General features: G+C 39.4%; 5 protein-coding genes, 1 long non-coding RNA gene, 3 other non-coding genes and 2 pseudogenes across 19 annotated transcripts; 5 read left to right on the top strand and 6 right to left on the bottom strand.

The window, feature by feature from the left end:
• The first annotated feature begins 10,125 nt into the window (after positions 1–10,125).
• LOC102141246 (U8 snoRNA-decapping enzyme-like) lies at positions 10,126–11,888 on the top strand. Of its 2 annotated transcripts, XM_005545741.5 has the most exons (3): positions 10,126–10,300; positions 10,403–10,648; positions 11,546–11,888. In XM_005545741.5, the coding sequence occupies exons 1-3, from the start codon at positions 10,163–10,165 to the stop codon at positions 11,756–11,758; spliced, it is 597 nt and encodes a 198-aa protein (XP_005545798.3). In that variant the 5' UTR covers positions 10,126–10,162; the 3' UTR covers positions 11,759–11,888. The 2 variants fall into 2 exon arrangements, with proteins under 2 accessions (XP_005545798.3, XP_045241066.2); XM_045385131.3 differs by having other exon boundaries at positions 10,126–10,648.
• Positions 11,889–23,641: 11,753 nt separating this feature from the next.
• LOC135969623 (uncharacterized) lies at positions 23,642–29,330 on the bottom strand. The gene is made up of 2 exons (XR_010584931.2): positions 29,085–29,330; positions 23,642–24,358 (listed from the first exon to the last, which is right to left on the bottom strand). It is a non-coding gene; the product is annotated as an uncharacterized lncRNA (long non-coding RNA).
• A 238-nt stretch (positions 29,331–29,568) lies between these two features.
• LOC101865654 (U8 snoRNA-decapping enzyme) lies at positions 29,569–31,969 on the top strand. The gene is made up of 3 exons (XM_005545739.4): positions 29,569–29,745; positions 29,849–30,118; positions 30,962–31,969. Exons 1-3 carry the CDS (start codon positions 29,608–29,610, stop codon positions 31,139–31,141), a joined length of 588 nt encoding a protein of 195 aa, XP_005545796.1. The 5' UTR covers positions 29,569–29,607; the 3' UTR covers positions 31,142–31,969.
• A 74,306-nt stretch (positions 31,970–106,275) lies between these two features.
• MRPL3 (mitochondrial ribosomal protein L3) lies at positions 106,276–147,562 on the bottom strand. Of its 2 annotated transcripts, XR_012430692.1 has the most exons (11): positions 147,305–147,562; positions 146,110–146,294; positions 144,997–145,088; positions 142,778–142,876; positions 137,750–137,888; positions 134,577–134,676; positions 132,305–132,365; positions 115,515–115,623; positions 113,967–114,044; positions 112,376–112,453; positions 106,452–107,091 (listed from the first exon to the last, which is right to left on the bottom strand). XR_012430692.1 is itself a non-coding variant. In XM_045386990.3 (10 exons), exons 1-10 carry the CDS (start codon positions 147,394–147,396, stop codon positions 106,939–106,941), a joined length of 1,047 nt encoding a protein of 348 aa, XP_045242925.1. In that variant the 5' UTR covers positions 147,397–147,562; the 3' UTR covers positions 106,276–106,938. The 2 variants fall into 2 exon arrangements, 1 of the variants encoding a protein (XP_045242925.1); XM_045386990.3 differs by lacking the exon at positions 137,750–137,888 and having other exon boundaries at positions 106,276–107,091.
• Positions 123,512–123,648, bottom strand: LOC123572071 (small nucleolar RNA SNORA58). Its single transcript, XR_006696411.1, has one exon. It is a non-coding gene; the product is annotated as a small nucleolar RNA SNORA58 (small nucleolar RNA).
• A 28,843-nt stretch (positions 147,563–176,405) lies between the features above and the next one.
• CPNE4 (copine 4) lies at positions 176,406–685,788 on the bottom strand. Of its 9 annotated transcripts, XM_015445080.4 has the most exons (17): positions 682,581–683,030; positions 611,347–611,452; positions 561,478–561,658; positions 373,461–373,640; positions 345,507–345,578; positions 342,434–342,508; positions 331,849–331,932; positions 324,320–324,409; positions 236,943–237,041; positions 231,082–231,168; positions 224,577–224,636; positions 213,847–213,980; positions 204,952–205,006; positions 201,679–201,730; positions 199,201–199,334; positions 185,364–185,600; positions 177,565–178,174 (listed from the first exon to the last, which is right to left on the bottom strand). In XM_015445080.4, exons 3-17 carry the CDS (start codon positions 561,655–561,657, stop codon positions 178,040–178,042), a joined length of 1,674 nt encoding a protein of 557 aa, XP_015300566.1. In that variant the 5' UTR covers position 561,658; positions 611,347–611,452; positions 682,581–683,030; the 3' UTR covers positions 177,565–178,039. The 9 variants fall into 9 exon arrangements, with proteins under 9 accessions (XP_073887150.1, XP_045242924.1, XP_073887149.1 ...); XM_074031049.1 differs by lacking the exon at positions 185,364–185,600 and having other exon boundaries at positions 176,406–178,174; XM_005545766.5 differs by lacking the exons at positions 611,347–611,452; positions 682,581–683,030 and adding an exon at positions 685,585–685,788.
• Positions 685,789–816,105: 130,317 nt separating this feature from the next.
• LOC102118408 (26S proteasome regulatory subunit 7 pseudogene) lies at positions 816,106–817,915 on the top strand (annotated as a pseudogene).
• A 50,748-nt stretch (positions 817,916–868,663) lies between these two features.
• On the bottom strand, positions 868,664–868,735 carry TRNAC-GCA (transfer RNA cysteine (anticodon GCA)). Its single transcript has one exon. It is a non-coding gene; the product is annotated as a tRNA-Cys (tRNA).
• A 2,627-nt stretch (positions 868,736–871,362) lies between these two features.
• Positions 871,363–871,434, bottom strand: TRNAC-GCA (transfer RNA cysteine (anticodon GCA)). The gene has a single exon. It is a non-coding gene; the product is annotated as a tRNA-Cys (tRNA).
• Positions 871,435–952,752: 81,318 nt separating this feature from the next.
• ACP3 (acid phosphatase 3) lies at positions 952,753–1,003,451 on the top strand. Its single transcript, XM_005545772.5, has 11 exons — positions 952,753–952,922; positions 962,371–962,466; positions 966,060–966,146; positions 966,926–967,078; positions 971,445–971,543; positions 976,545–976,637; positions 978,920–979,052; positions 983,914–983,996; positions 986,719–986,822; positions 990,668–990,837; positions 1,002,263–1,003,451. Exons 1-11 carry the CDS (start codon positions 952,803–952,805, stop codon positions 1,002,379–1,002,381), a joined length of 1,257 nt encoding a protein of 418 aa, XP_005545829.3. The 5' UTR covers positions 952,753–952,802; the 3' UTR covers positions 1,002,382–1,003,451.
• Positions 1,003,452–1,026,620: 23,169 nt separating this feature from the next.
• On the top strand, positions 1,026,621–1,027,282 carry LOC102120442 (60S ribosome subunit biogenesis protein NIP7 homolog pseudogene; annotated as a pseudogene).
• Positions 1,027,283–1,039,580: the final 12,298 nt, after the last annotated feature.

Raw genomic sequence — 1,039,580 nt, forward strand, 5'->3', positions numbered from 1 at the left:
ATGTGGGGGATTCTCAATAAACTGAGTTTACCAGAATTCTTGCTAAAACTGGATTTGGCAGGCTGAAGACAGAGCCAAGAATGAGTCCTCATAAAAAGAGGGCTCAAAAGAGCCTGTCTAAAGTTTGGTCAAGGAGATAATCTTCATCAATACCCAGACCCACCCCACTCCCTTCTCTGGGAAGATAAGGGGCTAAAACATATCTATTGTTTCAGAACTATATGGGTGAATTTGATGCCCACAGTACTGTTATTCACTTTTCTGCCTCCTGCTGATGACTGAGGAAACTAAGAGAGGTTCTTTATCTTACTAACCTGTTATCAGTGGTGCTGTGCTTCCTGCATGATGCACTCCTTTAAACCAGTGATTCTCACATTTGAGCATGCATTTGAATCACCTGGAGTGCTTGCTGAAGCATAGATTGGTGAATTCCATCACCAGCGTTTCTGATTCAAGAGGTCAGGGTTTCTAACACATTTCCAAGTGGTGCCAGTGCCACTGGTACCACACAGAACCACTGTTTAAGACCTTTCTTTCTGTTGTCTCTCTTCTCCCCCTCCCTCTTTTTGGAACAGTGGTTTGGCTGCTCTTAATTGGGGGCTTAATTAATCTCACATATTGGAAGGTGGTATGAGGACTTCAAAGAAGGCTCCAAAGATTTCAAATACTTCACAGCAAGTATAAACAAGTAGTAATTGGGGTGGAGTGGTAGGGGAGTCAGTGTGAATAACTTGAGAGAACTTAATGGGCTTATTTTAAGGACAAAGGGGCATGGTCACTGTGCCCTAACACTCTACCCTGTGGCTTCACTTCTATCCCTGCCCAGCGACCAAAGGAACCAACCAGGTGAACCCACAATTTCTCTAGTGCTCAAGGGTTGTGAACATCACTCTTCTGAGTTCCCACAATTCCCTTACACTATGGAGAGGTATTGGGGCTGCACAAATCTTCACTCTGCCTCTTCCCAAAGCTAACAATGCTCGTTCTCACCCTCCCTCCCTGCATACTGGAGAATGATTCCTGGCTGGGAGGCTGGCGGACAGGACCATGTATGTGCTCTCACAGCCCCTGTGTCTGCAGCAGGAAAAGCAGACCTCAAATACTGGCTTCTGGAGGTGGGATCGGAGACTTTTCAGAATTTGGAACTTGAGTGTGTTTCCCAAGTCAAAATCTAGGGCCCATGGTTGTTGCCATGGTAGAACACTGAAAATCAGGTTTGCCCTGGGAAACCTGCGATGATGGGGGCATGTGACCACACTGCTGCTGACAGCGGGCATGCAAATTGCCATCATGTTAACAGGGACGAGATCTCACCCCAGAAAATGCTCCCCAGAGCCCACATGCCCTTTTGTGACCAACCAGATTGCAAATATGACTGGAAGAGCAGGGACCATAATATTACCCCAGTTAATAAAAATTGCTGAATCTTCTTGTTAATGTTTTTCATAACATTAGAACAGAACAAAACTTGTGTGCTGGGTCCTAAGGGGATATAGCTAGATTTTCAAATAGTCTCTTTCACAAACAGAGTCACATTCCTATACCTTGCATTTCAGAACATGGTTCTTAGAAGACAGGTCAGACTAAAAACAGCTTACTCTCCAGGGATTTGTGTTATGCACTTCATCAGGCTTAAAAGAAAAAAGAGCTAGGAAGAAATATCATTTTGCATCATAGCTCCATGCCTCTAAAGAGAAGCTCACTCAAATTTACTTTCATTTGGTTCACTGGGGTGGGAGTGGGGAACAAGATTTAACAGTACTTGAAGGTTAAATCTTTGACTTATCGTCATTGGGAAAATGCTTTCTCCTTCAGCTACACTCAATCTTAATTTTGAACCACTTCAAATTGTATTAATAACTATCCAACTGCAAGATGGTGGGGGAAATTGACTAAGGAGTTAAACTAGGAAGTTTCTTGCTATGAAACAGTTACTATGAGCAAATAAAGGGAACCTGCTAGCTTGCTACTTTGTAAAAAATATATACATATATATTTCAAAAATGCCAATTGACCTTTCTGCTTTCTATTTATACAGAGGAAATGCCACCAGCTATTTTGGGTGATGCAGAGATAAAGCACACAAAGGAGAGTGCTGGAAGTTAATTATTTAATGTCTTTGGGGCTGAAGTTGGAGCAAAGCTCTAGGTATATTTTAAGAGTCCAGCCATCACAGTGGGCTCAGGGTAAAGGAGGTTGACAAATTAAGCAGTAGCTCAACAGGGGGAAATATACCACATTCCTCTTTCAAGAATGATGGGTTCACTAGTTAGTGTATCAGAAGGGAATGGGGCCAGGCCACTAAGGGGATAAACAGAAACAGGCAAACAGAAGGAGAAGGTGTGGGGCTGGGGGAAGGAGAGAGGCACAGCAGAGCAAAAAATGTTTTAAAGTACTTCTGCCACACCTGTGTAAGGAAAAAAATTGAACTTGATAGCAGATGACTTGGACTCCAGGCCTACTCTTACCATTTACTGTGTGATCTAAGGCAAAAAAAAGTGATTTCCTCTGAATCTGTTTCCTACCCGTGTCTGAAGATTGCCGTAAAGAATAAATAATACAATAGGTTGAATCACATGAAATTGCCAATGCGATTCAGCCTAATGTGTTGAAGTGCTTTAAATGCCATAAAATGTTCTCAACTTTGAGGGAAAAAATCATTAAATGTATTGTCATCTTCCACCATTGGAGATTCATCCCTGAAGACTTCCTTAGGTTTCTATTATTACCATCCAAATGCACCCTGAAAGATAAACACTTTTAGCCATTTTCAGCTAGCACTTAACAAGAAATTAGCCGAGAGCCAGCTAAGAGCTGACAGAACCATGAGGAAGACAACCAGCCTTGCTTCCTTTCAGTGCCTCAGCCCACTTTACAGTTCATGAATCTGCAACACCACAGTGTTCATCATCGCCAGAAATCTCAGGATGCTCAAGTTTTCCTTAACTTCAGAAGGAAGTTCAGAAATTTGGTTCAACAAATATACATTATAAAATTATATATTCACAAATATTCACTAGGAGTACCATAGTTATTAACATGTATACAGAATTGAAAACGTGACTCCAATAGGAATATTTTCTTTTTTATTTCATTTATTCATTTATTTTTGAGACAGAGTCTCACTCTGTCGCCCAGGCTAAAGTGAAGCGGTGCGATCTTGGCTCACCACAACCTCCGCCTCCCGGGTTCAAGCGATTCTCCTGCCTCAGCCTCCCGAGTAGCTGGGATTACAGGCACCTGCCACTACACCTAGCTAATATTTTTTGTACTTTTAGTAAAGACAGGGTTTCACCATGTTGGCCAGGCTGGTCTTGAACTCCTGACCTCAGGTGATCCGCCTGCCTCGGCCTCCCAAAGTGCTGGGATTACAGGCGCGAGCCACCCGCGCCCGGCCCCAATAGGAATATTTTCAAAGTAGATTTTTAGGTTTAGTTCAGGAGACAATCTTTCAACAGCTAGAAACATTCTTTTTTCTTCCCCAAATATTGGCTTTTCCCACTTTGATAGTTTGAATTTTTAATCCCAATTTAGCCCTCCCTATACCCCTGACCGTTGCCTTATAACTCTGTAGTTCTCAATATTTCCCCACTTCTTGACTCTTGAGTTTGGTCATGGAACTTGTTTTGGCTGAGGAATGGACTAAGGGGCTGGGAACGTGTCGGTGCACTGGGATATGTTCTCTTGCATCTCCCTCATCACCAGCCAGCCCGTCTATCATAGGAGGATGACAGAGGTGGAGCAGAGCCACCCCAGCCAGCCCACAGAGTGACACAGAGTCACCTCAGCCACTGCAGAGCAAAGCAGAGCTGCTCCAGGCTACGTACAAACTCCCGGGCAAGAGATACATATGTCCTGCTGCATGCTGTTCAGGATTTGTGGTTGGTGGTTATGTGGCATTATATGTCAATAAGCTAACCAACATGTCTTCCTTCTCCTGACATCACTCTCTTTATTCCTTCTCCAACACTTTTTTTTTTTTTAATCAAATCCTTGGGATTTTTTTTTTTTTTTTTTTTAGGCATTGATTTTTATAAATCTGGAGGAAGTTTGTCTCCAACTAAATTATTCTGTGGCTTCTTAGAAAAAATACGGATACCCTTTTTCAAAATGGCCCAGGTGAGTCACAAACTCTGACTTTCCCGGCCTTCAGCATATTTCAAGGTAATGTGGGATGACAGCATGGAGCCTACCTGGACCGTCTCTTCTAATTCTATTCTTTGGATTTCAGCTTAACGTGTACTGAGCTCCCATTCTGTACCAGGCACTAAGTATAGGCACATAGTTTTGAATGATAAGAATTCACCAGGCAAATAGAAGGGAGGAAAAGATCTTGCAGGCATGAGGAACACAAAGATGGAAGACACAGCCCTATAGATTCTGGGAATCTGAAATCCTTTGGTGCTGGTGGAACATGAAATATGAAAGTGATAATGTTAGGTTTAGAGAGAAGGGGATGGTGACCAGCCTCCAACATGATTTCCAATGATCCTCACTTCTGGTATATTCACGTCCTGTGTAGATCCTTCCCACACTGCCTCAGGGGCGGCCTGTGTGACCAACAGAATAATGTAGAAGTGATGGTGTGTGACTTCTGAGACTAGGTCACAAAACACACGGATTTCATCTGTATCGCCCACACTGGACGAAGCCAGCCACTATGTTGTAAGAACATGTACGCAACCCTATGGAGAGATCTCTGGGATAAAAAATTGGGGCATTTTGCCAACAGCCAGTACCACCTTGCCAGCTGTCAGTGAGCTATGGGAGCATATTCTCCAGCCCTAGTCAAGCCTACATTTGACTACAGATCTGGCTGACATCTGGACTAAAACCTTATGAGAAACCCTGAGCTAGAACCACCCCCTTTTAATTCCTGACCTACAGACACTGTGAAATAATGAATGTTTCTTGTGATGGTGTTAATACATTTTACAATATGTTTCAGCAATACATCACCAATACAGAAGGCAAAGCTCAGCTATATGCTGCCATGTTTGCTCTGCTGTGTCCTGTAGTTAGGGGCAGCCACTGCAAAGTTATTGATGAACATGATCTTTAGCTGTATCATGGCACTGGGTGGAGAGCAGGTTTGAAGAGGGTGAGACTGGAGGCAGGACAGCAGGGCAGGAGGTTTGAAAAGATGAAGGCCTGACTTGCATCTGAGGAAGTCAAGACATCCTGAGGGGAGATAATGAGAGAGAACTGAGGACTGACTGGATGGGTAGAGGAGTGATGGAGTGGTCTGTGAGGACTGGTAGTTTTATAGCGTGGGTGACTGGGCAGGAGATAGTTCATTCACAGAGCTGGGGATACAGGAAGACATGCAGATTGGGCGGTGGGAAAAATACTGAGCTCATTCCTGGGTGTTTTCAGTTTGGGGTGCTTGTGGGGTATTCAGTTAAAGAGGTCTCGGCGGCCTGGCGCGGTGGCTCACACCTATAATTCCAGCACTTTGGGAGGCCAAGGCAGGCAGATCACGAGGTCAGGTGTTCGAGGCCAACATGGTGAAACCCCATCTCTACTAAAATACAAAAATTAGCCAGGCGTGGCAGCAGGCACCTGTAATCCCAGCTACTGGAGAGGGCAAGGCAGGAGAATGGCTTGAACCTGGGAGGTGGAGGTTGCAGTGAGCCAAGATCACGCCACTGCACTCCAGCCTGGGTGACAGAGCGAGACTCTGTCTCAAAAATAAATAAATAAATAAATAAATAAATAAATAAATAAATAAATAAAAATAAAAGGTCTACGCATGGAGCTTCAGGTGTCTGGAAAATTCTGTCTTGATAGTGTGAAATGGATCTACTTAATGAACTCCAAAAACAGAGCAGTGGATAGTTTTGATGCTATACCTGCAAATAACCAAAAACAGTGTTAGCTTCTAGAAAATGCACCCCCTTTAAGGCTCCTGAATGGGATTTTAGGTTATGTGAATGCTTAAAATAATAATAATAATAAGCAACAGCATCTAGCACTTTCAGGAAGTAACTGGGTAAAATTACAGCCTCTAGCTGATAGCTGTCTGCTGGTGGCATCTCCTCCCCACTCACACCATGGTATATTCTTCTAAATTAGTAGTTCTCAACCTTGGCTCTGCATTCAAAGCACCTGGAAAATTTCATGAGGATTAAGTGGAATGGTTTAAAAATAACTGTCAGATGGCAGATGTTTGCTATCGCTTTCTTCCTGCCTAAAAAGTGAGACTACACTCTTACCTCTCTCCCTCTCCTGAACCAAAAGGGATCTTCTCATTGAAAGAGTTTTGTACAATGCAAAACTTTATTCAAATATATGTGTCTCTAAAAGATAACTCTTAAGAAACATAGCCACAATACTATCACATCTCAATTATCCATAATTCCTGTATATAAAATATCCAATCAGTATTCTCATGTCCCTCACTAGTTGAATTTTTATTTGTTCAAATTAGAATAAAGCCCAGTTGCTTCAATTGATATGTCTCCTCAATCTCTTTTAATGTATAGAGTCTACCACCATGTTTCTTTTTCCCCTGTAATTCATTTATTAATGAAACCAGGTCATTTTTCTTGTAAACTTTCCTTCAGTCTAGGATTTACTGATTGCATCCTCATGTGTTTTAAAAACAAACTTTTACAAAAAGTTTTACATTTGCAGGCCAGGTGCGGTGGCTCACTCCTGTAATCCTAATATTTTAGGAAGCGCAGGTGGGAAGATAGCTCAAGGTCAGGAGTTGGAGACCAGCTTGGGCAATATACTAAGACTCATCTATATATTTTTAAAAGCTTTTTACATTTACAGGAAAATTGTGGAAACAGTACCTAGAGTTCCCATTACTCCAACTAATTTACTCTATAATTAACATCTTACATTATGGTACATTTCTTGCAATAATGAACCAATTTTGATACATTATCATTAGACAAAGTCTATACTTTATTCAGATTTCTCTAATCCATTTAGTCATGTCATGTGTCCTTAGGCTAGTCTTTATTGTGACAGTTTCTCAGACTTTCATTGTATTTCATGATTGCTATTGACTGAATATTTTTGTTCCCCCTAAATTCATATGTTAAAATCCTAACTCCCAATTTATTGGCATTTGGAAGTAGGGCCTTTGGGAGGTGATTAGGTCATGAAGGCAGGGGCCTCACGAATTAGATTAGTGACTTTCTAAAAGAGGTGTGTACATGTCTATAAATATTTCCCTATGTAAACATATGTAGCTATATTAAGTTAAACATGAGTTAATACTGATGTCTCCAACTCAAATCCACTATTACATGGATCATTCTAGTCTCTTCCTGATATTTTAAAAAGGGGCATCTTTATATTTCTAATAATTGGTATTTAGGTTGAGATTCAACTTCAATTTTGTGAAAGAAAAATTAATAGGAGGTGAGGTATTCTTCCATCATGAAGTGCACAGTAACTGGTTGCCTTTTCATGATGTTAGCAACCATTGATGATCATTCCCTAGGATCCATTAATTCTTTAAAGTTTAAAAAAAATGTAAAATTGTTATTGGCTCCTTCTTCTTTGATTAGCTAGAATACTTAAAACAAAAATTTCCTATCATCAACTATTTAGTAGCCCTGAGGAAGCGCCCATATAAAAAAGGCAGGATGGGCTGGGCACTGTGGCTCACGCCTGTAATCCCAGCACTCTGGGAGGCCAATGTGGACAGATCACATGAGATCAGGAGTTCAAAACCAGCCTGGCCACCATGGTGAAACCCTGTCTCTACTAAAAATACAAAAATTAGCTGGGCGTGGTGGTGGGCACCTGTAAGCCCAGCTACTCAGGGAGGCTGAGGCATAAGAATCGCTTAACCCTGGGAGGCAGAGGTTGCAGTAAGCCAAGATTGCACCACTGCACTCTCTAGCCTGAGTGACAGAGCAAGACTCCATCTCAAATAAATAAATAAATAAAATAAAAAAGCATGATAAATGCTTAATTCTTTTCCTCATTATTTTAAAAATGAATTGGTTCCTTAGCATCCTCCTAGACTGACCACAGAGCTATTTTTGGTTCCATGTACCATTATGAACTTGAAGCAGCTTTTTAGGTACATGGCTCAGCCCTCTACCTCCAGCCTTGAGTCCTGGGCATTCTACCTCAGGATAGTGAAATGGGGGATGGTTGGTGGGGGTGGGGAAGTGGGGCAGAGGCAAAGAGGGATTTGAAAGGGATGGCAAGGTTGGGGGTTCTTAAGGGCTTCCATATTCCTTCATCCAGAAAAAGCTCTGGTCTCCAAAGCATTAAATTCCTGAATAGCTGTTGCCTTGGTTTTTATAGATTTCGTGTTGCCTGATTTGAGTCCATCTTTAAACGTCTCTTCAAGCAACTAGGAAAGAAAGAACAGCCTGAAGATCTGGAAAGGGCATGTTTAACCCTAAATCCTTAAAAGTAGCTAATCTAGGAAACAAGGTCACCTTTGAAATGCTGGGGAAAGGGGTAGATCACCTCTTCTCTACCTTAGCTATTAGTTACCTGAAACACCTTTGAAAAGCCACATATGTCCCTGCATTGCCTCCACAGATTCTGATTCAGTTGGTCTAGTTGGAACCCTGAAATTGGCAGTTGCTATCAGCTTTTAGAGCAAAGTGAGTGTAACATGAAGCCAGGCCATTTCCAAGTCCCCAGAATGATAGCAGGCCATCGTGGATTGTATCACACTTACAGCTTTATCACCTTGATCTGGCCGTCTGATGTTAGTAGTTGGCATGTCCACCCTGTAACTCAGAAGACTAAGCTAGGAAAAATGATGCCCAACAGTTTTCATCCTTGATGAGTGTGGCTGAGTTCCAACCCCTGGGTCTTTAACATAACACATAGCACGGTGCCCCAACCCTCGACTCCAAGAATGGCTACATTTACTTTCTGCCTGGCACTCTTATAAGTGCTTTACATATCTCAACATCCCTAATAGTTTGGTATCATCTCCACTGAACAGATGAGCTATTGTGATCTGAGGGAGTTAAGTGGCTTGTTAAGGTCATAAACTCGTTTCTGGGTGGGTCCGGACTCTTTCCCACCACATGCTGTCACTTACAGGCTGTGACTTTATGCCTAGCTCCCGTCAAGGAGCTGCCTCCTGCTTTCTATTGCATAATCAATATTGACACCTGGTGTAGGGGCGCTCTGCAGGTTGGGGAAGGCCTGGCCTGGGGTGAGGGATCCTGCATCTCAGCATCAGGCCCTGAGTAGGCCTCTGTCCTAGTGGTAGGGTAACCCACCCTCCTTCACAGCTCAGAGGTCTCAGGGTGTGTGAGGGAAAGACTAGAAAGCCTAGGAGGCTTCTACCTCTCACTCCTCCTCACTCCCAGTCCTGGACCACAGGATTTCACTCACAGCTCCTTCCACCCCCATACTTCCCCTGAAAATCTCACTGCCCTGTGACTTCTCCATGTGCCATTTCCTGTGCGTCAGACCCCCACGATCAGCTGCCCACTGCCTATGGTCACCCCAATTCCTGACTAGAACTACACTTATCACTGCTTACCCTTCTCTTACTCTCCCCTTCTCAGAAAATGACACCACATCCAGGAAACTCTGAACCACCACTAGCCCAGCGCTCCCTCTTCCCCATTCACTCAGTCACCAAGTCCCCTCAGTTTCACCACTCAAGATAGTTGTTAGACCATGGCGCCTCTCCATCCCCATTTCCCTAGGATGGGCCTTGGTGTCTGAGGCCAACCCTGCCTCATTTCCTCCAAACGCCCACCCAGGCCTTGTGCTTTGTGTACCACTACACCCAACCAAATGTACTTATTGCTTCTTTGGCTCCCAGCACTCAACTGAGAGCCCCAGCTCTTCCTCACCTGCTGGGACACTCCAGATGACTCCAGATTGTGAGGTAGGCGTTTATGTACCAGCCTTGCTCCAGGTTCAGGGCGCTGCCATACCTTCAGCCCCGCCCCGCCGCAAGCCCAACCCAGAGGCTGCTTATGGTTTCCCTAAGGTTCCTGGGCCCTGGACATCAGTCCGGTCTGCAAGCTCCGCCCTGATTGGCTGCCTCCCGCACCGGTCGCAGCGCCCGGACCTAAGGTGCCTAAGTTCCTCCCCTTATCCCTGAAGGGATGGGGCCTTGCGACACCGCCCACTCTCGGATGGGTCCGAGGTGAGACCCGCCCTTGTGCCCTCGTGGGCCTTCGGGACAGCGGAGGAGCAGTGTCGGGCCATGGCCAGGGCCGGCAAGCTGGAGCTGGCCGAGGCTCTGGCGCTGGGGCCAGGCTGGAGGCCTGCCTGCTATGCGCTCCTGCACGCGCCTGACCCAGAGATTCTCTTTGGCCGCCTCCGCCTGCGCTACGCCATACTGGTGAGGAGGGGGCGCGCCCAGCCTCTCTCCACTATGGCCCTGCCCCTCCCTGTGGCGCTACCCTTGGGTGTCCCTGCCAATCCCAGCTTCCTCCTCTCGCAGATGCAGATGCTCTTCGATGGGCGCCTGGGCTTCCCTGGCGGATTCGTGGACTCGCAAGACAGCAGCCTGGAGGACAGGCTGAACCGTGGTCTGCTGGAACAGCTGGGCGAGGCGGCGGCCGCCTTCCGTGTGGAGCGCCCTGACTGCCGCAGCTCCCACGCTGGATCAGATGCCAAGTCTCTGACGCTCGAGCAGCTGTCGGCTGTGGAGTCCAGCGCAACAGGCGCCAAGGACCACGGGCTGGAGGTGGGGCCAGTCTGGGACCCTGCTCCGTATCCTATTCCTTTCCCTTCCGTTCCTTCCTTTGCCTCAGAAACTCTTTTTGGATTGAGGTCCCCGTCTGTCAGAACTTGCCCTCTTCCCCATTTTCTTGGTGGAGTTGAGATCTTGGTCTTCTCTTATTGAATGGTACTGCCAACCTAGGTTCCCGGGAAGATTTCCACCCACCTCGCCCTTTACTGGGCTCTGGAGAGATTTTTCTAGAATACACATGTCCACATCTCTCTGCTGCTCTCTGTTGATAATGTGTAAATGGCCAGGCATCTACCCTAGTCCCTTATTGTTGGGCCTCTGTTTTTCTTAGGAAGAAGATATGGCCCTAATACTTAAGGCCAGGGTAGGAGACAGATTGTATACGGAGGTAGTTCTCAAATTTTGTCAAGTATCAGAATCATCTGTGAGGCTTATAAAAACAAAATGACTAGATTCTACTCCCAGAATGCTGATCGTGGGTGAGAAAGCACCAGCTTCCACCACTCCCAAGTCCTGGGGGCAGGGGTTCAGAAATCTGAGAATCTGTTTTTTCCAAAAGTTCCCAAGTGATGCTAATAACGCTGGTCTAGGTTTCCCATTTTGAGAACCATTGTTGCAGGGTTAAGCATGAATTTTGGCGTTAGGAGCCAATAGAGTTTTAGGGGACAGATGTCATAAGGATTAACACTGATGGAGCTGGATAGCATGTCTTGGGTCATTTGTAGAGCGTTCGGTCCACTGGGCCTCCTTTAAATAGGAGCCTTGGGCTTGTTTCTGCTGGAATATTAAGGGTTGAGGTATCTGCTCTAGAAAGATCTGCTAAAGAGAGGATGGAGGTAGTGACATGAGCTACCTGGAGTCCCAGTGTCTCCTGTCTCCTTACTTTTACAGGTGCTGGGCCTGGTGCGAGTGCCCCTGTATACCCTGCGTGATGGTGTGGGAGGCCTGCCCATCTTTCTAGAGAATTGCTTTATTGGTGCTGCCCGGGAGCAGTTACTGGATACCCTCCATGACTTGGGAGTGGTGGAAACTGGTGCTTTCTCAGGCCTTCAGATCCCAGTTCGTCTGAGGCATCCCTCTGTGGACTCAGGGAACCTGAGATGAGGACTTTGGTACAAGGAGGGGAATGTTTTCTCTTCTGGACCTCAAGATGATACCAAATTAAAAGATGACATGTATATCATATGTTTTGAGTAGAGGACCCTCCAATTCGTGGGATCAGGGACAAAAATCCACAGCTCATTCCAGGGGCCCTGGCAGGTTCTCAGAGCCTACCTCTTCCTTGTGCATTTGCATACAGCCTAGTAACCCCCAGGCATGCATATGTATAATGTGACCACACACAGCCTGACATCTTTCACCTGTGAGGTTCAATTTAAGCAGGAATTGGCATCTTTTACCATAGCCTGCCTCTTGCTTTGCAGAGAGCTTCTACAGCAAGGGTGAGTCCTTCCCACAGTCCTCCATGGCTACTCTTTAGGGTCTAGCCCAGCCCATGTTTTTTGGGAAGGATAGAGAAGCAGAGGACCCTCTTTGCTTTCCTGAAAGTAGCCATGCCCTTGCTGGAGGGTTCACCAAAGCAATTGGTGGGAGAGGGTCTTAACCAACCTCCAACACTTTGCTTCTCCTGAAACTGAGAAGGGGCAAGGAAGTAGCTAGGTCCCCTTGGACGGAGCATGGACGTGAGACCTGTGAGTACTGGTGTCTCTCCTTCAGAGCTTTCATCTTTGGTTCGCTGTAGACTCGGGGGCTATCAGAAGAGAACTGACTCATACCTGTCCAGCCACTTGAGGCCCTTCACTTCTTTCAACAGCTATTTAATATGTACCTACTAAATGCCACGTACTATAAAAGGTATAGAAAGCCATCCTTGCTCTCCAAGACTCCAGGGCAGGGATGGGCAAACATTTTCTTAAAAGCCAGATAGCAAATATTTTAAGCTTTGTAAACTACATAGTTTTTAAAAAAATATTTTCTAACATTGACTAATAAAAATTGCCTATATTTATTGTGTACAAAATGATGCTTTGAAATATGTATACATTGTGGTGTGGCTAAATTAAGTTAATTAGCATATGCATTACCTCACATTTATCATTTTTCATGGTAAGAACATAAAATTTACTCATAGCAATTTTCACAAATATAATGCAGCTATTAACTATAGTCACCATTCATGCAACAGATCTTTTGAACTTATTTCTCCTAACTGAAATTTTGTATTCTTTGATCAATATCTTCTCAATTACTGTTCCCTACCCCCAGCGCCTGGGAACCATTATTTTACTCTCTGTTTCTATGTGTTTAACTTTTTTAGATGCCATATATAAGTGAGATCATATGGTATTTGCACCTAGCTTATTTTATTTAACATGTCATCTAGGTTAATCCATATTGTCACAAATGACAGGATTTCCTTCTATTTTAAGGCCAAATAGTATTCCATTATGTATATATACCACATTTTCTTTATTCATTTCTCTGTTGATGGACACTTACGTTGATTCCACATCTTGGCTATTGTGAATAATGTTGCAGTGAACATGGGAGTACAGATATCTCTCCAGATCCTAATTTCAATTCCTTTGGATAAATACCCTGTAATGGGATTGCTGGACCATAAAGTAGTTCTTTATTTTTAAATACCTCCATGCTGTTTCCCATGATGATCATACTAATGTACATTTCCACCAATATTGTGTAAGTGTTCCCTTTTCTTCATATTTTCTCTAATACTTATCTTTCATCTTTTTAAATCATAGCCATTCTAACAGGTATGGGGTGATATCCCATAGTGGTTTTGATTTTCATTTTCCTAATAATTAGTGATGTTGAGCATTTTTTATATACCTATTGGTCTTTCTTTGAGAAATGTCTATTCAGGTCATCTGCCTCATTTTTAATTGGGTTATTTGTTTTCTTGCTATTGAGTTTTTCATGTTCCTTATATATTTTGGCTATTAACCTCTCATCAGTTGTGCGATTTGAAATTATTTTCTCCCATTCTATAGATTGTCCCTTAACTGTGTTAACTGTTTCCTGTGCTATGCAGAAGGTTTTAGTTTGATGTAATCCCATTTGTCTATTCTTCTTGTTGTTGCCTGTGCTTTTGAAGTCTTATCCAAAAAAATCATTGTCCAGACCAATGTCATGGAGCTGTTACCCTGTTTTCTGTAGTTTTATAGTTTCAGGTCTTGCGTTTAAGTCTTTAATCTATTTTGAGTTTATTTTTTATATGGTATGAGATAAAGTTCTAATTTTATTCTTCTGCACAGAAATATGCAGTTGTCCCAACACCATTTATTGAAGAGATTATCTTTTCCCCATTGTGTATTCTTACCCTCTGTGGAAAATCAATTGACCATAAATGTGTGGATTTATTTCCAGGATCTCTATTCTGTTCCACTGGTCTATGTGTCTGTTTTTAATGACAGTACCATGCTGTTTTGGTTACTATAGCTTTGTGGTACATTGTGAAGTCAAGCAATATGATACTTCTAGCTTTGTTGTTTTGGTTAAGATTTTTTGGCTATTCAGAGTTTTTTTGTAGTTTCATATGAATCTTTGAATTTTCTATTTCTTTGAAAAAGGTCACTGGAATTTTGATAGGGATTGCATTGAATCTGCAGATTGCTTTGAGTAATATGGACATTTTAACAACATAAATTCTTCCAGTTCATTAACAAGGGATGTGTTTTCATTTATTTGTTGGGCCATTTATTTGTGTCTTCTTCAATTCCTTTTTTTTTTTTTTTTTTTTTTTTGAGACAGAGTCTCACTCTGTCACCCAGGCTGGAGTGCCGTGGCACAATCGCAGATTACTGCAACCTCCTCCTCCCAGGTTCAAGCAAGTCTCCTGCCTCAGCTTCCTGAGTAGCTGGAACTACAGGCATGCACCGTCCTGCCCAACTAATTTCTGTATTTTTACTAGAGATGGGGTTTCGCCATGTTAGCCAGGCTGGTCTCCAACTTCTGACCTCAGGTGATCCACCCACCTTGGCCTCCCAGAGTGCTGGGATTATAAGCATGAGCCACCCCACCTGACTTTCAATTACTTTCATCAATGTCTTATAGTTTTCAGTGTAGAGGTCTTTCATCTGTCTGACTAAATTTATTCCTAAGTATTTTAATCTTTTGGTAGCTATTGTAAATGGGATTGTTTTCTCAATTTCTCTTTTAGATAGTTTGTTTTTTATTGTACAGAAATGCTACTGATTTTTGTATGTTGACTTTGTTTCCTGCAACTTTACTGAATTTGTTTTTTAGTTCTAACTTTTTTTTGCTACAGTCTTTAGGGTTTTCTATATATAAGATCATGTCTGCAAACAGGGAAAACGTAACTTCTTATCCAATTCGAATGCCTTTTCTTTCTTTTGAGTAATTGCTCTGGGTAGGACTTCCAGTACTGTGTTGCATCCTTCTCTTATTTGTGACAGACAGAGCCTTGCTCTGTCACCCAAGCTGGAGTGCAGTGGCGCTATCTCAGCTCAAAGTAATTATTGATAGGTAAGAACTTACAGCCATTTTGTTAATCATTTTCTCATTCTCTATAGGTCTTTTGTTCCTTTCTTTCTGTCTTGCTGTCTTTTGTGATTAGGTGATTTTAAAATTTGTTATTCTCTGATTTTTTGCTTTTTATCTTTTATGTATCTACTGTATGTTTTTGCTTTGTGGTTACCATAAGGCATATATAAAATATAATTGTAATAGGCTATTTTAGGCTGACTACAACTAAATATTAATTGTATACAGAAACTCTACACTTTTACTCCATCCTTAATGTTATAATTTACATCTTTTTATATTGTGTATCCCTTAACAAATTTTTGTCACTATTATCTTAATAGATTTGTCTTTTAAGCATTATATTAAAGATATAAGTGATTTATGCAGCACCTGAATTTGACTGTGCACTTACTTTTTCCAGTGAGTTTAAGGCTTTCATATGCTTAGTGTTACTAATTAGCATACTTTTCTTTCAACTTAAAGAACTCCCTTTAGCATGTCTTGTAAGACATGCCTGATAATAATGAAGTCCCTCAGCTTTTCTTTGGGAAAGTTTCTATGTCTCTTTCATTCTTGAAGGCAGTTTTTCCAGGTACAGCATTATTGTTCCAGCATTTATTTCCTTCAACACTGAATATATCATCCCACTCTCTCACGGCCTGTAAGGTTTATGCTAAGAAATCTGCTGATAACCTTATTGGAGCTCCCTTATATGTTATTTCTTTTCTTTTCTCTTGCTGCTTTTAGGATCCTCTCCTTGCTTTGATTTTTGATAGCTGCATTATAACGTATCTTGGTATGGTTTTGTTTAGATTGAATCTTGTTGGAGATCTTTCACCTTCCTGACCCCAGATTTGGAAAATTTTATGCTATTATTTCTTTAAATATACTTTCTAGCCCGTTTTCTTCCTTTTCTTCTTCTTGGGCTCTTATAACTGAGTATTTCCTCTTTTGATGCTGCTCCATAAATCCCACGGGGCTTCTTCATTCCTTTTAATTCCTTTTTATTTTTCTTTTCTTACTATATATTTTCAAATAAACTCTCTTTAAGTTTATAGATTATTTTTTCTGCTTGATCAATTCTGCTGTTGATATTCTATTACATTTTTTGTTTCATTCCTGGTATTTTCCAGCTCCAGAATTTCTGAATTTTTAAAAATATAATTCTAATCTCTTGGTTATTATTTTCCTCATTTATTGAATTATCTATCTGTAGTGTTTTGATGTTTGCTGAGCTTCCTTAAAATAATTATTTTGATTTGTCAAGAAGATGATGAGTCTCCTTTTCTTTTAGTTTGGATACTGGTTCTTTATTTAGTTCTTTGCAGGGAGGGAGTTGGGGGTGGATCATGTTTCCCTGATTGCTCTGAATCCTTGTGGCTGAGTGTTGATATCCACACATTTGAAAAAACAGGGACTTATTCCAGTCTTTTCAAGCTTGTGTCATCTGGGGCAGCCTTTTACCAACTAGCCTGTCCAGAAATTCTGGGCAGGCCATCTGGCATGGTCTGCAGGGAGGTTTGCTGCTGGACTCCTCAGATAGGCTTATCTGGTGTCTGGGTCAGAAAGTGGGGTCCTGGAGGCTAGGTCCATGAAGGCAGGCCTGGAGCCTACTTCTGCAATGACTAGTCTGAAGCTTGGGTCCACAGGGGCTGACTTGGAACTAATATAGACCTTGACCCTGAGTCTGCACAGGCCAGCCAGGCACTGGCAGGGAATGGGTGCCTGGATCCACTGGGATGGGCCTGTACTCTGAGTATACAGGGACTGGCCTGACACTGGGGTGGGCCTGGAACCTGAGTCTTTGGTGGGGCTATCTTGGGTCTTGTGTCCACAAGGCCTGGTCTGGAGTCTAGGCCTATAGATGTGGTCCTAGAACCTTGGCCCACAGGGCCCAGCCTGGCACCAGGGTCTGCTGGGCTGGGGTCTAGACTCTGGGTTTGCTGGAGCAGGCCTGAACTGTGGGTCAAAACTGGAGCCATGAGCACTGACCTGGAGCCTGGGCCCAGTCTGATGCTGGGTCAGGCATGGCACTTGAAACTGCAAGGTTAGGAAACAGCAGAAGGGCAGGGCAAGGCTGAGCTCTGAGATGGTCAGTTTAGAGTAGGATGCTGGGCACTCAGGTGTGTGTGTGTTAAATGGAGATCTGCATGCACCTGTCTTTCCCCCATTAGGATTCAGGAGCTGGGATGGAGATGCTTACTGCAGTGTTGGGGTTTTGCCAGGGGAGTATAGGAGGTGAGAGAAAGATGGGGCAATTCAGATGATATGCACAGGAGAAATTGTAGTGATGAAATGTGTGGTCTGAGGATTAATCTGACCAAGATGGAAACTGAAAACTGGAGGTGAGGGGAGGGATTAGAAAATTAGAGGTCTTGACAAGGTAGAAACTCCAGCATGGTGAGGGGCCGGGCAGGGAGGTGTATTGAGCCAGACAGGAGTGCTTTGGAAATTAAGAGGTGGAGCAATCTCAGGAAAAGGCAAAGTCAAGGCTATGACCTGGAGTTGCTGGCCAGAGCTAGAGGAAGAGGCTTAAGAGGTGAGATCTGGGGTTAGCCAGGCTGGAGGGCAGATGTTGGGGAGGATAGTGTGACCTAGGAGCCAATGTCCTTAGTGAACCACAAGGCCAGTGGCACCTGCCAGACGAGAAAACAAGCATGACAGGATAGCGCCTTCCAGGCAAGGGCCTTTTGAGGAAGGGAGGGTAGGCAGTGGTCTGGAAACTAAATGCAGAGCAATGTGGTTCCCACTGGCAGCCCTTGGTCTTGGAAAAATGGGAGTGGCTGGTGGGGGAGCAGCTGTACAGATTAGGTAGACAGACAGACTCCTAGAGGGGTAAATTACATTCTTCTCCTTAATGTCACCTTTTGTCAAACGTTATCTAGATTAAACCTCAGTATAGGCAGGCTGCAGGGAATGGACATTCCAGTTGCCCCTGGGGTCCCAGCCTGCAGCAGCTTCATCTGTGCTTTGTGCACTTGGCTCTCAGTCATCTCTGCAAGGGACCCTGAAGCCTGGGAGATCAGAGTCACTCACCATTGATGACACTGCTAATAGATCCCTTCCCTGAGGATCCGGTCCTCGGCAATTCTGGACCCAGAACTCATTCTGGATGTAATCCAGGTCAACATTAATATCATTTGGAGGGTTCCTTTAACACTCAGTCTTACTCTGCTGGAGTATCCCAGTGATCAGTCCCTTATTTTTATTAAATTTGCTTTTTATTTAGGTCTCTGGAGATGGTTGAGGAGCCCATGACTTTCCTGTATGATCCCTTGAACATACCTTCCAAGTCAGTAGATTTCTTCTCAGGCAGCCTTCCTAAAAATGTTTCATTGCGGTCAGTTTTGAGTTCATCTCATCACCTAGACCTTACAGTCCCTGGGTAGGCAGGCAGTGAGTGATAGAAGCTCACACTCTATGCTTCTCCTCCTCTTACTCATTCCCACCCTGCTGAGGTTTAAGGAAAGCCAAGGATCAGGACCCACTTAAGCTTTCCTTGGCCTTGTTAAGTCCAATCATCTGGGGGGGGAAGAAGAGAAATGCTCATTGCAATCTTTGACCCCCCACTAACTGCTGTGGTGACTTTGAGCCAAGCCCTTGGCCTCCTTTTCCTTATCTGCAATGTTGCTGTGATTCGTGTGGTGAGGTTAGAGAGGCAGCACTTGGGATAAGCGTGCAGAGATGCGTCCAGCCATATGAAAGTACAGGATGCTGTGTGTGCTTCCTGCTTCATAGCACATTTTGTTTCTTGGAAGGTGAGTGGCCCAGCTGCCTCCCCAAAAACACATATTTCTGCCTTTCTCAGCGTAATCAGCAAGATGTTCCCACTTCTCAGCATTGCACTTTTCCCTTGAGTCTGCTAGCTGCTGGTGCAGAATAAACACTTTGGGCCCCTCCCTGTCCTGAGACAAAGCCCTCTGTGGTCATCCAGCATATGGCAAAGCTGCTACTTCTGGGCTGGAATATTTGAGGCAACAGTGACTTCCTCCTTCCCCAGTTACCTGGACACTCAGAGCCGGCCAGTGAAACATACAAAGGGAGGGGAAGAGAAGAGGGAAGCCATATTTCAGTTTCAGTTTATTTCACAGAAATGTTTTGAAATCCTTTATCTCTAATGGAAGCACAAACGGGTGTGGGGGAGTCAAAAATAGGGGAAAAATTTAGTCTGTAAGCAAATCATTAGATGGCATCAGAATTTGAGCCAGAGTAAAAATGCTGGACCTTGGCCTTTATCAGACAGAGAAGTGCAGCAGATCTCAGGTTGGGGGATTCTATTTAAAACCTGTTCAGTTCTGAGGAAGAGGCGTATGGACAGGGCAGAGGAAAAAGGAAAAATGGGAAACTCCCCCATGGACTTAAGGCCCCAGCAAAAAGAAACCATGTGCTTTCTCCCTGCTTCCCCACTTCCCTTCTGACTTGGGCAAATGAGGCAGTTCGTGCTCCCTTTAGGGCTGGAGGCAGTCTGCAGGGGCCAGCTGGGCAGAGAGGAAGTCTTCTCAAAGGCAGCACTCACAATCCAAAAGCAAGAATAGCAGTGGGACTTCAGGAAGGACATGAAACAGGAAAAGGAAGCTCCACACCAACAGCTCCCTGATGAAGGGAGTCTGTGTGCCTAGGCTTTTCACGAAAGTGCTGCTGTCCTGAGTTGCACCCGTCTCCCCACCTAGGAACCCACCATGGACATTCTCAGCTGATATGGTGGCAGAGGATACCCTGCTTTCACTCAGGATGACAACCCGTGGGTGGGGTTTTCAACAAGTATAAAAAGCTCCTGGATAAACAAATCCCAAACAGGACTCTCACCCACAGTCCCAGTCCTCTCTCCTTCAGACATCTGAAAAACAGAACCAATGGGTTTAAAATATCTTGTTATTCAGCACTAATTCCAGGCTGTGGATGTAGGAAAAGCCACGTAAACAGGGAGGGGAGAACAGGTGAATGACCCCAATGGTTTGAGAGCAAAAGAGCAGAATAATTGCCTCTGATTAAGTAAACAGAGAGTAGTATTAATAGATCTGTTCCAGAAATACTACAAAATAGAAGAGTATGTGAGCACCAGACGCACGTGATAAAGACCATGCTCTGGAAGATTCATTCCAAGGAGTAGAAGCAGTATTTGCTCAAGGCATTTAAGGAGAGCACGGACTCTGGAATGAGGGGAGAGAAAAGATAAGACATGCATAAACAGCTGGCAACACTAAGGAAAGGATTTAAGGAGAGGGATCTCTTTGTTAGAGAACTTAACATTACCCTAGAAACAGCAAGAGTATCATCAGCCCCAGGAAAATCTACCTCTGATGTGGAGACCAGGCTTAAGAAAATCCCCTAGAACCCAGAGAAAAAGTGCAAAACAAGGAAAATGGCCAAAGAGAACATTGTAGATACAGAGATCAGACAATGAGAATCCAGAGTCTTGTTAAGTGATAAAAGGAAAATACTAACAGAACGCGTGTAACAGGAACACCATTTTAGAGGAAACAAGAAGAAAAGTTTCCTAAACTCAAAAGATACTACACCAGAAGTGGGAAGTACTCACTGTGTTCAGGGGAACAAAAAGATACAAACTGAAAAACAACATCAGAATGCTTTTCACGTGAAAAACAACATCAGAATGCTTTTCACGTGAAAAACAACATCAGAATGCTTTTCACGTGAAAAACATTTGTAAGGTAGGATAATTAGGCCACTTACTACAACACAAACTGTATGTCTATCTAAATTGATGTGCAAAAGCAGGGATATGCTTGGATTTACTGGAAAACCATACAGGTGTTTTTCAGGAATGCACAAAATGAATCAAAGTAAATAACATCAGGAAAATTGTGTAAGAAATTTGTGAGCTGGTTGTGAGGCAGTGGGTCCTATTATGTACAAATTTAATGCTAAGTTACTGTGTTATGGCTATCAATATGTTACCGATACATGGAAATGTGTGTAATATAAAAAATAAATAATTTGATTAACATGATAGCCCCCCAATTCTAGGTCATTCCATGAAAGTTAGATAATAGGGAGTATGGGGAAGAAGAATAAAAATGTGCTAATTATGTGAGGGGATGAGTAGCATGATTTAGTTTTTGAAGATGGTAAGAGTCTTCGTGAAATTTTACTACTTTAAGGGACATACCAAAGCAACAGATTCTGCTGAATATGGAAGAATGGGAAAGAATGTCAGGGAACTACAGTCAAAGGTAAGAAATCATCATAATATTAACATCAAAATTGAATGTCAAATGCATTAGAATTATTTAATTGACTAGATTATCTACAATGATCATAATTACCAACTTCAGATTATATATAGCATGATCTGCAAATGTAGGATGAAATTAACAAAATAGATTGAGGAGTGCAAACACACTTCCTTTGGTGCTCGACAGATAAAATGTCAGCTTTTTTTTTTTTTTAAATTGAGACGGAATCTCACTCTGTTACCCAGGCTGGAGTGCAGTGGCGCGATCTCAGCTCACTGCAACCTCTGTCTCCCAGGTTCAAGCGATTCTCCTGCTTCAGCCTCCCAAGTAGCTGAGACCACAGGCACATGCCACCACACCCGACTAATTTTTTTGTATTTTTAGTAGAGATGGGGTTTCACTGTGTTAGCCAGGATGGTCTCGATCTCCTGACCTCATGATCCGCCTGCCTCAGCTTCCCAAAGTGCTGGGATTACAGGCGTGAGCCACTGCACCCAGCCAAAATGTCAGCTTCTAAGTATGCATATCTGGATCTAAAGAGAATAAAAATGAAGATGATGATGAAAACAATTAACATTTGGGGGATATTTACTGTGTGGCAGGCAGTATTATAAGTTCTTTTCATATATTAACATATGTAGTCCTTAGGACAACCTTATGTTATAGGGATACTATTGTCTCTATACTCCAAATAGACCCAGCACAAAGGCCAAAAATATAATTGATATACTTTGCATAACAGATAAATATTGTACTCTGGAACTTCAGATAATATACCTTTAAGGGCTCAGGAAGCATTTACCAAATTAGTCATATATTGGACCTTATCAAACCTCAGAAAATCCTCTCAAATCTTCTAGTCCCCCTCAGAAATCATAGATCACATTGTTCTAGACTACCTCATGTAGTAAAACTAAAAATATATGACAGGGATAGAAACTCTGAAATGGTCTTGTTTATGTGTTTTCTTACTGTTTGAATCTTGTACAATATGTATGTATTCTATGGTCATAAAATGACAGTTAAAAAGTAAAAAACGTTTTTTTTCTTATATGTATACAGAAACTAACCCTAATAAATCAAAAAGCAAAACAAAAAAGGATTCTTGGGTGGGCAAGGATCCATCCCAGGAGGAATACTGGGGTAATCTGTGGAGTTGAGGAAAGATCTCTTCTCCAGCCCGAAATGAACAAAATCAGAGCAGAGCCTGCCTGCCTGAGTCTGAGCCATGTGCTCATATCGATCCCCCTGTGCTGATTGGAATATGCAGTCTGACTGGTCAGGCCTAGATCCTCTGCCCTCACTGTGGCCAGGGGAATGGAGAGCTGTGCTTGGCAATCTCACCAGATCAAGATTTGGGGAAGCAGCAGTTCTCTAAGGGAGGTGGCAGTATATAGCACAAACACCTGATGTCCACCACAGAGGAAAAAGCAAGGCCAGGTATACTACCTACCCCTTTGTTCCAATAGGCATGTGTGATTCCTTAATTCTTTGGTGTATGAACTACAGGTCTACTATCTTCAACCACAAGATTTGCTCCATGGTACTATGCAGTCTCCACGAGGATCATAATATTCCAAAAAGATGTGTCACCTGCATTTCAATCACCTCCTCTTTAGTTTCTTACCCTCCAAACCAACGAGAGCTAAGAAAGCCATTTTGATCTCAGGCTACTGGTGATGTATTTCCCACTCTTCTTTCGCCTGGTTACTACCCATCACCCTCCCATTGCTCCACCCCTCCACATGGTACCTCATTAACTCTGAGTCTCAGTTTCAGTGTCACTTCCTAAGGGAAGCATTCTTTATACCCTGACCTTCCAGACCAGATTAATTTCACCTTTTCTTCAAATCACTTATGGCCATTTCAAATCATTCATTCGTATGTGACTTTTTGATTAGTGTTTTTGTCCTCATATACTCATCAATGTTCTTGGATAGAAACAATAGAAATCATTGGGTGTGGTGGCTCACGCCTGTAATCCTAGCACTTTGAGAGGCCAAGATGGCTGGATCACTTGAGGTCCGGAGTTTGAGACCAGCCTGGCCAACATGGCAAAACCCCATCTCTACTAAAAATACAAAAATTAGCCAAGCGTGGTGGCGTGCACCTGTAATCCCAGCTACTCAGGAGGCTGAGGCAGGAGAATCGCTTGAACCTGAGAAGTGGAGGTTGCCATGAGCCAAGATTGCACCACAGCCCTCCAGCCTGGGCGACAAGAGCAAGACTCTGTCTCCAAAAAAAAGAAAAGAAAAGAAAAGAAAGAAACAATAGAAATGGATTATGGTATATTTATGACAAAATTTATTAGGAAGCTCACAGTTTTAATGGGAGGCCGGAGAACAAGGATGAGACAGGGATGAGGGTTGGTGAGGCACAGCCAGCATCTTTCTAGGGATAGTGGGCTTAGGATGCTGCCACCTGAGCCTTCAAAACTGGGTCTTTACCGTTGTGCTACTGGAACCACCACCACTGGCACTCATTACTGGCCTACTGAACCCTTAACTCTGACCATATACCTTGTGTCACTTCTCCAAAGTCAGTATTCTGAGCAGGAGCATTTCATTGGCTGTGCTGTGCTTTGGTCATAAGCCTCCTTTCAGTTACCCAAGGGCCAGAGAGGGAATATCTGCCCACTCTTAGTTTCACAGCAGAAGAGGGACTTTGCTTATTAGTATTCTTTTCAGTGGCCCAGAATTGGAAACCACCAAAATGTCTCTCAATAGGTGAATTTCCCTGACAAGAAGTCCTTTGTGCTAAGTCCCAAATGGCTCCAGCTGGTTGCTCTCTGCCGGTGGAACCTCCTTCTCCTTCCCCCATAGTATATTTGTCTAAATCAGTGGTTCTCAACCTTGGCTCTGCATTCAAAGCATCTGGAAAATCTGATGGGGATTAAGTGGACTGGTTTAAAATTACCTGGCAGATGGCAGATGGTGGTTTGTAGTCTTCTTCCTGCAGACCCTTACCTCTCTCTCCCTCTCCTTGACCAAAGGGATTCTGTCTGTGTAAGAATTTTGTGAAATGCAAAGTTTTATTCAAATGTAAATGATAACCTTTACCTTTACTTCATGAGATGCCAAAGATCTTTTTATTTTTAACTTTTTACTATGGAAACATGAAACTATATAAAAGTAAAAGTAAGCAGAATAACATAAGTCCTTAATAGCCCCATCATCACCCAGCTTCAAAAATTATCAAATCATGGCCAATTTTATTTTATTTATAACTTCAGCCTCTGCTCCCTCATTGACTTATTTTTATCACGTCATTCACAAATGTTTTAGTATGTATCTCTAATAGATAAAGAACCCTAACAAAACAGCCACCATACTATTAGCACCTCAAACAATGATCAATAAATTTGTTTGGACAAATTAGGATTCAAATAAACCAACTGCTTCAATTGGTATGTTTCCTCAGTCTCTTAATGTATAGATTCTGCCACCATGTCTTTTTTCCCTTTGTAATTTATTTATTAAAGAAATCAGGTCATTTTTCCTTTAAATTTTTGTTCATTATATATTTCACTGTTTGTATTCTCCTGATTTAAAACAAATCTATTTTTTAGAAGTTTTACATCTACAGAAAATCTATAAAAATAGTACAGAGAGTTCCCATATACTCTACCTACTTTACCCTATAATTAACATCTACATTATAAAACATTTCTTATAATAATAGATCAATTTTGATACATTATCATCAACCAAAATCTATGCTTTATTCAGATTTCCTTAGTTTTTCTCTAATGTCCTTTTTCTTCTCTAGGATACCACATTCCATTTAGTCATGTTATGTCTTCTTAGGCTCATCTTTGTTGTGAGAATTTCTCAGACTTTCATTATGCTTCATGATTGTTATAGACTGAATATTTTTGTTCTCAAATTCTTACGTTGAAATCCTAACTCCAATTGTATTGGTATTTGGAAGTAGGGCATTTGTAGTTATTAGGTCATCAGGTCAGAGCTCTCATGACTGAAATGAGTGACTTCATAAAAGAGACCCTAGAGAGCTCCCTCACCCCTTCTCACATGGAGGTTTCAGCACAAGATTATCTTCTATGAACCCAGAAGTGGACCCTCAGTAGGCACCAAATCTGCCAGTACCTGGATCTTGTACTTCTCAGGCTCCGGAACTGGGAGAAACCAAGTATTTATTGTTTCTCAGCCGCCCAATCTGTGGTATTTTGTTCCAGCAGCTGTAATGGACTAAGATAATAACAATTTTGAGGCTTACTGGTCAGGTATTGTGTAGAATGTCCCTTCACTGGGATTTGCTTGGTGCTTTTCTCATGGTTAGAGAGGGATTATGTCTTTTTGGAGGAAAACCACAGACAAAAGTACCATTTTCATTACTTCATATTAAGGGTACATTCTACCAATATGACTTGTCAATGATGATTTTAACCTTGATCATGTGTTCAAGGTAGTGTTTGTCAGGTTTCTCCACAAAGTTACAAAGTTACTCCTTCTTCTGTTTTCATACTGCACTCTTTGGAAGGAAGTCATTATTCACAACCCACAAGGAGTGGGGAGTTATGCTCCACCTCCTTGAGGGCAGAGTAGCTACATGAATTATTTCCAGTTCTTTTGCACAGGATGTTTTTCTCTTCTCCTCCATTTATTTACTAACAAATATTCATTATTTATTTGTATTTCAGTATGGGCCTGTAGATATTTATTTGATACTTCAAGTTATAATCCAATACTACTTATTTTGTTGCTCAAATTCTTTCAGCTTTGGCCACTAGAAACATTTTCAGTTGGTCCCTGTGTCCCTGTTTCTTTGACACACCTCCATCGATATAGATTTTTGTCCTTTTTTATTTGGTGAACTTCCTTAATTTCTGGCATCACAAGATGCTTTAGGCTTATTATATATCCATGTTGCATATTTCCAATGTTAGAATCAGCCATTTCTCCAAAGGGCTTTGATTCCTTTTATGGAAAATGGTGTTAGAAACCAAAATGTGGCAGTTGCTGTGTTTGTTGCTATTGGAATATCATTGCTTCTAAGTCCACTCAGCTGACAGAGGAAGGAAATATGTGTGCACACTAACCTTTGTATGTACACATATGTGTGTGCATGTGTGTGTGTGTATATATATATATAGCCATATCTACATCAAGCTAAAAATGAATTCATACTGATGTTTCAAACTCTAATCTATTACTACATAGATCATTTTAGTCTCTTCCTAATATTTTAAATAGGTATTCGTTTGAATTTCTTATAAATTGTTAGATTAAGATGATAGTTCAATATTTTGGCAGAAATAATCCAAAGGAGGTAGTGTGCTCTTTCATCACAATGTGTATAACAACTGTCTATTCATGATGTTAGCAACCAATGATAATCATTCCCTAGATTCCATTAGTTCTCTAAAGTTTAACAAATGTTAAAATTTTGATTGGCTCTGTCCTTCCTCTTTGACTACCTGGAATACTTTGTGAGATAAATTTCCTCTCATTCCCTAGATTCCATTAATTCTTTAAAGTTTAACAAATGTTAAATTTTTGATTGCTTCTGTCCTTCGTCTTTGATTACCTGGAATACTTTGTGAGAAAAAATTCCTCTCAGTAACTATGTGGTGGCCCTGAGGAGGAGCTCACATAAAAAAGGCAGGATAAATGCTTAGTTCTTTTCATTATTATTTTTAAAATAATAGATTGGTTTTCTAGAATCCTCCCAGGCTGACCACAGAGTTATTTTTGGCTCCAGGTACCATTATGAACTTGGAGCAGCTCTTTAGGTACATGGCTCAGCCCTCTACCTGCAGCCTTGAGTCCTGGGCATTCTGCCTTAGGATAGTGGAATGGGGGATGGTTGGTGGGGGTGGGGAGGTGGGGCAGAGGCAAAGAAGGATTTGAAAGGGATGGCAAGCTTGGGGGCTCTAAAGGATTTCCATATTCATCATATTCATCTAGAAAAAGCTCTGATCTCCAAAATCGTTAAAACTCGTATAGCTGTTGCCTTGGTTTTACAGTTTTTCATGTTGCCTTCGAAATCTTTGAAGTACATCTTTAAAAGTCCATCTTTAAAGTCTCCTCAAGTAACCAGGAAAGAAAGAACAGCCTGAAGATCTGGAAAGGGCATGTTTGATCCTAAATCATTAAAGGTAGCCTATCTAGGAGAAAAACCAAGTCGCCTTTGGAATGCTAGTGGAAGGGGGAAGGCCCTGGTCCTCCACCCTGGTTATTAGTTACCTAAAATACATTTTAAAAACCACATATGACCCCCTGCATGACCCCCATACATTCTGATTCAATTGGTCTGTGGTAGGAAAAAGTGGCAGCTTTTAAAAATTTTTATAAGCTTTTCGCGAGGTGACTCTAATGTTAAAGCAGGGCTATTTCCAAACCCCCTAGAACTCCAGCAGGCTAATGACAATTGTGTCATACCTACAGACTCATCACCTTAATGCAGTTGCTTCATGTTATTAGATAATATCTCTGCCCTGCAACTCAGAAGACTAAGCTAGGAAAGATGATGTCATACAGTCTCATCCCTCCTTCGAACACTGGAGCCTGATGAGTGCAGCTCATTTCCAACACTTGGGTCTTTATTTATTATTATTATTTTTTGTAGAGATGGGGTCTCGCTATGTTGCCCAGACTGGTCTCGAATTCATGACCTCGAATGATCCTCTCACCTCGCCTCTCACAGTGCTGGAAATATAGGTATGAGCCACTGTACCCAGCCCTGGGTCCTCAACGTAAGACATAGCACTGTGCCCCAACTCTCAACTCCAAGAATGGCTACATTTACCTTCTGCCTGGCAGTGTTCTAAGTGCTTTACATATCTCAGCATCCCTAATAGGTTGGTATCATCTCCACTTAACAGATGGGCTGCTGGGATCTGAGGGAGTTAAGTGACTTGTTAAGGGCACAAGCCTGTTTCTGGGTGGGTCCGGACTCTTTCCCACCACATGCTGTCACTTACAGGCTGTGACTGACTTTATGCCCAGCCCCCCTCAAGGAGCTGCCTCCTGCTTTCTATTGCATAATCAATATTGACACCTGGTGTAGGGGCGCTCTACAGGTTGGGGAAGGCCTGGCCTGGAGTGAGGGATCCTAAATCCCTGCTCCTCAACATCAGGCCCTGAGTAGGTCTCTGCCCTAATGGTAGGGTAACCCACCCTCCTTCACAGCTCAGAGGTGTCAGGGTGTGTGAGGGAAAGACTAGAAAGCCTAGAAAGCTTCTTCTACCTCTCACCCCTCCTCACTCCCAGTCCTGGGCCACAGGATTTCACTCACAGCTCCTTCCACCCCCACACTTCCCCTGAAAATCTCACTGCCCTGTGACTTCTCCATGTGCCACTTCCTGTGCGTCAGACCCCCACGATCAGCTGCCCACTGCCTATGGTCACCCCAATTCCTGACTAGAACTACACTTACCACTGCTCACCCTTCTCCTACTCTCCCCTTCTCAGAAAATGACACCACATCCAGGAAACTCTGAACCACCACTAGCCCAGCGCTCCCTCTTCCCCATTCACTCAGTCACCAAGTCCCCTCAGTTTCACCACTCAAGATAGTTGTTAGACCATGGCGCCTCTCCATCCCCATTTCCCTAGGATGGGCCTTGGTGTCTGAGGCCAACCCTGCCTCATTTCCTCCAAACGCCCACCCAGGCCTTGTGCTTTGTGTACCACCACACCCAACCAAATGTACTTATTGCTTCTTTGGCTCCCAGCACTCAACTGAGAGCCCCAGCTCTTCCTCACCTGCTGGGACACTTCAGCTGACTCCAGATTGTGACGTAGGCGTTTATGTACCAGCCTTGCTCCAGGTTCAGGGCGCTGCCATACCTTCAGCCCCGCCCCGCCGCAAGCCTCATTTCCTCCGAACCCAACCCAGGCCTTGTGCTTTGTGTACCACGAAACCCAACCAAAGCTACTTTCCTGACTTGCTCTTTCGGCTCCCAGGAATCTTTATGTACTGACCTTGCTCCAGGTTCAGGGCGCGGCCACACCCCCAGACCCGCCCCACCGCAGGCCCAACCCAGAGGCTGCTTTCGGTTTCCCTAGCGTTCCTGGGCCCTGGACTTTAACCAGGTCTGCAAGTCCCGCCCTGATTAGCTGCCTCCCGCACCAGTCCCGGCGCCGGGTCCTAAGGCGCCTAGGTTCCTCCCCTTATTCCTGCAGGGATTGGGCCTTGCGGCACCGCCCAGGCTCGGATTGGTCCGAGGGGAGACCCGCCCCTCTGCCCACTTGGGTCTTCCGGACAGCAGAGGAGCAGTGTCCGGCCATGGCCGGGGCCCGCAGGCTGGAGCTGGGCGAGGCCCTGGCGCTGGGGTCGGGCTGGCGTCATGCGTGCCATGCTCTCCTCTACGCGCCGGACCCTGGCATGCTCTTCGGCCGCATCCCGCTGCGCTACGCCGTACTGGTGAGAAGGGGGCGCGCCCGGCCACTTTCTGCCTGAGCCCCGCACCCTCTCTGGGGGTCTCTTCTGGGGCTCCCCTGCCAATCCCTGCCTCCCCCTCTCGCAGATGCAGATGCGCTTCGATGGACGCCTGGGCTTCCCCGGCGGATTCGTGGACACGCAGGACAGCAGCCTAGAGGACGGGCTGAACCGCGAGCTGCGCGAGGAGCTCGGCGAGGCGGCGGCCGCTTTCCGCGTGGAGCGCACTGACTACCGCAGCTCCCACGCCGGGTCAGGGCCACGCGTTGTGGCCCACTTCTATGCCAAGCGTCTGACGCTCGAGCAGCTGTTGGCTGTGGAGGCCGGCGCAACACGCGCCAAGGACCACGGGCTGGAGGTGGGGCCAGCCTGGGACTCTGTCCCTTTCCCAATTTCCTCTTCTCTACCCCAAGAAAGCATTCCTGGAGAAAAGTCTGCCCCTCTGACCTTGCCCTCTCCCCAGTTTTCTTGGTGGAGTTGAGATCGTGGTCATCTCTACTTTGAATTAGTACTGCCAACCTGGGCTTTGTGTAAAGGTCTTTCCCACCCTTTACCAGGAGAGATCCTTTCTAGGACACACTCATCTGTGTCTCTCTGCTGTTCCCTGTTGACAGTGTGATAAATGATCACATTATCTAGGTGTGGCAACCTAGGTTTTATTCTTGGGGTTTGCTTTTCTTGTGTAGGACATGTGGCCCTGATATTTCAGGCAGGGCTAGTAGATAGATTATGTATGAAAGTGGTTCTGAAAATTTGGCAGGTAGCAGAATCATCTGGGCGTCTTATTAAAATAGCGATTTCTCTCAGCATTCCTGCATTGGTGGCGGGGCGGGGGGAGAGGAAACCTGACAATTTGCAATTTTCAAAAGTTCCCAAATAATACTGATGCAGATAATCCGAGGACCACATTTTGACAACCACTGGTGAAAGGGTGTGAATACATCTTCGAGACAGGAGCCATTAGAGGTTTAGAAGCAGATGTGGGAAAGATTAACTGATAGAGCTAGATAACATGTTTTGGGTCATTTTCCTGCAGAAGGTTGAGCCAATAGGCTTTAGTGAGGTGTGAACCTTGGGCCTGTTTCTGCTGGAGTATTAAGGGGTGAGGCCTCTGCTCTAGAAATATCTGCTGGAGAGAGGATGGAGTTAAGGGAATGAGCCATCTGGGGCCCCAGTGTCTCCTGTCTCCTTCCTTTTACAGGTGCTGGGCCTGGTGCGAGTGCCCCTGTATACCCTGCGGGATGGTGTGGGAGGCCTGCCTACCTTCCTGGAGAATTCCTTTATTGGCTCTGCCCGGGAGCAGTTACTTGAAGCTCTCCAAGACTTGGGACTGCTGCAGTCTGGCTCTATTTCAGGCCTTAAGATTCCGGCTCATCACTAGAGGCAGCCCTCCATGGACCCATGGAAACTGAGATGAGGACCTTGGTACTAGGGAGGGAGGGAAGGACGTGGGAATGTTTTCTTATTGGACCTGAGAGATGACACATGATACCAGATTAAAAGAAGGAGAAGTGTGTACCATATGTTTTGAGCAGAGGCCCCTCCAACTCATGGCATCAGGGGCAAAGATTCACAGCTCATCCCAGGCACCCTGGCAGGTTCTCAGAGCCTGCCTCCTCCCTGTTTATATGCATACAGCCTAGTAACCCCCAGGCATGCAAATATACAATCTGTAACAACACACAGCCTGACACCTTCCCCTGGTCATGTCCAGTGTAACCAAGTGGCATTTGTCACCATTCCCTGGTCCCTGATTGCAAGGAACTTCTGAAGCAAGGGTGAGTCCTTCCCACACTCCTCCATGGCTGCCCTCCAGGGTCTAGCCCAGCCTATTTGTTAGGGAGGATAGAGAAGCAGAGGACCCCCTGTGCTTCCTGAAAATAGACTTGCTCTTGTCTTGAGTGGTGACCAAGGCAGTTGGCTCTTAAAAGGTGGGAGAACAGCCCAACCAATCCCCAGTCCTTTTCTTCTGAAACTGACCAGGAGGGGTAAGGAAGTGGCTAGGTCTCCTTGGACGGAGCATGGACGTGAGACCTGTGAGTACTGGTGTGTCTCCTCCAGAGCTTCCATCTTTGGGATGCCTGAGACTCTGAGACTATCAGAAGGGAATTGACCCACCCCAATCTAACGCTGCCCTGCCTTCACTTCATGTACATAAAGGTGGTATAAAAACATAGACTGGAGGAGGTAATCCATGGAAAGACAAAAAGAAGAGGACTCAGGACAAGGCCCTGAGGAAGCCCAATCCTAAGAGTTTGGGCAGAGGGAACCAGGAACTTTAAAGACAGTAAGTGGACTATGTGGAGTGCTTGTGAGGATTTCACTACGTCCATTGAATTCAGTAACATGAAGTGTTTGATGACTATGATGGCAGCAATTTCAGGAAGGGTGGTGTGGAAGGCAGGCTGGATTGGTTGAGTGAATGGAAAGTGGGGGAATAGAGCATGTGAGAGGTTGGCCCTAAAGGGGCTCAGGTTAATAACTAGAGTGCTGTGGAGTCAAGGCATGTTTGAGATGGGAGGTAGGGCATGCCAATGCTGATGGCAACAGTCAAGATGGTGTGATGAGAGAGGTGGGAGGGGCATGAAGAGGAGGACCCCTGAATGAGCAGAGTTCATGAGAAAGGAGGAGGGATGGGACCTTTGTAGGAAGAGACACAGCCCTGCAGCCTCACAGAGCTCAATAAAACAGAAAAGGACAAGTATAGAAGATTAGGATGACTAAAGTAATGGGGAAATGATGAAGGAGTTTGAATCTCTTCTTTGTGAAATGAAGTAAGACTATCAGCTAGATGTGGGTGGAGCACGTTCTCAGAAGGTATGAAGTAGATGTTTTCCTAGGTGTTGAAATCAGGTTGATTAAGGAAACAGCAGAAGGGCAGGGCAAGGCTGAGCTCTGAGATGGTCAGTTTAGAGTAGGATGCTGGGCACTCAGGTGTGTGTGTGTTAAATGGAGATTTGCATGCACCTGTCTTCCCCCCATTAGGATTCAGGAGCTGGGATGGAGATGCTTACTGCAGTGTTGGGGTTTTGCCAGGGGAGTATAGGAGGTGAGAGAAAGATGGGGCAATTCAGATGATATGCACAGGAGAAACTGTAGTGATGAAATGTGTGGTCTGAGGATTAATCTGACCAAGATGGAAACTGAAAACTGGAAGTAACTAGGAAGGGATTAGGAAATTAGAGGTCTTGACAAGATAGAAACTCCAGTATGATGAGGGGTTGGGCAAGGAGGTATATTTGAGCCAGACAGGAGTGTTTTGGAAATTGAGAGGAGGAGCAATCTCAGGTAAAGGCAAAATAGAGGGTATGACCTGGGGTTGCTGGCCAGAGCCAGGGGAGGAGCTTTAAGAAGTGAGATCTAGGGTTGGTGAGGCTGGAGGGCAGGGTGAGCCTCCACGTGGGTGCTGGAGCAAGAAACCAACAGATGTTGAGGAGGATGGTGTGACCTAGGAGTCAGCATCCTTGGTGAACATGAGGAGTGGCCACAAGGCCAGTGGCACCTGCCAGAGGGGAAAGCAGGCATGACAGGATAGCATCTCCCAGGTGAGAGCCTTTTGAGGAAGGGAGGGTGGGCAGTGGTCTGGAAGCTCAATGCAGAGCAATGTGGTTCCCACTCTCAGCCCTTGGTCTTAGAAGAATGGGAGTATCCAGTGGGGGAACAGCTGTACAAATGAGATAGACCCCTAGAGGTTAATCGTCATCTCCTAATCTCACCCTGACCCTTTTGTCAAATGTTATCTAGATTAAACCTCAGTATAGGCAGGCTGAAGGAAATGGACATTCCAGTGGCTCCTGGGGTCCCAGCCTGTAGCAGCTTCATCTGCGCTTTGTGCACTTGCTCTCAGTCATCTCTGCAAGGGACCCTGAAGCCTGGGAGGTCAGAGTCACTGACCCTTGATGGCACTGCTGACACACCCCTTCCCTCAGGTAATTCTGGATGCATAACTCATTATGGGATGTAATCCAGGTCAACATTAATACCACCTGGAAGGTTCCGCCCTCAGCCTCACTCTGCTTGAGTATCCCAGTGATCAGTCTCTCAGGACCTGCCTACTGGGCAGCTCATCTCTCCACTTATTTGCATTAAATTGGCTTTTTATTTAGGTCTCTGGAGATGGTTACATGGGGAGGAGCCCATGACTTTCCTATGTGATCCCTTGAATACTCTCCAAGTCAGTAGATTACTTCTCAGGCAGCCTTCATAAAAGTGTTTCAGTTTCACTGTACTGGGGTTTGTGTTCATCTCACTCACATAGAGAGTCTCTGGGTAGGCAGACGGGGGGTGATACAAGCTCACACTCTGCATTTCTCCTCCTCTTAGCCATTCCCACCCTGCTGAGGTTTAAGGAAAGCCGGGGATGATGACCCACTTAAGCTTTCCTTGGCCTTGTTAAGTCCAATCATCTGGGGCAGGAAGAAGAAGAAGAGAAATGCTCATTGCAATCTTTGACCCCCACTAACTGCTGTGGTGACTTTGACCCAAGCCCTTGACCTCCTTTTCCTTCTCTGAAATGTTGCTGTGATTCCTGTGGTGAGATTAGGTGAGGCAGCACTTGGGATAAGCGTGCAGAGAGGCATTGAGCGGTATGAAAGTACAGGATGCCATGTACTTTCTGCTTCACAGCACATTTTGTTTCTTGCAAGGTGAGTGGCCCGGCCGCCTCCCCACAAACGCCTCCCCACTTCTCAGCATTGCACTTTTCTGCTGGTGCAGAATAAAACCACTTTGAGCTCCTCCCTGTCCTGAGACAAAGTCCTCTGTGGTCACCCAGCATATGGCAAAGCTGCTGCTTTGGGCTGGAACATTTGAGGCAACAGTGACTTCCTCCTTTCCTAGTTACCTGAACCCTTAGAGCCGGGAGCCGGCCAGTGAAACAGACAAGGGGAGGGGAAGAGAAGAGGGAAGGCATGTTTCCTTTATGAGTTTCAGTTTATTGCACAGAAATGTTTTTGAAACCTTTGTCACCAATGGACTCATGAATGGGTGTCAGAGAGTCAAAAATAGAGGAAAAAATGTAGTCTGTAAACAAATCACTGGATGGCATTAGAAGTTGAGCCAAAGTAAAAGATGCTGGAGCTTGGCCCTTATCAGAGAAGTATAGAAGAGCCAGGTAGGGGATTTTATTTACAACATGTTCAATTCTGAGGAATATGGACAGGGCAGAGGAAAAAGGAAAAATGGGAAACTCCCATGGACTTAAGGCCCCACAAAGAGAAACCACGTGCCTTCTCCCCCCTTCCCTTCCGGTTTGGGCAAATGAGGCAGTTCATGCTCCCTTTAGGGGCGGAGGCAGTCTACAGGGGCCAGCTGGGCACAGATGAAATCTTGCAAAGGAACCTTTCTTACACTCGAAAAGCAAGAATAGCAAAGGGACTTTGGGAAGGACATCAAACAAGAAAAGGAAGCTCCACACCAACGGTTCCCAGATGGAGGGAGTTTGTGTGTCTAGCATTTTCACCAACGTGCTGCTCATCCTGATGCACAGATGCAAACTGGAGCTGCTGCCTGTGCCCTCACCATGGGCATGTACCCACCACAGGCATTCCCAGGTGACGCAGGGGCGGAGGATTCCCTCTTTCCACTCAGGATAACAACCCCTGGATGGGGTTTTCAACAAGTATAGAAAGCTCCTGGATGTAGCCAAGACTCTCACCCACAGTCCCAGTCCTCCCACCTTCTTCAGGTCTCTAGAAGACAGAACAGATGAGTTTACAACATCCTGTTATCCTCACTAGTCCTAGGCTGTGGATGTAGGGAAAGGCCAGGTAAACAAGGAAGGGAGAACAGTTGAATGACGCCAATTGTTTGAAACCAAAATTGCAGAACTGCCCACAATTAACTTGTGTTTACTTAAGTAAACACCAAGGAACATAGGTCTGTTCCAGAAATACTACAAAATAGAAGAGTATGTGAGCACCAGATGCACGTGATGAAGACCATGCTCTGAAAGATTCATTCCAAGGAGTAGAAGCAGTATTTGCTCAGGGCATTTAACGAGAGCACGGACTCTGGAATGAGGGGAGAGAAAAGATAGGACATGCAGGAACAGCTGGCAACACCAAGGAAAGGATTTAAGGAGAGAGATCTCTGTATTGAAGAATTTAACATTACCCTAGAAACAGCAAGAGCATCATCAGCCCCAGGAAAATCTACCTCTGATGTGGAGACCAGGCTTAAGAAAATCCCCTAGAACCCAGAGAAAAAGTGCAAAACAAGGAAAATGGCCAAAGAGAACATCCTAGATATAGAGATCAGACAATGAGAATCCAGAGTCTTGTTAAGTGATAAAAGGAAAATACTAACAGAACGTGTGTAACAGGAACACCATTTTAGAGGAAACAAGAAGAAAAGTTTCCTAAACTCGAAAAGTACTACACCAGAAGTGGGCAGTACTCACTATGTTCAGGGGAACAAAAAGATAAAAACTGAAAAGCATCAGAATATTTTTTGTGTGAAGGAAATTTGTAAGGTAGGAGAATTAGGTCATTTATTACAGCACAAACTGCATGTCTATCTAAATAGACATTTAAGTGCAAAAACATGGATATTACTCGTAGTTTTACTGGAAAACCATACAGATGTTTTTTATGAATGTATAGAATGAATCAAAGTAAATAACTGATCAACAGGAAAACTAGGAAATTTGTGAGCTGGTTGTGAGGCAGTGGCTCCTATTATGTATAATTTTAGTGCGACGTGCTGTGTTAATGATAGCTGTCAAACAATATGTTAGCATTTGAAAGGAAATATGTATACTGGGAGCATAGTAATTATTTTATAAAGAATAACAATAAATCATTTGATTTTATGCTAGTTCCTAGGTTCTCATTTATTTTAGTAAAAGTGAGGAGGGAGGAAGCAGCATAAAAATGGGCTGGTTTTGCTGAGGAAATTAGCATGATTTGGTTTCTGAAAATGGTAAGACGTGAAATTTTACTATTTCAAGGTACATACCAAAACAATATGATTCTGGCTGAATATGAAAAGATGAGAAAGAATGCCAGGGAATTACGGTCAAAAAGTAAGAGATCATCGTAATATTAATATCAAAGGCCCTAGAATTCTTTAATTGATTAAGAGATTATCCACAATAATCATATAATCACCAACAACTTCAGATTATATACAGCAAAGTCTATTAGAAATTCATAAAATAGTATTAAGAGAGTGCTAACATACTTTCATCAATGTTTCACAGTTAAAATGTCAGCTGTAAGTATGCTTATCTAGTAGCGAACAAGAATGAAAAGGAAGATGCTGATGACAACGTTTTAGGGATGCCTACTGTGTGGCAGGCACTATTCTAAGCTCTTTTCATGTGTTAACATATTGAGTCCTTAGAACAATCTTATGTTGTAGGGATACTATTGTCTTCATACTCGAAATAGACTCAGCACAAAAGTCAAAAATAAAATGAATGTATTTTGCTTATATATTGAGCTCTGTAACCTCAAGCAGTGAATATAATTTTAAAGGGTCAGGAAACATTTAGCAAATTAGTCATTTACTGGACCTTATAAAACCTCAATAGGCCGAGCACAGTGGCTCATGCCACCGAGGCAGGTGGATCATCTAAGGTCAGTAGTTCGAGACCAACCTGGCCACCATGATGAAACCCTGTCTCTACCAAAAATTTAAAAAAAAAAAAAAAAACTAGCCGGATATAGTGGCACACATCTGTAATCTTAGCTACTCAGGAGGCTGAGGCAGGAGAATTGCTTGAACCTGGGAGGTGAAGGTTGCAGTGGTCCCCTACCATGCTACAGCACCCAACCTGGGTGACAGGGAGAGACTCCATCTCCAAACAACAACAACAATAAAACCTCAGGGGAACATCATACACTGGGGCCTGTCGGGGGTTGGGGGGCTAGGGGAGAGACAGCATTAGGACAAATACCTAATGTAGATGACGGGTTGATGGGTGCAGCAACCACCATGGCACATGTATTCCTATGTAACAAACCTGCACATTCTGCACATGTCTCCCAGAACTTAAAGTATATATTATATATATATATACACACACACACATATATATATACACACACACGCACATACACACACACACACACATACACACAAACCTCAGTAAATCCTCTGGTCCTCTATCACCCTCTAAGAAATGATAAAGCACATACCAAGTTCTGGACCACATGTAGTAAAACTAGAAATAAATTTACAGGGACAGACACTCTGAAATATTCCTGTTATGACTTTCTACATTGTTCGAATCTTGCACAATATGTATGTATTCTATGGTCATAAAATGACTAGTTAAAATAATAAAAAGGAACTTTTTTTTTCTTGTGAGTGTATAGAAACCAGCCCTAATACATCTAAAAAACAAAAACAAAAAAGGGCTCAGGGGTAAGTGGGGACCTATCCCGGTAAGAATTTTGGGGTAATATGTGGAGTTGAAGGAAGATCTCTTCCCCAGCCCCAAGAGATCAAAATCAGATTAGAGGCTGATTGACTCTGGGCCGTGCGCTCGCGTGGATCCCCTGTGCTGACTGGAATATGCAGTGTGACTGGGCCCTCTGCTCTCTCTGTGGCCAGCAGGGTGGAGAGTTGTGGTTGTCAGTCTCACCAGGTCAAGATCTGCGGGAGAAGATTTGTATAGGAGGAGGAGGCAGTGTATAGCAAAAACACCTGATGTCCGCTACACAGCGGGGAGAACAAAACCAGGTAAACTCACACAAAGGTGCAGGGCCAGAGACCATGTTATATTAGAAGCATGCCCTGTGGCATCCAGCCTGGAATTATGAGGATAATAACAAGGAAACAAGGCTAGAAATTAATATTGCCAGGAGCTAGCCTGTGGAAAATTCTTCCTAATCTAACAGCTCATATACAGAAACAAGCAAACACAAACACTTGAGGTTTTTTAAACATTTGACAAAAATTTTAAAACTTTACATTATGTTACCAATAACAAGTTGTGAAACCAAAAAAAAATTGTTTAAACTATCAATAATTAAAAACACATTCTGATTACCATCCTAGAGGACAACTGAATAAACTTCCAATACACCATATGTAGAATGATAGCATAAAATTGTCATATGAAGACTAATCAAATAGTATGCAACTAAAAAAAGGTACAAAAATATTATAAGGGCATATTAGGTAATTAATTATGTTATCATTGTGGATTTTTTCATGATTGTAGGATTTTTTAGTTTTTTCAAGTTGTAATTTGTTGTGAATTTATATTCTAAATCACTTTCCTTTCATATGTAATTTTGGTTTCTTTTTTCTTAAAAAGTGTTCCCAGAGTTGTAAAAGATTCAAGCCCCACACAACGTAGCTCTGCCCGTGCATTGAGGCCTGGCACCCCTGGCCACTTGGATGGAGTGAAGTGGGGCAGGAAGTAGCTTTTCACTATCCCACATTCCCTGAAGACCCTGATGCTGGGGTTGAGACCCAAACAAGAAAGCTGGGATATAACTAATAGGGAAATAACTATCATCTGTTTGAGCTTTTTTCAGTTTGTAGAACTAACTGAAGTTAGTTATTCCTTATTTATCCAAGAGATGGTAAGTTATGTAAATGTTCTATACCAGGACTTACGGTGATGAAGAGGATAAGAGGTGAGGCAGAGAGAGTAATCGAACCCCAGTGAGCATAAGTGGCTGAGAAACCATGGCCCCTGAACCTGAAGCCTTTCCTTGGTGTTGGTGTACTTCGTGGTCACATGGATGATTTAATGTCCCTAAGGCAGTTGTCTTCCATGGGAGGGATTCTCCTTAAAGGGAATCTTCCTATTACCAATGTCATGTAACAAACCATCCCCACATTTAGTGGGTTAGAATAACAGCAATTCATGATTGCAGTCAGACAGAGGCAGGAGCTCGAGTAGCTGGGAGCTTGCGTAGTCTCTCAACTGAGAGTAGTAGTCTCTCTCTCGTCAGATCATCTCAGGGCCTCTCCATGTTTGTTTGGGCTTCCTCACAGCATGGCCACCTTATGGCAGTGAGACTGCTTACATGGCAGGTCTGGGCTCCAGCATGAGTGTTCCACCAAGCAAGGTGGAAGTTGCATGGCCTTTTCTGACTCAGCCTTATAAGTCACACAACTTCACTTTTCCCACATTCCATTGGTAACAAACTACACACAAACTCACAGATTCAAGGAGTGGGAGGACTGGGCTCCAAATCTTGATAAAGGAGCAGCACAGCTCTGGAAGATGGTGTGGGACAGGAGATATTCTACGGCAATCTTTGGAAAATACAATCTGCTACAGTGTCCCCAAATCCTTATTTTTTAAAATTATTATTTATTTATTTTGATACTGAGTCTCGCTCTGTCACCAGGCTGGAGTGCAGTGGTGTGATCTTGGCTCACTGCAATCTCTGCCTCCTGGGTTCAAGCGATTCTTCTGCCTCAGCCTCCCAAGTAGCTGGGATTACAGGTGCTCACCACCACACCCAGCTAATTTTTGTATTTTCAGTAGATATGGGGTTTCACCATGTTGGCCGGGATGGTCTCGATCTCTTGATCTTGTGATCCACCCACCTCAGCCTCCCACAGTGCTGGGATTACAGGCGTGAGCCACCGCACCTGGCCCAAATCCTTATTGTAAAAAGGAGGCACTGGATCTGAGAACCCTTGTCACAGCCCTGAATACGTTTTGGATGGAGCCAAGCACTAACTGACAGGATTAAAATCAGAGTGCCTGGCAGCAGGTCTTGCTCCGGTTCTTGACTTGCAGCTGTCATCCTGCTCCCACCTCACATGGGCCTGACAGACATGAGGCTGCCAAATCACATGTTAGAAACCTCTGGAGATGGACACAGGTTGATGCCATGTAAAAAGTCAGAGGGAAAGTTCTGGATTCTGGACTTTGTTTCTGCTAAGTTTTAAAGGCGTAATAATGTTCTAAGAAACCTTAGGTCTGGCTTACCATTGTTTCAGTATTCTAAGACACACATTTTTAAAATCTCTGAAATAGGAATGAATCTTACAATTGATGCCAGGTTTTGTTCTTGACATAGTTGATATTTGCTGCATACAGCTTTAAAAGTTTTGGAAGGAATGTCAGCATCTTGGGAAGAAATCCAAGAGACAAATGTGGGGAACTCTTAAGAAACGTTGCCCATCATGGCTCTTAATGGCACAGAGGATGATGTTTTATAGAAAGATATGGACACCTATGATCCCAATTTGAAGTGATTCAAAGAGATGGATGCTGTGTAGAAGTTTTAGAGATATCTAAGTCATTTTATTTTGCTTATATTTCCTTTCTATGTATGTACAAACATGATCTATAATAAAAGCTCATGTCTAAATGAGTCTGAAAGATCTTTTTTAATGTGCAGAAAATTTTAAAAACACCTTCTAATTGGCAGGAAACCATCATGTTATGGCTCCATGGCAGTATTTTTCTTTCTTAATGGTACCTAAAATATTAATGCATGTTGCAATCGATGTCTCAGAGTGGGTGAAACACAGGAGATAAGCCTTGTTTTCACCTCAGAGGTGGGTGAAGACCTAAGTGACTTCTAAGAAAGAGCCCATGGAATGCAGTGATGTCTGAGAGGTGAGGAGTCAGAAATGTCAGTGATGTGTAGGCCCATCCCCTGTCTGAGAATCCAACACCTTATACCTAAAGATCTGTTCAAATATTGGCTTCAATACCTCATTTCCCAAACTCAGATCTGTGGTCTGCCAAGGTGCTTCCAATTTTTAGGACAAAAAAGCTGAATGTTTGAAACTGGACACATGGGCTCCATAGGTATCAGGCATCTTGCTCTCAGACACTACTGAGAAAATGTCAATCCTCTTTTTAGTAACATTAATCACATTAAGTGCAACTCACATGCTGTTCATTCCTGGAATGTCCCACTTGTCCCAAGCCCCTGTAATGTCTGACTTGTCCTTCAAAACTCATAATCCCTTTAGGGCCGCTTTTGCCCCCTCTCTTCTGGGCTACCATGGCAACCAGAGTATGCCTCTGCAATAGTACATATGCCATTGCCCAGGATTCTGTCTTTAAATTGCTTTTGGCCCTACTAGAACACGACTTTATTTCCCCAGCATATGGTATGTTTCTTATGAAGTAAACTCAATAAGCACTCAGTAAAATGCTTATTGAATGCATGCTTCATGAGAAGTCTTTGCTCTTATGGAAGCTAAAGAAGCCTCCACATAGAAGTTCATTTTGAATATTAATTTATATTAACTTTTGTCAAGAGTTTTCTCACATTGTGGCAAACAGCACTGGACTAAGATTCAAGTCTCTTTTACAAGGTCCTATGACTTTGAGCAACTTCCCTAACCCTGCTGGGTCTTGGTCTCCCCATCTTCTGTGAACCTCTCAAGGGTGCCCTTTATTTTCCATTATTTAGCACAGTGCCTGACACATAGAATGTGCTCAGTAAATATTTATTTTAATAATGTAATCTGTAAAACAAATGAAGGGATTGGACAAATCTCAAAGGGCACTCTTTGGTTTCCTCATAATGCAAATAAACACTTCTCCTCACCTCACTCAATCAAAACACTTAATAATTCTTAATTCATAGGATATAGTTTAACAAAGTAAACTTATAAGGCTGCTCGGAGGTATCTCAGCAACTTATTACCATCCTAGCAACTTACTACCATTACACTCAAATGATGGGTATAGAGCAGATAAATTTACCGAAGGTACATGTTGAAGTTTGGAACTTAAGGCCATTTTTATCGATTACCATGTAATAGGGTTTTATTGGTTCCTAGAGACATTCCTCAGACCCTCTCCCACCTATTGGCTGACACCTGAAATTTTATCATCTTCTCAGTGTGAAGGTCTTTCTATCTTTAAAAAAACCATAGAATATTCATAATTTTTTTCAATAGTGCTCAATACTAGAATAAATATCTTTATGTATTAGCTACATGGAGCTTTTAAAAACATTGGTGAGTTGAGAAGTAATATTATTCCTGTTTCATGATACTATATCTATATATATAATGTATATTTACTATCTCTATCTATATGAATGTATATCTGTATGTGTGTATATGTTTTTGTGTGTGTGTGTGTGTGTGTGTGTATATATATATATATAGAGAGAGAGAGAGAAAGAGAGAGAAAGGGTCTCACTCTGTCACCCAGGCTGGAGTGCAGTGGTGCAATCACAGCTCACTGCAGCCTTGACCTCCCTGGGTTCAGGTGACCCTTTCACCTCAGCCCCCACAAGTAGCTACAGGTGTCTGCCACCACACCTGGCTAATTTTTATATATACATATTTTTTTTTGGTAGAGATAGGGTTTTGCCACGTTGCCCAGGCTGGTCTTGAATTCCTGGGCTCAAGTCATTCACCTGCCTCGGCCTCCCAAAGTGTTGAGATTATAGACATGAGCCACCACACTTGGCCCATTATAACATTTTAAAGGAATTAAATTAGTAAATCGTCACTGCAGATCTGCTGTATGACAGCTGGTGGCAATTTGTCATACGCTGGTTGTAGTGGGCAGGTTAAGTCTGCAAGTTCATATGTTATAGCCAATGATATAACAAGTCTTTGCTAAAAATCATAGGCAGGCCACATTTCTCTTGGAGCTCTGTATTGGATGTCAAGGTATTAAGTTAGTATCACTCGTTTATATCAATGCATAAAGAAAGGTCTGGAAGTGCACTCTTTAAGTGGGGAAAAACCACAAAGTTTCAAGGATAAAAAATGGAGCAACAGAGGCATTACTAAAATGGAAACAAAATTATGTTCAGAAGGTGTCATGGGGCATCCTGAATTTTATTAAATAACAATTAATTGACATTCCATTAATTAACAATTACCAATGCTCTATAACAACCACACAATCTCAGCAGTGAGTAACATAATCATCTATTTAGCTTGTGTGCCTGCAGCCCTCCAGCTGGCCTGGAGTTAGCTGCTCTGGGTTGGGCTTAGCTGAGACTGACTCTGCTCCATGTGTTTCTCATCCTCCTCCTGGGACCAGCGAGCTAGATCAAGATGTTCATCTCTTAGTTACAGCAGTGAAACAAGGAACAATTACACAAGTCCTTTTCTAGCCATTAGTGATACCACACCCACTAACATTCCATCGGTGAAAGCAAGTCACATGGCTGAACCCAAAGTTAAGAGGCAGGGAAATACATCTGCCTCTTGGTAAGAGGAACTTCAAAGTCAAATGGTAACAGGTGGGAATCGATACAAGGAGAGGTAGAAAATTAAAACCATTCATGTGGCCGGGCCTGGTGGCTCACGCCTGTAATCCCAGCACTTTGGGAGGCCAAGGCAGGTGGATCACTTGAGATCAGGAGTTCGAAACCAGCCTGACCAACATGGTCAAACCCCGACTCTACTAAAAATACAAAATTACCCAGGCATGGTGGCACACTCCTGTAATCCCAGCTACGTGGGAGGCTGGGGCCAGAGAATCACTTGAACCCAGGAGGCAGAGGTTGCAGTGAGCTGAGATCATGCCATTGCACTCCAGCCTGGTCAGTAAGAGTGACACTCTGTCTCAAAAAACAAACAAACCAACAAAAAACTATTCATGCAATTTACCGCATATACTAAGATGTAAATTATTTACAGCAGGCGTTATTTCCAGTAAACCAAGCCCGTTGGAAGAATAGTGGATTTTTCAGGTATCATTAAATTTGGCTGAAAACCTCCCAGCTCTGCCTGTGATCTGCAATCTTGTCATTCCCAATTAGAACATTCCGGGCTGTGAAAAAACAGAACATTAAAAACTAGTAGAACTACCCAATTGTTCCCTGTCTTTTTACTTATTTTTAATTGAGATGTGGGCACCTGGGTGGTTTTGACTGAATTTCTTACTAGAACAGGAAAACTACGTCATAGCTTTATGTCAGGAACATGTATAAATAAATGCTGCTTACTAATTATGGAAGACCAAACAAAATGGACAGGAAGAAAAGGGTGGGTAAGTTCACTAATAAACTTCATTCCAAACTTCCTTAAACAAACCCATCTGCCCTTTCTTGTTAACAAAGCAAGCTAGAAAACTGACCTTTTGAAGTTAACCCTGTAGAAGTATTGGCACTGACCCTTAATTCCTACTGACCTATTCATTGGCTAATGGATGTTAAGGTGTTTTGCCTGTCTGGTTGCCTCATTGATGATGTGGACCTATCAGGTGGGTGCCAGATCTAATTCTGATCTGCATGACTTTTTGAGCTGTAACTGCTTAATCACTACTCATGGGGGCAGCCATAATGACTGGAACTCCATAGCTCAAATTCAGTGCTCACATACAAACAAGGTGCAAATTCAGGACTCAAACTCTACTTCCAATGTAAAGAAAAATCATTTTGCTTAAGTAAGCCTATCTCCCTTTATTATACATGCCAATACAGGAAGTTGTGTGCTGAGCCCCCTGTCATGGTATGTAGGAAGTCAAATACAGTTTTGGAAATGCAAATACATTTTCATTTGCTGATGGACATGTATTATTTATGAAGTCATTGGTTGTATGTAATAGAAAATTCAATTTAAACCTTTTTGGTTCATGTACTGGAAAATCTCAGAGCCATATGAGTTTCAGAAGAATTTGATCCAGGGGCTTGATAATTCAGTTTTTCTCTCTCACTAGACTCTAATATGTATAGTGAGGGCTCCATCGCGAGGCTGGTTCCCCTTATTTGAATCTAAGGGAAAGTCCTTACATTTGCAATGATTTGTCTACCCTGAACCAATCCCTGTGGTCAAAGGAAGGGATTGAGCTGATTGACTGAGACCTGGGCAACCTAAAACGGGCTCACTGCGCCAAGACGGATAGGATCAAATTTCATGACTACCATTCAATGAGGAGAAGAAGAGAACCACGATGTCCAAATAATGGTGTCATGGAAGGCAGAACTCTGTCTCCAAATTAAGTACATGATTATTTTTGTCAGTTGAAGTATAAAAGGTTCACAAATGAAACTTGTATTTTCTGCCCAATTTCAAACAATTCCCTGGAATTGAAGGATTTATATGAAATTGTTGGTTCTCCTTGACAGCCTACCCACTTCCACCCCATATTTAATAAGAGACCAAAGTCAGAAATGGATAGTGCAGCTTATATACCATGGTAACTAAAACCATAGCCAATCTGTGTCCATAGGTTGTGTTGTTTAGAAAGCTTGGGCAGAGATAAAAGGGTCAAATGGCCTCTCATCTATCTGGCATAACTGTTCTACTTTAAGTCAAAGTTGAACATTCAAGCCTCAGCAGCAATATCTCAAATGTCAATTTAAGAAAAAACTTCAATTTCAAATTAGCTTGTTCTTCAAAGGGTATTTGAAAACATTTGTTTGCTTAAGCAACTAAAAACTTAGTCATATGGTTGGGACTCAAAGTAACGGGCTGGTGCAGCCTTGTAAGTTTATAAGCTCCACTTGCCCACATGTTTTTTGCATTAATTTGTGTCATCCTTAAAGCCAATAAGTTATTGAGCCTTTTACAACCGACAAAGTAGCATACTTCTTCCTCTTGGGGATATGAAAGCATGTTATAAACACTATTACCCTAGAATCCCTTGAGATTGTGTGTGTGCGTGTGTGTGTGTGTGTGTGTGTATGCATATGTATGTACCATATGTACCTCCTTATGAACAGATAATTGAGTGTCTACTATGTACAAGATATGTAATGCAAGTCACCTTAATTTGCAGAATCACCATATTTAATATAAGTCCTATTGTACAGATGATAAAACTGAGTCTTGGAGAGGCTAAATGATTTTCCCAGTAGCCACAGAGCTACCAAGTAGCAAAGCCTGAGTTGAACTCAGCTCTGCCTGTGGTCACAGCTCATGATCTGATTTGCCAAATTTCACTGCCTCATTCCCTCTCTAGGACTTAAAATTAAGTCACATTTCTCATTTTGCTTTTTAGCTTTGCCTCCTTCCCTGCCCAGCTTGTCTGCTGCATTCCATAGTCATTGACTCACTAAATACTGATTGAGTACCTCTTATATGCCAGACACTGTTTTAGGTGCTAGAGATGCAGCACGAACAAAGAAGACAAAAATCCCTGCCCTCGTGGAGCTTACAATTTTAGTTGGAATGGTTCAGTCAACTGTGCCTTGATCTCCCAGATTTCCATCGTAAATACCTTTTTCTTCTGATCATTCAATAAACTCAAGGCCTCTCCTCAAAATGTTGTCCTGAAATATAACTCCATATGTCAAATTCCTAAGGATGGTGGCAATTTTCCTTCCTTCTTCTGATCCAAGACACTCTTTGCTGCCCCATTGTTTCAGTTTCAGAGAAGGTGGCCAATCTCTGCCTTGACTGTTTGCCCAGTGGCACCTGGATATATGGGCACTGAGGCGTCCAGTGGGTCAAGAGATGGGAGTCACAGGTCCAGTTTCCAGGAGAGCAGCTTCTGAACCTGAGATGTGCAGGTAAGGAGTTTGTTGATAAGTGCTCTGAGGCACACACAGAGAGAAATGTTGAACTGCTATGCACCCACCACAGAGGTCAATTCTAGAGGGAGGTCTGGGGCTAGAATGGCCTTCGGAGACGTACCCAACTGGTGTGAAAGGTTGATGCCTTTGTACTCCCACTTCAATCAGTTGTTAGATATAGGCTGCCCTGGGAAGAGACTGACTTTGGGGGAGGTAGCTCTCTCTAGCCATGGCAAATTTCCAGATAGCGTCTCACCTGAGTGTTGGACTTCAACACACCTAGAAGCTGGAGGAATGAATGCTTCAGTCCTGGAGTGGAGGTTCCGGGAAACACACGACAGTCTCCACTGCAAAGGGCTTCTTCATGTGTAAGCAGAGTGGCATCTCCTCCCTGCCTTCCCTAGCTAGAATGTTCTCATGGGCTCCTCAACTCTAGATATTACTTCAGCAAGGTTTTGAAGAAAATCAGAAGTCTCAAAAACATGGAACACAAACTTCAGTACCCTTAGACTCACCAACACTACAGGAAAACTGGGCAGAAAGCCTCTAAGGCAAAGCTGTAAGTGTGAGCTACCATTGATCAAATCTGCTACTTACCTATAACTGGCTTTTCCATGTTGGTAACATCAGAAACATTTATTTGACTGGATTTTGTTATTATTTAGTTCCTTTTGCTCTTAAGCACTATGATATTGTTTTGTTTAGTTATAGTTAACACTTATTGGGCCAAACTAGGCATTGAACCTAAAGTTACACAGATTATCTCATTTAATCGTCAAAATAATCCAATGAAATAGGTATCACTATTATCTCCACTTAACAGATGAGGATATTGTGAGGCACAGTGAGGTTGGGGAGCTTCCACATGGTCACGTTACTGAGTGACAGAGCTGATATGAGAACTCAAGTCTACCTGATGACATTGCTTGAGCTCTTACCCCTGTACTTTCCTGCTTCTCTCCCTTTCACAGGGTTGTCCTGGGTTTCCTTTAAATTAAGTATAAAGACATACTCTTGGATCCTCCATGTCCCATTGACTTATTGATTGAATCATTAAACAAACATACCATATTCTAGATAGTATCCAAGGCACTGGAGCTGTGATACACAAGACAGGGACATTTATTGCTCTCAAACATTCTCCCAGGATGGTGTGAGGCATCAGAGAAGTAAACAGACACTCACAAGATAGAGGGATACATGATAAGCTATGTGTCTTAATCCATTTGTGTTGCTATAAAGGAACACTTGAGGCTGGGTAACTTAAAAAGAAAAGAGGTTTATTTGACTCACAGTTCTGCAGGCTGTACAAGAAGCATGGTGCCAGTATCTGCTGTTGGCAGAAGCCTCAGGCTGCATCCACTCATGGCAGAAGGCAAAGAGGAGCCAGTGTGTCACATTGTGAGAGAGGGAGCAACAGAGAGGGAAGGGAGGTGCCAGGCTTTTTTCAACAATGAGTTCTGATTGGAACAAAGAAGGAGGACTCACTCCCAGTGAGGATGGCATCAGATAGTCATTCATAGGGGGTCCACTCCCATGACCCAAACACCTCCCACCAGGCTCCACCTCCAACACTGGGAATCAAATTTCAACATGAGACTGTGCAGTCAAATAAACTACACCCAAGTTGTAGCAATATGGGAAGCCCAGAGTACTGTAGGTGCACATAGGAGGGACTCCACCCAGTCGTGGGGGTGGGAGAGATGGTCAGTGAGAGTTTCATGGAAAGGATATGTAAGCAGAATCCTAAAGCAATTATCCAGGTAAATGTGTATATGTATGTGTAGGGGTAGAGCATGGGAAAAATGTTCTAACAAGCAATAGAATGCAAATGCTTGGAGGCAGACCCAAGAATTTAAAGAAATTGAGATGTCTGGGTCTCCTCTTTGAGAGTTTGGGTATGAAAAGGACATATTGAGTAGGGACCCAGATCATGCAAGCTTTCCAAGCCACATTCTAAAGATTGCATTTTATCCTAAGATAATTGGGAAACCATTGAAGAGTGTTAAATAGGGTGACATTGTCAGATTTGCATTTTATTTTGTGAATAAGTGGTTAGTTTTCTTTTTAACAGCTTCATTGTGGTATACTTTGCATAAAATAAACTGCATATAGTTAAAGTGTACAATTTGATAAATGTTCACATACGTATATACCTCTGAAACATTATTTTCCTGCTTCAGATTGCTAACACATTCTCACTTTAAGTTGTTATGTTTATTTAAGCTCTTGCTCTATAAGTTCCAGTCAACGTTTGTTGTCTTTAGGAGACAGTTATTTTGTCCTGGGAAAACATGTTTCTGTTTTAATCTACCCTGCCTGGTAATGTGTTTTAAGCAGGAGCTGAATCCCTTCATGTGAGTTGAAGAACAGAGAAGGAATAAACCCCAGAGCTGGATGCTCCAGATACCACAGAATTCGATAGGCTACTATTTTTGGTACCACTCTGCTAGGCAACTCCTGCGGGCAATAGTTGCCTAGATTAAAATCTGCCATCCCAGGGAGTTTGATGTGGAAGAGGTGGATGAGTGGATGTTAAATATCAGCTGGCCAGTCTTGTTTTCATCAACCCTCATCCCAATAGGGGTTTTTGCAGTACTTTTATGTACCCTGACAACACTAGCAGACTGTGTTGATGCTGCCGGTTTCAATGGCAAAGGGACCAGCAAGGATTCATTTAAAGCCAGGCAGTGAAGAGGAAAAGGCAGAACCCAAAGGCCTTCCTCCACTATCCCCTCTGCCTGCTGCACATACCCAGCTGTCTGCCCCAGCCTGCCACCGCTCATTCCTCACACTCCTACTCTAGATGGCCTTCTGTCTCTCCAGGGTATTCTCACCCTTTTGGGTGTCACTGATAATTTCCTCAGAGTTTTGATTGCATCTGCTTCTGGAGCTATCTGCAGTAAATTTGGGGGGAGGGAACCAGCAGCCCATGCTAGTATACCACCTTAACAGAAAGAGGAAGAGGCCTGAACACGTTTCTTATAGACACAAAGCACCTTTGAGTCTACCTTCCCCATAAGAAGAGTGGTAGGGCGGGCCGCCCACGGAGGCCTGGTCAAGAACCAGCACTTCTTAAAGGAGAAGAAAAGATATTAAATGCTAGCCTTCTATTTTCCTCTCAAAGTAAACCTAAGTTAAATCTTTAAGGTAATGACTCAGAAACTCTGAAAAGCGTTTAATAATAGCTCTTGATGATTCATATGAATGTTTTACTCTAAAGATGCTTGTCTTGGAGGAATGTTGGTGTGAAACTTTTGCTCCTAGGAAGTAGAAGTGAAAGTCTGAGTACTTATTGCTTTGTGAAGTGGTTATGATAATAGTAATTAATAACTTTGTTTCTCTATGCACTGCCAAAGAATTGGGCATTGCAAAAACACTCTAGAATAAAGCAATAAATAGATGGAGTAGCTAAAGACATTAATTAAGCTGCTTAAAATAAAGTACTGTTTCATTCCTTTTTAACCCCAGTGTCTACAAAGTTTACAAAAGAATCACTGAACTAATTGCTTGGGTAGATCCCAAGATTATAATTTGCAGAACTCTATTATTAGATAAAAATAAAACTCCAAGATTCTAAAATGCATTTGATATCAATGCTTAAGTTTGAGGCCAAACCTCTTCTAACTGATAGAACTGAGAGGGTTCTTCACCTGGTAATCTTGGCCTGGCCTGCCGCCAAGTGGCTGTGTGACCTAGGCCAAGTCACTTACCTCTGTGGGTCCCAGTTTCCTCATCTATTTCAGTTCACCGAAATAGATCTCTAGGCTAGTCCACCATTCTCTTCACTTCCATGAAATCTATCCTTTCTGATATATTGCATGCTTTAGCAGACCCATCCCTGGAAAACTGTATGTAAAAACTGCTTTGGCATATCAAACCTAATTTTTCCCATGGGCTTAGGCCAGAGCTTTCTGAGGAGTGCCTCGTACACTGGTGAACCAGGAAAGTGATACAGATGGTAGCATCATTGATGCCCTCAGTTTTCAGGGTGGCTAGGCTGGAGTCCCCAAGACAACTCAGGATCTGAAGTAACCTCACATACTGTACAAATATAATTTTTATGAGTGCTTGGATGTGAAAAATTTTGGAAAGCCCTGTCTTCGGTTTATGAAGTAAGAGAAACATCCCCCACAGGAAGAAAAATTAAGATGCCATGGAATGATACTTAAGATTTCAGCAAAACTTAAAAAAAACATGTGCATACAAGCAGTATATTTCAATAAAAACTTTCAGATGAAATAGGGATAGTCATAAATATATGTTATGGTAATTCAGAAGAAAAGCCTATAAGAACCCTAGTAACTTTCACAGCAGATGTGGGAGAGCTAGACAGGAGTTTTTCCCCCTTACCTCTGAGTATGGCTGACATGGAAAAAGCTATCACTCTCCAAAAAACTTTTACAGAAACCAAGTTTACCTTTTTTTGTCCCTTTTATCACCTCATGGCACCTCTTTCTCTCCCTTTTAAAAATAGTCTGGTCCATTTCAGAGAGCACAAGATGACTGGCTTTGGCGTCTGGAGAGAGAAGATCTTCTCTCAATTCCAACAACCAACAGTATAATACTGACAAGTTACTTTAAAGAAAGAAATACAAATTCCTGTACAAATGTTTACCTTGTCCATTTCTAAATACAAATTCTGGGGTGACTTAAGATAAAAATAATCATTTTTTCAGCATAATTATGGGATCTTCTTGTTTCTTTGTTTCAAGTCATGCCAACCACAGAGATGATCTGAGAATGTGACACTTCACAGCCATCAACATCCAGGGAGTTCATCTGATTCAACACTTTGATTTCAGATATAAAAACAAGGTTTCAGAGAGCTAGTTACCCCTAAAAAGTATTTAATGAGTCCAGAATCCAGGTCTACTTAAAATTTTTATATTAGTTTCCCTTTCTTCCCAGCCTTTCCCTAGTTTAAATGGCATTTATTGTATATTTTAAAAATATTTTGGTTTTGGCTGCCCAGCACATGAAGTTCTTTTTTATTTGCAGGGAGCTCCCAACTTTTGGTCACCTTCCCAACAGAAGCTGAAAGTGTTAGAAGAGGGCTTGCTTACATAGACTCCCTTGCAGCTAGGGCACAGACATGTGATCTATGCTCTGCCAATCTGACGTACCAGCAAAGACTTTTACTCTGGAATAGAAGGGAAGCAATTGCTCTCAGACAACATTAGCACAGTGCCTTCCTAACCAGAACCAGTAATGAGATATCATTTGGGAATCTGCCCTTTGGCCTTGAACTTGGTCCTCCAGACACATCAACATTTTTGTGAGCTCACCAGTATCTATTCAGTAAATTCTTTAGCCAGAATCTTCTATTCCTTGCAACTAAGACCCTTGACAAGTACAACTAATAATATTTCTATTTGTAAATCTTATCAAACACTTGCCATGTTCTAGGTATTGTTCTAAGCACTTACAAGTATACATTCATTTAATCCTCATAACTCCATGATATAGGTATCATGATTATGTCCATTTTACTGGTGAGAAAACTGAGGCACAGTGAGGGAAATAATTTCAGATTCAGAAATTTTCTAAAAATTTTAAGCAATGAAGAAGGAGGGCTAGGATTTGAACCAGGCTGTTTGGATCTAACTCTGAGCTCTTAACTGCTACACATACTACTTCTGCCTAATTTTTTCTGATTACATAATTAATAACTATAGAAATATTTAAACACTATAGAAGAGTAGAAGAAAATACAAATAAAACACAACTCTACTGCTTATCAAAAACTATTGTCTACAATAGTTAAACTATTTAAGTTTAGCCAGTACAGTACAATTTACTTCCTTGGTCACACTAACCATATTCCAAGTGCTCAGCAGCTCAGGAGCCTCATGGCTACTGTGCAGATGTAGCACATTTCTGTCATCTTAGAAAGTGTTAGTGGATGATGCTGGAGAGTCTGCTGGCATCCTCTCTTCGTAGCCCTCTGTGGCTATGTACACACACACGTAATTTTACATAAATGGTAAAAAGCTGTAGATGAAAGAGAATAAAGAAGACCCCCACAATAAAAAACAGCTTTTAAAATATTATTTTCTAATAAACCAATAGTGCATGACTCCTTCGGTTCATAAATGTTTTTCTCTAGGCTCTTACAACCATATAAAGTCACATATTCACATGTATAAGGCCTTATTGTTGTTGATAAACACTTTTAGCCCACTTTCTTTTTTCACTTAATAAAACATTATGAAAATCATTTTAAGTTGGCCAGTGCAAATCTAATTTATTAGTGGCTGTGTGGAATTCCATGGTTCAGACATTTGACAATATTTCCAATCTTCCCTCATTGCTGTGCTTCTTTCCATTTTTTTCTATCACAAGCAATGCCCAATAAACATTACTGGCCATAGATCCTTATAAACTAAGACTTCTATTTCCACAGGATTGATTCCTAGGAGTAGGATTGTTGGATTAAAGGGAATGTTTACATTTAATTTTAATAGCTATTGCCAAATTCTATTAGAATTTGGGCTAGAATTATCCCCATCTCCTCCAGCAATGCATTAGTCTACTGTAATCTGCCCTCTCTTTTCCTCTTCTGTCTCCCCCTACTCCAGACACCCCCATCCTGGCCAGCACTGCATGCTATCACATCTTTTAATGACTCTCAGAATTATTAATGAATGTATTGTCTGTCAACATTAGCATATCAAGGGTGGAACGGTGGCAGTAGCTGCCCAAGGTATAAACAATAAAACGTCACACTGTATGTAGAGGATACAAAAACAGTAATAAAACTGACTAAAAGTTGGTTTGCTTTTTATTATCACCAGACATTGGCCATGCTAAACAGTGTTATAGGTAACATACCCCTGCCCTCAAAAATCTTTCATTGGCCTAAATTCTAGGCAATTTCTGTGGTTACTGTTGAGTCTTAAGAATAGGTAGAACAGATAAGTAAAGCTTCAAATCCCAGTTATGTACTTGGCCTCAAACACACAGGGACTCAGCTACACGTTTGTTTCAAGAGTAAATTTATGAGGTTCTCAAAAATTCTCTCTAACTTCAGGTGTGGTTTATGTATGCAGCCATTGTGGTACCACACATTTTTGTGCTTAAACAGGAGATTTAAAATAAACCACGATAGCTGAATGCAATTTTTCTTTTTTGAGATTAAAAAAAAACATGAAAATATTTCCAGTTAGAATCAGTTTTGAATAACGTACTCTGAAGATACGTTAGCACCAGGCTTTAAAATTTTCCTTGAAGTTTGGTGCACAGAAATTGTGGAGAAGCCCATGAACAATGCAATAACCATAAAAAAATAAGGAAATAAATAATTCCATAGAAAACATAATCAAATGTTGAAGAAGAGTGCCAGGAAAAATGATAAAATGTGCCGGTCTTACAGTGGCAAGAAATCACAAGGGCAATATTTGAACACCTTGATCATTTTCACCAAGAACTAGACATTTACTCTACAGCAGTGGATCAAATCAGTGTTCACTATTCAATCATTTGTTAAGTTTCAGTAGAAGATGTAATAGAAACTTACAATGAGTTTTCTGGCAAAAATATTTTAGTGGAAGTGTTTCAACTGCAGAGACATTTGAAATCCACTGAGGTCAATCCTGAAGAAACAAAGATGTGAACAATGGTACAATTTCTGGAATTTCTTGTGAAATGTGATTTTTATTAATCTCTATCTAATTTATCTTTATGCTTAAGACTTTTCTTAAAGATTTATTGGTTGCTTCGTGTTAAAGAAACTTTCAAAATTAAAATTAATAATGGGTTTTTAATGAACTGTGAGTGAAGATAGGTGGACAAATCTGGCTGTTTCTTTAACATGGATATGCAAATGTTGACAAAATAACTGACATTTGCAGAAGTTAAAGCTCAAAATCAAGAAATACAATGTTTTCAGAGGAAAATGGTGGCTAGGACGCAGGACTAATTTGCAGCTCTCACTCGGATAGACAGACCAGCATGTGGAGACCCATATCGTGAACCTTTGCTCTAAGAACCACCATAGGAATATACCAGGAAGGCCAAGAGAATTAGCAGACGCTTTGAAGGAGGTGGATTGCTGCTGCAGGCTCCGTGGGACAGCCAACAAACTCTGAGGACAAAGGACATAATCTCTTGGGAGCTCTATGGCCCAGCACACCACCTGACCAAGGGCAAGCTTGTATCCTTCCTATCCTGCTGCAGCTGATGCACTCTTGAAAGCACCATCTTCTGGCTGGAGACCAACTAATACGAGACCAGTGCATTTAACAAAAATACAACCAAGGACCCTCAGAGTCCACTTCACTCCCCTGCCACCTCCACCAGAGCAGGTGCTGGTATCCACAGCTGCCAGACTAGAAGAGGAGTCACATCAAAAAACTCCTTGTGGACACTCTCCAGTACCAGCCTGGAGCCTGGTAGTTCTGCTGAGTGGCTAGATCCAGAAGAGAAATAACAATCACTGCAGTTTGGCTCTCAGGAAGCCCCATCCCTAGGGGAAGGTGGAGAGGACCACATCAAGGGAGCACCCCTGTGGGGCAAAAGAACAGCAACCCTTGATTCTCAGATCTTCCCTCTGACACAGTCTACCCAAATGAGAAGAAACCAGAAAAACAATTCTAGTAACATGATAAAACAAGGTTCTTTAATACCATCAAAAGATCACACCAGCTCACCAGCATTGGATCCAAACCAAGACGAAATCTCTGAATTGCTGGAGAAAACTGCCAGGAAAAGAATTCAGAAGGTCAATTATCAAGCTAATAAAGGAGGCACCAGAGAAAGGTGAAATCTGACTTAAAGAAATTTTTAAAAAAGATGCAGGATATAAATGGAAAAGTCTCCAGTGAAATAGATAGGATAAATAAAAAACAATCACAACTTCTGAAGATGAAGGACACTTTTAGAGAAATGCAAAATGCACTGGAAAGTCTCAGCAATAGAATCAAACAAGTAGAAGGCTTTCAAATTAACCCAGTCCAACAAAGACAAAGAAAAAATAATTTTAAAAAATGTACAAAGCCTCCAAGAAGTTTGTAATCCCTCCAACAAGGGATTACATTAAATTACCAAACCCAAGAATAATTGGTGTTCCCAAGGAAGAAGAGAAATCTAAAAGTTTGGAAAATATATCTGAGGGTATAATTGAGGAAAACATCCCTGGCCTTGCTAGAGATTTAGACATTCAAATCCAAGATGCTCAAAGAACACCTGGGAAATTCATCACAAAAAAAATCACCACCTCAGAACATAGTCATCAGATTGTCTAAAGTCAAGACAAAGAAAAGAACCTTCAGAGCTGTGAGGCAAAAGCACCAGGTAACCTATAAAGGAAAATCTATCAGATTATCTAGCAGATGTCTTAGCAGAATCCCTACAAGCTAGAAGGGATTGGCGTCTTATCTTTAGCCTCTTTAAACAAAATAATTATCAGCCAATAATTTTGTCTCCAGTGAAACTAAGCTTCATAAACGAAGGAAAGCTAGTCTTTTTCAGACAAGCAAGTGCTGAGAGAATTCACCACTACCAAGCCAGCACTGCAAGAACTGCTAAAAGGAGCTCTAACAAATCCTCAAAATACACCAAAATATAATCTCCTTAAAGCATAATTCTGACAGGACCTATATAACAATAACACGATGAAAAAACCCACAAGATATTCAGGCAACAAATCACACAACAAACAGAATAGTACCTCACATCTCAATACTAAGGTGAATGTAAATGGCCTAAATGCTGCACTTAAAAGATACAGAATGGCAGAAAGAATTCACCAACCAAGTATCTGGTGTTTTCCAGAGACTCACCTGACACAGAAGGACTCACATAAACTTAAGGTAAAGGGGTGGAAAAAGATATTCCATGCAAATGGAAACCAAAAGTGAGCAGGAGTAGCTGTTCTTATATCAGACAAAACAAACTTTAAAGCAACAGTAGTTAAAAAAAGACAAAGAGGGACATTATATAATGATAAAAGGACTAGTCCAACAGGAAAATATCACAATCCTATATGTATATATGCACCTAACACTGAAGCTGCCAAATTTATAAAACAATCAGTCCTAGACCTAAGAAATGAGATAAACAGCAACACAATAATAGTAGGGGACTTCAGTACTCCACTGACAGCACTAGACAGGTCATCAGGATAGAATGTCAACAAAGAAACAATGGACTTGAACTATACCCTAGAACAAATGAATTTAACAGATATTTACAGAACATTCTACCCAACAACTGCAAAATATGCATTCTGTTCATCAGCACATGGAACATTCTCCAAGATAGTCCATATGATAGGCCACAAAACAAGTCTCAACAAATTTAAGAAAATCGAAATTATATCAAGTACTCTCTCAGACCACAGTGGAATAAAACTGGAAATCAACTCCAAATGGAACCCTCAAAACTATGCAAATACATGGAAATCAAATAACCTACTGCTGAATGATTGTTGGGTCAGCAATGAAATAAAGATAGAAATTAAAAAATTATTTGAACTGAACAATAATAGTGACACAACCTATCAAAACCTCTGGGATACAGCAAAAGTGGTGCTAAGAGGAAAGTTCATAGCATTAAATGCCTATGTCAAAAAGTCTGAAAAAGCACAAATAGAAAATCGAAGGTCACACCTCAAGAAACTACAGAAACAAGAACAAATCAGACACAAACCCAGCAGAAGGAAAGAAAGAGCAAAGATCAAAGCATAACTAAATGAAATTGAAACAAAAAAAGTACAAAAGATCAAGGACACAAAAAGCTGGTTCTTTGAAAAGATAAATAAAATTGATAGACCATTCATGAGACTAAACAAAACAAAAAACAAAACAGAAACAAGAGAGTAGATCCAAATAAGCTCAATTAGAAATGAAATGGGAGATATTACAACTGACACCACAGAAATACAAAAGATCACTCAAGGCTACTATAAGCACCTTTATGTGCATAAACTAGAAAACCTAGGGAGATGGATAAATTCCTGGAAATATACAACCCTCCTAGATTAAACCAGGAAGAAATAGAAACTCTGAACAGACAAATAACAAGCAGTGAGATTGAAATGGTAATTTAAAAACTGCCAACAAAAAAAAGTCCAGGACCAGATGGATTCACAACTGAATTCTATCAGACATTCAAAGAAGAATTGGTACCAATCCTATTGACACTATTCCAAAAGATAGAGAAAGAGGGAATCCTCCCTAAATCATTCTATGAAGCCAGTATCATCCTAATACCAAAACCAGGAAAGGACATAACAAAAAAAGAAAACTACAGGCCAATATCCCTGATGAACATACATGCAAAAATCCTCAACAAAATACTAGCTAAGAGAATCCAACAATATATCAAAAAGATAATCCACCATGATCAAGTGGTTTCATACCAAGAATGCAGGGATGGTTTAACATAAGCAACTCAATAAATGTGATACATCACATAAATAGCATTAAAAACAAAAACCTCACGATCATCTCAATAGATGCAGAAAAAGCATTTGACAAAATCCAGCATCCCTTTATGATTAAAGCCCTCAGCAAAATCAGCACACAAGGGACTTACCTCAATGTAATAAAACCATCTATGACAAGCCCACAGCCAACATTATACGGAATGGGGAAAGGCTGAAGGCGTTCCGCCCTGAGAACTGAAACAAGACAAAGATGCCCACTTTCACCACTTCTATTCAACATAGTATTGGAAGTCCTAGCCAGAGCCATCAGACAGGAGAAACAGAAAAAGGGCATCCAAATAGGTAAAGAGGAATTCAAACAGTCATGTTTGCCAATGATATGATTATAGACCAAGAAAACCCTAAAGCCTCATCCAGAAATCTCCTTGAACTGGTAATGACTTCAGCAATGTTTCAGGATATAAAATTAATATGCACAAATCAGTAGCTCTGCTATACACCAAAAGTGACCAGGCTGAGAATCTGACTCCTTGAACTCAACCTTTTTTACAATAGCTGCAAAAAATTAAAATACTTTGGAATATACTTAATCAAGGAAGTAAAAGACCTCTACAAGAAAAACCACAAAACTACTGAAAGAAATAACAGATGATACAAACAAATAGAAATACATCCCATGCTCATGGATGGGTAGAATCAATATTGTAAAAATGACCAGATTGCCAAAAGCAATCTACAAATTCAATGTAATTTTCATTAAAATATCACCATCATTCTTCACAAAACTACAAAAAAGAAGTCCTAAAATTCATATGCAACCAAAAAAGAGCCCACATAGCCAAAGCAAACCTAAGCAAAAAAAAAAAAAAAAAAAACAAAAAACAAATCTGGAGGCATCACATTACCTGATTTCAAGCATTACGATAAGGCTATGGTCACGGTTAATACCGAGTGTCAACTTAATTGGACTGAAGGATGCAAAATATTCATCCTGGTTGTGTCTGTGATGGTGTTGCCAAAGGAGTTTAACATTTGAGTCAGTGGGCTGGGAAATGCAAACCCACCCTTAATCTGGGTGGACACCATCTAATCAGTTGCCAGCACAGCTAGAATATAAAGCAGGCAGAAAAACATGAAAAGACTAGGCAGGCCTAGCCTCCCAGCCTAAATCTTCCTCCCATGCTGGAGTCTTCCTGCCCTCAAACATCAGACTCCAAGTGCTTTAGTTTTGGGACAGGGACTGGCTTTTCTTGCTCCTCAGCTTGCAGATGGCCTATTGTGGGACCTTGTGATCATGTGAGTTAACACTTAAAAAACTCCCCAACTCCCCTTCAATCCGTCAGAGTTCTCTAGAAGGACAGAACTCATCCTATGAGTTCTGTCCTTCTAGAGAACTCTGACTAATACAGTCACCAAAACAGCATGGTATTGATATAAAAATAGGCATATAGACCAATGGAACATAATAGAGAACCCAGAAATAAAGCCAAATACTTACAGCTAACTGATCTTCGACAAAGCCAACAAAAACATAAAGTGGGGAAAGGATACCGTATTCAACAAACAGTGCTGGGATAACTGGCCAGCCACATGTAGAAGAATGAAATTGGATCCTCATCTCTCACCTTATATAAAAATCAACTCAAGATGGATCAGAGACTTAAATCTAAGAACTGAAACCATAAAAATTCTAGAAGATAACTTTGGAGAGACCCTTCTAGCCATTGGCTTAGACAAAGACGTAATGACCAACAACCCAAAAGCAAATGCAACAAAAACAAAGATAAATAGATGGGACTTAATTAAACTGAAAAGCTTCTGCACAGCAAAAGAAATAATCAGCAGAGTTAACAGATAGCTTTTTCTCTCACATAGAGTGGGAGTAAAGCTTTGCAATCTATACATCTGACAAAGGACAAATATTCAGAATCTACAAGGACCTCAAACAAATTAGCAGGAAGAAAACAAACAATCCCATCAAAAAGTGGGCCAAGGACATGAATAGACAATTCTCAAAAGAAGATACACCAATGGCCAACAAGTATGAAAAAATGCTCAACATCACTAATTATTATGAAAATGCAAATCAAAACTACAATGTGATATCATCTTACTCCTGCAAGAATGACCATAATCAAAAAATTTTAAAAAATAGATGTTGGTGTGGATGCGGTGAAAAGGGAATACTTGTACACTGTTGGTGGGAATGTAAACTAGTACAACCACTATGGAAAACAGTGTGTAGATTCCTTAAAGAAATAAAAGTAGATCTATGGTTTGATCCAGCAATGCCACCACTGTGTATCTACCCAGAGGAAAAGAAGTCATTATACGAAAAAGGTATGCACTATATATACTTATATGTATATATTAAACAAATTGTATATATTATATACACATACATTTTTATATATGTGTATATATACATATATATTTATATACATATATTATATTTATATATATTTATATATTTATATTTATATATATTATAAATATATATACACATATATATTTATGTATATATTATATACACATATGTTTATATGTAATTATATATACATGCATGTGTATATGTGTGTGTGTATGTGTGTGTGTGTGTGTGTGTATATATAAAGAGAACCCAGAAATAAAGCCAAATACTTAGAGCTAACTGATCTTTGACAAAGCAAACAAAAAATGTGTGTGTGTATATATATACACACACACATCGTGGATACTACTCAGCCATAAAAAGGAATGAAATGATGGCATTTGCAGCAACCTGGATGGAATTAGAGACCATTTTTCTAAGTGAAGTAACTCAGGAATGGAAAACCAAACATCGTATGTTTTCACTCCTATGTGGGAGCTAAGCTATGAGGACACAAAGACATAAGAATGATACAATAGACTTTGGGGACTCGGGGAAAGCGTGGGAGGAGGGTGAGGGATAAAAGACTTCACACTGGGCTCAGTGTACACTGCTTGGATAATGAGTGCCAAATCTCAGAAATCACCACTAAAGAACTTATACATGTAACCAAACACCACCTGTTTCCCAAAAATCAATTGAAATATAAAAATATTTTAAAAACAGAAATATAACGTTTTCATTACTGAGATAAAGTAGGTAATTTTTTTCTTTTTTTCAGAAATCAGACTGATATAATTTTAAAACATTAATAATTATTTTTCCTTATTGTAATATAATATTTGTTTAATTTTTAATTTTTTGGCATAATTATACACATATAATACAATAATAGAAACATTCTCAGTCTGCATTTCTTTTCTTGCCTTCATTATGATTAGTTTCATTCCATGATTATTACTGAAATTTTTTTTGCAGTATAGAGGAGGACAGGGTGTTATAAAACCATTAAAAAGACACCCAGTTGGTTTTAAACAGCTAGAATTGGCCTTGAACAGTGTAATCTGAAGCACTGAGCTTTAAAATTGTTCCTTGAAGGTTGGTGCACAGAAATTCTGACACCATTGGGCACATGTCAGCATGTGTCAGCTCTAGAACTACCACAGACATCCCAGAAAGAGAAAAGTGAGTGACCAAAGGATCCACACATGATTTAATGAGCCATTTACCGTTTCACCGTACCAGCCATGTACACTTACACATGCATGGCTTAATCTTTCTGACAAGCCCATTTCTTTCATTTACATTTCCCTGACTACAGGATAGCCGAGCAGCTTTTCATGTTTTTGGACATCTGACTACTTGCTAGAATTCATTCAGTCCTCTCTGGGATGGTGACATCCAGCCTGCTTGGGTCGGGAATCTCTGAAAATATAATGAAGCCTTTGGATTTCTTTCTGAGCAAACGGCCCACATTTTCATTGGTACAGACCCTCGCACCCAAGTTTAGGGAACTCAGAAACTACCCCTTCCTCATTCTACAGATACAGAAACTCAGGCCTATGATCTTGGACTAAAATAGAGCAAGCCCCACGCCATTTGAGACTTGTTTTTCTCATCTGCAGAACAGAACAATCACACTTAACCTCATAGGATGAATGTAAGGATTAAATGAGTTCATGTCTGAGCATACAGTCTGGAAAACAGAGTTTCTTAAAGTTTGAGTTGATTTCCAATATTTAAAAATGAAGAGATCTCACACTTTTTGCAAAATCCACATTTTTTGGCCTCTCTTAGAAAGGTAGAAACCAGCAATCCTGTGCTCACCTTGTCATGAGCTAGCAATGGGCTGGGCTGGGAAAACTGCTGTTTCCAGACGCAGGCTTGATTTGCAGATCGCCACTGTTCTCAGCACTCCTCATGTTGCCTGGCAACAGTGTTGACCACTGTTTTTCTTTTCCAAGTAAAGGGGCTTTTATTTTATCTGCCAGGCCAGGAGGGCCTTTGGGCTGGGACTCCTGTGCACGTGTCAGTGTCAAATCAGTCAAACAAAGGTGATAAGGCCAGAAAAGGATTGAGATGGTGCTGTCCTTCTCTGGGAGACTTGCATTCTATCACTGAGGGAAGGGCTTTCCCATAATCCTGTCACCCTGATCATGAAAAATCCTAGTAATTATTTGAGAACTCTTTTTGCAATCTAGTCAAAAGACTAAAGGTGAAATTGCAGTTGCCTTTACCTCCAAACTGTTTGGCAATTGAGTCGATTTCTCTGTCTCCACTGTCACAACCCTAGTTCCAGCCACAATCACCTGCCCAGATTCTCATGAGACCAAGAAAAGCATTCAAATACCTTTTTGTGTCTTCATGTCCTTTAGATCACACTTGTTTTTGATAAACTCTCAAATTTTAGAGGTAATAAAGTCACAATTGCTGATTATTTCTCTGTTGCCTCTTTTTCATTTCAGGAATGCAAGGGGCATGAAGACAAATCATTGTACAGAAGATGAGGGGTGAGGGTTTGGCTGAGCTACAGTGATATTTGTCAACAAATTAGTAACCTGAAGTCAAATATTGTGGGCACTAACTTCTCAGAGGAAAGGTTTGTATGAGCAGCAAGGAGAATAGGAAGAGGAGCTTGGACAGGGATTTCCCAAAGTTTGGAGCTGATACTCTCCAAACACCACTCTTGGGAATTATGAACTTGCAGTTTTGAAATTCAGCTACTGAAAAGCCAGCTTAGGCCGGGCGCGGTGGCTCAAGCCTGTAATCCCAGCACTTTGGGAGGCCGAGACGGGCGGATCACAAGGTCAGGAGATCGAGACCATCCTGGCTAACGTGGTGAAACCCCGTCTCTACTAAAAATACAAAAAACTAGCCGGGCGCGGTGGTGGGCGCCTGTAGTCCCAGCTACTGGGGAGGCTGAGGCAGGAGAATGGCGTAAACCCGGGAGGCGGAGCTTGCAGTGAGCTGAGATCCGGCCACTGCACTCCAGCCTGGGCGACAGAGCGAGACTCCGTCTCAAAAAAAAAAAAAAAAAAAAAAAAAAGCCAGCTTAAACACCATGAACAGAAAAGGAACTATGCAAAGCCGGCTGTCTTAGGAGCACACACATGGTTAGCAGGCTGACAGAGTCCTCTGCCTTCTGTGCCTGCAAGGTAGCACATTCCTCTCCATGCATTTTTTTCTATTTTAATCAGGTACCATGTGGCCTTGGTAAAACCCCACAGGTATCCCTTTCTCTTTTTTCTTTTCTTTTTTTTTTTTTTTTGAGATGGAGTCCTGCTCTGTTGCCCAGGCTGGAGTGCAGTGGTGCAATCTCAGTTCACTGCAAGCTCCACCTCCCGGGTTCACACCATTCTCCTGCCTCAGCCTCCCGAGCAGCTGGGACTACAGGAGCCCGCCACCAGCCACCACATCTGGCTAATTTTTTTTTTTTTTTTTTGTATTTTTAGTAGAGATAGGGTTTCACCGTGTTAGCCAGGATGGTCTCGATCTCCTGACCTCGTGATCTGCCCGCCTGGGCCTCCCAAAGTGCTGGGATTATAGGCATGAGCCACTGAGCCTGGCCACAGGTATCCCTTTCTGAGGCAAACTTCTGCAATGCCCAAGTCTTGTTTAGTGTCACTGGATGCTTAGCAACACTTTGAGAAATAGGGGTGTTCTAGTACGTCTTCAAGTGGGGTTCATATGTATGACAGCATGCCCTGGGGTCCTGGCTAAGTCTCAGGCCAGGTCTCCTAAATCAGAGTCTCCAAGGGTAGGTTTGGGGACCCTGTATTTTAAATTAATCAGATCCTGTATCCTCTGCACTTAAAATCCTCCAATCACTTCCCATTGTTTTTAGAAAACAACAACAACAACCCAATCTCTGTAAGTTTCCATGTCCTATAAGGTCCTACATGGTCTAGACCCTGCCTGTTTATCTCCCATGAGGCTGCCCTCCACCTCTGAGCTCATAACCCAAATGGCCTCTTGTCTGTGCATCATGGCAAGCTCTCTCCTTCCACAGGACCTTTGCACATGCTCTTACCCCTGCCTGAAATGATTTTTTCTTTCCATTTCACCTGGCTAACAACAAATTATCATGTAGTTAAGTCTCAACTCAGAAGTCTCCTGCTGGGTCATATCTCTCATTACTGCTTCTCATAATATTTGTCCCCTATTCACTGGCATGAATAAATTTCCTGTAGCGAGAACTCAAAACTGCAATTAAAAAAAAAATGTATCATGGCAGGAACACTTAACATGAGATCCACCCTCTTAACAAATGCTTCTAAAATGTACAATACAGTACTATTAATTCATACTATACACTTCTCAATGGTGGGCCAGTGTCGACGTCTTCTTCCACTAAATCCACAGAGCTTAAATAATGCCTGGCACATAGTAAGTGCTCAATTCATATTGAGTAAAAGAAATGGTGTTTCCCAATGTGATATCATCCAGTGTCATGACTTTAAGGCCCATCTACTAGATGGTGACTCCTAAATTTACACCTTCAACCTCAAAATGTCTAAAATTAAACTCTTGATCCAATGTTCACCATCTTGGAAAACGGTTTCATCATTCACCCAGTTGCTTAGGGTCCAAAACTTTGTGTCATCCTTAACCTTTCTCTCACCAAATATTTGATCCATCAGCAACTCCTACAGCTTCCTTTCAAAATATGTTCAGAAACCTTCCAGTTCTCACCTGCTCCCCTGCTACTAGGTGCAAATCATTACCACCTCTCAACAAAACTTACTTCTGTAGTCCTTTTTAGAGGGAAACCCTTGGGTGCGTGGAAATAAATGAAGACAACTCTAACGAAAATAAACAGAAACTATGTATTCAGAGTTGGTTATAGCAAGAGAGTCAGCCTCCATTCCTTTTGGTTGGCACAGACTCAAAGGCAAGCAGTGCAGTGTGAATGATTTATAGTGTGAAAAGGGAAGGCTTCATGTTTGCTAGATTGGAAGTTGTTGGTATGGGGAAGCAGGAAATGGGCTACCTAGAAGCAAGGCATCCTATGTGATTGGGTTGGGGAGCATATTTGGTTTTCTCTCGTTGGTCCTGAGTTGGAAGCTGACCAAGTTGTGACCATTTTAGACCAATTGCTGCAGAGGTGGTTTGGCTTTCTGGACTGGTTGCTGCTGAGTTTGTGGATCAGAGTTCTATTTTTAAATGGTGTGGCCACCCTCTGTTTGTTTATTCCATCTCTCAGGTTGATGGGATATTCTATGGCTACTTGTACTGTCCAGCTGGCCCCAACTCTTAATCTAGTTGTGGGGAAACAATGGTAGGTCTAGTGTTCAAAAGAACTGCTTTGCTTCAGGAAACTCCCTCAGAATCACAGAATTGGTCCAGCTAGTCATTGTCTTCCCCAAGAAGGGGCAGGTTTTACAGGTAGAAGAGTGTAGACTTGGAAAAACCAGCTTCTCTTGGTGCACAGAGTAAGGGCTCTTACCTCCAGGGCATGCTTGACCCTGTGCTGGACTCTGAAGAGGCAGGCCAACAAAGCCCCACTCTGCCTGAGGATTTCCCAGCCTTCTATGAGGAGTGTGGCTCCTTGCTTGGTCCCTGCAGACTTCAGTTTGGCCTCTTCTTTCCTCAAGGCTCACGGACTTCCTTGGGAAGGGAGGCCCCTGTCTATTTCCTTGGGTTCTAATTTCATCCATTCTCTGTGTGAGGAATCTCTGGTGGTTTCAAAGCATGTCTGCAAATTCTTTGACACTCCTTTTTGTAAGAGGTGGACTTGAGTTTCCCTCCCCTTGCATACAGGCCAACCTTAATGATTCATTTTTAATGAATAGAATGTAGCAAAAGTGATGCTGTGTGATTTCCAAGTTTAGGTCATGAAAAGTGATAGAGCTTCTGCCTGGATCTCTCTTTGGAACATGCACCTTTGGTTCTCTCAGCTGTCATGCAAGAAATAGGTCCACTCTGAAGCTGCTGTACTGGGGATCAGATGCAGAGCCCATGTCGAGAGCAGAGAGATGTCTGAGCAGCCCCAGCCTTTCCAGCTCCCAGCTGCTTGAGTCTGCCTAGCCCAGGCATCAGACATGTGGATGAAGAAGCTTTTGAGATGACCCCAGCCCCAGCCACCATCACAAACAAATGCATGAGAGACCCCAAGTAAGAACCACCTAGCTGAGCTTAGACCTCAGACCTGTGAAAGATCTAATAATAGATGGCAGTTGTTGTTTACACTACTAAGTTTGGGCTACTTTGTTACACAGCAATAGATAACTGCTACAGAATCCTTGAACACCGCTGAGATAAAGAAGGAACAGGCGAGAGGAGCTATGGAGATTGGACACCATCTGTGTGGTACCTCACTGCCAGTCGTATCTGCAGCCTTGCTGAGGGGCAGGTCACTCCACTGCCACTGACCTGGGAGGATCAGCCTGGGATTTTTCAAATGTAAATGTCATCAAAATATAGTACTAAACTCATAATTAATACAAGAATACCCTTCAAATTATACATCCTAGGGAGGGAGAAATTTAAATGACATTTGGTTATACGTGGTTAAAATTCTAATTCAGTCAAAAATACTAGGTTTAAAGATAATTTTTTTTTCCTCCCCATGGAAACTATCTCATCTTTTCTTTCCTTGTGAATACAAGATTTTTCTGGAGTTTCTACTAATTACAAAAATAAGCCATGGTAAATTATGGGACCTTCAAGATTATTTAGTTCAACTCTCATTCTTACTGATAAGGAAACTGAGTCTCAGAGAAGTGAAGGAATGTCCCTGAGTTAATAGATGGCAAGCAGTGGCTAGAGTCTAGGATTTTAGACTTCCAGTCCACTGTGCATTTCAAGTCATGAATGCTTGTTTTATATATGTAACAAACCCTTATACAAGCACTTATGGGCCAACACTAAGTGCTGCACAAGTATTAACATATTTAATTCTCATGATGACCCTAGGAGGTAAGTGCTATTTTTATTTGCCATTTATAGTGAAAAGAAACAACTGAGTACAGAGAGGTTAAGTAACGGGCCCAAAGTCAGTACCTCCTTTAGACCTGGACAACAGGAACCCTGGGGCTTTAGAAGGCCCCATTCTGGTCTCCTTTTGCCTATCCCTGTGGGATGAGGACTTAGTGGGGCCAAGATGCTTGCTTAGCTGGAGGCTCTGTTCTACCTTCTAGAACACAGCCATGTACCCTAGAATTCCCTGCCCAAGCAGCCCTGAGAACACTTCCAGGTCCTGTGCAGGCATTTTCCTCCAGGGGCTTCTGGAGGTGGACCTCCCCTCACATGCGTGTACTCTTGGGCCAGAGGGATGGTCAAGGAGCAGCTGTTTTGATTGTAAGGTTTGGGGGCAGCTTGAGTGTGTAGGATGGGGAGTTCTCACATGGTGAGGGATGGAGCTGGGGGCAGAGTAGAAGGAGAGGGAAAATAGGGGGGCTGGCTCTTCCCTCACTGCCACCTAACACAAAACTCTGAAAAGCATTAGAATTCTAACTTTAAAAATGGCACTCCAGAGCCAAGTGCAATGGTGTGCACCTGTAGTCCCAGCTACTTGGGAAGCCTGAGACAGGAGGAACCACTGAGTGTAGCAATTCCAGTACAGCCTGGGCAACATAGTGACTCTGTCTCACAAAAAAAAAAAAAAAAAAAAAAAAGTACTCAAGGTTATTATGAAGATATATTTGCCACCGTAGAAGATAGAATAATTCTATGTGACAGTTTGCTAGAATAACCTATAACTTTTAAATCTTTGGATGTATACATGTGAGTCTTTATACTGTTATTCTGAGCCCCATAAATGTTAGCACTGAGCAGTGGTGTGCTGGTAGATGTTTAACAACCAGCTCTGGGGGTGGAGATAGTGTGGAGAAAGCCCTGATTTGTAGATTTCCATGATGTGAACACACCTACTATGGCTGATTTCAATCCACCAACAGAATATCACTGAGCAGGGAGCTGGGAAAGGACATGCACAATCAGTTCTCAGGAACCAGACAAGCCAGCTCCAGCACATAATTCAGGGCTAGCCAATGCCACACGGCTAGCAAGTGACAGAGGCAAAATTTGAACAAAGGCAGTTTGATTTCAGAATCTGGACTTCTAATCGCTATGTTGTTTCCTAGCCCTCTCTTTCCTAGACTCACATTATTAGACCCTGTAAAGTATTGAGGATTGTTGTACTAATCTGTACTTTGAGTCCTGGACTCTAGATGGCCATGTCCTAGCATCAGCTGATGCCAATATAACCATAGACATAGAGAAGACTTTCTGCCAGAAGCAAGGTGACCATATCTCCCCTCATTTTCAAAATCTCGTCTCTGCTGTGTTGTTCTTGACTTTTGAGTTTATTCCAGCTTCTGGGAACTCCTGCTTCCTGGCTCCTGCCTGCTTGCCTCGCCTTACATCCCACCTCAACTTGATCACTTTTACTCATTTGTCCCTGTGGCCTGCCTGACCATGACCCACTGGGCATCTAACTGCTGAGCCTGGACTGTAGTTCCAAGCTGGGGACATTAGGTGTTGGGTTCTTTAAAGGGTCAGTTATCTTTCTACTTAATAGGTACTCACATGGGGAAGGGAACATATAAAATATTTTGACCAGTCAGGCGCGGTAGCTTGTAATCCCAGCACTTTGGGAGGCTGAAGTAGGCAGATAACGAAGTCAGGAGTTCGAGACCAGCCTGAACAATATGGTGAAACCCCGGCTCTACTAAAAATACAAAAATTAGCTGGGCGTGGAGGTGCGCGCCTATAGTCCCAGCTGCTTGGGAGGCTGAGGCAGGAGAATCACTTGAACCCAGGAGGCGGAGGTTGCAGTGAGCCAAGATCATGCCACTGTACTCCAACCTGGGTGACAGAGCGAGACTGCATCTCAGCAACAACAACAACAACAACAACAAAAATATTTGACCATATAAAGGAATTCCACTTTTGAAAAAATTGAGAACTACTCCTTTTTCTTGACCACTCAGACTTTCTGACTATTCTACGAGAAAATAAAATTCTAATACCTAAAGCATCCATTAAGTATAATGAATTTGGATATTGGATGCCGGGCTCTAATTTCCAAAGGTGCTACTTGTTTTTTTCCAGTTGTGACCGAAAGAGTGTCCTTGAAGTAATAACATTAATTGAAAGGATTTATGGCCAGCACAGTGGCTCACACCTGTAATTCCAGCACTTTGGGAGGCCAAGGCAGGTGGATCGCTTGAACACAGGAGTTTGAGACTAACCTGGGCAACATGGCAAAACTTTGTCTCTACAAAAAACCAAAAATTAGCTGGGTGTGGTGGTACACGCCCGTAGTCCCAACTACTTGGGAGGCTGAGGTGGGAGGATTGCTTGAGCCTGAGAGATGGAGTCTACAGTGAGCCATGATCATGCCACTGTAGTCCAGCCTGAGTGACAGAGTGAGACCATGTCTCAAAAAATAAAATAAAATAAAATAAAATAAAAAAGAAAAGGAAGGATCAGGGAACCAGAGTGACACAACTCTTTAGCTAGAAGACCCCAGTCCCAAATTCCATTAAATTCAACTGGTTCATGGTCCATGATAATCTCTAGATTTGATTCCTGGGATATATACTCTTTTTTCCCCTTAACGTAGAGCAGTCATACTTACACCAGATAGCTATTTGGCTTTTTGGGAGTGAAAGATTTAATGAAAAGAATGCATCTGGGGTCTCAAGTAAAATCCACAAGCTTTTAGGAGAAATGAAATGTAGACCATTGTGGATCGGATAATTTTTGAGGTCTTTCTGATGCAAATCACAACATTCAGAGACCCAGCATGGTATGTTCTGATAGTTTCAGCCCAAAGCTGAGCTGACTGACATGCATGGGTTTTTGGAATATGTGCTATATTTTCACCAGTTCTGTAAAGACTGAGCAGATGTTTGGTGGCCCTAAAGGTCTGTCTCCAATTGCTACTCTTTCCAGAGCAGTAGTTTTCAAAGTATGATCTTTGGAAACTTGTTACAGTTGTAAATTCACCCCAGATCTGCTGAATTGGAAATTCTGGAGTATATTCCAGCAATCTGTGTTTTAACAAGTCTCCTAGGTGATGCTGATATGGCTGAAGTTTGAGAACCACTGTTCCTGAGTATAACTACAAGTCTGAAAGTGCCTCTAAGAACATTGGAAACATGGAGAGATAAGAAGCATGCTGGAGAGGGGGGAGGGAGACGAAGGGAAGCGGTAGAGGACCAGCAGCTTGGTGCATAAATTAATGGGGTCTAGCATTTCTCCAGGTGTAATTATCCCCTCTGAACTGACAATCAGGCTTCTACCAGTAGAGCAGCATATTGGTGGTTAAATTTTGTCACCACTTAAAATGTCTCATGACCCATTGGTTTCCCAAATTTGTGTTCCATTCTGGTTTCCATTCCAGAGGTGATCAGATGGCTTCCTGTGATTGCTTTTCAAGCACCCCTTGGAGAGGCATATGAACCTCCCTCCTCTCTTTCCTTATTTGCATGGAGAATATCTTTTTAACAAGGATGATTCAAATTTCTGGCATTTGGCCTTACCTCCTCCCTGTGCTTCCCAGCACAGTAAACAGCATGCTAAACAGAGCTCAGAGGGAGCACATTAAATGCACAGAGAAGTAATACGATAAAGGCAAGCAGAAGTCTCAACCAGCCTCATCTTGCTTGTAATTGATACATTATACAACTTTTTTTTTTTTTTTGAGACGGAGTCTCGCTCTGTCGCCCAGGCTGGAGTGCAGTGAGGCGATCTCAGCTCACAGCAAGCTCCGCCTCCCGGGTTCACGCCATGTTCCTGCCTCAGCCTCCCGAGTAGCTGGGACTACATGCACCCACCACCACGCCCGGCTAATTTTTTTTGTATTTTTAGTAGAGACGCAGTGTCACTGTGTTAGCTAGGATGGTTTCGATCTCCTGACCTCGTGATCCGCCCACCTCGGCCTCCCAAAGTGCTAGGATTACAGACGTGAGCCACCGTGCCCGGCCACATTATACAATCTTAAAAAGAAAATGCAGAAGTCTAGTTTCCTTTATGGCCAAACATTAATGAGTCCTGACTCCTGAGATCCTTCAATATATTCCAAAACCATAATGCTAAATCTAGGACTGTCATGCAACCCTGCAGTGTCAGAGTATAATCAGAAAAAAAAAAGTCATCTTTGGACACACAGAGAGACGGTGGGAGAATGGGACTTGTCTTTTCTCTTTAGCTGGAGGACATACATGGAGTTGCTTGGCTGGGAGCTTCTCCAGTATTATAGCAAAAGCTGTAGGTGTCTCGCCCGTATTCCCTGGGCACACTGGTAATTGCATGCTGCAAGCACCATTGACTGTCAGCTTGAGGGTTTTTGTCCGGCCAAGGGAGTTTGCTTGGTCTGTGTGCAGGGTGAGCTAGAAATTTCAGGAGATAATATCCCTAGAAGCAACACTCACCCAACTAGTAGATAAATACCCCCTCAGAGTCCTCACCTCTTGGTTGGGACAGCTCTGAAGAGGGTCTTGCACAGCCCCCTAAATCACCCCAATAGGACTTAGCTCCTGTTGCTCACAATGGGAATTGGCTTAATAATATATCCTTTATTGCCTCTTTCTTTTCCTTGACTCACTCTCCTACTCCTTTGCTAGTATTTTCTTGGATAACCTCTTAAATAAACTACTTGTACTTGAATCCTTGTTTTCTGAGGTAAGTCACATTAAGACAAGGATGACAAAAAAATATTTAAGGTGACACATACAATAAGGGTAAGAATAGCTTTCATTCTTTTTTTTTTTTTTTTTTTTTTGAGACGGAGTCTCGCTCTGCCGCCCAGGCTGGAGTGCAATGGCCGGATCTCAGCTCACTGCAAGCTCCGCCTCCCGGGTCCACGCCATTCTCCTGCCTCAGCCTCCCGAGTAGTTGGGACTACAGGCGCCCGCCACCTCGCCCGGCTAATTTTTTGTATTTTTAGTAGAGACGGGGTTTCACTGTGTTAGCCAGGATGGTCTCGATCTCCTGACCTCGTGATCCGCCCGTCTCGGCCTCCCAAAGTGCTGGGATTACAGGCTTGAGCCACCGCGCCCGGCCAGAATAGCTTTCATTCTTAAAAACAAAAAGCAAACCATTACATTTAGGTAAATGGTACAATGAATTAATTAATTTGTTCATTCATTCATTTGTTATCAACATTTATTGGGTACCTACTGTATGCATAATACTGGGCTAGACACTGTCCTCAAAGAATTTAATGTTTAAATCTAGTTTTGACTATAAGACCAACATGAAATGTGATTGAAGGATATTCAAATCAAAGGACTATGGGAATAGAGAAGAAAGAATGTCTGCTGTGGTCAGGGGGTATTTGATAAAAGCTTTGCAAGGTAGACGGAAGAAGATTTAGCCAGAGGACAATCTACGCAGAGAAAACAATGAGAGTAATTGTGAGGAGGTGAGAGAGTAAAAGGTATCTGGGGAGGTGAAGAATTCTGTGTGCCTGAGCCCCGGGTAGATGTAGAGAGGCTGGGGTATGACGGTAAGAGGGCTTGAATACCAGCCATCTTAAATCCAGAGGAAGGGGCTATTGTGTTTTGAGCAAGAGAGTGATATAGTCACAGCTGGACACTGGGAAGCTTAATCTGGTTGTATAGTATAACCCGGGTGGGAAGATTGGGCTATGGAGGCACATTACAAAAGTGCTGGAATATTTACAGTGTAGGTGTTAAAAAATACTTTTCAAAACATTACATACATGACTTTCAAACAAGTATAAAATGAATATGTCAAAGATTAGGAATCTCAAATTGAACTTGGAAAAGTCTCTATTTTCTTTCCTACCCCAAAGCTTGGAAACAAAGACCAATAAACTCTTTCCACCATATTTGTCCTGGAGAACCTGTAAATTTGGTGAGTTCCTATCGTCTTGAAGTCTACCCAATTTTCTAAAGTTCCTGGCCTGTCAGGAAGTGACCTTTCTTAACACCTATGAGGTTGATAACTCATTAGCAAGGTAGTAGGCTAGCTTCCTAGGAGAGTTTTGTAGACATTGGCTCATATATAAAGTCAAACCCTTAATACAGGGTTTGTTGTATGTGACTGGGCACAGAAATGGTTTCCAAGTATACTGATGTGATAATTCTTGTGCACTAAGCAATCAGCATACCTAGAAGCCATTTTTACACCCACTCACAGAAAACATACCTCAAAATCTTCCAGTGCATATGTGAAAGGAACTGGATAATTTGTTAATTCAACCACAATTCTGAAATCCTACACAGCTTCACTAATAAGGAGCACTAAAGATCAAAGAAACTTTTCAGAGGTCTCAATAATGATAACAGGTTAGGCACAGTGGCTCATGCCTGTATTCTCAGCACTTTGGGAGGCCAAGGCAAAAGAATTGGTTGAGCTCAGGAGTTTGAAATCAGCATGGGCAACATAGAAAGACCTTGTCTCTACAAAAAATAAAAATAAAAAATTAGCCTGATGTGGTGGCACACATCTTTAGTTCCAGCTACTCAGGAGGCTCTTTAGCCTGGGAGATCAAGGCTGCAGTGAGCTATTATCATGCCACTGCACTCCAGCTGGGCAACTGAGCAAGACCTTGTCTCAAAAAATAATAATAATAATAATAATTAAATAATGTTAACAGAAGCAAGATGGCCAAATACAACCCTCCAGTGATCATTCCCCCCATAGGAATAACACGTTGACCAACTAACCATACAAGAAAGCACCTCCATAAGAACCCCAAATCAGGTAAGTGATCAAAGTACCTGCTTTTAACATCATATCAAAAAAACAGGCACTGAAGAGGGTAGGAAAGACAGTCCTGAATTGCCAGCACCACCCCTCCTCCATCCCCTGGCAGTGGCCACGTGATGTGCAGGGGAAAATCTGTGTACTTGGGGGAGGGACAGGGCAGTGATTGTGGAACTTGCATTGATACTCAGTACTGCCCTATAATAGTGGAAAGCAACATAGGGCAGAACTCAGCTGGCACCCATGGAAGGAACATTTAGATCAGCCTTAGCCAGAGGGGGATCATCTCTTCCAGCAATTGGAACCTGAGTCCCAACTGATCTCATCACCATGGGCTAAAGCATTCTGGGGTTCTAAATAAACTTGAAAGATATTCTAGACCACAAGGACTGCATATTCTAATCAAGTCCTGGTGTTACTGGGCTTTGAATCCAGTGGACTTGGGGTATACATGCCCTAGTGAGACACCAAATGGAGCAGCCAAGGAAGTGCTTGCACCATCCCTCCCCTAATCCCCCAACCCCAGGCAGCGTAGCTCAGAGCTCTGGGACAGACTCCTTCCTTCCACTTAAGGAGAGAAGACAGAGTAAGGAGGATGTTGTCTTGCAATGTGGATAACAGCTAGCCAGGCCCTAGCTCCTGAAAGACATTTCTAGGTACACCCTGGGCAAGAAGGGAACCCATTGTCTTGAAGGGAAGAACCCAGTCTTGGCAGAATTCATCACCTGCTGACTGAAGAACTCTGGACCTTGAATAAACACCAGTGGTAGCCGAGTAGTACTCTCTGTGGGCCTTAGGTGAGACCCAGTGCTGTGCTGGTTTCAGAGGAGACCCAACATATTCTGACCTGTGGTGGCCATAAGGAGAGACTTCTTCTGTTTGAGAAAAGGAGAGGGAAAAATAAGGGAACTTTGTCTTGCAGCTTAGATATCAGCTCAGCCCACAGTGCGGTAAGCACAAAACTGGCTCCTGAAGTACCCAATTCCAGGCCTTGGCTCTTGGACAACATTTCTGAACTTGTCCTGGGCCAGAGGGGAGCCCGTTTCCCTGAGAGAGGAGAGACCCAGGCCTCGTAGCATTCACCACAAGCTTGTTGAAGAGGCTTCGTGCCTCGAGTAAACACCAGTGGTAGCCAAGCAGTACTCGCCATAGACCTGAGGTGGTGGTGGTGGCTGTGAAGAAAGACGCCTTCAGGTTGAGGAAATGAGAAAGAAGAGTGAGAAGGACTTTGTCTTGCAGCTTTGGTGCCAACTTAGCCACAGTAGAATACAGCAGATTTCTAAGGTTCCTGACTCCAGGCCCTGGCTCCTGAAGAGCATTTCTGGACCAGTCTTGGGCTGGTGGGGAGCTTGTCACCCTGAAGGGAAAGACACAAACATCGCTGGATTTGCCACCTGCTGACTGAAGAGCTCCGGGCCTTAAGTGAACATCAGCAGTAGCCAGGCAGAGGTCACTGTGGGCTTTGGGTGAGACCCAGTGCTGCACTGGCTTTAGGTCTGACCCACTGCAGTCCCATTGGTGGGGGCCACAGGGGCACTTGTGCCACCCCTCCTCTAGTTCCAGGCAGCTCAACACAGATTGACTCTGTTTGGGGGAAAGTAAGAGAAGAGAACAAGAGTCTCTGTCTGGTAATCCAGGGAATTCTCTTGAATCTTACCCCAGGCCACAAAGGCAGTACCTATACAAGTGTGCAATAGTCACAACATTACTGGGCTTGGAGTGTCTCCTAATGCAGATACAGCTACAGTGACAAAAGACTTAGATCACAATGCTCAAATGCTTATGAATACTCGGAGACTTCTCAAGAAGGACGGGAACAAACAAGCCCAGACTGCAGAGACTACAATAAATTAACTCTTCAATGCCCAGACATCAAAGACTTCTCAAGAAGGACAGGTACAAACAAGCCCAGACTGCAAAGACTACAATAAATAACTAACTCTTCAATGCCCAGTCATCAATGAACATCCACAAGCATTGACCATCCAGAAAAACATGACCTCACCAAACATACTACATAAGGCACCAGTGACCAATCCTAGAGTGACAAAGATATGTGACTTTTCAGATAGAAAATTCAAAATAGCTGTTTTGAGGAAGTTCAGTGAAATTCAAGATAACACAGAGAAACATTCCAGAATCCTATCAGATAAATTTAACAAAGAGAGTGAAATAATTTTTAAAAAATCAGGCAGAAATTCCAGAGCTGACAAATACAACTGACATACTGAAGAATGCATCAGTCTCTCAACAGCAGAATTGATCAAGTGAAAGAAAGGATTAGTGAGCTTGAAGACAGGCTATTTGAAAATACACAGTGAGAGAAGACAAAAGAAAAAAGAATAAAAAAGAATGAAGCATGACTAGAGGAAATAGAAAATAGCCTCAGAAGGGAAAAATCTAAGAGTTATTGAAACTAGAGGATATAGAAAATAGCCTCAAAATCTAAGAGTTATTAGTCTTAAAGAGGAGGTAAAGAGAGAGATCAGGGTAGAAAGTTTATTCAGACAGATAATAACAAATAAACTTTCCAAACCTAGAGAAAGATATTAATACTCAAATCCAAGAACTTTATAGAACACCAAGCAGATTTAAGTGAAATAAGACTACCTCAAAGCACTTAATAATCCAAGTCCCAAAGATCAAAGATAAGGAAAAAACCCTAAAGGCAGCAGGAGAAAAGAAATAAATAATATACAAAGGATCTCCAATACATCTGGCAGTAGAATTCTCAGTGGAAACCTTACAGTCCAGGAGAGAGTGGCATTTAAGGAGCTGAAGGAAACAAACTTTTATTCTAGAATAGTATACTCAGTGAAAATATCATTTAAACATGAAGAAGAAATAAAAACTAACCCAGACAAACAAAAGCTGGTGGATTTCATCAACACCTGGCCTAGCCCACAAGAACTGATAAAGGCAGTTCTTCAATCTAAAAGAAAATAATGTTAATGAGCAATACAAAATCATCTGAATGTACAAAAGTCACTCATAATAAGTACACAGAAAAACACAGAATACTATAACACTGTAATTGTAGTGTGTCAGCTACTCATATGTTGTGTAGGAAGACTAAAAGTTGAACCTCTCAAAAATATTAACTACAGCAACTTTTCAAGACATAGACAGTACAATAAAACATTAATAGAAAGAAAAAGTTAAAAAACGGGGAATGAAGTTAAAATGTAGAATTTTTATTAATTTTATCTCTGCTTCTTCATTAATTTGTTTCTGCAGTCAGTGGTAAGTTGTCATCAGTTTAAAATAATGGGTTATAAGATGTTATTTTTAAGCCTTTTGGTAACCTTAAATCAAGAAACCTATAACAGATGCAAAAAAAACACTAAAAATAAAAAGCAAGAAATTAAAACCTACTGCCAGAGAAAATCACCTTCACAAAAAAGGAAGGAAGGAGACAAGGAAAGAAGAAAGGACAGAGGGAGGGAAGGAAGGAAGGAAGGAAGGAGGGAGGGAGGGAGGGAGGGAAGGAGGGGAGGAAGGAAGGAAAGAAGGAAAGAAGGAAGGAAGGAAGGATGGGAAGAGAAGGCCACAAAACAACCAGAAAACAAATAACCAAATGGCTGTATTAAGTCTTTATCTATTACTAATAACATTGAATGTAAATGAGTTAAACTCTCCAATCAAAAGACATAGGGCATGGGCTAGGCACAGTGGCTCATGCCTACAGTCTCAGTATTTTGGGAGGCTGAGGTGGGAGAATTGCTTGAGCCCAGGAGTTTAAGATCAGCCTGGGCAACATAGTGAGATCTCATCTCTCAAAAAATAAAATTAGCCAGGTGTGGTGGTGCACACTTGTAGTCCCAGCTACTCAGGAAACTGAGGTGGGAGGATTGCTTGAACCCAGCAGTTTGAGGTTACAGTGAGTTATAATTGTGCACCACTGCATGCCTGCCTAGGCAACAGAGTCAGTCCCAGTCTCTAAAAACAAACAAACAAATGACAACAACAACAAAAACAGAGTGGCTAAACTGATTAAAAAATAAGACACCTTTGGGAGGCCGAGGTGGGTAGATCACGAGGTCGGGAGATCGAGACCATCCTGGCTAACACAGTGCAACCTCATCTCTACTAAAAATACAAAAAAAGTTAGCTGGGCGTGGTGGCAGGCGCCTGTGGTTCCAGCTACTCAGGAGGCTGAGGCAGGAGAATGGCGTGAACCCAGGAGGCGGAGCTTGCAGTGAGCCAAGATCGCTCCACTGCACTCCAGCCCGGGTGACAGCGAGACTCCGTCTCAAAAAAAAAAATAAGACCCAACAATCTGTTGCCTACAAGAAACATGCTACACCTATAAGAACACACACAGACTAAAAATAAAGGGATAGAAAAAGATGTTCCATGAAAATGGAAGCCAAAAAGGAGTAGGAGTAGCTATACTTACACCAGACAAAATAAATTTCAAAACGAAAACTATAATAAGGACAAAGAAGGTCATTATATGACAATAAAGGAGTCAATTCAGTAAGAGGATATTGTAAACATATATGCACCCAACACTAAGGCACCCAGATATAATATAAAGCAAATACTATTAGAGCTAATTAGAGAGAGAGAGACTCCAATATAATAATAGCTGGAGACTTTAGCACCCCCACTTTCAGCATTGGACAGATCTTTCAGACAGAATATCAACAAAGAAACATTGGGCTTAATCTGCATTATAGATCAAATAGATCTAACAGATTAGATACTTGTAAAACATTTCAGCCAACAGCTGCAGAATATACATTATTTTCCTTAGCACATGGATCATTCTGAAGGATAGGCCATATGTTAGGCCACAAAACAAGTCTTAATTTTTTTTAATGGAAATCATATCAAGTATCTTCTCTAACCACAAATAAATACAACTAGAAACTAATAACAAGAGGAAATTTGGAAACTATATAAACACTTGGAAATTAAACAATATGCTCCTGAATGACCAGTGGATCAATGAAGAAATTAAGAAGGAAATTTTAAAATGTCTTGAAACAAACAAAAATGAAAACAGAACATATCAAAACATGGGATTCAGTGAAAACAGTACTAAGAGGAAAATTTAGAGCAAAATTACCTACATCAAAAATGTAGGAAAACTTCAAATAAACAACTCAACAATGCATCTTAAAGAACTAGAAAACCAAGAGCAAAGCAAACTCAAAATTAGTAGATGAAAACAAATAATATCAAGCAGAAATAAATGAAACTGAAATAAAAAATAGAACAGAACAACAAAATGAAAAATTGATTTTTTTTAAAAGATAAAATTGACAAATCTTTAGGCTAAGAAAAAAAGATAGAAAACTCAAATAAAATCAGAGATGAAAAAGGAGACATTACAACTGATACTGTAAAAATTCACAGGATCATTAGAGACTACTATGAGCAACTATATGCCAGCAAACTGAAAATCTAGAAGAAATGGATAAATTCTTAGACACATACAACCTACAAATATTGAACCATGAAAAAATCCAAAAGACCAATAACAAGTAATGAGATCACAGCCATAATAAAAAGTCTCCCGGCAAAGAAAAGCTTCAACCTGATGGCTTCACTGCCGAATTCTACTAAATATTTAAAGAAGAATGAAAACCAATTCTCAAACTCAAAAAATAAGTGGAGGAAGGAATACTTCCACACTCATTCTATAAGGCTAGTATTACCCTGATACCAAAACCAGACTAAGATACATTAAAAAAAACTATAGGCCAGTATCCCTCATGAATATTGATGCAAAAATCTTCAACAAAATACTAGCAAACCAAAATTAACAACATATTAAAAAGATCATTCACCATGACCAAGTGAGATTTATCCCTTGGATGCAAAGACAGTTCAACACATACAAATCAATCAATGTGATACATCGTATCAACAGAATAAATAATAAAAACTATATGATCATTTCAATTGATGTTGAAAAAGCATTTAATACAATTCAACATTTCTTCATGATAAAAACCATCAAAAAACTGGGTCTAGAATGAACATACCTCAACACAATAAAAGCAATGTATGGCAGACACAGCTAGTATCATACTGAATGGAGAAAAATGGAAAGCTTTTCCTTTAAGATCTGGAACACAACAAGGATGCCCACTGTCAGCATTCTTATTCAACGTAATAGTGGAAGTCCTAGAGCAATTAGGCAAAGATTTCTTGAGTAATATTCCACAAGAATAGGCAACCAAAGCAAAAATGGACAAATGGGATCACATCAAATTGAAAAACCTCTGTGCAGTAGAGGATACGGTCAACAAAGTGAAGAGACAACCCACAGAATGGGAGAAAATATTTGCAAACTATCCATCTGACAAAGGATTAATAACCAGAATAAGGAGTTCAGACAACTCTATAGGAAAAAATATGAGACAATTTAAAAATGGGCAAAAGATCTGAATAGACATTTCTCAAAAGAAGACATACAGATGGCAAACGGTTATATGAAAAGGTGCTCAACATCACTGATCATCAGAAAAATGCAAATCAAAACTACAATAAGATATTATCTCACTGCAGTAAAAATGGCTTTTATGCAAAAGATAGGCAATAACAAATGCTGGCAAGGATGTGGAGAAAATGAAACCCTCACACATTGTTAGTGAGCATGTAAGTTAGTACAGCCAATATGGAAAACAGTTTGGAGGTTCCTCAAAAACCTAAGACAGAAGTACCACATGATCCAGCAATTTTCCTGCCAGGTATATATCCCAAAGAAAGGAATCAGCATATCGAAGAGATATCTGCACTCCTATGTTTATTGCAGCACTATTCACAATAGCCAAGATTTAGAAGCAACCTAAGTGTCTATCAATAGACAAATGGATAATGAAAAAGTAGTACATATACACAGTGGAGTATTCAGCCATAAAAAAGAATGAGATTCTTTCATTTGCAACAACATGCATGGAATTGGAGGACATTATGTTGAGTGAAATAAGCCAGGTACAGAAAGTCATATTTCATATATTCTCACTCATGTATGGAAGCTAAAAATTAAAAGAAGTGAATTCATGGAGATACAAAGTATTAATAGAATGATGGTTACCAGAAGCTGGAAAGGGTAGTGGGGGTGGGAAAAAGTGGGGTTGGTTAATGGGTACAAAAGTATAGTTAGAATGAATAAGATCTACATGGGAGGCCGAGGCAGGCAGATCACTTGGGGTCAGGAGTTCAAGACCAGCCTGGCCAACATGGTGAAACTCTGTCTCTACTAAAAATAGAAAAATTAGCCAGGCATCATGGCACATGCCTGTAATCCCAGCTACTCGGAAGACTGAGGCAGGAGGATCTCTTGAACCCGGGAAGCAGAGGTTGCAGTGAGCAGAAATCCACTGCATTCCAGCCTGGGCAACAGAGCAAGACTCTGTCTCAAAAAAAAAATAATAATAATAATAAAAATAAGATCTGGTATTTGATAGCACAACAGCGTGGCTACAGACAACAGTAATTTATTGTACATTTATAAATAACTAAAGAGTATAATTCAATCATTTTTAAGACAAAGAAAAGATGAGTGCTTGAAGCGATGGATACCTCATTTATCCTGATGTGATTACTGTATGCCAGTTTAGGACTTGAGGAGAGAGGGTTGTGGAAATCTACAAATTGATTTCTCAGTAAATGATCCTGCTGCATGAGTTAATATGATTACTGGAATTGTTCTAACAGTCCTATTAATGTCTATCTTCAACAAGTAGATGACATTTATATAAAAATTAAGTAATACCATAAAGCATATCTTGAGTCAGTTGAGGGGAAAGAATGGTCCTCTAGAGTTGCAGAGTGACCCCAGCAGTTGCACGTATGAGACATTCTAGTTTTTGCTATAAAATCGGAGGAAGCAACCAGAACTTCAGCAAGTTCTGGGGCTTCTCTCACATCACTGCCATATGCTCCCAGATGGGAACATAAATAAGCAATGAAAAGGGAGTGTTGAAATGAGAGCTCTAATAACAGGTCATTTGAAAAGACAGAGCAAAGACTTGTAGCCATTTTCTAGCAATTTCACAACTACTACTGAAATCAGCATAACATTTGCAACCTGGCCTACATCAGAAAAAAAAAAAAAAAAGGTGTGTAATATACCATCAACGGAATTGTGGTTTGAATTCTCTCTGAATGTGCATTCATTTCTCTTTTATCCCAGCTGCATCTGTACCTACCTTGCTGTGAAACAGCATAATTAACCGGTAGGTTTCAGGGAGAGGTGATAATTTTCAGCATATTCTAGGTCATTTTCAGTCAAAATTTTAGCTTGAAAATGCTTTTCCTTTTCACTTTGGCAGCAGCTTTCAGAAGTGGATTTTGCTGAAGCCTTCTATTCTCATCACTCTGATTGCTTTATTTATGCAGCAAATCACTGATTTGGTGTATAGGAAATTGTCATGTTTGGGCAGCAAAGCTTTTTAGTTAATGGATTGAGGAGTTCTAAACTTGTTTATAAAATACATGTATTTTTTTAAAGGCCCATAAAGTTCCAACTCATCATTCATTATATTCAAGGTAGTGATTAACAGTTAGTTCTTTTACCATTTACTTCAACTCTTCCTGTCAAATCAACACTGAAGAACGTATTTATCTAAACTTAAGAATATCTTGGTACTTGTCTTAATAACTAGGTTGGATAAATCAGTCTTTTCTTTAAACAACACTCTTAGTACTTTCTTCCCTGAATATCTAATCTCGTTGAATACTTTCTACTTTCAGGAAAGTAGAAAGATAGCCTGGAAAGATAGTCTCGCTATGACACTTCCCGTCTGGAAAACGACTAGGAACACCTCTGTTGAAATGACACCAGTGAACGATAGAAAGTAATAGATGCACAGGCCATAGATATTGGAATGAAGTAGAAATCAAGGTTATGTGCTAGTCTTGGCTCTGCCATAACTTGGTTATGTCACTGTCTTGACCTTTCATGGCTTGTTTCTCCATCAATGAATTAAGAAAGTTGGATTAGACTATTACTTTACAATTTTTTGTTTTTGTTTTGTTTTAAGCAAGAGTTTTTCAAATAAAAATTTACTTGAAATTCAGATACATAATGCAATATGTTGGTTTTCTATTGCTGTGTAACAAATCTCCCTAAAACTTAGTACCTTAAAGCAAAGGTAGTAATTTATTAATCTCTCAGTTCCATGGGTTAGGAAACTGAGATTGATTTGGCTGTGTTACCAAACTGAACTTGTGTCTACTTGCCCTGTGTGCAGAAAAAAGCCAAACACTAATATTAACATTTGCAGCAAGAGAAATTATTGCATTTATTGGAGGGTGCCAAGCAAGGAGAATCAGGCAGCTAATGCTTAAGACCTGAACTGTCTGATGGCTTACAAGCAAGGGTTCTGAAAGGCAGGGATATATTTTAAGAAAGCAGAAGTTACAGGTAAAATCATAGGTGAATACATGGAAGTTATATATTGGTGTGGCCCAAAAAGGTAGGATATCTTGAAGTGGGAGCTTACAAGTCATAGGTGGATTTGGAGATTCTTTGATTTTGTAACTAGTCAAGGAAGCAAGGCTTTTGCTAAAAACTTGGGGTCAGCAGAAAGAAATGTTAAGGTCTGGTCTGTGGGCATGATCTTTTCCAGGCCCCTCAGGAAGAAATTTAGAACAAAGAACAATGGTCAGAATGTAGTCCTCAGTTCCTTCTTAACTGATGTCTACTTGATGGTGGTCAACGTTTTCCATCTGTTGGGAAAAAGTAACTCAAGAACATATGTCAAGATGTCATCTTTTGCTTTTGTAGGGAGCCAATATCTTATGAGTCTAATTTACTTGGCTCTCACTAGTTGATAGCTGTTAATGTCCTCCTTGTTTTTCTCCCTCCAGGTGGCTTCTCTTCAGTGATTTCCATTAGCTTGCAAAACTTAACCTTATTAAGTATTGATATTAGAGGCATTTATTTTTACTGTGGTTAGAGGAGTGAAAATGTTAGGTCTTTGCAGGACCCATTCATATGCATGACTCCCTGTAGCCCTCAGCAACCCTTTCTGAGGTTCTCCCTTCTTCAGGATCTCAAAGGCACTGGAGAACTGTGAGAGCAGGAGCCTAAGGGGAGACCAAGGAAGTGCCAGCCCCAGTCTTAGAAAACCCTCCTCCCTGTCCCCTACATGCTTCTAGGTAACCGGGGGTGGGACAGCATCTCTCTCTCTCCCCCTGACTCCAATAGTATCCTTTAAAAAGGGCTTGGTGGGAACATCCTAGGCCCTGAATCCGCCAGTGCAGGTGCAGTAGACACCAGGCGGAAGCCACCCAGCTGGCTTTTAATCAGTCCGACTTAGCACCACTGGACTGTCTCAAGCCCTCCAGAATCCTGGCCTCCCCTATATTTGAGGGGATTCTTGAAGGCACATGTTTCTTGTAGTTATTGCTTGCTCTGACTTCCTGTTTCTGTAGATTGCTGTCCCTTGCAGCCACTTCCTTCTTTCTGCCTTGCATCCACCCAGACATTGGATCCAACTTTCTTTCCCTGCCTTCTCCAAATATACCTCACGCTCGTGTGGAGCCTTTGCTACTCAGTCTCTGGGTGCAACCATAGTTCTGAGGTTGGGAGTCCCTGTGGGTAAACACAGCAGGTCAGTTAATATCAGATATCAGGGATCCCTGTTTTCAGAAGTTTCTCAGCCAACCCTCCCACCTGTACCTTGTACTCACTGTCTCTTCCTGGGTCTCGCTTTCCTGCCTTCTTGCTTGGTCTCCACTCAGCTTCTCTCTGGTTTCAACCCCTTCATTTCCTCACGCTGTGGGGAGCTCCCACAGAGCTCAATATTCTCCCTTTACAGGTGGAGCAATTTTATGCTTCAGTCATGTTCCTAGTTTGATCCAGGGCATGTGTTGAGGGTTATCTTTCCACACACAAAAAAAATTTTTTAAAATACAAATATAAATGCATATAAGTAAATATTTTTATATCTATTCTCCCTGAGATTTTCCAATGCCTAATATTAAACTAACAATCATTATTTTAGCTCCCACTACCCGTGTAAGGGTTTCATGGTGGGGAATGAGCCACAGGACAGAAGGGTGTGTAGCAAAATAGTTATGCCTTTAACTTCCAGACACAGAGAGACCCAGATATGAATCTTGGCTACAATACTTATTTGCTACGTGACCTTGGGCAAGTTACTCAACTTCTCTGGGCTTCAACTTCCTCACCTGTAAAATGGAGGTATCAACAACTACCACCTTATAGGATTCCCATGAGCATTAAATGAGAAAATACATATAAATCCCAGTGTTTGCTGCTTAATGAGCATTTGATATGTAGCTCTTTCATGTAGGTCACTGTATGAAGCAGAGAAGACAACAAGGTTTAGCCAAAAGAATAGTTATAATAATGTTATTAGCAAATACCATTATATATGTCAGGCACTTTACATGTATTAGTTCATTTTATTTTATCTTTTAACTTTTTAAACTTTAATTTTTTGTAAGAGACACTCAGGCTGGAGTACAGTGGCATGATCATGGCTCACTGCAGCCTCTAATTTCTGAGCTCAAGTGATCCTCCTGCCTCAGCCTCCCGAACAGGTAGGACTACAAGTGTGCACTACCATGTCTGGCTAATTTTTAGAGATAAGGTCTTGCTGTGTTGCCCAGGCTGGCCTTGAACTCCTGGCCTCAAGTAATCCTCCCACTTCAGCCTCCAAAAGCACTGGGATTACAGGGATGAACCATTGTGCCTGGCACATTAACTTTTTTTTGAGACACAGTCTTACTTTGTCACCCAGGCTAGAGTGCAATGGAGCGATCTTAGCTCACTGCAACCTTTGCCTCCCAGGTTCAAGCAATTCTCCTGCCTCAGCTTCCCAAGTAGCTGGGACTATAGGCGTGTGCTACCATACCCAGCTAATTTTTGTATTTTTAGTAGAGATGGAGTTTTGCCATGTTGGCCAAGCTGGTCTCAAACCCCTGACCTCAAGTGATCCACCCACCTTGGCCTCCCAAAATGCTGGGATTACAGGTGTGAGCCACCATGCCTGGCCTTAACTCATTTTAATTCACATAATAACTCTCTAAAGGAGAGAATATTATCTGTCTCTCAAAGATGTGAAACTCCAATCGTTACTTCAAGATCACATGGCTAGGAAGCACAGGATTTAAACCAGACTTGCCCATGTCCTTGCTCTCTGCACTATTGCTCTCCCTCTTTATTTCCACACTGACCATTAGAACCAGATATGCCCTAGCAAGTCGAAATCACAGAGTGTATATCTGGTTAGGTCTCCTGAAGCAGAGGCTGAGACGGAGTTTGGGGCACAGGATGATTTTCAGAAATCAATACCTGTAGAAGAGGTAGGGAGCAAGAAGCATGAGGCAGTGGAAGGTGAACTCTGACACAGGGACTGACAAACCTTTGACCAACCCCACAGGGCACTCCAGAACACAGATAACTCATCAAAATGGCTTTAGGAAGTAAAGCAGTTTTTGGTGTAGCAAAACTGAACCCACGGTAAGTATTCAAGGGAGGTCAGTTATTAGGGATATATCAGTTAGCAACTGTATTCAGCTCACATTGGAGACAATTTCCCTCAAAACAAATTAGGGATTGGACTTTTCTTTCACATAAACGAAACCTGGATATCAGCAGTATGAAGTTTCTATACTATCCTCCATGATATCAGCAGACATACTTAAACTATTTCTTTTTTCTTTTTCTTTTTTTTTTTTTTTAGCAGCAGCAAGATTTATTGTGAAGAGTGAAAGGACCAAGCTTCCACAGCGTGGAAGGGGACCCGAGCGCGTTTCCCTCTTAAACTCTTTCTTAGCTATGATAAAGACTCCCTCCTTGACCAAACTTTAGCTGAGCTCCACTGAGCTCTCTTCTCAACTAGGCCTAAGCAAATTAATGCAGGAACAGAAAAGCAAATACTGGATATTCTCACTTATAAGTGAGAGCTAAATATTGGGTACACTTTTAAGTGAGAGCTAAACATTGCAATGGGAACACTGGAATTGTGTGAACTGAGTGATCATTTCAGAAAATAAAAGGGTTTTCTGCAAAGGTTTCAGCCCCTGGTGTTTCCAGCCACTTCTACACAAACAGCAGTAGTGTCAACTTACCTGGCCTTCCTCTGCCGCCAGCCCCAGACTGTCATGTTTGCCTAACGGAATACTGGAAGTTTTGCTTTCTCCATCACACCTTCAGTTCCATCTCAAACTTCTCTTCCCTTCCCCGGATTTTAACACTGCTCAACATTACCACCAGGAAAATATCCTGCATCATCTGTCCTACAAGCCCCACAATACGTGTGAGCAGTCTGATACTGCCCAAGTTCATGAACCTAAAGCGTTGTGATTTTTCTGCAGCAATGTTCAGCTGCTGAGGCCAGGCCTGGAGAAGACGAAAAGCCAGGCTTTGCTTTCAATAAGATCAGTGCATGTGAGATAAGGCAGATGAGCTAGAACAGAAGATAGTGGTGAGAGAAAGGAGTGTATGAAATCAAGAATTTGGAGTTTTATACCACAATTCTATCGTGAGTGGCTAGTACGTGCCAGGAGAATTCTATGATTAAGTTAATTTGTAAATCTTGTCTAGAAGGAGAAGAGAATAGACCAAGGCTAAAGTTGGAAGTGTCAAAGAAGCAGAAGTCACTCACATTAGCTAGAATGTGGGATGTTTGGTCATTTTTGTGATTTGGACAATGTTCATGCTTCGTGTTCAGACATGATTACAGAGTGGTCTTGTTTTGTCTGGATCCATCAGGGTCACTGAGTGGCCTTCTCTGATGTTGTTTTTCTGTGAAAGTGTTGTGTTCGACAGGAGAACACCAAGGCCCAGCTGATAGTACCGGGCCAGCTTCCAGGTGTCAAGGACTGCTTTTCTCTTTTGTCACCCCTTAGAACTAACCACACATTAAAAGAAAGAAAATTCCAGTTTTAAATACACTGGCTTTACTAGTCTGACATTCAGGAGAAACACAAAAGGCAGGGTTAACATGTTCCTCAAGCTCCCAACAGTAGAATGCTTTTGAAGACAAATTAAAATTTGAATTCAAAAATAATAAAATTTGCATTCAAACTATTTGAATGCAAGAGCAATGAAAACATGAGAGTTTTACTTATTATAGATACAGTCTAGAAACACATAGTCTCAGAGTCTGACCTACTTTAAAACTGTGATCATCTTTGGGGGATTAGTTCATGGACACGAAATAATTTACTTTTAAATTCCATTATAGTTGCTGTGGTTTTAAAATAACAAATACTTTGTATTTTCATGACTTGTATATTGGTTTTCCTTCCTCCCCCAACACCATTCCTGCTATTTTAGCAAACAAATGCATCTAGAAACAACATATGATTCCCCAAATCATACTCTTCAGGGAAAAAATAAAATACAAAGTTAATGCTAGAAGGAAGGTATCAGGATCCCAACCATGGTCACAGTCACCAAGCTAGAGTGGAAGCACAAAAAGCTGATGCTAGGTTGCTGGAATCCTTGCTTTAGTTGGATAGCCTGATACTTGGGTGGGCAGAGACATTTTCTGTCTAGTAACTGCTGGATTTCCACTGCCTAGGATGTTGCTGGATAAATTATAAGGTCTCAATAAATGAATACATAAACATTTTTGATAAACAAAGTGCTTTTCTCTTTTTTTTTTTTAAGATGGAGTTTGGCTCTTGTTGCCCAGGTTGGAGTGCAATGGCGCAACCTCCGCCTCCTGGGTTCAAGCGATTCGTCAGCCTCAGCCTTCTTGAGTAGCTGGGATTACAGGCACCCGCCACCATGCCCGGCTAATTTTTGTATTGTTAGTAGAGACGGGGTTTCTCCATGTTGGTCAGGCTGGTCTCGAACTCCTGACCTCAGGTGATCCACCTGCTTGGCCTCCCAAAGTGCTAGGATTATAGGCATAAGCCACCGCCCCTGGCAAACAAAACACTTTTCTAGAAAGTCAGTGATTTGGAGTTGTGAGGTACTTTAGACCTTGTTATTGAAAATACGCTCTGTTGGCCAGCAGCACCAGCATCCCCTGCTAAATTGTTAGAAAAGTGGAATCTCAGGCTCCACCCAAAATTACTGAATCTGAATCTGCATTTTATTTAACTAGTTCTCAAGTGATAAACAGGGAGGTGAAAGTTTGAGAGGTACTGCTATAGACATCATCTATGTTTTCTAATCTTGGCTGCATATCACTGTAAGGAGCTTTTAAAATATATGAATACCTTTGCCCTATCTCTAAAGAATTTGATGTTCAGTCAGGATTGAGGACCACTGTTTGTAGCACAATATCCTGTGTAACTGAGTTACTTAACCTTTCTGTGCCTGTTTTCTTATGTGTTAAATGGAGCTACCAATATCCTCTAGCCAAAGACCATAAGGAATATACCATAATTAAACAGTTCCTTCAGTGGCTTGCTGCAGTAAGGAAAATACCACACCAAAAGAGGCCATGAGTCATTTTCAGAAACAATGTGTTAGGGTAAGGTTGTTTACAGGCTATGAACTTGTGTTAGGTCATGTGGGAGAGAATTCAAAGTGTTGTTTTGCTCTGAATTGAGTGCTGTCTAGAAGTGGGAACAATTCTATTACGCCTTAATAATTTTTATATAGGAGATGAGAGGAATAAAGCAAATTAAAGGCTATAATTTGTAAACAAGTAGTCACTCATATTAGCTAAATGAGGGGGATATTTGGTCATTTTTAATGGGTTGGATTGTTCTTGTTTTTTCTGTTTGGACACAACTTTAGAGAGACCTTGTTTTCGTCTTGCTACATCATGGTCAGAGTAGCCTAGTCTGCTGCTGGTGTACATGAAATTGTCTGTGTCCACATGTAGTAACTATAAAAGCTGTTGATAAAATATTTCATTTTTTTTTTTTTTTTTTAAAGGAACAGGGTCTAACTCTGTTGCTCAGGATGGAGTATGATGACGTGATCATAGCTCACTGTAACCTTGAACTCTTGGGCTTAAGTGATCCTCCCACCTAGCCTCCCAAGAAGCTAGGACTACAGGTGCATGCCACCATGACCAGCTAATTTTTTTTTTTTTTTTGGTAGAGATGGGGGTCTTGCTATGTTGCTCATGCTGGTCCCAAGCTCCTGGGCTCAAGTTATCCTCCCACCTTGGCCTCCAAAGGTACTGGAATTACAGGCATAAGCCATTGCACCCAGCCCATTTTTTTCTTTGTATTATTATTTAGTGTTCCTGTTTATCTCTACTAACAGTTTTTGTTTAAATTTGACATAGTCTGATGTCAGTGTTGCTACAATCAGCTTTCTTTTTGTTAATATTTTCTTGGTACACATAGTTTTCCTTTCAAAATACTTTAAACCTTTCTTTGCGGTTTTAGGAGGTCTCTCATTAATGACATCCAGCTGGTATTTCTTTAATCTCACAATCTCTATATTTTATAGGTAAATTTAATCCATTTACATTTATTATAGTTTGTATGACTGTCTCAGTACTATCTTTTTTCTTAATTCTCCTTTTAGTCATCTAAAGTTTGTATTAGATATTGAGTTTTTTCATTTCTAGCATTTAAAATTCTTCATAGAAATCCATTCTTGTTTCCTATCTGCCTATTTTTATTTTGTAATTTCTTGCTATGTTGAATAAAATTTACTTTTATTTATCTCCTTGAGCATCTGTTTTAGTTCACTCCTACTGCTATAAAAATATCTAAGATTGGGTAATTTATAAAGAAGAGAAATTTATTTTTATTCACAGTTCTGCAGGCTGAACAGTTAAAAATCAAGGTGTTGGCAGATTTGGTGTCTGGTGAGGGCTGCTCTCTGCTTCCAAGATATCACTTCTTTCTGTGTCTTCACATGGAAAAATGGGCAATCAGCTCCCTGGAACCTCTTTTATAAGGGTGTTAATCTTGTTCATGAGGGCTTGTCCTCAGCATTTAATCGCCTTCTAAAGGTACCACCTCTTATTATTATCACATCGGCAGTTAAGTTTTAACATATTAATTTTAGGAAGACATATTTAGACCATAGCAGCATCCTAAACATATTAAGATTTTTGTTGAACTCTTGCATAAATTAATTTTATATGAAAGACATTTGTTCTGTTGATCATACTGGCTTTTTTTCTTTTTGAGACAGAGTCTTGCTCTGTCAGTGCAATGGTGCGATCTTGACTCACTGCAACCTCTGCCTTCTGGGTTCAAGTTATTCTCCTGCTTCAACCTCCTGAGTAGCTGAGATTATAGGTGCCCTCCACCATGCCCAGCTAATTTTTGTATTTTTAGTAAAGACAGAGTTTCACCGTTTTGGCCAGGCTGGTCTCGAGCTCCTGACCTCAAGTGATCCACCTGTCTTGGCCTCCCAAAGTGCTGGGATTATAGGCATGAGCCACCACTCCTGGCCCATATTGGCTCTTTCTTTGCATTGATTTTTTATGTTTTAGAATTTGGATTTTGAATGGGAGAGATTTTATTTCCTCTTGAAAAATGTATTTTCTGAGCTGCGCACGGTGGCTCATGCCTGTAATCCCAGCACTTTGGGAGGCCGAGGCAGGTGGATCACGAGGTCAGGAGATCGAGACCATCCTGGCTAAAATGGTGAAACCCTGTCTCTACTAAAAAAACCACAAATTAGCCAGGCATGGTGGCATGCGCCTGTAGTCCCAGCTACTCAGGAGGCTGAGGCAGGAGCTCTGCTTGAACCCAGGAGGTGGAGGTTGCAGTGGGCCAAGATTGTGCCACTGTACTCCAGCCTGGGCGATAGAGCGAGATTCTGTCTCAAAAAAAAAAAAAAAAAAAAGCAGTATTTTCTATTTGTCTTTATATTTCAATGCACATCTGTCCTTATTTGATGTTTGCATAGTTGCTTCCATCTGGCTTCTGAGCCGCAGTACAAAATGGCCTCAAGGAATCCTGACCTTCGGTGATACTGAAGACTTTGCAATTCCTGTTACTGAGCCAATGAAAACTTAGTTTATCTCTTAGGGGTCATAAAATTTCAAAGGTGATCTCCCACATCCCCAGGCAAGCAAATGCGATAGGCAACAGTACAGTTTTTCTTTTTTGTCTTCAATTTGATGCAGATACCGGAGTGATTAAATTCCTTCTGAACCTCTGGCTTCATGCAACAAGTTTGGCTTTGGTCTCTCCTCTTGGGTGAAGCATTTTGGTCCCCTTAAATCCCACTGGCACCATTTTTCTTCTTACCTATGCCCTAAGAGTCTTGTGCTTCAGTTTATTCTCTGCTTTATGTTTTATTTTTTTCCTTTTATGGTTTATCTTGTTGTGAAACATGGCTATGTCTATTTTTATACTTAATTTATCACTGCTATGTTTTGAAGCAGAGGAGGTGCAAAAAAACATGATCTCATTTCACTTTGTTTACCAGAAGTCCCAACTTGCCATTCTTAGCATTATTCTGTTACATAATCCTATGAGTATATAAGCTCCTGGAGGGCAGGGGCTATGAGCTCCACATCATGATCTCCCCAGAGTTATTATAATGTCCAGGACATGGGAGAGGGTCCTCCATAAATGCTGATTTGAGTATGTTGACTTGGTAGGTGCCAGCCTTATTTCGAAGCCTCATGTTTTGAGAATCTATCACTACAGTCCTTTTTAAAAGCCTCTTCTCAGAGAGAGATGTTCATTCATTTCTTTATCTTATAGGTGTAATGTTTTAGTTCTATATTCGTGCATTAAAAAGAAGACCAAACTAGTCTCAAATGAAGTCCTCACAAACCTAAAAGCTTACATAAATGGTCAAAGAAGATAAATTTGGAAGAAGTATGCTGTATATTTCCCTTTCCCTCCAACTTCTAAACTTCCTTTCAAATCCTAGCTCAAGTCTCCTGGATATCTTTCCTAACCAACTCTTCTGACAATCCTTCTCTGACTTAGAATCCCTTCAGCAATGGTGGGTAAAGGTATATTATTATTATTCTATTGTGCATGGTTCTATGGTACTTTAAAATAGTTGCTTCATTTATAAAGTTCTGAAGCAAATTTTGAAGTTTTTCTTTGGCACCATTCTATTACTCACTTTGAGCCCATCTGACAGCCCTTCATTATACCCTTCACATTCCATTTCCACCCTTCCATACACGACTTGCTCTTAACAGACAATTAATAAAAAATATTTTAAATTCATTTTGAATTGAGGTATAGCATATATAAGTGCATAAGTTTTAAGTGAACACAATAAAATTTTACATGTAAACATATACACTCATGTAGTCATTACCCAGATAGAGATACAGAGCATTTCCAAAATCACAGATGGCTCCTGTGAGCTCCTTCCCAGTCAATATCCTCTCTTCTGTGGAAGTAACTTGCCAATTTCAATTCTGATCTCTAGTATTACATATTAGTTTTGCCCGTTCTTGAACTTCATATAAAATATTAGTTTTGCCTATTCTTGAACTTCATATAAATGGAACCATAACTGTATGTATTCCTAAACTTTAGAAATAATTTCAAACTTACACACAAGTTGCAATCATAGTAGAGTGCATTCATATGCCCTTTGCCCAGATTTATGTATTGGTAATATTTTGCCTCTATTTGCTTTATTATTTACTTTACTACCTACCTTTATATTTCTATCATCTACCTAAATATTTTTTTCTGAGCCTCTTCTTGAACATTTGAGAGTAACTAAGTTGTATATCCCATAGCTGTTTACCTCTATATACCTTCAGTGTGCATTTTCTAAAAATAAGAGTTTCTCTTATATAACCACAGGAGGGTTATCAAGTAAACATTGATAACATATTTTTATCTAAAGTACATATTCTGGATTTACCAATTGATCCAATACAGGATTCGGTCTAGCATCAGGTATTACATTTAGTTGTCATAGCTCTCTAATCTCTTTTAATCTGGTATATATAGTCTTTTGTTTGGTCTTTTATGACACTTAACATTTTTGAAGAAATTCTCTTTTTTTCTTTTGGTGGGATTTGCCTGATACTTCTTAATGATTAGATCTGGGTTATGCATTTCCAGCTGGGATATTACATAAGTGATGTTATATCTTTGGTGTCTCACATCTGGTGACACATGATGTTCATATGTCCCTCATCTGACATATTAATTTTGTTCACTTAGTAATCATTGTAATAGTTATGATTTTCCTCTTTCAACTAATAAGCAAGCTGTGGGGAGACACTTTAAGACCATACACATATCCTGCTCCCCAACAAAATCTATCCCTCCCTAATCCTAGGTGTAGTATCCATTGATGATTCTTATCTGAACCAATCTTTCTCATGATGGTTGCAAAATAATAAAGTTAATAATAAAGTTGGATTTTCCAACTCTAACACCCCTACTATATTTACTAGTTGGTACTCAACATTCTACTGTAATGGACAGTCCTCCCTTTTCTCCTGTTTATTTATTATTATTTACATGAACTCTGGATTCCTGTTTTCCAAGTTTAAAATTAGTAAGCTGACCTTTAAAAGTATTTTTCTGTACTTGTTCTATTTTTAAAATCTACTTATTGTTGTGCCAGTACCACATGCACTTTGTTCATTCTTAAGACAGAGTCTATGGTTTAGATACATCTTGCTCCTATTACATATTATTCTGGGTGAATTTTAGAACCACTTTTACAAAATTATACCCCCCATGCCTTTTCTACTCATGGCTCTCCTCAATGCTGGTGGAAGATGGCAATGTGCTGAACCTACAAATTAGCTTAGAAATAACAGGGAATTTTGTGGTATGCAGTCTCTTCATCAGCAACAGGTCTGCTCTCCCTTTAAAGTTTTAATCTGACCAACATTTCTAATGGACATATCTTCTGTAATACGCATAGGGTACGTGGATGTGCTATTGGCTTGTAAGATTCTAGAATGATCTTAAACTTTTACAAGAGTATCACCATGGTGTTGAAGTCAACCAAGAGAAAATCAAACAAAATAATCAAAGAAATAAAAAGATGAAGAGGAAGAAGATTCTATGTTCATTTCATCCATTTACCAAATAAACCTTCTAGAAGTTCTAGATTTCATTTGCCAGGCACTGTACTAGACATGGAGATGCAGAAGGGAAACCAGACCAGAAAAAGCAAGTAAAATAATTAGGTGGATGAAATAATAATAGGAAGCCCTGCTTAACACAGCAGGTAGTAAAGTGCTTGTTGGAAAATTATTAATAGTTTGATGAGATTTAATGTTGTATGATTAATTCATAATTTGCTAATTTACAGTCTAGGAAAACTAGACACAAAAAGGAAATGCCAGTATGTCATACATTTACAAAAAATTCTCTTGAGAAAAATGTAATTTAAAATCTGGAGACTTTTCCTCAGAGTTCCACTCTCTATATTCTGCCCCATAGGACAGAACTACCTGGAAAAGCCAGGGACTTCCATGGCATCAATTGAAAGCATGCAGACCTTGGCTTTCTGTGTTCTGCAATAAGCGATTAAGATTATCAGACACCAGTGAAAACTACAATGAATGGGTTCAACGTGCATGCTGCTCCTTCTTTAGCCTTTAACAGCTTTTCACCATCTCTAAGGAGTCTGTCATCTCTGTTTAGAAGCATCAGTTTGTGTTACTAGAAGCACTGGCAGAATCAGAGACCCTGGGATGTGGCCTAGATCACTTGTCTATCAGACTAGGCTTGAACCCTCAGATGGAAGCATCATTCATAGCAGGGAGAAATGGGGGGCATAACTGCTCTGCAGTGCTAATTCTAGCTCTAGGCTCTATCTGTAGTTTAAAGAGATGTTCCCAGGCCATAATTTATTTCTCCTTCTTTTCTTCATCCTTCCTTCCCACAAGGAAGTATTGGGAAACATGACCTCAAGTATTTTCCTATCTTCCTGAGGTTAAATCTTTGGTAAACAAGAGTTCAATGCACATTTATCATGTCCAACTCCTTCTGGATAAATGGGAGGGAGTAAATTTAAGTAAACTAAAGTGGAACCTAAGAATTACAGTTCCAGTTTCAAATCAGCCACTCGCAAAAGCCTCCAGTTGATCTCCCTTTCTTCCTTCCTGTCTTTTTTTTTGAGAGAGGGTCAAAGGCGCGCTACCAAGTCTGCCTTTCCTCTCTTTTGAAAGGTGGTTTGATTTGCCATAAAAGACACACATTTGACATTCTGAGGAATACATCCTCTTCTCTATTTTTTTTTGAGCTCACAAGGAGGGGTCAAGGTCAGGGGGTGGGTGAACCCTGGGGATGTGTACATGTGAGGCCACCAAGGAGTGTGGAGAAATACATTTTTTTTCTTTTGGCGGAATTTAATATCTCTCAATGATTAGATCCAGGTTATGCATTCTCAGCTGGGAAATACATAAGTAATGTTATGCTTTAAGGGCAACACGACATTCAGACACTTTCTGCTTAAAGTAAGAGAAAAGGATCACTACAGGATTTCTTAAAGTTGGTCAGATCAACCTAATTTATCAAGAGGAGAAATGAGTCATCCATGGATATTCTTCCTAGGTCTGCCTGTCCACGAAGAGACATGCAGAAGTCAAGAGTGCCTCTCTGTCCTGTCCAATGTACCTTACCACTTTGTTAGGTGGAGAGAAAATTGGAACATCGTCCTGAAAAAGCTGCAAGAACTCTCTTTAATTAAATTTTGAATCAATCCTTAGATGACTCAGCAGTTGTGGCTTATATGACTTCTTTGATATTCCAGAAACTAAGAATTTGTCTTCTTAAAGAAAGTTTCGAGAAGGCCATGTGAAAACAGAGGCAGCCACAAGCCAAGGAAAGACTGGAGTCCCCACAAAGCTGAAAGAGGCAAAAAGAATCCTCCCCTAGAGCCTTCAGACGTAGCTCTGTAGTACTAATAAGGAAAAATTTCCAAGATTAAAAAAACAAACAAACAAGTTTCACGTTTTACTGCTCAGAGCTATTTCCAGGTCTAATCAATAACTGTTAGGCCCAGGACTCTTGCTCAAGTCTAATTTTGGAGTTGGTTGAGAGGGTACATATGACCATCTTGACCAGCAACCTGGAGTGAATGGGTAAATGTTTTCCTTATTTTTAATTTATCCTCAACAGCACTCAACCCCTCCAATACATACTCAACCCTTTTCCCCTTTGAAGATGGTGAAGACAGCCCTGAAAAATATGCAATTTCACTCAAATATAAATAGGAATGGCATCCCCCAGAGTTCTGCAGTCCAGTAGGTGAATTGGCCCACCCTCATTCAAGCTCTGGCAATCTTCTTTCAACTCTCTTCCTGGCTCAGGTAATGGGAGAAAAGGGAGGTGGAGAACTTAAAGGACACAATGCACACTTTCTTTTCTTTTAGATACATGAGAGAAACTGTCTCCCAGAAAATTTGTCTATGCCATGTCTTCGGGTATGACACGGGGGAGGGGATTCATCTCTACCCAAAGCTTAAGAGAGGGCTTATGCAGCAGCATTCACCAGAATGGCTAGGAAACTTGGGCAACTGGAAGCTGGGGCTCTTCCCAGAACGAATGACTTGAAGTGCAGAGGCAACGTTTAGCGCTTAGTCTTAGTTAGCCACTCACTAGATATTAGATTCAGAAAAGTTACATAATCTTTGAGTCTCAATGTTCTTCATCTATGAAGCAAAGGTAACAACTACCTGGTAGGGTGGTTGAGGATTAAATGACAGACCATGTATAAAACATCTGACAGTGGGTGTTCAATAAATGCCATGTAGTTTTGACTCAAAACTTCAAGTATTAAGGAAGAGGGGCCCTGATGAGGCCTGGGAAGAGGGATCCATTGATTACTAAGTCAACCGTTAGGAATCTGCTGGTGCAATGTTATCCTATACTCAAGATTATCCATCTCCACACCAGTTTATCTGGAGTTGTACCAAAACATTCAGCCATAAAAAGAAAATAACAATCTCAATCTATCCCAGTTTATAAAAACAGAAACTAAGTTAATGGATAAAATTTTCTTCATTCTCAATTTTCCCTCTCAGTACTCTTTCTTAAACCTTTGATACTTGGTGCAGATGCAGGACAACCCTAACTTAAAAACTTTAGACAAGATTGACAGTTTGTTTCACTTGTGATTATATTACTGATTTGAGATACCAAAGTAACACATCCCAAAAGCAACCTAAAAGAATTCATTATTTCTGTGTGAGGCCAATCACAGTTCATAACAGACAAAAATATGGTCAACATTTTACAGCATTCTTCAAAGGAAATCATGATTCCCAGGATAGAAGAATATACGAAAGTGTCCAGTGCCCCAATTTTAGGCTCTGCCAGTCACTTCTTTCGTGAGACTCCAAATAAGTCCTACACTTGCACTCTGCTTGTTTTCTCAATTATAATACTGGGTTGATGATATCTAACATTTGCACAGTTTTACAAGATGCTAAGCATTTTCCTGAGCGCACCCTCACACGAACATAAAACACCTTAAAATATAAAATACTATACACATATAAAACATCACTATTATTACATTTGTACAGAATTTTCTCCAATTTGAATTGTTTTAGGGAGATGGCCAATTCACTGGCCTGAGTTCCACAAATGATTTGCCTGTCTATACATCATGTTGCTTTAGGTCAGTAGTTCTTAATCTCGGCCCATCTGCCCCTCTTCAAACAGGGGAGTTAAATATTTAACTGGGGAGCTTTAAAAACCACTGATGACTGGGTCTCCTACTCTCCAAATTCCAAGAATATTGGACTGGGAATTTTAAAAGCTCTTCTGTGGGGATCTAACATGCAGCCAGTGTGGAGAATTACTGTGTTAGGTGAGGGTAAGACTTGCCTTTGTAAGCCATTGTGAAAATTCCCTGTGCCTGACATGCCCCCTTCTTGTGTTCCCTTGTGTTTGGGTGGACCTTGTCATAAATACTTATCTCAACGACTCCTGGGCCACAGAACCTTTGGGCCTCTTTATGGCTAAGTGGTGTCTAAAAATGGGCTTTGGATCATTAAATCACAAAATCACACCTTCTTCCCATGGCAGGCGTCCTTGTTGGTTACTAGCTAAATAAAATTACCCTGCAAGCAGGGAGATGCTGCCTGCCCCAATATTATAGATCTTTCCTTTATTTGCTTTCTATCAGCCCTTTTTTTTTTTGGCCTACTTCCTCAGCTTTATGTTTTCCTAAATATCCATTTCTTCTGTTCTGTCATTGATGATATTTTAGCAGTAGGCTGGCTGTTATTAGCAACGTGCCAAACTGTTTGAAGAGGGGGAGATAAGCACACCATTACCCCACAAGGTAGGGCATCAGATTCAGTGCTTCTGCAGTTAACAGAAAAAAAGGGACAGTCAGCCAACAGCTCCAATGCTATCTTCGCTTCATCATTTAAACAAATCACTATTTTACATAAGGAAATTTACGTTGGATTCTCAGTACAGCCATGTATTATTATTCATCCTGACACAATCTTGTTAATATAGCCATCCATGCATCTTTGTCAGGACTTCTGTGATGAAGTGTTTAGTTAGTTCCTTTTGAAATAAAGCAGATTTAGTGCAGTGTCAAAAATTGATGTCTTATCCTCATCTGTTCAAACAACAAACTTTCTAAATGACCTAAAATATACTTGGTGCTCATAGAGTCTGCTTTTGGAGAATCAAAATCACAACTCTCACTCTCTCCAGTCAAATTCAAAAAGCAACAATTATGCACCTACTATGCCAAGACTTTGTCCAGTTAAAATCATTTGTTTGCTTCTGTGGTGCTAAGGACCGCATTCACTGAGATTAATATGGCCTGTCTAACTTGAACAGGCCACCTCATTAATCTAAAAAGAATAAAACATGTGACATGGACTGTGGTTGTTTGCAAACATTTAAAAGCAGAAAAGCAAATGATGAAATTGAGGCTGGCAACCCTGCACGCTCAGGACTGACTGTTTTCTGGAGGGGATAATGACACTGAGTCCTCTCATTCCAGGGAATCCTAGGTAATTGCTGGAGGCAAAGTCTGAATGGCAGTCTTCATTTGCCTGGTAGGGCATGCTTTGAGAGACCACTATCATTTATGGGGCCAAGGTGGTGGATGAGGTGTTCTAGCAGAAATAGCAATAAAACTGAAAACTGAAGAAATGTCTGTTGTTACAGTAAAGTCAACTTTAAGGAAAGTCCCTGAAGAGAGTAGAAGCTTTATCTATCACTAGTAAAATAAACTCTCATGTGAAGAACTTCTTCCCATTTAGAAAACAGGTAGCTATGAAGTAACACATGATTATAAAGCTATTGAAGGCCAGGCATGGTGGCTCAAGCCTTTAATCCCAACACTTTGGGATGCTAAGGTGGGCAGATCACCTGAGGTCAGGAGTTCGAGACCAGCCTGACCAACATGGAGAAACCCCATCTCTACTAAAAATAGAAAAATTAGCCGGATGTGGTGGCGCATGCCTGTAATCCCAGCTACTCGGGAGGCTGAGGCAGCAGAATTGCTTGAACCCGGGAGGTGGAGGTTGTGGTGAGCTGAGATGATGCCCTTGCACTCCAGCCTGGGCAACAAGAGCAAAACTCTGCCTCAATAAATAAATAAATAAAAATAAAAATAAAATAAAGCTATTGAAGATGTTTGCCCAAGGTGGCCTCATAGCATAGTGACTTGCTTCTGTCTGCCTGTCTTCACTCTCTCGGTTCAGCAGTTCAGTAAAAGTTATCAGCAACATGCCCTACCTCATTATGAAAAGGCTCCACTATAAAACTATTCATAAGAGCATGATAAGCAGTATCATGGTAAGTACCATAATAGAAATATAACATTCTTCTTGCCATAGTTCCTGCAAAAGTGGAGAAAACTTCCCAAGTGGTGGCCTTCAGGCAAAACCAGCAGTAAAAGGCACTTTTAGAATCACACACATCCTACCAAGGGAAAAGAATCAGCCATAGAAAAATAATATAGCTAGTAGAAGCACATCACACTCCAGCCTAGAAAACAATTTTGCAAGACTCAGTGCCACAGGAAGCCCACAATGTGTTTCTATTCTGACAAAAAATGAGGAATATCACAAACATTTGAAGGTATTCATCCCAGAGGTCCAAATAGCAGGTTCAGAGTCAGCAATCTGAATGCTGCTCTTTTCCCATAATGGGTTTTCACTGTGACACAGCCAACAGTCTCTCTCTCCGGGGAATGATTTAGGGCGTAGGTTCAATCTTGCTGGAATCAGGAGAGACTTCACTCTGACACATTCTTTCTCAAAGAGGGTTTTTATTATTATTATTAGTAGTAGTAGTAGTAGTAGTAAAACAAAATAAGCTACCGGATGTAAGGCAAGTAAGCCTACAGACTAACAGAATTCATTCTGCATATGAGGAACCCTAAGTACGAATTCAACTTCCGTGTGTGTGACTGTGTCCTAACACTCTTTACACTAGAAAAACAGGCTATAGTTCTATACACATTTCTCCATATGTGCTGAAACATGGTCAGGTCCCATCTGCAAATTTACCTTTGTAAATCAGCTGTAAAGGTCATCCTTATATTCCATCCCTTGAGGAAAGTTGAAAAGCAGATTTGTACCTCACCATTAAAGACTGCGAAAGCACTACTGACTCTGAAATGCTTAATACTCTTGTAAAGTATATCCTTATACTTGCTGTAAGAAATACTTTCATTTATAGCTTGTTTGTGACAGCTGGCATCATCCAATTATCCATGCCAGGGGCCACTGTGGAAACAGGACGAATTAACATTTGCATTTCAGCTTCGGCTACCCTAGCAGGTAGGATAAAGGTCTTGGAGAGGAAGGATGACCAGTAGTGTAACTCTTGAAAGTATCCCTTAATCTGTAGGCCTCTCTAAGGCTTACAGAATTATACAAAGTTCAGTATTTCCATATTTTATTCCAAATAGCTAGTACCAAGGATGCTGGAACAAATGTCTAGTTTGAATGAAGTTTAATTCCAAAAGGTTCTCCATTTCAAGACAAAATCTAAAATAGTAAATCAAACTCAAGCTCAACTCAGGCCCAGGATGGCTCCACTGCTGAGAACTGAATTGCCATCGTATCTGTCCAGCGGTCAGCACTGCTCAAGAGCAGGCTTCTAGTACTCCCTGGGATGCACAGAGTTGAGCAGGAGAGTATTGGAACCATGTACTCCCTATCTACAGTAGGCAGATTTCCATTTCTGAGCTGAACATTTGAGGACAGCTGCTGAGGCAAAATGCCTGTGCTGTAGCCAGAAATGGTAACCCTAAAGTTCTTGGGAAATCACATTTTGTAGTGTTGGACTAGGCAGACTGGTTTAGGTATTCCACAACTGGAGAGAAGGACCCAGTCCATCTGGGCCACTCAGTTTGTCAGAATGGAGTCCGGATCCTCTTCAAAGGATATGTATCTGTAGAAGCTGCTGGCAATGGGGACTGGTTGGGGTTGGCAGATGAGAGTGAAAGTTTTGTTCCCTTATTCTAGAAGACAGGGATCATATTTGTAATCCCAAAAGGTGATCAGAATTGTTACTTTAAAACTCAAAAACAGATCTACAGACCACCAACTATAGTGAAAGACGGTGGTAAGTTTGGGGCAGGCTCTTTAAGTGCAGAAGGTTCCCTGCCTTCGTCAAAACATCTTATGTCTGGGCAACTGGCTACTTTCATATACTGATTCATTTTTCACAAATAATGCAGGAAAAAGATTTTATGTTCTCCCAGAAATAACTGTCCATTTGTCTCACAAGATAACAGCTCACTGACAATGCACCTAAGTTAGTCAAGAGCTCTGATGAAGATTTACAAGAATAATGTTTCCATGCCTAACACATCTATTCTGTAGTCCATGCATAAATGTGTAACTGTGACTTTCAAACTCTAATCATTTAAGAAACATGTTTTGTAAGGTTACAGTAGACATAGTCCTTAATATATAAAGTTGCTATAATCCTTCAGGAAAGGATTCGCCATTTTAGATGCCATTAAGAACATTCACGATTCATGGGAGAAAGTAAAAATATCAACATTAACAGGTGTTTGGAAGTTGATTCCAACTCTCAAGAGTGGCTCTGAGGGGTTCAAGGCTCCAGTGGAGGAATGAACTGCAGAAGTGGAGCCTGAAGATGTGACTGAATTGCTGTAATCTCATGCTAAAACTTGAACAGATAAGGAGGTGCTTCTTATGGATGAGTAAAGAAAGTGGTTTCTTGAGACAGGATCTACTTAGGGTGAAGATGCTGTGAACGCTGTTGAAATGACAACAAAGGATTTAGAAAATTCCATAAATTTAGTTGTGAAGCAGCAGCAGGGTATGAGGATTGACTCAAACTTTGAACAAAGTTCTACTGTGGGCAAAATGCTACCAAGCAGCACTCCATGCTACAGGGAAATCTTTTGTGACAGGAAGAGTCAATCAAGTGGCAAAGTCCATTGCCTTATGCTAAGAAACTGCCACAGTCACCCAACCTTCCAGAAACTACCACCCTGATCAGTCAGCATCAACTTTGAGGCAAGACCCTCTACCACTAAAAAGATCACAACTTGCTAAGGGCTCAGAAGATCTTTGGCATTTTCTGACAATATTTTAAAATTAAGTTATGTATATTTTTAAAGATATAATGCTATTGAAACACATTATAGACTTCAGTGTAACTTATATATGCATCAGGAAACTAAAAATTTTGTGATTTGCTTTATTGTGATATTTGATTTATTGCCGTGGTCTGAAACCAAACCCACAATATCTCTAATGTATGTCTGTATAAGTTCCTAAGCATAGTATGGGGGCATATCTAACTAATGTGTAACATTTGAAGTAGTGGCTATTCTTGAATTTACACTTTCACGTGAATTTTAGAATCAGTTTGACCAGCTCTAAGTCCTGTTGAGAGTTTTAAAACAGGATTGAAATGAATTATTTACAATATAACCTTCCATTCATGGCCGTGATATTCTTCTCCATTACTGAGGTTTTCTTATCTTTCAAAAAAGGACATAAGACCCTAGCATATTTCTTGTTAGGCTTTTCCTAGGTGATTTTTAATTGTTATTATAAATAATATCCATTTTCCCATAAAATATTGCTATATGTTTGTATATTAATCTTGTACTGTTACTTTTTTCAACTCTATTGGTTCTGATAGCTTGTCAGTTGTCTACCTTTCATCTTCTAGGTAAATATTTCTTACAAATAATGAGATTTGCTCCTACTTTCCAATTTATCTCATTACCTTTACTTGTCTTACTGTACTGGCTAAGGCACCCAAGAATACTATGGAATAGAAGTTGTAGAGGATATCCTTGTTTGATCCCTGAAAAGAATTCTTCTAGCATTTTACCCTTGTATATGATGATTACTAGAGATAACTTTTAACAAGTCAACAAATTTCTAGTTTGATATATTTTTTTAACCAAATATGGTGTGGTGGTTTTAAATGTAATCTACTCCAGTTAAAGACTATGACAGTCTGTATTATTATCACTATTCAAACTCATGAATAACGAACAGTAACAAATAATGTTTTACTTTAGCACCCAGGAAGCTCAAAACCAAACGATCTGAATATAACAACTCTGCACAGCATAGCCTGCTCATCTATATGACATTGACGCTATTCCTTCCCCCAAATACCGCCTAATCTAACTTACATTATCCTAAATATTTTTCTCTTGTTTTTCTATTTTACTGAGTGGATTTCATATCAATTGCCATATATTTTTAATGAAATAAGATAAAGTATAAATAAAAACATTTTAAAAATGTGGCTATCTTTGGATTTAAAGTGAAAAATGTGATACAACCAGGATAGTATATCACATGGAGATCTAACACTATGACTAACAAACCTACTGGGTGATGTGAATTAAGAATTTGGCCGGGCGAGGCGGCTCACGCCTGTAATCCCAGCACTTTGGGAGGCCGAGGCGGGCGGATCACAAGGTCAGGAGATCGAGACCATCCTGGCTAACACGGTGAAACCCCGTCTCTACTAAAAATACAAAAAAATTAGCCGGGCGCGATGGCGGGTGCCTGTAGTCCCAGCTACTCAGGAGGCTGAGGCAGGAGAATGGCGGGATCCCGGGAGGCGGAGCTTGCAGTAAGCGGAGATCGCGCCATTGCACTCCAGCCTGGGGGACAGAGCGAGACTCCGTCTCAAAAAAAAAAAAAAAAAAAAAAAAAGAATTTGGTTCAGAGGAAATCAAGTATTTAAACTGAGGTCTGCTTATACACATGGTTAAGCTTATTTGTCATGAGTAGTCATTAGTAAATACATGTTAATTTCATACAATTAAAAAGAAACCCACAAACCATTGGCATTTTGATTAATACATGATTAATAAGTCTGAACATACAATCTTAGATCATTATAAATTCTTTTTGAAACGTAGGCTGGATGCAGTGGCTCACACCTGTAATCCTAACAAATTGGGAGGCCATGGAAGGTAAAAAGCTTGAACTCAGAAGTTCAAGACTACCCTAGGCAACATAGTGGGACCCCATTTTTACAAAAAATTACAAATATTAGCCAGGCATGGTGGTGGGCACCTATAGTCCCAGCTACTTGGGAGGCTGAGGTGGAAGGATCACTTGAGATCACAAAGTCGTGGCTGCAGTGAGCCAAGATCACTCCAGCCTGGGCAACAGAGCAAAACCCTTTCTAAAAACCAAACAAACAAAACAACAACAACAACATTGATCTTATAATTGAGTGATAAAACTAAAAAGTCATCACCTCTCCTAACAAAAATGTAAACAGGACCCATAATTTATGATTTGATTGTCTTTCCTTTGACTGGGCTTTAACATATATGTTTCTGTAATTTAAATAAAAATCTATTTACTTTCTCCATTTTAGCAAATGGTTTCTTTACCCAAATAGGTTGCACCATAGTCCCCATATGGTTTTCTACTGTTCCACAACCACTATTTCACAAAGATTGACAAAACTTTAATAAAAGTTAAATTTATAGACATCTTAAGATAACTTGGGAAATATGCAGTAAAAAAGAATCGAGTCCACAAATTATGAATATTTTACCAATATGTCAAACACCAATTTCAGCAAATCCAATCTACCTAACTCATATGTTTAATGTGGCAAATTTTCTTTTTTTTTTTTTTTTTTTGAGACGGAGTCTCGCTCTGTCGCCCAGGCTGGAGTGCAGTGGCGCGATCTCGGCTCACTACAAGCTCCGCCTCCGCCCTTCTCCTGCCCCAGCCTCCAGAGTAGTTGGGACGGACAACAGGCGCCCGCCACCACGCCCGGCTAATTTTTTTTGTATTTTAGTAGAGACGGGGTTTCACTGTGTTAGCCAGGATGGTCTCGATCTCCTGACCTCGTGATTCGCCCGTCTTGGCCTCCCAAAGTGCTGGGATTACAGGTGTGAGCCACCGCGCCCGGCCTTAATGTGGCAAATTTTCTAACAAAATTTAATGGGCGTATGAATGATATATTTATGCCCTTGACAAAGATGACATGTTTGATTTTGTTGTGACTAAGAAAGAAGAATATGATTTCTGGTGGTGATTATATCACTCTGGCTCATCAAAGCTCACAGAATGTGTAAGGTTCTGCCACATCCAAAGATGTTAGGCAAATGTAATAGAAGGTGCACCAGGCTGACACACGTTTTCATCATACAAATCTTCTGGCAGTTCCTCTTCATCTCCATCAGGAAAATATGTAGGGAATGGTAGATTTTTACCAAGATCCTTATATGCAGGCAGTTTAGAATCTCTGACCTGAGAGAAGGCAAAAATCGTAGTAAGTGATACGAATTAAGTTCTTTAAAGGTAGCCTTTTCAGCGATTATTCATAATCAAAGAAATACCCGCTACTACATTTTCTAATGTGAGTAACATGACTGTTACGTATATAGAGTAAAAAGAACTCAGTCAATGCTTTCCTTTAATTCTAAAAAATCTGACTAACCCAGTAACAGAAACTCAAGCTATAAGGATAAAATCATCAATTATTATTTATATCTTAACTTATAAGAATCTCTAGGACTGTCCCACAGGATAAAATCACACTCTAAAATTACGACTTGAATTTCATTTATATGGATTCATTTTCAAATATAATGACCTGACAAACTAGCATTTTTGTTAGTCTTAACTCTCAGAGCACATAATCAAAAATATCACTTCTTATTAAGGAAATTAGCTTACATTTTTCTTCCCCTACCAAAAGAGTCATTTCTCCAGCAAATAAAACAAATAAACAAGATTGTATTTCTGTGTCACATGGTCAAAAAAAAAAAAAAAAAAAAAAGTCTTGCATTGATGGAATATTTAAAGATAATTCTTCAGCATTTTCAAATTTGGGTGAGGGCCTTTAAGTTGAGATTATTTTATATATCAAGTTGAAACTATTTTATATCATCCTTGATTTAGTACTGAATATTCCCAAGGCCTTAGTGCATTTTCTGCTTATAGGTGTGAGCAACAAGAACCAATCCTATCTTCATACACAATAAATGCAGCATGATGTATGTCAGAGCATACATTCTTACTGAGAAGTTAAAGACAGAATAATATTTAACAAAACCAGTAACAGACCTATGAATCTCTATAAGAGTTCTGTTAACTCTATATATTCTCAAAAATTCTAATTATATCTGTGAATTCATAGACTGAACAATTTTAATATAGGTACTGATGTGATCTAAAATGTTGAGTTTTATTTTTGGAAAATATTGGATTATTCAGAACTTCTGACTCATTCTACAGCCTTCATTCATAAGTAAATTTTAAAAAATTTACATGTAATTGTATACACAGAGTAAAATGAGGCATAATTACTTTAGCAATAAGAAATGAATAATTTGGTTGAAATAAGGTACACAGCTGCTAGGAACAGCCTGGTACAGAAAAACAGATCTACTTTAATCCCTCTTATTAAAATTGTTTCAAGAAATTATGAGTACATTACCCAGAAGAAAGTAAACTTGCTTAGTTTTGTCCCCCAATCCATTAATCTTGGGTTGAACTTTAAGAAGGGAAAAAAGTCATATTCTTACCATATTAAATTTGCTCAGTATTTAGGATTGAAAATAAATCCCAAGCAAAAAATCCAATAAAACCAATTACAACAAAACTTTCTGTGCTAATTTGAGAAATAAAAATTGTCATCAATGACCCAAAGAGATACTTCTCAGCTGCTTTCACACTTTTATAGAACTATTACACCTGATACATATTTTAGATAATAGAAGCACTGTTTATAAAACCTAAGTATTATAATTCATGGATCTGAAACGTTAATGACATCTCATCTCAACCATTTTTGTCTCGGTGGTGCAAAAGTTGAGGGCCAAAGATCTGCAGTCCATATGTATTTTTGTATTTTGTATTTAATCTTACCCCAGGTTTACTATTAATGTATTTTGTATTTAATCTTACCCCAGGTTTACTATTTCCCTGCCTGCACCAGGACTCCCTCAATTATCTACCTCATTCTTTTTATGTCTATCAGCAAACCAGTCTAAATCTTCTAAGAAAATATGGGGGAAGGGCAGACAAAAACCAGGCAAATCTGAAAATAAATTATATATAGGACATAGGAATGAACATGAATGAACAGTATTTTATAACATACATTTATACTTATTACGCTGTAAACAATAGTTCTCTAGCCTTCATTAATACATTTAGTGAATCTGAACAGCAAAACAAAAAGCTCAAGACAGTTAAACAGGTTGGTCATCTCTAAGACTATCTTTAAAAACTTTAGGATCTTAAAAAAAAAAGTTATTGGTAACCCTGTACTCTGAGGAAACAAAAGCTCCCAAGACGTGAGTGGATGTTAACAAAGTTGGCTGCCCACTAGGAAATGGCTCAAAACCCGTGGGCAAGGAAGGACTAATTTACCTGCTATGGAATCAATGGAAGAACGGAAATAATGGAGTGAAAGGACATAGCAAGTTTTATCATTTAAAACACAAACCTACAAAATGTTCCCCAAATTCATAATTTAATTAATGCCTGGGCAGATTCTTTAAGGTTACAAAAGAAAGTTATTTAAGCACCATATTTCAAAGATTTTTTTAAAGGATAAGTTCTTTTATTATATAAATACACTTGCTAAAAATATATTCACTAGTGTGTTAATAGTTCAAAGGGGACTGGACATTGTTCTGATGCCACAGTTTCTCAAAATGTATTTAGACTCCTCTTTCAGAACTCTTTGGTGTATCTTCTGAGTATCTTCAGTGATGGCAAACTATTATCAATTATGAGAGTGAATGGAGTTTTTGGAAGCAACCTTTTATTGAAGTAGGCGATAAATCTGAGTAATAAATGTTACTGGTTATCAACTATTAATTTATACAACTACATCAGAGTGTCATTGTATGTACTATGGTTTTTCAAGATAATTGACCATTCATCTTTGCTGGTGGCAGGGATATTGTAGAAGTACTTGAGAAGATGTTGTAGTAGTACTTGAGAAGTCACAGCAATCAATGGTAAGGTTCGGCTAGAAAACCAGGCTAGAATCATGTATGTAGAAAAATGGGCAGAAAAGGAGGATTTGACATTTAAAAATTAATCTGGTGACCAGTATACTTTTATTACAAAAAATAATCCTTCTCCTTTATTAGACTATGCTATTTATAACCTGTGATCTGAAATGTGGGGCCAGGGATATGAAGGTATGTCTTCATATGAATTATGAAGACAAAATACTATGGGAAGTACAATGACAATCCTCTGGCTTCAACTGCCTGTCATTGTAAGTATGGCTGCCTTACTTGGGGACTAGAAATCTACTTAAACTTAAAAACCCACAAACTTAAGGAAAAAACAAAACTTATAAAAGTTCATCAAATGCATTTTTCTTTCCTTTTTTTTTTTTTTTTTTTAAAAGAAGCTAGGTTCCACTCTGTTGCCCAGGCTAGAAAGCAGTGGTGTGATCATAGCTCACTGCAGCCTCCAATTCCTGAGGCTACGTTATCCTATCCTCCCACTTCAGCCTCCTGAGTAGCTGGAATTACAGATGCAAGCCACCAGGCCTGGCTTAAATGCATTTTTTTCTTTAAGAAAAACGAGAATAATCCAGTCAGTAAAGTGAAGTGTCCCAGAAAGGTAATTTTAAAAAGCAAAACTCTTATTCCTTGTAAGATTTCAAAAAATTATTCCTTATACTAGAAATGAAAAAAATATATATAAGGAAACACTGAGTTTAAAAAGTCAGAGGTTTAAGTTTCACTATTTCTTTGCTGCTATCATTGGAAAATCAATGAATAATATACTCTGGAGAAGAGGTGACATCATGTCTAATACAAACTTATCTTCAGCATGGAAGATTCAAAACTCAGAGGTAAGAAAATCTGTATTATGTTGGAATAAACCCCATGCAGAATATTTATTTTGTATTTTATGGAAGTAAGTCTCTGAGAACTTAAAGAGTTTTTCTTAAAATGTATCTATCCGTACAAATTTTTTACTTTTTTTTTTTTTTTTTAAAGAAAAACACTTAAAGATGTAATCAGAGCATGTGTGCTAGTAATGATAAAAAAGCTCCTCCTCAAATGGCTACCTTTAACCACTTTTGATGATTCCAATTTTTACCTCATGTATTTCTGGTTTGTCAAAGTAACTCTTTTAAAAGTCAAAAAACATTTTTGGGGGGAGTGGGGGCAGGGTTTACTTATAATTGACACATAATTGTACATATATATGGGATACCGTGTGATGTCTCAATACATATATACATTGTATAACGATCAAATGAGGATAACTAGCAAATCTATTACTTTAAACATGTATCATTTCTTTGTGGTGATAACATTCAAAATCCTGTCTTCTAGCTATATTGAAATATACATTACTATTAGCTATAGTCAGTCCTTACTATATAACAGAACACCGGAATGTATTCTTCTTAACTAACTGTGCTTGTAGACCACCTCCCCCAGCTCTCCTCCCCACTATTTCCCCCCAGCCTCTGGTAAAACCATTCTGCTCTCTACTTCTATGAAATCAACTTTTTCAGATTCCACATAAAAGTGAGATACAATATTTGTCTTTCTGTGCCTAGTTTATTATACTTAACATAATGTCCTCCAGGTTTATCCGCGTCACCACAAACAATAGCAATTTATTCTGTTTTATGGCTGAAGAATATTTTAGTGTGTGTATGTATTCTCTAGAATATTCTTCAGCCATACATACATACACACACACACACACACACACACACACACACACACTTTATCCATTCATTTGTAGATGGGGCACTTTAAAAAAGCTAACATGTTCCTTTTGGAAGGACAAAGATATACTGCTATTTTGGCAATAGTTATCCAAATATCCTTCTCATACTCCTGAAGATCTTTCTGCTTACTGGCCTGATACGGTTTGGATTTTTGTCTCCGCCCAAATCTCATGTCAAATTGTAATCCCCAATGTTGGAAGAGGGGCCTGGTGGGAAGCGACTGGGATCATGGGGGCAGACTTCCCCCTTACTGTTCTCGTGACAGTGAGTTCTCACAAGATCTTGTTTAAAAATACGTAGCACCTCCCTCTTCCCTGTCTTCCTCCTGCTCCAGCCATGTAAGACATGTCTGTCTCTCCTTCCCCTTTTGCCATGATTGTAAGTTTCCTGAAGCCTCCCTAGCCATACCTCCTGTACAGCCTATGGAACCACGAGCCAATTAAACCTCTTTTATTTATACATTACCCAATCTCAGGTATTTCTTTATGAGTCCATCCATTCTATTAGGATGGACTAATACACAGCTTTACCCTTTTTACAGGTTCTTGGTTTTACAGAAATAGAATACAGGTTATCTTGTGCATTTTTTTCACTCAGGTGCTACTAAAAAGCAGAAAGATTCAGTAAAGAACATGTGAAAAAACAGCCATTTATTTATAAGTCACATATATGAGTCAAAGGAGACTTTATGGCAAATATCCACACACATAAGCAATAGAACATAAAGACAGTAACTTGTCAGCTTGCGAGTAAGAAACAAAAAAAAAAGAAAAAAAAAGGAAAAAAAAAGAAGACACTTATACTTACCTTTACTAAGCAATTTTTATGTCCAGGTACAGAGCCATTTACATAGATTATGTTGTGCTTTGTGTTTATTCTCCACACCTAAAGCATGAAATAAAACCAAAAATTTTAGGATATACTTGTATTAAAACAAACAATGTTATTAAAAGCTAAGGATGGAAGTTGCTTGTAAAGTAAATAATCTTATCAGCGCTTCAGAATGTTGAATAAGAATTGAAAAACTTCAAGTCCTATGGATGACTTGTAATAGAAGACCACAGCAGATATATCTTATGGAAGTAGTAGAAAACTCTCATTTTAAATAGAGATCTCTGTGACTGAATGATCAAGACTATTTGGATATCTCAAAGGACTCTGTTGGCACCATTAACAATAACAAGTGGAAATTTAATTTAATTTAATTTTTAGTTAATACTACCTTGCTGTAACTACAGGCTGGAGAAGCTGTGACCTCACCGATTCTAATTTCTAAAGTAAGGAGACTGAGTAGATGGTCCTCAAAAGACCTTCATGTGGAGAAAAAGCTTAATAAATGGGAAAGAATGATTGGTCAAAAAATGGTACTGAGAAAATAAAATATTTGGAGAAGAAATCAAGTTTGACCCATGCCTCCTATCTAATAATGAATAAATATTAAATATTACAGAAATTGAAATCACATAATGGATGAAAATATAGCAAATAGATGGTCTCTGATGAGTACAATTGTAATAGAAGGGGTAAAAAAAATCTTAGGTTTAAGTATACAAAATTTGAAAACTTCTCCTGGTCAAAATTTATATATAAAACGTATCCAAAATAGAGACTGGGAGGATATGCACCAAAATGTTTCCAGTAATTGTCTTTGGGTACTGTTCTTATGAGTAGCTTATTTTCTTCTTTGTACTTTCTACACTTTAAAACATATATGCAAACAAATATAAACATTAGTTGCTTAACAGAAATATAGTTATACAGCATCCATTATAGCATAACTCAGTTTTACTTAGATACATTTCTCATTGGTAGAGACTGAATCCAACTTCTCTTAAATACACATAAATATTTTTTATAAAAATGGATGTATATCGCAATCCTTTTGTAGTGCTATTGTTTCCTCCTATTTTGATTGTCTCCCACTCTCCTTCTCCTTACCTACATCCACTTCCACACATACACATCTGATATATAATCCAAGAACCTGGTATATACCCTTCCACTCTTCTGTGATTATATGATGGCACAGCAACATACATATGTAGAGAGCTTTTGTTCAATCTTTTACTCAATAAAGAGTATTAAAGTGAATGCTCTGAAACTTATTTTTTTCATGCAACAATATCTTGTAAAAATCTTCCAGGTCCAAGAGAGGACTACTAATTTTGTCTCTTTAATGACTGCACTTTTCATGGCTTGAAATATACACTAACATTACTACCACTATGACTACAACTAGAGTGTACACACACACACACAATTCATGTATCCTCTTTTCCTCAATAATTTTAAAGCCTATTAGAACAATGGTACAGAGACACAGATTAAATACATATTCTGCTGCCTTTGCATTTAGACAATTTAGCTGTTCCTAAAAAGAACCACTTGTAAAACTTACTTTCAGTCCATACGCTGTCCTATATATGTTTCCCATTTTTCCAGGCATTTTAGTTCCAGGCCAGACTCTGCCAATATCCTAAATGAGAAAACTAAAGTTAACACTTTTAAGTACTATCAATTTTAAACAGAACTGATCAAACCACAATGCAAACTAAAAATATAAATTATTAAAATGTTTTATTTTTCCCCTATTCAGCTAGGTCCCAGTAAGGAACTAAATATGGATTCAGACATATTTACTCCTAGAGGATTTCCTTTCTAAATGAGACTAGACTGACAAAATAAATACAGACTAAGAAACAGATTTAGGAGAAAAACTCAGTAACAACTGACCTAATACTGGGTAAGAATTAAAAAAGGACAAGGGCATACAGACACACCGACACATCATTCAAAGAAAAAAATGGACTGCCAGGCCTGTTTTGAACTCATCTTCTGCATTAACTGACTTAATGGACTTCATCCATATAACTGGTGCTGGGATGGTCCTACTCCTCTTTGCATTAGATGTTACTTTCCTTGATCAAAATATTAAAGGACAGAGTTAGTTATCGGAATACTCAGTTTGTCTAGCCCTGGTTTTCTCTGATTTATATAAATCTAACAGCTTCACACAGTCTCTGATTTTGGCTCTGATAATGGATGATAGTTCTGTATCTAAAGAAGCAAATCTGAATTACGACTAAAATGGAACAGCTTCTTACAATACATGAATTCTCAGAATATAAACACTTTTCCATCAGCTGCTCTCACAATAACAGGTGAAACTTCATCATGGCATTAGATATGTTTAATATGTAACCAACATATTGGTTACTTATCAACATGGCATTAGATAAATACCTCATCATGGCATTAGATATGTTTAATATGTAACCAATAGGCTTAAAAGACAATTCTGAGTATTATAGACTAAGTATCACTCTTATTCATTCTACAAATATATTCCATTATACATGACTACAATGTTCCAGTAGACAGAACTAAGGCATATACACACACACACACATCCCTCTATTTCTCTGTGTGTTACATTTTTCCTTGTGTGCATGCATGCATTCCCCTCCCCCACCAAGCAGTATATGCATACTTATAGTTTGAATTCAACACTATAGGGTTCATTTTAATTTTCCCATTTTCAAACTTTAATGCCCTTTTCCAATAGTGAGAAACCTAGCTCCATTATCAATATATTTACTTATCTGCTCAATCCTACAATTCACAGAAAATTATTTCAGAATTGCTAACTGATACTAATTCAAAAGACAAACTGAATTCAACATTTGCACAAAGTACCTTTTAAATTTAGACTCAGGGTATATACAGTCAAACTACAGATGCTCAGCTAACCTTCTGGAATATAACTAATTCTAGTCTGGCTCTGGGAAATGAGTGAGGGGCAAGGATCCATAAAAGTGTGACAAGTACTTGGAGCCCCCCGGTGTCAGACTAAAATTATGTGACTTCATATCAAGGATAGACTGAGGACTACATGTGCAGAAGTTGAATATTTAGCATTAAAAAGAGCTTCACTAGTTATACTCACACCAGTTGAAAGAGCTCCAGGTCTCCTGTGGGTTTTCGTTTGACCATGCGTAGCAGGCTGGCCTTTAAATCCCCATCTTTTCACGACTCCTTGAAAACCTTTACCAATACTGAACAAAACAAACGTTAGAATTTACATAATGAAAAGAGCATAGACTATTCCCAATTGTACACTTTCCAGTACCAACTGTACACTTTATTGTTAGAGTTTTAACAAAGCTTCTTATCTAAATAACTAGAAAAGGCTATACAAGTAAAACTGCAAATAAACATTCTTTTATCTCTGTCCTGGTCTGCACCCCTTCCTGGAGTCTAATTCTATATAAAATGATTAATTCAAGATTGTGAGACACCAGCGAGTTAAGCACAGGGAATTTTATCTGAACAGGAGTTTTATCATCCTAATCCTGTGAAGATGACACAGTAAAAATGGAAAAGCTCTAGAAGTTTCAAAGTACTTAGAACAGATATGGCAAGCAGCCATTAAGATGGAACCCAAAGATCACCACCTCCTGGTACTCATGCTCTTGCTTAATTCCCTCCCCTTGAATTTGGGTGAACCTAGTCCCTTGCTTCTAATAAATAAAATATGGCAAAAGTGATGAGATGTCACTTCTGAGATTTGGTTACAAAGAGACTGTAGCTTCCATCTTGGTACTCTCTTGCTTGCCAGGCTCTGAAGGAAGCCAACTTCCACAGTTAGTGTAAACTGTCCTATGGAGAGACAAGCCACAAGGATGTCTCCAGCTATTAACGAAGGAGCTGAGGTCCACCAATGGCCTATTAGTGGGTATGAAGATAGAGTCTCCCCAGTTAGAACCCTGACATGACTACAGCCCTGGTTGATACTTGACTGCAGCCTTGGGAGAGACCCCAAGTCAGAGGCATCCAGCTAAGTTATAATGGGATTGCTGAGCACAGAAAACTGAGATAATAAATGTTTTTTACTTTAAGCTATTAAGTTTTAGGATAATGTGTTAGGCAGTAAAAGATACTAGTATAATAGAGGACTAAATAGAAAAAAATAATGCTCTAAATGCTGAACAAATTTTATTTTAGGAGATATCAGAAGGATCTTCATCTCAGGGTTGAGAAGAAACAAATGGAGAAATAAAATCAGAGAGTAATAATTTCTTACTATCTAAAATCTCCTTTTAAAATGAAATCACTCTATTTTCAAATTCTGTTAACTTAGAAGAACACCCCATGATCCAGGTAGAAAGCAAACAAAACTAAAACTCAAGCATTATTAAAGTTTGTTTCTGAAATGCTCAATATATTAGGTATAAAAGGTATGTAGCTTGAAACAACAAAGGCCATATGACAAACATACTGATGTTATGCTTTCAGCTATTCCCCTAAGATCAGGAACAAGACAAGTATGCCCACTTTCACCACTTCCATTCAACACTGCTAGAAGTCTTAGAGCAATTAGGCAAGATAAAGAAATAAAAGGTATCCAAATTGTAAAGGAGAAAGTAAAGTTGTCCCATTTGCAGATGGTATATATAGGAAATCCTAGACTCCACCAAAAAAGTGTTAGAATAAATTCAGTAAAGTTGCAGGATATAAAATTAATGTATAAAATTGGTAGTGTTTCTATGTACTAACAGTGAACTATTTGAAAAAAAAAATCAAGAAAACAATTCCATTTCCAATAGCTACGAAAAAATAAATAACCAGGAATAAACTTAATAATGGAAGTGAAAGATTTCTACACTGAAAATGATAAAATAATGATGAAAGAAACTGCAGAGGATGTGGGTAAATGGAAAGATATCCCCTGTTCATGAACTGGAAGAACTGCTAAAATGGCCATACTATAGGAAGTGGTCTACAGATTTAATGCAACCTCTATCAAAATACCAATGACACTCTTCATGGAAATAGAAAAAATAATCCTAGAATTCATATGGAACCACAAAAGACACTGAATAGCCAAAGCAATCCTGAGTAAGAATAAAAAAGCTGGAGACATCACACTACTTGACTTCAAAACATACTACACAAAGCTATAGGAGCCCAAAGAGCATGCTACTGGCATAAAAACAGACACACAGAACAATGGAATAGAACAGACGACCCAGAAATAAATTCACACATCATGGTCAATTCATTTTTGACAAAGGTAGCAATACCACGCATTGGGGAAAGACAGTCTGTTCTATAAATGGTGCTGGAAAACTTGAATACCCATATGTAATGAGGTTAGACCCCTCTCTCTCACCATATGCAAAAATCAATTCAAAATGGATTAAAGACGTAATGAAAAAAAAAGTATGAAACTACTAGAAGAAAATATAGGGGAAATGCTTCACAATACTGGGCTGGGCAAGTATTTTTAAATGAGACCTCAAAGCACAGGCAGCAAAAGAAAAGACACATTACATCAAACTCAAAAGTTTTTTGCACAGCAAAAGAAACAAAGAGACAACCTACAGAATGGGAGAAAACATCTGCAAACTACATCTGACAAGAGATATCTAAAATACATACTAAAAGAACTGCAAAAACAAAACAAAACAAAACAAAACAAAAACAACTAAAATAACTGCAAAGGAACTCAACTAAAAAAACCCAAATAACCCAATTAAAAAATGAGCAAAATATCTTAATACATTTCTCAAAAGGAGACAAAGAAATGGCCAACAGGTATATGAAAAATGTTCAAAACCACTAATTATCAGGGAAATGCAAATCAAAACCACAATGAGATACCATCTTATTCCAGTTAGAATGGCTACTGTCAAAAAGACAAAAGAAAACGAAGCATTGGTGAGAATGTGGACAAGAGAACACATACAGTTAGTGGGGATATAAATTAGTATAGTGACTATGGAAAACAGTACGGAAGCATCCCTCAAAACATTAAAAATACGAAGACCATACGATCGAGCAATCCCACTATGGGGTAGATATCCAAAGGACATGAAATCAGCATGTTGAAGAGATATCTTATATTTATTGAGCACTAATCACAAAAGCCAAGATACAGAATCAATCTAAGTGTCCAACAACAGACAAATGGATAAAGAAAATGTGGTACATATACACAATGGAATATGATTCTGTCAAAAAAAATAAAATCTTGTCATTGGCAACAATGTTAATGAAACTGGAGGACATTATATTAAGTGAAATATACCAGACACAGAAAGATAAATAATGTTGATCTCACTCACATGTGGACTCTAAAAAATGTTGCTATCATAGAAATAGAGAGTGTAACAGTGATGACCCAGAGACTGGGGAGAGGATGAGGATGGGAATGAGGAGCATGGGGAAAGGTTGGTTAATAGGTACCAATCTACAATTAGATAGAAGGATTAAGTTCTGGTGTTCTATGGTACACTAGGTATCTATGGTTAACAGTAAATTATTATATATTACAAAATAGCTAGGAAGGTTTTTAAATGTTCTCACCACAAAAAATGATAAATGCATGAAGTAACAGGTACCGTAACTACCCTAATTTGATCATTACACAATATACACACATATTAAAACATCAACTTGTACCCCATAAATACAACTGCAATGTGTCAATTAAAAATAAAATTTGTCTTTGAATATATCAGTACAAAGGACACAATGAAAAGACTAGAAAAAAAGTGCAAGACTGTACTAGACTTTAAATTTTTTTTTTTTTTTTTTTTTAAAGAGACAGGGTCTTACTCTGCCAACCAGGCTGGAGTGCAGTGGTACAGTCATAACTCACTGCAGTCTTAAACTCCTGGGCTCAAGCAATCCTCCTGTCTCAGCCTTGTGAGTGGCTAGGACTACAGACTACAGGTGCATGCCAGCACACTCAACTAATTTTTAATTTTTTTTGGTAGATAGAGGGGTCTTGCTTTGTTGCTTAGGCTGGTCTCGAACTTCTAGTCTTGAGTGATCCTCCCACCTGGGCCTCCCCAAGTATTGGGATTACAGGTGTGAGCCACCATGCCAGGCATGTGACATATTTTTATATACTCTTAAAATTAAGATTTTTTTTTCACCTTTCACTAGATAAAACATCAACATATTTTTAACAGAGTATTCCCTAACTCCACCAATGTTAGCTATTATTATATAGTGTACTGTTCAGGTCATTTACAAAGAGGACAAAGAGAAAAAGATTATAAAAACAAACTTATTTCCACAAGGACTTTGCTATGAACAAGCAATTATCAGAGAGCAATGGATTGAAGAAAGCCTACATGAATAATACAGTTTGTTTTCGATACATCAAAAATGCACTCTAAAAATAAGGATAAGGCTGGGTGCGGTGGTACACACCTGTAATCCCAGCACTTTGGGAAGCTGAGGTGAGAGGGCTGCTTGAGGTCAGGGGAGGCCAGCCTGGCTAACATAGTGAGACCTCAAACTTAAAAACAAAAATGATACATTATATGTACAACTTAACAGGTGAATACTATCAAATCATAGGTCAAAAGTTACTTTTATAAGAATAATTTAAAAGTAGCTTACACCACATTCTTCACATTAAGTCCGTGAACAGTGTGTATATAATTTTTCATGTGAAAACTCAAAATAATGTGTATATCTGATCAAAGAGCTAAAACATAACACATATTAAATAAAAACCCACTATTTAGTTATGTAAACTGATTAACATCTAAGAAGAGAATAATCAAATACTTAACTGAAATTATGCTTCAGAAATTTAACAAATGTTTCCATTTAACATTGAATTTTAGAATATAATTGAAAAGTACAGTGCTTGGCAATTTAAAAGTGAAAAGGAAATACCTAAAGAGTAATCTGAACGTACCATATCATTTGGCAAACAACACTTCAAAGAAAAAAGAAAAGAGAGACTGGCAACACTAAATGAACATGTTACATTAGCCATTCTTGGTAGAAAGTTTACTGGTACTTTTGTGTTCTTAAACTGATGATCTCTTAGTTAAAAAGAGAGTGTGAAGGCATGCACCGATAGAACACATGCCAGGTGAACTACAGAAGATAATTTAGCTCATTTTAAGAGTAAATAATTGTAAGATAAAAGTGGTATCCTGAAAGTGCTAATTATCTGTTGGCTAATTACAAACTGCTTTTCAATCTAGCTCTAGAATACATCATGTAGTTATACTGTGTTCAATGAGAACCTCTTCAGTAACTTTTAAACAAAAGAATAGAACACAAATAACATGACAAATTATTGGCTGGATTCAGATTAGGGAGAACAGAGTGTACCTGTTGATCCATGGGAGGTACAGGTATTTGTACTACTCTCAGTTGTCACTCAACTTGAGAACAAAAATAAAACAAAAGCAAGAAATGAATTAATCTATCCTTAGCATAGCCAGACACATTTCAAATATAAGGTTTTCACAGGTCATACAAAATAAAATCTTCATTTTACTAAAAATAATATACAATATACTTTATGTTTTATATCCCTTAACCCTTTTCTGCTGTAGTTTTTAATTAATGATAGCAGAAAAAAAATCAAATAAAGGAAAGCTTAAAGTGGAAGGAACATAGAGATCCCAATTTTAGTGAGATATATTTGAAAATTAAGAAGACACAAAAGATGTATTTTATTTAGAGTATCTACACTAAAATACAGAAATTCAGATGTATCATTTAATCCAGGAAACATTATTGTCCTTGCTTCTCAGTCCATTTCCCCTTAGTACACTTTCAGTGCACGAAGGGTAGAAACTGTGTATTATTTAGCCCTAGCGCCCTGTCTAGAGACGTCAGAGTAAAATTTTTACTGGCTATAGCTGTGTCCTGGGAAGACAGGGGATTAAGTCTCCTTTCTTATGTCCTATAGTTTCCGATTATTGTATAATGGGCATGCCTTTTAGTTTGAAAAGATGGTTTGAAGAAAAGAGGAGAAGCTTAAAGGTATGGCTAATAATCCTGCAGAAGGGAATGCACAATTTAATGTTTCCCACTGAATTCTATAAATCTCTAGAGATTCTTACTATGAAAATTGCATTCCCTTGCTATACTGTGACAAATGTCCAAACGTCTACCAGCAGACACACAGGTTTTAATATAAATCGGTCATGTATTTCTTTACTTTGTGGGAAACTGCCTTTCCTTGCATGATTCTAGATATACTTGTCTACGGGGATAAAATGAAATGTCCATAAGGTAAAGAGTGACCATATACCTGCTTTTAAACCCATCCATTCTGTGCCCTCTGAGAACTTCCTCTAAAATTCCCATCCCGAGTCTCTCCCTTGAGAAGCCACTGGATTCTCCTACCTTCTGTTCCCTTCATATCCCTCCTCCTCTTCAATGGAACACAAACTGCTTCTCCTTCTCTCATCTACCATCCACTCTCTGCAATCCATCTTTCTCTCCAATTACTCTTTGGAATTCACTCTGAGGTTAATCCCCAAATCCCTAATCCAAGTCTTTTACTAAAACAGCTTTTTATTTTGGAAGTTTTAAGGAATATTCAGGAGCAGAGAGATTAACTCAATAAATCCCTATGTATCCATCACCCAATGTCAAACAATTATTGACTCAAGGCCCATTTTTTTTTCATCTGTTTCTCTCTCCTGACAACTCCAATAGATTATTGTGAGGCAAACTCCAGATACCCTATCATTTCATTCACAAATATTTCAGTACAGATCTCTAAAAGATAAGAATACTTTTAAAGAACAAAACCACAATACCATTATCATGACCTAAAAAATTTAGTAATTTCTTAACATCAGTGTTTAGATTTCCATAGGCTCTTTTAAAATAGAATCTCTCCACAGGGTTTTCCTCTACCCCTTAACGTCTCATCCCTTTCCATTGTCGTCATTTCCTCCCTATTTTCCTGCTTCCATAATATTCTTTGAGAAATTTCTTTCCTCTTGCTGCCTCTGATTCTCTTCTCACTAAGGTTTAAAAAGAGGGATTGGCAAAATGGCCTGTGCTGGCTGTATGTTTTCATAAATAAAGTTTTATTGGGATAGAGTCATGCACACTAATTTACATATTGCCTATCTCTAATTTAGAGCTGCAATGGCAGAATAAGTTAGTTCTCTCACATGCAAGAGAGAACATAATGTCTGCAAACCTAAGATATTTACTTCCCATTCTTTGAGAAAAAGTTTGTTGACCCCTGAAGCTATTAGTAATAAGCTGGAGCTCCACAACCTTGCACTCTGGCAAGAATTCTGCTACGATCCCATTCTACAGATGTACCAACCATATCCAATTGGAAGTACCTCAGCCATTCACTTACAGTGTTTCCAAAACAAACCAAACATCCCTCTTTCTTCAAGTTATCCTTCACAGCCACTAGAGCAAAATTCCCAAGGTGGTAATCTAATCAAATAAATTTGTACTCTGCTTTAAGAAACAAAAACAAGCAAACAAACTTAGATGGTTCCCCAGTAATATTTTTAGGTTAGAATATATAAGGCTTTTTATAACTGGATGCAACCTGACTTCCAAACACTGAAAAATCTTAGTCATAGCAGATTACTCCATAAGTCCCTAAATAAGCCACTCTTCCATGCCTTTGTTCATTTTGTTCCCTCTGCCTCAAATACCCTTTGTACTATGTTGTCCATCTTTCCACTATTGTCATGAAAAAACAACCAAGTATTTATTATCAAGTTGCAGCACCTGTAAAACATTCGGTTTTTTTTTTTTTTTTTTTTTCAGACAGACTCTCACTCTGTTTACCAGGCTGGATGGAGTACAGTGGTGTGATCTTGGCTCACTGCAACCCCCGCCTCCCAGGTTCAAGCAATTCTCATGCCTCAGCCTCCCAAGCAGCACCTGCCACCACGGCCAATTTTTTGTCTTTTTAGTAGAGATGAAGTTTCGCTATGTTGGTCAGGCTGGTCTCAAACTCCTGGCCTCGAGTGATCTGTCCACTCTGGCTTCCCAAAGTGCTGGGATTACGGGTGTAAGTCACTATGCCCAGCCCAAAATATCTGATTTTTATTTTTTAAAAATCAAAATCCATACTCTAAGCAGAGGTTTTTCAATTAGAACCATTTCCAAATTGTTTTCTTTTTTTCTTCAGGGAAATGTTTAGAGCCCTGCAATTTATCCAGCCACTGATAAAGCTGGTTAGAGCTGGCAGGAACTCCAAATTATTCTTGCATACACTGTCCCCCCTGCCTGGCCATGAGCACAGTCAGGCAAGGTCTACTAGTATGCCCTCCAAATTAACTTTCTCTCTTTATGCTGTAAGATGTTTAAGCGACTTGTACATATATCACTCAAAACACCAGTAACTGTGTACCAAATGGAAAAAGGACACTTGACTTCTTTAAGAATACACCAAAATCGGGCTACATTTTTAAAATTTAATAAACAGAAGTGGGAGTGGGAAGGTGAAGAAATTACTGGTTTAAAAATCAGCTTCTCTGTTATGGTAAAATGGAGATTCACAGGAAAATGGAGATTCACCTGCGTTTCTAGCTAAAATCAAGACTGAGCTGAAACGAACCACTAAAACAGATCAGAATTAAGATGAAATCTTTTAACTGTGATACAGTATTACTGAATATAAAAGCAAAATGTCTAAATCAACATCAAAAGAAATTCTGGTAGGCTATACTACTTTATTATGCTTTAGATTCAAACTATCCAAATGTTCTTAGTTTTAAAACAAACAAAAAATTCCAATAAACAAAAAAGAACAATTTTTGCCAAAATATATTACACGTATATAAAAGGCTTATTAGCCAGTTGACAATCTCCCTCAGGATTAGCTTTTAACTCATGATAAACTAATATGGCACAAACATTTTAATCTTTTACTATAGCTTCTCCTCATTTCAGCAAACTTCCCCAGATGTTTCCTACTTACTTCCATTTCCACATAGCATCTTTACTGAAGATCCCTGTAAAGTGTGGGAGTCAATTTCTACCCAATTCAGTGTTGCTGTCTAAACCTACTTGATTAGTGACCAACAGCTGCTGAGCCCACAAGTCAGTTCCAGTTGCTTTGTGTTCCATTCACATATAGTTAGAAAGTGGCATGGAGTATCGGTATAGCTGTAACTCTTGAGGACAAATTTGTGACAGCATGACCTGAAATGCAGGTATATGATTTCTGTCTAAAAACCATAAACCTCCCATCAATATCTGGGAACATTTTTATCAACAAGAGTGCGAGGAGTGCACTGCTTATGGCTTTTCTGACATCAAATCTAGCTCATTTAATAGTACAAACAGCCAAATGTGCAATGATTCCTTCAATTTCCCAACTGCACTAAATAAACCCAGAACACCACATTTGCTGTCCTGGGCATCTTTGTTCTTCTCATAAAAGAAAACACAAATAAACAATTCTACAATATCATGAAAGGACATATATTTTCTGAAGGTCTTCAGCCATATAATGTTCTTCAACAGATTAGAAAGCCATATTGTCATGAGCTATGAATCTACTGTCATGTATTATTTCTTCATTAGTGCAGATAAGGGTGAGTTACGCCACTTCGAAAACTGAGGAATTATTTTTTGGAAATAGATTTTTAGAATTGAAAGAAACCTTAGAAACCATTTAGCCTCAGACCCTCAGGTTAAAGATAACAAAATCCCCACAAGTTAAGCCACTTGCCCAAAATCAAATTGCTGGTAAATGGAAGCATCTAGCCACGCTTTCAACCCAGGTCATAGTGCCTCTCAAGAAACAGATTAGAAGAAAAATATTAAAATATTCCAGCAAATCAGAGAGGCATGAAGGCATTTCAAGGGCATCCTCATTACTCTGTAAATTCCAGATACAACAGATAGTATGTGATCTTAAAATTATCTAGAGTGTTTTGTAAAGCTACTACTTCGTTACATAAAATATAAAGTAAGGCAAAACTTAATGTATTAGAAAACACGAGAATTGAATTCCTAATAATGTCATGTTTTCTATTCATTTCGAAAGATATTTTCTATTCAGGAAAACACAGATCTTTCTTTTTAAAATTGAAACAAATTACAAAGCAGCAACATTAATAATAGTGATAGTAGCTAATACTTCTGAGCATTTACTTATTATGTGCCAGGCTTTGATCTAAGAGCTTTCTATGCACTGTCATTCAATCTTTGTAATATGGGTATTAAGTACATTTACAATTATTCTTATGTTAAAAATGAAGCAGCAAAGAGATTAAGAAAGTTATCTAGGTCACAGAGCTACTGAAAGGCCCATGCTTTTAGCCACCACCCTAGATTGCCTCTTATTAGGCCTTAATTTTGCTGAGCTTGAGTAAAAACGTGCTGCTTTGTAAATAGGGAGGCAATTATAGATGACCACTAATAAAATTTTTAACCCAACAAAACAACTAAATAAAACCCCAAGACACCGCTCTCCAACCACACATTCATTCTGACTGATTTAAGAGGGAGTAATTTTTACAAAGATTATTTCTCTCTATAGTTTAATCACTCATCTTGAAAATTGTTTCACTGATACATTAAAAACACACTGCTTTGAATAACTTGTACATAAAGTTACTTGTTGAAAATGAAATAAAATTGAAAATACACAGGACAGCACAGCAATTGTATCGCGAAGGAGCACATACCTTGCTTTCTCCTTCCAGAGTTTACAACCAACATCTATCAGTTAGAACAATGAGCTTGTGGGCAGAGTTTCTGACAGTGTGTAGACACTCCACTCAACAGTGTACTGGGCTAGGTATAGAGCCCACAAAGTCCTTACTCTTTTAAGAACCCATGTTGACAGTTTAAACACTTTTAAGACTTTGATAGGCAACATACTTCTTTACACATTTTGGTATCTGAATGAAAGAATCCAAACTAACTGAATCTCAGTAAATGTGCCAAGGTGCTCCAATACCTAATCTCCTCCACCCCACTCCCCTTAATTTTTATTACTGGCCAGGTGCGATGGCTCACACCTGTAATCCCAGCACTTTGGGAGGCTGAGGCAAGCGGATCACAAGGTCAGGAGATCGAGACCATCCTGGCTAAAACGGTGAAACTCCGTCTCTACTAAAAATACAAAAAATTAGCCAGGCATGGTGGCGGGCGCCTGTAGTCCCAGCTCCTCGGGAGGCTGAGGCAGGAGAATGGCGTGAAGCCGGGAGGCGGAGCTTGCAGTGAGCCGAGATCACGCCACTGCACTCCAGCCTGGGCAACAGAGCAAGACTCCGTCTCAAGAAAAAAAAAAACCAAAAAACCAAAATTTATTACTAATGATAACATTATCAAGTAGTTATTTTTCTGTTTTGAGAGCCGAAGGTAACGAGAATTTAAAAGGGCAATGACAACTTTAAAGTAGTAAGATTATTCCTGAAAATATGAGTTGTTTTAATCAGCCCAGACTTGTAGACAAGATTTTTAAATTATCCTTTCAGAAAGAAAAAGGTATTTTAAGTACCTGAAGTCTTCTGACTTCAAATTTTAAGTAAGTAAATAAATTACAGATAACCAGAAGAAAAATTACTTCAGGTATGCACTGTCATGAATTCAAAGATCAACAAGACACCTAGCAGGAAGTTCTCTCCATGCTATTATGACTGCATCACTACCATCTCTGTCCTTCAAGTCATTTCAGGCAGATACTAACACTGCTCCCTAAACACAGCAGAATGCATCTTTAGTTTTCTTTTTATTTGTTCTTTGTTTCATTCTTCTCTCATTTCTCCTTTTTTTTTTTTTTTACAAGTTATAATAAGCACCACTAGAATTCAACAGAAAAAAAATGGGCTAAACATCCTATGCTGAGGGTACAATTAACAGTCATACCTCAGCTTACTCACTATCTATGCATTATCTATAGTTGTTCCCTCTTCAAAACTGAGACTGAAAGAATGGGAAAATGTTAGACTCTAAACCATCATCTATTAAAAGTTACAATGGAATATAATTGCTACCATAGAACAAGAACATACACTTTAAAAATGTACCCAGGGTAGGGGCAGGGAGAAAAGACATCATGATACATGCTCTTTTAAAGATTTTATTTGGAATGAATTACATAAACTGCCATATTTCAAAGACTGGGCTTCATTATCTATTGATAGTATAATAAAACTATGTAAAAATGTTCTGCTAGGGAGTTCTACTTATTAGATGTAAAAATCTTCCTCATACAATCTAAATAAATTTGTCTTCTACCATCCTTTTGATGAAGAACTACTTCTGGTGTTGGTGAGATTGTAAACTAGTTCAACCATTATGGAAAACAGTATGGCGATTCCTCAAGGATCTAGAACTAGAAATACCATATGACCCAGCCATCCCATTACTGGGTATATATCCAAAGGATTATAAATCATGCTGCTATAAAGACACATGCACACATATGTTTATTGCGGCACTATTCACAATAGCAAAGACTTGGAATCAACCCAAATGTCCATCAGTGACAGACTGGATTAAGAAAATGTGGCATATATACACCATGGAATACTATGCAGCCATAAAAAAGGATGAATTTGTGTCCTTTGTAGGGACATGGATGCAGCTGGAAACCATCATTCTCAGCAAACTATGGCAAGAACAGAAAACCAAACACCGCATGTTCTCACTCATAGGTGGGAACTGAACAATGAGATCACTTGGACTCGGGAAGGGGAACATCATACACTGGGGTCTATCACGGGGAGCGGGAAGGGGGAGGGATTGCATTAGGAGTTATACCTGATGTAAATGACGAGTTGATGGGTGCTGACGAGTTGATGGGTGCAGCACGCCAACATGGCACAAGTATACATATGTAACAAACCTACATGTTATGTACATGTACCCTAGAACTTAAAGTATAATAATAAAAAAAAAGTAAAAATTAAAATGAATTCTGGTAAATTATATATTCACCTCACACCCTAACGTGACACTGGTAAATTTACCTGTTTATCTAGAGAATTATAACCAACATCAGTATAGGTAAACACAATGTATCTTTCAAGTAAGCAAGTTTCCTAATGCAATTTTATTTTAAAAGGAACACTTAAAAATTGTAAGTATATCTTCAAGAAGCTTTACTGTTGGTTACTGGCCACTTTTTAGAAAACTGTCTGCAGACAATTTCATTCCTGAGGTAGACAGATTCTACTAACACTATTTTCTTGAAATGTAGATAGTGTTTGTTCCTTTAAAAAAATTTTTTCGTTATTTCTAAAGTACATTTAACTCAGCAATTAAAGTTGAAGGTATAAGGTGAAAAACATTGAAATCTAGTACTAAAAATATAAGTGAAGATTAGTAATTAAAATATAATTATTACAACATGATAAACATTAAAAAATCAGGGATTGAGATTTTTCTCTTTTCTAATGAAGAGATAATGAAGCTAATTACTAAACAGACTAGTTTTCAGTTTTATGCTAACTAAAATGTAACAGGCCCACTTTCATTGGCAATGTTATTTTAATTACATTAAACTAGCTTGCTTTTAAACAGATGTTTATATGTTATAATTCAAGCAGAATTAAGGAAAGAAAGGCATTCTGAATTCTGTGCTAGGTAGAAGAGTGAGGAGGAAAAGTGGGTTAACTGATGAGCTTCTATTTTCCAGTCCAGTGGTTCTCAATGTGTGTTCCTGGACCAGCAGCATCTATATCACCTGGAAACTTGGTAGAAATGCAAATTCTCAGGTATTAACCCCAGATCGACAGAATCAGAAGCTCCGTGGGTAGGGTCCATCAATCTGTGCTCAACTAAACCTCCAGGAGATTATAAAGCCCACTCAAGGATCAGAACCACTGCTCCAGCCTATAAATCCATGTCCTTTCATCACTCCCTTAACCATGGCACTGCACGTATTTTCCCCTAGTGTTCACACTTGTAAGAGGATTAATATCCAGAAGATAGTGCCCAAAAGTTCCAAAATGCATTAAGGAAAGAAGATAGAGGAGTTTAAAAGGAAAAAAAAAGTTAAGCAAATGCATGCACATGCATGTGTACATGTACACACATATAACACAGGGAAGTCAGTGGCAGAGAGAAGACAGAAAAGGCAATGGCAACTAGGGCTGTATGCAGCTGGGAATACAACGCTGCACTCAAAGGAAACTCAAAACAGTTTCAGATGAGAAGGACAACGAATCCTATAAATTTACAAGCATTTAAAATTAAAAGCACCTTACAGCAATAATAACATGTCAGCTACAAGAGCTATAGTTACTGGTAACATTTAGCAAAAGGTCAAATAAAGTCCAATTCATTCTCATGTAAGTAATAAATACCTCATGAAGGTATGCACACACACATGCAAGGAAAATCCTGCCCCACTGTTAATACAGTTAAACTTTTTGTACTGTGGCCCATATAATAGTGGTGATCTTCTCAAATGGAGGTCCTCACTTCTCCAGAGCTGACTGTCGACTACTTTAAATTCCAGGGCTGGTTATTCCCCCAACTCTTATAAGCTATTTAATCCTGAAGCTGGTGCGTGGCTATACACAATCTTGTTTTCTATGAAAATGATCTTATGAAAAAGAAAAAAAAGTTTTCCTCTTTTACTTTATGCTTACAAGAAGGCAGCTAAAGTTTTAAAAATCACTTTAAAGAAGCCAAGGAAACCAAACAGAAGCATATGAGATGAAAGCACTTACTGAAGATAGGCATTTGAAAAGCCAGGCTCTAATCCAAGTTAGTCACAAGTCCAGCCACAAGGCAAATGTTAACAAAGGCCTCTGACTTTGCATGGTTTCTTAGAATATTCCATATATTGTATAAAATACACAATGGAATTCACACAACATTAACTGTGTATAAATTAACAAAATTACTATGTGGCATTTTATATGCAATAATTCAAAAATTAACAAGCAAAATAATCTGATTTACAACACAGATATTTCTCCAAGTAACCAAATCAAAGCTTTTAAAGCTCCAATATTTTGAGTTCTTGCCAAAGGAAAGCAAACAGAGTTTCCAAGGAACCAGCGATTTCAGGGGTTCTTGTAACTAGGAACAAGTTCATGATAATCAGCAAGCAGGAAAAAAAAGGAGGACAGGTTTACAATCTCTCTAAAAAGAAGTCTCACCTTGCTACCAATCTATCCCACATTTCATTTCTAAATAGCGAAATGAAGGTTATTAAAGCAGCCAGCAGCTTTTGCAATGGCCTATATTTGAAACTAGGAAGACTGCATCTTAACTGTATGAAGGAAAGTGATATTAGCTCTTGTCCAGTTGCTTTTGATAAAAGGTGCTCTGGTTCAGTCTCTGTGATTACAAACCTATCCCAGAGCACCTGTAAACAATGGCATATTTTTCAGAGGGTTCCTAGTCAGAATAATCCCTGCAGAATTATCATGCAACAAAAAGGAGAAAACTGAGGCATCAAAAGAAATGAAATTATCATTTATGTTGAAGAAACAAACATCTGATCTTTGACAAACCTGACAAAAACAAGAAATGGGGAAAGGATTCCCTATTTAATAAATGGTGCTGCGAAAACTGGCTAGCCATATGTAGAGAGCTGAAACTGGATCCCTTCCTTACACTTTATACAAAAATTAATTCAAGATGGATTAAAGACTTAAATGTTGGACCTAAAACCATAAAAATCCTAGAAGAAAACCTAGGCGATACCATTCAGGACACAGGCATGGGCAAGGACTTCATGACTAAAACACCAAAAGCAATGGCAACAAAAGCCAAAACAAACGGGATCTAATTAAACTAAAGAGCTTTGGCATGGCAAAAGAAACTACCATCAGAGTGAACACGCAACCTACAGAATAGGAGAAAATTTTTGCAATCTACCCATCTGACAAAGGGCTAATATCCAGAATCTACAAAGAACTCAGACAAATGTACAAGAGAAAAACAACCCCATCAAAAAGGGGGCAAAGGATATGAACAGACACTTCTCAAAAGAAGACATTTATGCAGCCAACAGATACATGAAAAAATGCTCATCATCACTGGTCATCAGAGAAATGCAAATCAAAACCACAATGAGATACCATCTCACACCAGTTAGAATGGCGATCCTTAAAAAGTCAGGAAACAACAGGTGCTGGAGAGGATGTGGAGAAATAGGAACACTTTTACACTATTGGTAGGAGTGTAAACTAGTTCAACCATTGTAGAAGACAGTGTGGTGATTCCTCAAGGATCTAGAACTAGAAATACCATTTGACCCAGCAATCCCATTACTGGATATATATCCAAAGGATTATAAATCACGCTGCTATAAAGACACATGCACACATATGTTTACTGCGGCACTATTCACAATAGCAAAGATGTACAACCAACCCAAATTTCCATCAATGATAGACTGCATTAAGAAAATGTGGTACATACACACCATGGAATACTATGCAGCAGCCATAAAAAAGGATGAGTTCATGTCCTTTGCAGGGACATGGAAGCTGGAAACCATCATTCTCAGCAAACTATCACAAGGACAGAAAACCAAACACTGCATGTTCTCACTCATAGGTGGGAACTGAACAATGACAACACTTGGACACAGGGCGGGGAACATCACACACCACACCCTGTTAGGGGTGGGGGGTTGGGGGAGAGATAGCATTAGGAGAAATACCTAATGTAAATGATGAGTTGGTGGGTGCAGCAAACTAACATGGCACATGTATACCTATGTATCAAAACTGCATGTTGTGCACATGTACCCTAGAACTTAAAGTATAATAAAAAAACAAATAAATAAAAAGCTATAACCTGATATGAACAGTTTACATACAATTAATTTGGCACAATTTAAAAACCAATATCATAGGTAGCATTAAAGATTTGAATTCAGAATGAAAAATATATTTATCCTTTATTCACTGACTTGAAAGACTGCACTTCTTTCACTTACTCTGCTCTCTTTTAATAGATGAAAACAAAAGGAAAAGAGAACTTGCTATAAGGACCTACGTTTTGGCTGTGACATCCACATACTGTCCTGGACGAAAGTGAGCAGCATAAAGAGGAGTGCCTTTATGAAAAGAAAATGAAAAATCAATATGAAATTTGACAGCACAGAAACAACTTTATGCAACATAAACTATATCCAGGAAGGCTTTGAGCTATCTGATTTCAAAATGGTAAAAGATTCTCTTCTGCAATTAGAAACATCCAAACAACGAAATTATTCAACAAACATGTCTTTTGACTGACTTCACAGAGACCAAAAGTGGTGCTGTTTGAAATGAGTGATTCCCATGACAACACAGTGTTCTTGCTGTCAAACACATAAATTTGATGATTCTTGGTTGTTTTAGTGAATAACTGTATATTAAATTAAGATATATTTCTTGTTTTCACATTGGGAAAACAAAAAGAATAACTAAAAATTGTTGGGGCTTCATTAAATATCTTGTACCCACTGGACAAACAGGAAAACAATTACTTGAACCCAAGTCCCTCATATGGTGGGTATGTATGACATCTATACAAAGCCTCTACATATCAGATTTTGGGTGAACTCCTCATTGTACCAATAAAACACAGTTCTCTAGTTCATGCTTAGATATTTAGAATAGCAAAAAACTGCCTTTATAGATACTCTTACTTTTATATAGAAACGTTTACAAAACCAGTTGTATGTAAATGAAGTCTTACTTTAAATGTACTTTGGAAACGTTATTTTAAAAGTTTTTAAATTTTGTGATGAATCAAAGCCCTTCATAATATTGTTTACATAAACTTGAAACTAACATTGACGAGAACTATTTGGCAATTAATTAGCAAACATTTACAGGGCACTTACAAATACGTGCAGCTAGAAGTTCAAGAATGTAAGACACGGCCCCTGACAGCAAGACATTTATTATCTTGGTAAAGAATAAACATTAACATCATCAAGTAAGATATACTTTTTTAAATGGCAGAAACCACTGTAGTAGAGAATGTGACTGAAAGTTTATTATAGTTATAGTTTATTTAATACAAGCAGCAAAGTGCTGTAGGATTTCGGGGGGGACCTCCTTTAAGTTACAACCCAACCTGGATTTACATAGGCAGAGAAAAACGTTGAATGAAGAAAATAGAGATTTAATCATTCCACACTGTCTACATATTATCAAAACATCACACTGCATCCCATAAATGTATATAATTATGTCAATCAAAATAGTATTAATTTTTTAAAAAGAAATTAAAAGTGACCTTTTATGAGGTTGAACTGCTGATTTTTGACCATTTTGGATGCCAAAAAACAATTTTATATGATTTGAGCTACAGCAAAAGTTAATGTGGGCTTACTTTTATCTTTATCATAGAGTTTAAGAAAGTTAGATGTGTTAATACCAAAGAGAATATTAAAAAGTGCTTCAGAACTGTCTATACAACAAATATTTTAGAACTATCCCTTTATATTTAAAGTAGTTCCATTATAAACCATTCTAATACACAATGACCCAAGTACCTCTACTAATTTTTATATTTAATTCCATTTACCTTGCCTTAAAATTGCAAAATTTTAACTTCAAAGAATACTTTTAATTCTACCTTATATCAAGGCTGACCATGTCACACGAATAAAAGCCTACTGCAACTGTATTTTACTTAAAGCAGTTTAGTTCAGATATTAAATACCAAATCCTAAAACAGCATTCTACTGTCCTCTTGTCAGAACTCAAGTTCAGAGATCAGGGAGCTTTCCTGAAGTTCAGACATCAAAATGTTATATTTTGCTAACCATATGAGCCAATATAATCATATGCCAAATCTTTACTCTTTGACATTTCATGGATTAGGAAAAATATCTTGGAATTTTTAAGTAAGAATCTTTACATTGAGGTGCTATGGTCAGTCCCTTCCATTGTTATATTTTCTCCAGTTCTTCTATCTAAGCAAGAGCCTGGCTATTTTTCATGAATGCCAGCCTATGACCAATGATCTTTGAATTTTAAAAGTTACCGTATTTCTTTGAGGTGGCTTTTTCAAATGTTAAACTCTCTCTATATTAAAAACAAAAGTGTTCCTCTCTCACAGAAAGCAAAGAGTTCTCTACAGGTTTTTCCACTTTAAAAAAAAAAAAAAAAAAAAGGCTTGTTTGTTCCTAGTGATTAAATCAGATACAGTTTTGTATTTAAAAGTAAGTGAGACTTTGCATTTTAGATGTAGCTTTATTGAAAGGGCTGACATTAAACAAATTGCATATTTGGGTATTTTTACCTCCCTCCTCTCCCCGACCTCAAATTACCTGGTTTAATTGCAGCATTATCTGTTATATTAAAGATTTTAACTGTCTGTTTTGGCGGCAATCCAAGTTCTCGGTAAAATTCCAATACGGGTGTAGCTTTCTAGAGGAAAAACAGCACATACAAGTAATACATTGAATACTCAAAGTGGAATTGAATGCATAGAGATCTAAATCGAGTTATTAGCACCCCAGAAAATAAATCAAAGCATACTTTATTCCTTAATGAACAAAGGGCACCCAATTCCCCTTAAGGGAGGTGAGATTTATAGCTATATTTTATCACATCTCTGTGAATAATCTTACTACTTAGATTCCAACCATGTACATAGTGTTCACATATAGTACACTGGGAAAGACCTCTGTTCTGCAGGAAAACAAAGAGTTGTGCTCATTTTTAAATTCTGACCAGAGACTGACTGAATTAAGAACCCAAACCCCAAAAAATCAACTCTCTGCCTATTCTGCACTTATTCTGAACTGGAAGAAAACACGGTATGTTACATTTAAATGTTATGACCACCAACTTCAGAATCTCAAATGTGGCCAGGTTATATCTACAGATACCTAAACATCTCTGGTTAAATCATTTTCACACTCTATAAGGAAACTAAGTCACATCCTTTTCTAAAATCCTCACCACTGTTTCCTCTTCCTCCCTTTGAGCTGATCAAATAAAAGAATTAAGAGAACTTCTCCATGCTCTTACCAAATCAAATTGTCTATACCAGTACTTGTATATTAACAGTAGTATCCTCCCACCCCACTCTAGGGTTACCCATGAGATGCACATGGAGAGCTTCTAGAAAATGCCAATGGCAAGGGCCCTCTGCTTAGAGATTATAACTTCACTGTCTAGTGTGGGGTCTAGGCATTGCTCATTTTCAAGCACCTCACATGATTTCTATGTCAAATTGGGGCTGGAAATCATGCTGATAGATAAGCTGTCCATATTTTTATTAAAAGCAACAATTCACACCCCTTCGTACCTATTCAATGGTTCCCTCCTGAGACTGTCCCCACTCTCTTCTAAGAAATCTTCATTTTTCTACCCTTTCTACTGGAACTTCCTATCACTATATATAACATGTCACAAAAATTCACATATTAAAACCAACTTTTTCTTGACCACATATTCTTTAGCTAATTTTTCTGTTCCCCCTTACAGCAAAGCTCCTGGAAAGACTTGCCAAGTCTACTTTCTCTCCTCCCATTCTGTGAACCCAGTTTAATCAGGCGCTTTCAGCCCCCAGAACTCAATGGAAAGTGCTTATCATTCACCAAGGATCTCCATACAGTCAACCACACTGGTTGATACTCATTTTACTGAATCTACCAGCAATGCTTAACACAGGTGACCACTCTCTCCACAAAACACTTTCTCTTGGCTTCCAGTTACTACTCCCTCGATTCTCATATATGTGAATGACTGCACATTTCTAACTTCAATTCCAAATTCTACTCTGAACTATAAATTCCTATGTCCAACTGCCAAGCCATTATCTCCAATGTGATATAGAAACTTAAGCTTAACGTGTCTAAAACTGAACTCCCTTAACCAAGCCTGCCCTTCCCTGGCCTTCGTCCAAATCTCAATTAAAAAGGTAACTCCCACAATGCTGCTGTTTAGGCCAAAAATCTTATAGTCACCCTTGATTCTTTTCTTCTTCACATTTCACGTCCCATTCATCAGCAATTCCTCCAGACTATTTAAAAATACAGCCCACACCAACCACTTTCCACCCCATCCCAAGGTCAACCTCATCCACTATCTTCTGCCTGGATTATTTCAATAGCCTCCTAACTGGTCTCCAACATTCCACACTCCTGACTCTCTAGTCTGTTCTCAATTCACAGGCTGGCATTATCATTTTAAAACTCAAGCCATATCATATATCTACAGTGGCTTCTACTTCTTGCAGAATCCAGTCCTAAGTCCTTACCATAGTTTAAAAGGTTCTACACAATCTGACCTCATCTTTTACTCTCCTCCTGACTCAGCCTGCTTCAGAAAAAAATGCACTCCCTTATTGGCCCAAGAACACATTACACACTGGCCTCAAGACCTTTGCACATCCTATTGCCTCTGTCTAGAATGCTTTTCTGCCATATTTTTGCATGACTGGCTCCCTTACTTATTCAGGTAGCCATAAGAATATCAACTTACCTTGTCTAATTACTCAATCTGAAATAGCACCATTTTTTGTCACTTATCAACCCCTCAGCCTACTTTTATTTTATTAAAGTATATTATTTTTATTAATACCAGTTATTTAAGCATACCAGGAAGCTTCCGAGAAAAATCCTTTACATTTTTAGTATTATCCTTCAAAGCATTTATCTCCATGTGTTATGATACACATTTTTTACTGTTTCTATGTCTTCTATGATAGCAGTACCTAACCTTTTCGGTACCAGGGACTGGTTTCACGGAAGACCATTTTTCCACAGATCAGTGGAGGCAGCAGGAGGGACGGTTTCAGAATGAAAACTGTTCCACCTCAGATTATCAGGCATTGGAGTCTCATAAGGAGTATGCAACCTAGATCCCTCACATGCACAGCTCACAAGAGGGTTTGTGCTCCGTAAGAATCTAATGCTGCCACTGATCTGACTGACAGGAGGTAGAGCTCAGGTGGTAACTAATGCTCACTCTCCTGCCGTTCACCTCCTGCTGTGCAGTCCAGTTCCTAACAGGCCACAGAGCAGTCCACAGTCCGGGGGTTGGGGATCCCTGTTCTATGTAAGGACCTCCCCATTTCACCCCCAAACCTACCCAAATGTAAGCTTCTTGAAAGCAGACACTTGCTTTAGTTGCTGCTATATCCCCAGCTCCTGGTAGATCCTGCTGTCTGCTCTCCACTCCTGCCTTCTGTCCTGCTATTGTAAACATCACTACAACCAGTGTCATTAAAAACAAAACCTATAGACATCTTATTTTCTTGTAACTCCTGGGTCTTCCCCCCCACCTTAATTCTTAAGACTCGATATAGATTGCTATAGGACTTACAAAAAAGTTATGCCACTTTTTATTTCCTGATGTGAAGAGGGCCTCTTTCATTACAATATACAACATAGTACATCTATTTTCCTGCTGTTCCCTCTCCCTCAACTTTCCAACCATAAATGAAGACCCTGCAGGCCCCCAATGGCTATTGTACTCTATGTATGCTTACCTGTATCTGTCTGCACCACTCTCTTCAGCTGTGATCTCCTCCCTACCCTGCATCTCTAAAGCTTCAAAGCTGAGGAAGAGGGAACAGCAGGTAGATGTATCCGCGTTGGTTTTATTCTGGCGAAGAGGCACTCTTCACACTGGGAAATATAAGTACATGTCTCCAGTACTAAATTCAGTTATATTTCCTATCCAGATCCCTCTCTGAGCAGCCTTACCAGAGCACATTGCTCCTCTGTCTATACCAACACTAGACACTGGAATATATCTCAATTATTGTCCATATCACCAAACACTTATCTACTCAAATGTTGGTCAGCATGCTGACCTGTGAGCACCGGGATGGTAAACGCCGTTTTTATTCATCTGTGTTTCTAACTTTACAGCTAAGCACAGTGGCAGGTTAGACAATAAAGAAGTGGGCTAAATGAACAATGAAAAGAAACAGAAGATAAATGACAGGCATCCATCTGGGTATAAAGTTTGCCTAACTCCTCCCACTTTTCTACTCTTCTGCTGCATCAGTTCTTGGAACACAACGTTACTGTGTTTGTGGCCTCAATCTTCAGTTCTAGTTACTGTAAAAGTACAGGCCTAAAAGATACATCATGACTTGCTCTGAGGATGAACAAATCAGCAAGAAACTACTATAAAACCAAACCAATAGTAACTTATAATTTAAAAAACAAGAATAGCAGCAACTGAAAAACCCTAATCAACTCAAGATGACACTGATAATAACAAAGTATCCTTCCCCGAAATTCCAATGAAGTGCCTGCATAGTCAGACTTGTTTGTAGAATATATGAATACTCAGCAAACTTTAGTTACCTGTTCAGTTTAAAATGTAAACCGTTAGTACCCCTTTATAACTTACTCAGTTGCCTATCGTTGACATGAAATTGGGTGGCACTGGCTTGTAAGCACAGAAGTTTAATTTTTGGATCAGTCTACAACTTACTAGGAATCTCCCTGGAGCTCTCCAGTAGAGCCATACAACAAATGCTGAGAAGCTCTACTTTGATGTCCACTGAAGACTGTTTTATACCTTATAGAGTTCTCTCAAGAAGCTATCCTTTCCTCCACAAGAGTGATACCACAAATTCATTCCAATCATTCTCTATTATTTTATTTCCTACATGCTGAAATTAACACTAACAACCAACACCACTATTATCAAGTACCCTGCTTTTCATCTTCAATCATACTCACTTCTGCAACAAGTACAAACACAAAATTTTCATTTAACAGTATGGTTCCCTGAAATTATTTTCCTGATGTATAAAATTCAGATTAATTAAATGTTAGAATCAAGTTTATTTTTGACATTCACATATTCCACATGATTTTAAAAGCATATTATTTTGTTAATGTCAGCTTTTTAAGCATATCTGGAAGTTTCTGAGGAAAATCCTTTACTATTTTAGTAATACAAAACAGACAATATAAACATCTCAACCTAAGTAACTTTGTAGACTAAACCATAAATAGAACTAAGGTAAAACATACTTCTTGATTATCATCCAATTTCACTAATAAACACTTTTTTATTTTAAAATAAAAAATCAAAATATTATAAAATTAGGTCTCAGTCAGGAGGAAAACCAAATGCTGAAGTAGACTTAAAACCAGAAGCAGTGTGAAAGACTTTTTTTTTTCAAATTTCTAAATAAGTAAATGATTTCAAAAGGCAATTTAAAAGACTGACAGTATTGTCACACTTGGATAATCCCATCTATGAGGTTGCATTCTTTTCCCCCACTTCAAAGTTCTCTGCAATTATCCTTCCCACAATGAAAATACCTCTCCTCCTAAGATGAATTGATTTAATCAATGTTGAAGGCCATTTAACCTCCTCATTCAAAAACACTATGTACCGCATCAGTTTTTATTTATAATAAGGTACAAAATAAAAAGGCAACATAGTCTAATTTCTGGGAGGCATAAATTCTTTACAGATGAAAAGAAAACAGTTCTAACACTATTATAAATAAAAGTGATTTAATTAATTTCCAAATGTTTAGATATATGAAATTTTATATTCATAGGTCTTCATTTTTTAAAAAATCCTCTAAAATCAATCTATTTGCAATTTTTCTTGAGAGCTATAATATGAAATCTGTATACATTTAGTTTCAAAAATCTTTGTTTTCAAACAAAAATGCTGTATTTACAAATAATTCTAAAACTTCATTTCCACATTTCATTTTGAAGAAAGGTCAGTTTATAGACAAAGCTTTTTTCTTGATATTGTAATAAATGTCATCTGGACTTAGAAATTTTGTATCTTGAAGAAATTTTGTATCTTGAAGAAAGAAGGGCCTTTGCAGTACTTTCTATGCTAGAGAAGTGAAGTTTTCAAAGTTTATGTAAATTAAGTGGGTCAAAATCCAGAACATTAGAACATAACATCCAAATCACCCTGCTGTGCTATGTAACCACTGAAGAGAATAAAGCTATCGGAATAAGCTAAAGAGAAAAAAATGTGTGAACAGCCTCGACTATGAAATGCAGTACCTATCATTTCTGTAATATTTTTAATTATTAGTACTGTTACAGTAATACTATTAGTATTACTTTCATAAAATTTTGATTATAACACATCTTCATCACTAAGTAAAATAGAATAAATTGAGCTCCCATGTACTTTTTTTCTCCAAACTTTTTTTTTCTTGAGAAGTAAAATATTCCGAGAACCAATGTGAGACTTTCAGAACTGGAAGAGAATTTAGAGACCATCAAGTACTATTCCTTGTTTTTATGGGTAAGAAAACAGATGTTCAAAAGGCGAGTAAGGGGGACCTAAAGGTAGAAATCAGGATTAGAACTCAACTCTTCTGATCCCACATCACTTATTCTCTCGCCACCTCATATTTCAGGGGAAGCAATCTTCACAGACCTGCTGGGGCAGAAGGGATTACCCTAGCATGCTTGATTTACAAATATCAAGGCCATGAAGTCATCAATCTACAAAACTGGTAATGAAAATGAAGATGATGACGCTAGTCATTACAAAAACCCAGAAGTACAATCAAGTAGAAAACAGTGGCATCTATCAAACCAAAGATTTACTCATATGAAGGCTGGTACATATTAATACATTTTTAAAAAGTCAAACACTTGATTTTTTAAAAAAGTTCCCATAAATATCTCATTGTACGCTATAATTACTATGGAGTTATTTGAAGCCCGAGTCTGTTAGTCAATAAATTGTTAAAAATAGCAGGAGAGATATTATTACAAAGTTGTAAAGAAAAATAAATGGTCTATGCTACCATAATACTCAAAAATAGCTAACTTCTCTAACACGAAACAAAATAAACCATGTCACAGATTTCAATGATATCCACCACCACTTATTGACTAATCAGTATTTCTCACCATTTATAGAACTATGATTTTGTGAACATCTCAAACATCTCTTTCCTCCAAAGCTTCCCTCTTCCTTGTTCCTATCCCAGAGTATGTCATCAGCACTGACCTACCTGTGTCCTCCCACCCAGTCCTTTCCAATTCCTGCCCCTTCCAATCTCAATGCAACTGCCTTGCTTCTAAAGGCTCTTATCAACTCTCCCCTGATCTCTTAAAACAATCTCCTAAAGTCTTTCCTCCTGCTAGATTTTTAAAATCTTAGATAATTAATTTAACAATTTGAACAAGTTACCTAAAGAATTCAGAAAGCACCTCAAAGTCCATAGGATGAAGTCTAAACCTCACACTACCTTGATAGCTGCAGCTTCACCACCCTCCCCACGCTGGCCTGGCCTGCACACTAAAATGCAGCCACATTACACTTCTCTTCCCAAGAACACATGCTCTTCCATGTTGTCTCTGCTTCTGCAGAGGCCATTCTTTCTGGAACGCCTCTAACACCTATTTTCCTTTCTATTCTCCTCCTTGTGAAACCTCCAGGGATTTTCCCTGGCAGAATTGGCTGTCACTGGTTCTGTGCTCCTTGGATTTATAATATTGTACTGAGATGGCTGGTTTATTTGTGTAACTTCCTCACTAGCTTATGCGCTCCCAGGGGGCAGATATCAAGACACACTTAAATAAGGCTCTGGAGTCTGTCACTCTACCTCTTACCAGTGGGTGACTTTGAATGAGTTAGTTAACTGCGTTAGCCTCAGAGGCTGAAAAGTTTACATAAAGTAACAAATGAAAAAGGCGTAATGCTTATGCATGTGGCATGTAATAAATGTTCAATAAAAGTTAACTATGATAAGAAAATAGAGTAGTTAGTAGGCACACAATAAACAACTGATAGTTTTGAGAGTCAGAGATTATAGGTTGTATCCTAACTTCTGCCTTGTTCATTTCATAAACAATTTACAATGGAAAAAAAGTTTGTCTTAGAGATAAGTAATATGTTCTAGTAAACCTAAACATGTTTAGTGAAAGCCATCACCATTTTGAGAAAGGTTTTCTGGTTTTAGTTATTCAATACAGATACTCACTAGGCAGTTTTCCAAACTATAAACTCAGTACTCTACTTAAAAAAAAAAAAGTTTTATTAAAAAAATGTGATTTGGGTTCTTATATAGCTTTCTCCTAAACACTGAAAGCTCCTTCTAGAATACACAAAATTAATTTCCACGTGCTCCTGGTGTCAAGTGTTAAGACAACTTTCCATAGGAAGAAAGTGAAATGAAACATAAAACAATAGCAAAATAACAAAATCTACTGAGTATCTGTTATATTCCAGGCACATTTGAAAAACCTAATTTAATCCATGTGATAAACCTATTAGGTAAGTAGTATTTTTATTCCCATTGTACGGATATACAAACACTACAGCTTACAGAGGTAAAAGTACTTGTTCCAGATACAGGGGGAGGTATTAGAACAAACTCAAGAGTCTCCAAGACTCCTGGGAAAAATGGTTGTACCAGACTGCCTCCCCCAAATACACAACTTTCCTCACAAACAAATGCAAGTTTGTGGCTGTGGAACAATCTCAAAACATAAACTCATCCAGATTTGAAACTGATGAAAAATGCAGTATTCTAGCTATGAAAATACATCCTTACACGAAAACGTGATACAGTTTTTCCTCCTACAGACAGGGCTGCCGTTTTTCCATTATGGTTTTCCTTTGAAGTATACTTTAGGACATGGCAGTCTTGTACCTAAAAAAACAAACATAAAAAAACTAAGCATGTGCCAATACATATTTTAACATTGCAAACCAGCCACATTGAGACCTTAGGACAAACAGGAATTCCCTACAGTTACTTACCTCATCTTTCCTCTAACACCAACCACAATCTCAAAAACATAAAATTTTTTTAAAAAAAATGATTAAATACACACTTTGGGAGGCCGAGGCAGGCAGATCACGAGGTCAGGAGATCGAGACCATCCTGGCTAACACGGTGAAACCCCATCTCTACTAAAAATACAAAAAATTAGCCAGGCGTGGTGGGGGGGCGCCTGTAGTCCCAGCAACTTGGGAGGCTAAAGCAGGAGAATGGCGAGAAGCTGGGAGGCGGAGCTTGCAGTAAGCCAAGATTGCACCACTGCACTCCAGCCTGGGCAACAGAGCGAGACTCCATCTCAAAAAAATAAAAAATAAAATGAGTTTAAACAAAATATACATGCAACCACTACCCAGCTCAAAAGTAGAATCCCAAAAGCCCGTGTGTGTCTCTTCCCAGTCACCTCCTCATCTTTTTACTCTAGAGCAGGAGTACTCGAAAATATGGTCACCAGCCAAGCAGTGTCAGGATCCCCTGGGAACTTTTAATACAGATGCAGATTCTCAGGCCTCAATCCAGACCTACTGAATCAGAATCTTTGTGTTTTATAAGACCTCTATGTGATTCTGAGGTTCACTAAAGTTTGAGAAGCACTGCCCTAGAAATAACTGTTGACATTTATGGTAGCCATTTACTTTTCATTGTAATTACTATTTTGGAAAGTATTGCTTAACAATGTATTTAGATTTGCCTGCTTTAAACTTTATATAAATGGAATCAGATTTTAGGTACTCTTCCATGTCTTACTTCACTTATTTGTAAGGTTCATCTATATTGTGTGTAGCTCTATTCTGTTCACTTTCATTGCTGTACAACATTTCATTATGTGAAAATAACATGATTTGTTTACCTGTTCTACTGTGGACAGAGACTTGGGTTATTTCTAGTTTGCTGGGATTAAGTGTGATGCTGCTGCTCAAGTTTTCTAGTAATACTTGGAAGCGGAATTGCTAGACTACAAGGCTTACCCGTCTTAATTTTGCCACATAATGCTAAAGTGTTTTCCAAAATGGTTTTGTACCAATTTACAATCCCACCAGCCATTCCTGAAAGTCCCCTGCCCCCACCAGTTTCCTCAGAGTTCACAAAACTACCGTCTTATACTTGGTCATTCAGAGCCAATAATAATGAGAAAAGGATCTATAGACTCTTTGTGCCTTATTAGCACTCTAAGCACTTAGATGCATGAGCTCGTACTTTACATCACCTGTATTATTACTTGCCTAAGACTAAGCCCCAAGGATCAACTGAGTTGTTCAAAGTGATTTGGGGAGTGATGATCACTTACCAGTATCTTTCTATAATAATAATAATAACAACAACAATAATAATGATAAAGACAATAGTAGCTTATAGTGGACACACAACATTGTTTCAAGTGCCTGACATTTATCATCTTGTGCAATCTACACAATAACCCTTTGAGGTAGGTCACAATTATTTCTTTTACAGAATAGAGTATCTTTTACAGATGAGGCACAGTGCTCCAAGAACACACTAGTAAGTGGCAGAATCAGGACTGCAACTCAGGTATTCTGGTCTCAGGACCCACATTCTTACCCATTAGACTACAGCTTATCTTAGTGAACAAAATGCAGCCTCACCAGACAAGAGTATTATATTCTGTTAGCAAAAAGATCAAAACTGTAATCTGGAGTTGAAAGAATTCCATAAAAGAAAACAAAATGGGACTGAGATGTTTTTCCGATTATAAAGTAAACAAGGGGATCTGTAAAAGGATAGGTTATACTTAAAAAAAGAAATTCATTGTTCTGGTTATCCAAATACCAGTATCAGAAGGCCATTGCTCAGGCAAGGGTGAGGGCATTCCTGAAACCACCATAAGTTCTTTAATACTATTTATGTTCAACATTACCCCTTTCTTCACCATACAGTTCCATGTTTCAGGATACAAATAGTTCTTGTTAAGGTTTGCACAAACAGCTCTTGAAACACATAGATATCTCTTACACCTTCTGTTTCTTTCTTACCTGAAGTAATGTGACCACGTGCTTTTCACCATCCTTGGTCCATAAAGGCATCATGCCCAGTTTCAAGGCAATAAGGCCAACTCTAAAGGAACCTGGCAATTAAAACCAAAGCAATGTGAATTAAAGCTTTTGCAACGCTCGCCAACATGATGAAATCGTTTTTCCTAAAGTCAAGTTTCAGTATGAGGAGCAGGCACAAAAGAAATATGCCAATATATTCAGAGTAAAATAGGACTGTTCTTTACAGACCTAAGTGCCTTCAACCATGCCTGGCATGACATATTGGGGCTCAATAAATATTTGTAAAATGAACAAACATAAATACATGAAATAAAGAAAATACATAAGTTAGATATATTCTGGTTTTAAAATAATGGCATTCATACAGGGCATGATAAATCCATCATTTTGCTTTCCTAGTATCAATTCTTACCCAACTTTATTCATTAGAAAACATCTATTACTCAGACTCTGAGAAGATAGCTGAGGCTATAGAGATGTCAAAACTGGTCATATATTGCTAAAATATGTACGTCTACAACAAGACACTTAGATTCTTTGCATAAACTGGTAAAGTTGCCTCATTCAGAAGTTCTGATAACCAATTCAACTGTCACAATAAACCCTAACCAGGGACCACACACTTAATAGAAAAGGCCTTATTCCTCTTGGTCTGGCCACACATGGGTTTAGCATCTTTCTAGACACCAAGAGGTGATTCAGGGGTTATGCTTTCCAAATCTACAGTGCTACAACATCCCAACTGAACATCCATGCAACACATTACAACTTATATCACACTCTTCCAGCCTTTCTTTCCTGACTTATATTCTTTTTAGCTGAAGTAAACAAGAGAATGTATGCAGAATGATTCTCCCTTCACCTATAAAACAGCTTCTCAAGGAGGTCTTTATTATCATCAGGCATTCACTAAAACTAGACTAGGAGGTTGGAAATAAACTTGCAAAACAAACCACAATAAAACAGACAGACACAGCACATGAAAAATAAATTAAAGAAATGATAAATTTATCAAGCAGTCACTATGATTTTAAATGTGTCCAGCCACACAGCAATTAGGAAAAGAGAGCTCATCAAATACAAAATAATCACCTGGTTCCCAAGGATGTATAGGCCATGGTTCATCTTTCAGAGGACATAGTTTACTTGCTAATTGGGCTTTATCTTCATCAGAGACCAACTGCTTAATGAATGGGACATTTTCTTCAGAAAGATGCTCATCCCACCACGTACCACTCTTTCCATGAATACTTCTAACAAAAAGCCAGATGTGTGTTCTATAAAAAGAAAAAATAAAACCAAACCACAATTTTAAAACTTCCTCCATTTAATATAGAAAAGGGAAGTCACAAATTGGAAAGTGCAGTCAGGGCCTTAGGAAAGGGCTTAGATTCTGTATACTTTTTTTTCATGTCTCCAACCTTTTCTTCATCCCCACATTCCTTCGGATAAGGCTCGCATTTAAACTGTTTGTCGTTACCCTGGAGAAAAAAAATTCATTTTCTCCTCGCAGATAAACAGATTCCCAAAAAAACAGTCCTACCTATAGACATGAGAAGCCACTAACCCATTTGGACGTGTACCTTAATAGTTATACATTCAGTGGAGGTGGCAAAAGGTGGCATGCTGATGTTTGTCTAATAAGCTCACCTCCTCCCTGCAATAGCATGGCCTAGGTTCAGGGAAGTAAAGAAACTGGGTGTGCAAAGTTAAAAGATCCACAAAAGGCATGATCTCTGAACAGGTGCACGTACCAAGAAAGACCTTAGTGGGTGGAGGTCAGGAAGAAGGGGTGTAATTCTTGCATGGAGGGTCAGAACAGAAGTAAAGCTTTCTGCAGTCTACTCTCCTTTTGTAGTCAGGTAAATTCAGGTTAGATTCCCAATTTTCTACTTATTAGTTGAGTGACTTTGAGCAAATTAACTCACCTCTCTAACCTTCAGTTTTAACTGTAATCTTTATGATAGTAGTTTGCTCCCGTGAGGCTACATAAGGCACCTCATACACTTAGCAGAGCGCTCAGTACCTGGCAAACGCTCAGTAATTGTAAGATATCATTGCTGTTAATAGCGTTCGCTGCTAGGGGCTGGCTCATAAGCGTTTTTAAAAAACCACCACTTTAATCCCCTTACAACGTGCTTCCTTAGGTTAACGGCCCTTATTCTTCTGTGTCCCACGTCTGAACAGAGCCCCTTCCTCCTGCACCCACGGGAGGCCCAACTGCACCAGGCCATTCCACTGCTCCAGGACGCGGCTGTGCAAGCAGGACACCCTCACACCTTCCTACCTGTTCCCTGGGCCAAAGGCAGCACCCAGGCCGTCCCCGACTCGACCCAGCACCTGGGCGCCGACCTGGGTCAGCAGCCTCCAACCCGGCATGGATTAGCCCGGGAAGACTCGACTCACGACTTCCGGGCGCCCCGCCGCTCTGCTTTCAGAGCGTCCCCACGCCACCGCCACGTGGACGCAGCAGCCGTGGGGAAGTCGTCGCAAGGGTCGCCGGAACGGTCTACGGCCGTTTGCCCTCCGCGACGGAAAGAAAGCCGCCGGACCCACTTCCGGTGCGTTTTACAATGAACTCCGGGCACTGGAATCGCTCTCAGGAAACTATAGTTCCGCTTCCACCGTTGTCCTGCTTTGGATTTGAGTTGGAGTAGGTACGGGTGGGCGGGGACTGAGTCGCCTCCCCAGGGGTAAAATAAAGGGGATGTTCAGAGTTTAAACTTTAGAATAATAAGGACAGACTTCCTGAGGACGCTAAGAAAAATGAAAACACTTCTATATAGTGCCCGTTGTGGGACAACTCATTATGCTAAGCAGCGCTTGATAATCTTATATTTGTTAATCATAAAAAACGGTCCTGAAAGGAAGTAGTTATTTTTGTATTATAAATGAGGAAACTAACTCAGAATTTAAGTGCTGGTCCGAAACAACACATCTGGCAGAGAAGCAGAGTTGGCACTGAAACAGGGTTGGCATGTGTTAGCAATAGACTACAGCCATAGAAATGATGTATGACTTCCAGGGCTGGATCATAAAACATATTGTTACTTCAGTTTTTGTCTCTTGGATTGCTCCCTATGGAGAAAGCTAGCCGTCATTTCCTGTATACACTCAAACAGCTCTGCAGTGAGGAACATACAAAGAGGAACCAACTAGCCAGTCATGACTGAGCCACCTAGGAAGTGGATCCACCAGCCCTAGGCTGCAACTTGTGAAGACATTAAGCCTGAATCACCCAGTCAGGCAACTCAAGAATTCCTGACCAGGCATTGGCCGGGCGCGGTGGCTCAAGCCTGTAATCCCAGCACTTTGGGAGGCCGAGGCGGGTGGATCACGAGGTCAGGAGATCGAGACTATCCTGGCTAACACGGTGAAACCCCGTCTCTACTAAAAATACAAAAAACTAGCCGGGCGTGGTGGCGGGCGCCTGTAGTCTCAGCTACTCGGGAGGCTGAGGCGGGAGAATGGCATGAACCCGGGAGGCGGAGCTTGCAGTGAGCCGAGATCACGCCACTGCACTCCAGCCTGGGAGACACAGCGAGACTCCGTCTCAAAAAAAAAAAAAAAAAAAAAAAAAAAAGAATTCCTGACCAGGAGAAATTGCCAGAGAAAATAAATGTTTTTTGGAGTCATTAAGCTTTAGGGTAATTTGTGATGCAGCAATAGATAGCTAATGCACCTTCTCTACAAACAGTCCCCTGTCCTGGGTTCCAGATACAGCCTAATCACCATCTATGTGACTAGGACATTTATTCTTCTACTAATTCCCTTATTTGTCAGATTACTGTTTGTAGAAATTTGGAAATAAGCACTTTAAAGTGTAGCTATTTCAATCTTCTCTTTTTAGTAGAGATCTGGCTATCCTGGCTTAACAGGTCCAGACAATGGTCAATTTCTGGCCACTACTTGGACTTTAGTGGGCTAAAAAATCTTTACTTTGCTTTGCTTGTCCATTCATTCCACTCATTGCTGTTGCAGTTACCTTAGACACTTTTCAATACTATTTTGAACCTTGAAGGAAAAACTACATCTCTTCATTCTAGCCATGCTGCCTGGCCTCCCAGATACTTAAGGATGGCTCTTCATTGAACAAACATGTTTTCAGGTGTGCTACATGCAAGAAGTTGAGAATAAGAATACTTCTATGCTACTGCCAATAACTAACATTTCTTATCCATGTAATGTGCTAGAGTATGTGCTCAGCATTGTGGAAGCCCATCAACCAACACTACTAGGAGAAAACAAGAACTCATACAAAGTTGAGTTTAATTAGCTTGATGCAGCAAAAGACAGCATATGTCTGAGGATGTTTCCAAAAGAGTGACCTGCGAGGGGCTTGAAATGAAATTTGGACTTAAGGCTGAGTGATTTTAAGGTGGCATCAGAGAAGCAGGAGCTTGTTTTGGAATGGATGCTGTCACGAAGAAAGGACAGTTCGGAATTGGATATCTTGATAATCTTTGTTCTAGAGACAGGAAGAACAGAGAGGAAGTGGGCATAATGTTTGTAAGAAAGCAGCAATCACTCAGAATAAGGAACTGTTAGTCATTTTGCAGCAGTGGTGTGATACACAGTATGGTCTATTAGAAATTTTGTAATGATGGGCTGGGCGTGGTGGCTCACACCTGTAATCCCAGCACTTTGGGAGGCCGAGGCAGGTGGATCACAAGGTCAGGAGATCGAGACCATCCTAGCTAACACAGTGAAACCCCATCTCTACTGGAAAAAAAAAAACAAAACAAAACAAAACTAGCTGGGCATGGTGGCGGGCACCTGTAGTCCCAGCTACTCAGGAGGCTGAGGCAGGAGAATGGTGTGAACCCAGGAGGCGGAGTTTGCAGTGAGCTGAGATTGCACCACTGCACTCCAGCCTGGGTGACAGAGCAAGACTCCATCTCAAAAAAAAAAAAAAAAAAATATTGTATTGATGTTCTGCTATAAATACTGCAGTCTGGTTACTAACAGTATTCAATTTTACTCTCTCAGTATATTTTCTCACTTAAATGTTATAACAATCCACTGTGACAATAGTATAATTATCTGGATTTTACAGTTAAGAAAATAGGCATACAGAGATTACATAACTTAAATAAAATCACCCAGCTATTAACCGGTAGAGCCAAAGACTGTGACCATAGATAGAACTTATGCTTTTAGAAATTTTGTTTCTTTGGCTCTCTATGACAAACATGTCACTACCCTTGCCTTGGAATTTCTTTAAGGCTGAAGAGGAAAATCAGTAAGTAAACATATCACACGCAGTGGTCAGTGAGGATTGAAGAGGTAGCCATTTGGTCTAACCTTTTCCCATAGTACCAAATATCTCCTAGTCCATAAGGAGGACCTTGACAGCAGGCACCACTGCTGAACTGAATCAAGGTAAAACATGGTTTGTCTGCTGTCGTGAAAAACGTGTCTCCTGATTGCCAGCCAGGGCTGAGCGGTGTCATACTTGATTTAGTCACTGCAATATGCTGCTAATTGACAGTTACCAGGCCCAGTTGTCAAGGGACCCAGCCTAAGCTTTTCTAGGGCAGCCAGGCACTGACCTAGAGCTTCCTGTTATTTCTGATGTCATCCTTCAGAAACTGCCTTAGACCCGAAATTGTAATGCCATTTTGCCTCTCTAAGATTTCAATTCCTCATTGGAATAAAGATAACTTGCACCATCTCTTTTTAGTGCTACAATTCTATAACTCTTACTCCACTAATTCGGACCAACAGATGATCTCATAAACCTTCTCTTATTAAATAAAACATTAGGAATAGATTCATTTTTGAATTACTAAAGCTATGTTCAGTACAAGAGAATGGTCATAGAAGGAGTAGATTTCAAACCAAGAGTTCACTGAAAATAATCTTTTTTATGTGTTCCTGCCATTAGGCTCTACCATTAGCTCTTATAATGTTTGTGATATATCCTGTATAGTTGGATTATTGCAGGATGGTAAATTTTTTGTTGGGTAATTTCCATTTTAGTATTCATTTATGCTGTCTCTTAGTTTATAACATACCTTATATTTGAAATTAGAAATCTTTTAAATAATGAGTTTGGATTTACTAAGTTATCCTTGACCTTCCTCCATTTTTCTAAAGTTGTGAGGATCTAGCATATTTTAAAATCAGTGAAGATGTTATGAAGGTGAGTCAAGCATGCATTTGGGGTGTAGATAAAATGAACTTTAAGAGATTTTTGAACTTTAAGATTCCATTGCTGGCTGAAATGGAGAAGTTGAAAGGCCGTATTGCAAACTCCACAGATACTCATTCAATAAGAGAATGAATTCTGCTTCAATGTCCTTCAGTAAGGTCAAATCACAATTTGTAACTTTAAAATATTGCTTTTAAAGCATAATTTTTATTTGTAAATTCCCAAGTAAGCCCACAGTCTTTAGGGTTCTAAGAGATGATCAGAATTAAAATTCATTTGGCTTGAAGAAAGCCTAAAAAATAGAAAAAAGCAGTATGGCCATGTAGTAATCTGGGTTTAAAGTTTTAAAACTTACTGTAATTATACCAATGGGCGTTTTTTAAAGTTCTTTGATTACTTAGAAAAAATATTAGCAACAGACAATATAGCATCACATGCCAGGGAACTAATGCTTTCCAAAAGGATATCTCCTCCTCCCTGGTCTTCCTTGCAATGCCTTGGTGGCTAGAGTATAGCTCTAGACCGGTGGATACTCTGGTTACCTAGGATCATAATCAGAGCCTCTGGCCCTTGCAGATACAGAATCTGGAGAAATTCTAGAGACCGAGTTCATTTAGGATTTTGATTCCACTTGGAGGAGGCCTGGGGGTTCCCAGAAAAATGGTAAATAACTACCATTTGCATTGCTTTTGCTTAGTGGCAGACACTGATCTATGTGCTTTCCATATATTTATTAACTTATTTAATCCTCACCTGTGAAGTGGGTACCGTTAGTTTCATCCCCATTTTACAAATATGGAAACTGAGACACAGAAAAGATGAGCAGGTCATTCAAGCGCACAAACTTTACATTTGTTAAAGTGGAGCCAGGAGTTGAGGCCAGGCAGGCTGTCTACAGAGTCCAGGTGCTTAACTGATCTGCTGTACTGCCTCTTTCCTTAGAAGAGAAAGCTGCATAGCACATTATTGGAACAGTCAGCTCAGCATCCAGAGAATGCCCCAGACCAGCAAAGACTGATGATGATAGTGCTAAGCCTGCATCTTTAGATGTCTGATCAGTCTAGATCAGAATCAGTCGGTCTCAAGAGAGAGTGATGAGGCCGAACTGCTTGAGAGAGTCACCCATTCAATTCCTATGCAACCTCCCTGGAGGCTTTTCAGAGCCCACGTGATGTCATAAGCTAGTGATTCTCAACCCTGAATGTGTACGAGATTTACCTGGGAATCTTGCTAAAATGCGGAACCTGATTCATTAGGTCTAAGGTGGGATCTGAGAGTCTGCATTTCTAACAAGCTCAAGATGATGTCAGTGCTGACCACATATTGGGTGGCAGCATTCTAAAAAGGGCTGTGAACTCAGAGCCAAGAGACTTGGGATTCAATCTCAGCTCTAAACTTAATTAGCAGTGCGACACAGAGTAAATCACTTCACCTCTCTACTTGTTCCTCTGTGAGATGGCAGAAAGCAGGGTTTGTCCAGCCGAGGACTTCTAGTCTTCTAAGTGAAAGTCCTTCTGGAAGGTAGAAAACAATAGTCATATTCTTCTTCTTTTGTTTTTTTTTTTAAGACAGAATCTTGCTCTGTCACCAGGCTGGAGTGCAGAGTCTCACTCTGTCACCAGGTTGGGGTGCAGTGGCGTGATCTCGGCTCACTGCAACCTCCACCTCCTGGGTTCACACCATTCTCCTGCCTCAGTCTCCCGAGTAGCTGGGTTTACAGGTGCCTGCCACCACATCCGGCTAATTTTTGTATTTTTTTTTTTTTTAAGTAGAGACAGGTTTCACCATTTTGGCTAGGATGCTCTTGATCTCTTGACCTCGTGATCCACCTGCCTCAGCCTCCTAAAGTGCTGGGATTATAGGCGTGAGCCACTGTGCCCAGCCACAATAGTCACATTATTCTAAATGTTTATGTCCTAATTCTTAAAATCTGTAAATGTGCTTTATTACATGACAAAAGGGACTTTGCAGATGTAATTACAGTTTTGAACCTTGAGATATGGAGATCATACTAGATTATCTGGGTGGACCCAATGTAATTACATGAGTTCTTAAAATCTGAGAACATTTCTGGCTGTGGTGAGAAATGTAACAATGGAGGAAGGGTAAGATAAATGCAATGTAAAAAGAATCGACCTAACAGTGTTTGCCTGGAAGATGGAAGAAGGCGTCCACAAGCCAAGGAATACAGTGACCTCTAGAAGCTAGAAAAGGCAAGGGAATATATTATCCCGTAGGGCCTCCAGAATAGAATGCAACTCTGCAGACACCTTCATAGTAACCCGGTGAGACTCATGTCAAACTTTTGACCCCTGGAATTGTAAGATAACAAATTTGTGTTGTTTAAGCCGTTTAGCTTTGGGTACTTTGTTATAGCAGAAATGGAAAACTATTATAGACCATTAAGCCCAAAATTCAAAATGCTGGTAACTCATAGAGCAAACGGAATTTGATTTTGGAATATTTTGAGATATAGCATCAAGATTTTAAAAGAAACGATTCTATTTTCTTTATTTATTTTTTACTTTTTTAATTTTTAGAGATGTGGTCTTGCTCTGTCACCTAGGCTGGAGTGCAGTGGCATGATATGGCTCACTGCAGCCTCAAACTTATGGGCTCAAGTGATCCTCCTGCCTGCCTTCTGAGTAGCTAGGACTACAGGTGAGTGCCACCATGCCTGGCTAAATTTTTCATTTTTTTGTAGACAGGGTCTTGCTGTGTTGTCCAGGCTGGACTCAAACTCCTGGCCTCATGCAATCCTCCTGCTTTAGCCTTCCAAGGTGCTAGGATTACAGGCATGCGCCACCACACCCAGCCAATATTCTATTTTTTAGTTTCCTTTTGAGGTCTAAAAAAATCATTATTAGTATGAGTAAGACCCCAAAAGCAAATATAATAAAAATAAATAAATGGGACTTAATTTAACTAAAAAGCTTCTGTACAGCAAAATAAATCATCATCAGAGTAAATAGACTGTCACGCATGTCTGTGTGAAGACAGTCCACCAAACAAGCTTTGTTTGAGCAAAGGCTGTTTATTTCACCTGGGTGCAGGTGGGCTGCGTCCGAAAAAGGAGTCAGCAAAAGGTGGTGGGATTATCATTAGTTCTTATAGGTTTGGGATAGGCATACAAAGTACATTCTTAAGGGCAGGGGAGAATATTACGAAGTACCTTTTTAAGGGTGGGGGAGAAGATTACAAAGTACCTTCTTAACTGCATGGTGGGGAGGCTATATCGTTATCAGTTAGGGTGAGACAGGAGCAAATCACAATGGTGGAATGTCATCAGTTAAGGCTATTTTCACTATTTTCACTTATTTTGTGGATCTCCAGTTGCTTCAGGCCATCTGGATGTATATGTGCAGGTCACAGGGGATATGATGGCTTCATTTGGGCTCAGACGCCTGATGTTCCTGTCTTCTTATATTAATAAGAAAAACAAAATAGTGGTGAAGAGTTGGGGCAGTGAAAATTTTTGGTGGTGGTATGGAGAGAAATGGGTGATGTTTCTCAGGGCTGCTTTGAGCAGGATTAGGGGCAGTGTGGGAACCTAGAGTGGGAGAGATTAAACTGAAGAAAGATTTTGGGGTAAGGGGTGATATTGTGGGGTTGTTAGAAGGAGCATTTGTCATATAGAATGATTGGTGATGGCCTGGATGCATTTTTTTTATGAATTGAGAAACTAAACGGAAGACACAAGGTCCAAATAAGAGAAGGAGAAAAACAGGTATTAAAGGACTAAGAATTGGGAGAACCCAGGACATCCAGTTAGAGAGTGCTCAAGGGGGTTCAGCATAATTATTTGCTTGGTTGGCAAGTTTTTGGGCTCTATCCTTGAGTTTTTTTATGCTGTCATATACCAGGTCAGACTGACTTAGGTAAAAACAAACAAACAAAAAACAACACTCTTCATTTAAAAATATATAGAGTCCTCCTTTTTCAGCAGTGAGTAAATCGAGGCCTCGGCAATTTTGGAGGAAAGAGAAATGCAAAACGCGCAATTGTTTGTTAAAGAAGGATTAGAAACGGCTAGGAGAGACTGAGTGAGATTGATAGTGTGGTGGAGATAGCTGGGGAGAGGTAGAGGGAGACATAAGAATGAGAACGAGAATAAAAGTAAGTATAAAAGTAAAGAATAGGACTTCATCAGAGTGAAAAGTATTGGAGTGTGTCCTGTCAGCAAAGTTCATTTATCCACTCCAAGAGGGAGTCAAGAGTGGCAGATTGGGGATAGATTTTCATGATGGAAAGGAAATGAGAGGTTTTAAGTGATGACAGAATACAATGGGCCTGTGAGGCTAAAAGGAGTTTTTTTTTTTTTTTTTTTTTTTTTTTTTTTTGGTCTAAGAACCATCTGCCTTGAGTGGAGAGGGATTGATAGGTGGAAACTTCATTTGGAGAGTACATAGGAGTGACCAATGAGGAGGAGAAAAACTGGCTGTGAGGGACAGAAGTTGGAAGCTAGCTGCTTCTTTAGCTACCTTATCAGCATAAGCATTGCCCTGAGCAATGGGATCTGATGCCCTTTGATGGCCCTTGCAGTGAATGAGTCCAGCTTCCTTTGGAAGTAAAGCAGCTTTGAGAAGAGTTTTTATGAAAGAGGCATTAATGATGGAGGACCCTTGTGTAGTGAGGAAATCTCTTTCAGCCCATATAACAGCATGGTGGTGCAGTCTATGGAAGGCATATTTAGAGTCAGTGTAAATATTGATGCATAGTCCCTTTGCAAGAGTGAGGGCCTGAGTTAAGGCAATGAGTTCAGCTTCCTAAGAGGTAGTGGAGGGGGGCAGAGCAGTAGCCTCAATGATAGATGTGGAAGATACTATAGCATAGCGTGCCTTTGGTGGTGAGTGGCAATTAAACCTGGTGGAACTGCCATTAATAAACCAAGAGTGATCAGGGTGAGGAACAGAAAAGGAGGAAATATGGGGAAATGGAGTGAATGCCAGGTGGATCAGAGAGATAATCATGGGAGTCAGGTGTGGTATCAGGAATAATGTGGTGGCCAGCCTAAAACAGTAAGGTCAAGTTGTTTGGACAGAAAGGCTACAGGGCATGATCCCAGCTCTTGTGTAAGAATTCCAACTGCACAGCCCTGCACTTCGGCTGTGTGTAATGAAAAAGGATTGGGATGAGTTGTGGGAGCAGCTTTTAGGGCTGTTTTTAAGGAATGGAAAGAGGGGTGGCAAAAGAATTTAGGATTTATGGGATCAGCTAGGTTTCCCTTTGTGAGTTTATATAATGGTTTTGTTAGGATGGCAAAACCAGGTATCCAAAGGCGAAAGTGTCCAGCCATGCCTAGGAAGGAAAGGAGTTGTTGTTTTGTAGAAGGGATTGGGGTTTGAGAGATTGGTCGGACATTATCAGCAGGGAGAGCACATGTGTTTTTGCAAAGAATTATGTTGAGATAGGTAATGGATGAGGAAGAAATTGGGGGGGGGGTGGGGAATGTGCTATATCCCTTTGAAAGTAGATGTTGGAGAAGCAGGAGGGTGTCCTGTTGAGAAGATTTGTGGGGAGGGGATATAAAGTAAAAGGTCATCAAAATATTGAATAAGGTGAGAAGCAGATGAATGGAAAGAAAGTAAATCATGAGAAAGGGCTTGACTGAAGTAATGGGGGCTGTCCCTGAAGCCTTGAGGCAGTACAGCCCAAGTAAGTTGCTGAGGCTGATGGGTGTCAGGATCAGTCCAAGTGAAAGCAAAGAGAGGCTGGGATGAAGGGTGCAAAGGAATAGTAAATAAAGCATCTTGGAGATCCATAATAGAATAATGGGTTATGGAGGGAGGTATTGAGGATAGGAGAGTATATGGGTTTGGCACTATAGGATGGATGGGAAGGACAATTTGATTAATAAGGTGAAGATCCTGAACCAACCTTTAAGACTTGTCTGGTTTTTGGACAGGTAGGGTAGGGGAGTTTTAAGAGGTTTACAAGTCTGGCCATCAATACCTGCAACAGTTATGGAGGCAAGGGAAACAGGCCCTTGAAAAGAAGGTAATGTGGAGTGGGTAGCCTCCATATTGATTAAGAAGGGAACGGACTTACCCTCCACTGTAAGAGTTACCCAAAGCATCTATGATAGTCCAGGAGACTTCCAAGGCGATCGGGCAGTGTCAGTCTTCAGCAGCTAAGCCGGGAAGATCTGGGAAGGAGTCAGTCGGAAAGCCTTGGGCCAGAGTGCCAGGGGTTCTGGGAGTGGCTGCCAGGTGAGTTGGACAGTCGAATTTCCAGTGGGGTCCTGCACAGATGGGACATGGCTTAGGAGGAATCCCAGGCTACGGGCATTCCTTGGCCCAGTGGCCAGATTTCCGGCACTTAAAGCAAGATCCTGGGGGAGGAAGTCCTGAAGGAATGCCTGACTGCTGTGGCTTAGGCGTTTTGAAGTTCTTGTGTGCTGGAGATGTGACTGGGGTTTCTCTCACAGCAGAGACAAGTAATTGCAACTCTTCTCTGTTATTGTACACCTTGAAGGTGAGGTTAATTAAGTCCTGTTATGGGGTTTGGGGGCCAAAATCTAATTTTTGGAGCTTTATTTAATGTCGGGAGTGGATTGGGTAATAAAATGCATATTGAGAATAAGAAGGCCTTCTGACCTTTTAGGGTCTAGGCTGTAAAGCATCTCAGGATTGCTGCCAAATGAGTCATGAACTGGGCTGGGTTTTTATATTTGACCAAAAAGAGCCTAAACACTAACTGATTTGGGAGAGGTTGGATATAGAAAAAGGAGCATTAACCTTGACTATGCCTTTAGCTCCAGCCACCTTTTTAAGAGGAAATTTTTGGGCAGGTGGGTAAGGGCTAGTCATGGAACGAAACTGTAAGCCAGAACAGGTGTGAGGAGGGGAGGTGATAGAAGGATTATAGGGTGTGGAAGTGGAGGCTGAGGAAGAATTAGAGTCTGATTCAGCCTTGAGGGGAGTGACCTGAGGAGGAGCAGTCTGGAGAGGAGGGAAGAGGTCAGATGGGTAAATAGAAAAGGAAGATTGAAAAGACTTAGTGATGCTTGGGGTTGGGACTGAAGGGACAGATGGGAGGGAAAGAAGGAGGATTTGGGATGAGTCACATTAGGACCAGAGAATAGGGAGGGAACGAAGTGTGAAAAATGCCTGGATGTAAGGCACCTCAGACCATTTGCCCATTTTTCAACAAAAATTATCTAGGTCTTGTAGGATGGAGAAGTTGAAAGTGTCATTTTCTGGCCATTTAGAGCCATTATCAAGTTTGTATTGGGGCCAAGTGGTGTTGCAGAAGAAAATAAGGTGTTTAGGTTTTAGGTCAGTTGTGAGTTGAAGAGGTTTTAAGTTTTTGAGAACATAGGCTAAGGGAGAAGAGGGAGGAATGGAGGGTGGAGGGTTGCCCATAGTGAAGGAGGCAAGCCCAGAGAAAAGAGAGGGTAGCGACATGGAGAGAAGAGGTGGGGGGTGCCTGCCCCCCCGGAAAGTGGTGGTTGCCACTAAGGGTGAAGGATCAAGACAGGCATCCCTGTGGTGATCAGACACCTCTGAAACGTGGGTGAATAATCAAGCAGGCATCCCCGCAGTGATTAAACACCAAGGGAAGACTGTCTCCCCAAGTCGATGACCGGCACTAGAGTTTTGGGTTCACGGATAAAACGCGTCTCCTCTTTCTCTACCAGAAAAGGAATGGAATTGAAATTAAGAGAAGGGAGAGACTGAAGGATGGCACCAAGATTGAAAGGAGAAAGAGGTTGAGGGATAGTGAGAGAGGTTGGATAAGAGAGTAAAAAGAGGCCGCTTACCCGATTTAAAATTGGTGAGATGTTCCTTGGGCTGGTTGGTCTGAGGACCTGAGGTTGTAGGTGGATCTTTCTCACGGAGCAAAGAGCAGGAGGACAGGGGATTGATTTCCCAAGGGAGGTCCCCCAATCCGAGTCATGGCACCAAATGTCACAGGGGATATGATGGCTTAGCTTGGGCTCAGAGGCCTGACACAGACAGATGGAAGAAAATATCTGCAAACTATGTGTCCAATAAAGGACTAATATGCAGAATCTACAAGAAAATAAAACAAATCATCAAGAAAAATCCACAACAGATAATCCCATCAAAAATTGGGCAAATGACATGAAGAGACATTTATCAAAACAAGATATACAAATGGCCAAAAAATATGAGAATATGTTTAACATCACTAATCATCAGATAAATGCAAATGAAAACCACAATTAGATATCTCCATACCCCAGCCAGAGTGACCATTATTAAAAAGTCAAAAAACAGTACATATTGGCATGGATATGGTAAAAAGTGAATATTTATACACTACTGGTGGGAATGTAAACTAGTAGAACTTCTATGGAAAACGGTATGGAGAATTCTTAAAGAACTAAAAACAGATTTACCATTCAATCCAGCAATCCCACTACTGGGTATCTACCCAAGAGAAGCCGTTATATCAAGGAGACACCTGCATGCATATGTTTATTGTGGCACAATTCACAAGCACAATTATTGACCAATGAATGGATAAAATAAATTTGGTGTATATGCACCATGGAATACTACTCAGACATTTTAAAAAGAATTTAATAATGTCTTTTGCAGAAACTTGGATGTAGCTGTAGGTCATAATTCTAAGTGAAGTAACCCAGGGGTGGAAAACCAAATACTGTATGTTCTTACTTATAAGTGGGAACTAAGCTATGGGTACATAAAGGCAAACAGAAGGTATAATGGACTTTGGGGGCTCAGAAGGGAGAGGATGAGTTGGCAGTGAACGATTAAGAAAACTACACATTGGTTACAATGGACTCTACTCAGGGGAAGGATGCACTAAAATATCAGACTTCACCACTATACAGTTCATCTATGTAACTATAAACCATTAGTACCCCAAAAGCTGTTGAAATTTAAAAAGTAATTTTTGGTAAGAAGGCTTGTATCCTTTAAAAATCCAAATTAATGATCACTTGCATTATTTTGTACATCCATTTATTAAAAATACTTGATTGAATATCAGCTGTGAAATATACAGTTTTTAGTAGTAGGTGCTTGACAAATATTGTTTAAATAATCAAATGAATTTGAATCACACTTCAATGTAGAAGATAAAATAACAATGATAATACCTGTTATTTATTGGGCATTTTTTATGTCAGGTAATTGGCTCGGAATAGACACCATCAAAGTTTTTCCTGACAATAATGATAGATATGTTCACTATTTTACATATGTGAGTGCATGTCAGTTAAAGAGTAAGCAACTTGGCCGAGTGCGGTGGCTCAAGCCTGTAATCCTAGCACTTTGGGAGGCCAAGGTGGGTGGATCACCTGAGGTCGGGAGTTTGAGACCAGCCTGACCAATATAGGGAAACCTGTCTCTACTAAAAATACAAAATTAGCCGGGTGTGGTGGTGCATGCCTGTAATTCCAGCTACTTGGGAGACTGAGGCAGGAGAATTGCTTGAACCTGGGAGGTGGAGGTTGCAGTGAGCCAAGATCGTGCCATTGCACTCCAGCCTAGGCAACAAGAGTGAAATTCCATCTCAAAAAAAAAAGGTAAGCAACTTGCACACTTAGCTAATAGTTAGCTCAGTGGAAATTCAAAACTAGGTTTGTCTGGCTCTAAAACCTCTAATCACTCTCCCATTTTTCTTTTACTCTAGAGCATCAAGACAAAAAAACTCAGCCTTCAAGGAACTCACAGTGTAGCAGAAAAGACAAAGGAGGTAAACAGGAGGAGGTAAGTGCCAAAGCAGAGATGTATGTACAAAGTACCTGGACTGGAAGCGCATAAAGGAGTTAACATCTCAATTATTTCTTAAGGGAAGAGTAAGATTGCCCAGGAATACAGAAAGCGTTAGAAATAAAAGGAACACAATTCTAGCAACTATTGCTAGGTAATAAACTGCCCCAAACTTTTTGATATCGAGAAAGTCACTTTACTATTTATATGGCTTCTCTTAACTAGGAATTCAGAAAGGACGCGGCAAGGATAGCTGTCTCTGCCTCATGACACCTGAGGCTCCAGCTGCGATGACTTATAGACTGGGAGTGATGTCAGCTGGGGGCTGAAACCACCTGCAGCCTCATTTACTCCATGCCTGCTAGTAGATGCTGGCTATGAAGTGGAATCTCAACTGGGCTGTAAACTGGAACAACTATATGTTTGATCTTCCTCAAAATTTGGTAGTTGGGTTCCCAGGGCAAGCACGCCAAGAGAACTAGATTACCTTTTGTGTGACCTAGCCCTGAAAGTCACAGAGTATCACTTGACTTCAGCCACAAGCTGGCCCATATTTAAGGGGAAGAAACACAGACCCACCCCTGAATGTGAACATGGCAAAGCCACATTGTAAGAAGAACACGTGGATAGAAGGTATTGTTGCAGCCATCTGTACAACTACAAGCACCATGCATATGTCCATGTGAAATATTGAAGTTGCATCTAGGCAGTTGCAGGGATTGACCAATTCTGACTATCAAGAGTTTAACACTTGAACCATTTAGCCTGACAGTTCCTTGCATCTGATGTTCCTCCTTGCTCACACCACCTCTCCAATACTCCCTCATCTGCAAAGCCTGCCTTAGGTCTGCACTTTCCACGAGGACTTTCTCATAATCAATAGCCCTGGCTGTTAGCTCCCTGCTTTCTTAGCAATTATTGTGTGGGGTGTTTTTACCTTGTGAAAAAGCTTCAGATTATGTCTGGCTGCTTACAGGAGAAAAAATAAGCTTTATTCCATATTTTCGTGTGCTACCTAGTATAGCTTTTGCATAAAAACCTAGTGTCTCCTCCCTTCAAAGGCCAGGCTTGAAGAATTGTGGATGCCCAAAAGGACATGGGGACTTTACTATGATCAAGTGTCAATAGCACAGTCTGGGACAGAAAGGGAGATTTGCCATCAAACGGGGTGAGCTGCTGACATTAAGCTCCCTTTCCACTGTGTCTGTGACCCCCAGTGGCAAGGCCTGGGCAGCTGAAGTGGGTCCAGTAGGAGGAATGGACAAGCTGCAAGGGGCAGAAAGGACACTGCTAGCTTTCAGGGGTCATGCGGTGACAGTGATCCCACCATTTGTGGTATTAGACTCCAACCAGGTCTTTCAGGATCGTCATGGCAACTTACCCATCTGTGCCGCTGAGCTGAGATGAGACAGGATTCCTTTAGTAACCAAGGAACCCGGGAGATGATGCTTGAAATAATTCTTTATGCCCAGGCAGAAATAAATGCCTTTGCAGCTTTAGTAACCATGAAGCATCATGGGGCATGGCTTTCACTGTCCCTTTAGTTCAAAATGGAACAAAATGGCTTTTTAAAGTGGGAATTTCCAACCCAGGTCCAAATGTATCCTTGCTTCACAAAGCACACATCCCGCTGAAGCCAATGAGCATCACACCTGAGCTTCTGAGACGAGCTTCTGGTCACGATTATATAAATTACCTTGAAATAGACCAGGCGCTCTCTGGCTGAAATCACTGTGCTTCATCTAATCTCTTTTTTATTTCCTATTGAAATCTCAGCCAGTCTCTCAGTAGGGCAAACAGTTACGCTTGGCAAGAGTTTAATACTTTAACCATTTAGCCTGACAATTCCTTGCATCTGATGTCCCTCCTTGCTCACACCACCTCTCCAATACTCCCTCATCTGCAAGGCCTGCCTTAGGCCTGCCCCTTCCATGAGGACTTTCTCATAATCAATAGCCCTGGCTGTTAGCTCCCCCTTTTCTTAGCAATTATTGTGTGGGGTGTATATTGTATGTGTGTGTATAATGTATATATTTATGTTCTTGCATGGTATCGTTCTCTTTTATTATAAGTAGTGAGAAGCCTCAAGCTTCTAAATCATGGCTTCTCAATTAAATTGCAAACTCTTTAAGGGCAGAGTTGTAGGATATGGTTGCTTGGCCCTTCCAGGAACCCCATATTTATAATAAGAGCTCCAGAAACACTTGGAAATCTTAGAAGTGATGGTTGCAGATGTGTGTACTCTGTCCATGTACTAACAACTGAACTGTTCATGTTGAAAGGAGGACTTTCATGGTATGTGAATTATACTTCAATAAGAAAAAACTCAAAAATATGTGGAAATCTGGTATGAAATACAGAGAGAGTAGCCAGAATTATACCAGCAGGAGTAGAGGCAACCACAGAACTCTGGCTTGGGTGAAAAGGCCTGAACTTTGGTTACCAAACATCTAGCAAAAGGAAAAGTTTCTGTGTTGCCCATCAGCATGCTTCTGCCTCCTCCACCAGCAACATTAGCAGAAGCAGAGGGCTTAATATTGATATACTCATATAGTAGCCAAGAGCTTTTTTTTTTTTTTTTTTTTTTTTTTTTTTTAAACCCAGACAGGTCTGGGTTCAAATCCTATTTTGTCACTATTTCTATGCATCTAGGTGAATCGCTTAGTTTCTCTGCGCTTCGTCATCTTTAAAGTACGATAAAAAAAAATACTTCCTTCACAAGGTAACAGTACAGATTAAAGGAAATAATGTATATAAAGTGTTCAACACAGTACCTGGCACATAGTAAGAATTAAAATAATGCTGACTACAATTATTAATAGTAATATTTATATTCACTTTATTTTAGGTATTATAATCATTATAAAAAATCTCTCAAAAGAAGACATTCCTACAGCCAAAAGACACAATAAAAAATGCTCATCATCACTCACCATCAGGGAAACGCAAATCAAAACCACAATGAGATACCATCTCACACCAGTTAGAATGGCAATCATTAAAAAAATCAGGAAACAACAGGTGCTGGAGAGGATGTGGAGAAATAGGAACACTTTTACACTGTTGATGGGACTGTAAACTAGTTCAACCATTGTGGAAAATAGTGTGGCGATTCCTCAAGGATCTAGAACCAGAAATACCATTTGACCCAGCCATCCCATTACTGGGGATATACCCAAAGGATTATAAGTCATGCTGCTATAAAGACACATGCACACATATGTTTATTGTGGCATTATTCACAATAGCAAAGACTTGGAATCAACCCAAATGTCCATCAGTGACAGACTGGATTAAGAAAATGTGGCACATATACACCATGGAATACTATGCAGCCATAAAAAAGGATGAGTTTGTGTCCTTTGTAGGGACATGGATGCAGCTGCAAACCATCATTCTCAGCAAACTGTCACAAGAACAGAAAACCAAATATTGCATGTTCTCACTCATAGGTGGGAATTGAACAATGAGATCACTTGGACACAGGAAGGGGAATATCACATACCGGGTCCTATTGTGGGGAGGGGGGAAGGGGGAGGGATAGCATTAGGAGATATACCTATTGTAAATGACGAGTTGATGGGTGCAGCACACCAACATTGCACATGTATACATATGTAACAAACCTGCACGTTGTGCACATGTACCCTAGAACTTAAAGTATAAAATAATAAAAAAAGTAAAAAAAAAAATCTCAATTCATCCTTTTCTAACTTTCTCATTGGTGTTTTCAGCATGAATAATTCATCTTAATGTAATCATGCAAGACTCCTAAGAAGATGTTAGGAGACCCTGTTGTCATTCTGTTGGCCTCTAGTGTCCTTTATCTTCACATTTGCCAGCTTCCTTTTACTACTATGGAAATACAACATAAGCAAAAGTAATGTTTTCACTGTTTAAAAACGTCGTCAGCAGCATCATCGTCATTAGCTGCACCAGGAAGCCATGACTCCTTTCTGGACAAGATGCACTTGCCTCTCTTCCTTCCATCTCTTTCTTGCTCCTTGAAGTTCAGAATCCCTAGTCCAGGAGCATTGCAGAGAATGCCAGGCATGAGTCTGCAGACTTTACTTTAAAAGAAAACAAGTTCCTTCAAGTGAGTTCATCATGATGGGAATGATAATCTGTTTAAGAGAATGTGTGTTCTTTGGCAAAGGAACTGCTGTTATACCATAACAGTAGTAATAGTAGTAATAAAAATACCAATAATAAATTTATTTTTGAATTTATTTACGTAGTGTCTGGTGTTATGCTAAATGTTTTACAAATATTATTTCATTTCATTCCCACAACAATCTATGAAGAAAGTACTGTGGCTAGAGAGGTTAGGTAAATTGCCCAAGACAACATATCTAGAAACATCCCTCATGAAGCCATTTACCTAGTACAACCTGGTTTAGACCCAAGGTCTCCTAATTCACATTCTTATTATTTCCACTACATGTGGTCCTCGGCCTTTGAGCTTGCTGTTTTGGGAGACTGAAAGCAGAACTGTTTATAAAATGTCTCCTTGCTTAAGTTATGGCCAGAAAGGTAGGGGAAAATAATTTTAAAAATGAAACATCAATTAGATTGGAAATGTTCACATGTAAAATGTCATTATGAGTAGACAAGTCCTTTGCAAAAAGAAGCCTGTGACTTGATCAGAGAAGAAAATAAGATATATCAACATTGATTCTTAGGGACATAGACTTCGTCATCTAACCTGGACACTTTCTCCCATGAGCACAGGGGAATGTCCCAACAATGGGCACATGGGAGGTCTCAAGCAGAAAAAAGGTGCTGGTCACAATGGATACTTTCTTGGACTTTAAAGCACAGTGGTCTTCTGAGGAGGAAAATGAAGCCAGCATGGGGGACAAGAAGCCATTCTCCCTCAAACCCTCAGTTTCCCCCATCAAACTTCCAGCAAATTTAGAAAACACCATAATCACTGTGTCCTTCCTGCTTCCAGGAATATGAGATTTTATTTTACTCTACCCATTGTATTATGCATATAAGTGTGAATAATCTTATTCCAAATCCTGAAGTAAAAAATGGAAGGAGCCATCATATAATGCACACCAGGGAAGTAGTAAGGAGCGGTCAATAGAAAATACTGGGAAGGCACACAGTGGATTTCCCAGAGATGGAGGAGAGGAGGACACTATAATGGTCTGTCCTTTTGCCTTTTCTCTGCAGTGGCAACTCAAATGATTTGATCTAGGCTAGAGCAAATTGAATCGCCTCTGTCTCTTTTCCATCTCATGTAAGAAAGTGAAGTACAGGTTGGCGATTGGGCAATGTTTTTGTCTTCTTCAACAAATATCCAAACACCTTCTGTGTTCCAAATCCTATGTGCATCTGCTGTCTACATGCTATCTGCTAGCTATGTGCTTAGTCTCATGGGGAAATCAAAGATAAACCTGTTCTCCAAGGTTCTAGGGCAGAATACTTATAATAAAATATTAGATTAGCAATATCATCAGATTAATTTAGATACTTCGTTTTGCCATAAGGGTTCAAGGACCAGAAAGGAAGTCACGGGAATGAGTTCCCTTTGTGGCTGGTGGTGTAGAGGAGGAATGGCCGTGCAGCATTGCCTCTGTCTACCTCTGCCCCACCATATTTCTCTCTGCCAAAAGCCAAGTTATATTAGTCAGAAATCTTTATTTATTTATTTATTTATTTATTTTTGAGACGGAGTCTCACTCTGTCGCCCAGGCTGGAGTGCAGTGGAGCGATCTCGGCTCACTGCAAGCTCCGCCTCCCGGGTTCATGCCATTCTCCTGCCTCAGCCTCCCGTGTAGCTGGGACTACAGGCGCCCGCCACCACGCCCGGCTAATGTTTTGTATTTTTAGTAGAGACGGGGTTTCACCATGTTAGCCAGAATTGTCTCGAGCTCCTGACCTCGTGATCCGTCCGTCTCGGCCTCCCAAGGTGCTGGGATTACAGGCCTGAGCCACCATGCCCGGCCGGAAATCTTTAATTGCAAGCAACAAAAGTCCAACTTCAACTGAATTAAACGAAAAGAAAATTCATAGGCGTTTGTGGCTGCAAATTTCAATGGTAGATCTCACTTTAGGCAATGCTGGATCCAGAGCCTGACTGAGGCCATCAGGATGCTATCTTACTCTTTTCTCAATTTTATCTCTTACGTTCTGCTCTCTTCTGTTTTGGCCTCATTTCCATGAGGTGGCGGGATGGCCTCCTGCACACGCAGATTCCTCCTCTCACAGTGTAGTAACCCCCAAGGAGTTCTATTCTCCTAAGAGCTCCAGCAAAATAATCCAAGCCCCAAAGTCCTGGGTTTGAATTATTTGGCCTGGCTCAGGTCAAATATTTATCAATGAGCTAGTCACTAGATTGAGGGCCATGAAATGCTCTAGGTTTTTGCATTTTTTCAGCTAGCTTTATTTATTTATGTATTGCCAAGCTTTTGCCTTCTAGGCTGTACAACTTGCCCATTATGCTATAAATAACGACTTATAGCCACTTTACGATATGCCATATACATTAATATAACACTTTGAAGATATTATGTTCTTAAGTACTCAGAAGAACTCTAAGAGGTAGAAAATATTGTCTTCATTTTACAAATAAGAAACCTGAAGGTCAGAGAGGTTAACTAAATTTACACATTCTCTGGGGAACCTGTTTCTGCCTGACACCAAAACTCTTGGTCATAGTCATAATAATTCTGCCTTCTTTTGGAGGTTCAGATCAGCTTGTTATCCATTCTTGCTAGAATAGACAAATATACTTTCTAGGATGGGCTGAGATCTGCAGGAAAAAAAATAAAGACTAAATCCCACGGGTGGGGAAGCTCAGGTAAGCTCATTTTGATCCTAAAGATACTAAAAACAAAACATAGAATAGGATGGTAATTTCTCAGCTGTGGCTATAATTTAATGATATTTTTAGTCACTTTCAATTCTTTTGCTTAATATTAAATTCTAAATGAATTAGTTTAGATTATGAAATTATTTTCTCAGTCTAATTCAGTTCCTGTGCGTGTACATATTTTTAATATCCCACACTCCATTCCATCTGGGTTTGACATTTGGGGCTCTGATTGCTTTCCATGATGCAAGGATTGCAATCCCAGCGGATCCCAGCATTGCCAAGGATTACCTCTGGGTTGTTAATGAATGCAGGCAAGTCCTTTTTAGCATTTTTATGTCACTTGGAAAAATCATTCAATATGCAAGAATGAAGAAAAAAAATCTTTCTCTTGAAATACACCAAAACTGTTAATCACCAGTAAAAGAAATTCTTGTCTTAGAAAGTACTCTGGCGATCAGGATGGGAACATTAATGGGGAAGTGGTGTCTGCCCGCCTTGAGTAAGCCCTGCCAAACTCAGGCATGCTTTCAAATTTTGTAAAAATGAAGGCTAATATATATATATGTGCATGTATGTTCTATATACCTAAAAGAACATTGTGTACTATAAGATACCATTATATTTTTGAATCTATTTTTTTTCCCTCGTAAATTCCTGGGCAACACTAGAGAAATTATTTCAGAGCTTGAAGCCATGTTTAGTTTTTAGGAAAAAGCATTTTTTGTTCCATCAACAAGGGTGGAGTTTCAGAATCCTGCTATGTCCTCAGGAGTCACAAACAGGAATGGAATGGCAGCCTGGTGCAAGTTTATGAACTTAAACTGGGGTTTCAAAATTAGAAAACACTGTAAGTTTAATAAAATAAGAAATGCCTACAAAACTTCAGTGTTTCTGAGTAAGGTTCATTATTACATTATACATACTGAAGACCCAAAAAGGTCAGGATCCCACACACAGTTAAGAATACCAACATTTCTTTGTGATGCTCTGTATAGCTGCAAATGGCAGAACAACCTTTAAATTAACAATATGAAGAAGGCTTAGATGCATTTTGGCACTGAAGGAAAAAGGATAATGGAATTGCAGGGATAAATTTGTCTTATTATTGGCAACTATGAAATTTTTAAAATGAAACCTTTGTAAATGTTTAATGAGATTTTTCTTTTTCTCCTGAGTTATCACATTAACAATATATTTTATAGCCCATGACTTCTTACAGCAAACATAGGATTCAGTTTTATGTTTATCTCTTTTGCATCATAATTTCCTTTGTTCACTCCAAGTTTTCAGGAAAGCTTTGTTAAACACTAATTTCTGTTCTTGGTTGCCCTTTGGGGGATTAAGCAAGGAAAATGTGTCCATGGTGGTGTCACGGGTGGTGGGTGTGGGGTATGATTTAAAGAAAAATGCAGCCACCTAGAAATCTGTTAATGTGATACAAGGGCAGGAGATAATTAGCAGAGGAACCTGGAACCACATCCAAAGTGAGAGGTGAGGATGGGTGGGGAGGCAATCCAGGTGAGTGACTGGGTGGCATGCTAATCTAATAAACTGAGATATTAGAACATTTTATTGTGTGTTATTTTAGTTGATGTGAAATTCACATAACATAACCTATATAACATAAAATTAGTCATTTTAAAGTGGAAAATTTAGTGATATTTAGTAATCTCAAAATGTTGTGAGCCACCACCTCTATCTAGCTCCAGCAAAATATCCCAATAGGGTGATAACATTCCTGTCGGGGTGTTTTGTTGGAAGGCTGGAGTAACTTGGGGGCCATCTGAATTACACAATTGCATTACATAAACCTTGGGAAACTGGTCATATTCTCTTGTATTACAATTTTGTTGTATTTAATAATGTTTGCCTGAAAATCTTGGTGCTAAACTGAGAATTTTGGTGTAATACCAGAATTTGATTTGTGCTTGCCAGCTATATTGCTTTTTTTTCTTTTCCTTTTTTTTTTTTTTTTTTTTTTTGAGACTGAGTCTCACTCTGTTGCCAGGCTGGAGTGCAGTGGCGTGATCTCGGCTCACTGCAATCTCTGCCTCCCAGGTTCAAGTGATTCTCCTGCCCCAGCCTCCCAAGTAGCTGGGACTACAGGCGCCCACCACCACGTCCAGCTAATTTTTGTATTTTTAGTAGAGACGGGATTTCACCATGTTGCCAGTGTGGTCTCGATCTCTTGACCTCATGATCTGCCCACCTTGGACTCCCAAAGTGCTGGGCCAGCTATATTTCTTAAAAGACTGCACTGAGAGTCTATTGTAAGTGGTTCCCCTCCCACCAGAAGGACAACTTCTCTTACAGATTTATTTCTGCATGCTCTAATCATGTACTGGGCACTAAATAGGGTCTCAGTTTAAAGGTAAGACAGGGCTCTGCTCTCTGGGAGAAACTAAGGTACTAGGTGGGGAGAAAGGTTCTGAAAGAGGTATGCACAGGTAAAAAGGGAACCTACAAGATAAATATTTGGTCAAATCAAGGGTAGGGGAGGGAGGTCTAAGAGGGCTTTTTTTCTTTTGTCTTTTTTTTTTTTTTTTTCTGAGACGGAGTCTCACTCTGTCACCCAGCCTGGAGTACAGTGGCGCGATCTTGGCTCACTGCAACCTCTGCATCCCAGGTTCAAGGGATTCTCCCACCTCAGCCTCCTGAGTAGCTAGGATCGCAGGTGCACACTACAATGCCCAGCTAATTTTTGTATTTTTAGTAGAAATGGGGTTTCAACATGTTGGCCAGGTTGGTCTCGAACTCCTGACCTGAGGTGATCTGCCCACCTTGGCCTCCCAAGGTGCTGGGATTACAGGCATGAGCCACCATGCCAGGGCTAGGAGGGCTTCTGAGAGGAGTTGACATGTGAGCTGAGTCTCCCAACATAAGTAGACATTAACTGGGTGAAGGGGTGGGATGGGGGAAGTTTCAACAAACCAATGTGAAGAGTTTGTTAGCAGTGTAGGGTGGGGTGGGGTGGCTAGAAGTGGGCAGAGAAAGTGTGCAAGGATCATGATGAAAATCAGATGCATATTATGTTCAAGGTCATATTCAAAAGTTAGGATTTCATTCTGAAGTTTGTGGGGAGCCACTGAAGTATTTTAGGCAGGGCAATGAGATGCTCAGATTTATTTCATAACTACCACTGTGGCAGCAGTATGGAGAGCAGATTGGATGAAGGTAACACGGATTATAGAAACCAGTTAGGAAAATATTTTACTTCCTAGACAAGAGGGGATAGGGTTAGAATAAGTCAGGAGCAGTGGCTATACAAAGAAGTGTAAAAATGATGACAAATAATAATAGCAAATATCACAATATACTGAGTACTGTGGCAAATGTGAGGTGTAATAGATGTTGTGCTTTGCAACCCAGATCTCCCTATTCAGGCTTGAGAATTTATTCTTCCAGTTGCTGAGACCCAGAGGCTCAACTTTTCTGAAATTTCCTTAGTTGAGAAGAGATGCTTTGACCAAAACTAACCCTTCTTTTGAGGTATCTGCTGGCTTATCTGTGATGGGGTATAAAGGCCAGGCCCCTTTTCCCCAACTTGGGATAACCTCAAATGGCTGCCCCCTTCAAAGCTTCTTATGGGATCAGAGTGCCACTTCCTTTTCTTTCCTTCCGCAGTTCATGATCCTGGTAATACTCCCTTAATAGTCTATCTGCATTCTAATCTTGATCTTAGAGTTTGCTTTTCAGGGAATGCAACCTCCAGATATTGTTTTAAGGTGCTTGCATACATTATCTGAAATTGTAGCAATTTGTCAAAGTAGGAATCATTCTCCTTATTCTACAGATGGGAAAGTTGAGGCTCAGAGATACCATCCCACTCTTAAATAGCAGAGATTGGATTTGAATTCATATTGCTTTGACTTGAAAACACCAGGTATTTTCACATACCATGTTCAAGAGGAAGGCACTGAGTCGAGACAGAATTAAAGGTAGAATTTTTTAAGGAGGGATTTGATTGTCTATTTCATGTGGAGGGCAAGGCAGGGGATGATGATAAAAATGATTGACTGGCTTGATTGTTCTTCTCACCTGTGTCCTTACCTCTCTTCCTACACCACTACTCTACTTTCAATGTTTGAGAACATCTTCATGAGAAAGTCCTCAAGCAGTAAATGTCTTAAGTGTTAAGGCGTATATAATATGTCTAATGGGATCCCAAAGTCCTAGAGTCAGAGGGCAGCTCTAGGCTGTGAGCTCCTCCAGGAGCAGGGACCAAATATTTTTATCTCTGCTTCTCTCACTTTAACTCCCATTCCCCTAGTTCTCACCCCCAAGCCTAGTGCAAGGTTGGTGCTTATTAAGTGCTGGGTAGACTAAAAAAAAGGGAGGTATTCAAGCAGATTTAGAATAAGCTCTCCTGGGCAAAGTCTAGAATCAGCAGGTATTTTTAACACCACTCCTTGACTTGGTCTATGTTTTTCTTCTATTACCATGGGAAGCCTTTTCACAATTCTTGAACAACCCACATTTACTCTAAGAATCATCTAGTAATATTTTGCATTTATTTTGTGGTAGGCAGAATGGCCCCCCGAATAAGTCCAAGCCCTAGTCCCTGGAACCCATAAACATGTTCTGTTTATGGGTTTATGACTTGATGTAATTACGGTTACAGACCTTAGGATCTTGGATTGTCTGGATGGGCCAATCTAATCATAATCCCTTAAAAGCAGAAAACTTCTTTGGCTGGAGTCAGTGAAATACGGCAGAAAAAGAAGTTAGATTTAATGTTTGAGAAAGACACACCAGTGCTGGAGGGGGCCATATGGAGAGCGTGAGAGGGAATGTGAGAAACCCTTCAGAGTAAAGATTGTGTCTGCCCCCACCCCCTGATCCCTGACACTGCCCTCCCCTCTGCTTTCTTGCCCAGCTGATAGCCAGCAAGAAAATGGGGACTTCAGTTCTACAACTGCAACCAACAACCTGAGTGAGCTTGGAAGCAGATTCTTTCCAGAGCATCTAGTAAGGAACACAGCCCTACTGACATCTTGATTTCAGCCTTATGAGACTTTAAGCAGAGGATGCACCTGAGTGTTCTTGGATTTCTGACCTATAGAAACAGTGCGATAATCAATGTGTGTTGTTTTACACCCTAAGTTTGTAGATGTGTTATGCAGAAATAGCAAACAAATACAACTTTGTCAAGTAGGCTATAAAAAGGAGTTCTCAGAGGGAGGTCCCTGAGACCCTTTCAGGGGGTATCTGTGGTAAAAATTATTTTCGTAAAAACGTTAAAATGTTGCTCACATTTTTCACTATATTGACATTGGCATCAATGGTGCAAAAGCGATGGCGGGTAAAACTGTTGGGGCTTTAGCTCACATCAAGAAAGTGGCACCACACCGTACTAGTGGTCCCTGTATTTTTCACCATCACACACTTGCAGAAAAAACATACAGTTTCACTTAACACCGTTCCTGATGCAGCAGGAAAATTGTTATCTTTATGAAATCTTGACCCGTGAGTTCATGTCTTTTTCAAATGCTGGGAGACAAATTGCAAAGCACCAGAATGTGCTTTTGCTGCATTTTAACCTAAAATGGTTGCTACAAAAGGAAAAGCATACATGCCATTGTGTTTGGAGCTGATCTAGCTGTTTTTTTCCCCACAGAACATCATTTTTACTTGTAAAATGACTGACAGATAAGGCAGAGCTATTCAGACTTGGGAGATATTTTCTTAAAAATGATTGAAGTGAGCCTGTCACTTCAAGAAAAACAGCTGACAGTGTTTGTTGGCAATTATAACATTTGAGCTTCCTAACAAAGATTAGAGTTTTGGAAAGCCTGAACCTGTCACCATAATTTGACAAATTCTCCGTACTTAAAGACTGTCTGGTGAAATCAGCAGTAATATTGCACAGCAATAGAAAATGCAGGGTTTTTTGATATTATAAAATAAACTGTGCAAGCATTTGAAACATCTAAATAGCTGAGTGGATCAATATTTTCTGAATGACAAGTGCATGATGCTACAAAATCGTGCATGGGTAAAAGAACCATTGAAAATACTAGGGCAATTTTATTGATATGATTTCATATTCTGTGTTGCAACTAACCTTTAAAATTTAAAAGACTACCACTTGTTGAGTTTGGATGTGGTAAAAAGAAGGACAATTATCTGAAAAAGCTAAAAATAGCTCTCCCCTTTCCAATGACATGTCCACGTAAGGTCAGGTTTTCAACATTGTACTTCAACCAAAACATCATTTCATAACACGTTGAATATAGAAGCAGATATAAGAGTCTGGCAATCTTTTATTAAACAAGACACTAAAGATTTGAAAAATTATAAAACAATGCTGCACTTCTCACTGACTGTTTTTTGGTGTTGAAAATACAGTTTGTTATGAAAGTATTTTATTTATGTTATCATGTAATGGGTCTATTATTGCTATTTAAATAAATTAATAAATATATTCCATTTCCAGTTTCAATTCCTAATATAGCAAATATTAATAAATATAAGCCACAGAAATAAAGCCTCTTGAGGGTCTTCAAGAATTTTAAAGTGTATATATTATCTATTGAGACCCAGTGGAGAGCAGGCCATACACAGATATAACTCAGTGGTTCCAAATTTTCACACAGAGCCAACATAAGCCCAGAGGTAGTTTTCATTGGACTTGCACAGATTGGTTCTTGCAGTTTTTTTGTTTGTTTGTTTTAGAGCGAGTCTTGCCCTGTCACCCAAGCTGGAGTGCAGTAGCGCGGTCTCGGTTCACTGCAACCTCTGCCTCAGATTTCAGCGATTCTCCTGCCTCAGCCCCTTGGGGAGCTGGTATTACAGGCATACACCACCACACCTGGCTAACTTTTGTATTTTAGTAGAGATGGGGTTTCACCATGTTGGCCAGGCTGGTCTTGAACTACTGACCTCAGGTGATCTGCCTGCCTCGGCCTCCCAAAGTGCTGGGATTACAGGCGTGAACCACCGTGCCCAGCTGGCTCTTGTCATCTTTTAAAACAGTTACTGAATTTTAAATGAGCTTTTAATATTTATAGATCAGTAGGTTTTACATGAAATACCAGGTTTTTCAGTTTTCTTGAAAAACTGGATGGCCTGGCTGCATTGGGTCCACATTCTTGCATGGCCCCTGGACCTGGGTAGCAGCTGCCTTCTTCTGGACACACACGTTCCAATTTCCCTCCATTCTTCTTACGTTACTCTTTATGTCCCTCTGTTAAAACCTGGTTTTCTTAGTTATTCTTATGGCTTGCACAGCTCTTGGAAGCATCTGTATTTGTGATGTCCAAACTAAATGGTCTCCTCGATGGCAAGAAGTTGTGGAGAACTGGCTGTGGCTTGAGAATTTTCTATTGCTTTCAGGGCCGATGTTGTACATAACAAGACACCAAGTGCCCAAAACAACAATCTGAGATCATCAGATGAGATGGATCTTTCTGAATTTGGGAGCAAAGAACATTTTAAGGCTAATTTCTCTCAAATTTCCTAATAATCTGCTGCTTGATATGGCAAGTGAATGAGTATAGCGCAAGAAGGATAGCCGAAATGGGGATTACACAGTGAGTTTGGGTTTAGGAGCCAGAATATCCATATTTAAATCCTGGCTCTGAACTTTCATAGCTGTGCAATCCTGGCAAGCTACTTAATCTCTCTGTGTCTCAGTTTCCTCATCTGCAAAGTAAGGCTATTAATACTACCAATCTCACAAGGATGTTGGGAGGATTAAATGAGATAGTACATTACAAGCACTTAGAACAGTGCCTGGCACACAGTAGCCTTTTGTTATGAACTGAATATTACTGTCTCTCCAAAATTCATATATGAAGCCCTACCCCTCAATGTGATGGTATGAAGAGGTGGGGACTTTTGGAGAGAATTAGGCTTAGATGAGGTCATGAGGGTGGGATCCTTGTGACGAGATTAGTGCCCTTATAAGAAGAGACCAGAAAGCTAACTCTCTCTCTCTATCATGATAGGACATAGTAAGAAGATGGCTGTTTGCAAGCCAGAAGTGAGCCCTCACCAGGAGCCAAATTGACTTGTACTTTGATCTTCGACTTTCCAGACTTCAGAACTGCGAGAAGTAAATTTCTGTTGTTTAAGCTACCTAGTTTGTGGTATTTTGTTATAGCAACTTGAACTAAGACACTCTTCAATAATTCATAGATATTATTTTTATTGTTCTTTTGAGAAGAACTTGAGTCTGACTGTGAAAAGGAAAGTAAACTGCCTTAAGGTTCTGCCAGGACAACTGCACTCTATTCTCTCCGCCCCATCACACAGACTACAGGAATCCCGACATAAGTGTAGAGATCCCAACAGATCTTTGTGAATGACAGGGTGCATCATTTAATTGATAGACACAAACACTTAATCTACCTGTTAAATCTACAGTGGATTAAAGATTGATCATAAGGAATATTAACAAGTCTATTCATTCATTTACTTATGTTATTAATCATCTCTGTATTTATTAAATGTCTGTTGAGTGTTTACTATGTTCCAGGTACATAGACATGAAAGTTCATGTCTTGGTTTGGGGTTAGAAATAATCACCAGATATTTCCATAATATTGTATCTAAATATTTTAATTCCTTGTTTATTAGAAGCAGTGATCCATGTTTCCATTGTACTATGAAAGAGCTACTTCTAATCTGAGGCCACATTGCGTACATGAAATAAATTACTGTTAGGAAATTGCCTTGAAAAGAGAAACAAGACCACAACTTTTAGAAGAATTCTGTAAGTACCCAATTTATTAATAAAACAATATAGCTTAAATAGTTACGAGTTTTTCCGTCATACAATTTTACCATCCTTCCCAAAATGTTGTGCATTTGGTTGACATGTATTTGCAAGATTAGGATCTATAATTGTAACTCTGGAAATCATACAAGGCATTTTATTTGCTTGTTAATACTGCTCTTGCCTTCAAACAAACAACAAATTTTGCCTTGTGATTTACTTCTTCATCTCTCTGACCAAAGATAAACTCCACTTTGTGCCTTTTATGCTTGCAAAAACACTTGCCTGTTTCTCTGCAAGAAGATTATACAAGTTAAACATTCATCCTTTTGGTTCCAGACTGGCCAGCTTATATTGAAACAAAACACCTCCTCCCCAAACAATCATTCCAGGCATTTCTGCTTATAGAGTTTGCTCTCAGAAGTGATAGAAAGGAGGCAAGAATTTCCCACACTAAGCTCAAGAGTCAACTTAGTGGACCAGATATTGGGAGCTGTGCTGCATGGCCATGTGCCATGCGTAAGTTTCTGTTGTTGTGGTTCCAGTGAAGACTGTTTGAGGTCACTTCTAGGGATTGACACCATCCATGCAGTGGTGTGTGATGCCACTTTTAAGAGGGCAGGGACTGGCCAGGAGGAGCACTTTCTAGTCTTGTCTAAGGGAGAGGTGTGAGTATAAAGCAGCCAGACTGATTTGAGGTGTGCAGCTTCTGGCCTCGGTCTCATTACTTTCTACTGTTGCCCCTGAGACAGGCAGGACTTTTATGCTACTGTCAGGAAGAGGTGCCATTCTCAAGCAGACTAGAAGCTGCCCTGTATTTGATGGTCTCCATCATGACATCCTTAAGTCTAGAGTCTCACTCCTCTTGGTATAGTCCAGGGACTGCATTAGCATCACCTGGAACCTTGTTAAAGATGCAGAATCTTGGGTCCCACACAGACCTATGTATCACAATCTGAATTTTAATAAGACTTGCAGGTGATTTGTGTACACAGTAAAAAGTATGAGAGGTGCTGGGCTAGATGACCCAGACCTACCTCAAAAAGACCCACCTCAAAAAGAAGAAGTGAATAAACCTCTTCTGTAGTAGAGAACCATTCTCAGCAGGGAGGAATTAGAGATAACAACTGCAAAAACCGTGTGGGTTTTTCTCTTTTTATTTTAAACATGCAAAATACAGTCCATGCATCTGCCATTTTAAAAAGTCTCTCATCCTATAGCAGATAAAACCAAGTATATTTTGGCTATCAACGTTCAATAAATGTTTCAAAATGCTTTAGAGTGTAAAGATAAGAAATTTAGCAAAATTTCAACAAACCTGTATAAAAAACGGATACAGATACCATTTTATTTCAAGGCGACATGCTGTAATGTAAATAGTAAGTTATTATTATCTGTATTTCTTTGTAAAAAGTTAACGATACAAGGGTTTAACAGATCCAGGCCTCAGGGCTACACATGCAAAAAAAATTGTCAAATAGTTAAAAATCACCAAAACGTGCTATTTTTAAATGTGTATGTGTTGTTTTTTTTAAAGTACAGGAGTAGTAGAAGTATTAAATATGAAATATTAGCAGGAGTAGTATTTCAGAACTCTGTAAAACTGTGTGGGGAGTTCATGGTGCTAGTGTTCTGGAAGATTCGTACATTTCTGATGAACATTTTGGTTTAATTCCTTTGCCATTGTAATAGTCCACAACTTGGTTTGGGACTTCAGCCAACACGCTCTTTGCCAGGGCAGCTGGAGATGCCTGCAGGGAAGAAGAAATCATCATGACATTGGCTTCTGGTCAAAGGAACCAGACTCAACCTAAAAGATTTGAGTCCTGCTCTGGGCAGCTAAGTTTTATTCACTTTCATTCATACATGATTTGTCAAGGGTCTACTTCAAGCAAGAGTTGTCAGATTGTTGGAAAATGGGCCTTTAATTTCATTGTTATATATTTTTATGCCTGTCTCAAACTATAAAACTATTTACATCTGAAGATGAGTAAAAGTTGGATGGGAGAATGAATTGTTCTGCAGTTTTATTTCTAATTTTCACTCAATTTTAGACACCGATTTATGTTCCAGGTGCCACACTAGGGTTTAAGGGTCTACGGTTCTTGTCTCAGGAAGGCTGTAATCACATGAGGGGAGCTAGGCATGGCCAATATTAACCCCACTATGAAGTAGAATATGATACATGCTATAGAGCAGCAGTGTCACGTCACATGGGAGCTTATTAGCAATGTAGACTCTCAGACCCAACTCAGAGCTACTAGTGATTCATATGCATATTGAAATTTGAGAAGCACTTCTCTAGAGAATCACAAACAGTGAGGCCAGGGCATAAAAAACATAGAGACCAACTTTTCTTCTAAGAGGAGGCGGCTTTTAAGTTGAGCATATTTTAATACATAGCGACGGGGTAGGGGAATGGCATTTGACCATCCTAGGGACAGTGAGTCACCTGATGGAGCTGAAGGAAGTGTGCATGGCAGGTGGGGGATGAGGGGGTTTAGGGGTAGATGTAGGATTGATTGGGCATTTGGTTGGAAAATTGGCTTGAGACCAGGTGATGGAGAGTCTGGAATGCCACACTAATTCATTTAGCCTTTATTCTATCAGCCTTATGGATCTACTGCATGATTTGGGGGCAGGGGCACAGAAGGACCATGTGATTTATGGTGATGATTCTGCAGCAGAGAAAAGTTGAGGCTGATATCATACATGGACTCTGGAGTCATTCATGCAGACCTGGGCTTTACTCCTGGCTCTGGCGTTTAGTACTAACTGTACAACCCCTGGACAAGCAACTTCAATGGCCTGAGCCTCATTATTAGCTATTATTGAAGAGATTAAAAACTTGAGGCAGACTTAACAAGTGTTTGAGATTCCAAAAGAAAGAGGGCTGGACTGAATACCATGTGACCTGGTTTTCAGTTCTTTCTTTTCTATGTGGCTTGCCACTTGGCCATTTAACTTTACTAAGCCCCGCTGTTCTTAGAGGCAAAAGAGAAAAGAAAAGAATTCACTCTATCTCAGAGAGTCTCAAAATAAGAGACATGTATCTTTTAAGCAATCTGAAAACACTGTAAAGAGTTTTTCTAAAGTGATCTTTCACATTTTGAAGATATCATAGCATGATGGACATTTGTGATCTACAGACGTCCCTTTATTTTATAAATAACCGCTCAGGGTTGTGTGTTATACCATGGTCCATGTGTATAGTGGGGCAGATACAAAAGTCATTTATACCCTTTTCTCCCTGACTGTTTCTCATTCGAAGGTTGGAAAGTCAAATCCTTGATTGTCCGGCTTCCTTTACATCTAGGGATGACAATATGACCCAATTCCGTCCTTTGAGATAGAAGTGAAAATTTCCTAGGGGAGGTTTTTTGGAAAGCTTTTCTCTCCTGGTTAAAAGTTAAAAGACTTTTTCTTTGTGAAAAATCTTTAACAATACAAGAATTTAACAGATTCTGGACTCAGGGCTACACATGCAAAAAAAAATTGTCAGATAGTTAAAAATTACCAAAATGTCCTATTTTTAAAGGTGTATGTATTTTTTTTAAGTACAGGAGTAGTAAAAGTATTAAATATTAAATATTGGCAGGAGTAGCATTTTGGAACTCTGTAAAAGTGTGTGGAGGTCATAGTGCTAGTGTTCTGGAAGACTTGTACATTTTTTTTTTTTTTTGAGATGGCATTTCACTCTGTCACCCAGGCTGGAGTGCAGTGGCGCGATCTCGGCTCACTGTAACCTCTGCCTCCCGGGTTCAAGCAATTCTCCTGTTTCAGCCTCCAGAGTAGTTGAGATTACAGGCGCCTGCCACCACGCCCAGCTAATTTTATATTTTTAGTAGACATGGGGTGTCACCATACTGGCCAGGCTGGTCTCGAACTCCTGACCTCAGGTGATCCACCTGCCTCAGCCTCTCAAAGTCCTGAGATTACAGGCGTGAGCCACCGCGCCCGGCCTTGAAGACTTGTACATTTCTGATGAACATTTTGGTTTAATCCCTTTGCCATTGTAATAGTCCAGGACTTAGTTTGGGACTTCAGCCAACATGCTCTAGACACAGTTGGCCCTATGTCCCTTTCCTCTTCCTTTCTATCTTGAAATAGAATGTGATTACTGGAGCTGTAGCAACCATTTTATCATTATGTAGGAAGAGCAAAGGGAATCACAAAGTGCTGGCTCTGACACTATTGAATCACTGATCCAGCAGCAATGAGCCCCTCACTTCTAGCTATACGAGAAAAAATATGTTCTATTTGTATAATCCAGGGTTTCTCAATCTTGACACTATTGACATTTGGGGCTGAATAATTCTTTGTGTGGGGGACTGTCTGGTGCATTGTAGGAAGTTTAGCAGCATCCTTAGCCTCTACTCACTAGATATGAACAGAAGCCCTGTATTTGTTACCATCAAAAATGTCAGATATTCCAAAATGTTTCCTGGGGCATAATGTTACCCTTGGTCAAGAACCATTTATGTAATCCTTGTAAGACGGATTTACTGTTGCTTGCAGCAAAAAATATTCCTAAACCAGTCTGTCAAGTAGCTCTTCCTCTGATGATGGTAATATTCTGTATCTGTGCTGTCCAATATGGGAGTTCTTAGTCTCATGCAACTATTGAGTCCTTGAAATAAGGCAAGTCTGACTGAGGAACTGAGTTTGAAATTTTATTTTCTTTTAATGAATTTAAATATAAATAGCTACATGTGGTTAGTGGCTACCATATTGGACAGCATTGTTCCCAAAGGATTCCCCCATCCTCTTGCATATCTGTGCTGGCAAGCAAATAAGGCTTTGAGGACATGTATTGGGTGGGAAAGGGTCAAGAATATGAATGAAACTGGTAATAACTGTAATAAAAGCTTTATTTATTAACCACCTACATGGACCAGGCACTGTCTTAAGCTTTATATAGACAACACCTTATCTTTGCAATGCATGTATCATTTACCTCATTTTATAGATGAAAGTCTGTGGCATGGAGAGGTTAAATAACTTGCCCAGAGTCACATAGCTTAAAGCGTATGATAATTTGAGTGTGTCTCCTAAATTAATGTGCTGGAAACTTAATTGTCAATGCAACAGGGTTGGGAAGTGGGGCCTCATAAGAGGTCAGTATCATGGGAGCAGGTTAGTTATCATGAGAGTGGGTTGTTATAAAAGAGAGTCTGCCCCTTGTGCTTTCCTTCTCTCTGTCTTACATGTTTGCTTGTGCCTTCCGTAGCTCTGCCATGAGATGACCCTTGGAGTTGCTGGTGCTATGCTCTTGGACTTCCCAGACTCCAAAACCATGAGCCAAATAAACTTCAGTTCTTTATAAATTATCCAGTCTGTGATATTCTGTTATACGAGCAGGAAAAAAGACCATAACATAACTTGTGCCCTGTAAACTCTAAAGCTCTGAGTTATCATGCAGAGCAGAAAAAGACAGGCAATTCATGGGCTAACGGCTTACATAAAATGATTTAAGCTGCTACCTTCCCTTTTATTTATGGCTTATTGAATTCAAAGTAGATTAGTTTGGGTAATGAAATGGCTTTCAAAATCTAATTTGAAATCCATGAAGATAAGATGGGTGAGTATGCTCCTGGTGTTCTTCCTTGGTCATTCACAGAGCAGCCAGAGACTTTGTGTAGCACAGAGACTATGAGTAGCACCCTACTTCCTTGCTCTACCCCTAGCATTCCTCTTGTTGCCAATGTCGCTGAAATTCCCTGCTCTCCAAGGCTGTCTTTCCTCAAATACTTAACTTAAGCTGTAAGCCTTTTCCCATGGCTACTCCTGTCTGCTTTGAGGTCCTGTAGCAACATTTTAATTCTTCTCAACCACCCACAGGTTGCTTAGCATGTGATTTTTCTGCTGGTACCTTTCTTCCAGTCATGCAATTCTCCAGTAAATGTCTTGAGGTCTGGATCCATGGTTGTATCATTTCATTGTGGTCCTAGTGACTAGCATGTGCCTTGCACAGAACAAGCATTCTGTAAGTGTTTTGGGGAAGAGGAGGAGGCCTGAGGGTAGAGGTTAGAACCTTTCATAGCTCAGTGACATTGTGTTAGCACACAAGTGTGTTGGGGGGGGGGGAGGTGAGGAGGTGGGGGATGCAGAGGGGAGAAAGGGTGATTTGGGGAAGTTAATGAATCTCCTAGACAGTGAACTCTTTGATCCTGCTTCACTATGCAAAGCTATCACTGGTATTCAGTGATGTGGCTACCTATTTTGTCTGGCTGAAAAGAATACAGCATTAAAATCAGGAAAAACACCCTTTCCTCCATCTTAGACACCTTGGGAGAAACTAGCTTCATTAATTAACATAATTGCAACAAATTTGGCCTGCTCTACCTCATCCCTCTGTAAAGAATACTACTTCTTTTTAACTCTACTCCTTGCTGTCCATAGGCAGACAACTTGAGGGCTTAGTGCATCTCTTTCATTAATGAGTACCTTTATTTGAAAATCTCTTCCTAGGGAAACTTGAGGATGGGATATAATAACACAATTACCCCTCATCCACATGCATAGCCCTGGGAGCTTGTGGGAAGATTGCTGCTGCTGTTACTGGGAAACTCTCTCTGTACTCAACTCTGTAGCCAGGGATTGATTTTCTGCTCCTTCAGTGATTTTAATTACACTGCAGCCCTCCTTAAAAGTAGAGTAGTAATTGTGTGGCTGTACAGTTATGAACAGTACCTCATCATCCAAGGAGCCTTGGGATGTGCAGTTACTTCCCTGTGAAGTCTGGGCAGCTCATGAAATGTAGGGTTCAGCTGAGGCAGCTAAGCTGGTGATTTATCTGAATTCTCATTTTAAAGCCTGTCCAAAGAAGGTGGCAGAACAAACAGCAATTTCTGAAGAGCATATGCTAAAGGCTCTCACACTAGGACTGGTACCAGGATTACAGTCAAGTATGCATGGGGGTGGGAGGATGGGTGGATCATTGTTTTGATGATCCATTTAGCTTTCCACCTCTCATCTGTAATTTCCTTACACAGTGTAGGTGAGATTCCAGTATGAACCCAAATTGGGAGTCAGATGTGTCTGGATATATCTGATAAACTCACTATGAAGAATGTCAGGGATTTGTTTGAATGAGTTTTTGACTGGAGGAGAAAGGCTTTACCAAATAAGCTTGAAGTGGAGGGGATGGCATCCTGCCTGACCCAAATAACTGATTTGAGCCCTATGAAGGGAGGGACTGCCATGGAAGTTAATGAAGATGCTTTCCAGCAGGGATCTTTGACACATCTCACTGCATTAATGGCTCAGGTGACAGAGGGGACTCTGTAGCATGGAAAGGAGAGGACGCTCTTATTTTCCAAGGAGACCGCAGATAAGCTTCAGGGTACTGAAGATTCTGAAGATTCTCTGTTGCCAGGGCAGCTCAAGTTTAGTCACCAGCCCTGGGGAGTGGTATAGTTGGCATCTGCAGCAGTGCAGAGGGCAAGGCCTCAGTAGAAAGCAGCAGCTGGGCATATGCTCTGCTCTTGGGTGGCTTTCGCAAGAAGCACAAAACAAAAAAACATGAAGGCTATCCAGGAATGCCCAAGTTACCCCCACAGATGCCAAGATACAACTAGGATACTCTAGAGGGGTCTTCAGGACTACCATTAGCCCCAAGGGAGCTTTTATGAATTCAAGATGTCCTTCTGGGTGATTATAGCTCAATAGGTGCAGGGATTTGTGGAAATTTAAAAAATGCTCCTTCCTCCATGGACACAATATATCAAAACCTGAGAATGTGGAAAAATTGTTACTGAGCAATTTTTCAATGTCATACTAGAGCACTGTCTAATGGTTTTCCCTCAAGACCCTTGGGGAATGCAATGCTGCTTGACTGACTTACTATTTCTTATTGGTAAGAGCCCAAGACTATAAAGTTAGGTATTAATTTGTAGAAAACTGATAGCATGCAAGTGATTTCTGTCCCACAGAGAAGGTAATTCAAAGATTACTTTTTTTTTTTTTTTTTTTTTTTTTTACCCTCTTGGCCATTAATCAGTTTTCAATCTACCTTAGCAAACTTATTCAGCATTTTTTTCCCCACTGACTTTAACTGTCTTATTTTATTTATTTATTTATTTATTTATTTAGAGACCAAGTCTCACTCTCATCACCCAGACAGGAGTGCAATAACGCCACCTCGGCTCACAGCAACTTTCACCTCCCAGGTTCAAGTGATTCTCCTGCCTCAGCCTCCCGAGTAGCTGGGATTACAGGTGCCCACCAGCATGCCCAGCTAATTTTTGTATTTTTAGTAGAGACAGAGTTTTACCATGTTGGCCAGGCTGGTCTCGAACTCTTGAGTTCAGGCGATCTACCCACCTTGGCCTCCCAAAGTGCTGGGATTACAGGGGTGAGCCACTGAGCCCAGCCTTATATACTGTTTTGAATTAATTTTATCATCTTGTTTTGAAGGAGTTAAGTAAATCTTTGATGCTGCTTACTATATTTTTATAGGGGATTTAGGTTTCTATCATTTTGGAAATATACTTCTGCCAGGGCACATGCCTTGACAAGCAAAACATAGGCTGCATTTCAGTTTCTCCTTGGTACTTTGGGCAGGCACCTTTGGGCAGGGAACAAGCTGCCTAACTGTAGGCAGTCCTAGATGCACTAGAGATCCTAAATTATACGAATTATAGGGCAAGAATCAGTGAAATTTTGCCTACAATAGTTAGCATGACTCCTGATCTATAACTCAATTTATAATTTTTTTCTCCAAAGAGTCATGCTCTACATATCCTTGTTGTGGGAGGTGACGTGGCCCAGGAAGGGATAGCTAAACCAGGTCGTCTCCCACAGCAAGGGTATGTAGAGCATAGCTGGTGTTGCTTCAAGAATGGTGGACCACTATAAACACTGGTGGACAAATGTGGGAGGTGAGCATGCTTTGGTTCTGCTCTTCCATGGGAAGTGCCCCAGTGTGTATATGCATACGTGTTTGAAGTTCCTGAAGGGCACGAACTGGACGATGTCTCGAAGAACAGGCTCTCCCTTAGGTGACCTCAGAATCCCATCGTCACCATCCAGCATCTGCATGTCACTGAAGTCAGCATTCCCTACTCCCACGATGATGACTGACATGGGAAGGTGGGAGGCATGAACAATGGCCTCCCGGGTGTCGGCCATGTCTGTGATGACACCGTCTGTCAGGATCAGCAGGATGAAGTATTGCTGCAATCAGATGCCCGATGATGACAGGGGGTGAAGAGGTGAGGGAGACAAGGACAATACAATACCAGTTAGACACCCAGGTGGACTCACTGCACATTGACCAAAGCAACAGTGATGACAGACATTTTTTGAGTGTCTATGCTGATAGTCCTAAAGGCTTAGAGTTCTGATGCATGGAGCTTAAAGGTAGGCATGGCAATTTTAGCTTAATTATAATAACTACCTTACTGACAGTTACAAAGAAAGAGCAACAGACCAAGAGTTAGGAAGACTGGCTTCAAAGCCTCATTCTGTGAGACCCTAGGATGATCCCTTAATTCCTCTGTGTCTGAGCTTCTTCATTTCTCAAATAATTTATATGATCTTCTTTGCTTGAAGATATTTAAAAATCTAAAGCTATGACATCCAATACAATGCTGACTAGGCCTATGAGACTACTCAGCCCTTGAAATGTGGCTAGAGCAAGCGATGAACTGAATTTTATATTTTATTTAATTGTAATGAATTTAAATTTAAAGTTAAAATTGGATAACCAATTCAGTTATTAGAAACATTTTAAGTATGTGTGGAACAACTTCAGTACATCAATTAACTTTTTCAACTATCTATAAATCTAAACAAAGATAAAGTATTTATGATGATAACTTAGTATCCAAATTGGCATGCTGTAAGTATAAAATACATGTGGATTTTGAAGACTTAGCACACAAAATAGAAAGCAAATTATTTCATTAATAATTTTTTATATGGAATACATGCTAAAATGACAATATGTTGGCTATGTTGGGTTAAATAAAATATATAATTAAAATGGATTTCTCTGTTTCTTTTTACTTTTTAAAATACAGTTACTGAGGAATTTAAAATTGTGTACATAACTTGTGTTATATTTCCACTGGATGGCACTAGTCTAAAGTCCTGCTATGAGAGGGTCAGGGTTGCAGTCTCTCCCTCTGAAGGCCATGTGCCACAAAGGTGGCAGCTCTTCTCTAGGCACACTTGCAGCAGGTTGCAGTGCTCCCATGACTTCCTGCTTTAAATCCTGACTTCTGGCCTGCAGCCCGCCTGGCCCCTTTCCATCTGGGAAGCTGGAAGATGACTCAGCTAAGATGGGAATTGGAGGAAAGGTGCTGTACTCAGCAGCACAGAGAAGCCTTGGGAAGTGCTTTGGGGGCTGGAGAAGGATGACCCATTGGAGGTCATCACTGTTTTTAGTCAACATGAGAGGCACCATGATGGCCTTTACTGGTAAGAGGAAAGAGAAGCAGATTAGTCAGATACAGCTCAGGCTAAACAGAAAATAACTTTCAATATAATCCTGCAAGATGCCCAACATTTATACGGAGTAAGTGTGAAATTAAGCCATTCCACATTGCCATACTTCAAAGGAGAAAGATTGGATAGAAGAGTGATATTTTGAAAACATCTGGTTTTGAGAATAATGTACTTAAGGTTGCAAATAGTTTGGTAGTGCTGAAGATTTTCATTTTCTTTTTCTGTGAGCCTGAAAAAAGTGTAAATGAAAAATGTGAGCTAGAGATAGGTGAACTTCACACTATGATGAAGATAGCCACATGTTCTGAATGCTTTTCATACAGCCTAATGTAAAGGCTAATTCTGTTCCATGTCCATTAACTAACCACTCACCCCTAGTCCTAGCTGAATTCCCAGTTCCCAGGAATTTCCAATCTGAAATCCTGGTTTTCAGATTCATTCAAGTTGTATATTTCCATCTATGTCTATATTTTCTGAGTTGCATATATTCACAAGGAAGTTGGCTTGAGAGTTTAGAGAAGAATTTCAGTAGGATGAAGTGATGGAGGAGGTAGGGAGGTGCAGAGAGAAGTGGCAGAAAGAGGCAATATTGGTGGTTTGGGGATGGAGGGAAGGAGTATAGAATATACCAGAATCATAAGTCACCCACTCTAGAGTGCACCCGGAAGACCAGGGCAGATGGCACACCCAAAAGGAGACTACTTCTGACTCATGAGCAGGTGGGCCCTTGAGTGAATCACACTTCTGTGTCTCCTTCCTTTATCCTCTGCCTTCCCCTAACTCCTGTCTGATCTGATCTTAGAGTTCAGGGGATGAATCTTCCCTACCTGATAAATACCTTAAGAAATAAAACAACCTGGGGCAGGCACGCCCAAGATGGCCGAATAGGAACAGCTCCAGCCTCTAGCTCCCAGCGTGAGTGACACAGAAGACAGGTGATTTCTGCATTTTCAACAGAGGTACTGGGTTCATCTCACTGGGGAGTGCTGGACAATTGGTGCTGGTCAGCTGGCGTAGTCCGACCAGTGAGAGCTGAAGCACGGGGAGGCATCGCCTCCTCTGGGAAGCGCAAGGGGGAAGGAAATCCCTTTTCCTAGCCAAGGGAAACTGAGACATACAACACCTGGAAAATCGGGTAACTCCCACCCTAATACTGTGCTTTACCAAGGGTCTTAGAAAACGGCACACCAGGAGATTATATCCCACACCTGGCCCGGAGGGTGCCACGCCCATGGAGCCTCCCTCATTGCTAGCACAGCAGTCTGAGATCTAACTGCAAGGCGGCAGTGAGGCTGGGGGAGGGGCACCCGCCATTGCTGAGGCTTAAGTGGGTAAACAAAGCCACCGGGAAGCTCAAATTGGGTGGAGCTCACCACAGTTCAAGAAGGCCAGCCTGCCTCTGTAGACTCCTCCTCTGGGGACAGGGCATAGCTCAACAAAAAGCAGCAGAAACCTCAGCAGATGTAAATGCCCCTGTCTGATAGCTTTGAAGACAGCAGTGGATCTCCCAGCACAGAGATTGAGATCTGAGAATGGACAGACTGCCTGCTCAAGTGGGTCCCTGACCCCTGAGTAGCCTAACTGGGAGACATCCCCCACTAGGTGCAGACTGACACCTCACACCTCACACGGCAGGGTACACCCCTGAGACGAAGCTTCCAGAGTGAGAATCAGACAGCAACACTCGCTGTTCAGCAATATTCTATCTTCTGCAGCCTCCGCTGCTGATACCCAGGCAAACAGGGTCTGGAGTGGACCTCAAGCAAACTCCAACAGACCTACAGCTAAGTGTCCTGACTGTTAGAAGGAAAACTAACAAACTGAAAGGACACCCACACCAAAACCCCATCAGTACATCACCATCATCAAAGACCAAAGGAAGATAAAACCACAAAGATGGGGAAAAAGCTGTGCAGAAAAGCTGGAAATTCAAACGATCAGAGTGCATCTACCCCTCCAAAGGAACGCAGCTCATCGCCAGCAACGGAACAAAGCTGGATGGAGAATGACTTTGATGAGTTGAGAGAAGAAGGCTTCAGTTGATCAAACTTCTCAGAGCTAAAGGAGGAACGAGGAACTACGTAATCAGCGCAAAGAAACTAAAAACCTTGGAAAAAGAATGGCTGAATGGATAACTAGAAAAATCAATACAGAGAAGACCTTAAAAGAACTGATAGAGATGAAAACCATAACATGAGAAATACGTGACAAATGCACAAGCTTCAGTAACTGACTCGATCAACTGGAAGAAAGAGTATCAGCAATTGAAGATCAAATGAATGAAATGAAGCGAGAAGAGAAGTGTGGAGAAAAAAGAGTAAAAAGAAATGAACAAAGCCTCCAAGAAGTATGGGATTATGTGAAAAGACCAAATCTACGTCTGATTGGTGTGCCTGAAAGTGACGGGGAAAATGGAACCAAGTTGGAAAACACTCTTCAGGATATTATCCAGGAGAATGTCCCCAACCTAGTAAGGCAGGCCAACATTCAAATTCAGGAAATACAGAGAACACCACAAAGATACTCCTTGAGAAGAGCAACTCCAAGACACATAATTGTCAGATTAACCAAAGTTGAAATGAAGGAAAAAATGATAAGCACAGCCAGAGAGAAAGGTCGGCTTACCCACAAAGGGAAGCCCATCAGACTAACAGCAGATATCTCGGCAGAAACTCTCCAAGCCAGAAGAGAGTGGGGGCCAATATTCAAAAGTCTTAAAGAAAAGAATTTTCAACCCAGAATTTCATATCCAGCCAAACTAAGTTTCATAAGTGAAGGAGAAATAAAATACTTTACAGACAAGCAAATGCTTAGAGATTTTGTCACCACCAGGCCTGCCCTACAAGAGATCATGAAGGAAGTACTAAACATGGAAAGGAACAACAGGTACCAGCCATTGCAAAAACATTTCAAAATATAAAGTCCATCGATGCTAGGAAGAAACTGCATCAACTAGCGAGCAAAATAACCAGCTAATATAATGACAGGATCAAGTTCACATATAACAATATTAACCTTAAATGTAAATGGACTAAATGCTCCAATTAAAAGACACAGACTGGCAAATTGGATAAAGAGTCAAGACCCATCAGTTTGCTGTATTCAGGAGACCCATCTCACATGCAGAGACACACATAGGCTCAAAATGAAGGGATGGAGGAAGATCCACCAAGCAAATGGAAAACAAAAAAAGCAGGGGTTGCAATACTAGTCTCTGATAAAACAGACTTTAAACCATCAAAGATCAAAAGAGACAAAGAAGGCCATTACATAATGGTAAAGCGATCAATTCATCAGGAAGAGCTAACTATCCTAAATACATATGCACCCAATACAGGAGCCACCAGATTCATAAAGCAAGTCCTGAGAGACTTACAAAGAGACTTAGACTCCCATACAATAATAATGGGAGACTTCAACACCCCACTGTCAACATTAGACAGATCAACGAGACAGAAAGTTAACAAGGATATCCAGGAATTGAACTCAACTCTGTACCAAGTAGACCTAATAGACATCTACAGAACTCTCCACCCCAAATTAATAGAATATACATTATTCTCAGCACCACATCACACTTATTCCAAAATTGACCACAGAGTTGGAAGTAAAGCACTCCTCAGCAAATGTAAAAGAACAGAAATTATAACAAACTGTCTCTCAGACCACAGTGCAATTAAACTAGAACTCAGGACTAATAAACTCAATCAAAACTGCTCAACTACATGGAAACTGAACAACCTGCTCCTGAATGACTACTGGGTACATAACGAAATGAAGGCAGAAATAAAGATGTTCTTTGAAACCACTGAGAACAAAGACACAACATACCAGAATCTAGGACACATTTAAAGCAGTGTGTAGAGGGAAATTTATAGTACTAAATGGCCACAAGAGAAAGCAGGAAAGATCTAAAATTGACACCCTAACATCACAATTAAAAGTACTAGAGAAGCAAGAGCAAACACATTCAAACGCTAGCAGAAGGCAAGAAATAACTAAGATCAGAGAAGAACTGAAGGAGATAGAGACACAAAAAACCCTTCAAAAAATCAATGAATCCAGGAGTTGGTTTTTTGAAAAGATCAACAAAATTGATAGACTGCTAGCAAGACTAATAAAGAAGAAAAGAGAGAAGAACCAAATAGATGCAATGAAAAATGATAAAGGGGATATCACCACTGACCCCACAGAAATACAAACTATCATCAGAGAATATTATAAATACCTCTATGCAAATAAACTAGAAAACCTAGAAGAAATGCATAATTTCCTGGACACTTACACTCTCCCAAGACTAAACCAGGAAGAAGTTGAATCCTTGAATAGACCAATAGCAGGCTCTGAAATTGAGGCAATAATTAATAGCCTACCAACCAAAAAAAGTCCAGGACCACAGCCGAATTCTACCGGAGGTACAAGGAGGAGTTGGTACCATTGCTTCTGAAACTATTCCAATCAATAGAAAAAGAGGGAATCCTCCCTAACTCATTTTACGAGGCCAACATCATCCTGACACCAAAGTCTGACAGAGATACAACCAAAAAAGAGAATTTTAGACGAATATCCCTGATGAACATTGATGCAAAAATCCTCAACAAAATACTGGCAAACCAAATCCAGCAGCACATCAAAAAGCTGATCCACCATGATCAAGTGGGCTTCATCCTTGGGATGCAAGGCTGGTTCAACATACACAAATCAGTAAACGTAATTCAGCGTATAAACAGAACCAAAGACAAAAACCACATGATTATCTCAATAGATGCAGAAAAGGCCTTTGACAAAATTCAACAGCCCTTCATGCTAAAAACGCTCAATAAATTCGGTATTGATGGAACGTATCTCAAAATAATAAGAGCTATTTATGACAAACCCACAGCCAATATCATACTGAATGGGCAAAAACTGGAAGCATTCCCTTTGAAAACTGGCACAAGACAGGGATGCCCTCTCTCACCACTCCTGTTCAACATAGTATTGGAAGTTCTGGCTAGGGCAATCAGGCAAGAGAAAGAAATCAAGGGTATTCAGTTAGGAAAAGAAGAAGTCAAATTGTCCCTGTTTGTAGATGACATGATTATATATTTAGAAAACCCCATTGTCTCAGCCCAAAATCTCCTTAAGCTGATAAGCAACTTCAGCAAAGTCTCAGGATACAAAATCGATGTACAAAAATCACAAGCATTCTTATACATCAGTAACAGACAAACAGAGAGCCAAATCATGAATGAACTCCCATTCACAATAGCTTCAAAGAGAATAAAACACCGAGGAATCCAACCTACAAGGGATGTAAAGGACCTCTTCAAGGAGAACTACAAACCACTGCTCAGTGAAATAAAAGAGGACACAAACAAATGGAAGAACATACCATGCTCATGGATAGGAAGAATCAATATTGTGAAAACGGCCATACTGCCCAAGGTAATTTATAGATTCAATGCCAACCCCATTAAGCTACCAATGACTTTCTTCACAGAATTGGAAAAAACTGCTTTAAAGTTCATGTGGAACCAAAAAAGACCCCACATTGCCAAGACAAACCTGAGCCAAAAGAACAAAGCTGGAGGCATCACGCTACCTGACTTCAAACTATACTACAAGGCTACAGTAACCAAAACAGCATGGTACTGGTACTAAAACAGAGATATAGATCAATGGAACAGAACAGAGTCCTCAGAAATAATACCACACATCTACAGCCATCTGATCTTTGACAAACCTGACAAAAACAAGAAATTGGGGAAAGGATTCCCTATTTAATAAGTAGTGCTGGGAAAATTGGGTAGCCATAAGTAGAAAGCTGAAACTGGATCCTTTCCTTACTCCTTATACGAAAATTAATTCAAGATGGACTAGAGACTTAAATGCTAGACCTAAAACCATAAAATCCCTAGAAGAAAACCTGGGGCATACCATTCAGGACATAGGCATGGGTAAGGACTTCATGTCTAAAACACCAAAAGCAACGGCATCAAAAGCCAAAATCAACAAATGGGAACTAATTAAACTAAAGAGCTTCTGCACAGCAAAAGAAACTACCATCAGAGTGAACAGGCAACCTACAGAATGGGAGAAAATTTTTGCAATCTACTCATCTGACAAAGGGCTAATATTCAGAACCTATAAAGAACTCAATCAAGTTTTACAAGAAAAAACCAAAGAACCCCATCAAAAAGTGGGCAAAGGATATGAAGAGATATTTCTCAAAAGAAGACATTCATACAGCCAACAAACACATGAAAAAATGCTCATCATCACTCACCATCAGAGAAAAGCAAATCAAAACCACAATGAGATACCATCTCACACCAGTTAGAATGGCGATCATTAAAATAATCAGGAAACAACAGGTGCTGGAGAGGATGTGGAGAAATAGGAACACTTTTACACTGTTGCTGGGACTGTAAACTAGTTCAACCATTATGGAAAACAGTGTGGCGATTCCTCAAGGATCTAGAACCAGAAATACCATTTGACCCAGCCATCCCATTACTGGGGATATACCCAAAGGATTTTAAGTCATGCTGCTATAAAGACACATGCACACATATGTTTATTGTGGCACTATTCACAATAGTAAAGACTTGGAATCAACCCAAATGTCCATCAGTGACAGACTGGATTAAGAAAATGTGGCACATATACACCATGGAATACTATGCAGCCATAAAAAAGCATGAGTTTGTGTCCTTTGTAGGGACATGGATGCAGCTGGAAACCATCATTCTCAGCAAACTATTGCAAGAACTGAAAACTAGACACCACATGTTCTCACTCATGGGTGGGAATTGAACAATGAGATCACTTGGACACAGGAAGGGGAGCATCACACACCGGGTCCTATTGTGGGGAGGGGGTAGGGGGGTGAGATAGCGTTAGGAGATATACCTAATGTAAATGATGAGTTAATGGGTGCAGCACACCAACATGGCACATGTATATATATGTAACAAAGCTGCACATTGTGCACGTGTACCCTAGAACTTAAAGTATTAAAAAAAAAATAAAAGAAATAAAACAACCTGATAGTCATACTACCACATTGAAAAACTTTAGAGTCATAATGCAGAGGTCAGGAAACTATTTTCCGTCAAGGGACATTAATAAGTATTTTAGGCTTTGTAGACCATAATGGTCTCTGTCACAACTACCTAACACTGCCACTGTAGTGTGAAAACAGCCGTAGACAATATTTAAGATGAATGGGAGAGGCTGTGTTCCAATAATATTTTATTTACGGACACTGATTTTTAATGTCACAAAATTTTCATATGTCACAAAATATAAATACTATTCTACTTTTGATTTTTTCAACAATTAAAAAATCTAAAAACCATTCTCAGCTTGCAAGCCATTGAAAAACAGTTTAGGTTAGTTATAGTTTATTGACTGCTGATCTAAACTAGTGGTTCTTAACCTGTCTCTGTGGACTACTGCAAGATTTCAGGCAGTCTGTAAACTTGAGGTAAATTACATTTTTATTTTCACGGATTTCTAATAAAATTTATCATTTTTTCACTATAAGTATAATGAACAAATCAAATTAATATTAGTTTTACTTGTGGCTCAGTTATTAATTAAAAAACAGATATTTTCCTGTTATATTACAGTACCTACATATATTTCAATGTATCATTTATGTTTAACACAACTTAGAAATTACAGAATTATTGGACTAACTGCTGGTTCTCATAATTTAATATATAAATAAAGAAGCATTTTATTACTATATTTATGATGTCTCCATCTTCCTTTTAAAAAATATTTTGCTCACCGCATTTTAATATAATTGGTTTACTTTATAATATGGGTCTTAGGTTACACATTTAAAAACACTTCTGGCTGGGCGCGGTGGCTCACACCTGTAATCCCAGCACTTTGGGAGGCCGAGGTGGGCGGATCACGAGGTCAGGAGATCGAGACCATCTTGGCCAACATGGTGAAACCCAGTCTCTACTAAAAATACAAAAATTAGCTGGGCGTGGTGGCGCACGCCTGTACGCCCAGCTACTCAGGAGGCTGAGGCAGGAGAATTGCTTGAACTAGGGAGTTGGAGCTTGCAGTGAGCCGAGATCCTGCCACTGCACTCCAGCCTGACAACAGAGCAAGACTTCATCTCAAAAAACAAAACAAAACAACACACACACACACACACACACCACAAAAAACCACTTCTGAGAAGGGCTCTATGAACTTTACCAGCTGCTAAAGGGGTTTGTGGAACAAAAAGTTTAAGAACTGCTGGCCTGCAGAGATTGTCAGGATTCTGGAATCTGATCCTGCCAGGTTTAATCTAGCTGAAGGCACCAGGCTGTAGACTGCAGGATCAAAACCTGATGGAAATTTCTGATAAAGCAAATAATAACAGTTCCTTCTAAAGTCACACTGGGAAAATGCTCATGGATGAAATATTACAGTCTTTGCATCTACTTGAGGTCCTGTTTAGATAAAGAGGGGCATTTTTTTTTTACCTAGAAGAGTTCCACAAAATCAAGGGGAAAATCCTATAGCAACAGACTCCCTGGCACAGCTTGCCGAAGATGTTCAAGTTTATGACCCTAAGAGATAACAAGGGACTCTGGACCACAGACTTTTCAAAGAACAGGAGAAACCTCTGGGGAAAAGCATATGTTCTTGATCTATAGGGGTAATTTATATGGGGATATGTGAGTTGGATGCTTCTTACATTTGGTCCCATTTAATGACCTGTCCTTTCATTGCAGACCCAGCTATCCCTGAGGAAGTGAGTGATGGCCAAAAACTCATGCTGTTCTATATCAGCCTGAAATCCAGACCTACATTAGTTCGGTTCTCATTTTAGCCATATGAGTCCTGGTACCCCAGAGGGGATGAGATCATCCAATTTTTAACCTGGGCCCCGGGGAGCCCTTAGGGATGCCTTGGATGCTCTTGAGGATAAAGGAGTTAAAGAGAATGGATAAGTTTCTGACACTACTCCTTAGACCAAATTTGGTAAGAATAGTGTATTTTTTAAAGTCTATTTTATATGTTAGGTTTCTAAGCAAGTTATCATTTGAAGAATTGGTTCTGGTGCTGAAAAAAGAGGTTAAAAAATAAAATAAAATACTGGTCACATCCAAACCTTATTCCTAAATCTTGCATCTATGAAGGTTCAAATTTGCTCCAAGACTTCTGTGGTAGGAAAGAGATGCATTAGGGGAAGCCTTGCAGGGTCCATGCACTGGTGGAGATGTTGGTCTATAATCCTGAGAAGTGTTGGTGGTTGACCAGGTGCAACAGCTCACACCTGTAACCTCAGAACATTGGGAGGCTAAAGAAGGAGGATTGTTTGAGCCCAGGAGTTTGAGACCAGCCTGGGCAACATAGCAAAACGCCATCTCTACAAAAAATACAAAAATTAGCTGGGCGTGGTGGCACATGCCTTTAGTCCCAGCTATTTGGGAGGCTGGGGCCAGAGGGTTGCTTGAGCCCAGAAGGTTCAAAGCTGGAGTGAGCCATGATTGTGCCACTGCACTTCAGCTTGGGTGACAGAGCAAAACCCTGTCTCAAAAAAAAAAAAAAAATTAATAGTGTTCGTGGTTTCTGAAAAGAAGAGGAAAGATGAGCAGAGAGCAGTCAGGATTTTCTTAGCTTTCACTCCTGGAAAAGACTTGGCTTGGATTAAATCCTCAGCATCTCTGCTGGACAAGATCTCAGCTTACAGAATGTCTCTGCCCAGCATAAAGGCTAATATAACCACAGTTGTACATATTCACTATTCTAAAGTAATTATTTGAAGTAACACACTCTTAGCTCCCCAGGGTCTCCAGTCCTTTTCATAGTCAAATCACTGGTTAGTGACTTCAAGAACATGATGTAGTGAACAGAGGAGATGAGAGAACATGCAGCACAGATCAGGCCCATTTGTTTCTTATGGTTAGCTATGGGTCACCTGATGGATGTTGGGTAGGAGATTGGAACTGTGGTCAACTATGTAAATAAAAGGACATGGAAAAATTATGAGTCTAAAACAAAATTTTGCTTCAAACTATTCCTATTCCCTTGTAGGAACTGCTCATGTCACTCAATGACCCAAGCCCGGAGTAGCTGAAGATGATAATGAGATGTAGGGAAGGGCCAGTGGACTGAACCAAAGGCATGCAGTGACTGTTGCTCTCTCTAGGGACCTTGGGAATTCAGATCTTTTCAAGTAGGAGAGACTTCAAATTACAATGAAAACCGGAACACTATATTTTCTGGCATATAAGATGTGCAATATTTAAGATACACACCAATTTTACAAAAGAAAATGTAAAGTGCTTTTCATCATATACATATGAAAAATAGAGTGGTTTTATATGCATTCTTTAAATAAGTATATATTAAGCATGTACTGTGTGCAGGCATTGTTTTGTGTACTAGGGATACTAGTGAACAAGTCTTATTGTAGAGCTTCCATATGAAAGTAGAGAGACATAAAATAGACAAGTTAGTAGATGCACCTAAAGTGTTTCAGATGGTGATGAGTACTAAGAAGAAAAGTAAAGCTGAGACACGGTGTGGGTGGGTGGGTTGGCTAGTTTAGATAAGGTAACCAGGGGGAACTTTCAGAGGGGTTGGGAGTTGAGCAGAGATGTTAACACAGTCAGAGAATGGATCATATGGAGGTTTGGGTGAGAGAAATCCTGGCAGGGGAACAGTAAGTGAAAAGGTCTGTTGGTGGGAATATATTTGGTGTGTTTGTGGAACAGCAAGAAGGTCAGTGTGGCTGAAATTTAGGGAGCAAAAGAGATAGTGATAAGAATTAAGATCAGAGAGGTAGGCAGAGATTAGATCCTATAGTGTCTTCTAAGCCACATCAGGGAATTTAGATTTTCCTCCAAGTATCATGAAAAGTATTAGAGAATTTAGAACAAAGGAATGATGTAATACTAATTTTATTTATTTATTTATTTATATATATATATATATATATTTTTTTTTTTGAGATGGAGTCTCTGTCGCCCAGGCTGGAGTGCGCGAACACCAGCTCACTGCAAGCTCCGCCTCCCGGGTTCACGCCAGTCTCCTGAATCAGCCTCCCGAGTAACTGGAACTACAGGCACCCTCCACAACCCCTGGCTAATTTTCATATTTTTAGTAGAGACGGAGTTTCACCATGTTAGCCAGGATGGTCTTGATCTGACCTCGTGATCCGCCCACCTCAGCCTCCCAAAGTGCTGGGATTACAGGCGTGAGCCATTGCACCTGGCCAATACTAATTATATTTTTAAAGGATCAATCTGGTTTCTGCATGGAGCGTAGATTATAAGTGGGAAAAAGTTAAGGACAGTAGCTAAAGGGTAAAGCGGAGTCAAGGGGGAGATTTTAACTTAATGCAGGAGATATTATTGAATGAGCACTTGTTAATGAGAATAAGTCTTCAGTACAATGGGAAGTAGAAAGGAAAACAATAGATGATAGGAGAAGAGTGAGAATATAACCGCAGAGTCAAAGTTCCTGGATAATTCAGAGGAGATGTGCTCAAGTACACAAAAGAAGATGTTGACGTGAGTTAGGAGCATGGTCCTCCAACCATTCTAACACAAAGGAAGGCTGAGAACATGCAGACAGTGCAAGAAGGTTAAATGAATTGATGTAAGATGATAAAGGAGTAGTATTTTTTAAAATAAAAACTCAGTACCCAGGATAAAATTAGAGAGCAAACTTCAGACATTGGTAATATTCTACTAAATCTGGAAAAAAATCATAAAGCTAAAAAGACATGTATCAATGTTATTATTAAAATAAATACATAAGGTATTATGGTAATATATTTACTTCTAAAATATTAGGGGCAAAACTGAAACTGTATTCTTGGTTTGCATTTTTCTTAAGAAAACCAATAGAATGTGAAACCAATTTTTGCTGTGATGTTTAGCGCCGCACCGCTTTACCACCAGGAGGCAAAATCATCCATTGTTTTACTTCTGTGGTGCTTTGCTTCCATCTGTAGTATGGGTACCTTGAAAAGCAAGCTGATTTTTAAACTTTTCTTTTTTCTTTTCAAGGGCAGGAGGTGGATATGACATACTTTAGTGAATGTAGTGGCTTCCACTGTTGAGTCTCTCCTACGTTCAGACAATGTGGTAGACATTTGACATGTGTCATCTCCTAGCCTCACAACCCAGCAAAGATGGGGTGGATTATCCCCATGTTTCAGATGTCAAGACTGAGGATAGGAGGAGGTTAAGTCACTTGTCCAAATTCACACAGGTAGAAATGTTGGAATTTATTTTCAGAGTGAGATGGATCTTATGGCCAATATCCAGGTAAGGAAGAGTAAGCTCCCCTTAAAAGGCAAATACCCCCTCCTTACCGATGCCTCCTTGGTGTTAGTTTCCTCTGACGCTGACTTGGCAACCTTCTGGATGATGGGGGCAATGTTGGTGGGACCGTAAAGTTGGAGCTTAGGAAGACAGCTCTGATAGGCTTCCACAACTCCTTGAATTCCTGAGGTGAAATTGGCAAAGATCAACAGTTCCAGAGTCACTCCAACTATATTTATAGCCAAACACATGCAAAAGTGAAGCATTAAATTTCCCAAATAGTCCTTATCAACATCACATTTATGTTCTTAAGATAAAAAGGAATACCATATTGCTAGTGTTGCTTCCTCTTTCCCCACTGAAATCATTCTCCTCTTTGAAAACTGAAGTCAAAAGCAACCATTTTCACAAAATTTCCCTTATTATCCTACTTTATACATAAGATTTCATTCACTCCTCATAGCATAATGAAATAGATGCTATACCCATTTTATAGGTGAACAAACATAGGCTTAGAGATGTTCAATGATCTGCCATGGGTCACATAGCAAGCGTGTTCAAGACTCAGGATTTAAACCTGGGTCTGCCTGGCTCTAAGGACTGTGTTCTCAGCCACTAGCAAGCCAGCTTCAATGCTGCACTTGTTTCCACACAGTCTTGTTGACTCTAGTAGATACTACCTGTGCCCTCTATAAGAGTCAGGAGTTCCCATGACCATCTCTCCATATATTATACTCTTTGTGGGCAGGAATCATGATTTACTTATTTTTTGTATTTCCCCAAAGAGCTTAAGGCAGTAATAAGCAAATGTAATGCTCACCAAGTGTGTGATGAATGAGCCAAGTGGCTGATATACTCATCTTCTGGGTGCTGAGTACAGATAAGTGATGGTTATCATCACGGACAACCCTTCATTTAAAGGGGGGCTTCCATCCTGAGGCCATATGAGCCCAGGAAATAGAAAAGGATGGGACTCTGCCAGGAGAGGCAGTCCTATCTATGCAGCTTCTCCTAGCACTTGATACATCTTGACTGCACATTTCATGTTATCATTCTGATCCCACAGCAATAATCTCGTTACAAATGATTTTTATTCAAATGGCTCCTCTTGTTGTCTGTGCCTGTGTGTCACTTGCCTTTCCCTATTTCTGCTCATCCTTCTATCTCTTTCTATTCTGAAACAGCACATTGGTCCTGTTATCCACACAATCCCCTCCTGAGATTGCTCTCCATAACCACCACGCACTGCCAAATAGCTCTTGAGTATTTCAGATGAGCAAGTTCTGTTCTATTCTGCCCTACATACATGCTCCCAACCTCATTGACAATCCCGCACCCACTTGGCCCTGCCCCAAAGCCTATCACTCTAAAGACAGATGCCAAGTCATTTGGCAGTCTGGTTCTGAAATTAAGCGATGCTGAATAGAAGCTCCTTATCTTTTTTTTGGTTCTTGAGTTTTTGCCTAAGATAAGCAAGTTTGATTTCCTCTTGAAAAGTATCAGGCAGATGAATTCTAAGAGTATAAAACAGGTGAATACCAGGGTTTATATTTCATTCTGCTGTGGGGGAAACCACTCTTATGGTTTCATAATGGGGGTGGTTGGGGATGAGGAAAGTCTAAACCACAGAAAACTGAGGGTGAAGAATACATTAGTGGAAAAAATGGCAGAATGGAGATTGGGTCTTGGAGGTTACTATGTTCAGACTCAATGGTATTGATAACATATTCTTGGCCATTAACTGCTAGATGCCTTACACACTCTACTGGATCTGAATTAATCCTGATTTAGCCTCCTTCCTCCTTGACAAGAAGCAAGAGAGAGATATGGACATTTCTAGTGCAAAAATGTCTTATGATCTTCGTAGCAACATATGTACTTGGCTCTGTTACTTAGAAAACAGAAAAAAATCATTCTAGAACAAAATTTATTATAATTATCATCATGGTTTCAGTATCATTATTTTGTGAAATCATGTTGGAGAATTCTGGCTGGAAACAATGGAACATGAACCAGAACCTTTGAGCAGACTTTCTCTGGCACAAAGCCATGATGCCGCTTGTTCAAACTCACTGAGGCCATGTCCTTGACCGATATGCCGAAAGTGGGAAATTATTTCCATGTTTCCCCGTCTCCTTATATTGGAACAGAGATGAAGTTGTAAAAAAAAAAAAAAAAAAAAAAACACTTGGAAAACAGAAAGAGAGACACTGTATCACTGCCTACCAGGTGAAGTTTCCTTTATTATTATTATTATTTTGGCCGGAGGAATCCCAGACTGGGATCAACATTATTACTGTAAACTCAAGACCTCTTCTGCATCTGTCTTTTCCAGTTCTTCTTTTCCTGCTCTGTTATCATGGCTTTCTCTTGCCTGTGGAGTAGCATGGTTTATGTGGATACAGAAAGCCTGCTTCTCTGCTATGGACAATCGTAACTAATATGCTACACCAGCGGAGAGAAACTAAAATGGGAAAGGTGCTAAGGGAAGGACTGTGACTCTGGTTTTCTTTCACATTGTGCTTTACCTGCACATTCCGGATTGTCTTCATTAAAGTTGATTGCAAAGTCATGAGAGACCTAGACACCAATTAAAATGTAAGAAACAGGAAGAAAGGAGAATTACAACTTTAATCCAGTAAGAAGGCACTGGGGTTTAGAGTTTGCAAACAAATGCCCATTACATTCATTATGTGTTGAGCAGCAGGAACCATTTCAAGCCTTTATACAATCAGTCTGAGATGGAGGGTGAATTCTAAGCTCCCTGTGGAGTTGAGGTGACAGGAAGATTTTCTAGACTCAGATAAATGCTGTCAGGAGGGGAGAATAAGACTTATAACAAATCCAAGAAAAGATTTCAGAAAGATAACTTCAAATAGCTGCTAGATAGAACTGGCCACAGACTGGAGGCTTAGATTTGGCTGAGCTCCATTTGGACCCAGTGATTAAAACAAAAACAAAAACAAAAACAAAAACAAAAAAAACTCAATAACCCAAGCTGTCTGCTCAGGATGGTGATGGTTATAAAGGCTTCAGCTAAGCAGCTGACACTTAAGAATCATTAACGTGATATGTAGAACTACAGGGCAGGAGGATTTTCACATACCTACAGGTAAAACAGACTGCACTCTACTTTTGGAAACATAATAAAGTAATATACTTTGTAATCTTTCAACACAAATTCCTCTACCTGGCAGAACCTATGCACAAGGTCAAATAACATATTGTTTACTTTTTTCTTTCTGAAAACCTGATAAAACAAGATGGATGTTCTGGCGTCTGGACATTTTTATTGAATCATTTGGTATTTTATGGATAATTTCATTTCAAAGGATATTTCCAAGCTCTGACTCTTTTGGGTATCTATAAAATAGGTCACTTAAGATACCTCCTTTCTTAGTGGGAGGTGATTGGTGACGCTCTCGGCGCTTATCTCGTATTCCCTTGCTCTCAGCACTTCCGGGCAAGCCAGTTGACTTCCAGTCATCTTATTTGCTTTGTTTACCTTAAGTTTTTTCCGGGCCTCCAGGGCCTGTCTTGCTTGCCCAAGTGACAGGCTAAAAGTGACCCTTGGGAGTAAACAGTAATTAACAGGAGATGATGTATACACACCCCAGCTCCCTTATCCCCTGGGGTCCATGTGAGCTGTACATTGCCTCCTGGGGTTCTTCAGCAGAGTTAAGAACCAGTTGCCAACAGCGGTAACTGACCTGATGATATACTCTACACTGACTTCCACTTCTCAACCTCTACTGTGGTTTCCTCCGCCTTTCAAATAAACTACTTGCATCCAAATCCTTTTCTCAAGATCTGTTTCTGAGAAAGTGGAAACTAAGACACAGGTGCTTGTGTTTCCGTTTCAATACATACTCTGAGATTTTGTCCTAAGAAGTAAATTGTGGCAACCTTGTAAACTCTCCGGGGGGCACCTGAGCTACTCAAATCATCAGTGCTTGTCTGAGGAATGGCAGAAATTAGGCATGGAAAAGGGGTATTGAAATATATTTGGGGACCAGAAATGGGGAAATGTGAGAGATGCCCATGGAAACAGGAAGAATCAGGGGATTTTGCTGACAGGAAGGATGGAGTTAGGGGATCAAGTGAACAAGAGGACTTCAGAAAAGAGCAAGAAGGATTAGTTACTCCAGGAAGGGAACCAGAAAGACGTCATTTGTGAGAAAAAGGTATGGTGCATAGCTCTGTCCTCAGCCCTGTTGGGCCATCCTGAGGCTGGGAGAACACCTGGTGGGGATGTGGTGAAACCTCAAGAATCCCTGGGTAGTTGGGCTGATGGCTATTGAGCTATTCAGCAGCTCTATGAAGAAAGTAGGCATTCACCTGCTTACATTCCAGGTTTGAAGGGGCCTATATCTCCTCAGCTCCAGCTTATTCTTGTATAGGTCATCTTTTAATCTTAGTGTTGCCAGGCCTTTCAGGTTTTCAAGAGAAGACAGCAATGTGACATTTTATATGCAATTGCTGAATTCGTGTTTTAAAAGTGTGTCAAATATACACATTTGTGGCCTGAATAATGTCTACAGGCCACCAGTCGATAACTCTTGTTCTATATTCTTTCTCTCCACAAGCTCTATTTCTAATAAATGCTTCTAGAATTACGTAGCTATGCCCAGCAGGAAGGCCAGTGTGGAATACAAGGCAAAAAAGAAGGACAACAAGTCAGGGAGACATGCCATTCCACCCACTGTTCACTCCAGGAGCAACAGGGAGATTGATTTCCTCTTTCAAAAAGGATACGTAAGAGGAAAGTCCTTTATGTGATGGCTCTAGTGAGGGAGCAAATGTCAGCATCTACCTCCTGACCGGTGGCTCAGACACAGCCAGTAAAAGAGAAATTGAGGATTGGGCAATGTTGTTTGTACTTAGCTCAGACCTCAGAGGCACTGGTAAGGTGGAGGCTGGGGCAGGTACCCTGCTGTCTCTCCCAGGCCCTGCCCACCTAGTGGGCATGAGTTCTCTGTGGAGAATGTTCTACAGGAGCGTCTAGAATATCACGGTAGTGTCTCAGCCTCATCACAGTGCAAATTTATCTACACACAATCTTTGCCTTTTTTCAGTCATGAGAAATCATAAAAACCCCAAATAGGATTCCAATGTCTTCATAAGAACATTTCAACTTTCCAATTCTGTAAGTAATAATTGTTCTTTCTTCACAACTTCTCTGTGTCTCCCATACAAGACTTGGACTTGGAGACTTGGGATAAGGAAGCTTGTAGACTCCATTGTCATGGACTTTCCCAGCTGGCATTGCCAATATAATTCTATTTCCTAGGGGATATATGAATGGATAGGTTCTGAGCCCCTGGAGATCAACATCCTCAGTGTTTTCTCAGACTCTGACCACATTTATAAGAAACTAAACAATGAAACTCTTCATCTGGACCTCTGAGAAGACCCATCCAAAATACCAGGAGATAGGGTTTCTGTTTGTGAGAAAGTGCAGACTAAGGCACAGGTGCTTGTTTCAGTTTCAATGCATACTCTGAGATTTTGTCCTAAGAAGTAAATTGTGGCAACCTTGTAAACTCTTTGGGGGGCACCTGAGCTACTCAAATCATCAGTGCTTGTCTGAGGAATAGGAGAAATTAGGCATGGAAAAGGGGTATTGAAATATATTTAACCCTGGGGAGTTAATCTCACTGATTCTGAAGACCATTTCTGACTCTTTAGGCCTTACTGACATAGTTATGTCAGAGTCAAGAGGGTGAGACTGCTGTGAAGAAAACCCAAGTTATCCTTTGACCACAGCAAAGTGGAAGAAGATCCCATCTCCACTCACTCACCGTGTACTCTGGAGGTATCCTGGCACCAAACCCAAAGGCAGGGAACATTTTGTCACTGAAATCAAAATGAAAAAAAGAAAAAAGAAGAAGTTTCTTCATTTATTCATTTAATGAGGAAGAAAAACATGAACCTGCATTACCAGGTTGCTAGGCCATGTTGCTATGCCAGTGCTGGCTCATGCTTCTTGATTATCTGTGGTGATGGGGGTAGCAATAGCATGGATAATTAAAATCAAGAAATAACCCCTTAAGTTCATTACAGTCATTAGTCTACAACTTCCTCCCTTATTATTTTTTTTTTTTTTTACTAGATTCTGTTCTAAGAAATAAAATGGCCCTACCCTTTCACCAATGGTCTCCACTTCAACTTTCAACTTTGTTTCCTTTGAAAAGTGACCATGAACTAGGTAACTCTTATGGTTGACTGTGTTAGAATCTTTTGTATGTATTAACTTTTAAAATACTTACAGGGAGAGATTGTTATTCCCCTTCTGCAGGTGGGGAAATGCCTTGAGAGGTAAAGTGTCTTGCTCAAGATCATGCTGCTAATTAGAGCTAGAGTTCCAATACAGACAAGACTGAATCCAAGTGGATATTAAAAAGCAATGGGGCCAAGTGCAGTGGCTCACTCCTGTAATCCCAGAACTTTGGGAGCCTGAGGTCGGTAGATCACTTGAGGCCAGGAGTTCAAGACCAGTCTGGCCAACATGGAGAAACCCCATCTCTACTAAAAATACAAAAATTAGTCGAGCATGGTGGTGCACTCCTGTAATCCCAGATACTCGGGAGGCTGAGGCATATGAATTGCTTGAACCCCGAGGCGGAGGTTGCAGTGAGCTGAGATTGCACCATTGCACTTCAGACTGAGTAATAGAGCAAGACTCCATCTCAAAACAAAAGCAAAAAATAAGCAGTGGAAAGCTTGTAAGTTTGGCTAATTTGACAGAGCTTGGTTCCCTCTACATGACTCATTGTACCCACCACCTTATCACATACAAGTGGTGATAAGTTATTTACATGTCTTTTCTTGTTTTTTGAACTCAAAGAGACACTGTCTTTGGTATTAAAATCTTTATATCTCCACTATCCTCTGCCTCAACTGCCCCCTGCCCCACCATTTATTATAGTATTTGTCATAGAATGTGTGCTCAATAGTTAATGAGTACATAATCCATGAATTTTAATTATTAAAATGTGGCTATGAAAGGAAGGGAGGATTCTTGTGAAACCCTGAGAGAGTCACTTACATATCTTTTGGTTTGAGTTATCTTATGCACACTGGAGTTTCTCTCTTAGTTATTCATTCACATATATTGGATCTTAACTCTAACTTTACTGTACTAAAGTTGATAGGATGGGGAAGAGAATAATTAACATTTATTGATGCATACAATGTACCAGGCCCCTGCTAGATGATGTACCTACTTATTAAATTCTCACACAATCCTGGAAGCTTCACCTACTTGTTATTCCCATTTTACAGGTAAATAGAGCCTCAGAAAGGTTAAGTGGCCCATGGTGATTACCAAGGAGAATTGTGTGATTCTAAAGCCCATGTCTTTTCTGTTATACCATTATAATTTAATGATTATGTGATTTTCTACTGGTACTTCCAGTAATCTGACCCCCTGTCTAGACAACAAATAAGACCCTCTTTAATCGAATATTGTGCTGTCGGGTGGTTGTCGCCATAGGGCTCTTGGTACTTCCAGTAATCTGACCCCCTGTCTAGACAACAAATAAGACCCTCTTTAATCGAATATTGTGCTGTCGGGTGGTTGTCGCCATAGGGCTCTTGGTACTTCCAGTAATCTGACCCCCTGTCTAGACAACAAATAAGACCCTCTTTAATCGAATATTGTGCTGTCGGGTGGCTGTCGCCATAGGGTTCTTGGCAAGGACATGTTTTTCTCATGTCATCTACCTTTTATTTCTTCTCTCATTAAGAACTTAACTGAGATTTGTTCTTTGGAACAATTTCTACATTTCTCTGTTCTTGGTATATTCAGTCAATTCAGGTTAGGGCTCACTGTCGTAAACATCTGTAAGGAAGAAGGGATGAGCCCCACCAATCCCAGGCTGACAGAAAAGTCAAAGTAGCAAAGCGATATTCTCCTTTATCACCACCTGACTAATTAAGAGCTCATTACTAGCCAATGATGGTTTTGACAAAACTTTACCAAAACATAGCCAACTGTATCGAATTTGGGATTAGGGGTTGGGAGATACAAGGAAGCTTGAATTCTTTGAAATCAAAATCTAAATTCTCTGGAAAATCACCAACTCCCGCTTCTCCTCACTGTTGAATCAATCCAGGCTTTATGGTGCATTGCATCTAGCAGGTATTAGATAAGGTATTAATGTGGGTAAATAGACACTCACAACAGCTTATGAAAGATTAACTATAGATAGGAGAAAATATACTTCTGGTCCTTGGACATACTGAAATACTTTGCCTCAGCAATTCCTCCTTAAACAAAACAAGCATGGGCGGGTGTGAGAAGAGATCTGTGAGGGGTTTTTAGGGTACATTCTAGTTAAGTATGAAATAACACTTTTCTGGGTGGAGGATGGATCCTGGTCCTTCACACTCGAAGACGACCCAGAAGTCAAAATAGAGAAACTGGGAGTCTCCACACTCTTATTTTCTTTTTTGATGAGTTTAGGCGGGGTAAGCTCTAACATTCCATCCATTTCTAATCCCTATGGTGTTCTAGCGTTAATGATATTCTTTTTATACTTTCTAAGCCACCCTTGGGGATTCAACGTTTGCTGACCATGATGCATTGTTATGTAATTGAGTTTCAAGAGTAGGAAGATAGGGAAAATGCCTCACCTACAAGGGGAATAATTAATGAGCCAGGAGGGATAAATTCTCTGAACTTAGCCACCAGAAAGCCTCTAACTAATAAACACACTGAAGAAAAAGTTTTAAGCCTAAGCACAATGGATTTAAACATCCATTATTTCTGTTTTAAAATAAAACTAGGCAGAGAAGAGTCTTATTATACAAGAAGTAAAAGAAGGCAAGTTGAGCACAAAAGAAAGCATTGGTATACTAACACTTTAAGAACTTAAGATTGGATCCACTCAGCACCCAGCAAAGGATCATTTAGCAACTGTTGGAAAAATGAATGACAAAGATGGACAATCTGGAAAATTCAGGGCTATATTACCACATGGGTAAAGGCAGTATTTCTTATAACCAGAATAAATATTATAAAATACAATTTTTAAAAAAACCCTACATACTTCAATGGTAATGAATAACTTGTCCTAACCTTCTTAGGGAATGACTATTGTCAAATGACCTCCAGATGGAAGATTTATTTTTAACCACCATTTTCCCCTTTCTGTTAAGGAAGATTTTGAGATAAATCAAAATGTTAATAAACGTAAAGAAAAATTACTGTATACATAAGGAAATGAAGCTCAGAGCAATATGGCATCTCAGGGCACGTAGACATTTAACAAAAACTGTTCTCTAAAGCAGAGGTCTTAAAACTGGGGTATCTGGAAATGCAAAGCACTTCTGGGGATATGAGAACATGGCTTTTTTTTTTTTTTTTTAAAGGAAAATCAGTATTCAGTTCCTCTACATCCATATGTATTTTTTGCTGAAATTGATCTTCTGGGAATGCCTGTGATGGAGAGACCTGTTCTCCATTCATACCTTCGCTTTCACTTATCCTTCTCTTTTACCTATTCTGAATCTTAACTGTCATAGTCCATTGCTCCAGAGCGTAAAAACTCTGTAGCATCATATACAAGAATAATTCTAAACATGAATGATTCACTAGGAAAAAAAATCCTTTCGCAAGTCAGGTAGTTGCCAAGTTTTGCTTTAAATAAATTTTGGCAAGTGCTGATGTCAGCTGGTAGATCATTGAAGAAAACATTTTGATGATTGGCCATTATGTAATTTTTTTGGTGTATAACTTAAACCGGAAGGAATTGAGTAATACTGCTAGTCAAGTTATTATTTCCATATACTTATTTATAAGAACAGGTTTTCTTGTATTTACATTGATAAGAGCGAAAAACTGAGTTAGAATTGATGCTCGACTCTCCCATTTTAGTAATAGGTACCACTCATCCACAGGTCTATAAACTAATTGGAAAAACACCCCATTATGTGTTTCAGTAAGAGCTGATTTCTGATAGATTTTTATAGGCAAAAATTGTGAAATTTCTAGTACATTTATGTTCTTTTGATCAATTATGCACTAGGAATAATTGTAATAAAAACTCAGATTTTAAAAAATACTTTGAATTTTAGAAATTTTTAGAAACTAAAAAATTTTTAATTCATATTTTTATTACAGAAATGTACAGTGATCTAACAGAATTTCAAACCAATTTTATTAAGACACATTAGGATAAAATTTGGGGGGAAGATAATGGAAATATAAGTTGATGAAAAGGAAGAAACAATTTCAATTCTCAACTCACATTGAAGAGCTTGCTCATTTTTTACAAAATGGATAATGGTGGATATCAAATAGTTATGGCGTTTAGATTCTACTTCACACAGTCACAAGAGTTATGTAAGAGTTTTATTATAAAATGTCCAAATTTACAATACATTAGAATTTTCATTCTTTGTCACTATATAAACTCATGATGAAAAATGTGAGATTTCAGTGAAAAAATGTGACAGCTATACATTTTAATATATTTTTTTAAAAGTACATGAGCAAAAATATTTTAAAGATCACTGGTCCAAAATGAACTTTAGAACTGACACTATAGTTCTGTCTCCCTTTGTGTTCAGATCATTTTTAAAACATAAATCTAGGGTATTAAAGATAATAGCCTCTGCCATTTATTGAGTATTTATAACAGGTAGAACCTGTGTTAGCTAGCTGCTTTATATCTAATCCTTATAACTGCACTGCAAGGGAAGTGAGATACATCCTCAATTTACAATGAAGAAAACCAAGGCCCATAGAATGCACATCTTATGACAACAGAGGTAGCAGAGTTGGGGTTTGAACCTAGGTCTACCTGTCACCAGTTCCCCATGCTCTCTCTATCATCCCTGTTGACTCTGTCCTCATAGAAGGCTTGTCTGGTCTAATGATTCAGAAAAAGGAGAACAAATCCACCCACATTCTAGTAACAACAAAGCTGAAGGCCAAATTCTGATCAGTCCAGAAATTATTATCCCCAGGACTCCCTCCTTGACCACCACTCTTCACACAAAGGATAGAGTTAGCCCTTCCCTCTTTTATACAGTTCCCATCCTGACACAGGGCAACAACTCCCCGGCCATGCTGGGCTGTAATTTATTTACACGTGTTTCTCCCCCATGAGACTGTGGGCTACTTGGGGGAAAATTGTGCTTCATTAATTTTTCTGTCTTTACAGCTCCCCATGAGGCATTTGGGGCTTAAGTAGATGCTGCACAGGACCTCAGCCATTGCGTCTGAGCCAGCTCTCATGATTTAGCACTGGGTCTCAACCCTGGATACCTAGCAGGATAAAGAATTCTAATTTCCAGGATGTACACCAGACAATTAAATCAGAGATTCTGGGGTGGGGTGCAGGCACCGTCACATTTTAAGTCTTTTCGAATGGCCTCAATGTACAGCCAAGGCTGAGAACCACTGACTGATGGAACATGGAAAAGGTAGCACTGTGATTTGAACTGTCTTCTTATCACTAAGCAACTGCTCTACACTTGCAAATACCTGTCAGAATTGGTTTCAGTTCTAACTTTGTCTTCTCATACCACAACTAGCACACCATGGAGAAACCATGCCTTGGTTTCTGATATCTGTATCATTCTGGGGTAGACACTTCTGTAAAATGGCAATCCATATTTCCAAGAAATGTACATATTCAGTTTCTGTACTGTCTTGATAGCAGATAGACTATGCATTTCATTAGAGAACATTTCAGGTTTTCAGAGACCCATATCCCTGCTGGCCCCAAGGAAAAGGTGTCACCTTGGCTTTGAGCAGACGAGGGAGACCAGGATACAGGAGCTGGAGAAGTGCTCCAACTTGAGCTTGTGTGGGCCTGTGTGTGTGTGTGCACATACACGCATGTGTGTTTTTGTGTGTGTGTACAAGTAGTTGTGCTGGGGTGGGTGGTCAAAGGCAGAGGAAATGAGCAGCATCATCTCCTTCAGAGGCTGAAGGACAGAGAGGGCAGGCAGGCTTGAGGACGAGCTGTCTGTGGGAAGCTTTCCTTCAAGGCCATCCTGAGAAGAGTTTTATGCATCTCTCAAGCTGTTCTACCTCATGGATCACCTCATAATGACCTGGTAGCAATGACTGTACAAGGCAAAAAGAAAACTCTCAGCTGCCAGGGGCTGGGAGGAATTTCTAAGGCTCATGGGGATTAGAAACCTCTGTGTCACTGCAGGAGGGGGAACAATGCTTTCTGTCAGTTTTTATTCAAGTGTTTCTTTTTGAGCACCAACCACACTGACTTTGATGTGAGAATAAATTAATTCCAGAGCCCCGACTTGAAATTTCCTGACTCTGCCTGTCTATTGTCTATCCACCCACACAAAAGAGGAACAGCAGAACCTTGTCAGTTTTCAAGTGAGCAGCTTGCAATACACATTCTTCTAGGGAGTTTTCTTAAAGGAGCATTGGAGTTTTTCAATCTTCCTTTTTCTTCCTTAAGTATTTGCCCATTTTAATGTTGAGCTGTTTTCTTTATATGGAAAAAAGAATCGCTTCACTGAGCTGTAGAAACTTGATTTTCTTGGTCAGTTGGGGATGATAACTTCAATCTTACTCTATTAAAATTTTTAAAACAATCATTTATGATGATTCTTCATGTAACTCCTAAGGTTTCATATCTTATTTTTATATTGAATCTGCATTTTTGAGGGAAGAAAACATGCCCCCCAGACTTTGTCTGGCTCACAAAGGAATAAAAGCTTTGCAAGGTATACATGCCACTCTGACTATAGTCTCTGCATTTTGCATGTGAGGCAATCAGGAAATGGAGACGTTCAGCACCTTCTTCCAGATCATCCACTAAATCTGCTGCGCAACTACAATAAGGGCTCTGAGGCTTAGTATCTTAATTTCTGGAAAACCCATCAGTCTTCTCTTTGTAATTTATTATTAGACTGCCTTCTTCCCTGCAGATTCAGAGTTAACTTTTTAATTAAGCATCGCATCTACTGTTTGACATTTGTGTTAAGTGCGTTTACCTACTTTATCTTTTGCAAGCATTTCAAGATTGAAAAGTTGAGAATCCTGAAGATACTCTCCCCCTTCTTGTCTCTCAACATGTACACACATTATTATACTAGATTACTAATGTGTGTGTGTGTATCTGTGTGTGTGATATAAAGAAGGAAGAAAATTCTTGTTTTTGTGTCTTGAGGACGTTTGGAGAAGTTTCCAATGTGGTGGATGCAATTGGCCAGTCTTTTCTCTCCCTGTCCATCTTCATATGACATAAACCTCTCTAGGAACCCCCTGTCCCACCGCCTGCACTGGGGCTTGAAGAAATCAGTGTTGAAATTCAAGTTATCTTCATAGTCAATACCTCAAGATTAAGTATAAGAGGTGTTTTTCCAACAGGATAATTTAAAATAACTATTGACTTATTTCCTGGATGTACAGGAGAGGAAGTGTCAGCAAGGGCCTGAGTGTTTAAAGCTCTTTGATTTTACTGGGCCTGTTCATTCATTCCCCAGCTGCCTTTGTACTACATTTGAGTCACTGGTGATGACCAAGCTGAATCCAGAGACACAGGCAGGCAGGAGACTGACTACACTTTTCCCATTACCCTGTCCTATTAGTTTCTCTGTACATTCTAGTCATTAGAACGTGTCATTTCCTATGGTGTGGAGGATAACAGGTTTTTAATATGATTATCACCAAATATGACACTAGAAATAACAGAAACCATGCTATCTTACACAATTCCTCTGAAACCTAAAGGATAGAGTTGCTTTCTTTATTTTTCTAGTTTGAAAGGTCAGTTTGTCGCTGCTCATTACTAACTAGCCTTGGTTTGCAATCATACCAGGGAGTTAACAGATATTTACACATGTTTATATTTACATTGGTTTCACTTCAAAAAGCTTTGCTTAAGCAAGCACCTAAATTCCTTTACTTCATTCTAAAGCTACTGGAAAGGCAGAATACATTCAGTTTAACGTAATTTATGTGAGATACTCCCTATAGGGAATTTTCTTGGTAGGAAAGGTCAATATTTATGATCAAGTAAGAGTAAATAGAATATTGATTTGATCTTAAAATCATGTTTTCTACATACACACATGCAAACATACACACACCTGGCTATATACATGTGCCACACCCTCTGCTGAAGTTACCAATAGCTTTTGAGGTCAGTGAAGCATAGTGATTATAGGCTAAGCTGTGGAGTGGGTAGACCTGGGTTCAAGTCCTGCCTCTGGCTATGTGATAGTGCACAAATTACTTAACCTCCTGTACAGTATTCCCTTCTTTTAATGAATACATACTATATAAGGGTTAACGTGAGGATCAGATGTAATAATGTCTAATAGATCTGCGCTTCTACAACTCTAAAGTACACACAAATCATCTGGGGATCTTGTTAAATGCAGATTCAAATTCAGTAGGTTTAGAATGCTGCTAGTGCCTAAGCAATTTTGAGTAGCAAGGCACGTGCTAAGACTTCCCCAAGTGGAAACCAAAATTGCTATCTAATCATCTTGCAAGCCAGTTAAGAGAAGGCTGAGAAAGGATTTCATTTGGTGACCAACGTGAGCAGGGTATAAACTTAGTTTTTCTATACAGAGGGGATGAAACTTTTAAGCCACTACATAAGGAGCTACTAGACTGAATTTCTACTTTCTGCCCAGGATCAGCCAAAGACCATCTGAACCCACATGAGAGATGATAAGGCTCCAAATGTCCTGAAGCCTCTTACCTGTCATAGTCTTGGCAAATCTCCCCGACAGCTACCAAAGCTTTCAGATACTCATTGGGTTGGTAAGGGTGGATGTAGTGCAAGGAACAGCTGTTCCTGGGGTCCCCGTTTGAGGCAGTGAAATCTATAGCTACCTAAAAGAGAAAAATACAAGCAAAGGTAAATTTAAAGTGGATGCATCTCCTAGGAATTGTGATCAGCCATGAGAGAGATCTGGCCTCGGGTGAAAAACAGTAGCACATTACATACTCTGCCAATAAAGAAAGAGAATAAATTAATTCGCTTGAAAAACTAGTTATTAATTTGGTTGAGGCCATTTCTGCAGTCTTCAATCTCCCTCCCCACCAGTGCCCACTCTTCTCCCTGTTTAAATAGGAACTTGAGATGGACATAGATCAGAAAGCCCAGATGCTGTTGATTCATCTCACCAGGCAGCAAGAGTAAGGATAGACTATCTGCCCTCCAATTTCACAGTTCACTCAGAAAAGACTTCTATGCTCCCTGGGCAGAACAATTCTATCTACGGGGCATAAGTAAGATCCCTTAAAACCAAATTCTGTGTTAAAGATACAGTCTTCATAGCAAAGCCATTGTCATATTTCCATGAGTGGCCAGATGCAGAGAGATGTGTTAGAGTGGTTATAACGAATTTTCTGCAAGGAGCAGCTCCATGTAAGGCATTCAACATTTTGGTTCCCATTCATGTAAGAACTCCTGCCTACAACAAAGAGGATGCCTGAATGTTATCGCATTGTAAGTGGGAAGTGGAGATGGGAAACCTGTCTTGCCACTAACTAGTCATTTATCCTTCAACTTCTCAAATTTCTTCTGACCCCCAGTATCATAATCATGCAAGTCAAAGTTGACTCACTGAACACTTCTTAATAACAAAAGAAAGAACCAAAAATGCTTAAGCCAGAGGGTGTTAAAATGAGAAGAAACATTTCTTGTAATTTCCAACATCACCTCCATCTAAATAAAAGTTAACCCAGCAAAAATCTCTTTAAAAATGCCACTTAAGCTTCGAGGGAAGAAGGTTAAAATAAAAAGCCATACAGGAAGAAAGAAATGTCTATGTTGCATAATTCCATTTCCTTCTGGAGTACAGTAGAATGCATTCATTGGCTTACTATGGCCGAAAGGCTCTATTTTCTCATATGATCTTGGGAATCATAATGTTATTTGTGTTATATTTGGTAAATTCCATTATAACAAATAACTGGAATGCACCATTGGATCTATGAAGGTGGGACATTATTTCTGAAAGGACAGAGATAACATGTCATGTGTTTGTTTGTACTTCTTAAGGTATAAGTTGATGGGGAAAAAATGTTAGTCACATCTGATATTGTACCCTGCAATCAAGTCAAAGTGACTAGGAAAAGAAAAGCAATAGGCTAACAGTAATTCATTTATAGCCTTTTTTCTTTTCTTTCATGAGATTATATTTTCATCTCTGTTATTTTTTTTCTTTTTCTTCCTTGCCTTTCCACAGAACTATGTCAAAAATAAAGTTAGGTAGGATTCAAACTCTGTTTTCAGAATATCCAGACTTCTTAAAATCAGGGGATGCCTACTGATAAATGCTAGTACTAAGAGTATGTAAAAAAAAGAAAGAAAGAAAGAAAGAAAGAAAGAAAAAGGTTATGTGAAGAAAACTTGCAGTTCTTCCCTGACCCTTAAATGCCCTTACTTTGGATAAAAAACGAAAAAAGACAGAAATAATCTGTGTGTCAGGCACTGTGCTAACTGTGCGTGACACAGAGGCATGATATTACTTCATTTATATGCATGATATTACTCCATTTTCATGTGACATAGGATAAGAGGGCTTGGAGCTGGGTTTAAATCCAAGTCTATATGGTTCCTTTCTACCTTTCTCCATTATGCCATCATACATCCAGGAAAACATGCATGTCTATGACCAAAACACCAAGACTTCTCATGGGTATAACTATTCCAATAAAAAATGGAGGAGATTTGGCCTGGAGGTAGGGATTCTTGCTAGGAGGCAACCATGACAATTTGGGGAAGCATTGACTTGAATAAACTCTTTGTGACCAAAATGGTTGTAAAAGTTAAGACAAGGAAAATTGAAATATGTGTGTATGTATGTTTGTACACACAATAGTGAGAGGATTGCTACTGAGGATGACTGGAGGTAACCCAAGGACACCAAAAAAGTCCAGTGTCTTCTGAGATGGGTTTATCCTGAAGGTGAGAGCCAACCCACCGGGAAAAAAAAGGAAGACCATAGGTGAAGCCCTTTTAATCAAGGACTATGATGAAAAGCTGGTGGGATGGAGGAACCTACATGCATTTTCTGAACGAGAAGGAGGTGAAAAGCACCCTGGGATCCACCCATGAGGCCTCAACAAGATAGAGATCCAAACACAGGCAGATAATTCCAGGAAAATTTCTGAGAGGAGCACTCCAGAGATGTTTGAGAGACAATGTTTGAGAAAACCATACCTTTGGGGGACTCCTGGGTTTACCAAGCTCAACTCACAGACACCACTCTCAGCCTTTTACTCCTATTGGTACATGTTTAAGGAATAATGGCACCTTGAATAGGTATACATAGTGTTTAAAAGCTAAAAGTAATGCTGATAAGGGCAGATGTAAAGCCACCCCTTTCTCTTCCACCAAGGAAGGCATGTTAGTACTCCAGGGAATTCTGGAGAGTGTGAAGATGTTGTTATGGAGATTACCTTGATTCTGCTTTAATTTATCTAAAAAGTGAATCGTTGGCAGGTGCTGATACTTTATTATTAATAACAAGTGCCCTGTGGCCCACCTCACTTCTATTCATGATGCCTTTCATCACGGATCAACACCTCCTTACCTCTGAAGGCATCATGCTTCTGCCTCTTGATACTGAAGTTAACAATCTGTCCCATGTGCTGGTTGCCTGACTGAGACTCCTGAAGTGTTAAGGGTGTTCTGTGATGACAAAAACATGCTGGTGTCTTGATATAAAACTAGAAAATGAAATCAGGTTATATAGGCCAGAGGAAAAAATTCTGTAAAGAAAAATGGCTGCTTAAGAAACATTCCTAGGCATTGGCAAAATTCTCCGAGCATGCAGGCACCTAGTGACAGCATCCGAGCCCCAGTATATCACCTGCATAAATATGTTATATCTAGATAAGTGTGCATAATGTCTGGATAAGCATACATAGATTGTGGCAACAATATATTTTAAAATAATAGGAAAAAAAGCATATAATAGAGCTGGAGATGGGGTGAGACAAAAAGAAGTGCCTAGTTTGTAAAACCCAAGGAGGCACTCACTCTCAGCGCACCCCACACTTGTAAAATCCAGAGTGAGAGTCTCCTCAAATTTTGCACCCCAGGTACGTCTCTTGCTTTACCTCCAATACTGGCTCTACTGTGTTATTTTCATTCCTATCCACTCTTTGTTGTCAGACTTGGAATAATTTTCTTATGCTTAACCAGGGTGCAGCAAAGATGATGGTGAGAAGGAAAGAGTGATTGAAGAAAGTAAGGGTAGAAAATGAATAGGATTTTTTGACCAATTGAATGTGGGGTTGGATGTCAGTTAGGGGAAGAGAATGGCCAGGTTTTGGGGGGACAGAAGAGGGTAATATATTTTGAAGATAATGAAACAAGGTACAGGCTAATGTTAGAAGGTTAGTATTGGGCTACCTGTTCTTGGTGCTACTATATAAACATTCAAACGTGCCTGGTGGAAATTTTACTATTTCTTTTCAGGCAGGCCTCTAGGGTTTCCACTTTTCCCATGGCAATGGCCCCTATGTCTGTGACAACAAGAAAGGCCACTTCATCTCAGGAGATCATCATATAGACCTGGGGGAGGGTATGAACTTAAAAAATTAACTGATGAAAAAGGAAATAGGCTTATGATTCTTACCATATTTTATAGTTCTCATGGCTTAAAACAAAAATATTTTATCATGTGACTAGACAGCAATGGACTGTCTTAAGTACGAGTCAGCTAAAATATTTTCATTTTTATTTTTTGGAAAGTGGTGGTTCCTAAAACTTCCTTTATGAAGCTGGAGAAAAAAATATCTATCTTCAGGGGGTGGTCTTCCACCAAGAATTCTCTGTGCTCTTTAAAGTTAGCATTAGTAGAAAGAGAGCAGAGTGAAAGGCTAGGTTTATTTTAGAAAGCAACAGGGAGGCTGTGAAAGACGGGGTTAAGTTGAGAAATAAAAGCAACAAAATGACTGAAAATGCCAGTGTGTGGAGGTGGCTACTGACGCCTGGTTTTCTGAATGCCCAGTGAGCTCGCAGAGCCCCCACGTTTTCATTTCCTGATAGGAAGCATTTATGGAAACCTGTGGTTCTGGTATGTGCTCCAATCTTCCCTGCAGGCAGCACAAGAACAGGCGCCCAGTGCTTTTTCCTTCTGCCCAGGAAGCCACTGCTCATTATTAAGCAGAGCTGTGCAGCAGCTTTGCAAAGCCTTGTAAAGTAAGAATGCAAAATGCCCCCTCCATGATGCCAAGTCCCCAGTGCATGGAGCTGTTCCTGGGAAAAGGCTGGTTGCAAATGATGAGCATCTCTTTTTAGGCATTTTTAGATTCTTACATGAAATAACTCTGCTACTCAGATCCCTTCCCTTCATCTGCCAAACAGGTCATTTGTGAACCTTCTCGATGTTTTCTAAGGGAAGCTGCTGTGTAACAACCTCTGGTTAGTTGTACCTGCAGTCTACCTTTGGGATCATATTCTTGGGCAGCTTTCTTTCTTTTCTTTATACATATCTGTGTACAATTTGGACCTATACAATGAATTTTGTAGGTGGAGATATTGTTTGGTCTGGACCATTTCTTAAATAATAGGTTACATTTTTATTCTTTTCTGTTTTCCAAAAACTTTCTAAGAGGACAGTTAAATAGGAAAATAGGGAAAGACGCCTAAGCTTACTTGGTTCATTTTCTGGAAAATGGCAAAGCATTTGCCTCTTTAACCCATTATACCCTGACTTTGCGTAGAAATTCAGTCAGCAGGGCTCACTAAGCAGTAAGCAGACTCAAAGGTCTACACCAGAGTAGGTCAGTGTTCAATCTGGGATGTAAAATAAAGATTTAAAAATGTAAACTGGGCCACAGTGTAGACATAGGATGCCCTAAATGTTTTAGGGTTAGAAAAGATTTCCTGAGACTGGGCGCGGTGGCTCACACTTATAATTCCAGTGCTTTGGGAGGCTGAGATGAAAGGATAACTTGAGGCCAGGAGATTGAGACCAGCCTGGGCAACATAGCTAGACCCTGCCTCTACAGAAATTTGTTTTAAAAAGTAGCCAATGTGGTAGCACATGCTTGTAGTCCCAGCTACTCAGGAGGCTGAGGCAAGAGCATCACTTGAGCTCAGGAGTTTAAGGTTACAGTGAGCTTCCAGTGTGCCACTGCACTGCACTCTGGGCAACAGAGTGAGACCCTGTTTCAAAAAAAAAAAAAGGAAGAAAGAAGAAAGAAAGAAAGAAAGGAAGAAAGAAAGAAAGGAAGAAAGAAAGAAAGAAAGAAAGAAAGAAAGAAAGAAAGAAAGAAAGAAAGAAAGAAAAACATTTCCTGAGAGAATCTTTAATAAGTTATCTAAATGTTTAGGTTTGAAGGTCAGTCTGGGAAAAGTTGCTTTCAGCTTATTATATTATATTATTAAAATGTAAACTATAGTCAGAGGTAAGAAAAAGCAATATTATCTTCAATTTTTAAAAACGACACAAAAGAAATGTCCATTTAAAATTAATAAGAAAAAAATACCACTCACCGTGCCACTAGGCTGGTAAGTCATATTTTAGTTTTCTTTCCTCTCTAGGTATTTTATATATGTAGTTGTAGTCATAGAGTAATTCTACTTTACATTTTTTATAACACTATGTCATAAACATTACCTCATGTTATTATCTAAACCTTATAATTATATTTTAAATAAGCTATGTCATAGTCAATACTAAATACCATGATACTAAATATCATAATATTTAAAGGAATACTGTGATTTCCATAGCCATTATCTTATTGTTAGACATTTAGGTTGCCAACAGCTTGTCTGTATTAAAATCTATGTTATAATGAGCATTTTTGAGCATATGAAAAAGCAATAACTTTCCAAAAAAACCCTTTGATTTTTCTCCCATTTTTTCTTTTCAAATACCTTACAGCATCTGTCTGTTTTATGCTATCTATAACTTTGTATTTTGTGTGTGAAATTCTAGTATCCGGTTTTAGTTTTAGCTGCTCTACCATGTGCCAAACCCGATCTCTCACCCTGTGGTCTCTGTTTCACCTCCACCCACCTCCTCAAAGACTGAGATGGTGCAGTTGCTCTAGAGTTCTTATGACTCAAGGATTCATGTGAGGTACAAGAACTGTCTTCAGGAGTGCCCTTGACCTCCCAAATTGCATGCAAAATTGGATGTGTGCACTTCCCAGTAAGAGGCTATAGATCATGTATCAGATTCTCAAGTGTTCAGGTGACCAAAAAAGAATAAGAATCATTAACTGTCTAGGGCTCTTTTTAGCATCATTTATCTCCTTCCTTCCACTGGGCTGTTGACTCTGCTTATAGTCTGATTCTAGCTTAAAATCTCTTCTCTTTTAATTTTTAAATTGCCATCCTCTTTGTACCTCTTGCTTTCCCTTCACTGTTAACTTTCTTGAATGAATACTTATACCTGCTGTGTTCATTTCCTTACCTTCTGTTTACACTCTAAGTCCTGGGTCTCACCCATCTCGTTCTGCTCAAGTTGCTCTTTTGAAGATGATATATGCCTACTCATCGTGTTGTTCTTCACCCTCTGACTTCTCTTTAGCATGCAAGATTGTTGTCCTTGACCTTAACCTTAGCTTTTTCCTCCTGGGCATCTGAGTTACTGCCTCCCCTTGGGCCTTCTTCTTCTCCTGCATTTCTTCTCTTAACTGTTTGCCCCTCCTTCCTCTGCTGCCAGATAGAGGTCCTTTACAATTTCTTGTCATCAGGCCCTTTTCCTTCTATACTCTTCTCTTGGGACATCTCATCCAGAGCCACATACATGTAGCTCCTGACTCTCCCCTGAAACTTAGGCCCATATTTATAAGTACCATCCCCACTGGGAGGTGCTGAAAGTACCTCCAACGTGTCCAAAGCCAAATTCATCATCTTGCCTGAAGCTGCTCAAGCCTCGCATATTACCCTGACCAGGTCCCCCACGCTCTGTCAGTCAGGCACAAAAGCTTTGATTACTTTCAGTCTTCTCATTGTATGCTAGGCAGAGGCTTAGTGCTTCTCTTTCCACAGTACCTTTCCTGCTGCTGCCACCCTTGTTTAGCTTCTTTTCACCTGGCACCAGGCCTGTGGCAGTGGGCTTCCATCTGTTCTTGCTTCATCTCTCGTTCCCCCTTCACCACCATCAAACACTCCCAGCTTTACTGTTGCTTCAAGGCCCTCCTCATTATCCTTTTGAACATGCATTATCCACCAAATTACCTTAAAATTCAAAGCCCTTCAAGTTCTGACCCAAACTGCTTCCCCAGTACTCCCCTAAATACATCCTGTTTATTCATTTTCCTAATTAAGGTTTTAGTATTTATAATTAGAATATAGTGGTGCATAAATACTTAAGTTTATGGGGGATGCTTTTTAAAGCAAAACCCCAATATCATATTTATTTATCCAATTTGTTCTTTTTTCTAAATGTTACCTCCCTTTGAAGTTTTAGGGTTCAATTTATTATAATTCAGCAAAAGTATTTGGAACAGCTTAGCAGCTGAGGAGAAAGATGCCCCCATCTTGAACACTCTTAAGATTGAACCAGAAGCACCAGCATCTATGGAAGATACAAAGGCTTTCTCCTAGCCCCTGCTTATATTTTGGATTGGTCAGAGCCACTACAGGAAACAAAAAGTCCACCCAAAAGGTGATTGAGGAAGTTTAATGAAGGGACAATTCACAAACATGTGGAAAAGGTTAATGGAAACTGACCAGAAAAGAGTGGGAGGGAGCAGTTACCAGAATTCAGTAAGAGGAGTGTCTTCAGGACAGGGCACCTGATAGGAACTGTGACCTTCTGTCAGGAAGAAGGTCACTGCTAAACCACGGCCTGGCAGGCAGGCAGCTAGAGAAATAAATATTCCAAGGTCTCTTGCCTCCTATTCTTTGATCTCTGATGGGTGCCTCTCATTGGTCAAACCCAACCAAAAGCTAAAAGCTAGAGAGCTTGGATAGTGCTTCCAAGGAGGTTGGCTTCCTGGGGTACAGAAGTGAGAGTGGAGAAGGATGGAAAGTGACTCTAGGGGAGGAAATGGAGAACATCCAGAACTTTATGTCTCCCCTGGTGCTTGAAGGCTTTTCTCCAGGGAGACAAAAAGTTCGTGTTGGCTAAAGCTCCCTGGTTGCTCAGGAGCCAAGGGTCACATAATGTGCCAGTGGAGGTTTTTGCCTCTGAAAGCCTCCGAGGTATAATTACTGCAATCAAACATTCCTTTTCTCTCTCTCGTCTGCCCATCTCTATGCCAGGAAACCTTCCTCTTTTCACTTCTCATCTCTCTGCCACTGCCTTTTCATGTTGCCAGATGGTTTCAGTAAAATAACCAGGCAGATAATAAACACTTACAGACCAAATTAAATAAGACATGATACTTTTTCTTAACGATTTGCATTACAGCTTATAATTTAAATTAAGTTGCACTACTTGAGCAATAAAAAATTTATAATGAGAAAGCTGACTTAATTTTGGAAGAAAATGACAGAGAAGTGACTGGTATGTTTCCTTTAGTAGAACACTGGGAATAGAATACCTAGCAATTCTCTTCTGAGTCCCCAACCTGAAACCCTACAGGAGGAAGGGCTTTGTGGAGGAACTATTGTTGGCTGCCCCTTCTCCACAGCACTCATCTGTACATTCTCCTCTTCTCATTCCTTGCTCCAGACTGCTCTCCTCACTCACACCTCCCACAGGTCTATCAGTTGACACTGGAGTACATGGAAAGCTGCAACTGGGGTGTTGCTGGAGACAAACACTGAAGCAGTACTCCCAGTGGGGAGTGCTCCCAGTAGGGAGTGGGGAGTCAGCAGACTGAGAAAGGAGGGGAGAGCAAAGAAGGACACAGGGATATCTGAGAGTCAGGATGTGGAGCTGGGAACTCTTTGGGTTGGGGCTCAGCTCCTGATTTTTGCTGGGGCTGATTCTTTGCAGCACAACTTGAAGGGCAGAGCAAGCCCCTGAAGGTTGAATACAGAGTTGTTCAAGAGCACGGGATCTACAAAATCTAAACCAGACTGAAATCAATAGAGCTTTCCCTTGAAAACCTATAAATAGTTTCCTGAAATCACTTTTTTTGCCTAAGATCTTGCGAAACTATTTCCAGTAGCTCTGCTTTATGACACTGCTTGCTCCATACTTCCATTTGGGTATGCTCAGAGCAGCAATGAGCCCACAGGACAGCTAGAGTTAGACGTGCATCCTCAGTGAACATGCTTGCTACCTTCTGTATGTGACAGTATGAATGTAGGAAGGCTTGCTGGCTGTGCATTAGAGAATCTTAGACTTTAAAGAGGTGACCAAACTCTAAAATTAGCTCCTGTAAGTATTCAGAGATAAATGCACAATATCCCAAGTTTAGGCAGGACGTAGGTAGACCTCCTTGAGATTAGGGCAGAGGATACTTCCCTAGCTAAGGAGAAGCTAGTTTAGTAAATGGCCATTTGTCTCATCCCTTTGAGACTCCTTTTAGTCCCTTGAGCACCACCATTCCTGGTTCCAGGAATATATTGGTCCTGTCTACTCTCTTGGGTCCAAAGCTTGACTAAAAAATTAAACCCATTTTCTTTCCTTTTTCACATGACTGAGCCAGTCAGGGAGCTGAACAGGGCTGAGCTTCATTAGTACATTTCTGTAAGATGAGAAATCTTACAGAAATGAGTACAAGTTGTATTTCTCTTGCTTACATCCACATTGCTTTCCAAAGGGTTCTAGCACATCTGTCTTTTGCCATCTGGGGATTCTCTTTCTGGAAGTCACATCTGACCAAACCTAGGAGGATTTCGAATATTAAGTCAGTGAAAGTCAGTTGTTCCAGTGCAGATGGACTCACAACCTTGACCTACTTAGCCACTTTAAAAAGACTCAGCCTACCTAGTCTAATATACATCAGGGGTGTATAAATCCCAAGGGCACACAAATTGCATACAGGGGATGATCCTTGATCCACTCACTGAGTCTTGACACCCACTCTACTTCTCAACCTTGACCTCGGCCTGGTTCTCCGATCTTTGGAATTCATCTTTTCATTGCCTATTGAACTGTTTGTATGACTTACTCTTGGTCCTGACCACTGGGTATGACATTGGTGCTGTAGTCTAGTCACATGAACACAACCATGGCATCTGCCTTGGCTCAGTGGAACTTACTTGCATGGCTTACTTCCTTTCAATTTTTCTCACCAGGTGATGGAATCTGACAGGCTACACTGCTTCACGCCTCACATAGTTACTGAAGAAATGGGAAGCGTTAGGAGGATTCCCCAGACCACGTGAGGTTGAGTGGCATAAATTTCCTGATATGATGCTGAAAACTATACTTATTAAAGAAAACAGAAGTGTAAACACATTTCAAAAACATGATTCCATACGTTTCAACAATGAGACTTGAACAAAGCTGACCGAAGGTTAAAATAAGCTTTTGTCTGCTTATCCCCCAAACCCAGTGCCACTCCTCATCTCTTGCTTCCTGAATAAGAACAAACATGGAAACAACTTACTGTAAACTGGATTTGGCAGCCACCCATGATGTAGTCCAAGAAAGAGTGCATCTTGTGAATCTGCATAGGAGGGGAGAGGAAACTGGGTTAGTAACAGCACAGTCTATTTCCTGATATATTGGAGGCCTAAAGGTTGGTGACTGATAAGCTGCTAAGCCAGAAGAAAGGGCAGACAGACATTGTTGATAAAAGATGGGTCAGTTATGTTTGTTCTGTTAAAGGAGAGAAGGAAGGCAATATCAATACAGATGGGCCTTTGAGGGCTGCCAATATCTATCCCCTGCTCCCCTCTATTATGGTTTATGCAAATTTTAATCAGCTTATGCCTCTGAGGTGAGACTAAAACTATATTTTCAAGTGTCACTACTGTTTTGAAATGAATGATGTCTCACACATGACTTCAGTCTTGCCTCCCTGTATCTAAGTCCCAGTCCTGGTGACATTTTTAATATGCAGGTAATTTAGATAGGCAGTTTTAAGATACCATTAGCTGAGAAGGTAATTTGCTGACAATTTCCAGTTAGTTAAATGCCTCCCCTGCCATGAACAACAATGACTAACATTTATTGGGCATTACTGAATGCCAGGTACTTAACATCTTTTACCTCATTTAATTTTCAGAACAACCCTATGAAAGCGGTACAACTATTATTATTGTACCTTGTTTATAGATGAGGAAATTAAGGTCAAGATCACAATGCTAATAAATGGTAGAGTTGAGACTCAAATGATGCAAGTCTGGGAGACATACTCTATCCTTTTGACCTCTATGCTGGAAGCCAGTATGGTTGTTGGGTTATGCCAACTGCCATCACCTGTGTTCTCAAGTACTTTAGGGATTTCTGGTCTTAATTTACATTTCTTTGTGATATTGCTGCTTGGCTTGGCTCTTGGTGATATTCTTGTATTCGTTTATTCAACAATTATTTATTGAACACTCACTATGCACTATATTCTAGGACTACAATGATTAGAGAAACAGATACAGTACTTGTAGCCATGGAGCTTACAGTCTGGATCCTACCTGGAGAGTCAGTAACTGTAATTTTTGACTGTCACTTCTCAGATTCCATCTAATGCTCAGGAAGCTTCTTAGAGACTGACCGAAAAAATCAGTGTTCGTCTCTCTAGATATCACCTCCAGGTGGCACACATCTATTGGCATACTTTTCTTAGAATTGATGTTCACTTGGTCTCTAAATAGTGCTCACTTTTGGTGTCCTGATGGCAGTGCTTTGCCTGATAGTTGGGACTCCATTCTGCTGTGTCTGTATATCAAAGAAATAAGAACTTGAAAGTGAGCAAAATAACAGTGCTTCTGAGCACTGAACTGTAAGAGCAATTCATGGAAGAAAAAAAATTGTGTGTACACAGTCACCTTAAGGAGAAAAATAACCATTGAATCTTGATCTTTTCTCCTGCTGCTTTGGGCACAGGGGTAGTCACATAACTGTTTAGAATGCATCCAGGATTTGATTTGTAAAGTTATGATAAGATGTCTGATATGGAGACAGTCCTGACTCTATAAGAAGAGTTTATTGCTCAGAGTTCTTCAAAGGATAGGAGGCATGTTATGTCACACAGGAGGGTCACATGGGGAAGCACCAGGATAGGTCAGGAAGGAAAAGCAGTAAGGGGAAAGCAGGCAAATCATTTATTGTTTTTTTTTTTCCATAGGAAGGAGTAGGTGAGGCAGGATAAGCAGCTGAGCAGGCCTAGGATTGGATAGTTTGAATAATTTCAGCAGGTTTTGAAATCTGTCAAAACCATAGGAGTGGTTTCTAGTTATCTGATACCTGACCCTTGGGTCACATAAGATGGGAGAACATTGGCTTGGTGTGTGAGAGTTTGATAAGGGAGGTGATTGGGGGTTTGAACTAAAAAATGATTGGTTTGCATGTCAAAGGCATGCTAGAAGGCAGGTTGTTTGCTGTCTGTAGGAACCAGCTAACATTGGGAGAGTAGTCCCTCTTAGGTTCATAAGGTCCAAAGTTGTCAAAGCATCAAAAAATATTGAAAAAAAAGATTAATACAATGACCCCAGATGGCCAATCATAAGACATTATCCCCTAGTCTCAGTGATTGGTGTAAAGGGTAGGGATATGACCCAAAGCAGACCAATTATTCTTTTCCCCCACTATCTTGTTAGGTAAGGATATAATCCTGTATATAGACATATTAGGTTCCTTCTAATATATTAGGAAACATTATGTATGTATACACACAGATAAACACACACATACACACGTATACATATATACAATCACGTGTCATTTAATGATGGAAATACATTCTGAGAAATACATTGTTAGGTGATTTTATCATTCCATGAACATCATAGAGTATACTTACACAAACCTAGATGGTATATCCCACTATACACCTAGGCTATATAGTATAGCCTATTGTTCCTAGGCCACAAGCCTGTACATCATGTTATTGTACTGAATATTGTAAGCAACTGTAACACAACTGTAAGTCTTGTGTATCTAAACACATCTAAACATAAAAAGGCACAGTAAAAATATGGTATAAAATATAATAAATGGCACACCTGTATAGGGAACTTACCATGAATGGAGCCTGCAGGACTAGAAGTTGCTCTGAGTGAGTCAGTGAGTGAGAGGTGAGTGAATGTGAAGGCCTAGACTGTTACTATACACTACCGTAGACCTTATAACACTTAAGCTACACTAAATTTATTTTAAAAATAAAGTAATTATATTACAATGGCTACAAGTCACTAGGTGATAGGAATTTTTCACCTCCGTTATAATCTTATGGGAGTACTGCCATATCTGTGGTCCATCATTGACAAAATGTTATTATGCAGAGCATGACTGTATATATACATATATACATGTATGTACAGCTGCTCCTGAACTTACAATGGGGTTACATGCTAATAAGCCCTTCATAAGGTCAAAAAATTATGAGTTGAGTCATCATAAATTGGGGACCATCTGTGTGTGTGTACACACACACACACACACACTCACATATATATAGGTGTATCTTCTTTTATTGTACCTCACTTTATTGAGCTTTATATTTTTTACAGATTGAAGGTTTCTGACAACCATAGAGCATGACTATTGGTGCCATTTTCCCAACAGCATGTGCTCACTTTGTGTCTGTGTCACATTTTGGTAATTGTTGTAATATTTCCAAATTTTTCATTATTATTGTATCTATTACAGTGATCTGTGATCAGTTATTTTTGATGTTACCATTGTAATTATTTTGGGGTGCTATGAACCAAGCCCACGTAAAATGGTGAACTTCATTGATATGTGTTGAATGTGTTCTCACTGCTCCACTGACTGGCCATTCCTTCATGTCTCTCCCTCTCCTTGGGTCTCCCTATCCCCTGAGACACTACTCTATTGAAATGAGGCCAGTTAATAACCCTACAATGGCCTCTAAGTGTTCAAGTGAAAGGAAGAGTCACACATCTCTTACTTAAAATTAAAAGCTAGAAATGATTAAACTTAGTGAGGAAGGCATGTCAGTAGCTGAGGTGGGCCAAAAGTTAGGCCTCTTGCACCAAACAACCAAGTTGTGAATATAAAGTAAAAGCTCTTGAAATTAAAACAGTGAATATACAAAGGATAAGAAAGTGAAATAGGCTGATTGCTTATGTGAAGAAAGTTTTAGTGGTTTGGCTAAAAGATCAAATCAGATACATCATTCCCTTAAACTAAAACCTAATCTAGAGCAAAGCCCTAACTCTCTTCAATTCTATGAAGGCTCAGAGAGGTGAGGAAGATGCAGAAGAAAAGCTTGAAGCTAGCAGAGGAGGTTGGTTCATGAGGTTTAAGGAAAGAAGTTGTCTCTGTAACATAAAAGTGTAAGATAAAGCAGCAAACGCTGATGGAAAAGCTGCCAAAATTTATCCAGAAGATCCAGCTAAAATCATTTGATGAAGGTGACTACACTAAACAACAGATTTTCATTGTAGATGAAACAGTCTTATATTGGAAGAAGATGCCATCAGGACTTTCCTGGCTAGAGAGGAGAAGTCACTGCCTGGGTTCAAATCTACAAAAGGCAGGATTATTCTCTTGTTAGGGGTCATTGCAGCTGGTGACTTTAAGTGGAAGCCAATGCTCATTTACCGTTTCAAAATTTCTAGAGCTCTTAACAATCATGCAAAATCTACTCTGCCCGTGCTCTATAAATGGAATAGCAAAACCTGGATGACATCACATCTGTTTATAGCATGATTTACTGAATATTTTGAGTCTACTGTTGAGACCTACTGCTCAGAAAAAAAGATTCCCTTCGAAATGTTGTAGTTCATCAACAATAGACCTAGTCACCCAAAAGCTCTGATGGAGATGTGCAAGGGGTTTTATTGTTGTTTCCATGACTGCTAACACAATATCCTATTCTGCACCTCATGAATCTAGGGGTAATTTTGACTTTCAAGTCTTCTTATTTAAGAAATACATTTCATAGGGTTATAACTATCATTATGGTAGCTTTTCTGATAGATCTGAGAAAAGTAAATTGAAAATTTTCTGGAAAAGATTCATGATTCTAGATGCCGTTAAGAACATTCATGATTCATGAGAGGAGGTCGAAATATCAACATTAATAGGAGTTTGGAAGAAGTAGATTTTAACCCTCTAGGATGACCTTGAGGCGTTCAAAAACTTCAGTGGTGGGAGAGACTGGAGATGTGGTAGAAATAGCAAGGGAACTGGAATTATAAGTGGAGCCTGAAGATGTGGCTGAATTGCTGCAGCTGATAAAACCTGAATGGATGAGGAGTTACTTCTCATGGATAAACAAAGAAAGTGATTTCTTGAATCTGCTCCTGGTGAAGATGCTGTGAACACTGTTGAAATGACAACAAAGAATTTAGAATATTCCTTAAATTTAGTTGATAAAGCAGTGGCAGGGTTTGAGAGGATTAACTCCAATTTTGAAAGAAGTTCTGCCGTGGGCAAAATGCTATCAGACAGCATCACATGCTACAGAGAAATCTTTCATGAAAGACGAGTCAATTAATGAGAAACTTCATTGTTGTCTTATTTTTAAAAGTTATCTCAGCTACCCCAACTTTCAGCAATTACCACCATGATCAGTCAGCAACCATCAATATCCCCAGATAAGACCCTCCCCCAGCAAAAAGATTATGACTTACTCCAGGCTCATATGACTGTTGCATTTTTAGCAATAAGGTATTTTTAAACTAAAGTATGTATGGTTTTAGACATAATGCTATTGTATACTTAATAGACTACAGTATAGTGTAAACGTAACTTTTATATGCACTGGGAAATGAAAGAATGTGTATGACTTGCTTTATTGCATTGGTTTGGAATAGAACCCAAAATAGCACTGATATAGGCCTCTATACATATACATATACATATACATATACATATACATATACGTATGCCTGTATACACACATACACACAGAACATACACACACATCAATCATCTGGATAGCAATTGAGTCCTGTATGGTGGAGTCAGAGACACATGGGTTAAAATCTCAGCTCTTAAATTTACTACTTGTGTGACTCTGAGCTAGGTACATAAACTCAGTTGAAAGTAGACATCTCAGGGTTGTGGTAAGAGTTTAACAGAGTTTATTGTAGTTATTTTCGCATAGTAAGTACTCAACTAGTGGCAGCATCACTCCCAGATTTGAGTTAAGAAGTTTAATTATTAGTACATGTGATTGTCTGCAAAGTTTTAGCCCCTCTGGAAGGGATTCATAAGTCCTTTAATCTTCTCCTGTTGTCTTGTTTTTATGGTACACTTTCAGTATGAGTAAGGTACCACATATAAAACACTGGACAGGCAGGGTGTGGTGGCTCACGCCTGTAATTCTAGCACTTTGGGAGGCTGAGGCAGGCGAATTACAAGGTCAGGAGATTAAGACCATCCTGGTTAACATGGTGAAACCCCATCTCTACTAAAAATACAAAAAATTAGCTGGGCATGGTGGCACGCACCTGTAGTCCCAGCTACTTGGGAGGCTGAGGCAGGAGAATTGCTTGAACTTGGGAGGCAGAGGTTTCAGTGAGCCGACATCACACCACTGCACTCCAGCCTGGGTGACAGAGCGATACTCCGTCTCAAAACAAAGCAAACAAAACCAAAATAAAACAAACAAACAAACAAACAAAAAACACTGGACACTGTGAAGGGCATATAGTAGGTGTTCTAGAAATGTTGGCTTCCCCATTTGGAGATCTCCCTCTAGCCCTGCTCTGGGCAGAGAAGATCCTAACCTATCAGCAGCACTCTCCTGTCTTTGGGGCAGGGGTGTACCTGGGGAGAGGACAGTGACACTGGACTGCCACAGCTCCACGACCACCCATGCTTACATTTCTCATTTTATGTTCTTTAATACATGACATTTGTATTTTTATTTTAAAAGATCACATCTTTTTTATACTTTTTTCCTCTCACCACACCACCTGAACTCTTCCTCTCAGATAGCCCTAACTTCATACTCCTGGAAGAGAGGGTTGCATACATACCTTGCACAGATTGAGAATCACGGTGCCTGAGTTCTTGTAATTCTTCTTCTTGGCTTTGTACTTGGGATTGATACACTCCCACTGCACCTGAAAGAAGGGTCATAGCATGAGAATCTGTTCAGGAAAAAGCCGAGTCATTCCATAAGGCCAAACTCCTAGGTGCTGCTGAGGACAAACTGAACTGGAGGGCTGACAAATAGTCTCTAGGTGGTAACTCTTGCATGTAGAGGAGCAATAAGGGGGAGTGGTTGAGAGTGAGACTCTGCTGTCAGACTTCTAGTTTAAAATCCCAGCAACGCCACTTCCCTGCTATGTGACTTTTGGTAAGTTACTTGATTGCTCTATGTCTTGGATATCTTCTCTCCAAAATGGAGCTTATAATTATACTCTATCTCATAGGATTATTGTGAAGACTGATTAACCCAGGTAATAAATTTAGAACAGGGCCTGGCGCATGTCAATGCTTACTATTAATATGGTCAAATCAAACAGTACAGGGAAGAAGAAATCTGCAGGAATACAGTTGAGTGATGACCAAGTGCTAAGTCTTACTGCCCGAGAATTGACTCAAAAGGTTAGTGAATAGTGAATAGTCAGGCTAGAGAAATTTAGTAGGGATAATAATAAATTTACATAGAACTTCACAGAGAGCTAAAATAACGGATTGACATGTGTCCCAACAGTGACACAGTAGATCTCCAAAGGGGCCTTTTTGAGGGATAAGATCAGAGCTACAGGAGTGGCTGGGAATTGAGGAGTCAGCTGGGAACTAAGGGGAATAGGTCTCCAGCCTACAGAAGATGTAATGGGACAAAATCAATTGTGAATCAAATATCCAAGAGTCGTTGAATGTTTCTGCCCACCAGCCTATGAAAGCTGAATCTCTGGATTTCTACTCAAGAGACAAAATTTCACTACCTGAGAATTAGAAGTGTCTGAAAATGAAGTAGTTTCTGAGGCAGATGCAAATGGATAGGCTGACATAGCAGTGGCCTCTGATAATCGATTCCTCTCGTGTCCATGCATTTGTGTAGCTCCCTCCCACAATGTTGAGGCATTTAGTCACATGACTCATTTTGGCCAATGGGACACTAGCAAATGTGATATAAGCACCAGCTTGAAAAGTGCCTGTGTACTGGGACTGGCTCCTCTCTTGCTTCTGGGAAGTTTTCAGGGCCATATTAAAAAGCTTACAATGGTCTCTGGCAGGATAAAAGTACACCTGGAGAAATATCCTGGCCATCCTTGCTGCTGAGGCACAAATGCATGAGTGAGTTCTGTTGGCACCACGTGGAGCACTATGTGAAGCAGAGAATTCAGCCAAAATTGCCAACCCAGAGAATGTTGAGTACATAGTGATTGTTGTTTTCAGCCAGGAAGTTTTGGGCTAATTTTTCACTCAGCAACAGGTAAGTGATACTGTAGTTTCTCATCACTGGAAGGTGCCAGCAGGACTGGGCAACTACATAGGATTTAGAAGAGGGAGATTGTATACCAATGAAGGGTCCTCCATGACTCCTTCAAAATGTGGAATTCTTGGGTGAAAGAAAGAAAGAAGAAAACATGCAAAGAAGAATCTAAAATCAGACCCCTAGCCTTGTTTTTGTCACTTAAAGGCCTAATCTCCTAATCTGTCCATAATGAATGTTGTCTTTCTTTCCTCCCTCAGATTTTCTTCTCATTTACTCTCCAGGTGGGTAGAACTTGATAAACAAGAATTATAGTCCATCTCAAAGTCAATTTAGTATTTCTAGACAAAAGAGCCCAAGTTCCTCCTAAACCAGTCAAAACTGATATTGTCTTTTGCCCCAAAGCTTCCTCTAATATTTTAGTAAAACAGGTGGCTTAGGGATTTACCTAACAGTTGGAAAGAAAAGACACTAAAATTAGCTGTGCCATTTTTTGTCATTCTCAATGATTTCTATTAATCTCAATTTCTTCCATCAAGCAGGATATATTGAGTTAAAGATTTCAAATTCTATTTCAAATTCTATTAAAAATTGTAGTGATCATTCATGAAAAGTCTACTCACTTCCTTCTCAGGGTAAGATGAGCAAGTATGGGTTAGGCAGGAGAGGGCTCCAAGGAAGTTGAATCAAACCTATAGATACTTGGGGTCCTTGTGCTTTTGACGTAGGTAGGGGGTCCTGATGGACCAGATCTAAATAGTTTGCATCTGTCTTGGGATGAAGTTGGCATATAACTATGGGCTATGCACTTTACTCTCCCAATCCCATTTAACTCTCCCCACAGCCCGCTTTGACAGATGGAAGATGAGGCTCAGAGAAGAGATGGGACTTTCCCAGGTCATACACGTGGTAACTGGTAGACCTGGGATTCACACCCACATCAGTCTCATTCCAAAGCCTGGACTATTAACCACAATGCCTTCTTCCTTCTTCTAGAAGGTTTTGGAGTAGCTCTTCTATTCTTGCAAGTATCCCCTTTGGCCACCCCAAACTAAGGATGCTTATAAATGTTATTCAAGAATTAATCAAAGTTAATTAAGAATTTACCCTGTACCTATAGAATCATAACTCCCACAGGAAAAGGAAAGTTGAAAGATGCTGTCTCCTGTTTTTCTCTCTGATGCTACAGACATTCCTCAGGGTTCGAGCCTCCTATACCCTCTCTTCATTCCCCTCTCCCTAGGTGTACTCATCCATTCTCTTGATTTTAAATGTCCTCTCTTAGTTGATGGCTCCTAAAATATATTTACAGGTAAACGTCTCCTCTGAGTACCAGTTTTTGAAACCAAATCTTGAAAACTTCCTCATAAACTGGACCTCCCTACCACAATTCTTCCTCACCTCAGGAAATGGCACCATTTAATCATTTATTCTTGAGTCAACCATTTCCTCCTTCCCTTACTCCCTATATCCAAGCCTTCAACAAACCTTGTAGCTCTTATCTCCAAAATATGTCTTAAGTCTCTCCAACTTATCTCTATGACTAGTTCCTTAACCCAAGTCATTATCACCTCTTATCTATAGTAGTAGCCTCCTAACAGATCTCCCTTGTCTCTCTTTAATTATCTACACAGTAGCAAAAGTAATATTTTAAAAAATTAAAACCAATCATGTAATTCTCTAGCTAGAACGCTTTGCAGCACTGTCCAGTAGAATTTTCTCAATAATTGGAATATTCTGAATCTGCACTATCCAATATGGAAGCCACCAGCCACATGAGACTATTGAGCATTTGAAATGTGGCTAGCATGACTGAGGAACTTAATTTGTTATTTAATTTTATTTTAATTAATTTAAATTTAAATAGCCACATGTAGCTAGTGGCTACCGTATAGGAAAGCACAGCTTGCTCATGCTCTTATCACATTTAGAATAATCTGCTTTTCCTGGCCTCTGCCTCTATCTCTGACCACATCCTATGAATGGCTCTTTCACTCTCTGCTTCAGATACACTGGTCTCTTTCCAGGTCCTCAATCACACCAAGCTCATCCCTGCCTCTGTATTTTGCACTACTATTCCTTTCGCTTCAAATGCTTTTCTCTCACTCATTACATGTTGGCTTCTTTTTAATCCTTAAGGGGCCTCAACTTAAATGTCAGATTATCTATTCTATATGCACACTTTTATAATGAAACTGGTTCCGTTTTGTAATAGCATTTGTCACAAATTGTAGTTGTATTTTAACAGTTTTTATGTGCGTTTCTATTCTATCCTGACTCTCACCACTCTGTAAGCTTCAAGAGGGCAGGGACCATGTCAGCATTGTTAGTCATGGCACATTTAGAGCCTGGCAGAGTGCTTAGAATTTACTAGGTGCTACTCGATAAATATTGTAGAATCAATAAATAAGAGAATATTTCCCACTATATAAATACACCAAAACGGTGGCTGGGTGGTTAAACTAAAGTTTTTCTGGTATCTCAGTGACACAGAAAAGCACATTAGCATATGGTCCATTTCCTCAATGGAACTTAAAAGATCTGTTTGAAAGCATTATGTTTTGGTATATTTCATTTATGATATGTGTTACATTCTTACTTTTAATATTTAATTAATAAGATGAAATATTTTCCCTATTTACTGCTTGGACTATTTCTATTCATAGAAGTAGATAAGGCAAAACTTTATAAAAGTCTTCAGAACTCTAGCAGGTGGTATGAATGCTGTGATTGATTTAGTAGCTAAATAGGACTAGTTCTGCATATTCAATAGAGCAATATTCTCTAGCTATATTCCTTGTTATCTTGGGAATGACTTTCCTTATAATTTAGTGTTGGTTTTAACTGTGCCTCTGAAACTCTGCATCCTGGCTTGTGGGTGATGGTCTCTGTGTGTTTGACAAGTTTCTTGTAATGCTGAGTACCTAATAAAGCACTTACAGCAGGTTTTTCAGGAGCTAAGGGGAAAGCTGTCACTGTTTCCATTGAGTTTCCAGACCAAAGGTATGTGTTCAACAAATAGTCTGATCCAGATTAAGTTTCTGAATTTAAAAAAAGTTAGTTTATTTCCATGCAGTCTGCCTGTATCCTGACCTTACATATGAGAGAGTTGAAAAATGAGTTGGGGCATCTCTAATTAGCACTTCTGATCAGAACAGGCACAGAGTATTATCTCTAAAGAAAAAGACTTTCTCAAAAGCACTGGGCCTCTACTTTCACTCCTTTCTGCTCCACGAGGAGAGTGAACTCCAGAGTAAGAATAGCAGGTATCTTGGGTTGAGTTCCCCAAGAAGCAAACTTTGAGGCAAGAATATAAGTGCAAGTAGGCCATCTGGGAGGTGATACCAGGAAGCATGAAGAGAGGAGTGGGAACTTAAGATAGAGGAGGCATCCCAGAAATGGTGCATTATCAAGTCAGTTACCACTGTGGACAACTAGGGCCTGCTGGGGAACTCTGGGAAACTGTATAGAGCACATACCTCAGAGTTTTGCCAACTGAAGGGCAAGAGAGCTGGGGTATTTATACCCCAACTTCCATTAGTTATTTGTTGAGGGCTACCTCCTGTTACATCTTCTTCCACACTTCTAGCTTGCTTTGGGCATGGATAAAACAGGCTCCAGCAGATAGAGAAAGCCCCCGGGCAAAGAGTTATTTCAGCTGGAAATTGGGCAAGTGAACAATAAACAGGTAACAGGAGAAGTTGCATGATTTGGGCCCAGATGACTATCCATCTATCTATTTATCTATCCATCTAGATATTATATGATACAAAAGTGTGTGTATCTGAGGGAAGTTTAGGTTTCTGTGTGGGGCAATGTGTCTTAGTGGTATGTGGTAGTGTTTGTGTACAGGTCTTGGCATCAAGTGTGTAAGAGTAAAATGATGGAACTAGAAGAAAACCTGGTACCCATATGAAAATTTGGAGGATTCAAATAATTTCTCCAAAGCATGAAATTATTATTAATGTCACCAAATCATGGAAATATAGACCTAGAAAGAATACTACCGTTAATAGCAGATATTTTGGAAATGCTAGCTGTGTGCTGGGTTCTCTGCTAGCACCTTGGATTGTCTCATTTAATCTTCACAAAATTCTATGAGGTAGGTACAATTATCACTCTTATATTTTTAGGAGAGCAACATGAGGCATGGAGAGATTAAGTCACGTTTTCAAGGCTACACAGCTAAAGGAAGTTAGAAATACTCTCATTTAACCTTTCCATTTTACTAATGGAGAAACTAACGTTTGGGGTCAGTGTCTTGTCCAAGGATACGCAATTGCTTTGGATTGGGCTAGTTCTAGAATCCAGGTACTCACATCCTACCATGTTCCCTTCTTATCACACTTAATCATACATTGATGTTTTGCTTCTCACTGTTTCATTTGTAGCTGGGTTCTAAGGATGCATCATAGAGACTTGAGGCAAAACCAAAAGTGGTTGACCACGTACCTGTTTCCCTTCCATTGCTCCTCTCATCTCCTTGAATGTCGAAGTGAATTCTCCAATGAAGTCATGCTTGCCATTGGAGTCCCAGTCCCATACTATGCACTGTAAGAGAAAACAATTATTTTTCTTAAAAAATTAAGAATGTAGCCACAGCAGCTGAAGGCAATGTGAACTTTATGAGAAGGAGTAGATGAAAGATGTTTGGTCTGGAACCAAAGCCTGGGAGTCTAAGATTGGAGCATGTGGGATGTAATTCTGGTTTCTCTAGCCCTTTACTTGGACTTTTTGCCACAATCTGCAAATGGCCCTGTGATGCAGCAGTGACTACAATGATTTGCCCATTTTTTTAGATAAGGCCAGTAAGACCCAAAGGAGATAAGCGACTTGCCAAAGGGACCTTCTAGTGAATGAAAACCTGGGACTTGAAGGCAGGTGCCCTGCTTCCAATTCCAGTACTCTTTTATGCATAGCAGATAGCCTCCCTGGTTTACATTGGCATTAGATGCATGAGTCCATGTATATAGATTCCACATGGCAGCTCCTGCTTCATGATTTGAGTGGGGCCATATTAATCACATTTTTCTTTTTCTATTTTTTTTCTGAAGGCAAAATAGCAATGACAACACAAATTATTAGGAAGGCAAAAAAATCTTTAAACATACCTACGTGAAAAATGGTTGGAAAATAGTGCACAGACAATACTAGATATTTACCACACTGGTAAATATTTTGCAACCATTCACTTCTAACAAAAGGGCTAAATCCTCAGCTCCCGAGTGACACTTTTTAGAGTGACTAGCCTGAATCAGCAGCAATCCCTCTGCTTGGTCACACATCTAAATGAAGAGGAAGGTCTCCATGTATTCCAAGGGTGGAGGCTGGACTGGAGTCTTAAGCACTTTAGATATCATTTCTACATCTGAAGCCAAAGATTTGCAGGAAAGAATATCAGACCTCAAATAAGAACAAGGCAGCAAAGGGACCTTTTGCTCAGAGGTTTTCCTTGGAATATTGGGGCTCTAAGAGGCAGCTTAGTTCTTCTTCAGGGTGCAGATCCCACTGGCCAGTCTTGCCTGAAAAATCTGACTTGGTAATCTGTTCCCAGATCCTGCAGGATGCCTCACAGATCTACAATATGATCTGTCTAGAATGAAACATCGTTTCCCCCTAAATTTATTCCTACTCATTTATTTTCTGTCACAGTGAATTGCATCAACACTCATCCAGTTGCTGCAAACAGAAAACTGGGCATCATTCCTGATATTCCTCTCTCCACTCACTCTCCCACACCAAGTCCTCTCCATTCTGTCTCCTAACTATGGCTTGACTCCAGCACTTCTCTCTATTCCTACTGCTCCTTCTCATCTGCATTACTGCAACCATCTCCCAGCTTGTCTCCTTGTCTCACTTGTACTCCCATGCCCCTTAGAACCCACTAATTATGTTAATTCCCTGCTTAAAATCAAAATGTATATAGGCTAGCAGGTCTTCCAAGGTCTTTCATGTTCTGACTCCCTCAGTACTCCCAAATTCACCCTTTATGATCCATGCTTACTGTATTAGTCAGGGTTCTCCAGAGGGACAGAACTAATACGAGGTGTGTATATATGAAAGGATGTTTATTGGGGAGAATTGGCTCACACAATTACAAGGCAAAGTCCTGTCATGTTAGGCTGTCTGCAAGGTGGGAAGAGAGAAGCCGGTAGTGACTCAGTTCAAATTTGAAAGTCTCAAAACCAGGGACACTGACGGTGCAGCCTTCAGTCTGTGGCTGAAGGTCTGAGAGCCCCCAGGAAGCCACTGACACAAGTCCCAGAGTCCAAAGGCCAAAGAACCTGGATTCTGATGTCCAAGGGCAGGAAGAGTAGAAGGAAGCATCTGGCATGGAAAAAAGAAGGAAATCAGAAGACTCGGCAGGCAAGCAAGGTTATACCACCTTCTTCCACCTGCTTTGTTCCAGCCATGCTAGTAGCCGATTGGATAGTGCCCACCCATATTGAGGGTGATCTTCCTGTCTCAGTCCACTGACTCAAATGGCAGTTTCCTCTGGCAATACCCTCACAGACATACCCAGGAACAAGACTTTTCTAGTCACCTAGGCATCCTTCAATCCAATCAGGTTGACCCCTAATATTAACCCTCACACTTACAGTCTTTGAAAGTTTCTCTAAAATGTGGTTGGTAGGAAAGAAAAACATTTGCAATGGCCTTTTTAAGACATCAAGAAAAACTAATTTCTCAGCTTCTGCTATCTCTTTAAATATGGAGGATTTGGCAGAAAATTATTTTGCCTAAGAAATATTAAGAAGCCCTTTGGTTAGGAAGGAGAATGCATTAGAATAAATAAGAATGGAAGAGATTAAGACAAAAGGAGCTAAATTTCTCTGCTGAAAAAAGTAATGGTCAAGTTTAATTTTCTCTTTGATAACAACTGGAGACACAGAGGTGGGACCAAGACATGAGAACTGAGAAGAAATTAGGGTGGGTTTCCTCAGAGGGCTGAAGATGGACCCAAGTTTGGGGTGGGAGGAGGGGAGAGACAGGTAAGGAATTTTTGAAACTGTGATGTCTAATTTTCAAGGTGAGATTATTTATTTATTTATTTATTTATTTTTTTTTTGCAAGCCAGAGAGATTTTATTGAAAAAATAGAGCAGAACACTAATAAGAACAGCATGCTTTGTGGCATTTTTTTTTTTTTTTTTTTTTTTTTTTTTGAGACGGAGTCTGGCTCTGTCACCCAGGCTGGAGTGCAGTGGCGCGATCTCGGCTCACTGCAAGCTCTGCCTCCTGGGTTTACGCCATTCTCCTGCCTCAGCCTCCCGAGTAGCTGGGACTACAGGCGCCCGCCATCTCGCCCGGCTAATTTTTTGTATTTTTTAGTAGAGACGGGGTTTCACCATGTTAGCCAGGATGGTCTCGATCTCCTGACCTCGTGATCCGCCCGTCTCGGCCTCCCAAAGTGCTGGGATTACAGGCTTGAGCCACCGCGCCCGGCCTCTTTGTGGCATTTTAACTCAACATATTTCCACCTTTTCCTCCCCAGCTCCATGGGAGCCTTAAAAGCCAACATCCTACAATGATGATGAAAACCAGCAGCCTGGCAGTCAGTGGAGAGGGCAGAATGAGGTTGGAGCACCTTCAAAGCCTCATTCCTGAGAATTTTCATTATGTGACCTGCTGGCAGATTCTGGAATACCAGTTATCTAGCTGGACTCAGAGATCTGCTGTATAACGTTGTGTTTATGGTTAACGATGTTATATCGTACACTTAAAAACTTAAGAGAATAGATCTCATGTTATATATTTTTTTCTTACTACTATAAGTTCTAGGGTACATGTGCACAACATGCAGGTTTGTTACATATGAATACATGTGCCATGTTGCTGTACTGCACCCATTAACTTGTCATTTACATTAGGTATATCTCTTAATGCTAGCCCTCCCCCCACCCCCCTCCCCACAATAGGACCCGGTATGTGATGTTCCCCTTCCTGTGTCCAAGTGATCTCATTGTTCAATTCCCACCTATGAGTGAGAACATGCGGTGTTTGGTTTTCTATTCTTGTGATAGTTTGCTGAGAATGATGGTTTCCAGCTGCATCCATATCCCTACAAAGGACAAAAACTCATCCTTTTTCATGGCTGCATAGTATTCCATGGTGTATTTGTATACACATTTGTATAATGTGCCACATTTTCTTTTTTTTTTTTTTTTAATTTATTTATTATTATTATACTTTAAGTTGTAGGGTACATGTGCATAACGTGCAGGTTTGTTACATATGTATACTTGTGCCTTGTTGGTGTGCTGCACCCATCAACTTGTCATTTACATCAGGTATAACTCCCAATGCAATCCCTCCCCCCTCCCCCCTCCCCCCTCCCCATGATAGGCCCCGGTGTGTGTGATGTTCCCCTTCCTGAGTCCAAGTGATCTCATTGTTCAGTTCCCACCCATGAGTGAGAACATGCGGTGTTTGGTTTTCTGTTCTTGTGATAGTTTGCTAAGAATGATGGTTTCCAGCTGCATCCATGTCCCTACAAAGGACACAAACTCATCCTTTTTGATGGCTGCATAGTATTCCATGGTATATATGTGCCACATTTTCTTAATCCAATCTGTCACTGATGGACATTTGGGTTGATTCCAAGTCTTTGCTATTGTGAATAGTGCTGCAATAAACATACGTGTGCATGTGTCTTTATAGCAGCATAATTTATAATCCTTTGGGTATATACCCAGTAATGGGATGGCTGGGTCATATGGTACATCTAGTTCTAGATCCTTGAGGAATTGCCATACTGTTTTCCATAATGGTTGAACTAGTTTACAATCCCACCAACAGTGTAAAAGTGTTCCTATTTCTCCACATCCTTTCCAGCACCTGTTGTTTCCTGACTTTTTAATGATCGCCATTCTAACTGGTGTGAGACAGTATCTCATTGTGCTTTTGATTTGCATTTCTCTGATGGCCAGTGATGATGAGCATTTTTTCATGTGTCTGTTGGCTGTATGAATGTCTTCTTTTGAGAAATGTCTGTTCATATCCTTTGCCCACTTTTTGATGGGGTTGTTTGTTTTTTGCTTGTAAATTTGTTTGAGTTCTTTGTAGGTTCTGGATATTAGCCCTTTGTCAGATGAGTAGATTGCAAAAATTTTCTCCCATTCTGTAGGTTGCCTGTTCACTCTGATGGTAGTTTCTTTTGCTGTGCAGAAGCTCTTTAGTTTAATGAGATCCCATTTGTCAATTTTGGCTTTTGCTGCCGTTGCTTTTGGTGTTTTAGACATGAAGTCTTTGCCCATGCCTATGTCCTGAATGGTACTACCTAGGTTTTCCTCTAGGATTTTTATGGTATTAGGTCTAACATTTAAGTCTCTAATCCATCTTGAATTAATTTTCGTATAAGGAGTAAGGAAAGGATCCAGTTTCAGCTTTCTACTTACGGCTAGCCAATTTTCCCAGCACCATTTATTAAAGAGGGAATCCTTTCCCCATTTCTTGTTTCTCTCAGGTTTGTCAAAGATCAGATGGCTGTAGATGTGTGATATTATTTCTGAGGACTCTGTTCTGTTCCATTGGTCTATATCTCTGTTTTGGTACCAGTACCATGCTGTTTTGGTTACTGTAGCCTTGTAGTATAGTTTGAAGTCAGGTAGCGTGATGCCTCCAGCTTTGTTCTTTTGACTTAGGATTGTCTTGGAGATGCGGGCTCTTTTTTGGTTCCATATGAACTTTAAAGCAGTTTTTTCCAATTCTGTGAAGAAACTCGTTGGTAGCTTGATGGGGATGGCATTGAATCTATAAATTACCTTGGGCAGTATGGCCATTTTCACGATATTGATTCTTCCTATCCATGAGCATGGTATGTTCTTCCATTTGTTTGTGTCCTCTTTTATTTCACTGAGCAGTGGTTTGTAGTTCTCCTTGAAGAGGTCCTTTACATCCCTTGTAAGTTGGATTCCTAGGTATTTTATTCTCTTTGAAGCAATTGTGAATGGAAGTTCATTCCTGATTTGGCTCTCTGTTTGTCTGTTACTGGTGTATAAGAATGCTTGTGATTTTTGCACATTAATTTTGTATCCTGAGACTTTGCTGAAGTTGCTTATCAGCTTAAGGAGATTTTGGGCTGAGACAATGGGGTTTTCTAAATATACAATCATGTCATCTGCAAACAGGGACAATTTGACTTCTTCTTTTCCTAACTGAATACCCTTGATTTCTTTCTCTTGCCTAATTGCCCTAGCCAGAACTTCCAACACTATGTTGAATAGGAGTGGTGAGAGAGGGCATCCCTGTCTTGTGCCAGTTTTCAAAGGGAATTTTTCTAGTTTTTGCCCATTCAGTATGATATTGGCTGTGGGTTTGTCATAGATAGCTCTTATTATTTTGAGGTACGTTCCATCAATACCGAATTTATTGAGCGTTTTTAGCATGAAGGGCTGTTGAATTTTGTCAAAAGCCTTTTCTGCATCTATTGAGATAATCATGTGGTTCTTGTCTTTGGTTCTGTTTATATGCTGGATTATGTTTATTGATTTGCGAATGTTGAACCAGCCTTGCATCCCAGGGATGAATCCCACTTGATCATGGTGGATAAGCTTTTTGATGTGTTGCTGAATCCGGTTTGCCAGTACTTTATTGAGGATTTTTGCATCAATGTTCATCAGGGATATTGGTCTAAAATTCTCTTTTTTTGTTGTGTCTCTGCCAGGCTTTGGTATCAGGATGATGTTGGCCTCATAAAATGAGTTAGGGAGGATTCCCTCTTTTTCTATTGATTGGAATAGTTTCAGAAGGAATGGTACCAACTCCTCCTTGTACCTCTGGTAGAATTCAGCTGTGAATCCATCTGGTCCTGGACTTTTTTTGGTTGGTAGGCTATTAATTATTGCCTCAATTTCAGAGCCTGCTATTGGTCTATTCAGGGATTCAACTTCTTCCTGGTTTAGTCTTGGAAGAGTGTAAGTGTCCAGGAAATTATCCATTTCTTCTAGATTTTCCAGTTTATTTGCGTAGAGGTGTTTATAGTATTCTCTGATGGTAGTTTGTATTTCTGTGGGGTCAGTGGTGATACGTCTCGCCTCCGTTCCCCCTCTCCCAACTTGCCCTTCTTCCATTAACCCCAACACTCTACCAAACCTGCTACCCATAACATCATTATGCTGATGGTGACTTGGAGAATAAAGGAGAGGGGCTGTGTCCATATTGTGGGGACAAAGCAGACCAGAGTGCAGTGTGAGATGGCCCACTGCAATGACTGAGAACTGAATGGGGAGCAGGACTGTGGAGAGACAGCTTGAAAAGTAAATCTAGGGGTGGAACTTTACAGAAATACTGTGGAGTGGTGGAGCTCAACAGAAATACCGTGGCTATTCTGCCAACCTGAGTCCCTAAGTGAGGGTAGCATAGAACTCTCAGATGACCTATATGTAGGTAAGAAATAAACCTTTCAGCCACTGAGATTACTGCAGCATAACTTAGTCTAAGAACCATCCAAGTACTTAAAGTACTGTCGTAGGAATAGGTATTATAATTTATTTTTTTCTGATTCCAAAAGTAGGAAAAACAGAATTTTAAGAGGTTACGAAGAAGTAACAAAGGAAGCATTTTCCAATAAACCTGTACCAAACAAAATAACCTGTTTGTTAAAAAGTGTTTTATTGCTGGAAATGTTCAAGCAGAAACTGCAGGACCACATGCAAAAAACACAGTAGAGAAAGTCAAGCAGACAGTTACAAACATTTGGTGGGATGTTTTTGAACTTTCTTCTAATTCAGAGATGCTAAGATTAGTTCTAGTTGCATAGGATGCAAAATGGAGTCAATGAAAGGCTTAGCTCATTCTGCTTGAAATGCTATGCAATGCAATGTAGCTTTGATAGGAGTGATGAGACCCCTTTAATTCAAGGTAGGATGAAGTTCTACCTCATTTTTCAATGAACAGTGGAACAAATAAATGAGTCGGTCATTTGGAAAATTGCTCAGGATGTGCACTGTGATCATCACATTGTAGAACACTGAATTGATCTGCTGTTACAATCAGGTGCTTTTCTCTCTGTGTGCCAGCCCCTCCTTATTGACCCTGGCACTCACACACTCCTTACCTGGAGAAAGGAGTAGAAGAAAGCTTGCTGGGTTTAGACATAGAAAGAGGAAGAAGAGTGGTTCCTGGGACCTTGTATTTGAGGCTCATAACATTGCCTGATAGTAAGTACAGCCCACTAAATGCCTGCATTTGACATCAGACACTTACTCTTTTACCTTTGGAAGGAGCAAATAAAAAGGCAAAGGAGGCAGAAGCCAATAGAAGAAAAGAAGTGGGAGCAACCTTTTTAACACTCCCCTGAAATGGGAAAGAGGAGGAGTTCCCTTCTTTAGGGGACAGGGCACACATCCCATTCACCCCTTCTTTGCTCTCCATTAGATTTCCCATCATGCTTTGGTGAATTACCGTTCCCCCTTAAACTGCCAACCTCAAGCCTTTAAGATGTTTGCAATGTACTCTCTGGCTGGGGAGAAAGGTAGTGACCACCAGGCCTCCCTGAGCTGGAGGATGAGTCAGGCTTGACAGAACTCCGTCGGGGGCCTCTCGGCAGCAGGCAGTGCTGCTTACAGGAGCCTGTTTCTCCAATCAGCTAGCATTCCTCATCCGGGCAGTTGCAGAATTTTATTTTGACCTTCCTGAGACGGGATCCCAAAGGAAGAAAGACACAGTGAAGCAGACAAATAAAAACACTGTCTTTCCTTCTCTCCCTGGCATGAAGCAGGCTCATGACAGCTCTGATACAGCTGACAGAGGAACGCATCTTGGTGAAAAGTCAACAGATGAACCGCCCTGCAGAAAAACTGAGACAGAGGCAGAGTCCTTGGTGTGAATCAATAAGAAGGCCTTGACACATCTGTGAGAGCACAGCACCTCAAAACTACCTACAAGCCAGAAAACCTTCTCAGGTTCTTACATCTCACAGAGCAGTTTAGGTATAAAATCTTTTAAAATGCATAAGCCTGACAGATGGTCTAATTAACCCCCTCCTTTTACAGAAAAGAAAATTGATGACAGATAAATGACTTCTGCCAGTTCACCCAGTACAGGTTGGACTAAAATCCGGTTTTCATACCTCCTTGATTTCGTCACTACCACACAAACACAAATTATAGTGGTTATAAAGTATATAGTGTGTACTTTGTGCCAGACATTGTTCAGAGCACTTCATACATATTAACTCACTTAATCCACAGAACAACTTATTGTATGCTTATTTTACAGATGAGGAAACTGAGGCACAGAAAGATGAAGGAACTTTCCTGAAACTACACAACTAACACTAGGTAATCCTTCAACTATAGGAAGTTAAGCATCATAGCTTGTCTTAACTGAGCATCTTTTACAAACCCAGGCCATTTGTGTTTATGGTCTTTAATTCTTCACAATAACCATGACATGACAATATTGTTACCATTTACAGGTTAACTGCCATTCACAGATGCCATTTACAGGCTGGGAGAGGGAATGTGACTTGACTAGACACCTGGTAAGTGACAAAGGTGGATCTGAACCCAGGTGTCTAATGTCATAGCTGATACACACACACACACACACACACACACGCATACACACACATGTATATGTTGTTGTTGTTATGCCATGCTACCTCTTAATAGAAGCAGGAACTTAGAATCAAGGTCTCATGAGTCTGCTCTGTGTAAAATCCCCATTCTTTGAAACTGTAAACTACTAGAATCCTCTAAGGTTTAGTGGGCACACCAAACAATACAGAGAAAGAACCTGCTCACTGTTTCCACACAAAAGGATGCAAAGGCAAGTAGTCTGTGCATTGTCCCTGGGGTCCTCAGCTCTGTCGGTAGAATGCATGGATAAGTGGGTCTGAGGTATTGGGTTACTCCCTTCTACTCTTGTTTTATGATTGCCTTGAACCCATTAAAAGAAATGTGCTATGCCAACTTATTGTACACTAGCTTTTGTGATGGTCAGCTTCATGTGTCAACAAGGCTAACTGGCTAACAGTTCTCAGTTATTCAATCAAATAATAATCTATTTTATATATGTGGTTACACAGTTTATAATCAGTTTACTTTAAAGTAAAGAAGGTTTTGTGGTTCCATATGAATTTTAGGGTTGCTTTTTCCATCTCTGTAAAAAATGCCTTTGAGATTTTTATTGGAGATAACTTCAAATCTATAGATTACTTTTGTAGTATGGACATTTGAACATTAAGTCTTTCAATTCATAAACATGAAAGGTCTTTCCATTTATTTGTGTATTCTTTGATTTCTTTCATAAATATTGTGTAGTTTTCAGTGTGGAAGTCCTTCAACTCTTTGGTTAAGTTTATCCCTAAGTATTTTATTGTTCTTAATGCTATTGTAAAAGGAAGTGTTTTCTTAATTCCCTTTTCAGATAGTTCATTTTAAATATATAGAAAGGTTACTAATTCTTGTATGTTGATTTTGTATCCTGCAACTTTATTTTATCCTGAATTCCTTTATTAGATTTAACAGTTTATTTTCATGAAGACTTTAGGGTTTAGTATATATAGGATTATATAACTTGTAAATAGAGATAACTTTACTTCTTCTTTCTGATTTGTTTGCCTTTTATTTCATCTATCGTAATTGCTCTGGCTAGAATTTTCAGGACTATGTTTTTTTTTTTTTTTTGATGGAGTCCTGCTGTCTCGCCAGGCTGGAGTGCAGTGGAATGATCTCAGCTCACTGCAACCTCTGCCTCCAAGGGTCAAGTGATTCTCCTGTCTCAACCTCCCGAGTAGCTGGGACTACAGGCACACACCACCATGCCCAGCTAATTCTTGTTTTTTTTTTTAGTAGAGATGAGGTTTCACCATGTTGGCCAGAATGGTCTCCATCTCTTGACTTCGTGATCTGCCCGCCTCCGCCTCCTAAAGTGCTGGGATTACAGGCGTGAGCCACCGTGCTGGCCTGGTCTTCCAGGACTATGTTAAATGGAGATGATGAGAGTGGGTATACTTGTCTTCTTCCTGATCTTAGCGGAAAAGCTTTTAATTTTTTTACTCTTGAGTATGATGTTAGCTGTGAGCTTGTCATAGATGGTCTTTATTATATTAAGGTACATTTCTTCTATACCTAGTTTGTTGAGTGATTTTATCATGAAAATGTATTAATTTTTTTTCAACCCAGAATAGCCAGAATGATCTTGAGAAAGAAGAACAAATCTGGTGACATCACATTTCCTGATTTTAAAATACATTACAAAGCTACAATAATTAAAATAGTGTTTATTGGCATAAAGATAGGCAAATAGACCAATAGAACAGAATAGAGAGGCCCAAATCAAAACTATGCATATATATTCAACTGAACTTTGAGAAGGGAGTCAATAATACACAATGGGGAAATGATAGCTCTTTAACAAATTGTGTTTGGAAAACTGGATATTCACATAAAAAATGAAATTAGACCTATACCTTATATCATACACAAAAATCAGCTCAAAATGGATTAAAGACTGAAACATAAAACATGAAACCATAAAGTTCCTAGAAGAATGCATAAGGATAAAGTCTTGACGTTGGTCTTGGCAATTATTTCTTGGATATAATGATAAAAGCACGGGTAATAAAAGCAAAAATAGACAGGTAGGACTACATCAAACTAAAAGGCTTCTGCACAGCAAAGGAAATAATCAACAGAATTAGTGGGCAGACTACGGAATGGCATAAAATATTTCCAAACCATGTAGCTCATAAAGGGTTAATTTTCTAAATAAAATAAGAAACTCCTACAACTCAATAGCAAAACAAACAAATAACTCAATTTAAAAATTGACATAAAGCTTGGATAGGCATTTCTAACAGAAGACATACAAACGGCCAACAGGTGTATATAAAGGTGCTTGGCATCATTAATTATCAGGAAAATGCAAATCAAACTCCAATGAGATATCACCTTACACCTGCTAGGGTGGCTAATATTTTTTAAAATGCACACACACAAAAGATAACAAGTATTGGTGAGGATGTGGAGAAATTGGAACCTTGGTACATTGTTTTTGGGAATATAAAATGGTGCAACAGCTATGGAAAACAATATGGAGGTTCTTCAAAAAATTTAAAATAGAATTACCATATGATTCAGCAATCCCACATCGGGGTAGACAGACAAAAGAAGTGAAATTAGCATCTTGAACAGGATGTCTGCACTCTCAGGTTCATTGCAGCATTGTTCATAATAGTGAAGATATGGTAATAACCTAAATATTCACTGATGAGTGAATGGATAAAGAAAATGTGGCACATATACATACAATGGAATATTATTCAGCCTTAAAAAAGAAGGAAATCCTGCCATTTCTGACAACAAGGACTGTGTTAGTCTGTTCTTACACCATTATGAAGGAATACTTGAGGCTGTGTAATTTTCAAAGAAAAGAGGTTTAGGTTGGCTCATGGTTCTGCAAGCTATACAGAAAGCACGGTACTGCCATCTGCTTCTGGTGAGGGTCTCAGGAAGCTTGCAGTCATGGGGCAAGGTGAAGGGGAGCCAGCAAGTAACGTGGTGAGAGCAGGAGCATGAGAGAGTGAGGGAGGAGCCAGGCTCTTTAACAAACAGCTCCTGTGTGAACTCAAAGCAAGAACTCACTCATTACAGCAAGAAGGGCACAAAGCTATTCAGGAAGACTCCACCCCTATGACCCAAACACCCCCCAAAAGCCCCATCTCCAACATTGGGAATCACATTTCAACATGAGATTTGGAAAGGATGAATATCCAAACCATATCGGGGTGAGCGTGGAGAACACTATGTTAAATGAACTAAACCAGTCACAGAAGGACAAATACTACATGATTCCACTTATGTGAAGCACATACAATAGTCAAACTGATAGAAGCAGAGAACAGTGGTTGCCAGGGGCTGGAAGGTGGGGAATTGGGGAGTTGTCATTCAATAAGTACAAAGTTTTAGTCATTTAGATGAATAAGTTCTAGAGAGGTAATACACAACATAGTGCTTATAGTGAACAGTATAGTATTGCGCACTTCACTATTTGTTAAGTGAGTAGATCTCACGTTAAGTGTTCTAACAAACAAACAAACAAATAAGTAAATTGATACAAGGAAACTTTTGGAGGTGTTGGATATGTCAATTAGCTTGTGATAGTATCACAGGTGTTTGTATATGTCAAAAGTCGTCAAATTATGCACATTAAGTATGTACAATTCTTTATATACCAATTATATTTCAAAATAGCTATTAAAAATTAAGTAAAGCAAATTTTTTTCAATAATCTGGATGGGCCTGATACAATTAATTGAAAAGCCTTAAAAGGAGCATTGAGACTTTTCTGAAGGATTAATTCTACCTGTGGACAGGATCTTTAGCTCCTGCCCTAGAATTTCCAGGCTGCCCTTCCTGATGGCCTCATATACAGACTTTGGACTTGCCTAGCCAGCCCCCACAATTACATTAGCCAATTCCTTGTCATAAATATCTTAATATATGTACATCCTCATGGTTCTGTTTCTTGGGAGGAACTCTGACTGATACAACCTTCTTTACCTCTTCCCTGGTTTTCATGTAGTAATATTCTGAAATGAGTTTTCAGTGACACACAATTGGTCCTCTCATACTAAAATGCCAACATTTATTGAACACTCACTTTGTCCCAGGTGTTGTTGTAAGCATTTGTCATGCTCTGATTCATTTAATCTTCACAATAATCCTCTCAGTGAGACATTATTATTATCATCCCTACTGAATAGATGACGGAACTAAGAAACAGAGGGGTTAACCAACTACTGCTGCTATAGAATATCCAAGATGAGAAAACCAAACACTGCATGTTCTCACTCATAAGTAGGAGTTGAACAATGAGAACACACAGACACAGGGAGGGTAACATCACACACCAGGGCCTGTCGGGGAGTGGGGGGGTGTTAGGAGAGGGCTAACATTAGGAGGAATACCTAATGTAGGTGACGGGTTGATGGGTGCAGCAAACCACCATGGCACGTGTATACACATGTAACAAAACTGCATGTTCTGCACATGTAACCCAGAACTTAAAGTATAATAATACTAACAAAAAGGATATCCAGGGTGTTGAAAATGTGACTCACTTTGACATCAGAGTTCAAAGGATCTGAATCTGATTCAGTTCCTGGTGGGCAGAAACCAGCTGTCCAAACTGTGATCATCAAATAACGTAACTGCTGCTCATCAGTGCACAATTCTCATAAAGGAAATATGTTCTTTTTCTCTTGGCCTTAAAATTTTTATTTTTTTAATGTTACAACTTGTCATTTTTTTCAGGTAAAGCAGAAATATCTGTCAAATTTCTCCTGGCTCCTTAGTCATACCACACTCTAAGCTTCTATGTAATCCATTTATATTTGCTTTAACATATTGCTAATTACGTGGTAATCATTGGCTTGTGAGTATATCCACCACTTGAAGGACTTCTGATCACTGAGATTTTTATCAAGGTTAGCATAGTTTTGGGGCACAAGTAAGAACTCAGATAAATATTTGATGAGTAAACAAAAAAGGCTTTTCTCCCTGAGTTGAGTCTATGACAATTCTCTGAGTGTTTGGCCCTGTCTCTGCACTGCAAAGGGAAGGAAAGGTATTGTAATAAACTGGTTAATTATTATTTAAAGAAGGCAATCAAACTGAATAATATGCTTTAATGGTTGTCGACATGGGTTGTAGGCACAGGATCGAAGAGATGGGATTCTAGAAACAGCTTTAGGGATTGTAGAGGTTGCTGGGAGCTAGAAAGCAGGAGACCTGAGTTCTGTTCCAAGCTCTGAGGATAATGCTGTGAGACCTTGGGCAAGCTTCTCACCTCCTCCGTGCCTCAGTTTCCTACTCTATAAAATATGTGTCTGGGAATGAGAATTGGAATGAATGCTCTCTGAGGTCCTGTCCAAAATCCTCCGGTTACGTGGCATTGCATCTTTATCTTTTTTTCAATCTTTGTTCCAAAGCCCGGGTTAATTATATTAAAGCAATAAAATTGTTAAATATCAATACCTGATAAATAATACTCCCTTTGTTTTATTTTGTTAGGTGTCATTATGTCTCTTTGACAATGAAAAGTCACATGTTTATTGTCTCATGGTGATCCTCACCAGAGGTCCGTGAGATGGGAGAGTCCATTTTTTATAGGTGATGATCCTGAAATGCAATAAAGCAACTGAAGGTGATTTATTCCAAAACACAGAGCTAGTAAGAATTGAATTAGGCTGCGAATCTGGCTTTATTTCTTCACATCCTGGGCCCTTTTCACTATACCACATATCTTCATAGTTTACTTCTGCTACGTACCTTTCCAATGGCACTTTTTCCTTTTTCTTTTTTTTTTTAACCAACTAATTCAAGGATGTCTGACCACATAGTATAAATATATATGTTTTAAAATTTCTCTTTGATAATAGATACTCTTTAAAATTGCCCCCCCCCAAAAAAAATTACCCAAAGTGGTCCATTGAGGAGGAGCCTCACTGGGTTTATTTACAAAATGAATTTTAAATCCAGACCATCAAAATGAAAGGCTAATTGGGTCAGAAATGTAAAAAGCAAACTGTGTTCTCATATCACTCAGTCTAGAACAGTCTTCTAACTGTAGCTTTAGGAAGTCAAGCAATACTCTGTCATTTTATGGAGCTTTTAGGCAAATACATATAATCACAATTAGGTCCACCAATTATTAGGGGTTTATGAGAATTTGATCCTTAATTTAGTATTTGGAATGATGTATTTCTTTAAAACTTCAGTGACAACATTTGACACAAATTAGTTTAATGGTTTGTACAGGACTGTAAACATCTATAAGAATAATACCAAATATATGTATTGGCTTGTTTGGAGGTTGTGACTTGATTAGGGGCAGATTTTGGCCAGTTATATACATGGGAAGAGGGGTCAAGTTCCCTTGATTATTGTCCCTTAATTTTATTGTTTTTTCTCACTGTAGACTTGACAACAACTCTCTGACATCAACCTAGCTGCTAGGATGGGAGTTAAAAGAAACTCTTTCATTTACAACATGAACACTGTGATTTGGACTTCTGAATTTGGCAGTGCAGAATGCCAAATGGAATGAAATAGAACTCTTCCTAGGAGAGGGCAGACCCTGTAAGATGGCCATACTTAGGACCTAAATGAAGGAGAGAGTTTCTCAAATCAAAATTACATAGATATAATTCCAGAAGTGGTGATCTGGGCTGGGGCTTCAGTCATGTTCATCCCTGGAATTCACCTTGGCTAGACTGGTGGGCAGTACTAGTGGAAATCTGTCTGTACAAGGGCCTGAGCATCTTCTGATGGACTCAACCTAAGGTGAGGTGAAAGTATTCTGGCAAGATGGGTCCAGGAAAAAAGGACTGGATGCTAGAGGGATGGGGCAAAGCTGAGCAAAGTCTGGTGACAATCACTCAGGTTTGTCCCCAGGTTCTGTCCCCATGGACTCATGTCTCAGTTCTAGGGAGGTGACTATAAATAAAAAGACAGCTTTAAAGAGTGTTTTTTCCCAAAGCAGCAAGGAATATAATGACATGTGTCAAGAGAACAGAGGAAGTGATTTTGATGAAACAAGAGCCCCAGGAATCCAGTTTAGGGCATCCTGAGGGTTGATCTATATCTCTCTGCAGTTGGGTTGTTTCTTGGGGGCTGAGGGTGAAAGGATGGTACAAGTATCAGCATCTGGGATGTCCAGCAGCCATAGATGGCATTGACATTCACACACTAAGGTATCCGTGCACCAAGGCAACAGCAAAGAGAGGAATGGTGCTGGAATTTTTGGGATCCATGTAACATGACTCCTCTCCCTGGTTTATGGGTTAATGCTTCATGTGAACTTCTAATACAATGAAAGTGAAGAAGGGCCCTTAGCTGTTATTAGCTTCAAAGGTAGTATAAACAAGAGATGATGCATAGGAGAAGGGTATGGCATGATCCATGCCGTGAAGTAGCCAAGTGACCTGTAGACGAACATATCCAAAGAGCTGTTTGAAATTTGCAAGGAAATGATCGAAGGGTTAACTTTAAAGGGGGAGGCGCATCAGAAGTCTGCTTTACTTGATGGAGCAAGACCAAGTAAAATGCAGGTCTTTCCACTAGCCTTTGTTTTAAGATCTATTCTTAATATTGGGCACACTACCAGGTACAGGCCTTGTAAATGAGTTTGCGCACAGTCATCCACCACTCATTTTCCTTGCCTAGCCTGTTCTCCCACTCTGACCCCAGCCTCGAGAGGAAACATGGAGCATCTAGGGCATAAAATCTGCATGGGGTGCTCTGTGCTATCTTGCGGTTATACCACCTTCCTTGTTAGCACCATGTGTCCAGACTAATGAGGCTTCCTCTAATCTTGAAACTCAGACCATATATTTAGTAGAAGGGGCTTCTCAAAGCATAAACTTCTTTTACAGACCCTGTCGCACCATTTACCTCTGTGTGCTCCTTATATCTTGCTCTGTATCTGATTCTAGACTCTGGCTGTGGACTTTGCTACTTTTTCTTTTTCTTCTAAATCTGTTCTCAGTTTACATTTTGCATTTGTCTCACTACGTTTTCATTAACGGGGCAAAACTTCCTTTTCCAAAATCAGAGAATTGGTTAAAGAAGTCAATACTTGCAGGAGAGAGAACACTTTGATGGTAAAAGGGAACTTGGTAGTGCTCTGGTATGGTGGAAACAGCAGCATTCTTGGGGTCATTCAGAATTCAATTCAAATCTCCTCTGTTTCACTGGACAACTATGTAATCATCCTCATATCACTTTGCCTTTGGCTACTCAGTTCATTCACCTCTATGGTGGGAATTACTTTTTGTCTATTTGCCAGGTTGTTGCAAGGATGTATTATATGCACAAACACACATGTACACACACACATTTTTAAAAATCAACTACAATAGACTAGGAATTGAGCTGGCAATGAGAATATAAAAATGAAAGACAGCTTCATCCCTCAAGATGCTGATGTTATAGTGCTGGTGATGGGCATGCAAATAAATAATAGTGATGCAGTGGAGGTGGCAAAAACGGAGGCTTGCGCAAAGGGTTGTCTGGGAGTGTTCAATGCAGATAGGGAAGGCTTCTAAGAGTAAATAAACCTGATAGTTTATTTGCTGATAAGTAAATACTAGTACCTGATAAACAACATATGCAGGTATAACATTTCTTTATCTTATTTATACAGAAGAACAAATTACTAATATCAGACCCTCTCCTAAGCATAAGGTAAGGACAGGTAGAGCAGGAAAATATGCTGGGAGCCTGAAGGGACAACCGGATGGTGCAAAGATACTTTCTGTACTCTCTTGTTTATATGAGAGCCTGCACAGAATTGGAATGTAATCTGTCCAGCTAAGGCTCTCCTCTTCCCTCAGATTACATGCCCCAGAGATGGTGCAAGTATCTCAAAGCACTTCTCTACAGGACTTGTGCTATGCTTTGGTGAATGCCCTAGGAGATGTGGAGGATGTTGTAGAGAATCAAGGACGGGCCTGGGAAGGCACAGACTTGGGTCCCAGTGTGGTCTTTGATGTTAACCAGCTGTGAGACATTGGGCAGATCATTCTATTCTTCTGGGCCTCAGTCCTCATCTGTTAAAACACTAATTTGTATTGGAGGAATCACAATAAAAAGTTTTTATGCCTAAGAATTTAGTATACCTAAGAAGAGCTGTTAAATTTCAGATTTCCAGGCCTTACCTCCAGAAATTCGGATTAACTTGTCTGGAGTGGGTTACAAGAATCTGCCTCTGAAGCAAGCAACTTGCCAATTTGGATGCATGTGGTCTCTGGACATACTCAGAAACACTACACAGAATACCCAGGAGTCTGTGGTTTGTGGCTATGGTGGCAATTCTATCCTGGCTCACACTGTATTCTTCAATTCAACAACAACAACAACAACAACAACAACAACAACAACAACAACAGAAAACCCATCCATAGACAGAAAACAACAATCAAGGGCCATCCTGTTTCCTTAAGATAATTCAATGCAGTATTGCTGTAAGTAGGCAAATACAGTCCTAAAATGTTACTACACTCACATAAGCCAGACTAGGAAATGCTAGGAGGGGATGGAAGGGCAATGGGTTTGTTGGCTTTATCTTGTCAGTTCACACATCTCTGCCCTTCTGGATTGCAGCCAAGCTAGGGGACATTCCACAAGAAGTATGCCACTCTTGGAAGCTTTCATTGGAGATTTATGGCCTTGGGAGGCTTGGTTAGCTCAGATAAGCCTCAGAGCCTCCAAAATGCTTGTCCAAACCTTTTTAACTTCACACCTCACTACTCTTTAGGAAGACTGAAACTCCTATGGTTGTGTGGGCAGAGTAAAGAGACAGGCTTTGACAGTGATTTATGCCCCAGGCTTTCAATGAGAACTCTATCTTCATTATCAGAGTCATTCTGCACTGGTTCAACCTGTACCACTCTCTTCTACCAAATTTACAGGTGTAACATCTATGTGAGAACCAGTTATTTTATTTGGGGACTGAGATGGGTGGTTGGATTCAGTAAACTTTATTATGTGAATTGCAAATATGAACATAATTCCTAGTCAATGCATAGATACTCAATAATATAGGATGGACCAGTTGGCTATTGAGGTATGATGCATGTTACTTTTAACCTCTGATGAAGCACTACTATAAAAAGTTCTGGGCCGGGCGCGGTGGCTCAAGCCTGTAATCCCAGCACTTTGGGAGGCCGAGACGGGCGGATCACGAGGTCAGCAGATCGAGACCATCCTGGCTAACACGGTGAAACCCCGTCTCTACTAAAAAATACAAAAAACTAGCTGGGCGAGGTGGCGGGCGCCTGTAGTCCCAGCTACTCTGGAGGCTGAGGCAGGAGAATGGCGTAAACCCGGGAGGCGGAGCTTGCAGTGAGCTGAGATCCGGCCACTGCACTCCAGCCCGGGCGACAGAGTGAGACTCCGTCTCAAAAAAAAAAAAAAAAAAAAGTTCTGAAATTATAAGGGTCTCTCCTTTACAATTTTTTTGGTTTTTGGACTCTCTGTCTCTATGACTTCTATATCCACCTGTCTGTATTTCCTAGACCTACTTTGAATGAGTTGGATTTGTTTCATAGCAGGAAGCAATCCTATTTGGTGGTTTATTTTTATTCATTATCAAGTCTTTATTGAGTACCTACACTGTGTTGGGAAATGATATAGGTGCAGTATATAGAAGAACAACAAAAAAAGATACCTAAGTGCAATTTAAACAGCAATAAATACGGGAAGGTAGATGGACTAATCTCTACCTATATAAATCTTACAGTCTAGTGCTAAAAACAGACATTAATTATATGTGGAAAAAATGAAAAATTAAAGTGGGTACCTATAATTAAATAATATAAAAAATTTTAATATATTTTTATATTAACATTATTATATAATATATAATATAATATATAAAATAAAATTATTAAAAATATATTTAAAATTTTAATATATTTATTTATATATTAAAAATTCTTTTAATATAAAAAATTTATATAATATAAAAATTAAAGTGGGCACCTAATATAGGGATTCAGTAAGTGTTGCTTGGATGAATGAATGAGTGAACAAAAGCAAAATGTGTGGGATTTTTTTATGCAAGAATCTTGGAGCACTTTTCACAAATGCTAAGGAAGTAATACATCTCTTCAAAAGTTTTAGAGTATCAGTAGGAACTGATATAGAAATGCATATTTTACTTAGAATTTAGCTTAGGTACATAATTTGTAACTTCATAACCTTACAACCTCAGGGTTATAAGACAGAAAGGCTGTGCTAGTTTCAGAGCTCAAGAGGCTGAGACACAGTATCCACCATATGTGCTGTGAAACAAAACAGAAATCTGTCCACATCTCACATTGGAGAGACACCTTGAGGAGACAGGCATTTTGGAGAAAGAGTCTCAGCATTCTGAAAAGATTTGCCTTTCAAATCCAATCAAGATTTACGAAAACAATTATTCTGCATGGTCCTCAGTGTAAGAAGCATTGGTCAGAGAATGGCCATTACCTTTTTAAGATAGGATTCTTCATTTTCCAGGGGCTAAAGGCTATCTTACCTGGAGAAAGAACTGGATTCAATATTCCTTAAATTCTTGTCCTATTCTTAAAATGATTTAGAAATCTAAGGATTTCCCTTTTCTTTACTGGTGTCATTCCATCCATCAGTGGGATAATACTTGATCTACTTTGGAAGAGTAATTGCATCATATTTCTTATTAATAGAGTCCCACACTTCCACATTTCTGTTCTATGTCACTGGATCCATTCTAGATGGTAATGGCTCATCAAAGACAATTCTAATGGAAAGTGATTTTAGAAGGCAAACTCTAAACTCCGATAGATGTTGATCTTTCCACTGGAACATCAAACTAAACTTTTAAAATTGCAAAATCCTCATTTCATATGGGGGAAAGATTTCCTAACCTTATTAAAAAACATGAATTCCAGTTGCATGATGAGCCCTGAGTAAGTGCCTTTTGACTGACTGATTAGGGGTTGTGATGGTTAATACTGAGTGTCAACTTGATTGGATTGAAGGATACAAAGTATTAATCCTGGGTGTATCTGTGAGAGTGTTGCTAAAGGAGATTAACATTTGAGTCAGTGGGCTGGGAAAGGCAGACCCACCCTTAGTCTGGGTGGGTGCCATCTAATCAGCTGCCAGCAAATATAAAGCAGGCAGAAAAACATGAAAAGAGAGATTGGCCTAGCGTCCCAGCCTCCATCTTTCTCCCACGCTGGATGCTTCCTGCCCTCGAACATTGGACTCCAAGTTCTTCCGTTTTGGAACTCGGACTGGCTCTCCTTGCTCCTCAGTCTGCAGATGGCCTGTTGTTGGACCTTGTGATTGTGTGAGTTAATACTTAATAAACTCCCATACACACACACACACACACACACACACACACACACACACACATATATATAGTCCATTAGTTCTGTCCCTCTAGAGAACCCTGATTAATACGGGAGTGATGTATGTGATGTGGGTTCCAAGTCTTGGTGGTCAGAGGTCACAACTCCCCAATTTCCTTGTAAAGTACCCTGTATAAGTGATGCCTAAAAAGTACATACCTTTTGTCATGTTAACCTATTTGCTGCTAATACAGACTGCATTTAAATTATTTCTGTGTGCCAATAAGTCATTGACTAAGTCCTCTAAGTACATCTCATTTAATCCTACCGCTGTTGGTAACCAGATTTGGAAGGACACAGAAGCCCAGGAATGCTAGGTAACTTTGTTGAGATTATTAAGCTAGAAAGGGGTGAAGGTAGAATTTAAATCTTATTCTCTTGTATGGTCCATTTATTCTTCTTTGAATGAATAGTTTTTGAGTGTCTCCTATGTTTTATGTAACTTTCTGTGCATTGATTATATGAAAGCTGAGACAGAATGCTATTTTATATATTTATTTTTAATAATTTCAACTTTTATTTTAGGTGCAGCTTTGTTACATGGGGTATGAATGATTTTGTCATCCAGGTAGTGAGCATTGTACCTAATAAGTAGTTTTTCAGCCCTTACCCTCTTCCTTCTCTCTCTCTAGTAGTCTCAGTGTCTATAGTTCCCATCTTGTAATCTATGTATTTCACTATTTTTATAAAGTCAATCCACCCCAGTATTTACTAGAGTAACTCTCTGCAGGCAATTCAGTGTGAAATGTTTTAAACAGTGAAATGACATGATCAGAGTAGCAATTTAGAAATATCACTCAGGCTATTAAGTAGAAAATGAATGAAGTGGGGAGGGAAATAGAAGTCCAATGAGAGTTTCAGGTAAATCTGTGACATTGGAAAGATTATAAAGATATTAAGGAAGTAAAAACTATAAGTCTCAATATCTATGTAGATGTTGGAGTTGAGGGAGAAGAAAAGGAGGAAGAAGAAATTAAAGATTACTCCTCAAACTTTTGGTTTGTGTCATTGAGCGTACCATTCACCTACATGTTAATCACAGCAAGAACAGGGTTGAGGGCCAAGGAATAGTTTAATATTTGGCCATGAAAGTTCTCACATTCTTTGACTTCTGATAAGTACCATAATTCTCTGAACCCATGAGAGGTAATCACTGTTTCTTCTAGCAAAATGCCTGTGTCTCTGTTTCTAAATGAGCCATGCTACTCATGGTCGTTTATTGATTGCTGTAATTTGATGCCTGGAGGCAACCTTCCGTTGGATCCCTGAGGAGGGAAAGGAGCTTGAAGACCAGAAAAGAACAGATGATTCCATTTGTATGGCTTAATCAGTCTGGAAACCACAAATGGGCAATGTGGGATTTACTGACAGACAGGAGGAAGTCTTGGCACAGCCAGGCAACTTAATTACTATGTATTTCTAACTCATTTACTTGCTTCTCTTGTTTAATTATTGCCTAATGCAACCATCATAGGTGTTCAGGACTTGAAATTTTGTTTTAGAATGAGAACAATACAGATCCCAAAAGCATGGAGAAATTAGCTACTCCTAACCCATCATACATGAATAATCCACACAAAACAGTTTTGCTACTGCTATGTCCAAGCCAATTCTGGGTGTTTATAATAGATTGGACTGACCACCCTTAGACAATGAAAAGACACTCAGACATCTAGCCAGATTCACATACATGGTTCTGTACCCTCCATTTTATCACTACTATTGGTCTTGATCCCTGCTCTGGTCTAGTGTCCACAACATTTCTTTGGGTTACTTGGGCTAAATGTCTAGTTTATCCTTGAGCACAAAATCATCAGGACATTTTAGGGCCTTGCCAATCCTTGGAATTCTCTCACTCTTGGCTCCATTGGGCAACCATCACATCTGACCTGGGTCTGGATCCTGGCTTCTCCTCATTCCAGAATTGGCTGCTGGCTGGAACCTTATGCAAGACTTACTCCAGCCACCCTCTAAATATCTAGAAACCAAGTTTAAGATAATATAATATTTCTCTTTTTCCCTCAAATTTTGTTTAGTTATTTGTGATGTGATTTCTTTTGGTCCCCAGAAGCTTATTTTCTACATCACTTAGCCTTTCTGCATAGATTCAGCCATTCCTGGCCAATCTTTTCCTCATTGAGTTATGATGCTTAATTATCTAGTGTGAGAAAAACAGTTTGGAATTTCCTCGAAGAAACGAGAAAACCGAAAATTTGTACTAAGCTGTTAGCCTAACATTGCTACCACTGAAACTCTGTTTGTCAAAGAGAATCAATTTTCTTCTTCTAAACAATAATAATTATAGATAGACTTTTGGGTAGATCACTTTCCTGGGAGATAAAATGACTTGGTTCTTTGAGTCAGCAAGGAAGACATCCTATTCTTTCCACCGAGATGGAGTCAGGGACACATTTGCAAGATGGACAAGCAGAGAGCTGAGATTTTGACAGTGTTAAGCAGGGCCACTGCCCTATCCTATCAGGCTTATTTCCCAAGTAATTGAACTTTTCTTCTCATTTCATACCATCATTGGAAAGACTAATAGCTTTATTTGTCTTTGGAGAGATAAAACAGATCTTCTTTACCTGGAAGTGTAAACCCATTCACTCACTGATGGAATGGCCCTCGTTTTAAAGTGGTCTCATCTATAACTACGTTGAGAGGCTGGCAACATGTTTGGAACCTAATTAGAAATTTCTTCTGGCTATCATAACATTCAATGTATTTTCAAAGGTAGTTTTTGATAAATGGACCCAAGTTTCTATCTAAATTCCATTTTCTACATAAAGGTTATCGTTTCTGAAAAAGCAGGCATCAAAATGTATTCATCCATATAGTCGCAAAGCATTTTAAAAGTTCATTTCAAAGAGCATCAGTACTATGGGAGGTTAATAGGTATTAATGAAAAATTAAAAAGGGCTGGATCCTCAAATACATTTGGATTATCCTGAGATAACAGAAGTTAAACCATATTTGATATTGCAGAAACTCTCAGAGCCTTTGAAATGCCAATGTGCAATGCCTATTACTAGGAGGGGGTAAACCAGCCACCAAGGACACACAATTTAAGAAAGCAGTCATTCTCAGGGCATTGCAAGTGCAGGGTTGGCACTTGCATTAAGCTGACAGCAGCTGCTTCCTTAAATTTTGTATTCTATACATCTACTACATTGCCAATAATTGTTAAGATTATGCATAATATACAATCTTCCCCAACTTATTTGGTCAAGAAAGTAACTTGTTTATGTATTTGAATTTAGGTAAAACTCGTAGCGAGATTAGTGTCTTAGGAAAGAAGTTTGATAATTTTTTTTCATTCAATTAATACTATCTTTTGAGTGCCTACTATGTATAAAATAATGGCAAGACACCAGTAATATGAAAATGGAAATTAAAACTATCCCTTTCTTTAAAAATTTGGAACATAGTAGGGAAAGTCAGTTCAAATAAAGCAACTACACAATTTAACAAGTGCTATGCTAGTGGTGCCTTTAATGTGGAGTACGGTGGGTTTGGAGTGGATGCATCTGACTGAGTCGGGAGTTTGGGGAAAGCCAGTCAAGGACTTGCAGTAGAACTGAGTGGGGAAGCTGAGTCGTGAAGGATGAATGCAATTAAGCCTGAAGTATGACAGGATGTGAGTCTTCTAGGTACAAGGAACAGCAAGTGTGTGCTAAGTGTACTGAGGTATGAGAACCTATAGTGTGCCTGGGGCACTGCACAGTGTTGGTTATGTCTGCTGAAATGGAGCCATGGTGAGGAAGACAACTTTCATTGAAATCCACTGGCCTTAAAAAAAGGATACTCTAGGAGGTTGATAACAGTGGAGAACTGAGAGGAAGGGCAAGAACAGTGAAGGTTTGTATGAGTATATGTATATAAACAACCTTCATAAACCAATGTATGACTAGAAGGGTATAGTAAACACACAGTAAGAATCAATAGAACTAGGAAGAAGTCTAAAATCCCTACCATAGCTTGTAGAGCCCTGAAGGTCTCTGCCTACTTCTCTAGCCTCATTCTACAACACTTCCCCATCCCCCCCACATCCCCTACTTTCCCTCTCACTGTCAGGCTTCAACCACACAGGCCCTACTTGTGTTAGGGCCTTGGCACATGCTCCTCCTTCTGCCTGGAATGTTTTTCTCTCCAACTTTTCTAGATAATCCTCCTCAAATTTCAGATATCAAGCCAAATATTCCTTCCTCAGGTACTCAGGCTAGATCTAGCTTGTTATAAACTTTATTCTATCCCTGTACTTTTCCTTCATTGCACATTTGGGATCATATGTTTTCATGATTACTTGATTAATGTATATTTACCCCCAAAACTGTAAGCTAGTTCTACGGGGCTGCAACCACTTCTGCTTAACTAACCATTTTATTCCCAACAGTAACAAGGAACTTTGTGTATTTTAGGTGCTTTACAAGTCATTGTTGAATGACCGATATGGTTAGTTAGCTATCCACCAAATATTTGTGCTTTCCACAGTGTAGGGTTGTTGATGGATGGGTACATTTCCTAGCCATTTAACTAGACACCATCAAGGGAATGTGATGTGTTTCACCTCTGGACTCAAGTAGTTAAGAATGAGGTGTGCCTTCTCCATTCTCTTTTCCTATCCACCAGTTGGAGGTATGAGACTTTAGGCTTTCGAAGAAGGTGGGATGATACAGCCACAGGTGTTTAAAACCAGGATGCCTGAATCACTGTATGAAGGCTGCCCAAGAAAAACTTGATTAGACTTTTTTTTTTTTTTTTTTTTTTTTTTTTTACTGAGAAACACATCTTCATTTTACTAAGCCACTGAGAATTTAGTTTTTAAAAAATACATGTTAAGTGATACATGTAAGGGAATAATGAAAGATTAAAACACAATCTAGATGTGATAGGAATGGAGCTGGTTCTCTAGCCCATATTAGATAAGAATTTTCAAGAACATTTAATAAAAACAAACTGGGAATTAATATAAACGTTATTGTTGCCATATTTGTGTTTGTTCAGGTTGACCATATAGTAAAATGATTATAGCTTTCATTCCAGACCAGGAATTTTATTATTCTCCCCTCATCTAGTTGATATAAGAGCTCCTACTGGACTGTTACAAATGAACTCTTGGGCTGCATGGACAATATCAAACTTTTGGAGCCAAGATTTTCATGCTCAGAATGAGTAAAGTAGGTTTGCATAATTCCTTTAAGAATGTTTTACCAAGATTCGTCTTTGTTTGAGTGTGTAATATATTACACTAGTATAATACTTCCACCAAACCAACTTCCCCCTCTCCTTTCCTTTTTCCCTCTTTTCACAAATATTTTTTGAATACTAACCATGGGCCAGGTACTGTGCTAGTCACTGTAGATAAAATGATAAACAAGGCAGCCATTCCTTTTGCCATCACAAAGCCTATAATCTAGCAAGAAAGACAGGTAAGTAACTAAGCAACTACAATGCAGCATGGTAAATGCTATCTTAGAGAGTCTTCAGGGTACTACAGGAACACTTTGCAGGGCCAGTGTAGCAGATACTATCAGTCCTACTATGTCCTACTCATGTCACATTGAATTCCTTTACCATTTTGAGGCACACCAGAGTTCCTGATGTCTTTTCTCTCTCAACACTCAGCACCTCAGCCTCTTTGTTGGAGGGCTGTCCTGAAGCTGCTAGATTGTTCTCCTTGAGTGTGCAGTCCTGGAAGTGCTTGGAGAAGTCCTTACCAGTGACTGAGACACATCAAGGTTTAAATGTTGTTGATTGAGACAACTCTGAGATGTGACTACACTGTTTTTAGATATCCCTGGCAGGATTGAGCCAAAATTCTCCTGAGATTTTGCTTTATATCCTACTTTTGCTTGCCTCCTTCTCCTCTCTGGTCCTAATTTTCCACTCTCCTATCAGTTATTTCTGGAAACACTTTCACATGAATCCTTATTTCAGGGTTGCTTCTGGAGGGTCTCACCTAAGATTGGCATCTTACTCAGTCCAGAAGGTCAGGGAAGACTTCTTGGAAGACATGCCATCTAAAACGATGACTGATGGAGGAATGGAGTCATCCAAGTGTACGGGGAGTGGATGGAAGACAAGAGCGTTCTAGGCAGGTGAACAGGACAATTCAAAGGCTGCTCCTGGAGAGGCCACAGTTTGATGCAGGTTACCTCTTCAGAATCCATCTTAATTTTCCATGTCAGCAACTTTTATGGTGAGCTCACATTTTCTTTAACCTTTATGTCTGTGATATAAAATTCCTGTTTTCTTATAATCAGCATTTATCAGGAGCCTTTTTTTAAAAAACACAAAACAAAATATATTCATTCCTCATTTACTAATAGATTCATTGCCTGTAACAGTGTGAATAATGTGTTGGCCAAAGGAGAATGAGATAGCCCATTACACTTATTGATATAAATTATCCTTGATGAAGAAGATCCATGTTCATCAATACTGATATGACTGTGCCATCAATTTAATAGCTGAATGCTAAGGACCATTAAATTTATCACTATTTGCCATCAGCAGTTCATGACCGATTGACAAAATAAACTGCAGGGTAATCAATCATATTGTATAAATGCTTATCATTGGGCTACATGTGGAATATGGAGGTTGACTTGTGATGTTTCAGCACTTCCCTGTCTTGATTGTTGCTCTTGGCTGTTTAGATCTAAAGTCCCTATAAGTGTTGACTTACTTATTTAAATAAGCTGGTTGCTACACCTTGAGATTCAGTCCAATCTTGCTGTCTAGCATGATCCTTAACCAATGTCCTTTGTGTGGGCATATGGAGGACCTCTTCATTCCTCTTGATCTGGAATGTCTTTCTTTTTTTTAGGTCTTCCCCATTCACAATTGTTTTCCTTTATGTATCAGCCCCTGCTTTCACTTAGTCTTTCTTCTGACATTTGTATTTAAAACTAGCAATTTGCACTCTCCTGTAATAGTTTCCCCTTACTGAAGTCCTTTTGTAACTCTTTCTCCTCTCTCAGCTTGCCAGAAATGAGAAATGCCTATAAACTTCACCATAAGCAACGGTAAATGAGCCCAAGTCAGGTTTTCTCTCCAAGTATGGACTGTTTTGCAAAGCTTACAGTGACCCAGAAGGGTCAGCTTCTTTGCCTGTGATAGCTATTTGTAACTTCAGAAACTCCAGGTTTTGTGTGGCCAAAAGGAAGACTAAGATAACTGTCACAATTCATTCCAGGAAGAAAAATGGGCTGGGTGTGGTGGCTTATGCCTGTAATCTCAGCATTTTGGGAGGCTGAGGCAGGCAGATCACTTGAGGTCAGGACCAACATGGTGAAACCCCATCTCTACTAGAAATACAAAAATTAGCCAGGCGTGGTAGCGGGCACCTGTAATCCTAGCTACTCAGGAAGCTGAGGCAGAAGAATCACTTGAACCCAGGAGGTGGAGGTTGCAGTGAGCTGAGACTGAGCCACCGCACTTCAGCCTTGGCAACAGAGTGAGACTGTGTGTCAAAAAAAGAAAAAAAAAAGAAAAGTAAAATGGTTAATGGAAAGATATGACATCCCTACCAGTGTTTCTTTTGTGTGAATACTGAAGCTACTATGCAATCGTCTAACATGGTTGCACATGGAAATTGGGCTCCTGTGGTTAAGTAAGGTTTTCCCTGAAGTGAGGAGGCCTTAATTCACATATTTGTCATGGAAGAGGAGTCAGATCCATAGAGTGGTGAAAGAGACCTGTACCTCTCTCTCGGCATCTCTCTCTTAGATCTAGAGTAGGATGGCAAATACTGGCCCAGGCATTATCATTCATCCCCCGATTACTCCCTTTTTATCCTCTTATCTTCATCCATGTAAAACATCACTAATCCATCATATAATTTCCTCACTGAGCTGAGATAAAACCTACCTTTGACTCCTCCTCAGTCCAGCAAGGCAGTTAGTTGTTGTCTATTGATCACAGCTGAAAAATAAAATTAAAACCTATTTCCTATTGTTGGTCTCCAGTCTGCTGAGTCAGGAGGTGTGTATGTCTAGAACACACTGATGGTAGGATGTGTGCAAGAAGGAAAAGAACCATGTGAACGTCATCACCTTGGTCACTGGTGCAGAACTGCAAGCCCTGAAGTGGAAGTCATATCTTGTAAACAAGATCATTCTAGTTTCATACAACTCCTAGATTTATTTTCTCTTTGTTTTCTCCTGTCTTTCAGTGACATTCAGTTTGAATGATCTGGTCTTATCACAGCTTGGCCACAGAGTACCCAGAGGAGTCCATGGTTGGGTCAGAGTTAAGTGGGAAGTTGAGTTACCTTGAAAACAGAGTACATCTGAGGCTGCTAATTAGTGAATAGTTTTAGCAATTCTAGGTCCTATAGTTCAGCTGCTTTTTCTTACCAGAGGTTCTTCCTCCTGCTGACAACCTTAGTGAGCCTAAGTGAGATTACCAGTCCATTTCTCTTTTTCACAAAGCCATACGTTTTTCATCATGGCAAGTCCTTCTAGTTTTTTGTGGCTTCACTAAAGCCCCAAGATCAGGTAGCAGGTACCAAAGTCTTCTGATGACTCAAGACCCCAACATCCTATGGATAAAATGGTGATGATTTTCTCAGCATGAGTTTCCAAGAGAACCACAGGAATCTTGTCTTCTCTTTCTGTCTTTACCTAGAAGTTTAGTTTTTATGATGCTCTCTGTAGCTCTGATCTATAAAGAGGAGCAAATTGGCAAATATAAGCCTTGCAAAATGTTGTTCATATTTGCAAATAGCTGCCTTGGCAGGCAGGTATGTGCTCTGTAAACCTAAGTATTGCTTTGGCATGTGAGTCAAAAGGGAATTTGTAAGTAACCTTTAGGCAGCTGCTCTTGGAGAATACAGCTTGGCATGTAACCAAGTTCAGCTGAAAAATTTGGACACCTCATCACTGCCAAACAGACCATCACTCCCCTTTGTGTCTTTCTGGTCATGTACAGGTCATTTATTTGTCAGGTTCTTTCTAATTCCACTAATTGATGGCATCCAATTCGTCCTTTGGCCCTGAGTCAGGATTCTACAAGATTTTAAGCCCAAACATCATTCCAACAAAAAAAGGGGATACCAAAGAACAGTAGTTAAGATTTATTTTTAAACTTAATTAAGAGTTTGGTGGATTGTCATTTGGACCAGTGGCTGGCCTGGCACTTGTTTGGATTCCTCAACATCCCAGCATAGAGAAACATGAATCCACTTTTAGGCAAATGAGTTGTCTTGAGGATTTTTTTGGTTTATAGCCCAAGTCAGTGGGTAAGGGGTAGATCAAAAGGCAGAGAAATAAAAGACAGTGAGACTTAGTGTGAAGGTATAGAATCCATTCTGCACATGTCTATACTATTGTTTTGTGATCTAATTCATTAAACCCAACAACATGTCCCCAGCATGTGCTCAGTAGGCTATTAGGAAACATACTATGTACAAATGAGTTTAAAATCATGGTCACTGCCCTCAAGAAACTTGTCATCCAGCAGGGAAGATAAATATATGCTAGAAGAAGGTGAAAACCAAAGTGAAATTATGTGATAACTTACTAGGAAGTGCAGAGAAGGGTTTGAGTGAAAGCAAAGGAGAGGGGTGATTTGTTGTGCATCCTTATTGGACATGAGAACAGTGTCTGATACTCATTTGTCTCTGTAACTTGTGCCAGGAAAAAAAGTAGTTGTTTAATAAATGCTTAAGGGATGTAATTGAGAGAAAATATACACTGTTTCCTGTAGGGAGTCATTTTTGAAGTAGGTTTGAAAGGAAATGTGAACTTTGGGTTGACAGAAGAAGTAGGAGAAAAATTCTATGTAGGAAACTGAAGGAGATTAGACATGAGGTGGGGTGGGGGGCAGCCTGCTGAAGCAGAAGGGAAGGACAGAGAATGGTGAAAGAGAACCAATGTATATGGCGTTCATCCTTAGGTAGGGCTTCCTCCCAGATTTGACCCTCGCTCAGAGCTAACTAGAGATAAAATAGTTACCTTGTTCTTAATACTTGTTCTTAATATCCTGTTTAAGAAATCTTAATATCTTGTTTTTAATACTCTTGTTCTTAGCCAAGTTATGGGTACACTGCATTGTTCTCAGGGGAAGGAGTCTCCCAGGGGTCTTAGGAAGCTCACACAAGTATCTTAGATCACTATTCTTAAACTTTAGTATGCACATAAATCACCTGGGGGGCTTATTAAAACACAGATTTCTGGACCCACCCACAAAGGTTGTGATTCAGTAAGTTTGGGGTAAGGCCCGAGGATCTGCATTTTGAACAATCTCAGATGATGATATGCTATTCCTAGGACCATGGTTTGAGAACCACTGTCTTAGACAAATATACAGTTTCCTTTCCCTCATATTTGCACTATTTACTAAGACACGGAGAGAATCAAATGCCATAAGGTGGCTGTGATGAGCAGAGCCTTTAAAAATGTTTGCTGAAGGCAGCTGATTCAAAGGTGCTGGTGTCAGGTGATATGAGAAGATTTGTGGAGTAAAACTGCATTAATTTTCAATATTTAAACAGTTATACTGTGGATGTTCCTATGGTAAACTGGGTGTTTGAAATTCAGAACATTATTTTCCTCAGAGAAGTGACACCATTGTAAATAGAATTTAGGTCTCCAGCTCACAGAAGAGCCCTGGTCTCATGGAATGTATCTAAAGCACTCAGTTCTGCAATAGATTATCACAGAAAATAATACCATAGCAATACCACTAGTTAAACAAAATGCAACCTTGAACATGTGTTCTTCATTCTACGAGATGATGCTTAGAAGTTATGCGACCCCTACATTTTGATAAAGTAAATTGTGTTTTAACACATTAGGAACCTCACTAATTGAAGAACCCTTAGTCAATGAATAATAGAGTGGTATAAATGAATTGTAAAACAATAACATGGTGCATAAAAGTGTTCTTAAAACCTTGGTTTATTTGCTTTTTGAGTTGGAATTTATTTTTATATATCATAGGCTTTTTATAGGAAGAGAAGTTTAGTTTACATAGGCATCTCAGGCTCTATTATGACGCTGACTTTGAACACTTTACTGGGCTGTCTAGGCTTTGGAACATCTGCATGCCTGTAATCCCAGCTACTCGGGAGGCTGAGGCAGGAGAATCGCCTGAACCTGGGAGGCAGAGGTTGCAGTGAGCTGAGATGGCGCCACTGCACTCCAGCCTGGGCAACAAGAACAAAATCCCATCTCACAAAAAAAAAAAAAAAAAAGAACATTTGCTACCCACTCCCCCATAGCCCCACTTCTGAGGGGTTCTCTCCATGTAACTTGCTATAACAGTGTCTCATGCCCATGCTCCCCTGGCCACAGATGAAAGACAAGAAATGAGTACCTTGTTTAAGGACAGCCAAGCTATACACTGACCGGAGCCTATGAGGTGACTTGCTGTAGAAGTTTTACTCATCATCAACAATGGAGACTAACTGAACCAATCAGAACTTGAGACAGAGAAAAGAATAAAGCAGTTAGCTGTGGGAGTAGGAACAAGAGAAGAGTGAAAACAATGGGATAGCTGAGTTGCCATAATGGTATAGCATGAGCATAAATGTGAACCTCTGCTGCCTAGGAGGTTAACCGGATGGCCCAGTTGTTAGGGCTGCTCTGAATTCTGAACGATTTTCTGAGTGTGAGCTATTTAATAAGGCCTATGAGCCTGACTGTGCAGCTCTTCCTGAAATCATGGGAGTGTGGCCAGATTTCCTGTCTTTCCAATTTTTTCAGGTGAATTCTTATAAAATCTTCCCACACTAGAGGTAACCCAAATTCCTTTGGATAAAAATAGCCTAACCAACATAAACTCCTATGAAAAGTCCCTAGTGACAGATTTGGCACATAGATGATGCTTCTTGGTCCCATTACCCTCAAACCTTCATTTCAGGTCTCTGAGCTCAAGTTTTCTATGTGCTGAATTGGTATAGTATTTCTCTCCTCCTCTTGTTGATCACTCCCAACTGATGAAGCAGTATGGTAAAATCTGTACAGCTTTGAATTAATCAGAACTGAAAGCACATAAAAATGCAAGGAATTAAAGAACAGACAGAACATAAAAGAAAAAGGTATAGAGGGAGAGTCAAGGAGATCAGCTCTCACCACAAAGGAAAGCTCAAAGCCTTTGATGAACTGCACCTATAAATAACTATTAGGTCTGGCAATCCCTGTAAGGCTTTGGCCAAACGGTCCAGGTCCATCAGGGATAATGAGGGCTAGGGACATGCTGCTAACAAGCACAGCTGTAGCATAGGCTAGAGGACAATGTGCTTCCGATTGTCACTTGCATGATGTAGATTTATAGGACCTGAGCTCTGTTCTGATGAATGCCCCAAGGAAGCTGGTCTTCTTTGATTCATTAAATGGGAACTTACTGTGCCTTTTCTCCATTTGGTCTTAGGAATCATATCTTAGATTCAGTGGTAATTTGGGGATCATTCCACTCTTACCCTCTAATTTTAAGGATCAGAAGACTGAGGTTGCGGAAGGGGAGATGACTTAACCAACACCACACAATTTATTCATGATAGTATTGCTTTAAAGCCTTGCTCTGCCTGCTCCTAGCTCAGAGGCAGAGGCAGTAAAAATTTCATCTTACTGACCTATTCAGTCACTTATTTTGTGGGGTTGTTTCTAATAGCTCTAATGCTGTCACATCTCTTTCTTATTTGATCCTCCCAACAACCCAGGCAGATGGGTAGAGATATTATCATTTTACAGGTGAAGAAGCTAAAGTTCGGAGGTGAGGCCCCTTTTTTGGAAACTCAGATACTCTGACTTCTAATACAGATGCCTTTTCAATAAATAATTTATTTGAAAACAATGTGTAGACTAAAATTTGCAATAGAAATGCTGATCTTTATCATAACTCTCACTTTCATCCCATGACACACTCCCTGTGCAATAGCAGAGGCCCATCCTTAAGGAAAAAGTCTCTTTTGTATCTTCAGTTTTCTGCACAGCATGTTGCTATTATAGGAATTCTCTTCAAATTAAGTCATAATTTCCACTGGGTTATATATGGGGTCCATTTGGATGGTGGTAACTTTCTTTATTTCCAACAAACCATTTTTTCCATGGGGTGAAAGACTTTAATTCTGAGTCTTTGCTTGGTCACTGTGACCATTTTCTTCAGAAGGTTCTGTTTGACACTACTATTAACTCACCACCAGTCAAGTCATTCATTCATTCATTCATTCATTCATTCCTTCATTCATACGTACTCCATTTCCAGGGCAGATGTGTGACAGATACTGTGTTAAACGCTGAAGACACACAGATAAGAAGACGTGGTACCTGTTTTCCAGAAACTTACAATTTAGTGTGTGTGGGGAGGTGAGGTTTGGGTATGGGAGACATCACTTTGGAATTGGGTACAAGATAACTACTGGAGATGTAGGGAATGTCTCAAGGGATTCCTAGTGGGAGACTTTGGCTGACTACCCAGGGTGTGGGGGAGTGAATGCTGGGGTAGTTTGGGAGGCAGAGGGAGCTCTAAAAGCATAGAAAGGGATGCTTAACTCATTTTAAATGTATTTTTAATTGACAAATAATAATTGTGTACATTTAGGAGGTATATTGTGATAGTTTGATCTATGCATACATTGTAGAAAGACTCAATCAAGCTAAGCAACATACTCATCACCTCACCAACTTACAACTTTTTTGTGGTGAGAATGCTACAAATCTATTCTTTTACCAATTTTGAAGTATACAATACATTATTATTATTAACTGTGAACACAACTCATTTTCTTGCTTACTATCCTGTGGGCTACTGGAAATTGTATTAGTCCTTCAGTTTTCTACCTATATGTTCCATAGTATCGGGGCTTTCTTGCAGCATTTCTAGGATATTTGTGGAAAGAAAGTACAGTTTAAAGTAGACTGTGTTTTCTCTGCATTTGCTCTGAACTTCCAAAAACCTGTTTCATTACCACTCAAGATTAGGTGTTCAAGCCTGAAATATTTGTTAGAGAAGGCATTTTACAGTGCCTGGCATATTGATCGGAGCCAGGTGTGTTCATAGAGCATACACTGTTGAGGTGGGAGAAGCAGAAGTCCCTATTCCCAAGGAGAGAGACAGCATTGGCCCATGACTACCGGCTGACTGAGCAACATGGAGTGGTTCATGTTTAAGGGCTTGTGTGTAACTCCAGGTTTAAGGACAATCTGTATTCATGGGGTGTTAGTCTGGGGATATTGTGGAAGGTTTTACGGAAGGCAATATGATGTCAGCTTTGAAGAACAGTGTGGCAGGTGAATAGGTAGAAAACATTGTGGACAAAGTTGTAAAGTCGTTGCCCATAGAGTAGGAGGAAAATGACCTGGTTAAATGGAGAGTGCTTGCAAGGGAGTAATTGTTGGGGAAGGGGATATGATTGTAGGTAATATAGGGAGGCAGATAAGGATATCTAGTTTGAAGACCTTAGGAAAGGACAACCACAGAGGACTTGAAAGATCCTAAGTCCCCATGATGCTGTACAAGGTCTCACATGATTAAGCCCACCATAAATTACCCAACAACATCACCTGCCATCCTCCTCCTCATTCATTCTGTCCCATATATGGTGGCCTTCTTACTCTTCCTCAAATTTGTCTGGAATGTGCCCAAGTCAGAGACTTTGTACTTGCATTTGGTCTGCCCCAAATGCTTTTTCCACAGATTTTGGCATGGTTTTCTCCCTTCTTTCCTTCTGGTTTGTGCTAATATGTCACCTTAAGAAGTCTTCCTTAACCATCCTATTGAAAATTGCATTCCTCTCTGCTTTATTTCTTTATCTTGTACTTTACTTTTCTTATCACCATCTAACAAGCCATGTATCTGCTTAATTATTTGTTTCTGTCTGTCTCTCTTACTAGGATTCAAGAACTCTGAGGGAGGAGGGATTTTTGTCTGTTTTATTAACTGCTGTATTCCTAGTGTTTATAAAATGACTGACCTTAGTATGTTTGCAAAAAAAATTGCTGATCAAAAGAAGAAAGGAGGAAAGAAAGAAAGAAAGGAAGGAAGGAAGGAAGGAAGGAAGGGGAAAAAAGGCAATGCTCACTTTCACATGGTAAGAGAGATTGACAAGGGAAATTCATGGGACATGAACCTCTATGATAGAGGTTAATATGTTAATTGCTGGCAAAAAGCTACAAAGGTGAAAATAGTGATAGAGTGCCAAGAGACAGAGCAATGGAGAGAAGAAGGAGGAGCAAAGGGAAAGAACATGAGGTATTCTGGGAAGGGTAATAGACATAATTTCTGGCTTTCAGTTGAAGCTCTACCACTTACCAGCTGTGTGACTTTAAACAAGTCACTTCATTTCTCTGGGCTGTCAGTCTCCTCAACTATAAAATGTAACCATTGTGGCCCATGTCAGTTGAGGCTTTTATGGAGTACTTACACTGATACCTTCTCTTTTATAAGCTTCATAATGCATATCAACAATCTTTCATGGAGTCTTTACTCATTAAACTTGGACATGACTTTAGAATACTGCTCAACATGGTAGTCAGCTATTAATGGCTAGTCCTACTATTAATGGCTCACAACTCTCACAATTGAGATGACATCACTGCTAGCCTTGGCTTAGGTGATCTCTCAGGTGACTTCCAGTTTATTGAGTTTATTATAATTCAAAGTTTGAGAGAAGAAGTAAGGAGAATGACATAGTTACATGATGTTCATGGGGATGGGGAGAAGAAAATAAGAGAGAAAAGATAATCAAAATGAAGTAAGTTGGCATAGAGGATTTCTAAGCATTATATAGATAGATCAGCAGTATTCTAAGCTATTAAACCTTGAATAATGGTGAGGTTGCTTTTAGGAGACAGTTCATAGAAAAAAATGAGTATAATGCAATAAATCTCAAACTGAATCAACTAAGCTTTTAAAATGCAGATTTCCAGGCCTCAGTATGTCTTGGGTGTGGCCCAAGAATTTGCATCTCTTACAAGTGTTCAGTTGATACTGTTGGTCTGGGAACCACACTTTGACACTTTGTCAGAAGTGGGGGATATAGAAAAAAAAAAAGATCACAATAGTTTGGGTAAAAATTGTCTCTAACAATCTCTAGTAAAGAACCTAATTGTTACTCTGAACCCACTGTCATCACCTGAAGGAGGAAAAAAGGGTTGGGACAAATAGTAAAGAAAAAGGAGGATAAAATAGAGCATAAGTCACAACATACTCCCAAGATTCTTTGAAGCCACTAAAAAATAGAATTGCTTCCCAGTTTATGTTGAGCCTAAAACTGCCAAAAGGAAAATGGAGATGTCTTTAAAATATAGCTAGTCCCACAGCAGGTGGCAAATATGTGTTTTACAGTAGCATGCAGCATGTGGCATGTGACATGCATTTCTATGGTTGCTCTGCTGCAGGGAGACCTCGAAAATGTTTACAGGAACTCTCTGGCTAGCAGGACCCATGTCCAAGATCCATTTGTAATCTCAACCTGCTGGGTAGTAAAATTATCAAGCTTTTTTTTCCCTTGCAGAAAAAAGTCAGTCACTTACTGGAGACATTTCCTAGAACAACAGTTGACACAGCTGTGGGAGGTGATTAGCTTTTTTTGTGCAATTGGGTGCTCTGAAGAAAGGGGACATTTTCTTGTGAATGAGAGGGAGCTGTGTAGCAGGGAGAGCTCTGAAAGCCTGTGTAATTACATGATGAAATTGACAACTGGACAAATGGGGAAGGTCCTGGCAGAGGACTTAGACAAGTGTTTCTGGTTGTCTCTCTGTGACATTTGCAGAGTCAGTCAGCATCCCTCAGCTGTGAAAACTATAATATGACAGCTATTATAATATGGGGAGAGACATGAAGGGTGGTAAGAGAAGATAATTCACAATTATTGAACTCTGGGCTTTGTGTACGGTGAAATGCACACATGATTCCGTTCAACTCTCCAAACAACCAGTGAACTCTTCATTGTACAGGATCAGAGTAGCTAAGTAACTTTTCCAAGTTCATTGGCTGTAAAAATGTTCAAACAAAGGTGTGCTTGATTTCTAAGCCTGTCCTATTTCATCATGTCAGTTTTGCCCATCTTAGCCTAATATTAAGAGTCACTTTGGTGTATTTATTACATATTTAGATTCCAAAGCCCTTGCCAAGACTTAGAATAATAATTTTAAGCGAAGTGCCTAGGAATCAGCATGTTTAATATACACCCTAGATGGTTAATAGGATCAAGTCATTTTGGGGAATCCCTGCAATGTGTCACACTTCCTTGAGAAAAGGCATGAGGTTGGAGAGGAAAGAGGGGAGGGATGGAAAGAGATTAAGGAGGTAGAATTTACAGGACTTGACTGTGATTGCAGGAGAAGTGAAGTCTGCAGTCTCTGATTAGCATTTCTGTCTGAAGTTTTGTAGATGTAAACCCCTGCCTTGTAACAAAATCCTTCTCTAATTAGGGCAAAAGTAGTGAGTGGCCATTCTGCTATGCTCTCTTGGGTGTGAGCATTCCAGGAGAGTTTTAGCCAGGACACAGCAGCATGCAAGTGTGCTGCAATGGTTGCATATGTTGGAGATGATTTTCATAATACTCATAGGTAAAAAGAAATGTGAAAGGTTTCTGGGAGAGAACCCAACTATCATGTTCCTGTTTTCAGAACACAAAAATTGCTGTAATTGGTTAATTTAAAAAATAATGATGATGTATTGCAAAAAAATGACTTAAGGAGAGAGTTTCTTGAAGCAAGAAGTGATGTTAAGTGTTTAAAGGTTTTAAATTGACAAACTAGGCTGCAGTAAATCCTTTTACTTTTGGAACGGTGAGCCATTTTCCTTGAGCTCATTGGGTCCTGTTACTCACCATGTTCAGCATAGATAAATGCTAACTTTTTGTCCTTCAGTGAAGACACTGCTGATGGTAGGCAGAATAATGGTTCCTCAAATATGTCCATACCCTTATCTCTGGGACCTGTGGATATGTTCCTTTAAATAGCAAAAAGAACTTAACAAATGTAATTAAGTATTTTGAGACAAGAAGAGAAGCACAGATTATCCAGGTGGGCCCAATATAATTACAAGAGTCCTTATAATAGAGGGCAGGTGAGTAAGAATCAAAGCAAGCGATGCAATAATGGAAGCAGAGGTCAGGGTCCTGTGATTGCTAGAAGGGGGTCACAGGCTAAGAAATGCAGGTAGCCTCTAGCAGCTAGAAAAGTCACAGCAATTGATTCTTTCCTAGAGTCTCCAGAGGAACGCAGCTCTGCTGACACCTGTTTTAGCCTAGAGAGACTAATTTTGGGTTTCTAATCTCCAGAGCTCTAAGATAATAAATTTTCATTGCTTTAAGCCACCAATTTTGTGGTAATTTTGTTACAGTAGTAGTAGGAAATTCATACACCATCATCAAGTGGCTTTTGTCTGTTATTTCCATGATGAGTAGGAAGGCTCTTGTATCCAAAGAAAGCAAAAACCAGCATGGAGGAAAAATTAAGTTCAAAGTTGATTGTGTTGACCTTGACTTAGAACCATTACTGGGTGAATATGCCCTCATTTCTTCCTTTGACTCTGAGACCCATGGAGTTCCTGTTCCTTATAACTGCCAGTGACAATGTTCCACTTCACTGTGCCTTTCCTTTGGTCATTTACTCTTTTTAAATTCTTTTTTATACAGGGTCTATTACTGTCATCCAGGCTAGAGTGCAGTGTCACAGTCATGGCTCACTGCAGCCTCAAACTCCTGGGCTCAAGTGATCCTCTTGCCTCAGCCTCTGGAGTAGCTAGGACTACAGATGTGAATTACCACACCTGGCTAATTAAAACTTTTTTTTTGTAGAGACAGGACCTTGCTATATTGCCCAGGCTGGTCTTGAACTCCTGGCCTCAAGCAATCCTCCTAAAGCACTGGGATTACAAGCATGAGCCACCATGCCCAGCCCTCTCTTACTTCTCTTAATGCTACCATGTCAGATATCCTCTAGGCCATTATCCCTCAGATATTGCGCTTTTAGGGCCAGCTTCAGAGAATCTTCCACATGACACTTTTAGTCCATAAATCCTATTCTGAGGAAATTGCAATAATGTTTCCTAAAAATTATGCCATTAAATGGAATGTAGGCCAGGCACAGTGGCTCACACTTGTAATCTCAGCACTTTAGGAGGTCATGGTGGGCAGATTGCTTGAGCTCAGGAGTTCGAGACCAGCCTGGGCAACGTGGCAAAACCCCATCTCTACAAAAAAAATACAAAAAAAAATGAACTGGGCATGGTGATGCATGCCTGTAGTTCCAGCTACTCAGAAGGTTGAGGTGAAAGAATGGCTTGAGCCCCAGAGGTGGAGATTGCAGTTGCAGGGAGCCGAGATTGTGCCACTGCAGTCCAGCCTGGGCAACAAGGCCAGACCCTGTCTCAAAACAAAACAAAACAAACAAACAAACAAAGAAAAACAAAAAAAAAAAAAAAAAAAAAAGGAAAGAAAAAAGAAAAAGGAATGTTCTTAGCTGTCACATTCCAATGTGTCTTTCCCTAGTTATAATCAATCAGTTTCTTAAGCCCATGTCTCCTGAGTCTCTGTAGCTCAGAGATGGTTTATTATTTGTAAGCATCGGCCTCATATAAGGACAGATCACGGGCTGTGGTCTGTTGTCTGGTTTCATCAGTCTCAGGAACCTCCTTTTACCTCACTTATTTGCTCCCAATTTTGATTTTAGGAAATGGAGTTAATCCCCTGCTGTAAACATGGTTTCATTTGCTATACTACACCAGGAAGAATGGCAACTTAAGTTTGCTCAGTTGTCAATAAATTAGAATGCTGATTACTCACACATGACCTTAAGACTGTTATACTATGAAACATATTGTGGATCCTATCCTAACGTGTGCCTCATTTAAAAGTCTTCAAGGCCATCCCCTAGACTTATAAACATGAACAGATGTAGGTTGACAGCCGGTAGCTGAGAGAGACATACTGAAGCAGAGCAGGCATTCAATGTGAAACAGTCTAGGAGCTACAGATACATCATGGAAAACTTGTTTAATATATGGATGCCTAATTCTAAGAACATATATGCAACACCTGCCTGTGGGAAAAAAAGTCTATGTTGGCTTGTATGTATATGCACAGTAGGGAACAGTCCTATAATATAGGGAAGGGGGAAATAACTGACAGGAGAAGGTGGACACTTAGAGCAGGTCAAAAATGGTTGTCCTCTGCACACTGGCAAGAGGGAGATAGCTGCAAGGCCCATACTGAAATCAAAGAGATCTGCCTCCACAAGAGTTTGCCGCTGTCCATGGTTCTGAAAGTACTGCCCTAGAACACAGAAGTTTATCATAGCTCAAGTTGGGTTGCATCACTTTTTGTTGTTGTTGTTGTTGTTGTTGTTCTGTTGCTTGGTAGCCACATCAATAGGTGTCTAGAAGAGACAGAAGCATGATGCAAATTTTCCTTAAATGGAGACCAAATGCTATAGTTCATAGAGGACAGTAAGTACAAGGACAGAGGAGGGGCCAGGTATTTAATTGGAGACTACAAAGAGTTAATATGATAATTCTGTCTGCAATGTCTATAAAGTCCCCATTTCTACCTTGTGCTACACCATCAATTCTATTTTTATATCATCTTTTTATGTCACTAAACTCTACTGTAGTGACATACTGAACTGAAAAAAAACAAAACAAAACCCTGAACTTTTATTTTTATGCAACAAGACAGATGGAGTGTGCTGAAATGAAATCCATCATTGGGTGGTGACTTTTGTTCAGGTTATGAAGACTTGTGATGGCTCTTGTGAGTGAACAATTTTAAATATTCCATCTCCCCTCCCTCCTCAAAAACAAAAAAATCCTGATGTGCAATTCTGGGTTACCCAGGTCTCCTCTTGCTGGGCTAGGAGCTGTCAGCAGTCACAAGAGAATTTCTCAAATCACTGCTCTCAAGAACTGTCATTCTTGGCTAGACTTCACTTCCTTACTTCCGGCAGGTGCTTTCTTTATTTCTACTTGCAGTCCTCCCTCCTGAAATTGATTTATGCCTTAACAAAAAGCTAGTTCAAGCTTCTGTGTCAAGGCTCTTGTTATTCAAATCCTGGGGTGGATCAGTGTGATCTGTGGATCAGCAGCATAGCAGTCACAACTGTGTTAAAATGCATATTCCCAGGTCCCATCCCAGACTTATTGAACCAAAATCTGCATTTAAACAAAACCCCCAGGTGCTTTTATGCATGTTAAAATTTAAGAAGCACTGATTTAGGTGATAGCCAAACCAGTTCAGTTGGCTGAACTAGGAAGACCTGTTTCCAATGCTCTAAATCAGCTTGTTGGGCCTATTTATTCATTCAATAGGTAATGGGTATCTACTCTGTATTAGGCACTACCCGAGGTTCTATAGGTAAAACATAAAGAGAGTATAGCTCCTTTTCTCCTTACTTGTCATGGCAGTTGTTTACCACCTTGTTCTGCCCTTTGGCTCTGGAAGGTCTGACAGTTCTCACCATCCTCCTTAGTTTTGGGTGCCTCCCCTTGCTTTACTTTCTACTATTGGTGTCTTTCTGAGTTTTGTCTGTGAATTTAGATTCTGTTTCCTTTTGTTCTGCCATGACTCCACCTGGGTTTTCTGAGTCTGACTTGGCCATCTTTCTGACCATTGCTTATCTCACACACCAAGTTCACTGAGGCTGCTCAGACCCTGGCTCTCTTCCTTGTGACCGTGTCCCATTGCTACATATGCCCTTAGACTACAGCTTTCTCATTTTAATCATGGGATACATATTTTCCTAACTGCTGATATATGGGTCCAGGTTTCTAGGAATTGTGGCTTTCACCAGAAATTGCCAGGGTCATACCTTGGGGAGAAGTAACCTGTCCTTGTACCAGAAAACACAGGGCTTTATTTTCTTACCATGAAAATATACCCTTTTCCTCAGAGCCTTTTTTGTCCCTTCCTAAATTTAACCACTTTTTTTACATAGCAGAACAATGAACCATAATAACAAATGGCTATATTTTCTAGAAAGCCTATTAACTCTCCATATTCTTTTCATTCTCTTTTATCACTAATAGAAGTTACTATACATTGAGTTACAACCCCAAATCCAAGTAGATTCAACGAATTTGAGAGATCTAGAACCTATAAATCTTAACGTGGAGTAATTTTTTGGGAGGCAAACACTGCCTGTCCTTTCTAGTTTCTTCAGTGGAATAACATTTCTCCTTAGACTGGTTCTATTTAAAACATGCTCTTTCCCTATACTCACATAGCACTTTACCAGGTGACTATTATCTGACTGGATGCTACAAAAACTGTGACGTCTCATAGGGATGTATCATTGTTGCCTTGACCCCAGAGCTGCACTTCTCATGCACAGAAGCTCATAGAGATATTTTCAAAATGGTGTTTTTAGCTTTTGGTCCTTACCCTATGCAAACAGAGCTCCTGTCCAGTTCATAAACAGGCCATGGCAGGTGCTATTCCATCCATCCAGGTTTGCCATCTCTTTCCTGCCAGAACTCTGACTGATACATCAATTATTAAGCCTTTCTCTCTCTTTGCACCTTGCCAGGGTCTCATATATATCTTATCCAATTCCTCATTTTCTCATCTAAACAAAAGTTAACAGAACAATTAACCACACTCCTCCCCTCAAACATCTATGGGGTCAAGGAACTATTATTTTAAGAAATATCCAAACTCTATTGCCCAATTAGCCTTTCATCCCTTCTCCATTCTCTTTAAACAAACATTTATTAAGCCTCTATTATGTATCAGAAATTATATTACCATATTTTATTGACTTGAAGTCATTATTGATTCAGGGAAGCACCATTATTTCGGTCCTACTGTAAAATTAAAAGCATCTGAAATTAGGAATTTAACAGGAGACTTCTACCTAATTCTGGGATGTTATAGATTTACCCTTTGAGGGTAAGAGTAAATGAGAAAAAAGAGCTCACTATGCAGCAAGGGAGAGTAAGAAAATGTACATATATCAACTTTGGTATTGACTAGAGATAGGAAAAAAATCTCTTCCAAAAATTTGAACCAAAGCTGGTACAGTAGTGTGCATTTATCCATGAAGGATACGTTCTAAGATTTCCTGTGAATGCCTGAAGTCATGGATAGAACTAAACCCTATATACGCTATGATTTTCTTTATATGTACCTATAAACGTTAATTTATAAATTAGGCACAGTAAGAGATTGCCAAAAATAATCAACGCAGGCATACCTTGTTTTATTTTGCTTCTCAGATATTACATATTTTACAAGTTGAAAGTTTGCAGCAACCCTGTTTTGAGTAAGTCTATCAGTGTCATTTTTTCCAACAGGATGTGCTACTTCATGTCTCTGCATCACATTTTGGTGATTATTGCAATATTTCGAACTTTTTCATTATTATTGTACCTATTATGGTGATCTATGATCAGTGATCTTAATGCTACTATTGCAATTGTTTTGAGGTGCCACAAACTGTGTCCCTATAAGACAGTGAACTTAAACAATAAATGTCTGGATTCTGATTTCTCCAATAACTGGCTATTCCCCATCTCCCTCCCTCTCCTCGGGCCTTCCTGTTTCCTTAGATGCAACAATATTGAAATTAGGTCAATATTGTTAATAACCCTAAAGTGGCCTCTAAATGTTCAAGAAAGGAAGAGTCGCTTGTCTGTCACTTTAAATCAAAAGCTATTAAGCTTGTCGGGGAAGGCATGTCAAAAGCCTAAGGAGGCCAATAGCTAGGTCTTTTGCAACAAATGCTTAGTCAAGTTGTGAATACAATAAATAAATTATTGAAGAAAATTAAAGGTACCGCTCTAGTGAAAACATGAATGGTAAGAAAGCAAAGAAGACTTTTTGCTGATATGGAGAAAGTTTTAGTGGTTTGGACAAAAAACCAAACCAGTCACAACGTTCCGTTAAGCCAAAGTCCAATCCAGAGTAAGTTCCTAATTCTCTTCAATTCTGTGAAGGCTGAGAGAGGTGAGGAAGCTGCATAAGAAAAGTTTGAAGCTAGCAGAATTTGGTTCATGAGGTTTAAGGAAAGAAGCTGTCTCCATAACATAAAAGTATAAAGTGAAGCATCAAGTGCTAATGGAGAAGCTAAAGCATGTAATCCAGAATATCCAGCTACGATCATTGATGAAGATGGCTACGCTAAACAACAAATTTTCAATGTAGACAAAACAGCCTTATATTAAAAGAAGATGCCATATAGGACTTTCTTAGCTAGAGAGGAGAAGTCAATACCTGGCTTCAGGTCTTTGAAGGACAGGCTGACTCACCTGGTGACTCTAAGTTGAAATCCATGCTCACTGGCCATGCTGAAAATCTTAGGTCCCTTAAAAATTATGCTACATTGCTGGGCATGGTGGCTCATATCTGTAATGCTATCACTTTGGGAGGCTGAGGTGGGCAGATCACGAGGTCAGGAGTTCGAGACCAGTCTGACCAATATGATGAAACCCTGTCTCTACTAAAAACATAAAAATTAGTGGGGTGTGGTGGCGGGTGCCCATAATCTCAGCTACTCAAGAGACTGAGGCAGGAGAACTGCTTGAACCCAGAAGGCAGACATTGCAGTGAGCTGAGATTGTGCCACTGCACTCCAGCCTGGGTGACAGAGTGAGACTCCATCTCAAAAAAAAAAAAAAAAAAAAAAAGAAAGAAAGAAAGAAAAAAAAAGAATTATGCTAAATCTACTCTACCTGTGCTCTATAAATGGAAGAACAAAGCCTGAATTGCATCATATCTGTTTATAGCGTGGCTTTCTGAATGTTTAAAGTCAACCGTGAGACCTATTGCTCGAAAGTAGAGTCCTTTTATAATATTACTGCTCATTGAAAATACATCTAGTCACCCAAAAGCTCTGAAGAAGATGTACAAGGAGATTCATTGTTGTTTTTGTGTCTGCTAACAGAACATCCATTCTGCAGCCCATGGATCAAGTTATAATTTTGACTTTTCAGTCTTCTTATTTAAGGAATACATTTTGTAAGGCTATCCCTGCTGTAGATAGTGATTCCTCTGATGGATCTGGGCAAGTAAATTGGAAGTAGTTTGGAAAGGATTCATGACTCTAGATGCCTTAAGAATTTTCATGATTCATGGGAGGAGATCAAACTACAGGCATGAATAGAAGTTTGGAAGTTGATTTTAATGCTCAGGGATGACTTTGAGGAATTCAAGACTTCAGTGGAGGAAGAAGCTGCAGATGTAGTAGAAATAGCAAGAGAACTAGAATTAAAAGTAGAGCTTGAAGATGTGATTGAATTGCTGTAATTTCATGATAAAACTAATGGATGAGGAGTTGTTTCTTATGAATGATCAAAGAAAGTAGTTTCTTGAGATGAAATCTACTCCTGGTGAAGATAAATTAATTTCTTAATTAATTTATTAATTAAGATAAATATTGTTGAAATGACAACAAGGAATTTAGATTGTTATATAAAATTAGTTTATAAAGCAGTGACAGGGTTTGAGAAGATTAACTCCAATTTTGAAAGAAATTTAACCATGGGTAAAATGCTGTCAAACAGCATCACATGGTACAAATAAACTCACACGGTACAAATAAATCTTTCAAGAAAGAAAGAGTCAATGGGGCAAACTTAATTGTTATCTTATTTTAAGAAATTGCCACAGCCACCCTGATCTTAAGCAATCACCATCCTGGTCAGTCAGCAGTCATCAACATTGAGATAACATCCCGACACCCTCTGTATTAGTCCATATTTGCCCTGCTGATAAAGGCATACCCAAGACTGGGAAGAAAAAGAGGTTTAATTGGACTTACAGTTCCACATGGCTGGGGAGTCCTCAGAATCATGACGGGAGTGAAAGGTACTTCTTACATGGTGGCAACAGGAGAAAATGAGAGGGAAGCAAAAGCAGAAACCCCTGATAAACCCATCAGACCTCATGAGACTTATTCACTATCACAAGAATAGCACGGGAAAGACTGGCCCCCATGATTCAATTACTTCCCCTTGGGTCCCTTCCACAACATGTGGAAGCTCTGGGAGATACAATTCAAGTTTAAGTTTGGGAGGGGACACAGCCAAACCATATCACCCTCTACCAGCAAAAAGATTATGACTCACTGAAGGCTCAGATGATTACTGGCACTTTTTAGCAAGAGTATTTTTAAATTAAGGTATGCACTTTTTTTTTTTTTTTTTAAAGATATAATGCTATTGCACACTTAATAAAGAACAGGATAGTATAACATAACTTTCTTTTTTTGGACACAGAGTCTCACTCTGTTGCCTAGGCTGGAGTGCAGTGGTGTGATCTTGGCTCACTGTAGCCTCCGTCTCCCAGGTTCAAGCAATTCTCATACTTCAGTCTCTCAAGTAGCTGGGATTACAGGCATGTGCCACCATGCTTGGCTAATTTTTGTATTTTTAGTAGAGACAAGGTTTTACCATGTTGGCCAGGCTGGTCTCAAACTTCTGGCCTCAAGTCATCTCCTACCTTGGCATTTCAAAGTGTTAGGATTACAGGTGTGAGCCACCGTGCCTGGTCAATAGTGTAAGCAAAAGTTTTACATGCACTGGAAACCCCCCAAATCTGTGTGACTCTCCTTATTGTGATATTCACTTTATTGCAGTAGTTTGGAACCAAACCCACAACATCTCTGAAGTATGTCTGTAATAGTCATTTGTGAATGTGCTCTCTCTCTCTCTTTTCTTCTCTCTCTCCCTCTCCCCCACCTCTCAAAATATCTTATTGTACTGTACTCATCCTTCTTCTTGTGATGATATGAGATGATAAAATTGCTATATGATGAGATGAAGTGAGGTGAATGATGTAGGCATTGTGATGTAAATGAAAATGCCAGAAAAAAAGCAGTTTGTAAGTTTTAAATTGCATGTGTTCTGAGTAGTATGATGAAATCTCACACTGCCCTGCTATGTTCTACCCAGGATACGAATCATTCCCTTTGTTCAGAGTATCCTGTCTATTCTACCTGCCGGCTAGTCCCTTAGTGGCCATCTTGATGATCAGATCTACTGTCACAGTATCACGCTGTTTTTGTACAAGTAACTGTTATTTTACTTAATCATAGCCCCAAAGGGCAAGAGTAGTAATGTAATATTTTCAGACTGTGGCTGACCAGTGGCAACTGGCACTCTGGAAAGAGAAACCACAGAGAAAGGGGGACTATTGTACTCAGGGCCTCAGTCTGAACTCACTACTGGTGCAGTGAAAAAACCTCAAACAGAAAATTTAATTTAAAGGAGTCTCAAGTTGGTCATTTCTCAAGTGAGTGGAAGAAACAAAGTTAAATCCTTCCTGTAAGAATTTGACTTGCACCTGTGATGTCCATTAGGCCCACCACTAGACACATGTGGCTATTTAAATTTTAAACGATGAAAATAAAATTAAATTAAAAATTGACCTCTTTTGTTGCACCAGCCATATTTCAAGTGCTCAGGAGGACATATGTGGCTAGGGGGTGACCATACTGAATGGAACAGATATAGAACATTTCCACCACACAAAGTGTTCTTCTGGACAGACTGACCAACAGCAATAGATTATAAGATGAAACCTGATTTCCAAGACATAAGAAGAATATGAATAAAATGTGTGTCTTAGACTCAGTGAAATATAGTAGATGTAGAGATAGGGAGATAAAAACCTCTCTTTGGGGACTCAGTAGATAGGAGAATCAGGCTGCTGCTTAGGTCTAAATCAGGGTACCCAGAAGTTCTAAATCACAGAGATTTCCTCTCCAGCCACCTCAGCTTCGAGAGAAGTCTGAGGCCACTTGGACTGTGAGCTCACTGTGTGTGACTAACTGGGGAATTAGCATGAAATCTCATTACTTGGATGACCTCCCAGGCCTTTACTTCTGTGGAAATTGCAATTGCATGCAGAATGACATATTTGCAGATACCTTTTTTCTCAGAATATGGCTACCCTTGACCTTTTAAAATTAAATCCATTTTTTATAAAGTCACCATAAAATCATTAGAGTTAATATAATCATTTTCTGAATCCCAAGAGAAGACAAAACCAGTTGAAATTCCAGAGTAAAATATTTTAAAGAGCAATTTTCTACCTCGTTAGCTTTCCCCAATCCCCATTCTTCGACATGTCTCTCTGGGGATTTTTGGTTTTGATTGAAAGTTTGGTGTATAGTAGTTTTATGTGGGAAAGATAAATGGAACTTCAGCAGGCCTAGAAAATGGAGCTACTAGTTTGGGTTTGCACAGTTTCAAACTGAAAAAAGACTTAATAAACAATTCAATTCAACAATGAAACATTTAATTTAATGAGAAATTACTTTGTGACTCTATATTTTTAAATTGTTGCCTGGTTTTCTCCCAGTTCAATGTATCCACTTATACAGAAAACCTGAAATCATTAACATTTTTCTTTTTCTTCAGTTAATAATAAGGGATCATTGAAATATAGTACCCATCATAAAGTGTATTTTAATGAGCGAATTGCCTCCTGTAATACTAAATAGTCCCTGGAACATGATAAAACATAGAAGTAGTAGTTTTTGTGTGTGGGAAAGGTAGGAGGGGTTGCAGGAGGAGAGAAACTGGAGATGAATGGGAGAGTTGTGGAAGGAGAATTTAGATGTTTTGAGGGCCTACTATGTGTCAATTCTGTGATGGGTGCTTACCCAAGTTATTCCACCCCCTTTCTTTTTTTTCTTTTTTTTTTTTTTTTGGAGACAGAGTCTTACTTTGTCGCCCAGGCTGGAGTTCAATGGCATGATCTCGGCTCACTGCAGCCTCTGCCTCTTGGGCGCAAGTGATTCTCCTGTCTCAGCCTTCTGAGTAGCTGGGATTATAGGCATGCACCACCAAGCCTGGCTAATTTTTGTATTTTTAGTAGAGACGGGGTTTCACCATGTTGGCCAGGCTGGTCTCGAACTCGTGACCTCAGGGGATCCACCCGCCTTGGCCTCCTAAAGTGCTGGGAATACAGGCATGAGTCACTGTGCTCTGCCTCATTATTTCCATTATCTCATGCAACCCTGTGAAGTAGATTATTACCCTCATCTTTTAAGGGAGGAAACTAAAACTCAGAGAGGCTAAGTACCTTGCCCTAAGTCACTCAGTCAGTAAGTAACAGAGTAAGACTTTTGCCAACACCACTCTGTTGAAATTACTCTTGTTAATATAGGGTCTTTTCAATTACCCCACAATGGTAAATTCAACGAGCAATTTTCAGTCTTCATCTTTCTTGACCTATCAACAGCATTTGACAAGGCTGATGAATTCCTCCTCTTTAATATACTCTAAATACTTGCCTTTCAAGACATAAGACTATCTTGTTTTTTCCACAGTATTACTAGACACACACCTTAGAATTATTTGATAGATACTTCTCATCTCTTTGAATTCCTAGTAAGGCATGCCCCAAAGCTGAGTCCTTGAGCACCTTTTCTTCTCTTATGCTCAGGCCTTAGGTGAAGTTTTCTCAGTCCTGGCACTGTTAACATTTAGGTCCTAAAATTCTTTATGGTAAGGGATTGTCCTGAGCATTACAGGGTCTTTAGAAGCACCACTGGTGTCTGCCCACTAGATGCCCAAAGCACTTGCCTCAAGCACCCCAGTGGAGAACCACTGACCTAGATGATCCCGCTTGTCTCCAGTCCAGACCTTTCCCTGAACTGCTGTCTACTCTAACTCTCCATTTCTGGTGCCTAACATTTGGGTCTTCTACCCCAAACTTGATCCACCTGCAGTCCTCCCCATCTCAGCTAATAGTATCTCTACCTTCCAGTTTCTCAGGCTAAGATTTCTCTCTCCTGTACTCCACATCCAATCTTTTGAGAAATCTTGTTGGTTTTACCTTCAAAATATATCCAGAATCTAATTCAATCTCAACATTTTCACCACTACCTCCCTAGTCCATTCCACCATCATTTCTTGACTGAATTATTGCAATTAGCTTTCTATCTGGTCTCTTTGCTTCAATCATTGCCTCTCTAAAATTTCACTCACCTCCTTACCCACCCTCATCCCTACTACACTATAGGTACCCATTGTAAGGTAGAGGTACCTATTCTTCTCAAATACACAGAAATCTTTATAAAAGTTGACCTCTGGTTAGGACTAGACGAAAAAGCCAGTCTCAAAAGTCAAAAAAGCATATAAGGCAGACCATGTTCTGTGACTATTACTACTAAATAAAAACATAGATTTTTAAAAACCACTTAATCTCCATTTAACTAAAAATTTTTTGAAAGTCTGTTATCTAAATAACTCATAAGTGAAGACATAATTACTAATAATGGAAACCAAAAATTACTTGGAACTAAATGACAATAAAGATAAGTATTAGAATTTGTGTGATATGGCTAAAAGTGAGCAATCAATGAAAATTTAAAGCCTAAAACAGTTGTATTAGTTATGAAGAAAGGCTAAAAATTGATAAGCCAAATGTTCAGTGTACCATTTTTATTTTTTAAAGAACAGAATAAACCCCAAGAAAGGAGAAGGAAGGAAAAAAATTAGCAGATGATTTTGGTTCACTATCCTTTCCCTTCTTTATTTAGAATCATTGTTTTGTAATATTATTTGTAAAGGCTGAAGAGGATTACATTATTTAGATTGTTCCACTGTTGTTGTTACTACTCACCTATGTTGGCCATTTCATTTAAAAATATGAACATATATAATTATTTCCATAGAACAAATTTTTAAGAATAGAATTGTAGAGCTAAAAAAATGCACATGCGTAAGGCCTTTGATATATTTGGGGATTGGGATGGTTAGCCATATTGACCTCAATTAATTTTGGAGATTATACCATAACCCTTCATACATTTAACAAAAATATACTCTTATTCTTTATCGTACTATTTGTGTGATATAAAAATGTATCCTCACTCCCAACATGCATATTTATCCTTCAGGTATTGGAAACACATGTAATAGTCACATAAACTTTGCATATGCTGAGCATCCATTCACTGACTTAAAAAGTTTATAATATATAAATCCAAGATTGGCAAATATTTTGCCAAAGCTTTATCCATAGGAAATCTAGATTAGAAATAATACTTCACTTTGAATAATTTCTTCAGGTATAGCTGTCAGAGTCCATGAAGAAAGTAAGTAATCAAACTCATTTATCATCACAATCCAATTTTGCAGAACGTCAGCCAGCAAAACAATTCTAGAGACAATTAAACCTAGGTCTCCAGTTTAGAGGCCAGTAATATCCAGTAACTTCACAGTCTGTTCTTATTTTCTTGCCTCCATTCTTGAAATGAGTATTTTAGATTGGGTAAACATGATTACTTCCACCTTGAACCTAACCAGACCTTCAATATTGTCATTCTTGAGTCTGACAATATCTCATAACTGGAAAGGAGATGAGAGGATAAGAAGGTAAAAATTGAAGCAATGTTCTTTCAGAATTCATGTGAGAAACTGTAAAGCTTAAGAAAGCTTTAGCTATGTTTTAAGAGAGACTATCCTAGGTCTTATGTCATTACTTTATAAGCTGAAATCATCCTAAGTGGAAAATGGGGGGATTCAACGTCTTTCCTTTTGGTCAAGGAAATTACCAAACACTTAAAAATATCTGAAAAAATAAATTAATAACACATAAAATGGTACTTGGATGCAGTCACATATGATCTTTTAAAGTTCAAATTATTTCATTTATAGCTTATCCCTTTGAAAAACTTGATTATGACAGATCTTTGATGGGTGACTTTTTGCTCAATCATAAGGATCAAAAATAACTTTTGATTTTTGGAATGCTTTTGCATGATTTCTGTAGAAGGGCATTTGTACTTTCCATGATTTTTCTCAAATTTGGGTTCAGTAACCTCTTCCCATTTAAAATAGATTTCCAAGAGCTGAAGTTATAAAAAGTCTCAGAAAACCTGCTGGTCATAGAATGACTTAATGCCCATCATAAACAGAAGGCTCCTAACTTGGTCACACTATTCTAATAAATGATTTAGACATAATCACTTTTGGAGTGGTCCTGAAAGTACCCTACTAATTTTTAAAAAGACTATTCTAGGTTATCAATTTGTAAGTTTTCTAAATACTATTCAAAAGTATACAATTACCTTTCTACTTAATCAACTATTGTGTAAGATATTAGATCAATATATCAATTCCTATGCTGTCTAATAGGGTAGCCACTAGCCACATGCAGCTCTTTAAATGTAAATTCATTAAAATTAAATAAAATTTAAAACTCAATTCCTCTGCTTCCACTAGCCATATTTCAAGTACTCAACAGCAACACATGTCTCATGGATAGCCCTATTGAACTGTGCCAATATTGAACATTCTGTTGAATGCAGAATACGACATCACAAAAGTCTTACTACACAGTGTTATCTGAGACACGTCAATCTAATATCCTGTATAAAGACTAAACAGGGGGAGAGGGATTAAGATGGTGGATAGGAGGCAAGACTAAATTGCAGCTCCTGCTTGGATGGACAGTGCAGTGTATGGAGACTCATATTGTGAACTTTTGCTCCAAGAACTACTGCAGGAACATACCAGTAAAGCCAAGAGAATCCAAAGACCCTTTGAAGGAACTGGATCACTGCTGCAGGCTCCCTGAGATGCCAAAAAACTGTGACTCTGCTTGCTTATTGGCAGGGAGGCTCATGGTCTGGGGCAAGTTCTCAGCCCTGGTCACTGAATTCCTGGAAATAGACTTGGTGCTGTTGAGCAGGGGTGCTTGGTAAGTGTGAGATGGGCCTTTAGGATTGCGGGCTCCGTGGAAGCAGGGTGAGGCCTGTGACTGCTGTCTTTCCCCTATTTCCCTGGTGACCTGTATGACTCAGTAGAGGCAGCTAAAATCTCTCTAGGAATATAACTCCAATGAACTGGGAACCATACCCCCATCACCCACAGCAGCTGCAGCAAGGCCTGCCCAAAGAGAGGCTGAGCTCAGACACTCCTATCCCTGCCGCCACCTAGTGGTCTTTCTGTACCTTCTGTGGTAGCCGAACACAAAGGTCATAGTCTCTTGGAAGCTCTGTGGCCCTGCGCACCACCTGAGAAACCTAAATACTTGACCAGGTGTCCCTAGGGCAAGTTTGCATCTTCCCTATAGGACCGCAGCGGATGCACTCTTGAAAGCACAACCTCCTGGCTGGAGGCCAACTAACACAAAACCAGTACACTAAACAAAAACACAACTAAGGACCCTCATAGGGTCCACTTCTCTGCCCTGCTACCTCCACCAGAGCAGGTGCTAGTATCCATGGCTGCAAGACCTGAAGATGAATCACATCACAGGGCCCTTTGCAGACACTTCCCAGTATCACTAAAGAGCTTGGTAGCTCTGCTGGGTGGCTAGACCCAGAAAAGCAAAAACCATCGCTACAGTTCAGCTCTCAGGAAGCTCCATTCCCAGGGAAAAGGGGAGAACAACACATCAAGGGAGCACCCAATGGGACAAAAGAATCTGAACAGCAGCCCTTGAATCCCAGATCTTCCCTCTGACATAGTCTACCCAAATGAGAAGGAACCAGAAAAGCAATGCTGGTAATGTGACAAAACAAGGTTCTTTAACATCCCCGAAAGATCATACCAGTTCATCAGCAATAGATCCAAACCAAGGCAAAATCTCTGAATTGCCAGATAAAGAATTCAGAAGGTTGATTATCAAGCTAATCAAGGAGACACCAGAGAAAGGTAAAGTTGAACTTAAAGAAATAAAAACATGATACAGGATATGAAAGGAAAATTCTTCAGTGAAATAGATAGCATAAATAGAAAACAACCACAACTTCTGAAAATCAATGAAATACTTAGAGCAATGCAAAATGCACTGGTAAGTCTCAGCATCAAAGGGACAGAAGACAAAATTTCAGAGCTCAAACTCAAGGCTTTCAAATTAACTGAATCCAACAAAGGTAAAGAAAAAAAAATGTGTTAATGAACAAAGTCTCCAAGAAGTTTGGGACTGTGTTAAATGTCCAACCCTAAGAATAACTGGTGTTCCCACAGAAGAAGAGAAATCTAAAAGTTTGGAAAACGTATCTGAGGGAATAATTGAGAAAAATCTTCCCAGCTTTGCTAGAGATCTATACATCCAAATACAAGAAACTCAAGGAACACCTGGGAAATTCATCACAAAAAGATCATCACCTAGGCACAGTCATCCAGTTATCTAAAGTCAAGATGAAGGAAAGAATCTTAAGAGCTGTGAGACAAAAGCACCAGGTAACCTGTAAAGGAAAGCCTAGCAGATTCAGAGCAGATTTCTCAGCAGAAGCCCTATAAGCTAGAAGGGATTGGGGTCCTATTCTTAGCTCCTTAAAGAAAACAATTATCAGCCAATAATTTTGTATCCAATGAAACGAAGCTTAACAAATGAAGGAAAGATACAGACTTTTCCAGACAAACAAATGCTGAGCTAATTTGCCACTACCAAGCCAGCACTACAAGAACTACAAAGGGAGTTCTAAATCTTGAAACAAATCCTTGAAATACACCAAAATAGAACCTCCTTAAAGCATAAATTTCACGGGACCTATATAACAATAACACAATGAAAAAAAAAACACAAGGTATTCAGGCAACAAATAGCATGATGAATAGAATAGTACCTCACATCTCAATACTAATATTGAAAAAAAATGATCTAAATGTTCCACTTAAAAGATACAGAATGACAGAATGGATAAGAATTCACCAACTAAGTTTCTGCTGTCTTCAGGAGACTCACCTAACACAGAAGGACTCACATAAGCTTAAGGTAAAGGGGTGGAAAAAGATATTCCATGCAAATGGTCACCAAAAGTGAGCAGGAGTAGCTAAACTTGAAAGCAGCAGCAGTTATAAAAGACAAAGAGGTACATTGTATAATGATAAAAGGACTAGTCCAACAGGCAAATATCACAATCCTAAATATACATGCACATAACATTGGAGTTCTCAAAGTTATAAAACAATTACTGATACTAGACCTAGAAATGAGACAGATGGCAACATATAGTGGGAGACTTTAATACTGCACTGACAGCGTTAGACAGGTCATCAAGACAGAAAGTCAACAAAGAAACGATGGACTTAACTATACCCTAAAACAAGTGTACTTAACAGATATTTACAGAACATTCTACCCAACAACTACAGAATATACATGCTATTCATCAGCACATGGAACATTCTCCAAGATAGACCATATGATAGGCCCCAAAACAAGTCTCAGTAAATTTAAGAAAATCAAAGTTATATCAAGTACTCTCTCAGGCCACAGTGGAATAAAATTGGAACTTAACTCCAAAAGGAACTCTCAAAACCATGAAAATACTTGGAAATTAAATAGCCTGCTTCAGAATGATCAACAATGAAATCAAGATGGAAATTTAAAAATTCCTTGAACTGAACAATAATAGTGACACAACCTATCAAAACCTCTGGGATACAGCAAAAGCAGTGCTAAGAGGCAAGTTCATAGCATTAAATGCCTACATCAAAAAGTCTGAAAGAGGACACATAGACAATCTAAGGTCATATCATATGGAACTGGAGAAACAAGAACAATCCAAATCCAAACCCAGCAGAAGATAAAAAATAAGGAAGATCAAAGCACAACTAAATAAAACTAAAACAAACAAAAAATACAAAAGATAAATGAAATAAAAGGATGTTTCTTTGAAAAGATAAATAAAACTGATAGAACATTAGCAAGATTAAACAAGAAAAGAAGAAAAAAGATCCAAATAAGCTCAATTAGAAACCAATTGGTAGATATTACAACTGATACCACAGAAATACAAAAGATTATTCAAGGCTACTATGAACATCTTTACATGCATAAACTAGTAAAACTAGAGGAGACTGATAAATTCCTGGAAACATATAACCCTCCTGGATTAAACCAGGATGACATAGAATCTCTGAACAGACCCATAGCAAGCAGCGAGATTGAAATGGTAATAAAAATTGTCAACAAAGAAGTCCAAGACCAGATGGATTTGGAGCTGAATTCTATCAGACATCCAAAGAAGAATTGTTACCAATTCTATTGTCACCACTCCAAAAGACAGAGAAAGAGGGAATCCTCCCTAAATTGTTCTATGAAGCCAGTATCATCCTAATACCAAAACCAGGGAAGGACACAACAAAAAAGTAAAACTACAGACCAATATCCCTGATGAACATAGATGCAAAAATCTTCAATAAAATCTTCAACCAAATCCAACAGCATATCAAAAAAAGATAATTCACCATTATCGAGTGGGTTTCATACCAGGGATACAGAGATGGTTTAACATACGTAAGTCAATAAATGTGATACACCACATGAATAGAATTAAAAACAAAAATTACATGATTATTTCAGTAGACTCAGGGAAAGCACTTGACAAAATCCAGCATCCCTTTGTGATTAAAACCCTCAGCAAAAATCAGCATAGAAGGGACATACCTTAAGGTAATAAAAGTCATCTATGACAAATACACAGCCAACATTATACTGAATGGGAAAAAGTTGAAAGCATTCCCCTGGGAACTGGAACAAGACAAGGATGTCCACTTTCACCACTTTTATTCAACATAGTACTGGAAGTCTTAGCCAGAGCAACCAGACAAAAGAAGGAAATAAAGGCACCCAAATCAGTAAAGAGGAAGTCAAACTGTCATTGTTTGCAGATGATATGATGGTATACCTAGAAAACCCTCTAGATGCATCCAAAAAGCTCCTAGAACTGGTAAAGGAATTTGGTAAAGTTTCAGGATACAAAATTAATGTATACAAATCAGTAGCTCTGCTATACACCAGCAGTGACCAAGCTGAAAATCAAATAAAGAACTCAACCCCTTTCACAATAACTGAAAAAATAAAATACTTAGGAATATACCCAACCAAGATGTGAAAGACCTCTCCAAGGGAAACTACAAAACGCAGCTGAAGTAAACCATAGATGACACAAACAAATGGAAACACATCCAATGCTCATGGATGGGTAGAATCAATATTGTGAAAATGACCATACTGCCAAAAGCAGTCTACAAATTCAATGCAATTCCCATCAAAATACCACCACCATTCTTCACAGAACTAGAAAAAACAATCCTAAAATTCATGTAGAACCAAAAAGAAGTCTGCATAGCCAAAACAAGACTAACCAAAAAGAAGAAATCTGGAGGCATCATATTACCCAAGTTCAAAGTATACTATAAGGCCATAGTCACCAAAAAAGCATGGTACTGGTATAAAAATAGGCATATAAACCCATGGAATAGAATAGAGAACCCAGAAATAAAGCCAAATGTTTACAGCTAACTGACTTTTGACAAAGCAAACAAAAACATAAAGTGGGGAAAGGACACTTCATTCAACAAACGGTGCTGGGATACTTGGTAAGCCACATGTAGAAGAATGAAATTGGATCCTCATCTCTCACCTTATACAAAAATCAACTCAAGATGGATCAGAGACTTTAAGACCTGAAACCATGAGGATTATAGAAGGTAACATTGGAAAAACCCTTCTAGACATTGGCTTAGGCAAAGACTTCATGACCAAGAACCCAAGAGCAAATGCAACAAAAACAAAGATAAATAGATTGGACTTAATTAAACTAAAAAGCTTCTGCACAGCAAAAGAAATAATCAGCAGAGTTGCAAGCCACCTACAGAGTGGCAGAAAAATCTTCACAATCTATACATCTGACAAAGGACTAATATCCAAAATCTACAAAGTACTCGAACAAATCAGCAAGAAAACAAACAAACAAACAATCCCATCAAAAAGTAACCTAAGGACAGGAATAGACAATTCTCAAAAGAAGATACACAAATGGCTCACAAGCAAGTGGAAAAATGCTCAACATCATTAAGTATCAGGGAAATGCAATCAAAACAATGCAATGCAATACCACCTCACTTCTGCAAAAATGGCCATGATAAAAAAATAAAAATTAATTGATGTTGGCATGGATGCAGTGGAAACAGAACACTTTTAAACTTTTAGTAGGAATGTAAACCAGCACAATCACTCTGGAAAACTGTGTGGAGATTCCTTAAAGAACTAAAAGTAGATCTACCTTTTGATCTAGAAATTCTACTACTAGGTATTTACCTAGAGGAAAAGAAGTCATTACATGAAAAAGATACCCGTACATGCATGTTTATAGCAGCACAATTTGCAATTGCAAAAATATTGAACCAGCCCAAATACCCATCAATCAATGAGTAGATAAATTGGGTTATTTATATATACCATGGAATACTACTTAGCCATAACAAGGAACAAAATATTGGCATTTGCAGCCACCTGGATGGAATTGGAGGTTATCATTGGAAGTGAAGTAACTCAGGAATGGAAAACCAAACATCCTATGTTCTCATTCGTATGTGGGAGCTAAGCTATGAGGGCACTAAGGCATAAGAATAATACATTGGACTTTGGGGACTTCGGGGAAAGCGGGGGGTGGCAAGGAATAAAAGACTACACATTGGTTATAGTGTACACTGCTCGAGTGATGGGTGCACCAAAATCTCAGAAATCACCACTAAAGAATTTATTCATGTAACCAAATGCCAGCTGTTCCCCCAAAATTTATTGAAATAAAAAAATAAGAAAAAATTTTAAAAGACTAAATAGTGTTTAGAATATTCAAATATCTCCAGAGACCAGAAAAGTAATGTAAATGTGCAAAACAACATGGTGTAAGACTATAGAGAAATTTGATGTCAGCTGAATTGGACAGTAAAGAGTATATGTTCCATCAAGAGGAATACCTGCCTGCCTCTGGCAGCGTCTCAACCTTGTGTTCTTTTTTTCAGCCAGGCCCTGCAAAGCCCTAAGAACACTTCTGCTAATTTAAGTAAAACCTTGGACCTTGAAAAGTATTATTTTACCTTGTCTTCCAGGTAAAATAATATACTTAAAATTAAAATCTACTTGTGAAATTCTAACACAATTTCATGCATTAGTGGCTGATATGGTTTGGCAGTTTCTCCACTCAAATCTTACCTTGAATTGTAGTTCCCATAATCCCCACATGTCAGGGGAAGGACCCAGTCGGAGGTAATTGAATCATGGGGGCAGTTATCCCCAGGCTGCTGTTCTCATAATAGTAAATTCTTATGATGTCCGATGGTTTTATAAGGGACTTTTCCCCCTTTGCTTGGCACTTGCCCTTGCGGCCATGTGAAGAAGGACATGCTTGCTTCCTTTTCTGCCATAATTGTAAGTTTCCTGAGGCCTCTCCAGCCCTGCAGAACTGTGAGCCAATTAAACCTCTTTCCTTTATAAATAACCCAGTCTAGGATATTTCTTCATAACATTATGAGAATGGACTAATACAGTAAATTGGTACTACAGAGAGTGGGGTTCTGCTATAAAGATACCCCAAAATGTGGAAGCAATTTTGGAACTGAGTAAAATGGGCAGAGATTGGAACAGTTCGGAGGGCTCAGAAGAAGACAGGAAGATGTGGGAAAGTTCGAAATTTCCTAGTTACTTGTTGAATGACTTTGACCAAAATGCTGATAGGAATATGGACAATGAATTCAAGGCTGAGGTGGTCTCCAATGGAGATGAGGAAGTTGTTGGGAACTGGAATAACGGTGATTTCTGCTATGCTTTAGCAAAGAGTCAGGTGGCATTTTGCCCCTGCCCTAGAGATCTGGGGAACTTCAAATTTGAGAGAGATAATTTAGGGTATCTGTTGGAAGGTATCTGGATGTGAGTCAAGGAGTGAAAGGGGATCATTTTGGAACTTTAAGGTTTAATAACTGCCCTTTCGGATTTTGAACTTGCATGGGGCTGGTAGCCCCTTTGTGTTGGCCAATATCTCCCATTTGAACTGTGTGTATTTACCCAATGCCTGTACCCTCATTGAATCTAGGAAGTAACTAACTTGCTTTTGGTTTTATAGGCTCATAGGCAGAAGGGATCAGATGAGACTTTGGACTTGGATTTTGGGTTAATGCTGGAATGAGCTAAGATGTTGGGGGAGTTTTGGAAAGGCATAATTGTGTTTTGAAATGTGAGGACATGAGATTTGGAAGGGGCCAGTGGTGGAATGATACGGTTTGGCTGTGTCGCCAACCAAATCTCATTTTGAATTGTAGTTCCCATAATACCCATGTGTCATGGGAGGGACCTGGTGGGAAGTAATTGAATCATGGGGACTGTTACCTCCATGCTGCTGTTCTCATGATACTGAGTGAGTTCTCACAAGATCTGATGGTTTTATAAGGGGCTTTTCTCCCTTTGCTTGGTATTTCTCCTTGCTGCCGCCATGTGAAGAAGGACATATTTGCTTCCCATTCTGCCATGATTGTAAGTTTTCTGAGGCCTCCCCAGCCCTGCAGAACTGTGAGTCAATTAAACCTCTTTCCATATAAATCAGCCAGTCTTGGTATTTCTTCATAGCAGCGTGAGAATGAACTAATACAGTGTCCATTTAATAGCCTTTTGTAATTAAGGTACACACTTTTGGCATAGTCTGTACCATTGGTTTTCAAGCTTTAGCATGCATCACCCAGAGGGATTGAATTTCTGCTTTGGTAGGTCTTAGGTGGAGCTTGATTGAGAATTTATATTTCTTTCTTTTCTTTTTTTTTTTTGGAGATGGAGTCTCGCTCTGTCACCCAGGCTGGAGTGCAGTGGCGTGATCTCGGCTCACTGCAAGCTCTGCCTCCCAGGTACACACCATTCTCCTGCCTCAGCCTCCTGAGTATCTGTTAGCCAGGATGGTCTCAATCTCCATGTTTTCTTAATCACCATCTTAATCACCATGTTAACCAGGATGGTCTCAATCTACTGACCCTGTGATCCTCCTGCCTTGGCCTCCCAAAGTGCTGGGATTACAGGTGTGAGCCACCATGCCCAGCCAAGAATTTACATTTCTAACAAGTACCCATGTGATGCTGACACTGCTGGTTAGGGGGATTACGTTTTGAAAAATACTACTTTATGTTCTTGCTAACAGTTCTTTTCAGCTTAGTCCATTTTCCACGTCCAGATTTTAGATATGAATCACATTTCTGGTTATACAAGAAGAGGTCATACATGCAAGAAGTGAAAAGATCACAGAATTAGGAATGAGAAGATCTTGCCTCTTATCTCAAGCAACTGATTGATTCTGTGACCTCAAGCAAGTCAGTGTCATCCTCTGGGACTTACAGGAATGGAAAAGGTCTAAGAAAGCTCTGGGCATTAGATAAAATTAGCAGGTACATAAGAGGAGCATAATCAAGGAAGGTGAAGGAAAGCTTGTCAAACCATCTTAAGTCCAAATGGCTTTCCAGTAGTGGTCAGAAGCAAAGAAACAGCAAGCAATTAATTATTCCAACTGTAGATAATTTAATTGCAAGTCAATAAAATTTTCAGATAAGAAAGAGGAGACCAAAAGTAATGTCACACAAGCAAAAAGCCTCTGATGAACTGGAACTAGGAATTTACTGCCAACAGAGATGCTGGAGGTTCCAAACCATTGCTGCCCAAAAGTGAAAAATGGGAAAAACTTGGAAGACTGAAATGGTTCTGCAATTGAAAGGATACAGGATGTCTTGAATTACATTTCTGTTATTGCCACTATCCATCTGTGATGTCCAGACTAACATTGTACCTACCTTGAAATGGGACTCATCCTTTAGAACAAAGAGCTGGAGTTATTTATTTTGAAGACCTCATTATAACTAGTTACAGATAATATCTCCACATATTTTATGTTTGGCCATTTTTTTTCCTTGGAAACACTGACTTTCTGTAGGAGGGGCTGGTGCCTCAGAGAACACAAGTATGTTTCATTTCATTTGATGTATGACCAACAAAACATCTTAATTATCTATCATAACATCTAATAAAGGACACTTTGGCCATGCATTTTGACTATTTATTATATGCTAAGTGTGTTGTTTCATTTCCTTCTTTAATTCTTACAACACCTCTATGAGACAGGCACTGTTTTATGCCCATTTTATTAATGATGGAGGTTCAGAGAAGTAAAGTATCTTAACTAGAGTCACATAAATTTTAAAAGATCCAAAGTTTCAAATACAGAGTTTTGATAAAGTAACCAATTCATTGATTTTTTTTATTCTTTGAAGTCTCAAGAGCCTTTGTGGCAAATATCTGACTGCCCTGATTATGTGGCCCTGACTCCAGTAGTGCATTTCTAAAATAACAGGTCCCTTAAAGGGATCCAAAGTCCTTTTTAGACTTTCTTACTTCCTCAAAAAAGGTCACTGAGAAGTGGCTGGGGGCAGGCATTACCATCTTTGTAGGTAATGCAGTTTAAGCACAGGAAGGTTATTTGTCTAAAGTCACAAAGAGGAGTTTCAGAACTGTGAGTGGAACTCTCACCTTGACCTTGGAGAAAGGCTCAGGAGGCTCAAGAACCTACGCATGAAAGGCCTTGCTTTTCAACTGTTGCATGGTATCCAATTTCTAATGCAGGGGTTACTTTGTTCAGAAAGTGCTTAGAATCCTACTCTGTGATTCACTAAGGACACAAACTGCTGAAAAAAAAAAGCGACAAACTATACACAAATAGAAGGAAAATAATAGAAAATCTGTTATTTCATACCAGTCTCAGATACTGAAGAGTTCTAGTTACATTTCTTTTAAAACATAGAATGTACCAAGAATTAAGAGTTAGGCCAAAGGGTTATTTTCCCCCTTCCACAGCAACATACGTTTTTCTTCCTTTTCTGTAAAATGAATCAATATAAAAATATAATTTCCTTTTTTCATAGCTTTCACTGAAATGATCTACTCTGTGAAACAAAGGAAATCCTTTCCCTTACATATAGGGAAAATACTCACATACGTATAGCAGAAAACTATATAGTTTTCTCACCATAGTGAGGAAAAGCTCACTATATATAGCAGAAAACACAAAGTTGAACTCTGTCCTCCAGAAACCTCAAAAAAAAAACTCCCCCATGTTTTTAAGGTTCAACACATGTTGCAGGGCTAAATTCTGAAAGAGTCCTGCTGAGGACGGTTACAGCGGACATTCTAAAATAACTTAAAGAGTATAACTGGATTGTTTGTAACTCAAAGGGTAAATGGTTGAGGGGATAGATGCTTATATTACATTGCATGCCTGCATCAAAATATCTCATGAACCCCATAAATATTTACACCTACTATATACCCAGAAAAACTTAAAAATAAAACAATGCTAGAAAACAAACAAGCTGGTTGAAGAAAAACAGATACATAAGCATGCCAGGATGAGGAAAAGCTCTGAAAAGTTCTAGCATCCCGTGAGTACAGGCAGGTACCATCTCCGGGCTCTGTTGCTGCTAGGGAACATCTTTGCTACCTTGGAAATCATTGTGGATCATGCAGAGCATTTACTCACAGATGGTACCATTCTGTCATCTGAACCACCAGCCTCTAGTCTTGGGGAGCAGAGCAGAGATGGGGAAGAGGGGCATTCTACTGTGCCCGCAGCTGTCTTATAGTTGTTGTACAGATTCAGAGGTAACTCTGAGGGGTAAAATAGCTCCTATCCACTGTCAAGATACTGCTTTGGCCAGGCAGAAGGTTCTATATTGCAAATCAGAGCTGAAGTGAAAGATGGAGCCTGAGAAATGCTAGTAAGCAAGCAGTGAACTGGAGCTTCCTGATTGTGATTTTTTAAGCCTTTTCTTTTAGAATACATCAGATATATCTCAATACCTGGAGATGCTGTGAGCCATCCCAGTAAGTCTGACTGCCAAGGGTTACTATAGAAACTGCTTTTGTTGATTTCTACAGACAGGACCAAGTTACCAGGTGAACCCCAAGAACTGTGTACCAGCTAGTGGAGAAGAGCATTGGCAAAGGACTGTAGGAGGTGGGAGGAAGAGAAGCCTGGTTATCAGATTCCACCCTTTGCCTTCCCTCCACCCTGTCTAATCTTGCCATGTCCTTTTTTTACCTTTGCCCCATCTAATTGTCCAGGGAACAGATTTTTGGATTGAAGAATAGGGGTACATTGTCAGATTTATATCAAGATCCTAGAGGAGGTTTGATTTTTAGTGAAAAGCATGGACTTTGGAATTAGTTGGCCTAGGTTTGAATCTTGGTCCTGATCTTTCTAGTTACTTGATCTTGACGTTCTCTGAGTCTAATGGCGATAACCAACCTACCCTGCATAGCTGATGGGAAAAAAATACTCAAAATAGAAACTGGAGAGGAATTTTGATTCCCTACTTTCCCTTTCCCACCTGGTCTCTGGGCAATAACATTTCCTACCAAATTTATTGCTAAAATAAGTCTCCAAATGACTCCTTTGCTCTTTTATTCTCATTGTGACTGCATTTCAGGCCTCTTCCTCTCTTGTCTGAACCACAGTAGCACTCTGTTTTTCTTCTCTTCTTCAAGTCCATGGAACCAGATTAACTGACATTATCATTTTCTTCCCCATCCCAGGATATGTGCTCTAAGGATTTTTCATTCCCTATCATTTCTTAAAATTTAAAATAAGTCTGTGTGGTTGGACATAGTGGTTTATGCCTGGAATCACAGCATTTTCAGAGGCAGAGGAGGAAAGACTGCTTGAGCCCAGAGTTCAAGGCCAGCCTGAGAAACATAGCGAAATCCCATCTCTTCAAAAATACAAAAATTAACCAGGTGTGATGGCTTGTATCTGTAGTCCAAGCTACTTGGGAGGCTGAAAGTGGGAGGACTGCTTGAGCCCAGGAAGCCAAGGCTGCAGTGAACTGTGGTTGCGCCACTGCACTTCAGCCTGGGCAACAGAGCAAGACCCTGTCTCAAAATTAAATACATAAATAAATAATAAAAACCTTATTCATGGACATCAGCCTTACCCATTACACTTTGAATGTCCTGATAATAGAGATATACATCTCCAGAGCCTAAGAACCTAGCATGGTGCTTCATAGAGAGTAGGTCTTGAAAGAAGATTTATATATGACTGAAAGAATGACTGCATATTTAATGTAATTAAAACAGATGGTACTTAAAAGATATTCAGCAATTACTTATAATTTTTAAAGAATAAATAGTTTAAATATTTGAAATTGACATGGTTCTGAAAATTCCATTGCTGCTCCTTGATTATAAATTTTTTTCATGTGGCTCTCTTGGAATACAGTAGGCAATCTAAGATTTGTAGAATGAATGAGTGAATAAGTGAATGAACCAACCCTATGAAATAAGGGCAGGTACTATTATCTCCATTTGATTAATAAAGAAAATGAGGCCCAGGGAGGGTGTTACTAAGCTCTGGACCATGCCCACAGAAGCCCAATTCCTGTAAGTAGGTGGAAGAACCAGAAGCAAGTGCTCCCTGTGTGCCTGTCATTCCAGTTCAGCAGAAGTCTTTCTCATTAGAGGAAAATGGCCTCCAGCGAGAGAAGCATGGAAACCAAGCATTTTCCTCCTTAACTCTATGTCCCTGGGTTTGGTTAGTAATGGGTTTGCAAGACCTGAGACCTGGAAACACATGAACAACAGGTACTAGAATAGCTGTGCCCAGGTGAAAAATTTATTTGTGAAAAGCAGCAGTGTTTGGTACTTTGTTCCACAGTAGAATGAAAGGAAAGTCGTATCGAATTGCTTCTCAGAATGACAAGCTCCATTAATATTGAACCAGTCAACTGTTTGAACTTTATAGTAAGGTACCTTTACAGCCCTGATAGATGGTTCTCACACAGATTCTTCTCATGTGTAAGTAACAATGAAACACAGAACCCACTGTTGTCACTGAGAGCTACAGGTCCTACTATGCATCAGTGCTGAAGTAGAAGAATTCAGGAGAGTAAATTAGCAGAAACCCAGGAGAAAAAGCTAGTTCCCATTATGGGAGGCACCCGCAGGGGAGGGGGGCCATGTGGAATTAGTTTTATTTTGTGGTACACTATAGGGCCAGTTGGATGCAACAATCACAACAATAACAACAAAAGGAAGCTAGAAGAACTGTCTTTATTCTTTCTAATCTCCAGGCTGATGTTCAAGTCTCTTGCCTTTCACGTCTGACTGTGAGACCTGAGGTAAGTCACTTAAGCCCACTGACTCTGTCACTTCACTCCCAAAGTGGTTACAGAAATATCAATTATTACAGGGTTTGGAGGAAGATGAAATGAGATCTTGTGGGTAAAGGGCTGAAAGAGTGCATAAGGTATACAAAACCTAAGGGGTACAAAAGACCAGCTATTGGTCTATTAGTTTTATATTGTTGTGTAATAATTTACCACACAATAGTGGCCTAAAAGAAGGCCCATTTGTTACCTCACAATTTCTGTGGGTCAGGAGTTCAGTTACACTGTGGCTGGGTTGTGTGCTCAGGATCTCACAAGGCTGAAATCTAGGTGTCAGGTAGGCTGCATTTTCATCTGAATGCTTGACTGGGGAAGGATCTGATTTCGAGCTCCCTCAGGTTATTGGCAGAATTTGTGACTCTACTATTCATGGTGGCTTGTTTCTTAGAAGATAGATGCTGAGAGACAGAGTCTCTGTTGCTTGGAGTTTCTGACTTCAGGGAAAGCCTAGGCCATCTTTTAAAGGGCATATCTAATCAGGTAAGGCCCGCTAGTATAACTGCCCTTTAATTGGGTATAATTCAAATGATTAGGGATATTAATTACATCTTCACCTCTTCCATAAAACCACATATGATATAAAAAAAATCACAAGAAAGATACCCATCACCTTTGCCATATCTATTGCTTAGAGAGTTACAGATCCTGCCCACACTCAAGGAGAGGGAATTACACAAAATCATGACTACTAGAGGGTGAGAGTTATAGGGGCCACCCTAGGGTGTGAGCATCACAATTGAGGTGAAGGAAGAAAATATAAACACTTTCATTTATATTATTTTTTAACCATATCCTTTAAAAAGTTTATTATTGCATAAAATTTTAAATATACATACTATATTAGCATAATAGTACGTGCCTATAATTAATAAAATGTGCCTACCTTGAAGGGTGCTTTTATTGATAGAAATGCATAGTAAAAAAATTGTAAACCATTTCAGACAACATCTCTTTTTCCCACTTTCTCTTCCCACCTTTGCTAGTTATCCATGATATCCTGTGTCAATTACTTAATTTATGTCTCACTCTCTTCATCTGTAAAACGAGAATATTAATTCCTGTGCTATTTCCTAGGTGAGGCTCTGAAGAGAAAATGTTGGGAAGCATTAGAAAATAGATACAGTATATACAATGTAGGCAGAAAGGCAAAAGCGAGTTTTTATTACTTCTGATTTCAGACTCAGAAAATCATGGAAGAATCATTCAAAGGGCCTTCCCCTTCCTTCCCATACATAATTTCTCCCACATATATGCAGGGTCCTCCTGAGATATTTTAAACACTATAGGGCTCTCTCAGCTTTTATTAAAAGCTTGAGAAAACCCTTGAGACCTCTTTTTCCTGATTGTCCACACCTAAGGCACTTCACCTGAAATGTGTTGGGTGATATTAAATCTCAGGAACGTCGTTGGTATTTCTCCTCTTCCTTTTTCATTTAATCACTGAAGATGATGGATAAACACATCTATTTTGTTCTCCTGCCTTAGGAGATCAATTGAACCTGTTTCCTCATTTAGCCTACACATCAGAATGGTAGTTTTGAGGAAGTTAGTGTGGCCTGATAGAAGAAACACAAGGCTTTAGGAAGGCTTAGGAGAAAGGACTTTAGAGTCAACCAGACCTGGGCTTCGGGTTCTTCCCTCAAGAGGTCTGCGAATTATTTAGGAACTTACTCAACTCTCTGATTTTCAGTTTCCTTCTTTGTTAACCTTGCAATTTTGTTCTATGGCCAGAGGGGATGGAATGTGGGGGTAGTACCTGGCACAGTTCCTGGCATACAATATGTCCACAATACTGTCTTAATGCTCTTTTCCCTTCTGTAAGTCCAGATCCAACTTTTAGTCTGGCTTCTAATGAGCTGTGTGGTCCCAGGGGAGTAATTTTTCCTCTCTGGTTCTCAGTTTTTTTCACTGGGATGATAAAGTGGTTGGAATACCTTGAGGTCTCTATCACTTGATTCTAAGGAATCCTAGGCTTCAAATCCCAACACTGGTGTACCTAGTTCTACACGATCCAGAACTCCCATGTTGTCTTCTCCCATGTTGTCTTCCTCACTCAGATTGAGGATTGCTGTCATCATTTTTAGCTTACTTATTTTAATGAACAGCTGATGAAATAATTGGCCAGATGCTTTCCAAAGAAATTAGGTGCGGCTGCTAAGTCTCAAATATATACTTAATTACTGTGTAGTATTGGTTGTCATTGCAGAATGAACAACAGAGCAAGGCAGTATATGATAAACTCATTTTAGAAAGCTAATAAAAATAGAGAAGGACAGCAGCCTTCTGTATTAGTTCAGTTCATATCACCAAGTGATTGTCCTATTGCCAGGTTACTTTAAGCCTAGGTAGACATGGAATTTAGGAGATTGTCACCAGGTACTAACCAAATTGGTCTGTAGTCTATTTCCTAATGCTGCCTAATGTCATTATACAAAAATAGAATACACTTGCCCATCACCAGGGAAACTCTCTGGGACTTTTAAAAATAATTATTTCCATTTTGAATTTTTAAATAGGAACTAGAAAGGTCTCAGTAAATATAACAAATTGGCATGCATATTAAAAATGTGTGTGTGAATTTTAAACTAGCATTTTATTTTTTCTTATTGCAATATAATACATTACTAAGTTAGAAAATTAAAAGCCAATTTTAAAAACTAAATAGCTTTATGTTTTAACCACTGAGAAGAATATACTGTTATTAGTTTGGTGTTTTTCCTTCTAGTCACACACGAGCGCTTACATGCATGTACACATGCACACTTGCCATGTATTTACTGACAACTCATATTTATGTCCCGGCTGAGCTCTCTCCTCTGAGAATCAAACTTATGTAGGCAACTGCCATGTTGTCCAACTGTCCTGGTTCACCCAGGACTAAGTGATTTCCTGGGATGTGGGACTTCCAATGCTAAATTTGATACAATCCTGGGCCAACTGCCCACCGTGTGGTCTATAGACACCTTAGACTCAGCAAGTACAAAACTGAATTCATCTTTCTCATCCCAAACCTTTTGCTCCTTCAGTGGTCTGATCTTAAGGTATTGAACCATTTTTCATCTACATGACCAATCCAAGAACCAGGATTAAGTCTTTCCTCTTCCTCTCTTTATATCCAAAGGTGATCTGGTACCAAGTTCTGGTGATCCCTGTTTAGCAATTAACTCACATGGATTACTGATATGACTCTTTTTTTTTTTTTTTTTTGCGATTGAGTCTCACTCTGTCACCCAGGCAGGCAGAGTGTAGTCGCAATCTTGGTTCACTGCAAGTTCCACCTCCCGGGTTCATGCCATTCTCCTGCCTCAACCTCCTGAGTAGCTGGGACTACAGGCACTTGCCACCATGCCTGGCTAATTTTTTTGTATTTTTTTAGTGGAGATGGGGTTTCACCATGTTAGCCAGGATGGTCTCGATCTCCTGACCTCGTGATCTGCCTGCTTGGCCTCCCAAAGTGCTGGGATTACAGGCGTGAGCCACTGCGCCCAGCCACTGACAGGACTTCTAACCAGACCTCCTGCTTCCAACCTTGCCCTCATGCAATCCAAATTCTACAAAATAGGCAGAGTCCTAATCCCAGAAATTCAAATATGACCACATCACTCATTCTGCATAGAGGCCATCAGTGCCTCCCATTGCTCTCAGGATAGAAAATAAAGCTCCTTAACATGATCCAAATGTTCTGTTTACCTCATTAGCCTTGCCATCTTTAATCCTGCCCTAGGGTCTCCTCCCCAACATGTTGAAATGCTGCAGCATTGAGCCTGTTAATCACAAACTTCCAGGTCTTTGCACATGCATTTGAGGTCCTGGCTTAGACACTATGTTCTCCCAGGAAGCCTACTCTGAAACCTATAAATATTTAATGGCCTTTCTATTATGTTTATGCAACTTATACGTCAGCAGAATTTTGTAACGGAAAAAGTCTTAAGAAGCACTGAGAAATCTTGTATCAGACCAGGGGATGTCTCCTTAATACCCTAAAGAAAAATCTAACAAGGGATTTAATGTTCTCAATCTATTCAGTTAAACAGTGGTTCTTTACTTTGACTTCACATTATCATCACCTTGGCTGTTTTTTAAAATTTCTAATGTTTTGGCCTTTATACTCAGAAATTCTATTTAATTGGTTTGAGGTGGGGTCTAGGAACCAGTGGTTTTTAAAGCTCCTCAGGTGATTCTAATATGAATCCAAGGTTGAGATCCACTGCCTTAGTTTTGCCACTGCAGTCCCACCTGGTATTTATACATTTATTTTTTTCCCTACCTAAGATTAGCTATGGGCTTCCTCACCTATTTTTTTTTTTTTTTCCAATCTTTTATTTTAGGTTCAGGGGTATGGGTGGGTTGTTTTATAGGCAAACTTGTGTCATTTGGATTTTTGTACAGATTATTTTGTCACCCAGGTACTAAGCCTAGTACCAAATAGTTGTTTTTTTTTTTTTAATTATTTTCTGCTCCTCTACCCTCTACTCTCAGGTAGGCCCCAGTGTCTGTTGTTCCCCTCTTTGTGTCCACGTATTCTCATCATTTAGCTTCCACTTATAAGTGAGAACATACAGTATTTGGTTTTCTGTTCCTGTGTTAGTTTAAAGCCAGAGTTCATTCACCTATTGTTAATCACAATCCAAACATCTCCTAGGAGAAGCATTCCTACTTGTGCACTGGGGCCAGCTTTAGCAACAGTGAGATTATATTCTGATGGCCATGTTTTCAAGTTCTGTTTTTGTTTCTCAACTGGCCCAAACTCAGGAAGGCATGTGATGAATTTTCACCCTTAAATCCCAACAAAGAGGGAGAGAGTAAAGATACAATTGACTCGAGTAGTGGTTCTCAACAAGGGTAATTTGGCAGTTTCTGGAGACATTTTTTATTATAACCACTGAGGGGGGCAGTGCCACTTGCAACTAGTTGATAGAGGCTCGCTAACCATCCTACAATACCTAGCTCAGTCCCCCACTGCATAGAATTATCCAATTCCAAATATCAATAGTGTTAATTTAAGAAGCAACAATTGAGAGATGACTCCAAATCTTCCTTCTAGCTTTAAAACACTCTGGAAGAGTCTTTGAGTAATTGATGAATTGGAGTGAAGTGGGCAGATAAACTTGTTTTCGTAAAAAAGAAACAGTGGATGAAGTTATAGGGACATTTTAAGGTGGAGATGGATGAATTGAGGGAACTATATTGTTGAGACTGTCTCTTGACTATTTCTTCTATATGAATCATTCTCTATGCGTGAACTCTGAACGAACAGCATCAACATCATCTGGGAACTTGTTAGAAATGCAAGTCTTGGGCCCCACCCCAGACTTACTGAATCAGAGACTCTGGGGTTAGGACCCAACGATGTAAGTTTCAACAAGCCTTCCTGGAGTTTCTGATGTTGCTAAAGTTTGACAGTATTATTCTAGATTATATGCTGACCTTGTCTTAAAGTCTGTTGTGGTTCATTACATCATATGCCTTCAAGAGTCAGTTTGATTATTGGGAGTAGCAGGGGTGATTGCATTGTAAGAGAGCTTATGAAGAAGGCCAGCTGGTCTGCAGGGGAGATGAGCCAGAGGTAATGCTTTCTGACAAGTCCATTTAGTGATTTTACTCTTTCATGGGAGAGCTGTCATGAAATGTTTTAAATACCAGTGCAATAAGGCATGCTGGGTGGTCAACACAATGTTTGAGTAAAGGTTTAATTGCCACGGGAAATGAAACTGAAGTTGCGGGACTGTGGGGTGGAGACAAGTAGGTTGTAGAAAAAGTTCTGAGGATCAGAATCCAAAGGATGCTCTTTCTTTTCTCACCCATTTTAAGACTTAATTGAATCCTCTTTGTCTCACTCACCCCACATCCCTCTTCTGATTTATTCTATTAAAAATCTCATTTCTTAAAGGTAAACCAGGATTCATCATTGTTAGTACTAGACTTGGTCCTTGCTGTTCTAGGAACTGTTCAAAGAAGCAAAGTACTAAACCATAAAATATGCCAGTGAAATAAAAAGGACCTGACATTTAGAAAATCCACAAGGCTACTTTCTTTTTTTTTTTTTTTTTTTTGTTGTTGTTGTTGTTGTTGAGACAGAGTCTCGCTTTGTCGCCCAGGCTGGGGTGCAGTGGCCAGATCTCAGCTCACTGCAAGCTCCGCCTCCCGGGTTTACGCCATTCTCCTGCCTCAGCCTCCCGAGTAGCTGGGACTACAGGCGCCCGCCACCTCGCCCGGCTAGTTTTTTGTATATTTTTTAGTAGAGACGGGGTTTCACCATGTTAGCCAGGATGGTCTCGATCTCCTGACCTCGTGATCCGCCCGTCTCGGCCTCCCAAAGTGCTGGGATTACAGGCTTGAGCCACCGCGCCCGGCCTAAGGCTACTTTCTTTACCACTCCTTTTCTAAGATTTTAGGCCTTTTTCCCCTCCAAAAGCTATGCTGTGAGAACCGATGTGGCCACAATACTGTTTCTTTTCTTTTTTTTTTTTTTTTGTGACTTGCATTCCAGCCCCTCATTCCTGAGGGAGTGCTTTTCTCTGTTGGTTACTTCATCCTCCAGACTCTTCCCTTCCTTCTTTTCCTTCTTCTAACTCCCTATGGCTGGTGGAGGGAAAGGTATGTTTAAATTTAAGGGAAAAAAATGTTAGGAGAAAATATGGTGATAAATGAGTAGCAACGGGATGTTCTCCGAGACGTGACAATGAGGAAAGAAAACTTCCATGATGAATTTAGACTTGTCTTAAATTAAAGGAAGTGTCCCAGGTCATAACTGATGTGATGGAAACATTAACCTCATTAGCCTAATCACTAGCATTGATATATGTGGAGATAAGAATGAGTAGATAAGGATGTTTCTCTAGAGGTCTTTAAAAGATGAGACCAAATAGCAAAAAATCTGGTACAATGTCATCAATGGTATCGAGCTAATGTAACTATGGGCTTGTGTATATATCCATCCATCTATCTATCGTTCCATCTATCCATCTATTCATTCTTTAAGCATGTATTTATTAACAATCTACTAAATGCCAAGCACTGTTTTAGGGGCTGAGGATATAGAGGTGAATTACATAGGCCAGTTCCTTTCCCACAGATCTTGGCACTTACATTTCAGTAGAGGACCCAAACTATAAACATGTAAACAAATAAACAACATAATCACAGGTGATGGTAAGTGCCGTGAGGGAGATTACTATGGTGATGAGATGAAGAGTAACTGGAGGAATGTATGTATGAACAACGAAGTCTGGGAAGGCATCTGTGAGTGCTTCAGTTTTGAGTTGACACCTGAATGTTAAGAACATGCCAACTATTCAGAGACGGGGAGGCAATGAAGAGGGACAGATGGGAATTTCAGGCATATATCAGGATCTTCTAGAAATGTGAACTCAGGAACTACTTGAATCTGTTAAGAAACATTATCCACAACCTGAAAACAAGTCCAAGAGTGTGACCGTAAGCCCTTTCAATGCCATACTTAATCATTATTTAATAGGCCCATCCAAGGATGATATAGTTTCCTATAAGAATTTACCATTATTTGTTTCTGCTATTTACTATTTATTACTAATAATTGAGGGCTCAGACTCTGTAAAGTGATACATGTTAAACTTGTATATGATGCAATGATTTCCTTCTGGTGTAAAGATGACCCTGAAGTTTATGGTTTATTGCCCCGAAAGACATTAATTAATTTTGTATCTAGAAATCTTAGTCCTGTTTAAATAAAAGGACTATGTAAATTAAATTCCCCAAAATGCTCTTGGAGAAGTTTTATCTTCTTATTGGTTACCTCATTAATTAATGAGTTGAATAAAATTTTGATACATATTCATTTGATAATTCAATGAGAGTCATACTTTTAACTTTTTGAAAATTATACATTGACAAGATATACCATGGCTCACCTCAGGAATTGGGAGTCAGAGATCAGCTTTAATGAGTACATGAGAGCCTAGAATTATCTGTATTTATTTATTTTTTTTTTTGAGAGGGAGTCTCACTCTGTCACCAGGCTGGAGTGCAGTGGTATGATCTCAACTCACTGCAACCTCTGACTCCTTGGTTCAACAGATTCTCCTGCCTCAGCCTCCTGAGTAGCTGGGGTTATAGGCACGTGCCACCATATCCAGTTTTTTTTTTTTTTTTTTTTTTTTTGTAGTTTTAGTAGAGACAGGGTTTCACCATGTTGACTAGGATTGTCTTAATCTCCTGACCTCGTGATCTGCCCCCATCGGCCTTCCAAAATGCTGGGATTACAGGTGTGAGTTACTGCGCCCAGCCAAATTATCTGTAATTTTAAGATCAAGTACCTTATTAACTTAATCAGATGCTCCAGACTCTTGAGTCCTTCAGTCACAACTACTGACCAGAGTAGACTCTCTCCAGACTCCTCATGTGCCCTTGCCTTGATTTTTCTGTGTTCACCAAATAACATATTTTGGTTGCTAATTCTGCTTCAAAAGTATTCAGGTATCAGGAAAGAGGTTCCCTGTATGGAGCTTGATAATTATAGTTCTTGCCAAATTTATTTATTTATATTTAATTAATCTATTCATTTATTTTGTAAATTATTGTGTTGGCCTCCTGACTTATGCATCTGCCTTTTGTGTGAGTCAGTTCTTCCAGGTCCCACCAAGTCTGAGTGATTGGACAAAGCTGAGTTTCTGTACCAGCAAAGAAGCTGGAGACGAGACCCAGTGAGACAGGGATCCTGACTGGAGCCATGCAGCATGAGTGGCCTCTGTAGGCAACATGAGGAGGCATCTCTTCATCTCTACCTGGTTTCTCTCTAAATTGCATGGGGTGGATGTGGGGGCGATGATCATTCTAACTTTCTTCTCTTCGTTGGAATTGTCCAAAAGCATTTATGCTCATTTTCAATGAGCTCAGGGTCCCAGGAAGGAACAATTCACACACTCTCAGAGAGAAAATAATTCATTTCTTATGAGGTCAGTCAATTTGCTCTTTCTTGATATTTGTTTTGTGTGCTCCACACAAACAAAGTCCTCCTGGCTTTCCTTAATCTTTGTGGGAAGTATAAACACTGCAGACAGGTGGGATCTTACAAGCACCATAACTTTGAGGAGATGCTGATACCTCCTCCAGCTCCTGAGAAGGAGGGCCTATGGGATTGTTCTGCCAAGCATCTAAGAAAGGGTCATTTCCCTTTGCTTCAAGGACTCTTTCTTTATGAAAGCTGACTTTCTTCCTAAGAGACAGGTCTCTCCATGTTTTATTTGATGATTCTACTGACAATACTTTCCAGAAAAAAAGCCCAGGATGGCTGCAGATTGTGATATTTTCTTCTTTTTTAAACAACATTCTGGTTTAATGTTTAAAATGTGGGAGAGAAGCTCAATGCCCTGCAGAAGCTGACTCAATGAAAAGGCCTCTTGGGATGTCAACCCAGTTTGTGAAAACCTTCCTATTGACAAGGCTAGGTTAAAAACAACATTTCCAAATGTGCAAAAATAAAATTGAGATCTTGAGGCAACTTTTTCAGTTTCTGTGTGAACAAAGTAGTGCAATAAACTATAGAGTAACTCACATTAAAAATATTTTAAACTAAATAAACAAACAATCAACTAAGAGCAACTAGCATAATCAGTGTTACCAGAACACAGCATTATGTAAACAGAGCAGTAAGTCCTATCAGTTTGAATTATGACACAAAATTGCATTGAGGGATTCTCAGAATTTCTACTCAGAAGAATCCTTCCCTCCATCATTAAGCAACTTTATCCAGGTCCCAGTTTTCCCCAAGTATCTTCCCAGTAGCTGGTTAGCTATCCATTTTCACTGTAGAAGGGGATGCAGATGGATTAATAATGTGAGGAAACTACTTCTAGTTGCAGCAATTGCAATTTATTTAGATGGACATTCTCTCTAGTAGGGAAATGTCCACCCAGATAATAAGAGGGCTACCTCCTTACTTTCAACTAGAGACCTCATCAGCACACTGAATAGCATTCATTTGATACTTTTAGTTCAGACTTACAAAGTGCTTTCCAAAGATGACTTTTTCAAACACAGTTTTAAAAAATCAAAGAGCATGACCATGGACAATTTTTTCAATAAAACGGTTTGGCCAGGTTGTACCACCTCTTTTGGCCTCTTCCCTCATAATGACTGGGCAAGGAAGGACCTTACCCGTTGCCTGCAAGGGTTTCCAAAAGGGAGGAATTTAGGAGTCAGAAAGAATCGCTTAGGAGCTGCCATACCCTGATCCCAGATTGCTGAGAGAACAAGAGCCATTATAGGTAAGGTATGCCAGCTTTAGGCAGGCGTTAAACACACTGTAGTACAATAATGTCAGGCAGTTGTTTCACAAGGAGCAGGTTCAAAGTCATGTTAACAGGAAGAAGTCTTTTTCTAAATTTAATTTTTATTGTGGTAAAAGATACATAACATAAAATTTGCCATTTATTTTTAAATTGACAACTCTGTGGCATTAAGTATATTCATATTGTATTGCAACGATTGCCAACATCTTTGTCCAGAACTTTTCTGTTTTCCCCACTGAAACACTAACTCCCAAGGTTCTTTTTTTATGTAAGATCAGTGTATATGGTTTCTTGGAAAAAACAAACAAACAAACAAACAAACAAACTAGCACTTGCTTTAGAAAGGTAGGCTCTCTTTTTAGATAGTGAAGAAATCAGATCTAATTTTCACTAATGAAAAAGTTATTTTGACATTGAAGCATCTAGTGTTGACCCCCATTTGTAGAAGAGCCCATTTCTTCCAATTTGGAGTCACTAAAGACTGGACAGAGGAGAGGTCCCATTAGTGGCAGAGGCTTGACACATGAAGGGGCAGAATTTTCTCCTTGGTGGATGGGAAGGATGATGTTTTTTGAAGAAAAGGGAATGGGATATCAGAATGGGTGGACTGAAAATAAGAAGGAGGCTTGAAGAGAAAGAGAGGAGAGGTTGGGAAAGAATTGCTTTGGCCACATGTGGGTAGTGGCTACTCTTTTGAACATTGTAGATACAGAATATTTCCATCATTACAGAAGGATTTATTGGACTTTAGGTTCTGGTATGGAGTTTAGGTTCCAGAGTCATAAAGACTGATCCTTTCAATGCCACTGACTAGCTCTGTGAATTTAGGCTAGTTATTTAATCTTTATTAGTCTCAGTTTTCCCATTTGCAAAATGAGGATAATAAAAGTGTCTCCCTGTGGAAGAGCCAGCCAATTCACCAAAAATCTGTTTCCTTCTATTTCTAGGCATCCTACTAGGCCACATTTCCTGGTTTCTCTTGCCATTTACTGTGGCTATGTGACTGAGTTCTACTCGTTGGAATAGAGGCAGCAATACTAGATGTTGTTTTCAGCTAAAACTTTTAGAGAGAGGCTTCTTCACACTTTTTCCCCTTTTGCCTGTTGGATGCAAACAAAAATAAGTCCCTAAGATATGGATAAGCCACAAGATAGAAGCAACCCGAGTTATTGAATCACTTTGTGAAGGAGAGGTAAACATTGATATGAAAGTTTTACCTTTGATTGTTATGTGAGCAAGAAATTAACTTCTACTACATGGGGTCTCTTTGTTACTGCGGCTTTGCTTAACCTAGAATAATTACAGAGTTCAACGAGAAAATTTAATTAAGGTGCCCATCACAGTATCTGGTACATGGTAAGTGCTCAGTAAATATTAACTGTTTTTTAAATAGTGAAGAGCAGAGATTATAGAGCAGGAGAGACCCAGGTTTAAACTAAGGCTGTGCAAAGTAAGCTCTGTAATTATAAGCAATTTGCTAAAACACAGATTCTTAATATGTGTTTTAGCAAATATAAGATGTAATATAAGATGACATTAATGAAAAGAAAGAATTATTAAAGTTGAGAGAATATGTAGTTTTTCTCTCAATTCAGAAACCTCCTTGATTCCTGCATGATTTAACACTATTTGAGCTGGCTACTGCTTTTTCATGCTGCAGTATTGATTTCCAATTTCAGTAGAGGGAGCCTGCTGTACTCAGGAGTGCCATTTAGTTAAGTAGACTCAAGAATTCCTGTGCTATGGTTGATCCAATATAGAGACACCTCCATGAGTCTGCAATCAGGTAAATTCCAGGACATTTAGAAGAATGAACTATTGACAGGCACAAAACCAGCAGCTCTTGAGTCCAGAAGGCCATAAAGAAAGCACTTGAATCTGACCAGATCTCAAGAAAACTCAAGAGGACTATGAGCCATCCAAGGATTTTTTTTCCCATTACAAATATAAGGCACATAGAGAGGAAGGTGAAATCGCTTTCAATTGCCTAAAAATGCCAGGTTCTTTGTTGCAGGTGTTTCTAACAATACTGAACATAGCAGTGGACTCCTCAATTCCAACTGCCTGTGTTTTGCACCAATAATCATGAAATATTGATGTAATTTGTATATAGTGATTAAAGCCATTTCTATGGGTTTGGGGGAATTAATGGGGCTGAATTGGGGCCAATGCCAAGGATTCAGATGGGGGGGTTGGAATTTGTCCTTTCCTTTCCAAGCAGTGAGAGCTAGAAGGTTTGCTAGAAAAAAATCAGCATGAAACAGAAAGAAAACAAACATGCAATTAATTATAAAAAATCAGAGGCAAAATAAGAGGCAAGTAGGGACCCAGGGGTTAAGAGTCACATGAGACTGAGAATAAAGGGGGAAGTTCCAAGGCAGACTCTGTGAATGAACTCAAATTCATTTGGCAGTAGTGTGTCGGTCTGGCTCAGAGAGGCCAAAGCAAAGACAGTGAATTTGTGGAGAAAATACAATTTCAATTGAAGATCGCCTGGTCACACATGAAATGAGAAAGATATGAATAGTTGGATGTAATCAAAAGACAGCTGTTAAGGATTTCTTATAGGAGGAAGAACAGAATGTACCCATACATATACACTCAGCCTCACAGTAAGGCATCAGAAACAGTGCTGAACTACATAAGGGCAGTACCTGTAGTGAGTCAGCTAGGTTTGGAGGATCAGTAGAAAGACAATATTTCTGTTTTTGCAATCTATCCATCTGACAAAGATCTAATATCTGGAACCTATAAGGAACTTAAACAAATTTACGAGAAAAAAACAACCCATCAAAAAGTGGGCGAAGGATATGAACAGACACTTCTCCAAAGAAGGCATTTAAGCAGCCACCAAACATATGAAAAAAAGCTCATCATCACTGGTCATTAGAGAAATGCAAATCAAAACCACAATGAGATACCATCTCACACCAGTTAGAATGTTGATTATTAAAAAGTCAGGAAACAACAGATGCTGGTGAGGCTTGGAGAAATAGGAACACTTTTACTTTGTTGGTGGGAGTGTAAATTAGTTCAACCATTGTGGAAGATAGTGTGGTGTTTCCTCAAGGATCTAGAACCAGAAATACCATTTGACTCAGCAATCCCATTACTGGGTATATACCCAAAGAGTTATAAATCATTCTACTATAAAGACACATGCACATGTATGTTTATCACAGAACTATTTACAATAGCAAAGACAGGGACCCAACCCAAATGCCCATCAGTGACAGATTGGGTAAAGAAAATGTGGCATGTATACACCGTGGAATACTATACAGTCATAAAGAAGAATGAGTTCATGTCCTTTACAGGGACATGGATGAAGCTGGAAGCCATCATTCTCAGCAAACTAACATAGGAACAGAAAACCAAACACCACATGTTCTCACTCATAAGTGGGAGTGGAACAATGAGAAGACATGGACACAAGGAGGGGAACATCATACACTGGGGCCTGTCAGGGGGTGGGAGGCAAGGGGAGGGATAGCATCAGGACAAATACCTAATGCATGTGGAGCTTAAAACCTAGATGACAGGTTGATAAATGCAGCAAACCACCATGGCCCATGTATACCTATGTAACAAACCTACACATTTTGCACATGTCTCCTAGAACTTAAAGTAAAAAAACTTAAAGAAAAAACTTAAAGTAAAAAAAAAAAAAAAAAAAAAAAAAAGACAGCATTTCTCAATATGTGCTTGGCAAATGGCCTGTACCAGCATTGTTTATGTAAATTGTGAAAATGAAGTCTCCAGGACCACTGAGTGTGGGATTCTGATTTAACAGAGCACTTTCCTGATTGGCCAGGAATCCAACTTTGGGGGTGTCAGAAGGCAACTCTAGAACATGGCTCTTTTAAATCAGCCAGGCATGGCAGCTTAAGACAGGGGGCGCAAAGAACAAGCGAGGTGAATCGTGGGTGAAATGTCATTGAGGGGTTGCTTTAGACTTGTATTTGGGCCTCCTTTCAGCCCTTAGTGGGTTCCTGGGTCTTACTCACTTCTACTTTGACTTTGGCTACCTGCTTCTCCTCCTCTTCTGCCATTTCCTTTACTGTACCATGGGCTCAGCCTATCTCCTACATAAGGCATGGGGGCAAAGTGATCCAGAACAACTGATGCTATCACCTTAGTTTCCCCTTCAAGGCAAATAGCTCTTATCAACCATACTCTGAGAATGCCTGATGAATTTTGTATAGGGGAAAGTATCCATATTACTTGTGTGGTTTGGAAATTAGAGAAAGAGATAGAAAATAGCCCTAGAATGCATGTGATTAAATGGCCTCAGGGTGCTTATATGGTGTTTGTCAAGACTGTTCTGGCATGACAGTTTTCCACAGTGCTAGGCATAATTGGGTTATGAGTAAATACTTGCTGACAGTGCCCTCTCACCCTTTTCTTCTCTAAGAACACCCTCTGGAAGAATCTATTCTGAACATCAGCATTGCCTCCTAAAGAACATGTTCTGGGTATTAACAATATGTTGATCAAATCAAAGAAAGTGGTTAATGCTATAGTTCCTAGAATCTAAGAGGTACATATTTTCTTATAAATCATACATTGATAAGTAAGCATTGTGTTATAGTTTTATCGAAAGACTTTCCTTTAGTGTCTCAGACTTTATGAAATGTTATATAAAGACAAATCTTACTTCTGTTAAATATTAGAGTAATGGTAAACAAATCATTCTAGTTGAAAGGTCAAGAAATATGCTTATCAGGATGATTTATTTTCTAATAAGTATAACACAATAAAATAGAGGCAGTGCAATCTGATCAAAACAACATTGAATTTGACATTTAAGAGCATGGGTTTTTGAGTCTCAGTTTCCCCATCTGTAAAATGAAGAAAATGGAACCTACCTCACAATGTGGTTAGAAGTAAATGAAATTATGATTTTGATAAGGGCTTTATAAACTCTAATATGCTGTAGAAATAATGTATATTGAGTCTTCCTATCCTAGAATATGGCATGTCTAGGATGTCATAGAAAGTAGTAGTGTAATGCCTTTTATACAGTTCAGAAGACATTTTAGCATGTTGCGGTGTTATCTCTTGGGTTACCATAACCGGTAAAAATATTATCTGAATATTTAAGGTATTTAATTTTATTGAATATCATAGGTATTTAAGGCTCAGTAGACATGACTGAGAAAGCACTGAGTGTCTGATACCTTCAGAGTTACATGAAAAAATGAATCCCAGCCAGATGCATTGGCTCCCACATGTAATCCCAGCACTTTAGGAGGCTGAGGGAGAGGGCTGCTTGAGCCCAGGAGTTTGAGATCAGCCTGGGCGACATAGCAAGACTCGCTCTCTATAAAAATATTAATCTCTGCCAGAATTAATGGGGAAACACTATAGAATTTTCTACTATGTTCATGAATAAGACAAGGAGGCCCTCTACCTCCACTGCCATCTATCACATTGAGGGTATTAGAAGAAAAAAAGGGGTAAGGATAAAAACTATCTCCATTTTCAAGTAGTAGGATTATATATTTGGGGAAAAAAACAGGCTGGGCACGGTGGTTCACGCCTGTAATCCCAGCACTTTGAGAGGCCGAGGTGTGCAGATCACTTAAGGTCAGGTGTTTGAGACCAACCTGGCCAACATGGTGACACCCCATCTCTACTAAAAATATAAAAATTAGCTGGGCGTGGTGGCACATGCCTGTAATCATAGCTACTTAGGAGGCCACGGCAGGGAAATCACTTGAACCTGGGAGGCAGAGGTTGTAGCGAGCCTAGATCACGCCACTGCACTCCAGCCTGGGTGACAGAGCAAGACTCCGTCTCAAAAAGAAAGGCAAGGCAAGGCAAGGCAAGGCAAAAAGCAAAATTAATGGGAAAATTACTATAAACAGTAAGAGAACAAATACTAGTTTAAGAAAAAATTCGATGACCTTCATATATACAAACAATAGTCAGAGGTTCTAAGAGGTACATAGAAAATAAGAGAAAAAACATTAAGCACTCCTGCAAAACACAAAAGGAGACTTGAATGAATGAAAAGACATGCCATATTCTAGGATAGGAAGACTCAATATTATAAAGAGAAAATTCTGCCTAATTCACAAGTTAAATGCAATCTCAATAAAATATTATCAAGTTTTGGGTTTTCTTCTGGTATTAGACAAGTTGTTTATAAAGCTCAATGGAAAAAACAGGTAAAATATCTAGAAAAACCCTTAAGGCGGCAAGGAATACAGAATTAGATATGGTTAACTCTACCAGGTATTAAAATATGCTATAAAACATAGCATACAAAAATATGCTACAAAATGAAGGTAAAAGGTAGAAGAGACAGGAATGGAAGTTAATTTTTCTGAATATGCCCTGTTTTGCAGTTTTGACTTTGGAACCATGTAAATATCTAATATACTTATAAGGCAAAATTAAATTTGAAAAAAATATCTAAAAATTGAAAACAAATTGAAACAAATGAACCTGACTGTTCTATGTGCTATAGGTCTAACTATGGAGAGGGATGATTTCAAGAGACATTAAAATATGGCTCTGCATCCATAGAAATATACATACAATGAAGAAAAAGAATTATAAAATTTCAAAATTAATTTAGTTCAAAAATTCTTTCCAGAAAGCAAGGATGTTATTAAGCATTACTAAGTTTATATTAAAAGAATTCAAGAGCCAACTTGAAGAAGTTTTTATTGGCCAAATATGGGACAACTTAAGATTTCAAAGGAATTATAATAACTGAAATAGATGGAAACACTGAAATACATAAAAAATCCGTAAATTCTTAATAATACTAGGGCATTCTTGCCAGAAAACAGACCCTGAAATCTGACCAAGTTCCAAATATGCGTTTATAGGAAACACAGAATGTGAGAAATGCTATGGGACAAACCAGCCTGGTTTCTTCACCAAGTAAATTACAAGCGGGAGAAAAAGGGGAGTGAGAACGAACTGATTAAAGGAGGCTTCAGAGACATCTCAGTCAAATGGAGTGCTTAGGCCTTGTTTAAATCTTCACTTAAAAACAAACAAATAGAAACAATTGTTTAATAAATGAGAGACTCTGGCAAAAATAAACAATGGCAGAATATTTGGTGGCATTATGGAAGTATAGTTGGTATTCTTAAGAGTAATATTTTGTAGTTTTATTAATGGAAAGATTTATTATCTGTTAGCAATACATACTGAAGTATTTTCTGATGAGATGATACGATATTTGGGATAGGAACACAGTGTGACTTTCATTGACCCTAGGCACTTTTGCCTTCATGGGCCCCTCTTAACACAACAGATTTTCATGGACCCTAAAAAGTTGGTTGCTTTCTGATGCAAGAAAACAAATTAGAATATTTTAGTTAATCTTACATGTTGATTCTCTTCTTCTGATTTGGAAAGAAATTAAAACATTTTCATAGGTTCTTGAGGATTTTAACAAGGCTCCCAGGTGACTCTAATGTATAATACGTTTGATGTACTATACCAGTGGTTCTTATCGGGAAGTGATTTTACCCTCTAGAGAACATTTGGCAATGTCTGAATACACTTTTGATTGTCAGACTGACACAGGAAGCAAAGTGTGTGAGTGTGTATGTGACAGAGGGTGGAATACTACTGGCATCTACTAGCTAGGGCTGCTGTTAAGGATCCTACAGGCACAGGACAGCTCCCCGCAGCAAAATCCAAACATCAACAGTGCACGTGTGGAGAAACCCTGATCCTTCTCTCCCCACTCCCTTCCTTTCTCCTTTTTTTCCTTCTTTTCCTCTATTCTTCCTTCTCAAATTCTTTCTTCCTCTCTTTCCTCTATCATCTATCTATCATCTGTCAATCAGTCATCTATTTCCTTAGCTCCCACTTATTTCTCTACAGGCCGCAGAGCACTCACAAAGCCACAAAGTGTTCCTTTTCTGCATTTTAAAAATTCAATTACAAATGACCCTCTCCTTTTATCCATTAAATGACTCCTCATAAAAAAGTTGATATATGGCTAAAAGAGGTATTATTTTATTTCTGACCAAAGAGGGTCATTTACCTCCCTGGGAATAGGAGGGTGCTACTCAAAGTGTAAGTAATAATTGCCATCCTATGCCCGAAGTCACAGCTCTTGGCCATTCTGCATAGGAGCTTCCACATGAAGGACCAAATAGCCAAGAATCCTGATTTTGAATTGAAGGTTTCCAGTGGGGTTGAGGCTTGAATATCTCGGTTCTTACAGAGATATCAGGTGCAACTCTGAGTTGCTCCTCAAGAACATGGAAGTGAACATGTCTGCTAAGAGTTCAACTGCAAAGCTCATACAGAATGGGTTTAAGCAAAGAATATAAAGCCATCTTAAAGAGCTTGAAATTAACCAATCAGATGGGATTCTAACCTGACTGATCACATCGATGAATCAAAAAATTGTATCTGTCAGAAGGTTTGTGGGGCAAAAGTAGTGAGGAAAATGTGAAGCTACTAAGGCAAGCATCCTCAGTGCCCAGCTAACACTTTCCAGGGGATTAGTTCCCCTGAAAAGTCAACATGAATGTTTAGTCTGCCTGATGGACAGTGGAGGTGGGCACTCCTGGTTTTCAGAGACTGAAGCTATTAACTGTCTCAGTTACCCAGTTCTGATTTCAGGCAATCACAGCAACATTCTGATGATTGTCTTCTCTGTGGTTTGCCCACAAGAAAACGCCCTTGAGAAGCTGATATGACTGCCGGGTCTGGTTGATGGTTGTGTTTTTCACTGAACATTAATCAATTGGCCTTTTAGTTTATAGGCACAAGTCTCCAGTAAATTTGCTTAGTTATCCTTAATTGATTGAATCAACTCTGGGCCATTGACAACAAGGAACTTCTAGACTTTCAAGGTAGAAGAAAGGCCAGAGCACGGACTATAAAAAACATCTCCTGAAATCTGCTTCTGGCATTCAGCCTATTGTCTTCCTTTGGTGATTCTGAATGCATATTTTCTTCCAACTTTTACATTCCCAAGGTGCTCAAAAAGCCTTTGTGATAGATTGAAAAAGTGGCCACGATACTTTGGAGCTTCTCCCACCAAGAGATGTAGTCTATCTCCTCACCCTTTAAGTCTGTATTGACCACGCGACTTGCTTTGACCTAGACTGTGGAGAAAGTGACCTGTGTGAGTTCTGAGCCTAGGCCCTAAAGAGGTCTTATGGGGTTCTGTTCTTGCATTCTTAGAACCCTAAGTTCACTGTGTGTGTTAGTCCAAGCTGGCCTTGGGATGATGACAGCCATATGGCCCCACCCCTCCTCTCATTCCAGACGACAGCCAGCCAACCCCAGAAGCAGAACCACCCTCCTCTTGGGTAGCTGATCACAAATGCCTGAGAAAAGTCCAGGCAAGACCAACAGAAGAGCCACCTAGATTAGTTCAGCTCAACTTGCCAGTACCCAGAATCATAAGCTAAATAAATGCTTCTTGTTCTAAGCTACTAAATTTTGCATTATTCTGTTATGTAACAGTAGATAATTGATATGACACCATTTTCATTTTAATAACTCTCATTTATACCCTGAATTTATTGTCATGGTTTTGTCTTTCAGAAGACATGGGTTTTGCCTCTTGATATAACACAATTGGAATTTATTTTGGGCTTTCACATGAGCTTCAATGGCCCTAGCAGAAGAAATAGCCCTTGTTTCTTCCATTAAGGTGCTAAAAGATGAGAGGGTTGGATACATTGTAAAGAAAATCTGGGGTTTGCCAATACTATTTTGAAAAGAAAGAGGAGGATTAAATACATTTTTTTAAAAAATTACATTTCTTGGACACAGATTTCTGACCTTCAGCCGGCGGTCTGGGTCTCCGCTGCATAGAGAATTTACGGATACTTTGAATGATTTCCAGGCTGGGCTTAAGTTATTCATCACAACCTGGGAAAAGAAAGAGAGGAGTGGTGAGTGTGGGAGAAATGCTTGACATTTTTGCATTTCCACATTAAAACTGCTTGAGAAACCATTGTGATGCATATGAAAAGAATAGCCTGGAAGAGGTGCCTTAATAAAAACTTGATGTAGTAAATCTTTTAAGGGTACCCACTAAGCAGGTCATTATGAGCAGAACTCCTGTGGTCACCGTCCTGGCTGTTGTTTCATGAATAATGCCAATAATATTTCCCAGCATGTGGATGCTGAGAATGATCCCTTCTATATCAAAAGGGGTTGAAATTAAGGATAGAGCTGTCTCTACCTATTGATAAAGAATTCTCAGTTCTGTAGGACTGTCAGTCTTGTGGTATAAATTCTCTTCTCTTGGGGTCAGCAAAGGTAAAGACTTAGCGGGGTGAAGGATATAGCAAGACAATTCTGCTGCTAAATAATTGGATGGTCTGGTAATCTGTGACCTTGAGTCACATCAGATTGCAAGTCCAAAGAGAAGTTTCTAGAAGAAAAATCCCAGGACCATACTTAAACTCGCTTATCACCAACTCAATTAGAATATCCTGGACAGGCACGACAAGGCAGATCTTAAGATTATAAACTATGTCTATAACATAGGAAAACCCTTTTAAAACCACTTTACTAATCACAAACTTGGCTAATCCTTGCCTAAGAATCTATATGAGTCAAATCTTACCTTGCCATCACTATGGTTCAGATAATTCAATGTGGTTCAGAATGTACGAGTAGCTGCTCTGTGCCTAGCATTGTACTGTGTACTCGAGGGCAGGGGTTCCCAAAGTGTGGTTCCTGCATCACCTGGAAACTTCTTAAAAACAGAAATTTCTAGTCCTCACCCAGAACTACTGACAGACACTCTGGAGGTGGGTCTCCTAGGTGATTCTGAGGCACAAAGTTTCAGAACCACTGCTCTAGGGGATATATAAATAAAGTTAAATGGAATTCTGTCATATTGATTTTTCTACCTAGGAAGTCTTTAGTTAGTGGAAGTCTTATTTATTTATTTATTTATTTTGAGATGGAGTTTTGCTCTTGTTGCCCAGGCTATAGTGCAATGGTGCTATCTTGGCTCACTGCAACCTCTGCCTCCTGGGTTCAAGTGATTCTCCTGCCTCAGCCTCCCAAGTAGCTGGGATTACAGGCATGCCCTACCACACCCAGCTAATTTTGTATTTTAGTAGAGACGGGGTTTCTCCATGTTGGTCAGGCTGGTCTTGAACTCCCGACCTCGGGTGATCTGCCCACCTCGGCCTCCCAAAGTGCTGGGATTACAGGCGTGAGCCACAGCGCCTGGCTTAGAATTTTTTTTTAAATTAATTATCTATCCAAATAGTATAATTATTTTATACATGATTCCCTCTTCTACCAGATTCCTTAATATAACTAGATCCTAGACTCATTGTTAAATTTCTTCTAATGCATTGAAGTGGAGAAAAAATGTTTCTGTGTGACTTTGTCATGTGTCCTAGTACGCTTAGGATGATTAAAGCGATAGCAAGAAGAATTATTAGGTAAAAAATTATTTGGGTTAATATAAATTTCCCAACTTTATATGGATTTATAATTTATTAATATTGTCTGTGAGGTGTTAGTCTCCCCCTATTATTGTGTGGGGGCCTAAGTCTCTTTGAAGGTCTGTAAAAACTTGCTATACGAATCTAGGTGCATACATATTTAGAACAGTTAGCTCTTCTTGCTGAATTACACTTTTTACCATTATGTAATGGCTTTCTTTGCCTTTTTTGATCTTTGTTGGTTTAAAGTCTGTTTTGTTGGAAACTAGGATTGCAACCCCTGTTTTTTGTTTTGTTTTGTTTTCCATTTGCTTGGTAAATTTTCCTCCATCCCTTTATTTTGAGCCTATATGTGTCAGGAGAACTTGCATGTCAGATGGATCTCTTGAAGATTGCATACCAAAACCCATTAATTTAAACTGACAACAACTCAACACTGATTGCATAAAGAAACAGACAAACTAACAAAGAAAAAGTTAATAAAAGCTCTACACTTTAACTTTGTCCCCCAGCTTTTTAACTTTTTGTTGTTTATATATTATTTTAATGACTATGTCTTGAAAAGTTATTGTAGTTAATTTTTTTAAATTTTCTTTCATAGAAAGAAAATAAATAGAAAAATAAAAGTATTTCATTATACTTTCTTTCTAAGGGATTGTTATATCTTCTTTTCCCCACAGAAATGCATTTTATTTTTTAATTTTTTTATTTCTATAGATTTTTGAGGGTAGGTAGTATTTGGTAACATGAGTAAGTTCTTCAGTGGTGATTTGTGAGATTTTGGTGCACTCATCAACTGAGCAGTATACGCTGCACTCAGTTTGCAGTCTTTTATCACTCAACCCCCTCCCATCCTTTTCCCTAGGTCCGAAAAGTCCATGGATCATTCTTATTCCTTTGTATCTTAGCTTAGCTACCACTTATAAGTGAGAACATAAAATGTTTGGTTTCCATTCCTGAGTTACTTCACTTAGAATAATAATCTCCAGTTCCATCCAGGTTGCTGTGAATGCCATTATTTCATTCCTTTTTATGGCTAAATAGTATTCCATGGTATATAAATACCACAATTTCTTTATCCACTCATTGACTGATAGACATTTGGGCTGGTTCCATATTTTTGCAATTGCAAATTGTGCTGCTATAAACATGTGACCAGTTTATCCTTTACCCTATCTACTCAAAATGTTGGTAGTTTACATACCACAATTACAGCATTATAATATTCTGTGTTTTTCTGTATAGTTGCTATTACCAGTGAGTTGATGATTTCTTATTGCTCATTAATGTAGTGTTGTTTCAGATTGAAGAACTCCCTTTACAGTTCTGGTGTTAATGAAATCCCTCAGATTTTGTTTTTCTAGGGAAGTCTTTATTTCTTCTTCATAATTGAAGAATATTTTTGCTGGATATGCTGTTCTAGGATACAAGTTTTTTTCCTTCAGCCCTTTAAATATGTTACACCACTCTCCCCTGGTCTTTAAGGTTTCTACTGAGAATTCTGCTGTCAGATGTATTACAGCTGTATTGTACGTAATTTGTTTTTCTTTTCTCATATTCCTTTTAGGATATTTTCTTTAGACCTTTGGGGGTTTGATTATTAACTGTCTTGAAGTCATCTTATTTTGGTTATATCTATTTGGTCTTCTATAACCTTGTACTTGAATGTTGATATCTTTCTCTAAGTTTGGTAAGTTCTCTCTTATCCCTTTGAATAAACTTTCTACCCTTATCTCTTTTTCTCCTTATTCTTTATGGCCAATAACTCTTAGATTTGCCCTTTTGAGGCTATTTTATTGATCGTGTAGGCATGCTTCATTTTAAAAAATTCTTTTTTCTCTTATCTCTTCTGATTGTGTATTTTCAAATAGCCTATCTTCAAGCTCACTAATTCTTTCTTCTGCTTGATCAATTCTGCTGTTAAGAGACTCTGATGCCTTATATAGTATGCCATTTGCATTTTTCAACTCCAGAATTTCTGCTTGATTTCTTACAATTATTTCAATCTCTTTCTTAAATTTATTGGACAGGCTTCTGAATTCCTTCTCTGTGTTATCTTAAATTTCATCAAGTTTCCTCAAAATAACTATTTTGAATTCTCTATCTGAAAGGTCACATAACTCTTTTGTTCTAGGATTGGTCTCTGGTGCCTTATTTACTTTGTTTTTCGAGGGCATGTTTTTGTGGATGGTCTTGATGCTTGTAGATGTTCACCAGTATATCTGGATATTGAAGATTTTTATATTTATTGTAGTCTTTGCAGTCTGGCCTTGTTCATACTCATCCTTCTTGGGAAGGCTTTCCAGGTATTCAAAGGGATTTGGGTGTCATGGTCTCTTTTTGTCACTGTGACTGTATCTGCATTAGGGGGCATCCCAAGCTCAGTGATGCTGGGCTTTTTCAGACTTGTAGAGGTACAGTGGTGGTCTTGGATAAGATCTGGAAGAATTCCCTGGATTACCAGGTGGAAACCCTTCTCCTCTTCCTTTACTTTCTCCCAAACAAATGGAGTCTCTCTGTAATGAGCTGCCTGGAGTTGAAGGTGAGGTGACACGAGCACCCTTGTGGCTGCCATCACTGGACTGCACTGGGTCAGATGTGAAGCCAGCATAGTACTGACTCTCACCCAAGGCCTGGGGTAACCACTGCTTGGCTACCACGTATGTTCACACAAGGCTGTAGTACTCTACAATCAGATGGCAAAGTCAGCCAGGCTGTGTCCTTCCCTTCAGGATAGTGAGTTCTTCCCAGTCCCAGGCAGGTCCAGAAATGCCATATGGGAGCCAGGGCTTGGAGTTGGAAACCTTAGGACTCCACTTCGTGCTCTATTCTACTGTGTTTGAGCTAGTACCCAAGCCATAAGACAAAATTTTCCCACTCTTTCCTCCCCTTTCCACAAGCAGAGGAGCCTCTTCGTTGGCCACCACCAAGCTGGGACCACAGCAAGTACTGCCTGCCTACCGCCAACATTCACTCAAGGCCCAAGTATTCATTAGTCAGCTTGTGGTGAATGCTGCCAGTCCTAGGACTCTCTCTTCAGGGAAGTGGACTCCTCTCTTACCCAAAGCAGGTCCAGAAATGCTATCCAAGAGCCAAAGCCTTTAATCGGGGACCCCCAAGAGCCCAACTGCTGCTCTACCTCACTGTGGCTGAGCCGGTACCTAAGTTGCAAAACGAAGTCCCCTTTCTTTGTCACTGTCCTTTGCTCAAGCAGAAAGAATCTCCCCCAATAGCCACCATAGCTGGGAATGCACTGCATCACATCTAAACCACCATGTCTCTGTGTTTCATCCAAGGCCCATGACGAGTACAGCCCGGCTACAATTGCTGATTATTCGGGACCCAAGAGATTTTTAGTCAGAAGGTAATGAATCCTGCTTCCCTTCAAGGCAGTAGGCTTCCTTTTGGCCCGGGGTTTGTCTAGAAATGTTAGCTGGGAGCTAGGGCCTGGAATGGGGACCTCAGGACTCTGCATGGTGCCCTATTCTATTGTGGCTGAGATGGTATCCAAGTTGCAAGACAAAGTTCTATTTACACTTTCCTCTCCTCTCCTCGAGTGGGAGGAAGGAGTGTCTCCTGGAGCTGTGTGCTGCACTGCCTAGGGTGTGGGGCACACATTCCTTGGTGATGCATGCACCTGAGGGGTGGTGCAGGTATTCCCTTGGTGACTTTGGCTGGTGTCTCACTAGGTTGCATGCCCCCTAAGCCCACTGGCTATGAGTCCAGCAGAGCACCAGTACTTGCCCAGAAATTGCAGTATTTTTGGCTTAGACTGCCTTTCAAGTTTATTTAGGACCCCAGAGCCCTTCAGCTTGCAGTGGCAAGGCCTGCCAGAACTCAGGTTTCCACTCCTGGGATGAGTGATCCCCTCTGGCTAGGACTGGTTTAAATTCTTCCTCTATGGGCACAGGATGAGTTATGCCCAGTATTGCTTTCTGCTGTGATGGGGCAGCACTAAGTTCCAGTGCAAGCTCCCATAATCACTGCACTCTCTTCCCCAAGCACACAGTTGCTCTATCTGCACCATGCAGCCACTGCCAAGGGGATGAGGGAGGAGAGGTATCAGCAATTCAAGACTGTCTTTCTTATCCTCTTCAGTGTCTCTTTCAATGATATGATGTTAAAACCAAGTACTGTGGTCATTCACCTGATGTTTGGTTCTTATGAAGTTGCTTTGTGTGTGTGTGTGGAGAGTTGTTTAATTTGGTCTTCCTATGGGAAGGATGATTACAGGATGATTAGTGGAGGCTTCTATTTGGCCATCTTGCTCCACTTCCCTCAAAAGAAGTTTGTTTCACCTAAGGAAACTTAATGGGTGAAAGACCTCTTTTGGTGGTGGTGATGAGATATCACTCAGGGCAACTGTACTAGCTGTACCTCAACTTATTCTTCAGGGATTAAGTTCCAAAGAATTACATTGTTCTATAGCATGCAACAGACATACTATTTATATTTAACAGCATTTATATGTTTATTCTTTTATTAAACACATTTTATTAGATATCAACTTTGTATCAGATGATATCCACAACTAGCCCATCCAAGACTATTTAATTTTTGTCTACCATAACAATGACATGAAACATTCCCTTAACAACACCTGCAACTCTGTCACTTCAGGAAACTGGATTTCCAAAGTGATGTTGTGGGGACATAGCAACCACACCATCACCTTATGAAAGTCGTGGGGGTTTCTTCTTTTTTTACCCTGCAACTGTTATGCAAGCATAACTGGGTCTTCTCTCAGCTCCAAGTCATTCAGCACAAGTATATCACTTCCTTCTTATCAATGTACTTCACTCCTACAAAATCCCTCTTGAACTGGCTTACAAGTAAAATAAAATGAAAAATGGAGATCGTGGTTAGTTGTTGAATGTGTGTGTGGTAGTGGGTAGTAGGGCGTAGGGCAGTAAGAGATAAAGTTGGAGCCACTTGGAGAAAGAAGAGGAAGAGTAAGAAGGAGATACAGCTAGACTAAGTGACTGCTAGGAAAGGTCAGGTGTTCATGTGGTAGGACTGACATCAGTCCAATGTATGTACTTTCCCTGGGGAGGAAGATTGAGTTCCCAAATTACCATGAAGCTCAGCGTCAACCTCAATTGAAACCTCAGCACCACCCTTTGCTAGCTGGTAGACCTGGGTAAGTGACTTAACCTCCTTAAAGTTCAGTTTCTTCAACTGTAAAATGGGGGTTGTCATCATCATCATCATCATCATGTATAAGGAATTTTTGTGAGAAATAAAATTATGCATGTAAAGAACAGTCTAATTCTTGGCACCTAGACATCCAAATAACCTCATTAAATGTTAGCTAGTATTTATACTTCTATTATGAATAAGTTGCTAATTGTCTGTTTTGAAAGTTAACAATAGAAATTGGGGTTAGAGAGGTTCTTTTGACAACTAAATTAAAGATTAAAAGTGAAAAAAAAAAGCTGAAAATGGCAGAATCTTCTTGAGGACATTGAAGATTTCAGGTCTGAGTGTATATCTATAGACATTAAGAAATAAAAGGAGGCCAGGTGCGGTGGCTCATGCCTGTAATCCCAGCACTTTGGGAGGCTGAGGCGGGTGGATCACGAGGTCAGGAGTTCAAGACCAGCCTGGCCAAGATGCTGAAACCCTGTCTCTACTAAAAACACAAAAATTAGCTGGGCATGGTGGCAGGTACCTGTAACCCCAGCTACTCAGGAGGCTGAAGCAGAGAATTGTTTGAAGCGGGGAGGCGGAGGTTGCAGTGAGCTGAGATTGCACCACTACACTCTAGCCTGGGTGACACAGTGAGACTCCATCTCAAAAAGAAAAAAAAAAAAAAAAGTAATAAAAGGAGTTTCTCAAAACAGGTCAATTTATCATCTTAGGAGATAAGATGGCATAGCTGAAGATGACTCTTCTTACCTCAGTTCGGTGCACCAGCTGCTGAGTTGCATCATCATTCATACGAAAAATTTCCAGAAATGGGTCAGATTTACTGAAGAAATCCTAAAATAGATAAACATCAATGAGTTGTTGTTTTTCCTCCTGCATGTGATCTAGTCCTGATCAATCAGGAATATTTAATCAATATTAGTAGGAAAACCCTCTTGATTTTCTATTGTTTATATGTGGAAGGGAGGCCATGCTTGTCCTCTCTTCCTGCTCAATTCTACCCAAACTCTCTTCTCTTTACCTGTGATGATGTGCTTCACCCTTTCTTCCTTTGTTCCTCATCCCCGTGATCCACCCTTGGCTAGAATTAATTGCATCCAAAAACTAAGTTCTTTGTAAAGTCAGTACTGGATTAGTTGAAATTCAAGGTATTCTTCAAACATCAATTCAAATTTCAGTTCTTTGAAAATCACTGTACCTGTTGTCTTAAACAGGTTCATTATAGTTATTTTAATGCCTATGTAATGACTACAATGTCTGGATCACCTATAGGTCTGTTTTTATTGTCTCTTTCTTGGTTCCACCTCTTGGTATGCTTGTTAATTTTTTATTAAATAGTAGACAATGTGTAATGAAGATTATGAAGGTTTTTACATGAGTCTTTAGCTTTTAGCAAGTGATTATAATGGGAGAAGTCTCCTGAATCCAATTAGGATTAAGCTATTTAGAGGCTGAGTTTCTTCAAATGTCTTTAAGGCCCCAATCTATTTCTGATTCCCTTTACTCCTTGGGTATAGTCCTTAAAGGACCCTAACTAAAAACCTGTGTTCACGAGGGGTGTTCTTCCTTGACAAGTCTTCAATGCCAATTTTTATTTGTGAGAGCCTCAAATGCTCCGTTTATTTTCATAATTTCTTAGCTCTAGGTTTTTGTTCAGTTTCTCTCTATGCTGCTTTTGCTAATTAGTGAATGCCTTGAGATGATAAGCCACTCAGACTGTTGGACTACTTCTCTTCTCTGATGCATCTCTGTGTCTTTATCCCTTGCTCTCTCAATAGCCCTGAACTTCAGTTTTTCTCCCCAGTCCCATGAGACCACCAAAAGCTCTACTCAGTTTCTGTTTCTTAGTAGCTATTTTTTTAAACTAGGCTTCCCAGCCTTTCTATCCACACTATTTTAGGAATCAGCCTTGAGGAATTCCCTTGAGTGGAAAATCTGCACAGAATGTCTTAAGCACCTCCCTGGGTTTCTCTTCTGTCCAGTTTCTTGGCCCCTCAAATCTACACTGCCTCAGGACTCTCAAATACATGTCTCTTGTGTCTTTTCTAGTGTTTATATTTGTTTTTAGTGAGAGAATGATGTAAAATAAATAAATGCTTCATTGTTGGAAATGGAACATATCTCTATCTCTTTTAAAAACTTGATTTTTACCCCCAGTAGATTATAAATTCTCAAAGAGGAGAAGCTTTATTTTCCTTCATATTTCTACTATTTCCCCAGCATTTTCCATAGTGTCTAGATTTTAGTAGTATATACTGCTTATTGAATGAATGAATAAATATATAAATAAGTGAATGGATACCTGGTATAGAATAGGAGGCTGTCTGAGCAAAAACCTTATTCCTCACCATCACACTTTTATTATGATTTCACCAGGTAATTTTTTTCCAGAAATCTAGACTTTAGCAAAGTAGAATTAAATCCATATTTGCCTTAAAAGTCATGTATTATTCCTAAAAGTTGAGCAAGCCAGAGTCAAACTCATTATTTTCCTTCATTTGGTCTCTACTTCTAAATTTTTCCTTACTATCAATGTCTTTACCAGTCATCCTAGTCTTCAGCTCAGCAAAACATTTGTAGGACATATACTGATCACAGAGTTTTGTGCTTGATGTTGAGATATAAGGACAGATAGAACCTGATCTCTGTCTTCCAAAGTACCATCTAGGTTGCTGGTAAGAAAAGTATACAAATAAATATAACCCACAGCTAGGTATAAATGAGTAAATGAGCGAATGAATTAATGAATGAAGGTACAAGGAGTATTGAGGGAAGGGAGGGAAGTTGATGAATTTTTAACAGACATAGAGGAGGATACCCCAAGTAATTTAATGAGACTATAGCCTAAGGAAGCATAGGGGAGGAATTGGAGACAATTCTGGCCAAGTTGGCCCCATGAAGTGAAGGGCCTTATATGCTCATGCGAAGTCTTTGCACTGGCCTGGAGAGGCAGCGGGAATTATTGAAGGATTTTGAGTGGAAAAGTAATATAGTTGGCTCTGCAGTGAAGAATGTCAGTCTAGAAACTTTGTAGGATATCTTAGAAAGAGGAGATGAGAAGTGTAAATAAGTATCTTCCCCTGTGTTTTCCTTCCCATGCAGCCAGGAACCGAACACCATGCTCCACAACACCCAGAGTCTGGAACACCCCCTACTACTCTATTTCTGAAGGTATCAGATTGCCACAGCCTTCATCTTGTCAAAATGGTGGTTTTTGTCATAATCTTGCCCTTCAAACATTGCCTCTCCCCCGAAATGGCCCATTTCTCTCTCAGACGCACTTCTAGCTGATTCCCACCTCTATGCATTTACTTAAGACGTTTGTCCTTAGGCTGGTTTCTGTTTCTACATGCATCTTAAAAAATCAAAACCTCCCTCTCTTCTCCCTCTCCCTATGGATGTGGGCTACAGTAGCTTGTTCCTATGTGCCCCTGGGCTCCTCTTGTAGCTTCATGCTTTGCCTCTTTAAATAGATCGTTGGTCCCTCGGGGGATGTTTTTATGATTCATACTTTAAAACTGCTAACCACAATGTAAGAACTTTCTTATTTTTCCCTCTTTACTGTTAATTTAAAACTTTTGTTACCATCACTTTTATTTAAAAATGAAAAATATAGAAAACAGATGACAAAAATAAAAAGAAGGAAAAAAGAACCCATAATTGAACCCATAATTCCATAACCATCAACAGAATTTTGGCAAGTCTGTTTCTAGACTCTTCATAGACTTTTCTTTCTTTCTTTTAAAGAAATTTGCAAGCATGATCTATATACAACTTAGTGCCCTATTTCTTTTGCTTGTTGTATGTTTATTTTACATGTTATATATCACAATGCTTTTTCTATTGTATTTCACATTCTTTTTAAATACCATGAATGAATTAGGCATGAAGTTATTGTCAGGAGGGCATACTAAAAAGTCAATGAAAGAAAGGTCAGGTACGGCCTCTGTCTTCAGGTAGCTGAAAATCTATATGCAGCATACTGGCTTTAGCACTGCTTTCAAATCTCAACTCTACCACATATAATCTGAATAACTGTGGACAAAATATTTAATTTCTCCAAGGCTTAGTTTGCCATTCATAATGGAAGGAGTATCACCCTTTGCCTGATAGTGACGTAGGAGAATTAGAGGAGCTGGTGCATGGCAAGTGTTGAGTCCAGTGCCTGGTACATGGTGAGGACTGAAAAAATGTTAGCTGCAAAAATCCCCAACAAAATAGTAGCAACCCAAATCCAGTGGCACAACAAAATTTAAGCCATTACAATCAAGTATGCTTTATTCCTGGGAAGCAAGGTTGGTTCAACATACACATATCAAAAACCATATGATCATTTCAATAGATGTAGAAAAAAGGTTTTGAGAAAATCCAAATCCCTTCATGATAAAAACCCTCAACAAACTAGGCAGCGAAGGAACATACCTGAAAATAATAAGAGCCATCTATGACAAACCCACAGCCAACATCATACTGAATGGGCAAAAGCTGGAAGCATTCTGCTTAAGAGCAGAAACAAGACAAACATGTCGACTCTCACCATTCCTGTTCAATATAGTACTAAAAGTCCTCACCAGAGCACTCGGGCATGAGAAAGAAATAAAAGACATCCAAATAGAAAAAGAAGCCAAACTGTCTGTCTTTGTTGATGATATAATTCTATATCTAGAAAACCGTAAAGACTATGGCGAAAGACTCCTAGAACTGATATTCAGCAAAGTTTCAGAATACAAAGTCAATGTGCAAAAATCAGTAGCATTTCTGTGCAAAGTGAGAGCTCCATCAAGAACACAATCCCATTTATAATAGCTAGAAAAAATGAAATGCCTACGAATACATCTAACCAAAGAGGTAAAAGATCTCTACAAGGAGAACTACAAAACACTGGTGAAAGAAATCATAGATGACACAAACAAATGGAAAAACATTCCATGCTTATGAATCAGAAGAATCAATATTGTTAAAATGGCCATACTGCCAAAAGCAATCTATAGATTCAATGCTACTTTTATCAAACTATAAACATAGTTTTTCACAGAATTAGAAAAAGCTATTGTAAAATTCATATAGAACAAGAAAAAGCCTGAATCACCAAAGTATTCCTAAGCAAAAAGAACAGCCAGAGGCATCACATTACCCAACTTCAAACTATACTATAAGGCTACAATAACCAAAGAAGCATGGTACTGGGACAAAAACAGACACATAAGACCAGTGGAACAGGATAATCCAGAAAAAAAGCCACATACCTACAGCCATCTCTTCTTTGACAAAGTTGACAAAAATAAGAAATGAAGAAAGGACTCCCTATTCAATAAATAATGCTGGGATAACTGGCTAGCAATATGCAGAAGAATGAAACTGGACCCTTACATTTCACCATATACAAAAATTAATTCAAGATTGAATAAAGCTTTAAACGTAAGACCTCAAATTATATAAATCCTAGAAGAGAACATATGAAATATCATTCTGGATGTTGGCCTTGGCAAAGAATTTATGTAAGTCCTCAAAAGCAACAAAAACAAATTGCAACAAAAAATATTGACAAGTGGGACCTAATTAAACTAAAGAGCCTCTGCACAGTTAGAAAAAAAGCTATTAACAGAGTAACAAGTGGTCAATAGAGTGGGAGAAAATATTATCAAACTATTCCTCTGGCAAAGATCTAATATTCAGAATCTATAAGGAACTTAAACAATTCAATAATCAAAAATAAACAAATAAAGAACCCTGTTAAAAATTGGGCAAAGGACATGAGCAGACACTTATCAAAAGACAACCTGCAAGTGGTCAACATACATATGAAAAAATGCCCAATGTCACTGATTGTGAGAGAAATGCCAATCAAAACCACAATGAGATACCATCTCACACCAGTCAGAATACCTATTACTAAAACTTTAAAAAATAACAGATGTTGGTGAGGCTATGGGGAAAAGGAAACACTTATATACTGTTTGTGGGAACGTAAATTAGTTCAGTCACTGTGGAAAGCAGTTTGGAGATTTCTTAAAGAACTTAAAACAGAACTACCATTCAACTCAGCCATCCTATTACTGGTATATACCCAAAGGAAAAGAAATCATTTTGCCAAAAAGACACATGCACTTGTATGTTCATCAAAGCACTATTCATAATAGCAAAGGCATATAATCAATCTAGGTGCCAATTAACAGTGAATTGAATAAAGAAAATTTGGCACTTATATACCATAGAATACTACACAGCCATAAAACAAAATAATGTTTTCTGTAACACACTGGATGCAGCTGAAGGCCATTATCCTAAGGGAATTAGCACAGCAACAGAAAATCAAATACCACATGTTCTCACTTCTGAGAGCTAAACATTGGGTACACATGGACATAAAGATGGGAACAGTGGACAATGGTGACTACTGGAGCAGTGAGAGAGGGAAGGGAGCAAGGGCTGAAAAACTACCTATTGGGTCCTATGCTTACTACCTGGGTAATGAGAACAATTATACTCCAAACCTCAGTGTCATGCAATATACTCATGTAACAAACCTGCACCTGTAGCCCCTGAATCTGAAATGACAGTTGAAATATTAAAAAAAGTTGGCTGCTATGATGATTATCAATAGAAGAAAAAAATTCATGAAGGCATTTTGTAAAAAACTATACAAATATCAGAGATGATTACTATTAAGAAGGCATCTGATTCATGGAAATGAAATAATTCATACGCTCCTCAAAATCTCAAGTGTACATTCAGAAATTCACAGCTTCAAAACAACAATTCTGGGTCTAATTGTGTGGTCACTTTAACTTGGAATTTTCAGCTTTTTAAACTTGATTATTAGCACTAAGATGGCCATTGGGACAGTTCAGTTCAATAAAGATGAATGAATTGACTGTTTTACCGAAGTTGTGCTGTGGTAAAATTGTTTAATAACACAGAGACCATATTATTCTGCTTTTTTAGTTCAATATAAAAGAAATTTAGCTAAGTGACAGGGTGATAGGCAATTAGGAATCAGTGCATATCCATGACAGTGACCTTGAAAGTGAAATATTGGACCTAGAATAAATTATCTGAAAGATGCAGGCATATCCAGGCTGTATAGCTTACTAATTTTGTGACTCTGGGAAATGTCTGATCTGAGTATGCTTTATCTGTAAAATGGAAATAAAGATACTAACTTTTGGGAATATGCTTATGAGTTTTGGAGATAATGTAAGTTAGACACCTGATACTTGGTGCACAATAGATGCTCAATAATTATAATTTTCTATCATTAATGCAGAACAGATTACAGTTTCAAGCAGGCATACTTAAACATAGTAAAATCACATCACAGCAGGTAGAGATTTTACATTGTTTTAGAGTGGGGGTCAGCAAACTATGGCACATGAGCCAAATCCAGCTTTGTTTTTGTGAATAAAGTTTTATTGGAACACTGCCACACTCATTCATTTTTGTATTGTCTATGGTTGTTTTCATGCTTCAAAGGCAGAGTTGAGTAGTGGGGACAGAGATCATGCGTCCTGCAAAACCTAAAATATTTATCATCTAGCCCTTTATTAAAAAGTCTGCCAACCTCTACTTTAGAGACAGATTTGTTTACTTATATTGCACCCCATCAAACTAGCGTCACGGGAACACGGAAAATGCAGTCTATAATGATTACTACCACATATGTGGAGACCACCAGGGTGGGAATTAGTTCCAATGCACCAATATGAGTACTTTCTCGAGAACGGGAAGAGAATGAATCCTTTGTCAGCTGGAATGTTCTAAAGTGATTATTACATTTCTGCCTCTACTTACTTGTTAGATTAATTGCCAACTAGTTGCTAATGTAACAAATGTGCTTTATGAGTAAGAAAGTCCCTTTCTCTACTAAGTGAATTGCATTAACATTAGATAAATAAGTTATTTATCACAAACCTAAGCTATTTTATGTACTCGCTCTCATTGAAGAGTGAGGAGGTGATTGCTAGTCTGTTGAAAACAAGTTAAAAATGGCTATTTCTGTCAAAAAGAATGGTGCATTTCTCTGTCACTGTGGTTTGCAAAAGTACTTAGTGCTTTTCCATATACCCTATAACAGGGATTCTCAAACTTCTGGTCTTAAGACCCCTTTACATTCTTAAAAATTATTGGGGATCCCAAAGAGCTTTTGTTTTGTTGTATGTATTAATATTTGCCATATTATAAAGCTGTTAAATTGTTAAAATATTTGTTACATTGTTTAAAAAATAAGAAAATAAACCTACTACATCATAACAAAAATAGTATTTTAATGGAAATAATTATTATAATTATGTTTTCCAAACTTAAAAAATAGTGAGAATGGTATTAGTTTACCTTTTTGCAAACCAATTTAATGATTAGCTTAATAGAATGCAGCAGAATCCTCATATTTATGCTGTTGTGATATTAGGCATCATGTAGCCTCTGGAAAACTCCACTTTACATGTATGAGAGAATGAGAGTGAATAAATAAAATTATGTCTTAGCATTATTATGAAAATGGCATTGACTTCATGGGTTCCCCTGCAAAGGTATTGGGACCATGCATCTTACTTGGAGGACTGCTGCCTGACCTCCCCTCTTACCTCCCCTCTTCCTGGCTTCCTACTTCCCTGAAACACATGAAAACATTTCCAAGTCTTCCATATTCTGAGACCAAACACCTATTATTCATTAACTCTCTGCTCCAAAAGACTTAGATTTTGTCAGGCAATCTGATTGAGTCCCTCTGTTGCACTGATTTTTGTGTGTGTGTGCCTATGTGGCTTTCAGTAAGTCATATCACATCTCTGAATCTCAGATTTTTCACCTATAAAATAAGGCAGTTGGATTAGACAGTGGCTTTCTACCTAAAGTATGTGGACTCCTGGGGGCTACCAGGGTTACTGCCAAGAGACTGGAGATCCAGGCATCCTACAACCACTGTCTGAATTGGATATAGCATATTTTTCCTATATATTCATACTTCAGTTTTTAAATGTATGTAGAAACTAGTTACTTTCATGATATTCATTAACACAATAAAAAATTAGGAGCATTATTTATTTTATAGTGACTTTTAGTCATACAATAAGTTTAACTAGATACAGTAAGTTTTAACTGCTAACATGTAGGTAGTTATAAAATTGTTTAACGCTAAAAGCTAGAAAAGGGTCCTCCTTGAGAGCATCTGGGAACTATTTTTCCAGCTGTGACATGAAATAATTGTATTATTTTATTCTATTTCTATCATAAAAATTTTGTGATAGATTGCATTTTGTAAACATGACCACCGCAAGTTCATAGTCCACATGCTTTTTCTACAGTATGATTTTGCCACTGCCCTAACACGATGTGGAGTCCTAGTCATGGCCTCATGACTCGCTTGCAACCAAAAGAATGCAGCAGAAGTGAATGACGCATGACTTCCAAGGTCAGGAAGGGGTAAGAAAAGGCTATGGAGTGTCTCCCTTATTCTCTTGAGATGCTCTTTCTGGAAGAAGCCAGATACTCTAAAGGAAGTGTGACTACTCCAGGACCACCATGTGGGCACTCTGGTAGACTGTTCGAGCTAAGCCCAGCCATTCAGCCATCTCATGTGCCAGGCACGTGAGTAGAGCTAGTGTAGACCCTCCAGACAAGCTCATCCACCAGCCGAGTACCACTGATTGGCTTGCATCAACATCACAGACAGCAGAACTGCTCAATTGAACCCTGATTGAATTTCTGACCCTCAAAATCATTAGCTATAATGGAATAGTTCTTCATTTAGGTTGCTAGATTTGAGGTGGTTTACCGTGCAGCAGTAGAAAACCAGAGCAGTAGTATTGTGTCTTTGGGTAAATCATCATACCTTGCTGAGCCCTCATTTCCTGAAGAGGTTGTGTGAAATGATCTTTATGGTATCATCTTACTCCTCCATTTTACAACTTTGCCCTCTTTCCATCTGAGACGACCATTTACCTTGAGTCCAAACTGGAGCAAAGGCCTCTGATTTGTTCTCTGAATTACTAAGGATCTGGACAAGATACAGCCACATTATGAAGGAACTAGGGTCTCCAGCACTGGGGCAATGAGGCTCAGCAATGACCAGGGCCCTGGACAATCAGTACGGCCAATGGTGGGAATAGCCATTTAGAGCCATTTTAAGTGCTGCGAGTGGCTCTTTCAGTTCTATGAGCAAGTGTTCATTTGACTAAAGGGAAACTGCTCAAACACTTCAAACCCAACTGGTCCAACAAACCTCCAAACCCCTTTTACTTTAACATAAATCAGACGACAAATTAGAGGCACTCAATAGCCTACTAAATGTAGAGAAACCATTATAAGCCATTAAGCAGGTAACTTAAAACTGCTATACACTGAGCCAATGGCTTATAATAGCACCAGGGAAGATACTACAAAGTTTTGTGAGTTCTTCTGAAATCTGGGGAGATGATGAAGGAGAAGGAGCATAACAGTTGTGAAAAGGTGAAGTTAAAAGCTTGCTCCCAACTGACATCAATACACACTGCAGTTCCCAGCACCTAGTTCATGCTAATGTTAAAAATGTAACAGTCTGTGATGGTTTCACATAAGCTACTCAAGACACTTTTAAAATCCAAATACAATTAGTTTATAAAGATAAAGTATTTCCTGATGTCCCCAGGTAGAATAAGTTGGCCTTACCAGGACACACTATTATATATCACTTATCACATTCTATTATGGATATAGTATTACTATACCATTTGTTTTTTAGATGTATGTTTTACTTCAGTGATGAATTCCAGGTTGCAGATGTGAGAGTGGAATGCCTATTTTTGATATATCTTTTTTTCCCACCACCTCATGCATAACAAGCACCCAAAAAAGGTTAGGAAAATGAATGATGAATGAGTGAACAAATTAACAAATAAAAGAGTGAATGAGTGAATGCATAAATGGGCTGAGTATTAATACCCAATAAATAGGAATTGTACAAATGAATAAATGTGATACCACATGAAAAGCTCTTAAACCTGTACTTGGCAAACACAGGTGCTTAATAAATGTCATTTTTCTTCCATTTTGCATCTTCTCCTCTCCCTTAGAACGTCTCTAGAAATGGGGTTAAATCATATTTACCTGTGCACATCTCACCTGTGGCATTTGGAAAGTCTTAGTGTCATAGAATTGTCCTGTTTTAATTATAGTCCCTTCCCCTTCTCATAAATCGCTTCTTAATGTGGGGGAAACCTTACTTTGTAGACCTCTCTGCATTTTTGGATCTGTTTGATAATGTGGGTGGAAAGGGAAAAATAGCTGCAGGGAGAAATCTGATTAAACTGTGTGCTAGCTTTATTACTTCCTTCAATAAGGCTAATGCCAAACACTTTACCTTGTCATCCAATTTCCGTGCATTGAATGCAAGCTCAACGTAGTCGTCATTGCCAGATAATTCTTCAGCAATCACCTAAAGGAAAAAAGCACACATCAGCTGCAGTAGAGGGTGAACTCCTTAGCTCCAGAACCCATGAGCAAATTTAGTTCCTGTTTGGTTCAAAACTCAACAAAGACAAATGTTGGACAAGGAGTTTTTCCACAACCCTAGTGTCTATAGCACAGCAATTCTAGGCATTCAACGGAACTCCCTGGAATGGACTATGGTGAATAACTAGACACCATTTATGCTGAGCATGAGAACATAAGAGGTGGGACCCAAGCTGGAGGAAGAAATAGAAGAGCAGTTTGGAAGAGTTTCTTTCTTTGAAAGTCACATGGCATTGGATAGTATTTCTATAACTAACTACAATGTCTCCCTTTGGTAAATTATCGAGAAGGATAAACAGCAATATTTCTTTACTGTTTTGAGTGAGACCAACAAGAAATGGTGGAATAAACTAGTTTCCATGTCAAATTTTTCTAATTCTTATTTTTCAGAAGACCGTCCCTGGGTTTTCTGAGATGAAGATGTGTGTATATGTAAAGATCTAAGCCCTAACACCCAAGTACAGACCATTCCTGACAAAGATTTTTGCATAGGTGAAGAAATTATTGTCCAAAAGGCTTTCTCACAACAGGTCATTTTCCAGTACTTAATAGTTAGTGACTCTCAACAAAGCCTTGGAGCAGAAATCGGTGGAGAAAGTTAGGAGAAAAATAATGACAGCAAAAACAACAAAAATCTAGAAGCCAGTCAAGTTGCAGACAAGTTAAAACCTTTATAAATAATGCTAGGATTTACCATGTATTCTGTGGCCACAGCACATGGATACACTTATCAAATTGCTTATGTCAAGATACTATTAATTCAATTTTACCTCTTTTCTATCTGGGCTCAACAATTCCATTGTGAGTTGGGTCCATATGCTCTCAATAGGCACTGGTAGTATTCCAAATATTTTGGAAAGTTTAAGTTATTTACACTTAATCTTAAAGCTAAGATGGCTGCCTTAAGACAGATAGACCCAAAAATGTATGAACAACTGAGAGTAGATAACGTGAGTCCAGGTATATAGAAAAAATTCCAGAACTGGTTGATAACCCAATAACTATCATATTTGTATTTTTCATTTGGTCCTCTTTTGCCCCTTACCACCTTAACGCCTCTTATATTTCATTTGATTACTGACCCTTAAGTATTTTGTGGTCACAGACACCTTTGGAGAACTGATGAAAGTTGTGATTTTCCACAACTGCATAGACCTAGAAAATTTCATGTACCTTTTCAAGTGTTTTCTAGAAGCTACTAAAGCCAATGTTTTGATCTAAAGACCCAAAGTTGAGGAGTATTTAAATACTTAAAATTAAGAAAAAGATCAAACTTTTCTGGGATGTGTGGAGAAAGAAAATCTCAGGATATCTCAGAGAAAATATGGCAAGATGAGATTTTGTTCTTTTGAGAAAGAACCATAGCAAATTCATACCTGGATCTACTGGGTTTGTGGGCTTTGGGAGTGAACCCGTGGGTCCACGGCTTTTCAGAACACCATCAGTGTCTTCAAAGAACACTTTGATTCAGGATTGAAGATGGCAGTCAAGAAAAAGTTTTAACACGACAGTGTCATTTAAAATATTCAAGTGATAAACTAAGGTAAGTTCTTGTGAGAATGGCCACGACTTTCACTGATAGCTCTTTTGAATTTTTTCCTGTGCTTAAAAAAAAAAAAAAAAAAAAAAAAAAAAAAAAAAAATTCAGGGCTGGGTGTGGTGGCTCATATCTGTAATCCCAGCACTTTGGGAAGCCAAGGCAGGTGGATCACAAGGTCAGGAGTTGGAGATCAGCCTGGCCAACATAGTGAAACCCCATCTCTACTAAAACTACAAAAATTAGCTGGGTGTGGTGGCAGGTGCCTGTAATCCCAGCTATTTGGGAGGCTGAGGCAGGAGAATCATTTGAACCCGGGAAGTGGAGGTTGTAGTGAGCCAAGATTGTGCCATTGCACTCCAGCCTGGGTGACAGGGTGAGACACCATCTCAAAAAAAAAATTGGTTTCTCTCTACTTAAAAAGGAATGTTCAAAAGAACTCAAGAGGTTTGCTTCCTGGCCATTTGCCTCTCTAGCAATTCAGAATTTCCTTGTAGTTTTTTCTACCTTGTTTCTTTTGCTTGTCTTTGTTTGTTTGTTTGTTTGTTTGTGTTTTGCTCCATACATCCAAATGGTTGGACCACATTCTCTACCTTTTTCAAGGTCTCTAACAGAAGATGTCAAAGTTTCCAATACCAGGCATTCCATTTGAAAATGTAAGCTCTTATTTAGAAATATGTCTCGCATTACCCGATAGAACATTCTGCAATTATAGAAATGTTTTATAATCTACACTGTCCCATATGGTAGCTGCTAACCACTTGTAACTATTGAGTACTGGATATGTGGCCAGTGTGATTAAGGAACTGAATATTTACTTTAATTTTAAATAGTTTTATTAAAATTTAAATAACCACATGTGGCTAGTGGCTACTGAATCACACAGTAAACCTCCAAACTATTATATCAAAGAGGAGTGTTAAATGCTGAGCTCTTTGTTTCTTAGGCAACAAACCAAACCTTGAAGAAAATGCTATCAAAGCAAAATTTGAATTCTCAAAAGAAATGAGAGACAAGGACAGGTAGCTTTGGAGCTTTGATGGTGTGAAAATGCTAAACAATTCCATAATCTCACTGTGCTCAAAAACGACACCTTTCTCCTCCACTAAAATCTATCTTGCAATTGCAGAAGTGCTTACTAGAATTAAATAACCTTACTTTCAAATGCCTTTCCTTATTTATTTTTCCTAGAGTTAGAAGGATCAAAATTGTATTGTCAGAAAACAGAAAGAAAGAAAAATAAGGGAGTGATTTCAATAGTTCAGTAGCTGTGGCGCCAACTCCCAGTGTCAGAAAGTCTGCTTCCCAAGTGTCCGGTTTTGGCTGGCCAGTCCGCCCAGGCTCTCCACTCGGGCAGACAGCTGCTTAGGGAGGGCTTGCTTACCGTGATGGACGATTTCCCTGCTGTGTTCCCATGCTTCAGCAAGGATTTGGATAGCTTTCTCTGGGAAACAATCTGCACAAACGGAAACAAAAGGTAGAGATACTAGTCATTTAACTGCAGATCTATTTAAAAAATTTTTTTTTACAAAACTCTGCATTCACATTCATGTCAATTTATATTTCAAGGTTTGTCAGTGAGCCTCTCCTAATATAGGTTATTCCCTTTTCTCTTTCTTCTTATGGTTTGTGATATGAGAGAGTTAGTGAGTGAAGAATAATTACAGATAATGCAGTCAATTGGGAGGTGGCTTAATTGTTGATGAAGGATTTACATTAAAATTAGACAACTTTGAACATGTATGTTGAGACAAAGCAGATGAAGTTTCAAAATGATCTCAAATATATCATTAAGCCTCCAGGCAAAGTGGGAGATGGGGTGCAGGGAGGGAAAGGAACTAAAGGGCTAAGTATAACCTCTAGAGTTCTAGTTTTAATATATTCATTAGGAAGCCATAAAGTAAGTCATCAGAAAACTGATGCTCAAACAAGCTAATAGGAGTAATTGGGGTTCTCTTCATGATTCAATGCCAATGCACCTGTGCAATGACAACTAAAATCATCGTCATATTGAAAGCTATTCCTAGCAGAACTTGCCCCATTCTGTTTTTCCTCTTTCTTCCTTTTTTGAAAGAGAAGTTTGACAAGGCATTGAAGTGATGATTGTTTGGCAACCCATGATTCTCAAAGAAGAAAAGGGTGAAAAGAACCAAGTTAAAGCTACACTTATGCTTACAGGGAACAACATCATCCATTGTGGCTGGAAGCTTCTATTTAACATGGTCCACAATGATCCTAGCTTTGTAATATTCATGGTATTGTGTAATATTCTCTCCTCAAGTGTGGGATGGACCCAGTGGACTTGCTTCTAAAAAATAGAATATACAAAAGTGATGGGATATCACTTCTGAGAATAGGTTACAAAATGACTGTGATTTCTTATCTCTTATATCTTATATGAGATGATATCTTATATCTTACCACTATCTCTCATTCTTTCTCTCTTTCAGAGCCTTTACTCTGGAGGAAGCTAGCTGACAGATTGTCAGTAGTCCTATAGGCAGACCCATGTAGCAAGAAACTGAAGTTTCTGGCTAAGAGCCAGGAGCATAAACCTGCAAGAAGATTCTCCTCTAAGTTGAGCCTTGAGATAACTGCACCTTGAATGCAGCTTCATGAGAGATGCTTGCATTTGGCACTAGTGGAGACTTGGTGTTTTCATTGCTGTCACACAGAGACAAAAATATATGAAGAGGACCCAGAAAAGCTGTACCCTGATCCCTGACATACAGCAACTGAGATAATAAATGTTTGGGTTTTTAAGCTCTCAAGTTTTGAAGTAATTTTTTATCAGCAGAGCAATGATACTGTACATATATTATTCACACAAAGACAAGAAAGGACATCACCATGAAAGGCCAGGAGGTAAACTCATTCTTTGAAATCTTCATATATTTTTGTCTCTGTGTTACAGCAATGAAAATACCAAGTCACTACTAGTGCCAAATGCAAGAAGTCCAGAGAACTTCCCTAGGACAAGCAGATTTAAGGATCTTGATGTTCAGTCTGCTATAATCTGAAGAGAAAATATTTCTGTAAAAATGTCACCTGGTGATGACGATGATCATGATCATGACTGTGATGATGATGACAACAATGATAGCAATGTAGCAACGGAAACTCCCACTTAAAAAGTACATATTATCTTGCAGATGCTTTATTCATTCTACAAATATTGATTTGGCCCCCACTGTATGCTAGACTTGGTGGTAGGCACTAAGAATAGGGTGGTAAGTAAAATCAGACGCAATGTCTAACCTCATGGAGTTCAGTTTCTCTGCAGGTTTTTTTCCAGCAAGGGAAGTGGGGAAGACACATGTGTAAATGACAAAACAAGGGTCATCTGTAAGCAGTAGCCAGGTCAACATCTGACTAAAGAAAGGCAACATATCCCATTTCCCAAACAAATCTGGTCTCAGAAATACTAATGTCCATTGTCATTGTGTTTCATCCACGTTGGTCACCTACTCCCCTGACGTCAGGAGACCCCAACAACCATCTCAGCACTATAACAGCCCACTCATTGCATTAGCAGGTGTGGGTAGACCATTTTTTACAGACAGTATCTCACAAGATTCACATTATCTTTATTCAAGGAAGAGTAAAGGAAACTTATCCCAAGAGAACCTGGATGGCCATAGTTCTCTCTCCTCATTCTTAACTTATCTAGAAATACCAATGTTTCCATTTGCAGGGAATGAAGAAAATGCTACTACATGCCAGCTTTTGCCTTTTGCAAATGCTAAGAAGATAAGCAATTTCCCAGGAAATATCCCTTCTTAGGAAATGGGCATTTGAGTATAACAAGTGGTTAACTGAAAAAGAAAAAAAAGAAAAAGAACTTGTTTTACAGCCTCGAGGTTTCTGTCTCAGCTCCAAGGAATGAGTAATAATCAGGGTTTCAAATTTTTCATTGGAATAATGGTGGTCAAGCAATGAGTTTCCATTGATGTTGCCATTCTCAGGACAGTTGGGCAAAAATAGCAGGGAAGCCCAGCTGCAGCAGTGACCTGTAGAGGAAAGCCTATTTGTTGCAAATCCCACTTATCATGTATACTTTGTTGCAGCTGTAGCAACTGCACCCAGCTCAAAAACGCTTTAGGTCTTGACAGAAGATGAGAAAGTCAGACTCACAAGGACGCTCACCCTGGCTTCAGCTGACATTTGAGGCCAACAAATAGCAAATTGTGCCTGACATCAAGGTTAAAAGGGATGCATCTGTCAAAGTTCCTTAATTTGATTCTTTACACCCTATGATGGGGTCACAGCTGCAAACCTTGGTATTCAACAAAGGGTGACGTGTAGAGGGAGGAAATAGAAGTTGAAATACTCTTTTTAGCAAGGTTGGACCAGAGAGACCTTAGTACCATTAGGCTTCTTATCTGCATCCACACATGGATCTGGGAAGAAGTGCTTCTTCTCTAGTAGAGTGGACAATGCCTTCTAACAGCATGGGTCTTCAATTTTAGAAAAATGCAGTTTCATTAAGTGAATGGGAACAAAGCAAGGAGAATAAAAAACTGGTATTTCAACAAGTTTATATTCAGCTGAACTTTATTCCAAAGTCTTTCAAAACAGTCATTTTGGGAACTAGATGGTCATTTTACATGAGGCTGCTTTTATTGAAAATATTTTCAGAATTATTTTTTGATATTCTTTAAAATAGTTACAATGACAAATATTTATTGAATACTTTCTAGGTAGCAGTTACTGTTCACAGGCTACAATGGTGAAGAGAAACAGATTAAAAACATCTTACAATGTAGTGAAATCTCTACTAGCCTTAATTTGAGAGCCCCAAAACATGCATTACACAACTTTTATTCCTTAAAAGGTAAATACATATTATATGAAAAAGTGTTTGTGTAAATAAGTTTGGAAATTATAGGATTATACAAAGTTGAACATTTCAACTACAGACTTCAGCAGAGCTTTAGTTGTGAATCCCATGAAACAAGCACTCTTACACTTGTTTGGCCCTAGAATTCTTTGGTACAGGAGTCTCTCTAGTGTTTTGCAAACTACTAGTACAATTACTAGGACCAATCATTACAGAGAACTAAGGTTTCCTGGTCTCACTGTATAGCAGGCAAGGTAAACCTGCCCAGAACTGCCCAGGCCTCCCTCTTGCAGAGCTTGTAGGACTTCCAACAGCCAATTCAGGCATCTCTTTGCCTGAAAGTTTCCTCTGGTATCCATGGCTACCATCCACAAGCACAGCAAGATGGAAGTGGGGAGGTAGGCATCCCTTGGGAGCAGATCTCAACCAGCGACTGATGGTTCATTGGTACATAAATATCTCGGCTCTTTTCCCTCAGTAGTGAGGGTTGACACTGGGTGTTTGTTCAACATGGGTGCCTGACTTGTCCCAGTGAAATGAAGCTCCAGTTTCTCCCAGTGGTGATTTGTTAGCTAATGCACTCTTTATTTTATTGACTGTTTTCTCTTTGCTATCTCATTTCTCTTTTTCTCTCCTGCTGTTTCCTTCACCTCACGAATAATCTACTTAGCCTCCAATGCTTGACAATGTCTGGAGGAACACAACCAATACACTTATTCTGTGACAGATGATATGTGGAACACTTAATGCTAATTAGATGAATTCATTTCTTGTCATTTAATGATCAAACTCTTTCTTGTCTCTAAGCAATTGGGATGAAGGAATCAAGTCTTAGAGAAATCAAGTTCATCTAAGGTCAGTTAGTGTTATGGATGAAATTGTGTATCCCATATTGAAGCTGTAACCCCCAGAGTCACTGTATTTGGAGATAAAACCTTTAAGGAGATAATTAAGGTCAAATGAGGTCATAAGGATAGGGCCCCAATCTGATAGGACTGGTGTCCTTATAAGAAGAGACACTGGATCATGTGCATACACGCACTCACACACATTCTCTCCCTCCCTCCCCTCCTCCCTTCCCACCCACTTTTCCCTTCTTCCTCCATGCTTCCTCCTCACTTTCTCTTCTCTCCCTTCAATCGAAAATTTTTATTCATTTTTCAAGCTCTACATGAGAAGTTTGGAATCATTGCTGTGGTAGGAGGCCAGTGAAGTCACTTGTGGAACCAAGAAGGACTTTATCCTTGCTACTCGCATTGTGTACCACTCCCCCATCCCGTCCCCTCCAACAGCAGCAGCAAGGCTGGGGAGCTTGTTAGGAATGCAGAATCTCAGCCCCACCCCAGACCCACTGAATCCAAATCTGCATTTTAAGGAGACCCTCAGGTGATCTGCAGGCACACTGATGTTGAGAAGCACTGAGCTAGAAAGGGAGAATTGCATGTAGAAAAACAGTTTGAATACAAAATGCTCAGATTTTTAAATATCTTTGGAAGGGCTTTTAAATTAATCTGTTCTGCTGATTTGGACTTTCATTAATAGGTAAAAGTTGTAGAAACTGAGGAAGGCACAATGCTGATGCTTTCTTGGTCACTCTGGGGAAACAAAGGGTGATGTGCATGTGTGTCTACATTTTATGCAAATTCAGTACAGTCTTCAGCTCCCCAGTGGAGACCTACAAAAACACCACCCTAGGCAGGCTGAGTCAGAATAACAAGAGCAATAGGTATTCTATTAGTTTGGGCTTCCCATCTTAAGCTTTCTATTTCACAACGTTCTAATTACTTCAAGTGTAATTACAGGCTTTTACCCTGTCTCTGACTTCATTAGCAAGGGAAGGAATGGAGGGAGGGTTTCAGAGAGAGATTTAAGGACTGCTTGTGTATTAATTATACACCTTTGCTTCATCTCTTGGGTAATGCCTTGTCATCATTACAAATGACCCAGCTCAGTTATTAGCCAGAGGCCATCTGCCCCTCACTTCACCCCTACCTCCACTTCTCATCTCCCTCCCCCAGCCACACCAGGTGGCAGCCAGGAGAAAGAGAAAAGGACTCACATCCCCTAGCACCTAATGTCCCGGCCAGAGCATTTTGTGGGGTCAAGGGCACGTGGTATCTTTTCAATCACTGCCTTTGGTGGGTTGTAAGTTGTCTTCAGTGAGGTTTGACACCTGAATGTTAGCAGTTCCTAGGACAGAAGAAGCTTGAAGGAATTCTTTGACCATTTTTAAGTGAAAGAAGCAAACTCTCATTTTGAGATACTATAGTTAGGCTAAGTATTTTTGTTATTACTTGTTCACAGGGAAAAAGACCACAGGCTCAAAAATAACTAAGGTCACACAGCTATTAAAGGGTCATAATAAACACTACTTTGAAATCACTGATTATGTGACAGCTACTGCTGTAAAGTGCCTTATGTATATTGATTCACTTAATTCTCTTGACAGCTCTGCAAGGTAAGTATTATAAGCTTACATATGGATGAGAAAATTGAGGTATACAGAATTGTAAACCAAAAAATGAAATTCTAAGCCCCCCTGACCATCTGAATGGATTCCTCCCCTTGGCCAAGGGTATTCCAAACTTAACCTAAGAAAACTAGTTTAGGAAGGGAGAGTCAGACATGCCTCATTATACCCTCCTCCCTGTTGGAATTCAGGCCCAGCTGACCAGCATTAACATCAACACAGACTTTAAGACTCTTTAAATCTGATAAGAAACATGTGTCATCTTTTCTTTGACGCCTGCTACCTGGACGCTTCATCTGCATAAAACCTTGGCCTCACCAACCCCGTATCTTAATCCAGGCATTCTTTTCTATTTATTCCAAGTCTTTAGACAATACTGTTTCAACCCATTGCCAACCAGAAAGTTTTTGAATCTATCTATGACCTAAATGCCCCCTACCCCACTTCCAGTTGCCTCGTCTTTCCAGACTGAACCAATAAGATAAGATGTATATCTTACATGTATTGATTAATGTCTTATGTCTCCCTAAAATGTTGTAGCCTGACCACCTTGGGCTCATGTTCTCAGGTTTTCCTGAAGGATGTGTCATGGGCCATTGGTCACTCATGTTTGGGCCATTGGTCACTCATGTTTGGCTCAGAATAAATCCCTTCAAATATTTTACAGAGTTTGACTCTTTTCATTGACCAAATATATTCATTTGCTATGGCCTCCATAACAAATGACCATAAACTTTGTGGTTTAAAGCAACAGAAATGTGCTCATGGCTCTGGAGGGAAAAAGTTTGAAATCAAGGTATTAGCAGAGCCACACTCACTCCAGAGGCTTTAGGGGAGATTCTGCTTCTTGTCTCTTCTAGCATCTGGTGGCTGCTGCAGCGCCTCAGCTTGTGACTGCCTCACTCTACCTCCTTCTTCACGTGGCCCTTTTCTGTCTCTCCTCTGTGTCACTAGAATTGGGGCCCACCTGGTTAATCCAGGATGACCTTCTCATCTTGAGATCCTTTAGTTAATTAGATCTGCAAAGGCTCTTTCAAATAAATTCACATGCACAGGATTTAGGAGGGCATGGACATATCTTTTTGGGGGCCACTGTTTAGCCCACTACAAAAAGAGTAAGTAACTTGCTCAAGGTTCCATAGTCAGTAATTAGCAGAGCTGGGGTTTGAATCCAGACAGTCCAGTTCCAGAGTTCATTCCCTTAACTGCTAAACTCTCCTGTCTCTGATAAATGACAGAGGCAGGACTTGATCAGGCCCTGAGCTAAACCCTATGAGATACACAAAGTGATTTACACTCACTCTTTATCCTCAAGGAGCTTACCATTGAGGAGAGTTCCCTCTTACTCAAACCACTACAAGAGCCACTGAACCAGCCCCCTAGCTTCACTCTTGCTATAGAATGGTAGAGCAAGCATCACACATAAGGCTCCAAATACTCTCCCTGGTATGGAATCTTGGGCAGATTAACCTCTCTGGGCCTCAGTTTCCTCATCTGTGAAATGGTAATATTTTCTATTCCATGGGTTTATTGTATATCTAATGAGCATTAACAAGATCCCAGCATCAGGCATATACAAATGTTTTGGAAATGCTATTTTCCTTCTTTTCTTTCCTATTCAATAAATCCCCACATACAGATAATTACAGTCACCTATTGGCTTGGACTGGGGTCCTGGTTGTGGAAGGGGTGAAAAGGGGTAGATAGTAGAGATATTTGAGACACTGAATTGATGGGCCTTCATGACTGATTGATGGGCTGTGGGGTAGAGAATGAGTGAGGGGCATGAGGGAAAGTCCCTAGGCTCTGGACCTCTGACTCCTGGGAGTAAGAAGGAGCTACTGAGTGAGCAGGACACATTAGAGGAAGGGGAAGATGGCAAGGGGTGTGCAGAGGGCAAGAGGAGATGAAGAGCTTGGTTTTGGGCTGCTGAGTCTGAGATGTCTGTGAGTCATACAAGTGGAATTAATATCTAGAGAATGCTGAATACATGAGTCTGGGCTCAAAGAAGAGTCCTGAGCTAAGAGTCTCCAAGTATAGATGATAACTGGAAGGGCAGGAGCTGATGGAGGAATATATAAAGAAATAAAAGGGTGTGAGAGTGAGGCAGTCTTCCAAGCTGAGAACACAGTGATGTCTGCTGTCTTCAGTGTACCCTCAGCCTCTGAATAAACCCTCTGAGGGGACCAGCCCCCAAGGCCAAGGGGGAGCTGAGGGATGACACACTCTCCTCTCTGTCTTCTTTGCTCAGGCTGGGGCTAGCGAAGGCTCTGTGGGGGGACATTCAACTAGGACAGAGGCTGTATCCTTGTTTTTGTGGTGATAGAAGCTTCAAAAGGAAGGAAGTGAAAAGTTGGAGGTATTACTGAGAATGCAGGAGAAAAGGCACTTTTGTGCACTGAAAGGGGCAGTGTAAGTAATGCTACGCTTTTTCTTTGGGGATATTTGGCAGTTTATAGCAAGGACCTCAAAATGAATGCTCAAATATTGCACTGTTACTAATTCGTTCTAAAGAAAAATCAGTGTCTGAGGGCATAAAGATCTATATATATACATATATATATGTATATATATGTATATATATATGTATACACACACACACACACACACACAACATAATACTCATAAAAATGTTGTAATTCTAAAAAACTGGAAACAGCCTTAATGTCCATGGTAAAGGGACACATTACACATTACATGAATTCTGATATCAGGATGTTTAGTAGTTATCTCTTTTTTTTTTTTTTTTTTTTTTTGAGACGGAGTCTCGCTCTGTAGCCCAGGCTGGAGTGCAGTGGCCGGATCTCAGCTCACTGCAAGCTCCGCCTCCCGGGTTCACGCCATTCTCCGGCCTCAGCCTCCCGAGTAGCTGGGACTACAGGCGCTGCCACCTCGCCCGGCTATTTTTTGTATTTCTTAGTAGAGACGGGGTTTCACCATGTTAGCCAGGATGGTCTCGATCTCCTGACCTCGTGATCCGCCCATCTCGGCCTCCCAAAGTGCTGGGATTACAGGCTTGAGCCACCGCGCCCGGCCAGTAGTTATCTCTTAATGGTAGGCTTTTTATTAGTTATCTCTCAATGGTGGTGATTTTATTTTTTCTATTTCTAAATAGTTTTTGCAATAAGCCTATATTATCTTTGCATACAGAAAAACAATAAAGCCATTTCCTACAAATAATGCAATGGAGGGATGGAAAATTCTTGCTTGGCTTAAACTGATGTCATGTGGGAATTTCTTGGGTGTCTGCAGGAAGAGCCTGGGATGCTGGTCCCACGGCCTCTAACAAAGCTGAAGGAGAGTCATAGGAGCAAGAGACTCCAGCAGTTATTAGAGTGCAGTATCTGGTGAACCTGGAGACCCAACCATTTAAACGCCCTATCCCTGTGGTCCCATTGGTGATGCAGGCTTTGCAGATGTTGTTTCTCAGCAATCAGCCATTCTCTAAACCTTGTGTTAAAAATGCTGGCAAGGAGGTTGTTGCAGACTGACCAAGGCATGGAACTGTTTAGTAGCTGAGGTGGGGATATTATTTCAGAGCCAGAAGGCTGAGTTTAACTCATGCCTCCCTCATTAGAAAACCGGGTGCTCCTAAGCAAGTTACTTCAAGGTTCAAATGCTTAGCAGCGAAATGAGGAAATAATGACACTTACCCTCAGGGGGTTTGTGAGGATTAAATGAGATAATTGGTACAAAGCTTTCAGTGTAGGGTCTGGCAGAATATAAGAAGTATTGCTCTTCCCTTTGCTTGGAACGCTTTTCTGGATGTCTTTGCATGATTCATGCCCACACTTTTACACTTTATTCTGGACGCTGCTCAGAAAGGGCTTCCCTGACATTCCTACCTAAATTAGCACCCACTCCCTTCCTACCACCCTCTATTTCTTATCCTATGTGTGCTTTCTTTCATGAGATCATTATTATCTGTTATTTAATCATGTAGGAATAGGTAAGCTCCATGAGGCAGGGCTTTGCCTCCTTTGTTCACCGCTGAATCTGCAGTGCCTGGAAGAGTGTCTGGCACATAGTAAGTGCCAATAAGTGGATGAAAGAATCCATACATATTTATTTGAATAAGTGAATACATGTATATTAGCTTTTTATTATTGATAGCATTAGATAGATGCATTATACATTGAATAAATGAATACATGTCAGTTATTTTCAGATTATTGTTACCCTTAACTGCCATATAAACAATAGATCCATGTCAAGGGAAAGATGGGGTCTAAGAGTATTGTGGTCCAAGAGTATTTCGGTGGAGTGTTCATTTGCAGATAGATGTTACAGGTCTGCCTGAGCTGGGAAAAATAGACATTTTAGATATAGGAGTCAATTTATCAACTTGTGAGGAAGGACACTTTTATCCTTACTCTGTGGGCAGTTTTACAGTGACAGCATTTGGGAAGAATTGCTACTCTACCTTTTCAAATTTACACCGGCTTGTAGAAATTAAAAGTGGTTTAGTAGGCAAGGTGGTATAATGAGAAGGCAGGTATTGAAATCAGAACAACTTAGGTTTGAAAATTTGCTCTGCAACTTACTGTCAGTGTACTCTTTGGTGAATTAGTTGAGCTCCCAGAGCCTAATTCACAATTTATCAAGCGGGGTTGACTGGCCTCACATAACATAATACCTGAGATATAACAAGAACCCCTGAAAATCAGTTTCTTCCCTTCAATTGACAACCAAGCAGGAAGTCAGTGGGAAGACCTGGGGCATTCATAAAGGGATAAGAATCTTTTTCTCATTAAGTTTATAAAAGAAAAGCTCAGAGGTAATGTAGCTTAAAGGTAAGGGAAAAGCAGTTTAGTACTCTCACTGAATCCAAATGTCAGGTGTTAAGCCCTTCCTTTGCCACTTAAGGAGACATGTAATCTTGGCCTAGTGATGATAATAATGATGATGATAGTGTTGATAGCACCAAGCTCATGATTGCCTGGCATGTGATCAGCTCTTAGTAAATACTAGCTATGCAAATGATTTATTATCATCAAGTGGTCGTAAAATATATTATCCAAACTGGGACACTTTTGAAAGTGAGAGGGGACAGTGTTAATAATTAAGCTATGATAGTAAGTGTAAACTGGAGAGGCAGGGGCAAACTGAGTCATAGGTTTCCCTATCATTCTCACAATACCTGATATGTAAAAGTGAATTCCTCCTTAAAGAGTATTTAAGCATTGTCCAGGAGCACCAGAGAGCAGTACAGCGATGCCTGCCCTGGCTGGCTACACTCCGCACTGCTTTTGTCTTCTCAATTTTAAGCTTTTCTGATTCAGTCTTGCTGACTGGTGCCCTGTCAGCACACTTACTGTAATACCAGTTTTCCTGGTTTGAATCTTAGTGGGGAGAGAGAAGTTTGGGGGATATGTGCTTCTTTGTTTCTGATAACTGGCTTGAAAATGTGTGCTGGCCTGAGTCTCCTGATGAGCAGATGCTGAGGAAGAGTGAGGGAAGCACGAGTAATCAGCCCACCCCGGCCTTATCTGGAGATGAGGCCCAGGAGCATGCACCTATGCTGACCTGTGCTCACACGGGAAGGACTCTCAACGGCTCATGTTCCATGCAAAACAAAGCTAATTAATTCATACCCTGCCTCACTTTATCCTTGAATCTGAAACCAAGACTCGTGGGAATGCTTTTGTAAACCAAGCCGTTATTGTTTTCCTCCCCCTCAACTTTATTAGGTTAATTTAAAGTAAAACTATTCTCTTTCCCAAATAAAGCTTGAAAATGAAGAGTCTAGACTTCAGAGGAATCTCAGAGCCCCGTTTTCATTTCCAGAGATGTTCCTTAACTTATTTGTTGTTCGTGCCCCACGCCCTCCTGGGTCTCTTCTGTAATCAAAAATAGTATTTCAAAAGATCAGAATCAAATTAGCCCAGCCAACTCTCCTCCTTGTGGACAAAGGGGTAGGGACTAACATCTGCAAATTGATCTCTCAAAAACCTCACAGAAAGCACAGCTTCAGCATGTACTTCCCCAAAAAGGATTTCCCATAAATTTCCCAAGTTAGAATTCTTTACAAGTTTTAAAGTTCTTCCACATTTGTTTAAAAATCTACACAATGTTTATGTGTCTTCCTCCTCCACTTGAGTGTCAGTTCTTTGAAGTCAGCATGCAGGTCTTATTATGACGTTTTTGCCTAACATTTATTGTAATATTTTTCTGATCATAGATGTGATACAGTTTCCTTTTAGAAATACAAAAGCACAGATGGAATTTCCTACATCATCTATAATCCCACCACCTAGATGTCATCACTGTTAACATTTAAAAATATATCCTCCCAGTCCCTTGGCCTGTGAAGAAATGGTTACTTTAACAGTTAGCACCATATTTTTAATCCCCTGTTGGGACAGGTTAGCTTTTTAATGGCTACAGTTGATATTCAGAAACATTTATGATAATAACTAAATTTCATAAGCAGTCTAAACCAACAAATATTCCAGAAATCTTCACAACTTCTAAAATCATTGTAGTAAACGTTATAAATAGTTCAAGAAATCTAGTTTTTAGTAAATAAAAGTAATTGGAAGAGAGTTGGTTTGCGGGTTAAGGTATTATTTAGTGAATTGGCTTTTTGATTATTGGACTTCAACAAACTGGCCATTTGTCACACTATGAATTCAGTTTATGGTGTTGGACTGTTTCACGCTTTAGGGCTAGGACAAGGACACACATTTTTATTTAAAGCAGCCAGGATACTGATAACTGAGAAGGTGCACATGGCACCATTTGTAGGGGAAACATAAGGGCTGAATGATGGGAAGAGTATGTGCAAATGCCATGGAGATAGCGATCTAAATTAGATTTACAGTCAGTACTTCTGAGGTGGTGGAAATGGGATTGGAATGAAAGCTAGTTGGAAACAACAAAAGTGGCAGCTGTGTGAGAGGTCCTGGGAAACTGCCTTATACCACCTGCCAATCCAGGTGTCTGGACCTGCAGACTAAGCATCACCTGGGAACTTAGAAAATGCAGATTATTGAATCTCTCCCTAGATCTTCTGAATCATAACTCTGGGGGTGAGGCCTAGCAATTTGTATATTAATACGCCTCCAGGTGATTCTGCCATATGCTCAAGTTTGAGAACCACTGTCCTGAGGGAAGATAGTATATAATCTCTCTCTCATGAATAAGGGTCAGAGGATTCCTGACAGCCCAGAACTTCTTCAAGGTGTCACAAATTTCCCAGCCCCGCTTATGATGACAGAAAGCAGGAAGTACTTGGCTTTGGCAGGTGTCCTCCGAACATTTTGGGAAGAAATACACTGAAGAACAGCTACACAACAATGAAGAGAAGATGACTTCACACAGTCATAACTGTCCTCCAAGCCATGGAGAAGAGAAAATGCCTGCAAGAAAAGCAATGATGAAACCATTGCTTTTCAGGTGCAACCACTGAATTTTGATAAGGGACTTTTCATCATGGTTGAAGGTGAAAGGAAGGTCAGAGCAATGTACCTTCTGGGTGCTGAGTTTGTAAGATTCTGGTTTTTGGAGGTTGACACATTGACATTTTTTAAGAAGCCATATTATATTTAAAGTAAATTCAGTAGAGAAGCCCAGAGAGAAGATGATCAAGCCTATTTTTCTGCAAAAGGATTCCTAGTCTGTCTCTATCAGCTCGTGTAAGACAAATAAACTTAAGAAACAAGACACCAAAAACTAGCCAGGTCAATTCCAACTTGGCTTTGCATTCATAGATGCTACTTGATCATTTATACTAGTTAGCGGCAAGCTATTAGAATAGATGGAAAAAATCATAAAGGGCTTTGGAGCTAAAGAGATGGACAACTTGCTGTGTGACCTTGGATAACTTACCTAGCTTTATTCAGTCGCGGTTTCCTCAGCTGTAAAATGGTAATAATGGTAGTGCCTACTTCCAAGGGATGTTGTGCTGATTAAATGAATTGCAGTATAGCAATGGCTTCACCCAGTGCCTACTAAATAAAAGTGCCTGGAGTTAAAAAATTTCTTTAATTATTTTTCTTATTTATGACTCAGTTCCACTGTCTTTGGTGGATGAACAAGTGGGAAAATATGAGGATGAATGAATGAGTTAATAAGCAGTGAAAGAAAAAATAAAGGCATCACATTAAAGAAGGTCAACTGGCTGTTCTAGGCAGTGAAGTATCACATCTCTCTTTGGCATACCCGCCATTGTATGTAGCAGAGGAGGGGCTTAGCTCCTTGGTTTCTTTTGGGCGACAGAAATCTAAGGAAGGTCTCCAGACTTACCCAGAAGAAGGCAGCTTCCGAGCACCCTATGTTCTTGTGCTGCATCCCCCTCATCCATCTGTCAAGAATGGTCAATTCCGCCTTGAGTTTCCCCAAGGACCTGAGCTTTCTTTGCTTTATTTGGCATTTTTGCTCAGTGTGAAGTCACTTGCTGTGCTTGTACTCAGCTTTATGACCAATGCCAGTTTCTAGCATGCTTAAGGCTGCTATTTTCCTTTCCTAAAGGCCAAGAGTCCTGCTGTTTCACAAGGCAGAGTGAGAACGTGGCAAACTCAGCCAGAGAGAGTGAGTACTACAGCAGCCTTCAGGAGGCGGACTCTGAATGTGTGACTTCCTACATGGCTTTGGGGAAGTCACTTTCTCTCTCCTTTAGGGCCTTCACTGTGGCAATCCCTGTCTTGCCACAGTTAAGGCCCAAATTAAAATAATTGCCCCAACTTATTTCAGAGACCTGATTTAAAACAATTTTTACTTAAAAATAGTATTGGAAGAACAAATACACGTGTATGTGGGTGCACACACACAATATTTAAAATCCAACTAAGTAAAATACTTGGCAAACCCGAGGCAATGTAAGTTCAGTTTTTCCACTATACTTACCCAGGACGTAGGTGCTCTCACAATGTTTTCAGCTTTCGTGTTTCCCCCTTTGTTCTGAAAACATGTTGGTCTCTACAGGCATTGCCTTTTCTCACCATTTCCTAGACTCTTGCCGCAGTAATAACAGCTTCCCCATCCTGAGTTCTCCCTCCATGCCAGGGATTCTGTTAAGCATTTTATGTGCATTATTCTACTCGATCGTTGCAGTATTTCATGAAGTCAGCACTATTATTATTTCCTTTTTTCAAATGAAGAAACTGAGGCTTAAGTGGCTGCAGGAATTTGCCTCTGGACAAACAAATTGAGGGCAGCTGAGCTGGGATTTGACCCCAGACCATCAGGCCCCACACCATATACACGTGAGCACTGTGAAACAGTGCCTCAGACTCTGACCCTGCCGGGCCTGGGGGTGCCCAACATCTGCATCTAGCCATTCCCTGCCTATCCAGGCGGAACACAGGAAAAATGATCTTCTTTTTACTTTGGAGTTTTAAAGAAGGAGAATGTTGATGTTTTTTCTTTCTGCTTGATCATACTGGAGAGGAGCAATTTAGAGAAAAAAGCAAAACCCCCATTCACGCCAAAGTGTCAAAACCTGTGAAACCACAAAGGGTAAAAAGTTCTGTTCTGCCTGTCCTTCACAAAGCTTTTAGTACAAATGCATTTGTCTGGCATATTACTCCACAGGTTAAAACACTCAACAAAGATTTTTTTTTTTTAAAGACAACATCAAGTTCACACTTTTATCTGAAAGATAGTGGAAAGAGATGTCCTTACATATGCCTTGATTTTTAAATTCTTTATTGTTTGTTCATATATGGCATGTTCAGAAAATTTCCTTTCAAAAGTAAAGATAAAATAGCCTCTTTGAAGAATCTCATCCACTCTAATGTTAGCAGCTATCACCTACAGGGATTAAGCTCCCAAATCTATATTGTCTATTCTACATCCATGTCAGCTGCCAGTTGTCAACCTTCTCTGAATTCTCCACCACCATCTGCACTGAACAGGCCAGCATCATGTTATATTCCTCACCCCCATCCTGGGCATGATGGATTTCCACTTAAAGACAGCCAAATCGCTCCCCCAGTTAGCTAAGCCAGACACCTGCAAACTCTTCTTCCCCACCTCATCTCCAAGGCTTGTTGATTCTGCTCTTGGACAGGCTCTTTTCTGGGCCCCTCTTTTCAGTTTACATAAATACTGCCATCCACATTTCCTTCCTGTTATTACACGAGTATCCTAATTGGTTTCCCTGCCACCCACAGTTTATGGGGAATGCCAAAGTTATTTCCTTCCTTCCTTCCTTCCTTCCTTCCTTCCTTCCTTCCTTCCTTCCTTCCTTCCTTCCTTCCTCCCTCCCTCCCTCCCTCCCTTCCTTTCTCTCTTTCTCCCTCTCTCCCTTCTTTCCTTCCTTCCTTCCTTCCCTCCCTCCCTCCCTCCTTCCCTCCTTCCTTTTTTTTTTTTTTTGAGACAGAGTATCGCACTGTTGCCTGGGTTGGAGTGCAGTGGCAGGATCTCGGCTCACTGCAACATCTGCCTTCTGGGTTCAAGCAATTCTCCTGCCTCAGCCTCCCAAGTAGCTGGGATTACAGGCGCCTGCCACCATGCCTGGCGAATTTGTTTGTATTTTTAGTAGGGATGGGTTTCACTATGTTGTCCAGGCTGGTCTCAAACTCCTGACCTCGTAATCTGCCCGCCTCAGTCTCCCAAAGTTCTGGGATTACAGGCATGAGCCACTTCGCGTGGCCAAAGTGATCTTTCTAATATACGCATCCAATCTTGTCCTTTCCCCAGTTATTAGGACCTCAGTGCATCAAATCCAGGCTTTCCAAAGTTCAGAGAAAAACACTTAAAAGTATCAGGACCAGTTCTTTCTTTTTTGTCTGGCATCCTCTAGCCTTTTCACATCCTCACTTGACCGCTCAGCCATACTAAGTCACTTAAGAGTTCTCTGCCATTGCCTTCATGCTGCTGTGTCTTTGCGTGTACCAGTCATTTTGTCCCAAGAGTCCTTATTTCTTTTCTCTGTTGGTGAATTCCTACTTATCCTTAGGGATTCAGGTCCAGAGACACCTTTCTTGTGAGACTCCCCTGCTTCACTTTAGGTAGAGGTCTTTCCCCTACAGCCCTTGGAACACATTTCTATTGCAGTGGTTAGTAATATGCATTTTGAGTATTTATTTACCAGTCTGTGTTTCTCAGATAATTATAAGCTTTTCTGAGGCAGGGCCTCTGTCTTCCTTTTTCATCTTTGTGTCTCCAGAACTTAGCACAGATATACTTGGCATATCCAGGGTACTTGCTAAATGTTTGTTATGAAAGCTTGGCATGCAATTGCTATGTCATTGAAAGAAGAAATAAATGAATGAATGAAACTTATAGTGTTAAAAGAGTCACCATGTCTTTCCTTGAACCAATCACTGTGGCCACACAAATGTAATATTCTGATTCATTTAAGCCAATTTGTGCCTACCCCAAAAGTGTGGGAAAGGCCAACCCCACCAATCGCATGGCTGATAATATGAGGGGGTGGTTGCCAACGAACATGCAAGATATCCAGAGAGGCCAGCATGTCATCTCAAAGTGGATCGGTACAGCTTGGGAAACATGCTTTAGAAACATACCGAACAAGTCACTTGCTGCTCATTTGCTTTATCTAGGCCATGATCTTGAAGGAGTTCTCAGAACAGGTGGCCTCCTCTCATCCTTCCCTAGGTCATGACAGAACAAAGCTCTGGATTAAGAATCAAAAGCTCCTGACTTCTGGTTTGGGCCCTGCCGAGACATTAAATCTTTCTGATCTTCAGTTTCCTCAGCTATAAAATGTAGATGGACTCCTGTCCTTCCCACGCTGTCAAGAGGGTCAAATGAAATGATCAGTATGTAAGTTCTTTCAAAAGTACCAAAAACAAATCTTGAAAGGACTATTTGTAATCTCATTCTCAGTGCTCGCTTCTACACATTCCTTCTTTTGAGAGATTAAGAAAATTAATCCAACACGACCCCCTAGTTGCCCTTTGTTCACACGACTCCAGTCAGCCTGGCCCTCTTTTTAGTTCCTCATATGTGCTATATCCATCATGACACTTTTAGTTCAAGGAATAAAAATTCCCATCTCAAACAGCTGCGATGACAGGACGTTTCATTCTCCCATAATAAGTCATCCATAGACAGAGTGGGTCCCAGGTAAAGAAAGTTAGGCCCATGCCTCCACATCTTTTGGCTCTGACCTCCCCTACGGGTTGCTCTCATCCTCAGCCTTGCTGCAAGGTGGCTGTAATGGTTTCAGGAATCACAGGCAAAGAGGAACTGTTTCTTCATGTGTGTCCCTTGTTTTAGGCTAGGAAACCTTTCGAAGAAAAATCCACATGCCTTACAGGACACACACCAACCTCTAAACCAAACTCTTGCAAGTGGGGGATGAGAGTCATGTGATGAGCTGAGATCACTCAGGATTCACTCTTGAGCTAGGGATAGGGCTCTTTTCTACATAGCCACATGGTATAAAATGATCAGAAAGTGATCAGGGTCAACAGCTAAAAGAGTGGGTGATTGGGTATGAAATAGGCAATCCACAGATGCTGTCAGCACCCCACTCGTATTTCCAGGCCCTGTGACTTGAGTGCCCATTGTAGGAAGACCCCTTGAAACTATTGCTACAGAATAAAGATGAAATGCTCCTGATTATTGTAAATACAAAGTTGCATGCAGGATTGTGTAAAGACAATGCCAGGCTGGACTGCCAGAATGAGCCAACAGCGCACGATGTGCTTCCCCCTGCAGAGAGCCTGTGAATGGACGTGCAGTCAGGTTTCACATCACCAAGATTCCTATCCCAGAAAAGCAGATGTTCACAGCTCTGGGAATGGAATGCGACCCTCATGGAAAGCCTATAAACAGATGCATGGGGGGTGCCTGTCCATATGGGTAAGATAGGGCTATAAACGCCCTCATCTTGCTGTAGCTCTTCTAGGCCTCTTTATGGTTAAGGCATACTCCCTTCTGAGAATTTCTGGTCTAACCGGTTGTCTAACTTCACGTCCTGTTTCTGTGAATTGTTTGGAACCAGCTTTTGCTGTAACTGTTACTGCTGTTCCTGTTTTATGGCTCTGTTAGAAATTACTGATGCACACACTATATTGTCAATTCTTGTCTCTGTATACTGTACTTCTGCACACAGATGTTATGTTAAAGAATTACTTCATCCCCATGGGACCATCTCACTCCATAATCAAATGACCCTAAATCTTTCACTATCCTACCCCCACCCTCACTAAACTCAATAATAAATGGTGGCATATCCAGTGCATTGTTGGCACCATGGGAGCAGAAGGCGGTGACCCCCCGGAACCAGCTTTCACTATCGTGTGTGTCTATTATTTCTCAACCTGCCGATCCACCTGGAAGCAAAGAGAGAGCCCTGTTGCATTGTGGACTGCTGGCCAGATCCCGCAATATCTGGCGCCCAACGTGGCCTTCTTTGTTCCTCGGCTCAGTGCACTCCGAGTGTGGGTTCGTGACGACTAGTCTTCAGTCTCGATGGTAAGGTCTCCGGGTACGCTTTTTCCGAGTCTCCCTTCTTTTTGGGTTTGTGGACTAGTAATATTCCAGGGTTATTATGGGAGAATTGCAGTTTAAACACCAGGCTTATCTGTCTTTTATTAAACTTCTTCTTAAACAGGGTGGCATCGAGGCTGATTCCAATGACTTTATTCTCTTATTTCAGACTATTGAAAAATATTGTCCTTGGTTCCCTGACAAAGGCTCTATGGACCTGTTACACTGGGATAGAGTTGGTGGTGCCACTCTCTGCCAACTCATGAGAGATGGTGTTTTACCTCCTATTTCTGTCTGTACTGACTGGGCTCTTATTCGTGTTGCTTTACTTCCTTTTCAGTCTGGTGTTCCTCTTCAACTGCCAGAAGTTAACGCGGATGGTGAACCGCTCCCTTTACCTCAGGTAGCTGACCCCCCTACTAGCTCTCCTCCTGATCATGAGGAAGAATTCGATCTCTCCTTGTTTTCTCCCCAAGAGGAGAAACCTGGTGATGATCCCCTCCCTTCACCTCCTATCTTGAAACCTGTATATGTTAACTCTTCTTCTCCTAAGCCGTTGCCCCGTCTGCCAGAGGACGATGTGTGGCATTCATCTGAATGGCCTGTTTCTCGTTCCTCTCGTCCTTTTGGACCTCTCCCCTCTTCTAAGCCTACTGTTTCTTTTGATACTCCGGGACCCCTTCTTTCAGAGGCTTGGAATCCTGCTTTCCCCAAGTCCGCATCCCAGCGCCCTCACTCTCCTTCTCTTCCTCTGCCCCTACACAATGGATGTGTGAGTCACCTCCTTTGTGGGTAGAGCAGTGGCCACTTTCCAAACACAAGTTGGAGGCTTTATTAAGCCCCCAAAAGTCCAACTTCATACTGACGATTTAAATACCTTAAATGATTTTCAAAAATCACTAGGTGACATCAATTATCTCAGACCAACCCTAGGCATTCCTACTTATGCATTATCTCATCCATTTGCCACTTTATCAGGAGATACAGATTTAAACAGTCCTCGCTCTCTATCTGAACCAGCAAAACAAGAGTTGTCTTTTGTAGAACAATGAGTGAGAGAGGCACAAGTCTCTCATATTGACCCAAATTTACCTTTACAATTTTTAGTTTTTCCTTCCATCCACTCTCCTAGGGGACTTATAGTACAAAATGATTCTCTAGTTGAATGGGTATTTCTTCCTAATTCAGCCTCTAAAACTCTTTCAATACATCTTGATCAAATAGCCACTTTGATTGGGTTAGGACATCAATGTATTCCTAAAATTTCTGGCTTTGATCCAAACATTATTGTGGTCCCTTTGTCAAAAAATGAAGTTAAAAATGCCTTTTGTACATCTTTGTGCTGGCAGACCAATCTAGTCTAGTTTGACTTCATTGGCACTATTGATAATCATTTGCCTAAGTCAAAATTCTTTCAATTTCTACAAAATACTTCCTGGATTCTACCAAAACTTACTCGTTCATCACCACTAGAGACAGTCGTTACCATTTTTACTGATGGATCCAGCAATGGAAAGGCAGGGTATGTACGACCAAAAGATAAAGTCATTTCTACTCCATATACTTCTGCTCAAAAAGCCGAGTTGTTGGCTGTTATCTCTGCATTACAGGATTTTTATGAGCCTCTTAATATTGTCTCTGACTCAGCTTATGTAGTCCATGCCACTCAGGCAATAGAAACAGCTACCATCAAAAATATTGCTGTTTTCCTTGATCTCTTTGTTACAAAAAACTGTCAGAAACCGAAAGCATCCTTTTCTCATCACTCACATTCATTCTCATACTAACTTACCTGGACTTTTATCCAGTGGTAATCATAAAGTTGATACTCTAGTTTCTCTAGCCATTACAGATGCAGAACAATTTCATCAACTCACTCATACTAATGCCTCAGGTTTTAAACATAAATATTCTCTCAGTTGGAAACAAGCTAAACAAATTGTATAACACTGTTCTCAATGCCAGGTTCTTGTCTCCCACACAATCTCCTGGAGTTAATCCCCGAGGCCTTTCTCCTAATGTTATCTGGCAAATGGATGTTACTCATGTTCCTTCTTTTGGAAAATTAGCTTATGTGCATGTCACAGTTGACACCTTTTCCAATTTCATCTGGGCTACCTGTCAAACTGGAAAAGCCACTTCTCATGTTAAAAAACTATGTTTTCATGTTTTGCAGTTACGGGAATTCCTAGCGAACTCAAAACAGACAATGGTCCGGCCTATTGCAGTAAAGCTTTTAAAAATTTTCTTGATCAGTGGCATATTAAACATATTACTGGTATTCTTTATAACCTACAAGGCCAAGCTATTGCAGAAAGAAGTAACAGAGCTTTAAAATTACAATTACTTAAACAAAAAGAGGGGGATAAGGAGTTGTTGACCCCTCACATACAACTAAACTTGGCATTGCTCACGTTAAATTTTCTCAATATTCCTAAATCTAGTTCTGTTACAGCTGCCGAAAAGTATTTCTCTGGTAACCGTCCTATGGTAAACCAAGGAAAGGAAGTATGGTGGAAAGATGTTCAATGTAATATATGGTCAAAAGGTTCTATTTTAACGTGTGGAAGAGGCTATGTTTGTGTTTCCCCAGGTAAACATCAATCTCCTGTTTGGATTCCTGCTAGACACGTGAAATGGTGTCCTAAAGATGCATGCAACAACGAGACACAGAAATTTGCTGAAAAAGCACCACAACAGGAAACAACTAACACCTCCAATCATCAAAAAGAAGAAAATGACCATGCTAACTCCTTTACAACAGACAATCCAGTCGGCCACCTTGAACAACTCGTCTCCAGCAATCCAGGTCTGGCTCAATCTCTGCCTCCTCCTGATGACACGGATCCTTCTACCCTCTGTCACCCAACAGACTGTTAAAAACTATACATATCGGGCCTATATTCCTTTTCCTCCTCCTATTCGAGCCATGACATGGATGGATGCTCCTATCGAGGTTGTGTTAATGATAGTATTTGGATGCCTGGTTCTGTAGATGATCGTTGTCCTGCCCAACCTTCAGAAGAAGGAACCCCTTTCAATATCGCTTTAGGTTTTAGGTATCCACCTTTGTGCCTGGGACCCACTAATGGATGTCTCTCATTAGATATTCAAACTTGGGCAGTCACACTACCATCTAGTCACTCTGTCCCTCCTTTAGGACACTTGATATCAGGGCTTTCATTAAAACCTTTAAGGCAGATCAAAACAGGAATCACTGACTACATTCACACATCCCAATATAAGCCTTTAGGATCTGCGTGTCCTCTCAACTTGTCTTCAAATGCTGACAAATTAATATGGAAGGATTGTGTTAGTTCAGAAGGAACAGTGTTATTTAATTCTTCTCACTACACCATTGTTGAGTGGGCTCCTAAAGGTCATACGACTAATGATTGCTCTCAAGGTCACAGACATTGTCAACATTTTCTCTATGATATTACTTATCAAAAAAGTAGTGACAGTCCTTCCCTATTATATCGTACATTTAACTCCTTTTTTCCTTTTAAGTGGAAAGGGGCAGGGGTTGCCCCTCCAAAGCCAAGGCTTGTTGTTCCCCAATTAGGACCTGAACATTCAGAATTATGGAGATTAACCATAGCTATGACTGGTATAAGAGTTTGGGCTGGAGAAAGTGTTGTAAGTGAATCCACCTTGTCACCTCAAAAACTAAGACAATAGATTGATTTACACGACTATTTCCATACAGCCAAAAATATCACTATGGCAATCATCAAGAGGTCAATTCAAAGGTGGGACAGTAAAGATTATGAGGACTTATACCCCCCGTTGCTAATGTCCCCCCACCATCTCTCATACAACCTATTCCCACCACCCCACATTCACAAAAAAGAATATCATCCCAAAATATATATACCATCTATATGGAGTCCAACAAAACTGTATGACTTAAAAGTTGTGTTAAACCACCTATATGTTATTAGTAGGAAAGATGCATATTAGTTCAAAAACCAACATAATTACCTGTGTTAATTGTTACTTGTATACTTGTATTGACTCATCCTTTAATCAATATCATAGTATTTTAATAGTCAGAGCCAGAGAAGGTATTTGGCTCCCTGTAGCCTTACATAGGCCTTGGGAATCTTCCCCTTCTATCCATGTTATTAACAATATTTTACAAAAAATTCTTAAAACGAGTAAATGATTTATTTTTACATTAATTGCTGTAATAATGGGCTTGATTGCTGTTACTGCGACTGCTGCTACTGCTGGAGTTGCATTACATCAATCTATTCAAACTGCTCATTTTGTGGATAAATGGCAAAAAAATTCTACTCAGATGTGGAATTCTCAGTCAGGTATTGATCAAAAATTAGTCAATCAAATTAATGATCTAAGACAAACTGTTACATGGATGGGAGATAGAATTATGAGTTTAGAACATAGATGACAAATGCAATGTGATTGGAATACTTCTGATTTTTGTATAACTCCGTTTCAATACAATGAGTCTGTCCACAATTGGGAATCAGTAAAACGCCATTTACAAGGAAGTAAAGATAATTTAAGTTTAGACATAAGTAAGCAAAAAGAACAGATTTTTGAGGCCTCTCAAGCACACTTAACTGCTTTGCCTGGTGCTGAAGTTTTAGATGGTGTCTCTAAGGGGTTATCTAATCTCAACCCCATTCAATGGGTAAAATCTCTGGGAGGATCCACTATTGCTAATTTTGTGCTATGTAAAATTTGTGCTATTGGTTTATTGCTCACGTGTAAAACTGGAAAAAATATTCTTCAATCCAATCGTGATCAGCATAAAGCTATGATTGCTATGGTTCATTTAAATCAGAGAAAAGGGGGAGATGTAGGGAGATTGCCTGAAACTATTGCTACAGAATAAAAGATGAAATGCTCCTGATTATTGTAAATACAAAGTTGCATGCAGGATTGTGTAAAGACAATGCCAGGTTGGACTGCCAGAATGAGCCAACAGCACGTGGTGTGCTTCCCCCTGCAGAGAGCCTGTGAATGGATATGCAGTCAGGGAGGTTTCACATCACGAAGATTCCTATCCCAGAAAAGCAGATGTTCACAGCTCTGGGAATGGAATGGGACCCTCGTGGAAAGCCTATAAACGGATGCATGGGGGGCACCTGTCCATATGGGTAAGATAGGGCTATAAACGCCCTCATCTTGCTGCAGCTCTTCTAGGCCTCTTTATGGTTAAGGCATACTCCTTTCTGAGAATTTCTGGTCTAACCCGTTGTCTAACTTCATGTCCTGTTTCTGTGAATTGTTTGGAACCAGCTTTTACTGTAACTGTTACTGCTCTTCCTGTTTTAAGGCTCTGTTAGAAATTACTGATGCACACTCTATATTGTCAATTCTTGTCTCTGTATACTGTACTTCTGCACACAGGAGTTATGTTAAAGAATTACTTCATCCCCATGGGACCATCTCACCTCATAATCAAATGACCCTAAATCCTTCACTAACCTACCCCTGCCCTCACGAAACTTGATAATAAATCCTGGCATATCCAGTGCATTGTTGGCACCGTGGGACAGAAGGCGGTGACCCCCCTGGACCCAGCTTTCATTATCTTGTGTGTGTGTCTATTATTTCTCGACCTGCCGATCCACCTGGGAGCAAAGAGACAGCCCTGTTGCATTGTGGACTGCTGGCCGGATCCCGCAATAACCCATCACTGACTTTGACCACCAGCATCTGTATTTCTTTCCTTGCGAGCTCTTTGTGATATCTGGAGTTTGCTACCTGCACAGTAGGCCAGAAATGTCAGAGGATTAATGTTCTCACCTCATGAATGGTTCTTTTTTTTGAGATGGAATCTCACTCTGTCATCCAGGCTGGAGTGCAGTGGTGTGATCTCAGCTCACTGCAACCTCTGCCTCCCGGGTTCAAGTGATTCTCCTGCCTCAGCCTCCCGAGTAGCTGGGACTATAGGCATGCGCCACCACGCTCAGCTAATTTTTTGCATTTTTAGTAAAGAAGGGGTTTCACCATGTTTAGCCAGATGGTCTCCATCTCCTGACCTCGTGATCTGCCTGCCCCAGCCTCCCAAAGTGCTGGGATTACAGGCGTGAGCCACCGTGCCTGGCCAGGAATGGTTCTTAATGACTGATGTGAGTATATATACTCGAAGTGTATAAATATCCCAGTTCCCTCATCCCCAGGATGAAATATCTCTAATGTTTGCTTTACACTGCTCTCAGAATTTCCCCAGCAGAGTTAAGCTTCAGTTACCTACGGTGGTAGATACTTGACCACTTTCCCTTGTAGGCTCCTTACCTGTCTCACTTTTCCTCTCCACTGTGGCATTTCCTTCACCTCCTTTGACTTCCTACCTCAGAGTTGGCTTCTTAAAAAACCAAATGGAGATGCTCTGCACCATATGCCAAACTCCTTCCTGAATGCAGAGGCTTTGTGTCTAATGTTCCCATCTGCTTAGAATGTGTTTCCTCTTTCCTCTCACCTGATGCACTCTCACTCTCCCTTCTAAATGTCACTTCTCTTAGAAAGCCTTCTTTGATCCCTCTCCGCCTGAGGCCAGTCTCCCAATTCTCGCTTTCTTATTCTGTACTTCTCTGTAACAAAGCTTATGATGATTGCCATTTAATTAATTGTTGTGGGATTATTTTCATTCCATCTTTATCCCCAACTAAACTGCTGCTTGAAGGCAAGGATTTTGTTTTTGGCTCACCACGGTGTCACTGGCACCTAGTACAATGCCTGTCTTACTTGCAAAGTTAAGTACTTACTGGCTTTTGGAAAGATGAGCCTTGTGAGGGACTAAAGATGTAAGTTTGAGGGTCAAACAGACAAAATTATCAAAGCTTTGGACCAAAAAAAAAAAAAAAAAGATCTTTAGCCCACTTGATTCCCACATTGATCTATCTTTATTTCTTGTGACAAAATATAAAATTTATGCATAGGAGGGATGCCCATTGTTTAAGGTAGAATCTTGGCATGGCTCACATATCTATAAAAGATGCCATTTTAATAATTTTCAAATAGAAACAGGATTTTATCTCAAATCCACAATGCATTTATTCATTTAATACCTACTTACTGGACATTGTACCTGGTAAGATCCTTGAACTATCTGCCATCAACTCTTCAAAAATCATTAGAGAACATATATTAATGGAGAATATTTCAGATTCTCTTTCTGTCTCCCTTCAACTATATTTCAATATTGGACTTTTGATCTTCATTAAAGGAATAAGAAATTAATCACTATATTTGCTGGAAAAGGGTAACTGAGGACACTGTCTATTTTGTCTCTTAGTGCTCAGTATGAGAAATTCCTTTTAGTGATAAGTGGTATGAAGCAAGGATAGCACAAATGAACAAGCAAATATATATGCTTGCCATCTCTTTGTCAGGTAGACTCTTCCTGACAAATCCTTAAACCTGACCCTTACCTTGACAAGAGGTGAACCCAGGTTTTGTGGGTCTTAAGACATATAATTTGGAATTTCTCTTTGAGAAAAAAAGTACAAAATAAAAATGTGACATAGAGCCATGGAAGGGGCCCACATGAGAGAGGGGATCTGGAATTAAAGCTTCATCAATTTCACAGTAAATCAGCATCTTGATTCAGTCAGGGAAAGTGGTCTCTTCCCACCCCACACCCCTTCACGTTTTCTCTGACCCCGAAGAGTTGCTTACGTTGCTTTCTTACTTGAAAGGCCCCCCTCCTCTTTCTTCTGCAGTCATAGACCATGGTTTTTCAGATTTTGGTCCCACAATGCCATCTTTGACTCTACCCAGTAGAAAAAAGCTCTCTCTTCCTTCAAGGCCCACGACCTTGTATAGAGAGCCCAGGGTATTTTGTAATGAACTACTCTATTTTAAGTGCATATTACTATGCCTTCTCCAGTAAGATTATCCACTATCTGGGCACAGGGACTGTTTTTTACTTTTAGACTCACTTACCACATTTCTGGGTACAACAGAAAGGAAAGGAAAAAAGGAAAGGTATTATAGAAGCAAAATGATGAAGTTTGGAGTCAGGGAGGCCTAGTCGAGTCCTCACACTGTCACTTATTAGGGTGGAAACTTCATCAGATCACTTAACCTCTCTGAGTCTCATTTTTCCCACTGATAAAATGGATATAATATTGATATTTATTTCACATTATTGTTGGGAGAATTAAGAGCTTTTACTCATTCATTGAGTATCTATTTAGCCCCTGCCTTGGGCTATTTTTGGTACCAGAGATGTCACGTAAATGTGAATGAGAAATACTTGCTGCATGGGGGTTCTCACAGCTGAGTTGGAGATGGAAATTTATAATGGAACAGGATAAGGCTATAACAGACATGTGAACAGAGCATAGAGCCAGACACATAAGTGCTCAATAATAGTCGTTGAATAAATGAGTGACACAATGGGGGAATTCAGAAGAGAAAGTTCTGAATTTTTCAAAATAAGAAATCGTACAGACTTGCAGAATCATCTCTACATAAACATAATGGATATGACACCACCTGGGAAATTGTAAAATGCTACATGTTAAAGAAAATGCAATCAATAGGAAAAAGCAAGGATTAGATGAGGGGAGAAAGGAAAAGGGGGAAGGAAGAAAGGCCCTAGGATGGCAAGGAGGAGGAAGGGGTGTCTGTTGACCTACCTGGCCAAGTGTGCACTCCATGCCACCAAGGAAGTCGGCCTCCTTCAGTCCATTGTGGTTGCTGCTTATGTCATGGACTTCAAACCGCAGGCGCTGAACCTCCTCAAAGTAAAAGTCCACAGTAAACAGTTTTGAGTACACTGGGTTTATGCAGGTGCGAATCACCTCAGTCCTGTCAACCTGCAAGGAGAGAGAAAGAGAAAACCTGTCAGAGATTAGGACTATTTTTATTATTACCCTTCAAGCAAATTCATCTCAGGGCACTTCCCTTCTTCCCAACCATGAATGCTTCCCACCAAGTCACTGGGTGGGCAGTCCGAAAGTACAAAGTACAGGTAATAACTTCAGAGAATGAGATGAGTTTTAGGGAAGAAAATAATGCTAGACATGTAAATAACTTGAAGATTTAGAGCTCACTGTATGAGTTTGCATTATATAAAACTGTATCATTATATCATTGTGTCATTTTGTTGATGAGAAAATTGAGGTCCAGGGAATTGAAATGAGTGGGTGAACATCATGCACAGTAAAAACTTTTGAGTACACTGGGTTTATACAAGTGCATAAATGATTGATTGATGCATTTCATGATTGATTCAACCTTGTCCTGCCTAATGTGCCTGAGGTTACATCTAGGCTCAGAAGGAAAGAAATCCGTAATTGATTAGTGATGTCTGATGGGCACAGTAATGGAGAAACTGCTATGTAGGTGTCTCATTTTAGCCAAATCTACTCTGAGTTTCCTAATCCATGATTTACAGTATAATGAAGTAGAAAAACCATGAGAACAGATAAGACGATAACTGCCTTTGGTCTCGAGTATGCCCTTTTTCAGTGTGTAATAATCACCCATTCATTTCAATTCCCTGGGCCTCAGTTTTCTCATCAACAAAATGAAAATTAGATTAGAGGGTGAAAAGTTCCTTTCTGCTGTAACATTCCATGAGCTATGATTTCCTTTGTCTTTTGTGGTAATAGTTTTTCAGTTGTCCTCCTCTCTCAGATATTAACACATCTCTGCCACTTTCTGCACTATTCTGTGACATAGGAGGCTGATGTCTATGGATTGATTTTCCTGGCACCCTTTGCCCTCTGGGTTCTGGCTGGAGTCAGCCAAATGGAGGACTTGGCAGAAGATCAGAGAATGGGAGAACAGAGAGGTGCAGGCATGCCTCTTTACACACACATTCTGCTAGCAGACTTCCTTCCACACAGGGAGCTTTTGCTGGGATTTGGTAACGTAGTACCTCTCTCTTGTCCCTTCACATTGAGCGGCAGTAATGGCTTCCTGTTGTTGCTATCTCTGATGTCTTGGATGCTTCACTTTCTTTGTTGGCTCTTTTAACCCTGCCCATTTTCCCTGTAAAGAGTTTAGTCCTTTAGGTTAAACTGTCTGGGTATGCCATCTGTTTTCTGCTAGGATCCTTATCGCTAAGATTCTTTTCCTACATACTTGTCACAAGTAAAAATATACAAAACCATTTATATTTTGGGAAGCTTTTAAAGACTAAGTTGTAAAGACCCAAGATTCTATAGCATCCCTGTACTGGAGATACCCATCCTTCCTATTTTACAAATCAACTGGAGCCTCTATGTACTGTCAGCTTTCAAATAGAAACATGGTTTATTGGATATTTTCTGACATTTGTTAGCATAAACTATGAAGAGCATTTATCTCACTTTCATATGAGTAAAGGAAAATAGTCTCTCAATAAAGGGAAAGCAGTTCTTAACTATACTATGCATGTCCATGTTGCCTAGCAAAGAAAATCTGATATTTGTTCTAGCCACCCCTGACATTCTTCAGTTTGGTGCTTTGTCTCCAGCCCTAGCCCTTCCTATGCAGGGATATATGTGAGAGAAAATTGTCCTTTAAGGAACACTACCTGCCATTATTGGTTGGATGGACAACCTGGGTTGCAAGGAGAAGAGTGTCATTCTGATTATGTCCCCATCCAATAAATAGGCATACAGAAAACCAATCTCCAGCCCACTGCTGATTAGAATTTTACAAGTTACTGTTCTGACCAAACGTTATCTGACTGTTCCAGCTTCCCACAGAAGACCCAGCTTCTATTTGGGCTAAATTACATATTTCTATATAATGTTCATTCAGAGGGTGATGGGACTGATTATGCCACTGGCCAATTGTGCAGGTACAAGAATTTACTATATCAGCATAATTTTTTCTGTTATTCAGGGATAATAGTTTTGAATAATAGCAATTAGAGATCATAAACTGGTAGTCTGCAGGCATAAGCTGACTTGAAGGTATTTTATTTGTCCTACTTAAAGTACCTTTCCCTTCATTTTCCCACTTACTAAGGTGGCTGTTTTTATTACACTTCCTTTAGAAAAAAATTGGAACATCTGGCAACCTTGGGCCACATTTCTTCATGGCAACAATTGGAGACTGTCCCATTCAGACAAACCATTTACTCTTTGCTTCTCACAGCAACTTCCAGGCCTTTCTCCCTCATTGGATTTCTCTTCCTGGCCCCTAGAGGCATTTTTGCAATATCTGGTCCAAATTCATGGAATAATGAGCCATAGAAGAGATTTAATTATATTTATGTTTTATCTTTTGATAGAGGATTTGGAAATAACCCCCAAGAAGTATGTTGTGGGTGGATTTGACATCCTCAAGACACAGAAAGGGCACCTTCTCTCCTTGTTGTTGGAAGAGAGTGCTGAGTAGGTTTAGATGATAGAAGACAGGTGATAGGAACTCAATCTTTGTTATTTTCATTTAACTGCCCCAAAGGGCACAAATAAGTGATGTGCACCAATCCTGGTAATTTTCTTCTAACTTGTTGATTTTCCAATGGCATGCCCTTATATGTATAAAGTTCATGTTGACATCAAGCCACACACCTCAGACACACTATACAAGGTAAGCTGCCAGCACTGAGTGACTTGGTTTTTTGAGAGAAATGACAAGATGGAAAGACATGAAGTGATAAACATTTGCATTAGCAAGACAGACAATTTCCAAGGATAATCAGAAAGCCAGTAAGAATCCTGAATATAACTGCTCAGAAAAAGCAGGAAAATGATAAGGGAAGTGCTTGTAATAATAAATGCATATTTGAAAGATGTTTTAAAATATTTTGCATTTCCAGTTATTATGGAAGATGCATTATTTTTTTCTGGTGGCTAAATCCAGGTTTCACATGAACAACAGGGCCTAGGATTGTTTGTTTCTCATTGAGAGGCATCGGGGTCAAAGCCGTTGTTTCCAAAAGATCATTCACTTACTGGTGCTACCAGCTGCATCCTAATCAACTGGTGGGGGTGGGGGGATGGGGGCTTTCTTTAAAGTCAGATTCCTGCTCCCTAACCCCAGGTCATTCTGATGTAGTGAGTATAGGGTAGGACCCAGAAATCTCTATTTTTAAAAAAAGTGTTCTAGAGAGAATTCTGGTGTGTGAACATCAGTCTAGGGGAAATGAGGAGATGTAGGGTCTATCTCGTGCTCTTGTGTGAGGTCAAGTTTTATTTTAATGTTGCTTACCCTGTTATCCAGTCTGCAAAAATGTGAGTGCTTATCTTCTCTCTTCCCTAGTCGTGATGACTGATATATTCACATTGTTTTATAGTTTACGGAACATGCTCACATCTATTTTTAAAATTTGATTCTTATAGCAATCATGTGATGTAGATGTATACTATTTTACAAATGAGAAAAGTCAAGGTTAAATATCAGCACAAGGTATCGAATGTCAGAGTGGGCACCTGAACTCATGTCTTCTGACCTCAAAGTCTGGACTACTTTTCTCAATTCATGAGCATCCTTAGAAAGGAAAAAGGCAGCTAGATTATGGTGTGAGGGTGAGAGAGACTCAACCATTGAATTTTGCATCTCACGAGAAGCTTTTAAAAATATCTAAAACATTTTTCAGTCTAACAATAAAGTCAGTAACAACTAACACTTTTGGAAGGCCTGCTATCATGGTGCTCATTTAAAGAAAAACAGCATTATTGAGGCATAATTGGCATATGATAAACCACATGTATTTAAAGTATACAATTCAATATGTTCTGACATGTGTATACTTGTGAAAGCATCACCATAATCAAGAGAGTGAGCATATCCTGCACCCAAACTTTCCTCATACCCCTGTGTATCCTCATCCTCTCAACCTTCCTCTCTTCCATTCCCAGGAAACTACTGATCTGCTTTCTGAGACCATAGTCTAGTTTGTATTCTTTATAATATTATATAAATATATATTATAATATACAATCTGTGGTCTTTTTGTTGTCTTTATTCTTTCACATAATATAATTATTTTGAGATTTATTCATATGGTCTTATCAGTGGTTTATCCTTTTATTGCTCCCAGTTAATTACAGATGGACATTTGAATTGTTTACAGTTTTTGGCTATTATATATAAAACTGCATGACATATTCATATACAAGCCTTCGTATGAGCATGGATTTCCTCTTCTTTTGGGTAAATATGTAGGAGTGAAAGAGAATTTTGTTTAACTTTTTAAGTTCTAGTAGGTGTGGAGTGGTCCCTCATTGTAGTTTTAATTTTCATTTTCCTAAAACTAATGATGCTGAGACTCTTTTCGTATGCTTACTTGCCACCTGTGTATCTTCTTTGATGAAGTAGCTTTTCAAATCTTTTGACAAGCACTCTCTTTTCATTCTTGTAACACTATGAGGTAGGTATTATTTTTATTCCCTCTTACTGGGAGATACGGAGACCCCCATAACTTCCAATTTTACACAACTTGTAGGTAGCAGAGGTGGGATGTGAACCTATGTAGTTAAGCTCCAGAGCCTATGTGTTTAACTTCTATGCTATATAGTCAAGCAAATTTGAAGCATTTTTTTCATAAACATTGTTGCTCAAAGTAATGCATCAGCCAGACAACAAATATAAAATGTGGAACTGATAGCGAAAGTCAGTGATTGAGGCTGCAATTGTGTCTCTGGAGATCTGATTTATCCACTGGACGTATTCGAGGTACAGTGGGAGCCCTGAACACTGCCCATAGAAATTGGATTGTGTGGCAGGACGCAGTGGCTCACGCCTGTAATCCCAGCACTTTGGGAGGCTGAGGCGGGCGGATCACGAGGTCAGGAGATGGAGACCATCCTCGCTAATACAGTGAAAAGCCGTCTCTACTAAAAATACAAAAAAAAAAAAAAAAATTAGCTGGTCATGGTGGCGGGCGCCTATAGTCCCAGCTACTCAGGAGGCTGAGGAAGAAGAATGGCGTGAACCCGGGAGGAGGAGCTTGCAGTGAGCCGAGATTGCGCCACTGCACTCCAGCCTGGGAAACAGAGAGAGACTCCGTCTCAAAAAAAAAAAAAAAAAAAAAATTGAATTGTGTGGGGGACGGTGTGTCACCAACAAACAGTTCAAGACTGTTTGTACAATGGCCATCTATTCTCTGGGACTTCCAAGGGCTGGAACTGCCCCAGGCAAAGCTGTGGGAGAGGTGAGAGCTAAATTGTGTGATGCTGTAAGTGGGGAGGAGGTGAAGGCAAAAGCCAAAATTATTGTCAGTCACTGAATGCTCTAACGTTTCCTGGAGAAATTCAGGCCCTTATCATCCCATGGGTAATAGGTCTTGGTAAAGAATGACATCATAGGCCAGAGAGAGACAAGAGGCCCTCAGGGCAGGCTTATAATTAGGTATTCCTTCAAACTGATATTCTTTAAATATTTTCGCAATATTTATTTAGTGAGGGTAGGGAGAAACTAATTTTCTCTGAATAAAGAATGGCTAATTTTCTTTATGTTTAAAAATAAAGGATCTATTACAGGCAATTTTTCAAACCACATAACTTGCAAGGAGACATATTAAACTACATAAAAGTTAGATAATAAAATGAATCACCAAGCCACCAGAAATAGCATTATTCAATTTCAGGATTTCAGCTGCTTGTGACTGCCAATTTTAAGTGACTGGCCTCAGAGTTAGTGCCTTGCCCTGTAGCTGCAACAAACAAGTTGCTGGTCTCAAAATCACTCAACAGAGAGAGGTTGGTGCTGATGAGACAGGGTTTTAATTTTTAATTTAAATGGATTTTCTACTTTGATAGGATTAAAACTCTTTAACAGTTTGTTGGTTATGTAAAGAGTCTCATGTGGAAACTTGAATTGACTAGTGCCATTTCTTTGTGATATGTCTACATACTGAGGTTGCATCATTTCTGGCTGTCTGGCTGATCTGCCACACGGACTAGGGGTTCCTGCTCACTAGTTCCTAGGACTAAAAAAATGCCTGAGTCTTTGACAGGCTTTGTTTCTCCTTAACTTAACAACTTGGGTGGAAGTTGACTCCTGCCTAGTAAATTATTAAATTCCTTCTTGAAATGGATGGCAAATTAGGTATTAACCGACAGTGATGGGAACTTTTCTGCTCAGGCAGAAGGCACTTACATGTTATCTTCTTCAAGCTTTACCCTCATCAACTTTAAAACATACTTTTATTTCACAGTTTGATATATTTGAAATTGGTGTGCATGTTTTAATTAATTACATGCCATTGTTTAATTGGAATATCTTTGAAATTGGGATGCATGTTATAATTGATGATACACCAGTGTTTAATTGGAATATCTTTGAAATTGGGATGCATATTATAATTGATGATATGTCATTGTATAATTGGAAACAATTCTTTCCTAGGGATACATAAAAATAATGATTCATTTTAACACTGATTTATCATTTTACAAATGATCCTATTAAATATATCATTCTAACTTTGCAAATGATAAAATAAAACTGTGCATCAGAAAAGTAGTGGCAAAAGTAAGACTCAAATCTAGTTTTTCTCACTCTAGAATATATGCTCTTTTTACTATATCATTTGTTATAGGTTGAGTTTTGTCCCTCAAAATTCATATACCAGTATCTCAGAATGTGACTTCATGTGGAGATAGGATTATGGCAGAAGTAGTTAACTTAGGATAAGGTCATACTGGAGTATGGTGGGCTCCTGATTTGATATGATGAATGTCCTCATAAAAATGGGAAATTTTGACACAGACATGAACACAGGGAGAATGCCATGTGAACACAAAGGAAGAGAGCAGAGTGGTGCAATCTCATGTTCCTTGTCACAAGCCAAGAAATGCCAAAGATTTCCAGCAAAACTACCAAAAACCAGGAGAGGGGCATTAAGCAATTTCTTCCTAGTAACCCCGGAGAGAACCAGCTCTGTTGACATCCTGACATCTTGATCTTGGACTTCTACCCTCCAGAACTGTGAAGGAATAAATTTCTGTTGTTAAACCACCCAGTTTGTGTTACTTTGCTATGACAACCCTAGCAAACAAATATACCATTCTGCCTCTTTTAAGAAACATCCAGACTGGCAGCACCACTTAATGGATATATCTCCAAAAAAGCACTCTTTACCCATCAAGCAATAAAACCTTCAAACACTCTAGATTAAACTGAACAAGTGATCTAGCATGACAAGTGTCTTTTTCCGACTCTCAATCCATTGAACCCTCCCTTCATCCTCCTGCCATGCACTTAACCTGGTTCTCAAGTAACAGGGCCTCTGGTTCCGTTTATGGACCCCTGTGATGAACATGCTGGAGAACCTGGAGCTAGACATTCCTTTCACCGGTAGACATAGCCTGGTACTCATACTATTCAAAGCAGACAGCAGGTTGCATCAGCTTGCTCAGGAATGTGGCTCAGAAGTAAATGAAATGAGAATCCCCCTGTAGGCACCATCAGAGAGGTCTCAAGTGCTAATGTGTTCTGAGTCTTCCTCTTCCTTCGCTGGCCCCCTCAGTGCCTTCAAGCTGCTGGCTCCGTCCACACAGAGCCTGAGCCAATCCTTCCTGGTTTGCCACACAAGCATAGATCTCAGATACATCTTTCAGTGCCAAATGCCACATGTCCTCCCCAGCTGTTCCTTTTCCCCAGTGTGAGTGTCCAGTTTGTGAGGCTGTTTTCTGACTTCTCAGTTTGTATGCTTCATTGTCTTTTGCCCCAGTCCACTCAGCTTGAGGGACTTGTCACTGTCCTAGTGCTGTGTGATAGAACTTTCCATGATGTTCTTCATGGTCCAAACTAGCCACATGTAGGTATTCACCACTTGAAATGTGGCTAGTGGGACTGAAGAATGGAATTTTAAATTTAAATTTATTTTGTTTAAATTTAAATAGCCACATGTGGATAGCACTGTACTAGCCTGTGCCAGCTCTATCTCCCTGTAGATTAGTGAAATCCTGTACAATACACACACATTTAACTGGCCTGGAGATTCCCAGGTGATGTCAATGTATATACTAGTAATTCTCAAACTTTTCAAGCATTGAAACCACTTGGGGATCTCCAAACCAATTAATTTGGAAACTGTGTGGGGGTGGCAGGGAACCAATACATCAGCAATTTAAAAATCTACCCAGGTGATTCCAATGCACTGTTAAGTTTTAAAACCAATAATGTTATATTCCAACTGTTATGGCTCAGCTCCATAGTGGATGACAACCAGGAACCAGGGCTATTGTGTGATCTACTCTGAATACCATACCCCAACCTCTGGATCAGACTTTGTATGCTAATACTTTCCTGCTTCTTTAGAAGCTGCCATTTTTACTGCTGCTTATGTCACTACAGGACATGAGGACTGAATGAAAGAAATAACCAAATTGTGGGCAAAGCTGGTTTATTTGGATGTTTTATCCAATCAAGCACTCCATTAACTTGCACACTCCCTATTTGTGAAACAAGAGCTAGTGAATATGGTACCCATTCTCCTTTACATCCCCAGGTGTTTCTGCTCTGCTATGTACTAGGAGACCAGCCCATATGTGGATTGCTTCATTCAGGTTTCTTGGCCCAGCTCACCTTCTTTCAGCCAATGGGAAGCACCAGTAGGAGACTAGAAGACAGGAGGAACCCATGGTGTACCCTTTGCCTCCAGGCCCTCCTAGCTGCCCTTCCTGCAAATCTCCAGCTCTCCCTGGGTTCCAGTAACACTGCCACCTCTGCCTGCCCACCAAGACACTCTAATAGTAGCTTCTGACTATTGCTAGTCTCAGGACATCTCAGAGTCTCTTGCTGGTTCGTTTAACCTTGCCCACATACCTTGAAGTGGTCCCTTCATGAACATCTCTTTTTTTGCTGGAACTTTGATTGGTTCCTTAATGCTCTTAAAAATGTTTCAAGATATTACAGAACCTGGAAGAACTTCTAAATCTCAAGGGCAGGTGAAATTGTGTCCATTCTGATGGTTCATGATTAATGAACTATGGGCTTTTAAAACTTTGAAAACTGGTAATCCATATGTGATTCTTGTGGTAATTTCCTATTAGTGACAACACCATATTTCCCAGTGTTATTCAACAATGGATCATAAGGAGCATTTACTGAGCAATGGGTATGCACCAAGAATTATTTAAACCACTTTACATACCTTATTCCATTTAATCATCCCAACAACCATATATTATGACTTATTGTTTTACACATGAGGAAACTTAGAATCAAAAAGGTTAACTTGCCTAAGGTCACCCAGCTGTTGAGTGATGGAACTACTTGAGATTTCCCTTCAAGCTGTTTCCCATGACATAGCACCTCTCTTGAAGAAGACAAATATATTCAGGTACCATCTGACCATAGCAATTTTTCAGTAGGGCCATTCTGAATGCTCAATGCTTCAAACACCATCGTATGGGCAACAAACCCTGAAAAGTCTCTTCAGTGTGACTGTTGAGTGTCCAGCACAGTTTCCTAATCTTCAAACTTTCTCTTCCTCCCTTGTTATATTTGCTCAAGTTCCTTCCACTTAGCTAAAGCCCCTCTAGAATATCTCAGGAGAAATCAAAATGTTCCAGGCCAGAGGACAAGATATGATTCTATAGCATAAAAGATGTTTTTCAGTCCTAAATCAACCACCGTATATCCCCCTACTCCAGCTGTAAGCTGGCACATAAATATCAAGCAATCAGAAACTGCCTCACAAAATTCATGCCTGCCTGCTAAAAGCAGGCAGAGCCTGCCAAGATTGGGAGCAGGAAGGTGTTGGATTGCAGTCACTCGAAGTTGCAGTGACTGTCAGATCCTCAGTTTATAGAAGCTTGGAGTCTAATGCCACACAAGTGTAAAGCAATTTTCACTTCACTCAGATGTTGGTTATTAACAGGATGTTCCCACCATCTCATTTCTCTGTCACAGCTGTGGAGTCCTCCAGAGAGGTCATCCGAGGATGGAGAGACTTGGTTTTCTTATTAATTGATGTTTGAAAATAGTGAAGAGGGACTCATCTGCGGGATGCTGCATATGCCCCTCAGGTCTGACACGCTCAGCAGCCAGCAGATTGGGAAGGTGGCCTTGCTGAGGCCTGCCCCAACCCTCCTCACAATAAGTATTCCAAGGAAGGGTGAAGTGATGGGGGTTGCCCTGAAGCTTGGGATCATCTTCCTTGGGTTCCAACTCCCCTTCCTTCACTAAGTCCTTTAGAATCATACATGTTTGTCCTGCTTATTAATCAATTCCCAATTGACCAAATTGTGAATTAGTCCACTGATCCAAGTGGACCTTCTCCAAATGCCACTGGTTAGGGAGGAGCCCTTCACCCTATGTCCACTGCTCTTTCCCATGGCACTCTGTTGTAAATCAGGAGGCGCTCACCCCTCCCTAACACTTTGCTCTTACCATGAAAAAGGTAGGATTGTAGATGTATGTTCTTGATAGCAGTAACCTTGGATCTTAAATTCTTAGAGTTCATTAAGGATAGGAATGGCAGTGGGTTTCATCCTGTCTCTCAATTCTGGGGGATTGGTGGAAATGTGGTGTTGGGAATACATCTGAAGCTGTCTCTGAATTTAGTGAGAAGAATGATCACTTAGCAATGCCCACCTTGAATATAGGAGGAGTAGGAGTATCTTCTGTGTCACATGTATGTCATTCCTCATCTATTCCTGTGGTTTAATTTTTAGTACAGGAAACTGAAGACGATATTAAAATGACACTCTCAGGTCAGGTGCAGTGGCTCACACCTGTAATCCCAGCACTTTGGGAGGCCGAGGCAGGCAGATCCCTTGAGCCCAGGAGTTCAAGACCAGCTTGGACAAATAGCGAGAGCTTGTCTCTACTAGAAACACAATACAAAAAATTAGCCAGGCACAGTGGCACACTCTTGTAGTCCCTGCTACGCAGGAGGCTGAGGTGGGAGAATCACCCGAGTCCAGGGAGTTGAGGGTGCAATGAGCCATGAACGTACTGTGGCACTCCAGCCTGGGCAACAGGAGTGAAACCCTGTTCCTCTCCTGCCCCCCCAAAAAAGACACTCTCAAATTTCTGTAACTACTCTGGCAGTTGAGCTATGTGTGAATCCAGCCACATCATCTGACTCCCGGTACAGTTCTCATCTCACCACACCAAACTGCTTATTTCACAGCTTCCTGCACAGGGTGCCTACAAGGTCTAGGGCCCAGCACTTCAGCATCAAGGTTTAAACATAAACATACACATACACACATTCAGCCTTTCATCGTGGTTTTGTCAGTAAGGCCTTTCCCTCACAAATCTGAAACAAAATTCTGAAGAAACAGGTTCCTAAAAAAGCAACCCTATGGAACTAGGCCATGCCAGGAAATGAGTTAGCCCAGGAACCCTACTGCGCAAACATCAGTCAGAGAGGACCTCACACCTCTCCGGACTGAGAGGGTGGGCTCACACAGCAGAGCATCATCATTAGACGTTACTGCATGTCCTCTCAATGGGATGATTCATACTTTAAAGCAGCATTTCCTGAAGTGTGTTTCATGAACACTCTACAGGCGGTTCCAGAAAATAAATTGTTCTGCAGTCAAATAAGGTTTGAGAACCCTTCCCACTGTACCCTTCCCTTAGAAACTCATCAAGCAGAACATATTTTAAAGGGTCTCAACGAGTTCTGTAGCAAATATATGTATTAGGTTTCCTAATATTTTCCAAACGTATTTAGCCCTCTCTTTCTGTCATGAAATACATAAATATCCAACCAAAGATATTTTAAGAAGTTTGCATTGAAGTGTTAAGAAAATAGACATATCTATTACATATTTTAGAGACATTTTCTCTGAGAGCAAAAAAGTGAAAACACAAGTGGAACAAATTGACTTCATACTCCATACCTGGCAAAGTGCCAACAACATATTGCTTGTTCAGTATTTATTACTATATTAAATTAATAAACAAATGAGACACCTATGAATGCATTTGGTATTTTGCACAATTTCCATAGGCCCTGCCTCTATTTTTCCCTGATGTCTCTCTTGATCAACTTCTCTCCTCTACCTCCTCCTAAAATGTTAAGCTTGTATCTGAAGCCAAATCTAAGTTACTACAAATTCTTATCACCATGAAACTAGTTCAGAAGTTAGAGTGGCAGAGATAGCTGAGTTTCTTCACAGCCTGTGGCAGAGTTCAGTATGTGGCACAGGTTCCCCTGCCTTCTCTCCACAGTTTAGTAAGGTCACACAGTTTTGTTCAGGCTTGAGTGTCAGGTCCTGGCCAGTGACAAATCCAGAGTAGTGCCCATGTGGCAGTAACTAACTTCATACCTGGAATTGTTTTCCACAGTGGCCCAATGACTGGCATCCACTCCTTCTGCCCCATTTTCATATATATCACTTTTTGTTTTACTAGTTTCTAAAAGACTTCCTCTTGAAACCAAAAAGTTTGCAACATTTTACTATAGTTGTTAATGTAAAAGTTGAAGCTGCTGGCTGGGGAGGGTGGCTCACACCTGTAATCCCAGCACTTTGGGAAGCCAAGGAGGGCAGATCACAGGTCATGAGATCAAGACCATCCTGGCCAACATGGTGAAACCCCATCTCTACTAAGAATACAAAACCTAGCTGGGCATGGTAGTGCATGCCTGTAGTCCCAGCTACTCGGGAGACTGAGGCAGGAGAATGGCTTGAACCTGGGAGGCGGAGGTTGAGCTGAGATCACACCACTGCACTCCAGGCTGGCTACAGAGCAAGACTCCATCTCAAAAAAAAAAAAAAAGTTGAAGCTGCTTACACAAAGGGTTGAGAAAAAGTATGGTGGGGTGGACACCCAGAGTTTAGGGATCACATTCTTTTACTTAAACTCTGACTGTCTGGGCTTTGTCTCTACCCTGCAATAGGCTGAGAACTAGAATGTTCTAGACTATCACAGATTATATCAACTCCTTTTCTACCCTAGAAGATTCAAGCTACTCCACACACCACAAAGCTCTCCAAATGCAGACTTTTTTTTCCTATTTCTGTTTCTGACACATAAACAGGATTGGTAATCAGAATATTAATCTCAATGAATCTTCAATTCGCTACCAACCACTTGGGTTGAATGAATCATTATGAAAATTACCCTAAGACCATCACAAGATAATTTCTGTATTAGAAAAGCTAACAATCCTCCTCCTCTTCCTTTTTCTCCTTCTCATTCTAAAACTTCTACTTCCCCTGTCTTTAAGTATATTGAATGCCTCTTTTTATGAAGTATCGTGTCTTTTTTTTTTTTTCCGAGAGGGAATCTCGCTCTGTCACCTAGGCTGGAGTGGAGTGGCACGATCTCAGCTCATTGCAACCTCCACCTCCCAGATTCAAGCAATTCTCCTGCCTCAGCCCCTCGAGTAGCTGGGCTACAGGCATGCGCCACCATGCCCAGCTAAGTTTCATATTTTTAGTAGAGATGGGGTTTCACCATGTTGGTCAGGATGGTCTTGAGTGTCATGTCTCTTTTAGAGGCATCTCCCACTAATACTCTGGCATCACTCTTACTCGCTTGTCATTAATTACGTTGATACAATGAAGGGGTGACATTGCTGGATCCTTCATAAGGTGAAAGAACTATTAGTGAGTGGGGTCAAATCTTAAGTGGTGAAATTTCTCATCACACTATCATCAGTGTCAGCATCATTAAAATGATCAAGTGATTGATGTTTATTGCATGCCTACATTTTACAAGCACAGGGCTGGGCACTCTCAGGACCATAAGGAAGCAGCAAATCAACAATAGATAGAGGGCTTCAAGAGTTTATTATGAGCTCTGTGCTAAGCCCCCAATGTTCATTCTCTTTTTGAAGCTACGTAATAGCCCTTCTATGCTGGCCCCTTGCTCAACAGGTTAGAAGGCTCAGGAAATGTAACTCAAGGTATATTGCTTTCTTGTGACAACATCAATTATTTCAGTGCTTAAACTTAGCCTCCTAGAGGACTTTTAAAAAAATAGTAACCAAAACCTTCTTTTAAAGTGTCTTATTTATTCATCTAAAGTAAATTGTTCCAAAATGATTCCAATTAGCAATTTTTACTGATTTCCGTGCATTTACTCATTTACCCAAGGAAGACTGAATGAGTGCATATGATTTTTTCAGCACTGGGCCCTAGGGATTCAGCATTAAGCTAGATACATCTCCATCTATCCTAAAGCATAGAGTCCAGTTTATAATAGATGTGTTACTCAAGGTATCATTCATTCTGCTGAAATTGTTGAGTGCACAGGATAGATATTCTGTGTGGCAGTGTTTATTGGCCACACTCTGGGGTGCCTTGTGGTGGAGACATTCCTGCCCCAGCTCAAAGAAAGACAGAAAATAAATTATCATAAGTAGAATCTTCATATGTACAGTACATGTGACAAATACAAGTGGCTCTTCATTGTGATAGTAAGAGCAGTTCTGCAATCCCATTATACACATCTTATCTGATCTGGCAGTTCTGCTGGGAGCTGAGCTGAATGTTGTTTGTATTTGTACAGCAAGACTTCAGGCTTTCAAGAATTAACAAGCGGGTGACCAAATGAAGCAAATTTTGGCTCCATAAAGGAAGACCTTTCACATAATCAGAAAAACCCAAAGACACCACTTAATGGGCATGAAGAAGAAATTTAAGCAACAGATGGGGGAAGGGAGGGGGAATGAACTAATTTTTAAGATTTCTTCCAACCCTGAAATTCTAATTCTATACCTGGTTTTAAATATGCGGTTTTTGGTTTTGTGGTTTGTTTGTTCTTGTTTGTTTGTTTGTTTGTTTCTGGCTTTGACAGCCAGAGACTGGATAGTTTTTAATTACCTAGGGGATATGTTTAGTGGTTATGGATTATCGATGATTCATTTGCAATTCCTTGATTTTGCTTAATCAAATGTGAGGTCATTTTTCTTGATTCAATGCAAATGCACGAACACAAATAAAACACAAGGTGTACATATGCATTGTGTACTTTTCTTTCTTTTTCTTCTTCTTCTTCTTTTTTTTTTTTTTTCTTAAGATGGAGTTTTGCTCTCGTCACCCAGGCTAGAGTGCAGTGGCTCGATCTCAGTTCACTTCAAACTCCTCCCTGCAGGTTCAAGCGATTCTCCTGCCTCAGCCTCCCAAGTAGCTGGGATTACAGGTGCCTGCCACCACACCAGGCTAGTTTTTGCATTTTTAGTAGAGACATGGTTTCACCGTGTTGGCCAGGCTGCTTTTTATTTTCTGTATTTTTATACTTCGAAATCATGGAACCTGGCTGACCCTGGAGGGATCAGTCCTCTCAAGGCTAGCTAATTCTTGGAGATAGTAAAAGCTCACCTGCAGAGCCTTTTGTACACAAACAAACCAGTCCAGAGCCCCTGCCTTTAACCACCTTTTTTAAATTCAGTTTTTATACTCTGGGCCATTCCCCTGCCTGAATCACCAGGTACAGCCAGAGACAGTTCTCCTGCCTCAGAGGCTATTGAAATTAAACTGCCAATCCTACACCGGCCTACCCTCCCTTGCCACTTCTTGCTCACAGAGAAAAGGCTCTTGTGTACATTTTCCCCTTGCTCCCTCTGCCTTCTGACCAATGCCGCTGCTTTCGCCTGTGGCTGTGTCTCCTGTTTCTAAGGAACTGTGAGTATAAACATCTTTCAGGACAGTCATTTCTGTGTCTGCATGTCTTACCATACCCGATTAAAACAAATCCTGGGTAATCTTAAAACAATGGGACTATAGGAAAGTAGACAGTTTGGTAGAGAAGAAACAACTGACATGGAAATTTAAGGATTATCTTGTGGATTTAAATGGCTTTTCCTTGACCACTATGGCCAGTAAAGGAAAGAAGATGACATTTCTTGAACATCTACTACGTGCTATTGTACTTACATGCCACGAGCATCGCAAGGTAGATACAATCAGTATCTTTATAGGCGAGGAAACTGACACTTGAGGAAGTTTAGTAATTTGTCCAAGATCACACATTTTCCTCCTGGCAATGCTAAACACAAAGCCAGGTTTTCTGTTCCAGGTTTTTATTTGTTTTATTTTATTGGCTCCCTCCATCCCATCATATCCCAGTTACCTCTCTCTATACCATATATGAATGTCAAAGCAACTTGCCCTAATTCTTTTTCAAGGATAGTAAGCACAGAATGGGAAGAGATACTTCCTATCTTTTACCCACAGAACCAATTGGCTTCTTGAGACAATGCATACACTAGACCTCATGGATGAAAGAAGCAAGTTTACAAAGGTAATATGGGTATGGGATATGGGATATAAGGCACTAAGGCTCAAACTGTCACTGTGCCTTCAGATGGAGCTGGCCTGTGACTGATAGAACTGGGTATTTCTTGGTCTTGTCTCAAGCAGGAACTCCTCATCTATGCATAAGGAAATGTCTGTGCTCAGCTGTCTTTATTGGCATGATCAAAGGCTTAATTTTCTAGACTGGCTCCCTAGGTCATCTTATACAATCTCATGCTTTTATATAAAATATATGAATGGATATCTCAGGCCCAGATGTCTCCCCTGAACATCTTTTGAGGCAGCTCAGACTTTACAAGCATACAGTGTTCCTGATAGCTACCTCCCTCCCATGCCGTTCTTCTAGATGCTCAAGCAAAAACCTTAGGGTCATACATACCAAATGCATCCTTTTCTCACATTTCCGTATCCAACCCACCACCAAATCCTGTTGTTTTACCTTTAAAATAGGTACCGAATCTCACTGCTTCTCACCTTCGCCACTGTTGCCACTTTATGCCAAGTCACTATTCTCTCTTCTCTTGGATTATTAGGATACTGTCTTAGCTAGTACTCCTTCTTCACCTCCCCTGTCCTCTTTAATCTAGTCTCAATGAAGAAGCTAGAGTAATCATGTTAAAATTCAAGTTAGATGATACAATTCCTGTGCTTAAAACCTTCCAACAACTCCCCATTTCACTCAAACTTTTCATTATAATCTTTAAAGTCTGACTCCCTGCCCACAAACACTCCTTTATTACCATTCTGATCTCATGTACTACTACTCTACCCTTCACTCTGGCCTCTCTGCTATTCCTTTGAACATCCTAGGCATACTCTTATGTCAGGGCCTTTGCTTTTGCTGTCACCTCTGCCAGAATGGTCTTCCTGTAAATATCCACATGGCTGTTTCTCCTATTTCCTTCAGATCTGTACTTAAATGTCTTCTCATTGAAGCTTTTTCTTGCACTCTATCTATAACATTAATACCTCCCTCTAACACTTCCTATTTCCATTTGCTGCTTTAATTTTTCTCTTTAGTATTTATTACTGTCTAACATAATGTAAATTCTATTGTTTTTCTGGTTCACTGTTTGTTTATCCCAGCATAATGTAAAGTACATGACAAGAGTATTTAAAATATTTAACAACTGATTCAGTAAAGGCATCATCCAAGCAGAGCAAATGCAGGCCTAGTCAGAATGGATGATTGTTGTAAACAACCAACATAGGTATACCAGTGTGAACTGACTACATATCAGGTCCACATTTATACCTAATGAGATAAAGCTAGACAGTCTGAGAATATGCTGGGAAGGGACTCTAGAATAGAAGGGCCAATCTGTTAATGGAATTCTCATAACAGTCTAGAATTAAAAATAATAAGCCATCTCCGAAAAACCTACTGATGGAATGGAATAGGGTGGGGTGAGGGTTGGGGGCAAGGTATTTCGAAGTTCTCATATGAGGTAAAAAGCAAAAGTCAGGGAAATAAGTTTTCTGAAAAATCTTATGTTACTGAAACAGGGGACACAGAAAGCACCTTGGCACAGGGGAGAGTTGTTATTTAATTATAATTATAATGCTAGAGAAAGATTTGTCTGCCTATGAAAGCAGGAAAGAGGTTTGGCGGACAACTTTGCCAAAACAGTTGTGGCAGACACAACTGTTCTCTCATTCTTCTTGCTAGTGAGCCAGCTCCTACTGTAGAGGCTGAAAATGCCAGACGCTCACTGTCTTGGCCTCCCCTGTAGCCAGACCCTGCTCATGTAACCCCATTCCCATCCTGGCCAGTGGAATTGGAGACTTCTGGAAACATATGTGTTCTTCCCCCATAAAAAGATATGTGCAGGAATGAACATCTTTGCCCTCTATTCCTTCTTTTTCACATTGTCTTTGTCATGTGAGGATGTGATGTTTGAAGTTGAAGCCCCCATCTTGCCACCTATCTTGCAACCATAAGGGGTGTGATGGTAATTTTATGTGTCAAGTTGACTGGGCTACAAAGTGCCCAGATATTTGGTTAAATGTTATCCTGGATGTGTCTGTGAAGGTATTTCTGGATGAGAGTAACATTTGAATCTGTAGACTAAGTAAAGCCAATTGACTTCTCCAATGGGGTCAGGCCTTATCCAACTCATTGAAGGCCTGAATACAACAACAAGCCTGGGTAGGGGAAAATGTACTCTCTGCCTGTCTTCAATCTGGGACACTTGTCTTCTCCTGCCTTTGCACTAAGACTTGGACTGGAATTTATACCATGGGCTCTCCTTTTTCTAAGGCCTTTAGACTGGGATTGGAAGTATACCATCAGCTCTCCTGAGTCTCCAACTGCCAACTGCAGATCTGAGGACTTCTCAGCCTCCATAGTTGCATGAGCCAATTCTTAACAGTAAGTCTCTCTGTGCATGTGTGTATTCATATACATACATACATATATATATATATATATATATATATATATATATATTTGCATGTATACATATATGCAAACCTTACCCTCATTGAGTGGGAGATTGCACTTTTTTCTCTTATGTATATGGAACGTTTATGTAAATTGGCTTAATAGTCAATAAGTAAAATCAATAAAATTAAAAGCAGACATATGTTCTGAACAAAATCCAACAAAAATAAAAATAAAGAATTAAAAAGTGACCAAAATGCTGTTTACTTTGAAATTTCAAAACAAAACTCCTAGAGATCCTTGTATTAAAGAAAAAATAAAAATGATATTTGAAACACCTTAGAAAGCAACTGAAAGAACACTTCCCACCAAAACCTATGGGAATCAGTGATAATTTTATTATTTGGGAAAAGTATAGCCTTAAATGCCTTTACTAGTAAAAGGAAGACTAAAAATATAGAAACTTAATATTCATCTTAAGAAACAAGAATAATAATAACTCCGAAGAAACTAGATGATTAATAAAGGTGCACATCAACATAATTGAAGACAAAAAAAAATTAGAAGGAATAAGTAAATTTAGGAGGTGGTTCTTTAAAAAATGAAATAAAACAGACCAACAGGTAGCAGTCTGATTGTAGATAAAAGAGAAAGAATAATGACAGATTCAGGAAGGATTAAAATAATATCATATGTATTTCTTTTCCAATGGGAAATAATTTTTTAGCAAAATATAAATGACTCAAAGTTATCTAAGAGGCAGTGGAAAACTTAAATAGACCAGCAACTGTAGACTAGCCTGTGAAGGTGATTAGATCTACCATTGAAAAGAGCACTAGGACCAGATGGGTTCACAGCTGAGATTTATCTAACCTTTACAAAATAGATAATTATGATGTAACTTCAACTGCTCCAGGCCACACAGAAAGCTAGACAGCTCACCAATTAATTTCATGGTACAAGCATAAATTTAATACCAAAACCCGATAAAGCAGAAAAATGGAAAAGTACAGACCAACCTCATTTAAGAATATAAATGTGAAAATTCTAAATAAAACATTCTAAATAAAAGAATCCAGTGGTGCACACAAAAAATACACTATGATCAAATAGTTTATTCCAGTGATGCAAACAGAGTTAAATATCAGGAAATTCATCAATATAATGAATCACATTGATACATTAAAAGAGGGAAACACATGATCATATTTATGGTTGCTAAAAACAATACTATGAAGGGTTGGAAACTGTTTAAAGTAACTATAAGCAAATAAAATCAAAATATAATAAATAAAACAATAAAAACATTATAACTAAAATCAGTAATTAGACAAAAATTTCCATTTTTGTTATCCTTTAATATCATTTGAAAGGTTGTTTGAATGTAATATAAGAAAAATGTAAAAACTTGCAGATGTATTTTTAAAAATAGCTAAAATGATTTTTATTTTTGCTAGTTATATGACTGCATATTTATAAAGAACCAAGATATTCAAATAAAGTCTGCCAGTATTAATAAGAGGATTTGGTAAGGTGCCTGAAAACAAAATAAAGAATATAGAAATTTATTAAAAAGTGATTGGCTTTTCTCTATTTAAATAGTAAGTACCCAGAAATAGAGGGGAAACCGTCTATTTCTAACAGTGATAAAAGACTTTTTAAAATCTTGCAACTAAATTTACTTTTTAGTGAAACTTTTTATTTTGTGTCAGTTTTAGACTGGCATTCAATTGTAAGAAATAATACAGAGACCCCCTTGGACCCTTTATTCAGTTTCCTGCAATGGTAACATCGTACAAAGCTATAGCACAATATCATACCAAGATACTGACACTGATACAGAATATTTCCATCCCCACAAGGATCCCTCATGTTGCCCTTCTATAGTGACAAACACTTCTCTCTATGCCTTCACCTACTTCTAAACCACTGGCATCCATTAATGTGTTCTCTATTTCGATCATTTTGTCAATTCAAGAATATTATTTAAATGGACTCATATAGTATGTAAGCTCTTGAGATTGGCTTTTATTACTCAACATAACTCTCTGAAGATTCATCCAGGTTGTTGTGTGTATCAGCAATTTGTTCCTCTTTACTGCTAAGTACAATTCCATGATATAGATGTACCACAGTTTGTTTAAGCACTCACCTGTTGAAGAACATCTGTTTCCAGTTTTAGGCTATTGCAGATGGGGCTGTTATAAACATTTGTGTATAGACTTTCTTGTGATCACAGACCTTAATTTCTTTGGGATAAATTGCCCAAGTATGCAATTGCTGAGTCGTATGGTAGTTGCATGTTAATTTTTAAAGAAACTGACAAGCTGTTTTGAAGAATGGCTATACCAATTTACATTCCCATTAGCAAAGCATGAGTGATTCAGTTTCTCCAAATCTCCTACAGCATTTGCTGTATCATTATTATTTCAGCCATTCTAATAGGTATGTAATAGCTATCTTGTTGTTGTTTTAATTTTAATTTTCATAATAGCCTAATCATGTCAAACAACTTTTCATGTACTTATTTGCTGTCTTATGTCCTCTTTGATGAAACATCTCTTCATGTCTTTTGCACATTGGATTGCTTGTTTATTGTTGAGTTTTGAGTTTTTTAAATATATTCAAGACACTAGTACTGTTACATATATGGTCTGTAAATATTTTCTCATAGGCTTTAGTTTCTCTTTACATCCTTGTAAAAGGGTCTTTTGCAGACCAAAGCTTTAAATTTTGAGAAATTTTTATTTATCAATTTTTGCCTTTGTGTATTATGCTATAGCTGTCAAGTCGAAGAACTTTTAGCCTAACCCTAGAGCCCCAAAATTTTCTCCTATTTTTTTCTCTAAGTTTTATAGTTTAATGCTTTACATTTAAGTCAGTGATTCATTTTGGGTTATTTTTCCTAATAATGTATGAGACTTAAATCCAGGTTTTTCTTTATCTATAAATGTCCAACTGCTTCAGTACCAATTTTGGATTGCTTTTGTACCTTTGTCAAAAATCAGTTTGGTGTAATTCTGTGGGTATATTTCTGGTTTCTCTGTTGTTCTGTTACATTGATCTATGGGTATACACCTCTGCCAATTCCACACAGTCTTGATTACTGTTGCTATATGGTAAGTCTTGAAATAGAGCAGACTAATTCCTTCCACTTTAGTCTTCTTTTACAGAGTTGTTTTAGCTATTCTACTTCTTTTGTTATTTAGAACAACCTTGTCTATATCTAAAAAATATCTTGCTGGTATTTTGATAGAAATTGTGTTAAACCTGTTTATAAATTTGGGTAGAATTGACACCTGTATTATTTTCAGTCTTTTAATCCATGAACATGGCACGTGTCCCTATTTACTTAGATCTTCCATTTCTCTCATTCACATTATGTAGTTTTCAGCATTCAAGTTCTGTACATGTTTTGTTAGATTTATACCTTAGCATTTCAGGTTTTAAAAAATTTATGATCAACAGATAATTGTACATATTTATGGGGTACAAATGATGTTTAGATACACATATATAGTGTGATAATCAAACCATGGTAATTAGCATGTCCACGATCTTAAACATTTATAATTTCCCTGTAATTAGAACATTAAAATCTCTCTCTCACGTATTTTGAAATATGCAATACATCGTTGTCAACTCTAGTCATTCTACGTACATTCTAGTCATTCTACTGCACAATAAAACAGCAGAACTTATTTCTTCTATCTGTAACTTTGTACTTGCTGACCAATCTCTCTCCAAGGCCTTCTCTCCCCTCTTCTCCCCATCCTCTGGTAGCTACAATTCTACTCTCTACCTCCGTGAGAACAACTTATTAGATTTCACGTATGAGTGAGATAATGTGGTATCTGTCTTTCTGTGCCAGACTTATTTCACATAACATAGTGTCTTCCAGTTCCATCCATGTTGTCACAAATGACAGAAATTCATTCTTTTTATGGCTGAATAGTATTACATTGTATATATATAGCACATTTTCTTTATCCATTTATCTGTTGATGGACATTAAGGTTTATTCTATATCTTGGCTACTGTGAATAAGTGCAGTTATCTCTTTGACATACTGATTTTATTCCCTTTGGTTATATGCCCAGCAATGGGATTGTGGGATTATGTTGTAGTTCTAGTTTTAATTTTTAAGAAACCTCTAAACTATTTCCCATAATGGCTGTATTAACTTACATTTTCATCAGCAGTGTGTAAGGGTTTCCTTTCCTCCACATCCTCACAAACACGCATTTTCTCTTGATTTTTTGGTAGTAGCCATTCTAACTGGAATGAGTAGATAACTTATTTTAGTTTAGATTTGCATTTCCCTGATGATTAGTGATGTAGAATAGTTTTTCATATATCTGTTGGCCATTTGTATGTTTTCTTTTGAGAAATGTCTATTTAGGTTTTTTGCCTCTGCTTTAAAATCATGTTATTTGTTTTTCTGTTGTTGTCGAGTTGTTTGAGTTCTTTATACATTTTGGATATAAACCCCTTATCAGATGTATAGTTTGTAACTATTTTCTCCCATTCTATAGGTTGTCTCTTTGTTCTGTTGATTGATTCCTTTGCTGTGCAGAAGCTTTTTAGTTTGATATAATCCTATTTGTCTATCTTTGCTTTTGTTGTCTGTGCTTTTGAGGTTTTATTCAAAAATTCTTTCCTAGACTGATGCAATGGAGTTTTTCCTTGATGATTTCCTCCAGTAGTTTTGTAGTTTCAGGTCTTACATTTAAGTCTTTAATCCATTTTGAGTTGATTTTTGTATATGATAAGAATGTTTTGTTGTTTGTTTTTTGGTTTTTTAGCAATTGTAAATGTTGCTTTTCACTTTAGTATTTTAAAATTTGGTTTCCACTTAAAAAAAAATTGAGACAGGGTCTCCCTACGTTTCCCAGACTGATCTCAAACTCCTGTGCTCAAGTGATTCTCCTGCCTTAGCCTGCCAAGTAGCTGGGATTGCAGGCATGTACCACATGCCCAGCTGGTTTCTACATGTTAATTATTGGTGTATAGAAAGGCAACTGACTTTGCTGAAACTCACTTACTCATTCTAGAATTTTTTTTGTAGATTGCTTGGAATTTTCTATATAGACATTCATTTCATATGTAAATAGGAACAGTTTTATTTCTTACTTTCCTATTTTTATGCTTATTTCCTCTTCTTACCTTATTGCCCTGGCTAGATACTCTAGCACAATATTAAAAAAGAGTAGTGACAGCAGATATCTTGCTTTGTTACCTATTTTGGAGGAAAGCATTCAGTTTTTACCATTAAGTATAATACTAGTTGTTAAGATTTCTGTAGATGCTCTTTATCAAGCTGGAGAAGTTCTCCTCTATCCTGATTTTTCTGGGAGTTTTTGTCATAGATGGATATTAAATTTTCTCAAATGCTTTTTTTGGCATCAAAATGATCATGTGATTTTCTTTTGTAGCCTGTTAATATTAATAAAATAATATTAATATATTAATATTAACAGGATTACTATATTATGGTACTATATGGATTACTACTATATATGGTACTACATGAATTACTATATTATGGTAATGTGATAGATTGATTGGTTTTTAAATTTGAAACCAATCTTTGGTTTTTAAATTTTAAACTAATCCTATATCCCTGGAATAAACACCACTTAGTCATAGTGTATAATTCTTTTTACATAATGCTGAATTCTATTTGCTAATACTAAGAATTTTTGCATCTATATTGTGAGGAATACTGGTCTGTTTTTGTTTTTGTACTTATTTTGTCTGGTTTTGGTATAAGGATTATAAAATCTTTATAAAATAAATTTAGGAGTGTTCCTACTTCTTTTATTTTCTAGAAGAGATTGTGTAAATTGGGATTAATTCTTCTTTAAACATTGGGTAGAATTCTCCAGAGAAACCATCTGGGATGGGAGATCTCCATTTAAATCACAAATTAAATTTCCTTAATTATTATAGGGCTAGTCAAATTATCTACTTCATTTTGGGTTAATTTTTGCAGTTTGTGTTTTCGATAAAGTGACATTGTCAAATGCCGGATGTCAAATTTTGATAAATTTGACATTTTGTCTAAATCATCAAATTTATATGTGTAAAATTGTTTGTATTATTATCTTCTTATCCTTTTGATGTTTGCAGGATGTGTGGCAATATCCTTGGTTTCATTCCTAATTTTGATAACTTGTGTCTTCTCTCTTTTTTTATTTGTCAGTTGTTATGGGATTTGCCAATTTTATTGATCTTTTCAAACAAATAATTCTTTGCCTCATTGACTTTCTCTGTTGTTTTTCTATGTTTAATTTTGTTTATTTTTGCTCTTATCTTCATTATTTCCTTCTTTCTTCTTGCTTTCGATTTTCTTTGATGTTATTTTTCTAGGTTATTGATTTGAGGTTTTTCCTCTTTTCTAATATATGCATTTATATATTAGAAGTGCATTCAGCACTTCTTTAACTGCATGCCACAAATTTTCATGTTGTATTTTCATTTTATTCACTTCAATGTATTTTTAAATTTCCCTTGAGACGGGTTTTGGATCAGGATAATACAAGCTTCACCATGGATTATGTAGAAGTCTGTTGTTTGTTTTTCAAGAGAACATTTTTCCTGTTACATTTCTGCTCTTGATTTCTAGTTCAAATCTATATGGCTACAGAATCCATCCTATATTATTTCAATAATTTTAAATTTGTAGAAGTTTGCCTTGAGGCCCAAGATATAGCCTATCTTAATATATGTCCTGTGGGCATTTGCAAATAATGTACATGTTGCTGGTTTGGAGTGAAGTGCTCCATAACTTAGTAAGATTTTGTTTCTTGATAATGTTTTTGAGTTCTATATCCTTGCTGATTTTCTGTCTAGTTGTTTTATCAATTGCTGAGAGAGGGGTGTTGAAGTCTCCAGTTTTGATTGTGAATTTGTGTATTACTTCTTTCAATTCTTTCTGATTTTGTTTATTGTAATTTAAAACTGTTGTTTCATGTATACACATTTTAAGATTTTTATGTCTTCTTAATGGATTAATACTTTTATCATTATATAAGATTTCTCTATTTTTTGCCAATTTTCTTTACTCTGAAGTTTAATTTATTTGATATTAATTTAGGCACATCTGCTTTCATTTGATTAATATTTACATGATATATCTTTTTTCATCCTTTTACTTTTAACCTACAGTCTTAATCCATTTTCTGTTGCTGTAACAGAATACCTGAGACTGGGTGATTTATAATGAACAGAAATTTATTCAGTTCACAGTTTTGGAGGCTAAAAGTCCAAGAGCATAGCTCCAGCATCTGGTGAGGTTCTTCCTGCTGTGCCATGACATTGTGGGAGGCATCACAACTGAGACTGAGCAACTATACTAGCTTAGTTCTCTCTTACTTTTCCTACAAAGCCACCAGTCTCATCATGGAGCCTCACCTGAGTGACATTATCTAATTCTAATTCTCTTCCAAAAGTCCCATCTCCAATTCATATATGAATTTGGAAATTAAATTTCGAACACCTGACATTTGGGGGACATGTTCAAACCATAGCACCTATCTGTATTTTTATACTTGAAGTAAGTTTCTTACAGAGAGCATATAACTGGGTCATGTTTATTAATCCAACTTCTCAATCTTGGTCTTTCAATTGGTATATTTAAGTCATTTAAATCTGTTGTAATTATTGATATGTTAGAATTTAAGGTTACCATTTTCTTGTTTTCATTTGTTCTCTGTTTTATTTTTCCTCCTCTCCAATGAGTTACTTGAATATTTTTTGAAATTTCATTTTGATGTATGTAGTGTTTTTTAGTGCATCTCATTGAATATTATTTTTAGCGGTTGCTCTAGTATTACACTGTGTATACCTAACTTATGGGTATCACCGTTTTACCAGATGAAGTGACATAATAGAAACTTGACTTTCCTCAATGTCGTTTTTATAATAGAATTGTCTTAAATATTTTCTCTACATAGACTTAGGAACCACATCATACAGTGTTACAACTTTTGCCTCAACTGTCAAACATAATGCAGAATTCAAGAGGAGAAAAAATGCCAATTATTTGTGTACTGTTTTTCCTTCCTTTCTTGATGCTCCAAGGTTCTTTTATCATTTCCTTTCTATTTAAAGAACTTTGTCTCACCATTCGTTTAGGGTAGGTTTGCTGGTGGCAATTTTTTTTTTTTTTTAAGTTTTCTCTCATTTGAGAATGTTTTGATTTATCTTTCATTCCTGAAGGATATTTTCAACAGGTATAGGATTCTGAGTTGATAGTTCTTTTCTTTCAGAACTGGAAAAATATTATGCCCCTTCCTTCTTTCTTCTATGTCTTTTGATGAGAAATCTGCTGTCATTCAAATTGTTTTTGTCCTATAGGCAAAGTGTCATTTTTCTTTACCTGGTTTTAGATTTTTTTTCTTTGTCCTTAGCTTTCAGAAGATTAATTATGATGTATCTTGGCGTGGATTTCCTTAGGTTTACCCTGCTTGAAGTTTCACTCATCTCATTGAAGCTGTAGGTTTATGTCTTGTCAAATTTTGTAAGTTTTCTGCCATTGTTCTTCAAGTACTTTTTTAGTTCTGCCTTATTTATCCCTTCCTTCTTGGACTATGACAACATGAATATTCCATCTTATAGTTTCACAGGTTTCTGAAGTGTTATTCATTTTTTTTAATCTATTTTTTTTCTCAGTTGATCAGATTTGGGTATTTCTATTGTTCTATCTTCCAATGTACTGATTCTTTCCTCTATCTCTTCTATTCTATTGTTGAACATAACCATGAACTTTTTAATACCACTTGCTATATGCTTTAGTCCTAAAATTCAAATTTGGTTCATTTTTATATCTTCTATTTCTTTGCTGAGGTTTTCATTTTATTTTCATTTGTTTTAAATGTGTTAGTAATTGCTCTTTGAAGCATTTTAATTATGGCTGCTTTAAATATTTATTAGATAATTTTAACATCTCTGTCATCTTAGTGTTGGAATACATTGATTGTCTTTTCTCATTTGGTTTGAGATCATCCTGGTTTTTGGTATGACAAGTTAAACCTAGACATTTTTTGTATGCATTATGAGACTCTGGATATTTATTTACATCTTCTGTTTAGCTGTTTTTGTTTGTTTTCTGGCACTGATCTGGTAGGGAAAGCAGGGGAACTGCCTTGTTACTACAGGTGAATATAGAAGCCCAAATTCTCTACTTGGTCTCCATTGACAGCCAAGGCTCAAGGCTCCTTATTACTGCTGGCCAGGAATGGGAGTCCTATTTCCCTAGCTGGTCTCCCCTGACACCATGGTGGGGATGGCCTCATTACTACTGGGCAATGGTTAAAGTCCTGACTTTGTACTAGGCCTCCTCTCCCACCACCCCAGCAAGGTGGGGGAAGGATGCCTTGTTACTGCCAGGTGGGAGTGAAAGCCCACACTTACCATGTGATCTTTAGTCCCAATGCAAGTTGGAGAGCTATCACCAGCCAATGGGGGTGAAATCTCCAGCTCACTACTCCGCATTTTCTGACACCATCCTGGCTTGGGTGTTAGGTCATCTTATTGTAGTATAGAAGTCTCGGCTGCCCACCTGGACTTGGCTGGCATGGGCAGGGGTGGAGCCACAATATTTTTCTCTGGTGTTTGACTACAGTAGAGTAATTATTGTCTAAAATTTTTTATGTCTAACTTGGCTGTCCCTTTCCTGGTCCTTTAGGTAGGCAGTGTAGGCTTCTACTGGGGCGTTTTTGTCAGCATTCTTTAATGTTTCCTGGTTGTTGGCTTCTTCAGCTCTTGGTCTGGGATATATGAGGCAGAAAAACAAACAAAAATTAAGAGAAATCACCACCATGTCATTTTCTTTGGGTCTCAAGGTCCCTACCCAGTCTGCATCCTTCTTTCCAACTTTTAATGTATTCTTGTTTGTTTTATATTTGATGTTCAAGGTTTTTGCCATATTTAGTGAGAGGAATGGGGAAAAGTACATGTACTCCATATTCTCAGAAATGGAAGTCTACTGTTACAATTAATTTTAACATGAAAGACACAACATTTACCAGAAGAAATTTATATAATCAGTTGGAAGGACAAGATCTGTGCAAATCATACCAAGATTTTGAATGGTAAAATTTTATGTCATGATATGACAATTTCTCCAAAACTAGTATTTGAATTTAGTGCAATTGTAATAAGAATCTCAATGGGTTTTGGGGGAATTGACAAAATGATCACTGAATTTATATCAAAGAAGAAATACTTGAGTGTACCCAAGAAAAATGTGAAAAGAAAATGCCAGTGAGGAGAAGTTTCTTTTTCCAGATATTAGAAAGTAATAAAATATAAAATATAAAATTTATATAAAATTTTATGTAAAATATAAAAGCTAATGTTGCTCAAATAAACATAGGCTTGATATAGGAATAAACAAATAGATCCATGTAACAAAACAGAGGTATCAGAAAATGTTGCTAGTACTTAAGAGTATTTATTCATGAGAAAAGTCCATCTCAGAGGAAATAAATAAATTATGTAGTAAGTCCTTAACTGCCTAATAACCTAAGAAAAAAGTAAAATTTTACTCCATTTTACTCCATACTGAAATTAAAAAGCATGTCTGGAGACTCTAAATTCTCAATTACAATGAAAAAGTAAAACAATAACAAAATTTCAAGAAAATCTTTGTAACTACACATGTATATATTAGGGAAAAAGAAATTATTCTTAACTAAGTCTAGAAACATTGAAGTTTTTATTTTTTATTTTATTTTTATTTTTTATTATACTTTAAGTTCTAGGGTACATGTGCATAACGTGCAGGTTTGTTACATATGTATACTTGTGCCATGTTTGTGTGCTGCACCCATCAACTCGTCAGCACCCATCAACTCGTCATGTACGTCAGGTATAACTCCCAGTGCAATCCCTCCTCCCTCCCCCCTCCCCATAATAGGCCCTGGTGTGTGATGTTCCCCTTCCCGAGTCCAAGTGATCTCACTGTTCAATTCCCACCTATGAGTGAGAACATGCGGTGTTTGGTTTTCTGTTCTTGCGATAGTTTGCTGAGAATGATGGTTTCCAGCTGCATCCATGTCCCTACAAAGGACACAAACTCATTCTTTTTTATGGCTGCATAGTATTCCATGGTGTATATGTGCCACATTTTCTTAATCCAGTCTGTCACTGATGGACATTTGGGTTGATTCCAAGTCTTTGCTATTGTGAATAGTGCCGCAATGGACATACGTGTGCATGTGTCTTTATAGCAGCATGATTTATAATCCTTTGGGTATATACCCAGTAATGGGATGGCTGGGTCATATGGTACTTCTAGTTCTAGATCCTTGAGGAATTGCCACATTGTTTAGTTTACAATCCCACCAACAGTGTAAAAGTGTTCCTATTTCTCCATATCCTCTCCAGCACCTGTTGTTTCCTAACTTTTTAATGATTGCCATTCTAACTGGTGTGAGATAGTATCTCATTGTGGTTTTGATTTGCATTTCTCTGATGGCCAGTGATGACGAGCATTTTTTCATGTGTCTGTTGGCTGTATGTATGTCTTCTTTTGAGAAATGTCTGTTCATATCCCTTGCCCACTTTTTGATGGGGTTATTTTTTTCTTGTAAATTTGTTTGAGTTCCTTGTAGGTTCTGGATATTAGCCCTTTGTCAGATGAGTAGATTGCAAAAATTTTCTCCCATTCTGTTGCCTGTTCACTCTGATGGTAGTTTCTTTTGCTGTGCAGAAGCTCTTTAGTTTAATTAGATCCCATTTGTCAATTTTGGCTTTTGTTGCCATTGCTTTTGGTGTTTTAGACATGAAGTCCTTGCCCATGCCTATGTCCTGAATGGTATTACCTAGGTTTTCTTCTAGGGTTTTTATGGTATTAGGTCTAACATTTAAGTCTCTAATCCATCTTGAATTAATTTTCGTGTAAGGAGTAAGGAAAGGATCCAGTTTCAGCTTTCTACTTATGGCTAGCCAATTTTCACAGTACCATTTATTAAATAGGGAATCTTTTCTCCATTTCTTGTTTTTCTCAGGTTTGTCAAAGATCAGATGGCTGTAGATGTGTGGTATTATTTCTGAGGACTCTGTTCTGTTCCATTGGTCTATATCTCTGTTTTGGTACCAGTACCATGCTGTTTTGTTTACTGTAGCCTTGTAGTATAGTTTGAAGTCAGGTAGCATGATGCCTCCAGCTTTGTTCTTTTCACTTAGGATTGTCTTGGCAATGCAGGCTCTTTTTTGGTTCCATATGAACTTTAAAGCAGTTTTTTCCAATTCTGTGAAGAAACTCATTGGTAGCTTGAAGGGGATGGCATTGAATCTATAAATTACGTTGGGCAGTATGGCCATTTTCACGATACTGATTCTCCTATCCATGAGCATGGTATGTTCTTCCATTTGTTTGTGTCCTCTTTTATTTCACTGAGCAGTGGTTTGTAGTTCTCCTTGAAGAGGTCCTTTACATCCCTTGTAAGTTGTATTCCTAGGTATTTTATTCTCTTTGAGGCAATTGTGAATGGAAATTCATTCATGATTTGGCTCTCTGTTTGTCTGTTACTGGTGTATAAGAATGCTTGTGATTTTTGCACATTAATTTTGTATCCTGAGACTTTGCTGAAGTTGCTTATCAGTTTAAGGAGATTTTGGGCTGAGACAATGGGGTTTTCTAAATATACAATCATGTCACCTGCAAACAGGGACAATTTGACTTCTTCTTTTCCTAATTGAATACACTTGATTTCTTTCTCTTGCCTGATTGCCCTAGCCAGAACTTCCAACACTATGTTGAATAGGAGTGGTGAGAGAGGGCATCCCTGTCTTGTGCCAGTTTTCAAAGGGAATTTTTCCAGTTTTTGCCCATTCAGTATGATATTGGCTGTGGGTTTGTCATAAATAGCTCTTATGATTTTGAGATACATTCCATCAATACCGAATTTATTGAGAGTTTTTAGCATGAAGGGCTGTTGAATTTTGTCAAAGGCCTTTTCTGCATCTATTGAGATAATCATGTGGTTTTTTTCTTTGTTTCTGTTTATATGCTGGATTACATTTATTGATTTGCGTATGTTGAACCAGTCTTGCATCCCAGGGGTGAAGCCCACTTGATCATGGCGGATAAGCTTTTTGATGTGCTGCTGGATTCGGTTTGCCAGTATTTTATTGAGGATTTTTGCATCGATGTTCATCAGGGATATTGGTCTAAAATTCTCTTTTTTTGTTGTGTCTCTGCCAGGCTTTGGTATCAGGATGATGTTGGCCTCATAAAATGAGTTAGGGAGGATTCCCTCTTTTTCTATTGATTGGAATAGTTTCAGAAGGAATGGTACCAGCTCCTCCTTGTACTTTTGGTAGAATTCAGCTGTGATTCCATCTGGTCCTGTACTTTTTTTGGTTGGTAGGCTATTATTGCCTCAATTTCAGAGCCTGCTATTGGTCTATTCAGGGATTCAACTTCTTCCTGGTTTAGTCTTGGGAGAGTGTAAGTGTCCAAGAAATTATCCATTTCTTCTAGACTTTCTAGTTTATTTGAGTAGAGGTGTTTATAGTATTCTCTGATGGTAGTTTGTATTTCCGTGGGGTCAGTGGTGATATCTCCTTTATCATTTTTTATTGCGTCTATTTGATTCTTCTCTTTCTTCTTTATTAGTCTTGCTAGCAGTGTATCAATTTTGTTGATCTTTTCAAAAAACCAACTCCTGGATTCATTGATTTTTTTGGAGGGTTTTGTTTTTAAAAGTAAACATATTTGGCAACATAAAACAATAAAACATTTGTGTGACCAAAAAACTCATGATGAAAGTCTACAGACAAATGATACATGTAGAAGAAATTTAGGTACAAGACAATTGAAATGAAAAAAGTTAATGCCAATAATGTATAATAAAATGTTGAAAATTGTTAAGAGAAAGATAAACAATCCAGCAGAAAACTGGGTAAAGAACATAAACAGATGATTCACAGAAATAAAAATCCAAATAGCCAACATATTTTAGAATGCTCAAGTTCACTAATGTTCAGTAAATTGAAAATTGAAATAACAATACATATCACTTGACTTCCATCAGACTGGCTTTTTTTTAAAAAAGATAAAATCTATTCTGCTTGACATATAGCACCAAAGATTACTCATACATTAATGGTGGGAATGTGGATATTACAGACTTTGGGGCAAGCTATTAGCAACATCTACTTAAAATTTTTAAAAAAATGTTAACTATATCCTCCAACCTCCAGTTTAGCAATTCTAAACTTCAGAATATATCCCTTAGAAATAAAACCACCACCATGTAAAAAATATGAAGAGATATATGAACTGTACCACTGGTTTTTGTGCCAAATAAAGTGGAAACATGATGAATGTCCATCAACAAGAGCATAGACAGGAGAATAAATGGTGGTTTATTATGCCATGGGATTATGTAGCCATTTGAAAGAGTGAATATCAGTTGACTTACAGAGATTTTCATAAGGTATTTTTTCATGGAAAAAAGCAAGGTATAAGAAATGATAGGCAATGTGTTTCCATCATGTAAATCAATGGCCAGCGTCCATATTATTTTGTGTGCCAATATCTATATAAGATTACATGGGCAAAGAGAAAAACAAAAAAGGTTATATTCCAAGTTATTTACATTTGAATAGGAATATATATTGAAAGAGAGAGAAAAAAGAGGGTGGAACCAAGCAAAAGAGTACAAGAAAAAAAAAAGAGATTGCTCTTTTAAAAGGTGATGACAAGATCACAATTACATATTTATGTAAAATGGTGTGTGTGTGTATGTGTGTGTGTGACTACCACGTATTTGAAAAACTTTTAAAAGTTAAAAATATACCTTAAGTCATATACCAAATATAGATATACTATCTCTCAATAAGTCCAAAACAACTAACTTTTCCCCCTATGTTGGAATAGATTCTGATTCTTTGTGTGTATGTGGATAAGTTGAATTAGTTGATATACATTTAGGGACCATTTTGTATTAAAAATATGTAACACTGAACCTGAGAATAGCTTCCAGCAGCAAGAGAGCATAGTTGAAGTTGTATAAATCAGGTGCTCCTGTGCCATGAAGCTATGGGTCATGGCTCCAAACTGGGTAAACTAAGGCACCCCTGGTCACCGCAGTGAACTCAGGGATAACACCAGATGTTTTCAAGAGAAACACAGAGGTATTTTCTATTTAGTGAATACCCTGTTAAATACTATCTTTAAGTAGTTTAAGCTTTCAATGTTAAGTTACTCTACTATATTCTTTTCAATGTCTTGATGTCTCTGTGAAATTAGAGTTTTGGCAGTTTGCTTAAATATGGTAAAGAAAATGAGGGAGGTGGGGTCCAATATGATTTTGGGATATGATAAATTGTACATGTCTAAAAGTTGAACACATTCCTATATTTACTATTATAAATAAGTAAATAACTATGATTATTTTTTTTTTTTTTTTTTTTTTTTTTTGAGACGGAGTCTCGCTCTGTCTCCCGGGCTGGAGTTGCAGTGGCCGGATCTCAGCTCACTGCAAGCTCCGCCTCCCGGGTTCACGCCATTCTCCTGCCTCAGCCTCCCGAGTAGCTGGGACTACAGGCGCCGCCACCTCGCCCGGCTAGTTTTTTGTATTTTTTAGTAGAGACGGGGTTTCACCATGTTCACCAGGATGGTCTCGATCTCCTGACCTCGTGATCCACCCGTCTCGGCCTCCCAAAGTGCTGGGATTACAGGCTTGAGCCACCGCGCCCGGCTATAACTATGATTATTAAAGAGTAAAATTTAAATTATTTTTCCTTAAATTTATATGCATTACTTTTTCAAATGATTTGCTCAGTTGCTTGGACCTAACTACCTAATAAATGGAATAAGTAATTATTTTTTTTGCTAGGTACATTGTGAGAAAATAACTGAGCCACTAAGGGAGCTGTGAGTATATAATCTGCTATAGAATCTTATAAACTAAGCTATTGGCTGAATAAAAAAAGGCAGCCCAAACCTCCATAGGGGAGGAGACAGTGGTTGTAACTACTATGAAAACAGCCATGTGGAACTGTGACAAATGACTATTGCTGAATTACAATAAACTCCTTCCTCCTCAGATGTGAAAAAAATTAAATTTGAAAAGTGCTACCACTTACTTTACTTGTATTTACAGCCCAAACTAATTGATATTCTCTCCACTGCCTCTATTATAACCTGCAGGGATGAAAGAATACAAAACAACTACAAATCAATTACTGTTACACTGGGTTTTCAGAAACCATAAATCTGACAGCTGCTTTGCTGGGAGTCACAGTGAGTTTGACAAGTTTCCTAATATTCAGAAGCCAGGCATCAGATCTAGTCAGAATTCACACATTCTAGTGTTGATTACTTCCTTTGTGTGTTTTGTAATGGGATTTGTTAAATACAAAGGCCCCTTGTCTACATTATTATTGTTAAATAAATCATATTAGGATTCACCTATCCCATCATGTTAGGCATTTTTATTCTGGAAACTATCAGGGTTGCTAGTATTTTGAAGCATTTTCCAGATGCACTCTCCAACAATTTCAAAATGCCAACCTTTCCTGGCATATCCAAGAGAAATTTTTGACTGTGTTCTTCCATAAAGTTTCTATTTCCTTTTGAGAGAATGTCAATAAAATTATTTAATTCCTCCTGATCCAATTATTATCATCCACCAAGAATGTATCCAAGGGCAGTGCACATGATGCCAAGTGTTAAGCTAGGGTTTCATCAGTGTCTATAAAGAAACAGTGAGTAAAAAATGACAAAAAGCTTTGGTGTTTAAAACACTTTTACATCTCTCTTGCCAAACTCAAGAAGTCTTAATAGTCTTGGTAATTAGGCCCCTAAATCTTGATGAGTGCTAAAGGGTTAGTGACCTCATAAAATTAACAGCCATATACTTGACCTGTTCAGCTCCCCATTATCAGATGCTGAAAAAAGGCTAGGTGTTTCTCAAGAGCATTTGTTATTGTTAGCTCAGACTTCCAATTTTACCGTAAGAGTTCTAAAGTTTCAGGGTCTACTATACCCATATAGGAGTCTGCCTGGATGAATATCTCACTATCTAGAGGCTGAATCTGAAAATGCCATTATAGGGCAGAGCTTCTCTTACTTTGAAGCCAACCCAGTCATTCCAAAGTGCCTTCACCTAGAAAGGTACTTTGCATTATCATTCATCCATGCTCTACCTTGGGATGGGAAAAATCAATGGTAGAAGATAGTTGGTCTGACACAGTGGTCAGCTTTGGCCAGGAGATGGCAAGAGAGGACCACCCCAGTGGAGACAGCCAACACCTAAGGGGCTCCAGTTGACACTGGGCCATTAGTGACAGTTCTCAGAAATTTAGCAATTCAAAAGCAAAGGCTTGAGTTGGAGGCCCAGGGTTGGTAGCTGAAGTATGCCGATATGGTTTGGCTGTGCCCCACCCAAATCTCAACTTCGATTGTATCTCCCAGAATTCCCACGTGTGTGGGAGTGACCCAGGGGGAGATAATGGAATCATGGGGCTGTTCTTTCCCGTGCTATTCTTGTGATAGTGAATAAGTCTCAAGAGATCTGATGGGTTTATCAGGGGTTTCTGCTTTTGCTTCTTCCTCATTTTCTCTTGCCACTGCCGTGTAAGAAGTGCCTTTTACCTCCCGCCATGATCCTGAGGTCTCCCCAGCCATGTGAAACTTAAGTCCAATTAAACCTCTTTTTCTTCCCAGTCTCAGATGTATCTTTATCAGCAGTATGACAATGGACTAATACAGTAAATTGGTACCAGTAAAGTGGGGGGTTGCTGAAAAGATACCTGAAAATGTGGAAGAAACTTTGGAACTGGGTAACAAGCAGAGATTGGAACAGTTTGAAGGACACAGAAGAAGACAGGAAAATGTGGGAAAGTTTGGAACTTCCTAGAGACTTGTTGAATGGCTTTGCCCAAAATGCTGATAGCAATATAGATAATAAAATCCAGACGGAGGTGGTCTCAGATGGAGATGAGGAACTTGTTGGGAACTGGAGCAAAGGTGACTTTTGTCATGTTTTAGCAAAGAGCCTAGCGGCATTTTTCCCCTGCCCTAGAGATTTGTGGAACTTTGAACTTGAGAGAGATGTTTAGGTATCTGGCAGAAGAAATTTCTAAGCAGCAAAGCACTCAAGATGTGATGTGGGTGCTGTTAAAGGCATTCAGTTTTATAAGGGAAGCAGAGCATAAAAGTTCAGAAAATTTGCAGCTTGACAATGTAATAGAAAAGAAAATCCCATTTTCTGAGGAGAAATTCAAGCCAGCTGCAGAAATTTGCATAAGTGGCAAGGAGCCCAATGTTAATCCCCAAGATGATGGGGAAAATGTCTCCAGGCCATGTTAGAGACCCTCAGGGCAGCTCCTCCCATCACAGGCCCAGAGGCCCAGGAGGAAAAAGTGGTTTCATGGGCTGAGCCCAGGGTCCCCGTGCTATGTGCAGCCTAGGGACTTGGTGCCCTGTGTCCCAGCCACTCTAGCCATGGCTGAAAGGGGCCAACATACAGCTTGGGCTGTGGCTTCAGAGGCTGGAAGCCCCAAGCCTTGGCAGCTTCCACGTGGTGTTGAGCCCACAGTTGCACGGAAGTCAAGAACTGAGGTTTGGGAACCTCTGCCTAGATTTCAGATATATGGAAATGCCTGGATTCCCAGGCAAAAGTTTGCTACAGTGGCAGGGCCCTCACGGAGAAGCTCTGCTAGGGCAGTATGGAAGGGAAATTTGGGGATACACAGAGTCCCTGCTGGGGCATTGAGAAGTGGACCATCGAGAAGTGCACTTTTGAGAAGTGCAGTTTTGAGAAGAGGACCACTGTTCTCCAGAACTCAGAGTGGTAGATCTACCAACAGCTTGCTTTTGATTTTACAGGTTCATAGGTGGAAGGGGCTTGCCTTGTCTCAGGTGAGACTTTGTACTGTGGATTTTTGGGTTAATGCTGAAATGAGTTAAGACTATGGGGGACTGTTGGGAAGGCATGATTAATTTTGAAATGCGAGGACATGAGATTTGGAGGAGCCAGGGGCAGAATGATGTGGTTTGCCTATGTCCCCACCCAAATCTAAACTTGAATTGTATCTCCCAGAATTCCTACATGTTGTGGGAGGGACCCAGGGGGAGGTAACTGAATCATGGGGGCTGGTCTTTCCCATGCTATTCTCGTGATAGTAATAAGTCTCACGAGATCTGATTGGCTTATCTGGGGTTTCCGCTTTTGTTTATTCCTCATTTTCTCTTGCTGCTGCCATGTAAGAAGTGCCTTTTGCCTCCCACCATGATTCTGAGGCCTCCCCAGCCATGTGAAACTGTAAGTCCAATTAAACCTCTTTTTCTTCCCAGTCTCAGGTACATATTTATCAGCAGAGTAAAAACGTACTAATACACATGCCTAACTCAAAGACAGAGTTAGGATACCAGTGGGAATCTTGCCGAGCCCTAGTAGGATGATGGGGATGCCAGAAAGTAGAAGAAGCCAAGCAAGAAGGATGGAATAAATCAGGAACCATGCCTTACACAGGTCATTGGGCAACAAGGAATGAACCAGATGGATGCTGAAAAGCCACTGAGGTTGGCATGATCTAGGGGTAACCAGTTGGTTTTGGAACTATAAGATGAAGCTACCATTCATGTGTCAGGGTAGGTTTGATATCCTACAACTCTCTGCCAACGTAAACTCTCATCAGAATCTTCATCAGCCTACTTTAGAAAGCTTGTCACTGCAACCCAAGAAATTTGAGTTCTTGACATCATCTATTCTTTTATTTACTGTGACCAAGCCAAGATTAGCAAGTTCTTCTCTCTCCCCAAAGCTCAACTCTAGTTTATAAAGTGGAGTTCCTAATACTCAACTAATGGTAGCATCAGCTGTCCTTCCCCTGCCACTCAAACAAACAAATGGACATGGAGTCCTTAAGCCAAGCAAGAAAGAAGTTGGATCAGATCTCAACAAAGTCATCTTACAAGAAAAAAAGTGTAATGAGGGAAAAATTATGGAACTACAATCATTACCAGGCTTTGTCAACCACTTTATGATTGTTAAGATAATGAATATAAAATTGCATAATGGCTTAAAGAAAGTTTATAAGTTCTTTAAAACCTATCTGCAGGGAAGTTCTTTAAAGCAGTAATTAGCATAATGAGAAATGAGAAAATTTCAGCACTATTCCTCCTGCGAATGTGAATAAATCTATTAGGCACCTCACTAGCTATTCTAAAGACAGAACTCTAATGTACCTTAAGTGCTGTGGAGGGCAGAAGGTCATCAATATTACAAAGTTATCTGGCATCCATTGTACAGGACCAGCTCCAGGTGGCTTTGCCACTTCTGAAATAGTACTTTCTCCACTATAAAGAAAATTCTTTGCCATTGTGACCTACTGTGATACTCACTTATGTAAAAATCTTAGTTAAAACTTTGATGCACCTTTGTCAGAGTACAAATAGTGTGGATTTTTAAAAAAAGAATCAATTCCATCATTACTGGAATGCCATCATAGCTGTAATTTAAGAACAAATTTATTGAAGTGAAATGCAGTGCTATAAGGACTGCCTAAGTTATAACTGTAGGAGTTTGTCTGAATGATGAGAGGAAAGAAGACTGACATTTCTTGAGACATTATATGATTATATAACTTAATCCTCACAGCATCTCCCTGAAGTGGGCATCCTTGCTACTATTTGACAGATGAAGAAAAAGAGGCTCAGAGAGGATTTTTAACTGGACTCGGTATGCATAACTATTGAATTGCAGATTTGGTATTTGAATCTGACCTCTTCCTTAAAGTAATTTGTTCACAGAAAAAAAAAAAAAAAAACTATCTCCAGTTTCCCAGTTACTAATCAAACTCAGGTTCCCAGGTAACGTGTGTCTATGCTTTACTTTAGGAGGTTATCTTAGCTCCAAATGTAGCAGAAAGCCTAGACTTTTTCTCATTCTTTTCTCCCAAAGAGAGAGTCACCCTTATGGTACAGGGTACATGCCCATTTGTATTTTCATAAGATGAGATAAATCATTTTTCTCTTGAGGATGATTTGCCCAGCAAAGCTTTGGAAGCTCTCATTTGCACTTCATGAGTAACCAGATACTTCATTCCCCAAAATGCTTAAATATGTGACATTTTTTATTTTTAAAAGGGCAATTTGGAAACAAACTAATGTCAGCCCTTCTTCACAAAATGAGATGACCAGTTCTATCATTTCTCATATCTTGGGTGGTAATTGGGTCAAAGGGATGGCAAATGACATGGGGGATATGAGCTCGGTCAAAGCAGGAGAAGAAGATTCAAGGAGATGATTTAATTTTCTTAGTAGCTAGATAAAGAATTCCCTGAGGGAAGAGACACACTTTCCTTGTTGAGAAGATGCCTAGATAAATTCATCTTAGAGTAGAATCTTAGCCTTCAGGGCCTGAATGAGGATAGAACTGTTTAGCTTCAGACTTGGGGTAAGATTTGCTTTTTCCTCTCAAGAGGGAGGAGACAGTAAGGTAGAGGAAGACAGTGGAAGAGGGGAAGTGATGAAAGAGGAAGACAGTGGAAGAGGGTAAGTGATGAAATAAGAAAAGGCTTCTTCCACCTCACTTCCTACTCCTTTTTATTATTTTATTTATTTATGTTTTTATTTATGTATTTATGTATTTATTTATTTTGAGAAAAGGTCTGGTTCTGTCCCCTGAGCTTGAGTATAGTGGCATAATCAGAGCTCATTGTAGCCTACAATTCCTGGGCTCAGGTCATCTTCCCACCTCAGCCCGCTTAGTAGCTGAGACTACAGCCATAAGCTACCATGCCTAACACTACCTTCATTCTTAATCAGATTACCAAAGTCACAAAACACTTGAGAAAAATGGAATTTTTAAAATGAAAATTTATGAAAAGGCTGGGCATGTTATCTGGAATGACAAATGTGTAGTACAGGAAAAAAAGGAGGTTAGAGAGGTAGAAACCCACAAAAAGTATGCTTCTGGGAGCTTTTATCAACTGGCAGAGGTTGGGGATGACTCTCGACTCCTCCAAGTCATTACAGGGTTTAGGTTAAGCTTAACCAGATGCCCAAGGCAGATAACATCTGCACTTAGTACATTTACAATTTTGTGCTATTGCTGTTTCTCAGTTCATTTGCTTCTCTTGGAACCCTAGGGCTTTTACCATTCAACAATCATGTCTTGGGTTAACTCTCAGTAACAGTGTGAAGAAAAAAGAAAAAACAGATGTGGAAATAGAAGCAGGTAGGATATCAGGGCACTTCTCAAAAATCATAATTATCTGGCTGAGAAGAGATAAAACCCTGCATTAGCATTGCTTTAATGCTCAAATGAACAAATTAGGAGGCCTTTTTGAGAGGAGGTAAATGGCTGTATTACTATTTATAGTCAATCAATTAGGGAGCAAATGATAACACTCAAATGAGGCTTCCCTGCTTGGAAATAGAAATAGTGACCCATCAGGATGCTCATTTTATTAAGGATCTTTCTAACAACTTTGATGTTCACTTCAAAAGAAAACACATTTTTAAAATACATGACTGCTGCCCCTTCCATCCAATCCTCGTTCTCTCTGTGAAGTTCATTCATCCTAGGTAAGGAAGCCTTAGTTGGCTAGAAGTTGACAACTTCTCTCTCTCCATATGTCAGAATATTAAGCAGCACCCAGGAAGACAGTGTCTAAATCTATTATATGATATTTCTGAAATCTATTTAAGATCACCTCATGGTCACTCAAATTAATAGCTACTATTTGCCAAGTTCTGTATTAAACGTTTAACATACCAGACTTCATCCAATTCTCACAAAAGCCTTAGAATGCAGGTTGTTTTATTCCCATTTTGTGGATGAAGAAACTGAGGGTCATAGTGGTTAACTTACCAACCATGTGCTTGTTCATCCATTCATTCTTTCAATATCTATTTATGGAGTGCCTACTGTATACTGCACACCATTCTCGTTGCTGAAGATAGAACAGTGAATATAAGAGGGAAAAAAAACGTAGATTCATGGAATTTATATCTGACTGGGAGATATAGATAATAAAGGAGATATGTCAGATATAAAATATGTTAAGTGATTGTGTTATTATAAAGAAAAATAAAGCAAGAGTAAGAGATATGAAGCATTAGAAGGATTACAATTTTAAATAGAATAAGGAATATCTTACTGAGACATGTGGATTAAATATAGCTTAAATTCTTTGACACTACTCCTACTAAAAGAAAGGATCTACTTTACATATAACCTTGAATCTGGGCTATTACATGTCTTCTTTAACAAACAGTATTTAGCAGAAATTATGCTATGAATAGTTGCCAGCCTAGCTTTAAGAGGACTGGTGACTTCCACTTCCACTTTGGTCTCTTGGAGCTCTGAGCTGCCATGCAAGAAGTTTTACTACTTTGAGGATGCCATGCTGTGAGGAATCCCAAGCTATACAGAGTGAAAATTATAGGAAGAAACAGAAAGAATCCCAGTTATTCTGAGCTGTTCCTGTCTCCACCTATTCAAATTATCCCACCGGAGGCCCCAGACATCAGGGTACAAAGGCAAACTGTCCTCTCTGTGTCCTGTCAGATTTCCTGACCCACAGAGTCATAAGCTATAATAAGTTGTTATTTAAACCACTGATTTTTGAGTCAATTTGTTGTGCGATGTTAGGTAACTAGTACAGAAGGAAGCTCCTGAGTAATGGCAAAGAGGTAGTTAGGAAGGAAGCTATCCCAGGAAGAGCATTCTAGGTAGAGGAAATAGCACCTCCACCTAAATGGGCTTGGAGGGCTCAACAAATGGTGAGGAGGCCACTGTGGTTAGAGCACAATGAGTCAAGGAGACAGTAGCATGAAGTGGGGTTAGAGAGAGAAAGTAGGAGGCACATCATATATGACCTTGTAGATCATTGTAAGAACTTTGAGTAAAAAGGGGGTTGGAAATTGGAAGGTTCCATTAAAGGGATGGCATGGTATCACATATGTGTAACTATTATTCCTTAAGTATCTGTATTATATATATCTGTAACTATTATTCCTTAAGTATCTGTAAGCCAACAGAGGATATATAGATGCAATTTTTATATGGAAAAATATATATGGAAAGAGCCCTGACTTGGGGCTGTGGTTTTTTTGAAACATTAGCTGACAAGATACTTTGGTAAAAAAACAAAAGTGCCCATATGGATATGTTTTGTGTGGATGTATGTGTATAAGGAGGGAATTGTGCTGAATAAGCTGGAAAACTGTATATATTTTGCCCCCTTTTCGATGATCCACAATAATAATTAGCAAATTAAAGACACTGGTAAGTAATGTAAAGTACTGGGAGACTGTATGTCACTAAAACACCTATGGTCTTTGTAATCTCAATGACATAGTTTATGATCTGCCAAGTCAGGATATGCATTTTTCTCAGTGTTATGAGTTGAGGTTAAATCATCGATCATATATCAGCTTGTCTAGTCTACAGTTGATGCTCAGTATATCGGAGTGCCGGTATCTTGTTTCATCCCTTCTTTTGCTAGCCTAAATTAAAACATACACAGTTCTCTAGGTCTTTGTTTCTTGAATAATAAATAAGAGTGAATAATACTGGTTTTGAGCACTGTAAATATCAGAGGGATTTTTTGTAGTGCTCACCTTTCCAACTGTATGGTTTGGAGAGGAGGTATATCATAGGAGGAGGTTAGCCTGCTACCACATATAGGCCAAGAGCTGCAATCTCTTTTCCAGAGCAACTTACGAGGGATAGTATGATGCGAGGCAAGTTCTAACTACTTTTTCAGGGATCAACAATAGACAGGCATGTGACCTGAAAGAGGGTAACCAGAATAGGAGAGAGCTGACATCTGAGCAATATTAAGTATGAATTCTATAACTGCCCCTTGAAATAGAAAGGTTTGCTATGTAAAATTTCATTGCTTTCTGCAGGAAGCTTGGATAGCAACATAAAAGAATATCATTACTTTTATAGATAGCATCATTATTTTATGGATAACATACTTTTATGAATATCATAAGTATAAGCAAAGGTTTATTATTTTTTTTTCCAATATTGCAGTTAAAGCTTATACATGTCAAGACAGGAAAAAAAATCACATACACACACAAAAGTAACTAGACCAACCCCACTGAGATTCCCGTGGGGAAGGAGGCAAGGCAGGAAAGAATATATATATCACAGAATAATTTCTTTTAGGAAAAAAACACAATCTTTTCTATACAGGACATGACCATTTAGAATATCTTCCAGATATAGTAATTTATATTTCCCCCAAGAAGTTCCGAGTTGATGCAGGTGTCTTTAATTATAATAAAGCAGCAAGCATTTTATCCTCTTGCACAATGAGCTTTTTCTTTTCAAACCGGACAAGTAATAAAGTCTTATGATGAATGGGATTTAGCAACTGACTTAATAACTGAGATAACGTCAATCACAGCTGCCACATTCAAGTAGCCTTCGTTGGATGCAGCTGATCTGCAGTATACCCTTCATAAGTGTGCATTATGATAAACCTGTCTACTGCTATTGTGTACTTATAATCACTTAAGTTATTCTTCCTCCAAATCTTCCATGTGTTTCTGGAGACGTCGCAGTATAATTTAGCTCAAGTTAGTGATAGCCCTCAATGCAATATTACCAGTTACCATTTTTCACTTTAAAATAGCACATAAGTGGCTAATGTTCCCTGGTATAGATGAAGTCCTAGGCCAGCTAATGAGGAGATTATGATGGACAGAACAAAGAGGTCACAGGAAATTGTCCTTCTGGCTCTCTAATCAGATCAGGTTTACCTCCCAGATTTCACCTGTCTCAGGAAGGTAAAGGACTGAAAGGAAATTGGTTGCTAATGTCAAGGAATAAATAGTATTCTCCTACACTGTGTATGGGATATATTTTTTGGTGGAAAATTCAACAATATATAACAAAAGCCTTAACAATGTGTATGTTCTTTGATCAAGCAACTTAATACTTAGAAATTTATTTTAAGAAATGTCTAAAGCAGAATTTTCTGTAATATAAGGAAAATAAAACAGAAATATCCAATAATACGGCTTTGGTTAAATAATTATGGTGCATCCAATATTGTTTTTAGCAAACACTTACAGGGTGCATCCTATGAGCCAGGGTATCTAAGCATTTAAAATTGTAATTTATTTAATCTCCATAACAACCCTATGAGGCAATACTTTTGTGATCCCTATTTCACTGGTGAGTGAACTGAGCCACCAGGATTTAATAACTTGCCTAAAGTCCCATGGCTGCTAAATGTCTGACCAGGCATTTGAACCCAGCAATTGGACTCCAAACTCAGTGTTCTCAACCTCTATTTATGTTATCTCACAACAATGGAATATTTTTGTGGAAAAATGCTAAAAATACGTAGGTGGGTGAGTGAGCAAAAAAAAAAAAAAAAAAAAAAAAGCAGGTTACAAAATAAGATGAACAGTGTGACCCTGTTTTATAGATAAAAAAGAGAGAATATAGCCATAAAAAGAAACCTTTAAGGTCTATCAAGATACTTCAAACTAATAACAGTGGTTATTTTGGGGTGACATCTTTACCTGCTTCTGAAATTTTCTTTTTGCTTCTCTTAGTTCTAATCATTGTTATGAAAAAAATTATATTCAAATGTTAAACCCCTTAGAAATGAAACAATTGGAAGTTTGGATATGAGAAATATTATAATTAAATTGTAACATATATAACATAAAATCTATTGCTAGCTATACTGTGGTGAAAATTGTACATTCCCACATTCCTGCTAGCAGTATACACTGTTACAATCCACTATAGAAAGTAATGTGGCAATGTAAATTAAGAACTATGAAAATGTTCACTCCCTGTTACCCCATGATCCTGCTTCTGGAAATTACCCTATGATCACAATTCAAAAGAAGAAGACTGCTTTGTCCATTTAGCAAGAAGTAAATGACTGAAATATTTAATTTGCATATTTACTGGTAGAACCCTAAGAGTCTGGGCAGGCTACCAGGGTTTCTATTTGTACATCTTCCTAAAAGGCTTATGAGGAAAAACAATGACTAGACACATTGAAGAGCTCTGAGATTGTTTAACAAAGGCCTCCTGTCAATGACCTGGGTGTCACTCCATCCAGAAAAGGCCCTCAGAAAAGTGTAGGACAGATCTAAGTCCAGGATACCAGTGGATTTTAGGAGGCAGCAACTCCTAAAGCAAGAGTATGATGCCTTGTGTTGTCACTGGCATTCTCTTCCCTTCAAGGAGACTTGGTTCAAGCTTCTAGCATGAGGGCCTGTGAATAGTGGAAAGAGTAAACCACATAAAAGAATTGTGACACTAGGATTGTTATGAGAAGCAAAGGGATCAAGGCTTCCTTCCTGTTTGGGAACTCATAAGCATTAGTGGAAAAAGTCTCTTCTTCCTGGGAACTGAAAACATCATACTTCCCTCTCTGTGATAAGCAATGCTGGAACCAAGCATTTCTTTCTTTCTATGCTAAACATTATTGGGAACAACCAGAAGTAATTTAGTTAATTACTCTAAGAAATGCTACACTTGCATTTGGAAGATGAGACCGTGGGACAACCTAACAGCTTGTTTATGAAGACGAATGGCTTTGCTTATCAAGAATTGCTTTAGGCCACTCACCTTACTGTGCCCACCAGTCAAAAGCTGTTACGCCATAAATTCTTCCCTATCTCAACCAGTTTCCTGTCTTGTAAAACTTGCCTTAAATTACCTAGCCCAGACCCTAAAACCCTTTAAAGATTCTCCCTTCACTTCCCCCATCTTAGACACTATGAGGACTCTGTCAAGGTCCTTTACTATCGTCTAATCATCTTTGCTTGATCAATAGGTTTTCTGGTGGTCTTTGAGAGAGGCAGCAGTTAACTTCTCTCAGATTAAGGAAAAAAAACATGAATTTGAAAGACAGAAATCTATGTGTTGATGGAAGTGACATCGCTGAAACTGAGGCAAATCTAGAATGCTGTGAAGGATTGCTACATCACTGGGAAGGCTGCAAGGAAGAACATATAACGAAGGAGGGCTGAAGACGTCAGAGGAAGGGGAAGCTTCAACTTACTGCCTATTGGGACCAAATGGTGCAAGAAAGACAATGGCCGTCCTAAGTGGGTCTGGCATCAGCATCTTCAGACTCTCAAGCATCGGGGTGACCAGGCAGAATATGCGAATTCTATTGGGCTTATGACAGGGAAGGTGGGCCTTGAAACTGATAGGCTGGGGAATCACAGGGTCCATTTGTTGGTGCTCAGAGCTAGAGTTCTGGGAATATTACTGACCACACTGTGGTTCAAGGGGTAACCTCCGGCACCAGATTGCCTGCATTTCAGACTCTGGCCTGCCACTCATTAGCCGTGTGGCTTTGGCCAAGCCACTTGAGTTTTATCCAATACTCTAAGCCTCAGTTTTCTCATCTGAAAAATGAAATTACAAATACTAATACCTAGTGTGTAGGGGTGTTTTGAAGAGTAAGCAAAGTGCTTTACATAGTATCTGGCACACGGTAAGTACTCAAGAAGTGTTAGCTTTTGTTTATTATCACTTCTTTATCATTATCCCCTTGGTGGAATTCTTCCAGGTACCAGAAGGGAAAAACACTGAGAGGCTTAGTCAAAGATGTCATTATGGTATTGTTTATAACGGAAATAAATAGTGTGGTGCTGCTAAGTTTGTAGCATTTGCCAATTTTCAAGGTGTAAATACCTTCATCATAGCCAATTTCTGGCTACCAATTTGAAGTCACTGAACTCAGAATAGGGAAGAGATGGGCACAGTTGCCTCCCAAAAGCTGGTACCAGCCAGTTCAAGCACAGCACTAGGAAGAGGATTAAATATTTGCCAAAGTAGAATGTCCAATATGATGTCTCTTGATAACACAATTTGATGTTATAAAAATTAGAATTCTGAAAACTAGATACAGCCCTACAAAATGTTCGTGATATTAGAAAAAAAAAACAGATAAAAATCATATATGTAATGAAATGGCAAGTCACATGCTCCCTCAATTCTAAGATGCACAGTTTTCACATTTTTGTTCATTTTATCTGTTCATAATACATTTTACCATCATATTTAATGTTTCATTTTTTCATCCTGAACATCTGCTAATAAATCAGTGATGCTTATCACAAGCAATGCTGCTGTAAACTCAAAGATAAATGGCAAATAACATGTTGCTAACATCGGGATGGAGACAGGAAAGGAATAGAAAAAATGAAAACAGTTAGATTTATTGCTGAAGCAGGGTTTTAAGTAATTTTTTCCTCCTTATGTGGATGCCTGTTAATGTTATGTCTGCAATAAATCATAACAGAAATGTTAAAGTCTAAACCTAGGCATTAATATATGTGTGCAAGGAAGGGAAAAGTCTCCTTCTCTCTTTCTCTTTGACTTTGATCTTTCGCCTGTAACTTATCTGTGCCACTCTAATTAAGGGATAGTAAAGGCACACAGTGTGGAAGGTGCTAAGTGTGAGCGGGTGTGTGTGTATACTGTATGAAGATATTTAGGAAAAGATCTTTCATCACTTGGTTTGCCGTCTATCTAGGAACCATACTGAGACATCTATTTAGAGGTGGCCCTTTACAGAAACTGAAGGAAACCAGTTCAGATGGATTACAAAACATGCAGGATTCAATAAAGAAGGGCTGGACCTGCCTGAACCCTGTGAGTGGCATCTTTCCATATTAACAGCCCAGTTGGTTCCCTTCAGCCTGACTAGGGCTCAGTTGAGAGGCTGGGGAAATAGTCATGACCCCTTTTCCCTTTGGGCAAGGAGAGGACACTGTTCATGCTTTGTCATACTCGAAAGGAGAAAAAGCCCCAGTCAAAATTTTTTCCTCTGCTGTTTCAGTGAATATTTCTTCAAAACAACAGCTTCAGACCCAATCTGCTTACCATAAGGATAACTTTGAGCCAGAAAGATTTCTCTTCAGTTCCCCAAATCCCTGCTACCCCAAACATTCACACTCAGATTATATGTTTACTTTTTACTTTTTTTTTTTTTTAAGGAAAAACATATTTTGAGTGTTTGCATCCATAAAGTCAAGTACCCTTACCACACAGAGCCTACACCCTGTTAGTCTATTTGCAGAACAAGTATCCAATTTCTGGACTGTCTCGGTCTTAAGCTTTTCTGATGTTTTGCCACTTTATTTTTCCACTCAAGTCTAGTTAAGAGTAACACAGTGAGTGTAAAAAGTAGCTCAATGCAGCCATTGACTAGTATATCTGGAATCCAAATACCTAGTGGAAGGGGAGGCTGAGATTTAGGCTTGTAATCAGGCTTAGGCAGTTTTTCATATATCAGAAGTGTCAATGCTCTCTTGTTCCCACCATTCCTGCAGGAAACCAAGAGCTGGTTTTTGGGAACATTTGCACCCACTCATTCTAGAGCTGGTCCTGACTTCTGATGGCTTGTATAGGTCACTAAGTCAGCCCAGAAAGCTTCTGCCAGAGCCCAGGAATTTCAATTTCTTTTGTTGCAAGGAGAAGTAGAAATGAAAACAGACCACTAGACAAGCTAAACTGCATACAACAGAGACTTGAAAAACATTCTATCAGCAATGTAATATCCTGAGCCCAGAATGAATCTATCCATTGGGACAGAAATTGAGTCAGAGTCCTCCTTTGTGTAAATGCCCTTCATGTTGATCTTTTCTTTCCATCCAGTGCTGTTTTGGTATCAAATAGAATCTTTTAATTTTAAGAAAGCGTAGCACTTAAAGGACCTTGAACTGGCCAAGATTTTGGCTAACACGATGCAAAAACTGCTTTAATCAGAAGAGTCCTGGGGGATGTCTGCTGAACAGCTTCATCTCAAGCAGGATGGGAATGGCTCCCTCCGATCAGCTGTTGAAAGATTTTGAAAAAATCGAATTTATTTCCTTCTGCTGTCATGGATGATTTTGCCTTGTTTTTTATCCTCTGCACCAAAAACTCAATGCCCACACTTCCCTGCCGTGCAATCAGATTGGACATGAATACTGAATGAGTCCCCTGGAAAGAAACTCAAGCCTCAAACGAGGCCATAATTCAAGAGAAAGGCTACCTCCAACTCTCTTAAAGTGATTTGCTTATTGAAGGAAAATTCTAAGTTCTTTGCATCTTTTATATGCTAGAAAAAGATGTTTTAAATATTTCATGGGCCTGCAAACTAGGCAGAGCCAATTGTAATTATATTATAATCCACATCTGGCATGAGGATGTGGAGTTACATCAAATGTCTGCAAGCCTTGACCTCATTCCAGCTTGTGTTCACCCATTGGTGCTGTCAGAAATACCTATATTTTATTGTCCATGCAGTTGTCCCTTGCTTATGGATTCCCTAGTGTTAGGTGAGATAACTTATTTACTTGACTGTTCCTCTCCTTGGATACACTTCATTCATCAGAGGGCAAGCTCAGGGATGGGGTTGGGAAGCTCTAAAATCAATTTGCTACACAAGTGAAATTAGGAAATACTGCTGGTGGTTGTTTCTCTCAAGGTTCTGGGAAGATGTGAAGAAAACTCAAGTGCCCAGTTCCCTTCCTCTGAACAACTATGAGACATGGCCATCTGTAAATGAAGGTGTACGTTTGAGTGAAGATTTAACTGTATTAAACCTAACAGCTACTTCTGCAGACAAGATGGCTACCAGGTGATCGGTCTGCACTGAAAGGGAAAGATTCAAGCATTTTCTTATAAGCTAGTAAGGAGCTTAGATGTGGGTTATGTCCAGAAAAAAAATGATTACCTGATACTCCAAGCCGCAGTGATGATAACCTGTATAGGAGGCGAGGATAAAATGCTGCCTTCAACAAGCGGTCATGGAACAACTAAAAGGACAGGCAATACGGTGTGTATGTTCAGGAAACCTCTTTCTTCATTCGTGTTTGCTTACTTCCTCCTGCCTATCCTTCCTGGAAGACCAGTTTTGCTGGTCTTAGAATTTACATTGCAACTGTTAATGGAGGGAAAGAACTTCTGCCCTCCTTTATTTTGGGTTGAACTATGAGTAATTTTTTGTCTGTCCCACCTTTGAAATAGCCCACTATAAGTCAAATAATAGGAGTTGCATTTTGAGAAGAACATAACTTATTTTCTCTTATCTACATTTTTTTGGCTAATAGGACAAAGTTAAAGCTTCAATTTATTCTCAGAATTAAACTATTCTTGTTCTGGGCCCCAAAACACTCAAGATGAGTTTGCACAGTTCTTGATGCATTCACTTCAGTGAAAAAGCAAGAACCTCAACCTTGACCTCCAGTTCTGTCATTTCTATATATAGAGGTTTTTGTGTGTTTCTGTGTCTTTTGTTTGTTTTCACAGCACAGAATGTATTCTGCGCACTCACTCACCCAACATGTCTTCACAAGCAATTATTGACTTTCTATGTTTGTGTTAGTATATTACAAATGTGAAAGGATTTTGAATGGAGCTTTTCCTGTTGTCCTGGAATTTACTCCACATTTTAAAGAAAACAATAAATCAGGAGACAGACACCCCCTCTGAGAAGACAACCAACAATAACCATCACTGCCTTCAATAAAAGCTTAAGGTTAGAGAGGAGGGAAGGAAGGCCAAGAAATACTGAAATTGTACTTCCCCTCTAACTGGTGGTATAGTGACTTCCCTTTCTCCCCTCAAAGCAGGGTAGAGCTTCATCACTCCACAAATTCAGTGAGGCAGATGAGCTTCAGGGGAGCTCTCATCAGAGATAGGTGGAGCTAGCAACAAGGGGACCAACACCTAGCGGAAGCTCCAGGAGGCCAGGGTATTATGGGGGCACTCTGCTAGAGGCCAGAGTGAAAGTCTGGGATAGCTTAAGGAGGGCTGGGATCCTTTACTCAGTGCTTATAACCACCTGCTTGTCCATAAGCCTGCAAAGGCAATTTTTGAAGCTGATATTATGAGATTTCTGCCACCTAAGGTCCAGTTTATACTGTGGTTTTGCCACCAAAAATTATCATCTTGGGAAACCTCCCTGATTTACCTGTCTCACTGGGTTAAACGTCATGACTTGGATCCCTGAATCTAAACTGCTAAAGACTTCACATCACTCAAAAGCTATGTGCTAGAGTTGTTTGCCTGAAAAATATGGAGACATTACATATCTTTTCAGAAGTTGGATATTTCATTTTATTGACCAAGCCAGAAGACATGAAAATCTATTTATAAAAGTCATGGCTAAAAGCAGTGTCTGATGACCGTGATAGTCCTTATCTTGATTATAGTTTCCTATTTATATATGCTTATTCGTTCAAGTTTTGCTCTCATCAAGTTTAAGCTCCATGAAAGTAAGAAGCATGTCTGACTTCTTTAATGCTATATCCTCAGTATCTAGTGAAGAGACGGAAACCTAACAGGTGCTCGATCAATAGATGTTGAAGAAACAACAAAGAGATCTTTAAAATTTTATTTTTTAATTTTTTTTAGACGGACTCCTGCTTTGTTACCCATACAGCATTTCTTTTTATCACTGTTATAGTTGGTATGTTTGACCCTCCAAACCTCATGTTGAAACTCGATCCGAATGTTGAGGGTGGGACCTAATGTGAGGTGTTTTCGTCATGGGGTCAGATCCCTCATGAATAGATTAATGACCATTTGGGGTGAAGGGTGAAGGGTGAATAATAGTTGCTACTCTATTACTTCACATAAGAGCTGATTGTTAAAAGGCTTGGCACCTCCCCTCTTCCCTTCTTCTCTCACCATATGATTTGCACATGCCCAGTCCCCTTTGTCTTCCACCATAAATGGAAGCAACCTGAGCCCTCACCAGAAGCAGATACTGGTGCCATTCTTCTTGTGCAGCCTGTAGAACCATGAACCAAATAAACCTCTTTTCTTTATAAGTTACCCAGCCTTAGGTATTCCTTTATAGTAATACACAAACAGATTAAGACAGCCAGTGACAAGGAAATCTGGATGCAGAATCCATATAGATGTTTCTGTACTTTTTTTTGTTCGAGCACACACACATTTCCAGATACAGTCATTTTGCCCATACATTTACATTGAGTTCATTTAATTTTAAGAGAGTTACGACTCTTTTCTGAGCCATCACAGCACTCATTATCCATTCGCAAATGAACAGGCAATAAACGGAGTGAGGCTATAGAGAAGTTCGTGGAGGGAGATGTCCCAGGAGGTTTAACAGTTTTATCATTCCTCAGAGCAGGAGTTGGGCTGTCATAGGTGGCAAGGCTTGGCTGCACCATCTTCAGTGCCACTGAGAGGAAGGAATGACAAAGAAGAGAAGGCTACTTAGCCCATGCCTACACCATGCCAAGAAAGTGCCTAGCATGTAGCAGATGTTGAAAAAAAAATCCATGTTAAATGAACAAACAGATTGAATAAATTTTATTATAACCATTAATTTGTATTAGTAAGGAACTACAGAGTGAGATTTCAAGATGTTGCCACAGTAAATGTGATTCTAGAACCTCTGTCAGACAGTGTATACAGAGGGTGTAAGCTATGAGGCAGCATCTCCATATTAGCCACAAGCAAGGGAGTTTCGCTCAGGGATTCTTGACAGCATCAGAATCTCTAGATGCAGCTCCTTGAGCTGACTCATCAGAGAGCCACAAGAGTAAGAGGCCATAATTTCCCCCGAAGTGTAAATTACTGATGTGAAGTCACCTGTGTTTCTACTCAGATTTGTGAAACAAATCTGATGGCCTGGTAACAGTTTGTCAATTGGAAGAAATGAGTGCAGTGGGGTGAGATGTTTATCTACCCCAGATCTCACAGCATGTCATTTAATATTAGCACATTTCTTCCATTTGTGTTTCTGTTGGTGTTTTGCTCCTTCTGAGAGGTTATGATTTATAGGCTACATCATGAATGTGCGTGGGGAAAGCCTGGACATAGAGCTGCCCAGTGAGCGTTGTTTACTGAAGTGCCCTTGGGCTGATGTGCTTGCTGCCTGTATACAGCATTAACAGATACACCATGGGAGACAGTGTTTCCTTAAGAACTAGCAAGTGATCACGAATCCAAAAATTTATTTAAACCTTTTTAGAATGTATTGAATCTTTTGGACTGAACTAACACTTAGGTAGTGACAAAGGAATAGAATTAGTTAAGCACTTTACTGGGCAGCTAATACATATTAGGCAATACAGAATGTCATAAAATCCAGCATAGGCAAAACACCCTTGACTCTCAATTTGGAATCTCATAACCTGCCAAACGAGGTAGTATAATAGAGAAAAACTAGTCATGGTTTATTAGGCCAGCATTTTCATCTCTGTAGAGAGAAATATAAGGGATTTAAGGAAAGATTTAGTTACCATCAGCAAGGACATACCTGTTTTATTTTAATAAATGTACAAATTCATATTTGCTTTTAAGATGATAATACATGGTTATTAATGAAGTTTTATTTATTTTTATTATTTTTTTGAGATGGTGTCTTGCTCTGTCACCCAGGCTGGAGTGCAGTGGCGTGATCTCGGCTCACTGCAACCTCCGCCTCCTGGGTTCAAGTGATTCTCCTGCATCAGCCTCCCAAGTAGCTGGGACCACAGGTGTGTGCCACCACGCCAGGCTAATTTTTGTATTTTTAGTAGAGACAGGGTTTTGCCATGTTGGTCAGACTGGTCTCAAACTCCTGATCTCAAGAGATCCACCTGCCTTGGTCTCCCAGAGTGCTGGGATTACAAGCGTGAGCCACTACTCCAGGCCAAGGAAGATTTAAATAAGACTTAAATGAAAAACAAAAAAATCACCTGTGATCTAATTATGTACATACAGCCACTATAGAATTTTGATATCTTTTGTATCATCTATTTTTTTAAAATCCGCTATCCAAAGCATTTTGTTTGGGTCTTGATTTCTAATAACTGTGAAATCTTGCATCCTGTTTTTCTACATCATGTGCTACTGTAAACGTTTTAACCTGTTAAGAAAACTCTTTACAAATACTTTAAATGATTACTTAAAACTATATTAAGTTGCTTAACCATTTCCTATTGCTGGACATTTTCACTGCTATCCAGATGTCTGCCCTTTTAAGATAGCAGGGTGATACATATCTTTGTGCCCAATGTTTTAAAACACATATTTTGAGACTATTTCATTAAGGAAACTGAGGCTTAGGATTATTATACACTTGATTGTCTGTTCAATAGTCATTACTCTCTTCTTTCTTGCTAACAGAGCTCCAGCTTCTTCCAGCAGGCAGGGTCCTCGTAGAAGCTGGGGACCTACCCAGAGGTGAACCATGATTAGTTAAAACCCCAAATGGCCTTTTGCCAGTGACTGATTTAGAGGTGAAGCTCTATCTAGTTCCAGCCAAAAATTCAGCAGGGGAGCCTGCTGAGGGAATTCTGCAATATATTTTCTACCCTGAAAAAAATGGTAAGCAAAAAAGAAAGGACCTCTTTCTTGTAGACACAGGAGAGTGAGGACATAATGTCTTGTGCTGTGGCCACCATCCTACTATAAGGTGAGACCAGCCTGAATGTGAAAGCCAACATGCTTTAATGAAGGAGCAAAAGGATGAAAGAACCTGTGTTCATAGGAACATTCATAATTTTATCAATAAATAGTTGCATAATCTGTTACTTGCAATCAAAAGCATTCCAACTGGCAGAATAACAGAGAGGAAATTTAAACCCAGGCCTGACTGACCACGGAGCTCACAAAATTACCAAGATGATGTAATATGATGTCCCCTGCAGTCCTTCTCTTTGGTGCTTCAGGGGCTCCTACCAAGAACTAAAGGAAAGCTAAGCTGGGGAGACCCCTTGCTGCCTTTCACTTCCCTGCCTCTTGTCCACTATCTCGCTACAATACATAGAGGTTCTAAATTAGATATGGTTCCTTTTTTTTTTTTTTTGAGACGGAGTCTCGCTCTGTCACCCAGGCTGGAGACCAGTGGCACTATCTCAGCTCACTGCAAGCTCCGCCTCCCGGGTTCACGCCATTCTCCTGCCTCAGCCTCCCAAGTAGCTAGGACTACAGGCGCCTGCCACCACGCCCAGTTAATTTTTTGTATTTTTAGTAGAGACGGGGTTTCACCATGTTGGCCGGGATAGTCTTGATCTCCTGACCTTGTGATCCACCTGCCTCGGCCTCCCATAGATACGGTTCTTAAAATGATTCTCCTGATTACAACTAATCTAAAATTATAGCACCACACTATGTAGCCTCTTTGAAAATTGTCCTTTTTTTCAAGCCAACTGTTAACCAGCAGTTTCTTTTACTTGTGAGGTCCTCTCTTAAAATCTTGGCCTAACATTTGCTTTGATTATTTTGGCCGATAAGAGATGAAGCAAACAGGGAAGGAAAACAAAACCAAACAGCAGTTCAGAAACTGTCCTTTAACGGATCTGGTCTAATTTCTTCTTTCTTACCTAGATCTCTTTTCCCCAAGGCTAGTAAATTAAGTAGCCCAATCAGTTTCTTTCTATTCTAGCTTTTAAAAATTTTTGTCTTTTCCTTTTTTCTCCTCCAAAGAAGGCCCTGTGAAATGGCCCTGGGTCCTACAGAAGGAGGGAAGCAAAGGAGAGAAGTATCCGGGGCTATGAGGCAGTAGAATTTGAATATATTGTGAGAAAGAGCCCAAAGCATAAATTCTTTAAAACTTTTGACTTTTTTTGAGACATGTTTCAGTGATCATTTTCTTTTGTTCCAGGAAATTAACATCTTTGGTGGGGTAGAATTTTAGTCGGTACACAATAAATGTCCAAAAGATGCTAGAGAAAGAGAATGGGGATAGGTAACATGGTTTGGTTGTGTCCCCACCCAAATCTCATCTTGAATTGTAACTCCCACAATTCCCAATTCCCATGTGTTGTGGGACCCAGTGGGAGGTAACTGAATCATGGGGGCAGGTCTTTCCCATGCTATTCTTGTGATAGTGAGTAAGTCTCACGAGATCTGATGGTTTTATAAAGGGGAGTTTCCCTGCACAAGTTCTCTTCTCTTGTCTGCCACCATGTGAAATGTGCCTTTCACCTTCTGCCATGATTGTGAGGCCTTACCAGCCACATAGAACTGTGAGTGCATTAAACCTGTTTCTTTTGTATATTGCCCAGTCTTGGGTATGTCTTTATCGGCAGCATGAACACAGGTTAATACACCAGGCTTCAAAACTCAAAGACAAAGGAAACGGTGCAAATGTCTTGGTTTCTCAGAATTTGGGAGAAAAATCACAATGTGCTGATAAGAGAAGCCTTAGAGGGCAAAGTACATCATGAAGATAAAGGCACAAGAAATGCACCAGTTTAAACAGGCCCGTGGCTTCCTAAGCCCTTATGCACAAATGCGATCCAGAGATAGATAATTGTGAAGCAGCAGGCAAACAGTTACTTTCACATTGAGGCTCTGGGCCCAGGTGTCCTCTTTCAGGCTTGAATATCCTTTTTCACATGTACCTCTTCTCTCCTTCCTGGCTTACCCTGGAGTGCCTTCTGACCTGGTCACTGTCTCACTCCCATCCCAACTTCTCACTAGTTTTCCAGTAAGCCTCTCAAACCAATGAAGCATCTTACTCAGCTGATTGTGGTACATCACCTATTAATATATTTGTTATGGACCTGATGTCAATACCTCCTTCAATAAGATTGTGTCCCTTCTCTTAGGTCAGGAAGCCAAGACTCTAGGATTTCAAGAAACCTTCTCAGAGTTTCACCGATAGCAAGTGGTAGAATAGGATTCCAACTTGAGTCCAGGACCTATGTTCCTTTCACTGTCTGAGGAACTTCCAACACCCTGATGGGAGGCTTTGAGAAATCAGAGCATTCAATGGGAGAGAGAGGAGGCTGACAGCATCTTTGTTGAACATTCACCTTGGCATCCAATCACCACCCACAAGGGATAAGAAGAGAGTGTGATGGTGGGAACTTTATTTCAGACAAAACTGTTCCAGTCAGCTTCAAATTGATGTCCTGAGACTAAGTGAGAATAATACCCCTAGCAATAAAGCAGATGACAATTTGGGAAAAACACTGAACAAAAGTGCTTAGATTGGAAACAATCAGCATCTCCAAAACCAGTATTTTCCCCCAAACCATCAAAAATGGGGCTGCCTCACCTAATACAAAACATTTCTTGCATCTTGTTGGACAATGCAATTTGTTCATCAAGAGCTGACAGTTGATTAAGGACCTTTCTTTAGGGAGAAAGTAATCCCCTTCCTCATCCTCCATCTGCCACATGGATATTTAGGGAGACCCGGCAAACATTAAGAAGCACATTGAAGCAAGTATATATAGATTGACTTAAGGTATGAAGGGCAATTCATTATGTTATATATCAGTTACTGCTACTCCTGTGCCCTAATAGCTCAGGGAAGTTGGCTAGTGGCTGCTGTATTTTCACATTCTCTAGCTGGAGCTGCATGGTCCTCTTGCCCTTCAAAGGTACAGTTATTGGACTATAACCCACCCACAGATTTTGCCTCATTCAAGATGCAATCTAAACAGCACACATTAATCTTCCTGAAAGGGGAGTTATCTTATGGCTAAAGTGCATCTTTAATGTGGAGGTGATATTATAGTAACTCATGTATCTTTCCCTTGTATTGATTTGAACCTAACCTCTTCTGAGTACTCATAAAGCAGGAAAAGCTTTCAATGCACTCTGCCCTAAAGCAGGGCTATAATGGTATAAATGCAGACAGAAAGGGATGTGAGATATGTTCAGCTTTGAATTTTTAAGGTGATTTTGAATCAGAGAAAATAGCATTTCAAGCTTTTTTTTTTTTAGTTTCAAGAATTCAGGAATTTCAAATAGCAAAAAAGAAGCTTATTATAAGAAGATTTGGGGAGGAATGGCTAAAGAATAGGAATACCTCCCCAAAGGGTAGATGAGGGTTGTCCTGCTGGAGGATGATCACGTTGGAGAAAGAACCTCAGAGGATCCCAGGAGAAGACTAAGTGCCTTTCTAGGGAGCCCTGTTCATCAGGAGGTATGGTGACTGCCTTCCTTGGGGGGGGGGGTTCTCATTAATAGCAGCCATAGAGACTTAATATATATCCCAAGACTTTATACAATCCCATTGGTCTTACACTTTATTGGCACTACACTTTCAACATTTCAGGAGAATCTTAAGCCCCCCATGACCAAGAGTGGTCCTTATGAATGTAGGAGTGGGAAGGATGTACAATGGAAAGCAGCCAGCACCTATTCTTGGGTGTGGCTGAAAGGAACCACACAGAGATCTCCTCTTGAGCAGGCCTGGAGGAGAAATACTCCCCTTTATTGCAGCTGTTGGTTAATGATGATACGTTGAGGGAATGTCACAGCTCTGGCATCAGGTAGGAGACTCACACTGATTCTGTATGATTCTGACCCAGTTGTCAAAACCTAGTCTCCCAGCAGGACTGTACTTTGCATTCCTGGTGGCTGTATTCTCCATTTTCACAAACTGCTGTTTGCACAGGAAGCCTGCCTTGGTCTTGCCCTTGTCCTCCAAGATTAGCATTCAACTCTGAACTTCGACATCAAGCCTGTTCCCTGGAAGTCAATGACGGGTTTCTTTTTGTCCATTGGAGCTCCTTGTATTGCCTATTTCTGTTCTTCTACCCTTAGAACACTGCACTGACTCATGCTGCATGCACATTCCCAAGGCCAGCTCCTTGCCTGACCCACTCCATGGGTACCACTGCCCCTCCTCCTATTGTGTACCCTTCCCAGGAGTGTATGTCTAGCTCAAGCCTTGGAGAAGCAGCCTGTTCTGGACACAGCATAGATTTGGAGTAAGGTTCAAATTCTGGTCTGGCACTTAAAAATGATGTAACATTGGGCAAGTCATAAATCCTCCTTTAACCTCAGCTTCCTCATCTGTAGAGTGGGAATTATCATCATTACCACCACAGGAAACACATGTAAAATACAGCTTCTGGCATAAAGTAGAGAGTATAAATGGTAGACCTTGCCTACTCCCTCCATAGTCTGTGTCTTTGTTTCAACTCTGCTATGTGACAGATCAGAAACTTTGTTTCTTTTGGAGAGTGAGTGTGCCAAAGAGCAAGCTGGGAAAACTCCAAGGGTGGCCCAGACACTGTGAACAGCAACGTAGAAACTCTTTCTTTCCTTCTTGTCTTATCTTTTGTCTCAAGAATGAGAATACAGCCCAGGGGGATAGGCTGGCAGGTTATAGAACTGGAGGGTCATACAAAACCGGTGCCACCACTCCTATTCAGCATAATATTGGAAGTCCTAGACAGAGTAATCAGACAAGAGAAAGGGCATCCAAATCAGAAGAGAGGAAGTCAAACTATCTCTCTTCACATACTGTATGATACTATACCTAGAAAAAACCCAAAGTCTCTGCCGAAAGGTTTCTAGATCTAATAAACAATTTCAACAAAGTTTTATGATACAGAATCAATGTAAACAAATCAGTAGCATTTCTATACACCAATAACATCAAAACTGAGAGCCAAAACAAGAATGCAATCCCATTCACAATAGCCACAAAAAGAATAAAATACCTAGGAATACAGCTAATGAGGGAGGTAAAAATCTCTACAATAAGAATTACAAAATACTGCTGAAAGAAATCAGAGACTACACAAACAAATGGAAAAATATTCCACATTCATGGATAGGAAGAATTAATATTGCTAAAATGACCAAACTGCCCGAAACAATTTACAGATCAATGCTATTCCTATCAAACTACCAACATCTTTCACAGAATTAGATTAAAAAAAAAAAATCTAAAATTCATTCAGAACCAAAAAGAACCTGAATAGCCAAATCAATCCTAAGCAAAAAGAACAAATCTGGAGGCATCACCCTACCCAACTTCAAACAATACTACAAAGTTACAGTGACTAAAACAGCATGGTACTTGTAGAAAAAAAAAAGACACATAGACCAATAGAACAGGTTAGAGAACCCAGAAATAAAGCCATACACCTACAACCATGTCATCTTCAACAAAGCCAACAATAGCAAGCAATGGGGAAAGAACTTCCTATTCAATAAATGGTTGTGGAATAACTGGCTACCCATATGCAGAAGACTGAAACTGGACCCTTACCTGCCACCATATATAAAAATCAACTCAAGATGGATCAAAGACTTAAATGTAAAATCTAAAACCATAAAAGCCCTGGAGGAAAACCTAGGAAATCCATTCTGGACATTGACCTGGACAAAGACTTCATGACAAAAACTCCAAACGCAATCACAGAAAAACCCCACAGCAATTGATAAATGGGACATAATTAAACTAAAGAACTTTTGTACAACAAAGAAACTATCAACAGCATAAAAAGATAACCTATAAAATGCGAGAAAATATTTGTAAACTATGTATCTGACAAAGGTCTAATACCCAGAATCTATAAGAAACTTAAGTCAACAAGAAAAAACAACCTGCGCTAAAAAATAGGCAAAGGGGCCAGGCACAGTGACTGACACCTATAATCCCAGCACTTTGGGAGGCTGAGGCAGGCAGATTATGAGGTCAGGAGATCGAGACCATCCTGGCTAACACAGTGAAACTCCGTCTCTACTAAAAATACAAAAAATTAGCCAGGCGTGGTGGTGGGCGCCTGTAGTCCCAGCTACTCGGGAGGCTGAGGCAGAAGAATGGCATGAACCTGGGAGGCGGAGCTTGCAGGGAGCCGAGATGGCACCACTGCACTCCAGCCTGGGTGACAGAGCGAGACTCCACCTCAAAAAAAAAAAAAAAAAAAAAAAAAATGGGCAAAGGACATGAACAAACACTTCTCAAAATAAAACATACATGCAGCTAACAGGCATATGAAGAAGTGCTCAATGTCACTAATCATTAGGGGAATGCAAATCAAAAACACAATGACATATCATCTCACTCAGTCAGATTGGCTATTATTAAAAAGTCAAAAACTAACAGATGCTGGCAAGGTTGTAGAAAAAAGGGAACACTTATACACTGCTGGCAAGAATGTAAATGAGTTCAGTCACTGTTGAAAGCAGTCTGGATATTTCTCAAGGAACTTAAAATAGAACAACCATTCAACCTAGCAATCCTATTACTGGGTATATGCTCAAAGGAATATAAATTGTTCTATCATAAAGACACATGCACACATGTTCACTGTGGCACTATTCACAATAGTAAAGACATGGAATCAATCTATATGCACACGAGTGGTGGACTGGGTAAAGAAAATATGGTACATACACACCATGGAATACTACACAGCCATAAAAAATAAAAAGATCATGGCCTTTGCAGCAACATGGATGGAGCTGGAGGCTGTTATCCTAAGCAAATTAATGCAGGAACAGAAAACCAAATACTGCACTTATAAGTGGGAGCTAAGCATTGAGTACACATGGACGCAAAGAGAGGAACAATAGACACTGGGGTTTATTTGAGAGTGGAGGGTGGGAGGAAGATGAGGATTGAAAACTACCTATTGGGTATTATACTGATTACCTGAGTGACAAAATTACCTGTATATTTTGTCAAATGTCCAAACCCCCATGACATGTGATTTACCCATGTAACAAACCTGCACACATACCTCTTGAACCTAAAATAGAAGTTGGAAAAAAAAATAAAAAGACAGTGCTGAAGGAGGAGCACCAAAGGATAAACTGGAAAAGCTAAACCTGCCAGCAGATCCATAGGGGGAGGTATGGAAACAGCACTTAGAGCATAGCCTGAGGTCCGTGTGGCTGGACAGGAGGCCAGTGAAGGTCTGAGAGTAGAGATGTTCACGAACCTTGGCCTTGGTGACAACTGGTTTGCTCAGGGGTCTCCTCAAAGTTCCATGAATGAACCTGGCTAAATGTTTCAATGAGGTTGGTGTGAGGAAAAAGAAATTCCCCCAAATCAATTCATCCCTGCCTGTCAGTAAACCCAGGTATGGATAAAATAAAATTGGGTCTAACTTTCGTCCCACTCTTACCAAGAACTCAAACAAAGTTTCTGAGTGAGCAGCAAAGACATTTCCCCTGATATTTTACATTAATGGTCTAGCTATGGCTGGAAGCAGGCAGTTCTCAGGAGTAAATATACTAAAAGAGCAGAAAACCTGTTGCAAGACACATTACTGTCCTGCCTTCCATTAGGATGATGATGTCATAAATCTGGTCCCCATCTTGTGTTTATCAGAATGCTTCAAATTTTATTCCAGTCATTTGAATATTTAAAATGAAGAAATCAAGAATGAACAAATAACAAATGAATAATAAATACGGGAAGGCCATTCAGAATCTCAGTAGCAGAGTGATGTATAATGTCCTTCTAAATGAGAGACTGAAATATGACAGAAATTTAGTGTTTGCAGCTAAGATATGTACACAAGTTCAAACTCAAGTTGGATGAAGTCAAAGGAAAACACCCATTGGGTGAGGGCCACAAAAGTGTAAACTCATTGGCTCAAAAATCAATATTTTGGGTTTATATGCCAAGTGAGACCCGTATTAAATACAGTATCTTACAAACTTTGGGGTTTCTCATTTAAGCCACAAAGCTTAGTTAAGGTTTCAGCCCTTTCAGATACTGATGACTTCTTTCCTTGAGTAAGTGGCTTCACATTTTTTGGTCTTATTTTCCTCGTTATTTGGAGCACACACAAAAACCTCACCACCCACGCCCTACTGTGGCAATTTCTTGAAACAGAGATGGGCTTCTCTGATTGCCACCTCTAAGTGTCTACTGCTGATTTTGGCACAGAGAGGGTGCCCAAGAGTTGTCTGTTAAGCTTGAGTGAGTGAATGAATGAATGAGAACATGAGAATATGAGATAATTAATAAGAAAGTTCTTTGAAATGGTTACATGTATTTTAAAAATACCACTACTTTTATATTTCTGCCTTTCTTTATTTCTTCCATTTGATAAGTATCTTCAAAACTCTAAGGATTTCCAACCAAGGAGGTCAAGCTTTGTAGCGTGTAAAGAGAATAATCAATTTGGTCAATTCTGAAGATGACAGTTTCTAAAATTCAAAATAAAAATATAATATCTTAGTGAAAGGAAACAGCCAATGTAAAAGATTTTCATTTACTATTACTGTCTCAACTCTATTCAAACAGATTTAATGTTCACTAACAGGTCATATGTTATGAACACTTTAGAATTTTATTGAAGAATTTAATAATTTAATTCATACCTTTACACATGTGATATACTTTAGACATATTTGAATAAATTCAGTTCTGTTTATTTCATCGATTTAAAGTAATACACACACACGCACACACACGCATACACACACATACACAGTAGAGTACATTGCTCCTAGTTATTTTGAGAAGATTAATCTTATTTCAAAGAGGCTGTACATGATTTCTGGAATTAGGCAACTAGATTTAAAAATGTTCTACAAGGGAATATAATACATGGTAAAAAAGATGGCAACAGAAGGGCAGAGATCTAAGTTTCCTTGGTAGGGAATGATGATGAATAGAAATGTAGATCTACCATTTTCTGTAGATGTAGAAAATCATATTTTCTGCTCTTGTGATTTTATGCAATGCGAAACTTTTCCATAAAAGAAAATGATAAAATCCATCTCTTCTCAGTGAAGTGAGCCCTCACAGATTTTATGAGACATACGCACCTCCTGGCTTGGAGGCTGCCAGGTGTTTGGCCCCATGCTGCTGACCTTAGATAAACAGGCAGTAATAAGCAAGAACCTTGTGGCCAACTCTTGAGAGGGGCTCAGTTATAGTTGTCAAGGAGATAATCTGCTTATCATGGTCTAAGAATCCTGGCTGCAAGAGAAACCCATAATGATTTTGTGCACAGCCATCTTCAATGATGGCACTGTCATCAGTGTGAGCACCCATAAAAAGAAGAAAGAAATCATTTAACTAATGCTGATAAAAATTAAAATGACAAATGCAACCCTTAGAATAAGCATTTTGGCTTTTCCTCTAATCCCTATGTCCTCTTAAGATAAAGCCTGGAACCTCCACTATAATAAGCAAGTGCTAATTTTTAGTGCTTACAATACCATATCTGATCTTCTCAACCACCCTATAAGATAAGCCTAGTAGTAAATAATGGGCATTAGTTTTGGCCATCCATGTCTGAGCTCCCCTTCTGTGTCAGTTACCTATAAATCTTGATGGGGGATTTTCCAGCTTCTCTTGAAGGTTAAAGCAGGTATAACATTTGGGTTCTGCCATCAGATGACCTGGACTGGATTTTGACTTAGTTTAAAGTAGAGCTCCTTTTTCTCTGGAGGTGGTGGCAGTAGTAATTGCCACAAAATGAAATTCCCAGCACAGAACTGGCAATGATGGGAGCCTTAATGTCTAATGCTTAGTGACTTCGATTTTTTTATGATACCATTTTGCAGCCTTGTTGTGTGGTTCAAGCCTGATTCTCCAGTTCTCCTAAGTTCACTAGGGTATATTAATATCCTCTTATTAAGTTCATTTTCTGCTTTAGTCAAAGCCAGCACCATCTGACTTCAAAATCTATGCTCTTAAACCTATTGCATGGGGCCGGGAAAGAGGGGCAATGCTGTGATGGAAAGTAAGCTAATGTAATTCAGCAAGGTCATCTCCTATTGTTTGTCCATACTGACCCGACATTCTGGTCAAAGGACAAGAGAGCTGAGTCCAGTGATCTACACCACAGACTGCCCAGGGAACAACAAAAGTCACATTATATTTCAGGTTTTCCAGGATGATTTATTTAGCTGAAGTACCGTGAGAGGTCCTAAAGTTCTGACACCAGAGGAAAGTAATTTGAATTTCTCAGATAAATTTTGCTCAGCAAATATGCAATACAGTTTTAAGGTTTTTAACTCTCACTTGTGCTGACATTTTATGACAAAGAGTGTATATTTAATAATAAACAATGTGATAGACTCTCAGAGTTGGAATATTCCTAAAAGCTAGCTAGTCCACTTGTCTGACCAACGATTGAGTTCCTGACCAACGAACCTCTCCGCCTGGCACTTTCTATGCAGGGCGACATTACTTCCTAGCCCTTTGTTCTATCTTTGAATGTTTCTGATTATCATAAAATTTTCCTCTTAGTAAATCAGTATAGGTCTGTAGGTGATTATTTCTCTTTGGTTCCTGCACTAGTACCTAACAGAAAATAGAATAATTTATAATACCCTCATTTCTGCTCCAACCCACCTCTGATTTCTGCTGCAGCTGTGGCAGACAGCCATAAGCCTTTGCCTCTCTTTGCTTCTCAGCCTCTGAATTTTCTCTGACACTATGGGAATTCAGGTAGGAGGCAGCCTGCGAGTGTGGGTGAATTATCACACTGAGGGGTAACCCTGAACCCATAAGATTCAGAAATTGAAGGGTTAATGTCTCAGCGTCTCTGCCTTGGGAGGGAAAATTCTGAGGTACATTCTACATAGCTCCTCAAAGAGTCTGCAGCGGGATTGGGCTTCAGTTGCCCATAGTAGTAATAGTCTTCCACAATCTTTTTTATTTTCTTTCCTGTCTCACTTTCCCCATTTCTTAATTCTTGCTTTCTGACATCACCTCCCAAATAACATACCTATATTCTAACATTTGCCTTAGGCTTTCCTTTGGGGGGAACCAAAACTAAGAATCTATTACTAACATATCTGGTTCAAGTTAATTAAAAAATGGAATTATTGCAACCAATCTCCTACTATATACTCATTACTGCATTTGGATATTTCACATGAAGACTGTAGAAAGAACTTGGGCTTTAGAGACAAATGGGCTTGTGTTTAAATCCCAGTTGCACCTCTCACTAGTTTTGTGGTCAATATCTTTAACTTCATGAAGCCTCAGTGTCCTTATGTGTAAAATGGAGATATTAAGACCTAACTCAGAGGCTTGTTGTGAGGACATAGCAGACATAAAGGATCCAGAGTTGTACTGTCCCATACACATGGCTCCTTTGCTTAAATTATTCAATCCTTGCAATTCTGAGAAGTACATATTCCCCATTTTACAGCTGAATAAACTGAGACTTAGGGAGATTAAGTAATTTAACTCTTCTCCTTGGTCAAACCCTTCAGCTATCCTGCCCTCTTTGCTATCCTCAAACATACAAGCTATAGTCCTTCCTTGAAGGCTTCCTTTATTTCCAACACCTGTAACTCTCTTCTTCCAGGTACCTGCTTGACTACCTCCCTCACCTCCTTCATGTTTCTGCTTATTTTCAACTTCCCCATGAAGCCTACTGTGACCCCATGACCACTGGTTTCTTCCACTCCTTCACTCCATGGCTCCCCTAATCTCCAGAGCTGCTGTTTCCATTCTTCTTTCTGGGTTTTTTCTTATTGTTTCTCTCCTCTTGGCTTAGTGCATATTTTAAAAATACTTCCTTTAAAGTTAATTTCAGATTGTCTTATTAATTCTAGTTCCTCGGGTAAAAATGTGACAGTTTGTTACATCTGCCAGCGCTCACTCGCACTCTCTCTCATGGTGGCTTATTCCCCAGTGCTTTGTCATTTTGTCTGTGAGCTCATCCTCAGCAAGAATTGTATTCCTTGTGAGTCTGGGTGCTCAGGGTTTGGAGTTGTCCGTAATGGATGGGTTTTATGTTTGCTTCTGCCAAGACCTTAAGGAAGCCATAAGTTCTAGGATACGTGTTTTACATATTGTTATCTTGATTTGGGCCTTTGCGTATTCAGATAGTGTAAATCAGAACTGTGTTAAGTACTCCCAGGTGTCTCTATATTTGTGACTTTAGATATGTGACCAGCTTTCATGATGCTTTCTTTGCCAGGTTCCTTTCTTCATTCTTTAATCAGGGGAACTTCCATATCTGTGGAGGGGCTTAACTGCAAGATCCAAAGCCTCTTCTCTTGTTCTACATGAAGGTAGGCATTGGGGGTTAAAGCACCAGCTTTCCAGGTCTGAGAGCTAATAGTCAGATCTTATAGCTTTATGATCCGGTCATCAACAGCTTCTGCCCAGAAATCTGACTTTGTTCCTCTTCTCATTTCTGGCACTGAGAATTGCCTTGCCTTACTTTCAAACTCAGCTTTGTGTTTACTTTGTACATTTGTTTTATGTTGTCCAGTATTTCCTTTGTGTTTGGAAGACAGAGTTCTTTATATGGTAGATGAGTTTGCCAGAGTGACTGGAAGTTTTGAAGTACTTTTCATATGTACTCCCTTATTAGAAATGAAACATACTTCAGACAATATGTAAATTCACATAGGACATCTAAAAATAACACTGATATTGACAACTGACATTTGTGGAGAATTTACTTTGTGACAGATAAAATTTTAGGTGCTTTACGTTACCTTTTCTAATGTAATCATACCAATAACTCCATGAGATAAACACTATTATGTCTATTTTTGAGAAGCAGAAGTGAGAGTAACTTTTGAAGGTCACACAGCTGATTAGTGGCTAAGGCACCTAGGGTAAAGTAGTATTTAGGCTGATGAGGTACATACATATTCTTGCCCCACCACTTCCAGTGTTTATGACATTGGGCAAGATAATTAAACTTTCTAAGAAAATAGGAATGGTACAAATAATGCACAATATGAAGATTAAGTGAGAATATCCTGAAAAAGTACATGGCGCAGTGCTTGGCACATAGTGTGCTCTGTAAATGTTAGGTGTTATTAAGCAGCAACCATTTATAAATCATATTTGTATTGTCTGGGGAAAATAAAAAGTCTTCTCTTTGGATACGAAGGAATGATGCTATCCTTCTTTAATCACATTCTGAGAAGTTAGCACCAGCACATGCTCTCTCTGCCTGCCAGACGGTTTCCTGCACACCTTCTGTGAGCACATCAGTTATTATCGACTTGAACTTCTGCCTCTCTATTTGTATCTTCACACATTTTAAATTCAAATTACTTGCTAATTGATGCACCCATCATGCTTCAATTCATTTCCTGGTACACCGAAGTCATTTGTAAGATTTCTCCTGGGTCTCCAGAATTAAGTTTCTATAGACACCTTGGAAGGGCTAATTTGCCAACTTGGTCCAGAGCAATACATGGGGAGGCAGATGCAGGATGTCACAGATTGACTTCTCCAGAAGCAGATGTTGAAGTAGATTTAGGGGGTTAGATGTTCATTAGGGATTAGCATCTATGGAAGAAACAGGAATAACAGGATTCAGCAGAGGGAGAAGATGAACTGCAATGTAGGGTTGATACAGTCTTGGCCAACCTAGTGGGGATCTCTGGAGCAAATATGGTCTGTCAGAATTGCTCTGTGTTAGCCCACATGACAAGGTATTTTATATCCTAGCCCCACTCATTGACTGACTGGATGCCCTGGAAAGGGCGGAGCTTGGGTGAGGTGTTCTTCTGCAACCAAGGTAGATCCTGAAGGATCTGGCAGCTGAAGGCTCTCTGATGATCACCCTTCCTAAAGCTGGGCATCAACTTTTCTTGAAGGAGGATCTGGATGGTGCATCTCTAACACATGAGAGTAACTAGCCATGCAATTTCATCACTCTTGTGATGGAAACTTTAGGCAATTACCAAGATATCTGCCTTCTCTCTTACTTCCATCTTGTGTAAGAGTTAATTTGGTAGCTTGACTTTCCCCTACTTAGTGATAAGTTCCTGGAAGGCAGAATCTGGAAACTATGAATCTGAAGACTGCACAAGACATATCACAGTGTCTTTTATCTTATAAAGGTGGTGCAGATGTTTGTTCAAATAAAACACTAGGAGAGAATTGTCTAAGAACCACAGGCAAAAGGATCGTTCAATATATCATTTTTGAATAATTGTTGAGAGAAAAAGATTAATTAGCACTTGTATCATACATGCATCAAAATGAATGGCAAATGTACCAAATTTTTAAATATAAAAATTAAAACCTTAAGTCTAAGAAAACATAGGCAAATATGATTCTGATTTTGAGGTATTTAAATTTTAGAAGCAAATGTGGAACCTACAAAATAAATTCATAGTTTTCAGACATAATTTTTAAACCTCCATATGCAAGAAAAATCTGCTTAAATTTAAAGACAAATGAGCAATTGGAATTTAAAAAAACAAAAGACAAATAAACAATTGAAAAGATATTTTTACCAGATCAAGTCATATTCTTAATAAAGAAGTTATGCATGCTGAATAATTAATAAAAATACCTGAATGGAAAAAAAAGGCAAATGATGTTGAATGTACAATTTCAAAAAGAAAAAATATAAATGATGAAGAGCATAACAGAAAAAGTTTAGCCTCTTTAATAATCAATGAGTTACAATTTTAAAACAGAGGGGAAAGCTTTTTAGGTACCTAAGTGGTAGATCTTAAAAAGATAATACTCAATGTTGACAAAGGTTGAGGAGATGGAATTTACTTACAGATTTGGTGGCAGAGTAAATTTATACAACTTTTCTTGAGGACACTTTGTCTATATGCATAAAGTCTTTGATCTAACCAGTCTACTTTTAAATGTTTTCCCTAAAGAAATTATCTAAGATATAAACAGTGATAAATATCTGATAATAAGGGAATTAGCATTAAATTATGATTTATCCAAAACTGTGCAGCTATTAAAAATCACACAGTTGAAGGATTTTTAATGAAATTAGAAAATTGTGAGGCTATAATGTTAAATGGAAAAAAGTCAAATATAAACAGTGTGAATTTAAATTTACTTATATTTATTTATACATATACACACATATATATAACACTAGATAAACAGAAATTATTAGCAATGATTATGTCAGGATGGTAGAATGATGACAATTATGGCTTTTCCACATTCTTTTCTTTATTGTTACAATTTTCACACTGTGCACATATTAATTTGATATTCACAGAACTCAACCACACACACACACACACACACACACACACACAGAGAGAGAGAGAAAGAGAGAAAGAGAGAGAGAGAGAGGGAAAGACTTTTACGTAAGAGGCTAATAATAAAGGAAACTTCCACCTGGTCCTGGGTGTTTACCAGCCACCCATCTCAGGCTACTCATCCTACATCCTTTCACTTTCCTCAGTTAAAATACTTCAGATAATGGTGCCTGTTCTGGAGGCGTACACATTGCTCCAGAGTATAATAAACACGGAACTGTACATGTTTGAACCTAAATCCCAGACCTGTCAATTACTAGCTGTGTGTCTTGGGTGACTGACGCCCGTGTACTCTCAGAGAGACTCACATTCTTCTTTTACAAAATGAGGTTATAAATATCCACCTAATAGTAGTGTGGCAGGAACAATGTGGTATAGCAACAACTCAAAGCACAGACTTGGGAGCTAGACTGCCTTGGTTCAAATTTTAGCTCTGCCACCACTGGTTGTGAAACCATGGCCAAGTTATTTAACCTTTGTGTCACCTGATGTCCCTCTATTTAATGGGAGATCGTAATAGTTGCCACTTTACAGGGTTTAAGGAGAATTATGCACGTTAGTGAGCATGTAGAGCAATACCAGTACATGCTGCACACTACGTCAGTGTTTGCTATGATTATTCGATGAGGCATTTAATGTAAAACACCACTGAAGAAATAAAATTCAGTTAATTAAGCATTTGAGTGCCTACTATGCTAAATCCTGTGTCAGGGGTCCAGAATGTTAGAATATATAACCTCTGTTTTTAAGAAAGTCTTGATTTTGAGGGGGCATATACACAGGGAAAAATAATCCCTGCAGAATAGAGAAAATCAAGTTAGAATTCTGCACAGGCAACCTTAGAAGCACAAAGAGGGAGCCCTACATCTAGCCCAGGATTTCAAGGATTATCCTGAGCCGAAGTTTAAAGCATGTAAGTGGGTACTCAATCTATGTCTGTTTTCTTCCTCTAATTCCATTCTCCTTCCAATCACCTCCCCTTGTCAGATCATTTAGTGGACACTGGGTGACAGAAAATAGGAGATGAAATCAAGGAGATTCACGTTTCTTCTCCCTAATACCACCTACCCATTCTACCTGTGCATTTCAGGCAGCCTGGCACTAAAACGCCAACTTGGACTCATATATGCACACTTTCAAAAATTCAAGGTCCTGTCTCCTGTTCCTGCCAGCCAGATATGGGACTTATATACTTCTCCCTGGGTTGGTTTGACCTTTAATGAAAGACTGTGCTAACTCCTGTGCTCACAAAGCAGTAAATACCCAAGTCTTGCTGTCATAGAGTTTTAGGAACACAGGGACATCTGAAAATTAACTAAGCTGCTTAGCCAAAGCTCACCTTCCGCAGGGGTGCTTTTTTGTTCTGCAGGCCAATTGGGACCTGTCTGGATACCCCCTACCCCAAAATAGCTCATTTTGTTTGCCAGTCACTCCTTGCCTGGCTCTAAGAGGCACTTTTCTTAGGAGTCTAATTGAGAAGTTTAAATTTCTCTATGTAGGCCAAGCCTCATGAGGGCTGTTTGGGAAAGTCAGATGCCCCTTCTGTCTAGAAATCCTGCCCTTCCTTTCTTCACCCTGTGAATTCCTGCTTGTCTTCTGAGGCTCAGCTGTGGCATCACCTCATCTGAAACTCTTTCTTGACTTGACTCCTCTTCCCAGCTCACTTAGCTGCTCCTCAGCTGTCATTTGAACAGTGATAATTTGACACCATAGTGATTAAATCCTATCATTTATTTGAGAAAAAAATCCCACATATTTGTATACACAAATACAAAAACACAAAAATTTGCCTTCTTTAATAAATTTGGTAACCTTCCTTTTCCCCCTTCAAATAGTATTTCCAATTTATTTTCCTCATAGAATGTTAGCCTAATGAAATATAATTTTATGCTTTAACATGTTTTATTGCGCAGTCTTTAGTAATCTTTACCAAAAAAAATTTCCATAACTCAAAGTGTTAAAGATTTTTGTTTGGATTGAATTTTCATTACAATTATAAGTACAACATTGATCAAAACAATAAATTATTTTCTACATTTTGATGATTACTGGATTTAAAATTATGATTCAACATGCAGCTTTTAATGAGATGAATGGCTACTCCTCCTGCAATTACTTCATGTGTCCATGGATAAATATAACCATGGATAAATGAGATTCAGCCTCAAGTATATTCCTATTTTTCATTTTAATAAATGCTTACAACTGATAAATTTTTTCTTATAAATAAATTGACATGAATGGAAGTTTTGTAATAGCCTTGTCACTCACTTTTTTTGCACTTTTTCCAAGTTGTATATCAAAACCACAGTGATTTATCATCAAAAATTATTTTTAGTCATCCAACAACTGACAAGTCAATTAGGTCTACCTTCAATTTTGTGGAAAGAAAAGAACTGGAAAACCTGACTTTCAGAAAGATTTGATTACTGAATCAGGACATTTATCCATTTTCTCAATATCTAAACTAATATTTCAAATGGCCCCTTGTTTAGCATTTGGAAGGTTTTAGTAAACCACAGGGTTTACTGTCATTATAGACAGTGCCCCAGTGCTGACAAGTTTACTTTATTTGAAAGAAGTATGAGTTCTTAGGCAGTTCAATTTTAGGAAACAGTACAGATGGAACTGGAAGATGTGCAAATTAAGCCCTGACTGCGTACTCTTCAGAAAATCATCACTTTGCCCCAGGGGTGGTGTTTCCCCAGATTTGAAGTCTGCTACTTAGGTGAACCAATGAACAGATCATATAAGATTGGGAAAGCAGGTAAATTATTGATACACTTGCAGGATGGAGAAATTTCTCATGATTCTCTGGGAAGCCCCAACCCCATGGCCACTTTGTGCCCTGGGGACATGTTGGTGAAGGACTCATTTCATTATTAAGTCTGGCATTAAGGCTGTCAGAAGACATCATTAAGTTATTTCAGATATAGGGCTATAATTACTCAGTAACAGAACTGGCAATTTTCTGCTTGCATCAGAATTTAAGGAAACTAGGACCAGAAAATGCCTAGGTATTTCCTGGCAGAGAGGACCAGCCTGGGAGGAGATATGAGGCAGGAATGGTCGCAATGATTCTCTTTGGTAGGTTTGGCTAACTATAAAATGAAATAATATAGGGGTGTTATTGAAAAGTTTATTCTTGCCCCCCTCTCATATATGTTTCCATCCAATTTCCTTTATTAGAGAAAAATCAATCAGCAAAGTTAAATAAAATAAACTCTTTAGTTCCAGTTTCTTCCACTTCAGATTCCTTTTCATTTTCACGAAAGGTATTTTAATACCAGTGTAAGAGTGTTCTGCACAGAGTATTTATACTCAATTTTAATTCACCCAAAAAGTGCTTACTTGCCTTAGATGCCCTAAACATTACCATACCCCAAAACTATGTCCACATTTGCTCTTGAAGAAATCTCAACCTATGGCATGAAATACCATCTATATACCATATAAACTCAAATGTGTATGCATATACCTGATCTCTCTCCTAAGTTTCCAATGTGAATATCCCAATGTGTATCTGCTGACCAGATACCTACACTGGGAATCTCATATATATGTATATATATGTATATATGTGTGTGTATATATGTGTGTGTATATATATATGTGGGGGTGTGTGTAATGTGTGCATGTGTGTGTATATACACATACATACACACATATACATTTACAGTGTAGGTATTTCCAATGTATGTGTGCATGTGTGTATCTCCAACAAAACATGCCCAAACCAGAATTATTTATTCCACTTCCTTCTCCTATGTGCACCCATGTGGGTACCTACAGTGTCTTTGTTTCTATAAGTGGCACCACAATGCACTGAGTTGCTTAAATCAAAATTCTGTTGGTCATTCGTCTTTTCCCATACCCCCAAATCTAATCCAATCCATCAGCAAATAAACATTTTAGATAAAGCTGTGAAGGACAACACCTTAATACCATTTCTCATAGCTGTCCATTTTTTCTCCACTAGACCAAGAGAGACTTGCCACTGCCTACTCACAGTTTTCCTCATTCTTGCCACCCTTTACCCTTTCGATCCATCCTCTACACAAGATCAAGAGGGAAATTTTAAACATGGATTCTATCACATCACTCCCCTGCTTAAAATTCTTTGTGGTTTTCTATAGTTCTTAGAAGCTAAACTTTTTCCCATACCCTATAAAGTTCTATACCAGTTATCTTTAGTCCGTGATTAGAATTACCAGGAGAACCTAAAATAACAACAAAAGCAACAGCAGCAGCAGCAACTACAACCAAAAAACCCAAACACCAATGCCTGGGCACCTCCCCAGACTAGTTGATGTGGAATTTCTGTAGGTGGAGCACCTGCATTTCTGATACGTAGTCACTATACACAAATCTATTTCTTTTTTTAAACACACAGAATTTGTACCTGCTTATGGACTTTTGCATTGGCTATTTCCTGTTTCTGGAATACTTAATACTCAGATTGGCACATTGGCTGGCTCCTTCTCATCACCCAGGTCTCTGCTCAAATATCACCTCTTTAGAGAGAAGAGAGTCAGAGAAGAGGGCAACAGACTTGTAAACCTTCATGTCTATATACATGAGATTAGAGTCCTCACGTCAGGAGTTACTCCTTGCATTCTCCAGCCACTCACATATCACGTGCCCTGTTTCTATGAGTTTGTCAGTGGTTGCTCTTCCATTTCCTTGCCTATGGTATGTAGCCATTCTAAGAAGCAACAGAATAATCAAGTTAGTTTTTAACTTATTTTTACATGCATATTTATTCAACTAATTACAATTCATTGGGACAGTGACTGTAAGAATGTATGCATATGTATGCAGGATTATCAAGGTCTTAACATGCCATGCAAACAGGAGTCATCTCTGACTGCCTCTGAGGAATGACACTTCTCCTTGGGATGTATCCTGACATACAGACCTTTACGATCACCCTTCAGGGAACTTTCTCAAGAAAATACTCATTGAAAATCCAGCTCAATTTTGGAAACTACTTTTTTTTTTTAGATGGAGTCTTGCTCTGTCACCAGACTGGAGTGCAGTGGCACGATCTCAGCTCACTGCAACCTCCGCCTCCTGGGTTCAAGCGATTCTCCTGCCTCAGCCTCCTGAGTAGTTGGGACTACAGACGTTCACCACCATGCCCAGCTAATTTTTGTATTTTTAGTAGAGATGGGGTTTCACCATGTTGGCCAGGATGGTATGGATCTCTTTACCTCATGATCTGCCCACCTCAGCCTCCCAAAGTGCTGGGATTACAGGCATTAGCTACCACGCCCGGCTGAAAACTATTTTTTTTTTTTTTTTTTTTTTTTTTTGAGACGGAGTCTCGCTCTGTCGCCCAGGCTGGAGTGCAGTGGTGCGATCTCAGCTCACTGCAAGCTCCGCCTCCCGGGTTCCCGCCATTCTCCTGCCTCAGCCTCCCGAGTAGCTGGATGTGGTTGACTTTGGTATAAAGCCCTTAGTGGTAGAATGAATTTCAACTTAGATACCCAAGCCCAATTGTACTATAACGGATCTTCCTGTAGTCCTCCACTTTCAATATCTTAATAGGACTTACACTGATAAGGAGTGCTAAAACTTACAAAGTACTTTTCTAGATAGATGTTCTTCCTTATGTTCTTCCCTAACTCCCCGGGTAGTTGAGGCTTGAGCTGAGCACTAGGTAGTTGAGTACCGAGTTCCCACATTTGAATGTGTAGCTATGTGCTATAAAAGCGTGCCTGGATGAAAGCTTGGTGAATGAAACTCAGTCCCTCACCAAGGCAGTTGCCTCCCTTAGGGGAAAGTCGGCCCAGAGGAAAGGGTGTCTTTCCCATATTGAACCACCAGAGGGAACATTTTTCTTATTTCTGCAACACTGCCATCTGTCGTGGCTCAGCCATGTCTGTACTATTATTTTTGTTGGTTGTTTATTGCTTTATTTTGCAGATGAAAACTCTGCTATTGAGAGAGGTGAAATATTCTATCCCAGCAGAAAATCTTCCATTGAATCAAATATCTGCTGAGTTTACAAAAAAAATCTAGCGCTCTTTCCATCAGCACTTGGAAATATTCTTGTTCTTACTGTGGGATGATCCCTGGTTTGTAGATACTGCCTATAGGGCAATGGTTGGGTTCAGAATTACAGAGAGGCATAATCGTCAAAGCACAGAGAAGCATATTAATAAAAGCCTCTGAGAAATAAAAATGAGATCCCAAATCCACCAGCTGACTGAACAGAACCCCTCTTGGCCAAGGGGACCTCAGAGTAATCTTGAAAACTAGTTCTCAGTCATGACAGTATGTGAAGTCAGACATTCCTTGTAATATCCCCTCGCTTGATAATCAAAGGACCAAACAGAAACCAGTCCTTTACAAAGACTCTACCACTGACATCAACTAACCAGTAACGACTGCCCCTCCCTTTTGTGGTTTTAAGAAAACAACCGGCTGGCATTTCTTCCTGGTAAGAGACCACTGACTATGAAGTGGTTCTGGCCAGTCTACGGAGGGTGTACATAGGGGCTTTTATGTCCTGTGCTTCACATTTGTCATCAGAGGGCTGAAAACACCACCCTCGGATCACGCTAATGAGGCTATATTTTGAACATGGGTCCCCTGGAGAATCATGAAGCTCAATTGTGAATGTGTGTGTTTCTCCTTTTAAAAATATTTATGACTCCTCTTATAGCTTATTAAATATGTAAATGTGGCCACCTCAGCACACATTCTTGTTTCCTTTTTTCCTCCTTTGAAGAGTCTGTTTTTGGCTCCTGGCCATGGGCTATGCTTCCCAGTCTGTCAGAATGGCCACCATGCAGGTTGCAAAACTTTATGAGAAATAAAGCTCTCCTTTCCACATTTATGAACCTCGTCATTCTTCAGTTGACATCTCCAATTCCATGGGAGTCATCTAACTTATAGAGTTCTTTTCTCTTTTGGAAATTGGAAGGGTGGACTCAGCACCAAATAAGGTTCCTCTGGGCTCTCATATCTTTGGCTAGAGGAGATGAAAGAGTTTTTTTTTTTTTTTTTTAATAAAAGGACCTATTTATTTGCTCTTCTATCACAGCTGTCCAAGGTTATTTGAATCATGCCATCTTGTGAGAAGACTTCTGCCACATTAGGCCATTTTGGAATCATCTTCAGCCTCGTTAATGACGTAGCAGGTTTAGTTTGGTCACTACCGACTTCCCTTTTTATCAAACTTGCTGCTGAATTGAATCTCTAATTTGGATGAAGTCAGGTGTCTCATCCCCAGGAGTTTAATTACAGACACATTCATTGATTCTGGGCGTGCTCCCTCAGGTCAAGAGCACACAACCACTTCAGAGCTTTCTGCAAAGAGGACATATTGTATAAGTCTATGCTTGCAGTCTTTGGAGGAAATGATGAAGGTTGGAGAAAGGAAGCAAATAAGTACATTTTTTCTAAGTCAATTCAAACTAGAATAAGTCACTGCCACACACCATCTGCCCCCTCCTCCCCAGGGTCCCCCTTCCCTTGGACCCTCTATCAGTAAATGAATTTCACCTAATTTGCTGCTCTCTAGGGAGAATGCATTCAACCACAAGCTTCCCAAGGCGCTTCTGTTCCTGGTACAAAAAGCTGAAAATGTCATCACATTTGCAAATGAACAGAAACCTCCCACTCAAAGAGCATCAGTGCCACTGTGGCTCACTGAAGCAGCTGGCAGGAGCCTTCCTCTCACTGCCATTGCTTTGTGGTTAGAATAATACACACATTATTTTCATCTAATGACGTTGGCAAGTTTAACTTTCTGTGCAAAAGTAACAGCACTTTGCCTTCAACCAGTAGACTGTTCTCTCTTTCTTTGCACAAGGGCAGAATGGTTTCTATTTACTTCTGATAGGGTCAGTCACCTGCAACTTCTAGACATGTCTTCACTTCAGCTTTACCCCATGCTATATAAACTCCATAGGTCACAGTGGCTTTGATTTTCTTCAGCTATGAAAGTCTGAGTTCTGGATTGAGATGCTGGCCCCAACAAGCCCATCTTTCTTGGCATTCTTATTTGTCAAGGAGGGATGGGCTCAAAGCAGAATACTTCATACCCCTCATGATTTGCAATGACCTACCTTCAATCTTTTCTCAGATTTAACATTTTTCTGAGCAAGGGACCCTGAACTCTGGCAAGAGGTGGCTTCTGGGTAAAGGCAGTACAGGAAATCTCCAATTTACTGGGAATCTTTCCATGATTTTTGAAGCATGAAGGGACCATCATGGTGACTGCTTTCATATCACTGACTAATCCAGATTAACCAGTTCATTTTGTCACAGAGAACTCCCAGAGTGTGGCCAAAAGGGTTGGCTAGAGATCCTACCAGAAACTTTGCATTTACATTGTATTACAAGCTTGCCAAATGTACATCCTAGAAGAGTCTAACACCCAAGACATCCCATTACATGTTTTCATCCTATTCTGCAGGAAGTAGGACCATGGAAATGAGAAACTCCAGTTATAAACTTTACTGACACTTCAAATACAATAGATACACAGGTTGAGTTAAGTATTATACTCCATCTAGCAATGGCAATCTGGTTGGTAATTGTTCTCTAACACTAAGGTAGATGTTCCAAGATGTATAAGCTATCCTGCTCAGATATAACACATCGATGCCTTTTACATCAAAACTCACTGAATGAGCTGTGTAGGGGCCTGTCTACAAGTGCACTCATGCATTAGTCAGCTCCAATTGCCATAATAAAATACCACAGACTGGGTGGTTTAAATTTACAAATACTCTGGAGACTGGTAGGTAAAAGATATAGGTACCCACCAATTTGGTTCCTAGTGAGGGTTCTCTTCCTGGTTTGCAGACAACTGCTCTCTTGTTATGTCCTCAAATGACTGAGAAAGAGACCTCTGGTGGCTCTTCCTTTCTTAAAGGGCACCAGCCCTATCAGATTAGGGTCCCACCCTTATGACCTCCTTTAACATTTATAACCTCCTCAGAGGGCTCATCTTCAAATACCATCACTTTGGGGGTTAGGACTTCAACATATGTATTTGGGAGGGGGAACACATTCAGTCTATAACACCCACAAATAGCCAATTATGGGACATAGGGCCTCAGGTGCTCTGTCATTGAACTTCTGCCATAATTATGAAATGAACACTCTTCAAAGGCCTCACTCACAGGTATCTGCCAACTAAGATGTATCTATGGAGATGCAGGCAATGCTCATTCAATCACCACCAAGAGCCTACTCTGTCTCATGACCTGTACAAGACAATGGGAAGATTAAATAGGATATGGTTTCTACCCTTAAGAATATCACACCATGAGAGATTTAGGGGACATATAAAATCAGATCATTACAAACACAGAAAATGGTCTAAGTCGGATGTTAAATGTATACCTACAGTGTTATGAAAATTAACATCTAGGAACATCATCCAACCTAGTTTATGAGGTGGTGATGAGAAAAAAAGCTTCCTGGAAGAAGTGATCTTTAAGTTGAGTCTGATATGATAGTTTTGTGGGATATTTGAGAGTCCAAAAAGGAAGTGTTTCAACCTTCCAACTTTTTCTCAACTAGGCAAGTTTTTAGAAGCAAGCAAGGAATGACTTCTTATTCTTTTCTCAGCCTGATCAAATAATCAGGTGAATTAGAACACCTCAATGTCTACCAGGTGGTAGAAAACTGGTTCCATTCTGTTAATATGGTATTACTGCAAATGCCATCCATAACTCAAATTTCACCAAGAAAAGTTATTACTTGGAAGCTTTTATTTTTCCATCTTTACTTTTTTTCAAAAACCACAAACCCAAAAGAAATCAATAAGATAAAACCATGCAAAGTTTAACTTCATTACACTTTGAAATTAAATTGAACTTGCACGTCCTGTTGTCAATTAAAGACACTTTTCCCCAAACTCTCCTGAAAGGAATTTCCAAATAGCTTAATTTGTATTTATTCACTTTGTGGAGTTTTGAGAACTGGCTCCGAAAGAAAAAAAAAAAAATGAACAATACTGTGGATATGTTTTTAACTTTTTAAGTTATCCCATGAGAGACTGGATATAATTGAGTTAGGAAAGACACAAATAGCTGGGCAAGGACATTTTCCTGAAGTGAAAATAAACTCATTAAGGGTTAAGCTCTGGGCAGCATCATTAAGACCAAGGCAAGGAGCAGAGCTGTGATACTAAATATTACCACTATTATCATCTCATTTAAGACATGGCACCCAAGGAATTGGGTTAGGCTCAGAATTCTCCTCCATGGGTCTGCAAGAGTATATTTCATTTCATCTCACTGAGCCTACCCCATAGGCAAGAGTGGTTCACAGAATTAGGACCATGCTGAAAAAGATAGTTATTTTCTACCTACTCTGGTGGGGTGTTCTGTCTTTAATTTTGGTTTTTAAAATTTTGTTGTTATCCCCAGTCTCTGAATTTTTTAAATAAACTGAAGTAATATTGTTTCACAATCTCCTCCCTTTCCTACATTCCTCAGCAACCCTGAATGAGGCTCTATCACTAAATCTGGGGCCACATACAATCACTGTTTTAAGTAGAAGCCTGGATCCCCTTCAGCCACTGCAATCACTGGTAAAACATACCCAGCATGACAATTCAGTGGCCTCCATGTGCAGATTATCCTAGGATTAGTAAAGAAGTGGCCAGTGCCAGCAGTTGGAGTTATTGCCATCTCTATCATCAAAGAACAAGTATAACAGAGCATGCTTTAGTTTCCAAGATCCTTAAACATCAGGTCTGTCTTCATGTGGACTGTTTTTTGTTGGGGTGTGTGTGTGTGTGTGTGTGTGTGTGTGTGGATTTCATACATCTCTTTCTTTTTCCACAAACCTTTTCTTTTTAATTTTAGATTTAGAGGGTACATATGCAGGTTTGTTACATGGGTATATTGTGTGATACTGAGGTTTCGGCTTCTAATGATCCTGTCACCCATGTAGTGAACACAATACCAGATAGGTAGATTTTCAACACTTGCCTCCCTCCCTGTTTTGTAATTCCCAGTGTTTATTGTTGCCATCTTTGTGTCTGTATGTATCCAATGTTAATCTCCCATTTATAAATGAGAATATGTGATACCTGAAAACCTTTCCTAACCATGCCAAGAGGGTTTATGCCCCTATTTAACTATTGAGATTGTACTGCAGTTCTCCTAACACCTAATAATGAAGACCTGTTTGCAGGTCTCCTACCATTACCACATGACAAGCTTCTTGAAGACAGCTTAGAAACCTATATATTCTTAGCTCCTTGCAAGCGCGTGACACTCGAGTAACTGCTCACTGAATATTTACTGATGACTAGATGGATGGATGGATGGATGGATGGATAAATGGCCATCTGAGCCACTGGATCTGAGCTATTACTTGCCAAAATATTTAACGGGTGAGAAAAGTAGGGACTCTCTCAATTCTGTTTAGTGCAGTAAGTTTTGTGGGAGTAATAGCCCTGTGTGAGGCCCTCCTACTGCTCCTGATGTTGTCCATGCACAGGCTGGGGAAGCCAGGTTGGAGATCATTCAAAAAAGAAATATTGGGGTTATAATTGTGGAGGCTTTGAATGTCATCCTAAGGGTGTGGCCTTAATTCCATGGTGAAGGTTTGGAATAAGTGAGTGACATGATTAGATATATACTCCTGGGGACCTACTTTGGTAGCAATGGAAGAAGGCCAGGCCAAAGGCAGACATACCTAACAGGCAACTTCTTAATTTTCCATGAGAAACACTAAGGTGGCTTCAGTGTGGGTGAAAAGAAGAAAGGATTGGGAACTATGTTAGAGGTAAATGCATCAGATCATCATAGCAAAAATTCATCTAGAAAAAATTTTCAAATGTCTCCCGTGTGGGTTATAAAGTAAAAGGTAGAGATGAGAAAAAGGACAGAGCTTAAAATACCAGTAGGGACTTAACGTCAAGTAGAGTCAGTATCCAGAACCCTGGATTGTGGTACATAAATATATATTTTCTCAGATAACACTCATGGGTAGCCTCCATCATTTTATCAAAGGGCCTTGGAGAAATAAACTGCTTCTATTAGTAATGCCCACAGCAAGCCAATCAATCAGTACTCAGACAGTACCTGGAATTTTCTAAAAAGTTTATGCTGCTTTCCAGATTGAAATAGGGTCAGCTTTGTTTTTGCACTTTATTGCATTTCCCAATAAATTTCTGTCTAGTCACTGGAAACCGTATATATGTATATATACACACGTGTGTGTGTGTGTGTGTGTGTGTGTGTGTATAATATCACTGCTGAAGAGTTGAATCTGTAAGATTAGGGTACAAAAAAAGTTGCCTTGTGACCTTAAGTAGAAACAATAGTAGAATCAAACTCAAGTGTCCTAAAGGTCTCTGCCAAAGTAATATGTCAGCCAATAAAAGAAAATTTGGGCAGGTTGGAGAGCTATGGGTCATTACTTATTATCAAAGACATGACTCAACTGTGGGTCAGTGCTTTCCAAAACCGGGCATCATGGTGCAAAATATTCCAGAGTATAAACTGTAGTGTACTCAGTTAGTATTTTCTCAGGCTTCTGAGTGCTGATATGTAATCAGTAAATGCTCAACTTCAGGACTCAGTCTGAGTATATTGCCTAGAGCCAACGCCTCCAAGTCATGCTAGGATTTGAAGAGAACTAAGCCAAATGCCAACAAAGAGAATGTAGACAGGGGCACTGTTAGGGTAATAATAGTAATAATAAAATGGTTTTAATCAGATGGACTGATCTTTCAGGTCAAGGAAATAGGGAGGGAGAAGTTCAGGGAAAAGATAACTTCAGAGTTGGTTTCATAAATCAGGCGGTGCATGTAAAGTAAGAGAGAAAGGTTAATGCAGAACGTGATCCAGAAGGACTTTGGTGAGAATCAGGTTCTGGTCACCTGATCGAAGTAGAGTGCAAGACGTCCTTTCCAACGGGCACCAGAGATTTGAGGCCATAGAAATATGGGAGAGAACAGGGAATGGACTAAGTGAATATGTCAACCACATCTACTCCTTGTCCAGTCTCTTATGTCACTGACCAGTAGAGCATTTCCTCATCTGGGAAGTCTGCAATTTAAAGTTTGTGGGATATTTTCAGTTTATTCTAACAAGGTACTTCATGCAGAAAAGGGGGAAGAAAACTAGGAACTATTATCCAAAAGCCTCAGACCTCTGCTCTGGGTATAGAACAGTAGACTATTACAAACTCTTCTGGTTTGCGCAGAAAAAAAAAAATGTTGACAAATTGCCCAGCTGCACTTTCTGTGTTACAAAATTGAAGTAGGGTGAGGCAGTCAGCAGACGCTGGCTATACATTGCACTTAGCCTGGGATGGGGTCAGGACAGCACTGACAGGCACTGTTTAATGGAAAGACCTATGTCACAATGCACTGAATTTCTCACAGCAAGGCTGTAAATGGCATCAAAATACAGACATCTAAGCTGAGACCCTTAACATCATCCTCAAAGCACAAAATGTTCACAGAAGGAAACCCTGGAATCTCCCCTGAAAACCTGTTAATGTGGCTGAGAGCTCAAAACGGAATCATTGAAAACAGTATATTTTATGGACATAGAGAAAGATGCTGCTTTTCTCCTGACAATCTTCAAAGAGGGGCAAGGTCACGATAACGCAAAGTTGAAAGTCACTGCAGAGCAGGTCAGCAACCCACAGAGACAATCTTCCCTAAATAGGCACCTTAATGCCTTGGGCTTTAGCATTCTGGCCTCAGATGGAAAACTTACATGGACCCAGGACTAGAATTAGAAAATTTTAAGGTTAGTTTGTTGGAGGATTTTCTAAGTTATCTATCCAATTCAGTTTCCAGGGAGGTAGTGAAAGGTTAAAAAATAAATAAGAAGATGAAGAAGAAATGCTTTGAAGCCAGAAATGTTTGAATTCAAATCGTGGTTCTACCATTAGCCGGGTGGATAACCTTGGAATTGGACAAATTACATAATGTCCTAGAGGCATGATTTTTCATTTGAGCATGGGCATGATTGCACTCACTTCTGTGAGGATGACATGAGATGTTGCCAGTATCATACTTAGCATAGTGCCTGGCATATAGCAGATAATAGGAAATGCTAACTCTCTTCCCTTTCTCTGTCCAGCTTTCTAATACACTCAGTCCCACTCATTTAGTCTGTTATCTCTTTCTAGAGAACAAAAGCAAAAGGAAGTTTTGCTGGTAACTGTCTCAAGTTTTTCCACATTGAAGACAAACTGTGTATGTGATTTGCTCTCCTCAAAGGAGATATTTAGGTAAGAATACTCTGAAAGGCTAGACATCTGGGAATCTTTCCTGAGTAAAGAATTTAAAATAGGAGGAAAACTCTATCTGTTCAAAAGATATTTTAAAATGTTGTTAGGCACTTACTTTGTGTGAGGCACTGTTCTAGGCACTGAAAACCCATACTTTAGACAACTCTCTGCCCCTGTGAAGCTCATACCCAAGCTGAGGAGAACACGTTGTGCTCAGAAATGTTTATTGCAGCACTATTTGTAACCATAAGGAACTAGTGACAATATTAGTATTTAACAACGGGGAAATGGTTAAGTAAATTTCGTACCTCTAATTGCTGGAACATTAAGCAGTGATCAAAATGGCGGTTAGGAAGAGTGGAAAACCACAAATAAAGACTAATCTCTTACTAAATGAGAAATTAAAGTTCTTATTAAGGTTTGACACCATCTCTGAGCATCTGAGTTTATAAAATCTAGTTACAAGCACAATAAATCAATAAATCTTAATTATTTTTCTCACCTTATCTCTTGTGTGCCTATAAATATCTAGAGTCAATTAGTCTCTCTCTCTCTCTCTCTAATACACACAAATCATTATTGATTAATCCATCCCATCAGAGTTAAAGGGTTTAGTTGAAATTCTCTTTTACTACTGAGCATTTGTGATTCTCTGATTCAACTATCAGGTAGAAGTCCTCAAACTTTTCTCTTCCCTATTCATTCACACTGGTTTAATCATTACGAACATGTATATCTCTGTGGAACTCAGTTTGTCTGCTATAAGCAGAAACCATATGATTTCAGACACACGAAATTGGGACACTACAGGGAAAATGTTAATGTCAAGCAGCTGGCAAGTATTACAAAAATACAAATTATAAATATCTATAGAATATGTGAACTACTCACAAACCTAGTTATATCTTCCCGAGATATGACTCGAGCCTTGTGAATAAATGCCTAGCATCCAGTTGTTTTTACTTCATATCAGACTGCTTTGTATAACCTGATCTGTAGGACTAGTACAATAGTCAACCAAGACAAGGGCTAAAGGATCACAAAAATGGACTTCTTTTACCTTTTCCTGTGTTCAATATCCTTTACAATGTGACTTTCAACTCATCTAATGAAAAGGTATCGTGTATTTCCCCATTCCTTGTATTGGGCTGGCTTTGTAACTTGCTTCAGCCAATGGGATGTGGTAGAAGTGGCAGTGTGCCCGTTCTAAACCAAGACCAGAAGAGGCTTCAATGCTTCTGCCCTTTCTCTTGGAACTATTCCACTGCCATGTGACCAAGCTCAGGCTAACCTGCTAGAGAACAAGTGACATGTGACCCAGTCTTCCCATTTGCCCTTGTCATCAGCCAGGCTTTATCTGCAGTTGGGCGCAGACACATGAGAAAGTCCATCTGAGATCAGAAGAACTGCCCAACTAAGCACAGCATAAGTTGCTGACTCACATAATAGTGAGTTAAAGAAATGGTGTTTTTAAACCACTAGGTTTTGAATGGTTTATTATTTAAGGGAAATATTCACAAGCAGACTAAATTCCAAAATGAGCAGTATCCTGAGTACTTCCAGATTCATTTGCCTTAAGTCAAGCCAACAGAATTCTTATTGCCCGTTCTGTGATTTTTTCTCCTTATTCCCATCCAATCAGCCCATGTATGAATCATACACTACCTGCTGCAAAACTGAAAGATGTGTTTTTCCCTGGGAAAGCCATCGCTTGCTCTCCTTGATGCCCTGGGAAGATACATTATTTTGGATAGCTAGTGCGAAGTACAATTTTGCAGATATATGAGATAGGGAACTCTCATGCTTGCCAAATTTGTGGCAAGATAAAGACATGGATGGAAAAATTTAGTATCAGTGAAATCACAAGCCAGTGATTTCAACAAATTTTGACACTTCTAATTCAGGGTTGTTTTTGGTCCAATGTGCTGTTCCAGTTACATCTGTCTACAAAACAACAAATTTAAAGGTATTAAACAAATTCAATTCTCATTTATTATTATCTCACACAGTCTGAGTATTGGATAGGCTCAGCTAAATGATTCTCACTCAGAGTCTCTCATGAAGTTGCAACTAGACATTAACAGGGGCTACAGTCACCTTGAAGACTGCCTCCCTCACATGTCTGCTGGGTGATGCTGGCTGTCAGCCAGAACACCTATAAATGCTTTCTTCATGTAACCTGGGATTCCTCACAGTTGGGTGTGAGGTGGCCGTGACTGGGTACCAAAAGCAAGTGTTCTAAGACAGATCTAAGGAGAAGGTGCTGCTCCTTCATTGCCTCAGGAGTTATATAGTGACCCTTCCACTGTGCCCTACTGGTTGAGGCAGTCACAAAGGTATGCCCAAGTCCAAGAGAAAAGGACATAGACTCTGCCTCTCATACCTATGAATGTGGAAAGGTCACATTTTAAGAGGAGTATGTGGAATAAAATGTATTATTGCAGCCTTCTTTGGGAAATAAAACCTTCCAGATGCACATATAAATAATAGGAAATCATGACATTCCAGAGTCATTTTACTTTTATTAACATGCAGCTAGAACCATGCTAGTGAATAACTTAGATATTAGATACTGTGCAGCCATATTCAAGCAGGTCTTGAATATAACTGGATACTTGAAACTTAGTATCTGAGTCTTCCTAAAATTATCTTGGAAGTTAACGAGAACGTTTTTGTTGGCTGGAAGCCATCCTTCCACATACGACTACATGATATTTAATTTAAAATATGAACTTTGCGGCCGGGCACAGTGGCTCAAGCCTGTAATCCCAGCACATTGGGAGGCCGAGACGGGCGGATCACGAGGTCAGGAGATCGAGATCATCCTGGCTAACACGGTGAAACCCCGTCTCTACTAAAACATACAAAAAAACTAGCCGGGCGAGGTGGTGGGCGCCTGTAGTCCCAGCTACTCGGGAGGCTGAGGCAGGAGAATGGCATGAACCCGGGAGGCGGAGCTTGCAGTGAGCTGAGATCCGGCTACTGCACTCCAGCCTGGGCAACAGAACGAGACTCTGTCTCAAAAAAAAAAAAAAAAAAAAAAAAAAAAAGAACTTTGCCTTAAATATTAATCAGAACATAAAATTAAAATATTGGCCAGGCGTGGTGGCTCACGCCTGTAATCCCAGCACTTTGGGAGGCCATGCCGGGCGGATCATGAGGTCAGGAGGTCGAGACCATCCTGGCTAACATGGTGAAAACCTGTTTCTACTAAAAATACAAAAAATGAGCTGGGCGTAGTGGCGGGCGCCTGTAATCCCAGCTACTCTGGAGGCTGAGGCAGGAGAATGACGTGAACCCAAGAGATGGAGCTTGCAGTGAGCCGAGATTGTGCCACTGCACTCCAGACTGGGCGACAGAGTGAGACTCCGTCTCAAAAAAAAAAAAAAAAAAAAAAATCGGAACAATTTTTATAGTTGTCAGCCTGGAGCAAGAAAACACAATAAAATTGGTCAGCAGATGCTAAGACAGAGGTGTAGGGAAAAAATGAAAATTTTATTTAAAAATATCTCTTAGGCACTTTTAGAAGCCACAAACTACAACAAAGCTATTCCCTCATTTTCTTGCTCTGGTTTCTGACATGTGGTCACTCCATGTCCCTTGCCTCTGGAGAAAGAGGCAGTGGCATGAAAGGAAGAATGAATGTCACAAAAGTCTTCCTGGATTTGTTTCTAAAAACCTAACATCCATTCTGAGAGATGGATAAGAAGGGAGGAAGTTTGTAGTTTTCAAAGCAGAAACAGGAGGTAAAGTGAAGCTTCTCTTATTCACACTAGAGGTTTACCAGGATTAGGAGAAAGAGACAAGAGAAAGAGAAAGGTATGCGTAACACCAGGGCAAGGGACCTGCATTTGTGGTAAGGCCGTTAATTATTAGGAAATTCAGAGAGTTTAGAGATCAGGAACCAGTGTTCTATGCTGTCATTGCCCGGCAGGGGTGGTGATGAAGGGAAGCGGACACAGTGACCCTCCAGAGGGGAAAGACCATGATGGGTGTCAGTGTAGGTATCAGGGAAAGGGACACTTGAACAAAAGGTTTCTTGCCCCAAGCCAGACACTGAAGCACCATAAAGTCACACGTGCCTTTGCTCGGGGCAAAGGACATCTCACAGGCAAATTTCTAGTTTTGGGTTTTAAAAATTGTTTCTAAAAAGGTATCATATTGCATATATAATTTTATACCTTTTAAAAAACATTTTACTTTGGAGATACTTAGGTCATTACATACAAATCTATTATACCTGTTGCATGTTATTTCACAGTGTAAGCATGAACTAGGATCTATTCTCTTATTCATGGACATCTCTAGACAATTTTTTAGACAATTGCTTTAGACAATTTTTCTCTAAAACAATGTAGTAGTGAATGTCCTAGTGTTAACCTCCATGTGAACATGTACATTTATTTCTCTAGGTTAAAGAAAGAGAAGTGAAATCCCTGGGTCATAGGGGAATACACTTTCAAAATACACAATTCAGTTAGGCCTAGTTATCCTCTAAAATGAGCATGGCCATTAATATCTTAATCTGAAAAAAATGAGGTAAACTATTTCCCCACATTCTCACCTGTATACTTATTATTTTAAAATATATTTTTTAAAATGATGATGTATTTTAAAAGCAAAAGAAATAGTAGAAAATATTCAAATATATTCTCCATGATAGCAAGTACATTGTCTTATTTTTATATAATTAGAACAGTGCCTGGTACATAATAGAAGACAATTAATCGTTATTAGTCGAATGAATGAATGAATGAATGACAAAGGTGAATGGAAGGACGCATTGAGAAAAACTCTTTGGCATGAAGCATAAGGTAATGCTAGAGGACTTTGAAGCCAGTGTTGAACTGAAAGTAACCATAGCAGCAACACTGAAACTCAGCTCAGGTCCTGGCTAGTTTGACTCAAGTCCCCACACTAACAGCAGAGCAATTTAAGAAGCATGTCCATTTTCAGGTATAAGGACTCTACCCCAGAGTCTACTGCCCTAAACACAATGTCCATCGTTCAATCAGAAATTACAAAACACACAAAAATGCAAGAAAAATCCCACTCACTGTTAAGAGACAAATTAATTAACAGAACCAGACTGAAAAATGGCTCAATGTTAGAACTCTCAGACAGAGGATTTAAAATAACAATTGACTAATATTTTAAAGGCTCTAGTGGAAAAAGTGGGCAACATGCAAAAAAGAAGAATTTACAGGAACTATAAGAAAGAGTCAAATGGAAATCTTATAAATAAAAACCACAGTCACTATAGTGAGGAAATACTTTGATAAGGTGTCAGTGAATTAAAAAATCAATCAATAGAAACTACTCAAACTATAAAAGAGAGAAAAAAAAGATGGGAGACAATTATTTTTTAAGAATGGTCACCAAAATGTAGCAAAAAGTTTGCCTTGTTCTATATCATTTGAATTTTCAAAAAATAAACTCATTATACAATCTTTAAAATATTTTGAATAGAATTATTTCATGTGTTATTTGTGAAAATCAGGGAAAAAGCAGTAAAGAGACATTCTGTGAGAAAACCTATCTAATAAACTTAGTATTGAGGTTCTTAGAATATAGAAAAAGAAAGAAATGTGGCAATTTGCCAGTTTTCATCATAAAATGGGAAAGAATAAATCCATTCTTCACCCAGCATTTTCAGCAGAATTTATTGTATTGAAAGGGATTTTTGTAAAAGGTAAACTAAGCCCTGGAATATAAGCTAGTAATTTTTTCCAGAAGGGAAGATACTTCACCCAAAAGCATCTGAATGGACAGAACATGTATCTTTGGTAAAAGCAGCCTGTGGTTTTCCTAATGATACAGAACATCTTTTTGGAGAGTGTAGACATGTGTGTGTGTGTGTGTGTGTGTGTGTGTGTGTATGCATGTGTGCGGGTACACCTGTGAATATGTTAGTTACATAGCAAAGGGGAACTAAAGTTGCAGATGGACATTAGGCTGCTAATCAGCTGAACTTAATATAGGGAGATTATCTTAAATTATCCTGGTGAGTCCAATGTAATCACTAGTTCTAAAAAGTAGAAGAGGGAAGCTGAAGAGTAGGTCAGAGTGATGTGATATGAGAACAACCCAACCCATCATTACTGGTTTAAAGATGAGGTGATAGAGTTGTAAACCAAGACATGCAGGTGACCACTAAGAAGTGGAAAAGATGAGAAGATGAATTATCCCTTAGATCCTCCAGAGGGAACATAGCTCAGTTAACACCTTGATTTTAGCCAGTGAGATCTGTGTCAGACTTAAAACACGCAGAATGTAAGATAATAAATTTGTGTTGCTTCAAGTCACTGAGTTTGCAGTAAGTTGTTATAAGAGCAATAGAAAGTAAATACACCTTCCCCCTTTATCTACAAAGCTTTAATAAATACCTAGAAAAAAGTGAGAGGTCAAAATATAAAGGCTCAAACACAACTGTGTGGTAATAAATATTACGTAAGATTGACAATTGAAATACACCTGAGTTAATGAAAAACCAGTAGTATATATGCTAATAGGAAATCAAATGTTGACAAACAAATCATAAGCTTCAATGTTTACTTAATATGAATGAGAAAATGTAATAGTCACCTGATAGGTTATTGCAGAGATTTGCAAATTTAACACAAAAAGGCAATAAATACTTCCAAGGGGACCAGGCTAAAAAAGCTGACAGTATTTCTTAAGGGTCATCAATTACCTGAAGTAGGTTTAAGTAATCAGGATATTAGACTTTATCCTTGCGTTAGACAAAAATCTTCTTTTGCAATACACAAGAAAAAGAATTGAAAATGAGTCATGGAAAGGAAGAAAATAAGGAGGTAGAAAAGGAAGAGAAGAATCAAGAAGAGGAGAAGGAGGAGAAAGAAGTAGAGAATTCATAAACTTATAATGATATTAATGCTTTAAATGTGAAACCTGGAATCATAAAGCTTCTAAAAGAAATGTAGGGGAAAGGCTTCTTGACATTGGTCTTGGCAATAACGTTTTAGATAGGACACCAAAAGCACAGGCGATAAAAGTAAAAACGAACAAGTTTATACCAAAATGAAAAGCTTCTGCACAGCATAAGAAACTATCAGCAAATGAAAGGGTAGCCTCTAAAATGGGAGAATATATTTGTATGTCATATATCTGATAAACGGTTAATATAAAAAATATACAAGGAACTCCTACAACTCAATAGCGTACAAACAAACAAAAAAATTCCCGAATAACCTGATCGTAAAATGGCAAAGGATCTGAATAGACATTTCTCCCAAGAAAATACACAAATGGCCAACAGATATGTATAAAAAGGTGCTCAACATCACTAATCATGAGGGAAATGCAAATCAAAACCACAAAGAGATATCATCTCACACCTGTTAGGAAGGCAATCATAAATTTAAAAAAGGTTAAGTGTTAGTTAAGTGTTAGTGAGGATTTGGTGGAAAGGGAACACTTGTACACTGTTGGTGGGAGTATAAATTGGTACAACCATTATGGAAAACAGCATGGAGATTTCTAAACAAATTAAAAATAGATTTACTACCTGATCCAGCAAACCCACTTCTGGATATACATCCAAAAGAATTGAAATTAGGATCTGGAAGAAATATCTGCACTGCCTTGTTCATTGCATCATTGTTCATAGTAGCCAAGATATGTAAACAACCTAACCATTCATTGACAGATGAGTGGATAAAGAAAATGTAGTATATACATACAATGGAATATTATTCAGCCTTAAAAAAAGAAGGAAATCATGCCATTTGTGACAACCTTGATAGACCCAAATAGCATTACTCTGGGTGAAATAAGCCAGAAATAGAAAGATACTGTATGATCTCACTTATATATGGAACCTAAAATAGTCAAACTCATAGAGCAGAGAGTAGAATGGTGGTTACCAGGAAAAGGGAAAATGGGAAAGTGATGATTAGAGGGTACAAAGTTTTAGTTATACAAGATAAATAGGCTCTGAAGATCTATTATACAGTATAATGCTTATAGCTAACAATACTGTATTATATACTTGAAGTATGTAAAATAAGAGGGTAGATCTTATGTTGAGTGCTCTTACCACACACATACACATATTAATAATTTTAATAATAGGTAGAAGAAATAATAATAGAAATAAATAGAAATTTAATAATAGGTGGAAGGAGGTGGAAGAAAACTTTAGGAGATGATGCATATATTTATGGTCTTGATGGGGGTGATGGTTCTATGGGTATTTACTTCTCCTTAAACTCATGAATTGTATACTTTAAATATGTGCAGCTTTCTATATGTAAATGGTACCTCAGTAGAGTGGTTTAAAAATAGATAGATAAGGGGCCGGGCGCGATGGCTCAAGCCTGTAATCCCAGCACTTTGGGAGGCCGAGGCGGGCGGATCACAAGGTCAGGAGATCGAGACCACAGTGAAACCCCGTCTCTACTAAAAATACAAAAAATTAGCCGGGCGCGGTGGCGGGCGCCTGTAGTCCCAGCTACTCAGGAGGCTGAGGCAGGAGAATGGCGGGAACCCGGGAGGCGGAGCTTGCAGTGAGCCGAGATCGCGCCACTGCACTCCAGCCTGGGCAACAGCGTGAGACTCCGTCTCAAAAAAAGAAAAAAAAAAAAAAAAAAAAATAGATAGATAGAGATATTTTCTTATCTGGAAAGGATGTAATTATGTTGGATTGGAATATTAGAGCATGGTAAGAGAAATGAAAGAAGAACAACTCAGTGAATGACTTTGCATCCAGCAGAAAAGTCACCAAATATGAACTGAAGCCTCTACTATGTATTCAAAATAGCTTCCATGGGAGTTCACCTTTCCACATTTTCCTTCTGTCCCAACCCTGCCTCTAAGTTTCTCTCTGAGAATATTATTCAAATTAGCTTAGAACTTTTAATTCTTAGTCCTCTGAGTGTCCCAGAGGGAGGGCATTATGTAGATTTTCTCAAGTCAACAAATAGTATAATCAGGATGAAACATTTCAAAATAAAGAGTACATCAATACTTAGGAAGCATGGATATTCTGTCATGCACTGTGTTAAGGAGTTGAAATATTAAGTGTATCATCTCACTTAACCTCTTCACCTTCATGTGATAGCTGTAAATATCTGGGTTAGGAAACAGTCTCAAAGAGTTAAGTATCTTGCTCAAGATCACACAGTTAACAACTGGCAAAAGAAAGAACACTACTTTTCAGAGAAGCACTGTTATGGGGTGTTGCTTGATATTTAAGTATAGGAGCGTGCACTGTCCATGAAGGAGGGCTTGGAAATCAATAGTCCTCACTAGAAATTTTAGTGTGCTGCCTGTCTGTCTTCAGGTCCATAAATACCAAATTAGAGAATTTTATCCTATACTCTAACTTACAGTCAAAATCATCCAGGATTGCAATTAGGATGCAGTCTTTATGGCTACCCGAGAAGGAATAAGGAAGGTGGAAATAAGTTGGTAAAATTGGAAGAAAAAAAAAACATGACGTATTTACATAAAAACAATTCTATTTAAAGAATCAATAAAGTTACAGACATTAAGGTGAAAGCAAGCAAAGAGATGGAATTTGGAAAGTGGAGGGCAGGTACAAAATGAATGCTCAGGAAGGAGACAAAGTCAAACACAAGTATTTAGCACAGCATGATGCTAAGGTGAATATCCAGTCAAGGTAGGAACCAGGGCTGAGGGACAAAAACAAAGACACTGGAGCCTGCTAGTTGTCAATTAGCTCAAAGCACACTTCCCACCTCTTCAAATAAAAACAAAAGAATCTGAGCTTTTCAGAGCTCTGCCTTGAGACCAACAGCCCTAGTGCTAAATATCAAATATCACATGCAAATGTGTGCCTGAGAGCATGCACAAGCATTTACTCATTCCATTTCATAACACATGTTAAGCACTTGCTGTGTTCTAAGCACTGTTAGCAACACAGATGACTTACAAGAGAGTAAGATACAGCTGAGAGGCCAGTGAATGCAGACTTGTAGACTGAAACTTTCAATAGCCACAGAAGAGTTAGTGCTGCAAAATACGTACAGTGTTGTGGGGAGCAGGGAGAATATTGAATATCTTCACAAAAAGGGAAACATTTGAGTTGGATCTCAAAGGATACATAGAAGTTCACCAGAGAGGAATAAAGGAAAGAATAACATTTTAGGTAGTAATCCTATATCTGGGAATATACACTAAGAAAGTAGTTTTTAAATCAATGAATAAGGATATTTAAAGAAGACTTATTCTGAGGTTAAAATCTGAAAACAATCAGCATGTTCAACCACTAAAGAATAGTTAAGGAAATTGTATTGTATTGACTTGTTTTCTCAACTATTTTTGACCTATAAATGGCAATTGCACATCATTTAATAGAATTTCAGTCTAATGAAACTTATTCTGATGAAGATGGGAGAAAATCTGGGAAGACTATGTTGAAATAAAATAATCCATAAAATAACAGCAGATAAAATACAAAGAACAAAATCTGTATGTGTAATATAAATTGAAGTTTGTAAAATATGTTTCCACAGTGATAAAGATTGAAAAGACGGAAATGAGAGTAGTTGTAATAGAATAGAAGGAGTTAAAATATTAAAAATCCATTCATGTTTTTTAAATATATATATAGTATGTATACACAAACATGTATACATGTATGTGTGTATACATACGCACAATATAGAAAAATACATATTTTAAAAATGTATTTTATTTATATGTATTTACTTAAAATATATTTTTCTATATTGTGTGCATGTATACACACATATGCATACATACACACATTTAAAATATGAACCCAGATGATATTAAGTTACATTCAAAATCTTTTAAAAGCAGCTTACCTAAAACATTCCATTTTATGTAAGTCTGAGAGAAACATGTTAACCATTTTTCCAGGGGAAAAAATAAGTTCATTGATTTCATTTTTAAATAGAAATATCAAATGGCAGCCAGCTGAAGGAGTAATTTGTGTGCTGTGAAGCATTGGGTTCTGGGAAGGAGAAGTCCCAGAACACATTTATTCCTGCTGCTGTCACAGTATTTGAGTCCAAGATCCAATATGCTTAATTACACCAGACGTGATTTTGAAATTTTTGTGTTGAAGATTTGGGGGATACCTAGTTTTTCTGTATCTTGGGTCTCTGTGTCTTTGAAAAGAAGTTCAAAATGTGCTACCTCTTCTGGACTGATTTCTCTCTGACTGACACATGGCAAGGGTCTAGGCAGAGGCATCAGTTTTATATGGTATAGGATCCAGTAGAGATTTGCCATGTTCACATATTCAAAACTGTATTATAACAGACTGCTGAGTGTAACATAGGTATCTATATACATGGGGGCATCTAAGGGTATCTGCTAAAGTTGTATCGGTTAGGACAACTTAGGTAATTCTCCAATAACAAACAGCTCCCCAGTCTCAGAGGCTTAAAAAGACAAGAGTATATTCCTTGTTCTTGTTATATGGACAGTAGAGCTCGGCATAAGAGTTTCTCTTCATTGTAGCAACTCAAGAAATAAGGCTAACAGAACAGCCACTATCTCAAACATTGGCAGTCACCATTCTAGAGAGAAAACAGCACTCTAGAGGGTCTTTCGTGGTCTGGAAGTGATTCATTACTCATGATTCGCCAGTCACAAGCCCCTGCCAATCATAAGGGCCCAGGAAATGCATCCCTACTGTGTATACAGAAGGGAGAAAACTAGAAATACTTGACAAACATCAGTAAACACTACCACAAGACTCTTTCTGTATTGCTTATTTTTAATGGAAGCATAAATTATTGAAATGTAATTTTAAGATTGCTTTAAAATGCCATCTCAGAGAGATGACCTGCAGAGTCACAGGGCATCAACAATCAAGAAGAGTTCTAAAGGAGCCCAACACCATTTTAAGAAACTGGTGGGTCTGGTGGATAAAGAAAGACTGGAAGAATTAAATACGTATAGTTTGGCTGGGCAGAACCAGTAGGGAGCAACAGCAGGTGGTAGACGTGGATGTGGTAGCAATCTAAAAATATCCATAAGATGTGAAATATTAGAAGGAAGTATTATTTAGCATGCAAATCAGAAAGAATCATTAGATATTTTAAAGAATGATATGAGGAATTAAGCTCTGAGATCATAAAATCGGAAAACTGATATAAATAAAGTGAAAAAGAAAGCAGCATTCTCAAATACTTTTTACTTGAGAAGATGGGAAAAAAATTCTTTGGATAAAAATTGAAAATGGGGTTAACTTTAGGGAGACGTCCAAGAGCACCTGAAATAAATCTGACCTCTGGCATTCACACACAAGATTCATATTTGCTAGCTAAATTCTAGTGCGAGGGAGCAGGATACAGGCAGATACATCCTCTTGATGACATTTAGAGCAATGGAAGTTTTAGTATGTCATGGAGTACTTTACAAGGAGCCTGCCATCTATTCCAGTATGGGAAGATTTCAGAACCTGCCTATATATATATATATAACTCAGTCCAAGCTTGTGCCACTTGCCACCTGGCAGCCAGTAAGTCAAGAGACAGGTGTTGGAACAAAGAAGGTGACTTTATTCCAGAGAGCCAGCAAACCAAGAAGATGGTGGACATAAGTCCATAAAGAACCATCTGAAAAGACATGACTCTCAAGCTTCTTTTTATACTGGGGAAAGGGGAACAAACAAAGGGTTGCGATCAGGAGGCAACTGGTGACCGCAGACATCTGGGTATCAGCAGAAGTCCAGAGATTTTGCAGAACTTCTTTGTCCTTGGTTAGTTCACAGTGTTCCCATAAATCTTTAGCATAACATTGCTACTTGTGTGTACACCCTCCTTATCTCCTCAGGAGTTGGTTTTGGGAAGGGACTATTATCCTTGCTTTAAAGTTGAATTATAAACTAAGTTCCTCCCACAGTTAGCTTGGCCTATGTGCAGGGGTGAGCAAAGGCAGTTAGCTCTGAGGTTAGAGGCAAGATGGAGTCAGCTGTGTTAGATTTCTCTCACTGTTACATATAGAATACTTGGAGTATGGAAAAAGATCCTAAAACCCACTATAATTATAGCTACTTAATTATACATGCTTCTATGAGCATTTTAAAGATTTTTCCAAGTTTAGGACAATAGGTTTTAATATGTCCAGGGCTAACACTGATACTCAGGTACTGATGAGTTTTCTCAAGCCTTCCATGCTATCATGGGGAGTGTTTCATAGGCAATGGAATTTAGTTTTATATCTTCTTTTTATTGTTGCTACTTTCCTTGACTGTGTTTTCTCCCATCACAGACTTGGCTGACTCATTTGAAAAAGTTTAAAATGGAAACTTTTGGGGGGGTTTATTAACATGAGAAGAGATCAATCATTTGCTTCTCCTAGTTTGTTTTTCAAACAGGAAATACGAGCAGTTTTCTTCTCAGATAAAAACTGCAGTTTTCTGAGTTCAATTCTAATTCTCACCCCTTTTAGGATTGAAATGGAATCAACTCACTTTAGAACAATATACAACTAAACTGACCTGAAATCTTCCAGTTTCTAATGGTACCTACAAGTAAGAGAAGAACCAACAAGGACAAAGCAAATGAGCTTAATGCCCAGGGATTTTCTCTAGTCACTCAAAGCCAGAGGGAGTGATTTGCATTATATAATTTTTTTACTGACCTCTTTGTCCACACTATTTCCCAGGAAAAAATATACCTTCCTAAATGCCAAGTTCTACTACTACCCTATAATATCAGCCTACCCCATACCTACACCATGACCCAAGGGTCTATGATTATACCTTCTTTTTAAAAACCAACTTTATTGGGGTATATTTTACATACAGTAAACTGCACCCACTTAAAGTGTATATTTTGATAGTTTTGACAAATGTGTATACTTGTAGAGCTACTATCAAAATTAAGACATAGAACAGCTTTAACTTTTCTTTAGGAAGAAGTATTTCTGCTGTTTCTGAAGACTCACATTTGCCTAATGTGGGCGTAAAGGGCATTTTCAGCACAAATCAGCAATGTTGGGAAAGGATGAGGAGGTGCAAATACTGTAGTTCACTACATGTGGAAAGATCACAAGCACTATGGAAAAAAGAGAAAGCAAAGTAGGGCTGGGGGAATTTGGAGTGTGGGAATGGGAGCGTAGCCATGATGTGCAGTTTGCAATATTTAATGAATAGTCAGGGAAGGCTTCATTGCAAAGGTAAGGCTTAAAGGAGAGGAGGGGGTTATCAGGGCTGCTATGGAGAGGTTGGAAGCAGGGAGAGTTCTAGGCAAAGGAAACAACCAAACAAAGGCCTTAAAGCAGGAATATACCTGTTATATTCAAGAAACAGCAAGGAAGTCTATGTGGCTCAAGTGCAGTAAATGAGGGGTGAATAGTAGGACAGGAGGTCAGAGAGGTTAGCAAGGAGTCAAAACATGTTGGGCCAAGACAGCCATTGGAGGGCTTTGGTGATCATTGTTTTTCTACCCTGTCCTATGGGGATGTGGATGAAGGAAAGCCTGAGGGAAAAGGAGTGGTAGGTACATATTAGTCTTGGTCCAAGGTGCAAAAAGATAGAGTGGCAAAGGCCAGCAAGGGAAAAATGATTAAAAAGTACAGGCCAGAACAACACAGAAATTCCTGGGGCCCATGAAACATAAAATTATGTTACTGATGTTCATGGCAGAAGTTACAGAGAGAAGCATTCTCTTCAATGACTGAAAAGGGATACAGAAAAGTCTTTTCCTAGCCTTCTTGAATAAGCAACATTTTACCACCTCTCCTAAATGAAAAGAGTATAAATAAAAGAAATACTGTCTACTCACATCTGAAAGGTTGCCAACTCTTGTTTTGTAAGAATCTCGGGATCTCTTAAGCAAGGGGCTGCATTTCAGTCTTTAAAAACTGCACCTTGTGGCTTTGTGCAATTTCAACCACTTAGGTCTCATAAGCTTTTGAGCCACAGCTCAATTTTCAAAGGAACACCCTAAATCCAATTTTTTAATGGTCATCTGATGAGACAATCAACAGGTGTAAATTTTTCAATGCCTTACTGTCAGTGTCAAGAAATTGGTTTATTTTTAGTAAAACACAAAATTGCTTTATTCGTTGAGTATATAAAAAACACCACAGGATTTATGTTCTTTCCTCAATACATGCTTGGGTAACTCCCATTAGGAGCAGCAGGAGTTGCAACAGCCCATACAGGGAAAAGTAGAAGCTTCACAGGGTAAGGCTACAATACACAGCAGAGACATCCAGTGGAGTCATCTTCACGTTATATGATCTGCTTGTCTGTGCCTTAGTTTCTCCATGTCACTAATGGGTGTGAATTTTTGTGCTCTTCTGTTCAAAAGGTATAGGTTAAAGACTAATTAAGGGCCAATACAAACAGCTGCAAACACATTGACCTCATGTATGTGCCCAGCATTATTTCAATTCTCACTACTTAGAGTGTGGTCCATGGACCAGCAGCATCAACATCAACTGGGAGCCTGTTAGAAATGAAAACCTTAGACTCTATGCCTAACCTGTTGAATCAGAATCTATATTTTAGCAAGATCTCTATCTTGCATATTAAAGTTTGAGAAACAAGAAGCACAATGTTTTTGTTTAAAACCTGATTTAATCTTTATGACAACTTCATGTAGTAGATAATATCATCCCTATTTTATGAAGTTATTGAGATTGAATCCTGACATGACCTGCCATAAATTAAGTAAGTGGTAAAACCAGGATTCAGGCTGGGTGTAGTGGCTCACGCCTGTAATCCCAGCACTTTGGGAGGCCGAAGCAGGCAGATCACGAGGTCAGGAGTTTGAGACCAGCCTGGCCAACATGGTAAAACCCCATCTCTACTAAAAATACAAAAATTAGCCGGGCAAGGTGGCGGGCACCTGTAATCCCAGCTACTTGGGAGGCTGAGGCAGAAGAATCACTTGAACCCAAGAGATGGAGGTTGCAGTGAGCCGAGATTGCACCACTGCACTCCAGCCTGGGCGACACAGCAAGACTCCATCTCAAAACAAACAAACAAACAAACAAAAACAAACAAACCAGGATTCAGACTCAGGAGGGCATGTGATTCCAAAAGATATACAATTCCACAAGTATACATCCAGTAATATACTTCACTACTCATGATACATGTGATCAAAACTGAACGAAGAAATAGAGGAAATCACTCTGCTTTACCTCAACATATTGTTCAAAATAAAAGAGGCCACCATTAGCATGTAAACGGAAAAGCCATTTGGATGAATAAGGGAACAATTTGATCTCAATGTAGGCCAGACTTAGTAGGAGAAAATGTAATTAAGGAGGACAAATAAGTCTTATGGAAGATCACAAACCAAGACCCTTCCCCAGTATGCCTTTTACAGTAAAGGGACACCCACACTCACACAGACACACACACACAGACACACACACACACACACACACACACACACATATGCACACACAGTTTCCTTAAAACCAAATCCTGCTGGGCATGAATATGTATAATTAGATGTTCCCTAGGAGTGAGAAGTAGTAATTAATTCAGTGTTAAACATCACAATCTATTACTTGAACTCCATAGCAACCATGGTTGCCAACAGAGAGAAAACAAAATTTCGGAGCCTATTTTTAAATAATTACATTGAAATTTTTGAAAATGTGTAAAAGCTGACACTTGCTATTTTTAGGCTAAAACAATAGGCATTAACTCAGGGAGTAGAGAAGAATGCCAAGGAATAAAGGCAAAAGGAAATCTCATCTGAACAAACCTAAACAATGATGTGGAAAGTATAGCTTTGACCCTGCCCAAAGCGCAGAGCCCAGCTGCTCCCTTGGGGAGAAAATTGTTCTTTCAGACTAAGAAGAGATATATTAATAATTTCTGGAAAGAGTTGGCTTTTGGAATCAAACCAAACTACATTTGAATCCCAGTGTTGTCACTTCATATGTTTCCTTAGACAAGTTGCTTACGTCCCTGAGTCTCAATTCTCTCATTTGTTACAATGGGAAAAATAATAGGTCTATCTCAGAATTTTCCTAAAACAATCCAATATAAAATGCCCAGTACAAGGTGTTGTAGACTGTGTTCCTCCGGAAGCAGATTCTGAGTTTAGCATTCAGGATATTCACTGAGGAATGCCCTTCGGACTAACATTTGTGGGAGGAAAGGGAAACAAGCAAGGTTGGGCAGTAGGAGAAGTTGTGCTGTGATGATGGCCCAGTGACAGCCTTGCCTAATCTCTTGGGAAGTTCTGGAGCTATCATGGCCTGAAAGAGCTGTCTGACAGTGGGCTGAAATGGCCAGGACATTTATCACACCTTGATCCAACAGCCAATAAATGTGGCTGCTCACAGAAGGACATGATCTTTGGTGAGGGGGCTCTCTGCAGCTGAGGCAATCCTTGCAGGGGCTGCTGGTTACCAGCATTCTCAGCAGCTGGGCAACAAGCCCTTTGCAGGGAGACCTGAGTGCTGCATTTCCATATGCAACACATACTATGCAAATAATGCTGGCTTTATTTATTTTGCATTTGTAATTATTACAAACATCTCTTTCTCATAGAGGTTCTGGTATCCAGAAAAATCCCATTATAATGCATATCATAATAATTTCTGTTCTTAAAAATAATAATTTCTGTTCTTAAAAATAACTTTCAGTATTTTGTCCCAGAAACACACACTCATCTCATTTAAATTTAAATTTAAATTTCTCAATATTTCTATGAGGTAGTGAGTATTCATCTCCACTGTACAGTTGAAGAAACAAGTGCAGACAGTAACTAGAAATAACCAGTTCTGGTGAGCAGTTGAGGGTGAAGAATACTATATTGGACAGGTTTTAAATGATACTTCTTGCCACACCATTCCTATACCTGTCCAACATCAACTCAATCCATCAACAAGAACAACAGAGGTCTCAAGGGAACTGTGTTCCCTTTCTGTCCATTTTTTTGGGGGAAGACATATCTTGCCAACTCACTTAACCTTTATACCACAATGTTCCCACATTTTACAGGGTAATCAACACATGTCTCATATTTGCCCTAGAGAACTGCAGAAGGAGCAGGAGGATGGCTTACAGATCTCCAGAGCCCCTTTCATTTTAAGAATTCTCCACTGATAATCCAATGTATTAATTGAAAAAGTATAATGTATTTTGAGGCAAGCTTAAAATGAAGGCCTAGATAAGTTAGAATTTCTTGGTTGCAAACAATAGAAACTAACTTCGGCTAACTTACAGAAAAGGGCACTTGTTAGAGAATACCAGGAATTTAGAGAATTCACAGAAGGTGTGGGGAATGAGTTTGGCAACTGGACGGACCCCTGAAAGGCTAAAAAACAGGAAGCCAGCAATCTCCCTATTGTGAGAAGTCTGGACAGATGCTGTCCATTCTGCTGATGTAGCTGCTGCAATGTGTGACTTCCACATATTCCTTCCAGCCTTCATTATTCATTCAAGATGAAAGGCCAGCAGAAAATATTTTTTCAGACTGTTTAGCTGCCACAGCTATGTCAGGAAGAGGACAGAAAGGGTGTGATGCGCTGGTTTCCACTGTAGATGAGAGCACGTGGAATTTTTCTCCCATCAAGACTACACAAACTGGGGAGTAATTCATTTCACAAAAGGAAATGAGGGTGTATTAGGAAGGAAGTACATAGCTGTGTACGACAATGTAAATCTCCACACGTATAACTGCAGTTTACTCATTTATTCTTATGCCCACAAATCAAATCATCTTACTTTTTGTATTCTTATGCTGTCCAAATCCTTTCCTGCTTCCCAGACCTCTGAGTCTCCTCAGGGGTCCTTATGCCTCCCATTTATATTTGATAAACTCCTTTGAACTATAGGAAAACTTGATAAAATCTACCCTGAATAATTCTTCAAGGGACTGTCTACTCCTAATTACCAGTAGCAGTATAATGTTAAATACCACTTCCAGGAAGTAAGAAGGATTTGGTAAACACTTCAATAATCTGGAGAGACTGCTTACATATACTCCTAATAACCAAGGTAGAGAAAAAAATTAATTCCTATATGTGGTAAATTCAGTGCAACTGGATTTATAAAACAGAGTAAAAGGCAATAAAGCTAATGCAAGGGCCAACTATGTACAATAAAACTTTTTTTCAAGTTTGGAAATAAATTACATAGATTTTTAAATCTTCAGCCTACAACAAAAGCTATTTGGTCATTTTGAGACCACACTACTTTTATAGGATTTGAAATTTGGTTCTCTGTCAAAAAACCCCAAAGAGAAATTTGTATGTGTTCCCTTAGTCAGTTCCCCTTATTCTCAGATTAGCATAGACTGACTAACCCTAGCCTTCACTCAAATGAACCACTTTCCAAAGTAATGAATGAACAAGGGTTAGAAAATAACCATTTTCTCCTTTTTCTCCTTTCACATTCACCCCAATTTCATATCCATATATAATTCAGATTTCATTAATTTAACATGGAGAAGAGAATCCAATCATAAGTTTGCTATTTACCTCTCAAAGTTGATGCCCTTGTCTGCTTTGGAAAGTTGACTGGCTTTTGTACCTGTACAGGGAACCAAATGCCCAGACACAATTTTACAGAGTCAGCTGGTACTTAGCTTGCATAAAAGTATATATATCCAGGTCATTGTCTCACTCTTGCAGCCACAGAATAATCCATATGCCTAAGAGACCATTTGGGAAGTATTCCTGTTTCATATATTCAAACTTTTTTTTTTTTTAAGTACTTTCCTTATTTCTCAGCAAGGAGGCAGAAATAAGTGGCAATGTACACTTCTTTCCTTTTTTTTTTTTCTTTAGATGGAATCTCACTCAGTCGCCCAGGCTGGAGTGCAGTGGTGCGATCTCGGCTCACCTGCAACCTCTACCTCCTGGGTTCAAGCGATTCTCCTGCTTCAGCCTCCCAAGTAGCTGGGACTACAGGCATGTGCCACCACACCCGGCTAGCTTTTTGTATTTTCAGTAGAGACGGGGTTTCATTGTGTTAGCCAGGCTGGTCTCAATCTCCTGACCTCGTGATCTGCCTGCCTCAGCCTCCCAAAGTGCTGGGATTACAGGCGTGAGCCACTGTGCCCGGCCTGTGCACTTAACTTCTTATCACAAGTTTTTTTATGCAGGAAAAAGAGGAAGGAAACTAATATTTATTGAAAGTATACTATGTGCCATGCATTGTGCTAGATGCTTCACATACTATTCAGTCCTCATTGCAAGCTTGCAGGATGTAGTTTTACAGATTGCTGGGTAATTTTCACTGAATGAATGTGTGGAAAGGTTAGCAAATTGCCCAAAGTCCCCTGTATTTGACACCGACTGCAACGCTCTCGAGCCTTCCATGATAGAAATGACAGCAAGGCACAAGCTTGGCAACGTTACAGTTCAGAAATCGGCCCTTGGAGATTGTCACATCCCATCACCACAAGTTGATGGGACTGAAATGTACCATATGTTCTGAATATAGACAGGGTCAGAACTTTCATTTTCACCGAGTGTGTGGTAATTAAAAACCTTACTGAAAGCAAATGATGGAGGATGAGCTTTAGAGCATCTCTGAGGCAACTTCTAATGAATGCAAAAATAACTGGAGAAGTCACATAGCAACCAGCCTCTCCTTAAAGGTTAGGTATGAAGGTCAAGTTGCTTTCATCACCCACATTGCAAAATATTTAAAGAAAAGCATATGCTGCAGAGTTTGAACGACCATACATAAAAACAATATTGTTTTCAGTCTAATATTAAGTGTAGCAAGCCAGATGTTTCTTATCTTATTTAAATGAAAAACAAAAATGGAGCTACTAGTGTCCACATTAAAACTTGTAACCAGATTGTAAGATTTGGGTACAACCAATATTTCATAATTCTTTGCAGTTCCTTTAACACCCAGCACAGAGATTACAATGAATTCTTGTTAAATGAATGAATGAATGAGGGCTTGTTCCTTGATTCAGAGGGCAGAAGACAGAATGTACAAAGAATCTTTAACACTCAGGAAATAAAAACACTGATCTAGAAGACAGAAAATCTAAAAGCTAATGAGTTGAACAAGTCATTTCAACTTTCTAGTCTGTAGTACTTTATTTATCAAACGAAAGGTTTGAGAAACCCCATCTAACACAGTGATTCCATGATCCTATGAATCAAAACCCAGTTATCAAGATGAAACTTGACCTCTGATACCTTTCTTATTATCTAATTACACAGGAATTGGGCAAAAATGTGGCTTAAAAAGAAATACAGAACTCAAAGCTTAAAAAAGAACTATCCATCTCTAACTATCCCTCCCCAGCTTACCAGGGGACTCCTGAGTATATAACCAAGTTGGAATTTTTTATGGGACATCAGCAGCCATTGAAAATACAGCATGACCTGGTGCCTAGCTTTATCCTTCTGTTGAGTATGGAGGGAAAGAGGGTGGCACTGCAGAGGTTAAGACCAGTCGGGGGTCTATTGGTCTTTTAATGTTTCTGGGTCTCAGTTTTATTCACATTTAAGCAAATAAGCCTGTGTAGACTTCTCTCACAGGAAGATCAGCAAATTGTATAAGCGAAATCAGATTAAGTATATGAGTGCCTTCAGAAGAAAAGTTAGTTGGGGTGTCTATGTTTTGTATGAATCTGAACGAGGAAAGTCAGACAAACTAGAGAAGGATAAAAAGTGTCCTTCTGCTTGCTGCTGGAGTACCTTGGATCAGGGGAGTACCTTTGGATGGAGGCTTGGGGTGGACAGCAAATTGGGGAGCAGGAAGCAAGACGGGCTTGATATTCCTGAACATTCCTCACAGCAGCACGGAATCTTGAAGTCTTAGAGGAACTACTCAAGGGGGACCTCTAGTCATATTCTCATAAAACGTGATACTTGAACTTCTACCATCAATGGAGTAGAAATGAGTTTATTGATTTTGCCAAAGCAGGACCCTTTGAAGGACCTAGGAGCTTCGGAGCCCCACAAGGGATCTATTGGGAGATTCCTTAGCAGCTTTTGATGTCATAGTAGTGAATTTTCCAATGCAAGTAATAGTGAGAAATGGGGTCCATATGAGCAGTTTTGCAGCAAATCCTTAAAGTGAGCCTCAGAGCAGCAAAAAAAAAAAGTGTTAACTTCTGGCCGGGTGCAGTAGCTCAGGCCTGTAATCCCAGCACTTTGCGGGACTGAGGTGGGTAGATCATGAGGTCAGGAGTTCAAGACCAGCCTGACCAACATGGTAAAACCCCATCTCTACTAAAAATACAAAAATTAGCTGGGCATGGTGGTGCGCCTGTAATCTCAGCTATTCAGGAAGCTAAGGCAGAGGAATCACTGGAACTTGGGAGGCAGAGGTTGCAGTGAGTCGATATCACGCCACTGCACACTCCAGCCTGGGTGACAGAATGAGACTCTGTCAAAAAAAAAAAAAAAAAAAAAAAAAAAGTGGTAACTTCTGTCAGTAACCATCTTTTAGTGAAGAGCAACACAAATGATTACAGATCCAACCTATTCCACATGAAGACAGTTGGAGAGATTGGAAAAGAGAAGGGTCGAGGATCATTTCAAACTGAAAAAGATTTGAGCCAGAGTTAAAGAAAGTTAGAATGGGCTGAAAGGAAATTTATAAAAGCCTTATTTTTTTCTGTACAGATAAGGGCCAGGAGACAAGATCAGGTCTTCTAACTCTGTTCAGTGATTTCTGAACATTCTGAGTTGCCTCCCTACCTCAGAGCTTTAATAAGGCTCCTTTTCACTCGTTCTCTCATACCACACAGGTCAGAATAAAAGGAAAACAGCAAGATAGAGTTGGAAGCAATTTTCCACATTCTTAGAAAAATTTCCAAGCAGCATTTATATTCTATACGCCCTTGGGTCTTTATAGGCCCTCTTTTGGATGAGCTTCCTTGTACCAGGTCACTCAGAATTTAGAAAGGTTAAATAAATGAAGAAATTTATGTCACTTGCTCTTTAAGCTAACCTTCTTTCCTAAACCTCATCATAAACATTATCTTCCTTCAATAGGACCATTTGTTGAACATTTAAGAGCACCCCTCACCCTGTAAATATAGACACATAGTTGTACTGTATATTCTGAAACATCAGGACTTCTGGATGTCTTTTTCTTTTTTCTTTTTGTTTTTTGTTTTTTGAAACAGAGTCTCACTGTGTCACCCAGGCTGGAGTGCAGTGGTGCAATTTGGCTCACTGTATCCCCTCCACCCACCAGGCTCAAGCAATCCACCTCAGCCTCCTGAGTAGCTGGGACCACAGGCACGTGCCACCATGCCTGGTTAATTTAAAAAACTTTTTTTTGTAAAGATGCGGTCTCACTATATTGCCCAGGCTGCTCTCAAACTCCGGGGCTCAAGCAGTCCTCCTGCCTCAGCCTATCAAAATGTTGAGATTACAGGCATGAGCCCCTGGGCCCGACCAGAATGTCTTTTTCTTACCAGAATCCAATGAGTTATGTGTCTTCACAGACAGCCTAAGTTTTTGTTTGTTTGTTTGTTTGTTTTTCTCGCTGTTAATTCCTGATCTTCCCTATTCTTTGGAGATTGCTCTGTCTTGAAGTTATTACATGTATTATATCTCTTCTTCAAAGGGACAAATTTGAATTATCCTCAGAAATCCTCTCATGGGATTCAAAAAAGATGCATTTAAAACTTCAGTCTCAGGTCAGGCACAGTGGCTTATGTCTGTAATACCAACATTTTGGTAGGCTGAGGTGAGACGATCACTTGAAGCCAGGAATCTGAAGCTGCAGTGAGCTTCTGTGATTGCATTACTGCACTCCATCCTGGGTGACAGTAAGACCTGACTCTAAAAACAAAACAAAACAAAAAACAAAACAACTTCAGTCTCAGAGACACGTACTGTTTGAGAGAAGAATAATGTCTCAGAGGATTATCACTTTAAATAAAACACCATCAAACCCTTTCAGCCGTTCTCAATTGCTTTTATGTCCAACCAAAGACATCAAATAACCTAAAATGTGTTCTGGTATGAAAACAGACTTTGCATTGTAAAAATGAGCCATTTATTCCTAAGTTTCTTTAGCCTTGCCAGTAATGAAAAGCTGCCTCACTGCATACATGACTTTAATGTACATATATTCAAGAGTGAAGCAAGACTGTGGTAAGCCAGGTAGACACAGTAATTCATGGCTACTCATGGGCAGGCAGTCTCATGGGCTCACCTACAGTCATAGCCTTTTGCCTTATTTCACTTGTATTTGTTGAAGAAAAGCAGTAATGAACAAATAAGATATAGCTGCTAGCACAGCAAGATGTGAAACATTTTATGACCTAAACACAATAATCCACAATGCAAAAAAACCTGCAAAATAGAGCAGAGTGAATCAAATTCAGTAGAGAATTCCTATATTTTTACAATGGCTGTTATGCTTTAGAATACTTAATTCCAATCTAGGTCCTTAATTATATCATAAGAAAAGGTGTTGAATTGGGACTGAAATGTAGGAAAATATGCTTTTTAAGTTGGATTTGTAATAGAAACAAATGAGAAACTAATAAGAAAAAAATGAGATAATTAAACATGGAGCAGATCCAGATGGGGCAAGACATATAGAGCAGTTTTAAAGCAAACTTTACAGGATATCAGTCTGGTACCTTGTATGATTTTTCCTAGGCTGAGGACCTGACAGATCCTAAAAAACTACCTTGTGACATGCATTCTGCTCTTCACGAAGAGCATATCTGAGCTCTTCACAAAACTCCTTCCTCCAAAGAGCTCATATTTCAATGAGGGAGAAAGAAACCGATGAAACAATTTAAAATAACCTAATATGATAAGTCATATATATGGCAGCAGTATCCCTATTGTCTAGAAAAAACCACTATAACATTGTATTACTTAGAGTCTAAATTTATTTAATGTAATTTTCTGATTGCTCAATCCTCAAATTTTATTCCCCTCACTGCTCTTTTTTTACTGAGAGCCTAATTTACCTATAATAAGAGGCACAGATTTTAAGAGCACAGTTCAGTGAGTTTTGGCAAATGTATATACTCATGCAATCAATACTATAATCAAGATATAGAACATTTTCATCAACCAAGAAAGTGTCTCCCTAATTTATAACACCTTAGCTTAGTTTTGTTTATTTTTGGTTCATGTAAACAGAATCATACTGTATGTACCTTTTAATATTTGACTCCCATCAGTCAAAAAATTGTATGAAATTTATCCATGATATTATAAGCATTAAATTTTTTTCTTTTTATTGCTGAGTGTTGCCCAATTGTATGAATATACCACCATTTGTTCATCCATTCTCAAGTTGAAGGCCATTTAAATTATTTCTGGTTTGAGCTGCTGCAAAGAAAGTTGCTCTGAACAATGTTGTGTAAGTCATTGTGTGATTATATTTCTTTCTTTTGGATGAATATTTAGAAGGGAAACTGTTGAGTTCACACATTGTATTCTTGAACTCTTATTTTTACTTATTTCTTGATGATCTACATTACATCTTTGAATAATGGATTAGTTTGTTTTCATACTGCTGATAAAGACATACTTGAGACTGGGCAATTTACAAAAGAAAGAGGTTTATTGGACTTAAGTTTCCACATGGCAGGGGAGGCTGCACAATCATGATGGAAGGTGAGGAGGAGCAAGTCACATCTTATATGAATGGCAGCAGGCAACGAGAGAGCTTGTGCAGGGAAACTCCCACTTTTAAAACCATCAGATCAAGTGAGACTCATTCACTATCATGAGAACAGTACAGGAAAGACCCGACCCCGTAACTCAATCACCTCCCACCGAGTTCCTCCCATGACATGTGGGAATATTGGGAGATACAATTCAAGATGAGATTTGGGTGGGGACACAGCAAACATAGCAAACACTTTTGCTGAAGTTTGGTTAATGGTATGTTTCTTGAGAAATGGTGTATTTTTCAAGAAATTATATAGAATATCTTTGTTTTCTATGTACACAAATAATACATTTTTGAAACCCATCTCTTTCTTCCTCATTCACTATTAATGTCACAACTCTAGAATAGACCTTATCATCATTCACCTGAAATACTGCATTTTGAGGTAGGGACAGTATCTTTATAGCATTATGATCCCAGTGCTTGGCACATGGCCGAAGGTTAGTAAATACTTGTCAAATAAAATGTGTGCCTCTGCTGAATCACCCAAACTGATAGTTTACTGGTGCAGTTTAGTTACTATCTTTTATCTGCAATCCAACCTCATCAGCAGATGATTACTTTAAAAAAAACAACAAATCAAGGAGCAAAGACCCCAGTGGGACACTGCTTAACAAATGTTGATGATACAAAGCTAGAATAAATCAGAAGTGACAACTCTTCACAAGAGGATGGGGAAACATTGGTTGGATTATGCATCATTTGTTCTTGAGATACCTTCATACACATCACTGTTCATACATATTTCATACACATCAGGACTGTTTACTAGCAGAACACAGAGTTGCATTTCAATTAAGCCATTAGTGATGGATTTTAGAGATGAAAATTAACAAGATCCTATATTTATACAAATACACACATACACGAACACCTTCAAAAGTCAACACTATGCAAGATTCTAGCAAGAAGTGATGGTCATAATTCAGATCTACCTGGTCATAGAGGCAAGGCCTACACACTTTACATATTTTTCCTCTTAAATTAACCTTCCATTAAAATCTGGCTGCTCAACAGCCAAATACCTGGTGTGAATTTATCCCTGTGCTACAGTGACAGTGATTCATCCCCCGAGGATCCATCCTGCATTATCCTCTTGTTCTTACACACTTTATATCCAATTCATCCAGAAATTGTTTATCTATAAAATATATCCAGAATATGACCACTTTTCTTTACCTCCACCTTGGTCCAAGTCACTCTCATCTCTTGCTTGTATTATTATAATATCCTTCTATCTTGTCCCCTAGCTTTCATTCTTATTTCTCTTCTGGCAACCAGCTGACAGGGTGATTCTTTTAAAAGATAAGATAGATCATTGTTATTCTATCTCCTTCCTGACACTTCACCTCCCACCATTCCACTCCTGTATACCCTGCACGACAACTATTCAAGCCTCCTTGATATTTTTTGAACTTCTCCCTTGGGACTGTGCTTGTACTTTCCTCTGCCTACCCTTACTGGCGAGAGACTCTTCAAGTCTTTGTCCTAACGTCACCTTCAATGAAGCCTGCGCAGACAACCCTAATCTCAACACCCTCCTGCCTTCCAATCTTTCTTATTTTGAAGCAATTATTACTTCTTTTTACTACTTATTTATTATATATTATTTATTGTTTATCTTTTCCAATTAGTTCTACAAAGGCAAGCTTCATAAAATCATTTCTATTTTCTTCACTGATACATCCTAGGTGTCCGATGCTAGGCATATAGTAAGTACTGAATAAATATTTATTGGAGAAATGAATAAATTTGCATTAGATGCTTTTGGTACAAGGTACCAGATAAAAGGTACAAAGGTATGAGGTACAAAGACACAAGGAAGTTCTTCCTTGAGGTTAACTTCAGTATGGAAACTTTAGAAAATATATTTAAATATACTGTTAGAATAATTGTTCTAGGTCAATTTTTGAATTTTATGTAGGACTATGGGTAAAAGTTATTTTACCTTGGAGTGGAGGACTGTTTTTAAAGGAAAAAAAATTCTACAATTTTTCTAGATAGTTCATCTAGTATAAAACGTTGCTAAAAATCCTTCAGAATTGAAACAATAAGCTTTTCTTTACCGTGCAAGAAAAACATTGTCATGTTCTGGGATCAATATTTTAAAAATTCAGTTGTCTATGGCACAAAATGAATATTGAGAAATTTTAGAGGAAATTACACATCATACTATTCAAGCATTGACATCGTTTTAAGAATTTCTAGCATCACATCTAAAACAAAATGTGCTTCCCACACATCAAGCTTTCAAATATCACTATTACGTATATTTAGATGTTGTTTTTTCTTTCTTTATTTTATTTTATTTTATTTTATTTTTATTTTTTTTGAGATGGAGTCTTGCTCTGTCACCCAGGCTGGAGTGCAGTGGCCGGATCTCAGCTCACTGCAAGCTCCTCCTCTCGGGTTCACGCCATTCTCCTGCCTCAGCCTCCCGAGTAGCTGGGACTACAGGCACCCGCCACTTCGCCTGGCTAGTTTTTTGTATTTTTTAGTAGAGACGGGGTTTCACCGTATTAGCCAGGATGGTCTCGATCTCCTGACCTCATGATCCACCCGTCTCGGCCTCCCAAAGTGCTGGGATTACAGGCTTGAGCCACCGCGCCCGGCCTGTTTTTTCTTTAAATTGACACATTAAATATATCTAAACACTGGAGTTTTGTATTACTACTGCTGATGGAAAATCAGTATCACTTAGAACAAATAGATGAGAAAAATCAAATATATATTATGAAAACCAAAAAATTTATTAAATTCTAGCAAGGTACTATTGCTGGCCTAATGTTCTGAGTCTGAAGTCTTTCTCTTCTATGTTGAAAATGAAGAACACAAAAATGTTAAAAGATACAGAAACATATGCTATAATATAAAATCAAAACTTTCTTTTTTACATTATCAGGATAAAAAAAATTTAAGGGATAACTGTCTCATTTTGAGTTTCATATATCCAGATTCCACGTTTAACATCATCTCTTGTGTCACTAGTGTCCGAGGGTGGTTAGTGCAGACTTTGTCATTCAATATTTGGATTTCAATGCTGACCTCATCACTTACTGACTCTGCAACCTTGAGCTAGAGAAATAACATCTCTAAGTTGTATTTTCTTTCATCCATAAAATAGAGCAAATAGTGCCTATTTTGCTGATATGAGATACGACAGTTAAATAATATAATGTACAAAGGCACAAATCAAGTGTTTTAAATGTTAATTCCCTTCTTGACCAAAAAGATTCTTAGCTTTTAGTTTCAATGACCAAAATATTCTCTGTTCATTCAGGTCAACATGAGTCCTCATTGTCAAGGGTTCAAAGTTCTATTTAATGGGTTTACGGCTTATACTTTGTAATTGACATTAATATTAAAATGTCATTACAGCTTTAGAGGAGTTTGTTATGGAAGTCTTACATAGCAAGTATTATAGATTGGTTGTAAACTCCCAAAACTCATATGTTGAAATCCTAATCCCTAATTTGATGGAGATGGGAAGGAATGAGGAAAAACTGTCAGATTTATTGGATTTCACAGGAGAACCACAGAACTAGGGCACTATTCTTCAAGATAATAGAAGAGTGAACACAAAGGAGATTCAGAGATCATCTACCTCACGGTTTCAAAAGTGGGGGACTATTGCCTTTCTTTCAAGGACTAGACAGTCTCTGCCAGAACCTTGCAGGTGGGACTCACAGGCAGTCTCCTGGTGAAACACTCAGTGGGCCTGGAGGTCAAGACATTAAGCCAGAGAGGGTTACTCTTGAGCCTTAAAATCTCATGGATTTTACCTTACAGTATGGACTTACTTGGGATCCATTATTCTTTTCTTCTTTCTTATTTCTTCCTTTTGGAATGAAAACATCTATCCTACATCTATCCCACTATTGTATTTTGGAAGCACATACCTTATTTGATTTCACAGATTCACAGATGGAGAGCAATTTGCCTCAGGATAAATTGTACCTTCAGTCTCACCCATATATGATTTAGATGACATTTAAATGAGACTTTAGATTTTAGACTTTAGAGTTGATGCTGGAAAGAGTTGAGACTTTTGTGGCTGTTAGGACGTAATGAATGTATTTTGCATGAGAAGTACACAAATTTTGGAGGACCGGGGCAGAATGCTATAGACTGACTGTTATGCTCAGTCAAAATTTGTGTATTGAAATCCTAATCCTCAGTGTGATAGTATTAGGAAGTGAGGCCATTAGGAAGCAGAGCCCTCATGAGTGATCAGTGCCTATAAAAGAGATCCCAGAGCCTTGTATCTATAGCCATGTGAGGACATAGCAAGAAGGTGCTGTCTATGAATCAGGAAGTGGGCCATTACTAGACACCAAATCTGCTGACACCTTGACCTTAGATTTTTCAGTCTCCAGAACTGTGAGAAATAAGTTTATGTTGCTTATTAGCCACTCAGTGTATAATATTTTGTTATAGCAGCCCAAATAGATTAAGACAGCAAGCCTAGCCAGTTTTGAATGGAGAATAACTGGAAATGATAGGGATAAGTGAGAGTTCTTTAGAAACAGGATAATCTCTCAATGTCTACAGGTAAACATTCCATTTATATCAGAAGAGGGCTGGCCCAAAGTATCATGATATAAAATCTGCTTGGGACTGGGAGGAGTGATCCATGCCTGTAATCCCAGAACTTTGGGAGGCCCAGGCGGGCGGATCAGTTGAGCCCAGGAGTTTGAGACCAGACTTGGCAACATAGTGAAACTCCACCTCTACTAAAAAATACAAAAATTAGCTTGGACATGGTGGCATCACGTGAGCCCAGGAGGTCAAGGCTACAGTGAGCCATGACTGTGCCACTGCACTCAAGCCTGGGCGACAAAGCGAAACCCTGTCTCAAAATAATAAAATAAAATAAAATCTGCTTGGACTGACTTGCTCAAGGACAATTCTTCAAAACTGGAGAAATCTGCAAAGGTCACCACTGACTCAACAAGAACATCTCACATTTTCAGTTATTTTGTGCATCCCACATTTCATTGTGCTTCCATCTTCCACTGTGAGAGCCACATACACTGCTGCAAGAGGAAATTGACATTTGGGGCATATTTCCCCCTGCTGTACAAAAGCCAGAACAATTGAGGGTGAAGATATGTCTTTATATTTATATAGCTATTAAAGTGGTTGGTTAAAATTATTTGAGTAATTCAAAAAATTAAGCAGGAAAGCACAAAATATTTGTAAACTGAGAAAGATACAATCATTTATTTATGGAACACCAATTTTAATTTTATATTTTGAAAAGATGCCAATAAATATTTACATGTTTCTCATTTTTTAAAGACAAAAGCCAGGGAAGAAAATGCAGACTACAGTGAAAGCTTGTGGTTTAAATTCCCTTTTTAGATTTTATAATAACCTTTATCTTCCTGCATTTTCTTCCTTTATTAGTATTATGGAAGAGCCAGGCTTAATTATCTCCTTTTAATTTGTGTTTCTTATTTCTTTTGTTTGGCTCATGCATTTGTTTATTCCTTTAGATGTGGATTGGTGAGGGAGGGGTAGAAGAGTGAAGACAAGGAGATTCTATGTCACCTTTTATAAGAGAAGTTAGATTTTATTTTCTTATTTAAATTTCAAGAGATGATTTGTTAGACTTAAAGCTGTGGGTGGTGGAAAAATTCTTTGAAGAAGAAAAGTATTCATTCAGTAATTATATCTGTTAGTAGAGAAAGAAAGAATCACTAAATAAACAAGAGTTCCAGGACTATTTGAAGGGAAAAAAAATCAAGTTACCACAACTTTTCACAAAAAAAATCAATTCAAGATAGACTATGATTTAAAGATAAAACAAATACATAAAACTGAAGACTTAACTGATTGCTTATCTGATCTTAGGAGGTAAAAATAAGAAATCACAGTAGGAAAAAAACTATAGATTTATAAAAAATAATGAAAACAAAAAAGACAAAAAACCTGGAGAAATTACTTGGCAACAAATAAAGTTACTGTAAACAGGTAGTGTATAAAGTAAATATATAAAGTTTTGGTATTAAATAATAAGGACAACCTCTAGATCTCATTTGAAATTGGCCAAAGGACATAAACAAGTAATTAAAACAAGAAATAAAAATCAATAACAAACATAGAAAACAAATTCTATCTCACTAGTAATAAAAATAGAATAATAGCGTCTAGTTCCAGTCAGGATAGAATAAGCACATTTCACCCAACTTCTGCTAATTTCAACAAACACCCTGGATACACTTAAAGGACTTATCCAGAAGATTTTGAAAGATGGATTCAAGAAGATGGTTGGGCTAGTGATGACGGAAGCCTTGACTGTGAGTTCCCTATATATTTTTGTCTCATCTATATCTTAGTTTGTGTGCTAGAGAAGCCAGCAGCAACCCAGACCACAAAAGGGTACAGAATAAAAAGTTCCAGAGGCCAGGCACGGAGGCTCACGCCTGTAATCTCAGCACTTTGGCAGCCCAGGTGGGCGGATAACCTGAGGTCAGGAGTTTGAGACCATTCTGGCCAACGTGATGAAATACCGTCTCTACTAAAAATACAAAAATTAGCTGGGCGTGGTGGCGCATGCCTGTATTCCCAGCTATTCTGGAGGCTGAGGCAGGAGAATCACTTGAACCCAGGAAGTGGAGGTTGCAGTGAGCCGAGATCGCGCCACTGCACTCCAGCCTGGGTGACAGAGCAAGATTCCATCTCAAAAACAAAACAAAAAGTCCCAGGAAAAGCCTGTTTCCTTTATCCAGAGGACTGAGAAGAGGGAGGCTTTTTAAGACAGACCCCTTTTTTTACTCTACCTGCCCTAATAATACCACCAAGGACGCAGTTCCCTTCTCACTCCCCAACAGTCTAGCTGTGACATATAGGTAGTGATGCTCCTTTTTTTGCTTCTCCCCAATAAGTGTACTTTCCAAAGGGTCTGTGCAGTGGAGCCCTACTAATTCATCCCTTCCTGAGGTGGGCGCATGTCAATGAAGAGGTGGTGACCCTCTTCCCCAAGCATGGCTAGGGCAGATAGAGTAGAGTGGAGCTCTGTAGAACTATCCCAGTCCCTCATTAAGCAAAGGTAAGCAGAGGCAGCATCTCTCTACCTTCTCCCATTCCCACAGTTGGAGAGGATTACTAAGAAGAGAGAGGTAGGAAGGGGATCCTTTCAATCTGTGTATGAAGTCCTAGGCTTACCCTGAAATGACCTTTGCAGGAAACTGACCACAATCAACACAGCAAAAACTTTGAGAACTGAATGAATTATGGCATGAAATATCACACTGGTTTCAGGTTGGCCTCTGGGCAGCAGTGTACAAGTGGCACAGATCGGAATAGCATTTTTAAAGGCTTTAAAAAATGAAATTGAGAGGTGAACCATGCCCTTATGATCATAGATCCAAAAATTCTCAACAAAATGTAAATACATAAAAGGGATAAGACACCTATGCCCTGACCAAGTGGGGTTCATTCTAGGATGCAAAGTTGGTTCAATACTCAAAAATTAGTTAATGCAATCTCCCATATTTACAGTCTAAAAGAAAAAAAGTTTATGACTATCTTAATTAAAGCAGAAAAGCCTTTGATAAAATTTAACACCCATTTGCGCTAAAAACTCTCAGCAAAGTAGAAACAGAAGGAAACTTCCTCAGCATGATAAAGAGAATCTACAAAATAACCTACAGCTAATATTACGTTTAATGGTGACAGACTGAATTCTTTCTCCCAAAGATCAGGAACCAGGCAAGCATGTCTACTCTCACCACTTCTTTTCAACGTAGCACTAGTGCAACCAGGCAAGCAAAAGAAATACAGTTTGAAAAGGAAGAAATAAAATCTTTCTCTGCATAACCAAGGATTAGGCAGAGTTCTTAGACATGAAATCAAAAGCATGATCCATAACAGAAAGTTGATAAATTAGAGTTTATCAAAATGAAAAATTTGTGTTTTGCTAAAGGAACTGTTATGAGAATGAAAACTCAGGCTACAGATTGGGAAAAAGTATTTGCAAGTCATATGTCCAACAAAAGACTTGTATAACCAGAATATATAAAGAATTCTCTAAACTCAACAGTAAGAAAACAAGCCATCCAATTTAAAAATGGGTAAAATACTTAAAACTACACTTCACCTAAGATATACAGATGGCAAATAGGCATATGAAAAGATGTTCAACATCACTAGATACTAGGAATATGCAAATTAAAGCCACCATGAGATACTACTACACATCTTTTAGCGTTGCTAAAATAATGGCAATATTGGCAATACCTACTGCTAATGAGATAGCAGAACAACTGGATCTCTCATGCATTGTTGGTGGGAATGTAAAATGGTACCACCATTTTGGGAAGCAGTGTGATAGTTTCTTATAAACTGACAGATATGACTGAGCAACCCCATTCCTGAGTGTTTACACTAGAAAAATGAAAATGTATATTTACACAAAAAACTGTACATAAATGTTCATCACCTCAAACTGGAAATAGTACAAATGTCCTGTCCCAGTTGGATAAATTGTTGGATGTCCATATCATGAGATATTACACAGCAATAAAAAGGGACAAACTATTGATACCCAACAAGGATGGCTCTCAAGATATTATTCTGAGGTGAAAAAGCCAATCCCAAATAGTTATACAGTGTGTGATTTCACTTTATGTAAGATTGTCAAATGACAAAATTATAGTGATGGAGAACAGATTAGTAACGCCAAAGTTGTGGATGGGGAAATAAGTGACTATAAAGGGATAGCACAAGGAGATTTTTTTTTTTGGGGGGGGTGATAGAACAGATCTATATCCTGATAGTGGTGATGGCTGTACAAATCTACACATGTAATACATGTAATAAAATTAATAGAACTATATACCACACCCCACCAAAAGCAAAAAGAAAATGAAGAGAGAAAGTACATGGAAAAACTGATGAAATCCAAATAATATCTATCATTTAGGTAATACTATTGTATCAAAGTCAAAGTCAGTCTTGATAATTGTACTAAGGTTATTTATATATGATGTTCTTTTGGGGGAAAGCAGGATAAAGGGTACAGGGGAACTGTCTGTACTATATTTTTAAGAGCATTATTGAAGTATCATATATAATATTAAATACACTCATTTCAAGTGTATAATTTAACAGTTTTAAGTAAGTTTACAGAGTTGCAAAACCATCACCACCAGTTTTAGAGTATTTTCATCACCCTCAAAAGAACCCTTAGAATCATTTGCAGTCACCCTTGTTCCCATCCTCAATTCCAGGCAACTTTCTGTCTCCATAGATATGCTTTTCCCAGTCTCTGTACAAGTTCTGCAGCTTCTATGTTAGTCTAAAATTATTTCAAAATAAAAATGTTAAAAAATAATTTTGAAAACTTATGACCTTAAAATTTGTTTTACTAATAAATTTGACAAAAATTATCGGACATTCATGTTGACTCTTTCTAGGCAAATGGATATTTTAAAGACTTCATATACAATATATATTAGAAAAAATACAGAGAACAAGATTATGATGTAGTTCTGTTAGTCAGTGCTTAGAAGCACTAGTCTTATTAGAGTACCCAAGATAATGCAACAGAGAACAGAGAAAATTCAGCTATTATTGCTGACAAATTTACCCCAAAGAGGCCAGTAAGAAATACACAGGTATGCAAAGCACTTGACTAGTTTATTTCTGTGATTAATATGATATTTAAAAATAAACCCTATGAATTCTGAAAATCAATAGTAAAGGAAAAAATGTTAAAATTTCAGATTAAAATAATAATAATGTTGATGAACATTAAAGTATTCCTTAAAGACTTTTACCAAAAGAAAATTCTGACAGAGAGGAAAAGCGATATAAAAATCTCAGAGAACTTCAATACAGAAGGTACTAAAGTACTTTTATACTATAAAGTACTATCTAGTTACTATATGTATGTTTGTATACATGCATATGTGTATATATATATGTGCACGTATGTGAATGTATTTAGTAAATATATGTGATTTACAGTGACTTAAAATGTAAAATTTCTGAGTTTTAAGTTTACTTAGATCAAATAAATAAAATATATTCTTAGTTTTCAGATAATAAAAAATGCCTTTTAAAATAAAACAATTTTGATATAACACCTTATTCAAAAGAGTCAAATAATAATGGAGTACAGATTGGTGTAAGCTTTTCAGAAAACAGTCTTGTAATATGTATCAAAAGCCTTAAAATAGTTCATTATCTGGTTTTAGAAATCACCTTTGTAAAAAAATACGAGATGAGGACAAGAATTATGCACAATGCTGCCCTCCATATCTTTGCATTTTAAGGATGAAAAATTTTTTGAAAGAAAATACTTGCATGTAAAATGGTGGACATTTTGAATAATCAAAAAATTTACATTATAGAGAATAAGTCAAAAAAATTGTGTTAAGTCCACACAATGGACTTTTAAAGGTAATCTATAAAGATCATATTGATGGAGACAATATCATACCATGGGAAAATGCTTATAATATAATGCAAAATTAATTTAAAAATCAAAGTACAAAAGCATATATATCATACATTATATTAAAGTATATTTATATTTATTTAATTTATGCTGATTTATATAATAAAAATTGAAAAACATATTTATTAACATAGATTACATATTTGCATATACATTTTATTTTATATATTAATATATTAACATGTTTATTTTATACACATATATTCATTTATACATATATAATACAATATTGATAGTGATTATTCTGAGTGGTGGGTTTAAAGGATGCATTTATTTTGTACTTTATATTTTTGTCACAGATGGGTTTGTCACAGCATATGTATGTGTAACATACGAACATGTAATAATATTATAAAAAGAAAAAGGACTATTGGCTTAAAGTGAAGAGACCTTGCACCTAGTTATTGTGTTGCCACTACCAGCTAACCCCAGGCAGATTGTTAAAACATTCTAGTTCTGAATTCTATCACCTGTTAAAGGAGGGGTTACATTATGCCATTTCAAAGTTTTATTATAGCTCTATTCTTTTTTTTTTAATACTTTAAGTTCTAGGGTACATGTGTACAACGTGTAGGTTTTTTACATTTGTGTACATGTGCCATGTTGGTGTGCTGCACCCATTAACTCATCATTTGCATTAGGTATACCTCCTAATGCTACCCCTCCCCTCACCCCACTTCAGGCCTTGGTGTGTGATGTTCCCTACCCTGTGTCCAAGTGTTCTCATTGTTCAATTCCCACCTATGAGTGAGAACATGCAGTGTTTGGTTTTCTGTCCTTGCGATAGTTTGCTCAGAATGATGGTTTCCAGCTTCATCCATGAAAAATTGCTCATCATCACTGGTCATTAGAGAAATGCAAATCAAAACCACAAGGAGCTACCATCTCACACCAGTTAGAATGGTGATCATGAAAAAGTCAGGAAACAACAGGTGCTGGAGAGGATGTGGAGAAATAGGAACACTTTTACACTGTTGGCGGGACTGTAAACTAGTTCAACCATTGTGGAAGACAGTGTGGCGTTCCTCAAGGATCTACAACTAGAAATACCATATGACCCAGTCATCCCATTACTGGGTATATACCCAAAGGATTATAAATCATTCTGCTATAAAGACACATGCACAGATATGTTTATTGCGGCACTATTCACAATAGCAAAGACTTGGAACCAACCCAAATGTCCATTGATGATACACTGGATTAAGAAAATGTGACACATATACACCATGGAATACTATAGCTCTGCTCTGTTATTTTGCAGTTCAATTATCTAGCATGTATGAGGCCCTATACAAGGCAAAGTAAGATGGATGAAGTGCACTTAACTTCAAGGACTTTAATGTCCAATCAGGAGGAAACAATCATGAATATACATACGTACATTCATATAGCATGAGGGAGAACTTGGTGAGTGCCATGAGGGGTTAGGTTAGTAAAGGGAAAAACCACATCTGGCAGGGCAAGTAGAAACATTTTAATGAAGGAGTTAGCATAATCAGCCTTATCTCTTCTACTCCAAGTTCAGCTGATTTTCTCCTCTATAATTTTCTCAATTAGTTTCCAATTTTATTCCATTAGTTGTTTGGATCATTATTAGTTTTTATTTCAATTTCCTCTGCAGTGAGCCCTGTCAGCAGTCAAAGAGTGACACAGAACTAGTGAATTGGAATCCAAAAGAACAAATCGCAGCTCAGTTAACAAATATGTTGGCTAAATGCCGGCCTCAGTAGGAAACAGTCAGCCAAAATATTTATCAACAGGATTTTAATTCTACAGTTTGATTTAAATTTCTGCTCAACTGAGTGTGTGGTATATCTAGCTGGTTAACTCTAGAATTCTAATCAAAGGACTGTCAAAGCAGCAAGACAAATATTTGTGTCAGTGCTGCAGTTGCTAACTTCAGATGAGATGGTGTGCCCTGAGTCCTTGGCAGCCCTTTGAGGAGTCCTTTATGGTGCTTATTAACTAGTTTTTTGTGTCATGCCAGTTGTACGTCCCCACATCGCCATATGGGCTTCTAGAATACGAATTCTGGCTTGTTAATGACCCAATCTTGGTAGAAAAATGCACTTGGAGTGGTTTTCTGGTAGTAATTATATAAACAGGCATTCACACCAACTCAGGGGAGCCTCAGGTGTGACCATTTATCTGGATGTGGGGCCAGCTGCTGTGTCATCTTCTTGGGCAAACTTCTCAAGGAGTGGTGAGGCTTCCTTTTAATCTTTCCTTCTCTTTCTGCTGTCTTCCTCCTTCCTGCACCTACACATTTATCTGTGGGAAGAGAAGAACAGAACTCTGTTCTTCCCCAATTCATCACCACTTCTTAAGGGAGAGAAATGTTGTTTTGGTTATTCAAATAAGTGTAGCCTATCATCATACTAAGCTCGAATGGTTAGACTGAACCATCAAGCTACTTCAGGAAGAGGGGGGTTACACAAAAAGTATCGGGTATTCATGTTTCAACCTCTTGTCGGCAGAAAAAAGGATAGGGAATCAATGTTTGGTTTAAAGTCCCATAAGGAAGTGGCCACTCCCTTCCAAAGAAGTATAAACTGCCTCCCCTTTCATTGGCATGAAGTGAAGAGATTTCTAAATAGGAAAAGAGAATAGAGAATTTAGATGTGAACACAGGGTATTTAGAAAGGCAAAATTACATCACTAAGCATGCACAGAAATCATCACACAGGGGTCCCCAATCCCCGGGCCATGGACCAGCACTGGTCTGGGGCCTGTTAGATACCAGGCTGCAGAGCAGGAGGTGAGCAGAGGGCAAGTAAGCATTCAGCTCTGCCTCCTGTCAGATCAGTGGCAGCATTAGCTTCTCATAGGAGCGCAAACTGTGAGCTGCACATGTAAGGGATCTAGGTTATGCACTCCTTATGAGAATCTAATGCCTGATGATCTGAGTCTGAAGTGGAACAGTTTCATCCCAAAATCATCTCCTTCCTTCCCCACCCCACATCCATGGAAAAATTATCTTCCACAAAACCAGTCCCTGATGCTAAAAAGGTTGGGGACAGCTGATCTATCACTGTAATGAACATGGAGATGGACCACCCCTATCTTCCTCCATGCCTGTTGCAGCTGGGACTGCAGTTAGCAATTAGTCCCCATCTATCAGTCTCTGGAGATCACCTCAGCTGCAAAGTTAACTATAAACAATAAAGAAGGAAATATCCTGATATGAAACAGAAGGTGGTTTCTGCCATATTGGGAGGAAATAAAAGTTCTGCCTGAGTTAGAGATGCCTGGAGAGAGGGTGTGTGTGTGTGTGTGTGTGTGTGTGTGTGTGTGTGTGTGTGTGTGTGTGTGTAAAACAGCAGTGCTGAAACACAAGTTGAGAGCTGCCCTCTGCCTCCTTCTTTAGGAATAGATGGAGTAGAAACTGTAGATGGACTTTGGCTTGGAGTGCCTGGGCCAACCTGGGCCAGCCTGGGCCTTAGAGTGCCTGGGTCAACCTGTCTACCACAATAAAACAGAAATAGTAGAATGGTATCTTGAAGGAGAAGAGAGAGATGAGAAAGCACGTTTCAGTTTTCCAGTGGCTGAATGTTTGCAGAAGTTTCTACAAAGAATGGGAATGGGTCAAAGGGCCAATAAGCTAAAAGAAACCTTCACCTTGAAAGAGGAGGACATAGAGAGGAAGTTGGCAGGAACCATGAACCATCAGCAGGTTCTAGAGCTCCACCAATGACCAACTGGATTCATTTCCAAGAGCACTTAGCACAGTGAATATAAACAACTACTTCAGAGGTGGCCAGCGGGGATCCAGATGACTGCATGAGAAATGGACTCTCTTCCTCTGTGTTGTGTAGTTATACGAGTACCCACTCTGAACCCAGATAACATACTGGAAAGAGGACAGGAAGGGGAAATTCCTTGAGAGGGGAGAATCACTTAGATAAGAAGTTTGCACTTTGAATTAACTATTTAAATTCTCAATTGACTATTTACACCAACGTGATTGTGTTAATCTGGACAAGACTACAGTGAATTGGAAGTGACAGTTACCTCCAACAGGCAAGCTAAGGTTTCCATCACCATCAACCAGAAATGTGGGCTCAGAAGCAAGTTATATTCTGTTGTAAAAAAAAAAAAAAAAAAAAAGCCATATCTCTTCACATCTGAATTGTCACTAAAAAAAATTAAACCACCAATGTATATTTAAAAGTAACATGAAACACTTGATTCCACCAGCTATATAACTGAAAAGTGTTCCATGATAGGAAAAATCTAAACAATACACGGCATTAACCCATAAGACAAATACGGCATATGACAACAAGCCACAAAATCAATACCCTGAGTCCTACACTGGTGCTCTAATGGCTTACTCCTAATCTCACCCCTTCCGCTATTATGCAAGGGTACCTTGGGCTGGGGCTGCCTTTAACCATCTCTGCATCTCAATTTGCCCAGAGTAAAAATAAGCAAAACCCAACGATATTCATCATAAAACACTGAGCAAATGCTAAATGACAATAATTAAAATTCAGAAAAAACTAATCTTATCCCTATTACTCCTATCTCTATACACCATGCCGGATATGATTCTGAGAGACTTCTGGAAGGCAGTGGGGAGGGGAGGAGGAGGCAGTTGCTGGCAGAAATTCAGAGAATCTGCAAGTTATTTATGCATAAACTGAGTGGGACAGGGCTTGCTATTTGAATAATGCATGCTTCTGTTTTATCGAACCCATTCCTCACCCACACATATTATAGGAGCTGTCATGTCTTATTTACACACCACAGGGTACGTTGCTCAAATAGAGGGCAAAGCAATATGGAGCACATAGAAAAGAGAGTGTTTACATTGAAAGTGTGAGTATTTATTAAGCAATTCAACACATTTTAGATACATTTTTAAAAGATGAAGTAACGTGTGTTGACAATGTCCATGGTGAAAAGGAGTTATTTTCTCCCCAAATATTCAGCAGGCTGTTTGAACAGGTAGTACCTTATTTCTAGATTGTTGTTTGAAATTGTCCTAGTTCCAGCTTTTTAAAAATCTCCCTGAGCGTCAGTTTTCTTGTGTGCTAAGTGGGAGTAAGGAGACCTCTCTTGCAGGGTTGCTGTGAGGATGAAATGATACACCATATAACAAGCACTGGAAGTGTGAGTCTGGCACACTGTAGCAGCCTTGTCCCCTTTATCCCTGGGTCAAAATGTACCCCTCTGTTCCGCTTTCCTTAGCCTCATATTGAGGGAGGAGATTGAGGGGATGTATTGCCATGAAACCTTTACAAAGAGCATGGATTATTTCTCCCTAACGTGGTCTGAATATGGCCTTAACACACACAACCAAATGTCCCTTGGATAGAGCTGCTAGAAGACGTGGGAAGCATGGCGAAGGTGAGCAGCAGAAAACAACAGAAAGATGGAGAGGCAAAGTTAGAAAAAAGAAGTTTGTCCCTCCATTTCCTTTTCTCTGGTTACTACTCTGCACACACCTCATCCTCGTCCCATCTTTAGCCCCAGTCTGTGTTGCAGTTACAGCATACACAAACGTCTGCTCACTTTCTAAGGTTATTATAACATTTTGCTTAGTTCCTCAGACAGTTAAAAACACTCTTTCATGAATTAGCCCAAGAATCTCTGTATGTTCTTTTCTTTTTTTTTTTTTTTTTTTTTTTGAGATGGAGTCTCGCTCTGTCGCCCAGGCTGGAGTGCAGTGGCATGATCTCAGCTCACTGCAACCTCTGCCTCCCAGGTTCAAGCAATTCTCCTGCCTCAGCCTCCTGAGTAGCTGGGACTACAGGTGCCTGCCACAACGCCCAGCTAACGTTTGTATTTTTCAGCAGAGATGAGGTTTCACCATGTTGGACAGGCTGGCCTCAAACTCCTGACCTCAGATAATCTGCCTGCCTCGGCCTCCCAAAATGCTCAGCCACCATGCCCGGCCTATCTCTGTATGTTCTCATATGTGATGTTTTCATCGCTTCTTTCAAGTCCAGTGTGTTCACCAGATTGTGAGCTCCTTGAAGCTAAATTGTTATTGTAATAATTGTTAACATATTACTAGTTACTGTATGCCAAACAAATAGTTTTAAAAGATATTAGCTCATAAAATATTCACAAAAGCCATCAGGTAAGGTGTTGCTATTATCATTTTCTCTCCCATTCCATTTTTAATTTTTAAATTATAGAACCTATATTCGTAGCCACATTGCATCTTCCCTAGATTCAACCTTCTTTCTCTTTTGAAGTTCTTCAAAACTTCATGGCTCTTACATGACACTTAAGCATACTTTGTACACTACACAAGTTAATACTCTTCAAAAAGTGCAGTTACTGTGAGCTATGAGTTTTATCTCATCTGCTACTTCCAGTTTATACCTTTGCTATTTAATAACTATTGCTTCCCTCACTAGTTACTTCAAACTATATTTCAAAATCAAGGGAGAGAAAATGATGACTTGTGAAATCACCTAACAAAGCAAAAAATAGACTCAATGTTTTGATTTCATTTATGTGTATTCACTAGATTTAAGGCCTGCTTAAAAGCCTTAGAAAATTGATTTAAAATACTGACCTCTGACTATGTATGACTGCTGCATCATCATAACCACCCACCATCAACTTATATTGAATAGTAATTCTATGCCAGCTATCATGCTGTACCATTTAAATATATTATCTCACTTAATCTTCACAACAACACTATTTACAACCTTCTTCACAACAGGAAATCAGTGCTTAAAAAAGATAAATGTTTTACCTGAGGTTCCATCCAAATAGCAAACCCAGGACTCAAACCCAGTTGTCTCTGATACCAGAGTTTTTATTCTTTACTATGCAGTTCTGCCTACCAGAATGTATACTGCTCACCCATTTAATCATAGTCTAATCTTTTGAAGGCTAAAAGTTAACTGGAACAGAAATCCCTTAATCTACTGAACTTCATTATGAGAAACATGCCATACCTTTGAGAACCCACAACAGTCAAGAGATAGAATGTGGCAGTCAAGAGATAGAATGTGGCCCAAGGCAGTTCAAATATGTCTAAGGGTATTTTTCAGCTACTTTCACTCATTGCCTTTAACACAACAAGCACTTAATAAACATGTTGATTGATTGAATAAATAAATAAATAATCAATAAAAGCAACTTGATGAGGCATAAAATTGTTAGTACATAACCTTTCTGGCCTAAAGTTTATGTAGAGAGTGTTCCACTATTCTCTAGCATTTAATGTGGCAGAGACTGGACACTAGCTTGATTTTGGTTCCCTTTAAAAGAAAAAAACATTCTGGATATTTACATGCTTTGTATTGGGACAGAAAACTAATCACGGGGAATTGAGGATTGAGTTTCCATTATTTCTTACTGAAATGGGGTAAACATTTTCAGTTTGCATCCTTGCTTTTATTCTCAATTCTGCAAAGTTAACTGTAATTAAATTAAGCATTTAAAGCCTGATATCATAGAGGTCAATAGCACAGGGCATGAAGCCAGACTGCCTAAATTCAAATTTTTACAAGTTGAGCAATTTTGGGCAAGGTACTTAACATTTCTGTGCCTATTTTCTATGTGTAAAATTTCCTATATGTAAAAATCAACTAGTTAGCTCATGGAGTTATTGTAATGAGTTAATACATGTAGATAACTTGGAAGTTCTTGGCACTTGGTAAGTACATATTTGTGAAGAACATCTAGTACGATTTCCAGGATCCAAGAGGTGTTCGTTTAGTACAGATCCTCTGGAATCGCTGGTATCTTCTTCTCTCCTTACTGCATATATTTCCAACACTCTTGAGGGAATGAATTAACAGAAATTCCCTGCATGTCCAACTACCTGGATTCTTTCCCCCTCACTCACTGTGCTTTATTGTCAGAACTTGATCTGTAAAAACCCATTGCATCATTCCAGTTTCCCCAGCACAGCCTGCTTCCCTTTATCCCCATTCTTTGCCTGTTGAAAGGGAAAAACTGTCTCAGCATAGATGTAGTAAGAGTGATGCTAAGGGTTTGGACTTGTTCAGGAAGTGGATAAAGGTAATGAATAGATAGAACTTATTAGAAATATTTACAGAAAACATGGCAAAAATAGAATAAACTGGCTGCTTTGTGAATTCCTACCCACACAATAAGGAGATGACTGTTCAGTTTTCTGGTTCAGACCTGAGTATAGAAATGAGAAAGTATTTCCCTACATCTTTTACACTGGTAAACTGTTTCAGAGGGCAGGCTGAGCATCGAGATTTTACATTCAATTCCATAAGCTGAACTTACATGTGGCTGCTAGGGCTTCCTCGCAGTATGACAGCTGCTAATTCCAAAGGTGAACACTCCTAGAAAAGTAAGCAGAAGCTCTATTTCCTTCCATGATCTTTGCTTCAGAAGTCACATAGTATCACAGGCCTACCGACAGCCCACACCTTGATGGGAGGGAAGTCAAAGTCATATTGTAGGAAGAGCATGAAGGATGATGATTATAACATCTGCCCCATCTCCCCTTAGACTCTGACTAAATTGGCCCAATGGTCTCTCTCAGGTGTAATGTCATCTCATGGCTGGCTCCTCACAGGTGTGTGTTCCTGCCATTCCTCTTGCAGATTCTGGTCTCCTAAGGCTTCTGTCTCATCTTCCCCGCATAGCTAGGCCCTGGGTCCACTTGCCCACATTTGCTTGGCTTTGCTCATCACCACTATGCCCACTAAGTGTCAGCTTTGTCTGATATGTTTTATACATATGCCCTTTACCTCTCTGTCTCTCCTCCAGTAAAGAAGGGAATTCCATATATTTCAATATCTTTGGTCTTAGCTAGTATAACTAGTTCTCGAAAGTAATGTTCTGAATAATTTATCTTCCTGCAATCCTGGGCACATATGATTAAGCATAAATAAATGTATTATTGGCCCTGTGTGCTCAGAGTAAATCTGATTATTTTCCAACTTGAGGCAGAACTGGAAAGAGAATGGGGGTTGATAGGTAGTGGAATTTAGGGTTGCTGCTAATTAGGTATTAAAAATGCCAAAATATACCAAAATATAGGTCCATTCAAATCCTACAGAGCCTAGATTTGTCCAGTTGGATGCAGTAAGTGTTAAGATCCAGCAGAGGAATATGGAGATTACATGTCCACTTTAGAGACCCAATTTTTAGGAAATGTTACTATTTCAAGAGTATACCAAAACATTCAAATGGTGAGAAAACACATATGTAACTGCAGCAGATGGCCTATTAGACAAGTTGTAAGAAAGAAAATGATGGCCGTGGCCTTAATGATAGAATTTTACTTGATTATTGAAGACCACTTGGAATGTATCAACAACAATAAAGAAAAATCTTAAAACCTCCCATTTACTCATAACCCAGAGATACATGATATGTACATTTTAGTAAATTAGTTTCTGCTAATTTTGTGCATATAATTACCTTTAAATAGTTTTAACATAAATGGGATCATATTACCTCTACAGCTAAGTATTCTTCCTTTTAAACAGCACTGTTAGGCCAGGCGTGGTGGCTCACGCATATAATCCCAGCACTTTGGGAGGCCAAGGCAGGTGGATCACAAGGTCAGGACTTCAAGACCAGCCTGACCAAGGTGGTGAAACCCTATCTCTACCAAAAATAAAACACAAAAATTAGCTGGGTGTGGTGATGGGCACCTCTAATCCCAGCTACTCGGGAGGCTGAGGCAGAGAATTGCTTGAACCTGGGAGACAGAGGTTGCAGTGAGCTGAGATCACGCCACTGCACTCCAGCCGTGGTGACAGAGCGAGACTCCATCTCAAAAAAAAATCCCAAAACCAAAAAAACAGTACTGTTTCGTGATCTATGTCCTTCAATACTGTTTGCAAAGCTCATTGTTACTGGCTGAACACTACTGAGTCACATGAACATAATTTATGTAATCACTTCTCTATTGTTGCACCTATAGGTTGTTCTCCTTGTTTTCATATTTCACTATTGTAATTAACATTGTAAAGAGCAACTACCTCTATACAGAGGGTTTACATATTCATTAGCTCCTATTTCCATTGGCAATCATAAGGAATTTAGAGCATCTTTCCCCCATACCCTAAACAATAATGGCTATAATAATTCTTAAAACCTAAGCAATCATAATAATTGAAGATGTGCATCTTATTTAAGTTCAGACTTATTTGATTATTAATAGAGTAGAACATTTTATGTGTTTATTAGCCACATAAGAGTCTGCCTTAGGAATTGTCAGTGGAATTATCCATATCCTGTGTATGTGTATCTGTTGGGGTATGATAATATTTGAAGCATGAATTTATGTATCAATCAAGGATCTTAATTATGAGTGAAAAAATTTTTAAAGTATTTCGAAGGGTCTTTAAGAAGGCTTGGAAACCAATCCTAAGGCTAAGCAATCAGGGAAAATGACTGCTATCTCCCTTTTCAACCAATTCTGGTGAAGAAATTACTGCCCCAATGGCAATTGCCACCAAAGAGAAAGAGCCCCTTTTCCCTTGTGTCTCATTTAACCAGCTTTTGAGTCAAAGTCTAGCACTGGCATGACCAATCTGAGACCAGTGGGAGGGAGGAAGATTTGTTCCTTCCCAAAACCCATGCGATAGAAATCTCTTAACCATAGAAAGAGGTTTAGAAAAGGCTGGACAGCTAAAACAAATGTGAAGTTTCACTATGCTTTAGAGTGGGAGCCTCCTCTCTATCTCTTTGTCCTTGGCTTGACCCACAGTAATAAGATGAAACAAATTGTGATAATATGAACATATGTAGAGATCTCCCTAAGATAAAATCATCCCTCAGTGACACCTGCAAGGATTATGTTATTTATGCATCATTATAACCATTAATCAATTGGAAGTTTCTCACAGGCAGCCCTGCCTGTATTCCCCACAACACTTAGAATGGTGTCTTGCATACTCTCCGTGTGGGATAGATTGATTAAGACTTCCAAGTAGAATGAAACGGTGTCATGAATGCTTCTTTTGAGAAAGTTTTCAGACTAAACTTTCTCAGCTGTGCAGGCCAGCAGGCCAGGCTGTCAGCCAGCTGCAGACCAGATGTTCACCATTGAGATCCCACATTCATGCTATTGATAGCCATTTGGTCTTGCCAGTTTTTTAATTTAATGAAACAGGGGATCCACTGGAAACAAAAGTTTACAGTATAATCAATCGACCACATGGTTTTCTTGTTCTCTCATTCTGTAGTGAATTCTTATAATTTTATGTTGCCTTGGTATCCATTTTGAATACAAGCTTAACTTATATCAGCAACAGGGCTCAGTCATTCTTCAAAGTTTTCAGTTTTATCTACATTACACCCAAATGGCTAAAACCAGTGGCCAGAGATTAGAACTTAAAGACATCTACCCTACTTAGTGACTTGGCTTCCTACTTTCATGCAGCTTCCTTTCAAGAGACCATCTGGGCATTTGCCTATGAACTTAAAAGTGACTCACACCCTATCCCTTACATATACTGCTAGTTTCATTCTCTCTCTCTCTCTTTCTCTCTCACTCTCTCTCTCTCTCTCTGCCTGATGCTTCATTCCTGCCTCTCGTAACCCTGGGATGGAGGACTGCCCTCCTGATTCACTGTATCCTCTCTGCCTGGTATCTATACATAAACATCTTTGAATTTGTTTCCCATTGTGGAAGTGTTTTAGTTTGTGTCTTCCATCTAAAGAATATCTAAAGAATGAGGGACTGACGTATGCCAGGTTTTCCCCAGGATTCCAGCAGGAGAACAAAGTTGGGCTTCCAGAACCAGAGTGATGGTCAAGCAGGCATAAACCGAACATGAGGCAGACAAGAGCCACAAGGGCATCTGCTAGTATACAAGTTTTCTGTGTGAGGAACTTCCTGGCCATGGGTCAGACAACTAGGCATTAGGCCATTGGCCAGGTAAGAGAAGTATCCTGTGAAAGGCACACTGCAAACACCCATGTCCAGCTCCCCTTTATTTCTGCTTAGGGCAGGGTTGCAAGCTGCTAGGGGACTGAAACCCCCATTTAGCTGGGGGCTCTCAGAATACCTTTCCTCACAGTTACCTCTACTGCCTAGAGCCTTACTGCTACAGTGTCAATGATTTCTCAGGCTTCAATTGCCTCAAGTGAAGCTTTCATAACTAGAATATTAATTTAACTGACACTTCCTGGGCACCTACTGTGTCTATATCCACTTGAGCTACTCCAAGGCTTTCCAAATCTAGGTTATTGCTGAGCATGTTATGTTCTACCTAAAATGTGTACTACTTAGATGATCCAACTAATTCTAGCTAAAGAACTCAAAATTATGGGGGAGATTCTCTCCTCCTGGGCCACTACCTACCCTTCTCCATTCGGTTCTCTGCCCTGAAGTTTGATCTTGTCCTTTGGCTCTGCCTTCTACCTGGGCTTAAAGGGCCAAAAGGGAGCACCAGGAGGGAACTGGATTAAGAAAGGTGGGTGATGCTGGTGTTTATTCTCTCATTTTCCTCCTTGCATTTCCCCTGCCAGGCAGCCCCTCCACACAGCTCTGTCTCTGGCTCCAATGAACACTTTCTTTCTTTGCCACTCCAGGCCCCAGGGTGCTTACCCATGGACACTGCACCATTCCTATCTTTGTAAACTCTACTCAAATTGACCACTTTGACATGCCATCTCTTCTTGCCATGGCCTTCACTCATATACCAACTAATAATACAAGAGTATTATTTTGCTCAAAGAGATCATTAATTTACATTTTAAAAAATTATATCCCCATGTCTGTAATTTATTTTGAAATTAATTTTAAAAAGGTGGATTGACAGATAGAAATGTGATAAAGCAAACATGGTAAAATGTAAATGGTAGAATCTTGGTGGTAAATATTTGTTTCTCATAAAGTTTTTTCAGTATTTTCTGAATGTTTAAAAATTTTCACAATAAAATGTTGAGAAAAAAATCCTATGGGAGAATATTTTTTCCATTATGGAGGAGATTTAAGAAATTATAAAGGAATATGACAAGTTTGATGAAATATACTATTGGTGGGAAAATATGAAGTACCAAAGCTGACATAAGAAAAAGCATTGCAATCTCCTAATAACCATTAAATAAGTTGATAAAGTTCTCAAAATATTACCCCTAAAGCATACTAGATCCTTATGGTCTTATGAGTAGGTTGTTTAAATCATTGACAGAATCGATACACCGATACTATTTAATCAATACAATTTTTGCCTGCATTTTCATTATTTCTTTGGGAAAGCTTCCCAGAAGTAGAATAACTTCTACTGTAATGTAGAAAAATATTGCTGTATTTCAGATCTCGACTGACTTATAATGGATATAACTAGCAATGTATTATCATTTGTATAACTTACTCCTGTCCTGTGGCCAACCTGCTCTATAGGACCAATATAGGACCTCCTGTGAAAGGCACACTGCAAACACACATGTCCAGCTCCCCTTTATTTCTCCTTAGGGCAGGGTTGCAAGCTGCTCTGGGACTGAAACCCCCTCTTAGCTGGGGGCTCTCAGAACACCTTTCCTCAGTTACCTCTACTGCCTAGAGCCTTACTGCTACAGTGTCAATGGTTTCTCAGGCTTCAATTGCCTCAAATGAAGCTTTCATAACTAGAATATTAATTTAACTGACACCTCCTGGGCACCTACTGTGTCTATATCCACTTGAGCTACTATTGCAGGCAGTGCCATGTCATCTCTTCTCAGTATCCTCTTGAAAAGTGAAACACTGGTACACATTTTTAACATTTGTTGTGATATCTACTGCTAACTTGAGAGAAAAATGAACCATAAAGAAAGGCTAGTAATGAAGAATCACAGTTGAAAGAAAGTCATCTCATCAAGAATTAGAATCCAGATAGCATTACTCTCTTTTACCCAATAGTACAGGAATGCTTTCTAGACCTACTACCTAAATTAAAGAGGTTACATGAGGAAGAGAACTGTCTCTTGAATTGTCTGTTCTTCTTTAAAACTTTTGATTTTATAGAGTAAGTAACATTTTCAAATATTCCCAAGTTTAATCACTCTAGGGAGGCTTTTATTCACTGTACATAACATTTTATTCATTGAATGCTTAGATTTTACTACCACATGAGTTTCCAGGAAACAGAACTGAGATGGGAAAAGTGTGTTCAGGGAATGAGTGACACAGTAAGAGGGAAAGCTCCAAAGCTCTCATATGATAGCAGAAACTGCCAGGCCACAGCCTTTGTAAGGAACAGTAACAATAGTCTAGAAGGGACTTGGGCATCACAGCATTTAGCACTTAAAGAGCATTCCTGTGCCAAAATGTCACATATTACCAAAGTCAATATCAGCTAACATGAGGGTGGCTCCACAGCAGGGTCACCACTGCCATTTTTTAGAACATAAGTGGGAAGCCTTAGGCCCAAGATCTTGGTAACAATCATAAATGTGAGGCTGCAGTATGTGTCTCTAGGGGATGTGTATGGACGTGGGGACTCATTACCCTCTTCCTTGCCATAGCCAAGGACCAGGCAGAGCACAGGGGTCAGCTTGGGGGAGCACACATGATAGTAAAGAGCAGGTGCACTGATGCCTAGAAATAAATATTCTCCAAGCAATTATAAGAGAAGCAAGCAAAGCAAGGAACAACAGAAATGCAGGACCTAGAAGCAGGAGGAAACGGGAAGGGGAATGCATGCTGTTGCAGTCTTAATATGTAAGCATAGTTTTGGGAAAGTATCAAACATAGAATGTAAAAGCACATAAACTTTGGATTAAGTCTGGTTTAAGTCTGGGTTAGAATGCTAGTGTGGTCACTGAGTAGTCATGTTACATTGGACAAGTTATTTGTAAGTAAACCTTTCATGGGTTGTTTTGTTTTGTTTTGTTTCCTTGAGATAGTCTCACGCTGCCGCCCAGGCTGGAGTGTGTGGCACAATCTTAGCTCACTGTAACCTCTGCCTCCTGGGTTCAAGTGATTGTCCCGCCTCAGCCACCCGAGTAACTGGGATTACAGGCATGCAACACCACACCTGGCTAACTTTTGTATTTTTAGTAGAGATGGGGTTTGGACATGTTGGCCAGGTTGGTCTCAAACTCCTGGCCTCAAGAGATCCACCCGCCTTGACCTCCCAAAGTGCTGGGATTACAGGCATGAGCCACTGCACCCAGCCTGTAAGTAAGCTTTTCTGAGCCTCTAGTTTCTCATCTGGAAACTGAAATGCCACTATCCAAATCACAGTTTTTATGCAAAAGTTATTTAAAATAATATATTAAGTGCCAGTACAATGCCTGGCACATAAAAGATGCCCAAATACTTGATATCTACTGTCACTCAGATATCAGCTGGGGTCTCACTTGCCCATAAAGATTTAGGGCTCCAACTTAACACACCATGGAACTCTAAAGATTTCTTTGCATTTTTTAAATTCTCAGAAACATGTGCATGAATGTGTGCGTGTGTGTGTGTATGCATGTGTGTGTGTGAGTGTTGAGGTGAATGGCAGACAGAACATTTAACTCAATAAAGCAGATTACAAAAATGTATCTCCTCTTATTTTCTTAATTTAAAACTCTTGTTATCTCATCTTTTTCTCAATTTTGGAAGAAGATATGTAGGGGATATGCCAATAAAATGTAACACTCTTTGCATTAAAATATGCTTTCTAGTTCTTTACACTCCTTTAGGTTAGTGCTCTGTCAACTCAAGCATCAAATTCCTTGTCAAGGCTGTTTCTCTTTTTTCTTAAGGGGTCTCCCCACCTCTCCCACTTTCCTATGATCATGTCTGGGAGCATGGGGAAGCTTGAATGCTCCTGGAAGCAGTGGAGAGCTGCCTGGTCTTGTGCTGTTCCTCTTTGTAGTCGCTTCTGAACTTGAGGCTGAGAGTAGTTCCCCTCATCCAGGATTCAGGTAGTAGACCTCTGACCTCAGTGCAACTGTGGCTCTGCACAGCTGGGGTTCCCTGTGGCACCACAGACTTATCTCCTAAACACTCTCCTCCCCCATTCTGCAGAAGACTTGTATGTCCACTTTTTGTCAGATGGTACCTCTCTTATGCTCAAAGTCTGGGCCTTCTCTATACTAGAGTTTAGAATAAAATTATATGATTATTGCCAGACAAGGTTGAGTCTTATGTAAGGGGAGCTTCTGCAATTCGGGAAATCCTTTTAGTCTTCAAGACAATCAAAAGCTGCACATTCACTCTCTGCTATTGCTTTATGGCTTCCTTCCTGGAGGCAAAGCCTTCCTCTGGTTGAATGTGGAGGTCACAAACAAATAAAAAAGGGGGAAATATATTAACATATTCTAAAATATTCTCTTTGTTTAAATATCTCTTGGCTGTCTCTAATCACATTCATTCCCCACTCTTCTTTTCTCCCTACTTTATCTCATCACACTAGTCCCCAACCAGAATTATCATTTTTCTTTAAAAGAGCATTCCTTTGAAGCTGACTTCCTTCAAATCTGCAATATGTGAGCAAAAATGACAAAACAAAGAGGGGAGGACAACTTGTTGTTAAATATAAGAAAGGAAAGGGGGAAAAGTACGAAGGCAATGAGTTGGAGTTTGCCAGGGAGGCTTCTAAATTTATTCTGCTGTGAATTCTAACTGGGGCATTGGGAACTTTGTATCCTGGACATTTTCTTAGGTGATTAGTAATTAAATGTGCATCCAAAAAAAAAAAAAAAAACCCCTGAAGATTTGTGCTCAACCCCAATTTGGTTCATCTGAACACAGGAGCACTTGAAAAATGCAAAATTCTTTAATCGCTCCAAATTGCCCAAGCACAAACCAGGCCAAGAGCGTCAATTGCTTCTAAAATAAGATGCAGGTGTTCTGAAAAATCTACAAGCAGCCTGCTCGTTTTAAATTACTCTTCACTCCATGTGCCCATAGGGGAGGGAGGATTGAAGAAGTTGTTTTTTCATCACAGTCTCACTAGTGGAATGACAGTAGTGATTACCAAAAAAAAAAAAAAAAAAAAAAAGAGAGATATCATCAACCTCCTCTTTCTGTTTTATCTGCCCAACCAAAGTCGGTAGAGCAAATACATTTCCTCAGGGAACCTTTTGATTACAATAGTAATGGTAGACTTCATCATTGGTTTTAGTTTTTCACCCTTTCTGAATTATACCCTTTGTTAAGTGATCCTGAAATTCCTCTCACTATAAGTACAAAGTATATTTCCCCACATCTTGACTTTGGCCTTGTCCATGTCACTTTGTCCACAGAATATAGCAGAAGGGATTGTGTATTAGTCCTTTCTTGCACTGCTGCAAAAAATACCTGAAACTGGGTAATTTATAAATAAAAGAGATTTAATTGGCTCACAGTTCTTCAGGCTTTACAGTAAGCATGGCTGGAGAGACCTCAGGAAACGTTCAATCATGATGGAAGGGGAAGCAGGCATGTTTTACATGGCCAGACAGGAAGAAGAGAGAGAAGGGGGTGGTGCTACACACTTTTGAGCAAGCAGATCTAATGAGAACTCACTCAATATTATGAGCTGAGACCAGCAAGGGGAAAATCCACACTCATGATCAAATTACCTCCCACCAAGTCCCTCTTCTAGCATTGGGTATTACAACTAGACATGAGATTTGGGCGGGACACAAATCCAAACTATATCAGAAGGTGTGTCAATTCTCAGCCCAAGCCCTAAGAGTCCTTGTTGGATTATTCTTGCTCTCCAGGACTTTTGCCATTATGATGAATAGAATATAGCCTGGCCAGCCCTTTAGTCCCAAGAAGAAAATGAAAAATTCATGGAACAGAGTTGCCCCAACCAAACAGAATGTGAAGGAGCCCAGCCTAAATCACCTGGCTGTCGGCCAACCACAGATGTCTGAGCTAAATGAAGTCCTATTCCTGTGCCACAGAGTTTCTGTGGTTCTTTGTTCCACAGCATCATTGTAGCAATGGCAAACTGACACAGTACTAAACCCAGGCATAAAAAGGTAGGAGCATTGCATTCTTGGTCTGTGCTGTAAATCTATTCTTCTTTGTGATATAGATGCTATATTCTATTGTGTATAAAATTTGCAGTATTCATGACTGTTATCCCCTTAATATTGGAGTATTACTTTGGCTACAACAATCGACACACTCCATCATTTCCATTTCTCTGAATTTTAAAACATTTTTAATTTTTTTTTGTGCTAAGATCCAGAATTTTTATCAACTTAATGTTAACTAGATTTTTAAGATAGTGCCTTCTCTTTCTAAAAAATACTTTCTAAGGGTTGTTGATGTAGGGTTATGACATCCCCAGAAAAAGTATACCTTCTGCTATGGGGATGATGCCTATAGGAAATGAAGGCATTCTGCTCTCTGTCCTGGGAGTGTAAAAGAAAGCAGACAACAGTGAGTTTGAATTCAAATTTACTAGCTGTGTGGCCTTGGACAAGTTACTTAACTTCTCTCTGAGCCCCAATTATTTGATTGTAGGGCAGTCAAATTAAGTAGAGAATGTAGAACACCCAGCATGCTGCCTAATGTATGCCAGCAGAAGATACCCAATAAATGTTTCTTTTCAAGCCTGACTCCACTTCTCATCTTATGCAAGGAGCTATTACAGCTATGTGGAAGAATCGCCATTTAGGTATGTAACTAAGATGGCTCAATAAGAATTTACTGACATCCTAATATGTACCAAGTACAGCACTTTATTAGGGACACAACATCAGTAAGGCATGGTGCTTGGCTTCAGTGAACTGATAGTGGAGGACACGCTGGGTACTATTTTCAGTGTTTCACACGTATCATTTCATTTAACCCCCATAACAATCCTAAGAGATCTTATCCCCATTTTGTAAAGTGGTTAACCAGATCCAAATCATACATCTAGTAAGTAAGAGCTCAGGAATTCAAACCTGGGTAATGTGATTTCAGAGCTATGCTCTTAACCATTTTGCTACGATAATACCCATTAAAATTAAATATGTACATGCTCCAAGATGCAGCAATTCTACCTTCTGCCACTTCTCCCGCCCCTGTGTACAAGACAACATGAGAACCTTCACTGCAGAACGATCTCTTATATTGATGAACTAAAACAACACAATGAGGGAATGTACTGAAAAGCTGTGCATTGCATCATAGCATTTATATCATATTTTAGATTCCATTAGGTACATGTATGTATGTAAATACATAAGAAAATTCACCAAATGGATAACCTCTTGGGAGGTGACTGTGAAAGAGAGTGATTTAGAAGGACTTAGGCATTATTTATAATGTTTGGAGGTTTAAAAATGAGACTATATTTGGATATTACTCATTCAATTAAAAATTAATATTTTTAATCTCCCCTTAACAAAAACTCAATGAGAAAATCCAAAGGCTGATTTGAAGAATATTCTATGAGCTTAGCACCAGCTGTGTAACAGTTGGGCACAGGAAATATAACAAGCTGGAAAAAATCAGGGTTAGACAATTATAAAACATAGATAGGACCATTACCCTCCAAATGAATCATACACATAGAAAGGTTCTAAGGGGAGATTAACATGTCAGTAAAGAATGGTTTGACTTCCACGCTCACATTTATACAGACTGGTGTAACAAATTTTATAGAGTCACTTCAAAGAAGCTGGTGATGATAGCGACGGAGAACAGGTTTTCCTTGTGCTGAACAATTTTAATAAGCCTCCAAACAACCAGCATGAAACAGTCAGTATTAGAAAGAGGAAGGCAGAGCAATCCAGTGGAGGGAATAGCTATCTTGGCCTGAAGAGACTATTCCTGGCTTTTCCTCAATTCAGTTACCACCTCCAGATATACAGAATTTTATACATAAAAGGGGTCTTTCAGACCATATAGCCTTGTTACTTTCTAGATGAAGAAACAGAGACAAGGGCAGAAGTGGATTTCCTGGCAGCAAAAGATCCCAAACTAGGATTCTAGCCCTTTCCTGATCACTGCACAGTCTTATGAATGACCCCTCCATTCATGGGTGAAAATGGAGCCACACTGACACCAGTCCATGCCATGGGAAGCTGTAATGACACACATCTGTATAAGGCACTCTGACTTATGCAAGGTCAAGTCTGAACTTTTTATTGAGCAAAACGTACTTTTGAAAGAGACATGGGAGAACAAATGCATATACATTACTTTGTTCACTCATGCATATTGTTCTTAAAATATTTTCTATGCACTTACAGAGTATTAAGAGTATGATATGGTAATAGGCCCTTTTAGAGATCAGAAATAAATTTCCTACCAGGAAATAAATCTAGTAGAAAAATATGACGGTTGTGTGTCACCGCAATATTAGCACACGTAAGCAATGTAAAAAAACCATCAATATGCAAGAAGGATAATACATTATAACTAAGTGGGGTTCATCTCAGAAACGCAGAGTTTGCTTAGTATTTGAAAATGAATCAATAGAATTCATCACACTAAAGAATAAGGGAGAAAAGCATACTGTCATCACAAGAGTTGCAGAAAAGTTATTTGACAAAATTTTAAAAGCTAGTCATGTTAAAACCTCTCAGAATATTGGAAAAGAAAGCTTCCTGAGTGTGATAAAGCCCATCTATGGCAAACCTGGGGCTGATACTGTATTTTATGATGAAACAATAAACACCTTTTCTGAAGATCAGGAACAAGGTAAAGATTTCTACTCTCACTTCATCTTTTCAATAGTGTACAACATGTTTCAGCGAGTGTAACAGACAAAAAGAAAATTTAGATCAAGAATGATATATCATTACTCACATGCAATATTATTTTGTACTCAGAAAGTCCTATAGAATCTAAAACAAATAAAACTAATAAATGAATTAACAAAGTCACAGGATACCATTTCAATAGACAAAAATCAATTGTATTTTTGTTTTTAATAATAATACAAAAATATAATAATTTAAAATAAAAATAAAATATTTAGGGATAATCTTAGCAAAGCATGTACAAACTATATGGTGAAAACTGTAAGTAACTGTTAAGAGAAATTTTTAAAATATTTTAAAGAAAAATATAACATGTTAAGATGTCAATTGTCCCCACATTGATAGATTCAGAGCCATCCCAACTAAAATACCAGCAGAATTTTCTGAAGAATTGACCAGTTGATCCTAACATTTCTATAAAAATTCATGTGATCTGTAATTTGAAAAATAAGAATATTGGAGAGCTCAGATTATGTGAATTCATAAATTATAAAAATATAGTAATCATAAAAGTGTGATACTGATATAAGGATAGACAAATAGATAAATGAAAAAGGATGTTTAGAAATGAATCTATGCAAACACTGTATATTGATTGTTTTTCAACAAAGGCACTAAAGCAATTCAATGTGAAAAATGTATAAAAATATTTTAACAAGTGGCACTGAAACAACTCAATACTTTGTGTGTGTGTGTGTGTGTGTGTTTGTGTGTATACTCTCAAATCTTACCCTATAAACAAAATTGAGATGGATTATAGGCTGAAAGAAAAGCTAGAACTATAAATGTCAAGGAGAAAACACAAGAGAATATTTCTGTGGCTTTGGGAAAGACACTTATTTCTTAGGTAAGATACAACATGCAATAAACACGAAAGAAAAAAAATAATATATTGGATTAATCAAAGTTTAACAAAACCTTTTTTTCTCTTAAAGGCACTATTAGAAAATGAAAACGCAGGCCATTGAAACAATATTTGCAAAACAAATTTTCATAGCATAGGAAGAACTACAAATCAATAAAAATGCAAACAGCCCAATTTTTAAACATATGGTTGAAGATGTGAACACATGCTTCATAAAAGATGTATAGTAGCCGCTAAGTACATAAAAAGATACCCAACATTATTTAGTCATCAAGGAATATGATTTAAACCACAGTAATATTTCATGCCTACTAAAATGACTGACAATATCAAATGTTGACATGCATGTAGAGCAACTGAAATCTCACTTTTGCTGGGAGTGTCAAATAGTGTAGCCACTTTAGAAGACTGGAGTTTCCTATAAAGTTAAATATGCATTTACTATATGACCTAGCAATTTCATTATTATGTATTTTCCCATAAGAAACAAAAATATTTGCTCACTTAAAAACCTGTATAAGAATTTTCACCACAGCTTTATTCACAATAGCTGAAAACTGGTAATAGTATAAATGTCCATGAAGGGAGAATGAATAAAAAATATTTTAGTATATCAAAAAAATGGATTACTACTTGGACCACACTATGGATATTTAAAACAACACAGATAAATCTCTAAAACATGATGCTGAGAGAGAGAGAGAGAGAGAGAGTGGCCAGACAAAAAAGAGTACATTTGTATGAACTTCACGAACATGCAAAACTAATCTATGGGAATAGAAATCTGAGTAGTGGTCATCTCCTTGAGGAAGAAGAGCTTGTAAGAGGAAAAGGTCATGAAAAGACTTCCTTGGGTGATGAAACTATTTTATATATTGTTCTAGGTGATTTTTACCTAAGTGTATATACATGTCAAATGACTATGCATTGAACATCAACTGAATCAATTTGTGCTCCTGGACAAAATTTTTATATGTATAATTTACTTCAATTTTTTAAAAAATTGGTTAAAAATGGTTCCCAAAATCCCAAAGAGGAAAAATTCTATTTCAGGGTAAACAACCAACATTTTCACTGTCATTCAATATAAAGCATCTACATTATCCATTCTATTACCAAAATACAAAACTATTCAACATCTTTAGGCAGGGTGTGTGTGATTCTTTTATTTTCTCTCCCTCCATCTTTATTCTTTTCCTCCATTCTTCCTTTATTCCCTCCCCTCTTTCATTTCTCCCCACCCTCCTCCTCCTTCTCCTTCTCTCTCTCCTTTCATTTCTGCTTCCTTTCCTTGTTTTTCTTTTGAGGGTTCCTAGAAAATTGGAAAGATTATTTGAAGAGTACCATTTCACATAATCCAGTAATTTAAATTATGTGCATTTATACCATAATAAATAAATGTTTGCTGATCAAACCTTTCTCTATGGGCCTGCACAAGCCTACAACCAAGATATGGTATTTCTGTAACTTCTTTTAACAAGAATCCAGTGAAAAGCCAGATTCAAGAGAAAGTATAATAGCTTTTGTTTTAGGTCAGTGTATTTCTTATAAGCCTCTTTCTGGATCTGAGTTCCCAATGTTCAAGAAAATATGATGGGTGCCTGATCTCAACTGATTCATTTTCACTTGTTAGGTCTCTCTCCTTTGGGTGCCACGATACTCCTTGCTCTGTGATTGGACAAAGTCTTAGATCTCCCACTTGGGCATTGGCTAGCATATGTGAAGGCATGGAAACTTGGTTCTGGCACTTGGAATTGTGCCCACTAAGGTTGGATTCAATGAGTTGACAGAGATGGAACAAAAGCTTAAGGGTGTTCATCTACAGTTTCTACACACAAGCAGATATTTTCAGCTCTTGACTAGCCAATAATTGCTCCATCTTTCACAGCACTCTAATTGTAAAGTAGTGTAAAGTAGTCTCTGTGTTTCATGAAGGTGGCTTCAGATTTTGCTTAAAAGAATCTTTTTCTTCTGGCAGCTCTACCCTCTTGAATTGGTCTAGAAGACATCAGTTCTACTGTCTATCTCATACTCATTCCTTGCACAGTTAGGTAAAGCATGGGCTCTGGAGTTTCTGTTTTGATCTAAGCAGTTATTCGTTTTCCTAACTGTGCCTTGTGAGGGTGTGTGTGTGTGTGTGATGAAAATGCAGCCATTTAATTTTGAAGAATTTGTTTGGGCTTCTGCTTATAAAGACCTCTACTTCCAGACATTGCTCAGCTAAATCCTTCATCATATATCTGACTGTATTTATCATAATTATCTCTGCAGCCAAGCTTGATTCTTTCTAATAAACAGATATTGAATTAATATAAAATAAAATTTATTGTAAGTTTATTTCTGCACTTGGTCTCATATGCTTGCCTTTCTGAGTTCTCCTCTGGCTGAAGAACCACTGAAATCAGAAATACATTTGAGATTTAAGCTAACAGGTCATTTGCTCAGACTGGTTCTCCTATTTGCCAATATGTTGTGTTTTCTCAATATTTTCTAAATATCTGGCCTCAAAACCCAGGCCAGGAACTTTCAATAATACAATCTGATACAAATAAAAGGAAAATCATCAATATTAAAGTTCTATCTATTAAGTCTATTCAAGTTACCAAACATCTTTGGGGCACCCACTATGTGTAGAGCCTAGAAAAACATAAACGTGCTTTAGCCTTATATAGTTTATATATAGTCATCTCTTGACCTCCTGGCCTCAGGCAATCCTCCTGCCTCAGCCTCCCAAAGTATGAGGATTACATGTATGAGTCATCATACCTGTAATCCAGCTAGTCATCTCTTTTGTAGGGATCACATACTCACTCTGTCAAAGTTCAGATGTTTTATAAAAGGCATCATTGTGAATGAGCCAGGAAATCAAATATACCATACATTCTAACATTCTGTAGTTGTACAGAATATAATGAATATTTGCTGCTGTCTAGAAGATGGGATGTTCACATCCAGTTTCTGCACTAAGGTACTGGAAGAGAATAGAACACACGTGTGGATGGGAAACATGGTAAATAGAAAGGAAAAACCTACTGAGAAATGATGAAACCTTAGAAACATTGTCCACAAAAGGACTTTCCAAGCATGATCTTTCCTGGCCAACAGCAATAATTATTAATATTTATTGAATGATTACACCACATAGCAGGCACTATTCTAAAGCTTTATGCCTTAAAGCATTTGATCCTCCCATGAGGTAATTGTTGTTGTCCCTGTTTTACAGATGAGCAAAATTAAGCACAGAAAACTTACCCGATGTCACAGAGCTATTAAATAGCAAAGCTGGGATTTGACAACCGTCACGTTGTTGAGCTCATGCTCTTCCCCATGATGATATATGATTTCATTCATTCAATGGAATAAGAGGATATATTTTTATTAATTTTTTCTGTTTAGAAGACATAATGATTCAAGTATATACATTAGCATCCCTGACTTACATCATATATACATGCCACCTTGGAGCATGTGTCAAATCTTTGCTTCAAGGACTGTGCAATGAGAGAAATAAAGATAAGAACTTATGTTCTTCTATCCTTCCCATGCTTTAAACAACAGCTTATTGAAACTCTGTGCTAATTCAAGTGCAAGATTCTAGTGTTTTAAAAGTGTATTCAAGGAAATTACCCTTTAGGTCAATGGGTATCATATATTTTTAGCATCAAACCTGATTGTGGGTGCTTTCTTCACTCTGAAAATCTTAACTAGAACCCTGCAATATAAATTAGGTAAACGTGAAGAGTGGGTTCCCGCAGCAGTTTCATCATTCACTGTTTGGCAGGAAACGCTTCCTTATTTAGTTCCCAGAACAACTCAGTGGAGCCCTAGGGTTGGTCAATGTTTGGCTAAACAGTAGGATGCAGTAAAGTGAGCAATGAACTGGGAACTACTAAACTTGATTAGCTTGACTTTGGGGGGATATTTCTCAGTCTCCCTGAGCCTTATTTTCATTTTAGAGAAAATATCTGGGTTCTGGAAATTCTCTAAGGCCTCGGATACGACATTCTACAGTTACGGATAATTGGTGCTGATTGGCTCCAGGATGGGATGTTCTCTCTAGTGCCTACTTTCTGGTAAAGGGTCAGTGAAAGAAATACTCTGTGGAACAGCAGAGGGAAACCCTGTTACGGCCCTTCATGCCTCTCTATCTCCCATCCTTTCTGCTGCTCAACCAGATATACTCCTGGATATGTTGTAGAATCCCCTGAGAAATCCAATACAACCCTCATTTCTCCTAACACAGCAATTTCCAGCAGGTGTTAGGTGGTTAAAAAAATTAAAGAGTGAAAACTTCACACCAGATGTAGCCCATATAAATACTACCACACAGGTGCTGGAAAGAGAATAAGTTCTCTAAATTATGCAAATAAGTCTTCTTGACAACTCAATTATTTAGAATAGCTATATATACTTCTTTAGATTTTTTATTAATTTTAAAATATCAATGATCCATGTTTGCAAGTTAATTTATACAATCGTATCTTCAAACTTCTCTCAAAGTCTTAAAGCCAAGAGAATTAAAGCTTTGACCATGATTTGTCCTCTGAGAACATAACGAGTGAAAAAAGGTTGAATCAATTGCATTGAACAGGTAATTCAAAGGCATCATTTCAATTCCAGCTTCATACTTTCCTGCCATTCAACCCTATCACCAGATCCATTAATGAAAATAGTTGAGTTGGTTTTCTCCTTTTGTATTTTGTTCTCTATTCTAATGAATTATAATTAACTACTCCTCAAAAGACAAGTGGCCCCAGATAAAAGATAAGAAAACAGAGCAGCACAGATCATCTCCACAGAACCTTGGATAAGAAAAGTTAGTTACATTCATAATGAGACAGTGTTTGATATTTACTGTAAACACAAAGAGACATGCTTTTATTTTACTTATCATCCATAGTGGCCCTTTTAGAAATGGGCAGGAAAGATATCTTAGGTATCATGACATTCTAAAACTTTTATAAAAACTTTTAGACATTTTGTCCCTTGAATATCATCACACCAGTGAAACATTTGGAAAGGATCACTCTCAAATTCTTCCCAAGGTTATGGCAACTTAAATACTATGAGTTCCTAAACCATTACATAGTGGCTACATAATTTTAACAGCAAACGGAGCAAAACACACCTAGGAGTTGTGGCTATAAGGCGATAATATTCATTATACAAACCACCAAAACCAATCTTTACAATATTGCAATTTGACATCAGACAACTCTCCACAAAGGGATGCAAACACTTGGAACTTGAACAACTCCTTCCCTCTTAAGCAGTACTTTTAGGAAGCTTTAAAAGAGAAAGTGTAATGTCTGGACTCTACTCACCAAAATCTGATTCTCTTGGGAATGAGGATCAGCTATTTGTACTAAAGTTGAGAATCACTGTATAAAGAAGCAAGTGGAACTGTGGGAATGATATTATTAGAGTCCAAAAACATTAATTATATTTTTCTTAACTTATAAAGGACATGTTTACACAAGCCAAATGATGTATCAGAAGTCATACATGAGACCCATGCTAAGAAAGACCATGCCCTGCAGTCTGTCCAAGAGAATCCTGGTATATATCTGTTGGTTCAGTGTAATTATTAACAGCATTCCATTTTATTTCTAAAATATGAGAATTTATATGGTAACCTCATCCATGAAGCTCCCCAAGAAAGCCAGCCACAAATCCTGGCTGGGCTCCTTATCTTGTTCTTATGTGATGGCAATTCACTATTCCTCAAGACACTCTTCTCTATTCAATACTCATCATTGTAAACCACCTACAGTTGACTTCCTTTTGTCTACTTTTGCAGCCCAATCTAGTCTTTTCTTTTGTCCCTGTTTCAATTACTTTCCCTCAAATTTAGCATCTATCTCAGCTACACACTAGAAACTTCTTGGGAGTGGGTGATGTGTCAGGGAGGGCTAAATATTCCAACACCCACGCCACACTCCAGGCCAATAAAAGTAGAATCTCTGGGGGTGAAACTTATGCATTAGCAATTTTTAAAAGTCTATAAAAAATTTGCATTATAGTCAAGATTAAGCACCAATGCTGCCCACGATTCCAATAAACAGCTAGTGTTGCCAACCACTGAATTACATCCACTGCAGATGACAAGGGTCCCTGGATTCAGTCTATAATTCTGCTGATACCCAAATATCTTTAGTTCTCAAGAACCTTATGCTAGAAGGAATCTCTTATGTCAGATTCTGATGGGAAAACATGCAAAGAGAGGCATTCACCTTAATTAAATAAATTGTACTAATACTAACCCAATAGATCATAGGCCAGAAACTAATTAAAATAGAAAATATCAGTGCATATCCATCCACAGAATTACTCCATCATTCTACACTATTAAAACTCAGCAATAATCTCCCCCATTCCTTTTTTCTTATCCTCAACAAATCACCTTGTTCTGGGTTTTGTTTATCTTATACATACATATGACAACCCCAAAGTCATTATTTAGACAAACTAAGGCACTTTGGTCTTTAACTGTCATCAGTCAGTCCTTCTGTGTCTGTAAAGTTATGTTGGTGCATCACACAACAAAGCGTGAAAACAAATGTCTCCATAAGATTTGTTTGGGAGACAATGATAGTTACAGTAAAGACCTAATCCACCAGAGTTAGTAGTTTAGTTATTGTTACTAAGTGGCAATGATAACATTTTAGAAACAGTACATATATTAATTGAGGGTTATTGGTTATGTAGAATGCAAGGGGAGGAAAGGGACAAGACATGAAAAATCCAAAAACTAATTGAGCTCATTTTAATTATAGCTATAAAACACAGCAAATAAATGGCAGGATCTGGAATGGGAAATAGTCGAGACGATGTCTAGATATTCTTCAGATTTTCTTGCCCCAACTCAGAGAATTAAAACATCTGGGAACTGTATTTATTTCCCCTCATTGAAGTTCTCCACACATTTTAATAAGGCATTTAATGGAAGCAGTGTGGACATGTTTGAGAGCATATAGGACCTTAGGTCAGATAGACTTTATTTGGAGTCTAGGTTTGGGTTACATGATTAAATTAATCAAACTCAAAGAGTCGTGGTTTCTTCATCTGGAAATAGGGGTTAAATTGCTTATATCACAGAAGATGCTAAAAGAATAAAGTAACTACTATCATCTGTGTGCCAATCAATGCAAACAAACAACAATGACACAAGTAAACCACAGTGTTAGTACACAGAGATACTCACAACTGACAGTTGAGTTTGGCTTTGCATAAATACCTGATTTGTGAGTTTGCCTTTAATCTCTGAGAAAAAAAAAGTGCTCTGTCCAATTTCTGGACATCAATGCAAATTCTACTTTCCTAAGCCGTACCCCATGTCTAGTATGTCTTGCTTCTTCTGTCATCACTTTCTGTCCACTTCATATAAAAGTGAATTTGGGTTTTATTCTTAAGTACAATCACACATATATTAATATTTTCATTTTAGACTTTCTGAAACATACATATATATAATCAACCTTTATAGAAAGCCACATATTTGGAGTCAATAGTGATTGTCAAACATCCCTTATTGAAGACATCTTTATAGACTTGTTTCAGTTCCATTTGATTCAGTTCAACATAAGGTATTTATTGTTTACCGCTCACCAAAAAGTTGTGCTTTCAAAAAGTTTATAGAATAAGTGCTCAGGACTGAGTATGATTCTGCTGCAGAAAACTCTCCTGATTCAAGGATTAAGGATCTGAACTTGGAAAATTCCTCCTGCTTTCTGTACAAGTAAGTCATCTTATGACTCTGAGTTTAGAATATCTCATCTTGTGTGTGTGTGTGTGTGTGTGTGTGTGTGTGTGTGTGTGTGTGTGGAGGGGTGGGTGGGTGGGTGTGAGAGAGAGAGAGACGGGGAGAGACAGAGAGAGAGAGACAGAGAGAGAGACAGAATTTTGCTGTTGTTGCCCAGGCTGGAGTACGAAGGCACAATCTCAGCTCATGGTAACCTCCCCCTCCTTGGTTCAAGTGGTTTTCCTGCCTCAGCCTCCCAAGCAGCTGGGATTACAGGTGCCCGCCACCACACTTGGCTAATTTTTTTGTATTTTTAGTAGAGATGGAGTTTCACTATGTTGGCCAGGCTGGTCTCAAACTCCTGACCTCAAGCAATCCACCAGCCTCAGCCTCCCAAAGTGCTGGGATTACAGGCGTGAGGCACCATGCTGGCCTAGGATATCTCATCTTTTTAAAGGAGAAATAAGAATATATTGGGAGTTGTTAGACTTGAGAACACTAATGGGACATTTCCTTTAATATAATAACAAGGGAATTCAGGAGTATAAAAAACGGGCAAGCTTTGGCCAGAAAATGCACAAAAGATAAATAAAGCCATAAAGCTAGTCTACAGTTTCCTAGAATAGTAAAAGAGGGAGTTACACTCTGCATGCTAATGAAGAGAAGTGAGGACACCAATATTTAGACATCATCTCCCTACTCAGGATTAAGCAATATTTATTCAAGTCCCAGTAGACACAGATGTTTCCCAGGGGCTCTTTCCTTTGCAATTTTTTTTGTATTTTATATCCTTTCTTTGAACAACATCAAAGAGATGTAGAGCTTCAAGTAACACAAACACTTTGGTACATTATAAACCTATATTTGCAGTCCAGAGACATTTCTGTATTTTAGGACTCTAGTTCAAGTTGTCTTCTTGGTCTTTGATATCTCAAATCTCTCATAATTCCTATCCTGACTCTTGAGAGTACCACGACAATAGTTCCTGGGAAAAAAATCTCAGTCATCTTGACTCCATCTTCTTCCTCACCATGCATATAAGCGAGACTCCTAGACTTGATAATCTTCCATAAAATTTCTTCAATCTGTCATATCCTCGTTATACCCACAGTCCCTGCTCTAGCTTAATGCCTCATCTTCTATTGCCAAAATATCCTACCGGGTTCTTCAGTGGTTTCTTTACCTCTGGTTTCTCCCCCAATTAATCTACCTCTTACATGGCCACTAACTGATCTTTCAAAAATCCTAAAATTCTCATATAACATTCATTTTGATCCAAACAAATATAAGTGGTTTCCTGAAGGCTTATATAATGCCATGTACTATCTGGCCTCAATTCACCTATCTAGGCCCCATCCCCCCTCCTACTAGAAAATCATGTGTTTTTCAGTCATACCATTTTCTTTCAAGCTCTTATATTTTTTTAACGCATATTTGTGCTTTTAAAAATGCCCTTCACCTCCTACTTTTTGTGGTAAACACCATCATATTCTTCAAGACCCCTTCCAAATCTCACATTCTTTATGAGGTCTTCTCTGTGTGTCACAGGTGGTTTTTCAACCTGTCCCATATATTCCCATATAATCACCCCTATAAGGGAGCCATCACCCTACAAGATAATTATTTGTTTATGTGCCTGGCTCCTCCACTAAAGCTACTGCTGAATATGGGATGCATCTTATCCATCTTTGTGCTCCTGACCTCCACCACCAACAAACAAGGCATAGCAGACAGCCTTGTATTGAGCAGCATGCCATACACATCTGTAGACTGAAAAGCAATTTAGCACGTGTTATAGGTTGGGCTCTCCAAGAAGCAGACCTAGAGACAGATCCTAGTGCACAGGTATTTATTAAGGTGTGCCTTTGAGACCAGTACCTGTGGATGGAAAGAACAGAAATCAGCAGTGGGCAGAGGGAAAAGTTAAGCTTTTATGTGGGCCCAGTGACAAGCCACTGACATTTCTATGGGGAGCTGTAAATAGACCTTTGGCATTGTCCCAAGTTGGGCCAATATGGCCAGGCTTTTACAGGCTCACACATCATTTATTGCTTGTGGGCCACTCTAGGAAGGTGCATGACTTTGGGTAAGGAGGCTCTCTGGAGCTGAGGTAATCCTGAAAGGACTAACAGCTGAAGATTGTCTGCTGAGAGTACTGCCAAAGACTAAGGCAACAAATTCTTCCATGTACAGGATCTGGGTGGCACATCACACTGCCCAAAACAAAGGCTGGACTTATTTAGTTATAAAGTTATAATCTGATCAGTTAGGAATTGCAATCAGCTGACAGTGAGTCTCCCACACAGTGATGCAAACTCATCAGAGGCTTTTTCTTTCAACAGGAATTCTGGAGCAAGGAAGTTATTGGCATTCGTTTAGTGCACCACAATGCTAGGGCTGAGGTCTCCAGGATCCTCTGGGCCTTTTTCATGGTTGAAAAATGACAGTGGCTGCTTCATTCCTTGTGTCCAGTTCCAGGGAGCAGGAATGAGAAAGGAGCAAGAAGAAAAGACTGACATCTATGGGAAGCCAAACTTTTTCAGAAATCCCCTGCTCAGGTTTGCTCAGGCTTCTGTTTGACATCTTACTGTTAAGAGCACTATTGCATGGCTAGCCCTAGATTTAAGGGAGGCTGAAAACTATCATTTTATAGCCGAATGCAACTGCCTCTCTCTCATATGCCCTCAGTGCAGAATTCTCTCAGTGAAAAAAGAAAGAATGGAATCGGGTAGGCACGAGAAATTTCTGCTATCTATAATCAGGTTGAAGAATCCAGGTTCAAAAGAAAAATAAGTGACATGTAATAAAATCAGATAACATGGAAACAGGGCAGATTAATAAGGTAATTGCTGTTCTGTAAAGTGACTGTTTCCCAATTAGCACAGCAAAATTACACGAATTAATAAAGTCTGCCAGAGGAGATTAAGGAAAGAGAAAGGCATAAAACATGACACAACAGAGAACAGATTGCTGGGACAAAGAATCAAAGGTCACCTTAAATTAAAGAGGGCACAGAAGAGAATAACAGAGAAAAGGCCAAAACAGGAACAAGACACCACCTGGCATTAAAACAAAACACCAAGCATAAAACACAAAACACAAAGACTGCAACAACTAGTGAGCAACGCTCCTTAGAAATTCAGGTGAGAAATCAAAAAGGCAGCTGGTGGGGCTGCAAGTGTGTTAAAAGTTTGTTGCCAGTGTTTGTAAAAGAAATCAAAGGTTACATTTTGAAGATAGAAATAGGTTTCCCTAATGTGGAGAAAGAGGTGTAAAGAGGGCTATGACACACAGGAGGGACTGCCTTCCCTTGCCCGCTCTTTGGGGCACAGCTGTTCGGAGCAGGTCAGTAAAGCTAAGATGACAAAAAACACCAGGAGGTGATAAAGTAAGAATCTCTGGATCCAGAATGCAGCAAACAAAGAATGAACAAAACGTTAAATAGATTTTAAGAATTAGATAAGAATTAAATCAAGGTATAGTCAAAGGGTGGCCAATATTAACTCTATGATTAAGAAGGAAAGGACACAAAAGAAATGTTGAATGAGCCACTGTGAATTTTAACTCCAGTCCTCAAGGAAGGCATGGGGGTGGGAGTCACCTTGAGAGGTCAATTCATCCAGCCCACCATGCAAATGGCAGTCCCTTGTGTTCTCAGAAAATGCTAGTAACTTTTCTACCACAACTGCCTTTGATAGTTTATCCCTCACATTATAATTTTTATTTGAGGGAGGTAGGGCACATGCAATGGACAGGATATTGAATATTCTGCTGGGGGTCCTGAGTTTTAATTCTGGTACCACCACTAACCAATTTTACAGCCTTGGAAAAGTAACATCCTCTCTTTTGACCTCATTTCCTCATCTGTAAAATGAAAGAGGTGAACAATCTGTCTCTTGGTCCTCTTCATCCTCTACATTGATGGATAATGAATGATAATGTTTTCCTTACAATAATCCTTCATAAGACAGATCTCAACAATAACTCACCAGAATGACACTTTGCCTAATAATTGCTGTTTGAGAAATGGACAACCCTAGTTCCTTTAGTCTTTATTTTTTCTGCATTTCTACCCATAAAAAATAGTACTAATGATATTCTAATAACGAAAACAGCCAAAAATACAGGATTTAACAACTTGTAAAGTTTGTTTGTATAAATCATCTCACTTAATAGTCACAATATTCAGATCATGGAGGTAGCAAAGATTTGTTAATTGTCCACTGATGTCATTTCTTTTGTCTTAAATAGGTCCCTCATTTTTTATCTTGACCCATGGCCACCTGAAGTAAAGCCTATCTTTCCCAGCCCCCCACCACAGTTAGGCATGACACCTCTCTACATTTCAGCACCAAGAACGCTCTTCAGAATGCTGAAAACAGCTAGCTGAGCAGAGCTGCTGACATCTTAACATCTTTTTCCTCCCCTTTTTATGCTCACACCCTGGAAGCATGCGCTATCCTGTTTCATTGGGGAATGAAGTGTATCAACATTTTCTGTGGGTCCAGATAGAGCAGGAAGTAGGAGAACAGTGAGTGAACTAGTCTCAAAATAACATACCCTTATTTCTCTCAACAGTAATATCTTCAGTCTGACTACTATCAACTTTGGTTTTCTTGTGGAAAAAATAAAGATGGGGTAAGCTCAGACCCTTACCATTCAAGATAACCAAACATAATGAGCTACTGGTAATCTTCTAGAAATAAATCCACCTATTACCTCTGGAACTATGACTGACTTTAGCTTTTACCTGAAATTATCTTCTCTTTCATTGACCAGTTCCTCCTGGGCATTCAGAATCCAGCAGGAACACTATCACCTCTATGAACCCCGTACAAAACCAGGCTGAGTAAGATGCTGTGGTAGATTACATTTTCTAAAGATGGCTACACCAGGATATATCCTGCCCCACATATCCTTCTTACACCATAAAACTGATACTTCTCCATCAAGAGATGAGATCCTTGTTCCCCTATCTTGACCTGGGTGGACCTTTGTAACTGCCTCAAACAACAGTGTGACAGAAGTGCATGACCTCTCAGATGTATTTGTCAGGGTTTTCCAGAGAAACAGAATCAATAGGATGTGTGTGTGTGTGCGCGCATGTGTGTGTGTGTGTGTGTGTGTGTGTAGAGAGAGAGAGAAGAGAAAGAGAGAGAGAGAGAGAAGGAGAGAGAGAGAGATTTATTATAAGGAATTAGCTCACATGATTATGGAGACTGGCAGTTCCCAAGATTTGCAAGGGTGAGTCAGCAAGCTAGAGACCCAGGAGAGTCAGTGGTATAGGTTCAGTTTGACAACCAGCTGGTCCAAGAACTAGGAGGACTCAATGTTTCAGTTCAAGTCCAAAGGCAGGATAAAGCTTACGTCCTAGTTTGAAGGCAGTTAGACAGGAGAAATTCTCTTTTACCTGGGTGAGGGTCAGCCTGTTTGTTCTACTCAGACCTTCAGCTGTTGGATAAGGTCCACACACTTTAGGAAGGGCAATCTGCTTTACTTAGTCTACCAACTTAAACGTTAATCTCATCCAAAAATACTCTCATAGAAATAATCAGTCACCCTGTGACCTAGTCAAGTTGACACATAAAACTGAACATCACATAAGACTAAGTATAAAAAGCAGTATGATTTCTGTCTGGTTCTCTCTCTCTCCATCTCTCTCTCTCTCTCGGGATAATTGACTTGGGAACCCAAACACCATGTTTGAGGAAGTTCAGGCCATATGAAAAGGCCACGCCAAGATATTCTGGGAAACACCTTTAGCTAGGCCCCCAGTGAATATGTCACACATGTGAGTGAATGAGCCTTCCAATAATTTCATCCCTCAGTCTTCAAATTTTCTAGCAAAGACTAGTCTTTATGTGCCCTGTCTTAATTCTTGACCCACAGAAAATGTGAGCGATAATACATGGTTTTTATTGCTTCAGGCTGAGGTTTGAGGTAAAGTTTTGCACGGCAATAGAAAATAGTGATACCATCTTACATGGTCCTACAATACCAACTTTTAATGAAAAGATAGCTCTTATCACACTATGTCATCATTTACTTTAACTATCGCAAGATTGGGAATTCTCAGATGGCTAGACCATGTCATCTCAAACTTTTCTCTTTGTTTTCCCAGTCCTAAGGGTGAACAGTGCTTTCTGGAGTTGCTCCTATTTGCCTTTTCACATCCTTAATTTCTAGCGAATGATTCTTTATATTAAATTATTTCTCTTAAAATAATGTGTGGTTTCTTTCTTCTGACTAGAACCTGATTGATATGGTGGGGATGGAAATTACTACTGTGGCAAAGCTGGGTTCTGAGATTTGGCCAGAGAAACCTATCTACAGGACGCTGAATTACTTCCCTCCCTCTTATCAGATTTGATAACTTATCTGAATATTCTGATCTTTGAGGTCAAGCTCTACCCCACTGGCTCTATAACTAGACCTTGAGACCACTCTGAGGCACCTGGTGTTCTTGAGACTTCATTTACAGAAGATAAAATTCTGTTGTATGGGAAACATTTCTTTTAGTGTATCTTTTTGCCTAGTTCATGTTCACAAATATCTATGAAACCCTGACTTTCAGGATATGTGCTGAAAATTCAGTAATGACTAATGTCCTATCCCTGCCCCTGAGGAGTCCACTCTCTAGAAGGATGACTGACCCATAAACGGACCTTATCTCTCTCAGAGTGTGATGAGAGATGCACTGAGCCCCAGGGCAGCTGGAAAGTGGTAGTATATCCTGTGTGCCTTCTCCCTGACTCCTCGGCTTCCTCTTTCACTACCTGTCCTCTTGTCTCCTTTCTCAGGCCATTCCTGAGAGAACAGCTGTGGGAAGAGGAGTGGAAAACTAGATATCCTTCCCCTCCACCTCCAAATAATTTTTGTCTATCTATGCTTCAACCTCCACAGTAACGTGTTTGTTCAATGTGGAATGTGCCATTTGAACATTTCATCTCAATTTTAAAACTACTTCAATGCCTTGGGATCTGAGATTTACTTATTCCTTCAGTTGTTTCTTTATTTTATTTTATTTATTTATTTATTTATTTATTTATTTATTTTTGAGACAGAGTCTCGCTCTCTCTCCCAGGCTGGAGTGCAGTGGCGCCATCTGGGTTCACTGCAAGCTCTGCCTCCCAGGTTCACGCCATTCTCCTGCCTCAGCCTCCCAAGTAGCTGGGTCTACAGGTGCCCGCCACCATGCCTGGCTAATTTTTTTGTATTTTTAGTAGAGACAGGGTTTCACCATGTTAGCCAGGATGGTCTCGATCTCCTGACCTTGTGATTCACCTGCCTCGGCCTCCCAAAGTGCTGGGATTACAGGCGTGAGCCACCACACCTGGCCTCAGTTGTTTATTTGACAAATATTTATTGAGCACCTACCACATACCAGGCACTGGGCCAAACACGAGGAATAAAGTGGGGAATGAGATACAGTCCAGCCCTGAAAACTCTCTTTGTTGGTTGTATGACCCTGGTAAAATCACAAGGTCTCTGAGTTTTGGTTTCTTCACTAGAAATGAAGGTAACACCATTGACTTCACAACTTTGCTGTAGAGATTACATGAATTTATGTATCTGAAAATTCTGCAGACAAATTGGGCTGAATTTAAAATAAAATGATGCTACTTCATATTCATTGTTATATTCAATATATTCATTTCATTTAATGAATTTAAAAACCTGTTTCACTGAAATCATTTAATTACAACTTTATGGTAAAAAATTAAATTTAACATTCACATCTGGAGTTCCTTGTGACAATGGGAAACGTTGGAAAAATTTTGGCTTAAAGTCATATTAAACATTAAAAAAGGAAAATCACATGTATATTACTGATGAATATTTCTCACACACCTGTCTACATCTCAGACCCAAACTCTCCACAGAATATAAGATCTCTACACTGACATTTAAAACCTTTGCAATCTGTCCTTGACTAAGGAGATTTGATAACGTGATACCCTTTAATTGTCACAATAAATCTATGAAATAGGCATTACTCCTGTTGTATAAACCAGAGATCTGTAGGCTGAGATACTGAGCAATTTTCCTAGCCCTACTCAATGTGTAAGTAAAATATCTGGGATTTCATCTTTAAATTTTAAACTCTGAAATCCATGAATTTTCTTTATAGCATGAGGCATCTATCACAGAAGGCACTAAATAAATACATTATCACTTAAACAAAAAGACTAAATCTTTGGGGTGTTGAAAAAAGATAATCTGTGTAAGAAACCATTTTGCCATTTGTCATTAGAAATTTCATAGGGCTTTTACAAATTTAAACAGTTTCTTAGGTTTTTGTTGGTTGGAATTCTCATTGTAAATACTCAAGTGCAGTTAAAATAGAAATGAGCCATCTTTCTAGAGGTAAAGAAGTTCCCGTATTTACCAATAACAAAAACACGTAATATTTATCTAGTTTATAAAAAAAACTACAAGGTCAGGTGTGGTGGCACACGCCTGTAGTCCCAGCTACTCAGAAGGCTGAGGCATGAGAATTTCTTGAACCCAGGAGGCTGAGGTTACAGTGAGCTGAGATGGCAACCCTGCACTCCAGTCTGGGCGACAGAGCAAGACTTGGTCTCTAAATACATACATACATACATACATACATACATACATACATACATACATACACAACCAAATGAAAGGCATGCTCTTAATTTTGTGAGAGTGTTTTATGATTATGAGACATTCTTTTTCTCTGTTTCATTGAGTGTGTGCACGTGTGTGTGTTATCAGTTTTGCTAAAGGTTAATCTGTGTAGTAACTGACAAAAGGTAGCAGGGCCTAATGAAGTGTGAGTACATCACTCACCAGAAGACCTGCTAGGAACCACACAGCAAGTGCTCCCTAAATCACAGTGAGTACCATGTAGAAGGTGCACCAGCACCAGCACAGGGAATTATCTATTTTTCCAAAACCATTCTGGTGCTATTTTCCCCAAGGTTAAAAATAAGTTGATTCTGCTTGCTGTTTGTAGTCCTTTTCTCTAACAATCTATAGCAAATATTGTATTTTTTTTTTCGCTTGACGCCAAACCAGCATCCTTCTCCCTTGTCTTCCTCTGCTTTAAGAGTTTCAAAGCCAGTGATTAGTTTTCAGCCTCTTTTGCATCTAGTAGTAACCAGTGACACAATGGCCATTAAATGACCATCAAGATATAAGCAGAGATCAACTGATCAGTGTTGGAGGGATATAATTTTGTCCATTAAAAAAGGATTCCAAACATGGATGGTACAACCTTCTGCCCATTATATTTTTTCCTGCCTAAATGTTGACATATTTGACAATTCACTCAAATTCTGTGTCCAGGGGGTAACAACTATGAAGACAGAAATGCAGAAAGCTCTCTAGGGAGGGGAGAAAAAAGGTAACAAAGAATTTGGGCTCCTGGTGGTGATATGGAGCAGCTGACACAAACCAGAAACTTCTTGTTACATCTGAAAAACCCTATTTCTTTAGGATCCTCTAGCCTAGTTTTCTGATACTCACAACTGAAAATATTCTTAGCTGACGCAGGGATGTAATACAGATTGCTATGAAGCCGATGACATAATGCATGATGAGTATAATAAAAATGAGTCATGAAAAGTATTTTGAAGAGAAAGATATCACTGATAATATAAGTAATAATTATAACAGTGTAAAGCTCCAAAATACAGAGTAATGAAAAAATATGACTATAATAGCTGAGAATTAATAGGCCACTGGCTACTATTACAATAATGGCTCTAGGAGTGAATTGAAAACAGGTTAAAAGGAGAGCAACTGCTGAGGTTGGGGACACATATACAAAATGCAACTGGTCTTTAACTAAAACATTTATTACACAGAGATATGTCACAAAATAGGACACCCATATACCCAGCAAATACATAAAACTGTCCATCTTTTTATTCATAAAAGGTATGCAGATTAAAATCCCAATGAGACACTACTCCATATTCACCAGGATGGCTAAGATGAAAAAGACAGGCAATATAAAATGTTGGGGAAGATGTGGAGCAATCAGAACTCTTACATGCTACTGCTGAGAGTGCATATTGATACAAACATTGTAGAAAACTATTAGAAAATCTCTACTAAAGCTAAACATAATCTCGCCTGTCACATTCCTAGGTATTTATCCAAAAGAAATGTAACCACATGCTCATTGAAATGATTTACAATATTTATAGCAGAATAATTCTTAATCGCCCTAAACTGGAAGCAACCCCTATGTTCATCAGCAGTAGGATGGATAAATCAATTGTGGTATTAGCCATACAATGGAACAGCATACAGCAATGATAATGAATGAATGACTACATGCAACACCATGGATCTCACAAATATAGTGTTAGATGAAAGAAGTCAGACACTAAAGAGCACATGTGGTATGATATATATTTGCATAAAAGTCAAAGATAATAAAAAATCTACATTGATCGAAGTCAGAAGAGTGGTTACTCCTGGCACAGAATGAGGGGCAGTAAACAGAAGGGGCACAAGAGGAATTTTGGAAGTGCTGTTGATGTTCTGTTTCTTAATCTGGATGCTGGTTTTACAGCTGTGTTCATTTTCTGGAAATTTATTTAGCCATACAGTTAGGATTTATAAAATAAAAATAATCTGAAAAATGTATCACAGGACATTCTTCCAAAGAAAGACTTGGGCAAAATCTCGTGCCAATTAGATGATTCAAACAAGAGGAAGACATTCTTAACCCATTTGCTATAAGGAAATAAGATATTCCATTAAGAATAGATATGCTACAAGTAGATGGGGTATGGGCTTATCTCTATAACAGACTTTCCAAACAATCAAATACAGCAAGAAGGAACCTCATTCACTCATGCAGCAAAATACTTATTTAGTGCCAACCAGGTGCCAGGCTTTGTTCTGGGTTCTGGAGATTCAGTGACAAAGGTCTCACCCTCATGATGCTTACCTTGCCCTACCCTTAGTATTTGAATAAATAACTTCTAGGAAATTGATTTGTTTAATTTGGAAGATTCCATCGAAAGTACAACTGACACTGTCTCCTATTGCATTGATATCATGAGTCTGTTTCATTTGGTAAGCCTACTAACTTAACTATTAGTGAACTGAATCTAAAAGTGCATAAGAGTGTGTGTGTGTGTGTGTGTGTGTGTGCTAGAAAGAGACATACTCAAGAGTGTTTGTTAGTTTGTCAGTGAGTACAAATCACATGGAGTGTATGAGATTGTCTAAGAGACAAAACTGTGATTAAAGTGACTGAAATGAGTGTGGAACTCTATGGGAGATATAGGAATTAGGATATACATAACAAGGCTGAAATCATGCTACTAATGTAAGTGTGTTTCCATTAATGACTTTTTCCCTAAGCTTCTCCATCCTTCCCCAAAATCTCAAGATGTAAAAGAAGTCAGCTGTTTTATTCGACATTAACATATTCTGTCTTCTATGATAAATTAATGGGAAAATGCTGGCACATAAGCAATCTAATTCAGGCTTAAGGCTGTATCAGGGTTATTCTCTCTTCAAAGGATTAAACCGTCAGAAACTGACCCCCACCCCTCCTGAAACATCCCTTCCTCTCCCCACTGAGTGCTATTGAACACCATCTGTGCTAAAAAGGTTCCATAATTCAAAGCCCATCGGCCCCCTATGATGACTGCAGACTCCCCTTCTTAAAAGGTCTTTTAAAAATAGAAGAGATATTATCTTGTAGGGGTATGGCTTAGGCAGAGCTCTAGCCAAGATGATGACCCCTTTATAAGGTCCTACCAAGAACCATTTGTCATTAGAATTTTCAAGCTTTGGAGATTGGGGATTGGATTCCCCTGTTGAGGTCAGATCTTTGCACATAGCATAATTTCCCCTTTCTAGGTGATGTTATTCTCTACCTTATATACCTGGCAGACTCATTACCAAAGATCTACTTCAAGTAATATCTTCTCTATAAAACTTTCCTGGGCTCCTCTTCTCAATGTAGAGTTGAATATGCTTTCCCCTGAATCCCCTGCCCATACCTTTAAAAAAAACATTGATTCATACATCTCTCTGTCCCTTTTAGAATAGGAGCTTCATGAGGACAGGGATCATAACTGTTCATTCTCATATCTCACGAAAAAGAGGGTCCATGGCATATGATTAACAACTATTTATTGAATGAATGTCAGTGACCAGGTGATGCTCTCAAAATTGAAAATGATGACTTTCTCCAAATCACAACGAAGTGGGAGATGAAATGAAGCCATACAACTGCCTTTTTAAAGATGAGGTACATTCTCCTGGCCAGATCCTTTGTGAAAACTCATGCCCTGTCTGATAGACTCAGAGGCCTTCTTTAAAAGCTTTCTGTAGGAGAGATGAGCAAAGACTTGAATGTCTTCAAAAGAGCTCCTGGGAATTTTACCTCTAACTGATCAGGGAGATAAAGAAAAGTAGAAGGCAGATTTGGGGTTAAATTAAAGAGAAAAATAAACTTATGGAATGCATGTACATTGCATACATTAAGTACCATTCTTTGGATAAGAGAGCTGAGAAATACGTTGCTTTGAACACAAGATGTGTTATAATAGATTTTTCTTTGCTTAGCCAACAAGTTGACCCATTGTTAAGAAGATGTTTTTGAAGTATAACAGCTTAATTTCTAGGTTGCACTCTAAGCAAGAAAAAAGTAGCCTCTGCCATCTGAGAGCTGACTTGGTGCTATCAGCCTGGCCTTGTACTACTTGAAATTGGCCTGGTACTCACAGCTGAACTTTAGTGTTTTCTGTTAAACAAAGAAAATTTTCACAGAATACTAACATAAGGCAAGGTCACTCCATCCCCATGATGGAGAAAGACAAAAACTAAACTTTCCATAATCATGCTGGAGCCAGACAAAAACATGAATGCTGCCCAAAACACAACATAACCAAACATCTCCCTATCCTGATTAAAATGAATGATTGCTGCTTCTTTACCAATTATAGCTTTAGCTTTAGCCTAGAACTATTCTCCCTTTCTTCTAGGTAAGATTTTTTAAGGTACTCAATCCTAGAATTGTCCTGGCCTCTCAACAACTTCCAATCCAGAATAAAACTGTTGTTTGTTAAACCTTCCCTAAACCACTAACTCAAATTCTGTAAGTTCTTTCCTAAACTCTTTGACTAAGCTACTTCACAGTTCCCCAAGAGGTGTATTCTCCCTGTGGTAGTGAGCAATAAACCCAACTTGTTCAATTATGGATGTGTTCTTGGTGGTCTTTGGCTGGAAGGTATTGACAATTCTCTAATGTTATTATTCACTAAACTACAATCTGGCTTCTCCAGGATGCCAGAGTTTAACACTAAGGTATTAAACTCTTTTGCTTAAACTCCGCAAGTCTGTCATATTATTGTATTTTGTGGTTATTCTATACCACCTCAGTTAAATAAAATATTTCAGAAATCTCCAGAGAAAATTGCAGAATAAATCATTTTTGAGAACTGAGAAAAAGGAAAAAAACAATTGGAGTTTTTATTTCCTTACTGCCTTACATAAGAGAGGAAAACAGCCTTCTACAGTTATGGTAAAGTGGTCAAATTTATTCCATGAAAGCAATATATTTTCTAACATCCTTAGCTCATCACCATAATTTCTACCAGTTCTCTGCACACAAAGATTTCTCCATGGAGCTGTCACAATATTTTTCTTCCTGCTAAGAATACCAGAGTGCTTTTTCATCTCAAGTTCTTCTTGTGTTGTATAATGTGACAGGTTATTAAATCAATTTCTCTTCCTCTCTTTAAATAAGGCACAGCATCAAGTACAGCATCCTTCAGAATTAATGCTGACAACCTAGAGATGCTTGGATTCATTCTTCAGTTCTAATACACACACACAACCCACATCTCTCTCACAAACTCACACATACTGTATATTAATATGTTAATAAGTTATGGTTTAGTTATATTAGTATTTTATATATGTCATATTATATTATGTAAATAATTTTAAAACTTCTTAACATGAAGATAATTTTGGAAGAAAGATACAAATGCAATTAGAATCATTTAAATGAGCTCAAACCATACCAAGCCAAGGAAGTATTCATTGTATGACTGGGGCAAGAGGAGATGGCAAAGAGTCAGCGAGTCTAATATTAAACTATAAATATTTAAAGTATTGTTTAAAGAACTGCCTTATTTGCATTTCTGGTAGTAACATATTGGTATGATCATTCGAGATAGGCAGTTGGGTAACTTGTAAAGCTTACACAATATGAATATCCTTTAACCCATCACGTCCTAAGAAAACAATCATATTTCACATAAATATATAAATAATAATATTGATGCCTAACAGCTATGCAATGGTAAATGCTAGGCACTATTGTGCATTAAATTCTTATAACAACTCTACAATGTAAGTACTTTTATTGTTCTCATTATATATTAGCTTGGTGAAAAAGTAATTGCAGTTCTGCTCTACTTTCTTTTTTTTTTTTTTTTTTGAGATGAAGTCTCCCTCTGTCGCCCAGGCTGGAGTGCAGTGGTGCGATCTCGGCTCACTGCAAGCTCTGCCTCCCGGGTTCACGCCATTCTCCTGCCTCAGCCTCCCGAGTAGCTGGGACTACAGGCGTCCGCCACCACGCCCGGCTAATTTTTTTGTATTTTTAGTAGAGACGGGGTTTCACTGTGTTAGCCAGGATGGTCTCCTTGACCTCATGATCCGCCCGCCTCAGCCTCTCAAAGTGCTGGGATTATAGGCGTGAGCCACCGCGCCTGGCCAGTTCTGCTCTTTCAATGGCAAAAAAACCACAATTGTTTTTGCACTAGCCTAAATAGATGAGAAAATGGAGGTAATTTACTTCTACAAGATCTTATAGCCTATAAATAATAGAGCTGGAATTCAAATATAGACAGTCTGTGCCTGAAGTTACACTGTACCAGTACTCCGTCTTGTCTCTCAACATTAGAAGCATGTTCATGGTAGAATTATTGATGCAACCTCAATCTGGAAACAACCTGCCCCTCCCCGAGTGTCACCCATCATCATTCACCAGATTGTTCATACCTCTGGAATGATTCTTGACTCCTCACTTTTTCTCATACCTTACTTTCAATTCATTAGCAAAGTCCATGGAGTGTGCTTTAACAACGCAGCTCATTTTCAACCACTCTTATCTTCTCCATGGTTGTTACCTGATCCAAACTACCAGTGCTTTCATCTGGACAAATGCAGTAGCCTCCTGAATCATCTCCAACATCCAATTTTGTCTCTCTACATTATCTATCACAAGCAGTTGTACTTTCTTAAATGGAAATTTCCTAAAATACAAATCACTTCTATATTCCACATCCTCCAATGGCCTCCCATTACATATGGAATAAAACCCTGAACCCCTACCATTGCCTAAAAGACCCTACATAATCTCGACCATAGCTGCCTCTACAAGATCATTTCCTCTCACTCTTGCTTTCTTATACTAGTGCCTCACAACTTCCCTGCCTCCTTGCTACTCTTTTTCTATTACTGTGGTAAGAACACTTGAGATCTACCCTCTTCACAAAATTGTAAATGCACAATACAGTATTGTTAACTATAGGCATAATGTTGCACAGAAGATCTCTAGAACTTATTCATCTTGCATAACTGAAACTTTATTCCTTAAGTAGGCTAAGCAAATGCCCGTGTCATGGCCTCTGCCCTTTCTTCTGTTGGAATACCTGTCCTTATATACAAATGGCTCACTGCTTACTCATTCAGATTTCTGTGCAGATATTCCTCAAGTAAGTCTTTCTTGGTCATAATTTTTAAACCAGCCACCCCTACCATTCACTAACCCATTTCCTGCTTTTTTTGTTTGTTTGTTTGTTTCAGTTACCATTGTTTACCAATGTGTTATACATTTATTGTGTATTTTCTATTCTACCCACTAGCACAAAAGCTGGGACCATATATTGTTCCCTTCTGTATCCTCAGCCCTTAGAAAAGTGCCTGGTAAATAACAGGAATTCAATAAATGTTTACTGACTTAGTTAAAGAATGAATCACTTATGTGTGCACCACTATGGACTGGTAGGTAAATCATGGTTCATCCACAGGATGAACCGCTTCTGGCCATTGAATTGTAGGAAATATTTATTAGAGTTGTAAAATGTAATTGGGAAAATTTCAAGTAGTAGATGGAATGTGGACAAGAAAATGACCAAATGTCAGAGATGGAGATGCTTGTTTAGAAGTGGGTGTCTCCCACAACAATGGGTACACTAGTTTCCAGGAAGGGGGCAGAACTAGGCATGGTGGGCACCAGCAGGAGAGGACTCACAGTGTGACCAAAGGATTTGAAATCTGAAGTCAGAGCATTTCAGAGAGCAGGTTCCACTTATATTGACTATATGATCTTGGAAACTGATATGGTTTTGCTCTGTGTCCTCACCCAAATCTCATCTTGAATGGTACTCCCATAATTCCCATGTGTTGTGGGAGGGACCTGGTGGGAGATAATTGAATCATGGAGGTGGTTTCCTCCATACTGTTCTCATGGTAGTGAATATGTCTCACAAGATCTGATGGTTTTGTCAGGGGTTTCCACTTTTGCATATTCCTTTCCTCTCTTTTCCTGCTGCCATCCATGTAAGATGTGACTTGTTCCTCCTTGCCTTCTCCCATGATTGTGAGTCTTCCCCAGCCACATGGAACTGTAAGTCCAATTAAATCTCTTTCTTTTGTAAATTGCCCAGTCTTAGGTATGTCTTTATCAGCAGCATGAAAGCAAAATAATACAGTAAATTTGTACCAAGAGTGGGGTGCTGCTGAAAAGATACCCAAAAATATGGAAGCAACTTTGGAACTGGCTAACAGGCAGAAGTTGGAAAAATTTGGAGTGCTCAGAAGAAGACAGGAAAATGTGGGAAAGTTCAGAACTTTCTAGAGACTTGTTGAATGGCTTTGGCAAAAATGTTGATAGTGATATGAACAATAAGGTCCAGGCTGAGGTGGTCTCAAATGGAGATGAGGAACTTGTTGGGAACTGGAGCAAAAGTGACTCCTGTTATGTTTTAGCAAAAAGACTGGTGGCATTTTGCCCTTGTCCTAGAGATTTGTGGAACTTTGAACTTGAGAGAGATGATTTAGGGTATCTGGTAGAAGAAATTTCTAAGCAGCAAAGCATTCAAAAGGTAACTTGGGTGCTATTAAAGGCATTCAGTTTTAAAAGGGAAACAGAGCATAAAAGTTTGAAAAATTTGTAACCTGACAATGCAATAGAAAAGAAAATCCCTTTTTTTGAAGAGAAATTCAAGCCAGCTGCAGAAATTTGCATAACAAGGAGTGAAGTGTTAATCCCCAAGACAGTGGCAAAAATGTCTCCACAGCAGCCCCTCCCATCACCAGGCTGGAGGCCTAGGAGGAAGAAGTGGTTTCATGGGCTGGGCCCAGGGTCCCCAAGCTGAGCTGTGTGCAGCCTAGGGACTTGGTGCCCTGTGTCCCAGCCTCTCCAGCTGTGGCTGAAAGGGGCCAATGTAGAGCTTGGAATTCAAATATAGACAGTCTGTGGTGCAAGCTCCAAGCCTTGGCAGCTTCCACATGGTGTTGAGCCTGCAGGTGCACAGAAGTCAAGAAATGAGGTTTGGGAACCTCCGCCTGATTTTAGAAGATGTATGGAAACACCTGAATGCCTAGGCAGAAGTTTGCAGCAGGGGTGGAGCTGTCATGGGGAACCTCTGCTAAGGACAATGTGGAAGAGAAATGTGGGGTCAGAGCCCCCACACAGAGTCCCTACTGGGGCACCACTGAGTGGAACTGTGAAAAGAGGGCCACCGTCCTCCAGATCCCAAAATGGTAGATCTACCGACAGTGCACCACGCACCTGGAAAAGCCAGAGACACTCAATGTCAGCCTGTGAAAGCAGCTGGGAGGGAGGCTGTACCCTACAAAACCACAGAGGTGGAGCTGCCCAAGACCATGGGAACCCACCTCTTCCATCAGCATGACCTGGATGTGAGACATGGAATCGAAGGAGATAATTTTGGAGCTTTAAGATGTTACTGCCTGCTGGATTCTGGACTTACATGAGCCCTGTAGCCCATTTGTTTTGGCCAATTTCTCCCATTTGGAACAGTTGTATTTACTCAATGTCTGTACCCCTGTTGTATCTAGGAATAACTAGCTTGCTTTTGATTTTCAGGCTCATAGGCAGAAGGGACTTGCCTTGTCTCCTGTGAGATTTTGGACTGTGGACTTTTGAGTTAATGCTGAAATGAGTTAAGACTTTGGGGGACTGTTGAGAAGGCATGATTGGTTTTGAAATGTGAGGACATGAGATTTGGCAGGGGCCAGAGGTGGAATGATATGGTTTGGCTCTGTGTCCCCACTCAAATCTCATCTTGAATTTTACTCTCATAATTCCCACATGTTGTGGGAGGGACCTGGTGGGAGATAATTCAATCATGGGGGCAGTTTCCCCCATAGTGTTCTCATGGTAGTGAGTAAGTCTCATGAGATCTGATGGTTTTATCTGGGGTTTCTGCTTTTGTGTCTTCCTTATTCTCTCTTTGCCTGCCACCATCCGTGTAAGACGTGACTTGCTCCTCCTTGCCTTCTGCCATGATTGTGAGCCTTACTGAGCCACTTGGAACTGTAAGTCTAATTGAACCTCTTTCTTTTGTAAATTGCCCAGTCTCGGGTATATTTTTATCAGCAGTATGAAAATGGACTAATACAGAAATGTTATTATGACGTCTCTGAATCTCAGTTCTGTCATCTGTAGAATGGCAATGAAAATACTGACCTCAGCAGGCTGTACTGTAAGGAATCAGTGAAAACACAAATGTAGAAGGGCTATGCAGATACTAGCTGTTTTTATTTCTTCTTATTCTCTATTATGTCCAGAGGTGGGAGACTTCAATTTGCATTTTCTTCCTGTTGTACTTTTTCAGGCTATGCATCCTAAGTTTAATATTCAGGGTAGAAATTCCTTCCTTTTACAAGCCCTACATTTGCATCTTTCAAAGTTCTAAGAAAACTCCCTAAATAAGAATTGGAATGTAAATATGCCTACGTTCCTCGTATCCACATCCTTTAAAGTAATTATAGAACCTATGACAATAAGATGGGCTCCTTAGTTAACTAATGTTTCCAGGTGTAGTCCATGGTTTAACTATGTGGCAAAAAGTTGACACTCTTCTTATTAAGAAGGAGGGTCTATGCCCTTACCCTGAGAGATTGCCATGTAGGTAAGTTCACTTGTAGGTGCTCCAACTGGAAGTCCTAGCCTAACACTTGGGTGAGGATGCCTTCACACAATCTGAAACTCCAGCCAATAAATTATCCCTAGCCTTCTAGTCTTCTCAGCTGAGGTCCTAGACATTGTGGAACAGTAATAAGTCATGCCAACTGTGTTCTGCCTAAAGTCCTGAAGCACAGAATCCATGAGCTTAATAAAATGGTTGCTTCAATTCAACCTGTTACATTTCAGGGTAATTGTCATATAACAACAGTAATTGGAAGAAACTAGATTAAGCAAATCTTCAGTTGAAGTAGGCTAAAATAGGTTCCCCAATTACAAATCCTAGTTTCTCAGAAGTCAGTTTGAAGAGACTAACATTGACCAAAGTAGGGGAAAAGGTAAGAAAATTTTTTTCCTTTGATTGACACACAGCTTCAAAACCATAATCTTTCAACAGGAACTAGTCTTTGGGTTCCAAAAAAAAAAAAAAAAAAAAAAGAAGTCTCTAGGACTAACTTCTCAGATGAAAAGGAACTCTTGAAATACCAAATATTTGAAAACAGACTATCCAAGATAGGGAGTTGAACATTTCTGATCTTAAATCAAGATAAAATATTTAATTAGCCTATACACTGACCCCAAGAACATCTGGAGTTTCCAGAAGGGAAGAATTTTCTTGTCACTTCTCTTCTAAAACTGACAAACAGTGGGGGATGATGTTGGCACAGAAGCAAAGATGGGAAGGGAAGGTTATCAGTATGGCTTTTCTGAGATTTCAAGTCCATAGATTAGAGAACATAGGCAACTGGAATGAAGTAGCTCCAAGTCTATTCATCTTCTTCAAAATGCAGAGAGTGGAGGGATAAGGAGACTTAGATAATTTCCTACTAGGAAAGTCGAAACAGATCAATCAAAGTGGTAAGTAAGAGACTTGGCAGACACTTAGAGAATGGTTAAATTTTCTTACTAAAAGTTCTCTTATTTTTCACAGGATGGATCCAAGAATACTTGGGTTGGCCAGCAGACCAAAAACTTATCTCTGGCATTAAACATACCTCAAGTATTATCTGGCAATGTCTTTTATATACTGAGAACTAAGTGATCTACTACTCACACTAGTTTTACATGTATTATCTCCCTTAAATATAAAAGTATTGAATATCTATTAAGCGTTCAGTATGCACCAGCAACTATATTAAGTGATTCATAAGGATTATCTCAATAGATCCTTATAATAAACCCATGGAATAGGTTCTATTGTTATTACCCTCATTTTACAAATGATCAAATGCAAGCATAAGGGAAGTTGAGACATTTACAAAAGGTCACATGGATAAGCCAAGCAGTGTGATTCCAGGGTTTATAGCATCAACCCCTTCATTATCCTGCTAGCCAATTATTTAATCTTGACAACCATTCAGAGATGCAGTAATATGAAAGGCTCAGAGATGTTAAGTGGCTTTCCCAAGGTCACACAGTTAACCTGTGGTGAATCTCTGCCTTATTTCCAAACTGACCTCACATCAAGCCAGGCTGCTACAACAGCTTCCTAAGTCATCCAGCAAAGTAATTTCAGGTTGAATGAAAGCCTGGTGGATCACACTACAAATAGTTAAGATCTATTCTGAGATAAACCAGCCAAGAGTTTATTTTTCTTCTTATGGCACTCTTTCTGAATTTCAAATATTTTTTAGCAGTGAAACCATATTTCCCCCTTCACAGAACCCCAATATGTTTAATAGTTTAAAGTGATATTTTAGTAACACTTGAAATTTCTGTCATTTACTGTAATGTCAATCAATGGGAACACAATCTGAGAATTAGTGGCATCTTCACTTTAAAGGCATCTATGCCTTTAAGTGTATGTGTTGTAACATTTACAGTTAGCTGATCTTTGATAAGGGTCCCAAGAACACACAGTGGAGAAGGATAGTCTCTTCAATAAATGGTGTTGGGAAAGCAAGATATCCATAAGCAGAAGAATGAAATTGAGCTCTTATTTCACATCATAATGAAAATCAACTAATAATGGATTAAAGACTTAAACATGAGACTGAAACTGAAAAATTACTACAAGAAAATATAGAAAAAAAATTCTCAAAATTGATTTGTGCAATAATGTTTTTGAATATGACACTAAAAGCACAAGCACCAAAAGCAAACATAGACAAGTGACATAGTGTCAAACCAAAAAGCTTATGCGCAACACAGAAAACAGTCAATAGACTGAAAAGGGAACCTATGTGATAAAATATTTGTAAATCATATATCTAAAAAGAATTAATTTCTAAAATATATAATAAGCTCATAAAACACGATAGTAAAAACACAAATAACCTGATTTTTTAAATGGACAAAGGACCCAAATAGGCATTTCTCCAAAGAAGACGTAAAAATGGCCAACAGGTATGTAAAAAGGTGCTAAACATCACTCATCAGCAAGGAAATGAAAATTAAAATCACAACGAAGTATCACCTCACTCCTGTAAGCATAGGCATTATTTTTAAAAAACAAAAAACAAAAAACAAAAAACAGCTAGGGTTAGTGAGATTGTGGAGAAATTAGAACCTTTTTACACTGTTGGTGGGAATATAAAATGCTGCATCCATTATGGAAAACAGTATGGCACTTCCTCAAAAAATTAAGAAGAAAACTACCTCTTATTAATCAATCCCACTTTTGGGGTATATATTCAAAAGAACTGAAATCAGGCTCTTGAAGAAATACCTGTACTCCCATGTTCATTGCAACATTATTCACAATAGCCAAAATATGGAAACAATCCAAATGTTTATCAACAGATGAATAAGCAAAGAAAGTGTTGTGTAAACATGCAATGAAAGATTACCTAGTGTTAAAAAATAAGAAACATCTATTATTTGCAATCTGGAAGACATTATGGAACAGAAAGATATGATGCTAAGTGAAATAAGCCAGTCACAGGACAAACACTGCATGATTCCTCTTGAGGCATCTAAAATAATCAAAAATACAGAAGTTGACAAAAGAATGATGGTTACCCAGGGACGAGGAGGGGGCATACAGGAAGTTGTTGTTTAATAATTGCAAATTTACAGTAATTCCCAGAGATGTGCTGTACCACATAATGCCTATAGTTAACAATAAGGTATTGTCTACTTAAATATTTATTAAGAGGGCAGATCTCATGTTAAGGGTTCTTAGCAGAAAAACAAACATACAAAAATCCAAAGAGACACAAGGAAACTTTTGAAGATGATGTATATATATATGTGTGTGTGTATGTGTGTGTGTGTATATATATATACACACACACACACATACATACAAACTTATCTGGATTGTGGTGATACCAGTATGAGTACCACATATGTCTAAACTTGCCAAATTGTATACATTAATTTTATGAAGTTTTTGTATAACAATTACACCTGAATAAAGCTGGAGAAAAATAAAATTTAGGGATGTGGGTTGTTTTCTGTTACGTATTTTAAATATTAAAATATATTTTAGAAAATATTCTGTAATTGGGATAGTGGTTGCACAGGTGTATACGTTAATCAAAACTCATCAAGCTACGAGGTGTTTTTTTTTTTTAAACTTTTGAGTTCGGGGTACATGTGCATGTTTGTTACATAGGTAAACTTGTGTCATAGGGATTTGTTGTGTGGATTATTTCATCACCCAGGTATTAAGCCTAGTACCCATTAGTTACTTTTCCTGATCCTCTCCCTCCTCCCGCCTTTCACCCTCCAATAGCCCCCAGTGTATGTTGTTCCCTGCTATGTGTACATATGTTCTCAATATTTAGCTCCCACTTATAAGTGAGAACAGGTGATATTTGGTTTTCTGTTCTGGTATTAGTTTGCTAGGGAAAATAGCCTCCAGCTTTATCCATGCTTCTACAAAGGACATAACCTTATTCTTTTTATGACTGAATCGTATTTCATAATGTATATGTACCACATTTTCTTTATCCAGTCTATTATCAATGGGCATTTGATTCCATGTTTGAAGCAAGACTGTTGGCTGACTAGAATTACCTGGTGCTCATCTCACCTCCACAAAAAGGGACAAAAACAACCAATAAACAACTACTTGTCATCTAGAATAACTGAAGAAGTACACTGAAGGGCACCATAGGAATGGCAAAAGTCTCTGTGGAGTATGAAAGCCCAGGATAGAACCATAGAGAGGGAGGCAAGCAGTCTCACCTCTGCCACACTGTCTCTCCTGCCAAGATTGGCTCAGAGTTCAGGGGACTTCACCTTACAGGAAAAAAGGTAAGCTGTAGATCCCCAACAGTCCTCATTGCCCCTATAAAAATCCTTGCTATAGGAGAGACTCTGAATCCTCACAGATCCCAAATTCAGTTTGCAGAGTAGCCAATATTTGCATAGTTGCATTGCTACCGAGGTGGAAGCCACCTTAACTAACCATGATCTAAGCTGCTACAGCTCAGTGTCACCTTGAAACCAGACCCAGAAATGCTATTCTTCAGAAAGGAAGGGGAAATACAGACTTTTCCAGACAAGCAAATGTTGAGGGAATTCATTACCAGTAGACCAGCCTTACAAGAAATGCTTAAGGGTATGCTACAACTAGAAATAAAAGAACAATATGCACTATCATGAAAACACATGCAAGTATAAAACTCACCAGTAGAGGTCAATTTATAAATTAAACTCAGAATACCCCAGTGATATAATGGTGCTATATAAATCTCTTAATCCTCTACTATAAAGGTTTAAAGTAAAAACAGTCAAAAATAACAACAGCTACATTTAGTGACTAAGGAACACATAATGGATTTTTTTTAAAGGTAAATTAAGGCAATGAAAATATAAATGAAGGGCAGAGAAAAATTCTAGAGCATCTTTAAGCAACCAAACTTAAGTTGTGATCAGCTTATAATAGTGTGTTATAACTACAAGACTCTTTGTATTAGCACCATGGTAACTACAAAGAAAGAAATTACGGCAGATGCACAAATGAGAAACAGAATGGAAATAAAGCTTAGCACCGTAGAAAACCAGCAAACCAGATGTAAACAACAATAGAGAATGAAAGGAAGAAAGAATTTTAAAAACAATCAGAAAACAATTAAAAATAGTAGAAGTAACTCCTTATCTATTATTAACAACCTTGAATATAACTAAACTAAACTCTCCACTTAAAATGTATAGAGTGGCTGAATAGGTTAAAAGACAAAAAACAAAACCCAACTACATGCTGCCTATAAGAGACTGACCTCATTTTTATATGCAAACATGGACTAAAAATGAAGGGATGAAAAAAGATGTTCCATGCAGACAGAAACAAAAAGTACATAGCCATACTTATATCAGATAAAGTAGACTTTAAGTAGAAAACTGTAAAAAGAGACAAAGAAGAGCATTATAAAATAATAAAAAAAATCAATTCAACAAAGAATATAGCAATTGTAAAAATATAGGCACTCAATGAGAGAGCACCCAGATATATAAAGTAAGTATTATTAGGCCTAAAGGGAGAGGTAATCAGCAATACAGTAATGGTAGAAGACTTCAACACGCAATTCTCAATAATGTACAGGTCATGGAGACAATTTGACAGATAAATATCAGACTTAAACTGCACAATAGACCAAATGAACCTAACAGACATTTGCAGAACATTTCATCCAATAGCTGAAGAATACACTTTATTCTCAAATTCACATGGAATGTTCTCCAGGATATATCACATGTTAGGCCATAAAACAAGTCTTGAGCATATAAAGATCAAACCAATTATCCTTTCTGACCACAATGTTATAAGACTAGAAACCAACAAAAAAAAGCTTCAGAAACTGTACAAATACATGGAAATTAAACAACATGCTCCTAAACAACAAATGAGTCAATGAAAAAATTAAAAGGGAAATTAAAATTTTTATTAGGATACATAAAAAAATGGAAATACATCATACCAAAACCTGTAGAACACAGCAAAATCAGTTCTAAAAGGGTCATTTATGGTAGTGAACGCATAAAAAAGAAGAAAGATTTCCAATAAACAACCTAACAGTGCACCTCAAGAAACTTAGAGGAACAAGAACAAACTCAACCCAAAATTGATAGAAGAAAGGAAATAAGAAAGCTCAGAGCAGAAATAAACAATATAGAGACTACAAAAAAAGATTCAAAAGATCAGTGAAATGAAGTTGCTTTTTTAAAAAGATAAAACTGACAAAACCTTTAGATAGTCTAAACTATTATTAACAACTGTACAACAAATTTGATAACACAGAAGAAATAGATAAATCCCTGGACACATACAACCTACCTAGATTAAATTATGAAGAAATAGAAAATCTAAATGGACCAATAACCAGTGAAGAAATTGAGTCAGTAATAAAAATACATTTATCAAAGAAAAGCTCAGGACCTGATGGCTTTACTGCTGAATACACCAAACATTTAAGAAAAATTAATACCAATTCTCCTCAAACTAGTCCAGAAAATTGACCTCAAAAGCACAAGCAAAAATATACAACTGGGATTACACCAAACTAAAAAGCTTTTGCACAGCAAAGGAAACTATTAACAGTAAAGAGACAACTTACAGAATGGGGGAAAATATTTGCAAACTAGACACCTAACAAAGGGCTAATATTCATTCAGAATATATAAGAAACTTAACATCAAAAAAATCCCAAATTACCTGATTTAAAAATGAACAAAGACTTAAAAAGACATTTCTCAAAAGACATACATATGATCAACCAATAAATTTTTAAAATGTTCAATATTACTAATTATCAGGAAAATGTAAATGAAAACCACAATGAGATACCTCACCCAGTTAAAATGGCTATTATCAAGAAGACAAAAGAAAATAAAATAAGTGTTGGCAAGGATGTAAAGAAAAGGGAGCACTTACACACTATTAGTGGGACTGTAAACTAGTACAACCACTATGAAAAATAGTATGGAAGTTTCTCCAAAAAATTAAAAATAGATCTGTTATATTATCCAGCAATCCCACTACCAGGCATATATCCAAAGAAAATAAAATTAGTATGTTGAAGAGACATCTGCACTCCCATGTTTATTGCAGTATTATTTACAATAGCCAAGATATTCAATCAACCTAAATGTCCAATAACGAATGAATGGATAAGATAGTGTGATATATTTGCACAACAGAATACTGTCTAGTCATAAAAAGGAGTGAAATCTTGTTATTTGCACCAACATAGATGAACCTGGAGAACATCATATTAAGTGAAATACGCCAGGCACAGAAAGACACTGCCTAATCTTACTTATATGTAGAATCTTTTTTTAAGAAAGTTGGTATCATAGAAGCAGAGAGTAGAACAGTGGATAGCAGAGGCTGAGAAGGGGTGGAGAGAGGGGTGGATGAGGAGATGTTGGTCAATGGCTACAAAGTTACAATTAGAAAGAATACCTTCTGGTGTTTTAATGCACAGTAGAGTGAAGATGGTTAATAGTAAAATGCTGTATTTTACAAAATAACGAGAGGAGAGGCTTTTGAAAATTCTAACCATAAAATAAATGATAAATGCATGAGATGATGCATATACTACTCTGACTGGATAATTATATAAAACATGAAATTATCTCCCATCAATATATACAGTTAGTGTGTCAATTAAAAGTAATTTCTTAAAAGTAACCATTCTACAAAATAACTTTACATTAATTTTTCATTTTGATCCTGAGCTAATTTTATTTAATTTGTTTTGTTTTTCATAAACTGAATATGAAAATTTATACTAACAAATTAAACTACAAGTTAATCCATTTGGAAAGAAAAACCTTATCAAGCTGAACATCTAAAATTAATGCATTTTGATGTATTTTATATGTAAATTATCTCACTAAAGTTGATAAAAAGGAAGAAATTGTATTTATATTTCAAACAAATAATTGCAGTACCTCTGAAGTAATTAGGCTACCCCAGAACACAATTTGGAAACCTTGAAATTCAAACTAACATTTGGTGAATCAGAATGGGGAAGTTGAGAACTGTTTGTGTCCCAAGGTTCAAATAAACAATGAAGAACTTCAATTCTCATTCCAGGAACTTCAATGGCTAAAAAACTTATCTAATCCCCAATAGCCAGCAGGGAAAATCTGCTACCCTGTCTATATTCTGTTGCCTTTGAAGGAGACAGAAGCGAAAACCAGGTGAATTTTCAGCAAATAATTCACTTTGTTTTGTAAATGATCTCAGTGAGAGACCCAAGGAAGGAGGATAAACTCCAGTAGAGACCTGGAGTGGAGCAGAGAAGAGACAACTCTCAAACACTGACCATAGCTACAGGACTCTCCCTGTCTTATGTGGAGAGAAATAAAGAGGAGCATGAAGAAATTACAGCCAAAAAGATGTACGAAAACAAAATTAAGCCTGATAGAACCATGTTAGGAACTACTCCATTTCCCTCATCCTCAAATGGCAGGAAATGTCCCTCAAGCATCCTCTCACAACCCCATGCAACATAGTTACTACAAATGCATATACAGTTTACACACAAACACATAAACAAAAACTCTTTTAGATCAAACTTCTTGCTTCAGGCACCAGTAATCCTACTTACATGTGAAAGGGATTAGCCTAAGGGGGTAGCTGAGTTCTAATGAGTTGAGTTCTTCTTCTTCTGCTAAATGAGAAAAGGATGGTTCTCAAAAATCCAAGTGTCTTTGGAGGGAGAATATGGAGAAATGGACCATGGAAATGAAATCCATCTAACCATTCAATTACAAACATCTACTGTGCCAAGGGCTGTGATAAGTTATGGGGATGCAAGAATCAATGAAGTAGTCACAGTTTCAGTATCCCAGAATCACTTTCCCAGTGACCTCTAGACTCATCTCCACTGCTCTGCTTCTAGCCATGGGACATTTTTAATTACTTTAATTCTCAGAAAAGTTTGGGCCTGAAAAAGCATTTTTTTTTATACAAAGCATTTTTCTCAAAGAATGACACATAAGCAATAATATGTTCGATAATAACACATAGTGAGCACTCACTCTGTGCCAGACACTTTTCTAAGCACTCTACATGTATTAACTCATTTAATCCTCACAGTGACTCTAATGAGGTAGGCACCATTATGGTACCCATTTTGCAGATGAGGAAATCAAGGCATAGAAAGGATTGAGCAATTCGCCCATTCTCACAGCTTATAATGGCTGGTCCAGGACTTAAGCTTAAACAGTCCAGCCCCATAGTCTGAGCTCTGAACTACTACTATGCCATGCACAACTGGGAACCTTTAGGAGGTCAGGCTAAAACCATATAATTTGGGGATAAGGGAGAGTTCAAATATTCCCCAAAACAGATTTAATTTCTACTAAAAATTCAGTTTTAAATGAATCAAAAAAGCTAAAGCAATGAGTGGGACATTTCCATACATGTCAACGGAGCATGTATTGTTACTACCCTCTAATAAATCATTCTGGTAATTTCTTTTTCTTTTTTTTTTTTTTAAAGACAGAGTCTCGCTCTGTCACCCAACATTCTGGCAATTTCAGTCAGAAACTTTAAGAACGTTCCTACTCTTTATCATGATAATTTTACTTCTAGGGAAAAAAAAATCCTAAATACAGGGTGATGGGGGCCAGATGCCCCATATATATAAGAAATTTATCCTGTAATTATTCATAATAGCAAAGCTTTGAAAATTCATATCCAATAATGGAAAGCTGGTTAAACCAACTGTGGTAGATTTTCTATGTGAAATATTATACAATCATTTAAAATGATGTTTATGACTACTTTTGATAATATACATATACATACACATACACGCTTTATCATGAAATTATAAAAAGGGCAGGATACAAACTATAAATGCTGTATGGGTTTCACTCCAATTACTATCATATCATCACAACAAACACAAATCCTATGTTTAACAGATATTCTTTAAACCAATATTACTAAATGAAGCCAAACTAATAGCACAAACCTGGGAGATTTAAGTAACACAAAAGATGAGAAATTGAGGTGCAAACAATGTAAGTCCCCTACAAACCACAAAGGTGGACACTAATAGGGAAAATATGTATGTAAAGAGTAAAAAAACATAATTGCACAAGTGTCAAATAGCAAAATCTTGTCTTGGCACAGTTTGCATAGAAAATATCTGAGTTTTAATTGATCACGAACCACATGACCATTCTTAATGGAGTTATAGAAGGCATTAATAGAAGTAAAGAGTGCAGGTCCCTGATGTTATTGCTCAACTGTCTTCTCCCTTGATGAAATCTTCCATTGTACTTGATACCTCCTGGTGCCACATTTTAAGAGGCATGGATGCCTTACCTTATTTTACCATCCTGAGATCAGGGACCTACCAACACCAAGACCTTTATTTACCTCATGATCTTAGACATTAAACATAGTTTTTCTCTACAAAATGTTCAGGAATACTCACTCTAAAATCCATGGCCAGAAAAACGAGTGTTTAATTTTGGGAATGATTAAGAGTTTGATTTAAAGACAGGCTTAATAGAAGTAAATCCTGGATACAAAAGAGGGCAGATTCCTAGCGGGCAGGAATATCAGTACCACATACTCCAGATCAACATGAAACACATGGTTTTAGATGAAGACATTGATGAAAGGAATAATTTGGATGCCTAGAACCAAAGGAGAGAAAAACATATCAATTTTATAGACTACTGGTAATTCGTTGGGTTATTCTGCCTCCACGGAGAACCGGATGAGAGAGGTGCAATGTCATGAAGACGACATGGGTATTGGAGACACAAAGATATGAGTTCAAATCCTAATACCACTTCTCACTAGTCTCGTGACCTTGAACATATACATTTCCTATGTGAATGTCAGTTTTCTCACCAGTAGAATGCGTTATCACAGTCCCTATCTTATAATACTGTCATGAGGATTACATGAATATGCATGTAATGACTTAGCATATGGTGCATAACAAACACTCTGGTGCTCATTATTCTGAGAGGAGGACAGTGAAGGATAGCAGGAGCACAGTTTTGAAGTCAGACAGTCTGGGTTCAATTTGTCATAGCTCCTTCACTTACCACTTGTGTGACCTGGAGCAAGTTACTTAACACCTCTGTGCCTCTGCACTATATACAATTTTTTTTTGTCTACTATACCTCAATAAAGATAGAAAAAAAAATAGGCTGGGCACAGTGGCTCACACCTATAATCCCAGCACTTTGGGAGGCCAAGGCAGGAGGATTGCTGAAGGCCAGGAGTTTGAGACCAGCTAAGCAATGTATCGAGATTCCATTTCTACAAAAAATAAAATTAGCCAGGTGTGGTGGCATGTGCCTATAGTCCTAGCTAGTTGGGAGGCTGAGGTAGGAAAATTCTTTGATCCCGGGAATTTGAGGCTGCAGTTTTCCCATCAAAGTTTTCCCAAATGGGAATCTGATGCAAAATCACAGTGGAAACTTTGTGAACAAGTGAAGAATTTGAGCTATGATTGCACCACTGCACTCCAACCTGGGCAACAGAGAGAGAGACTCTGTCTCTTAAAGAAAAAAAAAAAAGAGGATGGAAAAAATAAAATAAAATATAGATGAGCACAAGTTGCAAGATTGTTTTGATAATTAAATATGACAATATATATAAAGTGCTTAGGAGAGTACCTGATACATAGTTTAAGTACTCTCAATATACTGAAGGTATTACAAATAGATCATCATTGTCATTCATAAAGAGATAAAATAGAATGAAATTACAAAGGAAATACGATTTTTAAGGAGATAATTATCAATAGTGAGTCTAATTAAACATGCAAATAGGCACCCAGGAAAAGTGTCAAAAACACCTCCTTTGAAATGTTGAAGGTGAGTCAATCTAGAGGCAGAAGACTCCTAATTGTACATGTCCTCTCAAACCCTCCAATCTGTAGTTTCATCTTTCAAATGACCAGCATGGGACTCAAGGTACACTATAAAAACTGCTGGGGACCAATGCTCCATTTGAATGCCCAGAATGTGGCTTGCCAGTTCTTGAGGCTAAGGATGCGAGTAAGGCTAATGTCATGGTGTTTTCCTCTATGCATGAAACCAGATGTTGTTCCTCTGGCTGATGAAATTATCTTCAGGGTATGTAAGAGAATTAAGAGCCAACACAGATTTCAACTCAAATACTTTTTGCTCATCTGTAACCTGAATTTCCCTTCTCGTGTAATTCTGTTTTCAGACGTTATGACATTGAAAATGTTGAGATTTTAATTATAAGGAATCCAATTAGTCACATATGCAATCCAGTAATCTTATTTTCCTATATCTAAGTGCATCACTTAAAAATTGAACATCATGGAACCATCAGCCTCTGGTCACAGGGACATAACCTCAGGCAACAAGGAGAAAATATTCTCTGGCTGTAATATTTGATTTTGTTTTCTCTTATATTCAATGCTCAGGGTAAGATTTCTAATATCACCAAGATCAGCTTTCCTTTTCTTTTTTTTTTTTTAAGAAATTATTCTTATTAAGGATGTGTTAAGGGGGAGGTATAAAGCAACATCAAAGTTTTCCCACATGGGAGTCTGATGCAAAATCACAGTGGAAACTTTGTGAACAAGTGAAGAAAACTGTTGTTTTTTATCATCTGTCATGCTAGGTGTTACCCATCCAAACGTTACAAGTCAACAAAGTGTGAACAGAAAATCTTTCGAGAAAGAAGCTTGTCTGTGATATCCAGAGAGAATGTTTTAATTGAATTAATTTTCATTTTCTAGCTCTGGTCTATGTCCACAACTGGGAGGTTAACAGTGTTCCGAGACCTAGCCAAGGGAGTGTGGGAGTATAGTCTAAACTCAAATGCCTCCAGGGGCCACTTTTGTAGGGCAAGTGAGTGAGGCAGGTTGACTAGCAGGAGGCACAAGCACAAACCTCATATTTTGTTAAAGAGAAAAGATGGTCATTATCACCAGCTCATTGTTGCCATAGGATTAAAGACCCCACACTGCCAGATTTTCTGTTTTTTTTCATAAAAAAACAGAGATCTGGAGTTATGAAAAATCTCATGATCTTTAAGTTTTGGCAACTACTACAAAGCTTGTTGGAACACTGTGAAGACTAGACAAAATACGTCTGCAGGCAACAGAAAGGCCACCAGATTCAAGTTTGCAAGCTTTGATAAAGCAGAAATAACATGGACTTTGGAAGCAACCAGATTCCAGCTTTACTGTTTACTCGTTGTATGACCCTGGGCAATGTATTAATTCTCAAGCCTTAGCTATCTTTTCTAGTTAGTAAAGCTTTTATTGCAGAATAATTGTGAGGATAGAATGTAAAATATGTAAATATGTAAAATAATACATAACTGGCATCAACACAGATTGATGGCTACTTTAATTCATCACATAAATGTTAATATTGCTCATCCCATTTTCATAAAAGTTCTAGGCTTTGGAGCAATGGAAAATTGAATACCTTAGGTACAGGTAAAATTGCTATTTTGAGTTTTATCCTCATGGTTTAATACATGAAAGGGTGCTGGCCCACTATTATCCCAAGCATGAGAGGAACCTGTTTTTTAGAGTTCTTCCACAAGCCCTCTAGCCCAGAAAATTCCAAAGCCCACTTCTCTGGGCAAGCTCAACAACATGGGCACACATTATCCCTTCTGTGCTGCCAGCAGGGATGCTAGGCCATATGGTGACCAAATCCTACATCTGGGAAGTGGAGTGGGGAGGGGGAAGAGAAAATGAAAAATAGTGGAGGGATCGGGATTAATCACCAGAATTATAAGGAGTTCAAACAACTCTACAGGAAAAAAAATCTAATGATCTCATCAAAAAATGGGCGAAAGATATGAATAGATACTTCTCAGAAGAAGACATACAAATGGCAAACAAGCATATGAAAAGGTGCTCAACATCACTGATCATCAGAAAAATGCAAATCAAAACTACAGTGAGATATCATCTCATCCCACTTAAAATGGCTTGTATCCAAAGACAGGCAATAACATGCTGGCGAGGATGTGGAGAAAAGGGAACCCTTGTACACTGTTGGCGGGGACGTAAATTAGTGCAACCACCATTATGGCATGATTTATTTTAGTCCCCCTCCACATAAAGGTAACCTAGGCACCCTTGAGGTGGTCGTCCTACCACACATTCAGGGAAAGAAAAAGATTTAAGTCAAGATCTCATGTTGAGTCCTCTTTCTGAAGGTCACATGACTGTCTGAGACCCCAGCTCTCTGTCTCTAAGATTGTGTGAGATTACTGGACACTGAGGTTTTTGAGGACACAAGCCATGGTGCTCAACACATGCTGGGGTTAATTTAAATAGCTGTGTTGCTTTTTCACAGAGCTATTATCAGCAGGAAATAACATAAGTAGATGGATATTGTGAATATAAAATACTATATGGATATATTATTGCTACAAACAATAATCTTGTAGTAGAGTCCACTGATAATTGATATGTTACATATAACCACACTAATCATCACTAACAATAATTACCAACAACTCACCAAATCCCATGGTTCATCATAACATGTTTCCATATGGAATTGATCCAAAGGTAGGTAGTTTTCAGAATTACTTAGAGCTTCCAAGAAAGATCTCAATAATTGTGTGTTAAAATTCAATGAAAAAATTGAATTAATATTGATTGAAGTAACCTCCTAGAACTTTGGAGTATAATTTGGGTGTTCCCAATGAGAACAAGTACTCTGCCAACGATAGGGTCACTGCCAAGGGCCACACACTTACGAGCTTGGTTCTACCCAGGCATGCCCAGGAATAGAGCACATGCTCCAGTGAACTGAATATAAGTCTTTAGCTTACAAGAGTCCTTGCCTTCTGACTCTCTGAGAAGTGTTTGTACCACTCGATTATGATGCTTAGTTCCAGGAGCTAGTGAACACATCAGGACTCACCAGAAAGCAGGAAGATATTATTTCCACTCCTCAAAGGAAGATGAAAAGCATTCTAAATTATCATTACACTTAACTGTCACCATATACTGCCATCATGACATAGCCAGGAGTTGATGAAGAGGGATTTTTTTTAAAGGATATGATCCTAAATTAGGGAAATGAAAGGGTATGAAATGAAACTCTCAGTTTGCAATGTATTTCAAAGTCCTAAGTTTTTTTATTCCCTCCTTTCTGTCAATAAAAATCATGGCCATTATTAAAGATTTACTATAAGTTTTCACCTAATAAAAATATTTCCGGCCAGGCATGGTGGCTCACACCTGTAATTTCAGCACTTTAGGAGGCTGAGGCAGGTTGGTGGACCCATCTGGTATGAGTAGGAAAAATAGAGGAGTTGCAGGCAGGGCTGGAAATGCTGCCTTGAAGGGTCCTCCCACTATGATCCAGCTTCTGCTAGATGGCCCAGTTGTTTGGTTCTGGGACTGCCATCTTCTCCTTTTGTCCCTCTCACCCAGAGGAGTGCTGGCTCCCTTAGAGGGTTGGGAAAAGGGCAGAACCCTTGATTTGAAACATTTGCCAATGTCTGTGGTGTAAATACTCCCTGACTTGCAAAATTCCTGAATATTTAACAGTGTGCTCTCAGGAGACTATATAAGCTGATTCCAGCACATGACTGCTCCAGCCCTAAGCAGAGTTCCTGTTGTTCATTCCTGGGTTCCTTCACAGCCCCTATTTAGGTTTTCAGTATTTTCAGCTTCTTTGTTACTAATTATCTAATTATTTATCTTAGCCACCAGGCATGCACTTTATTTATATTATATCCTTACTGTATATTGTTAAGAGAGCAAAATTTATTAAACTTCTTCTATAAGTACCATAATATAAATGAACCATATGACTAAGCAAGCTAGAAATTAAGCTGATATTATTGGTTATAGAGTGAGACTTTCTACATAAAGGAAGCTATGAATCAATTTACACTGTGGCACAAGGTTCCTATCACTGTGCACAGGTGGCAGTTTGTGGTAGCTGTGTGCTATAGTAACACTGTAATAGGACACTTTGGAAAAATTATTTGACAATATATATCAAAAACCTGAAAAGCTTCCTATTATTTGTCCCACCAGTTCTACTTAACAGAACTATTGTAGGAACTCATCCAAAAAGAAGAGAAAATCCTTACGCACAAGGATGTTTATTGTGGATTACTTAAAATAGGGTATATCTGGAAGCTATTTCAAAGTGAAAAAATTGACAAATTTAAATCCATTTGATGGGATATTATGCAGCTTTGAAATTACAATGATCAGTATTATAGCAATGTGAGGAAAAGCACATACTACTAAGCAATAAACTTAGGAAAGAAAATTTTATAAGCATGATAATAATCATATGAGAAGATGCATGCCAGAAGAAAAAGGCTAAAATAAATATATACAAATAATAGTTGAATTATGTTAAGGGGTTATAAGTAGATGGATTTCTTGCCTGTAATTTCCAAGGAGTTACTTTTTTTATAACGTAGGCATTCCATTTCATTTCGTTAAATAAAAAATAATAAGACTTACTAACAAAGTCAATGAGAATATTTAGAAGGGGAAAGAAAAGATACTACACATTAAGACACCCGTGAATACTGTTTTATATTTACATCCTAAGCCTTCGATAGGCCTGAAGTTAAATTAAGATTCCCCAATCTGCCTATCTGCATTCATTTTCTATGTATGTTGACTCCTCACCTAAATTTCACCTGCTCACTAACTGCTATCAAGCCTTTCTTTCAAAAAAGTGGCTGATATTACATATCTACATACAATTAAACATGTTGCCTCTCGGGTCTTTTGAACCTTGTTTCTACTATAGAGTGGAAGACTGTCTCTGAGAGCGGCACCTTCCGGCTGTTTATAAACAGGTGAGAGTAGTATTAAAGGCTTAAAGAATTTGGTCCTATGGATCCAAAACAGGTCTATTTGTGCTCTGATCAACATGGCTTCAAATCCCTTATTCTGAGTTCTTTATTTTCTTAGAATAAGAACTGCTTCCTCTGCTACATCCTCTTCTCCCTATTTCTCCATTTACATCAGCTAGATCTTTAAAAACAAGGCTTACTTAGACCAGGTACCTAGATGCAAAAAAAAAAAAAAAAAGGAAAAAAACCTTAAAATCAGTGCTCATTCAATTTGTTTTGAATTTTAAATAAACAAAACCTAGCTGCAGAATTCAACCTGAAATATTGCCACACAAACCACCAAAGACTGATACCAGTGTCCAGCATAATTATAAAATAGTAATAAAGATCTCAGGTTCTGGAGCTCCAATGCATGGGTTTAAATATTAGCTTTTCCACTTATAAGCTGACTGCTCTTGGGAAAATACTTAATCTTTTTATCTTTCCATTTCCTTGCCTGTGAAATGGGGATAATATCTTGTAGAATTTTTGAAAGGACTAAATTGGTCATTTCATGTAAAGCACTCAGACTAGTGCCTGGCACTTAAAAAGTACCCAATAAGGTTTAGGTCATATTGTTTTAAGTTCTTGCTCCAAAAAATAAGTATTTCACGATGTGTCCCCTTGTTCTTCCCCAGGTACCACCATTAGTCACAGAAACATCTGGCCAAGTGTAGCACAGTTGATACAAAGAACCCCACTGTTTTTCCTAGAGCTTCTCTCCACTGGGTCCGTGATCAGTTAGAGTCTAGCAGGCACAAAAATGAATAAATCCTTCCCAGAATAAACTTTTTTTAAAAACCCAAGTCATCTCTTAACAACTTGGGGGCCCATCGCTCTTTGAAGAATGACTCACAGAAATGCCATTCCATTCACACCACTGCCAAGGGAGCAGCTGCCTTGCCCAAGCACAGCAAACAGTGTGTGTTAGGAAACATTCTGAGTGGATATTTTACACATGAGTTTTGGGGGATGTCTGAATGTGGTTTTGCTACCTTCCAAAGCTAGTTAAAACTGCTTGCTCGCCTTATGAGCTTGTAGGCCCCCAGCTCTTTCCTCCTATTTCTGCCATCCCCATCTCCTTACTTCTGAATCTGCTCATGATTTCCACATGCAGGATTCATCTTTCTCCAGTCCTCAACCAACTCAGACTGAGGTAACCATCCCACTCAGCCACATAAACCCATGGGGCTTAGAATGAGTCACTTCTTCAGTCCGAGGACTGAGTTTAATTATCATTGTTGGGTTCCCATGTGGCTCTCTTGGGTCTGCAACACTTCCTAGAATGTATGTTTCTCTACAGACTTATGACTTGTCCTGTGTCAGCTCCGTCCAACAGTCACCCTGTTTTGGGCTTGGTCACAGAACTGGACTTCAGTCTTGGTCCCTACTCCTCAGTTCTGGTCAGCTACCCTGGATAGTAAATAGCTCCACCTAGCTCCCAAAACTGGAGTTTGTCCCTCTACTGCAGACAGATTTCATGGAACTGACTTGCTCATACCTGTCCTCTTGGTTCCCTCTCTCAATTCAGAACCTATGGATAGGACTCTCATCTACTGAGCTCATTCCATCTGAGTAGTCAATTCTCTCTCAACCCCCTAAAACCTGTTTCCTCAAAGCTACCATTCCTAAAATTCTAATTAAGTCTAATCTGAACTCTGCCTTGGCCATAAGACTTTGTCTCTGGAACCAGTTTTTGGAACTTTCTCACCCCAGCCCAGTCTGGGGCCTGGGTTCATGTCTGTTCCTGGTCCTCTTGCTACTTACATGTTGCCAACGAGTGGGCATAGGATGAAGAGTATATTGTGAGTATTTCTTGGTAATTAACAAAAACACCTAAAAAGTCTTAGGCTCATGAATTAAGGGTAAATGTCAAAATATCCACAACATCAAAACAGCAACATCAAAACATCATGATAGAAATGTGATCATATTCACTTATCAAATTTTTTACTTCATCAAAATAAACCACCTGAAGATATAAAATATCAAAACATTTTTGAGCCAATCATCCAGCCGTGCTTCTGTCCATTTCATTGGACATGCCTACCTCAAACCACTGCCCGTGAGACTGCATCTTGAGGATGACACAGGGGTCTGGTTTGGAAAGGGCATCTCTGTCAGAAATGCCTTTGCACGCCACACGCAGCTCAACTTTGGTCAGGCAGGGGCTGTTAAAGATTCCCAGTGTGTTGGCAGCAGACTCATAAATGTTGCTCATCTTCTTCATTCTGTTTTAGGCAAGTAAAAGAAGAAAAAAGAAGTGCCAATCACTGCAATATTTGTCAAAGGAGAAAGCCTCCCAATCACCCTTCAGAAAATGGTTTGACAGTTTCAAACATTGAAGGTATTTATCGCACTTTCCAACCTAGTGACACAGTTCCAGTGAAACAGATCAAAACAAACAAACAAAAAACAGGTGCTGGTGCACTTGGTTAAGAACACTATTTTCTTGTATGATTTGCATACATTTGCATAGTAAAATTTTTAGCCTGTGAAATAAAATTAATGAATTAGTTCAATAGGCTGCAAACTGTAACCCAGCTCTTCAATAAGTGTATGACTTGTGTGAAATTGTACAGATGATTGTTGGTTCATCAATTTAATCACATCTCAAGTTTTCAAGACTAAAAATCCAACTCAACTCCTATGTGATGGCATGGAGAAGTATATCGTTCTTTCTGAAGAAGCAGCCAAATTTCCCACCCCTAAAACTTTGCCCATCTTCTCAAAATGCCATCAGCAAGCCAGCTCCAAGACAGAGGCCCAGCATCTGAGTCCCTGTCCCCAAATGCATGAGCCTATTCTCACCTTTCCCTTTCCCACTCCCACCTGCCATATCAGAACACAGAATCAAAAGGGAGAAAGTGATAGGGAGGAAAAACACAAAGCTTCCTATTCTGAACTTGTGGAAACAGCAGCTACATTTAAGCACTGCAGGCCCCCCACCCCTGCCCATCTCCATGTGATATCCTTTATAACAACACTTTGCATCCCAGAGTCCCAGTGATCCACCAGAGGCCACCAGTGCTCTCCTTCTCTGAAGAGGACTGGACCTGTAGGATTCTCTAAGGAGCAAAATTCAATACCTTGCTTATGGAATTCTGTGTCTTTGTAGATTCATTAGGGAAAATGACAATGGCTTCCTCAACCTCACATGGCATTGGGGCTCTGCAGTGGAATTTCTTCATCTATAAAATGGGAATAATTCCCCTCTCTCTCCTTCCCTTCTTCCACGAATATTTAGTGAGCTTCCCCTTGGTACCAGCACTACACCAGGTTCAACTGAGTACAGCATGCCACCTCTTTTACAGGATGATGGCTATGCTTCAACATTACACATTACACACACACACACACACAATCACACCAACAGCATTTTATTGGAACACAGGCATGTTTATTCATTTATGTATTTATGTATTTCACACACACACACACACACACACACACACACTCTCTCTCATGCACACCAACAGCATTTTATTGGAACACAGGCATGCTTCTTCATTTATATATTGATGTATTTATCTGCGGTTGCTTTCACTACAATGGCAGAATTGAGTAATTGCAATAGAGATTGCAAGTACCACAAAGCCTAAAATATTTATTATGTGGCCCTCTTCAGAAAATGTTTACCAACCTCAGTTCTAAAATATTAGGTAACGGAAATTTGTAGTTTTGGAGAGTTGCAATTCTGGTTTTAATATATGTTGGGAAATTAGTTTTAAGATGAAAACTGTTCTATCTTCTACCAAAGTGAACATTAATAGGGACTTTGGGACATTTGTTTTTTACAGATGAAAAAATTCAAGCTCAGAGAGGATTGGCAGCTTGCCCATATTATGCAATTATTCTAATGGCAGAGCTGGGACTGGAGTACCAGTTTTCTATCTGCCAGCCCAAAGCTATTTTTACCACAGGTAAAACCTTTAGCTGGAGAACTGTTCAAATATACCAAGGAACAGTGGATACAACAAATATCCTTGATTTATTTCAACCTCCGTACAGAGTCATACATCCCTTCTATTCGTAAATAAATTATATTCAAATACAGAAAATGCACAAATTATAAGTCTATAGCTTCAAAAACCATTTTCCCTATATTTTTACAAGTTGTGAGCAGATCAATCACTACAGCAACATAGGTGACAGAGTATACAGAAAATGAAATTTACAACAAAGTCAAGGGAGGGAAATAATCAGCTGGTGGGAAGATGGTTTTGTGTTCAGACAGGTTTGTAAGTGTGCTACAAACTCTCTTTATCAACTGTTTGGTAAGAACAGCTTATTCTTCAATAAATATCTTCCTGAGTTCTGCTTTTCCCAATGCATTAGCTGGCTCCTTGGAATCTATACTCCTCTTCTGCAGCCTTCACTGCCCTCTCCTATCTCCAAGAGCCATCACTGTCCTTCTAACTTTCCCTATCCTTATAGGCTAATGCCATGTCCATCTCTTCCAAATCGACAGTTTTAATATGTGTTAGGAAATACATATTGTATTTTTACATACATATTGTATGCAAAATACTATGCAAGCTACGATGGAATATGGGATGTCTCTAATATCAGTCTTGATTGTGAGGTATAATGCAAAAAGACTACGTCAAGGAGACAGAGAATTCCAGATTCAAATCCCGACTCCTCCATTCACTGACCATATATCCTTGGTCAGGGTATTTAACGTCTCAGACAGTAATACCTATCTTGAAGAGTTGCTGTAAAGAGCAGATTAAATAATATATGTAACGTGATTACCACAATACCAGGTATATTGTGGATGCTCTGATAGTAGCAGCTATTGTTATTGTGTTCTGACTTATCACCAGATAAAATCATTCATGCTTTCACTACCAACCGAAAACCTCTTAGATGTCTCACTATTAAGACCAAACTTCTATAAGTCCATTTAAACGTCTTCTGTATTTGAAACCTGCACAGTCTGAGCATACTACCCTCCAAGAGCACACAGTCATCTTTCAAATCTGTTTATCTGAGGATTCATACACATGAGTCAATAACTCTCACAGGTTCACAAGTCAGACAGTAAAACAATGGTGACAGCTCTTCTAATATTGTGAAGCTGCTTTATCAACTTCCTAAGATAGACAATTTATTCGTCAATCAGTGTTCTTTCCAAAGCATCAGCTGGCTCTATGGGAATCCTATACTCCATAAAAGCCCTTTCTTGCTCCATATAAAAGATAGTCACATGTTATGTGCAATTCACAAGGCATCTGATGGGAATGGCAGGATTCCCACAATGCAGAGGGGTCAATTGTCTCATCCTCCCTCATTTACTCATTTCCAGGTTGTTACAACACTTTTGGTTCAAATGGGTCTGGTTAAGTGAATTTTAGATGATAATATATAGTTTTAACTATCCCTACCTCTCCAATGGATTATTGCAAAGAAATCTTATTGAATGTAAAAAAATTAATAATAATGTAGGCAACCAAACACCATGAAATAGCAGAGGTGGCACATTTTTCTCCTAGTCTGAGGTTCCCGTTGGCCATCATGCTTGCTTAAAATGGTGGCAATCTTATCACATGTGTTAATAATTGCCCAAGATAATTAAAACTTATCAAGACTTCTTGAAATATGGATTGATACATGCAATCACTATAGGATATTCTATATCAACGTATGTAGTTCTTGCTCTGAATTATTAATGCTAGTAAATTTAAGTAGTTTATAAAAGAATAAATATATAAACTGGAGGCACATGTTTAGAGTTTTTTTAATCAATGGAATACATGATTCAGAAATTTTATGGATCACTTCTTTAAGCAATGAGAAACAGACGATTTGAAGCTGGGAAATGGGCATGATCAAATAAATATTTGATAAATATCAGTCTAGTACTAATATGATGGTTGGACTGCAGGAGAGAAAAAACATTTGTAATCATATGAGGCTGTTTTGCTGGTCACTTTCTATTCCTCCTTTTCCCATTGATTCTACTTTCTTCCCTCTGCTCAGGGCCCTAAAAGGCTTACATCCATTGACTGCCAGCACATTGTTGGCAAGTGTTACGTTGGGTTTCACTAAAAGGATGCAGTTTTGGGGAAAGGGGAGAGACAGAACAGCATATTTCTTCCCAACTCCTACCCTGATTGTTAGCAGTAGCCAAGCAAATGACCATAGCTCTATCTGCAAGCCTCCAGATATCACTGGCCTTAGTAACAACACTGTTTCCTCGCCTTACTCCTTCTGTCTTATGAGTTGTAATGTTTTCCTGCCAGTCTTAAGGTGGGCATCCTAGAAGCAAAGCCTGAAACAGGGATTCAGATGCAGTTGATTTCCTTCTCTCAGAGGAGAGAAGAAAAGGGCAGGAAGCAAAGAGGTGGTCTCAGCTGGAGTCCAGCTTTAATCTGATTCCATGGGGGCTCTGGGACATGAATTGTACCCTTAAGGAAAGAGGTTCAGCCTATTTTACTCCATGTGAGAGTCATGCTAGGGATGAGGGGGCATAAACTCTTAGATTTGCTGTTTCCCCACCTTGACTGAAAGCAATCAGGCATTCCCCAGAAAAGAGGCAGCCATGAGCCATTATCAGTTAACACTTGGCAGTCCTTGAGGGAGGGATGCACTTACTGGATAAAGGGCATGTAGGCAGAATATCATTGGGTCTATTTTACCACAATGGTTGGTCTCTAGGAACCTCCTTATAAATTCCTTTAACTTTGACCACATAACAGTAAATTTTCTTTTCATTAAAATCTCTTGAATCAATAGAGATGATTCTGTTTTCTGTTTGGAAGAGAACTAGAGCAGTACAGCTGGAATTAAAAATTAGGAGTGGTGTGGCAGACAGAGGCTAAGATGGCCACCTCCTGGTATTCATGCCCTGTATAACACCCTCACTTTGAGTGTGGGTGAGACCTGTGACTTGCTTTTAACCAATAAAATATGGCAAAAGCAATGGAATGTCACCTCTGCCTTCATGATACCTCAGATAATGACACCATCTTGATAAGAGACTCTCTCCCTTGTTGGTTTTAATGAAGTGGCCACGTTGGGAGGCAAGGAACTGAGGGTAACATTCATCCAATAGCCAGCCAGAAACTGAGACTTTCAGTCCAACACGTTGAAAGGAAATGGATTCTGCCAACAACCATGTGAGCTTGGAAGTAGATCATTCTCCAGTTGAACCTCAGATGTGACAGTAGCCCTGACTGACACCTCAATTGCAAACTTGTGAGACTTGGAGACAGTGAATCCGAATAACCTATAACAGTATTTCTGACCTACAGAAACAGTGAGATAATAAATATAGGCTGTTTTAAGCTGCTAAATTTGTGGTAATATTATCTAGCAACCAATAATTATTAATAATACAAACAGATTCAAGAGGCGCTCCAAGGTGTATGTGTGTGTGTGTGTAAACTCCTTTAGATCAGGGACTACTTCTTATACTTTACTGCATCCTCAGTAGTGCTCATCTTGGTAATATTTCTGGTCTGGTGATGAAGCCAACATAAACCTTCATTTCTAGAGGGATAGGGTACAGGAAAGCAATATGGAGATACTAAAGACAAAATTCCCAGCTTTTCACAATTATACTCAGGGTCCACAGCTTACCTCCTGGTGCCTGCACAAATGAAAGCCCTGACAAAATATACTGGAGTTCATGAGTTCTTGTGCCTGACCTTGACTTTGGAGGTAGTACACAGGACAGTGAAATCAAATTGTTTGGCTCTGTTCCAGCTGAAGCTCACTGCTGAAAGGTGATCATAAAATATGGCTCTGTCAACGAGTGATCAGCTACCTCTAGGCCCAGATAAGTGGAGTAAACAAGTAATTTCACACTCTGCTAGAGAACAGGATTAATATAGCCAGATTATCAATACATTCTCCATGGCTGATTTAAATCCTCTTTGTTGCCTTTCACACAATACCTTGGTTTTAGGGAGACTAATGTCTGCTGAGAATTATTTTGATAAAAGCTGACTTTTGGCCAATTTTAGAAGCAAATTATAATTGTCCTTTCACTCAGATAATTTAAGTTATTAAAAACTACCACTTCAGCATATTCACCTTCTCTAACAGGACAAACTGATCCTGAAACTTAATTAGTTTCTGAAGGAGCTGCAAACAACACAAAGACAATAGAGAACTCAAGAGGGAAGAGAATCAGCTTGAGTTCACAGGGGAACCAGTTGAGCAGAGCTTGTCTTAAGACTGTGTCAAGAGTAAGTGCATAATCACTCTTCTGCTTGCCTTGGCATTATTCAGCCTTTTAAAATGTCATAGTACATCCAGGGAAGGCTGGGGTGCTGAATGTCTCTATCTCACAACATTTCCATCACAATTCAAGAAACTTGTATAAGGGATCTGCTATGTGCCTGATGTTGTGCTGAATGCTGGAGGCACTGAACATCCACTCACTCAACCAGAGATTAACAAGGTGTTATTCCACTCAGACTTGTCAATCCATTTCCTAGTCAACATTCCTCAGATCAAGAGGAGATCTATCTTGCACTTACCCACAGGTGGCAAGCACTGTACCAGACACTGTAAGGGATGGAGGTATAAATGAGATAGTCCACCTGCCTAAAGTTTCATATTCTGGAGCAGTGCATCTCAGACTTGACCGTGATCACAAATCACCTGGGAAGTGGTTAAAATGTAGTTTCTGTTTCAACAGTGTGGATGAGGGCCTGAGATTCTGCTCCCAGATGTTGTTGATCCTGCTAGCCTGCGGACTACACCTTGAGTAACAAGGTTGCTTAGTACAAACCAAGCATCTATAAAACAAGGCAAACTTCCCCCAGATATTACTTATCTTAGGAACAGACACTCGTATATGAGATGCAGGAGAACACAGGGATAAGAGTGCAGATCTAGTATTGGAGCATTTGAGTTTGAATCACAGCTCTACTGTTGTTCAAGTAGGTAGCTAGTCAGGCATGAATAATGTAAAAGAGGGCTCCCCCCACTCCATCAGGAATGTCAGGCGACCATCAGGTGATGGTCAGGAAGTTGTCACACTGTCTCTCTAAAATAATAATTAGTCACAGCCAGTGCCAGGGAAAGGCAGTCTCCATAGATAAAAACACCTGAAACTGATGATCAGCAGCTTTTGGATAAGATTTCAGCAGTTGGGCGAGTAGGCTCAAGCATGCATATTAGGAGGCAAAATGGTACCATTTCACTGGTACATAACCATCAGGGGCATTCCACTGGTAAGGAAAGAATGCCTCAAATGAGCACGCGTACAGCTCCAGTAAACACACTGCTCGTGCTCCCCTCCCACGTGCTGGCAGGCCACTGTGCATGTGGACAACCCACCCCGAGGGAAGAATCAGGGAAGAAGGGACGCAAGACCCCAGAAGTGTGTTCATATATGAAACCCCAAGTCAAAAGGTCAAACTGTGCACTTGTCTGTCAAGTTGCCTGCTTGGCCCTCTTCCAAGTGTATGTTCTTTCCTTTTGTATCTGTTCTAAAGCTTTTTAATAAACTTCACTTCTGCTCTAAACCTTGCCTTGGTCTCTCCTTCTGCCTTATGCCTCCTTGGTCGAATTCTTTCCTCTGAGGGGGCAAGAATTGCAAACTCACATGGATTCACTGCCAGTAACACTATTTACTTATTGTGTGACCTTGAGTAAGTTACTTGAATTCTCTGTATCTGTTTTGCCATCTTTAAAATGGGGATAATACTAGTTCCTACTTTGTAGAGCTGTGTTCAGAATTCAGTGAATAATCCACATAAGGTCCTCAGAAGAGTACCTGGGCCATAATGAGCACTCAATAAATGCAAATTACTGTTACCATTGCTGCTGTTTTTTAATTGGACCACTAGTTCATAGAACGTTCGTTAAATTCTTATATATCTTCCCAGCATTCAGTAATAGGTCATCAGATCCTCAGGATAATCCTTTTGTAGGTCCTATTAGGATACCCATTTCCATTTCACAGGCAAGAAATTGCACCCTAGAAAGGTGCAACAACTGCACATAGCTCTCCAGTCACAAAGTGGCAAAGCAAGGATTTGAACCCAGGACCTCCACGTACAGAACTTATGCCCTTAACCTCTTTGCTATTCTGCCTCCTTGTAGGTTAGCTGTTTAAGAAGACTCTCAAAAAAAGTGACAGGTGGGGATTTACACCACAGAACATCTGCCAAAATTTTCTTGGCCCATCTAGCTACCCTAAATGTCACCTGGTGACTGTCTCTCCCTCTCTCTGTCTCTTCCCCTTCTCTCTAACGTCCTTTAGATTTTAGATTCTTTTTTCCCCCCATTTCACAGAGAGTCCTTTATTTTGTAAATTAATCTGCCTTCTGGGTTTCTTTCCTCTCACGACTTTAATCATTACTCACCCTGCTCAGGGCCCCTCTGCTCTCATTTTGGCAGTACAAACACTGACTCTTCCCAAGAGGGTGGGAAAAGGAGAAAAGCTGTAAATACTTATACTTTTTGTCCTCATCAAACATACAATGTTTAATAATTCTCTTTTAAAAATAACTTGCTTTTGGGCGGGCATGGTGGCTCACACCTGTAATCCCAGGTTACTTTGGGAGGCCGAGGTGGGTGTATCACCTGAGGTCGGGAGTTCGAGACCAGCCTGACCAACATGGAGAAACTATGTCTCTACTGAAAATACAAAATTAGCTGGGTGTGACGGTGCATGCCTGTAATCCCAGCTACTCGGGAGGCTAAGGCAGGAGAATCGCTTGAACCCGGGAGATGGAGGTTGCAGTGAGCCAAGATCACGCCACTGCACTCCAGCCTGAGCAACAAGAGTGAAATTCTGTCTCAAAAAAAAAAAAAAAAAGAAAGAAATAAAAACTTGCTTTCCTAGCTACTAATATTAACTACAGTAATAAACCAAACTGTTTTATTTATTCCTTGAGATAACTTCTTGAGATCAGTATTGTCAGCCTCATTTTATAGATGTGGTGGTTAAATAACTTATCCCAATGTCATAGTAAGTGACAGAGCCAGGAATTAAACCTGGGTCTAGTGGCCTCTAAATCCTGTGTTTTTGACCATTTCTTATAAAATGATTTATAATTTGCTTAACGATTACTTTCTTTTTAGACCAGACCAAGGCAAACTTCAACCCTATTCCAATCCTAATAGATCTCTAAGGTGTAGTGTATATATTAATGAGATTGTGCTCTGGCAGTCCTTAAAAATTCACTTTACTTCCTTTATTCCCAAGGCTGCTCAAGTCACTCTAAACGCAACGGTAGCTTCATCAACAAGTTGAGGGTCCAAGAACTTAATGTGCCTACTCCGATTATTTCAAACACTGAGCATTTGAGGAGTTATAGATGGTGGAGCTACAACACCCAGCAAACACAGATACAAACCATGTGAAACACAAAAGGCCATGGTTTTCATGAATAATATGACAATATGAGTACATGAATTAACAATATGACAATTGTCACATGCATTCAAAATGGACAATATGCATACATGGATGTTTTTCTGGAACATACCATACCAAATCTCTCAGATGCAATAAATACTTCAATCATTTCCTGAGCTTTATAATTTGAGACAACAAAGAGACCAAAAGAAAATATCTAGCAGAGATCTCATTTCTTGAAAAACAACTTCTTGGGGAAATATGTATATGGAATCAGATACATTGATGTTCTTAGGAATTTCTGGGCTTACAATTTTGACTCTGACAATGATTCATAAAGATGAGATTTCTCCAGAAAGTAACTATGTTTATTGCATCACATTTATATTAACTTTATAGCACTCAAATGTTTCCCATCTTTATGAGAAGAATTTGATGTATAAATATAATCGAATAATTTTAAACGCTGACAGAAACTTTTAAGAGTTAAACTTGAACTAAATCTCAAGAGAAATAGTATAAATGACTATATTCTCCCTGTCACAGCCCCTCCTATTCCCAGCATACCAAAGGCAACTATAGTTCCTGAATAAGAGAGATAAAGCAAATTTAAATAATGTTTTATTATTTTGGCACTGAAATAATTTGCTCTCGTTTCTCAGGCAACTAAATTTACCAAGTAGAAAGATCAAATCTCAGTCTTCTTTTGTTCAGTTATTTTCGCTTCTTAATAAAATCATAGTTTGGATTCTTCCACTAGGGTCACGTTAACAGGAAGCTGGGGGGCTCACAACGTAGATTTTGCATTTCCAGATTTAAAAAAAAAAAAAAGAGCAAGATTATTCTTATGTTCAACGGGAGAAACTCCAGACAACATATGAAGCCAGAAGCCAGTTTCCTTGAGAAAGCATGATAACTGATCTACTTATGGGTCTTGTTCTGCTTCCATGCTGTCTCCTTTAAGAATTGTTTCATGTACTTTTTTAATTGACATACTTTTGCTTAGTTGGCAGAGGACAACACGGTGTGTTTTGGGAAAGAAGAGGGGTTTGAATAGATAACAAAGTATAAAAAGAAATACCTTTTCTGGATAAAGAGCACAATCTCTAGTTCAGCGTTGCCCAGTAGAAATGTGTAATGATGGAAACATTCTGTATTGGTGATGGACAATATAGTGGCTACTAGCCACAGGTCGCCATTAAGCACTTGAACTGTGGCTAGGGCAATTGAGGAGATATATTTTTAATTCACTTTTATTTTAATTTAAATCTAAACAGCAACTTGTGGCTAGTGACATGCACTGGACATACTGAACTACTGTTTGTTTCTTTTCTTTGTTTTTCCTGAAGAACAAAGCAACTCATGAAAACAGGACTCTTTTATAAGATAAGTCTGTCATTGCCCTATTTGGTGGAGACTGAATGAAGAAGTGCTCAAAAGACTTAAGAGGCTCAAGTTTAGCTGCTAGGCTTTTCATCATCTGCCAGTGCCTGTTGAGTGGTGGTGACTGCCCACCTTACTTGTGGAGACAGCATGAGAATGAATAGCATGATTCACTAGCAATGTCTGCAATCTACATGCATGGAAGAGTGAAGTGGCAATTCATGAGGAAAGACCTTGAGGACAATATTGGAGCAAAGCTCCCCTTAGAATTTCTTTCTAACGTGGCAGTACCTTAATGTCCAACGTGTAATCATGTTTCTGCTAAAAGTTTCCAAGTGGGACAACATAAGCTTTGTGGTAAATGACCTTGCTAGTGTTGCTATGGATGAAAACAAAGAAGGGACTAGAATTTAGGAAGAAGTAGCATGTGAGGTGAGTGTTTTTGAAGTTGAAGAGAGGGATGTTTGAAAGGGAGGGCATGTTGGAAGATACATCGTGTTTGTCGCTGCACTCAGACTCATGACCAGCTATTACAGACACTTGAGTGATGCTTTCGGGAGGGGGAAAGCCACTACAGACATGGAAGGAGTGGTGTCTGCTGTCAACATTCATACACAGACACACACACACAAATTCATATGTTCTTCCGCTCTCTCTCTCTCTCTCTTTACTAGTGAGACTTCTTGAGTCTGAATACCAGGTAGGGTTACTTTCATGTAACAATGTGAGAAACGTACATTCACTGAAGGAGTTTGACAGCAATAGATAGAAAAAGAAAGACACATTGTTCAGTTCCCACCTATGAGTGAGAACATGCGGTGTTTGGTTTTCTGTTCTTGTGATAGTTTGCTAAGAATGATGGTTTCCAGCTGCATCCATGTCCCTACAAAGGACACAAACTCATCCTTTTTTATGGCTGCATAGTATTCCATGGTGTATATGTGCCACATTTTCTTAATCCAATAGACGAGTTGATGGGTGCAGCACACCAACATGGCACAAGTATACATATGTAACAAACCTGCACGTTATGCACATGTACCCTACAACTTAAAGTATAATAATAAATAAATAAATAAATAAATAAATAAATAAATAAATAAAAAGAAAAATTAAAAAAAAAAAAAAAGAAAGAAAAAGAAAGACACAAGTTCTCCCCACTAGCACAGAGAAACTTCGGAGGGCCTCTTGCTGTAGAAGGGAACATTGGGTGAATTGATCAAGTCAGTGGACCAGGGCAAGACTGTGGAAGACATTATCAGACGAGGAAGAAATCTGGCAGATGCCTTGCGCATGGCAGCTGAGAATTCTGTGGATTTCTAGTCCCCACTGAACGTGAAAAAAACTCTAGTACAAGAAAACCTGCAGTTCCCAGTGTGGGTAGAGAGAGACTAGAGAAACAAGCACCAGATGTAGAATACTCACAGGTAACAGTAATACTCACGGGCAAGCACTTTTGGATAATGATGTGTCTGTCCCAGTGCTTCCCATAATATGATCAAATTTAATCCTTTCAAGAGTTATGGAAGGTAGCTATTGATATTGTTTCCATTTTACAAATGAGAAAATTAAGATTCAGAAAATCTAAATAAATTGCTAGATTTCACAACCCAAAAATGGAGGAAGCAGAATTTAGTCAGATTTTTTAACTCAAAAGTGCAGGATTTTGTGTATAATGTTATTCTTCCTTCCTTTACATACCTCAAGATCTAGGTTCCTTTTACAATTCAATTTGAGTCCCTTAATGCCAGAAGTCCCAGAATGTGATATAACGCTCATTTGGACACAAAATATTTATTTAATACTCAAGTATGTGCTGAGAACCATGGTAGGTACTGGTAGACACAAAAATGAAAAGACAAGGTTTCTATCTTCATGGAGTTTCCAGGCTGATGGAGAAATGAACAGGCAAATAAATATTTAGAAAAGATTAAGTTTGCTTGTTATGTTGTCTGCCATATTTCCATTAAAATAGCCATAGACAGACTCAGAAGCTGACAATCACACCAGAAAGGAAAAACAAGTAACAAATAAGCAAAAGAAAAAACATGGGGAATTTCCTCTGGCTGTTTTCTACAGAGCTGTGTTCCATGGAACTGTTATTCTATGAGGTGCTAATAGATAATTTTAAAAGGAACAACAGTAGACTTTATAACATAAAACAGGTTTTTTGTAACAGGACATTTTAGAGTCATTAGTATGTTAATTTGCACTGTGAATCTCCAAAAAGGAGATATATGGTGTATAATATTTCCCAAAATTATTTAATCACAAAAACACATTAGAAGACAAATGAAACACATTAGAAGACAAATGATTAACAGAGAAGAAAAAATGTTTTTAAAATGCTAGAGGCTAAAGAGTAACAGGTAGAGGCATATTGCATTTGGGAATATTTTATTTACTACGAAAAGTGTTGTAGGGAGCTGAAGTGAGAATGCCCAGGAAATAGTGCAGTGTAGGAAGTGCTGTCTTTCAGGTACTACACTGGGTGCTGATCTTGTGGTTAAGTCCGAGTTCCAGCCCTAGCCTGGAAGGTCTACTCTAAATAAATGCCTGTTGGATTCAGCAACTTAAGTCAGGTATATTAAGGTGACCTTCAGATATTCAACTAAGAAGTAGCAAATGCTAGCACTAAGTGAATAGTGAAGAGGATTGATGAGACTCCACTTAATCTGTCCACTGGTAAATGCCAGCTGGATATATTTCTTTCCAATCCTGAACGAGTAAATTAGAAATAACAACAGCAACATGCAGCCTAAGAAAAGGATGGGGAATAACTAGATTGTGGTCAGTTCATAAGATGGAATGCCATATAGCAATGAAACTGGATGACCGTTTGATACACTTGCCAACATGGATAAATCTAGACATAATGTTGAACAAAATAGGCTAAATACAAAACAGTACATGCTGTATGATCCCAATTTTGTGAAGTTCAAAATCAGGCCAAAATCAATTATAATGATAAAGGCAGAACGATGGTTACCTTTTGTGAATGCAATGATGAGAGGGATACAAGAAGCCTTCTTGGGTGCAGAAATAAACTACATCTTGATTTAGGAGGGTTTGCTTTGTAAAATTCACCCAGCTGTATATTTACAATGTGTGTACTATTCTGTATGTTTGTTGTACTCAGATAAAAGTTTACTTAAAATGTAAATAATAGGTGGCAGAAATAGAGTCAACCTATCTAATATGTTATTGATCATGAAGAGGTAAAATTCTCTTACTAAAGGACCAACACCCTCTTAGGTCATCTTTAACATCTAACTAGGTGATACTTAAAAAGAAAACTATAATAAGCGAGTGAATAAGTGAATATATGAATATTTTTAAACTGACAAAATTTAATTAAAAGAAAGCAGTAATAGAGATAAGGCAAAAGCTGAGGAAACAAACCTCAAATGAGTCAGAGTCACTTCTCTCATTCTCGCTAACCTGGATCCATTGCAATTTATTCCTCATTGCAGTCAGCAGGTATGAGTTGCTTAGGAACGTTTGGCAAATTGTTAAACTCAAATCTGATCAGGTCACTCCGCTGCCCAACATCCTTCTGTGGATACCTGAAAGGTGCAGGCCAAAGCCTACATTTCTTAGCCTAGAATCACTGATTTTTCCTACCTTTATTGATCAGGCCCATTATTCCCCAGACACTTTAAATTGCTGTAGTCTCATTTTCCTTCTCGTACTTTCAAGTCCTAGAAGACCCATAGAATTATGTGTAGATTTATTTATGTGAAAAAAATTTTACTCATTTATTTCTCTTTCCTGGCCCAATTTTAATCCCTTGACAAAATTTTCATGACCTCCCCTTTACCTTTCTTAGTCACTCCTTAATTTGTGTCCCAGGCCCACTATTCCCCAGATACTTTAAATTGCTCTGTTCTCATTTTCCTTCTCCTACTTTCAAGTCCTAGAAGGCCCATGGAATTATACGTAGATTCATTTACATGAAAAAAAATTTACTCATTTATTTCTCTTTCCTGGCCCAATTTTAATCCCTCGACAAAATTTTCATGACCTCCCCCTTACCTTTCTTAGTCACTCCTTAATTTGTGTTCCTACAGTTCTGGTTTAGCATCCTCTTACACTAATTATCACATACGTGCTATAGCTATTAGTTTACATGTCTGCAAAGTCCTAGTGGCTAAGGATCAAGGACTGTTTGACAAATATTCAAGGCAGGACAGACTGGAAGTGGAGCCTCCTAAATCAATTGATGACAGATATCTTGCGTGTGGGGGTATTTTAAAATCAGTGGCTCCAGATGCTGATAAGAAAATAAATCTCTAGAACCAGGAACGAGGCCCTTAAAATGTCAGTTGACCTAGAAATATAACAAATATGATCTATGGTGTCATCTCAGAACCAAATGTTCTGAAACAAATGTTCATCATTTGTTCGTCAAATCTCAGAACCAAATGTTCATGGGTGTAAGACTCCAAGCATTTCATCCAGAAGGGCACTGCTCCTCGATTCTCCTTCCTCCCTCTCCCCAAATTGAGCTTGTCACTGATACTACCTCAAAGACAGATTTACATGGTAAATGGCTGAAGGTAAAGAAGATGTCTGATGGTCTGGTATCCTTACAGTGGTATGGCATAACCAGAAGTTAAGCTGATGAGCAGAATAAAGGCTTCCCGTCCCACCTGATGGGCTGACAGCATTGCTCCCACACAGTTGACACTTACTGGGTGGCACCAAAGGGTGGTGACAAGAGTGACAACTTTGCCTCTGCCTCTCAGAAACCCAATTCCCCCAAGAAGAAATGATGTCACTTCTGGGCAAAAAGAACCAAACTATTCCTACTTCCACCACCAACTGGATTAGTACACCAGAGCTACATTCTTTAACCCTCAGGTCTCTCAGACGCCAGTCTTCGTGTTGGTCTGTTTCACTGGAGGTGAACAGTCCAAGTAGCAAATGAGGCAAATTCTCATAATTTCACAGATAACTGCAAAGAGACGTTCATAGTCATAGACACTCTCTCTTTATCCCTAAGACCCCTAAAATTCAACTTATTAATTACCGAGCAGCTACCGTATGCCCAATACTCGATCGTGTGCCATGAGGAGCTCTGAAATAATAAATCGTGGTCACTGCCTTTGAAAAACTTTCAGAGTGATCAAGTACATGAAATATTTATTCAAGGATGGTACTAGAGTATGATATTTAAATGTGTAGGCTTTTTAATCAGATATCCGGAGTTCACATTCTACCTCCATGGTTTACGAACCATAACGATAGGCAAGGTGTACTTTGTTTTCCTCACCTGCAAAATGGAACTAATAACAGGATCCACCTTAGCACTGTTGTAAGGATTCAGTGAGCAACAATGCAGATATAGAGCACAGAGTAAGTGCTAAACAATCATTGTTACCTGGGTTAATATAAAAGAGAGTTCTGCAAGTAGATACATGATGAATCATCAAAGTAATTAGCAAAGACCAAGTCAGTGATCATAAAACCCAGAGAAGATAGAGATGCTTTGGTCCAAACTAGAGAGAAGAGAGAAGAAAGGTACTATTTATCAAGCAGGCTCTTTTTAATATAATTTCAATTTTTATTTTAGATTCAGGGGGCACATGTGCAGGTTTGTTACCTGGGCATATTGTATGATGCTGAGGTTTGGGGTATGACTGATCTCATCACCCACCTATGTTCTGAGCATAGTACTCAATAGTCAGTTATTCAACCCTTGCCCCCAACTAGTAGTCTCCAGTTTCTATTGTTGCCATCTTTATGTACATGAGTACCCAATGTTTACCTTCCATTTACGAGTGAGAACATGTGGTATTAGGTTTTCTGTTCCTACATTAATTCACTCAGGACAATGGCCTCCAGCTGCATTCATGTTGCTGCAAAGGACATGATTTTGTTATTTTATATGGCTGTGTAGTGTTCCATGGTGTATATGTACCACATTTTCTTTATCCAATCCACTGTTGATGGGCACCTAGGTTGATTCCATGCCTTTGCTATTGTTAAGAGTGCAAGCAGCCTTCTTCATGCCAGAACTGGTTTAGTGGCTTTATACAGAATCATCACTACCTCATCTATAAACTAGGAGAGACGGGTCTTAAGCTAAACCCAGAGCCCAATCTAAACTTGAAGAAGTTAAGTAAAGAAGACAGGAAATGCCCATCTGTATGACCAGTTATCAAAGAATGGTGAAAACACAGAAACAGCATGCTGCATCTGGAGGGCATGAGATGTTCAAATGGATAAGTATCAGTTGGGTGCTACACAACATATGGTCAAAAGTGCTTTGGAAACTCATGGACATTAATTTGCTAAACATTCTCTAATTGTGACATAACTTCTCTGTACCTCTGTTTTCTTATTCTAAAAAGAAAGAAAGTAATAGCTATCCCTCAAGACTATTGTGAGAATTAGAGGAGAGAATAGACATAAAAGAAGCAAGCATAATAACAAATATAGTAGATCCTCTAAAAGTGTTATGTCTGTTTCCATTTCTCCTGTCCTGTGGTCCACAATATATTAATAGTAAATGCCCAAGTGCCCACACTTAAAGCTCAGATAATTTGAAAGAACTATGATTTAAAGATAAATAATTATTATAGATCAAGACTGTAAATTAAAATGGTTCATGTTAAAAGCTGTTTGTATATTTTGGTTTGGGCCAAAACCTTTAAAACAAACAGGTTTTATTATAAGTTGGACTGGTTTGTTGAACATGTAGGACTCTTTGGCAAGTTCTGTAAAGAAATTAGTTCATGGGAGGTTTAAAAATGAATTAACTTTATTTTAACTTGAAAGTCAGAGTTTAGTTCAATGAAAAAGCCTGCTACAAATAACTTTTGCTTTATCATAGTCTTCATTTGTACTGATAGTAGGACCAAAGCAGCAGAGACAAAAATGTGTGTGTCTGTGTTTGTGTGTATAAAATCTTGTCACCAGACATTCAGTCTGCTCCCTCAGGACTCTTGCACTGTGCAGAGAGATCTCACTAGTTCTGAGAATGTGGAGCAGGAACTATAAGGCCTGTGAGAGGCCAGGGGACGTGCAGAAAATCCAACAGAACTGGCTGGGCACGGTGGCTCACACCTGTATTTCCAGCACTTTGGGAGTCCAAGGTGGGGTAGATCACTTGAGGTCAGGAGTTTGAGACCAGCCTGGCCAATATGGTGAAACTCTGTCTCTACTAAAAATACAAAAATTAGCTGGGCATGGTGATGCATGCCTGTAGTACCAGCTACTTGGGAAGCCAAGGCAGGAGAACCACTTGAGCCTGGGCAGTGGAAGTTGCAGTGAGCCAAGATTGCACCATTGCACTCCAGCCTGGGTGACAGAGCTAGACTCTGTCTCAAAAAATAAATATATGAATGAATGAATGAATGAATAAATAAATAAATCCAACAGAACCAAAGAGGAGTCTGGGGTAAAATGCCTCATGTGGGCTAGTGGCTCATGTCAGCTGAGCCTTAGGCCCTAAGGAAAATGACTCCCATATCACCCCAAGGTTTTCTTTCTAATCCTCCTCTCTCCACCGAAAGTAAGACCCAGAAGGAGAAACTAAAGGGATCAAGGGGCCAGTGGCTGCCTTATTCTCCTCTGAATCCAAAAGACCAAAGGGACCCTCCTGACTCTTATGTGACCCGGCTTAATTCAACAGAACAGGAGACTCAAGAGAGATTTGGGTCAGTGGCTCACCTTGTGATACTGGCTACTTGCAGGGTCTTCCAGACATTACATGCCCCCTGGGGACTCATCAAGGACACTGAAAGAACAAAAGTCCTGAATCGTTCTCATCAGAGGTATAGCTAACAATAGTCACATGACATATCTTGTCTCCCTTACAGCTGCTAAGACCTTATGTGTTTCCTTCCCTGGATAGGTATTCATCTCCATCCCCCATCCCAACTTCCAACCTTATCAGTTGGGGCAGTGAAGGAGGAGTGGGAGGGATAAGGCAAGAGAAGTAGAAATCTGAGTCATACCACTCAATTCAGCCATGAACTTAGCTCAAGCACTTCACTAAATATCATAGACATCATCATAGAAATGATTTACTGTAAATCACAAAAATTACCAAACAGGAGAGTAAAAGCATCTAGAATGCAAAGAAAGTACTAAATTATCTTGAAATGTGTAGAGCAGTGGTTCCAAAACTTTGCTGCACCCAGGAATTACTTGGAGATCTTTAAAAAAAAAATGCTGGCACCTGTGTTTTATCTCAGATATTCTAAGTTAAATGGAATAAGGCTTGAATGTTGACATTTTTTAAAATTCCTTAGGCTATTCTAATATGCCTCAGAATTTGAAAACCACTAGTATAGAGGTGTGTCTAGCTAGACCAGTAATAGTATTTTCAGTCCCTAGAAAGGATGTAATAGAAACAATGGTGACATAAAGTGTAATTTTTGGCTATAAAGGAAATTAAACCCTTAAACTAATCAATGTAAATGTAGGTGTTATCAACCAGTTGATGTAATGACTTGGTGACTTATATGTCCCTGGGGATCAAATAGCAGGATCACAAATGCAACATGCTATCTGTTCTCCTTCAGCTCCCACCTCTTCTTTGGTTTTTCCAAATGGTACTGTAACCTTGTTAGTAGCAACCTCGAAGCATAACTTAAGCTAGGACAGATCCTGTTCCTCGGGCGCAAGCACTGATTGCAAGATTTTTCTCTTCACATTGAATTTTTCTGTGAATTCATCTTCATAAAGACATTTCACTCTCAAAATCTGAGGATTCCATCCTCTCATCATCTGAGATTGCTAAAAGTCTCTCTCTCTGGTTCTCTCTCTTGTTCTTCTCTCTCTCTCTCATAATTTTGTACTTTCCTTTTGCTTTGGATGCCCTTCTATTCTATTCCCCCTTGCACTCTACACACACACAAACCCACACGACATACCACATTTCAGCTCAAACATCTGGGTGGCTAAGGAGCCAGAGCCACCCAGAGTCATTCCTAGGCTGAGGTGGCTGTCCCACCTCAATGCTCTCGTGACACCCTGGGATCACCATGATGCCAGCAGAGTTAGCTCATTTGATCAAATTCATCGAGTAACTTTTGCCTGCTTTCTCCACAAAACTATAACCTCCATGAGGGTATAGGCCCTCCATCTTTCCATCTGAATTCCGTCAACTAGTACAAGACATAAAAAATAAATAAACTTACAATTGTGCTCAAAAGGTTCTCCTGGAAGGAGACAAAAAAAAGATTTGTACCCTTCTACCTGAATGACAACATTTGGTTTGGGAATAGGGGAGAAAAATATAGAAAGAGAAAGAAGAGAAAATATATCAATGTATTCTTATGATGTGGCCAACACTATTCTAAAACACATACACATGTAAATGCCTCGAACTCTTGCATCAACCCTCTGTAGGATGCACTAAGACACTCCTAATCTAGAAAGTATTAAGTCTCTGACTGGGCAGCCTCCCTAGAGCTACACGTCAAATGAACACTTGAGAAATAAACATAGGCATTCTGACTTTTGGTGACTAGTCACCATATTATCCTGCATTTATTGAGATTCCAGGGAACCTAGGGACACGAGACATGTTTTCCACCTTCCTGGACAGGAGAGTGAGAATGTCAGAAACAGAGTTGATTCTTTCTTCTCTGCTGATGGAATAAAGAGACTAATAGAAACACACACACACACCCCCACACACCATTTAAAGCTTACACAAGTTAAATAAAATAAAGTGTGATTTTTAAAGGTAATTAATAAGATGGCCAACTAGCATAAGCTGCTGAGCTCCCTCTAATAGGATTAACCATGGAGAATTTACAGAAAGAAGAGGAAGGTATGAATCAGACGGGTTAACAAAAAAATTGTGAGAAACCCCAAGGTGATGGAGTGCTGGCAGTGAAAAACTGGGATGCAGAAAAACTGTTTTTTTTTTGTTTTTTTTTTTTTTTTTTAATTATACTTTAAGTTCTAGGGTACATGTGCACAATGTGCAGGTTTGTTACATATGCATACATTAACCGTCTTTGCTGCCTTCCTTCAAGGTTAGCCTGTGACAAGCACTGTAAAAAAACAAAGACGGTTCAACAATAAACATTTGTTGATTGAAGCAGAATTACTAGAACAGACGCACTAAGAATTTAAGATGAAAAATAATAATACTTGTAACAAATAGATTTGAAAATAAAGATATGAACAACATGAAATAAGAAAACAATTATAATGAAAAGAAACATGGAGATATAGGAGGATACAGAAGAATTAAAATGTCAGTAAAACAAGAAAAGCTTTTTGAGATGGGGAAGGAGACAAACCCAGAGATAAAAGCTGATATCCCTGAGTCAGTTACCAACCTGAGGACCTTCCTCCAGAGGAACACACTTTGATGTTCAGCTATTTTAAGTGGGAATGAACTATTTTAAAGTTGGTACTTGCAAACCTCAGTAAGCAAAATATCAGCAACTGATAATCCCACCCTTTTAAATTCAGTCTCCCAATTTTGAGTGAGAAATGTTCCATTTCTGTTCTGTCTCCAGAATTCCTTTAGAATAGAGAAAGGTGACTATTTGAGCCAAGTCTTAAAGAATGGGTTGTAGTTTTAAAGCAGGCAATAGACAGATAAAAAAAGCCTACTGGAGAGATGAAACAGCTTGGGCGAAGGAGTAGGGGTCTGAGGATGGGGTGATAAGAGAGGGGTATAGAAGAATCAGGGTGTGGGAGAGAGGAAGGAGCAAGACAGAACAAGCTGGACTAAAGGAACTTGCATGCCTTGCAACTGACAATAGCTAGTGCCATTTACTGACCATCTATTAGATTTCAGTGACTTTTTATAATTTACTGTCTTATTTAACACTCATAACAACCTTGCAAATAGTCATCATCATTCCCATTTTACAGATGGATTAATTAAGATTCAAAGAATCTTTTTTGTTTGTTCGTTTGCTTTTTGGTTGGTTTTGTTTTGCTTTTCAGAGAGTCATGCAGCTGTCTGATGTCAAAGTCCTGTTTGTTTCCAACTATGTTGGCTAAAATACAAAAGTTATCATTTAACTTCCCTCTCTAATCTTTTAGTGGATCCCAGGTGCTTTCAGGATTAAGAGCAAACTCCCTAATGTAGCACAGAGAGCCCTTCTCCCATCACATCTCCATGTTTCTTTCCTTCCTACCACTACAAATGACTTGTCTTTCACTCACTCATGTGGCTCAATTACTACTGTCATGACATCTCACTGTCATTGCAGAGTTAGTTATCTGATCCCTACTCCAGACTGGGTGCTCTTGGAGGTCAAGGGTATATCTTATTTTTATTTTTACCCCATTGCCAAGTTCAGTGCTTGGCTCAAATTAAGAAGCTAATCAATGTTTGTTAATTGATGAATGAATTAATCAATTAATCAAAGAAATCATCTTTTTGTCCCCCTGTGTAAAACAACTATCCAAATACACTCAGCAGGACAGTTTATCCTCTGTTCTTAGTATTAACTAGAGTTTCATTTTTTTCTCTGCCTGTCTCTACTTCCCACATCGCCACCATGGTTTTCTGACTTTGTCTTTGTAGCAGGACATAAAAGTAGCTGGATCATGCTTGAGAGAACACTCATTCAAGGACAACCTTAGAAATGGCAAGAAAAGTATTTCTGATTTTTTTTTCTATTTGCATTATTGATGTCATTAACTGTATATATGAAAACCACTAAAAAATATTGGATGTATGCATGAGATAAAAGCCTAGAGAAAAATACACCACAATGTTAATGTTAATTTCTTTCACAGTCATGGGATTATAGGTGACTTTAATTTTTAGTGTTGTGAATTTTGGTATTTTCTAAGTTGTAGATAAAATTTTCTAGGTTTTTAGTGAACATGCATATATTACGTTTATAGCAGAGAAACAAAAAGGATTATGTTTTAAAGTATTAAGCAAACTGTGTAAACATGAGTTCTTATATGATATCACTGTTCAAAATCCAGAAAAAGCATGTATTAATTATACCATAATTAACATATACCATATCCATGAATTAAAGTATATGTTATCTAAAATTTATAACAATCTTCTTTTCTTAAAAAAATGCAGATATGATTAGGATTGTATTTAACACAAAAGCTTTGTAATTCCTGCTTTAAATCTACTTGGCTATAAAAATTCTAAGAGAATTACCATGAAAGCAGCCCAAATCCATTCAAAGGAGCAAGCCTTTTAATCCAGTGACCCCCAATGCCTTTTTTTCTTTGCCATTCAATAATACAAATCACCCATCTGTTACAAACAGGAACCTGAAAAAGTAACAACATCCTAGCAGTGACTGGCCCTAAAAACCATTCCCAAGTCTACCTCCAGACCTGAAGCTGTATTCAAGTGAATGTGCCTGAGGTGTGACCACCACAAGGAAACAGCACTGTGTCCTGTCTATGCCTATACTTGGCCAGGCTTGTTACAGCAAACATCCCGAAGTGACCACTGTGCTGTACACACCCCAACCAGGCAAGATTGATGTAGATGGGAGAGTGTCAGGCCTCCAGGCATGCGCTGGGGGAAGCTTCCATTTGAGAAGATTTTGCTTCCCTGACACCTCTGTTGGGACATGAAAAATGGAAGGGAATGAGCAACAGCCGGCTGCTCCTGCATTGAAGCCTGGCTTCTGGTATTTGCCGTGAGTGAGGAGGCTCTGGGTGGCATCCAGTAGAGACTGCTAGTCCTATGACTAGCTGAGGAAAAGCAGATCTAGACAGTCTTTTAAACTACAGTTGCAAAGAAGCCACTCTTATCTCTAGATCAAGGTCCCCTCTCCATCAAGGAGGCCTTGTAAAGAAAGAAATACCCCTGCTTCTGGGCTAAGATTTCTGAGTTCAGTCAGGTTTAAGTTTTATGTATCCTGTCATCTTCTCCTCTCCTTTCTTCATCAATCATCAGTCCCCAACTTGTCCTCACCAAAAAAAAAAAAAAAAAGATTTTCAGATCTTCTGTGTTAGAAAACACCAATCATTTGAAGGCTGCACTTATTTGCTGCTCATTCATTCATGCCAGATAAGAAACACAGATACCACCTTATTACAAACACTAAGCTCACTAGGGACTAGAGATCCCAGGTAAAGACCAGGATTTGAATGATCTTTGGTACATCCCCTCCAAAACATTTTCCCCCTTCTTATTCCTTCATGGGGACCCTCTCCAGTTTGAGACTCACTCATGAAAATCTGTCTGCTTTGGGCTTCTCTTCTGTTGGAAAATAAATAAAAAATCAGCAGTCTCATGTCTGATTTCTGCCCCTTCTCCATGCCTTCACATCGCCTCCGTTAGACAGTGTGCTTGGCCTCCGAGGACTCCCTCACAGCACCATACCACCTGCACAGATCTGCTCCCTCAGCAAAGCCCCAAATGCTGTTCTTTCACACTTTCTCCCTCCCTTATCAAAATTCACCCCATTCTGTGTCCCATTCTTTTCTGCCTATCTCTATTTTTGGAAAGCTCACCAACTAATTATCCATTCTATCAAAAGCGAGTACCCTGTCAGGGGTTTTTAATCTTTAAAGGAGCTCTCCTGGAGATGCAAAGCCTTAATGCTATTGAATGAATCTGTATAGGTGGTATTGGCTGCCTGACAAGATTCTGGGAGCAGAGAACACTTTTCATAGGAAGTACTATTCTATTGTGTATCAATGGACAATCACTTTACACCATCTATAAGATCCACATGCAGGACAGGTCCTCTTGTCTGCAAGTGCTTTTACAAATGTACTGTGGAGATTTTGCAAGTAGGTACTTAAGATGCATTCCCTGGAGGTCTTGCCAGCAGCCAGTGACTTCATTTAACTCAATAGACAGTCGTGTTAAAGTATTGGCACTTTCCAATGGATGTTCCAATGGATGTTAACAAGAGGTTAACTTTCTAGTCAGAAAGGGTTCACCCTGTTGAGTCAAGGTCCCCATAGGAAACAGATGGCATACCAAAATTAGGATGAGTATGATATAGCAGACCATCAAGGGACACTGCAGTAACCCATATGTACAAAGGGAAAATAGAAGGAGACAGAACCCAGAGGAAAAAGGTTATATAGAAGAGGCTGTCTTGAAAAGATCAGCAATACAACCAGCTCAGGGTGACCTTGCAGAGAAAGGGGCAGGGGATCATAGACCCTGACCTCATTCTTTCTTCCAATCTTCTACTTGGATTTCCAATTAAATAAAAAACTGGAAGTTAAAGGACTCATTGGTGTGGTTATCTATGGGACAGATGTATAATTGTGATAATAAATGTAAGAATACCTAATTGCACAACTGTCCTTGATACATTTTATACCAAGTACAATGTGAGTGATGCTTCCTGGAGTCCTGTAATTTGGTAACCCTATTGAGCACTTAGTACAATGTCTACCACATAGCAATTGCTCAGTGAATAGTAACTCCCCTCCTTGTTTCAACTGGTACAGACTCTGATGAAAAGTTCCCAATTATATGTGATTCTCTTTGGACCTTTACATATGGGAGCCTAAAGAAAAACTCTGTCACCCTTTAGGGCTTCTTTCCCTTAAGTAGCAAAGGACTTATTGAACAGTGGGGAGCTCTCACACCTGATTCCTATAATTATAGGAGTTGCAGAAACAGGTGCTTTCAAAATTTCTACCTCTGTTCACGTGCCTGTACCTCTTATAAGGTGCTATGAGACAAGACAAATGAATTTTTGCAAAGTGAGAAAGAATGAGCTCACACACAGGATGGTAAGGGTGTTGATTAGAAATACTTCGAATTAACACATAGGTTGATACTTCATACAGGAAATATCACTACCTGATATTTTAGCAAAGACAACTTACACTTACTCATTCCCCATAAATTTCGGGAAAGTTTCAGTTATGGTAGGAAGTACAGCCAATAAAACTTGCTCTCCCGATTAGACTGGCAGAATCTTTTGCAATATTGCTCTTGAAACTCAACTACCACTGAACAAAATCCAGCCTCAGCATACAAATACTGCAAAAATGTCTCAAGATAGGAAATGAAAACTATTTCAATGAAGACAAAATTGGTAAACCCATTTTATTAAAAAGTGAAGAAACAGCTGAGGGCTTCTCAGGAAGGGGAAGAATTAATCTCATTTTCACCAGCAATACTCTTTTTCAAAGAGAACAACATTCCATAAGAGAACAACATTCATATCTAATTATCTTAATAGTAAGCATCATAATAATGTGTTTGGAGACTGTGTTTTAGGACTTCCTTGAGAATTTATGTTCATATGACTTCTGTGGACCCCTTATATGTACCAAGGACAGTTGTGCAATTAGGTATCCTTACATTTATTATCACAATTATGATCACAATTTTGAGAGACAAAAAATGGAGACTTCCCCTTATATCACAAATAACATTTATGTCCCCTCCCCCATTTCATCCGTACCTTTGTTTTGTTCTACCTCTTTACAACTCAGAAAAAAATTCCAAAAATAAGCCTAAAGTCAGTTGACACATTTTTTGTCACTAAGACAAATGCAGGGTGTAATGAACAAAGGGGTCACACAACTGTTTGACCTTGGAGAAATTACTTTACTTCTATGGGCTTCAAATTTCTTACTTGTACAATAAAGGTTTAGATTAGTACTATCAGGCACTCACCAGCTCTGACATTATATTATTCTAACAAAGAGAAAACAATCTCCTTGGTTCTTACAGCTCCAAGTTTATTGACCTTCAAAATACTTCTGGTTTGGCACCATGATACAAGTGAACACCAACCATATATGGCTATAACTACCACAGTGAAAAGGCAATGTTTCCTATGCATATAGCAGTCAGGGGACAGGAAAATTCACAGGCTTTCCTGAATGATGTGGCTGGCTGTGAATATCAGAGAGATCTCACATATCAGCTAATGGGTTTGGATAGGAGGACAGGAGGTCTCCAAACCAAAGGTCAACAGTGTAAACAGAAGTATACACATGCTGACAATTTGAAAGGCCTCATTACCATAAAATCAGCTGGTTCAGTTCCAAGGTCACAGTATGGAATCCTGAAAGGAAACCTGGCTATCTGATATATGACAGATTATGCCATTAAATACCTCTGTATCAAAGTGAGCCCAGCCTAGATTCCTTTTCAATCATCTAGTCAACATATATCAATTGAGGTCCCGCTTTATGTCATGTTCTGTGCTAGGTGCTCATGATTAAGTGGAACACAAGACTGACCTGGGCCCTCTTGGAAGAGATAGACATTAAATAAAGAAGTGTACAAATACATACCTACATAACTGGATAAAAGCCATGGAGAAAGGGTAAATAGCATGATGAGATATTATAAAAGGGATACCCTTAGGGGTCAGAAAATAATTTTCTGAGGAAGGAACATTAAAGTTGAATTTGATGCACGAGTAGGAGTCAGCCAAATAATTGATAGAACATTTCAAGCAGAAAGAACAGCATGCATTCAGAAGCTGAGGCAGGCAGATCATCTGAGATCAGGAGTTCGAAACCAGCCTAGCCAACATGGTGAAATGCCATCTCTACTAAGAATACAAAAAAATTAGCCAGGCATAGTGTTGAGTGCCTGTAATCCCAGCTACTCAGGAGTCTGAGCCAGGAGAATCTCTTGAACCTGGGAGGTGGAGGTTTCCGTGAGCCATGATTTTACCACTAGGCGACAGAGCGAGACTCTATCTCAAAGAAAAAAGAATAGTATGCAAAGTCTTCAGGTCAACATGGCTGAGACACTGAGAACAGGAGGAATGTGAAGCTTGAGAGGCAATCAACAGTTAGATGGTGCCTTGTGGACTATGTTGAAGATTCTAGACTTTAAGAGCAATGGTGAATAACTTGACATCATGTAAGTTCATATTGAATCAGTCTGGATCAGTGTGAAGAATGGATTGGGAAAGAGGAAGGATGGAATAGAACAGAGACAAGGTCATTACAGCAGTCAAGTCAGAAAATGACAACATCTTGGACTGAGCAGTGGCAAAGGAAAAGGAGAAAAGGGAGTATATTTGAGTATATTTGAAAACCATTCTAGGAGAAAATTTGAGAGGCTTCGTGAAAAGTGGAATATGTATGTGTAGAAAAGGAAACCCTTGTACTCTGTTGGTGAGAATATAAATTAGAACAACCATTATGAAAAACTGTATGGAAGTTCTTCAAAAAGCCAAAAATAAAATTACCACATAATCCAGCAATCCCACTTCTGGGTACAAATCCTAAGGATTTGAAATCAGTATGTCTAAGAGATATCTACATTCTTATGTTCATTGCAGCATTATTGACAGTAGCCAAGCTATGGAATTAAGCTAGATGTTCATCAATGGATGAATAAATAAAGGAAATGTAATATATATATATACACAACGGAATACTATTCATCTTTTAAAAAGAAGGAAATTCTGTCATTTGTGACAATATTAATGAACCTGGAAGACATTACGCTAAGTGAAATAAGCCAGGTACAGAAAGACAAAACACACACACACACACACACACACACACACACACACACACACACACACACATTCTCACTTACATGTGAAATCTAAAACAATCAAACTCGTAGAAGCAGAAAGTAAAATTGTGGTTACCAGAGGCTAAGGGATAAGGGAAATAAGATGTTGGTCAAAGGATACAAAGTTACAGTTAGAAGCAAGAAATAAATGATAAGTATTTTTTTAAAGAAAGGAAAAGTGGTTATGTGAATAGAAGACGAGAGAGATGAAAAAATATGCCCATATTTATAGTGTGAGCTACTAGATATATGGAGGTTCCTTTTTCTGAGAAGGGAGGAACTGCAAAGGAAGATATTTAGGGTACAGAGATGGAAATCAAGAGTTCTGTTTTGATAGAACTATGTTAAATGCTGTTATGAGTTATTCAAAACAAAGATTTAAAAGTAACTATTTGAATTTAGGAAGACCATTGTTGACTTTAACAAGATCAGTTTAGGTGGCGTTAACACGAGAGAAATTTTGATTGAAGTGAATCAAAAAGTGAGGAATTTTTATTGGAGTGAACCAAAAAGTGAATGAGAGATAAGAAAGTAGAAGCAGCATGTGTACAAAAACATTTTAGGATGTTTGTTATAAAATGTCACTAAAAGGTGCAAGATCAAGGGAAAGTATTTTATTTTTATTTTTAATTACACTTTAAGTTCTGGGATACATGTACAGAACATGCAGGTTTGTTACACAGGGAGGTATACATGTGCCATGGTAGTTTGCTGCACCCATCAACCGTCATCTACATCAGGTATTTCTCTCAATGCAATCCCTCCCCTAGTCCCCTACCCCCCGACAGGACCCAGTGTGTGATGTTCCCCTCCCTGTATCTATGTGTTCTCATTGCTCAACTCCCAATTATGAGTGAGAACATGCGGTGTTTGGTTTTCTGTTCCTGTGTTAGTTTGCTGAGATAAAGTATGACATGACAGGGATACAGGTTGCTAGGATAACCCAGCGAGTGAGCAGAGACAAAGCTGTAGGAGCTAGAGGGAATACCTACTAAAGCAAGGGGAATGGATGATGTCTGGAACACCTAAAAAGGCACTGGCTGCTGATTAGAAAAGGGATGCTTCTTCCATTAATCATCAAGGAAGAAAATGCAGGTAAGTCTGTCCATATTGTGGTGGAAAAAGGGAGATTTCCTATTTGATGGCTTCTGTTTCTTCTGTGAACAGAAAGATGTCATTTGATGAAGGTTGGGAGAAGTTTAGAGATTTCAGGAGGATGTAAAATATTAATAAGCATTTTGTGATAAAGAAAAAACTCAATACAGAAATTAAATAACATATTTTGGTATTATTGAGGGCCCAGATGTTTGTTGGTGCTTATTAATTGACAATGATACAATCCTTCCCCCATGTGTGATTTTTTCCAGAGGTCTTGAGCTAGCTCTTTGAATGTGAGCAAGTAGCTGGGTTCAGTTGGGCTGGGATCAGGCAGTTGCAATGGATTGAGAGTACTTGCAAGAGAGAGATTAAAGTGAAGGCCATGGTATATTATCTGGATAGAATAAAAATGAAACAGGAAGGGTCTGGTAGAATTGAAGAAACCAATAACTTGGACATCGCAACAAGGTAATAGAAACATTGTATAGAGATATTTGAGCCAGCGATCTGGAAAGTAGGATGTTTAAATTAGCAATATTGGAGGTAGGGCTTTGTATTAATGACCAAAGCTAAGAGTAGGAAAGATGAATAGAATAAACGGGGTAGAGGAAAGAAAAAGTCACTAAAGAAAGGAAGAAGCCAAGAAAATGTGAGGCCCGAGTCCTTTTGGGCATGTTTAACTAAATGAAACATTTTCTAGGATAATAGCAGAAGGCAAGGGGCTAAGAAAGACTGAACGAGGCCTTCAGTGATCAAAACTGTATGACCAGAAGCTAAGGGGAGAAGATAGTATGCCTTGGTAATGTGGCTTTGAGAAAAGCATAAGGGAAAGGCTTATCAAAAGGCTTTGAGGAGGCATAAGGGAAAGGGGTATCTTAGGAGTTAAACCAAACATCAAACTAGCAAGCTGGAAGACAAAATATTTGCAGAAGTTGAAGAGTTAGAGGTTTATTTTTAGAAAATTATAGGAAGCATCAACTATAGGCTTTTTGTAGGGGAGAGGGCAGTGTACGGGATCTATATAGAGGTTATGTGGATTCATAGAAGGATATGAATTCCCCTTTATGCATTAAGAAAACGCAGGAATAACTTAAGGCAGGAACAGCCAATGTACAGTTCAGAAACATAGGCCTCCTGCTTTGTTTTGCTTTGTTTTTTATTTTGGCAGAAATAATTTTCAGGGCTTCTGATACGCTCACTGATGCATAAATCAACACTTTTGTTCTCATGAAAATCATATAAAAGTAATAAACAATTTTTAAAAAATTCAAACACCATTTTTAGTGGAATTAGGAGATGAATTTAAGCTACAGAGCATCAAAACATACAAAAGAGCTGCCAAAAGCAGCTCAGAGCAAGCAGAAGCTGTCCTGGGAGGGAAAAAATGAATAAATAGACATATAAAGGAACTCAACGCTGATGGATTTCCTCATTTGCAAGTGAGGGTTTTACCTGAAATGCAAAACCCATATCCCTTTTTCGCAATAGTGGATGTGAGTGGGATGAGCAGAGCTGGTAGCAGAAGCCCTGTTCTACTAAGTCTAGTTCAGAGAAGATGAGAAGAGAGTGCACAGATGTACTAAGATGAGTCTGTCTATGCAGCAGCAGCAAAGGAGAGAACACTTAAGTTTACTCTGGACTCTCACCACCTCAAAGAGAAATTTCCTGTGCATAACTAATTCAGGAAAATCTAACTTTTGCTCACTGAAGAGCAATAAAAAGTGAACTGGCACAGACATGATACAAAGAAAATATTTTTTAAATGTGGAAAAGAGCAAAAAAAAAAATCTTACAAAGCATAGTCCTTAGAAAATGTCATGGACATATGAAAATTGTGATGAACACATTTTACCATTAGTTTAAAAAATGTAATGAAACAATCTCCCTTGCTAAGGAAGACAACAGAGCAGAAATATAAGAAATCAGACAAGAGATTGAAAAACAACAAGAAGAAAAGAGTTGGCGGAAACCAGGAAACAAGCAGGAAGGGGAAAAAAATCACAAAGATGAAATTTTAAAAGGCACTAGAAGAGTACATATGACAGATAGCACAGTAAAGGACATAAAGACTAAAAATGAGAAAAGCAAAAAAAAAAAGACACATAAAGAAAGGAAAAGTAATTAAAGATTAGAGAGACAATGTAAAACATAAGAAAAGCAAAGAAGAACCAACCTATGCATAATCAGAGTTTCCAATGAACAAAACTAAATAAAGCTAAATGTAATTGTGAAACTGAATAATTAAAAATATATAATCAAGAAATAAATAATAATCCTGAAATAAAAGCATTAAATATTTTTAAAAGTTACTGCATGTACCAAGAAATATGTACAAAAGTAGTCAATACTGAGACATGTCTTAGTAAAGTTTATGACACAAAGAATTGTCTAGGCAACCATGCAAAACCATGGGGTATAAATCAGACTTGCATCCGATTTTTCTACAGAGAAATTCTGCACTGAAATACAATATAGCAACACTTGCAAGGTTTTCAAAGAATGAAATTAATAGCAAAGATTTTAAATACAGCCAAACTGTCCTTTAGTTATAAAGGCCACTGGCTAATATTTTTGAACATACAGGAATTATAGATATATTGTAATTTGGAGTCTTTCTTGAGAAAATACTAGAGGACAATTATGAGATGGCTGAGGAAAGTATGGCAAACAAACAGTGCACTGAATACATTTAACTCTTCAAATAAGACCAAAATAAACTGTCAGTATTAGGGTGCCAGGATGGAAACAAACCCTTAATGCTGATATGTTAATATCTTGGCCATGTAGATACATGCAAATAACAGAAATTAGCTGGGGAAAGGAGGGAAGGAGTTTAAAGATAGAGTAAGATTGCTGATTTCCCATATAAAGCATCTGTCAGTCAAACCATATCATTTAAAACTGATAAATCAAATAATAAAATATAGTCACATTTAACAACACAAAGTTAACCAATAAGAAATGTAATATCATTTCTTAAAATCAGGTAGAAAGAAAGAAGCAGAAGAGGGAAAAAAGTCAACATGCTTCCTTGTGACTACTAATTGATCCTGGTAAGATAAATAAAGGACTAAGGGTATTAAATTAATTTATAATTATCAAGATAATACTCGAATAAAAATACAGATTTTCCTAAAGAAAGAAAGCGCTGAATTGTGAAAGTGTTTTTAAAACTTGATAAAAGGTCAGGTGCAGTGGTTTACACCTATAATCCCAACACTTTGTGAGGCCAAGGTTGGGGATCACCTGAGCCCAGGAATTTGAGACCAGCCTGGGCAACATAATGAAACCCTATCTCTACAAAACATAAAAAAAAATAGCTGGGCATGGTGGTGTGCATGTGTAATCTCAGTTACTCTGGAGGCTAAGGTCAGAGGATCACTTGACCGGGAGGTCAAAGCTGTAGTGAACTGTGACCGTACCACTGTACTCCAGTCTGCGTGACAGAGTGATATCCTGTCTCAAAAAAAAATAATAATTAATTAAAAATTTTTTAAAATAAAAAAATAAACTTGATAAAATATCCAACAATTAGGGATATATAAAGACTTAATATAATAAACAAGTCTCAACTTAATAATATATTAGTGTTTTTACACTGCTATAAAGATACTACCTGAGACTGGGTAATTTATAAAGGAAAGAGGTTTAATTAACTCATAATTCTGTATGGCTAGAGAGGCCTCAGGAAACTTACAATCATGGCGGAATGCAAAGGGGAAGCAGGCACCTTCTTCACAGGCAGCAGGAGAGAGAGAGAGAAGCGGGGAACTGCCAAACACTTTTAAAACCAACAGATCTTGTGAGAGCTCCCTCACTATCAGGAGAGCAGCATGGGGGGAAATGCCCCCATGATCCAATCACCTTCCCCCAGGTCCCTCCCTCAACACATGAGGATTACAATTTGAGATGATTTGGGTAGGGACGCAAAGCCAAACCATATAAAATAGATCAGTTTTATGGGGAAATTCAAAGGGCATATCACTCAAGTCAGAAATAAGACATTGATGTTTACCACCATAACTACTTTGTAGCATATTATTAAGTTCAAACTATACTAAAGTAACTGTCAACTTCCAAAACAAAACAAAAAACTTTTCAATATAGCCTGCTGTCGATGCTATGGGGAAATGGGCACTCTCCTGCACCACTAATGGAAATGCAAATTGGTACAAGGCTTATTTGTGCACAAGGCTTATTTGTGCTGGGAGACTTAGCAATACCATTCAAAATTGTAAAGGCATATACCCTTTGATCCAGCAATTCTGTTTATCTACACCTATGTACAATAATATTCATCACAGCAATATTTGAAGTAGCTGCACATTATAAACAATCTAAAATCCAACAATGGAGAGTTGGCTAAATAAGGTAATAGTATATGCAAACAATGGAATATAATGCAGCTGTCAACAACAACAAAAGAATAAGAATGGCAGTTTGGGCTGCAATGAAGTGATCTCTAGGGTATATTATTGTTTAGTGAAAAAGAATGAACCAGCAAACGATGCACAGCAAATGTTATCTTTTGTGTAGAAAGGAAGAAAAATTTTTAAAATGTATGTATGTTTGCTTGCACATTTATGAAGAAAAGGAGATGGTTTAAGAAAACTATTAACAGTGTCTATTCCGGGAAGCGGGAAGAGCTGGGTGGATGTGTAGGGTGGAATATCTGTCTCAGTTTGCCTAAGATTATCCTGATTTCCCCAGACAGTCCTGGTTTTCACCTGTTTAAAACCAAAATATTACACTTACACTCTCAAAACTTTCTCAGTTTGGATGATAAGTTAACCATTAACTTGTACATGAACTGGCAGCCAGTGACAGCACTTACAAAGCACTTACTCGGTGTCAGGCACAGTTCTAAACACTTACATACTTAATCCCCACAGTTCATCCTCTAACTTCTGCTGCTATAGTCAGTGGCTCATCTTATTCTGATTTCAAGCTGGCAGGATTGGGCCAGTAAAAACTAAACACATAGTAGTTATCTTTCATAAGGTACTTCCTACATCCTAAGCACTTTCAGGTAGGTATTAATAGTATTCTCATTTCACATGTGAGAAAACTGAGCACAAAGAGTTGGAGTAACTTGCCGTAAGTCACGCAGCCAGACAAGTAATAAAGCTGGAGTTTGCGTTCATGTTTGTCTGTCCCCAAAATGTGCGTTTTGTGTTACCTGTGTGTGTGCATTTGTGTGTATGTGTTCTAACCCCATCCTTGAAGCTCAGTACAAGTAATATTATGTTGAATTGCCAAGTTTAATTCCTCACAATTCATGAAATTAAGGCATTATGATAATTTATAGAAAAAAAGAAAACAGAGGTTTGTGCATTTAATGAAACTTTGTTTCCAACAATGCTCATATGTAATGTATGAATCTTCTAAATTAATCATGGCTATTAAAAAGTATCCCTACTGAATACTAAACTGGATATATAGTATGAGGTCAATTATATAACTCACACACACAGGGGAAAGAAATAGTAGTGGCCCTCTCTGAGTTTCAGAATTATTAGTAACTGGTTTTGTCTTTATATTTATCAGTATTATTTCTTTTTTTTACATTGAGCATGTTTTACCTTTTGTGTATAAAAAGCACAATAAAATATATTTTAAAGAAAACTACATGAACTCTGATACATACAGGCTTCTGATATCATGGCCTACAGTTGAAAATTAATAAAACAAAAAGTGACTCTAAAAAAATTAGTAGGGTATACATTGTTTCCAGTATACAGGTGGAAACACCTCCCAGAACTCTCACCTGAAGCTGAATAAAGTAACAGATTTGATTTTCTTATGAGTTAACTCTCTCTTCTAGGCCAGCTCTAGGATAAAGAAAATTAAAGAATTATAGATCCAGAATAAAAAAGGGGACAGTGAATAACAGGCACAGAGGTTTTGTGACCAGGAACACACAATTACAAGGTAGATTAAGATGTTGGTGTCTTTCTTCTTTATATTCAAGCTGACCCTTTTTAGAAGAATAAGAATAAGTAAATCCTGCTCACCAGTTTTTCTGAATATTCACAATAGTGCATGAAGCTATTTTGTCTTTGGAGTTGGTGTTAAAACTAAAGATGCTGTCATGGACTCCGAGGAGGAGGATGAGGCTTAATAAAACATGAAATAAGAGGAAACAAAATGAAGATTTACATAAGATCTATGATCCTTGAAGACACAATTAGGCATTTTAAAGTTAATGATTTCTTTTTAATCTTCATAACACCTAGTGAGTGGAATGCTGGAGCTGGCTTGCCCTGGCTCCAAAGCACCAACTGTTAAATTTTCAGAAATTTTGCAAGCTGGTTGTTAAATACAACCATTATTAGTAATTAAATATAAAAGCTTAAAATTAAATTATATTAAGAACAAAGGTAATAAATACCTAAAAAGCATCACTTTCTAATTATTTTAGTACATTTTACTATCATTTATGCTAAGATAATTTACATGTATTATATGTGTGGTAAGGAAAGAAATACTATATTTAATCATGCTTTAATGTTACATTGAATTCAGCCATAGTGGGGAAATTTACACCACAGAGTTAGGAAACACTGCAAATCAGAGCTTTCTTTTTCCCCTTTCTATCTTCTTTTTGAGAGTTGATTTGTTAAACATTTAACAGCACACTTCTATGAAATACATTTTATTATCTACAGCTACCGATGAGAAAACCAAGGCCCAAAGAAAGGTTGTATTTGAAAAAAATCATGCCATGCAGCATATCTGTTGAATTTATTGATACTTTAATGCAAAATATTATAAAGATGATTCAATAAAAGGCTAAAGTTAAAACTTCTTGTTCAAAGGATACATATTTTAAAAACTGAGATTAAGTCAACCACTTTCTCAGAGTCCCCTAATCATCCTTGCACAAATTAGCTGCTTAATAAAAAAATTTCCTTCTGTGGCTTACAGATGTTTTATTGTTTAATCTTAATGAGTATAAACTATGATAACCCTTTGACAAGATAAGACCTTAGTTCTTTTATTAAAACCTAATACAGGTAAAATTAGGTTTTAATTAGCTTTACAAGAATGCCTAAATTCTCTCATATTACTAGAATGTTTATTACATATTATTTTATTCTTACCCAACAACCCATTATGACATAGAAATATTTTGATTCCTTTTAAATGTTGTTATTGCAATGAACAAATAAGTTTATCAAAAAACTATAGCTAAAAAAATTGAAAAATATTTTGTAAAACATAAAATAACTCCAAGTATTTAAAAATGTTACCTTTAAACTTCCTGGTATTCATGGGCAATTAGCAAGGAGCATAAGTCTATTAATTGAGAAAATCAACAAATATTTACTGACTGTCTCCTATTTACAAGACACTTATTGCTTTCTCTCTGTTTAAAATATGTAGTTTATAATTAAAATTTTAAAAGCATATGACCTAACTATAAGAGCACAAAGTGACCATTGTGAAAAATCTGGTAAACTTTAAGAATCAAAACTAAAATCATCTATAATCTTGCCACACAAAGTCTACCACAGTTAATATTTTGACAGTGTTTCTTCTAGCTTCCTCGTGTGCGTGTGTGTGTGTGTGTGAGAGAGAGAGAGAGAGGTGTGTGTGCATGCACGTGCGCACATGCACGTGTAACATCATTTTATTTTGCTAGGTTGAAAACCGAGAACCGGAATCTTATTCCAATGCCTTTGATCTGGCACCCCATGACATTGAGCAGCTCTTGTCTTTCACCTTTACCTGATGAATCTGCCACAGCTGGCCACCAATCTCCATCCCCAGAAATTTCCTCCATTGCCCTGGAATCTTTTCTTTGGACAAAGGACTTATTTGAGTAAACTTGGTAAAGAAATTCTTCCTCTCTTCTAATCCCTCTAAAGCAAGGCAATGCCGTATCCAGAGGCTAGTTAAAAAGAAACATCAGTTGCTTCATATGTAAAATGATCTCTAAGGTCTCTTCCTGTCAACCTAAGCAGACAGTGCGGAAATGGTTCAAAGTGCAGGCTCTCCGGTCCAAAAATGCTGAGTTCCCATCCAGTTCTGCCACCACCTAGTTGTATGTCTCTGGATATGTAATCTCTCTATCCCTCCATTTCCACAGCCATAAGTGAAAACTATAGGCTCACAATTCCTTATCTAAAACCCCTGGTGTTAGTTATGTTTTGGAAATCCAGAAGCTTTGGAATTTACAAAAGTAATAAAGTGGATATAAAGTACAATTTGTTACACCCACGGAGGGCATTATATCACCTCTTGCATATTCGGTAATGTTGCCAGGAGGGTCTGGAGCAGCACCTTGCAATCAAACACATTTATATTCCTACAGCAAAAACATGGTAACATAAATAAAGCCTAAACAGCCTCCTGTCATTTCAAGTCAGATTTTTCCACTGAGTTCAGAAGTCTGTTCAAGTTTTACTGCAAATGTGTTTGGAGAAACTTTTTGGTTTCAGAATTTAAAATATTTTAGAATGATGGATCAGGAATTGTGTCCTTGTAATACGTCATTGGGTTGTTGTAAATGACAAGAGTGCTTACCTATCACGGGGCCTAATACAGATCTGAGAGCTCAATAAATGTTACTACAGCAACAACAGCAACTAATCATTATTACTACTATTTGCATTGCCATTACTTATTGTTGTTATTATTTCTTATTCAAAAGCTCTGGACATCTCACTCCCTTCTCTCCAGTGCCACTGACATTTGCATTAATTCTGATCTTCTTTTCTTACCTCGACTGCTCTAATGTGCTTCTTAATCAATCTCTCAGCCTCTAGTCCTCCTGCAGCATCCATCTTCTGTTAGCACAGAATTGTTCTAAAAACACTAACATGACCTCGTATGTCACCTACTTTCTTACTATCCTCCACTGGCTTCCCCTCACTAACCTCATGAAGTCTAAATTGTTTAGTATGATGTACAAAACCACTCCCTCCTTGTGCATTACACTCTAGCAATTCTTAAAGTCCCCTCAAACATACCAGACTGATTTCAATCCCCTGCCTTTGCAGAAGCTTTTTCTGAGGGCCTCAGATATCCCATCACACACATACCCCATATCATTACTCTCTCTGTCTTCTCTGCCATATACACATCTTCATTCTATCACCACGCTTATTACGGTGGGTTGGAACTTGTTTGCTTCTGAGTGTCCCTCTTTGAAGACAAGAGCTATTTTTTTCAACTCCAAATCTCCAGCACCTGGCAGTCATCAGCATTAAAAATGTTGATTGAACTAAATTCCATGTCTAACACTGTCTCGCAAGGTTAACTGGGTGCCAAATGTTCACCTCCTAAACATGGCAAAGCTGAACCTCTTTCTCTCTCTCTCTCTCTTTTTTTTTTTTTTTCAGAAAATAATACATGCAGGGAAAGCCCAGAGCAGTTTGGTGTCATCCCTTCCACAGTGGAAGCTAACAAATGACTTCATGGTATGGGTAATTTGGGGTAGGGAGAGATGGGCTGCTGCGTTCTTAAATAACATCCAGAAAAACTAGTGAAGCAAGACAAATGGCTGAGAGGCTACAGGTGCTGCGTGAGTGTAAGGTCTTCCTGCCCATAGGTTGCTCCTGGCTATTAGTACTACTACTATTTTACTCTCCACAATAGCAGTAGCAGCAGGAGAAATGTAATGGCCAGCGCTCTCCTCGGGCCCTCAGCTGGTTGCCTGCCACGACACCAAAGCCCCAGACGAGGAGCAGCTGCTATTCCTCTCTCTCCCTACCGATAACATGTAAGAAAAAGAGCCATTTCCAGTCTGGCTGTTTTAACTTGGTGGGTTTGTGTAGTGGAAGTGGTGAGATTTAAATAAAATCAATTTACATCTTAATTTTTTTACTCCTAAGATGCTGTTTTTTGAAGATGAATATTTCAGTGCTGGAATTGCATAATCCTTCCAAAAGCTCCAAATGCCAATATGCATCTAATGATGAGACAAGATGCTTGGCACTATCGTAAGAACAGAAAACCAAATACCGCATGTTCTCACTCATAGGTGGGAATTGAACAATGAGATCACTTGGACACAGGAAGGGGAACATCACACACCGGGTCCTATTGTGGGGAGTGGGGAGGGATAGCATTAGGAGATATACCTAATGTAAATGACGAGTTAATGGGTGCAGCACACCAACATGGCACATGTATACATATGTAACAAACCTGCACGTTGTGCACATGTACCCTAGAACTTAAAGTATAATAAAAATAAAAAACAAATTAAAAAAAAAGAAATTGTTTCTAGAATAACAACAACAACAACAAAAAAAATGTCAATCATAGGCATCCTGAGAAGAATGGAGGAAGGCAAACAATATCTAAAACACTGTTTCCAAGATTCCAGTTAAAATATTCAATGAAACACGAAAAGATATGCATAGTTTTAGGATACCAAAATGTGGAAGTATTGATCAATAGCTAAAATAATATGTAAAGATAAAATATGAAGGCATTCATTTAGTACACATTTATTCACCACCTACAATTTGCTAGATTCTGAGTCAAGAGTAAAATAAGAACATCTGCTACTACTATTTAATAAATTCAGTAAGTTCTACCTTATGAAATTAGAAGAGAAGAACAAATTATTACTATTTATACCTTTGCAAGGAAGCATTCCCTGACCATCCTATTAAAACTTCAAAGCATACTGCCCCCCAGGACTCACTTGATACCTCCATTCTCTGCCTAATTTTCCTCTGTCATGCTTAATGCCTTTTAAAACACTGTATATTTTACATAGTTATTTTCTTTATTATATGTCCCTCCATTAAAATGCTAGCACTGAGGGTATTCCCTTGGATGAATATAACACAATGTCTTCATCTATTCCCTTTATGAAGGACATTAGTATTGTTATCTATGTTGTCACCATTACAAACAATACTTTTATACATGTCTTCTGGAGGATGTGTGTGAGTTTCTTATGATATATATAATTCTTGTTATTTACAGTAATTATGTTGTATAAGGTCACTGTGAACACTGAATAAACTAATACTGAACCATTGCTGTGGGGGGGTGGGGAAATACAGGGTCAAGCCCCCAAAAATTCTGGTCACAATATTTTTGTCAATCCATCAATAAAAACTTCGTTTATGTGTGCTTCTTTTAAAAGTCAACTACTTTCATATATATTGTTGATGCATTAACAGTGAACTCACAGCCACTTAACTGTAACTCATGCTTGCATGAAGCTTAGCTGACACATCTATTTTCTCAGTAACCCACATCACAGACTTCTTGCATTTCAGATTACTAGAAAACACTTCAGCACTACTCTTAGGGGCCACTTTTAATAGTAAAATCACCAAATAAAAGCACAGACCTTTGAAAATTATGGCACTAAGTCAAACACAGATAGCAAACTTGTTTAAAGTATGAAAAAATGAAAGAAGGAGGCAGAGTTTTGCCTTGTTCAACCTCAGCTGGGAACATGCGTGTCAAGTTACTCAAATTTTTCACAGCTCTGCGTACGTCCACAGGTGGCTGCAAAAGCACCATGAATATTAAGGGTTACAGATAAAATTTTTGAAAGCAAGCAAATTCACAAATACAGAATCTGTGAATAATGAGGATGGACTATACTTACAAGTAGTAATTCTGGATATTAAAATATAGCCATCATCAATTTTACTAGATGTTAGCAAATTGTTATTCAAAATGTTTGTACTTATTTCACTTCTACTCTAAGTTTCACTAGATCCAAGAGTCCCCACATTCATTCTAACCCTTGGTATTACTACCATTTTTAACATCCATCAATCTGAGGCACATAAAGGGTCAACTTGTGGTTATTTGTTTACATTTGGATTCATTAGATTACTAGAGAGACTGAGCATCTCATAAAGGTTCTTCTTCCTTTGTTCCTGTTGATGCTCTTTGTTCATTTCCTGTTGTTTGTTGATTGGTTTGTCTTGGCTATCCTTGGTCATCTACTTCTACATATAAATTTAGGAGTAAGTTTCCTCAGTTTTATGAAAAATTCTATTAGATAATTTATTGGAATTATACCAATATTTCAGGTTAATTTGTGGAGAATTGACATCATTAAAAGAATATCTTCTATGTGTTTAAGAGATGTTTTGTGATTTTCTTTGCAAGAATATTGTACATTTGGAAGTTAAATTTATTTCTAGTTATATAGAATGTGTTATTATAATTTATATGCTTATCCATTTCATTTTCTAATTGATTGCTGTTGACACAGGGGTCACCATTGATTTTTTATGTCAATGTTTTTTCTTGAAATCCTCTGAACTCCCTTACTATTTTAAATAATACTTTGTGGGTTCTGTTGGAGTTTTTCTCATCTAGATGTGGCAGAAACTACTAATTACAGCCCAGAGCCTATTTGCCACATTTTCCTTTTGCCTAGAGATACTCCTCCTCGCCTTAGTATTCCTTCTATGCAGATACACACACCAATTTCAGCTGAGCACATAACTACAAGCTAGAAATCACATGTTCCATCTTCCCTGTAACCATATGGTTAAGTTCTGTGTTGTTTTTGTTTTTTTTTTCTTTTTCTTCTGTTGTTTAGTTTTGTTTCTAGTGGGAAGGGCTGGATTTTCAGTACAAGATAGATTAGTAGCGGTGGAGATGTGCATCCTTGTCTCATACCTGATTTAACAGTACTGTCTCTAAATGCTTACTAATATAACATTTGTCATAGCTTTTGGATTCTCTCCTTCACTGCTACTATGGTATTTCATCTTATTATGTAATTTCCCTTTCTTTCTTAGTTGGTTAAGATGTTTTCTTTTTATTTATTTATTTTTTCTCACAAAAAAAGCGTTACATTGCATGCAATGCTTTTTCTGTATGGTATTGTATGCAAGGCTTTTTGTTTCTTTCTGTTTTTCTTTGTTTTCTTTTTTGTATGTCTTCTACATTCCCTCAGCTGTCTCATTCTCTCTTGGTTGGTAGTCTGACCTGCTGAATCTCCCCTCCACTTCTGGGCTTAGAAGAAATGCCATACAACAGGGCTTGGGAACTGGCTTCTTGAGTAGCTACCAAGTTGCCAGATGTATAGAAGTACTAGGTCTCTGTGGAATAAAATTTGACCAATGGGAAGCAAGAGTCAGGAGGGACCCAGACAGATATATTTCCCCTCCTGTCCCTCTGTGGTGGTATTTCCTCTTACAAATCTTTTAGAAAAGTTCCCATAAGCAGAGGGAATACGCTTAAATGTCTTTGCAACTGAATGTCTCTGAACTTGTATGGAAGTGGTGGCCACTACAGCAACACGATCGCTGTACATCTTTCCTTGCCTCACATGACCTATTTTCCTCAATCACTGCTTAGATTTATATTTCTCAAAGTGTCAACATTATAATCTGTGCATTGGGCTCTGGTTTCCAGCATGTGCAGCCTAGGACACTCAGGCTAAAATCCATTATATCTAGTAAGACAATGTTAATGTTTTCTCCTTTAATCTCTTAGATTATTAATATGGTGACAGATAGATAGATATTGATACACAAATCCATCTTTCACTCCTTCATTCCTGAGAAAAATTCTTCTTGTATTTTTAAAACACTAGATTTTTTTATATGCTAGCATTTTATTTAGGAATTATTCATTTATGATCTTAAATAAGATCAGTCATTAGAATTATTTTACTGTCAGTATCTGGTTTCAGTGTCAAAGTAATACGTATCTATAAATTGGAGTTGATGCCTTTTTTTTTTCTTTTTGTGTTATCTGAAATACGTATAATTACCAGTTCATTGAGGCTTGATGAAACTTGCATTCAAATTTTATTGGCTTGATGTATTTCTTATTTGAGAGATGTGGGACTGATAAGGGCATATTTGTGACTGCCAAGTCAAGTTCTTTAATGGATGTTGGTTTACTGAGGTTTTCTATAACTCCATCGGTCAATAAAATCTTAAGTATTAGAATAATTTACATTGAAAATGTAGCTTGAAATTTATGAAACAGAAGAGCATACTCATTACCTGTAATCCAGACAATTCTACTTTTGTGTAGTTAAGCTGAAATTATCATAAATGTACAGAAAAATGTATATGTGTGAATGAAAGATCAATACAGTATTTATTATAATGCCAATAATTTGAAAACTATATAAATATCCAAAAATAATTAAGATTGATTTATAAAGTGTGTTCTATCCATCCCATTGATTTCCTCATAGCCAATGAAAGTTATAGTCTTGAATCTTGGAGAATATATAAAGATTATGAGACAATACTTTGTGTTGGCAAGCGAGACATAGCAGTATATTCTATTACTTATTTTTGTTTTAGAATGGAGAGAGGAAGAGAATTAAAGACCTGTGGAATTTATCCCTAAGTTTTAGCCTTGTTATATTCTTCATTAAATTTTTATACATTTTATCATAACATGACATTTTTGTCATCAGGAACAAAACATGTCATAAAATATCTTTGAAAATCGCCATTGGTTTTCTACATGTATCATAGCCACACTAATTCAGGATGAGGTGTTAGATCATCTTGCATGTGAGGCAGCCTCTCCCAATTCAATGCCGTGTCCTACTTAGAATGAATTGGGATGCAAAATAACCCCACACTGGGACTCAATGAGAAACTGCTGACATCTATACTGTTATCATAGCACGTCCCACTGGAGCCCCACTCTTGTCAGATACATCTAGGGCATCCTCCAAACTGCAAAAATAACAGCCCTTGCCAAAGGATAATAGTGTCTCCATGCCCATCAGCCTGATCCTGGAACAAAAATAATAGCTTCTTGAATTGAGCCAGGGAGATTTTGAAAAAGAAAATTTCCATGGTGTACACTAGCATGGTTTGTGTTCCATTCAGCACCAGGTACCCAGTAAGAAGACCCTTGTTATACAGAGAGCTAAAGAGGAACACGCACAGAGCCTTTTGCTATCAGCATTGTTATCAAACTGTTGGATAAGAAATCATTTGACCAGGGGAGTGTACAGAGGGTAACTGAAAAGGTATAAAATTAAAATTTCTGAATTCTAATGCAAGCTTTTCGCTGAGGAAAACAAATTCCATAATGGCAAAACAATCCACACCAGGTGGCAAAGCTCTTCTGACCTCACGACTTCCAATTCCCTCAATTAGCCATTCACTCACCAGGTATTTGTTCAGATCCTGCTAACTGTGGGAGGCATTTTTGCCCCAAGGAAGTGCAAAGGTTTGTTGTACACAGCCTCTGTCTTCAAGGAGCTTATTCTCAAAGGGAATTTCTAAAGTCAAACAATTCTATTGCATTTTCTGTGCCAGAAAGTGAATGAGATGCAGAATAGCTGGAGATAACTAAAGTTGAGGCAAAACCGCAAAGTCAGAGGTTTGGAAGTTTTATTCTTTCCACGTGGATGTGAAAACTTCTAAACATTGAATTTTTGGTTGTGGGGGAGAAGGATGTAAGCTAGAGACAGTAATTGTGGAAGAAGGAGATAAAGAATACCTGAAAGTTTGATAGAAAACAACCTGTGTGGGACAGGCAAATAATGGGACATTGAAATAGAACATATGTCTCAAAGCATGAGAAAGACTAGCCAAGTCCTGGCAGTGTAATGTAATAAGAAAGATGACAATAGGTAACTTTACAGAGTTACTCCTACATTCCAGGCATTCTATTAGGCATTTGAAATGCTTTATCTCATTGAATTCTCACTGCAACTCTGTGAAGTAGGTATAGATGAGCAATAAATAGTTCAGAGATAGAGCGACTTTTCCCAGTTCTTGACCTTAGTGGAGGCAGTGTTTGAATCCAGGCAGCCTGATTCTAACAATTTCATTTTTGTACATCATACCAATGGTCTCAGTGTGGTCCTTAAACCAGCTGCAGCAGCATCACTTGGGAACTTGCTAGAAATGCAAATTTCCAAGTGCCCATCCCAGACCTGCTGATTTAGAAACTGTGACCATGGAGCCCAGGAAGCTATTTTAGCAAGTCCCCTGGGTGATTCTGATGCTGCTGATGTTTGAGAAACACTACACTATCTCAGACTGTTTTAAATCAGAGATGTGGAGTCAAATTCAAACTCTACTACATCTCAGCTATGTGACCTTTGGCAATTGATACAGCTTTTTTTTTTTTTTTGAGACAGAGTCTTGCACTGTTGCCCAAGCTGGAGTACAGTGGCATGATCTCAGTTCACTACAACCTCTGCTTCCCAGGTTCAAGCAATTCTCCTGCCTCAGCCTCCTGAGTAACTGGGATTATGGGTGCCCGCCACCATGCCCAGCTAATTTTTTGCATTTTTAGTAGAGATTGGGTTTCACCATGTTGGCCAGTCTGGTCTTGAACTCCCGACCTCGTGATTCGCCCACCTTGGCCTCCCAAAATGCTGGGACAACAGGCATGAGCCACCACGCCCGGCCTGATACACCTTTCTAAGCTTCAATTATCCGATATATAATATAGAGTTAATAATAAGGACCCCTGCATTCCCTAATCCTGGAAAGTTTTATAATGAATAAAATGAGATAAATACAAGTAAACTGTGTAGAGTACAGTTCAAACACCTGTACTTTTAGAAAAGATTATCACTCACCCAGGCCAATATGCCTGAGCTGGAGAGAATGTTAGACACCAAAGTTGAGACACCAATTTCCTTAACATTCCCATCCAGGGACCACTGCAGAACTCTGTCGAAAACACCATCACATTGTGGAAATTGGGAAAATCAAAAAATCCAATTAAAAAATATATATTTATCTTCCACCCAGTCTAGCTTACTTGTGTAATTGCCTATAACACTGAAACACAATCATGCCTCTCTGGAAAATAAGGGGACATTGTACCAACTCTCAGTTGCAATTTACGGTGATCTGTTTTGCTCCCCTTACCCGCCCCACTCCCTGAGCTGCCCACTCACACAAAGCCACCTAAATTAAAACATAATATAATGCCCTCAGTTACAGTGCTACTAAGCTCTGAATATGAATGCTTGACAGAATCTTGTTTCTTTTTAATGACTAGCCCCATTATTTTAAATATCATCTGAATACTAAAACGCTACTGCAAATTTAAGTAATATGTCATACTTCTAGGTGTTTCCAAATATTCAGATCATTAAAACGATGGAAACAGCCCTGAAAATAATCGTGAGCCCTACAATACACTGTATGAGGCATATGGACATGAGAGAGACAGAGTGAGATAAGTGAGAGAGGGAGAGGGAGAGAGGAGAGGGAGGGAGGAGAGGGAGGGAGATATTCAGGCTGACTGGCATAAAAGGGATTTATAAACATATTACTTCTGAAACCCTTATTGCTTGAAAAATGCTGGTAATATCTTCTGACAACGTTTATTTTTATGATATGTTTGATTTACTTTTCAGTCCACAGTGAATTTCAAATAGTTTGAAAGATGTCTCATTACCATAATTTATATCAGAAGAACAAAGAATATAGGTTATTATAGCTAACCAAAACTTTAGAGATAGATGGTAAAACTGTCCCTATAAACCTTATAAAGTTAATCAGAGAAGAAGGGAGAGGGAGAACTGAAAATAAAGCAAGCTTGCAGTACATTCAGCATTAGTCATGAGGTCCGCTTGCTCTCTGACCTGCTTCCCCATAGTTGTTTGCCTATTGTCCAAGAATCATATAGAACCTGCTACAAGATTAGAGTTCCCCTTAACTGTTCTATAGATAAGAACTTGAACATTATAAAATGTTTAGCTTTTCCCTTTGAGATATTCCCTCAGGTTCTGCATGCTGATGAAACTACTGACTCAGCTGATCTGAAGAACCTAACTGATGACAGCTGGTCAAGGACTCCCCAGAGAACTGGATTCTCAAATAATACAGTTTCCACATCCTGATTATTTCATCCCACTTACCCTGACCAATGAACAACCCCAATTTTTCAGCCCTTTACCCTCCATAATCCCCTTAAAACCCCAGTCCAGAACTCCTCAAGGAGATAGATTTGGAGGGTCTTCTCCCATCTTCTCACTTGGTGATCTGCAATCATTAAACTTCTTCTCCACTGTAAACCCTGATGGCTCAGTGTAATTGATCTGTTACTATGCAGCAAGCATACAAACTTGGTCCTATAACAATGGCACAAACTCAGAGAGATATCACAAGAAAAAGAGCAAAAGAGCTACAGAAATGTTCAAAGGTTTCTCTAAGACCACAGAGGTAGTTAGAGGCAGAACAAAGACTAAACTCCTGATCACCTGGTTCTTCATCCAGAGCATTTTCTTCCACATGAACATGCTTTTGTAGAGAAAGTTAAAAAGAAGAAGAAACAGAAAACAATTTTATTTAGAGTAACTCCCTCAAAGAATGAGAGTTTTTTTCCTTAAGAAATCATTTCCTTAAATGTTTCCTTAAGTGCTGTATTAGAATTTAAATCTTCTTATATCCTAAGGGATTGAGTTTCAGTAGCACCTCTGTAACCCTAGGCAGGTAACTGAATCACCCTGAGCCTGTTTTATCACTGGTTAAAGAGCAGTAACTCTGGTTCCCTCCCAGTGTTGCTGTGCTAACACCTGGAGCTCATCAAAAGCAATGCTCAACAAATAAGCATCATCATAAATCCCAGGGATGGGAGTTGAGGCACACACAGGGTGAGTATGCTAAGCTACAGCCTTTGCCATGACCTGAATGGTCAGCCAGGACGTATGGTTGAAAAGAAATAGCCACTGAAATGTTCATTCAATATATCACCCCCTTACAAACAAGCATGGTGTGTTTCTCCAAAAGTACTCTCTGTTGTCTATTCCTGACTCTTAAGATCCACACCTAGAGGACTAAAGATAGAACACACAGGATTGAAGGGGGCTCATGGTCCCACATTACAATCCTCAAAAAATGGCCTTAAAGACAGACTAGCAGGTGAAAGGATAGAGACAACACAGGTGACATCACCAAGAGTCACACACACCGAATACCTAAAACTAATTTTCCATTCATCTCTCTCCCTTCTCCCTTTTCCCTACTCAGATCCAGATCTGCCACTGCATACATATCACCAAGTTGTATCCTTTCTACTTCCAAAATGTTTCTCAACTTTATCCCCATCCCAGCTGGCCATATCTAGATCATCTCATTTAATGGTCATTCATGCATTCACCCAGCCAACATTTTTGAGTGCCTAAAAAAGTACTAGATTGTTTGAAGTGCTCAGAATTCCACGCATATTCAATTGCCCAGGCCTTTGTTGTTCCCCTTTGAGTAGACTCCCCTTCTAACCTGACAAACTCCTATTTACTCCTCGAGGCCCTGCCTTTTTCTATGATCCCATAGCAAGTTGCTCGTGCTTCCATTACAGCTAATATCTATTTCCTCATGCCTAACAAGTGCCTATTGTTCAGCAGGTGCTAAGTCAAGGGTCGATGAAGAGACGTCTTTTCTTTTCCCTTGGAATTGGTTATGTTTTAGGAACCAGTCTAACCACCAGATCTGACAGTTATAATCAGACCATTACTTTATTTTCATTCAGTATTTGATCTTCTCTCAACGCCCAGTTCACATACAATGCACCACAACAAAAAAAAAAAAAAATGTGCTCAGACGCCCTGGAACAAAACAAAGACCATCCTTCTGAATCACAGCAGATAGCATAGACTGGACTCCTTACAGGATTAGAGAAGACTGGAACTATATCTCAAATGTTCCTTCCTCCCCTTTCCATTCATTCATTCATTCAACAACATTTATAGAGCACCTAATATGTGGCAAGTGCTGTTATAAGAACTGAAACATTTATAATGGAATATTTATTTAAACCATGGAATCCTAAACAAATAGATGGGCTTCAAGTGTGGAAATGCATCTGTGGAACCCCAGAAACTGTTAAAAAAAAAAAAAAAAAAAATCCAGTGGGTAAATCCACTTTCCTGGGAGAGAAAATGGTTTTCAGCAGATTCTCAAAAAATCCCTGATTAAAAAAAAAAAAAAAAGAAAATGTTCTGTATTGCTCTATACCCTGCTTAGAATAATAAATATTTATACCTGAACAACTTCCAAGATTTTGTTATTTGCTATATAAAAAGAATCCTCTCTCATTAAAAGTAAGGGCAAAGTTTTTGTACTCCTGGCAAGATGGCCAAATAGGAGCAGTTCATCTGCAGCTCCCAGCGAGACCAATGCCGAAGACAGGTGATTTCTGCATTTCTAACTGAGGTACCCGGTTCATCTCACTGGGACTGGTTAGACAGTGGGTGCAGCCCACAGAGGGCAAGCAGAAGCAGGGTAGGGCATTGCCTCACCCGGGAAGTGCAAGGAACTTGGAGAGTCTCCCTCCCTCAGCCAAAGGGGAGCCATGAGGGACTGTCCTGTCCAGCCCAGATAGTATGCTTCCCCCATGGTTTTTACAACCCACAGACCAGGGGATTCCCTCATGTGCCTACACCACCAGGGCCCTGGGTTTCAAGCACAAAACTAGGCAGCTGTTTGTGCAGACACTGAGCTAGCTGCAGTTTTGTTTTTTTTTTTTTTTTTTCATACCCCAGTGGCACCTGGAACCCCAGCGAGACAGAACCGTTCACTCCCCTGGAAAAGGAGCTGAAGCCAGGGAGTCAAGTGGTCTAACTCAGCGGGTCCCACTCCCACAGATCCCAGCAAACTGAGAACCACTGGCTTGAAATTCTCACTGCCAGCAAAGCAGTCTGAAGTCGACCCGGGACTCTTGAGCTTGGTGGGGGGAGGGGCATCCGCCATTACCGAGGCTTGAGTAGATGGTTTTCCACTCACAGTGTTAAGTAAGCTGCCCAGAAGTTCGGTGAAGCTCACAGCAGTGCAGCAAAGCGGGCGTAGCCAGGCTGCCTCTCTAGATTCCTCTTCACTGGGCAGGGCATCTCTGAAAGAAAGCCAGCAGCCCCAGTCAGGGGCTTATAGATAAGACTCCCTTCTCCCTGGGACAGAGCACCTGGGGGAAGGAGCGGCTGTGGGTGTGGCTTCAGCAGACTTAAATATTCCTGCCTGCTGGCTCTGAAGAGAGCGGAGAATCTCAAAGCAAAGCTCTGCTAAGGAACAGACTGCCTCCTCAAGTGAGTCCCTGATGCCCGTGCCTCTTTACTAGGAGATATCTCCTAACAGGGGCCGACAGGCACTTCATACAGGAGAGCGCTAGCTGGTATCTCGTGTGTGCCCCTCTGGGATGAAGCTTCCAGGGGAAGGAGAAGGCAGCACTCTTTGCTGCTCTGCAGCCTCCGCTGGTAATACCCAGGCAAACAGGGTCTGGAGTGGGCCTCCAGCAAACTCCAGCAGACCTGCAGTAGAGGGACCTGTTAGAAGGAAAACTAATAAACAGAAAGCAATAACATCAACATCAACAAAAAGGACACCCACTCAAAAACCCCACACAAAGGCCATCAGCATCAAAGATCAAAGGTAGATAAATCCACAAAGATGAGGAAAAACCAGGGCAAAAATGCTGAAAATTCCAAAAACCAGAATGCCTCATCTCCTCCAAATGATCACAACTCCTCTCCAGCAAGGACACAAAACTGGATGAGGAATGAGTGTGACAAATTGACAGAAGTAGGGTTCAGAAGGTGGGTAATAACAAACTCCTCTGAGCTAAAGGGGCATATTCTAACCCAATCTAAGGAAGCTAAGAACCCTGATAAAAGGTTACAGGAACTGATAACTAGAATGAATGACTAGTTTAGAGAAGAAGATAAATGACCTGATGGAGCTGAAAAACACAGCAGGAGAACTTCGTGAAGCATACACAAGCATCAATAGCTGAATGGATCAAGTGGAAGAAAGGATATCAGAGATTGAAGATCAACTTAATGACATAAAAGGTGAAGACAAGATTAGAGAAAAAAGAACGAAAAGGAACAAACAAAGCCTCCAAGAAATATATGACTATGTGAAAAGACCAAACCTATGATTGATTTGTGTATCTGAAAGTGATAAGAAGAATGGAACCAAGTTGGAAAACATACTTCAGGATATTATCTAGCAGAACATCCCCAACCTACCAAGACAGGCCAACATTCAAATTCAGGAAATACAGAGAACATCACTAAGATACTCGTCAAAAAGAGCAACCCCAAGGCACATAATCATCAGATTCTCCAAGGTTGAAATGAAGGAAAAAATGTTAAGTGCAGCCAGAGAGAAAGGTCAGACTACCTATAAAGGGAAGCCCATCAGATTAACAGCAGATCTCTCTGCAGAAACCCTACAAGCCAGAAGAGAGTGGGGGCCAATATTCAACATTCTTAAAGAAAAGAATGTTCAACCCAGAATCATATCTAGCCAAACTAAGCTTCATACACAAAGGAGAAATAAAATCCTTTACAGACAAGCAAATGCTGAGGGATTTTGTCACCACTAGGCCTTACAAGAGCTCCTGAAGGAAGCACTAAATATGGAAAAGAAAAACCAGTACCAGCCACTGCAAAAACATTCCAAAATATAAAGACTAACAACACTATGAAGAAACTGCATTAATTAATGTGCAAAATAACGAGCTAGTATTGTGATGACAAGATCAAATTCACACATAACAATGTTAACCTTAAATGTAAATGGGCTAAATGCCCCAGTTAAAAGACACAGACTGGAAAATTGGTTAGAGTCAAGACCCACTGGTGTGCTGTATTCAGGAGACCCATCTCACATGCAAAGACACACACAGGCTCAAAATAAAAGGATGGAGGAATATTTACTAAGCAAATGGAAAACAAAAAAAGTCAGGGTTTGCAATGCTAGTCTCTGATAAAACAGACTTTAAACCAACAAAGATCAAAAAAGACAAAGAAGGGCATTACATAATGGCAAAGGGATCAATGCAACAAGAAGAGCTAACTATCCTAAATATATATACACCCAATACAGGAGCACCCAGGTTCATAAAGCAAGTTCTTAGAGATCTATAAAGAGACTTAGACTCCCACAAAACAATAGTGGGAGACTTTAACACCCTCTGTCACTAATAGACAGATCAATGAGACAGAAAATTAACAAGGATATTCAGGATTTGAACTCAGCTCTGGACCAAGCAGACCTAATAGACATCTACAAAACTCTCCACCCCAAATCAACAGTATATACATTCTTCTCAGCACCACATTGCACTTATTCTAAAATTGACCACATAATTGGAAATAAAACACTCCTCAGCAAATGCAAAAGAATGGATATCATAACAGTCTCTCAGACCACAGTGCAATCAAATTGGAACTCAGGATTAAGAAACTCACTCAAAACCATACAACTACATGGAAACTGAACAACCTGCTCCTGGATGACTACTGGGTAAATAACAAAATTAAGGCAGAAATAAATAAGTTCTTTGAAACCAATAAGAACAAGGACACAATGTACCAGAATCTCTGGGGCACAGCTAAAACAGTGTTTAGAGGAAAATTTATAGCACTAAATTCCCACATCAGAAAGTGGGAGAGATCTAAAGTCAACACCCTAACATCATAGCTAAAAGAACTAGAGAGGCAAGAGCAAACAAATTCAAAAGCTAGCAGAAGACAAATAACCAAGATCAGAGCAGAACTGAAGGAGATAGAGACACAAAAAACCCTTCAAAAAATCAATGAATCCAGGAGCTGGTTTTTTGAAAAGATTAACAAAATAAGTAGACTACTAGCCAGACTAATAAAGAAAAAAGAGAAAAGAATCAAATAGACACAATAAAAAATGATAAAGGGGATATCACCACTGATCCCACAGAAATACAAACTATCATCAGAGAATACTGTAAACACCTCTATGCAGATAAACTAGAAAATCTAGAAGAAATGGATAAATTACTGGACACATACACCATCCCAAGACTAAACCAGGAAGAAGTTGAATCCCAGAATAGACCAATAACAAGTTCTGAAATTGAGGCAGTAATTAATAGATTACCAAACAACAACAACAACAAAAGCCCAGGACCAGACAGATTCACAGCTGGATCCTACCAGAGGTTCAAAGCAGAGCTGGCACCATTCCTTCTGAAACTATTCCAAACAATAGAAAAAGGACACATCCCTAACTCATTTTATGAGGCCAGCATCATTCTGATACCAAAACCTGGCAGAGACACAACAAAGAAAATTTCAGGCCAGTATCCCTGATGAACAACAATGCAAAAATCCTCAATAAAATGCTAGCAAGCTGAATCCAGAAGCACATCAAAAAACTTATCTACCACGATCAAGTCAGCTTCATCCCTGGGATGCAAGGCTGGTTCAACATACACAAATCAATAAACATAATCCATCACATAAATAGAACCAATGACAAAAACCACATGATTATCTCAATAGATACAGAAAAGTCCTTCAACAAAATTCAACACCCTTTCATGCTAAAAACACTCAATAAACTAGGTATTGATGGAACATATCTAAAAGTAACGAGAGCTACTTATGACAAACCCACAGCCAATATCATACCGAATGGGCAAAAACTGGAAGCATTCCCTTTGAAAACCGGCACAAGACAAGGATGCCCTCTCTCACCACTCCTTTTCGACATAGTGTTAGAAGTTCTGGCCAAGGCAATCAGGCAAGAGAAAGAAATAAACGTATTCAAATAGGAAGAAAGGAAGTCAAATTGTCGTTGTTTGCAGATGACATGATTGTATATTTAGAAAACCCATCGTCTCAGCCCAAAAACTCCTAAAGCTGATAAGCAAGTTCAGCAGAGTCTCAGGATACAAAATCAGTGTGCAAAAGTCATAAGCATTCCTATACACCAATAATAGACAAACACAGAGCCAAATCATGGTGAACTCCCATTCACAATTGCTACAAATAAAATAAAATACCTAGGAATACAATTTACAAGAGATGTGAAGGACCTCTTCAAGGAGAACTGCAAACCACTGCTCAAGGAAATAAGAGAAGACACAAACAAATGGAAAAAATATGCCATGTTCATAGACAGGAAAAATCAATATCGTGAAAATGGCCATATTGCCCAAAGTAATTTATAGATTCAATGCTATTCCTGTCAAGCTACCATTGACTTTCTTCACATAAGTAGAAAAAAACTACTTTAAAATTTCATATGGAACCAAAAAAGAGCTTGTATAGCCAAGACAATCCTAAGCAAAAAGAACAGATCTGGAGGCATCACGTTACCTGACTTCAAGCTATACTACAAGTGTACAGTAACCAAAACAGCAATGGTAATGGTACCAAAACACATATATAGACCAATGGAACAGAACAGAGGCCTCAGAAATAACACCACACATCTACAACCATCTGATATTTGACAAATCTGACAAAAACAAGCAATGGGCAAAGGATTCCCTATTTAATAAATGGTGTTGGGAAAACTGGCTAGCCATATGCAGAAAACTGAAACTGGATCCCTTCCTTTCACCTTATACAAAAATAAACTCAAGATGGATTAATGACTTAAATATAAAACCTAAAACCATAAAAACCCTAGAAGATATGCTAGGCAATACCATTCAAGACATAGGCATGGGCAAAGACTTCATGACTAAAATACCAAAAGCATTGCAACAAAGGCCAAAATTGACAAAAGGGATCTAACTAAACTAAAGAACTTCTGCACAGCAAAAGAAACTATCATCACAGTGAACAAGCAACCTACAGAATGAGAGAAAATTTTTGCAATCTATCCATCTGACAAAGGTCTAATATCCAGAATCTACAAGGAACTTAAACAAATTTACAAGAAAGAAACAACCCCAGCAAAAGTGGACAAAGGATATGAACAGACACTTCTTTAAAAGAAGACATTTATGCAGCAAACAAACATATGAAAAAAAGCTCATCATCACTGGTCATTAGAGAAATGCAAATCAAAACCACAATGAGATACCATCTCATGCCAGTTAGAACGGCAATCATTAAAAAGTCAGGAAACAACATTTGCTGGAGAGGATGTAGAGAAATAGAAACACTTTTTTACACTGTTGATGGGAGTGTAAATTAGTTCAACCATTGTGGAAGACAGTGTGGCAATTCCTCAAGGATCTAGAACCAGAAATAGCATTTCACCCAGCAATCTCATTACTGGGTATATACCCAAATGATTATAAATCATTCTACTGTAAAGAACATGCACACATATATTTATTGTGGCACTATTCACAATAGCAAATACTTGGAGCCAAACCAAATGCCCATCAATGACAGACTGGATAAAGAAAATGTGGCACGTACACACCATGGAATACTATGCTGCCATTAAAAAGTGTGAGTTCATATCCTTTGCAGGGACATGGAAGAAGCTAGAAACCATGATTCTCAGCAAACTAACACAGGAACAGGAGACCGAACACTGCAGGTTCTCACTCATGAGTGGGAGTTGAACAATGAGAACACGTGGACACAGGGAGGGGAACATCACACACCAGGGCCTGTCAGGGGGTTGGGGGCAAGGGGAGGGAGAGCATTAGGACAAATACCTAATGCATGCAGGGCTTAAAACCCAGCTGACGGGTTGATGGGTGCAGCAAACTACCATGGCAAATGTATACCTGTGTAACAAACCAGCACATTCTGCACATGTATCACAGAACTTAAAGTATTTAAAAAAAAAAAAGTAATGGCAAAAACTGCAATTACTTTTGCACCAACCTAATAAAACACCTCATTCAAGCTTAAGAGATACAGCATGTATTAGTCTGTAAGTAGGCTCTTTAAGTGTACATCAGCCTTTTGTAAAGGATATTTGTCTCTTAATTTTTAGCATATAATAAACTCTAAAGGACACTTGAGGCTGTTTTCTGATTTTTTTTTTCTTCTCACTAAGAACAGTGCTCTGAACACAGGGGAGACTCGGTAACTGACCAACCATCTTGGTGCACTTCAGAGCACAGGTCTAAGGGGCAGCAGGTGCTTTATTTATAGATTAAAGTGACTCCAAATACAAACATAATTATTAACTTCTCTTCACTTCATTTTGTCCTCTCTAGTTCCGAAATGACATGCATATGCTTGGTGAGCATCATGTCAAATAAAACAAAGCAAAACAAAAGCATGCACTTTGAAATCAGACCTAAGGACTTCAGTTCCAAACTCTCCTCTTCAATTATCAGCTGTGTAACCATAGACAAGTTGCTTGATCTCTGTAGGTCTGTTTTCTGCCTATATAATGGATTTTGTCAGAATTCAGTGAGACATGCCTAGTAAAGGGCCTACTCTATAACAGATGCTTGTGTTCATAATTGGTGCTGTTCACCAAGGATTTCCAGGTCTGTCCTCTTCCAGTCAAACTTCCCTACCCTCTGAAAATTGGGTATAGAACCATAGGACTTGCTTTAGCCAGTGAAATGGAAAAGCAAGTCATCTGTTTTACTTTGAGAATCAGTATATGAGTTGCCATTTCCGTTTTCCAATGCTCTAGAGATAGTGGAATCACATGTTGAGATGAAGCCTCACTTATCTGTGTCTCTGCATAACTTCAGTGAGTGGAGACACACCAACTCCCACACAGATACCAACCTAACTTGTCAGCCAAAGCAAGACATGAGCTTTCCTTATCTAAGTCACTGAGATTTGGAGCTTATTTGTTACAGTAATATAATCTAGTGTATGCTCAATACTGTGCTTAATAAATATTAGCTCTTTTTCCCCATTAAGTCTCATTAGCTGCACATTTCCCTGTTGCATTTTTTTTCTTAGAAATTGGTCTAATCTCAAAGTTTGCCCTGATATGAGTACATTTGTTTCCTTGATGGGGCATTTGGGCAAGAAGCATATAATTTATACAGTTTTTTAATGAAATTTTATTTAAAGGCAACTTAAGGGGATGGGGTTTATAATCTTTCCTTATGCTGCACTTTCTAGGTCCTCTGGAGCTACTGCTTTTTATCACTTTTTCCACTTCCACATATCAAAATACTTCCAGAGTTAAACAGCTTCACATTAGATTCCATGATCTAGCTAGATCACTTATCATAGAAATGGAAGGTTAAAGTTGTATTGTGAGTATATGTATGTGTAGGGGTTAGTGGAGGGTTGTTGTTACTTCCCATTATTAATGTAGATACAGAATGAATGGATCATCAATTTGAGAGGGTAGCAGCATTTCCCAATTATCTGTTGCTGCCTAACAAACTGCCCCAAAACTTAGTGAGTTAAAACAAAAACCATTTAATTTTATCTCATAATTTTCGTCGGTCAGGAATTTGAGAAGGATCAATTCTCAGATCACTAGATCATCTGCTAGATGATTCTTCTGTTCCATGTGGCATAGATGAGGTCACTCAGTGGTATTCATCTGGCAGCTAGAAAGGTCTAGAGAGTCCAAGATGGTTAAACTCACATGTCTGACACCTTGGGGGCAACATCTGGGAGGCAGAGCTCAGCTGGGTCTGTTAACTGGAGTGCTGACACGGTAGACTCAGGGTAGTTAGATTTCTTATAGGGTGGGTCAAGTGTTAAAGTTCCCAGAGAGAATGTTCTAAGGCATAATATGCAAGACTTCTTTATTTATTTATTTATTTATTTATTTATTTATTTATTTATTTATTTATTTATTTTTGAGACAGAGTCTCGCTTAGTCGCCCAGGCTGGAGTGCAATGGCGCGATCTCGGCTCACTGCAAGCTCCGCCTCCCGGGTTCACGCCATTCTCCTGCCTCAGCCTCACGCCTGTAATCCCAGCACTTTGGGAGGCCGAGGCGGGCGGATCACGAGGTCAGGAGATCGAGACCATCCTGGCTAACACGGTGAAACCCCATCTCTACTAAAAATGCAAAAAATTAGCCGGGCGAGGCGGCGGGCGCCTGCAAGACTTCTTATGACCTAGCCTTGTAAGTTCTAAAACATCACTTCTCCTGAATTTTACTGGTCAAAGAAGACCAGTAAAAGGCATCCAGCACACATGGAAGGAACAGTAATTCCATGTCTCAATGAGAGTGCCAGCAAACATTTGCAACTATCTTTATTATACCATAGAACCACAACCTCTTGAATGCTTCTCTGATTCCCTAAGATATCATTAGGTCCAAAATCTCCAGTCACTACATTAAAATTTGGCAAGCAAAAAGTAATTCCTTTACAAGTTTAAATGCCTCCTTTTTGCCCCAGACGGTTATCTGAACTCATTTACAAAACATTACTGTGCTTAATATTTTTCTTGTCCCTGCAGTTGCACTCTCTACCTTTGCTATATTCCCTGGAAGTCTGGCCTCTAAGGGCTGCCTCAGTGGATCCCTTGCCCTTAGGTTTCCAGCTGGAGGTAGTCAATGGGGGACACTGGCAGGGTAGTAAAGACCAAGAGGAGAGTGAGCAAGACCATTGCCCTCCAGCTTCCAAGTCATTGTAGTTGATACCATTCCTCTAGCTGAGCTAAGGCCACAGCCCCAGGCAGGCAAGCCCCTCTAGAATGACAGCTATTTTCTCTAGTCCCAATAATTTCCCTCTCCCCTTATCCCTTCAGACTTACATACGATTTGCCTTTGTTTCTCTTGCATTTAGTTCAGTGTCTGGCACTTGGTAGTTGTTTGATGAACGTTTATAGAAAGAACTGTTGGATGAATGGGTAAATAAGATAATGGCAAAGGAAATACATTTAAGAGAAGAAAATGTTCATGGCAACTGAGTGTCAGGATTAGGATTATGAAAATTCTTATCTTCCTATCCTCTAGAGAGAAAGGAAGAAAAAAGAAAAATCAACAAAAAGAAATGCCTGTACTCTCAGAAGACAGTAAATGCTATTCTCTCAGAGACATTGAAGCCAATGAAAATACTAAGGGTTACACATCCACACTTCCTTGGCACACAAAGGTCTTACTGGCAGCAACAAGTATATACTTCCTTATGACTGCAAGTCTATAGTTCTCTGCCTGATGAATTCCTCAAGTTATGCTAACCAACTTGGAGCCTCATCATAGCACTTACAAGCAGAGTTTCTTTGTATGAGGTAAAGTGCAGAGAGATAGAACAAATGCCAATCCCCAGTAATCTTTTGTCCCCTTTCAAATAAACAGATGGCATTACTGGGAACACGGAATTCTGGTCTTTCCTGTTGGAATTCCAAAAGCTGCTGCTCTCATGGTACAAGGATGCCCCTCACATCTGAGAAGAACCATTCAACAGTGTCAAGGGGCTGAAAAACCCATTCCTACAGCTCACAACAGGACCTAGTTGAAGACACAAAGGAAGAAGGCCAAATGGTACAGAGCACTAAATGGCTCTATTTTTAAAGTGGTTCTGAAGTGATCTGGACTCTCATCCTGCATTTGTTCTTCCCTCCCTAGCTGACCTCGGGCAAGCTACTCATGTTTCTAGGGTTCTGTTTCCTCCTCCATAAATGGGAGGGCTGGATCAGATGTTCCCAATGAGCTTATCTCCGATCTACCATTCTGAAATCACAAATCTCAAAGCCTGGCAACAAAGCACTAATACAATGGGTTTTACTCCTAATCTTTCTCTGAAATCCCAGCTGTCTCATGTATTTTTTTAAAAAGAATTGGAGCATAGAAAGGTCTACAACTAGCTTAAGTCTCACCTTTTATTTCATCAATGTACATACACCCCCTAACTCACCCTTTTGGCCCTAAAAATCCCAACTGGTTGTAACAGCAGAGTGTTATTTAGCATAAACTCACAGTGTATGTGGTGACTTGGAAAAAAGTCATTTTGTACAACCAATTTGTGGTATCATAGCCGTCTTAAAAGATAACGAAACCTGAGTTTAAAAGAAGAAAAGAAAGGCTGGAGATTTTCAGCTGTGTTCAAGAAGATTTTTAGGAGATCTTGAAAGAATTCCTGTCATTTCAAAGTTCTAGCAAGCCTCTGTTCTATGGACTGTTTCTTCTCCCCAGAGTCCATCTATGTAAGGTGCAAAAAAAAAATTGTCAATTTTTTCCCAAGAAGAATCAATGTACTACTACTAATAATAGAAATATGTGATGATGATGATATCTGATATTTATATAGCCTCTGGTATGGATCAGACATGATTCTAAGTGCCTTACATATATTAATTAACTTATTCTTCAGCACATTTTTTAATGATAGATACTATATCATCTCCATTGGCAAACAAGGAAGCTGAGAATCAAAAAGGTTAAGTAATTTTTTCAAGGTCTCCCAACAGAGCTGGTGGCAGAGCTGTTATTCAAACCCAGGCAATTTGATACCAGTATTAGTGCTTTCAACTCACTATACCAAATGGCTTCTCCCACATCAAAATGTATTCATTCCAAAGAAATTTAGAAAGAATGTTTTGAACAGTTATAGCAGTGGAAGAATGGGCATGAATTTTTATCTCTAAGGTCAATTTAATTTGTTTATCTACTTAACTATTACCCAGGATGAATAGGAATAACGTCAAAAGCATTTATCTTGTCAAAAACATAATTGGTTTGCCAAGCGTAACGTTATTTTTTACCCTAAGAATTCAGCACAGATTGTCAAGCCACAAAATCTGCATTCCTGGGCTCCTTACCCTATTTGAAATATGCTATCCCAAACTGCAGTCCCAGACCAGTTTCTTTGAATCACCATGGCAACCAGAGTCAATAGAGATGCCCCCATGTAAATTTACAAGGGAAGGGCTGTCATTCAAATCCTGTTTGTGGTAGAAAGGAGGTATTTGGACAGAATCTATCCTACCAAAGACTTTTCATTCTAAAAAGGGAAACACTCTTGCTTTTGTCAGAACTTTCTATTCTCAGGTCTTAATACATTAGTTTCTTTTTTTCTCCCTGGAAGAGGTTAATGAAAGTCCTTAATTTCTATTTTCCTTCACAACGGTAATTGTAAAATTTCTTGTGCACATATGTGTTTGCAGATGTGTCATGTGCATATGCCTGCATCTATACACACATATGTGCATATATGTATATATGCATATACAGTGAATGCACATGCATATACATACAATGAGCACATACACACACCTAATACATGCATGCACATATGTACTGACTTCCCAGCTCTCCTTGTCATAGCACACTCAGCTTAAATGACTCTGACAGACGACCTGCTTGTCTGGAAGTAGATTCAGCTGAGAAAAGATACCAAGCAACATCTACCTTCTCTGCCTGTAATGAGAAAAGGGCCAACTCAAATGTGATCTGATTCATTAACAGAAAAGTCTCTTCTTGCTTCTCCCCACCTCCCATACTCTGTCAACAGGGTCAAGCCTATCTGCCCATTGTTTCTCTTGCCGCCTCAGACTGTTGGAAAAGGGATTAAAGAAAAAGAGAGAGGCTGGGCCCAGTGGCTCACGTATGTAATCCTAGCACTTTGGGAGGCTAAGGCAGGTGGATTGCTTGAGCTCAGGAGTTCGAGACCAGCCTGGGCAACATGGCAAAACCCTGCCTCTACAAACAGTACAAAAATTAGCCTGACATGGTGGTGCATGCCTGTAGTCCCAGCTACTTGGGAAGCTGAGGTGGGAGGATGACTTGAGCCTGAGAGGTGGAGGTTCCCATGAGATGAGATTGCTCCCCTGCACTCCAGCCTGGGTGACGAAGCCAGACCCTGTCTCAAAAATCAAGTAAGTGAATAAAGAAAGAGGTAAAGACAGAGAACCATCAAATTTTTTCAAAATTTGTATGATTCATTTTTAACAATGGCTTTAAAACCATCATCAAATTGAGATTGCAGCCTCAGAAGAGCTGGCAAAACCTATCCTGCAAGAGAGAACTGCCTGTTAAATTTTAACTAGGTTCTGGGGCCTTTAAATGTCCCTTTCAACACTAAGCCTACAAGTTAAGAGAACCTTGTCAAAGTCATGAGGAGAAATAGGACGCAATAGGAAAGTCAGCCTCCAGGAAAATATAGGACAAAAGCACAGGTTTTCATGGTGTGATAGAAAAACCCTAGTTGGCAACTTGAGTGAGTTACCTGGGCATGAGAATGACTTCTCCTAGCTGCCTAGTCCTTCTACTTTGGGAATGGGGAGGGTTGGATTCATTTACCCGAGGCTTCTCCCATTGCTACCAGCCTAGGCTTCTATGCAAACAATCCAAAACTATGACAAGCCCTGGGTGCGGCTGGCTCCAACTTCTTCAGCATAGATTACCTCATATCCAGGGAAATCTACTCATACTGCTTCTGCAGGCCCTGAATGTCTACACTGCAGAAATAAACACCCTGACATTTATACCTATGGAGGGAAATGAAAGGCGACCCTGAAAAGAATGAGGTAATTTTGTACCAGTTGCTATCCTAAGGGACTTTGTAAGGTAGGGAAATCAGAGTATAGGCTGAAGCTCCTAGTACTTCTGTTTGTGTATTCAAATCATAAACATATATATGCATGCATGGATATGTATGCCTAGTGTACACAGAACTTATCCAACAAATGTATCAAGTTATGAGGAAATGACATGCAAATAAGGATGACCATCACATCATGGCTTCTAACAGTGAAATAAACATAATAAATAATAAATTAAATAATTTAAATGTCCTCTGATACAGTGCAGGTAAAATAGATAACATATCCATATTATGCAGTTGTGACAAAGATTAAAGTAGACTTACGGATGTTGATATTTGAAAAAAAAAACTCCAAGACTTTTTTTAAAAAAACTTAATAATCTGTCACTATTGTTGTTGTTGTTTTTAAAGAATGCTCTCTCATTCTTTTCTCCCTCCCCCAACCTCCTGTAAAACATTCTACCTTAAAATGTTTCTAGAAGGGTCACAGTGGTATTTGTGGTTATATATGGGGAAGAAGGCTAAGGTCAGAAACCTAGGCTAGGAGGGAGACTTACTTTTGTAGGGTTTAATTTTTTTTAATACTAAGACCATGGCTTACTTTTCCAGTTAAAAAAAAAATAAGTTTGCCTCATATAAAAACAAACAAACAAATGAAACCACAACAGCAACAAAAACTTTGATAAAGTTCACCAAAGTTATTTTCCCTTTATGAGACCACTACGTGGCAATTTGGGTCTGAGACTCTCTAGAAGAAAAAGGTTTTGGTTTTTATTATTTTAAAGAGAGTGAATATTTTAAAAAGTAGAAGAGGAGGAGAATAGAAGGAAAGAGAGAAAACAAGTCTCCTCCTGAGGTGTATGTCAGAAAATTATATCTAGCATCAACACCCAAGAGGAAAAGCAATTAAGGGAAGCTCAGGGAGATAAATCATAAAAAAAGATCAAGGAAATTACTTCTGAGTTAAAGCCAAAGGAAATGACCTGGTTATATAACAGCTGCAAAGGATTTGGCAATTGGCTTTTACATATCTGAAAGGGATAAACAGTTAACACTAAAAACACCAAACACTAAAAAAAATTAATAGGTGATAAAGGAAAACATTACCATTCTCTCTTTCTTTTTATTTTCTTTTGTGTGTGTGTGTGTGTGTGTGTGTGTGTGTGAGACAGAGTCTCGCTGTGTCGCCCAGGCTGGAGTGGAGTGGCAAGATCTCAGCTCACTGCAACCTCCACCTTCCAGGTTCAAGTGATTCTCCTGCCTCAGCCTCCTGGGACTACAGGCACACACAACCATGTCCAGCTAATTTTTGTATTTTTAGTAGAGATGGGATTTCATCATGTTGGTCAGGCTTGTCTCAAACTCCTGACCTCGTGATCTGCCTGCCTCAGCCTCCCAAAGTGCTGGGATTACAGGCATGAGCCACTGAGTCCAGCCACATTATCATTCTTAATAAACCCATTTTAAGTAAAACTTCCTCATTCTTTATCCCAAGAGTCTCTGTAAAGATGAAAATCAAATATTAACTAATTCTTCTGAGCAACAATATTCGAGCATCTTGGAGTTAAAGGGTAAAGGAAGCATAGTGAGAGGGCTCCAAAGTTGCACGTAAATTGTTTCATAAGTGGACCAAGTTACTTAGAAGAAATCTTTACCACATAGTTAATGATTAGTCCAAGTAAGACACCATTTTGTTGTCACAGTAATAAACAATATACAGTAATAATTAGCTATGACAGCACCTTCTCCTTTCAGGGCTGTGAAAAGTAGCACAGGATAAGAGACACTCACACCTCAATTAGGGCCTACAACTAAAGTTGCATCCTATGCTTAAAATTCAGTGAATTTACATTTGACAATCACCCAAAAAACAAACTCTCTAGCCACCTCCCATACCATGCAAACACACACATACGCACATACACACACCCCCAAACACAAACACATACAATAGAAACCACTGCTATGCTATTCAGTTTCAAGCATCTCCTCTATGCAGTTTTTTTTTTTTAATTTTCCTACATCATTAAAGATGTTTATTTAAAGTATTTTTCCATAAGTTATTGGGGTACAGGTGGTATCTGGCTACATAAGTTTTTTAGTGATTTGTGAGATTTTGGCGGACCCATCACCCAAGCAGTATACACTGTACCATATTTGTAGTCTTTTATCCCTCATCCTCTTCCCACTCTTCTCCTCAAGTCCCCAAAGTCCATTGTGTCATTCTTATGCCTTTGCATTCTCATAGCTTAGCTCCCACATATCAATGAGAACATATGATGTTTGGTTTCCATTCCTGAGTTACTTCACTTAGAATAATAGTCTTTAATCTCATCCAGGTCACTGCAAATGCTGTTAATTCATTCCTTTTTATGGCTGCATAGTATTCCATATATAGTATTCCATATATATTCTATATATATTCATATATATTCCATATATATTCTATATATTCATACATATTCCATATATGGAATATATATGCGCCACACTTTCTTTATCCACCCTCCTCTTTTCTTGGTTAATCTTGCCAATGGTCTATCAATTTTATATCTCTTTTTAAAGAACCAGCTTTTTGTTTCATTTATCTTCTGTTTTTTTTGTTTGTTTGTTTCAATTTCATTTAGTTCTGCTCTGATCTTGGTTATTTTCTTTCTTCTGCTGGGTTTGGGTTTGGTTTGTTCTTGTTTTTCTAGCTCCTTGAGGTGTGACTTTACAGTGTCAGTTTGTGCTCTTTAATTCTTTTTGATGTAGGCCTTTAGGGCTATGAACTTTCCTCTTAGTACTGCCTTTGCTGTATCCCAGAGGTTTTTATAGGTTGTGTCATTATTGTTGTTCAGTTTGAAGAATTTTTTAATCTTGATTTGTTTTTGACCCAATGCTCATTCAGGAGCAGGTTATTTAATTTCCATGGATTTGCATGGTTTTGAAGGTTCCTTTTGGAGTTGATTTCTAGTTTTATTCCACTGTGGTCTGAAAGAGTGCTTGATATAATTTCAATTTTTTTAATTTATTGAGGATCGTTTTATGACATTTCATATGGTCTATCTTAGAGATAGTTCTACTCACTGTTGAATAGAAAGTGTATTCTGCAGTCATTGGATGAAATGTTCTGTATATATCTATTAAGTCCATTTGTTCCAGGGTATAGTTTAAATCCATTGTTTCTTGACTTTCTGTCTTGATGACCTGACTAATGCTGTCAGTGGAGTCTTGAAGTTTTCCACTATTAGTGTCTTGCTATCTCATTTCCTAGGTTTATTAGTAATTGTTTTCTAAGTGTGGGTGCTCTAGTGTTAGGTGCATATCTGTTTAGGATTGTGATATTTTCCTCTTGGACAAGGCTTTTACCATTATATAATGCCCCCTTTGTCTCTTTTAATTGCTGTTGCTTTAAAGTTCATTTTGTCTGATATAAGAATAGCTATTCCTGCTCACTTTTGGTGTCTATTTACATGAAATGCCTTTTTCCACCCCCTTTACTTTAAGCTTATGTGAGTCCTTATATGTTAGGTGAGTCTCCTGAAGGCAGCAGATGGTTGGTTTGTGACTTTTTATCCATTCTGCAGCTCTGAATCTTTTAAGTGGAGCATTTAGGCCATTTACATTTAATGTTAGTATTGAAGTGTGAGGTACCATCGCATTCATCATGCTGTTTGTTGCCCGTGTACTTTAAGTTTTTTTTTTTCCTTTTTAACTTGTATTTTTGTTTTATAGGTCCTGTGTGATTTATGCTTTAAAGGTATTCTGTTTTGATGTGTTTCCAGGATTTGTTTTAAGATTTAGAGCTCTTTTAGCAGTTCTTGTAGGGGTGGCTTGGTAATGGCAAATTCTTTCAGCATTTGTTTGTCTGAAAAAGACTGTATCTTTCCTTCATATATGATGCTTAGTTTTGCTGGATACAAAATCCTTGGCTGATAATTGTTTTGTTTGAGGAGGCAGAAGATAGGGCCCTAATCCCTTTCAGCTTGTACAGTTTCTGCTGAGAAATTTGCTGTCAATCTGAAAGGTTTTCCTTTATATGTTACCTGGTACTTCTCTCTCACAGCTCTTAAGATTCTTTCCTTCATCTTAACTTTGGATAACCTGATGACAATGTGCCTAGGTGAATATATTTTTTGGATGAATTTCCCAGGTGTTCTTTGTGCTTCTTATATTTGGATGTCTAGGTCTCTAGCAAGGCCAGGGAAGCTTTCTTTGATTGTTCCCCCAAATATGTTTTCCAAGCTTTTAGATTTCTCTTCTTCCTCAGGAACACCAATTATTCTTAGGTTTGGTTGTTTAACAGAATCCCAGACTTCTTGGAGGTTTTGTTCATATTTTCTTATTCTTTTTTCTTTTTCTTTGTTGGATTGGGTTAATTTGAAGACCTTGTCTTTGAGCTCTAATTTTTTTTTTCTTCTACTTGTTCAATTCTATTGCTGAGACTTTCCAGAGCATTTCACATTTCTAAAAGTGTGCTCAACGTTTCTGAATTTTTTATTGTTTTTTCTTTAACCTATCTATTTCCTTGAATATTTCTCCCTTCACTTCTTGTATCATTTTTTGGATTTCCTTGCTTTGAGCTTCACCTGTCTGGTCCCTCCCTGATCAGCTTAATAACTAACCTCCTGAATTCTTTTTGAGGTAAATCAGGGACTTCTTCTTGGTTTGGTTCCATTGCTGGTGAACTAGTGTGATTTTTGAGGGTGTTGATGAGCCTTGTTTTGTCATATTACCATGGTTTTCTGGTTCCTTCTCATTTGGGTATGCTCTGTCAGAGGGAAGGTCTAGGGCTGAAGGCTGTTCTTCAGATTCTTTTGTCCCATATGATGTTCCCTTGATGTCATACTCTCCCCCTTTTCCTATGGATGTAGCTTCCTGTGAGCCGAACTGCAGCGATTATTGTCTCTCTTGTGGGTCTAGCCACCCAGCAAGTCTCCCCAATTCTGAGCTGGTACTGGGGGTTGTCTGAACAGAGTTCTGTGATGTGAACTGCCTATGGGTCTCTCACTGGTGGATACCAGTGCCTGTTCCAGTGGAGGTGGCAGGGGGTGCAATGGACTCTGTGAGGGTTCTTAGGTTTGGTGGTTCAATGCTTTATTTTTGTGCTGATTGGCCTCCTGCCAGGAGGTGGCACTTTTCAGAGAACATCAGCTGTGCTAGAATGGGGAGGAACCAGTGGTGGGTGGGGCCCTAGAACTCCCAAGATTATATATGCCCTTCGTCCTCTGCTACCAGGGTGGGTAGGGAAAGACCATCAGGTGGGGGTGGGGCTAAGCGTGTTTGAGCTCAGACTCTCCTTGGGCAGGTCTTGCTGCCGCTGCAGCTGCAGCTGCTGTGGGGAATGGGGGTGAGATTCCCAGGTCACTGGAGTTGTGTACGTAGGAGGATTATGGCCGCCTCTTCTGAGTCACGCAGGTTCTAAGGGAAGTGGGGGAAAGCTGGCAGTCACAGGCTTCACCCAGCTCCCACACAAACCGAAGAGCTGGTCTCACTCCAAAGGGCTTGGTTCTTCCCCTGCCTGTGGAGCCTGCACACCAGATTTGTGCTCTCCCCTGAGTTCTGGCCAGAGGCTTCTCATCCAGTTCAAATTGTTACAAAGTCCAACTATAGATATGCTTCTCCCTGTGTAGTTATACCTGGTGCTCATCTCCCGTTGGATCACTGTGGTGCCAGGCAGGAGTAGCCTGCTAGGAGACCCAGCAAGCTCCCAGGGTCTTTCTGCTGCTTCCTCTACCCCTGTATTTTGCTCGGCTCTCCAAATTGACTCAGCTCCAAGTAAAGTCGGAAACGTCTCCCACAAACAAACCTTCAGCTTCTCCAGTGAGAGTGTGTGTTTGGGAGAGGAAGGTCTCCCTTTTCCACTTCCGTGGTTGGAGCACTCACAGTTTTGGGGGTGTCTGTCGGGTCCTGCAGGAGCAGACCCCTTCCTTCAGAGGGTCTGTGGGTCCTCTGGGGATTGCTGGTTTGTTCTTGCAGTCAATTTGGAGCTAAAACTCACAATATGAGCCCCCACACACTGCTCTGTCCAGAGCTGCAATCTAGTCCTGCCTCCCGTCCACCATGATGATTGAACCTCTTCTTTATATGGTTCTTTAAAGGTCCACTGTATGATCACTGAAAGCTCTGGAACCTTGCTACATCTACATTGCTTGACTTCATTTATCAAGATAAATTGTCTTACTACTAAAACTTTATCCATTCAGATCTCTTAACAGATGAGCCATTTTAAACTAGTTAAAAAATTTATGTATGTAATTTAGTAAAAACAGTTGCAAAGATATAAATACATTTGTCATGAGATAAGTTAATGAAGATATCAGAATTCTTAAGACCCCAATTAATCTGCAGTTATTCATTGCACACCTTTTGTGCACTGGATGCAAATGTATTCAGGTCCTTTATTGCAAAAATGAAGTGCTAGACTGAGAAACTGAAGCCATATAAAAGCAGTAATTGGTTTCTCAAATACAGTTATTATGTGCTGAATTATTATAAACAACTTCTCATCCCCTTTACCAGGATTAGTGTTTATGGTTAATGGAAGGTCATAACTTTTACTTTATTATTTGTTTGTTTTATTGCCAGAGTCATTGGTGGTATACTATTGTTATTTACTTGCATGAATTTTTTTATTTACACATAAGAAAGTACATGTTGATTTTTTAAAGAAAGATCAAGATTTATTGTATTATTATGTGTGTTAAATATTCAGGAAACTTTAAATTGGCTTATAATAAATTACATATATATGAAATACTATCTAAAAATATTCTGCCTACATTATCATTATGGATGCTCTAAAGTTTATGCTTCTATTAAAGTGATAGATACTACGGACATGAGCAAACAAAATCTTCTTAAAAGATAAAATTAAATGTATCTTTTAGTACATTTAATTACTTCATCATTTTTATGTTCCAAATTATGTTACCAAAATCTCTGTCTAAAAATTGAAACTAGAAAATACTATAAGCACACTAATATTGAATGATATTTTTGTAAGTTTTAGACTTTCTGACTAATAAACCATTACCCTTTAAATGTCTAAGTTCTCAGGTACTTAAGTTTAGGGTCTTGGAAGTTAACTCTGATTAATTCCATATTTGTCTAAATTTACTGAAAATTAATGCGATCTCTAACAGTAGGATTCATCCTTAAAATGTATATAGGTTTACACTACAATTTTAAATACAGAACCTGGTAAGACTAATTTACATTTATATCACACTGAGACTGTGTAATTGCTAGAATGACACATGCATCTTTAAAATACTTACATATTATAAATTCCTTGCTACGATGTGGAGTTGCACAAAGACTTATTGGATATCCTAATTAACACAAAAAGATCTCTTTAAAGTGCATAACTTTAAAGGCACTAACTTCTTGAAATTCCAAAGTCTTCCAATTAAGCATTTACCTAGTTATAATATTTCCAAAATTCAAAACCAATACTTTGTATGAGGGTATAATTTATAAAGTGGTAGGCACACTATGGGCAAAGACATATTTCACTCCCCAAATTTTGGCATGATCATCCCTTGGGTTTGAGAACAAGCAAAGATAAAATTATATAAACATTTTCTATAGATGATTTTCCTTCATGTCTGTGGAGCCAAAGAAACATTCGAATATGTCAGAGACAGATATCAAGAGTTTTCCAGGAGGAAACTGAAAGAGAAGTTGCAGCCACTATCTCCATTGAAGACAACAGCTGCACAGAATCCTTAGAATCAGTTGATTTACATCTATATATCTAATGTGCCCCAAGAGAGTCACTGTTTCTTCAAATCACAAATTATTTCAGTGCTGTGGATATAGGAGAAGCACAAGGTAATCACCACCTTACAGTGAATTCAGTACTCCTGCCAAAACCAACCAGAAGCATTTTGCTCTGTTGACTAGTAGAAAACTTGGCTGCTCCTATGTCGATCTCAGCATCTGAGACAATTCCTCTTCAAAGCACTGTTCCGTGTGCTCTCACTGTAACAGATTAGCTAGGCAGGTAATTTTTCCTTTCAGTTGAGACTTGGAGATATTTGCTTCTTTCAGAGGCCACACAAATGGTAAGTGACTGAGCAAAGACTCCACAAAGATCTCCTAACTCTTCATCCTGTGGTCTTTATACTGAACTGCACAGCCTCTAGATAAACTTATCTTTTATCATATTAGAGCTTAATCGTTACAACAGTACCATTTCCCATTAAAAGCATAACTGCATAAGTGTTTCTTGTGATTTTAATTCACCAAAAAGAGCAGTGCTTGTGCATACAGAAAGATATGTAAATATTCGAGCTGGGACAAACCTTAGGAGATGAACTAATGCTCCTTTAACTATTCTCCCCACCTCTGTCACAGTAGTTGATGTGTAAACAAGCTTCTGACATGAAAACCCTCCCATATATAGCTACTGCTACCAAGTGTTTATTGAGGTACTATAGATATCAGTGCCTGCCTATGTCCCTTTTTCCCTGAATGATTTTCACACATGCTGCTCCATCTTCCAACTGTACCACCTACATCTCTTTCCTTGAGGGCTTGTTCTGGTCACTAGATCCTTCTCTGCTCAAATACATGGAAGGTTGTAGTGCCAGAGAATTAAGAATTGATGATTGATAGGAGTTGGTAGATTAATACCTCAGTTTCTTCCGTCTTCTAGGGAGATACCTCTGAGGTCCATCTTCCACATTGGTTCTCAGAGTTCCCCAGTAAGATTAAGCTCCAATTACTCACAATGCAAGTGTGTGTGGTAATCCACTCCTTATTGACTTTCTTCTCTTTCTCCTCTGACTTCTCCACCCACCTATCAGTATTTCCTGGGGTGACCTCTGTCTTATATTGAGCTGCTGTGACAAATTACCATAGACTGCATGACTTGTAAACAACAGAAATTTACTTCTCAAAGTTCTAGATCCTGAAAGTCTGTGATCAGGGTGACAGCATGGTGAGGGCTCCCTTCCAAGCTGCAGAGTGTCAACTTCTCATTGTGTCCTCACATGGCAGAAAGACTTAGAGAGTCCTCTAAGGTGTCTTTTGTAAGGGCACTAATCCCATTCATGAAGACTCTACCCTTATCACCTAAATTACCTCCCAAAGTTCTTACCACCTAATATCATCACATTGGGGATTAAGATTTCAACGTATCAATTTTTTGAAAGGGACACATCAGTCCATAACAACCTTTCAAACTACTTGCATCCAAATCCTTGTCTTAGAGTCTGCTCCTGGGGACCCAACCTAAGATATTAAGTGTTTTACTATGTGTCACATTTGAAGCTTAGTGCATTTCTGTTTTATGTTAATTAATCCTCAGGATAATCCTGCAAGCTATTTTTAATACCCATTTTAAAGATGAGAAACATAGAACTTACAGACATTATAACTTGCCCATGATTGCCCAAACAGGAGTAGAAGAGCCAAGATTCAAAAACAGGTTTATCTGACTCCAGATCTTATTTTAACCACTAAGAATTGTAAGTTCTTTAGCAGTGCTGCCCCACAGGTTTATATACAAAATTAAAAATACATTGGATCACTTTGTAATCAGTGGAATTCAATGACCAATTGAAACCAATTAACTCATATGCCCATCAACTCCAAGAAAATACTATATTCAATGAAAAACCTTAAGTGAGATGCAGTAATAAAAGCTATCACTGATTTCTGCTCCCTAATCCATGTACTGAGCATAACGCTGATGATGGGATTATTGTCTGGTCTTGTTTAGGCCATCATCCTGTTATATTTATCCATGGACTGAGCATAATGGGATGATGGCTTAAACAAGATCAGACAATAGGACTATTGGAAATAATTCTGAGGGTTTTCAACCAAGATGGATGGACAAAATATGACAATTATGTCCATCTTTTTATATTTCCCAAAGGAGTAGAAGCACTGACATTATTTAAACATATTAGTAACTGCTAAATGATAAATGTGAGGTTAGGAAAAGTCAGTGCTTGAGAAGACTACTGAAATATCATCTTACAACTGCTTTAACCAGATTAAGTCCTTCTCCTTAGCAATATTTACCTATAGGGGGTGTGTAATGGCAAACCAGCTCTCTAGGAGGAGGTCAGGGAGGAAATAGAACCCAATCAGTAGTGTTTGCAAATTTCTGTTGTGTAAATACTCCCACCATGGCCAAGTTCAAGCTAACAACATGATGTCATTGAATAATTTGAATCACATCCTATATAGTTGGAAGCACACAATCTGCCCTCACAAGCCAGTATGGGTCAGCTCTAGCACACCACTGCACCCACAGGATGATGAGAGCAACAACCTAATGGCTTAAGTGCATCTCCTTTAGGTTCTAGGGAAGGTAGAAGATGAGAAAAGCAGCAAACAAACAAAAAAGCAGGCAAATCTGCTCTAGGCAAGATCTGCTTTATTCTGAGAGGTAACGACTGTTCTCTCCTAGCATGGATCAGAGGCAGGAGGAGTTGTGCAACATAGAACTTAAGGATAGACAAAACAGTGTTTTTCAATTTTGGCTGCATATTACAAACCCCTAAGAATTTTCAAAAAGTCCTGATGTCCAGTCCTCACTCAAGGCCAATTAAATCAGAATCTCTGGAAATGGTACTTAGGCATCAGTTGATATTGATGTGCAGCCAGGAGTGAGAATGAATGCTCCATAGCACACTTATCAAATTTGAATGTGCATGCAACTAACCTAGGTGATTTGTGAAAATGCAGATTCTGAAAATATTAAGTAAAAATATAGTGGTATTTCATAAGTTCAAGAACATGAAAAGGTAATAAGTTAATTAATGATAGTAGAAGTAAAACCAGTGGTTACCTCTGGAAGAGTAGTGACTGAAAAGAAGAAGGTCCACATTTGATCTGGGAAAAGGTAACACAAGGGACACATTAAGTTGTACACTTTAGGTCAGCACACTTTACACATTAAGTTGTACAGATTTTTTTTTTTTTTTTTTTTTTTTTTTTTGAGACAGAGTTTTGCTCTTGTCACCCAGGCTGCAGTGCAATGGCATGATCTTGGCTCACTGCAACCTCCATCTCCCAGGTTCAAGCGATTCTCCTGCCTCAGCCTCCTGAGTAGCTGGGATTACAGGTGTGCACCACCATGTCCAGCTAATTTTTTGTATTTTCAGTAGAGACAGGGTTTCACCATGTTGGCCAGGCTGGTCTCTAACTCCTGACCTCACACGATCCACCCGCCTTGGCCTCCCAAAGTGCTGGGATTAGAATAAATCCCAGGCACCATGCCCAGCCAAGTTGCACACTTTTAGATTAGTATACTTTATACAACAAAATAGTGGTACTGGAGGAAAAATGCAGAACCCATGGGGTTCTGAGGGTCTGTATTCCTAACACGTTCCCAAGCAATTCTGATGCTCGACAGCATCTGATCCTACTTTGAGTCTCAAGGCTCTAGACTAGTGTCAGGGTGACTTACAAGTCAATTTGCTATAAATGTTTCCCCAGTGTTTATAATGTGCCAAGCACAGGGCTGGGCCCCTTAAGTGTTGAATAGTAGGTCCATAAATAAGCATTTGGCCTCCTAAAGGAAGTCACAGTCTACTGAGGGCAAATAATTCATGTGGTACATTTATTCATTAATTACAAATACCAGAGTGAGTCTCTGCCATGTGCTATGAGTAGGTGACATAGGCATGAACAATCAGGGAAAATGCTTGTTCCCCTTCCTCCAGGATTTATGGATATTAGACCATAAAATACACACATATTTACTCATCCCAAATGAGATAAGTGCTATAAGAACAGGGCGAAATTGCATTGCTGAAAGAAGGTTAATATGGTTGGAAAGAGAGAAGTGACAGTTAGCAGTAAACAATGAGGTCACTGATCCACACAAGGGCCAGAGAAAGCAGGGCTTGGTGAGCCAGGTTAAGGACTCTGGTCTCTGTCTTAAGAGCAATGGGAAGCCTTTGAAAGAGTTTAAGCAGGAGGGTGGCATAATCAGATTTGCATTTTTAAAAAGATCACTCTAACTGCATTGTGGTGAGCCAGCTGGAGAGGGGCCAGAAGAGGGTCAGTCTACTAGACCAAAAGAGAGATAATATTAGCTTGGATGAGGGCAATAGCTATGGAGACAGAAATGGGCCTAGTTTACAGATATTCATGTAGGAACATAGAAAAATCTTGATAGTTGATTGACTACAAAGATGTCAAAGATGACTTTGAGTCTTGTCACTTGCACACCTGTAAAAATCAGGGTGTCATGCACAAAAAGGGGGAGGAACACTGTTCTTATTGTTTCCGTATTCTCCAGACTTACCAGAATAATCTCAATTTTATGTAAATTCATTTTTTAGTTAACATAGTTTTCCAAATATAAGATGTATAAATAAAACCACAAATTAAAAAATGTTTGACAATGATATCTCTTTTTCCATAGTCAGCATAGCTAGGAAAGAGGCAGATTCACATAAACCTGGATCACTGTAATGCCCGGCCAACTTACGTTTCACTGTGGACATAAAGACCCCAAAGCTCAAAAGTTAAATACAAATTATTCTTTTCTATGTGTTTCCCCTCTTTCTTCCCTTTAGGACTCATAAACTAATAGTTGACTATGTTATACAGAGATACATGCTTAGGAAACTGCTTATAATTGTGTGCACTGCTGTTTTGCCATGTGCTGATTTTACTTCTCAGAGTGATGCATTTTAAAGGTGCGTTCAAAGCCCACCTGTCTGAATGACTCTCAGGTGCCACACAAAGGGTGGCAGATGATGAACACGACCTCTAGGAGATAAGCAGCAGACCTGGATGCATTATTGCATTATTATCCTTCTAAAAGAAATAACATCTTTTGGTGGCTATTGAGATCAGATTCAACCTGAAAATATAGGAGTTTAGAGTTTACTGGAGTCCCTGTAGGTCAACTAAGTGCCCCTAAAGACTTTCAGGTAGCATAGATTGCCAATTGTTTCAAGCATAAAATGCTACTTTGGAACATCAAACATTAAACTCTCATCAAACACTGTATAAGTGACCAAAGGCTTTAATTACAAATACACTTCTTAAAAATTTCTTCTTGAGCAGTAATAATGGCCAAAGAATTGCACAAGTTTGGGAACCTATAAAACAAAGGATTGTGCAAGTTTGGGAACCCATAAACCAAGAGTCCTACCCTCATGGTGCTGTATTCTACCAGGAAAACAGATATGAGAAGAACAAAAGAAAATTCAAGACAGAATGAAATTAGTGCTGAAAAGACAAAGAAGCAACTTTTGTGAAAGCCAAAGGAATGACATATTTTCTGTCACTGGGAGACAAGAAAGAGCTCACTAAAACAATGTAATTTGAGGTGGTGATAGGTGAGTAATAAATACAAATTTTGTGGATGGAGAAAGCATGTCCAGCCCAAGATAACACCATGTCAAAAATACCAAGAAACAAAATTGCTTTAGATTTTGGGAAACAGGTAGTCGTCTGGTGAGAATAATGTTCTGCTGAGACCAGGGTGAGCAAGCTTAGAACCAAGCATGAAGGGCCTAGAATCCTGGACTAATGAGGCTAAAACGTAATGCCTGGGCTCTGGGAAGCCATTGAAGGAAAGGCAGGAAGTTCCATTTGGAAGGGGAATGTTGCTGGACTATGGGCATAATGAAAATAATGGATTATTGTGAATTTGTAGCCAAAGCCCACATTCTCTTCAGGTGAATTGCAATGCCATTGTTTCACTGGCAGCTTTGTAAAATTAAAGAGCCATTTAAAATAACATATCTTCATTTATCATTTTGTGTGTCATACAAGTCTCTGTAGACTTATATGACCATATCTCCAAGATAAAAAGATTTATCTATATTTAATTTTCTGAAAGAAAAGATACAATCAGTAAGTTTAGTTTTGTGAAAGAATATTTTTCACTATCTAAATTTTAATTGTGCAGGCTATAGTTTATTTTACTAAAAAAAATAATGTTGGTTCAAGGACTGAGTTGAGTTTTGAGTTCTAGCCAATTTTTTAGTGCCTAAGTCTAAATGACTATTGTTATGTACAGGTGGAATAAATGTTTTATGTGTGTGTTATATGTAGAATAAATGTTGTTTTGGGTTATTTTTCTTTTTAAACACCCCCCTTCCCCCTGTAAACACAATTATATTGTATGAAGCATTTCAAGTACATATTCAATAAAATATATACAGAAATGTTATTTGACTTGACAACATGATACAAGTATAGAATAAAATGTGAAAAGACTTGGATTATTTTCATTTCCTTGATCTTTTACAATAAAATAAATACCTGAATTGGAACTGTATGCTTCAAAAATTTATTGGAGTAATCGTTGGTGTCCCTTTTTCTGTTCCAGTGTAACTTATTTGTCCAGGATATCCATTGTTGAAGGAAAAAAGGAGGATTAATATGGTTTGGCTGTTTCCCCACCCAAATCTCATCTTGAATTATAATCCCCATGTGTCATGGGAGGGACTTGGTGGGAGGTAACTGAATCATGGGGGAAGTTACTCCCATGCTTTTCTTGTGATAGTGAATTCTCACAAGATCTGATGGTTTTATAAGGGGCTTTCCCCTCTTTGTTCGGCACTTCTTTCTGCTGCCATGTGAAGAAAAACATGTTTGCTTCCCCTTTCACCATGATTGTAAGTTTCCTGAGGTCTCCTCCCCCATGCTGAACTGTGAGTCAATTAAACCTCTTTCCTTTATAAATTACCCAGTCTCTGGTATGTCTTTACTAGCAGTGTGAGAATGAACTAATTACAGTAAATTGGTACTGAAGGAGTAGGGCATGGCTATGAGGATACCGGAAAATGTGGAAGCAACTTTGGAACTGGGTAACAGGCAGAGGTTGGAAGAGTTTGGAGGACTCAGAAGAGGACATAAAAATGTGGGAAAGTTTGGAACCTCCTAGAGAATTGGAGAACTCAGAAGACAGGAATATGTGGGAAAGTTTGGAACTTCCTAGAGACTTGTTGAATGGTTTCAACCAAAATGCTGATAATGATATGGACAATGAAATCCAAGCTGAGGTGGTCTAAAATGGAGATGAGGGACTGTTGGGAACTGGAGCAAAGGTGACTCTTTCTATGCTTTAGCAAAGAGACTGGCAGCATTTTGCCTTGCCCTAGAGATCTGTAGAACTTTGAACTTGAGAGAGATGATTTAGGCTATCTAGTGGAAGAAATTTCTAAGTGGTAGAGCATTCAAGAGAAAGCAGGGCATAAAAGTTTGGAAGATTTGCAACCTGACAATGCGATAGGAAAGAAAAACCCATTTTCTAGGGAGAAATTCAAGCCCACTGGAGAAATTTGAGTAAGTAATCACCAAGACAATGGGGAAAATGTCTCCAGGGCATGTCAGAGACCTGCATGGCAGCCCCTCCCATCACAGGCCCAGAGGTGTAAGAGGGAAAAATGGTTTCCTGGGCTGGGCACCCTGCTCTGTGCAGCCTCAGGACATGGTACCCTGCCATGTCCAAGCTGCTTCAGCTCCAGCTATTGCTAAAAGGGGCCAAGGTACAGCTCAGGCTGTGGCTTCAGAGGGTGAAAGCACTAAGCCTTCACAGCTTCCACATGGTGTTTGGCCTGCAGGTGCACAGAAGACAAGAATTGAGATTAGGAACCCTCTGCCTAGATTTTATAGGATGTATGGAAATACCTGGATGTCTAGGCAGAAGGTTCCTGCAGGGGCGGAGCCCTCATGGAGAACCTCTGCTAGGACAGTGAGGAGGAAAATGTGGGGTTGGAACCCCTATAATGAGTCCCCACTGGGGCTCTGCCTAGTGGAGCTGTGAGAAGAGGACCACCATCATCTGGACCCCAGAATGGTAGATCCACTGACAGCTTGTACCATGCACCTGGAAGAGCCTCAGACACTCAACACAACCTGTGAAAGCAGCTGGAAGGGAGCTGTACCCTACAAAGCCACAGGGGCAGAGCTGCCCAAGGCTGTGGGAGCCCACCTCTTGCATTAGCATGACCTGGATGTGAGACATGGGGTCAAAGGAGATCATTTTGGAACTTTAAAGTTAATGACTGCCCTATTGGATTTTGGATTTGGACTTGCATGGGGCCAGTAACCCCTTTGTTTTTGCCAATTTCTCCCATTTGGGATGGTTCCAGTGCTTGTACTCCCATTGTATCTAGGAAGTAACTAACTTGCTTTTAGTTTTACAGGCTGATAGGTAGAAGGGACTTGCCTTATCTCAGACGAGACTTTGGACTTGAACTTTTGGGTTAACGCTGCAATGAGCTAAGACATGGGAGACTGTTGGAAAGGCATGATTGTGTTTTGAAATGTGAGGACATAAGATCTGGGAGGAGCCAGAGGCAGAATGATATGGTTTTGCTGTGTCCCCATCCAAATCTCATTTAAATTGTAGTTCCCACAATCCCCATGTGTTGTGTGAGGGACCCGGTGGGAGGTAATTTAATTATGGAGGCAGTTACTCCCATGGCATTCTAGTGATAGTGAGTGAGTTCTCATGAGATCTAAGGGCTTTATAAGAGGTTTTTCCTTCTTCACTCAACACTTCTGCTACCTGCTACTATGTCAAGAAGGATGCATGTGCTTCTCCTTCTGCCATGCTTGTAAGTTTCCTGAGGCATCCCTAGCCATGCTGAACTGTGAGTCAATTAAAGCTCTTTCCTGTATAAATTACCCAGTCTTGGGTATGTCTTTATTAGCAGCATGAGAATGGACTAATACAAAGATAATGGAGGTTGAAGAGATAATGGAGGATAAGGCACATGATTTGCTTTTCAGCAAACTTTTGCTTTTCAGCAGACCTAGAGAATGAAGGATTGCATTACCTTGCAATAAGGAGTTAGGTCCATAAAAAATTGTTCTGTTCTCTGTCACTTCACTCATGAAAGTATCACAAGTGGCACTAACATTCAAAAGGAAGAATATTTTGATGTATTCCTTTGCTATGTGAAGTTAAGTAGATTGATAAATGCTGTCCAGGTTAAGGACCTTAAAAGAGGACACAGGAAAATTGCAATTTTAATTTCATGACCAGCATTCTTTTGAAAAAGCAGAAGATAGTCATGGAGAAACAATATTACTTAAAACTATTCAAGTCTGGGTCATCCAAGTAGAAAACACCCTTATTTTTGTGTGCAGGAGTGGCAAAAAAGCATAGCTTTAGAAACTAAAGTTCTTGCATTCACTTTCATAACTCTGTCTGCAAAAACATGGATTCTGCATAAGCCCAACATCCTAAAGTGCAGCAGAAGCAGAACCAAAGCCCTTGGTAGCAGATGAGCTCTAGAAAGTTTTCTAACCCACAGGAAAAATTCTCTTTTGCACTGTTGTAACTATGAATAAAAAATACCCAAAGATGTGTTAATAGGTAATTCTCTCAATTTAAGACACTAACTTTACATTTCTCTAATTATTGCTTGGAATAATATACCAAGCTTTAAAAGAACCAGTAAGACAGTCCCATTCAATATCATAGTAGAGACTATTGCAAAAATACAAGTAGAAGGCATACAAATTAGGAAGAAACAATGCTGTCTCTGTCCTCAAATAAAATGATTATTTACATAGAAAATCCTAGAAGTCTACAAAAAGGCCATTAGAACCAAGTGAGCTTAGCAAAGTTGCATTGTAGAAAGATAATATACAAAAATCAATGACATTTCTATATATTAGCTATGGAATAGAAAATTTACATTTTGCAAAAGTACTACTTACAATGGCACTAAAAATGTAAAATCTAAATCTAGGTGAAATCTAAATCAGCACGAAAGATGAGGGTCTACATCTAGCAAGATATGTACAAGATTCACATGCTGTAAAAACTATAATGAGAAAAATTAAAGACCTAAATAACTGAAGATGTATAACTCAACTTCATGGATTGGAAGATTTAATATTATGTAGAATCAGTGCAGTTCCAACCAAAAGTATCAGTAAGGTGAGTTTTGTGGTTATATTTTATAAAATATAAGCTTACATAAGAAAAGTTAAAGATAACCCCAAACTTCAAGTTAAATGAAATTATACTTTGAAATGTCAGCTTCTTGCTTCTCAAAGTAAGGTTCATGGACGAGCAGCAGCAGCTGCACCATCTGGCAGCTGCTCGAGACCTGCTGAAGGAGAATCTGCATTTTAACAAATTCTTCATGCAATTCAATTTATATGCACATTAAAGTCTGAGAAGTGCAATGTTAGTGTGATTTTTCACTTCCAGCCCCTCAAAGTTCAGGTAATATAAATTAATTAAATTCTTTTGAAGGTTTGTGTATTTCTTTGGAAGAACCCTATATACTGGGTCCTGAAGCCATCTCTAAGGTCTGGATACGTTAAAGTAAGTAATTAACTTAAAATAGCACCTACTCTTCTCAAAGAACCTAAACTTTTAGGGTAGTATATACACTGGAGAGATGGGAAAAACAGATTTTTAAAAACCTTTTCTATAATGAAAGCTTCACTTGTACAGAAAAGCATTTAATCAATGTTAAAAAGAGAAGTAACCAAAAGCATATGCTTCCAAATACTTTTTTTCTTTTTCTTTTAGAGACAGGGTCTTGAATCCTTGCTATGCCAAACAATTTTTTATTAAAAATGTGTTGCTGTCTTTACTGTTCAACTTTTAAGGTGCCTCGTTTCCTCGATTCCTAGCTCTAGGAGGTAACATAAAGGATTTTGTTTCTTTGTTTGCTTTTGTAGAGATGGGATCTTACTATGTAGACCAGGCTGGTCCCAAACTCCTGGGCTCAAGCGATCCTCCCACCCCTACCTCCCAAAGTGCTGGCATGAGCCACCACGCCCAGCCATAGAGTTTTATTTTTATTTGTTCTCAAATCAGAATTCACACACACACACACACACACTCACACACCTGCTCATTTAAGGAAGTTCTAACACATAGCTATTTCATGGGTTGAGCCAGGACTTAGATATTTCTGTAACATTATCATTATCTCTTTAAGTTTGTATATGTTTATTCTTTCTAAACCCAGTATCCAGGCTTTTCTCCTCATGTGTCTCTAAATGATACCTCCCACCCTTCAAGGTTCTGTGGAGGCCTTTTGCCTCCCAATATCCAAGTTTATAATGCTTCTTCACTTTTCTTCAGAAACTCCATTCACAAAACATTGCATCCAGCCATGTCAGCAGATCTTGACACCTGCACTTACTTGGCCACTACCTGAGCAAGATGCCTCAGTGTGAGAAGATACCATGAAATGAAACCACTCTGAAAGGAAACCAGTCAGTCCTTGGAAAGCCTGAAAACCAGTGAAATGAAGAAAGCCAGAGGGAAGCATTTAGCCTGGCAACAGCCCAGCAGTTGACATCATGGGAATCTTGACATCATGGGAATCTTCCCAACCTCCTTCATGGACTACCTATTCCTGAGAAATCATCTACATGGAACATGTTGACTGCTTTCTGAGCACTTACTACTCAAGTCTCACAAGTCCATTACCTCGATGTGGTCCCTAAGAGAATCTCTATTCCCTGATTTGTCAACCAGATGATTTCTAACAAATGAATTGCCACTGCAGCATGTTTGGCAAGAAAGAGCTCAGAACTTGCAGTATTTCATTATGTCAAAGAAACAGTATCGAGAAACAACATCCCTTGGTCAGTAAACTCTATCGCTATCACATGCGTCACAATTAGGACTCCATGGCTCATGCTGCTGAATTTGGAAGTGTCATTCTGACACTTCATCTGACATTCATTAGCACACTCCATTTAAAAAATATATGCTGTTGATCAAGCCAAACCTCAGCTTCCTTCCCTCTTGAAGTAATTGGCTGTGACTCATCCATTTGCACAGGACACCACAAAATGCTCTCTGTGTTTTGAAGAAATTAAGTACCTGATTTAATCCACGTGTTTTCCTTTGGAGATTTAATTATTCATTTCTCCATGAGAGCAAAAGGTTTGATGCCTTGGGTTATTTATAGCTGGGTGATTGTGGAAGAACATGGAGAGTAGGAGGAGAAAGAAGAGAATCAGGGGAGAAGCTCTATTAAAAATAAAGTGAACTCGGCTGGGCGCGGTGGCTCAAGCCTGTAATCCCAGCACTTTGGGAGGCCGAGACGGGCGGATCACGAGGTCAGGAGATCAAGACCATCCTGGCTAATATGGTGAAACCCCGTCTCTACTAAAAATACAAAAAACTAGCCGGGCGAGGTGGTGGGCGCCTGTAGTCCCAGCTACTCGGGAGGCTGAGGCAGGAGAATGGCGTAAACCCGGGAGGCGGAGCTTGCAGTGAGCTGAGATCTGGCCACTGCACTCCAGCCTGGGCGACAAAGCGAGACTCCGTCTCAAAAAAAATAAAAAAATAAAAAATAAAAATAAAAAAATAAAGTGAACTCAGGCAAGAAGGCAGAAAGGCTGGCGACGAAAAAGTCAACAAGTAGGAGGGAAAAGAGTCATTGCCCTCAGTGAAGGCAGAGAAAGATGAGAACTAGAAGGAGACACTCAATAATGTTGGAGTAAAATGGAGAAAGTAATTAAAAAAAGAGAGAAAGAGGACGGAGAGCCCATGATAGGAACAGAAGAAAATTCGCATACCACCAAGCCTAGGGGAGCAGAAATGAGGGTACTTAATGCAGTCCAGCACTCATCTGGTCCCACCACTCAGATATCATCTAGTTGCAAAGTCCAGATGTGATTGGATCAGATTCTCCTGACACGTTATGAGCTAGACTATAGGTCTGTAGTTTCTGTGGAATCCTCAGGTTCGTGAGATTTCATTGTCATAGTTCTGTACGGCATGATCTGATTTCTGAGTTAGGAGAGGATAATGAGGGAATGGCCATATCGCTTTGAAAAAGAGCCTTTCTTTCCAGAAATGGAGCAGTCCAGAGTTTCAGGAGACCTAGAAAGTTTGCACCAGCATTTTTGAGACATTCCAAAATGTTCAGAACACCTGCTTTAAGAATTATGAGGACCAAGAATTCAATGTGAATGACTGGACAACACCGAGAACTCTTGCACAGAAATAATAATATAACAATAGGCCGGGAGTGGAGGGGCCATATAAGTGCTAGCACCTGCATTATTACTGGAAACACCTCCCCCTAACTCAGGCATAGTAAAAGTCTCTCTCTCCACCATGGTTTTGATATAACCTACAGTCATATAAAGGCCCATAGATTACAGCATCTCTGCAACTTTCTAAATTGCCTGACTGAAAAAAAAACACTTCCCAGGATATTAAAAGTCTGTTTGTAACCAACAATGGAAAGGGCAGACCACTTAGGAACTAAATTTTCAGACATTCCAACAGCTACTGTTATCCTAAACACAGAAACAAATTTTGCAGGCCAGCTTCAGCCCAAATAGTTCCATCTCCTCCCCATTGTAGAGACTGGTCTTCACAGGTGAAGATGGTTAATGCTACAAGCAGCAGTAAGAAAGGGGACTCCTGAGAAATGGTCTACTTAAGGATTCAGTATCTAATATTCAGTTAATTTTCCTCGGTCCTGGCTCTGCTATCTGGAAGCTATGTGATGTTGATCAAGCCCATAAATTTCTCTGTGCCTCGGTTTTCTTTATGTGAATAAAATGAAAGAGCTGGCCTAGAAGAGAGAAAAAGAAATATATTTTACAGGTAACAGTAGCTTCATGAATCCATTGGTAGTATTAACGTAACTAACGTACAGCCCCACATCTTTTATTGTAGTCATAGAACCAGAGCTTCTTTTATTAGATGCAATATGGAGAACATTTTTATAGGTATGGGAAAGCCATTTTAGGTGGAATGCGCAGCATGGTCCCAGGTATGAACACTTAAAAACTGAGGTTGATGGCAATAAAGTGGCCAGATTTGGCAGGGACTTGAATGCTAAGCCGCAGTGTTAACATGATCTTGCAAGCAGCAGAGAAAGGTAAAAAGTTTTTGAATAGAAGAGTGGCATAATGAGAATGTTGTTTCATGAGGGCTGAACTCTAATTGCCTGCTTCCATGATAATGACATTGATCCACTGAAGAGGGCAGAGCTCTTATGACTTAATCACCTCTTATTAGGCCCCACCTTCCAACACTGTTGCATTGGGGATTAAGTTTCCAACACGTGAACTTTGGTGGACAGATTCAAACCATAGCATTTAGCTACATTGAGAAAGGAAGGACCCGGATGTAGATAAGGCATTCTTTCTCTCTTTTCCCTCTCTACCACACCAGGAATTTTAAAGGCATAGAAATGCTAAAGCTTCCTACCCTTGAACTTCAAAGATCCCCTGATGATGTAGCTGCAGGCATCCTGGATAACAATCCATGAGCAAGACAAGAACACCATGGCCAATTGCTGATCCCACGTTTGTCCTAATTACCCTGAAAGGTAAGTGCTTCTTCCTTCAACCTTACCTCCTTAATTAGAATGACTACCAGAAAACAAATCTACAGCAATACATTTTAGCGCCACTAAACAGCAGATTAATAAGCCAGTCTGTTCACATGAGCGTAAAAACGTGTTTTCCAGTTTGCCTCTAGCAATTTCTCTCTGAACATCAAGCCATGTAGGATAGATGTTGCAAATCCCCAGCTGTGACCCATTTTAATCCAGGTATTGAACGTGTTTGAGGAATTGGATTAACTGCCTTCATATGACAAGACAGGAAAGAAAACATTTTTCAGAGCTGCATTTTCTTAAGTGTTTCTGACCCACTGAGAAACTGTTCCTATTTATTCATCTATCAGATTCATAGTGGGCATTTACTAGTGTTGGGTACTGAGGATACAGAGATAAAAAAGATGGATAAGCCATTGAGATTTTATTTGTTCATTCTTTATTTGCTTCCTTATCCCATGATTATTGAGTATCTACTACATATTATGCTATTTTTCACCACAGAATAGGCTGTTTAAAACTACCTATTGTATACCATTTTGGATTATGGAACGACAGTAGTAAAGCAGACAGGTTCTATCTCTAGCTTATATTATAATGAGTGAAAACAAAATTATCAGATGATGAGAAATGCTATGCAGCTAATTAACATAGAGTCACATGCTTAAGAGGGACTGTGATTACTTTAGAATGGGTGGGCAGGGGAGGCTAGGATTTGAGAGACGTGAAAGAGGCAGTTACATGATAATAAGGGGCAATAGTATTTCATACACAGAGAACAGCATTCCAGACAAAAGAAAGAGCTAGTGCAGAGTAGTGCAATGCAGGGAAAAGTTTGGTATGTTTGAGGAGGAAAAGGAAGGGCAGTGCACTCTCTGACTCAGAAATCTCAATTATAGGTATTTAAAAAAAGAAAAGATAGCCTTTGTACACACATGTATATGAAGAGCAGCCTTATTTATAATATCCATCAACTGGTGCAAGTACAAACTAACTGGGGATCATCCATGCCATGGAATACAATCTAGCAATTAAAAGGAATAAACATGTAGTAACATAGATGAATTTCAAGAATACTATTTAGTGAACGAGCCTTATGCAAAAGAGAGTACATACTATATGTTTCCATTTATACGACGCTGTAAAAGAGGCAAAATATAATTCTATGCTGGAAAAGAATCAGAAAGATTGTTGCAATATTAAGCTCTATTTCAATATATGCTGATGTAATTAGGGAGAAAAGTATTGATGTCTGCAATTTGCTTTGAAACGCACCAAATATATGATGGATTAATAGATAACAGGGTGGGTAGATGGAGAGATACATGATAGGATAAAGCAGTTGATTTAAAATTTTAGTGGTAGAACTGGCAAGTGCACAGGTGGTTACTGTAAAAGCCTTTAAACTTTTCACATTTAAATTTTTTTCATAGTAAAACTTTGGAAAAGAAAAGAAGGCTAGTGCAGCTAGAGCATGCTAATGTGATGGAGACAAGCACTGGGCAAATAATTCACACAGGTAAATGCATTTTACTAACGTGGTTTTCATTAAAAATGATTATTTCTTTTCCTCCATTCAATTGTTTATATGGCTTCTAGTTAATTAAATGATAAATCCTGTAGTCATTTAACATTTTCTGGATGCAGATTGATTTAGCAACAACATTCAATGTACATCCACTGTGCCCCTATACTGAAGGAAATAGGCAAATAAAAAAAAAGTCTGAGTCATTTATTCTTGCTAACAAGAAGCTTGCAAAAATAGTTGGGAAGATCGGACCAATTCATATGAACTAATCGGAGAACAAGATCGGATAGATAAAAAGATAATGCTATCATAAAAATGGGATTTAAGGAAGGAAGACACTGTCAAGAATAATGCTGAGTGGGCCCAGAAAGATAAAGTTGGATTCAGCTATAGAATTTAGGTACTAAATGGAGGGAGGGCGTTAAAACTTCACAATGTCGTGCTTACCAAGTACTTTCTATGTGCTAAGCTGTGATAAGCACATTGCATTAATTTAACAAAAATTTATTTTATCCCCAGGCGCTAGGGATAAAACAGAGCACAAAATTTCTTGACCTCATGATCTACTCATGGGGAGAGGAAGTAACAGTCAATAACAATAAATAATAAAATAAATAAATAAATAAATAAAATATCAAATTTATTAGATACTAGTAAGAGTTAAGGACAAATAATAAAGTGAGGAAGAAAGCTATAAAGTGTTAAGGAAGAGATAAAATTTTAGAAAAGGGAAATTCTCATTGAGAAGGAAATTCCTGGGTAAAAAACCCAAAGGAATTAGAGAGCTGACAATTTGGGTATCATGAGAAAAGCATTGCAGGCAGACACAATAAACAACTACAAAAGTCTTTAAACAGTAGCATTTTAAATACATTAAAGAGACATCAAAAAATGAATGATACAATGCACTATCATTACACCATTGCCCTTCAGCCTGAGCAATGGAGTGAGACCCTGTTTCTAAAAAAAAAAAAAGAAAGAAAAAGAAAAAAAAAGAAAAGAAAAAGGAAGGAAAATGGATAATACATTATATCTTACTTAGTATCCAAAACCATCAATCCTGTGAGCTGTGTACTAGAATCAACCACATGTTACAGGTGAGAAAACTAAGGCACAGAAATGTTAAGAAGCTTGCCTAGATCCACTCAGAACAAGCCCTCAACAAAACTAGTAATGACCATGTCAAAACAAAGTTGTTTTAATGTCCAATTTTGGTCTCTCTACTCTTCATATTGTAGATGCAAGAGTTACACTTCCATGAAGGAGCAAAGAATAACTCTTATCCAAGTATGATGAGTAGATAATGTCAGCAAAGTGGCTGTTTCAATCAATATATGACAAATGAAATGATAAAGGAAATCTGGCTGGCTACAAACAGACCATATAATGCATTATAAATACGGGTAGCAACTGTTTCCAGCAGAAACTCAAAGCCTGCTGTTATGAACCATAAGAAATGCCAGGAGTCTTGTAATTCTGAGAGAGAGAGAGAGAGAGAGAGATAAAGAAAGAAAGAGGGAGAGGGAAGGAAGGAAGGAAGGAAGGAAGGAAGGAAGGAAGGAAGGAAGGAAGGAAGGAAGGAAGGAAGGAGGGAGGGAGGGAGGGAGGGAGGGAGGGAAGGAGGGAAGAAAGGAAGGAAGGAAGGAAGGAAGGAGGGAAGGAGGGAAGGAGGGAAGGAAGGAAGGAAGGAGGGAAGGAGGGAGGGAAGGAGGGAAGGAGGGAGGGAGGGAGGGAGAGAAGGAAGGAAGGAGGGAAGGAAGGAAGGAAGGAAGGAAGGAGGGAAGGAGGGAGGGAGGGAGGGAGGGAAGGAAGGAAGGAGGGAAGGAAGGAAGGAAGGAGGGAAGGAGGGAGGGAGGGAGGGAAGGAAGGAAGGAAGGAGGGAGGGAGGGAGGGAGGGAGGGAAGGAAGGAAGGAAGGAAGGAAAGAAGGAGGGAGGGAGGGAAGGAAGGAAGGAAGGAAGGAAGGAAGGAAGGAAGGAAGGAAGGAAGAAAATGAAGAGGAAGAGAAGAAAAAAATGAATTCCATTCATACTGAGTATTTGATTCAAAGCAACAATTCTTACAGATGTCTTCATGTCTGCATGAGGTGAGTAAAAGATGGCCCTTCAGTCTTTCTCTTTCTATCCACCCCCCAAATAAGGAGACTATCCGGAGACTAAAGGGCTGAATTAAGGCCAAAATCCATATCCACTGAATCCCTCCAAATTACAGTAGCTTTTTAAGCTTTGCTCAGTGTAATAAATCATTTGACATTAATTCTGGTAACCAACATACAACCGAATTTGTTTTCCTAACTTCCCTAGATCAGCTGCTGCTGAGTAGGGGTTTTGTGTTTTGTTTTGTTTTGTTTTTCCTATTTATGATCCTTTTCAAACACTTTTATTTTCCTTAACCAGGTTATGTTATTCCCAGTGAGTCCCAGGCTACTTTCCAAAGGATGATATCATCACAGACCCAGCAGCGCCAGCTAATAAAAATCTGTTAGGCTGCCAATCTTATCATCACCTCTGGCACCTACATCCACTATGGTGATAGCCCCTGTGTCTTCTTACTTGACTCCTCTTATTTGCCCCATTTATCATCTCAGTAGTACACCATGGCATTCAGAATAATCTCAAAGGTCAAAGACCAATTGCTGCAGAGATGGAGATATTAAATTAAACCCATGTCTTGGCAGAAAGCCTTGGAGGAAGAAAAGGCCAGTGACAGGAACTAAGGCTCTCATTAATGTGTTGCTGACTTGTCACTTTTATGGAACTCTTGTAAGGAGTTGAACTCTGATTTCAACAAGAATATAAGACAGTGAAGTTTCAGAGGATTTTCTCCAATTTTTCTTGCCACATCTTACTCAAACACATTTCTTTTTCCCCAAGTTCATCCAAAAAGACAGCACTAAAAGAAAGTGGAGAATGACAAGAAAGTCTTTATTAAGCATTTGTCTGCCTGAAGCATTGACACTTGTCCTCAGGAAGCTTGTAGTTTGTGAAAATATGATGCAGGGTTTGTGTGAGGAGGTGTGTTTCTGTTACATCTGCAGAAAATCAGTTGATGGTGTCCATTTGGACATTTCTGTTCTTGGTATAAATAACAAAAACAAAAACAAAAAAAAATGAGTCAATTCCTTTAAGAGTTATTTACATATCAAAGTGCATATTTAAATAAGTATCTTTTGTAATAAGTAAAAATTTAAATAGAAGAATGCATCAAAAAGCCAAGCTTTGCTAATTCCCTTCTGATAGGCTGATGATCCCAATGAAGACAACAGCTGTCAGTTAAGTCCTTACTACTGAAAATGTGGTCCTTAGATCAGCAGCCTCAGCATTACCTGGAACCTGACTAGAAACGTAGAATCTCAGGCCCCATTCCAGACCTACTGAGTCAGAATTTGCATTTTAACAAGATCTCCAGATGATTCATATACACTTTAGGGTACAAGAAAAACAGTTAAATGAACTAACTGTGAGTTCGGAATGAAACACATTGTCAGAGACACAATCTGCTTGTTTACTCATCAGTGGCAGATATAAGCTGAGATGGCTTGCGTATGCATTGAATGTACACACTACATTCACATGCATGTGAATTGACATGGATCACACAGATGACATCATGGCTGCCACTTTAGGGAAACTATGCAGTTAAGGGGATAAGTGAGGAAGGACAGGGTTATTTGTCACAGGGAGCAACTCCTCAGCCTATTTTAGATGATGCTTTCTTGTCAGAAAGGCTTTAAGCTGTAGGTCTAATCAGCCTTTCCACAAAGCCCCCACCAGTCTACTCACCTTCTGCTGACCCCAGGACCTTGCCTAGATAATTTATTCCTGAGGAGCAGTCTAATAGACCTCTGATGTCCTTCCTCTCATGATTCAGACAGCAGGGTGTGTGATGCCCTTGACGGCTGAGGGCCCTTCTCTCTCTACTACTTCTATGAAAAGCCATCTTCACCACTTGCTTCTGGGTGACAGACTTTCTGCTCACCCTGGCTCTACAATGGGTGAGGAGTCAGTGGGAATAAGACCTCAACAAGTACATTGTCCTTGAATTATATTACACAAACCATCATAATGCCATCTTTTAGTATGCTTCCTGAGAAGCAAATTATTAAATTAAAATTCAGCTAATGTCTCTCTCCTCCATCCAAGTTTATTGGGATCTGGGAAAGTAAAAAGTTACTTGATAGAAGGGAGCAATATAGATCCTGATTAAAAAGACAAGGCTGCTGACAACTAGGGGCCATGGAAGCTGAGATGCTGGAACTTGCCGGCACCAGCATTTTAATTACAAGATGGCACTCCCCAGAAGATGCCCCCAAATTAAGTAACCTGAAAGGGTAGAAGGGGAGAGCAATGCAGGGGCTGGCTGACCCTGATTAAATTGGATTTCATGATGGAAATGATGGTCTCCTCATCTCTGAATGGCATGTCCCTCCCATCCTGCTCTCCACACCCTTCTGTCAGCATTGTCTCCAACTTCTAAATGGCTTCAAAAAGGCAACAAAGCAGGCAGGTAATCTAAAATGAGCATAATTTAATTCTCTTCTGCGAAAATTACAAAAAAAATAGATACTTTAAAAAATCCATTATATATCTATGTCATGTCTATATAAAATGTATCTTCTGATTATAACACATCTAAGCAAAACAAAAGTGCATTTTTCAGTATTTTTTTAATTTAGGAAAGCATATAGAGAAGAAAATCAATATAACTCTTAAGCTCTGAGATAACTGATACTAATATTTTGGTGTATTAAATTTCAGTATACGATGCATATATGTCTGATACGTGTGTATGTATGTGTGCAGAGACAGAGACAGAAAGATGCAGACAACAATTGTCAGAAAGAGAAATTTGGGATCATAATGGATATAGTTTTATATTCTGCTAAGTTTACTTAGCATTGTATTGTGAAGATTTAAACAATCTGATGAAAAATATTTTCATACTGACATTAAAAAAAGCAAGAACTCAAGTTAAGCCAGTCTTTGAAACAGTATTAAGAAAGAAAACGAAACAATTTCCTGAACTAAAACATTCCTGATGGTTTACAGGAAATATGTTACCCTTAAAAAAGTACAGCTACTGGCATAACCAACATCTAGAAATTTCAAATAGCCAGAGTTGGACATGAGCCACTATGTTTAAGCATTTGGAAATGAATGTAATAGCACATTCCCAGTGACTGCAAGACCATGAAGCTATTCTGAAGAAATCTCATGGTAGTATAGCCATTACCTCAAATCCTTTCTATGACTAAGAGGTAGGAAAAGAATAAAGAACCAACACCACTAGAATAGAGTCTTCTGGAGCTCACTTATATCCATTTTTCTCTCCTTCTGGGCACAAAAGATAATTCCTCTTTTCCACCTTCTTAGTGGACTACTGGGGCCATGTGACTAATTTCAGTCAATAAGATGTGACCAGAACTGATATGTGGCTCTTCAATGACAGGTACAAAATAGATTCAGCACCCAGTTGCTCTCTGTGGTGACTATGAAGAAAGCCTTGTTTTGAGATGGCAAAGCCAAAGATCAAGGCAGTCTCTTGAACCACTGATACCGGAGGACAATTGCCCTGGAGAGCCACTCAATTGTATTAAGCCACTGGGGTTATCTGTCAAGTTAGCATGACCTATCCTATCCTAATAGTCACCAAAAAACAACACAACAATGAATGTGCTATTTCTACTATAGCAGCTATAGGCTACTATACTTTACAAAAGGAAGACAACAATCTACTTACATATCCTTTTTCTCCATCTGTTCACAGGATTGGTCAACATGTGAAGGGACCAAAAACACAGATCAGGGAAGGCAGAATTCAGGACCAGTTGACATTCACCTATTTCAGTGTTTACTAAGGACCTACCACAGGGAAACCACTTTGCAGGGGGTTTTCAGGATGAGGAAATTATAGTCATTCCCCAGTATTTTCAGGAGATTGATTCCATTACCCCCACATATACCCAAATCCACACATACCCAAGTTTCCCAGTGGGTCCTCTGGAACCTACGTATAAAAAAGACAGCCCTCCGTATAGGCATGTTTTGCATCTTGCATTTAATAAAAAAAAAAAAATCCACTTCTAAAAGCCCTCACAGTTTAAACTCGTATTGTTCAAGGGTCAATTTTAATAAGAAACAGTCCTTGCCTCCTAGAAGTTTGAAGTCTAACAGAGAAAACAAAACATAACACTACAAAGACAGGGTACTTTTAACAGCCATATGACCCTGGGGAGGTCATTAACATCTCTGAGCTTCAGCATCATCAGCTGTCAAATGGGCATGAAAACAGCATCTTCCTTGCTGAAGTTCTGTGAGAATATAACATCCAGTATACTGTCTGACACAGAGTAATTGCTCACTGATCACAACCTATTGTTGTTGTTTTATTTACCTGCAGGGGATATTACCATTACTAACATAGAACTTGTTGCTTCTTCTATTTAAGGAAGGTGGTCCCTCACTGACTGTCAAAATATATGATATCATGGAAAGAGCACGACTATGCAGGAGTCAGTCCAGAGATCAAAAACCTAGACACACCACCATGGGCCATAGGACTCTGAAGAGTTCTCTTTCCTCATCAATAAAATTGAGATAATAATTTCTTCCTCTTAGGGTCATTGGGAAGAAATCAAGCATATAACTCAAAAATATAAATCTTTCTTACTCCTCCCCGCCTTGCCTTAAGAAAAATGAACAGCATAGAAGATGCAAAACCTGTTTACAACTTAGGCTGTCTCTAAGTATCTACAGACTGTGACATTTTGAGAGAAGTTTACAGCATAACAAGCAAGATGTTTCCAAATCAGTTCTACTGCATTCCTCTTCCAAAATCATGTAACTCAAAATCCTCTGTTGCCTGAAACTTTAAAATTGTGTTAATTGTTCTCCACAATATTTCTTTAACCTGACATAAACCTTTCTTTCAATTTTTTTTTTTTTTAGTTCTCTGGGCTGAGCTGTTGTGTTAAAAAGTTGATTGAGAAATAAATTGCCTTGAGAAGCAATGAGCAATCAGAAGTAACTGGATTTCCAAGGTCACAAGGGGATACAACGTGCCCAGACCACAAAGGGGCAGCGTGGAGCAGGACATGTTATTTCACAATCAACTAGATGTGAGAAGACACCAACCTGACATTGTATTATCTAATTTGCTGCTGATTCAAGAATGGGATGACATCAAAAATGAGTTCTAAAAGAAACAGCATATCAGAATTGGATGTAATTCCCCTGCTGAGAAGCCGATCCTCTGCTATAATAAAAACTCCTACAATGACAGCTTTTCACTTCTGCTGGTCCAGCGCTGTTATCCTTTATTTTTTGTTAATGATGATGATGATGTGCTCGGCACCTCTGCCAGGTGGATTTTTCTAGAATGTATGATCCATTCTTCTCTTGAAGAAACGAGGAAGAAGAGCTAAGAGTATGATGTTCTAGTAACAGAAAACAGGGCAAGGGTCTTACAGAGTTCATGACTTGAAGCCCAAAATCTGGAAAAGTAACCATTTCCCTGTCTTCACTTCTTTTTGACCCCAGAAACCTAAGCATTTGGTTCAAAGATGAGACATAACTCAAATTATCAAGTTTAATCTTCAAGGGACTGTTTTCTCCTCTTCTCCAAGCAGCAACTCTGGAGTCAGATATGTCAGCATGCCAATTAAGAGTACCCCTACTGACTTTATGAACCTCACTGAATCCCCAACTCCATGCTTGCAAAATGAAGAAAACACGATATAAGTATTAAATTGTTGGAAGTATTAAATGAGACGTGTGTGTGAAATGTTTGGCAGAGTTGCTGCGTATGCAAGTTGCACATTGACTATCTCCACAATTTAAATGGTATGCCTTGGAGTTGTGCAATGTGAAACCTGCACAACCATACACAGCAGCCTTTTTTTTTCATTCAACAGTTCATTCATTAAAACATTCACATACTATGTTTCCAAGCACTCTATTTAACTTTCCTTAGTAAGCCTTAATGAATTATTCATCATAAACTTAATTCTAAACCAATTCTTGGATTGCCATGACACCTGTCACGATTTTGTATTTTCTGTCTCACAGTCACTTGCTCATGTGTCACTTACCCAACACACCCACCATCATTGCCATATTCCAGGGTTTCTGTTCATCACTGCACCGTCTTCCCTAAGCAATCAGCAGAGTGTGGCACAAAGTTTCTTCACAATAGATATCTCCAATTTGAATGGCACATTTCTTTGTTGGAGGTGTGGCTGGAATACACTGTGCATGTAACCTCCTGGAAAGCAGGGGGTTGTATCTCTGTTTTCACTGTGGAATTCCCAGCCCCTAGATCAGTGTCTGGTACATAGTAGGTGCTTAATAAATGTGGAACGAATGAAAAGCTGGAGCCTTGAAGATGTTATATGGGAATAATTCAGTTTCTTGGAATATAACTTATTATTTCTTATTGAATGAGGATGGAATGAAGGTATACAAAATGAAAAACATACCCACACCCTGTCTCAAGAGTGAAATGGAGTAAATATTAGGTGTAACAGCCTAACTATTGAAGAGTAAAATTATCAATTCTAGCGCAGACTTGGTATCTGTTTTATCTAAGGTTCATAAGAAGATATTGTGTTGATAAAAATAATATCATTTATCAAGTACCTTCTATGTTTTGCAACTTCTAATACATTATTTCTAACCTTAATCACAATGCCCTAATATAGCTATTATTCCTGTTTTAAGGACAAGGAAACAAGCTCAGAGACCTTAAGCAACTCATCCATGCTTTACATGCAGGAAGTGACTGAGCTGGAATTGAAACAGGTTCATCTGGCCAAAAGCCCCATGATCTTTCCATATGAAGAAAAGAGTATATGTGCACATTTGTGCACCTGGGCATGAATGTACACAGACGTGTACATTTTACACTGCCAGCTATGGGTTCAGTCAGATATGCCCATAAATTCTTTTATGAAGAAGAGCTCCCTGAACATCTAATGATTTTTTCCTGATAGTTTTATTTAACTCCAAAAACTTATTTTTTAATCTCATAAAAATATTCATTATCAATACATCATCTTGATAATATCACTCAAGAAGGAGATGTCTCACTCTAAGCATTATTATAAAATTTCACAAGCAGTCCACTTTTCTAAAAAATATGCCAATGACCTTTCTAGCCTTTTGCATCCTGGAATTATTAAACTAGGCTGCTGAGCAGCCTTGACACCTGCTCTGTGACCAATACTCCAGGCTGTTTATTTTAGCCTAGAACTCTCCAAGTTGATGGGCCCTGCCCTCAGGAGGGAGGGTGTGCACACAGAATTCAGTGGGTCACTGCGGAGCTGCCCATATCCTCTTACCTAATAGAAGGTGGACTTCAGCAGAATGCCTGTCTGGAGTCAGAGGTAAGAGCTGGCACTGGGTCACATGGCTGCTCTGTCTCTCTCTGTGGCAGATGTCAGGGTCTGCAGGGTGTTTTGTTAAAGGAACAAAATGCAGTAACTTCAAGGCACCAGCTCTCTTTCCCACAAAGCCTTGGTCTATGTGGAGTCAAGATCCCTGAGGAACCTCTGCTCCTGGGGGAGGGGAGGTCCTGTTCTATAAGCCTCCAGAGCTCATCACGGCCTGTCCCCATCCCTACATGCTTGTTAAACACCCAGCATGGTTTTCAGAGGCCATGTTGATGCCATATGTTCATACCACTGAAGCATTTTACTGCCTAAGAAGAGGCACTTAGCACAGGGAAGAGCACATTGTTTTCATACCTGGTTGGCTCTTAATACTTCCCCAGGAGGCTCCAGGCTCAAAGACAGGGTGTCTGAGAAACTTGGGAAGATGCCAGCAAGGTGAAGGTTTTCAGTGACACACTCCAGGATGTCAGTCCAGCAGGGAGAATGACCCAAGTCATTCATAACAGAATTTTTGTACAAAAGAGGAGAAAAAGAAGAGCCAGTGGGAAAAAATTATATATGCAGAGATTTCTTCTTTAATGGCAGGTAAACATTTAGTTATGCGAGTAACTTTCACTTAATCAGGACTAATTTTGGCCCCTGGGGTTATTTGGCAAAACCTGGAGATATTTTAAGTTGCTAACAACTGAGTTGGGAAAAGATGGGGAAGCTGCTATTCGGACCAAGTAAGTAAAGGTCAGGGATGCTACTAAATGTCCTATAATGCACAGGATAGCCACAACAAATGATTCTAGAGCCCAAAATGTCAATCATGCTGAAGTTGAGAACCCTTGGGTTATGTTAACTCTAAACAGATAAGGAAATGCTCTCTGCCTGCAGCCTCATTGCACTAGCAATTAAATTAGCCACATTCGAGGTAGTATAGGGAGGCATGGGGCGCGGCTTTGAAAAGTACTATCACCTGGCTATAAATTCTGAGTTTAAATCTTAGGTGCACAACTTTCTAGCTCTATGGCCTTGGGCAGATTGCCTAACTTCAGTGAGCTTCAGTTTCCTCTTTGGCCAAATGTAGACAGAACCAGCTACACCTAACCTGGCGTGAAGTTTAAATTACATGGGATGACAAGAAAGCATTTAGCACCCTCTCTACACACAGCTACAAATAACTAAGCACCAATTATTATGGCCCAACGAAGTGGGAGGAAAAAAGAACAAAACATGGTTTTTAAGAGAAATCTACCAAATGCTTCAGTAATCTGAGGAAATTTTAGCTTGAGTTTGACAGAAATCTCAAGAATGCTCAGAGCCGTGGCCTCTTTCTTTAGAGGGTTCCTTGACTCCTGCAATGTGAGCCTCCCCATCATGTACTCACAGCTTACAGGGCACCTCACTGACATGTATGATTGTTGCTTTGCTCAGCCCGGGTATCTGGACACTTTTGTGTCCAGGTCCCCATTTTCAGTGGCCAGGCATAACCCCAGTGATGGCCTGGTCAGGGAGAAAAGATTGTCGATACATGATACTTAGGCAAATGTTCTCACAGTGCATGTTGTCAGAGGGGCCACGACCTCTCTTCATTGCTCCAAAGCTGAGCAAAATCGGGCCAGATGTAGCCACATCTGCCTTTGGTCTGACACCCCTCGTCCCCCTCCATAGCCAATATCTGCCTTAATGCTGTTACCTCTAGTTGTTAGAGTCCTGTCCTTAGAGGAACTCGAGAGCTCCCTTTTTTCCAAGCCCCAAGAACTTCCTGGCACATGGCTTATCCTGATAGCTTCAAAGGCACCCCAGTAGTGGGGCACCACAGAGCATGAAGAGAGCTGCTTACCCAACCCGCACAGACTGTCTCAAAGGACCTCCAAATTAAAGCTCCAAGGCTAGAAAATAGCTTGGAAACCACCTCCTCCGTTTTTCTGAGCTGGTGAAACTGAAGCTCAGAAACAGGAAGGGATAGGCCTGCTGCTAGCCCATAGGGCGGCTTTGTGAAAATTAGCAAAGTCATCCTACATCGAGGGAGGCACTCCTGAGCCACAGTGAACAGCCTGCTGAGTAGAAGAGTCCCAGAGCTCAGGCCCACAGATCGATCCCCTTGTGCTTTAGAGAGGGGTTTGCTCAAAATCACAAAAACGAGTTGGCAGAGAACTGGGATCAGATTGACAACCTCTTTGTACAGATAGGATTAACTACACATGGAAAACAAGTAGCTCCTGAGCTCTTGCACAGGATTCCTTGGTCAAAAAGCTTGGATTTCACACTCCATTGCTAAGTTTTCCTTGTGGCCCTTTTAATGATGGAAAGGGAATGGCAAACAATTGCCACGTGTACATTCCTTAGAGACATTTCATATATGGCTGGTGACCCAGAAAAACCTAGTACCTGCAAAGAAATGAGGAGGCTCTGGTAGCTGGGGAAGGGGAAACCCTAATCACCTAGTTCAGAATCATCATTTAAGAAAGCAAAGTCAAATCCCAAAAGACAGTTTAGTTTTGTTCTGAAATTGTAAACAGCCCGCATAGAATAGCTATGAGAGAATAGGACTTCATTTCAAAGCAACTCATAACATTTTTCACCACTATAATACTGCATGTGACTTCTGTGATGAAATCATATTATGAGGGACAATTTCAATTGGGATTACAAGAAACATATACCACAGCTTAAGCAACAGGAGCCTGTGTCACAAGTGTTCCAGTTCATACATCATCCCCTTTGTTCTACAGCCAACCTTATTACTCTCATCTTATCCTTTCATATTCTGAATTTCCCTTTCTGTAGAACCTTGGTGATTTCTGCCCCCTGTATTGCCTTGGGAAGACTTCTTTCTGTTCCTTTATGGGACTGGCATGTCTAATCCTTAGGTCACAGGTCAGCAAACTTTTTCTATAAAGGGACAGGTAGTACATTTTTTAGGCTTTGGGGCCCATATGGTCCCTGTCACAACTATTCAATTTTGCCATTGTAGCACAAAAGCAGCCACAGGCAATATATAAAGTCATGGATCTATACCCTTGTATTCCAATAAAGCTTTCTTTTGCTTTTTTTTTTTTTTTTTTTTTTTTTTTTTTTAAGACAGTCTTGCTCTGTAGCCCAGGCTGGAGTCCAGTGGTGCGATCTCCGCTCACTGCAACTTCTGTCTCCCAGATTTAAGAGATTATCCTGCCTCAAACTCCTGAGTAGCTAGTATTACAGGCATGTGTCATGACGCCTGGCTAATTTTTATACTTTTAGTAGAGACGGGGTTTCACCATGTTGGCCAGGTTGGTCTCAAACTCCTGGCTTCAAGTGATCCGACCACCTTGGCCTCCCAAAATGTTGGGATTACAGATGTGAACCACTGCACCCAGCCACCTTTTTAATAAAAAGGTGGTACTAGATTTGGCCCCTTGGTCACAGTGTGCTGATCCTTGCTGTAGGTGGTACTGGGCGTGGGTGGGCAGAACCTGAGCTCAACTTATAGACACAAGCTGTGAAAGCCATCAAGAGACTCCTGGGCAAATAGAAATTAGCAGGTAAGATGGCAATGGTGGGAAGTCCTTCCTCTGATTCTACCCTTGACATACCTAAGCTGACAAGAAAATTAAACTGAGAAGATTGATATAATGCAGTAAGAAAAGGGACTTACCTGGAGCATGGATGCTTCATTCTAAGATATATCTGAACACTAGCTTCCATGGCATCTGAGTACTATGACATTAATAAACCAAGAGTCTGCTAGTCAGGTGGTCTCCTTTACATTTCTTCAGGATACTAAAAAGACAACCACCAAAGAGAAGGTCCTAATAACGGCGGCATATTTAAGAATTCATGTATCTTGGCTGGGCACAGTGGCTCATGCCTGTAATCCCAGCACTTTGGGAGGCTGAGGTGAGTGGATCAGCTGAGGTCAGGAGTTCGAGACCAGCCTGGTCAACATGGTGAAACCCCATCTCTACTAAAAATACAGAAATTAGCCAGGCATGGGGGTGGATGCCTGTCATCCCAGCTACTCAGGAGGCTGAGGTAGGAGAATTACTTGGACCCCAGAGGCGGAGGTTGCAGTGAACCAAGATCACACCATTGCACTCCAGCCTGGGTGACAGAGCAAGGCTCCATCTCAAAAATAAAAAAAAATAAAAAGAACTCATGTATCTTGTATTTATTTAGGCAATTACATTGAATTATACCTGAATAACCATAGGTTTTATTTTGTTTTTTTTGTTGTTGTTGTTGTTGTTTTTAGGAGTGAATAAAACACAAGGAGGATTTCTCAGAGGACTAGGGTCTGGAAGTCATTACATTGACTACATGCTTTACGCTTTATTGGGAAACAGGAAACCGGCCGGGCGCGGTGGCTCAAGCCTGTAATCCCAGCACTTTGGGAGGCCGAGACGGGCGGATCACGAGGTCAGGAGATCGAGACCATCCTGGCTAACACGGTGAAACCCCGTCTCTACTAAAAAATACAAAAAACTAGCCGGGTGAGGTGGCGGGCGCCTGTAGTCCCAGCTACTCGGGAGGCTGAGGCAGGAGAATGGCGTAAACCCGGGAGGCGGAGCTTGTAGTGAGCCGAGATCCGGCCACTGCACTCCAGCCTGGGCGACAGAGCGAGACTCCATCTCAAAAAAAAAAAAAACAAAAAAAACCAACAAACAAACAAACAGGAAACCTCTGCTCATCCCTAACCAACAGACAGCAGCAGGAAGGCGTGATGATATATCTTTGGACATCACAACTCTTCATTTACTAATTATGAGAGCCAAGGTCAACTTTTTTTTCATAATTAAAAAGTGTCCAGTTTCCCAGATTACACCATAATTCTCCCAATGTAAAGATGGTATTTTATACTTCTTAATATTATTACACCCTTGCCTAGTATTTTAGAATAATATAATAATTGCTAACATTTTGGGAATAATTATTCAATGTCAGGCACTATTCAAAATGTTTTAAGTCCCTTCTCATTTAATAACCTCACAACAACCTATAAGTGGAGAACTAGTATTATTATTATTATTCCATATTGACAAATAGTGGCACTGGGACACAAAGAGATGGTATAACTTGCCCAAGATCATACAGCTAGAGGTGGTGGATCCCGGATTTGCACCCAGGCATTGCAGCCCCAGAGCCTGTGGTCCTAACTTCATATAATGCTGCTTACAACAATGCAACCAATATAGGTGATCAATAAGTATTTGGGGTTGTCAGTAATGACTCTGAGAGGAGGGAAAAAAACAAAGTCTGAGTTGAAGCTCAGCCAAATTGTGCACAATTATCAGTAAACTCCTCCTGCTCCACTCTCCCATGACATAGAGAATGTTACACTTTCTTGAGGGCTCCTAAAGGGAACTGAGCTCTAAGAGTGGCAGCTGCCAGTGAAGAGCCTTGGAAGACATGTCCGCAGCTCTGTAAAGAAAGTCTCTCCTTCAATAGCTGCAGGCTGGAAGGCCCTGGGAATATGCCTACAGCCAGGAATGGAGCACCCTTTCCCTAAGGGGACATGGACAGAACAAATGACCCCTGGGCCAGCCTCCTCCTCCCCAATGCTCCTCCCACCCCCACTCCTCATCTCTTCATCTCTCCAAGATCCTGCTTCTGAGAAGGGCAGGGAACAAGCTCCCTGACTTTCCTAGTGACTGAGGTAAGGGCTAGGGTCACCTGAGAAGGAGGAGGGAGACAAAGAGGCACTACCAAGCTTGGGCTAGAAATTATGACTTTGTTGATTAGAACACTTGATTTTTTCCTCCTCAGTATCCAGATTATTTCATTCTCCTTTTTCTTTCTGTTTTTGTTAAAATGTTTTAAACTATATACACTATTTTAATCTCTCTCTTTGTTCTTTTTAACATTGACATTTGGGAGTAGAAAATGTAGCCTAATTATAGTTTTAATTGCATTCCATGGTATATATAAGGAGGGTTATATTTCTATTGTCTTTTAATATATTGTGTTCTTGGCTTCTGTCATTCAAAAAAAATAGTTATTTAATGTTTTTGAGCAATTGGATAGCTTTTAATTATTTTTGTATTATATACTTCCAAAGTCATTATATCATATTAGGAGAAAGTCATGTAGAAAAAACTTGACTTTTGTTTAACCAAGAATATTTAAAAATGGATGCTATTATTTTTGTAAAATATCTCTATATTCTTAAAAACAATTTTATCTCTTATTTTTAAAACATTTTTTAACTTCTGTTAAATCACTTCCAATTAAACATGGAACAAACTCTTTGATTTATTCTGCTGCTCAAATATATAATTTATTTATCATAGAATTCTTTGCCTAACATATTTTTTATAATAGGGTGCAAAGATTCTCTGCATCTAATTATTTCAGAGAGTCAAAGAAGCTAGACTCTGATCCTGGTTTATCTTTAATCTGCTGCAAAGATAATTGGGCTCAAATTATTGCACATCTCTGGGCTTAGGTTTTTCTTGTTTATAACATAGAGAGTTAAATAAAATAATACCAACATTTCCTTTTGACAACAGCATTCTAGGAGAGCTTACAGTGAGGCTTACATTTACCAGCAGGCATATCTTCCCCCTTCCTTTCTGCTAGAAGGCAACCCTTTCAACCAAGTTTCACCTGATAAAAGAAGGGAAGCAAAGCTCCAATAGACTCTAAGAATCAAATGCTGTCCTTAGAAGGAAAAGGAGTCCTTTCTTCTAACTCCTTAGACATACACACTCACACATGCACACACCCAACACATATATCATATACGATATGATGTCGGAATGTAAACTTTTCAATAATTGGTCAAAACGTACCAATTAAGAAATGTGTATCCTAAGCAGCCGGCAAATATTTGATAAAAGGATTGTTTTTTTTACTTGAGGACTTTTGTCACAAGCAGAGGGGACCTCAACAACCTGTATCTCCAAAGCAATGATGCTGATGAGGCTAAGCCATTGAAGGGATCAAATGGAACAATCACAGAGAAATGCCAGCCTCAGAGGGAATAAACAGAATCTTCAATTTCTACAGCTAGGCTGACAACACAGCATCTCAGCTGGATTTTATGCAAGTCATTTCCACAAAAGATTCAGACAGAAGCCTAGAATTGGGGCTTCTCAGGCACCTGAAAATAAGATATTTCTCCATGGATTGGGAATATTGAAACAATATGATTTGAATTCGTTTCAGCTTATAACCATATATTTGCTATGAAACTATCCAAAGACACAGGTTAAATGTACATGAGTAAGAAAATGGGAGACTTTTCCAGACCTATATAATTGGACCATGTAAAAGACAAGATAACTTCTAAGATTCTTTCAATCCTGAGCTGTGCAATAAAAAGCAAGCAAAAATTCACTAGCATGCCAGGTATCATACCCTGGATTTAACTCAATCATACTAGACCACTTAACCTAGGAATTCCAAATGAAATTCTTGACTCCCAGGCTCTCTGAGATATCCAGCATGTCAGACCATTAGCCTTAGAGGCGTGCTTTGGCTTACCCAAGATCTTACAAAAAGTAAAGACTGGAATTTCAACTACCAATCTAGGGCTTACATTTCAACATTCTCTCTTCAACTTAGCTTTCCACTGCCAGCAGGTCTTTGCCTGCAACACAAAGTGACCAATCTACTGATCAAGAATGGGTCTGAGATAGACTAGTTGGCTCCCCTGAGCCCATCACCAGCTGAAGAGAAATGGCATTTGGGGGAAACTGAAGAGGAGATGGCAGTGCCCAGGAGTAAAGAAGTCAGAGGAACCCTGAGAGAGGAAAACAGGTTCCCCTGGAATTTTACCTTGAAAAACTGGGGTAACAAAAATAAAGACCACTGCACTTTTACTTACATCAATTCCTGGATTGAAATTTTCTCTCCTCTCTGAATATTAAAATTCTATTTGGAAACCTAGCTTACACTCCTTCTCTATAAGTCTTTCTCAGACCCACCCATCTCACAAATTGGTCCATTCTCAGGACTCAAAATGCTTCTCCTTCATTCATCTAGCAGTCATGTTCACACTGTCTTGCATCATCTCACATTCCTGTTGGGTGACATCATGTAACTATTACATATTATTGCCTTTTCACATGTGTGTACCTCAATTCCTAAATTTAATTTTAACCTTCCTGAGGGTGAAGTCCATCACTATTTTAGATTTTTTTTCTCTAAGGCAGCAAATTGCATGCAGTAGGTGTTCAATATATCCTAGCCGATCACATGACTAAGGAAGACAAGCAAAGGAGAAAGAAGGAGCTGGAGGGGAAAGGTGATGCGGGACAAAAATGTCCCTCAGTAGCCGGAAGGTACACCTGTTGTGAAGGAAAGGGAAACAAAATTCCACACAAGCTAATAAGAAACAGTACCTGATAAACAACTGAAAATGTCTGTTGAATTGAAGAAAGGCGGTAAGGAAATAACAGATGGATATAAAGGAAGAAAAGACTAAAGGAAATGATACAAGAGAAGAAAGTGGAGATGAGAAGGGAGGAGTGAGGAAGATGGGAGAAGAGAAGATGGGAGAAGGGGGGAGAGAGAAGGAGAGAAGAATAGAAGAAAGGAAGGATGGAAAGGAAAATGGAAGGAAAGATAAAAAAGGAGTAGAAGATAGGATGAAAAGAAGAGTAGGGAAAATGGAAAAAAGAGGAAAAGAAGGAACAAAGGACAAGTCTTACCCTTGTATTTCTGGATCTTCCATTTTTATATACTCGTTCCCTTTTTATTTCCAAAATAGCTCTTGGTGTCTTAGAGGGCACCCGGCACCTAGTTCCAGGCTCGTTGATGCACCTGCATAAAGCTGTGTGTGAACCACATTCACTGCTGACTTGGTGCTTCACTGGCCAGCAAACACCATCTCCTGCAAGTACAGCACCACCGATCCTGGGAAGTCAGCCCCAGAAAAGCTGCATTTCAAGGCTCAGGGTGCAGAACTCAAGGACATTTGGGCAAAAGCCTGGGATGCCACTGGCCCTCTACCAGGAGTTACAGTGAGAGGCCTTCTCCTCTTATTAGTGCCAAGGCATCACATGACATGCTCAGCCCACCAGCTTCCTGGGCAGCCCAACAGGGAATCAGGGCTCAGAGGCTCCATGGGGTGGGGGCAGGGGAGAACCTTTGAGGATACTCATTGGCATACAGCCATGCCTCCCTCACTGCCAACTCCCTGAGGCGCTAGCACTCCTCCTCCGCTCACCCCTGAAGACCCAGATGCTCAACTCAGAGTGTGCCCCCAGACAACACAGGAAGGTTGGATGCCCAAACCTTGGCAAATGCACAACTCTTTGTGGTAATCCTAAAAAACAGCCTACCCAAGACGTCCCCATTTGCTCCCTTTTCCCTCTAATGGAAATGCCACAGTGTGTGAGTGTTAATGTATATATTTTTTAAAAAGAAGTTTACCACATAGAAGGCATCTATTGCTGTGACCAAGAAGGAGTTCTTGATGGGAAAAGAAGGTGTATGCTTTAGGGATGTCCATAAACCCCCGAAATCAGATGTACACAATTATGTGAATTTGATTTTTCAGGTGAGAGAGTTCATAATTTTAGCAGATTCTCCAAGAGAACTGTGGCATGAACAATATTTTTAAACTACTATTCTGTACTCCTGAGGAGAAGCAAAGCAAGTTATCAGGGGTTTGCTAATCAGGAAGAGTGATTGATTAATTTGCCAACTAAGTTTCATGAAAATGCATTTTCTAGAATTAACCTATTTTGCTAAAATGACAACTGAATTTTGAAGTAGGGACTTTCTTCCCCTAGCACCCCTCATCTTTATGTCTATCTGTCTGTGTCCACCAGCTCTACAGCCTGTGTCTGCTAGGAAAGACCGTTTAAACTTGTAACACTTCATTAAGCACATTTCCACCACCATCACAACTCTCTAAATTAAAGCAAACCAGTTCCAAATGGGCAAGACTTGGAGATGCTCTCACATCTGCCTATCCAAACTCATGCTACAGAAATAAAATGAGCAGCTTTAGAGGAGATTACGGTTTTAATATACCACATCATTGTCATGAAATTGAAAATATCATTGAAAGAATAACCAGGGATATACATGAAATATTTAAGCAAGCCCTAATATAGCGCTGCTGGGACCCGAAGAGTGATTTGATTGCTACAGAATAAAATGAAGCTTAGAAAAATCAGGGCGATGCACTTGAGCAACCACCAAAACATGAAATAATGGGAAACTCTGCTTTATCAAGAACTTTTTAAAAAGCTGTTTGCAGACTCTGCAGCTGTTAATCACTCTTCACATATGGCATGGCTGTCACCTTTACGAATCATGTTTTATCTTGAAAAGATTTTCCTTTATTACCTTTACATTTGCACATTCCTAAGGAGTTGTGAAGCAAACAAAAAAAAAAATAGGAAAAGCTCTGAAGTTCTCAAAGCCAGGAACAATATTTACAAATAAAACAGGCAAGAAAGTGTGTTAAGGTTTTAAATTATGTCCAATTTTGTGAGACCAAATATTAGCATCTTCGCTTCCGAGCTGCAGAAACAGTCTCATCTCTTATTAAAAAAAAAATTCTACACTAAGACTTTACCTTGATTGCACATGAAATCTAAGCCCACCTTGGTGAGTAGCAGAAATAGTCATATAGCTATTGTTTTAGATTAAAATTTAAATACATTTGATTCAAATTAATAGGTACAGTATTGCATCAATCTGTGACAAAATGCATCTGAAAAATAAATTTGATGAATGATGATATACATTATTGAGACATATAAAGATATACATATACAGGAATAAGAAAGGTTTACAATCATATAGTTACAGTTTGTCCATTTACTTTTAAAAACAGAACAATAAAGGCAACGGATAAAAAACTCAGCATTCAGGAAAATTCACCATAATGCTCTCCCTCGACGCAATGATGCCACTTTACTGAAATGTAATATTAGCCAAATTCATGCTTTTGATTTGCAGATCAAAAAGCAATCCCTCTGCTTTTTTTTTTTAAATAATGGTTCTCAAAAGTTCTAATAAGAATTAGAACTGTCAGAAACAAAAAGAAAGGAACAAAGGCTGCCCTTCAGCCAAGAGGACCAGAAAAAGTCTATTTATACAACATTCCTGTGTCTGTCTATCTGTCCGTGCCCACTAGCCCTACAGCCTGTGTCGGCTGGGAAAGGCCATTCAAACTTGTGACACTTCATTAAGCACATTCTCACCACCATCGTCGCTCTCTAAATTAAAGTCAAACCAATTCCAAATTGGAACCTGAAGGTTCAAGAGTCAGAACGCAGCACAAACTGCATCATGCCAGTGTCAGCCCCATCCTGTTCCTCTTACCCTTCTCTTCCCAAATGGAAAAAAGTAGCCTGTGTCCTGCACATGGGAGCCAAGAGTTTGTGAAGGACATTCCTCCTCCTCAGCCCCAGGTTGTTCACTGCCTGCCTGCTCTCAGCCATCCCATCCTGCCATAGAGAGTCAGTTACTTACCACAGATGGGAGGCAGGCAGGGCTGCTCCGTCTGAATCCCAGCACTCCGAAGGCTGGAGTGCCTGAGAGGAAAACTCTGGGTGCAGCCTGGGATTCTGATGTGGAGGCTGAGGCTGGGGCTCTGCTCACACCTCAGCAGAGCCAGCGTGCCTCCCTCCAAAATGTCTAAATTAGTAAATGATAACCCCATGGTCAAATCTGTGACCATGGGGTCAAATCTGTGACAGCGGACAGAAACCCCAGCTGTCTTCTCAGAAAAGGGGGGCTGTGGGAACTCAGGTTCCTGCAGGGTGGCATAGTATATGCTTTGAATTGGGAGTCAGCTACCCTACTCATATCACAGAGCATGAACATTTCTTTCAGGATCACATGGTTTACATTTTTTTTCCCTGGGGGATGCAAGGAGGACAATAAGAGCTAGGTGATCACCATCATCTCGGCCCCACCAAGCAATTCATCCACAGCTCTCCAACTCCCTAAAGAGTAACTCTGGAAACCAGTGGAAGTGTGATTTTCACCTATGATTTTGGTACATGAGTGAAGGCACTCACAGCAGCTCATCACAGGATGCTGTTAACCCTAGCCCTGCACACCTGGAACATGCCCAAGATTGCACCCACACGTGAGGAAATCTCAAACGCTGCTGAACACAAACAATAAACAGTATGTTCTTCAACTCCACCTCCATAAGCCAACTCAGAACAAGCACGAAGCATAACTTTGATGCTCTCAACTCTTAAATCCCCTTGTTTCTCTCCAGGTAAGATTCTTGATAGCACTGTGACAGCAGATGGTCATGTTTTTTGTACCTGCCTAATAATTCCAGCTGATGCTAAATGAATCTGACTGATGGTGATTCAAGAGACTGTGGCTGTCACGTTGGCACACTGAGATGCAGAGAATCAAAGGCGTGTACGTTTGCCTCATCACCTCTCTTGCTAATATTATGTAGAATGGTCATGCAAGAAGGATCCTTAGAGATTAAATAAAATACTTTGATTTTATAAATGGGTAAGTGGAACCCACACCATAAGTCATTCATCTAGAAATATATAATTATTCACGCCACAAGTACCTACTGTGTGCGAGATCCTCACAATACATAGCAACAAAGTTCTACTACTTAGCTATTTGGCCCATAGTTCATATTTCAGAATAATAATCCCTTGGATTTTTTGAAACCTATATATGTTTCCTATATAGGTTCCTGGAGATGGTCAAATAAAAATATGCTCCAAATGCAGGGGTTGGCTAACTTTTTCTATCAAGAATCAGATAGCAGGCAGTGCACATCATATGGTTGCTGTTTCAACTATTCAGCTCTGACATTATAGGGTCAAAGAAGCTATGTGCAATAACAGGTATGACAGTATTTCTACAAAACTTTATTTATGAAAAAAAGTGTGCATACTGCAGTTGATACATGTGCTACAGATTGCTGATCCCTACTCTACTGGATCTCATTTGACAATGACCTTTTTTGGGCTGTAGATTACAAGTTTCTCTTAATCAGATCTTATTTTACCTCAAACCTCCCCATTCATAGAAGTTAAAAATGTATATATAAAGGACAGAAATCACAGAACAAGGAGTTTAGGAAGTAAACTTTGTTACCAGCTATTGGAAGTATTCATAAAACACAAGAAGGGAATCGGAATCACAAATAGAACTGTTTCTGATCATCCAAGCAAAGTGGAATAGAAGTTTCGATCTAAGTAACCAAGCACCAGGCCTCCCAAATTGGATATTATCTCTTCTCCCCAGCATAGGGAAGATGATGTTCCCGTGGGTTTAGGCAGGTCCCTATTATTCCACCCCATAGAAAATAGCTGTCAATCATTTCTGCTGAGGACAGCAAGTCTATTTCCAGACTGCTTAGCTTGGCTGGCAAGTCAAATACAGGGCAGACATGGACATGTAGGATCAGAAGGCAGGTCTGGTCTTCCCTGAGCCCATTCATTCCCTGGGCAGGGGTAGGTAAGTAAGGAACAAGGAGGCCCACCTATATTCCCTGTTTGTGCCTGCTTTAGAGAAAAGGAGTTCTTAAAACAGCCCTAGCAATCTGCGAAACCAACAGGTTCATCATTTAGAGTGAGAATATGTATTGTTCACATGGGACCACTGAGTCAAAATTTAAGAATTCTTGACAAGTAACTCACAACTTTATAAAGAATAAGAAACTCAGGTCAAAGAGTTCCCAGGAGGTGGCCCCTCATGGGACAGCATGGATTCCTGCCTGATGTGACATTAAAAAAAAAACAAACAAACAAAAAACAGGAACAACTTGCCAGTACAATCACTGATGCTTGGATCTTCCTGCAAGTGCTTCTCTCCAGAAATGTATTTCCTGTACCCAAAGATGCTATACAAAAAAAAAAAAAAAAAAAAATCCATGCTGCCTGAGATCAGCTGGCAGAGATCCTTCACAATGAATTTCAGCTTCTACTAAAATGCCAAACGATCATCTGCACTTTTTTGACTTATTTGGTGGTGAGTTGTGCCTGATGTCAGACATCTGGATAAAAATTTTAAAAGTTGTTCAGCAAACCAGTGATCTAGATGTTTGGTGTCAAAAAGATCAAACAGTCAGATAACTGTTTGATTCCCTGTTTTCTAACTTCTTATCCAAGGATCCACTATATCCAAATAATCACTCTAACCTCACTGCAGCAGCCCCCTTCATTCACTTGTTTCCATGAAAATAAAAGGAAATCTGAGTTCATTGATCACCGATTGAGAACCACATTGAGTTATATCAGCTCCGATTCAGTTGATTTTACTCAGTTAAACTTAATGATGCTATAAAGCATTCAGAGTCAGCCAGAGCATCAAAGTGTCTGAACAACCACGGACCATTACACACCAAGAGAAAATATCTATAGAACTTCTCATTCCCATTAGATAACTAATTAAAATGAGGGGAAAGGGCAGTATTTCCATCGTTAACCCATGATTCAGCTGCCAACATCATATAAAAGCCTCAAGCACTTGAGTCCAATTGTTCATCTTTTTTCTCTTGCTTTAACGAGGCAGCAGAAGTGATCCCTCAGCCTGCTTTCTGGGGCTTCCCTTACAGTGCAGTGTACCCAGAGGAACTCAAACACAATGCTGCTCACAAACTTTTATGAGCTATTATCTTCCAAAATGCCTTCAGCTACATCCTTCAAGGGATAATAAAGCCACTACATCTTAGTTTGGGCCGTGATTGATACTTTAATTGTTGCTTTTTAAAATAAATAAAGATTTAAATATTTCAAAAGACAGTTCCAAAGCGGATCAGCCTTTTATTTAGCAAGTCACCATCACAAGACATACAGGCTAAAGCTTAAAAGAAGCCCTTGGATTTAAAAAAAAAAAAAAATGTTTAGGAGGAGATGAGAAGTTTCTCATCTTTGATGGCTACAAAAATTATCAAAACATATTCAGGTTCAGAGTCTAGAAAAGATGTTACTATTTGCAGCATGGGTCTGGTACAGCAGTTCTTAAAGGGTAAACTGCTTTGTTTTAATTTCTAATACAGTAAATATTGATAGATTTAATACACATGAACAAAAGCTCTTTGGGGTCTTCAGTTTGTTTGTTTGTTTGTTTGTTTGTTTTTGAGACACAGTCTTGCTCTGTTGCTCAGGCTGGAGTGCTGCAGTGTGATCTCAGCTCACTGCAACCTCTGCCTCCTAGCTTCAAGAGATTCTCCTGCCTCAGCCACCCGAGTAGCTGGAATTACAGGCGCACACCATCATGCTGGGCTAATTTTTGTATTTTTAGTAGAGATGGGGTTTCACCATGTTGGCCAGTCTGGTCTCAAACTCCTGACCTCAAGTGATCTGCCCACTTTGACCTCCCAAAGGGTTAGCATTACAGGTGTGAGCCATTGCGCCTGGCCCTGGGGTCTTCAATAATTATTAAGAGTGTAAAGCACCCTGTGGATAAAAGTCTGAGCACCTGTGTTTTAGTGGAAGGACTCTACATTTGGAGCAAAATGGTTTTTAAGGGTTTTATTTGTCTCCTCTGTCTCCCACTTGCTGTGTAATCACAGCCAATTTACTTGGCCTCTCTAGTCTTCCATTTTTTATACATCAGGCTAATCACCCTTATAATTATTTGCTCAAGCATGTCTTCCTTGCTGAAACATAATATCCAGAAGGTCAGGATTATGTCTGTTTTGTTCATCCCACATTACCAAAGCCTATCACAGCACATTACATGATGCATGATAAGGTTTCAATAAATAATCATAAACTGATTGACAGGGTGGCTGTGAGGCTTAAATAGAATAATGTGTATAAAGTGCCCCGTAAGGTACCTGGCAGATGGCAAATGTCATAGGTGCTCAGTAAATGCCAGATCCCTTTCTTTACCACTAATGCTGTTCTCAGTGATACCACAGAGAGAAAATTCATGGCTTGTCTATATAAGGTAAATATTTAAGGCATTGGTTCCCAAAGTGTGGTGTCCAAACTAGTAGCATCAGTATCACCTTTAGAAGTTGTTAGAAATCAAATTATTTAACTCCTACCCTAGACCCACTGAGTAAGAAATTCCACAGGAAGGGCCCATCACTCTGGGTTTTAACGAGCCCTCCAGGAGATTCTGAGATTCTGATTCATCCTCAAGTTTGAGAACCATGGCTTGAAGATAGTATTTTATGCCAGTAACATTTTAGACTTTCATAACAGAGAGATACCCAATACGTTGTCTGATGCTGGCAACCTAAGATCCTTTTGGGACAAGGGCAGGGGAAACAAAGTCAAATACAATAAATTTCTGCTGCTAGTCTTGTAGGGTGGAATGATTGATTTTGTATTCTGGTTGTGTTCCTGGGGCCAGTACTAAACACACCTTTCATTTGAAATGAAGCTGGAACCATCAGAAACAGAGGAAGTTTTATCTTAGAGAAACTCCAGCATAACCCTTGAGTCACCTTTTGTGGCTGGGCATAAAATTTGTGAGTAGGAACAGAGAGAGAGGAGGGGAGAAAAGGGAGAAGGGTAAATGATTCAGTAGCTATGAAAAGCATACATTTTGTTGTTGATATCTACCGTACCTTCATAAACACACTTCTAATTTTCACAGTTCCCTTGCAACACAGCAAACCACTACCATTAGGGTGATTAATTACTAATAAGCCTCTAGTTGGTGAGAGATGCCACCAGCAAATAAAGGTTGCAATTTCAGTAATTTCCAAGTGACAGCAAGCTTCACAACCAGCCTACCACATAGACACAATCATTATTCTCATTTTATATCTGTGAAAACTGAGCTTCAACAGGTTAAGCAGGGCTGAAATTCAAACCTAGGAATTCCTGACTTAAAATTTACGCCATTCGCCAATAAACAATCTTACCTACCTATATACAACACATATAATAGTCTTGCAAATATAATGGAGCACATTTGAGGTGAGGTCTATGATTTAAAGTTAATGCATAAACTACAACACACACATAGTCAAAATAATCCTTGAAAAAATCTTATAAATTTTTCATGAAGTACAATATATGTTGTAGTACAGATACAACAATGTGCAGTGGTAATATGTCTATATAACTTCATATATTAATTTGGATTATATGATAAAGAGTCAATAATCAAAATATAATAAGAATATTTTTAATAAATGAGAGCAGGTATAGAATAGATTTTGAGTAAGTTAAAAGCATGCTTTGCCTGGATGCAGGATATTTGCAGGAATGGAGATGCACCCAGAGTGACAGAGGGAGTATCCTATGGGCCAAAAAAGTTCTAGGTTCTCTGGAGTCATATCAAGAAGTGTGATATACAGCTGCTACTTGGAAAAGCTTGCAACATGCTACAGACATGGTCATATCTATGAATAACCATTTAACAAGGAACACAATGCAGGGGCTGAAGCATAGCCAGGCCATAAGAGGATATGATAAAGAAAATTAACTTCAACTTGGAGAATCCAAGCCCAAGAAACAAAGATCATATGAAGCATGGACTGGATAAATGTGCCCTGGTCTTGGAATTGGAATAGGAATACCCTAAATTTGGTTCCTCTTCCTCCCAAGTTGCCAGTGCTTTGACATTGACCAAATTATTTATAAAACAGTACTAATAATATCTAACCCACAGAATATATACTCATAGTGACCTGTGTATTTATATTTATATAATTAAATAATTTCATTTTTCTGCAAGATAAATGCATATTATCTAAAATAAATTAAAATTACTTTAAAAAAAAGTACTATATCTAACTTTAAATCTTCTCAGGAAGGATGGAGAGCAAGGTTGGGAAAGTAGGAACAAAATATTTAGTGTATACATATGATGAGTCAAGGCCTATCTTCTACCTTATATATATGGTTTAATCTCCATTTTTTTTTACAAATGAGGAAATAAGACAGAAAGGTTTAGTAATTTCCCCAAAGCAAAACAGCTATTAAGTGTCAGAGCTAGTGTTCAAGCTAAGTATATTTACTTTTAAAGTTTAAGCCCTTATCACAACAAAACTTAACAAACATTTGTCTTTATCAAACTGCATTGCAACCCAGTGATTTCTTGGCACATTTCCTGATAGGCGTGAGGAAGAAAGAAACAGCTTAGTTCATTCAGTCAATCGAAAGTTTTTGAGCAACTGCTAGGTACCTAGCCCTGTTTGGGGTTCAGTTGTGAGCAAGACAGAGAGAGTCCTGACCCCTTGAAGCATGAAGTGGAGAGGAAAGGGGAGTGCGGTGTGGCATGGGCCAGAGAGGAACACAGGACCAGGAGTGAGGAAGCCTTTATTCTCACTGCTGTACCTCGGCCACCAACGAGCTTGAGTAAGTCATTTCACCTTGCTGAGTCTCTTTTTTCTTATCCGGAAAATGGGAGGGGCGTGCATAATTTTATGGGATTGCCAAGTTCTCACATTCTCTTATTCCATAAGAGGCATTTATTTTCCCATCTTTTTAAAATTAAATCAGGTTAGGAGCTATCATGAGTGTTATTAGTTGCCAAAAAATCAACTATTTCCACTCTTTTCCTCTTATCACACCTTTTCTCCAACATGATTCGCCATCAGTCAAGTCACAGGACATAAATGGCACCAAGCAAAAGAAATCTGACCATGGCTTCTCAGGAGCTCTGCAGTCTACCTGGCCAGATAACGTTAACACACATGATCAGAGGTATCCACCCCTGGTTTCACATTAGCACAATGTCGGGTGCAAAACTCCTTGACTTTTCCATTTTGACACTGAGATTTATGTCTCTAAGTTACCTGTTGAATCAACTGCTCCAAAGATGACAAAGACATCACCTCAGTCATCTTGCGACGCTTGTGGCTGCTAACATACTAAAAGCCTTCTCTGTCTTTAATTATAATGATAAAGCATTGTTTTTGGCCATTCTATTGCCCTTATTATTTTTCATTTTTGTGGATATTTGTGTGAAACACACCTTTCAATATTTTTAAAACAGAGCTCTTATTTAGATTGTTTCAAGCCCATCATTTAATGGTAAAGTTTCTTGGTTATGTTTCTACTACATTTTCTTCCAAATCATTTTCTGTTTAAACGAATTAAGTCAATTATTTAGGCATTTATTTCATGATATTGATGAAATTACCACATACATGGGCATGGTGCCAGTTGATTAGATTTGAGAAACTCTATTAGCTCTGTTAAGAATATATATAAACCAACCCCGTCTCTACTAAAAAAATACAAAAAACTAGCCGGGCAAGGTGGCGGGCGCCTGTAGTCCCAGCTACTGGGGAGGCTAAGGCAGGAGAATGGCGTAAACCCGGGAGGCGGAGCTTGCAGTGAGCCAAGATCCCGCCACTGCACTCCAGCCTGGGCGACAGAGCGAGACTCCGTCTCAAAAAAAAAAAAAAAAAGAATATATATTAACCAAATTGCCTGCTGAATGAGACGCCACCCTTCCACTTCTCCCTCAAAATTACCTTCTGTCCACCTGCTTCCTTGAAATACAGGGAGAGGAAAATCACCTTAGTGTAACAGGACTCATAAAGGCCCAGGCCCTTTGAGACAAACCAAATATCTCCTTTATCTCTTACCCAGCATCATTTGTTCATCTTTCTCCTCACACTTAACACCACAGTTTCAATGTTTCTTTTCACCAGTCTGCCTGCCCCTCAAGTTTTTATGTTTATCCCCAGTGCCTCCCACAGCTTTTGACATAAATGCTGCGACCAATTATTATTCAACAGATAGATGAATGAGACTCCTCTGCTGAGCAGGGAGGGGTAAGAGATGGGGAAAGGGATAAGAGACGGGGGAAGAGGCCCATTTAAAAATAAAATGGTGATAGCAAATAATAATCACAGTGAACCCGTGTTAAGCTCCTATTGTATGCCAGGCATTGTATATATTATTGCTAACCTTTAACAAAAAGGAAAAATGGTGAAAGTAATTTTTCTCTTCTTACAGATCTGCACTTTCAGTAAGGTAGCCACTAGCCACATAGGAGCATTAAGCACTTAAAATGTGGCAAATCTCAATTAAAATGTGCTATAAGTATAAAAATACATGCTAGATTTCAAAAATTTAGTACTAGAAAAGAAGAATGTAAAATATCTCAATAATCTCTATATTGATTACATGTTGATTTTTTAAATATTGTGTTAAGTAAAAGATATTATTATTATTTAAAAAAGAAAAGGATGAAGTTTGGGGAGAACTCCCAAGAGAATGGGCACAGGAAGTAGCATTTATCTATCCACTAAAATGTCAGACGCTTCTAAACACCTCACATTTACAACAATTACTAGCCCCATTTTCCAGATCCTAATACTCCGGTTAAGTGATTCACCCAAATACCTGTATCTTGAAAACTGTAGCCCAGATTTAAACCAGGTATTTCTGGATTCAGAGTTCTTCTGATAACAGGTCCAAATGTAAGGAAACAAAGGGCAATCAGACCCCAAAAAGGCCTGTCAAGAGGAGTTTTGAGAGCAGTCAGACTGCCCAGTCACGGAGCAAGCTAACCAGGCACCGGAAGAGACCACCAGATGCTCAGGGCAAAACCTTTTGTCCCCTCTCTGCAGCGAGGCAATCCAGGCGGGAGGGTTAGATGCACCTGGGAAAACCAATACCCCCAGGCCACGTCTTGGGGTTGGGTCAAACTCCGTTCCTTATCCTAGAAGCCCTGCTTATGGGTCCCGGAGGTGGACTCCGCCGGTGCTCTGGCGCCCTCTAGCGATTGTCCATTCTAATGCCAGCTCCCTCTAGTTCATCCTTCTAGACTCATCAGCTCCTAGGGCTTGCCCTGCCCTGGACCCCTGCCAGCCTGATTTTGCTGCTCCTCCATCTCAAGGTGCAATGAATTGCCCTACAGAGGTTTTGGATATTTTGGATAAGAAAGAGGTCTTCTGGTCAATAAACCTTAAACCTGAGGTTTCTAGAGTTAATCCGAAATACTGTATTTTCCCCCTGACATTTCCAAGGAGAAATTTCTCTAGTTTCCTAATAAGGAAAACAAAGTTAGAAATACTGTAATCTGAGCCAAAGATGTAAAAGCAACATTTAAGAAAGTTTGTTCTCTTTGAATGAAGTTTTAATTTAAAACAGAATAAAGGATTCCCCTGTGTGTTCCTGGAACTATAAACACTCATAAAATCTCTTTGTTTACTTTATCGACTCAGTTGTGACATTTAAAATAGAAAGCTAAGTCTATGCATGAGCAATTTTTTACAGAACATGCACATTAACAGAGATGGCTGCAGACAATGACTTTGTACAAATTCAATCACATTTATTGGGTAAATATTGCACTGACTCCAAGAGACAGCAATGTAATAAGTCCCAAGCCTACTCCTCCTAATACTCTAATGGAGGTGGGAGACACCCCCGCAATCATCCCTAACTCATACTTAATAAAGATCAGCAGTGCACACGGTGCCAGAGATTGGCGCCACCACTGTAATTATCTCCAGGGAACTTGAGTTTCTTTATGAGGTGAGTAATCAGAAGGGTTGTTGAATGAGTCTCCTGATTTTGAGAAGCCACTTATTTGAGCTTTAGCTTCCACATCTGTCAAATTAAATTGCTAGAGTCAATAGATGATCCCCAAGCTCTCTTCCAGTTCTGAGAGTCATAGAACATGCACATGCACAGAGATGGCTGCAGACAATGACTTTGTACAATTTCAATCACATTTATTGGATAAATATTGCACTGTTGAAAGTTGCGGTTCACAGTTTAGAGATGAGTCCATCACAGATCAGCTTAAATGGGCTCCCCTTCCAGCCCTATGACTAAAATAATATTACTGGAATAAAGTTTCCCAAAGAAGGCATCCTTATCACTTTATTTTCAAGACTTGCCTTCCAACCCTCAATATTTTCTGAGCTAAAAGCTGATGGTTCTCAAGAGGGTTTCCAAAGAATACAGCAGACAAATAAAGGATGTCCCAGGATATGCCGATTTAGGAGAAAATATATACAATATATCACATATATTTAGTCGTTCATACAGCAAACAGAAAGCTCCCACATAACTGCAGTTTCTAGTACAGAAAAAAGAACCCTGAAAGTATATGTTGGCACTGCTATGTTTTTATCATGCAGTCACAAGTTTAGGAGATACTCACTGCTTGAGTTTAACACTAATTGAGGCCTTACTATAGACTGTCTATTTCAAATGACATAGAAAAGATAATGCATCTTACCTAACCCATTTATTGTGCTTGATTTTTGGATTTACCATCAACCTTCACATAAATACTTTATCCAAAAAATGGAGTGTAACCCCAACCTAAATTATTATCGTAATATGCTTCCTTCAAAATAAAATATTATAAGATTTTGGAGATATCTTAAAAAGAATTAAAATCAGTAATATATTCTTTGCCATCTACATTCAGTCAGGAGAAAGGCAACTCTATTATTATATGTTGGAAGATCAGTTTTAATGCACCAAAGAATGGTCTTGAACTATGTGACATTTTATTTTGAATGCATTTAAATTTTTCTATTTTGATGTTTTGTGAATCTAGTATACTGGCTACTGTTGCCAAGGAAATATGACTTTGGGTTACTGCATGGATCTGCAGGGGTTTTTGTTTTTCTTTTAAAATATTAACAAGACAAAAATGAAAAGATAAAATATGGAACACAAATTTAGCTCTTTCTCTCTTTAAAGTGCATGGAATACAGATCTTCTTGCACATCACTGATTTAAAAATACAAAGATGCATGAAGTGATTTTTCCCAACTAGTGTAGAGACTTTTACCCAATTAGCCAAGTTGATATCATCATTCTTTGTTCTGGATTCAGCACACTCTGAAAATGTGCGGCACTGATTACACACAACACCGACTGCTCATCTTCAATAAGTTAGTCTCTAAATGAAAAGATCCTTTCTTTATGTGGATAAAGGTAACATAATGGTCTATGGTGTTACAGTTCAAAGAATTTTCAAAGTGAAGTCAGAAGAAAGCATGGTGCAAATCTTATAAATGTGTTCAGTATTAATTCCAAAACATTCAAATGAATATGAGAATAAAGATTCCATCATTCACCCATTTTTTGGTCTGTGATTGTTTCCTATAGTCAGTATAATCTCAAGGCTTTAAGTCATAATAATGGGGTCAAATCATCTAATTATTAAAAAGAATCAAAGCCTTTTTCTATTTTTTTTGAATATTACATAAAACTTCTCTATAAACAGATAACATCTTTACTTCCTACTAACTGAAATGAGGTATTTTTAATTAGAAATACACAAACAGATTAAGATATACTTTAGAACAAACACCTTTTAATTAAAACCTCTAAAACTAGGGGCCCCTTAAGACAAACCAATAATTCAAGCAAAATGTCATGTTGCTACTGGAGACCTGGAGATAAACAGGAAGTCTTTTAATTTCTTTTTACAGTTAAGAAACAACTCAGAGCAACTATTTTCAAAGAAATTCTAGTAAAGCAACTATCTCACACTGGGAAGTCACTGTACCCTATCTGTGCCTTCTCCCAGTCAAATATGCTGGGCCTGTGTCCGGGAGAATAAAAACAAGGCTGACCACTCACAAGAAAGGCATAAGTTTGATGACCATGGGAGTTTTTACTTGTTAACGCATAAGTAGAGGTTTGGTTCCATTACAGGCAATCTCTTCTCACACAATCCTACAAAACTGCCCAGGATTAAACATCTACTATTGCTATAGACCAATATATCCTTTTATGTAATGTTAATGGAAAAATCACCTCATTCTGATGTGTTTTGAGTTTGATCCTCTAAAACCATAAGAATCTTCCCACGAGAGATAATTGAGAAAATGTTGGCCTTTATTAGTAGGCACTATTAACACAGGTGTTCTGACTGCATTTTCCAACCCTCCCTCTATTTTATGCACCTCTCTACATGTGAGAACCTTTGACTAACTCTGAGTCTTGACCTGCCAGAGTGACTTTGTCAGTCTCTCTTTAAAAATGGGAATAAAATGAGTTCAGCCTAGAAGCAGCAGCTCAGTAAGGGAAATGAAAATATCAGAAGTTATCTAATCACAGCCATAGCCATGCTGAGCTTCATCTTATCTTTTGGTTAATAAAAAGAAATGGGACCTTCCTAAACTTGAAGGGCATCAAATTAAGTTTTTGCTTGCCTTTGGCTTTTGGGAGGATATGCTATGTGGTTTAACCAGTGCATACTAACTACAAAAATTGGCATGGATTCAAAACACCTATGTCATAGGAAAGTGGGTGTTTTTTTGTTTGTTTTGATATAAAGCAGAAAATAAAACACAAAGGCCTTTGAGAATAGGGATTGTTAAGGGAATAGAAGGGTAGGGAGAAAAGAACACTTTATTTGAAGTTAAGGTAATTGTGTGTGTGTGTGTGTGTGTGTGTGTGTGTGTGTGTGTGCGCGCGCGCGCGCGAGCGCGTGAATGAGCAGGGTTTAGCTTCATTTAAAGAGAACACATTAAAGTACTTTGGACGGCTCAAAAGGGCTGTTCAGGAAACAAAACCAAGTGAGCCAGGAAAAACCGTAACAGTGCTTTTAAAATCCCTGGCAAAGCAGCAAGAGGATGAAGAGTTGGTTTTGCATAGTTTTGAATACAGGATGTAAAGGTGCTGAGGCACCTTTTCCCACAAGTCACTGAAATCCTGTGAGTGTGTGTGTGTGTGTGTGTGTGTGTGTGTATGTGTGGAGAGGGAGGGAGAGGTTCTCAGATGTTTCTCTTGCAAAGCTTCCCAGAGCACTCTCCCTTCCCCAGCCCGCCGTCGCTTTACTCTGCTCACCTTTCCCCCCTCCACTTCCCAACCCCCCACATCAAGCCCTTCATAAGTTTGCGCCCCTTGGATCATCTCTGCCGCCTGTGAATTTTCCCTGGAGCCTGGCAGGTTCTGGGGCTGAAAGCCAGTCCGCCAAAGCGCCCTAGGGCGCCCCGGGGGCGCGGTCAGATTTGGAACATAGAATGGGAAATAGGGTCTTAAAGCCCACCTACTCCAAGATAAAGGAGGAACATTTTTCATCAGGGTTTAGCCAGCTCCTCACCGGATGATAATCAGCACTCACTTGACTTGGCGTGGACCACCTCCTAATTGTCTCCACTGGATTCAGCCCCTAACAGTTCTCGTGTGTCTGTGATACCACGCGGGGTCGTGAACTTACTCAGCTGTGGGTTGGTTTCAGTGGTCCCTCTAGTCCCGTCCCCCGTCCGCCGTCTCCCGTCCCCCTTTCCCCCTGGCTATTTTATTCAACAGAGGAGGAAGCGCTGAAGGACTGGGTTGAATCAAAGCACTTGCAAGCCTATTCCTTAGTTTTTAACACTGAGAGTCCCAGAGGCAACTAAACATTATTAGAACCTCATTGTAAGAAGTGTGGGGGAGGAGGTTGAGAGGTTGAATCCAACCGCAGCCAGGTCAAGCGATTGGAAGGGACTACAATGTCCCACAGCTTTCTCACTGTCAGAGAAGAAGCTGCAACTTCAGCCAGAACTCCCTTCCCCTCCCCTTCCCCGATTTTGAAAACGGTACCCCTTCTTCCGCCTTCGGGACTTCCCTGACCTGCTCCTCACCCGCGCCCTGCTGTCCCCTCCCCTCCGCGGTCTTTCTCCCCAACTCCATTCGCCCCACCCAACCTGGGCGAGTTGGGTGGATGTCAGAAGGCCAGAGGTAAGGGATAGAAGTTCCTTCAGATTAAAGACGTTGCTTGCTGCTGCTTTTTAAAACAACAACAGCAAGGACAAACAAGCAAATGTGAGCGAGAAGCAGTGCATCTCAAAAGTTGGTCTTGCTATACAGCAGCCCCAACAGACTTTGCAATCGCAGCGCCCCAGGAACACAGGAATGAGGAGTTGGCATTTCCTTACCTGGGTGTGCCAACCTCGAAGAGTGGAGAGAGAATTCAGCCCGGGACCAGGTCTGTCCCGCCCCCAGGATGCAAAATCCGACTTTGAAGTGGAGGTGGTTGGTGGTGTAGTTACGTAGTGGTGTAAGGGGCGTCGCACCTCCTTCCCCTCTCGTTCTCCGAGGTCAGTTTAGCAGCAGCGGCTGGGAAAGGTGCTGAGAGCAGAGTTTGGTCTCTCCGGAAACCCTGACTCCATTCTCGGTGATGGGGGTAGGGGAAGAGGGTGAAAATGTTGGAGGTGGCAGGTCGGCTCTCAGTTAACTCAGAGAGTAAAGAGGAGGGTACTGAAGAAAGAGGGAGGTAGTGGAGTGGAGCGAGGGAGGAAGGAAAGGAGGATGGCAGAAAGACACGGGGATGAGCGGGTGGCGGGGAGATGGCAGCTTCTCACAGAGAGAGATTTCCACCTTCTGACGAAACCCATGCACCCAGCAACCCGGCAAGAGACTAGTTCCGAAACCTCCGCGCGAGCGCCCCCTGGGGGTTGCTAGCGGAGACAAACATTGCCCCGGGAACCCGAGCTCAGGGCCCCGCCCAGGCCTTGGCGGCGGCGCTCTCCATAGTCCTGCCGCGCCCACAGTCTGGGCTTTCTGCTCAGCTTTGTCGTTCAACTGGGCTCCTGGGGACACTTGATTTAGATCTTCAAGTGCTTGGTCTCCATCTCTACTCTACGGTGGAGCGGTCATATCGCGGCGGGGGTGTGGGGGGAATGAGAGTTACACTTTTTGGCACATACTAAAGACAACTTTTTAGATGGGTGCTTAACTGTCACCAAAAATGGTAAAGGTGTTGCTCATCTCTGTATCCTCTTGTGTCTACAAAAGTGTCTGGCATATGGCAGGAGCCTGGTAATTATTTTTAGTAAGTAATGCATGAGTAAATTAATGGACAAAGAGTATTTTCTTCGTCTCATGATGCGTTTCTGAATACATCTACCTTACAACTAAGATAAAGAAATACTTAGGGAGTACCCATGCTTAAAGATAGATAAAAATATGTTGTCTCATGTAAGGGATAACCACCTCCACATGTTATAAAGCACTTTAGAGAGAAAGTATGGCCTTCCTATTTCAAACATATTCATATTCAGACAAATGAACTTATTCAAATACAGGGCATTATTTCTGATTATGTCTGCTACCATAGACAAACTAGACAACTAAATTCTGTCTGCACACTGGTGTTGTCAGACTCACAAATTGGACTTTGGAATTAATGAAGTAAAGTGAATGACGGTCTCTTTCTGACATTGGGATGGTATAGAGTGTGTTACATCTAACATGGAGGGGAGATGGAAGGTCTTCCTTCTCACCCTATTAAGGGGATATCTAACAAAGCCTCTCTTCAGGTTGGAGGGGATATCAGCCAAAATCTTTTCACTAATTGTAGAGCTCTCAATTTCAAAGTCCAGAAAAAGAGAAACAATAGGGTAAGGAGCAGGACCCCCTCTTAATTGTTCTGTAGAAGTAGTCAGAAAGATCTTTGATAAACAGAGGGACAACATTCTGACAGAATACAAATAACATTTTTCTTCCTTCAGTCACCTCTAAAGCCTTTCTGAAATAGGATAACACTAAACATGAACCCTGGAAAGGACCTCAAGGAGCTTCTCTGTACACTGAAACTACCACATAAATCCTTGGATTTGCTTTGATTGCAAAAACTTGGGTCACATGGTTATGCATAAGTCAATCATTGTGACCTTTGGATATGGAATTACACTAATAGGCCAGGACTTCCACAAAGTCTGGGAGCATGTGATGTCTTCTATAGCACTCCTGGAGCCAGGATGGAACCCCACCTGATCTACACGCATTGAGAGTGAGACATAGGGACAATTCTCCTAGGGATATTCAGGGTCCTCCTACCAGGAAAGGGGAGATGGATGCTAAGCAGGCAAAACCAGTGTATGATTACTAAATATGAAAATGTTAAGTCCAAAAACATTACTTCCAGGTTTTGTTAAGGGGTAGCCTCAGAGATGAACTCAAAGTTTGAGTTGGATTGAACTTGCAAAGATGAATGAAGAAGAAGGAAAAGTCATTATGCATTTCTTTGCATGTTAATTGTATCCTCTAAAATTTAATTTCTATGAAGGTGAGTGATATGTCTGTTTTGTTGTCTTGTTCATGATTATAACCCCAATGCCTAGAAAGGTGTCTACCACCTAGTAGGCAGTGAACAAACATTTATAAAATTAAAAATAATGTAAATACCTTAGGGACCATTCAGCATAAACTTCTTATATTACAGGTGAGAGAAAAGGAATTAAGATGTGCTGAGCATGTACTATTTCTAGGCAATCTGTTAGGCACTCTACTTACCATCCCATTTAATTTTTACAACAACCTGCCAAAGAAAGTTTCACTTTATCTACAAAAATAAATCCAGGATTTGGGTGGTTAAAATGACCAGACCAGGGAACACAATTAGTTAATGGGAGGATAGGGGTTGTTCATTGAAGCAGTCTCTAAAGGGGCAGCTAAGAATGAGTGAACACATGGACCATAGAGAAGAAGTTATAGAGTCAACGCTCATAGGGAAAAAGAAAAACAACATAGTTATCTTTGGCCCTACACGTTAAAAGCATAGATACACAAACTAAACACAATGCTACAACTTGTGACAAATATGGTTTCCTTTGCCAGCAGGCTTCAGCTCCCTAATTAGAAACAAACAGTTGCCTGCTCGCCAGTGTGCAGAAAACATGTGCAGCTTTATGCCAGAAACTTGGAATTTTTTCTCAAGGCATGACACCGAAGGTAAATTCAAAGAGGCTTTTTACAGGGCACATAAAGCAGAATTTACTCCCACCTCTTATATGAAATCAAAAGCTCATCTGTACAAATAAAGATTTGTAACCAGCTAATAATCCATGTTTTCAATCACTGCCTCCACAGCAAGTTGTCCGCCAGCCACAGTCCCCTCAACAATTGTAACATCAAAATCCCCTTGTCTCTATCACTCACCTCCTCCCAACTCTCCTTTTAATGGATTCTGAGCTGCTGGGTTCTACAGCCATGGTCAAATTTATCTAAAGCCAAGCCACAAAGTCACTGTGGCCCTGGTGTTCCCAAGTTGCAAAGGAAGCTTCAGCTCTGGGTAGATTCACTCGCCGGGTCTCTGTTTGATAAGATAAGAGGAGGCATCCGCTCAGTGTCTTATGCCAGTATGAAAGGCATCTCACCCATCAGTGTGACAAGTGAAATGCTGGAATGAAACCAGGGAACAAAAGGGAAGAAATGTAGATTCTTACAAGTGCAGTTGATACCATTTTTTTAAAGGGAGCAGATGAAGGGGAAAAACAGGCAGAGAGTCAGTGCCCTGCATCAAAAACCTTGGATCCTTCCCTGAATGAGTCAGGGTGAGCATTTTGTTTTGAAATTGAATTTCCATTTTCTTTTCTTTTCTTTTGTAAGAACTACTCAAGGGAACTGTTGTAAATAACAGGATATATTTTTGAGGCTGTGGATCATATAAGAACCTTGGATTTCACCCCAGGGCTATTTATAGCTCAAAAATTTGGTTTTTTTTTTTTTTTCTATGTCAAGTGATTTTTTGAGAATTGACTGATATATCTTCCTCTGGTGTTTCTGTGTATGCCTGAGGTGTGATATATTACTGGAAAGCGGAAAGGAACACTCTAAGAAAAACTTCTTCTAAGATGCTAAGAGTCAAGGGAAAATGAACATACATGTTCCAAACTGATGCAGAAATTAAATATTCCACTGTCTGTCATTCCTTTTTATGGGAACCCTATACCACCTGTGGTGTCTCTGACATCCGCTAACAATTTGTGCTACAAAAGGGCACTTTATACTTCTGTCTACCAATAGGTGGCATCAAAATCTCTCCAGCTTTTCTTTCCTGTATTTTAAAAACCATAGGCAGAGGGCATTTTCTTTCTGACATTTTACATTTTATCATGAGTGATGTTATAAAGGCCACTAAATAGCTCTATATTATTTCAGAGCAGATTTTCCTATTTGCTCTATTAATGAGGTCTCTCGGTCATCCTTCTGAGCCTCAGTTTTCTCATCGTAAAAAGAAAGTATTTGAATTGAACTCCAGCTCCAAGATTCTGCTTTTTAGCTACATAATATCTTCCCAGACACACCATTTTTCATGCCTATGATAAACCCATTAGGACTCTACTCCTCTGGGCTTAAGGAATATTAGCAAGCAAATATCCCTTGGTTGCAGAGGCTGTTATTTGCCCAGCCTATATTCATTTGTGTTTGTTTTTCCTTACTAAGAAAAACATAATTTTGTGGAGGATAGCAACCTGCTTAGCTCCAAACCTTCATTTTCCAGCTTTTCTTGCAGATGGAGTAGTGATGTGATTAAGATCTAGCCCTGCGCTATTTATTATGGTAGCCACTAGACACATGTATCTATTTACATTTAAATTTATTAAAATTAAGTAAAATTAAAAGTTAATTTTGTCAGTTCCACAAGTGACATTTTAAATGCTAAACAATCATAAGTGGCTAGTAGCTAACATCTTGGATAGTTCAGATATAGAACATTTCTATCATTGCAGAAAGTTTTGTTATACAGCACTGATCTAGCCATTGAGATGTCAATAGAAATTATAGGGCAGTTTCTGTGAGAGTTTTCAAAGGGAAGGAGATACTGAATCAGCTGAGATGTACCTTTATCTCTTTACCTCTTCCTTTCTTTACACCCGAAGGTTACAGACAGTAAGTCAGCCATCATGTGACTATGAAGCAGCCAACATTCACCAAGGCATGTTAGGCAGAGAGATAAAAGAAACCTGGGTCTTTGGTATCATAAAGGCAACCACATTATTTTCAGCTGTATTATGAGAAAAATAAAATCTTCCATTGATTCAAGCCACTGTTTTCAGTTTTTTATTATGAATAGCTAAATATTATTTCTAACCGATACACCATCAGAAACTTACCTGGACAACTTTCTATTAATGACTGAAAAAGCATGTGTCCTTCCAGTTTCCTTTACTTTGGTTAGAGTTGAGGACCAGATTCTGGCTACAAGAAACAAAACAATGTGTACATCATGAAGTGATAAGTATTAATCATTCATTTCAATATGTCCAATGGACGAAAAAAGGGGAAGATGGGTATTAATGATTCCCAAAATAAATATCCCCATTTTAGAATCTGGCTAAAGAGTAGCTTTGCATTTTCCTGGAAAAGAGGTTGGTGGGAAAGAAAGATAATATTTGAACCTGTACTATATGCTAGAAACTTGGCTGAATGATTGGACATTATCATATTTAATGTTCATGACAATCCAATAACGTAATCATTCTTGTCTCCCTTTTTTGCAGATAACAAACAGAGGCTCACAGAAATCAAATATGTTGTCAAAATCTACATTGTTGAAGAGATGGGTTTCAAATCCAGGTCAGCTTGGCCCTTGCCACGGCTTCATAATGAAATTCCATGGGTGAGCATTACCAGTTTCTGGTCCTTTCTTGCTTATTTCAAGGGTCTCATCATTCCATCCTCTGTATAACTTTTTTTTTTTTGTTACAGGCTTTACTCTTTTCTATCCTGGAAAAAACTAATGACATTTTTCTTCTCCTTCATATGCTTGGAAATATTCTCAATCACCATAAAATTCAGCCTTCCTCTGGTAACTTTGGAGACCCTCAGAGCTTTTCTTATTTCCAGAGACTGGTGGTTTGGATGAGAATTATTCTCTATTTTCACACAAATTGGCCAGATGACATCTTTACTGGTATCTGAAATAGAAGCAGAAAACAACTTGGAGGACACAAAATGTGAAGGTTGGAGAAATAGCTTTGAATTCAAACTGAAATTAAATAGTTTCCTTTGTTGAAACTCACAGAGGAAAAGAAGTTACCTAAAAAACTTATTAAGACTTTTATTCAAATTCATGAGAGAATTCTAAGATGATAAAAAAAAGTCATGTAAAGAAAACCCATAGAATTCAAAGAGAAAATCAGAGAAAAACAACATCATTGCAGATCTTAAAATCACATTCTGTAAAAATCAGAAATGGCCATAGAGAAAACACAGAGCAGTGTCACAGAGGACAAAGTAAGTGATGTTTATGGTAACCTGAATTGTTAAGAGGAAGTTCAAATATATTCTGAGTTATTGATTAAGAAATCAAAACATATGTTTTATAAACACTCCTTCTAAAAGATGATTAAATTATTTAGAAATTAACCCATTACGAAGATCAGCCTAGATTCAAGGGGAGGAAACACAGACCCACCCCTTGGTGAGAGGAATATCAAAAGATTTTCAGATGTTTTAAAACCACCATACCCTCAGTCCTAAAAATGCTCAATCCTTTCCAGCTACCTATTTCTAATGCCCTCAATATATTAAAAGTATATGAGATGTATATGAAAAAAGATGTTCTAGACAAACGTATAACTCTTAATAGCAGTTTGGAAATTAACCCCCAAGTTTCTGTCTGGTCTCTTTCACTAGTCAACTGAGTCCCAAGCTCTCCTTGTGCCCCTTCAGTGCAAGCGCAGATTCCTACAACACCCTTTGCCCTAGGTCCCCACCCTACATTGGCTATCTCAAGAGTATTAGTCTATCAGCAAGAAGAAAAAAAGAGTCTTTCTCCGGAAGGCTTAGAGCATAAGACACCCACAATTCCATTTGCTCTTCTTCCCCTTGAACTTCACCAGGGGCAGGATGCACTCTTATCCTCACCTACAGTGGCAGAGGGAAACCTAAACAATCTACAATTCTCATGCTTTTTCCTAATTGTTATCTTTCTTAGTTTATTTGTGTTACTTTAACAAAATGCCATAGGCTAGGTAATTTATAAACAATAAAATTTATTTCTCACAATTCTGGAGGCTGGGAAGTCCAAGATCAAGGCATCGGCAGTTTTAGTATTTGGTGTGGGCCTGGTCTCTCTGCTTCCAAGATAGCACCTTGTTGCTGCATTCTCCAGAGGGGATGAACACAGTGTCCTCACATGGTAGAAAAGAAGGAAGGGCAAAAGGGGCCAAACTCGGTGTAAAACCCCTTTCATAAAGGCTTTAATCCCAGCCTTCATGACCTAATCATCTGCTAAAGGGCCCACATCTTATGGTATTGCATTGGGGATTAAATTAAATTTTAGAGGACACATTCAGACCATAACAACATCCAACATCTAGCACATTACACAGCAGCACTTCAGTAAAAAGGCATAGTCTTTTTCTTCACTGGGTTTGTGTTTAATTAGGGGACAAGAAATAAACAACTTCAACCCCACATGGCTATTGCAAAAATGAGGTAACCCATGAGGAAATAAAGAGGAAGAAAACCTATATGTGACCAGAAGAGTCATGGTAGACCTCAAAAAGCAGACAATGCAGAAACTAAGACCTGTGGAAATTAACCAGGCAGGTTAGAGAAAAAGGCTCTCCAGCCAAGGAAGCAACATAGACAAAGGCTCCAAGTCAAGCACAGACATGGCATAATAAAAAAACCTCAAACAATTAAATAATTCACTATATCTGGGGCATAAAGACGGAAGGAAAAGGAGCAAGAACTGAGGCAAACAAGCAAGCAGGGGCATAAATACAAAGGACCTTGTAAGATTGATTTGAGATTTTATTTTATTGCATGAAATACTTATTCCAATATACTGAGTGGGAATTCAAAATTTTCCTTAATCCATGGTGAAATAGGAAAAACAGGAAGCATTTTATATAACTAAATTAATTTTTGAGAGTATTTCTTCTTATTTTCATGTTAATATTAGTCACTGCATTCTTGTCATTAATTCTCATGAGGCTTTGCCATTTTAAAAAATATTCTTACTTGATAGAATAAAAGTACTGTGAGCTAAGAGCAACCCAAGAAACGTGTTTTGAGATTTGCTCTGTGAAATCTAAATATTTGGACACATCAGCAAGAGGTCGTGGGGAGACATTAAAGAATTTTGAGCAGCAAGTGTGATTAATGTTAAACTAGGAAAGGGTTGAAGAGGGAAAGTAAAGTTAGAGAAATGAGTAAGTTACCTCCACTGGATTCATTCAATAGATATCAAGCTGGTGTTATGGATACAATTTTGGGCCAGCGAGGTAAGGTCTCTGCCTCGTGGAGTTACCACTTGAGTCATGGAGACACAAAATGAACAAAGAAGGACAGACAAACAGGTTGCGAGTCATGTAGAGGGCACAATGAGAGAGAGAAAGATAGTAAAAGAAAGAACATCTGTAGATTAGAATAAGTTCTGTGAGGGAAATTAAAAACTCTAATGATATAAGAAGTCACTGGGAAATGCCTCTTTAGATAGCATGGTCAAAAAGCCTCGCTAAGGAAAGAGCATTTGAGTAGAGAACTAACAGTTGAGAATGAGCCAGCACACAAAGACCAGAGGGAAGCGCACTCCAGGCACAGAGAACAGCATTTATAAGGGCCCAGAGGTGAGGAAAGTTCTCAATGATCAGTTTTAATAGTTTGGAAAAAACAGGATGAGGCAGTTTGAGCACTCCAAACGCCTTAAAGGTGAAAAAGAGGAAAGGAGCATGAAAAGGATGCAGGGAGGCTTTAATATTACAGAAGACTTGTGTTGTTAATTTTATTAAATACTGCCCAAGGTACTGGGGTTGACAAAATATTGTCCTTGTTCTTCAGGAGATTATAGTCCAGTGCAAACCACTGCATAGAAATTAACCCCAGAGGGATAACCCACAGGAGCCCCCCAGTTGGGGATTTACTTCCATCTGTAGGCTAGAGACAAGGTCAGCTCCCATTTGACATCAATGGAAAGGAAAACCTCTGGACTGCACACCCAGGCTACCAACAGCAGAGAGATATTTCTGGAGAAATAAGTCTACATTGATTTAAAGGAAGAGATGTAAAGCAAGAACAGGATTTACCTTAGCAGGTTCTATCCTCCCCCATAGGACCCACTCTCCCCATCACTTCTGTTTTCTTGATGATTCTTCAGACTTGGCCTGCATCTATAGTTACCTTCAGCATCTATAGTTACCTTGAGCTACATAATTCCATATGTGTTATTTGGTTATATGTTATCTTGTTTATTCCCTGCAATAAATTTGGGAGACACTAGCCCTATTGTCTTTGTGTACTCCTGATGGGCAGTATTTTTCTGATGTGTGCAGTTTGTCCCAGGAAGGGAAAACATCTTCCTAGGTCACAGGGTCAATCTCTGCGGAGTAATGGGCCTTGGCTCCTATGGAGACAAAGTACACTGCTATAACAGGGGTGGGCCAGGCCACGGGACACTTCAGGACAGGCACCAGGATAAAAATGTCTTCTTCACAGGGTTGAGGTGAGGCAGTATGCTGAGTTTTTAAACCACATTTATATATAGATATTTTTAATTGTTAAATGAAATCTTACTGTATATTCTTAGGCAAGCAGCCTTTTATGTCTATGTTAATCTACATCACAATTTATAATAGCTAGAAAATATCCAAATATATGGATATAACAAGATATATGCCTAATTTAATCCCCTATTGTTGAGCATTTGTTTCTAATTTTTTACTGTTGTACACAATGCTTCCATGAGCATGGTTTATATTATATACTCCTGATTAGACCCTAGTCTAATTTGGCCAAACCTAAAGAATCATCAAGAAAACAGAAATGGGGCCAGGCTCAGTGGCTCACACCTGTAATCCCAGCACTTTGGGAGGCTGAGGCGGGCTGATCACTTGAGGTCAGGAGTTCCAGACTAGCCTGGGCAACATGGCGAAACCCCATCTCTACAAAAAATTAAAAAGTTAGCCAGGCATAGTGACACATGCCTGTAATCCTAGCTACTTGGGAGGTTGAAGCTGGAGAATCGCCTGAACCCAGGAGGCAGAGGTTGCAGTGAGTTGAGATGACACCATTGCGTGTCAGCCTGGGTGACAGAGAGACCCTGGGAAAGAAGGAAGGAAGGAAGGAAGGAAGGAAGGAAGGAAGGAAGGAAGGAAGGAAGGAAGGAAGGAAGGAAGGAAGGAAGGAAGGAAGGAAGGGAGGGAGGGAGGGAGGGAGGGAGGGAGGGAGGGAGGGAAAGAAAAGTAAAGAAAAGAAAGGGAAGGGAAGGAAGAAAGGAAAGGAAGGAAAGAAAGAAGAAAGAGGGAAAGAGAGGAAGGGAAGGAAAGGAAAGGGAAGGTAAGGGAAACATAAGAGATGAGGAGAGTGGGTCCTATGGGAGAGGACAGGATCTGCTGAGAAAAATCCTATTCTTGCTTCACATCTCTTCCTTTAAATCAATATAGACTCACATCTCCAGAAATAACCCTCTGCTGTTGGTAGCCTGGGCGCACAGTCCATGGGCCTTCCTTTCCACTGATGTCAATGAGAGCTGACCTTGTCTCTAGCCTACAGATGGAAGTAAATTCCCAACCAAGGGGCTCCTGTGGGTTATCATTCTGGGATTTCCAGCAAAATTGCCTTTAAAGTGAATCACCAGTGATCAAAGCAGACGAAAGTAACACATTTCTCTAGAGAAGAGAAGATGAAGTCCTGTCATTCTGAGGCTATTCTTGGTGGGGGGAAGAAAACATGAGAAACCAACCCAAATTGAGGGGCATTCTAGTGCCCCTCACTAGTACTCCTCAAAACTGTAATATCATTATAAACAAGGAAAGACTGAGAAACTGTTGGAGACCAGAGGATACCAAGATGACATGAAAAGTAAATGCAATGTGATCCCCTAGATTGGATCTCAGAACAGAAAAAAGATATTCATGGGAAAACTGGTGAAATCCAAATACAGTCTGGAGTCTGCTTAATAGTAATATACCAATGTTGCATTCTTAGTTATGACAAATGTTCCAATGCAATGTATTCTGTTTACATTACGGGAAAATTGATGAAAAGTATATGGGTACTCTCTGTACTCTCTTCCCAACTTTTCAATAAATCTAAAATGATCACAAATGAAAACTTTGTTCTTAAAAAAGACAACTTTTCTGTTTGTTACCTTAGGGTAAAATTAGAATAGTTGAGTCAAAGGCTGTGCATAATTTGCAGGTTTTTGGTATATTCTGTAAAATCACCAGGAGGGTAATTTAACTTAATCCATTATTTTTGCTTACTTCTGAAGTAAAAGCCCTGCCGTATCTGCTTGGCATATGTAAGTCAACTGTCTCCTTGGCAAATTACACAGGAATACACTCACCAGTTAACTCCTGGCAGAACTCTGATAAAATATTGATGAGAACTGCCAGAGAAACAGTACTCTGCCTACCCTTCTCAGCCTAGCAGGTTCTCTACAGTCAAAAGAGTTAAGTGACTCAAAAAACTCCCAGGAATCAAGGACAGAGTCAGAGGAAGCCATTTTTACATAGTCATTTTTCTGATTGCAACTCTGCTTTCTGCGTTTTTCCAGCAGCCCTGCCTTTTAAGTGAATCACCAGTGATCAAAGGCAGACCAAAATAACGCATTGTTCCTCTAGAGAAGAGAAGGTGAAGTCCTATCACTCTGAGGGTATTCTTGGGAGAAAGAGAAAGAAGAGCAAGAGAGAAACCACATTGCCCACATTTTCTAAAAGCAAGACCTATAATTTTGCTCTTTTGAAAATCTTTTTAAAAAACACTTGCCTATTGAAAAAGGCGTAAGTAATGCTGAGGCATGTATTAATAACTTTATCTGTTCTGTTTCTATCACCTCTTCCTACTGCGATGTGCAATGGATGATCTACAGTGTTTCTGGTCATGCTGTTAGTATATATAGAAAGGGAGAAATTAACAGGTATCGAGCATCTTGTGAGTGAGGCACTGTTCTAGGAACCTTCAAGATGGTGTCATCGAACTCTCCCTGTAATGGAGGGTAAGAGTGTGGAAGGCTTCAAAAATTATCATTGTTCTTCCCCCCACCCCACATATCCATGACTTTTGTAGTGTGCCTTTGTGGCTCTTACCATTAAGTAAAATAGTCTATTTTTACACTCACTTGAATCTGGGCTAGTATTGTGACTTGTTTTTGTTAATAGAATGCAGCAGAAGTCACATTCTGCCAGTTCTGAGAATAAACCTATAGGAGGTCTAGCATACTTCCATGTAGCCACCGTGAGAACAAGCCCAGGCCCTCTTTTTGGAAGATGAGTGAGAGATGGGCTACAGATGAGCCATTATGGCTGAAGCCCAAACCTGTGAGACAGCCCAGGCAAGATCAGGAAACCAAGCTCCAGTCAACCCTCAACTGGCCATAAACACGTGAGTGAGCCATGCCCAAAACAGCTGAGCCAGAGCAGAACTATGAACTAATAAGCGTTTGTTATTTTAAGCCACTGACTTTGGGAGGTGGTTTGTTATACAACAATAGCTAATTGATACAAGATGATAGTCTTATTTCTTTTTAAGATACGATAAAATTAAGGCATAGAGAGACCAAACAATTTATCCAAGGAGGCACAGCTAGTAAGTGGTGAAACTCAAGATTCAATCCAAGGACTAAATAAATCTAAGGTTTCTTCTTCTACTACAACCTCTGCCAGTAGAATGGAAACAAGAAGAAAAACTAACACAACCAAATGTCATAGCTATTTAAATACGAAAAAACTAAAATCACTTCCCCAGCTGTCTTCTGGATAGTATGTAATGTGTGTGCATCTGTATATGTTTGTAAAGAATAATCTATTCAATGGAGAGAATGAGGTAGGTTAGAGAGAGCTATTTTTTAACTTCAATAACATAGTCTAAATCAAATGCATTCATCTTGGTGTAAATCTGTAATTGGTTCGTGATGACAACTGGATTGTTTTTGACAAACTAATTTGCTTCTCTCTTAAAAGCAAGGTCACTTGAGACAACCACTCAGCACTCCTTTTCTTTCTCCCTGTGAGGCTCTGTCTTGATCTTCCATCTTTTGTTTGGAGTCTCTCGTCAATCCTTTTCCTTTTTGTCTCCTTTGCTTATTCTCTGACTCTCTCTATCAAAACCTGTTTAATAACAGCTTAGTTAATCCCTGATGGCCTTATTTCCCCTGACTTGTACATTTTTGGTAACTTATTTTCTGGTCTTGAATTTGTCTGTCCCTAGTTTGTTACTTTCAAATTGCCTTCCTTTGAATTAGCAATAAAGTGAACTAGATCATGCCATTTGTCTGCCTAATACCCTTCAATACTTTCCCATTGTTCCTAGGGTTGTTTGAACTCCTTAGCCTGGCCTGCAAAGTCCTGCATAATCCAGTCCTTTCTATTTTTCCTGCTTGGTCTCATACTATGACCCTCTGTAGTTCCCCAACGTCTGTGCTCTAGCCAGGCAAATTTCTTTCTTCATTTATTTTCTCTTTCCTTTTTTTTTTTTTTTCAATTTGAGTCACTGTTTGCCTCTGTCACCAGGCTGGAGTACAGTAGTGTCATCATGACTCCCTGCAGCCTCGAGCTCCTGGGCTCAAGAAAGCTTCCTGTCTTAGCCTCCATAGGTGCTGGGACCACAGGCATGAGTCACCCTACCCAGCTCTTGCATTTGTTTCAGATATTTCAACCTCTGTTTCCAAGCCTTCCCACGTGCTGTTTCCTCTCTGGGAATGCCGTTTATGTGCATGTACATGCATGTACATGCGCACGCGCACACACACACACACAATTTTTGGCCGATTTTTTAAAGTATTTAAAGAAATGTCCCTGCTGCTGAAAGCTTCCCTTGAATCTCCTAAATGATAATATGCTCTTGCTATATGCCTAGCAGTAGTCTATACTTATGCTACTATAGCATTTACCACCTTGTATTCTATTTGTTGGCTTAATTATCTATATTCCTTAACTTACTACCTATTTCATTTGCCATTCTATACCTGAGGCTAGAATGGAGCTTTGTACACAGTAGACTCTCAATAAATATTTGTTGAATTAATAAATAATATGTTGTTATTCTTCTTGCATGTTTTAACCCCAAAAGGAATTTTCATAATTCTTAGTTCTAGTATACAAGAAAGCAAGTTGGAATATTTTTGGTTATAAGAAACAATGAATGCAGACTAGCTTACACAATCAAGGAATGGTTGGCTCCTGTAGCTAGAAGAATCCAGAGGCAAGATAATTATCAACGGTGGTTTTATCCAGTAACTCTGGTTCTGTTTCCTCTGGCATACTGTGATATAGCTGCAACTGCTCAGGCTATACTTCCACGGGTCCAAGGGGTGAGAGAAAACACTCCCATCCAAAAACCCTAAGCAAAAGTTCCAAGGTTTGTTCTGATTAAATCACTTAGGCCACATGGCCCGTAAAGAGCCAGTACAGGGACCAAGGTAATATAATATGCTGATGGCTTGAGCTTCCCACTCCCCAAATAATTGGGTTGTGCAGGGAAGTATGGCTTATTGAATACAATTTGGAATATCATTAAAAAGAGAGATATGGGTGCTGACTACAGCTAATAATGAGTCTGCATTTGTCACTACATGGTTTTCCATGACTACATTCACAGTGATTTACAGGGCATATGTTATATATCCAGATATGCTGAGATGGTATGAGACAGAGGCAAGATACTACCTCTGCCCAATAAGAATGTAAGTTCCAGATGGCATAACTCTTCTTCTACCTATCATTTCAGATGCAAACAGAAGTTGATTTGGGACTCTGAAAGAATGGACAGGAGGAATTACTTGTATAGTTTTGCCCATTTGAGGATTCAACATCTTGATAACACTTAGTTTTTATGTATATGTATTTTCTAAATGCTGGAATTTTATGAAAATAACAGAAGACTTATTTGAGTATAACTGAACCCCCCTAGAAGATGAGATCTGTATGTGTTTTACTATATGACTAACTGCAGTGTAAAGAATATATACTCATAGTATCATGTTTGAGTTCCATTGCCTCTGCTATGATTTGACTGTCCCCTCCAAAACCCATGTTGAAATTTAATTACCAATGTAACAGAATTGGGAGATTGGGCCTTTAAGAGGTGACTAGGTCACGAGGGTGGAGCCTTCATAAAGGTATTAATTTTTATGGAAGTGGATTAGTTACCTAGGACTGAGTTTCCTTTATCAGGAACCCTCTCCTGGGATAACTAACCCACTTTGACCCCATTTCTCTCTCTGTCTCACAAACTTCTTTGCCTTTCCACCATGTTATAACGCAGTAAAAAAGCCCTCACCAAATGCAGCCGCTGGATCTTGGACTTTCCAGCCTCCAGAACTGTCAGCTAAAGAAACTGCTGTTCTTTGAAAATAACTCAGTTTGTAGTCTTCTGTAATAGCAGAGGAAAATGGTCTAAAACAGCCTCCTTCCCAGCAACTGCAAAAATCCTAAGCAAAAGTTCCAGGTATGGAAGTAGGCATGACCACGTGAATTTTCTTCAGCGTGGTCTGGCCTGGATATGCTATCTTCTTGCATTATATGGGTTCTAATGAGCTTCTTCTCAGCATCATTCTGTGATGTAACAGTCCTCATAGCATAGCTGCCTTACCATGACTGGCAGAAAATTTTTATTCTCTTGTTTAATTACCATTCAAAGTTACATTTCCTAATGCAGAGCCTTTATTAACTATTTTTAAGAGCAGTTATTCAAACATGCTCTGCTAAATCCAAATGCTGTTGCTCATTGCCTTGAGAATGGCTTCTCTCTGTTTGACCTAGTTTTCCTTTCCTATATTTCTCTAGCTGGAAGTCTCTTTATTTCATCTATTCTGCATCAATGAAATAACATTTAACATTCTGCTCTTTCAGGACAGAAAGGGTAGCTCTCAGATTAGTCCCGAATTGAAAAAGTTATCTGCCTTAGGCAGAAACATGATTCTTTCTAAACTGACCACAGAAACATCCTCTCTGGCTTTATCATCTCAGAGATTTTACTGTTTAACCCGAGACTACCAATATTAGCAAGGTTTTACAATTAAAGTCACCACAAGTAGGATAAAAAAAGATATTGGTCAGGTCATTTAAGAGTGTGGTTCAGACTACAGGTTTGTAGGAAGTGATTGAATACATCATAATACCTTTGCTTCTTACAGATATCAAATCAACTAGACATCAAACCCCATTTGTATTTGCTAAGTACTCTCTCATCCATAAAAAACAAGGAACAGTAGTGCACAGACACTATAATTCACAGACTCTAATTAAAATTGCCACAAGTAGCAAGTTTATTTATTTGAGGTTCATTTATTCTTCCTGAATGCTTCCTTTGGGGAATCATAGAAGCACTGAATCAAAAATAAATGTTGAACATTGTTCATTCACTCAACAAATATACACTGAGCACCTGCTATGTGTCAAGTACTCTGTTAATCACTGAAGATACGAAGCCAAAAACAGACTGATATCTTCATGGGTGGCAGACAAGAAACAGCTCTAATAAAATATGGTGAAATTATGATAGAGAATTTGTAAGCTGCTATGGCTGCGTAAATCTGGGGGAGTTAACAGGGTCCAGGGAAAAGGAAAAAATTCCTCTAGAGATCATACTTAGGCTCAGAAATGAAGAGTCGGTAAGAGGCAGTCAGAAAAATGGGAGTAAGGGAGAAGGAAAGGGCAAAGGAAGGATTGTGTGCATAAAAATCCAGAAGTGGAGATGTTTGGGAAGAGAGAGTCATGAGGAAGGTTGAGGTGAGTCTGGAGATGGAAAGAGAGATTGTTGACTCAGTGGCATAAGTTCAGTGGGAATCAAGAGAGGGAAGAGACAGGAGGGAGGCAGGTCATGAAGAGTAGACTTCAAGGAGTCATTAGAGATTTTTAAAAGAGGTCTGATGTGACTTCATTTCCACCTTAGAAAACTCCCTCTAGCAGCTGGGTGGAGAACTGATTGATAATGAGCAAGACTGGAGGCAGGGATGAATAGTGATCTGGGTGAAAAATGATGGTGGCCTAAACTCATGTGGTGACAGTGAGGATGGATGAACTGGGAGATTTCAGATATTCACAAGGCAAAAATCCACGTGACTTGGGGATCACTCGGGGCAAATTCAAAAATACCTGGACAGTTCAAATGTATAGCGTTATTTTACTATGGGTTTTACTTAACTGTAGCAAATGCTGTTGGTATCCTCGCTTCCCAACCCTCAGCAAGCTTCCTCTGCCCAAATCTGAGACCACCTGTGGACAGTTGGCATACAGAGATAACTGCCTACATTTGTGTCAGACAGCATCCTCTGGCGACCAGCATGGAGCAGGCCAAAATATGAAAAAGTCAATGCCACCAAGAGTGACTCTCAAACAAGGGTAAATGGAAATTGTGTATAAATGTTCCAGCTTCCTTGCCCTTTCATGGGATAACGCTAAGCTGTGTTCTAGATAGTCTCTCCAAGGTTGCTCATTGAGACTGAGCCTTTTGTGCCCATAGTGATCACCCACTCATTAAAAAATCTCTGTTGGATTTCTGACCTTCCCTGGGGTCTACTGCCATGTCCCCAACTTCTGCTTCCTGGGATCAACTTCCAAATAAATCACTTAACAAAAATCCTTGACTTAGGGTCAACTTTCAGGGGAATCCAAATTGAGCTTTATATTGTTTTTACATTTATGAGCTGAAAGAGAATGTTTTAAAGACACATTTTAAAACCTTTAAATTTCATACTCACTTAACTGATGAAATTTTACTCTCCCACTTCTTCAACAGTATGATTTAGTCTTCCATCATATTAGTGTCAGATGATCACTTTTTAGTTTTAAAAGTGAAAAGGTCTTAAAGTATCTTAGAGTGTATCTACAAATATTATTCTTTAAAAGCTCATTGTTCTGATGTTCTCTGCTATTATTACCAAACATAAGATCCCTAGAAAGCTGCCTAATTTCCTGATAGAAGTAGTACAAATATTATCAAGTGGTAATTTGCAGGAAGTTGATATTTAAAGCAATATATTTTATTAAAACTGAAATTATCCCTCACCTCAATTACAACTAACCAGAAACTTCATATATTAGAATTTCCTCCCATCTTTCAACTTCACTCCCACTGATGTTCATACCTAACCATGGGAAGAAAGGGACACAGTTTAGAATGGATACTAGAGAGACAGATGAGGTAAAAGAAGGGAAAAAGGAAACAAGGCCAGAGAAGTCAGTATTAGAGGAAAAACTGGAAAGTGCATGTATTAGCTTGCCAGGGATGCTATAACAGAGTGCCGCAGGCTCAGGGGGCTTAAACAACAGAAAGATACTGCCTCAGTGTTCTGGAGACTACAAGTCTGAAATCAGGGTGTCAGCAGAGTTGGTTCCCTCTTGAGGACTGTGAGGGAAGAATCTGTTTCAGAACTCTTTCCTTGGCTTGTAGATGGCCGTCTTCTCCCTGTGTCTTCACATCATCTTCACTCTGTATGCATGTGTCTGTGCCCAACTTTCCTCTTCTTAGAAGAACAGCAATCATGTTGGATTACAGCCCAGCATAAATACCTCATTTTAACTCAATTACCTATCTCTAAATATAGTCACATTCTCACTGGGGGTTAGCACTTCAACATATGAGTTGTGGGAGGACACAACTGAGCCCACAACTTAAGAAGGACAAAATATTTCTAAGGGTGTGTTCTGAGCCCAGTAGGGTTTCCTTTAAAGCTTGGCACTTTTAACAATCTCAATGCTGATAATGTTTCTTCAGAGTGAATTAAGAACAAAATCCCCAATGCAAATGTTATTATGTACAGAGTAATATAATTATGGAAGCAATGAAACATATAATTAGGTCAGGCTTTTTGTTTTTTGTGGTTTTTTTTTTTTTTTTTTTTTTTTTTTGGCTTTGCAATCTTTTCTGGCAAAGTTTTCTTTTTCTTTTTAACTAAATTTTAGGCTCAGGGTACATGTGAACCCTGTTCAGGTTTGTTACATAGGTGAACTCATGTCACAAGGGTTTGTTGTACAGATAATTTCATCACCCAGGTATTAAGCCAGTACCCAATAGTTATCTTTCTGCTCCTCTCCCTCCTCCCACCCCCACCCTCAAGTAGACCCCAGTGTCTGCTGTTTCCTTCTTTGTGTTCATGAGTTCTCATCATTTAACTCCCACTTATACGTTAGAACATGAGATATTTGGTTTTCTGTTCTTGTGTGTTATTTTGCTAAGTATAATATCCTCCAGCTCCATTCATGTTCCCGCAAAAAAACATGATTTCATTCTTTTTTATGGCGGCATAGTATTTCATGGTGTATATGTATCACATTTTCTTTATCTGCCATTGATGGACATTTAGGTTGATTCCATGTCTTTGGTTTTGTGGATAGTGCTGGAATGAACATTTGCATGCATATGTCTTTATGATAGAATGATTTATATTCTTCTGGGCATTTGCCCAGTAATAGGATTGCTGGGTCAAATATGGTCGTTCTGCTTTTAGCTCTTTGAGGAATCACCATACTGCTTTCCACAATGGTTCATCTAATTTACACTCCCACCAACAGTGTATAAGTGTTTCCTTTTTTCCACAACCTCAGCAGCATCTCTTATTTTTTGACTTTTTAATAGCAGTCACTCTGACTGGTGTGAGATGGTATCTCATTGTGGTTTTGATATGCATTCTCTAATAATTAACCATATTGAGCTTTTTTATATATACTCATTGGCCATATGTATGTCTTCTTTTGAAAAGTGTCTGTTCCTGTCCTCTGCCCACTTTTTAGTGGGGTGGTTTGTTTCTTGTAAATTTGAGTTGCTTATAGATGCTGGATATTAGACCTTTGTCAGATGCATAGTTTTCAAATATTTTCCCCCATTCTGTAGGTTGCCTGTTTACTCTATTGATAGCTCATTTTACTGTACAGAAGTTCTTAAGTTAAATTAGAACCAACTTGTCCATTTTTGCTTTTTTGCAATTGCTTTTAGGGTGTCTTTGTCATGAAATCTTTGCTCGTTCCTATGTCCAAGATGGTATTGCTTAGGTTGTCTTCCAGAGTTTTTATAGTTTGGGGTTTTACCTGTAAGTCTCCGTGTTGACTTGATTTTTCTATATGGTGTAAGAAAAGGGTCCACCTTCAACCTTCTGCATATGGCTAGCCAGTTATCCCAGCACCATTTATTCAATAGGGAAGTCTTTGTTACTTGTTTTTGTCAGCTTTGTTGAAGATCAGATAGCGTAAGTGTGTTACCTTATTTTTTGGCTCTTTATTCTGTTCCATTGATCTATGTACCTGTTTTTGTACCAGTACCATGCTGTTTTGGTTACTGTAGCCCTGTAGTATAGTTTGAAGTTGGGTAACATGATGCCTCCAGCTTTTTTCTTTTTGCTTAGGATTGCCTTGGGTATTTGGGCTCTTTTTTGTTCCATATGAATTTTAAAATAGTTTTTTCTGGTTCTGTGAAGAATGTCTTTGGTAGTTTGATAGGAATAGCAATGAATCTGTAAATTGCTTTGGTCAGTATGGCCATTTTAATAATATTGATTCTTCCTGTCCATGAGCATGTCATGTTTGTCCATTTGTTTGTATCTTTTCTGATGTATTTGAGCAGTGTTTTATAATTCTCATCACAGAAATCTTTCACATCCATGGTTAGCTGTATTCCTAGGTATTTTATTATTTTTGTGGCAATTGTGAATGGGATTGCATTTCTGATTTGGCTCTTGGCTTGGCTGTTGTTTGTGTACAGGAATGCTATCAATTTTTGTACATTGATTTTGTATCCTGAAACTTGAAGTTGTTTATCAGCTGAAGGATCTTTTGGGCTAAGGCTGACTTCTCAGAACCAGCCAGCCAGATCTAACCATCCCCAACAATAACAGGGATTTAACAGAGCACGACAAAAAACAAAAAACAAAAAAACAAAAACAAAAACAAAAAACCCAAGGTGCTTTTAGTGTGTGGAAGAAGGTACATTTAGAACAGAGGAAGACTCACTTTTCTCCTCAGAACTATAAATGAGGAATGAAATCTTCCGATACTGTTTTATTTTTATTTTAGAAAACAAAGGGTTTTCTAGATACAGAATCATGTTGTCTACAAACAGAGATAGTTTGACTTCTTTTCTTCCTATTTGGATTCCCTTTATTTCTTTCTCTTGCCTGATGGCTCTGGCTAGGACTTCCAATTATATTGAATAGGAGTCATGAGAGAGGGCATCCTTGTCTTGTGCTGGTTTTCAAGGGGAATGCGTCCAGCTTTTGCCCATTCAGTATAATGTTGTCTGTGAGTTGGTCATAGATGGCTCTAATTACTTTGATGTATGTTCCTTCATTACCTAGTTTATTTAGTAGAAAACATATGATTTGTATAGAATCAAGTTTTGAAAGCAAATGGGTTTATCTGGTGATCCACTGGCTAATCAGAAGTCTAATTAGGTTTGGTCCACCTTTCATTACACATTGTATTAATGAAAGCGTCAATTTGCTGTGGCTTGTTATTACCTGTGAACAATGGGTTCTTCCCAAGATTTCCAGATTGCTCCTGCAGGAAAGGCAATAATGGCTACACAGAGTGAGAGCATTTTCTACACATTTGGCTCAAATTCATAATCCCACAAAGGGAGTGGCAGTTATGTTTCTGCTGTAACTTGTCTCTAATTGTCTCTGCAGCCACAAGCTACATGCCATGCCACCTCATCCATCCCTCTTTGGGCTTTTCAAGCTATCCTTCTCACTCAGTGGAGGTAACCATGGCCATAACATACTGGGGGGCACTTTTCAAGCTGGCATTCAAATTGAGTATTGGGTTCTAATTCAGACACACCCCTGTTGTCCCCCACAGTCCCTCCGTCAGTCCAGTTCTCTGCGTGACTCTTCCTTTTCCTCATGCGTGGCTGGAGGCAAACAAAAAAATTATGCCTACTGCAATCATCTAAAATGAAATGTCTCAGCCTTATGTACCTTCATTTTATTAATAAGTATTCATTATTACTGGGCCTTGTCAAGAGCCCTTGCTGGGAGAACAATTAGTTTAGTATATAATCACTTTTGATGACTTCCTGGATTTCACACAAATTCAATTTTAATGGAAAACATAATCTTTTTATAGGGATGTGTCAGAAAACAAATATTTTACCACCTGCCAACAATCTGATCTCACTTCATAATCTTTATGTTAAAGGAGATCATGTTATAAGGTGGGAAAAGCATTCATGAAGTGTAAGATGTCTATCAGGTTCCCAGACTCATTTCCTCATTGAGCAAAGTGGTGTCTACCATATTAGCTCAGATTGGGTGGCCATATCTGCAGATCACAAAGGACAATGAGGGTAGGGTAGGCAACTGGGGAGAAACAAAGAAGAAACTACCATTTCCCAGCACCCAAGTAGAGTTAGATGCTAAACGGGATGCTTTGAATGCACATGTCATCTCATTTAATCCTCCCCGTAAGTCGATATAATAAGGGATACCATTCCCTTTTACAGATAAGGAATCTGAATCCTAAAGAGGTTTAAGAACTTGGCCAAAATCACGTATGCGTGTGGAGTTGAGGCTGAGCCTGTTTGGGGGAAAAAAGCCTTATGGGTTTTCTACTATACCCTTTTAATTTTAAGCCATTTTTACTGTTCCATGTGGATATTCCCCAAAGGCAGAAAAGCTTTTCCTGGACGAACTTTCAGTCAGAACATTTCCTAGCATCTGGGCAGAACCCCAGAGGACTATATCAAGAACACTAGTGTTAAACAACCTCACCTTCCGTCAATCCAATTTTTATAACATATCATTAAACTGTCACTGTTGCAACAAACACCTGTGTAGAAGCACTTCTAAAGTGAATAAAAACAATGATTTGTAACAAGAGAAGTGTTCTGGCAGGTAAAAGGGCAGGTCACAGGTTTTCCTCTTCCCAAGACATAATCATAATTACAACAGTAAGAACACCTTATTAAAAAATCAAAAGAACTACCTACAACCAACATTTATTATATAAACTTATAAAAATGGCGGCTGAGCCAAGGAATAGAGAAGACAATTCTGGTGCAGCTTAGCAGAATAAGTGCTGAATGAAAGAAAGAAATCAGCAAACATGAGTGCGATCACTAACAGCCCCCAGGTGAGCACAATCAGCAATGTTGGGGAAGGCATAGAAATGCTCTCAACAATACTGGCAAACCGGATTCAGCAACACATCAAAAAGCTTATCCACCATGATCAAGTGGGCTTCATCCCTGGGATGCAAGGCTGGTTCAACATTCGCAAATCAATAAACATAATCCAGCATATAAACAGAACCAAAGACAAGAACCACATGATTATCTCAATAGATGCAGAAAAGGCTTTTGACAAAATTCAACAGCCCTTCATGCTAAAAACGCTCAATAAATTCGGTATTGATGGAACGTACCTCAAAATAATAAGAGCTATTTATGACAAACCCACAGCCAATATCATACTGAATGGGCAAAAACTGGAAAAATTCCCTTTGAAAACTGGCACAAGACAGGGATGCCCTCTCTCACCACTCCTATTCAACATAGTGTTGGAAGTTCTGGCTAGGGCAATCAGGCAAGAGAAAGAAATCAAGGGTATTCAGTTAGGAAAAGAAGAAGTCAAATTGTCCCTGTTTGCAGATGACATGATTGTATATTTAGAAAACCCCATTGTCTCAGCCCAAAATCTCCTTAAGCTGATAAGCAACTTCAGCAAAGTCTCAGGATACAAAATTAATGTGCAAAAATCACAAGCATTCTTATACACCAGTAACAGACAAACAGAGAGCCAAATCAGGAATGAATTTCCATTCACAATTGCTTCAAAGAGAATAAAATACCTAGGAATCCAACTTACAAGGGATGTAAAGGACCTCTTCAAGGAGAACTACAAACCACTGCTCAGTGAAATCAAAGAGGACACAAACAAATGGAAGAACATACCATGCTCATGGATAGGAAGAATCAATATCGTGAAAATGGCCATACTGCCCAAGGTAATTTATAGATTCAATGCCATCCCCATCAAGCTACCAATGAGTTTCTTCACAGAATTGGAAAAAACTGCTTTAAAGTTCATATGGAACCAAAAAAGAGCCCGCATCTCCAAGACAATCCTAAGTCAAAAGAACAAAGCTGGAGGCATCACGCTACCTGACTTCAAACTATACTACAAGGCTACAGTAACCAAAACAGCATGGTACTGGTACCAAAACAGAGATATAGACCAATGGAACAGAACAGAGTCCTCAGAAATAATACCACACATCTACAGCCATCTGATCTTTGACAAACCTGAGAGGAACAAGAAATGGGGAAAGGATTCCCTATTTAATAAATGGTGCTGGGAAAATTGGCTAGCCATAAGTAGAAAGCTGAAACTGGATCCTTTCCTTACTCCTTATACGAAAATTAATTCAAGATGGATTAGAGACTTAAATGTTAGACCTAATACCATAAAAATCCTAGAGGAAAACCTAGGTAGTACCATTCAGGACATAGGCATGGGCAAAGATTTCATGTCTAAAACACCAAAAGCAACGGCAGCAAAAGCCAAAATTGACAAATGGGATCTCATTAAACTAAAGAGCTTCTGCACAGCAAAAGAAACTACCATCAGAGTGAACAGGCAACCTACAGAATGGGAGAAAATTTTTGCAATCTACTCATCTGACAAAGGGCTAATATCCAGAACCTACAAAGAACTCAAACAAATTTACAAGAAAAAAACAAACAACCCCATCAAAAAGTGGGCAAAGGACATGAACAGATATTTCTCAAAAGAAGACATTCATACAGCCAACAGACACATGAAAAAATGCTCATCATCACTGGCCATCAGAGAAATGCAAATCAAAACCACAATGAGATACCATCTCACACCAGTTAGAATGGCGATCATTAAAAAGTCAGGAAACAACAGGTGCTGGAGAGGATGTGGAGAAATAGGAACACTTTTACACTGTTGGTGGGATTGTAAGCTAGTTCAACCATTATGGAAAACAGTATGGCGATTCCTCAAGGATCTAGAACTAGATGTACCATATGACCCAGCCATCCCATTACTGGGTATATACCCAAAGGATTATAAATTATGCTGCTACAAAGACACATGCACACGTATGTTTATTGCAGCACTATTCACAATAGCAAAGACTTGGAATCAACCCAAATGTCCATCAGTGACAGATTGGATTAAGAAAATGTGGCACATATACACCATGGAATACTATGCAGCCATAAAAAGGATGAGTTTGACTCCTTTGTAGGGACTTGGATGCAGCTGGAATCCATCATTCTTAGCAAACTATCACAAGAACAGAAAACCAAACACCGCATGTTCTCACTCATAGGTGGGAACTGAACAATGAGATCACTCGGACTCAGGAAGGGGAACATCACACACCGGGGCCTATCATGGGGAGGGGGGAGGGGGGAGGGATTGCATTGGGAGTTATACCTGATGTAAATGACGAGTTGATGGGTGCAGCACAGCAACATGGCACAAGTATACATATGTAACAAAACTGCACGTTATGCACATGTACCCTACAACTTAAAGTATAATAATAATAAATAAATTTAAAAAAAAAAAAAAAAAAAAGAAAATGTGGCACATATACACCATGGAATACTATGCAGCCATCAAAAAGGATGAGTTTGTGTCCTTTGTAGGGACATGGATGCAGCTGGAAACCATCATTCTTAGCAAACTATCACAAGAACAGAAAACCAAACACCGCATGTTCTCACTCATAGGTGGGAACTGAACAATGAGATCACTTGGACTCGGGAAGGGGAACATCACACACCGGGGCCTATCATGGGGAGGGGGAGGGGGGAGGGATTGCATTAGGAGTTATACCTGATGTAAATGACGAGTTGATGGGTGCAGCACACCAACATGGCAGAAGTATACATATGTAACAAACCTGCACGTTATGCACATGTACCCTAGAACTTAAAGTATAATAATAATAAATAAATTAAAAAAAAAAAAAAGAAAGTGAAAAAAAAAAAAAAAGAAATGCTCTCAACATGTGTACCTATCACCACAGCAACTCTGAGGAATGGGAGGAATTCCTAGCACTTTGTGCTCCCCACTTGGACATCCCCAGGCTGAGAGAAGCAAGAAGAAGGAAGTCAAAGTGGACAGAACCACCCAGATATAACCATCCCCAATAATAATAGGGATTTAACAGAGCATGAAAAAAGAAACCCAAAAACATGCTTTCAGGGTGTGGAAGGGGGTATACTTAGAACAGAGGAAGACTCACTTCTCCCCTCAGAACTATGAATGAGAAATGAAGTCTTCTGATACTGTTTTATTTTTCTTCTTCTACTGGTAGGAATAGAAATGGCTATGAGGGAAAGACAGGTGAGTAGAAATGGCAATGTGAAACAACCTGGATGATGTAAGTAAGAGCCACACTGACTTGGAGGATGTATTTAAAGTAAGATGATATCCCTACCCTGTCTCCCCTCCACAAGAATAGAAAACAGCTCCAGCCAAGGGCAATGAGTCCTGATTTGTTGCTAAATGCCAAGTTTGTCAAATGTCTTGTTTTGACAAAACATTTGAGAAAGTCTTAAAAAAAAGAGAAGTTCCGGATCCTTCTAAGGCCACATATTGCCCAAGCAGAACTCTCCAAAATCTCTCCCACTGCTATTTTTTTAATAAGTAGAACTCAATGTGCACACCTCGAAGCAGCTCAGAAAAGGTAGACAAAGAAGTCACTGATAGAGTAAGAAAAGAGTCAAGGAGAATCAGTCCACATTATTAGAACAAAAGGAAACTCTGGGTAGAGTTGCATGGAAGATGAAGAGTAAGAGTATGGTATTAAGAGAATATACTATAGTCAAATGAGAAAACTAGACAGAAGATAGAGGGAAATGCCAAAAATTGTTTAAAAAAAAACTAACTAGGAAAAAATTCTCCAACAGTACTTCATACAATAGTCTTTCTATAGGTTTCTATAGAAAATGAAATCAGTAAAATAAGACCACAAACAAAAGATTTTTTTTAAATTGGATGAGAGGAAAATTGAGATTGCAAAGATAAGGAAACAAGCTAAGGACAAAAACAACCCATCATGAAACAAGGAGTATAATAGACACAGCTGAAAACAATTACAAATATATAAGGAAGACTTAATCACAGTGAACACAGAGTGAAAAAAGATAAACGGCCCAGAAGAATAAGAAAAAAAGATTGCAAAGAGCAAAGAGCAAAAGAAAAAAACATGGCCCAACATAAGGCATATTATTGTTCCAGAAATAGAAAATGCAATAAATAGGACAGAAAGCGTATTAAAAGTTATAGTAGAAGAGATTCTCCTTGAAATAAAGAAAACTACATGCTGAAAAGACACAAAATGTTCCAGGAGAAATTAATAATTGTGAGAGAATTGTTAAAATAATACATTATTGAACTCTGAGGCTAAAAAAAATTCTTCAGGTATTTAGTAGAGAAAAAAGCAAGTCATCAGAATGAAAAATAGAGGCTGACTTCAGAATCTTCACAGCAAAATTTAATGACAGAAATCAATGACCAATGTCTACAAAGTTGTGAGTTCAAGAAACCCTGACCCAAGACTACCTTGAAAACCAAGGTGTTCTGCAAGTGTAGAGAAAAAAAAGTCATTTTGACCATGAAAGAGTTAAAGAATTATAACATCTGAGGGCCTTTATTGAAATAAACTGCCTCGATTTTTTGATATCTCTTAGGATGAGCCTATGAAACATTTTTACAAAATAGTAACATCATTGATAACACCAATAATAAACTGTTAAGTTCAAAAACACAATTTATCAACCTAGATTTTAGTTTCTCAGAATGACCTCCAAGAAATGTGTTTTGAAGGTTGTCATAGTCTTCAATTATGTCAGCATCTGAAATTAGTGATTTAGCTCAAATACCCTTTGGTTCCCCTATTAACTTTGAAGAAAGATTTTGCCAATGAATGCATCTATTTCCTTGCAGAGAAACAGCATTTCAGCTCTACTACCTCTTGTTACAAATCCCATATGTTTACTGCCTGCTACATGAAATCATGCCTTTTTTTTAATGACCCTGGACTTGGCTCTTCCAACTTCTTAGAAGATTTTGGTGAACAAATTCGTATTAAGATTTTCCATATCGTTTGAGATTTTATAACTTCCATTCTTATCCTGTCTCAGACTTACAAAGGATGCTTCATGAGTTTTCTCACTCCTTGTCCTGAGATCCCAGTTCCCCTTTATTCATTTTAATTCTCCTTCTCTGAGTATGTTTTTATAATACCTTATATTGTTGTACACATTTAGCTGTTAAATAAAGGAAAACCTCCCACAGGGCCCATTAATATTTCATTGGTGGCTCCAGAGCAGGAAATGAGAAAAAACAAAAATAAAACATTATCAACTATGAGCTGTCAAATGATATCTCAACTTCATAATCACCTTCCATTAGTAAAGAAAATATGGACGATGTAACCACCACTGAAATGGGATTAAAGAAAAGCACCAACAGCATCTAGTCACTGTACACTAAACCCAGTGAGAAGAAGCTTGCAATAGACTCTGATAACTGGATTGGAACTCCTTGGGGAAGGGGAATGAGTGGAGAGAAATGAATAAGTGAATGGATGAAGCACTGGGGTTATTAAAGGATTAGCAAAGCCAATGCCCCATCAGAGCAACCTTAAAAATACAAAAGGAGGATTTATAATGTGATCATGAGATGGTTCCAGATTTGACCACTCAGTTGTGAAACAGGATAAGGTATGACGCCATCATCAATATATATGACTCTAACTCTTGATATGCTGTGGATCCTCCCAACTCTGATATTTTCTTCTGAGTCTTTGATTCTGTATCCCTCCCTGTTCCTCGAAAACAGGGTGTCAGAGAAAATGTTCTGCCAGGAACTTCAGCTGTCTCCCTTAGCCTTGTTCTTCACTCAGCCAGTTGCTAGCAGTCATCATCACTTAAAAGACCTCAAGCTGCTCTCTGCTGGGCATTGGTTCCCACCAAGAAGCAGGAGGATGAGAGCTGTATCTGAGACAGTGAACTATTTTTGTTGTCAGTCTTTCTGAAGTCTGATACAATGTTCCTTATGGTCACTTTTCTTCTGGACCTGAACTTTCTGAACTTTACAAGGCAGTCAGTCTTCCAAAATTATCTTTACCTGTTTCCTATGCTGCTCTGAGCAAGAAGAGTTGACTTTGTTCTTTGCATGTACCTCTAGCATCTCAGTTTTGCCTGTTGACCCTGTCTCCTATTATTGTTTGATTCTAGAAGCTTCATTATGACTTTTTCTAATTGATGTAACCAGGCAGGTTACAAATGGAGACCTGTCTTCTTTGACATCTTATGAATGTCACCATTTTCACAGAATTTTTCTTCCTAAGTTCATTTCCTACTGAGTCTGCCAACGTTGATGAACCAAAGGAGGTGTAAATAGTATTTTCATATGGTATTTACTAAGTTTTCTAAGTGAAAGCAGCAAGTTGCATACTGCATTTGGAACCAAAAGACCTGGATCCTAGTACTGTTTGCCACTGCTAAGTAGTTGTATCACCTTAGGTATACAGGTAGAGCTTGAGTATAACCAAATAGTCTTCAGGTTTCATATTTGTTGAATGCAAACAAGAGTACTGAAGCCATGCTCTCACAGGACAGTGAAGAAGTAAAGCAAGACAATGAATGCAGAGTGCTTCAGTATCTGAAAATTCCTCTGGAAATAAAAAATTTATGTTGTGGTAGCAAACTGAAGAACACTTTGTTAGTAACTCTATTCTCCCCCTTTCTGCATTTAGACTCTTTCATATTAAAGAAAGGAAGTTGGGAGTGAAATAGGTAGAGGGAAAGGCCTTGCGACTTTACTTTGAATAACAAGAATTTTATTCATTTAACCTTAATTGAGCACCTATTGTGTCTTAGTCTGTTCAGGCTGCTATAACAAATTACCATAGACTGGGTGGCTTATAAACAGCAGAAATTTATTTCTCATAGTTATGGAGACTGGAATGCCATAAATCAAAGCATCAGCAGATTTGGTGTCTGGCGAGAGAACCCATTTCCTAGTTCGTAGATGGCTGTCTTCTTGCTATGTCCTTATATGGTAGAAGAGATGAGGAAGATCTCCGGGGTCTCTCCTATAAGGGCACTAATTTCATTCATAAGGGCCCTTCCCTCATGACCTCATCATCTCTCAAAGGCCCCACCACCAAATATCATCACATTAGGGGTTAGGGTTTCAACAAATAAATTTTGGTGGTACATAAACATTTAGTCTATAGTATATTATATATGTATTACTATGTGCAGTAGATTCACATCTGATTTTTACTTTGATCCTCTCTCAAAACATGGAAAATTCAATGAGAGATGCAGATGAGAAAAGAGATAAATACAATAGAGTATGATAAGCATCATGATCAAACTATGAATAGGATATTATTGGAAGCACAGACCTAACCTGAAAGGTAGACTGAAAGAAGGCTTCTTAGAGGGGTTAACCCTGAGGCAAGTCTTCTTTACCAGCAGCAACCCCAGTGTGCATTTACTTTCCCAGTATAATTATTAGTACAGCCCCCTATGACTATCAAGAATGTCATTGTTTGAATGGTAATATGGTCGTAGGTATATACTTTTCCTTGTCCTGTACAGAGAGAAGATGGGGTAGTGTGATAATTCCAAGACTCTTTTGATAGTTATGGATTTTATTTATGAAATAAAGTTCTATTGACTACCTATTCTGTCGAACCTATAAAAAGTGCCTACAAGAGGACCAGATCCTCCACTCTTTCATTCCCACAGCAGGCATCATTAATTGATTGTGGCAGTGTCCCTTACTAAGCCAACTCAAACACAACCCCACCTTTTTTCTCAACATACTGCTCTAGGCAGCCACTACCAATTGTATCAAGGTGAAATCTCTTTGTCCTCCCAACTTAGAGTGTAAATAAAGCATGGCTCCTTCTCACCTAGCTGGGAAGAACAAGTTGCAATATATATAATTCTAAAGTAAATCTGCCTGTGATAAGTAGTGCAAACAACAGATATGATAAGAGTTCTTATTAGAAAATTTTCATTTCCAAGCCTCCCATAGAATAATAGCTTTATTTCCCTTAAGAAAAACACAAGAACTTGCCAATTGGATACATTGTCTAGTGTTTCATAGTATCTTTTTTTAGAATTTGAGATTGAAAAATGTCACCTTAGTGATGACAGAATAATTTAGTTTAAAGATTTGATCAGTCAATAAGAATATCCCGAAGACACGTTGTGCAAAGAGCACTGAAGATTTGCAAAAAGACACAAAAGAAGTAAAATAAAAAGAAAAATGACAATAAGCTCATGCATTTTTACCTTCAATATTTTGGTCCCCCATTAGCTGACAGACACACAACATCTGAGCTGACTGAAGGCTGAAGTCAGCTCCTCATTCCTGGCTTTGACCGGGTGTCGTCTTGCAGTACACAAAAAAGCATGAGTCCACACAGCAGCCCTGCAAAGGAATCTATAGCACAGTTATAGAATGAAAAGAAGAATGTAATTGACCCTCTATTATAAAAGGATTATAAGTTTATCTACAACATTATTTTACCCCTGACCTGACATATCTGTGTTGCTCATTTAGATTGCATCTAATGTAGCAATATGGGATAGCTTACTGTGTTGGGGCTCAGAACATGATATACAAAAATATGGCACCTTGACATACTGAGAAAGTCTCTCTGACCTTCTCCTGCCATCCTGTCTCCCACCCCTCTTTCTTCCCCAAAATGAGCCATAGAAACCAGAATTCCTCTTCCACAAGACGGATAATAGAAGTTAGAATATCTCTTCCCCAAAGCAACCCATACATAAAACCTAGAAGGGTCACTCTCTCCCTTCTGCCTTGAAGAACCTTATTCCAGAGAGATCCTGCCTCATGGTGGGGTGGGGTTGGGGGAGGGGGAAAATGCTCCAGAGAAAGGCCAAGAAGAATCTGAAGAGTCAGGCCTTGCTGTGTTTCCCTCTTCAGTCTATTACCATTAGATCATGTCCCTTTGTCCAATCACATGTTTCCATGGCTCCCCATTCTTCACCAAACCTGAGCCTAAAGATAGACAGTCTTCCCTGGGTCTCTGGGTGTTCATTGCTGAAGGGTCCCATGTCATATAAAACTTAGAGTAAATAAATGTGTTATGCTTTTCTCTTGTTAACATGCCTTTTGTTATAGGAGTGTTGGCCGTGATGGATGAGGGAAGGTATCACACCTTTCTCCCCCTACAACAGTCAAGAAGCACATATCAAGGCTTTGAGACTCTCTTTCAGACTTGTGGCTTACACAAAATAGCTCTCTCAAGTGCGAAGTGGTAAGTGTGGAAAAGGTGTCAGCATTTGTTAATTGCCTTACCCAAGTATTCTACCCTACACACACACACACACACACACACACACACACACACACACACAGAGCAGCTGCCTCTGGTGGACCTTCTGGGAATTATGTGTCCATAAATTTTCAAACAGAACTACCAGAGCCTCTATTCTTTCCTTGCAAAGTTCAGCACCCACACTGCTCCTCTCCTCAGTGTCCCTTGCAATGTTTCTGAGGGTTGCCATAGAGTTTAACCTGTCCCATGGTAATCTCATTTTATGATCAAGTTTCCAGCTTCTACTGAGTCCTCAGTCTCCACTTTACCGCTTACCCCTGTAACTGCTCTGTTCTTCCTGCACATCCTTAGGCCTTTGGGAATCCACTCTTGTTCTTCACACAAAGCACCATAAACATAGTGTCTGTGTAACCAAACATTACTTGGGGTTCAAAGCAACAGGATGGAGACCATAATAACTTAAGAAACCCTCTTAATGTTGAAAAGTAAGATGTTTTTGCTCTGAAATGCCTTCTTCCCTCTCACAGTCTCTTGTTGGCTGTGTTCCCTGGTTAGGCACTGGCTCCCTGCCAGTTTAGGGGCCTCTAGTTAGTTCTCTGTAGCATCCTCTCACCTGTCTCTCTTCTTCTAGCTCCCTTGCCTCTCACATGCCCAATTACTTCCTAGGCAGTCCTTAGAAATTCAGAATGTCCTTCAATGTATCAGGTTTATTATGCAGAAGAACCCTGCTGTTTCCTATCTACCATCCTCTCTTTTGAGATGGTGCCCTGGGAGAAAGGGAGCTCAATTTTTACCCTCAAAGAGAGCATCAAGATAGATTCCTAATTCTCCACCACCTTTGATGTAAAATAAAATCCTCCTTAGCCTGCAGAAGGGGCTACATTCAATTTTCTACAATTTAAAATGGTAATTTTTCTTCCTGTTGTGCAAAAAGAAAAACAGATATAAATTTATTTCACTATTTATATAACATGCTTCCATTCTCTACACATTGTGATTCAGGGAATTATCAGAAAGAGAAGCATTAAAAAAATCTACAGTTTAATGGAGCAGTACTACACATACCTGAAAATAGCCGCATGTTTCTTATGCCACAAATATGCATTTCTGAGTAGGGATTTTTTTAACCTCTTTATCAATGTGATTGTTTTTTTCTGTTCTCTTGCAATTAAAAAAAAAACTGAGTCTCAATTTTACCAGTATGTAAAGAAAACAGTATGAAAAACTGGCACATAGAGCTGTAATTTGGAACCGGGTATTGTCCTTAGATTGCTGTAGGTGTGTTGGGGGAGGTGTGTTTGGCTTTGCATCGTGATCTGAAGCTAGAGCAAGAAAAGGATAAAATTAGGACATGTTTCTTCCTTTGTAAAATGGAGGATTTCCAGATTCCACCACCTAACCTTTAGCCCACCCCTTTCCTGTTTCACCATCAGCCCCATCTTCACCCTTACTCCCCAAGCCCAGCAAAACAGAATAAGCCCTGTGCAGAATTTCCAGAAACATTGCAGCCTACTTCTGGGGAACAGTCTTAACCAATCTAAATGAGAGAGACCTAACAATGCAGGTGAAACAGAAACAAGGTTCTAGTTGACTTGAACTGTAGCATCAGGTCACTGGGAATAGGGACAATATTTTGAAGACTTTTTGAAACTCAGGATTTCTGAGTTGTGGTGTGTCACTATGGGAAAAATGAAGAATGGAATAGACTTGGGGCTCAAGGACTTTTTTTCCCTGCCTTCTCCACTCATTAGACAGGTAATAAATTTTAGCTAGCCCGTACCCACTTGCTACTTGCCAATTCTGTGCTGTTTTGCTTGCATTATATCATTCATCCTTTATAATGAACGCATGAGATAGGTACCGTTAGATACTATTATTATCTCTATTAGCTTGAAGACAATTGCATACATATCCAAGTGACTTTGAAACACTCTAAACCTAAATAGTAGTTGTGGATGGAGGGAGTTGTCCAGGGAAAATTCACCAAGGGAAGCCTGAAGTGGGAAGGAAGACATGGAGAAGAATTGACATTTAGTGAGTACTTACTTCATCTCTGGCAACTGTTAAAAATGTTCTCCCTTTATTCTACAAGATCCCAAATGGTTACTATTATCAACATTTTATAGGTGAAGAAACTGCTGAGGTCTTAACCACGTTGGCTGTGAAAAATAGTTTGTGGGTTTGAATCAAAGTCCGTCTGATGCCATTGTACCAAATGTCTGGAAACTGAGCTGAAGAGCAGCCATAATTCAACATCTAGTGTTCCCAGGTCCTATCTTAGACAAGATCCAATATTTGCCTGTTGAAAAGTCAAAGAATTTTGAAACTACTTCTAGATACACATACTTAGTTTAAACTCTACAGATCTAAACTAATAAGTATCCCAGTCAGTGCCTTATACACATAATACCTTGATTCCAGTTTCCTGGACCACCAGAGAGCTGGCTGAGTCTATTCTGCTTCTCTGACTCCTGCCTCTATTGGAATAAATAGAACATCACAAAAACTCAGTGATGGGACCTCACTCTTCTCAACCACCCTCATAAGACAATAGCATAAAGTTACAGAGGTGAGATCAGAGCTAAGGGATCAGAAAGTCTGCACAAAGATGACAGCAGAGCCTTGCCATCTGAAGTCCTATCCCTGATTTCTACTCCCAGATGACACCTTCTATGGGGGTGTCCTTGTTCTCCTCTCTCTTTGGACTTGCCAGTCATCATTAACTCCTAAGTCAACATGTAGACACCAGCTTGTAAGGTACCAAAACTGCTTTCCCAGGTGGTGTTATAAATCGCTGTGGGAGAAACAACCAGGTTTTTTTTTTTTTCACTAAGTGGTTGAAAAAAAGCATAGCTCTGAGATTTGGGGGAAGAGATGTCTGTGTATATGTGCATATATGTGTATGATTGTGTGCATATCTATCTGTATGCATGCCTGTGGATATGCACTTTGGTCCCTTGAATTTCTGCTCTGTTTTGAACAGATCTCAAGATTCACTTAGCAGATGGTCTGCCAAGAGGCTGATAAAGCCTAACTTCCCACATTAAATGTTTGTGGAGCTGCTGATCAGGGGTGGGGGCAGGGATAAGATGGTCAACTCACAAAACCCCAGAAAATAATCAAGCCCTTTTTATTTGAAATATCAAATATTTATTTGTAGTGCTTTATAGTTTACAAAACGTTTTCACATTCACCAACACATTTGATCTTCTCAATCACCTTTTGATATATACATTTATTTCAATTTTATATATAAGGCAAATGAGGCTCAGGGAAGAGAAAAGATGACTCAAGCTCATATAGTTCCTATGTATAAAAGAGAGGGTCTCCTCACCTAACTATTGTCTCACTTCAGTTTTTACCATCTCACCACATTGCTTACTACTATCTTTCCAAGAGGCACAATGAGGCTAATGAAAGGGACATACAGTTATCCTTCATAAGACTCTTCCTCTTCCAAAGCTTTCAATACATACTTCTAAAAATAGAAGAAGATGGCATTCTTCACATGTATCAACATTTTTTCCTTTGCTCTCAAACCAATTTTTTAATACAAAGGACACCTATAAGAGAATAAATGTATAGAAGCAGAACAGTACAAAAAATAACAGGCCCATTTGTCAAAGGTTTTAGGAATGCATTTCTCCCCAGTCAGGGTACAGCAGGAAGTTAAATGTTTGTGGATGAAAAACTCTAAGATAACCGTTCTACCAATGCATGAAACTTTACACTGATGCTTACATGCATGTGAATGGCGAAGATTAGAAAACAGACTGTGGATGTGTCGAGTGTTTTATTAGTCTCAATGAATGCTAATGAAGCCTCATGAAGTAATAATAAACTGAGACAGAGCATCTGGTAAGCAAGACGTGGTTGATATGGTACTGGGAGGGTAGTGGAGAAGGAGTCAAGTGTGGAGAAAGGGCTGAGAAAAGAATTGGACTTGACTGCTTCCCTCAGCTCTTCCTCTAGATCACTGGATTGTAGGGAGGCAGGTGTTCCCACTGTGTCATTAAGTCATGCCAGGATATAGCTGTATTAGAGCCCATGAAAACATGTGCTCTCTCCAAGGAATAATGAGCAAATAATTGCTGTTTTGAGGGCTTCAACACATGTTTAAGGAAGGTATATGAGATAACACAGAGGATCCAGCTGGTAAAATCAGACTAACATGAATCAGAGGTCTTACTCAGTATTAATCAAGCTTTACTAACTCCAAAAATGTACATAATCATGAGGCACAGGCAAAGCAAGGAGAGGCCTGGTACCTCCAATGCTGCCCTCAAAGTCTTTTCTTGCCACATCAGGCTAATGCTCCAAGCTCAGATTTACCTATGAGTCTCTAAGCAATGTGCACAATTTACATAACTTATAGAACAAGTCACCTATGCTTAGGTAGTGACAAGCTTACCTACCACTTTCCAGAGAGCCAAGATCCATAAATATGTGGATCCAGGTTTACGATAAGAATTCTAGAATCCTGCTAAAAGCTTTCTATTGACAAGGACTAAGCTTATTTTCCAAGAAGTCCATAATTAGCATATTTACCAGAAGATTTGACTGGGTCTCTTGTCTTCTTTTTTTTCTGGAGCATTGCACCAATAAAGAGAAAGCTTGGATGCAAGCCTCCTCCTACTAACTCTTCCCTTCCTGGCATATGACTGCATGTAAGATGGCTGTGAATGGTCCTTTTAGTTGACTTTGACTTAGTTCTGGTGATTTGGAACCCTAAAGCATTTCCCAGTTTGTCTCCAGATTCTAGCCAGTGTTAGAGTTGGAGGTGGAAGATTAACTTAGGAACTGATGATTCATTATTTCGATGGTTCTTTTCACTCAGTAACTATTTTTATTTGTGTAATACTTTCTTTCTCTCTACAAAGAATATCCAACAGAATTATACCAACTAATGCAAAACAATCCCAGAAGCAGGTAAGGCAGGTATGATATGAATGGGGAAAGAGGATCAGTTTCAGCTAACAAGCAGTGGAACTAGAATTCAAGCCCAGGTCTGTTTGGTCCCCAAAGTCCATGATCTGTTCACCGCATGATATTACTGGTGCTTTAAACAGTAGATAGGTTTTGACCAGGGTAGAGTGAAAAGTATGTTTCCATGTTTCTTAAACTGAGTTTCTTAAACTCAGAGTTGTTTTCCCCAAGCTCTACTTGCACAAAACTTTTCTAACTTGTTATGAACGTAATAAATGCTAAGTATGCTGTGATGGAAGACTGCTCTGGCCTCATAAATCACTTCTTTAAGAACACCCAAATGGAAAAAAGATGGATGGGCTCTCCCCACAGCCCTCATCTGCCTCCTTCCTGACAGGTATGATGTTAGTAAGGGGAGTTTGATGCACTTTCCTTCTCTGGCCTCTTATTTCATCTTCCTCAATAGGAGGTTGATGATTGGCTTCTGAAAAATAGATGAGAAAAGGGAAAGTAAAGGGATGAATGAAAAATTGTCATAATTTAGTCTATACATTCAAAAGATAGGATGCTGTGCTGATACTAAACATGGACAAAACCATAAATTGCATTATCTATGCTGTCTTCCTGGTCTAGTGTCAGGCCTGCCTTGTCCCAATTCAAGTACAACTGCTTCACCCCACAGCAGGGCCCTTTTGATTCCTCAATTGCCAGCTTGTCCTAGGGCCAAGTCAGTTCTGAACTGGGAGATTATCTAGAGCTCTTACCCATTATCTATAAGAGCTTTTACCCATCATTCCATTACCCAACTTTGTTATCTGGGTTTTAAAGCAGCTCTGGCCATGAACTCTGTTATAGAACTCATCTTTTCCTTTTTTAATATATATGTAATTTCAACTTTTATTTTAGATTCAGGAAGTACATGTGCCAGTTTGTTACATGGGATGCTGAGGTTTAAGGTATGATTGTTCACATCACCCAGGTAGTGAACATACTACTCAACAGTTTTTCAACCCTTGCTCCCCTCTTTCCCTTCCTGCTTTAGTGGTCCCCAGTATCTACTGTTGCCATCTTTATGTCCATGAGTATCCAGTGTTTAGCTCCCACTTGTAAGTGAGAACCTGAAGTATTTGGTTTTCTGTTTCTGCACTAATTTGCTTAGGATAATGGCCTCCAGTTACATCCATGTTGCTGCAATGAACATGATCTCATTTTTTTTTATGCTGTGTAGTACTTCATGATGTATATGTACCATATTTTCTTTATTCAATCCACCATAAATGGGCACCTAGGTTGATTCCTTGATGTTTTTATTATGATAGTACGGCAATGAACATATAAATGCATGTGTCTTTTTGGTAGAACAATTTATTTTCCTTTGGGTATATACCCAGTAATAGGGCTGCTGGGTTGAATGGCAGTTCTATTTTTAGTTTTTTGAGAAATCTCCAGTGCCTTTCCACAGGGGCTAAACGAATTTGTATTCCCACCAACAGTGTATGAGCAGCCCCTTTTCTCTATAACCTCATCAATTATTTTTTGACCTTTTAATAATAGCCATTCTGACTGTTGTGAGATGGTGTCTCATTTGATTTGCATCTCTCTGACAATTAGTGATGTTGAGCATGTTTTCATGTGTTTGTTGGCCATTTATACACTTTATTTTCAGAACTCATCTTTTCTAAATGAAGTGGCAACCTCATGCCCTGATCTGTGTAACTGGCGTTCTCCTCCTTAGCCTGCCTAGGATTCCAATCTCTGTAAGTTTTTCAACTACCTTATTATTTCCATGTAGAAAGGAACTAGAGCTGCGGTCCTATATTCACAATGTCTAGACACATAAAATCTTATGAAAGACTTCCCTAAAATTACAGTCACCTTAGTAAGATCATTGCAGTCATCTGTTTTCACGCATTGTGTTATGCCTACCTATTAGGACATCTCCATTATTTCTGGGTGAAATCCACCTCTCAGACCACCCAGTATTATTATATTTGTGTTTGTTGCCATATTATTTGGACACAACATTGTATAACCAAGCTGCATCTTTTCTAGCTTCCGGATTTAGTTCTGTTCCCCAAACTACTAGAGTATCTCAGTAAACAGATAATCGCAGCTGTGGTCCCATTTCAGTCACACTTACTTCACTGTCCTCAGCCTGACTGTGTAAAATCACCCAGCATAGAAAAGCATCCTTTGCCATTAAAGAAGTCTTTGCCAATCTTCAGGGAGCTGAGAAATCTTACTTCATTAATTTCATATTCTCTTCTCCTCTTAAAAGATTTATTTGAATTAATTTTCAAATTAAATTACATGTAATTGCTTCTGAAAAAAATCTCATAACACCTCTGAAAATAACTGAAGTCATCTGTAGGTATCACAAAACTGAAGTTGGGACTCTCTTCATGAGGTCAATTTTAAGTCAGGGTCAAAATGCTCTGTAGATAAGAAAGTCTGAGTAACCTTTCCCTTCCCTTCCCAGATCCCAATCAGCAGATCCAAGGCATATCATATCCCCAAATACATTCCAACTTCTTTATCAACCAGAATGAGAAAAGAAAAATCAGAATGTCATCAAGTCAAGAGTTCTGAGGAGGTGAGAGTGAAGAACAGGAATCATTGACAATGTCTCTTGGCAGCAATTCAAAGTCACATCAGAAAACAAAGAAAGTAATGATGGCTTTCTGGACTCCTGATTCAATCTCTTCAACCTTCTCAGGCAAATAATTCAGAAAGGGGTAATAAACGTTCAAATTTAGCAAGAAGCTCTTCTTAATCTTCAATAGATAATTCAGTAACTATTTCAATAGTAGAGAATTTGTTAAATAATATACAATATTGGAGAGTATACAGTTTGCAAATTACTTGCATATATCACGGATGGGGCACATTTGGGCACTTTCGGCCTGAAAAACAAAACCTTTTGTAGTATGAACCAAAAGCCTTAAAAAGTTAAAAGCCCTAAACCCACTATTTTATCTAAAAAATCAATCTAAAAGAATAATCACAGATGCAAACATTATTCATGAGATAATACTTATAATAAAGAAAAATCGAAATCAATAAAAAATGGTTAAATTAAGACACACCCAAATAATGGAATGTATGTAGCTATTGAAATTATATTCTAAACATATTTAATGATGTGGAAGAGTTTTCAAGATATAATGTTAGCAGGAAAAGCCTGAAAGAAATGCTATATATATATTTATAAAGTCTCTGTATACGAGATTATATCTGTAAAGTTAGATTACAAACCATGTGAAATTCTGTTTTAGACTTTTCCGTATTTTCTGAATATAGAGAATGACTCAGACACTGGCCAAGCCAAGGGATATACTCCCTGCTCTGTGACTGTCTTATCTTCTCGGCAGAGAACTCTTTCCACATGAACTGTCCTCTAAAGTGCTTATGCTGCCTCCACAAGAGCTCAGATTGCACCGTGCAACTAGTTGTTAAGAAATGAAGGTAAATGTAATTATCCTGGTAATTTCTCAGCCACTAACACAGCTTGAAAATGGAGCCTTCCTGTTCACACCCTTGGCCTCATATCTGGCCACAGTATATAATGCTTATTTTTGGAAAAAGAAAGGCTGAAGAATTTCATTGATGCAAAACAGATTTGTTGTTAATCTGGGTTCTAGGCATATGGCAGGTATTTAATAAATGCGTGATAAACAAAAGAATGAATGACTGAACCAAGCAATCAATCAGTTTATCAGAATGATGGGATTCCTGCCATTCACCTAAATTATTTGGGGCATCAAGATAAACCTCTTATTTGCCAGTCTTCTCTTCTGTATCCTGTTGAGGTCTCCAGTGACAGAGGGGAATTCACCAGCTATCAAGAACCCCAGGATTCTTACTTCATTTAAATTCTGTCCTCTCACTTCTAGCTCAGTGCTTTCCAGAAAGGGACTCGATGTACAGGCTGCTCTATTCAGTAGCTACTTGCCCCACCACTACTTGCAGATGTTAAAAATATACCTTAAGATGATATCTGAGTTCTCCCTTCCTCTTGTAAGGAACTCTGAACGCCCCAGATGCTGCCAAGGGAACTTCAGGCAGCATGATGAACAACAGGGGTGTTAAGAAAATTCTGAAGGCAAAATTTTAACACTAGAGAGTCCAGCTACAAAGTTCTTGCTCTGAAAACCATGGGTAAGGTCAAGTTCATGGTTACAGAACCAAGATACCAGAGTATGAAGGTCCAGAACTAAAGAAAATTAAGAACAAGCAAATGGTAAGGGGTAAGGGTAGGGAGAAATTCCACAGTGATGGCTACAACCACTGGCAATTGTTTTGTTTTTAAAATATTTTGTTGAACTGGCCTGGCATTAAGGGAAAGGGGCAGAGTAGACAATTAACATGTAGGGGCTTGGAGAGGGTTGATTAGGTATTAATAACTCTCTGCTTTGGGCCTTGTGGTGGTTAATATTGAGTGTCAACTTGATTGGATCAAAGGATGCCAAGTATTGTTCCTGGGTGTGTCTGTGCGAGTGTTGCCCAAGGAGATTAACATTTGAGTCAGTGGAGTGGGAGAGGCAGACCCACCCTCAATCTGGGTGGGCACAATCTAATCAGCTGCCAACGTGGCTAGAATAAAGCAGGCAGAAAAAGTTGGAAAGAGCAGACTTGTTGAGTCTTCCGAACTTCATCTTTCTCCTGTGCTGGATGCTTCCTGCCCTCGAACATCAGACGCCAAGTTTTTCAGCTTTTGGACTCTGGGACTTACACCAGTGGTTTGCCAGCGGCCCTCAGGCCTTTGACCACAGACTGAAGGCTACAGTGTCAGCTTCCCTACTTTTGAGATGTGGGGATTTGGACTGATCCACCACTGGCTTCCTTCCTCCTTAACTTGCAGATGGCCTATTGTGGGACTTTACCTTGTGACTGTGTGAGTCAATTCTCCTTAATAAACTCCCTTTCATATATACATCTATCCTATTAGTTCTGTCCCTCTAGAGAACCCTAACTAATACAGGCCTGTATACAGTGTGTAGCTCCATAGAATTAGGAACCCCACCATCACTCATTCTCACTGGCCCGGCAAAGCCTGGAATTAGGAGCAAGCTGTGGGAAAGCATGCAGATAGAAGCCCCAGGACAAATCTTAAGTTTATCCTTTATATCCATGTAGTCTATAAGCACAGTGCCTTGCTCTCAGTCAACAATCAGGAGAGGCTTGCTCAGGATTGTGTATTTGTTTGTTTGTAATATTATAATGTGAACTACAACCCCAGAGTACAACAATCCAACAACTAAATGTTTCTTTTTTCTTTTCTTTTTTCCTATTTATTTATTTATTTATTTATTGACATAGAGTCTCACTCTGTTGCCTGAGCTGGAGTGCAGTGGTGCAATTTTGTGTTGAAGAGTTGCCCACTGCAACCTCCGCCTCCCAGGTTCAAGCCATTCTCCTGCCTCAGCCTCCCAAGTAGCTGGGATTACAGGCATAGGTCACCATGCCCCGTTAATTTTTGTATTTTTAGTAGAGATGGGGTTTCACTATGTTGGCCAGGCTGGTCTCGAACTCCTGAGCTCAAGTGATCTGCCTGCCTCAGCCTCCCAAAGTGCTGGGATTACAGATGTGAGCCACCGCACCCGGCCTTTTTATTTTTATTTTTATTTTTATTTTTAGAAACCAGATCTTGCTTTGTCATCCAGGCTACAGTGCAGTGGCATCATCATAGTTCACTGTTGCCTGTCTCAGCCTCCCATTATCTCATCTTTGAATCAGCACATGCCTGGTGGGGACACACTTAACTCAGAAATGCAGAATTAACAGGACCTCAGTCAGCCGTGGAAACGCAATACTCTCTTTCCCCAAGCATCTCATGAGCCATATGGCCTCTCTCCTCTCTCTCTCAATCTCTCTCTCTCCCACTAGCTCTATATCTCCCTTCTCTCTCCCTCTCCCTCCCTTCCTCCCAAGTTTCTCTCTAGGATTTATTCTCTTCCTCTTGCTTGACTAACCAATCTTCCTGCATCAAGAGTGTCCACATCCTTGTAACTCTGAAGTGCCATCACATCCTCTTCAGGTCCTCTCCAGTTCTGCTCCTTTTGCTAAGTTGGCTCTCTCTCACGCTCTCGCGCTCTCTCTCTCTCCCTCCCTCTCTCTCTCTCTCTGTCTGTCTCTGTCTCTCTCTCTCTCTTCTGACTCCCACAGCAAGGATCTGTTGTGTCCAGCTCATCTTTGGGGCTTAGGGGCCTAGGCCATGACATAACTCTCTGGCAAGTCTATGGATTAACTGAAAATGGAGCAAACTAATAACTACCTTGTAGGATGATTGTAAGGATTAAACAAGGTGAAAATGTGTAAATGTAACCTAGCATATGTTGGGCATATAGATACTTGAAAAGTTGCTTTCTCTTCCTTTTTTCTCTTTTTATAGTCAGCCAAACTAAATTTTAAGTCTTCGGATCTTCCTCAGGAAATAATTTCTAATCCCTAGCTATTTAGTGACATTTATAATTGCTGATCTCATCCACATTCCTTTCTAGGTGAAATTGCCCATCTAAAAGCCCATGAAATCCCCCTCCCCATTTTCATAGATGTTCAGACCATGACAAGTACCTGTTCCTTTTACGGATGAGGAAATTTAGGCACAGTGAGGTTAAGTGAATTTTCCCACACAATCAGTAAGTGGCAGAGTTCAGATCCCACTAAGCCAAAATCTTTGCTATTTTAATTGTACCATGAATAACTAACTGTCTTGAACAATGATCAAATACTAATATTAGAGAGAAAGAGAAAGTTTATTTATCTTGGCACAAAAGAAACAAACCAAAACGAGAGCGTTAATAGATGTTTAAAATTTATACCCAGGGATTGCTTCTAACAGGATGCTGCAGATCAAGGGAAATCCTCCAGGATGAAGGTTATTGCCTGAGGCCCATGAAGAAAAAGCTTTAAATCGTGTGATAACAGAAATAGGCCCAAACTGATGGTTTGAGTTGTTAAGTCATATCTAGTTCACCTTCTGGTATTCCAACATTTAACAAGCATACTTTTTGGGGCAGAGTGGTTTAGAGAAGGGATGAAACAACTTATAAGAAAATTGTTTGACTTAAAAGGTTCAAATATACAACTAATATTTTGAAGGTAAATAAAGCTTAATTGAAAAACCAGATTAATCATTGACTCTCACTTGTTCCATTAAATTGATATGTCATAGGTAAGTATAAACTCAGTTTCTTCCTTTTTCAAGGTTGTTTCCTAACCAGGGAGAACAATAACACATTCGTTTTGGATTATCTGTAACCTAGTCTAATTTTTAAAATTATTATTATTTGAGATTATCTTAATCTAGTTATCTGATCACTGTGGCAGGAGAAAGCCAGTCAGTGTAGCACAACAGATCTTTAGATATGTCCAGAAAAAAAGAATGCTCAATGTGCTAGTGTGGCCCTTGAATTGCACCCATTTGTCCAAGTTCCTGGAGTTTAAGCAAAGACGATGCAAATAATATCCACTGGCCCTTTGCCACTGCTGCCTGAGGGACCAGACTGTGATGAAACAGACTGAATTTACAGGACAAAGGCTTCATGAAGACAAGACATGACTCATCACTGAGAAGAAAAGGAGATGGATGTAGCATATGCCTAATATATCTAGTGACTCTCTGGAGAAGGGTTCATTGCCAGCAAATAGGACATTACCCTCACCAAGTGATTTAAGAGAAAATCCTAGACATTCCATTATTTTCACCAGTTAAAGTTTATCCACTATTTGACTGAATGAATAAGCAGCTATGCATTGTTATCATATTGAAGCAGTGATGTAAATGACAAGAAAGCTGTAAATAGATATAAGAAAAGAATGAAATTTGTGGTTGGGTAAGGGAATGACCATTGATTGAGATCCAGGTATTACATACCACATGAAATGCTTTACAACATAAGGTTTTTCAGCCTCAGCACTATTGACATTTGGGGCCAGATAATTTTTTCATGGGGGGAGCTGTGCTGTACACTGTATGATGCATTGCAAGATCCTTGGCCTCAATTCAATAGCTGTCAGTAGCACTGTTCCCCAATTGAAATAACCAAAAATATCTCAAGACATTGCTAAATGTTGCTTGTGTGGGGAAATCTCCATTGGTTGAAACTGTGACTTTACAATAATAGTAATAGCTAATATTACTATTAATAATTAATAATAATAAATAATAAAATAATATTAGTTACTATTAATAGTAATAGTTAATATTACTATTAAACCATTAACCTTTATTAAAGGTTTACTAGATATCAAGTGTTGATTTAAACCTTCCTTTTATGTTTACCTTTTTTGTGGTCAACTCTATTACTCATAAAAAAGAAATAATACCACACATCTACAGTCATCTGATCTTTGACAAACCTGACAAAAACAAGAAATGGGGAAAGGATTCCCCATTTAATAAATGGTGCTGGCAAAATTGGCTAGCCATAAGTAGAAAGCTGAAACTGGATCCTTTCCTTACTCCTTATATGAAAATTAATTCAAGATGGATTAGAGACTTAAATGTTAGACCTAAAACCATAAAAACCCTAGAAGAAAACCTAGGTAATACCATTCAGGACATAGGCATAGGCGAGGATTTCATGTCTAAAACACCAAAAGCAACGGCAACAAAAGCCAAAATTGACAAATGGGATCTAATTAAATTAAAGAGCTTCTGTACAGCAAAAGAAACTACCATCAGAATGAACAGGCAACCTGCAGAATGGGAGAAAATTTTTGCAATCTACTCATCTGACTCTAAAGGGCTAATATCCAGAACCTACACAAAACTCAATCAAATTTACAAGAAAAAAAACAAACAACCCCATCAAAAAGTGGGCGAAGGATATAACAGACAGTTCTCAGAAGAAGACATTCATACAGCCAACAGACACATGAAAAAATGCTCATCATCACTGGCCACCACAGAAATGCAAATCAAAACCACAATGAGATACCATCTCACACCAGTTAGAATGGCGATCATTAAAAAATCAAGAAACAACACGTGCTGGAGAGGTTGTGGAGAAATAGGAACACTTTTACACTGTTGGTGGGACTGTAAACTAGTTCAACCATTGTGGAAGACGGTGTGGCGATTCCTCAAGGATCTAGAACTAGAAATACCATTTGACCCAGCCATCCCATTACTGGGTATATACCCAAAGGATTATAAATCATGCTGCTATAAAGACACATGCACATGTACGTTTATTGTAGCACTATTCACAATATCAAAGACTTGGAATCAACCCAAATGTCCACTGGTGATAGACTGGATTAAGAAAATGTGGCACATATACACCATGGAATACTATGCAGCCATAAAAAAGGATGAGTTCTTGTTCTTTGTAGGGACATGGATGCAGCTGGAAATCATCATTCTCAGCAAACTATCGCAAGAACAGAAAACCAAACACCACATGTTCTCACTCATAGGTGGGAATTGAACAATGAGATCACTTGGACACAGGAAGGGGAACATCACACACCAGGTCCTATTGTGGGGAGGGGGATGGGGAGGGATAGCATTAGGAGTTATACCTAATGTAAACGACGAGTTAATGGGTGCAGCACACCAACATGGCACATGTGTACATATGTAACAAACCTGCACGTTGTGCACATATACCCTAGAACTTAAAGTATAATAATAATAATAATAAAATAGTGCAGAAAACAAAATGTATAACTTAACGATTTATCAAGTAGGGAACATCTATGTAACCACCAACCAGGTTAGGGGGATAAAAGGTCATTGCCATCTTTAGAAGATGCTATCCTTTGGGAGGCCGAGACAGGCGGATCACGAGGTCAGGAGATCGAGACCATCCTGGCTAACACGGTGAAACCCCGTCTCTACTAAAAAATACAAAAAAACTAGCCGGGTGTGGTGGCGGGCGCCTGTAGTCCCAGCTACTCGGGAGGCTGAGACAGAGGAATGGCGTAAACCCGGGAGGCGGAGCTTGCAGTGAGCTGAGATTCGGCCACTGCACTCCAGCCTGTGCGACAGAGCGAGACTCCGTCTCAAAAAAAAAAAGAAGATGCTATCTTTAGAAGTTTCCATTGTACCCCCCACCAAATCTCTAAAAACTATCCCCCATAAGGTAACCACTGTACTAAACTTCGTTGTCTTTATAGTTTTCCTACTTAAACTTGTATCTCTAAAGCTATAGTTTACCTGTCATGCAACCATTCTCAGGCATTTACAGGTGGATGTGTTCCACCAAAACAAAAAGTAAACCAAAAAGAAAATGACTTGCAGTTTCAGAAACAGAGAAAACAACACCAGAATCCTCAAGGTGTTGAGGAGGGTAATTTCAGAATAGCAGCTGGCACCTAACACAAAAGGAGCCGGCACCCACCAGCCCACAATGGAGCAAATAAGACTGACTGAAGATAGATTTCTTCAAGGAAATGTCATCAGTGTAAGTGCCTGATGCATCTGAATGTACCAAGAGGTGATTTGGACAGGGGGTGGAAATTTTTGGCTTAACTTAGAGAAAGGTGCATAGGAAATTAAGCAAACAAACAAAGGATAATTTCACTATGAGAAAAAAAAAAAAAAAAAAACAGTACAAAAAAGTTATCCTAGTACACTATGTGACTCAATCATAAATTATTTACATTGTCATAGTGTAAACACTGAGTATTGCTCTAACTGATATAACTATATTCATGTACAGGATAAGGGAAAGTGTCGTGATGGGATGGAGAAGTATATGAAAATTGAGGGAATTAAATCCTCCCAAGTTAGGAAGCCAATAGATAATGCCTAACAGAAGCATGTTTTTTAGAGATACGATGGTAAATATCTAAAGTATTCACTTAGAAAGATGAAAATGCTTGCCTCTTAAGAGGGAGAAGTGGGAGTAAAATGAAGCCTACTGTTTTTCATATCTAACTTTGTAACACTAGTTGACTCTTAAGTCATCTGCATGCAAATTTTTAATGAAAAGGAATACTTTGAAATGACTTTACAAGAGGTAATTATGATACAGGTAAATCCATAAGAAGTGCTTGAAGCAAAATAAATAGAAAAGGGGTAACGTATTCATAAATCCAGGTTTAACATACTTTTCCTGAATGATCATTTGCAAATAGGTAGTAAAGTTTTTTGGGGTGCTCCAGAAATAAAACAAAATGGCAGTAAACTCACCTCATCTCATTCAAGCAAAAACGTTAAGGGATGTGTCTGTGAGACACAAAGCACCACAGTGCCATTGGCCCTTTGTATCCACAGAGCCAAACAACCAGAGATCAGAAATTCTCAATAAATTTAAAAAAATAATAAAAATAATACACAATTTTAAAAATACAGTATAATAATCATTTACATAGCATTTACCTTGTATTAGGTATTGTAAGTAATCAAGATACCGAAAGCATACGGGAGGATGTGCATAGGCCATATGCAAATACAGCATCATTTTATACAAGGGACTTGAACATCTGTAGATTTTGGTATCCTGGAGGTCCTGGAACTAATCTCCTAAGGATACTGAGGGATGACTGTACAGGGAAATTTAAATGCTCTAGAAGACAGCTCTTCTTCCCAGTAAAATAAGTATTCACTCACTTCTATATTTTAACATAATTCTTGCTTTCTAGATCACACCAGTTATAAGAAGAATTATCAAGAATAGCCTACTGTTTCAATTATTTCAGCCTGGAGAATACCTGGTACCTCAAACTTCCAAATCCTTTGTCTTCCCAAGGAGGTGTCTGAGGTGCTCAGTGACCACTGAAAATTTCCTAGAGAGGACACAGGATGCTGTGGAGTGAGCACAGACAGGTGTTTCAGGTCTATTTTGGCTCAAATGCCAGTTCTATTCTTAATAGGTGTCTGATCTTGGTAAAATTATTTAATCTCTCTTAATCGCAGTTTTGACATCTAAAAATATAAGGATAATAATGCCTACATTGCTTGATGTTTCTCAAAATCAAATAGATAATTTTAATAAAGGTCTTGGCACATAGATGGTTCTCTAGCAAATTTAGCTAATGTTAAAATTATTGTCATATAATGACATATATAATGACACGTATAATGACAATAATTATATATGTTATATAATTATGTAAAATATAATTATAATTATTATTACTACTGCTGTTGCCAGTGGTATTACATCCAACCCACTGCACAATGCCTTTATAAAGCATCTGCTGCTTCATTTTTCTCCTCTTCCATGGATTCCAATCTTGCTGAGGCCACTGGGTTTTGGCTGTTTTTTTTGGTTTTGGTTTTTGGGTTTTTTTGTTTTTTTTTTTTGAGACAGGTCTTACTCTGTCACCCATGCCAGGGTGCAGTGGCACAGTCAAGACTCATTGAAGCTTTGACTGCCTGGGCTAAAGCAGTCCTCCCACCTCAGCCTCCTAAGTAGTTAGAAACATGAGCACACACCACCATGCTTAGCTAATTTTTTTATTTTGTATTTTTTGTAAAAGCAAGGGTCTTATTATGTTGCCCCTCTCACTTTGAGACACTGAGGCAGGAGGATCGCTTGAGACCAGGCTGGTCTCAAACTCCTTGATGGAAGATGATTTCAGGGAGAATTAAGGTGCTTTCTACATAGGCCAAGAATTTTGGAGCCCCAAATGTAAGGAGTGGGATTTTCTACAAGTTGGGCAGAGAATCACAATCCTTATATTAAAAAAAAAAAACAAAAACAAACAAACAAAAAATAGAATCAGCTGTGTGACAGGGAGAGCCATGAGGAAAGGCAGAGGGGTAATATTGGGAACTAGAAGATATTCTGCCAGAGGAATTTCAAAGGGGCTAATTCTTTTTGTTTTTTCCTTGGTCATTGCAAAAAGTCAAGGTTAGCCTACAGCTTAACATTTTCCCTTCAACTCTTCAGTAAAGTGTAACACCTTACACACAACCATGAATGGTGTATGTTAAGGATAGTGTTATTGGGGGTGGGCATTAAAGGGTTTCTTACTTGTTCCACATCCACTCTTCTGATGGACCCATAGTGAGGGATCCTTGTCCCATCAAACAGACTGTGCCATGAAATTCTACAAGTGATCATCAGCAAAGCAAGACAGGAGCCACACCAATTTGTCATGATGCAGTGTTGAATGGGCAGCGAGTAGTGTGGTGGAATCTACACTTGAAAACAGTGCACATTCAACAGTGCACATAACCACAAGCAGCTCTGTGGGTTGCTGGTAAATGGGATGCTGCTGTTATGGCACCATCTCTATTATAAATGTGTTCTTAGCTAACTTTTAAAAAACTATCTCCCTTAGAAATATAACTAGTTCCTATTTGAACCTCTAAAATGCATTTCATTCTAGCTAGAGCTATGTATCTACTTTCAGCCAGTCTGAAATATTGTGAGCAAGTTTAGACCTCTTAATCAATGAAACAATTTGAATATACTAAGGGAACAGTTAAGGGAGAGGCCAAGAGAATGAAAATAAGAGTCACAGTGATGTGCTAAGAAAGATTAAAAACAATCAACCTCAAACTCTTCGAAATAACCCTCAGAAATTTTAGAAAAGATACAGCTATTTAAAATGGAATACCTAGCCATTCCATTTCCTATGAAGTTTTCAGTTTTCTGTTTGTAATTACAGCAATCTATAAATTATATTATATATTTCTCTGTCTTAGGTCCCATGAATAAAGACAATCCCCAATTCATATTACATTTTCCAAGCATCTATGAGATGTTGAGCGTCCTTGAAAAAAATATTGAATGATAATCTTTTAGCTTATTCAAATGATGAGCTGCCTAGGCTTGGACATATCCTGAAAACACTATATTGTAAAAAAAAAAAAATATTTTAAATCTAGTTCTGAGAAATAACCTAAATCAAATTTGTAGCCAACAGGCTCATGAGAACAGTCTCCTTGAGTGATGAAATTTGAGAACCTGTGTGTGGGAGTAAGGCAAACTCAGTTTCACTACTGCATTTTGGATTTCTATTCTCCTGCAGAAAACTCTCAGTGGCACTACAATTGTCCATTTTGAACCATCCATCGTCACCTGCCAGAAACAGCCTTGGAGACTATGGATGGGCTTGATGCCCAGCTTATTCATTCATGATAGTGACTTAGTACCAGGATGTCTCTCTCACAGAGTTTTAATTAAAAAAAAATGGTGTCCCTCCACTTACAGATAATGAAAATAGTTAAGCAAATTGAGCACAGTGTTTGGTGTGTTGTAGACATGCAAGAGCAAACAGAGTGGAAGGAAGGAAGGAAGGAAGGAAGGAAGGAAGGAAGGAAGGAAGGAAGGAAGGAAGGAAGGAAGGAAGGAGAAGGAGAGGAAGGAAAGGAAGGAAGGAAAGAAAGGAAGGAAAGAAGGAAGGGAAGGAAGGAAAGGAAGGAAGGGAGGAAGGGAGGGAGGGAGGAAAGAAAATAAGAGGGAGGGAGGGAGGGAGGAAGAGAGGGAGGGAGGGGTTGATCACTATACTTTTCTAGTCCATTTGTTTCATTTTCCCATTCTTTCAAAACACTTTCTTACACCTTCTCTCCTCAAATCTCCAAAATCCCTCCCACATTCTTACTCTCATGTTTTTTATGGAGAAATTTTAAATAATACCAAAGAAGTTTGGTGGACTCTACTGTCTCTTCCGCCCACCTACTATCTTCAAGGCCACATATTCCATTTTCACACCTGCTAACACATGAATTAACCATACTGCTATCTAAAGACAGTCTTTTGGTACTTGATCATCTCCTCTGGCCCACTGAAGGATATCTTACTAGCAACTGTTTCTTCTCTCACCCTCTACTAAATCATCCCCATCAGCTTACAAACGTTATTTCTCCCACAAAAAAAAAAAAAAAAACTCCAGAAGTTTTCACTTTTCCTCTACTTGTCATTCCATTTCTTTCATTTCTTTGCAGCAAACCCCTTTGAAGGTATTATATGTACACACAATCTACAGTTTTTTCTCCCATTCTCACAGAAATCCAACCCAACTTAGCTTTCTCCACCACTAGGTCCACCAATACTGCTCTTAAAAAGATCTACTGTGTATAGCTAAATCCAATTTTTCAGTTTTCGGTCTTCACCTTCCTTGATCCATCAGCAGACCTTAACACAGTTCCTCACTCCCTCCTTAATTGCACTTTCTTCACTTGGGTTCCAGGACACCACATTCTGCTGGCTTTTCTCCTACTTCTGTGAGAATGTCTTCTTAGTCTACCTTCTTCTGGTTTCTCCTTTTTTTTGACCTCATAATGTTGAGGTGCCCAGAGTTGAGTCCTTGGTCATGTCTTCTTTATTTATAGACATTATTCAGACAAAATTTTTAGTCTTATAGATTTAAATATCATATATACAATGGCTACTTCCAAATGTACATCTTCAACCCAAAGTTTTCTCCTAAATTTAAGACTTCAACATCCAGCCACCTATTTATCCCCACTTGAGTATCCAACAGGCATCTCAAATTCAGCATGTCCAAAGTTAAACTGACTTTCCTTCTTAAACCTGCTCCATCCAAGACTTAACCATCTCAATTGATCTCTCCATCTTTTCTATCATTCAAGCCAAACACTCAGGTGTTCTCCATGATTTTTCTCTTTCTCTCATATCACAATTAAATCTATAAGCAAACAATGTTGGCTTTACCTGAAAAACATACCTGGAATATTTTTCCATTTCTTTGTCTGAGCTCTGAACAAAGAAACAACTGGGCTCCCTGCTTCCTCCCTTGCCCTCTTACAGTGTATGCTCAAATGGAACACAGGATTTTTCTTTGTAAATATAAATCAAATCTTATTATCCCTAACTCGAAATCCTCCAGTGATTTTCTACCTTAATCAGAATAAAAGCCCAAATTCCTTCACAATTATTTACAAAGTAATTACAAACTTGCTGCTTCTTTTATCTCATTTCCTACTTTCCACTCTTCATTTACTCCACTCCATTCTCTCTAACCTGTTTGCCATTCCTCAAGCACACTAGACATACTCCCACCTCAGGACCTTTGCACCAGCTGTTCTCTCTACCTAGACTATTCTTCCTCCAGAAACCCACACAGCAGACTCTCATTGCCTTCAAGCCTTTGCTCAAATATCGCCTTTTCAATAAATCCTTCCCTGACCGCCATATTTAAAACTGCATTCTCCCCTTCCTTCACCCACAGGGATCCCACTGTGAATTCTTTTCCATAGTACTTATTACATTCTATCACATTGTATAACTTATCTGTCATGTATGTTGTTTAGTGTCTGTCTCCTCAATAAGATCCATGAAGACAGGAATCTTTCACTATTTGATTCACTGATATGTCCCAATTGCCTAGAAGAATACTGGAACATAGTAGATATTTAATAAATATATGCAGAAGGAAGGGAAAGAAGGACAGGAGGAAGAAAGGGGAGGGAGGAAAGTGGAGAGTGGAGAATTTTGGCTATTTTCAGACCATTCAGTTGCCCTCCTTTGGCCTCAGTGTTCATCTTGAAATGAGAGTGTTGAAGCAGATAAACTCGAAGATCCCTTCCACTTCTACATGCAATGATTCTATAAACTCCAAAGGGGTTCACAGAAGATTTAAAGAGCATTTGGACCTCATTATGATGCAAAAACTCAGGACAAGTAGGAGGTCTGGTAGACTACTGCCAGCCTCTTTCCCTTTTATTCCCAGCCTGCCATGAGGCTTTCCTGGATGAGTCACTTCAGCCCTCCTCCAGATGACACTGATACTGGAAAAGCTGGAGCGTCTTTCCCACGCCACCCCCTGCAGTGCAGGCTACACAACCAAAGGCTTCTCCGTGAGATCCCACGACATATGTCTCTGCCAAATTTAACTAGAACCTATCACTTGATATCCTCTGGTTAGATTATGAAAGCTACCCTTCTGCCTTTGATCCTATTCTACTGTCCCCCTTTGGTTTGTGATATCATGACAAAGCCCTCGCTCTGCTCCATGGAATTGTCAAGACTAGCAGACCAAAAGCTGCTTTGATGGCCTGCATCAGCAAAGGGCCCTACAACTCTCTCTGTTCTTGGGTACAGAGTCCCTGGTATAGAAGTTTATGCACCTGCTTTTCCCTGACAGGATAAATGCTATTTCCTGAGAGAAGGATAAATGCTGAACTGTAGGAAACATGAGATCTTAGCCCTGTGGGACACTTGCAGATGCAGAAAAACAAGATCAGCATCTGCTGACTGATTCCATTGCTGCTGCAGAGGCAAATGGAGAATTGGCAGGGAGGGCCCAAACCATAGAGAAGTCCGGAAAATATCGTATCATGGTGTGATGTGCAGATGTGTCAGGGAGGTTTTTTAGCTGTCACCCAGGGAACAAAATCCTTCTGTAACAGTATGGCCAAAGCCTAGGTCTTGCTTCCTTTCTCAAACTTGAACCTCCACTGCTCCATCACAGACCAAGCTACAGAAGTCATTTGGTTTAGTGAGTCAAGACAAAGAATCAAAAACTAGGGGATATATATTCTTTAACCAAGAAAAAGGAAGCATTTTTTCCTGAGAATAAGTGACTTATTTGCAAAAGACCCACCAAACAGACCCAGAAAGTGACCTCAAAACATTCTTAAAGGCTTGTCAAGGGTTAAAATTGATATGGACAATGAAGATGCAGCTAGTGCTTTTTATAACGTCCTACCACTGACTCTTGTAAGAGAAGAACAAATCCTTTTTCATGAAATGTCTTCCACCTGCTTTTCTACCTAGAAAACTCCCACTCATCCTTCAAGCCCGAAATAAAATTTCCTCTATGAACATTTTTCCAATCCTTTTCCACCTTAAATATATACACATGCATCAATATCAATGGATCATTATCTCCTCTATAATGCCTCAATAGTTTGTTCATAATTTGGTTCGTCAGTCCACAAACATCTTGAAGAAATATACTAAAAATGTTTAGTTGTGATACTTTCTTATCTCATTAACTGGATATATATTACAAATTTTAATTTTATGTCTTGATTATCTACAGTTATAGTAATAAGAGTGATAAAAACATATTTCCAGAGCCAGTAATAGCTAATACACATACACACAGCCATTTCTCTTGTGTCCTCAAAATTAGAAAATTTCACTTTCTTTTATATGAGGACTTTTATTCTCTTTCACAAGAAATGACTGGAAAAAAAAAAAAGCCAGACAGTATAATGTAAGGTGGCACAGCTTTACAAATTTTTCCCCTTACTTTACCTGATGAAAATTGCTTTTCTGCTTAAAATGTTCAACTTTACCTTAAACAGAAGCTGCCCACACTTAGGAATATGGATATCAGAGCTAGAGGTGACAGCCACATCAATGTTGAATTCTTACTCAAAGTCGGTTTTCAAGCTTGAAATCTCATCTTATGTCACTCCATTTTGAAGATGGGAGAGAAAAAGATGCTGGAATGTTCAGTCTAGTTGGTTGGGGAATAATGAGACAGCTAGTCTCTGCAGCAAACTGAAATGTATCCCTTTCAAGCCAACAGATATTTGGTGGAGATCTGTCAATAGACCTTCATTAGACTCTGTGGATTCAGCCTATGCTTAAGTAGGTTTTCTCTAGTCTGGTCTTCACAGAAGGTAGAATAGTTGCTTCTCATGAAAGACACTTCTAAGGAGAGGGAGATTTGTATCATGAATGAGAACCAGAGGACAGTCATGGAAATGGACAAAACCCAACTGAGGAGTGTTCCTCTAACCCAGGGATTGACAAACTTTTCTGTAAAGAGCCATATACTAAATATTTTTCAGTTTTGTAACACATATACTCACCGTCAAAACTACTTAACCTGCCATTATAGCACAAAAGCAGCCAAAACAATATAAAAATAAATGGACCTGGCTGTGTTCCAATAAAACTTTGTTTATACAAACAGGCAACCAGCCACAATGTGCTGCCCCCTCCTCTAAGACAATCTTTCCCAAAGTGTTATATACATAACACCATGAGTACATGGGTGTACTGATTGATTTTAGGTGGCTCACAAAGAGATATTTTAAATTTTAAGTTTATGATTTAATATTTGCTGGAAATAAACATAACTGTTTTATCAAACATGATTTCATGAATATTATTACTTAGTATAAGGACAAATTTATTTTCAAGTAAAAGAAGACACAATTTAAAGAAACTAAGTAAATAACAAGAGCATACTGATATTACAAAAATCATTTAGGTAGTAAATGAATGGCCAAAGCCTGGAAATAACAGCTCTAAGATGTACTTCCATCCAACCCACCGGCATATATAACCTCACTTCATCTACCACTGTTGTTGTTATTATACTGGGCCAGTGGAGAGGTCACTAAGGGGTCACTTAAGATCTCTGGGATTGATTTTCTGTCTGAAAAGGGTCAGTTCTCACAAATCGTTTCACAAGCATGAGATACAGTTTTCTGTCTTAGCCTTTCAACTATTATGTGACCACACCCATAATTTTATTCAGAATAAATTTTTGATCCTTTTAGAGTTAAAGAAAAATAGGCCTCCTTTCTTGTAATTTTAAAAAATAATTCACTTTATTAAATCACAGAACGTTCACTCAATGGAAAATTAGAAATAATTATGTTAATAGCTATTGAGGGGTCTGATGCGAATAGCTTTTTGTTTATATTTTTGGCCCCAAATATGCCACTTATAAAAATCATGTTTCAGAACATGTTATGTCTCAAACCATGGAGAGTAATAAAAGGCCAAAATATGTAAAAATGTTTTTTTCTCTCACTTCTTTTTCTGAGTATTCGAGCCTTTTGACAATTTATTCTCAAACTCTCTGTGGGTTTCTAGTTAGAAGCTTAATTCTTAGGTGATATAAGTGCCTTCATTCTAGAAAAGATGGAAGTTCAGCACAGGTATCAATTCCACTGTGTATTCTCAATGGCCTTTATTACATAGATTTCTATAGTCAGTGTGGGACAAGGAAAACAAGACACAGCAGGATTCAAATTCCTACTTCATTGTTTGTCTTTTGTAGTCTTCTCATATTTTAGATAAACTGTGTAAAGTACCTACCTGGTTTCTTTTTCTTTTTTTTTTTTTTTCATTATTTTTTGAGATGAAGTCTTGTTCTGTCGTCCACGCTGGAGTGCAGTGGCACGATATCAGCTCACTGCAACCTCCGCCTCCCCAGTTCAAGCAACTCTCCTGCCTCAGCCTCTCGAATAGCTGGGATTACAGGTGCCCGCCATCATGACCAGCTAGTTTTTATTTTTATTTATTGATTTATTGATTTATTTTGAGGCAGAGTCTCACTCTGTCACCCAGGTGGGAGTGCAGTGGTGCAATCTCAGCTCACTGCAACCTCTGCCTCCCAGGTTCAAGCAATTCTCCTGCCTCAGCCTCCTGAGTAGCTGGGACTATAGGCATGTGCCACCACACCCAGCTAATTTTTGTATTTTTAATAGAGATGGGGTCTCACCATATTGGCCAGGCTGGTCTCGAACTCCTGACCTCATTGTCTGCCTGCCTTGGCCTCCCAAAGTGCTGGGATTACAGGAGTGAGCCATTGCACCTGGCCTAGTTTTGAAATTTTTAATAGAGACGGGGTTTCACCATGTTGGCCAGACTGATCTCGAACTCCTGACTCCAAGTGACCTGTCTACCTGGTTTTTGACTAGGGTTTGCTACATTTACAGAAAAAAAAAAAATTCAGGCAACCTGTATTTTATCTGGCAACCCTATCCTGACACAGTATACACTTGATATATATTTCAGAAGTTGGTATCTTTATTGGAAAGACATGACATTTCTGTCTTTTCATAGAAAGAGGGAAAGGAGAGGTGATGGTAGTTTCAGGACAAAAAAGAACATGTTTTGCAATGAGCACTGTTTTAGTTCACTTTGTGCTGCTATAACAGAATACAACAGAACAGGTAATTTTAAATGAACAGAAATGTATTTGACCATGGTTCTATAGACTGGGAAGTCTAAGACTGAGGGACCACATCTGCTGAGGGCCTTTTTGCTGCATCATCCCATGGTGGAAGGCAGAAGGGCAAGAGAGCATAGGTGAGTGGACCAAATTTATGTTTTTACAGGGAACCCACTCCTTTCACAACTAACCCACTCCTGTCATAACAGCATTAATCTATTGAGGAAGGCAGACCCCTCATGACTTAATCACCTCTTAAAGGTCCCACCTCTCAACATTGCTGCATTGGGAATTGACTTTCCAACACATGAACGTCTGGGGACGTGTTCAAACATAGCAAGAATTCAATTAACTTATATTTTTCCTCAGAAACAAAAACTCTGTTTTAGATTTAGAAAGAAAGAAAAGAAAGTCCAGTTCTGTGTTAAACAAAATGAATACTGAAAAAGAACAAATAAAGTGAGAACAAAAATTATGCTTATTAGAAAAGAGGTCAATGGGCAGGTAACATATCTACTTTTCCTGATAGGAATTTTCTTGAAACTTTACATTGGCTCCACACTTGAATCCAGTTCTTCATAGCCCTCTGTGGCTTATTTAAAATACAACAGATCTATTTTAGTAGAAAAAAGAGATTAAAGTTGGGAGGCATATGAAAGATTTCACCCATATTTCCATAATGGAGAACAGTTCCCTTGCTTTCCAGCTGACACATGTTTGCCCCTTGTAGAAACTGTGACCACAGATTTCATGATTACTTCTATGAGACAGCATGTGCCACTGAGGTTCGTAAATCTACAGGTTTTCTTTTTCCCAATATGACTGAGTAAAAAGAAGTTAATGTTCTCTATCCCAAAGGAAAGGGATTGAGAATCAATTGTGCTCTGCAATCGGCTTTCTAGGATGTGTTCTAGGTTTTCTAGGATGTTTCTTCTCATAGACCTTCTGAAGATGAATGATTAACAGTGTCTACACTCAGTGTGTCAATAAAAAATGAAAAGTGAGGGTAAAAGGCTACTCTAGAACCTACTTGAACTGTAAACCTGGAAAAAAAAAATGAGTTTTTGTCTTAATTCTTTTTTTTTTTTTTTTTTTTTTTTAAGACAGGGTCTTACTCCATCTCCCAGGCTAGAGTGCAGTGGTGTGATCTCAGCTCACTACAACCTCTGCCTCCTGGGTTCAAGTGATTCTCCTGCCTCAGCCTCCTGAGTAGCTGGAATTACAGGTGTCTGCCACCATGCCTGGGTAATTTTTGTATTTTTAGTAGAGACGGTGTTGTTGGTCAGGCTGGTCTCGAACTCCTGACCTCAAGTGATCCACCTGCCTCAGCTTCCTAATGTGCGGGGATTACAGGTGTGAGCCACAGCACCTGGCCTTTTTTATTCAGATATGACATGTGACCATTTCTAGGTACAGCATTTAAAAAGAAAGAAAAATAAAACATCACTGCTTCCTGCAGTATAGCTAATAAATGTTCTGAAAAGCCCTCATAAAAGCCATAAAAAAGCACTCAAAATATAACTAGATCCTCAATGAATTACACAATCAATCTTTTCAAAGTATTGCTGAGCTTACAAGAAAGTAAGACATGTCACCACATAGGTCACATAAGGTGGAGGTAGAGGTGAAGGGTGGGAAAGAGACAATGAGCTGCAGCCAGAATGATGAACAATAAGGAAGAGCAAAAGTTGGCATTTTTATTCTAGGACAAATGTCAAAACCAGTATTAGAAAGGGAAGGCTAAACCTAGAACAAGATGAGAACCTAAACCGAAGTCCTCTGCATTAGGCTTAGATTCTTAAACAAAGTGAAAGTGGTGCCAGATCAGTAGAACCACTAGCTCCTGGTAGAAACATACAAATCTTTTGTGTGACAGTAATTCCAATTTAGACTCTCAATGTCTCACAGAATAAGATCAATTAAATATGATCTCACAATATGAAATCACCAATATACAGGGAAACAAACCACCATGAATAAAAGTAGCAGAAATTAATACAACCAGTATAGAGAAAAATTTGAAGTTTCCTCAAAAAACCCTAAAAATAGAGCTACCATATCAACCAGCAATCCCACTGCTGGGTATATACCTGAAAGAAAGGAAATAAGTATATCAAAGAGATATCTGCATTCCCATGCTTGTTGCAGCACTGTTCACAACAGCCAAGATTTGGAAGCAACCTAAATGTCCATCAACAGATGAATGGATAGAGAAAATGTGGTACTTATATGCCATGGAGTATTCTTCAGCCATAAAAAAGGAATGAGATCCTATCATCTGCAGCAACATGGATAAAACTAGAGATCATTATGTTAAGTGAAATAAGCCAGGCAAAGAAAGACTACATCATATGTTCTCACTTATTTGTGGGATCTAAAAATCAAAACAATTGGACACAGAGAGTAGAATGATGATTACCAGAGGCTGGGAAGCGTCGTGACGGGTTGGACGGGGAGGTGGGCATGGTTAATGTGTACAAAAAAAAATAGAAAGAATGAATAAGACCTACTATTTGATAGCACAACAGAGTGACTAAAGTCAACAATAACTTAATTGTATATATTAAAATAACTAAAAGAGTAAAAGTAGATTGTTGGTAACACAAAGGATAAATGCTTGAGGGAATGGATACCTCCTTCTTCATGATGTAATTATTATGCATTGAATGCCATATCAAAGCATGTTATGTACCCCATAAATATATGTACATACTATCTACCCACAAAAATAAAAAATAAAAAATATTAATGTAGATATATTTGTTTTACAGCTAAAATTTAAGGAAACCTCTAAACAACAACAAATAAAGATGATACACCTTTAAAAATATATACTGTATTATTGGATACACAATATAAAACAATATGAATGAAATGTTTAAAAAAAAGAAAAACTAGTAACGAGCAAATAAAAAGAACATATCAAAAAGACCTTGTAAAATAAAAAAAATTGAAGTTTTAGAAATGAAAAATATAATAGCTAAAAATAAGAACTCAATGGAAATTTTAAAGATAAAATTATTTAATATAACTGAAGAAGTCTTAGTGAACTAAATAATAAATGATGTTGGGAAAACTGGACATCCATATGGAAAAAAAACAAAAACTTGACCCATACCTTACGTATCATACAAAAATTAACTCAAAATTAACGGATACACCTAAACGTAAAACCTAAAATTATAAAACTTCTTAAAGAAAACACAAAAGAAGATTTTGTGACATTGGGTTAAGCAAACATTTTCTACCTACAGCACCAAAAGCACAATTGATAACAGGAAAAGAATGGTTAATTAGACTTAATCAAAATGTGTAATTTCTGTTCTATGAAAGACACTGTTAAGAGAATGAAAAGATAAGCCATATACTTAGAAAAGATATTTGTAACTTACACTTTTGACATAGAACGTGTAGCCCAAATAAAGAACTCTCGCAACTCAATAATAATAAAATAAGCAACCCCTAAAAAAGGGACAAAAGACTTGAACAGATACTTCACCAAAAAAGACACAGATATGAAATGAGTTATTAGTCATTAGAAATCATTACATAATACTACTCATCATTAGGAAAGTGAAAATTAAAATCACAATGAGATAGCACTTCACATGAATGAAATGGATAAAATGCAAAATAATGACATTACCAAGTGTGAGTGACAATGCAGGGCAATTGCAAATCTCATACATTGTTGACAGAAATTCAATATGGTACAACCATTTTGGAAAACTGTTTAGTAGTCTCTTACAAAGATAAGCATATGCATATTATATGACCCAACAATCCTACTTCTAGGTATTTCCTAAGAAAAATGAAAACTTATGTTCACAAAAAAAATCCTAAACATTACTGTTTATACCACTTCATTTATAATCACCAGAAACAACCCAAATGTCCTTCACTTGAAAAATAGATAAATAAAATATAGTACATCCACTGAATAGAATTATAGCAAAAAAGAAAGAACTACTGACACAAAAACATATATGAATTCCAAATGCATTATGCACCATTTATTTTAAAACTATCCTTTCTCCATTGAATTTATTTTTGCACCTTTATCCGAAATCAGTTGGCTGAACTTCTGTGCATGTTTCTGAACTCTCTATTATTGTATTAGTCTATGTGACAATCCTTCTGTGAAGTCCACACTTTTTTGTATTACTGTAGTTATATAGTAAATCTTAAAATCAGGTTGCATTACTCTTCTAATGTTGTTATTCTTTTTCAAAATCGTTTTAGTTATTCTAGTTCCTTTGCCTTTTCACAACAATTCTAGAATAAGCTTGTTCATATCCGCCAAAAATCCATTTTAATAGAAATTGAGTTAAATGAGATCTTAACAGAAATGGAATTAAATGAATAAATCATTGTGGGGATAACTGACATCTTTTTAAGTTGAGCTCTCCAATTCATGAACATTGTATGTCTCTCCATTTGTTTAGGTCTTTGATTGTTTTTTATTGACGTTTTACTGCTTTCAGTAGACAGATCTCATAGATATGCTATTAGATTTATACCTACATATTTTATTTTTGAAGTAGTATAAATGGTATGTTTTAAATTTTGATTTTCATTTGGATTGTTTTTTGCTAGCATATATAAATATGATTTATTTTTCTTTATGGTGACATTTTGCTAAACTCATTTGTAAGCCTTAGTAATTTGTTTGTAGGCTCCTTGCCATGACCTGTAAAGACTATTGTAGGGACATGGATGCAGCTGGAAACCATCATTCTCAGCAAACTATCGCAAGAACAGAAAACCAAACACTGCATGTTCTTGCTTATAGGTGGGAATTGAACAATGAGATCACTTGGACACAGGAAGGGGAACGTCACACACCGGGGCCTATTGTGGGGAGGGGGTAGGAGGGAGGGATAGCATTAGGAGATATACCTAATGTAAATGATGAGTTAATGGGTGCAGCACACCAACATGGCACATGTATACATATGTAACAAACCTGCACGTTGTGCACATGTACCCTAGAACTTAAAGTATAATAATAATAAAATAAAAAAAATAAAGACAGACATCTTTTTTCTCCATTCCTCTTATGCCATTTCTTTTCTTTCCTTCTTGTACTGAGTTGGACTTTAAGCATTATGTTGAATATGAGTGACAGCTGACATCATTTCCTTGTTCCCCACATAAAGGGGAAAGCATTCAGTCTGTCAACATTAAGTATTATGTTAGGTTTTGTGAAGATGTTGTTCATCAGTTGGGGAAGTTACTTTTAAGTTTTAGTTTACTGAGATTTTTTATCATGAGTGGGTGTTGAATTTTGTCAAGTGCTATTTCTGCATCAGTTGATTTAATAATGTAGTTTTTATTCTTTATTGTGGTTTGTATTGATTGATTATGATTATTAAGTGTTGAACCAGCCTTACATTCCTGAAATAAACTCTACTTGGGCATATATTATTCTTTCCATATATTAGTAGATTTTATTTTTAGCATTTTGTTAAGGGCTTTTTTCATCTACATTCAAAAAGAATATTGTTCTGTCGGTTTCCTTTCTTGTACTATCTTTGGTTTAGGTATCAGGATAGCTGCCTTCACCATATGAGTTGGGAAAGTTGCTGCTTCTTCTATCTGATGAAAGAAAGTGCTCAAAATTGGTGTTATTTCTTCTTTAAATATTTGGTAAAAATCATCGCTGCAAGTGCCTGGGCCTGAAGATTTGTCAGGTTTTTATAAGACTATTAAAGATTATCTGTTTCACCTGTGCTTTGATAATTTGCAGATTTTGAGCAGTCTATTTCATCTAAATGGTCCAATTTGTGTGCATAGAGTTGCTCATAGTATTCCCTTATTATTTATCCTCTGCAAGTTACATCCTGTGTTTCACCCTTGATATTGGTAATTTGTGCCTTCTCTCTTTTTTCTCTTTGTCAGTATTGCTAGAGGCAATTTTGTTTATTCAATTTTATATCCATGTATAAAAAATACAGTGTCTATATAGAATAAAGATACAGATATATAAAACAGCAAACTATACTATGGTATATACTCTGTTGTTACCAATATAGAGTCTAGTCTACTGTTTTTACTTTTTCAGCTTCTGCTATTATCTTTATTATTTTTCTCTCCCGCTCGTATTGTCTTACTTTTGCCCTTTTTTTCTAGTGTATTGAGGTGGAAACTTATTGATTTGAGATTTTTCTTCTTTTCTTTTTTTCTTTATTTTTAAATTTGAGACAAGGTCTCACTCTGTCACCCAGGGTGGAGTGTAGTGACATGATCTTAGCTCACTACAGCCTCGACCTCCTGGGCTCAGGCAATCCTCTCACCTCAGCCTCCTGAGTAGCTGGGACTACAGGCAAAACCACCATGCCTGACTAATTATCTTTTCATTTTTGTAGAGAGAGGGTTTTGCCACGTTCCCGAGGCTTTTCTCGAACTCCTGGGCTCGAAGCATGCTCCTTCCTCAGCCTCCCAAAGTGCTGGGATTACAGGTGTGAGCCACTACACCTGGCCCTATGTTCTACTATAGGCATTTATTTGCTGCTGTAAATTTTGCTGTAAGTACTACTTTAATTGTATCCCACAGATTTTGATATGTTGCGTTTTCATTTTTTTATTCAATACATTTTTTAATTTCCCTTGAAACTTTCTCATTAAACTTTAGATTATTTAAAAGTGTATTGCTTAATTTCCAAATGTTTGGTGATTTTCCTCTTATGTCTTTGTCATTCATTTCTAGTATGATTTCATTAAGGTCATAAAACATATTTTATAAGATTTAAATTATTTTAGGTTTGTTGTAGTTTGTTTTGTGACCCAATATGTACTCTATCTTGGTGATTTTTCATGTGCCTTTGAAGAGAAGTATATTATGCTATGGTTGGGTGGATGGTTGTGACCATGCTAATTAAATCTTGCTGATGATAGAATTGTTTATTTTTTCTCTATCCTTACTAATTTTGGTCTAGTCAGTTTATAAATTACTGGGAGAAGGGTGTTAAAGTCCTCTAACTGTAATTGTGTATTTCTCAATTTCTCTATTCATTCCTGTCAGCTTTTACATCAAGTATTTTGAAGTTCTGCTGTTTGATATATACACGTTGAAGATTGTTACATCTCATTGGTAAAGTGATCATTTTATCATGATATAATGATCATCTTTTTCCTAGTAATTTTCTTTATCATGATGTTTCCTAGGTGTTATATTAATATATCCATTCCAGCTTTATTTTGATTATTTTCATGTTATATCTTTTCCACCATTTTTCTTTTATTCTACCTATATCATTGTATTTTAAGTGAATTTCTTATAGACAATATATAGATGGATGATGCTTTTATTCATTCTGACAATCTTTGTCTTTCCATTGCTATCATTAGACTAAAGGTTGGACTTTTTTGGTAAATGACTTGATAGTAAATATTTTAGGCTTTTCTTGCCATATATGGTCTTTGTTTTATAGTCTTTGTTTTGTTTAAACAACCCTGTACATGTAAAAACCAAAAAATGAGCAAACTATGAATATAGGGAACTTCCTGAACTTCACAAGGAGCATCCATTAAAAACCTGTAGCTAACATGATTCTTACTAGTAAAAACTTTTCTCTTTAACTTCAAGATCGAAGCAAAGATGTTCATTCTCAACACTTTTATTCAATGTAGTAATGGAAGTTGTTGCCATTGGAATTTTAAAACTACACATATTGGAAAGGAAGAAATAAAACTGTCCCTAGTTGCAGATGATCAAAGTGTCTATGTAAGATTTCATGGAATCTCCAATGAAACAAATTATAGCAAGGACTCATATCTGAATGACCTCACATATTTGAGTTTTTCATTGTGAATTAAAGGAATTTTGAACACTTTCCTCTAATAATAATATCTACAATAGTAGTTTCCAACTCTCTTTTCTATTTTTTCTGTATTTGCCTTATTCAAGAGCCCTTCTTTCTATCTCTTTCCTACTGTGATTCATATGACTGGGCTAAGAGAACACGCATCATTAATCTAATAATATATACCAAATGTTCTTAGTCACACATTCAGATATACCTTTCCAATTCCTACATATTAAAAGATAATGAGAAAATGACAATTACTTATTGCCTTAAGATTTTTATGCCTCATTTTATATGACTAAAGCATTCATTTATTTTTGGATTATCTAGGTTTTTCCATAGTGCTTTCATAAGTCAATTACACAATTTATAGCTTCTTGTAGTAAATATTCTTTTATTACAGTACATATTCAATTTTTTTCTTCTTCTACTTTCATATTATATTCTAGGGGTACATTTGCAAGTGTGTTACATGGGTAAATTGCATGTCACTGAGGCTTGGTGTATGAGTAACCCCATCAACCAGGTAGTGAGCATAGTACCTAAGAGGTAGCCTTCCAACCCACACTACCCTGCACCCTTACCACTCATGTATTGCCCAGTGTCTTTTTTCCCCATATTTATGTCCATGTGTATTCAATATTTAGCTTCTACTCATAGGCTTTGGTATGTTATGTTTCCATGAACATTTGTTTCATGAATTTTTTCAGATTCCTGCTTAACTTTTCATTGACCCGCTGGTCATTCAGGAGCATGCATACTGTTGAATATTCATGTTTTTGCATAGTTTTCAAAATTCCTCGTTATTGAATTCTAGTTTTATTCCATTGTGGTTAGAGAGGATGCTTGATATTGTTTCAATCCTTTTGAATGTTTTAAGACTTGTTTTGTGACCTAACATACAATCTATCTTTAAGAATTATCCACTTGCTGAGGAAAAAAAAATGTGTATTCTGCAGTTGTTGGATGAAATGTTCTGTAAATATCTATTAGGTCCATTTGGTCTATAGTGCTGATTAAGTCCAGAGTTTCTTTGTTGATTTTCTGTCTGGAAAATCTGTCCAATTCTGAAAGCGGGTGTTGACGTCTCCAGCTATTATTGTATTGGGGCCTATTTCTCTCTTTAGCTCTCATAATATATGTTTTATATGTCTAGGTGCTTCAGTGTTGGGTGCATATATATTTTCAGTTGTTTTATCCTCTTGCTGAATTGATGCTTTTATCATTATATAGTGATCTTTTTTTTTTTAATTTATTTATTATTATTATACTTTAAGTTCTAGGGTACATGTGCATAACGTGCAGGTTTGTTACATATGTATACTTGTGCCATGTTGGTGTGCTGCACCCATCAACTCGTCAGCACCCATCAACTCATCATTTACATCAGGTATAACTCCCAATGCAATCCCTCCCCCCTCCCCCCTCCCCATGATAGGCCCCGGTGTGTGATGTTCCCCTTCCCGAGTCCAAGTGATCTCATTGTTCAGTTCCCACCTATGAGTGAGAACATGCGGTGTTTGGTTTTCTGTTCTTGTGATAGTTTGCTAAGAATGATGGTTTCCAGCTGCATCCATGTCCCTACAAAGGACATGAACTCATCCTTTTTTATGGCTGCATAGTATTCCATGGTGTATATGTGCCACATTTTCTTAATCCAATCTGTCACTAATGGACATTTGGGTTGATTCCAAGTCTTTGCTATTGTGAATAGTGCCGCAATAAACATACCTGTGCATGTGTCTTTATAGCAGCATAATTTATAATCCTTTGGGTATATACCCAGTAATGGGATGGCTGGGTCGTATGGTACATCTAGTTCTAGATCCTTGAGGAATCGCCATACTGTTTTCCATAATGGTTGAACTAGTTTACAATCCCACCAACAGTGTAAAAGTGTTCCTATTTCTCCACATCCTCTCCAGCACCTGTTGTTTCCTGACTTTTTAATGATCGCCATTCTAACTGGTGTGAGATGGTATCTCATTGTGGTTTTGATTTGCATTTCTCTGATGGCCAGTGATGATGAGCATTTTTTCATGTGTCTGTTGGCTGTATGAATGTCTTCTTTTGAGAAATGTCTGTTCATATCCTTTGCCCACTTATTGATGGGGTTGTTTGTTTTTTTCTTTTAAATTTGTTTGAGTTCTTTGTAGGTTCTGGATATTAGCCCTTTGTCAGATGAGTAGATTGCAAAAATTTTCTCCCATTCTGTAGGTTGCCTGTTCACTCTGATGGTAGTTTCTTTTGCTGTGCAGAAGCTCTTTAGTTTAATTAGATCCCATTTGTCAATTTTGGCTTTTGCTGCCATTGCTTTTGGTGTTTTAGACATGAAGTCTTTGCCCATGCCTGTGTCCTGAATGGTACTACCTAGGTTTTCCGCTAGGATTTTTATGGTATTAGGTCTAACATTTAAGTCTCTAATCCATCTTGAATTAATTTTTGTATAAGGAGTAAGGAAAGGATCCAGTTTCAGCTTTCTACTTATGGCTAGCCAATTTTCCCAGCACCATTTATTAAATAGGGAATCCTTTCCCCATTTCTTGTTTTTGTCAGGTTTGTCAAAGATCAGATGACTGTAGATGTGTGGTATTATTTCTGAGGACTCTGTTCTGTTCCATTGGTCTATATCTCTGTTTTGGTACCAGTACCATGCTGTTTTGGTTACTGTAGCCTTGTAGTATAGTTTGAAGACAGGTAGCGTGATGCCTCCAGCTTTGTTCTTTTGACTTAGGATTGTCTTGGAGATGCGGGCTCTTTTTTGGTTCCATATGAACTTTAAAGCAGTTTTTTCCAATTCTGTGAAGAAACTCATTGGTAGCTTGATGGGGATGGCATTGAATCTATAAATTACCTTGGGCAGTATGGCCATTTTCACGATATTGATTCTTCCTATCCATGAGCATGGTATGTTCTTCCATTTGTTTGTGTCCTCTTTTATTTCACTGAGCAGTGGTTTGTAGTTCTCCTTGAAGATGTCCTTTACATCCCTTGTAAGTTGGATTCCTAGGTATTTTATTCTCTTTGAAGCAATTGTGAATGGAAGTTCATTCATGATTTGGCTCTCTGTTTGTCTGTTACTGGTGTATAAGAATGCTTGTGATTTTTGCACATTAATTTTGTATCCTGAGACTTTACTGAAGTTGCTTATCAGCTTAAGGAGATTTTGGGCTGAGACAATGGGGTTTTCTAAATATACAATCATGTCATCTGCAAACAGGGACAATTTGACTTCTTCTTTTCCTAACTGAATGCCCTTGATTTCTTTCTCTTGCCTAATTGCCCTAGCCAGAACTTCCAACACTATGTTGAATAGGAGTGGTGAGAGAGGGCATCCCTGTCTTGTGCCAGTTTTCAAAGGGAATTTTTCCAGTTTTTGCCCATTCAGTATGATATTGGCTGTGGGTTTGTCATAAATAGCTCTTATTATTTTGAGGTACGTTCCATCAATACCGAATTTATTGAGCGTTTTTAGCATGAAGGGCTGTTGAATTTTGTCAAAAGCCTTTTCTGCATCTATTGAGATAATCATGTGGTTCTTGTCTTTGGTTCTGTTTATATGCTGGATTATGTTTATTGATTTGCGAATGTTGAACCAGCCTTGCATCCCAGGGATGAAGCCCACTTGATCATGGTGGATAAGCTTTTTGATGTGTTGCTGAATCCGGTTTGCCAGTATTTTATTGAGGATTTTTGCATCGATGTTCATCAGGGATATTGGTCTAAAATTCTCTTTTTTTGTTGTGTCTCTGCCAGGCTTTGGTATCAGGATGATGTTGGCCTCATAAAATGAGTTAGGGAGGATTCCCTCTTTTTCTATTGATTGGAATAGTTTCAGAAGGAATGGTACCAACTCCTCCTTGTACCTCTGGTAGAATTCAGCTGTGAATCCATCTGGTCCTGGACTTTTTTTGGTTGGTAGGCTATTAATTATTGTCTCAATTTCAGAGCCTGCTATTGGTCTATTCAGGGATTCAACTTCTTCCTGGTTTAGTCTTGGAAGAGTGTAAGTGTCCAGGAAATTATCCATTTCTTCTAGATTTTCCAGTTTATTTGCATAGAGGTGTTTATAGTATTCTCTGATGGTAGTTTGTATTTCTGTGGGGTCGGTGGTGATATCCCCTTTATCATTTTTAATTGCGTCGATTTGATTCTTCTCTCTTTTCTTCTTTATTAGTCTTGCTAGTGGTCTGTCAATTTTGTTGATCTTTTCAAAAAACCAACTCCTGGATTCATTGATTTTTTTGGAGGGTTTTTTGTGTCTCTATCTCCTTCAGTTCTGCTCTGATCTTAGTTATTTCTTGCCTTCTGCTAGCTTTCGAATGTGTTTGCTCTTGCTTCTCTAGTTCTTTTAATTGCGATGTTAGAGTGTCAATTTTAGATCTTTCCTGCTTTCTCTTGTGGGCATTTAGTGCTATAAATTTCCCTCTATACACTGCTTTAAATATGTCCCAGAGATTCTGGTATGTTGTATCTTTGTTCTCATTGGTTTCAAAGAACATCTTTATTTCTGCCTTCATTTCATTATGTACCCAGTAGTCATTCAGGAGCAGGTTGTTCAGTTTCCATGTAGTTGAGCGGTTTTGATTGAGTTTCTTAGTCCTGAGTTCTAGTTTGATTGCACTGTGGTCTGAGAGACAGTTTGTTATAATTTCTGTTCTTGTACATTTGCTGAGGAGTGCTTTACTTCCAATTACATGGTCAATTTTGGAGTAAGTACGATGTGGTGCTGAGAAGAATGTAAATTCTGTTGATTTGGGGTGGAGAGTTCTATAGATGTCTATTAGGTCTGCTTGCTGCAGAGATGAGTTCAGTTCCTGGATATCCTTGTTAACTTTCTGTCTCATTGATCTGTCTAATGTTGACAGTGGAGTGTTGAAGTCTCCCATTATTATTGTATGGGAGTCTAAGTCTCTTTGTAAGTCTCTAAGGACTTGCTTTATGAATCTGGGTGCTCCTGTATTGGGTGCATATATATTTAGGATAGTTAGCTCTTCCTGTTGAATTGATCCCTTTACCATTATGTAATGGCCTTCTTTGTCTCTTTTGATCTTTGATGGTTTAAAGTCTGTTTTATCAGAGACTAGTATTGCAACCCCTGCTTTTTTTTGTTCTCCATTTGCTTGGTAAATCTTCCTCCATCCCTTTATTTTGAGCCTATGTATGTCTCTGCGTGTGAGATGGGTCTCCTGAATACAGCAGACTGATGGGTCTTGACTCTTTATCCAGTTTGCCAGTCTATGTCTTTTAATTGGAGCATTTAGTCCATTTACATTTAAGGTTAAGATTGTTATGTGTGAACTTGATCCTGCCATTATGATATTAACTGGTTATTTTGCTCGTTAGTTGATGCAGTTTCTTCCTAGCCTCGATGGTCTTTACATTTTGGCATGGTTTTGCAATGGCTGGTACCGGTTGTTCCTTTCCATGTTTAGTGCTTCCTTCAGGGTCTCTTGTAAGGCAGGCCTAGTGGTGACAAAATCTCTAAGCATTTGCTTATCTGTAAAGGATTTTATTTCTCCTTCACTTATGAAACTTAGTTTGGCTGGATATGAAATTCTGGGTTTAAAATTCTTTTCTTTAAGAATGTTGAATATTGGCCCCCACTCTCTTCTGGCTTGTAGAGTTTCTGCTGAGAGATCTGCTGTTAGTCTGATGGGCTTCCCTTTGTGGGTAACCCGACCTTTCTCTCTGGCTGCCCTTAAGATTTTTTCCTTCATTTCAACTTTGGTGAATCTGGCAATTATGTGTCTCGGAGTTGCTCTTCTCGAGGAGTATCTTTGTGGCGTTCTCTGTATTTCCTGGATTTGAATGTTGGCCTGCCCTACTAGGTTGGGGAAGTTCTCCTGGATGATATCCTGAAGAGTGTTTTCCAACTTGGTTCCATCTTCCCCCTCACTTTCAGGCACCCCAATCAGACGTAGATTTGGTCTTTTTACATAATCCCATACTTCTTGCAGGCTTTGTTCATTTCTTTTTCTTCTTTTTTCTTTTGGTTTCTCTTCTCGCTTCATTTCATTCATTTGATCCTCAATCGCTGATACTCTTTCTTCCAGTTGATCGAGTCGGTTACTGAAGCTTGTGCATTTGTCACGTATTTCTCGTGTCATGGTTTTCATCTCTTTCATTTCGTTTATGACCTTCTCTGCATTAATTACTCTAGCCATCAATTCTTCCACTTTTTTTTCAAGATTTTTAGTTTCTTTGCGCTGGGTACGTAATTCCTCCTTTAGCTCTGAGAAGTTTGATGGACTGAAGCCTTCTTCTCTCATCTCGTCAAAGTCATTCTCCATCCAGCTTTGATCCGTTGCTGGCGATGAGCTGCGCTCCTTTGCTGGGGGAGATGCGCTCTTATTTTTTGAATTTCCAGCTTTTCTGCCCTGCTTTTTCCCCATCTTTGTGGTTTTATCTGCCTCTGGTCTTTGATGATGGTGATGTACTGATAGGGTTTTGGTGTAGGTGTCCTTCCTGTTTGATAGTTTTCCTTCTAACAGTCAGGACCCTCAGCTGTAGGTCTGTTGGAGATTGCTTGAGGTCCACTCCAGACCCTGTTTGCCTGGGTATCAGCAGCAGAGGCTGCAGAAGATAGAATATTTCTGAACAGCGAGTGTACCTGTCTGATTCTTGCTTTGGAAGCTTCCTCTCAGGGGTGTACTCCACCCTATGAGGTGTGGGGTGTCAGACTGCCCCTAGTGGGGGATGTCTCCCAGTTAGGCTACTCAGGGGTCAGGGACCCACTTGAGCAGGGAGTCTGTCCCTTCTCAGATCTCAACCTCCGTGTTGGGAGATCCACTGCTCTCTTCAAAGCTGTCAGACAGAGTCGTTTGCGTCTGCAGAGGTTTCTGCTGTTTTTGTTATTTTTACTGTGCCCTGTCCCCAGAGGTGGAGTCTACAGAGACAGGCAGGTTTCCTTGAGCTGCTGTGAGCTCCACCCAGTTCGAGCTTCCCAGCAGCTTTGTTTACCTACTTAAGCCTCAGCAATGGCGGGCACCCCTCCCCCAGCCTCGTTGCTGCCTTGCCACGATATCGCAGACTGCTGTGCTAGCAATGAGGGAGGCTCCGTGGGCATGGGACCCTCCCGGCCAGGTGTGGGATATGATCTCCTGGTGTGCCTGTTTGCTTAAAGCGCAGTATTGGGGTGGGAGTTACCCGATTTTCCAGGTGTTGTGTGTCTCAGTTCCCCTGGCTAGGAAAAGGGATTCCCTTCCCCCTTGTGCTTCTCAGTTGAGGCGATGCCTGGCCCTGCTTCAGCTCTCGCTGGTCGGGCTGCAGCAGCTGACCAGCACCGATTGTCCGGCGCTCCCCAGTGAGATGAACCCAGTACCTCAGTTGAAAATGCAGAAATCACTGGTCTTCTGTGTCGCTCGCGCTGGGAGTTGGAGACTGGAGCTGTTCCTATTCGGCCATCTTGCTCCGCCCCCCCTGTAGTGATCTTTTTTGTCTCTTCTTATAGTTTTTGTCTTGCAGTCTATTTTGTCCGAAATAAGTAAAGTAATTTCTGCTCTTGTTTGATTTCCATTGGCATGGAACATCTTTTTCCATCCCTTTATTTTCACTTTATGTGTGTCATTATAAGTAATGCATGTTTTTTGTAGGCTACAGGACATTGGGTCTTATTTTTTATCCATTAAGCCACTTAACGTCTTTTTATTGGAGAGTTTAGTCTATTTACATTCGATGTTATTATTGATAATGAGGACTTATTCTTTCCATTTCGTTATTCGTTTTCTGGTTGTTTTGTGGTGTTCTCTTCCTTTTTTCCTTCCCTCCTGTCTTCCTTTTAGTGAAGGCAATTTTCTCTGGAGATATAATTGAATTTCTTGCTTTCAACTTTGCATATATCAGCTGTATGTTTTTCAATTTGAGGTTATCATAAGGCTTGCAAATACTATTTTATAACTCATTTTTAAGCTGAACAACTTAACATTGTTTGCATAAAGAATCAAGCAAAAAAAAAAAGTAATAAAAACTCTATGCTTTAACTTTGTGTCCCCATGCTTTTTAACTTTTTCTTGTTTCTATTTATCTTATTGTACTAACTATGTCTTGAAAAGTTGTTGGGTTTATTATTTTTATCGGTTCATCATTTAGTCCTTCTACTTAAGGGTGGTTTATGCAAACAGTTACAGTGTTATAATATTCTGTGTTGTTCTGTGTTCTTACCATTACCAATGAGTTTTGTACCTTCAGATGATTTCTTATTGCTCATTAACATTCTTTTATTTCTGATTGAAGTACTTTCCCTAGAATTTCCTGTAAGACAGGTCTGGTGTTGATGAAATCCCTCAGCTTTTGTTTGTCTGGGAGAGTTGTTATTTCTCCTTCATTTTTAAAGGATATTTTGATTGGGGATACTATTCTAGGGTAAAAGATTTTCTTTCCTTCAGCATTTAAAAATTGTCATACTATATGTAAAGTGTTGAAGGGGGGAAAGAGCATTTTACCTGTAAGATTTCCATTAAAATGTCTGCTGCCAGGTGTACTGGAGCTCCATTGTATATTACATTTTTTTTCCTCTTGTTGCTTTCAGGATCCTTGACCTCTGGGAGTTTGATTATTAAATGCCTTGAGATAGTCTCCTTTGGGTTAAATATTCTTGGTGTTCTATAACCTTCTTGTACTTGAATATTGACATATTTCAGTCAATATTACTGACTTCTCTAGGTTTGGGAAGTTCTCTGTTATTATCTCCTTAAATAAACCATCTACCCCAAACTCTTTCTCTACCTCCTCTTTAAGGGCAATAACTCTTAGATTTGCTCTTTTGAGGCTAATTTCTAGATCCCTCAGCATGCTTTATTCTTTAATTCTTTTTTTGTCTCCTCAGACTGTGTATTTTCAGATAGCCTGTTTTCAAGCTTAGTAATTTTTAATTCTGCTTGATCAATTCTGTTATTTAAAATCTCTGATGTATTCTTCAGTATATCAATTGCATTTTACAACTCCAAGATTTCTGCTTGATTCTTTTTCATTATTGTAATATCTTTGTCGAGTTTCTCTAAGAAAATTCTATATTCCTTCTCTGTGTTATCTTGAATTTCTTTGAGTGTCCTCAACATAGCTATTTTGAATTATGTCTGAAAGGTCACATTATCTCTGTTGCTCCAGAACTGGGACCTGGTGCCTTATTTAGGTTGTTGGGTGAGGTCATGTTTTCCTGGATGGTCTTGATGCTTGTGGATGTGTGTCAGTGTCTGGGCATTAAAAAGTTAGGTATTTATTGCAGTCCTTACATTCTGGATTTGTTTGTACCCATCCTTCTTGGGAAGGTTTTCAGGGTATTTGAAGGGACTAAAGTGTTGCAATATAAGCCATATCTGGATTAGGCAGCACCCCCAGCCCAGTAATGCTGTAGTTCCTAAAGACTCATAGAAGTACCACCTTGGTGGTCATGGATAAGATCCAGGAGAATTTTCTGGATTATCAGACAGAGACTCTTGTTCTCTTCTCTTGCCTTCTCCCAAGCAAACAAAGTCTCTTTCTTGGTGCTGAGCTGCCTAGAACTGGGGGAGGGGTGACACAAGCACTTGTGTGGCAACCACCATAGGAACGGTGCTTGCACAGACCTAAAGCCAGCACAGAACTGGGTCTTGCCGAAGGCCTGCTATAACCACTATCTGGCTACTGCTCAAGGCCCTAGGGCTCTACAATCAGCAGGTGGCAAGACCAGCAAGTTTTGTGTTCTACCCTTCAAGGCAGTGAGTTCTCCTGGGCCTCAGACAGGTCCAGAGATATTGTCCATGATATGGGGCCTAAAGCTCGAAACATTAGAAATCTATCTGGTATTCCAGTCTACTGCAGCTAAGCTGGCACTGAAACCACAAGACAAAGTCCTTCCCACTCTTATCTCCTCTTTCTCCAGACAGAGGAGTCTCTCCTCATGTCTACTACTACCATGGGGAATATTGCCAGGGTATCACCAATGTTCACTTACGTCCCAAAGGCTCTTCAGTCAGCTTGTGGTGGATTTTGCAGTCCTGGGACTCGCCCTTCAGGGTAGTAGTCTCCCCTCTGGCCCAGGGTAGGTCCACAAGTGCCATCCAAGAGCCAAGTCCTGAAATTGGGAACCCCAAGAGCCTACTTAGTGCTCTTCTCCACCGTGGTCAAGCTGGTACCTACGCTGCAGAACAAAGTCCCCTTTACTCTTCCCTCTGCTTTTTTCAAGCAGAAAGAATCTCTTCTCACTCTTCTCATATCCATCACAGCTGTGGATATGCTAGGTCACACCTGAAACCAGCACATCTCAGAGTCTTACCCAAGGCCCACAGTGTGTACCACTGGGCCTGGAATGGGGGCCTCACAACTCTACCTGGTGCCCTATCCTACTGTGGCTAAACTGGTATTCAAGTTGGAAAACAAAGTCCTCTTTACTCCTTTTTCTTCTTTCTTCAAGCAGATGGAAGAGGCCTCTTCAGGAGTTACAAGCTGCACAGCCTGGGATTTGGGGAAGGATGACACAAGCACTCCCTTAGTTACCCCAGCTGGTGTTTCACTAGGTCACATGCCCCCAAAGGCTACTGGCTCCAAGCACAATATAGTACTTGGACTTGCCTTGGAGTTGCAGTCTTTGTGGCCTAGACTGCCATTAAAGTTTATTTGGGACCCCAGAGCCCTTTACCCCATAGTGGTTAGGCTTGCTGGAACAAGTTCCAACCACTGGCATGGGTAATTCCCCTCTATTTAGGGCTCATCTAAATGCTCCCTCTATGGGCATGGGCTGAGTTCTCCCTGGCGGTGTTTTCTGCTGTAACAGGGCAACACTGAGTTCCAATGCAAAGTCTCACAAATACTATGCTCTATTTCCCCAAGCACATAGATTCTCTTTCTGTGCCATATGGCCACTGCCAGGTGATGAGGGAGGGGTTTTGTTGGCAATTCAAGATTGTCTTTCCTATCCTCTTCAGTGCCTCTTTTAGCAATATGAAGTTAAAACCAGGTACTGTGATCACTCAACTGATTTTTGGTTCTTATGAGGGTTTCTTCTGTGTAAATATTTGTCAAATTTGGTGTTCCTGTGGGGAGGATAATTGGTGGAAACTTCTATTTGGCCATGTTGCTTTGCCTCCTTCCCTTCTAGGGTTATTAATGTTTTAGGTCTTACATTTAAGTCTCTGATCCATCTTCAGTTAATTTTTGTATATGGTGAAAGGTAGGGGTCCAGTTTCATTCTTCTGCATATGGCTAGCTAGTTGTCCCAGCAGCATTCATTGAATAGGGAGTCCTTTGCCCATTGTTTGTTATTGTTGACTTTGTTGAACATCAGGTGATTGTAGGTTTGTGGCTTTATCTCTAAGTTCTCTATTCTGTTCCACTGTTTTATGTGTCTCTTTTTGTACCAGTACCATACTGTTTTGGTTACTGTAGCCTTGTAGTGTAATTGGAAGTCAGGTAGTGTGATGCCTCTGACTTTGTTCTATTGGTTCAGTATTGTTCCAGTAATTCAGGCTCCTTTTTTTAGCTTCATATGAATTTTAGATTAGTTTTTCCTAATCCTGTGAAAAATGGCATTGACAATTTGATAGGATAGTGAATCTCTTTGAAAAGTATGACCATCTTGGCCGGGCGTGGTGGCTCAAGCCTGTAATCCCAGCACTTTGGGAGGCCGAGACGGGTGGATCACGAGGTCAGCAGATCGAGACCATCCTGGCTAACACGGTGAAACCCCGTCTCTACTAAAAAATACAAAAAACTAGCCGGGCGAGGTGGCGGGCGCCTGTAGTCCCAGCTACTCGGGAGGCTGAGGCAGGAGAATGGTCTAAACCCGGGAGGTGGAGCTTGCAGTGAGCTGGGATCCGGCCACTGCACCCCAGCCTGGGCGACAGAGCAAGACTCTGTCTCAAAAAAAAAAAAAAAAAAAAAAAAAAAAAGAAAAGTATGACCATCTTAACAATATTGATTTTTCCAATCCATGCACAATGGGATATTCTTCCATTTGTTTGTGTCAGCTCTGATTTCTTTCAGCAGTATTCTGTAATTCTAATTAGAGATCTTTCACTTCCTTGGTGAGCTGTATATCTAGGCATTTTTTTTCCTTTTGTGACTATTGTAAATGGGATTAGGTTTTTGATTTGGCTCTCAGCTTGTATGTTATTTATGCACAGAAATGCTACTAATTTTTGTACATTGATTTTGTATCCTGAAACTTTACATATCCTATTGATATTGTGCTGTTAGATAGTTGTTATATAGAACTTAATTGTATAGTTGCTTTATAATGTCAATAGTAAATGTACTTAAGTGTGGTTTATGTGGTGCCATGTATCTCTCTTTCTTTCCCATGTTTAGCACTCCCTTTAGGACCTCTTGTGTGGTATGTCTAGTGGTAATGAATTCCCTTAGCATTTGCTTGTCTGAAAAGAATCTTATTTCTCCTTTGCTTGTGCACCTTAGTTTGACAGGATATGAAATTCTTGGTTTTAATTTCTTTTCTTTAAGGACGTTGAAAATAGGCCCCCAGTCTCTTCTGGCTTTTAAGGTTTCTGCTGAAATGTCTGCTTTTAGCCTGATGAGTTCCCTTTATAATTGACCTGCCTCTTCTCTCTAGCTGTCTTTCAGATTTTTTCTTTTGCATTGACCTTAGAGAATCTCATGGGTATGTCCGTTGGGGATAGTTACCTTATAGAGTATCTTAAAGGGGTTCTTTGAATTTCTTGAATATGCATGCTGAAAGCAAGACTGGGGAAATTTTCATGGACTATATCCTCAAATATGTTTTCCATGTTGCTTCTTCTCTCTCCTTCACTTTCGGGAATGCCAATGAGTTGTAGTTTTGGTCTCTTTACATAATCCCATGTTTCTCAGAGGTTTTGTTCATTTTTCTAAATTCTGTGTTCTTTATTTTTGTCTGCCTGTGTTTCTTTGATGGAGTGATTTTCAAGTTCTGAGATTCTTTTCTCAGCTTGGTCTGTTCTGTTGTTCATGCTTCCAATTGTATTTTGAAATTCCTGTAGTAAATTTTCTATTTCCAGAAGTTCAGTTTGATTCTTTCTTAGAAGGTTATGTCATCTTCCAATCCTTGGATCATTTTACTGTTTTCCTTAGATTGAGTTTTAATCTTCTCTTGTATCTTGATGAACTTCCTTGCCATAGATTCTGAATTCTATGTCTGACATTTTAGCCATTTCAATCTGGTTAAGAACCATTGCTAGGGAGCTAGTACGATCATTTGGACATAAGAAGACACTTTTGCCAGGGTTTTTGCACTGGTTCTTTCTCTTCTGTAAGAACTGATTTTCCTTTATCCTTTGAAGTTAGATAAAAAGTTCTTTGGATAGGGCTTTTTATTTTTATATTCTCTACTGTCCTTGAGGGTTTGGCTCTGCTGAAAATTGGGTATAGTTAAATGGCTTCATTTCTCGATGCTTTCAGAGGGCCAAGGCTCGGCTGCACTGCTGGTCTGCAAGCTGGGACTGTGCCCATGACTTTGTCCTTTAATTTCTCAAGGTCAAGAACCAGCTTGGCTGGAAGGGCCAAGGTGCTCCTGGACCACTGGCAACAGCATTCTGTCTAGGGCAGTGGTGGGGCAAGGGGGAATAAGTAGGAAGCAGTCTGGTGGGAGGCTGTTAGCAAAAGCACTCCAGTGGGGTGGGGTGGGGGGCCTCCAAAGAAAGTGCTATGGCAGTGGTTACTGGCAAAAGCACCCTGGTGGGGTAGCTGAGTCTGTACTGCATTCTGGCACGCCAGACAGGGACTCTGGGAGGGGCTGGTGGACAGCAGGGTGCATAGCTCTGACTCACCCTGGTCATACGGAAAAGATAGCCCTGCTCTATCAGGTCCAGTGATTATACTATGCCTCATTTTCGACCTGATATAATTCTCTTTAGATCCTAGATATATAACAAGTGCTAATATATCTGGGCCACATATGCTATAACTGAAAAATATTTGAGAGTTTTAAGTGAGAAGATTCTTTTCTTCTCACTTTCTTGAGTGTTCAGAAAGATTTCTATTAAACTTGCTAAAATTACATCCTTTCAGAAGACTCTTAGAATAGACATTTATTTCCCTCAAATGGTCTTCTTGTGTGACTATGGTTGCTATTTAATGATAATCCATGATCTGATTATTCTCCTAGAACATTTCAAATGAAGTTGGAAGAAAACAAAGGAATAGGAAATAAATTTTGGCAAAATTCTAGGCACTGGTACACAGCAGTAGTTACCATAGGAAGTGAAATATTTTTGCCTCATTTTATGGATGAGAAAACCAAGGTTTAGACTGATAAAATAAATTTCCTCAAAGACACACAAACAGTACATGATAGAGCCAGAATTTAGAAATGCAAATTCTTGAGCCTCATTACAGACCTTCTGAAACTCGGGTAGGACACAGCAGTCTATGTTTTAATAAAATTTTTTTTCTTGAGACAGAGTCTGTCTCTGTCGCCCTGGCTGGAGTGCAGTGGCACAGTCTCGGCTCACTGCAACCTCTGCCTCCAGGCTTCCAGTGATCCTCCCACCTCAGCCTCCCAAGTAGCTGGAATTACAAGGATGCACCACCACACCCAGCTAATTTTTGTATTTTTAGTAGAGACGGGGTTTCACCATGTTGACCAGGCTGGTCTCAAACTCCTGATGTCAGGTGATCCGCCTGCCTCAGCTTCCCAAAGTGCTGGGATTACAGGCATGAGTTACCGTGCCCAGCCATTATTTTAATAAACTTTTAAGTGATTCTGATGCATTCTCAATTTTGAAAACTGCTATGTCACACCAATTCACAAAAATGGAGGACATAGGCCTAGTGTTTAAAAGAGGCAAGGCACAGAACAGGGCTGTTTCTTTATGAAAAGAGATCTAATGTATACCATTGTGACTATACTTAATAATACTGTATTATTACTTGAAATTTGTTAAGGCAGTGATCTTAAGTGTTCTCATTACACATGCAAAACAAGGTAACTATATGAGATGACGGATGTGTTAATTAATTTAACTGTGGCAATAATTTCACAAGGTTTACGTATATCAAAACATCATATTGTCACCGTGATTACATATAATTTTATTTCTCACTTATACCTCAATAAAGCTGAAAAAAGGGGAGACAGAGACTAGATAATGAATGGTCTCTAGTTTGTACCCTTGGGAATAACCCAGGAAAATTACTCCTACTTATAAACACACTTTGGGAATGAGACTTAGAAGATAATAAAACAGGCATACCTGATGCCCTAAAGAGAGATGGAATAATTTAGTTGTTTTCTTTTTTAGCATCTTCAAGCTGGAAATACTTGATAACTAGACTAGTTACAAGACTCAGAGAGGTAAACTGATTTGCTCCAAATCACACAACTAGTTGGTTGACAGCAGAACTGGAAATAGGACATAAATTCTAGAGGCTATTAATCTAGTTAGTGCTTGTTATACTGGGCCTCCATTATTTTCCTCTTCACATTTTTCCAATTCTGTTTTTGACATTAGCCTTTAGATATAGCACTGCATTTTTCTCTTCCAGGTCACAACTTGGAGTCTAAGATGATTTAACTTTGAAATACTGAAAATAATTTTAATTTTTTATTCAACCTTTCTACTTCCTGGTTCTGGGTCAAGGAAGCTGGCCACCTGTTCTTAATCTATTCTTATCAGCTGGAAAATAACTGAGAGATGCCAGCAGTAACCTGACCAAGGACTAGGGCTTGGGACTCCATGTTAAGGAAGCCACAGTCCACAGAGAAATTATGGGACAGCTGTCAGGCAGAGATATAATCAGGAATAAAGTTGCAACAAGTTGCTGATGTGATTGGGAACTTTTTTCCTTCCTAGGTTTCCCTCCACATTATAATATAGCTTTCTTGGAAGAGGCACAATAGAGAAATTAAAAATTAGATAAGAGGGACTAGCAATGATGTTGGCAGTGACAGGAGCGTGGAGGACAGAGATGGAAAACAGGTCTAAGGTAGCAGGAAACAATTAACTATAACCCTGGTTAGCTAGACCTCTGGCCAAAAAAGGTGAAAAAACAGAAGTCAAGTAGCTATATAGGTTTTCCAGATATGAAAGGGATGTAGAACAAGAAACAGAACTCAAGCAAATTTTAAGAACTATTAGGACAATAAGAAACAGAGAGAAAGCTATTTTGTAACTGCAAAGAAAAACCAAGAGAAAGAATCTGACTTCCTGATTTGGAGGTGAGGAAGACGCTGCAGGAAACCAATGATAAGCTGAATGTAAGGTACAATGCCAGTCTGATACACTAGTCTTTATTACAGAAAATTTAAAAGTTGGGAGGGAAGTAATACTCGGTTATGGTTTTATTCTAAACAGAGCTACATTGTAGCTGGAAAATTTGTATAAAGATGATAAGGCATATTGATACAAAGGAAGTAGCATGACTTGTTCCACCATAATGGGTAGTACAAGTGGCCTCGGGCAAGGCAGCAGGAGTGTGAGCGGAACTCACCAGGGCAACAAGTGGGGGCATGTCAAACAAGCAACCATATTGGAACTCAGGTATAAGATCAAGGGGAGAGTTGAGAATGATCCCAACTATTGTCACATCACGGAAGTGTGCAGAATAATAAATAGGGACTCAGAGAAAAAGGTGAATAAGGTGGGAGATGTGCACCAAATCACCAAAAATGCTAGAAAGCTAGCATTTGTGACTTTCTAAATCAAGTGGAAGCTGGTTCCATAGTGGGTTTTCAAGTTGGCATCAGAAGTTGGGGAAGTACCTGCTAAGAACTTGGCTTAAATCAAGTTCTACTCTTTCAGCATCAGTCTCCTTACATACAGAGAAAATGATACTTGGTTGGTGCAAAAGTCATTGCAGTCTTTGCCATTACTTTTTTCTTTTTATTTTAAGTGCTGGGATTCATGTACAGAACGTGCAGGTTTGTTACATAGGTATACGTGTGTCATGGTGATTTGCTGCACTTATTGACCCATCCTCTAGGTTCCCTCCCCTCGCCCCCCACCCCTCAACGGGCCCCAGTGTATGTTGTTACCCTCCCTGTGTCTATGTGTTCTCATTGTTTAACTCCCACCTATGAGTCAGAACATGGGTGTTTGGTTTTCTGTTCCTGTGTTAGTTTGCTGAGGATGATGGTTTCCAGCTTCATCTACGTCCCTGCAAATCACATGATCTCATTCCTTTTTATGGGTGCATGGTACTCCATGGTATATATGTACCATAATTTCTTTGTCAAGTTTATCATTGATGGGTATTTGGGTTGGTTCCATGAATTTGTTATTGTAAATAGTGCTACAATAAGCATACATGTGCATGTGTCTTTACAGTAGAATGATTTATATTCCTTTGGGTATATACCCAGTAATGGGATTACTGGGTCAAATGGTATTCTGGTTCTAGATCTTTGAGGAATGGCCACACTGTCTTCCACAATGATTGAACTAATTTACATTCCCACCAACATGTAAAGGCATTTCTGTTTCTTCACAGTCTCACAAGCATCTATTGTTTCTTGACTTTTTAATAGTTGCCATTCTGACTGGTGTAGGATGATATCTCATTGTGGTTTTGATTTGCATTTCTCTAATGATCAGTAATGTTGAGATTTTTTTCATATGTTTGTGGTCACATAAATGTCTTCTTTTGAGAAGTATCTGTTCATATCCTTTGCCCAATTTTTGGTAGGGTTATTTTATTTTTTCCTTATAAATTTGTTTAAGTTCTTTGTAGATTCTGGATATTAGACCTTTGTCAGATGAGTAGATTGAAAACATTTTCTCCCATTCTGTAGGTTACCTGTTCACTCCAATGATAGTTTCTTTTGCTGTGCAGAAGCTCTTTACTTTAATTAGATCTCCTTTGTCAATTTTGGCTTTTGGTGCCATTGCTTTTGGTATTTTTTGTCCTGAAGTCTTTGCCCATGCCTATGTCCTGAATAGTATTGCCTGGGTTTTCTTCTCGGGTTATTATGGTTTGGGGTTTTACATTTAAGTCTTTAATCTATCTGTAGTTAATTTTTGTATAAGGTATAAAGAAGCGGTCCAGTTTCAGTTTTCTGCACATGGCTAGCCAGTTTTCCATTTATTGAATATGAAATCCTTTCCCCATTGCTTGTTTTTGTCAGTTTTGTCAAAGATCAGATGGTTGTAGATGTGGTGTTATTTCTGAGGTCTCTGTTCTGTTCCATTGGTCTATATGTCTGTTTTGGTACCAGTACCATGCTGTTTTGGTTACTGTAGCCTTGTAGTATAGTTTGAACTCAGGTAACATGATGCCTCCAACTTTGTTCTTTTTGCTTAGGATTGTCTTGGCTTTATAGGCTCAGAGAGAAGAATCAAGTAGACACAATAAAAAATGATAAAGGGGATATCACCACTCACCCCACTGAAATACAAACTACCATCAGAGAATACTATAAATGCCTCTACTCAAATAAACTAGAAAATCTAGAAGGAATGGAAAAATTCCTGGACAAATACCTCCTCCCAAGATTAAACCAGGAAAGAGATGAATCTCTGAATAGACCAATAATAAGTTCAGAAATTGAGGCAGTAATTAATAGCCTACCAACGAAAAAAAGCCCAGGACTACAGATATTCACAACAAATTCTACCAGAGGTACAAAGAGGAGCTGGCACCATTTCTTCTGAAACTATTCCAAACAATAGAAAAGGAGGGTCTCCTTCCTAATTCATTTTATGAAGCCAGCATCATCCTGATACCAAAACCTGATAGAGACACAACAAAAAAAGAAAAGTTCAGGTCAATATCCTGATGAATTTTGATGCAAAAATTCTCAATAAAATACTAGCAAACTGAACCCAGCAGCACATCTAAAAAACTTATCCATCGTGATTAAATCAGCTTCATCCCTGGGATGCAAGGCTGGTTCAACATAAGCAAATCAATAAACATAATCCATCACATAAACAGAACCAAAGAAAAAAACCACATGATTGTCTCAATAGGTGCAGAAAAGGCCTTTGATAAAATTCAACATCCCTTCATGTGAAAAACTCTCAATGAACTAGGTATTGATCGAATATATCTAAAAACAATAAGAGCTATTTATGACAAACCCACAGCCAATATTATATTGAATGGGCAAAAGTTGGAAGTGTTTTCTTTGAAAACTGGCACAAGACAAGGAAGCCCTCTCTCACCACTCCTATTCAACATAGTATTGGACATTCTGGCCAGGGCAATCTGGCAAGAGAAAGAAATGAAGCATATTCAGGTAGGAAAAGAGGAAATCAAACTGTCTCTGTTTGCAGAAGACATGATTCTATATTTAGAAAACCCCATCATCTCAGCCCAGAAACTCCTTAAGCTGATAAGAAACTTCAGCAAAGTCTCAGGATACAAAATCAATGTGTTAAAATCACAAGCATTCCTATACATCAACAACTGACAAACAGAGAGCCAAATCATGAATGAACTCCCATTCACAATTGCTAGAAAGAGAATAAAATACCTACGAATACAGCTAACAAGAGATGTGAAGGACCTCTTCAAGGAGAACTACAAACTGCTGCTCAAGGAAATAAGAGAGGACACAAACAAATGGAAAAACATTCCATGCTCATGGATAGGAAGAATCAATATTGTGAAAATGGACATACTGCCCAAAGTAATTTATAGATTCAATGCTATTCACATCAAACTCACACTAACATTCGCCATTACAATAGAGCCTTATTCCTCTTGGTGCCGTGCCTGACTCTCTAACCAGTGATTGTGGAAATCAAATTAAAAGTGATGTATGCAGAAAAGGCTATGAAACATAAATGCAAGATTATGATATTATGATGTCATTTTGCTAACTCTACTCCATTATATTGTTTTAATGAGAGGAGTGGTATATTTGTGAGCTACAAACACACACACACACAAAAACTCAGGAATGATACTCTTTGCACAGAGGCTAAGTTCAGGCAAACAACACAGTGAAACTTTATCTGGACAGGATTTATACTGTCCTTAGCAAAGCCACCAACTATTAAATTAATGTTTCTCTTTTTTTTTTCCACTGTAACAATAGGAGGGTTGATTCTTACTTGATAGATACAGCATACATCCCAATTACAGTGTCTGACACTACAAAACAAATGAATATCTCATACTCAAGGACTCTGTTATTCTTAAAGGTAGATGAAAGAGAAACAGAGAATCCAGCTTACCTCCAGGACCCTTTGATGATGCTATCCTTTGGGTTATAGACTCTGAGGGCAGGAACAGGTGTGCCTCATTTCTGTCTCTATATGCATAAAGCAAGGGCAGTTCCTAGGATAAGTCTTAAGTGCAATATGCCCACTCAGCAACAGAGGTAGTATTCAAATATACATTTATTCTATGTTTTTGAAACTTCTATTGGTTGTCATCTGATATAGACAGCAGACTTTGAAAACTGAGCAAAAGTAGAGAACCTGTCACTAAAATTCCACAACAGATAAGTTGCTGATATAGACACTGTTAATTGTCTATGCAATGGCCATTATTCCTTCTTCACTCCTTTCTTTCTGACCTGATTTGTTCAGGGTAGCAATATAGTCGTCTAAAAATATGTAACTTCCCAACCTCTCTTATAGACAGTGGTGGTCCAATGACACATATATGGCCAATGAAACATAGGCAAAGTCCCTGAGGTGGGTGCCTCTTCCTAGATAAAAGAGCGAAGCCCTGATTTAAAAAAAAAAAAAAAAAAAAAAAAAAAAAAAAAGACATTCCTCCACCATTCACCATTCTTTCTACTCATAATCATAAGGCCTAGAGATGCAGTCACCATCTTTGACCATGAGGTGACAAGCATGAGAATGAGAATGAAGTGTGGGAAAATGGAGCCCAAGTTCCCAGGGGCATCACTTGGAAGCTGCATCAGTCTTGGATTGCCTGCCTCTATGCCTTTTATGAAGTAAGAAAAGCAAATCCCTTGTTTAAACTTCTCTCACTTGGCCTCTCTTTTATTTTCTGCAGAATATATTCCTAAATGACAAAATAAACTTTTCAGAGAGATAATGGGACTTATGAGCCATAAGAGTCACGGGAGCCATTTACCAGGAAGCTAAGAGTGAAGTCAGTTTGCAGGCAAATAAGAATGAGAAGGAAATTCTAGAGAGATGACGTAGAAAGGCTGATGTTTACCTGATACATCACTGTTCTGACATAAGTAGAAAAAGCTAATGGCATTTTAAAAGCAGCAAACTATGGACATGACTCTTGCAAGATTATTCCATCTATTAACTTATAGATATTTATTGAGCCCTGTTTTGTGGCCAGTGTCCTTCTCCTCCTCCTCCTCCTCTTTTGTTTGTTTCATTATCTGGAACTCCAAGATTCTTCACTTGTAGAAAATAAACCTCTCCTCCAAGGATCTTAAAATGCTTCAGCAATATCTTCAGAGAAATGTCATGCACTGATTTACTAGGAACTTTCTCTAAGTTACTCACTCAGCAAAAGAGGTAGTCATAGAATACACATCTATTCTACCTTTTTCGAAACTTTTATTCATCGTTATCTAATGTGGTCTAGAAACTTTGAAAGATGAGCAAAAAGGAGCTGAGTTTCTAATCCTAGTAGAATAATACATCTAATGCTAATCATAATCATGTTATGCTGCTTGATAATTTTACCTAAATGATTTCTAATATACATGAATGATGATTACTTGTATACAAACAAGAAACTTTTTCTATCTTTGTCCTCATTTTGTTGGTTTTTCAATGTCTAGAATTAGCAGCAAAACCCATGAAATTATTATTTTAGCATCGCCATGTACACACCCACATATATAGCAAGAAAAATATGAAGTAGATTACCCATGCCTTCTTCCAGCAAAAGGTGAGTGCCCCTTGCTTTTGCCTTGCCCATCCTTTGTTGCCTGCCTTAGCTCTGTCCACACTTCATAAGCAATTCCTTAATTAAACTCTCTTCTTGTGTGTGTGCAAAGAGCCACCTAAATTTTGGTTGCATTTATTTCCCAAAATCTATTGAATATCTTTAATCAAGGTATTCAATGAATAAAGAACCAAAATATTTAAGCTCTTAATCAAATGTAATAATTGAAATAAAGTCTGCAGATGGAAGTCATTAAAACATTTGTACAAACAAGAGACAAACCAAACAAAATACACGATAACTCAGATCATAAATAAATAAAAATAAATTCTGCTATGAAAAATTTTCCAGTTTGTCATCTATTTTCTCCAAGGATCTTGACCTATACAAAGGTTCATATAACAAGATCCCCTCCATGGTCAGAGAGTGGTCCTGAGGAGAGAACACACCACGGGATCACCAAGCTCCACATCCCTAGCATCATCCCAGTTCCCCAAAGTACATTAATGGACTGGAGACAGAGAGACACTTAAAAATATTAAAAGGGTCAATATGTCAGGAAAACATAATCATTACAAATGTATATGCATCTAATTATAAACATTTAAAGTGTAGGGTTAATCACCCTGTGATTCTCTCCATGTTACCTGTTAATATTTTTTTAAAAATCAAAGTATATGAAGCAAAACTTGATAGAACTAAAGGGAGATAGACAAATAAGCAATCATAGCTGCAGATTTAAACACACCTCTCTTAAAACTCGTATAATGACTAGACTAAAAATCAGTGAAGATATAGGAGGTCCAAAGAACTGCCTCCCTTTCTGTCACACCATTGCCCACAATACCTATACCAGGGGACACACCTACTATTGTTATTTAGAGATAAAAATGATTTTTAAATGCTAGCACATTGATGCATATCAATCAAATTGCCAATAAGATATGAAATCCCTTAAGGAGGATGTAAAATGCAGAGGGCTCCTTATGACACTTAGAAAGTCATAGAAACGGGGAACTTCAGAGAATGACGAAATCCACATAAAAGAGAGACTCTGCACTCAAAAGAGAGAATCTGATATACGATTCAATCCATTTATATAAAGCTCTAGATGGTATCAATAGGGCTAGGAGTCAGAATAGTGGCTACTCTTGGAAAGTGGCACAGAATGAACTGGTGGGATAGTGGTCATATTCTGTAAACCAGTCTTGCTGCTGGTTACACTGCTGTGGTCAATTTGTGGAAATTCCTTAAGATATATGTTTATAATTTGTGCAATTTTTGGGTTGCATATTATTCTTCAAGAGCAAAACAAAACATTTTAAAAAGACAAACTCCATGAACTTCACTCTTTAATTTCAGTTCTTGGCTTAGCTTCATGAATGTTAACTGGAACAGAGAAATGACACATGCAAAGATATTTCATATCCCATTGTGCTTGGCATATGTGCATTTGAGGGAAACCTTAATCCTCATTACAGTACTACAAATCACAAAGTAAATGAATAAGAAGATATTTAATAATATGGGAATTTCATAACTTTAGGTCTCCTTGTTAATTCATGACTGGGATTACTGGCCCCAGTTCTTCGCTGTCTCTGTATTTAGGCCCTATGCTATGAGACTGAAAAAAATGAATTTTTTTTTCTGCCTTCATTGATGGACTACACCTCCCAAATCTTTGCTTTTGGGATTGATCTTATGACTTTCTCTGGCCAAGTATATACAGATGGGCAGGAGGGAAAGTATGCCAGTTCCAAGCCTAGGCCTTCACAGGCTCACACATTTTTCTTTGCTCTTTTGTGCCTCTGTCATTGCTTTGAAAAGCATGTTCTCCAGGTAGCAGCTGTCCCTTCATCCTGAACCTCAGAATAAAACAAACGAAGCAGACTTGAGCCACCTGGACTCTCAGCTTGAAGCAGAGATACTCCAAGTGACTCACAGATATATGAGCTACATAAATGCTTATTGTATACATCTAAGATCTTTCTACTTATTTGTTACATAACAATAGCTAACCAATGCACTAACCAAAAGTTAGGAATATATATTGAAGCAAGTTGCATAATTCTGCCTGATTCCTTCGAGCTATAAGACCTACTTACACACAATAGAGCCTGCACAAGTTTTTAAATAATAACCATTATAATAATAATCATGATGATGGTTAATTTTGTGTGTCAACTTGCCTGGGCTAAGGAATACACTGATAGCTGGTAAAACATTATTTCTGTTGTGTCTGTAAGAGTGTTTTCAGTAGACTAAGTAAAGATTTTCCCTCACCAATGTGGATAGGCATCAGTGAAATTTTTCTCTCTTCTTGAGCTAGGATATCCATCTTCTACTCCCCTCAGGTATTACAGTTTGTGGTTCTCAGACCTTCAGACTCAGACTGGGACTTATACCATTTCCTCCCCTGGTTCTCAGGTTTGAGACTCAGACTTAATTATAACATTGGCTTTCCTGGTTTTCCAGCTTGTAGACAGCAGATGTGGGACTTCTTGGCCCCATAATCAGGTGAGCCAATGTCTATAATGAATCTTCATATATATTAATTATATGTGTTATTTTCTATTAACTCTATTTCTCCGAAGAATCCTTACTAACACTGTTATTATTATTATTATTATTATTATTATTATTATTATTATTACAGGGTTCTGATAGTCATGCATGATTTATTGTCTTAGAGTACTCAGGGGCAAAGCCCAGGTCGAAGCTAGAGAACAATGCTAATATCAGATAATAGATGCAAAGGAAATTTGTAAATAGACCACAAAGTAGCTGAGTCCCCTAGCTTCTTGCTTTATGTTCTATTTACAGACTTCTGCCTTCTGCAGTCCTGGGTATAAACCTTTACTGTCCAACTCAGCCAGACATTCCTTGACACAGGCCTCATTTTTATCCTTTCCACCCTTGACTCATGCCCTAGCAGTGGATGCTCCAGCCTAGCAAATGGGTCCTAGGCAAACTAAGCAGAAAGAGCCCCTCAATACTGGCAAAGTAGGCCACTTTGTTCACATCATGCTAATGAGGGTATTAACACTTCCCTCTCCCCAGGATGTTATTTATTGTCCTTCCTCAAAACTTCATGCTCTAACCCCATTACATTAGAACTCCAGCACAGATCTGCATCCCAGAGCCAGTGAATAAGTCACTGAACCTCTTATCAGTCCTTATCTCCAGTCATTTCTCTCAAACTGCAATGAGAAAGCGTATGCTCTGCCTTGGCAAACTCTTGAAGCTCTTTGGTTTTAAAATCTTCAAAGGTACTCTTGAGAGCTTGAGCAGCAATGGCAATAGATAGCACATTAATAGTCTGGCAGAAGTGCTGTCTTCCTGACATTCAGCAGCTCTTGAGAAGGCTTCATTTGCATACTGGCATGGTCACAGGACTAAACCCTGCAAATAGAGAGTCTAGCATCTGTCAAAATAAGAAAGCAGTTTAGAGTACCTGATAGGAATCTGAGAAGGATGCTCAATTTGGAATCACACACTGACACATGTGGCTTTCAACTCACAGAGCAACCCACTTTTTCTTGTGAATCAGAACGGATGTAAAATTTACTAAAAACCTACAATGTGCCTGGTGAAGTACTTGGGGTTTAATTGCATTGTCTTATTTAATCCTTATACAGCTCTGCAAGGTCAGTACCCTTTTTTTTTCTTTTATAAAGGAGGAAATGGAGGCTCAAAGAGATTAAATGACTTGCTCAAGGTCATGTGGCTAGCTAAAATGAGAATGCAACTTTGAACCTGGATCTATTCCACTGCATTCTTAGAACCCAAAAGATGAATGTGACTTTAGAAGAGCTGAAACAGGACATAAGAAAGATGTCAATGACAGATCTTTTTCAAACATCCACAATCGCTTTATTTGAATAGTAAAGGCAGAGTACAAATCTGTCCCTATCATCCAAGGTCAACTTTTCAGTTTCTGTCACTCATAGGAGCCATAGTTAGGAATGCTATGTTTTTTTTTTTTTTTTTTTTTTTTTTTTTTGAGACAGAGTCTTGCTCTGTCGCCCAGGCTGGAGTGCAGTGGCCAGATCTCAGCTCACTGCAAGCTCCGCCTCCCGGGTTCACGCCATTCTCCTGCCTCAGCCTCCGGAGTAGCTGGAACTACAGGCGCCCGCCACCTCGCCCGGCTAGTTTTTTGTATTTTTTTAGTAGAGACTGGGTTTCACCATGTTAGCTAGGATGGTCTTGATCTTGTGACCTCTTGATCCGCCCGTCTCGGCCTCCCAAAGTGCTGGGATTACAGGCTTGAGCCACCGCGCCCGGCCAGGAATGCTATGTTGAATGAACTTACATCAAGCAGAAACAGAGTCCTCTCCCTGGAATTCCTGAGGTTTCCGGAATCCCTCAGGTCATGCTGTAACCACCCAAAATTACCACTGTTGCTACCACACAGACAGATGACACTGTCAGGATGATGTGAGGGAAAACAGAGGGCAATTGTGGGGTCTCACCAAGACATAACTAAACACCAACAACAAAATCTTATACTCATGTGCATTCTATCTCTCAGGATTTTATTTTATTTTTTTCATTCACCGCTGATCAGAAGGCAAGCCTCTCTGGGTTTCAACCTAGACAAGGGCTACTCTATGTAGCTCAATATGATTTTGAAATGAATTGGGATTTCAATATAAACAATATTTGCAAGTATTGTGTGCCCATCACTGGGCGAGAGCTTTCACCTATCTTGTCTCCTTTCTACCAGTCCCGTGAGAGAGGCATGATTATTGCCTGAGATGTTAAGTATCTTGCACAGTGCCACACAGATAAGAGTGACAAAGCTGGATTTTAACTCACTTCTCTTTTTTATTTATTTATTTATTTATTTATTTATTTATTATTATTATACTTTAAGTTGTAGGGTACATGTGCATAACGTACAGGTTTGTTACATATGTATACTTGTGCTAACTCACTTCTCTTGAAAAGTAGTTCAGAGTTCTTATTCCCAAACTAGTAACCTAGGTTATAATCGCTTAGATTCTTTTTTGTAACTATAAAGTAGTAAGAGTCCCACAATATTTTGAACAAGTATAGTGTCACTGGAAGAAAGATACAACCTCCAAAGGTAGGAACGTTGAGTGATAACTAGACTGTATCTAAAGGCAGAATCTATATCTAATTCTTCTTTTTTTATTGTGCTTTAAGTTCTAGGGTACATGTGCACAACGAGCAGGTTTGTTACATATGTATACAAGTGCCATGTTGGTGTGCTGCACCCATCAACTTGTCAGCACCCATCAACTCGTAATTTACATCAAGTATAACTCCCAATGCCATCCCTCTCCCCTCCCCCCTTGCCACAATAGGCCCCAGTGTGTGATGTTCCCCTTCCAGAGTCCAAGTGATCTCATTGTTCAGTTCCCACCTATGAGTGAGAACATGCGGTGTTTGGTTTTCTGTTCTTGCAATAGTTTGCTGAGAATGATGGTTTCCAGCTGCATCCATGTCCCTACAAAGGACATGAACTCATCCTTTTTTATGGCTGCATAGTATTCCATGGTGTATATGTGCCACATTTTCTTAATCTAGTCTGTCACTGATGGACATTTGGGTTGATTTCAAGTCTTTGCTATTGTGAATAGTGCCACAATAAACATATGTGTGCATGTGTCTTTATAGCAGCATGATTTATAATCCTTTGGGTATATGCCCAGTAATGGAATGGCTGGGTCAAATGGTATTTCTAGTCCTAGATCCTTGAGGAATTGCCACACTGTATTCCACAATGGTTGAACTAGTTTACAGTCCCACCAACAGTGTAAAAGTGTTCCTATTACTCCACATCCTCTCCAGCACCTGTTGTTTCCTGACTGTTTAATGATTGCCATTCTAACTGGTGTGAGATGGTATCTCATTGTGGTTTTGATTTGCATTTCTCTGATGGTGAGTGATGATGAGCATTTTTTCATGTATCTGTTGGCTGTATGAATATCTTCTTTTGAGAAATGTCTGTTCATATCCTTTGCCCACTTTTTGATGGGGTTGTTTTTTTCTTGTAAATTTGTTTGAGTTCTTTATAGGTTCTGGATATTAGCCCTTTGTCAGACTAACTCTTCTTAATAAATATTCTTGAATGAATTTTTGAGAGAAACAAAAATATCTTATTCTAACAGCATTTCCCACTTTGCAACACTCAGTGTGGGTTTATAAGGCCCTCCCTTTATGAAGCAGTACCACTTCATATATCAGTCAAATAATCAGCCCTAAAGATCCCTAAATCCATGAAAAAATATTCTAGGTTTTAGAAGAGTTACATTTTAACTTCCTTTAGGGAAGCACATTCCTAGGAGTTCTTAGGGATGTGCCTTTAATGTTCTATACCCACTTTAAAACGTCAATGGAAATGCTATGTTTTCTTGAAAATGGCCGTGTAGACCAACAGATATATCAAGCTCATTTTAGCTAGAATTATACTAACTCATTGATTGTAAGTGCTGATAGGAAGCCATGGTCAGCATGCAGAAAGATAGAGACATGGGTGCACACTAAAATAGGAAAACTAATTATTACTTATCAATATACATTTTGTAATAAGACACGGTTTGATGAAAAAGAGAACTATTAAAAACCAAACTTAAACAAAAAATTAAGATAATTCGCGAAAAAAGAAATTTAAAAAGCTAACGTTACTAATGATCAGAGAAATGCAGGTAAAAATGATAAGATGCCACTTAATACCCATCACATTAATAGAAGTTAGAAGGTCAAATGATACCAAGTATTGGTAAGGTTGTGTGGAAATGGAAAGCTTCATGCACTGCTGCTGAAACTGTGAGCCTGTGCAGCCATTTTAGAAATCAATCTAAAATAAAACAAATCTGGTTGTAGATAGTGAAGATAAGAGTGTGTGTCCTTGAAATTCCAGCACTCCTACTCCTGTATATATTCCCTAAAGAAATCCTTGTCCAGGTCCAAAAGGACTCGAGGCTATATATCAAATTTCTGTTTGTGGAAGCAGGGAAGTAGAGGCAGCCTGATTTATCCATCACTAAGGAAATGGAAAAATAAAATGTAGATTCAAACTGTGAAAAACCCTGCTGGAATTAGAAGCAATGAACTAGATGTGAATAGAAAAACATGGCTAAGTCTCAAAAAGTTAGTGTTGAGTAATAAAAATCAAAATCAGAATAAAGGCTGTAATGCAACACCATATGTGCTAACTTAAAAAATGCACACACATGCTATATTTTCCAAGAATCCATACATTCTCAAGGATATCTGTCTGACATATTAGTTAGGGTGCATGGGGAGATAGCGGGCTGTGGATACAGAATGGGAATGAGGATAAGGCATGAAAGAGGAAATAAAAATAAAACAAAAGAGGGAACTGTAATGATAGCGTTCCATGAACTGAGAAGAATGTCAATAGCAACTCCATGCCCATGAGACCCAAATAAATAAAGTATGCATTGCATGGGATGGGGGGAGGAAGTATAATAAAGGGAGAGAAACCATTGAGATTAATAATGATTGTCAGCTCTTGCAGTCAAGATCTTGTCATTGTTGGTTGAATGAAACCTTCAGGGTTACATGAAGCATTGATAGTTTGTCATTTAGTCCTTTTCACCTGTCACTGCTAAAGGGCTCAAAGCCACACCAGGTGTCCAGTGGGACCCAATACAAAGTACTGTTATGGTTACATCTGAACTTGGACCTCAATTTAGTATGACTTTGTGATAAACAGAAAGGAGAAAGAGAAACCCTGGCTTGTCCTGTGAAAGAAAGCACAATATTTCTCCTTGGCCATCAATGCTAACCCATTGCTCTATCTTTGCCACCAAAGTTGAAAACTGTTCAGCAGTGTCTCTGTTGTGGCTTCCGAGTTATCCCTAGAATAGATTAAGAAATTCTAGGAAATACCAAGTCAGGAAGAGACACATGTCATCAGAAACATAATTGGAGATAATTTGCTTCCTAGATCAGCATCCAGACTGAAGGCTCCTCTTTGTCTTAATAAACAAACAAACAAGGAAGTAAATAAAGAAATCAGAAGCAGTTACATTTGCTGCCAGAGAGCACTAAAAAATAATAATAATTTCAAGAAGCAAGCAGTATTTTATAGAACAAGAGACAAAACAACAATAGAGGAATTTTGTTGAGGTGTGCAAACTGTTAAATACACAGCAGCTGAAGAGTCTATCACAAAGAGTGTAGAGAGTAAAAGAAGATTAAGAAATATATCACAACAAGAACTTCAGAGGTTAAATAATTACTAGCATCAAATTTCATATTTAAAATAAAACTCCAGACATTCATTTAGTTGACACATACAGTTAAATGGCGGCCAAAAGAAAATCTAATTGCTATGGATAGAACATTTGCAAATGTCATATGAGAAAGTCACTTTTCAGACAACATATTATACATTTTTAAATATCAAAAAATGAGGTCTAGAGTTAAACAAAATTGAATCAAATGAAAATTCAGGGTCAGTGCTTAAAATCATTGTTGAATGTTAAATATCTAGGAAAGTTTCAAGATTTCTGGGATTTAAAGGGTGGGGAAGATAAATAATTTCTAAATAATCCAGAAGTTTAGGGGATCCTATACTACATATGTGACCTTATGAAGTATTCTCTTTGTAACTGGAAACTTCCTTCTTAAACTACTCCCATCCCCAAAACCCTACCAACACCACCTTAGCCTTGTCTCATATAACTATATCAAATATTCAGAAATATTTTATACCCTTTTCTGATATATTTTTATCCTTTAGATAGCAGCAGGTTCTAACACTTTGCAATCAATATTCTCTAGCCCCCTTCTAGCAAAATTTCAATGTGATATAATATGTGATTATTATGCCTTTCCAATTCTCTACGTGAACTAGAAGTGAAATGAAATCAAAGTGAATTCTGCACTACTGAAGGGACAGGGAGGATTTCCTGTGCCATCAGTTAGCTTAGAATCTAATGGGGAAGAATTGAGGTAGAGGGACAATACATTACAGAGTTTTAAATAATATTACAGCAATAATTACAGGATTATATTGGGAATATTCTTTGGAAGAGGGGGAAATAAGGTCAGAGATAGCTGTCTGGAGGAAATGATGTCTAAGCCAAAACCAGAAAGGCATGCGAGAGGTAGGCAAGGAAAGAACAATATACACTGAGTCATCATCTCAACTTTCTATATCTAAATGTTTCAATATCCTGGAATGTCTAAGTTTGACATAAATGTAAGTTGAATTTTATAACAGCAGGCCAATAACTTGAAAGTGTTAATGTTGTACATCTACTTAACCAATGCCAGGAGACCTCCACACAGTTTATTTCGTAGCCCCTCAAGTGACGCCATATGGGCCATCACTGAGTTTTAGAATCACCCTTCTGGAAATCTCACTTTGCTTTGCTCTAAGAAGCTATAGTGGGTCCCTGTTCCCTATACCCACAGCCTCTTCCATCCTCTAAAATGTAGAAAAGATAATGTCAGTAATTATATTATTTTCTCTATCCACCACTTCAGACACAGCCTTATTTCATAAAAGGAGTATACTTGATAAAAAATATTCAAAAACTGAGTTGTGGTGGTGTTGGCATATTTTCTATCAATTTACTAAAACTACTTATTGTACCCTTACAATGGATAAATTTTGATGTTATGTAAATTATACCTCAATAAAGTGCACCTAAATGTTGAACTTTTAAATTTATATATTATTTATTTTTAAAATCTTAGGGCCCTGCATTTTTTATGCATTTCTATATACATTATTTATTTATAGAGGCATCAGCCACACTTCTGTTTCCTGGTTCCTACCCCAACCTCTGTGACCTCAGCAAGCAGCATAATCTCTCTGAAACTCAATTTCCTCACATTTATAAATGAATTTTTATATGTTTTCCAACCCACCTCATAGGGCAGGTTGTAGGCTGCATGAGAAAGTGCAAGTTCAATGCCAAGCAGGGTCCTAGTATTTAATAAAAGCTCGATAAATATTCATTTTCTTCTTTCCTTCTCTTATGAAGGATAACATTTGGTAACGAATTTTCTCATTGCAACAATAACACCCCTTCCACTGAGGGATTTGTATCTCTGCCTAAGAAGCTATTAGTATTCTAGAGCAGTGACTCACCCCACACAATCTTGGCAGAGGACATCCCTCTATGTCTCTGGTCAATAACCTGCCTGGCCTGTGACCCCAGGCTTCCTGAGAAGCACCAAGTCCTCCCAGCTTTCCGCCTTGCCAGTGGCCTTCTGAAAATGATACCATTCTGTTTGCATCTTTCATTTAAGAGACAAAAGCTGGTCCCAGGCCACATCAGGCTTTCAAAAGCACCTCCAGGTTTCTTAATAGGTCATGAGAGAGAGAATTTCCACCCAGAAAAGATAGAATCAACTAGCCTGCTTCTTTTCTGGTGGCACACAGAGTTCATCAGCAACCCCGGACTGTGTAGTTAATGCCTCACCCAGAGAACAAGGGGGAATTAAGATGTCTGGAATGCGAAGCAGCTGACAATGGGAAGCCTTGGCCCTGGAGCCAAATGTGGCTTAGACTCAACCTGCCAATGTGTATTTCTCTTTCCATGATTCATTTTGGGTAAATGCTAACAAGGACTAGTCACTCTCCTCCCCTCAACAGCCTCAGGAGGGACTGGGATCATGACTGCAGCCTCAAACTATGCAAGCAGCTCAAAGCTACCCTCTCTCTGTGGGGATTAAATATAGGCAAAGTTTCTGCCTTCAGGATGAATCTTTGGTTTCTTCTCTTTAACCTTCTAGGTCTGCAACCCCCTTGCCCTCTTGGTCTGGTAACTCTACTCCTGAGACCTTCTGAAAGCCAGTGTGCTTTCCAGGGAGACTGATGTTTACCATCCCTGCTTTCTCTCCTTCTTCCCCTCACTGACAGTGGTCCAATGACCGCAATTCCACTGAAAGACCTTCATTCCTTTAGCCTAAGGATCCCGTTCTCAAAACATAACTGTCTTCATTTAATAATATATGTTAATAGTCTTTAAAACCTTCAATTTATCACCCCCAATATAAGAATTTAGTCTGACAAATCAGAAACATGCAAAAAGATTTCTGTACAGAGATGCTTATTGCAATATTGTTCATAATATCAAAAATAAAACCAACATAACAACCCCAAAATTAAAATATGAAATAAATTGTGGCATAACTATAAAGCAATATTAAAAATTGTGCTTGCAGATCACATGCTAATAGTTAACAAAAAGAACAGGAAAAAACTATATAGTGAGTCTGATCAAAGCAATGAACACGCACCTACACACCCCACACAATATTACACATTGAGAAAATTCTGGTTGAAAAATGCTTTGAAATATGGACAGTGTTTTCTTCAGATGGTGGGACTATGAGTGACTTTTTAAATTTTTTTCTATTCTACTTATTTCTTCCTTAGTGTGCATATGTTACTTCCCTAGTTAAAATAAAAGACTTTTAAAAATAAATGGGCACTTTGGGAGGCTGAGGCGGGCAAATCACGAGGTCAGGAGATGAAGACCATCCTGGCCAACATGGTGAAACCCCATCTCTACTAAAAATAAAAAAAAAAATTAGCCAGGTGTGGCAATACACACCTGTAGTCCCAGCTACTCGGGAGGCTGAGATAAGAGAATTGCTTGAACCTGGGAGGTGGAGGCTGCAGTGAGCTGAGATCACGCCACTGCACTCCAGCTGGGCGACAGAGCAAGACTCCATCTCAAAAATAAATAAATAAATAAATAAATAAATAAATAAATAAATAAAGCCAGATGCAGTGGCTCATGCCTGTAATCCCAGCATTTTGGGAGGCCGAGGTGGGTGGATCATGAGGTCAGGAATTCGAGACCAGCGTGGCCAATATGGTGAAATCCTGTCTCTACTAAAAACACAAAAATTAGCCAGGCGTGGTGGTGTGCGCCTATAGTCCCAACTATTGTGGAGACTGAGGCAGGAGAATTGCTTGAACCTGGAAGGCGGATGTTGTAGTGAGACAAGATTGCACCACTGCACCCCAGCCTGGGAGACAGAACAAGACACATCTCGAAAATAAAATAAAATAAATAGATGAAAATTCCACAATCTAGAAAATATAACATTTCTTTATCTCATTCTTACAGTGGGTCTCTGGGAGAACATCTATCATTTACATTCAAGGTACATCAGTTTCAAATCTTCTAGAGGAACACATATTGATGGAGAGAGAAGACTTAGAGCATTGAGTATTGAGTACTGAAGGAGAAGGAGGAGGTATGGTGTGGGTGGTCTGGGAGTGAGGCTGCAGGCAAACTTATAAAACCCACTACGCTCCACTCATATTGCCCCTTCTCAGAAACCTGCAAACCCCAACAGAGTGATGAGCAGACTGCATACAGGGAAGACAGTGTCATGCAATTTAGTGTAGTGAGAAGAACACTGAATGAGAAGTACCAAGATCTTTGAGAAAGCAAAAAGCAGCCCTGCCTGACAGCTGCCACATGTTAGCTGAATGACAATCACAAGTAGACCTCAGTGTTTCACAGAAAGTCAGTATTAAACAAGATTATTCTGCAAACATAATGGAGAAATACAAGAATGAGATCTCTCAAAACTAGTGTGCAAGCCCACAAAAATGACCATATCTCCTCCCACCATGGCTAAAATGAGTGACTACTTCTTTATTAATTACAGCTTTATCCCAAATCCATTCCTCCCACCTCCTAAGAAAGAAACTATTTAAGATGCCTAATTGTAGAATTGCCCTGATTCTTAATAGCACTCAATCCAGAATAAAGCCATGCTTCCTCGAAGCCTTCCACAAATCACCTAATCCAAGCCCTATCCAAGCTTCTCCTATAGAAATGCCCTCATGATTCCCCTTGGTATGTGCCTTCCCTTGTTGAAACAAGTACCAATAAATCCAACTTGTTTGACCACAGGTGTGTTCCTAGTGGTCTTTGGCTGACGAGGATGGACATCTTTTTCCCTCTCTTGGTTCTGTCTATCCTCAGGCAGGTCAATTATCTTTACTGAACTTCCTTTTTTGCATTCTTAAAATGGGCACACTTTCTATCCCTCTAACCTCTCAGGAATTTTTCCATTTAGTGGACAAAAACAGCACCCAATTGAACAAAAGTACAAAGTTTGGGCTAAAAGCAAATTCAAAAACAATTAGCAGTGTGATGCAGTTTGACAAAACTAATTCTGTTTAGTGTGGCATCCTGGATGCTCCACCTGCTTCTTGTGCGATGTTAGGCAAATCAATTTAACATCTCTGAATGTCATCTATAGGAAAATGATGATAATAATGCACCTATCTCAAAGAGTCTTTGTGAAGCATATGACATTTGTAGGAGAAACTTAGTTCAATGCCCGGGACATAATAAACAATACATATAGATAAAAAGGCATATAGGTAAAGTCTAAAGTTCATTCATGTTGGTTTTCCCGTGCTTCACAGTAGACATCAAATAAATATTTTTGAAACGATTATAGGTGAGTGAACTACATTTTGAATTCTTTTATTCATGGAAAAAACTTCTGAGCACTTCTTATATGACATGCTATGTACCATAACCTGGGAATCCAGTGACCAACCAACCAATCAGGCAAGAGAAAGAAATAAAGGGTATTCAGTTAGGAAAAGAAGAAGTCAAATTGTCCCTGTTTGCAGATGACATGATTGTATATTTAGAAAACCCCATTGTCTCAGCCCAAAATCTCCTTAAGCTGATAAGCAACTTCAGCAAAGTCTCAGGATACAAAATCAATGTGCAAAAATCACAAGCATTCTTATACACCAGTAACAGACAAACAGAGAGCCAAATCATGAATGAACTCCCATTCACAATTGCTTCAAAGATAATAAAATACCTAGGAATCCAACTTACAAGGGATGTAAAGGACCTCTTCAAGGAGAACTACAAACCACTGCTCTGTGAAATCAAAGAGGACACAAACAAATGGAAGAACATACCATGCTCATGGACAGGAAGAATCAATATCGTGAAAATGGCCATACTGCCCAAGGTAATTTATAGATTCAATGCCATTCCCATCAAGCTAACAATGAATTTCTTCACAGAATTGGAAAAAACTGCTTTAAAGTTCATACAGAACCACAGAAGAGCCCACATTGCCAAGACAATCCTAAGTCAAAAGAACAAAGCTGGAGGCATCACGTTACCTGACTTCAAACTATACTACAAGGCTACAGTAACCAAAACAGCATGGTACTGGTACCAAAACAGAGATATAGACCAATGGAACAGAACAGAGTCCTCAGAAATAATACCACACATCTACAGCCATCTGATCTTTGACAAACCTGAGAGAAACAAGAAATGGGGAAAGGATTCCCTATTTAATAAATGGTGCTGGGAAAATTGGCTAGCCATAAGTAGAAAGCTGAAACTGGATCCTTTCCTTACTCCTTATACGAAAATTAATTCGAGATGGATTAGAGACTTAAATGTTAGACCTAATACCATAAAAACCCTAGAAGAAAACCTAGGTAATACCATTCAGAACATAGGCATGGGCAAGGACTTTATGTCTAAAACATCAAAAGCAACGGCAACAAAAGCCAAAATTGACAAATGGGATCTAATTAAACTAAAGAGCTTCTGCACAGCAAAAGAAACTACCATCAGAGTGAACAGACAACCTACAGAATGGGAGAAAATTTTTGCAATCTACTCATCTGACAAAGGGCTAATATCCAGAACCTACAAAGAACTCAAACAAATTTACGAGAAAAAAATCAAACAATCCCATCAAAAAGTGGGCAAAGGATATGAACAGACATTTCTCAAAAGAAGACATGCATACAGCCAACAGACACATGAAAAAATGCTCATTATCACTCATCATCAGAGAAATGCAAATCAAAACTACAATGAGATACCATCTCACACCAGTTAGAATGGCAATCATTAAAAAGTCAGGAAACAATAGGTGCTGGAGAGGATGTGGAGAAATAGGAACACTTTTACACTGTTGGTGGGATTGTAAACTGATTCAACCATTGTGGAAAACAGTATGGTGAATCCTCAAGGATCTAGAACTAGAAATACCATATGACCCAGCCATCCCATTACTGGGCATATACCCAAAGGATTATAAATCATGCTGCTATAAAGACACATGCACACATATGTTTATTGCAGCACTATTCACAATAGCAAAGACTTGAAATCAACCCAAATGTCCATCAGTGACAAACTAGATTAAGAAAATGTGGCACATATACACCATGGAATACTATGCAGCCGTAAAAAAGAATGAGTTCATGTCCTTTGTAGGGACATGGATGCAGCTGGAAATCATCATTCTCAGCAAACTATCGCAAGAACAGAAAACCAAACACCGCATGTTCTCACTCATAGGTGGGAATTGAACAATGAGATCACTTGGACTCTGGAAGGGGAACATCACACACCGGGCCTATTATGGGGAGTGGGAGGGGAGAGGGATGGCATTGGGAGTTATACCTGATGTAAATGACGAGTTGATGGGTGCTGACGAGTTGATGGGTGCAGCACACCAACATGGCACAAGTATACATATGTAACAAATCTGCACGTTGTGCACATGTACCCTAGAACTTAAAGTATATATATATATAAAAAAAAAAAAAAGGCCAAATTTAGGCTTTGAGTTCAGAGAAAATCTGAGGAGTAAATCCTGAAGTTGAGACACAAAACATGCTTAGGATATCACTTGGCAAATAGGAGGAGGAAGAGTGTTCTGGCAGGAATCAGAGCCCATGCAAATTCCCTGAGCCTGCAGTTCTAGAGGATTTAGAAGTCCAGTGCAGCTGGAGTACGATGTGAGAGATGAGACTGGAAGGGGAAGGCTGTTCATGCGGTCTGTAAAATAGGACAGGTTGAGATACCTGGGTTCCTCTGTGGATCCACACACTTGCTGTATGCAAACATTCTTTTTCTCATCTTCATTTTGTCTCTGTGTTTCACTATTTCTACAAGAAATTACAGAAATTGAAACTAAAGGGACAGTGTGAAGTGACAAAGACTGCAAGCTCTGCCTCAAAATCCAAGTTCTCTTCTTCTTGAGCAAACAGCCAAATACAGTGGACCAGCCTCCTCTGCAGTAGGTGTGGCCAAATGGCTGAGTTCTGGCCAAAGGAATGGGAGTAGAAGTGATATGCACAAATCCACGCCCAGCCTGAGATACTGCCATGCATGATCTTCCTTTCCCTGGTCTCTTCTCCAGGTAGATGCCAGTGGTCAGGGGAAAATGATGGGAAGAATATACTGACGATGGCAGCTCTTCGATTAGCCTGGTCCTTCAGTGACTGCACATACTGCATGGAGCAGACACCCATTCACTCACTCACCACCCCGTCAGGAACAGCCACATTGGATGGTTACATAAGATAGAAATGAACTTCTCTTTGTATTAAACCCTAAAGTGTGGAGGTTTATTTGTTAGTGGAGCTGGTATTATCCTAACAAATAAAAGCAAGATCTCAGGAAACAGCTCTCTCTGGATGGAGGACATGTTTCCCTTAGCCAGCTGCTTAATGCCAAAAAGCAAAAAAAAAAAAAACATCTTTCAGCCTCATTGAGGAGCTGTGGAGCAAACTCCTGGACAGCTCAAACCATAAAAAGGGTAGTTTTAGCTTTAAGTTTTTCATGTGCAGAATATACTGAAAATAATCAGAAAATTTCTCTCTTCTTCTCAAAATAATGTGCAGAGAATTTATATCGCAAACATTTTAACATTGTCACTAGTCAAAAGAGAAAATCCTCTGGCAATATAAAGTTCTAAAATCAAACATGGCATAGCTAATAAATTCCAAAACTTTCTGAAAAACTACAACTACTATTATCAATTTGAAAATTCATTGATATTCCTTCTCTAAAGGTCTTTTATGTCTTGCATATCCTTCTTTTTCCTATCACTTTTCCATCTAAGCTTATGAATCCAAATGTCAGTGGCTAGAAATGATTTCCACTTTTCAGCAATCACACACTTAGCAATCAACCAAGCAAGATGAACTATCTGCTGTATATTTATTCAAATGTACAACTCTAAATCTACGTCAAATGTAAGGAGTGGAATGCAAAGAGGTTGTCCCAGGAAGGAATTACAGAAGCATAAGCCAGAACAGATATGCTTTCAGCTTCAAGTATAAGAAAATCTGACTTTCAATGGGTTTAAGATATGGAGTGGGATACTTTATCACTAAATAATATATCTAATATTAAGTTATAATAATGTATTTAAGATTGTAAGGTAGTATATATGTATATGTGTGTATATATGTATACATAGAAGCATGTAGTTATATGATTACTAAAACAAAAATTCAATGAAACAAAATATACCAGATGCAATGTATTCTAATATTTCCTATTCTGTTTTATTTAGCTTCATTTTTAAAAGCTATCAGTGACAACCAAACCAATTGAAAAATGGGCAAAATATCTGGACACTTCACAACAGAAGATATGCAAATGGTCAATTAACACATTAAAATATATTTGTCAGAGAAATGCAAATAAAATCCATAATGAGATGCCACTAATGCATACTAGAGTGGCTAAAATTTAAAACTCACAATACTAAATTTTGGAGACAGTGTGGAGCAATTGGAACTCATGTCCATTGCAGATGAGAAAGCAACATTTTGGAAAACAGTTTGGCAGCTTTTTATTAAATTAAATTTACACTAACCATAAGACCCAGTCATTCATAGAATTTATCCAAGAAATATAAACATATGTTCTCATAAAGTCTTGCACATAAACGTTCATTGCAATTTTACTGATAATCCCCGCCAAAGATGGAAATGACCATCGCCTACCCTTCACAGGTGACTAGATAAATGAATTGTGTGTACTCTAACAAAAATATACTACTCAGCTACAGAAAAGAACTATTGATTCACACACATGGATGAACCTCACAGACATTATAATGAATGAAAAAAGATTTAAATAGTATATACTGTATGATCCCATTTATATAATTTTACATATAAGAGAAACTATTCTTAATGACCAAAATAGATATCCATGGTGCCTGGGTCTGGAGGAGAGGACTGCCTATAAAGGGGTTCAAGGGAACTTTTTGTGGTGATAGAAATATTCTCTATCTTAGTTACGTGAGTCTCTACATTTGTCAAAACTCATGAACTGTACACGTATTAGAACAGGTCAAGTAGTTTGGGTCCACCAATGGGTAATGATTTACCATTTCAAAAAACACAAGTTTGTTACTCAAATATCACAGGGCTTTCTAGAATCCAAATTGTTGGTATAATAATCCCGTAGGCTATCATGTTACTCATGATTAAATATGGCATGACAATTAATTATGAGACCTGGTACCAAACACTTCCAATTAGCACAGGCTTTCAAAACTCTTTCATCCTTCCTAATCCTGTGACTAACAAAGTACTTTAGTAAAAATCGCTATACTGTTTAGAGAGAACTTTCTCTTCCTTTTTATGTGAACTAAGCAATAGCCAAGCAAGGCATTTATTTTTATTCCTCTTTTACAGTTGAGTAATTAAAGTTTAGAGTCATAGAATTAGTAAACACAGAGGTGGACTAAAATCCATTTGTATCTGAGTCTGTTTCCCATTACATCACAGATACCTTTCAGAGCACTGAATCATGGGATCTTGACTTTTGGTTTTAACTTCTTTGTTAGTAGGACATCCAAGAACCAGAAGACATATTAGGTACATCTTATTTGCTTTCACAAAATAGAGTTTAGTTCTATTGCTATCATTCCAACCCACAGATCTATACTTTATGGGTTCTATAAGATCAAATGGAAGTCACCTAACAACGCAGCTTTAAAAAAAGATGTCCTTTACCTAAGCATTTCCATTTTTCTTCCTCCAAAGAGTTGAATCCTCTTTCCTCAATAGATTTGGCTAGTTAATCAAAAAGAAGAAACCATCTGAAGAGGTAAATCTATGACCTCTTCGTCAAGGAAAGTCAGATTATTCAATGCCAAGAAAGGCTATTTTTACTTTCATCTGATGGGCTGTGGGAATTTTTTAAAGGTAAACACCATAGAAGTAAAAGAAGCAACATTTAAGAGGAGCTCCCATAAATCTCCCTCCTCTTAACAGTCTCAAGGCTGACCCTGTGTTATTGGTGGCCAGTTGGCTTGGGTAGTTTGAACTTGGTTATATAACAAGGACAAGGGAGTAGCTCTATCCCTGCGGAGGTCACTAAAGTAGCTTCAACATGTTTTAGAGCCACTCAACCCACCACTGACACCAGCAGCCACAATGTGAGCCCCCAAAATGTAGGTGAATCTCCCTTAATTCATGCTGGTTCTGGAAGAACAGGTCAGCAGCATCCTTTTGGCAGTGAAACAAAGGTAGAGTATTTATAGTTCACTTTATCCTTAGAGCACGACCATGAGGCCCATGTTTTAGATAAGAAGGATGGGACATATTTAGTCAACATAATGCAATCACTCTAAGCTATAGCAAAGGAAATCCTGAAAACCCCATTCATTAACTCTGTGACTCCAGGAGAACCAGTTTATTTCTCTGAGCATCAGTTTCTTCATCTAGAAAGTTAAGAACAGCTCATTCCCTACTTCAGGAGGTTGTTGTGAAGTTTAAATGGGACAAATGTGGAAGAGCTGCAGGAATTGTTGAAAGCTCCATAAGGATTCATGGCCATTCTGTTCTTTGTCAGGATCTGCTTTTTGTGAGAGAAAATTAGTTTTTGCTCAGTATCTTTGGTGATTAATTCAACAAAGGTTTGTTGAGTGCCTACTATGTGCCAGACAAGGGGCTGTGTGTAAGAAGTGAAGAGGAAACATAATAAGATCCTGACCCTCATGTAGGGCTGGGAAGTATAACAGGAAAGGGAGGCTAAGAGTGGCAGACGCTGTGATGTGGCACTCTGGTCCCCCTCTGGTGTGAAAGGTCTCATTCCCCCACATGCTGGAAGTGCTATTAGCCTGTTAGAGGGAATGCCTGGGCTGAAGAGAGTCACCTTGCCCAAGGCCACACCCCCTTTCTGGATATGAGGAATTCATATCCAATAACTGATTGGCATGGGAATAAAAAAGCCCAGTCCTTTGCCCTGAACTGGGACAAATGTGAACTATCATTTCTCTGCAGAATTCCTCATAGGTCTGGCTGACATTGGAACTGTATCTCAGCTCAGCTTTCCCCTCTGCCCAACACTGCTCCCTTCCTTTCCTTTCCCTTCCACAAATATTGACCCTGGAGAACTCCTTAATTAACTTCCTACACACTGATATCTATCTCAGAGCCTACTTCTATGATGCTTAATTTCATGTGTCAATTTGGCTAGGTTATGGTACCCAGTTTTGGGTTAAACACCAGTCTAAATGTTGCTGTGAAGCTACTTTTTAAATATGATTAACATTTAAATTGGTAGAATTTGAATAAAGCAGGTTATCCTCCATAATATGAGTGGGTTCATCCAACAAGTTGAAGGCTTTACAAAAACAGACTGAGGTTTCCCAAGGAAGAAAGAATTCTACCTCTAGATTGCCTTCAGCTTCAAGACTGCAAAATCAACTCTTCTCTGGGTCTCCAGCCTGTTGGCCTGCCCTGCAGATTTTGAACTTGCAAGCCCCAGCCGCCATAATCACATAAGCCCATTCCTTGGGGGAAAAAAATTGAGCACCCCCCCAACTCCTGCTCTCTGTCTCTCTCTCTGTCTCTGTGTGTGTGTGTGTGTGTGTGTGTGTGTGTGTCCTATTTGTTGTTTCACTGGAGAATCTTGACTAATGCAACTTTAATACAACTTCCAAACAACTCAGCTATGACATCTGCTACTTATGATACAGTGATAAATGATCTGAGTTAGCACCAGGACTGGTGTCACAGGTACGCCACCTGTGCAGTCAAAAAGGGCCCCACACTCAGAAGGGCCCTGGTTATATGCTCTGCAGTCATTGCCCTAAAAATCTTAGTAATTTTATCTTCAAACTTGTGTTTTATAAAAGAGCATGTGTTTAATCAGAGGAGATACATGTGACACGCATGTTCACTCTTTCCTGCCAAACAATTTGAAGGTAATATTTACGATGCTCTGTAACCAAATAATTCCAGTGGACCCACCGTGCATGAGAGCTCAATGAGGCTCAAAGTGACCAAATAGTTCCACTGGACCCACAGTGCATGAGAGTTCAATGAGGCTCAAAGTGAGTACAAGATAAGAGAGTTACTTCTACATGTGCTTTAGAGGGGAGAGGGACAGCTGACAGCCCAAGAGGCCACACTTAAGGCTCAAACCAGAATTTGTTTCAATCACAGAAGGAATGCAATGGTATTCCAGCAAACATGTATGACCAAGAAACACTTATATTATTTTTTAAAAGTTTGTATCACTTCCCCATATTAGCCAACCACTTATGCTAAAAATTATGACATAGAAAGAAAGGAAAATAGAGGGCAACTCATAGTTCCTTTTTGTTTCATTCCTTCCTTATTCATCAGTAAGCTGAAGGTAGAAAGTATTGGTGGAAATAGCAAAGACTTAGAACCAACCCAAATGCCCATCAATGATAGACTGGATAAAGAAAATGTGGCACATACATACCATGGAACACTATGCAGCCATAAAAAAAGGGTGAGTTCATCTCCTTTGCAGGGACATGGATGAAGCTGGAAACCATCATTCTCATCAAACTAACACAGGAACAGAAAACCAACACCACATGTTCTCACTCACAAGTGGGATTTGAACAATGAAAACAGATGGACACAGGGAGGGGAACATTACACACCAGAGCCTGTCGGAGGGTGGGGGGCTAGGAGAGGGATAACATTAGGAGAAATGCCTAATGTAGATGATGGGTTGATGGGTGCAGCATTTGTATAGCTATGTAACAAACCTGCACATTCTGCACATGTATCCCAGAACTTAAAGTGTAATTAAAAAAAAAACTAAGTTCATAAAAAAAAGTATTGGTGAAATATTTATCAATAAATCAAATTTAGAAATGTTAAGTTAGTTTTGTGCATATTTTTCACTGTCTGGGAAGAACAAAATATTGCACGTGCAAGCTATGAAACAAGACTTCTATAATTTCACTGATTCTACATATGAGATCAATGCTCTTAACTAAACTGACATTTCACAATATAGAGGTGAATGGTAAAATTTATGCTAACAATTTAAAATTTTATTTTTTCTTTACTTAGGATGATATTAAATAGAAAATAAATAGCAAATAACAAATAAATACACAAGTCAAGAGAGAGATCATGGAAGAAAGGATAAAACTTTGTATTGTAGGACCTTTAATAGACTTTTTTCCTGCTTTTTGAACAAGGGTCTGCCATTTTATTTCACACTAGCTTCTGCAAGTTATGTAACCAAACCTGGTTAGCAAAGTGTCTTATGGGTACATAGAGGTGGGTTTGATGAATGCTTCTCAAAAGCTAAGTCCCAAGAGACTGTTCAGACTAGCTGAGGAAAGTATAGTTGAGGGAAGTAAAGAAGAGATTCCAGGTAGAAGGAATCGGATCTATTAAGTCTTCTAGCTTAGAGAGAGCATGTTTCCTACAGAACACAAGATACCATTTGGCTTAGTTGGATCTTATATCAGGGCATTTGGAGTCAGGGGATGTGAAAGGAGATGAGTCTGAACAGTGTTGCCCTGTGAGTCCTGCACTATCTAATCTTCTGGCCATTGACTTTCCTTTCACCCAAATGTTATAATCCAAGTTATTCTTTAAAGATCAAATGTAATCTCCTCCTTGACCCTTCCAGGGTCATTTTTTAAAGTGCAAAGACAATTCACTAGAGAAAGAATAGTCTTGCCAACAAATGGTATTGGAATTATTGGATATGCTAGGAAAATAAATTTTAATCCATACTTTTTACTATACACAAGAATTAATTAAAATAAATCCTAAACCTAAATGGAAAATATAACATGATACAAGTTACAAAATAAGACATAGCAGAAAATCTTCATGATTTTGAATTAGGCAAAGATATCTTAGATATGACACTAAAAGTATGATTCATGAAAGTAAAAAGGTGATAAATTAAACTTTATTAAAATTAAAATGCTTCCTCTTCAATGGACACAATTAAGAGAATAAAATACAAGCCACAGACTGGTAGACATATTTGCAAAGTATGTATCTGATAAAGAACTTGAATCCAAATATTTAACAATTAAAAGTAAACAGTAAAAAAAGAAACAATGTTTTCATGGGCAAAAGATTTGAATAGACAATTCATCAAAGAAGATACATGGATGTCAAATAAGCACATAGAAAGATGTACAGCATAATTCATCATTATAAAACTGAAAATAAGTATCACAATGAAATAACAGCATGTATGTATTAGAATGGCTAAAATTTTAAAAGCTGATGATACCAAATGTTGGTGAGGATATCGAGGAACTCATTCATTGCTGATGGGACTGTAAAATGGTATCATCACTTTGGGGTTTTGTTTAGTTTTGTTTTGTTTTTTGAGATGGAGTCGCTCTGTTGTCCAGGCTGGAGTGCAGTGGCACGATCTCGGCTCACTGCAGCCTCCATCTCCTGGGTTCAAGCGATTCTCCTGTCTCAGCCTCCCAAGTAGCTGGGATTACAGGCGCCCGCCACCACGCTGGGCTAATTTTTGTATTTTTAGTAGAGATAGGGTTTCACCATGTTGGCCAGGCTGGTCTCGAACCCCTGACTTCAGGTGATCTGCCCACCTCAGCCTCCCAAAATGCTGGGATTACAGGCATGAACCACCACGCCTGGCCGGTATCACCACTTTGGAAGACAGTTCAGCAGTTTCTTAAAAAGTTAAATGTACACTTAATATATGATTCAGTTATTCCACTCCAGTATTTACCCAAGAGAAAAGAAAGCACACATCCCCACAAAGACTTATGCTCAACTATTCATAGCAACTTTATTTTTAATAGCCAAAAGCTGGAAACAATGCAAATGTTCACTAGTAGATAAAAGTACAAACACACTTTGCCATATTCATACAACAGAATACTACTCATCAATAAAAAAGAAATGAGCCAGACACATGAAACAACATGGATGAATCTCAAAATAATTACACTTGGTGAAACAAATCAGACGTTAAAAAGAGTACACACTGTATGATTCCATTTGTATAAACCTCTTTAAAATGTAAGCTAATTTATAGTGACAGAAAGCAGATGCACTTGGCTGCAGACAGGGAAAAGGGGGATACAGAAGAGGAGGAGACCATAGGGAGTTGCCGGAGAAAGAGATTACAAAGGGGTATGAGAAAACGTGAGGGGGAGGGTAACAGATATGTTCATTATCTTGACTGTTGATGGTTTCACAATTGTGTGTGTGTCAAAACTTTTCTAATTGTACACTTTAAATATGTGCAAGTTATTGTGCATTGATTATACATCAATAAAGTTTTTTAAAAATCATTATCTGGAGATCCATTATACTATTTTGTCCATTTTTATATGTGTTTAAAATATTCCAGAATAAAAGTTTGAAAAGAAACATTTTTGTCTTTTTGGTGCAATATAATCAGAGTCATGGAAATTGAAGCGGCCTCAAAATGATATTATATCCATTCCTTTCCCTCACTGGGAAGGTCCACAAGTGATTTCAATGTTTGTGCTTGTTATAACCTAGGTTGTGTTGCTAGAGTTTTCAGAAGCATGCTGGGCTTGTACAAATTTAATTTGACCCCTAAAATGAAATTCTTCTATTCTCCCCTACTCTCACCGCTCACTGCATCAGGTCAATAACCAAATCTGTTCATCACTGCTAGTAGTTAACATCTTGCTGTAGATTCTGACTCCCATGAGAACAAATAGAGTGCAGAGAAAAGCAATGCAAATGCAAAACATATATTTGATTGCTCAATCAGCTGCTTTCTCCCTGGTAGCTGTGGCTGATCTGAAGTCAGGCGGGGGCTGAAATGATAATCAGACCTGACTTGCATCTGAGCTCCACTGTTAACTAGCAGACAACCTTGGGCCAGTCACTTCCCCTCTCTTCACTCAGTTCCCTTCTCTGCAATACGAGGGGCTTGGTCTCTAAACTCTCTGGAAGGTTTCTTAAAGGAGCAAATAGTTACAACGTGTCTTCTTCTGTTTTCTATCTCCTCAAAGAATAATAAATTGCAGGCTGAGACTCATCAAGGATTTTACAATGTGGGCACTAGGCTGTGACTGGTGAGGACTGGGAGGAGAATTTTTCTGAGTTGGATGAGTTTTATCTGGGTTATAATGTCAAGTTCACTGTATGTGAGCTGGAATATGCATCTTGATCAGGGATTATCTGTTGAAAAGGATAGAATCCCATTTGTACTTCTCAAGTAAATGGGAAATTTTCTGGAAACTGCAGGGATGTCTTAGAACTAAAGTAGCTGACGCACAGCAGGTGTTATAAGAGGTTGAAACCAGAGACCATAAAATCATGAGCAATGTCATTCACCTCAGTTTCTCACTTTTGTGCTCTTGCATTTTCTCTCTCCCATGTGACTGCTGTGCTCTCTCTCACATACACACACACACAACCACTGACTCTGTCTTCACAAAGTCCTTACTCTCGTCTTTCTGCAAAGCAGCCTTCTAGCATCAGTGGCATATAGTAGGAAATGGCTCAACACACCTCCCGCTCCAACACTGAGCCCCACCTTGTTAGCCCCTCATTGGCAATTCCAGATTCCCTAGTAGAAATTGATGCACTGGTAGTGGGTGGGGAGGTGGGTCAAGAGGCACATAGAACTGCTCTCATCAGGGCCACAGGCTTTTAGAAGGATGGCATGAAATGATGGGTATAAAGACCGCCTTGGGTAGGGTTTGGGAATCTAGCTTAGTGCCCAAGGAGCAAGTTTCTTTCCATAATAAGAGCAGTGATCTTAATATCTTAGACCCCCCTAAAACCTTATAATTGAGGAGCTTAGGTTCAGCTAGTTGTGGCAGAGCTTGATCTGGAATTCTGGCTCAGTACTCAATCTCCAGCCCAGCATTCTCTTTTAGAATGAGTTCTGTCAGAGGTTTTTCCTCATGTCCAGGATAATGAAAATGTGGTAATAGTCTAGTGCCAGGAAGGATGCTGGTTGTGATGACCCCAGATATTGAATCATTAACAAAGGAATGGACCTTTGTGATAGGCTGTGTTTTCCAAAGATGGCCACACCATCCTTCATCCCATGTGTGACCCACATATTTCTCCAATGAGTGGTGGGGTCTATGTCCCTTACACTTAAAGCTTGGCAGAATTCTGTGGCTTCCTCAACCAATAGAGCAGAAATGATGCTCTGTGAATTTTGAGCCTAGATTAGCAAATGCCCTTCATATTCCCCATGTTCTCTTGGTACCCTTGCTCTTAGAGCCTAGCCCAAACTAGGCCCCATAGAAAGACCATATGTAGGTGTTTAAGCTCAGAGCTCAGCTGAGGTCTTAGCCAACAGGCAGAATCAACTGTCAAATATATGAGAAGAAAACGCCTCCAGATGATTCTAGCCCCCAAGCCATTGAGAAACGCCCAGAGTTTGAATGTGAGGCCCCAGAAATCAAGGCACCATCTCTGCTATTTCTTGTCTGCATTCCTAAACCACAGAATCTGTGAATATAATGAGGTAGTTATATTGTGCCAGTGAGTTTGGGGGCTAGTTTGTTATACAACCATAATAACTAGAACCACACTGGTAAACTATTTTAAATCATCTATCACCAAAACCTTTAGGTCTTAGAGACAATTTTTCTTGGGTATCTTTATCCTATGCATCATTTTAAGAAGAAAGTCTCCCATTGTATTACTACTGGTTGTTTGATTAAAACAGCAATAATAGCAACACATGCATTAAACTCAAAGTCCTGTATTTGTGAACACTTGTTTCATTACCCATTGCTGTAGCGAAGTTATAGTCAGTGTCTGTCATTTTATAATAAGGCAGAATACCCTCATTGCATATATAAGCATCCAAAAGATTGTCTGTTCCCTATATTTTACTCCATTCTTAGAATATTTTCTTTTCAGTTAATGCTGACTTTTCCCCCAGCTGTGGCAAAGCTGAGAGATTCCTGGATTTTCCTTCTCTCAGTCCTTGAGAGAAGCATCATTTCTGCTTTTAGCAATTTCTGGAGGATGTCAGTGTCCAATCCCATTAGGCTGAGAAAGCTGGACTCCAGCAGCTTTCCTCCTCAATCCATGCCCAACCCCCATGGTGATAGGCATGGAACTTCTGGCTTTGGCATTCATTGGTATTTTCCTGTGGCCCTCAGCCATGCCTCCTTTTCATCTGTTTGCTCCCTGATATGGTCTGAATGTGCCTCCCAACATTAATGTGTTGGAAATTTAATCCCCAATGCGGTGTTGGGAGGTGGGGCCTTTGGGAAAGAATTTAGGTCGTGAGGGCTACACCTTCATAAATTAATTACTGCCACTTTTTAAAAAAAAAAAAAAAAAAAGGCTTATGGGAGTGAATTTGCTTTCACTTGCCCTTCTGCCTTCCCCACATGCAGCAAGAAGGCCCACACCAGATGCCAGAGATTGATCTTGAACTTCCCAGGCCCCAGAATGGTGAGAAATAAATTTCTCATCTTTATAAATTACCCAGTCTGTGGTATTCTGTTATAGCAGCACTAATAGACTAAGACACTCTACATCACTTCAGCCATGTTCTAATAATTACACATCGACAGAGCCCTAGTGTGTTTGCAGAATAATGCATGATCATATCTCCAACATGAATATTTGTCATGTGTTGGGCGCTGTGCTGAGTAGTTGGGATACAAAGATAAAGGAGATATAGGGCAGGTCTGTAAGAGGCTCACAGTCATCACAGAGCTTGCATCTCCTCCTCCATCAGCTGCCTGCAGGGTCTGCTGCTGTCCCCTTTTGGTTTCCCACCCTCCAATCACTGATTTTCAAGGATAAACAAAAGCAAAGCTTCCACTAACTGTGAGACTTGGGAGCATTTCTTAATATTACTGAGTCTCCATTTCTTCGTGTGTAAATGGGAATGATACTGCCTGGTACATAGGTTGTGGGAAAAATAAAATACAGTGTAAGATGCAGAGTTCAAAACTTAGCACATAAGAGGAATTCAGCAAATGTTACTATTCTTTCCTGCTCTAACTCCATGCTACTATCCCAAATTATTCTGTTTTATACTTTAAAATCCCCTTTTATGCCCCATTCCTCTGACTGCCTGCCCATTCAATGATTTTGGGGGAATTTCTGTGAAAAACAAAAGTGGCAGGGTAAATCATAAAGACTATAAATTTCAAGGTCAATATGTGCCATGCTGGTAGTATTTTAAGAGTCATCCAACCTCACTCCCTCATTTTACAGAGGCAACTTCATCTCCTGTTTTTTTTTCCCCCCCTTTCATTTATTTATCTAAACCGTCCTCCTCATACACACTGTAAACCCAGCCTCTGTGTCTCCATTTTGGTAAGGCTGAAAATCACTCCTTGAATTCCCTCCAAATTCTAAGTCCTTTTCCAAAGCAGTGGTTTATTAACTGGAACATATAGGTGCATGGTGTGTGAAGGGAGGATGGCAGAAGGTGTCACAATTAAAAATATGGGAAGGAAAGAGGTGTAGTGTGAAAAACTTTTAATATTTTAATAAAATACCACACTTTAAAATTTAAGGTTATCTCTTTAAAAAAATTGTGATCTTTTTCAAAAATGGCTATAATTCTTCATGTATCCACATGTTTTGCAATGTGACTTTGCAGCTTTTCCCACCAAGAGGTGATGTTTATTTTCTCACCCCTTGGTTTTTAATTGGTTTTTATGTTCTTCTGGTTTCAAGTCTAGGTCTCAAGGGCTTTGCACACTTCTGCTCATTATCTTAGAAACTGTCTTGGGCTGGGCGCGGTGGCTCAAGCCTGTAATCCCAGCACTTTGGGAGGCCGAGACGGGCGGATCACGAGGTCAGGAGATGGAGACCATCCTGGCTAACACGGTGAAACCCCGTCTCTATTAAGAAATACAAAAAAAAACTAGCCGGGCGAGGTGGCGGGCGCCTGTAGTCCCAGCTACTCGGGAGGCTGAGGCCGGAGAATGGCGTAAACCCGGGAGGCGGAGCTTGCAGTGAGCTGAGATCCGGCCACTGCACTCCAGCCTGGGTGACAGAGCGAGACTCCGTCTCAAAAAAAAAAAAAAAAAAAAAAAAAAAAGAAACTGTCTCTGCCATATGAACAAACCTGGTCTTACCTACTGAAGGACAAGAGACCACATAGAGCAGAGCTCAGCTGTTTTAAATGAAGCCACCCTAGATTGGCCCACAACTAGCTAATACCCAAATAAGTGAGCAAACCCAACCCATAGCTGAGCATAGCTGCATAAGTGAGTCCAGCTGAGACCAGAAGAAACACCCAGTCAACTCATAGACATGTGAGCAAAAATTCATGCTTGTTGCTTGCAGTCACTATCTTCGAGTGGTTTTGCTATAATAGCTAACTGATATAAATAAATAAATAAAAAACTTATAGAAAAATAAAACTGAAAAAATTCTTGTTAGTTGTGGTTCTCAAAGCAGCAGGTGAGGCACAAATGTCCAAATTTCTGGGGTTTAGGAAGAATGAGGTTTTGATATTCTTCATTTTCTTTCAAAAGGAACTTCAACTTTAAAAGGCTGAGAAACACTTGTTTTGAGTTATAAAGCCTCGCATGGCCTGAATGCTGTGCAAAAAGCCAGATTAAAATTGAGTGTATTCACCTTTAAACTGACATCTGACATTGGAAGTAGTTAGAAAATGAAGCTAGGACTAGGGGGAGAAAAAGAAAGATTAGGATAAGCATTTATTTGCATTCACCCTGCCTGCTTCTGGGAATTGCTGCTTTGGATCATGTAGTTTAAATAGGAGTTGCCAGCTTTCTACCTTGCCTCCTTGGCAGTAATGATTGCTCCAGAAATACAACCCGAGCAGACTCATAGAATCATTTCTTGAGATTTTAAACACTAGAATCAAGCAGAGAGGTAAGGCAATTTTTCTTCTCTGTTGGTAGAAGTAGAGAGAGGTAAGTGTAGGGCAGCTATTATTTCTGGCACTCTCAAGGAAGTCCATCACACTAAGAGAAGTAGAGACAAGAGGCAGCAGCCATCTTGGGAGCATCTGAGTTTCTGGTTTCAAGTCATTCCTGGCCTTCCATGGTTTGATGGCCTGAGCAAGAAATTTGCCTTTTCTCCTAAGCAAGTTCAACTTGCTCAAACACTTGCAACCAAAGAGAGTCTGTAGATGAAATCAATAGCAGAGAACATCTTGCAAAGCTTGCTTTCTCAATGAAACTTTGAGGGAAAAAAAAATTGAACTAGAGAAAGATAAGTTACACGTGACAGACATGGAAAAGCACTAGTCAGATCTTTTGAGAGCTCGCTGCCCAGCTGGAAAGAATGTGGTTGTCTTAACAGCCTCCAGCTGTGAGCAACCTCATGGTCTGCCTCCACTTTCAAAGGCACACTATTTTAAGGGCAGCCACCAACCAATGACTAAGCAAGTCACCTCATAAAAGAACTAGACATTTCCACCCAATGCAGGATGCCTATAGTGGGCAATTTTCCCTCCAAATTCTCCCATTCGGCTGGCAGATGCTTTGCCAGTTTGGGAACACACTCTAGACTCTCCTCCATACACAATCCCATTCCTTCCTTTTTTTTTTTCCCAAAGATGTTATTCCTTAATAAAGCTTTCTTATTTCTCAGTGTCCATTTTGGAAAATTGGTGTTTAATGGCCTTTCTCCAGCAAATTTAAAATAATTCAACCAAAACCATAAACATTTTCATAGCCATCTTGTCTAGAATAGGCAGAAAGAAAGGATCCTGTCTAGGAGCCATGAGCAGGTAGAGATGACAAATATCTCCTCTTTCCCGTTAGCCCACATATCTTCCCATCATTTCATGGGCCACATGGCAATGGTGTAGGCAAATCAAAACCACAGATTAGGAAAGCTTTCCTGGTCCATCTGATATACCTGTGGTATCTGTGGACTTGCCTCCAACTACCTGCCCTCCTCTCCTGTCATAGCCCCTTCATTTGCCTCACCTCCTGCATCATCTGTGGAGCAGGAGATGAATTAGTGAAACATCAGTATGAATGCTGCAGACCTTGCACACTTCTCAGCCTCTTTTTTTTTTTCTTTTGCATGTTTTCCATTATCTCTAACCTTGAAGCTTCCAAAGATGTGACAAGTAGCTGGAAATGATTCTGAACCCAATTCTTCATTTTGTTTTCTACTGGTATACTTGAAAAAAATTAGAATGGGAAGAAATTCCAGCTTGTTCACACCTTGACTTAGGTAGTTACTAGCAGGTTGACTTACCTTCAGTCCAATAGAATTCCTAGCAGAGCTTAATATTTCCCCAGCCTGATTCGCATTGAGCACATTAACCTAATATGCAAGAATCAAACATTTTAAGCTCCATTTGTTTATCTGAAGTTTCACAGATACCTTTTCTTTAGCTTTACTCAAACTCAAAGACATAATTTTTTAAAAAAATTATACAATCACTGTGTAAATAGTCTCCAGAGATGAACACCAACCATTTCTGAGTCCTTTTGCCCTCCCCTCCAACCTGGGATGGCCCTGGGAGTACTTTGATCCAATACAATATGGGGAAAATGGTATCTGGGATTACTTCAGAGGTCAGGCCTTAAGAGTACTGGCAGCTTCTGCTTCCTCTCCAGGAACCCAGCTGCTCTTCTGTCTAGCCACATGGAGGAGACAGCAGCACCACTGGCAGCCATGTGAACAAGCCAGTTCAGTCATTCCAGCCCAGTTGAGTCCCCCAGAGAGCTGCAACCCCTGCTAATACCACAAGGGGCAGAACTTCCCAGCTGAGTCTAATAAAGCTATGAACTCAAGAGAGATAATGTAATGGTTGTTTGGGGATGGTTTGTTACACAGCAATAGATAAGCAATAATTTTCAGATATTCCTACTCAAGAAGTAATATAAAGGTATGGAAAATGGACTCTCTTACACAGTGCAGGTGGGAGTATAAGTTCATACAGTTAATTTGAAGGGGAATTTGGCAGTATTTTCTAGCATTTGAAATTTATATGTTCTATAACTCAGAAATTCCACTTCTCAGTATCTATTCCAAAAAGTCACCCACACATGTGCCAAGGAGCAGGTACAAATATATTAAGTTCAGTTTATTTGAGAAAGAGAGAGAGGGGGAGAATATTTATCAATGTAGAAATGACTTATATATCTAACATGGAATATTTTGTATCTGCTGAAAGAATAAGGTAGATCTACATGAACCAAATAACACATATCTCCAGTACATTATTGAGCAAAAATAATAAATTACAATACAATATATATAGTAAAAAAGCATTTGTGGCAAAAATATGCATGGCAATACTATATGTTTGCAATTGCCTATATATCTAAGTGCATAGAAAGTCTGATGGAATTAATTATATATTTAAGATAGGATAGTCTTTGTTGTGATAATGAGCAACTCTAAGGTTTCAACAGCTTACCATGATAAAAAGGTTTTGCTTTTTTATCCTCACAAAACTTGTGATATGGATTGGGTGACTTACTGTAGTCTCATTTTTGAGACATTTACATAATTTCCACTATTTGTCACCATTAGACAATACCGTACTGCACATACACATGAGAAGCTAAACATCTCTTTACACATGTGTATCACTTTAAAGTTTTCAAACAGTTTACACATTTATTTCTGTTTAAGCTATATAAAAATCCCATGTGCTAAACAAGCTAGCATATGACAGGATTACTCAACTACTGAAATAAGATATCTCCAATGTGGTTCTCCTCCAAATGGGTACTTAGAGATCTGGGTTGCCACCATCATGCATGTATTTACACAATCCGATATGTGTGGCCTTCAGGGTCTCTGCACCAGGGGGAGGGAAGGATGGAAGGGGGACATTGGCTTTGAAATGTCACAGCCTAGAACTAGCAATGTGTCATTTTTGCTCACAGTTCCTTGACTAGTACTAGTCATATGGCCCAAAACTTACTGCAGTCTCATTTTTGAGACATTTACATAATTTCTATTATTTGTCACCATTACAGAAATACTGTAGTGGATATACACACAAGAAGCTAAACATCTCTTTACACATGTGTATCACTTTGAAGTTTTCAAACACTTTTCACATTTATTATTTCAGCTTAAGCTACATAAAAATCCCATGTGCTAAACAAGCTAGGTATGATTCTCCTTCATTTTACAAACAGGGAAATTGAGGCCCAAAGAATCTTGACTAAGGTTTCATGGCTCTAAAAGAGCAGAGACTTAAAATTAACTCTGTGATGTTCTGAGTCCAGTTCTCTTTTCTTTAGGGATATGCCAACAGCTTTCTACCTTATACATTATCATTTAAGATGGCCTCAGTATGTGTGAATGAAAGGAACTTAGAGAATAGATAAGGATTTTAAGGACAAGAAAGAAATTGCTGTTCCAGGAATCTGGATCAGAGTGATTTTGAAAAATGTTTGTTTCCATGTCTGTCTCCCTAACTAGAGTATGACTTTCTAAATGAGATTAGGCCACATTTGCCTCTATAATCCCATTTTCCGGCACAGGGCCTGACCCATGCTGAGCACTAGATAAATATTCATTGAAAGGATGGATGGATGGATGGATGGATGGATGGATGGATGGATGGATGGATGGATGGATGGACGGACGGACGGATGGGTGGACGGATGGATGGGTGGATGGATGGGTGGATGGATGGATAGATGGGTATGCTTTCTATATTCTCTATCATAAAGTCATAGCATTTTAGACCTTGAATAAATCTAGAACCTTGCTACTCAAATGTGGTCCTTGAAGCAGAAGTATCAACATCACTGGGAACTTGTTAGAAATGAAGAATCTCAGACCCCACTCCAGACCTACTAAGTCAGAATCTCCATTTTAACAAAATCTGAAGATGAATCATAAGCATTTTAAAGTTTAAGTAAACTCACATGCACTGGTCTTGAATTAACTCTTCTTATTGTATATATAGGAAAGTTCCGTAGATCATTGACAATCTCCAAGATGCCTCAAGCATTGGATGGAAGCCAAGCTGGAAGCAGTTTCACCCCTCTGCCCTCATTAATCTCGTGCTTCCTTACATCGTAGCCTGTTTTCAACATAGAAGAAATGCACAATAAGTGGAGTTTGCTTGAGTTCAATGCATTTAGTGTCTGTGCAGGGTGGGTGGGGGAGGTAGTCTTTAATGATAAAACTAACACATCATACTTGTAACACAGGAGAGTTAGTGGCAAACAGGAAGTAGCCCCTCAGTGTTACAGGTGAATCTTGCTTTTCTCACCTGTGATAGAATTCCCTTTGATCCTCTGAGACATCCTTACCAAGGATGGTCATGGTTCTCATCTTTACCACCATTACATTCAGGGCAGAGCATGCCAAGAACAGTTCAGGAGTATACAGGAGGAAAAAAAAACACTAACACTGACTCAGATATTTTCACAAAGATGACCTCCATTAATCCTTATTCTACCCAATGAAGCAGGTATAACATGCATTTCACAGAGAGAGGAAACTAAACTCAAAGAAGGTGAGCAACTTGTCCTAGTCACTCTGTAAATGCAGAATCTTCTGTCACAAAGTCTAAGATGATCTGATATCAACTCTCCTAGATGGACTCAGGTGAAAAATATTCAGTATAAACAATAATATCCATTTCCCCAGATTAGGATGATGCAATGAGGGCAGAGGTCCACTGGGCCGCTTTGAAAAAACTGGCAGAACTGCTCAATTCTTAGTCTCCTGGCCACACTCCAGTCAAATTCAGACACAGGGCTCTGAAAGATTGCTCTAAACTCTTCAGACTGCAGATAGCTCTTCCTCTGCTGTGGAGATATGGCTGCTCTCCATAACATCAACACAGATGATTATACATAACAAGCATCACCACTTGCCCAGCATTATCAGCACATGTGGGGAAGTTGCCAGGAAGCCAGGAGCCTTGAAACTGCATCTAAATCTGGCGAAATTTTTCAAACATTGGATCCCCCAACTTTCTGTTCCTTGATACACAAAGCTGGAAGATGATTTCAAGTGAGAACACATTGAAATCAAGGAATTTTAGGCCTCCAAGTAGAAGTGTCTCATGATTTGATAAGAAACATGATTTGAAAAGCAACCACTGTTCAAATCAGAGGCTAAAAGTAATAGATTTTCAAAAGTTTCTAAAATCAGGGAACTGAGGACCAAAGATGTACAAGGTCCCAACCAAGGCTATGTGGCTGGCAAGATGGCAGGAAAGCATTAGAACCTTGGTCCAATTCATACTTTTCCCATTTTGTGAGATGATCTTTACCATGTTTATACCCACTTAATAGCCCTCTCCTCTTTTCTTTCAATGTTATTGCCTTTAGTGATCTCTTCTAGTACCATGGCTAGGAAAATACTTAAATGCTACAAACTTCAAATTCATATTTCTGATTCTGATACCACTCTGATCATCAAAAGTATGTACAGATAACTTGACCTCTTCACCTGGATGTCTAACAGGCATCTCAAACTTAATTTGGCCAAAACAGAACTCCATCCACCTCCCCTAACCAAACTTGTTCTACCCTTTGTCCTCTTTACTTAAATAAACCGCCCTCCACTTGGTTGCTCAATTCAAAAATCTAAGAGTCATGTTTAATCCTCTTTTTCCTTCACTCCACATCCAATCTATTAGCATGCCTCATTGGCCATAACTCTGAAAGATGTCCCCAGTCAACCCACTTCCATCGTCACCACTGCTCTCATCCCCTCTCACTTGGAGTTCTCCTAATCAGCCTCCTTGCTTCCCCTCCTGCTCACCTCCCACCCACTTCCTAACACTCAGAATGGTCTTTGAAAGCATGCATCATCAGGTCATGTCACTACCCACTTCAAACCCTCCAAAGGCTTCCCGGTGTGCTTAGAATCAATCCAAATGCTGAATCGTGGCCTTTAAGGCCCCATTGATCCAGTTCTTGACTACCTGGTTGACATCACTGCCTATCACTCTTCCTCTCACTGTCTCCACTTCAAACAAATAGATCTCTATTCCAGACCAGGTCTTTGCTCTTGCTGCTCTCTTAGCTCTGATGACCTTTCTCCAGATCTCTTTATGTACATTCCCTCCACTCAGATATACCTTTGCACATGCAGAACCCTCAGGAAGGCCTCTCTGACCATACACTCTTAAGTTCTCCTCCATCTCCTGCTCATTCTCTAGCACATCATTCTGCTTTGTTCACTTTATAGCAGTTAGCAGTATATTTGTTCACTTGTTTATTGTCTCTCTCTCCAGCACCATATCTTCTCCCCAAAATGCTGGCTCATTTAGGTCATGGATGTCTCTCCATTATTGAGAAAAGAGGTTCACAAACTCTTTCTATAAAGGGCTTTGCAGGTCATATAGTCTCTGCTGCAACTACTCACTTCTGCCATTGTAGCATGAAAGCAGCCAAATGATATGTAAGCATATGAGCATGACTGTGTTCCCATAAAACTTGAATGAGCTAGATTCAGCCCACGGGCCATCGTTTTCCAGCCTCTTATCTACAAAAGTATTTGTCATGTAAATATTTTTGTCAAAAAAGTATTTACTACCCAATGAAGCAGGTATTACATGCATTTCACAGAAAGAGGAAACTAAACTCAAAGAAGGTGAGCAACTTATCCCAGTCACTCTGTAAATGCAGAATCTTCTGTCACAAAGTGTAAGATGATCTGATATCAAAGATATCAAAGATCTAAGATGATCTGATATCTTCTGTCACAAAGTCTAAGATGATCTGATATATTTTAGTAAGTATGTATCAAATGCATAAATGAATGAAAGATCTAAAAAACACTCTGGGAGAAAACACTAAAAATAGGAAAATAAACACTCAGTAGGATGGTTCTTGTATACATCTGGCAATAGCTTACATTGTCTCTTATGTACTTACCACTATAACTTAATATTTCTATTCCTCTGAGACTTACCAAAAAACTGAGAGTATGTTTTGTAATAAGATCGGATTGTTCAGTTGGACCCAAAGGTCTTGGGAGATCCTTATGAACCAACCCTACTGAAGGACACCTTCTCTGTTTAGACCAGACAAGGCCTGAATGTAGAAAGAATAGTGTGTCCCATTAGTCAGCTGATGATAATAATGACCCATGGTTTCTAAAAGATTTTTAGGGAATTACCCACCAATGTTTTCATCTGATTCTGCTACCCCTCCCCCCGCCACAAACTGTATTCTTAACCCTTTTCCACATCAATTTCCCCCATATAAATTTTATAAAGGATAAAAATTATTATTAAACACTATAATTTATCATGGGACTGCACCTGCCCAAGACAGGCTTACTCAACAACTGAAAAAAGATACACACACAACTGGAGACTTGAATTTGAGGTAAAGCACTTTCTGGTTTTAAAATGGGATTTCCAAAGTCCTGGATAGGGAGGAGGCTAAGATTTACCCCCGGGAGGGTACTACCCATCTTTGCCCTTTTAAGAATAACAAAGTGTACAGGCTCTTGAGATCACCCTCAGTCATAGTCCAGGATAACAAAGAGATGAGTTACTGCTGTCCGAAGAATGATTTCAGTCTCTTCAGCTCCACTGAAAGAATTCAGAATTCATTCTCTGTAGAAACAATGGTGTACTTGGTGCCTAGATTTTATTAAAATAGTGCTGAGATGCTGAACTTTGGGACATCAAATGTTGAGAAGGCATTTCTGGGCATTTCATCATCACTCCCAAGAAAACTCATTTCAAGAAGAAGGGGACTTTGAGGAATAAGCAAATGACCTCCAAATAAAAACCCTTAGGGCACAATGTGTTCAGAGAGGGGAGGAGGACACATTCAGATCCTCTAAGTGAGAGAGAAAGCAAAATGGGAATAAAGTGAGAAGAATCATTCCCTAATCATTTGGTGGTTGGTTTTTTGTTTTTGTTTTTGTTTTTCTGTCCCCTCTGAGCCATGGAAGATACTAGAGTTAATAAAAATTTTATAAACTAAAGAAAGCAACTTTATAATCTAAAAGAAAGCAACTTTCCCTCCTGTCTTTTGAATTCTTATTCCTGAAAGAACAGATAATGAATCAGGAGATGAGCAAAAATGTATCTTTTTCAAAGCTCCAGTCTTCCAAAAGTCTCTAAACTCAAATGAAACCTTTTTAAAGTAGTTTTGTAAAAGCTCAAGGTGTGCCTTTTCCAGAAAGCTGCTGATGAGCACCATCTACTGGGCATTACCCAAACTCTGTCATACATTGAGCAATGAAATTCAGGAATTGCACAATGACCTCTTGGCATATGAAAGAAAACAACTGGGAACCCAGGCAGCCTCTTGGATTCATCTGGAAATCTTGTCTTGGTCTTTGGCATACGTACTGAGATAGAGTTAGAGATTCCATTTCCAGGGGAAAAAAATGCAAAATGGGCCCCTCAGGAAACAAAGGTCCCCAGAACATCTGTGTAAGAGGCTTAGGGCAGGAATCTAACTGGGGAGGGTGTGCTGTCCAAGCCTCCCTCCCTCCTCCTCTCCTCGCCTTCAGGTAGATGGAAAGAAAGGTTCAGTCATCTGAGAGAATATCAGATTGTCCTTGAAAATTTTTCTTCTCCATTGACAAAGAAAAGGCATGAATGAATATTCAGTCTGATTAGATCTTCCACTTGACAATGACTGTCATTACTGGCTAACAAAATAATATACATTCTAGATGTGAAAACACAATGGCTGATGTTTCAAATTCTTAATACATTATAATTTGGTTGAATTGAGTGGCTAACAATGCCACAATCCTATGAGGTAAACAAAACGTTCATCTCTGGATTTCCTCACCTCAGAGCTAAGCATCTCCTGCCCATACAGTACTGAAGATTTTGCACTATCACTTCTGTTTTTCTCATAAATTCTTTATGAGGCTATTAGTCTCTAGGGTGCTCTTCTGAAATCAGAAGGAAATTTGGCTCACACACACACACACAAAAGTTGCCATATAAAGGCAACTGCAAAATACAGTGGGAGGTTGGTGGAGGATGGAGTTTCACAGAGAATGGGACAGCAACATGATGGAAAGAATATGAACTTGAATTTCAGTTCTACCACTTACTAGAAAGATGCCTTTGAACAAGTCTCAATTTCTGAATTGTCATTTGTAGCTCTGTAAAATGGGATCACATTATCTCACAAAGTTGTTATAATTAAAATGAGATCTTCTTTTCTAAGTCACCTGACATATATTAAGTGTGAAATCATTTTTCTTTCTCATTTTCTTTTTTATAAGGCTCTTGTAAATAGTAGATGTAAGAGTTCTTCCCAGGATGGCTCATCAGAATTCAGAGGGTTACCATTGCTGTTCATTCCAGGAAGGTGTGCAGTGTATTACTGCAGAGTCCGCTCGTGAAGTATGTATGAACTCTCTCCAAACTGGTGTTTTTACCCAAGAAACAAACCACTTCACTGTAGGTGCCTGTGAATCAAAAGGGAAGGTTTCCATGGTACTTTTGCATGTGCTAAATCTATACATCTGCATTTTTCAAGGGAAATTGCTGAAAAGATATTAAGAGAAAAACTTCCCTATACAGATATGTCAGAAATCCCCAAATGCCACCCTAACAAAATCGATATTTTTATGAAATTGACAAAAGTTTAAGAAGAGAGTTTTGTTTCTCCCACAGCTTTCCTTTCCTTGATTCATGAATTGCAACATCAAAGAACTTCAACCAGCAAATACACAAAACTGTTGTCACATTGATTGGTGGATGGTTAGATAAAGCAAATAATCTTGGCTTTTAGTATCAACATGTTGAGATTTCAATAGCAGTGAAACATTGTCCATTGTTCATTCACTTATTGATTCCTAAAATACTTATTGAATGCCTAACTTGGGCCAGGCAGTGTTCCAGGTCCTGGGAATAAAACAATGAATACACAGGCAAATCATTCCTGCATTAATGGAGTTTAACAGTCTAGTGAGGAGAGAGATAATAAACATGTAAACAAAAAAAGATATAATTTCATGGAATAAATACTATGAGAAAATATAGCAAGATAATGCAGTTCCCTGGAAGTCAGCACTCAGACATTCTGAGACAATATTGCTTGAGCAGAAATCTGAAGGACAAAATAGAGCCATGAAAAAATTAGAAGACAGAGCAGTCAGCCAATTGGAATAGCAAATGCTAAGGCCATAAGGCAGAAGCCAGGTAAGCCTATTTAGGGGCAAAAAGAAAGCTACTATACCTGGGCAATAAGGTCAGAGAGGTTGTGGGCTGTGCTTCTCAAACCTGATTGTGAATAAAAATCACCTGGGGATCTTGTTAAAATGCAGAATCTAATGGGGGTGGGATGCTGAGACTCTACATTTCTAAAAAGCTACCAGGTGATGCTGACACTGCTAGTTCACAGAGCTCACTTTGAGTATCAAGGACATAGGGCTTTGCACACCCTGGGAAAATGAATTTCCTGCTAGTTGCAATAGAAGGCCACACTTATCTGATGCCTTTACACCTAGAAAGCCCTTCTCAGTTACACAACGGTCTCATTACCCTTTGGCATTTCCACATACCCACTACAAAACTAAGTACTTGGTAAATGCACCATAAATGCCTGCATTCAATGATAAAGCTAATGATCCAGACCCTGATTTGTAGTTTGCCTAGTATTAGAAAAAGTAACAAAAATAATGCTGTAATGGGGTGAAGCAAGAAATGGCGAGTGAATGGAAAGGCTTTAGATGGGCTTTGAATCATATTTCTGGGTTCAAATTTTACGTTACCATCTGCAAGATTTTTGTCAAATTGCTCAACTTCTCTGAGCCTTGATTTTCTCATTTAAAAATAGAAATTATATCCACTGCATCAGGGAAATGTGAAAATCACATGCAATAGTAAAGTGGAAGTTTCTTGCAATAGTAGATGCTCAATAAATGTTTATTCTCGTTTTCTCTTCTTCCCAAGGTCTACCTGACTGTCAACACCATGACATTTGTATCAAATAGCGTCATGAATCTGTGAATTTTGTAGAGCACAACTGATTTCCAAATCAGGAATTCAGGGCCCACATCCATGCGAAGCAACTGATTGTTCCTATAACACTTGCTTATTGTTGCTTTAAAGAAAACCTAGATTCTAGCCGTTGTTCTAAACTAACTTGCTGGACAATCTGTGGTAAGTCCCTTGTCCATCTATGGGCCTTAGTTCATCTGTTAAATGAAAGAGTTGGAGTAGATGGTCCTGCCCAACCTTCGCATCTTCTAACTGTGATTACCTTGGTGAGAGTTCTGACAGTGGACTTGTCTTCCAGAAAACATAGCAGGAGCCTTGTAGCTGAGATATTTGGGTGAAAGATTCAAATTCATGAAGAAGACAGGATGAAACCCTTGCATATCAACCTTGGCCAACAAATATCCTCATTCCCTTCTCTCCAATCGCATTATTCCAGGAACTAGAGTGCCAGAAATATTATCTCATTCTCACTGGATCTTTAATATTTTTAAAAGCAACTGACATCACAGGAAAAACTCAAGAATAAGACTTAATGGAATCAAATGTGCACTTCTCTGTTATTTTACTTTGTCACATAATAATGTTATAACCCTTTATTTTGAAAAATATCTTTGAGATGAAAACAAATCTATAAAAGTGCTAGTATTTTCAAAACTTGAAAAATTTTAAGCAGGATGTTCATGGTTTTATATCTGTTCTGGTCTTCAACCACCTACTCCTCCAATCCTCCCTTACCCCAGTTTGGGGTTTTAAAGTTTTTTATTCCTTTGCCTGCTTGGTTTCTATTATTGTTTTTACAATTAAATAAAATAAAAATTAAAACAACCCCAACAGCAAATATCTTCAGATGCTAGAGGATTACAACTCCTGAGAGGCTTAGGTTGAAAAATGAACTAATGCATCTTGTCTAAAGGTATATATTTGAGATAAATGGTTTTCCAATGAATACTTAGAAATAAGCAGAGAGTATTTCTTAAAAGGTCAGGTGCTTCACCTCAACAGAATGTTTTTCCACCTCTTTCAGAGGAGACCACTTACTTTCAGATATATCAACAAAAGTTCTCCTTCCCTTAGACCTAGCCAAACTGAAGAATCTCTTTATAGCTTTGTTTACTCTCTGCCTTTTAGAGTTTTGCTGTTTGCCTTCTTTATCCTGATGCTTTGAAGTCTTGAAGTATTGAATAAATGGAGCAAAGATCTAAGAACCAAGTAATGGAAACACACAGTTCAGTTTCAGAGAGCTCACGGCAGCCACAGAACACACGATGATTAAGAGATTAAATTACGTGTACCAAAGGTAGACGCTAAGTCCTCCAAATTATATGTGTTTCCCAGATCCATGGGTCTACAGAGCTGGCAAAGGAGCAGGTGCTGCTTACCCAAAACACTGGCTCCTTTAGCATCATCTGTGCTCTTTCCCGGCCAAGGGCACCTATAATTACCTCCCATAAGCTGAACCCTCAACCCTGCCTTGCTCCACACGTACTGACTGCTGAAAATTGTATTGGCAATTAATTTGTCAGGAAAATGCTAGGGGATGTGAACACTGGTAATTTTATACCATAGATATTCAAATTAAACCTCGAGCCTGCGTATTTTCAGTGTCAAATTGTAGCATAGTTGCAGAAAAAGAGAGAAACAAAACTTCCTTCTGCTATCTCCTGACTAGAGGCGAAAAAGAATGTTCCACGTGGATGTGATAACCTTGGCTCCATTTCTAGGCTTCACTTGGGAACATTAACAACAAAACACACTAATTATGGGTGATACCTTTTGTACTCCTCTTTGAGTGAAAGGAGATGGGGTGGGTGATTCTGTATCATTCCTCAAGTGACAAGAATCATTTTAATAACCAGTAGTTTCAGATACCAATAACTTGTAGAAGCCCACTCCAATTCTGCACCTGATTTTCCTAAGATTACTGTAGTTTATAGACCCTTGGTCAATCGACAGCCATGAAAATAACATAGGACAAAAGACCACCGGCATAACACCAAACAGAAAGTTCCCAAACTATCTCATGTACACAAGGAAAGCCTCTGGAACATTGGAGGTGAATCAAAGTGAAGAACCTAAAGCTTCAGATTCTCCTGGGACTATTGTTTTAAAAATTCATTTTGTTAACTATTTTGAAAGACGAAAACTAACATTGATAGCCTACTTCAGGTGAAAAATTATGCATACATTACATCATTTAATCTTCATATCACACTCATTAGGACCCAGGTGCAGTGGGTCATGCCTATAATCAAAATGATTTGGCAGGCTGAGGCAAGGGTACAACTTGAGGCCAGGAGTTTGAGACCAGCCTGGGCAACCATAGCAAGATCCTCATCTGTAAAAAAAAAAAAAAAAAAAATATATATATATATATATATATATATATATATATATATATATATATATATATATACACACACGAACTTAGCTGGGCATGGTGGTACATGCCTGTACTCCCAGTAACTCAGCAGGCTGAGATGGGAGGATTGCTTGAGCGCAGAAGTTGGAGATAGAAGTAAGCTATGGGCCGGGCGCGGTGGCTCAAGCCTGTAATCCCAGCACTTTGGGAGGCCGAGACAGGTGGATCACGAGGTCAGGAGATCGAGACCATCCTGGCTAACACGGTGAAACCCCGTCTCTACTAAGAAATACAAAAAACTAGCCGGGCGAGGTGGCGGGCGCCTGTAGTCCCAGCTACTCGGGAGGCTGAGGCCGGAGAACGGCGTGAACCCGGGAGGCGGAGCTTGCAGTGAGCTGAGATCCGGCCACTGCACTCCAGCCTGGGCTACAGAGTGAGACTCCGTCTCAAAAAAAAAAAAAAAAAAAAAAAGAAGTAAGCTATGATCAGGCCCTTGCCCTCGAGCCTAGTGACAGAGTAAGATCATACACACACACACACACACACACACACACACATATATACACACACACACACATATATGAAGATGCCTGCTAGCTGCTCCCACAGAGAAGAAACAAACGTGAGCAAACACTGGCTCTTCAAGTGGATATTCTAAGAGATCACATTGCGATTCACCAAAGAAGCATGGGACCCACAGAGAACAAAGAAGAACAAAGTGAATGATGAGAACCGCTGGGGATCCACACTGTCTCCACAAGCCCTTTGCAATCCTGGGCACAGGAGAACTCCCCTGACCTATCCAGGCCACCAGACCAACACTAAGAACCATCTGGAGTCCATGCAGAGACATCTCTGAAGCCCACAGGGAGCCCCACAAGCACTGGATTCTGGAGCAGTCTGACACCAGCTGTCAATGTGCTGCCAACAAGGGAAGACAGGCAAGACAGGCTCTTTTGCAAGCCCGTAGGACAGCTGCTACAGCCACAGTACTGAGGAGCAGACCAACTGCAGACCCCACCTCTGCTGCTCCTCACCAGGCGGGGACCACCAGCTGAGGCTCCCAGCACAGCGGCCCCTGCCTGAATACTGCAGAAAGCTGCAGCTCTGGGGTCCTGTGGGATGGAACTCCAAGAAATATAACTGAAAAACCCTCTGTCCCCGCCCCTGTTGCCCTCAGGTTGAGGTGGAAACAAAGAGACTGAATGATTTCACACATCTCCAACAAGGATACCACTGCCCAGATATGAAGAACTGGGCAGACTGCACACCCTACAACTCCCTGCCTCTGCTTGCCACCTTCTGGTACCCAGTACAAGCACCCTGCCTCCACACGAGCATATCAGCTGCAGCCCAGAGTCCTGAAATCCCTACCCCCACAGGCTTATGCTCTCCCCTCGGGTTCTTACCACCCAAGCATTCTGTCTGCCCCTGCCTGAGAGTTCATCCAGTGACCCAGGGACCAGCCTGCCCCTCTCCGTCGCAGTCAGCACCAGGACCCTGGGCTAGCCTGATCTGGCTCCAGACCCTTCAGGACTCATACACACTGTTCAGCAGACCATCTAGGGGCCTGGAAACTGAGGAACTACCTACCTTATTCAAATTCTGCTGGCACCTAACCACTTCTCACACAAGCCCAAAGGCGTAGTCCCCGCCTTTACACAAAGCAGCAGTGCTGTCACATCAGAGAACAGCCCTGCCATAAAGCTATTTGTATCAGGCTGAGTGATGAAGTTGCCCCAAACCACTTTAATGGAAAGTCACAAAAGAGGCATTTTCTGAGGCTCTCAGCCACATTGGTCTAGACACAGACTACAGTGTGTATCTGAATGAGGAGTCATCAGCCCTGGAACAGGGGCATAATAGGAAAATAGACCATGTTCCTACCTATCAAAGATGAGAAGTCCATGCAGACCCCTCACCAACCACTTGCCCCGCCCCAAAGATCTCAGTGCTTTTCACCAGGAGCTCCTCCCAGCCACCTTTGACAGGGCTGGTGCCTGCACTCACCATAGGGGTATTCGTGGGCAAGTCAAAGGCTCCAACTCTGCCTAGCTGTGTCTCTCCACCTCCACAGAACAAGAAGCACAGGGCACCAAGCACTCTACTGTCCAGTCCATCACCTAAAACAACAGAGAGCACCTCACTGTAAACAAAAACCATGTACATACCCATCTGTTTGTGCAGCAACTGGCTCATACCTGTCAGCACCATCTACTGGTCTGTAAGTTGAATCACACAGCCCAATATAAAACCTGCCCACAAAAGTGCATAGGGTTATAGAAGCAAAGCTAAAAGACGTTACCCAACATACTCTACAGTCACATCCTCTAGGGAAGGAGAGAAATGGAAAAATATAGAGAGAAAGAGAAAAATTCTACCAGCATGAAAATAAATACAAGAATTAGTAGCACCAGACTCTCCAGATGAGAAGGAACCAGTGTAAGAATTCTGGCACCATGAAAAATCTGAACATTGTGAAACCACCAAAGGATCACATTAGCTGTTCAGCAATGATCCTTGACCAAAATGGAAATTCAGAAATAATAAACAATTCAAACCATGGAGCAAGGATGCTCAACAAGAGCCAAGACTAAGTTGAAAATCAACACAAAGAAACTTCTAAAGAAATCCAGGAAATGAAGAAAGAGATAAACATCTTAAAAAGAAATCAATCAGAGCTTCTGGAACCACTTAAGGAATTTTAAAATACAACTGAAAGCTTTATCAATAGACTAGGTCAAGCAGAAGAAAGACTGTCAGAGCTTGAAGACTATTCTTTTGAACTAATCCAGTCACACAAAAATAAAGAAAAAACAATTAAAAAGAGCCGTCTTCAGACACCACCGGAAGCAAGGAAGGTGCTGTGTAATCAGTAAGGAGCAGAGGCATTTGGAACTGCTAAAATGCCATATTACCTTGGTGAGAATCAGCGGAAGACCAAAGAAGATGAGAAGGATGACAAGCCCATCTAAGTTCTGGATGAGGCGGATATTGCCTTGCTGAAAACTTATGGTCAGAGCACTTACTCTAGGCAGATCAAGCAAGTTGAAGATGGCATTCAGTAACTTCTCAAGAAAATTAATGAGCTCCCTGGTATTAAAGAATTTGACACTGGCCTGGCCCCACCAGCACTCTGGAATTTGGCTGCAGATAAGCAGACACTCCAGAGTAAACAGCCTTTACGGGTTTCCAGGTGTACAAAGATAATCAATGCTGATTCAGAGGACCCAAAATACACTGTCAGTGTAAAGCAGTTTGCCAAGTTTGTGGTGGACTTTAGTGATCAGGTGGCACCCACTGACATTGAAGAAGGGATAAGAGTAGGTGTGGACAGAAATAAGTATCAAATTCATATTCCATTGCCTCTAGCCTCAGATTGACCCAACAGTTATCATGATGCACGTGGAGGAAAAATCTGATGTCACATACAGTGATGTTGGTGACTGTAAGGAATAGATTGAGAAATTGCGAGAAGTAGTCGAAACCCCATTACTTCATCCAGAGAGGTTTGTGAATCTTGGCATTGAGCCTCCCAAGGGCATGCTGCTCTTTAATCCACCCAGTACATGAAGACACTCTGTGTGCAGGCAGTTGCTAATCAGACTGATGCGTGCTTCATTCGAGTTATTGGATCTGAGCTTGTACAGAAATATGTCAGTGAGGGGGCTCAAAAGGTTCATGAGCTCTTTGAAATGGCCAGACAAAAAAAAAGCCTGCCTTATCTTCTTTGATGAAATTGATGCTATTGGAGGGACTTGGTTTGATGTTGGTGCTGGAGGTGACAATGAAGTGCAGAGAACAATGTTGGAACTGATCAATCAGCTTGATGGTTTTGATCCTTGAGGCAATATTAAAGTGCTGATGGCCACTAACAGACCTGATAATTTGGATCCAGCACTGATGAGGTCAGGGAGATTAGATAGAAAAATTGAATTTAACTTGCCCGATCTAGAGGGTCGGACCCACATCTTTAAGATTCACGCTCATTCAATGAGTATTGAAAGATATATCAGATTTGAATTGTTAGCATGACTGTGTCCAAATGGCACTGGTGCTGAGAATGAAGCGTCTGCACAGAAGCTGGTATGTTTGCCATCAGAGCATGGGAAAAATTGCTACTGAGAAGGATTTCTTGGAAGCTGTAAATAAGGTCATTAAGTCTTATGCCAAATTCAGTGCTACTCCTCGCTACATGACATACAACTGAACCTTGAAGGCTTTCAATTTAAAACTTTTAATTGGAATCCTAACCTTATATAGACTTGTTAATAACCACTTCACAAAAAAAAAAAAAAAATGGTTTCAAAATTGAAAAAAAAGAACAGTCTTCAAGAAGTATGGGATTATGTAATGGGATTATGCACATCTATGAATTATTGGCACTCCTGAGAGAGGAGAAAACATAAACAACCTAGAAAACATATTTGAGGGAATAATTCAAGAAAATTCCCTAATCTTGCTACAGAGGTAGACATCCAGACACAAGAAATCAAGAGAGCACCTGCAAGATACTATACAAAATTAACATCACGTTTCTCAAAGAGCCTGTAGTCCCAGCTACTCGGGAGGCTGAGGCAGGAGAATGGCGGGAACCCGGGAGGCGGAGCTTGCAGTGAGCCGAGATCGCGCCACTGCACCCCAGCCTGGGCGACAGAGCGAGACTCCGCCTCAAAAAAAAAAAAAACAAAAAAAAAAAAACAAAAAACAGAGCTACCATTTGAACCATGATCTATATACCCAAAGGAATATGGATTGTTATACCAAAAAAATACACGCACTTGTATGCTCATTGCCACACTATTTACAATAGCAAAATCATGGAATCAACACACGTGTCCATCAATGGTGGATTGGATAAAGAAAATGTGGTACATACACACCATGGAATACTATGCAGCTATAAAAAAGAACAAAATTATGTTCTTGACAGCAACAGGGATGCAGTTGGAAGCTATCATCCTAAGCAAATTAATGCAAGAGCAGAAAACCAAATACTGCATGTTCTCACTTATAAGTGGGAGCTTAACATTGGGTACACATGGGAATGATAGACACTTAGGACTACTGGAAGGGGGATGGAGGTAGTGGGGGCAAGGCCTGAAAATATACCTACTGGGTACTATGCTCGCTACCTGGGTAACAAGATAAATTGTACTCCAAATCTCAGCATTACACTATATGCTCATGAAATAAACCTGCACATGTACCCTCTGAATCTGAAATAAAAGTATATCTAATATATATGTGTCATCATCTTTTTACAGAAACTGAGGTTTATGGATTAAGTAACTATATGACTCAGCCAGTATCCATTATTTGTATAATTCAAACTCAAGTCTTCTGGGCTTTTCCCTATTCCAAAATAATCAAATTTCTGTCAAGAACCCCTTAGGGTAGAGAGGAGGACACACGGAATGGGTTAGCATATGAAACTCTTTAATGATGTCTTCTAATCTACTATATGTTGATTAAATACATGATATATTTCAAAGATATATACACCAAGACCTTGGAACGTTCATAAGTGCTGTTGGGACTAATGAAATCTAGATGCATATAAGTTTTACTGAACTCATAGCATCTTATTATTCCATGTTTTTCCATCAGGGGATACCAAAAGTATAATATTATCACATAGATAGATGAATATTTTTGCCATTAGGGGTCATTCTCAAGAACTACCACTGTTTGCCATACAGCTTCCTGAATCTACTCTTTAACACGTAATGCAAGCTGAGCACCACAGAATTAAATTTTTGTACCATGTGGCTCACTTACATGACAAATGAAAGCCATGATACGTGAGTTTAGGCTCAAGAGAGAAATACTTCACCTGAGCATGGCGACCATTTTGCAAATTATGACCTAAGAAATATGAGGGATTTGATTTTAAAAATCATATTCTTAGATATCGCCTCAGACCTATTAAGTCAAACTCTCTGGAGATGGGGACCACAGAATCGTATTTTTTAAAACTCCCTAGGAAATTCTGTTACCCATAAAGTCTGAGACTCACCAGTGAAAATGGATACCATGAATAAGTACTGACTATATAATACTGCATTTAAATAAGATTCAAATTATTAGCATAAAAGTACATAGGATATAAGGCCTTGGACGTAGGGGTTCTTGTCCCTGAAGAAAAGAAACTATGAACTGCTAACATGTTATTAGCCAAGCGGGATTTTTTTTCCCTATACTGAGATGTGAGGATGCTCTTCCAGACCAAATTTAAGATTTTTTTAATAAATTCTCTCTCTCCTACTTAATATAGCATAGCACAAACATCATTCATTAATATTGATATAGCCTCTGTCCTTATTGTTACTGTTTGTTGCATTTCATTTCATTTGTTTTCACATTCAGACATTCATTCCTTGTCATACGTTGAAAATTGGATATGAGAGTTTATCCTGGTGAGTCTGTGAAGATAACTGTTGTCATGAAAAACGAATTGTCCTTAGAAGCTGATAAGAAAATGGAAACCTCAGTGTGATGAACAGAAAGATTCTGAGTCCACACCTAAGCCTAGACCAAGAGAATAGAGTAGTGGAATTGATAATGGGCAAGGTGGCAGCGAAGTGCCAGGCACTTGCTATTCTTCCTCTTAGAAGTTCAATATTTGCAGTGGAAATGTGTTCCAGGTTACACAGAACTCAAAGTCAGAATTCCGGAAATTTCTCCTTCATATCTGACATTAATGTAAGAGAAGCAGAATCCAAAGAGGACAAATTTCCAAAGCTACATAACTACTTGACAAAGCATACCAATGCTAGAACCATTTCACACCCATAAAATGTCTCACAATGTGACAAGTTTCCTTTAACTTTAGTCATATCTGTTACATAGCTTCTAGAAAGAAAGTTGAGAAAATTCCACCATGCCAAATCGGCAGGCAGTTCTCCTGAGCAGTATGTCATGATGCCGTACCCCTGTATCAAGTTGACCCACAAACCATCAAAAAATAATCTGTAATAGTCCAACCCCAAAGGAACCAAACCAGATAATGACTGATTTTGCTCTCTTAAGCAGAAATGCATTTCCAGAAAAGGTGGGGAGAAGGGGAGATTATCTGGGATAAAGTCAGCCCTGTGAAACAGGACAGACGGAGTCAATGCCACACGTTGTGATGTGCTTTCTTCCCTGGAACCTACTGAGTTGAGGGCTGGAGTATAGGCCTACAGGAGGGTGGTTATAGATTCTCTTTCCCAAATGCACTTTGAAATGCATCTTCATTGAGCTGGTAATTAAAGAACTGCATTTCTCCTGATGGACACATAGACATGTTCGCAGCTTTATAGATCTCTCACATCTCTAACAGTTAGATACCATTCCACTACTCCAGACAACTGGGACTAAAAGGCAAATTAGCATCATAAGCATTTCAGCACCTTCCTTCTCTTAGAACCACTAGATAGTGCCCTTTCATTTCTCTGCTATTTCCTTTTAATGGTTTTAAATGGATTTCTTAAAATACAAATCCTGTACAGAATGTTCCTCCAATCTGTAGGGATAAACACCATTGGTGCCCATAAAGAAATTGATGCTCCATACAAGCAGCTTAATCGGAATCATCCTAGAGTGTAGGCATTGCCTACAGATGATTGCAGAAAGAAAGGGAATGAAAGCAGAGTACAAGGACTGAGGCAAGCTGGGGGTGGTCCCTGCAGCCATATCCTGTGATGCTTGGCAACAGGAAATGAGATTAAATAAATGTATCTCATTCCCCAAATATGAGGCTCTTCCAATTTACTACATCTTTTCTATATCTGGCCAGGTATGATTAACTACAAGGATAAGGATAAGGGTTGAGAGGAAAGGAGCAAGAAGCTGCAACTAAATCCTTCTGCTAGGTTTACAGGCGGGCTCCACTGGCTGCACAGATGCTAGCTTATTTGGGGACCTCCTGCGAACTAGAAAAAGGTAACCCTTGCTCAAAACGCTTTACTGCCATCTGCTGGAATGTTGTCAAAATAACTATTCATATCTAGAGTCGCTACAAGAAAATGTCATCCCTGGAGGAGTGCCCTGTCACTGTACAACCCAAACAATTGTAAATTGAGGTTGCCTTGGGAGGAAATCTAGTCTGGCAGGTGGAACAGGAAATCCCAAAACTGTAAAAGAATGGTTTTGGGCCAGTCTATATCAAGAGACCACAACATGTAAATAAGGTAAGGCATAAGCCATGATGAAGCACTCCAGGGGGAGCCTAGGCTCAGGAAGCCAGTGGAGTCATTGCCTCTGCAGTGAGGCTGATCATAAAACCAGTTGCTGATGGAGGCAGAAGAAACTCAACAAGTCCAAGACAGGCCATAGCACCAACCAGACTGAGGGAGTAGGGCAGACTCCAGTGCACAGAATCAGACACAGATCTTCAGACAATGAACATAATTGCAAGGAAATAAGTAATTGCAACACAAGCTGTATAAGCACTCCACCATAGAAGTTAGCACAGAGGGTTGTAGGAGCACATAACAGGTGCACTTAACCCCATCTTGGAGTACCTGAAAAGCGTTCCAGAAGCAGCAATAACTAAGGTAAAACCTAGATAGAACACAGTTCCTGCCCTCAAGGAGTTTAGAGAATAGGTCTGACCTATCTCATACAGTAGCCAGTAGCCACATGTAGCTATTGAGCCCTTGAAATGTGGCCGGTGCAATGGAGGAACTACAATTTTAATTGTATTTAATTTTCATTTTAAAACTGAAGCAATGCAAAATATTTTTTCCATTAAATACAACTTTATTGTTTGGTAGGATCACATTTCACTCAAACCATTGCATTGGATAAGATATTACTGTTGCATTGTAATGTACATGTATTTTTCTCCTTTTAGAAAATTACATATGTCACTCTCACTATATTTCTATTAGATAGTACTGCTTTAGCCCAAAGAGATAGTCATACAATCTGAAAAGTAAAGCATTCATTATAACGCTGGGATAGAAGTAGGCTCACCTACTACTCACTGTTATCTGGAAATATTAAACAAAATGCTCAGAAGATCCTAGATGGCAGAGAAAAGAACACATATTAAAAGCAAATGAATGCAAGCTGAATTTATGAATAAATGGGTGGCACATACTTAAGCAGAGAATAAAAGCAATATATTTTAGAGGAGCACCTCATAATCTGGACAGAGACTGGTCCTTACCCTGGGGTAGAGTCTGTGGCTGTTACAGATGTGGAAATATAATGTTCACTTATATTACATCAGTCAGTGTGCATTAGGCTACAAATAACAAAAAGTCTAATAGCCAGTAGCTTCAACTTTAGAAGATATCCATGGTTTACTGTTTAAAAACACAGAGGTAAAAAAAATCTGTGGGTGGTTCAGCAGCTGAAATGTGTCTTCAAAAATTCAACAACTGCTATCCTTTTCTCCATCTTCCTAAGGATTTAGTGTTTTATCATAGACTTGTCACTTGAAGGTCCCAAGGCAAGAAGCAGTAGGGGTGGGAACAGCCAAGTTAGAGAATCTTTCCTTTAGCACATTGACGTTCCAGTTCTATCCCTAACTTCCAAGGAGACAGAGATGGCAATTATCTGGCAAAGGAGAGCCAGAAAGTCATAATATGCTTACACAAATCCTAAGTGTTCCATTGAAACTGGACTTATTGCTGCCAGGAATTATACTGGGGTCCTATTAGCAAGAACTAAAGGAAGGTAATGCATAATGTCTGCCACATTCACTAATTGTTTCATGATATTTAAATGTCCTATATTCTGATTCTTAGCAGGTAATTGGCTAAAAGACGCTCTCTTAAATGAGAAAACATAAATTTTTTATAATCATATATGATGGAGGAGAGCTATGAAAGCTCTAGCCAAATCAAAGCTGTAATAATCCAATGGCAACTTGCCTATGATTCTCTTATTCTCATTTAGGAAAAGTGGTGTCATCTCAGTCCATTATCTCCACTGAGAAGTACAAGTATGGGATTCACAATGACTGAACTGAAAAACTTGTTTTTACTGGAAAAAAAATGAATTGTTTTTAGTATCCTTATAACGGGATGAGAAAACTGTAAATTGCTCAGCATTATTGAGTCAAGAACAAGTTATTTTTCAAATTTCTCCAAGTAACAAGGGTTGTAAATTGAACCCTGTACTCAGTGATTTTAAGACACTTTTTTTTTTTTGGTGCGTGTGTATGTATTTTTTTAAATATATACTTTAAGTTCTAGCGTACATGTGTACAACGTGCAGGTTTGTTACATATGTACACATGTGCCATGTTGGTGTGCTGCACCCATTAACTCGTCATTTATATTAGGTATATCTCCTAATGCTATCCCTCCCCCATCCCCACAATAGGCCCTAGTGTGTGATGTTCCCCTTCCTGTGTCCAAGTGATCTCATTGTTCAGTTCCCACCTATGAGTGAGAACATGTGGTGTTTGGTTTTCTGTTCTTGCTATAGTTTGCTGAGAATGATGGTTTCCAGCTGCATCCATGTCCCTACAAAGGACACGAACTCATCCTTTTTTATGGCTGCATAGTATTCCATGGTGTATATGTGCCACATTTTCTTAATCCAGTCTGTCACTGATGGACATTTGGGTTGATTCCAAGTCTTTGCTATTGTGAATAGTGCCGCAATAAACATATGTGTGCGTGTGTCTTTATGACACATTTCTTAAAAGAATATTCTGTTAGGAGCTATAAACTGAAGACTGAAGAGTGGGAAGCAACATTAAATATCAATAATCTTGGCCACTGAGGGAAAGGAATCTCCATGTGATAATCACATGGAAATTCAAATGTGCCTTCATGATATACTTCATGGTATTCTTGTAAGCCACTTTCATGGAATGCCTTGCCACCAGGAGAGGCCACACAGCTCACCGTCTGCAAGGACGTGTCAGTGCACAGAAAGGAATGATACAGACATAAATCAAATGAAACCGAATTATGTTTAATAATTAGAAGTACATGTAGGCCTTTCATTTCTAAAGGTATTTATTCCATTTCTATTTGTTTCTAGAAGCTAAAGTGGGTCCTGGCAATACAGAAGAAAAGAGCACTAGGTCCTACCCACGATCTGTTCATAGCCTAATGGGAGAGACAAATGGGAAAACAAATGTCATTCATTAGAATAACGAGTCTTTTAGTAATAAAGACAAGAGGCTATAAGAATGTCTTGTAGAGGAAGCGAGATTTTACTTGAGTTTTTTAAATGAATAAACATTTTCCAGGGAGACAATGAGCTAAAGGGGAGTTCTGGATGAGAACCCAAAGGCAGCCATTTGATAAACAGAATGGTGGTTGGAGAACTAGGTAAATTGTTCCACATTGTGTGTAATAAAGAAGATTCGATGGCTCTGAAAGAACAGAAAGAAAAAGGCAGAGACAACATGCAAAGGGCCTTGTACTGCACTACAGTGATGTAGTAAGTACAGAGTTTTGCAGTTGAAAAGACCTAAAATTGTGTCCCAGCCCCTTCACTACCAACCATGTGACTTTTAATAAGATATTTCCATTTTCTGAGGCTCAATTCTTCTCTTCATCTATAAAATATAGGTAATAAATCCTCTTGTGTGGATGAAATAAGATAATGATTATAAAAGTACTTGGTAAACTGCAAAGCAGTATATTGGCATCTGTTATTCTTATCAATATACATGTATTATTGTTAAACGGGATATAAAAGCAGGGAAACCTGTATTCACATTACCATCCAGGAACAATTGTACTACTGTTTCCCAGTGAATTAGTGGAGCAAAAGGGGCTGCAAACTAGCTTAAGTTGTGAGAACTCATCTAATAGCTAAAATAATGCTAATTAACTGTACTGTGACTCTAGTGGCAGAGAGCCACTAAAGACTATTTCTGAAAGTGCTGAAAACTTAGTAGATGGGCCTCTTGATGTAATTCAGTGGTGGTTTTATAGGTACCTTTAATGGAGCTGTTTTGTTTCCATCTGAACCTATTAGCTGCTGAGCATACCCCAATCCTTTCCCATGGAAAAATAAGGCAGCTGTGTTACTAGGAGCAATGGTCAAATGTACTGATTACAGCTTCACCACCACTACCAGCATCCCAATTGTGCCTGTGGAACCTTGTTACCACGGCAACCATTTACAAACCCTTCAAAAGGTCTTTCTAAGGAGTTCTGCTGGAGTATAAGTTATAACCAAAGCCAGGGCTGGCTCAAATAAGTAAATCTGAGCTCTAGCTTCAGCTATGTCCCTACATATTTCTAAGGTTTGAGAAATGATCTCAACTTACTAGGCTTTGATTGCTCCTTATCCAGAGAAAGGTTAGTCTTCACTTTTATAAGGCTCTGTGAGCACTGTCCTTCAAATAGATAATAATTGAGAGCCCACACCATAACAGGTACTTTACAAATAAGGTTCTCTACCAGGAGCCTTCATGGTTGTACGTTTTTATTCAGCATTTGTAATGGTTTCCTTCACTTTCATTTCTCTTTTCTGAGCCATCTAAGTGACCTTCTCCACCAAAGGTGAGCCTTTTTAGAAAGATGCAGCTACTCTTTCAAAAACTTACATCTTTATAAATAAGTGGCAACGCCTTTGTAATATTTCTTAAAGAGTGAATCTGGCTGTCAAAGTTGTCACATAGACTTTCCAAGGAGCTCTTGTGCAGGAGCTCATGAGACCAAGGTCCCAGGGGAGCAATGTGCTGATATGCATAAGGACCTCAACATCATTTATTGGTGTATTTAAAGTAAAAGGAAAGATGAACTTTTCATAGGAAGATCTAAGTTTAAAGCTCTAATTCTTTAATTCATTCTGTGTAACCTTGGATAAGTCACTTGATTTCTCATCCACTGTGATAGAATCTGAAAATATTAAGACTATCTCTCAAGATTGTTGTTAGACTCAAATAAGATACAGTATATGTAAAAATTATTTAAGAGCATATGTTGTTACTTTCTCATATACCAACCTGTCCTCTATACTGACTAAATCTAAACTGGCACATGACAAATATTGAGGTAAGGTGTAAGGACTGGTCAGATAGCCAGAACCAGATAAGGAAACACAATAAGAATGACTACTTTGAAAAAATAGATGACTTATGACTAGTATTTAGGAAGGAAGAGACTTCTGTCTTCAAACTCTTGAAAGATTATCATGTGAAAGCAGGAAGAGATTTATGAAGGAAGGTGTGAAGAGACTGAGAAGTTCAGAATGTAGAATTAGCTGATCAAAAAAAAAAAAAAAAAAAAACAACACAGTATAGAAGTGCGATTAATAGACTTTGAAATCAGAACTTGAGTTGATCCCAGTTCTGCCACTCTTTCCAGATGACCTTGGACAGTTTATTTAACTTCTGTAAGCTTCAATTCTTTCATCATTATAATGGCATTAATAATAGTAACGACCTCATAAGGTTGTTGTGAGGATTAAATAAGATTAGAGATATAAGAGTCTTAAGAGAGCCAATGGCTCATGGAAATGTTTCTATAAATATTGACTACTTTTTCACGCCTATAATTCCAGCACTTTGGGAAGCCGAGACGGGCGGATCACGAGGTCAGGAGATCGAGACCATCCTGGCTAACATGGTGAAACCCAGCCTCTACCAAAAATACAAAAAAATTAGCCAGGCATGGTGGCAAGCACCTGTAGTCCCAGCAACACGGGAGGCTGAGGATGGCATGAAAACTGGACGCAGAGCTTGCAGTGAGCCGAGATTGCGCCACTGCACTCCAGCCTGGGTGACAGAATGAGACTCCGTCTCAAAAAAAAAAAAAAAAAATTGACTACTTTTATTAAATGATGAGAGGTTGAGTAGGAAGAAAAGGAAGATAGTCTAATGGGTGGAAATTTCTGGGAGACAGATTCAATTCCATAGGAGGGAAGCATTTCCAAGGATAAATGCCATTTGACAAGGGAGAAGTTATGCTGTCCTAGTTCCTCTTTCTGAGCGGGATCCCTGGATGCTGCCTTAAGCCAATGGTCTTTACCTACAAAGCTTGGTCTAGGTGTCAAGCAGTACACTTCCCTTATTTGAGAGCTGAAATATTTGAAGCTGAGGAAGCAACTAAGGGGGCAGTAGTGCCTTGAAAATCAACTAATTCAAAATCCCAGAAGACCATACTAATACATTACCAAACCTATGGGAGCTGGGCAAAGACAGAAGATCCTGGAGGGAGGCCAACAAGGAAGAGGGAGTCAGGTAGAACCTGGAGTTACTACTCACCAAGAAAGAGGCAGCTGCTGGGGTATGTGTGTGTACAAGGCTATCCAGTGGGGATTGTTGGAGCACAGGCGGGGCAGATGCCCTCTTAAGGTGGTAAGTTTTCAGTCACTAAATATTGTCTTATAGAAGCAGAGAGCCCTCTAACAGGAAACCACAGATGGTGTTCTACCTCTGGCAGAAAACTTGGTCTGCATGCATGACTTCTATATATATATTTCCAGATCTAACAGTTATACTTTTCAATGAGTTATAAGGCCCCATGTAAGGTCTATATAGCCACCTTCTTTCCTCCACCCCTTCCCATATATTTAGACAACACATATTTATCGAGTACCTACTATGTAGCAGACATGGTGCTAGTTACTGAGGAAACATGGTTCTTGTCATCAGGAAGCTTACAGCCTACCACTGTTGTCCAGTAGCTATATAATGTGAGTCATGTGTATAATTTAGCATTTTCTGGAAGCCACAGTAAAAAAACAAACCATGAACTTAGCCTTAATACTATACTTTATTTAACTATGTATATCCAAGATATTACCTCAACATGTAATTAACATTTTAAAAATTATTATTATTTTTTTTTTTAATTTTTTTTTTTTGAGACGGAGTCTCGCTGTGTCACCCAGGCTGGAGTGCAGTGGCGCGATCTCGGCTCACTGCAAGCTCCGCCTCCCGGGTTTACGCCATTCTCCTGCCTCAGCCTCCGAGTAGCTGGGACTACAGGCGCCCGCCACCACGCCCGGCTAGTTTTTTGTATTTTTAGTAGAGACGGGGTTTCACCATGTTAGCCAGGATGGTCTCGATCTCCTGACTTCGTGATCCACCCGCCTCGGCCTCCCAAAGTACTGGGATTACAGGCTTGAGCCACCGCGCCCGGCCTCATTTTAAAAATTATTAATGAGCTATTTTACATTTTTTGTATTAAGTCTTTGAAAATCCAGTGTTTTTTTTACACTTACAGCACATCTCAATCTGGATTAGCCATGTTTGAAGTGTTCAATGGACATCTGTGCCTATTGCTCCCATATTGAACAGTGCAAATTTAGTAAAGAGTTATTTTAGAAAATAATAACTATATAGACTGAGAGCAGAGATAAGCCCTGTTTTGTGGGTTAGCAATGGTGTACTGGTAATTGTTTAAAAACTGGCTTTGGGGAGTACATAATTAGTAATATCTGCTGATTTCCATAATGCCTTAATCTAAATATCAGGCCAAATAGGAATGACACCTTCTTCTGAGATCATAAAATTGTTCTTCAAGTGCTGAAGAAACAAACTTCCCTCTCCTAGAAAGTGGACAAAAAAGTAAGTCAGGGACATCAGAGAGAATGTGGCCTGGTTTCATGGTCAGGTGATCTAAACTCCAATCCTAAAAGTTTAATTATCTTCAGGAAGTTCTCACATTTTAGCTCATCTGTGCAATGGGGATTACAGCAATTGTTATGAAGCTACAAAGGGATAAAATGCATGGAGTCATGCAAGGACCCCTACAAGTACAAATTTTTATTACTGACTTTTGTAAACTTCCATCAATGAGGTTTTTGAACTACTTATCTTCTAATTGACCAATGAAGATTATATCTATTTATGGTATATAACATGTTTTGATTAATGTATACATTTTGAACTGGCTAAATCAAGCATTTGCTTGATTACAATGAGCTAATTGATTATGTTGTAATATGTTAATTATAACGTATGTATTACGTACTTATTTTTATGATGAAAACAATATTTACTGTGTTAGAAATTTTCAAGTGCACAATACAGGTAACTATTATCACATCTATTGTACAGTTGTACAATAGATCTCCTAAACTTATTCCTCCTGTCTAACTGAAATGTTGTGTCTTTTGGACATTCTCCCTAACCCCACCCCTAAGAATTCTTATTAATTATTCTGACTTGCCCACTTAGGAGCTACTGTTACTGTGGGAAGGCGGGTGGCCACTTAAAGGCCCCAAGGAAGTTCCAAACTATCATGTTCTTAGAAAGATGAGGGGCAATTGCCAGGACTAAGGCTGCCCAGCCCCCTCCCAACATGTTCCTGCTGTCCAGGAAAAGTAGCTTCCTAGAGAGATAATTAAGACATGGTGGCAATTTCTGCATGTCTCTGTGGCTCTTATTATTAATGAAAAGGGGTAGGGAGGGGCATGATTTGCTCCTGGTTCTGTCATATTATCACGAAGTAATACAGCTTCTCAAATAAATATTGTCAACTAATTGCCATCAACCCTCAAAAGCCCAGCTGTGATGTTGTGATTAATGGGCATTTCCATCAAAGCTTCTCACATTGCAGAACTAGAACAGATGGCTACAGGTGATCAGTGGGTCTAGGTGATATAGAGGCAAATATGAATAACTATCACTATTTATCAAGTGTTTCCTGGGGCTGGCTTGAGCCACAAAAGCAGGTGCTGAATATTCTGAGCTGCCCATTTGAGCACTAAGAACTATGATGATGCTCAAGGTTTGAGCCTGGTAAAAACCCTCCAGCCAGCATCTCCTCATCTTTTAAGCAGAGCAGTCTCATAACCCACACTCCAGAGTTTAGTTTTAGAAGGCTTTGCTTTTCCTTGTCATGATGTATGAATCCAGGTAATTGTTATTTATCTTTTGATGTGGACATGGGAGACACACCCAATCGTCAAGACATCTGATAAAATGTCCAGAGCAGAAAGTCACATGGTGCCAGAATCTCCCAAGGGGAAAAAGAAGGGTTAGAGTTGCCAAATGAAATACAGGACGCCCGTGCAACATTTTGGAAATACTTACCTTAACAGATTATTTGTTGTTTCCCTGAAATGTAAATCTCACTTGGTATCCTGTATTTTTAACTGCTGCACCTGGCAACCCTAAGGTAGGTACCTCCCAGGTTAAAGGTACAGCAGCTAGCTAATTTGTCCTACCTCAACTAGCAATATCCTCCTCACATTCCTTGCACTAGGAAAATGAATTGCTTGTGATAAATATTAATTAAAAGCCAAAATTTTATATTTTGAAGTACACTTGAAGTATCCATCCCATTTTCTGTCCTTCCTTTGAATTCACAAAAATAAAGTCCTCCCTCATTACTATAGGCTTAAATGGTCATTGTCTTCTTTTGAGTTATTTCAAGGCCTCATTGTGGGCCATATTCTCTATTTCACATATAGCAATTAGTGCTCATAACCAGCCCACAAAGAATGTATTTTTGTGAAAAAAAAGAGGAAGAAGAAGAAGAAGAGAAATGTCAAGGTTATCAGAACCTAGGAAACTCCAAAAACCTGCCACAGCCAAGAGGACCCTAAAGAGACATCACAACTAAACGTGATGCGGCATCTTGTACGGGATCCTAAAGTAGAAAAGGGACATTAGGGAAAAACTAAGGAAATAAAATTAACTGTGGACTTTACTTAATAATGTGTCAATATTGATTCATTAATTATGACAAATGTACCATCCTAATGTAAGATTTGATAATAGGGAAAATGGTATGGGGTATGTGGGAACTCTATACTACCTCCGCAACTTTTCTGTAAATCTAAAACTGTTCTCAAAAATAAAGTCTATTGCATTTAAAACTGAGAAAATCTATAAAACAATGGTTTTCAGCCATTAAAAAATAGAAAAGAAGGTTTCTTAATCCCTATTTTACAAATAAATAAATTAAATTCCATAGAACTTAAGCACCTTCCCCAGGTTGCACAGGTAAGTCAATGGCAGAGATAGGATTCAAATCCAGGTAGACTCCAGAACCCATGGTGAGATGCATCTTGTGTAAAATCAATCCAGCGCGCACTGTTTGGGAGCCTTCCTGATAGGGAATTATAAAGATCTATTGGAATTAGAAACTCTGTCAACTTTGTAAGGTGGGTTGTTTTCCAAAGAAACAGATCCGCTTGATTTTTAAAACTAATTACCAACTGGGGCTTTATTAATAGAATAGCAGGGGTCTAAGAATAGTGCCAAATTGTGTTCCCCTTGGGATTTAGGCTGTCAGGACAAGTCTGAAGGATACTAGGGCCCAGGGGAAGAGGCAGGGCGGGTGTGACTCAAGGGCAAGGTCCCAGGCTTAGGGGGGTGGAAGAACCCTGAGAAGAGGATGTCATTCTCTCTCAGATTCTTCCCTAATCTCTGAAGACTGGAGTCTAAATGATGGAAAAAGAGAGCTGCAATAAACAAGTTAGTAAATACAGCTCTGTTTGTTTATAATCTCCCCGGGCCATCAAGGGAACATCAGCCGCAGCAGGTTCTGTGGTGACATTACAGGACACATGAGGTCAGTGCCAGCAGCCTTCGGATAGGCATAACAGCTTTCTACAGCAACCGCTCCATCAGGCAGTGGCAGGGCAGGGCTGGAAGACATCTCCACAGCAGATCAGAGCATGAGAGGAAAAAGGCTAAAAGCAGGTTTGGCAGGGGCGTGGAGAGCACGTGTGAGATCTGCTGCAGGGACTTTCAGGGCCCTTTGGAGGAAACCAACGTCCCACTAGGCAAGTGAGGGCAGAGAAAAGAACAAACTGATTTTTGGTTATTTTTATAAAATATTCTTAGCCCCTGACTTTCTCTGGAATAGTTAGGGTACATGAAAAACAATGGGAACCTCACTGTTTTTACACAGCTTTCAAATTCAGAAATAGTCTGTTAATTCTAACAAGACAATGAATAAGAAAATGTAAGAATTACTGTGAATTGTCTCCAAATGTACATTCTAGAATGCCTATCAACATGCTACGTTCTATAGCTACTTTAAGTTTTTCTTATGTCACTAAAAGTTTTAATTTCACAGCGTGTCTAATGTACGGTTTCCCCAAAGAGAATGTGTTTCTAACCCTGCTAAGTGATTTATAACCCTTTACAGAAGCCAGTTATTCAAAATGCTTTTATACATATCTACTATTTTTTCTCATATTTCTTTGAAAATCATGAATGCAGTTATTACCAGGAATTTTTCCCCTTGTACTGTTTTGGTGCCTTGCAGATTACCAAAAGCTTACAGCATCACTTTCTCACTTGAATTCATTTAAATTCTGTTGTATGTGCAGGGTAGCATGAGTTGGTAGTAGTGGTAAGGCCTCATTTATTGAGTCTCCATTAAGAATTAGGCACTGTGGAAGTGATTAATTATAATGGTTAACAATTGTTGAGGGTTTATTACATTCCAGGCACTGTTATAAGCCCTTCCTATGAATTAATTTACTCCAATAAGTTTCTGGTTCAGACCACAAAGCCAGACATAGCCTCTGCTGTGTCCTGTTTATTGGGGTCAAGAGCCTCTTAAAGATGGGTAATTTTCCTGAGAAATGACTGGAGCTAGCCATGTGCTTCCATATCTCACTGTAGCCTCTGTGGAACCCATCCCTTGACCTGGTACTGCCAGACAGATCCTGGCTGGGAGCTGATGCAGGACCAGATGGCCCATGTTCTAAAGAAATCTATATGGCTATTGATTAACTTACATGCAATAAGAGGCATGATGGAGTCGAGTCTAGCCCCCTATGTTTCTTGGGTGGTCAAAGCATTTCTTAATCCAGGGAGGTATTAAAAAGAGAGCATCTTCAGCTGTACAGGGTCTAATCCTCTGAGGCACAGGCCAAGAGTTAGGAATAGATCCATGGTCTTGGGATTCATCTCATCAGGATTCTCCAAAGGGGTAATTCATACATGGGATTCCAAGGCCAAACTGTAGTGGTAACTTAGCTAGCCAGGATGCAAGGGATGAGTTGTAACCCAGGGACTGAAGGTGTGGTACTGGGAACCAAAAAAGCAGATTATATTAATCATGTTTTTTATTTTCTCTATTTTTATGAGGATTGTGGCTCTGGGAGGGACTGCCCCTTCCAGAGTTAGCTAATTCTTAAAGATAACAAACTTCCTGAGAGCATGCCCTCGATATGCAAACCAACCAGTTCTCCCCCTTTTATCAGGCTACCACAGTCTATACTATTTGAGTCTAGGATAGTCTAGTATACACTATACTACTTCCCTACCCTAGTTATCACAGGCCAGTTATCAGCCAAGCAGGAGCAGGCCCTATGCTCCAGAGCTCGCTGAAATTATTCAAATAGCTAATCCTAAAATGATCCTTGTGACCCTGCCTCACCCATTCTTTCCCATGAAAACCACAATAAACACTGTCACCCACGCTTTTCCCTGACATCCTCCACCTCCTGATTGACCCTGGTACTTCTCCATGGGGTTTGGATAATGATCCCAAAAGACACAATCCTGAATGCCATAATCTGAATGTTGAAATCCAGAAAGACCAAAATCCGTAAAGTCTAAATCCCTACAGTCTAAAATTCCTAATGTCTAATTGAATCCCAAAGCACAACGACCAATTTGGAATTATGTACAATCAAGGCTTCTGAAAGTGAATTCAAGGTGTTACCAATAAAAATTGTTTTTATCCATTCAGTCCAATGCATTTGACAGAAAATTCAGATGGGTGAATTGGCCATGTGATATGGCAAAGATGAAAACTTCAGTTTAAAAATGCATCATGTGTCTGCATTGGCATTCCTTCCAGCTGACGAAATTCCAGGAGCTTTTAGCAGTTAAAGCCATATTTACCTGAAGAAGCCTAATGAAGTTACAGACTGGTTCGAAAATAATTACATGCACAGAAGACTAAAAAGACATGCAACAATGTTGCTGTTCCATCACCAATATTGTTTCTGCCAAATTTTTGCTCTGTATATGAGTGCATGGGAAATGAATTTCCACATGTTCAAAACAACATGGAAGATGGCACAGAAGATGAGAAGTTTTAACAGAAAATGCTCATGTTGGGGTACAGCAAATCATAGAATAATTTTTAAAAGGGCAGCACCAGAGTGAACATATTCTCCAAGGTAAAGAAAAAAATGCAGCTATGCCTCACTGTGGAAGACTTCAAAATATAGTCAATGATTGTGAAAATCAGCCAGCTCTTAGGGACTGTCTCCATGCAATTGCCCTTAAACTATTTCTGCAATATACTTTTTCATATGTCAAATTTTCTTTTTCATTTCTTGGGGGGTTTTCTGGGGTGATTTTTTCCTTTTTTAGTTTTTTCCCACTATTTTAAATTGTCCGCATTATGTTTTACAATTTGCTATGCTATGTATCTCATATTTGCATCATTTTCAATATTGGAGATATAAATTGCTTAGAGACTTTTAGAGAGTTCCAATTCATTTTATAGATTTTTTGCAGATTTGACTCTATGTAAAACTGCATTATCAAAATGTTGACATTGTGTGTAAGCATTGCGCATGTATACAACAACACTGAAACTTCCTCAGTAAATTAAGAGATGTCCATTTTGTACATCTGCATTTGTGAAAGATAAACTCTCTCAAGATCTTGATTATTTGGGAGACCGCATATGCAGTGGTGACCCATGGCGGGTTTTGACCAAATATCAAGAGACTTAGGTTATTTATCACAGTGTTTCAGATGACAGAAGTTATAAAGCTGGTCACACAATTACCAACCATAGTAATATACATTTGTACATTTCCATTTTTGACCTATTTCTTTATAAATACAGTTCATCTGCTTATAATGGTTATACCTGCATGACTCATTACCACACCTGTTTATGCTTGCAAAAATATGTTATTGTGTATTTTGCTTGTAAAGTGGCCTATGAAGTGTTCTGTCATGTTTTTATATATTTCTCAAATAAATCTTTTAAAAACATAAATAAATGTCTTTTACACAATGTCCTTTAGTGGCCAAGTGTGACTCACACTTGTAATCCCAGCACCTTGAGAGGCTGAGGAGGAAGGATCACTTGAGACCAAGAGTTTGAGACCAGCCTGGGCAACATAGCAAGACCTTGTCTCTACAAAAAATTAATGTAAAGAAAAACTAAAAAAAAAGGAGTGTTTTTTGTTATTTTTCCAGAATTATATTTTCAGGATCTTTCAGGATTATGATCAACTCCCAGTTTGGAGAACTCAGTTGAGAAACCCTGCTCTCCACACATGGAACTTCGCAAAGAATTGGCATTCAGCAAACACTCATTGACTTGGCAAAGGGAAGTGCCTCTAATGCTCAAGTACAAAGGTTTCTTAGTTTGGATTCCCTCAGAAGCAAACCCTGAATCTGCTGCAAGTGAAACTGAATGCAAGTAGTTATTTGAGAGGTGAAGAGAATACCAATAGGAGAGAGGAGGAGTGAGACAGAGAAAGCGAAGGCAGCATTTTAAGGGTACATTATCAACCCAGCTACCACAGTAGGTAACTGGAGCTCAGTCTCACTGAAAAAACGTTGGAGGCCATGTGCCTCAAAGTTATCCTCCCAGAAGGGTGAGGGAGCTGGAGTACATACCCACCAGCTCCCATCATTTATTGGCAAGTCTCAGGGGATGTCAACTCTCTAGCACTTCTATCTTGCCCAGTGCATGGCAAAGCAGACTCTAGTGACTAGAGAAGGCCCTCAGGCAAAGAAATGCAAGTGCTTTCAGTTGGATGGGTGTTCAGTGGGATATGGGTGTGGTATGTGGAACATCTACTACAGAAGAGATCATTGGCAGTTTCTGAAAATTCCGACAACGATCTCCTAGACCTCATTCTCCAAAACCAAGAAAAGAGAAATGTCAGTTGATCCCTATATTGAATATACACACACTGTCTATTTTGGGATTTAAACATGTACCAACTGTACAATCTAGTAGAGACAAAAAAAAAAAAGACAAGATAATAAAATGGAAGAACTGTGGGGAGGGTAGTGTAGCTATTCACAGGGTTAAAATGCATGATTACTTTGAAACAGCCCCATGTCCAGAGAGTGTTGCTCTATACTTTTCATGCCATTATAAGGGGAAATCATAATAGGGTCTGACCTCATGATCAAACCCCAACATTCAGACAATGTTACATCAACATATCAACATCCTTTAATGGGTAAGTTTGCCTGTCTACTTTGTGCTGCCATAACTCTACTTTTGTCCATGGAACAATGACAATGACCACATATCACAAAGAGAAGCACTTGGTTGTATCAAACACAGAAGAATTCTAGGGATGAAATGGAGTGCCTCAAGGCATGCCCCAAACAGGATTTATCTGGCTGACTCCTCCCTCTTCTACATTGGAGAAGGAAGCACATGGAATTCTAAAATCATATTGCCCTGGCTAAAGACCCCATTCATCCTTTTGCTAGCAGCAGGACTGAATCATACAGAGTCCTTGAGCATCAGAATGCTCAAGTGTGAAGTGGGAATAAAAATACCTTCTTTACAGGCTTGAGTATGAAACGAGACATGGGTATAAACAAGCTTCACTAAGTGTAAAATGCTACATGAGTGTTAGTAGTTGTCTTATGCTTCATAGACCATGACGACCTTGGCCACTAGTCTGATAAGAACAAAATGATCATTCACAAAGGATAAGAAGAAAGGGGTTTCCTTTCAACTCTACTTCTAGGGAAGGGAAAACAAACCTGTCCTGAGCTTCCAGTATTTTATTATACTTGAAAAAGTAAAAGGTATACTTGAAAGCACACCCCTCCCATTGCAGAGTGAATCATGTTGCTAATCACTAACAGTAAAATCAAGCTCAAAAGGAGGAATGCTTAGTTTATTTTTTCAGCATTTGAAAGATGAAACACTTAATTATACATTCTGTAATTAGTTTGTAATTTCCCACAAAAGGTGCAAGAGGAATGTTAATGGTGGCTGCATGCCCTGTGAAGAGGGAGCAACCTATCTGGTATTCAAGCACCATCCCATAAAAGGGGTTCACTAAGTCCATTGGGGCCATCATCAGCTTTGTTCAACTACAAAGAAATCCTAAAGGCAGCTTCCATCAGCACAGTGATGAAGGAGAATGGCAAAATTCTTTATATATTAAGGTCTGCCAAGGCCATCACCTAGGGATTTGACTGCTTAATTACTTCAGTTTTGTGGGACTGTTGGTCATCTCCTGAGAAAGAGATCAGGGAGTTGAGACGACATTTTGTGTTGGATGTTCCCAGAAGTCATAGGGCTTGATTGCCTCTTTTCTATTGTTCATTTCTGCTACTGGTATACATTCCTCCCAGAACTGGTTCCCTTGGGTAGCAAGCAATTACCAAAAGCATTTCAAATTTGAAGGACTACAGAGTATGTTCAAGGTAATCAGGACCAAGAAGCCTGCTTTCCAGGCTTAAGACCAAGCAATGGGGATGTAATCACTGAGCTGCCACCAATTCACCCAGCAGGTGCCTGGACGGACATGCCCCTTGGGAAGAGGAGTTGATTTTCTGTGCAAACTACAAAGTATGACTTACATTCAAATTTGATGGGCTCTGCCTGCTCATAGAAGCAGAGGGCAATTGGGTAGATTGTTTGCAAAACTGGCCCCAGTGATTTACTTCCCTGCCTCCACACTTGCTTGTAATGTGATTCAAAGTTTTTCCCATTAAAAGGCTGCTTTCTAATCCCTTGAGTCTGACCTGGCCTCATGACTTATTTTGGCCGAGAGAGTGGCAGAAATGACATTGTGCCAGTTCCAAGCCTATGCCTGAAGAGACCTTGCATTCCTTTTCTTGGAACCCTGTCCAGCCACTATATCGAAACGAACAAGCCCAGACTAGCCAGCTGGCTAATCGAGACACATGGCCCAGTCACCCCTATTGCCTCAACCAGCAGCCAGACTAGCCCCAGAAGTAGAGCTTCCTACCTGACCCACAGCTGACCACAGATCCAACATGAGCCCAGCTCTATCCAACTAACCCGTACAATTGTGAGTTAAACCAATGGTGGTAGTTTTCAGCTACTACATTTCAGGGTGGCTTATCGTGTAGAAAAAGCTCCATAGACAGACATATCCCATAGTCTATTCTGGTGGCAAATGTCAGGCACAATGACGCCAGAGAAACAAAGTGTTTGTCTTCTCAGGGACAAGATTCCACACCAGAACTGTGTGCACAGCTCCACTCCCTATAACAAGGCTTGGTCTGCCCACTTGGGCAACTGCAAACACCAGCCTCTGGGTATTGCTCTGCATCTCCGCAAATAACCTCAACTCCAGCTCTAACCCACCATTCCTTGTGCTCAGTTTCTATTTCTTTGGCCTAGTTTTGCCCCCTACCTTGGTTCCCGCCATTTTCCTGCCCACATTTGTCTTGAACATCTGAGCTCAGCACAATTCTCCCACTCCTTCCTCAGCTCCTCTTCATGCTCCTGCTTTCTGACTTCTGTCCATACCACTGGATAAGAACTGCTCACATCAAGGTTACTAATGGCCTCCTAAGTCCAATGTTCAATGGCCCATCTCCATTTTCCTCTTATTCAACATCACTGCAGTAGTTGACACTGTCTTCTGTGACCTGCTTTTAAGAGAGTGTACTTACGAATTTTTCCAAGAACCTCATTTGAAAGAATCCTTTCATTCTAGTAAGTCTCAAGGCTTGAACATGATCATAGTGAGGGACTTGCATAGCAGATGCATTTTCAAATGACAGAAGAATTTCCAGTGTTAATGAGAAAGATGGCTGCAACATTGAAAAAGTGGGCAAGATATGCTGAGTATGATTCTTCATGTTCTTAGCTTGTTCCAAGCCAAGTCTATTTTTAAGGGCCTTGTTATATCTAAAAAGATAGAAGGTAAACTCAAAAGAACACTGGACAGGAACCCGGAATTCAGAATTAGTCCCAGTTCTGTCATTTATCAGCAGTCCATCTTTGTAAGCTACTTAACATCTCTGAACCACAATCCATCTGTGAAGTGGAAACAACTGCCAGACTGTAAACTACTTGAAGGTAGGGATTCTTTGTATACTTTTTTTTGTGGAGACAGAGTTTCGTTCTTGTTGTCTAGACTGGAGTCCAATGGCGGGGTCTCCGCTCACTGCAACCTCTGCATCCCAGGTTCAAGTGACTCTCCTGCCTCAGCCTCCTGAGTAGCTGGGATTACAGGTGCCCACCACCACTCCTGGCTAATTTTTGTATTTTTAGTAGAGAAAGGATTTCGCCATGTTGGCCAGGCTGGTCTCGAACTCCTGGCCTCAAGTGATCCACCTGCCTTGGCCTCCCAAAGTGCTGGGATTACAAGTGTGAGCCACCACGACTGCCCTTATATACTTCTTTTTACCCACACAGCCTAGCCACATTGCCTACAACTCAGTGTGTGCTCAATAAATGTCTAAATGTTCATTGACTGAATTTAAAATAATGAAAGACCCGCAATTTATATGCATAAAATCATAAACTCTAATGGGATCACTATCACATTTCTAAATTGCCAAATCCACCAGAATATAAGTCCCTCATGGTGATTTTATCCCTCCACAGAATTCTTCTTGATGGCCATTTAAACACATTTCCCTCTGAATGAGGTTGGCAGCAATGGAACAAAAAAGATAAATCACTGGTCCTCAAACTTTTGTGTATCAGAATTACCAAAAAACTTGTTTGATCAAAGTCCAGATTTTTCGGTCTCACTCTCAGAATCCAATTTGGAAGTACTGAGTTGGAGCCCAGGAGTCTTTTGTAAAAAGTCAGTCTCTCCAAGTGACTCTGATGTAGTTGATTTTTCTCATGATTTGGGAAATACTGCCCTTACCCTTCAAGATGCTTACGTGGTGTCCTGAACCTTCCTTCCCACCTCCCCTACTGAAGGCTTATGATCATTCATGAGTGTCTCGCATTTTTAACTGTCTCACCCCAGATCAATATTTCAAGTGCAACTGATGGTACTGCTACACAGACAGAAAAGGCCTCTGGTCTTGGGAAGTGGCTGGGTTCTGCCCCAAAATACTAAGAGTTTATGGAGAGTTTATGGAGGTGATTTAGTGAGACAGGCTCAGTCCTCTATGAATGTATGACTCAGAACATCTTTTTCTGTCTTGAAAGTGATTTGCAAAGCAGAACAGTGTCTTTGAAACATTGTTATCCTCCATAACAAAGAGATGAGCATGCATATATTTAAATTAAGACTGTTGTTATATAAACTACCTATTTTAGGTGCATAATCAGGAAGCACCACATACTCCACGGAAATGAACAAGCTCTTACTAGAACTTGGGATGTCTTATTTGTTTTAAATGCACATCTTGGCTGACTGGGCATTCAGATGTGTTTGTCTCTCACCATGGTGACTAAGCAATGGCTCCTCTCCTTGCCTCTAACAAGCACCTTAGGGTTCCAGGATATTCCAAACCCTTTATTTCACAGGCCCTGTTTAAACACAAGAGACACTAAGTTAAGCAACTCTTTTTCCAGTAGCAAATGAGTTTTAAAGTATGAATGTATAAGTCTCTTATGTATCACATTATTCTGGTAAAAATAATTATGGACTTCCTTCTTTGTCCATCATGTAAAGGAAAGAAAACCCTTAGCCAAGCTTGCAAGTCTTCTCAGTGGAAACCTCAGGAGGTTACCTCCTTAGGCCTAAACGACTTGAGGCAGATTTTCTGCTGTGACCCACTTCCAGAGCAAAAATGTTCCCCTTACTGCACATTTTCCCCTGTCCCTTCCCTCACTCTACTGGCCCAGTATTTGGAAAGTGCCACCAGAACCCCTGTTGGAAAAGACACTTTGGATTGGACTGTTTTTTATATCATGTGTCTATGGCAAACCTTTCATAAAAGTACCAGATAGTAAATATTTTAGGCACAGCCATTCAACTCTGCCATTATTGTAAAAAAGCAGCCATACATAATTTGTAAGTGAATGAGCATGGTTATGTCCCATAAAACCACATTTGCTAAAATATATGGAAGGCTGCATGTGGCCCTTGGGCCATAGCCTGCCAAACTCTGCCATAGTAGGTACTATTGTGTTGCTACCCAGAGTGTCTCTTCCAGGGCTGAAGTATAGATCTAGATGCTGGAAATAGTGGAGGCTGAAGGCTCTTAGCTGAATACCTCTTAGCTGAAGAGAGCAACCTTGCCCAAGGTAAACTCTGGCTTCTCAAGGGCAGCTCACATCCAGTGATTGGTTATGAGGGACTATAGGGGCCCATTGCATTGGTCCAATCCAGCACAACTCTGAAAGGCCATCCCAGACCCAGAGTTCCCTCTAGGTTGACTGAGGCTTTTTTTTTTTTCTTCCGCATTTTAGTTCAACTTTCCTTTCTTCCCAGTCTTGTTTCCTTCATTCCCACACAGGGGTTGATCTGGAGAGCACTGGCCATAAACTTTCCGCATTCAAATCTCCAAGTCCGTTTCCCAGAGAACCCAATCTTAGACAATCACTACCCCTGTTCGTCCAATCCAGTTCCTCATTGACCATGGCCCACTCTGATGGGCTTACTTACCTCCTAGCTGGCCCGGTCACTCTGTGTGAGCCACTGTGCAGAGGGCCGGCCAGCAGAATTTCTAGATATTGTTCCTTCTGGAACACATTTTTATCATTTTGCTCAGGCCAGGGCCACTGCCACTAGCATGGGTGCTGCTACTACTGCCCCCTCTGGAGAGCTGCTCACAGGTAAGTCTCAAACAATACCCTGAATAAAATGCAGACTCCAAGGCCTCACACCTACATAATGTGCTATGGTAGATCTAGGATGAAACCTAGGAATCTATATATTTAATATGCATTAGCAAGCACCGGAGGTGATTCTAAAATTGGTGGCTTCTGAACCATTCATTTAGAGAGTTTGTACTATGCTAGCACATAGTAGCTTCTCCATAAATGTCGATTCAAGAGACATTTCTAAGAACCTATCTTGCTAAGGTAATTATAATCCAAAACATATTGGGGTGTGTGTGTGTGTGTGTGTATATATATATATGGTGTGTATATATATATATATAGGTATATATATGTGTATATATATGTATACATATGTGTATATATAGGTATATATATATGTGTGTGTGTATATATATACACAATGACATGCAAATAATAAATTAAGATCAGTTAAATCAGTATATGAATAATCTGAATTACACAGAGAACTTCAGAACTAAATCTTCCTTGAGGATAAGAGTCATTAATAATACCTGAGATGAGAACAGTATTAGACCAGTTAAACTTGGGAAGAGGTTACCAGCTCGCATAGGAATACTGGACTGACATATAAGGTAAAGGGATGACAGAGCTGGATGCCAGATAGTAGGAATAAGAGGGGTTGCAGCATACTCTCTCCAAAGGGGGCAACTGAAACTTTTATCCATCAATTGTGACATGTGAAAATGGGGAAACAGTATTGCCAGGTCATCGAACTTTCAAGAGTAGACTAAAACTGGATACTCACAATATAAAATCTATAGCTTTTTAAACATTGGCTCATATTTACTATTTCTTGAGTCTATAAACTCAATTAGGCCCTCAGGTATTCTGTAGTAGCTAAATGTATTCTGAGGGTAGCAATTAGGGTAATTGCTCTATTTCTGAAAAAGAAATATTCCACAATTCCCAAGGAGTGTGGTCAGAGGAGTCCTGGGGGCCATCTTTGCAGGAAAACACCATAAACATTCTGTAATGAGGCAGAAGGGAACACAAGCAGAAGTTTATAAGGAGAACCACAGTTCAAATCATATATAAACATTCCTGGAAAGAGAGTGCAGCAAGGGTCAGAAGGGAAGTATGGCTGAAGATCAGACTCTGCATCAACCCTGGGGATGACCAGGGGCTCAGTTCAAAGCAGAGAAGGTGACTGGCTGAAGGTCAGACTCTGCATCAACCCTGGGGATGACCAGGGGCTCAGTTCAAAGCAGAGAAGGTGACTGCCTGAACAGAGGCCCTCTCCAGGAGATGCAGAATAGGGGCTCAGCTTCACAGGTCACAGAGTGTAGACTGGTTAGAAATCACTGTGGGAGTTGGGTTCAAAATCAAGTTACCCTGCCAGTGGGTAGGTTGTATTTTTGAGGTAGCAGAGGTATTGCAGGGTATTGCAGGCCCATCATATAGCCATAGGAGATATTATATTTTCAATCTCAGATAAATAAGCGCCTGTTACAATCACTCTTATTTTTGTTTTAGTTGGCAAGCCAGCTGTGATTGTATTCTAGAAGATAAATGTCTATGAGAACTGACATCAAAACTGGCATATCAAAAGGTTAATAATTTTAAAAGATTAAACAACTTCCTTAAAAACATCTCACCTCCAATGATGGATATAGTTCTTAAAGTTAGGAAAGGAAGGAGACCCAGATGTTAGATGAACTTCCACCACCACCAGACTATGTGACAGGTGCCCACCCTGGCTTACTCCTTCTGTAAAATAAGAAGTCGAAGGGCATCAACCCTCAGGTTCCTTTCAGCATGAACAGCGGTCATCCAGATCTGAATATTTAGGCCTTGTTTGCTTGCAAGTAGCAGAAAACATAACCCAACATGGTTTAAGCAAGAAGGGAATGTATTATCTTATGTAATTTAAAATTCTTTGGCTGGGGGGGGCAATTAGATATGATTAATCAGGACTTCAAGGATGTTTCCAGAAACCGTTATTTATTGGCTCTAAGTATTAACCCCAGTCTTAGCATTCACATGAGAGCAACATGCTGCAGCAATGCAAAGATCTATATTCTCTTCAATTCAAGCCCAGTGGAAAGACTACTTCTTTCCATCCCATGTCTCAGTGACAGTCCAAACGTATACCATTGGCTTAGTAATGAACCTACGACCCAATCAAAGTTCATCTTTGTGGCTAGAAGGCATGCAGTGAGTTGATTGGCTTAGGTAACATGTTTCTCTCTGAAGAAAGAGTAAAATTTTACCAGTAAAATTCCCAAAGAACTGGTACTAAAAGTGAGATAGACAGACGCCGAACGCCCAAAAGAAAGGCAAACAAAATCTGACCTTGTGACTTCATTAGATACAATACATTATATACATAAATAAACTGCTTTTCAAAACATAACCCCTCTGATAAGCTCATTAGGTCATTCGAGGTATTACTGTCATAAAGATGTCATAGAAGAAGCAATTACAGTAATCTACCTCATGCTGGTGTTTGAGTCATTGACAAAACCCTTCACGTATTGAACAGACTTTACTTTGTTGTTTTTTTCAGAAAACCTGCCTGTTTTACATACTGAAATCAACAACTAATCCAAAGAAAATGTACCCCTGCTACTGCTTTGGGTTCTTTTAGAAGAAAGTTATTCACATTCTCCTAATTGAGACTATATCCTATGGTTTTTCACCCTGGAAATGGCTTCACAGACCTCAAGAAAACCAGCTAATAAGCATGAACCTGATCCTACTCATTAGACACTGAAATGAGGAGATTTAAGGGCACATAAATTTCTGGGGAGAAAATCAGACAAAAAATTATCTAATTATATTTCATAGTTAAGAATCAATAGGGTAAAATTTAAGGTAGAGATCGTTTTAATTAGTGCCAGAATTCTCTGCTTGCATTCTTCATACTCCCCTAGTCGCTAGAGAAACTGCTCACTGTGGAACTAAGCCGGAGGTTCCTAGGACCTCTTTGCCTTTGCATGTCTGAAAATGAGGCCATTGGAAAGGCAGAAAAGTGCAGCCATGTGCTGGCATCAGTCAGATCTTTCTCCTTGATTCTGGCTGTTTCTTTAGAAAAGTTTTGGGTTACATGATGAGTGATCTAGCAAAGCTGCCAATTAAGTGGATCGTGAACAGCAGGCAAGACTTCTTGTGCAACTCTATTTCAGCTTGCTTTAACACACTATCTGCAGTTATCCTATAAGAAGTAGTGATGGCACAAAACTTAGAAGATTCACAAAAAGGAAGAAATCTAGGCCATATTTTGAGGTAGTGTCATTAAAATTTCAAATGCACAGAAATGCAGGAACACTATTGTACAGATAACATGGGTTTCATTAGTGTAGAATTGAATTCATAGTTATCCTACTGCCCTATCACAAAGCCAAATATGCTGACTATCTTTCTAAAGCACAAGCAATATACCAGTGTCTTATGTCTCAGTGATGGTTATCTTACTAATTTAACTGCGTTTTTTTTGCAGTTAATCAAGTTGTAATATTTAATTCATTGCAATTTATTTTGCTATTGCTTTCCAACATCCTCTCTTTTGTAGAAAATGTAAAAGTAAATACAGAGCATTTGCAAAAGAGGGGAAATTATTATGGGATATGCTCACCTCACAAGAACATCACAAGTTAATTTTTGTCCTGTCTGTGGAAAAGAAAAAGAGAAAAATGACACAAACCCAGGATCTGCAAATCCAACACTTTCTGCCACAGGTTCATAAGGAAGATATGCATAGGGGAAATCTCAGAAAAATGCATTTTCTTTACAATGCACTTTGGTGGGCTTAAAGCATAGCAGTATGTTAGCTGCAAGAAATTATCATCCAAAGAAGCAAACTATGGTCCATGGGCCAAATCCTGTCCACTGTCTATTTTTATAAGTAAAGTTTTAGTGGAACCCAACCACACTCATTCAAGTATTATCCATGGCTGGCTTCATACTACAACAGAGATAAGGAGTTGTAATAGAGATTGTATGACCTACACAGCCTAAAATATTTACTATTCTGGCCCTGGAAAAACAGAAAAAGTTCTTCTAACCTGTGTCCCAAAGGCTAGAAGCAAGTGGCTTTTATGGTCTTCTTATCTTAGTTAGCATCTGGGTTTTATTACACCAATGAGAAGAGTAAGAAGGAAAGAGAAACCCAAGAACACATGTGCCCAGGAGGAAAATTGAACATTTCCCCTTGAGACTTCTGGCAAAGCAGGACAAGGTTGCCCCGCTAGGTCTTCCAAAGACAGAAGACTCCTTTCAGTGAGGCGACAGCTCCATTACAGCCCTCATAAGAGAAAGTGATGCACTTGATAAACTTAGAAAGAAAACATACCCCAATGACTAGCGGGCATGTGAATTAGTTGGATTACTTTATTGTCACACCTCATAGTCCCATTCTTACATGCCTCACAGCTAGGTACATTCTTTGTCTCAGAGAGATTAGGTGTGTTTTCCACTTAATACTGTTCATTGTAGCCATGTCTTAAAGAATGAATATTTGATATTATTAACAGCTTTGTGCATGAAGATAAAATGTGGAGTAATCTCAAAATTTTCACCTCTTCCCTCTTCACACCTCAAACTATTCTTCCTAACCTGTGACCCAATAGCTATCTGCCTTGAAAGCCATTATGTTAGCAATCCTTCTCAGAATGATCTTATGTGTGTCTGCTGCATTGGGAGGATGGTGGGGGAAGGGTTACCCTTCCCCTAGAGGCTAACACTAGTTATATCTCTATCTGCCTTAGTAGGATGTGTTGTTCTGAAAAATAAGGGTCCAACAGGAAATGCTTTTCCCTCTATGACCATCTTAATGATTTGTCATGTACTTAGTACATTAAATTCTTTAAGAAATAATGTAATAGAGAAGTTTGTTTAACTTTGTTTAACTTAGTATAAAACACCGTGGCTTACAGTAAACATTTGTTCTAACACTTACAAATCTGCTGCTTACTATAATTTGACTGATCTAGGCTGGGCTCTGCTGGGCACCTCTGCTTCAGGCTGAAAATTGGTTGGGCTTGACTTTGAGCTATCAGTTGGACTCAGGTCAGCTTCAGGGGTCCAGCCTAAAGTGGCAGCAACTACACAGAGGAAGTTCTTGCACAAGCATATTTCAAGCATCTTTTTATGTCAGATCTGACATCCCATTGACCAAGGCAAGACATATGGCCAAACCCAAGTCCAGGGGCAAGCTAACATATCCCACCCACCACAAGGCCATGGCATGAGCTTGGCTATGTGATTCAACCACTCTCTGACAACTCATTGGCTTTCTGGCATTTCTTTTATCCGATCTTAACCCCATCAATATTTCAACTAACATCTCCAGCACTTACCAACTTTTTTGGACCACAGGACTTTCTTCTGACTAGTATTTACCAAAACTAGTTCCATAGAACATACTTAATGTTCGTCTATACACAACTGGCTGTATGCATTCCTGTGGAACAAGGCTCGATTTTCAAACATAAGATTCTTTACACTGTAAGAGAAAAAGAGGAAAAAAATCTCCCAGACATCATACTTTCTAAACATTTATGTGCTTCATCTATAGAATAGTACTGGAAAGAACCTGAAATTGTAAAACTGGCCTCACACTGAATTTGAAAAATTTTCCAAGACTATGTCAGGGAATTACATAGAAATTCTTTGCAGACGATGTATCCTCATTTTGGGTTTGCAAAGCCATGTCTTTGTCCCTTACAGCTGTCAAGTGATCACTACTGACTCATTAAGATATATTTACTTCAGTAATTGTCCAACTTTCCTCCCAAACAGCAGGAATTTCAGGAACCCAGCCTGGAAGCCTGAGCTGGGTTATGGGTGGAAGATGTTGGCTTCTTTATCAGCTGTTTGGTTCTCAATTTCAAGGAGATCTAAGAGGTAGCATCTGGGGTGAAACCAAATGAGAAGGCAAGCAATCAGTGGTGTCAACTGAACAGGTTGATGAGATTGGCAAAAAAAAAAACAAGAACCAGATACAAATACATCTAAGACACAGCAGCTGAGTCCAGGACTGGGGAGGCAGGGGTGGTTCAATTGCCTCAAGAGAGTTCGGTAGATCCTATAGCCACTTTGCTGAGGAGGGAAAAGAATCTTGGGTCAGTATGGACTAGTTATGAGCTACTAGGTGGAACTTCGGGACACTACAAGTTAGACTTAGTAATAATTTCATAGTTAATATAAGGGTTTTTAGAATATTCTAAAACATGTTTCAGAAAACACAAGTTATGTGGTATGCTAATGGATATTACATGAAACAGGATTCCATGGTCAAACGAGTTTTGGAAACTTTTAAATAAGGTTAGAGGGATTTCTTGGCAGGACTTTGGAGCATCTTTATAATGATGATGTTTAATGCAAGTCTTCAAGAGGAATATATAATTTACAGCATTGTCCAAACTAATTTGATGATGAAATCTCCCTTTTTAGAGCATTTTGGTGAAATACACTTTAAGATGCATGGATATAATGATGCAAATCAATTTGCTTCCTACTAACAAACTGCACCATATCAGCATAAATACATAAAAGAAAAACTTAAGTATAACAAATTGTATTGTGACCAATGTAACCATTTTATTCACCTCTCATTATTCTTTTTTCAAAATAAGAATATTTTAATATAAAAGTAATTTTCTGTTTTATGTTTCCACATACTGAACTTCCTGTCCTCTACCGGAAACATCTATTTCCCTTGAGAAGGTTAATGATTATTACAGCAATTGTGCAAGAAGAAAAACGGTTAATATTCAGCTTCAAAATTCCAAAATAGGATTTTGTAGCAACTTACTGGTTTAGAAAAGCAAGCTTGTTAAAGAGAAAATGGATTTCCTAAATATTTTTAACTTTCATTAACTTACTAAGGCCTAAGCCTAAGTAAGCTAGATCATACAGTTTCTTCTAGCCTGTGCTTCTCAACATTTAATATACACATAGGTCACCTGGGGATTTTGTTTAAAAACACAAATTCTGATCCATCTCAGGCCAGGTGGAGCCTGACATTCTGCATTTCTAATAAGCTTCCAGGTGCTACCATTTCTGTTGGCCCATGGACCACATGAGTGAAGATACACCTTAGGGAAGCTACTCCTTGTATATTTATTTGATGGCTCACCATGAGGCTTGCTGCCCTAGGCAGAAAGAATATAAAATGTAGAGAAAATGGAAAGCCCAAAGTTGTTCACTTTCAACCTGAGGAATGGCATAATTAACAAAGGAGGTAGAGGAAGGCAAGCTCTAGCTCAGTCTTACCTCTTTGGCTTAGAGTCCCAGAGATTAGAGTTATAGTAAAAGGGAGCTGACGCAATTTCCAAAAAGGAAAAGATATCTGTTCAGCTTGTGGTTGCCAACACAAGAAAATTACTCCTCAATCTGCCCTTGCACCAGGGTGAGCACTTGGCCTCAAATCCAATTTGATGAGAAACAATGAGGCAGAGAAAAGGCCTCAGTTAACTCTCCAAAGCTGCCTTCTGGTCCCATGAGTGGGACCAGAAGCTTCCCAAAGCTCTTGAAAATCAGTCTGGGAAGTTTCACAGAAGTGATCACAATGGAGGAGTCCCAGCCAGACTTCACGGTTACCCATGACACAACAAGAACCAAGGCGGGGGCTAAGTCAACAGAGAAACCTAGTGCAATAAGAGCGGCCAGATCATGGGAGTAGAGAAGCAGACAACATCAATGGCAGACATCAGCGGAACACCCCTCTGATGGAACTAGTTGTCCTTGGAGTTCTCCAAGCCAAGGAGCAGCCCAGCTTAGCCCTTCTGCCAGAGGGATCACAGTGATTCCAGAAAACAACCCACAGTTCAAGAATGTCACCCCACCACCACCACCACCAAGCCAAAGTCACATAAGCCACCCTCTAATGCACCCACCACCAATTTGAAGAGGCACAATGGGTGAAGACAAGAAGAGAGTGGATAATTTATTCAAAAGAAAATAAGCATAAACCTATAAGGACTGTTTAAACTATTGGCCTGGACTCACTAAAGCTGTGTCCACCTGTGATTTGATTTGTTGATTACTTTTAATAACTCTCTGCCATTTGGAGGCCCTCAAGGGGTTCATCTTTTCATCTAAGTTATTCTTGTTTCATGTAGCTTCAAACAACTGACCCTAACCTTTTCTTTAATCTTCTTCAAATAATTTTCTATGGATGTCCTGAGAGACTGAGGAATGTCTTCAAAGGAAATACCTTCTTGAAAGAATGCATATCCCAATATTGGGCATTAAATGATTAAATAACTATCTCTGAGCCTCCTCTAAAGAAGTTGTCAGGAAGAAATATAGAGGTGTTGTCCAAGAACCATCCTGGCATCCTTGGTACTACCCAATGAGGAATGTGCCCTCATGTTAGATCTCAAATGGGAAGTGATTGAACCCACCAAAGGGATTCACCAAAAGCCTTTAAAACATCCTTCCCAAACCAACAGCAGCGGGACACACAAATTACTGCAAGGCATCTATGACTATACACATACGTACGACACAGTATCCTGAATTCTGAAGTTATAGCAATGTTCCTTAGCTAAAAGCACCTCAAGCAGAGGAGAAGAGGATTTCTCAGAATCTCTGTGATGTGCCCCTTGGTGATGGGTAATACGTCCTTTCCTACTTCACCTCAACCCTATCTCCATTTCTATAAGAATCACTACTACAGCGAGCCAGTGCTACAAATGGAAAAGAGAGTAGTCTTTCTAATTGCTCAGACCACAAATAACAATAATAAAGTTGAGAAACATTCTACATTGAAGAAACAAGAGCTGCTGTGTCACCAACCTGAATACAAGGTAGTGCTTTAAAACAGGGGCCCCCTGTTTTAAAGGTACAGTAACAGTTCATGGCCTGTTAGGAGCCGGGCAGCACAGCAGGAGGTGAGTGGTGAGCGAGGGAGAATCAATGCCTGAGCTCCTGTCAGATCAGCAGCAGCCCTAGATTCTCACAGGAGCACAAACCCTATTTTGAACTGCACATGTGAGGGATCTAGATTGTACACTCCTTATGAGAATCTACTGCCTCCGAAACAATCCCCACCCCTACCTTCCGTGGAAAACCTGTATTCCATGAAACTGGTCTCTGGTGCCTTAAAGGTTGGGGACTGCTGCTTTATACAGTCATATTGGAAGGGCATGACAACTTTTATAAAAAATTGAAAAGTGGGAGTTGAATAATGAGGGAGGGGAACATCACTGGGGCCTGTTAGGGGTTGGGGGCTAGGGGAGGGATAACATTAGGAGAAATACCTAATGTAGATGACGGGTTGATGAATGCAGCAAACCACCATGGCACATATATACCTATGTAATGAACCCGCATGTTCTACACATGTATCCCAGAACTTAAAGTATAATAAAAATAAAATAAATTTAATTTTAAAAAATTGAAAAGGACGTATTCTAGACAAACGCATAAGCAAAGGCAAACATGAGCTATCAATTATTTAAAGAGATGGGCTATACAAAGAAAGTCTGCCTACTGAGTCATAACTAATCTCTAGACCACAATTACAGTGATAGTCACCTGCCCATTAGTGGGTAGAAGATGTATCACTTGTGTCCTTCATTGTATAACTGCACAGTTAACTGTACCTGGTTCTCATTAGAGTATTCTCAGCAAAACCTTTTATTATCTTTTATATATCCAGACAGGAACTGACCACGTTCTTTCTATCCAGAGTCAAGATTATGGTGCCCCAGCTGGAAGGAATCAGGCACCATATCCTCCCTAGCAAACTATCTAATTGGAAGCTACCTATGTCAGATGCAAGTGGCATTGATACTTACTCCCTCAAGTAAATGATACACTGCTGTTGTTTAAAGAAGCTCGACTCTGTTGCTTCAGAACTTGTTGGAAACAAAACCAAGCTTATCAAAGGTCAAACTAATGTCTTTATGCCCCAGCCCATAGTGTACTCAAGACACTCTGGAAACAGATGAGTGACCTCCTCACAAACCTGCAAACAGACTGAGCTTTTCTCCCTTGCCTCACTGAGTGTCCTCCATGCCTAAGTCATACTCATCCATTAAGGATCATCACATTCCACTTCCTTAAAGAAGTACTCCTTGGCCACTCAAAGCTTCATTGGTCTCCCCTTTCATTGAAATTTTTTGAGCAAGTATTGATTGCACCATAATTGCAGTATTTAATCACATACTGTCTTGTTTGTTTTTAATACTAAGCCATTTTCGGAAAATAATTTGAAAATCTCACTACCAAAGGGCTTTTCAAATAAGGGATTGGGTTCTAGGTTTTTAAATAATATGGTTATGGTTTTAATTTATGGTTCTTTGTCAGAAGCCCGACTGTTTCCTGATCTTACCAGGACAGTTACCCCTTAAAATACTGTGATTCAGGATAACTACCTCCAAAGAAGCTGGTACTCTCTGGCAGCCCATAAGCTATCCCATTCTGACATACTCACTGCTTACCCCCTCTCCTCACCTGCCAGCTTGCATTCCTGACTTCAGCTTCTCTCTTCCACTCACTGGCCCAGACATTGCCTTTTCTCATGGGGGTAGGTAACTACCTCTGCTTCAGGCTCAGCTCTCCTCCAGGCTCGGTTCTCCTCGTTTAAGGCTAAGTTTCAGCCTGCCCAAATTAGGTGTGTCCTCAGCAGACACTCCTAGGGTAGCCAGCTCTTGGCTGCAATTCTTACCTCCTCCTTATTGATAACCTCGGTTCACCTGGCTGCAATTCTTACCTCCTCCTTATTGATAACCTTGGTTCACCTGGCATCGACAGGCCATTTGGCAGCTCTCTGCTGTCCCCTCCTGGAAATTTGTGGCACAATGTCATAGCTTTCAAGAAACTCAGCCAGTTGTCTTAACTCTAGTTAAATCCTGTGGATTTGGCATTTCTGGTGACAAATGGTTGCTTAATTTCACATGAGAGGAGATGTTTTAAGTTTACTGTTTCTTTAGCACTCCCTTGCCTATCCCACATTCAGCGACTCACAAGCAGCTAGCCCTGCCTTTATTAGATACTAGTAGATCTAAAAGTTTCTCCTAAAAAGCCAGCTATCTATACCAGACTGATATATATATATATATATATATATCTCCATGTATATAATAAAATTAAATGGGAAATGTAAATCTACGTGAGGCACTGAAAGTCATTATACTACTCTCTTTTTCTGATTCCTAATCAATATAATAACACAGGTTAGGTCTCATGGTATATAATGATAATTCTCAAAGATTAGTTTATAGGAGAATTGTCTGATAAGCATGTTATAAGTTAAAATTCCTAAATATTACCCCTAGAAACTAATTTTACAGGTGGGGCCCAGAGATCTACATTTTTTTACGCAGGGATAGGGGGAAGAGTCTTGCTATGTCACCCAGGCTGGAGTGCAGTGGCACGATCTCAGCTCACTGCAACCTCTGTCTCCCAGGTTCAAGCGATTCTCCTGCCTCAGCCTTGCTGAGTAGCTGGGATTACAGGCACGCATCACCACACTTGGCTAATTTTTGTATTTTTATTAGAGATGAGGTTTCACCATTCTGGCCAGGCTGGTCTTGAACTCCTGACCTCATGATCCACCCACCTCAGCCTCCGAAGTGCTGGGATTACAGGTGTGGGCCACCATGCCTGAACAAGATCTACATTTTTAACCAGCACCAGGTAATTCTAATGGAAGTGGTCCATAATAAACATTAGTCTATTAACCATCTTCTATTCTTTTATTCTATTTCTTGATTCAGCCAAAACTACACACTCTGAGGTTTAGCCATGGAGTAACAGCCTAACAAGGACCTGGGGTAAAAACAAGCTTCTATCAATAAGCATCTTTTTTAAGCACAATAATCATGAAAGATTCTCTACTTGCTGTGCAATGATTGCAGTGCCCAAATTATGCCTAACACCATCATCTGATGTAAGAGAGAGTGTTGTAATAACGCTCTCCTCCATAATTTATCACACTGGATCTTGCCGCACGCAGAGATGAGAAATAACTGAGTCAGCAAGTATTTTAGCTCTCAGCAGACAAGTAACTGCTGTTTAGAATACACTGTGGTGTCGTTTAGACCTTAGACCCAGAGACATAAAATTAAGGAGGTTCATGGTTTTCTTAATTGTCATTTGCTTAGCCAAATGACTTATCAGACTAGGCCCCCTAATATTGTTGGAGTAAAGACCAAAAGATATTTCAGTCAGCTTCACAGCTGCTGAAAATGTAGTTTCACTGCATTTCAAGTGTAGTGCTTGGTTAGCAATGCTTCCCAAACTTTAAGGTGCATTTGGATCAAAAGGGCTCTTGATAAAATACAAATTCCGATTCGGCAAGTCTATGGTAGAGGTTGAGACTCTACATTTTCAACAAGTTCCTGTGTGATCCCAGGACTGCTAGTCCACAGAACATATTTAGAGTAGCAAAGCTTTCTTTAGGTTTCTGCTGTAGAGGCAGGCTGCTTGCCTTGTAATCCTGATGTTACCACTTATTAACCATCCAACTTGGGGCAAGTTGTACTTTGAGCCTTAGGTTTTTGTATGTGTAAAACAGTACGTCCCTCAAAGGGTTATTGTGAAATTTAAAGAAGGAATGGCTGTAAAACTCCTGGCAAGTGAAAACCTTCTCATAAATGTTTATCCTTTTTGCTATATGACCACACAACTTCATGTGACGCCAGTGGCACATTATGATCACCGTTTTCCAATAGTATTCCCACCCTCCTTCCTGGATCATTTTCCACCTTGTGTCTACAGTCTTCACAGCCCCCAACGATCTTCACTTATTGGCACAATAGGAGAAAGAGAAGGCAATGTGATGAAAGCAGAAAGAGAGATTTGAAAATACTATGCTGCTGGCTTCAAAGATGGAGGAAGGGGCCACGAGCCAAGGAATTAAGCTCTAGAAGCTGGAAAAGACAAAAAGAATTCTCCCCTAGAGTCTCCAGAGAGAGGGTGGCCCTGCCAGCACCTTGCCTTTAGCCTAATGGAAATGATGTGGGGTTTTTGGCCTCCAGAACTATGAGAGAAAAATACAGGTTATTATTTGACTTTGACTCATCACTGTATTTTTTCTATTTTTATATTTCTGGGCCCCACCTAGAGTGCCCCTTTTTATTCGCCCCACTAAAATACAAATTCCATAAGGACAATGGCCCTATGTTATTACCTGCTCCATCTTTAGCGGTTAGAACAGCACTTGCCACATAGCAGGTGCTCAATAGGTAGTTGTTGGATGAATAGATTATAGTCACCTTCTTATCACCCCCTGACTTCAAGAGTCTGAGTCCAGTCCTTTAAGCTCAGCATTATTCTTGTTGACCCAAAACTCTACACTAGAGATGCACCTGGGAGGTGGAGGCTGCAGTGAGCCAAGATCACACCACTGAACTCCAGCCTGGGCAATAAAGTGAGGCTCTGTCTCAAAAAAGAAATATTATTTTTCCAAAATAAAAATATATATATGTAAAATATATAAAATATGTCATATATTTATATATATTTTAACTAATTATATCTATAATTATTTTATATATAACATATTCGCCACTAACAAAACAACATGAAGGAAAAGTGAACTCCTCAGGCATATTTATATAATATATACTGTACAGAAAATGTATATATAATACATGTGTTATATATACATTGTATATATAATATACATATATAGTATATATAATATATGTAATATAAATGTAATATATAATATAACACATGTAAAATAATATATTATATAGAATATATTATATAAATGTAATAGATATAATGTAATATATGTAATATAATATATGTAATATAAATGTATATATAAAACATATATATACATTTTCTGTACTATATATTATATAAATATTATGTTATATAAATTATATATAATACATATATACATTTTCTCTACAATATATAAAATGTTTATATAAAATACATATACATATATAAAATATATACATATATAAAATAACTATATACAGTGTAGTCATAGTGCTTAAGTGAGAGGTAAGAAAGAACATGTGAATACTTCATCCTGCTAAAGACATGTGTTGAAACAAGGAAGAAGCTCTATGTTCCAAGAACTTATAATGCAACTATCCTATGGTCTTACCATATTATTAATAACTGCAGTTTGTATCACCTATAGGTCCCAGGATGCTAATAAGATAACTCATTGTCCCCAGAAAAGAAAAATCCCCATATTCTCACTTTTAGCATTGCCATGTAATATTTAAATAGGATATACTTATATTTTTAAAGTATTCTTTTTCTAAAATTTAAATTTAATTGGGTGTTCTGTATTTTTGTTTGCTAAATCTGGCACCCCTACCTATATTCTATTACCCAACCAAAATTTAACATCATGGTCACAGGTTGATCCAAGTATATTTTCTGACTCAATTCATGTTGCTTCCTGTCTTCTATCTCCCCTCTTCATTCCCAATATATTTTCACTTTCCTTTTCCTTCCTGGTGTCTGTATCTTGTTAATTTCCTCCATACTAAATCTACTTAACTCACATAAATCAATGGAATATTTTCTTAAAATGATACCAGTTGTTGACAAACCTAGATTCAAAACAAATAAATAAAGTTGACAACTCACTGGTGTTGGCATTTTCTGAATAACTGAGTATGTTTCCAGTACTGAAAACCCAAAAGTCAAGAATTTAGAAAGATTGAGGAAGAAAAGTAAATGAACAGAAAAGACAGACCCAGTCCAGCCCTAAATCTTCTCACCTCTTGTCAGAGAGAGAAATATTTTTAGTTTAGCTGTTTACATCTTGAGAAGTGAATCTAGATAATTAGTCCTTTTTTAAAAAACAATTTTTATTTTGTAAAGGGGACGTTAAAAAGAAGTCAGGAGAATCAAGAGTAAGAGATATTAATGTACAGAGCCCTTTTGCTAACATTTTATGAAAACAGAAGATTTCACAAGTGTTCTTAATTAGTCCTCAACCTCTGTAGGTGGTGGATGGCACAACTTATTATCAGAGATTCACAAAGAGAGGAACACGCTCAGCAGGGTGAAGCGACTAAATGGAATTCTGATGTTAAGGTTTAGAGTGTAGGAAAACTGGGTTTTGGTGCTAAGCATAGGACTCGGGCCTTATTGGACCTCGGTAATTACTGGAGCAGCTTGGTGTCAGGATGCATCAGCTGGGGATCTTTTGTTTGCAAGTCACAGAAAACATGAAAAACAAGGAATTTACTGGGTCTCACAATTGAAAAGTCCAGGAGTGACTTGCTCTAGGGGCTGAAACCATGTCACCAGGTCTTGGGAATTTTTCTGTCTGTCTCTCATCTGTAACATGTTCTGTACTGGCAGCTCCATCTGCAGAATAGACTGCCCTTTATGGTTTTCAGTTGATTACAAAAGCTCCAGCTTTGCATGCTTTCAAATTCGAGGCCTGCAGGAAGTAAACAGACAAAAGAAAAAATCCCTTTCCCAAAAAAATCAGATAAAGCCTCTTTGAGAAGCATTGGCTGCACTTGAGTTGTCACTCTGTTTCCTAATCAATTACTGAAGAAAGAGAAATGCAGTTGTCTGATTGGCTGAGGGCCCTGATCCAAGTATGAACCATCCCAAAGCATATGGCCGAACCATCCCAAAGCATATGGCCTGAAACAGGGTAAACTCAAGTGACTCCTCAAACTCCTCTAGTACGCTTGCTTTGTAATCAAACTTTTGGATTCTGAGAAGAGGCACAACCAACCAGAATTTCTTAGAACACCAGAGTTCTAAGCTTCCTTCTAGCCTTTTCTCAGGTAGGTCAACCTACCTCCTATATATGAGGAGAAAAATACTCTTTGGACTCCCTTCAGAAGAGTCAGTACCTGTGATATCATCTCCCAGTCCTCAGAAAAATACTCAGAAATGAGCCAGCATAAGAAGGCTAAAGGAAAGACTGGTGATATCAAGAAATAACACATCCAAAGTATACCATGAGCATTCTTCAAACCCAGGCTGCAATGTACTGCTGGGAGCCCTGAGAACTCAGTTTCCTCTCTGCAATTCTGCTCTATAATGACTAGTTACACCAATGTGTGAATCCAGTGATTGTATAGAAAATACATTTTTAAAAATTCATCCAAGATCTATGTCCGTCTTCTTCTGATTTAAAAAAAAAAAAAAATCCAACCTTTCCTTAGATAACTACCAACTCCCAATCTTAATGGTTTGAATGAGGTGGGACCAGCTCTCCTAGTCCAGAAATATGCAAAGACTGAAGGTCCAGCTGAATAGAGAATTTCATGGTCAATGCTACAATGACTGGTTCAGAAATAGGCCAGTGAGACTTAATCACAGGACTTTTGCTGGAACTATCCAGAAGAAAAACTTGCTTTTGTCCTAGGATTGCCAAGAGGGCAGTGAGTAAACTTGACCAACTTGCCACCACATGTAGGGACTCTTCCTGAAAACAATCTTAACATAGAGAAAACAGATCCAAGAGTAGAGAAACAGATTCCTGATAACTTGACTTGGATAGATGGATCCAGCCATGTTTAAAGCCAATACAAAACCTAGGTTTGTCAGTTAAGGTAATTTTTTTTCTAAAACCAGTTCGAGTTGGGTTTCTCTCATGTGCAATGGAAAAAGACACAACCAGGCCACTGTTAGCCTATTCACACCTATAAGAGAATTAGAAGAAAAAAAAAGTCCTACTCGGGTACAGCCCTGTGGATTTAAGGCTCAGCAAATTGATGGAGCATTTGTGCTATCAACCTGAAACAATCAAAAGGATCAGAATCCATTTTTAAAGAGTTTATTCAAGTGAAAAGCTGGTAATGGTCATCTGGTAAACACAGACTCCAGAGAAATGAGGTCAGTGCTCTGAAGTTAAAAGTTAGGGTTTTGCTTACATAGGAACAAAACAAAGATGTTTAACAGGATTACATTTCTTATACGAGGCTGGTTTATGAGTTGCAACAATTGAGTTAGTGACAGTTTGTTTTCTTTTCCATACAGCTTGTTTTTATTTCCTTTTCAATAAAATAAAAAAGTGTACTTAGCATTTTGTCTTAGACAATGTGATAACCATGAAGTGTTTGTATGAGAGGTAAGAGGAAAGCTAATCTGTAACGAAGATCAACAGTAAGAGGGAAGGGGTCTGCCCTGGTGCCCTGTAGCTAGTTACAACATTTGACAAAACAAGATAGGTAAGGAAGAAGGCCAATCTATAATCAGAGAAACAAAGGTTAAAGCTGCCTGGGTTACAGCTGCCTATCATGTGACTCAGGCCCCAATAATCACATTTCTCTGAGACTCAAAATAATTGAAAGTTCTGATAGTTTAGATTTGTATTTATTTTTGCAGTTCTCATTAGAAAAAGGTTCCCTTTCCTCTAGGCACATGCAACCCTAACCAGGAGTTCTGTGGCTTACGGAGTGGGAGCTGGATTTTAGCCACTGCCGACCCTCAGGTGGGCAGCTTTGTGTAATGCTCTAACTGGATACATTTCTGTGGCAGCCAGAGCCTGGTTAGCATACAAAAAACTCAAACTTACTAACTCAAAGTATTATCTTATTGACCAAGGCATTTGTTGTTAGGACATGTCACATTCACCAAGTTAAAAACAGGCAATAAGGGAATGACCAAATGTACCAGTTGTCAATCCCTACAGTAAGTACTCAACAAATGGCTGCATTTTATAATTAATATAAGATAAGAATATCAATTCAACCTGGATTAAGTACTGGAAAAGATAAAAAGGGCTATTCATCTGGTGTAGAGTGCAGGATACCCGGCAAAGGACAAAAGTCAGCCTCTAGAATTTGCCAGAAATGGACTAGCAAAGTGCAGCATCTTAATAACTGAGTGATAACTGGCAGGAAGCTTTCTCCAAAGTCTAACTATGGCGTTTGGAAAATATGCCTGTAAATTATTTGACACCCCTCCCTTCAAAAGGTGGGGACTCATTTCTGTCCCTTTGAGTGTAGACTACCCTTAATGACTTGCTTCTAACAAATAAATTGTGACAGAAATCATGATTCATGATTTCAGGGACTACATCCTAAAAAGTATGTCTTACTCTCTCTTTGATCACTCACTGTAGGGAAAGCTAGATGCCATGTCATGAGGGCACTCAAGCAGTCCTATGGGGACATATAGATGGCAAAGAGTTGGGTCTTATTGCCAATAGCCAGCATTAGCTTATCCCCAGCCATATCTTCATCCTTTCAATAGCTTGGCTGCAACCTCATGAGAGACCCCGAGCCACAATCACATAGCAAAGCTGTTCCTGAATGTCAGATCCTCTGAAACTGAGAGATAATAAGTGTTTATTGTTGCTTTAAGCCAGTAAGTTTGGGGAATAATTTTGATGCAGAAATACATCATTAATACACTGACTAAAGAGCAAGACTCCAGCTACTAAGAGTAACGAAAGAGCCAGGCAGAACTCCAGCTCCAGAAGAAATGGGGCACTAAACTAGGAACGAAGGCAGGAACTCCAGATAGAAATTGGGGTAAAGTCAAAGCAAGAACTACACATTTGACTGAGTCCTAGAAGCAGAGGTTCTTCTATTTCTCCCATGCTGCAGAGCCCGGGGCAGGACTGAGCCTGGAAGTTGGGTTGGTAATGGGCAAATCCTGCTGTAGGAGTTGGAACCTAGTAGAAATACTGGCTTCCTGGTCCAGCTTCAGAAAGATTGAAGTCCCAGGAGATAAACTGCACCAAAATAAATGGGAGTAAGCACGCAGATACCAAGGAGCAAGTCGAAATCACATTATATGTCAGAACAAACATCTTAGAATGAGGCTAAAGACGAGCTATCAAAATCAGAGCTGGAGAGCAATGCATAGTTGAGACAAAACAAATAGTAAGAGCTCAGAATGAAAGCTAGAAGAAGGGGGAATCTGAATTAGGCAGGACTCCAGGAGCTGGCTATGTGAGGAGTGACTGGGTAGGTCTGGTTAAAGGTTCAAGATAGATCAGTGTTTCTCAAATTTTAATGTGCATCCAGTATCACCTGGAGGGCTTTTAAAAACACATCTTACTGGGCGCCAGCCCAGAGTTTCTATTCAGCAGCTCTTGAGCGGAAACTGATAATTAGTATTTCTAACCAGTTCCAAAGTGATGCTGATTCTGCTGATCCACTTTGAGAAGTACTGAGCTAGATTATAGTAGGATTTGGGTAGAAAGGCTGGGATCGTTCAGGGGTATGGGACCAAGTTTGTCACAAGAGGAAGAATGTGTAAAGGAGGTATCTTTGAGCAGAGAACCATTCATGTCCCCTGAATCTAACTAGACATCTGCGTGTCCTGTCCCTACACCCCCCTTAATATCTCTTAGACCCCACTCTTTGCTACTCCTTTCACCATTAAAAAGAAGTCACTGTAAAATAAGAATTGTTATCACTTACAGGGCAATTACTATGTGCCATGTACTCTATCGACATGTTATTTAGTAAAGGGAATATTATTCTCCCCAATGTACAAACAAGAAGAATGCAAAGCTCAGTAAAGTTGGTTAGCTGACCTCAGATCATTTCAGGGAGCTGGAATAAAACTGTAAAGACTCCCTAATTGTGTTACAATGAAAGAAGTACAGTCCTTTGTAAGTAAGAAGTCCAATTTGCCCCAGAATAAAACAATCCATAAGGTAACAAAGTACCACAAAATGAGCTTTAGTAGTCATTTATTTTCAAAGAGAGATGAGACAGAGATAGTAACTTGTTTAATGAAAGCTTGGATGCAATTCATTTTCTTTCAAAGTAGAATATAATCGAGAATCCTTTGATTTTTCTCTAAGGACCCATTCTACACTGCAACCTTCAAAAAACATTAAATAGAAGTCAGGGGAAATTTCCATACGGAGTATTTCTTTTCCATCATGTGTAAAAATGATCCATCTGTGGCATATTAATTTGTAATTCTGACCCATGGGACAAAGCTCCACTAGCTCTGTTTAGTGCTGGGTCAATTACAGTTGGATAAAAAAGTTGGAAACAGTGGAAATACCCAATATGTTATTTTCATAAATTTTGTTAATTCATGATAAATATCATGTAGCATTTAAAACACATATTTTAGAAAATTTTCAGAATATCTAATGTCATGAATAGGATATACTATTAAATTTTAAAAGTCAGTTTATAATTCTTTTAAAAATTATGTCTTTTGGCCCAGCATGGTAGCTCACACTTGTAATCTCAGCACTTTGGGAGGACAAGACAGGAAGATCACTTGAGCCCAAGAGTTCAAGACCAGCCTAGGCAACATAGCAAAACCTTGTCTCTACAAAACATACAAAAATTAGCCGGGCATGGTGGCATACATCTGTGGTCCTAGCTACTCAGAGGCTGAGATGAGTGACTCACCTGAGCCTGGGGAGGTCAAGGCTGCACTAAGCCATGATCATGCCACTGCACTCCACCTGGGTGACAAAGTGAGACCCTGTCTCAAAAAAAAAAAAAAAGAAGAAGAAGAAGAAAAATTATATCTTAGATCTTAGGCTATGTCTTGGTGTCTTGGTTTGGATTCCCATAGATCCAAACCCCAAGTCAAGAATTCAAGTGCAACTTTATTTGGGAGGTGACCCGAGAATATACTGGTAGAAAAAGAAAGTAAAATGGAAAGCAACCCATCAAGCTTGCATTTTTATGCAAATTGTACTGTTGGAAACCAGACTTAATTCCACTGAGAAACTCCAGGTCCATCTAGAAGGTATTGCAGCTCAGAGTTATCCTACAAAGGGTGTAAGGAATCCGGGTATTTAAACAGCAATTTCTGTCAGTCATTGTTGAAGGTATGCTCCCACAGGCCTTTTATTCTCTGGCACATTCAGCTTGCCATGAACGGGTGCAGAATAGACTCTGGCTGCCAGAAAAACCCTTGGGAAAGGAGATGCAGAAACTGGCAGTTGAAATCCCGCCAGCGTGAACTATTGTGGTAAATGCTAAGGGGAAAATTGGCAGAGCATCCACAGTGTCTGCTACACCTGAGTACCCCAGAATCTAGAGCTTGAAGCTGAAGCTTATGTACTATATTTTTCAGAGAGTGAAATCCCTGGGAGCAGGAGTTAGGTAAAAGAAGGTGCAGCCGAACAACAGGGTTAAGTTAGCTCAAGGTTGTATTTCCAAGCTGGCCATCACGTGATAACAAGTGCAACTGATTTCCTAATCTCGTAAAGCTCTCTCTCAAGTGAGTGTACGAAGTACTGCATCCTGGGACAGTCTGTCCCAAGGAGAAGAATTTACCCCTCAATATTTGTATCTCATTGGTGAAAGGTTTTCCTCGTGGTGCATTAACTCCTCAACCTTTCCAGATTCTGCATGTGGGACGCCAAGTGGGTCTCATGGCTTCACACACCTCAAATGCAAGAGGGAAGCCAAGAGTGGGAGGTGAGTGACATCCAGTGTGGGCAAGAGGTAAAGGACAGTAGGATTTTTGTCTGTGTGCAGTTTGTAGAGCCCACACATCTGGTTACCCACTGGCAGCCAGGGAAGAATTGGTGGCCAAAGGCCTTAGAAATAGTCAAGGCCAAAAAGATTTGACATGCTGCTTAAGATAAGCCTGATGCATATGTATTCCAATTTTTGTTAAATATCTACACACAAAAAAACCCACTCGCATTCATGTGCCTGAACACAATTACAAATAAAAATGACAACAGTTAAAATAAAAACAGTGATTAAGATCCAGCCAAATTGTATTTCTTTCTACCTATATCCTTTGATGTATGTTTAAAGTTTTATACAATAAAGGTATTTTGATTTTATAGTGGGAAAAGATCACAAATTCACATGGACAGTTTTAGAAACGAAGACAGAGCAGTAAACACTTTTTTTCAAAGTAAAAACATGGTTAAAAAATGATTCTGTGTTTTACTTGATAGGCATAGACGAGGTGGTCTTCTTCAATTCAAGGTTGAATCTTTCAAAAATTGTTTAGAAAAACAAAAATAAGTTGCTTTTTAAATATGAAAAACCTAACTCTTGTCTCATAATAAATTACTGTAGTTTCTAAATAATTTGAAATATATTTGTTTATACAGTCACATGCCACATAACAAAGTTTCCATCAACAACAGATTGCATGTATGTCAGTGGTCCCATACGATTATAATGGAATGAAAAATTCCTATTGCCTAGTGAAGTCATAGCTGTCATACCACTGTAGGACAATGTATTACTTATACGTGTGTGGGGACACTGGGATAAACAAACCTACTTTGCTGCCACTTGTATAAAAGTATAGCACATAAAATTACATACAGTCTATAATACTTGATAATAACAAAGCACTATGTTACTGGTGTAGGTATTAACTATATTATGCTTTTTATTGTTACTTTAGAGTGTACTCCTACTTATTAAAAAAAAAAAAAAGTTAACTGTAAAACAGCCTCAGGCAGGTCCTTCAGGAGGAATTCCAGAAGAAGGCATTGTTGCCACAGGAGATGACAGCTCCATGCATGTTACTGCCCCTGAAGACTTTCCGCTGGGACAAGATGTAGAGGTAGAAGACAGTGATACTGACAATGCTGACCCTGTGTAGGCCTAGGCTAATGTGTGTATTTGTACCTTAGTAACCAAAAAGCTTGAAATGTAAAAAAACAAATGGTCTCTGCGCTGTGGCTAACACCTGTAATCCCAGCACTTTGTGAGGCCAATGCAGAAGGATCCCTTGAGCCCAGTTCAAGACCAGCCTGGGCAACATAGTGAGACTCAGTCTCTATTTCTTTAAAATAAAAAAATAAAAATTGTAAAATCGTAAAATTTTTTAAAAGCTTATAGGATAAGGATATAAAGAAAGAAAATATTTTTCTACATCTGTACAATGTATTTGTGTTTTAAGCTAAGTACTATTACAAAAGAGCCAAACAGTTTTTAAAATTTTTTTTAAGTTTACTAAAAAAGTTACAGTAGCTAAAGTTAATTTATTATTGAAAAAAATAAATTGTTATAAATAAGTTTACAGGCCGGGTGCAGTGGCTTACGCCTGTTATCCCAGCACTTTGGGAGGCCAAGGCGGGCGGATCACAAGGTCAGGAGATCAAGACCATCCTGGCTAACAGGTGAAACCCCGTCTCCACTAAAAATACAAAAAATTAGCCGGGCGTGGTGGTGAGCGCCTGTAGTTCCAGCTACTTGGGAGGCCAAAGCAGGAGAATGACATGAACCTGGGAGGCGGAGCTTGCAGTGAGCCGAGATTGCCCCACTGCACTCCAGCTGAGTGACAGAACGAGACTCTGTCTCAAAAATAAATAAATAAATAAAATAAGTTTACTGTAGCCTAAGTATATAGTGTTTATAAAGTCTACAGTAATGTACAGTGATGGTGTGGGCCTTCATATTCACTTACCACTCACTCAGTGACTTAACCCAGAACAACTTCCAGTCCTGCAAGCTCCATTCACGGTAAGTGCCCTATACAACAGTTGCATTTTAATCTTTTATATGGCATTTTTACTCTGTCTTTTCTATCTTTTAGATATGCTTAGATACACGAATACTTACCATTGTGTTATAATTGCCTACAGCGTTCAGTACAGTAACATGCTGTACAGGCTTGTAACCTAGGAGCAATAGGCTATCCCATAGGTTTGTGTAAGTACATTGCTACGATGTTTGCACAATGAATAAGTCACCTAAGGACACATTTCTTAGAACCTAACCTTGCTGTTAAGTGATGCATGACTGTATATCTTGTAAAAGAAAAATAAAATCTCAGGGACCCAAACTCACTATGTCAAAGGGAAAAGTTAAGCTTGGGAACTGAGTTATGCAAAACTGTCTCCCATTTTGTTTCTCAATAGGTAGCTCCAAAGACAGAAGTTCACATGCCACCCTAGGAGGCCTCCCTAACAATTTACGCAGAAGGAAATTCCTTGTGGGTCCCAAGATCTTTACCTTAAAACAGAGTTCTAGGGAATTTCACCCTGACAATGTAAATCAACGTTGTCCTGTATTTTCACAGGTACAGGACAAAGATAGGACTAGAAGTCATCCCTCTGCTCACCTGAGACAAATGTATATTTGGCTGCTTCCTGTACTCTATCTTTACTTCATCTTGTGTAAAAATTCATATTCATGGAGAAAGCGATGAATGAATAGTTGACTATTTCTCTATCCCCTCTTTTCACATGTAAAATGTGAATTCAGTGAACGCTGCTCAAAGCCTCAGAGGAGTGCAACCACTTGCCTCTTATCAACTCTGCTTCCCTTTTTCTGTCCTGCATCCCCTACTGCCTGCTCTCTCCCCTTTAAATATTGAAGTCCCTAAACCCTCTTTGAAAACGGCACAGATCACAGATGTCGCTGTGATTTTGTGTTCCTTTTGCCCAGGCACATCCTCAACCTTGGCGAAATAAACCTCTAAATTGATTGAGACTCACCTCAGTCATATCCTCAGCAATTTTCAAGTATAAATACATTTTTATTAACTATAACCACGATGTTGTACAATAGACCTCTTGAATTTTTCCTCCAGTCTAGGTGAAATTTTGTATCCTTTGACCAACATCTCCACAACCTACCCCACCAAACTACTCTCAGCTTCTAGACACATACACTTTCTTTTTTATTTTTTAACTTAATTTTTTGTTGTTGTTGTTGTTTTGTTTTTTTGTTTTGAGACAGAATCTTACTCTGTCGCCCAGGCTGGAATGCAGTGGCGTGATCTCAGCTCACTGCAACTTCTGCCTCGCCATGTTGGCCAGGCTGGTCTCAAATTCCTAAGCTCAAGCGATTGGCCCGCCTTGGCCTCCCAAAGTGCTGGGATTACAGGCATAAGCCACCGTGCCCAGCCCTTAATTTTATTTTATTTTAAGTTCTGGGATACCTGTGCAGGACACGCAGGTTTGTTACATAGGTAAATGTGTGCCATGGTTGTTTGCTACACCTATCAACCCATCACCTGGGTATTAAACCCCGTATGCATTAGCTATTTATCCTGATGCTCTTCCTCCCCCTCGCCCTGACAGGCCCCAGTGTGTGTTGTTCCCTTCCCTGCATCCGTGTGTTCTCATTGTTCAGCTCCCACTTATAAATGAGAACATGTAGTGTTTGGTTTTCTGTTGTTGTGTTAGTTTACAGAGGATAACAGCTTCCAGCTCCCTCCATTCCCTGCAAAGGACATGATCTCATTCCTTTTTCCGGCTACATAGTATTCCACAGTGTATATGTACCACATTTTCTTTATCCAGTCTATCGCTGATGGGCATTTGGGTTGATTCCATATCTTTGCTATTGTGAATAGTGCTATAATAAGCGTACGTGTAAACACATACACTTTCAATACTAAGTCATAACACTCAAATAGAAGACCAGATTTCACTGTAGTCTACTCTTACTGCAGACCCTTTTCTTGGTCCAAGATCCACTGGAACCTGACAGTCTTATGGGTTATTGTTATCTGGTAAATATAACAGAGAAGCACATCAAAACACATTGCCACCCAAATCCAAAGTGGCCCACCAAGCAATGGGCCTTGTTCTGTGTGGTGAGCAGTGTAAGGCATAGCTACATCTTTCACTTTAGAAGGCATATGCTGATGTGCCCCAGATGCTGGACTCCTAAAAGTTTTGTTTGTTTTTTTGTTGTTTTGTTTTGTTTGAGACAGAGTCTTGCTCTCGTCTCCCAGGCTGGAATGCAGTGGCACGATCTCAGCTCACTGCAACCTCCACCCCCCTGGTTCAAGCAATTCTCTTGCCTCAGCCTCCTGAGTAGCTGTAATTACAGGCACCAGCCACCACACCTGGCTAATTTTTGTACTTTTAGTACAGGTGGGGTTTCACCATGTGGGCCAGGCTGGTCTCGAACTCCTGACCTCAGATGATCTGTCCACCTAGGCCTCCCAGAGTGCTGGGATTACAGGCGTGAGCCACCACACCCAGCCCTAAAAGTTTTACCAGCATAGCAGAACCTTAAATCGTTGCGGCCTTATCTTCCACCCCTGATGTGATATGAAAAAAATGCCACATTATCCTTGTGATAGGTTTTCTAAAAATTCACAACCCCAGTCTAATCATGACAAATCCAAAGTAAGGACATTCTGCAAAATATTTAACCAGGATTTTTCGTAAATGTCAAGGTTAAAAGAAAAGTGACAAAAACAAGAAAAGACTCAGAAACTGTCACAGTCTAACTGAGACGTTACAACGATAGCAACTAAATGCAACATGGTATCCTGGATTGAATCCTGGAGCAGAAAAAAAAAAAAAAGTAGCAGAAAAAATAAACTGGAGAAATCTGAATAGTCTGTCATTTGGTTAACAGTGTTGCACCATTGCATGCCTGTATCGAAATATCTCATGTAACCCATAAATATATACATCTAGTCTATACTGACAAAAAGTAAAAAATAGTGTTGGACCAGCATTTATTTCATAGGTTCTTTTTTTATTTTATTATTACCTTTAATGGACATACAATAATTGTGATACAGTGTGATATCTTGATAAATGTATCCAGTGTATAATGATCATATTGGGGTAATTAGCATATCCATCACCTCAAACATTTCATTTCATAGTTTTGATAAATATACCATGATTATGTAACATGTTAACACGTTGCAAGGTAGGTAAAGGGTATACAAAACCTCTCTATTGCTATCTTAACAATTCTTCTGTAAATCTAAAATTTACAGAATTTATAAACTCTTCCATGAAACCTAAAATAAATAAAAAACTTGAAGAAAGGGAGAGAAAAGTACCTGGTTAATAAGATTAAATATACAGGAAAAAAGAGATAAAAACACATGTAAGAAACCACACGTGTGTGTGTATGTGTCATGGTTTATGACTGGGTTTGTGTGTGCGTATTAGAGGCAGGGTGAGTTTATGTGAGATGGTAGCTCTGCTGTAAGAGAACTAATGAGCCAAGGCACTTGCATGAACCTGAGAGTAAGCATCTGCTTAAATTTTGAGCCTTACGCACCTTGCTTGCCTTACCCTAGTCCAGGACTTTTAATGAAGCTGCCAGGAGGAGCAAAAGTATGCCATAGGGGGTACCTGGATTTGAACCAGGGACCTCTTGATCTGCAGTCAAATGCTCTACCACTGAGCTACACCCCCTTGACACCAATAGGCTTCAAATAAACATTCATTCCATCTTTATGACCTGCAAAACACCTCATAAATACTCTGGTGTCTAAGATTCCTTTTGAATTTAAACTCATCCCCAATCTCCTCCTAGCTGTACCATCTCTTGTTTTTCCCAGAGCATGGATACTCATTCTCTTCCCAACACCTGAAGTTCAATGCTATATTCTCAGTCTATTATTCCAGCTTTAAAAAATACACCACCAGTTGCCCATAGGTCTCTGGATACATCAATGAATGTTTTGAGCATTAGGGGCTACCAACAAGTATTGGACATGGAAGGGATCTAAACTGGGTATCCACAAATGGACTTCAGATGTTCATGTTCAATTCTGAAATTATAGGCAAAATTATGTATTTGCACATATCGTATATTGTGCATATTTTCATCAAATTTTCAATAAGGACCTCATCCAGGACCAACTATCTCACTCCAGAGTAAAAACAAACAAACAAGAAACAAAAACAAACAAACAAACAACAACAACAACAACAAAAAAACACCAAAGAGAAAAACAAAGTACCCTGGATGTTCCAAAGCCCAAAATTCAATTTTGAACACCTCTGATTCCTATTCCTTTGCATTCCAATCTGAGAACTCAATCTTGTGCATCTCCAAGATTGAGCAAAAGGTCAAGGAAATTTTTGTCAGTGCAACAAATTTTCCCTGATGAGGTCTGTCAGCTGCCATGGAGCCAGAGAACAAACAGCAGCCAGAGCTCCAGCTCACAAGCTGTCTGAGGGCCCCAGACACCCACTCCCAGCACCTGCCCAATCTGATGCCCAACCGGAGCCTCAGATTTCAAACCCAGTATACCCAAACCTAAGCTTATCATCTTCTTGTCCAAACCTGCCTCTCCATCTATTTTGCTTTGTTGTAATAATAATAGCTCACATATGTTGGGCATTTTCAATATGCCAGGCATGGTACTAAAAGTTCTACTGACAACCTCCCATGTAATTGTTACAAAAATCCCATAAAATCCACATTAGTAGTAGTATACAGGATGGAAACTGAGGCACAGATTGATTGGAATATCTAGCCCTAGGTCACACAGCTAGCAGGTGGTGGGGCCAGGATTCCAGCATAGGCTCAGACTGTGTGAAGAGCCCACCTGCTTAACTAGCTGAGCAGTCTCCTTCCTGTCTTGGTCGGAGATGCCACCACCCTGTACTCAGTCATCTAGACCAAAACACTTAAGGCAACTCTAGGCTCCTCCCACCCTCTCCTCCCCAATTCCAGGGAATCACTAGGTGCTATTGATTTTATCTTTGACGTTGCTCAAATCCATCTCCACCCCTGCACTGTCAATGCCACCACCTCCTAAATATCCTCCCGGCCTCCACCCCCACATCCACTCTGCACTGCTTCCAGAGCAGCCTGTTGGAAAACTAAGTCCATCTAGATCACTGCCCTTTAAACGCCTTCACAATAAACTTCAAGTCTCTTAGCACAGCATGCAGTTCTTCTCTTCTGATTTTTACCTGCCTCGCCTGCTTCAGTGTTATCTTTTGACACTCCCCATGTCACATTTTGTGCCCCAGCTGCCTGCATCTGCATCTACCTGGCTCCAGCTCTGCTGCGCTGTTTCCTCTGCCTGGAATTGCAACCACCCTTCTCCACAACTCCACCTCCATTCCACCCTCCATCCATCAGCTCCTCCAGATGCTTACCTTCACCTCCCCTCCTCTGGACAGATGTAATCACTGCCTCTTCTGTGTTACTGCACCTATCACAGCTAGGTACAGCTCATACACTCTATTTTCTTATTCTATATGCCTACACCCTGAATGAGGGCAGGGGCTAATGTCTTATTCACCTCTGGGTTCACACTTGGCATGGTTCTGGTACACAGTAGGTGCCCAGTGTATGTTGTGCAGACTGATCTAAAAACAGAGCATTGCCTGTATTGTGGGTGGGAGTTACACCTGACTTCTGGCTCCATGCCTGGGTCCTGAGTGAAGCTACCCAATGTGGGGGTACTTGGCTGTAGGAAATGAACAGGGGATGGAAGGCAATAGAAATCCTTAAGATTTAAAGAGGAAAAAGTGCAGTTCCTTAAACTTCAGACCAGTTCTTGTTCACCTCCCCTAAAATGCTCTGTGGATAAAACTCTATTCCTTCGCTTTCCCCAGGGCAATGCAAAGTGTGGGCACAGTCACTCAGTCCTTGATTTTCCTTGTAGCCAGCAGGTTCTGAAACTCTATGGGTAATTACAGGACTGTGGGAACATTGCCTGGTAGGATTTTGTCACGAAGATTTTAACATTAGGAGAGCAGTATGTGTAGTATACTTAAGTCAGGGAGAGTGTGTGCTCTGTGTTCAAATCCTGAATCTGCCCTTTATAGCTTTTTGACCTTGAGTGAATTACTAAGTATCTCCAACTCTCAGCCTCCTCATGTAAAATGGAAATACAAACAAGCATCTATCCTGTAAAACTGTGGTCAGAAATAGAGGAGAGCCAATGTAAAGGGCCTAGACTGGCATGTACTAAGAATGCAAGCAAGGGACATTAGTTATTATTCAATCAGCCATGAGCCATAGAAGATAAGAAGTCAAAGTCAATCCATGTTCTTCTGAAACAAAAACACAAATGCACAGGGGGCACCTGGATTTGAACCAGGGACCTCTTGATCTGCAGTCAAATGCTCTACCCCTGAGCTATACCCCCACACCAGTAAGCTTGCTTTTATAGTCTATCTCTCTCTCTCTCTGTCTCTCAACATTCTGATTCTAAAAACCTCCAGTGACTCAGGGGAGCTATAATTAGAATGTTGTCTGAAGGAAGTCTGGGCATTACAAGCTTTAGAAGAGGTTTATTATGAAAAAAGACAGGACTCCTGAGAACTTAGTTCTCAGGAGCCAAGAAACTCTTCTTAGACTGGCCAGTACCCAGAGCCTTATTCCTATCCACCATATCTCACAGAAGGCAAACCTCAGTTGCAAGTAAAAATAATCGGATTCTCCACAAATGGCAACATCACTATAATGTGGATGACTGGATTCCTGTCGAGTTTCTCTTAGCCAAGGCTCCTAGCAACTGAGATTCTTATTCCTCTTCATGACTTCACAGAATTGAGCTCATAACTGGCACTCCAGATATTTGTTGCATTAAATTGACTCTGGAAAAAAATATGTATAAATAACGATTTGTGTGAGATAGCTTTTCCAAGCCACAACTGTAAGATGATTTTAGTCACACAAAAACAGATGGTCAGTGAGTTACACTCTTGTGTAACATAACTTGCCTGAAATGTGGAACACTGTCGACTTTGAAAGGTTATTTGATGAAGAGAAACAAGACTCGAGATGAGAGTCTCTTAATCAACCAAGTAAATAATTTATCCTGGTCCTACCACCAAAGATTTATTTTCAACTTGTAAACACAAGCACAATTATAGCAACCTGTATTTCCTGACCTCATAAACATCTCCTCTCACCCTAATAAATTGTGCAGGTGCTTCTTATGTAAATCTTACATGTTTGAGTCTTTCTTCTGCCAATTTCCTAGGCCACTTACATTATTCAGGCATTTCCAACGGATCCTACATTTGGGATGATCATTTTGTGTCAGAGTTTTGGTTGGTTGGGAGCATAGAAGAGGCTCCCCTGCCTTAGGCTGGAACTGAATGCTAAGAAAAGAATCACAATGCATGTTTTGCTCGTTGTTCTTTCCTCATGCTGGCCATCAGTGGGAGTGGAGATTTTAACAGTAGCAGACGTACTGTGTGCTTCATATCAAAGAACTCCAGTGCTGGAAGGGTTTTAGAGATCATTATTTCATCCACTTCTTTTTGTACACTAAAAAACACAGGTTGAGAGAAGCCAAAGAGCCTTACTTAAAATCACAAGCATGTCAGTGGCAGGATGTGGACTGGGGTCCACTCTACTTAGAGCCCATTAGAGGTGGGGGTCCTTTGGAAGCTCCCACTGCCTGAAACAATACAAGTGTTCAAAAAAATGCTTGTGGGATAAATATCAGGCTGTAGTTGTATACAGGTTGACCAACCATCCTGGTTTGCTGGGGACTTACCCCGTTTTAGTACTAAATGTTCTACATCCAAGGAAAGCTTTCAGTTCCAGGAAATTCCTCAGAAAATTGGGTATTTTCTAAACATTATCACTTGTTTTTACCATTGTCACAGTTTCTATCATTTCCATATACCTCCTATAGTAGTGTTTACTTAATATGTGTCTTGCGATCAACTTACTGCTTTTTTACTTAGCCTCACCCTGACCAAAAATATCCTTGAAATCATGCTAGTTGTATTTCTTTTTACTGTACATCAAAATAAATAGATAAAACTATTAAAGTATGTTAAAATTATATTTAACATGTTCCATTTACAACTTGCCATGTATGCTTCTCAACACTTTACTAATACTAATTCATTTAATCCTCAAGACAATCCAATGAGGGAGGAAATATTATCATCTTTACCTTACAAATGAGAAAACTGAGGCACAGTGAAGTTAAATAACTTGCCCAAGGTCACACAGCTAGCCAACTTGTCCATACGTCCCCAAAGTCATCCTGGAAACCCTCAGTGGTAACCATAGTTACTTATTAATTTAATATTTTAACCTGACTGGGCCTCTGGGTGTTCAGATATTTGGTTAAATGTTATTCTGGGTATCTGTGAAGGTGTTTCTGGATGAGATTAACATTTGAATGAGCAGACTGAGTAATGCAGATTGCCCTCCCTAATGTAGGTGAGTTTCCTCCAATCAAGTTGAAATCCAAATACAGCAAAAATGCTGAGTGAGAGGGGACTCCTCTGGCCTGACTGCTTTGAGCTGGGACATCAGTCTTTTCCATCCTCTGGACTCAGAATGAAACATCAGCTTTTCTTGGGTCTCCAACCTGCTGACTTTCAGCCTGAAACTACCATCAGCAATCCTGGGTCTCCAGCTTGCTAACTAGAGATCTTGGGCTTTCTCAGCCTCTATAATCATATGAGCTAACTCCTCTTAATAAATGTCTTTCTATATGTATACATGTGTGTGTGTGTGTGCAAGCATATACCTATATACATATACGTGTGTGTATATGCGTGTGTGTGTGTGTATATATATTTGTGTGTGTGTATGCGCACACACGTACGTATTTGGTTCTTTTTCTCTAGAGAACCCTGACTAATACACACAGAATACTTGGGAAGAATAGTCAGGTCTGCACTAGTTTTGAGGATCCTGTCCATATTTGTTGAGATGGTATAAACCCCATGAGGCCCAAAACAGCACCTGCCACAAGACAGGAGCCGAACTGATCTGCTCTTATATTCCTAACCCTCTGCCATCATGAGGCCACATATATGAATTTGCTCTCAGTGCTCTCAAAACATAAGCAAAAGTAAAAGTTAATGTTTGTTTTCATTATAAGGTATATAAGTCAAACAATCTGGTCCGATTCCAAAGCTTAGCACTCAAAGATTTTCATCAGAGCCACAAAAAAGGAGGGGATTACAAAACAAAACATCTTGCAGAGATCTCAGAAAAATTGTGGCAATTATTCAAAATATGTTCAACCACAGAGTTTTAGAAACTGAAACCTCCTAATATTTCTAGATTCCATAACCCTATTTAATAATGGAAACTAGAATTTAAGTTTTTCAAAGCTTCTGCACTGCAAAAGAGACAATTAAAAAATGAAAAGGCAACTTACAGAATGGGATAAAATATTTCCAAACCACGTATCTGACAAGGGGTTAATATCCAAAATATGTAAGAACTCATACAATTCAATAGAAAAAAAAAACAAATAGTTCAATTAAAAAGTGGGCAAAGAACATAAATAGACATTTTCTCAAAGATGGCATACAAACAGTCATCAATTACATAAAAAAAGTTCTCAACATCATCAATCATCATAGAAATGCAAATCAAATGAAATATCACTTCACACCTGTTAGGGTGACTATTAGCAAAAGGACAAGAAATAACAAGTGTTAGCGAGGACATGAAGAAAACCTCAGGTTTCATATCCACAGGAAAAGAAATCAGTATCTCAAAGAGATATCTGCACCCTCATTTTTATTGAAGCATTATTCACAATAGCAAAGATATGGAAACAACCTAAGTGTCAGCAACAGATGAATGGATAAAGAAAGTATGTGTGTGTGTATATATAAAAAATATATATACACATACATATATATACTTATATGTATATACACTTATAAATATATATGTATATACTTATATATACACATATATACTTATATATAAATATATATGTATATACTTATATATACACATATATACTTATATATAAATATATATGTATATACTTATATATACACATATATACTTATATATAAATATATATGTATATACTTATATATACACATATATACTTATATATAAATATATATGTATATACTTATATATAAATATATATGTATATACTTATATATACACATATATACTTATATATAAGTATATATGTATATACTTATATATACACATATTTATATACACACACATAAGCACAATGGAATATTATTCAGCTATTAAAAAGAAGGAAATCTTGCTATTTGTGATAACATGGATGCAACTTGAGAGCATCATGCTAAGTGAAAAAGTTGGACAGAGAAAGAGAAATACTATATGATCTCACTTATGTGAGGAATCTAAAAAACAGTCGAACTTATAGATGTGGAGTAGGATGGTGGTTGCTGGGTGCTTAGCAGTGGGAGAAATAGGGTGATATTGGTCAAATGGTTAAAAACTTTCCGTTATAGCATGAATAAGTTCTTTGGATCTAATGTACAACATTGTGTCTATAGGTAATAATAAATGCTGTATTATATACTTGAAATTTGCCTAGAAAGTAAATCTTAAAGGTTCTCACAATTTTTAAAAATGGTAACTATGTAAGGTAATGGAAGTGTTAACTAACTTGATTGTAATAATCATTGCACAATGTATATGTATATAAAATTATAACATTGTATATCTTAAATATACACAATTTTATTAGCCAATTATACCTGAATGAAGCCAGGAAAAAATTAAAATTTTCAGTAATCAGAAGGGTTTTCCCCTTATATCAAGATATTGCTCCTCAATTGAATTTTTTTCACTTTTTAATCCAAAGTTTACTCAACTGTAAAATGCAGATGTTCCAATTAGAAGATCTACTAAATTTTTTCTAATCCTGACAATTAATGGCTCACAAATTCAAATGTTACTTTCTCATGGAGGACCAAGTCAGAAAGTACAAGGATGGCCAAATAATGGCAGAACAAAATGATTAAACTGTGTGAGAGGTTTCAAATACAATCCTACATTAAGAAGAAAATATGTTCTTACCACGGACACAAGATTCACCCTCAACCTTACTACCTTAATTTTTCCCCATATTAGTTTGCACAAAATATTTGTTCTTATAAATGTCTATGTCCTATGAAAAGATGCTTAACATCCCTAATTATAAGTAAATGCAAATCAAAACCACAATGAGACATTGCCTCACACCTGTTACAATAACCAGTATCAAAAGAACAAAATAACAAGGGTTGTTGAGGATGTGGAGAAATTGAAACTCTTGTGTACTGTTGGTGAGAATGTGTAATTATTATGGAAGATAACATGGAGGTTTCTCAAAAAATTAGAAATAAAATTACCATATGATCCAACAATTCTACTTCTGGGTATTATCCAAAAGAATTCAAAGCAGGATCTCAAAAGATAGTTGCAGATCTATGTTCATTGCAGCATTATTCACAGAGCCAAGAGGTGGAAGTCACCCAAATGTTCATCAACAGATTAATGAATAAAGAAAATGTGGAATATTACTCAGCCTTTAAAAATAAGGAAATTCTGTCCCATGCCTCATCATGGATGAACCTCAAGTTATGCCAAGTGAAATAAGCCAGTTGCAGAAGGATAAATATTGTAGAAGTCTAACCTATGAAGTATCTTAAGCAGTAAAAACCATAGAAACAGAAAGTAGAAATGTGGTTGCCAAAGGGCTAAGTGGTTGGGGAGGCAAAAATTAGTGTTTAGTTGGTATAGAGTTTCAATTTTCAATTTTGCAAGATAAAAGGTTCTAGAACTGTGTTGCACAATGATGTGAATGTACTTAATGCTCTTGAACTATACACTTAAAATGCCTAATATGGTAAATTTAATGCTATATAATGTTTTACCACAATAAAAAAAAACTATGGTCTAATATTAGAAAGAATTTGTGTAATGAAGTAAACCATCTCAAGAAAGTAATAGCAAGCACAGGCACGTGTTATCTCACTTGAGGATAAGCTGCTCTGCAACCTCTAACTTAGTGAACAGATGGTGCCTGATCCACAGACCAAGACAAACTCTTCCTTCAACTCAATCGCAAACTCAAACGCCTCTCTCTGCCCGCAACAGGGCATCCCACCACCTGGCATTCTTTATTTCCCTGATAGTCATGGTGTCCTTTAGCCCTTTTCATTATTCACTTAACACCTAATAATATTAACAGCTAATAATATTAGTCTATTTTCTGGTCTTGGAGAAGTAGCATCTGGATTTAGGCCTTGTGCCCAGATTTCCCACTCCGTTGGCACTGTGGTCTAGGGAAGTCTTTCAAGTTTTTGTTACGCCTTCAGCCAGGTGAGAGGTACATGTTAGTTTTATTTTATTTTTTTAAAGGAAAAAAAAAAAAAGAATGTCCCAGTCAAAGGGCACCAAACTAAATTGTCATAGAAAAGTTGGCCAAATGATATATTTAGTCAATGCTTTGCAGTTTACCTCTCAAAAGCCTTCAGGGGAGACTGCTCTATTATAGCCTGGAGGTCATAAAATGTGTTACATTTTACTCTAAAATTCACTCTCAAACTAATTCTCTCTCTCTTCTCTCTTCCCCTTCCTCTTTCTTTCTCTCTCTCAAGTTGACCCAGATTTTCCCAGGGTTCAAGTTATTTTCTAAATGAAACAAAAACCCTTTTACAAGGTGCATTCAAGCTGCTCAGATTACTTTGTTCTAGTCCAGTGGTTACAATTTCAGGTAGAGATGTGCCTTGTTTTATGAGAAAGGTTTGTTCCTTAAAAGTTACTGTGTGACCACCATATCAGTGAGATCAGTGTGTCCCTCCATGAATGCTTCTGCTAATTTGTTTAATGAAATGTCTTTTTTTTTTCTGATATACTCTCCCTCTCTAAGCTTTCCTAAGAATTAAAAAAAAAAATAGCAAGCTTACCAACCCTTTGGCTAGTGCACTGAATATAAGATTATTTGGAGAATAAGGAGAATAATTAAATTCATGGACGTAGTGGATTGTATGAAATCAACTTAGCTAAGCTGGAAATACATCTCCCAGAATTCCCTTCTCTGCATGGTTGTCTATCAGAGTTGCCCACAAGAAAATGTGCAGATGTGAAGGTGGAAGTGAGGCAGCAGCATGTTTACAATGAGATAGAGGTGTAGAAGCAGGTGCTGTTGCAGTCTGCCCGTAATCACTGATCTTGTGGCTCACTTTGTCCATCAGGGCAGCTGCAGGCCCATAGTTCCTCCACTTCCTACTGGATCTCCTCTTTAGCTTCTCTGAATCCTGGGCCAAGTTTGTGAGCAGCTTTGGGGTGAAATGAGCCAGCCATTCTGCAAATCCCAACATTGTTGGAGTTGGAGGTTTGGAAGCATTGAGAGACTGATGTGGGTTCCAATTCATCCTTTCTCTCTCCCACTTCATATTGATCTTCCTTTCCAGACTTCTGGCCTTGCCGACTTCAAGCCCAGCACTAGACACAGGAGCAACAGACTTACCTATACTCTCACCAAGTTCCCACAATTGTGTGAGATCTCATCCCTATAATAAATATGTTATATCACTTATATGGTTCTTCTTCTCTGATTGAATTATAATTCCTTGGAAGTAAGTCAAAAAATAACATGCAAGACTGAAATTCTTTGATTTGACCAAATCTTACTTGTAATGGCTTTCACTTCATTAAATGGCTGAAGAGGAGAGTAGTGGCATCCAGACTTGACTTCTCACCTTCTCTGGAGCCTCACTGTGTGCAGGGACCAGGAGGACAACTTCTGGCCTCCCTCAGGGATCTCTCCTCACAATTTCACCCTTAAGCCTGTCTCTATTCTACTCCTTCTGTCCCCCTGTATTCACCACTGTCCAGCCATGAGCCTGCTGGTTCGTGTGTGTTTAGAGCCACTTCATATCTAAAATCAGATCTGTGTGTATCAAATCATAATTTTTTATTGCAAATATATAGTTTTTTCCTTTCTCATTAAATTATTAATTAGCAGTGACTCTGAAAACGTCAGCTCTAAGAATTGCTCCTTTATGGGCTGGGTGCGGTGGCTCACACCTGTAATACCAGCACTTTGGGAGGCTGAAGTGGGTGGATCACCTGAGGTCGGGAGTTCAAGACCAGCCTGGCCAACATGGAGAAACCCAATCTCTAGTAAAAATACAAAATTAGCTGGGCGTGGTGGCGCATGCCTGTAGTCCCAGCTACTTGGGAGACTAAGGCAAGAGAATTGCTTGAACCCGGGAGGTGGAGGTTGCAGTGAGCCGAGATTGCACCATTGCACTCCAGCCTGGGCAAGAAGAATGAAACTCCACCTTAAAAAAAAAAAAGAATTGCTCCTTTATGGTATACAGGAAAGAACATTGGGCTATGAAGTCAACATCAACTCTGATCAATCAGTCTGACCTTTGGGCAAGCCCCTGAATCCCTCTGGATCCTCCAGCCTTCAGCTGCAGAGAGAAGAAGCTGGCGTCGATGATCTCTCAAGACTCCTCCAACTTCAAACATTCCATTCTAAATAAATGAGTTGCTTTACCTTTAAAGAAGTTGGAAGTATTTCCAGAAGCAAACACTTACACTGTTATGCATGTTCAAAGACATACCAAACATAGACACAGCTGTATGAAAGTATGTTCTGGAATGAAGCTTAGAGCACATTTAATATTCAATCATTGTTACTAAATTAATTCTAAGTCTTAGCACACTTATTTATATAGTTTTTGATCCTTTATTTTTGTTTTGATAATCTTTTTAGATGTATACTGTCTCAATCCCATTTGGAAGTAAGCGAAATACATACCATAAGGAAATAATTAAAATATTCTAGCAGCTCTGAAGGAAAACTACCTCAATTTAAAACTCCTTGATTATATCACCTAGGAACAGCAGGTTAATGTATTATATTAATGTTGCTGAAAGCAATTCAGCTCTCAAAGGGCCCTGATTTTCTTCTAGGAAGTGAATTTGGCTTGAGAAAAAAAAGAACTATGCATATCTTTTGTCAATTTGACCAAGCTCCCATGGACTGAAATAGCTTTAATCTTTTCCTTACAGGGAAACTCCCTTATTTATCTGGGTCCTCTACCCTACCTGAGCTAAAGAATACCTAAGCCCAGTCCCTCATTTTGTGTAAGGGGCCTGAGACATTAATGTCTGTCTACTCCCCACTATAGGAACCAGGTCCATATGTTTCATTATCACCAGTCTCTATGCCCAGGGACTGCCAGATCCCTGCTCCAGAACCAAACCCAAGGTCCAGAGTTCTGCTCCCTATGAACAAGTGAGCCAGGTACTAGCTTCCTCTCTTCTCAAATCTCCTAGAATTACCTGAGTCCATTTCTCAAGGACAAGGAAGAGTAACTCAGAGCCTAGAGGGCAGAGACTAGAGCCATGGGAGATCATTCTCAGATAGTAAGTATAATAGCAAACTAAGCCCTAATAAAGGAATCAGCCACATGTGCCTTGGGGATTTCAGAATTGCTGTGAACCAGTGTCTGCTGTGTGCCTCCTATTTTCTCTCTTTCTGAATGGGAGTATCTACTGCAGTTATCCTATTCCTGTTCCACCACCATAGGACAGATCATCAGTCTCTTTAATTTACAGGTTTTCAGACTGAGAAGGATAGTACTCAAGAAGATGGACTTGAGGAACCACACTGCAGGAGCCTCAATTGCATGTGGACCTTGAGTCTGAGCCTGATTTAATAATGGAATAAGATTTTTCTAGAGTCTTTGGTGAAGTGAATATACTTTGCATGTGGGAGGAAAGTAAGCAATTGTGGTCATAAGACAGATTGTGTTTTAACATATGACCCCAGTTTCTTTAATGTGTTTCTCATTGAATGTTTCCTCCATTTAATTCAGGCCAGCGGCTCGGGACTTCTACACCAACAGGCTATGACAAAAGTAATGCTGTGTGACTTCTGAGGCTAGGTCTGAAAAGGACGTGCAGCTTCTACCTCCGTCTCCTGGGATCCTTTCTCTTGGATCCCAGCCACCATGCTATGAGGAAGTCCAAGCTGCCACATGGAAAAGCTGAACACCTGAGGCTGATGTCCCACTATCACCAGTCTCTATGTAGGTATTCAGACCAACAGCCCCAACTAAGGTCCAACAAGATATGTGAGTGAACAAGTCTTTAGATCATTCCAGCCCTAGCTGGAACTATCTGCCTGTATTTCCCATCATTGCTGTACTTGTTGGGGCATTCTACCATCTAACGCCTCAACCAGGATGAGAGATTGCAGTGCCCTTGGGTCCTGTTCCTTTCTGTCTTGCTGACTATCCCTCACCACCATCAAACACCCAAACCTGTCCTTCCTCTCACCTGCTTTGATTTGCTCTGATAAACTGCACTGCCTTATAGCTGAATCTCAAAACAGTACAAACACAATGGTGCATAACATGACTATAATTCGGCAGTAAATAAGGAGAATGAAGTCATAGTCTAATACTTGACACTTAGCATTATAATCTGTTGAGATGAGCCTGAGACTTCTGATTTTTTTGTTTTGGCACCTAAATCTAGCAAATTGCACTACATCTCCATCTCCACATTGGTATGGTACAAGGACCAATGATCAATGGATGACAAGCTTTTACAAATCTCCAGCTTCACTTGGTAGAACCCCAAACCAGATACAATTGCCTCAGACCCCTCTCCAGGCAATCCAGGATTCCCTATCAGGAGGGGAGTGCAGCAAGCAACAACTTCCTGGTCAGTAGCTACCACTCCTCCTACACACTCAGTCTCCTTTGGACCTGAAATCTCAAGCCTTCAAAGAAGTGAGATGTTCTGCTTCTCCCAAAATGCCATCTGGCACACAGCCCCTAAGCCTCTGCTCTCTACTTCCTTCTGCCAGGCAACGCCATCAACACTCTTCTCACTGAAAGGCCATGTGTTACATGGTGCTACAATAATCCTCAAGATACTGAAAGTAATGCCAAGTGAAAGACCAAGGGGGTGGGTGGAGGGCTAATGGGCTAGATGAAATAGCCACTTGATTGCTAGTTCATACAAGATGTGGCAGCAACTCCTTTTCTGGCTTGAGATCTTGGATGTCACATCTTAGAATCAGGTGGCAAAGCATCTGTGAAGGGCAATGTGGCATCCCAGGCAGTGGGTGGTGAGATCAGGAAGAAAAAATGGAAATCAACAGATGGTGGATCCTACAGCTGAGAACCGATTCTTCAATTTGACATGGTTAGAATAAACATTTTAAATGGAGCTTGGTAAAGATCGGGTTATTTTACCATTGACCAAGCTCTTGGCCTCTAGAAGGTCTTAAATTTTTATTTCCTTTGCTTTCATGAAAGTTTCTTTGCTTTCCAGGAACTTCAGGGGGAAAAGGTTAAGTAATGGAGGGAGGGAAGAGAGAGGGGTTAGCAGATCAAACCCAGGACTTAAAAGTCCCAGATCTAAACCTTGAAATCCCCAGATATTTTATGTTATAAAAAGATGTCCCACTTTCAGAATCCAGTTCTGTAAATAGTTTTCAGAAGTCAGGGGACTTGCAAAGATTTAATTTGCCTGACAAAAATTTTCATTGGCATTTTCTATATTTCCTAGTGCCACCCTCTATGATTTTCAATCCCTAAACATCTAAATTAATGTGGACATCTGCTTCTAGCAAATATAGTCAGAGCTGCCCTGCCACTGCCAATTTGCAATCATAAAACCATAGGAATAAAAGGAAGAAGAAGTTAAACAGAACAACTCAGCCCAGCTTCCTAGAACTAGGGCCTTTTGTAACTTGCTCCCCTCCTCCTACCCCGTATCCTGCCCCCTCTCACCATGTCCCAATCTAATGTCGTAATTCAACTGCCAAATATGCGTAATAGGAAACATAAACCACAATCCCATTTGTTCTATAATCATTCAAACATCACCAAGTTTTTGTCAGGACAGAAAATGAAAACTATGTGAATAAATACCACATTCAAGGAATCTGTACCCCCCCAGCCACTTAAGCCACAAGCTTATAATGAGGAGAATCTCACACTTTCTGGAAAGGTTGGCACTTTGCTCCTGGCCTGATGGTCATTATGTCTCCCTGACTTGGCTCCGGCTCCAGGCCAGCACTGTCCAGTGGCCATGGAATGTGGACTGTGAATGCAAGCTACCTATGCCATCTTAAATTTCCTAGCAGCCACAAAGAGGAAAAAGAAACAGACTACATTAATCTTAATAATACTTTTCGGTTTTGTGGGTTTTTTTTCAATTTGAGAGCAGGTACTGTTTATTAATGGACAAGATTAGAAAAAATAATCGTGGTAGGCACGTTTATTCTTCTAATAGGCCTATGGATCTGGTCTTCCCTGTTGTCAGCATCTCCACCTTCTACAAAATTGGTGGTCTTTTTCTTCATTCCACCTTGTTGAGAGGATAATTTGAAGGTCCACAGGAAGTTATTTTTTCCAACAGTATAGATCTCATGAATCAGATCCTCTATGTAGATGATGCCATATTAACCAAGAGACAGAGCAATCAAAGTATTATCTGTCGGAGCAAGTAGCTTCTTATTGATTTTGCTATAGCCACATTTGTAGATTAGTTTATTTACTGACTTCTGATTTGGGTATGCCCAGGCAATATATGGTTCTACAAACCTCAGCATGCTATTGAATCCCTGCTGAGCTTCACAAAGTTTCTATTGAAGATTTGACGAAGGCGAAGAAGTTGCAACACCTTTCAGACCTTTGGGCTCACCCAGTTGATAACCTCTGATCCTGAAGACAAACGCCAGTTTGGGTTCTGCAGGTACACAGAAGTTGCCAGCTTTTCTTGCCATCCTCGCCATTCGAATTTCAGCTCTGTACATCTGCCTATATTCCTTGTGATATATTGCTTTTTCAGAGATAAGCTTCCTCCTTGCCTTTTGAAGCATCTTTTGGGCAAACTTATTTCTCAGGTGCTTGATCTTCAGCTCTGCGAAATTCCTTCACTTTTTCTAAAGGGATTCTGGCACAGCAGGAACCTTCTTCTTCCCTTCGACACCCTCCGTGGTTCCAGCCGGAAAAGAGAGTTGATAATACTTTTTAACCCAGTACCTCCAAAATCATTTCAGCATATAACCTATTTGTTAAAAAAACATTGAAACATCTTATAGTCTCTTTCACACAAATTCTTCAAAACTCGGTATTTACACAATTCAGACGAGTCCCATTTTAGGTCCTCAATAGGTGGCTAGTGACTAGCTTAATAGATAGCACAGGTGTATGCAGATAAGCCTGTCCTTATTTATACGGCAAAATGTGTTCCTTTCTAAAAGAAAATGCCCCTCCTGAGTCAGGCAACTGGAAATGGTAATTCCTTTTCCTTAAATAAGCTTACCAGATAAAACACAAAACACCTACTTAAATTTGAATTTCCGACAAATAACAGATTATTTTTAGTATAACTATGTCCTAGTATTGCATGGAACATACTTATGCTCTAAAAATTCCTCAATGTTTATCTGAAATCCAAATTTAACTGGGCTTCCGGTATTTTTATTTGGTAAATCTAGCAACCTCACCTGAATTCAACTCAAGTAAGAAATGGAGGGGGAGGAATAAAATATGGCAGTGGCTGAAGGCAGCAGCAGATGATGGTGCACCAGGAAGTCAGAGGCAGGCCTGCCGGGACAGCCACTGTAAGAACCACCATCATTAAGGGTGAGTAATGGAAGCACCTGGGAAAGCACAAGGCTGAGCAGCAGGGGTCGCCGCCTCTCTGGAGCCTGTGCCTGTGCGCCTTGTTTTCTCTTTCTCTTTCCATGAATTTTACAAAGATACCTGCACATCCTGTAAGGATACACATTTTGCAAGACCTTAGTCTTAACATGGCACCTGCAGCTTTAAATTTTGCTATGGATTTTCCATGCTAATAAAAAAAAAAAAAAAAAAATTAGGGGCTGGGCGCGGTGGCTCCCGCCTGTAATCCCAGTACTGTGGGAGGGCAAGGTGGGCAGATCACGAGGTCAGGAGTTTGAGACCAGCCTGGCCAACATGGTCAAACCCTATCTCTACTAAAAATATTACAAAAATTAGCCAGGTGTGGTGGCACATGCCTGTAATCTCAGCTACTCGGGAGGCTGAAATAGGAGAATTGCTTGAACTCGGGAGGCGAAGGCTGCAGTGAGCCAAGATGGCACCACTGCACTCCAGCCTGGGCATCAGAGCAAGACTCCATCTCAAAAAAAAGAAAAGAAAAGAAACATATATATTAATCAGAGCTCATGCCATGGGTGAAGAGATAGAGGTATTGAGTTTTTTCCTTCACTAGGTATTCTTTTGTGTGCTCCAAGTGAGAGGCGGGAGGCATACTCAAAGCATTTTCCTAAATTCCTAAAAATTCCAAAACAGTAACCTAGTTAGAGCTAAGGGGCATAAGGATTACAGAACTTTTGAGAAAACATTTTCTTCAGGTGGCTAATGCTCTCAGCTAAGATCCAGACAGTCTGATGCAGTAGGTCAGGGATGGAGCCTGAGAATTTGCAATTCTAACAATTTCCCAGGTGATGCTAATACTGCCGGTCCAGGAAACATGCTTTGAAAACCACTGTTTTAGATTATGAGAGTGTTTCCATAGGGATATAAATAGCACTTCTTGAGACTTTTTGTTTTGTTCTATAGTTAGAGTTTCCTCAAACTAAAAACTCAGAGAAGATAAACTGCTTCAGCAGTGATCCTGTGGGCCAGTGGCCTCTGTTATTGCTGTTGATCACGCAGGTGAAGGATGCAGGTTTTCACATTATGAGTCAGATGGCTTATTTGCAACACTGCAGGCTGGAGAAAGAAGTGACTCAAAGGTGATCCGTTGAGAACAGGTATCCCAAGCTAGACTCTTCCCACTTCCTGGTCACCTTTTCCCCCTCCACCCTTCATCCATTGTGCTTCCTCCTCATCAGCCCTGAATTTCCCCAGTCTATCCATCTACCTCAGCCTCCAGCCAATCCTATGCAGAGTCACGGGAGGGTGAACGTAGCCAAACCTCAAGGCTACCATCACCCAGAAAGTTTTTTGCCTAGCCAGCTCAGTAGTAGTTAGGAGGCCCACTTGGTAGCAATGTTTTCGAGTCCCCAGAATGACTAGACAGTTACTTTCCTGTCCTGGAGGAGAGAGCTCAGACATATTGGTCCCAGGCAAATGAGGAAGATGAAACTATATATCAGGGCAATAACAATGAGCCGCCATGAGATTTTCAGCATTTACAAAAGGCACTCTTCTGTTTAACCTTTTCTGACTCAATACCTTATCTCTAGGCACCTTCCATCAGCCTTCCTTTCCAGCAGGCTTCTGGGAGAGACATTGTTCTCCTCCCTCTTTTATGGATTTCCTTTTAGAGTTCTCTCCAAGACTTCCCTTTCCCCAGGCCCCCCTTGCCCATGCCATCCATCCAATAAGGACCAAACACTACCCATTTAAGGACTTTATCACCAAATTAGAGTTATAAAGAATGCCCAGATCAAACATAAGGAAGCCCCAGAGATTCAAAACACCTTACCACATTCTCCTAGACTTTGTCTCTCTTCTATTCCAAGAAGCCCAGTTACCCTTTCTCCTCTCTTCTATCTCCAAGGATAGAGAACATCAGCCGCGCCAGCCATCTTGTGCCCTGCTTGCTGAGAGGAGCTCTTCTTCCATGAAGATCCCTTGATGCAGAGCCCTTCATTTTGGCAAGAAAGAAAGTTTAGGGCAGATCAATAATGGTGACCTAGGAGGATATTGAGCTTCCCCTTTATCTCGAGTGAAAAACATTCCTGAGAGGAACTTAAAAAGGATCTTCGAGAACTAATGGAGAGGCAGCATGCTGGCTACAACAAAGACCTGATTTTCACTAAGTGCTTAGAATTTCACCCAGAGCTGTGGCTAGACAAACCCTAGCCTTGTTCCCAATTTATAGAAATAAACAAATTATTGTTAATAAACCTATGTTGCAAATTAAATAAATCTTAAAGTGCAAGCAATTATTTCTCTCTTACTATTCTTAATGGGGTCAGCTCATTTCCACATGTAATAACCAATGTCTGGAACCCATTTACCATTTGCTTTAGATGAAAATTTCTCTGGAAATCAAAACTAATATTCACTTTGCATTTTCTTTCTCTTCTTTTGAAAGGGAAGTGACCAGGAAGTCTTCATATGTTCTGACTTCTTTCTTTCCCATTTTATTGTTCTAATAAACTAGTATTTCTCCAACTGTGGTCAGTGGGGCCACTTTCATAAGAAATGCCTGGGATGGTTGTTAAAAATGCAAATTATTGGCCTCATCCCAAACATACTCAAGTGGAGTGAGGACTTGCCCAGAAAATCTCTTTTAACAAGCTCCTTAGGTAATTCTTCACTGCAATAAGTACTGTTTATATTTACCCTGCAAGTGTTTTAAAGGCACCAATGTCCCTAGAAGGCCGGGGATTGACAAAACTACCCCCACTCTGGAGCTCCAGTTACTCTGCTGGTTTAATTATGGCAAAAAGCACAAATGTTACTCTAGATGGGACTCAACGTTGGGTCAAATAGTGTTTCTTTGTTTTTTCCTGCTGTACTTTGCCCTTTATTACTTCTTCCCCACTTCCCTGTCTTAGCATGCCATTATCTGCAATTCATTTCATACTTATTATTCATAATTCAAACTTCATATAATGATTTCTATGATTCTATGACACTGTGATTCTATGACATTAACTCAGCTGACATTTCTAATCCTGACATCCTAACTCATCCTCCAGGTTAACAACATCAGTGCTTGCAGTACAGCTCACCCCTTTTCCTTAAGCCTGGAAACCACCTTGTTTATTCCCGAGCTAAATTGATCCTTGTGAGTAAACCATCCTAGGTCTTCATTTCTCCAATTACATTGCCATATTGCCCTTTCCCACACATACTTGAAATACCAACATCCACCTTCAAGGTAGAGATAGCTTATTAAGCCTTCCTTTGTACTGATCACATACTATAAACACATTTCAATTATTATAACTATCTCACTGTAATGTAATATTTGTTTACCTCTTTGTTTACCCTACTAGATTTAAACTACTCCTAAGCAGGCATTCGATTAATTACTCTGCTATCTCCAATATTTAGCCTAGTATCTGGTCACAAAGTGGGCATTTAATATTAACATTGGGCTAAACTACTCTCCAACTTTTATGGGCAAAGATGCTATATCATTTAATGCTGCCCCATAAAATGCTGACTTGTTATGCCACTATTTATTCTCATAAATGTTATGACTGTATATATGGAATACATACAATAATGTTTACTATATACAGTACATCTGAGCAGTGAATTTAATATATGTTTTTCTTATGACCAGACTGCTGGTAGAGTCTAAAGCAACACTGTCTCCTAGAGTTCTCATTAATGATGGTAATATTCTATGTCTACACTGTCCAGTATGGTAGCTATTACTTACATAGAGCTAATGAACTCTTAAAATATGTCTGAGGAAGTGAATTTGTAACATTATTTTATTTTCATTGATATCACTGTAAACAGCCACATGTGGCTATGATATTTTAATGCTCTCATCCGGAAAGTACTAATGAACTCAACTGTGCTTCCTTCACTGTGGACAGAGCCTGGAAATCTAGTGTTTGCTCAGCAGTGGTATTCCCGGAGCGGCAGCAGATGGGAACAGTCAGCTGAGGTACAGAGAAGAATTCTATCACTGACATCACTTAGAATTGCTGGTGCTCAATAATAACAAAGCAGATCAATTTTTTGTCTTATTACTGTTTTTAAGCTCTTTACAGACAATGCGCCCACTCATTGCCTGCACCCACAGGGAACTGCTCCCTCCAACTGCTCCTCCAAAACCTTTGTTACACCACTATCTTTGGTCACTTTGTCTCTTCCTGCCCTCATGCTCTGTTCCAGTGAAGGTTTTTGACTCCTGATGGATAACAAAAAGTTTGCAAGTAATTGTGCTGAAAGTGACTCAAAAGTGGCGAGGAAGATTATCACACTGAGTATTAAAACACAAATTTTAAAGCAGTTCAAGATGCCTTCAGAGAAACGGCAGAGAAAACAGGGTGCCTGTCAAAAGTAGTCAGGGCATTACCACTGCAGCTTGGGAAGAATGACCAAAATTGAGGGAATCATAGCCTAAAAAACTTTGGCCTGAGGCATCTCCTAACTTTAGGAGATTTTAAAAGAATTCAAGGGCCAGGCATGGTGGCTCATGCCTGTAATCCCAGCACTTTGGGAGGCTGAGGCAGGCAGATCACAAGGTCAGGAGTTCAAGACCAGCCTGGCCAAGATGGTGAAACCCTGTCTCTACTAAAAATACAAAAAAAATTAGCTGGGCATGGTGGCACATGCCTGTAATCCCAGCTACTCAGCAGGCTGAGGTAGGAGAATTGCTTGAACCCGGGAGGTAGAGGTTGCAGTGACCAACTCCAGCCTGGGCAACAGAGCGAGATTTCATCTCCAAAAAAAAAAAAAAAAAAAGAATTTAGGGTAGTTACAAGATCAACTACAGAAAAGCACCTTCAGAGAGGTTATGTTCTGCTAACACTACCTCTTGCTCATTTTGCTCATTTGGTTGGTCTCCCAGTTCCAGGAATTCATCCCCTGCCTAAACAAGGAATGCCTATACTTCTCTATCAACCAGCTACCTAAACCCTGAACACCGATCTGGAAATGATAAACTATAAAAAATTAAATCCAATGTAGAGAAGCAATGGATATTCCCGGCTGGGTGGAAATTCAGTAGTAATATGGGTCTCATCTTCTACAGCCTGTGTGCTTACAAATTGGCCTAGAACATAAGGCACTTTTTAATGTATAAGTCTATTTGTTCCCATGCAAATGAATTCATTATATATTTAAGTGAGAAAAGCTTACAATATAGCACGTGCAATATAATCCTGATGTGTATGTGTGTATGTATGTGTGGTAGCCACTAACTACATAGCATATCTGCATATGTGGTACACATGGTGTGTGTGCAAATATGTACTGTCTATACACAATCAGTGAACAAGATACAGAGGATGGTAGAGAATGTAACCAAAAAGTAGCAGTGAATATGTCCATATAGTAAAATAACAAGTAGTTTATTCCCAAATTCTACAATAAATGCAATCAAATAAGAAATTTTCTTGAAAAGCATAGAGCAAATAAGAAAAATTATTTTTAAATGTCAGTATATTCAAATCTGTTCGTTATTAAATATATCTTGTAGGTTACCACCTTATCTGACAGCTCTCAAATTCTCAGATTTAGGTACTAGTGTTTTGTTTGTTTGGCGTGATTTGGTTTGATTTGTAGAATTCACTCATACCTCCCTGCCATGTACAGCTAAAAGTGGTTTCCCTTGGCCAGTATAAGGATTTATGCTCAGTTTTCTCCTAAACAGCTTTTGGTCAATAATCGTTTGCCTAATGATGTCAGTAAAGTCGTGGATTGGGTGCATTTCCTCTTTACACAACTGCTGTGGAATATTGCACTTTATTTAGGATTATCTGAAACCATGGTTCTCAAACCTTTTTGAACTCAAGGACAAGACAAAGTCTCCATAGACACCTGCCTCATCTGTTTCTGCTCATCACTTTTAGAAACTGGACACTTGGCATTGCTTTCATGTAGACACCAATAAGGTTACATGAAATACATTATTATTTTATCCACCAAACCAAAACATAGATACTGTCATAATACTAAATGCGATAGAGAGCTGCCTAAGATGGCCAGCTCAATGAATCTTGGGCATCACCCAGACACCACTGAAAATTCTGATACTCTGGAGAGCGCCTGCGTTACAGGAGGGATGGATGGTAAAACCAGATACAGCCTATGCTGTAGATTGAGATCTAATGCAAATAAAAACAGACCTTTTAATTTTAAATTAGATATAAAGTTGTTTCACCATATGAGCAATTCTAAGGCAATTAGAAACTGAGGCTGCCTGGTTGGATGGTTGGACTCGCGCAATAAAATAACTTTGACAAACTAGAGCTCTGAATGAGGTAATTCTGGACATCTGGGTTGCACTGCCAGCTCCTCCACTGATTGGCTGTTAGCTTTGGGCAAGCTAGTCTCTGTCTGCGCTTTCCCTTCCTTAGCTAAAATGTAGCCATTACTGCCTAACTTTCAGATTTCTTGTGAATATCAAATGAGTGTACATGAAAGTAGAAATATAAGTTATTATGTTCAATGTTTATATTTCTTCATTCATTCTCACAGAATTTGGGAAGGGAGGAGAACTGAACAGGTATGCTCTGTCAGCCATCTTGAACAGGCAGATTCGTTGTTAATATTATTATCGACACGTAAGAACAAATTTTGTGAAAAATGAGAGCTACCTATTCAGGCTTTTCCTGAGATGTAAATTATAGCTTGAGAGTCTTTTGAATCACCTACTGATTTGCCACTGCTAATCTGCTCAAAGTAAGCCTTCTAAATGCAATAAGGAATTGGCTCTAGACATCTTCCTAAAGGAAGAGATCAGGGGAAGATGGGGTGATGGACAGATGGAGCAAATGAAGGGAGGGGGAAACTGAGGAACAGCTTATCTGCAGGATAAAAATAGAAGAGAACAAGGCTCAGGGCTCCTGAAGAGCCAGCCAAGAAGGACAACCCAGACAACAGACAAGGAAATCAGGACAAAAACGTCTACTACTTTAGTATTTGGGTTAGCCCTTGTCTATTTCCCAGGAAAAACGAGCAGTACAAACCTTCAGTTACTATTGAAATAAATATAACTGAATTTAAATGTTTAGGTTTAAAACCTTAATTTACTACTAAAATAAAAGCAATGACAAAAACCTTTGTTCTCAAAGCAGCAGAGAGCTGAGGGGTGCTGTTCAGCTCCACCAAGAGGAAGTCAGAGACAAGAAGTGTCTCCTAGCATGCAGAAAGGGGTAAACAGGACACCAGCATGCAGTGTGGGAGAGAAAGGAGTGTGAGAGTAATCCAGATTCAAATCCAGACCGTGCCACTTCCACATTATGAGATTTGGGGGCGTGGATACTGAAATTCTCCAAGTCTTCACTCTATCACTGGCAAAAAAAAAAAAAAGAAAGAAAGGTAGCAATTATAACACTGTTATGGGCTGAATTGTGTCCCCCCAAAATTCTTGTATTAAGGTCCTAACCCTCAGTACCTCTGAATGTGGCCTTTACAGAGGTAATTAAGATGAAATGAGATCATTGAGGTGGGCCCTAATCTAATAGGACTGGTGTCCTTATAAGAAAAAGAGATTAGAACACAGAAACACATAGAGGGAAGATCATGTGAAGACAGATGGGGACAATGGCCATTTACAAGCCATGGAGAAACGACTTCAGAAGAAACCAATCCCACTGATAGCTTGATCTTGAACTTCCAGCCTCCAGAACTGTGAGGAAATAAATTTCTGTTGCTGAAGCCACCCAGTCTGTGGTACTTTGTTATGGCAGCCCCAGCACTCTAATATCAATACCAATGTTACAGAGGATTTGTGAGGATTAAATGAGAAAATATTAAAAAGCAGGAGAAAATAGACACTCAGTGGTTATCTTTCCATCCCTTTCCTGGCTAAAATGGTGCTTAATCTGCAAGTTGGCTGTTTGGGCAGAAGAGGGTCAAATCAACAAGGGACGATTAGACAACAAAAGTTCAACCCATGAGGCTCTGAACTCTAAAATCTATCATTGGTACAGATTCTGAAGAAACACATTAGTGCAGAAACAATTTCTTTAAAATATTATTTTCTACTTTCAGAAGTTATCATACAATTTTTGTGACCCTCCAAACTGATGATTTTCTAAGGTCTCTCAAAAAAAAAAAAAAAGCTTATATATGCTATTTGTTTCTACAGATGACTACATGACTAAGACATGAAAAGTTCATATTTCTTTCTTTCTTTTTTTTTTTTTTTTTTTTTTTTGGAAACAAAGTCTTGCTCTGTTGCCCAGGCTGGAGTACAGTGGCGCGATCTCGGCTCACTGCAACCTCCGTCTCCCAGGTTCAAGTGATTCTCCTGCCTCAGCCTCCTGAGTAGCTGGGATTACAGGCGCACACCACCACGTCCGGCCAATTTTTGTATTTATAGTAGAGATGGGGTTTCACCGTGTTGGGCAGGCTGGTCTCGAACTCCTGACCTCATGATCCGCCCCCCCTCGGCCGCCCAAAGTGCTGGGATTACAGGCGTGAGCCACCGCACCCAGCCGAAAAGTTCAGATTTCATACCTATACCCAACTCTGTGACTCCAAAAGTAGAAGCAAGCCCGTCAACTGCCCACAGTTTGGTCTTTCGAAGTAACTGAGTAGCCAAGAGTCTCACTTCTTAGTTACTGTGCACAATACTTAGCGATTCAGCAGGTTTTCCTCTCCTAAAGGCCAGTTCCCATAGACAACCCATAGATGGCACTAGATGGCTACAAGAAATAAAGTTTCTTTAAGAAAAAAAAAAACTTTGTACTGTAGAAATTTTCAAACAAATAAAACTAGAGAGAATATAATGAACTCCCATGTACCCATCAGCCAGTGTCAGCAGTTATCAACAAGTGGCCAATCATGTTTACTTATCCTGCCCACTGGATTATTTTGAATCAAATCTCAGACATCTTAATGTCATCTATACATAATTTTTAATAATTTGATAAAAATTAAGGGTAAGGTGAGCATGAGCACCTTGATCAGGCTATAATCTGTCAGAATTTTTTTTTTAATCTCAAAAGTTTAATTCACAAAGAATTTTTTTTTAATGAGCAATTTATACCGCTTCATTTCAGTGGCTCTTAACTCAAAGCACTGCAATTCATTGTTTTTTCTTCCCCACCAAACACCCCCTTTTAACTCCCAGCCCTTGTTTCTTCCACCTCTGCCATTTTCATATCCTCAGGCTCCTTAAGCAATCATAAAGTAAAAACTTCACTTTTTTAAAACTGATTTTGTTTAGGCAACTTACAGTTTTGTCAGTTTTATTACATATAGTTTTCCTGTTATTTATAATGAGGAGAGTTAAGAAACAGGTCATTGAAACAATTATATTTCAAACTAAACTGTAGATTTTGTTCATGGAAAGTTTTTAGGTGAGTCTTGTGTTTAAAAACAACAATTACGATAATTTTTCATCCTAAGGGCATTATGATGTACTCTCCATAATCAACTGGGTTCTGACTCAATTTCACATTCACCACAAACCCTGACCACACATTCAGGCTAGAGAAGCAGGGGCTGTAAAACAGCAGACCTCAAAGAGCGGCATGGGGTGGGAAGAAACTGGACTTGGAGAAGGTATGACTTGGGCCCTTGATCCGACCACCTATCACTACAGGACCTTGGACAAGTCACTTAGCCTTTCTATGCCTCAATTTCCTCTTCTGCACTAAGGGAATAATCATACCTTCTCAACTTATCTAACACAATTATAGTAGAGATGGCGGGAGATGATTGTGAAAGTGCATTTCCATTCATAATATGCTGCATGCCCTCATGATGTTAGGCAACATGGTGGTACAGAGCAGGGGTTCAGGTGTCAGACAGATCTGGATGTGAATCCTAGTGATGCATGATCTTGGGCAGGTGGCTTTACCTTTATGAACCTGTTTCAAAACCTATAAAATAAGGATAATTACAGAACATGTATCACAGAGTTATTTTATGGATTAAAAAACACGTGCAGGTAAAGCACTTAGCAGAGTGCTTGACTTATTTCTAGGATAAAGAACCTCAGAATTACAGCAGCCAAATGGACTTTGGAGAATATCTCCTAAGAGAACCCTTTAGGGCTGCTCATTCAACCTCATCTCTGTTTCCTGGCATCAAACTCACCACCGAGCTTCCTTAAACTTCTCAACTGGCCCCTTGGCCCATTGTGGCCTTCCCGGGGTCCTTTAGACCAGGCAAGGTGAGGTTTTAGTTAGAGCTGTACTTCTAGAGCTAAAACAAAGACAAACTGAGCTCCTAGGATGAAGGTCAGAGAATTCATGTTCTTTCCTTAGCCTTCTTGTTATCCCATGGGTAACTTCATGCAGTCATGCCCAGATGTTGCTTAAGGAAAATGACTATTGCTGCTCTGCCACAGACAGTGATGAGTTATGATGCCAAAATGCAGTGACTCACTTGCTTCCTAATACCATTCACCTACGTGCTGCTCTATCCATCTCTAAAGAGGCTACAGGTGCGTGACTAGGGGTTTCCCCAAGCAATTTGCCGCCTCAGTCTCAAGTGGGAGGAACGTGGGAAAAAGCAGATGCCTTAGAATAAGTCTGGTCTCAGTTCTCACAAAAGTCTGTGTGCTTCGCAGTAAGGGAATTAACATCAATCTGATCTTATTATCTCATCTGCCATTTTAAAATCAGCCTCCCACTCAAGTGTGATATTTTATACTGTTGATACTTTTAAAATTGGGATCTTAACAAAGAAAAGCTTGCAACAGATGCATGACTACTGCTCAAATCATCGCTGAGGCACTTAGAGACCCAGAAAAGATCTTATGTTTGGCTTACAGTGTTTCTAAGAGCAGTGGAATGAGGGAGGGTTTCTTTGCATATTTCCTGTAAAGCTCCATGTAAACAAACTTACACCAGAAAACACAGCCACCTTCTCATCTTTTGTGACAGCAGCCACAGCCAGGGCTTTTGATATTCATACAAAACCTAAATGTGACATGTAAACAGGAAGAGGGAGATATAGAGAGGTAATCACCCTCTTATAAGGGGAGGAAAGACGGAAAGGTGGTCACCAAGGATAGCATCTCTCTCCCACTCACAGAAGAAACCCTAGCATTTCCCAAACCTATCTGACCAAATGATACAGTAAGTTAATAAACTACATAATAGGTCAGGGGCAGTGGCTCATGCCTATAATCCCAGCACTTTGGGAGGCCGAGGTGGGCGGATAATGAGGTCAGGAGATGGACACCATCCTGGATAACATGGTGAAACCCCATCTCTATTTAAAATACAAAAAATTAGCCAGGCACGGTGGCGGGCGCCTGTAGTCCCAGCTACTCGGGAGGCTGAGGCAGGAGAATGGTGTGAACCCGGGAGGCGGAGCTTGCAGTGAGCCAAGATCGCGCCACTGCACTCCAGCCTGGGCAACACAGCGAGACTCCATCTCAAAATAAATAAATTACATAATAAATGACAAATGATACAGCATGTTAACACCAAGAGGGGACTCTTTGGTAAAAAAATAAATAAATTCAAGAAATACTGGATTAAAGAATTCACTTTACTGCAAGATTTATCAGCACCTCTAATATTTCACTGTGCCTTATAACACTCTAAGAAAACAAAGTGTGTCTGAAGCATTTCCTAAATATATTTTACCATGAAACCCCTTATGTACAGATTATGTAAGAAATGCAGAAAAGTTCCCTAGACCTATATGTTTTGAAATCCTGTATTTTCAAAGGGTTGCATTATCCCACAGTAGGTAAAGATCCAAACATGGAAATAAGCAAACCTGTTTTAGGTTAAAGATTTTGCATTCTGGATCTACCAACTGCTAGCTAAATGCCTCTTGGCACTTGTTCCTTTGAAACACACACTGTCATGAACTTGCCATCCCTCTCAGCCTCAAACTCCAGTTGCCATTAAAGGCAGTAGTCTATAACCATCTGTTCGGGGTTGAATTGTGTCCCTCTAAAATTCATGTGTAGAAGTACTAACCTTCAGTACCTAAGAATGCGACACTATTTGGAGACAGGGCCTTTACAGAGGAAATAAAGTAAAAATATCACAAGGGTGAGGTCTAAACCAATATGACTCTTCTCCTCCTAAAAAGGGGCAATTTGAATACAGAGACATGGTTAGAGGAAAGACAATGTGAATTGAAAAAGAGAAGATGGCCGTCTACAAGCCAAGGAGAGAGTCCCGGAACAGATCCTTCCTTCACAGTTCTCAGAAGGAACCAACCCTGTTGATAACTTGATCTTGGACTTCCAGCCTCCAGAATTGTGAAGAGATAAATTTCTGTTGTTTAAGCCACCCAATGTGTGGCACTTTGTTACTGCAGCTGTAGCAAACTAATGTAGCATCTTTACAATCAGCTTTCACCACATCTATTTATTCATCAAATACTTATTGAAAGCTTACTAATTCCCAAGACTGTTCTGGGTGCTAGAGACACAATGGTGAACAACTGCAGGCATCTTCCCTGCCATTATGGATCTTACAATCTAATAAGGAACACAGATGTGAAATCAAATAATCACTTACAAATGTAAAATTACAAAAAGAAAATAACTAAAAAGAGACAATGAGGATGCCAAATCATTCACATAAGCAGGTGCATGACCTCATCTGGGGTGTCAAGAAAACTTCCTTGAGGCAATGACATATGAGCTGGGACTTGAAAGATTAGCAGGAATTGGTAAAGTAACAGGAGGATGTGAAAAGTGTTCCCAGCAGAGGGAGCAGCACGTTCAGGGATAAGAGGGGAAGCAGAAGTGGGCAAAAGGAAGCCAGGGGGATTGAAGTCATCAAGGCCACAGGTTACCTCTCAAGCAAGTCCTTGCAATTCGATTTTAGAACGCAGATATTTATCTTAAGACACCCTTTTATGACCTCAGATGAGTGAGCAATTCCATGTCTAAGTATATACCCAAGAGAATTGAAGACATAGGTTCACACAAAAACATGTTTACAAGTGTTCATAGCAACATTATTCATAAAATACAAAAAGTAGAAAACACCCAAATGTTCATCAACTGAGGAATGGATACACAAAATGTGGTGTCTCCATACAATGAATATTATTCAGCCATCAAAATGGATGGATTAATGATATATGCTACAACATGGATGAGCTGTGAAAACATGATGTTAAATAAAAGAAGCCAGTTACGAAAGACCAATGTATTGTGTGGTTCCACTAATATTAAATGTCCAGAATAAGTAAATCTATAAAAACAGAAAGTAAACTAGTGGTTACCAAGAACTGGGGGGAGGGGAAATAGAGAGTGATTGCTAACAAGTACAGTTTCTTCTGGTGATGATAAATTGTTTTCCATTCAAATAATGGTGATGTTTACATAACTTTGTGCATAAACTAAAAAGCACTGGATCGCATACTTTTAAAAAGTGAATGTGGCTGGGCGCAGTGGCTCACACCTGTAATCCCAGCACTTCGGGAAGCCAAAGCGGGTGGGTCACAAGGTCAGGAGTTCAAAACCAGCCTGGCCAACATAGTGACACCCCCGTCTCTACTAAAAATAACAAAAATTAGCCAGGCATGGTGGTGCGCACCTGTAGTCCCAGCTACTCAAGAGGCCGAGGCAGAAGAATCACTTGAACCTGGGAGGCAGAGGTTGCAGTGAGCCGAGATTGCACCACTGCACTCCAGCCTGGGTGACAGAGCGAGACTCCATCTCAAAATAAACAAATAAATAAAAGAGTGAACGTTATGCTATGTGGATTATACCTCAATTTTAAAATGTATCAGAAAAAAGGACAAAGAGAAGCATTTCTTTTTTTGGCAGTGTGGCAGACTGAATCCATTACCACTCCCACTGAAAACTAAATGATGCCACCAAAATACTCAAAATGTCTTTTAAATATATTGATAAGCTTGCAAGAAACCAAGGAATAGTTAGAGGCCAAAATAAAAATGAAAAGAAGTAAACTGAATAGTAAAGTTGGCTCTTCCCTTGAAGTCATTTGCCTGGTCAAGTTACTGATTTTCTGTTTCCATGACCTTATAGAATATGGAGGACAGATGACAAAACCCACAGCCCAACCAACATGGATGATCTTATAGCAAACACCTCTATCTAAAGCTAGGATTTCCCAAAGGTATCCAATTTGGGCATAAGGGCAGACAATTTAGGTTGAGCCATAAGAAATTGCCAATATTTGATTATTTTTGACTTACAAAAAACAATTTTCTGTGGTTCAACCTACACTTAGCCCTCAGTGATCCCCCTATCCAAACTCCCAGAAATTGCAAGGAAAATTGTACTTTAAAACTTGGAAATGAGTAAAGAGGAAAATAATTCCCTTGAGGAATAAATGTTCACTCAGAAATACATGCTTAGGAAAGACATTTTGAAAAACAGGAACAAGTAAAGACATTTTCAAATGCCTAACAGATGGACCAACAGATTCTCACTAAAGAAATTTGTAATGAATGTTCATCCTACAGAAGAAAAGTGATTCCAGATGAAAGAGCCAAGATGAAAAGAAATGTCACTATTATATTAACCAAAATAAAGCTAGTAGAACTACATTATTGTCCATCAAGATAGACTTTTAGACAGAAAGAAAAACAAAAGATAAAATGGTCAGCACATATTTTAAAGAGATGCATTCTCCAGGAAGAAATATTGACTAAATTCTTTCTAATAAAATATTTTTCAAATGTATTAGCAAAGGTTGACAGAAAACAAGAGAAATGAAAAAACATATCACCATAATGACAGTTTTCAATACACCCAACTCTGTAATTGATAGATCAAGACAAAAATCAGTGAAGACATAGAAAATTGGAATAAACCATAAGAAGCTTGATCTATTGAGGACTAACTGATGTATACAGAATACTACAACCAAAACACTCGATCTTTTCAAAAACAGAGAGAATCTTTATGTATTGAACGGAAAAGAAAGTCTCAAAAACTTTCCAGGAATTAGTGTCAGACACACTATCTCAGATCACAATGTGATTAAGTTAGAAATAAATACCAAACACACAAAACCCCTTATGTATGGAAATAAACATACATCTAAATACTTCACGGGTTATAGTAGAAATCTTAATAGGACTTGTAATATATCCAGCAATGAATAATAATGGACTACCTCATTTTATAATTTATGAAATGCAGCTAAAATAGTACTTAAAAGGAAATATATAACCTTAAATATACCAATGAGAGGATGGGAGAGACTGAAATCAATAAGCTAAGTCTCTCTGCTGATCACCTTCAGTTTACCCCTCTAAATCTATTGGTTGCCCTTCTGTCCATTGTTCAGTGCTTCCAAAAGGCTTGCCTGTAAAGACTGCATCATCCCAGCTACTTTCCTTCTGACTTCCAGTTGGGTTTACTCAATGGGTGACACTGACAGGACATAAGAGGTTAGAAAGAGCGATAAGGTTTTTTATTATATCTGCTCCCTCCTTACTTAAAGCCGTGGTTTTAGCAGAAGCCCAAGGTCATGGCTTTTTTGAGCAGCCCCTCTATCAAAGGTCTGGAAAGAGTCTACCTTCCCCTCACAACTTAGTACTGAGGCTTACTACTACTGCTAGTTCTGGATAACTCACCTCTTACTGGTTTCTTTAACCCTGACACACTTACGTAAATATTCTCCTCCTTAAACTCTCTTAAGTCTTCCTTTGAGTGTGCATCTATTTCTTGCCAGGACCTTGGCGTACAAAGCATCCCACTTAAGAAGTTAAGAGAAACAGAATAAACCCAGCAAAAGTAGATAGAAGAAAAAGTAAAGATAAGTAGAAATTAATGCAATATAAAGCACATATACAGTAGAGAGGACCAACAAAGACAAAAGTTGACAAACTATTTGCATGATTGAGCAAGGAAAAAAAACGAATAATATTTAAAATGTAAAGGACATAGCTAAATATGGTATAGAGATTTAAAAGATACCAAGAGAATAGTATAATTTTACGGCAACAATTTTGAAAACAAAGAAACTAATAAATCTGTAGAAAAATATAATGCAATTTCAATTAAAAATAAAGAAGATACAACCCTATCAATGAGTGTCATGCATCCACCTCAGACAGGAATCCAGGAGTCAATTACTGAGTCAATTATTAAGGAATTTTGTGAGCTGATTGTTCAACTGTTGGTAGCTTGATGTTGGCCAGGGTGGGAGTATTCACACTACAAAAATAAGTGAACATTACAACAATTAGAGAATTTGAGTCATTAGTTAAAAATCTGCCAACAATAAAAACTTCAGGCTTCAAGGGTTTAACCAGCAAGCTCTATGAAGCATTCATGAAACAAGTAATTCTAGTCTTCTATAAACTCTTTCAGGTAAACAGAGAATCATTCGATGAGTTTGGCGTAACTTTGATGTCCAATATGATGAAGTATGAACGAAAAAAGTCACAGGACAATCTTATTACTAACCAAGCAAAAAATGCTAAATACAAAGCAAAGCAAATACAGTGATATATATAAAATATATATATGGATTTTATATTTAAATGGATATTTTATATCCATTTTATATCCATTTAAATATAAAATGGATTTTTTCCCAGAAATAGTTTCATCAGAAGGCATAACACTTTTTTTTTTTTTTTTTGAGACAGAGTCTCACTCTGTCACCCAGGCTGGAGTGCAGTGGCACCATCTCGGCTCACTGCAAGTGCCGCCTCCTGGGTTTACACCATTCTCCTGTCTCAGCCTCCCGAGTAGCTGGGACTACAGGCGCCCGCCACCATGCCCAGCTAATTTTTTATATTTTTAGTAGATATGGGGTTTCACCGTGTTAGCCAGGATGGTCTCGATCTCCTGACCTTGTGATCTGCCCTCCTCGGCCTCCCAAAGTGCTGGGATTACAGGCGTGAGCCACCGCGCCCGGCCTAGAAAATCTTCTAATTCACCACTTAATAAATTTATGAACTTATGTCATCATCTCAATAGATAAAAAAGAACCTTGATAATACTAATCATTTTGAAGAAGAAGAAAAACTCCTAACATATGAGAATAGGGGAGAATTTCTTTAACCTAATAAGGAGTAACCCCCACAAACTCCCACCCCCAGCAAAAAAAAAAAAAAAATGAAAAAAATGTGGTAACACATTGAATGCATTTTTTGTGAAGTTAGAAACAACTCATGGGCACTCAATCACTTTCACTACTTCTATGTAACATTGTGCTAAGGGTTTTAGCTAGCATTTTAAGGCATGGAAAAGAAATAACCTGTATAAAATAACAAGACTTATTGCACAATATAGTGTGGGAGAAGGTAGCTGTCACCATTCTCAAGGAGGAAGTTTAATGCCAATATCTATACTACAACAAAACTTGAAGGCAAGGAGAGAAGATTTACAGAGAAAGACCTAAGAAGCCAGAAAAGGTTTCCCTCCTTCTTCTTCCATAATGATTTTTCTGACAGGCAAAGCCACCGCCACCACCACCACCACCAGGGAATCATTAAAGAGCCCTAGATGTCACCAGGTACCATAGAATCTGGAAACACAGTGAGCAAGAAATCTCATCCCATCAGGCCCATTCTAGCCATCAGTAGCCATCCCAGGGTAAAGCAATTGCTCCTGCCCTCCTGGAACGATGAATCCCCTATTCTCTGCCCTCCTTGAATGGCTGTTGGTTTCAGATATGAGTGTGCTGTAACGCTGCTCAAAGTGTAGTCCAAGGACTGTTGTAGGTCTACTCTTTGTTACTGGTCACTAGCAAGAAAAGTGCAGAAATGAAGAGTAAGCAAACAGAACCTGTATAGCAACTTGACACAGTCATTTCACATGTGTTGAATCTAACAATATTTTTTTAAATTCTGGCTTATATTTGCAAGTCTTTTTTCTGAATTTTATTTTTCTATTAATTTATTTTTAATGTATTTTTTTTAAATCATGAAGGGATTGAAAAATTTCAAACAAACAAAACAACCAAACAAACAAACAAAAAAAAACTGATCCCTCACCTGGGGCACTTTTAAAATTCTCAGTGCCCTGCCTAAACCCTACACCTACACCTGTTGCATCAGAATATCTAGGGTGGCACCAGACATCAATATTTCTTTATAACCCAGGCTATTCTAGTGTGCAAACAGGGTGAAGTCTTCCTCTTCAAAGCATGCCTGTGGACCAACAGCACTGGCATCACCCAGAGCTCATTAGAACTACAGAGACTCGGACTCCACCCAGACCTATGGAACCATAATTGCATTTCAACAAGAAGATTGTATGCCCACTCAAGTCTGAAAAGGTTAAATTTAGAGAATCATATTAGAGGTGTTGGTCTGCTTTTCAAGGCCCCAAGAGCACAGAGACTTTTCTGGAGAGGCAGTGTGAAGGCGGTTGTCACCAGCACTACCCTTACCACAGGGACTTTCTAATTGACTCTCCTTCCCACTGCTGGCAGGGTGACCTTTCCTAAACAAACCTGTTACTGCTCTCCTGGGGCCTACAAGATCAAGTCCAAACCCCTGACTGTGCAGGATACTCATCACCCTTCACCCCATCCCCAACATTTTGTCCCCTTCTTATCTGCTCAACCTCCTTCACACACACACACACACACACACACACACACCACACTTTACATACACATCACACCCACTCACATATACCACACACATACCATGCACACACTCCCATACATATCACATATACTCTACATACACATCATATACACACATACCACACACACATACACCCACCACACACACGTACACCTCACAGACACCATAGCCTCTCACACACACAAACACATGCCCCACACATCCTCACACACACCACACACATACACTACACACACACCCCACACACTCTACATACGTATCACACACACCCTCACACACACACACGCACACACTCACGCTGGATACAACTCCATTCCTCTGCTAATTCCCCTATCTCTGTCTAAAATTCTACCCCCTCTCAATTCTCATTTGATGTCACCCTCTTGCCTACCTAAAGAACTCCTTCCCCTGGTGGCTCACACCTGTAATTCCAGCATTTTAGGAGGCAGACACATGAGAATCACTTGAGCCCAAGTTTGAGACCAGCCTGGACAACATAGAAACTGCACTGTAATCTGGGGAGCAGAGTGAGACCCTGTCTCAAATAAATAAATAAATAAATAAATAAATAAATAAATAAATAAAATGACTTTCCATACTTCAAGACGCAAGTCAAATAATCTCCTTCTCCATGAAACCGCCTAGAAAAGGCAGGCGTTTCCTCCGATTTCCCACAGCTTCTCCTACAACCATTCAAATATAGCTATGATTACAAAATGGGAATTATTTGTTTACATGTCTGTCTTGCTCAGGGCTTTGTGCTCTCCCTACTACTTTCTCCCTATGGCACCTGACATCCACTTTGTAGTAAAAAGAGTCAAGAATTTTGTAAGAATCACTGGCCAAGGATCTAACTAGATCCCAATCTCTCCTCACAACTATGTCACTGGTTGGTGGAATTTCCCCTTGAAGACGTGCGATCAATTAACCATACTCGGGAAACATTTAATAAATGCTGCTTTGGGAATGCAAAGATGAAGACGTTCACGCAGAGAATATCCTTCTGCAACATTCGACTATTCCATCCTCCATTCCCACCTGGTAAGTACTTTAAAACAGTCACAATCCAATGAAAAGTTGAGATGATGGCACTCTTCACATTTTTTCACAAAGCTTTCAAGAGTAAAGATTAAAATATCTATAAACCACACCCATAAGGTGATATTTTAAATACAGTTAATTCCCATTATTCATGGTAGTTATGTACTATAAATTTACCTGGAACTCTCAATTAGCAAGTACTCAACCATTGCTCCTAAGGAAATACAGCGTAGGTTCCTGCAAGCCTTTGGTCACAACATCTTAATTACTGGGGGGAGTAGAGGGGCTACTCTTTATTAGGTTAAAGCGATTCCCATCTATTCTTGATGTGTTAGTTTTACTTCTTTTTAAAATGATGAATATTATTGGGGTTCTTTTTATCTATTGAGATCATGGCATAAGTGTATTAAGGTGGAGAATTACATGAAATGATTTTCTAATATTAAGCCATCCTTGCATTTCTGGGAAAAATCCATTTTGTTCATGTGACATTTTGTACACATTATTGAATTTCCTGATTTTTTGCTTAGCATTTTTGCTTCCATAGTAACAAGCAAGATTCTCCCATGATTTTTTAATTCACACTTGAGGAGACTGGACATCAAAGTTATGCTAAATTCATTAAATGAGTCGTTGTTTACATAAAAAGGTGTCTAAGACTGGAATTACTTGTTTTACAAATGTTTGATAGAGCTTACTGGCTAAACCCTTGGAGCCTGTGACCACACTTGTTGGACAACTCAAGTTTTTACCCATTCTGCACATGTCCATTAAATGACTGTGAAAGCATCCCAACTGTTGATTTGGGAGTTACAAATAAATTTGTATCAAGTAAGTATATTCACAAATATGGAATCTGCAAATAGTAAAGAGTGACTCTATCTAACAAGTGGTAGGGTAAGAGCACTAACAAACCAGAAGAGTTGCAAACCACATTATTTAAGGTCCTAGGGACTCCTGATGTGCCAGGCAAGAATACCTTGATTGCAGACTGCTGAGTCATATGGAGCTCTAGGGAGAGTCCAAAGGAAGAGCTAGGCAGCTGGGGTGGCATGGGACAGCAGCTATTTACCAATCCATTAGGGAGGAATTATAATATCTTGTATTAATTACTTTAACTAAACTGGCCCTTCCTGATACCAAAGTAATACCAGGCTGAGAAATTCCAAATTTCTCCTATTACTCACTATTTTGTAAATCTGTTTGACCCACTTACGTTGGAAATTGTATTACCCCTCCTCCAGACAGAAAACCTAATTGTGTCTTAAGAAACAGGAAATCTCCTGACACTGAAATGATTTTAATAGCAATCTGTTGGTACTAGCAAACTGGTTATGTTTCATGTGGTATCACCCCCAGTCTTCATGGACAGGAGCAGAGTCTTCTCTGTAGAAACCGCAGTGTTGTCCAAATTTGCAAAATGCCAGTTCTAGAGAGTGGCACACAAGTGCTGAGGGAAGTGGAAAGAACAGCCTGTTATCTTCTACTTCAGTGCTTTGATGACTGAGATGGGAGGAGTCATAGACTGGCTCTGACTCAATGCTCTTCAAGGTATAATCTAGAGCAGTGCTTTGCAAAATACAATGTGCTTACAAATCACATGGGAATCTTGGTAAAGTGCAAATACTGATTTAGTAGGTTTGGACTGGGGCCTGAGACTTTACATTTCCAACAAGCTCTGAGCGACTGCTACTGGTCCAGGGACCACACTATGCATATCAAGGGTCAGGACTGGAGTAGTGGTTCTCAGTCACACTTGGGCATTCATCAGAATTACAGACAGAAAACCTGTTAAAGCATAGATTGCTGCCCCACTCCACCCCAGAGTTTCAGATTCAGTAGCTCTGACTTGGGCCTAATAATTTGCCTTTTTAACAAATTCCCAACTGACAATAATGCTGGAAGTTTGCGGATGGCATGTTGAGAATTACTGATCTAGATTAGAAAGGCAAACCCTTAGAACCATGTTTCCTCCAGCATTTCCATAGACATAAAAATGCTAGCCTTTCATCATGTTGACAAAGAACTTAGATTTCCATAAAAGATATAACTCTAATGATGAAGTTCCCAAGGACAGGGGCCATATCTTGTATTCATTTGATACAATATGAATATAGTAAGAGCAATTAATACAGTCTAGATTTATGGCAATTAAATAATGAATTTTACTATCTGGTGTCACATTTTACCCTTTTAGTGCTTTCTGTCTCAACTGGTGCAAAGCTGATCACTAGCTGCCAACTCTTGCTCTTAATTCATTTTTACAAATTTCAAAGTCTCTCTCTTCTCTCTCCTTTTTTCCAAATGAAAAGCCCCAGAAAGAAAGCAACTTTTATGCCTGTCAAGTCAGGCATAAAAAGACCTGTCAAGTCAGGCACGGTGGCTCATGCCTGTGATCCCAGCACTTTGGGAGGCCACAGCAGACAGATCACCTGAGGTCGGGAGTTCAAGACCAGCCTGACCAACATGGAGAAACCCCATCTCTACTAAAAATACTAAATTAGTCAGGCATGGTGGCACATGCTTTTAATCCCAGCTACTCAGGAAGCTGAGGCAGGAGAATTGCTTAAACCCAGCAGGCAGAGGTTGTGGTGAGCTGAAATCACACCTTTGCACTCCAGCCTGGAGTGAAACTCCATCTCAAAAAAAAAAATTTTGTCAAAATGTAAGTGCTCGATAAATATCTGAGGAAAAGGAAGGAAGGTAAGAGTGAAAGAAGGAAGGGAGGAAGGAAAAGAGAGAGAGAGAGAAGAGAGAGAAAGAAAGAAGAACGAAAAAAGAGGGAGGAAACATAATACCATTAGTTAAATTTGTAGCGTGCCATTGGCATGTCTTCAAAATGATTAAGCTGAATAGCTTTCTAAAGGCAGAATTTTGTTTCATTTTAGTTGGGCCTTTATTCCAGATGAAGTACTTCCAGCAATAAAAATTCAAATGATTTCTTAATAATAACGGTAATAAGCTTTCTAAGCCAAAGTGTTATGATACTGTTAGCTTATATAATGCAGTTGGCAACTAGGTCACTATGTATAAGCATTATCTATAACTTTATCTTTCTTCTAACTGATATATCAGCAGATTGATTTCTCCAGTAAAAAAGATAGCAACTACCAACTAGAGACAATCACGGTCTATTTAACCAGCTAAATAATTAAAGACCAGATGTTTGCCCACAGCAATTCAACTGTCCCTTAACAAAGATCTTCCAAGAACTGATGAGACTTGGCTGCCTGTCCTGATGATCAGACCAAGGTCTACTTAACGAGCATTTACAGGTGCCTACTGCATGCTGGTGATTTCTGGGAGTAAGGGGGAGATTAAAGGAGAATCAGGTGCAACCTATAGCTATAGTAGTTGGCAGTTTATCTAGAGAGAAGAGCAGGTAAATAAGTAGCTACATTATAAGAGAGGTATGTACAAAGGCTATGGGATGGCAGAGATAGTGTCAAAATAACTCCTTGGGAGAGTCAGGAAAGACTTGGGAAAGGGTGACATTTATGCTGGCTGTAAAAGAAGATATAAAAGTGAACTTAGAGCTGAGTCCAGACACAGTGTTTTCTAAGCAGAGAACAGACATGCAGACATATTGCAAGTACCTTCTTAGAGAAAAACAAACATCATTAAACCAGTGAGGAGAGGGGGTAATCCTGTATCTCAGCATTGAGCATCTGTCACATGTGTTCACCCAGGCCTATACTTGTAGGTACAGTTTAACTCAGGGCTTGATGACAACAGCAAACAATTCATTAAGAGTGACTGTGGGGCCAGGCGCAGTGGCCCACGCCTATAATCCCAGCACTTTGGGAGGCCAAGGTGGGCAAATTGCTTTCTATCTCAAAAAACAAAACAAAACAACATCAAAAAGAATGACTATGGCACGAGAACCATGTAGCATTTGCCGCACGACTCCAGTAGCATGCACACAGTTCCATATCTGCTGAGACAGGTTTAGCATTAATTTCCAGTTTCTCATCACCAAGGAACTGGTAAAAGTCTTAGCCACTGGAACTGTTACACCAGATTTCAAATATTCTTTCACTATTTGTGATCTGCTGATCCACTCTTCTGAGTCTTAAGCTGTTTTCATCCCAATACAATCTGCCCTGTTTTCTCGGACCAGAACCTGTACTTTCAATGCCTGTTTCAACGTATATTCAAGGGACACTTTCATAACAGAGACTTTGCCAATAGTTTGGCCATGAAGAATTCTCCTGCTTACTATGTGAATTGTTGGCCCACAAATGGCTTCTCTTGTGGGGGTCTGTCCCTCAGACACTGACCCAATGATGGATGAATAATGTACACTGACACAGATATTCTGCCTGTCAGTCTGGCTAAGGGTCCAGGACCCTCACAGATACCAAGGAAGGTGCTATAAAGAGTAGTAGCCATGGCCCCATTCAACCAGCAAAGCTCACATTTATTCAGTATGGATTAAATGACAAAGGTCTTGAGTAAACACTGCTAGAGGGTAATTGACCTGATTGCTGATCCCCTAGTAGAGAGCAATTATGCAACCCCGGTTGATCAAAGGTTGGTCTTAGGACCACATGAGTAAACAAGCTATTTAGATAAACTACTCTATATTCCTATGTATCTATGCCCTAAACTTTTAAGAGAGTTCAGTTGCCTTCAGCCAAACACTTTATGCAAACTCTCAGGCCTTCCAAGAGGGTTTGTGTTTAATTCCTATAATTTCATCTTAAAATTTTTCCCACCAGCCTGACTGAACTCCCATATTCTCTCTTTGGTGACAAAGCCCTGCAGCTTTCTCTCCCTCTTTCTTACTTAAACATTTACTTTCCAGAGCAGCTTCCTGTTTGTTCTTAGTGATTAGCAGTCTCCTGTGGTGGAACAAGGAGAAAAGCATGGTATATCTTGAGGCTTTTTGGTGAAATAAATACCTTCTTGAATGGATTTGAGCTGAAAATGGGTCCCCCTTGTGGTGAAGTTTCCCACTGGGGGAAAAAGAAACACATGGCCAGCCAGGCGTGGTGGCTCATGCCTGTAATCCCAACACTTTGGGAGACCGAAGCCAGTGGATCACGAGGTCAGAAGTTCGAGACGAGCCTGGCCAACATGGTGAAACCCCGTCTCTACTAAAAATACTAATATTAGCCAGGTGCGATGGCAGGCATCTGTAATCCCAGATACTTGGGAGGCTGAGGCAGGAGAATCGCTCGAACCCGGGAGGCAGAGGTTGCAGTGAGCCAAGATTGTGCCACTGCACCCTAGCCTAGGCGACAGAACAAGACTCCATCTTAAAACACACACACACACACGGATTCACGCATTCAACAATATTTATGAAGCATCTGCTATATGCCTGGCATTATCCCAGGTGTTAGGATATGGTGGTAAGCAAAACAGATTAAAAAATCCTTACCAATCTGAACTGTATGATGCCCCTGTGTAATTTCATAGGAGATCAAGCTTGCACCTTTAAACCATTCCGAGATGACTATCACGCAGGCTATACAAAGACATGAAGAAATATAAGAGCAGAATCATTCAAGGAGCTGTGGAAAACAATGCCTATTATTTCTGTGCTTCTCCCATCTAACACAAGTGTCTGGTATAATTTATTACTTTATTCAATAAACATTTATGGAGTGCCTACCATTTATCAGGCAGTTATATTTCAGAACAATATTTTTCAAACTTTAACGTACATATGAATGACTTGGAGATCTTGTTAAAATGCAAATTTTGATTTATTTGATGCAAAAAATGGGGTTGGGGTGGGGTTCAGGGGCTTAGATTTTGCATTTCCAACATCCTTCCAAGTGATGCCAATGTTGCTGGTTCATGCACCACACTTTGACATAATTACTTACATTCTGGTGGAAGACAGGTAAGTCAACAATTAGAGAATAGTAAGTTGAGGCCGGGTATGGTGGCTCATGCCTGTAATCCCAACACTTTGGGAGGCTGAGGTGGGCTGATCACTTGAGGTCAGAATGTTTGAGACCCTGTCTCTACAAAAATACAAAATAAGCTGGGTGCAGTGGAGTGCACCTGTAGTCCCAGCTCCTCGGGAGGCTGAGGCAGGAGAATTGCTTAAACCCAGGAGGCAGAGGCGGAGGTTGCAGTGAGCTGAGATAGCACCACTGCACTCCAGCCTGGGCAACAGAGTGAGACTCTGACTCAAAAAAAAAAAAAAAAAAGAGAGAGAGAGAGGCCAGGTGCTGTGGTTCACGCCTGTAATCCCAGCACTTTGGGAGGCCAAGGCAGGTGGATCATGAGGTCAGGAGATTGAGACCAGCCTGGCTAACACAGTGAAACCCTGTCTCTACTAAAAATACAAAAACTTAGCCAGACATGGTGGCACATTCCTGTAATCCCAGCTACTCAGGAGGCTGAGGCAGGAGATCACTTGAACCAGGGAGGCAAAGGCTGCAGTGAGCTGAGATTGCACCACTGCACTCCAGCCTGGGGGACAGAGCAAGACTCCATCTCAAAAATAAAAAATAAAAAGAGAAAGAGAGAGAGAATGGTAAATTGATATATAGAAAACACAGGGTAGCCGGGGAACAGAAGAGGACCCAGAGTAAGAACTAAAGATGGGACAATAGGATGAAATTGGTCTCCTGAAATATAACTCTGAGTCCAGTATGAAGGGTAATGAGGGAGAGACTGACGACATAAGCTAATACTCACAGCAATAAGGATAACAGTTATTGAGTATTTACATCACGCTAAGCATTGTGCGAAGTGCTTTATAGCCTGAAACTCACTGAATCCTCTCAATAGCCCTATGAGACAGGTAGCTATGGTAGACAGAATAATGTCCCCCAAAGATGCTCATGTCCTAATCCCTGGAAACTGTCGATATGCAAAGGAGAATTAAGGTTGTGTAGGAAATGAAGTTTACTTGTCATCTGATTTTAAGCTAGGGAGAGTATCGCAGATTACCCAGATAGGCCCAGTGAAACCATAAGGCTCCTTACAGGGAAAGAGGGAAGTCGAAGAAGAGTCCGTGTTCGAGTGATGCCATTTGAGAAAGTCTCAACCAGCCACTGCTGGCTTTAAGGACAGAAAGGGGCCATGAACCAAGGAATACAGGCAGCCTCTAGAAATGGAAAAGCAAGCAAAAGACAGTTTCCCCTAGAGCCTCCAGAAGTAATGCAGCCCTACCAACACCTTAATTTTAGCCCAGTGAGACCTATTTCAGGCTTCTGACCTCTAGAACCATTAGATAATAAACTTGTGGGTTTTTTCATTTTTAATTTTTATAGGTACATAGTGGGTATATATATTTATGGGATACGTGAGACCAATACAGGCATACAATGTGTAATCATCACATCAGGGTAAATGGGGTATCCATTCCCTCAAACATTTATCATTTCTTTGTGTTACAAACATACCAATTACACTCTTTTAGTTTAGTTTGTTTGTTTCTTTGTTTGTTTTTGAGATGGAATCTTGCTCTGTTGCCCAGGCTGGAGTGCAGTGGTGCGATCTCGGTTCACTGCAAGCTCCGCCTCTCGGGTTCAAGCAATTCTCTTGTCTTAGCCTCCTGAGTTGCTGGAATTACAGGTGTACACCACCATGCCCAGCTAATTTTTGTATTTTTAGTAGAGACGGGGTCTTACCATGTTGGCCAAGCTGGTCTCAAACTCCTGACCTCATGTAATCTGCCTGCCTTGGACTCCCAAAGTGCTGGGATTACAGGTGTGAGCTGCCGTGCCCAGCTCTTTTAGTTATTTATAAATGTACAATAAATTATTGTTGCCTGTAGTCACCCTTTTGTGCTCTCAAATACTAGATGTTATGCATTGAATTTGTACTGTTTTAAGCCACCAGGATTGGGGTAATTTCTTATAGCAGTCATTGGAAATGAATACAGTACTCTTTAAAGATAAAGAAATGGATGCACAAAAGTTCATTAACTTACTAGTAAGTAGCTAGTTTGGGGTCTGAACTCTGGACTCATGTTAACTACACCTTAGTGGATTCTGGACCTAAGAAATAGGACTTGACAGGATTTGGTAACTATCTAATATGCAAGGATCCAGGAGATGAAGAAATCTAGGACACCACCAAGGTTTCTAGTTTAAACCACTGTTGGGGAAATGACATCACTCACTGATGAAAATATAAGAAATGAATGGGCAATTAGTAATTATGGGAGATGCTTAAAACATATTTGTATTTAAACTGAACACTCAAATCCAGATTCTGCCAGTAGTCAAGCTAAACTATGGTAATTCTCCTAAGACATAATATCTTCAATCTGATCTTCTCTCTGGCTCCTCATTCAAGTTCAATAGATGCAAAGTTGGGATGAAGAGATGCAAAAAACATCATGTGAGAGATATTGTCAAACAGGGTCAGCCTTTATCTTTCAAAAGAGGACATCTCTGTGGTGGCAGAATTGTTATTCAATTGACACTTCTCTTCAATATTATGAACTTACCTCAAGATCAACTTAGAAAATAGCTGCCTATCAAACATTACTAATTCCCCCTGCTTCAACCCACAATACAATTCAAAGATTTAAGGAACCTCCTTTGAGAGACATTTTTTAACTTTAAGTTCAGAGGAAAATGTCCTACTGGCTAATATAGCTAAAACTCCCTACCTGAGAAAGGCTCTGCTGTATAAGCAGGAACTCATAGGCTTTGAAGTCTCAATGACTTGGGTTTCAATGTTGGTTCTGCTGCTTACTATCTGTGTGATCTTGGACAAATTACTTAACCTCTCTGAGCCTTCTTTCCTCATTATTGTGAGGATTAAATGAGACACATATGTAAAATGCCTGGTACATGAAAGGCACTTAATCAACATTTCCTTTAACTTTTAAATCAGAAAAGTCTATAGTAAAACAGAAAGGAAAAAATCTGCTGGTAATGTGTCCTTACCTATTATGGGAAGACACTTTTACACAGTACATTTTTATCACCTCTAAAATGTGCCTCAGTCTTGGCTGCTACTTACCAAGTAAAATAGAGATCTCTGACATCTACCATATAACTCAACTGATTTATTACCCAGGTTCAAATTCCGAGTTTCCACGCTCCGCAGGGCCTGCTGGAATGACAACTTCACTTATACACGAAGACCTGGGATCAAATTTCCCCTGCTCTTCTAGGGTCACTCAACTCAGTCAGCTCATCACGTGTAACCCATGTAAAAGCAGGCCCCCATGAAGTCCAGTCTCAAACCACAGCTGTACCAAAGAAATAAAGAACATGAAATAGAAGAATCAAATATTTTCCTCTTTTCTAGATTATCTCCCCTCCACAACTACTCACAGTTACGCTCTGCTCTCGGAAAGCCACACTTTACTCCCTGACTTTATTCAGGTCTCTGCTTAAGTGTCACCTGTTCAAAGACACCTCCCTGATATCTCTGTCTAAGCATCTTTCGTTTCTGTCCCTTTACCCTGTTTAACGTCTCTTCATAGAACTTGTTACTATCTAAAACTGTATCATAGATTTATGTTTGAGTATTGTCTGCTTCTTCCACTCTCATATAAGCTCTAGGAAGACAAGATCTTTTTCTGTTTTGTTATGATGTTATCATCATGATTCACTGCCGTATACCCATACTTAAAACTGATCTAGGCACACAACAGATGCCCAATAAATTTTGTTAGCTGAGTATCAAAAGATCAGTGTTCTTATATTATAGACATGTAACTCAAGTAAAGGAACAAAGAACAAAGATGCTCCAGAAAGGACAGTGTTCTTTTAACTTGACCAGTGGAGCCAACATAGATTGACCTTATAAGGGTCTATTTGGGAATACGAGAAACACCCTCTCCAAATAACCTGCTTTGTTCTTTTTCAAAAGGCATACAGCACAGATTATTGCTCAGAACAGTGAGTTCATACTGAGAGCAGAGGGAGTAGAGAGCAAACAATAGTTTATGTGGAGGTAAGAAGTAAGCGGCTGGAACGAAAGTTGGTACAAAAGCACAAAAGCTTATGGTCACGTGAGGAAAGTAATCTCAAGTTCTGGGGTGGCTTCACTTAAGAGGGGCATAGTTTTCCAGAGAATAAGGGAAGAAGGCCTGTGAAGCTCAGGGCAAGATGTACACACAGAACTAATTTCCCTCTTTTCTGCACACTTGGGGCACACACAGGTTAGGTAATTACTAGTTTATCTGATTTAACTTGCCTCACTCTGAAATACTTCCCAAGAGTGAATGTGCGTTGTTTTTCTCTGTATCACCAGCTTCTACTTCAGTGCCTAGTATTGTTGAGGCTCAGAAAACAAATGAAGGCCTCAGAATCAAAAGTTTTTTCTCTGATCTTCTCATGCCCTCCTGTCTCCCAGACCCATTCTGCCCCAAGGCGGGCCATAGAAATTATAATCCCTCTTCCCCAAGGCGGTTCATAGAAACCAGAACCCCTTTTCCCCAATGCCAGCCATAAAACCTAAAAATATTACTCTAATTTTCTCTCTGTTTTTCTGTGTAAAAACTGGCCACATAGCCAGGCATGGTGGCACGCGCCTGTAGTCCCAGCTACTCGGGAGGCTGAGGCAGGGGAATCATTTGAACCCGGGAGGTAGAGGTTGCAGTGAGCCAAGATCACACACCACTGCACTCCAGCCTGGTGACAAAGCAAGGCTCCGTCTTAAAAAAAATAATAAAAAGAAAAGAAAACTCTCCATAGAGAAATTATCTGACTTGCCTTGTTTGACTACAGATCATGTAACCACCCAATGTGTTCACCTTACCTGCTGCCTAGACAGAGCCGATTTATCAAGATTGGAATTACAATGGAGAAAGAGTAATTCACACAGAGCCAGCTAGGCAGGAGATCAGAGTTTTATGATTATTCAAATAAGTCTCCCTGAGCATTCAGGGATCAGAGTTTTTAAAGATAATTTGGTCGGCAGGGGGTTGCAAAGTGTGGAGTGCTGACTGGTCAGGTTGGAGATGGAATCATAGAGGGTCCAAGTGAGTTTTTCTTGCTGTTTTCTGTTCCTGGGTGGGGTGGCAGAACTGGTTGAGCCAGGTCTGGGTGGTGTCAGTTGATCCATCCAGTGCAGGGTCTGCAAAATATCTCCAGCATTGATCTTAGGTTTAACAATAGTGATGTTATCCCCAGGAGCAATTTGGGGAGGTTCAGACACTTGGAGCAAGTGGCTGCATGACCCGTAAGTCAAACCATGAACTGAATTCCTTCCCAAAGTCAGTTCGGCCTATCCCCAGGAGGGAACAAGCACAGCTTCAAGGTTAGAAGCAAGATGGAATTGGTTAGGTCTGATTTCTTTCACTGTTGTAGAAAGTAAAAAGTTTCCTCTTCAAAGTACCCCTTCTTGTTAAATAATAAATCGTAAGTGTTAGAAATGGTAGTTTCTTTTAAAGACTAACTTTCTTCAAGCCTCTTTGCTTTGTGCTAATAACTCTTTGTTAAGCCCTATCCTATGTAACTGTTGGACATGCTCACAAGCACATTCCACTTCACAGTCTATGCCCCTTCCTTATTTGGAAATGTTATCGCTTCCTTAAACCTTTTGTAAGCAACTTCTTTGTTCTTCTTTGCACTTGCCTATTTAGGAAAGTTTTAGGCTATTAGCAAATTGGGTATCAGTTTAAGATCGTGAGGTTCAGCTCCAGTCAATGGATGCTGGACACAGCAGTAAGGACAACCCAAATGCATAAGGGATAAATACATCTGCTTTTCCTTTGTTCAGGTGTACTCTCACCATTGTTCCATCTGCGATTGGGCACGCTTTCTGCAAAAAGTAAAGATTGCCTTGCTGGGAGATCTTTTGTCTCTGTGCTGACTTTTCTTTGCTGCACCGACTATTTCTAACAATTTTGGTATTTCTAACAACTGTCATAATTTCCTCAGTTATAATTTTGCATAGGTGGTTTTAGTCATAAGACCCCCATTTCAGAGTGGGGCCAGCCCCATAGCCAGAAGAAAGGACTGAATGCTCAGAGAGGCCAAGAAGAATCCAGGCAGACCTTGCTGGGTTTCCCACTCAGTCCATTAGCAGGAGATCTTATCCTTTTGGTCCAATCATAGTTCTACACAGCTGTCCATACTTTGTTGAACCTAAGCACAAAAATGGGCAATTTCCCCTTTATTTCTTTGGGTCTTCATTCTGGAGGCTTTTATTTATAACATTAAATAAATTTGTATGAGCTTTCCCTGATTCTCTGCCTTATTGTGAGTTGACTTTTCAATGAACTATCAGAAGGCCAAGCTCTTGATCCTGACAGTATATTTCAGATTTCAATAAATACTTGTTAAATAAATACATGATAGAAAACAATGTTATTTGTCAATAATTAAAATACCAAGATATAAAATTGCCATTTCTTTAAACTTTTGGCTCACACATGCCTTTTAGCAGAGATATAGCAGGATGGTTAACAAAAAAAAAAGAAAGAAAGAAAGAAAGAAAAGAAAGAAATACCAGCTTTATATTCAGGACATTCTGGCTTTAACCCTGGCTTCTAATACTCTATATTAAAATCAAGATTCTGTTATTTAAACCACCTGGTTTGTGGTACTTTGTTAGCGAAGCCCCAGGAAACTAATACAAAGGGCAAAATAGAGGACGACGAAGGGAGAGAAGAAAGATAGCAACGTCAGCTTAGTAAACTGAGTCTCTCTGGAAGAAAAAAGAAAAAAGACAAACATTCATCTAAAGCTAATTTGTTATGGGTTTTTTTGTTTTTTGTTTTTGTTTTTTGTTTTAGACAAACTTAGCCAATTGTCAACCAGAAAATGTTTAAATTTACTTATAGCCTGGAATCCCACTCCCCTAACTTTGAGTTGTCTTGTCCCATCTTTCTGGATCAAACCAATGTATTTCTAAATGTATTTGATGTCTCATGCCCACCTAAAATGTATAAAACCAAGCTGCGCCCTGACCTGAGGGCTGAGAGCTGTGTCACAGGCCATGATCACTCATATTTGGCTCAGAATAAATCTCTTCAAATATTTTACAGAGTTTGACTCCTTTCATTGACAAAGTTAAGCTTTTAAATCAAAACATTTTAGAAGAAGAAAGCTAAAGTAAACCAAAAAAACATGAAAGATGAATGTAAAAAACAATGAATTACAGAAAAAAAAAAAAAACAGAGAGACAGGACTAATAAATGCATCTAAGAACTGAATCTTGGAAAAACAATGAAATAGGTACCTTAACTGGCTAATATAATTTTTAAAAGGCAACACAAAAATGTACACATTTAGAAGTGAGAAAAATATACATGCACATAAAGGGAATTTTAAAACATTATAAAAACTGGATGAAATAGATTATTTTAAAATAAATTACAAGTTCATATTAAATATAAGTTAATTTACCGAAAATGACAGCAAAAGAGATGGAGAAAACCAAGGAGACAAAATACTACAAAGAAATTGAGAAAGTTATCAAATGGTTACCCTTTTAAAAACACTGAATTCAGACCATTTCACAGAGGGGTTCAATCAACTTCAGTCAAGTCCACAAGGAACAAACTTGCCAGTGTTATTAAAATAGTTCCAAAGCAAAAAGGAAAAAGGCTATTCAATCAGTATTTACAAAACCAGTATAACTTTGACATCAAATAGCACAGAAAACTGAAAGTAACACAGAAAACTATAGACCAATATTTTATGAACACTATTTAAAAAGCCAAAATAGGCTGGGTGGGGTGGCTCACGCTTGTAATCCCAGCCCTTTGGGAGGCCGAGGCGGGTGAATCACGAAGTCAGGAGATCAAGACCATCCTGGCTAACAAGGTGAAACCCCGTCTCTACTAAAAATACAAAAAATTCGCCGGGCGTGGTGGTAGGCGCCTGTAATCCCGGCTACTCAGGAGGCTGAGGCAGGAGAGTGGCGTGAACCCGGGAGGCGGAGCTTGCAGTGAGCAGAGATGGTGCCACTGCACTCCAGCCTGGGCGACAGAGCGAGACTCAGTCTCAAAAAAAAAAAAAAAAAAAAAAAAAGCCGAAATAAAATAATGGAAAAAGAAAACAGCTATTAAAAAAAAAAAAAAAGGCAACATGACCAAGGATTCAATGAAGAAATTTAAAAATTCAACGTATTAAAAGATCAAAGGAATGTCAACCTAAAGGAAAAACCTGAGGCCAACTTAAGTAGAGATTTTATTTGGACCAAGTTTGAAGACTACAACTTGTGAACATAGATTTAAGTTGCCCTAAATACATGCCCTGATTAGTCGCAGTGACAAGTAGGTTTCTAAAGAAAAAGAAGAGGCAGTTCCTAAGTTGTTTGCCAAGAATTTATATTAAAACCACATAAGCTACTGATTGACTATACATTGTTTTTCATATCAAAAACTCCAGGAAGATGAAGATAATGGGTGAGGCAGGTAGTCAGGAACAAAATGCCTTCCTCTTTTTTTTTTTTCTTTTCCTTTTTAAAAGGCAGGGTCTTGCTATGTTGCCCAGGCTGGTCTCCAACTCCCGGGCTCAAGTGATCCTTTTCTGCCTCAGTCTCCAGAGTAGCTGAGACTATAGGCATGCACCACCATGCTTGGCTAACTTAAAAAAAAAAAAAAAAAAATTTAGAAACAGGTTCTTGCTGTGTTGCCCAGGCTGGCCTCCAAATCCTGGGCTCAATCAATCCTCCTGGCTTGACCTGCCAAAGCACCAGTATTATGGGCATGAGCTGATGTGCCCACCATCCTCTGTACTCTTTATTGCATCATCATACAAAATTAATACTTAAATACACACACAACTTCAAATCTCCTCCATCCACCTCCCAGTTTTCAGCTCCCTTTCTTAGCTAATTTTTCCCAGAGTCCTTAGTGGTTACTGCTTTTACATCTTCAACTCCCACTCCTTTTTCAATCAGTTGTGATTGTACTTCCATCTCCACCACTCCACAGGCACTGCTCCCATCGGAGTCAACATGACCTCATCTTGCCAAATCCAGTGGTCACTCCTCTGCCCTTGTCTTTCTTCAGCAAACACTCAGGGCTTTCAAAAAAAGCTGACCACTTCCTCATTGAAATACTCTCTCCACCAAGCTTCTGCAACACCAGACTCTCCTGTTTCGCTTCTAAGTTCTGCCTTTATGTTTTCAGGCCCCTCCTCCTCTATTTCAACTCTAAATACCAGAGGACCAGAGGGCTGTGTTCTTGGTCCTTTTCTTTGTAATTTTTTAGTCATGTTTCCAAACCAAACCAAGGTCTGCTCACTCAGCTCAGTAAAGCCAAACATCTACACCAAGGTTTTGCAGCAGGGGGAAAAAGAAGGCATTTATTTGCAGGGCACCAAGCAAGGAGAATCAGGCAGCTCACACTGTAAGACCCCACCTCCTCAATAGCTTACAAGCAAGAGTTTTTAAAAGCGGGGATAAATTTCAGGGAAGCAGAAGTTACAGGCAGAATTTTAAGGCATACATGGAGGTTATATATTGATTTGGCCTAAAAAGACAGTATATATTGAAGCAGGAACTTACAGGTCATAGGTGGATTCAAAGATCTTCTGATTTGGAATTGGTTAAGGAAGGGAAACTTTGTCTAAAAACTTGGAATCGGCAGGAAGGAATGTTAGGTCTGGCCCACGGGTATGATGTCCTTTAGGCTCCTGAGGAAGAAATTTAGAAAAAAGAACTGCAGTTAGAGTTCAGTTCTCAATCGCCCCTTGTCTGAGGTCTACATGCCAGTGGATCCATTTGGTGGGGGTCTGTGTTGCTGAAGAGTAACTCAGGGACATAGGTTAAGATGTTGTCTTTAGTTTCCATAGGGAACCAAACATCTCGTGACTCTAACTACCTTGGCTATTGTTTTCAGCTACTATTACCTTGTTGCCTATCAAGTTGCTTATTTACTTCTCAGGGCTAGTGAGGCGGCTAGTTCACTGCATAGAATTTCCCTGGAAGGAACTCAGTATTTTCCTCTATTTCCATGCTTGGCGAGGGGGATGAGGGGGCCCTAAGAGGGATCCCTGCTCCCTCTCTGTCGTGTGACAGACAAGCAACTTAATCTTTCTGAGCCTTCATTTCCTCATCTATAAAATGACAGTTAATAATAGTACCTATCTCATATAATTCTGTCAAAGTCAAAATAAAAATGTAGAGATGAATCCCTAAATTTAATCTTTTGTTTGGGAAGAAGGAATTGCAGTTTGGGCCATTCACACAGACCTGGTGGTCTTCGGTATGTCTGAATAGCAAAGAACGGCTTTTTGAAGTTTTGAAACAGGAAAAGTTCCCTTATTCCCCTGACAGGGCGTGTGACGGGGGTGTGGCGCGCTTCTTCAGTGCCCCACTGCTCGCACCTCTAGCGGAAGCACACAGACGTCAGGTTGTGGGGCTCCGACCCCGTGGCAGTGTCTAGGGGTGAATGTTGACCGCTGAAGCCCCAGTGGGCGTGTGTTACAGGGTGCTCTTTCAGTTTAGCCGTCCGTAGGGGGCTTGTGCTCGTCAGCTCAATTAGACACTCTGCCTTATCGCAGGGACCGAGGACTTTCTGTATCATGGGGTTTCTTGCCCTGGTGTACCAGAAGAATCAGATCACACGTAGGCTTGGAGAATGAGTGCAAAGGTTTATCGAGTGGAAGTAGATCTGCTGAGAAGCAGATGGGGGAGCCAGAAGGCAGATGGAGTGGAAGCTTGTTTTCCCCCGGAGCCGGGCCGCTCAGCAGCCTGGCTCTCGTTAGACCGCCCTGGCCAAAGTCCATGCCGTTCCCCCAGTTGATGGCCTGCCCGCCTGCTGCCCTACCGGCATCTGTCAGTATGTCCTTAGGCCAGTGAGTTCCTCTCAGCGTCCAGCTGCTTGTGTCTTCTTCCACTGGTGTGATCCTCTCAATGTCCAGTCGCTTGTGTGTCTGCCCACTAGGGTCTCAGGGTTTTTATAGGCACAGGATGGGGGCATAGGGGCATGATGGGCCAGGGTGGTCTTGGGAAATGTAACATTTGGGCATGAAAACAAATGCTTGTCCTCACCTAGGTCCGTGGGCACAGGCCCAGGGATGGAGCCCTCGCCAGGGACCTGCCCTTCTCTGCCCAGCACTTCCCTGCCCTACTCCCATATCAGTTTTATAAAAAAGGAGAAATGTTATGTATTCTTCTTTGAGAAAGTTCACTGGCATGAGTAAGAATTTAGGGAGTTAGAAAGCTTCAACTGGTGAATGGTGGTTGTGGACACAATTAGTGCTAGCCGTTGGCAGCAAGTTATCTCAGAAGGGAGAGAGAAAACGGGTTTCAGGTTGCAACAAGCAGTTCGGGCAATTTGGGCTTGCAGAGAATTACATTCTTTCAGCAATGTCGTACCCTGCGTGCTTGTTCCCCCTGGCTTCTCAACTCTGTTTTAGTTATGTGTGACAAGAATGACCCAATTCTTATGATCAACTTTCATGACTGTTATGAGAATTAAACGAATTAACATCTGTAAAGCATTTGAAACAGAACCAGCCAGGTAATAAGTCAGTGCTTCTCAAACTGTAAGGCATATTAGAACCACTTGTGACTTTTAAAAATCTTGATATCCATCACATATCCCATAGCAATTAAATTAAAATCTCCAAAAATTGTCTAATACCTAATTAGGCACAGGGTTTTATTGTTGTTATTTTGTTTTGAGACAGGGTCTTGCCCTGTCAGCCAGGCTGGAGTGCAGGGGCATTGTCAGAGGCCTTTGAACCAGAGCAACTCCTTCTTGAATAGGGGCTGGGTAAAATAAGGCTGAGACCTACTGGGCTGAATTCGCAGGAGATTAGGCATTCTAAGTCACAGGATGAGATAAAAGGTCGGCACAAAGTACAGGTCACAAAGGCCTGTACATTAATTATATACACTAATTATAATGCATTATCATGCTAAAAGACATGCCCAGCAGTGCCATGACAGTCTATAAATGCCATGGCAATTTCAGGAAGTTACCCTATATGGTCTGAAAAGGGGTGGAATTCTCAGTTCAGTTCTAAGAATTGCTCACCCCTTTTCTGGAAAACTCATGAATAATTCGCCCCTCCTTTAGCATATAGTCAATAAATAACCGTAAAAAGCAGCAAGCAGCAGCCCTTGGGGCTGCTCTGCCTATGGAGTAGCCATTCTTTTGCATCTTTACTTTCTTAATAAACTTGTTTTCACTTTATGGATATGCCTCAAATTCTTGCATGAGATCCAAGAACAGCACAATCATGGCTCACGGCAGCCATCTTGGGTTCAAGCCATCCTCCCACCTCAGCCTCCTGAGTAGCTGGGACTCTAGGGGCAAGCCACCACACCCAGCTAAGTTTGTTTAGTTTTTGTAGAGATGGGGCTTCCACCATGTTGCCCAGGCTGGTCTCAAACTTCTGGGCTGAAGCTATCCTCACACCTCAGCCTCCCTAAGTGCTGGCATTACAGGCATGAGCCACTGCACCCGGCCTATTTTTTTAATTCTCAGGTAACTTCAATGTGAGGCTAAGGTTAAGAACCAGGATAGTAACAGCTATAAAAGAATGCCTTGAATGAATAAGATAAACCTGTGTCTCTCTGAAGCTTCATCATCTGTGTCTGACACTTTTGTTGCCATTCACCCAATTTCAGAAGCCCAATGCCTAGGAGTACTCCTTGATTCCCCCATTAGCCTTAAATAATGAGAACCAGAAAAATTAAGTATAGAGTTTATATTAGTCCAAAGCTTGAGGATGGCCACTTGGGAGCATAGATTCAAGTTGCCATAAATATACACCCTGATTAGCAGCAGTTACAAGTTGAGGTTTTAAGGAGTAAGAGAACAGGCAGTTCCTAAGTTGTTTACCAAGAATTTACATTAAAATAACAGAAGCTAATGATTGGCTATATATTGTTCTTTGTATCACAAAAACAGGAAGAAGATTGATGTAGCAGCTAGTCAGGAACAAAATGCCTTTAAGCAATTGTCCCAGACATAGGGGAGGAGGTGACTGAAGTCCCATACTCATGTTTCTCTGAGCCTGATAAATTCTGCCTATCTCACATAGCTCAGACTGCTCTGAGCTATTTTTCCTTTTCTCACCCTTCTCCCTCACATCTCATATCCAATACTAGTATGTATTTTTTTCATCTATTCACTTCTTTTGACCTCCCCAAATCCACCCTGATCCAAGCTACAATCATCTGTTTCCTGAGCCACTACAGTAGCCTCCTGGCTGTTCTCATTCCCTTTTTTCCTTCTCCATAATTCATTCTTCACAGGCAGCCACAGAATTTTTAATGCATATCACTCCCCTGATTAAAACACCCCCATTTGGCTTCCCACTGCATTTTGAATAAATCCAAACTCTTCACCACGGCCTCAACAAGATCCTGGGTAATTCAACACCTTCCCACCTCTCTGACCTTGTCTCCTCCTGCTCTTTCCCATTTTTACAATCCTTCAGCCTTTTTTTCTTTCCTCTGAGACCACAACTCACTCCCTGCCTCAGGGTTTTTACACTTCCTGGGATGCTCTGATGGCTCCCCACTTTCCTGCATTCAGGTCTCACCTCAAACGTCACCTCATAGAAACCTTCTCTGACCACTCACCTAAAGTATCCCCCAGCTCAAGTCACTCACTGTCATGTCACCTTATTTTATTGTCTTTCCTGTAGTTCTCATTGTTACAGGACCAATGGGTTTGTATGCCTTCTGTGCAGTATCAGATTGGTAGGCTGAGACAACATGGTTTGCAGCAGAGAAACAGTTTAATGATTGCAGAGTGGCCAAGCGAAAAGATAGGAGGAGACCCTCAAATCCATCTCCCCAAGGTGTTCTGTGCTGGGGTTTTTAAGGGGATCATGGAGGGCAAGGGCCTAGAAAATTGAGGTTATTAATTAGTCAGGTAAGCGTTACAAAATCATCAGGATGTGGAAATTGCATCCTTGTTTAGTCAGCTTTTCATAGGGCATCAGTGAGGTCCTTCAAACCAGTTGACATCAATAGTTTCACTGGTATGCAGGACCTGAAAGAATATCTCAAATGCAAAACAACATTTCACAATGTTTAAGTAGTTATCTACAGAACAGTGAGGTGGTGACAGGTCTGTGTGATTCTGGGGGAATAGGCAGTGAGTAACTCTTAGTCGGTAGGTCAGAGAGTAAGCTGACCTCACGATTAATGGTGAATGTGCTGCAATCTTGCTTTATTTTTATTTCTGCCCCTCTCTTCTACTCTGATTACCTTTCTAAAGTCTATAGGGATGGTTTCATCATTATCTGAAATTATCCTGTTTATTTATTTGGTTATTCATTTATTATCTCTCTCGCTCTCTGCTAAAATATATTTCATTTTAAAAAGAAACTTATCTGTTTTGCTCACTTCAGCATTGTAAGAACCTTGAACAGTGCCCAACACATGTAGGCACTCCATAAATATTTTTTTGGATGAATGAATATAAGGCAATGGGCATGGAAACTAAAACCAGGTTTTTTCAACTGAAGTTGAAGCAGAAGAGCTCTTTCTTCTTAGGTGAAGCTTAGAGTAGCCTTGGCCCTAGCTGCAACTGGAAAGATACATAGTTGAAGAAATTGAAGCCAAACTGGGAGAGAAGGAGAATGGAATAGATGAACGTCAGTGGTAGTTTTCTTCCAAGTTCCCACTGATCTTTTCCCTTCCTTTTGTTCAGTAACATGAAGCAAAAATTATTTTCCTTGCCTAAAATGAATCAGATTAGATTAGATTTCTGTTACTTGCCTCCAAAGGAATCCTGAATACTATAGTGGAAACAGGCTTCTAAGAAAGTTCCAACATCGGAGGTTGAGAAGGAGACTCTGTCACCTAGGAGATCGTCAGGAGCCCATCACCTAGACTGAGATCCCACTGTTCCTCCCATCAATGCCAAGCCAAGAATATAAAACATGCCCTTCACAGAAACAACCAGGGAGGTGTGCTCCTCAGATACGCTTTCAAAAGCAAGCTTGACCATAAATTCCAAGGAGAGCAGTTAGCTGACATCCTCGAGCTGCAGTGCCATTGAGATCTACTCTAGTGTTTGGCCTGAGGCCACATTCTTTTCTGGTAGCCCCAGATGACTGAGCATGACAGGGGTACCAGGCCTGAACATTTCTGGCCCAACTCAAGATTCCTCTATTGCTCTGGAACCCCCATTTTGCAGGCTGTCTTTCTCAGGGTTGCACTAATCTGAGGTTCTCCTGACCCAGTCCTCCTCCTTTCCATTCTCCTTTCCCAGTTATTGGACTTGCATTACAGTCTGAAGGCTTTCCCTCCCTTCTCCTTTATCAGTCATTACTCCTAATAAATTGAGTGCTCTTCTAACTCTGTCTTGGCATTTGCTTTCTGGAGGAGCCAACCAGCACACTAACCAAGTGCAGGGCAAGGCCAACATCTCTCATGCTATCTGGGGACTGGTGTGAGGAAAAAAGCATGAGATGCAGGTACAATGGAAGGAGGGGAGACTCCTGCAAGATCAATAATTTATGGGTCCACAGCAATAACCTGTTTGTGTCTATTGAAGGGAAAACAGAGAGAAGAAGCTGAAGAATACCATTAATAGCAGCTATGATTGAAATAAAGCAGAGAGAAGAAACATCTCCCTGGGAACTTTCCTCCTCTTTTCTTGTTGGAACTTTGTATAGACCACCATAAATCAGATGTTTATGGCTCTGAATTCACACACTTTACTTATAACATATTCCTTTAACTATGGCACTGATTCCTGTAATGCTGAAGGTACAGTCACAGAGCTCTTGGCGCTTCCTGAAAAAGGAGAGAGGAATTCTCTTTCATTGTAACAGGATGTCCTCTCTGTCGGTGGCCATAGGCATTCCTCGTAGGAAGCTGTCTCAGAATGCTGAAGATTGACTTGTCCAGCAGTTACCTTCCCAGTTCCAATACATTATGATCGTGTGCTGTTGGTGACATCCCCCTAGCCTCCATATTTGTCCCTGTGGTTTCTGCTTCTAGATACCACTATTCTACTCTCTTGTAAGCTTTCTAGCTTTGTTTGATAACCTCAAAAGAATAAGAATTTTGGCCAGGCACGGTGATTCACGCCTCTAATCCCAGCAGTTTGGGAGGCCGAAGCAAGTGGATCACCTGAGGTCAGGAGTTCAAGAACAGCCTGGCCAACATAGTGAAAACCCATCTCTATAAAAATACAAAAATTAGCCAGGCATGATGGCGGGTGCCTGTGATGCCAGCTACTCAGGAGGCTGAGGCAGGAGAATCTCTTGAACCAGGGAGGCAGAGGTTGCAGTGAGCCAAGATCATGCCATTGCACTCCAGCCTGGGCAACTGAGCAGAACTCCGTCTCAAAAATAAATAAATAGTAATAATAATAAGGATTTTGGAGTTAGCCAGACTTGAGTTTGTCTTCTTACACAGTGCTACTTAGCATCTGCCTTTCAAGTATGCTGTGAGGATTAGATGAAATACAACGTGCCATGAGACTGGCACATGCACTGCATACAGTAGGCACTCCATAAATGTTAGTGTCCTCCCCTTCCTTTCTTTCTCTTCTAAGGCAAAACATCTGGTGGTCACTCTCTGACCTTGCCTTCAAAATTGCCATTCTTTACCCTTTTGCTAAAGCCCTTGCACAACTTCCTCTGCCACCCACATCATCTCACAACCACACCCACAACTGGAGTTTTACAATTACCCATCTGTCTCTGTTAGGATGTCCCATATTCCTCCTCCTCCAAAACGAGGAAACTGTAGTAATGCCAGAATTAACAATGTAGTACTAATGTTATAGTAGATCCAGTGGTGTGCTGGAACCAGTTTATGCTGGTTTACAAGAACCAGTTGTTAAACTTTCAGTAATTTTGCCAATCGGTTGTTAAATGCAGCCATTATTAAAAACTAAATTATATGTTAAAATAAATTATATTTAAAATAAAGGTAAGAATGCTCAAAACTCATCACTTACAAGTTATTTTACTTCATTTTATTATCTAAGCTCTTGAGGTTATTTTCACTTGTGTCTGTGTAATAGGAATATTGTATAACGGTGTGCTCGTCTCTTTCCACCTCCATGTAAAGTCACATCATGTTGGTAGCTTCAAATCAGACATAGGAGGAGTATTTTCACCATGGAAATTGAAAAATGCTGCAAATTATAGAAAATTATAACTTTTTTTCAGGGCCAGTTGTTAAACATTTACAACATAGAACTCAGTGGATCCTTTTGAACAGGATCCAATAATAATAAGAGCAACAGCAAAATAACCAATAAAATAATAGCTAAAGAAATGAGCTATGTTTTAAAGAAATTAATTACCATCAAGATATCCCCATCAAACCATTTGCAATTCCCTAGACACGTCATGCTCTCTTATGCCTTCATGTCTTTTTCATTGATCTAAATACCAGGTTAATAAATGATTAAATGAATGTGTATCTTCTGAGCAACCATAATATTCTGTGCTCGTTTTGTTGGGTTTATCTCATAATTGCTTATCTTTTCCTACAATTATTCTCCTTGAGGCAAGGACTTTGTCTTTCAACCTTGGCATTCCCAAGGACTGCTCATGGCATAAAATCAACAAATGTTTATTGAATGAATAAAACATTTGAATCACTAGCCTATCTATAGCAGTAGTTCTCAAACATTTAATCTCAGGACCCCCTTAGACTCATAAAAATTATTGAGGATTCTTAAGAGCTTTAGGTAATATGGGTTGTTTCTATTGATATTTACAATATTCAAAATTAAAACTGAGAAAATTTTAAAACACAAGAATACATAAGCACACATTCAATTTGTCATGAGAGTAATGATGTCATCATATCACATAGCTTCTGGGAAACTCCAGTGACTCTTCATGAGAGAATGCGAATAAAAAAGAAAATAATATTTTAGTGTTGGTGTGGGGTTTTTTTTGTTGTTGTTTTTGTTTTTTTTTTTGAGACGGAGTCTCACTCTGATGCCCAGGCTGGAGTGCAGTGGCCTAATCTCGGCTCACCACCACCTTCGCCTCCTGGGCTCAAGCAACTCTTCTGCCTCAGCCTCCCCAGCAGCTGGGACCACAGGCATGCGCCACTATGCCCAGCTAATTTTTGTATTTTTAGCAGAGACAGGGTTTCACCATATTGGTCAGGCTGGTCTCAAACTCCTGACATCGTGATCCACCCGCCTCAGCCTCCCAAAGTGCTGGGATTATAGGCATGAGCTGCCATGCCCAGCCAGTGTGAAAATACTTTGACCCCACAAGCCCTCTGACTAGATCTCAGGAATTCCCTGAAGGAGTCTCAGGGGCCCTCTGAAGGGTCTCAGGACCCCCAAGCCACACTTTGAAAATCACTGCCTTATAGTAATTCTTCAACTAAATAAACTAACTCAGAAAAAAAATTCCACAGAGTTAGGTACAGTGAATTTGACAATTTAGGATTAAGCACAGTAACTCTGTCCCAGAGGGAACTTGGAGAAAGGTGGACTGGTAGTCATTTGATGTGAGTCATTGTTTTGTGGATTAAATAATTTTGTAAAGTGAAAACGTGGTACTAAGCAATTACATATTTTTGTTAGAACTTCTATAGGTTGAGGTATTTTTTAAATCAAGTAATTGGCATATTTTAGCAACTGATATTTTGGGGTATATTTTATGACTCTTGACCTTACTTTTTCATAATGCTAGAAGCAGCACTAACTTTAAAACTCTCCAGCTACAGAACCCTAGTCTCCTCTCAGGCTTTCTGAGACTGAGAAGAAGTGGTCAATAAATAGTGATTCCTGTGGTTTCCTTTTGAATTAAAGACTTTTCTGATTGAAACATCCATGTAGCTTTATAATCTGGTGTGATTAGACCATTCTCACACTGCTATAAATACCTGAAACTGGGTAATTTATAAAGAAAAGAGGTTTAATTGACTTACAGCTCCACAAACTGTACAGGAAGTATGGCTGAGGATGTCTCAGGAAATTTACAATCATGGCAGAAGGCAAAGAGGAAACAGACATGTCTTACATGGCGGGAACAGGAGAAAAAGAGTGAGGGGGAAGGTGCTACACACTTTTAAAACATCAGATCTCGTGAGAACTCACTCACCATCATAACAACAGCAACAGGGAAGTCCACCTTCAGGATCCAATCACCTCCCACCAGGCCCCTTCTCTAACACTGGGGATTACAATACAGACATGAGATTTGGGCAGGGAAACAAGTAGAAACCATGTCACTGGTCAAATCCACTAATGTCTGTACATTACCACAATAATTATTATTTAATTATTTAATTTTATACAGATAAGAAAAGAAAGCCACTACTTCATTTTCCAAAACTAGGACTATAGAAATATTTTTCTTTCCTCTATCTATATAATATCCGAAATTATGTTATGGAAGTATTTTTGTTTTCCTCATGCTAAGAATACCAGTTCTGTCTTCAACATTATTTCTAATAAGCAGTTTCAGATAAAGAGTACGAATGTCAGGTTGCTCAGTTTCCACTCTTGTCAGACTCTATGAAGTTTATTATGTAAAAAAGAAGAATGAAATGAGATAAAATGGATATATTTAGGATGTTTTGGGATGCCAAAACATTACTAATTTTACTATGACATAACAGGGGATGCCTTAATGCCCTATCATAAAGCTTTTCCTGTTAAGCATCACAAAGGGTTCTATTTTTTCTTACAGTAATTCCCCTTTGAGGATAATATATTGCCATACTTCCAAAAGGAGGGTATATTTATCTTAGATGACGCATTCAGCAAAGTGTGTGTGTGTGTGTGTGTGTGTGTGTGTGTGTGCAGGTGTGTGTGTGTGTATGTGTTAGAGAGGTGGGCAGTAACATCATCGTGGAGTATGTACCCCATGAAAAGTAATTCAAATTTTTATTTTTATTAAAATAGACACAGATATATCAAATAAAATGAAGACATTATGTTACTTTTCAGATCAAATATGGAATTTAAAAATGTCTCTCCATCAGCAGATTAATTCTCCCAGAACACATACCAATTGACAGAAAGTAGCAGGGAGTTTAGGCTCAGCAGTCAAATTACTGAAGAAGACTTAGAAAATCACAAAGCTTTGAAAGTCACAGAACCAAGAGATAAAGACTGGCATGACTATTTATCCAAAGCAAGTCATCCAAATGGGTAAAAGTGCCCATCCTTCTGGTAACAGGATAAACAGATAAACAGTATAGAGATATCACAAGGAAATCTCAGAACACATTGGGATATAGATATCACAAAATATATTTTTTATGTATACAATGTATGTATATATATGTGTGTATATATATCTCCATATTTTGTTTGTTTTGTTTTGTTGTAAACAAAGGAGTTGGTAAGGAAGGATGCTCATACTAAAAATTTATTCGTTCATTCAACAAATATTTATTAAGCCCCTACTACATGCCAGATATTTTTCTATGCAATGAGGACATAGCCGTAAATATAACAAGTTCCTGCTTTCGTGGAGTTTGCATTCTTATGGGGGAGACAAACAATAAACAAGCAAACAATAAATATATAACATAATGTCTGATATTTAAAGCATTATAACAAAAATCAAACAGGATGGTATTAAGGGAGGAGACAACCCCTCATATTGTCTTATGCCCAATTTCTGCCTCTAAAGAAAGAAGAAGTAAAAACTGAAAGGCAGAAATGAAATCCACAGACAGCCGGTGTCACACCCTGGGCCTGGTAGTTAAAGATCGACCCCTGACCTAATTGGTTGTGTTATCTATAGATTACAGACACTGTATAGAAAAGCACTGTGAAAATCCCTGTCCTGTTCTGTTCTGTTCTAATTACCAGTGCATGCAGCCCCCAGTCACGTATCGCCTGCTTGCTCAATCAATCACGACTCTCTCACACAGACCCCCTTAGAATTGTGAGCCCTTAAAAGGGACAGAAATTGCTCACTCACGGAGCTTGGTTGTTGGAGACATGAGTCTTGCCGAAGCTCCCAGCCAAATAAAGCCCTTGCTTCTTTAACTTGGTGTCTGAGGGGTTTTGTCTGCGGCTTGTCCTGCTACATTTCTTGGTTCCCTGACTGGGAAGCGAGGTGATTAATGGACAGTCGAGGCTGCCCCTTAGGCGGCTTAAACCTGCCCTGTGAAGAATCCCTGCAGGGGACTCTGACCAGCTTGAGTGATGTGGATCCTAAGAGTGTTCCTGGGTAGGCAATTGCCCCGGTGGAACATCTCCCCAGAACAGCACATGGCAGGCCCCCGTGGAGGATCAACACAGTGGCTGAACACTGGGAAGGAACTGGCACTTGGAGTCCGGACATCTGAAACTTGGTAAGACTAGTCTTTGGAACTTGCCCATGCCATTTAAGTGGAAGTGTGGCCTGATCACCCATGGTGTGCCTATATGGGCACTTTGGTTTTTGTTTTTGACTTGACTTGGATTGCTTGATACTTTGGTTTTGATTTTGACCTGGCTTGGATTTTTTGATACTCTGATTTTGGTTTTGATTCTGGTTTGGTGTAAACTGTAAAAGTGTGCGTGTGCCTTTTTTACCCATTCTTTGTTTTGTGGTGTGCGTGTGGTGTGAGCCTGGTGTTTTGTCTCGAAGAAGCATGGGTCAGGCACAAAGTAAGCCCACCCCACTAGGAACTATGTTGAAAATTTTCAAAAAAGGATTTAAGGGAGATTACGGTGTTACCATTGTAGCAGGACGAGTTGCAGACAAAACTCCTCAGACACTGAGTTAAAGAAGGAAGAGGCTTATTTGGCCAGGAGCATTGGCAAGACTACTGTCTCAAGAGCCTAGCTCCCCGAGTGAGCAATTCCTGTCCCTTTTAAGGGCTCACAACTCTAAGGGGATCTGCATGAGAGGGTCATGATCGATTGAGCAAGTAGCAGGTACCTGACTGGGGGCTGCATGCACTGGTAATCAGAACGGAACAGAACAGGACAGGGATTTTTTACAATGCTCTTCCATACAATGTCTGGAATCTATAGATAACATAACCAGTTAGGTCAGGGGTCGATCTTCAACTACCCGGCCCAGGGGGTGGCACCAGGCTGTCTGTCTGTGGACTTCATTTCTGCCTTTTAGTTTTTACTTCTTTTTTGGAGGCAGAAATTGGGCATAAGACAATAAGAGAGGTGGTCTCTTCCCTTATTCCCCCGCTTTGAGACTCTCACTCATTTTATTAGCGGGACTTCTCACCTTTATTTTTACTACCTATGTCTTTCTGCATGACAGATCGATAGTGATTCATGTCGTACACTTGTGCTGAAGCATTCTGGTGAACTACAGTAGCAATGAAACCTTTTACCATTTGAATGAGTACAGGTAGTAAACAAGGGATCAGTAAGCAGGTTCCTATTACTACCATAATTTTTATTATAAGAGTTTTAAATCCTCCTAGCACTGGGAACCATTTTCAAACATGGCCTCAGGGTCAGATCCGTGCCACACTTGTACAGGCATATGTGCCAGTTTCGTCATGTCTTTAACTATATCTTCGACTACTTGCCCCCGATCATCTATGTGCAGGCAGCGATTGGTAAGGTTAAATTTTCTACAGACTTCTCTTGCAGCTGCTAGCAAGTAGTCGAGAGGCAATCTATTTTGATAGATAGCATTTCTCATCTGAGTTTCTTGCCGGGCCAGAACAGTCAAGGCTTTACTGGTTTTATTAGTGATAATCTCCAAAACAGCTTGCAACCGTATGATTCAGTTGAGCATGTAAATGGGGGTCTGGTATCTCCATGAGCCGTCTTGTGCCTAAGTGGCAGGCCTATAGTAATGTATAATTTTTCAGGAGGCCATTTATCATCTTTTTAATTATCTATGGCTATGTTTCGCTTTTCATGGGAAGCATAGGCAGGGAAGCCCAGGAGTTCACCTGTTTTTATGGGCAGTAGGAAGAAAGATGGTTTAACAGTGCCAATAACACAACTACCTGTACCACTGGTCAGGCAGCTTAGCGTAGGCTCTATGTCCACATATCCAGTATAGCCCAGTGGGGGCCGTCCAGTCCCAGTGGGATTCTGGGTGGGCCTAAATGGTCTGCAACTTTGGAAATTTACTGAATGAATTTTTTTCTGTGTGGTTTGAACTCCACCAAATAGTCTTCCTACAGGAAGCGCAAGTCCTTCCCCACTCTTGCTATACAGTATTGTCTAATGATTGAGGCTTTTAGGACCTAGAAGTGATCAGGGTGATTCTTTTGGGCCGAGAATTCATCAGGAACTGGGTCTGTAGGTACTAATTCTCAGGCTTCCTATGGCCATTGATCTCCTATTACAGTTTCTACATACATAACATGGAGTGACATTGAGAGACTGGGCTACATTCTCAGCTAATTGCCAAAACAAATTTCTTGTTTTTCCTGGAATTTCTGGTACTGGCACATTCAGTTTATCATGGAAGGTCTGCAATACTGGCTCAGGAGAGCGTTTATAAACTTTTTCTCAAACCACGATACTTACTTGAAGATCCAGTCCAGCTCCATCAATTTTTAGGGTTACATGTTCCCCTTTTTCTAGCGAGGATTAAGGGGGTTGGTTATTACTAGATCTAAGGGGTTACACTGACCACTGGTACAGGAAGGGCCCCTTTTCCCTTGCTGAAGGTGGACAGGAATTTTTTTTTTTTTATTATTCAAGTAGCCTAAATGACACAAGACCAGTATCTACATTTATTTTCACACAGTCCTAATTCATGATAAATGTCCTTATTTTCTGCCATATATCCTCTTTCCTAATTAAGAGAACCACATCCTATTCATAACTTATTACAATTAATGACAGCACAGGCATCAAATTTTAAGGTAACTTGTTTGGGCACCTCTTTTTTTTTTCTATTTTGGCTAACACTTCATTCGTATCATTTATGAGCCTCCACCAGTCTTCAGTTCTTAATCTTATTTTAAAAACTGTGGTCATGGGAGGCTCAGATGGGTCATAGCACACATCAGGTTGGTCATTTCCTGGGCTACAAACCTTATATAGAGTAACATTATACAAACAAGTTCTTTTGAGAGTTCCAGTACACTTATAATAACTATAAAATCACAGGACCATAGCAACCTTTTGTCCTACCTCAGTGACTTCATGTATATACTGGGAACACTTCTCAGTCTGAGGAAGGTCACTTGAAGTCCTTACTGTGCAAGTCCAAATTTTAAGGAAAATGAGTCCTGTGATGAGTTTTCTCATGCTTCAGCCATGCATGGACCAGTCAGCTTCCGAGTATGACTGGAGCAGGGCTTGTCGTCTTCTTCAGAGTCACTTTGCAGGGGTGGTGAAGCTGCTGCCATGCACGTACAGCTCCCAGTCTACTGATGTTTAAGGATGGTCTCAGAGGTTGGGCCCACTAGAATAAACTGAGTCCAATACCTCTACACAGTTATATTGAACTGGGCTCTCTGATACCGGGAGCAAGGTGGCAGGGTGTTGTAAACTTCAATGGTTATGTGGGGATTTTCACAGAGCAAGCTTTGGTATCTAGTTAGTCTAGCATTCGTTAGCTAATGATGTCTTTTGGTATTTATTAAAGTCACCACAGCATGGGGAGACTTTAGGTTTAGGTTTTGCTCAAGAGTAAGATTATCTGCTTCTTGTGCTAACAGGGCCATTGCTGCCAGGGCCCGGGGACATGGGGGCCAGGCTTTGGAAACCCTGTCTAGTTGTTTTGAGAGATAGGCCACTGGCCTTGGCCAGGGCCCTACAGTTGGGGTTAAAACTCCAACTGCCATTTTTGTTTTTCTGACACATAAGGTGTAAAGGGTTTTGTCAGGTCAGGTATCCCCAAGGCTGGGGCTGACATAAGCTTTTCTTTTAGTTCATGAAGAGCTTGTTGCTGTTGGTTGTAACAGACGTAGTATATCTCATCTATGTTTTTATTAACTGTCACCCACTAAAATATTGACTTAAATCCTGTAGCTATTTGATTTCAAGCTTTAAATTGATCTGGTATTCCTTGCGGGGCTCCAATTGCATCTAAATAGATGTGAGAGTCGAAAGACCCATAAGGGGCTTCTCTCGCTTTACAATGTCTTACTTTTTTCTCCCTCTGGTTGATGAAATGCCAGGGCAAAAGGGATAGCCAAATGGACTAAAGCACTAGTGCCACTCTAGTTATTCGGTAGAGTGCCCAGTAAAGGTCGCCCACAGTATGATCACACAGCCGCTCAGGGATGAACAAGGGCTGACTGATTGATAAGCTCTTGAAAATTCTTAAGCTCATCGCATCCCCTCAGGTCTCCAAGGAATGCTAAGTTTCCTCCCTGTTGTGAGAGACGCGAAGTGAACTTAGTGTTGGGAGACGGAAGCTGGATGGCCCTCGGGGGCTGACCCGCAGTGTGTCGGACTTTGGGATATAGCAGAGAGAGCTTGGCACGACTTATTATTCCAGTCTGTAGAATCCTGGAAAAGAGTTACCACGCAGCCTACGCCTGGTCAGCTGAAAGACTACCTTAGTGGAAGGGGCACAATCTGGGCCTGTGACCTGCCATGTGCACGAGCATAACAATTGCTTTTGTTTAATATGAAGATGGAATATTTGATCCATTTTTAACCAGGCATTTGCATCTTGGTATCCTGTCTTTATTGCTAAAGTTTGTTTTAAGTCTTTAACTTCTATGATCCTCTAGTAAAATGAATGTATGATTTTAAGAAATTAGAAAAACTGGTTGGGGCAGTCCATCCTTGCTCTTTAGTGGTCCACAGAATGTTGGACCAATACGGCATAAAAGCTCTACATTGGGGTGCAAGATTCCTGGTTGGCACTGGGGTCTTTATCAAAATCTCCCCGGATTAAATGGTCCTAGTTTACTAATGCCCAGTCTGAGGAGAGTCAGGAGGGACAGAAGTAGTTTTCTGAAGTAGAAAGCTGTCTTTGACTTGGCAAGTCTCCACAGGGTATAACAAAGCAAGCATTAAATGCAATAGTTTGAGGTGAAATTGACTTGGTTTTGTTAATAACTAGTTAGTCAGCAATAGAACAAGGAAAGAAGAAAGAGTAATAGAAAGATGAAAAGAGTGAAATTTTCTTTAGCTTTAGTTTGGTAGGGTTTTCCCCTGGGACTATGGCCCACAACTCTGGAGGGGGTGGCGCTTTCTCGACTCAGGTATGATGAGTCCATTCTTTTTTGCTGTACAAACAGCAGCCTTGGTTGTTAGCAGCGCAAAGTAGGTTCCTTCCTAGGCTGGCTCGAGTTTTTCTTCTTTTCACCCTTTGATGAGAACGTGATCTTCAGGCTGGTGGTGGTTTGCGGAAATTCTAGGGGTGGTACAGGTGCTAAAAGTCTTTTAGTTTTTGAGGGAAAGGAAAGTGGAAGATAAACCAAGTATATAATTTTTAAGAAATTGACCTTTTGTTTTAAATGTGGAGACATTAGCAGTGGACTTTATAGTCCTTGGTGCCTTTTTACCGAGAAATTTCCTTTAGCACCTATTTTTATTAGTTTTCAAACCAAATAAACCCAAATACCATTTTATATTTAACAATGCATTTTGTATGATTTTTATACCAAATAAGCTAAATTTTACCTTTATATTAGTGTGTTGTTAATGTTAAACCTAATTTTAATAAAACCTTGTAGACATATTTATCCGATTTTTAATGTTTGACCATAAGGTAAGATTCTATAGACTCTTTTTAACCTTTTATAATTTCTGCTAAAGAGCAGGTTGGTGCTTTAAGAGAAACCTGTTTTGCTCGTATTGTAAAGTCCAGTTTACAGAAAAACTGGATGATACCTCTTTAACTTTAGCCAATGTTTACACACAGAATTTTCTTTCCAATTAACACTTTAAAACTTGATTAAACCTTTAAAACAAAATATACATATCTTTAATTTTAATGCAGGTAAAAATTTATATTCTTATGCCTCCTTATAATTCTTTTACCAAGGGTATATTGTACTTTTCTTATGCACCTCGCACATAAACAGTTTTTGTTTTTGTTTTTGTGTGTGTGTGTGTGTGTGTGTGTGTTTTTAGTTTTACATTCAGGAGACCTAGTTACTTTTAAGTTATACAACATTTCTTGCATAAATTCTTTTTTTATAACATTTTTCTCTTTCATGACTTTCACAGACAATTCTTTGACATGCTTTAACTTTCTGAATTATTACAAATATTTATTTCTTTAAACAACCAGTTAATTTATTTCAGGACAAGAATTTACCATATAATACTCTTTTTATATAAATTCTGCCCCCCCTTTTTTCCTTTTTTTTTCTAACAGAAAAGCCCCATACTTTAATGTTTTTGAGTTAGTAAGCTACTTTTTTGCTTTTTTGATTTAGTATAGTTCTGAACTGAACCTCACATTGAGGTTTCCTCTAAAAGTTTTTTTTTTTTTTTTTTTTTTTTTTTTTTTTTTTTACTTTTTTTCTGTTAGCAAAGCAGTTGCTGCTACAAATTGAATGCATTTGGGCCATCCATGGGTTACTGGGTTAAGGATTTTTGATAGGAAGGCCTCAGTGCTTTTGGGATACGCCCTTGTTTACACTGACAACACAGTGGTATTGAAGTGTTATAGGGTTACAGAGAATACCTTTAATTATCAATTATAGGTTTTAAATTTACCTTGGCTTTTAAAGGAATAGGGTACACTTCTTTTTTTTTCTTAACTACTTGTATATCTCTCTCTTTCTCTCTTTGACTTTGTCTCTCTCTCTAACTTTCCTTTTGCCTCTGTCTCTGCCTCTCTCTCTTCTCTCTCTCTCTCTCTCTCTGTCTCACTTATGGCTGCAGTTCTCTCAACCACTGTGGCGAGATCTAAAACCAGCTGTAACCAAGCATCTATGTATGGGAACGGGTCTGGGTGCCCTGGCTTTACAGGTTACCTTGTGCCATACCTTTGAAACAAGTGACCTGTTCAGACTTCCTTCTGATGGCCAACCCACCTCTAATGCTGGCCAGTCTATTTTACACAAAGTTTTAAGTTTTCCTGGTGTCATAGTACTCCATAGTCTCCCTTAAATCCTTTCTTGAAAATTTTCAACATATTTCCTAGTAGGGTGGGCTTATTTGTGCCTCACCCATGCTTCTTAGAGACAAAACACCATGCTCACACCACACGCACACCACAAAACAAAGAAAGGATAAAAAGGGCACACACACACTTTTGCAGTCTACACCAAACCAAAATCAAAACCAAAATCAGAGTATCCAGAAATCCAAGACAGGTCAAAACCAAAACCAAAGCATCAAGCAATCCAAGTCAAGTCAAAACCAAAACCAAAGCATCAAGCAATCCAAGTCAAGTCAAAAACAAAAACCAAAGTGCTGGTAGAGGCACACCGTGGTTGTTCAGGCCACGCTTCCACTCAAATGGAGTAGGCAAGTTCCCAAGACCAGTCCTGTCAAGCAAATTAAAGCAAGTCAAAACCAAAACCAAAGTGCCTATAAAGGCACACCATGGGTGATCAGGCCATGCTTCCACTCAAATGGAGTGGGCAAGTTTTCAAGATTAGTCTTACCAAGTTTCAGATGTCCAGATTCCAAGCACCAGTTCCTTCCCGGTGTTCAGCCACTGTGTTGATCCTCCACGGAGGCCTGGCACACATTGCTCTGGTGAGGCGTCCCACCGGGGCAAATACCTACCCAGGAGTGCTCTCAGGACCTGCCACTCGGGCTGGTTGGAGTCCCCCGCAGGAATGTTCCACAGGTCAGGCTTAAGCCACCTAACAAGCCACCTCAACCATCTGCCAGTCACCTCACTTCCCAGTCAGGGAACCAAGAAATGTAACAGGACAAGCCGCAGACAAAACCCCTCAGACACCGAGTTAAAGAAGGAAGAGGTTTATTCAGCTGGGAGCATCAGCAAGACTCCTGTCTCAAGAGCCGAGCTCCCCGAGTGAGCAATTTCTGTCCCTTTTAAGGGCTCACAACTCTAAGGGGGTCCGCATGAGAAGGTCATGATCGGTTGAGCAAGGAGGGGGTACATAACTGGAGGCTGCATGCACCAGTAATCAGAACAGAAAAGAACAGGACAGGGATTTTTACAATGCTCTTCCATACAATGTCTGGAATCTGTAGATAACATAACCAATTAGGTCAGGGGTGGATCTTTAGCTACCAGGCCCAGGGCACGGCACTGGGCTGTCTGCCTATGGATTTCATTTCTGCCTTATAGTTTTTACTTCTTCTTTCTTTGGAGGCAGAAATTGGGCATAAGACAATATGAGGGGTGGTCTCCTCCCTTACTATGACACCAAGAAAACTTAGAACTTTGTGTGAAATAGACTGGCCAGCATTAGAGGTGGGTTGGCCATCAGAAAGAAGCCTGGACAGGTCCCTTGTTTCAAAGGTATGGCACAAGGTAACTTGTAAGCCAGGGCACCCAGACCGGTTCCCGTACATAGAGATTTGGTTGCAGCTGGTTTTAGACCCCCTGCTCCACCACAGTGGTCTAACAGCAGCATAAGTGGCTGGCAGAGGCAAGGAAAGACCAGCAGAGAGAGAGAGAAAGAGGAAGAGACAGAGAAACAAAGAGGAAGTCAAGGAAAGAGAGAGAGAGAGAGAGAGAGAAAGAGACAGGCAGGGAGAGAGAAAGAGAGGCAAAAGGAAAGTCCAAGAGAAAAAGAGACAGAAAATCAAAGACAGAAACAAAGAGAGAGATACACAAGTAGTTAAGAAAAAAAAAAGTGTACCCTATTCCTTTAAAACCAAGGTAAATTTAAAACCTATAATTGATAATTAAAGGTATTCTCTGTAACCCTACAACACTCCAATACCACTTTGCTGTCAGTGTAAACAAGGGCATATCCCGAAAGCACTGAGGCCTTCCTATCAAAAATCCTTAACCAGTAACCTGTGGATGGCCCAAATGCATTCAATTTGTAGCAGCAACTGCTTTGCTAACAGAAAAAAGTAAAAAAATAACTTTTAGAGGAAACCTCATTGTGAGCACACTTCACCAGTTCAGAAGTATCCTAAGAAAAAAAAAAATAGGATGATTTAACATTAACCACTGAAAATTCCCTTAACCCCAGCAGGTTTCCTAACAGGAGATTTAAATCTTAATTACCAGACAAAGGTCTGACCAGACCTAGGAGGAACACCCTTCAGGACAGGATGACTGAGGGTTCCTCTGAGGTAATTGAAGGAAGAAAAAAAAGCCATCTATACCAATTCTAAGTTAATTTGGATAAAACAAGTTCTTATTAACAGCAAACGATAATGAAAACCCAAACTTACAAGGTTTTCAACAAAAGTAAAGTTTGCTAAAATTTAACAGTGTAACATGTATTATAGTAACTTCTAATCTTGTGGCCTTAGACAGTCTAATCCACAGACATAAAAGAAATTTGCTTTGGAAAAGAATTGTTATCATCTTCCAAAAAAAAAGGGGGGGAAAAAGGGGAGGCAGAACTTACGTAAAAAGGGTGTTATATGGTAAATGCTTGTCCTGAAATAAATTAACTGGTTGTTTAAAGAAAGAAATACTTGTAATAAGTCAGAAAGTGTTGAGGCAGGTCAAAGAATTGTCTCCAAAAGTTGTGAAAGAGGAAAAAAAGTTATAAAAAAGAATTTATGCAAGAAATGTTGTATAATTTAAAAGCAACTAGGCCTCCTGAATGTAAAACTATTGAAAAAACAGTGTATGTGTGAGGTGTATAAGGAAAGTAAAATGTACCTTTGGTAAAAGGATTATAAGGAAGCATAAGAATATAAATTTTTACCTACATTAAAAGGTTAAAAGAATTTTTGTTTTGAAGATTTAAGCAAGTTTTAAAATGTTAACTATATATAAAAATAAAAAAATTCTGTGTGTAAACATATTAGCTAAAGTTAAATGGGTATCATCCAGTTTTTCTGTGAACTGGATATTAAAGTAAAAACACAATGGGTTTTTATTAAAGCACTAACCTGCTCTTTAACAAATAATATAAAAGGTTAAAAAGAGTCTATAAAAATCTTACCTTATGGTCTGACATTAAAAATTAAATAAATATGTATACAAAGTTTTATTAAAACTAAGTTTAACATTAGTAGCACACTAATATAAAGGTAAAATTTAGCTTATCTGGTATAAAAATCATACAAGAAGCATTATTAAATATAAAATGATGTTTGGCTTTCTTTGGTCTGAAAACTAATAAAAATAGATGCTAAAGGAAATTTCTCAGTAGAAAGGCACCAAGGACTATAAAGTCCACTGCTAATGTCCCCACATTTAAAACAAAAGGTCAATTTCTTAAAAATTATATACTTGGTTTATCTTCCACTTTCCTTTCCCTCAAAATTAAAAGACTTTTAGTACAGGTACCACCCCTAGAATTTCCAGTAAACCAGCACCAGCAGAAAAGGGATGGACTTATCACACCTGAGTCAAAGCGCCACCCACTCCAGAGTCATGGGCCACAGTCCCAGGGGAAAACCTTACCAAACTAAAGCTAAAGAAAATTTAACTTTTTCATCTAGTCTATTACTCTTTCTTCTTTCTTCTCTCTATTGCTGACCATCTGGTTATTAACATAACCAAGTCAATTTTGCCTCAAACTATTGCATTTAATGCTTGTCTTGTTGTATCCTGTGGGGACTTGCCAAGTCAAAGACAGATCTTTATTTCAGAAAAGTACCTCTGTCCCTCCTGACTCTCCTCAGACTGGGCATTAGTAAATTAGGACAATTTAATCCAGGGAAGTTTTCATAAAGACTCCAGTGTCAACCAGGAGTTTGCTCCCCAGTGTAGAGCTTTTATGCCATAGTTGGTCCAACATTCTGTGGACCACTAAAGAGCAAGAATGGACTGCCCCAACCGGTTTTTGTAATTTCCCAAAATGCATTCACTTTACTAGAGGATCATAGAAGTTAAAGACTTAAAACAAACTTTGGTAATTAAGACAGGATGCCAAGATGCAAATGCCTGGTTGGAATGGATCAAATATTTCATCTGCACCTTAAACAAAAGCAATTGTTATGCTTGTGCACACAGCAGGCCACAGACCCAGATTGTCCCCTTTCCACAAAGGTGGTCCTCCAGTCAACCAGGGGTGGGCTGCATAGTAGCTCTTTTCTAGGATTCTACAGCCTGGAGTAGTAAGTCATGCCAAGCTCTCTCTGCTATATCCCAAAGTTCAGCACCCTGCAGGTCAGCCCCTGAGAGCCATCCAGCCTCCGTCTCCTGACACTGAGTTCACTTCATGTCTCTCACAACAGGGAGGAAAGTTAGCATTCGTTGGAGACCTGAAGGGATGCAGTGAGCTTAAAAATTTTCAAGAGCTTATCAATCAGTCAGCCGTTGTTCATCCCCGAGCAGACGCGTGATGCTATTGTGGTGGACCTTTACTGGGCACTGTGCTGAATAACTGGAGTGGCACTTATGCTTTAGTCCATTTGGCTATCCCTTTCACCCTGGCATTTCATCAACCAGAGGGAGGACAAATAAGACATCGTAAAGCAAGAGAAGCCCCTTATGGGTCTTTCGACTCTCACATCTATTTAGATGCAATTGGAGTCCCACAGGAAATACCAGATCAATTTAAAGCTTGAAATCAAATAGCTGCAAGATTTGAGTCAATATTTTGGTAGGTGACAGTTAATAAAAATGTAGATTGAATAAACTACATCTATTACAACCAACAGCAAAGAGCTTTTCGTAAGTTAAAAGAAATACTCATGTTGGCCCCAGCCCTGGGGATACCTGACCTGACAAAACCCTTTACCCTCTATGTGTCAAAGAGAGGAAAAAAAATGGCAATTAGAGTTTTAACCCAGACTGTGGGGCCCTGGCCAAGGCCAGTGGCCTCTCTCTCAAAACAACTAGACAGGGTTCCCAAAGCCTGGCCCCCATGTCTAAGGGCCCTGGCAGCAACGGCCCTGTTAGCACAAGAAGCAAATAAACTAATCCTTAGACAAAACTGAATATAAAGTCCCCCTATGCTGTAGTAACTTTAATGACTACCAAAGGACATCATTGATTAACAAATGCTCGATTAACCAAGTCCCAAAGCTTGCTGTGTGAAAATCCCCACATAATCATTGAAGTGTGCAATACCCTAAACCCTGCCACCTTGCTCCCGGTATCAGAGAGCCCAGTGGAACAAAACTGTGTAGAGGTGTTGGACTCAGTTTATTCTAGTGGGCCCAACCTCCAAAACCATCCTGGAACATCGGTAGACTGGTGAGCTGTATGGGTACGGAAGCAACTTCGCCAACCCCTGCAAAGCGACTCTGAAGAAGATGACAAGCCCTGCTCCAGTCACACCCGGAAGCAGACTGGTCCATGCACAGCCGAAGCATGAGGAGACTCATCGCGAGACTCAATTTCCTTAAAATTTGGACTTGTACAGTAAGGACTTTAACTGACCTTCCTCAGACTGAGGAGTGTTCTCAGTGTATACATCAAGTCACTGACGTAGGACACAAAGTTGCTACAGTCCTATTATTTTATGATTATAATAAAGTGTATCAGGACTCTAAAAAAACAAAAAACAAAAAAAACACCTTGTTTGTATAATGTATTCTATGCAAGGTATGTAGCCCAGGAAATGACCAACCTGATGTGTGTTATGACCCATCTGAGCCTCCCATGACCACAGTTTTTGAAATAAGATTAAGAACTGAGGACTGGTGGGGGCTCATAAACAATACGAGTAAAGTGTTAGCCAAAACAAAAGAAAAAGGGGTGCCCTAACAAGTCACCTTGAAGTTTGATGCCTGTGCTGTCATTAATAGTAATAAGTTATGGATAGGATGTGGTTATCTTAGTTAGGAAAGAAGCTATATGGCAGAAAATAAGAACATTTGTCGTGAATTAGGACTGTGTGGGAAATGAATGTGGATACTGGTCTTGTGTCATTTAGTCTACTTGGATAAAAAATTAAAAGGACCCTGTCCACCTTCAGAAAGGGAAAAGTGGCCCTTCCTGTACCAGTAGTCAGTGTAACCCCTTAGAACTAGTAGTAACCAACCCCCTTGATCCTCACTGGAAAAAAGGGGAGCTTGTACCCCTAGGAATCAGTGGGGCTGGACTGGATCCTCAAGTAAGTATCGTGGTTTGAGAAGAAGTTTATAAATGCGCTCCAGAGCCAGTATTTCAAACCTTCTGTGATAAACTGAATGTGCCAGTACCAGAAAATCCAGGAAAAACAAGAAATTTGTTTTTGCAATTGGTTGAGAATGTAGCCCAGTCTCTCAATGTCACTTCATGTTATGTATGTAGAGGGACTGTAATGGGAGATCAATGGCATGGGAAGCCCGGGAATTAGTACCTACAGACCCAGTTCCTGATGAATTCTCAGCCCAAAAGAATCACCCTGATAACTTCTGGGTCCTAAAAGCCTCAATCATTAGACAATACTGTATAGCCAGAGTAAGGAAGGACTTCACACTTCCTGTGGGAAGGCTCAGCTGCCTTGGGCAAAATCTGTATTATAATAATACTACAAAAACAGCCACGTAGTGGAGTTCAAACCACACTAAGAAAAATCCATTTAGTAAATTCCCAAAATTGAAAACCGTGTGGACCCACCTGGAGTCCCACTGGGACTAGACAGCCCCCACTGGATTATACTGGATGTGTGGGCATAGACCTTACACCAAATTACCTGACCAGTGGGGAGATAGTTGTGTTATTGGCACTATTAAACCATCTTTCTTCCTACTGCCCATAAAGACAGGCGAACTCCTGGGCTTCACTGTCGGTGCTTCCCACAAAAAGAGAAGCATAGCTATAAAAAATTAAAAAGATGATGAATGGCCCCCTGAGAGAATCATACAATATTATAGGCCTGGTACTTGGGCACAAGATGGCTCATGAACCCCATTTTACATGCTCAACCGAATCATACAGTTACAAGCTGTCTTAGAAATAATCACTAATAAGACCGGTAGAGCCTTGACTATTCTGGCCTGGCAAGAAACTCAGATGAGAAATGCTCTCTATCAAAATAGATTGGCTCTTGACTACTTGCTAGCAGCTGAAGGAAGTGTCTGTAGAAAATTTAACCTTACTAATTGATGTCTACACATAGATGATCAAGGACAAGTAGTTGAAGACATAGTTAGAAATATGACAAAACTGGCACATGTGCCCATGCAAGTGTGGCATAGATTTATAAAACTGTTATAATAGGAGTTATAATAGTAATAGAAACCTGCTTACTGCTCCCTTGTTTGCTGCCTGTATTTCTTCAAATGATAAAAAGCTTCACTGCTACCTTAGTTCACCAAAATGCTTTTGCACAAGTGTACTATATGAATCAATCGATCTGTCTTGCAAGAAGACATAGGTAGTGAGAATGAAAGTGAGAACTCCCGCTGTTGAGTGAGATTCTCAAAGAGGGGGAATAAGGGAGGAGATCACCCCTCATATTGTCTTATGCCCAGTTTCTGCCTCCAAAGAAAGAAGAAGTAAAAACTGAAAGACAGAAATGAAATCCACAAGCAGACAGCCCGGTGCCACACCCTGGGCCTGGTAAAGATCAACCCCTGACCTAATCGGTTATGTTATCTATAGATTACAGACATTGTATAGAAAAGCACTGTGAAAATCCCTGTCCTGTTCTGTTCCGTTCTAATTACCAGTGCATGCAGCCCCCAGTCATGTACCCGCTGCTTGCTCAATCGATCACGACCCTCTCATGTGGACCCCCTTAGAGTTGTAAGCCCTTAAAAAGGACAGGAATTGCCTACTCAGGGAGCTGGGGTTGTTGGAGATGTGAGTCTTACCGAAGCTCTCAGCCGAATAAAGCCCTTCCTTCTTTAACTTGGTGTCTGAGGGGTTTTGTCTGCGGCTTGTCCTGCTACAATATGACAGAGATTGCTGGGGTAGCTGCTCGTTTAACTGGGGTGCTCAAGGTAAGCCATCCAAAGAGATGAAGTGAGAGAATCAGCCCATCTGAGGGAAGAGTGTTCCCTCAGAGGGAACAGTCAATGCAAAGTGCCTCAAGTGGGAGCACATGTGGCTCGTTTGAGACATAAGGGATCAGTGTGGCTAGAATGGAGTGAGCAAAAGAAGCCCGATAGGAGGGAGTTGAAGAGGTCGTAGGATCCAGACATAAGCAAAGCTTATATACCATGGAAGGCTTTGGATTTTATTCTAAGTGTGATGGAATATGTTTAATAGGCCATTGACCTGGTTTGATGTAGGAAGTTCTTAAGGACAAACAGGACTTTCTAAATAGTTACTGTGTTTTCTCGTACTTTCATGCTACTACAAGAAGTTATCTCTTTAATATAAGACATATCAAACAAAAGAGGAGAGGGACAGGGTCAGAAACTAGAGCAGAAGAAAGAAAAATTTCTCTCTTCAGTGGCTTAGGAGCTGGCCCATGTGAAGACAGGTGAACAGTGTTATGAAGCGAATTGCTTTCTAGGCCCACCTTCTATAACTCTTACACTCACTTAAATGAGAATTATCATCAAGTTAATGCTAGATATTTTACAATCTGTTTTCTGATTTTAATTAAAATATCTATTCATTGTAAGACATTTGGAAAGTAGAGAAAAGTAGAAGAAAGAAAATGAAAACACCTATAATTCCATCAACCTCCCCCCAAAAAAATCACCATTAAAAATATTGGCCCATCTCTATTCTGTCTTTTCTTCAATACACATTTATACAAAATGAGATTACATCATATTTTTGTAAGTTCATTCTGTAAGTCTGTATTAAAGGTGAAATAGCAATAGGCCAATGTTTGCCTCCTGACTGTGAGAAAAGCAGCTTTATTACACACAGGAAGCGTGAGGGGGGCTAGCTCTATGCAAGTAAGTCCAAGGAGTAGCTGGAGGTCAGCTCTGTTTGGTCTAATAGACAAAAAGTCCTGAGTCCCATTCAGTCCTAAGTGCCTCAGTACAGTCAGCCAAAGCTGGATTCACCTGACCCAAGCCTGCATTTCCTTGTAGAGAGAATCAGAGAAAGTTAGATCATTTCACCTCAAAAGGAAAAAGATATGTTATCTCCAGCCTTCCAAATCTTAGAGTCATGGCTGGGAATTAGAGTGAGGTGAATGAGGCATCCTCCTTGGGCACAACACTTAAGGTGTACCAAAAACCCTATAATCAAAAGAAAGAATATTTTAATGCAAAATTTTGAAAAATAAAAATTAATGTTAAACAATCCATAATAAACAACATATCAAAACTTTATGTAATGATAGGATTGGTTTAATGATTTTTGCCTTTTGCCTTAGGTACCATTAAGTATTAGTGGGACACCGTTCCTCATCTTACCTGAACCCACTGAATCAGAATTTCCAGAAGTGAGGCCCTGGAAGAGTCTGTATTTTATTAAACTTTTCGGGTAATCCTTACACATGATAAATTTTATGAAGTCCTGGAAAGATGATCTCTGAAGTTTCTCTGTTGCCTTAGCTTGCATGTTCTGATGACTCAAACGGCCCTCTTGGAGGGGCCCAAGTAGCGAGGAATTGAAGGCAGCTTCCACGCAGCAGCCAGTAATTTAGGAACTGGGGACCTCAAACAGCTTGCAAGGAACTGATTCCTGCCAACAACTACAGGAGCTGGGAGAGGATCCCAGGTCTGGCTAACACCTTGATCGGAGCCTTGTGAAAAATTCTGAGCAGAAAGTCCTTTTATGTTATACCTAGACTCCTGACTCAGGAAAAAGGTAAGATAAGAAATGTGTGTTGTTTTAAGCCACTAAGTTTGTGTTCATTTGTTTCATAGCAACAGATAATTTTAATACTCTAAGTTTATATATATATATAAAAATTATATTTTATAATTACTATTAATTTTATTTAGTAATGTTCAAACTGGTTCAACCATGGACTCCATCAGTATTATATGTAACAGATATGTGTTTATTTATTAAGGATATACTTCTATTACCATGTTTATATTAAATATTGGAATATTTATTTTGTGGTAAATTATTTAGATAACAACTTTATTGAGATATAATTCAGATGTCATAAAACTCATTCACTTAAAGTGTACAATTCAATGGTTTTTAGTATATTCAGAGTTGCTCAAGTATCATTACAATCAATTTTAGAGTATTTTTAGCAGCCCAAAAAGAGACCCCATACCCCTTAGCCATCACCCTCCACCTCCTTTTCCCCCTGTCCTAGGCAATCTTTTAAAAATCTTAGGCTGTTTCCTAAGATTTTTCTATTCTGAACATTTAATATAAGTGGAATCATACAAATATGTGTTCTATTTTAGAAGGAATATTAGCCTAATATTTTAAAAGTTCATCCATGTTGTAGCAGGCATCAGTACTTGGATCCCTTTTTAATGGCCAAATAATAGTCCATTTTAAAACAGTCCATTGTGAATAAATTTCCATTGTAAATCCTTTTTTTCTTTCCTAGGTTAAAAAAAAAAACAAAAAACAAAAAACCAGAAATAAAAGTTTTAACACTTTCTCTACTTTTTAAAGTGTTAGACCATTGCATGAATCCCCTAGGTACACACACCTTAGTTGATGACATTCTTACTATATAATCTTTGGTTTTACGGGGGATGTATGTCTAAATACTAAACAACAAAATAGTTATTTTATGCCGAGGGCAAAAAAAGAAAAAACCAACAAAATGATGGTTTCAGAGGACGAGAACATTTATTCTAAAACCATCTTATTAATTAAATTTTGCCTCAAAGCAATTCCCATTGTAACACGGCTCTGACGTAGTCATTTCATTTGCCTTTATATTGACAGTTGGTCAATTAGTATTATTGAGTGCCCAATAGTTCATAAGTCCCTGAGAGTCAAATAATACAATTATGAAGGCCATAAGAAGACAGACAGGTTAAACACAGTCTTCCCTGTGATGCTGGTGAACAGCCATGTACTTACTGATGGATCTCAGACTCTTATGGTCAGAGGCACATTTAGTGCTTTCATAGACTGTGATCTACTAAGGATCACAATTTTTTTTTCCCGTAAGTGTTCATCATCATAGATTCTGTGTTACGCTGTCCAAGGATTCATTGCTCCCTGCTCTTGGAAATTTGTTTGACATCACTCAGCTAGCAACTCCTTTGGGAATTATTTTGGCAGAAGAGAGTCACCTTTGCCTTATCCATGATCATACTCCCTACCAGGAGCAGACTGCATCTAATGACTGGCTAATAAAAAAGGCCTGACTTCTCATCTCAATTCAAGACAACTCTGAAAGGCCCTCCCATCTTTAGAACTTGTAACAGGGTCAGCTGAGGTCTTCAACAATATTGCATTACAAATCAACTTCTCCCTCTGTCCAACCTTGGTTATTTCTCTACCCGCTACTGGTGTTAATCCTGAGTGCTCTCCTTAATAAACTTCCTACATGCAAATATCTATCTGGGAGTCTGCTTTTCAAAAATCCTAACCTGCTCCACTTATGGAACTTTGTAACTGTTCATTAGAACAGTTCATTAGAGGTTGAGCACTTGACATATAGGGAAAGAAGTACAACAAGAGAACACAAGTGATTCAGTCAGTAAGTCCTACAAATCATGGAAAATTATTGACACTCTTCACTCTTATATAAAGACTTCCCAATGTTTTTTCAAATATCACTTTTGATGTTACTATGATATGATTTGGCTGTGTCCCTACACAAATCTCATCTTGAATTGTAGCTCCCATAATCCCCAAATGTCGTGAAAGGTACCTGGTGGGAAGCAATTGAATCATGGAGGAGGACTTTTCCCATGCTATTCTTGTGATAGTGAATAAGTCTCGTGAAATCTGATGGTTTTATAAAGGGCAGTTTCCCTGCACACACTCTCTTGCCTGCTGCCATATAAAATGTGCCTTTGCTTCTCCCTCACCTTCCACCATGATTGTGAGGCCTCCCCAGCCATGTGGAACTTTGAGTCCATTAAATTTATTTTTCTTTATAAATTACCGAGTCTTAGGTATTTCTTCACAGCAGTATGAAAGTGGACTAATACATACTATATCCATATTTTTATCCCAGATGACCCTTATGTCTTTGCAAAGACCTTATTGAGTGCAAAGATCAAGGGTCCACAGAACATTCTAAAACAGGTTTCCATCTGAGTTGAGGATCTTTTACACTCCATTTCATGGTGTTCAGGTTTTTCAAGACTCTACATTTATGACTTTGAATACTTCTCCTCCCCTTATAACTCAATGATCAAAGTGGAAGTGAGGGTGATGATTGAGATAGAAGTATAAACCATTTAATTCAACTTGGATTAAGTTTGAGTTGAGATGTATTCAATTCAAGCAGTCTTTTTCTGGTTTTCAAAGAAAATTTTGTTGATGTTGCCATTCTCACTTGAAAAGCTAAAAGGAACCCAGAGGCGGTACCACAGAAAAAATTAGGGTTTAGGTCAGAAAGTGGGTTTATCCAACCAGTGTAACATGGTATAGGTAGATTAGAGAATCAGCCATTATCAGGAAGGTCTAAGGCTGTTGCTGAAATACTTCCAAGCACCAGTCCAAGGGTGAAACAAGGAAGGAGACAGAACAAGGACCCAGGCAGATAGCTGAGAAAATAATGCATTCAACAGAATCAGACATCTGGCACAATTTAAGAAATGTGGTTCAGAACTTTGCCTGTGAATGGTATGTAGGTGCTGGAGCTTCCTTTCTCAGATTGCCTGGTGCACACAGCAGGGATTAATGTATCAACTTCATGTATGCCCTGGACTGGAAAACCTTCCAATTTTTATTTCCTTTTTCTTGCACCCATTTCCTCAAAATCTTACCCATTAAAATGGACAGTGTGGACTGGCAGGTGGAGAATGTGATGGCAAAGAGAAGGCTGCAAATTCGCTTGAATGTCTAATCCTAATCACATAAGCATTTATTATTCTCACATTTTTTTTTTTTTTTTTTTTTTTTTTAGACAGAGTCTCACTCTATTGCCCAGGCTGGAGTGCAGTGGTGTGATCTCAGCTCACTGCAACCTCAGCCTCCCGAGTTCAAGTGATTCTCTTGCCCCAGCCTCCCAGGTAGCTGGGATTACAGGTGCCCACCACCAAGCCTGGCTAATTTTTGTATTTTTAGTAGATTCGGGGTTTCACCATGTTGGCTAGGCTGGTCTCAAACTCCTGACCTCAAGTGATCTGCCCACCTCAGCTTCCCAAAGTGCTGGGATTACAGGCGTGAGCCACCGTGCCCAGCCTATTTGCACATGTTACCTACCACCAGAAGAAGCAACAGCTCTTCCATATACCACATTCCAGGGCATCCGATGATCACATAAGAACACACTCCTCCTGCCACAGGTAAGCGCAATGTACCCGGAAATGGGTTGTGGGTAAACCGTTGTTCTCCCTCTGCCATTAGGATAGGAATGTCATGACAGGTAGCTCTGCCCCCAAATCTTGCAAAATCTCAATGTGCACCTCAAGTTTGTATTGCTTTAGCCCATGATGGAACTGACAGGTTGGGGAAAATGGAAAGCAAAGTTCCATCAGTCTGGATTGTATTTTGTAGTGTCCCCAATGAGATCATAGCTGGAGAGGCAAGGGTGTAACTCACTAAAAATGTAAGGCTTATGGCCAAAGTTGATGACTAATAATACAGAATTATAGGTTTGGGCTTTTTGTTTTCTTAAAAAACTCTGTCAGGTTTGGAAAGGGACCTCCAATCCTAATTTTGAGATGCCACGGGTAATGTCCAATTTGTCTTAAGGTGTGACTAAAATTTTTCTTTGTTGTTGTTGTTGTTGTTTTTGTTTGTTTATTTCGTTTTGAGATGGAGTCTTGCTCTGTAGCCCAGACTGGAGTGCAGTGGCACAATCTCGGCTTACTGCAACCTTCACCTTCTGGGTTCAAGTGATTCTCCTGCCTCAGTCTCCCAGGTAGCTGGGACTACAGGCATGTGCCACCACGCCCGGCTAATTTTTTTTTGTATTTTTAGTAGAGATGGGGTTTCACCATGCTGGCCAGGCTGGTCTTGAACTCCTGACCTCAAGTGATCTGCCCACCTCGGCCTCCCAAAGTGCTGGGATTACAGACGTAAGCCACCATGCCCAGCCTAAAATTTTTCAAAATAAACTTGCTCTTACTTTTCTTCTTTAATTTAAAAATACCTCTATAGGCTACATGAGAGTTTTTGAAAAAGTAGCCATATTTGGCATGGAAATAGGCCTTAAATATGTCAATACCTGTATTTCCTTCCAGATTTCAGTCCTACAACTTTGGACTCCCAACAGATTAAGAATCGCTGGTCTAAGGTTTCTAAAGTCAGGGTAGATCCCTTTCCCAATGACAGCCACAAAGCCAACGCTGTATCATACCCTATCTAAAGAAAAGATAAAAGTAAACTGGCAGGGCACAGTGGCTCACGCCTGTAATCTCAGCACTTTGGGAGGCTGAGGCAGGTGGATTACGAGGTCAGGAGTTCGAGACCAGCCTAACCAACATGGTGAAACCCTGTCTCTACCAAAAATACAAAAATTAGCCAGGTGTGGTGGCGCATGCCTGTAATCCCAGCTACTCAGGAGGCTGAGGCAGGAGAATTGCTTGAACTCAGGAGGCGGGCTTTGCAGTGAGCCAAGATCGTGCCACTGCACTCCAGCCTGGGTGACAGAGCAAAACTCCGTCCAAAAAAATAATAATAATAATGATAAAAGTAAACTGAAAACAAGAATAGAAATGTGTACTAACATGCTCTGTGACCTTGATCAACAGCTTTCCCCACTCTTGACCTTGGTGTCCTAACTTAAATGGGGAAACTGTGATCTCTCTCAGCTCAAAAATTATATGACATTATTTACATACCAAACCTGCCCTACGCTTCCTGGAAACTTTACTATTTATGAGTGTGGCTCCTCCTTCCTTTCAATCCCTTAATTAAATAGCTTCCCCTCTACAGGCTTTTGAAGTGGTAGCAGTTCCTCCTAACTCCTGCCAGAAACAGCTGTCCTCAACATGAGAGCTGCACCCGTCCTCGTGGCCAGGGCAGCAAGCCTTAGCCTTGGCTTCTTGTTTCTGCTTTTTTTCTGGCTAGACCGAGGTGTACTAGCCAAGGAGTTGAAGTTTGTGACTTTGGTAAGTAGACTTTTCTCACTGCTTTTTCCTTAAAACTGTGTTCCCAGCAAAGTCTGATAAGGCAAGCGTCAGGTTTCATCTTACCCTTGGATTGTTTCCCGGAGACTAGCCTCTGTTCAAACTCAGAAAGTGAATCATCAAGTTTTGCAAGTTCCTCTTAATGAAGACCTAACATGTCTTAACAAAAAGGTAGATTTTTTTGGTCGCTGGTTTTTTAGGGGTTGCTTTTTATTTGCTTTTGCTGATGTTATTTATTTCCTTACTTTACAACTGCCTTGAATTCAGATTCCTTTTGACGGCCACACCAGTCCAGAAGAAGCCACAGCTGGCGCTGTTTATGTACCAAGAGCTGGCTTTATTCGATTTAATGATTATTTGTTTGCAAGCCAAAAAACAGTCACTTTCTGAATTAAGTAGTCCTTTCACCTTTGTTTATCAGGATATTAGAACAAATATTTGTAAACAGCCTTGAAGCATAAAAGTGAATCTAAATTTGGAATTTTAGGATGACTTTCTGATATATAGATTTAGTTGACGATTAAAATCACTGGTACATGTGACCAGTTATGAAAAAAGGTGGGGGGGTGGCTGATGCATAACGTCAGGAAAAGAAAATATACTGTTGACATTGAAAATAGATGGAAAGAGGGTTTGCAAAGTGAAAGGGATTCATCATGTTACTTAAGAGTCTGATTTTCTGTTTCTGTATCTTTTTATCCTTCTGTTTCACTCTTTCTCTGCCTCTAAGCTGCTTCTTGTCTTTCCTCTCTTGTTTTCTTTCTCTTCCTACATTTTTTTATTTGAGATAGTGAAAGTGGGCTGATAAGTAGTAAATTTTCTTTCTGTCAAGTGTACTCACGGAGCTAGTCTGAGATCCCCCTGTAAGGTTTGCTGGATTAGCTTGACTCTGAATCAGCAGGTGGTTCCCTTGCTTTTCCTCTGTGATCCCAGAAAAATAAATCTTCCTCAATTCTGAAAAGCTGTTCTTGGCAGAAAGAGGAGGAAACTGTCCTTGGCTCTTGTTCTCAGACTAACTGAAGTGCCTGTGTCCCATGAAATGCTAGTTTGACAAGTTGTTAACAGGTGTGGATGGGGAAAAAATCAGTTTCAATAGTCAAGTTAGCTTTGGGACTAGAACTGGGTTAAACTGTGTTTAAAAGGTCTCTTTAATGCAAAAATCCTCAGTCTTTAACATGCTAATACACACTGTGGCTTTCAAGGAAAAGATCTGGCGTTTTCCAAACGGTGTTTTTGAAATTTTGATTACAGCATTCACCTCCCTCTTTTTTTCCCCAATGTCCTGTAGAAAACACTGAGAGAACTGACATTTTTAACTTTATATGGAAAGAATAGTGACTATGGTGAATCTGTATGTACACATCAACCAGCTTCAAAAACTATCACCCATGCAATCTTATTTCATCTATATACCCACTCATTTCCCACACACACCCACTTGAGTTTTTAAAGTTATTTCATGCATCATATTATTTCATCCAGAAATAGAAAAATGTCATTTTAAAGCAACCTCTCTCCCCTAACCCAGAGAAAACCCACAAGTTCAGCTGATCCAAAACGAAAAATTCCATCTCATTTCACTAGTGTTTTACAAAGAAAGGGATGATGAGTTACAAGGTATACACTCTTCTCATTCTTCATGGTTGACTTTCTTCATGCAGAATTCTTAATCAAGTAATACAATATTCTTGGTTTTTCCGTTTTTCTTTTCTTTTTTTTCTTTGAGACGGAGTCTCACTCTGTCGCCCAGGCTGGAGTGCAGTGGCGTGATCTCAGCTCACTGCAACCTCCACCTCCTGGGTTCAAGTGATTCTCCAGTGTCAGCCTTCTGAGTAGCTGGGGTTACAGGCGTGCGCCACCATGCCTGGCTAATTTTTGTATTTTTAGTAAAGACAGGGTTTCACCATGTTGGCTAGGCTGGTCTTGAACTCTTGACCTCAGGTGATCCACCCGCCTCGGCCTCCCAAAGGGCTGGGATTACAGGTGTGAGCAACTGTGCCTGGCATAATATGATATTCTTGATGGAAGTAGCCTCCAAATTCTAAGCACATAATCTATACACTGGAATGGGTAACTTCCACATTATAGACATGAAGGACCTCCGAGCTACTAGGGAAGGTGAGGCTAGAGGATCACTTGAGCACGGGAGTATGAGGCCATATTGAGCTAGGATCACACCATTGCACTCCAGCCTGGACAACAGGGAAAAACCCTGTCTCTTGGGTTGGCTTATAAAAAGATGTACCAGAGGCTGGGTGCAGCAACTCACACCCATAATCCCAGCACTTTGGAAAACCGAAACAGGAGGATTGCTTGAGGCCAGGAGTTCAAGACCAGCCTGGTTAACATAGTAAGACCTCATCTCTGCCAAAAAGGAAATGATAATAATAATAAGAAGGATCAGAAAAAACTCTCCACTGAAAAGCAAAAATCAGGTCTCCTGCCTCAGTTCACAAACAGCCTTACATACAATCTCTCTCCCTTGCTGTATGGCTCCTAATCACTACAGCCAAGGAACAGCCAAGCTGTCTGGAGAACACAGGTTTTTCAAAGACCTTTGCCAGCAACAGCACCATGCGCTGAGAGTTGGTACTCAGCCAGCTCAGTTCAGTTTGCTTACATGAGTTTCTCCCCAGTTTTATGCCAATGAATCTCACAAATTTTCAGGGTTCTTTTGGACAAGACATTTCAGCCATCCAGGTAATTCCTGTGGGTGCTTCTAAGTGTCCTAAATCCAAAGGAATAATTAATTATTCCTCTCAGCCAAGGAAATAAAAATAGGGAGAGATGATTAGAAATTAACAGAGGTATGTCTTGAAGGAGAGTGCTGTTTCCCATTGCTCAATAGGTAGTGCTTATTTGCTCTATATGCTGCAAATTATTGCCAGCAGGAAAAGAAATATATGTGGTAGCTAAGCAAAATGTCTGAATAATATAATAACAACAAAAATAATTATAACAAATCTGATAATAAATCCCATACATCAAATGCATCCTGTGTGCTCGGTATTACACTGATGGCTTTACATATATTACACATTTAATTTTCATGATGCTCCTGGATGAGAAATACTGCTTTTTGTGTTTTACACAAAGGGAAATTGAGGCATGCGGAATGTGAAGTTAAATCATTTCCCAAGGTCACCCAGCAGGACCTTGACAAAGCAGGAGTTTGAACCCAGGTCTAACCAACTGAAAACCCAGATATATCATACATCTGATATATCATACATCTCCTACACAACATAATGCACAGTTTTTACAGCTGCCCTTTTTTGCAGGCCTCTGTGTTCGTCCTGGTCTCTGGATCAAAGTCTTATTAGTCTTGTCCTGATTTCTTCACGGGGAGCACAGAACATATTCTCATGCTGATTCCTTTCACGGTCAGCCAGCTTTCCTTCTAACCTCTGAAATGACACTCATTTACATTACTCAATTATTTCCGCCCAAACGATTTTATTTTAATTTTCTTTACCAATGGATTTATTTCTTAGGTCCTAAAAGAAGAAAATAAAATAGGCTTCTACTCATAGTTATCTTTGCGCATCAAGAGATTTTCACAACTTGGAGTATACCCTAATAAAATAAGAAGAATAATTTAATGTCAGGAGATAAGGTTCCTTTTAGGACTTCTAGTATCATCCCAAAGTTTTATGATGTGTCTTGAATTTCAAACCTGAAAGGAGAACATGATAGTTTATAAGACTTCAATCCAGTCCAGAAGCAGACTCACTGTTCTAGAAACAAAGGCACAAATTAATAGAGACTGCTACAATTTGAATGTTTGTCCCCTCCAAAACTCATGTTGAAACTGAATCCCAATGTAACAGCATTAAGAGGTGGCGCCTTTAAGAGGTGATAGGGCCATGAGGGCTCTACTCTCCTGATGGATTAATGGATTAACAGATTAATGGATTAATAGGTTATTACACAAGTGGGTGAGTTATCATGTCAGTGAGTCTATTATAAAAACCAGTTTGGCTCTCAGTGTGCCCCTTCTTGTCCTGTCATGCCTTCTGCCATGTTATGACACAGCACAAGGCCCTCACCAGAAGCTGACCAGATGCTGCTGCCTGATCTTGGACTTCCCAACCTCTAGAATTGTGAGCAAAATAAACCTCTTTCCTTTATAAATTTCCCAGTCTCGGGTATTCTGTTAGAGCAACAGAAAATGGGCTAAGACAGAGGGGAAAGACAAGAAGAGGAAAGAAAGGGGGAAAAAAGCACACATAGCACACCTTGCTGATAAATAAGGATAACAATCTAAAACCCTCATGAAATGAGAAGACTGGAAACAAATCCATAATGTACTGGAAACAAATCCATAATGTACCTGGAAGAACTAGACCCAATGCAAGATTCACCTATTCATCAAAACAGGCCTTTTTTGCATGTTACTATGTTCCAGACACTGTTTTGGGGTTATAGCAGTGCGTGTGACAGCAAGGATTCTGCTTTCAAGGAGTTTACTGGGAGAGGGAGGAAGCCAGATTTTTTTTAATTTTAGTAAAAATAAAAAATAAGAAAATATCAGGAATATTTATTTGAAATAAAACAGTGAGATAAGATAGAGATTGAGAAAGAATTATAATGATGGTCAAGGGATGTCTCTCTGGAAAGGTCAAATTTTCAGGACAGACCTCAAATTGGTGAGTGGTATGTATGCTGAGAGAAGAAGCAAACTTGAGACATTCAAAGCAGATAGGACATCAAGAGCAAAGGCACGGAAGCTTGAGCAAATTTAATACGTTGGATGTAACAGCAGGAGGGCCCATGTGGGTAAGCTGAGGACATCAAGGTGACAATATCAAGGTGGGTAGGGGCCAGATCAGGTAAGATCTTGTGAGCCCTTGTAAGGACTTTTAATTTATGCAAAGAGCAATAGAACATGATATAATGTCTAAGAGTGATGAGGATATAAAAGAAACAAGACTAGCCATATACAAGTTGATAATTGTTGGAGCCAGTGGTGGGTTCATGATAAAAATCTCCACTTTTAGGCCGGGCACAGTGGCTCATGCCTGTAATCCCAGTACTTCGGTAGGCCAAGGCGGGTGGATCACCTGAGGTTAGGAGTTTGAGACCAGCCTGGCCAACATGGCGAAACGCTGTCTCCACTAAAAATACAAAAATTAGCCAGGCGTGGTGACAGGTGCCTGTAATCCCAGCTGCTTGGGAGGGTGAGGCAGGAGAATCGTGTGAACCTGGGAGGCAGAGGTTGCAGTGAGCCGAGATCATGCCAGCCTGCACTCCAGCCTGGGCAACAACAGGGAGACTCCATCTCAAAAACAAACAAACAAACAAAATTCCACTTTTGTATATCTTTACACTTTCCACAAGAGAATGTTTAATACAATGAAAGGACATTAGAGGGTTCTAAGCAATTAAGTGACTTCTGATTGACATCTTATAAAAGAACATGTGACTGCTGCAGGGAGAGAGGGACTGGATATAGCCTCGACTGTACTCACCAGGTTCTCCACACCCTAAGCCACATGCCAGATTTCTTTAGCAGATTCAATGGAGCAGGGTCATTCATGGGGGCACCAAACCAAAAGTCCTTTTAAAAACAGTTATCTATGATTTAAAAGGGTGAAGTGATTGTGGTGTGGCAGGGAAACAGTGGGTCAACTATCATGAGAATTAGGAGATCTGGACAGCTACGCAATCTCTTTGATCATATAGTTTTCTTACTTGCTCAGTGCAGCAGTAGTGCCAACCTGTCCTCACAGGGGGATGTAATACTTAAAAGAGGTAGCAGGGCAAAATTCTACAAACCATGGAGGGTTGTGCAAATGTAAGGAATTATTGTTTTGTTATTTTTATTTTATTTTATTTTTTTTGAGACAGAGTCTCACTCTGTTGCCAGGCTTCAGTGCAGTGGCGTGATCTCGGCTTACTGCAACCTCTGCCTCCCGGGTTCAAGTGATTCTCCTGCCTCAGCCTCCTGAGTAGCTGGGACTACAGGCACACACCACCACGCCCAGCTAATTTTTGTATTTTTAGTAGAGATGGGGTTTCACCATGTTGGCCAGGCTGGTCTTGATCTCCTGACCTCATGATCCGCCTGCCTCGGCCTCCCAAAGTGCTGGGATTACAGGCGTGAGCCACTGTACCCGGCCAGGAATTGTTATTATCTTGGATGTCTTTCTATTACAATTACCACTACTACTGCAAATAATCCTAATTGCTGGTAAAGTACTTTTAGGTTTTTAAAGGATTTCACAGAGTATGATTGCTGGACTGAGAACAGAGGTAATAACTGGTAGAGCAGCAGTTAAGAAGATTGCTCTATCACAGATTTAAAAGAATGTCTTCGCATAGTCCAAGAACTCCGGCTGAATTTTGAAACTCCAAAAGCTCAAGGAATACCAGCTTCACATTTGGCTAGGGGAGGGGTGTGTGCACACATTTTGATTTCCAGCCCTGGAGGTGGAGAATGGTTTATTAAGTGTTTCTCTAGGACATCCCGTCCAAAGAGTTCACAGCATGTTTCAGCAACTACCTCGGAAACACTTAAAACCCACTGAAATGTAGGGGAGTACGATTATCTCTGAACTATGGGACAGAGTGAGAAAGCTTGCCCAAGTCTCAGGATTATGCTCCAGTTCTCTGCTCTTTAAAACACTCTGCTACGGTGACCACACTTGTTTTTCTCTCTCAGGCCATTCTGCCATTTAGTTGCATAACCTCAGTTCTATTCTTTCAATAACATACGTAGTTCACAGTGCCTTCGGGGTAGTTTCCGTATCAAGGTTTTGGTTTCTTCTGATACAAAACACAGACACACACACACACACACCCCTTCCAATCCTGGAGGAAAAGAGTATATTGAGTTAATAAAGAAGCGTTAGATCCCAGATCATTCAGATTTAGCTGGTGGGACTCTGAGGAGTGCGATCACACAGAAATGAACCTCTCACGGGTGGTTAAGTATGCTGGTGTTGGAGGCACAGCCTGTGTTTGAATATCAACCCTACTACTTCTTATATGCTGTGTGAGTTTAGACAGGTCACTTAACTAAGCTAAACTTCCTCATTTGCGAAATGGAAATAATAATAGTAACTGCTTTGTGGAACTGATGAGAAGATTAAATCTGTAAGAAGCACTTAGCACAGTTTCCAGGACAAAGTGAGTGTTCAAAAAATGTTAAGGAGTTACCGTTGTGGTTATAGGTTGGTGGGAAGCAGTGTAAATTATTTTATTACAATGTCTCTCATCTGACTTCTCTTTGGCTCACTCAGTGGCTCTCAACTTGGGGTGATTTTCTGGTCCTATGGCAGAAAATGTGACCTTTTCAATTGTCACAGCTGGGGAATGTTACTGGTATCTGGTGGGTAAAGGCTAGGGATGCTGCTAGACAGTCTACAATGCACAGGACAACCCCCACAACAAAGAATTATCTAGCCCAAAATGTCAACAATTGAGAAGCCCTAGAAACTAAAACAGTGTGAGGTTTGTAATTTATTGAAACCATGTAACAACTTTAGTTATTCAAAGACACATTTACCTGGGATATGAAAACTCTAAAATGTACTTCAATTGTGGAAAGAGGCATCAATGATTAACTGTAATCATTTCAGATCATGATCAAGTCACCCCTGAGACTCGTAACTGCAGGTGCTCACAAAAAATATGCAGCTGTCCTTCCTGCCTTCAGGGGATCATTCATGAAAGTAATTTCTCACCTGACCAAAATGATTGCTTCACATTTATTGCATCATTGCCCCTGTTTCTGTAGACTGTTCCACTGAAGTTTTAATTTCTTACTGATTTAAGGGGCCAAAAGATCTGTTTTCTTCAGATATTAGAGACACAAACCAAGCATCTCCCACTTTCTTGGAATTCCTTCTCAAAAATGACTAAAGTCTGAGACTGTTTTCTTATTTAATGTCTGTTGAATTCTGTTTTACAGAATTTCAAAAGAGCAGGTTCTTGGCTTACTTTCCAATGGAACATTTTAGCCAGGTAGTATAAGTACAGGTACAGGTAATCTCAGATAAATCAAGGTGTTATGCAGCCATCTCTATATTAAAAATATTTGCTGATATCAGTGTAGACTTCATCTTGTAGTTCTTCAGTGTTTTCTTTCTCTATCTTTTGCTCACAAGATAGCTTTGTGTTTGGTTTGATATTCTACTGAGAAAGCATATTAGAATCAAAGCACCAATATTTCAAAAGTCCACACTACTCTTCCCAAAGAGAAATGTGCAATCACAATAACATGACATGGGTACAAATATTAAAGTATTGAGAATTAGCTTTCCTAACCTCCCCACCTGCAATCTTTTACTCCTCATCTCCAAAAAATAAACAAATCATTGGCTCAAAATGGTCACAAATTGTATGTGGTATTAAAAATCTATTATTTTTATTATATATAAAATGTTGCCAAGTGTGGTGGCTCATGCCTGTAATCCCAGCACTTTGGGAGGCCAAGGCAGGCAGATCACTAGGTCAGGAATTAAAGACCAGCCTGGCCAACATGGTGAAACCCCGTCTCTACTAAAAATACAAAAATTAGCTGGGCGTGGTGGCGTACGCCTGTAATCCCAGCTTCTCCAGAGGCTGAGGCAGGAGAATCGCTTGAAACCGGAAGGTGGAGTCTGCAGTGAGCCGAGATGGTGCCACTGCACTCCAGCCTGGGCGACAGAGTGAGACTCAGTCTCAAAAAAAAAAAAAAAGTTACACTGGCTGGGCGCGGTGGCTCATGCCTGTCATCCCAGCACTTTGGAAAGCCAAGGTGAGTGGATCACCTGAAGTCAGGAGTTTGAGACCAGCCTGGCCAACATGGTGAAACTCTGTCTCTACTAAAAATACAAAAATTAGCTGGGCATGGTGGCACGTGCCTGTAGTCCCAGCTACTCAAGCGGCTGAGGCGGGAGAATTGCTTGAACCTGGGATTCGCCACTGCACTCCAGCCTGGGCGACAGAGCAAGACTCAGTTTCAAAAAAAAAAAAAAAAATTATACCACTATTACTGTAATCATTAAGGGAAGAATACTTCTCATCAGAGTTTGTCTGCAGTAAAGTACTCTTGTAAGCTTTGTGTTCCTTTCTGTCCTATCTTATGTACAAACTGATTTCCACTGTGTGTCACCTGCCTTCTAATGGCTGATCATCTTGATTCTTACATTACCTGAAACACAGTGAAAGAGTGAGCTTAGAATGGTGATTCTTAGCTGGAGATTTACCCAGGGAGATTTTTTAAATCCTGATGTCCTGGCCACATCCCAGACTAATTAAATAAAAATCACTAAAGTTGAAAGCCAGTCCTCAGAATCTTTTAAAACTCATTAGGTGATTACAATGAGAAGCCAAAGTTGAAAACCAATGATTTGGGAGAAAAAAAAAAAAAATCTATTATAATGAGCAGAAGCAAAACACCCAAGTGACGTTTATAACGTCTCTCTCTCACATCTATTTTCAGGTGTTTCGGCATGGAGACCGAAGTCCCATTGACACCTTTCCCACTGACCCCATAAAGGAATCCTCATGGCCACAAGGATTTGGCCAACTCACCCAGGTTGGTTGGACTTTTTGCTAAAGATTGTTGATGAGGCTGAGTGTGGTGGCTCACACTTGTAATCCCAGCACTTTGGGAGGCCGAGGCAGGCGGATCACCTGAGGTCAGGAGTTCGAGACCAGCCTGGCCAACATGGGGAATCCCTCTCTCCACCAAAAATACAAAAATTAGCCAGGCATGGTGGTGGGCACCTGTAATCCCAGCTACTCAGGAGGCTGAGGCAGGAGAATCGCTTGAACCTGGGAGGTGGAGGTTGCAGTGAGCCGAGATTGCACCATTGCACTCCAGCCTGGGCAATTAGAGTAAACTCCATCCCAAAAAAAAAAAAAAAAAAAAAAATTCCTGATGAGTCTCAAGGGGAAATGTATATAGAATTGTCTGTTTTGGTATTTTTTACCCTTCTGGCTTTATTTAAATGTAAGAGATGTACAGGAACAAAGACTATATGAGCTTAGAAATGCTGAAGAGAGCCAAGTGGTAATTATAAGCCAGACTTTGAATTTCTTAGGCTTCCCATGAGAAAGTGAAAAATAGTCTTGTAATCAATAAGCTGAATCAACAGCATTGAGAAACATGATTTCCCAAAGTGCTGATATCAGAATATGATTTCTGGTCAGCTGGATATATTGGGATTCGACCTTCCTTATAACTGGTCAGTGAAACACAGGGAGCCCTACTTTCTGAAGAACATCTAAGGAGAAGGTGAACTGGGGAGCAAAGCCATCTTTAGTCACTGTTCCAAAGCCCTATTCCCTTTGCTTGTAAGATTGGATGACTCTTCTGTTTGGAGCTACAAGGCCAGGTGCACTGCTTCTGTCCTAACCTGTTTAAATATATTAATTAAGAAAATGTCACAGAATCTTTAGAGTAGAATGTCTCCAAAACTAATGGGTCTTAATCCTGCCACAACATTGGGATTATCTGGAGAGGTTTAAAAAAACATATTGATGTCTGCCTGGGAGGTTCTTATTTAACTGGTCTAGTATGTGTCCTGGGCATTGGGATTTTTAGAAACTCCTTGGTGGTCAGTTCACTCTAATGTGTAGTCAAGGCTGAGAATTACTGCCCTGACTATATTTCATACAGGAGAAAACTCAGACAGGCTATTTGAGACCAGCGTCTTCTGTCTCCCAGGTCAGAGCTCTTCTCACCATAGCCTACATATCTTCTGTCCCTTTGAATGAAAGAGAGGCTACAAAAATTCAGATTTGCTTCTTAATACCTATGGCTCTGTAGAGACTCCTGTTATGTTGCTATGTTTTCCCATTAAGACCAAAAGATTCTTCTAGGCTGCAGGATTTGAGTTCTTCTTCCGAAGAACCTTGATTACCCATCAGATTCTATTAGGGGAGTATTTCTCAAGCTTCCATTGCAAATGAATCACTTGGGAATCTTGTCAAAACGCAGATTCTAATTCAGCAGGTCTGAGGTGGGACCTGCCATTCTGCATGTCTAACGTACTCCCAAGGACAATGGCACAGGTACATGGACCACGTTTGAAGTGACAAGGTTCTAGGGCTCAGATTCCTACCCTTGTCTAAGTACCCTTTTTTGTTGTTGTTGTTGTTGTTGTTGTTGAGATGGAGTCTCACTCTGTCCCCGCAGGATGGAGTACAGTGGCTCAATCTCAGCTCACTGCAGGCTCTGCCTCCTGGATTCAAGCAATTCTCATGCCTCAGCCTCCCAAGTAGCTGGAACTACAGGAGAGCACCACCACGCCTGGCTAATTTTTTGTATTTGTAGTAAAGATGGCATTTCGCCATGTTGCCCAAGCTGATCTCAAACTCCTGAGCTCAGGCAATCCACCTGCCTTGGCCTCCCAAAGTGCTGGAATTTCAGGCGTGAGCCATCACACCCAGCCTTGTCTAGGTACTTTTATTCTGCATAATCATAAGATAATGACTGTCTAGATCAGTGTCTAGGTACTTTTTTTTTTTTTTTTTTTGAGACGGAGTCTGGCTCTGTTGCCCAGGCTGGAGCGCAGTGGCCGGATCTCAGCTCACTGCAAGCTCTACCTCCCGGGTTTACTCCATTCTCCTGCCTCAGCCTCCCGAGTAGCTGGGACTACAGGCGCCTGCCACCTCGCCCAGCTAGATTTTTGTATTTTTTAGTAGAGACGGGGTTTCACCGTGTTAGCCAGGATGGTCTCGATCTCCTGACCTCGTGATCCACCCGTCTCAGCCTCCCAAAGTGCTGGGATTATAGGCTTGAGCCACCGCGCCCGGCCAGTGTCTAGGTACTTTTAATCTGCTTTGTCTAGGGACTTTTAATCTGCATAATCATAAGATGATGGCTGTCTAGATTAGTGGTTTTTGAAGTGTGGTCCCTGGACCAGCAGCATCACCATCACGTGGGAACTTCTCAGTAATGTAAATTCTTTGACTCCACCCCACCCCCAGTGAACCATAAACTTTGGAATTAAAGCCCAGAAATCTGTGTTTTATTGAGTCCTCCAGGTGATTCTGTGTGTGCTAAGGTGTGAAAATCACTGCTTTATACAGATGAGTATTTAAAAAGTCAGCTGTAAGAACACAATTAAACCAAAAGTCCCTGCTTCTCCACTACTCAGGTCATGGTATATTATTCATTTCCCACCTCATCCCCATCCTAGATGGGAGGGGATTATAGTGGTGGTCAAGCAAATGACAAGAGTGACAAGCAAATGACAAGTGGGACCAAGCAGCAGCCACAGTGGAAGTCCACAGAGACAGAGTCCTCTCTGGCTCCCAAAGCTCTAGTAAGGCTCTGGATTAAAGACAAACTTGAATGCTCCATTTCCAAAGCATGGTGCTCTATTATCTGCATCTGAATCACTTGGGATACTTGTTAAAATGCAGATGTCAGGGCCCCCCTCAGGACCTAATGAGCTGAAATATCTGATGGAGATGCTGAGGAATCTGTGTTTCAACATGCACTGCTGGATAATTTTGTTTCTGATGCACAGTAATGGTTGTGGACCACTGACTAATGCAGTGCATCTCAGTGATTACTGTCCATCAGAAGCTTGTTACAAAAGATTCTTGAGCTCCACCCCCAAAGGTTCTGGTTCAGTAGGTCAAGGGTGGGGCCCAAGAATTTGATTTCTATAATGCTCTCAAGTGAAGCCAATACAGACCACACTTACAGTAACATGTTCTAATTTTGTTATGAACCAGGAATTAATAAACTGGGCAGATAGTAAACCATTGCACACAGAGGCTGAAAAAGACTTTCAGATTCATCAAGTCTAATATCAGATGGTTGAACTTCTTCCACGAAATCCCCACCAAGTGGGTCTCTTTGAATGTTCTACCAACAAGGATCCCACTACACCAGAGATGAACTTACTTAAATCAGATCAATCACCCAACTATCAACTAAGCACTTACTGTGTGCAAGTTCTCTATGTTAAGTGCTAATGAAGATAAGTGAGTTTTCTCAGGGAGTCAGGGAACTGTAAAGATTACAGCTCTTTTGTTTTCATTTAAATATGTGTTATTATTGTGGAACTATTAAACCACACCATTGTTCGTTCTACACATAAAATGAAAATAAAAATCAACAAATGTTCATGATTACTTCCATTAATTTTTGCTTTTATTTTTTTCCCATAGCTGGGCATGGAGCAGCATTATGAACTTGGAGAGTATATAAGAAAGAGATATAGAACATTCTTGAATGAGTCCTATAAACATGAACAGGCAAGTTGGGGAGCCAAGAGTGGGAAGTTTGATATTTGAAAGAATTAAAATAATTCTGCATATATAAAAGTGCTTTGCCTATTTCCCAAGGGACTTATACAAGTCAGAGATCTTGTTTACAAACATATTCCTCTTTATGCAACATTTTGTTCCTAGAAATTTTGGAATGTGAGTAATTTCAAGATTTTATGAATACCTGAATAAATACTTTGGCTTGACAAGTAGCCACTGCTTAATTGAACTCATTTGTCAATTCAACTATTGACCAACAAGGTTGCTTTGTACCATGATCATAATATTGCTCATTCCTTAACAAGTATTAAGATTCTGATGTTAGGCCGGGCGCAGTGGCTCAAGCCTGTAATCCCAGCACTTTGGGAGGCCGAGACGGGTGGATCACGAGGTCAGGAGATCGAGACCATCCTGGCTAACACGGTGAAACTCCGTCTCTACTAAAAAATACAAAAAACTAGCCGGGCGAGGTGGCGGGCGCCTGTAGTCCCAGCTACTCGGGAGGCTGAGGCAGGAGAATGGCGTGAACCCGGGAGGCGGAGTTTGCAGTGAGCTGAGATCTGGCCACCGCACTCCAGCCCAGGCGACAGAGTGAGACTCCGTCTCAAAAAAAAAAAAAAAAAAAAAAAAAAGACTCTGATGTTAGCACAATGCCTGTAACATTTCACTGTGGGTGCCCCGTCCCTTCTCTAATACCTTGGCAGCTCTGCAGAAGAAAATCTCATGTTCCCTTTACGTTCGCTTCTGCTTTGATTTTCCTACTCTAGGTTTACATTCAAAGCACAGACGTTGACCGTACTTTGATGAGTGCTATGACAAACCTGGCAGCCCTGTTTCCCCCAGAGGGTGTCAGCATCTGGAATCCTAACCTACTCTGGCAGCCCATCCCAGTGCACACAGTTCCTCTTTCTGAAGATCAGGTCAGTATACTGGGAAAACCAGGAGATTTCAGATGGACCTAGAATGAGGAAGGCAGGCTACTCAGTAGTTGTGGATTTGGGAGTCTGGATACTCCTTGAACTGTGCAGTTTTAATTATTTCTTAAATAAAGATACAAAGGACAATTTAGGACATGGAAAACCCTAGCTAAGAGAGAGTAGGAACCAAATTTATCTTTGGATCTGTATGATCCACATTGTTTTGCCACTCTTGCAACTCTTGGCAATTTGCCGCCTCATCGTCACACACACACACACACACACACACACACAGAGAGAGAGAGAGAGAGAGAGATTAGTCTTCCAGTGTTCTGCCTTTAATTTCCAGGCTTTTGGTACCCCACACAGGTTTCTCCTCTCTCCAGATTATCCAGAGATCTCTATGCTGCCAAACGCTCCTCCGCTCATGAAAACCCACGTTCCTAGGTAGAGAAAAAAGAAAGATTTGAGTACATAATTATTGCCCGACATTTTATATGCGTCATCATGTTACCTTTCATAACAACTCTGAATGGATAATATTCTTGTTCTCCTTTTATAGTAAGGGAAATAAGTGTTTGGAGAGGTTAAATAACAAACAAATTGGTCCAAAGCCACACTGCTGGCAAGCATCACTCTGGGATTAAAATTAGGCCTATTTCATTCCAGAGCAATTTTCTTCCCTATAAAATCGTGATTCTTAGACTTAGCTGCATATTAGAATCACGTGGGTTTTTTTTAAAAAGTCCTGATGCCCAGGGCACTCTCCATAAGAAATCGGAATGTCTGAGGGTGGACCCAGGCATCAGTTTTTAAAAAATAATCTCCCTCGATGATTCCAGTGGGGAGCCAAGTTTGAGAACCAGCACTATAAACCAAGCTGCCTGAATGGGGCTGTTTTGAGAGAAACTCTCAAACGTATTTACACAGGGTGGGACCGACCAAGCACTCTTTAACCTTTTCAGAGGAATTGGTATTTTTAAAGTAGTAACAGATAAATCTAACTAATCTTCCAGGTGTGGAACTTAAGGCTATATGCAAGAAATAGTTTTGGACAAAGAATCCCTTCCTAATTTCCCTGCAGTCCCATCATAGGCATGACCATCTCAACTCTTTATGGCTGAAGCTTAGCCTGACTGCTGGACCCAGACTTTTGCCCAGTGACCTCTGGGGTAGGTTACTATCCTCTTTGCCCTGCCAGCACCCCTAGAAATTTGACTTAATTGCTGCATCTAGGGACTTAAGGATTTTTCCCAAATGCTGTGTAGAAAGTCACTGGAGGTAAATCTACTCCAACCATTTTTCTGCTGTTTCTTGAAAAGACAGGATGATTTATTTATATCTCTTTCCCTTCACAGAATCAGGAGGGAAGTATTATGATTACCAGTATTCTTAAGCATTTGTGAATATTTTATTCTGAAAAGAAAAATAATCACTTTTAGCAGCCTTTTCTGCAGAGATAAAGACTAGAGGTCGGGTGTGGTGGCTCATGCCTGTAATCCCAGCACTTTGGGAGGCCGAGGTGGGCAGATCAGCAGTTCGAGACCAGCCTGGCTAACATGGTGAAACCTGTTTCTACTAAAAGTACAAATATTAGCTGGGCATGGTGGTGCACGCCTGTAATCCCAGCTACTTGGGAGGCTGAGGCAGGAGAATCACTTGAACCTGGGAGGCAGAGGTTGCAGTGAGCCGAGATTGCACCATTGCACTCCAGCTTAGGCAACAAGAACGAAACTCCATCTCAAAAATAAAAATAAAAATAAAAAGACTGGATAGCAGCACCAAAATTTAGCAAAATGTAGAACACAGCAGCTATTTAACCGTTAATCCTGAATGATAGTAATTAAATTACACAGAAAGAGAATGCAGGTGCCAGTAGAAGAAGAGGAAAGAAACAGGAAAAGTGAGGGAGAGAAAGAGGGAAGCAAGGAACATTATCTACCTATGGCTTCCATCTATCTGATTCACTAAGGTCAAAAAAATTATCTCATATCAACTAAGAAGTCTAATGAAACCAGTCAACACTAGCTTATTCCCAGCAATTAGCTATGCCGAATGCTGTAGAGAAATAGGAGGCCCAGTTTTTCTAATGTATAATTTGTCTGATGAAAGCAAATAAGCATGTGTGAAATGTGTAGAAGACATTATAAGATGGCGGGCAATAATTTCAAGTACAAACCACATATGCTGGGTGAAGTCAGAGAATGAGACATACGTGCAGTTACCACAGGGCAGTCATTCAGGTCTTCAAAAAAGAGTGAGAACTTGAACCAGAACTCAGAGGAGAGGGAGGAAGAAGGCAGCAGCACAAAAACATGACCGTGAGTAAATATGTAGAATCCCAGTTCTTCTGTGCCCAGAGTTCATATTTAGAAAGAGAATGAAAATAAAATTGATTATATTGGACACAGATTAGATAATCCAAATATAATAGCCAGGAGGAATCTTGAGAAGAAGGGCTGGATTTGAAGTTGGAAAACCTACGTCTGAGAGCCAACAACCACTTCAGATATATGACCTTGAGTAACCTCCGTAAATCTCAGTTTCCTTTCTGTAAAATGAGAAAATAGCACCCACCTAACTTCTTCTTAGGGATTTATGAAAGTCAAGTTAGTTCAAAAATGGAAAATACACTGTAAACTGCAAAATTCTGGACAGATGTCTCGGTGATTATTCTGTTTATTTTCAGCCTGACTCAATTTGTGGATGAAAAAAAACTAACATCCAGAAAGTAATTAATTAAAATCAAGGCCTTTTAATGAACAGTCTTGTGCTTTTTCTCTCAACAATTTAATTTCTCCTGTGGAAAAATTTGAAAGCCATGCATGCAAATTTAGACTAAAGCAATGGACCTAAAAGAAACCTGTATACATTCTTCAGTATTATGCACATGTGATGAGTGGTACTTGTGGGCACTTGCCTGACAATAGCTTGGAAGGAAAAGACACTGGAGCCCCAGAGAATAACTATGAAGCAATTTGGGAATTAAGAAATAAGGCCTGAAATGAGATGGTAAAAGATGTTAGAGGAAGAGAAGCAAGGTAAGACAAGGTGACACACAGAATCAGAAATGATGGACAGGAAGCAACTTTTAAAATAAATGTTTTCTGAGTAGCTACTAATATGCCAAGCCCTGTGCTGGGCATTGACATTGCAGCAGTGAACAAAACAGACACGATCCTCGCTCTCATCAAGTTTATGTGTTATAGAAAATAGATGATAAAGAAGTAAATAAAATAATGTCCAATGGCAATGAGTTACTGGAAAGAAATGAAATAGATCAATATGATAGAGACTGGCGCAGGATGGCTGGAAGAGGGGTAGAAGTCAATTGGGGAGTGTTCAAGGCAGGAAACAGTTTTATGCAGAGCTCCTAAGCCAGTGCCTTCCGGGACAGCAAGAAGGCCCACAGCATTGCTGGAGAGGAGTGACAAGGGACAGTAATAGGAAAAGAGGGCAGTGCAGTTCCTAGAGGAATTCATTTTAATATGATAGAGGCCGTGGAAGGATGGCTAGAAGAGAAGTAGAAGTCAGTTGGGGAGTGTTCAAGGCAGGGAACAGTTTTATGCAGAGATCCTAAGCCTGTGCCTTCAGGGACAGCAAGAAGGCCCTTGTAACATGTACAAGTTTAGCCTTGTACATGTTAAATTTGAGGAAAAAGAGAAACATCCAAATTAGTTATTTCTATCAAAGGCTAGAAATACAGGACTAGTCACAGATGGAAAGTAAGGGCAACAAAATAAACTTGGGAGCCACAAACCTGTGGGTTATAGTTAAAATTACAAAATGCTGTCAAATTTTAATTAATCTTAGGAAGATCACTTTGTCCTCACAACAGGTTTTTGAAGTATATTTTTCTAAGTATTTAATATGTTCTCTTATTTTAACAGTCTGCAAATTTGCAAAAACTGAAGTCAATGAGTGATTAATTGACTTACGATTTTTTCCAGAATCAGATTCGTTTCTCCATACGTACACGTGTTGGGGTGTGTGTGTGTGTGTGTGTGTGTGTGTGTACAGATGTGCACCTAGTGCAAGAAATGAAACGGATTGGGGAGGAAGCAAGATAACAGTTGTTCACATGGAAGATCAAGAAGTGTAAATATTTACCAACAGCACAGTTATATCACAGCAAGTTTATGAAAGAAAAAAAAAGAATTTTCATTTCTGAATACATATCCTACTATTTCAAGACCTGTAGATCATTTGATTCTTTCTCCCCAATTTTGGAATTTCCACTTGGCTCAAAACACATTTGAATCTTTTATTAAGGTTGCTTGGACCTAATGAGGCTTAAAATATTGCTGCAGCATATTTAGCAAAGTCCTTCTGACTCCTAACGGTTTTATGATTTTTCTCTTATCCTCAGTTGCTATACCTGCCTTTCAGGAACTGCCCTCGTTTTCAAGAACTTGGGAGTGAGACTTTGACATCAGAGGAATTCCAGAAGAGGCTGCACCCTTATAAGGTTAAAAGCTAGTTTTGTTTAGTGGTGTACTTGAGTGTGAGGGCCAAGACACAAGATGAAGCTTTGGCTTCTTAAAAAGATGGGACAAATACATCTGTCAGTGACTGGTTATAGCAATGGGTTAGAATATTTAATGAGGGGGGTCATCACTCCTGCTTCCCTTCCCTGTATGGGGGTCACAAGCGGATAGACAGGCCAGTCCTTTTGAATCCTTTACTCATGGCCTTAGGAGGAACCAGGTGTGAGTAAATGGCTGGATGAGAATAAATACAACTCTAAAATTACCTTCCTTATTCGGGCTGAGGGGCTGGGATTATTGTCTTCATATACAAAGGCTAGTCCTTTTTTGTTTCTACGTTTCTATTTTGCAAAATACTCATTTTCGGCACAATACAAAAGGTAGATATAATGCTGTGTACTTTTTAAAATAATCTTTTGAATGAGTAATACATTCATGCTGTCCAAAAATTAGAAAATCTAAAAAGGAATACAGTGGAAGTCTTCATGACCCCACAGATAACCACTAGCATTATTTCCTAGTAGTCTTTTATGTATTAATTTTATGCAGTCTTTTATGTATTTTATGTAGTCTTTTATGTAATATTTCATACGGTCTTCCAATTTCCTTATGCATATACAAACATAAAAATATATTCTGATAGTTTCTCCTCTTGTTACACGAAAATGGTATACTATTCACGGGGCTGGGCACCTTGGTTTGGGTTTTTTTTTTTTTTCCATTTAACTAAATATATTGGAAATATTTCTATATCTGTATGTAAAGAGTTTCCTCCTTTTCTTTCTTTTCCTTTTTTTAACAAATGTGTAATATTTCTATTTATGCCATAATTTATTTAACCAGCCCCTATTGATATGGGTCATTTTTCAATCTTGCATTTTTACAAACAGCATGTATAAATATCCTGTGCATCTAAATAGTTTCACAAGAATACCTGTGGGATAATATCCTAGAAGTAGACCTTCTGGGTTAATTTGAGATATTATTAGTTTGCCCTCCAAAGAGGTTTTACTACTTTCTACTTCTATCGGCACTGCATGCAAGTGCTCATTTCTCCACAACTTTGCCAACAGTATGTAAACCACTCTGGGGATATTTGCCAATCTGGTAAGTGGAAAATAATATCACTAGAAGCATCCATCCCCTCTAAAATTAGGAATAAGACAAGGAAGCTCACTATTATACCTACTGTACAACATCGTGCTGTAGTACTTTTTTTGTGTGATGAGTGAGTTTGGGCATCTTCATCTAGTTAAATGCCATGTTTTGGTTTGTTTTCTGGGGTTGTATTTCTTTTTTAACTTTTATTTTAAGTTCAGGGGTACAAGAGCAGGTTTGTTACATAGGTAAATGTGTGTCATGGGGGTTTGTTGCTACAGATTATTTCATCACCCAGGTATAAAGCCCAGTACCCATTGGTTATTTTTTCTGACCCTTTCCCTCCTCCCACCCTTCACTCTCCGAGAGGCCCCAGTGTGTGTTGTTCCCCTCTGTGTGTCCGTGTGTTCTCATCAGTTAAATGCCGTTTGTATTTCCTTTTATATCAATATCCCTTGACTATTTTTCTTTTGGATGATTGATTTTCCTTTTACTATAAGTTTTTAGAAGCTTTTTTCTATGTATTTTAACATTTCTGTCTGTAATATTTTGTGTGTGAAAAAAAAACACACTCAACGTGCTTTTTCCTGTTTTTCTCGCTTGACAACATCAATCAACACAGACAGAAGACTTCTGTGACCAAATACGGGGTATCTCTCCCCACGAACAGGCCGCCTGTTCTGTAGTGGACACCAGCTGTTGGCCTCCAATTCAGTTCTGACACCATCTATCTGGAGATAGCATCAGATCCTACAGGTTGAGGGATCAGGACCCAAAACTGGCCGCCCCCAACCTGCCACCTCAGACGTAGATGAAAGTCCAGACCTCCAAACTTCTGAGAGACTGGCTTTAAGTTGGGGTTCCCAAGACTTCCTCTTTGGGTTCGATCAGTTTGCAGGGGCAGCTCACAGAACTCAGGGAAACACAGTTACCAGTTATTACAAAGGATATTACAAAAGATATAAGGAAAAGGTCAAGGAGCTTGCCTGCCTTCTTCAGGATCACCACATTCCAGGAACCTATATGTGTTCAGCTGTCTGAAGGCTCTCTGAACCCTGTCCTTTTGGGCTCTTTATGGAGATTTCATTGCATAGGCATGATTGATTAAGCCATAGGCTGTTGGCTATCAACTTAAATTTTAACTCCCTCCCCTCCCCAGAGGTTCTGAAGTAGGGCTAAAAGTACCAATGCTCTAATCCTGGCCTTGGCTTTCAGGTGACCAGCCCCCATCCTAAAGCTGGCCAGGGACTGCCAGCCATCAAGCAATCATTAGCATGCAAAAAGACATATTTTGGAGACTCCAAGGATTTTAGTAGTTCTATGGCAGAAAATGGAGATGAAGACCAAATATAAGGCCGGGCACAGTGGCTCATGCCTATAATCCCAACAATTTGGGAGGCCAAGGTGGTTGGATCACCTGAGGTCAGGAGTTCGAGACCAGCCTGGCCAACTTAGTGAAACCCCGTCTCTACTAAAAATACAAAAAATTAGCCAGGCATGGTGGCAGGTGCCTGTAATCCCAGCTACTCGGGAGGCTGAGGCAAGAGAATCACTTGAACCCAGGAGGTGGAGGTTTCAGTGAGCCGAGATGGTGCCACTGCATTCCAGCCTGGGCAATAAGAGTGAAACTCCATCTCAAAAAAAAAAAAAAAAAAAAGATCAAATATATATTTCACAATATCACACATAATGAATGGCATTTTTTTAAAAAAGTTTGTCTATTAACTGCTTACCGTGTTCTTGTCATGTAGGTTCTGCATCGATGTATTTTTACATGGCTTCTATATTTTGAGTCATGTTTGGAAAAGCTTTCCCCACTCCTAGGTTATAAAGGAAGTCTGCAATGCTTTCTTCTAATTCCACTCTAGCTTCATTTCTCATTTATGTATTGAATTCATTTATAGTTCATACTGGTGAGGAGGTATGAAGTATGTATCCTGTTTAAGTTTTTTCCTGGAAGATTATCTAATTGTCCCATCATTATTTATTGAAAAGTTCATTTTTTCCCCACTTATTTAAGCTATTATATATTAAAATTCCCATATGTGTGGGGCCTATTTATGTAATTTTTATTCTGTTTAATTTTTTATTAGCCAAAACTTGGGTTTTAATTATTAAGACTTTATAATATGCTTTAATATCTAAAGGGCTAGTCATCCCTCATTGCTTTTTCTGAGTTTCCATGGCTATGTTTTAATTTTCTTTGTGGACTTTAGAGTCAGCTTCTCTAGTTCCAAAAGTATTTTTTAATTTTTAGTATTTTCATTAGGATCATATTAAATGTATTTAACTTAGGGAGAATTTGCAACTTTTCACTGTCAAATCTTCCTTTCTAAGAATATGGTACATGTTTCTGCTTGTTTTATCTTAAAGACTATTTTAGGGTTTTCTCCATATATGTCTTTACATTTTTTGTTAGGTTTGTTTCAGGTTTATAGTATCTCCAGTTTTCAAAAATGTGTACCTCTGATTTCTTCCTTTTGCCTATTTGCACTGGCCACTACTTACAGTATAATGTTATGGGCAGTGTTGGTAGTGGGTATGCTTGTCTTATTTCTGATTTTAGAGGAGTTTTCCTAATAAGCATACAGGCTTTTAAACTAAAATAGACATATTTTTATCAAATTAAGGAAGTATCCACCTTTCATATTTTCTTGAGTGTATTTTTTAAAATCAATATTAGTTGTTTAATCTCCTGAATGATTGTTTTAACATTTTTAAATATAATCAAATTATTTTTCTCCTTGGATTAATTACAATGATTGATTACATTCATAGATTTACCAGTGTTGAACAGACTTTACATTTCTCAAATCAAACCCATTTCCTTTTATGTGACATTGAATTACTTCCTATTATTTTATTTACACCTTTTGCATTGATATCGCATTGAACTAATAGTTTTATTTTGGGGGCAACCTTTGTCAGTATCCGTGTTACACTTAATTCATAAGAAGTTTTTGAAAGTTTTCTTTCATCTTCTATGCTCCAGAACAGTTAAAATAGCATTAGAATAATTTACTCTTGAAAAGCTTGGTAGAATTCCTCTATGATAGTCATCTGGCCCTGGAGCTTTTATGTTTGAGAAAATGGCAGTAGGAGCTCTTTAACAATAATTTCTATGTATTTTACGAAAATCTGCTGGGGTTAATATTGGCAAATTGTAGTTCCCTAGAAATTTCATCCATCAGACAGACTATCTTCCAAAAGGCTTCCCAGAAATGGCTGCCAATTTCAGCAATCAGATAGCTGAACATTGGGTCTCATTATTGCGACAATTCAAGAAACACTCAGAACCTAGTGAAAGATTTTGCATTCCATCCAAGTTTTATATGTACAGCCAAAGACCAAGTCCTATTTCTGTTGCATTTTCCTGGATGCTTTGGCCTGAAATATGCTTTCTTCTCTCACCTGGGACATATTTACACATGAGTTATACTTTACTCACTTCTAAAAATAATCTGAGGCAGTGCACTTCAATCCAATTCCAGCACACACCAGGAACATGTGACAGAGAGCCAGCATCTATCTACATTTTAAATGTAGTAAGAAGAAATCATCAATTCGTGTTTGTAAAATTCTTTGGAATGGCATTATCGTAACCAATATTACTGGTGCATTTTTCTGTGAAGAACGGTGGTTCTCACCAGAGGCACATTTGCCTCACAAGGAACATTTGGCAATGTCTGGAGACATTCTGGGTTACACAAGTGGGAGATCAGGAATGCTACTGGCACCTAGTGGGCAGAGGCCAGGATCCTCCGAAACATCCTGTAATGCACAGGACAGCTCTCCACAACAAAGAATTGTCCAGCCCAAAATATCAACAGTGCTGAAGCTGAGAAACCTGTATAGGAATTTTTCTTTCTCTGTTTGTGTTTCAGGATTTTATAGCTACCTTGGGAAAACTTTCAGGATTCCATGACAAGGACCTTTTTGGAATTTGGAGTAAAATCTACGACCCTTTATATTGTGAGGTAAAAGAAAAAAAAATGACAGGTTAACTTGCAATCTGATTTTATGATTCATGCTTATTTTGAAATAGATGAATATATTTTCTTTTACTTCTTTATGAATGTATTACTCCTACTTCTTTCGACGTTGAAGCATAATTCACAACTTCCTTAGATTAACTTGAAAATGCTAACTTCTCTTTTCTCTCTATTATTATTTATGTTTTCGCCCTTTGGAAAATTACAAGCAAAACAGCTTTTCTTCTATGAGTTTCCACTTTAGTTTTTTCCCCATTTGGATTCAGTAGGAGCTTATTCATTTTGCAGCCACTCAAAAATGCTGAGTTCCTGTCCTGGGTCTTAATGAAAAAACAATGTTGTTATAAAGAAAGAGGGGAAAATTACCTGATTTCCAAATGTAGAAATAAACAAGCAAAACACAAGCCAGGCTATTTATCTTTGCTTACCAGGAAAGAACCTCTTTCTTGCTTTGCGATGCATTTGAAATATCCTTTGTGGCCAGATAAATTATGATTGTTTTTCAAGGTTACATGGTGTTTCTCACTCACCATGCTCCACCTTCTGGTATTCTCTATTCCTGTTTTCCCAACTAGTTCACTAAATACGGGGCAAGATTCTGACCACCCACCTAATTCATATTGATTTCTAACTTTGAGGTCATCATGACAGTCTAGGGTCAGCAATTACTTCCGCAGTCCTATCTTAATAACAGATGACACAGTTTGCCTCCATCCACCCTAGAGTTAATTGACCCAATCACATGCTACTTTCCCAGTATTTTCACTTTATCATCAGCATCTATTTCAGTGAAAATTCATTAGCCCTGTAAAAGACTCTTCAGTGAAAGCAGGAGCCCCCATTTTCGTTCCAGTCTTGATTTTTTTTTCTTCCTTATGACAGTTTGATCTGAACTATTCCAAAATGTGGTCATGTTACGTGATATCTTTTCCAAATCTCTCTCACTTATTTTCTCTGTAGGTCACTCCACTTTGGTCTCCTCTTTCACGAACTCACTTTCTCTCTCTCTTAATCCTGCATTTGAAACTGGGGGACTCCTAATCAACTCTTCCTAACGGGTAATAAATATTGGCACAAGGTGTCTACCTGCCCTGCTTGTACTTATTCATTCATTTTAACGGATATTTACCAAGTATCTACTGTGTGCAAGGTGCAGGCTTTCCTCAAGAGTCAGTGAACTACAGCCAGGTGTGGTGGCTCCTGCCTGTAATCCCAGCACTTCTGGGAGGCTGAGATGGGAGGATCATTTGAGGCCAGAAGTTCAAGATGAGCCTGGGCAGCATAACAAGGCACTACCTCTACAAAACACTTTTAAAAATTAGCCACGTGTGGCCAGGTGCAGTGGCTCATGCCTGTAATCCCAGCACTTTGGGAGGCTGAGGTGGGTGGATTGCCTGAGCTCAGGAGTTTGAGACCAGCCTGGTCAACATGGAGAAACCTCATCTCTACTAAAAATACAAAAATTAGCCAGGTATGGTGGTGCATGCCTGTAATCCTCAGCTACTCAGGAGGCTGAGGCAAGAGAATCACTTGAACACAGGAGGTGGAGGTTGCAGTGAGCTGAAATTGTGCCACTGCACTCCAGGCAAGGTGACAGAGCAAGACTCTGTCTCAAAAAAAAAAAAAAAAAAAAAAAAGCACCACATGTGATGGCATGCACCTATAGTCCCAACTGCTCAGGAGGCTGAGGTGGGAGGATTGCTTGAGCCCTGGAGTTTGAGGTTACAGTGAGCTGTGATGGCCACTGCATTCCAGCTTTGGTGACAGAGCAAGACCCTGTCTCTGAAAAAAAAAAAAAAAAAAGTCAGCAAACTAGACCTTGACAGGGGTAGGGGAGAATATATTACTGAAGGCTCCAGAAATATATTGCCTTTCCTAACTGGCCCCTCAGGTAGCCCATTCAGCTTTTAATGAAATATCATTTAACTCTATCAAGTTCATAGAAAGATTTCTAACCCTTTCATAAAGGAATGAGGTATTATTTCCCTACTGCACCCTTACTCTACAAAATATGAGCCACCCACTGATCCAGAGTTAAACCAAAAGCTATGGGCTGGGTAGGAATGGACAAATTCATTTATATAAGCTTCTCTTCTGAAAGTCAATACCACTACTTATCACAATATGAAGTTCTCTTAGAAAGAAATGGCAGGACAAGCAAGTCTGGCCCTACTAGTTCTTGTGGGGTGAAAAAGGATAAAATAAGTCAACAAAGAGGACAGTCATACAAATACACATACATTTTTCTTCCTTTTTCTTTGCTACAGAGTGTTCACAATTTCACTTTACCTTCCTGGGCCACTGAGGACGCCATGACCAAACTGAGAGAATTGTCAGAATTGTCCCTCCTGTCCCTCTATGGAATTCACAAGCAGAAAGAGAAATCTAGGCTCCAAGGGGGTAAGTATTAAAAAATGAGAGGGGCATATTGGATTTGTGGTTGAATGATCTGGGTCTGAGTCCTAGTCCCTCCACTAATCAATTGTGTGATCTCAGACAATTCACTTAATCACTCTTACACCAGCTTCCATTCTGCAAAATGGGGATATTAATGATTCCTACTTCATAGACAGTGAGTATTAAGATGAATGTATGTATTTAAAGGGCTTAGAACAAACAGTACCTGGTACATAATACACTGTCAATCAATGTCATATGTTAGTGTAATCATAACTATTACTCACTCAGGCCCTTAGTTTTCTATCTGGAAAATGAAAGCCAAAGCTAAATGATCCTTTCCATCCCTTCCAGATCAAGAATCAAGAATCTTTGTCTGAGTCCCATGAAAATCAGTTGTGTCTTGTGGCCTATATGATGAATTTTTCAAGTGGGAGGTATGATAAAAGTGGCCTGTTTTCCTGAAACCCTGAGTGGTAGTCATTCTGAAAGCTGATAAAATATATTTTTCAGGCAAATTGTTATATTTTTCAGACTAATTATGCACTATTAAAATACGTTACAACTGACAAGTTTATAACACAGCTTGAAATTTTTCATTGACATTGAAAGCTATTGAGAATTATTTATCAGTGATGCCTCTTCTTGGTTAGAACTGGCTCTTTGTAGCACAGGACACCCTGCCATATGAAGGCAGACCCAGGCAAGAGGATGCTGGATTCTTGTAATCAGGATAAGTGGATGGAAGAAAAAAGTCAGGACCAGCAAAGACAAGGACAGATGTTGGGGCCTATGAGAGAAACTGGATGGGCAGGCCAAGATACCAAATGGGGTGTTAGACTCAGATGTGGTTATCATAGGTATTAAAACTAGGGATAAAGAAAAAGAGAAAGTCCATCATGTCAGGTTGACATAATGAGGAAAGTCCAAGCCACAGGAGATGGTCCAAGTCAGATTGGCACACATATTCGAGGCATTTTGAGATTAATAAAATCGCATCATGACTCCAGCCATTGACAGACACTATTCACCATAGCATCAGGACAAGTCCATCAAAATCCCAAGAGAATGCCTAGAGGCAAAGCATATTAGGGCTGGACCAGACTCGGAGGTTGTTCACTGAGGCTACTTAACTAGGGAAAAAATTCAAATCACTGACCAGAAAAGGAGTCAATTATAGCTAGAAAAGCAGGGCTGCCCAACAGGTATAAAGAGTGAGGCAAGCTGTAATTAGGGGAATGAGGTATGAAACCAGGATGGTCAGGAGCAAATACATGTGAGATGAATAAAGTAGGTTGGGGCAAAAAATTTTCGACAGTGGCCATTAATGACATGAGGATGTTGTAGACCTGCTATTACAGAAACCCTGATTGCATAGCACAGAGACAGACTTGGTAGAAATGTGCAAGTCCTTACTTCACATTAAACACATGAGCAACGAGATCCAGCCTTGAGGAAGGGAGAGCCTCCAGAGAGGAGTCTTAGATGGAACCTGGAGTACTGGAAAAAATTACCAGGCAGGATACATATTGTGTATATGGGCAGAAGCTCAATCTTAAGTGCTTAACAACAAAAGATGCAGAGGGTGCCATGGAAGCCACATAAGCACTCAGCCTAATTTTTGGCCCACCAGGTGCCAGCAGTGTGACTCAGTCACAAGCCCCATCAGATGGTAGAAGTGGGACTCTTGATTTATTTCCCCCAACCTAGTTATGGTGGATTCAGGCATCTAGCCCCTCACGACTCAAAGTGCAGTCTACTTTTCAGCATCAGCATCAACTACCACCTGGCTAGAAATACAGGCCCCACTCCCAAATGAGTTGAATCAGGATCTGCATTTGAATAAAATCCCAGCATGCTTTATACTAGACAGGAGTTGACAGTAGTCTAACAGTAGATGTAGAGATGTGTATATATGAATAAGAAATGGAGTTGCTCCACTTTCCTCATGTTTCCTCTTTTATTCCCCTTGGCTACTAGAAGATTACATTTGGGAGAAGCCACTTCCCCTCTCTGGATCTCTGTTTCACTACCTATGAGGAGATTAAACTAGATTGTGTCTATAAGAGTCCTTCTCTGAGATGTTCCCTGATCTTGGATTCTAAAGGCTGGCACTTGTATGAAACCAGCAGTCCTGCTTTCTGGAAAAAGTCCAGCACCATTGTTAAGCAGGAAATTTTCTCCTGTGTGGTTCTGCCAAAACCAAAGCTCAGACTATTATTCAGATCTGGCTGGGCAAGAGAGATTTGTCAACTACGTGTTCATTCAATGATGAAACAGCTGAACACAGTCCTATACAGAAAACACACATTGTCTAGGTGACAAAGAGTAATGTGGAAACATCAGGGCCATCTTCTGGCCTTTGCTAGTTCTTTGGTTAGTTTGTTTTGTTTTTGTTTCTTTGTATTTTTTGTTTGTTTGTATGTTTGTTTTTGAAACAGGGTCTCACTCTGACCTCCAGGCTGGAGTTCAGCAGCATGATCAGGGCTCACCGTAGCCTTGACCTCCCAGTCTCAAGCGATCCTCCCACCTCAGACTCTCAAGTAGCTGGGGCTACAGGCATGCACCACTATGTCCAGCTAAAAATTTTTTTTTTTATTTTTTGCCAAGACAGGGTCTCTCTATGTTGCCCAGGCTAGTGTTGAACTCCTGGGCTGAAGCGATCCTCTACCTTGGCCTCCCAAAGTTCTGGAATAATAGGCATGAACTACTGTGCCCAGTCTAAGTTTATTTCATCATTTAACTTCAAGGGTGACACTGCTCAGTAACACACACACACACACACACACACACACACACCCCAAATAAAAATCCCTGGGGCAAATTTAGGACCATATGGCTGGTCATATCAGTGAAGAGAGCTCTTCTTGCTCTAGGCCAGAGGTTGGCAAACTACTGCCTGTATGCCAAATCCAGCCCACTACCTGGTTTTGTAAATCAAGTTTTACTGAAATACAGCCACACTCATTCATTGATGCGTTGTCTATTGCTGCTTTCATGCTACCACCGCAGAGCTGAGTAGTTGCAACGGATTTTATAACCCACAAAGCCTAAGACATTTACTCTCTGGACTTTTACAGAAAAGTTTGCCAACCTCTGCTATAGACTAGAAATGAAGGAAGTAAAGTTTATGTCTTCAAATCAATGATATTTCGTCTAGTTTATAAAGATTTAAAAAGGATACAACAGATAACTTTGAAGCTAGCTTTCCACCACAGCATGGTCTAATGATTACAAATAAAGGTTTTGACACAGAACATGCTAGATTTAAAGCTCTCCTTCCCTGCTTACAAGTTGTATAATCTGATTAAGTTGCGGAGCCTCTCTGAGCCTCAGTTTCCCCTATAAAACAGAATATTGATATTCCAGAGCCTGAAGAGAATCATGATAGTCACCCCAATCACTCCTGGGATAAGGCTGTAATCATCCCAGAACCAAGAACTGATATATTCATTACCAAAACTGCAGCCTGACCAAAAGGCACTTGTTGACAAAGGGCAAGTTGCTGACTGCAGGTGGCTGTCATGGCTCCCAAAAGCTTGGCCACAGAGTTTAGCACCAATATGACATGTTAATCAAGCTAAAGTCCCTAATGCATTCCACAGGGCAACCCTCTCTGAGAGGGAGGGATTTAGACCTATTAGACATGTACATTCAGATTATCCTGTTCATCCTCAAGGAATTTCCAGCATCTACAGAAACAGCAGATCACCTACCTCATTAATTAACCCCTTTTTATACTCACTGGTGTATACAGACCTGTCTCTTCTTACTGTTTTATGAGTTTTTGGAGGGCAGGGACCAGGTCTGATTCTCCTAGCACAGTATCTGGCCCATCATAGCTGCTCAGTATGTGTTTGCTGAGTGGACTACAGAACCTGAGATTATAGTCAATCTGTTAATAACCCGCTCATTACAACACACACATACACACACACACACACACACACACACACACACACACACACACACACATACACCCCCTACTGGTCATTCTCAGCCAGGAGAGCACATGCAGGGTAAAGAGACCAACAGAGACACCAGATAGTTATAGATATCTCTGAAGCAACATGTCCTTAAAACAGGATTTGTTTTGGCACCACAAGGTACCCCACAGCCCTCAGTGCCTACAAATAGGATAAATACTGTAAGCTCTGTATCTGTCTTTCACCACCTGAGGAGCAACAGCAGTTAGGTGTTCAGTTGTAAAGTGTGAAGAGCAAAAGTTTCCTCTACTGAAGACAGACAGAACCTCAAATGAAAGCTAAAGATGCTGGCTGTCCCCCACATAGTGACACCTAGGGTAACGTGGAAAAATGATCCACAGAGAATAGTCCATGATCTGTACAAACATCCAGAGAGCTGCTTTCTCCCATGGCCTCCCACAGGTCTGACTGCCAGAGAGTAGAAGCAAGACGGGTGAAAACAGAGGAGTACCCACTGTGCTGTCATTTCAGGTCCGCTCTGGAGAAGAACATGGACTAAGAATTATCTTTTATGATCTGAAAAAGCTGTCTGAAGTTCCTTCCAAGTTTATCAGCCTCCTAATCTGAGCTTTAACAAAACCTGGTATGGTACAGTCCTAGTGTGCCAGTCCAGCTTTCCTCACCTGGCTGTGTGAGTCACTTAATATCTCTGGACTTAGGATTCCTTACCTATAAAAGGGTTGAGACATAGGATTCGGTTTTTTAAAAAGGTATGTAAACCACACTACCTAACACAGATGCTCAACAAAATTAGATCTTTGCGCCACTTCTTAAGTCATGGCAGGGAGGGTCTTCAGCTATGAATTGACAAAAAGCGAATGAACTAAAATAGAAGCTTATGTTTGGTTCAGTTTTGTTATTGATTCATCTCCTTTAAGGTGTCCTGGTCAATGAAATCCTCAATCACATGAAGAGAGCAACTCAGATGCCAAGCTACAAAAAACTTATCATGTATTCTACAGTAAGTATTTTTGTCTTCATTTAGCATCTATTTGTTCAAGTGTATGATCTCTTGAAGCACAGGACCTCATCTTCTTTATCTTCATTTCCCCATCACCTTGTACGTAGTAGGCATTGCACAAAGCTTTTAGAATTAAATGCATCATTCTGGCCTTTAAGGGATTTATAATCTAAACTAACAAGAAGACAAACATAAACACTATACAAAACAGTATGGAAATGCCATGCAGGCAAGTGCTTTAGCGCCTCAGAAAAGCTAGGCATCCCTTCTGTTCCAAGAGGGTGGAGAAGAGAAGCAGAAAGGATTCCTGGACAAGGCAGCACATCCAACACATCAAGATGAAAGGGCTTAGTAAGTGCTCCTCACTAGTGTGTAGGACAAATAAAGTGAATCATTAGGACTTAGGTGGAAGGCCAGGAGTAGTGCGTGGAAAAGGTGGTACCAAATTAGTGGACATTAACTGTGCTGCTCAATATGGAATCTAGTAGCCACAAGTAGCTACTTACATTTAAATTAATTATGATTAAGTAGAATGAAAAATTAAATCCCTCAGTGTATTTGCCACATTTCAGGTGTTCAATAACCATATATAGCCAGTGGCTACTAAATTGGACAGCAAAGATAGACAACATTTCCATCATCAAGGAAAGTTTTTTAGACAGCCCTGCTATAAAGTGTCAGAAGTTTATGCTGGATGGCAGCTGAAGGGCCATGTTGTCCTGCTGCTTCTTTGTTTAATTGTAGAAAGAAGCAAGGAAGCAAGGGAGAACCCCCTGTCAGTGTTGGCTCAGGGAAGGCAGGGCAGGAGTGACAGGATAGGAGCAGCATTTTGGAAATTAATTATTTTGTAGAATGACTGGATGTTGGGAACAGGATATGGTGTAGAAATCTTTTGTGATAGTCTAGAAAAATGGGGATGTGGCCTAAAATTAGGGCAGTGACAGGAGAGGAAAAGAGGTGAGCCAGGTTATAACGAAAGCTGAGTGTGCATTCTCAGTGATGAATTGGAAGTAGGTGGAAGACAATGATGTGGAAGGTGAAGCCCCAGATGAAGTCTAGTTTTCAGTTCTCAGTGGCAGGAAGGAGGTGGTCTTGGGCTAGGTAAATGTACCGATTAGACAATAGGTTTGAAATGCCACAGGGGCATCTAAGCGGAAAACTTCAGATGGCAAAGAGAATAGAAGGAGGAAAGAGAAGAAGGACTGCAACTCAAAGTTAGAGCGACATTTGGGAGTAGAAGGAAAACAGAGCAAGAGATCTTAGAACAGGCTTTCATCTTGGAGAAGCCAGGGAGAGAACAGTCTGAGAAGCCAGGGAACGACACCGTGTTGGGGGAAAATTCTGCAATTGTATTATACATTCAAATAGCTGCCCATGGCGTCTGGGATGAGCAGGTAAACAGGACATAGCGTGCTGACTCCTTTCACTCACGTCTCCATGACGAAAGATTTCTCAGCTGCGGCTGGAGAAAGAAAGTCATGTTTTTATTCATGCAAGAAGGTGAAAGAGGTGACTGAAGTTTGCTTATTATCAGGAGCCCTAAATGGTATAGACTAGGGAAATAGCCCTGGGCAGGAGCAGAGTGCTTCCTGGAGACAGACAGGCCTGAAATTAGTCATTTCTGCCAATTTTTGTAGTGTCTAATCTGATTTCTAGTTTTAACTTATGGTGTGACTTCCAGCATGTCATATCTGTAGCCCCTTTTTTTCTCTCTCTCTCTATTAGATTACTTCTAACCCCTTTTGAATATGTGCATACTGCCAAACAGTTTAGGCAGCCAAATGTTATCCCAATTTTGTAGATACGGAAGTTGAGGATTGCCTAAGATTACATAGCTAATCAGTGGCAGAAAGGGGGTTGAAAACCACTCCCCTATACCTTCCAGACACTCTGGGGTAAACATTTAGCTTTACAATTATTTTTAAATTGCACCCTATACTTTCTAGTATTTTATCTTCCCTAAACATTTAAACCTCATATATTCTTCCACAACTTTAAATCACAGATGATGCTAATCTATAGAAAAATATAATCTAGCATTAATGTGTTTGAAATACTTTGAAAGTATTTCAAAAAGGCACAGCACTTAAGGAGACTTGATTCAAATTTACTTTCTTCCATTTTTGGGTTATATGACATTAAGCAAGTTGCTTAATTTCCCTGGGTCTCAATTTCTTCATCTTTTATTATTATTTTTTAAATTATTTTATTTTATCGAGATGGAGTTGCACTCTGTCACCTTCTGAGTGCAGAGGTGCAATCTTGGCTCACTGCAACTTCTGCCTCTTGGGTTCAAGCAATTCTCCTGTCTCAGCCTCCCAAGTAGCTGGATTTACAGGCCCACGCCACCACACCCAGCATTTTTTTTTTTTTTTTTAGTAGGGATGGGGTTTCACCATGTTGGTCATGCTGGTCTCGAACTCCTGACCTCAAGTGATCCGCCTGCCTCGGGCTCCCAAAGCGCTGGGATTACAGGCATGAGCTACCACACCCAGCCAATTTCTTCATCTTTTAAGTGGAAATAATGATACATATCTAAATCGTACTGCCTAGCACACCACTAATACGCAACCAAAATCTTTCCTTCTCTACTTATTAAGTCATTATGGGGCGCATGGGAAATTGAATTGAATCAGAAGCCATCATGGTGCTCTACAAGTGTTTCATACCTATTGAATGTGAATCTGAACAGGCTTGATAAAATTGATTTCAATCTCTGTAGCATGACACTACTGTGAGTGGCCTACAGGTGGCGCTAGATGTTTTCAACGGACTCCTTCCTCCCTATGCTGCTTGCCACTTGATGGAATTGTACTTTGAGAAGGGGTAAGTGACGAAGTGCTTTTCAAAACCAGTATCACTGGACCTTAGGTTTCATTATTATTATTTTGGGTTAAGGGTTGTGTGCCTGTTTGTCTTTGATTTGGTTTTATATTCAGAGGGAAGAATGGTGGTAACAAGCTCTTTGCTAGTCATGTTTCTTTTTTCTTTTTCATGAAGACTTTTACTGGAAAATAACATGCACAGTAGATGAAAAATTTGGGAAATAGCCTATGTAATAGAAATTACATTTTTAAAAAAATTAAGGTATTCTAAGAAGTAGGCATGTATTATATATATACTTGGCAAGAGAAAAATTTATTGATGGTTATATAATATCTTTTAAATTAAAGAATTCAAACATATTCATTCAGCTTCTGATGATTCATATCCACAAGTCAAGATTCTTAAACTTCTAACTGGTGTCTACCTCTTCGTGACCTGGTGTGGCCCTCACCAGATGACCACGGCTTATCTTGAAAACGCATTAGAAGGGCCAAAGTTAGAGTAGCCAAGTGTCCCCGTTCACCCAGAATTGACCCATGAAATCTGGTGTTCTCAGAACATGTGAATTTCATTGTTAAAACCAGGAATGTCCTGGAAAAACTGGGGAAGAATTGATTATCACAGCCAAGGTCATGCCAAAAATGTTTATCTGCTGTGACAATGACATTCTCATTGGGAGGAGAAGAAGGAGGTGTTTGGGACAAGTTACCAGACTTCATGGGATATTATTAGTGAAATAAGAGCAAGGAAAGGGCTGAGTTAAGGCAGTGACCCCAGAGTTTATTTCAGGATTAGTCAGGGAGATCTATTTTGCCTTTCCTTCAAGGCTTTCACAATAGCTGCACCCCAACCTGACTGCAGTTACATGGGGACCTGGCTCAAAAGAACCCATGCTTGTTTTAATGATCTGCTGTTGCCATCTTTAAATTGTAATAATGTTTAAGCAATGGGCCCTGTATTTCATTTCGCAAATTTTGTAGTCTTGGATGTAACTTTCTGGCCCCTGAATTTGTAGAGTAAGAAAGTAACAGCACAGAGACTTCATTCTCAGCCAATATCTTCACTGCTTACAAAGAGAGTTCTGCACAGTTAGAGAATGGCAGATACATTCTTTATTGAACCTCTAACTAGGTGTCAGGCACAATGAACTAGAACTAAAATGTGGTCTTAGTTAACCTTGCTCTCAAATATCTAGAGTCAGAGTGGAGAGATAAGACCCACAAAATGGAGATTGGCCAAATAGAGCAGAAAATGGGAATGAAAGGACTAGTGACATACAACCCTCTCTTAATAACAAGTCCAGCACAAGTCTGCCCTTCAAAAGGCCAGTTCTGGGCACAGAGTTAATAAATCCAACCAAATTCCAGGATCAGCTTCAGGAGCAGGCACCATCTCCTTTGGGATAAGACAAGAGAAGCTACTGACTCTACTTGTGCCTCCCTGTTTTCTGGTTTCTGGACCCCAGTGGTCCAGAGCTTGCTTTCTGGATGCACAGAAGCATTTTCTCCCACTGAATTGCCTTCTCTTACCACCCTGAGTTAAATCTATATTATGAATCAAGTATGGAGTATTTTTTCAACTGAGGGCCAGTGACGTACAGAAAATAATTAACCAAGGGTCACATAAAGGTCAAGACCAATTTGTTGCTATATTAGGATTTTTTTTTTTTTTATTGGCACTCTAGGGGAATATCAAAGGTTAAACATGATTGCTTTTAAATTAGGAACAAGGAGGCTTCGAGTTAATAAATTCTGTCTAAGCCAGCTTATGGTGATCCTGGCTGTGAAGTGATCTCACATTGTCTTGTGAGAAGATATGGAGAGAGACAGAAAGAGAGAATATTTTAGATTTTCAGCCACCTTAAATATGTAAACTGTTCAGGTTGTAGAAAAGGTAGCTAAAAATATTCTTTAAAGATTTAATTTTGGGTTAGATAGAGATTTAAAATCATAGACTATATAAAATAATTCATTAAGTTAATATTGCTTTGTTTCACTTTTACATTTTATAAAATGATTTTATCTAAACTCTTTGTATGCATCTTTTGCTTGTGTCTTCACCACTGAAGCCAATTTTGAGTCTTTTAAAATTGTTTCCCACATATATTCACTAATAAGGGTAATTTTGTCTTCTATATAGATGAACCTCACATTCTTGAAGGCTTAACCCAATGAAAGTTAATTTCACACTTATCTAACAGTACAATGCAGGTGTACATTAATAGATGGGATTCACACGTGGTGATTCAGGCACCCAGGGTTCCCTTTTTGGACCTACAGTTTCAAGAGTGCCATGCTCACTTGCAGGCAGCTTGTAGAAAGGAATGAAAGGGTGAAGGCAGCAACCTGCTTATCAACCACGTCAGCTTTTTAAAAGAGACACATATCATTTCTACTCACTTTCTACTGGCTAAATTAGTGACTTGGTTCCACCTAGGTACAAGGGAGTCTTGGCAATGTGGTCACTTCTGAGCCATAATTCAATTCTATGGAAAGAGAATAATGGAGTTTGATGGAGTATTGATCATCTAGGCCATATCATCTTAAGACAGAAGATGCTGTTACTGAAAAAGTTATTCCAAGATATAAGCATCCATTCATATAATATTAGGGAGGTTTTTGTAAGTTTTATAGACATTTTATTTTATTTTATTTTATTTTATTTTAGAGATGGAGTCTCGCTCTGTTGCCCAGGCTAGAGAGCAGTGGTGTGATCTCAGCTCACTGCAACCTCTGCCTCCCAGGTTCAAGTGATTCTCCTGCCTCAGTTTCCTGAGTAGCTAGGACTATAGGCATGTGCCACCACGCCCAGCTAATGTTTGTATTTTTAGTAGAGACGGGGTTTCACCGTGTTAGCCAGGATGGTCTTGATCTCCTGACCTCGTGATCCGCCCGCTTCAACCTCCCAAAGTGCTTGGATTACAGGCGTGAGCCACCGCACCCGGCATTATAGACATCTTATAAGTGAATATTTGCAGTTACTATGTTTATATGGCTTTTTAAAGTGATGTTTTAAAAGGCTTGTTTATAATGACATCCAAAAGTAGCCATTGGAAGGTTACCACCAAAAGAAGGATCACTAAATCCTACCTGAGTTCCCCTCCTGCCTCCTTGATTAGCAAATGGCTTCCATAAGCAACTCATGGTGGTTTAACTGAGGTTAATTTACACCATTGGACTTTCCCAAATAGTACATTGTTGTTTTTTGGGGGGGGGGGTTTGTTTATTTTTTTGAGCTTAAGCATTGAGAGAGCTCTCCTTAATGTGACACAATGGAAGGACTGGAACACATACCCACATCTTTTTTCTGAGGAATAATTTTCTGATACAGTCTTGCTATATATTCAAGCACATATGTTATATATTATTCAGTTCCATGTTTATAGCCTAGTTAAGGAGAGGGGAGATACATTCAGAAGAAGGACTGAAAGAAATATTCAAGAAACAGAAAAAAAAAAAAAGGAGTAAATGAGAAGCCTATAAAGAAGGGAGGAGGAGAAGGAAAACCCAACACCCCCACCTGCCTCCCACTTCTTATCCAAAGGCTCAAAGTCACACCCAGCTCCCTGCAACCATCACTTCTCACCACCTCCTCTGATTTTGCATCCTGGTGCCCACCTCCTATGTCCCTGTTCATCTAACAAACAAGCCCTCCCATTTCCACCCTGCAAATCTGTCCCGCCTGCCCCAGTCTCCCCATTTACACACCTAAATTGGCTAAAATCTCCCCATACGTTTTTCCATTAGTCCCTCAACTGTCATGTAATAGTCCAGGTGGAAAGAAATTCAGTGGCAGTTCAACAACACAGAACTAACAGAGCTCTCTCCTCTGCCTTTGTCTGCCAGGGAGTACTTTGTGGAGATGTACTATCGGAATGAGACGCAGCACGAGCCGTATCTGCTCACGCTACCTGGCTGCAGCTCCAGCTGTCCTCTGGAGAGGTTTGCTGAGCTGGTTGGCCCTGTGATCCCTCAAGACTGGTCCACGGAGTGTATGACCACAAGCAGCCATCAAGGTACTGAGGACAGTACAGATTAGTGTGCACAGAGATCTCTGCAGAAAGAATAGCTGCCCTTTCTCAGGGCAGATGATGCTTTGAAAACGTACTTTAGCCATTACCCCCAGCTTTGAGGAAAATGGGCTTTGGGTGATTATTGTATGTTTTAGGGACCCCCAACCTCAGGCAATTCCTACCTCTTCACATGCCCCTTCCCCAGCTTGCCGTAAAACTTGCCTAAGTTTTGTTTTGTTTTTCAGTGTTAATGTAAAGGGGCAGCAGTCCCAAATATAATCAGAGATAAAACTTAGGTCAAAGTTCATAGAGTTGCCGTAAACTATATGACTGGCCACACAGGACCTTTTGTATTTAAGGATTCTGAGATTTTGCTTGAGCAGGATTAGATAAGGCTGTTCTTTAAATGTCTGAAATGGAACAGATTTTAAAAAAAAAGAATGCACAATCTAGGGTAGGAGCAAGGAAGGAAAGATGTGAATAGGCTGATGGGCAAAAAACCAATTTACCCATCAGTTCCAGCCTTCTCTCAAGGAGAGGCAAAGAAAGGAGATACAGTGGAGACATCTGGAAAGTTTTCTCCACTGGAAAACTGCTACTATCTGTTTTTATATTTCTTTTAAAATATATGAGGCTATAGAACTAAAAATTTTAAAACTCTTTGTGTCCCTTGGTCCTGGAACATTTATTTTCCTTTTATAGAAACAAAAATCAAACTTTATAGAAAAATTTGATGTATGTAATACATATAGCAGCTCTTGAAGTATAGACATCATAACAAATAAGTCATCTGATGAGAACAAGCTGTTTGAGCACAACACATCAGGAAAGAGAGCACCACATGATGGAGTTTCTCTAGAAGCTCCAGTGATAATAGATGTTGACTCTAAAGTTGATTTAAGGCCAGGCATGGTGGTTTACACCTATAATCCCAGCATTTTGAGAGTCCGAGATGGGAGGATCACTTGAGCTCAGGAGGTCAAGATCAGCCTGGGCAACATGGTGAAACCTCGTCTCTACATAAAATACAAAAAATTAGATGGGCATGGTGGTGTGTGCCTATAGTCCTCAAGGAGGATCACTTGGCTACAGTGAGCCAAGAGTGCACTACTGTACTCCAGCCTGGGTAACAGACTGAGACCCTGTCTCAATCAATCAATCAATCAATAGTTGATTTAAGAAAGGAAGTATAGGCCAGGCACAGTGGCTCACACCTGTAATCCCTGCATTTTGGAAGGCTGAGGCAGGAGGATCACTTTAGGCCTGGTGTGTTCAAGACCAGCCTGGTCAAGATAGTGAGGCACTGTCTCTACCAAAAAAAAAGGAAGGAAGGAAGTGACACATATCAAACTGAAACAAAATTAGAAATGTAATTATGTTCTAAGTGCCTCCAAGTTCAAAACTTATTAGAAATGTAATTATGTTCTAAGGGCCTCCAAGTTCAAAACTTATTGGAATGTTGAGAGTGTGGTTACGAAATATGTCAGGAGGACAAAAGGAATGTGTAAGTCTAAGTCTTTAATGCCGGTATCTTCAGAAAACCTAAGCAAACTTACAGGTCCTGCTGAAACTGCCCACTTTGCAAGAAGAAATCATGTTCAAAGGACATTCTTAAGAGTCTTAGAGCTTTGCCATGTGGCAGATCTACATGTGTCTAGAGAACACCGTGCTCTATTACCATTATGGATAAAGATGAGATGGTTTCTAGAGATGGTTTCTACTGGATGCCAGAATCTAGAGCAAAGCCACCCCCGTTCCTGGTTGGTCACATGACTGACAAAGACATCGATTGATACGCTTCTTTGTGTTATTTCCTTCCCAAGTAAATGTCTGTCCTTGGGTCCATTTCTTATGCTTGTAACTGTCTTCTAGCAGTGAGCCAAATGTAAAACAGCAAATAAAGTCATTATTAGGAAGTTCAAAAGCATGGATTTTATAATGAACTTTAAAAAACGTATGTGTGTGTTTAATTAAAATAAAATTCCTCTAGGCAGATTTCAGGAGCTCCCTTTGTGTCTGGGATTTTTGTTTTAGTACAGCAAGATGGAAAATATTAATATAAAGTAAAATGATTTGACTGGCTTAAATGAACATTTTACATTGAAAATGTAGTTTGGACTTTACCACTTCCGATAAAGGCAAAGCTGGGGATGGCTCTGCCTCATCTATTTAAGATGGAATTTGCTGAGGAAACACCTCAGGAAGTGCACAATATACTAGGGAAGTAAAGAGACACATACTGGAGTAAAAAGACACAAACAAAGAAAAACCAGAGCTATGTCTTATGACTACACAGGTTACTGTGGGAACAAGAGTTACCCAGATTTGGAGTGGGGGAAGTAAGGAAGGTCAGGGAAGGCTTTCTGAGGAAGGTAGCAACTGCACTATGTAAAATCAGTTTGAGGCCGGGTGCGGTGGTTCACGCCTGTAATCCTAGCACTTTGGGAGGCCGAGGTGGGAAGATCACCTGAGGTCAAGGGTTCAAGACCAGCCTGGTCATCATAGTAAAACCCCATCTCTACTAAAAATACAAAAATTAGCCAGGTTTGGTGGCACATGCCTGTAATCCCAGCTACTTGGGAAGCTGAGGCAGGAGAAGTGCTTGAACTCAAAGGCGGAGGTTGCAGTGAGCTGAGATCGTGCCACTGCACTCCAGCCTGGGCAACAGAGTGAGACTCTGTCTAAAAAAATAAATAATAAGTTTGGATGGAGAACTTTAATGGTGTGGTGCAAGGTACTAGAAAGGTATTTATCAAATGTCCTAGTGCCTTAAAGCTGGAAAGGAGAGGAGAGTTACTCATCAGAAGGTTCAGTCTCCAAAGAGAGTCCCACAGGTTTCATTCAATGGGCCATTTCTAAAAAGATAAAATATCAACTCCACAAGGATTTTATCTGGTCTGTTCCCTGCTCTATCTGTCCTCAGTACCTAGAAGTATCTATGCCAGGCATGGATTGGTGCTCAATAAATATTTGCCCAATTAATATATAAATTTGTTACCTTTGGCCAGGCGCAGTGCCTCAGGCCTATAATCCCAGCACTTTGGGAGGCCGAGGCAGGTGAATCATGAGGTCAGGAGATTGAGACCATCCTGGCTAACACCATGAAACTCCGTCTCTACTAAAAATACAAAAAGTTAGCTGGGTGTGGTGGCGGGCACCTGTAGTCCCAGATATTCAGGAGGCTGAGGCAGGAGAATGGCGTGAACCCGGGAGGCAGAACTTGCAGTGAGCCGAGATCGCGCCACTGCACTCCAGCCTGGGCGACAGAGCGAGACTCTGTCTCAATAAATAAATAAATAAATAAATAAATTGGTTACCTTTTCTCCCTGAACCTACTCTTGTCTATCTTGATGAGCAGCAATATCTAGTAACTTAAGAGTTATTTTTTACCTTACCCTCTTCTTCATTCTCTATAGTCTCTCACCTCCTCTTGTCAAATCTACCTGTGGTATGTTTGTAGAATTCTTTCCCTTAAAACACAAATAACAATTTAATATGCAGGTAGAGTGAAATATGATTAAGCAGCAAAAAATGTTAACAAAAAGAAAAATTTAAGGGTTGATGTGCTGCAGCCCGCTTATACAGATCTCAAGAGTGGAATGTGTACATCAGTTCCCAACTCTCAGTTCAGCCACTTCACTTGGGCAGCTCCAATGTGGCAGGAGCATTTTCACCAAAGAAATTAAATGCTACAAATCTTACCAGCACGCCACTGGTTTGGGCTCATAGAAAGTTTGTTAAGAGTCTGTGACATGATGTGGCCTCTAATACAGTGAGTTCAATATTTGAACTTCTGTAAAGAAAAAGATTCGATTTATTCAGTATAATCTTAAAGAGAGATGCTAGGGACAGCAGGTAAAAATGTCAGGGAGACAGATTTTCATTCAATGTTGGGAAACTCCTGAGATAAGAAGTGCCCATTAGGCTGGGTGGCCACTCACCTTAGAAGAGAGATGTTACAGAGAAGGTTGAAACATGGAAGGCTGTAGGGGTTGAGTAGCTCATTAGTTGGGCCACCAAATCTAGCAAATAAAAGTACAGGATGCCTAGATAAATTTGACAAATGGCTGTAACTGCCAAATTTTTGTAATTCATTGGGAAAAAAACAGAATACAGGACACTTAGGATGTTCTGAAAAAGCCGATACAGGAAGCAAGACAAAAATCATTAAATATAGGATATGTCCTATATATACAAGATACTTTGCAACCCTACTCCTTAGAGTAGGGGGTTCCACGCATGAAATTCTACCCACAACTATAAGCAGTGTTTTTAGCTAGTGCCAGTAGACTCACTTAACCAGATTCCAGATCATATCAATTAAATTCACCAGAGTCTGCTGGAAAATTCACAAGTCTAAGGCCGTAGCATGTTGCTTGAAAATAATAAAATTTGTCAAACTGCTTCTTTAATTTCAAAATTTTACTAACACTTTCGGACTTTCTTCACTAGTGCTCTCCCACCCCCTATCTCAATGTTCAACTCTAATTATTTCACAAGAAGGAGACTTACTGGTAGGAAGTCCCAGTTTTCTCTCATTATCTTTGTAAAGCTGAGAATCTGCAGCACAAATACACATGCCCAAGATTCAACCCTGAGCTTCGTAAAGGCAGGAACCATCCATGTTTCCTCTTTAGTCTTTAGCCAGTAGACAATGCCTAGAACCTTGTGCCTTCAATCACTATTTGCTAACTGAATACATGTTCAGCCCTGCATACCTGGCCTGACTTCCTTGTGGCTGGGCTCAGATGTCAGAAGCCTGGAACTCAGTTTATTTATAAATAAGAGAGAGAAGTTATGAATGAGCCTCAAAAGTGACTATACTGTAGAGACCCAATCATTGGCCATCTACACATTTGTATGTGCCAACATGTCTCTATTATTTGACTTCTGTTTTCAGCATAGTTGCTTTGCCATTCTCCTGTTCCTCCATTGCTATTAAAAGCCCTTGTTCAATCATATCCTTTGTTCAATGATATCCAGCACTGCTCCTCCCTCAAAGATGAGGCCCTCTGATTATAACACCTGTTTCCTCATTCTTGTTGCCATTATCTTCAGTTTCTTGGAATATATCTCATCATTTGCTAAAGACATTGGCAACTTGCTTTGGTATGCTCCGATTCGCTCCTCACTCCAGTACTGCCCTAAACCTAGGCAATTCTGACAGCTATAATGCTGACCTATCCCATACATTGCTCACCACGCCAATACCTAAGCCTCTAGATCAAGTCAGTCAGTCACATGGTTTTTTCATTCTGATCTGTGAGTAGAGCTGAAGCAAGCAAAAGTCCAAGCCTATTGTCACCATTTCAAACGATGAATGTTGACGTTTTGTTCTATCCTCAACTGAGTCAATGTTTCTTGGTAAATGTATTCACCTCTACTGAACACTTTTCCTACTCCCTGCAGGAAGGCCTGTTTGTCCCAAATGTCTGATTCCATTTTGTTTTCTTTATTCTTATAAGCAAGATAATCCATTGATAAGTCTTTTAAGTTCTACTCTCACAACCTCAAAAATGTCTCAGTAGCTTTAACTTTCCTTTGCTGCTGTCCCTCAGGAAACCATGTTCCTCCTGCATGGGCTGACCTCACTGTGAGTGTGAGCCCATCTCCACAGTCTCCTCAGGACCCCAGGGAATCTTTTGGCTAACTTCACTTTCTTCCTCTGCACTGGCTCCTTCCCTTACACTATGAAAATGCCCAAATATCCTCTCATCAAAACACCCTCAAGTGCTTATTCCACCTCACTCTCTTCAATCCCAATTTTCTTGAACTAATGATTTGCATGCTCTTGTAGTATTTTCTTACATCCATCTTATGGCTTAACTATTCTATAAAATTATGTCCACCCTTCTGTCATCTCTTTTTTTTAAAACTTCTCTTTTGAAAGCTGTCAGTGTCTAATTCAGTGGCCTTTCTTTCCTTGTGAAGCAGCTATTAGTATCCCCAATTTACAGAGAAGAAAACTGAACCTCAGAGGATAACATGCCACAAGTAATAGGATCAGGATTCAAGCCGAACACTTTCCAATATCCTATTTCTACCATATCATACTCACTTTTCATTCCACGGTGTCTTATAGACTACTTTCTTAGACCAATTTCCAAAAATAGGATTGGTGGGTCAAGATACATGATTATTTAATAAGCCATAGATTTACTGAGTACCTATTATGTACTCAGTATTTTCCTATTATCAAGCATTAAGCTTGCCGAGTAAACAGCAGCAGACAAGAAGACTGTCCCCATATGGCTTGCAGACCTTATGGAGAAAGGAGGGGTGGACAAGGAAATAAATAATTAAATCAGCCCTAACAGCAAAGTATGGTGAATTCTAGATGAAAGGCATACAGGAGAAAATACAGCACAGGCAGTTAGCCTAATGGGTCAGAGGAGGCTTCTTGGAGGAGTGATGTTCAAACTGAAACCTGAAGGAGAAACTGTACTAAGCAGGTGAATGGAGGTGAGGAGAGAGGAAGATGTTACAGACAAAAGAGGAGAATGCATAAAGGCCAAGAGGCTAAAGGCAGCATAGAGCACTTTGGGAACTGGAAAAAGGCTAGTGAATGTGTGGACGGCTGAGGCTGCAGAGGCAAGCACTAAGTGCTCCACAGGTCAAGTTGAGCTGTTGTGCTCATGGAAAGGTTTTAGGGAGAGGACAGATGCTGTAACTGGCTTCTTGTTTTAAGAAGACTCTTTTCAGTCATTACCTGTACTAGATCTCTTTGTAGTAAGATACAATTGATCATGTTCTCTTTTCTCAGTGTCTAGGACAATGCTCTGCCAAACACCTGAAATATTTTACAGTACAAAGAAGCATATCATTTAAAAATAAATAAATAAATATCACAGGGAGAGAAAGCACGTGCACTCACCTGAGTCTTTTCTTTGTTCTCGGGTTCCCCATTCCACATTCAGTATGAGCCAGTATACCCAGGCCTCTGTCTTCTATGTCTAAAATCCTTATTTCCCCATCTAACTGTAGAATTCTTGACCTGTTTTGTCAAGCTGCCTACTGATAGTCTCTATCAAGATAATAACCTGTCTCAATCCCACACTGGAGACAAAATAAATTATCTTCTCTACTCCAAAACAATTTTTTTTGTGGTCCCAATCTCAATTTATCTTCTCAGTCACCCAAACAAGAAGCCACGAGATTGCCTTGACCACAGCTCTTCCCTTACCAGTATACGTAGCCTGTTACTAAAGCCTGTTAATTCTACTGCAGGAGCATCTCTTGAATTCCCTCCTTTTCATTCCCAGGGCCACAGTTCCAGTTCTAAGCCCTCAGTGTCTTATTAAAGGTATTTCCAATAATTCTCTATCAGGCCTAACGTATCTCCACCATCCTATCTTTTCCACAGCTTTGTTTTTCTTAAACACAGAGTGGGTGGCCAGGCACAGTGGCTCATGCCTGTAATCACAGCACTTTGGGAGGCCAAGGTGGGTGAATCACCTGAGGTCAGGAGTTTGAGACCAGCCTGACCAACAAGGTGAAACCCTGTCTCTATTAAAAATACAAAAATTGGCCAGGCATGATGGCAGACGCCTGTAGTCCCAGCCACTCGGGAGGCTGAGACAGGAGAATTGCTTGAACCTGGGAGGCAGTGGTTGCAGTGAACCGAGATTGTGCCACTGCACTCTAGCCTGGGCGGTGGAATGAAACTCTGTCTCAGAACAAACAAACAAACAAACACAGAGTGGGCTCTATCACTTCCATATGTAATAATTGCTGATGTCTTCTGTTTGCCCCATGTCAAACAGAGCACTTTAAAAACTGGCCCCTGGCCAGGCACAGTGGCTCATGCCTGTAATCCCAGCACTTTTAGAGGCTGAGGTGGGAGAATCACTTGAGCCCAAGAGTTTGGGACCCACCTGGGTAACATAGTGAGGCTCCATCTCTACAAAAAATACAAAAAAAATTCGCCAAGCATGGTGGCACGCATCTGTGGTCCCAGCTTCCCCCGGGAGGCTCAGATGGGAGGATTACCTGGGCTCAGGAGGTTGAGGCTGCAGTGAGTAGTGATTGCACCACTGCACACCAGCCTGAGCAATGGAGTGAGACCCTATCTCAAAAAACAAAAAAACTGGCCCCCCATTTACCCATATGGTTTCACCTCCCTGAAGTCTGTATTCCAGTCACATGTAACTCCTCATTACGTCCTAAACATGCCCTTGTGAAACTCTTTCTGTCTCATGGCAAAGTCTTACTCACCTGGCAGGCCAGCTCAATTCTCAGAAGACTTTCCAAACTCTTTATCTTTCAAAGAGAATACACTCTGTTGACTGCAACTTTCTCTTTGTTTCAATAGCATTTCTTTTGCACCTCCATTTTAGTAGTTATCACAGTATCTTGTAATTATCTATCTGGTTCTCCTGCTAGACATTGAGCTCCTCAAGGGCAAAGATTATGGAACCTCAGCACCCAGCACAGCCTACCTGGTACATGTGTGCCCACCACATGTCTAGAAAGGAAAGAAGGAGAGTTAAAGAGCGGAAAAGCATGTTCCATCGGACTGCTATGACAACACAGTCCATAAAAATAACTGAAAATAAATTTCTAAATACAGAGTCAGCCATGAAAATAGATTTTTAAGGATCACTAGTATCTGCCTTCCTCATTTCCATTGAGTCCTTTCTTTCCTTCTTCTATTTCATTTAGTTCACTTAAACTTATATTAAATCCATCTGCAGTTCTAATGAGACTGTCTCTCAGGGTATAACTTAAAGTCACCTTTTCATGATGCTAAGAAGCATCCTGGCATCATCAGAAAATACTGGGCTAAGAGTTGGGAACTTATAAGTTCCAAGTCATTATGTTTTTCTACAAATATTTATTAGTACTTGTTATGTGTCAGATACTGTTCTGAGTGCTTGGGATACATTCATGAATAAAAAAGACAAAAGTTCCTGCCTTTGTGAAGCTTATACTCTATTAGAAGGAGAGAGGGATAGATAACAAATAATAAGCATAATAAGTGTTTTGGAAGATGAGGATCACAATGGCCAATATGGGGTGGAAGTGAAGGAGGATGTACAAGATGCACTTTTAAATGGGAAGGTCTCACGGAGATGAGATTTAGGCAAAGAAAGCACGGGATGTGTGGGAGAGCATTCAGGCCATGATAACAGGTTTAGCAAAGTCACTAAGGCAGGCCTACTTGGCATGTTTGAAGAACAGCATAAGGATTATGAGGCCAGAAGTGAGTGAGTGAAGGTAGAGTGATAGGAGAAGAAATCTGAGGGGACTCAGAGGGGACAGATGATGTGGATCTTCATAAACCATCATCTTTAGAACTGTAGCTTTTATTCTGATTGAGATGAGCATTCATTGCAGACTTTGTTTTAAGGAGAGAAGTGGCATGATTTGACTTGAAGTCATTTGACTGCTATGTTAAAAATGGATTGTGGGCCGGGCGCAGTGGCTCACACCTGTAATCCCAGCACTTTGGGAGGTGCAGGTGGTGGTGGGTGGATCACCTGAAGTCAGGAGTTCATGGCCAGCCTGGCCAACATGGTGAAACCCCGTCTCTACTAAAAATACAAAAAACAAACAAACAAACAAACAAAACATTAGCCAGGCATTGTGGTAGGCATCTGTAATCCCAGCTACTGGGAGGCTGAGGCAAGAGAATCCCTTCAACCTGGAAGGCACAGGTTGCAGTGAGCCAAGATGGCACCACTGCACTCCAGCTTGGGCAACAGAGCAAGACTCCATCTCCCCCGCCAAAAAAAGGATTGTGGCCTTGTGGCCAGGTGTGGTGGCTCACATCTGTAATCCCAGCACTTTAGGAGGCTGAGGCAGATGGATCATTTGAGCTCAGGAGTTCGAGACCAGCCCAGGCAACATGACAAAACCCTATCTCTACAAATAATACAAAAACTAGCTAGGCATGGGGGTGCATGCCTGTAGTCCCAGTTACTAGGGAGGGTAAGGTAGGAGGATCACTCGAGCCTGGGCAGTCGAGGCTGCATGAGCCAAGATCATGCCACTGCACTCCAGCTTGGGTGACAGAGTGAAACTCTGTCTCCAAAAAAAAAAAAAAAAAAAAAAAATTACAAAGGAGAAAGGATAGATAGAAACAAGGCAACAAGTTAAGAGGCCATTATAGTGATCCTGGCAAAAGATGATGGTGGTTCAAAGCAGAGTGGTGTCAGAGACGAAAAGAAGTCAGCGTTGGAATATATTTTTCAGTAGGACCAATAGGATTTGCTGATAGCGTAAGCTGTGAGAAAAATAAAGGAGTTTAAAAAGACTCCAAGAGTTTTATCCTAAGCCAACAGAAGAAGGGAGTTCCCATCAACAAGGATGAGGGAAGGCTCTGGGAAGAGCAGATCTGGTGTGGAGAATGAGGATGGGGAGATCAAGAGTTCAGTTTTGGACTTGAGATTGAAATGCCTATTAGCTATCTAAAGAAACATATCAGGTATACAATTGGATATATGAGTCTGGCGCTTAAGATAGATGTCAGAGCTGGAGATTTATATTTGGAAGTAATTACTGAATAGATGGTTTTTAAAATCATGAGACTGATAAGATCCCAACCCCAATAACCGTAACCAGATTATCTCATTGCTCTGCTTCTTATTTTCCTCATTCTCTTAATGATAATGTCAGGTGAAGTCAGTGCTTTTCACCTGTGTTCTATGGTGCACTAGGGTTCTGTAGAAAGAGGTGATGGGATCAGAGGGATGTTTGCTCTCCCATTGCCTAAGCCAACAAGAAACCCTACATTTTTACAATGAAAAGACATACATTTAGAGATGGTACAAACTGGTATTTCTGATGTGTATACTATAGTGGACTAGGGTGCGTGTGTAGGAGAGTAACTTTCCAGATGAAATAATGATTTAGCATCTCATTAAGAAATGGCCCCAAATATCTGCTTTTACTGGTCAGCTATCAAAGGAATATATGTAAATACAGGTGCATATTAGCAATAGTACACAGTTATGCTAGAAATGTTTGCCATAGATAAAATGTGCGTAAGATCTCCTCTCTAACAAATATTTACCTAAAAAATCAAATTTAAGAATCGAAAGATTTCATTTCTTTTAGATCCAGTTGATTGCAGTTGAGCATTCAGAATTTCCTTTGACCCTGAGATCATGGACAATTGGTAATTTAACTATAAAAAAATGCATAAAGTTAGTGCTATAAGAGGACTTAGAAATACTTCAGCTAATTACCCTCCCTTTTCAGTGGGGAGCTGAATCTCAAGGGTCAAAGGTTATGCAGGAACTGGAACCTAGGTCACCTCCTGACTCCTAGTCCTGTGCTCTTTTTACCACACACAATGCTGATTTCAAGGCCTCTTCAGAAACTCCTCTGAAATTTGCAATTAAGACAGAAAGCAACACTCACATGTGATCTTCATATTTTCCTAATGCATTAATTTTACATTAATACTTTTCCTATTTTCCCACAGTTCTAAAGGTCATCTTTGCTGTTGTCTTTTGCCTGATATCTGCTGTCCTAATGGTACTGCTGTTTATCCACATTCGCCGTGGACCCTGCTGGCAGAGAGACTCCTATGGGAACATCTGAACAGACAGCTGGATAAGCCAGGCCAACCTCCTGTGACACAGCATCTCTCAGTGGTGCCGCATCTAAAGGACAGGCTTTTGCCATGTGGGCATTGCCGTCTTCACACCCTGCCTTTTGAATCTGCCTAGAGCAGGTCTGAACTCACAGGGACCCACAGACAGCTGCTGGACTGACAGATGAATGAACACCAAGGTTACCTAGGTCTTCTCATCATGGAGTGGTAGTGCAGGCTGCTCGTTCAGCTGGAAAGAGGCTGTTATGCATAGGATGGTTGTATTCTCCGCCACAGTTGTCCAGAGAGAAATAAGAAGCCAAACTCTAATCAGCCTTTTACCTGCAAAGAGCGAAGGATGAGAAGGTGGACAAAGACATAGATTAGAAAAATATTGGATATTGGGGGAAGTTAGACTAGAAGTAGTATTATACAGGGTGATTCTTTTTTTTGTTGTTGAGATGGAGTCTCGCTCTGTCGCCCAGGCTGGAGTGCAGTGGCCGGATCTAAGCTCATCACAAGCTCCACCTCCTGGTTTCACGCCATTCTCCTGCCTCAGCCTCCCGAGTAGCTGGGACCACAGGTGCCTGCCACCTCGCCCGGCTAGTTTTTTTGTATTTTTTAGTAGAGATGGGGTTTCACCGTGTTAGCCAGGATGGTCTCGATCTCCTGACCGCGTGATCCGCCCGTCTTGGCCTCCCAAAGTGCTGAGATTACAGGCGTGAGCCACCACGCCCGGCCCATACAGGGTGATTCTTATGAAAAGAAGACCCAATCATAAATTATAAGCAAACTTTTTATTTAGCTATTAAGTAGGTTTAATATACATACACACACACACACACACACACAACTGAAAAGAAATTTCTACCCAGTGTTTGACAGTGGAAAGATTTCTGGATGTGTGTCTATATATTAACACACATATGTACACATATCCATATTTAAAATGCCTACAGAAGAGGTATTTAATTCTCAGAAATTGTAGTATCACCCACTTTATATATGACTCAGGTCATCTGCTCACAATTTCTATAGTGGGGAGTAAATGGAAAATATACATGGCCACTATCAGATACCTCCACTATCAGATCTGGATGTTTTTTAAGTTTCCATTGTTACTGCATTTTAAAATTGTAAGATCTTACTTTCATAAGGGCTAGTCTAGCCCTAATGAAATGATAGTATACTCTAATTGCCACAATATGTCTGAATTTTACAGGTAGTGAAGTAGAAAAAAAAAAGTAGACTGAATTTTACAAGTAGTGAGGTAGAAAGAAAAGTGGACTGAGGGTTGACAGCCCACTGTCTCAGCCCTGCACTGGCTTTGGGCTCATGACTTAGAACAAATTTTTTTATATCTTTTTTTTTTTCCCCCCAGACTCATGGTCTTACTCCGTCACCCAGGCTTAAGTGTAGTGGCATGATCATAGCTCACAGTAACCTCTAACTCCTGGGCTCAAGCAATCCTCCCACCTCAGTCTCCCAAGTAGCTAGGACCACAAGTGCACACCATCACACCCAGCTAATTTTTTAATTTTTTGTAGAGACAGGATTTCACTATGTTGCTCAGGCTGGTCTTGAGCTCCTAGCTTCAAGCAATCCTCCTACCTTGGCCTTTCAAAACACTGAGATTAGATTATAGGCATGAGCCATCACACCTGGCCTAGTTCTTTTATATCTTTTACCTTGGTCTCCTAACCTAAAAATGAAGAATCTGAATTAGATGAACATAGAAGTCACAGCTAGCTCTCATATACTGTGAATAATTTTTCATTTTATGCTCTAGATGAGTCATTGACCAAGCAAGCACTGTCAAGGATGGTAGTATTGTGGCAAGTTGAAAATGTATGCTAAACAATTTTAATCTGCCCTGAACCACCAGCCATTCAGTTGGTGGGACATTCAATCTCACTCCTCAGTAGGGTTCTCTACCTCCTCAGGTTCAACTAAAGGTCCCAGAGTATAGCTGGTGGGAGGAGTCAGAGAAGAGTCCGCTAGACCTCTGTCCATGCTAGTCTCTGTTAAGTTCACCATCCCTGCCCTCATGGTCTTCTGATGGTAGGCAGGGGATATCTGTGTCATTGCTCCCAGGATTATATGCTTGGAGTCCACCAGTCTGAGACTGTGCAGTCCTGGGGCGATACTTTTGCCTGGCACAGAATCGCCCCCAACGCCTCCCAGAACTCGACTCCATCTGTTAGTTTCAGGAATCTTCCTCTCCCCTTGGGTCCAACAGCTTCTACCTGTTAAGTTTCAAGCACTTACTTTCTATATAACTCTCACTGAGCCAAGGTTATTGCAAACAAAAGGCTAAGAAGGAATTGTCTTCTCTTGCTTGGCAATGTCTGCTTCCTGATGCAACACAAAAAACACCTAGGTAAAAACAAAAAACACAAGATGTGGCTACTTTCTTAGCTTGGGAAAGGGAAAAATATCTAGAGCAGCAAGAATAAAGGACAAATTACTGCCTTGATAAAGTAGCCAGCCATATCAGTACGTAAGCCACAATATCTTATGCTAATTCAACAAACATGGATGAGAAAACTATTATTTGCTAATCACTGACCTAGATGCTAAATTGTGCATCCCAATTGTGATTATTAATGGCTTGACTCCAACACCGAGCTTATACAGAGTTGGTAGAATGTAAAAGTAAGAGCTTTCACAACACTTTTTCCATATCATTTTTTGTTTGTTTGTTTGTTTATGAGAGAGTCTCGCTCTGTCACCCAGGCTGGAGTGCAGTGGAGTGATCTTGGCTCACTGCAACCTCTGCCTCCTGGGTTCAAAAAATTCTCCTGCCTCAGCCTCCCGAATAGCTAGGATCACAGGCCCGCATCACCACACCCGGCAGATTTTTGCATTTTTAGTAGAGATGAGGTTTCACCACGTTGGCTAGGCTGATCTCAAACTCCTGGCCTCAGGTGATCTGCCCGCTTCAGCCTCCCAAAGTGTTGGGATTACAGGCGTGAGCCACCACATCTGGCCCATATTATCTTTTAATCCTGCTGTCAGAGACATGTGAACCAGAGCAACTCCATCTGGAGTGAGGGCTACCAAAATGAGGCTGGGATTTGCTGGGCTGCATTTCCAGAAAATTAGGTATTCCCAGCCTCTAGATGTTTATGGTTAAGGGAACAAATTAATAATGTTTACTAAACAGACCCAGACTTGGGAGTGTCCAGATATCCTGATATCTGGAAAACAAAGGCATTTCTAATTTTGCTTTAAAGATAATAATATTGATTCTTGCAAAATATAGTAATTAAGAAATCAATCCCTTATCACAAACCCTTGTAGCAGAGCACATCTCCCTATAGATACAGCGTTGTACCTGCTTTATCACTATAGAGCATTTAGCACTATAGAGGCTGGACGCATTCCTCCTCTTACTTTTGGGAACATCCTACTCTGTCTATGGAGTAGCTGTACTTTAACTACTTTACTTTCTTTTTTTTTTTTTTTTTTTTTTTTTTTTTTGAGACGGAGTCTCGCTCTGTCGCCCAGGCTGGAGTGCAGTGGCGCTATCTCGGCTCACTGCAAGCTCCGCCTCCCGGGTTTACGCCATTCTCCTGCCTCAGCCTCCCGAGTAGCTGGGACTACAGGCGCCCGCCACCTCGCCCGGCTAGCTTTTTGTATTTTTTTAGTAGAGACGGTGTTTCACCGTGTTAGCCAGGATGGTCTCGATCTCCTGACCTCGTGATCCACCCGTCTCGGCCTCCCAAAGTGCTGGGATTACAGGCTTGAGCCACCGCGCCCGGCCAACTACTTTACTTTCTTTATAAACATGCTTTTACTTTGCACTGCAGACTCGCCCTGAATTTTCTTGTGCAAGATCCAAGAACCCTCTCTTGGGGCCTGGATCGGGACCCCTTTCCTGTACATATTTCTGGGGATTGCAGAAGGGACTATAGGGCGGAAACCCCTGGTATGTGGTGGGGTCCCGTAACACAGCCAGTAACTAAAAGGACCTCTATTTTCTGTTGGTTCTGAGGGATTTTTTAACATCCTCATTTCTCTTCCTTCTGTCATCGCTTTTGATTATTGTAAAGAGAACTCTCACTCTCAACTTGGTTTGTTTTTTCTACTTTCCACAGTGCTACTTTGTTGATAAACACTGTAATTGTTTTTCATCCTTCATAGCAGAATAGAAAATCACAACTGACAAATGCTCTGTAGTGATAAAGCAGAGAGCACGAATGTACTGTAATCTTTCTCAGGAAATAAGCTAATCGAATCACTTCAACAAGAGAGAATGTAAATTCTTTCTGATGATAAAAGTGACTTTTTCAGATGGGTCAGGGATAATCAGTCCAGTTGCCCTGATAATAAATGCAGCTTGAAAGATAATCAGTAGAACTGAGGTCACCTCTGCTTCGAAATGTATTTCTCATTTGAACTACTATAGACGCTTTGAACAGGATGAGAATAAGGCAGTAATTATCACATCAATGGAGGAACATTCCTTAGCATAAAAAAACTCAGCAATGTATACACAGGAAAGTACTAAGAAAGAGTTGTAGGTGGGATATCCCTAGATAGAATGGCATTGCATTAAGAAACTATGATCATAAAAAGAATAATTTTTGCCTTTAGAAGAGTGCAAGCATTAGAGGCAAACATTTTACTGGAAGTCATTCAATCAACAAATCTTTTTTTATTTTAGAACTGGTATTTCTTCTCCCTTCTTTCACGTTTCATGAAAACATGAAAAAATCAGTCATGTTTTCTACTCTCCCAACTTCCTTTCTATCTTGTTCTAGTATGTTAGCATTGATTATTTCTCCATTTCCAGGGAGGTTTCTTAGTAAATGAATGCCAGAGTGTTACCATTTTCTTTTTTAAAAACTCTCTTTTCAGAAATCTCATTTGAGCAATAATGGATGTGTGCAACATTTTGGTGTTTTAGGCCAGGGCTGTCTAATAGAAGTAGAATGAGGGCCACACATAAAAGCCACAAATGTAATTTTAAATTTTCTAATAGCCACATTTTTAAAAGGTAAAAATGCAAAGATTAAATTAATTATAATAATAAAAATGGTTTAACCCAATGCATCTGAAGTATCACTTCAATGTGTAATTAAAAATTGTTAAATGAGATATTTTATGTTTTTTTCATATTAAGTATTTAAAATCTCATGTGCATTTTACCCTTGCAGCACATCTCAATGCAGACTAGTCACATTTCAAGTCTCAATAGCCACGTATGGCTAGTGGCTACCATATTGGACAGTTCTGCTTTTGATCATTACATGACAATCTTTTTGAAGCACAGAGAATGTGTTCTTTGTTATAATTTGTAAAATCCACTTTCAGATTATTGTGAAGAAATAAAAATCATTTTTATTTTGTGTCTACATCTTACCATCTTTGTGTGCGGTTGAATTGAAAGATTTTTCTGAAATGCTTTTATTTGTAAGTTTATCTTAGTAGCAGCCCAAACCTTTTCCAAAACTATCCTAAACTAAATGGACTAGCTCCTCTTCTTATGAAATGTCTTCAGGAGGAATCTGTTAACACGCTTAGAAGATAAGGACTACTAGATTTGGTGAGGGGCCGGGGGTGGGTAGATTTTAAAAGTTAAGTTACAATTTTGATTGTGGCTAGGTGCGGTGATTCACATCTGTAATCCCAGCACTTTGCGAGGCCAAGGTGGGTGAATCACTTGAGGTTAGGAGTTCGAGACCAGCCTGCCAACATGGTGAAACCCCATCTCTACTAAAAATACAAAAATTATCCAGGCATGGTGGTGCCCCTTTATAATGCCAGCTACTCAGAAGGTTGAGGCATGAGAATTGCTTGAATCTGGGAGGCAGAGGTTGCAGTGAGCCAAAATTGTGCCATTGCACTCCAGCCTGGGTGACAGAGAGAGATTCTGTCTCAAAAAAAAAAAAAAAGACTGCAAGTAATCTGTATTCAAAACAAAAAAAAATGCAGATAATACAGAAGAGTATAAAATGCAAAGTGAAAGGTCTTCCTAACCAGTTTCAATCACTAATGGCAATCCTGTCAACAATAAACAATATCTGGTTTTATTTCTTCTAAGGAGAGGCATTAATTTTGTAAAACATATCTTTATTTTCTGAAAATTTCACATCTTTCCATGCTTTTACAACCCATGGTGTCCTCTTTCTTGTATTCTTTTTTTTATTTCCCTGAAGCAATTTTTTTAAAAGATGCATGAACAGTAAGCATTCTGATCCTAACATATCTAAACATGTCTACATTGTGCCCTCACACTTACCTACTAGTTGGCTGGGTATATTCAGGTTGAAATTCATTTTCTACCAAAACGTTGAAGGCAGTATTCTGCTGTCTTCCAACACACAGGATTACTGATGAGAAGTCTATCAGTCTGATGCTCATTCCAATGTAAGTAATCTGTTTTGCTTTTCCTAATTCTTTTAAGATATTCTATTTATGCTTAGAGTTCTGAAATTTCACCAGGTTGTGTTTAGGCATGGGTATTTGGGTTTTTGTTTGTTTTCTGTCTAATTCTGTATGGCTGACATGATTTTTTTCCATCTAAAGACACTTGTCTTTCTCCAACTAAGAAAAAATTGTGTTCTGGAACTTGAATTTCTAGGGTCTATCCTCCATGCCTCAACTTTTCTCTCATATTTTCCACCATTTATTTTATTTCTCTATATTCTAGTAAATTTCATTTTCCAGAACATCAACTTGGTCTTCAGCAAATCCATTATTCCTTTTTTACTTCCAAGTATTCTTTTCTTTGGTATTTACTGATTGTTCTTTTTTCATAGTGGCTGTTTTTGGTTTGTCTGTTTTCAGAAATGGGGTCTCACTCTGCTGTCCTGGCTGGAGTACAATGGCACAATCACAACTTACTGCAGCCTCAAACTCCTGGGCTCAAGGGATCCTCCTGCCTCAGCCTCCCAAACAGCTGAGATTACAGGCACATGCCACCACACCTGGCAGCCTCACTATTTTATCAGTGCAATCTCCTCTTGAATACCTTTAAGGATACTAATAATTTTTTCAAGTTCTCCTCTGCTCCCTAAATTACCTTTTTTCTCTGGGCTCAGTTGTTTGGATTTATTAATCTTGGACCTTCTGTTTAATGCTATGGTTTTTTCTGAAATCTTGTAAATCATAATCCACAAATGAAAAGCTTGGAGGATTAATGGAGATGGTTAGTGTTGGTTTTCCTTTTAGCCATGTATGTGTTTCCCCAACAAAAGTTCTTCTTGAATAGCTGCTTTAAAATTCTCACATGCTAATTGCAATATCTTAGTCATTTCAGGACAAGTCTTCATTGTCTTTTCCTATATGGGTTCTGTTTTCCTGTTCCCTTTTATGTAGACCAATTTTGGGTTGTGTCTTCGACATTGGAATAATATGTTGTAAAGGCTCTGGATGCTATTCTGTTCCTCTAAAAACTTTTTTTAAGCAGGCAGTTAAATTGGCTGAAAAACTGTAATGAGCAGTAAGTCAAATCTCAGTCCAATTCTTTTAGTCTTCATTTAGGCTGCTTGGAATCTTCCCTGTGTATGGTTAGTTCCAAGTGTGGAGCTCGGCACAGCATTTGGGCTGAATTTATATACAGAGTATAAGGTTCCCCTTCTTTGGCTTTCAATTTTGGGGAATTTCCTTCTCACTTTTCAGAGGTGATGAATGCCCCAAACTCTATCCTCTGGTATTTCAAGCCAGCAAGATGATGGATTTTTTTTTTTTTTTTTTTACCTGGGTTTTTAGCCATCCGCCCCCATCCTTTACCCCTGCATGACACAGGTAAATAGGTGAGCCCGCCCTCAGGCCAAAAGCCATTAAAAACAAAACAAAACAAAAAAACTCACCTAGCGTCATTCCCTTTTTTTCAAATGTTGACTCCTTGCCAGTACCTTCTTTCAATTGCTTTCAACTACTTTCAACTAGCCGTATTCTATATTTTGCCCAAAGTGTACAGTTATCTGTGGAAGTGTTAGTCTAAAGGAGGTACAAGACCATTGTCTGAAGTGGATACTCTCACTTGATTGGAAAGAGCTGGTTTGTGGTTCCATATAAGGGCGGGAGTTACAGCAGCAGATACCCTGTAGTGTTTGTGAGCAGGGAAGTGGTATGGCAGCTGGGAACATATCAAAAAATAAAGGGAATTTACTCATGGCTGAGGTGAGTGTTTCTGTGTAAATATCTCCTGGGTGGAGTGATTGCAACCTTCTAAAATTTCCCTTCCATGTCTGTGATATGAGTACCACAATGTCTGTTCTGCTTCCCCTTCAAGGCACAGCAGCCATCCTAGGAGGCCGCCCCCTAAACCAGCACCCCATTTCCACAGAGAGCACTCCTCCAGATTTTAACTTGAAGGAGGCCACCCTGTGTCTATAGAGGAAGGTGGGGGATGACCAGCTGATAGGGAATGCACCCTTTAATTCGTTACCCTGACAAGTATTCCATAGTTCCCTAATGTTGTATGGATGAGCCAAGTTCCTAGCTTCCCCAGGGCTCCCTTAGGAAGAACCACATTCATCTCTAGTGACTTCAATTCCTCTGTTTTCACTTCTTCATTGGTTTGATCACATCTGCTTATCTTTGAATAATTTCTCAAAATATCTGACCTGCTGATGTCCTCTCTAGCACTGTTATGATTTTATTCTTATTTTAACATCTTTTCTATTATTTCAGTAAAAGATTAGGAGGAAGGGAAGTTCAGTACAATAGGTCTTTTTACCCTAAATAGGCGTTGTGCCAAACCCCTATTGACTCCAATGGGGATAGCACCAGATTCAAGGGACCCAGGATCAGCAAATGAGTCATGGAATTTTACTGGGGCAATTACATACAGGGGAGAGAGTTCAGTGGCAGTGGGCTGATCAGGAGAACTGCAACCACTTGCAAAAGGCATGCAGTTATATTTATATAGCATTTTCACTTAATCACTGCCCCCTAACAATCCTTACCTGGCAAACCTCATTTAACCTAAAACAACAGGCCTTGATCCCCTGTATGGCCCACAGTCCACAGGACGGGCTATGGGTTCAGATGTTTCTCATAGATAAAGAATGAATCTCTGTCTTGGCCACTGCCATATTCCTTAGCTCCGAACTCGAAGCACACATTCAGGTGGGTCTGCCATACAGGGTCATTCTCAGGGTATGCTTAAGTTAAGTTACTGCTATCAGGTACATCTACCATAAAACAGGAAACTTGAACTTGTTTTTCGAGCAAACGGGTCTATAATTGTGTCAAAGTTAAGAACACTAGCCAAGACATTCAGTGAAGGGAAGAAACCAGGCATAACACTATGTAAACAATTTAATCTCACAAATATTTATTAAGTGCCTACTTTTAACCTTCAGTAGGGTCCAGAGTTTCCATCATATTTTTATTTTTTTATTTTTATTTATTTATTTTGAGATGGAGTCTCACTCTGTCACCCAGGCTGGAGTGCAGTGGTGCAATCTCGGCTCACTGCAAGCTCCACCTCCCAGGTTCACGCCATTCTCCTGCCTCAGCCTCCCAAGTAGGTGGGACTACAGGCACCTGCCACCGCACCCGGCTAATTTTTTGTATTTTTAGTAGAGACAGGGTTTCACCGTGGTCTCGATCTTCTGACCTCGTGATCCGCCCGCCTCAGCCTCCCAAAGTGCTGGGATTACAGGCGTGAGCCACCAAGCCCGGTTTCCATCATATTTTTAAAAGGGAATCTTTTAAAATTGCCATCGTTTGGTACAGGGAGTGCAGCACTGAATTACTTATAGCCTCTGACCTTAGGAGTGTCACAGCTACATAATTTAACTGGGGTTTTCACTTTTCACTAGTTTATATTCTTTTTCTTTCAGAGTTTGAGGATTTGGCCCTTCCCTTTAATAGTTATCACCAAATTTTTCCCCTTAATCCCACATTTCTGGTTCTAAACCACAAGGTCTCCCCTCTTTCCAGTTAACTTTGCACAATATTCTTAAGACTTGTTTCTGGCCATTGCTCAAAAATACACATTGGGCAGATTCAAATTAGGTCCTCTATAATTACTTGTTTATTATTATAACTAATACGATGGTTGGTGCTAACATAACAGCATTTCTCAATTTAAAGCTAGAGCATTTTTCTTGTGAAGACCCAATTTAAATTCATTGGTTACAGAAACTCTACCAGAAGTATAACTAAAACAGCATTTCTCCAATTTCAGTGTGCATGAGAATCTCCTAGGATGTGTGTTCAAGATTCAGATTCCCAGGTCTCAATCCCAGAAATTTTGATTCAGCAAGCCTACAGTGAGTCCAGCAATCTGCCTTTTTAACAGGTATCACACATGATTCCATCGCAGGTAGTTCCTGACCTTGCTTTAAGAAACCCTGCTTTAAGCTATGCAATAAATCTCCAGCGGCTTCCACAGTGGCTGGACTAAATTACATTTTATGTATAAGCATTCCCTTTTCTTTGCAGCCTCGCTAACATCTGTTATTTTCTGATTTTTAATAATAGCCATTCTGACTGGTGTGAGAGGGTATCTCATTGTGGTTTTGATTTGCATTTCTCTGAGGATTAGTGAAATAATTAAAAATAGAACTACCATGCAACCCAGCAATCCCATGACTGGGTATACACCCAAAGGAAAATAAGGCATTCTACCAAAAGACATATGGACTCTTATGTTCATCACAGCACTATTCACAATAGTAAAGACATGGAATCTACCTAGTGTTACAGGATCCTTGGAGTGTTTTTATGGCTGAGAACCTCTGTGGCCAGTGGCGCCTTTGTCCGAGTTTTGCCTGGGCACGCTGGGCTCGTTTTGCCCACTCAGCCTTGCAGGCTGTACTCTCAGCTCATGCTACCAGCCTGGGTCCCAAACCTGTCAAGGGCGAGTCAGACGTGGAATGGTGAGAGGTGTGTGAGCAAGCATGGTGTCTGGCCACTGCGTACAATCAGACATGCCGGATGCTGCAGCGGGGTGGGCAGCTCCAGGTGCCGGGACAGACGCTGGCTATCTGTGAGGCTACGGTAGGACCAGAAACACTGCAAGCAGCTTCTATGGCTGGCAATGGGGAATACAGTGGTGCCCGGAAGCTTGGAGACATCAGGAACTGCAGGACTCCCTCTTTGGGATTCACAGCCCTGGCTCGGGGAACTCCCAGGTCTGGGATCCCCAAAGGGCCACAGCTCTTCTTTCCTTCTCTTTGCCTGCAATGTGGCAAGCAAGGGGCAGGTCTCAGCCCTGTTTGTGCTACAGCTCTTTTAGCCTTACTATTCAGTGAGTGCTGAGACCAGGAAGAATGAGGTATACAGACAAGTGGAGGGTGAGCAAGATGAAGAGGAGCTTTTATTGAGCGACAGAACAGCTCAGGGGAAACCGCAGGGGCAGCTCCTTTCCACAGGCAGGGTGACCCAGTGAAATGGCTCCGTTGTCTGGGGTATATACCCTGGTTCTTTGTCACGGTCCAGAAAGAATTCAGGACACAGACACATACGGGGGGTGGGTTTAGGAGTGGAAAGTTTAATAGAAAAAGAAGAGAAAGAGAAAAGGTTTCCTCATGCTGAGAAAGTGGGTTGCCCAAAAGAGGTTCTCTGATTTGGGGCAGAATACAATAGATTTTGTACAGAAGCTTGAGGAAGCAGTGATTGATTTACATAGGGCTTAGAGGATTGATTTGACTACGTGTGCCATTTACATAGACCGTGAAAAAAACTGTCCCTCCCACCACAGTATTTTATTATGTAAATACGGCCTCTACCTGGTGGTGGCCATCATACCTGTACACGTGGTTTTACCTGGAGGTTGACATGACACCAGCACACGTGGTGACAAGGAAAAGAGGGTGGGAGATGCCATATTGAATGTATCTGGCTTCCAGGTACAGCTGCCAGCATTTACATATAAAAGCTCCTGGCCGGGCGCGGTGGCTCAAGCCTGTAATCCCAGCACTTTGGGAGGCCGAGACGGGCGGATCACGAGGTCAGGAGATCGAGACCATCCTGGCTAACACCGTGAAACCCTGTCTCTACTAAAAAATACAAAAAACTAGCCGGGCGAGGTGGCGGACGCCTGTAGTCCCAGCTACTCGGGAGGCTGAGGCAGGAGAATGACGTGAACCTGGGAGGCAGAGCTTGCAGTGAGCTGAGATCCGGCCACTGCACTCCAGCCTGGGCAACAGAGCCAGACTCCGTCTCAAACAAACAAACAAACAAACAAACAAAAGCTCCTAGTTTGCATATCTATGCCAGACTCTTCAGGCTGCTTTCTGTTAAAGAAGAAATGGTTTGGGACTACTTTTTATTAAAGGAAAATTCCACTGATAACTCTTTTACCCTTTCTAGTCACCTAAAAATAATTTCTTAATAACTCCTGTATTACCAATGAGTGTTCAGCTTCTAGCAGAGAGGGTAGCTCCTCTCTGCTAGGCAAGTTGTCCCAACAAGTATTCAGCTATCAGCAGAGAGTAGCTCCTTTCTGCAGCTGGTCACCCAATGTCTGCTCAGGTCTGGCTGAGCCTGGGGCTTTCATGGGCCTCAGAGGGGAGGAAGTGCATGCTGATTGGTCCATGGGTAGCCATGGGCAGGCCTGGAAAAGGTGCCACAAGTTCCCACCCCTGTCCATGGGATTGGCAGCCCAATCCCCAGCCTTCAGGCCCTCCCTAGCCTGAAGATGGGGCCTCACTGGGGATCCACCCTATTCAGCCCAGGAACCTGTCTGCCTCCTGCTGCCATTCATGGTGCTCAGGCTGTAGCTGTCAAGGGGTGCCTATAGGTCAGTGCTGAGCTGCCCTCAGCACCCCATTGGCTTTCCTCCTATGCTCATCAGAGCCCAAAGTCCAGAGGGGGCCAAAGCGGCAGGGGGCTGGCATGTCAGCACTGCTCCAAGTGTGTACACTCCCAGTCAGGCTGCAATAGCACCCAGACTTGGCCCCAACTTTGCTCCAAGATAGGAGCAGGTGCTGACAGCAGGGAGAAGCCAGGCAGCAGGAGCAGGCACTTCTGAGCCTGTGAGGATGGTGGGGGCTTCCTGGGCCCCCAGGAATTCAGGATGCCTAGGTCCACAGCTGTGGTTTGGATGGCTGCAGCTGCACAGTTGGTGGAGGGGGACATTCTGCCTGCTCCGGAGAGCAGGAGGCCCAGGTCTGCAGCCACAGTTTGAGTGGCTGCAACTGTGCCCAGGAGAGTGGGTCTCCTGCCTCTTGCCTGCTCTGTGGAGCAGGCAGCTCAGTTCCACAGCCACAACTTGGGTGGCTGCAGCTGTGTCTGTGAGGATGGGGCTCCTGCGTGCTCACAGGTTGCGAGAGTACAGGGATGCCCAGATCTGCAGCCATGGCTTGGGCATTTGCAGAGGCAACCAAGGGGCTCTCACCCCAACTCAGAAGGGGGCAGGGCTCCTACTTGTCCCTAGCTCCCACCGGCTCCATGGAGCATGCAGCCCCAGCCACACCTTCCTCCTGCAGCTGGCATGATGGCAGCAGCCACTCCAGATGGCCTGCCACTACCATCACTAGGTATCCATCAATGGTGAATTGATAAAGAAAATGTGGTATATACACACTACAGAATACTATGCAGCCATAAAAAAGAATGGAATCATATCTTTTGCAGGAACATGGATGCAAGCTGGAAGCCATTAGCCTAAGCAAGTTAATGCAGGAACAGAAAACCAAATACCACATTCTCACTTACAGTGGGAACTAAGCATTGGATACACATGGACGTAAGATGGGAACAATAGACACTGAAGACTACTAGTTGGCAGTGGGAAAGAGTGGGGCGAGGGTTGAAAAACTGCCTATTGGGTACTATGCTTACTACGTGGGCGATGGGATCATTTGTATCTCAGACCTCAGCATCACACACTATATCCATGTAACAAACCTGCACAGATACCCCATGAATCTAAATAAAAGTTGAAATTGTTTAAAAAAATATGCATTAACCCCTAGGGTGAGTAGAACATGCAGGTTTGTCCATTCAATCAAGATTCTGTGAAGTAACTCAGAGGTCTAAAACTACCTTAGTTATGTAGGCATTAGGGTGTGTGTGTGTGTGTTAGAAAAAGGAATAATAGAAGTTGGAAATGAGCTCAAATTTTTAAATGTAATCTTAATAAGTGTCACCTGAAGAGCAAAGGCACTCAAAGAATTAGGCCTGTTTTAAAATGGTGGTTTGAGAACAAAGAGTGATGGCTCCTCAGGAAGATGAACCATTACAATCAGGCTTCCCAAAACTCGTTTTATTATTAAATGAATAATAGTATGCTTACTGTGATCATATTTGCCACACACAAACACGGGAAAAAAACTTTAAAATCTATAACAAATATCACATATAGAAGCTTTTGGCATACCATGGGAAATTTAAAGCCAAATTTTAATATGTGACTCTTTGTTGTTATAACATCTAAAGCTACTTGCCATCACCATTTCTCTCCTCCATCCCTCTTACAAAGATTATATACAACGTAAATCATGCTTGAAGTAAAGAAAATGAATAGGGGAAAATAAAACTTCGATACCACTCCTTCAATCTTTAAAAATGTATTTTTGTTTCTTTTTTTTCTTACCATTTTTTTGGCAGTATCTTTTCACATATATGTCTGGTCCACCTATAATTAAGTTTTAAATTTTTATAAAAGAGGGCCAGGTCTTTTAAATCAACTTTTTACCAAGTGCTTTTGTGTTAGAAGTAACTATTCTAGTGAAGTGACTAAAGGGGACACATACATAGAAAACAGAAGAGAATAAAGTAGTAGAGCCAAACAGCATGAGTTCAAATCCCAGCTCTGCCACTTACTAGCCATATGATCCCAGGCAAGTTACTTAACTTCTCTATACCTCAGTTTCCTCATCTATAAAATGTGGATAATAATAGTACTTACCTCAAAATATTGTGATGAAGAATAAAGGAGTTAATATTTAACAAACACCATGTAAGTGTTTGTTAAATGGAATAATGAATGAACAAAGGGAGAAATCTACCATTTCCAGCCAAAAACATCATTATTGTGAATTTTATGAAGTTAAAAGAAACAAACATGAGACATCATTTTTCATTACCTCTCTGCCTACTCTTAAAAGTGTGGGGTTGTATTAGTCTGTTCCCATACTGCTATGAAGAAATACCTGAGGTTGAATGTGGCTGCTCACGGTCGGCGTGCTGCGGTGCAGAGCGGGCCGGGAAAAGTGATGCTGGTTAGCATGGTGAAACACCGTCTCTACTAAAAATACAAAAAATTCGCCAGGTGTGATGGTGGGCACCTGTGGTCCCAGCTGCTTGGGAGGCTGAGGCAGGAGAATGGCGTGAACCCAGGAGGCGGAGCTTGCAGTGAGCCGAGATTGAGCCACTGTACTCCAGTCTGGGTGACAGAGTGAGACTCCATCTCAAAAAAAAAAAAAAAGATATTTTGTTTCTTTATCCACCTTGTTTCTATAACACTTAAAAACCAGTACAAACCAAAAAACCTAGTTAAAGCTATTTTTTGGTTTGTAGTTTTAATTAATTTCCCCTAGGGTAGAAATTAAAGCTGGTAAGTCACACACACACACTTTGTTGGGGTAGGGGTGGCAGGTTGAGAGGCAGTGTACTTGGGTCAGCTACAACTAAAAACAGTATTTCAATTCCTAATTTTACTTATTTTATATGTAGACAGGGCCCTAGTGATAAGATGGTGTAAATAATTTAGGATATTCATGTTTTACAGTAAAGCATAAATATTTATTTTGCAAAATGTTTTCTAGTTTGAAGGATAGTCCATTATTAGGATTTGTAGATTAATCTGTATGGTGAAGGAATATCAGAGAAACGTGTAGGTTATTTATTTTCTGCAGTGTCATTTTGTCAAATGGTTGGTATTAAAACTGTTTTCTTTTTCTTTTTTTTTTCTTTTTTTTTTTTTCAGATGGAGTGTCGCTCTGTTGCCAGACTGGAATGCAGTGGCATGATCTTGGCTCACTGCAACTTCTGCCTCCAGGGTTCAAGTGGTTCTTCTGCCTTAGCCTCCCAAGTAGCTGGGACTACAGGCCGGCACCATCACACCCAGCTGATTTTTGTATTTTTTTTTTTTTTTTTTAGTAGAGATGGGGTTTCACCATGTTGGCCAGGATGGTCTCAATCTCTTGACCTTGTGATCTGCCCACCTTGGCCTCCCAAAGTGCTGGGGTTACAGGCATGAGCCACCGTGCCCGGCCCCCTCTTTTCTTATTCATTTTATAACCAGTGCCTAATTCTTGCTGACATTAGATTTTTAAAAAGAATTATGCTATACATCTTTATAAATTGTATATATATTTCTTAAATATTGCAATTGCCTAAGCATTGTATATTTTAAGGCTGTTTTCTCTTGCTCTCAATGTTGAGGAAAACTATAAATTGACTTATAATGCATCTACCATTACTGGTTTTGGTTAGTTTGATATTTATTGTTTTTAAACAGTTTCCAATATGGAAACTTTAACACCTTTTATACAGTTCTCTACTATTCAAGATAAAGATTATTTAAAATATCTCACCAGAAACTTATACTTTCACACTTTGTAATATTTAGTTTCTATAATTTAAGGAAGTGACTTTTTTGTTTGGGTTAAGTAAAAAGCCTTTATTTGATTACCAGCATGAGAATTCACCTTGGTTTCTATTTTATGCATTTGTACGTTTTTTTCCTAATTATATGGAAGCTATTGGAACTTCTGTATTCAATGCTAAATACTAAGCCAAGGGGAGTATAATAGGTAAGTTTTTTCAGTGACTGTGTCTTTAGCATTCAGTCATTATAAGAAAATGATCAGAACAAAATCATTACATTATAAACATGTAATTCTTTTATATAGTGATTATCATGTACTGTATTGTAACTTTAAAATAAGCTATTAAACTAGTTTTTATGGTTCAACTAATGCAAAAAAAAAAAGAAAGAAATACCTGAGACTGGGTAATTTATAAAGAAAAGAGGTTTAATTGACTCACAGTTCCACATGGCTGGGGCGGCCTCAGGAAACTTACAATCATGGCAGAAGGGGACCTCTTCACAGGGCGGCAGGAGAAAGAATGAGAGCTGAGTGAAGGGGGAAACCCCTTACAAAACCATCAAATCTCGTGAGAACTCACTATCATGAAACAGCATGGGGGGAGCCTCCCCCAAGATTCAGTTATCTCTACCTGGTCTCGCCCTTGACACATGGGGATTATTACAATTCAAGGTGAAATTTGGATGGGGACACAGAGCCAAACCTCAGGGGTTTTCTTCAATCTTCTTATACATATCTTGAAATGATAACTATTGTTAAAGTGATGGAAATTTCATTTGGTAGAACAACAGGCAGACTTGTGATCTTATTAAAACTGTTACTATGATTGAGGATTTCTTTCTAAGGGAACACAACATTCTCAGCATTCTCCCCCAACAAAACAAAAGAAACAGATTTCAAAACAAGGTCAAATGTAATAGAGTGCTTAAAAAATAAAAACCATTAAAATTGTAGAGATTGATTCTATAGGAGAGCCAGATTAAGTTATTACCAATTTAATCTGAAAGTAGATATTGTAGAAAGAAACAAGCAAAGGGTTGGTTTTACAAAGATTTGTTATCTTATTAATAACAAATAGAATAATTTCAAACAAAAAAATATTGAATGTAGGTGGCAGATATCTTTCCAACTCTCTTTAGTCTCTTGCTATATCTTAACTTCCTTATTATAAAAGTTAAGTGCATCTCCTCTGGGCCCAGTTTCAATGACCTCAATGAAGCTGACAAAAACATCTACAAATTTACACAGGTAAACGGATGCCCTTTAGTAATTGGTTGACTTCAAGCAGGTCTGGCCATGAAGTCAGACTATGAAGCAGATTTCCCAGGATGGAAAAACATGCACTCTCCCTTCTACAAGCCAACAGAAAATCATGAATGGCCCTTTCTCAAAGGACACAAATCCTGGGTACAGTGGTCTAGAAAATTTTCCAAGTTACTTAAAGTCACTTAGTGCATCTCCTTTCTCTTTCCTACACAGATAATCTTCCTGGCCTCTTGAGAGCACCATTCAGTCCAGGGTATTCTTAATGCACAAAATTACCACCTTTGGTCTTCTGAAAGACTGACAGGGACAGACTGAGATGAGAAAAGAATGTATTTCCTGCTTAGGATGCAGTTCAAAAACAATTAGAGAAACCATACATAATGGTACCTAATGTTGAATGTTGTGGCACAGGTTTTAAGCGTTATAGGATTTCTTCTTTCTGATGGCACAATTCAATTCAACATGCGATTTTTTTGAATAATGTTTACCACTTGTATACATGAGTGTAACCATGACAAGATGAATTTTTTTCTTAAAAAAGACCCAAACAGCAGAACATTTTCAAGAAGTTTCAGAACACTTTAGGCATGGAGAGCATTGTGAAAGATTCCAGAGGGGGAACAATATGTCTACAAATGAAAAAGAATGTAATTTCTCATTAGAATACCTAGATGCTATAACTTCAACTTTCTGTGAAAAATAATTATGGACCTAACATTCTACACTCAGTAAAAATATCAATCAATGAGAAAGTGAGAGGGAAAAAATGAAGTCACTTTCCAGCATGTAAAAATTCAGCAAGCTGATTTATCATGCACCCTTTCAAGAAAATTACTTGAAGATGTTCTCCAGCCAGAACAAGAATTAAATCCAAGAAAGGTAAAAACTCGAGATCCCAGAACACTGACTCCAACCCAGGACTTGGGTGAAAAAAAGTCAGAATGACAGCTTGGCATCCAGCCCAGGGAGCAGCTGGTCCAGATTATAAGAAGAAGTCAGATGGTTCTGGGAAATCCGTCTTCAACAATTACATTACATCCCTTTTCACAGATGGACTATGTTTAAGGAAGATAGATCATCTTAGTGTTTGATGAAGGCATACAATAAAAAATAAGACACTTTGAAATCATAGGAGTGTGAACAATGTTAACATAATAATAATAGAAATACTGTGTATTGATATTTTTTATTTTAGATTCAGCCAATGAATAAAGTATACAAGGATTAATTATGATTACAGAAGAGATGACAAAAGCTGACAAAAGTTGTGGGGGTGGGAGAACAGCGCATACAGAAGAGTGGGGAAAGGAGTAGAGGGAAGGATAGGAGTTCTAATTCACTCATCTTACTAATAATAGCTAACATTCGGTACTTAACATTGTGCCCATTCATGTTTATGAATTTATTCAGCTCATCTCCCAAAATGAAAAAACTCAGGGTTCTCTTAGAGGGACAGAACTAACAGGATATATATAAAGAGGAGTTTATTAAGTATTAATTTACATCATCACAAGGTCCTACAATAGGCTGTTTGCAATCTGAGAAGCAAGGAGAGACGGTCTCAAAAAAAAGCCCAAAAAACTCAGGTGAGCACTCGCAGTACCTGGTTTTAACTTCATATCGCTGAAAGAGGCACTGAAGAGATAGAAGAATCAGGCCTGAATCACCACCGCCACCCCTCCCCCATCCTGGCAGTGGTAGGGAGTGGTGCAGAGAGCATTTCCGGGAATTTGGGGTGGAAGAACACAGCCACTGGGTGCTGTCCTGTTAGAGCAGAAAGCAAAACCAGACTAAACTCAGCTGACCCCTGCCTATAGAGGGAGAATTTAAACCAGCCCTAGCCAGAGAGGAATCATGGATCCCAGGGGTTTACACTTGAGTTCCCATGAACTTCGCCACTGAGGGCTGTAGTGCTGTCTGTCTCCAAGAAAACTTAAAAGGCAGTCTAGGCCATAAGGACTGCAACTCTTAGGCAAGTCCTTGTGCTGAACCAGGCCCAGAGACAGTGGACTAGGGGTATCACACCCACTGGGGCAGCTAAGAGAGTGCTAGCATCACCTTTCCCCTAACCCCAAGCTACACAGCTTGTGGCTCCCTTCCTTCCACTTGAGGAGAGAAGAGGAAATAGTGGGGGTGCGGGGAGTGGGGACTTTATCTTGGGTCTTGGATACCAGCTCAACCACAGCAAGACAGGGCACTGGTCAGAGTCACGAGGCCCCTGTTCCGGGCCTTAGCTCCCAGATGACATTTCTAGACACCCCTTGGGCCAAAAGGGAACTCACAGTATTGAAGGAGAGGACCCAGTGCAGGCGGCATTCATCACCTGCTAACGGAAGAGCTACTTACAAATAACACCCCAAATAACCAGCAGCAATACTCAGGTACTACATTGAGTGCCTTGGGTGAGCCTCTGAGACTTGCTGTCTTAAAAAAAGGGAAGAGGTGGACATTAAGAAAGTCAAGTGCAAGGAGCAAAGGGAGGTGGAAAGGATGTGGAGCTGATACAAAGGGGAAGATGGACAGAACAGACACATCAGAGGTTTTTATGAGGTTAAATGGAGTTTGGGCATGTTAAAGCCAGAAGGATGAAAGGTTTGGTCAGTTACTGGAACATTAGACTTTGATTTCTAAGACAGTTCAAATTCCCAGTTACAAAGTGTAATGCAATGAACAGGTAACTGAATTGGAGTGAAAATAAAGTGATTGGAGTTGAATTCAAGCAATAATAATATTTTGTATGGAACAACTAGTAGACCATTAAAAGTCTACAGGGTAATCGTAGCAACTGAGGAGCTTAAAGAACTAACACTCAACAGCTGACATCATCAGAGAGGTCAACAGATGACACAGTGAAGGCATTTTTAGCAAGGAAGACTTCTTTGGAGCAGAGCAGAGGTAAGGACCCTGAGCTTTGCAAGGTCGTGATGTCTAGGATGTCAGAGCTGGAATTAAACTTCAAAATTTCAAGTTTCTGGTAGTTAACAGATCTACTCACAACATCTATTTCATAAGGTTCTTGTGACAGTCCGGTTAGATGACATATATAAATAACCTAGTGCAGTGGTAGCTAGTATTATAGTTAGTATAATTCACCTTGTTATGTACTCCTGGGAGTAGAGAGGAAACACATGTCATTAATCACATCCCTCATTTTCATTTAGGGGATTGGCTGCTGGAAAACAGACTAAGGGACCCACTGGATCATGCCACCATTCTGTGAATGGTCTAGATTCCAAAACTGGTTCCTCATTCAAAACACTGAATTTAGTTCATTCTGAACAAGACAAGTTACATTTGTTTTAAAAACTCCCTGAATGCATATAGGTAAAGAGAAATAAATCCGCCTTGAGTTTCACATGGGCAAGAGAATATATCATCTTAAGAAATAAAACAAATGAAACAAGTCCTTAGAAAGTTTTAGGAAATATACTATACTGCTATAAGACAGGAAGATATAGCTCAAAATTGTTTTATTGGTCAGTTTTACCAACTTGATATAAAATATACTACTAGAAGCTTAAAAAGAGCATGTCTTTTGAATTTTAATGAATTTTAGTGAAATTTAATTACAGATTGAAGTTAGATAAAAGGGTTGGTGGAATACAGGTCTAAATACTCATTATGTGTCCATTAATTAAACTGCTTATTATTAAATTAATATGTTAATTTTTTTGATGAATTACAATTAAAATTTTTTCATTTTGTGATAGACCTAGTTCATGGTCCCAGTTGTATATGATACAGGTGAACACTAATTCATAGCTCAACAACTATCATTTACTCTTTAAAGCATAAGTGTATATTATTCAATGATGTATCTATGGAAGACTTTTGTCTTAGACTCACTCAGTAGCTATATTTTTGATGGAATAAGGCAGAGACCTGAGCAAAGGTTGGTAACTGCGATTGAGGGAGTGGAGAATTTGGCTCCTTTTCTTCAAGAGCATTTTTTCTTCAACCTCTTGCTTTTCTTCAATGGCTTTTTGAAGGGAAAAGTCTTTATTACTAGGAAAATCACTTTTATATTACTCTTTAATTTTATTTTGAGTAATTTTTTTTCTTTTTGTGTATGGTTCTCTAAATTTTAACACATGTATAGATTCCTGTATCTACCACCATAATCAGGACATAAAACAGTTCCATCACCCCCCAAAAAATCCCTTGTGCTATTTCTTTTTGGTCACCTCGTCCCCCTACCCATAACTCCTGACAACCACTAATCTGTTCTCCATCTTTATAATTTTGTCTTTTCGAGGCAGTCATATAAATAGAATCATACAGTGTACTTTTCTAAGATCAAACCAAACAGAATCCCAAGGCTAGCAAATGGCTGATGTCACAAAATCATGCCATTTATAAAAATGCCATTTCTGAAAGTTTTACTATCTTTTCTTGAGTGCACCAAATACTGTTTTTCAATCTAGAAAGTACTAAGAACTCCAAAGACCCCCCCACTCCACCCGCTTTCTCTCAACAGTCTTAATCACAGACAACTGTCAGTATCTGTAAGATCCACATGTTAGCTTTCATCCTATAGGGCTGAGTCTGGGATGTTTTAGTCACGAAAATAGTATTTCTCAGAGCAGGGCCTCTCAAATGTCTCGTTACCATGAGGGGGTAACTTCAAAGCTATCAGTATATAGAAACTTCCCATTGTTCCAACACTTGTAAATATTGTTGTTATAGATCCTTTGCATGGTCTAATCATTGTGACACAAGAAGCTGGGGCCCATAGTCTTTCCCAAATGTTTCTGAGGTTGCGCAGAGGATTCAGCCACTACTTTGTGGGTATAGTCTGCCATCTACAGTCCACAGGTGGTCTTTGCATGCTTGCTTTCATGGTAGTTTCAAAATGAGATTTAAATGCAAATAATGTTTTAGTGTCTCTTGTGAAAGAATGGAATAGTACATCTGGATTTCTTATCTACAATCTGATGATCTGACTCCCTCATTCAGAACATTATACCTAGCTAAAACTCTGTCCAAATTCCCTTAATATTGGGCCAGAATTTGGGTATCACTGATCTGAAGAAAAAAATATTGGGGAGTGAGTTATATCAGTGTAATTGTGGGGTAGCTTACATGGTTTGAGGTTTGTACGTTTAGTTTACACACTTAGAGTTTCAATTAAGGTTCCCAGCTGTTGGCAAAAAAAAAAAACTCTTTCCTCGTGCAGACTTAAATTCTGTGGTCAGAAATGCAGAAGGAAAGGTAGAAAAAAAAGTAGATCAAGTCTTTGCAATTTTATTTCTCTTTTCCTCACCAGATTCTTTTATTATCAAGATTCAGGCCTCAACTCAAATGTCACCTTCGAGAGGGGCTTTCTCTGACCAATTGGGTAAAGCGGCTATTCTGCCCTTCTCATCCCCATTACTTTCTAGCCCATTACCCTGATTTTATTTCTTCATATCACTTAGCACTAACTTAAACTAATCTGATTCAGTCATACATCTATATATTTATTGTCTTTATTTCTTCCCCCTCACCACTAGAGCAAGTACCTTTTTCTGTTCACTACCACATCCCCAATGCTTAGAACAGAGCCTGACCCATAATACGTGCTTTAAAAACACTGGTTGAAAAAAAATTAATAGATGCAGTTATTTGGTGACACTGGCCATCTAAAGATTTGGTTTGGTCTGGTTAGAAAAGTCTACACCATGAATGCTCACCTCAAGCGTCTCCGAACTGCGGGGAACTCCTGAAACCATAGCAGTGGACTGCGAAGAGTTTTCTGAGCAGCCCATCCTGGGAGTTTTGGAGAGCACTGTTTTAATTGCTGGAGGAAAATAGCTTTTAAAAGCAAATTTGAGATTGTGATCTGATAAAAAAGAAATGTTAATGTAAGATTCAAAAACTTGGACCCTGATCCCTAGATTTAAGAGGAGCTCTAACAATAATTATCCCCAGAGTTCCAGTTTCAGGTAAGAAGGAGTAAGCATGCTTCACACCTTTTCTCACACTGAATGTAATTACAAACCCTGGACAGAAGGCAAGAACAAGTATTTGAAGACTCTGAAAAGTAAGTAACAGCAACCAAATTTTGTAGTAGCATTAATCTAAATCCATACATATCAATCATAACATGAATGTAAACGATCTGAACATACTAATTTTAAAATAGGAATTTTCCCTAAGCTCATCAAGCAGTATACATTTTATATATACAAGTTATATGTAAAAACTTCTTTTATATGTCAGACTTCAATAAAGTGAGATTTTTTAAAAAATGAAATTGTCAAAATGGATTTTTAAAAACCATAACCCAACTCTATGCTATTTACAAGAAACACAACTCAAAGATAATACACTTTGATTAAAAGCGTGGGTGTGTGCCTATAGTGCCAGTTACTTGAGAGGCTGAGGCAGGAGGATCACTTGAGCCCAGGAGTTCGAGGCTGCAGTAGGCTATGACTACTGTACTCCAGCTTGGACAACAGGGCGAAATTCCATCTCTTAAAAATAAATAAATAAGACCGAGGTACGAGGATGTGGTGTTCCAACCCAGCGGGAAAATGCGGACTTTGACTGAAGAGGAGACCCGTGTCATGTTTAAGAAGACTGGGAAATACATCAGGGAGACTCTTCAGCTGCTGGTGTACCAACCCGATGGCACCTACTGTTTCTGGCTGCACAATGACCAGGTGTACTATGTGAGGGAGATTATGAAGCTGGATGCCAATATCTCCGGGGACAAGCTGGCGTCACCGGGGACCTGCTTCAGAAAATTCACTAAGACCCACAAGTTTTGGTTCACGTCAGAGCCCTGAATTACCTTGCACCTTATGCCAACTATAAAGTGTGGATAAAGCCTGGTGCGGAGCAGTCCTTCGTCTTTGGGAACCATGTATTGAAATATGATCTGGGTCAAATCACCGAAAATACTTCTCAGTACTGGGGAGTGGTGGTGTACTCCATGGCAGACATCCCTTTGGGTTTGGGGGTGGCAGCAAAATCTACACAAGACTGAAGAAAAGTAGACCCCGTGGCGATTGTGGTACTTCACCAAGCTGACATTGGAGAATATGCGCGGCATGAAGAGACACTGACTCAAAACGAAGTCATTGCAAGGACAGACAGCTGTGTGGAAGGGCCGAGCTTTGTTTCCTGTGTTCGTGTAGACTCCACCAGCATGTTGAATTTTGTCAACACTATGGCCTCTTCAGGGACATCTTAGTTTACTGTACTCTCTATCACTGACAGATGCAGGCCGGATTCTTATTACATACAGAGATGGCTCAAAAATGGGGTTTCAGATTTTTGTGTTTGTGATGAAATAGAATACTCTGTTTCAAAAAAAATTAAAATAAATAAATAAGAGGATGGGAAATATACACATTCTCATAGGAAAGCAAACATGTCTTCCATATGAAGCAAGTAGTACACTATTCATTTGTGTATTCATTCATCAAATATTTACTGAAAATATACTAGGTTCAAGACATGATGCTCAACATTTTTATGTGACTCATAATCTTAAAAGCCATATTTAAGAGTGAATTATGTTAGTCGGGAGACCAGATGATAGTACCTGAATCAGAGTAGATAGGTAGAAATTGTAAAAATTCACAAATAAAATTAAAAAAACAAAAACACCTACAATCCAATACTTGAGATAGCTTTTGATCTATAAAGGCAAAATTTCCACATGTGCATCAAGATCGTCAGGCAAATTCATTAAGTGGAAATAAAATGGAGAGCGCAAAATCAGTTGAATAAAAGAAATAATTGTATTCTTGATTGAGTTATACATCCTTCTTTTAAATAAGCATGTTTAACAAAATTGAGGCAGCAAATACAGTAATCGGTCCACCACTGTCACATGGAAAATAGTATTACAATTACAAGAGAAGTTAAGACAACGTTAGAATCCTCATTGATGGGGAGTATTATGTGTATCTTCTACTCTATTTTTTGTTAAATAGATATACTTTCCTTTAAAGTAGGTTTTTGTTGTTTTTTTGGTTTTGTTTTTTGTTTGTTTTGTTTTTTTACCATTTCTACCCCTCCCAGTCCAATCCAGTTACCATCATCTGGGCTCCTGACTAACGCACTCTTACCTATGTCTTTTAAGATTATGAGTTACGGCGGGGCGTGGTGGCTCACGCCTGTAATCCTAGCACTTTGGGAGGCGCAGGCGGGCGGATCACGAGGTCAGGAAACCGAGACCATCCTGGCCAACACGGTGAAACACCGTCTCTACTAAAAATACAAAAAAATTAGCCGGGCGTGGTGGCGGGCGCCTGTAGTCCCAGCTTCTCGGGAGGCTGAGGCAGGAGAATGGCCGTGAACCCGGGAGACGACGGAGCTTGCAGTGAGCGGAGATGGAGCTTGCAGTGAGTGGAGATCGCGCCACTGCACTCCAGCCTGACAGACAGAGCGAGACTCCGTCTCAAAAAAAAAAAAAAAAAAAAGATTATGAGTTACTATCTAAAAATGTGAAGAATATTATACCTTAAACTTAGTAAATTTTTAATAAATGTTTGATGAACGAATGCATAAATGAATGACATGATACTTGTTTGATATGAGAGACATGTTTGCTTTTCTGTTGGGACTTAGAGATTCCAGAAACATTAAGTTGGATATTGCTACAGTCCTAGGAGAATAATGGGAAACTCTTTCAAAGCACTTACCATGTGTCAGAGACTGTTCTAAGTGCTTCATAAATATTTACTGCTCTAGTCTTAACAAACGTATTAAAAAGCTTTTATTACTAACCCCAGTTTTAGACAAGGAAACTGAGGCACAAAGGGTTTTAATACCTTGCTTAAATTCTGCTTTTTTTTTTTTTATTTTTGAGACAGTCTCACTCAGTCGCCCAGGCTGGAATGCGGTGGCGCAATCTCAGCTCACTGCAAGCTCAGCTCACTGCAAGCTCCGCCTCCCAGGTTCATGCCATTCTCCCGCCTCAGCCTCCGGAGTAGCTGGGACTACAGGCACCCGCCAATACACCCGGTTAATTTTTATTTTATTTTATTTTATTTTTTGTATTTTTAGTAGAGACGGGGTTTCACCGTGTTCGCCAGGATAGTCTCGATCTCCTGACCTCGTGATCCACCCGTCTCGGTCTCCTAAAGTGCTGGAATTACAGGCGTGAGCCACCGCGCCTGGCCAAATTCTGCTTCTTAAAGAACTAGTAAATGATAGACATGGGATTCAATGTCTTGTAGTCTAGTTCCAAAGTTCCCACTCTAAACTGCTACTGAGTTTATATTCCAGTAGATCTCTAAGTTGAATGTGCATCAGAATAACATTTAACTTGTTAAAACAGACTTCTGGGCCCTATCCACAGAGACTCTGATTCAGTTGGCCTAGGGTATATGCTGAGATTTTGCTGATCTAACAAGTTCCCAGGTGATGCTGATTCTTTTGGTCCAAGGTGCTGAAGTATACTTGAGAAGAAATCAAATTGCTACTGTGGACATTTCTTCAGTCTAATCCACTCTGACTGAAGATAGAGGTTCCTGATCCTGACTGGATATTACTCAGACTTCATATGCACACTGAGATGTGAGAGCCTAGCATATTTGGGTAAACTAAAGTATGATTCCGTATTCTTTCTCCCTATTATTTGATCTTACAAGGTATTTTCTTCCTTGTGAAAACAAAGTCATGCCAAGATCCTGATCCTTACCCCCAAATAAAATGATACTATTGATATGGTTTGGTTGTGTCCCCACCCAAACCCTCACGTTGAATTGTAATAGACATAAATCTCCATAATCCCCATGTGTCAAGGGAGGGACCAGGTACAGGTAATTGAATTGCGGGGACAGTTTCCTCCATGCTGTTCTCGTGATAGTGAGTGAGTTCTCATGAGATCTGATGCTTTTATAAGCGTTTGGTAGCTCTTTCTGTGTTCATTCTCTTTCCTGCTGCCTTGTGAAGAAGGTGCCTTGCTTCCCCTTTGCCTTCTGCCATGATTGTAACTTTCCTGAGGCCTCCCTAGTCATGCTAAACTGTGAATCAATTAAACCTCTTTCCTTTTTAAATTACTCAGTTTTGGGCAGTTCTTTATAGCAGTGTGAAAATGGACTAATACAACTATGAAATGACCACTGAGACTTTCTGTTGATTTGTTACTCACCCATTCAATTTTACCTAAGCTACGCAGCAACTAGAAAATGATACAATTCTGATAAATATTTCTTACTGTTTTATTTTGTTCGAGATCAAAAATTTTGGTACTATAGAAAAGCACAGTGAAATTAAGAAACATTTTTTTGGAATGCCACCACAAAATACTAATTGTGGTAGATTCCAATATAGTGCTTCTCATCAGTTTTTGATTCATGCTTTTTGTAAAAAAAAAAAAAAAATTGGACAAGTTACATTAAAGGACCTCAGCAAATAGTGTTTGAAAAGACTCACTGGAGATAAGGGTGAGCTGGCCTGAAGCTTCCCTGTGTTAGACTAAGACCCCTTTACAAATTGAGTCATTCAAGATATGACTGTGCCAAGAGGCCTATTTCTAGAAGACACCGATCAACAAAAGCCCAAGCTTCCTTAATGTGACATTATTAATTTGCTGCTTGTTAAGGAGATAAGAATTATGCTGATCGTAACTAGTTATGCTTTCAGCCATGAAAAATTTCTCCTCTGCTCAGTGCTCAGATTATCGTCATTAGTCTGATCAAAAATTTTGGAGATATGCAGGTTCATACTAAGATGTGTCTAGTGCCTGGATTGTTTTATTAACATAAGCACCCAAAGTGGGCTCTTGCTTTACCTAATTTAGCTATCTATAGTGATTAACTTTATCATCAAAATTCCATTTTGTGCAGTGACAACTAGAAAGTACTGTACAAATTCTTCTGACATGCTGGTCAATATCAGCTTTGAACTATAAACCAGAACACTGCTCATGGCAGCATGAAGGTTACAAAGCAGTGAATCTTTTCCTTTCTAAATAGGCTGCTTTATAAAGAGAATAATTGTACTGAGCAGATAGCAATGTAGGACAGAGAAGAGAAGAGGGTCATCAGTCTAGGAAGTGAAGAAAGGCTGGGAGAAAGACAATTATCAACTTTACTTATTTATTTATTTTTATGAATTTTGGTTTTAAACCTTTACTATCGGAGAATTAACCAATTCTCATTCTGGCTACTTAAGACTTTCTGATGCCAGAAAAGTGTGGAATAGGGAGAAAACACCTCCTTCTTTTGTTTAGAAATAGAAATGTCGTATTGGTTTGTTTTCTTTGTTCTTTTTATCAGCAGAGCCAGTGTGCCGCTATTGTTTGATGGCCTAACGAAAATGAAATCAAGGCTTTCACTGAACAGTCTGCCAAATGTTGAATCGACAGCCCAGCTTCTGCAACAGCTTGCTTTAATGACCCTAGACAGCTTCTATTTGAATCATATACTGGGTCACAAGGAGGAAACAGGGATAACAGAAAGCAGGATGGGACAGAAACTAAATTAGCGCTTTGAAGGCTATTTGGACTGCTGTCAAATCAGTTCCTCAGGGAAGCAGAATTATTTATTAGCTTCCTACTACATGCGTTTTGTAGTTATTTCATGTGTTATGGTAAAAATTGATGTTTTGTAAAAACTCCATCCTTCTAATACAACAGAGTATATTTAACTAGTCTAAACAAATCCTTTTATGATCTTCATAATTTATCTGGGAATTTTGATTTATTGATTCTTAAAACTGTGATGACCCTATCTTACCAGTGCAGTCAAAGTTTTTATGCAAATCAGATAAGCAGCTTCTCTTCAGAGGCTTGAATCTCCGGTATTACATGGTTCACTCTGGCCTCTCAATAGGCAGAACTGAAATTTACCACTCACAGTCTGAGTTGCTAGAGACCTGAGTGAGATCTCAGGACTATGAGTTAACGGGAATGATCTGTAATAATGATTGTGGTATTCCTAGCTGGCCACTGGTGAACCAAGCAGAGGCAATCAGACTTTCTTTTGGACAGCCAACTCACTACCTCATTCCACCTGCTTTGTTGTACTGGATTCACCATTTCCAGGAAACCTTCAGTGGAAGAAATATTCAAGAGCATATCCTGAAGGAGAGCAACAAGGAATATTTGGTTCCCCTTCTCAATGAGAACCACTCTAATAATCTAACATTGTGTAATCAAATTGCCACTGAAGTCAGCAGACTCTTAAGAACGACATTAATTGGGTTGTTGTTTTAATAAATGTTGGCTGAGAGATGGCCTGACTATGTAGAAAGCTTCTTTACCTGTTGATGGCTGAATGCCTTTGGTCATTTTCTATACAAAAGTCCCCTTGAGTAAAGTTGGGTAGGGTGATAAAAGTGAGGCAAAACAAAAGAAAAAAAATTAAAGCTGAAGGGGAAAATAAAAACAGGTATATTTAACATTTTTGGAGATAAAACTAGAAATCCCTGCCCATATTTTGTATAGGTCATCATCACTGCTAACAGCCCAGCTAGTAATAAATCCACCTGCTCCCTTCTTAAAACATTGAGTTAGGTTTTTGAGCTAGGTTTTTCCATTGTTGAGCAAGGTTTTTCCTTTTCTTAAAACATCTTTTAACAAATGGAAGAGGAAGCATGTGAGTTAAGGGGTAAAGCTAAGGGAAACAAAGGAAAGAGCCAATGGCTTCCAGGACCTGATTTCTTAATCCACCTGCTGTCATGTAGAGTTGGACCTTGTGTTCATGTCAACTGGTTATGTAATAAATTAAACACCAAGATATAATCGTTTTACTTAAAAAAAAAAAAGATGAAAATCCCCTCTTTAATCTACCAACTTCAATGCTACACAGTTTAATTTCAGTTGATTTTAGATTATTTTGCAGTTTTACTTCCCCTTTGTCATTTATTTGCTTTCACTAGAAATAGACTATTCTCTTTCCATTTCTTTTACTCCTAATTTAGCCTACAGATGGGCTAGAACTGAGGAAGACTGCAGATGTGGGCAGGTTATATTTTCTGTTATTTAAAATTTTGTACTCATAGACATGATGTTTTTGAGGAGACAGTTTATCTGTAGGACAGATTTTAATAAAAAGATAATACAGTATTATAAAATTATATTTCTAAGAATGAAACACAAGTTGTAAGCCATGTTATTCTGAGAAAATGCTCTAGGAACAAAGTGTGAAAGAGTTGCACTGTCTTTCCTTCATTTGAAAATCTCTAATATAAGTGTTTAGTAGAATGATAACCAGAAGTGACTCCTGAATGACTAAGGAAAGAGGAAGTCATGGCCACTAGAGTGTATGTACTAAATGAAATGTAGTGATTTGCAGCATGGACTTTGAAATCCAAAAGACCTGGTTTGAAAAGCACTACTGCTTTCTAGTGATATGAGGTGTGGAAAACTCAAAAACCTCTCTAAAGTCTCCGTAAAATGGGGATAATAACAGTGTCTTCCTGTGTGTTATGAAAATAAAATGAGGTAATGCATTAAAGTCCTTAGTACAGTGCCCAGCACAAATTAGCTGTTCAATAAATGATATATATGAGATAGGATAATATATGACATATGACATTTCTTTAAAAATTGGCCCTAAATTAACCAGAACTTTGGATTAACTAGGATATCTTTTCCTTCGTTATATGAAATAGTATAGAAAACCTTACTAAGAAATAGTGTATTTTCTTGGAAAGTGTTCAATAAAAAGAATTTTCCACTTTCACTTGTTTTAGAGCTAAGGCACTGTGAAACCATTGTCTATTTGAATTTCTCACTGTGTGTCAAGGACATTTTTGCTAAACCTGGGTTTGTTTATGTTTTAGAATCAGTTTGGTTGCTGACATATATTTAAATTAAAAAACAAATGCTATTTCATTTTCATATTTGAAAACAATCTTAAATTATATGTTTAACATATATAAATACAGAAATATCTTATGGCAAACATAGTTTTCTAATAGTTACATATTGTTATAGTCTGAGTGTCTGCAACCCCAAAAAATTTGTATGTTGAAATCCTACCCTGCAAGGTGATGGTATTGGGAGGTAGGGCCTTTGGGAAGATTAATGCCTTTGTAAAAGAGGCCTGAGAGAGATCCCTTACCCACTCCATGATGTGAGGACGCTGCCACACACCACCTACCAACCAGAAAGAGAGTTCACACCAAACACCAAATCTGCTAGCACCTTGGACTTCCCAGCCTCCAGAACTGGAAGAAATACATTCTGGGCTTTATTATTATTATTATTATTATTATTATTATTATTATTGAGACAGGGTCTCACTCTGTCACTCAGACTGGAGTGCAGTGGCACAGTCACAGCCCACTGCAGTGTCAATATCCCAGACTCAGGTGATCCTCCTATCTCAGCTTCCTGAGTAGCTGGAACCACAGGTTGTTTTTTTTTCCATGCCCAGATTTTTTTTTTTTGGTAGAGACAGGGTCTCACTATGTTGCCCAGGCTGGTCTCAAACTCCTTGACTCAAGTGATCTACCTGCCTCACCTCCCAAAGTGTTGGACTATAGGCATAAGCCACCGCACCCAATCGCCCAGCAAATTCTGTTGCTTGTAAGTTGCAAGTTTATGGTATTTTGTTACAACAGCCCAAATGAACTAACACATGGTTGTCCAGTAATCAATATTTACACACTGACACATAGGTTAAAGAAATCCATATTAAAGAAAGCATACACCTTCTCTGATTATGCAGAAAAAAAAAGGATAAGAAGGTAATTACATTTAATGATCTGGTATATTTTTAAAGAGTTCCTTAATCCAATCTACTCATATAATTTTTGAAAGACTGCTTTCAGATCATAAAGGGGAAGCTGATATAACTAAGTCTATAAATAAGACTACATGTTGGAAAATCCTGAGAGTGGAAATGATAATGAATCTCAGGAAAAATATAACAACATTTCTAAATAACTATTAACATACACATTTTTTCTCCAGTGGAAATTCTCACTATTTATCACCTTTGTAATCCCCCTATCTGTGACCTCCGTATGTACATATCTTTTCCTCTACCCACTGATAGTAATAACAACCACTACACAGTTTATGTTCTAGTCACAACATAAAATCTTAAATTCCCAGAGGAAGGACCAAAAGAAGATCTCAGTCAGTTTATTCCATGTACTCACAGAGTATCATTTCACTTATAAATAAAAACAGCAGTCAGTTATTGCTCTTAGAGAATGCTGGGCCATGGAACCAAGTGGATTTGGGTTCAAATTCTAACTCTGGCACTTACTTGACTATGAGGCTTTGGACAAATCCCATTAGCTCTCTGAACTTTGCGGAGTATCTTCAACTGTGCAGATGGGGTTAGCAACAGGTAACAACAGGCTGTTCTAACAGAGCAGGGTGCGTGGTAAACTTTCAATGTCCAGCAAAGCCCTCTCTTATAACTCTCTTTTGATCTCTCAGGGCTATCTTCAATTCCTGTTTTCATCATAGTTATATAAAGCCTCTCGTTTCATATTTTCACAGATTTTTTTTTTTAATCTCTCCAATTCAGAGCTGGCTAGAGGTCCTCAATTCTATACTCATGAAATTAGTGAAGGAAACACAAAGTTCTAATTTCTCCACCATGATTATTATTTTGATGCTTTTAATAAAAACATTAATTAGCAAATCCTTTTCAAGTTTATTTCATCTTGATGGTCCTTGCTTTGCTGGTGCCCTAAATGCTTACTTAATACAGTGCTGCTCCAAATATTGCATTATCTGGTTCTAGAATTACAGAGGAAGAAAACAAAGGGTATATAAGGAAGTGAGAAAGTTAACACTTATGGAGAATCAGTGGTGCTTACTAAACGATCCATAAACGTTATTTTCCTTCTGCCTTTCATTCTTGGTTTTTACAATCTGGGGAAGTATTCACTCCCTATTATTAGATAAATAATTGGTACATTTAGACTGTCTCTCCCTTATCCCATTTTTTAGAGTTTATGAGTTTTATTTTTCTATTATATATATTTATAATATTAAATAATATTGGTTCATCAATATTAGATAGCATAGCATCTCTTCATTCTTATATAATATCAAAACAACTGTTGTCGACATGTATTATTACCTTCATCTCACTGATAAAGAAATTGAGGCTCAAAAGTGAAGTGGCTAATAAAGTAGAACTGGGATTTGACCATTTGTAAGGTAGAGCAAAGAGAGAAAAAAATATGTTCCCTAGTAAGTAAATACATTGTCAGAAGACAGTTATAAACAAGAAAAAAAGTAATACCTTACTTGCTGTAACTAAACCTCTGTTTCTTTCTAGTATAGTACAGTATTTTCTTTTTGTTTTACTTTAAACATTTATTATTTAGGTAGTATTTAGAGATTCCAGTATGTGCTGTACTCTGGTGAAGAGATTCAAAGGAATACCAAACAAAATCACACTTTGTTCTGTAAAGCTCATTAATGTGGCTATTTTTATTGGTAGCCTCTTGCTATATTTTGCTGAAATAGTAATACTCTATTAATTTCTTTTTATTTGCATGAATAACACAGTGACACTCAATAGCCCAGCCCTTAGAAAATATAACATCATTGAGTAATGAATTCAGAAATGAGGCAGATGCCCAGAGACAAGCAGCTCTAGCCATCACAACTATGCTCTGGGCACAAAAAAAAAAAAACCATAAAGGGTGGGGGAAAAGGGATACCTACTAGCTGAATCTGGTAGCCCACACCAACAGAGTCCGCTTATATTTCATCAGCCAGAGTTTTGTCATCTCTGATATGGTCAGCCCATTTGAGAGGAGGTTGACGATGTAGTACTTGTAGGTGGCACATTGCCACCTTCAACTTGTAAGGAGGAAGAAGAAAATGATATTGGGTAGGCAATAGTATTTACTCTGGAAATATACAGGGTTTCTAAAACTTAACACGTTCAAACCATACCTTTTTTAAAATTTTACTTTAAGTTCTGGGATACATGTGCTGAAGGTTATAGACTTTTTTTTAAAAAAGCCTTTTATTAAACAAAATTTTAGTTTAAGTTCTGGGATACATGTGCTGAACGTGCAGCTTTCTTGCATAGGTATACATGTGCCATGGTGGTTTGCTGCACCTATCAACCTGTCATCTAGGTTTTAAGCTCCACATGCATTAGGTATTTGTCCTAATGCTCTCCCTGCCCTTTTCCCCAACCCCCCAGTAGGCCCCGGTGGGTGATGTTCCCCTCCTTGTGTCTATGTGTTCTCATTTTTCAATTCACACTTATGAGTAAGAATATGCGGTGTTTGGTTTTCTGTTCCTGTGTTGGTTTTCTGTTCCTGTGGTAGTTTTCTGAGGATGATGGTTTCCAGCTTCATCCATGTCCCTGCAAAGGACATGAACTCATTCTTTTTTATGGCTGCATAGTATTCCATGGTATATCTGTGCCACATTTTCTTTATCCAGCCTATCATTGATGGGCATTTGGGTTGGTTCCAGGTCTTTGCTATTATAAATAGTGCTGCAATAAACACACGTGTGCATGTGTTTCTATAGTAGTATGAGTTATAATCCTTCAGCTCTCAAAGTTTGTCTGACAGGCAGATTAGGAATAGACCCAAAGTAACTTTAACATTTGCAGTGACTAGAATATGTGTGTTTCTTTTATATTAGTGAGATTTTTTTCAAATTGGCTTTGTTAGTATGTGCCTTTTATTTTGGTTTACATTGATTTACTCTTTTTTTTCTCAGAATTCACAGTATAGATTTGAGAACCAATAACTTTACAAGCTAATTAGTTGAGCTTGAAATATTATTTCTTTTATGTTTTATTTTCCTTTATGCTAAGTAGGTGGCTGCGACCTCATTTACTGTTGCTAACAAGAAGAAAAAAAATAATCTTTTCATTGACAAAATTAACTTTTACATGGAAATAACAGTCATATAATCTTTATATGCTCAAAGTCAGCAATAATTTGGGTAATGAAGTTTTATGTTCTCAGATGAGCATAATTTGAGTAAGTTATTACCCAAGATTAATGAATAGATATCCTTTCTTTCTATGTGGTTGCAATGAGCTTTAACAAAATTAGTGGGAAGAAAAAGTTTTTGTTGCACCTAATTAACTCACCTTGATTTAGGCGTGAATGAGTCATTGTCATTCTAAGAACTTCTTCATGGTCAAGTTTTGGATCACCATTTTTCAAATATATTGTGACTGTCGAAATTCCATGCATCTAAGTCTTTTTTGCATTGTTAACATTCACATATGAATTGAGCAAGTCAACTCTGTGTTCTCTATAATAAATAAAATGAACTATTTAATGATTTTTCATGATAGGAGTATTCAAATATGGTTGTCAAGAACGAACACTTGAACTTTCCCCATTCTGCCGTTCTGCTAATAATACAGAATGTCTGCTTATCTATCTTACTTAAAAGAAAAAAAAAGCGTAATCAATACTTTTTTTTTTTTTTTTTTGAGATGGAGTTTCACTCTTGTTGCCCAGGCTGGAGTGCAGTGGCACGATCTCGGCTTGCCGCGACCTCCGCCTCCCAGGTTCAAGTTATTCTCCTGTCTCAGTATCTCGAGTAGCTGGGGACTACAGGCGTGCACCACCAGGCCTGCCTAATTTTTGTATATTTAGTAGGGACGGGGTTTCACCATGTTGGCCAGGCTGGTCTGCTTATCTGACATTCTGTATTATTAACATCTGGTTAGTCCTCTGATGATAAGAACTACAGCAAACCTGTTTCATTTAAAAACTCAAGGACAAGGATTACATAAACAAGCTGGAGACCCTGATATTAACTATAGTGTGTGGTTAGTAATGAAGTGCTCTACATAAGTTATTTAACTCCTGAAAATGTCTCTCAAGGTAGGTATCAATATCCGAAGTTTACAGAAGAGGGAACTAAGACAAAGAGGATAACGAACTTGCCTGTGAGTTTTTTAAACTACATTATATTTCCTTCAAGTGCTGATGACTAAAAATGTCTGAATATAATAATTTCATAGCAGACTGGAAATCTTGTTCACTTCAAAACCCTTTATGGAAAAAACCACATAAGGCTCTTGAGTTTTCTCGAATCTGATAATACAAGAAGTATTTGAATTAATTAGTAAGAACACCTGAATTAGAAAACCCTCAGCAGTGTATATATTGTAAAAGAGCAGCTGTGGTTAAATTTAATAAGGAAAAAGAACACAGGCCTTTTTCTTAACCAATTAAAATTTCAATAATAGATTAAAATTGTTAGACCACAGAATAAGTATTTTCTTTTCCCTCCTCATCCATCTTTGAAAATATAATCAAATCTAGATAATTTCCTTTAATTAAATGAAAGCATGTGTTTGTTAATACAATATTATAAATTCAAAATCCTTTATATATGAACACAATTATACTATTTAAAAAGATATTTTCATTCACATTAATAATAAAACTAGAGTGCCTGGGGTAGGATTAAGTGAACTGGGGAAGCCAGGCTATCATTTACAAAAAAAAAAAATTGTGGAACGTATATATATATGCAGATACATATGTATATATGTCAAGAAATTCTCATGTCATAATTTGTCATATGTTGTAAATAATTTCAAGTCTATACAATTACAGTA

The sequence above is a fragment of the Macaca fascicularis genome, chromosome 2 (genome assembly GCF_037993035.2).
Source record: "Macaca fascicularis isolate 582-1 chromosome 2, T2T-MFA8v1.1".
NCBI lineage: Eukaryota > Metazoa > Chordata > Mammalia > Primates > Cercopithecidae > Macaca > Macaca fascicularis.

Coding starts and splice junctions, on each gene's coding strand:
- LOC102141246 (XM_045385131.3), top strand. CDS start 10,163: ATGGCCAGGGCCGGCAAGCTGGAGCTGGCCGAGGCTCTGGCGCTGGGG. Junction 10,649..11,545: donor CCAAGGACCACGGGCTGGAG/GTGGGGCCAGTC, acceptor TTACTTTTACAG/GTGCTGGGCCTGGTGCGAGT.
- LOC101865654 (XM_005545739.4), top strand. CDS start 29,608: ATGGCCGGGGCCCGCAGGCTGGAGCTGGGCGAGGCCCTGGCGCTGGGG. Junction 29,746..29,848: donor CGCTGCGCTACGCCGTACTG/GTGAGAAGGGGG, acceptor CCCCTCTCGCAG/ATGCAGATGCGCTTCGATGG. Junction 30,119..30,961: donor CCAAGGACCACGGGCTGGAG/GTGGGGCCAGCC, acceptor TTCCTTTTACAG/GTGCTGGGCCTGGTGCGAGT.
- MRPL3 (XM_045386990.3), bottom strand. CDS start 147,396: ATGCCGGGTTGGAGGCTGCTGACCCAGGTCGGCGCCCAGGTGCTGGGT. Junction 114,045..115,514: donor CTGGAGCTCTTTCAACTGGT/GTGAGTATAACT, acceptor TTTCTCATTTAG/GATATTGGCAGAGTCTGGCC. Junction 107,092..112,375: donor ATAAAAATTGCTTAGTAAAG/GTAAGTATAAGT, acceptor GCCTTCTCTCAG/GTCAGAGATTCTAAACTGCC.
- CPNE4 (XM_005545766.5), bottom strand. CDS start 685,637: ATGGCTGTAGAACCCAGCAGCTCAGAATCCATTAAAAGGAGAGTTGGG. Junction 373,641..561,477: donor CTCACGGGCAGTGGTTTGAG/GTAGGCATGTCC, acceptor CTCTCCTTGCAG/GTTGACAGGACTGAGGTGAT. Junction 331,933..342,433: donor CACGGAAATTGGATGACAAG/GTAAAGTGTTTG, acceptor TATCTATTTTAG/GATTTCTTCAGTAAATCTGA.
- ACP3 (XM_005545772.5), top strand. CDS start 952,803: ATGAGAGCTGCACCCGTCCTCGTGGCCAGGGCAGCAAGCCTTAGCCTT. Junction 976,638..978,919: donor ACGACCCTTTATATTGTGAG/GTAAAAGAAAAA, acceptor TCTTTGCTACAG/AGTGTTCACAATTTCACTTT. Junction 979,053..983,913: donor GAAATCTAGGCTCCAAGGGG/GTAAGTATTAAA, acceptor ATCTCCTTTAAG/GTGTCCTGGTCAATGAAATC.